The sequence below is a fragment of the Harmonia axyridis genome, chromosome 4 (assembly GCF_914767665.1).
Source record: "Harmonia axyridis chromosome 4, icHarAxyr1.1, whole genome shotgun sequence".
Classification (NCBI taxonomy): Eukaryota; Metazoa; Arthropoda; class Insecta; order Coleoptera; family Coccinellidae; genus Harmonia; species Harmonia axyridis.
In genome coordinates, this window is record NC_059504.1 from 18,160,299 (window position 1) to 19,271,653 (window position 1,111,355).

The 1,111,355-nt window shown below is 35.4% G+C and overlaps 32 protein-coding genes, 2 long non-coding RNA genes and 43 other non-coding genes across 88 annotated transcripts; 25 read left to right on the forward strand and 52 right to left on the reverse strand.

The window, feature by feature from the left end:
- Positions 1–17,390: 17,390 nt before the first annotated feature.
- LOC123678584 (zinc finger protein ush) lies at positions 17,391–232,341 on the forward strand. 4 transcript variants are annotated; one of them, XM_045615708.1, is made up of 4 exons: positions 17,391–17,834; positions 94,884–94,940; positions 228,605–230,745; positions 231,009–232,341. In XM_045615708.1, the coding sequence occupies exons 1-4, from the start codon at positions 17,795–17,797 to the stop codon at positions 231,615–231,617; spliced, it is 2,847 nt and encodes a 948-aa protein (XP_045471664.1). In that variant the 5' UTR covers positions 17,391–17,794; the 3' UTR covers positions 231,618–232,341. The 4 variants fall into 4 exon arrangements, with proteins under 4 accessions (XP_045471664.1, XP_045471662.1, XP_045471666.1 ...); XM_045615706.1 differs by lacking the exon at positions 17,391–17,834 and adding an exon at positions 66,339–66,658; XM_045615710.1 differs by lacking the exons at positions 17,391–17,834; positions 94,884–94,940 and adding an exon at positions 114,884–114,903.
- Positions 232,342–235,701: 3,360 nt separating this feature from the next.
- LOC123678587 lies at positions 235,702–238,375 on the forward strand. The gene is made up of 4 exons (XM_045615713.1): positions 235,702–236,091; positions 236,265–236,492; positions 237,584–237,747; positions 238,073–238,375. The coding sequence occupies exons 1-4, from the start codon at positions 235,828–235,830 to the stop codon at positions 238,329–238,331; spliced, it is 915 nt and encodes a 304-aa protein (XP_045471669.1). The 5' UTR covers positions 235,702–235,827; the 3' UTR covers positions 238,332–238,375.
- A 370-nt stretch (positions 238,376–238,745) lies between these two features.
- On the forward strand, positions 238,746–241,565 carry LOC123678586. The gene is made up of 4 exons (XM_045615712.1): positions 238,746–239,067; positions 239,435–239,662; positions 239,779–239,945; positions 240,245–241,565. Exons 1-4 carry the CDS (start codon positions 238,792–238,794, stop codon positions 240,504–240,506), a joined length of 933 nt encoding a protein of 310 aa, XP_045471668.1. The 5' UTR covers positions 238,746–238,791; the 3' UTR covers positions 240,507–241,565.
- LOC123678585 (maestro heat-like repeat-containing protein family member 1) lies at positions 241,186–251,832 on the reverse strand. The gene is made up of 11 exons (XM_045615711.1): positions 251,691–251,832; positions 251,289–251,632; positions 251,017–251,206; positions 249,748–250,467; positions 248,538–249,132; positions 246,614–247,685; positions 245,632–246,104; positions 244,480–245,301; positions 242,632–242,917; positions 242,445–242,579; positions 241,186–241,736 (listed from the first exon to the last, which is right to left on the reverse strand). The coding sequence occupies exons 1-11, from the start codon at positions 251,737–251,739 to the stop codon at positions 241,485–241,487; spliced, it is 4,938 nt and encodes a 1,645-aa protein (XP_045471667.1). The 5' UTR covers positions 251,740–251,832; the 3' UTR covers positions 241,186–241,484.
- LOC123678589 lies at positions 241,745–244,092 on the forward strand. The gene is made up of 2 exons (XR_006747279.1): positions 241,745–242,417; positions 243,130–244,092. It is a non-coding gene; the product is annotated as an uncharacterized LOC123678589 (long non-coding RNA).
- A 176-nt stretch (positions 251,833–252,008) lies between the features above and the next one.
- On the forward strand, positions 252,009–253,207 carry LOC123678588 (ubiquitin domain-containing protein UBFD1-like). Its single transcript, XM_045615714.1, has one exon. The coding sequence runs from the start codon at positions 252,161–252,163 to the stop codon at positions 253,010–253,012; it is 852 nt and encodes a 283-aa protein (XP_045471670.1). The 5' UTR covers positions 252,009–252,160; the 3' UTR covers positions 253,013–253,207.
- A 207-nt stretch (positions 253,208–253,414) lies between these two features.
- Positions 253,415–268,425, reverse strand: LOC123677859 (endonuclease/exonuclease/phosphatase family domain-containing protein 1-like). The gene is made up of 5 exons (XM_045614591.1): positions 267,534–268,425; positions 257,260–257,657; positions 254,869–255,050; positions 254,581–254,808; positions 253,415–253,844 (listed from the first exon to the last, which is right to left on the reverse strand). Exons 1-5 carry the CDS (start codon positions 268,056–268,058, stop codon positions 253,585–253,587), a joined length of 1,593 nt encoding a protein of 530 aa, XP_045470547.1. The 5' UTR covers positions 268,059–268,425; the 3' UTR covers positions 253,415–253,584.
- On the forward strand, positions 265,495–272,096 carry LOC123677857 (zinc finger protein DZIP1). Of its 3 annotated transcripts, none has more exons than XM_045614587.1 (8): positions 265,495–265,996; positions 268,718–268,836; positions 268,891–269,126; positions 269,192–269,866; positions 270,000–270,613; positions 270,666–270,843; positions 270,901–271,070; positions 271,434–272,096. In XM_045614587.1, the coding sequence occupies exons 2-8, from the start codon at positions 268,731–268,733 to the stop codon at positions 271,948–271,950; spliced, it is 2,496 nt and encodes an 831-aa protein (XP_045470543.1). In that variant the 5' UTR covers positions 265,495–265,996; positions 268,718–268,730; the 3' UTR covers positions 271,951–272,096. The 3 variants fall into 3 exon arrangements, with proteins under 3 accessions (XP_045470543.1, XP_045470542.1, XP_045470544.1); XM_045614586.1 differs by lacking the exon at positions 265,495–265,996 and adding an exon at positions 268,512–268,661; XM_045614588.1 differs by lacking the exon at positions 265,495–265,996 and adding an exon at positions 268,512–268,661 and having other exon boundaries at positions 269,192–269,503.
- A 398-nt stretch (positions 272,097–272,494) lies between these two features.
- LOC123677860 lies at positions 272,495–295,306 on the reverse strand. Its single transcript, XM_045614592.1, has 7 exons — positions 295,291–295,306; positions 293,329–293,485; positions 293,121–293,261; positions 291,952–292,005; positions 290,551–290,846; positions 273,459–274,088; positions 272,495–272,874 (listed from the first exon to the last, which is right to left on the reverse strand). Exons 2-7 carry the CDS (start codon positions 293,409–293,411, stop codon positions 272,783–272,785), a joined length of 1,296 nt encoding a protein of 431 aa, XP_045470548.1. The 5' UTR covers positions 293,412–293,485; positions 295,291–295,306; the 3' UTR covers positions 272,495–272,782.
- Positions 277,257–689,738, forward strand: LOC123677858 (pseudouridine-metabolizing bifunctional protein C1861.05). Its single transcript, XM_045614590.1, has 9 exons — positions 277,257–277,602; positions 284,005–284,227; positions 300,593–300,732; positions 312,871–313,204; positions 319,587–319,717; positions 325,989–326,048; positions 680,367–680,657; positions 681,952–682,066; positions 689,131–689,738. Exons 1-9 carry the CDS (start codon positions 277,360–277,362, stop codon positions 689,670–689,672), a joined length of 2,079 nt encoding a protein of 692 aa, XP_045470546.1. The 5' UTR covers positions 277,257–277,359; the 3' UTR covers positions 689,673–689,738.
- LOC123677861 (tetraspanin-9-like) lies at positions 330,596–662,862 on the reverse strand. Its single transcript, XM_045614593.1, has 2 exons — positions 662,577–662,862; positions 330,596–335,075 (listed from the first exon to the last, which is right to left on the reverse strand). Exon 2 carries the CDS (start codon positions 335,059–335,061, stop codon positions 334,060–334,062), a length of 1,002 nt encoding a protein of 333 aa, XP_045470549.1. The 5' UTR covers positions 335,062–335,075; positions 662,577–662,862; the 3' UTR covers positions 330,596–334,059.
- LOC123677855 (serine/threonine-protein phosphatase 6 regulatory ankyrin repeat subunit B-like) lies at positions 574,867–579,572 on the forward strand. The gene has a single exon (XM_045614585.1). It carries the CDS (start codon positions 574,960–574,962, stop codon positions 578,659–578,661), a length of 3,702 nt encoding a protein of 1,233 aa, XP_045470541.1. The 5' UTR covers positions 574,867–574,959; the 3' UTR covers positions 578,662–579,572.
- LOC123677862 lies at positions 682,084–683,769 on the reverse strand. The gene is made up of 4 exons (XM_045614595.1): positions 683,570–683,769; positions 683,446–683,512; positions 683,056–683,393; positions 682,084–682,996 (listed from the first exon to the last, which is right to left on the reverse strand). Exons 1-4 carry the CDS (start codon positions 683,610–683,612, stop codon positions 682,743–682,745), a joined length of 702 nt encoding a protein of 233 aa, XP_045470551.1. The 5' UTR covers positions 683,613–683,769; the 3' UTR covers positions 682,084–682,742.
- LOC123677863 lies at positions 684,398–686,572 on the reverse strand. The gene is made up of 2 exons (XM_045614596.1): positions 686,246–686,572; positions 684,398–685,618 (listed from the first exon to the last, which is right to left on the reverse strand). The coding sequence occupies exons 1-2, from the start codon at positions 686,267–686,269 to the stop codon at positions 684,962–684,964; spliced, it is 681 nt and encodes a 226-aa protein (XP_045470552.1). The 5' UTR covers positions 686,270–686,572; the 3' UTR covers positions 684,398–684,961.
- Positions 687,454–688,952, reverse strand: LOC123677864. Its single transcript, XM_045614597.1, has 2 exons — positions 688,745–688,952; positions 687,454–688,630 (listed from the first exon to the last, which is right to left on the reverse strand). Exons 1-2 carry the CDS (start codon positions 688,881–688,883, stop codon positions 688,104–688,106), a joined length of 666 nt encoding a protein of 221 aa, XP_045470553.1. The 5' UTR covers positions 688,884–688,952; the 3' UTR covers positions 687,454–688,103.
- An 875-nt stretch (positions 689,739–690,613) lies between the features above and the next one.
- Positions 690,614–691,138, forward strand: LOC123677910 (NADH dehydrogenase [ubiquinone] 1 alpha subcomplex subunit 2). Its single transcript, XM_045614647.1, has 3 exons — positions 690,614–690,776; positions 690,834–690,940; positions 690,998–691,138. Exons 1-3 carry the CDS (start codon positions 690,700–690,702, stop codon positions 691,078–691,080), a joined length of 267 nt encoding a protein of 88 aa, XP_045470603.1. The 5' UTR covers positions 690,614–690,699; the 3' UTR covers positions 691,081–691,138.
- On the reverse strand, positions 691,091–692,867 carry LOC123677909 (pseudouridine-5'-phosphatase-like). Its single transcript, XM_045614646.1, has 3 exons — positions 692,245–692,867; positions 691,706–691,918; positions 691,091–691,551 (listed from the first exon to the last, which is right to left on the reverse strand). Exons 1-3 carry the CDS (start codon positions 692,540–692,542, stop codon positions 691,139–691,141), a joined length of 924 nt encoding a protein of 307 aa, XP_045470602.1. The 5' UTR covers positions 692,543–692,867; the 3' UTR covers positions 691,091–691,138.
- Positions 692,868–693,129: 262 nt separating this feature from the next.
- Positions 693,130–701,964, forward strand: LOC123677908 (signal transducing adapter molecule 1). Its single transcript, XM_045614644.1, has 9 exons — positions 693,130–693,332; positions 693,447–693,607; positions 694,633–694,878; positions 694,940–695,231; positions 696,655–696,774; positions 696,842–697,018; positions 697,073–697,257; positions 698,211–698,458; positions 701,502–701,964. The coding sequence occupies exons 1-9, from the start codon at positions 693,287–693,289 to the stop codon at positions 701,641–701,643; spliced, it is 1,617 nt and encodes a 538-aa protein (XP_045470600.1). The 5' UTR covers positions 693,130–693,286; the 3' UTR covers positions 701,644–701,964.
- A 1,222-nt stretch (positions 701,965–703,186) lies between these two features.
- Positions 703,187–845,825, forward strand: LOC123679301. Of its 3 annotated transcripts, XM_045616818.1 has the most exons (11): positions 703,187–703,476; positions 730,490–730,532; positions 785,679–785,741; positions 832,382–832,510; positions 832,594–832,807; positions 834,624–834,929; positions 836,482–837,613; positions 838,931–839,125; positions 839,182–839,423; positions 841,001–842,230; positions 843,554–845,825. In XM_045616818.1, exons 4-11 carry the CDS (start codon positions 832,390–832,392, stop codon positions 844,032–844,034), a joined length of 3,921 nt encoding a protein of 1,306 aa, XP_045472774.1. In that variant the 5' UTR covers positions 703,187–703,476; positions 730,490–730,532; positions 785,679–785,741; positions 832,382–832,389; the 3' UTR covers positions 844,035–845,825. The 3 variants fall into 3 exon arrangements, with proteins under 3 accessions (XP_045472774.1, XP_045472775.1, XP_045472773.1); XM_045616819.1 differs by lacking the exon at positions 730,490–730,532; XM_045616817.1 differs by lacking the exons at positions 703,187–703,476; positions 730,490–730,532; positions 785,679–785,741 and adding an exon at positions 825,730–825,754.
- Positions 749,446–751,086, forward strand: LOC123677875 (jerky protein homolog-like). Its single transcript, XM_045614605.1, has one exon. It carries the CDS (start codon positions 749,446–749,448, stop codon positions 751,084–751,086), a length of 1,641 nt encoding a protein of 546 aa, XP_045470561.1.
- Positions 845,826–849,088: 3,263 nt separating the features above from the next.
- LOC123677535 lies at positions 849,089–850,887 on the forward strand. 2 transcript variants are annotated; one of them, XM_045614106.1, is made up of 4 exons: positions 849,089–849,266; positions 849,324–849,466; positions 849,524–849,813; positions 849,879–850,887. In XM_045614106.1, exons 1-4 carry the CDS (start codon positions 849,175–849,177, stop codon positions 850,095–850,097), a joined length of 744 nt encoding a protein of 247 aa, XP_045470062.1. In that variant the 5' UTR covers positions 849,089–849,174; the 3' UTR covers positions 850,098–850,887. The 2 variants fall into 2 exon arrangements, with proteins under 2 accessions (XP_045470062.1, XP_045470061.1); XM_045614105.1 differs by having other exon boundaries at positions 849,090–849,266; positions 849,515–849,813.
- On the reverse strand, positions 850,579–860,552 carry LOC123677534 (E3 ubiquitin-protein ligase Su(dx)). The gene is made up of 9 exons (XM_045614104.1): positions 860,112–860,552; positions 859,443–860,057; positions 859,245–859,392; positions 857,179–857,360; positions 856,995–857,123; positions 856,668–856,941; positions 854,781–855,315; positions 853,362–853,661; positions 850,579–851,538 (listed from the first exon to the last, which is right to left on the reverse strand). Exons 1-9 carry the CDS (start codon positions 860,161–860,163, stop codon positions 851,269–851,271), a joined length of 2,505 nt encoding a protein of 834 aa, XP_045470060.1. The 5' UTR covers positions 860,164–860,552; the 3' UTR covers positions 850,579–851,268.
- A 314-nt stretch (positions 860,553–860,866) lies between these two features.
- On the reverse strand, positions 860,867–864,874 carry LOC123679326 (ribonuclease P protein subunit p40-like). 2 transcript variants are annotated; one of them, XM_045616880.1, is made up of 5 exons: positions 864,616–864,874; positions 864,422–864,563; positions 864,204–864,368; positions 861,111–861,552; positions 860,867–861,054 (listed from the first exon to the last, which is right to left on the reverse strand). In XM_045616880.1, the coding sequence occupies exons 1-5, from the start codon at positions 864,727–864,729 to the stop codon at positions 860,868–860,870; spliced, it is 1,050 nt and encodes a 349-aa protein (XP_045472836.1). In that variant the 5' UTR covers positions 864,730–864,874; the 3' UTR covers position 860,867. The 2 variants fall into 2 exon arrangements, with proteins under 2 accessions (XP_045472836.1, XP_045472835.1); XM_045616879.1 differs by lacking the exons at positions 860,867–861,054; positions 861,111–861,552; positions 864,422–864,563; positions 864,616–864,874 and adding an exon at positions 862,141–863,956 and having other exon boundaries at positions 864,204–864,345.
- Positions 864,875–865,694: 820 nt separating this feature from the next.
- LOC123679328 (NADH dehydrogenase [ubiquinone] iron-sulfur protein 6, mitochondrial) lies at positions 865,695–866,352 on the reverse strand. The gene is made up of 3 exons (XM_045616882.1): positions 866,139–866,352; positions 865,906–866,082; positions 865,695–865,848 (listed from the first exon to the last, which is right to left on the reverse strand). The coding sequence occupies exons 1-3, from the start codon at positions 866,247–866,249 to the stop codon at positions 865,783–865,785; spliced, it is 354 nt and encodes a 117-aa protein (XP_045472838.1). The 5' UTR covers positions 866,250–866,352; the 3' UTR covers positions 865,695–865,782.
- A 90-nt stretch (positions 866,353–866,442) lies between these two features.
- LOC123679327 (GDP-fucose protein O-fucosyltransferase 1) lies at positions 866,443–868,966 on the forward strand. The gene is made up of 3 exons (XM_045616881.1): positions 866,443–866,797; positions 866,855–867,115; positions 867,167–868,966. The coding sequence occupies exons 1-3, from the start codon at positions 866,671–866,673 to the stop codon at positions 867,970–867,972; spliced, it is 1,194 nt and encodes a 397-aa protein (XP_045472837.1). The 5' UTR covers positions 866,443–866,670; the 3' UTR covers positions 867,973–868,966.
- Positions 868,967–870,194: 1,228 nt separating this feature from the next.
- Positions 870,195–871,873, forward strand: LOC123679329. 2 transcript variants are annotated; one of them, XM_045616885.1, is made up of 2 exons: positions 870,387–871,133; positions 871,186–871,873. In XM_045616885.1, exons 1-2 carry the CDS (start codon positions 870,497–870,499, stop codon positions 871,233–871,235), a joined length of 687 nt encoding a protein of 228 aa, XP_045472841.1. In that variant the 5' UTR covers positions 870,387–870,496; the 3' UTR covers positions 871,236–871,873. The 2 variants fall into 2 exon arrangements, with proteins under 2 accessions (XP_045472840.1, XP_045472841.1); XM_045616884.1 differs by having other exon boundaries at positions 870,195–871,873.
- A 14,501-nt stretch (positions 871,874–886,374) lies between these two features.
- Positions 886,375–886,446, reverse strand: Trnad-guc. The gene has a single exon. It is a non-coding gene; the product is annotated as a tRNA-Asp (tRNA).
- Positions 886,447–894,238: 7,792 nt separating this feature from the next.
- Trnas-cga lies at positions 894,239–894,320 on the forward strand. Its single transcript has one exon. It is a non-coding gene; the product is annotated as a tRNA-Ser (tRNA).
- A 29,623-nt stretch (positions 894,321–923,943) lies between these two features.
- On the forward strand, positions 923,944–924,015 carry Trnad-guc. The gene has a single exon. It is a non-coding gene; the product is annotated as a tRNA-Asp (tRNA).
- A 380-nt stretch (positions 924,016–924,395) lies between these two features.
- Positions 924,396–925,445, forward strand: LOC123678018. 2 transcript variants are annotated; one of them, XR_006747182.1, is made up of 4 exons: positions 924,396–924,503; positions 924,621–924,672; positions 924,913–925,069; positions 925,177–925,445. It is a non-coding gene; the product is annotated as an uncharacterized LOC123678018 (long non-coding RNA). The 2 variants fall into 2 exon arrangements; XR_006747181.1 differs by having other exon boundaries at positions 924,396–924,672.
- Positions 925,446–963,907: 38,462 nt separating this feature from the next.
- On the reverse strand, positions 963,908–963,979 carry Trnad-guc. The gene has a single exon. It is a non-coding gene; the product is annotated as a tRNA-Asp (tRNA).
- Positions 963,980–992,624: 28,645 nt separating this feature from the next.
- Trnaa-cgc lies at positions 992,625–992,696 on the reverse strand. Its single transcript has one exon. It is a non-coding gene; the product is annotated as a tRNA-Ala (tRNA).
- A 10,068-nt stretch (positions 992,697–1,002,764) lies between these two features.
- On the reverse strand, positions 1,002,765–1,002,836 carry Trnad-guc. Its single transcript has one exon. It is a non-coding gene; the product is annotated as a tRNA-Asp (tRNA).
- An 88-nt stretch (positions 1,002,837–1,002,924) lies between these two features.
- On the reverse strand, positions 1,002,925–1,002,996 carry Trnad-guc. The gene has a single exon. It is a non-coding gene; the product is annotated as a tRNA-Asp (tRNA).
- An 88-nt stretch (positions 1,002,997–1,003,084) lies between these two features.
- On the reverse strand, positions 1,003,085–1,003,156 carry Trnad-guc. The gene has a single exon. It is a non-coding gene; the product is annotated as a tRNA-Asp (tRNA).
- Positions 1,003,157–1,003,244: 88 nt separating this feature from the next.
- Trnad-guc lies at positions 1,003,245–1,003,316 on the reverse strand. Its single transcript has one exon. It is a non-coding gene; the product is annotated as a tRNA-Asp (tRNA).
- An 883-nt stretch (positions 1,003,317–1,004,199) lies between these two features.
- Trnad-guc lies at positions 1,004,200–1,004,271 on the reverse strand. The gene has a single exon. It is a non-coding gene; the product is annotated as a tRNA-Asp (tRNA).
- Positions 1,004,272–1,004,359: 88 nt separating this feature from the next.
- On the reverse strand, positions 1,004,360–1,004,431 carry Trnad-guc. Its single transcript has one exon. It is a non-coding gene; the product is annotated as a tRNA-Asp (tRNA).
- Positions 1,004,432–1,004,835: 404 nt separating this feature from the next.
- Trnad-guc lies at positions 1,004,836–1,004,907 on the reverse strand. The gene has a single exon. It is a non-coding gene; the product is annotated as a tRNA-Asp (tRNA).
- An 86-nt stretch (positions 1,004,908–1,004,993) lies between these two features.
- Trnad-guc lies at positions 1,004,994–1,005,065 on the reverse strand. Its single transcript has one exon. It is a non-coding gene; the product is annotated as a tRNA-Asp (tRNA).
- Positions 1,005,066–1,005,469: 404 nt separating this feature from the next.
- On the reverse strand, positions 1,005,470–1,005,541 carry Trnad-guc. Its single transcript has one exon. It is a non-coding gene; the product is annotated as a tRNA-Asp (tRNA).
- An 86-nt stretch (positions 1,005,542–1,005,627) lies between these two features.
- Trnad-guc lies at positions 1,005,628–1,005,699 on the reverse strand. The gene has a single exon. It is a non-coding gene; the product is annotated as a tRNA-Asp (tRNA).
- Positions 1,005,700–1,005,785: 86 nt separating this feature from the next.
- Positions 1,005,786–1,005,857, reverse strand: Trnad-guc. The gene has a single exon. It is a non-coding gene; the product is annotated as a tRNA-Asp (tRNA).
- Positions 1,005,858–1,006,102: 245 nt separating this feature from the next.
- Trnad-guc lies at positions 1,006,103–1,006,174 on the reverse strand. Its single transcript has one exon. It is a non-coding gene; the product is annotated as a tRNA-Asp (tRNA).
- An 86-nt stretch (positions 1,006,175–1,006,260) lies between these two features.
- On the reverse strand, positions 1,006,261–1,006,332 carry Trnad-guc. Its single transcript has one exon. It is a non-coding gene; the product is annotated as a tRNA-Asp (tRNA).
- An 84-nt stretch (positions 1,006,333–1,006,416) lies between these two features.
- Positions 1,006,417–1,006,488, reverse strand: Trnad-guc. The gene has a single exon. It is a non-coding gene; the product is annotated as a tRNA-Asp (tRNA).
- An 86-nt stretch (positions 1,006,489–1,006,574) lies between these two features.
- Positions 1,006,575–1,006,646, reverse strand: Trnad-guc. The gene has a single exon. It is a non-coding gene; the product is annotated as a tRNA-Asp (tRNA).
- Positions 1,006,647–1,008,308: 1,662 nt separating this feature from the next.
- On the forward strand, positions 1,008,309–1,010,406 carry LOC123677881. Its single transcript, XM_045614610.1, has 2 exons — positions 1,008,309–1,008,319; positions 1,008,876–1,010,406. Exons 1-2 carry the CDS (start codon positions 1,008,309–1,008,311, stop codon positions 1,010,404–1,010,406), a joined length of 1,542 nt encoding a protein of 513 aa, XP_045470566.1.
- Positions 1,010,407–1,010,475: 69 nt separating this feature from the next.
- LOC123677882 lies at positions 1,010,476–1,012,134 on the forward strand. Its single transcript, XM_045614611.1, has one exon. It carries the CDS (start codon positions 1,010,476–1,010,478, stop codon positions 1,012,132–1,012,134), a length of 1,659 nt encoding a protein of 552 aa, XP_045470567.1.
- A 473-nt stretch (positions 1,012,135–1,012,607) lies between these two features.
- On the forward strand, positions 1,012,608–1,016,228 carry LOC123677883. The gene has a single exon (XM_045614612.1). It carries the CDS (start codon positions 1,012,608–1,012,610, stop codon positions 1,016,226–1,016,228), a length of 3,621 nt encoding a protein of 1,206 aa, XP_045470568.1.
- A 499-nt stretch (positions 1,016,229–1,016,727) lies between these two features.
- Positions 1,016,728–1,017,468, forward strand: LOC123677884. Its single transcript, XM_045614613.1, has one exon. It carries the CDS (start codon positions 1,016,728–1,016,730, stop codon positions 1,017,466–1,017,468), a length of 741 nt encoding a protein of 246 aa, XP_045470569.1.
- A 455-nt stretch (positions 1,017,469–1,017,923) lies between these two features.
- On the reverse strand, positions 1,017,924–1,017,995 carry Trnad-guc. Its single transcript has one exon. It is a non-coding gene; the product is annotated as a tRNA-Asp (tRNA).
- A 677-nt stretch (positions 1,017,996–1,018,672) lies between these two features.
- Trnad-guc lies at positions 1,018,673–1,018,744 on the reverse strand. The gene has a single exon. It is a non-coding gene; the product is annotated as a tRNA-Asp (tRNA).
- Positions 1,018,745–1,018,830: 86 nt separating this feature from the next.
- Trnad-guc lies at positions 1,018,831–1,018,902 on the reverse strand. The gene has a single exon. It is a non-coding gene; the product is annotated as a tRNA-Asp (tRNA).
- An 86-nt stretch (positions 1,018,903–1,018,988) lies between these two features.
- Trnad-guc lies at positions 1,018,989–1,019,060 on the reverse strand. Its single transcript has one exon. It is a non-coding gene; the product is annotated as a tRNA-Asp (tRNA).
- Positions 1,019,061–1,027,802: 8,742 nt separating this feature from the next.
- Trnad-guc lies at positions 1,027,803–1,027,874 on the reverse strand. Its single transcript has one exon. It is a non-coding gene; the product is annotated as a tRNA-Asp (tRNA).
- Positions 1,027,875–1,031,138: 3,264 nt separating this feature from the next.
- Trnad-guc lies at positions 1,031,139–1,031,210 on the reverse strand. The gene has a single exon. It is a non-coding gene; the product is annotated as a tRNA-Asp (tRNA).
- An 86-nt stretch (positions 1,031,211–1,031,296) lies between these two features.
- Trnad-guc lies at positions 1,031,297–1,031,368 on the reverse strand. The gene has a single exon. It is a non-coding gene; the product is annotated as a tRNA-Asp (tRNA).
- An 86-nt stretch (positions 1,031,369–1,031,454) lies between these two features.
- Positions 1,031,455–1,031,526, reverse strand: Trnad-guc. The gene has a single exon. It is a non-coding gene; the product is annotated as a tRNA-Asp (tRNA).
- Positions 1,031,527–1,031,612: 86 nt separating this feature from the next.
- On the reverse strand, positions 1,031,613–1,031,684 carry Trnad-guc. The gene has a single exon. It is a non-coding gene; the product is annotated as a tRNA-Asp (tRNA).
- An 86-nt stretch (positions 1,031,685–1,031,770) lies between these two features.
- On the reverse strand, positions 1,031,771–1,031,842 carry Trnad-guc. Its single transcript has one exon. It is a non-coding gene; the product is annotated as a tRNA-Asp (tRNA).
- Positions 1,031,843–1,031,928: 86 nt separating this feature from the next.
- Trnad-guc lies at positions 1,031,929–1,032,000 on the reverse strand. Its single transcript has one exon. It is a non-coding gene; the product is annotated as a tRNA-Asp (tRNA).
- Positions 1,032,001–1,032,088: 88 nt separating this feature from the next.
- On the reverse strand, positions 1,032,089–1,032,160 carry Trnad-guc. The gene has a single exon. It is a non-coding gene; the product is annotated as a tRNA-Asp (tRNA).
- Positions 1,032,161–1,032,246: 86 nt separating this feature from the next.
- Trnad-guc lies at positions 1,032,247–1,032,318 on the reverse strand. The gene has a single exon. It is a non-coding gene; the product is annotated as a tRNA-Asp (tRNA).
- Positions 1,032,319–1,032,404: 86 nt separating this feature from the next.
- On the reverse strand, positions 1,032,405–1,032,476 carry Trnad-guc. The gene has a single exon. It is a non-coding gene; the product is annotated as a tRNA-Asp (tRNA).
- An 86-nt stretch (positions 1,032,477–1,032,562) lies between these two features.
- Trnad-guc lies at positions 1,032,563–1,032,634 on the reverse strand. The gene has a single exon. It is a non-coding gene; the product is annotated as a tRNA-Asp (tRNA).
- Positions 1,032,635–1,032,722: 88 nt separating this feature from the next.
- Positions 1,032,723–1,032,794, reverse strand: Trnad-guc. The gene has a single exon. It is a non-coding gene; the product is annotated as a tRNA-Asp (tRNA).
- An 86-nt stretch (positions 1,032,795–1,032,880) lies between these two features.
- Positions 1,032,881–1,032,952, reverse strand: Trnad-guc. The gene has a single exon. It is a non-coding gene; the product is annotated as a tRNA-Asp (tRNA).
- An 86-nt stretch (positions 1,032,953–1,033,038) lies between these two features.
- Positions 1,033,039–1,033,110, reverse strand: Trnad-guc. The gene has a single exon. It is a non-coding gene; the product is annotated as a tRNA-Asp (tRNA).
- An 86-nt stretch (positions 1,033,111–1,033,196) lies between these two features.
- Positions 1,033,197–1,033,268, reverse strand: Trnad-guc. Its single transcript has one exon. It is a non-coding gene; the product is annotated as a tRNA-Asp (tRNA).
- An 86-nt stretch (positions 1,033,269–1,033,354) lies between these two features.
- Trnad-guc lies at positions 1,033,355–1,033,426 on the reverse strand. The gene has a single exon. It is a non-coding gene; the product is annotated as a tRNA-Asp (tRNA).
- Positions 1,033,427–1,036,961: 3,535 nt separating this feature from the next.
- Trnad-guc lies at positions 1,036,962–1,037,033 on the reverse strand. The gene has a single exon. It is a non-coding gene; the product is annotated as a tRNA-Asp (tRNA).
- Positions 1,037,034–1,037,119: 86 nt separating this feature from the next.
- Positions 1,037,120–1,037,191, reverse strand: Trnad-guc. The gene has a single exon. It is a non-coding gene; the product is annotated as a tRNA-Asp (tRNA).
- Positions 1,037,192–1,046,766: 9,575 nt separating this feature from the next.
- On the reverse strand, positions 1,046,767–1,046,838 carry Trnad-guc. Its single transcript has one exon. It is a non-coding gene; the product is annotated as a tRNA-Asp (tRNA).
- Positions 1,046,839–1,051,611: 4,773 nt separating this feature from the next.
- LOC123677886 lies at positions 1,051,612–1,053,270 on the forward strand. The gene has a single exon (XM_045614614.1). It carries the CDS (start codon positions 1,051,612–1,051,614, stop codon positions 1,053,268–1,053,270), a length of 1,659 nt encoding a protein of 552 aa, XP_045470570.1.
- A 559-nt stretch (positions 1,053,271–1,053,829) lies between these two features.
- Positions 1,053,830–1,057,453, forward strand: LOC123677889. The gene has a single exon (XM_045614619.1). It carries the CDS (start codon positions 1,053,830–1,053,832, stop codon positions 1,057,451–1,057,453), a length of 3,624 nt encoding a protein of 1,207 aa, XP_045470575.1.
- Positions 1,057,454–1,061,895: 4,442 nt separating this feature from the next.
- On the forward strand, positions 1,061,896–1,062,576 carry LOC123677890. Its single transcript, XM_045614620.1, has one exon. It carries the CDS (start codon positions 1,061,896–1,061,898, stop codon positions 1,062,574–1,062,576), a length of 681 nt encoding a protein of 226 aa, XP_045470576.1.
- The last annotated feature ends 48,779 nt before the right edge of the window (positions 1,062,577–1,111,355 follow it).

Sequence of the window (1,111,355 nt, forward strand, 5' to 3'; positions counted from 1 at the left end):
TATAAAAAATTGCTGTGAATTCGATAAATTGTAATTTTGTTTGTTTTTTTAATAGCCTTACTAGAATTTTCAGGAATATAGTTTTGAAGTTTTCTGAATCTATATCAGCTGCGCTGGAATTTCTTTGAAAATATTTATTCGATTCAATTATTCGAGTGCTTTATTTGAAGTTAAGAAATTGTTTCGCTCGACTGAAATGTGAAACATTCATGCTCATTGCTCTCCACCAGAGCCGTATCTAGGTACTATTGCGTCTGTGGCAATATATTAGACAGCGCCCTCCATTTTCGAAGATTTTTTTTCATCCATTATGTTTTTTATGTTTCTTTTTGTTCATATATCGAGTCATATATTGTCGTTTATACAGGGTGTATATGAATAAATGCGGAAAAATTCAGGGAGAGATTCCTTGTCAAAAAATTGGATGGGTTTTTTTCGAGGGTTTTCCATATAAACTTTTTTTTTCGAGCTTCCCCCCGCTTAATTACAGCCCCCTAAATATGGCGTTCGAGTGTGGCTTTCATTTTGTGAAAAAGTTTTAATTGTTTTGTTACAATTATTTTATATTTGTACTAATAAAAATATCGTTTTGACATGCGCCTATTGGAAAAAATTCGAGGTCGACAATAATTCCAACCTCTACAACTCAGGCGTATTATCTGTTAATATTTTTTTCCTCAAAAACCCTGAATTTCAGCAAAAAATTACAAGAGTTCTTATTTGTTAAGATTGAATCAGTCTATCCAAAATTAATTTTCTTATTGTAAAATATGAAAAAAGAAAAAGTTATTACGAAGCAAGTTTGAGGGGTGGCTTTTTCTTTGGAATCATGGAGTAACACCACCAACAATTTTTTTGAATGCCTTCTCGTCCGCATAAAATGTCAGCTTAATTTCATTCTTGTGAATTTTTTGGTTTTCAAGAGAAAAATTCAAAACTACTTTTCGGGCGACATATTTAGGAGGCTATAACTAATCGGGAAGGGGCTCAAACAAAGTTTATATGAAAGACAACCCTATTTTTCAACAAGTAATCAACCCCTATTTTTTTTGCAACTATTCATAAACACCATGTATATATTTATTTTTATTGAAACCATTTTTATACATAAAAAGAGATAAAAAAACCGATCGTTAAAAAATTGTATCAAAGAAAAAGAAGCCGCACTTCACACAAAAATAGATAGTACAGTTTGTCGACGAAATATTGACAAGCTTGATGAAGCGCAAAAAATTCGCTAAAATAGGGGTAAGCAAACATGCCGATGTGCGGCCGTAATATTTATGATCTGAATGCGGCACCTTTGAACATGCCGACGCCCGACAGAAATGTTTAAGACTAGATTACGGCACGATTGAACATAGCCACATTTATATTATTTCTTGCCTTAAAGTTTTGTTGATCTTGTAATTACTTTAGGCTCAGTACCCAAATTCTAGGGAAGGCTAGCGATATTTTAAATATTTCGAGATTCCTCGGCATCGCTCGTTGCGAGGCGTATGTATGCATGAAAACAATATTTTTTTCTTTTGATATTTTGGGCGCCCTTGCAGACCTAGCGCCCGTGCCCCGTGGCAACGTTTAGATACGGCTCTGCTCTCCACAAAAGTCACACTTTTATCCTAATGCAAACAAATAATACCCATATATTTCGCATAGCAATTTGAACAGTCAAAATAACCAGTTAAGTGAATTGAATTATTCTCAAATGCAAGCGACTTGCTATTTGACAAACAAAATTCCGAGTGACAATTTACATTTTCCCTGTCTGATAAAAATTTGAATATCGTGAAGGTTGGTTTGTGCGTGAACACGTGTTGAGTCTACAGATCAAAGTTCTCCATCTCCGTTTAAATCGCACTTGGAAAATATAAATAAATAAATTATTAGGTTTATGTGGTATTGTCACCGAGGTCAGCCAATATTTTGTCTCGTATTTTGTGTTTTGGAATTGTATTATTTTACATAGGAAAATAAGTATTGTCACCGAGGTCAGCCAATATTTTGTCTCGTATTTTGTGATATGGAATAGTATTATTTTACATAGGAAAAAGAGAGTCGAGTATTTGGACTTCATTCAACTCTATTTCAGAATAGAGGGCTTGCCTAAATGTCTATATTTTCGAATTTTGAACAAAAATGCTCTTAAACTGGAAATCCATTTCGATTCTGTTCGGCCGTATACAAGACAACTATCGAACGGAAAGTGCTAGGGACTTGAAATTTTGAGGCTAGTATTGTAGTCCGAATATTATTGGAATGTTTTTGAGTTACAGTCAGAGCCACCACCAGGACCGGCATACCGGACATTTTCCGGGGTACCAAATCATAGGGGCGTAGTTGGTTGACAAAACAAGACACAAACATTTTTTCCTAGTGAAAAAAAGCACTCTTTGTTGTAGTCAATTTTTTCAACAGAGTTGTGAATTTTTTCTCAAATAATACAATTTCACTTTTTCATGTTTTATGTTACTGTGATTATATTTCTCTATAAAAGTTATTCACTGTAACTAAATGTATTCTTTTATTTCCTATTGATCCTGTACCTATACAAAACGAACAAATTGTTCATTTTGAATAGGTACAGGGTGGGCCAAATTGGACATTTTTTAATGGGAAGTCCTGTTTTTATACTAGAAAGACGAAAATTGATGTCAGTGTCCGAGGGCCAATTTTCATGAGAAATTCATTGGCGAAAACTGCAGCTGTATAGCTCACTGAAAGTCCCAACAGGTCCAAACGTATATGGGATCTTTTAATCTATCCCAAAGTTGAAAGTCCATAGACGTTAGGTCAGGCGACTTAGCCGGCCACCTTCTAGGACCTCGGTTGGGACTTCTAACACGACTTTAGAAAAATATCAAGTCAGCTATATTTGATTTTAAGCTTTATCGAAATATGTAGGAATGTACAAAGTGTCCCATTTGAAAATAAATTTTCATAGCCATATCTCAGAAAATATCAGTTTGCGGAAAATTTGATTGAAGTCGTTGAATTCTACGTGAAAGATTGATTTTTACAAAAAGAAAAAATTTTCAATAGAAAAAAGTTACAGCAATATTTCTAAAATGAACATTTTCGGAAAACACCCTGTAACTATGTAACGGTGGTAGCTAAGGGGGCGCTGCCTTCAGACGCCGACATCAGTTTTCATCTATCTAGTATTCTAGTATCATAGTATAAGGATTCCTTATACTATGCTAGTATAGAAATAGGATTCAAAAGAGTCCAATTTTCCCACCCTGCACAATATTTAAACGCCCGCATCAATTTTATTCTTCCTTACTATACAGGGTGAGTCAAAAATGTGTACCGAGCTCTCTGGGGGTGATAGTAAATTGGAAAATAAGTACAGTTTGATTAATAAACTTATGGCCCAACATGCATATTTAGGGAGATATATCCTTCCAAAGTTGATAAAATTAAAAAAATTTCTCTCTTCTAAACAATAGATGCCACAAGATTGAAAATTCGCCATAAGTGTATGTATTTGAAATACATTTTTTATTACATTTCTACATTCATGATCTTATTATAAAGGGTGTTTTTAAAGGGGGAGTCATGATATTTTTGGGACAACTTCTTTCGTTGTATTCGTTTTGGTGAAAAAATAGGTGCACTCGATGGAGCGAAGATTACATGAAAAATGTACTCTTATCCGAATACAAAAAATTGAACAGTTTTCGAGATATTTCAGTTTTTGTAGTCACATGATGTCAGCAGATTCATTCATCGCGAGATTCATCGATAATCATTGAAGTTGTCCCAAACAAAATCATGACTCACCCTTTATAACAATATAAGAAATGTAAAAGTGTAATAAAAAAATGTATTTTAAAAACATAAATTTCTGCACGAAATTTCAATCTGGTGGCATTCACCTTTAAGAAAGTTATGCGGAGAAATTTATTTAATTTTATCAACTTTGGAAGGATATATCTCCCTTGATATGCATTTTGGGCCATAAGTTCATTCATCAAACTATCTCAATTTACTATCATCCTCAGAAAGCTCGGTACACATTTTTGACTCACCCTGTATAATTTGATCCGGATAAAAAAAAATAAAAAATGCTATCGATCAATAAATACCGATTATATACTAGTGGAATAAATTAAAGGATCAAAATAAAATTCGAAATTTTTAGCGGTTTTTCAAATGGCTGTATTTTCGATAACAATGGTCGTATCTCAATTTGAAAAAAAGCTTTTTGAGGCTTGAAGTTTATAGTTTAGAGATCTCATGATGAAAACATTTTTCAAGCGCAACGTGTACCTCTCAATCCTAATGAATACAGTATCTAAATTTTCTGCGAAATTTTTTCAATTTTTATTTTTGGCCTACAGACTTGGAAATTTTTCAAATTTCAATACGAGCATTTCTCTCTGAAATATCGAACTTTGAATTGAGAAGGACCTTTTCGTCTTTAACCATCAATATGTCACCAATCAATGTTTGCACGAAAATTTAGGAAATGTTTTGAAATCTTAAATGAATTCTCTACAAGAAGTAGCTATGGTATTTTCGGAAAAAAAAAATTCTTCGTTTTCTACATTAATTTGATGAAAAAGGGCTTTTGAAGGCTTTTTGGGCAATCAAGCGCTGAATTGAAAATATCGAAAAAACCATCAATGTTGAATTTGTGTTCTACAGTTCAATATCACCACAAAAATCCCAGAGAATTTCAATTCAATCCATGGAGCGATTTTTTGTTTCATTCGATCGAATTTTCAAAAAATTAAAGGATTGAGCGGTACACGTTGCTTGAGATCTCTAAACTATAAACTTCAAGCTTCAAAAAGCTTTCTTTCAAATTGAGACGACCATTGTTATCGAAAATACATCCATTTGAAAAACCGCTTAAAATTTCGAATTTTATTTTGATCCTTTAATTTATTCCACTAGTGTGTTTCAAATAACGGAAACACATGGCCATACATATTCGATAAAAACAACTCGGCCTTGCTGTACCGTCAAATTTGAATTTTGTGGACTGTATGATTCATTTCATTAGTAATATTCAAATTGCCAAAGGAATCGCTCAGAGAATTTCGCATTTAAATATCTGGACTTTATCCTATGAGGTATTTGCTGGCACATGGCCATTGTTTACAAATGAGCGATACTACTTTGACCTGCGATTCCCGAAGTAGAAGGAATAATGGAGTCTATATATTTTTCCGCGTGCCTTTGCACCTTATCAGGGGAGACCTGAATACCATTGAATTTTTTTTAGGTGTCTCATTACAAACGTTGTTTACTTCATTTTGCGCGTGAGTAGGAGAAAAACAGGTTGGTTATCTACTTAGTATGGAAATTATTTGACAGCATGAGTTGTTTACTTTCGGTAGAGCGTGGAACTGATGTTTTCGTATTTGTAATGTTGAAAACAATTGTTTGGACATTGAATACTTTTTTCAATTCCATTATCTGAATAGAAAATGTTTCATATGAGTCACATTAATAGAAAAAGCGAGAATCACTGGAAACATTTCTGTTACCTACAATCTGAAACTTTTCCAATATTTTACGTGTGTCCAAATATACTAACTGACAAAGAAACTGCAACGACCAGAGTAGTTGTTTAAATTTAAAATTTTTTATATTTTTTATTTATAGATAGTATCTATATTTTTCAAATATAGATAGTATAGCAAGGAGTAAGGATTGAAAGTTGGAAGAAAAAAGGAAGGGTTTACAATTTTTTTTAGTAAATTTATTAATGTTGTGTTTGTCCACCACTCCACAACACGTCTCGGCATTGATGCAATAAGATCTTTCTATTTCTTCTTGAGGGATACTATCCCAAGCTACCAGTACTTCATGTCTCAAAGCCGCCAAAGTCCGTGGGGGGCTGAAGTAAATTTCCAAGCCTTCTACCCATGATGTCCTAAGCATGCTCTATTGGCGAAAGATCGGGGGATCTGGGCGGCCATGGCAAAAGATTCACATGGGTCGCTTTGAAAAAGTTTAAACTAACTCTGGCAACATGAGGTCGGGCATTATCTTGCTGAAATATTGGATTCTCGAGCCGGTTAAGGTAAGGGAAAAGAAATTTGAAAGTTTAACAGCTCCTTCTGGATTTTGCAGTTTCTTTGTCAGTTAGTATATTTAACCTTTATGCTGATGATATGTAAAAATATGTTGTGAATGAATGACGAGGACAATAACGTCAATACCAATGTCACCAACTCAAATCTAAATTAAAATATAGATACTGTGACATTAAAATTAGAACACCCAGTACCTGCCATTTCATATTTGAAATATTTTATAAATTTCTGGTGTATCAGGGTGATTTAACTTTTGAATGAATCATTAAAATTAGGCTAAAACACGTAAATTGATAATTCCCATTTAAAACAATTTAAAAACTCAAATCATTAATTCGGTCGAATTGTAGATTAATAATTTTTATCAATATATTCTGTGATAGGTACATCAAAATATAAGACAATAATTATTTTTTTTGTTATAAGTTGTATGATAATAAACTATTGTGTAAGAATCACAATGTTTGTACATTCTTTTTCCAGTCAAGATATTCCTCAAGATAGGGAAAGAATAAAATCTTTGTGTTCAATTCTCATTACTTTTTTACGTGAAGTTATCAGCAAATATAAAACAGTAATAGCCCATTGTTATTCTTTCGATTCACGTAAATACTTCTCGCTCTCATATTATTTGTGTTCAGAATAACAGATTATCAGCTTGCATACATTTCTTTCACTACCTTTCAAATTCGAACCGCTTTAGTACAGAGTATAAAATCGAATATATTTTTATACAGAGTGAGTCAATAGTAGTCAATCGTTCGATAGCTCCTGTAAGTTTTGGGCTAGGAGAATAATTCAAATTTTGAAGGAATCGACAGCTCTTAGAGCTCAGATGTCTGAATTTTTTTTAATAATTTCAATATGAATGAAATGAGGTGCAGTTCGATTTAAAAAAAATTTGTATCCCTTTGAAATTTTATGCGTGAAAAGTATACCACCAGCCCCAGTACAAAAACTGAAATGCGAACCCTTTTGAAAATTATTCATTTTAGGCTCAACATATCCAGACAAAAAATGAAGACTACTTACTAGGCTATCCGACAGAAAAAACATATTTAGGGCGTGCTATTTAAACAAAGGACTCATTTTCATTTTTTAAAGGTCATTTTCAAAAAATGCAATGACTTTCGAGTCACTCTACCTATAGGTGGTCCGAAAGTCACTGCAGACGACTTGAAAACTTTTTGGGGCTTCAATAAAAAATAAACTGTACAATTATATCGAACGATTTTCAAGATATGATAGTTTAAATCATAGAGTGATAAACATAGAGGGAGTATACGCAATTTTCACATGCCCCCAACATGGTTAGATTACGTTGTCGGATTGTAATTTATTTTCAAATCCACAATTCAACTATATCCTTATGAATGTATATTATATTGAACGAAATATATTTATTTGAGTGATCCCCGATTAAATATTCAGATATGAATATTTGGAATCCGATATTTTTCAAATTGTCGAATTTATATTAAGCAGAATATTTATTATTTTCTGTATCTACCTGCTGAAATCCAAGGTTTGGCAACTTTTCTCTCCTAGTGTAATCGGTTGTTTTACGTCGTTTGTCACACTTGAAGTTTGTTTTCTGAATTTCTGATATATATATATATATATATATATATATATATATATATATATATATATATATATATAGATATTTATTTCAATATATTTTGAGTTAATATGAGACGTTGATTCACTATGGGACATAAGAAGTGCGTTCTTTGTGGAAAAACTCGCGAATTGAGTGAAATATCGTATCACTGATATGTTTTCATTTCCGCGCGCTTCATGTCAAATTTGATAGTTCATGTTGAAAACAAAATTTGCTTACTGAATATAACATATGCCCCTTCTTTCTATATGTTTATTACTCTGATATTTAAATCATTTATAACCATGAATTTTTTCGAAAAATTAGCCTGCGTCAAAAAGTACCATAGATGAATGATGACAAGTGGGACATTTCAAAATCAGAATTTCATGGAGATAATGATATAAAAATTGGACATTCAAAATGAATTGTGAATGTGGTATTGTGTTTCACCAATTTCGGACCAGCCTGTAGAGTCAAAAATAATTAAAGCCTTTGCGTGGATTCCGTCAAAATATGAATCATTCTTCTAGGTCAAAATTTACAGAAGTTATCGACCAATCGAGCATTAGTGACGCACCCTGTATAGTCACGAATCTAATAAACTTCTTTGAAACACTATATTAAAAGAAAAGTTGATGTATATGGCATCTGAAACGGTTTATCTAAGCTATCATTGAGTAAAATACTCAATGACGTCATTCAAGTGAATTTGAAATTTATTTTTTCAATTATTTACAGTTACTAAATATATACCAGATCAAAACCCAATATTTCATATTGGCCAGACCAGTGTAATGGCTTGAAGATTATAATTAATCTACTCATATTACCCGAGTAGAAAAAGTTTAAATTACAACGATATGTATTATGATAATTTTTTTTTAATAATTCAATGCAGGATCTTCACGACTCTAAAACTTCATTACTTGAACATTTCATATTGATAAGTATGCAAGAAATTGTTATTGTTTGATTGATTTCATTTTCATTCTTAAGCTAAATTATCTTTCATCGATTTTATACTCCAACAATCAATTTTTCTTTCCTTCCGAAAGCAATGTCGACTTTGAAATAATAATCCACAAATATGTTTCTGATTCTCGGGAGAATATTAGGTAGGTTCTTAGAAGGTCTTCGTTCACTTTTGAATCACCTTGTATATGTGAAGGTGAGGGCAAAATTCGAATGCTTTAAATTCTGGATTACAATGAAAGAATTACGTTAAAATTTTGCATTGTCTTCCACAAATGAAGAAGATAATTTGGCTAGACGAATCAACTACCTCTCGAATTTCAAGCTACTTGCATCAAGATGTTGATGATCTGGAATGTGTCTGTGAGTCTGTGATTATGAAGTGGGGATCTTTCATTCTGATCTCAATAAAATAACAGTTCTGTCTTGTTTCGCAGACTGGACGTTAGACATCAATAGTGCTCGCCAAATCGAAATCTGTCAGACTTATTTACGCAATTCATTTCAAGGTGTTTCCAATATCTTGAAACTATCAACTTATATAGGACCTTCAAGGAGAAACGTTCCAGTAATCATATTTCAACTACGTGATTTAAATTGTGTGAACTTATCGGTTATTTCTGCCTATCTCGATTTTTCGTACCATTTATTTGAGAGATACTACAAATACAGATGCTGTTTGGAAAATTTTTTTGAGAGCACTTGGAATTATCCGTCTCAGATTTTCACCTGAAGATAATATTCGATACTCTTCAAAAAAAAAAACGCAAAATTTACGAAATTAAAATAACGTATGATAAAAAAATCGTTAGACCAACCGGTTTTTGAACCGTATTCCATGCAAATAGATCACATAGTTTCAAAAAAAGCTCTAATTACGAATTATCGTATTTTTACATACGATTTCCAGAATTCACACATTCTAGAATGTGAACTGTGATAATTCCAGTGAGGATAACATTTTCTCTGAATGTTTTTCATAGGAAATAAAAATCCAGAATTGTATCTCAGAATAATATTTCAACATTCGCACCTAGTTCGGTTTGACTTTCATATAGTTTTTCTATATAAAACAATATGTTTTTAACCGCTAACAAGTTTTCTATGTGTAGAATATTCAAGAAAATAAACGCCTTATATTAACATACTATATAACTAAAAATTCTTTGCTATGTATTTTAAGTTGCCTAAATCTCAAATCCGAGGCGTATAGTAATGTTGCATATTGGCGAATACGCCAAAATGCTGATTTATGGATTCAATCTTTAGCTCTATTAATTCCCTGTTTCAAAATTATTTCCGTGTTGAATATATGATTTCATTCAAACACTGAATCACGGAGTTCTCGAACATACTCTTATTTTCAGTCACTTTCGATACCAAAATAATTTTAATTTTGTTTCACTCTGTAGAGGGTCCAAAATTCTAGAATAGACATCAATATCAGGTATCAAAGTAAGGAATTAACTCCAACTTTCACAATTCCAGTAAACCTTAATGCAAATTATGCAATATCAATGATAATTACTTATACAGGGTGGCACGAATGAAAATGACACATCTCTCACCGATTATTTAAAAAAATAAAAGTCTTATGACCATGGACTCGTAAACGCTTTGTTAAAAGGTACAGGAAGTTAAAATTTGATTTTTTTCAAATTTATTTTTCATGGCACCTTTCTTTAATAAGATATTCAAGATATTTGACATATATTTCAATTTGAAGTTTCCATCATTTATACGCTAATTTTGAATGCTAATCTACAGTGTCCTCTCATTTCCTACAGAACTTTTTTTTAAGGGCCACTGGTAGTTCAGAAAAATGTAAAGAGAAACTCTGGTCCAGTACTACAATTTTTACTTCTTGTAGTTTTGTCGTTTTTGTCGAAATCTGCTACCGATTTCGAGAAACAAATTTTTGAATTCTTCTCTAGTTATCCTCAGGAAAATTCAAATTGTCATAAAGATCCAGTACTTAAGCTATGACGAATAAAATGATTATTAGTTTTGGTACTTATCTACCCAATCTGTAGCACAGATTAATAAAGATTCGATAAACTGTTACTTATAATCAACACAAAAAAGAAGGACCACAAGAAACAGAATCTCGAATACAAAGCTTTTGCAGCTACATATTTATAGAACTTGATTTTATTGAAATTTTGAAAAGAATTTCTCATTTTCCTTTGTACCTCCATTCAGGAACACCCTGTATTATAATATGTTACTAAATGGCGAATGAGCTACTCCCTACGATTTAACGACACTTTGAGTTCATTCGCCATTTTGCAACTTCACTCTATTTCCGAAAATTGGTTGCTGCAGTGCGACATTCATGGAAAAGAACAAATCGCTTGAATTGAAATGAAGGTTTTACTATATAGATAGATTAAGTTTGCGATTCAGGTGATATTATTCATAAAAATTCAATGGAATCATGACAAAGTTAAATAATTTATGAATATATTTATTATTTACTTTATTTACTGAATCGATAAAACTGAATTAGGCTCTACGAAAGAATTATCGAGAACAACTTTTCGCAGACACTTTTCTAAAGGCAAAAATAAGTAACAGCGGTCAATAGTAATTAGTAATTTCTATTCAAGGTAATTTCATTTCGAAGCATTCCTAAACAGTACGTTCATAGAGCCATTCAAAGATGTCGCCATAGATGCTATGACGTACGAAGAGGTTTCGAGTCAAATCATTTCACTGTAATATGAAATCTCCATTTATTGGAACAATAAGAAATTGGAGCAAGTGGAAAATATTTGGAATTGTGGTTTTGGGTTTTTCTAAAGGATTAATTCAAATTTAAGATTGAATAATAATGCAAAGCTTATGTACTGTACTGTCAAAAATAACAGGAAAGCGGATTTGAATCAAGAACTTGGGATCATTTTTAATTGTATTCTAACAGAGGAGTTTTCTTTGTGAAATCGAAAAATAAAATCTATCCCTCCGTCGATAAGAGATTTTTTTGTTAGAATTTTAAGAAATACTTGCATTTACAAAATATGTAAACATTCAATGTTGTTTGTGAGTGTTCACAAACAACATTGAATGTTTCATGGATCGTGTGATCCATGAAATTTATAGGTAAAGAATCAAGGACTCAAATTGAAAAAAAAAATCTTTGTCAGTCACATGACCAAATGAAATTAACAAAATTGAGAGCTTACATTATAAATTTGGATGCATTTATTTTTCTTCGCAAGTTCCTTAGCCATTCTATTTATGAGTTCTCGCCGCAACATTTTCAATAATATATTTATATTCACATTTATTTTATGTTACTTCCATAAGTGTCGCGATATATTTCTCCATGGAAGAAGAAATATGCAATATTTCGAGGCAGGAATGGTCTACAATTATCATTCGATTCACCGATGACAAATACGTTGTCAAATTCAATTCTGCCCGTACGTTAGTAAACATAACCACTTTTTAACGGAAAAAATTAATCACTATTAATCACTGAAAATTTTTATCATAGGTTTGGATCTCAAAAACCGCGGTTATGTTGATTGATTAACGGACATAACTATAAATATGTATCAGGTATCCCAAATTGGTTGTCTAGTGACAGGATCTCAGAATCCCTTTGAGCTAGAAAAAAATGAATGACACATTTTCGGGCTCAATTTTCGAGAGAATTAGTTTGGTGAAAATCACATCCCTATAAATTCGACTGTTCTCAAGCTATAAGGAAAAAAAACTTCTTCATTATTAGTGCTATTAACATGGAACAAAAATATTTTTTAGGCACTTTTCCGGTAGAATCCATTGGTGTTATTATTTATTTTTTATTGCAATTAATTTTGAAGTTATAATACAAACTTGTTGAACCATAAAAATTTGTATGACAAGTGTAATCACTTAATATTTCCCTTTTCAAAAAAAAAAATATGATACTACTAACATTTCTTATGAAATGAAATCACCCAAGTGCCTATCTCTGATAATCTGTGAACTTCAGAATATTCAAATATTCGCTGGCCACCAAGGTCTCCGGATTTAACACCGTTAGATTTTTTCAACATTTTCAAATTTTCAAATGTTGCTCTTTAAGTGTTACCAAAGGAAACAATTCTAGAGATCTTGATCAGATTATCGAAAGGCACTTGGCTCATTTGTGAAACTGATACTTTTGATAATTTTTTCAATATGATAAGCAATTTATGTATCATTTACTTATATTTATGTATATATTTGAAAATAGCAAAATTAAACGAATTATTTGTTATGGAAATTTTTATGGTTCACATTAAAAAACACAGGTTGTATTATAACTTAAAAACTTATAGCATAAAAAACGAATGATTATACCAGTAATAAGGAAGTTATGCGAACTTTTCATTTGACGATATTTTCAAATTTTCTCTTATAGCTTGAAGATTGTTGAATTAATGAGGTTGCGGTTTTCATTGAATCAATTCTCTCAAAAATCGAGCGCGAAAGTGTGTCATTTATTTTTTTCTAGCTCAAAAGGATTCTGAGATCCCCTTACTATAGACACTATAGACTTACTACTATAGTATTACTATGGAACACCCTATACGCTCAGAAATTTGTATTCCTGATAATTGAAAACTAGGAATTCGATCGAAACTAAATTTCTCGATTAGATGTGAAATAACAATTTAAATACTTGGGTATGTGAATTCTTATCTTTAGCGGGTAACCTGAATCATGAAAAATTCAGGAAGAACATCGAAAAAAAAATCTTATTCTTTCTCTGACAGCAGATTCGATTGAGTAGATATTTTTCTTGTACCTATAAAGCAAATAACAATATTTAAAGAAACAATTACTACATTTTGAGTCTGTTGCACAATATCTTTTCAATTAGAATCAGAGAAAATTCAAGCAGAATATCACGAAAAAAAAGAATTTGGTGTTGATCGTGTCATCAGAATCATGAAAATCGAAGCAGAACACAAAAAATGCAATATTTCCATGAAAATAGATCAGCTTAGAATGAAAATTAGTTTTTCTACTCCCCTCACAGAAAGTGACGAAATTCATACATCTCGCCAATTGAGTATGTATGGTATATCCAAAGTCACTTGAACTAGTCCATTAAAACACTTGGCCAGAAGTCCCTTTGACCTGGATACCGCGATCCTCCAAATACCGGAGTTTTTTTGAAAGTATTGTTAGGCAATAAATTCACTGGCCCAAAAGGAATTTCTGGAAACTTGGATAACTCTTGTATAATTAAAATTTTTCGGCTTACTCCAAGTGTTTTTCAGGCAGAGATACTTGAAATAGAAAGATGTGTAGAAATCAACATAGCAAGAAACTATCGGAAATGTGACATAGCGATACATTCCGATAGCCAGGCTGCAATTAAAGCACTGAGTTCACATACCATCGATTCTAAGATGGTATTGGAGTGCCGAAGAAAACTTAATGAAATGGGTAAGAATAACAGGGTCTTTTTAGTCAGGGTTCCCGGCCACTCGGGAATGAGGAGGCCAACACACTTGCCAGAAAAGGAGCACAAACTCCTTTCATCGGCCTAGAACCTTTCTGTGGTGTAGACAAATCACCTACATGAAAGAGTTTCAGGAAAAGGGAGTAACCGAAAGAGAAAAACTCTGACGGAATCTTCCTGGTCTGGATCACTCCAAAAAGTTTCTTCGAAACTTTGACTCTACAAGATCCAAGAAGTATCTGGATCTTAGTAAGAATATGCTACACCTCCTCACTGGATTTCTCATACGGCATTGCCGCCTTAGGAAACACCTCATGAGAATGGGTCTAACAGAAAATGACGAGTGCAGATTCTGGGCGGAGAAGGAAGAAACGCCGGATCACCTGGTGACGGAATGCCTCGCCATCGCTAGCCAACGCAAAACCTGCCTTGGACACGAAGCTTATAGAAGTGAGGAATTAGCCTTCTTGAAGCCATCCCAGATATTGGAGTTCATCAGAGCTCTGGAACTGGAAGGCGAGCTGTAGATCACGTTATGGAGAGAATAGCTCTGATGGGGGGCACAGTGAAACGTAACCTCCTTAATTAAATCTAAATCTGAGTGACTTTGGATATACTATAACATCCTATTTTAAGCACTGTGCAACGTAAAACGGTGCGATTCAGTTTATCGTAAACAGAAAGCACGATCAACAATCAATACGGTAGCATCTTAAAGTAAATCGCAGGGAGAATAGCCAATAAAACCTTTAGTAGTTTCTACGGAAACGAATTAACAACATCCCGCGTAGCCAATAACCTTTTGACGTTTGGTAATTGTTTTGCGATTTTCCACCAGTTTTTGAATTTGCCTAAGTTTTATGGAAATGATTGCGGTCGTAGAAGAAGTATAGTAAACAACTCGAGTTGTACGACAATAACGCACTCCTAGAATCCTACCAGAACTCCTAGAACTTTTTTTAGGCGTACGTAATATGCTTGTTATAACTTTTGTTATGTAATATACTATTACGTATTTAAAGAGTTTGCAATTGGAATGATACAATTCAAAATTTTTTTTAATGGTAACACTTTGTATTTTTTTTTCGATATTTCTTATGTAAATTATATTCAGTTGGTTATGCCATTTGGTCATGGAAATTTACAAGCTTCAACAACGTAAACATTGTTAATTCAGTGCTCATTTGTGAATACTGAGAGAAGTTTGAAAAGACTTCATGGACGACATTATTCGGTTAATCGACACACTATTTGATGTATGGTAGACAAATTCGAAATTATTTTTTTTTTACACGATATCTACAAGGGGACCGATAACAAATACTTAGCCATACATTCAAATTTACCTATAAAACGGCGATGAATTATTTATTTTTAAATTTCCCTCAGTATTCACGAATGAGCACAGATTTTGATTTAACAATTTTTGAACGTTGTTGGTTCATGTTTCTCTCCATGATTGAAAAGCATAACCTAAAACCTACTGAATACGGATGATATAAGAAATGCCAAAAAAATACAGTGTTGTCTTTTATAACATTTAAAATTGTAGATAATGGTTGTTACGTCTGTGTGTTAATATATGAAATTAATTTCTCGGCTTATCAGGAGGTACTTTTTCCAGAGTTGATAAGCCGTAAAATTAATTTCATATATTCAAAATTGTATCTTTCCTATTGAAAAACTATATGTTAGTAATTCTCAAAGATATTTAGAGATATATTAAAGATTGTTTTATGTTTCAGAAGAATTATTCAAATTGCTGATATTTGATTCGATTTGTATTGATTTTTGTACGCTTTTTGAAATTTTTGTTTTGCATGTAATTTCTCAACAATATTTCCTTGTATTGATGAATACCCCTACAATTTCTCTTCAACAACTGCAGTTTTCACCTTCAATTCTAATAAAATGACAAACAGTTAGCTACGCTAATTGAATGATTCGACCATTTGTATTTATGTTTAATTTTAAGAGAATTACCTGATAAACCTTATAGAATTTCATTTTCAATTAACAATCAATAGTTATTTGTTTTACTAGGTAATCAATCTACTTTGCTGCCGAGTTGAACATATTATTTTTTCTTCGATTGTTTATTATATATGTAGAATATCGTATTTGCAAATTATTACAATTCCCACAATTTTTCTATTTTTCCTGATGAATTAAAACAGTTTTCTTGAAAAAATATCGGATATATTTATATTATGGACATTGATAGCGACTTAGAAGTACTTAGATTTAGATTCAATTAAGGAAATTACGTTTCACTGCGACTGGTCTATTGTGGCCCCCATCAGAGCTATTCTCTCCATAATGTGATCTACAGCTCGCCTTCCAGTTCCAGAGTTTTGATGACCTTCAATATCTGGGATGGCTTCAAGGAGGCTAATTCCTCACTTCTATAAGTTTCGTGTCCAAGGCAGGTTTTGCGTTAGCTAGCGATGGCGAGGCATTCCGTCACCAGGTGATTCTTCCTCCTCCCCACATAATCTGCACTAATCATTTTCTGTTAGACCCATTCTAATGAGGTGTTTCCCAAGTCGGCAATACCCTGTGAGGAATCCAGTGAGGAGGTGTAGCATATTCTTACTAAGATCCAGATAATTCTTGGATCTTGTAGAGTCAAAGTTTCGAAGAAAATTTTTGGAGTGATCCAGACCAGGAAGATTCAGCCAGAGTTTTCCTCTTTCTTGAAACTCTTTCTTGTAGGTGCATTTGTCTACACCACAGAAAGGTTCCGGGCCGATGAAAGGAGTTTGTGCTTCTTTTCTGGCAAGTGTGTTGGCCTCCTCATTCCCTCTGATTCCCGAGTGGCCATAAACCCAGACTAAAAAGACCCTGTTATTCTAATCTCTAAATCTAGAAGTAATTACTCCTCCAGAAATGAGGAAGGTGGCAAAAATATTGGTTGTCAGAAAATGTCGAATGTTTTATTCGCATTGAGAATAATCACTTTGCTGTCTAGGTAGGAGAAGTAATACTTTGCTGATTTATATGTGTCTGCAGAATCAATATTTTCTGTCAAATCAATCGAAGAGAAAAAAAAAATTTCGATATATGATATTACACGAAAAAAAAATTACATAATAAACGATACTACACAATTTTATCCACATTAAACGCCCCCAATCACCCAGATCAACCAACGTATCACCAATCCACCATCACCAAACCAACAAATCACCCACTCCCCCTTTTAAACCGCAAATTGGCGGATGCACCGCTCTCGACGCTATTACGCTATATCAACAAATAGGAGAAGTTGAAAGGTTAATAACAAATCGGGCGAACAAGACAAGAAACTTGTAGTCGGGCGTGCGCGACGATATTACATTCAACAAACCCGAGCGGACGTAAACCGCTGGCGATGCCGAGCCTGCTGCTCTGCTCCCGACCTCCACTTCTGTCGACGCTCTCAGTCCGATCCGAACGCCGCACGGTAGACTTCTCGTCCAGCCGCCTCACGCAAAAAGCCGCCTGCACACGTGAAACGTCAAAACATAACCTACCATGCCCTTTTATGTTGTTCTACGCCGCTGACTCTCTGACGTGACTGTTCTGTTTTGTTCTTTTGTTGGTGTCTGTGTGCTATTTTCTGTGTTCTGTGTATTTCATGTTTTCCGATTGTTATGACGTCTTGTGACTGTCCTCCGTAGGTTTTTTTGTGTGGTTTTTGGAGCTATAAAAGGCGCTTTTGGGGTCATACTGGAGACGATGTCAAGGCGCAAGCAGAGTAACCCTAAGCCCCTTAAAAGTAGGTGCTTTCATTCTTTGCTTAACAAGGGAAAAAAAGTTTGCCGTAAGGCTAGAATTCGCGTAGCTAGTAAGAAGAAGAAGCGCGCTTTTATGGACTGAGAGATGGTCTCTTTGAAACTATCGTAGCGGAGTTCTTCTGAAAATTATCTGTTTGCGTCGACTTTATCAACCAGATGAAAAAAACGTTTAACCGAAGAGAATTCATTATCAATGCATGTGCGTGCTACATGAGATTAAAAAAAAATAGAGTACATTCATGCAGCATCAAATAACAATTATGCAGGAAGAGCCTCAATCTCTTCCAATCCACTGAAGATTTGTTTATCCAGAAGATATAAAGCTATCTTCTTCCCCTTATTTCTATTTGGTCTGCCTGAATGGTATAAATCGCATAATGAAACATGTCACAATACAGGATACAGGATATATCATTTTGGCTATTTTTGATCCTTACATTGAATTCGTTATTCGGTGCTGTAGAACTACACACTTTGAAGATCCTATGGTTTCAGCGGTCAAAAATTCTACAGGAAGAACCAAGACATGTTTTCTTATGGAAATATGATCTGAATCCACCCCTTTTCAAAATCCTCTGTATATCATACAGGGTTAAGATGCTCTTGAAAACTTTGTCGTACACTTGACTATCCTGCTTTGTTTCTAGAAGAAAAACATGCATTACCGCTACAATTGATTAAATAAAAAATTCCTGACTTGCTGAAGAATATAAAGTACCTATCATATGCTTGAGGGGATAAATACTTGTCTAGGTGTCAGTTATAAGACGTCTTTTGTTGCACTTATTGTTAGTATTACTGAAGATTATTTTCCATAAAATTTCTCGTACTTATTGAAAGAATAGTAAGCAGTTTTTAATTAGTTGAGTACCTACTTAGATAATTACTTTGAAATAATTGTTTTCAATCTTTTTAAGACCATTGAGTGGCTGATCTAAACCAATATAAATTGTGAACAATATTTGTTATGAAAAACAGAGAACATACATTTGTCATTCGATGGGCTAATAAGCCATTAACAATTGCTAACTCTGTCGATCATTTTATGGCTTCTATCGATACAAAACTGGATAATTTGATTTGAAAATTGTATAAAAGTGGCCGGAGCGTATACGGGAAACAAGGTGGTAGATTCGGCTTGAAGCTGTTGTGGTTCAAAACCTCACGACTTTGTTTTCCCCAAAATTGGGTCCTTTTATGAACCTACTAAGATTCTGTTTGCAATGGATGATTCAAAGCTTATATTTTATCCACTTTATCAATCTGGAACCATGCTTAAGATGAACCGAATACCTATTGTAAATACATTTATTTATAAGCAGTTTTGTCGACTTGACATAAATAATGTCAACTTTTATGTAAGCATCCAGAAGCACGCTGAAAATGATCAATTTATGCTACTTTCTTCAACGAATACACCTGCTAAAATCCAGAAGATCAAAATTCATTTAATTAAGCCACCCAACAAGGTTTATATTTCTCTCTCTGAGCGTAGCAAATCATTTTGAGATATTTTATAGCGCTTATCTGGCTAAGGAATTTTGATATATCTTTAGACGGAACGAAAAGCGTAAAATGAGGAATTTTTCGGTTAGCCACTAGTCTGTTGGCAAAAACCATCCAGATAGAATCACACAATTTGCATATGGTTTGATGCTATCTAAGAAACACATTAAACATGTTATCTACCAACGCATCTCCAGTGTTATTGAAGTTATTCGGTAATTCCCGGGTATGAATTAGCATGTGCATCTATTTTTACTTACTTAATTAATTTGACTACTATCAGGGAATTAATTTAGAGTTTTTACAGAGCGATATCGAAATATATCTTGAATATAAATGAATTTTATGCATTTACTTCTCGTGTTTTCAGTGTTTGTTTTGCTTCTTATAATGGTCTTGTGAAGATGCAGTATTGTTTCCAGTAGGAGCTTAGGTCAACCAATTTACGCTTCAAGTATTACTTATTTCAGTGGGAAGTAAAATTTCCACCATTTAAAATATCGTAACATTTTTGGTAAATATTTGGGTCCCATATTTAAATTTCATGCCATTAAATATTGAAAATATAATTTCGTGTTTTCTGCTATGTCATTTGAGTAAATGAGTAAAGAAAAAATATAATTGATGTCTGCAGGATATCAAATTTTTTTCTTAATCGAAAAGCGTAAAATAAATTTGTTTGCAGAATAGATATGCATGGGTTTCGTTGACACACGATCAAGATTCTAACAAAAAACTCTTTCATTATTCAATCTTATCGTTATCAATAAAGAAGACTGTTCCATTTTCCCAAGCGAACTTTTCGATGAAAGATCCCTTTTTTCTTGGAATATCGTGGTATGATGCAAAATTCGTTTTATTTAATCAGCCTTGTTGTGCATACGCAGTATATTCGTCTATTGATCTCAAGATAAGATTTTTCGTTATCGTTTGAAGCAAATATTGATCACAAATCAAGGGAGACTTGTCTTGACGCTCGTCTGGACAAATAGGGCACTAGATAGTACATCAGATAAAATGGATAATGCTTCTTAAACAACAAGACTACCCCATCAATAGAAATTTTTTTGTTATATTTTCACCCTTGAAATAATTGATCCTTTTAGGAGCCAATAGTGAAATATTCGATTGGTATGAGAATTTGTTGCTTTTGAAATTTCGTGTATCACATCTTTTGATTAAGTCACTCGCCTAAATTTTTGTTTGAACAAAACGCACTTTTAAAGGTAAACCATTACTGAATTAAATTATCTAATTTTACTGTAGGAGTGATAAAAGGAAAATAAAAATTGTTTTTCATCTATAATATTCAAGTTCTTGACTGTACATACATATCTTTTTCGAAGCAATATTATAAATACATAGTCCTGGAACTTTGCTTCCGCCGTATTTTTCCGAAATTCGAGGCTTCATTGTAAAGAACTGGTTATATATTTATGATTCAAAGTATTGTCCATCGCTGGCCACTACTTTCTACCATCTTTCGGGCAGCATACGAATCCCTCGTTGAAAAAACTGATCATCTTTTGAAGCGATCCATGAATCGATTCAAATTTTACTTTTCCATAAGACCGTAAGTGCTGGTCAGCCAGGCCGTGTGCCATTGATCGAAACAAGTGAGAATACGGCGGGTGGGGTAGGACTTCTCATTTAAACGTTTCCAAGTATGTCCTGACCACTTTCGCAATATGGGGTCGCGCATTGTCATGCTTTAAAATCACTTAATCATGTCTCTCGTTGTATTTCTGTTGTTTGCCTTTCAATGCTCTGTTCAGACGCATTAATTACGATTTATATATGGCTACAGCCATCTATTGCAAAAGGACGGAAGCAAAGTTGTACCTACACCTAATGGTTCTTTTTGCAAGTGGTGATCACAACTGATCATCGAGATCTTGTGTTTAACATCTTTGGACTTTTTCTTTGGGGCCACGTGAAAGATTAGATCTACATATTTCTATCCAACGCTCCACAATCAATTCAAGACTTTAAAGATGGAATTTGTGAAGTTATCGAAGACATACAGCCTTTGCGGCCATTGAACTGATATTGTTTTCCCTTGTTAATGGCATACCTTCCGCTTTACAATGAAATAAAAATCCATTGATTTCTCTTGAAAAATATTCGTTTTTTTTAAGTCGGAAAGGAAATTCTTATTGGAAAACCCTTCATACGAGCTTTTATATGAGAATGAAAAAAAAATACGAATTTCACACAATGTTCGAAAATTATTCTGAATCCTAATGTCAAATGAACATTAATTGATATGTGTTTAAACCTCAGAGTAATGAACATAGATAGAGGAAGCATTTATGTCATTTTCAGTAAGAAATTTTTTTCCCCAACATTAACTATCAAATTTGGCATGAAGAGCATGGAAATGAAAACATATCAGTGATACCTAGTGATACGATATTTCACTCAATTCGCGAGTTTCTCCACAAAGAACGCACTTCTTATGTCCCACAGTGAATCAAAGTTTCATATTAACTCAAAATATATTGAAATGAATACCTAAATATATCAGAAATTTAGAAAGCAAACTTCAAGCGCGCCAAGCGACGTGAAATAATTAATCGATGACACTAGGAGAGCAAAAGTTACCAAATCTTGGATTTCAGGAGGTAGATACAGACAATAATAAAAATTCTGCTTAGTATAAATTCGACAATAAGTAAAAATATCGGATTCCAAATATTCAAATTTGCATATTTAATCGGGAATCACTCAAATAAATATATTTCATCTAATATAATACATATAAGTTCATAACGATATAGTAAAATTGTGGATTTGAAAATATATCACATTCCGACAACATAATCTAACCATGTTGGGGACATGTAAAAATTGCGTATACTCCCTCTATCTGAGTTCATTACTCTATGGTTCAATCACTATTCCTGTCATAGAATGATTCAGAAAAAAAATGTGTTAGATGAGCTCTACATTGCAAAATCCTCAGAAAAAAACCCATTTGTTTCAGAGTCGAACTTAATAATCTATGGAGAATTATCAATCAAATATCTGAATCGCAGATATAAATATTTACGATCCAGCTTTATGCATTAATTCCGAAAAGAGAAATAAAATCGAGAATATCCCGATAAGATTTTGTGTTGTTATCGTACGAAAAGTCTCTTTACAAGGTACCATATCAGTCTCCGATAAGTTTGATTCGTTTTAATTCATTCCTTGGTAAGAATCAGACTTTCCCATAAAGGTATGAAGATACGTCGGCAATTACAGTACAGATTACATTGCCAACCCATTAGCTGGAAAACACTTTCAATAAAAGAATATAGTCGAGTGATATTGGTAGATATGAACGTATTCAGATTTCGATTTGGTTTTATTCGTAATCTTTACTGTTTCTAATCACTCGCTCTGTTCGAAATTAATGAGACTCAGGCAATCTTGAGATAAACGCATTGATGGGCACAGTATCATTTCCTGACGATAGAAACAGAGCACTCAGTTCCTTGTGACAAGCTTTGACGATAACTGAAGCGATAGTTTTCACAGTCTTAGGGTTTTTTTCATTTAACGCCATTGTTGGAACGTTGTGGAATATGTGTTGACACGATAAACTGACAAAATTCCAGGGTTGCAGTCTTGTTAACCACAATTTGATAAGAATGTCAACACAATAGGTTACTAGACCTTTTTTAATTGTAGTTCAAAAAATCAAAGTTCAATTTCAGAAAACGGAACGTACTGGGTGTCCCAAGTTATCGTATACAGGCATTATCTAGCTTATTTGATTAAAAAAATTAAAAATTTGCTTTGTATAACATCAAAGTACCTTCCAATGATGTAAAAAAAAGTTTCATACATTTGACAGCCTTGTGGTAGCTACCTTTCACTTTTTATTTTCGAATGGCACCCCCCATATATTGTTAGAGGAAATTGCGTGCCATTCTATTTGGAATACAACGATAGCACATACTAGGTATTTTTTCAGTAATAACAACAAAAACATTAACATTTTGTGAAGTATGAATCGCAACCAAAATACCTACTATACAATTCAAAAAACGAAGAAACATTTAAAGAAAGTTTTTTGTCATAAAGAACATCGGTTTTTTAAAACAAAAAATTCATTTACTTCTCATATGTGAAGTTTGTACAAAAATGGGTGGAGGCATTTCATATTTATAAGGATAATTGAATAACATAAAAGATGTCACAAAATATTGATGTTTTTGTTGTTATTACTGAAAAAATACCAAGTATGTGCTATCGTTGTATTCCAAATAGAATGACACGCAATTTTTATTGACAATATACAGGAGGTGCCATTTGAAAATAAAAAGTGAGGGGTATCTACCACAGGGCTGTCAAAAGTGAGAACCATTTTTATACATCAATGTAAAGGTGCTTTTTCATTTTTTATTATCTTGTCAAATAAGCTAGATATTGCCTGTATACGATAACTTGGGACACCCGGTATCCGTCTGATCTATGAAAAAATATTTTTCATTTTGTTGAACACCCAATTTCTAGAGACTTAAATTTGAATGTTGTTCTTTGGTGTGATATTGCGATGGATATTGAGAATCTGATGATATGAATGAACTCAAACGCATGTTGCTTTATCTCTTCAGAACATTCAAGATACCCTAGGATAAATGTAGCTCCAGGCCAAGAAAAATACATGAACGATTATCATTCATAATCATTCATTATCACATGATACCACATTATCTTCAATGGAAACTGCTCGAGTCGATGAACTGAAATGGATAATCGAATATAATTTGAAAATATTTCAGATATATGGCTTTGATTAAATAATCAAAGTAATTATTTCCAATGAATAACATTATTTTTGTTATGATAAAGCTGTTAAATGATTTCTGATTTATCTGTCACTGATTCTGGCGCGTTGAATATCGATTGAGATGTTCCATCTCAATTTCCTATTTATATGGATTAGATAAAAATAACATTATGTGATTTCCGAAACAAAAACTGTATAAAATGATAATGAACTAATATTTAGTCTCGAAATTTCTATTTACCACTGACGACATTTGATAACAATTATGATAAAAATGGTTCCTTCGAATTGGTGAAATATTTCGTTGATTGAATTGTTCATTGAACAAAAATTGAGAAAAAAGAACAAAAATTCGAATAGCAATCTTTTCTTAATAGGAAAATATTATACTTATGATTTTGAATTATTAGGTAATCTATATCTTGGTCCAGATTTCTCAACCCTGTTTCAGTGACATATGTCAAACGGAACTGTCATCCGGAGCGTCATATGTTTAATTGGATCATAAAGTAATGAACATAGAGGGAGTATACGCATTTTTCACATGTTCCCAACATGGTTAGATTACGTTGTCGGATTGTAATTTATTTTGAAATCAACAATTCGACAATATCCTTATAAATGTATATTATATTAAATGAAATATATTTATTTGAGTGATTCCCGATTGAATATGCAAATTTGAATATTTGGAATCCGATATTTTTCCTAATTGTCGAATTCATTATAAGCAGAATATTCATTATTTTCTGTATCTACCTGCTGAAATCCAAGGTTTGGCAACTTTTGATCTCCTAGTGTCATCAGTTGTTTCAAGTCGTTTGGCGCGCTTGAAGTTTGCTTTCTGAATTTCTGATATATTTAGGTATTTATTTCAATATATTTCGAGTTGATATGAAACGTTGATTCACTATGGGACATAAGAAGTGTGTTCGTTTTGGAGAAACTCGTGAATTGAGTGAAATATCGTATCACTGATATGTTTTCATTTCCGCGCGCTTCATGTCAAATTTAATAGTTCATGTTGGGGACAAAATTTGTTTACTGAAAATGACATATCGAGTGACATATGTTCCCTCTATCTATGTTTATTACTCTCAGGTTGGAGGTAGGCATTTGACAATATGGTTATCTGATGCTGAACGTGTGAGAATATGAAAATATTTGAATGATGATGTATTCCACCCAGAAATGGCAACATTATATTGAAATCAAAATTTGATCCATATTCTAAATGGAGGTGTGTTTTATTAACATTGGATAACCCCTTTATTATGTTGAAAAGGGGCGCAGTAATAAACATTTTTGGCTTAAATTTCAGGAACAGAACATTAATCTCAAATTCTCTTGAGGTATTCCGTGTCCCTTTCACCTGATGCGATTCTAACACTATAAAATCAAATTCCTAGAATGAATAATAAGATCAACGCATAAAATCTGAATCTAAATTCCGTACTTTCTAACATCCAGCACAATAAAATAAAGTGAACGTGATAAATATTCAACAAGGCAATAATATCTCGATCCAGATTACGTATTACTTGTAACACAAAAAAAAGCTACGTGCTCATATCTGATGCCTCTTTGAATGGACACAGTTAAGTACCTCTGTGTGCCAAGACATAATCTTCAATATTTATTAGAGCTATCGCAATTACCTTAAGTTAATTGTCCTTTTCGCATTTCTAACCTGAAAGAGAATCAAGTACGATTAGCATTCGTGCATGAAAAATGGTTGTTATCGCTAAGATTTACTGTTAATGAATGTTAGGTGAATATGTGTGTCACTGAGATACTATGGGATTGTGTAGCTTGCCGTCTCACACGATGCGGTCAGATCTGGAATTTGAGCAGGCCTTCTTTGTGATATTGCTCTTTGATGCAATTTATTGGGTGTCGGTTTTTACATTAATTAACATTTAATACATATATGCAACACCAAGAATTATTTATTGCACTTAGATAGAACGTTTGAATGTAATATTGCATGCAATAGATAGTGAAGGCATTTTCAGAAATATTCACCACGTTGTTATCGACTATACCCAATTTATTTTAGCAATGGCATGATGTCAGCGATCCAGGAAAGATGTCGTTGCTGAAATAATTCTCCTACTACTGATTAAACTAAATTTGGGATTCTATTTCGAACGTTCTATTGTAAACTATAAATTATTATGAATTATAAAGAGTGATGACATAAAAATTTCGAAATCCGGGTTATTGAATTTTCTTTGATGGGACCTATGTTATTCCTCTTTGGTGTCTTTTAATTTCATAGTATTTCATAAGTATTTTTGAAATTAAAATTATGGTGTGAAATTTATTAAAGGATGTTTTGTCGATTTCATAAAAAAAATGCCCTGAATTGCTTTATAGTGGAAAGAGCATATGCACATTGCATTTTAGTACCTATCTGTATTTTCATAACTAGTTGAAATTGGTGCTTGGCAATTATTAACTTTACTACAAATAGTGATATTTTCACTAAGAAAAAATGTTTATGTTTGAAAGTATTATCTTATTGAATAACTGTGCACCCCTACCATCTTGCTTAAATAAAAATATTATATTTTGAGCATTGTAATGTTTTTTGAATAAATTAACTGGTCCAATGAAAAAGTTTTCACTAATTAAATAAGATAATGTTCTGAATTATCGTGTTCCAACTAAATCTGGTAAATCATGTCAATTCTTATAGTGAAAATATCACTAGGTCAATTCAAATTAGGTGAAACGCAAGGTGAATGGTCAGACTACAAGTTAATATCATTTATATAATAATATTATCTTGTCGATTTCAGTATTTCTATACGTGTTCAAGTTTATCAAGAAACATATCGGAAGTAATAACGGAATCAACCAATACAGGATTTGTCATGTAATAGTCCTTGAAATCGATAAAAATGAACATTTTAGAGTTTTTTAGCAAGATTTCGAATTCAGGTGCATACGGAAACAAGACCTACAAGGTGAAATCTAAAATACCCGAATATAACTTAGGATTTTCAAGGGAACTTCAATAACAGCAGTGGAAAATAAGGATTTTGGAACAGGAGATCTTTCTGATTTATATGAAAAGTTTTTATAATACAAGTGCAAAATTCAACAACGAGTTAGAGTGTTAGAACGAGCCTTCTGTACGAGTATTAGATAATACAGTATTCAATAGTAGGTATATTCTAAAGAAAAAGTTGCAGAATGGGCTCCTATTCTGACACGAATGCGAAATTCAAAAACGAGCGACGAAGGAGCTAATTTTCTAACGCATGAGTGTTGGAATTGCCTTCTGCGAGTATTAGACGATATTTTTTCTATTTCAGTCTAGTTTTATGAAATATTGTCGAAATTCAATGAAAAATTCAGATAATACATCCTAGTGACTTTTGCATTGTGTCTTGGCAGTTGGTGTGACTGTTACGAAAATTGACAGATAACGGAATTTGAATCCTATTCTCTGAATTTTGAAATGATATATGATTACGCACAAATTCGTGAATTATGTCTGATGAAATCGATTTAACACCATCAGAATTAAGAGAAATTGCGATTAATGTTGCAAATCATTTCGCTTTATCCAAATTATATTATATTGACAATTGACGTTTGTTGAAAAATTAATAGTAGTGTAGACAACCACAAAACGAAAAATATAACTGAAAACAATGTTGTTATGAGTTCATTACAGCATTATTTTTAGTACTGTAATTAACTATGAAATGTATATAATTACATATAAAGAAAGATATAAAAATATCTGTAATATTTTATGAAACTATAATATATCATGCAACATGTCCTTTTTCCTTCCAATTTTGTTACTAAGGTGTTTACATCAGGTATGATAGCTCCGGCTTGTCGTACATTACGATACTGACATAGAGAAACATTATTACACTCTTTGTCAATTCGGTACTGAATTTATAAACCATTTAATCTCTATTATACTCATAAACCTCAAGAACATACCTAATCCTCTTAGAGAAATGATCTGGTAACATTTTATGTTCAATTTTTTCAGTTCTTTTTCAATAAATTTTCATTAATTTCTCTTGAAATATGTAAACGTTTTTTTAATATCAAAATCTCTTATTGGAAAACCCTTTACATATTACGATATTCTGCTGCAATAAAGGACATAATAATAAACTATTAAAAAAATAAAGTACTAATGTGCAGTCAGGAACTTATAAACGTTACATCATTCATGCGCCAACTGCACCTTTGGTAGATAATATACCTAGATATAGTATATGTGTGTCTCCAAAGGCGCAATTGGTTCCTGAATGGAAGAGCATTCGAAAATTGCTAACTGCACATCAAAGCTTTCATTGTTTTTAGTAAGAACTTTGGGTTTTCGAAATATTGCTTTGAAATTTGAAGATATCGAGCTACGAAAAAATTTCTAATTTTTCTTAAAAAACCTCCAGTTTGAGCTGCATCTGATTGAAATATTCATAGTATGTTTGCAGTAATAGTTAGAACTCCTAAGTAGCAATAATATTTCATGGTTTTTGCTGCATTCGTTCCGGAGAATATAAATAAAATCAATCTTAAGAGTCGTACATGTTTAGGGCTGTTGCTCCGTCAAGAAACATAATTATTATTATTATTATTATAAGTTTATTGAGCAAAATTAAAACATTTTATAGAGAACACTTTCTTATACCAAACATATTTGAGTACAATTCAATCTAAATATGGATACAAAGGTAAATCAATAAACTATTCTAATTCTATTTAAAACATTTTATAGAGAACACTTTCTTATACCAAACATATTTGAGTACAATTCAATCTAAATATGGATACAAAGGTAAATCAATAAACTATTCTTTACCTCGAAGGTGCGTAGGCACCTTGTTTGAGGCATTTACATTGAAATTATTTGTTCTACTCGTACACTATAATATACACTTAAATACCAAATAGACAATATACACAATATTTTATTAACACCACATTATAAGGCATCAAGAGCCCAATATGCAATCATCCCGCTGTTGTGACCAAGGTTCCCCCCAACATTTCAGGTATGGACATAGGAGTTCTTAATATCCAACAAATTCGTAACTTCCGGAGAACTTGTTTCCCATCCACGTTTTCAATTTTAATTTAAATATTTGAACTTTCCCCAAAAGTCGGCTGTTTAATGTCGACCACTCATTCTAAGATATCCTGCATATAGATTTCATACGAGTACCTCCACAAGAACACCTCGCATCTCCACCCTCGTCATACGTTCTAGCAACATTTTCTACATCTAGGTATTTCCGTCATCTTTTCAAAATAAGGACCCGTCTACCTCCCCGCCGCGATAACGCCGTTCGAACGAAAACTCGGAAATATCGTCTGACATATCGCGAAGAGTGACACATCCATTGTGCCATGCATTTTCCAGCTAGAGGCGGAGACGATTGTTTCAGGGTGCCGCTCTCTATCGGTTACGGAAAGCAGATATCAGCGATACGAGCTGCATACGTAAGGATGCCACGCTGTTCTTTCCACGGATTATAATAATTATGCAATTCGAATGGTTATGTTACCATGTCATGAATGGGCGAGGTTTTCCCTCAGCGATCTTATCGAAGTTTGGCATCGCTGCCTTCCGTTATTTTGATTGATAATACCTGGAGAGGTTCATCGAGAATTTTAACTGATATCGGATTTCCTGCCAGGTGGAATACGTGCAAATAGACGTCTATTTGCACGTATCTATTCTATAGAATAGGGCGGCACGATGAACTGTCAAGAAACGAGTCAAAACTCAGAGTAATGAAATATAACATATGTCATTTTCAGTGAGCAAATTTTGTCCCCAACATGAACTATCAAATTTGATATGAAGCGCGCGGAAATGAAAACATATCAGTGATACGATATTTCACTCAATTCGCGAGTTTTTCCACAAATAACGCACTTCTAATGTGCCATAGTGAATCAACGCTTCATATTAACTCGAAATATATTGAAATAAATACCTTAATATATCAGGAATTCAGATAACAAAGTTCAAGTGCGCCAAACGACGTGAAACAACCGATGACACTAGGAGAGCAAAAGTTGCCAAACCTCGGACTTCAGCAGGTAGATACAGAAAATAATAAATATTCCGCTTATTATATGATAAATTCGACAATTAGGACAAATATCGGATTCCAAATATTCAAATTTGCATATTTAATCGGAAATAACTCAAATAAATATATTTCATTCAATATAATATACATTCATAATGATATAGTAAAAATGTGGATTTAAAAATATCTCAAAATCCGACAACGTAATCTAACCACCATGTTGGGGACAATTGCGAATACTCATTACTCTATGAGTCAAAAGTAAGATGCCTAAAAAACCCTGGTGTGGTTATATCTACAACATTCTGGTAAAAAACGGGAGATTTATTTCTACTTGATTTTGAGATACCATTAGAATTTCAGATGGCGCATACATCGTTTATATTTGACATTTCTCGTGACGTTCGAGTATAGAATAGTAATATTTTACACTCTATGATCGTGACAATTCCCTATACTTTGATAGACCAATATAGTCGTCTGTCATTATATTCCAATAATTTCATTATAATATAAATTCGAAATGATTTGAACTGCAATTTCTTGTGAAAGTTTGCAGTTTTTCAAATCATTATTTCATTTTTAAACGCCAACACACAGATAGCGGTAATTCGAACAATTTTGAAGTCCTACAGAACTTCGAAAAGTTTGAAACAAAATCTAATTAGTGCACTTACCAGGGTTTCCAGGCATCTCAGTCAAAAGGCGCATAGAGTTCTAGGAGTATTCTATGCAGCTTGGATAAGATATCTCGAGGATGTCTAGAATAAGTAGGTACTACCTTTTTCCTCGTTAGTACTTTAGCGAGTCGTTCTCGATCAAAATTTACGTAGGTGCACCCTCTCTCTAGGGATTAAGGTGTTTCGTCCAGAGATCACTGGTGAACACATCAGTTTTGTCACTCCATCGTGGAGAAGTGACTCTGCCGCAACGCTCTCATAAAACCGCCGCACTAGAGTGTGGCGCGTGGTCGACGAACCACTAATGATGCTGAAAGTTGTGGTCGCTGGAAATTGGTAGAATTTGATGTTTTAAAAAGCATAAAAAAGTCCACGAGATGGTTTTGAGGGATCGTGATATAAGTAGTGTGACAATGCGGTGAAGTTGAAGACATCAGAAGGCTGTTCAGCTGATTTCATAGATTCCATATCAATGATATTAGGTCTACAGCTGATTCTCATTAACCAATTAATCTAAGAACCACATTGACAGAAAGACGACGTGAGCGCCATAAGAAACTATGTGGAAATCAAGTAAAAAGGAAACAATGCCATTGAAATCTAAGAAGATTGGCTCCTTCAAAAGTCGCCACTTTAATCTTAAGGTTTTTCAAGAATAAGTGAGCACCAGTGTTTTAGACATCTTAGTCTAAAGCGACCAAAATCTAAAACATCTGATTGGAAGGTTTTGGCATCCGTATTTTAGGACGTGCATGGAATATTGCTGACTGACAATCTTGACATAGGAAAAACCGTCAATAGTGAACAATACATAACGTTATTGAACCGATTGTGTGCAGAAATTAGGAAAAAACATCCTCGAATTCAAAAGAAAAAAAAACTAATTCTCCAGATCTGGCTCCCTGTGATTGAAGTCTTTTTGCAAACCTCAAAAGAATGTCACAGGGAAGAAAAATTAGCTCAAATGAAGAAGTGAATGCCAAAGTTGAAGCCTTTTTTTATAGGAAATAGGGGTTCCGTAGGTACAATCGTTAAAAATTTTGTTTTCGTGATCATTTCAAAACCACGGATTCAATTGAAAACAATTTTAACCTTCATGCCGAATTTTATACTGATCTCGTAACCAGAATTAGAGAATTTTCAACAAAAAATACTCAATATGCCCGTGAATGTAATTCTAGAATTAAAAAAAACTCTAATATTTCAGTGACAACAGAGCCGATCGAGTTGAAATTTCGCGTGTAGGTGTTAAATAAAATTTCAATATTGTTTGAATATTTTGGTAGCGTAGTATTTCCAATCAATATTGAAAAATGTTGCGTAATATTATTTTATCACCCTATGTACGATCTATTGTATATTGCGTCATGTTTACTAACATAAAATGGACCTTTGCACCCTCTACTCTTCCCACGGATAGTTCCATCAGCGCGACTTTAGTGGAGCTGTATATTTAGCGTATGTTTCTAGGCGAACCGATCCTAAAAAAGTTTGTTCAGTCACTAATGATCATCTTTATCATTTCGAAATAAATTTGATGTCTGAAGGATAACATTGAATATTCCCCATTGTTTATTATTTCGTTTTCGATAACAAACTGAACCACCATCATTATTCTAATGATTTTCTATTAACATATAGCCAGTGCATGCTGCGATAACTCTACTGATAATGTCGTGAAAAAAACGGGGAAATCAAGAAGTGATAAATTTTCAAGATACTGTCTAATCGTTCAATGTATCGACCTCCAGTTCAATTCATTTCTATGAGCACTGATAGCTCGACGAGTGCAGTGGAGCATTCGCCTGTAGAATTTGTTTTTATTATTTTTACATAATTCAGAATGTTATTCTGAATTTTATAATTTCAAAAATTGAAAAATCATTTCATTACAATGAAAACAGTTAGTTTGAGGTCTGAATGTTGTTTGTTAATAGACCAATCCGTTCAAGAGTTCTGGAGTTATCCATTGAAAACTTTGTTGCCAAACTGTTTCAAATGTGCACCAAATTATGTTTAATTACTCAATAAATTAGGACATGCAACCTTAAATAATTGTTAATTTTTTCATCAATAAATATCGTTTCTCTATTTCAGTATCGTAATGAGTTGATTACAGTACTGAAAACAGTGCTGTAATAAAATCATTACATCATTGTTTTCAGTTATATTATTCCTTTTGTGGTTGTCTACACTGACGGTCCTATTAAATTTCAACACACGTCAATTGTCAATATAATATAATTTGGATATAATGAAATGATTAGAACTGGTGGTGTTGAATCGATTTCGTCAGACATAATTTACGGATTTAATGTGAATTATAAATTATTTAAAAATTCGAAACGTACGATTCAAATTCAAATTCCTTAATATGTCAATTTTCGTAACAGTCACACCAACTGTCAAGATACAATTCAAAAGTCACTAGGATGTAAAATCTGAATTTTTCATTGAATTTCGACAATATTTCACAAAACTTGACTGAAATAGCAATAATATTGTCTAATACTCGTTGCAGAAGGCAATTCCAACATTCATGCGTTCGAATTAAGATTTCGTGTTGGAATAAGAACCCATTCTTCAACTTGTTTCAGAAAACTCTATTAAAGTCCAAATTTCAAGATATTAGTTCAACAGAAAACCTGAAAACCTATATTCGAATGTGTAAATATGGCCTATCAGAATTGTTTTTCTGACAATTTGGGAACTACGAGTCTTATAGCGATTAAATTTTGTATTTAGATTGATGATAACAGTTTGAAGCTACTTGCGAAGTGAGAGATTAAGCGAATCAACAGAACAATAGATAATTCAAAAAGAATATCGGAGGAAATTCAATATTTCAGGGACAACAAATTCAATGGTTTCTTATTGTAACCTGGCTTTTGGGAATTAAGACACATGGAGCTTTTCTCGGGAGCGGTTCTCGCTTGTGCGGAAGAAATTCCACGATATAGTACGAGGGGTAATTCCTCCAATATTCGAGGTTTTTGCCACTTAAATGATGCGCCAAGCATTGGGAAATGGGTAAAACACTTTGAGGATATCGGTTCAACATTCTGATAAACCAATGCACTCAAAAGTCAAAGTTATTGAGAACGGACGGAAACGTGAAATGGATCAATTGGTCTGTTCGTGATGATCCCGACCTGTCCATTCGGAAGCGTAAAAGTATTAAGAATGTGATATGAAGTTGTTCTTTAATTTGCTGAAATTTACTGGTTATAACCAAAGGACATAGTTCCAGCAGGATACACGTTCAATGTATCTCTGCCACGGGAGACATTTAGACCACATTATTTTTAAAGAAATAAATTCACAAATAGTGGATTTTCATGATTAATGAACATCTTTTCGACAAACGGCTTATTTTCTTTCAATCGCCTTGTATCTCAGTGAAAATAAGCCCGCCGTATTTGAAATTTCACAATGCACAATGGTTGCTTGGTCTCCAATAGATGCTTGCTTGGTCTCCGACCCTAGTCAGTGGTTTCCTTGAATTTTTCTGGGTTTATAAAACATATTTTAAGACACATTTTGTTGTGTCTGGCGACCTTGGGATCTTTCTCTATGATGCGAGTTTTCGGTGAAATTGGCGGCTCTAAAGAACGGAATAACGTGTGATAAAATCTAGACCGGAGTTCGTGTTTTATCTCTCGATATTGTCAGCGAAGTATAGCGAACGATTAGTAGCGGCTAATGACATGTCAGTAAGGAGCTCTGTTCCCGTCTTTTATACTGCTATTTACAGCGCTACCGATTCAATAGAATGCTAATCTTGCTACGATTTTCCCCACTTCTCGACACACGTCTTCCCTACCATAGATAAATCCGGTTAAATGATTGTTTTCCTTATAGGGAAACACGCACGTTTGGCTTTCCATGCTGTGGGAAAATCTGTTGTCGTATTCTGCTGTTTGTGAAAATATTTTTCCATATTAATTACTGACAATTGATATACCTACTCCAGTACGATATTTTAGAATGAGGGATTATAACACTAGTGAATAATGAAAGCCATTATTTCCGAGGGAATAATCTTTCTAGGGAATAAGAGACATTATTGCTGGTGGTAAACTCGTATTTACGAGAACTTTTTAATTTCATTTGTGAATAGCATTTGAGTAAGTTACTGCAGCTAGTTGTTTAATTTCCATGAAGGTTTATTAGTGAATATTGTTCATTTTAACCCATCATAATACAAGTACAAAAAACATTGCGTGTTTGTCACTGTATTTTTTCTCTTCGTGTTGCACAACTCAGTGGTTCATGCGATTCCGTTCTGATGGTCTCTCCTGAGATTTGTCGAGAAATTCATGGTAAATATTGAGATAGACCGTCATGTTAGCACTCGTAGCATTGCTCTGGACCTGAGTATCGATCATAAATCCGTTTTGAACCCTTTGCAAAAGACCTTGATGTTTGTGTACGATACGTTCTGGGGCAAAAAAAAAGTCATGGACTGAATTTCCATCTGCGAATCGCAACAAAATCAACCCATTGGGCAATGGTAAGCGACACAGATCATGGTTGAAAGCCAACAAAAAGACCAAGACAGACCAATCGTTCAATTCTGCCCTCTACTTGAAGCTGGTGATTAACACACAACAGAATTTTTGAATAGGAGAGGAATCGTATTTCATTTGAACAACGTCATACTCCATATATCTTTGATGACGCGCCAGATGCTCCGAAAGCTCGGATGGGAAGTTTTTATCCTATGCACCCACCATATAGCTTGGACTTGGCACTATTATTATAGTTTCAACTGTCGTTGTGGCTCAGTAAGCCTTCCGGGAACTGCCACCATGTAGATCTTTTGTTCTTTACACTGCTCATTCATGGAAACCCAAGGAGGTCGTCAATGGCGTTGATAAAACTGATAACCTCCTTAGGAGCCTTGGCCGTTACCTCACGGGTATCAAGGACCGGCTTCCTCATATGAATAGTTCTTAGGCCAGTCAGCTCTGGGCACTTGCATACCACCTGTTTAGCTGTTTCTGCTTCTGATCCACAGAGCCTGCAAATCTCACCCGATACGGTACGAATAATGTTTGTACCGACAGTGCTCCGTCAGCAGTCGTACCATCACCCTATCTGACATAGGTAGGTGAAATCGTCACGAATTTTTTGGCCTGAGTGAGTCCAGGAGTGTTTGTCCAGTGGGTTATCCTCTTATTCAACTCCCATTGCTGGACCGCTGCCTTATATTGGTTTTTTCCTAGCCTATAGAAAGTCTCATGTCCAGCAGCGAACCTTGATGCACTTTTTCATCGGCTTTTTCGTTTCCTTCAACACCACAGTGCTCTGGTACCCATAGTAGAGTTGGACTTGGCACTTACTGGCTACCTCCTATTCCTGTCTATGGTCATGCTTGGGGGAACAAATTTGGCCTCGATAGAGGTCTGTGAAATTTGCCAATAGGGACAAGGGCTTTAGGAGAGGGATATTATGACGTTGGATTCTAGTTGGCAACAAGTTGTTGAACAGATTCACGTATCTTTGAGTTGAATTTCATAATTGTAACACTTTCTATGAAGCATTGAAATAAAACGAAACTACTTTTTCGCAAATCTAATACTTCAATGACCACAATATTCTATACAAAAATGGATTCATAAAGAATAAGCTTAATGATTGTCGAGAAAGGTAATCAAAAGAGGAGTCAGTGGCAATCACCTTCAACATTGGACCTCAAGAATAAAAAACGCCCTTCAATTCCTGTAGCACCTCATATATTTGATCTCTTGCCTTCTTATGTCACGATTGTTAATGCAATACGATTCAATCGATTGGTAAATAACACCAACCAGATAAATATTGCGGCTTTCTATTTTCAGAACCTTCATTACATGAAATATTCAATAGTTTTCAATACCAGTGGAAGGTATAAGTTCGCACTCTATTACCCATAATCGGCTTCTAGCAACCTCTTGCGAAACGTGACTCTATTTATTGCTTATTGTTGTGACGTAGGTAAACAACATAGTATCGATTGTTCGACTTTTTTTAATCTATGGAAATATTGATTAATGGGAACGATAGCCTTTTCGGGAAGATTGTGTGCCAAACTGAGAAGTAGGTGCTGTCAAGATAAGTGTATAATATTGAGAACTTAGAATGCATGAGAAATAGGTGTAAGCTAAGCTAGCCGTATGTGATTCATCTACATATGTTGATAGCTAGAAGTTCAACGAAACTTGTTGAATGTTATGGTTCGTATTTGCAAACCAGATTGAGCTACACCTGAACTATATCCTATCAATTTCAAATGTCAAACATAATTCCCAAATTTCTATACTAACGAATAATCTTACTCACACTTAAGTAACTTGTTTATGTTCTATTCATTCGTCATTAGTTACTTTTCGGAGATGATGCAGAGCCAAGAAGAAAGCCAGTGAGGACGTGTAGTATTGAAGTTCCTAAGGAACTATTTGGGAGGATTCATCTCTGGAAGATTCTAGCTGAGTATTTCTTCTTCTCTCGAAATTTTTCTATATATCACAGAAAGGTTCTGGACCAGTAAAAGATTTTCATTCTTCTTTTAGGGTATCACGTTTTTGTGGGGATTATTGAAACATTGATGGACGACAGACGAGACCTTTATTATGGTACAGCACTTGGAAACATGCTTGAACACTCAACTCAACTGGTCATCACCTCGTAACTTCTTCACTGAACTCCTCTTTTACCAGTGTTATATCTGGGTTAGAATCATATTGTACACCGTGAATTTCTTCTTCCTTTTCTTATTCTCTAATTTGTATGCCTGCGCAATGCTATCATGGTACCTGTACACTAATTAGGATAAGGAAAAGATATTTTCTATTTCTGAGAACCTTATGAATGAGAAAGTTGTATGCACAACTACCACGAAAGACCATTGTTACACTAGTGTAGGTACATTTATATTAAGTATTATGAAGACAGATTCGGCTAGACACAGACATTATGTGTAATTGCTTTTTGTCGCTGCTTGGACTCATTGTTTCCTTTGTTTCCCGAGTAACTAGAAATCTGAGCTAAAAAAACCTTCCTATGTTAACTTTGAATCGATCTCATGAGAGCTTAGATGATAGAATTTGACTATCAGAACGAATTGTTCTGTCACAGTTTTGATAGTTTCTTTCTAGTTTGGTTAATACGCAAGCATGGAAGAAAGCCTGAAAGAAATTGAAAAGATTGGGTGTATTTCTCTCATCTCGCTTGATACAAAATGATTTTTCTTCTCATTCCTTTGGTGTATAGTGTTCATGGAATGCTAACATGGATTCCTATCTTTTTCTTTTTTTCTTCATTCAACTTGCTGTTCGGATCCCCTCAATTTCTTGCACCGTATAAAATTAAAGAGAAGAATGGTCTTTCATACCAACCAGCAACCTGAAATGGGACAATTGAATAGTTGAAAGGGTCAAAACCCAAACCATCATCAGGAAGATCATTAGATCATCAGATTTTTTAAGCTAGAGAGTTTACTCTGGCTCAGTCTCTATGAAACTTGAAAATGTAGAAACTGGAGTAGATCGACCAAATATTAAACCAAAGTGAGAGAAAACTAATCATTTTTTCTTCTTTTTCGCAACTATCATCTTCATATTGTTCATGCAAAGCTAAAATGGAGTCCCATTTTTTAATGTCCAATGTATTCCCTTGAGCACTTCGCTTTTCGCATCCTCTCTACCTTCACCGTATAAAATCAAAATCTCAAAGAGAGGAGGGTCTGTCATAACAACCAGCAACCTGCAATGGGATAGTTAAATGGTCAAAGGCGCCATAACTCAAATTATTATCAGGTAAATCATAAGATCGTCAGATTTTTTAAGCTAGTGAGTGTACTCTGCCTCACTCTCTATGAAACTTGAAAATGTAGTAACTCCAGTATATCGAGCAAACATCAAAACAATATAAAAGAAAATAATCAGTCCTTTTCTGTATAGTTTTCATGGAAATCTGAGGGAGAGTTTATTCATTTTACGTCCAGCTTATCACCTCAATCTTTTCGCTCTCCGCATCCTCTCCACATCCAGCACCGAATAAAATTAAAATCTCAAAGAGAGGAGGCTCTGTCATACGTACGTTGACTAACCAGCAGCCTGAAAGGAGCGTAAAAACCTCCATTGGCCAGTTAAATGGTCAAGGAGGCCATGATTCGAATTATTATCAGGAAGATCATCAGATTTTCTAAGCTAGAGACTTTACTCTACCTCTCTCTCTATGAAACTTGAAAATGTAGTAACTCGAGTATATCGACCAAATATTTAACCAAAGTGAAAGAAAACCAATCATTTTCGTATTTCTTTTCTGTATAGTTTTCATGGAACGCTGAAAGAGTCTCATCTTTTTATGTCCAATGTGTTACCTCAATCACTTTGCTCTTTGGATCCTCTCTACTTCCTGCAATATATAAAATTGAAATATCAAAGAGAGTAGGTCCTGTCTTACCAACCAGCAACCTGCAATGGGACTGTTAAGTGGTCAAAGGGGCCATAACTAAAATAATTATCAGGAAGATCATCAGATTTTTTAAGCTAAAGAGTTTACTCTGCCTCATTCTCTATGAAACTTGAAGATATAGTAACTCGAGTATATTTACTGAACATGTAAAAGAAAATAATCATTCCTTTACTGTATAGTTTTCATGGAAATCTGAGGGAGAGTTTAAACATTTTACGTTCAGTTTATCACCTTTATCTCTTCGCTCTTCGCATCCTCTCCACATCCAGCACCCTATAAAATTAAAATCTCAAAGAGAGGAGGCTCTGCCATACGTACGTTGACCAACCAGCAGCCTGAAAGGAGCGTAAAAACCTGCATGGGCCACTTAAATGGTCAAAGAGCCATAACTCAGATCGTTATAAGGGGGACCATTAGACAGTGTTGTGTACGGTTAAGTATCGCTAAGGAAGAGTCGGATAGCGATCTCGGGAATAAATCAGAAAGTTAACAAGACGCACGTTCGATTCGAGTTCATGAAGTGAGAGCTCCGCCTGCAGAGCACGACGTCTCGGTCTGTACCCGCCTTCCTGCATCATATGGGATGATAGCGGCCAGAGATGCCACCAGATAACGATGCATTGGAACAATAAAAATATTTGCTCAGCAATTATTCCCCACTATCGTTGGTTGGACCGATACCGGACCTACACAAACGTTGACTTGGTTTTTGCGGACTTTTATTGAGATAGGGACGATAAGGATGCTGGGCTCCTTCAAAGGTTTCAATATTGTTCGTTATTTCTTCATAGAATATCTCAAATTACTAGGAAATCTTTTTACGGATTGACAAAAAAATTATCGGAACACGGTGGATTCGAACCCAGGTTTTTAGCGTAATAGTTTGGACTTAACCTAACCGTTGACCTATGGATGGAGCAATTATGATGATATATTCAAAGTTTCCGGAACTAAATTGATTTAAGGACTTTATGGTGAAAAAGTTTGTATTCAGTAGCATTGTAACAATATAAGTTTTCGATTTCATGTTGTAAGGTTTTGGGGAAATTTTTTTTTATCTTGTCCCCAGATTTTTTGCGTTAAAATTTTATGGCTCGTATTCTCGAACTATAAGGATCAAGGTGGTATAGCAATTGATTTTTTTAACAAATTTCATACGAAAGGCTACCATATTTTTCAGAAAAATTGACAGAAAATGAAAGGTGGAGAATTTTTCAATTCGATTATTTGATTTTAAACGCAAATTATTATATTTTCAAGGTGGGCTACATTTTTCTTCGAACGAATCCTAAAGTTCATCAAAACAATCAATTAACCAAAATATACATGGGAGTACAACTCTTTTCCGGAATTCGAGGATTTATTGCAAAAAAACTGGTTATACATTTATGATTCGAAGTATTGTCCATCGCTGGCCTCTACTTTCTCTCATCTTTCGAGCAGCGTACGAATCCCTCGTTGAAAAAAGTGATCATCTTTTGAAGCGATCCACGAATCGATCCAATTCTTTACTTCTTCATAAGACCGGAAGTGTTGGTCAGCCAGGCCGTGTGTCATTGATCGAAATAAGTGATTGTCTGGGGGAGCAACGTCTGGAGAATACGGCGAGTGAGGTAGGGCTTCCCATTTCAACGTTTGCAAGTATGTCTTGACCACCTTCGCAACATGTGGTCGAGCATTGTCTTGCTGTAAAATCACTTCATCATGTCTCTCGTTGATTTTGGCCGTTTGTCTTTCAATGCTCGGCTCAAAGGTATCAATTGCGTTCGATAACGATCGCCTGTGATTTTTTCAGTCGGTTTCAACAACTCATAATACACTTAGCCGAGCTGTTCCCATCAAATACTGAGGATGACTTTGGAACCTTGAATATTTGGTTTGGTCTTCACCGTGGAAGCATGGCTGGGATAGATTTTCTAGGCTTGGGATTATCGTGATGAACCCATTTTTCATCTCTAGTCACAATGCGATGCAGAAATCCTTCCGTCTTTGCCTTGCAAGCAGTATTTACAAGCAAACAAACGCCGTTCAACATCTCTCGGCTTCAACTGGTACGACACCCAATTTCCTTGTTTCTGAATCATTCCCATGACTATCAGGTGTTTTGAAATGGTTTGTTGAATCACTCCCAATGGTCCTGCCAATTCTTGTTGCGTTTGACACGAGTCTTGATCAAGTTATGCCTCCAATTCTGCATCTTCGAAAACCTTCTCTCTTCAACCGCCATGCTCGTCTTCTACGTCAAAATCACCGTTTTTGAAGCGTTGAAACCACTCTCGGTACGTTACTTCACTAACAGCGCCCTCACCATAGGTATTTGAGAGTATTCGATGAGCCTCAGCCGCAGATTTCTTCATATCGAAGCAGAAAATTAAAACCTCCCGCAAATGACGAGAATTTGGCTAGTAAGTTGACATGTTTAATCGAGAATAACTTTGATGCAGACTAAAATCGGCTAATATTTCGATGGAGTTATGTTTACAAATACCTCAGCTTATTGTATGACTACCACTTACCGCTACTGTCATCTATTGCAAAACTGCGAAAGCAAAGTTTTACACCTAATACATTGTCAAACGTTCAATCCGTTAATTGTTGAAATCTACAATTTCGAAATTCGAAATATCAAAAAATAAATCCAATATTATCGAGACACCAGATTCTATTGGTTGTTAAATTTTACTATTTATTTGTACAAAAATTTCATGTACAAATTTTAGTCATCAAAAGTTTCAGGACAAATTTGTATTTATTTGATTTAGAATTTCGTATGTCACCAAAACCATTCAAAAGTTTCATGTGTTGGATTTATAAGTGATCAGTCCCCAAGGTGAAAACAGTTCAAGAATTTTCTTAATGAGTAGGGGTATTCTTCAAGATGAAGGAAGTTTTATAATAAATTATATTCTATTTATCACAATTGTTTACGTAAGTGGCTAATCTTTAACATTATACGTTGAGTCTAGGGCTGTGTATCACGGTGGAAAATTTAGGCAAATGAGAAAAATACGTCAATGGGGTAATTATTATGTGAATGTTTGGAAAACAACACGATTCTAATCGATTTATCGAGGAAATTTCTATTATTTTTTTGCGTCATTTTCGTTAGTTTGTCATTTCAACCGATTAGGTTTAGGAACGTACTTGCAATTATGCCGTCTGTTTATATTGCTTTATCTTGTTCAATAATGAAGCTGAAAATATTCCCAAACCCTCTCCACGAAATTTCATTTTAACAAATAGATCTAAGGTTCAATGGAAAATTTATATTTGAGCATTTTCATAGTGTGAATACTCTAGAAATTTTTCCATTGTATTACAAATAACAATATGATTTTCAAAATTCGAGCTCGACAAAAATTACAGAAACTTTCGACTACATATATTTGAACAATCTTTGCTAAGCTCAACCAGTTAGATGGAGGGTACTTGAAAATAATGAAGGTCTTGCTCGGTACTTGGAGGAGGTATTGGTTCTAAACCATTAGTATGATGAACAATATTCATCAGCTCTATCAGTTGAATTCAAAGAGAGCGTCAGCTGAGTGAATGCATTCTAAAGCGACTAAAATCAAGAACATCAGTTTGGAAGGTTATTACATCTGTATTTTCGGACGTGCATGGTGTATTGTTCATTGACTATCCTTGACATAGGAAGAATCATCAACAGTGAATATTACATAATGTTATTGGATCGACAGAAACTAAGAAAAAACGTCCTGAAATACAAAAGAGAAATTTTTTTACCAAGAACATTCTATTTATCACGAAACCATAAGAATCATGGTCAAATTGAACGAATTGCGCTTCCAACGGCTTGACCACCCAGCTCATTCTTCAGATTTGGCCTCCAGTGATTATTGGCTTTTTGTAGACCTAGAAAAATGCTCCTTGAAGCCTATTCCGAAAGCAAAGACGAATTTGTCTAAAGAAAAAGTATTGAAAAGTTAGAGGAGTACATGTAGTACTCTTGGAGGTGACCATGTTAACGAATAAAGTGGAATTTTTGTAAAAAAAGGCATTTTTATTTATTACATCTATATGTATAGGATATGGCTAAAACAAAAATTAACTTAGATGTAGGTTATTTATCATCCGCATATACTCATCAACACTATGAATATATTTAGACAACAACAATTCAGAGAGTGATGAATATTTTCTCATTCTTTAAATTTTTCAGTGAAGATTGCAAAGCATTGAACAATTCGACCCCCATATATTTGGGATTTTAGCAGAATTAGAGTGCTGAGAATTGAGATATCAAAAAATCATTAGAAGACCTTGTGTCATATTCATGACAAAAATTATTCCTTTTAAATGAACTCGAATTTGTTCTAACATAAATCAAAATTTCCAATATATGCAAACTTGCCAATGGCAATACTTAACATTTCTTGAATGAAGATCTTGAGTTGTACGACGCGATACACTTGCCACATACCTTAGCGCTTTCTTCTGAAGTCTAAAAACTCTTCCCCAATGTACCCCAGAACAAAATACCATAAAATATTCTGATTTGAAGTGTGCATTATAATATGTAAGGCGTATATCCCCATTGGTGAATTGTTTCAATCTGAACAGGGCATTACAAATCCTTGAAAGCAATTTACATAATACATCCACATGCTATTGCTATGATAGGTTCGCATCAATATTGACACCCAAAAATCTTGCCGAATGGACTTGTTGAATCGATCTACTTTTACTCTTATCTTATCAGTAAACTTTTATTCATATATTCAGCTGTCAACTGCAAACTTTGTCGCATCGTGAGGACCATCCACAATGTCAGGCAAGTCATTCACAAATAGGAGAAATAATAGCGGTCCCAAAACTGAACCCTGAGGTACACCACACTCTACATCCCGGAACGAAGATTTTATTCCGTTCATTTCTACCATCTGTATTATATACTTAAAATGAGTTTCAATTAGTTGATTCATTTCTAAATCATGGGATACCAAATCAAATGCCCTACTGAGATCCATAGGCGTGCAATTTCGTTGAAAAAGAAAAAATATGATATGAATGCTGAAATGGTCGGATGGAAGTGAAGAATGTTTCTTCAATCACTAGATTACAGCCTCAGAAAGAGAGTAAACATAAACGCAGTGATCCCTTCATCACATCCGATATCTCCAACCCATAAGGACGTTGTATGGGTACAATATTAAACCTTTCTTCTCCTTAAACCTGTTTACATTGATGCTAAACTGTTTCTTACATGGTTTGAGATCTGATATCGCTCAGTTTCCCAGTAAATACTTGCGTGAAATGAAATAAGATCTTGGGAGTTTGCTTACCTATATAGAATCTCGGATTATTCTCTCGTGTTCCGACATTTTTGTGAATATTTCAGATTTTAATCGTGAGGAGTAATATTGTACACGCCTTGGACCTCTTCATTCCCGCTGTGCGTCTCATTTTCCAATTAGCGTTGTTTCAGGACTATCGCGCCAGTATCGATAACGGTTTGACCGGTCTGATTTATTGAATACTCGATTTTGTTCATCCGGGTCTTCTGGCCTATCATGATCAGGAGATTTCTCTCGATTCTCAGTTTACACAACGGAACAATGCGTGAGATTGTTTACTTTGGCTTGGTAGGTTTGTGCGCTTGGTGTTAACGACTTAGCGCCGAAGTTTCACAACATAAGAAATTCATTACTTTCTTTTGATCTTTATTTATTTTTTATTAATTTTTAATTTCTTCATTTTTTTTCAGTTTTTTCAACCAATGAACAGTAATATTCAGTAAAACAATATTGATTTATTATTTATAATTGGTTCTTTATTGAACGAATGCAATAAAAATTATATTCCGAACAAGAAAAAAACGTTATATTCAGTTTATTTTCTAATTCAATGTATTAAGCTCTAAATATTTGTGAATTTTATATTATTTTCAATCATATCTATTACATAATTGAATGCAGAGTCCATGAATGATGAAATTAATGAATATTGAAATTATTATCTGGAAAAAATACAGGAAATAGTTATATAACAACAGAAATAACATATCATATCACTTTAAGCATACAGAAAATACACTCACCGTAAAAAACTCAGCCACACAATATTTTGCTGTTGTTCATTGTCCAAGAACTTTATTTTGTGAAATTTTTCATCAATTTCAATTTTTTCCACGTCAAATTGAAGATTATTTGGTATTCAAAAAACTCCAGAAAAGTTTTCTGGAAAAGTTTGATAGCTTTTTTGTGCAGGGTGAAAAAACATGTATTTGTAGTCCAATTTCTTAACACCCTGTGAAAGAGTTCAGGAAACTTGTAGAGTTTGCGCTCATTTTATCACAAAGACCATCCTTTTCGCCATCTTTCAGTTTTTATTTCACCTTGATATCTTGATTTATTTTGAAAATACACGTATTCAAATGAAAGCCTGGCATTTTATAAACAAGCCTAGCTCTATTAAGGAACAAGGCGATATATCAAGAGCAGCACATACTGAATTATTATTTATTGAAAACGGAGCTCTAAATGCTCAAGATTATACGTTCTTCTGAATGGTGTGATTCCCTATGCTCCTTTTGTTGGAAATGTCTTATTTTTTTTCCAAGACAGCAGGTAGCAAATATTGTTAACCAATATTTGTATGAGGTAGATATCCACCGATTACAGTGGCCTGCATGCAGCACGGATTTGAATCCGATTGAACATATCTGGGATGAAATTCAAAGAAACATTCGACATCATCTACGTTATTACCCGAAACACTTGGCGAGTTGGGAATATACAATTTAAAACGCTTATAATGGCAGAATCATCTAAGTTTTCTGACATTTCTCACATCATTTGGGTTATGCCATCTAATCAGGGAAATAACATACTGACCCCTACTCAACTGATATGACATAAGAAATGTCAAAAAATAATACCCAGTATTGCCAATATAACGATTTCGAATTGTATTATTCCTATTGGAGAACTCTTTACGATGAATCAGAGTTATATTCTCTTCTAATCGATATGTATCCAACTTATTTAGGATTACTAATTCTCTATCATATCAATGAAACATTTCAGATTATCGAAATGCTTCGAACAATAATTGGTGAATCAACTCGCTCACTTAGATGTTCTTGATTTCAACAATCAAATGCTTATAATAAATTGTTGAATGAAACACTGATTCAAGAATTCGATATATTATATCAACCAATTGATAATGGCAAACGAACGCAATCAGTTGATTGTTCAAAGCGCCAAAACGGTTATTTATCGTCTTTTGCCATCAGATTTTTCGATAAGGGGTCTGATTTGTTGGCAGCACCGATACCAACCAATGTTATCTTGTGGTGGTTTTTCCATACAGTTAAATCTTATCGTTTGATTGATAAAAATTTCAGATAAAACTTCAGAATGAGCACAATGGTTAAATAATGAATAACGGAGTTCTAGATGTTATTTACATATATTATATTATTATATTTTATTCTTCAGATAATTTCTGAATAAATCTGAATGAAATCGTAGACTCTGCTAGGTCTACGATTCCATTCGTTCTGCCAGACTTCTTGCTGATTAAAAAAGTATGAAAAGATGTAATCATCACAAATTCAATTTCATGAACCCCTATATTAAAATTTTTTAACAATATCATATAAATCGTGTTTCGGTTGAAATTTTGTAGATAGATAGGGTATACAATTTTTTTCAATAAATTTGTTGATAATTTGTTCGTCCACCGCGATTATCTATACGATCCCCAGCACGTCTCGGAATTGATGCAATAAGATAGTCTACTTCTTCTTGAGGGATATTATCCCAAGCTATCTGTCCTTCATGTCTCAGAGTCGCCAAAGTCCGTGGGGGGCTGAGGTAAATTTCCAAGCCTTCTTCTCATGATGTCCCAAACATGCACTATGGGCGGAAGATCGGGGGATCTGGACGGCCATGGCAAAAGATTCACATGGGTCGCTTCGAAAAAGTTTAAACTAACTCTGGCGATATAAGGTCGGGCATTATCTTGCTGAAATATTGGATTCTCGAGCCGGTTAAGGTAAGAGACAACAGCGAGCCGGTTAAGGTAACGCAGCGCTGTCATGTTACTTTGAATAAATACTAAAGGTGACCTACTGGCATGTGCAATAACACCCCATACCATAACGCCTACTGTCTGGTGTATATGACGATCAACATCAAACTGAGGTTCACGTCTTTCTCTCCGACGTCGTCTAACCCTTCTTTGGCCATCATGTGCATCCAAGGAGAATCGAGATTCATCAGAAAAGACGACCTGATGCCATTCCACATTCCAATGTTGACGTTCGCTGCACCACTGTAATCGTTGCCGGCGATGCTCAACCGTCAGAGGTAACACAAAATGGGGTTGATAATGCTGCAGTCCAAAATACTTTATCCGGCGGTAAACCGCTCGGACAGTTACAGGATCACCTTGTTCTCCAAACCACTCATCAGCCAAAGACCGAGTTGACGCATATCGATCTCTAATGGCCATAAGTCTTAGACGTCGATCTTGAACTTCATTTGTGTCTCTTCGACGTCCGGTGCCTACTCTTTTTCGATTCTGGGCATTATCACACAAAACTTGACAATATCTCATAAAAGTGGTTGGATTTGTAATCGTACAGCTAGCGATTTCCCTAAATGACACTAGACCAATAATTCGACCTCCTTCTTAGCTGGCCATAAATTCCGCGTTCGAAAAGCTGGTTCGTTATAAAACTAAAAAAACTTGCAAAAAATGACTACAATATTTAAGTAACAAATATTGTTGACATTTTTTTCTCCAAATACAATCATTTACTCCTTTCTATAAAAATCTATGTTTTACCATAAAAATTTAAAAGCTCCATCTGCGTGTTGCAGTTTCTTTGTCAGTTAGTATATAATTATAAATTGTACCAATCCCAGTAGATCGTTATTTTGCATTAACAAAATCAATCATCAAGCCAAATAACTCGAAAACATGTGAGATTCTTTGTGTTTTCGAGATGCGAGATCTTTCTTCCAGATAGCAATGTTCAACCTTGGACTTATCCTAATACCTGTCAGTCTATATCAGTTAAATCGTATCTCTATCAAATTTTCCTTTGCCACAATGCCAGCGCGAAAAATCGCCAAGGACGAGCAAATACATCTGCATCGTTTTTCCTGTTATGAATGAACGCATTGTTCATTTGTTTCCTATCGAATTACAGATCGGCCTGCGCCACAATTCAAGAGATAAGAGAGAAGAAGCATGTTGGGTAATTTGTTTGGATTATCTGACCATCTGAAACCGCAGTTTCTGTAGATAAGCGGACGCAGAATTTTATACCATGCGTTGTTTGGCTCGTCATCCTCTATTTGGTCATCGAACGTGGGTATTATATTTTAAAATGTGAACCGTCTAGAAATTAACTTATCTGATGGTTTTTGTAAAATTTATACATCGGGTTTAAACACGATATGTCGTAGATACTGTTATAAAATATCCATTTCATGTTCTCTTAGATTACACAGAAGGTCGACACACAAGGAGAGAGAAAGAGAGTGTGATGCTATTTCCCTCTTTCTTCCTCTCTCGATTGCGTTATTATAAACGGTGACATTATATCCAGAAGGATTAATAGCTATTGAAATGATCACAAATCTGTATGGACCCTTCTATTGATGTATCTTAAGATAAATAAATACGGAGAGGCTCACATAAAATAGGACTGCCGGATATATTTCCTCAATTCATATTTTATCTTGTGATTGGAAATAATTTCAAAGTTTTGCGATTCTATTTCGAATATTCCAGATGATTTCTGTTTAGCTTTCGTTTCAATGTGAAAAAATTCGTTGAAAAAAGCAGAAAGGATTCGAGTTACAGAACGAATTTTAATGAATGAGGGGTTCCTTTGATCACACCTGTGTGCTACAAAATATTGATAAAAACATTAAATAAGAATTTGATTATTGCAACGAAGCAAATGATGGACAAATTTTGTAACTCAATGAAATTTTCATACTGAAACGAGCGCCAAACAGAAATTATTTAGCATAATCGTTAAAAAAATTGGATAACATTCGATATTATGTATCACATAACCCTACTGTCATTTGAGATTCTTGAGGGGTTGCCAACCAGCCTAAGGGGATTTAAAAAAAAAGAATGTAAATTTCGCAATATGGTTTGATATTGCCTTCCATATTATCATTGAAACAAAAGAACATATGAAATTAATTAAAAATATGTGCCAAAAAATTCTAACGATATCAAATCACAAGGTCTCGGTGGTCAAATGTGAACACCTCTTCGAGAAATAACACCAATAACGCCAAAAAAATTTTCTTGCAAAATAGGAATTGTTTTGTTGCTCACGCACACAGTTTCGATTCTTACATCACTAAAGTGTCCCACCAGCGCAAATTTTTCCAGTATTTTCACTATTGCCCACCAAAAAGGTGCTGACGAAGATCCAAAAGCGTTTTAGTTTAGTGAACTACGACTGCAAAATTGTCACTCTCTATGTAGTGAATTTTAATAACCTAGATAGCGGGCTATGTTTTGGGTTTAAATGGTTGTTATGTCAAGATTGAAGAGTCTATTGAGTTTTTAGGGGTACATATATCTAGATGGTTTCCTTAAATGGTCATATCATATAGATTACCTGTCAGGGAAACTATGTCGTGTAAGATTTGGAATAAGAACGCTATCAAACTATTTGAGTCTAAATAATTTGAAAACTGTATATTTTGCAAATTTTGAATGTCTTTTGAGATACGGTTTTATATTTTGGGGATCAAGCTCAGGGGTCAATAAATTGTTTGTTTTACAAAAAGGAGTGATGAGGTATATTTTTAAAATGACTTCGATTCAATTATGCAGGGGAATATTTAAGAAGAACAAACTGTTAACCATTTTTGGTATTTATGTATTGAAATATTTGATTTTGTTAAGAACAAAAGTATTTTTTAAATTCACACAATTAAAAGTAATATCTATTCAAGATCGCAGAACTTCCTGTACAGGGTGGGCAAATTTCGATATTTTAGCACTACAACTTTTAAACCAGAGGTGATAGACAAAATCTGATACCCACTTCTCGATCTCTTTTTCTGAGAAACTATCAAGGGTAGTATTCATTTTTGGCCACCTTCTTTTGTTTTCGAGTTATAAGCGGAAATTGGAAAAATGGCGATATCGAAAAACATTCATATCTCCGTTGATATTGATGATAGAGCTCTGAAATTTAAACATTATACAGGCACTTTTTTACGTAAAATCCAGTGGCGTACTCGTATTTTCAAAAGAGTGTTTAATTACGAAGCTATGACCCAAAGTTATGTTTTTTTAAATGGGAACACTATATTTCTGTGACATTTTTTGAAAGCTTAATTTTTCCTGATTTCAAAAATATATAACATCCTATGGTTCGTATCAATATAAATAATAGAAAATGGTCTAAAACCTTTTTTTACCTAAGATTCTCATTATTTCTATGGTTGCAACTGTTGACGAGCACAGAAAAATTGAGCTTCCTATAACAAGAGAAGTGTCCTTCCGTTAATCTGATTTTTTCTATGATTTTTACTAATTCCCTTCGTAATTAAATTGTTCAATCATATATGCATTGTTTCATGTGCTATTTGAAATGGATTGGTATAGTATATCCAAAGTCACTTGGAGGAAGATGAATATTTCAATTATACAAGGTTTGTCCAAGTTTCCAGAAATTCCTTTGGACCCAGTGAATTTATTGCCTAACAATACTTTTAGATAAACCCCGGTATTTTGCAGATCGCGGTATCCACTTCAAAGGTGCATCTATGGCCAAGAGTTTTTATGGAATAGTTCAAGTGACTTTGAATGAACTGTGCGTATTCAATCTGGAGATCTATGAAAATAATCTTCTGATGCATCCATCTCATTACAACTCTTTCGATTGAAACAATCGATCCTGTGGATCTTTTCGTTATTTCCGAATCTATTTTAGATGAAAAATTTATAAAATATACCTAGATTCGAATTTTGTATAAATTAGTAAAAAGCATAGAAATAATCAGATTGATGGAAGGACACTACTCTTGTTATATGAAGCTCAATTTTTATGTGCTCGTCAACAGTTGAAACCATAGAAATAATGAGAATCTTAGGTAAAAAAAGGTTTTTGACCATTTTCTATTGTTTATATTGATACGAACCATATGATGTTATACATTTTTGAAATCAGGGAAAATTAAGCTTCCAAAAAATGTCACAGAAATATAGTGTTCCCATTTAAAAAAACATAACTTTGGGTCATAGCTTCGTAATTGAAAGCCCTTTTGAAAAGACGAGTACGCCACTGGATTCTACGTAAAAAAGTGCCTGTATAATGTTTAAATTTCAGAGCTCTATCATCAATATCAACGGAGATATGAATGTTTTTCTATATCGCCATTTTTCCAATTTTCGCTTATAACTCGAAAACAAAAGAAGGTGGCCAAAAATGAATACTACCCTTGATAGTTTCTCAGAAAAAGAGATCGAGAAGTGGGTATCAGATTTTGTCTATCACCTCTGGTTTAAAAGTTGTAGTGCTAAAACATCGAAATTTGCCCACCCTGTACATAGATTATCTCTATCTGAAGAGCACTCATCTTCATGAAAAATGTCAAAGAATATTTCATTGCTTTGGAACCATATTCCCTGTACGATTATTTGAGAGCATTCGATGGACCTCAGCCCAATATTTCTTCATACCAAAGAAAATTAAAACCTCCCGCGAATGACGAGAATTTGGCTAGTAAGGTTACATGTTTAATCGAGAATAAGACACAAATCGACTAATATTTCGATGACGTTATGTTTACAAATACCTAAGCTTATTATATGACTCTACGATCTATTTATTTCGAATACCACTTTCCGCTACAGCCATCTATTGCAAAACGGCGGAAGCAAAGATTTACACCTAATAGTATTTAGTATTTTTGTAAATTTTGCAATATGATACTATTTCTTTTATGCATAGTACATTGAACAGACATACTATGAAGTAAAGGGTATTATTACTCTTCATTATTATTATTCAACGAGGCACGTATTGAAATTGAAACTTTTAGATGTAAGTAAGGCAGATCAATTCCTCCAACCTAAATTTTTGGCAATGTGCCATTTGTCAGTCCAAGAAATTCTTCTTCTTTCAAGTGTGTAACACATCGTGCATCACCGGCGACTAAGATTCCAATCGCAACAACGCAATTTCATCATGATTCATTTTTGTCCTTATCCGTAACCTTAGACGTATCGGTAGGTGGATACTCCCACATATACTCAGAAAATTGGTTATTGTGATTCCGATAAGATATCAGCTATTTATTGTTCCAGGGAACTATGTGATACATCAGCGTATCGATAAGGGATCTCGTGTTTCGGGTAACAAAGCAGGACGAAATGAAAGCATCTTACGTTAACGTACTGGGTGTTCTCTCTGAGTTTGAATACGCAAATCAGTTGTGAAACTGCTGTGGAGGATATTTTATTGCTTTGGTCTTTTGTGTCTTTCGTTTTGAGAAGTTTAATAAGAAATTTTGCAATTTTCTTTTGAATTTTGCAATTTTCTTTTGAATTTTGCAATTTTCTTTTGAATTTTGCGCCCAAACTTCAGATTCACGGCTGCACTTGATAATCGAGCTACTTTTTTTTTTAATCATTCATTTCAGACCTCAAAACAGTTGACTTGGTTAAAGTCAAGTATGTAGTAGTTTTTCAACATCAACTCAAGTCAAGTATTTATTTGTCAAGTACTTGTAAAATCGAGTACATTCTATCGAGGTACTTGATTTTCCGAAGTTTTATTGTGTAGTGTGAACATCAACAAAAAAATGATTTAATGAAAAGGAACCTTGCATAAAACCCTTTAATTGATGATACTTATCGTATACAAGAATCAAAATTATCATGTATTTCAATATGGAAACACAAATAATAAATTACTAATAATAATAAAATTACTATAAAACATAACACAATATAAAATATAAAAAAAAATATTGTTTCTTAATATTGATAAATCATCAAGCACTATTTGATTACTTCCTTTTCTTTCACTAATAATAATAAAATTACTATAAAACATAACACAATATAAAATCTAAAAAAAAAAATTGTTTCTTAATATTGAGAAATCATCAAGCACTATTTGATTACTTTCTTTTCCATCCGGGATATAGATACATGAGGCATCCTATAGATTTTTTGACTAATCTATTGCGGGTTTTGTAATAGTTGAGCAGCTCTAAAAAAAACAGGATCTAAAAATTTGAAACAGAAAGGTTATCGGGTATGTAGTCAAACTTGAACAATTATAGCTCTTTATTGCTCCAGCTAAGCTTTTGAACAATAACTTGTCCTTCTTCAGGGCTACTAAAAATTACATAAAGTTGTAAAAAACACACAGAAATCAATACAGCAGAACTTACATCAATGTGAGTCTTAAATGTTAAAAATATTTCAATGTACATATATAATATGTAACATGCAAGGAAATAACTATATTTTTCTGAATCTTAACACTAGAATTAAACAACGAGTCAAATCCTAAAAGACATATGAACGAATAATGTCAAAGATTAAAAACATAGAAAAAACACAAAGACAAGAGACACAGAGACGAACGACAACAGAGGACGACTGACGTCACAAAATGAGGAATTATAAGGCGTTTTATAGTGAGGGAATCATCTGTAATGCATAATCATCTAATTTGACTCATATTAAGTTTGACTACATACCCGATAACCTTTCTGTTTCAAATTATAAATTGTTAGTCGAGACTTACAAGTAGTTAGGATCTAAAAATGCTGGCGTTGATAAAAATCTTTGGTCATTTTACTCCAGTTTGGAAAAACGTTTTCGTGCCTCTTCCGCTATTCTAAAATATGAAAATATTTGTTCAACGTCCGTGTGTCAATATATGGGAATAACGTTACTGGGAGAAGGGTTCTTCGTATGCGGTTGGAATTGCAGCTTCCTCGGTAGCTCGATTGGTTAGAGCATCGGACTAGTGAATTGGAGATTGCGGGTACGAGTCCCGCTCGGGAAGGTACTTTTTTCAGAATTGTCTGCAAGCCGTGATGTTATTTTCATATTCTGAAATATATTTAGAACTGTCAGCACGTGGATAAGTCATATCAGCAATTTGTGTATTTCATAACGCCAAGTCATTTCATTTGTTCGATTCACAGGAGATTTTTTGAATAAACTTAGGAGATCGATCTCAAACTCTTCTATTCATTCAAGATGATTATTTTGTCTGTAAGAGCACGAGCTTGCAGAAATATAAGCCGTACGACTCGTACTTATCAAGATCAAGTAATATCGAGTAGCTTGATATCAAGTCAAGCAATAAATATCCGAAATCAAGTCTAGTTCAAATATGCAATTAACACCTTTAGATTTTATTCCTTGGAACCACGTGGAAGTTAAAGTCTCTGCTTATGCTCTACAATCAATTCAAGACCCTAAAGATGGGATTCGTGAAATTATCGAAGACATACAGCCGCAAATTTGAGATTGAGTCATGAAAAGGATAAGGTGCTGCAACCGTAGCCGAGACGAATATTTGACTAATAATAAATATAATAATAAATAAATAAATTCCATCGTTAATGTCATACCTTCCTCTCAACAATGAACATCCATTTATTACTGTTAAAATATACTCGTTTTTTTTTAATATAAAATTGAAATCTTTTATTGGAAATCTCTTCACATTGAATGGACATTGTAAACCATGTATTCTTTATTCAATGTAAACGCTTGAACAACCATAAAGAAAATATCTTCATTTGCTCCATCAAAAGCTGTACCCACCTCAAGGTCTAAAGCTTACACGCACTACACGAAATCCTGTTTCTCCCCAGCAATTAGCTCCTCGACTTACACTATAATTATCAGTGCGTACACAAGACGAACGTGAAATGAATTTTCAAACGCAAACTAATGAAATTACCGGTGGGTTTGTGTACCTAAAACAATCCATCATGTATAACTATTACGATTATCTGGGTTATCATCAGTTTGTTTCTCGTTCGAACCGTATATTTTATGTGAACGCCCCCTACGATAAATCCAATTATCGACACTATCGACTCTCCATGAATAAAACCATAAACTGGGAGATCGACGTTATTCACGTATTTATTCATTTATTCGAAGACAATGGCGGCACAGGAGCGAAGGTTGGGACCTCTCAATTCATAATTAAAACTTTAATTGTACACATTATGCCGGGTTGTTATCTAGACACCGGCCAGTGATTCTGAAAATTGGGATATCATTTTGTTACCAATTATTTTTTATGTGTTTTATCGCCAAAATCATCATCGTTAACAGGATGTATAACGATTTGTGGAACATTAACCGAATTATGAATTTCTAATGGGTGAAACGACATAAAACGATATGATTATCGCAGGTTCCTGGATGGACACAACGCTTCATATTTTTATACAGAGATGGGATTCATTTCGAATCTGTGGAATTAAAAATTTCAGCCTGTACTGTTATTTTCATTGATTATTTTTAGTTAGTTGAAATCATAATCATGGTAGGTGGTTCAAGATGTGTTGGCAGTCGAACAAGAGCAGTGTGCAAATTCAAGACCAAGCACCTTTTAATGAAATATTCCATGACCAATTCGCACATTTGCGTCTACATGTCCACGATAACTTCGCCAAATTCCATCTTTAAGATCTTGAATCGATTGTGGAGCATTGGCATGGATCTTCTCCATCACGTGACTCCAAAAAAAAAAGTTTTTAATCACAAAATATTAGTGACCAATAGTGATCACCTCTTAGAGAATTAACACGGGCAGAAATCTTTTCTTGCAAAATTGCAATCATTTTGTTGATTGTGTGCCACATTGAATTGTTTTGTTGAAAATAAACATAGTCTTGATCGATATCTTGTAATTCCGGCCAAAAAAAATTATTATCACATCTCGGTAGCACAATCTATTTACCGTAACAGTTGCAACAGCCTCATTTTCGAATAAGTAAAGCCCAATCACATCACCATCCCAAAAACAGCACCAAACAGTGACTCGTTATGGATGAAGAGGCTTTTCAACGATCATTCTTGGTTTTTTCGAGTCCCAAACATTCTGGTCATTATCGCAGCCTTAGAGGTGAAAACGGGCCTTATAGCTGATGATGATTTTTCGATTAAAATCTGTATCATTTTGATGCATTTCAAGGACACAATCAGCGAAGATACGAGGTTGCTGGTGATCGGCTTCAATTCTTGTGCTTGAACCTCAAAAGTCTTGAGATATAAGTCTTTATGCGAAATACGCTGTAATGTCGTTTGTGCAATACCTAATTGCCAAGGTTATTGACAAGAAATCGACAAACCGGGGTTTTCATCGATACAATGGAATGCAACAGCAATATTCTCAGTTGTTTCGATTCTCCTGTCCCCCAACACCTCAAATTTTTTAGTTTTACATACTGTGACCATTTTGTAGTAAACGTTGACAATTTCAATGCGGTTTTGAATTGTGTATCGTTCCATTTTTAGTAATGGCTTAGTTTATACTTGTCAAATGTCAAAAGTGACAGATGTCCAGATAGCGGGTTATTCAAAATTAAACCCCTCATTGAAAACCTTTCATTAAACCTTGGGATACCGAATTGCCAGCAGTGCATTCATCTACCACCAATAAGACCAACCATGTCATACTCAGGAGTGCTTACTATATAATTAATCGTCCAAGAACGAACCGAACGCCCACTCGAACAACTTCCTCGAGATGTCGCACCATAACTCACCGACTTTTCTTAGCTGGAAAAGCCACAAAGAGGATAATTTGTTGCATGCCGTTGTGATATATGGTTCCATACTAATAAAGTAATCACTGTGTGGTGACACCGAGGATTTACTGGAATGTAACTTGTGTTAACTGGCCATGCTGAATGCATTCGTTAACCAGCAGGTGTTATAATTCACCTTTCAGTGTGTTTGTTGTAGATCGGACTGATAAGGCAGTATCGAACAAATTGAAATGGGGTGGAAAATACGTACATCGATTTTCATTACTGGTATAATGAATCTTTCTGTTCACAATAATTATTGACGATGTCCCGCATGATAATTTGGGGTCGAACTGGTTTGTGAATTGTTGGTATTCGAATGGAATGAATTATATTGAAATATGAATTGAATAAGGTCATTATTTACTAGGTACATCTTTTTCCAATACTTGCACATTTCACACATTTCAATGTGTCGTTTTTAATGGTGTCCAAGGCGATTTACAGATTGATCTTCGACGCTTCTCCATCCAAACATACTAACTGACAAAGAAATTGCAACACCGAGAAGGAGCTGTTTAAATTTTTCGAATTTTTTTGTTGTACAATATAGATAGTATAGCACGGAGTGAAATTCGGAGAAAAAACGAAGGGTTTACAATTTTTTTTCAATAGATTTGTTAATAATGTGTTTGTCCACCGCGATTATTCATACACTCAAACCCAACATGTCTCGGCATTGATCCAATTAGATGGTATATGTCTTCTTGAGGGATTCTATACCAATCTACCTGTACTTCATGTTTTACAACCGCCAAAGTCCATGGGGCCTGGGGTAAATTTCCAAGCCTTCTACCCATTATGTCCAAAATATGCTTTATGGGTGAAAGATCGAGGGATCTAGGCGGCCATGGCAAAAGATTTACATGGGTCGCTTTGAAAAAGTTTAAACTAAGTCCGGCAATATGAGGTTGGGCATTATCTTGCTGAAATATTGGATTCTCGAGCCGGTTAAGGTTAGGGAGAACATATGGGTCCACTATTTCTTAAAGGTAACGCGGCGCTGTCATGTTATCTCGAATAATGACTAAATGTGACCTACTTGCATGTGCAATAGCACCCCAAACCACAACTCCTACTGTCCGGTGTACATGACTCTTCTCCGGCCATCAGGTGCACCCAAGGACAATCGAGATTCATCAGAAAAGACGTACTGATGCCATTCCACATTCCAATGTTGATGTTCTATGCACCACTGTAATCGTTGCCGGTGATGCTCAACCGTCAGAGGTAATACAAGATGGGGTCGTTGTTTTCCTAACCACTCATCAGCCAAAAATCGAGTTGTCGTAAATCGGTTTTAATAGCCATAAGTCTTAGACGTCGATCTTGAACTTCATTTGTGCCCCTTCGACGTCCGGTGCTTACTTTTAATCGATTTTGGGATTTATCAAACCACGCTTGACAATATCTCATAACAGTAGTTGGATTTCTGTTCGTACGCTTAGCGATTTCTCGAAATGACAACCCGTAGACCAATAATTCGACCTCATTCAAATTCAATTAGCTGGCGATAAAATCCGCGTACACGTGCTCTAGGCATTTTAACAACAACTAAACATCGACTTTGGATCTTGTCGAACAGCTGGTTTTTTTGTAAAATTTAAAAAACATGCAAAAAACGACTATAATATTTAAGTAACAAAAATTGTTTACATGAAAAAACCTTCACGATTTTTTTTCCGAATGCAATCATCAATTCCTTGCTATACTATCTATGTTTTACCAAAAAAAAAAAAATAAAATTCAAAGAGCTCCGTCTGGGTATTGCAGTTTCTTTGTCAAAAAATTAAAATTTTAACAGCTTCTTCTGGGAGTTGCATTTTCAGTTGAAATATTTTATCTGTTGTGTCCACTTTATTTCTGAAAGATTCCTAAATATCTCCTTCGGTAACTGTTAAGAATTTACAATCAGAATATTTAGTAAAATTGTCTATTGGTACTTGATCACAGTGAGTCTGCCATTTCGAAAATAAGTTAATAGAAAGGCCAATAGAATTAAGTGTGTTCAACACGTGAACAATGCAATTGATGTTCTAACTGCTTGCTGATTTCCTATGAATTATTTCTAATTACATACATGTCAATGAAAAGTAACAGACCAAATAGAATTTTTTTTGTCAAACCCAATTCGTGACAACATCTGTATCCATTGATTTATTAGTGGGTGGGTAATCTGGTTGAGTATAATTCCATTTTTCGTTCAATCGATCGCTGTAGATTCTTGTATCGAAGATAAAGATATTCGAAAATTTCATCTAGCAACGATAACATTTGACCAAAGATAAAATTTCTCCAGAGATTATCAATAATTTATCTTAAAATACTGTTATTTGTGGAGATAATGAATCGGACTGGTACCATGAACTCTGGATAAGGTTTGAGAAGAAATCAATATTATCTCGTTTTTATCTGCCGAGAACATCAACGGAATGTTCGTAAGAACTGTGCCTCGACAGAAACATTTCATTACAGTGAAGGGAGCAATTATTATTGCAATCCAGTCAAAGCTTTTTTTTTACCTCTTTCGATCTTACATCGAAATTTAGTAATTTCGTTCGATTTTGGTTCATTATACGTAATAATACACCTGTTCGATCGTCGAAGGCAAAAAAAAAGGAAAAACAATACCAGCTCTGAGGATCCAACATTTCATGAAGAAAATTTCAGTCAATTAGTGCCATAAGATTTCAAAGAGACTCTCAAGTGGAGCCAGAATGTATTCACTCAATGTAAAATAATTCCTAATTACATTCTACCACTTTTTCAAATGAAGAAAAGCTGAAATTCTTCTTATTGACAGCCAACGAGTTCTGGGCCCCTAACCTAAAGTTATCATTGGAAAAATATCACTTTGACTTTTATATTATTATATATTTAACGTGTATGGTTATATTTTGAAACAAATCAATGAATGTTCATTTCATTGTGAAGAGAAACGTTTTCCTTTAATGATGGAAAACGATATCAGTTGAATTACCGTCACGGCTACGGTTGCAGCAATATATCCACTTGAAATTTTCCATGACCAATTCGCACGTTTGTGATTGCATATCCTCGATAACTTTAAGAATTTTATCTTTAAGGTCTCGAATCGACTGTAGATCGTTGGAATAGACCTATAACGTGGCCCCAAATAAAAAAGTGTACAGGTGTTAAACCACAAAATCTCGGTGGCCAATTGTGACCACTTTTCTCAAAAAATTGCAATTGTTTTGTTGCTTATGTGGTTATTATTCTAGTTGAAAACAAAGGTTATTATAGCTCGATAGCGCAATTCATCCACCGTTAAACTTTTTTGAATAAGTGAGCTTCAATAATACCACCAGGTCAAAAACCGCACCAAACATTGACACTTTGAGGATGTGTAGGCTTTCCAACAATCATTCTTGGATTTTTTTTCCGAGCCCCAAATCCGACTATAAATGAATATGGGTCCCATCACTAGAGATGAGACGTGTCTGCAAAATTTTCACCATTGATGTAGTTGCTTTCAACAATTTCAATGTATTTTTGAATCATTTTTAGTAATGGCATAGGTTTTACTTGTCAACTGTCAAAAGATGACAGATTCAAATGCAACAACTGCCAAGAAAGTTGGCTGTTAAAAATGAAACCTCTCATTGGAAAACTCTTTACATCTTTCTAGAGTTATGAGCTATGTATGTTACTAAACCAAACAGTGTTTAAAATAGAAAAGCAGACTGTATGAAAGGAAGTATTTCACCTGGTGTCAAGGATTTGACACCGTACAAAGTTTGGTCATCGCAGGAGTGACAAAGGGGAATTGAATGGGTACCTAATGTTTGATTGATACGCGAAAAGCCACGTGGTGGTAATTCCTCTTAACAATAGTTACAGAGAATTCTTGATCACAAACCATAAATGTGGTATCTGCACGTAAATCAATCTTAAACTAAACAATAACATTGGTGTGCAAATATTGTGTGCATTGTTTATTATTGGGTAGAATCATGTATGAAAACATTTTTATTGACAATTATTCACCAACGCGTCTAAAAATCAATTCATCCATCACCAGTTTCCATAACCATTCCATCAAAGTCGAAACGTCCGCTGTAAAATTCATTCCGAAACGTCAAATCGAATAACCCCCTCGATTCCAGTGGCGTCTCGACTAATGGAAACATCCCCCACTCTAATCTCGACCATCTGACGTCACATACACAATTAATTCGTATAAAATATTCCCCACGTTTGGCTGTGACGATAATTTCCGGCCCCGCCAAGGGAGATACTTGATAGCCCGCTTCGATTCTATAAAATCTTGTCATCCTTTCCATCATTAATCAAGAAAGGAAGAGACAGGGGGATATTACATCTCTTGTAGATGGAGTCGACTTCCGGCACAGGATCGTAAACGAAACGGCTACGAATCTGCATATTTATACAAATCGTAAAGACCTTATATGACTGTATATTATGTGTGATTTAATATGGAAGATATAAATGGGGCCCTCGAAACCGATTAGACTAGCAGGCGGGATTGGAATGTGCTTTTGCTTTCCGCGCAAGAGGACGCGGTCATCAATATCGGAATCGTTTTTTGAGTAATGAATTCAGTCCGTGCCAACAGTGAGTTTGTTAGGAGGCGTAGGACTTTGATTTGTAACTTTGGAATTCGACGTTACATCTTCGGATTAGCTTGCGTGAGTTCTATGGTTCGGAAGGTGTGACAGATGACATTTGACAACATAACCTATTTAGACGTTAATTCATATTCTGTTTTACAGAGTGAGTTGAAGTATTGAACGCCTCAATTATTTCGGAAACGCATCGCACCATTTTTATAGATTTTGTTGTTCAAAGATCTTGTGATATGGCCGATATTATGGTGGTATTCACATTGTTGTCAGATTTTTACCTTTTCGGGAAACTAATTTTGTTATTCTGGATGGATCATTCTCAATATTTTTGCCTTTTGAAATCCTTAAGAAACAACTAATTTCTATAATTTGGTATCGGTGCTTAGAGTTGAGTCGTTGAAACTGAACGTTACGGTTATCCATATTGTGATCCGGATTTCACAACCCTGTTTTAATGACATAAGTCAAACAGAACTTTCATCCGAAAAGTGATCTGTTTAGTTGAAGGTAAGCCATTTAACAATATGGATCGTTTATCTACTGCTCAACGTGAGAAAATTACGAATACAGCCTACAAAATAATGATTCTTTTGTTGCCATCCATGAATTTTTTTAATTAATTACTTTCTTGTTTTTTGGAAGATGCATGATCACTTGTTTGCTTGATGTATTTTCACTGATTCATCCAGATCCGGCTCGAAGGACCAAAAATGCGTGATTTGCTTCTTGTTCGAAGGATTATAATAAATGTTGATAGTGGATGAAGAGAGATTCAAGAATGATTGTAACTTGTTCAATTTGCCCTGTTACGCGAGAATAGAATCGTAATAATAATATTATGAAAGCACCCGATACAGGAGATAACATGATGCGAGTAATCATAAGCATAGAGTTGATCCACAGGGAAATTCTTCTTTTTCTTTTATAAGCGTTAACAGAAGATGTATTGGGAATTTTTTCCACTTGGGCGGAATGGTAGCTCGCGTTATTTATCACAATCAAACTATTTGCGGGAATATTTGGCAGTAAATATTTCTGAAAACTACTTCCAAAATATATCGGCTGACATATTTTCATGGTAGTTGACTTAGGCTTTTTTGACATCTTTGGCTGATAATAATAACGCGTCGTTCAACCAACCACTTCCTGTTTCAGCATGCAGAATTAATATTCTTTTTCCTCGTGAAGATGATACATTTAAAGAACATTTCCTGCCAACGTCTGTCCACCCATTCTGGACTGTGTCGTGGATATCGAACCAGGTCTCATCTAAATATACTATGGATATATTATTCAATTGAATTCCATTAATCGTTTTATCAATACTTAACAATTCTTAATTGTTATTTAAATGTTCTGAATACAACATTTCAAAATACGATCTTGATCTGCTGGCGCAGTCGGCCAAATGTTAAGGGATAGTTTTATGATAGAGTCTCAATAAACTCATTAAAACGGCAAAGCTGTAAAAAGTCGAAACTAAGTTATATTTTTGGGAAACCTATATCTTTCTGCGATTGAATACTATTACTTAATACCTCTCCATCAATCCTTGAGAAAGTATTATAAGGCATGTGTTGCGTCAAGTGAATTTCACACAAACTTTACGGGCAGTTGAATATTCAGAAAGACGCATTTAGGTCGAAAAATAGAACTGGAACATCCTTGGCGCCACATTAGCGCTACATATGGTCATCCTGAAGTCACATCTTAGGGCAAGGAATGAAGACGTGGACCAATCACGGACTTGGATTGCGCTTTGGTATGCAAAACCCAAAGCGACACTTAACATCCCCAGAAAATAGGGGTATCATATTCAGTACGCTGTTACCTTGTAAATACATAACTTATACAGCCAAATTAAATATATAAGTTAAGAAATCCGGTGTTTCATCATCCCAATTTAATAGAATTACAGTTGATCGATTCAACAAAAAACAGCATGAATGTACAAAAACATTTCATATCAATCATAAAAAACCCCAATCAATATCCTTGACGAATACATTTTCATGGCCGAATAGCTTCATTTGCATTTCGTAAATACGTGTAGGTAAATCGTGAAAGTACCCTGGCTCCAACAAAACAATGACTTTCGAAGATATCCGTACAAGGCATGCCATAAAGCGACACTTCTTAAAGAGAACAATGATCATAACTTATATTTATTGCCTACAACTGCCGTTATGAGCCAGCAGATTAAATCTCGACTAGGTGCGTTATCTTAATTGAAATGGAGTTGTGACTATCAAATCTGGCTGCATAAGGAAATTGGAAAGTGAAACTCTTCAGAGAGTTACCGGTTTTTGTTGGACGTTATGTGCAATACGTATGAAAATATGCATGCATTCCGGTATCCAGGATTCAGATTATGGATGTAATGGCGTTTCGATGTTGCAGGATATTTTTCTAACTCATCTAGATAAGTATCTTTGTGAAGAAGTGATTTCGAATTCCAATTGATGAAGATAAAGAAAGTGAGTAGAACTAGTATTGCGAATGTAAGTGTGCAAGGTGTGTACCTACATCTGGGGAAGATTCAGGTATGTTGTCTTGTTATGAGATATCAGCGCAGGAAATATTGTGGCTATGGTCGATTACATTTGCGATACAGTATCGAATAAATGTTTAATATTATAGTGAATAGGCGTTGAATTATTTTTTGAAAAACTTCTAATGAATGATACTAAAAATTCACCTGGAGAATCAAAATCTATTTTCTCTAATTCTGTGGAAAATCCATTCTGCCATACCATGTAGAAGAAAATCGTGCAGGAATATCTCAGATTCACACAGATTTCATGGTTATATTCTATTATTTGGTTGGTACTCGTAACTCTTTTGTTATGGATTTATCTATTACTTTGCTTCAGCCGTTTTGCAATAGATGGATGTAGCAGTAAGTGATAGTCGAAATAAATAGATCGTAGATGTCATACAGTGAGCTTAGGCATTTGTAAACATAACGCCATCGATATATTAGTCGATTCGTCTCTGCATCATAAAGTGATTAAACATGTCAGCTTAAGAGCCTAATTCTCATCATTTGCGGGAGATTTCAATTTTGTGCTTCAATATGAAGAAATCTGCAATTAAGGCTCATCGAATGCTCTAAAATACCTATGGTGAGGCTGCTATTAGTGAAAGAACGTTCCGAAAGTGGTTTCAACGCTTCCAGAACGGTTATTTTGACGTCGAAGACCAGCATGGCGGTGGTAAAGAGAAGGTTTTCGAAGATGCAGAATTGAAGGCATTACTTGATCAAGACTCGTGCCAATCGCAACAAGAATTGACAAGATCATTGTTAGTGACGCAACAAGCCATTTCAAAACGTCTGAATGTCATGGGAATGATTCAGAAACAAAGAAATTGGGTGCCGTAAGAGTTGAAGCCGGGAGATGCATCCACGTCGGCGGCCAAATCGAATATTCACGGTTCCAAGGTCATGCTTAGTATTCAGTGGACCAGCTCAGCGTAATGTATTATGAGTTGTTGAAATCGATTGAAACAATCACAGGCGATCATTATCGAATGCAATTAATGCTTTTGAGCCGAGCATTGAAAGAAAAACGGCCGCAATACAACGAGAGACATGATAAAGTGATTTTACAGCATGACAATGTTCGACCCCATGTTGCGAAAGTAGTCAAGACATATTTGGAAACGTTGAAATGGGCACACGTTCTGGCTGACCAGTACTTCCGGTCTTATGAAGAAGTAAAAAATTCGATCGATTCGTGGATCGCTTTAATAGATGATCAGTTATTTCAACGCAGGATTCGTACGCTGCCCTAAAGATGAGGGAAAGTAGTGACCAGCAATGAACAATACTTAGAATCATAAATGTATAACCAGTTCTTTACAATAAAGCCTCGAATTTCGAAAAAAAATGGCGAAAGTTGTACACTTACGTACAATCTTTTGAAACTAGAAACTAGATTTCTCAGCAATACACTAGGATGTTATTGTTCAGCAAAAGCTATTGTCACGCTTCCATCCGAGAGTCCTATTCTCATTTGAGTCATTTCATAAATTTGCCGAGTTTAACGTTTTTATTGAACTGAATCTGCATATGTCAGGTTATCCATTTCGTGGTTCTGAAAGTAAAAATTTATTATCCCAATGAGTTCTTATTCCAAAATAACGTAAATAACCACTTGTTGAAGTTTGTCTGCTAAAACTTGAACCACGGTATTGGTCAAGCTTCAGTACCAGACTTGGCACCTAACATCGAGCCTAGATAATAAGCCAGAGATGAATTTCCGATCAGATGTCATACGGAAGCGATCTTACTCCATGATATCTCCGCGTATAACTAATTAGAATCGGAATGCGTCTTGCTGATATCTCTGAGGATAACTCTTCATAGAACACTTGTCATTACCGGGGCAACTCTCGGAGATCTAAGATACCAGAGAATATGAAACAAGTCCGGATATATGAAAGTTCACTTGATAAATTTCATACGATTACAACTTCCTATGACGATACCAGATAGCAACACCATTTATAAACTGCGTCTCTGGAACACACAGTGCCTCGGCAGGCTCCTTGAACACAATCGTGGCGGCCAGGTATAATATTTTAAGATGTTTCCAAGGTTTGAATTTATATCTTATCTGCGGAGACAATCGGTCTACGTCATTATGGAGCATTGTTCAAGAAAGGTGAACCTTATCTCTCCAGTTGTGCGTTTTTTCCAAAGATGGAAGTGCTAGATTTTGGATTGCTGATGAACTGACAGATACATACGTTCGGAGTTTGTTAACCTGAGGCGTTTCAGCTTCGAAACATTGGATGAAACACGGCCTACTCTGTCGGGTTGGGAAAGAGTTTGTTTTCTCGATTGAAATCGGGTTTTTGGTTATCGGTTAGTTAATTATTTTGTTGGTTTAAGCCCACTAGTCACATCAATCTCGGAAACTCACTTCATTATTAGGTGAACAACTTTGCTTCCGCCGTTTTGCAATAGATGGCTGTAGTGGTAAGTGGTAGTCGAAATAAATAGATCGTAGATGTCATACAATAAGCTTAGGTATTTGTTAACATAACGCCATCGAAATATTAGTCGATTTGTGCCTGCATCATAGAGTTATTTTCGATTAAACATAGCAGCTTACGAACCAAATTCTCGTCATTTGCGGGAAGTTTTAATTTTCTGTTTTTAATATGGGGAAATCAGCTGCTGAAGCTCATCGAATGCTCTCAAATACCTATGGTGAGGCCGCTAATAGTGGAAGAACGTGCCGAGAGTGGTTTCAACGCTTCAAAAACCATGGTTTAGACGTCGAATACCAGCATGGCGGTGAAAGAGAGAAGGTTTTTCGAAGATGTAGAATTGGACTTGAGCAATACTCGTGTCAAACGCTACAAGATTTGGCAGGATCATTAGCAGTAAGGCAATAAGCGTCATGGAAATGATTCAGAAACTTGTTTCTGAATCTCTGACTCTGACCGATAGATGGGAGAAAGTAGTGGCTAGCGATGGACAATATTTTGAATCGATTTCGAAAAAGAGACGGCGGAAAAAAGAAGTTGTACGCCTATGTAGAATATACTGAATGCAAAAAACGCTGACGTAAAGTTAGAAGTTCAAATTCATATTTGTGTAATGTTTTCACAAGATTTCGCGAGTGGGATTTTGGTTCATAATTCTTTATTCATTCCTTGAAGCGTCCTAGTTTGTGATAAGCCATGAAAACATAGAATTGAGTGATAGTTCAAGATATATCTTTTTTTTTGCAATTTAAGGAAAAGCGTGCTCTGAAGATTCATCTTTCTCGTTGATAAATAAAAGAATGTAATCCTTCTTGTATCTAGACGCATGTTAGTGTTTTTTCGAAATATTCTTTGATTGAGTAGGTCAATTGGATAGACTTGAAAATTGTTTTACCCATATAGGATCTACATAACTGACTTTTGAATAATTTCAGTGAAATTGGAAATATAGATTTAAAAAAAAAAATAATATCTCAATGAAACAGTCCTCATGAAGAAAAAATATCAGATAATTTTTTCAATTATGTATTAAATTGAAATTGAAGACCGACAAACGTACATAAATATGTTTTGACATATGATTATCAAGAAAGTATTATTAGTACTCAAAAAGCTTCAACCTTGACTCCACAACTAAACTACGGATAATCTCGGATAATTTTATACAATTTTACAACAATCACTATAATCATTTCATTCATTCTTTGGCATAAAAAAAATGTTTATCATTGACATATAACAAACAATTTTCAAAGAAGTTGATCAACTGACGGAAATTTATTTTGTAGTGAATCATTTTTTGTGATGAAATTATCACAGCAGCATACAAAGTAAATAATAACAAATATTCATTGAATATCACTGTGAAATTCTCAATTGATTTATATTCCTAATTTTGGATTGTAAGTTATCCATTATATTATGTATAACTTCATTTCAATAACGAAGAAATCTTTTCAATCGCCTTTGTACGGTAATAATTATCATATTTGATCATGAGCAGAAAGTAATGCGCGCATTCACCATTTTGCACCCAAATCAAAGTTGAGATATTCATACTACTTGAAATCGATTAGGTGGTCAATCCTAATTAGCTTTTGGATCCATCACATGATTTGAACCAACACCAATGAGTTGATAGGTCGATCAACTTTCTTCAACTTGTTTTTTTGGCAATCTCTTATGAGAACATGAAGTATGAAGGGTTAGCGATAACTGAACAAGTATGTTTCTATGGCGATCTATTTGACATAATATGTATCTCCACTTCTTTATTTACTGGCGTTCACTTTGCTGAACGTTGCCGAATTTTTTTGCTTATTTGAGGCGGCTTCTGGATTATTTTTTCTTTCAATTCTCGAATCAGAATGTTGAATACTCAGAATGGAATGCAAAATATATGAGATACCGTGATTCGATTTCATTTCACCATTTCAAACTAATTCTTCTGAAGAAATATTGGAGGTTTTTTATGTCATACCACATTTCATCATATTATAATATTTTTTGATTGTGTGCAAATTGATGATTCTCATATTCTGAATTTTTCTATTTGCCTTTGGATTTAAATCAAACCTTAATGGTATTAATATTGTTATTGATAACTTCTTGGTGAAGTTTGCCTGCTGAAACTTAAATCTCCAAGAAGTTCGCGGTATTGGTCAAGCATAACGAATAAGTTATGGCCGAGGATGAAACCTACTTCAAAAGCAAAGAAGAATCTGTCTACAGAACTCATTTATTACTTTTGAAGGTGAATTTTGACAAATAAAGTCGAATTTCAAAGAAAAACTGTAACTACTGGTTGGGCCCGTAACCTATTGAGCGAATTTTTAAGCGATGTTGCCACATCTTGAAATCTTGTTAAAAACTACGGACCACCCTAAATCACTATTGAGCAACTTCTTCGTGATCTGTGGAGCAGCCCAAGCACAATATTCTTGAGGGAACACCTTGTGGCCCTGTCCGGCGCACCTTTGCCTATCTAGCCAGCCATCGGGGCAACGGGGGAGGGATTAGAGCGGACACCGCGTGCCGTATCCGATATTTTTATCAGATTCGCGAATTCTCACGTTCTCTCCAGCGCTAGGATGAGCACGATAAGTCCACCACCGGTTCTTGCTTCATTCGTTTATATATTGCCTGGTTCGTTTGTTTGTTGAAATTAATTCCAGGCATGGTGCTAAGATGTATCGTTCATTAATCAGACAGGGTCTGATGTAGGCTGCTGACAGCCGGTTGAAAAATGGCCGGTGGTAGGCAGATTGGACGGTGTTGCGTCTGTGATTCCTTTAGACGAGGATTCAATGTGAAATGATATTGTGGATGGTGGACCAGGATTTTTGAGTAGAATATCGGCAACACTGTTACATGTTATGAGTCGACCAAAATAGCTATTATTACAGAGAAATAATATTTCCATGTAATAAAAGACATGAATGCTATTAGGCCAATTGCAAAGTTCCCGGTTTGATGCACAGATGGCGGTGCTAGTATTGAATACATATGTTTTTTAGTTAGTACCAACCTTCAAACGATACGTGTCAAAATTTGACAGCAGTCCGACCATCAGTTTGTGAGATATTGCGTTGTAAGTGTAGCTACTTTTATTATTTGACAAAAAAATGAAAAAAAAAGAATTTCATGTCCTGATGAAATATTGCTTTTTGGAAGGTAACGATACAGTTGAAACAGAATCTTGGCTTGATGAAGATCAGGTTTTTTCATGCAAATTTGATGGAACTTCTGTTTCTATTAAGAAAATCCTATCACTAAGTTTGAAATGTCGGAGTAAAATGAACAAAACAATGAACTTCAGACTAAGCACCCCCTATAGAAAGCAGCAAAAACAAATTTATCATAACTATATTTTGTCCTCAATCAACAAGATATTATCTTTCAGACGAGATCTAATTTGCTCAAAAATGTTGAGCCAAACTGAAGTTACAGGCGTTTCAATCAGTCAGATTTCTCCCTTTCACCTACCCTTATTTGTTGTCGTAAAATCGAAAGTGACAATTCAAAAAGATAGAGAATTTTACAGTGATTATATTTTTCTTCAACTTCATATGAAACATTTTCGAGTAAAATTCATTTTTCTACTCGACGGTAGCTATTACGTCCCCTAGCGGTAGAGATATGAACTTCAAAACAATTTCCAGTGTGTTCTCTTGTACACTTAAGTGGTAAAATTTTTTACCGCAAGTCTCTACGATGAGTGGATCCTGAGATATAGCCGCTTACCTCGCTTATTTGCCCACCCTGTACATGAGAAAGCTGTGTGCAAAATGGGTGCCGCGCGAGCTCACAATCGATCAAAAGCAACAACGTGTTAATGATTCTGAGCAGTGTTTGAAGCTGTTTAAGTGCAATAAACCTGAATTTTTTCGTCGATATGTGACAATGGATGAAACGTGGCTCCATCATTTCACTCCGGAGTCCAATCGACAGTCAGCTGAGTGGACTGCACACGATGAACCGAATCCAAAGCGAGAAAAAAAACAGTCAGCTGGCACGGTTAAGGCACCAGTATTCTGGTATGCGCAAGGTATAATATTCATTGATTCAAAAGGGCCAGATTGGATCGCTTAAAGGATTGAATCGTTGAAAGACGGCCCCATTTGAAGAATAAAAAAGCTGTTTCATTAAGACAACGCGCCGTATCACAAATCAATGAAAACAATGGCAAAATTGCATGAATTCGCCAGATCTGGCCCCCAGCGTTTTTTTCCTGTTCTGAACTCAAAAGAATGCTCGCTGGTAAAAAATTTAGCGCCAATGAAGAAGTAATCGCCGAAACATAGGCACATTCTGAAGCGGAAATCAAATCGTACTACAAAAATGGTATCGAAAAGTTGGAAGTTCGCTATAATTGCTGTATCGCCCTCGAAGGCAACTATGAAATCGAATTCTGCCAAAAAAAATGTGTTTCACTATGGTAGACCGGGGACTTTTCATTTGGCCTGTTATATGCACGAAATTGCCATAATGAAAAATTTTCATACCAATCCAATATTTTGCTATGAGCTCCTAGGAATGGGGTGGTTTAACTTGTCAAATATCAGCATATGATATTTTAAAATGTGTCAGCTGCCCAAATAGTGCGCTAATCAAAATAGAACCTTTCTTCGAAAAATCTTATATCATTTTTATTTTTATCCTTCCCCCTTTGTTCTCGTTGTTCTACTTTTCTTAAAAAATGAAATTTCATCTGACAATGAATGGGAATAATTTCCTAGTTTCTCCATTCTAACCATTTATTCAAACCCCTTCAAGGTACCCATCGATATCCGTCAAGATCTGGGTACTTTCCTTGCTTTATCTCCGTAATCTATCATTACCGAAGCCCGAAGCACACAAAACGAACCGGTCATTCGTGTAGAAGGGACCTAACACGGTGTCATGCCGCTTCCCTTCATCCAGCAAATGCAAAGATGGTATCTCTGCAAAACAGCCCCGATCCGTAAAGATAACAGCGAAGAATTGAATATGCCTTTGTGAGTCGAGATATGAACAGTATTTATTTTTCCGTTTTTAAAAACTGGTGTGTATGTAAATTACGTTATAGGTGTAAAAAAATGGAAACTTGCGTGTTGCTTATACGTGTATTAGCATAAATTTGATAAGCGGGGCATGATAAAGTCCATAAGCATATCTGTAATCTAAATAAATATCTTTACACTTTTTATGAAGGCATGGGAGAGAGAGGACGGACGGCAAACGGACGGCCAGTCTGGAGATATGATTTGATAAGGACAGAGACAGTTCGGAATTTAATCTTTGGTTTTTAATGGTATAAATTATTCAATTCGATAAGTGAATAGGTTAAACTCATTCCATAATCTGTTTGGTTTCTCATTCGGGAAGATAATGTCGTAGGTTCGCTTTGGAGAGGTATGCTCTATTCGTGTTTGTGTGTTTGTAAAAATGATGCGGTTCTGTATTGACAGCAGTGTAGGTAGCTCCGAGAAATCTGACGTTTATACATTTACTGTCTTTGGCTGTTATATTCATAGTGTCACCAGAATCAGAAAGAATTCAAGAACTTTATCGAAGCAATAATAGCCAAAATTTCAATCCGAATTAATTGAGATTTAGCATATCTATACTGATTGAAAATAAAAGTCAATTTCGTGGAGATCGCATCATCATTTATGTAGAATAATCAGTGAAAACTCTGTTGAATTTTTTTTCATTAGAGGGTATTTCGAGATTAAGATATTATGCCTTTCGGTAAGAGCATGTTCGATGAGTGTGGACTTATCATTTGGTTTAATTGGCCACAATTTTCATGCTTCTGGACCCAACTTCGAATGCTTCTTTATTTGCAAATTACTGTTCATAAGGCCAATTGTAAAGTCCCCGGTCTGATGTACAGATGGCAATGCTAGTATTGAATCCATATGATTTTTAAATAGTATCAACCTTCAAACGATACGTGTCAAAATTTGACACCAGTCCGAGCATGAATTTGTGAGATATTGCGTTGTGAGTGTAGCTACTTTTGTTATTTGAAATACGTGTACATCATATTAATCACGATATTTGTGCATAAGTAAGCTGTGTGCAAAATGGGTGGGGTGCGAGCTCACAATCGATCAAAAGCAACAACGTGTTAATGATTCTGAGCAGTGTTTGAAGCTGTTTAAGTGCAATAAACCCGAATTTTTGCGGCGATATGTGACAATGGATGAAACATGGCTCCATCATCCGGAGTCCAATCGACAATACGCTGAGTAAACCGCACACGATGAACCGAATCCAGGCGAGGAAAACACAACGGTCAGTTGGCAAGGTTATGGCATCAGCATTCTTAGATACGCAAGGTATAATCTTCATTGATTACCTCCAAAAGGGCCAGAGCATCAAGAGCAATTATTATATAGCGTTATTGAATAGTTCGAAGGATGACGTTAAAAAACGGCCCCATTTGAAGAAAAAAAGGTCCTGTTTCATCGAGACAAAATGCGCCGTGTCACAAATAAATGAAAAAAATGGCAAAATTGCATGAATTGGGCTTCGAATTGTTTCTGCATCCACCGTATCTGGCACCCAGCGACTCTTTCCTATTCTCAGACCTCAAAAGAATGTTCGCTGGAAAGAAATTTACCGCCAATGAAGAAGAAATCGCCGAAACTGAGGCCTATTTTGGAGCGAAAGACAAATCGTACTACAAAAATGATATCGAAAAGTTGGAAGATCGCTATAATCGCTGTATCGCCCTCGAAGGCAACTATGTTGAATAATAAAATGGAATTTCGCCAAAAAAATGTGTTTTACTATAGTAGACCTGAGACCGGCGACTTTTCAATTGGCCTGTTACCTCTAGAGTCACTGCTTATCTGTGCACTAGGAGTTCGAAGTTGAATTAGATATAGAGCATGTGCCAATATGTAGCACAAACCATAAAAAACGACCTTTCAGTCGAAAATACCATTCTTTCCAGTTCTCCATTCTTCTCATTGGGGGCGCTGTTCGCATAACCTGCCTGACATTTCACCAGTATTCCCAACCTGGCCGCATTGTACCTCCCCGATCGCATCTTTAACCTCGCGAGAATTTCATGTAAGAACTATTTCTCACCATCGATCCTCCTGATGGAAGATCAAGGAATGGCTATAACTGATACGGACAAATGTGTTGTTGAAACCTCCAGATCCGAAGCTGTTCTCAGATAAGACAGTCACGAATCTTTTCAGCTGATACTGTTCCTGATTTATGGCAAAGAACAGTCTTCCTCTCACTTTCGTGAATATTCATGAACACCTTTGCCAATCTACACGATCTGCAAGAGTACGGGCTTTATGTCTCTGTCATGCATAACTATTAGGGGAGATACCTGAGTTTCGAGGGAGTTCAACTGCCAAATAAGGAGTTTGGATACGGGTTTAAGATGATAGCACTTCATTCTGCTCTGCTGGAGAAGCTGGAAGAAAAATAAGAGTGTAGCTTCCATCTATGATTCGCAGAACATAGATGTTAGTTGCTCGGGACGATTGAAACCTTATTCTCTATCTGTGTGATAACCTGTTTAACAGGTCACATGAAAATCTGTGATCGTTCAATCCTATCATTAAGAATTGTCAAATCTCTTATCAGATTTCTATGGAAAATAGTGTTCTGTGATATTTGTCAACTCTGAACATCTGCCACCGTTTGGTGAGACCCTAAGAGTAATAAACATAGATAGAGGGAACATATGTCATTTTCAGTAGACAAATTTTGTCCTCAACATGAACTATCAAATTTGACATGAAGCGCGCGGAAATGAAAACATATCAGTGATACGATATTTCATTCAATTTGCGAGTTTTTCCACAAAGAACGCACTTTTTATGTCCCATAGTGAATCAACGTTTCATATCAACTCAAAATATATTGAGATGAATACCTAAATATATGAGAAATTCAGAAAACAAACTTCAAGCGCGCCAAATGACGTGACACAACGGATGACACTAGGAGAGCAATAGTTGCCAAACCTTGGATTTCAGCAGGTAGATACAGAAAATAATAAATATTCTGCTTACCATAAATTCGACAAATATAAAAAATAATGGATTCCAAATTTTCAAATTGGCATATTTAATTGAAAATCACTGAAGTACATATATTTCATTCAAATTGTGGATTTGAAAATATGTCACAATCCGACAACGTAATCTTACAATGTTGGGGAAATATAAAAATTGCGTATACTCCCTTCCCACTATCTATTTTTATTACTCTATGGTGATACCACTATTTGTACCACATGAAATTAACCAAAAATTATTTGACTATACTGAATCATAGAAATGAGCGATCAGCAAATATGAATACGTTTATTTTCATATTTTCTATCAAACCATCCACATAGATGCAGAAAAAGGTCATCATTACTTTCACAGTTTGTGGAGGACCATTTTTTCTACTTATACAGACTTCCCTAATCTGAAAATGAGATGAAGAAAAAATTGATATGGTCCTTTGGAATGGCTTAATTATGCGCAAATTGTAAAACCTGAGGTATTTAAAACGTACAAAGCCCACAGTCAGGAAGAAACAAATAACGAAAAACAGGCATAAATGCCTCCCTTTTGAGAATGTAATTATATTCCCCATTTTTTCGCGTTTCTGCATTTACCTGGGAGCAAGTGATATTTTAAATTTATCGCAGACGATATAAAGTAGTGTAATTTTTACGTAAAAATTTTCCGCTACAGTTTTCCATTAATCTGCCCCTTTATCTTAATGATTCTTATTTGAAACTTCGTGGAGCTTTTTTAAAATCCCGAGATCGCATCTTTGGCTTTTATCTACTTCGGACTTGTTTATATTAGAAGTTCTTCCTGAGCGTGATAAAAGGTTGAAATGAAAAATACCTATCTATTTATTATTCATTTTCTTTGCGGGATTCGTGATCTTATCGCAGTTTGGAATTCTCGAATTGTGAAGGTTTCGAGTAGAATTATTCAAAGCAGAGATATCAAACGCTCGGAGCGACTGCATCGATGTTGCCAATTTTCTTTCAGTTGCTTTCACTCAATAAATTCCGGACTCAACCAGTAAAAAAGATTTTTTCTTAAAAATTTGACTGTAGTCGTCAGAATAGTCACCTTCTAGAATGATTCATGAACTACAATACTTCTTTGGGGCCACGTGAAAGGTTAGTTCTTCGCTAATGCTCCACAATCGATTCCAGACCTTGAGAGGGATCACCACCACGTGGTTGCTCAGTTCAAAACGAAATTAGAGATATTTCTTATTACAAATCCTTAATTTTTATGAGATTTTCACATAATTTCCTCAAACAATAATCTATATTGAAGAAAGTTAATATTTTTCTTTGCTTAAAAAAAATACAGAAGATGAAGTGAATGCAAAACTTCGTATATAAAGTTTGATCATCGCAGGAGCGCCAGAGGGTAAATGAGTGTGTACCAAAATTTGATTGATACGCGAAAAAACACGTAGGGGTTATCCCTCTTAGGAAGGAATTGCCAAGGGACAAGGAAATTAATACATAAATAATCAAGAAGCTACGGCACACCGAAAAAAGTAATGACATATAGAGTGTTATATTTGAAATAACGAAGTTGTTAGTTAGTTCTCTTAGATATTAGCGGTAATACACAGCGGTAGAAATATTTTAGATCGATAAAGCAGTGGTTCCAACCCAACAAACCAAATTTTAAATTAAATCTTACCTTCCGTTCTCTGTAAAAGTCCAGGGTACCAAAGACTATGGCCCACCCTGTAACAGCTCAATTGAAAAGTCCCCAGTCTTCCATAGTAAAACACATTTTTTTGGCGAAATTCGATTTTATTATTCAACATAGTTGCTTTCGAGGGCGATACGGCGATTATGGCGATCTTCCAACTTTTAGATACCATTTTTGTAGTACGATTTGTCTTTCGCTTCAAACTAAGCCTCAGTTTCGGCGATTACTACTTCATTGCCGCTAAATTTCTTTCTACTTAGCATTCTTTTGAGGTCTGAGAACTGGAAAAAGTCGCTGGGAGCCAGATCTGGCGAATACGATGGATGCGGAAGCAATTCGAAGCCCATTCTTGCAATTTTGCCATTGCTTCCATTGATTTGTGACACGGCGCATTGTTTTGATGAAGCAGCACCTTTTTTTTTTCAAATGGGAGCGTTTTTTAACGATTTTATCCTTTAAACGATCCAATACCCAATAACGCTTTATAATAATCTTCTTTGATGGACTGGCCCTTTTGGAGGTAATCAATGAATATTATACCTTGCACATCCCAAAATACTAATGCCATAACCTTGCCAGCTGACTGTTGTGTTTTTCCTCGCTTTGGATTCGGTTCCTTTTGTGCAGTCCACTCAGCTGAACGTCGATTGGACTCCGGAGTGAAATGATGGAGCTATGTTTCATCCATTGTCATATATCGATGCAAAAATTCAGGTTTCTTGCACTGAAACAGCTTCAAACACTGCTGGGAATCCTTAACACGTTGTTGCTTTTGAACGATTGTGATCTTGCGCGGCATCCATTATGCACACAGCTTTCTCAAGTAAAAATATTCTTGAATGATATGGTGTACACGTTCAGATGATATCTTCACAATGTCTGCTATCTCGATCAACTTCACTTTACGGTCATTCAAAATTATTTCGTGAACTTTTTTGATTTTTTCGTCGGTGATAGCCTCTTTTGGGCGTCCACTGCGTTCGCCGTCTTTGGTGCTCATTTCACCACGTTTAAACTTTGCATACCAATCAATGATGGTTGAATTTTCCTGGTGCAGACCACAGAAACTCTATATCAAGCCAAGATTTTGCTTCAACTGTTTTTCTTTCCTTCAAAAAGCAATATTTTATCAGCATACGAAATTCTTTCCTTCCATCTTTTTTCAAATAACAAAAGTAGCTACACTCACAACTCGATATCTCACAAACTAATGGTCGGACTGCTGTCAAATTTTGACACGTATCGTTTGAAGGTTGGTACTAACTAAAAGTCATATGGATTTTATACTAGTACCGCCATCTGTGCATCAGACCGGAGACTTTTTCAATTGGCCTAATATAATGTGCAACGTCAAAACCCATATAGTATAGTCATTCGGTCCACTGACGATTGAAACAACTCAAAATAAACGCATACAACCTATCCTAATCAAAAACCATCGAAAACCTAACCAAGAATGGTACTTGCCTCCACCCTTTAACGTCCCACACACCTCCCGACTTCTCTCCACTAAACTTGATTATCCCAAAACGTACATGCCGAAAACGGATAATTCGACCTGTCCGCATCTTTATGCGACCAGCGTATACGTCGTGAGTTAATAAAATCTCACCTTCCGTTTTCTATAAAAGTCCAGGATACCATCGACTGCAGTACACCCTGTATAATATACAACTACAAGACCCACCCAGTATAGTAAGTCGACTGACGTTTGAAACAACACAAAATAAACGCATACAACTCATCTTAATCAAGAACCATCGAAAACCTAACGAAGACTCGTACGTGCCTCCACCCTTTAACGTCCCCACACACCTCCCGACTTCTCTCCACCAAACTCAATTATCCCAAAACGTACATGCCGAAAACGGATAATTCGAGTTGTCCGCATCTTTATGCGTCCAGCGTATACGTCGTGGGGTTAGGCGATAAGTAGGCGGCGGATCGCTTTGTTTCGAATGCGGGTTCGCTTCCTGATCGGAGTCGGCTGCGGCCGAAGACACGCCGGCCTTCCGGAAATGAATTTTCGCCGGTTCGTGCCCGGAATGCCCGATCTGGCCGCTCCTGGGGGGTCCGTCTGCTAGTCGAGATGCGAGAGGAACACTTCATCATCTCTCTATGCGTTCGCTGGAGTAACGTCTATCGGCTACGTTCTGGTTATGGTTAATTTTTTGTTGTTGATAACAAACTGTTGATAAAGTCCTTATGAATGAAATATGTCCTTACGAACGAAAAATGTGCTTATCAACGAAATGTCCTTATGAATGAAATATGTCCTTATGAACAAACTGTTGATAAAGTCCTTATGAACGAGATATCCTGATGAATGAAATTTGTCCTTATGAACGAAATGTTCTTATGAACAAACTGTTGATTAAGTTCTTATGAACGAAATATGTCCTTATGAACGAAATATCCTGATGAATGAAATATGTCCTTATGAACAAAATGTTGATAAAGTCCTTATGAACGAAATATGTCCTTATGAATGAAATATGTCCTTATGAACGAAATATTCTTATGAATGAAATATGTCCTTATGAACGAGATGTCCTTATGAACAAACTGTTGATAAAGTCCTTATGAACGAAATATGTCCTTATGAACGAAATATCCTTATGAACGAAATATCCTTATGAGTGAATAATGTCCTTATGAACGAAATGTCCTTATGAACAAAATGTTGATAAAGTCCTTATGAACGAACTACAGGGCTAGTTTTTTATTTCTACATAGGCGTACAACTTTGCTTCCGCCGTTTATTTTTTGCCGGAATTCGAGGCTTTATTGTAAAAAAACTGGTTATATATTTATGATCAAAAGTAATTTCTATCGATGGCCACTGCTTTCTCCCATATTTCGGGCAGCGTACGAATCCCGCTTTGAAAAACTGGTCATCTTTTGAAGCGATCCACGAATAGATACAATTTTTCACTTCTTCATAATACCGGAAGTGCTTGTCAGCCAGACCGTGTGCAATTGATCGAAACAAGTGATAGTCCGAGGGAGCAACGTCTGGAGAATACGGCGGGTGGGGTAGGCCTTCCCATTTCAACGTTTCCAAGTATTTCTTGACCACTTTCGCAACATGGTCGGTTTTAATGACTAATTATGCACTACGCCAAGCTGGTCCCACCAAATACTGATTATGACCTTGGAACTGTAAATATTAGGCTTGGCAGTCGACGTGAATGCATGGCTGGGATTTTCTGCGCTTGGGATTATCGTTATGAACCCATTTTTCGTCTCCAGTTACAATTCGATGCAGAAATCATTTCCGCCTTTGCCTTGCAATCAGCTGTTCACAAGTAAAACAAACGCCGTTCAACATCTCTCTGCTTCAACTCGTACGGCACCCAATTTCCTTGTTTCTGAATCATTCCCATGACTTTCAGGCGTTTTGAAATGGCTTGTTGCGTCACTCCCAATGATCCTGCCAATTCTTGTTGCATTTGACACGAGTCTTGATCAAGTAATGCTTCCAATTCTGCATCTTCGGAAACCTTCTCTCTCTTCACCGCCTTGCTGGTCTTCTGCTTCAAAATCACCGTTCTTGAAGCGTTAAAACTACTCTCGGCACGTTCTTCCACTAATAGCGGTCTCACTTTAGGCATTTGGGAGCATTCGATGAGTCTCACCTACTTACACCAGAAAACTCCTGAAGCTGTCACGAGCGGAGCTTCGGGTGATGGTGGGACTGCTGACGGGGCACTGTCGGTACAAACATCATTTGTACCGTATGGGTAAGTCAGCAGACGAGATTTGCAGGCTCTGTGGATCGGAAGTAGAAACTTCTGAACACTTGATATGCAAGTGTCCAGAGCTGGCTGGCCTAAGAACCATTCACATGGGCAAGCCGGTCCTGGATACCAGAAAGGTAATGGCCAAGGCCCCTAGGGAAGTTGTCAATTTTATTAACGTCGTTGATGACCTCCCTGGGTTTCTATGAATGAGTAGGGTAGTGAACAAAAGATCTGCATGGTCGCAGTTCCCGGAAGGCTTACCGAAGCAAAACGACCCCAGTTCAAATAATAATAATAATGATAGGCATTTGGGAGCATTCGATGAGTCTCAGCTGCAGCTTATTGTATGACAGCTACGTCGCTACGACCTATTTATTTAGCTACAGCCATCTATTGCTTATAATTTTCTTCTTGCGACGAATGGAGAAAAATGGCAATTAAAAAGTATGTTTTATTTGAAGAGAGGAATCTATAGTTATATTTATGGCAATAGATTATACCACGTGGCTTGCATGAACCTCTCCAGCAGATAGTATGTGTTTATAAGGAATACGCCCAGACAGTTCAATTCAGTTAACCAACGATGGCTCAACGTAGACGTTATTTCATTCCATACATAACAATACGAAATATTTAAAATCGAGAGACCTGTTCGCACTTTCTCCGCATTCCAACCGCCGTCAATATCAGGCAAAAATCAACGCCCCTCCTACCCCAATCGCCTCTAAATCACCCCAAGGTTTTTTCTGTCGATTTGCGAAAGGGTTATAAAACGCGATATCTACGCCCAAATCCATACGTGTACAAGAGAGCAGCAGGACCAGTCCTGATTTACGGGAAACACATCGCTGAATAATGTCGCAGGCTGAGATAGCGGCAGGACCGAGAGGCGGGCGTCCTGCCGCCCGGGCGGCAGGAAATGAGACGCTGCCCGCGATCGGGTTACTTATCTCCATAGAATATAGCCGGGGGACCCGTTGCTGCTTTCAATTTATTTTAATAAATCTGCGAGGATACATCAACGCATCAGCCAATCCGAGCAAAACGCGATAAAGAGCCGGCTGGCTCCGGCTTCCTTGCGTCTGTGTGAGGTCCCGTCGATTCCTGGTCCACTTCGGTGAGTTTCGTTCGTTAATCCTGCTGCACCAGGAAGGTTCAATATCCGGGTGTTGCGAGAATTATCATATTCATACGGAAGCGATTGGATGAGATGAAAATTGTTATTTTTATTCGTTTTTGAGAAATTCATAAATGTCAGTCACCCATCCGGATGCTGTTCCTGCTGGAAGCTGAACGACCAGCAGGAGATTGAAACAATGGATTTGAGTGGTTTCTGCCGAAAAATACGATAAATATCTAGATTAAATCAAAATGAGAAGAAATTCACGAAAATTTTTCTTTGAAAAAATATAATTTTATATTTTCATTACGTTCATTATGAAAATATTGGTGCTGTGAGTGCAAGTGTTGAAAAAGATCCAAATTCACCCATTCCTTGGCGAAAACAACATTTGGGCCTCTCTCAAGGCACATCTGGGTTTGCATTTCCAACTCTATAAGGTTCAGTTGACACAAGAACTGAATCTAGCTGATCATGAAATGCGTAAAACATATACCGATTTGGCACTTTACAATAATGATTGGATGACGATTCTCCGCATCGAATTTTCTTCAGCGACTAAGCACATTTTTCTCTTACATATGGGGCAGTGAAAATCCCGTCGATTCCTGGTCCACTTCGGTGGGTTTCGTTCGTTAATCCTGCTGCACCAGAAGGTTCAATATCCGGACGTCGCGAATGGCTTGGAGAATTATCATATTCATACGGAAGCGATGAGATTCAGATGGTCACAATGAAAATTGTTATTGTTATTCGTTTTCGAGAAACCAATAAATGTCGGTCACCCATCCAGATGTTGTTCCTGCTGGAAGCTGAACGACCAGCAGGACATGGAAAAATGGGATTATTGTTATTTCTGCTGGAAAATATGAGCTGTTTACAAGCAAACAAAGGTCGTTCAACATCTCTTTGCTTCAACTCGTACGGCACCCGATTTCCTTGTTTCTCAATCATTCCCATGACTTTCAGGCGTTTTAAATAGTTTGTGGAGTCACTCCCAAATATCCTGCCAATTCTTGTTGCGTTTGACACAAGTCTTGATCAAGTAATGCCTACAATTCTGCATTTTCGAAAACTTTCTCTCTTCCACCTTCTGGTCTTCGACGTCAAAATCGCCGTTCTTGAGGCGTTGAAACCACTCTCGGCACGTTCTCCCACTAATAGCTGCCTCACCATGGGTATTTGAGAGCATTCCATGAGCTTCAGCAGCAGTTTTCTTCATAAAGCAGAAAATTAAAACCTCCTGCAAATGACGAGAATTTGGATCGTGAGCTGACATGTTCAATCGAGAATAACTTCAAGATGCAGACACAAATCCACTAATATTTCGATGGCGTTATGTTAATAAATACCTAAGCTTATTGTATGACATCTATGATCTATTCATTTCGACAACCACTTATAGCTACAGCCATCTATTGCAAAACGGCGGAATCGAAAATTCAAGACTTAACGTCTTGAGTTTCTGGGTGAACGTTGATTTATGCGTCTATTGCGCTCTTGAAGACCGAAGAACTGTACATGCTTGATATTTTTTTATTTTTTAATATTTTGGTTTTTACGCATGGAACGCCTCCATTATCTAGGAAACGAATAGCACGATTTTTATAGAATTTACTGTGCAAGGACCTTGAGATATGGCGGTATTTACTTTAATGTCAGATCGTTTCCCTTTTCCGGAATAATAATGAACCTTGTCATTTCAAAAGGAGCACACTGCATATTTGTTGCCATTTGAAATCCTTAAGAATCCTTTCATGAAATGTTCCCTATACCTAAATGCCATAATTTTGGAGCAATAGCTTTCAATTATCTTCGGCGAAGTTATAATGATACAGATGTCTATGACTGCTGCAATAACAACTACTATGAAGTTCCAATAAATTAGTATTGAAAAGTTTCAAAATTCGCATGGCTTGTTGTGTTGAAGTAAACGGACAACATTTTGAGCATCTGCTATAATCTTCTTGTATTTAAAATTTCCAATTTTTCTATCATCCAAATATGGATATACCTCTAACATGAAACAAACATTTGAAGATTATTCAAATTAAACGAGTTCATTCAATCATAGCTAGCTAAACGTTTAATTTTAACTTCAGTGGGGATAATATAAATGTAGCTATAACTCCGGAAAAGTATTCAATATTTCTCAAGGATTTCAAAGAACAAAAAGTATACAGGGTGGTTCATTTTAAATAACAAAATAATTCATACTTGAAAGAGAAAAGACCGGACAACAATGTAAATACCTCCATATTGGCCATATCATGACCCTTGCACACAAAAATCTATTTATAAAAATCGTGGAATCCGTTCGCGAGATAATTGAGACGTTTCATACCTAAAACTCACTCTGTATATATGGGATGTGATAGACCATGACGTCAATGTTATCAATTATAAAACAAACTAAATTTCAACCTAATCAGATTTGTTTTTGAGAAAATATTGGGTAATTTTTGTCGATATTCTGCTTGAAATTTCCGTGGTATTGAAGACACTATCAATATGAAATTCTACAAGAAGCTTGAAATTATTAGTCTATATATATATAGGTACATGCTGAATCTCAACATGATCGGATTCGTGATCACAGAATATTATATTAATATAATATTTAATATTTTTCTTGAATATTTCATGTTCTGATTATGGGATCCAGGAGGTTTGAAATTCTTATTTTAAATCCACTCATCCCATCCCGTTGGTTTTGTGGTGAAAGGTTGAAATATAAAGTTTTGAAAATATTTCATAACAAATACTTAATTTTCCTTCATAAAAGAATTCTTTATTGCTACTTCCAGTGAATCGGGAGAAACATTGGAATCACTTCATGCGTAGAAACTATTCGAAACGCCGTATCAGTGTGCGTTGAAAACGCATGAATCAGATGACTTCATGAATGTCGGGAATTCATCAAGGTGCTATCTGCTAGAAAACATGCACTGTCAACAGGGTGTACAGTGCATATCTCCACTTGATTTATGTCGTAGCGTAATACTGATGAATAATGCCGGACCTGGCCTGACCGAACAGACAGTATGACCGTTATTAACACGTGTGAAAGGGCCAATATTTCAGGGACACGACGTTTGAAATGATATTTAAAAAAACGAGAAAAAACTGCCCTCTAGTTTAAGAGTACTGATGATAAAAAAATTCAAAAAATATACTTAATAAATGAATTCACCTAAATTCTTATATTGGGTTTGCATGTACGTAATGTATTGATGCTGTGAATATACAGGGTGCTCCCACATTGCAGGTACAAACGAAAATGACTCGGATCATTTTAAGAGAAAAAAAGACCTATTAAGATGGGCCCGCAACTGCTTTGTTTTCGAGACAAAACATCACAAAAAAGTAGTACTACAAGAAGACCTTGTATCACGAAAACAGAGCGTTAGAGGTAACATACTTATATGGGTTGTTTTTAATTGTCCGTAGAAAGAAATCTCTGATTTTCTTTGGTACCTTCAATTAAGGAACAGCATGTTTATTATGTCATAATAAAACCGGTGTGAAAGCAGCAAACCGAGATAGCAAACTTTGACCTTGAAATCCTCGTACGAGACTCAATGATTGGGCGGATTTCGATGCAAAAATACTTATTATTAAATGTGCCAAATTTGCGGTTTCTCGAAAACTATATATAGGATCGAACTCAAATTTGGAGGTGTCCTCCAGGAGCCATAGCGCCTAACAACTGCATATACGGCATTTACGTACACCTCAAGGGGGCCCATGGGGGGCATCAAATGTGTCAAATTTGAGGTTTCTCGAAAACTATACATAGGATCGAATTCAAATTTGGAGGTGTCCTCCAGGACCCATAGCGCCTGACAACTGCATATACGGCATTTACTTACACCTCAAGGGGGCCCATGGGGGGCATCAAATGAGATAAAAAAATTCGGTTTCTCGAAAACTATACATAGGATCGAATTCAAATTTGGAGGTGTCATCCAGGACCCATAGCGCCTAAGAACTGAATAAACGGCATTTACTTACACCTCAAGGGGGCCCATGGGGGGCATCAAATGTGTCAAATTTGAGGTTTCTCGAAAACTATACATAGGATCGAATTCAAATTTGGAGGTGTCATCCAGGATCCATAGCGCCTAAGAACTACATAAACGGCATTCACTTACACCCCAAGGGGGCCCATGGGGGGCATCAAATGTGTCAAATTTGAGGTTTCTCGAAAACTATACATAGGATCGAATTCAAATTTGGAGGTGTCATCCAGGATCCATAGCGCCTAAGAACTACATAAACGGCATTCACTTACACCCCAAGGGGGCCCATGGGGGGCATCAAATGTGTCAAATTTGAGGTTTCTCGAAAACTATACATAGGATCGAATTCAAATTTGGAGGTGTCATCCAGGATCCATAGCGCCTAAGAACTACATAAACGGCATTCACTTACACCCCAAGGGGGCCCATGGGGGGCATCAAATGTGTCAAATTTGAGGTTTCTCGAAAACTATACATAGGATCAAATTCAAATTTGGAGGTGTCATCCAGGACCCATAGCGCCTGACAACTGCATATACGGCATTTACTTACACCTTAAGGGGGGCCATGGGGGGCATCAAATGTGTCAAATTTGAGGTTTCTCGAAAACTATACATAGGATCAAATTCAAATTTGGAGGTGTCATCCAGGAAGCATAGCGCCTGACAACTGCATATATGGCATATACTTACACCTTAAGGGGGTCCTTGGGGGGCATCAAATGAGATAAAAAAATTCGGTTTCTCGAAAACTATACATAGGATCGAATTCAAATTTGGAGGTGTCCTCCAGGACCCATAGCGCCTGACAACTGCATATACGGCATTTACTTACACCTCAAGGGGGCCCATGGGGGGCATCAAATGAGATAAAAAAATTCGGTTTCTCGAAAACTATACATAGGATCGAATTCAAATTTGGAGGTGTTCTCCAGGAACCATAGCGCCTGACAACTGCATATATGGCATTTACTTACACCTTAAGGGGGTCCTTGGGGGGCATCAAATGAGATAAAAAAATTCGGTTTCTCGAAAACTATACATAGGATCGAATTCAAATTTGGAGGTGTCCTCCAGGACCCATAGCGCCTAATAACTGCATATACGGCATTTACTTACACCTCAAGGGGGCCATGGGGGGCATCAAATGTGTCAAATTTGAGGTTTCTCGAAAACTATACATAGGATCAAATTCAAATTTGGAGGTGTCATCCAGGACCCATAGCGCCTAAGAACTGAATAAACGGCATTTACTTACACCTCAAGGGGGCCCATGGGGGGCATCAAATGTGTCAAATTTGAGGTTCCTCGAAAACTATACATAGGATCGAATTCAAATTTGGAGGTGTTCTCCAGGAACCATAGCGCCTGACAACTGCATATATGGCATTTACTTACACCTTAAGGGGGTCCTTGGGGGGCATCAAATGAGATAAAAAAATTCGGTTTCTCGAAAACTATACATAGGATCGAATTCAAATTTGGAGGTGTCATCCAGGACCCATAGCGCCTAAGAACTGAATAAACGGCATTTACTTACACCTCAAGGGGGCCCATGGGGGGCATCAAATGTGTCAAATTTGAGGTTCCTCGAAAACTATACATAGGATCGAATTCAAATTTGGAGGTGTTCTCCAGGAACCATAGCGCCTGACAACTGCATATATGGCATTTACTTACACCTCAAGGGGGCCCATGGGGGGCATCAAATGTGTCAAATTCGAGGTTTCTCGAAAACTATACATAGGATCGAATTCAAATTTGGAGGTGTCCTCCAGGACCCATAGCGCCTGACAACTGCATATACGGCATTTACTTACACCTCAAGGGGGCCCATGGGGGGCATCAAATGAGATAAAAAAATTCGGTTTCTCGAAAACTATACATAGGATCGAATTCAAATTTGGAGGTGTCATCCAGGATCCATAGCGCCTAAGAACTGAATAAACGGCATTTACTTACACCTCAAGGGGGCCCATGGGGGGCATCAAATGTGTCAAATTTGAGGTTTCTCGAAAACTATACATAGGATCGAATTCAAATTTGGAGGTGTTCTCCAGGAACCATAGCGCCTGACAACTGCATATATGGCATTTACTTACACCTTAAGGGGGTCCTTGGGGGGCATCAAATGAGATAAAAAATTCGGTTTCTCGAAAACTATACATAGGATCGAATTCAAATTTGGACGTGTCATCCAGGACCCATAGCGCCTAATAACTGCATATACGGCATTTACTTACACCTTAAGGGGGGCCATGGGGGGCATCAAATGTGTCAAATTTGAGGTTTCTCGAAAACTATACATAGGATCGAATTCAAATTTGGAGGTGTTCTCCAGGAACCATAGCGCCTGACAACTGCATATATGGCATTTACTTACACCTTAAGGGGGTCCTTGGGGGCATCAAATGAGATAAAAAAATTCGGTTTCTCGAAAACTATACATAGGATCGAATTCAAATTTGGAGGTGTCCTCCAGGACCCATAGCGCCTAATAACTGCATATACGGCATTTACTTACACCTCAAGGGGGCCATGGGGGGCATCAAATGTGTCAAATTTGAGGTTTCTCGAAAACTATACATAGGATCAAATTCAAATTTGGAGGTGTCATCCAGGACCCATAGCGCCTAAGAACTGCATAAACGGCATTCACTTACACCTCAAGGGGGCCCATGGGGGGCATCAAATGTGTCAAATTTGAGGTTTCTCGAAAACTATACATAGGATCAAATTCAAATTTGAAGGTGTCATCCAGGACCCATAGCGCCTAAGAACTGCATAAACGGCATTCACTTACACCTCAAGGGGGCCTATGGGGGGCATCAAATGTGTCAAATTTGAGGTTTCTCGAAAACTATACATAGGATCGAATTCAAATTTGGAGGTGTCCTCCAGGACCCATAGCGCCTAATAACTGCATAAACGGCATTCACTTACACCTCAAGGGGGCCCATGGGGGCATCAAATGTGTCAAATTTGAGGTTTCTCGAAAACTATACATAGGATCGAATTCAAATTTGGAGGTGAAATAAATGCCGTTTATTCAGTTCTTAGGCGCTATGGATCCTGGATGACACCTCCAAATTTGAATTCGATCCTATGTATAGTTTTCGAGAAACCGAATTTTTTTATCTCATTTGATGCCCCCCATGGGCCCCCTTGGGGTGTAAGTGAATGCCGTTTATGTAGTTCTTAGGCGCTATGGATCCTGGATGACACCTCCAAATTTGAATTCGATCCTATGTATAGTTTTCGAGAAACCTCAAATTTGACACATTTGATGCCCCCCATTGGCCCCCTTGGGGTGTAAGTGAATGCCGTTTATGTAGTTCTTAGGCGCTATGGATCCTGGATGACACCTCCAAATTTGAATTCGATCCTATGTATAGTTTTCGAGAAACCTCAAATTTGACACATTTGATGCCCCCCATGGGCCCCCTTGAGGTGTAAGTAAATGCCGTTTATTCAGTTCTTAGGCGCTATGGGTCCTGGATGACACCTCCAAATTTGAATTCGATCCTATGTATAGTTTTCGAGAAACCGAATTTTTTTATCTCATTTGATGCCCCCCATGGGCCCCCTTGAGGTGTAAGTAAATGCCGTATATGCAGTTGTCAGGCGCTATGGGTCCTGGAGGACACCTCCAAATTTGAATTCGATCCTATGTATAGTTTTCGAGAAACCTCAAATTTGACACATTTGATGCCCCCCATGGGCCCCCTTGAGGTGTACGTAAATGCCGTATATGCAGTTGTTAGGCGCTATGGCTCCTGGAGGACACCTCCAAATTTGAATTCGATCCTATATATAGTTTTCGAGAAACCGCAAATTTGGCACATTTAATAATAAGTATTTTTGCATCGAAATCCGCCCAATCATTGAGTCTCGTACGAGGATTTCAAGGTCAAAGTTTGCTATCTCGGTTTGCTGCTTTCACACCGGTCATAATAAATGGGTCATAATATGTCAAGTCCGGATTTCACAGCATTGTTCCAATGACATAATATATCAAACAGAACTTTTAAACGAAGCGTCATATGTTTAGTTGAAGGTCAACCATTTAACAATATTTAGGTATCGTTTATCTATTGCGTAAGGTGGAGACATTGTAAAAACTTACTACAAAAATAATGGTTACAGGCAGATTATGGCTGACATAATTGTCAACCTTAGCCGTGCAATTGGTAAAACAGTTAAAAAAACGAAGAAACTGGATCTGTTACTGATGTCTCAATCATCAAAATGGACGGTCGACCGAAAATATTGCTTTTGTAAGTGAAAGTGTAGATGAAGATCCAAATTTATTCATTTCTCGGCGTGCACAACATTTGGGCCTATCTTACGGCACGCTCTCACGTATTTTGCATCTGAGGTTCAATTTACACAAGAACAAAAGCAAGCTGACCCTCTAATGCATGGAACATATGTCGATTAGGTGTTTGAACAACAACATTTGGATGACGATATTCTGTATCGAATTTTCTTCAGCGACGAAGTACATTTTTCACTCAGTTTCTATGTAAACAAGTAAAATTGTCGCATTAGGGCAGTGAAAATCTTCATGTAACTACTAAGAGATCATAACATCCACAAAAAGTCACCATATGGAATGCAATTTGGACCGGTGCGTTGGACCCTGCCAAAAATTTCCTATAGAAACTGATGAAAAATGATTTATGAGAACTTATGAGATCCAAGTTGGATACTTAAATCGCAAATCCGTATAGAACCACATTCGATATTCGACAGTACTTAATAGAAATTTATATTGCTTCAATTTGTAATAGAAATTCCCAATGATCTCATTTCCAGTTGTCAACACGGGTTTAGACCTGGAAGATCAACGCAAACGGCTGTCTTGCAATTTTTTGATTTTGTTTATCGTTCTCTGGATGACGGTCTTCTTGTTTTGGGTGTATTTTTCGATCTTACGAGGGCTTTTGATTGCGTTGATTCTCAGTTTATTATAAGCAAGTTGCATAATATCGGATTTAGGGGGATAATTCTCAGTTGGATTCAAAGTTTCATTTCATACAGGACTATGTCTGTTAAAATCGGTAATTCAGTATTTCGCGTGTTCACGAACGACTTGGGGGTTGCTCAGGGTTCCGTGTTGGGACCTTGGCTTTTTATACTTTTCATTAATGATTTGCCTGATTTCGTTTTCGAATGGCTTGTCATTTTTGTGGATGATACTCCGGTGGCGGTCTCGGCTCGGAGTCTTCCTGAACTTATACGACGCTGCGAGCTCTTAGTTGATGGTTTTGTGGAGTGGTGTAAAGCTAATACTCTCATTGTTAACATTCTGAATTGATAATTTTTTAAATTAAGAACGCCTTATATGAAACAATTTCAATTAATTGCTTGGGCAATGGGTTAATGTCCAATAACTCAGTTAAATTTCTAGGTTTATCTATATGTTGACAAAAATTTGAGATACACTGATCATCTACATCATGAATGTAGGAAATTAAGCTCGTACTTCTATGCTATTCGGCAGATAAGGGCTTCGCGCCCCTTTGAATCCATTTTAAATACTTTTTACAGCTTGTGTTATTCCCATATTGCCTATAACATCATAAGATGGGTAAATTCTGTGGATTTCAGTAGAACATTCATTTCCCAGAAACGTATCATTAGAATGATTTTCCGAGTTGGTCATCGTGAACACTGTAAACCTTTATTGTTGCCAATAGTATTTTGACTGTGCCTTCTATATTTATAAATAAAAGCTTATTAGGTATATGTGAGAGATAATAAATCTGCTTTCAACAAGTTGTGTAATTTTCATTGTTACTCTACAAGAAGTACTGAAACTTTGCCTGCCTGTTCACCGAAAAAGGAAATTTGAAACATCTTCTTTTTATCAGTGTATCAAGCTTTACAATCACTTACCTGATTCTGTGAAAGTAATGAATACATTAAGTTTTAAGAAAATAGTTGAATCCCTGTTGATTAGTAAGGCATATTAAAGTATTAAGGAGTATTTAGATGACAGAAATCTGTTGTAGTAATTTGTGAATTTGTAATGATATGACTTGTCCCATACCCAACATTGGGTCTAACAGGATCATTAAATTATTATTATTAATGTGGATCCATGAAACTGAAAATAATTTGTAAAAACTTGAATTTGACGTAGTTTTCGATGCCGCGATTCTCTGTTCCGACCAAGCGACTGTTTATCTCTCCTGCAGCCTTAAGAACGACCCAATAAGTCCTCAGTCCACAAAAACAGCCTTCGGAACACATCTCACCGCGTCCACCGGCAGTAACAAGCACCAATTCAGCGTGTGATGCGAGAGAAGAACGTAGTGGAACATGCGATGGACCGATAACAACGCTTAAAAGGTATCGGGACAAGAAGACCATGACGCTGCGCTGCAGGAGCGGTGCCGACAGAATTTCAATTTAAAATCAATCCAAACAAAAAGACGACCGCTGTGATTCAATCATGATTGCCTTTTACCAATTACCAAACGATGTTATGATACGACAGTTTGTTCGTCGCTTTTTTTTTTCGCTTTGTTTGAGTACGTTTACTCCCTAGCTAAGTTTTTATCGGCTAGGTTCATCGGTATCTGAATGGAGGAGGCGGTGAAAACTGTCGTTCGAATGGCCGTTTTGCTTTTATTGGTGTATCTCCTTTCAGGTGGTGGAGAGGAAAGGTTCACACCGTGTATATAAAGAGTTATCCATTTGGTTGCTTCGAAAGTGAACGTTAATGAAGAACATTTTCATTTAGAATATTGATCAACTTTTAAATTTAATATAATATATACTGCTGTAAATAATATAAAATTGGCAACGCCTGCACTTGGTAATGAATGAAGAAAATCCAAAAAAAAAAGAAGTACGATTTCCAAGTGTGTAATATCCCCCCAAGATGATGAACAAACGAAATAGCAATAAGGTGCGTGCTATTTCGTTTGTTCGTCATCTTGGGTTGAGTTATGCGGTACTGATGATCCCTAATAAGGGTGAAACCGGTATATCGCTACTCTCTCTTGATGACATGCATTCTCCTTGGTTTACTTTCGATTATGATTCCTATGAAATTGCGTGGAAATCTTCTGTTTGAAAATGGTTATGTTGATGGCATTTCTATTGATACATTAACCACATAGATAATTAATATCGTAGGATATTACACACTTAGAAATCGTACTTCTTTTTTTTTTTGTATTTTCTTCATATACTGTTGTGTTTTTCAATCATATATTTCAAGTTATTGCAATAATACTCCTATTTTGATACTAAATACTAACTTTGGTTAATTGTTTTTGAGTATTATAAGCTGAAAATTAAATTAAACTACAAAATTAAAAGATATAAGAAATTATTTCGACTTCTCACAAAATCCATTTTGTCCATATACTAAGGACAAAATGACATACTAAAAATACACATAATGACAAACATAATATTTGAATGCAAAGTTTGAAAATATGAAGATTTTGGTTCTCGAGACAGTAGCATACGATGTATAAGCCCAGTAAAAACACTGCATGGAACGCAGCCACTGCTCACCAGGTATGAAACGAAAAAAAAACGTCATTGCAATAAATGCAGGGGCAGTCATCGACATCTTCATTTTTATTGTTAATTTGAAATGGTTCAGTGTCGAATTCTTCATCGTCAACGCCTTTTTTATTTTTCAACGGCCCTGTTTTTTCACCACAGGATTTTTTTATCATTGAATAATGTTTCAGTTATTTCTTGTTTCTTCTTCTTGGGTGGAATGGTCGCAAAAGATTAAGCCTGGGTTTTGTCAAAATAAGGCGTTAACGTGCATTTGCAAGCATCTGGATTTCTTATGCCTTGTCACTGAGGAAGTGGTAAAAGAATTTCATTAGGAAAGGATATCGTATTTTTTGCAAAATATATAGGTACCACAATTTCACCTTATATCACGTCTGGTACGTGCAAAATGAGTTCAAAACAACATGAAAATGAGCTCTACGTGAAAATCAATCAACAAAATTCCATATTATGTCCAAAAATATATTTTCTTGACATGTATCGGACAAAATGACATACTATGTCGTTTTGTCCATCAGTATAGAATGTCATTTTCTCCGATACATACTTTTTATGATATTGAAGCATAATTTCAAAACAAAACTAATATCCATCTTAAAACTTATACATATTATTACGTCATAATATGACCAACAAAAATACATTAAGAAAACAACGAATATCGTAATGACACTCTTCAGAAGCAATTCAGAAACCAAGTGAACAAAAAAAATTCAACCGACGTAAACACATTTGTGGCTATTGCACCAGTGAAACAGACAGTAGGATGTCAATTTCTTCGCAGGATTGCCGTCATCATTAGCAGAAACTAAATCACTGTGAAACCCCGAGCTATACGACACCACTTTTGCAAAAATTTAAAAGTTCATTTTGTCCGCATATTTCGTTTTGTCCGCATTTCCTCTAGTAATGAGAATTGATGTTTTGAGTGAAAACTTCTTCTTTTTCAAAGGAGTACGAGCCAATCTCTCACCAGAACAAAAGACACACCATAAAGTGCCTTTTTATGGTTATAATGATCTCTCAGCTCAGCAGTTTAGTAGGCAAATCCAGATGCAAAATACGCAATAGTGTGCCGTAAGAGAGGCCCAAATGTTGTGTGCGCCGTGGAATGCAATATTTTCGGTTGAGCGTGCATTTCGATTATGTATGTGCCTTAAGAATCAGTAACAGATCCAGTCTCTTCGAATTTTGTCACTTTCTTATCGATGATACGCTCAGAAGAACGATTATATTGACCATAATCTAGCCGTAATACACGAAATGTCGCAGTAAATAAACAATCCATATTGTTGAATGGCTTACATATGGCGCTTCGGATGATAGTTCTCTTTGACATAAGTCATAATAGATGGATCATCCTGTTCATTCACAAGTGACTTTAGTTACAGTTCGATCTCACGAAATGAATCCTCCATAATGGAAATTCAGGAGCTATTTTTAATTCTTGCATTTTTAAACAACTGACAATTGAAGTCAAATATATTCAAAAAAGGAGTTTTTCATCTCTGAGCCTGAGAGCAGTTTCTAATCACCAAAATCCTTGGTCTGACAGAAATAGAGAAGCTAAGAATCGAGAGAAATTTTATTTGTGTATAAAATTGTTGAATCAGTGAATCAAAAATAAGAAAACACTCTGAATTTGTATAGAGCCACCTGAAATAGTTGATAATTATCGTTAATGAAATACGAAATTTCAACTAATACGAGTACTTACTTTCTATCTTCAATTTCTGTAATTTCACAGATGTCATTTTGTAAACTTTTTTGAAATCTCGGTAGCGAAGTTAAAAGTGATATCTGTGAAATCTAACTTCAACATTATGAACTGACATGAATAAAGTTGACCCTTTTCGATTTTTATGGAAAAAAAACTGTTTTGTACGCATCCAAATTCATACTTTCTAAACCCAACCTTAGCTACAAAACCTTTTCATTAAAGTAAAATATTCTCTTTCCAGATGAAACCCTGGAGAAACTACCTTTGGATTACGGCAACGAAGGCGAAAATAAAAAAGGTGAGTGTAAACTCAGATCTCCATAAATATCTCACCAACGTATCCGGACACGATACCATAGTAGAAGAAAAGAATGAGATTTTGCGAGTAAGATAACCTTTAATCAAACACGAGATAAGATCTCCCTTGTGGATATATTTAAAAATGCTAATGACGTCGAGCAAGATCTTATCTCTCCAAGGTCGGCCTTAATTGCATGTATAATTCAACAGAAATGATATGAAAAAATGTAGTTGGGAAAAAAAGCGAAACGAAGGATTATTTTTTGCGTCTTCTTGTTTTCTTCAATCGACGGAATACGAATCATCAATTTAAGGAGTAACAGACCACCCAATTCTAGCGATCATTAGACGAATGTAGATCAGAATTATTTCTTATTGCAATGGGAAAATGCTGTGAAACAGAAGGAAACTTTTCATAGTGTTTCCCGTGGTTTTCAAAGAGAAGAAATTATTCAAATGGAATTTGTCTCATTTCACAATAATAATAATCTTCTCATGCCGATTATTCGTATGTTAATTTTATTATGGGATTCGATCTTGGAATAGTGAATAATTGTAGGTTTTAATTGGTAGAACTGCGTTGCGTTACTTAAGATAACCAATTAGTTGCGTTGATCAGTTTTTCTCACGGATCAGGAATTATTGTGTCGATAGATATTCTGATTCGATCGCAGATAAGTTTAATCGGTTATAACTGTATTGATTGTGAGAAGATTTCGAACGGAAAAGCTGGAAATAAGAAAAACGGTAAAGCTTTTTCAACACTTTGAGACGTTGTTATTGTTGTAATTTCTAGTTTCGTTTTTTTATCAAATTCCCTTCTCATTTATTTGGTCAGTGACGTCCTTTTTGTTTCATTACGGGTATTAGGTATATGAATATATTATTGATTGACTATTTCACAACTTCCATTTTTGAGATGAAGATTCAGATAGTGGTGCTCGTTTAACAGCGATAAAAAAATGGTTTTTCAGCGATAAAATTCAGACGTTTCTCAAATTTTAAATAGCTTAGGTGAAACATTTTTGTCAAATAGTTGTAGATCAGATCATTAAGATATTTGTCGTTCATTCATTCGAAAAATAAGCCTGCAAGAAGGGGACACATTCGTAAGTAATATTATAGGGGCATCTAATTTTTCAGAAAAAAATCGATAAAACACGTTGCTAAGTAATATTTTAACAAAAATCATGAGTGCTGGTGGCAACAAAAATCCGAGTCAATTTTTTTTTTGTTTTTTGTTGAAAAAATATTACTTTTCATTGTTTTTTCGCAGGAAAAATTAAATGCCCGAATGGTATTTGACAAGACCATTTCATGAGGCCATAATTCTGCCAAGGGTAGACTCGAAAAAACTGCTAACAGGTCCTGTCATACAGTTTTCCCATCTAGAAACCATTTTTAATTCGAAACTGAGCGTTTGTGATTGGTGAAAATTAAGACGAGGGAAAGTCGGAAATATTTCCTCTGAAGATATTCAAAATGAAATAGCCAACTTTTAATATCACAAAACAAGAACGTCTGTGTGGAATCACTTTTCGAATTTCATGCTGAACAGAAACTAAGCCTTTAATTCAGGAAAAACTCCAGCAAAACTTGCAAAAACATTAGAATATCAATATGAAGAAAACACGGCGAAAATTATTAAGAATCTAGTGTGAAATTTTTATGGAACACCACCGCACGCACTGATGCTTCAAAAAAAGTGTTTTAAAGAATATGATTGTTACGTTCAAAGGCTTATTTTTTAAAAAACCTCGTTTGGCTAATTATTCGAAGCGCAAAAAGTAGTGAACTTTCCCAGAGTAAATGATTAGTGAAAAATAAAAATGTATGTCCAGTTAGCCCATACTTTAAACTCATGGAAGAAAAAAAATCCAAATCAGACTTTTGTTGACTACACATCCGAATTCGAAAAGAGGATAAATTCAATATCAAAATGGACAACAACACTTGCTTGAATATTCGAATGAGCACGAAAAAGCATCCATTTCAGAATTGGCCAAAAAAAGGAGTTAATGAACAATTAATTAAAGTCAAGAGTCAATTTAAATTACAGGGCATTCGAGTGAACACTCCTTAAAACCATATCTACAACTAAATACAGAGCATCATTCGAAACTTGTTCAAAATCTTAGTGAGGGGAAATCATATATTATATTTAGTGAGTCTAAACTATTAGTTTCAAACTGTTTTGTATTCAAAATCTCAAACTCAGACATTTTGCTGAGATAAATTCACTCAAAAGCGTGAACATGTGTATACATTGCTGTAAGTTAATCTTAGAAAGAAAGTGCTCAAATGGACACTGAAATAATATTCTGGAGATGTATTTTTGCAGATGTTGAAATTAATATTACATAAATATCCGCTGTTAACATTCAAATAACTTTCATTATCCGTTCATCTCCTCTTACTTCAGATATGTAAAATGAGCCTGAATTAGTAACATACTCTATGACCAGTCTATGTGGGTAGTATAGATAAATGGGTATCCATTCTGGATGATCTTCATCAACCTTTCTCTCCCTGAAATGACGTAAAGATAAGGCTCAAAAACTATCGAATGCTGGTACCCCTACCGGGAAGTTTTCTTTTATGAATGTTTCTCAAGAGAAAGTTAACAAATTACATTTCTAAGTTATCGGAAATAAGCTTTCATCCATTTATTTTGATTCATTGGACCTGACTTGTAAGTTGTAATTTCAGTGTGGATCTTCACTTAACCGAAAGTGTACATAAATTCAATAAAAAGTTCATTGTAGTGATGAAATCAATCATCATTTTTCAACCTATGAAAAAAAAAATTAAACAATTAGAAGAGATATTCATGATTGCTATTTCCAATTTAATGATTTCCATTCAACCAAAAAAAAAATTCATTATTACAATGTTCTGCTCATTATTCGAACGCTTGTGCTTTGAATCAATAATAGTATACTGTTCATTGAAATTATCTGAATCACTTAATGCACAACAATATATATCTGATGATAAAAGTTCATCGGAACATCAAACACTCAAATCAAGTTTCAATTTGTAGTATCAGACATGATCTGTTTGTTTAAAAAAAAATTCTAAAAAGTTGAGTTGAATTATCACGTAAGTCTAAGTTTTCATTCTAAGTCACTTTTAGAATTATAGATATAATTAATCATAAACCTACTGTTATTTTGGAAAATTGAAACGTATGTTCATACATATAGTCATAAGAAAATTATATGTGTTTTTTTTCGTATTTTTTCATTTTTTAAGTAAAAATTGCATGATTAAAATAAATTATGAATTTTGTCTATTGAAAATCCAGTTACCCAATATAAGTTTCGATGCTCATTCATAACAAAAACTCTTGAATTTTCCAATTTTTCATTCCATATCTTGAATATAAATAGCATCATTTAATTTGTATCGAGCTGATTGTGTAAAAGTTGCCATCACAAAATATTGTGGATCAGTTTTTCTTATCGGACATCTCTAATTTCCACTATCTACATCAACATCCGGACTGTTCATTTGGCTCCATATCATTACGTACATATACATATATGAATACAGTTAGATGTTAGTTTAGATAAAAATAAATTACGAACAAAAATATAATACTGGTGTAGAAACTCCCATGCTAGTATTGATTTCATCAACTGATATTTTATCATCCATGTCTGTGTATTCGACGCTTTAGGAACACGATCTAATTGAGAAAGGTAAGAAGTTGTAGTGAATTAGCATTTCATTATTATTAGCTTTGGTTTATTCTGAAGAAAAGTTTATTTATTTTATTCGTGTAGCATACCTATACACTGTGTCCGTAACGTATGGAACAAATTCATTGTTAGCTAAACAGACCATTTTAAGAAATAATCCTGAAACACGTCGATTTTTTTTTTAATTTACCGTATTTCAAAATAATAATCTAATATACAGGGTGAATTTCTTTCGAGTAATGACGTCACCGTCATTTTTTCAAATGCTACGCCCCCATTTTGTCTCAATTTTCCGATTACTCTAGCTGAGCTGATTCCAAAAATGTATCACATGTTGATTCCAATTGGTACAGGGTGGACAAAAATACAATAGTTTTGTGTGTGCTCATAAAGTAACGCGTAACATTCTTTATTAGTTAAATTAACAATATTATCAAAAATACTTATTGTCTAGCGGCAATTGGTTTGAATGTAACACCCTGTAGTTTGTTAAATTTTTAGATCAATAAAAATGAGCTGTTTCCAAACATGTTTGGTAGGAACTTGTGGTCTAGCAGACAGAATATGAAAGAAATTATTTCTTATCAATTTAAAAAAACATAGTCGTTTAGTTTTTTATTAAATGTCATTATTTGTTCAGTAATTTATTGGTGTTCTATGACAGTTTAGTACTACAAAAATGTTGGTATTTGGGAATATTTTAATTATTGCTTAGATTTAATTTATTATTTTCGTCCACCCTGTACTAATTGGAATCAACATGTCATACATTTTTGGAATCAGCTCAGCTAGAGTAATCGGAAAATTGAGACAAAATGGGGGTGTTTGAAAAAATTACGGTGACGTCATTGCTCGAAAGTAATTCACCCTGTATATTAGATTATTATTTCAAAATATGGTAAATTAAAATCGAAGATCGACGTGTTTCAGGATTATTTCTTAGATTGGTCGGTTTAGCTAAAAATGAATATGTTCCATACTTTACGGACACAGTGTATAATATAATCGTTGATATAAAATAATCAACGATTGGTGATCTTAAACTTATATAATAACGTAGGTCCAAAGGTTTTGGCACAAAAATCTTCATACAATGAACCATATTCACGAAAAGGTTTGAATTCTGCCCATTTCGATTTTTTCCAATAATAATTAATTCTACATATAACAGTGTTGCCAATACTTCGCTTTTTAATCTTCAAAAACCACAACATTTTCAGTAGATAAGCGAACTCCGCGCCCTCTCTTATATTCTCCTCAACTCTCCCCAAATAAAAGGAGAATCAAGGTAGACCGAGAAGTGAACCCAAGGAGGAATTTTCGCTCGAATTGCTTGATATGCAGACAATGATTGGTATAATGATGGTCCGCGTCTGAGCTTATCTTGATACGTTCCAAAATCGGAACTTGCTCACAACTTCCAATTGTGTACTGTTGCAGAAAGATAGAGAAACTACTTTACACTTCATTGGAGGTGTTATCGGCCAGTGTATGGTCGCCTGCATTCTTCTCCCATAATTCTATCTTTACTTTTTTCTTCCGACTCTTTTTCTTCCTGCTCCGATGATTATTCTTTGAGAAACAGGCGAGAATACAGGGTGATTTAACTTCTAAAAGATGAACTTCTTCCATTAGTGAAATGTATGCAAATTTTCTCAAGTAGTCTATTGATTAAAGTTTGCGTTGTGAGTTATTCAAAGTTTAAGCCATGTTACCTTAACACTAAAATAGTTATTTATAATACAAATGTAGACGTAGATATTCTTCCACGAGTTCAAAATTCAAAAATTTCAATGAACGAGTGTTAAAATGAGTCTTCTGTACGACTAATATACAATATTTTCTTTTATCCACTGAAGTTCATTGAAAATGATGGAATATTTCCATAAAGTGATTTCTGCATTGAAAATTGTTGGTCGGCAGAACTGTTTTCTGTATCAGAAATTTGACAGATGATAGATAAATCTGTGACAGAAGAGTTCCAAGTAGGTACCAACCATGGAGTAATAAACATAGATAGAGGGAGTATACGTAACTCCATGTCCCCAACATGGTAAGATAACGTTGTCGGATTGTGATATATTTTCAAATCCTCAATTTTACTATATCGTTTTGAAACTGTATTTTATTGAATATATTTATTTAAGTGATTCCCGATTAAATATACCAATTTTAATATTTGTGATCCGATATTTTTCTTATTGTCGAATTTATAATAAGCAGAAAAAATAATATTTTCTGTATCTACCTGCTGAAATCCAAGGTTTGGCAACTTTTGCTCTCCTAGTGTCATCGATTGTTTCACGTCATTTGGCGCTCTGATATATTTAGATATTTATTTTAATATATTTTGAGTTTATGAAAAGTTGATTCACTATGAGACATAAGAAGTGCGTTCTTTGTGGAGAAACTCAAAAATTGAGTGATATATCGTATCACTGATATGATTTCATTTGACAAAATTGATAGTTCATGTTGGGGACAAAATTTGCCTATTGAAAATGACATACTAACATATAATACATAATGAAATATATCCATGAAATTCGTGTGAATATGGGATATTCTTGCAGGATTTTGTTTTATAAGATTAATTATTTCTACAGAATTGAAAAAAAAATAATTTGGTTTTCCTGATCGGATAACCTTAAACGATATAACGATAAACAACTTGCAAACGGTAGGACTTTATGGTAAAAAGTATTAAATGCATTACCATTAGGTACTTTTTTCGTGGATATACACGATTTAAATTTCATCATTATGTTTTACCAAGTTTCTGAGTGTTTTCATTCGATTGCTCCAATTTTTTCATTGAAAATTCATAGATTTCGTTCTCGAGATGGTGATAAAAATTTTTTTTTCTTGAACAATTCATAAGATTTATTATTGAAAATAATAAACCAAAATTCGAATTCCAATAAAATTATATATTTCATAAACGAAATTGATGAATTCGAATGTAGAATGTTAGTGACCAAAATGACAAGAATATGAATTTGAAGGGCTCAAAGCGCGCAAAACATCTATTTTCATTCAAAACTTCTTGAAACATGTTTAAAAATACTGGTGTGTCCTCTGATTAGATTTCGCTTGAGATAATTGTGTCGAATCAAACTAAGCATTGCTGGTAGTTCCCTCTTCTTCCGAAGGTAGCGTATAGAATGAAATAAGAGCGCCATAGGAAAAGATGCGGAAATTAAGTGAAGTACTGGCAATCCCATTTAAATCCAAGAAGGTTGGTCACTACAAAAGTCGCCAGTTTCATCTTTAACTTCTAGTATTTCTGGACTATATGACGCAGTTGACATCACTGCCAATATTTCGATCGAAAACCCTAAAGCCCCAATCGTATCACCCTTTATATTCTTCTGTGATCCGTGCCATTTATGTGTGTTCCAAACCAACCACAGACACTCCTCATAGCCCGCTGTCTTCCCATCGATGGACTTGTGTCAATAGAATTTCCAATCTAATGAATGTTGGTCCGAACCAGACGGACACAGACATGCCGACAACTAGTTCAGCTCTGGATACAGAGCACGATTAGATTAGATAACGATTGCATTCAAACACAGGGGTGATGGACGTTATAATGCCGATACCATAGCTGCACTTGGTGTGATAAGGCGCAGCATCGCGATTTATAGACCCATATGTATTTATTTTCAGATCGTATGTGGCTTCTACGGCCACCGATAAACGCCGGTTCCATAGAATATTTATGGAATACGACTCCAACAGGGTCAAGCGCATCTTCTGGATGGATTTTGGGGTTAGGTTTTGGGTATAAAGTAATAGTTCTTATTCTTCTCTGAGTTTCATAGCGTTTTTCAAAGTATTAAATGAATCAATGTAATGGTCTAAAATTTTAAGAAGATTAATCAAAACTCTTGCCCTCCTATCAACTCTCAACTTGTTGAATGTATTAACATGGCAATTTTTTTCGTGTGGAATCTTCACCATCTTATCACTTAAATGGAAACAATAAACCAGCAAAAAATGTTTCTTGTTCGGGTGAATATAGGTGTATTCGAAGTTAATCAGTTTTCAGTGAAAAACGAGAGTTGTAATATTGGGAATATTTCGAGGAAAATGAAGGGACATCCAATTCCTCAGTTTGACCAGGCAAGATAGTACCCTACATCAAGAAGCTTTGTCGAACCACCAGATTGCGCAACGTTTGAATATTCCACTGACTTTAGTAAGGCGCATAGGCCTTTTCCTGGAAACCGGTAGCATTGCCCGGAGATCCAGAGTACCTATCATCTGTAAGGGAAGACCATTATATCGCAAATTTTACTCGAAGGAATCGAACGGTACCTCTTACAGCCCTTCGTAGTCTTTTTTTTGAGGACCTTTAGACATCTCATTAATCTCAACCAGTACCATAAGGAGATGGTTCAATTCCTCAAATTTAAGGACAAGAAGACCTTTAAGATTACCTCGGCTATCACCTGGACACAGAGCTACCCTTCGGCAATGGGCAGATCACCACCAAGGCAAGCTTTTACCACAATGGCGCAACGTACTTTTTTCGGACGTGGCACGATCCGATTCACAAAGTGATAGTCGATGAGAAAGGGTTTGGAGAGGTCCAGGCAACCTAGAGCGACTCAATTTCGCACGAGAAGTTGTGCCCTTTCAAGGTGGATCAATAATGTGCTGGGGGGTCGCCGTACCCCTCTCATTATTATCGTTGAACGAACAATGACTGATGCCATCTACGTAGAAAACATCGTAGAACCAATCATTGCTCCTTTGCGCAACGAATTTCATTTTTCAGGATGATAAGTCGCAGTCGAAGGGTTCAAAACATTATTCGAGAGAACAATATCCAGAGAATGAACTGGTCAGCAAACTCACCAGACATGAATCCAATCGAACACGTTTGGGATTACTAAGGGAGAGCAATATCCAATCGCCAAAACCCACCTTCAACTTTTCAGAAATTGAGTTTAGCCCTTCAGAAAGAATGGAACGATATGCCTGAAAATTTAATAATGACTTGATTCGTGGGATGCCTAGGAGTATTAGGCAATTCATTGAAAGAAGAGGTGATAATACAGGCTATTGAATTTGGATTCAGTTGTGGAATAACTATAATTGATCAAAAATAAATAAACCCCATGGGTTATGAGTCTAGTGCTGAAAGATGGTCACCACTTCAAAGTGTAGAGAAAATACTCTTATCAGTTGTTAGTATGCTTGCAGAACCTAATGATGTGAGTGGAGCTAATGTCGATGCTGCAAAAATGTGGAGAGAAAATAGGGAAGAATTCAATAGAATAGCAGAAAATCTTGTTAGAAGAACATTGGGCATTTCAACTTAACATAACTCTTCAGTTATGTTAAAGATTATTTTATATAAAGTGAAGTAGATAATAGTCTTCTATTTGGGATTTTTATTCTTGCAAACGGGTCAGCTCCAACTGATGTATTACCAAATATTTGCAATAAGAACAGAATGAAGTGGTTTTAAGCAAAAAAAAAAATCGATAAATTTAGATTTTTTTCTCATTTTTCCTATTGTGTCTCATCCTGCATAAAACAAAGAGTATCAAACAAAAATTTTCTATCAAATAAATTGCAGTTGAAATAGAGAAAAATATTCATTTCATTTCCAGAACATAGATTCTTTATTTCTTGAGAAAACTAGGGAGTGTGACAGTGTGTGTATTTGAAACTCCTAGTATAAAATTATATTATAGTTTTTTTTTTTGGTTTTTTTCGTTAACATATCCGATGTTTTGATAGTTACAAAACCTTTTGCACGTTCATATATATGTATCGTTTCGATGAAAACTCCTAGACACCGATAAATAAAGTAATGCGCAAAATTTTATATCGTAAAGTAGATTGTACAGTTGTCCACCTTTTCACATAATGTAAAGAGTGTTATCACCAGTTATCAATCTTACCCTCCGGTATAGTTAATATCCATACAATGTCACGCATGTGGTCGACAATGCTATTGCTTATTAATGGAATTCCTGATCTTTGAATCAACATTATGATACCGAGGGCCGAAGAAGCGCAGAATAATAAATTCTTGTTCTCGTTGTTGGTACGCAATAGAACATCGAAATATCTTGTATTTAAATCTTGGAAAGACCGCCTTAGTGCAGTTGAGATGGCGATATAGTATGGTAAATTATTATGAGCTCCTCAAACGTTTTCTTTTCAAGGTGCTTTTTGTAGTCCTACTTTTTTGTGATGATTATACCAATTTAACGAATCTTTATTAATCTTCGTCATAGTTGGATAAATGAGTACCAAAACTTATAATTAAATCATTCCTCACAGCTCACTAACTGTATTTTTTAAAAATATGGATTTTCCTGAGGATTACTAGAGAATTGTTTGATTTTTGTTCTCGAAATCGGAATCGTATAATATAAAACTACAAGAAGCAAAAAGTGTAGTACTGGATCAAAGTTTTTTTTACAGTTTTCTAAACTACCAGTGGAAAAAAGTTCTGAGGTAATGAAAGCAGAAAAAATATCAATTTGTAGATTTGCATTCGAAATAATCATAACACATGATGAATACCATAAATTGGAATATCTTTGCGAAATTTATGTTCGATATATTTCGTTTGTACCTCCAATTCAGAAACACCCCGTATATTCAAATGAATTCCGTTATAAATTCGTTTAGCGAACGCTCGATCCAGTCTGAAGATCTCATACTGCCGATCACCACAGGGTGGGTAGTCTGGGTTGAGCCGATGCTTCCTAAATCGCTAAGTCTGAGAGACAAGTCGACGGTACGTGATACGACATACATTAAACAGCATTTTGGCGTCCACCAAGTATATACCATCAAACTCCACGTGTCCGCTTCAGGTAATTCTCTCCTAGAGTTGCGTTCGATTCAAATCGAAATAAATGTTATTATGTTATTTATTTTACCAAATTTAGTACAATAATTTTCAAGATAATTTTCAAATGAAAAGGAAGGCTCAAGGCTAATCCAAGAAATCTGTTATTGTAGAAACATCCTGTATATTCGAATAAATTTCGTCAATCGATTCAGTCTGAAAATCTCATCCTGACGATCGCCGGACCGATGTACCCCAAATCGGTAATTCTGATCGAGAAGTCGCCAGGACGTGATACGACATACATTAAACAGCGATTTGGCGTCCACCAAGTATATACCATCAAACTCAGGTAATTCACTCCAAGAGTGGCGTCCGATTTTAAGCGGAATAAATAAAAAGGAAGGCTCAAGGCTAATCCAAGAAATTTGTCATTTTAGAATCATCCTGTATATTCCAATGAATTTCGTCATAATGTAGTTTAACGAACGTTCGATTCAGTTTGAAGATCTCATCCTGACTTGTGTATATATATATGTATGTTTTTATATATGTATGTATATATTTGTTTTCACCCATTTGTGTATAAGTGTACTTCTTTTTTAGTCTGAGATAAGCAAGAATGGTGCTAAATGGCCTATGATGCCGACGCCGACGCACCAATAAATAAAATTTCTTTCTCTCTCTCTCATCCTGACGACCGCCGAACCGATGCTCCCCAAATCCGTAATTCTGATCGAAAAGTCGCCGGTACGTGATACGACATACATTAAACAGCATTTTGGCGTCCACCCAGTATATACCATCAAACTCAGGTAATTCTCTCCTAGAGTGGCGTCCGATTTTAAGCGAAATAAATAAAAAGGAAGGCTCAAGGCTAACCGGGTATCGGCACAATGGCTTTGTTATGTACGGGGCGATAAGGAATCTGCGCTGATAAGGCGAGGGGCGAGCACGGTCGTTCGCGATAAGGCCAGTTTCAAAATGGAATTTTCGTGCTGTTTGCGCGGCCGCTCTTATCGCCGTTTCGAATGACAAAACGTCGGGGCTTATCGTCCGTCCCCGGACCGATAAGCCGATAAAAAAAGGTGGCCGCTACGGTGGCCGTCGCGCTAATGACTTTTCTGTTGTGCACGCCGTGTTTTCGTTTTTCGCGTGCATACGTCGTTCCTACGGCGATTTTATTGGTCGACAACGTGTTTTAGTGCTATCTTACCGGCACTGAATCCCGATAACGGGAATTTCGAATACGTTGCTACGATTGGGAAGACTACCAGGGTCGGTAATACAGGGTGATTCCTAAATATGGTACGAAACTTCGGAGAGTGATTCGTTCGGTCGTTTTAAGAAAAAAAGGTCCTACGAACCTATTTCCGGAGTTGCTTCGTTTCCGAAATACTGGGCGTTGAATGATAGGTACTTGTGAATTATGTTAATTTTGTAGTATTTTTATTAATAATAGAACTTTTCGGTCTCCTGTTATTTCTTCGCAATAATTTCCTTTTTCGAAGATCACCTAATTCTGCTTTGTCTTCGAAGAAGGTGTTCATGATATGCAATCGAGTGTCTTAATTTTTTTTCTCAAGAACAAAAAACCAAAAACTTGTTGCACTTTTAGTTGCTAAATCTTAAATAATTTCAAAAACCACAAAAAGTCAGTGGCCCACTTTTCCTCCTCATTATTGTTGGCTGTTTGGCTCACTGAAGCACACTGGACCTATTAATTTTAATCTACATAGGCTTACAACTTTGCTTCCGCCTTCGAATCCAATTTTTACTTCTTCATAAGACTGGAAGTGCTGGTCTTCCAGGTCGTGTGCCATTGATCGAAATAAGTGATAGAGCAAGAGAGCCACGCCTTCAAAGTTTCCAAGTATGTATTGACCACTTTCGTAACATGATGTCGAGCATTGTCATGCTGCAAAATCACTTTATCACGTTGTTTTAACAACTCATACTACACTACGCCGAGCTAATCCCACCAAATACTGAGCATGACCTTGGAACCCTGAATATTCGGTTTGGGCGTCGACGTGGAAACATGGCCGGGATATCCCGATGATTTTTGCGCTTTTTTTGTCTCCAGTCACAATGCGATGTAGAAATCCCTTCCGTCTTTGCCTTGTAAACAGATGTTCACAACCAAACAAACGCCGTTCAACATCACTCGGCTTCAAATTGTACGGTATACAATTTTCTTATTTCCGAATCATTCCCATGACTTTCAGGCATTTTGAAATGGCTTGTTGCGTCACTCCCAATGATCCTGCCAATTAATGTTGCGTTTGACACGAGTCTTGATCAATTAATCCCTCCACTTCTGCATCTTCAAAAATCTTCTCTCCTCCACCGCAATGCTGGTCTTTGACGTCAAAATCACCGTTCTTGAAAAAATAAAACCACTCTCGGCAACTTCTTCCACTAAGAGCGTCCTCACCATAGGAATTTGAGAGCATAAGATCAGCCTCAGCCGCATTTTTGTTCATATTGAAGCAGAAAATTAAATCCTCCCGCAAATGACGAGAAATTGGCTCGTCAGCTGACATGTTTAATGATGAGAATGATTCTTAACAAGCCTCTTCATCCTCAACACGTATCACTGTTCGATGCTGTTTTTGGGCTGGTGGTGACTTTACTCAGCGAAAATGAGGCTGGTGCCACTGTTATTCGTTGAATCGATTGCCATTGAAGGCATAGCCGATACTGAAATTTTTATGAATCTGGAACTGGAAGCTGAAGTGTAGATATACTTTTTCTTCTTACTTCTAAATAGGCATTTTTGCCTGTTCTACATCGAAAATTCATAACTTTCATTCAATGATCTAACTGGGTCTTCCGATGATCCTTTTTCCTAATGGTAATTTATCTCTCAAAATTCTCACTACATATTTGGTCTTGGTTCATTCTGTCTATATGCTCATTCCACTCAATCTTCCTTCCCGGAACCCATTCATTTATGTTGAGCTCTAGATATTAATGACTGCATTTCACAAACAACAATCATTGACCTTCAGATCTTTAACATGTTGTATTTCATGGTGAAATCTTTCAGACTTTTTCAAAATCACCTCGTCTGATGAATTTGATTTATCTATCTCACAGCTGCACATCCCACATATAAAAACATGTTCGAATTTCTTCAAAACATTACGAGTTGTTTGTTCGCTCTCATAGGTACCATAACCTTCGAGTATTTCTCTTTTTCTATAGTTTCTTAAACTGAATCTTTTCGAATGTCAGGTATGGAGATAAACACACTCAAACTCAGAAATTGAGATGAAAGCACTCATTCTCACATCAAACCCAATCATGCAACTCGAGAATGATTCAACTCAATTGCTTTCGGCCCAGTTATCGCGTTTATTTCTACGTTCCTTGACATTGCAAGCATTACTTCAAAACCTGACACGAATCACAACATACTCGATCGAACAACACGGAAATCGGTTATCTGAAAGAAAAAAGAATTGATGAATCACATATCGGAGTAGAATTGATCGATAACGTATCTATTATTCATTTCTAACTCAGAGACACACCTCGAGAAAAAAATCCCGACACACAAACACATCCAAACAATGATTGTTCGACATCATAACGTCAATTTGAGCGTTGGAGAGAAAGACGTAAGTCACCTCCATATGAATTATGAATTGGGCGCAAGATCGGGATTGATAGATTATGACGCCAGCCTCCAACCACATGCTCAGATGACATAAAATACGTCTGTCAAGTCTCGATATGATCTCGAGACCACGATGTTATCAGCGTCTCTGGTCATCAAAATAAATATGATGAGCTGAGATTATTAATTATTCGAAATTTATGTGTTATTATCATGATCTTATCTCGTACGAAACAAACTGTTTATTAATACAGTTATCTCTAGAATTTAAACTTTGTAACAAGTTGTCTGGCAGTAAAAATATTCCTATCTATTTATAGGAATATGATTGATGAGACTCGGGAATGGAAAAAATTCAATTGTTGTAAAAATAGATTGATCGTTATTCTTGTTTCGATGGATACAAGAACAAGGCGATGAGATACTAGATGATAAATTGAAGTGATTCTGGAGCTGATGAAATTTCTGTATAAAATTGGATATCATACATACACAATTATTGCTGTTGTTTGGTCTTGTTTTGAGCAAATATCTCTAAGAATGATCTAACTCAATACTTTATCAATTACCATCAACAACCTAATAATTATGATTTATATTCAATATGTCTGAAGGAATTTGTGTATAATTATTTCTAAATTGATTTTTTTTTTCTGATTTTTCTGGAATTAAATGTATTATCAGACACGTAATTATGCGCCGGTAATAATTACATATAATACGAGTGTAGAAGGCATTGATATTCTTCCAGGAGTTCAAAATAATGTATGTGGCTTGTTTTTGAATAAATGTGTGTGAGAATGAGCATTTTGCACGAGAATGTCGAGAATTATACATTATTTTGTCCAATCCACTGAATTTTCATTGAAATTAATGGAATATTTCCATAAATATCGTTCAGTAACTTTTACATTGAACAATGTTGGTTCGCAGAACTGTTTTCTGTATCACAAATTTAACAGATAAAATAGATGAATACGTGACAGGAGAGATTCGAGTACCAACATATAATAATGAAATATATCCATGAAATCTGTGTGAAACTGAGAAATTCCCGAACGATTTTGTTCTACAAGATATGACAGAATGAACAGATTTGCCACAGAATTAGAGAAAGAGAAAATCATCTACTTGGTTGATCTTTATTAGACCTAAATAAATTTTATTTAACAAAATTTCGCAGTACTCTTTATCATTTGAATGTTCGAATGTGTTAATATTTTGTGGGTTATTGGGCAACAATAGTACTGTTCATGAATTTTGAATATATTATTTGATTTCAGTCAAAAAATTCAAAACAAAATTTCTAACATTGAGTCATAAACAAGATGATTAATATATATATATATGTTATGGTTTACAATGAAATTGGAATCATTAACTATGAATGAATTTTACCAAAGCTATATATAAAAACGATTTCGACACAATTTATCGCATCTATTATTACCAAAATGAGTCAAACTCATCGATTTTCTAATTTTAGACGTAGATAATACGTTTCGAAGAAAAATGTTTGAATATCCAGTTTCCCTTGTCGGTTTCGATGTTATGATGGGTTATTCACAACAAATCTTGAATTAAGTGATTCTGAACAGAAGTCAAAGTATTTATATTCTTGTGAGTACACTAGGTTATCAATTTTCTAATTGTTACAATTGTTAAGAATATTTTGTCTTGAATTCTTGAAACTTGATTTTGATTGAACTACGATAGTAAATAATTTTTTTCTACATTCATGCAAAAAGCAAAACTTTATTGAACTATATTTAGTGGAAAAAGAAGTTCTTTATTGCACTAGTGCAATAAAGTTTTTATTGCACTCATCTGTCATTTTACTTCAACGTGCTGTCATCATGACAAACATAAACGTTCAAACCCACTACATATTTATCAGATATGCTGTGAGATTGGCAATACGTTTTAAACAGTTACATATTTTGTATTATTTTGTATTAATGTTAGCAGCCAGAGATAAACAAACAATGCCTTCCCGACTCCCGAGTATAACTCCTTAATCAAAACTGATCCGATTTGTAACCGTCTACCTCCATAGAGCAAACTGTCTGTACTATGACCACACCTCATGATACATAAATTCTTTGCTTTTTGCATGAACGTAGAAAAAATGTTGTATGCAACTCGTGCAAAAATTGTTTATTGCACTCGACGTGTTGTCCAACTCGGCCTAACGGCCTCGTCGGACAATTTCCGTCAAGTGCAATAAACATTCACTTTTTGCACTTGTTGCATAAATAACTATTTTGCAAATGTCAAAAAAATCGACTGACTCTCAATCTAATAAGACTGTCCAGGAATCTTAGTGCGGTTTTTAGACTAGTGATTGGACCTTACTTAAAATAAGGCAGGTGCAACTGTTACGACGAATACATTGTGCAACCGAGCTATGAATAATAATCTTTAATGCCCGAAATATTAAGATATTGATATAGACGACGTTTATTTTCAACAAGATGACGCTACATGCCACACAAGTAACGAATTTTGCAAGAGAGTTTTCTGGTCGTGTTATTTCTCAATTGGTCACGAAGATCTTTTAACACCTTCAGACCTTTTTATTTTGGGGACCACGTGAAAGATAAGGTTCAAACACTTTCTAAATTAACAAGAAAATACTCATTCACATTGTAGAAACACTTCTGTACTGATAAATCCTTAACAACTTTCTTAAACCTAATTATATTTAGTGACTTAATAATTACGAGGGAGATGATCGAATATTTTTATACTCTCATATCTAGGTGACATTTCGAATTTAGAAGTTCTATGTTTGAGTATATACAATATTTCCTTATTTCTCGTATTTTGGGAATGAATGCTTGACAGTTGAGCAATATTAGTGTAATTCTTCTTTTCATAAACAAGGCATCTGAAAATTAAAATACATGCCAGTGTTAAAATGCTTTATTTTGAAAATATAGGCCTACAAGAAGACCGCAGAGCTACATTGAACATCAAACGCAAAATCCTCTTTTGAATTATAAAGACTCTATCAACATTGGAGGAATTTCCCCAGAGCAAGATGTTATACGAAAGGTGGCTGTATACTTAACTATAATATATGCTTATAAGAGAATACAGAGGAAGGAAACTTTTAACTCGACTCAATGTATAATATGAACTATATAATTTTTTACAAACAACATCAATAGTAAATGCACTGGTTAGCCGACCGGCACTGGTTCTCGACCATTCCGTGATTTGAGATAAAATAATAACAAAAATATATCATGTAGTGCAAAATATTTTCGCGGTACGTATTCTCGACCATTCTACCCTTCCAAGATAGTTTGCATAGTAGTGGCATAGGTCGAAGTTTTCGCGCTAAAAATTAGTTTATAATCGTCTATCATAGAAAAGGGTTCTTTCTCGTCCTCTCTTAGAAAAGTGCTTTGTGATATATGACCAGAAAATAGTAATTATTTCTTATTTTAAATGAATTATGTGTGTATATTTCGTTCCATATCAACTATAAGATATATTTTCGAGTGTATTTCAATCAAAAAGCAAATAAATGTATATTTTTTTGTTCAATATTCGGCGATCGCGAACTGGTATTGGAAAATTGTTATCTTTTATTTCTCGACCAAAGTGGTCGAGAACCAATATGTTACTTCAATAATTGTTTATTTCAACCGATATATTTCTGTTGGATCATTTTCGTTTTTTTTCGATACCCTGATTCATTTATATTTTATCTACTTTCTGAATATTAGTTTGCGACCACCGAATTAACGTTGAAACACTTATTTCTACCCTTTATTTATTCGCGGTCGAGAACCAATTTGATTGTACTTAATTCTCGACCACGACCACTGGTGGTCGGTGTTTTATATTTTATTTACTCATTAGTTTCTAAATAGATATTAAGAGCAAAATAACCAAATAATGTTGTATGAGTTGCTATTTTGAAATATTTATAGAAAGTGGAAACTTTTTCAAAATAATTTTTTTTACGTTCCGAGTGTTTCTTACTTGATAACCTCATCTGAAACCCACCTGAGTGATAGGTAGTGATGTCGATGGTACGGTACGAAAGTAAGTACTAATCACTCATCTCGCTCTAAAGTTTTTTAATAAAATTTTTAAGTGGAACGGCCACTATTATTAGTAGTCGAAAACTAACACAAAAATGGTCGAGAACTCTGCGGCGTGGTCGAGAACCGAAGGTTATTGAGATTTTCTATATAAAATAATTTTTTTTTACGTTCCGAGTGTTTCTTACTTGATTAGCTCATCTGAAACCCATCTGAGTGATAGGTAGTGATGTCGATGGTACGGTACGAAAGTAAGTACTAATCACTCATCTCGCTCTAAAGTTTTTTAATAAAATTTTTAAGTGGAGCGGCCACTATTATTAGTAGTCGAAAACTAACACAAAAATGGTCGAGAACTCTGCGGCGTGGTCGAGAACCGAAGGTTATTGAGATTTTCTATATGTTTTCACATTTCGAAGGTTAAATGCGGAAAGAACGCTAAAAATTATATGACAAATCATTTAAAACTCGCCAAAGAATCGATGAACACCAACACCATTAAAATTTGATAAGTTTATGTGTGAAAAAATCGTGCTCGAAATCGATGATTCTGTTAACTGGTCGAGAACGAGTGCATTTACCCTATGCGTCCCACTTTAAATACCTATCGATTTGAATAATATGGAATTTCGTGCATTTTTGTGATGAGATGACATATCTCATTATCATTAGACAATGAGAAACATATGCACGTTTCATTCACATTGATCATAATGATAAAATTGCAGCATTGAAAAAAGCTTTGAACTAAGAGATTGCATAAACTCTGTAATTCCTTCATGGTATGCACTCTAACAGCTAATAAGAAATCTCAAGATCGCTCTTAATAGCTGTAGTAACATCTTTCTGATAATTGGATTTTTTTATGAATAACTTTCTCAAATTCTCTGGAAGATCGTTGATGAACAGTAAGAATAGGAGTGGTCCCAAGACAGAGCCCTGAGGCACCCCTAATTTCAGATTGTGTTCACTGGAAAAAGAGTTGTTCATTTTCACAGACGCAACTTTACCACCGAGATAACTACAGATCCAGTCGTAGGAGAGTCCTGTCAATCCTAGATTGTAACATTTGTCCAATATAAAATGAAAGGAGATAATATTGAAGGCCTTGGACAAATCGACAAACAATCCCGCAACATAGTTATGAGTTTCTTTTTACAATGAAATATAAATCCAGTGATTTATCTTAAAATATACTTAAAAATATACTATATCAAAATGAAACCTCTCATTGGAAAACCTGTAAATCCCCAAAACCGAAAAAATAAACCAAAACAACAAGTGGCACGAAGCATTTAAGTACATCCCACCTCTAAATAAGTTGTCGAACATAATATACCCTATTTATTCCCATCATTAGGACCTCATTCCAAAGTTATATCACAACTCTCGTAACTCGTTAAGTGTTCAACAGGTGCTTCTCGGTTCTTCGTCACCTCGTGTTGCAGCCCTTCATTCTTTCTCCCTTCCACCCTACCGTGCTGTCTTTATTGGCCCACCAGATATACACACGCGGTTCCCTTTGTAGATGGGTTCCCATGGCCTGTTCGTTTCGTTCGCCCCTTATGCCGATTTGACAGTCGGTCGAAAGCTCTGTGTTTGGTAGAGTGTTAGTTGGCTGCGAGCGCGTTTGAAATGTTTTGGACCGTCTGTAGTGTTTAGACGACGTTACGGTGATTTTTGTGGACGTTTTTGAGTGTTGGAGATACTTGTTTAAATGGTTGTTTATTTGGTTGAAGACGTTGAAATGGGTAAGAGGATATGTAAAAGATATATTATGTTGTGTAGGAGATTGTATGATAATAACAGAAAATTTGATATTTCTACGGTTCCTACCGACTTTATGCCTGTATGTTGTCCTTATTTTTATCAGTTTTGAATTGAGAATGACCAATTACTTCAAAATTTGCTTTTCAGCTCTCTTGATTTATATAATCCTTCTGACACTTGAAAAGGTTAGGTTGATATCAGATCTCTTAAAAAAATAAGTCGTTTCAGGATTGAAGAAAATTAATATTTTGACTAGAAAGCTAGACACAGAATTAATTACGTAAAAATTGGATACATTATATCATATCCATAAGTCCATAAGGTTTTCCAGAAGGAATGTTGAAAATGGCAACACTGTATATCATTTTTTGACATTTCTTATGTCATTTGTGTTCGGTAGGTTATGTCATTTGATGGTGAAAAGTATACACTTCAACAATGTTTATAAATGGTTAAATTGTTTTATCAAATACAGTGATCATTTGTGAATACAGTAATGTATGGATTATCCGAAGTACCTACCATATAATCCGAAAGGCCCAATTGATAAAATGATATGTATAATCCGAACAGCCTAACTCTGCAATCCGAACGGAAGAATGAAATGAGAAAATTTGATTCCTTTGAGAGTATCAGGAAAAGTACTAGATCAAGATTTTGATTCAGTGGAATTAGTGAACAAAGTAAATCGTACTATGATCCAATGGATGAAACAGAAAATCAAAAATGGACACGAGGCGATGACGAAAAAAATTGAGACACAGAGTTAGGAAGATGATGAGATAATTGCTGATGTCAAGATGAACCTGTTCAGAAAGTATCCACCAAAGAGGCGATCATATCATTCAATTCATCTCCTTGATGGCCAGAAATACATATATTTGATAAAACGAACGGGTTCTGCCAACTTTCTGTTCGGATTATCCATACATTACTGTACTGAGAAAAATTTAAGGTGAATTCATAGATGACATTATTCATTTCATTCGACTCACTATTCGTCGACAAATTTGCAAGGGAATTTTCTTTACTCGATACAAGAGTACCAGTACTGAGCAGTACTCGGTGCCACATTCAAATTTGTCTATAATACTTAAATTTCTGTTAGTAGGTATTCACAAATTGGCACCGATTTTGATTGAACAGTTTAACAACTTCTAAAAGTTGTAGAACCGTGTATCTTTCCATGATAAAATGGCATAACCAGTTGACCCCAAATGACAGTAGAAATGTCAAATGTCTTAAAGAAAAACCCGTACGGATAGTCTATTTGACAGTAAAAATAATGAAGATTCATTGGAATCTTCATAGATTAGAACAATACATAACAAAAAAAAAAAAGGTTTATTCAACAAAACAATTCAAACCCTATAATCACGTGATTGGACGAATTAACTATGACGTCAGTTTGCGGTAAACGATTTCATTATATGCTTTCATCATCCTTGTTAGTATTCTACTTGTAATTTCGACATTCTCTACAATAACACATGCTTATTATTTCAAGGGTCTGAACAGATGCATTTTTCTCTATAGAAAGGTCATTACAAACTTTGGGCATTCAATCTAAGAGCAAACAGAATGCTTTAATAACGAACGTCAACATATACAGGATGGAATTGCGTTTGAGCCGCCTTTTTGAACGTTACTTCCTGATTATAATTTTTTTAAGAGCAATAATATGTACTTTTATGTACCCGGTAAAGATCACTGGATAATTTGAAAATGTTCCCATATAGGTAGAACGTTAACCGAAACATTACATTACTTCTTCACTTCTAAAACCCCCCAACTTGAAATTCCTCCTTAAAACTCCAACCAAGAACTCCCAGAAACTTACAACATTAACCCCCTCTCCCCTCATCCTTTCAAAACTATACAGTCATAGACAGCGGTAATTTAATCATGCACCTCTAAAGCCCCGTTTATCTTTTTAGTCGAGCGCACCCGCCCACGTCGTAGTTCGTATATACTCCCGTATATACGCTCGCGGACGCGAAATCGACTATGCAAATTATTCGAACTAAATTCAGTAGCTCGATCGTCGACTTAACACCCCGCTAAGTGGGGGCAATGACGCGCAAGAACGGTGACTTGAATCATAATCAGATTCGCGAAGGGTTGACCGGGAAGGAGGGGGTGGCTTAAGCGGAACAACCCCGCAGATGGTATCGCCGTCTTCGTATCATTTATAATCGTTGGGTTGGTAGTCCTGGACGTGGAGCAAATCGTGCGTTTCGGAATCTGGACGCGTCCCTTAAATGTAAATGAACATGACCGTGGGGATGTCATATCCTCTTAGGAAATGGGAGGTTTGGTGGGGGTAGCGGTTAAGGGTGAAGTGGGGAACTCTTCTCGAAAAAAAATTTTTGGGAAGTTTGTTGAGTGCTCGTTTATTAGAAATGTAATTCTGATGATACAATCCTCCTGAAATTAGGTATGAACGTCATTCGAATGATTATTTTATATATACAGGGTGCTAGTGAATGAGTGTGCCAAATTTCAGGGATTGATTCAGCATGAAAAGATAATGACAGTTTGCTAGGTATATAACTTTTATTCGCAAATGCTTTGTTTCTTCTTGAGAATTGACTGTTTATTTGCCTCAATTTTATCGAAGAAAACAATGGTACGCCACTGGGATATTTTATGATAAAAATCATTCTTGAATTCCTCGTTCAATTGATTAATAACTAATAATTAATTAAAAACATTATTAGATAGGTAAAATATTTATACCCCGTACAATAAAACTATTCGGCATATTAATTTACAAAATTATGCGAAATGAACTTTCTGACCAGAGGCGTACCACGCGAGCAGGTGAATTGTTGATTCTCCCCAAATTCAATTTCATTAACGGAATTGCAATTCCATCACAAATTTTCGGTTCTCCAATACTTCCTACGTAAATATAATACTCTTCATTCAAGGCGATACGATACAATTCACGGCTTGACTTTATCTTAAAGCTACTCGACATGGGCTTAACTTGAAATCAACTCAAGTTTAAGTCAAGTAGTAGTTCTTCAATATCAAGTCAAGTACATGATAAATAAATACTTGACTTGACATTGAAAAACTTCCACTTGACTTGAATTTGAGTTGATTTTAAATCAAGCCCAAGTGAAGTAGCTTGAATATCAAGTCAAGCCGTGAATCCCTAATTTCAAGTTGAACATGAACCAGCACGATATTTTGATGGTGATGAGAATTGATTATTTTGGTGTTTTGGATAAGATTGCAGTTATACTCAAATTGAACTTCATTCAAAACAATAGTGCAGCCTGATTTTAAACCTGGAATATGTAATCGTTGATGTGGATTTTAGGATAAAACTTGTAAAAATCCACAGTCTGGTAACGATGATGCAAATCGTTTTGATGACATCATTTCATACATAAAAAAGCCTATTCAAACTTAATTTCATCCTAGTCTAATCTATTACTATTGAAATATTGGATATATTTCTCGATATTCTGCTTTTTCAATGGTTCTGATGACGCAATCTGAGATGGAATTCTGGATAAAGCTTGCAGTTACTGTTTCACATCAATTTTATCTCGAGTTTCCGAATTATCATATGATTCGTGACAAGTTTGGGATCCATTATAAAAATGAGGATATTTTGAGCGTCAAATGCGGCAGGTTGTCTTGTTAATAGGAATTCACAGCTTTACTTGATTATCTAGCTACATACTTGACTTGGGCTTCATTTGAAATCAACTCAAGTTCAAGTCAAGAAGTAGTTTTTTTATGTCAAGACAAGTATTCATTCATCAAGTACTTGACTTGAAAAACTATTACTTGACTTGTACTTGAGTTGATTTCAAGTCAAGTAGCTTGAATATCAGGTCAAGCCGTGAATCCCTGCCTGTTAACGAAACCTTCAAGGTGAAAATTACCTCATTACTGAAAATAATTTCATACTACAGTTATAGGTTATAGGTATCTTCTACGCTAGAAAGCCCGAAAGTTCATGAAACAGTTGGACAATCATGTGTAAGATTTCAGCTTGAAAATGATCTTGTACACGAAATCGGCGTACGTTTCTTATAGTTAAAGATCAATTTGATGGTCTTATTCAATCGTTGAACAATCCGTGTTTACTAACACTAACTCTCATCTGTCTGCCTCGATGTATCATTATGACACCCAAAATGAGTCATTATTATACACTTCTCAAAATGCTGTTGATATTTCGTAACACAATTAAGCTACCTGAAGGTCTTCTAGTACACACGTCTAGTCAAAATTTGTACCCAATTCCAAATTGCGTCAAACCAGAATCCTTTCCTCACCAACCAGGTAAAAATCCCAACAAAAATCCGTATCTATCATACAAATCGTCTTCGAATATTGCACCACGAGTATATTTTGTTTTCAATTAACAATGCGAAGGGAATGATAGACGCTAAGGCCGTTCACGAGTCTCGAGCGGGGAGGAAAAAGAGAACAGAGGGGGATAGAATGCAGACTTTATAGATTGAAACCGTCGAGTGCGATAAGAGTTCCCCCAGAGTTTGTTTATCAGTTAGTGCCTGATTGATGAGCACTGATAAGGGCTAGGCCCGGCCCTTATCGCCGGCGTGCATCGCCAACGCCCCTGCCTACCCCCCCCACTCCGTATCCAGGCTAGGCTCCGGCCCGTTATCGGACGACAAATCAGGCTATTTGGCCTCTATGGAAAAGATCTTATCGGCTTAACTAGCTTGGTCGGACCAGTCTAGATCATATCGGCGAGTCCAGAACTTAAATTTTTATAAAATATCCCCGACATTAATCATACTGCGGGCGATAGACGTAATGTAGGACATTCGGGGAATGGCGAGAGAAGTGTCACATTGTTCGATGCGTGTTTTGACGTGGAAAACTGGTTTCTTCTGGTGTTTAATGGGCTGTCGATTCTTCGAATTGATCTGATTTGACGAGTTTTGGCCGTTTTAATCACGTAGTTTTTCGATCCTGTTTTTGAATTAGATTATTACGTCGTATCGAGTACGTGAATGAGTTAACGTTTCGATTTCGTCTGATTATTTTTGATATTACTCACTTTAAGCTGTTTTGGAATGCATAATTACAAATTTGTGGCCAATTGTTTTTAAAAGGTGTTTTTTAAGAGCTTGAGAACTTAAAACAATAATACAAGACTGAATTATTTTTAGTATTAATTTTTTTATTATTATAAGTTGGTAGATAAGTTCATGACATTTATTTTTTAAATATGATTTCCGCCATATGTCCTTGGCGTCAATGGTGGCTTGCATATTTATTGGTTAATCGGCATAAACCAATGACTTAACATAGGCCTATCAAAAGTAGTCAAGTAATAAGTCTCTAGGGGCCAAATCTGGTGAATATGGTGCTCTAACAATTCGAACTTTAATTAATGGATTTTGGTCATTGTCAAAATGCTTTTGTGACAAGGTGCATTGTCCTGATGAAATATAATGTTTTGCTTCTTCAAACCGAGTCTTTTTTCCCGAATTTTTGCCTTCAGCTGGTCTAAAAGGTTAAAATAATATTCAGAATTTATTGTGTTGCCAGGTTTCAAGTAATCCACGAACAAAATTATTTTCGCATCAATCGCATCCCAAAAAACTGATGCTAACACCTTCTTGGCCGATTTCTGGACACGAACTAGCTTCAAAGCAGAAGAACCTGGATCACACCACTCTTTAGCCTCTTGTTTTGATTCAGGATCATGGTAATAGACCCAAGTTCCATCCGTAGTGATGAATCGCTGCACAAAATCCACTTTATCCTTTCGAAAACGCTCTAAATGTTGCTAAGAAAGTAGTATTCGAAGGAGTTTTTGTTTCATTTTCAGCGAATGCGGCACCCATTTCACACACAGCTTTCTGAAATCAAATACTTACTTCAATCAAAATATTGCTAACACTGCCCAATAAGATGCCTAAAACTTCTACTGAATCTCTTTCAATCACTTGACGATTTTCAAATACGATATCATGAATTTTTTTTTACTATTTCTGGTTTTGTTGCTGTTTTTGGACGTCCTTGACTTGGATCGTCTTCAAGGCTTGTACGATCGCGTTTGAATTCAGCATCCTGTACTAATTGAAGGCGAAGAGTCCTTCTTTTCTAATTTTAACCTGACTGTTTATCCCAATAATTTTTGTTATCTCTATATCTATGTATATCATATAATTTGGATAGTGAGATGATTTGCAACATTATTCGCAATTTCTCTTAATTCTGGTAGTATTAACAGTCACAGCAACCTCCAAGATACAATACAAAAGTCACTAGGATGTATAATCTGAATTTTGCATTGAACTTCGACAATATTTCACGAAAGTTTACTGAAATAGAGAAAATATCGTCTTATACTCGTTGCAGAAGGCAATTCCAAAACTCATGCGTTCAAAATCTCTCTCGTTTTCGAATTTCGCATTCGTTTTGGGATAGGAGCACATTCTGCAACTTCTTTTAGAATATGCTATTTCAATTCAGGATTGGATTTCAGATCATTGTATTTTCTCAAATTTTAATACCGATTTTCAGCCTTCAAAATTCAAGGATCATTTCCTTGAGCCAATGGAAACAATGCTATGTAGAAACCGATCTTTGTATCGAATTCCTTTAAAATATATCCCTGAGTTGGAAAAACAGATTTAGCATTTTTCTATATTTGAATTTCACGCATTCCAAACTAATGACATAAAAAAATGGGGTCTGAGTTGAAGAAAAAATTCCTGAATCATTTTCAAACAATAATTTCAATTGGAAAGTCTCTTTGATCTCATCGCTAAAACGTCTTGCCCAATCTGTCACCTCTCCTCCTTTTTTCCGACTTTCCCTGGAAAACCCCAAAAAATCGGCAACGCCGCAGCGGTAACGGTCCCGACCGGCAAGGATGAGATCGCAGATAAGATCGCCAGTACGATAAGTCCGCGGCGCGATTCGAGATATCGCGTAAAATGGGATCCGATCTTATCAATTGATGACGATGGCGCACTTATTCCCAGGCTTATTCTGTTCCAAGGGGGCGGCAAAGAAAGAGAGAGAGTTTTCGGGGAAGATCTGATAGTAGGGATGCAGGTGACGGGCGGAATATTAGGACGCGAGAATTGCAACTGCTTCATAAATGGATGCTGCGCGGGATGAATTGAATAGGGAGAGAGAGGTTAGGTGAGGTTAGGTTTGACGGTTCTGATGGAACGTCGGGATATTTTTGACGTGGATTCGATAAAAAATGTTTGAATTGAATTATCAGTTCTTTTTGTGATGGAATGTAAGATAAAAAATGGGGAAAGTCGGTAGCTTTTTAGTGTTCGTTCATTCATGAGCCAGTTATACCTTTGGAGTCTGCAGGATTGTGAAAGGTTTTCCAATAAGAGGATTCATTTTATTTGAAAAAACGAATATTTTTCAAGATTTATTTCATTGTAAAGAGAAAGGTATGCCATTGCAGTACCATATCCTTTCCATGAAATTTTCCATGACCAATGTCCTCCATAACTTCAGGAATTCCTTCTGAAGGTTTTGTATCTATTGTGGAGCATTAGCATAGACCTCTTATTTCACGTGACGCCAAAGGAAACATTCTAAATCACAAGATCTAGGAAGCCAATCGTGATAAACTCTTCTAGAAATAACAAGACCAGTAAACTTTTCTTTCATAATAGCATCTTCTGTCGTCCATATCACTATTTTCTAATTCGCACTAATTTCTCTAAAAAATCATTAATCATAGGTCGTCAGCACAATCCATTCACCATAACAGTTGCTCCAGCGCATCATTTTCGGATAAGTTAGGTCCAATCCCATCACCAGCTAAAAAACAGCACCAAACAATCCACACGTCGAGGATGGAGAGCATTTTCAACAATCATTATTGGATTTTTGCGAGTACCAAATGCTTCTGCTTATTAAGGAAGCCTTCAAGCTTGAAATGGTCCCCATCACTGAAGATGATTTTTCGATGAAAATCCGGATGTTTTAAATGCATTTCAAGGACCAATCAGCGAAGAGACGACGTTGCTGGTGATCGACCGGATTGAGTTCTTGTGTTAACTGATCTTAAGGGTGTTCAATACCTTGTTCATACCACTGCTATTTCAGTGCTAATTTCAGTGCATTCCAATTCCAAAGTACAGGTCGGATTCATTTCATTTTTGAGAGAACAATGACGTGATATAGTGAACTTGAAGATCCCGTTTCGATTTCCAAAAAAAAATCGATAGTATTCCGCAAATCGAACTTTGAAATTGAACACTTTCTTCAAATGACTATTCAGCTTCAGAGAGACTTCTCATTTCAAGTAACTCATCCACAAATGTTCAGTGATATTATGTGTTTTGAATTGGTGCAAAAATTTTTTTAAAATTGCTTGATTTGCTCTAATTGTAGATGTTTTTCATATGGAATTATGCTTTTTGGAACGCCTCCCAAAGGTTTACGCCTTTTTGCAACATGAACGCCAATAGAATCTTGGACTGTATTTTATGGCTCGAGATGAATGACACTTTTATGATTTACGAGGGTAGGGTTTCTCTGATTGGCTAAAATTGTGTACATTACTAGTTTATGACAATATTGCACTGAAGAATAGGGAAAGGTAGAAAACTTGTTATGAAATCATTGTTAGAATTAGAAACGATACTGTTCCTAAAATATATATGCTAGCTGATTTTATTCGTAATGATGTCTGGAGAAGTACATTTTGAGCGCTTAGTATCATAAAGAAAATTTCAAAATTCATAAAGAAATTAAGATGAAAAAAGGTATCTGGATTTTTGCCGAAATATGGAAAATTATTAATATTTCAGAAATCTGACAAAAAATTCTCAAAAAAAAAAATTTCTTTTGAAAAACTCCCTATTCCCGAAACTCTATCTACAATATTTACCATTTAAATTTAACCCTGAAAATAGGCAATTCTTGATTAAGAAAATTTTATCGTACTTCCTTCATTAATATTAACTTGAAAAAATTTATAGTAAAAATTTTTCGCTTCGTGAAGCCATTCTTGTATACATACCTCCTTGAAAATTTCATGTCATAAAAGTTTAAGAAATTGCAATATTTTTTTTAAATAATCTTTTTCGTTAACTCAACTCTCTTGATTTATTGCCCTAGAGAAAGAGAACAATATACATCTCTTTCAACTCGAAGAGTTGAACGTTAAATCGTTATTCCAAATTTGAATTTAAAGCAAAGAATTGTGAAAAATATTGAGAATTTTTCTACCTGAAGTAAAAGAAATATTACCAATTCAAAAGATGATTGAATCGAATATTACTTATCTTCACCTATAGCCAATAAGAGTATTGCTGATTCCTATAAGCAATTATTTATATGTATATTATATTTCCTTGAGATATTAACGAGTCCAACTCATTGTTACATTAAATCCTGTTCTGTCCCCACAATGTCAGAAAGAAGTATGGTCTAAAATTTCTCAATTTTCCTGATTCACATGGTAGAAGTTCATCCAAATATATGCCATATTTTATTCCATCATTGAATTAGGCAAATCGAAATGATAAATATAAAAAAGTATGTAAATTTCATTCTATTCAGTTCATAAAACGTATAAAAAAATATCATGTCGTTCGAGAAGGTAAAATATCCGAACGATTTTGGGGTTTTTTCGAATGATATTTTCAATACCTTGTTGGACAATTTTAAAGATTTCAATTTAGCGACTAAATTAGTAGGTCAAACATATGACGGGGCAGCTGTGATGGCGGGGGAAATTAATGGGTTACAAGCGCGAATAAAAACAATTGCTCCTCAAGCACTATTCACGCACTGTTATGCACATAAATTGAATTTAGTGTTACAAGATTCGACCAAGAAAATCAATGAGTGTCGCGTGTTTTTTTCGAATCTTTCAGGATTTTCGTCGTTTTTCACTAAATCAAGTAAACGCACTAATATTCTAGAGGAAATTTGCAAAAAAAGATTACCCTCTAGCTCGGAAACTCGTTGGAATTTCAAATCTCGCGCTGTAAAAACAATATTCGATAAGAGAGAAGAATTAATTGAAGTTTTTGATCATATCAGCGACAATTTAGATGAATGGGATGATATTACAATACGTGAAGCTACCGGTCTGAAGAAAATGTTGAATGATTTCGAATTTTTGTTCATTCTCCACTCTTTTAATTTGATTTTTACATACACAGATCCCGTTTTTTCTATAATCCAGCATAAGTTATCAGATATAACTTATTGCAGAATCACTTCTTTATTATCGACTCTGAAAAAATTTCGCACAGAAGATGAGTATTTCATTCGCTTATATTCAGAAGTAGAAAAACTCCCAGAAGTAATGCCACCGAGTGCTAGACGTCGAAAACGTAAAATAGATTCCGAAATTCAGCTCACGGATAATTCCTCAATGAAACGGCTTTTTTGTGAAATTCTGGATTTAATTATAACTCAAATTGAAATGAGGTTTAAAAACATTTCATCACTTCATTTTTTGGAACTAATGAATTTTAATAAATTTGATATATATGTTCGTAATTTTCCGGAGTGTGGCCGACCCACATCTCGAGGGCACGAGCCGTCACTGGTCAAATGTCAAATAATCATTTTGAATTTCAGTAAAATATCAGAAATTCTCATCCAAATAAACAAACCGACAACAATAACCTAATAAATCACATGTCTTATATTCCTATACCCACTTTTGTGGTCTCCAAAGGCGCATAAAATGAGAACTCAAAAGCTTCTCGAATTTTTCATTCTAGAAATCTCAATATGCACTATTTATGATTTTCTCTGTGAAATCATACACTCAGAGATAATCATATATTTTTTTCTATTATCCATATTCGATATACGTCCATGACAGTGGTTCATTGTCATTTCTGTATTCACAATATTTACAGTAATTATCTTATTTAGTAATATATAACTAAACAAATATAACAAATTTTCCTTCTTTTGAAGAAGTTTTCCAAAGAATTTTGCTTACTCATAATAAGATTGTGATATATAAGGTTGTTACATATAATGGATATTCCTTCTGGGGGGTATATATCCCCCTTATCCCCCCCTAGGATACGCCACTGTATCTTAACTGAACTGAATTTCTAAAGTTTACAGAAACACAAATTTACTCTTTGCTGGGCTTCATCGAGAGTTGAGATTTTATTAGGGGCAATAAATACCAAACAGGCGGTTCTTCAACTTGAATGGGTGTGCCAGGTACAAATCTACCAAAAATTTTCGGGTAGCTCCATCTAGCGGAATTGCAGTTTCAGCGCAAAGTAGTCTACAACCTTAAAAAGCCTTAAGACCTAAATCTTCATGCAAAATAATAATGTCATTTCTCGAATCCCGAATTCCTGCCAGCCTGTATATTTCACCAAAAAGTTCGACCTTACTAGACCAGACAATACAGAAACAAAATATGCTCTTCAAAATGTATATCTACTTTCTTTTATCACTCACCCTATCTACCAAAATATTTCAAGATATTCAACTAGAAGCTTCTGCTTCTTAAACTAGACTCCTTATCAGCACTCAGCCATAATATACCTAACGGGTGACAGAATGATCTAAAAAAATGCCTCTCACATTACAACTGTCTGGTTTCGAACCGTATCAGATCCAACCAGATTAAAGAAAATAACTCGACCGTGGCATTTCGTGGGTATCAAGTTAACGAATAATTATACCACCATTTTTTTAACGGTGTGGCTCATATCTCAGCTGATATAGCTTCACTGGCTCGAATTGAGTCAGCTTACAATATCTAGGTTTTATGGAGAATATTTCAATTTGTGGATTATCACGAATGGATGATGCAACAGGAATTTGTATTCGTTTTTCTGGTGGGTTTTCTATAGTCTTGTTTTCTTTGTGTTGTCAAAACAGATAAGGGTCCAGTCTTCTCGAGCCGTTTGGAAAATATCGAGGAATTTCTTATTTCTTTTGAAAATAACACCTTGTATCTTGGAAACAAAATAATACCGAATAATATCCCGAATTTTTTCGTAATGTATATGAAACACTTAGTATACATTTATTAATAAATAAGTTCAAACTTCATTCCAAATTTTGTGTTGATAGCATCTTCAGAACCATAGGAGCATATCGAAGGCATTGACGTGAAGCCAGGACCTTTTGAGCTTCTTAATTCATGCGCCAATTGCGTCCTAGGAGACTACATACTTATATACAGGTTGTCCCACGTACAGGCTTTCAGTGCAGATGCAGGATATATTTTGGGGATTCTGAAACAGTACTTTTTTATCAACATTTTTGGATATTTGGTGTACAATTTTGCTTCCGCCGTTTTGCAATAGATGATTGTAGCAGTGAGTGGTAGTCGAAATTGATAAATCGTAGATGTCATACAAAAAGCTTAGGTATTTGTAAACATAACGCTATCGAAATATTAGTAGATTTGTGTCTGCATCATAAAGTTAGTCAAGATTAAACATTTCATTACGAGCAAAATTCTCGTCATTTGCGAAAGGTTTCAATTTTTTGCGTTAATATGAAGGAATATGCGGCTGAGGCTCATCCAATGCTCTCAAATACATATGATGAGGCCGCTATTAGTGAAAGAACGTGCCGAGAGTGGTTTCAACACTTCAAGAACAGTGATTTTATCGTCGAAGACCAGCATAGCGGCGGAGGAGAGAAGGTTTTCAAAGATGCAGAATTGGAGGCATTACTCGATCAAGACTCGTGTCAGACGCAATAAAAATTGGCAGGATCATTGAAAGTGACGCAACAAACCATTTCAAAACGCCTAAAAGTCATGGAAATGATTTAGAAACAAGGAAATTGGGTGCCGTACGAGTTGAAGCCGAAATATGTTGAACGGCGTTTGTTTGCTAGTGAACAGCTGCTTGCAAGTCAAAGACGGAAGGGATTTTTGCAGCGCATGGTGATTATCATGGGGATATCCCTGCTATGGCCAAACCGAATATTCACGGTACCAAGAAGATCATGCTCAGTATTTGGTGGGACCAGTTTGACGTAGTGTATTATGAGTTGTTAAAACCGATTGAAACAATCACAGGCGTTTGAGCCGAGCATTAAAAGACAAACGGTCGCAATTCAACGAGAGAAATGATAAAGCGATTTTACTGCACAACAATGCTCGACCCCATTTTGCGAAAGTTGTCAAGACATACTTGGAAACGTTGAATACTTTGAATCATAAATGTATAACCAGTACAATGAAGCCTCGAATTTCATAAAAACAAAATGGCGGAAGCAAAGTTGTACACCTTATGTATCTACCATTGAATATCGAGCATATTTTAATTTGTAATAAACACGTTCAGGCTCAATTTTATTGGAATCGGATGAAAGTGAAAAGAGTTATCGCCATTTCAAAATAGTCTTCCACGTCTGCGGAGTCGCGGTCTTATACAGATCCATAATAATGTGAGAAATATTTACAGAAGATAAAACCCAGAAAGAAAGAGTGTAAGCTTTGGGTTGTCGATCTCGATTTCAGTCAATTCTCACGCCCTGTTAAACTACCCAAGAACGAAATGTGAGAGTTGAGATATCATGATCCACTCGGAGGATTTAGTGGTGCCCCATTCGATGAAGCTATTCTTGTGCAGTTACCAAGATCGGATCAACGTTGCACGATCAGTGGTACCACTTAAGAGACGCGATATTACCAACAAACAATCAGATTGGCTTTGATAAATTGCAGAGCTCGTGGTTTAATAGATATCGTCCGGAGCTCACGATGTTAGACCGCCCACATTTTCACAGTTCTGTAGCTGAAGGAGCTGAGGTCGTACTGAATCAACAAAACACAAAAGAGCGTAAAATCGAAATGAAAAAAGCACCGAAGTGGAGCTTTCGGGCGCCCGTTAATTCATGCGTCAACTGCGTCTTTGAAGAACTGTAGGCGGCCATTTTCAACAATTATCATAATTTGAAAAGCTCTCTTTCTAAAATTCATTCTTCGAAGGTGCTACTGCATTTTTTTCGGAAACCCTATTGTTTTGAATTTTTATTGGAAAGCGCTGGGTTTTTTCAATCTAAATTGAATAAGAATTATAGAAATGATTTGAATGTCGGCAAAAGGCACTGGCGTAGGTAGGTACTATTTTTTCTTCAGAAATATAGATATAAGACAATGCCAGTACGCACGCCACTGTAGTTGCTGAAGACCTTAAAGCAGCTTCCAATACTTCTTCAATTTTATGTGGATTTAATTATGTGATGAGCTCGAAATTTTGCACTTAGCTTGAAATAATCCTTAAATAGTCCTTAACTTCGTTGTTTTCGTTTTTTATATATTTTTTTTCAATAATCTTTTTTTAATAAATAATATAAAATTGGCTAACACCTGCACTTGGTAATGAATGAAGAAAATACAAAAAGAAAAAAGAAGTACGATTTCCAAGTGTGTAATATCATATGTTATTAATTATCTATCTGTTTTTGTTGATACATTAACCAGATAGATAATTAATATCGTATGACATTACACACTTGCAAATCGTACTTCTTTTTGTGTTTTCTTCAATCTTTTTTTATTTTAGGATTCTAGGTCTTTTCGTTTTAAAATTATCGTACATACCGACACAGAGAATAGCATTTGAGGACGGATTCGTCATCAGGAAGTAGACCCTTATCTTCAGACATTGTGACTGAATTTTCAAAAATTTCTATATTGTATTTTATGAAGGTCTTCAAGAAATTCATCTCAGTTCAAGTTGGGGGTTCAATGCCCTGTCCATCTCATAACAAAATCGTTATTCACTTCACAATTAGCAGATGATAAGCATTTTTTTACCAAAACTTCCAACCACTCTGAATGCCTCTTTGTCAGCGGAGCCACTGAGGACCTGTCAAAAAAAATTGTCGAAGACGTATCCCCGTTATAGCTTGATGCGAATTTGAGAAAGCTTCTCCTTATCTCCCAACAATATCGAATATACTTCGTTTTAATGGACAAGGAGTGCTTCTGTTGTATGTAAGGGATTTTTATCTTGCTTTATTTCGGTTTATAATAAGTTGCCTTGTTCGAATCTGAACCAATTAAGCAGATAGTATCTGGTAAACGTTTCAAAATATATAAAACAGACGCACTCTCGCTAAAAACTCGATTACGAGAATTACAAGTGTCTCACAGAGTCTGTTTCAATTAACACTTCTTATCTGATCGTTCCAGAACTTGTGTGTGTAAATTCAGATTTATTATCATTGTTATTGCTCGGATATTAGAAGTGTAAGTGCTCGTTTCTAATGCAAGAATTCTGATTAGCATGGTAATAATGTTGATATTGGCAGATATCTGCAAATCTTTGGACTGATAGTGGAAAATCTAGGGCTATTTGGTAATCACAAGGTAAACAGGTGGTTTCTACTAGACCATTCTGAAATCAATTCAGTGCCACTCGTATTTGTTCCCATGAAGTCAAATATGACACTATGACAATTCATATAGGCTGAATACTTAAGTTTACCATAAAACTCAATCAATGTAAATTTTGCAGCCTACACTGAGAGAAATCCATATTTTTTTATTAATAACGTACTTATTTGGAGGTTATTTATTCACAACTATTACAACAGATTTATATTTGATATATTCATCAATAGTTAAGTTATGCATTCAAAAAAGTTCATTAATAGAGAATAAAATATTTGTTTACAAGGTATTTGATAATATTTTATATATTTCGGTTATTTATATGTTCTTACGTTATCTCCACGAATAACATAAATTCAGTGTCAACAAATTTTCAACTGGTAGTTTGAATTTGGTATTTATGAAAAACCCTTACAAGAATTCAATAATTTATTCACTAGGAATATAGGATTTATTAATAATCAACAAACTAACATAATTCTAGCGGTCCAATCTGTGGAAAAGTTTAAGGACACATCCCTCAAAAGAGAAGCGCATCTTCTTGAAGGATCTGTCCTTCAACACTTCTCTGAATGTACCTAAAGTCTCAAGTCATACTGTTCCAATTTTTTCAAGTCTCATAACTGTATCGGTACGTATCAGAATTTATTATAACAGCGAAATATTTCGTTGTAGCTAATGGACTTTAATGGAGATAAAATTTCCTGTCGAGATACGATCTAATCAATTATGCTTGTCTGCTCCACTAGGCCTTAAGAATTTCTCCGTCCTCTGCAATGATTTGCATGCGCCTATGGCGGTTGATTGGCTGAATAATGAAGGCAGTGACGTTCGTAGAACAATTTTTTCGAGCGTAAAATCCGAACCTACGTAATTTTGCAGCTATGAAATTTGAAGTGAACGTTCCTCGAACAGTTCCCTCTTAGTTCGTCATAATGTCAATTGTTATTTTCAAATTTTGTGCGGGGAATGATCTCAAACGATAAGGTTCGATTAACATTATTATTATAATATGTATTGATAAAATTTAGTCGATTCCTTTGACTCGACAGGTAAATTAACAGTTCTAGTGAAAGTAACTCCAATATTCAATCAAAGGAAACAACTGATTCAATCATTAAGAGCTTCAAAAAGAAGAAAATCAGGTCTGAATAATTTCTTATTTGTCGTTGTTATCATGTTACCTATGATACTGAGGCCGAAAACAAGCAGCTAGTACAAAATTTGATATGTCATTCGAAAGATGGCTAAATGGGGTAGCTTTTGCTGAGAAGAAAACATGTTCACAATCATTCATTTTTCACGATAAACCCATTGGAAAAATATGATTGATATTGTTCACCTAATAATGGTTATGTTTATCTGTTTACCACGCCTGCAGTAAGAAATTGGTTATAGCCAATTTTCTGCTCTTTTGAGATATGTAATCAAAGTTGATAAGGCTACAAGAATAACTGGAGTGTGATTGATTTTATAAAAAAAAATTAAAACACAAAATGTTGAATTGAAGAATTACCGTCAATATTTCGACCATGTGTTATATCAATTTTTTTTTGTTGAAAATCACATGAAAAATCACGCCTTGATGTTTTGGTCTTTTTGAAGTAGACACCCTGTATATTCGGGGAATATAATTCTTACTGACTCAATGCATAAAATATTCGCTATATGCCGATACATCCAGTTAACGTAGTGCATCGGTCGATTTTCTGATCGGAGTCCGAAGAAATCAGCCCTAGTAGGCGCAGTGGACGGTCGAGACAGCCTCGGTGGGTCGGATCGGTCGGGAAAAGTTTGATAAATCGTGTCTGGTGGGGTATCCCGTGTTCTCCTAGCCATGCTTTCGGTGAACGATGTTTAACGTTGAAGTTCAAAGTTGGGAAATTTCATTTCTGTGTAGCTTTCGGATTTTGTTGTGATATACCAATATATCATATTATATAGTAAACGTAATGCATCGGCCAATTTTCGGTGTCGGAGTCCGAGTGATCCGACGTTGGTGGATTTATTATGTAAATAACCATTTTTTACTACACAGTAGCTTCTTTGAATTTCTCACATTTTGAATATGTGGCTACAAAAAGCAATTAGACATAATGTCTGCGTCTAGCTGAATTTGTCGTCAGAATACTTAATATAAATGTACCTGCATTAGTGTAACAATGGTCTTTAGTGGTACTTGAGCATACAAATCTATCATTCATAAAGTTCACAGAAAGATACAATAGAAAATATCTTTTCCATACCCTAATTAGTGTACAGATACAATGATACCATTGCGCAGGCATACAACTTAGAGAATAAGAAAAGGAAGAAGAAATTCGCGGTGTACAATATGATTTCATTTTAGTTAAAAAACTGGGAAAAAGAGAGTTCGGTGAGATAAGTTAAGAGGTGATGACCAGTTGATTTAGTAAAGTGTTCAAGGATGTTTACAAGTGCTGTACCACAATAAAGTTCTCGTCTGTCGTCTATTAGTATTTCAATAATCCCCACGAAAACGCTATACTCCAAAAATAATAGTTACATTTTGAATAACTGTTGTCCAAAATGTAAGAAATATGAAGAAGCTACTACAATTTTTATTTACATAATAAAATAATGGAAATTTGATATCATTATTAATTAGATTTTTAAGTTACCCTCAAATTTCGAAATTCACTCCCACCCTGTATTTCCGTTATCCTCCGGTTACCCGATACATCCTTCACCTACCAATAACGTCATTCTTATCCCCTCAACCCCTCCTGAACAATCCGTCGAGTGTCAATCCATCCAGGGCGTCGATGTCGAATGCAAAAAGGGCGTCGGAAAGAGACCTCCGTCGTCACGTTATCAAGATGCCTGCCGTCGGTTCGACACTTTTGTCTTCCGCGAAGTCGGTCACGTGTGATCGGGTGAGTGACGTATCTCGCGGTTCCAGCCGTCCCGCGTGCCGCGCTGAGGGGGTTGACAACCCCCTGCGCACGTCGTCCCTTATCAGCAGGACGCAAGGCGACCGCGGGCCCAGAATATCGCAGTTCGGCAGCCCTCGGACCGGTCCGGGTCGACCGTGTGGAAAAACGATAGGAACTTAACACCGGCATCCGTTAATGCGGACGGGGACGTCCGATCGTGTGTGGGCCCTTTATTGCATCGATATGTAACGGTCGATAAGGGCCGATATTGGGTTTGGATTTCGAGGATTCTGGAGGAAACTGGGTGGTTTTGATCGGTTTATTTCAGTTTTTTGGGGAGAAAAGATGAGTACCCATCCAGATGTTGACATTGCTCAAAGCTGTTTAATTGCACTTAATGACATGAATCACCTTTTCTCATGCGCGTGTAAATAAATGTGAAGGACTTGAGAAAATGATTTCACTACGAAAACTAGCATGGGTAGTTCGTATGAATTTTTCTCGAAATCGACTCCCCTTTCAAGATACAGCCTTTAAAAGTCGTTGAAGAATTGATGATTTTTTGCACCGATTCTAAAGAACTTGGAGTCATAGAACTCTACATAATATGAAGTACTAAGTAGATATTGCCCACACAATTTTTTTCGATACCATATCTTTATTATTAGTGGCTGAAAATAACAACAAAATCATTAGGGGTTGCTATTTTCAACCCCTAATAATAAAGTTATGAGATCGGAAAAAATTGTGTGAGCAATATGTACTTTAGGATTCATATTATGTAGTTTCCTGACTCAATGTTTTTTAGAAGAAAAAATTAAAAACCGCCAATTCGTTTCGAAGGCTGTACTTGAAAATGGGGTCGATTCCGGAAAAAATTTTCATATGAACTACCCCTGTTAAATTTCAATTTGGAATCCTGACGTGAATTCTTTCACATTTAGATACAGACACCCTGTTATTTGAGTATTCCCAGAGACTTTGTTAACTCTAAGGAAAATATTGCCACATAATACTCTTTTCGCTAGTTAAAAACAGCTAGAAATTCGAAAAAGCATTCATTAGAATTCTTATCCAACAAATGAAATATCAGCATTATCAGTTTATAATTTTAACCTTATTCTTCATTGATGAGACATAATATTTGCTACGTTTTTGTTCATATTATTCACTGATGAAACGTAAAATGACACAGTGATAATAGATGTGATGTAAAATTTGCTACATTTGTTCTGGAATCATTTGCAGATGTAAAATTAAAACACATTTCGATTTCTTCTTCATAAGTAGTTGAATTTTTCACGTTTTAATTTGTAATTCTCCTGAATGAGTCGTTATAAAGGATTTTTTCATAAGAATGATACAATTTAATTTGATTTTTTGAATGATATTGATAGAGTGCAGACGTTATCGCGATCGTTCTCATTCCGTTTAGTTATTTTGGTGGCTTATACACCCTGAATTTCTGTTTCTTGTTAACTGAGGTGGCAAGTACAATATTACTTATTTGTTGATCTAATTTTTATATATCACTGTTGATTGTTTTTGATTTGATTTAATTGGAGATTTCATTTTGTTTAATTCATAATTCGGCAATAATTATCGTACATGTGTACTATCTGCTGCATATGCGGCATTTCTTGCGCGTATATTCGAGTTGAATATCATACGTATGTACGAGGGTCATTCATTTGAAGTGATTGCGGAATTGTTTTGTTGGTGTGCTGGTGGATACCCATCCTGTTATTTTTATCTGTTCTCCCGCGGCCCTCTTGTGTGTCTGTTAGTCACCGGCTATCGGCCCGGCCGTTGTGAAGAGTATCACTGTCTTATCCCAATTACATCAGTACACTAACTCAAACATCTACATTTATATTTCCAGTCATGTCTTGTATTAAGTGTGGCGTGGTGGTGAATGATAGTAAATTTCTCAGATGCGATGGATGTAACAGACCAATACATGTTGCATGCTCTGAGCTTACTGCAGCGGAACTTAAATGCTTTGAGTTGCGTCCTAATAATAAACGGAGAATAAAATATATATGCATTGAATGTGAACAGGGACTCCATCAGATTCCGAAGATATTGAAGCTTATCAATGACCTAAAAGAAGAAATACGCGAGTTGAGAGAGACCAGGGTTGATAAACCATGTGTGGTTGCTCCTGCTCCCGGTTCGTACAACCAGGTGATGGCCAATGAGCAAATGATCGCCGAGATGCTGGAAAGATCTAAACGTTCTTGCAACATAATTATTCATGGCGGTGTTGAGGCTGGCAATACGAGGCAGGATCAGATTCGCGAGGATGCAGTTCTGGTTCAGGCTATATTACATGAGTGTGAGATTGCGGACCATGATGTGAAACCAATAAGGCTTGGAAAGTTTGACCCCACAAGAGAAAAAAGCTCTCGTCCAATAAGGATGCGTCTGTCATCATCCGAATGTGTTCTCGTCATTCTCCGTAAGTTTAAAAAGCTTAAATCCAGTGGTAAGTTCAAGCAGCTGTCGCTCTCTCCTGATAGAACACCACAGCAAGTGTCCGTTTATAAAAGTGTCAAAATGGAGCTGGAACGACGCTTGAGTGACGGTGAGACGAATCTGCGAATAAAATACTTCAATGGGTTACCGACAATAATTCAATCTAATTCGGAAAACTAGTTTATACCAACAGGTTTGATATGGATGATATGGCTGTCGGATTTAGTTCTTCGTTGTGTGTTTCGTTGTACTATCAGAATGCTAGAGGACTCAATACTAAGTTACCACAGTTTTTTAAATCAGTATGTGATTTCAATTATGATATGGTTTGTGTGAGCGAGACATGGCTTGGTGAGTCTGTTTTTGATGGGGAAGTTGTACCGTCGGGTTATACCATAATTCGTTGTGACAGACGGTTTCATGATGTTGGTAGATCTCGCGGTGGTGGTGTTTTCGTTGCATTTTCTGATAGCATTAGCTACAGGGTTCTGGATAATACTTTCCTGAGGGATTTAGTTCCTCTTATAGATGTCGTACTTTGCAGCTGCACCAAACCTTTTCCCTTCATTATTTGTCTTGTATACATTCCACCTGATGTACCTGCTTTTCAGCTTGAAGTCTTCACGTCTGCCCTAGAGCAGAGTTTTTTGAATAAAACAGTTTTAATGTTGGGGGATTTTAATATTCCTAATTTTGGTGACGGTTCCTCGAGCTGTCCAAGAGCGGTGGAGCTACGCGATTTCTGCAATCTCCTTGGATTTAGTCAGCATAATTCAGTGTTGAATAATAATAATAGAATCTTGGATTTAGTATTTGCCTGTGATGATGATATCGATGTCTTTGTTGACCGTTCTGATCTGCCATTCGTTCGTGAAGATCCATACCACCCTGCTCTAAATATAATGCTAAAGAAGTCCTACAAACGTCAGGCAAATTTTCCAATAGCGAATGATGTATTCTATAACTTCAAGAGAGCGGACATGGAAAGCTTACTTTCATCTATTGATGGCTTCAATTGGGACGAACTGAAGAGTTTTGATCATGTAGATGATGCGCTGGACTTCTTCTATGAAAAGCTCTTTCAAATGATTGAAGATCATGTTCCAAAGAGAAAATACACTCCTGCCAATAACCTTTTTCCTGTGTGGTTCACTGCGTCCATCAAGCGTAACATCCGCTTAAAAAATTTCTATCGTTCAAAATGGCTGCGGACTCGAAATCAAAATTGTCGTGGACAGTTTGTACGACTAAGAGCATTGATCAAGTCTGAGATTTCTACGGCTTATGATGATTATGTCACATCCATCATGGAAAAGATGAAGTTGGATCCGAAGATTTTCTGGAAATTTATCAACCAGAAGAAGAATTGCTCTAGAATACCAGGAGTGATGTATGTCGATGAAGAACCCCATGATGATCCTCAGGCAGTTGTTGATATTTTTGCTGAACATTTTTCCGAATTGAACGTTGAAGCTGCAGATGAACCGGAGAATATTCGGTACACCTCTGCTGATCAGTATCCTCCTGTAATTGTACCTGAAATCTTTGAAGATGAGATAAAGGCAATTATGTCCAATTTTCCAAACAAAACAACATCTGGAGATGACGGTATCCCATCGTTTTTCTTAAGAAATTACAGTGCTGTTCTTGCTAAACCGTTGACTATCATTATCAACTTCAGTCTGAGGAATTGCATTTTTCCTTCTCAGTGGAAGAGAGCACGTGTGGTTCCGATTTTCAAGAAGGGGAATAATGCACATGTCCATAACTACAGGCCAATATCTATCCTGTCAAATTTTGCGAAGGTGTACGAGGAGGTGTTATACAAGGACATATATTTTAGTGTTCATTCATATTTGTCCACACAACAGCACGGATTCATTCGAGGAAGATCTACCGTAACTAACCTGGCAACAATTTCACAATACATCACGGAGAGCTTGGACGAGGGTGGTCAAGTTGATGTTATCTACACTGACCTATCTAGAGCGTTTGATACTGTTGACCATAATATTCTGCTGAGGAAATTAACATCACTGGGTTTCAGTCCAGCATATGTGAGGCTTCTGCGATCGTATCTCAGGAGAAGAATGAATTATGTTTTTTACAATGGCTTCAAATCGTTTGAGTATGCTCTTTCATGTGGCGTTCCCCAGGGATCAAATTTGGGGCCATTGTTGTTTGTTATATACATCAATGATCTTCTAACCTCACTTAGATGTCCAGCATTGGCTTTCGCAGACGACTTCAAGCTCTGCTTGAGAATCCGTGATGTGGCTGATTTGCTGTTTCTCCAGTCGTGCTTGGAATATGTTCATGGTTGGTGCTTATGCAACAGGCTTGTGTTAAATATGGACAAATGTTTCAAGGTCACATACACTAGAAAGTCAACTCCTCTATCGTATGGCTATCATATTGCTGAGAGGTTTCTCAGCAATAAAGATGAAATATGTGACCTCGGAGTTTTATTTGATTCCTCATTCAGCTTTATTCCGCATGTAGATCAGCTTTGTGCATCAGCTAGTCGAGCTTTAGGCTTTGTTTTTAGATGCAGCAGTGAGTTCAGGGATTGGTCGATATTGAGGAATCTATATTTCGCGCTGGTTGTCAGTAAGTTGGAGTATGCTCACTTGGTGTGGTTCCCTATTTATGACTGTCATTTGTCGCGATTGGAGCGTGTTCATAGGAGATTTTTTAAATACGTGTTGTTCAAGAGAACAGGGCGGTATCCTGAGCGTGGTGCAGACCTTTCTGATGTTATGGAGGAGTTGAGGATATCCTCGTTACTTGATAGACATGAAGAACAATGTGCCAGGTTTGCCCGTGGATTGTTAGCCAACAGGATAGACTCACCATATCTTCTGTCCAGGATGTCTTTCAATGTGCCGAGACTAGCAGCGAGGTCGACACCAGTTTTCTATTTACCTACGGCTCGGACTAATATTTCTGAACGATCTCCAGTTAACCGTATTTGTAAAAGTGCTAATAAACTGAGAGTTAATGTTTTTGGTTGAGTTTCGGGAAGTGAATTTTCAAGTGGGAAATGCATCATGTTGATGTGTTGAATTATTTTTGTGTATTCTGCACTGTATATTGTATATTATTTTTACCCTGTAATTGGGATATTCCTGTTGGGTAATAAAGAAATGTTATTATTATTATTATTATTATTAATTTAAAACAATTGTCAAAATTATGACATCATTGTACGAAGAAAACCTTAACTCTCAGTACTTTTTATCTAAAAATACAATTCACAATTGATAAAATATTAAAAATCAACCAAAACAAAAAATAGAATTTTCCAACACTACAAATTGAGTAAACGGTTAATAAATTGAATGTCTATTTCGATATGATTTTGCTTTTCAGTGTTTTATATACAAAAATACGTACGTCTGTCTTTATGTTAATTTAGTTATTCGATTTATTAATCGTTAACTCAATTTGTACAGTTATGGATATTCAATTTTTCTTTTGGTTCATTAATGAATCTTAAATTTTACAACGTTATTGTTCGTTTTACCTATTAGTAAGATATTCTTCATTGATATTACGTCAAAATTGCTACGTGTTTATTCGTATTCTTCAATGAATAGTTCTGAAATTTGCTACGTTTTCTCTTAAATTCTTTATTGATCATATGCAAAGATGCTACGCACCTCTTATTTTTCATTGAAGTTTGCTACATTTTCAAACTTCATTAATGGGTTATTGGATTTGCTATGTTTTCACACGTATTCTCTATTGATAATACGGCAAAATTGCTACGTACTTATTGGTATTCTTCATGAAATAGCATTGACATTAGCTACGTTTTCTCTTGATTTCTTTACTGCAAAGGTGCTGCGCACCTTTTAGTTTTCATAAAACGTGGAATTTGCTACGTTTTTGAACTTAGTCTTTTTTAATGGGTTATGAGGATTCGCTACGTTTTCACTCGTATTCTCTGTTAATAATACGGCAAAATTGCTTCGTCCTTACTCGTATCCTTCATAGAATAATTTTGAAATTTGCTACATCTTCGAATGTTTCATAATTCAAATTTGCCACGTTTTCGTTCGTATTCCCTATTAATACGCCATCAAATTCATTTTATCTTCCATCAAGCCTTAATAAGACGTAAAATTCGCTACGCTTCCTCCAGAATTCCTCACGAATACAACAACACTACTACCCTTCCTCATATAAATTCCCCTACAAGTTCTCACCTTCCCTGGCAATCAAATTAAATCAGTGACGCCACACAAAATCTGTCGACACCAGTTAATAATTAGTGTTCCGTCTATAAAACGACGTAGAACGAGCAAAACGATCGTTCTACTCAGGCCTGAACGATGGATTAAGTTGTTTGACACACTAATACCAGGCTATGTGGAACGAGGTGTGGTGGAACCTTTGATGCAATTAATTATAACCAACTTAAAACTAGTTTATACTCTGTTGCTCTTTGCACTTCCATAGCTCGGTCGCAGTAGATAAACGAAGGAATAATGTTAATGGTGGCATGAAGACCGGGATAGATGAACATTCACTAACATTTAAATTAGCTGATATATCACCTTCATTTGCCTATTATCGATGGGCGATCGCGGAGTGAATTGTTGTCTGCTGTGACAATAATTTAAACTAGGGAACTGCCTCGATCGGGCCGATTTGTGGTCGATCCTATTGCACACTTCGATTTTTTTATGTATGCCAGGATGGAACTGATCGTTATCTGAACTCCTACACGATTTGCTTAATTGCCTCAGATAGGATAGGCATTCTTCAGTGACTCATGGTGTGGTGTACAAGACTTTGATGACTGGATTGAGAACATTGAGAACGAAAAAAATTTGGATTTGAACAAAGAAAAATCATCATAAAGATTATAGACGATACTAGTTAGTTACAAAATGTTGATTTTGCTAGAGGCTTGGGTATACCTCACCTTATGTAGTCTCAATATTTTACTACATGGCTCATTCACTACGAAAGGGCATTCGATAAAGTCCAATACTCAAAACTATCAGAATGTCTAAGAAAAAAAGGTTTAGACAATAACGAAATCAGAAATCTGTATTGGAACCAGAAACCAAACATCAGGATGGAATGGAACATGTTTAAATTCAGGAAGGAGTCAAGCAGGGTTGTATTCTGTTATCACTCCTGTTCGTTTAATATTCTGAAGAAATTTTCAAGGAAGACTGAAGGTCTTCGAAGATGGTATCAAGGGTGCTACTGAATAACATAATATAAGCTGACGACATAGTCATATTTACAGGCACTGAGGAAACCCTAAAAGGTACAGGAAGATACAAAAGATATGTTTGGGAAAGAGGACGAAAATAAGACCTATCAGTCATTCCAAAAAAGACAAAGATTATTGAAGACCAATAATATAACAACCAACATGGTTGTAAAGGGCCAGCGCATTGAACAGGTGAACAAAATAAAATACATGAGATGTTGTATAACTAACAGTCCTGACTCAGACATCGAAATAAGATCAATAATAGAGTACCTACGCTAGATCAGCATTTGAGCAAATGAAGAGAATTCTTGAACGCATCCTTAGACATGAAACTACGTCATCGAATGGTTAGAGGCTATACATAAATATTCTGTTCTTCCATATGGGATGGAAGGCTGGACACGCAAGTTTCGAACTCTGAGGATCTTTCGCAGAATGCTCAAGATTTTTCGGATAGATGAAAACTCAAATGAGAGGGTGCTTGGCAGGGTTAGTGCAGATAGAAAGCTGTTAGATGGCGGAAAAGAGGCAACTTTGGACACGTATTGAGAGGCGATCAATATCAATTGCTACATTTGATCATACAGGGCTAAATAGATGGAAAAGTAAGACCAGGAAGGAGACAAGATTCTGGTCTAAGAATTTAAGAGATTGGATAGGAATGAATGTCCAAACGTTGGTTCACACCTTTTAATGTCGTCAATCTTCATTAGAAAAGGTACTGGAAGAAGAGGACTAGTTCGGTAAAAATCATTCTCTTGGTGATAGATTCATATTCATTTTTTTCAAACCATTACGACTCCAAAATTTGGAACATTTTTTTTATTCATTAATTTGAAAATCTTGCTGTTCGTCTTCGACCATCAGATAATGAAAATGACTCGAAAAATCCCTCCATATTTTTGAATTTAATGCTCTTCACTTGATAACTTCCGATTGGTTCATTCAATCCAAATTCAATCCTTTCGATATACACCTAATTGAAGTCTGGCTTTCTTTCTATCATCTGATTTTCTCATTAAGTCTTATCGCCCTTCAAATAAATGAGCCTTAAGTATCGTCAATAACTCAAGGGCACAATCAGCGATCCTGATCCTGCCCAAACGATTATTATTATAACTCCAAACCAGTTTCGGTTTAGGCATTGATTCGCTACATATTAATTAACCAGATAATGATGACTAAATTGAAATGAGAAGTGGTTCGAATCATGCTTTACTTCGTTGAACTTCGTCAATTATTTTTGTTCGTTTTTTTTTTATTTCGGTGTTCGAAAATGGAGCGAACCATCGTCAAAATCGGATCAGGAAAAACAAGTTAGTCTTCAGGTTCATCCTAAAGTTGAGTCGATTAATTCTTTATCAGTTAAAAGGCAACATTAATGAATGAAATGCGAAATATCTTGATGAACCTGCAATGGAATCCATTAGAGAAAATCGTTGTACTTGGTCATAGAACAAATATTAAGCTTTGCGTACAGAACTGCCTTATTGAATGGATTTTGGCTCTACGTCAACTCAATAAATCATTTCAGTAACGTTCAAAGTAAGACGCCAAAACAATATATTCGTGATGACCGTATCGAAACGTAAAAAATATAAATTTCCTTGTTCGGTGTTCGAAACCAACAGTGAATCTTCAAACGGTTCCTTTTTCGACCCATTAGCCACTGAAAACGTCATATTTTTTCATAATAGTGGCTATTCTTCTTGTGATGACAGTTTCGAAGAGCAAGAATCATTGAAACTTCACAGTATCGGAAGAAGGAGAGCAAGAAGGTACTACAATCATCAATCATTAAACATCTTGAGAAGGGATGTCGAAGAATACGAAATATGTTATCCTGATTATCAAGAAAGTCCCCTAACCAAATTGATGAAAAACCCGGGGAATCTGAAAGTGTGGAACCACTTCATAGGATTATCGGAAGATGAACAAGATGAATTATTGCAAAACTTCAATAAAGCGAAAAAATGTAAATGAATTGTGGGAAAATCCAATGGTGTCAACGTGAAAAGTATGTTGGTTTCTTATTTCACAAAAATATCGAAACGCAAGAATGATATACTTTGTAAACCTTAGTTTTTCGAATTTTCAAAGATAGTTGATATTGATAAAATGTTTTTCGTTCAACATCGAGACTCAATAAATACCCTAACCTATAAACTTCTGTTCGCTCTTAACAGTCTTAACCCCTCAAGTGGGACGTTTCACCCCTCTTCTGACTACTTCAGGAAGACAGCGATATATACGCTTCCGTTTCTTTGAAAATGAAAGAGGTAAGTTGATATGGTAATTTCGAAGGCATCACATAAAATTGCCATTGACTCCGGATGTTGCTATCAACTTATCTACATTGTGTTATTGTCTTTTGAAATATCAAGCATGTGTATAATGCGGGTGGTCAGAATGAAGCGGGTATGTCAAGTTCTCCCCATTTCGAAGTCCTTTTGTCTGTATAGGTGAAGCCGACGTAAGATATCGAGTTGATGATATCATCGGGAATTTCCTCTTTGCTTCTTAGAAATTGAGTTAGCCTTGATTATGGTTTAGGAGGGGGGCATTTGGAATCGCTCTACTGAAAATGCACTTACTATAACAGACAAATTTGAATTATTTATGTGATTGTATATTATTTAATGCATACTCAGAGTAATAAACATAGATATAGGGAGCATAAGTCATTTTCAGTAAGCAAATTTTGTCCCCAACATGAACTATCAAATTTTGACATGAAGCGCGCGGAAATGAAAACATATCAGTGATACGATATTTCACTGAACTGGCGAATTTCTACACAAAGAACGTATTTCTTATGTCCCATAGTGAATCAACGTTTCATATTAACCCAAAATAGTTTGAAATAAATACCTAAATATATTAGAAATTCAGAAAACAAACTTCAAGCGCGCCAAACGACGTGAAACAACCGATGACACTAGGAGAGCGAAAGTTTGCCAAACCTTGGTTCAGCAGTTGGATACAGAAAATAATAAATGTTCTTCTTATTATAAATTCGACAATTAGAAAAAATATCGGATTCCAAATATTCAAATTTTCATATGTAATCGAGAATAGATATATTTCATTCAATACAATATACATTCATTATGATATGGTAAAATTGTGGATTTGAAAATATATCACAATCCGACAACGTAATCTAAACATGTTGGGGACATGTGAAAATTGTGTATACTCCCTCTATCTATGTTTATTACTCTATGAATGTATACTAATTTTTGAGTATCCCAACAGATCGCTTTATCATTTCAACAAAATGCCTGTAATTAAAGAATTTTGAACAGGGAATGGTCTTAAAAAATAAGTTTTGACTCAATTGGCGAATGCGTTCTCAAATTCGATTTTGTAACTCCCGAAAGAAATGACAAAAAAATTGAAATTTGCTGTGTAGGTTCGGATCTTTAAGTTCGTTAATGAGGAAAATCTTGTTAATTTCATGTGGAAATAAATACCCAAGATTTTCGCGATTACAAAACCGTTGGTATTGAGATTTTTGGTGTTCATATGGAATGATAATTTCAAGCTCCTTGAAAAATTTCAAGTTGATCAGAGCCACAGAAACTTCAAGAAGAATATTGGAAAATATACCCAAAATTTCCATGATTACAGATCCGATAGGGTTGAAATAATGCGTATATAAAGGGTTATTCATTTTGCGGTTCCGAAAGTAGACGTAAATAAAACACCATTCATTTAGGATACTGATCCAATTTTTATTTCAATATTAGGCTTGGACCTTGCCATTATGAGTGAAATACAACATCATTTAAATGTCCTCCGCATGATCTCTTACAGGACTTGATCCTTGTGAGGTTATTTTAGATGACTCGACAGGTGTTGGTTTTGAGATCGTCAATAGCAGTCTAAGGATTATCGGCATGAACACGATCTTTCGCATACCAACACAAAAAAAATCCATAGATGACAAATCACAAGATCCTGGTGGCCAATTCACATTGTCGAAACGAGCAATTACGAGCACTGGGAATTTTTCTTGCAATAAAGCTGAAACAGGTCGTGCCGTATGGCTTGCTGTACCATCTTGCTGGAACCACATCACTTCAAATTCCATATTTTTGATTTCTGACCACAAAAAAAAAATCATTTGGCTCTAGCGATGAGAATTGACAGTTTGAGTGACACCTTCATTCTTCTTCTCGAACAGATCAATCTTCAGCCTGTATTCTCATTATTTTTGGGTATTTTGTGTATTTTTTAGACTATTTTTATTTTGATTGTTTTGTTCATGATGGATCAGTTCTTGAGAGACTTTGATGATGGTGAATATGAGACTAAATATATAGATCAAATATGTGATTTAGAAATGAAAGATTGTACACAATCTAAATTCAGAATCATTCATAACAATATAAGAAGTGTTGAAAAAAATCTTGACGAGTTCAGAATAAATTTGAGAACCTGTATCGACAAATTTCATGTTGTGGTCTTGACTGAAACATTCCAGATTTCAGATCTTAGAGTGTACCATATTGATGGGTACACGAGTGTTTACAACGGTGGAACATATAACAAAAATGATGGAGTCATAATATACATCCGTGAAGATCTGGAATATCGTCATAGGATAGTGCCGATTGGGGACATTACAGCCTTGGAAGTAGATATACAACTGCTAGGTAAGATAATTAGAATAACTGGCATTTACCGCTCACCACAGATCTGCACCCAAAGATTCAATCAGGATCTATTTTGTAATCTTGAAAATGCAGATGAGTGTGATCAACATGTGTTGGTGGGTGATATGAATGTTGATCTGATGGCTTCAAATGATGTTGTTGTGGAAGAATATAAAAATATTTTGAGTTATTTCGGTTACAGATCTTATATAAATGATATAACCAGGCCCCACAGTGGGAGTTGTCTAGATCATATATACTTGAAAAGCAATAACACTACTATAGGTAAAAATCATCATGCATATATTGCTCGTACAGACATAACAGATCACTATTCTATAATAATTTGCCTAGATTATGAAAAAAATCAGAAAACAACAACTACCACATATAAAAGTTACGTTAATTATGCAAAAATGAAAGATTATCTAGGAAATATAAACTGGCAGGAAATAATAAAAGGAAAAAACGTGAATGCATTTGCTGACACTTTAATTAATGTAATTACAACTTGTTTGATAGACAATACAAAGAAAAAGAAGTTGACATATAATAAAGCAGGAAAAAAGGATTGGATCACCCCAAGTATTTTGAAGTCTATTATTAAAAAAAACACTTTATATAAGGAACACATTAAGGACCCATATAATTCAGACTTAAAAAAAAAGTATAATGCTTATAAAAATGTTTTACAGAAGCTGATAAAAACAGCAAAGAACAATTATATGAATAATTGTGTTTTGAGAAATTCATCGAGAACTAGATCTCTGTGGTCTTTCGTGGATAAAGTTTGTGGGAATGTCAGACCTGAAACAAAAATTAGTTCCATTAGAAGCACTAGTGGTAGAGTGGTTACGTCTGGGAAAGAGATAGTGGAGGAATTCGGTGAATATTTCGGTAATATAGGGAAGCAACTTGCTGATAACATAAAAGAAAACCAGGAAAGTGTGGAAGATGTAAAATTTTGTGGAAGTTCATTATTTCTGTTTCCAACTTGTCCTAGTGAAGTAGAATTGATCATAATGGAGCTGAAAAATAATGGTGCTCCTGGAAAGGATGGTATAAAATCTGAGCTCTTGAAAAAGATAAAGGGGGAAATTAGTGAACCTTTATCATTGTTGGTGAACTTATGTTTCGAAACCGGGCAGTTTCCTGGGACTTTAAAGACAGGTATTGTTGTACCACTATACAAGTCAGGAGAAAAAACAAATATAGAGAATTATAGACCTATTACATTAACATCTAACTTTGCAAAGATTATTGAGAAAATATTCAAAAATCGCATACTCTGCTTTTTAGATAAGAATAAGATATTATCTGACAACCAATATGGATTCAGAAAGGGATGTTCGACAGAGGATGCGATTAGAAAATTAACAAAAAATATATATAATTGGCTAGATACAGGAAGGATGGGATTATGCGTTTTCATAGATCTTGCCAAAGCGTTCGATACAGTTTGTCATAAAAAACTACTCGGAAAACTTTACAGAATTGGTTTCCGGGGTAGGGCTTACGATCTGATTGAAGATTACATAACGGAGAGAACTCAACAAATAAGGGTGAATGACCATGTGGGGGAGATAAAGTCAACAGAATATGGAGTTCCCCAGGGAACTGTTCTGGGACCGATATTATTTATAATATATATGAATAATTTACTACTAATGGAAGGAGACGGAGATATTATCAGCTTCGCAGATGATACCGTTATTTTATATGAGGATGCATCATGGAGTAGATTAAAATTAAAGGCTGAAAAGGATTTGTACGGTAAAATTCAATGGTTCAAAGAGAATAAATTAACACTCAACTTAATGAAGACGAAATACTTACCGTTTAGTTCCTATAAGACAGGTCTTCCGCACATGGGAAATCTGGAAGTCGACAGAGGTGTATCAATTCTTGAAGCGGAGAAGATCAAATATTTGGGCATTATGGTTGATAGACACCTGCGATGGGACTTGCATATTGATTTATTGGTGAGAAAACTTAGATGTCTGCTTCCAAAATTTAGACATCTGAGAGGGTACATGAGTACGTCATACCTGAGGATAATTTACCTCTCTCTTTGCCAGTCTCTCATTAAATATGGAATCATTGGCTGGGGTGGGGCATACATTTGCCATATGAGAAGGGTGGAGATTATACAGAAGTGGATACTCCGAACTATTTATGAGAAACCACTAATGTTCCCATCTGGTGAGCTGTATGATGTCTCGGGGGTTCTGACTCCACACCAACTCTTCGCTTTGGAGATGATATATTCAGTTAATGCCAAGAAGATTGATATCAAGATGAGTACTAGTGATCACGAAACAAGAAACAGAAGAAATCAGGTATTTAGACCAAGAGCTAAAAAACGGATAGGAGAAAGATGTTTCACCTACCTCGCACCGCGTGTCTATACGAACGTTCCTGATGATCTGAAGAATGGCCGAAGGCTTATTAAGAAAAAACTGAGACATTGGATTATGGAAAGAGGCAGGGAATATTTTTATAGGATTGTTAACCCATAGAACTGCTTAATGAAAGTTCTTATTTGCGAAGCAATCCCAGTGTGGATGTAGTAGCTCGTTTTCCATTGGCGTGACAATCCAGCTACCCATAGGACACCCGTTTTTCATATTTTATGGATTTTTTTTTCATTGGTTACATGATGTAATGGTCCATTTGCCGATAGAACATTCATTTTTCGATTTGTTTGGAATAAGTATATTATTTTGGTTTTTGTATGAAAGTATTATATTTTGTATTTTGTATATCGCATACTGGCTTGCGCCTCAGCGATTAATGTTTATACTGATTTTTCAGAATAAACTATTATTATTATTATTATTATTATTATTATTGCCCCTGATATTAGCTCAGCCTGAGAGACTATGTACCCAATCTCGGTAGTGTGAATGTCAGTCTTGATCCTGGGTCCAGGGGCAACAGGAGTCTTGGAGATCTAATCCCAGGAATGATTTTTTAAGAGTTATTTCAAATCGCACATCATACAGTGACTTTTTGTAGACATAATGGTCTCTTAGCAGTTACATGAGAATTTCAAATCATCATCTGAACGTTGTTGTTTAAAAGCCCAATCAGCATATGATCAACGCATTCCATAGTCAGCTGGCTTTATTCATTGTGTCAAGTGAACCTTTAAGGATGGAGATGCAAATCAAGATGCAAAATAAGCCATAGCGTGCAGAAGGGCCCAAATGTGGTTCGCGCCGAGAAATAAATAAATTTGAATCTTTTCAACACTTTCACTTACTGCAGCAATATTTTCGGTAGAGCTTGCAGTTTGATAGAATATGAGCCTTAAGACATCAGTAATATATTCAGTATCTTCTAATTTTTTAGATCAGATGGACAATTATGTCGACCATAATCTGCTCCTAATGCATGAAACTTACTTACTACATAATTCATTCGCTCAGGAGTATATAAACGATCAATATTGTTAGAAGGCCAACTTTCAACTGAACCTATGATGCTTTGGATGACAATTCTGTTTGACATATGTCATTGACACAGGGTTGTAAAATCTGAACCAGTACATTAATGTATTTATTTCTTGGTACTCTATCTATGTTATCTTATTTGAGTTGGCAGGTATCTACCTCAATTCTAATTGTATAATTAATAATTATAAGAATAACATCATAGACCAAGGTAGACCAAAACCGAAACCAACGTTGGCATCACCCACAACTCAACGAATCCCACATTCCACAGGCTCGAAGGGTTGCAGCAATCGGAGTCTGCATCTGGTCGATTTGGCGAGTTTGAAGACTTGTTTCGCATGTGCTCAGCGCCCAGCCTGCCACATTTCAAGGCGATAGGATTGAAGGAGACCCAGATGGACCGATTTTCGAGAAAACGTATCACTCCTTTGTGGCAGAGCCACGGAGGCGTACGATCCGTCCGCAAGACAAGGGCCCCTTATCTGGCCTTATTCCGGCCATTATAAATGAGTTCGAATAAAAACTGTTAAAATCTAAGGCAGACGATCCTACACGGACCCGAGGAATTCCTCCTCCGATGATGGTGAGTATGAGATACATTCGTAACCGGCCGGGCCCGTGGAGTTGGACCTGGAGATCGGTATCGGGCTTCGCGCCGCCACGAAAACAAACAAAAACTCACGGACGGCATGCAATGTTTCCGCCCATCGAGATGGAAAACACATGACCGCTCTGTGAGCTGCTTTCTTGATTCTGGGATTCGGGCAGGGCCAAATTGGTGTAAGAAGAAGAAGAATTGTCAAAGTTCTCTGTGGTCTGTTTTGGAACTCTATGTTCGCACATTAGAGTCCCAAGCCGAATCGACGTTCTATGGCAGTTCAATTTATTTGAATATTTCCCTCCTGTCAAAAATTCTATGTAAATGGAATGCAATTATCGAAAATTACAGCGATAATTGCATTGTAGGAAGCGAAATAGCACTGCGATAATTGTTCTGTTCATAGATGCATAGTTTCTATGCATCTTACACAGTTCAAATCTATGGCATCTATGGAATCTATGACACTTTGACAAGTTAACAGTTCATTCGGGAAATATTCCCCCGAATTGAACTCGTGCATCAAAATGACCGGATAGTTTCGCATTCCAGCGTGTTTTCTTTGAAAAACTGCATTCGGTTATTTTCATGACAACACGCTGTCATGCAAAATTATCGGTAATTTTTATGCACTTGTGCAATTACTTACGAAAACTAATACAAGACGTCAGGATGGGTTATGAAACTTTGACATTCGATATCAAATTGTAGTTTGACAGAAGTTATGAAGATCATAGAGTGGGGCGAGGTTACAATTGGATCGGAAAGATTCGATATGAAATTCTGTGATTCAAAATGTACATAAATCAGAATTTCATATCGTTTACTTACTATGTAATTTTGTGATTATTACATACCTTCTATTCTCTTGATAACGAAAGTTCAATTTTCATACATTCGTATCCATTTTGATCTATTCACTCTTCCTCAAAAGAATCTCTCCTTTGATGTCGCAATCGTTGATGTGCCAAATACGCCTTTGGAGAAAACATATATGCTTAAGTTTCGCGTGAACCCAAAATTTTTACCATTTTTGTAGCGGATTTTGAGAATTTCAGTGCATTGTTGAAGCATTTATTGCTCCATTTTTACTAATGGCGAAAACGAAACGAAACATCTTATTGGAAAACTCTTTATATGCACACATCTTCACACGGAAATATTGAGTATTTCTTTTCAATTATTCTTCTCGAATTTTTTATGGTTTCGATAATGTTTACTTTAACTTTTTACAAATAAAAATATATATCAAGAAAAGAATAATTCCCCATGCATGCAGAGAATGTAAAATCAAAGCAAATCGGAAAAACGTTTTCATATCCCTTGATACAATAACTAGCGACAGTAAAGTTTCTAAACATTATCAGCGACATTTATCGAACGCCCATATAGTTTCAGATCTTTGAACCCTTCTTATCCAAGTGATAAAACCAGGATATATTTAATCTTCATTTCATTTATCATTCTGACTATGATGTTGGAATCACAAAAAAAAATTACGATTCTAAATATAACACGACTTGTATCCCTCTTTTGTTCAGTCCTCAATCGAATCCTTCTATAGAAATTATGTGAAATTCTTACAAAATTTGAATTGAATTTGAAATTGAAAAAGAGAAATTACTTAATGAAAATTGATTGAATTTGAAAATGAAAAAGTTAATAAAAGTTTACACTTAGGTAGAAAATGAATTGAGTCTAGCTGTTCTTCAATCTTACTAATATATAAACAAATAAAACTAGATATAATGTATCACATGTTAATTCCAATTGGTACAAGGTGGACAAAAATAAAATAGTTTTGTTGTGCTCATAACGTAACGCGTAACATTCTTTATTAGTTAAATTATCAATATTATCAAAAATACTTATTGTCTAGCGGCAATTGGTTTGAATGTAACACCCTGTAGTTTGTTACATTTTTAGATTAATAAAAATGAGCTGTTTCCAAACATGTTTGGTACTTGTGGTTAAGCAGGCAGAATATGAAAGAAATTATTTCTATAACAAACTACAGAGTGTTACATTCAAACGAATTGCCGCTAGACAATAAGTATTTTTGATAATATTGTTAATTTAACTAATAAAGAATGTTACGCGTTACTTTATGAGTACACACAAAACTATTGTATTTTTGTCCACCCTGAATTGGAATCAACATGTGATACATTTTTTGGATCAGCTCAGCTAGAGTAATCCGAAAATTGAGACAAAATGGGGGTGTTCCATTTAAAAATAATGACGGTGACGTCATTACTCGAAAGTAATTCACCCTGTATATTAGATTATTATTTTGAAATATGGTAAATAAAAATAAAAAATCGACTTTTTTCAGGATTATTTCTCAAAATGGTCTGTTTAGCTGAAAATGAATTTGTTCCATACTTTACGGACACGTGTATCTAAGAGTAGAAAAACGTTTAAAATAACGAAGACGTCTCGAATAAAAATTGGAACCCCAGTAGAGGACGTGACATTGTTATAATTGCTATCTAATTGTCCTCCATTGTGTTCGACAGAGTCGTTTTCAATTTGTAAGGGCATTAAGTTAGGAGCTTTTAGTCGAAAAAACAGGCTCTAAAATACAAGCCACCTACATCGCCAGATAACATCTCTGAACTGGTTCTTCTCGGCCAATTTATGGACCTGTAAACGACCGTATAGATGGGTTTTGGGAGACTGATGAATTTCTGAATGAACACAGCTCGCCCCCGTGGAGATGGGTCTGACGAACTATAAAACACACTTTGGACTTATCTCTTTATTGGATCTCTGTACGGTCTAGGATAGGGAGACTGTCTGATGGTGGAAAAATTCATTAGGTCTCTATTATTTAGCAGATTATTATTGTTGGTTAATGTTTTGACCGTTCTTTGATCAAATAGATTGCTCTATCATTTGTTCACAATGTGTATTTTCGAATGTTGTGTTGGGAATGGTCTGAAACGATAAAATTCGACTATGATAAAATTTTGTGTTTTTATTTATTTTTACGGACAAGCCATTATACATTATAATGAAAAAAAAAAATACTATTCAAAACATTATATCAAAAATAAACATGAATTTCCAAAATTTTCGAATTTTCATCTAGTGATCAAGCCTTGAGATTCTTTATATCGCTTTATACTTACTGTAATTGATGTATAAAGTTCATTTTCGTATCGAAATACACCCCAAGATCATCAAGATTTAGCACACTCAAGATCATTTGCTGATCTCCAGTCTATAATAGTATTCAAATCTAGTTGTAATGATTCACAATCATCTAGTGATGTTATTTGACGAAAAAGTTTGAAGTCATCTGCGAAAAAAGGAATGAACAGAACTTAATTGCTCCTCCTATGTCGTTAATGATCAGCAGAAATAAGAGCCCTCAAATATACCAGATTCCATAACAAATTCCGTTGAACATATACCTGATATGAGCACTTTTAGTTTAATGCTTTTTATTTTATTGAATGTTGAATGATAATTTTAAGATTCGTACGAAAATTCAAATTGAACGCTTCATTAGAAAAATTTAGGAAGAATATCGAAGAAAAATTGCTCAATCCTTGACCATGAATACAATGGTGTTGAGATTTAAGGTGTTGTTATGAAATAACAATTAAAAGCTACAAGTTGAATTCAAAGCTGATCATATTATTAAAACCATAAAATAATTCAACAAGAACAATGGAAAATAAATAGCCAGTATTTCGCTGATTACAATGCGATCGAATTAAGATTTTGCTTGTGTGTATAAAGAATTATCATTCGAAGCTTCGTGCAAAATTTCATCTCGATAGCGTTGAAAATTCATACAGAATATCGAAAAAAAATGAGGGAACATCCAACCTAAATCAGGAGATTTGAGTTCCCGTTTATTCATCCGCCAATTGCGCTACCTAACTGTATATAGGCATATATGTGGTCTTCAAGGGTGTAATTGACGCATGAATGACGAGCTCTCAAATGCCCCTGACTTGTCATCTCTGCCCTCTTAGCAATCTATGAGACCACTCAGGTACTTAAAGCTTAGACGAATCTACCAGAGAATTCTTGATTTGCTAGAATTCACAGTAGGTAGCTAGGAGCTAAGTTCACACTCTCAGTTAAAACTAGTAAGCTGGAGGTGAGATATATGTTATTAAATAAGCATTATTCATCTTAATTGGAGTATTAAAACAATTTAAAATTAATAGAGAAACTACGAAGTATTTCCCAATTATCCAAACTCAAACTTGAGAAAATTATTGAACCCTCAACCTCGCTTCGGTCAATTCTTCCGTCCATACACTCCAAAACGAATACACGTCATTCGTATTGAAAAACCCTCCTTTCGTAGGTGTTTGTATGCAAATTCCGCAACGATATCTTGGACCATCGATCTACTTTTTATTCTTTCGTTTTAATGAACGCGGACTGGCGGACGTACGGGGAGTTGAGGGGTGCAAAGGGGTACGTCGGAGATAAGCCGATGGAAATGCTATTCCTTTGATAAGGGCGGGCCTTGGAACGGACGTTAACGAACGTGATTAAACGGAATGTGTGGAATGGATGTGCTTCTTCTATATTTGTCGAGGCGGCTACGAAAAATGACCCTTTCACTAAGTCCGGTACATTTTCATAATTAATAATTTTTCGCGTGAGTGGAAAAGGTTGGACTTTACGTAGATTCGGTTTTCTGTTGAATGGGAACATGACACGAATTAAAACACATTATTTCGACGTTTTTCCGAAATAAAATTGTGAACTTTTCACTTCTTGTTTTTAGATTTAACTGACACCGTGAATTTAGCTGCCAGCTGTCCGCTACCAGAATTTGAGTAACAGATCATATTGATTCGATTTCTCCATGGTTATTACTTATTTTATGACTATGACGTTGCAACTTCTAATCAATATTTTATTGACCCTACTTTTCATATCGCAAATGATCGAATATAATTACAGATAGTTACGGGCGCCTAGAACCGAGTTCAATACACCCTATCCTGACGGTTCCTAAGTTCAATGAAAGCCTCTTCCAAATCCATAGATAACGATAAAGGGAAGTCTCCAACCTCAAAAATCTCAGTTTCTCCTAACTACAAGGTTATAACCAAGAGTATTTTCTGGAAAACAAATCGACTTTTGGTCGGAATCACGGGAATCTACACTCAATGAATTCGATATCATCTCCACCATAATAGATAAAATTAGGATAAGATCTGGCGATTGATCATAGTTTATAGATGATGATCAAAATCAGCATTATCTCATACGTTATCGCACGGTTCCTGTTACGAGATGCTTTAGACGTAAGATGAGATCAGTTGTCTAGAACTGTGTGTCCCTGAGTACAAGGTTGGGTGTGTCTTTTTAGTGTAGTGAAATTATAGTTCCAGGATCATGTTCTTGGATGAAATGATCTATAGAGTGTTAGGGAATCATACCAAGCAGTTAGAAAGGTTTCATGAGGATATACCAATGTATCGACTAGGTAATTTTAGACTTTATTGAATTGGGGATGGGTGTTTGAAAGCAAAGAAAGGTTGTTATAGCTAGTTGTTGTTGTTTCCTGATCTATCCTTTCTTCATCCACCTTTTATATGTCATTGCACACTATTAATTTTTTGACATGACTTAGATTGTAGATTTAAGAGGGGTTCATTACACCGCGATCTTATGGCTTATTGTGCCCCATCAGAACTGTTCGCGCCATTAGTCATAGTATACAGCTATACCTCCAGTTCCAAAGTTCTATGAATTCCATTATCTAGTATGGCTTCAAGGAGGTTACCTCACTTCTACAAGCATTTTTTGTGTTGGCCAGGTATCCCATCACCAGGTGATCCGGAGTTTCTTCCTAATCCCTACAGAATCTGCACTGGTCGTTTTCTCCTTGACTCATTCTCATGAGGTGCTCTCTGAGGCGGCAATGTCCTGTAAGGAATCCGATGAGGAGCAGCCTCGGGAGCAGCATACTTCTAAAATCTTCGACTCAAAGATTCGTTGAAACTTTTTGGAATGTTACAGCCAGAGTTTTTTTTCCTTCTCCTGACACTCTTTCTTGTGGATACATTCACTTATACCACAGAAAGGTTCGGAGACAATCAAAGAAAGTGGCAAGTGTGTTGGCCTTTGAGATGACTCAGGTTTACTCTTCAGACTAAGGCACAAAACACTGATTCTCCACAAAGAGTTGTTGACTCTTCTGGTGATGACCTAATGATTCCATCGAAACAATTTTTAGTGAGCGAAATGTACATGCTCTTCTTTATGTTAAAACAAGCGTTGTTCTATCGTGAAGCTTTCCAAATGTTTTAAGTATGATATTGAATCGGTCATGGCAGAACCAATGATAGTCAAAATGGCGTCATTATGAATGGAAATTAGGAAAACAAAAGATGTATTTGTTTCATTAAAAAATTGCATGTTTGGCAAACTTGTGGATAATCTGAGACAAGCAGCGCACTTTATCGTCGACTGCAAGCTCCGCATGCATGAAGAATCGCATTCGCGCTGGAGATAACCAATAATCAAACCCATACAACTTTTCCGAAATGAATACGTGCGATAATAATTCAGTTTTCCTGCGCTATCCGCACTCCATCTATCTAATGTGTATCGAATTTGCCGGCTTCGTTAAATATTCATGAGTAATAAAGTCAGGGTAGAATTACATGAGGAGAGCAACCGACTGTGGATACCACAATGATTTATTATTTTTATCGTGGCTTTGGAAAAAGTGGCGTAGATTACCTGGGCGTCCTAATGATCTTCCATTAGTGGCTGTGCGATTTTCAACCTCACACTCCGCCCGGTCGGTCGAATGTTGAAAAACTCCCTGTTCCTCCACGGCTATCGCGACTCAGATCCTGGAAACGAGAGCGTTTCCGCCATTTGTTATTTTCGGTGCATTCGCATATTAGCCGACTCGATAATGCGGTTTGGATGGGGTAACATTAAAATTTGCCATTCGAAGAATACCTCGGAGGGCGGAACTTCCCCGAATACGTGGAATATGCCTTCAAAAATTGAAATTAAAACTGATCCTAGTAGGTTAACCACTTTTTTATGAAATATTCGCGAAGCTTGACAGGTCCCCATTCTGTTTTTTTATGTCGTCTTCTATTGGCGTGGTAGATTAGCAGCACTGTATCATTTACAACCCATGTACATTCTTATGAACAAATTTAAGGTCGATTCTGTCAAATTTGGTACATTTTTGAATTTTCAACTATCCGGGCAATCTTTTGGTTTTATGCTTTACCGTGTGAGAAGATTGTCGAGAGAATTTATTAGGTGTACAACCTTGCTTCCGCCATTTTACAATAGATGGGTGTAGGGGTAAGTGTTAGGCGAAATAAATAGATCGTAGATGTCATACAATAAGTTCCGGTATTTGTGAACATAACGCCATCGAAATATAAGGCGATTTGTGTCTGCATCATGAAGTAATTTTCGATTGAACATGTCAGCTTACAAACCAAATTTACGTCATTCGCGAGAGGCTTCAATTTTCTGCTTTAATATATAATATAATATGTTTTCATGTTATGTTGCCATTTATGTACACCATAGGATGTTGTTAAAATAGTTTTTTATGTGTTAGATGATACTTTTCTGGGAGTATTCCTGTTTGTAACCTGAAACTGAATAAATTAATGAAAAAAATAATAAATATAAAGAAATCTTTGGCTGAGGCTCATCGAATGCTCTCAAATACCTATGGTGAGGCCGTTATTTGTGGAAGAACATGCCGAGAGTGGTTTCAACGCTTCAAGAACGGTGATTTTGACGTCGAAGACCAGCATGGCGGTGGAAGAGAGAAGGTTTTCGAAGATGCAGAATTGGAGGCATTACTTGATCGAGACTCGTGTCGAACCCAACAATAATTGGCAGGATCATTGGGAGTGATGCAATAAGCCATTTCAAAACGCCTGAAAACCATGGAAATGATTCAGAAAAAAGGAAATCGGGTGCTGTACGAGTTGAAGCCGAAAGATGTTGAACGCTGTTTGTTTGTTTTTGAACTGATGCTTGCAAGACAAAGACGGAAGGGATTTTTTCATCGCATTGTGACTGGATACGAAAAATGGGTTCATTACGATAATCCCAAACGCTGAAAATCATGGGGATATCCCGGCCATGCTTCTACGTCGACAGCCAAACCGAATATTCACGGTTCAATAGGCATGCTCAGTATTTGGTGGGATCAGGTCAGCGTAGTGTATTATGAGTGTACCGACTGAAACAATTACAGGCGATCTTTATCGAACAAAATGAATGCATTTGAGCCCAGCAGTGAAATCCAAACGGCCGCAATACAACGAGAGACAGAGTGATTTCATGCATTACAATGCTCGATCCCATATTGCGAAAGTGGTCAAGACTTACTTGGAAACGTTGAAATGAGAAGTCCTATCACACCTGTCGTATTCTCCAGACTCTGCCCCTCGGACTATTACATGTTTCGATCAATGACACATGACCTGGCTGACCAGTACTTCCGGTCTTATGAAGAGGTAAAAAATTGGATTGATTCGTGGATCGATTCAAAAGGCCAGTTTTTTCAACGCGGGATTCGTATGCTGCCCGCAAGATGGAAGAAAGTAGTAGCCAGCGATGGACAATACTTTGAATCATGAATTAAGCACCATTTTTCTTATAATAAAGCCTCGAATTTCGGAAAAAACGGTGGAAGCAAAGTTATACACCCATGAAAAAAAAAACAGAAAATATAATTGCAGCAGCAACAACTGTTAAAGTTATTACTGTTGCTGCAATCATAGCTGCTGCTCTTGTTTTCATTGTTGTTATTATAACAGCAGCAGCAACTATAGTAGCTGTTGCTGTTAACATGCCCTTAATCTAGTAACTTTTGTGTACAACAATAAATGGACTCTCAGCAACCTCTTTTCAGATAATCGTTTGGAAAGAAACGCTTTGAAGATTAATTTGAACTGTCATTCAGTAACACGTCGGGAAGTGTACTTTTGGTTTTGTTGGGCTGTGGGGTTGAAAATTGAGGACTTTTGATCAGCATACCGAACACTATTTTTGCACAGTGTCTGCGAATTTGACCGAGAGCCATTTTCCATCAAGGTTTTGCGGGGTCTTCTAGAAGGTAACTCTTCAGGGAGAACTCTAGTTAATAGGATGTTGAAAGAGCATAAAATTGGTTATAAACAAGTGCAACTGCAGATCATTTAGGCCATCGCTCTACCAAAAAACTAGCCGAAGATCTCGTTTGATATATGAACAACCAAAAAACTCGCAAACAAACCAAAGACAGCGTAACGCAGATAGTCGCAACGGAAAACAAATAACCCCTTTCAAAACGTGATTTTTCGTCATCCATACGCAACATCCAGTCCCTAAACAGGGAACAAAGAATCTAGGGTTTATCAGCTCCCGTTCGGCAGTTTAGCACGAGCCACGAACGAAACGGTAATGGCAACCCCCTCCCCAGAAGCGATAAGCGCCATCAGATACCGCGTTGCCGGTAAATATATCACATGACAATGACATAACAAAAATGATTACTGGAGAGACGACGTTCCTTCCTACATGATGCCGGCACGGTCGGTAATGCAGGGAACTTGGTGGTGTGGATCACGGTCTGTCGGTTCTTTACACTTCGACTGGGAGAGATTTATAATGGGAAGTTGAGGTGAATAAATCGGGCTATTTGCGAGCCGCAGATTTATCGGCGTGAAATAATGAAGCAATTATGTTGTATAGTTCGTTTCTTCGATGTCATTGGAGATACCGCGGGGAGGGCTAATAAGGTTGGTGTTGCGTTGTTTTGCAACCGTTGAAACTGAGTTGGTCGTGATGATCGGCTAGTGGAGTGTTTCAATGGAGTTTGTAGGGTTCCCTTGAAAGCGAAAGGTGATTTGCAGATTCTAGTTTTCCAGCTGTATAGCTGTGAAGAAGGTATCAATAAGATACCACAAATTGAATTGACACATTAATTATTTCATGACAGAATTATTACGCTTGCGTAATACCACTGATTCCCAATGTGGTCTAGGTGGCACTCGAAGGGGGGCTACAAGTTCTTAATTGGGTCCATGAAAATTTCTCTGGTTTCTATTGTGAAGAACAAAATATCGGCTTGGCTTCACTGACCAAACTACGCGAAACTGCGTAGTGCCACAAAGTAATCCTCAAATTGTTAATATCCAATTTTATTCTGTTATTCCGAAATATTCAACGCTTTGAAATAATAGCTACCTGGAGCCTAGAGTTTGTAGAAAATTGAAAAATTACTTTTGAAATTAACGGTTCTGCAAACAAATCATTGACAGTATTGAGGCCATATTTTGATTTATATGGTTGTTTTTCCATTGTAACTTTCCATGACCTCTTCGCACTCTTTTGGCTGTATGTCCTTGCTAACTTTATAAATTCCATTTAATTTCATCTTTAAGGTCTTGAATCGAATGTGAGGCATAAACATAGGTCCTCATCCTTCTCGTAGTCCCAACGAAAAAAGTCCTTTCATTAGCTATCTATACTTGCGCTAAGAGTGCCTCAAAAGAAACCTCAAAGAGGCGCGTATTTACATCACTACGGACACCCATGCCATGCTGAGTTCCTTGGAATCATATAGCCAGGGGTCTGTACTGACACGAGAGTGACGTAATAACATAAAGCAACTGGCCATAAGAAATAAAGTAACTCTACTATGGATACCGGGGCGCGTAAAGGCAAAAGCCTGTATAGTACAGAGCGCGAGGTTCGCGCGACGCTCTGTATCACTCGTGGTTTTGTTTATGAATATGCTGCGTTGCGTGTGACAAATCGCAGTACGATACAGAGCAACTGTCGCAATTCCTCGTCCGCCTCACTTGGAATCGTAATATTGACCAGTTACTAGTTGCATATTACACGTTCACGTTGTTATAGGTTATAATTTCTATTTTCTCTTGATTCTATCGCGTGCATCATGGATGAATCAACCTTAAAAAGATTGTTCGGGCGTTTGTGCCAAAATGTAAACATTCTCAATATAACAGCTGTGGACAACAACGAAAAGTTCAGTATTTTAGTGCAGTGTAAGCTTTCAGGAGTGGGCACAGTGGATGAAAAATGTGACAATTGGGTAAAAGATTTTTCATACTCGACCAATACAAACTGGATAACGTTAAGACGTTATCCTAATGCAACTCGCTATGAATTCCGAAAGCTATACGTGTGTCAACACTCATCATTGAATAAAGTAGCTGAACGAAAACGGCAGTCGTGTGAAGTTAGGAACAAAAATTGCAAAGCACAAATAGACATTAAATTCAAAAAAATTAATAGAAACACAATAAAAAATGATGTGCTGTTAAAAGACGGAATTAACGTAGTGATAAAAATAAATTTTCAACATTCCCATAGGATAAATGTGGCACAAGCTTTTCGATACTTGCGTGTGAACAAGACAGTACAAGACATTTTTGAGTCATACTTTATTTCGGGAATGACTCCGTCAGCTGCTAGATTTTATCATGAAATGAAAATAATTGAATCTGGTTCTGAAGAAACGAAGGAAATACAGAATGTAAGTACAGCATATCTTCTTGCTAATGCTAGAGAAAATCCTACTGAGAGGCAGATAAAGTACTTGTATGATAAGTGGCGTTTCTCTCAGTACGGTAGTCGAGAAGAAAAAAGTATGATAGAAGTTCTCAAGAACAGACAGTCCTTGTTGCAGAAATCCGGCGGTACACTAGTCATCAAAGAAAATCCTTTTATCGCAGTTGTTATTACTCCAATAATGCGACGCGCATTTCTTCAAAATTTATGCACTGAAATGGTTTTCGTGGACTCCAGCGGATCTTGCGATCAGACAAATACTTGTGTCACATTTCTATTCACTTCAAACAAAACAGGGGCTGTTCCTATCGCATGCATTCTTCACACATCCCAAACTGAAGCGAATTATACTTTAGCTTTTGCGTCTGCCACTGAAGCAATCGAAGTAGAAAATAGAAAGTTCGATCCAAAAGTGTTTATGACTGATGACAGTGCATCCGAGCGCAATGCGTTATCAGCTGTATTTCCGAACTCCATATTACTTCTATGTACATTCCATCTTTGTCAAGCTTTATGGAGATGGCTCTGGCAAACTGACCATAACGTGAAAAAGGAGGACAGAAGAACAGTGATGGAAATGTTTAGGAACATACTTTACGCTCCAACATTACAAGATTCAGAAGAGAATTATGATTTCTTGATGAGTAATAATATAGTGCAAAGTAACAAAGCATTATATGATCATCTGGAGAAATTGTGGGTCCGCAGAAAAGAATGGTGTATTTCGTACAGAAATAATATAATAACAAGAGGTAACAATACTAATAATTACACTGAAGCTTCAATTAGGATTTTTAAAGATATAGTTTTGCAAAGGTGCAAGGTTTTTAACTCTTGTGCATTGGTTGATTTTATCATCAATGTGTTCGAAAACTACTATAAGCGAAAATTGTTGGAATTTGCAAATTCAAGAAGATCTAAACCCCAAATTGATTATAGAAATATGTGTTTTAGAGCAAAAGATATTAACATTATTTATCAAAGGGACAATACAATTTTCCATGTTGCATCTGAAAAAGATTCCAATTTATTTTATACAGTGAATGCTAAAATTGCTTTTTGTGATTGTCCATCAGGCACAGGTGGCAAATTCTGTAAGCACCTATGCGCAATAGAACAAAAATTTGGTATATTATTTAAAACGTCTCCAGTTCTAAGCGTTCATGACAGAATACAATTAGCCAAATTAGCTGTTGGGCATTCAGCACCAGAGGAATTTTATAAAAATATGGATTCAAACACAACTGATCTTGAAAACTTTGAAAACTCAGTTCAATCAACTAATTCTGTTCCTGCTGAAGTAGACTTAGCAACATCAATGGATTTACAAATGAACGCCGAAGAATGTGAAAGCCGATTTAAAGAAGAAATTAAAAGAATGCGCAGTGAATTTGAGCGCATAACAAGTACGCTCGAAGACAATCAAAGCCCAGAAGCTACTTTATCCATCATTAAGTTTAATGCAGTAATGAACAGCCTGAAAACCCCTTCCCAAATTTTAAACTTTTTGGAAGCTAAAAGTCGAATATGCGGGAGAAAATCTAGAAAAATTCGAGTGCAGCCAACGTCAATTTCGCGACGTAAAAACAAAGCATTGCCTCAATCTGGGAGAATTCAAGCTGGCAGGCCTTCCAAAATTGAAAAACTAAAACGGAAGCACAGCCTTGGAAGCAACATTTCGCATAACCTACCAAATGCTAAGTTACATTGAACTTAATTCTGTATTTCGTTATTTAAAATATATAATGACCCATGTATATATGACTTTTATTGTACGAATATCTACCATTCATCAGGAAGATGAAGGTAGGAATGAATAGATTTTAAAATTCACGAGACAAACCTATACTGTTCAATTGGGTATTTCGCCACAATATTCTCAATTAAACAAAAAGTAATTTTAATTCAGAATCATATGCCAAATTTATGTAAAATAATATGAAAATGCAGTGTTGCAAAATACCTAATTAAGCACGTATAAATATGAACACGACACAAAGACATATATAATTTATTGGCTCTGTATTACACTGGAATTTGTCGTCTGCCATGCAGCGTATTCATAAACAAAGCCACGAGTGATCGAGAGCGCCGCGCGGACCTCGCGCTCTGAACTGTACAGGCCTTTGCCTTTACGCTACCGGGGCATTTTGGTATTGAAGGAAACAAATAAGCCGATGAACTTGCAAAAAGGGCGCCAAGGTTAACACCTGTTGGTCCTGAGCCCTTCTGTGGGTTTTGGAAATGACCAATATAAGGCAGAGAGATCAAACAATGGGAGGGGGGCAATAGAAAAAGCCTCTAGAGAAACACTCCGTGTCTTGCTCAGGCGAACAAATTTGTGGTGCTTTCAGCGACCTATACCAGGAACCTTCTGAAGCTACCACGAGCTGAGCTTCGGGTAATGGTGGTACTGCTGACAGGACACTTTTGGTGCAAAAACCTTCTGTACAGCATGGGTTAGTCACCAGATGAAATCTGCAACACATAGTATGCTTACTGACCTGAGTACCACTCACATGGGAAAGTCAGTTCTGTGACTCACATTGTAAAAGCCAAGGCTCCTAAGGATGTCATTGGTTTCGTTAAACGTATCGACGGCCTCTCTGGCTTTGTATGAATGGATAGGCTTAAAAACAAAAGATCAATTTGGTCGCAGTTCTCAGAAGGCTTACAGAGGCGCAACGACCCCGATTCAGTGAATAATAATAATACAAGATATATGACAAAAAGAACACACATCTCAAACATAACCCAGAGCAAAACGAAAGAAATGGAAGGCAGTGCATTGAGTGTTTGTATAAAAAGCTCATCATGTCGCAGACCTCTACTCATAGAATATTTCCTAAAGAGGGATTATCACCATGTAATTTCACACGAATATTTCAAAAATATATCAGAGCTTTGTACAAAGTACATATTATCAATTTTTTCTGCAAAAAACGAAAAGGTACCAAAAAAATTATATTTTCTGGCCATTGTTGCATTGATGCATTGCTCCATGTAGATTATAGTTTAAGGGGATTATGTGATAACTCGAAAATAAATAGGTAAAATTTCCAATAGAGTAATTATATCATACGATATTAACTATTTATCTGGTCAATGTATCAGCAATAGGAAAATGCCATCAACACAACCATTGTCAGACAGAAGGTCTCCACGCCATTACGTAGGATTCATAATCGAAAGTAACCCAAATATTAGCCGTTTCATTTCTTATGTGATAACTCCTTGAAAATCGGTGATTTTTAAGAAGAAATATCTCTAATTTCGTTTCGACCTGAGCAACCACGTGGTGGTGTTCCCTCTTAATGGGGTCCACCATCATTTCCGATCCAGTAATTCTTCATTGTGGCATCGTAACTTTAGTAGCGCCTATTAGACGAGATAACGAGAGATTCTTGCGAAAACACATCGTCTTATCACCAGAGCCCGATTAAAAAAACTTCCACAGGCTGAGTACCCCGTTATCTCGCGATCACATTAGCGGACCTCAGTCATATCTGGTGACCGTCAATGGGCTGGTAGAAACGCGCGAGATACGCAGAGCGCAGTGCGTTTTATCTGGCCTGCTGGACGCAGATGAGATTCCGACTAATTGCCGTAAAATATCACACTACTTATTCATGTTCGTGTTACTTATACAGGCCGTCGATGCGATCCATTAAGGCGGCTGTTAGATCTTGCAAAAGGCGATAGCGAGAGCTTATCTCGCGAATTGCATGCGAAATTGGTGGGATTGATTCCGCGGGAACTTGAAAAACGTGATTTTCGAACGACTCCGGCGATTAGACGCAACGATTGTGGAGGAAGGCTGCGAAAAACCGTTGGTTCTAGATCAGAAGAGCGTTATTTGTTCTAACGTGGATTCGAATGGAATATTTTTCGAATCGATCAAGGATAAACAGGGGAAATTTTCTGGAATTTGTGAGAAATCTGACAACACTGCTAATTTCATATAACGTTTCGTAATAGTGCTATTCCTACTTCGAGAAATTATATGATTACTAAAGTGCAAGATTCCACATATTCTATGTGTCTGTTATACGTTGCTCAAATTTCATTTCAAGTTTCGCATTGTGATGTAGCACTTGACAGGGATTACAACCACGTTGCATTTTCACGAATCACTCAAACTTTGGTACCCATTCATTACCCCTCTGGCGTCCTTGCAATGAACAAACTTTGTACGATGTATGAAATTGTACATTCACTTTATCTTCTTTCTTTCTTCGGAACAAAAAAGTAGTGGGAAAGACTGTACGACGGTCAATTATGTTTTTCACGAAACTATAGTTTAACCTCTTAAGTAATGATTTTTGGCAGGTTTCTCTTCACGAATATTTTTGAAATATATCAGTTCTTCGTAAAAAGTTCATATCATCTTTTTTCTGCGAAAAGTAACCAAAAAGAATTTTTTTTCATTTTATTGATTATTGTTCGAGGAAATTCTGTGAAAATTCCATAAGAATCGTTGATTTTCAAATAGAAATATCTCTAATTTCGCTGTGACGGTCGTGATGTTACCTCTTAACAGCTCCAACTCGAGTTTGCCCTTCTTTGAAGAAGCATTTTTTGACATTTCATTAATCATGAATGAATCATCTCTAATTTTTACTTTTCTCACATAATCGATCCGATAACGATATGTTATATTAACTCTTTATAGTTTCACCTCCGTCGAGATAGATGAAACCATCAACAGTGAATATTACACGTTAGGGATCGATTGAAAGTATAATTAAGAAAAAACATTCTCAAACCTAAAAGAAAAAAATCTCTTTTACCAACACATTCCATGAAAACCATGGTCAAATTGAACGAATTGCGCTTCCAATTGATTGAAGCCCTAGCTCATTCTCCATATCTGGCCTCCAGTTATTACTGGCTCTTTTCAGACCTCAAAAGAATGCCTCAAGGAAAGAAATTTTGTTCTAAGGAAGAAGTGATTGCCTTTTTCGAACGCAAAGGTGAATCTTTTTGGAGAAAAGGTATTGAAAAGTAAGGGAAGCGATGGAGTACACGTATCACGCTTGAAGGTGACTACTATATTGACGAATAGAGACGAATTTTGGAGAAAAATATGTTTTTATTAGCTAAGCCCAAGACGTCTAAAGTGAAGTTGTCAATATCTTTTTAAATTAATTAATATTGAAGGTGATAACGAAAAATTCAAATTGCTGCAAATTTTACTGAAATACACAATCAGATTAAGGCATCAATTGATTACGCTTGAATCATATAATAAGTACTTTGTAGTCTAGGTTCCTGTTGAATCGATTATCAAAGGAAATGAAACGGTCAAATCACTTGATGCACAAATTCTTTTTCACTGGCTTGGAACCTTTTATATACCTTTATGGTATATGAAAATGCACCTATTAGAAAGAGCTTCGAAAAGCATTCTAACGTAATCCTTCAGGGTTTGAGCTCCAAAAAGTTCCTTCGCAATTTTAACACTGCAAGGTCCAATAGTATTTCAATATCAGTAAGGACATGCTTCCCAAAAGCTTGTGTTATAAGAATGCTCCTATTTAGATTAGAGTTATCAGAAACTGACGAGTGAAGAAACTCCTGATTACCTGATCATAGAAATCCTCGTCATTGCATACCAACTCAAAAAATCTCATTGAAGGCATCGCGAATCCTAAAATTCATAAGAACTCTAGAACTGGAAGATGGGCTGAAGATCTGCATAGCATAGCATAATGCAACTACAGGTCACGGTGAAATGTAACCCTCTTCAAAGCCTTACTGAAAAAATTTTGAATTCAAGTAGTTGAAACACAAAGTAGTTACTCTGATGTACTTCGAAGAAAAATGTATGTGTCCAAGCAATTCGTGTTAAAATTCTAATCCATCAACAACAAAACGAAGGATATATCGTCGGCTAAGAGTGTAAATCTGCTAAGTCCATTTTGAACAATTTCACAGGAGACCAAAAAAACCGTACAGTACAGTGTTATAATAATAATAATAAGAGAGTTTATTCATGAAAATACATTCAATAAACTCTATTGAATGTATTTTCATGAATAAACTCTCTTATTATTATAACACTGTACTGTACGGTTTTTTTGGTCTCCTGTGAAATTGTTCAAAATGGACTTAGCAGATTTACACTCTTAGCCGACGATATGTTATTCGTCTGATCTCTTCGTTCATGCCATACCCAAGATGAAATATAATACAAAACACTGTTCAAGTATCTGAATATATTCAGTTTTATCTAACCTGAAATCATCCAGACCTCAGAACCGCTTAAACAACTGGGCTTATCTTCACCACACAAATAAGTCTGTGTAATATACTGCCCCATCCGCTTTATAAATTGCATAAAAAACTCTGAGATAATATCGTTCCCAAAACTTTGTTTATCTATCACATCTCGTACTTTGAGGGTGGGACGACGTCTTACTCGCTAGACGTATCGAAAAATATGAATTTGAAGAAGAGACGATCGAAGTTTGTTATCGTTGATAAAGGAGCGTCAAAATAAATAGATGAGTGGTTGTGTTGTTTCGTTTTAATTCGAGAGAGCACTGCATGGCTGGATGATAATTTCGTTATCCCGACGATTGGATAATCTCATTTGGGCTTTATCTGTTTCCACTCTCAATTATCAACTATGGATTTTGATTCAACAGTTCATCGAGTGTTTATCAGTGTAATAATCAGGAAGAACTGTCATCGTATCCTCACAAAAAAGAGAAGAGCATCGACTTGAAATCATGAGCTTTTGAGTGCTCTTTTATTCATGCGTCAACTGTACCCTTGAAGACCACACAAGAGTCGGATCTGTTGTTAAGGAATTATTGGATCTTTGTTTTCTATATTAAATACTTGAGTTTTTTATGGCTTTCCCTGATGACACTATCAATACAAAATTTTTCACTAAACTTGAAATGATTAATTATGCTATATATCAACCTTCTTATTTTTCGTTATTATATTATATAATTTGTTTGTTAATATTGGTCTCACAGCGGTTTTGTAGATACGGATTTTGCTTTCCGGTGGCCATATTGTCCATTATTATATCTGTCAAGCATTCAGATATTATTGATGCCTTATTTGTCGTACTTCTTGGAATAGATGTATATCGAATTGTTTGCTCAGCTGGTTCGTCACTGACGGCCAATTTGCATCTGATAGCAGGGATTCACGGCTTGGCATGATTTTCAAGCTACTTCAAGTCAAGTAGTAGTTTTTCAATCTCAAGTCGAGTATTTATTCATCAAGTACTCGCATCATATCAAGTAACTTGATTATTAGCAGTTTTATTGTTATCACATCAATAACAAAATGATGAAATTTGAAGGAACCTTGCAAAAAATACTTTTATTTACTAAACTTATTGTATAAAAGAATCGAAAATATCTACTTTTCTGAAATAGAAACATAAATTGAATCAGCAAACATCATAACAAAATAAAAAATGATAAAAATATGAAGTTTCTTAATATTTCGAAACCTCCAGGCTTTGTTTGATTTTATAATTTTCCATCCAGGATCTAAGACACATAAGTCATCTTATTGATTTGTCGCCTAATCTATGTGGGTTTTTGTAACTGGAAGAGCAGCTCTGGGAAATTGTATTTCAACAGGAGCTGAAGATGCTGGCGTTGATAAAAAATCCTATGCCATTTTGGCCAAGTTTGAAAAGATATTTCTGAAACTACCAAAATCTACCAATAGATTTCATAGAAATGTAAGAAAACTACTAATAAAGTCACACTGGCGAATGCGTCAGTCTCTCGGCGCTCGAGGAATCCCCTTATTTAGTCTATGTGCTCACGAAATTTAAGAAATATATGCCGTGCATGAGCTCAAGTAATATCAATAAGCTTGATATCAAGTCAAACAATAAATATCTAAAATCAAGTCAAAGCAAGCTCGAGTACGTAATTTTTCACGAGTTTGATTTTCAAGTCATGTAGTTGGTTAAAATGTCAAGCTACTTGGCTTGATGAATCCCTATCTGATAGGTTCAATTGAGATGGCACTCTAATCCACTGAACCTTCATAAGCGTTTCGACAAAGTCATTTTCAAAAACTAAATGTTGCAGTAACTTTTACACCATAATATTCATGAGCATTGTGACCCCAAAAAACTCCATACTCACTACGCTGTTCCTCCTGTCTCTTCCTCCTAATTTCGCAGCGAATTGACGAGGGTTCCCCACCTTTCAACAACTTCCCGTCGCCAACAACCCATCTAGAAAACCTGCATTAGCATAGAACACAGGAGGACCTGTCAATCCCGATTCCCATCAGCTCGAACAGCTCACATCCTGCGTTTAATCGATCGACCGGGTCGAAAGCGGCGAATCAACAATAAAAAATCGACGATCCGAGTCCATCGCCGCGCAATTTCGATACTAAACGAAGGCGTTCTGGCTTAATGCGTTAATTTAACGCTTTCGTGGAAACGCCCGCGTATTTGCCACCTGTTGTGGGGCGCTGACAGGCCTGGGATATGTTTGGGCCCGACCCTTCGCTATCTGATGTTTCATCGGGTGCTAAACTGCTGGTCGCAGTGAGCATCGATGGTCGGGCCACCCTCCCAACGTCCCATTCAGCATATGTCTCGTAATCTGATGGTCCGATTATTATTCGGTTTAATTTATCCGATACCGATGACTGGGGCGTTACGGTCAATTTAAAATTGACTTTCTAGGAAGCTTGTGTATTGTTTGTATTTCTAGAATTCCACTTATAAAATTATATCAAGTACCATCAAGAACTGTAAGAAAAAATCTCCTCCCAAATTTTTTCAACCATAAGTGTCACTTATGTGAATTCAAGTGGTTAGGAGAGTTTGGTCTAACTTTTTAAAGCGCAAACGGTTAATATTATTGTTAATTCCAGGGTCTCATGACTATAAACTACTCGAAAAATCTTCTTAAATCTGTTTATTTTTCTTCCAACCATAAGTGTCAATAATGTGAATTCTAGTGGTTGGGGGAGTTTGGTCTAAAATTTCCATGGAAAGACTTCTTAAAGCGCGAACGGTTAATATTATTGTTAATTCCAGGCTCTCATGACTATAAACTACTAGACAAATCTTCTTAAAATCTGTTTATTTTTCCTCCAACCTTAAGTGTCAATAATGTGAATTCTATTGGTTGGGGGAGTTTGGACTAAAATTTCCATGAATGACTTTTTAGAGCACAAACGGTTAATATTATTGTTAATTCCTGACTATATATGACTATAAACTACTCGAAAAATCTTCTCAGAATCTGTTTATTTTTATTTTAGCCATAGGTGTCAATAATGTGAATTCTAATGGTTGGGGGAGTTTGGTCTAAAATATCCATGGAAAGACTTTTCAAAGCTCAAATGTTTGATATTATTAAAAAATCCGAGATTCTCATGATGATAACTAACGGAATTATATTTAATATTATTGAAAAAATCGAACCCCAAATCTGTATATATTTGTTCCAACCATAAGTGTCACTTATGATTCTAGTGCTTGGGGGAGTTTGGTCTATAATTTCCACGGAAAGATTTTTTAAAACGGAAACGATTGATATTATTGTTAATAACAGACTCTCATGACTATGAACTACTCGACAAATCTTCTCAGAGTCTGTTTATTTTTCTTTTAGCCATAGGTGTCACTTATGTGAATTCTAGTGGTTGGGTGAGGTTCGTCTGGAATATTCATGGGAAGACTATTTGAAACGCAAATGCTTAATATTATTGTGAATTTGAGACTCCCATGACGATTAACTATCCGAATAATCTTCTCCTAATCTAAATTTTTCTTCCATCCATAAAAGTCAATTATGAGCATTTTAGAAGCTGGGTCTCTCATAAAGCAGTTCAGCTCAAGTATGAGTTATTGTTTCTTCAAATTTGTGGGTGTACAATCATCACCTTACATAAGTAAACTGCCCAACTTTTTCGACAATTTTAAATTGCAAGAAGGATAGCACACAAATTTGAAGGTTTTACAGTTCTATTTATGAATATCCATAAAATTGTCTGTCATTTTAAAAATTAAATATTACCATTTGATTCATTGTATGACTCTAGTACTTAACTAATGAATTCTTTTTTTGTTCCAGGTAAGCTGCAATTTCAATTACCATATTGAGTAAGTAGTTCTAATTGCATTCAATGAAAGGACAATTTATTCTTTCAGTCAAATTCAGAAACTTCAATTTTCAGAGCTTGTCATAAGCTTTGATATGAAGTATTTCAGCAATAAACAAAAACGAATAGGCGAAGAAGAATAATCTCAATAAAATGAAGTGAAACATGAATAATATTCAAAATAAGCATTACTCAAACTAAATCAACCCACTAACATTATGTAGTCTCAGTTTTCTTTTCACTTGAAAACATTGAAAATTCAATATAATTAGTTAAATAATTGTCAAGTAACTAAAAAAAAAGATTTGAAATAATTAATCACTCTCGCAGAATCCTAAATGTACATCTCCTCTTCATCTCCCGGAACCACCCCCCGAATTATAAGATAACATTTCAATTCGCAGCATCCCTTCGAGTATTCCATCGCCGAAATCTCTCACAGACACCGTAGAATAATGGAAAATCCTGGCGTTGCTCCACTCCATCGAGAGGAGCCTTATCGGCGATCTCCGCCAGAAAAATGAATATTCATCTTAGTCATAATAAAGTCGATGCGGCAACGATAAAGATACCAAAGCGCATCGCTGCGATCCGGCCCATTTGGAAGATCCATTTATCGTTTTTATCGAATCGAAGAAAAACGACAGCATCCATAATTCATAAAGTGAGAAGGCAGCAGCGATAAACCAACATTGCTGGAGTCTCTCACACGTACTCTCGTGGCGATAAACTACACGAAAAATCGCGATTCTCCGGGCTTTCTGTCCCAATCTGATAGGGAATAATGAAATATCTTTTTTTCATCCATGAGTGTCACTTATGAGAATTCTAGTGGTTGGGTGAATTCTGTCATAAATTTATATGGAATGGCTTTTATATGCCTGAAAGTGGATCTAACTGTATTTCGGGATCCAGGAGGGTTAAAAGGTAAAACTTTGATCACTCTACCCAAATCTGATAGGGAATAATGAAATATTTTCTTTTCTTCCATTAGTGTTTCTTATGCGAATTCAAGTGGTTGAGTGAGTCTTAAATGTCTATGCAAAGACTTTCAAAGCACTCATGCTTAATATTGATGGTAATTTAGACTCTCATGGTGAAAAACTACACAAATAATCTTCTCGCAATCTGTATATTTTTCCATCCATAAGTGTCACTTATGTGAATTCAAGTTAGTTGGTCTAAAATTCCTTTGAAAAGGCTTTTTTAAGCGCAAATGGTTAATATTATTGTTGATCCCGAGACTCTAGTGGCGATAAACTACCCAAAAAACCATCACCTCAATCTGTATATTTTTCTTCCAACCATAAGTGTCACTCATGTGAATTCTAATGGTTGGGCGAGTTTTGTTTGAAATTTGTATGAAAAGAGTTTTTTTGGCGCAAATTCTCGATGTTATTGTTTATTCCAGACTCTTATATCGATAAACAAATGCTCTCTCTGAATCTCTGAATAAGTCACTTTTGTGAATTCTAGTGGTGGCTTGAATTTGGTTTGAAATTTCTATAGAATAACTTTCATTATCCTAAAAGTTAAACATTATTGATTTTTTCAAGCTCTTGAGGTCACTTGATGCTACTTAACTTATGATATTCAATGAAAAACTCTATAAGAATAAATATAATAAACATAAAAAAAAAATTATTTCTTGAAACTCTTACAATAATGCGTGGAAAACTAACCAAATAATCTCCGCCCAATCTATACATTCTTTTATATTTTCATACCACATACCAGAAATTTTTATATTTGCTTCAACCAAGTGTCACTTATGTAAATTCTTGTGGTTGAGTTAGTTTATTATGAAATTTCGTTGGAAAGACTTTTTAAGCGCAAATGGTTGATATTGTTTTAAATCTCTAAACTCTCGCAGCGATCAACTACCCGAAAAATCTTCACGCCAATCTATATATTTCTCTTCCAACCCTAAGTTTCACTTATGTGATTTCTAGTGGTTGGGCGAGTTTTGTTTAAAATTTGTATGTAAATACTGTTTAAAGCGAAAATTATGGGTATTATTGTTAATTCCAGACTCTCATGCCGATAAACTTCCCGAAATATCCTCTCTGAATCTATTTATTTTTCCTCCAACCGTAAGTGTCACTTTTGTGAATTCTAGTGGTTGCTTGAATTTCGTTTGAAATTTCAATGGAATAACTTTCATAAGCCCAAAAGGTAAACATTTCAGTTCATTCCAAGATCCTGGGGTCACTAGATGCTACTTAATTCATGACATTCAATCCAAAACTCTAATACAAAAAATATATTACAATAAAAAAAAATTTGAAATCTAGAAACTTTTACGAGAATGCGTCAGCACCATAGACTACCTCTTTCGTTCGTTCGTGCAGTATATGCGCGAATATCGCGTATAAGAACAACCGATAGGGATTCGAGTTATCACGACCAGCGTGTACAAACGTGTTCGGAATCACTTAGTTCCGACACATAAAGAACAATACTCGGAATCCATCATTATGGATGCGGGTCGTGTATCACATTACGGCGAGAGCTTCTCTCTCGACTTGTAAACCGCCTCTCCGTTCTGTGGTCGCGCCACCGAGTTGCATGCGTTCGAATATGGCCTCAGTAATAAATTAGGTGTCGCGGAATTGTACGGAGGTGCGAATGTTCATTTGTTATGTAAACGGTTTCGAAGAAATTTCTGTATAAGGGTTGGATACTTACAGTTTTCTCGGTTCTTTTTTACTCAATGAATTATTGCTTTCGGGAAATATGAACGTCTATGATTCAGTTCATTTTATATTTAAATTATTAGTGTTACATGAAACTTTTCTTCAAATAACTAATATGATGTTAATTACTGAACAGATTTCGTGAATTAATGAATTCTATAGAATATAATAAATTCGCACCTGCCAAATTGATATCATTGTGCGTGAAATCATTGGAATAGACGTTTTATACCTGCTTTATGTCATATCATTGACCGTTCTAACATACACCTGCTCAAAACTTTTCCATAACTAATTTTTTCATTGATGAGCTTAAGTGCTTGTAAATTTGCTTATTTCTACTCACAATCTACCACGTCAAATGCATTATGACCATTAAGCGGTCACCTATCCAAATACTGCAGCAAGACTAAAAATTCTCGGGTTTCCAATGGGTATGATACAATTTGGAGTGGTTATAATGGCAACACTGTCTCATTTTCTGACATTTCTTATGTCAATTGTGTAGTACAGGTTTTGTCATTTAATTATGGAAAGAAACACGCTTCAGCAATGTTAGGATATAGTTTAATTGTTCCATCAGAATCAGTGCTCTTTTGTGAATGCTGAGAGAAATTTAAGATTTCTTCTAATTGTACACAAATTTGAAAGAGGTACTAAACACGGCTCATTACTTGATAGTTTTATATTACGTAAAGAAACTTCACTTCCAAATTTGTCTACAGTAAGTTGAATTTCTTTCGTTATTTACGAATGAGCCCTGATTTTGATGAAACATTTCAACAGTTTCTGAACGTTGTTGAAGCGTGTATCTTTCCATAATTAAATCTAAATGAATTAATTAATATCTAAAACAATACACCATGTTCCCATTAAAACAATTTCAAATTATATCTTTCCCAGTGGAAAGCCCTATATCAACATAACTTTCACAACTGATTGAAATCGTAAACACTGTCAAAATCGTAACCAACAGGTTATAAATAAAAGGACATGACATATAAAGACAAAATATATTATATCGATTCTAATTTGTCTAAATTTTAATCAAATTCCTTATCGCAAATTGTAGTTTCCCCCAACGTATCATCAATATGTATTATAAAAACACAATCCACCCTCATCTTGACTTCGATCAATGGAATCCTCCATTGATAAAACTTGCTGGGAGTCTTCTGAAAAAGTTTTCAAGATTTCAATTCCAATCTGTTTTGGAATAATGAAAGATCTTTGTTCATCTAAATCGTGTTTGAATCAATTAGGTCCCAAATTTTCATGGATAGACTTTTTTAGGCGCAAAAAGTAAATGTTATATTTGATTCCGAGACCCAAACAGAGCCACGTGAAGATAAATTACCCGAAAAATCGCAATTCTTTGAGGTTTATACCCCAATCTGATCGGGAATAATGAAGTATCCTTATCCATCCATAAGTGTCATTTATGTGAATTCTAGTGATTGGATGAGTTTGGAACGGCGTTCATATTATTAGTGATCGGGAATAATGGAATATCTTCCTCTATCCATAAGTGTCAATTATGTGAAATCGTGTTTGAATTAATTAGGTCTCAAATTTTCATAGTGAAACTTTTGTAAGCGCAAAAAAATAATTGTTATATTCGATTCCAAAAACCCAAGAGAGCTACGCGATGATAAATTTCAGAAAAATCGCAATTCTTTGAGGTTTATACCCCAATCTGATCGGGAATAATGAAATATCCTCATCCTTCCATAAGTGTCATTTATGTGAATTCTAGTGATTGGATGAGTTTGGAACGGCGCCGGCGTTCATATTATTAGTGTTCAGTAACTTTTGTGGCGATAAAATACCCGAACAATTGCGATTCAAGATCCTTATCACAATCTGATAGGGAATAATGAAATATCTTTTTTCATCCATAAGTGTCACTTATGTGAATTCTAATGGTTGGCTGAGTTTAGTCTCAAATTTCTATGAAAAGACTTTCTGAATCGCAAAAGATTGATATCCTTGCTAATTCCGAAGCCCAAGGAAGCCACCAAGCTCAATCTTTCGGCGATAAATCCCCTCAATCTAATCGGAAATAATGAAAAATATTTTTTCATCCATAAGTGTCACTTATGTATTTCCTAGTTGTTAGGCGAGTTTATCTCGAATTTCTCGAACAACCAGACGCGACCTACTAAATAGCGAGTTTCGCCAACGTATCAATATTGCAAAACCCCAATCCGCCCCTATCTCCACTTCGGACAATCGAATCCTCCATTAATAAAGCGCTGTTGCCAACTGATAAGACCGGCATTGATGAATATAAATAAGATGACGCTTATCGCGACGTTGCATGGAGGTGGGAGAAGGAGACCAGTGCAAAACAGGGATCCGGGGGAGGGGCCACCAAGTTGCACGGACTCGAACTAGGGATATTTAGATATTCTAATAGTGGCGGCGCTCTCCGATAACATATATGCCAGTGCTGGCCCGGCGCTGATAAGCGCTCGACGGAGAGGTCTGGCGCTGATAAAGACGCGCCGCGGCGCTGTTCTGTTTCTCCGTCGGCGATAAGGCCAGATATCGGCCACACCGCAGAAATAATAAGGCACGGGCCTGAATGGGAGACGTGGCCTGCAGGAATGGGGATTTTTGGGATCTGATAAGGACTGGGGGGAATGTAACAAATGGCGCGAATGAATGAACGCTGATGTTGGAGATAGGTGGGGTTGTAAATATTCGGTTCGGATGGGGATTGTGTGGTAGCCGTGATTTTTAGGTGTGGCAATACTTGAGCGTCTTAATGATACAATTAGAGTTGAAGTAAATACTAGAGTTGTTCAATATGTTCCATTACAATCTGTCATTTCATTCTTTGTTTACAAACTATTTAGTATCTACGTGTCACAGTATATTTTACAATAGAAAAAATCAAGAAGAACAGGACTGAAATTTTTCATTTTGGAAGGATTAAAAGCAAAGGAAATTTATGAATTATTGAAAGCTTATGAGAACTCTTGACCTTCAATTAGTACAGTAGAAACAAGAGTTGCTTAATTTAAACGTGATCGTACAAGCCTTGAAGACTATCCACGTCAAAGACGTCCTAAAATATCAAAAACACCAAAAATCGTAGAAAAATACCCACCAAAATCTATAAAAGTCGACTATCCAAGATAAATGAGGCGTTTCATACTTGAAACTCACTAGAAGGACAGGATCAAATATACGGAAATGAAATTGTTCAAAGATGTAGGCAACTCACTACATCAGCATTAGTCACAACAATCGTTAGTCCATCGTACAAGATATTTCTCAGTTTGTTTGATTCATTCTTCAAGTTTTTTGTATTGGAGCTTTACCAGGCTGTATATCTGGCAGTTTTTGAGTCGGAGATAAGATATTGAGCTTCATGTGGAATGGAAGACACATTACTTTTTTTCAAATAAGGTTTTAGAGAATCATGTAGAGGACAATTTCATGGACATAAGTGGATGAAAGCAGTCGCTAATATGCCAATTGAAAAGTTTCGGGTCTACTATAGGAAAACAAATTTTTTTGGCAAAATTCGATTTTATTATTCAACATAGTTGCCTTCGGCGGCGATACAGCGATTATAGCGTCCTTACAAATTTTCGATACCATTTTTGTAGTACGATTTGTCTTTCGCTTCAAAGTAGGCCTCAGTTTCTGCGATTACTTCTTCATTTGCGCTAAATTTATTTCCAGCGAGCATTCTTTTGAGGTCTAAGTAGAGGAAAAAATCGCTGGGGGCCAGATCTGGCGAATACGGTAGATGCATAAGCAATTCGAAGCCCAATACATGCAATTTTGCCATTGTTTCCAATGATTTGTGACACGGCACATTGTCTTGATGAAACAGCACCTTTTTTTCTTTAAATGGTGCCGTTTCTTAACGATTTCATCCTTTAAACGATCCAATAACGCTATATAATAATCGCTGTTGATGATCTGGCCCTTTTGGAGGTAATCAAGGTTAGGTTGTGCATCCCAGAATACTGATGCCTCAACCTCGCCAGCTGACTGTTGTGTTTTTCCTCGCTTTGGATTCGGTTCATCGTGTACAGTCCACTTACTCATCCATTGTCACATATCGACGCAAAAATTCAGGTTTATTGCACTTAAACACCTTCAAACACTGATCAAAATCATTAACACGTTGTTGCTTTTGATCGATTGTGAGCTCGCGCGGCACCCATTTTGCACACAGCTTTCTTATGTACAAATATTCGTGAATGATATGATGTACACGTTCAGATGATATCTTCACAATGTCTGTTATCTCGATCAACTTCACTTTACGGCCATTCAAAATTATTTCGTTAACTTTTTTGATTTTTTCGTCGGTGACAGCCTCTTTTGGGCGTCCACTGCGTTCGCCGTCTTCGGTGATCATTTCACCACGTTTAAACTTAGCATACCAATTAATGATGGTTGTTTTTTCGTTTACGTTAAAAAAATACTTCATCATAGTAACGTCGCTTTTGATACTTAGGACACGTTCCAATCCATGCGACAAGGCTCCTCTTGGTAAAGACTGCTTTATAAGAAAGTCTCCTTTAAAGGGAACTTTGGAAGTAACTCCAGTTCCATAAACATAATCCGACCGTCATTTAGAGAAAGCTCTCTTTTACTCGTAACTGTTCTGGAATTGGCTATTTTGAGAACTAGTGCATGTGCTTGCTTTGAACAAAATTTCGTAGAAATCGAAATTTTGTTAACAGAAAGAAGATAAATTGGTATAATATTCTGTGCATAAAGTGGAAGTTAAAGAGAATAATTGACATAACTGACCATGGTTGTGTTTCGCAGTCATAGAGTTTGCGCGAAAAAATGGAACCTTATTCTTCCCTCAAAGGAGACTTCATGAAGAGCGACACCTTCTTTAACCTTAAAATTGCTTTATGGTACACGTTTCAATTTGTGAAGTAGACTCCCTACGCAAAAGGAGACATTACTGTCGATTATGAAACTGGCTCTCAGTCGTCAGGGTTGCCAACTCCCATAATATAAAACTCAAAACGTGACTACTTCGTAGCAGAAGAGTGACCGTAAACGGGGCTCAGCCAAGTCACTCTTACACATACATACAAATGGGCCATTGTGCGAGTTCAACAAGGCGAAATCCGCGCGACGATGCACCTCGTTCCCAGCGCGAGGAAGAAACCGAGAGCCGGTCCACCTCGGGTGCGTAATTGTATGTTCAAAGAATGCACCTCGAACGCTGACTTATGGCCGTGTCGGCGATTATACGCGGTGGCCATATTTATTCGCGTTTGTTTATCGAGGTGGTACAAGCAAATTACCGTAAAGACGTGTGAATAGAGCCTGTTTGCGTGGTACCGAACGGGAATTTGTAAACGCATAATTTGCCGAGCGCAGGATCTGGTGCACGGTGCGGATTTGCATAAGCGGTACGCCGCTGTCTCTTCGGTTCGGGCTACCGGAGATTATCGATCGCTATCTTGTCGCGTGTGATTAATCGATCGCCGTGGTTTCATTTAGGTTTTGCTTGCTCTAAGCAAACTAGATCTCGTTTTGACTGATTATTTTTCTTCTTCTTCCTCTTATGCTTCTCTTCTTTTTCTTCCTATTTTTTTCTTATTCTTGGTCATCGTAGGAGAGTCAGACACGAGACGCAGATGTCCACATCATCTTCCAGAGATTGATCTGGTTATAGTTTGGGGATTATTAAAACACTGATGGACGACAGACGAGAACTTTATTGTGATACAGCACTTGGAAACATCCTTGAACACTCCACTTACTCAACTGGTCATCACCTCGTAACTTACTTCAGTGAACTCCCCTTTTCCTAGTTTTATACCTGGGTTACAAGCATAAAATCATATGGTACACCGTGAATTTCTTCTTCCTTTACTTATTCTCTAAGTTGTATGTCTGCGCAATGGTATCATGGTACCTGCACATTTATTAGGGTAGGGGAAAGATATTCTCTATTGTATCTTTCTGAGAACCTTATGAATGAAAAAGTTGTATGCACAAGTACCACGAAAGTCCATTGTTACACTAATACAGATACATTCATTTTGAGTATTGTGACGACAATTTCGGCTAGACACAGACAGTATGTGCTTTTTGTCGTGACAGTAGGATAATATTCGCTTGTTCACTTTTGAAAAATTTGAGGAGACAATCTTCTTCCGTCTTCTAACCTCATCCTTCCACATTATATCTCAAAGTTATTTTTTAATTGTTGGGTGATTGCCAAAAATACAAAATCGGGCGTGTTTACTTCCTTGCTTGAAACTCGCGACACCAAGTATTATTTATATTGAAGCCTTGGTACATGACGTTTTCAGAAGCACGTTATCTGAGGTTTTTGTTATTACTACTATATCTAATCGAGTATCAATAATGCAGTGGATAAAGCAACAGAATGCGTTCTCCGTGGATTACGTTCATTCAGCAAACATTTCAATATAGCACCTGCAGGAATTCGTCCTGCAGGTGCTATATTGAATCATCGGAAATCGATTTGTTTAGTAATGGATCTCCCAAAACTCTCAAAACATGATAAGGGTAAGGGTGCTACTTCTGAAATCGGCTAGGAGATCTGTAAGCAAATATTCGGCCACTTAATGGAATTCCAACTGCACAGTGACAAGAATTATTCATCTAGAACTGATTTTTCACCCAAACAAATCGGCAGTGATGCAACAATCCAATCCGCGACATTATGTTGCACGAAAAAATGCATGTCTTTCTTGACACCCTGTCTCTGGACGAACTTGTTTCATGAGTGACAAGGACATTTCCATATTTCAGGCTGCGTGAACAAACAAAACATGCGATATTGGAGCCCCACAAACCCGACAGAACTTCATGAGCAGCATAAGGAACCTGTGTACAATATTTTTCGGTGTACAATATCCACAATAGGCATTATTGGCCCACGACCTTCTGAAGAGAATAAAATGACATTTACGGTCAGTTCTGAACGTTAATTAGGCATGATTGAGGGTTTTTTCTCTCAAACTAAAGGTAGGAGGTAGGAGGCCCCAAAAACAATATCTATACTGCTTTTCTCGAAAAAGGCATAGATATGCTGGGAAAGTGAACTGAAATTTCGAATACGGCAATCTCATTGCATTGACGAGGACCAAGGATAATGCACTGCACTTCATTAGAGAAAGTGGTCCCTGTTAAATTGACATTTTTCGATTGCAGATCGCTAAGACGATTTTCGAATGATTGAACTTTAAAAATATAAGTAGCTGGAACACACTGTATAATTGACCAAATGTAACAACACCAAGGAACAATGCTTTTAATAGTATCTCATTTGACTCAATGACTATTCACATCTTGATTACACGGAATAGTGATGATTATCCAGGATAACGTTTTGTATTGTTCAACAATGGAGAACAAATGAGAGTTTTCAGCGGCCTCTTGTATCAAACTAGCCTATAGAAAAACTTGTGCCTATCGAACTTTTTGTTTGAAATGACTTGGACTATAACATATCAAAAATTGAGCCAATTTTAAAGGGGACAAACACTATAAAGACAAAAAAGTAAAAGAGAGACCCAAGCCAAACTCAATAAGCTCACGCCAGGACCGAGTGAACCCAACATGCGACATCTCGGTAGAGATCGAACCTTCTCGCATCTCACCACAATAACCATTTGTAAATACGGCCAATGCCGGCAAGATCCCAGCAGAGATACCTAATCTTTCCGCTCCGGGCAACATTAAAAAATCGATGTCGATATATGGCCGTGGACCTGGCATTGTATGCTAAACGGGATAGACAATTAGGGCTGCGGTGTCGCTTACACCGAGCCTGGTGCAATTCATGCCACCTGTGTGTGTGCACCACCAAGGAATCTTATCTTTGCGCGTACATCGGACCTGGCTCTGGCTTTTATCCCGAGCTAATCGGAGGTTTTCTTCGGTTGCGTTCGGAACAATGGGAGATGTATTGAGGAACTTGCTCTAGGGCGTTGGTGGATTATTATGTGCATATGTGTCTGCGGTAGACAAAACGTTGGGCGTGTTTTTTTTTAGGTTTTCCTTATATGTCGGTTGTTACCAAAACTGGGCTGAGGAGTTGTGTTCAGCGAATGGTGTTGCAAGGTTCAGAAAGAGGTTCTTCAAGTTTTGAAGAGATGTACGAAAGGATATAATGTTGCCTAGGATTTCTTCTTTCTTCTTACCCCTCTTTCATCCAGTGTCGAACATAGGCCTCTTCCAGTTTTTTCCATGCTTCTCTTTCTTTTGCTGTTCTCATCCATTGCTTGCCGGCTACATCGACTATGTCTATCTATGTCTATCCATCTTTTTCTCGGTCTTCCTATGCTTTTTTGTGTGACCATCTCTCCACACTCTGCCTTGTAACATGTGCCACCCACTGCCACTTAAGTTTTAGATTTGAAAAATGTCTGGCGCTGCTACGTATTTACTAAGATATTTGTAAATGCTGGTTTGTCCCTTGCCAGAGTAATTAGAAAAAGTATCCTAGGACACCTAGCTCTTAATAGAGCAAGATGTCCCAGTTATCTCCAGATTAGTTACTCATTTACTGATCGACATAATGTATCGCTTTTAGTTTTATAAATATTATGCAACGGCCCTCCAAAGGTAGAAACTTGAGATGGGTTATATTCACATATTTCCTCCGGAACTGACTCAGCAATAATCATGTGGATTGAGATGACTCTTGTTACTTGGTATCCTCAAACTATAACTGTGAACTTACGATGCTACAAACGCACCTTCGAGTCCTTCTATGGTAAATTTCACTACTACCCTCTTCTAGCTCAGTATTTTTCTATTTTGAGGCAATATTTCTATGATGACGGTTATCAAATCCGTTTTTCTCGAGAACTGTGCATCCAATAGAAACAACAAACAATATGGTTCAATTCAGTTTTTCAATCGTGGCCTCAAAATTTGACAACATAATCTACGAAAGAGTTTTGAAATTTTCAAGTATGTTCACAGAAGTAGATTGAGCGCTCAAGTAACAAGAGTCAAACCAAATTTTATGACATTTGCAGTAAAGAACTGCACTATAATGTTACAATTACATTTATGAAGACCCAATGTATACAATGTATATGTAACTTCAAACGTTGCTGTCAATATCGAACCGCCAGCGGAAGTAGAAGATGTGGTCAATATGACTGCAAGCTAAGAGCTCTAATTCTTAACATGGGATTACAGGATGTTCATTGTTGCGAAACCATTGATTAGCTATTGACTTGTACGCGAGAATCGTTCTCTTAATGTCATTAATTAAAATGATGGCGATCTTGAACCTCATTTGTCTGTCTTGGCTTTGAACTTCCTTGTCTACGATTATCTTGAACTTCTCTAGACTATGCTCTAAACGCCTTATTACAGAGGATTATGATTATGACGATCAGCATTTGCTCTGAATGAAAAACCTCTGTCGAAGTCGCTCAGTTATCGATAATTTCTACGTTGTCGTACTTTAAGCATCTCAGCCTCAAAAAGCAAAACGAACCCAAAAACAAAGGAATTTCAACCAGAAATAATACTCAAATAGGGTTAATTTTACAAAGGTAATAATTTTTTGGGCTATCGCGTTCTCGTGGGGATTATTAAAATACTGATGAACGATAGACCTCCTCATAAAAAGTTGATAAACAGGCTATGAAACATAATCCATGTTTGCTGCAATCACTACATGGACTACAGACGAGAACTTTATTGTGGTACAGCACTTGGAAAAATCCTTGAACACTCTACTAACTCAACTAGTCATCACCTCGTGACCTACACCACTGATCTCCCCTTTTCCTAGTTTTATACCTGGGTTACAAACACAAAATCATATTGTACACGGAATTTCTTCTTCCTTTTCTTATTCTCTAAGTTGTATGCCTGCGCAATGGTATCATGGTGCCTGCACACTTATTAGGGTAGGGAAAAGATATTCTTTAGTGTGGCTTCCTGTGAACCCTATAAACGAGAAAGTTGTATGCACAAGTACCACAAAAGACCATCGTTACACTAAATGCAGATACATTCATATTAACTATTGTTACAACAATTTCAGCTAGACACAGAGATTATGTCTAAATGCTTTTCGTCGACATCATTTTTACCAGATAATTTCGATTGTAAATTTTAATAAATTATGACCTTTTGCAAGTTCTGCCAAGTTTGGTAAAGCAATTTCAACATCTTCTAGGTATTGCATTTTTTGTCACAGAGTATCGCGTCGTTATGGCCACACAAAGTGACAATAGAGTTGTACAACCTTCTTCTTCTTAGTGTGCCTTATTATCCATACATTCAGATTGTTGCTCTCATCAGCTACCCATAGTTAAGACCAATCCAATGCAAAATGTGATATTCCTCTCTAACTTTTCTATCCATGTATCAGCAATCGTCGTTGCCATATTTTACAATTTAGGTAGGCTTTTTCCTTGAGTAAAATATTGAAATGATATGTTTGCAATGTATCATTCTAACGATACTTAATTCCCCATAATGGAGACGATCTTTGACATTCGATTATGAAGCATGAATATCACTCTCACACCTCTTCATATCTCCTCCGATACCAACCCAAACCCTCGGCCGGTTTTAATGAATCAATTTCCTATCATAGCCTAACGATCCCCCAATTTTCTCGTGGCAAAGAATCGCGATCTCCAACCAGATAAGAGCAGAAATCACGGGCTGACCCCTGGCGATGGCTATCTCGGATAGCTCCGGTCCTCTCGATAACTACGTGTTCGGTGGATGCACATTTCGACTTTATCAGATCGGTCGCAAGGTGATCATTATATGCAGGAACTGCGGACAATCAATACATCAATCGTTTCATAAACTAATCGACCGGAGGGAATATAAACAACCATAAATCATTCCGTGCTTGTAGCGTTCCACGGAGAGTTGCGGTAAAAAATGTGTTCGTTATCTGTGTGTGCGCGCGTTGTGGGTGACTTGCTCTGGGCGCACGGTTGATCGCCATTTTGTGGACGTTCTTACCGGTCTCTCGTCATCGCAATATCGAATTTTTTTAGCATGTTGTCTTGTTTTCATCGATGCCATGCCAAAAATTGAGCACTATCACTATTTTTGTCTAATAAACATGGAAACTGATGACGTTGGCAAGCACTAAAGATGCTTCTTTGATCCTTTACGTCTTTGGAGGACTTACGCCTTTTACTTGTCTTATTTTTACATCTTTCTTCTACGGTTACCTGTGTGGTAAACACAAATTCCTTTATTTCTACTGATGGTCGCTGCAGTTATTTCGTTTTGTATAGAACTGCCTTTTTGTCCTTCTTTCTGAACTTGCTCATTTTGGCATTTGTACTTTTCTTAATTTATTAATCTTTCTTTTTCATTTCTCTTTTCACAATGGTATATGCCCCGGTGCACACATACGACTTTTGCAGTTACGACACCGTTGCTGTGTCGTACTTGCGGCCTGTGGTACAAAGAATCAAATGGGAGCATGCACACTACCCGCCGTGCCGTTCCAACGTCGTAACTGCCATCATGCGGGCTGTGGTACAAAGAATCAAATGGGAGCATGCACACTAGCGTACGACATCGCAACGGTGTCGCAACTGCAAATGTCGGGGCTATAAAATAATTTCACACTCTATGAGAAGATCATTAAAAAATAATATATAAAGCATCGAGCAAAACACCAACAGACATGTTGTGTTATGTTTGTCAAGATAGAGTCAATGAACAACATACCAAGCACGTCCCAAAATACGGATGCCATTATTTTGACATCTGATTTTGGTCTCTTTGGACGGCTTTCTCCGACTGCTCTCCCCTCAGCTGATTCTACCTTTGACTCAGAAGTAGTGAGGAATACATGTCACATCCACTGTCACATATCAACATGAAATATTCCGCTTAAACAGCTCCAAACAGCGTTTGGATGCTTTTGATCAGCATTGAGCAAGCGCAAGCTTGCTTCCTCCAAATGTTCACGCAATCTGCCTTCTGATATCTTCAACTCCACCACTATCTCACGCAACTTCCATTTACAATTTCTCAAAACCATTCGAGGACTTTTTTAATGTTTTCTGAAACAATTGCCTAATTTGGGCCATCGGAACAATCAGCATAGTCTGTGTTTTTTAGAACACGTTTAAAATTAGCATACCATCTTTTAAGAGGCAACTCCACCACGTGGTTGCTCAGTTCAAAACGGAATTAAAGATATTTCTTCTTACAAATCACAGATTTTTAAGGGGTTTTCACATAATTTCTACATGGAACGAAGTAAATATTTTTTATTTGAGAATGAAACAGAAAATTTTTTGGTAACTTTTCGTTATTCGCAAAAAAAAGTGATGATACGTACTTTGTACAAAACAAATATTTTCAGAATATTTCTGAAAAAAACCTACCAAAAATCATTGCAAAAGAGGTAAAATCATAATTTCGTGAAAGTCGTCGTACAGAGCTGCTCTCTACTTATTTGCTTCCAAAAAAAAAAGAACACAGAGTTTGGTCATCGCCGGTGAGCCAGAGGGGAAATGAATGGATACCAAAGTTTGACTGCTACGTGTAAAACCACGTGGTTGTAATCCCTCTCAAGCATTGTTGTCGAATGATTCTAAAAATTGGGCACTAACATTTTTTTTCCAATAAATAGCTGAAAAAAACTGACGTCGTTTGGAAGCCCTAAAGATGCTTCTTAGATCCTTTTCGTCTTTAGAGGACTTACACCTCTTACCTGTCTCATTTTTACATCTTTCTTCTATGGTTACCTTTGGAGTAAACACAAATTCTCTGATATCTACAGATGGTCTCTGCAGTTATTTCGTTTTGTATAGAGTTGCCGTTTTGCCCGTCTTTTTGATCTTTCTGAACCTGCTCATTTTGGCATTTGTACTTTTCTTCACTTATCAATCTTTATTTTCATTTCTTTATTATCTCTTACGAAGAATGAAGCTTCTATTGCATGTCTTATTCTGTCTCATTATTTCTCTGTCAGGTCTTCTTTTTTGTAGTTCTCCACGTCACAAATTTTCTGCTTTTCTAAATTTGCAATGCCTTTCATGTAAAAAGATGCGTCTTTGTTTTCGGAATAGGCTTCTACCTCGTCTATCACTGCTTCATCATAGCCAAATACCTTTTCCTGGAGCATCCTTTCAAGGTCTGCTTAAACCTGTAATCGCTGGGGGCCAGATCTGGAGAATAAGCTGGGTGGTCAGCAATTCGAAGAGCATATTCATCCAATGACCATGGTTCCCATCTATTTATGACAAGAAGAATTTTTTTGGTGAAAAAGATTTTTTTCTTTGTATTGAGGACGTTTTTCGTTAATTTCTAGGCTCAATCGAACCAATAACGTTATATATGATGATCACTGTTGGTGATTCTATTCTTGTCAAGATAGTCAATGAACAACATCCCAAGAACGTCCCAAAATACGGATGTCATTACTTTTCCATCTGATGTTTGAGATTTTTTTCTCTTTGGACAGCTTTCACCGACTGCTCTCTTTATGGTGTTTTCAGATAATTTCTTTAAGCTATAATCTACTTGTCCTATATTGCATGTTTTCAATTCAAATGATTAATAGAAATTACATGGAACGAAGTAAATATTTTTGAATGGTGAATGAAAAAAAATATTTGGTTAACTTCTCGTTATTCGCAAAAAGAATTGATGATATTTACTTCGTACAAAGCACTGATATATTTTCAAAATATTCATGAAAAAAAACCTACCAAAAGTCATTGCAAAAGAAGTAAAATTATAATTTCGTAAAATTCGTCGTACAGTGCTGCCCTCTACTCATTTCCTTCGATAAAAGAGAGAAGATGAAGTGAATATACACCGTACAAAATTTGGTCATCGCAGGAGCGCCAGAGGGGAAATGAATGGGTATCAAAGTTTGACTGATACGTGAAAAACCACGTGGTGGTAATCCCTCTCAAGCGTTATTGTCGAGTGATCGGAGTCTGACTAACACTCATTAGGCCATTCATTGCTTTGCTTGCATAGTATTTTTTCCCATATTGTTTCATCAATAAACATCTTTTGAAACGTATGGGCCATCTATGTGTCAGGCCCGGGACATATTGAGTGATGTGTTCCTAATTACAACAAACAAATTTGGACGCCTTCTGACAATATAACACCTTCGAAGTTCAATCGATCGAATTATTTTCCATTTGTCATGGGTAGAAAATTATACCGTATTGCTCAAATATTGAGTAACCAACGCCATCTCATTTAATCAATGACCCAAATCTAGCTCTCCTTAATAATTTATCTAGATAAGACCTGAGGTCTTTGTGGTGAACAATCGGGTGGGGAGGATGAAGATAAACTTGCGTCAGTTGGTCAATGTTTCATAAAGGCGTCGTGTTTTGTTGGGACAACTAAGGGTGGGTATACACTAGGAGGTTTTAGCGCTGCGGGGTCACCAAAGGATTCAGCCGATAGATTCATCTGGAAATTATGTTTCATGTTTCCTTTACATTTATAATTTTATCTCAGCAAATCAAAGTTTGCATTTAGTTTTGTGGTATTTTTATCTTCCTGTCAAAATTATAATTTTCAAAGGTAAATTTCAATTCAAATCATTGTTGGCGAGAATTATGATAACTGTTGAATTGCAAAACTATGACGAACAAGGATCTTATTTTTTATTATTTCTTCGAAAAACGCCAGTCTGACTATTTAATTTCAAAATCGGATTTTTGTAACTTTTGTACAAGCTCTAAACTTTTGAGATGTCCCGCAGAGGCCTAGGAAAGTCTGAAGCACCAAATGCTCAATATGGTTAGGCCGCTGTCTAAGTGTCTTTCAGGCAGAAATACTTGTAATAGAAAGATGTGTAGAAATTAACCTAGCAAGAAAACTATCAGAAAATATCACATTTCTGATAGTTTTCTCAATGAAGTAGGCAAGAGTCCTTCTAATCTGGGTTCCCGGCCACTCCGGAATCAAAAGAGGTCAACACACTTGCTAAAAAAGGAGCAAAAACCCCTTTCATCGGCCCGGAATCTTTTGTGGTATATACGAATGTACTTCCAAGAAAGAGTTTCAGGAGAAGGAAAAAACCGAAAGAGAAACACTCTGGCGGAATCTTCCTGGTTTGGATCATTCCAAAAAGTTTCTTCTTCGAAACTTTGACACTCCGAGATCCAAGAGGTACCTGGATCTTAGCAAGAATATACTACACCTCCTGGAGGTGTAGGAGGATCACCTGGTGAATGCTTCGCCATCAGTAGCCATCGCAAAATCTGCTTTGGATAAAAAACTTCTAGAAGTGAGGAAGCCTTCTTGAAGCCATCCCTGATACTAGAGTTTATTAGAACTCTGGAATTGAAAGGAGAGCTCTAGATCACGTTATGGTGAGAATAGCTCTGATGGGCGGCACAATAGACCATAAGGTTGCAGTGATACTAAACTTCCCAATCTCGAATTTTAAGAAAGTCTGACTAGAAAACATTAAAATATTTAATCAACATTATTACGTAAATACACCTTGATCCAATGATAAAGTGATCTGCTTGGAAGAACAATTGTTCAAAAAATTACAGTTTGCCCATAAGCGTCCAAGAAACATAAAAAAATCGCAATTACTGGCATCCCCTCTATTCAGATCTGGCAGATTTGTATGCACCAAATGTCCGACCGTCGATGTCGACCTTTAGGGGGAAGAACTCCAAGTTCCCTATCTGTTCCAAGCTGGAATTTTTATCTGGAAGAGCGTGGGGAGGAAACTTAATTTACAGAATATCGGAGAGGAACTTTCGTTGCATATATGCAATCTTATCTTCTCCGAGAAAAGAAGTCTGAAGAAGTTTGTGTACTCGACAAAGGCCACGGAGACAGAAGAACATAACAACGGCGAGGCGTGTAATCTTATCTATTATATATGCCGTTGAATATGGCGCAGACCATATTCTCAGTGTCTCTAATCTCGATATCTGCAGACTGTTCTGAGGTAATCCCATTATCTAGCGGAATGATCGAATATTTCCTTGCCAATGTTGGCAATCTTGGCGATCTTTATTATATTGCGAGTGTGCGAAAATTCGAGGTCTGTAGATTGATTTGGATAAAGGTGGAAAGGTTCACCTGGAGTACTTCTTGTTTCAATACAAAATTTTTTTGATTGGTCTTGTGAGGCTATAAGAGAATCCCAGTAACACAATTTTTATTCTAACGTAGAATAATTTAACAAAAATGAAAAAATTTATATTTTCTCCTGTTTTATTATCTAAGAACCATTAAAATCAATTAATAAGCTTAATGAATAAATTCAACTATTAGTAAGTGTTATTATATGATATATTTCCTCATACAAAAAGCCAATTGAAAAATCCCCGGTCTACCATAGTAAAACACATTTTTTTGGCAAAATTCAATTTTATTATTCAACATAGTTGCCGTCGAGGGCCATACAGCGATTATAGCGATCTTCCAACTTTTCGATTCCATTTTTTCAGTACGATTTGTCGTTCGATTCAAAATGGGCATCAGTTTCGGCGATTACTACTTCATTGGCGCTAAATTTTTTTCCAGCAAGCATTCTTTTGAGGTCTGAGAATAGGAAAAAGTCGCTGGGGGCCATATCTGGCGAATACGTTGGATGCACAAACAATTCGAAGTCCAATTCATGCAATTTTGCCATTGTGTTCGTTGATTTGTGACACGGCGCATTGTCTTGATGAAACAGCACCTTTTTTCTTCAAATGGGACCTTTTTCAACGATTTCATCTTTTAAACGATCCAATAACGCTATATAATAATCGCAGTTGATGGTCTGGCCGGTTTGGAGGTAATCATGTTTCATCCATTGTCACATATCGATTCAAAAATTCAGGTTTATTGCACTTGAACAGCTTAACACGTTGTTGCTTTTGATCGATTGTGAGCTCGCGTGAACTTTTTTGATTTTTTCGTCGGTGACAGCCTCTTTTGAGCGTCCTTTGCATTCACCGTCTTCGGTGCTCATTTCACCACGTTCAAAATTAGCATACCAATCAATGATGGTTGATTTTGCTGGTGCAGACTCTTCATCAAGCCAGGATTTTGCTTCAACTGTAGTTTTTCCCTTCGAAGAGCAATATTTCATCAGCACCCGAAATTCTTTTTTTTTCCATCTTTTTTCATATAACAAAAGGAGCTACACTCGCAACGCAATATCTCACAAACTAATGGTCGGACTGCTGTCAAATTTTGACACGTATCATTTCAAGGGTGGTACTAACTAAAAATCATATGGATTTAACACTAGCACCGCCATCTGTGCATCAGACCAGGGACTTTTCAATTGGTCTAATAACACCACTCTAGTGATAATCTCGGCGTGAACTAAATATAATCGACACTTGTGGTTAAGGAAAATTTCCCATCATTATTTACTTAAAGAATCAAAAACAGCATCCAATATCTGTGTGATTTGAACTAATATTTCTTTCCAATGCGACATTCTGGTCATGGTGTGATAACCCCGAACGACTCAAGAAAATATCGTAAAAACTCTCACCTGTGATTGCAACTTTTCATCAGAACCCAATTACAGATCCCTGTAATCGACAGTCGGTCGACGGCAGAGGGAGCCAACGTCACATTGTGAGGGGTGGGGGGTTCGGCAAACGTGGACCGACGGCTCGAAATGAATGAGTGCAAAACCGAACTGGGCGATAAGGATGAATAATTCGAACCGGCGGCATGTTAAATCTACCTTTTCCAGCTTTGAAGAGGTTAAAGCGGCGCCGCGTTTTTGATTATGTCATTAACTGCGATGGGAGATAGATCACATTTTCACTCTTATTCCGGCAGTTTCCTCTGCCTGCGGTTTATTAGCGATATCCCACCCTCCGGGTGGCAGCCTGACACCCATCGATTAGGATTTTAAAATCCAGGAGCTTATTGGATTCCTTGGTTTTTATTGGTTGTGACGAAGCCGAGTGTATGTCTTGAATTTTTCACATCGAAGTGTCGATTTTGCGTTACGTCGTAGCTGAGGGTTCGTAAAATCGTAAATATAAATGCCTATATATGTGTTCAGGGTGATTCAAATTATATGGAAGAAACTGTGATATGATCGAAAATCGGTATTTTCCATCTTAACTTTCATATTCTTGTAACGTTACAATTGCCCATGAGACTCTAAAAACTAATTTCTAGGGGTGGTTCGGCTTATTTGGCAACAAAACTCCTACTCAGGTTTTACAAATTCAATAAAATTTAAATATACAAAGATCGATCCTTTTCACTCTAAACAAATAATATTTGAATAAAAACTTAACTTGCATAGGTTTTCAATGAATTACTCTGCTATTAGGATGGAAACTCTTCTGTTAATTATTTTCAGTCTTCTGAACACCAGATCTTATCAGGAAGCTATAGCACTCCAATTGTATTATGTTGATGTATTAATGTTGATGTATTAATGCCAAGTATTACGCAGGTATTATCTCAGATTCAGGAACTAAAATGGTTTAACGTACATTCTATTCCAAATTCTGTATCTCAAGGAAGTACTTTTTGATATTCTTCAATTCCAAGTGAGGTTTTTGTTGTTCCAATCCCACGGGAGGTGCTCTGGGAAAATGAACAATTCAAGTGTATGTCGAAACACCGTTACATCTAGAAAAACTGACTGTTTGGTGCGCTTTATGGGCTTGTGGAATCATTGGTCCGTACTTCTTCAAAAACGATGATGGCCAGAACGTTACAGTCAATGGTGATCGGTATAGAGCCATGATTACTAACTTTTTCATTCCTGAATTGAACAAACATGATGTCCAGGAACTGTGGTTCCAAAAAGACGGCGCAACATGTCACACAGCTCGTGCCACAATCGATTTATTGAAAGACACGTTTGGTGACCGCCTAATTTTACGTTTTGGACCTGTGAATTGGCCTCCAAGATCTTGTGATTTAACACCGCTTGACTACTTTCTGCGGAGCTATGTAAAGTCATTGGTCTATGCGGATAAACCACAAACCCTTGACCATTTGGAAGACAACATTCGCCGTGTTATTGCCGATATACGGCCACAAATGTTGGAAAAAGTCATCGAAAATTGGACGTTCAGATTGGACTACATCCGAGCCAGCCGTGGCGGTCATATGCCAGAAATCATATTCATAATGTAATGCCCCAAGATTATCTTGTGGATAAATCAAATTCATGTCAATTGAATAATCCATCGTTGTTTTATTGCAATTTAAAGTTCTATAGCTCTAAAAAACACCCTTTACAAGATAAATGACGCTAAAAAAATTAATGTTTCAAATTTAAATAATTTGTCCTGGTGAAATTATTACCTACTTGTTGAATATAAATATTCATGTCAACACTTACTTACTTAAAACTTCAACTGTTGTTGTTTCGGTGATCTCATCATTGAACATTTGTACAAGAATCAATTCAGAACAAAATAAAAAATTTTGTTTCTGAAATAACTTCAGCCTTGAAACTATATTGAATAAAGAAAAAATCAAACCAACATAAATCTAGGATGAAAACTTACCAAAGAGAACTTGATGCTATAGAAGATGAATAGCGATGGGCCGGTTGCAACCAACAATGACCGCCAAACGAAAATGAAGGGTATGTGATTAAAAGTCAAGTAACATCAGACCTAACGGGTATTCCAATAGGAATTATACAATTTGAAATGTTCATTATGGCAACACTGTGTCATATTTGTTGACATTCCTTATGTCATTCAATTAGGGAAGATACACACTTCAATAAAGTTTAAAAATTGTCAAACTCTTTCATCATAATCAATGCTAATTTGAGAATACTGAGAGAGGTTTGAGAAGAATTCATGTAGACAAATTTGAAAGTAAATTTTTTTACACAGTACCAAGTACTGAGCCATACTTGGCATCACTTTCAAAAATTAGACTAGTCTAAATGAAAGTTGAGAATCCACCAAATGAAAACTTAAACTGAACCAACCCAATTCAAAATCTACAATGAAAATCTACAGAATGACCAGAAACAGAACCCCCCACCTTGTGAATCGTGATATGTAAGTAGTCTAATTAAACGCAAGAGATTCATTGGGATGTGATAAAGTAGTCCCATAGACTATCGGAGATAGATACGAAAGGCAGGGGAAAAGACAGTCCCAGAGCTCATTACTGTTTGTATATCAAGATGGGATAGAAACCAGTAGTTTACTCCACTGGCAGATACGTTTCAATACTAAGGGTAGGGAGAATCTCCAGTTTTACAAAGTCATAATTTGTGTAATTTATGTATTATCATACATAAGCATAAAGAAGTTCTATTAGCCTGGATTCTAGTGTTACAATCCAACAATTGAAAGATCATAACCTGAAACTCCTCGTGAAAATAAGATTCAGGTGCGCCAAAGCGACAAAAAAAATCTCTTGGCATAATGTGCCATTCAAATTGTCAAAATGGCGAATCAGATTCTTGCTATTCAGATGACTCTCCCCATAAAAGGACATCTCTCAGTTCAGCGTTCTCCTCTAAGATAATCTGAACCGATCTCGCAAATGCATATATAAAAAAGTCATAAAATTTATATCCAGCAAATTTTCAATTCAACCGATAACAGAATGCTATCGTTTTCATTCGATATTATGAATTCTTCGTGTCTGGACCTTTTCTGCTGAGTAGAAAACTGAATATCTGACCATTTATGTAGATTTGAATTCATCTATTTGGGTTGATATTGAAGGATTCAAAAATGGGTTTGTTCGCATCATTTACACCACTGCTAAAACAAATTCACTCAAATGGTAAAAAGAACTAAGTCTGATCAAATTTAATTAAATGTAATAATATTTAATTATCTGTAATATCATTATTTCTTGGAAACTGAAGCACTCATATCCATATTTCTTTATATCAGAAAAATCATACACATTCCGCTGAATGAGGGTTATTATTTTGTTTTAATGTAATTTGGTAGAAATTTTGATTTGAGGATTCTTCTATTATTGGCTAAACTATTTTATTCTTTATTTTCATTGTCATTACCACATCATCACTGATTGTTGTTATATCTCTAAAATGATCTTTAAAGCAGAGTTAGCAATGTATTCTTAGGGTTTATTTTTAGCAATAAGTGAATCGAACAAGCTGAAATTGATAAGGCTGATCATTATCTTACTCCCTGAAATCGTATGGTTTTCCAGAATGTATTCTATTCTTCTAGTCCTTCCTAAGTATTTTCTGGTCAGCATATCCTGCCTCACCTTGATTAATCACCAAGTCATTCCTATTCCCGAGTGATATTTAAGAGAGTTATCTCAGCCAGTCAGCTCAGTTTGTGTTCACGCTTCCCAATCTTCGGTTAACATCTCACAGAAACAGAGCATTTATCACCAATCGAAACGTATTTCAATTCGAAGGTTATCACTGACAATTTGGAAGGTCTTAGTTGTACGTAGCCTGCCTTTTTATCTGATGCCAACGCTGTGGTTCTGGGCCAATTAACATAATTGTAATTATGCTGGTGTGTCACGCTGTATCGACTGATTAGCCATCTTGTTTCGTGGATAAGGATCGAAGACATGGAACAGAGTGGAACGCTATAAATATAAGGGTTGGGTGTGTTCCGTAGCTACTGACCCTTGAAGGGCATGAATTCTTGTTGGTGTAAGATGAAGAAATGGTTTGGTTATTGATTGGACACCAAATAGACACCCAAATTTCTATCAGCACGTCTACTCAGTACAGTTGCATCTGGAAAAATTTGAGTGCCGAATACGAAACAAAAAGTTTTTTGCTTCAAATTCCAGCTGTGCCGCACAAATCATGAAAGCAATTTTTTTATATTCCGCTCTTGTTGAATGAATCTATCAGGAGGTCCAGTATTATAGATCATTTTCAATAAGAATTTTCATTTTGAATAGCCCCACTTTCTGGGCAACTGTCACTACTTTTTGAGTTGTCTTCTTTTTCTTAATGACATTTGGCAAGTGAAAACTACGCCATTATTGAAAATGGAAACGCTTCATCGACGCATTGAAATTGTTTAAATTCAAATGTTGAAAATTTTAACAATAACAGTTCTCAAAACTAAAACACCTTTTTGTCATCGTGAAGCACCTTCTTGGCCGGCAATAGTACAAACTGGTGGAAAAATGTAAGATCTTGAGACAAGAGAGAGATGTGAAGAAATGGAACCGTGTTTGTCAACTGAGACTATGGCTCCTGTAGTAACTAGTGTTGACCAAAAATCAGGCTTGTCGATTCTTCGTCTATCTTGGGAATTAGACTTTTCGGTATCGCATTTTCGTGGAGATTATTAAAACACTGATGGACGACAGACGAGAACTCTATTTTGGTACAGCACTTGGAAACATCCTTGAACACTCTACTAACTTAACTGGTCATCACCTCGTAAATTACTCCACTGGACTCCCTTTTCCCAGTTTTATACCTGGTTACAAGCATAAAATCATATTGTGAATTTCTTCTTCCTTTTCTTATTCTCTAAGTTGTATGCCTGCCCAATAGTATCATGGTGCCTGCAAACTAATTAGGGTAGGGAAAAAATATTCTCTATTGTATTTTTCTGAAAACCCTATGAATGAGATAGTTGTATGCACAAGTACCAGGAAAGATCATTGTTACATTAATTCAGGTATATTCGACTTGAGCTGGACTTGAAATCAAGTCAAGCTCAAGCCAAGTAGTTTGAAAATCAAGCCGAGCTGTGAATTCCTACTTTGAATTCTTAATAGTTATACATATGTACGGTTATTCATAAGGAAATAGTTCACTTCTTCATTCTTTGAGCGGATAAACGGCATCTTAAACTTGTTGCTATGGGTGGCATGATGTCATTTTGTAACTTAAAAATTAACAATTAATTTTTAGTTTGGTTTGGGTCGAATTTCTCTCAAAATATACTCGTTTTTTCTAAATATCAAAATGAAAAACTCTTCATTTGGAATCTTCCTATCAGCTGACCCTACCTAATTTCATTCTAAAAAAAGCCACATCTGGCGTTTCAATAACGCAACGATATCGTGCACCGGAAAATCTGAGCAAGTAACCCATTTCCGAATATCACGTACAGTCAAAGCTGCAGTTCTAAGGTAGGTGCAAGAGATAATGATGAATTATACGATCGCAGGATGCAGATAATCTGGGAACTCCCGCATGTGGCTCGATGCACGTATGCACCCCGAATTCGAAGGGAGAGTGAAAAAACAGGCAGACTCAGCCAACTTTCGAATTTTATCGCCGGCTGTATGTGAAATATGGGAAAACTAGCAAAACGTACCAATAAGAGCGTTAATTGCGCCCGCGATATGAAGCGTGGGAAGACATGAAATAATGTCTAATGGCGGTTGGGTACAGCGAAAAGTAATTACTTCAAAAATGAACAACGATAAAACTGCACGCCAATATCGGCTTAATCGAAAATTGCACATGTTTTGATTCGGTGGCACGCAGACATATTTTTTCAGGTGGTGCGAAAGGTAGGCTGTTTGTTGTTTCGCAGATGTGTGATCTGGCCTACTAGATAGGTCATTTAATAAATAATCTGAACTAGAGGGAGGTTTAATATTGATAAAAAATATTATACATTTTCAAATTCAAATTGAGATTCAATAAGTTCAAATTGGGATGAAGCACGTTCAAATTGGGAATAAACACCTCAGATTAATAAGCATATATAAAGGGAGCATATGTCATTTTCAGTAAGCAAATTTTGTCCCCAACTAGTGCGCGGAAATGAAAACATATCAGTGATATGATATCTCACTCAATTTGCGAGTTTCTTCAAAGAGAAGCAACTTCGTATGTCCCAATTTGAATCAAAATTTCATATTGACTCAAAATATATTGAAATAAATAGCTAAATATATCAGAAATTCAGAAAACAAACTTCAAGCGCGCCAAATGACGTGAAACAACCGATGACACTAGAAGGCAAAAGTTGCTAAACCTTGGATTTCAGCAGGTAGATACAGAAAATAATGAATATTCTTCTCATTACAATTTCGACAACTAGGAAAAACATCGGAATTCAAATATTCAAATTTGTATATTTTATCGGGAATCACTCAAATAAATATATTTCATACAATATAATATACATTCATAACGATATAGTAAAATTGAGGATTTGAAAATATATCACAATGCGACAACCTAATCTAACCATATTGGGGACATGTAAAAATTACGTACACTCAATATTTATGTTAGTTGCTCTATGAGAGAAAGTGATAGTCAGTTTGTATTATAGTAATTTCTTTGCCTTCAAAAATTGAGAGCAATAAAATAAAGTTGTTTTCAAAAAAAAAACTTCGTATCTTGGAATACGAATTATTTCCGAACATAAGTGATATGGAAAACTATTATAATTTTTTTTAGAAGAATCACCTCCTGAAATCTATCGTACTTATTCACTACCATCTTTTACATGCATTATATATCAGTCATAAATGAATGATTTTATTCTATAGTTTATTCTTCCGCACACTTTATTTATCCCTATTCCACGTTGATTATAGTATGACGGCAAAAAAAAATTAGACATGTCTGTGTCTAGCTGAAATTCTAGTCACAATACTTAGTATAAATGTACCTGCATTAGTGTAACAATGGTCTTTCGTGGTACTTGTGAATACAACTTCTCATTCATAAGGTTCTCAGAAAATACAATAGAAAATATCTTTCCCCTACCCTAATTAATGTGCAGGTACCATAATACCATTGCGCAGACATACAACTTAGAGAATAAGAAAAGGAAGAAGAAATTCACGGTGTACAATATGATTTTATGTTTGTAACCCAGGTATAAACTGGGAAAAGGATAGTTCAATGGAGTAAGTTACGAGGTGATGACCAGTTGAGTTAGTAGAGTGTTCAAGGTTGTTTCCAAGTGCTGTACCACAATAAAGTTCTCGTCTGTCGTCCATCAGTGTTTTAATAATCCCCACGAAAACGTGATACCCCAAAAAAGAATGCGCACGATAACTACAACTCAAAATACCAAAAGTACACGATCCAATCCTGTTAAATTTTCCATCGCAGTAGACGCTTCACCAAAAAGAAAATCCCCAACCCTTATCAGACACTAAAATAGTGCCACCACGACACCATGACTCTAACAAGAATGGCCACATGTGGAATAAAGCTAGCGATTCTCTGGCAAGATGACCTGTTCCATTATTTCCATATTATCCGACGAACATAAGTTAAATTGTGTATGAATATTGTACGTTTCGATAACGCAGGATGTAAGCGTTGTTTATATCTGTTGTCCGCATGAAAGCGTATACATATAAATACGATTCCTTATCGGTCATCTGTTCAGCCGGCTTATCTGTCTATCGCTTACATCAGAATGGCATATTAAAAGCTTGTTTGTATGCGGTCTTTAAAACTTGGATATTGGAAATTGTTTGATGTATTGCAATCTGATACAGCATGCAGGCGATTTGCATGAATGTCGCTTGGGAACGAGCCAAGTTCAATTGATTTTGGTTTATTATTTCCGATAATAAACATGTGGAATAGGTCAAGGAGAAATTTTTCTTGATGCTACTGAAATTTTGACGCTTTCGAGCTTTTCTCTGTAATTATTTTAAAAAAATATTCAGTTATAATATCACAAGAGCATGGACAATATTTGATCATACACAGATACACTGACTCGAGCTGATATTTCGCGAACTTCGTCGAGTGAAGAGGTTCGTATAATCGAAATATATTGTTTATGCTCGAGTTGGTATTAGTTTTTAAATTCAAACTATTTATCTGTTTACATTATGTGTTTTTAAAATTATACAGATTATGCCCAAAGGGCATAATGTACGCGTACCCGTAGCCGCTTCATCGGCAACCAGTCTAGTGCGATGAATTGACTAATTACCGCGTCTTCGCAAATTGCAGTATCGTAACATGAATTGAAGCGTGCCAAATTGCGGCATCATATCGATGTGAAAAAATCCTGTCTTTTCCACTTGAACCAAACCTTCAATATCTCGATCCAGACTCTATGTTTCTAAATAATAAAACGCATCTTTTAAATTTTGGTGCTAACGAGTAAAAACTGGTATGCGGTAGCGTGTTACAATTTTTACAAACGGTTTGGTTATTTTTCGTCATTCAGATGGCAATTCCTCGATATGTCTGCTATATATTCATAAATTCTTATTTGGTTCCTGAACACTTTCGTTGAAAACTGCGATATTCAACTTGTTGATTGTTATTTGCTATTCGTACCTTGAAATTGGCAACGCAATATTATCAAAAAAACATATAAAAAAATTTTTGAATTCGAGTCGATTATTTACAATCAGGTCAGATAATCAGAATGGCTTTCGGTAATTATAGAACGATCGAGCCTAGTTTTCCAGATAACAAACAAATGCAATATTCGTTACGTTGAATGGAAATGAACAATTATCAATCTACTTTCGGATATATCCACAAAGAACAATGGAATTTCCCGGATTATTTTCCTTTTTACGATCATCGATCGAACAACGGAAAAAAATATATTTTATCGTTATGCTTTTCAATCATAAAATCTATTCCATGACTCCGCTCCATTCTCTTCCATAACAAATCGTTCGAATCCCTGAAATAAGTATCAATTATTGATGGATCCGATATCTGGCGTAGAATCGAAACAAAACCGATATGAATTTATCGGTAACTCCGAATCGTATTCGGATCTGGAGAATGGAAATTTTTTTTATTGAACGCCTCAATTAATTTCATCGTCATTTCTACAATTTTTAATTAGATACTGGCCGGACGCTGATGTGGGACTAAAAATAAATCGATCTAGATAATAACCTCGTGATGAACAGTAGCTTGAATGTATTATCTTATGTGGAGATCGGGTTTGTCATCCATATGTGTATAATGATTTTGGAATATTAATAAGGCTGACATCTCAGGTCTGTCTCAATGCATCCTTTGAGGGGCATTCAGAATTGGTGATGGAAATACTTTCTCCAAAGAAAGCTTCATACAATTTTTATTCGACCTTCCATATAAGGCATTAATCTGATGTGTACAAGTGTTTTTTTTTTCAGAATGATCATTTTTTCTTGCATTTCCGCTCCTATCACGCAAAATAGGAACAAAATACTCATCTCAAAAGTGACATACCACGTAATTTTCTTGCCATGACACCACACAAAAATTTCGTTTTTCTTGTATATTCTGGCAACTTGGTATCTTTTTGGACTCCTTTGCTCAGCACCAAAAAAATTGGAAATAAAATAGTCATTTCTCTGAAAATTTCAAATCTTTAGTACATTCTGTTTGGGAGCTATCGTGTACAGTTGTACAAGACTGGTTCGATGTAAAAAATATGATTACATTCATCATAATAGGAACCTGAGGAGGAGTTTGTTTTTAATGTATTTGACACATAAAAAATTTCAACAAACCTGAAATACGTTTCTACAAGATGGACGATTTAAAAAAAAACTACTGTTTCAAAAATTAATTAATTCCTCATAGTGAAATTATTACTTGTTAAATGCAAATATCAGTGTGAACCCTCACCGAGAATCCAAACAAAATTCTCGCCGATAAATTGAATTTCATATCTCAAATTCAGCTATGAATGGCTGAAATCTAAAACAACGTACGTATCTTCTCTGAAGTCTCAACAATTATTGAAAATATTCCAGAAAATTATCTCTGTCCCTCTCTCTAGCTTCGCTACCTGTAGCCGCTTCATCGGCGACAAATCACGTGCGATGAATTGACAAATTACCGCGTTTTTGCAAATTCCAATATCGTAACATGAATTGAAGCGTGCAAAATTGTTGCATCATGTCGGTGTGAAAAAATCCTGTTTTTTCCACTTAAACAGTTCCAAACCTTCAATATCTCGATCGAGACTCAACTATATGTTTCGAAATTTCAAAAAGCCTTTTTTAAATATATGTACTAATAAGTAAAAAAAACTGGTATGCCAATAGCGGTTCCTTGTTACGATTTTGACAGACAGTTTGGTTATGTTTCGTCATCCAGCTGGCAATTGCCGGATAGTTGATACATGAGATAAAAGTTGGACATCTGTTATTTATTAATTGATAATTGTTATCTGGCTGCATAAATACTTTAATTAAAAACTGCAATATTAAAGTTGTTGATTGTTATTTGCTATTTGTTATTTGATGCTAATACCGCTCTGTCCCCGGACGTATCTCGAGCAGATACACACAGTAGCAACAACTATTAATAATGCATCAAATCAAACAGACACATTCTGTTGCCTTCCGATGGAGAACTTAATCAATTCCTGCAAGAACCGAGATCATCTTTTACTTCTGACAGGCAATTAGTTTTACCGGCGAAACTAATCAACCATTTTCCAGTTTTGTTGAATGGTCCCTTGACCGTTGGGACAAGGACGCAGCACAAGGCGTAAGAAATATGGTTCTTGAAGGGACGACACTGATTTAGGATGTCGTGCATTTAGGTGACAAAAAGTGGACTGCAATCAATTGCAGTCATTGAGTAATGTGGGAGTGGGCACGTTCGGGAATACCGGATGTTATAATGACGGTACCTACCACCGTAGATCTGGGGCTTAATTAGTGTTTCATGGGGTGTCTTCCAAGTTAAACAATATAAATTTCTAACAAAGTTTCGAAAGGAAACAGTAGTTTATTAAATTACAAGAACGGTAAGCGTAATTTACTGATCAAAGAAAATTCTCGTCTGAGATCGGTACGTATTAAGGTTTGTTATGCTTATAATGTTTTTTGTACGATTCTATTATTTTTCCCTTGATTTAAGTCTATTTCATTTCCATTAATCGTAGAAAAGTCGAAAGTTACATTTATATAACTACATCTCAGAGTAACAAACATTGATAGAAGGAGCATATGTCATTTTCAGTAAGCAAATTTTCTCCCCAACATGAACTATCAAATTTTACATGAAGCGCGCGAAAATAACAACATATCAGTGATACGATATTTCACTCAATTCGCGAGTTTCTCCAGAAATAACGCACTTCTTATGTCCCATAGTGAATCAACGTTTCATATTAACTCAAAATATGTTGAAATAAATACCTAAATATATCAGAAATTCAGAAAACAAGCGCGCCAAACGACATGAAACAACCGATGACATTAGGAGAGCGAAAGTTGCCAAACCTTGGATTTCAGCAGGTAGATACAGAAACTTAGGAATATTCTGCTTATTTTAAATTCTACAATTCAAAAAATTTCGGATTTCAAATATTCAAATTTGCATATTTATTTGAGTGATTCCCGATTAAATATGCAAATTTGAATATTTGAAATCCGAAATTTTTTGAATTGTAGAATAAATAGTAGTAAATAAATATATTTCATTCAATATAATATACATTCATAATGGTATAGTAAAATTGTGGATTTGAAAATTTATCACAATCCGACAACGAAATCTAACCATGATGGGGACATGTAAATATTGCGTACACTCCCTCTATGTTTATTACTCTATGCATTACATGAGTTTTATTGACTATCCATATCACTGAAACATGAAACTATAACTATACTTTCATTTTTATTGTGTCTTAGTCCTATTACTACTAAAAGTAAACAAAGTTTTCATATTTCATCATCTCGTAACTTACTCCATTGAACTCTCATTTTCACCGTTTTATACCTAGGTTATAAACATAAAATCATATTGTACACCGTGAATTTCTTCTTCCTTCACTTATTCTCTAAGTTGTATGCCTGCGCAATGGTATCATGGTGCCTGCACACTAATTAGGGTAGGAGAAAGATATTCTCTATTGTATCCTTCCGAGAACCCTATGAATGAGAAAGTTGTATGCACAAGTACCACGAAAGACCATTGTTACTCTAATGCAGATACATTTATATTAAATATTGTGACGACAATTTTGGCTCGACACAGACATTATGTGAAATTAGAAATTTCCATAACAAGGTAACTCAACTCCGATAACTAAAAAACCTTTAAAGATTGAACTTTTGAATTCACCTCTTCATTACTATAATGTACTATTCCTGCAGCAATCTATATCTCTGTTGACAATTAAGCCTCTACAACATCTCACTTCCCATTCATTATTATTATTTGCATCTTCTGTTATATTCAGTTGATCCTTCTTTATTGATTTGATTTCGGTCACCCTCATCCAAAATTTTAAAGTCTGCCAAGGATGCTGAATCAAGATCTGAGGATTACAGCATCGATTGTAGAGATTCTGTGGTTCACAGTGTAGTTACTATAACTCTAATTGCATATCAGCTCCACCAGTAGAACCCACCAACGATTATCCAGAAACATCCAAAGAATCCCGACTTATATTCCCAGATCCTCTTCCCTAATCAGCCAAAATTAACTCTCAAGAGAGCCGGCGAGAGCCACCTTGATACGAGAACACGTCATAATAAAAAAAAACGAGGCGAACTTACAAGGGGCAGAGAGTATATCGGGAAAAGCGGTGTGCAGGTTGTATCAGGCTTATCTCGACGCTGCAGCCGCCATATTCCTTTCTTATCTCAGTGTCTCGTTTCCTACAACCACGCCGTATCTGCGGCGCTATCAGCCTTCGGCCAGGCCCGTATGGGTGCAGAAGTGGGCCCCTACGCCCCCACACGTCTAATCTGTCTCTCGGATCGCCCCACATGCATGTTTGTACACTAGTTTCGCAGATAGTTTCGATGATTAACCTCTACGCCGCTGAATATGTACATACTGATCGCGGGCTGTATATACTTATTAAGCGGGAAGTTAATGAGTTGTAAGTAAACTACCGAACGCCGAATGTTCTTATCGGTCTTTATCGGCTGTTTCGTGAGTCATTGGTGTAAGTACCCGGTTTGGGAGGTGCGCGTAGGGTTAAAAATTTATTGGAGATGGTAGGCTTGTTGCTACTTTGGATGTTAATTGAGCCTTATGCTTAAATCAACCTGAATTGTGAGGAATATTTTGAGATACTCCTTAAATGATTATTCGTTTTCCATTCAAGCGTCTTTCTAAAGAATGTTCAGGAAGAAGCACCAGAAGAAAGAGTTGAAACAGCATAAAACTATCGGACTGTGGCGACAAAAAACAATTAGACATAATGTCTGTGTCTAGCCGAAATTGTCGTCACAATACTTAATATAAATGTACCTACATTAGTGTAACAATGGTCTTTCGTGGTACTTGTGCATACAACTTTCTCATTCATAAGGTTCTCAGAAAGATAAAATAGAGAATATCTTTTCTATACTCTAATTAGTGTACAGGTACCATGATACCATTGCGCAGGCATTCAACTTAGAGAATGAGAAAGGGGAGAAGAAATTCACGGTGTACAATAGGATGTATGTAACCTAGGTATAAAACTGGAAAAAGAGAGTTCAGTGAAATAAGTTACGGAGTGATGAACAGTTGACTTAGTAGAGTGCTCAAGGATGTTTTCAATTGCTGTACTACAATAAAGTTCTCGTCTGTTGTCCATCAGTATTTTAAAAATCCCCACGAAAACGTGATACCCCAAAGGACAATCCCCAGATAGATGAAAACGGCTGACACTGTTCTGATACGGAAAAATTTGAATTAAAATAAGAAATGAATATGGATATACAGTTATACAAGATAAGAAAATCAACCAAAGCCCTAGAAATATCAACAAATAGATAGAAATTGCACAATTACCTACCTATACCGGTTATTGAACTTGGCGTGCAAATTACCAGCAAAGTTGGAGAGGCTTTGGTGCTTTTGAAGGTGACTATGTTATTCATGAATCCCCAAAATTTCACAACGATGCTAAGCAGGAAGACTAGGAAATTAGCCTTCACGCATACTTTCATAAGAAAGCCATTTATCTGGTACAGACATAACACAACAGGAGCTATTTATGAAGTATCTGAAATAGGCACCAATACTCCTTACAAAAGATAATAGATGCTATCTGGGAGAGGGGACTAGAATACGCCATTTTAATTAATCTAAATACGATAAAGGTCATGGTAACTTCAAAGACCAATAATGTAACAGTCAACATGGTTCTAGAGTACAGAGCATAGGCCAAGTAAACAAAATCACTTGAGATGCTGGATAACTGACAGTGTAGACCCAGACATCTAAATAAGATCAAGAGTATGCTAGATCAACATTTGAACGAATGAAAAGATTTCCAAGTAATGCATACTTGGACATGGAATTATGTGATCGAATGGTTAAATACTATACATATACTGTGTTTCTTATATGAGATGGAAGTCTAGATGCTCAAGTTTGCTACTCAGAGGCGAATCAAAGCTTTTGGCCTTTAGCAGAATGCTTAAGATTTCCTGGACGAATGAGAGGGTGCTAGACAGTAATGATGTATCTAGATAGAGAGCTAATAACATAAATTAAAAGGTGTATATATGTCGAGGGATGATCAGTATCAATTGCTTCAGTTGATCATAGGACAAACTAGACGAAAAACGAAGACTAGAAGAACAACATGAAGAATATGAGAGACTAGCCAGGGATGAATGTCCAAACGTTGGTTTACACTGCCCAAAAGAAGGACGAATTTGCCATGGTTCTCGCCAATCTTCACTAGAAGAGACACTAAAAGAAGGAGATAAATGCACCTACTAAGAAATATATTCTAGAAAAGGAGGAAACCGAAAGAGAAATACTCTGGCGGAATCTTCCAGAGATGGATCACCCCTAAAAGTTCCTTTAAAACTTTTATACTGCAAGACCCAAGAAGTATCTGGATCTCAATGAGAGCTTGCTTTACCTCCCCCGGGCTTCCTTACTGCCCCTTAAGGAAGCTTCTAATGATAATAGGGTTATCAGGAACTGAGGAGAGCAGGAAGCAACACTCGATTGGTGCGTCATTGCAAGTCAACGTACCAATAACAAGATCTATCAATGACTCAGTGGACTGTACTACTGAATGATTTGCATATATCGCACAGGTGTATGTTTGGTGAATAAAAAGAAAAACAGAGTGTGTAATCAACACTTTTGATAGACAAAATTCTCTTCAGCTCCTCGTGATCGATATAAATAAACAAATCGATATTAATAAATATATGAAAACAATACAAACGACAATGATGACACTTATTACCCGCGTGATAGTGGATTGCGCGTTTGGTTTTCAACATTGTGAAACCCTCTCCTATTCCGAGATAATGTATACACAAATGCACACAACGGAGCGTCCGCATCCACAAATCCAGAAGGCAGTAACATTTTTTATGCTAATTTCCGAATATCACGATCGGAATCGGCCATATTCGAAACGCTCTAGAGCGGTGCGCGGCTTTATTCTCCGCTTTTATCGTCTTTGCGAAAACGGTATATATCTGTTTGAATTTCAAAGCCGGAGATTACCGACCCAGCTGAAGATATGGTGAAATTTTTAAATAACAACACGGGTTTCGATCCTTATCATATGAAAATAGAACTGAATTACGAAACACCACACCGCGACATTTGCGCTGGCCTTGTTTCCATATTAGTTTTTTTCGACATTGTTATTCATGAGATACAATTCCGAAATATATCGCATTTGCATCTTTATCAGTTCGCTGTCGCGTTATCTCCGTGTATGTAGATCCTCCTTTAGTGCTACATGCACTCTTTTGACCGCAGATTTGGTCTTAACTTTTTGCTATCTATGGATGTGTGGAGAAGGTCGGAGCTGATTTTATCATTTTATACTCTTGTATTATGGGGCAGTTGAATGTAAGAAAAATGTTCAAACTTATAGTTCTCTCTGAAAAACCGGAATTAAATTCGGAAAATTAGAAGGTTTAGTGACATGAACTTCTCAACTGAAATATTGTTATTGCTTTGCTATTTGGACATCACCTGATTATTTCCAATGGACCGTCCTATATTCACTATTTTGCCTTCCCAGTGACTCGGGAATTGAAGGAAATGAAGAGATCAACACACCTTCCTGAAAACCAACTCGAACTCTTTCATTGAACCAGAACTTTTCTGTGGTATAGGTAAATGTACCTACAAGAAAGAGTTTCAGAAGAAAAGAAACACTCTAGTGGAATCTTCCTGGATTGGGTCATTCCAAAAAATACCTTCGGAACTTTGGTACTGCAAGATCTAATAAGTATCTGGATCTTAGTAGCTATATGCTACATCTCCTCACTGGAGTGCTTGCAGGGCATTTGCATCTCCAGCAAACACCTCATGGGAATGAGTCTAGCAGAAAACGATCAGTACAGATTCTATGGGGAGGAGGAATTCCTGGTGATCGCTATCCAACGCAAAAGTGAGGAAGTAACTCCTTGAAGCCTTCCTAGATACTGAAATACTGGAGATTTATTCATTTTTTAAACACATACAAGATTAATTTTCATCTAAGCAATGCATTTTTTCTATTTAATAATTGTTGGTTGTAGAGTTCTGACAAGAAAATGTTTCAAACTTGAATCCTTTATCTAAGGATATTCAAAACTAGTAGCATCATTGAAAGGATGCATTATCCTATGAGGTGCATCTTCACAGGCCAGCAGCATCTTCTTAAAGCAAAAGAAAGCTGTTCGATTGATTGTTAGTGTTGACCGAATTACAAGTTGTCGAACACTGTTCAGAAAATATGGTCTACTTACAGCTCCGTCATGTTACATACTTGAGTGTAATATGTTCATCTTTGAAAACAAGAACAACTTCCATAAACATCAAGAAGTTCATGACTAACACACCAGAACAAAGGATAAATATATGCCATTATTTCACTGTCTGAAGAAAACCCAGAATATGCACATATATAATGGTTTGAAAATGTTCAACATACTACCCGACCATTGGAAAACACTATTCAGAGTGAGCTTCAAAAATGAGTTAAAAAAAATTCTGGTAGAAGGTGTATTCTACTCAGTCGAAGAATTTATGACTCAAAAGTTTTAAAAAAACCCTTTTAAATTTATTAAATATATTAAATTTCAGTAACGTGATTTATCGCAGTAACTGTACTTTCATGTGTTTCTACACTTTGTTGACACCTGTAAATTTTGAGGGAATAAATGAATATAAATATGAATTGAAACATATTTCACAACAAAATTAATACAAATTTTTATCACTTGTACTTGTATCTTCAAAATAGTCGTCCATTCTAGAAATTCATGTTCAATTCGAACGTTTCAGTTTGTCCCACATACAAAATCCACTGGCAACACACAACCAGATACTATCGAAACTTTTCGTTTTAATAATTGGTCTGAAAATTGATATAACTCACTGATACAACAAAATGAGATTCCAAGATAGCTCGAAAAACGCTCTAAGCCTCACTTTACACGTGTTGTAGATTGATTCGCTTTATTGTATTTAATAACAGTGCGGTGCCTCAAAAGGCCACTAATGGTGGCTACCGTTCAAGAACGCCTATGGCTCCTAGCTAAAAAGCCGTTCGAAAACAGATTATGCTCTGAATAAAATATATCGAGGAGATATTTCATTTCCTAACGCTTTAAATGATTTGAAATGACATATTCGAGGTTGGTACACAGATTGCTTATCTATGCTCTCGGTAATTAAATTAAATTTAATTTATGACAAATGGCGTCTGGATCTGATTTCAGTTTGTGCATTATGCTAATTTAGATCGATGTTTTTAGATAAAATTCATTTGAATCCCATGGAGGCTCATACTGCGAAGTTTTTTTTTATTTTATTCATTTGAGTAGATAAAGTGTGTGAAATATACAGCTTTCCAATAGGAATTATATAATTTAAAATGGTTGTGATGGCAACACTGTGTATTTTTTTTTTGACATTTCTTATGTCATTTCTGTTCAGTGGGTTATTCCCTCAGAGAAATAAACATAGATAGAGGGAGCATATGTCATTTTCAGTAAGCAAATTTTGTGCCCAACTATCAAATTTGACATTAAGCGCGCGGAAATGAAAATATATCAGTTAGACAATATTTCACTCAATTAGCGAGTTTCTCAACAAAGAACCCTTATGTCCCATAGAGAATCAATGTTTCATATTAACTCAAAATATTATGAAATAAATACCTAAATATATCAGAAATTCAGAAAACAAACTTCAAGCGCGCCAAACGACGTGAAACCACCAATGACACTAGGAGAGCAAAAGTTGCCAAACCTTGGATTTCAGCAGGTAGATACAGAAAATCAAATATTCTGCTCATTATAAATTCGACAATTAGGAAAAATATCAGATTTCAAATATTCAAATTAGCATATTGAATCGGGAATCACTCAAATAAATATACTTCATTATAATATACATTCATAACGATAAAGTTTAATTGTGGATTTGAAAATATATCACAATCCGACAACGTAATCTAACCATGTTGGGACATGTAAAAATTGCGTATACTCCCTCTATCTATGTTTATTACTCTATGGTTATGCCATTCAATCATGGTAATATGTATGATTCAACAAGGTTTAGATATAGTTGAATTGATTTAACAAAATCAGTGCTCATTTGCAACTAATGAGAGAAAATTAAGAAAAATTCAAATTTGTTCACAACACGAATTATATTATTATCCTTGAATTTCTTTCAGTATTCACAAATCAGCAATGATTTTGATAAAACAATTCAACAATATCTAAACCTTGTTGAATAATATATCTTTTCATGATTAATTAGTATAACCCATTGAACACAAATGACATAAGAAAAGTCAAAAAATAATACACAGTATTGCTAGATGGTTTTACTTCTCAAATTATATAATTTCTATTGGAAAACCCCTCTATAATAATATTAAGTGTTTTTTCGGATGAATTCCACAATCCATGATGTTAGATTTCACATGTTCACGCCTATTTTCGAATCGATTTTTCCGCCTATGATCTAACATGCGAATCTGAAAATATATTTCCATATTGATGCGATTTTGCATTTTTCTCATGCGGAAGTTCAATTTTTCACGCAAGTTATGAGTTCCCAATCACTTTGAATATCTAGAAACGAATTATACGGCCAGATTTCTTATCCCTCGCTCAATTTTCATTTTTGCGATAATAATTCTTTTCTTTCGAGAATGAAACGAATGTGGGGCGCTTACATTTAATGGCAAGGACGATTATAGGAAAGTTCATTATTGGTGGGCGTCATGGAAAGGTATCCTGGAGGGGTTTTTGAGAGGTTTTAATGAGCGTTTGAGGAAAGAAATGGAAGCAAGAAACAACGAAATAGATCCTTCCTGAAAAACGACGCATATTTTACATATGGAAGGAAGTGGATATTTCCACTTTAGACCAAGTGGTTTAATTTTTAAAGCTCCTTAATGTCTTATTTTTATTCTATGAATTTTTCCCATATAACGATTCATTTTGAATAGGGTGATTCATGGTAACCTTACTATTTGAAATAGTTGTTACCCCATGGTAATAAACATAAAAAATAAATAACTTTGTTGACAGTTGTTATGTGAAACCATCACTTGAGTTTCTTGAATTATACAAATTCTACAGACATTTCCAGTTGTACGCTATGTAGAGTTTTGGTATCAGCATGATTATGTAATTAATAGAACGTTACTTATCAAACGGGATCCAGGTTTTTACAAAAATCAAGTGATGGTTTCACTTAACAACTGAACGATGTAACAAGTTATATGACAATTCTGACACCAGCCTAGTACTTAAACAAAAAAATTAAAAGGAAGTTCAAATTTGCGTAGCTTGTCTTGATATTTTTGTAGAGTGTGATACATTGTTGAATTCGAAATTTTTGTCTTTATCACCCCATAAGGAGAACCAATATGGCATCCATAAAAAAATTGAGTATCGCGTTTCTAAAACAATGGAAAACGGAAAAAGTCTGACGACACCAGTATCTCTATATTGGATAATGCCTTCAAATCGAATTTCGTGAAGTTATCTCCAGAAACCAATCAGTTATACAGAGAAAAACAAAATCCCGAATTTTAATTTTTTCGAGATATCTCTGGAACCATCTGAGATAATTTGAATCTGTTCACACCAACACACTCATTACTTAATAACGCAACTTTTTTATAATTTAAGCCACCTTGTATTTCTAACGGTTTTCCATTTCCCTGTTGTGCCCCTCTAAATAGATCTCACCCTGTATTTTGTAGAATTTGTTCGTTCAGCATAGACACATAAATATACAATAAAAGGTTATGGAAAGTTTACTTAAATATTACGTCATAAGCGGACGCCATGACGCTTATGAGCGTTTTAACGCCAGATTCAAAATAGATAGAAACAAGTGCCATAATTTGCCTCAATACTTGACTTTATTGCCAAAATGATTAGACGTATTCTTTCTCTGCGAAATATTATTTCATTTAGCCTATTATCCATTCTACCTAAGGATTAATCAAGCCAAGTAGCTTGACATTTTAACCAACTACTTGACTTGAAAATAAAGCTCATGAAAAATCACATACTTGAGCTTGACTTGACTTGATTTTAGATATTTATTGCTTGACTTGATATCAAGCTACTTGATATTACTTGACCTTGATATGCACGCATTGCACGGCATATATTTCTGCAATGTCATGCGTGCTTAGACTGAATAAGAGGATTCCTCTAGCGCCGAGAGACTGAAGCATTCGTCAATGTGACTTTATTAGTAGTTTTCTCACATTTCTATGAAATCTTTTGGTAGATTTTGGTAGTTTCAGAAATATCTTTCCAAACTTGGCCAAAATGACCAAGGATATTTTATCAACGCCAGCATCTTCAGCTCCTGTTGAAAGACAATTTTCCAGAGCTGCTCTTATACAGTTACAAAAACCTCCAATAGGTTAGGCGACAAATCTATAAGATGCCTCATGTGTCTTAGATCATGGATGGAATATTATGAAATCAAACAAAGCCTGAAGGTTTCTCAATATTAAAAAACTTCATTTTTTTATTATTTTTCATTTCGTTATGATTTATAGTGATTTAATTTATATTTCTATTTCAAAAAGTTGATATTTTCGGTTCTTTTATACAATAACTTTAATGAATAAAAGTGTTTTTTGGAAGGTTCCTTCTCATTTCACCATTTTTTTATTGATGTGCCCCTACACAATGAAACTCCTAAAATTCAAGTAGCTTGATATGATATGATTAAAGTACGTGATAAATGAATACTTGACTTGAGTTGAGATTGAAAAACTACTACTTGACTTGAGCTTGACTGAAATCAAGTGAAGCTCAAGCCAGCTTCGAGCTTTCGTCTGTCTCCAGACAAAAGGCTTCACAATTCTGTCTTAAATAATAACACCACGTAAATGTGTTTTCAATTGTGGAAAATGTTCAAACCGTCCACATATCCCGGTGCTGTCTCTACCCAGCGACCAATCTCAATAAATCCAAATGCAATAAAGATCAACAGAACACATCTCTAGGTGTTCAGCTTGTAGAACGAAAGTCACGACGCCATATTTTATAAGTAGGCTGTCCCAGTACATATTAATTAAGTTTATTTTTCGAAACGGACAACAAACACTGATGTCGATAACAATAATGTACACCTTTCAGATGAAGATACATTGCCTGCTGACGTTTCATGCCAATTTCAGGTGTTCATTTGTTCGGGTTCGCCTGAAGAAGGGATTTAATCAAGATGGCTGGGCAGAAAAGTTTATGGTCGCACGTTTCACGAACAGATTCGAACTCATTGATTCGAACGGACTGTTTTGTATTGGTGCAATCGCGCATATCTCTCTGGGAAATGAGCGTGCTGGTTGTTTTAGGACGGTTGTTGGAACTCTTCAGGTTCGCAAGCCTGGTTGCTTGATTTTGATCGCCAAAAAAAAACACTACGACTTTCGAAAAATCGTTTATTATTTCCTCACATCCCTCAGGATATATCGATGGAATTCAATTTAGTTGATTCCATATGTAATATTTTATTGCTTCCGGTAACAATTATTGATCATATCATAAAAACCATTGAAACCACAAAATGAATTTATCTATAAGAGCGAAAGAGAAACTGAAAGTCTTTCCTAATTGAACCTGAATATTGCCTTCAAACCTCAGAGTAATAAACATAGATAGAGGGAGCATATGTCATTTTCAGTAAACAAATTTGACATGATGCGCGCGGAAATGAAAACATATCAGTGATACGATATTTCACTCAATTCGCGAGTTTCTCCACGAAGAACGCACTTTTTATGTCCCATAGTGAATCAATAATTCATATCAACTCAAATTATAGTGAGATAAATCCCTTAATATATCAAAAATTCAGGAAACAAACTTCAAGCGTGCCAAGCGACGTGAAACCACCGATGACACTAGGAGTACAAAAGTTGCCAAACCTTAGATTTCAGAAGATAGATACAGAAAATAATATATATTCTGCTTATTAAGCAAGGAAAAATATCGGATTTCAAATAATCAAATTTGGATATTTAAATTTTTATATTTAATCTCAAATAAATATACATTCATAACGATATATTAAAATTGTGTATTTTAAAATATAACACAATCCGACAACGTAATCTAACCATGTTGGGGACATGTAAAAATTGCGTACACTTCCTCTATCTAGGTTTATTACTCTTTACTTCAAACCAATAAATGAGATATCATCGTCTTTATTCAATGTGAAACTTTCTACCCCAAAAAGTAAATACACAGCAAATCAGGAGTTTATGAGTTAACATGTTCAACCTGAAACTTGAAATACAGAGGATATACAGAATGTTCATTCAAAACAAGATTTAACGAAAATCGTATAGATTTCACCAAAAATAAGCGATTCTCCTCTTTTGCAACACATTGCATAGATAATGATGACCCTTTCCCCACAATTGACAACATGAAAATTATACTTGTGGAATTAATAGGCAGGAGACTCATCTATTCAGAATTCATTTGAATGTATAAGCTTGTTAACAGAAATAGTTTCGAAATTATGGATGAACAAACATTCAAAAAATTCAACGTGAAATCCCATCAAATCAAAAATAAAATATGCCTCTTTGTATCAGATCGTTCCTATTGGGGACGACACTGCCTTCAATCGAAACATACCGCAAAGGTGGATCAAACTGTTATCAGTCAAAATGCATTTACATCCATGATAAAGCTGGCACTACCCGAGTTATCTAAATGAAGAAGAGAAAATAGATACAGCCCAACGTACTGGCGCCAATAGATGTTCATCTTGGACAATTTGATGCCAGGTTCAAGCTTTTTTTTCTAGGGTGCTCTCAGAGTTCTTGTGAAACGGCTAGACAGTAAATGAATAATTGTTTAGAAATATAGTCAGATATATTTTCACATCTTAATATTATGTTGTTATCGGGAAATAAAGTTAATTTAAATTTGATTGCTTGTCTTTTAGTCTTCGAAATTAGAGGATTATTGTAGTAGAACTACTGATTTGAAATAAAATTCAAACTTGGGCTAAGCATCACGAAGAGAATATTCTCAAAACGAAGCGTTATTTTGCTGATGTTCACCAAGTCGACGCATTGCGTCAAAAATCGAGAATATAAAATTCCAGAATTCTAAGAGACCTGCCATTTGACATGGATCGATATCATCCAGTTTTCAGCTGCCCAAAAGGATTTCTTTCTCCTCTTTAGAGGATTCGAGCGTCAATTGACTCTTTGAGATGCATTTCTTAAATTAGTATTAGTCTTGAAGCATTGACTCAGAGAAGAGAATAATGTCGAAGCGTTGGGATTATTTTTTAGTCATAACAGGTCCACATTGAGATGACCAATTAGAAGATCAAGAAAACATTGAAATCTTCTGTCCTGATCTCCCTCGGCTATTTTTGCGAAGCGTCGTCTTACTTGTTCTGTAGAAAATTCAAGCGTCAGTATAAAAATAACCTCAGTGTTGGAGATTTTGCTATTCTTTGAATAAGCGTCAACCTTAAAGGTTGATGCTCACTTGAGAGATGCGTCCATCTTCAAGGTTGATGCTCATTTGAGAGATGCGTCAACCTTCAAGCTTGATGTTCACTTAAGATATGCGTCTCGAAGGTAGGATTTTGAAGCTAATTTTTTTCTGGTCGGAGAATTTAAAATTCAATTCAATGTAGATTGGTCCACTTTTGCGACATTTAGAGATTAGACGCGTCAATTGACGCTCAAATCTTTTACGGAGCAAGTAGGAATCCTTTTCAACAAACGACAACTCGGTGAGATAGCCGAAGAAGAGGCAAAAAGAAGATTTTATTGTTCTTTTTGCTATGCGTCTCTTCAATAAGCGTTAACCTAAAGCAAAGACAGATTTCCATTTTTCAGGATCATTAAAATTAAAAGAGACGCGATACCTCTGACAGACGCCCCTTTAAGATAATCCAAGGTTGCCAACAAAGCAAAAACCCAACACCGGCAATTGTCAAAGTAAAGACTCCCATCCTCAGATATCTAGAATTGCACCAGTCGACGCCTTTCGAGCGTTAGCGATACGGCACGTCAGGTGACGAGTCCCGACGCCACCGACGCCCGCGACGCCTCCCCCAGCCGGAATATGACTGAACGAGATAATTCGCATCCTGAGTGGATGTTTCCTCCGATCGCTAGGCATCGGAAAACCATCAAATCTAGCTCTTCTCGCCTGAGCAACGACCCTAATTATAAATCAATGTCTTATTGGTCTTATGCTAATGTACCGTGATCGATAGATCGTATCGTGGCGTAGCGTCGCAATAAAGAGGAAGTTATAAATCGTGGCGGGATCTGAAATTGATCTGCGAATTAAATCGATGGGCACACCTCTGTCATCTGTAGACGCTTCATGCGCTATCTGGCTCGCCAGCAAAACTTTTTTAAAGGTTTAGGGAGATAAGGTGAGAAATGTGTTAAGGGATGATTAAAAGGGCGAAGCGTCGCTGGCGGAGCAGATAAGGGCGGTCGGGTATGGTTTATTCAGTCGCGCGATCGACGCACCACGTTTATGCTGATTGTCGGGATCTGATTTTGTGATTTTTGTTGATCTCGGGTTGGAAGCCTCGATTTATTCATTAAGAAGAATTCAATTGATGTTTTAATGATTTATCTCTAATTCTGTCGCAAATTCCTCATTTTGCCATATCTTGTAGAACAAAATCGTACGGAAATATCTCAGTTTCACATAGATTAAATGATTAAAACATTGCATTATTATATGTAAATGTTGTTACTCGGAACTCACCTGTTACAGATTTTTTTATTTTCTGTCAAATTTGTGATACAGAAAACAGTACTGCCAACCACCAATGCAAAAATCACTAAATGGAAGATATATTCCAATTTGAGCAATTTATCACAGGAATTTGGACAGAAATAATAAATAATCAACTATGATTTTTCCAACGTTTCGGTACGTGAATAGTACAAAATATTCCAATATTTTCAATAAAAATTCAGTGCATTAATGATGAACAGATGGCGGTGCTAGTATCAAATCCCTATGATTTTTAGTTAGTACCAACCTTCAAATGATACGTGTCAAAATTGGACAGCAGTCCGACCATTATTTCGGGAGATATTGCGTTGTGAGTGTAACTACTTCTGTTATTTGAAAAAATATGGAAAAAAAATTTCGTGTGCTGATAGAATATTGCCTTTTGAAGGAAAAAAATACAGTTGAAGCAAAATCTTGGCTTGATGAAGAGTTTCCGGGGTCTGCACCAGAAAAATCAACCATCATTTGATTGATATGTTAAGTTTAAACGAGGTGAAATGAGCACCGAAGACTGCGAATGCAGTGGACGCCCAAAAGAGGTTGTCACCTACGAAAAAATCAAGAAGTTCACAAAATAATTTTGAATGACCGTAAAGTGAAGTTGATCGAGATAGCAGACATTGTGAAGATATCATCTGAACGTGTACATAATATCATCCACGAATATTTGTAGGTACATGAGGAACCTATGTATAAATGTGTGCCGCGCGAGCTCACAATCGATCAAAAGTAACAACGTGTTAATGTTTCTAAGCAGTGTTTGAAGCTTTTTAAGTGTAATTAACCTGACTTTTTGCCTCGATATGTGATAACGGATGAAACATGGCTCCATCATTTCACGCCAGAGTCCAATCGACAGTCAGCTGAGTGGATTGTACACGATGAACCGAATCCAAAGCGAGGAAAAACATAACAGTCTGCTGGCAAGGTTACGGGATCAGTATTCTAGGATGCGCAAGGTATAATATTCATTATAGCAAACCTCCAAAAAGGGCCAGACCATCAACAGCGATTATTATATAGCGTTATGGGATCGTATAAAGGATGAAATCGTAAAAAAACGGCCCCATTCGAAGAAAAAAAAGTGCTGTTTCATCAAAACAGTATGCTGTGTCTAAAATCAATGAAAACAATGGCAAAATTGCATGAATTGGGGTTTGAATTGCTTCTGCATCCACCGTATTCGCCAGATCTGGCCCCCAGCGACTTTTTCCTGTTCTACGACCTCAAAAGAATGCTCGCTGGAAAGTAATTTAACGCAAATGAAGAAGTAATCGCCAAAACTGAGGCCTGTTTTGAAGCGATAGACAAATCCTACTACAAAAATGGTATCGAAAAGTTGGAAGTTCGGTATAATCACTGTATCGCCTTCGAAGGCAACTATGTTGAATAATAAAATCGAATTTTGCCAAAAAAATGTGTTTGACCATGGTGGACCGGGGACTTTTCAATTGGCCTGTTACGTTCAACAACCCCATCTTCGCGCGTAAACGATGTGAATCCCGACGGGACTCAATCAGTCTCAGTGTGCCGCCCTCGGTGAGTTACTAATCACCTGGGCTACCATTTTGGACCTTCCTCCTTATAATAGGTCCCTCAGCCACCGCTCCAATAATGATAACGTTCTTTTTTTTGTTGAATTAATCCTGAGCGAAAATGCATTCATAGTTCATATCTCCGCTAATGGAGATCGTTTTTCATCGCTTTCGAACAACAGTGGAAACCTCTTTCAGATCGATAATGAAGAATCGTCCTAATATAGGACGACATTTATTGAAAGCTCAATTAGATAAGGAACCCGCTCTAAAATGACTACTGCGCTAGGTTTCAGAGTGTGGTGTTAAATGTGTATTTGGTGGAATTTGGGGTATGTTTTTCCCTTAAATTTCAGAATCAAATCACTTTTTTCCTAAATATTAGGGAAGATTTATTTCAGATAAAATTTACTGTTACTTAACTCTTTTCCAATAAAAGGTTTCATTTTGAATAGCCTGTTTTTAAGTAATTGACACTCTTCATGCTATCATCTTTTGACATTTGACATTAAGTAAAAACTACGCCATTAATAAGAATAAAACTGTACATGATTTATCTACGAAAATAAATTGTTAAAATTCACTACGAAAATGGTAAAAATTTTGCAGTCACAGTGGGCAAAACTAAAACACTTTTGGGTCGTCGTGAAGCACTGCGGTCGGCAATAATGAAACTGGTTGAAAATTTTGAGCTGTTAGGGCAAGTTAGTGACGTGAAGAATCGAAACCAAGAACAACTGAGAATATTACTGCTATAACCCGTAGTGTTGACGATTCCTCGTCGATCTTGGGAATTAGCTATTCCAAAAACTACATCATACTGTATTTAGCATAAAAAGACTGATCTCAAGGCTTTTGAAGTTCAGTAAACACCAGAACTCAAGCCGGTCGATCACCAGCAACGCTGATTAGGCCCTGAAAAGTTTCCTGGACATGTTATTTCTCGAAGAGGTGGTCAAAATTGGCCACCGAGATCTTGTAATTCAACATCTTTAGACTTATTTCTTTGGGGCCAATGCTCCACAATCGATTCAGGACCTTAAAGATGGAAATCGTAAAGTTATCGAGGACATACCGTTGCAAATGTGCGAATTGATCATGGAAAATTTCATGAAAAGGATATGATGCTCCCACCGTAGCCGTGTTGGCCATTTGGCTGATATGTTTTCTATCGTGAATGGCATAACTTCATCTTTATAATGAAATCCATTGATTTATCTTAGAATATACTACACTTTCTTTCAGTAACATAATAAAATCTCTTATTGGAAAATCCTTTATTTGTTGTTTATTTCGATTGTAAATTTGTGGATGTATATGATTCCCTTCAACCCCCTCAAAAGTCTCAAAATACAATAAAGAGAGACGATAACTTTTGAATTTCTATTCGTGAATATGCTGAAAACTTATTTGTTTGGTTTTTGTTTCGATGTAAAGAACACGTTGAAAAGGAATAGTGAATAGCATTGAGTTGCTGTTTTTCTGAACGGATCCTTATTAATGAGAAGTTGAAATTCTTCATCATTCGCTTCTAGGCATTATTTAAATTTTTATTCAAAGCTCTTATCAACATTTAATAGCACGCAAGTGTATGCACAATAACAACTAATTTATTTATTGAGAAGAACAAAGAGAAAATGTTGATCAAAGACACCATTACTTTATGAACAAATTAATTAAATATGGTGAAATAAAATCGTGATGGTGACCTATAGTGAATAAGTTCCATTTCTACTTCAACTTCCTACTAAAATTTGATTCTGGTAGAAACGGTTTCTTGATATACGATTGGAACTTTCAGCTTCCTCGGTAGCTCATTAGTGATAGCGCTTGACTAGTGATTCGGAGGTTGCGGGTTCGATTTCCGCTCGAGGAGGTACTTTTTCTGGAATCAAAAATTGTCTGTCATGCCAATATTCCCTATATTAATTAAAATAAGTCCAGAAATTTCACCACTTGGTGCTCTCTATAACATCCAACAAGTTTTCTTACACCAAACAAATTTCCTATTGCCATTTAAGATTCTTGGGGGATTTGCCACAACGCTTGAGTTTATGATTGTACACCCACGAGTTTGCAATCACCCTCAGAAATATTCGACTGGACTCTCTTATGTTACCCATCCTATATACGTAATAAAATAATAGGACGATCTTGGCGTCATCTCTCTTCCTATCCGTGGTCTTAATCACTCCAAAACGTGACCCAATATGTGACTCATATCTAATCCGAACGCTCGGCACAGAGCCCCGACCACAATAATGCAACTTACCTTATCTCTTGCTAAGATTAAGACAGAGATACGTAGGTGGCATGGCTCCGGCAAGACACGGAATTCTTGCGCAGACCGTGAATCAATCATAGATTAAAACCATTTATAATTGACTTATCTGTTTCCTAATTATCGGACTGGGCATTTTCAGAGTGCCTATGTTGAGCCGTCACGGATATTTTTAAACTGAATTCCGAGAGTTGCATTAGCCTGCCGAGATATGGCGATAAAGGAGTCGCGATATCACTTGGGGGCTTTTAGAGTTATCATTCTCTTAAAATCGAAAATACATTCGGCCGATATCGTATCGGCGTCGGCTGCTGATACCAGTTATGACGATTGGTGGAAGGATTCCTCGGGCTGTGGGAAAAGTATCGAAGGGTTAGGTTAGGATGAAACGCCCTGGTTGTTTTAGTCACAGAACTGTTCGTCACTGCTGAATTAGTCGAATTCACTGATCTATGGCCAATTTAATTTGACATTGACACATTTGACAGTTTATATCATTATTCATTAGTGAGGTATGTTGTAACATGTAGCTTTTGATTTGAATAACGGTAAAAAACGTTTTTCAACTAGTGTCAATTTCCAAGCCCAACAATACGTGCTTAAAATACGCCTTCAGTTCTATATTCCCAACTTTTCCTCTTGAAATGTCAAGATGTCAGGTCTACCTTAAATGCCTAAAAATCCTGGTGTATCTACTTATACCTGTAAAACTTTCAGACAAAACGGAAAATTCATGCCGTCTTCATTTTGAGAGATCACTAGAGTTTCAGATGGCGCATTCATCGTTTATATTTGACATTTCTTGCGATTCTCGACTTTCGTGACCTCTCCTTTGAGTATGTATATGTTCTGTGCTAGTGGCAATCTTCTATACTCTGAATAGACCAATAGCTTCTGTCATTATATTCCAATAATTTAATTCATATATTTATTCACCGCCATGCTGATATTCGATGTCAAAATCGCCGTTCTTGAAGCGTTGAAACCATTCTCCCTTGTTCTTTCACTAATAGCGGCTGATCATAGGTCTTTGAGAGCATTCGACGAGTCTCAACCGCAGATTTCTTCATATAAAAACAGAAAATTAAAACTTCTATCAAATGACGAGAATTTGGCTCGTAAGCTGACATGTTTAATCGAGAATAATTTTATGATGCAGATAAAATGACTAATATTTCGATGGCGTTATGTTTACAAATACCTAAACGTATTGTATGACATCTACGATCTATTTATTTCGACTACCACTTAATACTTCAGCCATCTATTACAAAACGGCGGAGCAAAGTTGTACACCTAATAGTACAAATTGTTGTGAAGCCTACATTTTCTATTATGAATACATCATTGATTGCGTTTATTTCTGCTTCAGAAAAAGTATCTCTATGTATCACATTTAATTACACATTACTCTCAGTCTCAGGTGTATATTACAGGAAATTGCTAGAATTAAATCTCGAATTGCTCGTGTGTGTTCCAACAAGCACTGTCAACCAGAAGCGCGTAACGTAGAGCACACGTAACGGTGTGAAACCCACCTCTCCTTCAGAACCCTCCCCGCACCTCTCCCAATTGAAAAACAATACTCGCAACAAGATAGCGAAGCGTCGATGAGGTTCGAGATTAAGGTTATTAAGAATTAATAAGATGGTGGTTGGAAATTCTCGCGGACGATAAAGATCTTTAATTAGAGTTTGGAATGTGTATACTCGCTCAGATTAAGATCGCCTCAGGCTGTGGGGAGATACGGCTCTCTGGATGTATGATGTGACGTATGTTGTTAGGTGTGCGTGCTCGCTCCTTTGGCAAGAGAAGCTGTGATTCCTTCTCCGTGTTAAGTGTTTACCAGTTCTAATAGTAATCGTAAAGTTCTCTGGTTTGATAAAGATATGGAATTATTTGTCAAAAAGGAATAATTCATAGGTACTTAAGATGTCTAAAAACATGGTGTATGCACTCCTCAATTTTTGAATGCAATGACATTCGACCAAATTGAGAGTATTAGTTTCATTTCGTGGCGGCGCCGCTATGTCATACTTGTCATTTCGGTCTTTTTTCCGTTGATTTTGATAGAATACATTAATTAACACCCGATTCTAGACAATCATTTCATCATTTTCTGAAGCAGAAAAAAACTGTAGGCTTCCCAACAATCTGTACTGTTAGTACAACTTTGCTCCGCCGTTTTGCAATAGATGGCAGTAGCGGTAAGTGGTAGTCCAAATAAAAAGATCGTATATGTCATACCATAAGCCTAGATATTTGTGTACATAACGCCATCGAAATATTGGATGATTTATGTCTGCATCATTAAGTTATTCTCGATTAAATATGTCAGCTTACGAGCCAAATTATCGTAATTTGCGGGAAGTTTTAATTTTCAGCTTCAATATGAAGAAATCCGCGATTGAGGCTCATCGAATGATCTCATAATCCTATGGAGGGCCGCTATTAGTGTAAGAATATGTCGAGAGTGGTTTAAACGCTTCAATGATTTTAACGTTGAAGGCCAGCATGGCGGTGGCCAGGTTTTCAAAGATGCAGAAGACTTGGCAAACGCAACATAAATTGGCAGGATCATTGAGAGTGGCTCAACAAGCCGTTTCAAAAGGCCTGAAAGTCATGGAAATGATTTAGAAACTAGGAAATTGGGTACCGTACGAGTTGAAGCCGATTCATGTTGAACAGCGTTTGATTGCTTGTGAACAGCTGCTTGAATGGTGAAGACGGAAGAGATTTCTACATCGCATTCTACCTGGAGACGAAAAATAGGCTCATCACAATGATTCCAAGCGCAGAAAATCTTGTTGATCTCCAGGTCATGCTTCCACGTCGTCGGCAAAACCGAATATTCACGGTTCCAAGGTCATGATCAGTATTCGGTGGTACCAGCTCGTCCTAGTGTATTATGAGTTGTTAAAACCGACTGAATCAATCACAGGCGATCGTTATCGAACGGAATTAATTCGTTTGAGCCAAGTATTGAAGGACAAACGGCCGCAATGTAACGAGAGACACGATAAAGTGATTTTACAGCATGTCAATGCTCGACCCCATTTTTCGAAAGTGGTCAAGACATAATTGGAAAGTTTCAAATGGGAAGTCATATCCCACCCGGCGTATTATATAGACGTAGCTTCCTCGGACTATGACTTTTTTCGATCAATGGCACACATCATGGCTGATCGGCACTTCCGGTCTCATGAAGAAGTGAAAAATTGGATCGATTCATGGATCGCTTCAAAAGATGACAAGTTTTTTCAACGCGGGATTCGTACGCAGCCCGAAAGATGGGAGAAAGAAGTGGCCAGCATAAATGTATAACCAGATTTTCAAAATAAAGCCTCGAATTTCGGCATCGAAGAGCTATCCCGTGAGGATCTATTAATTTATTCAATTAGGTACATTTTGCATGAAAAGGAATGTAGTAAAAAAAATAGTGGTGCACCTTCCATCAACAGCAAGCCATTCCAAAAAACCTTTCAGTAAGATAAAAACCAGGAAGAGGGAAAAGAAGGATGATACTTCATCCGTGACTGAGGTCCTCCCGACCACTTTTTTCATACAAGTTGAAGGTTAAGTATTTGGAGAAATATGGGAAAATATAAATAAATCATAATTCAAAATTTGCGTTGTTCCTGAATCATACACCTTCCACAACTTTCATTCCCAACCCTGATCTAAAGTTCGTAAAAAAGACATCAACGATCAAAACTACGATCTTGAATATCCTAACCACCTAGCCCCTGGAGCCGTCCACGACGTAAAATAAAGTGAATTAACCTGTGACCCAAACGAGATGCTTGCATCATATTCACCTACTTGGAAAACTACGGGTCCTTGATAGGTACTTACGGACGTATGTGTACGATTTATCGATAGCATCTCAACTCTCTTGGAAATTAATTATATAGCCCCGAGTCTGAGCGATATGTAAACAGCGGTCCAGGTACAACAAAGTACATTACGAGCTGTCAGTCATCTTTATCGACAACATTAAGTGAATCCAGGCTGATGGTGTTGACGACGTGGGTATACAAAAGTGATTCGATCATAATATTGAAGTTATGAACGTTTTGTTCGTTCGGTCCACTAATTTAAGGGGAAAATAGCGGAGAACTGGAGATCATATTAGAAATTCTAATTGATGCTCGATTATGAGGTTTCGCGTTTAACCAACTGTTGGAGTCTCCGAATATTCATGAATAAATCAGATGTTAACTACGATTTTCTACTAGTAATATCAAATTTAACAATGGAAAATCATGATTTCGACATATGAACGTCAGTTCCTTTTCCGAGAAAGATTTTCCTCTATATTTTAAGTCTTAGTTTGAACTGTTTCAGCCTTCACGTACTATTCGATTGTTGATCATTCATGATTGAAATAAGTTTAAAATATTCTCTATGTTTACAACAAAAAACTGAATATTAACAATATGAGGTTTATATTGTGTAACCTCGCAGTCCTAGACATTTTTGATGCAGAAAACTAACATTTTCCAAGTAAAAATCACTAAGGAATATTCCATCAATTTCAATAAAAATTCAATAAATTCAAAAACTCGCCACTTTGTGATTCGTTTTTGAATTTTGAACTCGTGGAAAAGGGAAATATTAAATGCCTTCTGCACTTGTATTATAAATAACTATTCTCCTTCTTTACCGAATGTTATAGCCTTTTTTTTTGGTTTTTTTTTTCAAATTTTTTTTTATAAATACTCTGTATCTTTTGAAGAACTTCCAGTTCAATTTCAGATAATTTTCGAAACTTCCAGTTCAATTTCAGATGATTTTCGAAACTTCCATAGATTTCAAACCTCAATCAACAAGTTGATCGGCCAATCAGAATTTTATGAAAGAAGAAAGTAATGATATGTTTTCAATTATAACGTAAAAAAGAATTATTCCTCTACAGAAAGATCATGGGTATCTTTTGCAGCATTTTTTCATCTGATAGTCCTTTGAAGTTCTCCTACATTGTTGTCTTCCCTATTTCCGTATTCACTAGCTAACACTACTTATCATAATCAACAGTACCAAATTCAGAAGAACAATGTAAATTATAAATTCTGATATCTTTTAACTGTGCGTAACAAGACGTCCTGAGCATCTCAAATGAATTCCCACATGTTCGAAAGAGAAAGCGTTTTCTTTTAAATAACCAATTACCTTTCTTGTTCAAGATCTGAATACAAATAACATCTTTTTATTATATGTATACTTCCTGCCTGTAGTTTGTTGTTTAAAATCCATTCGAATGAATGTCTTATGAGTTTATTAGTTTGTTGAATATGCAAAATTGATCCACCAGAGGATCAAAAAAAAATCGATACATCTCTCAGAAATCACTCGTCAAATTTTTGCTGAAATTTTGTTTTAACATTTGGTATCGCAAAAGTATTTGTATAAAAATTCAGAATCGTAAGTCTTTCATCCGAAAAGAAAAGAAAATGCCAAGTTCTGTGCCCAGGTATGGTATAAATAGTTCACATTTTTCGATGAATGAATGGAACGTCACTTTGACATGTAACCTCGTAATTAGCAAACATAGATATTTATAGAAACATATTTAAATCAGATGTGTATACTTTATTACGCTAGTCCTTTAGCTTATCTATTCACATGTCTATTTAAATTAAATAAATTTCATTAGGTTGGTTGCCCTGGCATTTCACCATTTCAAAGATATAAGTTCAGTTGAATTTAAGATGTCTAAAACACTGGTGTGCTCACCTACTCTTGAAAAAACTCAAGATGAAATTGGCGACTTTTGAGGGGACGAACCTTCATGGATTTTAAAGGTATTGGTCCCTTTTCACTTGACTTCCGCATCATTTCTTATGGCGGCGTTCACATCGTCTTTCTGTCAATGACGTTTTGAGGTTAAATCGACAATGAACTACTTTTGACAGATCCAAATGTCAAAATGACGACGTGCGTACTTAAGTCTTAGTAATATAAATGAAAAAAGTCTAGTGTAATTCGGAGTTTTAAAACGAGCGAAAAAGTTTCTGACACGGTGTTACCATTTTTTTTTATAATATTGACATCGTGGCTCTTCAAGTCCCTAGAACAAAATGTTTCTAGATCCACATAAACATCCGCTAAAGTTCTCATTGTGCGCCTGTCCTCAGGTGGTTGAAAGTAGTTTATAATGATTATTGATCACCCTGCTATTGTTGATTGGTCCATATCTCCTTCCAGATGTGATGTACGGAGCTCGGATAACTGGCGGTTGTCTGTACGTCTGTCCGTGTCCGCGTGGGTTGCTCGCTGATGGACTGCTTCATTAGAAGAGGGCTGAGACATGCGCGACTCGTGTACTGCTTGCTCTCTTATCATTCGTGCATTTGTACCAACCTGTTTTTCAGTTCGGAATCGGAATCAGGTTGGCTACTCTGTTTAGGCGCACTCCCAAACTGGAATCGCATAGTCTTTCTCAAATCTATCAACAATTGAAGTGAAATTCATCAGAAGAAATTTGTGATAAATTAGAAAAATATTATGCTATTACTGTTTCAACAACAACAAATAAAAGAGTTTATTATGTTCGTTAAGTAACTTTTGGGAATCTATTATCGAATCGAACTTAAATCTGTCAAAAGCTGATTCATTCAATTTTGGGGATTCACGGCTTGCCTTAATATTCAAGCTAACTTGACTAATATTCAAGTAGCTTGAGCTAAACTTGAAATCAATTCAAGTTCAAGTCAAGTACTCAATAAAAAATTACTTGTCTTGACATTGAAAAACTACTAATTGACTCGAACTTGAGTTGATTTCAAATCAAACTCAAGCTACTTGAGCTTGAGCCAAGTAGCTGGAATATCAAGCCAAGCTATGAATCCCTATGATTACACTTGAATATACACTCTCAACGTCATTATAAGTTTTTCAAATATCATCCTAAGGCACTAGTAAGCGTATAATTATTTTCGATAAATTGAGTGTTGCTGTTTCAAAGCTATTAAATTTTGTTCCTACACCTAGATCTGCACAACTAACTAATTCTTATTTGTGTGCTAATCAGTAAGAGTGAAATATATCATACAAGAAAGCTCTTAATGATCTAACTGAATGAGTTTATTCCAATAAATGAATGAGTTCATTTCAACTCCTTTGAAAATTTTTCTGAAAAGGTCTAATAGGACTATTCTCAGCTCAAAATTCTAAATATACAAATAGTAGTAGAACGAGCGCTCAAAAATCTATTTGATCGCGCTTATTTCATTTTTTATTTTCCTTACAATGGGGATTTTTTTTTCAGTTGACAAAAGTCCCCGAGGAAAATAAAAGGGCGCGTGCATAATCGAAGTTAAGGCCACTCAACGTCCCCATCTACTCCCAATCATCTATAACTCACTCTGTCGACCACTATTTTATTACTTATCACCTACCACTATCGAATGCTTGCCTCAGATTGTATCTGCTGCCATGTTTCCTAGTACACACTGTGACGACCAAAGCAAAAAGAAGTGAGAGGTTCTTTACTCATTAAATCCAGATTGCCTATCGTGCTTTCCGCGGAACTAATTATAATTATAGTGTTTATCACTTTATCTCCGCTTAAATGATTTTCAATTCATCAACTTGCCCATCAGATTAGTTTCTGCGAAATGAACCACGGCTGTTGGTGATTCTTCTTACCTACTTGATTATTTTACGAGACACCTACGTCCAATTAAAAAACATGTCGCAGTATTCCACTCGATATCCTCCTCTTTTTCAATTATTCATTAGTTTTTTCTTGTTGCAGGTGAAGAGCAGGACTGGACAAGCAATACCAATAATGCTGACACTCCAGAGACTACATCGCCCTCTTCTCCAATTCCCAAGCTAAAATCTCCAGAAGCTCAAGAAGAAGAAATTACCAAGTCGAAGGTCGAAAAAAGCGATGGGGAAGATTCCAACCAACCACGAATAAGGCTCAAGGCCAACCTGGCTACGGATCCTGCCCTCCATCCTCAACTATTATCGTTAACAAATTCAAAACCTGAACTGGAAATTACGCCCTCACCAAGCGAATATCTCAACAAGCTACCACCAGCAGTTCAGTCAGCTTTAGCTCGAGGTTTCTTTTTACCCACAGCGTTACAACCTCCAGAAGCACCGGTAAGGCCAGACTCTGCAGATGCAGCACGGCCTCCTGCTTTGCAAGTGTTCATCTGTCCACCATGTGGCATTAGATTCTCCAATTTGAGCACCTTAGAAGCCCACCAAACGTTTTACTGTTCACACAGACAGAACAAAACAGAGGACGAGGCAAAAACTAACAGTGGGGCAGAGCCTAGTGGTAGTCAGTCTGATCAAGATGGATTGGAACCGTCGTCAAAAAGTATAAGAACAGGCAAGCAGTACACTTGCTCGCATTGCTCGTACAGTGCTGATAAGAAGGTGAGCCTGAACCGCCATATGAGAATGCACACTGTATCTCCTAGTCCAACCAATGTGAATGTAAATAATCAAGATTCCGAGAATGATCGGTACTGCGCTGAGTGTGATATAAAGTTCAGCAACCAAAAGAACTATCGGGCTCATAAAATGCATTATTGCAATTCGAGGCATATGAATAAACCTGCTACTGTATCTTCTAAGCCAGCATCCAACACGTCAAGTTCTTCGCCTGCTTCTCCTGTAGATACTGCAACTAGTAGAAATCCAGCTTCGCCCAATGGTTTTCCCCCACAACAGCCATTCTTGGCCTTACCAACAAATCCAATAATCATCGTGCCATACTCGCTGTTCAAGAGTGCTAGTCTCCTTCCTGGTTTCTTACCACAGTCTGTTGGGATACCAAATGCAGATACCCCATGTTTTTTGTTACCGAACGGTCAGCTCCAACCAATGACCCCTTCGGTAACCACGAATCCTGCAGAGGTTCTGAAAACAATCAATAAAGTAAAGGATGCAGCGATCACGAAAGAAAACTCTTCAGCACCTTTAGATCTTAGCCTGAAGAAATCTACAGATAAGAACGATATGAGTAATGAAAACGAGAAAGAAAACTTAAAACATTTTTCTCCATCCCCGGAAAAAATTGAATGTGTTCCCTCCATTCCAAATTCTCCTCCATCTACCCCAAGATCACACTGTGGGGCTTCGCCATCTCTAAGTGTATCCCCAAAGAGAAAACATGAAAATGAAACGTCTAGGAGTAGCAGTCCAAGAATGCCTAGATCTACCTCCAAACCAAGTGTACCGCTAGAAAAACCACATCCTAGTCCAGATACAAACATTCCGTTCGATATCACTGCTTCAATCCACCCTTTCTTACTGCACCCTGGATCTTTGGCCCTTTTTTCCCCAGAAGTCCAAATGAGGTTAGCTGCAGAAATACCACCTGTTCCACCTGTTGTAACGCCTCAGGTTTTGGTGAAACAAGGTGTTTCCAAATGCAAAGAGTGCAACATCGTATTCTGCAAACATGAAAACTACCTGATCCATAAGAAGCACTACTGTTCTGCTAGAACGCAAGAAGATGAAGCCTCAAAAACTTCTGGCAGTCCTCCTGTAAGTCCAAGAAGTAACGACACTGCTAGCCCAGCAACACAGTACCAACAACTTATCTGTGTTGCTTGCGGAATCAAATTTACTTCTTTGGACAACCTGAATGCACACCAAGCCTACTACTGTTTGAAAAGGACGGACGTTGACGTTCGAAGATGCAACAAATGCAGGGGGATAATGGAACCAGGTCATCACTGTCCTGTTCCAGGATGGAAATGTCCATGTTGTGATGTTGTGAGTCCTACTTCTAATGCAGCACAGAGGCATATGGAGACTCATACTGGTGTGAAGGCGTATAGATGTGCTATTTGCAGATACAAAGGAAACACCTTGAGAGGGATGAGAACCCACATAAGGATGCATTTCGAGAAGAGGTCTCCTGATCTACAGGTAATTATCATTTTTTTTCAATATAGGTACACAATGATAAAGGTCTTGGAGTTCAATCAGTTTTGTTGATTAATTATTCAAAATATAGCTTCTCCAAGAATTCTGATGTTGTTTGAAATCATTGAATATTGTTATAGTTCTCAGAAATTTGTAAAGCTACCTCTGATTCATTAAGTAACCTAAATATGAACCCCAAAAAGCGTTATTTGCAAAGATTATTAGACCACTACTAAATGGAGTTTTCAAATTTTTTTTCTTTTCAGGAGGAAAAATATATCACATACATATTGGAAGATGATGGTGCGCAACCTGTAGAAGTGAATGTCAGCACTGGATCAGTATTTCAAAATGTAGTTGATGAAAGAGAAATATCGCCATCTTCAGAATCTCGCTCAGAAAGCTCTCCACATCAGTGCAATCAATGCACTTATACCTCCCCCTACAAGGCTAACCTTATTCGACATTTGAAGATGGTGCACAATAATCCACCACCTCAAACTTTCGAATCTGTGAACGGCTCGTCTAAATCCATGCCAAAATTGGACGAAGAAGAAGAAATTAAGGTGAAGAAAGAGGCCATAGAGCCCGAAGTCATCATAGCTTCTATCGATGAGCCAATCAAACGGGAAATCATAGAGCCTGGAAGTGAAGAGCATAGAGTGAAAGCGGAACCTGAAGATGAACTCTTACAAGAAGGCGTAAAATCAGGACCGAAGTACTGCAAATCGTGCGATATTTCTTTCACTTACTACTCGACTTTCATAGCACATAAAAAGTTCTACTGTTCGAGTCATGCAGGTGAAATGACGGCATCATCTACGAACAACAACAATAACACTCCTAGCCGAACCACAGAAACTTCGGTACAGTGAGAAATGTGAGGTTATGATATCGAACTTGAATTTCTACAGAGTCGAAGGCCAGTTAAGTGTTGACAGTAAAGAAATTCTGTGGATCTGATTGTAGATTATTATTCTGTAGAAACTGAAAAAAGGAGTTAGATAATCTCGTGAATTTCTCTCGAATTTTACTTAAGATCTACAGGAAGAGTTAGACTGTTCAATCTCCAACCAAGTATACCAATATCTTAATATGTTGTATAGTTAAAATAATGTACTTATTGGATATGTATGTAAAATGTTTATTAATTAATTATCATTCATTTGTAAAAATGTATGTTTAGCTTTGTTTTGTACAAAATGTTTATAATTTTAAGTGTTAATTATTCAAGAATATTTGCCAAAGCCTTTTGTGTATATTTTTCGTGGTAAGAAAAATATTACTATAAGCAATTATTATTATTATACCTTCATATCAGTTATGATAAGTTTTCGAATACAATTTAACCTGTGAGTGCGATAATTTGTTAAAGGAATAAGTAAAGCATGATTAATGATAAATCATTCCCAGTGTTCTAGATGAGCATAATACAATAGTTTGTGGCTATCGATCATTATTGCACTTATAGGCTCAAATTAAATAATAGCTGAATGTTTCAAAAACTTAATGTTATTCTAATCAAGACTGTGTATTCAACATCGACCCAAGGTTAAAAACACGGTCAATCTACCCTTGACAATAAATTATTTATTTGTACATTGTGTTTTTTCATTTCCCTCATTTATAAGTCAAATTCTGGCCACTGGAATTTTGGTTTAATTTCAATATTAAATCTATTATAGATTTGTTGAATTGAATACATTTCCTAAGTAGTGAGAATTTTAAAAGCCATTCGTGGAAATATGGTACAACAAACATAATTAATTTTAGCTTGAGAACTATCCATAATTTTATTTGAATTCAATTGAAAAAATTGGTTTAAATTCGACTTCATATACTTTTCGAAAATTATACCATATAAATTTTTTCAACTGACGATATATTCGAACCAAAAAATAACAGATGGGCAATCTGCATTCAAATTTATCTATTTCGGGTGAAATCCATCTTTTTTTGGAAATTTATATTTTTTAATCGAAACTGTGTTCTTGTCATGAAATCCACACCCCCGAAAATTATATTATTCTTGAACATCTTGCATCTTGACATTACTTCGATCTCTTGCAGATAACCGAAAAAATTCTAAACAAATTAATACCTTCTAGGTAGGTGCGGCTAGGTTGCAGAATGCTTGAGCCTTCCTCTCAACATTTAGCAACAAATTTCAAAATTTTCAATTTTAATCGAGATATTCAGACCTTACCCTGACATTTGGGTAAAATGATATCCAGCAATTGCCGTGAAAAAGCGCGCAAAATGCGTTTAAAAATATATAGATAAAAACTCATTCCATATTCCATGTGCCTTAATCAGCAACAAACAAAACTTTTTCCATTTTATGCAAGTTTATATTTTACTTTATCGTGCCGGTAGAAAATAGAACCACTATCGCTTAATATCGTAGTTCGCTCGTGCATTTTTTTCTAGATATAGGGTTAATTTACATAAGGCCATAATAAATAAACGAAGTTATCTAGGTGCACAGTGAATATATGCACGACTGGTTTAGATTACCTAGATCCGATAATAATGGCAAATATCACAGTCGTTTTGCTCACGACCATTTTTCAATGAAGGTACAGGGTACCGTCGAAAAAGAAACATGCTGATTCATTCTGTGTTTTTAACTACTACTATTAATTATCATAATCTTGCTGAAATATTGGATTCTCGAGCTGGTTAAGGTAAGGGAGAACATATGACTCCACTAATTCTTGACAGTAATGCAACGCTGTCATGTTACCGCGAATAAATACCAAAGGTGACCTACTTGCATATGCAATAGCACCCCATACCATAACGCCTACTGTCCAGTTTACATGACGCTCAACATCAAACTGAGGTTCACGTCTTTCTCCCCGACGTCGTCTAACCCCTCTTCGGCCATCATGTGCACCCAAAGAGAATCAAGATTCATCAGAAAAGACGACCTGATGCCATTCCACATTCCAATGTTGACGTTATCTGCACCACTGTTATCGTTGCCGGCGATGCTCAACCGTCAGAGGTAACACAAGATGGGGTCGACAATGCTGCAGTCCAAAAGACCTTATCCGGCGGTAAACCGTTTGGACAGTTACAGGATGGCCTTGTTGCCCTAACCACTCATCAGCCAAATATCGAGTTGTCGTAAATTAGTCTCTAATGGCCATAAGTCTTAGACATTACACATCGATCTTAAACTTCATTTGTGGCCCTTCGACGTCCGGTGCCTACTCTTCTTCGATTTTGGGCATTATCAAACCACGCTTGACAACATCTCTTAACAGTAGATGGATTTCTGTTAGTACGATTAGCGATTTCTCAAAATGAGAAACCCGCCTCCTGTAGATCAATAATTCGACCTCTTTCAAATTCCCTTAGCTGGCGATAAATTCCGTCTATACGTGCTCTAGGAACAACAACTAAACATCGACTTTGGATCTCCTAGAACAGCTGGTTTGTTGTAAAATTTAAAAAACTTGCAAAAAACGACTACAATATTTAAGTAACATTGTTTACATGAAAAAACCTTCCTGATATTTTTCTCCAAATTAATAATTTACTCCTTGCTTATTATCTATGTTTTATCAAAAAAAATTAAACAGTTCCTTCTGGGTGTTGGAGTTTCTTTCTCAGTTAGTATAGATTAATCACAGCAATTGAGCAATGGCGATTTAACACAGACTTGATTCATTAATTCACCATAGAGTGTGTTTATCTGTTTCTTTATAAAACGAAGGCAAGAACTCAGGTGATATACCTGTTGAATACGGGGTGCCGCAGGGTTCCGCGTTTGCGTCCATTTCGTAACTCTTTTCTTAAAACACGGGAAAGATTGAGAGATTAACTATATTTTCTCGTTTTAGGTAGTTTCTTTGGTGCAACTATTGAACGATGCACATATTTGTAATGGATGGACTTCAAATCGTTATGCAAGATCATGCTCACTCATTCTCGTCTCAATCTTAGTACTCCCTCATCTCGTCTTTCTAAATGTCCATGGCTCCTGATCAAGACCTCAATCATTCTACAGATGTTTCTATTATATCTCAACAGTACCCGAGGCTCCGATTCTTTTTCGTTATGCTACCAGTTCCTTTTAGATTTTCAATTCATTTCTGAATCTTCTTCTTTTAGTGCCTCTTCTAGTGAAATTTGGCGATAACTAACTAACGCTTGGACAGTCACTTATATTCTTAAACCATGACGGTTATCTGTTATCTCATCCCTATGATCCTCGTTTTTCCTCTATTTTGCTCTTTATTATATAACTGCAGTAATTCATACTTTGGTGAGTATTTCTCGAGCCAAGTTACGAGATACGCCCTCTTCCAGGGGTTTGGTGTTTCGTCCCGAGATCGCTGGTGGACTGATCAGTTGGCCTATCCAGCGATTTCTTCCCAAGACACACCCACTCACACCATCGTAACGAGCACAAATTCTTAATTCTTAATGAACCCAGCGATGCCTTACTAGAGAGTGACGCAAAGCTAGCAACACCACCTCTCGGGCATGCAGAGCCACAACAATACTGATCACCCCTCAATGCGTGGCCGAAGCAAGCCGTTTTAACCTTTTAATAATAGCTTTCTATGTGCTCTAACATTTTCTAGCACCCTCTCATTCGACACTTTATAAGTCAAAGGAATCTTGAGCATTCTGCGAAAAAACCATATTTCAAATGTTTCGATTTGCCTCAGAGTTGACAACTCTGTCCAGGCTTCCATCCCATATAGCATATATATAGAATTCAATCATTCGATGACGTATTTTCATGTCCAAGTATGCGTCACTTAAAAATCTCTCCATTTTTTCAAATGGTGATCTAGTACCTTATATTCTATTATTGATCTTATTTCGATGTCTGGGTCTAGAGTGTCAGTTATCCAGCATCCCAAGTACTGAGTGTTGCACTTTATCGTAGTCTATGAAGCTCAAACAATAGTAATAGAATTGTATCAGAAACGCAGGTACCCATCAAATTTGACAGTTATTGACACTTTTTGTCACCAATTTGAAAACAGTTTGTGATAATTTTACTTTATTTTCTCGATTTGTTTCGATTAATTCCTCACAACTCATCTAAATCCAATACCATCAATGGATTTTCAAGATGACCTGACTTTGAACGTTTTTACTGGACCAACTACGTACTTGAATGATTACAGGAGGTACCATGGGGTTCATAGAATCGTTCCTGATTACTCAAGGGCAAAGTTTGAAGATCCCATTCGAAAACCACCCCCTTCTAGTATGATTGATCTTGAAACCTACATACCCCTTCGCAAAAAAATACCAATGGATTTGATGATACATCCCAATGAAGTCACCAGGTCCAATCCCCATAGAGAATTTGGTGACACGGTAAGATTATGATATAATGATCAAAAATCCTTCTTTTTCTGAAACTGAATAAAAGGAAGTTGTAATTATTCAAAAAAAAACTAAATCTTGTCTTGACATAGGTAACTTTAAACCATTTTCATACACTCCTGCAGTAGCTACCTCCCTAATCAGTTCTATTGAGTTCATCTCAGGTTTTACCAGAAGACGAGAGGAAGGCTGAAATTATAAAGACTCGACCAAGAGTTTCCTGTTCACCACAAGTGAGCATGGACGATATATCTGATCCAGGGATGAAGAAACTGCTGATGGACTATTCATACACAACAGACTTCAGAAAGGCTGAACAGGAACTACTCACCATGGTCAATATCGAGTTCAGGCCTGTACCTAACACTGTTGTCGAACATGACAGATTTTTGGTGAGTATTTTCTCAAGAAACTAATTCAATAATAATGATTTTCAAAATAACCTAACTTAACCTCATATGTGATGAATAACATATCGTTTTCAATAGAGTGGTTAATTGATCAGAAGTGCATCAAGGTTTTAGTCGAAGTATTATGTGTTGGAAAAAGAAGTCCATTATTTTTCCAATAGATGGCTTTAGTTATTTGTATCTCGCGTTGTAAAAGTCCGATCGGGTTCCATTAGACAGCGTTAGAAAGATGAGATTTCGTACTGCACCACGCACTGAAAGGCTGATTGTCGAAAATGCCGATAAAATCATCATCGAGCCCGACGGTCATGTAAGCACAGTTCCGATTGCGTAAGAGCTGAGAATCACTGCTGAACCGCAATAAAATCGACCTATTTTTGAAGCGGTTGGTGACTAGTGATGAAAAGTGAATCACTTACGACAACGTCAAGCAAAAACGGTCGTTGTCGAAAAGCGGTGAGCCGGCGCAAACGGTGGCCAAGCTAGTATTGACGGCCAGGAAGGTTTTGTTGTGTGTTTGGTGCTATTGGCAGGAAATTATATATATACTATGAGCTCCCCTACGGCACAACTGTTAACTCAGAACTATACTATCAACAATTGGACCGTCTAAAGGAAGCAATCGCCCAAAAGCAGCCAGCTTTGGCCAATAGGAGAGGATTTGTGTTCCACGAGGACAACGCCAGGCCACACACATCGATAGTGACTCGCCAGAAGCTTCGGGGGCTTGGTTGGGAGGTTTTTATGCATCCACCTTATAGTCCGGACTTGGCTCCAAGTGATTACCATCTGTTCCTGCCCATGACGAACAATTTTGCTGGTGAAAAATTCGCTTCAACAGAGGCTTGTGAAAATCAACTGTCTCAATTTTTTGCAGACAGGGGCGAGGGCTTCTATGAGAGAGGCATATTGATATCACCTTCAAAATTGCAACAAATTATCGAACAAAACGGCACATATTTGACCTAAATCGGATAATTCTAATTATGGTAATTAAAGCCTTCTTTTTCTTACAAAAATAATGGATTCCTTTTTCACTACACCTTATATTATTGAAGCAATCTCTTTTCTAGGCAAAAACCAGGAAACACTACTTCTCTGTATATTACAAGCCTAAACCTTTAATTCTGATAGAAATGTCACCGGAACTCAACAAAAAAGGTATGAAGTGGACCAATGAACAACTTGTTGGAACTGCTAATGCAAATGAGCTCTTCTGGCAAAACAAAGACGTTAAGTAAGCCACAACATTCGAGAAATATTATTTTCTTATACCAATAACATGTGAAATTCACCAAAAACTTTCTCAAAACATTCTATTGTGGAAAATTTTCATTTTCCTTCAGTTTCTATCTTTAAAATAATCCTAACTCTTCAAGACCAGAATACCTACTTTAACAACTGGGTCCCGGTGTATTCATTTATACAATATGTAAGAATAGGTCCCTATCCCTACCTATCCTTTTAGAGAAGGTGCACTATAGCTAATTATCACATTTCAAAATGATTTTTGAAAAAGTAGAAGAGATAAAAAAAAGTTGAGAATCTTAAATTTTTTCCAGATGTGGAGCTTGCTATGATCCCCTGATGAATTTAGTGGAGACGAAGACCAAGGATAAAATAAGTCAGTTGATTGAAAAGGATTGGATAAGGATGCCTCACGATAAACAAACTGCAGGTTATGCAGGCTTCACACCTGATATAGCCGTTGGAATGGACATCGCGAAAAAAGACTTACCTTGTGCCCATCCACTTTTATCCACATCCCAAGTTGTGGCTAGGAGAAAGCTGAAAGACAGCGATATTCCCAAATTCAGCTAGAATGTGCTGCTATATATAATCCTGAATAAATTGCTCCTAGCGGATATGTGTCATTTTTTCAATTCCACTCATTAATTTATTTATTCATGCATTTTTTCCTTGATTTATTCACTCATTTATCCATTAATCTATTCATTGATTATGTATTCATTCATTTATACATAAATATATTTATTTATTCATTTATTCCTTCATTTGAAAATGGAACAGCATAATCTTCAACTTTTCGAATTCCTGAAATTAAATGAAATTTAAAATCCCCTATAAAAAAATATTTCCAATTTCATAATCGTTAGTAGTTGAGGTAAAAAAAAAAGGTAGAAAAAAATGTGTACCTACATGAAAATTTAAGATTTGAAGGATATTCGAAAACTGCCGATAAAATATGAAATAATTAGCAACTCAATAAATATGACAAAAAAAGTAGTCACAGTGACAAATCGTGTCACATCTTGAAATCATGAGAAAATCTTATAAAGACGATCATGAAAACAATGTTAAATTTTATACAGACATATCCACTTACACGGATAGTTATAGAATTTTCAAAGATGTACAGGCTGAAAGATTCAGGAATAGAAGAGAAAATACGGAAAAACCAAAGCTCAAAAGACTGCCAATGACTTCTATTGATTTGGAAACTTTTACACCCTTGAAACATAAAATTCCTTTAGGTCTGATGATAGTTCCTAATGAAGTGACCAGAGGAAATCCTCAAGCACCTATTCAGCACATCGTGAGCTTTTTTCAAACTTCATTAATGCTATTTTTGGTTTCTTGTACCTCTAACGTACACTTCTGTAATTCAAAACAGTTTTGAAATTATTATTTCAAAATTATAAATTTATTTTCATGAAACTAAATGTCCTATATTGTATACTAACCTAAACATACTCAACTTAATTTTCCTAAACTCAAGTGTTCTAAACTAAATTTCCTATACTGAATTATCTTGACCTAGACAAAATTTTTCTGATTGAAACAGTCCTAGACTAAATTTTATCCTAGTCTGAATTTCTTTATCAAAGTAGTTTAATCTCCATTGTTTTTGAAGCCTTTAACATTCGAATACTATCATAAAGTTTGAATTCATTCATTTTTAGGAGATACCAGAAGATAGCAGGAAAAAGGAAGTGATAAAAACAAGACCACGAATTTGCCAAACACCCCAGGTTAGCTTAGATAATGTTTCTGATCCAGAGATCAGAAAAAATATTTTAAACTACATATATACTACCGAGCTCCAACAAAGCCAAAGTGATTTCTTGAGGATGGTTGGGTCAAAATATAGAGAGGTGCCAGAGAATGTTTTGGAACATGAGAAATTCTTGGTAAATCATCGGATTATAGAAATTTATATTTTCAAAAGATCTTTCGAATCTTTGTTTTATAATATAGCTATTTAGGACTTCCCTTGATATGTATTGATAGATCTCAAATTTTTTAGAGTAATTCGAATAAACATTGCTTCACGGTGCAATTTAGGCCAAAACCTCTTCTTCAAGCAATGATGACACCAGAAAAAAATTCGAAAGCGAGAGAATGGGAGCATGAAAGAGCAAAACGAGGAATCTCTGTGTCCACTGAGCACTTTTGGAAACACAATGAACCCAAGTAGGTTTTAATTTTAATTCAAAAATTATTTTGATTAATATTTTTTTCTGAATTCAAATTTAGTGGTTTTTGGATTAAAATTATTTATGATCTTCTTTTAGGTTATTGAAATTAATCTTTCTTCCATCTCATTTTTTCTTGTTTCCTGTATTAGGTATTTTTGTCATTATGCATGCATGTAGTCAATCATTATTGTCATTATGTATGTATGTATTCAATCAATTTTCAGTTTTTCATGAAATATTATCTCAACAGAAAAATATTCTGAAAGTATTAATCAATTCATCGATTTTTTTAAGATTTGGACCAACTTATTCAGAATTAAATGAATTGGTGAAAAAAGAAACAGTAAATGAAATAAGTGACCTAATTAATAATGATCAATTGGAAATACAATATGACAAAACATGTCAGGGATATACAGGATTTAAATCCAGTGTGCCTGTTGGTATGGGGCTCCGGAAGGAAGAAAAACCTCACCATCATCCTTTTCGTTCAACATATCAAGAAGCTTTCAATTGGAAATGTCGACCAAAGGATGATTCCAAAACTATTTCATAGAAAATTAGGATAACACAACATTGTTAATATGCATATATTCGTTTATTTTCATTGTCAGACAATGATTATTTATAAGACAAATAATTTTATGTATAAATGTAACTATTTTCCCTTATACAAGTATAAATATATTTCCCAATAAAATTATATTTAGATCAACAATTTTTTCAAATAAAATATAAATGTTGAATGCAACAAAATACAATACTATTCTAAAATAACTTTCATATATTGATAGATTATCACAAATATTTTGACCATCAAATTATTTTAATCATTTAAGTCTTCAAAGTAAGGAAAGATATGCCAATCCTAATTTAATAACTACCCTCCTCAACTCAAGTAGAAAAAATTTGAGACATTTTAAAAACATGAATAGTTTTAATCAATATAATTCACAATATTCAAAAATGATTTTAATGATATTCTTCTTTAAGACTAGGTTCTGATTACAGAAATAACAAATGAAATAAATTAATCTGAAACTTAATATGTGAAGATTACAACTGAATCAGTGAATAAAATTCTTTTTTTGATGTTTGAAATTATGGAGGAATTCAATGAATAGATATTGCTTTGTACTAAACTTAATTCCAGAATTTCATGAAAACTATCACTTTAATACTGAACTCTATAAAAATAAAATCAAATCAAATTTAAAAAAACAGAAGCATTTTTAACTGAAGGAAAAAGTTCATCAATAATTCCTATTTGAAAGCCTATTGTTCATACGAGCCTGTCAAGCAGATTATAAATATAGGATATTGAATCTCAATATATTGTTTTGAATTCTTTATATTATAGAACCAAAATCTAGTATTCATATTATAATTATGCTATTAAAATTGATAGACTGAGGTGTTTCTATTTTCTGCACTGAAACACCACAAAGGACAAAACAATGATAAAATAACAATAAAAATAAATAAAACAACGGTATAACAAATCCACAAATAATCATTCTAAAAATAGAAACTTTCAATTAGAAAATAAATATACTATGGCCTGAACTGCCTTTATTCTGACTTGTTCATTTTCATCAGACATCAAATTCATCAATCTAAACGAAACTGTATCGATTGAAACCTTACTTTTATTTTCATCGTTGAGCGTCGAGTACAGTAATCCGGCAACCAGAGCAGCATTTCCTCTTATTTCTACCCAAGGACTCTTGAAGTATGATAAGCTTGTCATCACCAACAGGGGAAAATATTCTTGAAGTTCATCCGACTGAAATATCATCGAATTTTTATGAAAACCTTATGAACTTTTTTTTAGATCTGAAGCGTTTTTTTTGGGAAACCTAAAAAATTATATTTTCGGTGTGCCACAAGGTACAATTCTTGGAGCTGTACTATTCCTAATATTCATAAACGACTTAGCAAATTTCTTAAATGTGATATTTTAATCTTTATATCATATTTTATTGGTCTATAACTTATTTTTAATAATTTCATTTACTTATCTGTGCAATTTCTTTCTCTATTTGACTATTTTATATACTTATGTATCCAGCATATATTCATTTATTCAAAGACATAAACTAATCCCAATTTGTCTAGAATTCCATAAAATTGGATCTGACAGTTTATAAAGAAAACATTCAAGAGATTTTTGTTCATTTTCGAGAGTACATTTATGTTATTCTTTTCCTCAAATATTCTATAGACGTTTTTCTGATATAAGTGCATAGATTACAATTAATAGTTTTATAATACATCTATTCCATAGAGTAATAAATATCTTGATTACTCTGAGATCTATTAAAAACCATCAATCTAATGTCAAGAATGCATCAAAATTGCAACTAACTGAAATTATTCCCAATAAAATAATTGCAAATGATATAAAATCACAGAGTTCCAACTGAATTTCAATAGAGGTTCCTCAATTTACTGGATTCGTCAAAAGGTAATTAATGTTCAATAGAAAACTCACCATTACTTTGACCAAATCTCTCATGAAGTTGTAATAGTTCAAATTAGCATCATCGATCAAGTGTTCTTGAATCATTGTGTTAGTCTTCGGCCCCTCCAAATATGAACTTATCTGCCTCAATGTGTATTTGCAAGCCTACAATATCGACATTATCATACGAATAATTAATTTGATCAAATTTATTCACCTTGACAACATATTGATCCGGATCGCACAAATGCAACAATAAAGTTATAAGGTTTCCGTGAATTTGTTCCCTGAAAGCCTCGATGTTAGAATCTGTATTGATAGATCCTGTTAAATCCCCCAATAAACGAAAAGATGCTCTTCTCAATTGGACTTCTTCCTGTCCCAATAGTGGCTTTATTCTTACTGCTGCAGTAACTTGGCATGAACTGAATTTGTGACCTTCCAACGTTGTCAATAGTTTGGAGAAACTATGTAACCCCTCAAGAATGAGAGCACCTTCACTTCTAAAAAAAAATATGAAAATGTATATGTAAATAATTTCACATCATCGATTTATTATTTAATAGTAATAGTGTTTCATTATATTCGAGGTTAGGTTAGGTATTTTGTAGAGTACTGTCTCATTATATTCGGAGGTTATAATACAATGTTGTTTTAAATTCTCTTATAATAGGTTAGTTTACTTCTGCTCTCATTATCAACTTATTTGTTTCAGATAATAATGCAGTTGAAAAACAGGTTGATATTTGTTGTAATTTCAATACTTTTTCAACTAAAGCATTCAAATGGAAAACTATTAGTGAGAAAAGAAGTCCTTAATGAAATGTTATTCACCGATCAAGATACAGTAATAAAAAATACCGTTTATAATATTGGCAATAGAAGGGTTGACAACATAACATTGTACGACTTATTGCCAGAATATTTTTCAGTTGTGGCAGGTCAGTCGAAAATTGATATAAGCAAATTAGAACCTGATGAGATCCTGACTCACTTGATTGTAGTAAGGCCAACAATTTCGGGAATGTTATCTTTAAGTGAAGCGCAAGTGAAGTATATTGTTGACAACACACAGATACTATCCCACAGTACAAAGATCGAAGGACTTATTGTTCAGTCGGAAAAGTTGTACTACAAAATGTTTTCATATAATAAGAAAAATTGGTTTAGAGCGATGACATTTGTGGCAATGAGTATTTTTATGCCTTTTATACTTTGGAAATCTACAGAAAGAGACTTTCAGATGTATATGATCAAATGATATGTCATTTAATTGAATTTATATCTGCACAAGAAGTTATTTGGCAGATTTATCAAATACCAAGTTTATCCAACATGGCGTCAGTGACGTCATTTGGAAGTATAAACAATTAAGGCCTTATAAGAAAGCATTTGTGTTCATTATTAGTTAGTATATTCATTCATTAAGATCAATTTTATGCATGTAATTCAAATATTATTATTTGATAGTATTTCATTTATCCATAACACAATGTTTCAATGTATGGGGAAAAGAACATAAAAACGTTTTTGCGACATGGATGCGACGCTGGAGGATGCAACCACCTGGCACCCAGTAAAATCAAAGCTTGTGACATTCAATCATAAAATCAAAATCAATTTCCCATATATCAACATAAACAACAACAAGAATCAATAAAGTTTGTTTTCTCTCTAGTATTTCATTATAAAGATTACTTTCATCATTACAATTCCTTTGAGGTTAGAATAATGTATAAGGAAAACTAATCTGTTTGAGCTCTCAAAAGAACTAGCATATTTCATTGTAGAAAATGTATAAATTCACAGCAAAAACGTTTAAGGCAAATGACAAACGTATTTACTTCAAATTGACGTCACCGTAAGTTCGCCCAATCCGATTCGTTTCACATTGAGTGATGGTAGGTATGAATTATTCAAGATTTAAAATTTATTTTGCATATTCAATAACTCTTTTTGTCATATCGAAGTCTAATCTATGAAGACGTCACCAAATGGGACAATACTTTTTATAATGTAAAATAGCATTATATCAAGCAATCTCAAAGTTTTTTCAAAAACTTACCCCACATGATTGTAGTCTAAACTGCTCATCAGCACACTCAAAATAGGTTTACAATGCCTGCTGATCAGTTCGGGTTTCAAAAACTCGATGGCATAACCTAAACCTTGCAAGCCGATCTGTTTTACTAAGCAACTTTGATCCATCTGGACATCCATTATCATTTCCAGTAAGTTTTCGGCAAGCATAGCCTGATCGTTGACTTTCTGCCTGAACAAATACGTGAAGAAAGCGACAACTGCAACTCTTTGCGGTTCCAAATCCGCCCTTATGTAAGGGCCTAAGGATGCAACCAACCACGTTATATATTGGGGGTTATCTTGGCAAATATTTTCCACCAACATCGAAATAATATCAAGGAACCAAGGGAACTTTTCGCTGGTTTCTGCCTGGGAGAAACTCAAAAGATTGTTGGCCATTTGTTTGTAATCACAGCACAGCAGGAATAACCGGAACGTTTCCAAGGCTATCTTTGCGGGGCTCATTTTATAAGCCTCCCGGTTTATAACAAAGTATTTGTCTTTTTTATCGGTGACTTCTTTCATCGCAGGAGCTGCTGTTCCAATGTAAGAAGCTAAGGTGATAAGTAGAATGCTAAAGAGATCTGGGAATTGTTGAATGCAAATTTCTTTCAGTTGAGCGTTCTTGAATATTTCATGAAGGGCACATACAACCTGAAGGGGTGCTAGGCTTGCAATTTTCATATCCGATTTACCGTGTTCATCAAACAGTGGTGTGTTCTTCATGATTTTCTTGAACTGATCCAACAAATTTTGAGTTAGGGTGTTATCAGTAGATATCATCGACCAGCAATCACAAATAGACCTGAAAATTTGATCAATAAAGCGTCGAAAAAATTTGGACAGGAATTTGGACGGAATACACTTGCCAAAAGTCTCACACATCAATGAAAATAATAACAATAGAGATAATTTTAGTATTTTCGAATTTAAGTTGTTGTAATATCAGGATATAAAAAGCTGTTTCACAAATTTTTCAAATTCTCTCAATTCATTCAGTTTTTTTTAATATTTAATAAAATTTTTTGCATGTATTTAATGAAATATTTTTTGTTGAATTATTGTCCGAATAGCATATTATAACTTGTAACACTGATGAAAGCCCAAAACTTTAGAGGTTATGTGTAATACTCACTGTTCAAATGGTAAGGGTTGCTGAAGTAAGATGGCGCTGACAATCTTCGAATGATGTGACGCAGCGCTCTGTACCGCCCTAAGAGCAGAGGTTCTAGTAGCAACACATTTAATATTCCTGATTTGACCCAAAATTTTCTGAACTATAGTAGTTATATGATTCTGTAATTCCATCCCTTTAGATTTCAAGGTTAAGTTTAGAATAATACCACTGCCATTTGAGCTAGACGATTCACAATCAATAAGAGCATCGATCAAACCCTCTACGAAATGGATTAATTGAAAAGAAGGAATGTTTGTGCATAAAATGTTGGACAAATCCGTTGTGAGGCTGTACAACAATTTTGGATCACGTTGGTCAATCTGCTGTTGTATGTACTGCATAGAGTTACTCAGAATTTTGTCGTGATCTCGCATATGCCCTTCATAACGGGAGGCTATGCAAAGAATGAGACAGAGATTCTCCACAGCCACCTGAAATGATATTAGTAATACTTACTAACAATTCATTGTCCACTCATTGCATAATTTTTCAAATTTACTACGAAAAAGTTTACGCAACCTATGGGTAATTATCGAAATGAAATATTAACAAAACAATATAATCATAACAAAAATAATAATTAAAATAGCAATGATTGTAATACAATATATAGTTGATGGACATTCCACATTTGCGCATGCTCAACGCTCACCCTATGTCTAGAAGAGATTAAATTCTCATGAGGGCTTCTCTGACCCAAACCGGATACCCAAAACCGTATTTCATTAAAATCTGATAAGAATTTTAGCAGTTAATGTTATTTTGAATGGTGTAAAATGAATTTTGCGAGTGCAAACTTCAAAATACAATGTTTCATTCCAAAAATGATCTAAAAGTTCACTCTACTTTTGGTAAGCACGGAAGCAACAGACGATGTTCAAATTTTTTACCCAACTTGTTTAAATATTGAATATTTGAATATGTTTTCTTGAGTACTCACCTTACGAATGTTAGTCACGGAATCAGTACATCTAGGGACAATCCTCGACAATAATAACCCAGTTTGAGTAAAATTATTAGGACAATCATACGCAAACTTCATATTATCTAAGTACGTTTGCAGAGCTATTCTGAGAGTTTCACAAGCAGGTAGTCTTTGTTCAGCCTTTTTCTTACTGAGCCAGTGTTCCAAAAGTGTAACAATCTCATCCAGAGTCTCTGGAGACAGATTCAGCATCAACAACTCCTGAACCAACTGATTCAATTTCGTAAAACTAGGTGTTATAAAAGGAACTAATTTTGAGGTGCCATAATATTGATCGGGCTCCTCTTCATTTATTCTGCAATAAATCGCCGAGGCATTATATACACTATCGAAGCATAATTTAAGAAGTCTTATTCTCTCATCTGATTCCAGAGTTGGGGGTAGTTGGACTAGAGAAGTTATAACAGGCAGTATAATCGGAAATAATTCAATGTAATCGGAACCGTTGTGTAAATGAATTTCAGACGAAACCACCTTCAGAATTGCTTGCCTACATTTCAAATGAATATGTAGTGTGTTACGATTCGGATGCATCGCATCCGCTACACTTCCGATTGTCTTGATGCATGCTTTACGAATGTAGAAATCTTTGCAATTGGCCAGTTCAGTCACAACGAAATCCAATATTTCAGATTCGATTATTTTCAACAGTTTCTCTGAAGGTGCTTCGTTACAAACCTCTGCGTAACTGCATATTATCGTATAACGCAGTCTTTCTCTTCCCAAGTCCTGGTTTTTGTCTTTCATGAATGGTATTTGGAATAACTTCATCTTTTTATTTGCCAAGTCTTTTCTTATGATGGAAATCTTGTCCAAGACAAGTTGAAGATGATTCTTAGAAATAATTCCAATGGCTTCAGCACACGCATGGAGTTCAGAGTAATCAGTCAATTTAACATTTGCCAGGATTTTATCCAAACTTTGTATGACTATATCTTTATCTTTAATGTGACAGAGCAACAGTGCTATGCACTTGAGGAGGAAGTGTTTTTCAGTTATTTTCACTGGCTGATCTCCACCCATCAACCTGAAATAAGCCAGATTAAAATGAAAAAAAAAAGAAAACGTTCTATAATTTAATATATAGATTTTTATTAGTTTGCAAAACTAAAGCACTTTTAGGTAATCGTGAAGCTCCTTCTTGACCGACAATAGTGAAACTCATCAATTTTGGAAATTAGGATTTTTTTTTTTTTTTTTTTTTTTTATTTATTTATTAACCCAAAGGGATCATGAGTGATCCATAACAGGCATATTATATAACATAGCAATAGTAACAATAACAATTCCAACAACTAAACAATTTCTCAATAAATCAAATATTATTCTGTCTTCTTTGGAACAATTGATCTTTCACTTTACTTGTGAACACCTTGATAGTATCTGAGCCCGTGATGTTGTTTGTCAATTCATTAAACCAGGTGGCAGCTTGATAAGTTATTTTCCTCCTAGGAATGTTTCTGGCAGTTGGCAATATGTAGATGTTATGTCTGGATCTTGTATGGTGGGTATGCACATCACTGGCATATCTAAGATTAATGCCAGTATCCACTAAGTTGTTTTTAATTTTGTAAATTAATTTTTTATGAGCATCATTGGAAGATATTGATGTGAACGACGTTTATTTACGACAAGGCTTGAAGAACCTCTGATTGCTCACTAATAAGACATTCAATAGATCCACACGGGATAGCTTCAAGACGCCAAATCAGTTAAGGGGAATTTCAGATGCTTTTCTCAACAGAGCATAACACTTTTTCCCTTCATGATGATTTCGTTAAAATATATGAATCAAAAGAAATTTTATCGAGCAACATTAATTTTAAGACATTGATTAAGACTGCTCCAATTTACCCAAACAAATACAACAATAACTCACCCTAAATTATAAAGTAACAGCTGATCTCTAGCAGTGTTCAGAAGACTTTGGAAGCATTTCTCATCGCTGATCGCATCCAGCAACAAATTGAAAAAATCAAAGACCAAATCTTGCCATTCGTTATCATTAAAATTATCGTAATTCTGTTCCAAGTACTTCATCAACTGTGGAATTTTGGAGTCCCACACTGCTTCGTGATTCTTCAACTTGCAGGGACTCATCTGTTTGAAAAAATTCAAAATAAAGGTTCCCCTGAATCCCGGTAGAGGGATGGCCAATAAAACCATACACCTGACAAATGCGCCTTCGCAAATGGGTGGTGACTCTTTTCTAGCGGCCAAATGTGTCAGACATCTCAGTATCACGACAATGGCGTTGTCATAATTGGGACTGAGGAACGATTTCATCAGAAGATTCCATAAAGTTTCTTCTAATTCAACAACTGAAGTACTGAGCATGCATAAAGTGTTGTCTGCAGATCTTTGAAGATCGTCTAACTCTTGCAAGTCAATATCGTTATTCTTTTGCACATTATGTGAACAGCACAGTTTTAAGATGAATTCCATATATTTTTCAGCGCCATCTGGATTCATATCTGTAAATTTTTCATCTAGTTGAAGTTGGGGAAATTCAGAATTCAATTATTATATTAATTGTATGGGGATAGGACTTAACATTTTTGGGGTAAGATCGGAATCTGAATATTTTGGTTAAGTTTATTAAGGGTGAAAGTTTCTTTGAATATTCTGGAATTTTGTCTAAATGAAATAATTGACAGAAATACCCATCTGATCTAACTGGAATTTAAAATCAGTAGCAGAGCAGTGAAACCAATATTATTAAATAAATAAATGAATATTAAATTTGATAATTAATTGAATAAAAAATATAAAAAATAATAATTTCAAATAAAGAAGCATGGAAACTTATCCATATATATATAATTAAATTAATCAAATATAATTAATTAAATCGTAACAAAAAATATAAGCAGGTTTTTTTTTGATCTGATAATCTTCTGAATCATTCAAATCAAATAAAAAATAACAAAAAAAAATGGGATAAAATAAAGAAAGGAAATTAAGCCTCGATATATATACAAATAAATTAATTTTTGTAATTGGATAACCATCTGAATCATTTGATAAATAAAGAAAATAGCAAAAAAAAAAGAAGTAAAACTTATCCATACATAAATTGAATCAATTACCTTTATTTAGGAGGATGCCTTTTGAAGCGAATGCTACAATGATTTTCAGTAAAGCCTTTTTCACCTTGATATTAGATTCGTATAGAACATCATTAAAATGTTTCATAATATCTTTCAACCTTCTCTCCACTAGCTGATTGTTGGAATATGATGTTAAATGGGTTATAATGAGAAGACCCTTCACTTTTTCCCTATCGTTATTGTTTTTAAGTTGACCTACCAGTTGATCGATAACATTATCGGTAAAATACAAAGCTAAGCATTCATAGCAACGTAAAACTTCTGAGTGTGTTTTCAAGGAATCTGGTTTGGCATAATCCGGTGATGTACAAAGAAGATCACTCATGTTCTGCATTATGTTACCTAACAAAGGTTCCACCAAGGTTCCATCAACTGTTGTAGCTTTCTTGATCACAGATTCTAAACATTTAGTTACATAGTAAGCGTCCACTTGCTTTTTGTACAAAACTAACAGAGTTTGAAGTTGTTTAACTGTGTGCTCTGATACTTTATCTACATCCAAAAGGGGAAATATTGCTGTTACAGCAGTCAGAATGTTTTGGACTGTTTTGTTATCTCTAGATTGTAACCAGGTATTAGTAAGTACTTCATAAATAGTTGCAAGTTCAGATTGAAAATTTTCCCATGTGATGGAATTATCTGGCACTTGGTTTATGTTGGCAACATATTCTACAAGAGCGTCACTGAAACTTCCAAATGCTGAAAAACATCTCTAATAAATGATCAAAAACAATAAAAACTATCAACAGAGTATTTTTAAGATGCTTATAAAAATCAACTTCAAAACATATCATACCACAGTAATGAAATGAAGTACAGTGACTTAAACAGTAACAAAAACACAGTGGCGACAATATGTTCAAATTCAGCCTAAAAATGGCGAATGGGGCGGGGCTTAACGATAGAACTTAGGAATATGATTGACTGAACTGAACTGACACTTCATCAAAATTAAAATTATTGGTCCTGATAGATTCGTATATAGAACAAATGTATTCAACGGAAGAATACCTACTACAGCGACTTAATAAAATGGGCCTCACATTTTGACTAAATCCCAAAAATCAGGTTAACCCGAATGTAAACAAAAAGTCGACATATTCAGGCTCAGAAACCTTCAGCCAATCAAAAACGAGACCACTCGTGTCGTCACTGTGTTTTATTAAGTCACTGTAAAATGAAGCAACCGTCAGCACCATCTATGAATGAATAGAACAACCTTTATCTTCTCCAAAAAAATTTTCTTACCAAAGGCAAAGGCTTGTCTCTGAACCTCATTTTTTATGCTATTCAATAGGGGTATCATAATTGTGAATATATCTTTGAGATATGGAACCACTCCTGTGGCATTAACACTGGCTAAGGATCCTAAAGTATAAGGTATCATGTAATGTGGCATAGATCCAGTCTCTAATCTTACCATCAATTTATCTAAAACCTATGCAATTATTTCAGGATGAATTTTTTCCATTCAAAAATTCAATATCTAATTGGTTAATGTAAGATGAAAATCAATTCACCTGTATATGATGTTTTCTGCCAATAGCAACAAGAACATTGCAGGCAGGATCCTGAACAACATCTACTGCTATATTTCTGGTTAACACTTCTAGACAAAAGTCAGTTAATGAAAGTATGGTGTCCCCATCAATAGCAATAATGTGTTCTGTGCAAATACTCTGCATTATGTTTAAAACGTGGGCAATTTGGTCACTCATGGTGGAAGATCTTTTGCAAAAATTTTTGGAACAGTTCAGTACATGATTTGGATGGTTTTCTGCCAACTTCTTCAAGGAAGTTGCAGCTGTTTCGGCTACTAAAGAATTTTTATCAGCTAATACCTCTAGTATCATTCCTATGGCCACTGCAATACATACATTTTCATTAGCATTCATTCAATTCAAAAAATGGAATTCAGATACCCTGTATTTGAGATTGGCCATCGTTTTTGGAGGCTGTAGGTTGAATCATTTTGATACAAGTTTACACAATCACAATAAAAACTGGACGTTTTTGAAAATTACATCCCTACTTCCAGGAAAACAAACTCATTTTGTCAAAATGACAAATTTGTCAGTCAGGTGACAAGTATGTATCTGCTATATATCAACTTGTATCTTTGGACGTTCCACCTATTCTCAGGACGATAATTTACATTAATTAATTGAAAATAAAACAATAGGAGCAGCTGCTTTGGTGTTTATCCGTTTCTCACGAAAAAACCTTCCATTCCGGACACCGGTCTGCCAGCAGTACAACGTCAATGTCATTGTCAAACATACCAGCGAACAGCTGATAAATGACAGTACAAAATTCTTCATCTCTTACCAGTTAAAATAGGATTGATGATTTTCAATTTTTGTGGCAATAATAACATGAATGATAGTTGACAATGATGGAACAGAATTGTGAAATTGGAGAAAACGGTAGTAAAATTTCAAATTCATCTGAAGAAAATGGTTCTCAAAAAAGTGATAAGGATATTCTCCCTTCAGAAAGCAAAATTCAAAAAACCGAAGAACAAGGGGACAAAGAAACTTCAGAAAATGGTCAGGGGACTGAGGAACTTATAGAAATTAAAATAATTTACAGCAAAAAGAAATACGATGTGCAAATATCTCAAGATGCCACAGTTGCCACTCTGAAAAAACAACTACAGGGTTTATTAGGTGTACCAGATTCCATGCAAAAATTAATGTTTAAAGGTTTGCTTCAAGACAATCAGACATTGAAAAGTGCGGGAGTTGTAAAGGGAACTAAAATTATGTTAGTAGGATCAACTTTGAAAGATGTCTTAGCTGTGTCTTCTGTTAGCAAACAAGATTTGGCCGAAGCTGAAAAAGCAAGTACTACAAAAGAGCCTTTATGCAAACAGAAACTACATAAAAAAATAATAGATAAAGGTGTACCAGATGATATTTTGCCAGGTATTAAAAATGTAAAAGAGAAGTTACCGTCAGCTCCTTTGTCTGGTATGTTAAATAAACATGGGGGAAAAGTGAGACTTACCTTTAAATTAGAACAAGACCAAATATGGCTAAGCACTAAGGAACGAACTGAAAAATTACCAATGACATCTATTAAAAACGTTATTTCTGAAAGTATTGAAGGGCATGAAGAATATCATATAATGGGTTTACAATTAGGTCCAACTGAGGCATCACGGTATTGGATCTATTGGGTACCTGCTCAATACATAGATGCAATTAAGGATGCTGTCTTAGGAAAATGGCAGTATTTCTAACTTTTTCAAGTCAATATTTGACATATTTACAAGTATTTATTTGTGTTGAATTTGATTGGATATACAAATTGGTTCTCTTGCATTTTCATTTTTAAATTTTGTATGTAGTTCTTTCTGAAAATATCAGCAATAGAAAACAATTATTTTGCCTGGTCATGTTCACAACCCTTTTTGAAAATAAATGATTTCTATACATATAAATGTTTAATTTCATGTTATCCAATTTACAGATAATGTATCCATTTCAAAAGGATATGATAAATAATTTTGTGATAACTATTATTATTTATCTTATTTGAGATAAAACCATTTATTAAATTGATTTTTCGAAAAATCACAGGATTATCATTTTTTGAAATTTGGCTAGGTTTTAAAATGTTCAGTTTTATTAAGAAACTCAGATTAATTCAAATAAAATTTATTGAGTAAGCAACTCTTTGTACATGATTTTGTAAAAAGATAAAATACATGGTCATATATGAAATACAAATCTTATCACAAACATTTCTAAGGCATTCATAAATTAACAGTTTCACATGAATACAAACAAAATAGAAAAATATATCACAAATTCAATTCGGATTCACAAAGAACTCGACCCAAATGGGGCAAAATAAAGAAACAGGTCCCCCCCATGTCCAACCTGAGGGAATTGCAAGGTGGATTAGACCATTTCTCTGAACTCCTTGTAACCCAGTCAAGTAGTTCTGAAGCCTACTGTTGACTATAAAATTTGAACTACAGTGCTTTGGAGAATTAGTGGTTACATAGAAACTGTTTGGTAGATTCAATGGAAGGACTAGTTTTGAGTTCTCCAAATTGGTGAACAATTCTGGAAGATCAACAGGAATATTAGACAAAGCATTCTACAATAATTATTAAAATGAAGTGGATACAAAAGAACTACTAAAATGTTAACATAAAAAAGGAGAGATAATATCACAGACCAATAAGACAAATCACTTCTCTGTTAGAAGGCAATGCGTTTTTTGGCCTTGAGTTTAGCTATGAACTACCAAGACCTAGTAAAAATGAGAAATCCAAATTTATTTCATTCTCTACAAGTTTCAGAACAAATTAAAATTGTGAGATTGATTCGACAACTAGGCTAGCAAGCATTTTCTTAACTAATTAAATCAACAGGAACTAAATAATAATAATTGTAATAACCATGTCAATTTTGATGATAACATAACAAAGTCACAAAAATGTCTGCAGCGATTTCTTTTGTAAATATGGATTGTGAAACATCTCTTAGCAATCTGTGATAATACCATAGATAGAAGAAAAATTATAATAAGAAATTTCGATATTTATTTTAATAAATCACCAAACTAATATGGTTTTTTTTTTAAGTTAGGTACAATATTGAGAACATTGGTATCTATAGGTATGGTAAGTATGTAAACACTATAAAGACATGTAACTTATGGTTATTCTTCAACAATTTCACTATTTTCTTCACTTAAATAAGTGAAATTTTAGCTTTTTTTGGAATTGCATATGCAATTCTAAAAAAAAGAATTAATGATTGTCTACTTATTTATGAATGTTGAACTTTATCTTACCTGTGTGACTAGGCAAACTACCAAAATCGCCACAAATCAAACAGTGTGTTTCAGTGTTCATCAACTTCTGTAAGTAATCTTGAAGATCATCACCAACGAAGTCTTTAACTTTCACATTCAAGATTTGTACTTTTGTATTTCCTACTTTGAAGGTGGTGATCAAACTATCACAAACTGTATCCAACTGAGGGGGTCCTTTTTCTGAAGATGTCATTGTTATTCCATCCACTTAAAAAAGTAACAAATTTAATATATTTGGGCATATAAGCGATAATAAATATTAATTACCTGCTTGGGCATCATAAATAAATCCTAGTGTCCCGTTCTCATTGTCCATTGTGTTGTATTTCCAACTAAACCTGTTACTTTTCCATTCCTCTACACGTTGCAATTGAGGCATATTCAGTTCGTCACAAATAAGCTTTAGGGCATTTTTGTCTTGAACATTTTGAATGGCCAAAATAGACCATCTGAAAATAAAAAAGGAATGAATAGCGTTAATGACATCACTTGGAAGTATATTGGAAGTGCCAATAATTAGTAAATTTTATTGTGGAAATTTAGGGCAAAACACTCGAAAAAAAGGAACGAAAAACCAAATTACGCACGTGTTACTTATAATTGACGTCATCGTGAATTCGCCATCCAGTTCGTATCTCGATAATAGGTATGGGTTATTGCAGGTTTTAGAGCTTTTTCTGAATATTTAATAACATTTTTATGAAATTAATGTACAGGGTGGCCACTTTTTTGATGGGATTGTATTGGTAACTTTTAAACCATAAGAGTTAGAAGGTCGGTCAAATGGAGAAAAAGTTGCATGCATAGAAGCATTATCAAGCAGTTCGAACAAATCGAGATTATCAGGGCCGGTGATTGAGATATCATAAGAAAAGTAAATTATATCATTTTGATTTTTCTTTTTTTCCCACTTTATTTCAAATATCATCAAAAAATGTTACAGGAATTTTTTATTCGACAGTAAATTATCCTCAATTTGACGTAATCAGATTTCGTATCCAACGTTTCGTACTCTCTGGACCACCCTCAACCTCATTTTTTTCAATACGGACCTGCATATTTTATGACATTTTTCGAAATAACTTTTAACGCTGAATTCAACGATATATCATACAATGTCATTCAAAGTTGATTTTCAGGTGATTTTGACTCTCATCCAAATTTAATGGTGTGTATGTAAGAAAAAACAAATCTATTAACGATATCATTGTTCTGACCCAAATTCAATCGAACCCAGAAAAAAAAATCGAGAACTGTGGCCAGTGAATGGAATTTTCAAAAACTCCTGTTAATAAAATAGTCAAGAGACGCGAATACCTACAATGATTTTAAATTTGAATACCAAGCCTTGCAAAAATTATATCGTAATGATCTCAAAATAAAGTTCGATTCTGTAATTTGTTTCAACGGAACAAATGACAAATACCACAATAGTGATACCTAGCGAGAAAATTGAGAATGTTTTGGAAGGTATTCAAGGAGACCAAACAAGCAAATGCATAAGAAGTATGGGTTCCAGAACCGTAAAGTGCATTTTACAAAATGGTGGACAATTCAAACACTTACTTCATTAATTTTCATTTACTTTCGAATAATCATTTGATTTTTCTTTCATTAAATGATACTTTCGTTTAATTATTATGAAATATTTAAATGATCATTATAAAAGAAGAACCAAGAAACCAGTATACTGGTTTCTTGCTTTGATTCTAATATGTTCCATTTAGTTCAAGATGGGTGAGTTGATTTTCTTATCGAAATTTATTGCATGTTGCATGTTGTTAATTAAACTAAATAAAGGTAATACAGATCCGACCCAAAGAAAATTGTATAAGGGTCAAAATCACCTGGAAATCTACTTTGAATGACATTGTATGATATATCGTTGAATTCAGCGTTAAAAGTTATTTCGAAAAATGTCATAAAATATGCAGGTCCGTATTGAAAAAAATTAGGTTGAGGGTGGCACAGAGAGTACGAAACGTTGGATACGAAATCTGATCACGTCAAATTGAGGTTAATTTACTGTCGAATAAAAAATTCCTGTAACATTTTTTGATGATATTTGAAATGAAGTGGGAAAAAAAGAAAAATCAAAATGATATAATTTACTTTTCTTATGATATCTCAATAACCGCCCCTGATAATCTCGATTTGTTTGAACTGCTTGATAATACTTCTATGCATGCAACTTTTTCTCCTTTTGACCGACCTTCTAACTCTTATGGTTTAAAAGTTACCAATACAATCCCATTAAAAAAGTGGCCACCCTGTATATCGTTTTTTAAAGTCTAATCTATGAAATTTCAATGAATAAGAAAATATTAATTTTCTACTATGAAGTGGCATATTATGAAGAGAATGAGGATTGTTTCAAAGTTTCCAAAGGCATTTCCTAGCAAAATCCTAAATGAAAAAAAAAACGAAAATGCAAATGACATACGTGATGTAATTGACATCATTGGTCCATCCAATTCGGTTCTTAACGCGTGATATAATGGGTACGAATTATTACAGTTTTTAGACTTTTTTTTGCTTATGCAATAACACTTTAATTAGGTTAAATTAAATTAATGCATTTGCTTCTAAAACTGATTCATGATGATGTTAATAAATACGTTAGTTTTTTTTTAATATCATGAAATTGATGAGACATACCCATTTTCTAGAATAGTCCTACAGACTACCTCCTTCACTCCTAAATTGGAAGCTTTTTCAACGGAAAAACAATCCAAATCCCAACTGGACACTCTGAAGGCAGGTCGGTCGTTCCTTGAGTACCTAAACAACTCCTTAACTATTGGACGGGGAGAATAAGTAGATAATAATTCGAAAATATCAGTCATTGTCGATGCTAACAACCCATTTGCTGAACCGTTTTTGCAGGAATATCCCAGCATCTCACTGTTCCTGCAGCTACCATTGAGGGTTGAAATGTAGCTTTGTTTTTCCGGTTCAGGATCTGATATGTCCTCCTCGTTTTCGATGGTGAGGTATCTGCTAATGTTGTCCAGTCGTATGCAGTCGATGCATTTGATTTTTCGGAGATCTTCGAGCTGAAAACGAGGAAAATAATTTTAAATGCACTATTAATTTTTCATGAAAAATATAAACAAATTTCCGGAAACAATTCAATCGAAGTATCAAAACAAAAAAGAAAAACGATAAAAAATTTAGTCATTGAAGCATCAATTATTTCAAATTTAGAAGGAGATGTTCTATTGAAATTCTTCTATAGAATATCTCCCTCAAATTTCTATCAAATCTCAGAAAAAATACTATCTGAAGGTCCTGAATTTCCTTTTGGACTTAATACTATTATCCCTTTAGAAAAGGTTATATTGAAGGTGACTATGCCGATGAATAAAGTTGAATTTCTAAGAAAAAAATATATTTTACTCGTGAAATGTTAAAGAGAACGCCAGAATTTCACGTTTGCAGATGCTCCCTCTGGAAAAGCTGAAATTCGCATGGGACCATCTAAAACCCAAACAGGATACCAAATTCCATTAAACAGATAACATTTGCAGAAATAAAGTCTGTTATAAGAATTTTTGGACACACAGAACGATAAACAAACGCGAAACCAAAATAAATGTTCGGAATTGGCTGAAATACATTTTGCCAGTTGGAATCGTGTATGTGTTTCAGCATTTCTGTTTGAATGCATCATTCATCTAGTAATTTTACTGACCGTCTTTTATCTGAGACATCCTGTATATTTGATCACTCAAATGATTTTTATTGTCAAATACGACATCATGTTGTAATTGTGAAGTACATTCCAAAGGTTAAATATTATAAAAAAAGAGTTTAAAAGTGATTGCATTAGATAACTTATTCCATTATTGACATTAATTCATTAGGTGTTTATTTTAGTTTTATAATGATCTAACAAATGTAGTGATTGAGGGAACATAATAATTGTTTGTGGAATTGATGTAAGAGTGAACATATATGGGTTAATTTTTTTTAAATTCTAGTCCACAGTGGTACTTCATTATAGGACGTTTAAATGGAGGAGACATTTTTTTTTTCAAATAATAACTAGCTGCCCGCCCCGGCTTCGCACGTGTAATGTAAAATGTAACTAATGAAAAAAAATTACAAAATATATTAGGAAATAAAATGACACCCAAATATTCAAATCATACTATATTGCAATGTCCTATAATGTACAACATTTTTGGTTTTCCCTACTGGGGAGAAAACAAATAGATGGTTTTAACAACTCTCGAGCATGCAACGTACAACTGCCCATGCGAAAAACAAGGCAATTCAAGGTTTATTTATTTATTGATCGAAAATACACAATACAATGATGTGCATCTCACAAATTTTTAACGATTGACCTTGGGATTTATCATACAGTAATAAACATCCACAATTTTACTATATTATTATGAATAATAATAATAATGTTTATTGACTAAATCCTATATGATTTATATTATATTGAATGAAATATATTTATTTGAGTGATTTCCGATTAAATATGCAAATTTGAATAGTTGGAATCCGATATTTTTCCTGATTATCGAATTTATAATAAGCAGAATATTTATTATTTTCTGTATCTACCTGCTGAAATTCAAGGTTTGGCAACTTTTGCTCTCCGAGTGTCATCGGTTGTTTCACGTCGTTTGGCGCGCTTGAAGTTTGTTTTCTGAATTTCTGATATATTTAGGTATTTATTTCAATATATTTTGAGTTAATATAAAACGTTGATTCACAATGGGACATAAGAAGTGCGTTCTTTGTAGAGAAATTCGCGAGTTGAGTGAAATATCGTATCACTGATATGTTTTCATTTCCGCGCGCTTCATGTCAAATTTGATAGATCATTTTGGAAACAAAATTTGCCTACTGAAAATGACATATGCTCTCTCTATTAATGTTTATTACTCGGAGTTTGAAGGAAAGTAGATGATTGAATTGAAACGAAAATTATTCTTTCTTATTTTACCAGGATTATTGATATAATGCAAAAGCATTTAGGAACACGTAATTTTGTTGATTGTAGGAATAAATTATCGAACTCATAATTTTACAGGTTTGTCGAAATCGAATCATTTTCTTTTCAATTCAGTCGTCTACTTTCTGTCAGGCAACCCAAAATACATCCTTCGAAGTGTCAAATTATACTCTATGATTGTTCGCTCGGTCGGAAGAAACAGGAGAGCCTTTTTATACTTTTCCGTACCTACAATTTTTTTCGGGAAAATTCTGTTGTATAAAACTTCTCATGACACTACTGAACACAAAAAAAAATGGCCCAATTTGGTGAAGTCGTTTGAACGTGATGGCATTACATAATATCCATAGATCCTCTTTTATATACCTGATATAGATTTCACGGTGATGATATATTTTAATATCGGAATTTTAAATTGCGGAAATCAGTTATTTACCCCGAATGCGCACGACATTCATATTGTACACAGATTGAATTAAATGAACTGAAGGTCGGATATTTTCGTTTCTACTTTCACAAAGTAAAGCGATCTCTCAGATGATGGTTTTACATGAAATATCGTTCGGTACCATCAAGTACCAACGGGATACAATGTGGGAAGCCAAGGTTAATTCTAACCGCAAAAAGCACATTCAAGTGCGTCAAGAATAGACGACACTCTTCATTTTCCTGAAATATAAAATTAGCGAAATTGAAATGGGAAATTATTGCAACATAGGTGCACCATATAAAGGTATTCAAATTTCAACTGCATTCTGAAACGTTAATTTTCGACAAACTGGCACACGTTACTAATTATTGATTATGCTAATTATAAAATTGTTGCGTACTGGCCATTGATTATTAATTTGCAAACAGGAAATTTGTCTGAATCTAACGTAATTTGAACTTGATGATTGAAGACGAATTCAAATTATTAAAAATCCATCAGCTAGGTATTTTAAAGTGACAATATAAATAGAGAGAAATTAATTAAACCGAACACGTTAACACGTACAATGAAGTGGAGAATGTGGAACGATTACCTTGATGAAACTGCATTCTGAAAGGTGATGGAATACTTCATAAGATAAAATATTTTATTTAAGCATTTCAGATAAAAGAATACCTATCTCACTTCTAAAACAAATATAGGAGAGAAATAACCGAACAGCCATTGTTTATTTCGTTTTCTATAGTTAGAGAGATAAGATTAAGTTCAATACAAAAATTTGGGAATCATTTCATTCAATAGAGACCTGTCGTTCAATAAATATTTAAACAAAACTTGGGTAATAAAGTGATAGAGGTATAATGTAAATATACTAACTGACAAAGAAATTGCAACACCCAGAAGGAGCTGTTTAAATTTTGATTTTTTTAGGTAAAACATAGATAGTATAGTAAGGAGTAAATGATTGAATTTGGAGAAAAAAATCGTAAAGGTTTTTTTCATGTAAATTTTTGTTACTTAAATATTGTAGCCGTCTTTGCAAGTTTTTTTTTAAATTTTACAACAAACCAGCTGTTCGAGAAGAACCAAAGTCGATGCTTAGTTGTTAAAATGCCTAGAGCACGTGTACGCGGAACTTATCGCCACCTAAGTGAATTTGAAAGAGGTTGAATTATTGTTCTACGGAAGGCGGGGTTTGTCATTTCGAGAAATCGCTAACCGTACGAACAGAAATCCAACTATTGTTATGAGATGTTGTCAAGCTTGGTTTGATAATGCTCAAAATCGAAGAAAAGTAGGCACCGGACGTCGAAGGGACACAAATGAAGTTCAAGATCGACGTCTAAGACTTATGGCCATTAGAGACCGATTTGCGACAACTCGATCTTTGGCTGATGGGTGGTTAGGAGAACAAGGCCATTCTGTAACTGTCCGAACGGTTTACCGCAGGATAAGGTCTTTTGGACTGCAGCATTATCGACCTCATCTTGTGCTATCTGACGGTTGAGCATCGCCGGCAACGATTACATTGGCGCAGAGAACGTCAACATTGGAATGTGGAATGGCATCAGGTCGTCTTTTATGATGAATCTCGATTCTCCTTGGGTGCACATGATGGCCGAAGAAGGGTTAGACGACGTCGGAGGAAAGATGTGAACCTCAGTTTGATGTTGAGCGTCATGTATACCGGACAGTAGGCGTTATGGTATGGGGTGCTGTAGCACATGCAATTAGTAGGTCACCTTTAGTCTTTATTCGAGGTAACATGACAGCGCTGCGTTACTTTCAAAAATAGTGGAGCCATATGTTCTCCCTTATCATAACCGATTCAAGAATTCAATATTTCAGCAAGATAATGCCCGACCTCATGTTGCCAGAGTTAGTTTGAACTTTTTCGAAGCGACCCATGTTATTTTTTTTGCCATGGCCGCCCATATCCCCCGATCTTTCGACCATAGAGCATGTTTGGGACATCATGGGTAGAAGGCTTGGAAATTTACCCCAGCCCCCACGAACTTTGGCGGCTCTGAGACATGAAGTACAGGTATCTTGGAATAGTATCCCTCAAGAAGATATTTCATCAATTCCGAGAAGAGTTGGGGAGTGTATAGATAATCGCGGTGGACAAACACATTATTGACATTTTTCTTTTAAATATTGTAAACCCTTCGTTTTTTCTCCAAATTTCATTCATTTACTCCTTGCTATACTATCCATGTTTCACCAGAAAAGATTTAAAATTTAAACAGCTCCGTCTGGGCGTTGCAGTTTCTTTGTCAGTTAGTATAAAAAAAACAATCATTCGCCGCTAGTATTCCGGCTTTTCCTCGCTTGAAATAATAAATCTGGAAACTCGAATACACTTTCAACCGAAGAAAAATAAATCTATATTCCCCGTACATGTATTATTGATTTCTAGTGGTGAGGTATTCTCAGAATTTGAACGTTCAACGAAACATAGAAATACCTCATATTGAGAGCTAATAATGGAAAACACAAAGGGTATTCATCCATAATTCAATGAATGTTCCTACTTATTAGTTGATCCAATTATATGTGACCTGTTCCCTAGAACCAAGGACTTGACTCCTACAAACTTAAACAATATTGGCGTTATTTAAAACCTCAGCCTCTATTTTCGTTCTATTTGGCTTTTAGGAGCGAACAAAAGGTTTCAATTATGTTCATATCTTTGTCGAGGCGATAATTTGGGTCCTAAATAGAGTTGATTCACCTGAAACAAGCCACTAGACTGGACAAAAAGCAATGATACTGTCCGTCTTAAAAATATGAAAGTTATGAATGAATATAGGGTATAGTACTTCTTTGCAGGGCCGCCGCCAGGAGCGGCATACCGGACAATTTGTTAATAAAACAAGACTTTTTGCACCCCTAAGATCTACGTCTGCTTTTTACTATACAGGGTGGCCACTTTTTCAATGGGATTGTATTGGTAACTTTTAAACCATAAGAGTTAGAAGGTCGGTCAAATGGAGAAAAAGTTGCATGCATAGAAGCATTATCAAGCAAATCAAACAAATCGAGATTATCAGGGCCGGTTATTGAGATATCATAAGAGAAGTAAATTTTGTCATTTTGATTTTTCTTTTTTTCTCACTTTATTTCAAATATTATCAAAAAAAGTTACAGAAATTTTTATTCGGCAGTAAATTGTTCTCAATTTGACGTAATCAGATTTCGTATCCAACGTTTCGTGCTCTCTGGGCCACCCTCAACCTCATTTTTTTCAATACGGACCTGTATATTTTATAACACTTTACGAAATAACTTTTAACGCTGAATTCAACGAGATATCATACAATGTCATTCAAAGTTGATTTTCAGGTGATTTTGACCCTTATCCAATTTTCTTTGGGTCGGATCTGTAGTGAATGCAATTTATCAAAAACTGATGTTAATAAAATAGTCAAGAGACGCGAATACAATGATTTTAAATTTGAATACCAAGCCTTGCAAAACTTATATCGTAATGATATGACAAATCCAACAATAGTGATTTCTCGCGAGAAGATTGAGAATGTATTGGAAGGTATTCAAGAAGACGAAATAAGCAAATGTATAAGAAGTATGGGTTCCAGAACCATTAAGTGCATTTTACAAAATGGTGGACATTTCGAACACTTACTTCATTCATTTTTATTTACTTTCGAATAATCATTCGATTTTTCTTTCATTAAATGATAATTCGTTCAATTATTATGAATTGAAATATGTAAATAATTATTACTTGTTTCTTGATTTCCATTTAGTTCAAGATGAGTAAGTTGATTTTCTCATCGAAATGTATTGCATGTTGTTAATTAAACTAAATGTAATACAGATCAGACCCAAAGAAATTTGGATAAGGGTCAAAATCACCTGAATATCAAGTTTGAATGACATTGTATGATATATCGTTGAATTTAGCGTTGAAAGTTATTTTGAAAAGTGTCATAAAATATGCAGGTCCGTATTGAAAAAAATGAGGTTGAGGGTAGTCTAGACAGTACGAAACGTTGGATACGAAATCTGATTACGTAAAATTGAGGATATTTTACTGTCGAATAAAAAATTCCTGTAACATTTTTTGATAATATTTGAAATAAAGTGAGAAAAAAAGAAAAATCAAAATGACAGAATTTACTTTTCTTATGATATCTCAATAACCGTCCCTGATAATCTCGATTTGTTTGAACTGCTTGACAATGCTTCTATGAATGCAACTTTTTCTCCATTTGACCGACCTTCTAACTCTTATGGTTTAAAAGTTACCAATGTAATCCCATTGAAAAAGTGGCCACCCTGTATACTTATAAATAGCTTGTCGTATTTTTAAACAATGCAGAACTTTATGTTTCAGTTGAAAAATACGATTTCATATGAAATTGAATAGATGCCTGAGAAAAATAACAGAGGCTCCTTTAACAAAAATTCATATAAATGAGGTAAAGCAGGGCGGCGAAATTTTATTTTGACAGGGCGCTAAAATATCTGGCGGCGGCCCTGCTTTTTCGATAGAATAATATTTCTGTTTTGAATAGCTGAAAAAAATTGCACAATATTTGCTTAGTATGTTAGTGATACAATACATTTCGATAAATATGTCATAATATATATTGTCTTAACTAAATTACTTTTTGACATGATAGAAAAGAGCAAAAACAGGGCCGCATTTAGCCCTAGATGCAACTCTGGCCAAATAATATAATTGTGCCCCTTCTCGCATTTCCTTATGGTGACTCAAATTCAAAATAAAATAATGGTAAAAGAAAAATTGCCCCTACATCATGATTGTGTAGAGACTCTTACATTCTCATTTCATTGAGTAATTCTTTAATGAAACAACAATTTGACAATCTTATATACAAAATGATTCAGCGCGATGGCCTATTAGACGTTTATGGAAAACTAATCATAATTTTGTGCTGAAAATTTGTAGGTTCGGGTTTGAGACAATGCCTTTTCTCCCTAGAATATGTTCAGATCTCTACAACTTCCGGTTATACCGGAAACAAACTACTACTTCCTTATTTCAAATGGCACACCCAGTATATATTTATCATTAGATAGCTTTTTTGAAGACTATTTCAGCAATATGCCATACCTTGGGTAGAAACTCAACGGTCTATGAGTTAATAGGATTCTTATGAAAAAAAAAATGGTGGCGACGAGGACTGACTTTTTTTTAATATTTCTGCAGAAAACGTTTTTTCGAAAAAACATTTTCGATTCTGCAAACACGTAGTATCATGAAACTGTTTGCGGTTTGGACCAAAAATGTACAGGGTGTTTATGAGAAGATCATGAACTTGGACAACTCAAACTCATCAAAACTCAAAATTTTTCAAATTTGAACATATATTTTTTATCATTTCAGTCGATTCTACGTATAAAAAGAGAGGGGCTTACTCAAGCAAATCCTATACCTAAAAAGTTATCGAGGAAGAACTTTAAATGAGGAAATCCCGCAATTTTTGAATATGTAGAGTAATCCGTAACTCCCGAAAACACAAAAAAAAACTAAAATTCGATGTTTGGATAACTATATTTGACATTTCATGAATTGTAATCAATTATTCGTAATTGAAAATTCCATTTTTCAGAGACAACAGATCCGATCGATTTGACATTCTGCATGCAGATATGTAATAAAATTCCGAGCCAGGTTTAAGATGTCTAAAATACTGATGTGTTCACTGGTTAGATTTTGTTCAAGATAAAGATAATTCTGGCAGCTCGGCTCGACATGGGTCCCTATTCGCTGTTCTTCCTTAAGGTGGCGCTATAAAAATAACTGACCAATCAATGGCATCATTTTAAAATTTTCATTTGTTCTGTCAAAAGTTGATCGACTTTAATTTAACCTCCAAACGATATTGACAGAATGATGACGTGAGCACCATAAGAAACGATGCCGAAATCAAGTGAAAAAGAGCCAATATAATTGAAATCCAAGAAGGCTGGTCCCTTCAAAAGTCACTTTAAGAGTAAGTGAGCACACCATTGTTTTAGACATCTTAGCCAAGTGCTAAATTTCATGTTGATGATCACCAGAACCATAGAAAAATTCGAGCGGAATATAAAATTTTCAAACGATTTTCATTGCAGAACGCAATTGAAAGTTTCAGGGAAAAGTTTAGAAAATAACAAACGAAAAACAACACCGAATCAAATGAAAAGCCGTATCTGCCACTTTATGGATTTCATTACAGAACAACGTTCGTTAGATATGGATATTCACAATAGTACAACACGAAATCATTCGATATTTAATAACCTTCTCGTTTTTGTTTGAGGTCGTTCGACTAAAAAAGGTTTTGAATCGATCGCCACGTTATTAGCCATTGAGGTTCCATAGCTCACTACAAAAACCAATACGAAATTGTACGTTATTCGACATGATATTCATGATTGATTTATGTACACAAGAAAGGGGCGATGCCTAAAACGAATAATTAGGATTGTCACGGTTAATATTTTATTAACACTATTTGGGACGCTGATTCAACTCGAATATTCCAAAAATTATGTTGGAATATTGCATTAAATTGAATATAGAAGACGAAACTTTTTCTTCGACCATTTTCATTCACTTATTATTTGCCATACTATTTTCCAAAATAGTACTCGGAATTGGACAACTGAAAATAAAAATTTATTAATTTTTATAATTGAAGAAAATTCCATGATTCTGATTAATTAATCTTTCGGAATTTGGTAACATTTGGATCAAAAATTCGAGTTTCATATCGAAAAAAAAATTAACCACATAAAAGGAAAGGAAGAAGAATATTGAAAAAAAACACACATTCACCTGAGTTGAAATTTTGAGTGCAAATGTGAAATAGCAATTTCAAACTTAATGCAAAATATCACCAAAAAAAAAGATACCCAATAGGTGTTTCTGTAACAAAAAAATCCAACTAGGTCAAAATTCAGTTAGAATATTTGAAACAACTATTCCAATGTTCATGCCAAAATGTGCCACCAGAATTTTACTTATTTACTTCTTATTAATCTTTCACTAGTCAAATTGAATTTTTTAATGAAACGATTCATTTTGGTAAAAAATAATCCAAAAAAACTTATGATTAAATCAATGACAGACTTAATCTAGAGATGTTCGATAGGAATATCAACCTATTTTTCCTCTTGATGATTATTTCAAAAATAATGTGTAGGTAGGTAGATTAGGTATATGGGAAACAATTCTCATTATAAAATGGATTAAAAGTAAGCAAAAGTTTTAATCATACAAAGCTCATTTTTATCGTTAAACCAAATCGATTACTCATACTGCCTAAGCATAGGAAAAACCTATAAATCTTATTTCAATCGCTGTATAATAAAGTGTTTATTCAATGAAAAATGAGGTTGAAAATACCCACAGTTACCTAATGTTTTACATCTTGAAGAGTTTTCCTCATAATACATAATACATTTTCCTCACAATACATTGAATACATTAACCACATGAAAAATGTCTTTATTTTCTGCATATTTTATTTAAAAGAAATGACTCACCTTTTTAAATGGTCCTTTCTTACATCTGTAGTAAACAATAGCTGCTGCGATCTCTTGAGTTATCCCATGCACTAATTGAAGTTCAAATATTGTAGCCACATTAACATTTACTAATTTGCTAGTTTTTGTGATTGTTGTTCGAGAATCAACACTTTTCAAACTATCAAAACTTTGTGAAGAGTAGCGAATACCGGTTTTAGTGCTCACACAAACATAGTGTTTTATTTTACTGAGTCTTTCGGCCCCCATACCAGGAACAACAACTAAATCTTCTACTTTCTGATAATATCCAATGGCTTTTCGGTGCTTGATTATGTTTTTTGATAACTCCAAATCTATATCACGTACTTTCAAGAGTTCATTTTCATTAGCTGTATTTATATTAATTAAATCTATCTGGGGTTCATCATCAAAGATGGCAAATGTATGGCTCAAATTATTATTTCCATTTAAAAATATCTGTGAGTTGAAAATATTGCGGGTTTTTCTCCTATTTTTTTTAGCCATACTCAGTGGTTGCCCCATGTTTAAAACCCAAAATTACTTTGAACTTCAAGTGGTCACTGTTTCTCATATCACAATTTCACAGAAGAGATATAAACAATAAAACAAATGAATTGCAGTAGATAACATGTTTTATCCGTAGGCCGACTGATTTTAAAAGATAAAAAGTAAACTGGCGTTCTCATCAATCCAAACGCATCAATCGTCGTTTAATAACTGATTACAGTTCGGATTAGAACGTTGGTTCTGCTCATACCCAGACTTCAACCACACTGACCTTTAAAATATTGAATTTGATTGAATGGTTTAGCATTCAAATACAACTGAGTATATGATTTCCAAACAAGAGTGATGATATATAATTTTTGATAATTTTCCATTATTTATAATGATTAGAAGAACACACTTAAAAAATAAAAACGGTATTGAAGAAATACAGTAAATACACCCGAATAGACATTTAACATATGATCAATTATTGGTCAACATAGGTTATGACAAATATGAAATGACACTGACAGAAAAAATAAGTACCATTCGAACTACTGACGATTCTTCAAAAAATTCATAGAATATTAATGAGTACAATGCGCATATATGAGTTCTGAGAATGCGCTCTGTAATGTTTGTATTTTCAAAAAATATATCCTAGTTAGAATAAATTAAAAAAATTATTTCAGAAAACTTTTCCAAATGTGGCTGAATAATTATGAGTGGCACTTGGATTATATCCGCTTAGCTAAAGATAGTAGCTTTTCATTTGAAAGAACGAAGTTTCCTTTGGATAAGAATAAAATTTGTAAGTATTTGTTTACCCTTATTTGTGTTTTGAATTTATTCATTCAATTTGTAGGTTTATTAGATGTGGATAAGGTAATTGAAGAAAAGGATGTCGCAATCATTGAACAATTGTTGCCATCTCTTGTTCAGTATAATATAGACACTAATGAGCACATAGGGATAATAGACCAGAATTTCTTAAAAATGTTTCGAATGTCACAACTCGCTGTTGAATATCTCCTTTTTTGCAAGAAATATTTAGATCACTCTGTCATTTTGATAAAAGAAGAAATTAAAGATATAAAAATGGTAAGCATCCCAAGATCTGCTATTTTATGAAATTATCGAGATCAGAAATTAATCATTATTTATAGGAAAATGAAGAATTGAGGATTTTCAACAATGAACTGAAAAAACACACAGACACATTATTAGCAAAACTAAAGAAGAGGGAGCTAGCTACAACTTTTAAATGCAATAAGTGCTTGAAAGCATTTTCAACTGAAGAATATTTAACTGCACATATTGATCGTCGTCATACTAATAAAAATAATGAAAGTTTTGAGTTGGGTATTGAAACCGAGATAAAGGAAATAAAAGAAAAATTGAATAATACTGAAAAACTCATTAAAAACGAGGAATTGAATCCGAAATTAGAAGACACATTGAATAAAAATTACTCTAAAGTAAGTGAATTACTACTAAAATTTGAATCCTTAAGGAGCCAAGTAGAGAACGATTTTAAAATGTTGCACAATCAAAAAGATTTTGAAGAAAAATATCTGAAAGTTTTCCAAAGTGCCCTTGAAAATGTGAAAACCCAGATCAATAACGAATTGAGTCTTCAAAGCTCTCCTTATAGATTTCATGATAAGAGAAATAGTATAACACAAACAGATTTAGATGAAATAAACACATCTGAAAAAATTGTTCAAGCAGATGAGATTTCAGAAACAATGGAAAGAACAGGGAAAACACAGTTATACGAACAAAAATTTGAGAAACTTGAAGTTCAAATGAAAAGTGCCTGTGAGAATATTTCTAACACTGTAGGTTTAGTACTTCATAAAATATTTCCTGGGGGTTTGCTGAAAAAGTAGCTATTAAAAAGTATTTTTTGAAATTCAGTTACTTTATTAGTCATGTAAAAAATGTTAAAAAATTAATTGTGTTTGATTTCAGATGGGATCCTCTCTGAAAAATATAGAGATACAAATGCAAGCATTGTGGGACAAGTTGCAGGGTTTAGAATCTAAGAAGTTAACTCAAGATCTTCCAGATGTGAATGAAACAAAGGATAGTCAAGTTGAAAAGGAATTGAGAAAACCTACACCTAAATTGAGAAAAAGACCAAGTAGAAGCATATCTAATAAATCTTCAGAACAAATGCTGATGCCCAAAGAAATCAAATCAGAAAGACCTTCTTCCGATACTAGACATAATATTCTTGACGATATCGAAGACAAAGAGATACCAATTGATTTGAATGAAGTAACTATGGTTAAAAGTTCAAAATCACTGTCAAAACCTGATACAAAGCTTGACGATTTGGATAGAATTGATGTTTTGGATGAAATTGAACCCTCTACAACCATAACAGTAGTAAAAAGTATAAATTCCCTTTATGAAACGGAAGATCTAGAATCAGAGGAAGAGGACCCTGTACGATCATCAGAAGTTAATTCAGAATCAGAACGTTCTCCAGATGAAGGCTCTAACAATGAATATCCCTCAAAAGTTACTGTCCTTCATAAAGAAAAATCTGGATCGACTTTGGGAAAAAGATCTATCTCAAGGTAAGAGAATTATGAATTAAATGTCACCCAATTTTTGTCATTAACTTTCTAGTTTGAGACGAGCTTCTTTGAGTTCTGAAGTAATAGAAAGGCTGAAGAAAGAAATGAGGAAAGTATTGATGGAAAGATTAAATATGTTAGGAGTATCAAATGAATGGAAAGGTATCCCGGAGCAGACTTACTCAAGAGTTATGGATATTTTAAATCATCAAGCAAAATTGGTAGAAAAGGTATACATATTTCCAATAAAGTATAAATTGGTCTGAGTTTGAAAATCTTAATTGCAGTCAGTCCCTAACTACAAAAATATTCGTTCTGAGTTATTGATGAAAGCAGAACAGGAATTTTGCAGTAAAGGATCATTGAAGAGTGTCGAAAATCAAACAAAAATCAAGAAAACCAAGGTCAAAGGAACTTTCTCTCCCAGAAGTTGGAGCAATAAAAATGGTTCTTTTAGGCAAGTTTCTGAATACGTTTTTCTTATTTTAAACCATATGCTTTTTCCCTACATTGAAAATTTGGTGCATTTAACACGACATTTAATTCTAACCTAAAACAGAGTGCTAAGAATGTAATGAATCCAAGGAATCTTTGCAATGAAAATAATGATACATCAAAATTATCTTGACAAATAATAAAAATGAACGTTTTCGTACATGACACCATGTTGAGTAAAATTGTATTTTGGCGGCCTTTTTGGATTTTAATGTTTTGATTGCTGTTTTTTTGAGAAATATTCATGAGAATTGAAAGTATCCTCTTTTTATGTGCTCAATAAACTTCATCAATGACAATTAGACGATACTATTTGTTTTTACAGAATAAGGAAACATCAATCTGCGCCACAAGTAGAAATAAGAAACCGAAAAATGTATGAATCTGACAGCAGCAGCGAGGAAGAAAATAAGAAAAAAAATCTGAAAAAAACAGCCTCCACGATAGTTCAATATTCTGCAGTGATTGAGGAATTGAGACAAACACAAAGATCGGAAGAGAATCTCCTTGATCATAAGAGCAAAACGAATATTTCTTTACCTGATAATAATCTTGATTTACAAATGAAAGGAGTTTTGAAAAACTTTCCAACTGCAGGTCCTGTACCGAAAAAAAGGGTGTTATTTGATTTGAAAAGCCAGGATTCGGAAATTCAAAAACCTATTACAAGAGATGTTGGTGGAGGAAGTACCACAAGTGTTGCAAGTTCTGTATTGGATTTGTCGGATGAAAGTTCACCAATAATAGAAGATGAGAAAAAACCTGAAACAGTACTTGATATCAAAGATTTTTCAGATAGTGATTTCAGCATTCTTAATAGTGGGAAAATCATTCAAAAATGAAAAAAAAAGAAATAGATATATTTAAAAGAAAACAATCAATGAAGAAAAGTTAGTGATAATGAATTGTTATTGTTGAATGTTTTGTATTGATTACATTGTTAAAATTCTATAAATGCAGTTGTGTAATATAAATTTGATTAGCAGTTGTTCTGGAATCTTCAAGTTGTTAAATGGAACCTACTTCTTAAATTCCTTATGTTTATGAACATATGGTTAACAAGTTTTAGGTATAGTGAGCAGAAATGGAATAAACTCAAAAAAAGACAGAAAATTCACTTAGAGCTTTTATTTTATGCATGTTACTTTAATTCTTTACAAAACGCTACAATTAATACTTTTTCAAAAATAGAATTGTACTTATTTGGAAAAAAAGTTTACACCCTAAGTAGGGACCGGACAAACCCAAAATGCTTTGTACTTCTCTCTTTTCAAATCCCACATGGCTAATTTTTATATAATTATATAAAAATTAGCCATGTGGCTAAAGGTAATTACCTTTAGCGTTTCACGATGAAGTTCATTAGTTCAATAAAAAATACTAATACACGTTTTTAGAACTTTTATTTGCTATCTTGCAATGAATATTATCTGTGAGACTCCCTCGTTTCTAAATTAGTAAACTGATTCTCTAAATAATCACGTAACATGTATGTGAAGCTTTAGACAGAATCGGACGGATTTTCTTCGTTTCTTTAGATTCCACGCTTCTCATCATATCAACTATGAAAATTGTGGTGTCTCTGAGATGTTTCCAAATTTTAATAGAGATTTACTAAAACTTACAGTTTTAACTATTCTGTTGGTTGATATTTAGTCTATGCCAACTCTTCTGTTATTCCTTTAATTTATGGCTCAAAATTCTGAGACTTTTTCTAACCAAACAACTTGAAATGAAGATACCTTTTGTATTTACACTATCATGACCTGAAAATGACTTATAAAGTTTTTTGTTGGTGTTTTCATTGAAAATAATGATTCTCAACAATAAAACAAGGAGAATTACACAGAAATAACTCAACAAATATTTTAAATATTTAGGAAATGAAATAGACCAAGTTTCTTTGAAATCATTATTTTATAAAATATAATTTTGTGAAGAAAAAATCTACGAAATATCATAGAAATAGATGAATCAATTAAATGAGCATTTCTAGATAGATTTGAAACTGTTAGAAAGTTTACAATTAACTGAAAAATGATCATGATATTCAAATAAATAAACACTTATTTGAAATTTATAGTAACATTCTATTGCTTCATTTGGAAAATTCCATTTAAATGTTCATCAACCAATGATTGAAATAAAAAGCTTATAAATATAAAAACAATGGTTAAAACAAAAATTTGAATTTTTACTTCAAGGGAGTAGAATGAAATAATAATAATAAATAATATTTAAAAATCTTGAATTACTGAATAGTACACAATTCAGAAAGCAACCTTCAAAAGATGGTGGCATGAGAAAACTATACAATCAATTTTTTTTAGTCAATTTCACCTGCACTCACTCAGTATATGTTCACATTTACTTATTGCTTCACTTTGTTTTTCGAACTTGAATTTTAATAGGTCATAGTCTCTTTTCAACTTTAGAAATTCATCAAGAAGCCTTTCATATTTTACTTCAATGGAAAGATTACAGTCAAAATTGAAAGTAAAGGACGTAGAACATGTTTCAACTTTAATATCCTCAGGGGCAATTAATGTATCATCGTGTTTGAGTCTTTTTGATCTTAAATGATCTGGACTACTTTCATAACTGTATTCTAGATGATTTCTACTGAAATAATCATTTTCAGATTCTAAAATACCATTTGGTTTATCACTATGATCATTTTCCTCTTTTACTGTAATTGCTGAAGTTATAATAAAATGTGGCTCCTCTTGCTGCTCACTCTCTTCTACATTGGGCGAACAAGGCTCTTCCTTAACAATACTCAAGTCTGCGTTATCTCCCCTGATCAATATATTTCCATTGTCTATACTTGATGAATCAGATGTTTCACTACCATCAGATAAATCATCTAATTTTTTTTCACTTGAATTTATTGCCAATTCTTCTGATCTTGATATCCTACCTAATTGTAGTGAAGGAACTGCAGTTTTCTTCAATACACGTTTCAATTGTGTTGGGCCATCTAGAAAAATGAAATCAATTACTAAAATAGACAATTCCAAGACATATGGTTGAAATATAAACTCTGACTGAAATTTTGTGTATTATGTTCATGTAGGAAACTGATTTGTACCATCATTTTCTGGGGAATTCTCCTTAATTGTTTCATAATCAGATTCCCTGAAATGTTCGGAACATATGAAACTTGAACTTGTGGGTTCCCAATTAAGTCTTCCAGTAGCTTTAATCCATCTCATCTTCAAATAAGGATGATTCGGAAATGAATGATAAGTAATTACAGTTAATGTGCAATTTTTTTCGTCGATTACACATAGGTTCTTTGTTTTTTTATAAGTATTTGAGCATGTTGTGACATAACATTTTTTTGCCATTGTACAACTTTTAATTTTCATCTCATTAGAAATATCATTTGATCAATATGATTTAGAAAATAACCGCTACACAATACGTCTGAAATATTAACCTAAAAATTATTGTTTGGCTTTACATTCTATGCTTTTTGTGCTTCCTCTTGAATCGATAGTCAAGTCTTCCTGTAATTGCGAACAATCACCTAACTTTTTGCGTTATAAAAAATTCAATAACAAACTTGAATGTCTCTTTTTTATTCCTTATTTCAACTATTATTAATATTAGGATTGAAGTAGAGTAATCAAGTTACATGGTAAAGTAGTGCAAATGCTCCATATCTTAGAACATAGAATTCTATACTCTATGCTCCATGTACAGCCGTCCATAAAATTACTCAAAGATCTCTGGAACTCTGTTATCTTTGGAATTACTTCAAATGACTATGGTATTAATTGCTACTGGTAGATAAATTAAGTTCTCCAGCATATCACCAGCTTTCATTTAAATTCGTGAGTAAGAGTGCTGTAGAGAAATTAGATTTGATTTTCTAAGTCTACGAGTAGCGCTTAGATTGTACCATATCACTAACATTTGTTTACATCTTAAAACATTAATAAGAGGAACGGAAATCGCCTTGTAACTGATACATTGGTTTTGATTCCAACATTCGTCACTCCTTGTCTAACGGGACACATCATTCATTTGATTTATTTCGAAATTATAAATTGATACTCAAAAATAGTTTACAAGGTAATTCATTCATGAAAATTCTTTCGTGCATCAAAAAGGTCAATGTTTTCTCAGTTTAATATGATATTATGAAAAAAGGACTCCTGATGAAACATTCAACACGCAAATCAGTATTCTGCACGCCTATGGATTCGAGCTTAGCCGAAGCTAGCTCGATTGTGATTGGCGACACTTAACTTCCATCTCTCTTGTAGGAACGGAAAGTAAACATTTGTGCTCGATCCCGAATACAAGAGAAATGGAAGTTTAGTGTCACCAATCACAATCCAGCTAGCCGATTGTGTGTGCTAGCCATAGGCGTGGAGAATGCTGATTTGATTGTTGAATGCTTTATCATGCTTTACATAACTTCATTATAGCTAAATCATTAAACTGGGAAAAACATTGACCCTTTTGAAGAACGAAAGAATTTTTATGAATAAATCAATAATTGACAAGGAGTGACGAATATTAGAATTAAAACAAATGCATCAGTTGCAAGGCAATTTCAGTTCCTCTTATCAATGTTCCAAGGTTAACATACTTCGAATTTGGGAAGAATAAGCTACTTGTAATCCCAGAAAATTAACTCTAATTTCTCGACAGCACTCTTGTCCACGAATTTTAATGAACGCTCGTTACAAATGCCATGTGTTTCTTGTATCTAAACTACAAAATAATACTACTTTACCATGCATTACATAACATCTCCAGTGTTCTCAATCAGCTGGGATTTGACAGTCAATAGTAAAATATATGGAGACGAAAGAAACAAAAAACAAAGGAGCTTTCGGCGCTCGTTCATTTATACTTCAACTCCACGCTTGGAGACCACAAAAGTGAACGAATGTTCCGAGGTTCCTGAATTAATTTCAGCGCTTCATTATTTCTTTCCATATTTCCTTGGATTTTCTATGATTCTGAAGACGCCTTCATCAAGATTCTTGAAATTATTATTCTTTAGATACACGTAATGTCAAAAATACTGGTGTGTTCACTGATTAGATTTAATTAAAGATAATTCTGGCGACTCGGCTCGGCATGGGTTCTTCTCCCTCTTCTTCCTTGAGATGGCGCTATACAAAGAATTGACCAATCAACGGCATCCTTTTGAAATTTTCATTTGTTCTGTCAAAATTCGTTGATTATTTATTTAACCTCAAAACACGACATTGAGGGCTATAAGAAACGATGCGGAATATCATTAAAATCCAAGAAGGCTGGTCCCTTCAAATGTCGACACTTTTGTTTTTCAAGAATAAGCGAGCACACCATTGTTTTACACTACACGCAAAATTCTTGGATTTATTGTCACTGAAATTCTGCTTGAATTTTCTATGGTTCTGAAGATGCTATCAATTCTAAATTTAGCACGGAGCTTGTTCTGGTTATTCTATAGATATATGCGAAATGTCAACCAGATCGGATTTGTAATCATGGAAACATTTGAAAAATTTTTTTCATTATTCTTCCTAAATTTTCTATGGTTCTGGTTATGCCATCATCATAGAATTTTGCACGAGGCATTATAATGGTATTTTATATTCAAATCCATCTTGATCGAATTTGCTCTTTTGAAATGAACAAAAAAACAAAATTTCAAAGGTTATATTTACGGAACCCCTAGTAGGATTTTGCTCATTGACGAACGTAAGCGCTATGTATTCAAGATCCGAATCTACACTGGAAATTTCACGGTTCTAGGTCCTTTAGTTCGAAAGTTATCTTAATTGCGCTCAGGTAAATATTTTGCGAAATAAATACCTCTGTAATTTTTTTATGTTTATTTTGAATACACATTATAATCAGTGAGTTGGACCTTATTGTTTGAGATCATTCCTGGCTCAAAATTACACACATTATGACGAAATGGTCGAGTGATCGTTTCGGAGAACGATTGCTCAAAAATAATTCAATGAATAACGAGATTCGAACCCAGGATTATTTGTTATGAAAGGGCTTTTTTTATTCAGTATAATTGTAGCTTTATATGTTCCCAATATAATGATTGATACCAAACCGTTGTCGCCCCCGTCCTACGCCACTGCTTTCAGACAAAAAAGATCCTTACCAAGTGAAGCCGATAAATAACATTGTTCTCAGATTGAATACTGGAGTGTACACAGCTTCTTATCATCGAGCTGAAAATTGTAGTGGAACATATTCGTAGATTATTAATATTAACAGAAAAAATGCTTGGAGCAACTAGGAGAATTAAAATTCAATTGAAAAATTTTCGTTATTTTTCTAATTTTAATGTTTCGATGGCAAATTTAACCAGATCGGGAGTGTTACTTATCAAAGAGGAGGTCAAGAGAGCTTTGGAAAGGAATGATCCAGTTGTAGCCTTGGAATCGACTATCATCACGCATGGGCTCCCCTACCCAGATAATGTCAAGTGTGCCATGGACGTAGAGAACGAAATTCGCCAGAAGGTAATTTTCGATTTATATTTATTTCAGCGCAAATTCTCATTAGTTTCGGATTTAGGAATCTATCTCTCTCAAAATCGTCTTGTATTATTTTTATGATTTATTATTAGTTAATCTTTGACCCGAATAGTAACAAAGACAAAATTCATAAAAAAATTGAAAATTAACTATAGAGACGTTTTCTGCTAATTCTCACAGCTCCAGATACATAGAATTTATTACCAGACCAGCATACCTAATGTCGATTTGATAAATATGATGCCGATCATTGAACAGGGTAGAATCACAATATTAATAATAATGTTTAATCGGGGAATGTTTATTCAAAATAAACATGAAAATTACAGTGGTATTTATTTCGCGAAATATTTATCTGTGCGTCATTGATCTACAAATGTTGTTCTGTATTAGAAAAAAAGTGAAAAATTCAGATATAATTGAAATTTTCCACGAAAACTCGGAAATATCGACATGGAAACAAGAATTCCCCATCATTCATTTATTAATATCATGCTATTCATCACTTTGTATATTACGAAAATGATATCAGTTATGTGATCAGATTATTATTTCAGAAGTTATAGCATGTAAACTGAAATTTTCTAAAAATTTTTGATCATTTTCGTGAGTCTGACATCTCGCGATAGGGCAAGATACAGCAAAGGTGTAGAAATGGGGGGGTACTGGGGGTAATTAACCCCCAAGATTTTCAAAATATATGTATAATTTCAGAAATCTCGAAAAGACGAACAACGAAAATTTCTCCATAAAATGAACCAACAATAATTTTACTTCCTTTTGAAATCGACACGGCAGTAAAAAATCGGACCCCTTTACGGTTTATGAGTTTATTATCGCTTTTAAGATGAGTACTTTTATTGCACTACGAGCTCGTCTTTGTCCGAGATTTATTATTTTTCTTTATCTACCCGCTTTCTCGACATCGCCCCTTATTTGCCATCTGTGATTTTTGTATTCGTCATCGCTATACTCTTACTGTAGTGTTCGGTTTTGGTATCATTCTCGTCACAAAATTTCATTACTGTAGTTATCAAAGAACTGAACTGAGTAATTCTCATCGAAAAATTGTATGGGCTGTGTTGTAGAATTAATTGTGTTTCAATAGAATGGCAATTTATTTTTGAAGACATCAGTTTTGAATTGACTATATCTACTGGGTGTTTCTGAATTGAAGAGGTACAAATGAAAATGACAGATTTCTTGGATCATATCAAGAAAAAAATCCTCCAAACGCTTTGTTTTTGAAATACAGGTGTTGAAGTTCAAGTTTTCCTTCATAGTACCTTCTCTTCACAAGATTCACAATTGACATAGATTTTCCAATTTAAAGTTTTCATCATGTGATATCCTAATTTTGAATGCAAATCTACAGGGTGAATTTTTTCTGGAAGAGTGCCCGCTTCTTTCCTCCAGAATTATTATTTTGTGGACCACTGGTAGTATAGAAAAATAAAAAAAAAACTCTGGTTCAGTACTACATTTCTTGGTTTGTTGTAGTTTTGTCGTATCTGCAATCGATTTCGAGCATAAAATTCAAACAAATCTCTATAGTAATTCTCAGGAAAATCCAAATTATTCTAAAGATCCAGTTAGGTAGCTGTGATAAATAAATTAATTATAAGTTTAGGTACTTATTTACCAACTCTGTAGCGAAGTTTGATAGAGATTCGATAACCAGGTTAATCATCACAAAAGAGTAGAACTTCAAGAAACACCCTGTATCTCGAAAACACAGCGTTTGCGGGCTATTTTATTTTCAGAATTATCCAAGGAGTCTCTCATTTTCCTTCATAACATCAATTCGCTCAGTATAAGATAAGAACAATCGAATTGTTAATAAAAAAAAATAATTCGAGTTATTTGGTTCAAACTTCGTTATCAAACTTCTTTTTCTCACATCAAAGATATTAGTAAACAATGTCGTCAAAAATTTTTTTTTTCGATAAAGAGAAAAAAAAAGAAAAGAAAAAAAAATCTATGTCCTTGTGATACAGTATCGTTTGGATCAACTTTTTATCTACTAAAAGGTTTTTATTCGAGATGTCTGTGACCTATAACTTCAGGGATAAAATGTTTCTTGTAGAGATCCTATTTTTTTTTTTCAATTTTCGAGCTCGAAATTTCTAAAACTACGGGGGTTGTGAAAAAACAGTGAACGGTATTTGAATATATGGTTCCGAATTGGACAAATTTCAATTTCAATGATTTTTTTTACAAAAATTAAAAGGTCTAACATGGAACTATATATGTATAATGATAATAATAATATCTATACTCAATACATTGCTAAAATGTTACAGATAACAAAAATGCTCCCGATTTCAGGATTACTTAATGATTTTCAGTAGTTATACCGTGTAAACTGAAAATTTCAAAAGTTGTCATATCTCGGTGGAACAAGATGTAGTTTCGAAATTTCAGTATGGTTTAGATTGAATGTTAATTGACTACCCTATTCGAAGATTCTGTGACCTATATTTCCGGAGATATAACGTTTCTTGTTGAAATCCTATTTTTTCTTATTTTCTCAAATTCGGTTCAAAATTTGGAAAACTACAATGGCTACGAAAAACGGTCAACGACATTTGAATCTACGCTCTTATTTCTGAACGTACCTCAAACAAAACAATGATGTGTCGAAAACGTATCCCATCTTGAGAAATGGGATTCACCGCTATCTGCCTGTCCTAAGGATAAGGACAGTTTTCGCAAATTATGCATAAGGGCTTTGTGTGATTGTTGGTTAGCATGGGTTGTGAGCATAGGCCTATTGCTTGCTCAAAACCCATATTTTAGTTATGAGAATCATAATTATGTGCTTCGCAAAGCACAATGACATCTAGAGGATATAGCAACGTCACCAAGATGCGGACGGTCCTTGTGGATCCTCTCTGGAGGGTTCATCTCTCGGATCCTGATTAAATATAATACTACATCGTACGCGTGTTACCCCAAATTATGGTTTGGGAAGGCGGCTTTGAGAGAGATTTATGCCTTGTCTTCATTCGCGACGTCTGAAAACACGTATGGCTAGGTAAAACGAGTAGTATTTCGAGAGGAGAGTCTCCGACGAAAAGGTAGAAGTGACAACAGGGTTGAAGGGTTTTTTACCTGATATTCAAGGGCGTAGATTTTTTTTTTTTGGGGGGGTTAATCGAAAAAAAATTTTTGACGACAACGTTTACTCATATCTGTAATGTGAGAAGGAAAGGTTTGATTACGAAGTTTGAAGCAAAAATCACTCGGAATATTAGCATTTTTTTGGAATCCGATTCGATTGTTATACCCTCATACAGGGCGTTCCTAAATTGGAGATACAAATAAAATGAGAGATTTCTTGAATAATTTTAATAATGAAATGTCCTATATGTATATGGGCCTGCAAACGCTTTATTTTCGAGATACAAGGCGTTTCATGTAGTCCTACTTATAACAGTTTATCGATTATTTATTAATCTTCTCTACAGATTGGGCAAATAAGTACCAAAACTTAATTTTAATTTTATTCATCACAGCTTACTGGATCTTACAATAATTTGAATTTTCCTGTGGATTACCGAAAAATTGTTTGACAAGAAGCGACAAGAAACCAAAAAGTGTCGTACTGGACCACAGTTTCTTTTTACAATTTTCTACAACTACCAGTGGTTCACCAAAAAAAAGTTCTGGTGGAAAGGTGCGAACACTCTTCCAGAAAAATATCACCCTGTAGATTTGAATTCAAAATTAGCATATCACATGATGAAAACTTTAATCTGGAATTTCTTTTCCGAATTTAAATTAAATAATTGGACTATAACATATCAAAAATTTATCCAATTTAACAGAAGGCCACTTTCCCTACTAGAGTGTGCGGTATCCTTTATTTTTTATTGTGCGCTAAGTTTATGAGAAAAAGAGTTACCTCCTTCTACTCTATTTAATTTATTTATAATCCTCGCTTTAGTCAAACCGACAACAAGTAGAGGGGATGACCATCACCCTCGACAGCATTAAATCATTGAACAAATGTCAGCAAGGGCGTAGAAATGGGAGGCACTGGGGGTAATTACCCCCAAGATTTCCAAAATAAAAAATTTCAGAATTCTATTCAAGACGAAAAACGAAAATTTTACGATAATATCAACCGATAATCTTCTAACTTTTCTTTAAAATCGACATGGCAGTTTAATATCGCTGTCAAGATGATTACTTTCATTGCACTACGAACATTCGTCATGGGTATACACTTACCCAGAGTTTTCGATATATTATTTTCGTCACAAAATTTTAATATTGCAATTATCAAAGAACTGAACTGAGTTATTCGCATCGAAAAATCGTTTGTACTTTGTTTTACAATTTAATGTGTTTCATCAAAATTGCTATTTATTTGTAAAGACGTCAATTCTGAATTGACTATAAAGGGTTTTCCTAAATTGGACGTACAAACGAAAATGACAGATTCTTCGAATCATTTTAAGAAATAAAGTCCTATAAGATGGGTCCGCAAAAGATTTGTTTTCGAGATACATAGTATCATAGATTTTATGCAGAATACGTTGTAATGTCGTTTGTGGAATGCCTGATTCCCAAAATCTCTTATTTTTTCACTCGTTTCACTATTGCCGTCCGAGAAGGTGCTTCACGACAATCAATGAATGTTTCAGATCTGTGAACTGTGACTGCAAAATTTTCATCAATTTGTTACAAAAGTACCATTTAATTAAAAAAAACTGAATGAGTATCCAAACCTTGAAAATCACAACTTCAAACTTTCAGCTGCGGACTAAATGTGCGAAAAAATTTCTGCAAAAAATGCAACAAGTCACATAAAAATAGAAAGACAAAGTGTCACTAATGTTTATATTTTCATTTCCCCATATTATGTTACATCTCTCGTTATGATATATTCAATATATTTTTTTACTCGATAATTTTAATTGAAAAGTTGAATTATGAAAACTATCCCCATACTGGGCTGATTAATGCAATGTCACTTCAAAAGTAGAAAAAAAAACATTTTTGTAGCGAATTTTAAAAATTTCAATGCGATGTTGTATCATCCCTCCTTTACTAATGGTATAGTATTTTCTTGTCGAATGTCAAAATATGACATCTTCAAAAATGATAGCTGTCCAGATAGCGGACTATTCAAAATGAAACATCTTATTGAAAAACCTTGTATATTAGTAGTAGATGAATTTATTGCAAAGTATTCCCAATAAAGAGAGTGGACTATTGAGAAAGCTTTGAATAGGGAGGAGTTTGCTGAAATTGTCGCCAACCTTCAGTAATGAAGAAAGCACCTAAACAAGAAGAAGATTCCCACAAAAAAAATTGACATGAATGAAGGAAATATTAGATATTAAGAGACTCCTTCAATACTCAAGGTAGACTAATTTAACCTTATTGAAACAACATTAGTGGACTGAATGATATGGATATATCACAAATGTCAATTAGGTATATAATAACACAATTAACATTTAATACTCTCCAAAGTGAGAATTGTGAGTAGTTCCCAAAAGCCAAGGGCGTAGATCTTTTTTTCTTGGGGGGGTAATCGAAAAAAAAATTTTTTGACGACATTGTTTACTCATATCTATAATATGAAAAAAAAAGTTTGATAATGAAGTTTGAACCAAATTACTCGAAATATTTTTTTTATTACCAATTCGATTGTTCTTATCTTATACTGGGTGTTCCTGAATTGGAATTACGAAGGAAAATGAATGAGAAATCTGTCATTTTCATTTGTACCTCCAATTTAGGAACACCCTGTAGATAGTCAATTCAAAACTGATATCTCCACAAATAAATTGCAATTTGAATGAAACACAATATACTGTTCAACACAGACCAGACAATTTTTCTATGCGAATTATTCATTTCAGTTCTTTGATAACTACATATTGAAATTTTGTGACGAGATTGATCCAAAAAACCAAAAACAACGGGTAAGTATATACCGATAACGAATGCAAAAAATCACAGATGCCAAATAAGGGGCGGTACCGAGAAAGCGGATAGATAAAGGAAAATAATAAACTTCGGGCAAAGACGTGCTCGTAGTGCATCACAGAAATTTTCGTTCTTCGTCTTTGCGAGATTTCTAAAATTTTATATTTTGAAAATATTGGGGGGGGGGGGGGGGGGTTGTAATTATCCTCAGAACCCCCCGCATTTCTACGCCTTTGTCATAAGCTTTTCAGCAGTTCGATACTGCAACTTTTTCGTTCTTTAAGATGGTCTCTGAATATTGTATGTTAAAGTGATTTTTTGTTTGTTTAGTTCATAGGTAAATTACATGTATACTTAAGGTTCTATTTGTAACAGTGAACACTGCCTCTGGGACTTTGTCCTGTTTGTGTTCCAGTGAAAATAAATAAATAAATTTCACAGGGTGCCATTCCAGCCACCATTGCTATCATGGACGGCGTCATAAGGGCCGGTCTAGACTACGAACAAATGGTGTACATCGGAAACGTGGAAAAAAGCAAACCGATAAAGACTTCAAGGCGTGATTTTCCATACGTCATCGGTAAAAACATGAATGGTGGAACGACAGTCAGTGGAACTCTAATAGTAGCGAATGCTTTAGGCATTCCTGTATTCGCTACAGGAGGTAAGTGCAATACTCTAAAATAAAATCATATTGAATTTCCCTGAGAAACTGTATACAGGGTGGGCAAATAAGCGAGGTAAGCGGCTATATCTCAGGATCCACTCATCGTAGAGACTTGCGGTATAAACTTTTATCACTAGTGTTCGAGAAAACACACTGGAAATTGTTTTGAAGTTCATACCTCTACCGCTAAGGGGTGTAATAGCTATCGTCGAGTAGAAAAATGAATTTTACTCGAAAATGTTTCATATTATGAAGTTGAAGAAAAAATATCATCACTGTTATCCTTGTGAAATTCTCTATCTTTTTGAGTTGTCACTTTCGATTTTACGACATCAAATAAGGTTAGGTGAAAGGGAGAAATCTGACTAATTGAAGTGCCTGTAACTTCAGTTTGGCCCAACATTTTTGAGCAAATTAGATCTCGTCTGAAAGATAATATCTTGTTGATTGAGGACAAAATATACTCATGATAAATTTGTTTTTGCTGCTTTCGATAGGGGGCGCTTAGTCATAAGTTCATTGTTTTGTTCATTTTACTTCGAAATTTCCAATGTAATGATAGGATTTTCTTAACAGAAACAGAAATTTCATCGAATTTTCTTGAAAAAACCTGCAGGTCGCACTGCGATAGTTTCAGACGCTCTGAAGTTATGGCCGAAAGAAGATATTCTTCAACTGATGCACGGCGAAAAACCAAATTGTGTCTTTAAGTTCTGACAGAAACAGAAATCCCATCAAATTTGTATGAAATTGAAACATTGAATCACCGAATTTATCGATCAGCTGATCAAAGGGCTCGATCTGTCGTCGGCACATTGATTATTATTTATACAGGGGAAACACCGCGATGGTCTATTAGACGTTTATGGAAAACTAATCATAATTTTGTACTGAAAATTTGCATGTCGGGGTTTGAGACAACGATCTTTTTTCTCGCTAAAATATTTTCAGATCTCTACAACTTCCTGTTATACCGGCAAAAAAAACTAATTTTTTATTTCAAATGACACATCCAGTGTATCCTTAGATCATTAAATAGCTTTTTCGATGACAATTTGAGCAATATGCCTTACTTTAGTAAAATCTCAACGGTTCATCAGTTTATGGGATTCTAATGAAAAAAATGGTGGTGATCAGCAATCACATTTCATGTAATATTTCAGCAGAAAAAGTTTTTTTCGAAGAAACCTTTATTATTTTCGATTCTGCAAATACGTAGTATTATAAACCTGTTCGCGGTTTGGACGAAAAATGTACAGGTTGTTTATAAGATCATAAACTTGGACAACTCAAATTCATTAAAACTCGAAGAAGAACTGTAAATGAGGAAAATCCGTGTAGTCAGTGACTTCCGGAAAACACAGAGAGAATCTAAAATTAGATGTTTGAATCAATAGGAGAAACCCATAAACCAATACAATTTTCAATTACGACTAATTCATTACAATTCTTGAAAAGTTATCTGAATATTGAATTTTTTTTTCTTTCTGTGCTTTCCGGAAGTCACAGACTACTCCGCACATTTATAAATTGCAATTTTTCCTGATTTAAAGTTTTGATTTTGATGAATATGAGTTGTCCAAGTTCATGATCTTCTGATAAAGACACTGTACATTTTTCGTCCGAAACGCGAACAGATTTATTATTCATATCTTTCAAGATGTTGGAGAGTGCGGATGTATGTAAGAAGTGCTCTGATAATTTTGTGGTTAATACCAAATTAGTAAAGTGTTCATTATGTGCAATGAAACTACATGTAGTGTGTGCATCTCTAAAGGATGCATGGTTGAGAATTTTCTCGGAAAATAAAAATGTAAAATGGTTTTGCGATTCATGTTGTGAAAAACTGAAAACATTGGATAAATCGTCTGTAATTCCACATGATGATAATGAAATACTTAAAAAGGAGATAATATGTTTAAACCGTGAAAAAGAATTAATGCAAAAGTCCATAAATGATTTGGATTATACAATTAATTTGCAGAAGTTGATAATAAATAAAGATGAAATACCGACACAACAAAAACAGATTTGTTTTCCGACTGCAACAACCTATAATACGGAAAAACAACCTATCAGTTATACATCTGGGTCCAAGAACGTATCTAATCTGCAATTAATTAGCGAAGCATCTGTGTTAAACTCGAACATAGGTAACGAAGGTGGCTATGTGAGGAATACCAGAAGTTCTAAAAATGTGGGAGCAACTATGAATAAAACTAATAAGGGTCAAGATAGTTCAAATGTCAAAACTGTAATCAATGAGGTTGACCATAGCCATGCTGAACAGCCATATTCTGACAAAAAGACAAATGAATGGAAAGTAGTACCTGGGAAACGTAAAGGCAAAACAGCAACAGTGTGTACTGGAATCAATGCCCCTGAACAAGATAACATTAAGGGTGCACCAAAAAAGCGGTGGATATATCTTGGAAGAATTGCAGGTGATATTTCAGAGGAAGCAGTTAAAAAGTATTTGAGTAATTTGAAGACATCAGAGAATATTATCGTTAAGAAATTGAACACTGTAGGATCCAATTCTGCGTTCAGTATAGGCGCTCCTAATGACGATACTTATAAATTGTTGAATAATAAAGATTTTTGGCCTAGTGGTGCAATTATAAGAGCTTTTAATTTTCAGAATTTTTTTCAGAAGGGGGGGAGAAGGGACAGCGTAGTCTAAGGCTGAGGCTTCTTCATATAAATGTCCAATGTCTTCGTAATAAGATCGAACAAATAGAGGCTTTATGTTTAGATCACGATATTGTTTTGTTCAGTGAACATTGGATGTGTATGAGGGAGCTGGAGCAAGTAAAGTTGCATGATTTTACAGTTCTTTCTTCCTATTCCCGTGGGCATCGTGGTCATGGTGGTGTGGCGGCCGCTGTTAGAAATTTTCATGTTGATAAATTTATACCCAGAAATGATATAAACTTAAAATCAGTGGAAGTGGAAAGTGAGGTTTGTGCAATCCAGTCCACTCAATTAAAGACCTTGATTATAGCTGTTTATCGATCTCCATTGGGTAACCAATGTTTTTCTGGATGTAATTGCAAGTATTTTAGAACTAATAAATTGTTGTGACTTTCGTGTTTTCGTCCTGGGGGATTTTAACATTAATTTTCTCAGAGATAGCAATAATAAATCTGCGATCGTGGATCTTTTCTCTTCATATGGTCTCCATGGTATTGTGTCGTCTGCTACTAGAGGAAGTGCATGTTTGGATAACATTTTCACAAATGTTGATGATTGTAGGGGTTGCGTGATTGATCTGGGTTTCTCTGATCACTTGGGCATAGAGACTGAATTTGTTTGTGATGTAGGAACACGAGGAGTTGGTGAAGTGACTGTGTGTAGACCACTTACTAGGGTGGGAATGGATACTCTCAAATATCTGGTTAGGGATATTTGTTGGGATTTTATATGGGATACTAATATTGGTACAGAGAGCAAGTTTGATATGTTTGTGACATTTATAAAGAATTGTGTGGATTTATCATTTCCCCAAAAAACATATAAGCATTCTGTTAACTCCTTGCCTATTTCTTGGTTCAGTAATGATCTGAAAAATATGCGCGAGAGATTAATTTTTTATAGAGATCTTGTTGAAGTTTATAATACACCCAATGCGAAGAAAATAGTAAGTGACTATCAAAAATTATATCGACGTGAAATTAAGATTGCAAAAAAGCAATATAATGACAACTACATCCGGAAACACAATTATAATCCAAGATCTGTATGGAATATTATCAAAAGTAGTACCAATCTGTTGAAGAAAAAAATAACAAGTAAAAATAATATCACTGCTAATAGATTCAACCAATTTTTCGTTGATTCACCCAAAGAGATCATCATGAATATACCACAATCTAGAAGGACATCGGCGGAATTTATGAATAACTACTGTAGTTCGATAGGGTCCAGATTACATGATATTCGATTTAAGTTCTCTCTTGTATCTGAGGCTTCGGTTAGAGATATCATTATGAAACTAAATAATAAGAGTAGTCGAGACTATTATGGATTCAATATCAAAATACTCAAGAGTCTAGTAAATGAATTAATTGGTCCACTCACCAAATTGATGAATTTATGCTTAAAAGATAACATCTTCCCGAAAATACTTAAGGTAGCAAGAGTTGTTCCTGTTCATAAAAAAGGTTCAGTGCAGTTGGTCAACAACTATAGACCAATATCGATTATACCATTGTTCTCAAAGGTCTTGGAAAGGGTTATGCAGCTACAGTTAACCTCCTATTTTGAGAGCAACTGCCTCTTTAATAGCTCCCAATTCGGATTCAGAAGCGGCCTCTCTACAACAGCTGCCATCACAGAGCTTATGAAAATTATTAATGAAGGATATAGTAATGGTTTATACTTTTCTGTGACTTGAGCAAGGCTTTTGATTGCGTGTCTAGAGAACATCTTCTTTATAAATTAAAGAGGTATCAGTTCGATCAGGGTGCAATTGAACTTTTGGGCTCCTATTTGTCTGATAGGGTGCAGTGTGTTGATGTCGGGGGAGATCTGTCTGACTTGTCAAGTGTTGATTGCGGTGTGCCACAGGGATCGGTTCTCGGACCGCTCCTCTTCCTCATCTATGTCAACGATCTTGTGAGCTGTGACCCTGATGCGGACTTTGTTCTTTTTGCTGATGACACAACTGTGCTCAAAAAGGCTCAGTCTAGGGAGCTTATAGTTCACATTTTGGGAGAGTTGTCCTCTGTTGTTTCAGAATGGTTCAATAGCAACCAGCTCAGCTTGAATGAAACGAAGACAGAGTATATGTATTTTTCAATGAGAGATCTAGGAGGGATGAATTCACTTGAACCAATCAAATTTTTAGGTGTACATATGGAGGGTAATTTGTCTTGGAATGCTCACATCGATAAAGTCTGTAGTTCAATTACGTCAGGTGTTTTTGCATTGCGGTCATTAACTGATGTTGTGTCGGATTCTGTGTTATTGTCTGTGTATCGTGGATTCATAGAATCTAGGATAACATATGGTATTTTGTGCTGGGGTCATGATGCTGGTGTTAAACGACTCTTTGGATTGCAAAGAAAGGCTATCAGAGTTTTGGGCAGACTTAATTACAGAGATGAATGCAAACATGTCTTTCAGGATAAAAAAATACTTACTGTCCCGTGTCTGTTCATTTTTCAGTGTTTGTTGTTTGTAAAGTCGCATGAGGAGGAATATAGAACACACCAGGATATTCATGAATATAACACACGAAAAAGAGATCTAATTTATCCTGATTTCCACAGAATCAATAAGGTAAAGTGCGGTGTAACTTACTATGGGCCTAAGCTCTTCAACAGCCTGCCACCCACTGTGAGGGCGATGCCTACTAAACAATTCAAACATTGTTTGAAAAAATACTTGTTGAATAAATGTTTTTTCTCATTGAATGAATACTATTCGAATAATTTTCAGGATTTTTCATAAGTATATATGTATAAATATATTTTCTTTTTGTATTTGACGTATGTAAACATTGTAAAATGTAATAGCATGAATAAATATTATTATTATTATTATTATTATACTACGCATCTGCAGAATCGAAAATGATAAAGTTTTTTCGAAGAAAACTTTTTCTGCAGAAGTATTAACAAAAATGTGAGTCCTCGTCGCCACCATTTTTTTCATAAGAGTCCCATAAACTCACGACCTATTGATTTTTTACCCAAGGTATGGCATATAGCCAATTGAAATTGTCATCAAAAAAGCTACCTAATGATGCAATTATAAACCAGGTGTGCCATTTGAAATAAGCAAGAAGTAGTGTGTTTCCGGTATAACCGGAAGTTGTAGAGATCTGATAATATTTTAGAGATAAAGATCATTGTCTAAAATCTCAAAATGAAAATTTTCAGCACAAAATTGTGATCAGTTTTACATAAACTCCGAATAAGCCATCACGGTGAATGCGTCCTTTGGTGAAAATCAATCGTCTCAAGAAGAGTCTGTAAATTCAAAGGACATTGGAAACTAATAATAATATTTTTGTTTTGTTTCTAATTCTTTATGCTATTATTTTGGAGTTATAGCTTACATTTACCTATATATTAGCTTCTGCTGTAATCGACTTTGCTGTATCTATGTCATCTAAAATTCGTAAATACTCAATATGTATTTTAGGTACCTACTCTAGCTGAACGCTTTTTAAAATATGGTACTAATGAATAAGATTTCGTACGATGATCTAATTAATGAATTTGCGAATATAAAGTCTCGCAAAGAAGTATTGTAATGTTTTTATAATTCAACTCTCTTAAACAGTGAAAATAAAAAATAAGGGGTATTCATACCTTCGACGATTTTCTTCTGCTGTGTATAATCACCACCACAATTCATCACATTACTGACAGAGGGTGTTTTTATATCAGGTACGTCTGGATGTTCAGGATAAGTAGATATTATTTTCGAATACATACAGATATCGCATACGAAAACTAATTTCGACTGAAATCCAGTTTTTATTTCCTCCACCAAACGCATCTTAGATAAATTGCATTCAGAATTATTGGAGTGATTGGAGAGTTCTTTCAGAGAATCTAGGAATTGCTGGATATAAACAACTCGGGATCCATCCAAAGATAATTCACTGCAAAAAAGGATTCAATTCAATACACACATTATAAGGAGAAGATATATGAAAATTTGAAAGAAATATCAGCCAAAACTAAATAAGAATATTCCAAAATGTATGACATAGTCAAATAAATGAAATTGTTAATATTTATTTCTATTATGATTGAATATATGACTTATACACTGTGTCCGTAATGTATGGAACAAATTCATTTTCAGCTAAACAGACCATTTTAAGAAATAATCCTGAAACATGTCGATTTTTGCTTTTAATTCACCGTATTTTAAAATAATAATCTAATATACAAGGTGAATTACTTTCGAGTAATGACGTCACCGTCATTTTTTCAAATGGAACACCCCCATTTTGTCTCAATTTTCCGATTACTCTAGCTGAGCTGATTCCAAAAATGTATCACATGTTGATTACAATTGGTACAGGGTGGACAAAAATACAATAGTTTTGTGTGTGCTCATAAAGTAACGCGTAACATTCTTTATTAGTTAAATTGACAATATCATCAAAAATACTTATTGTCCAGCGGCAATTAGTTTGAATGTAACACCCTGTAGTTTGTTACATTTCTAGATTAATAAAAATGTATGAAAATTTCATATTTTGTCTGCTAGACCACAAGTACCAAACATGTTTGGAAACAGCTCATTATTATTAATCTAGAAATGTAACAAACTACAGGGTGTTACATTCAAACTAATTGCCGCTGGACAATAAGTATTTTTGATGATATTGTTAATTTAACTAAAAAAGAATGTTAGCACACACAAAACTACTGTATTTTTGTCAACCCTGTGCCAATTGGAATCAACATGTGATACATTTATGGAATCAGCTCAGCTAGAGTAATCGGAAAATTGAGACAAAATGGGGGTGTTCCATTTAAAAAAAATGACGGTGACGTCATTACCCGAAAGTAATTCACCCTGTATATTAGATTATTATTTCAAAATACGGTGAATTAAAAGCAAAAATCGACGTGTTTCAGGATTATTTCTTAAAATGGTCTGTTTAGCCAAGAATGAATTTGTTCCATACTTTACGGACACAGTGTATGAATTCACATGTATGACATTTATAATATTTGAAAACTAAAACTTACCGTGGTTCTTGTGTGTGTGGTGTAGCAGCATTTTCCGATGATGTGGCTTCAGAGCTGAAATAGCGAAAGTAGGTAATGTAATATGTAATGAATATATTTGTTCTGTGATTCATTTTCAGATATTAATCCGAAAAAAAATATATCGATATTTGATATCCTTTTTTGGGGCACCTGTATATATCATTCAGAAATTCTCATATCGAACCCAACGCAAAAAAATGTCAAAATCGGTACATAAGTAAACAAATTGATCCGAAAAAATGTTCGAAATATGAAGAAAGGAAATGCTTGATTGATGCTATAAAAACTAAATGAATCCCTGTGACCCACATGGTGGATCACAGTCGGTGGTAGGTTAGACGTTTCAGGTTAACGGATCGTACGACTTTATTGAATATCTCATATTTCGAGTAAGGACAACTGACAACTGCTAACAAATCTAGAATATTTTGAGCCGAGCGTTGTCATTTTTATATCATTTGTTGTGAAATTTTTGTTTCACTTCTGTGAAGTTTGTTTCTTCAATTACTCACTAAAGGAATCATTCTGAAATTATACGAAGTTCCTTTCATTGGTTCGTTTAATTCTGATACCTCTTAATAAACTTTCTGTTTATTCATCAACCATCAATTCCACAAATATTTTATATGTACAATTGGATGGTTTTATGAATCGAATCTTTTTTGAATGAAATGCGTGAATGATGAGTTAGTTGGTAGACGAGTATTTGATAACATGTAAATGATACACAAGATATTTCTTCTAAGCCACACCACAAATTTCAGCTTTCTAGGATAGGATGAAAGGTGCCACAGTAATTAAAATTTTAGTAGTTACTTTATTTTTCCTAATAAATAGGGAAATTAATCAATAATCGGAAAACCGCTGAAAATGGGTACAAGAAAGTCAACACCAACAAAATAAAAAAGCTGAAGCGAATCTTAAAATGCAATAATAGACAGAGGGTCTCATCTGAAATATCAAAGAACAAGAGGCAACACCGCAAGGATGAAAATTTTTAGTTCGATAAAGCAGTTTGTTCGTTCCAAAAATATGAGATTTTTCAATTACATCCTACGATCCATTCTCCAAAAACGTCTAACCTACACTATGGACTCTGACCCACTCTATTATATATTAGTTGTCATATTTTACTATACTAAACTCACCTCAAGTCATTGGATGAAGAAGAATATGTAACATCAGCATTGTTGGTTGTTTCGTTCACTAATCCACCTGTATTTGTGGCGATTGCATCTAAACCAGTTAAAATACTCTTGTTTAGATAAGGCAAACCCGCAAGCCGTGACCTGGATTTAAAAGTTTATGAAAAAATGGTACAAATATGGAAAAAGGAATAGTCAAAATATCACTTACTGATTATATTTCGCCAAATTTTTATTTTTCTTTCTTCTGGCAGAAAGCCGAAGCCTGGATTTATTTCTTTTTCTACGGTCCATTTTACTATTTCACCAATTATTAAACTCAATGCAAAATTCGTTTTGCCAGCTCTAGTCCGAACACTTGAACGATTCTGCACAAGACAAATAGATATGAAAGCTATAAGTAATACCCCTACCCCAAATAATTGAGAATACAATTCTAGGAATTTCAGTTCAAAAATGTGTTATTTTAATGTCGGGTATAGCTAATATCCTTTATTTCTGCATAAAATCAGTGAATAAGTAGAACTAACTATAGGTACCATCAATACCAAGGAATTAAATCCTTACTGAATTTGAAAACTTTCAGGTACCTCTGTAATGTCGAACTGTCAAATTGCCCAGCAATATAATAATACGGAACACAAAAGACTAAGAGTGAATAACCCTCATTTACAACTGATGTTTATATACTAACTGATAAAGAAACTGCAACACCTAAAAGCAGCAAATTTAAATTTTTTTTTGGTAAAACATAGATACTATAGAACGAACAAATGATTGAAATTTGGATAACAAAAGAAAAGGTATAAAATTTTTTTTAATAAATTCGTTAATGATATTGTTTGTCCACCACCATTATCTATACACTCCCCAACACGACTCGGTATTGATGCAATAAGATGGCGGCCTATTTCTTCTTGAGGAATACAATCCCAAGCTACTTGTACTTCATGTCTCAGAACCGTGGGGGTTAGGGTAAATTTCCAAGCATTCTACCCATGATGTCCCAAAAATGCTTTATGGGCGAAAGATCGGGGGATCTGGGCGGCCATGGCAAAATATTCACAAAGTTCAAACTAACTCTGGCAACATGAGGTCGGGCATTATCTTGCTGAAATATTGGATTCTCGAGCCGGTTAAGGTAAGAGAAAACATATGGCTCCACTTTTTCTTGAAGGTAATGCAGCACTGTCATATTACCTCGAATAAAGATGAAAGGTGACCTACTTGCATATGCAATAACGCCCCATACCATAACGCCTAGTGTCCGGTGAACATAACGCTCAACATAAAACTGTAGTTCACGTCTTTCTCCCCGATGTCGTCTAACCCTTCTTCGCCCATCATGTTCACCCAAAGAAGACCTGATGCCATTTCACATTCCAATGTTGACGTTCTCTGCACCACTGTAATCGTTGCCGGCGATGCTCAACCGCCAGAGGTAACACGAGATGGAGTCCTAGACGTCGATCTTGTACTTCATTCGTGCCCCTTCGACGTTTGATGCCTACTTTTCTTCGATTTTGGGCATTATCAAAGCACGCTCGACAACATCTCTTTAGAGTAGTTGGATTTCTGTTCGTTCGATTAACAATTTTTCGAAATGAGAATCCCGCCTCCCGTGGACCAATAATTCGACCTCTTTCAAATTCACTTAGCTGGCGATAAATTCCGCGTACACGTGCTCTATGTATTTTACAGCAACTGAAAATTGACTTTGGATCTTCTCGAACAGATGGTTGTTGTCAAATTTAAAAAACTTTCAAAAACGACTACAATATTTGAGTAACAAAAATTTTTAACATGAAAAAACCTTCACGATTTTTTTCTTCAAATTCAATCATTACATACTATATATGTTTCACAAAAAAAAATTAACATTTCAACAGCTTCTTCTGGGTGTTGCAGGTTTTCGATCTATTTAAAAACATACTTATTAGAGATTTTTGTAGTCAGGATGAGAAAGATCGTATAAAATAGGATACTGTTGAGCGGTAGCTAACAATTTTTCAGTGATGGCTTCCACCATACTCGAAACACGTGGTAAGCGTCCAAACAACACTATAAAACATTACCAAACCAACCTACTGTGCCAACTTCGAGAATATACTGCGCGCTGCGAACCGAAATTCATTCGCAGACATCTCTCAAAACGCATGCGTTGACTTCTTACCGGTATGCACTCCTTTATATCCCAGCGTTGATTTCCATCCAGTAAAAGTTTCTTTCTCGCTCACTCAGTCTCGCGTCAGTCTGCGCACACCTTAAAGTTGCAATAAAATTTACACGGAATTACTTCTTTTTAACTTTCCTTATCCTCACGCACAAAACCGAATTTAAGAGGGGGTCTAAACTAACCAAATTTTGTATTATTTGAAAACAAGATAATTACCGAATCGCTTTCCGTCAATAACAATCATTAACTCGTTCTCAAACTTACGAGATCTCCGGTCCGTAGGAATGAATTGACTACTGGATCCATGGGCGTAGTCAGGGAGGGGTTTAAAATGTGGAACAGATTCATCAACAGCTTTACAATGTCACATAGAATTTTGAGTAACTATAACGTAAAAAATAAATTATTGGTATAATTGGAAAGGAGAAGAAATGAGCCATGATCCTATTGTATTCGATAATTGAATTGAAATCTACTGAAGCGACAATAATTATTCAAAATTGGTATTGAAAATCGTATCTTCCACCTCAATAAAACGATTAATTTGCAACTAAAAGTAAAATTATTACTAGACGACCATACTAGGGATAAAGACATTCCAATATTATTTTGAATTATCTCGATAGCGTTTACCATTCCTGAGAAAATCAACAACGAATTAGTTGAGCAGAGCCGTATCTAGGTACTATTGCGCCTTTTCAATATATTGGACAGCACCCCCATTTTCGAAGATTTTTTCATCCATTATATTCTTTTGATCATAATATGTCATATATTTTTGTTTTGATGATCTTGTGATTATTTTAGGCTTAGTTCGCAAATTTTAGGGTATGCTAAATGTTTCCAGATTCCTCGGCATCGCTCGTTGCGGAGCGTATCCATAAAAACCGAGCTGTGATCTTTCGAATTATTTCAACTAGTGCTCCAATATTTTTTTCTATTCTAATATATTTTTGGGCGTCCCTGCGGACCTAGCGCCCGTGGCAAGTGCCACCTTTACCACGCCTTAGATAAATCTCTGTAGTTAAAAAACTCCTGAATTTGCGCTTCTTCGGTCCGAAGAAATTAATTGACTATTGGATCCACGGGCGTAGTCAGGGAGGGGTTTAGGGGGTTCAAACCCACCCGAAATGTGGAAGATGTCAACATTAATTGAAATAAAAAGGACAAGCTATGCCATATTGATGTCTCTGACGGAGGTCCGTCAAAAAAAGAATTTGTTATTATCACTCTTATATACGTCTTGTCTTGAATTGAAACATATTTACAATGTCAAATCAAATTTTGAGTAGCCATAATGTAGAATAAAATTTATTGGTAGCATTGGAGAGGAAAAGAAATAAGCCAAGATCATATTGTATGTATTAGATTTTTGAATTGAAATCTACTGAATCGACAATAGATTATTCAAAATTGGTATTGAAAATCGTAACTTCCACCTCAATAAAACACTTAATTTTCAACTAATAATAAAATTATTACTAGTCGATCATACTAGGTATGAAGACATTCCAATATTATATTGAATTATTTCGATAGCGTTTACCATTCCTGAAAAAATCAAGAAAGAATTAATTGATTCGATGCCTGAATTTGCGCCACGTGAACGAACTTGTTTTTTGTATTTCTTTCAAACTGTAAGTGTAATAAAAAATATTTATCGTCGTTCGCCAAATGTATATTTTCTGTATAAGTTTAATTTAAATTTTGTAAGTATTGAATTGTTTCAAGATATACACCTTACCTTTCTTTGAATGTGGTATATGATCGAGATATTCTTTTCAATAATGTTTTTTGATAATTCTTTGCTGTGAAAGTCAAGAGCTTATGCTTATACCGTGGATAATAACAAATTCTTTTCTCCGAAATAAATTAGTGTTTGGATTGTCCCTACATCCCATTTTGATTTCTACCGGACCTCCCTGTTAAAACTTGAACATAAATATTAAACTCAATCTCTAGATACGCCATTGGTTCAATAAAATAAAACTACTAAGGGCCTGTTTCACCATCTTCTATTAACGTCTCGTACAGCCTAGTTATTAAAAAAACATCAATAGATATATAGATGACAACACATGAATTCAATACTGACAAAGTGAAAATGTAAAACGAAAAAATGAAAAAACTAAGTTATCTAACAACAAAGCGGATCAAGCAAGACATTGTTATGGAAAATAGAACAATCAAAACGAAAGAAAAGAGAGATACTCACTGTCAGAATAATAAAAACTTAAGTACTTTCATCTACAGAAAATAGTCATTAACAAATCAAAGAAAACGAGTTCCACTGAACCTAAGCATTGATGTTTCTTGATTGGAAGGAGCGGAAAAAAAACTGTAACATGTACAGTGGCGTGACAAAAACACCTACAAAATTAAAAATGCTTTCAATATTTTTTTATTAAGTTGGAATATGCAATGTTCAGTGTACTAACATCACGTATATGGGTGTTTACTGCACTCTAATTTATTTTAATAAAATTTAATTTTTTAATATACATACACTAGGGGAATAAATTGAAGGATCGAAACGGAACAATTAATGAGTAAGACAAACTAAGTGAATACAAAATAAATAGGTACAAAAATCAAAATGAATAATAGTAATAATGAACTGTAATTTTGAAACATTACAATTAGGGATTCATCAAGCCAAGTAGCTTGACATTTCAACCAACTACTTGACTTGAAAATCAAGCTCATGATATTGATATTGACTTGACTTGATTTTAGACATTTATTGCTCGACTTGATATCAAGCTACTTAATATTAATTGAGCTTGATATGCACGCGTCACACGGCATATATTTCTGCAAATTCGTGCGCGCTTAGACTGAATAAGGGGATTCCTCGAGCACCGAAAGACTGAAGCATTCGCCAGTGTGACTTTATTAGTAGGTTTCTCACATTTCTATTAAATCTATTGCTAGATTTTGGCGAATGCTTCAGTCTTTCGGCGCTCGAGGAATTCCCTTTTTCAAACAAGTATTTTTCATCAACGCCAGCATCTTCAGCTCTTGTTGAAAAACAATTTTCCAGAGCTGCTCTTACAGTTACAAAAACCCGCAATAGGTTAGGTGACAAATCTATAAGATGCCTCCTGTGTCTTAGATCCTGGATGGAAAATTATGAAATCAAACAAAGCCTGGAGGTTTCTCAATATAAAGAAACTTCATTTTGTTATGTTTATAGAGATTTAATTTATGTTTCTTTTTCAGAAAAGTTGATATTTTCGGTTCTTTTATAAAATAAGTTTAATAGATAAAAGTGTTTTCTGCAAGGTTCCTTCTCATTTCATCATTTTATTATTGATGTGTCACTACACAATAAAACTGCTAAAAATCATGTAACTTGATATGATTCAAGTACTTGATAAATAAATACTTGACTTGACTTGAGATTGAAAAACTACTACTTGACTTGAAATCAAGTCAAGCTCAAGCCGAGTAGCTTTAAAATCAGGCCAAGCCATGAATCCCTAGCTACGCCCATTCGTCGTTCCATATCTACTTAAAACTGACTTTTTGTTCAATAATGTAGCTTCCAAACTAGGGCTGGGACTTTTTGGCCTTTTTGTATTCGAATATTCATTCTTAAATTTATTGGAATAATTCATTCAAACAAATATTCATGCGTAGTCATGAATATTCAACTATTCGTTGAATATTCAACAAGTATTCATTGATTATTCAATGAATATTCAATGATTAATCGATGATTACTCAATGAATATTCAGTCATTATTCAGTTATTAAACTCATGTTTTAACGAACCAATAAAATACGAGCGTTTTGATGAGTGAATATACTCTTTACGACGTGGTATAATCGTTTTGGTGTTTCGTCTCTCACCATATTGCGATCATTTCCACAGTAACCTAATTGGACATTCGTTAAAAAAAAAATAAAAGTCAAGCTCAGTGACATGTCATTGAATTTTGCAAAAGGCAGCGCTACCGCTACAATTATAGTTCAGTAGTACTCTGGTTTCACGTTTTACCGAAAAAATTGTCATATTTTTATAATCAAATTGTCGTTTGGTAACTACAGAAATTATTTTTATTACATGACAACATACAAAATACAATAGATCCTTAAATAGACGCAGTAAAACCTTTGCTGGGACAATACAATCTACATAGACCCATAACAGGTCTTCAGGTACAAAAAGAATAATCAAGCGGATTTTGAGAACATTAAATCCTTCAAGAATACACTTCGTGTTCAATTATACGAAATTCAAAAAACTTTGTTTACTGATTCAATCTTGTTAGAGAAGGATGTTACTCCAGTTGATGTGTGTCCATTTTAAAACCTCAGATTTGAAAGAATAGAAAGATTCATCGGTTCGCAATTCAGAATCGAGCAATATTTGACCACTGAAATAGAGTAATGTCTAGAAATGGCAATGCATACGGAATAGGAAAGCAAAACTCTGCAATCGATTAAAAAGACGGCATTAGATTTCGAATGTAGAATCTTATATTATTATTATTAGAACTAATTATTGCTGAATTCATATTTTAGAATCTTAAATTCCATTTTCATGTTTTTTCATTGATGAAATCCCAATTCTATTAATTTTTCTTTGGATCGTTTCTACTATTGAATGAATAATTTTAATTCAATTGTATCTATCAATTTCAATATATGTAATTTTCAGTAATTTTAATATTAATAAAACGATTTGTCTATAGTAAATCACAAAACCCTGTTTTATTTTCTTTAATTTAAATTAACGTGTCTCAGCAGCTAGGCCATTGTTTTAATCATTTCTGAATAGTGAGTTAAGTGATCATTCAAACTTTCATTTGTCTTCACAAATGATTCATAAATATCCAACTACTCACTGAATAGAAAACTTTTCACTGTATAATCAGTGAATACTCAACTATTCACTGATTATCCATGAATAGAAAAGTAGTCATTGATTATTCAACTATTCAGTGAATACTCGACTATTCACTGATTATTTATTCATGAATAGAAAAGTAGTCATTGATTATTCAACTATGCAGTGAATACACAACTATTCACTGATTATTCGAATATTCATGAATATTCGAATAATTCAAAATGCAATTATTCGAATAATCATTCAATGAATATTCGAATATTCAAATCATTCATTCATGATTCCCAGCCCTATTCCAAACGAATGCCTCCTTGATATTCAAACACAACGATATAGCGACTATTTCGAGTCTCCCTAAAAAAGAAAAACCTGACAAGATATCTACCTTATGGACTCCAGACCAGTATCTCCTAAAATTTATTCCGATATCGTTTTTTGCAGGAATCGGAGGGGTGCACAGAGAGGGTGAGACGACCTTCGACATTTCGGCAGATCTCATCGAGTTAGGTAGATCTAGAGTGGCTGTTGTTTCTAGCGGGGTCAAGTCTATCCTAGACATACCGAAGACGTTGGAATACCTGGTAAGAACAACAAAATTGGAAATACCTGTACCGCCGAAGGAAAAAGTCGAACGGATACTTTTTATTGTTCGTAGCAATTCGAATCGATGGAAATTTACGTGGAATTTTTATTGCTTCTGAGAGATTCGTTCCTTAGAGGGGATTCCTTTTAGGGAAAAATGTTATTTTGAGCTTTTATTATTTTTTGTTTGGTTTGGGGGTTGGTTTTTTAGAGGGATCTATGTGGATTTTGATTTAAATCTCTGGACAAGTACTCATGTTATCCAGATCCTCAAGAGTGTAAAGGTAATATTCATCCACTATTCACTGTATATTTCACAAAATTGTTAAACGATTTTATACAGGGTGGCCATTTGAAAACGAAACAGACGAGATTACAGACGAAATAAAGTTTTTCGATAGAAATGCTCGGACAGGTCGATTTTTGTTTCGAGGGGGACAACTTAAGATGTAGGTTACGGACGCATAGCGCTTCAACCCTTGCTTCTACAACCCTCACCCCCAAATTTTGAATAGGGAAGATGGGGTGAGTGATACCTCATTTGAAAGGTATTTTTATACTGATTTCAGCACAGTAATTGTTTTTTCATTTTATGCATTAGTTCTCGAAATATTCTCAACTAAGTATTTGAAAATGAAGTGGTGTTTTCATGGCACTTGTAGTGTTCTGTGAAAAATCGACATTTTGAGCTTCAAAACAACCATGACTGTGGCTTCCTTCCTAACTAACTAACGCATGAATATTTCGAGAACTAATGCATAAAATGAAAAAACAATTACTGTGCTGAAATCAGTATAAAAATACCTTTAAATTGAGGTATCACTCACCCCATCTTCCCTATTCAAAAATTGGGGGTGGGGGTTGTAGCAGCAAGGGTTGAAGCGCTATGCGTCCATAACCTACATCTTAAGTTGTCCCCCTCGAAACAGAAATCGACCTGTCCGAGCATTTCTATCGAAAAACTTCATTTCGTCTGTAATCTCGTCTGTTTCGTTTTCAAATGGCCACCCTGTATATTTTCATGACATGCATAAAACTTTTTATTTCTAGAACAAGTGGCTTACCGAAAAGCAAAATATCCCCCAATTTGTGTTTGATTGTCTCAGTCTTTACTTGTCGGAAATTCATCTTTATGATTAAAAAGTAAAATAACTTATTTCCGCTTTCTGCTTATAAAGCGGAAATAAGTTATTTTACTTTTTAATCATCCCCCAATTTGATAAGATTTAAGAATAGATTTGTAAGGATATTCGAGTATTTTGGTTTATGATTGTTATACTATATTATCCATGTCGTGATCCGTAATTCTCATCCAAATTCAAGCTCGACATAAAATATTGCTGCTTCAAGTGAAAATGATGAGGATGAACCAAATTTATCCATTCCTCGGCGTGCACAATTGTGTACAATAGTTTCTCCTACGGCACGCTATGACGCATTTTTTTGAATTAATGAATAAATAAAATTTTGCATCTCCATCTTTATGAAGTTCAGTTAACACAAAAACTGAACCCAGCTGTTCATGGAATGCGTAAAAACTATTCCAATTTGGTGCTTGATCAACAACGTTTGGATGACGATTTTTCGCATAGAATTTTCTTCAGAGATTAAGCACATTTTTCACTCAGTGACTATGTAAACAAGCCAAATTTGAAAATCCTCATGTATCTGCTGAGAGACCATTATATCCACAAAAAGTCACTATATGGAATACAATTTGGTCTGATGGAATGATTGGACCGTACTTCTTCGAAAATGAAGAAGGTGCCACTCAAATCCTAAAATCTCATTGCTATAGCCAAATAATTCCCGTTTTTTTGGCCTGAAATTAATGATATGGAATTAGGAGAGATGTGATTCCAGCAAGATGGTACAGCAAGCCACACTAAACTACCAGTTGTGGCTTAATTGCAAGAAAAATTCCCAAGACGTGTGATTTATCGTTTTGGTGATGTGAATTGGACACCAAGATATTGTGATTTATCGCCTTTGGATTTTTTTTGTGGAGTTATGCAAAGGATCGTGTTTATGACGATAATTCTCATACGATCTGAAAACCAATATCCGTCAATCTATTGGTGAGATATTGCTCGAAATGTGTTATCAACTTCAAACAACAATGTGGATGTGATCTCAGTATTAGCAGAGAAAATATAAACGGGGGATCATACATTTCAACGTATGATACAAGAGCACAGATTAAAACCTCAGCAAAAACTGTGTCTCCCCGTATAGGTGTAGTGACTGGTTCATTGTATACGTTCATAGAATGAGCTGAGATATTTATATTATAATTAAATCCTAAAACAAAAAAAAAGAACCATAAAGGAGTACTAAATATTAGTTTCCATTATATCAATTTAAAGTTAGCGACCCATTCTAAAAGAGAATCTGAAATTGAATGGATTGCTTGGAAACCACCATGAAATTTATCAATTGGACAAGTATTCACCAAGTGGTCAATGGTTTCTTCTACCTACATAACACTCACATAGTGGGCTATCAATAGAATGCCATTTGAAGAGCACACTATTACAATGACCATGATCAGTCCTAAATCGATTTAAAATACACCAAATTCTCCTAGGAAGATTAAAACCTAGAACTTCCTCTGAAGGATCAACGCTAAGACTTTTGTTGAAGACATGACAAGGACTCCATTCCGAACGCCAAATTTCCTTGTCACTTTCATTAGATTGAAGGAAGGTATTAATATATAAAAGTTTGCGTGACTTTAATCTGGCAGTTCCAGTATTTGGGAGGTAAGATACAATTAGAAATAAGTTCGGGTAGAAATGACATTTTTCCCTATCTACGAATATGGGGCGGAAGTATATGTGATAGCACTGGTAATCAATGTAATGTAGATTTAATAGTTCCACTAATAATTCTCATAGAAACCTTAATTTGTGCATCAATTTTATGAACATGAGCACTATTGAACCAAACAGAACAACAGCATTCAGCAGCAGAAAAAACCAAGGCCAAGGATGCCGTACGAAGAGTGCTGGCATCAGCACCCCATGAAGAACCAGATAATTTTTGAAGGATATTATTTCTCGACTTCAATTTCAAACGTAAATTTTCCAAGTGAACCTTGAAAGAAGAATCAAGTTTAACTCCAAGATATTTGGGAGTATAATTATATTTAAAGACGGAATTATTGAAAGTTACTTTCAATTTTCTATATTTTTGTTGTTAATTCAAATTAAATCAGGATACTGCTGTTTCATTTGGATTAGAGCACAAGCGCCACTCAAGAAAATAATTTTCCATAATTTTTAGATCTTCATTTGAAGTATTTTCTGTAATTCCAAAATCAGAATGACGAAACAACAGAGAAATATCATCGGCGTAGATGAATTTCTCAGATAAGGTATAGAAAAGAAAGTCTACATCTATTGTTGAATTTTTGGAACTTGGCACCTTCGCCCTGACATCAAAGGTCCAACCGATTTCGTCAGGAAACAGAAACTCTGAATCAAGTCGAAACATAAAAGGATATACAGCGTGGCCATTTGAAAACGAAACAGACGAGATTACAGACGAAATAAAGTTTTTCGATAGAAATGCTCGGACAGGTCGATTTCTGTTTCGAGGGGGACAACTCAAGATGTAGGTTACGGACGCATAGCGCTTCAACCCTTGCTGCTACAACCTCCACCCCCAATTTTTGAATAGGGAAGATGGGGTGAGTGATACCTCAATTTAAAGGTATTTTTATACTGATTTCAGCACAGTAATTGTTTTTTCATTTTATGCATTAGTTCTCGAAATATTCATGCGTTAGTTAGTTAGGAAGGAAGCCACAGTCATGGTTGTTTTGAAGCTCAAAATGTCGATTTTTCACAAAACACTACAAGTGCCATGAAAACACCACTTCATTTTCAAATACTTAGTTAAGAATATTTCGAGAACTAAAGCATAAAATGAAAAAACAATCACTGTGCTGAAATCAGTATAAAAATACCTTTCAAATGAGGTATCACTCACCCCATCTTCCCTATTCAAAATTTGGGGGTGATGGTTGTAGTAGCAAGGGTTGAAGCGCTATGCGTCCGTAACCTACATCTTAAGTTGTCCCCCTCGAAACAGAAATCGACCTGTCCGAGCATTTCTATCGAAAAACTTTATTTCGTCTGTAATCTCGTCTGTTTGGTTTTCAAATGGCCACCCTGTATAAATTTAAATGTATTTATTTTCGGAACCACAAATCGTTGAAATCACGTTTAAACGTATATAATTCTCTGTAATAAACCGGTAGCCTCAGAAGCAAATCCTTCCTACTGTAAAATTTAAGCCAGCAAACTCCCCGAACACGAAAAAACCGTTTTAAATTCGAACTTTCCCTTACCTAATTCAATTTTTTCGCATGGGGTGAAATCAGACGTGGAATATTCGATTTTTCTCCTGATTGAAGATCTGTTGGAATCGTTTCGGTATAAATGAGGAGATCAAAGAAGCTACACAAATCATAAGGTAAAGCGCGCTTATATCTTTTCCGCAATTTGTGTCGTAAATAAACGCAGGATCCTATACTTTGAATTTATCTCACTTCTTTGCATCTGAATTGTTCGCCATTAGCGAGGGTCTTCAAAAATGATGATGTTTAGACAGCGGTTCTCAATATTTTTCTGATTGTCTATCTTCACTGAAGTTTCAATAAGATACAGGATTTTTTATACAACATATTTCGAGCAAAATTAAGATATTATATTATTCAATGGATCACTTGAAAATTATAAAATGACACATTCAACATAGGTGTTTTTTACTTTTACTGTATACTAATTTTTGCGAAACCTATTCATTCCATTGAAACATCAATATATTGATGATAATGATGATGTTTAGACAGCGGTTCTCAATATTTTTCTGATTGTCTATCTTCACTGAAGTATTTTCACTGAAGTTTCAATAAGATACAGGATTTTTTATACAACATATTTCGAGCAAAATTAAGATATTATATTATTCAATAGATCACTAGAAAATTATAAAATGACACATTCAACATAGGTGTTTTTTACTTTTACTGTATACTAATTTTTGCGAAACCTATTCATTTCATTGAAACATCAATATATTGATGATAATGATGATGTTTAGACAGCGGTTCTCAATATTTTTCTGATTGTCTATCTTCACTGAAGTATTTTCACTGAAGTTTCAATAAGATACAGGATTTTTTATACAACATATTTCGAGCAAAATTAAGATATTATATTATTCAATAGATCACTAGAAAATTATAAAATGACACATTCAACATAGGTGTTTTTTACTTTTACTGTATACTAATTTTTGCGAAACCTATTCATTCCATTGAAACATCAATATATTGATGATAATGATGATGTTTAGACAGCGGTTCTCAATATTTTTCTGATTGTCTATCTTCACTGAAGTATTTTCACTGAAGTTTCAATAAGATACAGGATTTTTTATACAACACATTTCGAGCAAAATTAAGATATTATATTATTCAATAGATCACTTGAAAATTATAAAATGACACATTCAACATAGGTGTTTTTTACTTTTACTGTATACTAATTTTTGCGAAACCTATTCATTCCATTGAAACATCAATATATTGATGATAATGATGATGTTTAGACAGCGGTTCTCAATATTTTTCTGATTGTCTATCTTCACTGAAGTATTTTCACTGAAGTTTCAATAAGATACAAGATTTTTTATACAACATATTTCGAGCAAAATTAAGATATTATATTATTCAATAGATCACTTGAAAATTATAAAATGACACATTCAACATAGGTGATTTTTACTTTTACTGTATACTAATTTTTGCGAAACCTATTCATTCCATTGAAACATCAATATATTGATGATAATGATGATGTTTAGACAGCGGTTCTCAATATTTTTCTGATTGTCTATCTTCACTGAAGTATTTTCACTGAAGTTTCAATAAGATACAAGATTTTTTATACAACATATTTCGAGCAAAATTAAGATATTATATTATTCAATAGATCACTTGAAAATTATAAAATGACACATTCAACATAGGTGTTTTTTACTTTTACTGTATACTAATTTTTGCGAAACCTATTCATTCCATTGAAACATCAATATATTGATGATAATGATGATGTTTAGACAGCGGTTCTCAATATTTTTCTGATTGTCTATCTTCACTGAAGTATTTTCACTGAAGTTTCAATAAGATACAAGATTTTTTATACAACATATTTCGAGCAAAATTAAGATATTATATTATTCAATAGATCACTTGAAAATTATAAAATGACACATTCAACATAGGTGATTTTTACTTTTACTGTATACTAATTTTTGCGAAACCTATTCATTCCATTGAAACATCAATATATTGATGATAATGATGATGTTTAGACAGCGGTTCTCAATATTTTTCTGATTGTCTATCTTCACTGAAGTATTTTCACTGAAGTTTCAATAAGATACAAGATTTTTTATACAACATATTTCGAGCAAAATTAAGATATTATATTATTCAATAGATCACTTGAAAATTATAAAATGACACATTCAACATAGGTGATTTTTACTTTTACTGTATACTAATTTTTGCGAAACCTATTCATTCCATTGAAACATCAATATATTGATGATAATGATGATGTTTAGACAGCGGTTCTCAATATTTTTCTGATTGTCTATCTTCACTGAAGTATTTTCACTGAAGTTTCAATAAGATACAGGATTTTTTATACAACATATTTCGAGCAAAATTAAGATATTATATTATTCAATAGATCACTAGAAAATTATAAAATGACACATTCAACATAGGTGTTTTTTACTTTTACTGTATACTAATTTTTGCGAAACCTATTCATTCCATTGAAACATCAATATATTGATGATAATGATGATGTTTAGACAGCGGTTCTCAATATTTTTCTGATTGTCTATCTTCACTGAAGTATTTTCACTGAAGTTTCAATAAGATACAGGATTTTTTATACAACACATTTCGAGCAAAATTAAGATATTATATTATTCAATAGATCACTTGAAAATTATAAAATGACACATTCAACATAGGTGTTTTTTACTTTTACTGTATACTAATTTTTGCGAAACCTATTCATTCCATTGAAACATCAATATATTGATGATAATGATGATGTTTAGACAGCGGTTCTCAATATTTTTCTGATTGTCTATCTTCACTGAAGTATTTTCACTGAAGTTTCAATAAGATACAAGATTTTTTATACAACATATTTCGAGCAAAATTAAGATATTATATTATTCAATAGATCACTTGAAAATTATAAAATGACACATTCAACATAGGTGTTTTTTACTTTTACTGTATACTAATTTTTGCGAAACCTATTCATTCCATTGAAACATCAATATATTGATGATAATGATGATGTTTAGACAGCGGTTCTCAATATTTTTCTGATTGTCTATCTTCACTGAAGTATTTTCACTGAAGTTTCAATAAGATACAAGATTTTTTATACAACATATTTCGAGCAAAATTAAGATATTATATTATTCAATAGATCACTTGAAAATTATAAAATGACACATTCAACATAGGTGATTTTTACTTTTACTGTATACTAATTTTTGCGAAACCTATTCATTCCATTGAAACATCAATATATTGATGATAATGATGATGTTTAGACAGCGGTTCTCAATATTTTTCTGATTGTCTATCTTCACTGAAGTATTTTCACTGAAGTTTCAATAAGATACAAGATTTTTTATACAACATATTTCGAGCAAAATTAAGATATTATATTATTCAATAGATCACTTGAAAATTATAAAATGACACATTCAACATAGGTGATTTTTACTTTTACTGTATACTAATTTTTGCGAAACCTATTCATTCCATTGAAACATCAATAAATTGATGATAATGATGATGTTTAGACAGCGGTTCTCAATATTTTTCTGATTGTCTATCTTCACTGAAGTATTTTCACTGAAGTTTCAATAAGATACAGGATTTTTTATACAACATATTTCGAGCAAAATTAAGATATTATATTATTCAATAGATCACTAGAAAATTATAAAATGACACATTCAACATAGGTGTTTTTTACTTTTACTGTATACTAATTTTTGCGAAACCTATTCATTCCATTGAAACATCAATATATTGATGATAATGATGATGTTTAGACAGCGGTTCTCAATATTTTTCTGATTGTCTATCTTCACTGAAGTATTTTCACTGAAGTTTCAATAAGATACAGGATTTTTTATACAACACATTTCGAGCAAAATTAAGATATTATATTATTCAATAGATCACTTGAAAATTATAAAATGACACATTCAACATAGGTGTTTTTTACTTTTACTGTATACTAATTTTTGCGAAACCTATTCATTCCATTGAAACATCAATATATTGATGATAATGATGATGTTTAGACAGCGGTTCTCAATATTTTTCTGATTGTCTATCTTCACTGAAGTATTTTCACTGAAGTTTCAATAAGATACAAGATTTTTTATACAACATATTTCGAGCAAAATTAAGATATTATATTATTCAATAGATCACTTGAAAATTATAAAATGACACATTCAACATAGGTGATTTTTACTTTTACTGTATACTAATTTTTGCGAAACCTATTCATTCCATTGAAACATCAATATATTGATGATAATGATGATGTTTAGACAGCGGTTCTCAATATTTTTCTGATTGTCTATCTTCACTGAAGTATTTTCACTGAAGTTTCAATAAGATACAAGATTTTTTATACAACATATTTCGAGCAAAATTAAGATATTATATTATTCAATAGATCACTTGAAAATTATAAAATGACACATTCAACATAGGTGTTCTTTACTTTTACTGTATACTAATTTTTGCGAAACCTATTCATTTCATTGAAACATCAATATATTGATGATAATGATGATGTTTAGACAGCGGTTCTCAATATTTTTCTGATTGTCTATCTTCACTGAAGTATTTTCACTGAAGTTTCAATAAGATACAGGATTTTTTATACAACATATTTCGAGCAAAATTAAGATATTATATTATTCAATAGATCACTAGAAAATTATAAAATGACACATTCAACATAGGTGTTCTTTACTTTTACTGTATACTAATTTTTGCGAAACCTATTCATTTCATTGAAACATCAATATATTGATGATAATGATGATGTTTAGACAGCGGTTCTCAATATTTTTCTGATTGTCTATCTTCACTGAAGTATTTTCACTGAAGTTTCAATAAGATACAGGATTTTTTATACAACATATTTCGAGCAAAATTAAGATATTATATTATTCAATAGATCACTAGAAAATTATAAAATGACACATTCAACATAGGTGTTTTTTACTTTTACTGTATACTAATTTTTGCGAAACCTATTCATTCCATTGAAACATCAATATATTGATGATAATGATGATGTTTAGACAGCGGTTCTCAATATTTTTCTGATTGTCTATCTTCACTGAAGTATTTTCACTGAAGTTTCAATAAGATACAAGATTTTTTATACAACATATTTCGAGCAAAATTAAGATATTATATTATTCAATAGATCACTTGAAAATTATAAAATGACACATTCAACATAGGTGATTTTTACTTTTACTGTATACTAATTTTTGCGAAACCTATTCATTCCATTGAAACATCAATATATTGATGATAATGATGATGTTTAGACAGCGGTTCTCAATATTTTTCTGATTGTCTATCTTCACTGAAGTATTTTCACTGAAGTTTCAATAAGATACAGGATTTTTTATACAACATATTTCGAGCAAAATTAAGATATTATATTATTCAATAGATCACTAGAAAATTATAAAATGACACATTCAACATAGGTGTTCTTTACTTTTACTGTATACTAATTTTTGCGAAACCTATTCATTTCATTGAAACATCAATATATTGATGATAATGATGATGTTTAGACAGCGGTTCTCAATATTTTTCTGATTGTCTATCTTCACTGAAGTATTTTCACTGAAGTTTCAATAAGATACAGGATTTTTTATACAACACATTTCGAGCAAAATGAAGATATTATATTATCCAATAGATCACTTGAAAATTATAAAATGACACATTCAACATAGATGTTTTTTACTTTTACTTTATACTAATTTTTGCGAAACCTATTCATTCCATGGAAACATCAATATATTGATGATTTGTAGAATTATAAATTCAATAAATACATAACTGTAATTTCGGAACGAAACAATTAATGAGTAAATCAAACTCAACATGAACAACATAAAATTTAAGTGAATAAAAAATAAGTAGGTACAAAAATCAAAATAAATATTTTTTCCTTCAACTGCTATGGAAAATAGCGTATTCTTCATAGCTTAGGTACTCAATTTCAAAACTATGTATTGCTCATACTGTGGGAAATATTATTCCCCTCGGCACTTTGCCCACACCTCGCTTGGTAGACCAATGAAATTGGGCTTTTGAGTCGTTTCTATGGAACTGCAATAAGTTAGAACATAATGTCAACGAAGCTCATTTTGATTTGAATCAAGTCCATTACTTGAATTATTGAAATTTGTACAGTTGTAGGAAAAGTATAGTGTGCAACATGTGGAGAAAGTCCTTTTCTCGCTCGTGTGTTTGCGGCACTCGCCTTTCAGGCTCGTGCCACAAACTTCCCCACTCGCGAGAAAAGTTGGACTTTCCCCACTTGTTGTACAATATACTATTGTGAAACATAACAATTACCTACAACATTACAAACATTCATCAAGCCAAGTAGCTTGATATTTCAACCAACTACTTGACTAGAAAATCAAGCTTGTGGAAAATAACATACTTGAGCTTGACTTGATTTAAGATATATATTGCTTGACTTAATATGAAGCTACTTGATATTACTTGAGCTTGATATGCATGCGTCACACGGCATGCATTTCTGCAATCTCGTGTTCGCTCAGACTAAATAAGGGGATTCCTCGAGAGCCGCGAGACTGAAGCATTCGCCAGTGTGACTTTATTAGTAGTTTTCTCAATTTCTATGATCTCTATTGGTAGATTTTGGTGGTTTCAGAAATATCTTTCTCTAATTCTGTGGTTATTCCGTTCATTCTTCCACATCTTGTAGAACAAAATCGTGCGAGAATATATCAGAAACGCACAGTTTTCATGGTTATATTTTATTATTCTATGTTGGTACTCCGAACTTTCCGCCACGGCTTTATCTGTCAATTCATCAATTTGCCTTAAGGAAATCAGTTCTGGCAACCAACATTTTTCAATGCAAAAATCACTAAAATATATTTATGGAAATATTTCATTAATTTCAATGAAAATGAAATAAATTAGAGAAAATAATGTATAATACTCGTACATAAGGCTCATTCTACCACTCGTTCATTCCAAAACTCGCCACTTCGTGGCTTGTTTTTGAATTTTGAACTCGTGGAAGAATATCAATGCCTTCCGCACTTGTATTATAAATAACTATTCCAAACTTGGCCAAAATGGCCAAGGATTTTTTATCAACGCCAGCGTCTCAAGCTCCTGTTGACAGACAATTTTTCAGATCTGAAACCCGCAATAGATTAGGCGACAAATCTATGAGATGCCTCATGTGTATTAGATTCTGTATGGAAAATTATGAAATAAAACAAAGCCTGGACGTTTCTCAATATTAAGGAACTTCATTTTTTTATTATTTCTTATTTGTTATGATTTATAGTGATTTAATTTATGTTTCTACTTAAACAAACTGGATATTTTCGGTTTTTTTATACAATAATTTCAATAAATAAAAGTGTTTTTCGCAAGGTTCCTTCTCATTTTACATTTTTTTTATGATGTGACACTACACAATAAAACTGCTAAAAATCAAGTACCTTGATATGATTCAAGTACTTGATAAATATATACTTGACTTAACTTGAGATTGAAAAACTACTACTTGAATTGAGCTTGACTTGAAATCTAGTCAAACTCAAGACAAGTAGCTTGGAAATCAAGCCAAGTCATGAAACCCTAATTACAATCAATAAAATAAAAACAAGCTTAGCATGCAGCATCATGAAAAATACATTAATAGAAAAACATCAAAGATAACCAATGCGAATTTTCCTAATTTTCCTTGAATTTTCAGGAAACCCAAGGAGTGTTTGTTGCCACGTATGGTCTAACTCAAGATTTCCCAGCATTTTACAGTCGCAAAAGCGGTTCCAAAGCACCCTATTCAGTTGATAATCCAACAGAAGCTGCAAAGATAATTCTATCCAGCAAATTCATGAATCTGGAATCCGGAATGCTTTTCGCTGTTCCAGTTCCTGAAGAACAAGCGTTGGACGAAGACGAAATCCAAGGGGTCATCGAGAAAGCCCTGGAAGATGCCAAGAAAAAAGAGATTCGTGGAAAACAAATCACTCCCTATCTCTTGCGGAAAATTTGGGAAATAACCCAAGGGAAATCATTGCACACTAGTATCCTTTATCGATTCTACAACTTTATTTTCGGATTTGTATACCGCGTTGTGAAATTTTATAGGTAGAAGTGAATTGCTGAATTGACCAGATAAATTTTATTCATCTACTGCTGGATTTGGTCTGAGATTTTGTTGTGTGGGAAGTTCCACTTAGATTTTTGAGCGCTCATTCCGTAAAATCTCGAACGAAAACACCTAGAAACTTGAAATTCTCAGGGAAGATTCGGATCTCGAATACCGCAGATGAGTTCCTTAATGAGCATAATCTAAATAGAGGTTATGTTAATATGACTCTTCGAAATGTTTCGAAAAATTTCCATTTGGAAAAAAAAATGACAATTTCAAGCTCTGTACGAAATTCCATCTCGATTGCTTAACTAGAACTATAAAAGATTTAAAAAGAATATCATAAAAAAATGATACATTATTTACGGAGCCACAGAACCGACGGAGTTGAATTTTTGGGTGTTGATAAGAAATAAGAATTTCACTTCAACCGTCTCCGGAACAGAATATGGAAAAAAACGAGAAGAGCACAGATGAGCTGGAAATCGTTAATTAAATCATTGTACCAAATCTTATTCATTAGTATACAGGGTCTTCCATCTCAGACGAGCCACCCCGTATATTTCTTATCCCATAGTGATTGGAAAAATTTCCCAAGACACGTCGAATGATTTTGTTTGGGGGACATCTTTTGATGTATATTTGAGGCTTGAAAGAGCAACCCCCAAAGAGGTGGCACTTCAACCCCTAAAAATTGAAAAGGGAAGATGAGTTGAGTGATACTTATCTGAGAAGTCTCCGAAGCCTTTATACAACGTTGTATGAAAAACGTAATTTTGTTGAACCGTTTTCGCCAAAAATCCTCTGGACTTCTTCTTGTGGGGACGTCTTAAGTCCAAGATTTTCTGACTCAGACTGAAAATTTGGACGAACTGCGCCAACGAATTGTAAATGAGTGTTGTCAAATAACTCCAATTATGCAACAACAACATTTGTAACGCTCCTTTTTGCGTCACGGCGCGCCTCTGCTAATGCTCTTCAGCACCTTGCAGTAGTATCTCGAGCGCCAGCCAATTTTAGGGAGAAATTGACAAACCTTACCAGGGTAGCTTAGTGAAGACAGGATTCGGTGTCACCTAGGATGGTAGCGGTGACCAAGTAACAATCAACGCAAAAGAATTAATAGGTTTACTGATTCAATTCTACAATACAGACAATCTCAGCAAAACGGGAAATCAGAAAAAGTATAAACTGTATCAATATGTATACTTAAATTCGGTTACTGAGATAATTTGTACTGTCTACAACTACTGTGTCCTTACCTCACCAATTTAATGTCAGTCAGAACCGTTGAACAAGTTAGTCGGATCCGGGAGCCGGGAAATTAATGATATATGGAGATGAGAATCGTGGATTTTGTAGAGTCGGGAAGGAATGAAAACTAATCCTAACGCTTCGAAAAACTCCACCGGTACACCACCCTCTCGTTGTCTCTATCAAATGAAACCCTTGAATATTCACTCGTAAGAAAGTCACAAGTAAAAATTAGCAAACTCCCCAGAAAATGACTAACAAGTAAGTTAACTGATGAAAATGGCGATTTTCGACCCCAGAAACGGATTTGTAACTATTCGCGTTCAATTACCAATTTTACTATTGTCCGATCACTTTGTAACTCCTTAACCAAAATGTCTTTTTCCAACGTGAAAAAACTCTCCAATGAATATCTAAATCTACTGCATAAATCTGAATCTGAATAATGAAAAAAAAAATCTCTACTAATGAATCTAAATCTGAATAACTATCTACTGAATGCCTAAACATGAATACCGATTTTGGGCCGGTTACACCCTTTTATAACCTCGGTGGGGGGACGGTGAAAGAATTCAGCCCACGTGACTCCTCATGTCGACAAAAACCTCGTTTTTCGAGAAAATTCTCTCGGCGGAACGCAATCTAACATCTGGAAAAATATATCGGCGGTAAAAACGCCGAAATAAATAATTTCTTATATTATTTCAATCGGATAATTCGAGGCCCTGGTCGGTTGAAAAAAATGAGGCATGGACTTTTTTCATTATCGCGGTGAACAATTAATAAATTAATTCCAATATTTACGGAATATATCAGAATGATTAATTTGAACGGAAATCAATGAAATATTCTTTAGACGGAGCCTGATCATTCCTATTGGAATAATCAGACTTCGTTACACATTTAAGGTGATTCATTTGAGCTAAAAAATTGATTTTTGGCGAAAAATGTTCATCGAAATTACGTTTTTCATACACCGTTTTAAAGAGGCTTCCAAGACCTTTCAAATAAAGTATCACTCAACTCTTCTTCTCATTCAATTTTGAAGGGGTTGGAGCGCCCTCTCTTGGGGGGTTGCTCGTTGAAGCCTCAAATATTCGTTAAAAATTGGACCCTAAACAAAATAAGTCGACGTGTTTCAGGAAATTTTTACATTCACTATATGATAAGAATAAGATCCATAGAATCCCTAGTGTGTGAACTGATTCGATTTTGTTTCAGACTTTTTGAGATATCCACCTGTTGCTTTGGTCTTCTGTTTCATCAGAGTTTTGTAGGGTGGCGTTCTTCAGAAATTTTCGAATTCCCGCTATCTATCTGGCGGCTCTTGAAAAAGGAATAATGATTTGAGATACTGCGTTTGAAAATGAAATACTGATTTTAGACTTTACAAACTTTCACAATAAATTACAGTTCAGTTCCTATCGAATTTTTAATGAAATGAATGGAATATAATGACAGAGTATAGAAGATTGTTAGGAGCATAGGATATAAAATGATATTGTTCTATTCTCAAAGGTCACGAGAGCTGAGAATCGAGAGAAATGTCAAATATAGGTGAACGATGTATGCGCCCTCGAAATCAAGTAGGTATAAATCTGAAAAATCTCCCATTTTGTTTGAAAGTTTTACAGGTATAAGTAGACACACCAAGTTTCCTATGCATATAAGATAATAAATATACGGGGTGGCTCGTCTGAAATGGATCAGCCTGTATGTGGGGATACAGATTCCCACATTGTCCATGTGGAAATCTAAAAATATTGAGTGTTTGGCTCCCTATATAGGACTATATTTCGATTTTTGTTAAATATGATATTTTAATTTTTCTGCAATCTTCGTTTGTACTTTGTGTGTGTATATTAATTTTTTTTCCAATTCTGTAAATCAAATTGAAAAATTAATAAGCTCAATCTCCAGCCTCTTAAAATTTGCTGCTCTATACTTAGTCTGCTGTTAAATCCGCCACAGAAGAAGTGAAGTCAGGAGCTTTTAAGCGCTCGTCATTCTTGCGCTCATTGCCCTTTGGAGACCATAATATAATCGACGCTCGAACGAACGAGCTATCAAAATCTCCTGGCTTCACTTCAGTGCTTTCAAGAAATGTACAAACATCAAAATTTTGCGAATTTCCAAAAGAAGATCACTTTCAAAAACGAACTTTTAGCATAATCAGTATTTATTCCGACCCCGAATGATGGACGTGTAGAGGAGCAAACGATGAATTTTCATGATCATGTAGAAATCGGATGAATACAGATGGCGCTAAATTTATTAAGCGAAGAAGGGAGATTAATCTCTCTGTTGCTGTGTTATGACGCAACGAATGACGTGCTAATAAATTACAGGGGTGGGTAATTTGAATTTACTTGATGTAGATTTGTGGGGAAACTCGTTTCACATCTTTGATGATTGAATACTCGTTCAAGTTCTCGAATAACATTGTGTTATACGTGTTGGGATTTCGGAATGCTGATAGGTAGAACAACGAAAACAGCGCTTGATAAGCTTACAAGATATATATTGATGAGGGAAGATCAGGTTGTAGCGGAATCGATTTGGGATTGTTTTAAGTTGATTTAACAATTAGTTTAAACTTGATATTATGTTCTAGTTAGCGAACTCATCTTTATACTAACTGACAAAGAAACTGCAACACCCAGAGGGAGGTGTTTAAATTTTAAAATTTTTTTGGTAAAACTTAGATAGTATAGGAAGGAGTAGATGATTGTATTTGGAAAAAAAATCTTGAAGGTTTTTTCATGTGAACAATTGTAGTCGTTTTTTGCAAGATTTTAAATTTTACATCAAACTAGCTGTTCGAGGAGATCCAAAGTCGATGTTTAGTTAGCCTAGAGGACGTGTACACGGAATTTATCGCCAGTTAAGTGAATTTAAAAGAAGTTGAATTATTGGCGGGCGGAATGGACTAGTTTTCATTTTTTTGTTAAGGATTAATTCTAAAAATTAGTAAAATGAAACAAAATGTGAAAGAATCATTGAAATATCTCTAGAAATGAAAAAGTTATGGGACTTTGAAGTTGCGCTTGGAAGAATAATTTCATAGTACGTGTAAGTGTCGTGACGTCACACACTAGACGACTGGTATTCGCAGAGTGCTTACGAATTCATTGGTGTACAATCACTTGTGCCGTTCGTGTCGTGTTTTGTTTGTTACACGATGGCTGAAATAACTTACTATATAATACATATAAATTACTTTTTCTCTTTTTACTCCTCACATAAATATGTTTTGCCATTGATAGACTTCAACAACCAGTACTCAACTACAAACTGTTCATGAAACGTTTTTTAAATAAATAATCGTTATGAGTTGAACCATGATGAAGCAAACTCAAAAGTAGATACTTACTTGAAAAGTTTAACTCCTTTTATTTCTGCATTGACATAAGATGGAATTGAAGAAAAAACTCCATCACTGCGAATATATTTATTTTAGGCAAATTGTCACTTTGTCCTTTCACGAAGCCTTCTTCCATTATGGTGACAAAAAAACAAAACTCGAGTTAAAACTACACTGTACAACTACAAACGGCGCGAGAGCCTTGGCTAAGTATTTAAACGTAATTTATGGTGTAGCGATCACAGGCAAGAGCCGTGACGTCACAGACCAAAGACGTTCCGCGCTAAAATACATAAATTTAAATAATCTATTTCTCAGTCATTTATTGATGGATTTTCAAAATTTTTTCACTGATTTATCAGTATTGCTCTATATTTTATTTCTATCGTGTCAAATATAGTATTATCAACATCACTAAACTAGTCCATTGTCATTTCGAGAAATCGCTAACTGAACGAACAGAAATCCAACTACTGTTATGAGATGTTGTCAAGCGTGGTTGATAAAGCCCAAAATCGAAAAAGAGTAGGCATCGGACGTCGAAGGGGCACAAATGAAGTTCGAGATCGACGTCTAAGACTTATGGTTATTAGAGACCGATTTGCTACAACTCGATCTTTGGCTGATAAGTGGTTAGGATAACAAGGCCATCCGGTAACTGTCCGAACGGTTTACCGCCGGATAAGGTCTTTCGGACTGCAGCATTATCGATAACATCTTGTGGTACCCTCGACGGTTGAGCATCGCTGGCAACGATTACAGTGGTGCAGAGACAACATTGGAACGTGAAATGGCATAAAGTCGTCTTTTCTGATGGATCTCGATTCTCCTTGGGTGCACATGATGGTCAAAGAAGGGTGAGACGACGTCGGGAAGAAAGACGTGAACCTCAGTTTGATGTTGAGCGTCATATACACCGGACAGTAGGCGTTATGGTATGGGGTGCTATTGCACAAGCAAGTGGTCTTTATTCGAGGTAACAGGACAGCGCTGCGTTACCTTCAAGAAATAGTGGAGCAATATGTTCTCCCTTACCTTAACCGGCTCGAGAATCCAATATTTCAGCAAGATAATGCCCGACCCCATGTTAGTTTAAACTTTTTCGAAGGGATCCATGTAAATATTTTGCCATGGCCGCCCAGATCCCCCGATCTTTCGCCCATAGAGCATGTTTGGGACATCATCGGTAGAAGGCTTGGAAATTTACCCCAGCCCTCACGGAATTTGGCGCCTCTGAGAAATGAAATACAGGTAGCTTGGGATAGCTACCTATCTCAATTATCTATCATCTATCTTTCTATCTAGTATCACTCAAGAAAAAATAGACCATCTTAATGCATCAATGCTGAGACGTGTTGATAATGTATAGATAATCGCAGTGGAGCATTATTAACAAATTTATTAAAAAAATTGTAAACCTTTCCTTTTTTTCTCCAAATTTCAATCATTCACTCCTTTGCTATACTATCTATGTTTCACCAAAAATAAAATTAAAATTTAAACAGCTCCTTCTGGGTGTTGCAGTTTATTTGTCAGTTGTATATTTGTGAAGAATAAATTACTGGACAGTAGCTTATTGAAGAAATACACAAAACTTTCACCAACACAACAATGTAGCTGAATTAAGGAGTTTTGATGAGGCATAACATTGATCATTATCATTATTGAGTACCGAATTTCTGTTAACTGCTTCTAGATATCGCTTTAATAAAAAACAATGCCAGGGTTGCTGCAGAAATTGCCGTGGAGTTGAAAAATTTGGAGAAGAAAGCAGAACCAAAATCAGATGCACTCCCGAGGAAAAGTGAAGGAAAAACTGATGGAATAGTGAGTACAACACAATTAAACAATTCAGATCATACTCTGAATATCTAATATACAGGGTCAGTGAAAAGTGTATACCGAGCTTTCTGGGGGTGTGGGGTTCATAGAACATTGAAAAAAAGTATAGTTTGATGAATGAACTTATGGCCTAAAATGCAAAATAACGGAGATATATCCTTCCAAAGTTGACAAAATTGGAATTTCAGTTTTTGTAGTTACATGATGTCAGCAGATTCACTCATCGGGAGATTCATTGATAACCATAGAAGTTGTCCCAAAAAAATCATGACCCACCCTCTAAAACACCCTTTATAACAATATTAGAAATGTAGATGTATAATAAAAAAAATGTATTTCAACAATATACATTTATACACGAAATGTCAATCTGGAGGCATTCACCGTTTAGAAGTTATGCGGAGAAATTCTTTTGAATTTATCATCCTTAATATGCATTATGGGCCCTAATGTTATTCATCAAACTATAATTATTTTTCAATGTACTATCAATCCCAAAAAAACCCGTTACACATTTTCCACTCTTCTTGTATACATAAATGACAAACTAGCAATACGTTCTACCAAAAAACGGCAATTAATCATTGGCTCAATTGTGCTTCATACAACGTAGAGCTGCAGCAGTATCTGATGAAGTTCTAAATTATTCGATGATTGTTAGGCAGAATATCTCATCGAAAAAGAATTCACAAAGATTTAATGAATGAAGATAATAACTGAAAAAATTGAAAAACAATAAGATTGTATATTTCGTTTATATTTTCTATACAGGGTGGCCATTTGAAAACGAAACAGACGAGATTACAGACGAAATAAAGTTTTTCGAGAGAAATGCTCGGACAGGTCGATTTCTGTTTCGAGGGGGACAACTTAAGATGTAGGTTACGGACGCATAGCGCTTCAACCCTTGCTACTACAACCCTCACCCCCAAATTTTGAATAGGGAAGATGGGGTGAGTGATACCTCATTTGAAAGGTATTTTTATACTGATTTCAGCACAGTAATTGTTTTTTCATTTTATGCATTAGTTCTCGAAATATTCTGAACTAAGTATTTGAAAATGAAGTGGTGTTTTCATGGCACTTGTAGTGTTTTGTGAAAAATCGACATTTTGAGCTTCAAAACAACCATGACTGTGACTTCCTTCCTAACTAACTAACGCATGAATATTTCGAGAACTAATGCATAAAATGAAAAAACAATTACTGTGCTGAAATCAGTATAAAAATACCTTTGAATTGAGGTATCACTCACCCCATCTTCCCTATTCAAAAATTGGGGGTGGGGGGTGTAGCAGCAAGGGTTGAAGCGCTATGCGTCCGTAACCTACACCTTAAGTTGTCCCCCTCGAAACAGAAATCGACCTGTCCGAGCATTTCTATCGAAAAACTTTATTTCGTCTGTAATCTCGTCTGTTTCGTTTTCAAATGGCCACCCTGTATATGTATTTCTTTGCTCTTTTGAGCCATCAATACCAATTCATTTCGATCTTTGGAGAATCTATGAAATGACGAAATCTCATTAGTGACTGTCCCATGGTATTCCGTGACTCATTATTACCCCTAAAATTTATTGATAATTTGCTTCAATTAAAATTTATAGTCGGACAGAATTGACTGTACGAATTTATCGTTAGTGAATCCAAGAGTACCGTTTGATTATTTCCGGCTCAAAATGAGGTAAAAAGAATGAAAACGAGGAAGGAGGTCAACTAGGGAGGTGTAACATTTTCTCCTTACGTGACGGTTTTTCATTTTTTACTCGAAGCCATTGTGAAGGACTCCGCTGCAAAGATCTTCAGCAATTTATTTCAGATCTATTTTTACTGATCCGATAATATTTATACTTGGCAAATTCCCCTCTCAGTATACTATTTTATTGTATCGGGATGATTTTCGCTGAACCGAAAAATTCCGCCAAATATTAACCAACTTTCGCCACTGTGGACATTCAGGTCCAAATAGAACCAATTTATATTTCCATTCCAATGCGTCGAGCAATTATTTCCTTCCATTTACTCTTCCGATTGGCCGATGAAGTTGAATTTATTGGATTTTTTTTTGGCGATACTTCGATTCACGGCGTGGTGCGATAAGAGATGGGACCGTAATAAAAAATTCATTATTCATGGCTGGAGAATGAATTATGTATTATGTAGCTTTCAAAAGCATCATTAATTACTTGGGGGTTCTGGATAGGGGTCAATGAGAGCGTTGAAGATGATTGAGTTTGAGAATCTGGAATCCAGAAAAAACGAGCCTACAATAATTATGGGGGGGATGTCAAACTGACATTTGAATTAAATATTATTCCACAGAGTCGTGGAACAGTTAGGAAGTATACTCCCCCTAGAAATTAACGCATCACTAAAAATTAGGCAAAAGTTTAAAATACATTTCATGAAAACCTAGTGTAGGAATTATAGTCTGTTTTTTTATAAAATGTATAACACTCTGTGGATTGTAACAGTATCATTGTCAAGTTACTCACTCTGAGCCTTATATTTTTTCAAAAATTTTTTTTCTGATTCACTTCATTATATTTCTTATTACTCGAGAAACACCATTTTATAGCATGACATGCATTTATGTAAAATGGAAAATTATTGAAAGATAAAAAAAAAAAAAAAGTTAATAGAAGGTGTCAGTAGCGAATATTTCCGCCTCTGGGTACGAATAACTTCTTGGCAACGACGGCCCATACTTAAAATATTACTTATGTAATTTTCGTCCAGGTCTTCCCAACTTGCAATCAGTTTCTGCCGTACATCTTCCAAATTATTCAAGTTTCATTCCTCTTGTAATTTTCTCCCAAGAAGATGCCAGAGATTCCCTATGGGATTTAAATCAGAGCTTCGAACTGGCCATACCCTGTTAGCGATACTGACTTTCTATAGATAATTCCTCACTCTCTATGACGGCTCGCATAATCTTAAATCAACAAATATCCTTGCTATATGTATATGGCGCAAATGTAAAGGTTGTTTTTTTAGAGCTATAGAACTTTAAATTGCAATAAAACAACGATGGATTATTCGATTGACATGAATTTTATTTATCCGCAAGATAATCTTGTGGCATTACATTTTGAATATGATTTCTGGCATATGACCGCCACGGCTGGCTCGGATGTAGTCCAATCTGGACGTCCAATTTTCGATGACTTTTTCCAACATTTGTGGTCGTATATCGGCAATAACACGGCGATTGTTGTCTTCCGAATGGTCAAAGGCTTGTGGCTTATCCGCATAGACCAATGACTTTACATAGCCCCACAGAAAGTAGTCTAGCGGTGTTAAATCACAAGATCTTGGAGGCCAATTCACAGGTCCAAAACGTGAAATTCGGCGGTCACCAAACGTGTCTTTTAATAAATCGATTGTGGCACGAGCTGTGTGACATGTTGCGCCGTCTTGTTGGAACCACAGCTCCTGGACATCATGGTTGTTCAATTCAGGAATGAAAAAGTTAGTAATCATGGCTCTGTACCGATCACCATTGACTGTAACGTTCTGGCCATCATCGTTTCTGAAGTAGTACGGACCAATGATTCCACCAGCCCATAAAGCGCACCAGTCAGTTTTTCTGGATGTAACGAAGTTTCGAAATACACTTGAGGATTAGCTTCACTCCAAATGCGGCAGATTTGTTTGTTTATGCAGTCATTCAACCAGAAGTGCGCTTTATCACTAAACAAAATAAAATGGAAGTAGTGCGCGATAAGTATTCCGCACAGAACCATTATTTTCGAAATAAAATTGCACTATTTGTAAGCGTTGTTCAGGCGTGAGTCTATTAATGATGCATTGCCAAACCAAACTGAGAATAAATCACTTGACAGCTGTTAAATCGGTTGCCATCTTGAACAGTAATGCCAACTTAAAGTTATATACTTCGAAAAAAAAACACCCGTTAGTTAATTAAAATATGTACCTATCAGTTGTAAGGCTTCCATTCAAGATCATAAGTTCCGTACGACCAATCAAAGAAATGAAATGGTTGTGTGACTAACATAAAATCTTCCACCAATTTTTCTGTAACTCCAACCTTTCGCAAGCAATATAACTATTCTTCACGTGTGATATTTAGTTTTTCTCGTTGCATATTTGTAAAAAAAAGAATTTGTAAAAATATTTCAGGACTTACACTGACTGCTCTCATACTTACGCTGATAAATCTTATTGAATAATTGAATTAATAAAAATCATGCCATGCTATAAATGAAATGATATTTATGATATTTATATATGATAAGTAATAAGTAAAATAGCGAAGTTAATAAAAAAAGGAAGTGTTGAAAAACGCTAAGGCTAAAGTGTAAGTTCAATTCTGAGTTGAAAATGTATCTGTTACAATCTACAGGGTTTTACAAATTTTATGAAAAAAATCAACCTACAATTGCTGTAATTGTATTGACTTATTTTTCGTTTTTGATTTGCAGGAGTCCCGTGTTGAATAAATGGAGGTCTGAGGGAATATTCCGTAATAAATTTATAATACCTATATCTAATGCATTGTAATTATTTTATGAATAATAAATCGATCATTTCTATATTTTCTTTTTTCATTGAAAATAAACAATTGAATTCAGTCATTACAAATTCGGAATATCAAAGATTTTGAAAAATTGGATTGAGATCAAATTAAAGGATGAATAAAATTTTTATTTTGACCTTGAGAAATTAGGCCAAGGTCAAAAAATATAAATAACCGGTATTTATAAATAGAGGTTTTTATGCTTATACGGTTTACACACTATGGCTCAGAAAAAATTACCTGACATTCAAAAACAAAAAAAAAACGTCCAAATCAGATAAGTAACTTTGACGAAAATGTATATCAAACTTTTGCCAACCTTTTTGGTGGTGCGTTAATTTCTTGGGGAAGTGTAGATTAAAATTGCATTTTTTATGAGGTATCATTTTTGCTCATTGTAGAGAAATATTTTCGATGCACAGGATGCTTAGTTTTTTAAATTGCCAGTCTGTTTTTCACATTTTCGGTTTCCACATGAAAAATAAAAGAAACTGTATATAAAGCCCCAATTCGTAATATTAATATGGTTCTCGAGATATTTATAGCATGCCAATTTTCCCCAATATTCGTCTCTCGGAATATTTGACTTCATAAAGAGATGTCAACTTCCCTTAAAAATATAAATCAAATAATTTGACAACTATTGTGTCTAATCCTTCACAATAATATATCTATATGATATATTTAGTTTATTTTTGTCTTGGAATGATATTCCAATTTTAAATGACAAATTTAATAATCAACCAAAAGAAAATTCAAAATTACTAAAAATATATCAATTAAGTAAACGGTTAACTAATTAAACAACTACATCAACATAAAGACAGACGTACGTTTCGGAATTTTTGTATTTAATAATACAATTTTTCCTCATCAGTGCCTTATAGTTCAACGAAAATTATTAAATTTGCAAACTCACCACGTGTACGATACTCAATCAAACTGCAAGCTAGAAACTACAGACTAACTAAAGTTAGTAAATTGTATTATTAAATACAAAAATTCCGAAACGTACGTCTGTCTTTATGTTGATGTAGTTGTTTAATTAGTTAACCGTTTACTTAATTGATACATTTTTAGTAATTTTGAATTTTCTTTTGGTTGATTATTAAATTTGTCATTTAAAATTGGAATATCATTCCAAGACAAAAATAAACTAAATATATCATATAGATATATTATTGTGAAGGATTAGACACAATAGTTGTCAAATTATTTGATTTATATTAAATATCCTTCATCAAGTAGACTCATTAAACTTTTATAATTCCCTTAAAAATTTTTTCTGGTCAAATATTATACATGAATTATATTCTCTTGGTCTGAAATAGACCAATCATATGCGGGGTAAGAAAATCATCAGATCGTCAATAGTTTGGGTATTTTTTCTTCATTTTTTTTCTTGCACTGAAGCCAAAATTGATCATGTTGTATAGCTTGCTGCATCATCTTGCTAGAACCACATCTCTTTCAATTCCATATCATTTTCAAAAAACATTGGTGATAATTTGGCTATAGCGATGATAATTGATAGTTTGAGGTTTGAGGGTTTGAGTGAAACCTTCATCTTCAACTTCACCAGACCAAATTGCACATCATACAGTGACATTTTGTGTATGAAATGGTCCCTTAGAAGGTACTCGAGTTGCCATGTTCACAGAAATTGCTTTATTTCATTTATTGATAATATTATTATTCTTATTTTTTTTTTTTTTTTTAGGTGGTCATTGGTGGTTCAAATCTGGACCTCTGTGCCAAACTTGAATGTGACGACATGAAGGTAAGTACTTCCCTACTTTCGATTTCCTTTTGATTTTATAATTGAATTGACTACTTTAAAATTTTAAGTATTTCTGAAAATAGCATTTTGAAAAAATTTTTCTTGTAAAGAGAGTTGGCCAATTTATAACAATTTCTAGGAATATTTAATGCAATGAAGTAAGGTTCTGATATAAACTATTTAGTTTTCTTGAATAACAGGTACCTACAATAAATATTCTTCGAGTATTATGTGCTAAATGGAAATATTCTTTTCAAGACTTGTTTTTATCGGATTTTAATAAAGGTTTTATGAGGTCATAATGAAACACATCATTTCTAACAATACATTTTATTAAATAGATATATACATCTTGTACAGGTGATAACATGGAATAGCTCTTTGAACTAAGATACATTCATCTAATGCATTTTAAATACCTTAATGAATCGGGAAGCTTAAAATATGTTTAACACTATTGGTCTTCCTCTGTTGCCATGTTTTCTCATGTCAGCATTTTAATTATCATACCTATAAGTAGATTTTTCAAGTTTTTTTTGAGCGAAATGCTTGAATCACTGTGTGAAAAAATTTTTCGTTCGTGTCAACTCAATATGAATAGAAACTAATCAGGTTAATGATAGGTAATTGATGGAATCTCATGTGAACTGCTGTTACTAATTGAAAATCGATATCTACATTGATGTTTGAATTTCGAAAGCCTTCAGATCTGACTCATATACAAAGTATGTTTTTTATTTTTTTATCAAGCGTTGAGAGGTTTTGAATGAATGGTATTCAGTCTATAAATTCACATTATTATTTCAATATACAGGGTGTGGAATAGAACTTCAGTTGGTAGCATTCTTTGGATGAGATATGTTGATTTTCTTAGTATTGTGGATACTATTTCAACATATCTTAAGTCACTTTTAACCTGCCTGGGTTACAGAACTCAACTTTTTGAGATTTGGAGTGGCCATCATATTCTGTATTTGTCTACTAGTGATTAAATGTTTCTCAGTAGGAATATCCTACAATATAAAACAGGGAGACCCGATATGGTGAGACTTTAACACAAGAGAAATATTTCAAAAAATAAGTTTTCTCAAGAAATTTAAGGAAAGGTTGATAGATGGCTGAGAATTTTCCACAATTATATCAAATATTGGCAGAAAGTGACGAGACTGAATATTGGGATTATCTGAATGATATATTTCAGTAATTTGCAAATATATCTATTTGAAAATTAACTAACATCAATAGGATTTTTCGGAAAAGTAGATATTAAGAAAATATTTGAAAGATTTTAATACGTTTCTTCACATGAGATGAAGCAGTATTGCATCAGAAAGCACTTTTTGAGATAAAAGAAGATACTCAGGCCTGGAAACAGATATCAAATACATTATATTATACGATGTAATAATGATTTCATAATACAAGCTCAAAACTGGGAATCACAAAAAGGACAATGACTTCCACTGAGTTATTTGTGTTATGTACAAATTGATGTTGAGCTGTTGAAGCTACATTCCCTTTTTGTGAATCGTTCCGTTGATATTTCACGCAAACGTTCAGCTGGTTAAAAAAAACCGTTATTACATGAACCAACAGGAATATTTTCATTAATCATCTACTATGCAAATTCCACAATATGTAGCTCGCTCAGTCAGAATGACGTAAAATCCAATTGTTTCTGCGGAAGGATGTTTTTCATTCATTTTTGCGGAGAGATTCTTCTCGTATATACCTAGAGGCTATGCGATAGATCGAGCCACCACATGTCTTCAGGGCACCGTACAGAATTGAGCAATTAATTCCATGAAAAATGAAGGAATATGTTCAACAAGGTTGAAAAATAATGGTCTACTCGCTTAGGGATCTGTGACGTCATACGCGTAGAACGATACGCCTCTATACGTCTTCGCTTCGAGTGACATGATGAATTATGAGATAAATTTCGAAATTCTAATCTGGCGTCTTCAACGGGGTGTGTTCGATAACACGAGATGGATTTCACCTAGTTAGAGTAGGATAACACTGTGAACTGATTCTCGTTGTAAAGCGCTTACTTAGTGTTTATGCTCGCCTACGTTTCGATTGAGCTCTGGTAATTATGTTGATCCTGCATATAAAATCTTTACGGAGAAAATTACTTGGTTTTCTCGTTTTCACGGTTGCTATACAGGGTGGTTCAAGAACATTGCGAACGAATTCGGTATATTGTTCTATGATCTATTTGGGGTCGGAATAGTTATTTATAATACAAGTGCAGAAGGCATTGATATTCTTCCACGAGTTCAAAATTCAAAAACGAGCCACGAAGTGGCGAGTTTTGGAATGAACGAGTGGTAGAATGAGCCTTCTGTACGAGTATTATACATTATTTTCTCTAATTCATTGCATTTTCATTGAAATTAATGAAATATTTCCATAAATATAATTTAGTGATTTTTGCATTGAAAAATGTTGGTTGGCAGAACTAATTTCTTTAAGGCAATTTGATGAATTGACAGATAAAGCCGTAGCGGAAAGTTCGGAGTGCCAACATAGAATAATAAAATATAACCATGAAAACTGTGCGTTTCTGATATATTCTCGCACGATTTTGTTCTACAAGATGTGGAAGAATGAACGGAATAACCACAGAATTAGAGAAAGGTTCTTGAGGCCTTTAATTGGAAATGCTTAGTTCACATAATATTGAATGTTTTCCTAATAAATTACAAGTTCCCTGCTATTTTCTGAACGGTTTGAGATATTTAAACGAGATTTGGTGAGAATGAAATTCTCACTAAGGTGATTATTTCACCTTTAATACCTCGTTTTCAGCAACTACATTGGCGTGTATACTGGCATTGACTTTCAAATTCTTGAAGAAAAATATGGTACGCCAGTGCTCAATTTGGAACAAGAAGAGTCTCCGCGCAATTCTTTAGGATGCACCATTTTTGAATAAAAATGGTAAACCGTTTGATATTACAAAAAATACTCTAGTAGAGCAATCGAACAATGAAAATATTTTTGATGTTATATCGATAATGTTGAATCAATGTAGGGATTCTTCAAACCAAGTAGCTTGACATTTTAACCACCTACTTGACTTGAAAATCAAGCTCATGAAAAATTACATAGGTACTTGAGCTTAACTTGACTTGATTTTAGGTATTCATTGCTTGACTTGATATCGAGCTACTTGATATTACTTGAGCTTGATATGCACGCGTTGCACGGTATATATTTCTGCTATCTTGTGCGCGATTAGACTAAATAAGGGTATTCCTAGAGCGCCGAGAGAATGAAGCATTCGCCAGTGTGACTTTATTAGGAGTTTTCTCACATTTCTATGGAATGTATTGGTTTATTTCGGTAGTTTCTCAAATATCTTTCCAAACTTGGCCAAAATGGCCAAGGATTTTTTATCAACACCATCTTCAGCATCTGTTGAAAGACACTTTTCCAGAGCTGCTCTTACACTTACAAAAACACAATAGGTTTGGCGACAAATCTATAACATGCCTCATGTGTCTTAGACCCTGGATGGAAAATTACGAGTATGAAATCAAACAAAGCCTGGAGGTTTATCAATTATTACGAAAATTTATTTCTATTATTTTGTTATGATTTATAATGATTTAATTTATGTTTCTATTTCAAAAAAGTTGATATTTTCGGTTTAATAAATAAAATTGTTTTTGCTAGGTTTTCTTCTCATTTCATAATTTTTTTAATGATTTGATACTACACAATAAATCTGCTTAAAATCAAGTAGCTTGATATGATTCAAGTACTTGATAAATAAATACTTGACTTGACTTGAGATTGAAAAACTACTACTTGTCTTGATATCAAGTCAAGCTCAAGCCAAGGAACTTGAAATTAAGCGAAGCAGTGAATCCCTAGAACGTACGGCTAAGTACTTGCTACGGGAACTCTTGTATTGTGTAAAGGAAATTCACTTTCAAATTAGTCTATAATATGATGAATATTGAGTCGATTAATTGAATAATAACGTCCATGAATTCTTCCTAAAAATCTCTCAGTATTCATAAATGTGCCCTGATTTTGATGAAACAATTTATCAAAGTTGTTGAAGCGTGTATCTTTCCATGATTAAATGGTATAACCTTCTGAACACAAATGACATAAGAAACGTAAGAAAATAATATGCAATACAATCATAATATACTGAAGCATTTTAAATTGTAAAATTAATATTGGAAAACCTGTTATATGAATTGAGCTGGAAGTTGTCAAGAATTTGAATTTTCTTCTTCTTCTAATAAAGCAGGATCATTTTGAATGACCTTGCACGCATATGTTGAACAACTCTCAAATTAGGTATTCAGGGCTTGGCTTGATATTCAAGCTACTTGGCTCAAGCTCAAGCTTGAAATCAACTCAAGTTCAAGTCAATTAGTAGTTTTTCAATGTCTAGTAAAGTATTTATTTGTATTTGACTTTACATTGAAAAACTACTACTTGACTTGAACTTGAGTTGATTTCAAGTCAACCTCAAGCTACTTGATCTTGAGTCAAGTAGCTTGAATATCAAGGCAAGCTGTGAATCCCTATCTCAGATCCTTTCTTCTTTTTTTGATTGAATTCTTTCAAAGAACCTAAGCGGCAGCTTATAATCGATTATTTTTTCAGTGCAAATCAAAAAGACGTTATAACAAGTTTTTAAACAGCATTTCACATGATATGAATTTCCACTTTGAAGACATAATAATCAGATTTTGGTATCGAGGAAGTTTACATAAGTGTAAGTGAACGAGAAAAATTTAACAACTGTAATGAAAGAGATGAAGATGATTGAACGAATGCAAAGTTTTAGTGCTCGCAGTTATTTCGTTAACGAATCGAATATTTTGGGAATATTGTGATATTCTATAGAGATTTCAGTTCATAATATTATATAAAACGTTTAAGGTCGTAATAGAGCAATGTTCTACCCTTACTCAGTTAGAACTACAATATATTGTCTATTTACTTATATACACTGTACATATAGACTTCTCCATTAAATCATTTATACCTATAATCTATTTGTTCAAGTCTGTATCATATCATAATAATTTTTGAGTGTAACATGATGAACTTGTTGAGAACTTATTGCTAGTGGTAACGAATAAAACACATTTTGGATCTTCGGAATGTTTTTCACAATTATTTTATACCGATCCTGAATTGTTTGGGGGATAATTCTCAATGCCTCTGGGTTTTACATTTTTATATATTAACAATACAGATATCAATAAATTATTGTGTATAGTGTGGTCGTGGAAGAATGAGTTCAGATATTCAGTTCCTAATGAGATAAGGTTTCATAACTAGTAGATCAACCTGATCCACAGATCTACCTAGCCGTTAAATATCGTTGGCAATAGATAATCTCAACTCATTCCTCCACATCGAATAGTGTGAAATACGATGAAAATTCTACTCTACTCCATTAGCACCAAATTCATTTACTTTTGAAAGGATATTGTCTCCTTTCGTCTAAATCTACCTTGCTAAAATCTTTTGGAAATAACTTTATCCTATTTTACACTAATATAATGTGATTTTGATGAAATGAACACATCCATGTCATGCACTGTCGCTCTGAAGCATACAATTGAAATGTAATGGTTTTAAATATATAAATGTATTATCAAAAGTGCGATCGAATATGCCAATTTGAAAATTACCTTCTTGAAGTTCATCGAATGAAAGCCATTCAATGTTTGAACCGACCCATACTCTACATTTCTTTTTCTTACGTGAATATAAAAATGATATTAATTGTTTCTTTTGAAGTACCTGTCTTCTATAAAATACGTTCGCTAACTGTTGAATATTAATAACGATCTAAAAACCTAGGCTATTCAAAATAGTTTCCTTCATAAAATTAATTCAAATGATGCCAAAGGATCTTGAGGATATCATCATAGCCTCCTTCATGTAAATCACATAATAAATCGCATTAGCAAGTCCATTGTTCAACCCTTATAGTTATGCCTTGGAATTATAATGAAGGTCATATTCTCTGCCATGTCCTGTTGCGAAATAACATGATACATGTTGGTTTTTTTATAGTAAAACGAAGTCGTATTTTTGCGAAGATACTTTCTTCGTTGAACTTCAGTCAGTTAATAATTATGAAACACGAATTGTGCAATAAGGAATGTACATAAAGCTCATTCACATAATTTAAATACCTCCTTTTATTCATATGAAATTCGAATGATACTTCAGAAGACATCAAGAATTATCCACATTAATCAGATAAATATAGAATTTTACATTTTCCTTCCTGTCTAATCACAGTGAAAACACGTAATAAAACACAAAGAAGTTGAGGATTCACTAGTATTATATAAAAAATAGTATCTCTAACAATATCCACATGAATTGAAAAAAAAATTATCACAATAGGTCTTATGACTTTAATATAATTTTAACTTGTGTTTAAGCGGTTGGCTTATGACTAGAGAAAATCGTTCTTTTTCGTCTGATGGACTTCTTTAAGAGCGTTTCTTACAAAATATAGCATTGGTATGATTTATAAAAGCTTCTAGACTCCAGGTTTTGATTCGTTTTCTACCGAAAATCGTTGGAAGGTGAAATTAAGTGATCTAATAATCAATTGAAGATGATGAAATTGCACCTTCTCAAGATGGTCGTTTTTACAATCATGACAAAGAACTTGTGTTAAATACGGTGTGCACCAAATCGAAATATGGATATTCAAAGGAATGTTTCCATCGAATGATTTCTATACCCTTGAAAAAATATGGCTTTTAAAAAAATTTCATAACAATGGATATCAATATTTTTTTTTAAATGAAAAAAATACACAAATTTTTTGCCATGAAAGTCTAGGAATTTCATCCTTTGAATTATGTATATAGATTCATATTTTATCTAAGATTAAATTCTTGGTTAGCGCATAGCGTTGGTGTTAACTGATTTCAAAAAACAAAGAACAATTCGTTTTAATCCGCCATTGCAGAAATTTTAAGGGTCTTCGATATTTCAGACGATATTTTTGCACAGAGAATTTTCTGTATATAATGTTTTGATCACTTAGTTTCTGGTATACTGGTGAATTTATTTTCAAATTGAAAATTTCTGTCGAATAATCTATCCCACATTGGATTAGTCATGCAATGTTTTCCAGTCGATATCATTGAGATGGTTTTTATAGAATAGAATATAGATTATATATCTTCTTTCAAAAGCTTTTTGACTGGCTTTTCAATAGGTCATTTTTGAGCACTGTCTCGATTATATGTAGCAGTATAATGGCTAAGGCTAAATAAATAGTGTTATGGAAATGGTGCCAATGCATCTGACTGTTTGGTTTGGTCTTTGTAGTGACAAAACCGAACAGTCAGATGCATTGGCATTGGCAGTGATAATATCACTGGACAGACATTTTTGAAAATGAAGAAGCAACGCTAAAGCAGTCAAAGGTAAGATATACTGAAATATGTTATCTGTTAGCGAAGAAAGGACGTTGTTCAATGGATCAATTACAGAGAAAATAGTAATATAAATTGGCTATCTAGAAATTGGATTATCTTTGAAAAGTGTGGCCTGATATATTATAATAGGTTGAGAATTTGAGGGCCAACACTGACGTAACCATAGACAATTCAAAGCTACATACATTCGAAAAAGTGCTCGAAAATTAGAACCAAGTGATCTTCAATACATAATTGGGTATTTGTGCTTAATTTCGAAAGAAGAACTTCCAGAAAAACTCCAACGTTGTCTCTTATTAACACATTTTAAAAACAAACTATTGTATGAGATATAACGAAACAGATGGTATTAGGATCCTAACGAACTGTTCTTTGTTACTATCAGTCTCTAGGGGCCGTGCAACCCATTAGTTTGTTCTTCATTTTCAACAGGGGTCATCCTTGACTCTACCCCTTGGTCTCCTATTGAAGATATCCTCTAATGGTGTCGCCAGAGGGCCTTTTTTAACGCGGCCCCATCGGCCCCGGTTGAAAAGGCCCTCTAGGCGGTACTTTAGTCAAATATTCTCCCTACCACTCCGATACTCTCGCATCTCATAATTATTATTGCCGTTTGGGTTCTTGGACTGAGTAGGCGGTGACGACAACAGCGCTGTACTCTCCGGTCTCACCAGCAATGATTCCCTCTCACTCTCCGCGCTCTCAGTCCTTATGGCCCCAGGCACCGCACCGTTCACGTTAGGCAAGGCCAGTTCCGTCTTGAGTATCCGGATCTTCTGTATCATCTCCTTAATTTCGTATCGTAAAATACCTAGGAAGCACATCTTCAGGAAGGCTAGTACGCAATAGCCGAGTATTGCAAGTAAAGCGGCTGTCGACTTCATGTAATCCATCAGCTTGTCGTCACAGCCGATCTGAAAGTGTTTTATACATCTAGTGCTATTCTCTGGTGGTGGTTCTAAGCAGCAGCTCAAAGGCATCTCGAATTTCCCTGTTTCGTTACCGTAATTGTTAGGTCCTGTGACGCCGCAGCACTCCTCGTCCCTCTGGAACCTGTCCCAGAGGTTGGTCATGTCGTGGTCGGTGCCGTACTCCTGCTGGAACCTCATGCGCAGCGCCGGCTTGAGGTCTTGGCACATTTTCTCGAACTTGTAGGTCCAGAAGGCGCCCAGGACGATGTCACCGAACAGGAGGACCAGCAGGAGCAGCCAGTAGGCGTTCAGGAGCTTCTCGGAGAGTCGGACGGCTGCCACACATCCTAGAACTTGGATGGCGCCGCCCTGGGTTGCTAAGGCTAGGTAAGCGTAAAGGAAGGTAGGCTGGTAGAGGGCTAGGTTGGGTATGAGCATGCGTCGGTAGTCGAAGATGAGGGTGCGTGATGCTGCGCCGCAGAATGCTAGGGCACCGGCTAGTAAGACTGTGTTGCAGGTGTATATCCATAGACGGTAGTATCGCATGGCCCTCCCTCCCAGACTGGTGGTACCGACTGCGCAACTACCTCCTGCTCTTCTTAGCGGCATCCGCCTTCGGAGTCCCCCCTCACTCTGCCAGATTCCCATCGCCCTCCATGCACCTGGAACCAAGATAATGATCGTTAGGAAATTCAAGAAGAAGTAAACTTGCTATTAAAAAATAGTGGTCGTTATATTTCTATGAGAATAATTCGTTGAAACATAAAAATTATCAAGCATTGTACAACAAAAACATCCTAATAACTATCAGTCTTTATTTTACTCAAAAACTTTATAAAGTCTAGCAATGTTTTCTCGAATTTAGATAGGAGGAGAATAGATAGGGTTAGATTCGTTTTTTATGTTGTAGAAAGAGGTCGAGAATTTTATAATGAACGTTATAGGGTACAAGCAATTCAATCCTGAAATGGATTGGAACACGAGAGATACTGGTTGTATCGTGGAAGTAACGGAAGAACTAAGATTGAGTCGAAGTTATTAGGTGTGACTTATTTTATATGTATATTGAGTTATTTTTGGACATCAATCATTACTAGTTGGGAACAAAACTGTCAGATTATTACTTGTTTCGGTCGATGGCACATGGTCTGGCTCATCAGCAGTTCCACTCATTTGAAGACAACAAATGGCTTGATTCCTTGATATCCTCAAAAGATAAACACTTTTACCGTAACGTTATTCGAGCTTTATCGGAAATATGGGAGTAAGTTGTAGCTAATAATAGGCAGTGCTTTGAATGATTCATTTGTATCCATTTAGTATAACTTTGCTTCCGTCATTTTGCAATACATGGCTGTAGCGGTAAGTGGTAGTCGAAATAAATAGATCGTATATGTCATACGATAAACTTAGGTATTTGTAAACATAACGACATCGAAATATTAGTAGATTTGTGGCTGCATCATAAAGTTATTCTCGATTTAACATGTCAGCTAACGAGCCAAATTCCCGTCATTTGTGGGAGATTTTAATTTTCTGCTCTAATATGAACAAACCTGCTTCCGAGGTTCATCGAATGCTCTCAAATACTTATGCGAGTGAGGCCGCTATTAGTGGAAGAACGTGCCTAGAGTGGTTTCAACGCATCAAGAACGGTGATTTTGACGTCGATGACCAGCATGGCGGTGGAAGAGAGAATGTTTTCGAAGATACAGAATTGAAGGCATTACTTGATACAGACTCGTGTCAAACGCAAAAAGAATTGGCAAGATCATTAGGAGTGATGCAAAAAGCCATTTCAAAACGCCTGAAAGCCATAGCAATGATTCAGGAACATGGAAATTGGGTGCCGTATGAGTTGAAGCTGAGAGATGTTGAACGACATTTGTTTACTTGTGAATAGCTACCTGCAAGGCCAAGACGGATTCTGCATCGCATTGTGATTTTAGACGAAAAATGGGTTCATTACGATAATCCCAAGCGCAGAAAATCATGAGGATATCTCGGCCTTGCTTCTACATTGACGGCCAAACCGAATATTCACGGTTTCAAGTTCATGATCAATATTTGGTGGGACCAGCTCAGCGTAGTGGATTATGAGTTGCGTAAACTAACTGAAACAATCACAGGCAATCGTAATCGAACGCAATTAATGTGTTTGAGCCCAGCATTGAAAGACAAACGGCCGCAATACAACGAGTGACATGATAAAGTGATTTTACAGCATGACAATGCTCGACCCCATGTTGCGAAAGTGGCCATGATATACTTGGAAACGTTGAAATGTCCTACCCCACGCAGACGTTGCTCCCTCGGAATATCCTTTATTAATGGCACACGGCTTGGCTGACCAGCACTTCCGGTCTTGTGAAGAAGTAACCAGTTTTTAAAAAAAAAAAAAAGATGGAAGAAAGTAGTGACTCGCGATGGACAATACTTTGAATCATAAATGTATACCCAATTTTTTACGGAAAGGGTGGAAAAAAGTTTTAGTTTGGTTAGGTTCTGCAAGTAGCATTTTGCAGCACCAACCTAATCTCCTCGTCCGATGCTTTCGATTTCAATCGAACCCCCTTCACCGTCAATCTGCCACCTCGTTATCTCGTAGCGTACGCTCTCAACGTACCTCCAACCTAACCTAATAATCCGTCCAGGAATGCTCCTCCGGAGGGATAAACGGACGCCGCAAAGTTTTAAGTTTCAAACGAGAAGGCCACCGAACGTTGAAACCGACGGCCTGTCTAACCTCCAAGTCGATACTTGTCAAGGATTCGCGTCCCCCAAAGGCGTGGGCGTATGTTAATCTCCTTTGAACCCTGCGCCTATTGGGACTGTGCGTCCCGGTTCCTTCTAATCGGGAAGATCGGGGAATTCCGGGACGACATATATGTGGTATCCACCGACTTGGATGATGTGATTAAGGGACCTGGTTTGAGGCAAGATGGGATAGATGAATCTGTTTATGGGTTGTTACGGAGAGGTGGTGCGGTCGACCTTGTTGTTAACTAATTTCTAATTGGCTGCATTTAGAACCCGTATGAGATCGCTTTATCTTGGAAAAATGAACAGTTTGGGAATAGGGATGTTGCCTATATTTTGAAATTGCTTTCACTTTGTAGATAAGCCCTGTATAAACACGATAAAAAAATATTCATGGAAAAATATAGAAAGTACCAATAAAAAATACGTAAATAAAAAAAGTTTTCAAAATTCCCGCTGCAAAGCTCCATTCTGTAACGGTATTATGGTGACGCCATTGCACAAAAGAGTCACCACCATACACAAACAAATGAGTTTATCTATGGTCTCCACGTACTAACGGTCTGGCAAAATGAATTGATATCAGCTGATATTGACAGTCAAGTCGGTTTGATTATATCATCTGACGTTATAAACCATAGATATACTAGTTCTAGATAATATTAGTTTGTCTATGTTCTAAACGTTTCAGTGCTATGACGTCAAATTGCTCTGATTGGCGTTCGCAGTCACGTGCTAGTCGATAAGAATTAACACATTTTGAATGAATTTTATTGAATGGAATTCGAGAAGTAAGATAATGAAAATGCTATTTTAGTATTTTAAAAACGGCCTCTAATATGGAACACCTAAATTCATTTGATTTTTTTATATGACGCAACATCCCTAATAGGGGATTCCTCAAACATCCCTTGAAGGATCGTTTTTCCAAAATTAGTATTGACGACGTTGAATCTAATCTATATAAATCATTCTGTGGTGCTCCACAAGGTAGTACGCTGGACCCGCTTCTTTTCTTTTTGTTAATCAACCATTCGCTCAACTGTGTTGATACTGCGGTTGTTGTATTTGACAAGTGCCTAATACCTTATTAAAATTTCGCTGGTTTCCAATCAGTTCACTTCATTGTGCAATATTGGATTTTAGCAGAACAAAAATCAACTTGGGTATTTCCGTATTAGGAGGTACAGTTAAGCTTGGTGACGATGTCAATCATTTGGGTATTGAACTGGATAACGCCTTATGTTTAATATCACACGTCGATTTGGTATTAGGCCAAACAGGGCAGTATTTGCCCTAGACAATTTGAAACTATCATTTGATTGCAGTATAATATTGCATATTTATTACGCTTATTTTTACTCTGTATTCTAATATAGTATTTATATCGGTTTGGGCAATTACTAGGGCCTCGCAGCGTGTATTCATTGAAAAAATAAATTAACAATAATTTTTGATCTTCCTTATTGCAACTCGTGTCAAGAAATTTTTAGGGAGTATTTATTAATTATGATAGGTATTTATATCTACAAACTATAGTTATTTGTTCATAGGCAAAGTCGCCACCTGCTCTAATGTACATTCCTTCGATACAATAATTGAGAGCAAGTTTACAATAACCTGCCTAAGAATACGCTGATTCCATAATATTCGTACATATATTCAAGCGAAAACTTGAATCCTTCTCACTAAGAAGATATAACATTGATCCCTTTTAATCTATTTCATTTATAAAGCAGTCTATATTACTAATTTTTTGAATCTTTTCTGGAAACATCCATGAACACTCTACTAACTCAACTGGTCATCTTGTATCCATGTTACAAGATTTCGATATGTGCACATTAGAGAAAAGGAGAAGGTATAATGCAGTGGTATTTCAGTCAAAATTGTTATTTATTGATTTTATTAATTTCAAAGTTCCCAAATTGAATTCGAGGATGAAAATGAAGATCTCTTTTTTGTTAAACCAGGTGGTTGTTCTCTTGTAAACAAAATTATGACTGATGTATATAATGAATTTCTGATGGATAATGATGTAGGTATATTTTTTGACTGCTTGGAAATCCTGAGGGATTTATTTTTTTCTCAGGTGAAGTAACGAATTTTTTGTATTCTGATTTGTAATTACCATATATCATTGGTGTTGGTGTGGAAATAAAATAAATAAATAAATAAATGAATCATCTCGTAACTTACTCCCTGGAACTCTACTCTTCCCAGTTTTATACCTGTGTTACAAACATAAAATCATATTGTACACCTTGAATTTCTTCTTCTTTTTCTTATTCTCTGAGTTCTATGCCTGCGCAATGGTATCATGGTGCCTACACACTAATTAGCGTAGGGGAAAGATTTTCTCAATTGTATCTTTCTGAGAACGAAATGAATGAGCAAGTTGTATGCACGAGTACCAAGACTGATGCAGGTACATTATTCTTAAGTATTGTGATGACAATTTCGGCTAGACACAAAAATTATGTCTAATTGTTGTTTGGGATTACAGTAGATTGGTTAAACTTCATCTAATTTTCACTCGATTTCCTATGGCACTCAAATGAAATTTCGCATTCGTTTCCATAGAGATATGATCTATGATTTTCAAAGTACTAACTACTGAAAAAATAGAAAGTTGGCCAGTCTCGAAAACGCCTCATCTGAAATGTTTTGAGCAAGACCTAACTAATATTTCTAGACATCTTAAGCTCAACCAAAAAAATTTCATTCATTCATTTTTTGTAAAAAGTTTTTGTTGCTTATGTTCCAGAAGTAAACTTCACGAGAAAAGCACTTCAACCCTGAAGGCAGATTCCACCGCATTCGCAGGAATCAAGTTACGTAGGCGCACCCTTTCGAATCGGTTATTTACCGTCTTCCCCTCCCAATCATTCACTCTCCCGTCGTCACTGTACTTTCACTAAACGAATTCGTTAACCAAGATCCTTTCGAGGACACCTCCACTAATTGGAACCTTAATTCGATCCTGAGTCCCATGAAATTCAATTTCGGAACTTCGCCGAGCGAATAATTGACGTTTTACTTTCAGCCATTCCTGTTATTGGTCAGCTCGTGATTTCGCGGTCCTCTTAATTAACCATCAGAAATGTACATCTACTGATCCGAATCGGATTGCGTTGCATAATGGCGACGATATAGTGTTGATAGTGCGCTGGACGGGATTCGTTGCTGCAGCGGATACGGTTACGGACGATTAGGCGGTATTCGGATTCTAATTGTCGCAGTAGGAAGGACTCATCAGTTATATGTTGTGAATGCAACTGTAACGTTACAGTTGGGATGATGCGTCATATAATGAAATCAAATGAATTTAGGTTTTCCACATTGAAAGCCGTTTTTCAAATACTAAAATAGCATTTTCATTATCTCATTTCTCGAATTCAATTCGATAAAATTGATTTAAATTGGGTTAATTCTTATCGACTAGCACGTGACTGCGAACGCCAATCAAGGAAATTTGACGTCATAGCACTGTAACGTTAAGAACATTGACAAACTAATCTCATCTAGAACTAGTTCATCTATGGTTTAGAACGTCAGATAACATAATCAAACCGACTTTACTGTCAATATCAGCTGATTCAGTTGCGTTTGACAGACTGTTAGCATGTGGTGACCATAGATAAACTAGTTAGTTTGTCTATGGTGGTGACTCTATATGAAGTGACGTCACCATAATACCGTGACAGAATGGAGTGTCTCAGCAGGAACTTTGAAAACTTTTTTATCTGCGTATTTTTCATTGGTACTTCTATATTTTTCCATGAAATATTTTTTTTCGTGTTTATATAGGGCTCATCTACAAAAAAGCAATTTCGAAATAGAGGCATGAGAGAGGCTGTTGCCATGAGACTCTAAAGACTGATTTCTAGGGGTGGTTTGGCTTATTTGGCACCGAAACTCCTACCCAGGTTTTTACAAATTTAATAAAATCAAAATATACAAAGATCGATACTTTTCACTCAAAACAAATGATATTGAAATAAAAACTTTATTTAAATCGGTTTTTAAAGAATTTCTGTGCTATAAGGATGGAACCTCTTCTGTGGATTATTTCAGCCTTCTAAACACCAGATCTTTGCAGGAAGCTATAGTACTCCTCGTAGTACTCCAATTCCCATTCAGCGAAGTTGATGTAATAACGTCAGGTATTACGCAGGTATTCTCTCAGTTTCAGGAACTAAAGTGATTTAACGTACGTACTATGTTAACTTCTATATCTCAAGGAAGTACTTCTTGATATTTTTCAATCCCAAGAGAGGTTTATGTTGTTCCATTCCCACAGGAGGTGCTTTGGGTAAATTGAACAACGATATTAGAATATGTCAACCTGAATTTACAACTCCTTCTCGGATTGCTAATCAAGAAATTATAAAGAAATAATTACATTTATCATGAAATAAACCTGAGAGGGAGTTTTGTTGAAATTATTTGACACAAAAAGAATTCTACCAAACTTGAAATACGTTTCGACAAGATGGATGATTCTAAAAAATACTACTGTTTCAAAATTAATCAATTCATGCTGGTGAGATTATTACTTGTTGAATGCAAATATTCATGTCAACACTTACCGAGAATCCCGACACAATTCTCACCGATAAATTGAATTCTAAATCTCAAATTAAACTAGTACGTATCTTTCCTGAAATCTCGATAATCATTGAAAGTCTTTCAGAAAATTCTTTCTGTTTTTTTCTCTACATACGTGCATCCGTTGGCGCTTCATCGGCGACCAATCACCACGACGAATCGAAAAATTACCACGTCTTTGAAAATTGCAGTAGCGTAACATGAGTTGAATCGTGCAAAATCATTGCACAACCCAAATGACTTCACCCTTTAATAAATATAAAATTGATAGGAAGAAAAATACTAGACTCATCAGTCATGATTATTGATTTATATTGAGGTGTTACCTACTTGATTGTTATTATAAATTATTAATTTAATTTCTATATTTGACTAGCTCTTTTTCCCCTGATTTTGAATATATAACTTATGTTTGGCCTACTCTCTTATTCTGAGTACAACAGAGTTTCAAATTTTAAGAACCATCTGGCATGCTCAGTAACCAGTTTTTAAATGGTGGGCTGCGATAACTCAAAATGCCCTTTTTTGAGTTATCTCGTTGGCAACGATATGACATACGTTTTTCACTATAAATTGGAATTGGATGATTTGGATGCAACTTCATATATTCTATCCTTTGTAGCTTTTATTTTTTTATTTTCTTCACTTAAAGTGAAAATATTTCAAATTTTTCCGCTTCTGTGTAGTGCATATTCGATTAATAGTTTCACTCAATGACAAGCGTATGTCCATGAATCGTTGCCAACGAGATAACTCAAAAAAGGGCATTTTGAGTTATCGCAGCCTACCTCTTAAAAACTGGTTACTGAGCATGCCAGGTGGTTCTTAAAATTAGAAACTCTGTGATACTCAGAATAAGAGAGTAGGCCAAACATATATTATATATTCGAAATCAGCGGACAAAGAGCTAGTCAAATATAGAAAAATATACAGGGTGCTCCATTTGAAAAAATGAAGTTGCAATCAATATGTTACCCACTCTGTATATATTTCGTTTTGTGAAATCATTTTAAAAAACACTAGTCGATTTAGTGAAACTTTTGTTGAGAACATTTTTTTCTTCCTCTTCTAGTAACAAAGTTAAAGGGGGGGGGGGGTCAAATTATGGTGAGAAACCCGGTACATTGTAAATTTTCTACGAAGAACTATCTGAAAGAAATTTTCAACAATTTCCATATGTACAGGGTGGGCAAATAAGCGAGGTAAGCGGCTATATCTCAGGAACCACTCATCGTAGAGATTTGCGGTAAAAAATTTTACCACTAAAGTAAACAAAAGAAAACACTGGAAATTGTTTTGAGGTTCATACCTCCACCGCTAGGGGGCGTAATAGCTATCGTCGAGTAGAAAAATGCATTTTACTCGAAAAATTTTCATATTAAGTTGGAAAAAAAATATTATCACTGTAAACCTTGGAAAATTCTCTATCTGTTTGAATTGTCACTTTCGAATCTGCGACATCAAATAAGGGTGGGGGAAAGATAGAAATCTGACTGATTGAAACGTCTGTAACTGCAGTTTGGCTCAACATTTTTGAGCAAATTAGATCTTATTTGAGAGACAACATCTTGTTGATTAAGGAAAAAATATACTCATGATGAATTTGATTCAGCTGCTTCCGATAGGGAGCGCTAAGTCAGAAGTTCATTGTTTTGTCCATTTTTCTCTGAAATTTCAAATGTAATGATAGGATTTTCTTAACAGAAACAAAAATTTCATTGAATTTGCATGAAAAAACCCGAAGGTCGCAAAGCGATAATTTCAGGCGTTCTTAAGTTATGGCCGAAAGAAGATATTCTTCAACTGATGCACTGCGAAAAACCAAATTGAGTCTTCAAGTTCTAACAGAAACAGAAATCCCATCAAATTTGTATAAAAAAACCAGAAGGTCGCAAAGCGATAGCTTCAGGCGTTCTGGAGTTATGGCCGAAAGAAGACACAATTTAGTTTTTCAGTGCATCAGTTGAAGAATATCTTTTTTCGTCCATAACTAGAGAACCCCTGAAGCTATCGCTTTGCGACCTTTTGGTTTTTTCATGCAAATTTGATGGGATTTCTGTTTCTATTAGAACTTGAAGACTCAATTTGGTTTTTCGCAGTGCATCAGTTGAAGAATATCTTCTTTTGGCCATAACTTCAGAACGCCTGAAATTATTGCTTTGCGACATTCGGGTTTTTTCATGCAAATTCAATAGAATTTTTGTTTCTGTTAAGAAAATCCTATCATTACATTTGAAATTTCAGAGAAAAATGGACAAAACAATGAACTTCTGACTTAGCGCTCCCTATCGGAAGCAGCTGAATCAAATTCATCATGAGTATACTTTTTCCTCAATCAACAAGATGGTGTCTCTCAAATAAGATCTAATTTGCTCAAAAATTTTGAGCCAAACTGCAGTTACAGACGTTTCAATCAGTCAGATTTCTATCTTTTCCCCACTCTTATTTGATGTCGCAAAATCGAAAGTGACAATTCAAACAGATAGAGAATTTTCCAAGGTTTACAGTGATGATATTTTTTTTCCAACTTAATATGAAAATTTTTCGAGTAAAATGCATTTTTCTACTCGACGATAGCTATTACGCCCCCTAGCGGTGGAGGTATGAACTTCAAAACAATTTCCAGTGTTTTCTTTTGTTTATTTTAGTGGTAAAATTTTTTACCGCAAGTCTCTACGATGAGTGGTTCCTGAGATATAGCCGCTTACCTCGCTTATTTGCCCACCCTGTACAAAAATAATTAATTCCTAACACACCCAAACGTCATACGATGTCCATTCCATGCCAGTTACCTCACAAAAAGTCATATGAAGCGTTGTTCACTGAAGCATTCCCATTCTTCATGAGTCCAAATAGCATTTTCCGTCAATAAAAAAACTCGCAACTTTGAAGTACGAGCGGTATAGCATCAACTCTCTTATTTTCACGGACTGGAGTTGTTTATTTCATTAAATCTTCATTCTGCCAGAGTTCGCTGTTAAAAAGAATGCTCCCACTGTTCGGAATGTACCCCTATTCTCAGTGGCAACTTTTTTCACTCCAGGCGAAGCGACTAGTCCAGAACAATAGGCGTTTAAGCGTAGGCAAACGGCTGCTGACGTTGCGCTTTTGCGTTTTTTTACGGATTTATGCCTTTTGAGGGTAGAATGATATACTTGTTGGGTTTGGATATTGATGTGGAATTATGTTTTTGCATCGATTAAACGTGAGAGGTGTTAGGTTGCGTTCGAACCGCTGGAGTTTGATTAATGAATGGGATTTTGATGCAAATGAATAGAGAGAGTAGGATTAACTTTGGATATTGATCCTACCAACCATGGTGTCAACAGAGCACCAGAAATTCGATGAACGGAACAAAATTTATTGAACTAAAGGAATTATAGATCGTGAAAAGTCACTTTGGGACCTCAATTAAAATCTTCATGAAATTTTGCAAAGCTTTCGGTCACTCACATAGCCATCTTTAGGGTGCTAACAAATTTGTCATCAATAACGATCATAAAAACTCGTCAGTAATTTCAAGCAGGACTCACAATAAATCTGAACCTAACAGTGTAAAGTTAGGCAGAACATAATCAAGAAATGAATTCCATCCATCACATCTTCGTGATAATAACATTGAAAGATAGGTAAACACTATTTTTTCCTATAATAATTTCTCAGTAAGGTTTCCGCAATTTTGGAATCGTGTTCCAACAGAGATAGTCCGAAAGCCTTCTCTCAGTTCGTTTGAGTTTAGTCTTAAAAGGTATTTAGCTGGTACAAAAATTAATTTGTGAGTCCTTATATGTATATATATATATATTTTTTCTAGAAATAGTTCTTCAGATGTTTCTCTCCCTTCTTTTCCCCGTCCCTCTTCCTATTTCCTGCTCATCGTCCAGTATTCAGTCAGGAGTTATATAAATTTTTGTTATGATTTGTTTAATGTATGTGTATATAGAACTTGAAAAACTCAAATTGTTAAAATATTAAGTTGTAGACTATTCTGTGAAGGTTGGCAGAAGCTTTGCGATATGCTCGCCTTTTGAACTTTTTTAACGAACTAGTGTAGAACCTTTTATGCAATAAGAAGTTCTAATAATAATAATACGTCAAATATCACAAAAATATATATTTGAAACCACATGAAAGCAAGAACGATCACACTCAGAAAATACGACAATCGATACCGACAACAAATCAAAACTACTAAACCTTTAGTCGATCACATCCCTATAGCGTTGTATTAGCTATATTATTGGGCATTGTCGCCTCAGGACACATCTCATAAGAATAGGTCTAGCTGAAACTGACGAGTGCAGATTCTGTAGGGAGGAGGGAGAAATTCTGGATCACCTGGTGATGGGATGCCTCACTATCACTGGTCAACGAAAAATCTGCTTTGGACAATAAACTTGTAGAAGTAAAGTTGTAGCCTACTTCAAACCATGCCAGATACTCAAGTTCAATAGAACTCTAGAACTGGAAGGCGAACTGTAGATCACGTAATGGCCAGAATAACTATGATGGGGGAAACAATGGACCATTAGGTTGCAGTGCAACGGAACTTACGGAACCTCCATAAATTAAATCTAATTTAAACTAGCTGTAATATTTCCCACAATTCACTATTACAATAATTTGTTGTATACATGATCTATAGGGTTAGGATTGTGATTGATCAAAATTAAAAAGAAAAATATAACCCATGGAAGAAACCCATGTAGAAAATTAAGATTATGTTGGGCCTCCACGATATCTTATGTAGTCAGAAACACGTTTTAGGATAGTCCAAATGATATGATCGATTTTCTCTTGAGGTATCTTTCACCAGGCTACTTGAACCTCATATCGATGAGCCATTATAGTCTATGGTGGATCGGGTAAACGCAGTGATTTTCTTCTTAGGATTGTTTGTTGTGTTGTGTATAGCTGGTTTGTTGTGAAATTTAAAAAACTTTTAAAAAACGACTGCAATATTCAAGTGACAAAAATTGTTTACATTAAAAAACCTTCATGATTTTTTTTATCCAAATTCAATCATTTGTATACTCCTTGCTATACTCTCTATGTTTTACCAAAAAAAAATTTAAATTTAAACCGCTCCTTCTGGGTGTTTTAGTTTCTTTGTCAGTTGGTATATGTATAGGTATGCATAAATGAACCGTAGTGCTTTGTTCGAAAAACCAGAGGAACCAGAAGAGTCCATTGTGGTCTGGGATTTTTTTTTTCAATACTCAATACAGCACTGAAATGCTCCGAGCATACCAAGGTCAAACGTCACCGAACGTGAAACGGCTAAACGACCCAAAACGAAGCACATCTCTCGAAATCGATGGATTAGTCTATTTTTTCCACTTGGTGTAATTACGTGCCAGGCCGATGTGTACTGAATACATGGAGCATTTCCTGCCTTTTAATCAATAAGGCGAGAGTCGACTTCCTACTTCCCCTTTCAACGTTGTCATTTACATGCGCTTTCAGAGTCGTCAGAAAAAGCTGATTTCAGCTGCAGCCGTCTTGAGGACTTCTATCCACGTGACCTTTGACTTTCGACTCTCTCTCGACTTCCGCAACTTCCCTTTTGGAAGAGAGAATGATCGAATTACACCCCACTGTGCAAGAATGGGAAATATCTCGACAGTTTTTAAAAATTGGCTAGAGGTGGGAATTGTTTCATTGTGGATAATTCAACTCGTTATTCGCAATTAATTTATTATTCATTGATTGATTAATTCTTGATGAACAGTTTCATTTGTGAATAACAATTACATTTGTCGTAATCAAAAAACTGTCAATCATGAACAAATGTATTATTTTACCCATATTTTTTTCTAACTAACTGATTCTTATCACTAACTATCACTATCACTAACTAAATGATTCTGTTCATTAGAACGTGGTTACAACAAGTTCAGTAGAATACTATATCAACTTCGAACTTGAAAGATAATTACAAACGATAACAATACCTTGCGATGATTGAGTTTTGATTATCATCTTGCTATATTTGGATCGACGGTATGAGATTTAATATTATCTTATCATTAATTTCATAAAGTAGAATTGGCCTCGGTTTTCTCGTCTCCTGAATATTGATGCTTTCTGTTCGGTTTAATAGGGCTCATATTCATAAAATTGATGCACATCTTAACGTTTCTATGCGCATTATTATTAGATCAACACCTTTACATTCGTAGTCAGGTTGCAGTCAAGAAATCTTGGGATGAATTTCATTTATATCCGCACTTATTTCCTTATCTCCCAGATTTAAGATCTGCCAGAAAAAATTCACGTGAACATTTAACAAAAATAATTACTAAGACACACTCAATTTGTGTTAATGTAATGAAAAATATAACATTTATCACTCCTTTCTGGTTCTTTTCTCTTTTGTTTTCTGATTTAACTGTAATATATGCGTCGTAAACTTTTGGTGAAAAGGAAAGATAGAAAAAAAATGTTTTTGAATAAAGAACAAGCCCATCAATATAATCATGTCAGCTTATTCTGTTAACCAATCCACTTAAACTTATTCTGTAAACTTATCCAATAAACCAATAACTACACCTATTTGGGGAGACAGAGTTTTTGCTGTGGTTTTTATCTATGCGCTTGTATCAAACCTTGAAATGCATGATTCCCAGTTCACATTTCCTTTATTAATACTAAGATATATCTACAAAATCTTTATTGTGATGTTAATAATTTTTTTGTATTATTCTCTATCCGAAGAATATATACACACATTGTCAAAAGTCTTGGTCCCCTAGGCTTCTCAAGAAATAAACAATCTATGTTCTGGAAATAAAATAAATATTTTCCTCTATTTCAACTACAATATATTCGATAGAAAATCTTTGTTACTCTCTACTTCATGCAGGATGAGACAAAATAGGAAAAATGAGAAAAAATTTAAATTTATCGATCATTTACTCTTGATTGATTATAGTTATTCCACAACTGAATCCAAACTCAATAGTCTGTATTGCCACCTGTTCTTTCAATCAAGAGCCCAATACGCTTCAGCATTCTGAATCAAGTCATTAATAAAATTTTCAGGCATATCGTTCTGTTCTTACTGAAGAGCTGAACTCAATTCTTGAAGTGTTGAAGGTGGGTTTTGGCGATTGGATATTGTTCTTCCTAAATAATACCATAGTGCTCAATTGGATTCATGTCTTATGAGTTTGCTGGCCAGTCCATTCTCTGGATATTGTTCTCTTGAATGTTTTGAACCCTTGTGTGTTCGATGTGTTGGGGCGTTATCATAATGATAAATGACATTAACACCAAATTCAATGCGCAGAGGAACAATGATTGGTTCAATGATGGTTTGTACGTAGTTGGCACAAGCTTCTGTTCGTTCAACGATAATAATAGAAGTACGGCGACCGAACATTATAACCACCAGAAAATTATTGATCCACCATGAAAGGCATAACTTCCCGGGCGAAATTGAGTCACTCTAGTTTGTCTGGACCTATCCAAAACCCTTCCTCGTCGACTATCACTTTGTAAACCGAATCGTGACCCGTCCGCAAAAAGTACGTTGCGCCATTGTGGTAAAAGCCAGTTTAGGTTATGGGCGAGGTACACTTAAAGGTGTTCTTGCCCTTAAATTTGATAATGCAACCGTCTCCTTATAGTACTGGTTGATACTACCCGTCTATAGGTTATCAAAAAATGACTTCCAAGGGCTATTTCAGATACCGTTCGATTCCTCCGAGTAATATTTGCGATATAATGGTCTTCTCTTGCAGATGTTACTCTGGGTCGACTAGGCATCGGTCTCTAGGTAACGCTGCTGGTTTCCAGGAAAAGGGCCACTAAGCGCCTCACTGAAGTAATAATAATAATATATGTTTATTCACCTTATAGTATACAGATCAAAGATTTCAAACTGAGTTACAATTTTTGCCTACATTGCAGTTTTGCCTTTACATTCATATTATATTCATTGAGCATCAAACAATCAAGACAATAATAGAACAGAAATACAAAGGTTGAATAAACAGGTCTTTTCACAGAAGCTCTAGTAGAACTATTGCTTGTATGTGGTTCATTATAATAAACAACAATATGGATATAATACCGCAAAAACAAAATGAAAAAAAATTCCGTGAAATAATCAAACGTTGCGCAATCTGGTGGTTCGATAAAGCTTCTTGATATTAGTATAGGATCCCGATATAAAACGACCTTCACCGAGATGCTTATTTGATAAAACGTATTTTTTATTTAATTTAACATATATCACATATGGGTTGCCTAACAAATTTTAATCCGGAGTAGGTTTGATTAATAATTGAAAAAAAATTTTTTTCGAACATTTCACCGGTTTGCTCATTAGATCAATTCTATACCAATCGAAAGTATAAAGCCCATAGAATGTGCAAACGTTAGGTTGCCTATTTTTTTCCCGTCAGAACTCTCGGGTTGCCAGGTATAAACAGGTCAATCTATACTAGCATTTTGCAACGGTCTGACTATTTAATCAAAATCAATAAAATTAAAGATTATTTCATTATGAACACTGTGGTATAGGGTTGCCTGCGAAAAATCAGTCCAGAATCCCGGTTGTCGAATTTTAAAAAGTTAAATATTGCTGCGAGTGAATGTGTGCGACTGAGAACCATACGAGTCTATCGCTATCCTTTTCATTTCCAAGAACAAATAGCATGCGCTCTCTCTTTCTTTCACTGAACGGACTTCAAACAGCTGCTATGCTGTGTCCTCTTCTATCGCATGAGATGGTTGATGGGACCTCTCAGTCGCACACATTCACTCGCAGCAATATTCAACTTTTTAAAATTCGACAACCGGGATTCGGGACTGATTTATCGCAGGCAACCCTATACCACCGTGTTCATAATGAAATAATCTTTAATTTTATTGATTTTGATTAAATAGTCAGACCGTTGCAAAATGCTAGTATAGATTGACCTGTTTATACCTGGCAACCCGAGAGTTCTGACCGGAAAAAAATAGGCAACCTAACGTTTGCACATTCTATGGGCTTCATACTTTCGATTGGTATAGAATTTATCTAATGAACAAACCGGTGAAATGTTCGAAAAAAAAAATTTTTTAAATATTAATTAAACCTACTCTGGATTAAAATTTGTTAGGCAACCCATATGTGATATATTTATTGACATGTTAAATTAAATATAAAATACGTTTTATCAAATAAGCATCTCGGTGACGGTCGTTTTATATCGGGATCTTAGACTATATAGGACTACTATTCTTGACCGGTCTCACTGAGAAATTGGCATTTTACACGGAATATTCCCAATATAAGAACTATCGTTATACGCTGGAAACAGGTTAATTTCGAATACACCTGTATTCTCCCGAGCAAGAAACATTTTTTGCTACTGTATTGTTTTCATTTGAGTGATAAGATAGGGAAGATCCATACAGAAAGAATTGTAATGCTACATTCAACAAGTTGAGAGTTGATAAGGGGACCAAGACTTTTGACGATGTGTGTATTTCATCTTTTTGTTTCCGCCTAAGCTCAAGCGACGAGCCACTAGTTTTGTCATTTGAAATTTTCAGTGTTAATTTAGCTTTATTCGCTGTCCTGAAGCCTGACGAACGAATTCAAACCTTTTTCCGGTTCCAATCCCTCTACCAACCGAACTCGAACGAACGAAAGAGTAGGATATAGCATCGTTGCAAGTATCCACCAGCAATTTTCGCAACACGGTCTCCTCGGTATGAATCCATAAATCCCACTTTCCCGGTAGTTTCTGTGCGGCGAAACACAGTAAATTTCGGGGAAAATACCATCATGTGCTAGAAGCCAAGACAGGGTATAAGACCATAAATATCCCCAAGGCCTCAGGGCCACGGCGCCGTTCGCAGAATGTGTGGATACCTTGGATGAAATCTTCGATGAAATGGGGTGGCTTAACAGGCTGTGGAAGTCAATTAATTCTGAATTATGGCGTGACACCGTCGAAGATCGGAAGTTATGAAAGAGTTCTTTTGTTCTTTGATGCGGAGGTGGAGGATTTGTACTTCTAACGAAAAAGTGTGGTGGAGTAACCGGCCTGTCGTTCGTAAACATGATACGTTTAGAAAGAAAAGTTTTAGGAATTTCAAAGTTGTGGAGTACGTTTACAAGTGTATCGAATTTTTGCGATGCTTATTGAAGGAATGAAATTCATTCATACAAAGTGAATTTTACTCTTTGATTTATGTAGGCTTGGTTAATCGATCGTCTAGAGGTATGATTCGATTACATGGCCTTTCGTCTTTTTCTCCGTGACTTTGTAGGATTTGTAATAATTAAACTCTTTTGAATTATTTACATCTATTTACAAAGCCACAATTATACAGTACAAACTCAGTATTGAGAAGATCCTAATAACGCCCTAATAACAAGTTTCTCACTACGGTACTGAATTTCGTCTTTAACTCTAGTTTTGATTACTCGAAGCGTCTTCGAGTATCACGTCTTTGTCTTATTACAAGTTTCGGTCGTCTCGTCTTTGATTCGTTCGCGACTCGTCTTAGTCTAGTCCGCGAACCGTCTTTTCGTCTTATGTCTTAAGTTTTAACCGACTAGACTTACTCTTACTTCGACTTGTTGACTGACCGAACTTTACTCGTCTTCGACTTAACTTGAACTGTCTCTCTGCTGATTGGAACTACCCTGTCTCGAATATCGACCTCCCTTCTTTCGGCTTGACCACACCCTTAGGGAAAGTACCATCCCCTAGTCCAATAAGAGCTTTGCCGTACCGCCCACAAAGATCTTCGTGGATTCCTGGAAATCGAATATTCTCGAAAGACTAGAACCTGATACACAGATGTAACACATCTGGTACGACCGTATTGTCTTCGAACTTTCACAACCCCCCTGTTAATCTCTTCAAGATTTACAATTGTTGACATATCTTCGACACATCGAAGAAAAACACATCCTTTTTACATTATATGTACAATAACAATTCGTTCCCTGTAAATTCATTGAAAGTGTCATGCCCTCGACACTCGAAGAAACTAATAGGTCTCCAAGCATCCGGTTGACCATCTCAATTATTTACAGGGAACAATAACTGGATCCTACATTTATGCAATTTCAAAGACGTTACTTTTAAATTCGGTAGTATACATATTTTTGATGACTCACCGCGATGGCCTATGAGACGTATATATATCCGATATAGCCGGAAGTTTTAGAGATCTGAAAATATTTAGGGAGAAAGATCATTGTCTCAAATCCCAATATGCAAATTTTCAGCATAAAATTATGATCAGTTTTCCATGAACGTCTAATAGACCATCGCGGTGAATCACCTTGAATTGCGTTATTTCACTTCCTCGAAAGGATAAGTACAGTGAGTATTTTCTCCCACAATTCAGATTATTTTATCATTAAGGGTTCTATTATGAAGAAATTCATTTTTATGTTGAAAAAACGAGTGTTTTTTTAAGAAAAATCAATGGATGTTTCTTCAATCATAAAGAGAAAGCGATCCATGCCATTAACGATGGAAAACAACATCTTGCAACTGGCCAGCTTTTCTAAGGTTGCAGCATCACATAATTTTCATGAAATTTTCCATGCGGCTGTAAGTCCTCGATTATTTCACGAATTCCATATTTAAGGTTTTTAATTGATTGCAGCATTGATGTACTTAGACCTTATTTGAACAAGCCTCTTTCTCAAATGAGTAAGGTCGAATCACACCATCAGCCCAAAAACCGCACCAATTCACACTTTTGCGGTTGTATGTCCGCGATAACTTCACAAATTCCATCTTCATGGTCTTCAATCGAACACTGGCATATATCTCATGTTTCACGTGGGCCCAAATAAAAAGTCCAAAAGTGTTAAATCACAAGATCTCGGTGGCCAACTTTTCGAGAAATAACACGACCAGGAAACTTTTCTTGCAAAATGTTTTCGTTGCTTCTATGGCACGTAGTGACCTCTTGTTGAATATAAAATCGTTCACATTAATATATATCAATTCTGACCATAATGAATCACTAATCATAGCTCAGTAGCGCAATCCATTCACCGTAACACTAGCACCAGCCTCATTTTGGAATGAGTAAGGACCAATTACACCTCCTGCCCAAAAACGCACTACACAGTGACAAGTTGAGAATGGGAAGGCTTTACAACAATCTTGTTTGATTCTTGGATTTTTCGAGTCCCAAATACGACAATTCTGCTTATTAACGTAGTTTTCGAGGTGATAATAGGCCTCATCACTGGATATGATTTTTTCGATGAAAATCCGGATCATTTAGATGCATTTCAAGGACCAAATCTGGTGATATACCGGCTTGAGTTCGTGTGTTAACTGAACTTTGAAAGCCTTATGAACTAAGTCTTTATGCAAAATACGGTGTAATGTCGTTTATGGAATGTCTAATTTCCAAAATCGACGCATAATTATCTCCATTTTGGTATTGAATTTTAACAATTTCATTGAGTTTTTGAAGAGGCATTTGTAGTAATAGCGTAGTTTCAATTTTTCAAATCCAAAAAAATTACAGTTGCAAAAGTGATATCTGCCCAGATACCATTCAAAATGAAACCTCTTAGTGGAAAACCCATTATATCATTAGACATCAACATAGATAGGTATTCCAAAATCATATTTGAATCACATGTCGATTTATCTAACCTTAGAGTAATAATCAAATTTTATCCCAACATAAACTTTTAAATTTGACAGGGAGCGCGCGGAAATGCAAACATATCAGTGATACGATATTCCACTCAATTCGCGAGTTTGTTAAAAAAAAACGGACTTCTTATGTCGCATAGTGAATCAATGTTTCATATTAACTCAAAATATATTGACAAAAATACCTTAATATATCAGGAATTCAGAAAACTAACTTCAAGTGCATCAAACGACATGAAACAACCAATGACTCTAGTAAAGCAAAAATTGCCAAACCTTGGATTTCAGCAGGTAGATACAAAAAATAATATGATGATTAAAAAGTAAAATAACTTATTTCCGCTTTATATATTTATTTTCACAACAATTGTTTCGTCATGATAACATGACTTCGTCAGGTGAGCATGGTAACTAACTACATATTTCGGATACAGTTCTTTAAATAGTTGAAAAAAAAAAAAAAATATGGTGTGAAATATAATAAAATCCTGGAAATTCTTGGGTTTCAAAACAGGTTGAGTAAGGGTGATCTATTTAGGTCCGTTTGGTCGTTGAGGAGAATCTGTTTTTTATGGTACCTATTTATCTCCATTGCTTCAAGGAAATTCAATTTTAGGGTCTTATTTTCTACGTGCAAAATTTCGAAATTGTTGTCGAAATCATGCCCGGTCTCTAACAGATGTTCTGCATATGTTGAAAAACAAGTTCCGCAATTCAACATATGCAGAACATCTGTTAGAGACCGGGCATGATTTCGACAACAATTTCGAAATTTTGCACGTAGAAAATAAGACCCTAAAATTGAATTTCCTTGAAGCAATGGTACCATAAAAAACAGATTCTCCTCAACGACCAAACGGACCTAAATAGATCACCCTTACTCAACCTGTTTTGAAACCCAAGAATTTCCAGGATTTTATTATATTTCACACCATATATTTTTTTTTTTTTCAACTATTTAAAGAACTGTATCCGAAATATGTAGTTAGTTACCATGCTCACCTGACGAAGTCATGTTATCATGACGAAACAATTGTTGTGAAAATAAATATATAAAGCGGAAATAAGTTATTTTACTTTTCAATCATCAAGATGAATTTCCGACAAGTAAAGACTGAAACAATCAAACACAAAAAATAATAAATATTCTGCTTATTATAAATTCGACAATTAGAAGAAATATCGGATTCCAAATATTCAAATTTGCATATTTAATCGGGAATCACTCAAATAAATATATTTCATTCAACATATATACTTTCATAACGATTTAGTGAAATTGTGGATTTGAAAATATATCACAATCCGACAACGTAATCTAACCATGTTGGGGTCATGTGAAAATTGCATATAATCCCTTTATCTATGATTATTACTCGATGTATCTAACACAAGTCAAATGCATTATAATTGGAACTTAGATAAACAGTGTTTGCCGAACATGCGTTAATAATAAAAAATTAGTTACTATTTTGAGCGACCGTCCAAAAGTTTCTGACACAACGTCAGGGCTTTTCTAGAATTTTCTCAACATAAATTTAAATTTGTATAACTCGTATATCTCCACGAACCTCTAATAATCCACGAAGTTCGAAAGTATTAGTTCAGTTTGTCACAACGCTTTCCGGAAAAGTTCGTTGATCCGACTCCGTGATGCCAAATACGAAACTTCCAAATTGAAGATTTCCATGAATTATAAAATAACGTCTTCTTGGTAATATATAACTATATGCTAATAACATACGGCTCATCCACATCCCTTAACCCAGTAGATACCTTGTTAACTCACGTTTTCAGGGGCAACATTTGCATCTCGAGAGCCGCGACGTGGCATATAAGAAGATTAAATTTTTTTTGAACAACGTCTCATGGAATTTTCATTATCCCTTGTAAGTCTGGCGGTGAATTGTGGCGTAGACTATGGCGAATAGTCGGTGTTTATTCGCATTTGGACCGGTTGGCAGCGGCCGAAATGGTCGATGTAATCGAGTTAATTCTCGAAAAGACCAGGATCGGGTTGGTTGTCTTTTCTGCTTTTGGGTCTGTCCCGATTTTGCATGTTTTCGTGAAGTTACTGGCTGTTCTGGTTGAATTTCTGTTGGGTTTAGGGATCTGAGATTGTAACTTTGAATTTAACAACTTTAAGTTCGGTGTTTAAAATGGTTTATAAGGTGAACGAAGACAATTGTTTATGTCTGAGATTGGTAGGTACTGATTTTCAAACCGATAATTTTGAAAATTTTGAGAATTGAGCTGTGTTCTAGTCACACAATATAAATTTTGGGTATTTAAATTTATATTGTGTGACTAGAACCCAGCCCATATCTCAAAATTTTCGAATTTATTGATTTGAAATCATATCAATTGGCACCCAACGTGGGGCTCTCGAGTTTGTTCTCGCTATCCTCGTTCGAAAAAATGTTGCTTTCAGCCTTCGATGATCTATCTTACTACTTCCTATAGCTTATCTATGGAAATGCTCACTCAAATTTTGGAATTTTCATAAATTAAATTTTCTTCAATAAGTCATACTTAGTCGGATTTTTACTATACAAACTAAATTCTAAATTGCATTATAAAACATAATTCTAATTTTGAATATGTCAACATAAATGCTTATTATTATTTGAACATATTTTCTACGAATCTTGTTCTATATTCAATTTTTATTCTGAAAATAATCATCTCGGCATCTCTGGCGATAAATATTTTGATACCTAGTTTGACCCATTTAAATTTATAGTTATAGGTGTAGTCATGGAAGGCTAGATTATTCCATGAATTCGTATGGGCCTATCTACAATCCAAATAGGATACATCATAACGAATTCCATTCAAATCGACTGAGAAATTAACTCTACGTATAAGATAAATTCATAAAATCTGGAATAACTCTTGAATTATTGAATTTGAGAGCATAATCATGTTCGAAAACTACCCTTATTTTTTTGAGTAGAATCCAACGCCATCACAAAAAAATAGGGTTCTCATTTGAAAATCGAAAGTTATGATAAAATTTTGTTCACAATTTCACAATTCTTTGAATTAAAGAGATTTGAGATATTGCTACATTATTCTACGAAAATATGAATCGAATTCATCCATAGCATATTTACAGTAAATATGCGATTTTATATTAGGGATAGTAGTCAATAAAATAAAGTACAACAACATGTAGTGCTGTCGTGCCTCAATATACGGCCGGGCTTAGTCTACAGCTCGCTCTTCAGTTTCAGAGTTCTAATAAACTCCAGTATCTGGGAAGGCTTCAAGATGGTTACTTCCTCACTTCTTCAATTCTCTTATCCAGAGCCCTTTTTGCATTGGCTAGCGATGGCAAAGCCTTCCGTCACCAGAACACCAGGCAATCTGGAGTTTCTTCTTCCTCCCTCCAGAATCTGCAATCGTCGTTTTCCGCTAGACTCATTCTCATGAGGTGCTTCCTGAGGCAGCAATGACCTGTGAGAAATCCAGTGGAGAGGTGTTGAATATTCTGGCTAAGACCTAGATACTTCTTATATAGATCACGCTGTATCAAAGTTTCAAAGGAACTTTTTGGAATGATTCAACTCAGGAAGATTCCGTCAGAGTGTTTCTTTTTCAGTTTTTTCCTTGTCCTGAATCTCATTCTTGTATATACTTTTACCTAGACCAAGAAAATGCTCTGAACCAATGAAAAGAGTTTGTGTTCCTCTTCCAGCAAATACTCAAACTTTTTTTCTTCTTCCAATCACTACATGACACCTTTAGCTTAGCCACTACTGCTAGAGACCAGCCAACTTGGCAACAGATACTGTGGGTAATGAAAAAAGCTAGAGTCAAGCAAAAAGGTAAATTGAATTTCGGGAAGACAAAAAAGTTGGCAGATAATTCCAGACATTCGAAGCTTATTTTTCTCCAAAAGATTCCAAAAGTTTATTATTCTTGGGAAAAACCAAATACTCCACGCCCTTCTGTACTTTTGCAGGATTTTTTTTTTGAATATTAGCATATTCCCTTGGGGGTTGCCTTATCGATTGGGCAATAATAGCAAATTCGAATGAGACAAAAGCGTCCATTCTTGGTGATAAATTGGGGACATCCTCCGGAATATAATTGGTATTTTCCGAATGTCTTCCTCCCCAATTTTGGCCTCCGTCCAACACAATCAATACCGAACAATAAATGTGACGATTTATCTCACTTGAATATATTCAGTCCATTTTTCTCGACTTGTCATTTGTCGTAAAAAAAGTTCACATTACGTCAAAAGAAAAACAAACTTTTGAGGGCGGAATTGACATAATGTTGTTCGCATTCTTGTCCAGGATCGATAACAAATTGGGACCCACATCAATAAATATATATGAGCTTGTTTTGTTCCTCGGTTGTGTAGGAGAGTGGATTATTTTCCCTTAGAATTTAAAATATCTACATAAAAATGGGATTGCGTCTTTTTACGGCATTTTCACGCGCTCAACGTCAGAATGCGGTCATGGAAATTTGGCAGAAATAAGAAACATGTGTCATTTTCATTTTCTTTTCTTTACGTTTGGTGTTTTGTTGTGAATTTTCGACGTTTTTTGCAATAAAACATGCTAGTTATTGATGCTTATTCAAAACTTTGAATATTTAAAATAACATTGAATTTCAACTTCAAACAGATTGCTATAGTGAAAGTTTAATGAAATAAAATAATTTCTATAATGCACAAAAGAAAATGGTTGAATGAACAATGGAACAAACGCATTTGTACAAGGCTACTACTATTTATCAATAGTACGTTCAATGTTGATTTTAGATTACTCAGTTGATGTTGGATTTTCAGCATAAACTTGTGACTTAACATATCCCCAAAAGAAGAAATCACAAAGTGTTGAATCACATGACTTGGAGGAAAATCAACTGTCTAACAGAGAAGGAGATGTTTGATAAATATAATAATTATTTCATCACCAAATTGTCTGTTCAATAATTCGATTGTTTAGTTGGTTGTGTGAAGGATGGTACCATCTCATTGAAACTTCATATCCTCCAGATTATTCTCAATAACAGCAATAAAGAATTTCATTTATAATCGTTCTGTATTGTTCTCCATTAACTGTTACTCTTCCATAATTTCTCCAAAAACATATTGACCAATCACTCGGCCAACATGAGTTGCACACTTTATGGCTTCATCTAATTCTATGAGAATCATCTCTACCCCTTTACATTGGTTACCAGTGATTACCTCCTCATATTCGTAGAAAGGTTGCAGTCAAGAAATCTTGGGATGAATTTCATTTCTACCAGAACATATTTCCAAGTGTATCTCACCTCCCAGTTACTAGAACTCCCAGATAAAAACACAAACCTTTATGGATTCATAATTTTCCTCAATCTAATGAAAGTGACAAGAAAATTTGGCATTCGGAATCCAGTTCTTGTAACTTGCCAGGTTTCAATATTCCTAGAAAAATTTGGTATATTTTGAATATAATTAGGAATAGTCATGGTCATTGCGATAATAGGCTCTTCAAATGACATTCTATTGAAAACTCACTATGTGGGTATGGTAAAGAAGAAACCATTGACTAGTTAGTGAATTTATAGTCCAATTTATAAAGTTTATGGTGGTTACCCAGCTATCTATTCAGTTTCAGATTCTTTTTCAGAATGGGTCGGTAAGTTTAAATCAATATAATGGAAACTATTACATTTATCACACATTTCTTGTCTTTTTTGATTTCATGAAGGATGGAAAAGGTTTTATTCGGATGAAGAAGAAGCCCCTCATATTAAATATCAGCTTCTTTAAACAAATACACAAACCAATTACTACACCTATACGAGATAAAGTTTTTGCTGAGGTTTTTACTTTGTACTCTTGTACTTTGAAATATATGATGCTCCATTTACTTTCCACTGCTAAAACTGAGATTTAATCTACACATGCTTTATTGTTCGAAGTTAATAATTTTTTTTTGGTTGCTATATCTGAAAAAATTAATATCTGGATGTAATGGTTTCTCAAGAGTTTTGTGTGGATGTTCATCCCTCCAAACTTTGCCATTTCGTTTGTTCACTCAACCATATAACCAAAAATGATCTTCATCACTGAATGAAATTTTTCGATAAAATTGTTCATCATTTTCAAGTTGTTCAAGAGCAAAGTCAGAAATTAAAGGATTTTTATGGTGAAGTAATAGTTCAGTTCTTGAACGAATTGAATTTCGTAAGGAGGTTAAGGCATGTTGATGATGATGATGTTGTTGTTTGAGAAAGATTAAATTGATGAGAACGACGTGGAACTGATACATTTTTTTCTTTTCTCAAACTTGCTGGTACCAAATCAATATTCTCTTGTGAGCGTGTGCATTTTTTATACTGATACTACTTTATCCCGTACAGAGAGTTCATTTGAATTTGTCTACAATACGACAAATAGATATTCGATAAATTGAATAAAATCGTCCAAGAATTTTTCTCAAATTTCTTTCAGTATATACAAATGAGCACCGATTCTGATGAAACAATTCAACAACTCCTTAACGTTGTTGGTACTTTGGGTAGATCACATAACAAATAAAGAAGTGCTAGAGAGAATGAGAAAGGACTTGGAAAATAGAAATCGTTTATACAGTTAAGAGAAGAAAGCTGGAATACCTGGGGGATTTGAGAAATTCAAAGAGATACTTCCTACAGCAGAACATAATTCAAGGGAAAGTAGTAGATAAGAGGGGACCTGGAAGAAAAAGAATATCATGGTTGCGGAACCTGGTTTGAGGAAGGCTCAGAAGAACTGTTTCGAGCTGCTACCAATAAAATGATATTTGCCAACATTCGAATGAATAATAATAATAATAAAAGGAGCAAGGCAGAACAAACCCACGGGGAAGAGAACCCAGGGAAGACCACCGAAACGTTGGAAAGAATGCTGGACGTCTACGTCGGAAGAGGCTGACTAATTATTAACAGGCAGATGCCTGCCTATATGAGCTACCAGCTCATATGAAAAAAAAAAAGAAAAAGAAGAAGAACATTCGAATGGGATAGATACTTGAAGGAGAAGAAGAAGAAGAAACGTTGTTGAAGCGTGTATCTTTCCATGTTTTAACAACATAACCCAATGCACAATACTGTATCATCCCTGTCGAAAAACTAGTTGCACTTGGTGGATTATCATGTACAACAGATGCCAATGAGTAACATCAGCATAATAGAGGTTTCAGGACAAAAATAGGTAAAATCTCCCCTGTGACAAGAATTCGTGATTATTTCAATGAAAATGTTTGTGACTCAAATATTTCTATTATGTTCTTATCGTCCTGCAAAAAAAAATTGGAAAAAAATGTTTTGTTCATAAGAGATTTGTGGGCACTATTATACGATTTTATTCTCAAGACAATACTTCTTGAGTGTAACCTATTTGTGCCGTATTCATTTCAATAAAAATGCATTTCATATAGCTATTGATCCAAAAATTTGCGATCTCACCTCGAAATAGTCTTGCAGTCCAAATTTCCTGTCGAATCATAATCCAAAGCAGATATTTCCGGGATGATTCATCCATTTGTCATCATAAGAAAGAAGCTGGCTCTCAGAAATACTTCATTCAATTCCGGAATCTTTATCTGCCGAGTACGATTCTGGGTGGAATGGCTTGCCAGAGAGAGAACATTAATTCTCATGATATGTTGAAATCTATCGCTTTTTAAGAGCATCCCCGAATGAAGTTTTCAACGGAAATAGATCCAGAGCTATCGCCAAACGTATATTTCAGAGATATAAATCGATTCGGTGGACCTGAAATGCATAAATTATACGCTAACGGGTTTTTATTCGAAAAACGAAGTGGCCCTTTCATCCTTCTGGTCCAGTTCATTGAAGAGAGCATATTTCGATGGAATTCTTCCCTCTGAAGTATGCTGTAGTTCATATTGAAATATTGATTTCTTTTATAGCATTTTGGTATTTTTCCGCTCATCTTAATAACATGAAATTTTTAGGTATCAAAAAACAAAGATGAGCAATATTAGTAATAACAAGGTAAATAGTGCATAAAAATTTTCAATTCTGGAAAAAGTATCTCCTCGAGCGGGTACTTTTCCAGAATTGAAAATTTGTCTGCACGCCAGAAAACTATTTGTAAACTAATTTGTAATTAATATACAGACGCTAAAATCCATAATTTTTCAAAATATTAGTAATATGCTGTCCTTGAAGTAGAGGGCTTTTCAATAAGAAGTTTCATTTTGAGCAGACCACTCTCGGCAACTGTTACTTTTAAATCTGTCAATTTTCCACGTTTGACTAGTGAAAACTACGCCATTACTAAAACTGAAAACACGTTTTAACAACGCATTGAAATGGTGAAAATTCACTAGAAAAACGGTGGAAATTTTGCAGGGACAGTTTGTGAAACTAAAGCACTTTTAGGTCGTCGTAAAGCACCTTCTAAGCCAGCAAAGCTGAATTGGTGGCAAAATTTGAGCTGTTGGGTCAAGTGATGCGAAAATAAACTGAGAATATTACTGCTGTTGAATGGACGAAAAGGTCGATCTTGGGAATTAGGCATTTATTTGTTCGAAGAGGTAATCACAATTGACCACCGAGATCTTGTGATTCATTACCTTTAGACTTTTTCCTTTGGGGCCACTTTAAAGATAAAGTAATTGCCAAAGCTCCATAATCGATTCAAAATCTTGAAGATGGAATTCGTGAAGTCATCGAGGACATCCAGCCGCCAATGTGCGAAGTAGTCATGGAAAATTTCATGGAAAGGATATGGTGTTGCAATTGCAGCTGTGGTAACCTTTGGCTAATGCTCATTAACGAAGCATCCTAAATGAAAATGAGCCTCATCGCTGAAGATGGATTTCAAGGACCCAATCAGCTAAGATACAACGTTCCTGGTGATCGACCATCTTTAGTTCTTGTGTTAACAGAACTTTAAAAGCCTAAGGATTTTTGCAAAATATGGTGTAATACCATTTGTCAAATTCCCAAGATCGATGAAGAATCGACAAAACTGGGTTTTCGTCAATATTACGGGATACAGCACCAATATTCTTAGTTGTTCTTGAGCGACGCACACGGTTTCGATCCTTCGCATCACTAACTCAACAGTTCAAATTTTTTCACTGGTCTTACTATTGCTGACCGAGAAGGTGCTTCAGGACGGCTCAAAAGTGCTTTAGTTTTGCGAAATGTGATTGCAGAATTATCATCATTTTTGTAGTAAATTTTCACATTTTAATTGCGATGTTGATGCGTGTTCCGTTCCATTTTTGGTAATGATGTAGTGTTCACTTATCAAATCTGCCCAGATACCGGACTATCCAAATGAAACCTCTTATTGGAAATTTCTATATCTAGAAAATCATCAATAATTATGAAGTGAGAGTTGGTATGGAGTTGTTTTCCAATGAAAAAACAAAGTTGGGATAAGTCCATGAAAAATTGAACACCAGTATCTCTATTCCAACTGGAGATATGGAGCACTGCGCCACTGTTCCAGCATCCTCTACAAGGTGTCTCAAATTTGATGCTCACTGGGAGCTTCTTGAGAGCTAGTTTAGACACAAAATCTTCAAGGACCTTGATCATTTTTTCGAAGTAATATAATATCAGACAGCAAATCGTAAATATTTTGATTCGTTCTTGATTTACAGAGTACTTTTGAAAAATGAATGTTTCAAATATGTATATTGCTATATCTTAATTTCTGTTCAAGATATTCGATAAATTTTAAAATATTTTTTTCAGTAATTTTATAGTTTATATGATATTCAAAGCAGATCATAGGAATTGATTTTGATCGTTCTAGAAACATAGAGGAGAGTTAGTGTTTTTTAAACGGGACACCTTATATTTTTCGAAGCAGTTTTTCAGCGGCAGGTTTGTCAAAAAGAATTACGCTACCGCTTTTCAAAAATATTGAGTTCTCCTTTTTCATTTTTGACTATTTTGTGTATATTGCATAATTGTAATCGAATCATTTATAGGGTGTCCCATTTAAAAAACACAAAATCTACTCAACATAATTAAAATCGTAATTAATTTTTTTAGTCTGTTATGCAGCCTAAAAATTACTGAAAAAAAAATTTAAAAATTATTCGAATATCTCGAAAAAAATCAAGATATAGCAGCGAAATATTTGAAACAGCCATTTTTCAGAAACGCTCAAGATATTCACCATCTGATTATTGATATCTTATTACTTCGTAAAAAGATCGGGGGTCCTTCAAGATTTTTTCTACAAATATTATAGTTCTCGGGATGCTCTCAGTGAGCACAGAAGTTTGGATACTGTACAATAATACCTCTACAAATGTTGATGAATTCCATCGTTCTCTCATTTCCACAACCGGAGCTGCAGCTGCAAAAGTTCCTTAGCGTTTTCAACTCCCAACAAATGCAAATCTTTAATAATCCAATAACTTCCTTCGTGGATTTCCTCAATTCAGAGAAACGTATGAAAAATAAATCAACTATCCAGAAAACTTTTCCGTTCCATATAAATATTCAAAGGAGTTTATCCCACCCCCTTTGATGGAGACATATAAATTTCATCATCCCAAATGAGCTGGCCTTTAGCTGTGTTGTAGATTTATTTCCTGCGGAAATGAGATGAAACAGGAAAATCGTGCCCGCCCGGAAAAATGTATGAAGGTTAATAATCAGGTTCTGGTAGAAAGAACTTCCACACTTTTCAAGTTTTAATGATGTGGATGCACCAGAGAGGAAGAAAAGCGGTTTATTAACTTTCTTCGAATAAGGCACTCTCAAGTCACAAAAGAAAGAGTTTTGTGGAGTACTTTCGATGGGGATGGAGGATTCAAGAGGGGGGAAAGGAGAGAGGAGTATGAATTATTTCCTTGTTGAACACGAGATTACATCCTGAGACGTCTGGAATGAGGACTTTCAATCACGAACTTGCAAGGTAGGTTTTGACTGGAGTGGCTTCATATCATAGTCGCAATTGGTTTATGATGAGTTTTGATTTATACAGGGTGTCTCATGAATTGATTTCGATAATTTATGAGCGGATTCGTTAGCAAAAATAGGAAAAGTTTGTCATATGAATTTTTCCCGAATTCTCATCTTTTGCTTATAGACCCTTTCAAAGAATAAAACATTTTTTATTAGTGGAAGAACGTGCCCAGTGTGGTTTTAACGCTACAAGAACGGTGATTTTACGTCGAAGACCAGCTTGGAAGAGAGAAGGTTTTGGAAGATGCAGAATTGGAGGCATTGGAAGTGACGTAACAAGCCATTTCAAAATGCCTGAAAGTTATAGGAATGATTCATAAACAAGGAAATTGGTTGCCATATGATTTGAAGCCGAGAGATGTTGAACGGCGTTTGTTTGCTTGTGAACAGCTGCTTGCTGGATTTCTGCATCGCATTGTGACTGTAGAAGTAAAATGGGCTCATTATGATATTCCAAAGCACAGGAAATCATGACGATATCCCGGCTATGCTTCCACGTTGACAGCCAAACAGAATATTCAAGGTTCCAATGTCATGCTCATTATTTGATAGGACCAGCTCGGCTTTGTTTTTGTTGTTGAAACCAACTAAAACAATCACAGGCGATCGTTCACGAACGCAATTAATGCGTTTGACCCCAATATTGAAAGCCAAACGGCCGCAATACAACGAGTGATATGATAAAGTGATTTTACAGCACGACAATGCTTGATCCCATGTTGCGAAAGTGGTCAAGACATACTTGGAAACGTTGAAATGTGATGTCCTACCCAACCTGCCTTATTCTTCAGACGTTGCTTCCTCGTACTATCACTTTTTTCGATCAATGGCACACCAATAACCAGTACTTCCGATCTTATGAAGAAGTAAAGAATTGGACTTGAGTTCTAACTTTGCAATAAATTCCAATATCTAAGACAACTTCATGGAGGTTACTTTCTCACTTCTATGAGTCTGTTGTTTTTTTCTCTTCCCCACAGAATCTGCAGTCGTCATTTTCTTCAAGACCCATTTTCATTAGGTGCTTCCTGAGACGACATTATGCTGTAAGGAATCCATTGAGGAGGCGAAGCATTTGTTGCTATGATCCAGATACTTCTTAGATCTCGCAGTATCGACGTTTCTAAGAAGCATTTTCGAATTATCCAATTCAGGAAGATTTCACTAGAGTGCTTGTCTTTTGGCTTTTTCCATATACTGAAACTGTTTCTGGTAGATACATTTCTGGGCCAATACATGGAGTTTGCTCTCCTTTTCTGGCAAGTGGCATAAACTTGACAGCTGATGTTAGAGATTTTGGACTCTTTTGGCGGTTTTCTCCGATTGTTCTACTCAGCTGACGCTCTATTTGACCCAGGGGTGTAGTCAGGAATCTATGTTTTATGCACTAACACTTATCTGAACAAAAATTTTGTTTAGTCTGCTTAAACAGCTCCAAACAGAGCTCGGAATCAATGATTCGTTTTTTTTTTGATCAGCGGTGAGTGAATGATACATTACGCGCAAAGCTCGAAGAAATAGTGAATACACTGCTTTCTGACATCATCAACTCCACCGGTAACTCATACAACTGCAGTTTATAATGGCTTCATTAGAGCGTCTAGCATCTTCCGTGGTTCTCGAACCACGTTCGAAGTCAGCAAACGACCTTTTGGCCATTGTTGTCGATTATACTCTGCTTTACACTTATCAAGTCATTGCTTTTCTTGGACATTTTTTTTTTCATAAGAAAACCGTATTCCATCCAAACACCAAACTTGTTTTTATCCATGTCTCAAACAAAAAGCAATATAGCTTAAGTTAACCTTCAACAACTCGATCCAGAATCAACTTAATGTTCCGAAATTGTGACACTTATCTTTTGAAACTTGGTTCTAACTAGAAATAAAGTGGTATGGCACAAGTGAAGCCATCTGTGTATCAGGCCCAAAAGCTATTTTGGGACAAGATATTTTGAGTAGATGATTAATCTCCAGAATTCAAGTTGAATCTCCAGTACGCAAACAATTTGTTTTCTGTCCTAGGCTTTTTACTCCTGAACCCAAAAGTCTAAAAGCGCGCCCCTAACCACAAATATTGCTGAATAAGTACTGAAATGTCCCTGTTGACAAGTCAGCGCTGTCCTTGCAACTTTTTATTACAATTTTTCTATGGGGTTTGAATTTCTTCTGGAAAGCTTCCAGAAGTTTATTATCGGAAATAACAACCCACGGCGCACAGTGGGGCAAGATACCCAGAATGTTGGCAAAAAATCAGAAAACTGTTTTTAAATTACGAAATGATTTATTTATTCATTTATAAGGTACAATGAAGCCCATTAAGAAATAAAATTGTAAAAAAACCACTGGTAGAGGTTCGATTTCAGGCAGAAAAGAATTCGGGGCAACTGAAAATTAAGAATTTTAATGAATCATTTTCTCCAATGAAAAACAAAAAAACAACTTTGATACATATTTTGAATTTTGATTATTTAGAAATCAGAATTGGTATCATTATAAATGTGTTCTTCCTCCTCTTCTTCTGATGATGAATCAAATGGGTATGAAACTTCCAACAATTGCAAAGCTTCCCTTGGAATTTTTTCTTGTTTCTTTTTTTTCATTTTCCTTTTGCTTGTAATTACTGGATCTCTACTAATCAAAAATTAGTTCAAAATATCTTCATTTCTTTTGGATCTACTACACTTTCTGCAATTATGTATCTTTTGAAATCCTTATTCTGTGCTTCCTGAGCTTCCTCACTCAACTGTCCAATAAGTAATAGTGCAGAAGACATGATCCTATAAGGGAAAGGAAAAGACACTTATTAGTTCGTGAACTGTAGACTTCACTCAGTTCCTTCGATTGAAAACATATTTTAAATCGTGGTATCGATACCTTTCTTAAATTAAAATATTTTTCGGGCCACATTTTGGGCTGCTAATTATTATTATTAGTACATAAGACTTAATTTTTTATTCCATACAACTTTCTCAACATACAAAAGAATTGAACAAATAAATATAAACAAGCTAGATGTAGATATGAAGTCCGGGGCGGGTTACGTTGCATTACCATTATGTATCAAAACTACTCATTAAATTAATGTCCTATTGAGTTAAAAGGCAACAAAAGGCAAACTAAGACAAGTATATTTCAAAGAGGACACTTCAAGCTTTCGATTGAATATAAAATGAAAGCGGTATCTGGTGGAGCTCCATAACAAAAAGTCCAAAATATATGCGTGACATGCAAAAATTTCGACACTTGTACATCTTATTTAAAAATGCCTCATTGACCTACTATATTTAAGAATATTATAACATTCAAATAGTAAAATTGTCGTCACTTACCTGAGGTTGAAGCTTCCATATTTGGTTTTCAAGAATTATTACGAAATAATAACAAACTAACTATTCAAAAGTTGAGTACACAATGAACTAAAGTAAACAGCTTATAAAATATTTTGATACAGTGAAAATAATAGCCAACTAACAAGTCATTGAAAAGTTCGGTCGATGAAATAAGGGTATTATCTAATCCGTAGGATTGTTTACTACGTATTCTGAACAAAAAAAATCCTCGATACTGATTTTAATTTTTTGATTTTTTGCCAACTTTCTGGGTATCTTGCCCCACTGTGCGGCGATGCAAATATAATAGATACCTATCGATTAACACGAAATGAAGAAGTACGATATGGCTTTATTGTCTTCCACCCCGGAAATATTTATTTTCTGAGACGGAATCCTGGAAGGATCTCCTTAAAGAATTAATCGTAAAAGATGAACGAAACCTTATAAACAAGGAGAATTGAACTGGATTTTGCGGATGCAATCTCTATCTCCATTCCTATACTTGGAACGTAGCCAATTACTCCGGAATATTACATAGAATATTCCGGTTCTGAACGTCACCCCAGGCAGTATGTCATATCTCGGTTTGCTTGATCTAATTCCGGGGTGCAGAGAAGAGACTCCTGAAATTCAATATATCTGTGGATTCCAAATGATTTTCAGGATGCTCTTTCATACATTTGCTCTGGATATATTCGTTTGTACTTTTCGTATGTGGTGCAGACTGAGTTGCAAATCCTTCACAGAATATTGTGGATTTTGTTGATGGTGTAATCTAATAGAAGAAACAAAGGCTTATGTAACTAGAAAGTGTGGGCAAAAAGAAAAACTGAAATAGGTTATCTAACTCTCTAGCGTTATTCTTTTGAATTGGCTTGAAGATTTTCACTGTTATGTACTTTATGCTATACAGATTTTGAATTTCTTATAATCTGCGTATTCGCCATTTTGCACCAAAACGTTCGAATAACTGCGAATTCTCTCTACGAATCATCAATTGCAATATGAAGGAAAAGTCCCATAAGGTTCTGCAATAGTGATGATACAATTTGAAATTATTATCATTGAACCACTATGAATTATTCTTTGACATTTTTTCTGCCATTTGGGTTCACTAGATTATGTCATTCAATCACCAAAAAGTTTACAACTTGTTGATTTGTTTTTATCAAAATCACTATTGTGAATGAGAGAAATTTAAGAAGAATTCATGAACGATGTTATTCGGTAAATCGACACACTATTTGTCGTACTGTGGACTAATAACATGGAGAATTGCAAGGGAATATTAGAACTTTATTTCCGCCGTTTTGCAATAGATGGATGTAGCGGTAAGTGGTAGTCGAAATAAATAGGTCATAGATGTCCAACAATAAGTTTAGGTATTTGTTAATATAACGCCATCGAAATATTAGTCAATTTGTGTCTACATCATAATGATATTCTCGATTAAAAATGTCAGCTTAAGAGCCAAATTCCCGTCATTTGCGGAAGGTTTTAATTTTCTCCTTTAATATGGAGAAATCTGCGGTTGAGGCTCGAGGAATGCTCTCAAATACCTATAGTGAGGCCGCTTTTACTGAAAGAATGAAAGAACCTACTGAAAGTGGTTTCAACGCTTCAAGAACGGTGATTTTGACGTAAGAGACCAGCATGGCGGTGAGAAGGTTTTCGAAGATGCTGAATTGGAGGCATTTCTTGATCAAGACTCGTGTCAAGCGCAACAAAAATTGTCAGATTCATTGTTAGTAAAGCAACAAGCCATTCCAAACAGCTTAAAGTCATGGAAATGATTGAGAAAGAAGGAAATTGAGTGCCGTATACGTATTGAAGCCTAAAGATATTGAATTTCGTTTGTTTGCTTGTGAACAGCTGCTTGCAAGGCAAAGACGAAAGGGATTTCTACATCGCATTGTGACTGGAGACGAAAAATGGGTTCATTATGACGATCCCAAGCGCAGAAATCATGGGATATCTCGGCCATGCTTCCACGTCGACGGCTAAACCGAATATTCACGGATCCAAGGTCATGTTCAGCATTTGGTTGGACCAGCTCGGCGTAGTGTATTATGAATTGTTGAAACCGACTGAAACAATCACAGGCGATCGTTATTGAACGCAATTAATGCGTTTGAGCCGAGCATTGGAAAACAAACTGACGCAATAAAACGAGATACATGATAAAATGTTTTTACAGCATGACAATGCTCGACCCCATATTGCGAAAGTGGTCAAAACATACTTGAAAACGTTGAAATAGGAAATCCTACCCTACCTACCATATTCTCAAGGCGTTGCTCCGTCGGATTATCAGTTGTTTCGATCAATGGAACACGGCCTGGCTGACACGCACTTCCAGTATAATGAAGAAGTAGAAAATTGGATCAATTCGTGGATCGCTTCAAAATATGACCAGTTCTTTCAATGCGGGATTCGTACGCTGTCCGTAAAGTAACACTCAATGGAGAAGGTGCTATTGATGAAATATATTCCTAAGTGAAATACAATTCTTTTGAATTGTATCATCGCTATTAAACTCATTATTTCATTATATGTAATTTCAATTTGAGTATTATTGTTTAATAACTGTTTATCTATTCATTATGAGTTAGTTATGAAGCATATTCATTGTGAATTTTTCATCTCATAAAATGCGCATTCGCCATTTTGCATCGATTTCTTCATAAAAAAATTCTCGTCAAGAACATATTAATTCAGCGTAAGTATATTCCTACTATTTTTTCATCATTGCTCATTTAATAATTCATAAATTTGTATCATATCCATCAAAACTATTTTTACATTCAGAATGAAACGATTGAAAACATCCGATAACCGTTTGCTGCACTTCAATTGATGTCTGACAGGACAGAATATTCGGAATAAGATAAGGATTTAGCTTCCACACAATGAATGCTATTATACAAGTAGGAACAATGGTATTCAGATTGCGATAACACAAATACTCGGGTCTCCAACTCGTATATCCTGAGAGTTGCAAGGAAACAGTTTTCTAGCGCGGCGTACAATATTGCCAACCTTCGTTATAATCTAGAAACATGCATGGTCAGCAGCACCACGTTGTGGCCTCTGCATCAACGTGCAATACGGGTGACATTTACGGCTTCTGAATGGGAGATGGAGAGGTCCATTCGAAACTGGATATTAAGTAAAAAGAATAAAAGCAAGGTTGAATGGATGGCTAACCCTTTAAATTAATAATTTCCTTCTGGGGACCTGTTCATGTTTGATATGGTTTCTGGGTGAGGATTATGAATGGATGTAATCTCGGTATGGGGAGTATTTTATTCGCTGTGAACCTTAATATGTCCGCTGTATATATCTGGAACACATATGAATTGAAGCTAATATTCTATGGTTTAATTTTGACAGCTTGAGTGGAATTTCTATTTCAGATTATTAAAATTGAATTGAACGTTGATTAGTTTTGTATGTAAGAAATTTCATCATATACAGGGTGATTCACCGTGATGGCTTTTTAAACATGTATGGAAAACTTATCATAATTTTGTGCTAAACATTTGCATTTTGAAGTTTGAGATGATGATCTTTCTCCCTAAAATAATTTCAAATCTCTACAATTACTGGTCCTACCAGAAACAGACTACTACATCCTTATTTCAAATGGCACACCTAGTAGATTATTGCATCATTAAATACCAAACTCAAAGGTTCATGAGTTAATGGGAATCGTATGAAAAAAATGGTGGGGATGAGGACTTAAATTTTTAGAATTTATCGGCAGAAAAAGCTTTTTCCGAGAAATTTGTATTCTCTTTCGATTCTGTAAATACGTAGTATTATAATACTGTTTGCGGTTTGGACCAAAAATATAAATTATACGGTTTGTTCATAAGAAGATCATGAAGTTGGATATTTCAAATTCATAAAAACTCAAGATTTTCAAATCAAAACAATTTTTGAAATCACAAATTTAATTCTGAAAGTAACTTCCTCATTTAAAGTTCTTCCTCGATAATTGTTAAATTGTTCATTTTATATTCGCTATTGATGAACTTTACTATTTTGTACGAAAAATAGACTGAAATAATGAAAAATATAGGTTCTAATTTGAAAATCTTGAGTTTTGATGAATTTATGTAGTCCAAGTACATGATCTTCATATAAACACCCTGTAAATTTTTGGTCTGAACCGCAAACAGTCTTATATTACTACATATATGCAGAATCGAAAACGAAAAAATCTTTTCCAAAAAAAGCTTTTTGCTCCGAAGAATTAAAAAAATGTGAGTCCTTATCGCCACTTTTTTTTTTATAAGAATCCCATTAACTCAGGAACCGTTGAGTTTTTACCTAAGGTATGGCATATTGCCAAAATTTTCGTCAGAAAAGTTATCTAATGGTGCAATCATATACTTGTTGTGCTATTTGAAATATGAAAATAGTAGACTGTTTCCGGTATAACCGGAAGTTGTATAGATCTGAAAAATATTTAGGGAGAAAGATCATTGTCTCAAACCGAATATGTAAATGTTTAGCACTAAATTATGATTAGTTTTCCATAAACGTCTAATAGGCCATCCCGGTGAATCACCCTGTATATGTAAAGATAATATTTTACCTGCTGAAATTTTCTTGTAGGGGTATTTCACATGACTTTTTCGGAAAAATTAATCAAAAAGCAATATAATGATTTTTGAGGAAAACAAGAAAACAACAAGTTGTAAAGTATTACAGTGAAACATTCTGATTTTCTTTATCAAATTTCAAGTAAATTTTAAATTTGTTGTAGTTACTTATTTGAGGGTTATTCCTCTAGATTACAGCAGACGGCACATAATCCGATGAATCCGATAAAAAGTATGTTTAGAAACAATCGTTGTCAGTTCAAACTCAGTAGGTATTCTAAATGTCTTGTTCCGTTACACTAAAATAGTAGCAGAAAGTTAGGACTTGGTGCTAAGTTGATAAAAGATACACATCAAAATGTACGTTCAACTTAATTTTTAGCTTGCAGCGTTTTGCGTTTTGAATCCTTAGCTAAAGGAGCTGGTTTCTTAAAAAAAAATTAGTTTCAAATTTTAACATTGAATACCTACATACTTTCACTGAGAGAAACAACTGAATTTTTCACGTCACCAACAGATAAAACTCGTCACATTCTTCACAAAAACCAGTGCATTCGTAGAAATCGAAAAGAAAATTCAATCTGGAATTGAGTCGCGTGAAACAATGACAAAAATACGAGGAACCATTTCGCTCCATCAATAATACTTACATATTCACACCTTGTATCTATTTTTAGAACGTTTTTCGAGCATTCACAGTCTAGGAAATATTTCCATTCAGAATGGAAAAGAAGGATTTGAGGTCATGACGACAGCTCAAATGAATAAGTGATGAGATATTAAAGTTTCACGACGCTAATAAATTGTGGAACTGTATGAAGGGTTATAATTGACAGTGGTATTTTTCGACTGAAACTTACACTACCTTCCCATATAATATTCCTTTCAATTCATTTCGATGTATTCATGAAAAAGATAGAAGGTTATTATTGAAGGCTGACTGGAATTTTTTATTATTGATACAAAGGGTTGTCAGTAAATGCTTTTGTGTGCCACAAACGAGAAGGTCCGGCAGAAGTTGCCTTTAATGAAAAAAAAAAGATCAAAGGTTGAATAGACATACAAAATTAGGAATTTGGGCAATCGATTTTATCGAAACCGGAGATAGAAATGCTCAAGTAAGAGAGGTTTTAGATTCAGAGTGAAATTGCTTATTGAAAAATGTGGACTGTAAAATGTGGGGTCAATGGCCTTCACGCGCTTGGTCAAATTAAAATTTTATGAAAAAATATTTCTGGATTTCATATGTGCTAAACTTCACAAAGTTCAGTGATAGACTTGGACCCCAAAACCTGAAAATTCCATTTCTCTAGCACATTTTGTTTTAGCCAAAGCCGATCATTTTTATTTTCGCTTCGAAATTCTGAAACTACAGTCATTTGGACAAAAAAATATTGTTTGAATAAAGAGGAAGGTCATTCGGTACAAATAGTAAATGAGTAGGCCCTTCCAAATTCATACCACGTTATGACGATATGTTTGTTGTTGTTTGAAAAATGGATATTTGTGTATTTTTGAAATACAGTACAATCAGCAGAAAATAACGTTCAAAAGGTTTTAATCAACAAGGAATCATTTCCAAACGCTGTTTGGAGCTGTTCAAGCAAAATAAACAGGATTTTCTGCATAGATAGGTGATGAAACATTCTGGCATATCACAATGTCAGATTTCAAACTTTTTTGGCATATTATAAGAAAATAAATTTGTCCCCATCGCATTCGCCATTTTGCAACAACAGTTTTTTGCGTTGAATGTTTTTTCCTTGAAATATTTGGTCAGTAGCTAATAAAACTTGGTTGATTCTCTAGAATAAATATAATTCATCTGTCTTAAAAATAGAATCATACTGGTATTATGAGCGTGATATATTTTTGCGCTCATCAATCACCATCCCTTCTTTATTTGCTGGCCATCATTTGATAACTCGTAATTGAATAATTCTCATAAAGACTATTTGCATCCCTGCCGATCCAACCAAAACAAAGGGAAATTGTGCAAACTGGACAATTTTCCGGACGTTCTATACCAATTGGTCCACAGCTCCCCGTATAATAAACATATCATGTGGCCTAATATCATTTAAACTCCTCATCCATAAAACATGAAAGTTATTGTTTGAACACACCATATCTGTGGAACGATATGGCCGCTCCTATTGTAGATTGGATATTCGCTTGGTGTTTGTCTCTCTGTTCTGTTTACATTGACTGTAGTCGCCAGTGTAAACCTGGTATTATAACGATTCGAAAATTCCAGAGAGAAAATCTTTTTTTTTTCAGGATTTATGCTCCATAAAAACGGTTATATTGAAAGAACGATCCCGTTTTGGCTTTGTTTATTGATGTCACGGATGTTTAGAATGATTCTGATATTGGGGTAGATATCCACAATTGAATCAATGCTGTTTAATTAACTTCAAACGAACGAATAATGCTCATAATTCATATTTTTTTTGTTCACATTAATTTGCTTCATTCATGAGGACTTTTTGTGGATGTAATGATCTCGGAGCAATTCCATGAGGATTTTACTGCACCATATGCGACAGTTTTGCTTGTTTTTATAGACACTATATAGTAATAAACATAGATAGAGGGAGTATACGCAATTTTAACATGTCCCAAACATGGTAAGATTACGTTGTCGGATTGTAATATATTTTGAAATCCACAATTTAACCATATCGTTATGAATGTATATCAAATTGAATGAAACATATTTATTTGAGTGATACACGATTAAATATGCAAATTTTAATATATGGAATCCGAATTTTTTCCTAATTGTTGAATTTATAATGAGCAGAATATTTTTTATTTTCTGTATCTACCTGCTGAAATCCAAGGTTGACAACTTTTGCGCTCCTAGTGTCATCGGTTGTTTCACGTCGTTTGGCGCGCTGAAGTTTGTTTTCTCTAATTCTGTGGTTATTCCGTTCATTCTTCCACATCTTGTAGAACAAAATCGTGCGAGAATATATCAGAAACGCACAGTTTTCATGGTTATATTTTATTATTCTATGTTGGTACTCCGAACTTTCCGCCACGGCTTTATCTGTCAATTCATCAATTTGCCTTAAAGAAATCAGTTCTGCCAACCAACATTTTTCAATGCAAAAATCACTGAAATATATTTATGGGAATATTTCATTAATTTCAATGAAACTGCAATGAATTAGAGAAAATAATGTATAATACTCGTACAGAAGGCTCATTCTACCACTCGTTCATTCCAAAACTCGCCACTTCGTGGCTCGTTTTTGAATTTTGAACTCGTGGAAGAATATCAATGCCTTCTGCACTTGTATCATAAATAACTATTCTCTAATTCTGTGGTTATTCCGTTCATTCTTCCACATCTTGTAGAACAAAATCGTGCGAGAATATATCAGAAACGCACAGTTTTCATGGTTATATTTTATTATTCTATGTTGGCACTCCGAACTTTCCGCCACGGCTCTATCTGTCAATTCATCAATCTGCCTTAAAGAAATCAGTTCGGCCAACCAACATTTTTCAATGCAAAAATCACTAAATTATATTTATGGAAATATTTCATTAATTTCAATGAAAATGCAATGAATTAGAGAAAATAATGTATAATACTCGTACAGAAGGCTCATTCTACCACTCGTTCATTCCAAAACTCGCCACTTCGTGGCTCGTTTTTGAATTTTGAACTCGTGGAAGAATATCAATGCCTTCTGCACTTGTATTATAAATAACTATTCTGAATTCCTGATATGTTTAGGTATTTATTTCAATATATTTTGAGTTAAGATGAACCGGGACATAAGAAGTTCGTTCTTTGTAGAGAAACTCGCGAATTGTGTGAAATATCGTATCGCTGATATGTTTTCATTTCGTCATGCTTTATGTCAAATTTGATAGTTCATATTGGAGACAAAATGACATATACTCCCTCTATCTACTCATTACTCTGAGGTTTATTGGGACGTTTACTTTAATCTTTGATTGGTCACAGTTGACAACTCAATTTTGATGTATACACATCAATAAGATATTGTAATTTTTTCGGGATTGTTTCATTTCTGATCGAGAAAGACGATACTCGAAGTTTTGTTCGAAATGAAAAAACTGAATGCTGTTGACCCCGCAAGGGATGAAGTTTCGGGTATGAATTTCATATAAAAATTGGACACTCTAGAAACACTCTGAAACATGTTCGTTTCGAGTAGGATTCAAAGTTTCCTCGCAATGCTCTCTATATCGAAGCAAAAGAAGTCAATATATTCTCCAATCTGCCAGAAACTTAACCTTAACCTCAACTCAACTTTATTATTATTCACCTAAAATTTCAGGCACTCATAGTATCATTCTTTGAGTAGCCTAAAGAGGATTGTCCATTTTGATAACTCGAAGATCTCTATTCGGAACTTTAATGCATTCCATTTCAACAAACGTGACCAATAGTGCTGGATGCTGGCAGAAATGAATTAACTGGAGATTTTCAGTATTGACCAATTCATGTCAGATTTCCAATGAAATATCTGTTTGCGTCCACCACTGACGCAATTGTACACGTGAGTATGAGGTGGTGTAGACGTGGCTCTCAGACTTCGATTGGACATCTGTCACAGACAGATTTACACCAGACTTCAGGAAATGTGGGTTTCATTATGTTAACAGCAGCTGGCAATTGCAACCCATTTAGAAATCTACTCGACAGTATATTTATTTGTTTATTTACTAGTATCATGCCCTACAATTCATATTTGTTTGCACTAATCAGAAATTCCATCAAGGGAAGACATAAAATATGTGTTAAAAATCCAAACACAATAAAAGGTGAAAACCAGCTAACAGCGGAACCAAACTGCTCTCACATTAAAATTCAAAATAGATATTCTTTATTCGCCCAAAAATAAATACATTATTTCTATACATAAAAGAATTCGAGCATGTCAAATTCAACAAATAATAATAATTGATATGATGAGCAAAAAATAAAAATAACAATAAATAAACCTATTATAATCTCATCATTAAAAAATTCATATACGCTATAGTAAGCTTTATCCATCAGGCAATTCCATCCGGTTTATTTAATATTTCACCTCTGAATAAAGATCTCAACATTTGGGTCTTTTCAAAATTCAATAATAAGTTGTTATCCTTGAACCATTCGTCCAGTATTAGCAGTGATTTCATTATATTTTCTTTTAACTTTTCGGAATCGTTTTCTAAGAACACTAAAGCCGTGTCATCTACATACATTGTTAAAAAACTTTCAATAAAATCAGGTAGTTCATGTGTACAAAATAAACAGAAAATCTCCTAGGATAGATCCCTGTGGTACCCCTCTCTTAACTTGTCGTTCTTTATTTTTCAGGAATTCTCCATTTTCATCTGTTTCAATAACACACTTTTTTCTATCCTTCAAAGAAGACCTGACCAAATACAGTGCTACTGGATTTGGTCAGGTCTATTTGGAACTTTAAAAAGCACATTGAAGCAGAAGACTTTTAATTCTTTGCTTGAACTTATTTCCAGAATTGTACGCAACAAAATGAGGGCAAGTTCTGAATAGCCGAAGGGATCCGAATAATAAGCTCTATACCCACTAATATAACATAGGAAGCACCACTTTGAGTTTAATGTAACTGACATCTTTCTATTCTAAATTGATGTCTTCCTCGCGTACAATAATCATGATTAGACCCTATAATATCGAAGTTATTATAAGTTATTAACATTTCCGGAATATATAAAAAAGAAAAATATTAGAATTTTCCTATTTATGAACAGAGGCTTACAATCATAGCGATAACCCGAATTCGGCAACAAAAATTCACTTATTCAACGCGTTGCTCAGAATTAAGCTCAAGTATGGTTGCCTTATTGGGCGCCCAATCCAGAATGAACTAGTTTAGTGATGTTGATAATACTATATTTGACACGATAGAATTAAAATATAGAGCACAACTGATAAATCAGTGAAAAAATTTTGAAAATCCATCAATAAATGACTGAGAAATAGATTATTTAAATTTACGTATTTTAGCGCGGAACGTCTTTGGTCTGTGACGTCACGGCACTTGCCTGTGATCGCTACACCATAAATTACGTTTCAATACTAAGCTTGTAGTTGTACAGTGTAGTTTTAACTCGAGTTTGGTTTTTATGTCAGCATAAAATCATTCCTATCTAGCATTCCTATCGTGTGGTTGAGTACAGACGTATTCGTTGTACACTCGATAAAATTGCAAATTAATATAGTTAATCGGAGTCTACAAATTTCAAATAAAAGCAGTGTTCTAGATAAACAGTAAAGGCATTATAAATCGTAATTTAAAGGGTGATTTTCGAAATATTAAACGAGAAAACTACAGTGAAAGTGTTTTCAGTTCATTTTCTTCACACGGGTACAAAAAGTATATATGTAAATATAATCGGTCAGGCCGTCTCTAAAGGAACACATACCCGTTCTTACATTTAGAATGACGGAAAGAAATTCTCCAATTACGTCGGAGCATTTGTACGAAGAAATTATTAACTCAAAAAAGGAAATAAAGAACTCGATTGCAGCCAGCGAAACGAGAATTTTGTTAGAATTTCAGGCTCTAAAGAATAAGGTTGAACAACTTGAAGCCGAAAACCAGTTTTTGAAAAATAAGATTGAACATCTTGACCGCATAAATAAGAAGAACAACATAATATTTTTTGGTCTCAAAAAAACAGCAGACGAAATAACACCACAGTTCATTTGCGATGAAATAAAACGTTCTCTGAAAATAGAAATTAAGGAAAACGATATCAACGACTGTTATAAATTAGGGAAAAACGAAGACGCTCCTATCAAGATAGAGTTAATTTCTTATCTGAAAAAGAGAGAGATACTATCGAATGCAAAAATTCTAAAGCAAACTAATCTGAGTATCCTCAATGATCAGACAGAGCAGCAACGCGAGGAATATAAAATTCTCAAGAGCAATTTACTGAAAGCCAAAGCCAGTGCACCACAAAAAAAATCCTTCATAAGAGGAAACCGTCTCATAGTTGGAAGCGCCATATACACTGTACAAGATCTTATCAATAAACAAGTTGAAAACAAAGCAAGCAGTGCACCACCAACCCCATCAACAAGCAAACACGGGGGAAGCGCAACAAACGAAGAAGACGAAAACACGAACGAGTCAATCTGGGAGGATACGGAAACTCTAGAAGATACAAGTTCATCGAAATCAAATCTAGAAAAAAAAGATCACCAAATAGCAAAAACAACACCGAAGTCAACGCTTCACTATAAAGTATTCAAGAAGAAAATTTCGCCGAAGAAAAACGATCAACCAAGATTGAGACCAAGACATGGATCAACGCAGTGTTAAAAAACTTTCGAGAGACTGAAAAATACATTAATCATATCAAGTAAGTTAACTCTTTAAACAATTTAAATTACACCGCTTTGTTGAACATTACATGTAGTCATATCTTTAGCATTCCTTACCATGAATCAGTATATCCGAGACTATGAATGTGAAACATACGATACTCCTATGGAAAATATTGTAAATCTAAAAAGTCATAATTTTAATGATAAGTTTAACATATTGCATATGAATGTACGTAGTATTAATTTGAATTTTCCGGAGTTTGTCGCATTTTTAGAATATTTGTCTTTGGAGTTCGAAATAATTGTACTGACGGAAACATTTCAAATTGAAAACCTGAATCTGTTTCATCTGAACGGGTTCGACACTGTTTATAATAAAGGGAATTACAATAAAAACGACGGGGTTGTGGTCTATGTTAAAAAATACTTGAACTTTGATTATGAAGTTATTGAAATTGGGGAAACCAAGGCGGTAGAAATCTCTCTCAAAAATAATAGCCGCAATAGCAGGAAAGTGACGGCAATCTACAGATCTCCACAACAATGTACAAAACTCTTCAATCAAAGTTTATATAACTATCTAGAAAGTTCCTTATCTTCAGAACATGTAATAGTAGGTGATATTAATATTAACACCCTCTCAAATGAAGATTTTGTAGAAGAGTACAAGAATATTATGCAGAGTTTTGGATTCACATCTGTGATAAACAAATGCACAAGACCAGAGAGCGGATCTTGTCTAGATCATTTTTATATTAAAGGGTGGAATACAAATTTTAATTCAAATGACAAAAACGGCTGTATTATACAATACTTAATTACCGACCACTATCCGATTATGTTGTCTTGTAATAAAACAAGTGAGCATAAAGTATCAAAAAATAAAAGCAGAGAGAAGATTTATGTAAATTATGAGCAACTGAAAAAAGATCTAATAAATGAGACCTGGCAAAAAATGTACTCAGAAGTCGGCGCACACTCCGCAACTGAGACATTCCTCAATATTCTGACGAGTCATATTAACAAAAACACTCATAGTGTGAAGCTTAAGAGCAAAAATGTTAAGCGAAAACCCTGGATAACACCATCTCTATTAAAATTAATAAACAAAAAAAATGATATATACATGGAACTTAAAGAGGAACCGGATAATCTCGAGCTAAAGAACACTTATCGCAACTTAAAAAATCAGATACAGCAACTTATTGACGAGGCAAAGAAAAATAACTTGGAGAAATTTATTTCAAAAAACGAATCAGAAACAAAAGGCATATGGGATTATGTAAAAAACATTTGTAATGAGAAAAAACCGACAACGGAAATTAAAACAATCGAAACAGAAAATGGCCCTTCAGATAATCCGAAAGAAATCACCGAAGCTTTCAACAAACATTATAGTACTTTAGGAGAGGAATATGCAGAAAATATTCCAAACATAGAGAACTATCAAGAGAAAAATATTTCTGTAGGTGAAACATTCTTCCTAACTCCAACAAATCTTCGAGAAATAGAAGCAACAATCGAAAAATTGAAAAATGGAAAATCTCCCGGAAATGACGGCTTACAAGCAGAAACATTAAAACAAATAAAAGCAGAAATTTCCGCACCCCTCTCTGACCTGATAAATTATTGTTTTGAAAGTGGTATTTTTCCAAATGTATTGAAGATTGGTAAAATAAAACCACTCTACAAAAGTGGAGATAAAACTAAAATATGCAATTACAGACCGATTTCATTAATTTCAAATATTTCTAAAATAATAGAAAAAATCCTAAAGCATAGAATGATTTCTTTCCTTGACCAAAATAATATTCTGGATAAAGGTCAATTTGGATTTAGGCGAGGCAGATCCACCGAAGACGCTATACGTGAGCTTACTGATAAAATTTATGAATGCTTAGATGGAAAAATTCCTAGCTTATGTGTATTCGTGGACCTTGCGAAAGCATTCGATACTGTCAGTCACAAGAAATTACTAAATAAACTTTGGAGTTGTGGTTTCCGTGGAGTCAGTAACGAGCTGCTGAAAAGTTATTTGACCAATCGTCGACAGATGGTAGAAATTAATGGAAACATAAGTTCTTTGAGAGCAGTTACTTATGGGGTTCCACAGGGGACTGTTCTCGGTCCAGTTCTGTTTTTAATTTACATAAATAGCTTGTTAAAATGCAATACCACTGGTCATATAATTAGTTTTGCTGACGACACCGCTATACACTATCGAGCAGATACATGGGACAATCTTAAAAAAAAAGTTGAAAATGATTTTACCAATTTGCAACTCTGGTTTCAAGCAAACAAACTTACTTTAAATTGCACTAAAACAAAATACATGCCTTTCTCGTCATATTCTACTGGCCTGCCATCTATAGGAAATATTGAGGTTAACTCAGATATAACAATTCCCGAAACAGCAGCTATTCGATATCTTGGCGTGATAATAGATTCAAATTTAAAATGGGATCACCACATTCACCATGTAGTCAAAAAACTAAGAGGTCTGCTGTACAAATTTAGAACAATGAAAAAGTATTTTAGAAGTTCTAAATATTTGATGATTCTGTTCAACGCCTTGGTCCAATCCCAGATCAACTATGGGATCTTAGGTTGGGGAGGTATATACGATAAACACTTGGAAAATCTGAACGTTACTCAAAGATGGATTTTAAGAATAATATTCGGAAAAAAAATCAGGTATCCAAGTGAACAGCTTTACGAAATTTCAAAAGTGTTGGATGCTAGACAACTATATAGCCTCAAAATAATGACAAATATTTTCAAAGGAAAGTTAAAACTGGCTAAAATTGATCACCCATTCAACACAAGAAATAGAGATAATACCTACCAGACCCAGAGATCAAAAAAAAGAATAGGACAAAGAACCTGTAACTACATTGCACCTCGCCTATATGCTAAGATTCCTGAATACCTGAAGAAAATAAAAAATTTTAAGCGTTTCAAAAATAAAATCAAATTTTGGATTCTAGAACAAGGTCGTAAATTTATTAAAATCATAATAAATCAAGAAGAAGATAAATGAATATTCAATAATAATACCTCGATTTTGACCACCTACCTGATTATGACAGCTTACCCAATTTTGACATTTTACCGACGTCGACAACTTCCTCAGAATCGACATTTTTTTTCCCAAATTCGACTTATGACTCAGACTGTACAATGATTGAAAATTGTTGTTAATTAGTTTTTCTTATACATGAATTAAACCTTAGTTATAATCACCACAGTTAAGAAAATTGTTAAGTTTTATGTTACGCACAGGCATCCATTCTCTGAAATGGAGACCTCTGTAACTTATTATGTTTATTTATATGATTGCTTTGAATAAACATTATTATTATTATATTATTATTATAATGGAAGAAGGCTTCGTGAAAGGACAAAGTGACAATTTGCCTAAAATAGATATATTCGCAGTGATGGAGTTTTTTTTTTCAAATCCATCTTATGTCAGTGCAGAAATAAAAGGAGTTAAACTTTTCAAGTATCTACTTTTGAGTTTGCTTCATCATGGTTCAACTTATAACGATGATTTATTTAAAAAACGTTTCATGAACAGTTTGTAGTTGAGTACTGGTTGTTGAAGTCTTTCAATGGCAAAACATATTTATGTGAGGAGTAAAAAGTAAAAAGAGAAAAAAGTAATTTATATGTATGTATATAGTAAGTTATTTCAGCCATCCTGTACCGAACAAAACACGACACGAACGGCACAAGTGATTGTACACCAATGAATTCGTAAGCACTCTGCAAATACCAGTCGTCTAGTGTGTGACGTCACGACACTTACACGTACCATGAAATTATTCTTCCAAGCGCAACTTCAAAGTTCCATAACATTTTCATTTCTAGAGATATTCTTCCACATTTTTGTTTCATTTTACTTAAATTTTTAGAATTAATCCTTAACAAAAAAATGAAAACTAGTCCATTAAGCTCAAGTATGGTTGCCTTTATGGGCGCCCAATCTATAATTGTCATGCTCATCATCTGGAGACTGTACAAAGGAGGTTTTCGAAGTGGTTCGAGAGGATTGACTGTACCCACCTAGGGGATACGATGAAATCGATAATATGATCCTATTATCAAGATTCAATTTGAAAAGCCTTGAATGTAGAAGAGGTTTGCATGCCAACAAATTCCTTCATGGTCTTCTTGGTGGTGGGATTGACTGCGTTGAGTTGCTGAGTAAACTGGATTTTCTCGTACCTAGCCCGAATGCTAGAAATAGATACCTATTCTATATTAGTACATCAAGAACTTATTTGCTTTTGCAGTCACCACTAAGATTTGCTTGTTCTGTTGTTAATTTTATAGCAGATATATATGATCAGCATTCTCAAGCTCTGGATTATATCTGTAATTTGTACTCTGTTTATCTCTTAATTTTTATTGTTTCATTGGATTACATTCATGATATACCATTGATTTTACTTATTTATAAATTATTATTAATTTCATATTGATTGTTGATTTTGATTTGAGATCCAGTATTCGGAAACAGCTCCGTTACATCATACTACCTTACTCTTCGATACCTACTCCACTGATCAATCCAGTAATTATTCAAGACCATCATAAAGCACAGCAACATTAAACGAACCAACAAATAACCCGTAGTTATAGCACCAACTCAATAATAAACAACTAACACCCTCCAATAAATATTTCATATACTTCTATTATCGACAAAAAGCCGCCGATAAGAGCCCATGTTATCTACCTTCAATTCTTCATTGTGCTCATCCTGGCCTCTCACCGTCATCCCGAATGACCGCCATAACCATATATCGGGATCGGCAGGACAAACTACCCTCGACTTTCGAGCGTTATCGACATGATAACTGATGGAGAACAAGAAGGTGATGCCATGCATCTTATAACACTTTCATAGAAGCTATCAGCTTGATAGTGGGCGCCTATTCACTTCCATATTTCTTTTACGTGACATAATTTCAGGTCTGAGTGTGCGAAAATCGACGATTTTTTGCTAGGGGGGGAGAAAGGTGGGAAGACACCCCCGTTTTCGAGTGTGCTGGAGAAACGGGGACAGGTTATCAATGGCTGCGATAACGATGTTACAGTTCTCAAGGGTGCGTGTTTGGAACTGTTCGAAAGTATGATAAGACTGGTTCCGGGATGGATTTTTTGTTGATTTGAAGATCAATTTTTAAATCATTCGAATATCATTCATTGTTGTTTATGTGACGTATAAAATAAATTAAGATCCACAGTGGATCCATATTCATCATAAGGCAAATAGTGGAAAAATCCATCATATAAAATGAACCGGTATTTACGTGTTTTGTAGAACTTACCAAAACCTTTGACGAAGTGAGAAAAGATAATATTCTACACTCAATGTGAAGTAAAGGTATTCCACACAACTCAATACATTTAATACATAAGCGTTAAACTTTGCTTCCGCCGTTTTTTCCGAAATTCGAGGCTTTATGGCAAAAAACTGGTTGAACATTTATGATTCAAAGTATCGTCCATTGCTGGTCACTACTTTCTTCCATCTTTTGGGCAGTGTACTAATCCCGCGTTGAAAAAAACTGGTAATCTTTTGAAACTATCCACGAATCGATCCAATTTTTCACTTTTTCATAAGACCGGAAGTGCTGATCAGCCAGGCCGTGGACCATTGATCGAAACAAACGATATTCCGAGGGAGCAATGTCTGGAGAATACGACGGTTTGGGTAGGACTTTCCAATTAAACGTTTCCAAGTATGTCTTCACCACTTTCGCAACATGGGGTCAAGCATTGTCATGCTCATTGTCATGAACGCATTATTTGCATCTCATAATACACTACGTCGTGTTGGTTCCACCAAATTATGAGCATAACCTTGAAACCGTGAATATTCGTTTTGGTCGTCAACGTGGAAGCATGGCCTCCCGGCCATGCCAACTATGGAGATATCCCTCTCCATAGTTTTCTGCGCTTGGGATTATTGAAATGAATCAATTTGTCGTCTCCAGTCACAATACGATGCAGAAAACCCTTCCGTCTTTGCCTTGTAAGTAGCTGTTCACAAGCGAACAATCGTCGTTAAACATCTCTCGGCATCAACTCGTACGGCACCAAATTTCCTTGTTTCTGATTAATTCCCGTAACTTTCAGACGTTTTGAAATGGATTGTTGCGTCACTCCCAATGATCCTGCCAATTCTTATTTCGTTTGACACGAGTCTTGATCAAGTAATGCCTCCAATTCTGCATCTTCGAAAACCTCTCTTCCACCGCCATGCTGTTCTTCGACGTCAAAATCATCGTTTTTAAGCGTTGAAACATTCTTTCCCTAAAAGCGGCCCCACCATAGATATTTGCGAGCATTCCATAAGCCTTAAGCGCATATTTTTCCATATTAAAGCAGAAAATTAAAACCCACAAATGACGAGAATTTGGCTCGTAAGCTGACATGTTTGATCGAGGATAACTTCATGATGTAGGCACAAATCGTCGAACATTTCGATGGCGTTTTGTTTACTAATACCTAATCTTATTGTATGACATCGACGATATATTTATTTCGACTACCTCTTAACGCTACAGCCATCTATTTCAAAACGGTGGAAGCAAAGTTGTATACCTAATGAAAGATTCAAATTCCAACACAACAAAAATCTCAGTAAGCGGCAACCTACCTAAAGATGTATCGATGGCCTCAGGGATCCGACAAGGGGAATTTCCAAGTTCATTACAGTTCAATCTAGTAATGCACCAAATAATTGAATTCGAAGAACAGCCCTAGGCTACAAAGTAAATATGGGCGAAATCAAAATCTTATGTTATGCTGATGATGCCGTTTTTATATCAGAAAATGAAGACGATCTACAAAGACTTTTATATGCATTTCGCACGATAAGTAGAAAATTGAACATCAGAATATCCACAGAAAAGTATCCATAGAATGTAAGGAACCTTTAAAAAGCAAGCTAGTGGTGGATGATAAATCCATACGACAGGTTATGGTCTCCAATTACTTACGAGTCGAGATATCACCACACCAAGACAGAACCAGAGAAGTGAGAAGACAAGTGAATAAGGCGAATAGAATTTCAGGATGCTTGGCAATTGTAATCTGGAACAACAAATATATGATGAGGCAGTAATTCTAATTTCTCTTTAAGCTTGAGTGTAAACTCTATATAAGTTTCATTTCATTTCATGAGTTGGTTTAGTTAGTTCTTGACAAAAATTTTAGAAAAATCTAACAGTTGAAAAAATTGTAGAAAATGGTAAAGTTTCCACTCCTAATTATTAGGCAAAGGTCGGGAAACTGTTTTTTTTTTGTCGTGAGTTTTATTGAATAGGAAGACACGGTTTATCGTTATCTGCGAGTTTTGTCTTTGGTACACAAAAACCGAAAAAAAAGGAAAAGGACCCACCCCACAACATCAGAACCACAGAAAACACCTCAAGAGTGGGGGTTCTGTATATATCATTCTGCACCTCATGATGCATCTGCTAGTCGGATTTTTCGCACAAAAGTGAAGCTGATATTGCATACTGACTTCAAGATGCACCAACACAAGGTCGTGATTGGTCAGAAGTTATTCCCAAGGTATTGGAGGTAGGGGTAGCTTGAAGATTGTTGCCAGGGGATCTATCAACGAATTCCTCAGATTGCGAGTTTGTAGACCATCAATGGAGCTGTCATTACTGGTCAACCGATAAGACTAAAGAGCTTCATCAAAGATCCCTACATGGCCTAAAAGTCCCAGTTTGGTGTTGTGTCTCTATAGGCATCACCTATGAGCCTTGTTTTCTTTGAAGAGGGCTGCGTCATCGTTACATTCAATACTGACAGATACTGTAACTTGCTGGAGAATAATTGAATTATTTGTACCCAACAAAAAAACGAGGAGATCGATAAAGATCATGATTCAGGGAGTTTCCAGAAACAGCAAGACGGTAGTACAGCCCACCGAGAAGAAGAAGGGAATAGAAGTAAGTATATATATAAGTACCATTTCAGATTTGCTATAATTGTAGAGCATCGCAAATCAACCCATCGATTGAATGGACCCACAGTTTTAGGTGGTGTCCACACAGCGGATCTAGTCTAGCATAGCACCATTTCTCAGTTTTCATTTTGTGTTGGTTAGGTTATGTTGCTTTTAGGGTTTTTCAGAAGAGGTGGGACAAAAATCATTATAGGAATCCTGGTGACCCAAACCAAGACATACCACTTCATACCTTTGTAGATCTGTATCCGAGACAAAAATAATTACCTAGAAAATCAATAATTAATTGATAACAACGATTCACGGTTTGACGAATGCTCGTTGCTACAACCAAACTGATAACAATGTTCCAATTCCACATTTACATGACCCCCCTCCTCGTGACGTCACCCATTTTGTAATCTGACAGGGGATTGATACACGAATATTGGTTATTGTTAATTACAGCGGTAATTTCCACATAGATACACTGTGTATTATGAGAAGGACGAAGCGATCGCTAATTGAGGTGGGGGTAAATATTTGGATATAACGAAATGAAATGGTATGGGGGGGAGAGATCGAAACGTCACCATCACAATCAGGACACCGTGTTTCGAAGGCTAATTCATTTCGACGTCGACCTGATTTGACATATGCCCTTCGTTAATCCGCCATTTTCTGGATGAATCGGGCGGTAGATCAAACGCGGATGTTTTCGAATGGAAAATTAGGTTATGTTCGATATTCGAGAGCGGCGACGAAACACCCAGTGGCGGCTCGCGTGTGTTTGTTATGTGCCGGTAAGGCTTTACGATACGTTACTTTTTGTTTATTATTTTTCGAATTGAGAACTTTTCGAATCGGCCAAGAAAATAGCTGTCCTAACAAAGTTATACTTTCTCGCACGTTCACCTAGTAGAGTGCGGGAATAGTTTTTTATAATACATGTTATTCACACGATTGGCAGATAACTGTTGGTATAAATATTCTAATTTCAATGGAATAATAAATATGAGGACGCATTGATATTCTTCTATGAGTTCAAAATTCAAAAATGGGCCACGAAGTGACGAGCATTTAATTTAAATGAACGAGTAATAGAATGAGCCTTCTGTACGAGTTTTATACATAATTTTTAGGGATTCACGGCTTGGCTTTATTTTCAAGCTTCTTGGTTGAGCTTGACTTGAAATCAACCCGAGTTTGAGTTAAGTAGTAGTTTTTCAATGTAAATTCAAATATGTATAGTCCATTCAGGAATTATTGACATCGAAGTAAGCCTTGAACGTCTAGTCGCGGCTTTATTTCTGGTTACAAAAATATCACTAAAAATTGCTATGGTTCATCAACCAGTTTAAATTATTTTCATCATTTTTGTACCCGAAAGATCCTGAATTTTCGAAATTATGATTATTACGAAGGGACGCATACAGTCATGATTTCATAAATTGAAATTCAGATTATATAACGTAAAAATATAGTGGAATACTATCTCATTTCAAGGAAATCCAATGTGATATATATTCATTCAAGAGTCGCCCATGAAAGATCCTATTGAAATTGAAGATTATTAAAATATGCATATTCCTTTTCACCAAAAGCTCTTCAAAAATTGTTGCATTACTGATGGACACTGGATACCAACCTGCTTGCGAAATTATTATCAAATAACTCTTATGGATCATTTTAACTGTGGTGTCTAAACTGGTGAAGAAAATAGAAAAAACTGGTTTATAAATTTAAAAAGTGTTGCTTAGTGAATGAAAGAGCCATATCATAATAAGACAGAAATAAAATTCGAAGAATCCATTTAGTATATGAAAAATTTTGACATCACAGTTGTACTGTAACTTTCAAAATTGGAACCAATTTATCAGCCGATGTGTAAATTACTTTCTCAAGTCACTATTTATTGAAACTGTTCATGACATGAACTTGTATGAAAAATATAGGTACTATTTGCACTCAAGTTTTCTGTTTTTTATTGAAATGCTTTCAAACTAGTTACTATTAAATTACATAAAGTATTTTGCCCATAACAGCTTTAACTCACTCAATATAAGCATTTTTGCATGAAATTATTTTGAATTTTAAAATTTTATTGCATTCTATTATTATCTTCAAGTGGGTAAGAGGTGAAGAAATTCTTGAAGTTACTCTTCTGAATATATTTTTCGATTAAATACTCAGTAAAAATTCTATAAAGCAATTGGAATTTATTAGATTTTTGGATTACTCATTGAAGAACAAAAAACAGATATAACAATACTTGATTTCAATATAGAATATAAATAAACTATAGATGCAATGCCAAGACTTTGTTTAGCAACCCAATTATAAAATAATTCTCCCTTCATATGATAGATTTATATAATCCTCATAATCACCACTGTCAAAACAAAACATCCAGGTAAAAATCCAAATATCCAGCATTCAAAATAGTAATCCTTCCACTTTTACCCTTGAATATACTTGAAAAACTTTTTGTTTTCTTTTAGAGTCCACTGTTGAATAATGCTGCCATTTTGAAAAAACCAAGTTTCCTCCAGATAAATGAATTTCACATTTTGTTGCAAATATTCTCTGTATTCACCATAAAATCGTACTCAACTTATTATATTTTTCTGTTTATCAATGAGAATTTTCCTTTTATTAACTGTTTTGAACTTGTTACCAATTAAGTTTATGTAATGTTGACGTTGATTGATTAAAATTCAGATGCTTTTTGGTCAAATTTTATCCAGGCTGATATACTGGTTGCTTTTGGTAACAATCAAATCATTCACAATGATTCTTTGAAGGTGAAATCGTATTGCACAGGTTTTCTTTCACTAATAATTCAGGTTGTAATGACTTGCCTTCTTCTTTTTGCAAACAGTACTGTGAGAAATACTCAAATAAACTAATCAATGTGTGTTTGAAATTAATACAACTTTTAAGTTTCAACATTTCTTCGATCAAAACCAATAACACAAACAAACTGAAATCTAACCTCCTGTCAATGACATTTCCAATGCCAACCCGAAATCTGCAATTCAAAATGTTACTGAATGAGCCAGTACCAACTTAATTTCGATTTTCCAAAGCCACCCGGGATGTCAATAATTCCTGAATGGACTGTATTTATTAAGCACTTGAATTACCATTGCAAAACTGCTACTTGATTTGAACTTAAGTTGATATCAAGTCAAGCTGAAGCTACTTGGCTTGAGCTCGAGCCAAGTATTTTGAATATTAAGCCAAGCCGTGAATCCCTAATTATTTTCTGAATTCACTGAATTATTATATATTAATGAAAATATTTCATTAATATGGTTTAGTGATTTTTGCATTGAAAACTATGGGTTGGCAGAACTGTTTTCTATATCACAAATTTGACACATTATAGATAAATCCGAGGCAGGAGAGTTCTGAGTACCAACATATAATAATAAAAAATAACTCTGATATTCTCGCACTATTTTGTTCTACAAGATGTGGCAGAATGAAAGGATTAGTCCCACAATAAGAGAAATAGATGAAGATTTGTCTGCACCCAAGTATTGAAGAATAAATTATATTGTTCACCGTATTTATCATATAGGATTTTTAAATTTTTATGTGATATAAATATTCCTTTTAGAATATTAACAGTATCAATATCTACCTAAATTCTAACACAAGTCTCCATGATCGAGTGTTAACGCCCCAGTGTTCTGGATAAATCATTGTAAATAGTTTTCTTAAAAGTGGTTTCATTTTTAATAGTTCTGACAGTTGACTCTTTTGAAGTTGTCATCTTACGACATTTGACAAGAAAATATACGCATCTACTGAAAATAGAACGATACACGCATCAACAACGCATCGAAATTGTTAAAATCGAATACAAAATGGTGAATAATATGCAGTCACAGTTTGAAAAACTAATCCTTTTTTGGGTTATTGAGACGAACCATCCCCATCAGCAATAGAAACTAGTAGAAAAAGTGAAAACTGAAAATATTCTGCTGTAGACTGTAGTGTTGATGAAAACCAAGGTTTTTTGATTACTCGTCTATCTTAGGAATATGGTATTCCACAAACGACATCACACCTTATTTTCCGTAAAGAGTTAGTTCTTTAGTTAGGCTTTTAAAGTTTCGTTAACACAAGAACTCAACCCAGTCGATCTCCAGCAATGTCGTTGATTGGGCGCTTGAAATGCCATATGATTCGAATTTCCATCGAAAAATCATCTTCCATGATGCGGCCCATTTTCATCTCGGAAGTTACATTAATAAGCAGAATTGCCGCATTTGGAGCTCGTGAAATCCAATAATGATTATTGAAAAGCCATCCTGAACGTTTAGTGCGGTTTTTGAGTTGGTGGTGTGATTGGACCTTACTTATTAGAAAATGAAGCATATGTTACTATTATGGTGAATGGATTGCCCTACCGAGCTATGATTGAGGATATTTCATGGCCGGAATTGTAAGATATTGATTTTGACGACGTTTATTTTCATCAATACGGCGTTAGGTACCACACAAGCAACGAAATCATTGCAATTTTACAAGAAAAGTTTAATTCTCGAAAAGGTGATCACAATTGTCAATCGAGATCTTGTGATTTTATACCTTTAGACTTTTTTTTAGGGCATCGTGAATCATTAATATCAAAATGAAAGCTTAGTTTGAAGAATTTTTTGAAAGAGAGAGAGAGAAAATAAGGATACCTCGTATCAAATTAGCAGCGTTTATTTAATTTGTAAACTGGGTCTTCTGTTTCATAATTCACCCTCCAGTAAAATATGTAGAGTCATGTTCAACTGCTTAATTATTTCTAGCAAAGGGGAAGGATCACTTGGAACATTTTATAATTCAATTCCAGCAAATTCAATTCGGGATTCTCATTTCGATTCGTGTCGCGTAAATTTTAAGGGTGCTTATACCCCATTCACATTCTAAAATGTAACTGCTTCCAATGGAATGAATGGATATTGATCTTACAACTTCTGGCAACTTATCGTAAATATGAACCTAATCTGTGAAGCCTTGAATTTAGAGTGGGTCACTCGTTCAGAGAAAACTGGATTTGTTGCACTAAACTCATTCATGCTTTTCCTTTTCTCGATTAAAACATATTGAAAAGCATTTTAACAAACAGAGATAAAATAAATTGTTTTAATAACTAATTTAACTAATAACTGAGAAGTAAAATGTGAGTGCGATACTTGGTGTTAAGGGTGTTCAATACCTTGTTCATACCACTGCTATTTCAGTGCTAATTTCAGTGCATTCCAATTCCAAAGTACAGGTCGGATTCATTTCATTTTTTGAGTGAACAATGACGTGATAGTGAACTTGAAGATCTTGTCTCGATTTTCAAAAAAAAATCGATAGTATTCCGAAAATTGAACTTTGAAATTAAACACTTTCTTTAAATGACTATTCAGCTTTAGAGAGACTTCTCATTTCAAGTAACTCATCCACAAATGTTCAGTGATATTATGAGTTTTGAATTGGTGCAAGCATTTTTTTAAAATTGCTTGATTTGCTCTAATTGTAGATGTTTTTCAAATAGAATTATGCTTTTTGGAACGCCTCCCAAAGGTTTACGCCTTTTTGCAACATGAACGCCAATAGAATCTTGGACTGTATTTTATGGCTCGAGATGAATGACACTCTTATGATTTACCAGGGTAGGGTTTCTCTGATTGGCTAAAATTGTGTACATTACTAGTTTATGACAATATTGCACTGAAGAATAGGGATAGGTAGAAAACTTGTTATGAAATCATTGTTAGAATTACAAACGATACTGTTCCTAAAATATATATGCTAGCTGATTTTATTCGTAATGATGTCTGGAGAAGTACATTTTGAGTGCTTAGTATTATAAAGAAAATTTCAAAAGTCATGAAGAAATTAAGATGAAAAAAAGGTATCTGGATTTTTGCCGAAATATGGAAAATTATTAATATTTGAGAAATCTGAAAAAAAATTCTCAAAAAAAAAAAATTTCTTTTGAAAAACTCCCTATTCCCGAAACTCTATCTACAATATTTGTCATTTAATTTAACCCTAAAAATAGGCAATTCTTGATTAAGAAAATTTTCTCGTACTTCCTTCATTAATATTAACTTGAAAAAATTTATAGCAAACATTTTTCGCTTCGTGAAGCCATTCTTGTATACATACCTCCTTGAAAATTTCATGTCATAAAAGTTTAAGAAATTGCAAAATTTTTTTATAAATAATTTTTTTCGTTAACAAAAACTGAAAAAATTATGTAATGCAATGTAAAGTGATGTGCGTTTTTTCTTTTTCATCATCATATACCGTTTCTCCATCAGCGAATGACATCTTTTAATCCAAAAAAAATCCGCCGGACGCAATGGTTGCAGTCAAACGATCACATAAGACAGTTACACTCACAGAAAAGTCTAGCTATCAGGTGGACAAAGGAGAATAACCTTCTCCTTGAACATTTATAGCTTTTGAAAAGGCTTAAAGACAACGCAATTGATATAGATGCATCCAAAAAGGTCCAAACTAAAATTGATATGTATTTTTCAAGAAAGTAGAAGATACTTCATTTTGCATACATACATAATATGTATGTATACAATATTGTAAATACCTACATGTACATATTTACATAACGTGTTACATGTACTTGAGTGTTTTGTTCAGTTTTGTTTTATTTTATGAGAAAATAATATTTTTTTTTGTGACTTGATTAATAAACCTTATTTTGATAATTTATAAGTTGCTTCATTCCATAAATTAAAATCACTCCAGTAATCCGGACGCCTCCATAATCCGGGCAGGTACCGGAACGAAATCTGCCCGGACTACTTTGTCGCCTAGTAAAACAAATTATTGTGTGAATTTTATTTGGCAATAACCCTTTTCATCCGATTTCGATGAAACAAAGCTTGAATATTGAACTCAGATGAGCTGAATATATCTGTAAAAACCCAAAGTGACACCCGATAGACAGAACAAAATACAACTTTTCATTCCTATTCTGTTACTCTTTTCTTATTGCCCTCACTAATTTTTTTTTACGACTTATAATACGTGTCAAATGTCAAATAATCATTTGAATAATCATTCTGAATTTCAGAAAAAATTCTCATCTAGATAAAGAGACCGACAACAATAACCTAATAAATCGCATATCTTATAACACAACACTATGTATAGGAACACAGTGTTGTAGCCTCCAAAGGCGCATAAAATGAGAACTCAAAAGCTTTTCGAATTTTACATTCTAGAAATCTCAATATCCAAATTTTTCTGATTTTTTCTGTGAAATCATACAACCAGAGATGATCATATATTTTTTCTCAATTCGAATAAATTGCTATTTCTATTATCCATACTCAAAATAAGTCCATGACAGTGGTTCATTGTCATTTCTAACTTCACAATATTTTCAGCGATTTTCTTATTTAGTATTATATACCTAACCAGTGGCGTACCCAGACATAAGCCTTGGAGGGGGATAAAGGAAAAAATATCAAATTTTCCTTCTTTTGAAGAAGTTTTCCAAAGAATTTTGCTTACTCATAATAATATTGTGATATATAAGGTTGTTACATATAATGGATATTCCTCCTGGGGGTATATATCCCCCTTATCCCCCCCTAGGATACGCCACTGTATCTAAACTGAACTGAATTTCTAAAGTTTACAGAAACACAAATTTACTCTTTGCTGGGCTTCATCGAGAGTTGAGATTTTATTAGGGGCAATAAATACCAAACAGGCGGTTCTTCAAGTTGAATGGGTGTGTCAGGTACAAATCTACCAAAAATTTTCAGGTAGCTCCATCTAGCGGAATTGCAGTTTCAGCGCAAAGTAGTCTACAACCTTAATGAGTAAGTCTCATAGCTCGATGGGCAATGCATTCACTATACAGGGTGTCCCGTAAAGACCACGTTAAATCGAAGGAGAATGTAGATCAAAGGATAACCCACCTGCTATGCCAAAATTCTCATTTTAAAAGTCTTACCGTTTTCGAGATATATATATATATATTTTTTTTTGAAAATAATGAATTTTTGCCCCTTTCAATAGTTTTGCCCTTACGGTTGGTACAATTTTACATCTTTCTGGTTAATTTTTTCTGTAAAATATTGCTAAAGAATGATTTTAACGTTTACATAAAAACATCCTCCGAAAATTTCAAAGGGGGGCTATGAGAAATATTTTTATTGGAAATTTTGGTAGTGGATTATTCGTAGTGGAAAAAAAATGTACCGAGCTACTGCTGCACATTACACTAATAAATTGTCTATTTTATAGTGATTTCAAAGAGGTATCACACAAGTCATTTGTTATTCAAAGAAAAAAAATGGCTGTTTTTATCCAAATGGGTACGTTTCTGACAAAATCAAGTTTGTCAATTATGTTAAGAAATCTTCGATGTTGCATTACTTAGTGAACAATGGCCATTGTTTACATGCGAAAATATTACTTGCATAATTATTCACCTCAACGAAGATCAATTTTGCCGACAAATTTTGGAAAACATCATGCAGATCCAAATTTTTTTAATAAGATCATTTGGAGCGACGAGTCTTCCTGTACCAAGGATGAGCACATGAATCTCCACAATTTGCATAGCTGGAATATCATAAATCCACGCGAGGTGAGAGAAGATAGATCACAATATCGATTCAAGATCAATTTACGGACTGGAATATTTAAAGGTGCAATTTTGGGCCCGATCGAACTGCCGCCATCAGGGAACGCAAACAATTATTTGGAATTTTTAACCAACCAGCCGCCATTATATTGGAAGATGTGCCACTGGCGCTGCGACGTAGTCTGTGGTTTCAACATGATGGATGCCCAGCACATTACGGACTCGAAGTTACCGCACATTTGAATAGAACTTATCCCCACCGGTGGATTGGAAGAGAAGGTGAAATTTTGTGGCCTCCTCGTTCACCTGACCTAAATCCTATGGACTTCTATTATTGGGGCTGCCTAAAAGACAAAGTATACGCAACACCCATACGTGATGAAGCCGAATTGAGAGAGCGCATCCGCAATTCGGCTTCATCACATATGGGTGTTGCGTATACTTTGTCTTTTAGGCAGCCCCAATATTAAAAGTCCAGAGGATTTAGGTCTTCATGTAACCGTTCTTGGTACAGGAAGACTCATTGCTCCAAATGACCTTATTAAAAAAATTTGGATCTCCATGATGTTTTCCAAAATTTGCCGGCAAAACTGAATTTCGTTGAGGGGAATAATTATGCGAGTAATATTTTCGCACGTAAACAATTGCCATTGTTCACTAAGTAATGCAACATCGAAGATTTCTTAACAGAATTGACAAATTTGATTTTGTCGAAACGTACCCATTTGGATAAAAACAGCCATATCTTTTTTCTTTGAATAACAAATGACTTGTGTGATACCTCTTGGAAATATCTATAAAATAGACAATTTATTGGTGTAATGTGCAGCAGTAGCTCGGTACATTTTTTTTCCACTACGATGGGCTAAACTTCATGAACAAAATAATCCACTACCAAAATTTCCAATAAAAATATTTCTCATAGCCCCCTTTAAAAGTTTCGGAGGATGTTTCCAATGTAAACGTTTAAATCATTCTTTAGCAATATTTTACAGAAAAAATTAACCAGAAAGATGTGAAATTGTACCAACCGTAAGGGTAAAAATTTTGAATGGGGCAAAAATTCATTATTCTCAAAAAAAAAATATCTCGAAAACGGTAAGACTTTTATAATGGGAATTTTATCAGAGCAGGTGGGTTATCCTTTGATTTACATTCTCCCTCGGTTTGACGTGGTCTTTACGGGACACCCTGTATAAGTTACACTAGCAAATTTTTCTAATAAGTAAAGTCCAATCTCACCACGAACCTAAGATTAATATTGAGGAGATTCCATTTCACTGCGACCTTATGGTTTGATGTGTCCCCCATCAGAGCTATTTTTTCCACTTACAGAGTTCTAATGAACTCCAGTATCTAGGAAGGCTTCAAGGAGGCTAATTTCTCACTCTTACAAGTTTCTTTGTCGAAGCATATTTTGCGTTGGCTAGTGATGGCTCGGCATTCCGTTACCAAGTGATCCCCGGAGTTTCTTACTCCTCCCCACAGAATCTGCACTCGTCATTTTCTGCTAGACACATTCCTGTGAGGAATCCAGTGAGGAGGTGTAGTAAATTCTTGCTAAGATCCAGATATTTCTTGGATCTCGCAGTGTCAAAGTTCCGAAGAAACTTTTTGGAATGATCCAAACCAGGAAGATTCCGCCCGAGTGTTTCTCTTTATGTTTTTTCCTTCTCCTGAAACCCTTTCTTACATTTCCCTATGTTACAGGAAGGTTCCGGGCCGATGAAAGGAGTTTATGCTCATTTTCTAGCAAATATGTTGGCCTCTTCATTCCATCTAACTCCCGAGTGGGAACCCAGACTAAGCCTATTTCATTGAACACCACACCAAAGAGTGACATGTTGTAGATAGAAAGGGTTCTCAACAATCATTCTTGGATTTTCCAAGTTCCAAATGCGACAATTTTGCTCATTAACGTAGCTTTCGAGGAGAAAATTGGCCTTATATTTGAAGATGTTTTTATCTTGAGTTAACTGAACTCCTAACGCCTTAAAACCTAATTATGTAAAATACGACGTTGGAATGTCTGTTTCCCAAGATCGACAAATCTAGGTATTCGTCAACACTATGGTCTATATCACCAATATTCTTAGTTGTTCTTGAGCGACGACACGGTTTTGATTCTACATAACACAAACTCGTCCCAAAGCTAAAATTTTTCCACCAGTTTCACTGCTGCCGGTCGAGAAGGTGCTTCACGACTACTCAAAAGTGCTTCAGTTTTGCAGTCCGTGACTGCAACATTTTCACAATTTTTGTCGTGGATTTCAGCAATTTTAACGCGTTGTTGAAGCGTTTATCGTTCCATTGTTAGTAATGGCGTAGTTTTACTTGTCAAGTATCAAAATATGACAGCGTGCTATTCAAAATTTAACCTCTTATTGGAAAACCCTTTATGAATTACAAAATTTCAAACGGATCACATCATGAGAACAATAGAAAATTTATTATCAAAGATTATTAGAAAAGGAATGCCTAATATATGACTACATACCAGATCAGTTTGAGATTTAAGGCGATTATATTTTCGTTAAAATTTCTTGTTGAATTATAAAATGAATAATATGGAAAGTAGTGACCGAAAATCAGGAGATTTCGCCATTCATGCGCCAATTGGATACCTCAGAACTTCTCAGAACTTTTTTCAACACCTTCTGGAATGCGGCAGCGAGAGTATTTTTCAAAATTAATGTTCTCCAGAACCCTCCCTAACCTATAAATCCTCGTTTACTGAACTTCTTGTTCGACTCTACTCACAGCGATGTAATTTCGACCAATTATGTCCCAATAACTCATTCTAATGACTCTTTTCCAGCCCATAATACAATATTTCCTTTATGTTCTGCGCTGCAATTAATAATGTTCAATATTAACTCTGCCCCTCGCAAGAAATATAGAGGCATCCAGCCGACCTGTTCTGTTCTTGAATTCAGCTCGGATTCCAACCCTAATTCATTTGTCTTAATAGTGTTTTTGCCGTAATTCGACATGAATAATGAATGCAGAGTAGATAATGCCAATCTCTCTTCGTTTAGACCCTTTTACACTCCCGTTTTCATCGTTTTGATTTTTAATTAAAAAAAAAAACGAGTAAAGCACAGACGGAAAGTTTTTGAGCCCTCTTTTATTGATGCACCATGCATCCTTATAGATGGCATTTATCGTTAGGCAGTTCTTTGGCCTTCAGGGGCGCATTTCGAGCATTAATGGACAAGTGCTCAAAAGCTACTAACTTTTCTCTTTTTTTCGATATTGCAATAGATGGCTGTAGCGGCAAGTGGTAGTCGAAATAAATAGATCGTAGATGTCATACAATAAGATTAGGTATTCGTGAACATATCGACATTGAAATAGTAGTCGATTTGTGTCTGCATCATAAAGTTATTATCGATTAAACATGTTAGTTTCGAGTCAAATTCTCATCATTTGCAGGTGGTTTTAATTTTCTGCTTCATTATGAAGAAATCTGCGGCTGAGGCTTATCGAATACTAACAAATACCTATGATGAGGTCGTTATTAGTGAAAGAACGTGCCGAGAGTGGTTTCAACGCTTCAAGAACGGAGATTTTGACGGCGAAGACCAGCATGACGGTGGAAAAGAGAAGATCAGGACTCGTGTCAAATGCAACAAGAATTGGCAGGATCATTGGAAGTGACGCAACAAGCCATTTCAGAATGCCTGAAAGTCATGGAAATGATTCAGAAACAAGGAAATTGGGTGCTGTACGAGTTGAAGCCGAGAGATGTTGAACGGCGTTTGTTTGCTTGTGACAGCTGCTTGCAAGGCAAAGACGGAATGGGTTTCTGCATCGAATTGTGACTGGAGACGAAAAACGGGTTCTTTACGATAATCCCAAGCGCAGAAATCATGGGGATATCTCGGCCATGCTTCCACGTCGACGGCTAAACCGAATATTCACGGATCCAAGGTCATGTTCAGCATTTGGTTGGACCAGCTCGGTGTAGTGTATTATGAATTGTTGAAAGCCACTGAAACAATCACAGGCGATCGTTATTGAACGCATTTAATGCGTTTGAGCCGAGCATTTGAAAACGAACTGCCGCAATGCAACGATATACATGATAAAGTGATTTTACAGCATGACAATGTTCGACCCCATGTTGCCAAAGTAGTCAAGACATACTTGGAAACGTTGAAATGTGAAGTCCTACCCCATCCGCCGTATTCTTCATACGTTGCTCTCTCGGATTATCACTTGTTGCGATCAATGACACATGGCCTGACTGACCAGCACTTCCGGTCTTATGAAGAAGTAAAAAATTGGATCCATTCGTGGATCACTTCAAAAGATGACCAGTTTTTTCAACGCGGGATTCGTACGCTGCCCGAAAGATGGGAGAAAGTAGTGACCAGCAATGGACATTACTTTGAATTCGGAGCTTCATCGTAAAAAACTGGTTTTACATCCATATGTATAACCATGTTTTTTACAATAAAGCTTCTCACTTCGGAAAAAAAGGCGGAAGCATAGTTATACGCCTATGTATCTCTATATCATATTTATTATAGTTTCTCACTAGGTCCATTTCCACACTATTTGAAAGACATTTAGATTGCAGTGTAAGGATAGCGGCTGAAAAATAAAAGAATTGTCAAGAAATGAGCTAAAGGTTCGGGGAGTGCTGTTTAATCAAATGAAATAATAATTGAAATGGAATGTTTCTGGGTGGAAGCTAATAAATGAAAATGTTTCGTATAGTTATCAGAGATTTATTGAGGCTTAGAGGACGTAGGTAAATTCATTATGCACATTTATTTCCTGGGATTTTTTTAATGAAGTTTTATAGTGTCTGGAATATGGAAACCAGAAGTATAATGTAATGCATTGAGCAATATAAATGAGCGTTACGTTTTATACTGTTTGTTTTGGTTATCACAGCTTTTTATCTTGAAGATATAGAACATTAATTCTGTTTGTTGTGCGTGATATAAAGATGAAAAGTTCACTGATGTGAAATCAGAAGCTTTTACTCTCTTGTTCAAATTCGCGGTTATGTAGTTTTTCCACGAAATTTCGTTGGTAGAATAGTAGAATCATTATATGGTATTTTCAATAGAAATGGCACAATTTATTGAAACAGTTTTTATGGCAATAGTGTGTATTATTTTTAAATAATTAAATGACAAAATCTTCCGTACATAAATAATATAAATATCTGAATATAAACATCTCAAAACAAAATTTACGGGTTTGTGAGATTCATCCTACAAGACAAATTCATTTATGCCTGTTATAAATTCATAAATGAGAATTGAAGACCATGCTTTCAAAGACAACTTGTTCCAAATCCTAAGAATGATTGATGAAGTATTCGACTAATAATCAGAATCAATAAATAATAAAAATAGTTCCACTTATACCTGACTGAATTTTCAAACAAATGATGAACCAATAACAAAGTAAGTATATTGGATAACGAGTATCTAGACATGGTTTCTTTATATTCACTATAATGATGAAGACAATAATTTCAATAACCTCATCTATTCGGTGAGGGAAGCAATGAAGTATGATGAAATAAAAGGTAAAAATTGATTTTCCATTAAGGAATGTCACATTTTTCATTGGTTTCCATTATACTGCATTGAAAGCTATTAAAGTTAGGAGACTATCCACAAATCTTAGGAATTACGTGAAATATTACAGAGATTGGAATCAACGAATCTTAAAAAGAGATTAACGACGATATTAATCCTTTGAAAGAACTTTATACCTCACATAAAATGAAAAACTTGCCAGAACAAATATATCATTTCGTAGCGATATCTGCATTTTTCAAATTTTGTGCTAAGAATGATTTCAAACGAATCTACTCACCTTAAAATTCAAGTATGTCCGCTCAGCCGTTAACACGATAACTCTCGAGCGAAAAAGTCTTCAGGGTAGGTTGTGTTCGTTGATGGGCAACATTCGATTAGGGTTTCCGTAAATATGAACGATTAAATTTTTGTTTTTTTTTGAGGATTTCAAAACAACTGATTTGACCTAGAAAAACTAACATACAGATGTGAAATAAGAATATCAAGATTATTGCCAAACCCCCGATTTTACCGTGAAAACAGATACCGGGCTTACCAAGTAAAAACATATTTTTCCTTAAAAATTTGACTTCATTCTTAAACATTCTTTGCTTCCACAGTATTTTTTTCTCATAAAAAAACAGTGTTTAATCTATAAAAAAACTCGTTGTTATCCATTTTTTAGAAAACGACCAATGTAGATAGGAATTCATCTACTTGTTTTGAAATTCAAGCTCGTGAAAAATTACATACTTGAGCTTGACTAGAGTTGATTTTTGGATATTTATTGCTTGTCTTGATATCAAGCTACTTGATATTACTTGAGCTTGTTATGCATGCGTCGCACGGCATATATTTTTGCAATCCCGTGCACGCTTAGACTGAATAAGGGGATTGCTCGAGCGCCGAGAAACTGAAGCATTCGCCAGTGTGACTTTATTGGTAGTTTTCTCACATTTCTATAAAATTCATTGGTAGATTTTGGTAGTTTCAGAACTTACTTTCCAAACTAGACCAAAATGTTCAAGAATTGCCAGCATCTTCAGCTCCTGTTGAAAGACAAGTTTCAAGAGCTGCTCTTACAGTTACAAAAACCGCAATAGGTTAGGCAACAAATCTATCAGATGCCTCATGTGTCTTAGATCCTGGATGCAAAATTATGAAATCAAACAAAGTCTGGAGGTTTCCTCATTATCAAGAAACTTAAGTTTTTTATTTTGTTATGATTTATAGTGATTTAATTTGTTTCTATTTCAAAAAAGTTGATATTTTCGGTTCTTTTATACAATAAGTTTAATGAATAGAAATATTTTTTGCAAGGTTCCTTCTCATTTCATAATTTTTTTATTGATGACATTGCACATTGACTTGAGTTTGACTTGACGTCAAGTCAAGTAGCTTGAAAATCAAGCCAAGCCGTGAATCCCTAGATGTCACTCAACCTTCCATATCTGGATCTAGTCCCAACTCTACGTTCCAAAAGACTATTTGTGTGCTTATTGAAAATTTCATGTTGATCTCATCAGATCCATAGCATAGGAAATTTTTTTTATATTATATTTTCTCAAATCTTTGTGCGTGGCGATGAAGTTTTTTTTTAATACACTACCAATCCTCACTTGGATTGGAAGGATATCATTTTCCAAAAGCACGATAGATCAAATTGACAGTTGACAGATTGTTCGTCCCATTCGCTCCCTGGTTCTGGATATCGTTCCTATTTTCAGAGACCTTGATGTACATAAATATGTAGTACACGTTTTAAGAAGACTTATGACTGTTGTGAATCATGCAAATTGAAGTGCTCCTGTTTTTCTATTGACCTAGCTTCCAGTTCCATTTGACATTTGATATTATGGTTTCCATCTGAAGGAATTGATAGTGATCTTGAAGGGAACGAATGGCTGTCATCTCGAATGTGGAAACGGTTTATTTTCAGGAGGCGATATCGATGGGTAGCTGTCTCAATTCGATATGCTGGTGCACATTGTACATCATAGTTCGGGATTATCTACTGGGTGGCCTATATATAAAAGTCCAGCTAGATATTTCCTCGAATATGAGTATTTTGGAAAATACCGAGATAGGTCAATTTTTATTTGAGAGTGAGAGAGCACCTAGCGATTGCAAATTCGAGAATATTTGATCATTGTCATAAGCTGGGTGGAACGCCATTTAAGAATCTTGATTGATAATAGGACACATAGCACTCCACTGAATAAGTCTCGAACCTAACCAGTAAAAACACTCAAAATTCGACTTGATTCGTCAAAATAGTCACCTTGAAAGTGATACATGTACCGGGTTTTTCACCATGATTTGACCCACCCTTTAACTTTGTTACTAAAGGAGGTACAAAAAAATGTTTTCTACAAAAGATTCACAAAATCGACTAGTGTTTTTCAAAATGATTTCACAAAACGAAATATATACAGAGTGAGCAACATATTGATAGAAACTTCATTTTTTCAAATGGAATACCCTGTATATTTTTCTATATTTGACTATCTTTCCTGGGGCATTCTTTTGAGGTCTGCAAAAGCTCATTAATCACTGGGGTTCAGATCTGGAGATTGAGCACGGTCGTCAAGCAGTTCGAAGCGCAAATCTTCCAAATTGGCTTTGGTTTTCATTACTTCGTGACAAGAAAAATTATCTTGGTGAAAAAGAATAATAAATTTTCTTCTGCTTTTGAAAACGCTTTTTCATAATTTCTTCAAGTAATTATTTCAATAATATTATGTAATATTAACTGCTGATGGTGTCATCTTTATCAAGACAGTCAATAAACAGAATACCATGCACGTCCCAAAATACCTTTTCAGGCAATGTTCGGGACTTTTGTAGCTTTAGACGGCTTCCGCTAATTGATTACCATTAAGCTGGCGCTTCGTGTGCTAATCTTCTTCATGGACAAAGGTTCACGCAAAATGGCGAACACACTAGCTTCTACTATCTTCAACTTTACCGCTATGTCATCAACAGCAATTTACAATAGTTCAAAATAATTTCGCGGGTTCTGTTGATGTTTTTTGAAACAACTACCGAATTCTAGCGACCAGTTCTTTCAGGATCATCGGCTGTTTAAAGCCAAGTTTCCTTTTGACCATTGTTGTCAATGTCTGTTGAGAGTCTGAATAACACTTATCAAGTTATTGCTTTGCTTGCATTGTATTTTTTTTCGAAACACAAAACAAATATAGCGTCATTTCCCTTCAATATCTCGATTCATACTTCAGAAATTATTTCTAGGGTCTTTTGAAGCTTAGTGCTGACGGAAAAAAGTGATATGACAATGGGAAAGCCATTTGTTAGCCAGGCCAACGATTTATTAAGTGACGTAGAGATTTTGGGGGAGTTTTGCAATGGCGGTTCAGTGTAAAAAACTCATCGGAAGTGATGGATGAGTTGTATAGTCTTTGAACGAATCCTAACTGTTGAAATCTTGATATGGTTAATTGTTTTGTGATTTTTTCCACAGCCTTAGAATATATACTTGAATAACTCAACAACAAGAGTAGCCACTTCATGATTCAAGTATTAACAAAATTATACGAAATAGAATCACCATCTCGAAAAGGCTAAACGATTCACCCAGAACGTGAATAGTTCGATTTTTCCAAACCCTATGACAATATGGAAGGTAGCAGGGAATATTTCACCTCCTAAATCATTCCGGAAAAGAACGTAAAGTGTCCTCTCTCAATATTCTTGCCATTGGAGACAATGGAAAGCTCCAAGCCGACCTTTCGAATGCACAAGCTCTTAACACAGAGAGAGTCCTCTGTGTTTTCATGAAAATGAATCGTATTCCCATCGGACCGACGTGTTAGCAGGAAAACTGCTGACCTCATTGTTCCCAAACACGGCCCTCGACATCATTGCGAACCCATAAAGATTCGCGACTCTTCGGAAAATACCCGGTCCAGTGGATCATCCTCATATTGCATATAATCCGCGAAGAAAAAGAATTTAGCATAGTAGTAGAAAAAGCAGTATTTTATCAATTTACGAAACAAATGTAGCGTCACTTCCTTTCAATATCTTGATTCAGACTCAACTATGAAAGTCTGAAATGTCTGAAATTTAGACACGCATCTTTCGAAGCTTAGTGCTAACTGAAAAAAAGTTATTTGACGATCTGTGAGACAGACCATAGACTTATTGAGTAATTTTGGAGGTTTTACGATTTCGGTTCTAGGCAACTTCAATTTAGGATCCCTCAAAGCCATTTTGAGGCCTTTTTATTATTTTTTTTGCGCATTCTGTCGGTTTTTGTCGTATTCTGGCGACCAGAGCGTTCAGCATCGTCTGTGACTCTTCGTTCACGTTTAAACGTTTAAAGTAAGCATACTACCTTTTAACCTTTGTTGTCGATAGAGCAGACTCTGGTCATTGATTTGCTTGCTCAGCATGCTGATATTTTCCCATAAAAAAATAGTGTTTTGTCAATATAACAACAAATGTAGCATCACTTACACCCAATATCGCGATCCAGACTTGACTCAATCTTTCGAAATTTACACAGGCCTTTTGAAGCTTGGTTTTAGCGAGAAAAAAGTAGTATGGAACTGGCGATGTTACAGAATTATAAGAATGTGGAATCACCATCTTGAAGAGGCTCAACGATTCACCCAGAACCTGAACAGACTTTTGAATTGACTTTTCCAAACCATATAACATGTAACGTCACAATTGCCCATGAGACTATAAAGACTGATTTCCAGGGGTGGCTTGGCCCATTTGGCAACAAAACTCACCCAGGCTTTTACAAATTCAATAAAACCAAAATATACAAAGATCGATTCCTTTCACTCCAAACAAATAACATTGAAACAAAAACTTAATTTGAATCAGTTCTCAATGAACTACTGTACCACTAGGAACTTTTCTGCAGATTATTCTCAGCATTTCGAACACCAGATCCCATCAGGAAGCTGTGGTACTCCATATCCCATTCAGCGAAGTTGACGCAACAACGCCATGTATTATGCAGGCAATTATGAATAATTCTCGAGAATTATTCAAAATCTTTCATAAAATTCTCTCTGTTTCCTTCTCTAGATACGCGCATCCGCATCCCGAACAATGGCATACGATGAATTGACAAATTACTGCGTCTTTGGAAATTCCATTAGCGTACCATGGATTGAAGCGTGCAAAACCGTTGCAAACAATACGTAAGGTAGCAGAGAATATTTTACCTCCTGAATCATTCCGGAAAAAAACATAAAGTGTCCTCTCTCAATATTCTTGCCATTGGAGACAATGGAAAGCTCCAAGCCGACCTTTCGAATGCACACAGAGAGAGTCCTCTGTGTTTTCATGAAAATGAGTCCTAGTCCCATCGGACCGACGTGTTAGCAGCGAAAACTGCTGACCTCATTGTTCCCAAACACGTCTCTCGACATCATTGCGAAACCATAAAGATTCGCGACTCTTCGAAAAATACCCGGACCAGCGCATCATCATTATATTGTTTGCATATAATCCCCCGAAGAAAAAGCATTTAGTATCTTTTTTTCCGCGTTTTACTGGTTACAATTTATAACTTTATTGCCGGCCAGGGTTGAGCCGGCAGTCGTAAAACATTCTTTGGAAGAATCGTAAAGTTTAACGGGCCGAATATTCGGGAATGCACGGGAGAGAGAAGCGGGAACGCCTGGAGCGGTTCCCGTCCAAGTTCTCCATTGATACATAACGAATTGTCGGTTATGTGTTAATAGGGGTGCTTGAACCGCTCTCCTGTTTTTCATAATGAAGCATTGTACGGCTCTATGGACAAAGGCGGGGTTTCGCCGGAGTTTTGTCGGCTACGCCAACTTTGTTGAATTAAGTTTGAAGTTTGTTCGGATGTTTTCTCCACGAATTCTCGCGCACAAAAGGAATATCTTTGTTTGGGTTCGAACTCGATAAAAGTATAAGGTCGGATGGAATTACTTTCGTCTTCAATTATCTTCGAGGAGAACTGTTATTTTTTATGAGGGTTTTCTGGCGAAGAAGTAATGGAGGGTAATGTTCTGGATTTCCAGATTTATTACATTTGAAATAACAGTCCTCAGTAGAATAAAATTTACCCCAAAGTTATGGGGACGCTGCAATAATTACGAAAAATATTATAATTGCACCCTTGGATTCCGCAGAACTTTCTAACGGGTGTTTTTTTTTCGAAATATATAACTTTAAGCTGGCATTACTGTTCAAGATGGCGACCGATTTAACAGCTGTCAAGTGATTTATTCTTAGTTTGGTTTGGCAATTCATCATGAAATGAACATCTCTTGCAAATAGTGCAATTTTATTTCGAAAATAATGGTTCTGTGCGGAATACGTATCGCGCACTACGTCCATTTTATTTTGTTTAGCGATGAAGCGCACTTCTGGTTGAATGGCTACGTCCACAAACAACACTGCTGCATTTGGAGTGAAGCTAATCCTCAAGTATATGTCGAAACACCGTTACATCCAAAAAAAACTGACTGTTTGGTGCGCTTTATGGGCTGGTGGAATCATTGGTCCGTACTTCTTCAAAAACGATGATGGCCAGAACGTTACAGTCAATGGTGATCAGTATAGAGCCATGATTACTAACTTTTTCATTCCTGAATTGAACAACCATGATGTCCAGGAGCTGTGGTTCCAACAAGACGGCGCAACATGTCACACAGCTCGTGCCACAATCGATTTATTGAAAGACACGTTTGGTGACCGCCTAATTTCACGTTTTGGACCTGTGAATTGGCCTCCAAGGTCTTGTGATTTAACACCGCTAGACTACTTGATGTGGGGATATGTAAAGTCATTGGTCTATGCGGATGAGCCACAAACCCTTGACCATTTGGAAGACAATATTCGCCGTGTTATTGCCGATATACGGCCACAAATGTTTGGAAAAGTCATCGAAAATTGGACGTCCAGATTGGACTACATACGAGCCAGCCGTGGCGGTCATATGCCAGAAATCATTTTTAAAATGTAATGCCACAAGACTATCTTGCGGATAAGTAAAATTCATGTCAATCGAATAATCCATCCGTTGTTTTATTGCAATTTAAAGTTCTATAGCTCTAAAAAACACCCTTTATATGTAACACGTCTTTCAGTTAGCCCGGGACTTGTTCAGTACCAAGTATCAAAAATTAATTCCGGTAGAAGAAGTTGAGTCTTAATTGGGATATCGAAGTTCAGGTGACGATACATTTGATATTGTTTGAAACATGGAGAAAAACCAGTTTCGAGACTTGATACAACACTGTTTTTTCATGGAAAAAATAGTGCGCAAGCAAAGCAATGGCTTGATGAGTGTTATTCAGTTCACTACATCGACAAAAATTGTTAAAACGTGGTATTCTGAAACAAAAGAGATCAAGAAAAGTTTTGATTGATCCTAAATTGAAGTGCTTAAGATATCGGAGGAGTTGAAGATATCAGAAGGCAGCGTTCACTATTTTGCATGACTATTTGTCTAGAGAAAACTATGATCGAATTAGGTTTCCTGCTTGCTCATCGCTGATCAAAAGCAACAACGCATTGTCAATTACAAACGATGTCTAGATATGTTTGAGTGGAATAAAGAGCATTTTTACTGTTGATATGTCACAGTGGATGAAATATGGATTTATAACAACACTCCTGAGTCGAAAAAGGCGTCAGCTGAATGGAAATCATTTGGTGACACTCGTCCAAAGAAAAAATTTTCGAACATCAGCTGGCAAGGTTATGGCATTCGTCCTCCAATGCTGATGAAAAAATTCTTTTTTATCTAGATAATGCTCCTGGTCACAAATCGATGAAAACCATGGTCAAATTGAATTGTTGCTTATTCTCCAGATCTGCCCCTATGATTACTGTTTTTTTGAAGACCTCAAAAGAATGCTCCAGGGAAAAAGATTTGTTTGTATCTACATCTCATTCTTAATTTCTTCTTCATTGTATTTATTTTTCATTATTCTTCTTCAATTTCTTTATGGTTCTGATGATGTGATCATCTTTCAATTTCAAGGTTTGGAAATGTAACTATTACAGCAACCAAAATTTCAATTCCTCTCGTTCTGGGGCCAAGGAAATATTGTATATATTTTTTTTGGTTATTGAAATTTGAACAGAATCTTTTATGGTTCTGGACATACGATTAACATAAAATTTCGTACGTGGCCTCGAATTGACTAGTTTAGTGATGTTGATAATACTATATTTGACACTATAGAACCAAAATATAGAGCAATACTGATGAATCAGTGAAAAAATTTTCAAAATGACTGAGAAATAGATTATTTTAACGTATTTTAGCGCGGAGCGTTTTTGATCTGTGACGTCATGGCACTTGCCTGTGATCGCTATACCATAAATTACGTTTAAATACTTAGCCGCGCCAAGGCTCTCGCGCCGTTTGTAGTTGTACAGTGTAGTTTTAATTCGAGTTTTGTTTTTATGTCACCATAATGGAAAAAGGCTTCGTGAAAAGACAAAGTGACAATTTGCCTAAAATAGATATATTCGCAGTGATGGAGTTTTTTTCTTCAAATCCATCTTATGTCAGTGCTGAAATGAAAGGAGTTAAACTTTTCAAGTAAGTATTTACTTTTGAGTTTGCTTCATCATGGTTCAACTTATAACGATGATTTATTTAAAAAACGTTTCATAAACAGTTTGTAGTTGAGTACTGGTTGTTGAAGTCTATCAATGGCAAAACATTTATGTGAGGAGTAAAAAGTAAAAAGAGAAAAAGTAATTTATATGTATCTATAAAGAAAGTTATTTCAGTCATCGTGTAACGAACAAAACACGACACGAACGGCACAAGTGTACACCAATGAATTCGTAAGCACTCTGCGAATACCAGTCGTCTAGTGTGTGACGTCACGCTACTTACACGTTCTATGCAATTATTCTTCCAAGCGCAACTTCAAAGTCCCATAACTTTTTCATTTCTAGAGATATTTCAATGATTCTACCACATTTTTGTTTCATTTTACTTAAATTTTTAGAATTAATCCTTAACAAAAAAATGAAAACTAGTCCATTGTCATCAACATACAAATGCAAATTTTCATCTGGATAGAAATTTTCAAAATTTGTAAAGGCCATATCACGGAACCTCAAGTCAGATTTCGTCTTCAACGAACTCAACTCAAGATCTCTAGCTATCCTGCAAATTTCGAGTTTATAGGTCGGCCATTCGAAGATTATATTGATTATTGTATCAACCATTCTGTGTTTGGTAAAAAAATAACAATTTTGTGTCTGAAGTGGCAATTGGACACAATTACAAAGAGAAATGTTCTCCCAACTCGCACAAGCTTTAAGCTTCAGAGAAGTCTGTCAGAAGCCTAGAAGAATTGGTATAGAAAACATAAAACATGTAAAAGTTTTTGTACAACATTTCAAATATAAAGATGATGCAGAAACCAGCAATATTATCCTTCTTCACAGTCTCATTGAGTTTAACAACACATTATTCCAAGCATAACATTTCCCTGCCCCATTCTGCTAGGAAAACTCATTCTGTCGACGAAGAAGAATGTAAAAATGCGCATTATTCGCTCCAAACTAGAATGGACGTATGAACATGAGGTGAACAGCGTATCAGACGCAGTAAATTAGAACGTAGGTCGGCCAGGCACACGAGAAAAATGATGGCTTTTAAGGATAGCCATACTACAGCTTGGCGCATTTCATAAATTGTTTTGTTTACGTTTGGTCATTTTCTTTCCTGCTCTCGAGTTAATGAAATATTGTTGGGAAGATAAGTAATGGATTTTTGTGTTCGATATCGAGTTTTCACTTGAGCGGACTTCAATTTTGAACGATGGCATTGACATGAAACCGCTAAGGCGGAGGAAGTATGTGGGTGGATACTTGGAAGTGATTGCGAGGCTGAGATACAATGAACGATCATGATTCAGTTGAACAATTTTAGGAAGGTTTTATTCGTCGTTTTAGCTGGGAAAATATTGGAGATGGAAAGATGCTGGAAGCTGGAAGCATCTTGAAATTATTGCCGGAATGGTGCTCTTGTTGGTTTATAATTGCTAATGATGAATCGTCTAGCATCAGAATTCTAATCAGGAATGCTCTGGAATTTCTCAATTCACAATTTGGTTAGTGCGGAATGCGTGAATTGAACTGCAGATTTTACACAATGGTTTTTATAATTCTCTAGCCTACGTTGTATAATAAATTGAGAAGAATAGATTTATGAATATTTTATAGGGTTTTCCCTATACAATTTAAAATGAGAAAAACATTAATTATTCAGTGAAACACAAAATTTTGTTTCCCGTTCGTACCGCATTTTGACAACCCAATTTTTCATACTTTTTCAAATACGTTACATTTGGCTGTATTTCATCAATAGAACCTTCAATGTTGATTGCTCAGTTATTACTGGATTATCAGTATGAACTCGTGGCTCAACAAAGTGTTAAATCTTAAATCACCACCCGGGTAGGATAATTAACTGAACCTTTTTTTTGAATAATTTTTTAACCAATATTTGTTTTCAACAAATGGATTGTCAAGGGGGCAGTTTGGCAGGTGAAATGTTCTTTTTATTCTCCAGATTATTCTCACCAATATAAGAAAAACAACTCATTTAACACTGATTTGTATTTGTCTACATTAGTCTTCAATCATTTTCTTCCAAAAAATATGTACCAATCACTTCGCCAGGAGGAGTTGTACACCACACAGTGGCTTCAGTGGCGTACCCAGACATAAGCCTTGGGGGGGATAAAGAAAAAAAAATTTCAATTATTCCTTCTTTTGAAGAAGTATTCCAAAGAATTTTGCTTACTCATAATAAGATTATGATATATAAGGTTGTTACATATAATGGATATTCCTTCTGGGGGGGGATATATCCCCCTTATCCCCCCCCTTGGGTACGCCACTGAGTGGCTTTATCCGAATATAATGCCGTCTCAACAGTTTCGTGCAGATTTCTATCACTCCAAGTTCTGCAATTCTGTTTGTTTACAATTCTGCCCTCGGTTATCTCAAATGAACGCTGATTGCGATGAAACAATTCAATAGTTTCTAAATGTTGCTGAAACGAGTATCATTTTACGATGAAATGGCATAAACTACTGAATACAAATGATATAATGAATGTCAAAAAAATATACAGTGTTGCATTTATTACCATTTTGCATTGGATTCTTTCTATTGGAAAACCTGTTATATTCTTGCACCAACGATAACAAATGCCACAGTCATTCTATGATAAAGCTCCTAAAATTTGGTCAGAACATTCAAGTAATTATTTCACACTTAGTCCGATCAGGTTACACTAGATGGCGTAAGACAGATGAGATTTAGTACCACAAAAACTGTTGTGACAGTTTTGTGATTAGTTGACTCAGTTGAGTATGAGCACGTCCTGATACTGTAACAGCCAATCACGGGTAATTTTGGTTTCGTCGATTCCGTTCCGGTAATTTCGATATCAAAGATACACCACTGGTAGGCCAATTGTCGAAAATTTCAATAAAATTATGGATACTGTCGAGTCTGACCATCATGTAAGCACTGTTTGCCTAAGACCTAAAGCTTGCACAAAATACCGTTCGGAAACATTTGCATAAGGCTGGTCTCAAGAAAAAGCTCGATGTATCGGTGGTACCACACGAGTTAACGAAAAAAACTACATGGAACGACTTTCCATCTGCGAATCGCTGCTGAATCGCAACAAAATCAACCCATTTTTGATGCGGTTGGTGACTGGTGATGAAAAGTCACTTACTACAACGTCAAGCGAAAACGGCCGTAGTCGAAACGCATTGATCCGGCGGAAACGGTGACCAAGCTAATATTGACGGCCAGGAAGGTTTTGCTTTGTGTTTGGTGAGATTGGCAGGGAATTATCTACTATGAGCTGCTTCCCTCCGGCCCAACTGTTGACTCGAAAATGTACTGTCAAAAATTGGACCGTCAGAGTGAAGCAATCGCCCAGAAGCGGCCAGCTTTGGTCAACAGGAGAAGAATAGTGTTTCATCAGGAAAATGCCAGGCCACACACATCGATAATGACTCACCAGAAGCTCCGGGAGCTTAGTTGTGAGGTTCTTATGCATCCACCTTATTGTCGGGACCTGGCACCGAGTGATTTCCATCTGTTCCTGTTCATGGCGAACAGTTTTGATAGTGAAAAACTCGCTTCAACAGAAATTTGTGAAAATCGACTATCTCAATTTCATGCCAATAGGGACGACGGCTTCAATGAGAGTCATAATGATATCACCCCCAAATTGGCAACGAGCTATCGAACAAACGGCGCATATTTGACCTAAATGGAATCATTTTAACTACATATGGTAATTGAAGCCTTGATTTCATTCAAAAATAAAAGATTTCTTTCTACTACACATAAACAAAGTTTCAAGAATATTTTTTCGATTTACCGCTTGAATTTTCGATGGTTTTGAAGACGTGATCAATATTGGCTTCTGCTTGCCAACTTGAAATTATTACTTCACATCTGAATGTAGAATTTCGTCTCGATCGAATACATATTGATGAACTTAATCACGACGTTAGAAATCCAAATCTAGGTACTCTGAGAGTTCCAAGTTTTCAGGTTTTTCCGTTTGAGGGTTTGAGAATTACAACTGTGAACCCCAATTGTGTTGGCCAGTGTATTTCTGACGACTAACTCGAAGACAATTCTTTTTTAATCTACCTTCCAGTGATTCTATTTTCTTTCACTAAATAATTCAATTTACTGCTACACTGCCACTATTACAGAGATGTAGAAGTTGCTCGGATAATAATGAAATTTCCTGTTTCTTTCTGCTATGCTTTTAGAGTTGAACAAAATAAAAGTTCTCAGAGTTCAGCGGTGGATGTACCTATATATTTCTTGTAAACGAGTGCTGAGTTATTCGCTAGACTTGGGTAATTGCTAAAGGTTCTGCAGTACAATTTTTTTCACATATACAGAGTGAGTTTTAAGTATGGAATGTTCAAATATCTGGAAAACGGATAGCACAATTATTGTAGATTTTGGTATGCAAGGATCTTGTGATATGGCCGATATTATGGTGTTATTCACTTTGTTGCCAGGTTTTTATTTTTTCCGGAATAATAATGAACTTTGGTATTTCAAACGGATCATCCTGTATATTTTTTGCCTTTTGAGATCCTTGTGAAATTGTGAATATTTTTCATATAATGTTCCCTAAATGTCACAATTTCGTTGTTATAGCTACATATACAGTATTATCACCGAAGTTTAAATAATACAGATGGCTATGACTGCTATAGTAGGTTATCTGAAATTTCTAATTTTTCTTCTTCTCATATGTTAAAGATTATTTAAATTAAACAATTTCATTCAATCATATGCATCTAAATGTATCATTTCAACTTCGGCGAAGATAATATAAATGTAGCTATTACTATTAGTAATAGGGAATGTCACATGAAAAATTTCAAAACGCAAAAATTAACAGGATGATCCATTTGAAAAAACAATTTCTAACTGAGTGGAGTGTAATTTCAAGAAAACATAGAAAGAAAATAAGAGAATGAAAGAGTAAAAAATATATAAATATTAAAAAACTAACAACTTCGTGTCTATTCATTCACACGTTCATATTCACATCATATCTTTATGATATATTTGCTTCATTTTTGTCTTGGAATACAATTTCAATTCTAAAAATGATAAAATTATAACCAACCAAAAGAAAATTCAAAATAACTGAAACTGTACAAATCGAGTAAACGGTTAACAAATTGAATAACTAAATAACATGAAGACAGACGATATGTTTCGGAATTTTTGTACTTATTAATACAATTTTTCCTCGTCGGTGCCTTATAGTTCAACATTTAGAGAAATCATTTATTGATTAAGAGTCATTATCAACTAAAGGACAAATTTCTAAAATTGTTATTTTAATTGTAAATGTCGATTTGTTTATTTAGTTCATGAGATAACAAGAAAGAAATCTATGAGTACCTGAAGTAATGCTTTCTCTGTGAATCCCTACTAGAGAAACAGTTACGTTTAGTTAGTTTGAAGTTCCTCAATTAAATTTTTTGTGAAGTAGATATACAAGTGGTGAATTGGTAAATTCAGTAATTGTTGAACTATGCACTGATGGGGAAAAATCGTAGTAGTAAATACAAAAATTACGAAACGTACGTCTGTCTTTATGTTAATTTAGTTATTCAATTTGTTAACCATTTACTCAATTTGGTTATTTTGAATTTTTGTTTTGTTGATTATTAATTTTGTCATCTTTACTATTTGAATAGTATTCCAAGACAAAAAGAAACCAAATATATCATAAAGATATATTATTTTGAAGAAATAGACACAAAGCTGTCGATTTTTTGATATTTATATCGAATATCCTTCATCAAGTTGACTCAATAAACTTTTATAATAAAAACTATAGGTTGTAATAAGGAAATATTGAGTTTTGATGAAATGAAATGAAATGAAATGAAATGAAATGAAATGAAATGATTTATTGATCCTCTTTGACACAAAGTGTATAGGATAAGTCTAAAAAATACAGATATACAATGCTAACATCAAAATCTACATCAAGTTCGTATCTATCAAATATTCATTTATAGTATAATAGGCTTTTTTCGCCAATATTTCTTTCACCGTTTTCCCAAACTCTCGACCATTCAGTGCCCTCACCCTCTGTGGTAAATGATTGTATAGTATTATGCCTTTATACATAATGGAAGACTTAAATTTGGTGGTTCTATGCACTGGAATAGAGAGAGTGTCAGTACTTCTGGTCGAATAATTGTGGAAATCAGACAGGATGGTAAATCTATTCATATTATTTTTCACATAGATCAATGCTCTATACATATATATACAAGGAGCAGTGAGAATTTTGTTGTCTTTAAAAGTTGGTCGGCAAGAAATGCGTGGATGCAGACTAAAAATCAACCGTATTATACGTTTTTGGGACACCAGAATTCTGTTAAAATCAATAGAATCACCCCAGATCAGAATGCAATAGTCTATATGACTATATACTAAGCCATAATAGAGATTTAGCAAAACTTCAAAGGGGAGGGAATTCTTCAAACGGTATATAATGTAGAAAGATGAGCTAAGCTTCTTACAAATCTTTTCAATATGATGACACCACCTCAAATTTGCGTCAACATAAACACCCAAAAACTTGACAACATCTTTCGCTTTCAATGATATGTCATTGTAGCATATATCAAATGTGCTGTCACTCGCAGTTCTTAGCGAAAATCGAATACATTCAGTCTTATCAACGTTTATAATTAGTGCATTTTCTCTGCACCAGTTTTCAAATTGGTCTATTAGAGACTTGCAGATGGCTTTGAGATCTTTCAGGTCTGAAGCAGAGACAGCAATTGAGGTGTCATCAACAAAAATGATCAATTTGATCAAGATTGATACCAGATGTTCGGGTAAATCATTTATGAAAACAATGAAAAGCAGTGGTCCCAGTATAGAACCCTGCGGAACTCCTAGGTCGCATATACGCCTGCTTGACCACTGGCTGCCCACCTTTACAGACATGGTACGCCCTGTAATGAAGCTGCAAATCCAATCCAGGAAAACTCCTCGAAAGCCCAGAGAATAGAGTTTACTCAGAATGAACGTCGGTGTAATACAATCGAAAGCTCTCGAAAGGTCGAAAAACAGACCTGCCACGTGGTGACCCCTATCGAGAGACTCATAGACGCTCTCAAAAAATTCAACAGAAGCGGTCTGGGTCGATCTTCTTTCCCTGAATCCATGTTGGCATCCCGTCAACAGGTTATACTTATTGAGGAATCCAGACATGCGATTTAATACTATTCTTTCTATGACCTTGGAAAAGACACTCAGAATGGAGATCGGTCGGTAATTGGAGATATCTTCGGCATCATTTTTTTTATGAATTGGTATAACCGAGGAGTGTTTAAGTGAATTTGGAAAAATACCAGATGATACCGAGAGATTGATTAATCGAGAGAGGGGCTCAGATATATGTTCGGAAATCGCTTTTAATATTTTAACGGATATGAAATCAGCACCAACACTCTTTTTATTTTTTAATGACCTGATCGTATCTAAGACTTCGCACTGACTTACGGGATGAAAAAAGAATGTATGTTCATGTAAGGAAGATGTTGTGCATGAACAAGATACATTATTCCCATATCGTCCAGCAATACTTCTGCTTGCTACAGACGAAAAGTGGTCTGCAAAAGACTCAGCTATAAGTAGAGGGTCAGAAACTTGGACACCAGTTATATTCAAGGTTATGTTCAATCCCTCATAATTTGGTTCCCGGCCAGTTTCCCGTCTAACTATGTTCCAGGCTGTTTTGCTCTGGTTATCCGATGAACATAAGAGTTTAGTATGAAATTCAAGCTTAGCATATTCTAGAAGCTGTCTAAAGTGTTTTTTAGCGTCTCTGTATATATCAAAAGAACGTTGACTCCTAAGATTAACATGAAGCCAGTAAAGATTTTTGAGATTTTGGCTAGCCATTTGAACATCTGACGTAACCCAACCCGAATTTGGTCGATTTGAGACATTTCGATATCTTAATGGACAGCAGATATCCATGTAGTAATTTATTATTTCCATGAAAGAATCATAAGCTGTGTCAACGTCAGTGCACAAATAAACAGAATGAAGATGAACAGATGAATTTGAATTGTCCAAATTCATAATCCTCTTATGACCAGCCTATACATGTTAGGTCCAAACTGCAAATAGTCTTATAATACTACGTATTGGCAGAAGAATAAATAGTTTTTTCGAAAAAAAACTTTTCTGCAGAAATATTGAAAAACGGTGAATTCCCGTCGCTATCATTTTTTCATAAGATTCTCATCAACTCATGAACCTCATGAGTTTATACCCAAATTATTGCATATTGCTGAAATTGTCATCAAATAAGCTATCTAATCATGCAATAATATACTAGGTGTGCCATTTGAAATGAGAAAGAAATGAGAAAATCATAAGGAAAAAAATCTTTTTTGAGACCTAGAAGTTTTATTTATAGATGTGACTCTGGTTATTATGTTTCTGCCTTTTTCTTTTTTTTTTCAGTTACAAAGTCGATGTTTCTTTCCTCACAATAGGAAAATAATAGTCCCAAACCCCAATATGCAAATTTTCAGCACATAATTTCTATAAACGTTTGATAGGCTTTCGCGTTGAATCCCTTTGTATATCCTACACATACAATCTGCCATTATGGATTTGTGTAGAACTCATAACACTAAAATAGATCCAATTAATTGAGGTAGAGAATAACATAACTTTCTCGAATTTGGTTTCGGTTTCACCGAACAAAAACTTTCTACACCTCTTGATATCCGTAAATATCGAAACATTCCTTACATCTTGTTGTATACCTACAGAACTCAGAAGTTCGTTTCGTTCCGGCTACAATTCAATTCACTGAGGAGAAAAAACTACTTGAATCAGCAAGCAAGTTTTTCCGAGTATTACCCGAAAATGCCAGAAGTGGAAGATTTATGAGTTTTCCGACCGATATGCACCGCAGTGGGACGATTGAATTCCTCGAACTTTCCATTCGTCTGGAATTTTTTCATCTGTGGCTTTTTTCCTTATCCTCCCCTTATCCATATTATAGATGAACCCACCACTTTTTATTTATCCACATTATTTTAGTGGAGTCATCAAACTCTTTCAGAAGCTCGCAATTCTGCTTTTTGGAATTTTTTATTGTTGGTGAAATAAATCAGAATGATCTGTTGTATTGGAAGCCGTATACTGAGTGTTTCAACATACAGTATAACTTCAGTAGTCCGGGCAGATATCGTTCCGGTACCTGCCCGGATTATGGAGGCGTCCGGATTACTGGAGTGATTTCAATTTATGAAATAAAGCAACTTATACATTATCAAAATAAGGTTTATTAATCAGGTCACAAAAAAATATTTTCTAATAAAATAAAACAAAACAGAACAAAACTCCTAAGTACATGTAACACGTTATGTAAATATGTACATGTAATTATAATAATGTATACATATTATGTATGTATGCAAAATGAAATATCTTCTACTTTTCTGAAAAATACATATCAATTTTAGTTTGGATCTTTTTGGATGCATCTATATCAGTTGCCTTATCTTTAAGCCTTTTCAAAAGCAATAAATCTTCAAGGGAAAGATTATTCTCCTCAGTCCACCTGATAGCTAGTAAAAACGCTTCGACAGCACCTGCATGTTTCACTTTCTCCATATTTACATCACTTTCTGATTCAGAAGATTCTTTCGTATTTTCTCCTACGGCATTCTGGATGAGCTCTTTTTCAGTTGAATCAATGACAAACTCATCTTCTCCCACAGCCCATTTCGTGATGTTTTCTTGACCTCCGGTATGAAAGATGTTTTGAACCATTCCATAAATAGTGGTCTCGTCATCAAACCTTTGTTTCCAACCGACAAGTAACCGTTTTTACAGGTATAGACAGGAAAATGCTATTGTTATGCATAATGAATATTTTCGCGCCCGGATTTCAGAGGCAAAAATTTTAAAATGCCCGAATCTCAGCAGTGTCCGGAATACTGGAGTGTCCGGGCTAGCGACTGTCCGAACTATCGAAGTTGTAATGTATAATTTATTTTATAGTATTGTCAGTTAGTAGAAAAATATCTTTCAGAAATAAGTTGATCTTCATGGGTTGCTGATGCCAGCACTTTGCGTAAGGTAGCTTTGGCATTGATTTTTTTGCTGCTGAATACTTTTGTTCTGTTTGGTTCAATAGTGCTCATGCTCATAAAATTGATGCACAGCTTAACGTTCCTATAATTATCAGTGGAACTATCAAATCCATACCTTAACATTGGTTACTAGTGCTACCACATATTATATACATATTGACAGAGAAATTGCCAACTTCCTTGCCACTCCAATTAGATTGAAGGAAAATATTAATCCATAAAGGTTTGTGTGACTTTAATCTAGTTCTAGTATCAGGGAAGTAAGATAAGAATTGGAAATAGGATTTCTTGACTGCAATCTGTTGACGAATATGAGTTGTCATTTCGATAAATCGCTAACTAACGAACAAAAATCCAACTACTGTTATGAGATATTATCGAGCGTGGTTTGATAATGACAAAAATCGAAGAAGAGTAGGCACTGGACGTTGAAGGGACACAAATGAAGTTCAAGACCAAGGTCTAAAACTTATGGCCATTAGAGACCGATTTGCGACAACTCGATCTTTGGCTGATGAGTGGTTAGGAGAACAAGGCCATCCTGTAACTGTTTGAACGGTTTACCGCCGTATGAGGTCTTTTGGACTGCAGTGTTGTGTTAACTTTGACGGTTCAGCAACGATTATAATGGTGCAGGAAAAAGACGTGAAACTCAGTTTGATGTTGAGCGTCATGTACTTCGGACAGTAGGCTTTATGGTATGGGGTGCTATCGCACATGCAAGTAGGTCACCTTTAGTCTTTATTCAAGGCAACATGACAGCGCTGCGTTTCCTTCAAAAAATAGTGGAGCGATATGTTCCCCCTTACCTTAACCGGCTCTAGAATCCAATATTTCAGCAAGATAATGCCCGACCTCATATTGTAGAGTTAGTTTGAACTTTTTCGAAACGACCCAAGAGAATCTTTTGCCATGGCCTTCCAGATCCTCCAATCTTTCGCCCATAGAGCATGTTTGGAACATCATGGGTAGAAGGCTTGGAAATTTACCCCAGACCCCACGGCTCTGAGACATGAAGTACAGGTAGCTTGGGATAGTATCCCTCAAGAAGAAATAGTCCATCTTATTGCATTAATGTCGAGATGTGACTATTGAAATAATTATAAAAAAAAATTTAAACCCTTCTTTTTTTTTCCAAATTTCATTCATTTACTCCTTGCTATATTATCTATGTTTCATAAAAAAAATATTTCACTTGGAGTTAGAACTTTCAGCTTTCTCGGTAGCTCATTGGTGAAAGCGCTGGACTAGTGATTCGGAGGTTGCGGGTTCGATTCCCGATCAAGGGGGTTCTTCTTCCAGAATTAAAAATTATCTGTCATGGCAATATATAACCTATTAATTATTCTCAGACGAAAAATCATTATTTTAAATTTCATAATACACAAAACTACGAGAAAAAATCCAAAGTCATATTGCAGATGGAAAGAGACAATGAAAACCAATTCGATCCCGAGTGGCACAATTGAGAATCAACAGAAACTCTTGATTCGAGGGAAGAAACGTTTCCGAACTAGGTCGTCACTCACATCCAATTCTAGTCTTTCCCTCTTCTGCAAGGTAATCGGTAATGCCGAAAGACAATTTTTCAGTTGCGCCTTGAATCTTGTCCGACATAAAGCAGAGGAATCGGCAGATGAAGCCATTTACCACGTTCCCTCTTCAGGATTCTGGGCATGTACAATTACTATACTATCGGGTTGGATGGCCAGCATCCGCTCAATCTGTTTTATGTTCATGTCGAGCATTCCAATGGCGGAGGGTGCGGTAATATAATTTCATTATTAAGATTGCTATGAGGGCTGTTTTTTCGAACGGTTATCCAATAAGAGGTTTCATTTTGAATAGCACGCTATCTCGGCAGCTGTCCCTTCTGGAGCTGTCATCTTTTGTCATTTGACAATTAAAAACTATGCCTTTACTAAAAATGTAACGATACACGCTTCAACGATGCACTGAAATCGTTAAAATTCACTACAAAAATAGTGAAATTTTTGCAGTCACTATTCGCAAGACTAAAGCTCTTTTGGGTCGACGTGAAGCACCTTTTCGGCCAGTAATAGTAAAACTGGTGGAAAAATTGAAGCTGTTAAGATAGGTTAATGAAGTGGCGAATTGAAACCGTGTGCGAAACTAAGAATATTGCTGGAGTAGCCCGTAGTGTTGATGAAAACCTAGGTTTGCCAATTACTTGTCGATCTTGGGAATTAAGCATTCCACAAACGACATAACACCGTATTTTGCAGAAAGACATAGGTCTTGAGGCTTTTAAAGTTCAGTTTACAAAAGAACTCAAGCCTATCGATCACCAGCAATGTCGTATTTTCGCTGATTGAGTCCTTGAAATGCACGCAAATGAACCATATTTCAATCGAAAAACCATTTTCAGTAATTAGGCCCATTTTCATCTCGGGGCTAGTTAATAAGCAGAATTCTCACATTTGAGGCAAACCCAAAAATGATTGATGAAAAACCTCTTCATCCAATGTGTCTATGTTTGGTGCGGTTTTTGGGCTGGTGGTGTGATTGGACCTTACTTATTCAAAAATGAGGTTAAGGTGGATGGATTGCGCTACCGAGCTATGATCGATGATTTTTTATTGCCGGAATATTGATGTGGACGACTTATACAGTGTGATTCACTGCAATGGCCACGGTTATATAAAACTATTCATAATTTTGTGTTGAAAATCTGCATATTGGGTTTTAGACAATGATCTTTCTCTCTGAAATATTTTCAAATCTCTACAACTTCCGGTTATATCGTAAACAGACTACTACTTCCTTATTTCAAAAGGCACACCTAGTATATTATTGCATCATAAGAGAGCTTTTTTTGATGACAATATAAGCAATATGCCATTCCTTAGGAATAAATTGAACGGTTCATGAGTTAATGGGATTCTAATGAAAAAATGGTGGTGAGGAATTTTTCGAATATTTCTGCAGAAAAAGTTTTTTCAGAAAAACCGTCTTCATTTTCCATTCTGCAAATACGTACTATTATGGCATATTGCTGAAATTGTCTTCAAAAAAGCTATCTGATGATGCAATAATATATCAGGTGTACATTTCGAAATGTGGAAGTAGTAGTGTCTGTGTCCTTCAGCCCAAGTTACATCAACATAATATTTGAGCAGATTAAAAAAAAATCATTATTTATGCAATTTTACAAGATATCAGTTTTGATAGGTGATAATATTTAAGGAAAAATATCATTGTCTCAAAAAGCAACATGCAAATTTTTAGCATAAAACTATGATAAGTTTTCCATAAACGTCTTATAGGCGGTGAACCACCCTTCATTTTCAATAAGACGTTGCTACGTGCAACAATCGTTATTTTTCGAGAAAAATTTTGCTGCAAGTGTCTACATTTTTGTGTACAATAAAATGATATTGTTTTTGCAAGTTTCAACAGGGTAATCTTCCATATTAGACAAGTAATGGAAAACTTACCGCATTTGGAACAACATCGAATTCTGAAGTCAAACATATACAGTATAGTGAAAATGTATACTTAATGAATCAAAGTGATCTTTATAATGGAATAATACTGAATAAAAACAAGTCCATCACTCACTCAAAAAGTTGAATCGATGACAAAGCATGGTTAAGAGTTTGCTTTCTAGTTAGATGCGGATACCCTCAAGTACAATTCAAAAATGCAGGTCTGCTGAAACTTACACTTTTCCTGCATCACCCTATCTGATGCAATTGAATGCTTTACTTCATTTCCATCAATAAATCATTCTGCGTTTGAAATACCCAATTAATTATTCAATCTCAATCGCGAAACCGAGAAATACGAACACGCATTTCAGAAGCAAAATAAACCTTATGTATTTCCATCAGGCAATGACGAAATCACAGAAATACATCAAACAAATCATACTTCCCTTTACGTGTCTCTATTTCATCTTCTGAAATGAAGCAGAAATCAGTATTTTCCAGTCCACAAAGACATATGGATCCTTTGTCTTCCTTGAGAGTAAGTATCGATTTTCAGGTTCAAAAGCTGATGCATATTGCCGGAAACTCCAATAAAGCTTCTTAGCTAACCTCCAGTTATCGTAAACGATGTGACATCTGTTTACAGCCTCCTTTGGAAATGAGTTATTGGCGAAGGTTTGACGAAGGTTGCAAGATTCCTTGTTGATATAAACCGAGAGAGAAACGATATTGCTTTCATTATACTGCATCGAGAATCTCTTTGATAGTTTTGAGACATTACTCTTCAGTTCAGATGCCAACTTGAAAGGCAAGAATATCTACTGACGTTTAGTTCAAGTCTTTCGAGGTTACATTTCTATACCTTATTTATAATACGAATACAGATTCTAGTGAAACCATTATCACAAACTTTTGCATAAGCTTTTGTCTAGTTAACTTGCAACTATATTACTACATACAAAATGTTAATTTGGTTGTAGAGGTTTTTTCAAGTTATTGGGAAAACAAAATTTCAGATATCTCTAGAATGCATTCTATTATAGTAAAGGATCCCGAATTTTTTTTTCGAAAATATCATCGGTTTGCTTATTAGATAAATTCTATACCAATCGAAAGTATGAAGCCCATAGAATGTGCAAACGTTAGGTTGCCTATTTTTTTCCGGTCACAACTCTCGGATTGCCAGGTATAAACAGGTCAATCTATACTAGCATTTTGCAACGCTCTGACTATTTAATCAAAATCAATAAAATTAAAGATTATTTCATTATGAACACGGTGGTATAGGGTTGCCTGCGAAAAATCAGTCCAGAATCCCGGTTGTCGAATTTTAAAAAGTTAAATATTGCTGCGAGTGAATGTGTGCGACTGAGAATACGAGTCTATCGCTATCCTTTTCATTTCCAAGAAAAAATAGCATGCGCATTCTCTTTCTTTCACTGGACGGACTTCAAACAGCTGCTATGCTGTGTCCTCTTCTATCGCATGAGATGATTGATTGGGACCTCTCAGTCGCACACATTCACTCGCAGCAATATTTAACTTTTTAAAATTCGACAACCGGGATTCTGGAATGATTTTTCGCAGGCAACCCTATACCACCGTGTTCATAATGAAATAATCTTCAATTTTATTGATTTTGATTAAATAGTCAGACCGTTGCAAAATGCTAGTATCGATTGACCTGTTTATACCTGGCAACCCGAGAGTTGTGACCGGAAAAAAATAGGCAAACTAACGTTTGCACATTCTATGGGCTTCATACTTTCGATTGGTATAGAATTTATCTAATAAGCAAACCGGTGAAATGTTCGAAAAAAAAATTTTTTTAATTATTAATTAAACCTACTCTGGACTAAAATTTGTTGGGCAACTCATATGTGATATATTTATTGACATGTTAAATTGAATATAAAATACGTTTTATCAAATAAGCATCTCGGTGAAGGTCGTTTTATATCGGGATCTTAGACTATGAGAAGTATCGAACCGAATAAAAGCAATATGAGAGAGAATGTTTGCTAGATTTAGAAAATCAATATCCAGATCATTCCATTAAACACAAAAGTCCTGTAATAGAAATGTAATTCCCAAAGAGGTTCGGCAATAATTGCATTAATCCATTTAATTTCCTGTGAAGTACTTGAAGATGCTCGTAGGTAGAAATGTCCTTACGAATAGAGTTCATCAGGAAGTTTAAACTCAGTAAGTTGCAACCTACCACTACTATTTCTTTCATAATTATTACCGTATGATTATTGGATTCTATCTACTTCTTCATCCATTACCAATTCCAATATTCCAATCGAAAGTTGAATAGTCATTTCACCAATTGATGATTTTATGAGTGCTGCCAATCAAAACAGACAAATTTCATATAATGGATAATATAATTCAACAGAACTAAAAATATCCTTCATTCAAATATTTCTATTCTGGTATTTGATTGACTGTAGCAATTATGGAATGATAGAATATTAATTGATTATTGATAGGAATTGATAGGAATCATTAACAATCAATTACTTGCATATTGAACAGACAACTGACTAGTTGATATGTATATATCCATTTCTAGGTTATTTATCAAGTATTCGCATTATTCTTCACTGCAAATATATTTTCAGAATTAATGAACAAGCAGGAAATAATCATTTTGTTTTTTAAACTAAAGCTTCAGGAGAATTCGCTATATTGGTAATCCCCATGGATCAGTCCTGCCCAATGCTCACACGTTCGTTGATTTAACGTTTATTTAACGTTTATTCAACATTGTATCGTTAAAATTAACGGCTTGAATTTTCAACGTTGTCACTTTGATTAAAAAATCTAACGTGTTTCAGATACGTGTTATATGCAACGTAGTTTTTCAACGGTTAGTTTTGAAATTAGTTTTCTAATAACCATTCCTATTTCGTTATTTTGTATATATTATTGATATGTTGATATTGGACGTTATTTCAACATTGCATTGAAACCATTCACTAATCACCTATCTATAGAAGTTGATTTGATGTTTTCTGATAACTATATGATCACGTTTCCATTCAACGTTGATATAAATATATAATTCATACTCTTTGTCGTTGATTTCGGTTACATACATGTTCGTTTTCAACATTTTATCACCGTTCAAGTTTTATATACACTGCGCAAAAAAATTAACGGACATTTTGGAAATCTCAAAGTTATTCTACAACTGAAGGTGTTCTCAATGATAATTATTTTTATCAGAATTATGCATGCATATGTTATCCACTTTCAACGTTTTTCTTCAACACAGATGTTTTTTCCCAGCAGGAATAAAAAAAGATGAGATTATCAGATTTTGAATGTATTGGCTCCATTCTGAAATCAGTTGTTCTCGATGAATTCTAGTGATCAATAGTTTTTCTTTCGTTTGATTTTCTACACTCGATCGCTATGCAACGCGAAACACGCAATTTGACCCAAGAGGAATGTGCCCAAGCGGTACTTTTGCGAGAAGAAGGGTGGACATACACAAGAATTGCAGAAAGGTTTGGAGTTTCCCATACAAGTATGTCCAGAATGTTGCATCGATTCAGGGAGACAGGTATGAATGTCCGAAGACCAGGACAGGCTAGACCACGGGTAACAACTGCCATTCAAGAACGTTACTTCAGAGTTTCTTCGTTGAGACAACGGTTTGCAACCGCTCGCCTCCTTCAAAATCAGCTTGAGCAAACTCATGGGGTGCAAATAAGCACTCAGACAATAAGAAATCGCCTGAGAGAATATGATTTAAGGCCTCGTGTCGCGGCAAGAGGCCCAGCTCTTACCCCAGCCCATCGAAGGGCGCGTTTGGATTTTGCGAGAGAGCATATCCATTGGGAAGAGGCTGATTGGAAAAGAGTTCTCTTCACAGATGAGTCTAGATTCTGCCTCTACCATTGTGATCGACGTTCCCTTGTATACAGACGTCCACATGAAAGATATGCTCAGTGCAATTTCCTGAATACTACTGGTTTCGGGGGAGGATCGATTATGGTATGGGGTGGAATATCTTTGACTGCTCGCACAGACCTAGTGGTCGTTGATAATGGAGCTATGAATGCTGATAGGTATATAAGGAACATTCTTGAAGAGCATGTAGTGCCATTTGCCCCATACATTGGTGAAAATTTCATTTTTATGGACGATAATGCCAGATCCCATCGTGCGCGCATCGTTCAGGAGTATACCTTGAAGAGGTTGAAGTTTCTCGAATAGAATGGCCAGCAAGAAGTCCAGATCTCAATCCGATTGAGCAGGTTTGCGACAACCTCAATAGAAGGCTGAGAAGTTCAGAAAATCATCCAGCTACTCTTAATGACTTAGGAATCCAACTCAGAGAAATCTGGGAAGGATTAGATCAGAACATTTTAAGATCACTCATTTTGAGTATGAACCGTCGGCGTCGTTGCCGAACTGTAATTAACGCAAGGGGTGGAAATACCAAGTATTAAATCACTTATCAGCATTCCAGTATTTTGAAAATAAATTAATTTTTTTGCGCAGTGTATTTTTCAATCAACCTCCGAATCTTCCTTTGACAAAAATGGTTGATAGTAATAATGGAATATACTACGATCAAATCATAATACAATATATAAACAATTGTTTATATATTTAAGCGTTTAATCAACATTTCTGTTGATATCATAATAACACCGTATTGATACGTTCAAAACAACGTTGAATATCGGTATAATACTTCGAGCAAATAAATATTATTTCCCACGACATTTTTAATGATAATAAACGGTTGGGTACAGAACCATTTCACAACGTTATATCAACGTACCTGTGCCCATTGGGTAAAATCTATCCTTCTCATAAGCAACTCTATAGCAGTAGTTACTCAGTGATATTCTGAATAGCTCAAAATATCAAACAAGTATTCTAATCCGATCAACACTCATTGAATATTGCCCGAACATTTTCGACGCAATGCGAAAACCCCCAAAGCGCTTTCCCAATGATGTTTTAGAGTACGAAACATTAGCGTCAGCAACAACTGCATTCAATTTTCCTCTAATATGATAACTGAACAAGCGAACGTGAATGTTCTGAACGGCAGTTAGTATTCATGATAATTGAAGATTCGAAGTAACATTGAACGTACCGACTTCACTTAAAATAATTTACATCCCAACTGCTTCCAAGCTTCGGCTCTGGCTGTTTACCTGAAACAAGAGGAAATAATGAATTTATTTTAGTTTCATTTGTCTCGTTTGAGATGTATAATTATTTATGTTTGAAAATTAGTTCTCAACTTTTCAGAACTACAAAAAGATTTGTTATTTTCTGGCAAATTATCAATCATCATTTTAGCACATCTGACAACGTCTTTCTCAGAGAAAAATGCTCAGACAAAATAGTGAATCCACTGCCTTCTAATATATTCAAGTCTCGCGGTATCTCATGCAACTTCAATTAACGATTCCTCAAAACCAATTTCATGGACTTTATGATATTTTTCAAACAACTGCCGAATTCGGGTAACCTTCAAACGATACGTGTCAAAATTTAACAGCAGTCCGACCATCAGTTCGTAAGATATTGCGTTGTGAGTGTAGATGGAGAAAAACGGAATTTCTTGTGTTGAAAACTATTGCTTTTTTAAGTGAAAAAATACAGTTTAAGCCAAATCTTGGCATGATGAAGAGTTTTCGGGGTCTGCACCAGAAAAATCAACCATCATTTATTGGTTTGCTGAGTTTAAACGAAGTGAAATGAGCACTAAAGACGTCAAACGCAGTGGACGCCCAGAAGAGGATGTCACCGACGAGAAAATCAAAAAGTTCCCAAAATAATTTTGAATGACCGTGAAGTGAAGTTTATCGAGATAGCATACATTGTAAAGATATTATCTGAACGTCTACATCATATCATTCACGAATATTTCTACATGAGAAAGCTGTGTGCAACATTTGTGCAGCGCGAGCTCACAATCGATCAAAAGCAACAACGTGTTAATGATTCTGAGCAGTGTTTGAAGCTGTTTAAGTGCAATAAACTTGAATTTTTGCGTCGGTATGTGACAATGGATGAAACATGGCTCCATCATTTCACTCCGGAGTTCAATCGACAGTTAGCTGAGTGGACTGCACACGATGAACCGAATCCAAAGCGAGGAAAAACACAACAGTCAGAAGTTAAGGTACTGACATCAGTATTATGGGATTCGCAAGGTATAATATTCATTGATTACCTCCAAAAGGCCAGACCATCAACAGCGATTATTATATAATGTCATTTGATCGTTTAAAGGATGAAATCGTTAGAAAACGGCCCCATTTGAAGAAAAAAGGTACTGTTTTATCAAGACAATGCGCCGTGCCACAAATCAATGAAAACAATGGCAAAATTGCATTAATTGGGCTTCGAATTGCTTCTGCATCCACCGTTTTCGCCACATCTGACCCAAGCGACTTTTTCTGTTCTTAGACCTCAAAAGAATGCTCGCTGGAAAGGAATTTAGTGCCAATAAGAAGTTATCGCCGAAACTGAGGCCTATTTCGAAGCGAAAGACAAATCGTACTACAAAAATGGCAGTTGGAAGATCGCTATAATCGCTGTATCGCCCTCGAAGGCAACTATGTTGAATAATACAAATTTTGCCAAAAAAATGTGTTTTACTATAGTAGATCGGGGACTTTTCAATTGGACTGTTACGCCAATATAGGAAATTATCTATTTATGTGAATATATTGTGAGTGTCTTGAATTTTTTCATTTTGTCAGCCGTTCTTCTTAATGATTTGTGGTAGGAGGAAATAATACAACACATTGTAAAGCGTGTAGTTATTTTGGATTCAACACTTTCACGAATGTGAAAAATGTAATGAATAAGACTTCATTTTGTGTCAATAAGTAGAATATTTTCATTCTGTCATACAGCTACTAATTCGTAGAAAATGTTGTTTTTGTCGATTCACTATCATTCTCTGCAGCGTTTCAATACCAGTTGGAAATGAGCAGGGAGACAGTTAATTTCAATTTTTCAATTTTCAGAGCGACTGACAATCCATAAAAAAAATTAATTGGAAGCTCACTCTTCCGGTCCAAATATAGATCTGTCGGCAGCTTTGTTTCAGCAAATATCGGAGGATTCGGACTTCAATCTCGTTTCTGTATTTTAGTTCCAATTTTCTGTTCTTATCTCTCTTCCGAACAGAGAATACGATCAAAGGGACGTCTGCTTCGAAATTTCCTCCGAGGCACGTTCAATTATAAGATCAACGCGATAAGCTTTTTATTTTTTTGATTGGCGGGGGGTTTATGACAGGGTTGGATTCAGGAAAAATGTGGGGTTTGACATAAGAGGTAATCGAGGAAATTTTATAGGTTTTCGTCAATTCAGTATGAGGATTTGGAGAGGTCATATTTCAGGTCAGAATAGGAATTTTTCCCCCATAAATACGTACTTATTTTATTATTATTAGAACTCTTTATTGCATAAAAGGTTGTACAATAGTTTGTTAAAAAAGTGCAAAAGGCGAGCATATCGCAAAGCGATATCTTCCTGCCAACCTTTACAGAAAAGATATTCGTTATCGTTTCAATTTTTTTTTTTTCATTTTTATCTACATAGCTCTTTCACTTTTGGAGATATTTGAAATCAAATTTGGAACAGAGGCTATGTTTTGGGCGTCACAACATTCAGTAGATTATTAGAATCTATAGGGAGATTTTTTCAGAGGTTCCAATCTTTTTTGTTGTATGCCTGATAGATATATTAAATGAACTTTCAACATTGTTAATTGATCTTTCGTTCCTTGTAATTTACACGCATTTGTAACCGTCCTCGAGAAAATATTAAAATAATTTTTCGTAAATTGCAAAGCAACAAAATAGTAATTTACGTAACAAGTCCGGAAAATAGGGTTTTTTTGGACGAATAGACAAAATTCCAGGACGAGCGTAAGCGAGTCCTGGAAGTCTGTGAGTCCAAAAAAAAACATTTTCGGGCGTGTTGCGTACAATATTTTTTCGGCAACCATGTAAAATAACACTATCGCTGCTGCTTTCCATATTTTATTACGATTGCGATCAAAAAACATGCAAAGTTTTGACAACTAATTTCATATGAACTGTCAGCCGTTATCTCGGTTGCTATGGATTCTATGATTCTTTTCCGGCCTAGTCCGGGAAGTACGTACTTTCCGGACTAGGCCGGGAAATGCTACTTTCTCAGAGAAAAAGTGTCCGGGAAGTGAGCACTTCCCGGACGGTTGCCGAAAAAAAATATTTTTGTGGTGTTTCTCTGTGACACGCGCGGATAAACTCATTTTTTTTTCGAAGGCGGTTCTTTGTCCATTTCTCCTAATTAGTTTTTCATACCGAAACGAACGCCAAATTTTGGACATATGAATAGATAGAATTTTGAAATCTTCCTAAAGAGTTATGAATCACTTAATCCTTGCCATTTTATATTATTGAGGGGATTGCCACCCCGCCTATGGGAATTATATCCCCTTCCAAATAATCTGAGCAGTTTCGGTGATTTTGGGAAACTTTACGGAAATCCACGTTTGGACTCGTTCATATGTGCCACCCGGTAAAGAAGTATTGAACGAGAGCGTAAGCGGATTTAATATCAGTTAGAGAATATCATTTTCACTGAGAGTTTTCAACGCTGATAAGTCTTCGCCTTAGTTGTTCCTGTATTTATACGGAAGTAAGCAGCACGATGGAAAGTTGATATCCTTCGTCTACAAAGTATACCTACCAATTCAGAACTATCTGGTTGAGGTTGAAATTAAACTTGAAGTGCCGTATTTTTGGTTAATTTAATTGAATAAACTCATTAAAAATGAATTTCTGTAAACTAAATTCAATTAACTCCTTTAAAATGAATTTGCAGTTTAAATCGAATAATGAAGTGAGATTTAAAAAAATTATTGAAGCACAAATATTTGATGAAGTATATGACCTTATTTTGAGATATCAACACGTGAATATATTTCAATTCATTTTGTGGGCGGAGTGTTATTTAAAAAAATACAACTTTGAAACTCTAATGTTAGCGATGTGTAATGAACATTCGAACAAAATCATATTTGAATTACACCGAATCTTGACTAAAATCTACAATGTTCATTAAATCTCAAACTTAGTATATGTATAACGGACTTTATAATAGGAATGATATAATTCAAAATAGTTATATTTTGAATATATAGATCTTTGAAAGAAAGTCGAAGAGTACCGATGAATAAAGAGAAACACAGACCCATGTAAAATTATTTTATTTCTTAATCTTGTTGAGAATAATCTGTGGTTTCAACAAGATGATGCCACATTGTCACCTCAACGATAGATTCAAGGAAAACACCAAGGATTTAACACCTTGTGATTTCTTTCTCTGGGGATATGTCTATGCTGATAATACACGTAATTAAAATTCAACATTCAATGTATTATTGGTGGAATGAGCCATATTTATGTGAAAAATTGGGGTAAACAGAATGCTGTACATACGGAGAATTCATGGAAGTCTTTTGAATGATGGCATACTTCTGCCTCTGTAAATAATTCAAGTTTTTTTCAATTTTTGTATTAAATCATGCCTATTGGAAAACCCTGTACAATTCAAAGCAAGATGAAGACGTAAAGGTGAATATTCCGGCTACAGAAAACCCAAATTCTCCTGAGGACAGCACCTACCTTCACCTGAATAATTTAGCATTATTAGATAAAGAGGAATTTTTTTCGTGTACCGCTTTCACGACGTTGCGAAAGAGGAAAGAAGTATGAAATACTAATGAAGAAGCAGCTACAACTTGGCCGTTGAGCGTTGCAGAAATGGAAATGCCGAAGTGAAAAACGGGGAGAAGGTCGAGAAATTCGTGTTCCCTTGAATATAAAAGAAAACACTTCAAATTCTACACATGTTGTTATCATTTCATATCATAATTTTATGCACAATACGGACCTGTACTACCACGGTACCACCAGGATGAGGAGACGGGAATGCAGAGGGACTTCAGACGTTGGCAGGCATAACGCATAACAACCCACTGTGCCAAGACGAAAATCATTTTTAGCGCATTCAGTTCTTAAACATGATTGTATCGAGATACCTACATTTTACATTTTTCAACTGTATTGCCTTACATACATGTTGTGTATGCATCTATATTTCGGGATTCTAAAAATACAAGCTCGGATGAAATAAACCTGTTTCGCATCTCGGAGGAACTTCAGTCTTCAGATAGAAAAAATCCTAGAAGAATTTGTGCACTCGGGTCTACCAATAACAAAGAAGGGTTAGTAATAAAATCGTCAAACGTGCCGACAGGCAACAGTAACAGCGGACAGCTGTATTTACATCTGAAATGCAGTTGAAATATTTTTACCTATATACAGGGTGTTTCCTAAACATGCGGCAAAAATTCAGGGGGTTGTTCCTTGGACTATTTTAAGCATGTTTTGTCCTTGGATGATTTTTGAAAAACCTCTTTGTTTCGAAGATACAGGGCGAACAACATTTTTCATATTTTTAAAATTAATAATAGTTTAAATAAAAATGCGTACCTGTGTTTACTAAGTAGGTACAATTTATTTTTAAATTTGTTTAACAACATTCCAATTACTAAAAACGGCCAGTTTTTTGACTAAAAATCATTAGTTTATACCACTCCAGTAGAAAATGTGGAAGACTTGCGAAATCGGATCATTGCTGGGTGTAACTTAATAAGAAATGATCCTGGTGTTTTTGAAAGGGTTCGGCAGTCAATGAGGAGAAGATTGGATGCTTGTATGCTGGCTAGAGGTGGTCATTTTCAACAGTTTTTGTAGGTTGAGTTGAATTTTCATGTAATTTTTCATAATAAAATGTTATTATCTGAAATTTTGTTTCCCCTATATCTTCGAAACAAATAGGTTTTTCAAAAATCATCAAAGGACAAAATATTCTTAGAATAGTCCAAGGAACAACCCCCTGAATTTTTGCCGCATGTTTAGGAAACACCCTGTATACCGAATTGAAGATAGAAACACTTCAAGATGGAAATTCTCGGAGTAATAATAAGGAAATTGAACAATTTATCATATTCATCAATATATTATGTCTAAATCATTCTTATTTTTGAAATCCTAAACCTAGAATCACATCAATATATGAATTTGATGTGCAATGTAGGACTTCAAAAATTCCATCAAAGGTTGTTTGAAATATAAGGTCAAACACTGTAAAAAAATTCCTTATATTTATTTCTATGAAAACACAGAACTATTTTCAGAATATTCATATATTCGAATTGTACTTCGATGGAAATTAACTCTGTAGTGAATAAACATGATTTTCCCAAAACTTGCACATTACTACAAAACACATTGTATCTATAATAAAACACAAAAACGAAGCTGTTCCATTGGCACATTCCATTCCATTCACGAAGGCGTCCAACTTTGCTTCAGCCGTTTTTTTTTTCCGAAATTCGAGGCTTCATTGTAAAAAAAACTGGTCATACATTTATGATTCAAAGTATTGTCCATCGCTGGCCACTACTTTCTCCCATTTTCCGGGCATCGTACGAATCCTGCGTTGAAAAAACTGGTCATCTTTTGAATTATTACTTCTTTATAAGACCGGAAATGCTGGTCAGCCAGGCCGTGTGCCAGTGATCGGAACAAGTGATAGTACGAGAGAGCAACGTTTGGTGAATACGGCGGATGGGTAAGGAATTCCCATTTCAACGTTTCGAAGTTTGTCTTGACCCCTTTCGCAACATTGAGCATTTTCATGCAGTGAAATCACTTCATCATGTCTCCCGTTGTATTGCGGCCGTTTTTTTTTAGTGCTCGAACGGGTGCGTTCGATAACGATCGCCTGTGATTGTTTCAGTCGGTCTTTACAACTCATAATACACCACGCCGAGCTGGTCCCACCAAATACTGAGGATGACCTTGGAACCGTGAATATTCGGTTTGACCGTCGACGTGTAAGCATGGCAAGGATATCCCATGATTTTCCCATTTTTCGTCTTCAGACATAATGCGATGCAGAAATCCCTTCTGTCTTTGCCTTGCAAGCTGCTGTTCACTAGCGAACAAATACCGTTCAACATATCTCGGCTCCAACTCGTACGGCACCCATTTTCCTTGTTTCTGAATCATTCCCACGACTTTCAGGTGTTTTGAAATGGCTTGTTGCGTCACTTCCAATGATCCTGCCAATACTTGTTGCGTTTGACACGAGTTTTGATCATTTTATATATCCAATTCTGCATCTTTGAAAACCTTTTCTCTTCCACGTCTTGGACAACAAAATCAGAGTTCTTGAAACTTTGGAATCACTCTCGTTACGTTCTTTCGCTTACAGCGACCTCACCATAGGTATTTGTGAGTATTCGATTAGCCTCAGCAGCAGATTCTTTCATATTGAAGCAGAAAATTAAAACCTCCCGCAACTGACGAGAATTTGACTCGTAAGCTGACATGTTTAATCGAGAATAACTTCATAATGCAGACACAAATCGACTTATATTTCGATGCCGTTATGTTTGCAAACACCTTAGCTTATTTTATGACATCTACGAACTATTTATTTCGACTACCATTTACCGCTAGAGCCATGTATTGCAAAACGACGAAAGCAAAATTGTACTCCTAATATAATTGAAGTGAATGAGAAATAGGATAGGTCCCACAACTGTCTCTTGTGGGACTCCAAATACTACTATCTTCTTTTTGAGCAGAAACGAAATTGAATTGAAACTAATTTTTATTTTATTTTAGGTGGAGTAAATTTTAAATTCAAAACAAATTACAGAAGTACGTAATCCCGTCTGTCTTGTCTTGCAATATTAACAAATTATTTCGCAATCTCGAAGCAATACAGAGGAATCAGGATGTGAGCCCAATATTTCAACAAACCAGAAAATATCAGCGTATGCAAAGAAAATTGTTCTCGCGAAAAAATTACATCTGCAACAAAAACCGCATACAATCCAAATTGAAATTCTCATATTCGAGGCTTGCATAATTAAGATTTCCTTCATTTCCCTGGTCCTCTCGGGACTTCCACTGAAACGAGTTTCAAGTGCCCATATTGAGACTTGGGGATTGAAGAAGGTGGTTTCTCGTCGTAAAATTTGATTTTTCGAATGAAATTTTCATCTAGATTGCGGAAATTTGATTTCTCGAGGGAGGAGTTTTTTTAGGCTTTCAGACGTCTGCGTTGAATCCATACAAATATGGGGTGAAGAAAAGAATGATTTAACATGGAATTTGTATGTATTGTACTGAGAATGGAATCATTTCCTCATACTTCACACTTTCAGAAGCCCAAAACAGAGAATTTTAACGATGTGGTTTATAAATAAAATAAAACGAAGTAATTTCCACTATATTATTTAATTGTTAGCAACAATTGTTTCGCCACACTGTGGCTTCATCAGGCTACATTTCTGAACTGATGATCAGTTCAGAAGAGGAAGAGGAAAAATTCACAAAAGATCCAAAATCAAAGCTTTCGTTAAGGTTATCAATTACAATCACATCATGCCAACCAGTGTTTGTTGATTTGAGCTCTGGCCTTGAAGTAACACCTAAAGACCTTAAACATCCAATTAAAAGGAAGAAGGTGAGGTTCTATACTAGAGTTGAGTTTGAAGAAAGAAATAAACAAGGAAAAAACAAATGGTTCTTCCTAAATTTAATATTCTAAAAACATCTATAAATAAATGCGTATAATTTATCTATCTATGTTTATTACTATATAAGCTTGATTCACTCGATATTATCAGATTGGATTCTCAATTTAACCAGCACGCTACGAAGAAATACAAGTAAATAAAAGTAGATCCTACTCATCGTAAAAACGAAGTTGAAATGAGATCGTTCTTCACAGGTTTTCCTATATCTGCTGTAATGAAACGAACAGATAAGGTCAATAGCAGCAAAGACAGATACACGTCCATAATTCTTCGTTTTTATACCCTTCGATTGAGATTTATACCCGCACGTAATACTTTGTGCAAAGGAACTTCTGAGTATGGAATGCTATAAATATCTCCTAGGGCTCATGCAGTGTGAGATAGAAAATGATATATTTTGGCCGTGTAACAACTTCAATTTACTCAGGTTCTCATGCTCCAATTCTTTTGGTCAACTTTTCCAGACCTCCTGCACTTTTTATTTTTCATAGTTTGGATTTAATGGAGGTTGAAGCAATCGCAGTGGAGGTTTTGGAAGTGCATTCGATGCTCTAACGTTCGAAAGACCAATTTTCTACATTGTTATTGACTGAAAAAAACCATTCGATCTGTATTTTAATACAGGTAGATTAGTTTCAACTGAATTCTGTATTGAAATTCAGAAAAAATAAGAAACGACAGATTCGTTATTGACTCTTCTACAAGGTGTTTTAAAGGGTTTTCCAATAAAAGGTTTATTTTGAATTAGGGATTCACGGCTTGGCTTGACTTTCAAGCTACCTGGCTTGAGCTTGACTTCAAATCAAGTCAAGTAGTAGTTTCTCAATCTCAAGTCAAGCGACTTGATTTTTAGCAGTTCTATTGTGTACTATGACATCAATTAAAAAAAATGATGAAATGAGAAGGAACCTTGCAAAAATCAGTTTTATTTATTGTTATAAAAGTATAAAAGAACCGAAAATATCAACTTTTTTGAAATAAAAACATGAATTAAATCACTATAAATCATAACAAAATAAAAAATAATGTTTCTTAATATTAAAAAACCCCCAGGCTTCGTTTGATCCCATAATTTTCCATCTAGGATCTAACACACATGAGGCATATTATAGATGTGTCGCCTAACAGATTGCGGGTTTTTGTAACTGTAAGAGCTGCTCTGAAAAATTGTCTTTCAACAGGAGCTGACTATGCTGGGGTGGATAAAAAATCCTTTGGATTTCTGAAACAATCAAAATCTACCAATAGATTTCATAGAAATGTGAGAAAACTACCAATAAAGTCACACTGGCGAATGCTTCAGTCTCTTGGCGCTCGAAGAATCCCCTTATTAAGTCTAAGCTCGCACGAGATTGCAGAAATATATGCCGTGCGACGCGTGTATATCAAGCTCAAGTAATATCAAGTAGCTTGATATCAAGTCAAGCAATAAATATATAAAATCAAGTCAAGTCAAAAAAAATTGAAACATTATGCATCGCTCAAGAACAACTGAGAATATTGCTTCTATACCTTACTTATTCAATGAAGAGGCTGATGTAAATATTACGGTGAATGGATTGTGCTACCTTCGTTGATGGTATACCGTCCTCTTTACAATGAAATATAAATACATTGATCTCTCTTGGAATATTATCTTCTTTTGCATATCGAAATGAAACTTTTATTTGAAAAACCTCTACAATTGCGTGGCAATTTTTTTAAAATTATACGAGAATTGGTATGGAAGACTTAAGTTATAATGTCTTACACTCTTACAAGTCCTTTTTATGTTATAGAGAGGTGATATTTCTGCTAAATCAGTTTCAAGTGAATACAAAGAAAGTACTCATTTTTCGTTTCAGCGGACATAATTATGGAGCACCATGTATAATGAAACGAATCATTTCTATAATTCGAAAAGTTCAATATTTATTACTTATTGATTATGAATTCCAGTTTATTCAATGTTGACATGTGATGTAAACACATATAAATTGTAGAGTGACATTGAGTTGTCGCAAGTATTGTTTTTCAAATGTAAATAAACCTTAAAGAAAATGATATATTCATGACCCATTGGAAGGCCGTACCATGAAGTCTCATTGTCTATCGCAATAGCAAAGAAAGTTCGTGATGCAATTCAGACAACTTCTAACAACACCTGCAATCTGCAATTGAAAATATCTAATATCTTGCATCATTCCTGGATGAAATGTAAGGAAGTAAGTTGGGAATATTTCTCGCATGAAATTTTTTCCTCTTTTTTTTTTAATTCCTGCAATTTGCTTCCTTCGACACGGTTTCATTTGTCGAGTCCTAATGATTGAGGTACCCAATGTTAATGATTTCGTATTTTGAGTTAGAAATGGTTGCAAACGATTCAAAAGGGTTTTATAAAAAGAGATTTTATTTTGCATAGTCCGCTATCAGGTTAATTTGCAATATTTATTTTCTCTGTGTAGTATTTTTAGGTTCTCGTAGTTGATTAATTGTTTAGAATTTTCAATACGTAAACCTGAAGCTGAATGAGGTATATTTTCTCTATGTTCATTAAATCTTTTTTCAACGCCACGTGTAGTCATACCTATGTAAAATGAGGGGCAATTTGTGCACGTTATCTGATATATTCCGCTTTGTTGTTCTAGGTTTGGTCTTGTTCTGTTGTTAACTAATATGATTTTCAAAGTTCTGTGTCGTCTACTTGTAAGCGTATAGTTGTATTTTCTTAAAGTTGTAAAGTGTCTATTTTTTCATATCAAAAAGATTTACATGAAAGATCAGACAAAACTTTAAAAAAATACAACTATACGGTTACAAGTAGACGACCAAAACTAGAACAACAAAGCGAAATATACCAGATAACTTGCACAAATTGCCCCCCATTTTATATAGGTATGACTACACGTAGCGTTGGAAAAAGATTTAATGAACATAGAAAAAATAGACCTTATTCAGTTTTAGGTTTACATATTGAAAATTTCAAACATGTACTCAACTACAACAACCTGAAGATACTACAAAGAGAAAATAAATATTGCGAATTAACCTTACTTGAACTAATCGAAATCATGAAGAAAAATATATAAATAAAAAAGATAACCCATTTATATTGAATGATAACCTCGAATATAACGGAAGAAATATTTTTAATGAGGGAAAAATGACAGAAACAATAAATGATGAAAAACGATTTGATCCATTTTGACTTCAATAAGACAGTAAGTTTCTCAAGTTGCATACTCTTAACCAAAAAAAAGATCCATTCTTGAAAAAGAATATTAAATATAAGATAGAAAATATAATATAAAGGAATCTTGTATATATCGTTGTGTATGTTCAGCTGGCCTGATGATGGAACATAATCCGAAATCGATCGCCTAAGAATGAAAATATTCTAAAATATAGTTTGTTTCTTTTCAATCTCTACTTAATCTTAATTTATAATAATACTAAATTTATTTCTAAGATGATATTCAAACTTCAAACTGTTTGAAGAAGTTTGATTTCAAGCCAAACCTAAAGATACAGAAATCAATGAATGCATCTCTACGAAGAACCAGAAAAATGAAATTTCGAACCGTCATATTCGCGGAAACCCCTAGTCGGATTATACGCAGAAAATTTCATGTTTTAAGGCCCAGTTTCACCAAATGCTTTAATCTTGACTTGGCTCTTAAGTGAGGCCTTAGATCACGATTAATGTAATGTAGCGTTTCACCACACTCCAAAGCGCCATTTAATCGACCAATCGCGATTTAGCACTAATCGGCCATTTTTGGAGGATTATAACCTTTCAAGTAGAAATTAATAATTATTTATCAGTATGGAACTCTTGTCTATGTAATTATTTTTCCGGAAATTTCTAATTTTTGGGTCAATTTTATCAAAATATGACTATATGTATAGGCTCAATATTTCCCATTTAAAATACACGTAAACTTTGTTTTTTTGTGTTTTATGAAATTTATTGCAAAGAATAATTTATTGATATGTTTGATAGAAATATTATTTAAAAAGCAGTTAAACTTGTTAATAAAAATAAATAAGTTAATAAAATTACTTATATAGTTTTTTTTCCAGAATGTGTGGTTTTGTGAAATGGGATAATTTCTTTTTAACTTCTGCAAGTTTCCGACATTTCGAAGCACATCACTCGACATTTTCGGCAAAAATTAACTTTGTTTTTTGTTTACAAGATGACAAATGATTTGAAATGTTATGAGTTATGAATGAATGACACCTGACACCTAGCGCCAATGGTGGTCATCACTGCTAATACGATACAGAACACTATATAACTTTTTGTTCACAACGTTGCCAAATGGTTTGACTATTTAGTCGCGATTTGGTTAATCGCGATCATCTTCGGACGGGTTGATGCATGGTGAAACAGAAAACACTGTTAAGCCTGCTTTAGTAACAAGCGGAGTTTAATCAATCTGGGATCAAGTGCTGTTTGGTGAAACTGGGCCTTAGTGTCTTCCATTCGGGAGTTAACGTGTTTACGATCAGATGTTAGAATCGATTTCATTCATTATCAGCGAGTTTAACAATTTCCATATCAAAATTAAAAAAATTACATTGTGACTAAATAATAAAGGGATCAGGGAACAACCGCTCAACAATTACATGTTTGAGTAGTTCAGAATCAACAGAACATATCCATAATATAAATACGGTAGGCATACCGAATTAATTTATGAGCAAACCACGAGTATTTCATTATTTCAATCCAAACTGTACAGCAGCAGAGTTGATCAATCGGTTGCAATCGGTCGATAGATAATTGTTTTTTAATGCAAGCTCATTGAATATTCTATTTCGGTAAAAACCAACAAATCGAGGTATTGATTACTGTCAATAACGGTATGAAATATGCATCCCAACCATGACCTCCTACACTATTTTAAATATTTATGTCCTAAAAAGGCTTTTCCAATCGGTATCAAATGTCATAGGTTATGTATTGATGCTGTGAATTTGGGATTCGTGCTGATAAATTCGCTTTGAGCGATGAGGTGTCGAATTTCGTCCATTTTTCATAGGAAAAGGAAAATATCTAGATGCTTTAGTGATTTGAAATTCTCTTTTTCAAGGTAATGCAACTTTTGGTATATGAACTTGATAAATATTAGGCCAATTGAAAAGTCCCCGGTCTGATGCACAGATGGCGATGCTATTATTAAATCCATATGATTTTTATTTAGTACCAACCTTCGAATGATACGTGTCAAAATTTGACAGCAGTTCGACCATCAGTTTGTGAGATATGATGGAAGAAAAATAATTTCGAATGCTTATAAAATATTGATTTTTGAAGGGAAAAAATACAGTTGAAGCAAAATCTCGACTTGATGAAAAGTTTCCGGCGTCTGCATCAGGAAAATCAACCATCATTGATTGGTATGCTGAGTTTAAACGTGGTGAAATGAGCACCGAAGACGGCGAACGCAGGGGACGCCTGAAAGAGGCAGTCACGAAAAAATCGAAAAAGTTCACAAAATAATTTTGAATGACCGTAAAGTGAAGTTGATCCAGATAGAAGACATTGTTAAGATATCATCTGAACGTGTACATCATAATCATTCACGAATATTCGTATCCACATAAGAAAGCTGTGTGCAAAATAGGTGCCGCACAAGCTCACAATCGATCAAAAGCAACAACATGTTATTGATTCTGACCAATGTTTGAAGCTGTTTAAGTACAATAAACCTGAATTCTTGCGGCGATATGTGACAATGGATGAAATATGGCTCCAACATCTCACTCCGGAGTCCAATCGGCAGTCAGTTGAGTGGACTGCACACGATGAACCAAATCCAAAGCGAGGAAAAACACAACAGTTAGCTGGCAAGGTTATGGCATCAGTATTCTGGGATGTGCAAGGTGTAATATTCATTGATTACCTCCAAAAGAGCCAGACCTTCTACAGAGATTATTATAAAGCTTTAGGATCGTTTGAATGATGAAATCGTTAAAAAACGGCCTCATTCGAAGAAATTAAAGGTTCCGTTTCATCAAGACAATGCGCCGTGTCACAAATCAATGAAAACAGTGGCATAATTGCATGAATTGGGTTTTGAATTGCTTTTGAATCCCCCGTATTCGCCAGATCTGGCCCCCAGCGACTTTTTCCTGTTATCAGACCACAAGAGAATACTCGCTGGAAATAAATTTAGCGCCAAGGAAGAAGTTATCATGGAAACTGAGGCCTATTTTGAAGCGAAAGACAAATCGTACTATAAAAATGGTATCTAAAAATTGGAAGATCGCTATAATCGCTGTATCGCCCTCGTAGGAAACTATGTTGAATAATAAAATCGAATTATGCCAGAAAAAATGTGTTTTACTATAGTAGCCTAGGGAATTTTAGCGATTATAGCAATCTTCCAACTTTTCGATACCATTTTTTTTGCCTTTCGCTTCCAAATAGGCCTCAGTGTTTGCCTGTTATGAACTTGATCAATACATTGCGATCAAGTTCAGAGGAAAAATAGGCCATATTTGAATCTAGAAAATTCAGATTTTACCACCGTTTTCAGAATTTCGAAATAGAAAGTCGGAAAAATCAGTGAAAATTTCTCCAAGAAACGATATATCTTCAAAAATATTATTTTCACACCCCTGAAATAAAAGCGTTTTTTGTTAATTTAGGTATAATCCATTACATAGAGCGTTTTGAAATAAGAGGTTTCATTATGATATTGAAAAGAAGTGAGTACCTATATTTTGAGAGAAATCAATGAAATTTTATTTCATTGTAGACATGAGGGTATGCAAATAATGATGGAAAACGATATCAGCAAAATCCCCATATTCTTTTCATGAAAATTTCCATATATATTCTTTTGCTTCAAACAATGGTGCATGTGCCGATAAACTCAGTATTAGCAGAGGAAATGTAGACGGGACATCATACAAGGCAACGTATGATACAAGAGAACAAATAAAAACCTCTACAAAAACTATGTCTCCCCGTATAGGTGTAGTGAATGGTTTGTGTATTTGTTTACAGACTAAACTGATATATTTATATTGAAAAACTTCTTCTTCAACCAAACAAAATCCTTTCATACATCTTTTTCTCCAAAAGTTAACACATATATTATATCTACTTCTGGGTGTTGCAGGTTCTTTGTCAGTTAGTATATATGCGGCTGAATGTCCTCTAGGACATTCTACATGAAGTTATCTATAATTTCACGAATTCCATCTTTAAGGTCTTGAACGAGGTCTTGAATCAATTCTGTACCTTTATAACATGATGATGCTCTTAGAATTGAAAACTTATAACTAATCCCTACGCATCTAAAAGATAAACCCAAAACAATTTCACAACACTCTTCAGTAAGTTGAGATGAAGCAGAAAAAAGAACAAAAAAGTCCTCGTGGGAAATGCCTGCAAATCCCCTATTTCCTAGCAGGCTGACTGTATATAAAACGTATATATTTCTTCCGTTGAAGACATCATCTGAAGTACCATAGCATACACTGCGCCACCGTATCAAATCACCGTATAAAATTTGTGGCATTTCACCCGCAGATGTTGGAACGCACCCTTTAGATATTGGAACGCATCCGCATAATGCGTCACACTTCTATCACGTCCTCCTTGTATATTCCCGCACTTCGGATTCCGCAAAGAAGTTTTCAGCCAGATATCTTGGGAACTTCCGCATGTGCTGGATACGTCTTGAATTTAGATATGGTCTACTCCACATCATGATCCCTGTAAAAAAGTGTCATGCGACATTTCAGCAGATTATAGCGCTAGTGAAATTTATTGCTGATCTTCTTGATAAGAAAGGTTTCTGAATAGAGGTAAGAAATTGTATGTGAGGAGAATGCAAATGATGTTTTTTTATTTTGATTCGCTATGCAGGAAAATAACTTTCTCATTTCCTATGTGCTATTGAATTGCAAAAAATGTGGTTTTCACATGAAGTTATGGCTGTTATTTCCATGTGGATTGGATATTGATATTTGAAAGTTTCAGTCATTGAATTCCATGCTTGTCTGAAAATTCTGTTAGTTTGCAAGAATTATTTAGTGCGTTTGTTGAGGAGGAACAGAAGACTGATGTTTTATTCAAATGTATCGACTTTGAGCCGAGAGTGGTCTTAAATGAATTCTGGTTCGAAATAGACTCTGTCTGGCAGTCCGGTAGCCTTCTACACAAAAACTCTCGGAAGGAATATGCTGGAAACTTGAAATTTTTAGGGTTGGTTTGAGAGCTGAATTTTTCGCTTGAGTTTTTCAATATGCCAAATAGTTTTTTTCATTACACAGTTATATCGATATAAACTTTGTTTTCTCAATTATTTGAATAAATAATCTGATCGAATTGACGTTAGAAAATCAAATGCTGAATAGTAAAACGATAGTTTCCACTGTGAATGTTGTATAGGTTTTCCAATAGCGATGACTAAAAAAAACCTCAAAATTTTACAGGAAGGCACTTTAGATATTTGAAAGGTTGCATTATGCCATTATGTATAAATGATAACATTGTTCAAATGATGATCACCACGACTTCTCCATACATACTGCATTCTGTCAACCCAAATTTTCATCAAATTTCCCTGAAATTTTGTGTGTACCTGAAGTTCATCGATGAAGTGAGTTATCCAAAGGTTAGCTCTGCAGTTTTCACCCGAAAAAAAAATTCCTCGTAACAGATCTGAATTACAGAATTTCTTCGGAGAGTACACTGATTTGTTTCTGTTATTTGTAGGAAGCGTGGAAAAAGTAACAATGGAATAGGAATTTTATAGGATGTTTTCTCAGTATTTGAAAATATTGAGGTATGAAAATTTTCCACTGAAGCTGCCAATTTCAGACGAACCTGATTGAAAATAATTTGTTCAACGGAGTAGTTAGCTCCTTCTTTAAAATATAAGAAACTCCTTGATTTTAGCTGCAGAGAAAATTTAATAAGCTGTTGCTTTTAGTATAGAAAAAATTTTCGGAATAAAATATTTGAACTTCCCTCAACATTTTTGACTAGGGATTCACGGCTTGGTTTGATTTTCAAGCTACTTGGCTTGAGCTTGACTTGATTTCAAGTCAAACTCAAGTTGAGTAATAGTTTTCCAATCTCAAGTCAAGTATTTATTTATCAAGTACTTAAATCATATCAAGCTACTTTATTTTTAGCAGTTTCAATGTGTACTGTCACATCAATAAAAAAACGATGGAATGGGAAGGAACCTTGCAAAAAACACTTTTATTCGTCAAACTTATTGTATAAAGGACCGAAAATATAAACTGTTGTGAAATAGAAAAATTAATATCACTAAAGATCATAACAAAATAAAAAATAATAAAAAAACAAAGTTTGCTTTTATTGAGAAACCTGCAGGCTTTGTTTGATTACATAATAATTTTCCATCCAGGATCTAAAACACATGAGGCATCTTATAGATTTGTCGCCTAATCTATTGCGGGTTTTTGTAACTGTGAGAGCAGCTCTGGAACATTGTCCTTCAACAGGAGCTGAAGATGCTGGCGCTGATAAAAAATCCTTGGCCATTTTGGCCAAGTTTGAAAAGATATTTCTTAAACTACAAAAATCTACCAATATATTCCATAGAAATGTGCAGAAAAATATATGCCATGCGATGCGGTCATATCAAGCTCGAGTAATATCAAGTAACTTGATATCAAGTCAAGCAATAAATATCTAAAATCAAGTATGTAATTTTTCACGAACTTGATTTTCAAGTCAAATATGAATCTCTATTTTTGATAGTTGCATGCATAGATGAGTGATTGAACACTAATTCTGGAATTCTTGGATTCAATTAAAAAGGGTTTTCCAGTGGGAGCTTCAGTTTTGAATATCTGGGTAAATTTAACAGTAACATGAGCTATTGGGACAAGATAGTCATGTGGGAATCGAAAACCTGTGCGTCGCTCAACAACAACTGAGAATGTAGTCTATATTGTTGACGAAAACCCAGGTTTTTTGATTCTTCATCGATCTTGGAAATTAGGATTTTTTATGGCCGGAATTGGAAGATACGTGACACATAAGTAACGAAACAATCGCAATTTTGCAAGGAAAATATCCTGGCCATATTATTTCTCGAAGAGGTGATCACAATTATCCACCGAGATCTTGTGATTTAACACCTTTCGACTTTTTCTTTGGGGTCATGTGAAAGATAAAAGGTCTAAGCCAATGCCCTATAATTGATTCAAAGCCTTAAAGATGGAATTCGTGGAGTTATCGAGGACAAACAGTCGCAAATGTGCGAATAGGTTCTGGAAAATTTCATGGAAAAGATTTGGTGCGACAACCTTATCCCTGGCGGTCATTTGGCTGTTTCGTTTTCTATCGTTAATGGCATACCTTCCTCTTGAAAATGAAAGAAACATCCATTGTTCTCTTTCAAAATATACTCATTTCTTTTAATATCAGCACAACACATCTTTTTGGAAAACCCTTTACAAGTAAATTCATGAGATGCACGTCATACATTTCTTATAACAAATCCTCCCATCATTTCATAATAAAGTTCTGGTGCAAAGTCAGAGCAAGAAGGATAAAATTTAATAAGAAGAAAACCGGCATCTCCCAACCTGAATACTGTCGTTATCTGTAGCTCCATCAGTACGAAACTCTGAATACAGGCAAATATTTGACCCATTGAGAAACTGATGGAACTTTCACTTGGTAATAACCAAGCGACGTCATCTTCCTCTCACATCGAGCGAGCCTGTCTGTCATAAGCTCATTTTGCATCTACCCTTTTCAGTTTTCTTGTTTGAATTTTGTTTCGAATGGAAATTCATGAGATGCTGGCAATACGTTCTCATCAGCGAAAGATGTAGCGTGGAAATTCTTAATAAAATGTTGATTTTCATGTCAATTTTGGATGGAATTCGTTAAGATGCAAGAAAAGTTGGAATATTTGGCATATAAAAATGTGGATGGAGTTTGCAGTGCGAAATTATTCCTACTGACAAATTGGGAAAAGTTATAACGAATTTATCATACGTCTTGGAAATCATGTCGATTCATCTACTGGACGAAACATTGTAAACAGTATACTTTCTTTTAGTTACTAGTTTTACTGCACATTGCCATTTTCCATTCCCTTAGGATGCAATAAATTTAACCGGAATTACTCATTCCATATTTTAAAATGATTTGACTAAAATTCTATGTTTCTTGGATTGTCTGCATTCCTCGTATTTCAACAAATTTGTTCATATTGTTTCGAGTTGTCTGTTGAGATCAAATCGAAGTGGTTGAAGGTTTGGGGTCTGAATATATCTGTTGATTTCGTTTTCTTTATTAGATTAAGGAGAAAGAAATGTCGTATTACGCCACCTTTTTCCAATGAGTAACAGGCCAATTGAAAAGTCCCCGGTCTACCATAGTAAAACATTTTTTTTTTTGGCAAAATTCGATTTATCTTTCTCTTCCAACTAGGCCTCAGTTTCGGCGATTACTTCTTCGCTAAATTTCTTTCCAGCGAGCCCAATTCATGTTATTTCGCCATTGTTTCAATGATTTGCGACACGGCGCATTGTCTTAATGAAATAGCAACTTTTCTTTTTGAAATGGGGACGTTTTTTAACGATCTTCAAACGATCCAATGACAATATATAATCATCGCTGTTGATGGTCTGGCTCTTTTGGAGGTAATCAATGAATACTATACCTTGCACATCCCAGAATACTAATGCCATAATCTTGCCAGCTGACTGTTGTGGTTTTCCTCGCTTTGGATTCAGTTCATCGTGTGCAGTCAACTCAGCTGACTGTCGATTGGACTCCGGAGTGAAATGATGGAGCCATGTTTCATCCATTGTCAAATATCGACGCAAACATTCAGGTTTATTGCACTTAAACAGCTTTAAATAATGTTCAGAATCATTAACACGTTATTGCTTTTGATCGATTGTGAACTCGCGCGGCACCCTCTCTGATGCACACAGCTTTCTCATGTACCAATATTCGTGAATGATATGATGTAGGCGTTTAGATGATATCTTCACAATGTCTGCTATCTCGATCAACTTTACTTTACGGTCATTCAGAATTATTTTGTGAACTTTTTTGATTTTTTTGTCGGTGACAGCCTCTTCGATGCTCATTTCACCACATTTAAACTTAGCATATCAATCAATGATGGTTGATTTTCCTGGTGCAGACTCCGGAATATCTTTATCAAGCCAAGATTTTGCTTCAACTGTTTTTTTCCCTTGAAAATGCAATTTTTTATCAGCGCACGAAATTCTTTTTTTTTCTATCTCACTCACACTCACAACGCAATATCTAACAAACTAATGGTCGGACAGCTGTCAAATTTTGACACGTATCGTTTGAAGGTTGTTACTAACTAAAAATCATATGGATTTAATACTAGCACCGTCATCTGTACAGTGCATCCCATTTTGGGTGAGACTGCCAGGTTTCTCGCTTGTTATTTAAGATAGAGCCTTGCTGAGGTAAAAACTACATCTGATTCAGAATTCTGCGTAGAATCCAGTGGCGTACTCAATTTTCTTTCTCGGGGTATGGTTTCGAAGATTCAATACAAACCTATATTTTTTTTAATGGAACACCCCATATATCATTACTTCGTTGAATTCGATATTTTTTTCCCTTCAAAATGATATATGATACTATATAGGTAGGATGGTCAGAAATGTTGAAAAAATACTAAAACATCAAATAATGATGATTTTTTGTTAATGAGCAATGAATTTTCCATATAAAAAAAGGATCAATTGGATGATTTTCATTTGTAGTAGACTAGGCAAACAAAAATGATATACTCATCACTAATATGAAAAACAAAACGTAGGTACCTACCTAATAGCAACAAATAAATAATACAAAAATTCATAAACATTGCAGAATTGAAAATCTCACAGATTAAACTGTTCAAATTACTGTCCATTTTTCTCTAATACATAATTGACAAAATTTTTCAATACGCCTGAGTGCATTTAATATTATAAAAGGGCGGTTTTGTAAATCCTGAAAAACTGCCTCTGTTGATGCACGAAGTTAATCGGGACTGTTATGTCTTTTACTGTAGTATATTATATGTATTAGGGAAAATGGACAGCAAGTTGAACAGTTTAATCTGAAAGATATTATGCAATGTTTATGAATTTTTGTATTATTCATTTGTTGCTATTAGGTAAGTACCCACGTTTTGTTTTTCATGTTAGTGATGAGTGTATTATCTTTGTTTGCTTACTCTACCATAAATAAAAATCACAAATGAAAATTATCCAATTGATCCTTTTTTTCATATGGGAAATCCATTGCTCATTAACAAAAAATCATCATTATTTGATGTTTTATGATAGTATTTTTTAACATTTCTGACCATCCTACCTGTATAGTATTATATATCATTTTGAAGGAAAAAAAAATAACGAATTCAACGAAGTAATGATATATAGGGTGTTCCATTAAAAAAAATATAGGTTTGTATTGAATCTTCAAAACCGTACCCCGAAAAAAAAAATTGAGTACGCCACTGGATTCTACGCAGAATTCTGAATCAGACGTAGTTTTTACCTCAGCAATATTCCTAATAACTTCGGAGATAAAGGAGGGGTCCGAAAAGTATCAATTTCCAAAGTCGCCCTGTATCTTTTGAACGGAAACAGTTATGCAAAATCTGATTAGATAAACTTGAGTTTCACGAAAAAGTAGGACAGGAACGTGAAAACCGCAAGGCTCTATCTTAAATAACAAGCGAGAAACCTGGCAGTCTCACCCAAAATGGGATGCACTGTACATTAGACCCGGGACTCTTCAAAAATGGCCTAATATATCTTGTTAGAATTATTGGTCACATCCTTACATTGATATGGAGTTGTGCATGTTCTTCTTTGAAGCTTTATAGGCTCAGTCGTGGACTATAGTGCGTCGAGTATGTAGGTCTCCAATGAAGAAATTTGCCTTATTTTACATTCTTACTAGCTGAAAGGTAAAACAAGTCGAAAGCTACCAAAAAAATCTGTGATGTATACGGGATTGGAATCGGTTCGTGCTGCTCAATACTTCGAGCAATTTTGTTCTGGTGAAGTGAAGGTGGATCACGCTCTAGTAGGTCTGTTGTCGAAAATGTCGATGAAATTATAACAAATATCGCGATAGACCGCCATATCAGCAGATGTAGCATCGCCAAGGAGCTGAACATTGAAAATGAAATCTTTTGAACCATTTCCAGGATGTCTGGATTGGGTACCAAACGTTCCGACGTAAAAAACCTCTAGTACCGAGTGAAATTGGGAGTCGCAACAAAATCTAACCATTTCTGAAGCGGATGGTGATTGTAGATGAGAATGGTTCATCTACGATAATATCGTAGATCGACAGAAATCGTAGTCAAAAGCCAACGAAGCTGCCCAGACTGTGACTAAGCCAGGATTGACATCCAAGAAGGTGTTTCTGTGTGTTCGGTTGAATTGGCAGGGAATTCTATGCTCTCCTATGGTTAAACGCTCAATTCTGCCCATAACTGTAAACAACTAGATCGTTTGAAGCTGGCGATCGAACAGATGCTGCGAGCATTGGTGAATAGGAGATAAATCATGTTTCATCAGGACAATGCCAGGCTGAACACATCTCTGAAGATGCGCCAGAAGCTCTGGGGGCTAGGATGGGAAGTTCTTATGCATCCACCCTATAGTCCGGACCTGGTATCAAGAGATTACCATCTGTTTCTATAAACACGCTTGGGTGTACCAATTTGGCCTCATTAGAAGAGGCCTGTTACAATTGGTTTTCGCCAATAGGGACGAGGGCTTTTGAGAGAGTTGGGCGTTATGTAGTTGAATTAGCGTTGGCAATAAATTATTGAATATATTAAGGCATATTTGACATGAATTGGATGCATGTAACACTATTATTTTTAACATTATAAATAAAGCGAAAAATACGAAACTAATTGTTTCCCAACTCATATAAAACCTGATAAAACGAGTGACTTCATCTGAAATGGACACATTTTAATGCAGAATGTTCTTCCTATATGATTTGGTCATGATATTACAATCCTTTCAAGCATTTCTTTATTATTTTTATATGCTTTTTCGTTCCATAGAAGTGGAAAATTACATTGTGTTGAGGATCAGGCGACTAAATCGAGTTTTTGCATCAATAGATTCAACAAGGTACATAAGAAATTTCGTGAAAGAAAGCTTCTGACTCCTCGTCAATGCTTTTATCATTTATTTCTCAGTGTTCAGATTCCTTATGCAATGTTGAATCCATAATTGAAATGGTCAACTACATAAACGTTGTTATCTTGCAAACACCCATCCATATGTTCCTAGATTCGTGTTTGCAGCCTGTTAACAGAAACCGGAGGAGTACATATCTTTGCATGTGTACTCCTAGTAAGCGGAAACAAAATATTTCCCAACCCTACATGCGATTTTCCAGCCATTGGGACGTCAGTTTCATTACTGTTTATACAGTAAACTTGCTTCGAAGTTGCAGGTTCGCGTGTATCAGGGAAATATTCGAAAACTGTCTAGTATATAGCTAGGGGTATACACACCCTTGTTGAAGTTGATTCTCTGCGTTAAGTAAATAAAGATAATTTTGGTAGGGAAAAACCGATGAAAAAATAAAGATTGAAGTCATAAGAAGTGAGTTTTCCAATTGGAATGATAGGTTCACTTTCAATTGGTCATTTCCATCCATCCAAGCTCTAAGTACGTTTGGAAATTGTTGAATTGTTTCATTAAAATCAATACCAAATGATATAGAATTTCATCGAGTTATTCTATTCAGTGATGAAAGTCAATTTTCAATTTCAATCCACAAGAACATGTTGGGACACCATTTCATCCAGACAAAATCACCTTGCAATTCATGCTGCCTGGGTGATTGATCCATATTTTTTAAATAAAATGTTCGAATCGATCAACATAACAACTTTAACCATTTGGTGATGTAATTATTTCAAGAAAGGTCCACTTAGTTATCTTCCAGGTGGTGTGATTTAACATGGTTTGAATTTTTCCTAGAGGATATGTTAAGTCACAACTTTATGCCGACAGTCCAAAAACAACTGAATAATTAAAAATCAACATTAAAATTTTATCTTTTTGTTATCTGTCATTTTACCTTACTTCAACTAATCATACTATGATTTTCAATATTTTTCATAAAAATGAACTATTTATTTGCTATATTCTAGAATTGAATTTCCATAGGTTCAGAAATGAACCACTGCCTAAAGTTTTTCCTGGGACAAAATATGAACAAAATAAGAATGTATATATAAAATATCTTTATTTCAACTTGACCGAAAATTTACATTTGATTTATCCGAAATCGGAATAACTACGTCACCAAATCAGCAATGATGAACGAGTTTTTTTAGTCTTGAAATTCAACCAATAATAGCAGCAGTTCTGGCAATTCCAATTGGACCAGCAGCAATACCAATAGGAGTAGCTACAGCAACACCTGGAGCAGCAGCAAGAGCAATTGGACCTGGAGCAATACCAATGGTACCAATGATTCCTGATGGTTGAGGCTCAGCAGATGCCATCATGAACATGGCGACAACGACGAAGAAGAAAGCGAAGACTTTGTTGAACATTTTGATTGTTTGTTGGTTATCTGAGTACAGACTGATAATGCAACTAGAGTTCGCGTACTTTATATAGGGATGCAGTTTTCTTGCAATTACATTCTGACGACATTTCTACACAATTTGCGGGAACAGGAATAGATTAAAACAGGTTAGTGGCCTTATGATGTCAAGAGTATTTCAAGGAGCTTTCATCAGGAAAAATATTGATTTATTATGGTTTTTGAATATGATTCAAAGTTTTCTCAAATACTCCCTGAAAATGAATATGTATGAGTCTAACATGCTTTAATAGGAATATTTGAAAAAAATATTCGACCACACTTATTTGAAAAGAATTGGAAATATGCCCTATTTAGATAGGCAAACAAGATATCTCATATGTTTCACATAATCAGAGCACAAAAAATAACTGTCGGAGATATATCAACTGTATTATAATATAATTACTGAGATTATTAATTACTTAGAACTTTGCAATTTGAGGCCTATTAATCAAATTCATCTCTGTCTTTCAAGATCTTAAGAACTTTTTCTAATTTTATAGCTATAAAAAGATGAAAGACCAACCAATCTTTTTTTTATGGAGATGCTATAGAACAATAGAACTCACATCGATTTTTAAGGGAAAGACCGCCATTTTCAAAATGATATCCACTTTTTTTTTTCATTTTTCGTGTTATGATGTCAGGTAGATTTTGAACGTGAGTGGCTTGAATTTATGGGAAAAGATGTTTTCTTAATGATGTACTCTAACCTCATAATTTTTCATAAGAGCATATTTGGATTCAGATTTCAACGATGCAATTAATCATCAATATTATTTTCGACTGGAATTAATGATTATAATATTGATCATTTGTACAAATTACGATTCTTGATTCACTTTTAGTCAAACCAGAAGTTGTGGAGAATTGAAGGTTTTTGTAGCCGAGAGGTGTATACCTACCTATTCAATAATACCAATATGAAAAGTTCGACGTTTTTCTTTCTGGTAGGTTCTTAAATACATATAAACTAAACTTATCTTCAAAAATTCGTTACATTCATTGAGAAATCAGAATGCTATTACTTCTTATTTTTTCTTTTGATTTTTTTTTACGAGAAAATTTATTCAGATTCAAGATCCGAATGAAGAAGTTTCAACATACTCGTAATTTCTTACATAAATAGAAGAAATTTGATTGAAAATTTTGTTAATTCGAATGAAAACAAAATGATTCTTCACAAATTTTAATATTTACAACAATTTTTTCGCCAAAACGGTGGCTTCTTCAAGTAAATGTTACAATTCGACTGATATCATGAATCAGAACTTATAAACCAACATATATCGGTAATAAAATTTGAAAATTGATTTGATAGAAAGTTCATAAAAACTCGAAAGGACCCAAAATAATTTATATTTGACGTTTGCTGCCTGGGATTTCCAAACTATCAGGAAATAATGAATAATGGGGATGAATGATATTTTTGTCCATTCAAACGAAAATTTTAGGAATTGTACCTACTTATTTCAAAAGATTCTAAATAGTGGTAATCTTATACTTTCATTTTCCTTATGGAGATTTTCTAAATTATTATAAGAGGTATGTTGTGAGTGCAATAACAGAATTAAAACTCCCTTGGTGTTCATGTATTCTCTTCTTTATTGATCTGCTATTTGTCCAATGTAAATCATAGGGACAATTATTGCAAATCGATTAAATTTGTTAGTTACTTCAGGATCATTTTCTTTCTTAACATTATTTTGTATTGGAATTTTTTTTTCATTTTCGTGAATCTAATATTTCGAGAATTAAGAAGGATTTCGCGTTTAGAGGGGCTGTATGTACATAGAAGTACAAATAAAAACAAATGTTCTAAAAATAGATAAGACAAAAACTCAAATGTTTGAAAAAAAATTTATTCCAACTGCACCAAAAATTTACATTTTATCGATCCAAAATCGGAATAACTTCGTTACCAGAACAGAATCGACCGTAACGAATTCCATCAACTTAACCAATAATAGCGGCAGTTCTGGCAATACCGATTGGACCAGCAGCAATACCAATAGGACCAGCAGCGATACCAATAGGACCAGCGGCAAGTGCAATTGGAGCTGGTGCAATACCAATAGTACCAATGATTCCTGATGGTTGAGGCTCAGCAGATGCCATCATGAACATGGCTACAACGACGAAGAAGAAAGCGAAGATTTTGTTGAACATTTTGATTGTTTGTTGGTTATCTGAGTACAGACTGATAATGGAATTAGATCTCACGTACTTTATATAGGGATGAAATTTTTTTGGAATTAGATTCTGACGACATTTCTACATCATTTGCGGGAACAAGAATAAATTGAAACAGGTTAGTAGCCTTATGATGTCGAGCGTTGGTTTCAAGGAGGTTTTGTTGGAAAAATATTGATTGATAGGAGGAAAGTGGGTTCGTTTACAGATTGAATGATTTAATGATAATTAATGAAAGAAAGTGCTATGGAATTAATATTCAACAACAATCCTAGAAATTCCGTAGTTTTACAGTTTTTTTATTCAAACATTGAAGCTCTGAATCACTGATGTGATGATGATTGAAAGTGGATACGTTTACAGATTTAATGAATTTTTTTTTAATGAAAGACAGTATTATGAGAATAAAAATTCATCAACAATCAACAATATAGTAAATTCGAAGTTTCACAGTTTTCTTATTCATAAACTGAAGCTCTGAATCGCTGATGTTTTCTGAATTATAATGATTTTGATTCAACAAGAGAAAAATCTTTCAAGTTCACTGTGGACTTAACAAGCCAATTGAAAAGTCCCCGGTTTACCATTGTAAAACACGTGTTTTTGGCAAAATTCGATTTTATTATTCAACTTAGTTGCCTTCGATTGTCTTTCACTTCAAAGTAGGCCTCAGTTTCGACGATAACTTCTTCATTGGCGCTAAATTTCTTCCAGCGAACATTCTTTTGACGTCTGAGAACAGGAAAAAGTCGTTGGGGGCCAGATCTGGCGAATACGGTGGATGCAGAAGCAATTCGAAGCCCAATTCATGCAATTTTGTCATTGTTTTTAATTGATTAATGACAGCACCTTTTTTTTTTCTTCAAATGGGGCCTATTTTTAACGATTTTTGAACCTGTTTTAAACGATCCAATAACGCTATATAATAATCGCTGTTGATGGTCTGGCCCTTTTGGAAGTAATGAATGAATATTATACCTTGCGCATCCCAGAATACTGATGCCATAACCTTGCCAGCTGACTATTGTGTTTTTCCTCGCTTTGGATTCGGTTTATCGTGTGCAGTCCACTCAGCTGACTGTCGATTGGACTCCGGAGTGAAATGATGGAGCCATGTTTCATCCATTGTCACATCTCGACGCAAAAATTCAGGTTTATTGCAATTAAACATCTTCAAACACTGCTCAGAATTCATTAACACGTTGTTGCTTTTGATCGATTTTGAGCTTGCGCGGTACCTATTCCGCACACAGCTTTCTCATGTACAAATATTCGTGAATGATACACGTTCAGATGATATCTTCAGAATGTCTGCTATCTCGATCGATTTCACTTTACGGTCATTCAACATTATTTTGTGACCTTTTTAAATTTTTTCGTCAGTGACAGCTTTTTTTGGGCGTCGACTACATTCGACGTCTTCGGTGCTCATTTCACCTTGTTTAATCTTAGCATACCAATCAATGATAGTTAATTTTCCTGGTGCAGACCCCGGAAATTCTTCACCAAGCCAAGATTTTGCTTCAACTGTATTCTTTCCTTTCAAAAAGCAATTTTTATCAGCACACGAAATTCTTTTTTTCCCATCTTTTTTCAAATAACAAAAGTAGCTACTCTCACAACGCAATATATCACAAACTAATGGTCCGACTGCTGTCAAACTTTGACAAATATCGTTTGAAGGTTGGTACTAACTAAAAATCATATGGATTTAATACTAGCACCGCCATCTGTGCATCAGACCGGGGACTTTTCAATTGGCCTAATACTTGAGGTTGAAGTTCCTTTTAGTCAACGAAACTTTTCATTGTGTTCAACGCTCTTTCGACCCAGAAATTGAAGTTTTCTAATAACCCTTGCTTACAAAACTTACAGTGCTCACATGTATAGTATATTCAAAGTCACTTGGAGGAAGCCAGAATATTTCGGTTATACAAAGGTTGTCGAAGTTTACAGAAATTCTTCTGGGATCAGTGAATTCATAGCCTAAACATACTTCACAATAAACCTCGGTATTTAGCGGATCGCGGTATCAACTTCAAAAAGGCATCTGGCCAAGCATTTTTATGGACCAGTTCAAGTGACTTTGGATATGCTATACTAACTAGTATTCAGAATTCAGTGCATCTCACAATAAGATGATTAGGTATTCCAATAAAATGACACAAAGGACATTGAAAGATCTTCTGTTTGGGTTAATCAACAGTAAAAAGTGTTATGTGATTGCAGATTTCCTTCCAATATTTCTTTCACTTCCTCTGAACTTTATCATGCATAAAAAAAAGATGTAATTAAATGGAGTAGTTAAAGAGTATGATGAAAATAAATAAAAGTTTCACTCATTCTTTTCAAACTGGCACATGACAGTTATGATTTTTTTTTCCATTGTTGTCACCACTTAATTTGCATTTCATTTTTATATATAAGGAGTATGTTTCTTGGTTAACTTCATCAGATAATTCCTCGAATAATCTACACCAACAACTCAAAATGTTCAAGCTATTCCTCCTCTTCGTCTTGGTCGCCATGTTGGCTTTGGCTTCCGCTGATCCTGAACCATCTGGTATTCTAGCAACTGGTATTGCTGGTCCTGGCCTAATTGCTGCTCCACTTGGTCTAGCTGGACATGGCGCCGTCATTTTGGGATGAAGAACTTGATTTTTCAACATTTTTCGGCAGTTTATTTCTCTACATCTTGGATCTGTATCCATATTGTAGGGATTCAACTTTGTATCAAATAAATGAAGCTTCATAAACCTTGCTTTTCTATTTCAAACCTGTCCCAACTTGTGATGATACTGTTATAATTTATTTTATCTTTTTGGGATTGATATTGAAATAGTTCGACAATTTTAGTCACTGCACTAGACCTTTAAAAAGCAGTGGAATTTTCGGTTTCAATTCAGATATGGATGGATTTGTCCATGGTCACCATACATTGAACCAATTCGAATGAATTTCTTGACGAATGAACGATAATATTGAAAAATGAAAAAAGCACAGACGTGTATCAGAAGCTTTTGTGCACTCATCATTTAGGCGCCAATTGCGCTCCCTATACATGTGAACTCCAGTCTGATCGTTAGTAACGGAAATAATGGGTATTCATCAGTTAGGCATATTCACATACATAAAACTGGGTATTTCGTCCAATATTTTTTTATGGTGATTTACTTGAAATTTTGAATGGAGCTTGAAATTGTAATTTTATATCAACAAGTCAAGTTTCTTGTTCACGGAAATATTGAACAATTTTTCTTCTATATACACACTGATGACAAATTCGTTCTCAAATTCGATCCTGACAGTTCTTCCCATACCGTTAAAAAAATATCTTTCAAAAGGATAGGCTCGGATATCAAATGCCGCTGTTATTTTCGTTAATGAGTAGAATTCGACTAGGGATTGCGTATATACGGCTAGTCGAATTCAATTAGTGCTGGCAAGCCGTCTGGACTGCCTTCATTAGCCCATAAGTCCATGTTAAGACAATCCAGGATAGAGACCGGAAATAAGAGATGATAAAAAAATTAGCATCGAAAAAACCTTCACTACGATGCTAAGTAGAGAAGAAGATTGGGAAAGTGAATCCACAATCCCAGCCCTCAAAAAAAATTCCATCATAGGTACACAGATGATTCTAAAACCACCACGGGGACTGATGCTGGAGTATAAGGGGATGGCACAAAATGCTCACTATCTTTAGGACTATGTCCAAATGTCAGGCAATCGAAATATTTATGAAATATTAAGAAATATCAGAAATGTGATATAGCGACACATTCTACAGCCAGGATGCAATCAAAGCAAAAACATTGAGCACATACATAATTGTTTTTAAGAAGTTATTGGAGTGCCGAAATGATAACAAATAAAATAGTAAAGAATAACAAGATCTGTTTAGTCTGAGTTCCCGGTAACTCGCCAATAAAGGATATGAAGAGACCAACACAGAAAAGGAGCATATTCTCGGTTAATTGACCCAAAACTTTTCTGTAGTATAGGTAAATGTAGCTACACGAAAGCTGCCGTGCTAAGCTAGAATGCTGTATCTGAAATTTGTACTTTTGGGGTTTCCGCTGCTGTGAGGGTTCTTGGAGACGTTTTCAACTAATTCAAAAGTTGGATTGTCGTCTTAACATAGTCTTACAATAATTCAACTATGTGATTAGCCAAAAAAAAAACGTACCCACCAACACCTATACAAACGAAAACCCCAAAAGTACAAATTTCCGATACGGCATTCTCGCAAAGCAAAGCAGAAAGTGTTTTAGGAGCAGGGAAATACTCTGGTGGAATCTTCTTGGGTTCAGTCATTCCAAAAAGTGTCTTTTAAACTTTGGTACTGCGAGAATTAAGAATGTTAGGGTTATAGCAGAGCAAGTATATGCTACACCTCCTCACTGGAATCCTTGCAACACATTCTCGCCACAGGAAGCACCACAAGAGAATGAGGAGAATCTTTCAAGCAGAAAACGACGAGTGAAGATTCTGAGAGGAGGAGGAAAAAACTCCATCACTTGGTGATGGAATTTCTCTCCATCGTTAGCCAACACAAAATGCTTTTGGACAAGAGTTTGGAGAAGTGAGGATAGTAGACTCCTTGAAGGCATCCCAGATATTGGAGTTCATTAGAACTTCAGAACTGGAGAGCGAGCTGTAAACTACGAAAACTAAAGGTGAGAACAGCTGTGATGAGTGCAATAAAACACCTCCCTAAATATAAAATCCTAAATTAGAAGAAATTATGCATAATTGGTTCTAGTCTACAGCTGTTTGGAAATTCTATATGACTCTCTACTGTGTGCTGGTTAAGTTTATGGACTGTTGATTGTTTTTATAACCATCGACCATTTCACAAGGTTTGTAAACATCGCTTAAGAGCTAGTTGTGTTATAACAACTTTGAAATATACAGTATTATAGTATATAAATGTTCTCATTTTTACAATAATCGATTTTTTCATGGGTAAAAGCAATGAAATATAAAATGTTGATTCGACCCTCAAGACGAATTGATAAAATATTCATACATCATTACCAGATAGGATTTAACTTCTTACATTTCGACGAAAAGTTCTCCTTTTCACCCTTCTCATTTGCAAAACACTATCTAACGCTTCACATAGTTCAGGAACTAAAGTTAAAATCAATGTAGAAAAAATAAACAAATTGCTTCAGTGAAATTTTATTGTGTGTTGTTCATAGCTATGTTCAATGAAAAAAAAGTGCATTTTGCATCAATACGGTAGGCTGCTCAACCAACCAGAACTCCTGCATGTCCAACACCAACAACTCCAGGTACACCAATACCAACACCTACAGGAACACCAACACCAACAACTCCAGGTACACCAATTCCTACCACGCTGGCTTGGACAGCTGCCAGAGCGAAGATGACGAAGAGGGCGATAGTTAGTACCTTCACGAACATATTGATGGGTTGATTTTTACTTCTTAAGAGCTGAAGTTATTATGATATGACAGAACAGTTCTCGGTATTTATATTGGAGTCCCACCTTTTTGCAACGCAGAAAAAAACTCCTTTATATGATTGATTTGTGTGATTTCATTAGATAATTATTATTCTGAATATTCAGCAAAAGAAACAAGTTATTTTTTGTGGGTGTTACGAGATGATTTCAAGCTGGGAGATATTGAATCAGCAATTGAATAAAACATACACTAATGAAACAATTGCAATGTTTAACAACCTTTTCCGCCACGCTATTATTTTTAACAATACGAACATTTCGTTCCTCTGTAAATTTTTTTCCGAAATTGGAAACAGAAAAAGATTCGTTTTCTTTTGTTTTGGGGGAGCTATAGGTACAGCTGAATTATTAGCCACCTCAATCACAGATCTATGACCTTCTAGAAAATAGCTCAAACACGAATGATATCAAGTATGTAATGATTTTTTTTAGTTAGTTAAGGTTGGGAATTTTTCAATTGAATAGCAATCAACTCTTCCTCAAATTTCTCTAGCATAAACCATTGTAACACATTGAAGATGATTTGCATTCAGAATATAATCCCTTGATCAGCAATTAAATAAAACATACAATAATGAATCAGTTGCAATGATTGATAATCTCAGGTAATACTTTTTAAAGATACAAATATTTCTTCTCTCTGTACTCTCTAAAATTTTCACCGAAATTGAAAACAGAAAAAGATTCGTTTTCTCCTGTTGTAGAAAAGTCATCTCAACCGCAGTACTATGACCTTCTAGGAAATTGCTCAAACACAGATGATATAAAGGTAGAGCCTTATGCATCATAAGCCTCTCATTCCTGTATATGTTGTTGGTGCTGGTAACAACCAGTAATAAGCAGTGTTCTACACATTACGTTTAGCTGATGTACAATGGATTAACAGAGGAGACATTTCCGAAGAGGAGTTTAGAAGCAAACAATATGAGTTCCTTTCCCCAAATATTTATAATTCTAAGCTTGAAAGTCCAGCCACGAAATACTAAATAATTAGTAATATCTAGCAATCCTTAGATTAATGTACTACTTCGATATGTAATGATTTGCTTACTCAGTGGATGGTAACAACATTTTCAATTCCTCAAATTTCTCTAGCATAAAAAACTGTAAGACCCTGCAGATGATTTGCATTCAGATATGATCCTTTGATCAGCAATTGAATAAAACATACAATAATGAATCAATTGCAATGGTTAATAATCTTCTCCCTCAGGTTATTCTTTTTAATGATACAAAAATTTCTTTTTTCTTTAATTTTTGGAAATTCTTGCCGAAATTGGAAACAGAAAAAGATCCGTTTTGTTTTGTTGTAGAAGAGTTATAAGTATAGCAAATTTTTCAATTGAATAGCAATCAACTCTTCCTAAAATTTCTCAAGCATAAAAAACTGTAACACATTGCAGATGATTTGCATTCAGAATATGATCCCTTGATTTCTCAATCGACACTTGTTTACAACATTCGATCATGCAAATCACAATTTGATGATTATTCATAACTGAGGAAAACAAATGAGGAAAATCAGGAAGGAAATGTCATCATCCCACAGGTCTGCTATAAATATGTCAGCCTGAATCGGCATTTCTATAATACATCAAAATGCTCAGAAGAATTATAAGTATCGCCATATTAGTGGTGCTGGTGGTAGCTTCAGCAGCTGCAATTCCTATACGTGTGACTCAGCTTTCTGGACCTTCACAAAGTCTCTCTGCCAATTCTGGCCTAATTCGACTTGGATGAAGTTTGTGGTCTATGTCAACCAGCATGATGCTTGGCTGTATTTGTTAAGTAAACTATGTTTTTGTAGAAGTGATAATCTAATGAGTAGATGTATTTTGTTTTTTGGTAATAAAACATTTTGTTTTTCGTTTAATTATTTTTAATCGATGAATATAACTTCTGGTATCGAAGTTTTAAAAGTAAATGATAATCTTGATAACTTCAATATAAAAATATCATCAATGAATATCGATACAATGAAGCTTCTTCATTGTAAAGGTTGATGATTCTTTCATCATTTATTTCTCCTTGTTTTTTCTACACGTCTCTTATCGGTTTAAAAAAAAACGACAAGACTTACAGGCATGTATTTATTATTCAATATGCTTTTTGTTTCCTCCAGGTTTCAACAGGGCAATTAACTGGTCCATAGTCCAGTTAATTATCCTATTTAACCGATCCATAGTCTACTTAATTATCCTTCCAGGTCATGTGATTTAACACATTTTCGCTGATAATTCAATCACAACAAAAAATTGTATCTTATTCTTATACAATTTATATTTTGATTGAGTTATTGAATTCGTTCATATGATTTTTTGTGGAAAACTCACATTGGAACGATAAATTGCAAAAAACTTCCGACTTCCAGTGGATGCTCTTCATTTTTCCGTTTTCACAAAATATGATCAATACCAAACAGCATATTCGAATTAGAATTCCTAGAAACCTTTGCACATTATATCGAACCTGCATATTTCGATATTTGAAGCCTACGGGCATACGAATATTGGAATATTATTCCGTTCCACACTTAATTTCTCTGGAAAATAACTAATAACGTTCTGCTAAAAAAAAAACAAAACAGAATATTCCTTTGTGATTTTTTTACAGCATGCTATTCAAAGCATTCCAGCGATCCATTTAATTTAATCGCAAAATTAAAAATTTATTATGAAATATTTGCCTCCACTAACCCGCGTAAACACTGTAAACGAGTCTAGCGTATCATAATAAACAGGGAATTTCAGGAAATTGAATTCATTACTGTCCTACATCCGTACCGAATAAAATGTGTTTTCGATTATTGTACATATTTTAATTCAATCAGTGTAATAAATCATTAGCAGATTTTTGTACGTTTCAGTCGATGTATATTGAATAAATATTGATTAGTTTATTCTGATAATGCCGAAAATATAGTTTATTGTTTCAATTGCTCAATTGTAAAAATTTACATCGAACATTTTTGTCCTCTTTCAAGAACTTCCGATAATTGTCCGATAAATAGGAATATTTAATTGTATGTTGTGATCTGTTGGTTTATCATATCTGAAATGGAATATAAAATAACTGTCGATAATCGGACAGCAGTTGGATCATTCAATCGTTCAGAATATTTAATTGAACCGGTCATGATGAAAATTTGTTTTGGGTATTTTATTCCACGTTGTTGAAAATATAAAATTTATAGAGTTAGAGTATGGCTGAATAAATATTATTTATCGTGTGAGAAATTGTGGAAATTTAATTTCATCATGGTTTTTATGCATTCGTTTGATCAATTACGAAGCAAAACTTAGAATTTGCAGTTTTTCTAGTTTACAGAGGCCATGATTCATAGAGGAAAAACAACTCTCATCAATTAATCTTTAAATTAATTTCAATGAGATTTAATTTTTATAGACAACAACATTGTTGTCGAATGGCTCAATAAACGCTTGTAAATATTCTAGGGATTAGAATGTAGATTATTTTTTGTAGTTTTCAATTATCAGATTAAACAATTAGAAATACAACTTTACGGTCCCTTATGGTTTCTTCTCATTAAGCTTCGTTTTCTAGGAAAAAAATGACCTTATTATGCTTTGCCCGCAGAGCAGATGCTGATAATTTCACTCAAAGAATATGGTTCCAAATTCATAAAAAATTCTTTAATGTTCTTGACATATTTGTTTATTTTGTATAGTTATCGTATCTTCCGTAAGACCCAAAAGCCTTCAGTTGCTGAGGTTAATCATTAAATAATTTTATACACATATAGTGTGGATGCTTCTCTATTAGAGTTAGACGATATATCCGATAATGAAAATCTCTGGATCTCATAGGATATCTATCATTGACTAGAAGATCAAACTTTTCCATGTTTTCGAACAAAAATTTCAAACATTTCAAAATGTAAATTCGATATACTGTAAGCATATTATTCCTCTTGAATACACCACGGCATGAGTCATAATACCCCATTTTGAACATAATTCTCACTATTTTTTTTTTATTAGAAATATCTCATTCATTCTGGTACTGGTCCCCATCATATTATTCTGAACTCTTGATTTCAAATTTGCGAAATAAACATTTCTATAGCAACTCTCTCCTACATAATTTGTCAAAACTCTCATGGCGAAACATATAGAGCTTAGTTAATTACTCAGCCATTCAATATGGTGTGTCCATTTCAAATAATTATCAACATAGACACCTAGAAATTTTGTGAACTGATCAATAACAACTACTTTATCTTCAATATCCACTCGATCGATTTTTTCTTTTGTGTTTCTATCAGTGGAGATCAAGAATGCTGTTGTTTTGTTTCCATTAATAATGAGTTGATTCTTAGTTAACCATTCCTTACTAAGTTTATAAGCAGCAGATACCCTGTCGGCAATGCGTGAGCATGATTCACCCCCAAACCAATACATCTGTGTCATCAACATATGCAATAACGTATAATAAATCTTTCTCAAGGATGTTATAGAGATCATTAATAAATAGAATATATAATATTGGTCCTAAAACACCTAATAAGGTTAGGAAATAAAGAGTAATTTACTGGAATATATTTGGTCACCTTAACCCAATAACTCAATATATATGGTCCTAAAACACTACCCTGTGGCACTCCGTGTTGACGCTCTATCGAGGATTTGGCTTTTATTCCCGATTTCTTGATCATAACTCTATGCTTCCTGTCTGTTAGGTAGGATTCCAACCACAATAGTGCACTTTCTCTAATTCCCATTTTTTTGAGTTTCTTCAATAAAGATCATGAATAATGATAAGCAGTCATAGGCTTTTGTGAGGTCAATAAAAAGGGCCAATGCTAAGTTGCCATGTTCTATAAGGTCTATTACCAACTTCGTGAACTCAAAGATATCAGTTTGTGTGGATCTTCCTCGGAGATAACCATACTGTGTACTTGAAAATATGTTACAATCGTTTATCAAATTAATCATTCTTCTACATACAACATGTTCAAATATTTTAAAGAAACTAGACAAAATGCTAATGGGACGGTAATTCTTAAATGATTCTTCATCGACTTTTTTATGAATGGAGTGGACTAATGCTAGTTTCAATTGCTTAGGGAATTTATCAAATTTGAGTGAGTTATTTATCACCTTTCACTCCTCCTTCCAGGTTCATTGGGACCTCGTCCTCTCCACATGATTGCCCATTTTTCAACACATTAATGATATTTGAAATCTCGTCTTCGGTGGTTGGTTGGTTGGAGAAATATAGACCTGTCATTATCTGGCATATTGATATTGTTTTGAATCTGTGTCTCTAGCCTTATGTATATTATGTTAGTATTGAATAGTTGTTAAGACATATACCTTACCTTACTTAAGAAGTTGTACATGATTAAGATATTCTTTGCTTAAAATGATGTTTTTTGTTCATTCTTTGCTGTGAAAACAATCAAGTATCTGACAAGGTTCCTTAGTTCCATTTATACTAACTATCCGGGAAAAGTGAATACAACGAGGATGATAAAGCACAAATCATTAAGTTTGAATTTTATTGATAGAAAACAGAAAATGTAATAGATGTAGGATCCAATTATTGTTCCCTGTAAATAATTGCGATGTTCAACCGGATGCTTGCAGACCTATTAGTTTCTTTAAGTGTCGAGGGCATGACAGTTTCAATTGATTTACAGGGAACGAATTGTTATTGTACATATAATGTAAGAAAGATGTGTAATTCTTCGGGGTGTCGAAGAATGTGTCATGTCGGTTGTAAAACTTAAGAGATTTACTGGGGTTGGGAAAGTTCGAGAACAAGACGGTTGTACCAGATGTGTTACATCTGTTTATCAGGTCCTAGTCCTTCTAGAATATTCGATTTCCAGGAATCCGCGAAGATCTTTGTAGGCGGTACGGCAAAGCTCTCATTGGACTTACCCCTAAGGGTGTGGCCAAGACGAAAGGAAGGGAGGTCGAGACAGAGTAGTTCCAATCGGGAGAGACACAGTTTAACTTGAGTCGAAGACGAGTCAAGTTCGGGCGGTCAACTTAAGACGTAAGACGTTTCGCGGACTAGATTAAGACGAGTCGCGAACAAGTTAAAGACGAGACGACCGAAAACTTGAAGTACGACGAAGACGTGATAATCCAAGACGTTTCAAGTAATCAACAAACGAGTTGAAGACGAAATTCAGTACCGTAGTGAGAAACTTGTAATTAAGACGCAATTAAGATCTTCTCAATACTGAGTTTGTACTGTATAATTGTGGCTCTGTAAATAGATATAAATAATTCAAAAGAGTTTAATTATAACAAATCCAACAAAGTCACGTAGAAAAAGACGAAAGGCCAGGTAATCGAATCATACCTCTAGACCAACCAAGACGATTAACCAAGCCTACATAGATATGATTGTGAACTGAAGCCCCAAAATTCATGGAGATAAACGTTGAATAGTCGACAGGAGTATAGGTAGCAACTCTTTAAATCATCCACTGACTCCGGACATATGTTCGTTCAACCTTTTTCTTTCTTAAAACGAGCAAACGAATCACCCTCTAAAGTTTCATAACGTAGTAAGGAATCACCTTATACATATAGTGATACAGGGAGAGAATAAGAGTTGTATTGGAATAATATAAGTTATACTGTAATACTTTCTGCAACCAGGAAAAGAATGTGACGGCATGGAACAACAGACAAAAAACCAAAAAGATTTCGCTGGATTTCCATATCGAAGATCAACAAATCCGCGATAATAAAATCGTGAAAAATAAAAAGTGCAGTCTTCGCACAAACCCCATTCTATTCGCTATTCCGAAATCATCGCCCAGACAAGCCAATCTATCCCGTCTAGGAAATATCCGCAGCTGTAGGAAGCAGTGCCTCGATTCAATTCGAACTGTTTCAACGGGAAATATAAGTTTTCACGCCCCCCTCTATTACCCGTTTCCAGAACTACGGGCGGCGATATTCCAATATCCGGAAATCCGTGACTTTGCCAACCGCGAAATATTCCAACAAAATTGACTTTGCAATGTGAACCAACTGGCCTTGCGATCTATCGGAATTCTTACGACAGCCGGGCTTATATTTCGAGTGTCGGCCAAAAGGGTTTGAATGTCTACGAGAACCGACTTAAGAATTACAGATCAATATTTTCGTTATTTTTGTCTGCCTTAAAATGCAAAATCCGTTATTTTTATGATATGTGGTACCAAATATTGAAAGTTTTTTATTGTATGCATTTTGAGTACCAATAGGGATGTTGCGTCACATAATAAAATCAAATGAATTTAGGATTTCTACATTAAAGGCCGTTTTTAAAATACTGAAATAGAATTTTCAATATCTTTTTTCTCGAATTCAATTCAATAAAATTGATTTAGATTGTGTTAATTCTTATCGACTAGCAGGTGACAGCGAACGCCAATCAGGGCATTTGACGTCATAGCACTGAAATGTTTAGAACATAGACAAACTAATCTTATTTAGAACTAGTTCTATGGTTTAGAACGTCAGATGATATAATCGACTAGAATGTGAATCAGCTGATATCAGTTCAGTTTGACAGACCGTTAGCACGTGGTGATTATAGATATAGTTTGTCTATGGTGGTGACTCTTTTATGCAGTGACGTCACCATAATACCTTGACAGACTGGAACGTTTCAGCGGGAATTTTAAAAACTTTTTTTATTTACGTATTTTTTATTAGTACTTTCTATATTTTTCCATGAAATATATTTTTTTTGGGTTTATATAGGGATTATCTACAAATTAAAAGCAATTTCAAAATATTCCTATTGTGGGGTTTTATCTTGATATAATTGATCTTCCTACCGGCGATATAGCAAGTTGGGGTAATAGTTATTTGTTTTACTAGGGAGGAAAGTAGTGATTGAGTGGCTGATAGTTCAAAAATGATTTTTCCATGAAATTGCTCCGTTCACTTTGTATTTACTTTCAAATGTTCATTGACTTCCTTTGAAAATCATACCCAAGTATTCGGTTTCCTTATTCCATGTCATTTTCTAGCCTTGTATAGGTATTAGGCCAATTGAAAAGTCCCCAGTCTGATGCACAGATGGCGGTGCTAGTATCAATCAAATCCGTATGATTTCAGTTAGTACCAACCTTCAAACGATACGTGTCAAAATTTGACAGCAGTCCGACTATTAGTTTGTTGAGGTATTACGTTGTGAGTGTAGGTATTTTATTTGTTATTTAAAAACGATGAAAAAAAGAATTTCGTGTGCTGATAAATTATTGCTTTTTGAAGGGAAAAATACAGTTGAAGCAAAAATCATAGTTTGATGAAGAGTTTCCGGGGTATGCACAAGGAAAATCAACCATCTTTGATTGGTATGCTAAGTTTAAATGTGGTGAAATGAGCACCGAAGACGGCGAACGCAGTAGACGCCCAAAGGAGGCTGTCACCGATGAAAAAATCAAAAAACTTCATAAAATAATTTTGAATGTCCGTAAAGTGAGGTTGATCGAGATAGTAGACATCGTGAAGAACGTGTACATCAAATCATTCACAGATATTTATACATAAGGAAGCTGTGTGCAAAATGGTTGCCGCGCGAACTCACAATCGATCAAAAGCAACAACGTGTTTATGATTTTGAGCAGTGTTTGAAGCTGTTTTAGTCCAATAAACCTGAATTTTTGGGTCGATATGTGACAATGGACGAAACATGGCTCCATCATTTCACTCCGGAGTCCAATCGACAGTCAGCTGAGTGGACTGCACACGATAAACCGAATCCAAAGCGAGGAAAAACACAACAGTCAGCTGACAAGGTTATGGCATCAGTATTCTGGGATGCGCAAGATATTATATTCATTGATTACCTCCGAAAGGACCAAACCATCAACAGCGATTATTATATAGCGTTATTGGGTCGTTTAAAGGATGAAATCGTTAAAAAACATTTTGAAAAAGGTACTCTTTCAAAAAGACAATGCGCTGTGTCACAAATCAATGAAAACAATGGCTAAATTACATGAATTGGGCTTTGAATTACTTCTGCAACCACCGTATTCGCCAGATCTAGCCCCCAGCAACTTTTTCCTGTTCTCAGACCTCAAAAGAATAGTCGCTGGAAAGAAATTTAACGCCAATGAAAAAGTTATCGCCGAAATTGAGGCCTATTTGGAAGGGAAAGACAAATCGTACTACAAAAATGGTATTGCAAAGTTGGAAGATTGCTATAATCGCTGTATCGCCCTCGAAGGCAGCTATTTTGAATAATAAAATCGAGTTTTGCCAAAGAAATGTGTTTTACTATAGTAGACCGGGGACTTTTCAATTGGCCTGTTATATTTCCATGTTTCTCTCGTAGTTTCCTTCAGTAACTGTAGGTAAACGTATTTTATATAGCTGAATGATGGAGATATTGGTAATTAGCGTACTTGTTTCATTCAATTCACCTTTTATCATGACATTTTCAGGTTACCATGCGTTCAACAGAAAAAAAAATGATCCAGCTACAAACAAGCATAAATACCAGTGGGAGCATTGAAGTGGCATAATCATTATACATCTGTTAGGGATGTTGAGTACGATTTAGTCTAGTGTATTTACTCTATCCGCAATGGATTATCCTAGAATAATAAACACCCATTCGGCTGTAATATACTGCAATGCCTGCATAATAAATCAATTGACATAACGAGGCAAAAATTGGAGCTTGGCTAAATGGGATTGGTGCAATTATTATGCATATTATGCCAGATTCAATGAAATCTCATGAGCATAGACAAGTGACCCTCTAATTATGATAACCATATCCTTTATGTCGAATTATGTTGAACATATTGATTTTTGTTAATATATTATCCATATCTCAATATTTAAACTTGATTAGAACTGAAATCAATCTAGGATTTATTTTTCGAATTGGTCTATTATTAAATACATTAGTTATTTGTTTTACTAGGCAGCAAAGTAGTGAATTAACTACCGCGGCTGATAGTTCATAGCCGAACGTAGCGAGGCTAGGAAAAACTGTCAGATCATGGACATATATATTTCCATAGCAACCAACCATTCCAACAATTTCGATTTCTATCAAATTTCGTTTTAACTTATCACTACAGAAAAAATAAAAAGATTACGGGAATTGTAATAATTTGCAATTACGCTATCCTACATAATATCATTATAAACAATCGAAGCAAAAATTATATGTTAAACTCAACAGCAAAGTAGATTGACTGCCTTGGCTGAAGTCCTAGACCCAAACCGAAATTTATTGGAACGAATGAAGAAACATGAAAATAGCAAAAAGGTTGTTCAGAAAGAATAATAAAAAGACTCCTTTAAGCAACAAAACTGAGCATATTATGATAAACATAACAAACAGCGTAAGAAAGGAATTTCAATTCTATAAAATCACAAGGATCTAAGATTCTAAGAGATGATTGAAAGGATTCCAAGTAGCATATTATGTTGCTTTGGATACGATACGCTGTTACAACATTTCAAAGGTCTAAACACAAAGATCAGCATGTTTATTTTCGTAGACGACTTCGTGCGATTCAAAATCAGAACATAATTGATACAAAGGTGGGGTTGGAAGGATATATCTGAGAAGTTTCAAAATTGTCTGGAAACTGTAGAAACCAGACAGACTGCGTTCAGTCATAACTACAAATTAGAAGATGTGATTCTGACATTTCGGGGATTAGTTAATTTAATTCTGAAATCCGTTGTTGATGAAGAGACAAGGTGGAAATAAATTATGTTGTGGAATCTGTGTATTTAGTGGGGACGTATTGTACAGTTTGAACCAATCAAATAAGTTCACATTAAAGAGGGTAGATGGATTTGAACATGTTGAGATCCGCTTGAACAAATTGCTGGCTTTATTTTCTGTTAGGGATTCATCAAGCCAAGTAGCTTGACATTTTAACCAACTATTTGACGTGAAAATCAAGCTCGTGAAAAATTACATACTTGAGCTAGACTTGACTTAGTTTTAGATATTTATTGCTTGACTTGATATTAAGCTACTTGATATTACTTTAGCTTGATATGCACGCGTTGCACGGCATATATTTCTGTAATCTCGTGCGCACTTAGACTAAATAAGAGGATTCCTCGAGCGCCGAGAGACTAAGGCATTCGCCAGTGTGACTTCATTAGTGTTTTTCTCACATTTCTATGAAATCTATTAGGCGACCAATCTAAAAGTTACCTCATGGTTCTTGAATCCTAGATGGAAAATTATGAAATCAAACAAAGCCTGAAGGTATCTCAATATTTAGAAACTTATTTTTTTTATTATTTCTCATTTTGTTATGATTTATAGTGATTTAATTTATGTTTCTATTTCAAAAAAGTAAATATTTTTGCTTCTTTTATACAATAAGTTTAATAATTGAAAGTGGTTCTTGCAAGGATTGAAGAACTACTACTTGCCAAGTAGCTCGAAAATCAAGCCAAGCCGTGAATCCCTATTTTTTGTTGTTGATTTGAAACAACACTTTCCACAACTCACTGGAACTGAGCATCATACCTAATTCACCTTGAAAAAATATATTTTTTGGATAACTTCCATCGATGTCGTTGATCAAGTTCTATTCCTATGGAATAGATCACACAGAAGTAAAACAGTGTAAATTGCTCTCTAGAGCAGGCCCTGCAGTTTCAGGTTTTTCTGCTGAGTTTCGACTTCATAACACGCTTGACCATTTCGTTTTTTTCTTTGAGATGATTGAGTAAAACAATCAGATGATGCGGATGGACCATTATTTCAAATTCGAATGCGCTCACGCTGAACGCTAATTAATGTGGTATTAAAAATCATCTGTGAAATTCGATGGAATTAGAAAAATTGTTCAATCTAATCTAAGAATTCTGATTTCTGTGAAAAAATTGATAATACCGTCCTTCAGTATTCTCCGCTCCTCTAGAACAGGCTCTGTGGTTTCAGGTTCTTCTACTGAGTTTCGACTTATTAAACGCTCCAAATTTTTTTTTAAGGATTATTGAATAAAACAATCAGATGATGCGGATGAACTATTATTTCAAATCCGAATATACTTAAGCTCAACACAATATTTTAATTCGTATAAAAAATCATTTGTTCGGATTTCTCGCAAAAAGTAGAAAATATTCACCGCCCAGGCAAAATGCTAGTTTGCTGCCCTCTAGAGTGTCAATTCAAGAAGTTTGATTTTCAATCAACCAAAAATGACATTTTCATGAAAGTCCATTTCGAATGTATTTAATGATTGAATTTTTTTTCGACAGAAATTGTACCATTTGAACGTAAACCGAATATTCGGCACAATGTCAATATCTGCAGGGTATCAAATAAAATTTCTCGTATAATTTTTTTTTTAATGGACATACATAATGTGCAGGTCCTCTGATTTTAACGTATGACCTAAATTTCTTCTCTAAATAATTGTGTGGAAAGGTGAGAATTTTTATGAACAACTTTGAAATAATCGACAACCACACGAACCCCTAACATATGAAAAATCATTAAAATACCAGTTTTTCATTCCATGCAAGATCGTGTCACGCAAAGAGTCGAAGCGTGACAAACCTTGTAGATACGAAGGTGATAGAACAAAGCTAACCCATACGGAAGAAATTATCCTGAAGAATAAAAGAAATGTCTTGCGATATCTCATAGATAACGACAATGAGTAATCACTCATACTGGACACTAATACTTTCCCTCTCAAGAATCGAATTAAAAAAAATAGTTTTATCCTTCACAACCCGTATAAATACTGATCGTAGTTAAGACTGGAATCAATTCGTTCAAACGTATCGAACTATCAAATAATCAAGATGATGAAGATTGTACTTGTTGCCATTGTGGTCGTTTTGGCTATCGGCTTTGCTCATGCCAGTGTGATTCCTCTGGGACTTGGTTTGGGACATGGTGCTGTTTTGGCCGCCCCAGCTGCTGTTTCTGTTGCCGTTGGTCCAGCAATTGCTGCTCCTGCCCTAGTTGCTCCAGCTCATGGTGTTCTACTTGGTCATGGACTGATTGCTCATGGTTGATTTTATTGTAATGCTTTGCAGTACTATTTCGTACATGATAAACAATAAAATTATATCGGCAAATCATTGCTTTTATCTACCCTTCGAGTTCCTCTTTATACCATTCTACTTTGCATAAATTAGTATATAATCTTGTCAGAAAATGAACTGTGATTTAATCAAAAAGTATTAGGCCTAATTTTCATTTACCTACTAAAGCATCTTTATTCGTGAGAGGATGCATTGTCTTGGGGGAATTTTTTTTTTTTTGAGAAGGTTCTTTCTCAATTTCTGCACATATCCGATCCAATAACTTTATATTTGTCAAGATATTCGATGGATATACATGATGCACGCCCTAAAATACGAATGCCATAGCCTTGCCAACTGATGTTTGAGATTTTGCACGGTTTTTATTGGCCACTTTTCACTCAGCTGATAGAACAAGAGTTACTTTGGCGGGTAACAGGTGGTGAAGGTGTTCAAAATAGTATCTTAATTTCGTAAATGTATAAACTGAATTTTTTATATTTTCTTCGGGATAACTTAAAAAAACTCGTCTTCCATTGCCGGACACTTATGACAGTTACCACCCCCTATCAGACCTCTCAAACTTTAATAAATTAAACACTTTTTCTTCTTCTTCTTCTTTATACGTTAGGACAAAGTCCTATGTTGTCTACAATGTTCCTCATTCCTGGGATGCAGAGATCCAACTTTCATACCAGCGCTTTGGTGGTTTCCCTGGAAGTCTTGCGGTGTTAGGCCTTTCCGTTTTTACTATTTTGGGCAGTTGGTTATCAGGCATCCTATCCACATGGTCCCTCCAATTTCTGCGCCTTATTCTTGCCCATCTCACTACATCTTGTATCCCGCAGATATCTCTAATCTCTTCATTTCTCTTATGGTCGAGTAATGAATAGCCTGCTATATGTCTCAGCAGTCACATCTCAGTTGTTCTTAGGTTTCTTTTGGTTTCGGCATATTCGGCTCTTGTTTCAATACCATACGTCATGATTGGGCTAACACAAGTCTTGTATATTCTGACCTTGCTAGATAGGCTCATATATTTGTTTCTCCATATTATGTCGCGCAAGTAACCCGATATCAACGAGGCTTTTGTAATTTGGCTGTTCACCTCCTCTTTCAGATTTCTTCTACTTGTTATATGGGAACCAAGGTATGTGTATGACAAAACCTGCTCTATGCTTTTATTATAAACCGGTAGCTTGCATTTTCTTGGTTCCCTGGATATAGAGAGGCATTGGATTTTTTTGGTGGAAATAATCATGTTGAGAGAGTCAGCCGCTCTTTCGAAGGCGTAGAGGAGTCTCTGGTTATCTTCATCTTCTGAAATTATGACGGCATCGTCCGCATAACACAAAATTTTAATTTCTTCATTTCCCATTCTATATCCTCGGCCTTTGATCTTAACCTGTGCTATGATTTCGTCCATAATAATGTTAAATAATATTGGACTCAGGCTATCTCCTTGTCGTATCCCTGTTACGATTGGTATTTCCTTCGTCATTCCTGAGTCTGTCTTGATGAATGTTGACGCATCAGTATTAAGCTCGCTAACGACCCTAATTAAACAATTTTTCGTATTGCATAATGTTGAATGGAATTTTTTTTCTGTATATAACATGTCTATGAACTTGAAAAAAATTTTTAATGCTTATCTTAACACTCACGCTTCTACCTATAGCGGACTTTCAATGTGTCTGGCAAAATGTAAGAACCATTAAAACTGTCCGGCTATTGAGGTAAAATTGAGCCAAAAACCAATTCGTGGACTTTTTTAAATTTTATGGAACAATTGCTGAATTCTGATTCTTGATTCTTCTTTGACTACATATAACAACTTTTAAACGTTGTTGTCGATCGAGCAGCGTCTGGAAAACACTTATCAAGCCATTGTTGTGATCCAAAACTCTGAGCAATTCTTTTTTGTTCCTGAGAATAATTGTACGTACCATCACCACACTGAAGAATTTCAAGTTATGCACAACACAACTCCTCATGGAGTTAGGTGCAATTTATTTAATTGATATAATCATAATCATTGTTATGTTTGCACAAAATTTTTTCTCATCAAAAGACGGACTCAACTAAGGTTTAGAAATTTTGACACCCATCTTATAAAGCTTGCTACCAATATTCTGCAACTTATCACCACATAATTCTGTAGTATTAATAGCTTATTTGAACTTGATGCTTTATTGATCCAGTAAATTCAAGTATCCTACATGTAGGCTTTCAACCATATTGGATTGCATGGACTTGATTTTATTGTTATTGCATTTAATGAAATTAATGTTGATTAGATACATATTGATCATGGATACAATGCTATGCATATGTTATTTGTTATACGGCATTATTGGTGTCGGTTTTGGTTAGATATCCATTTCAAAGGGGTCGAAATTAGATCGAATTTCAATAGTATATTCATGGAATTGTATCGTTTCCTATTTCACCTACTGTCGTAACTGGCATTCAGGGATGTATTCATTGAAGAGGAAATAAATGATTACCTGTATTAATCCTTCATAGTTTCCATACCTGGGATTGAACAGATAGGAAATAATGAGGTGAGGTTAGGACATTCGCACAGTATGTCTTATTTGCAGTAGTATAAAAATAATACTTCAATCAAAAAGTCCCCGGCCTAATCATCAAAAGAATGCGTTGGAAATTATAGAGCGTCCTATTTAAAAAACACCCTTTTTCTCTATTTCTCTGAAACGGTAATTAATTTCTATGATCTGTGTAGAAGGCCAATAATCATTGTGGATCAGATCTTGAAAAACAGCTGGTTGGTCAAACAATTGGAAGAGCAATTTGTTCAATTTGACCATTGTTTTCATCGATTTGTGACAAGGAGTAGGTATTGTTGATACACGAAACTCGTTTCCACCTATTTTGCAAACAACAAAAAATGTAGCATCACTTAACTTTCAATATCTCGATATATACTTAACTTTATGTTGCGAAATTTTGATCCAGAACATCTTGAATTTGAATATTTTGGATAATATTGATCTTGAAACTTCAACAGTGGTTCCGTTCTAACAAATTTTATGAAATTTAAGACTACAAAGCTCTGTGTTTTGATGCAACATTTGTCAGAGTCGATACCTAATTATCAAAGGAAATAACAAATAAGAAAGAAAGAAGGAAACCATTTCAAATTAATATCAAAACATAAATGAAGTGAATATTTTACAAAATATTTCAATATTTCTCTTACCGTTATGTTCGACTATCCCTCTTTTTGACAAAGTATTTTTCAACTTCTACATCGTTACATTACATACCTGGAAAGAAAACAAAATTGTAAATTTTTTATATGTAGGAGAAATATAGATGGAATAGCATAATTTTTAACTCTAGTGAGTATGTACGATATGTTTTATACAGAATGTATCATTTTGATTTCACTGTTAGATTTGAGAATCAATTTTGACAGAAGAAATTAAATATCTTCAAATCAAAAAAAAATTTTCATTTGGAAAGAAATAATCTGGCAAACACGTTCTAGAGAACTTATGGAAATATAGTTTGTACAACCGCTATGATAATGGATATAGTTCAATTTATGGCTAAAAAGTTTGTAGAAATTTGCTACACTTTTTCGGAAATTTTTAACTTTCTTGTGGTAACTAAGTATTTGTACATTGGAGCTTGTAAGTCATATGGATTACAGTTCCTTAGGGACTTTCAAATCTACTTCGAATGCGAATCTTGTAAAAAGATGGATCTGCAGCGCTTCCTGTTTAATGAAACTACAGTTTTCCACTTGTAGTTTCTCCTTTAACAACGAACTTCTTGATTATTATGTGGGTATACACTGTGTCCGTGAAGTATGGAACAAATTCATTTTTAGCTAAACAGACCACTTTAGAAATAATAGAAATAATCCTGAAACACGTCGATTTCTTATTTCAATTTACCGTATTTTAAAATAATAATCTAATATCCAGGGTGAATTACTTTCGAGTAATGACGTCACCGTAATTTTTTTTCAATGGAACACCCCAATTTTCCGATTACTCTATCTGATCTGATTCCAAAAATGTATCACATGTTGATTCCAATTAGTACAGGGTGAACAAAAATACATAGTTTTGTGTGTGCTCATAAAGTAACTCGTAACATTCTCTATTAGTTATATAAACAATATTATCAAAAATACGTATTGTCTAGCGGCAAAAAACAAATAATGACATTTCACAAAAAACTAGGCGACTATGTTTTTTTAAATTGATAAAAAATATAATATCTTTCATATTCTGTCCACAAGTACCAAACATGTTTGGAAACAGCTCATTTTTATTAATCTAAAAATGTAACAAACTACAGGGTGTTACATTCTAACCAATCTCCGCTAGACAATAAGTATTTTCGATAATATTGTTAATTTAACTAATAAAGAATGTTACGCGATACTTTATGAGCACACACAAAACTATTGTATTTTTGTTCACCCTGTACCAATAAGAATCAACATGTGATACATTTTTGGAATCAGCTCTGCTAGAATAATCGGAAAATTGGGACAAAATGGGAGTGTTCCATTAAAAAAAAGGAATACACCCTGTATATTAGATTATTATTTTAAAATACGGCAAATTGAAATAAAAAATCGACGCGTTTCAGGATTATTTCTTAAAATGGTCTGTTTAGCTAAAAATGAATTTGTTCCATACTTTACGGACGCATCGTGTGTTCTTCAAATATTTTAATGATGAGTTATAGATAGTTGTAGAACTGGTTGAAGTTGCTTCAATACCCTGTTTTATATTATTATTTCTTCGATGAATATCCGACTCTGCTTCAAACAAAATGGTCACCAACATAAGTATCAAATCGTTTCTTTTTTTTTGTAGAATTGAATATACAGCATGTTCTCTGCTTCTGCTCAAGGTTTTGAAAAATTTAAGTTAAATAAGAAAACGGCAAGTATCATGGTAACCATAGTTTATTCAGGATTTGTCTTCATTGCAAAAATAATGACAAGAGTCACAAGACGAACCCGACTGCTCCATTAGCAGGTTCACCATCTTCTTCCCCATGCTCCATGTCCGGCTCCAGCACCAGCCCATCCACCAGCACCTGCACCTGCCCATCCGCCGGCACCAGCACCAGCACCTCCCCAGCCTCCTGCACCTCCAGCGCCTCCCCAGCCCCCTGCACCAGCTCCTCCCCAGCCTCCAGCTGCTCCTGGACCAGCCCATCCTCCAGCTCCCCAGCCACTTGGGCTGGCTTCAGCTACGACCAAGAGGGCCACCACGGCGAGAAGAATTGCTTTGAACATTGTTGAGTGGATTTTAAGACTTCAGATAATACTGGAAGACTGATATCTTAACTATTTCACTTCTGGTATTTATAGTGGATAAAATGTGGTAAAAACTGAGTTTTCACCGTTAAATTAGAGTTGGTATAATGATTGAAGGTTGTTTTTTACCCTTATACAGTTCTTTCGATGTAATTAGTGATACTGTTATCGTATCGGAATAAACCCCTTTAAGTATAATGTGATTAGTAAAGTTATATCATTCCACTTTGTTTCAATGGGTAATTCATTCATTTCAATATTCTAATTATCCTAGGTCAATTAATGGCTCAATTGGAAGGTTAGTAGAACTGGTATTAAGTATGGATTATGTTGATTATTTCAGGTGAATGAATTGTTAATTTTACATCTAATCGATTTTCAACTAAAACTTTTGAAATTAAGTGGTGTTTGATGGCGTTTGTTTAGCTTTTGGCAATTAATTCATTAATAATGATACAAGTCAATATTCTTTTTGGATAAACTTGTATTTTTTTGTGAAAATGATTTTTTTTTGTATCCATTTGCCGTAATGTATTCTGCCGAAAATTTATGCAAATATACAGGGTTTTCAAATAAGATATTTCATTTTGAAGGAGTTACTTGAAAGAAATCAATGGAAGATTTTATTCCCTTAACGTTGGAAGACGATATCAGCCAATTGGCAGCCAAGGTTATGGTTGCAGCACCATATCTTTTTCATGCAATTCTCCATAACCATTACAGCTGTATGTCCTCGATAACACCATGAATTCCATATCTGTGGATTTCAGTCGATCGTGGGGCATTGGTAATGACCTTATCTTTTACGTTGACCCAAAGAAAAGAGTCTAGAGGTGTTAAATCACAAGATCTCGGAGGCTAATTGTGGCCACTTCTTCGAGAAATATCTCTGTCAGGAAACTCTTCTTGCAAAATTGTAATTGCTTGAGTGGTTTATAGGGCCTTCTAGTTGAAAATGAAGATCGTTCACATCAATACTTTTCAATTTCGTTCATGAATAACATTAATCATAGCTCGATAGCGCAATCCATTCATCGTAACAGTTACACCAGACTCATTTTCGAATCACATCACTGGCCCAAAAACCGAACCAAACAGTGACACTTTGAAGATGGAGAGGTTTTTGAATCATTCTTGGATTTCCTGGGCCCCAAATGTGACAATTCTGCTTACTAATTATGTCTTCTTCGGATTGAAAATGGGCCTCAACACTGTACATGAATTATCGATGAAAATTGGGATCATTTTCACACATTTCAAGGTCCCAATAAACGAAGATACGACGTTGTTGGTGATCGACCAGCTTGACTTCTTATCAACTGAACTTTGAAAGCCTCAAGGCCTAAGTCTTTATGCAAAATACTGTGTAATCTTGTTTGTAGAATGCCCAATTCTTGAGATTGGCGAGGAATCGACAAACTTAGCTTTTCGTCAACACTATGGGCTATACCTGCAATATTATCAGTTGTTTTTGAGCGGCGCTCATAGTTTCGATTCTTCACATCACTAACTTGTCCCAGTAGCTCAAATTTTTCCACCAGTTCCACCATTGCCGGAGGAGAACGTTATTCACGACTACCCAAAAGAGCCTTAGTTTATCAAACTGTCGCTGCAAAATTTTCACCATTTCTGTAAGGAATTTCCACTTATTATATGCGTTGTTGAAGCATTTATTAGTAGTTTTCACTTGTCAAATTTCAAAAGATGACACCTTCAAAAGGGGCAGCTGCCCAGATAGCGTGCTATTCAAAATGAACCCTATTGGAAAACCATTCATAAAAATCCCAATCAGTGCGGTAATGATGAATCTGGAAGGAATTCCACATACACAATAATAGCTTTCATTGAATAATCTACTACTAACGAGTGTTTTTTTCGAGGTATATAACTTTAAGTTGACATTACTGTTCAAGACGGCGACCGATTTAACAGCTGTCAAGTGATTTATTCTCAGTTTGGTTCGACAATTCATTATGAATAGACTCACGCCTGAACAACGCTTGCAAATAGTGCAATTTCATTTCGAAAATAATGGTTTTGTGCGGAATACGTATCGCGCACTACGTCCATTTTATTTTGTTTAGCGATAAAGCGCACCTCTGATTGAATGGCTACGTCAACAAACAAAACTGCCGCATTTGGAGTGAAGCTAATCCTCAAGTGTATTTCGAAACACCGTTACATCCAGAAAAACTGACTGTTTGCTGTGCTTTATGGGCTGGTGGAATAATTTGTCCGTACTTCTTCAAAAACGATGATGGCCAGAACGTTACAGTCAATGGTGATCAGTATAGAGCCATGATTACTAACTTTTTCATTCCTGAATTGAACAACCATCATGTCCAGGAGCTGTGGTTCCAACAAGACGGCGCAACATGTCACACAGCTCGTGCCACAATCGATTTATTGAAAGACACGTTTGGTGACCGCCTAATTTCACGTTTTGGACCTGTGAATTGGCCTCCAAGATCTTGTGATTTAACACCGCTAGACTACTTTCTGTGTGGCTATGTTAAGTCATTGGGCTATGCGGATAAGCCACAAACCCTTGACCGTTTGGAAGATAACATTCGCCGTGTTATTGCCGATATACGGCCACAAATGTTGGAAAAAGTCATCGAAAATCGGACGTCCAGATTGGACTACATCCGAGCCAGCCAGAAAATATTTAAAATGTAATGCCACAAGATTATCTTGCGGATAAATAAAATTCATGTCAATCGAATAATCCATCGTTGTTTTATTGCAATTTAAAGTTCTATAGCTCTAAAAAAACACCCTTTATTTAACGAAACATCATTTATGCGAAATATAAACTATCCATCAATGAACTTAGTTCAGATCTCATTCAACAATTTTCGAAATTACATGGAAATTTTCATCATTCGTCAAGGTCAACTTCAACTCTGAAAGCGTCCTATTTCCTGCAGTGCAATGCCGTCGCGAATGTCAATGCTTAAAATAGTAAAACGTATAGTCGTTCCAATGTATTATACGTTTACCATTCATATAATTCATGGTTTATATTTAAACTGCTCCCGTTTGGGACATTGAGTTTATCGATTTCTTACTGAATATACTCCAAAGAATAATGAGAACAATTTCATCAAACACACTTCAGAATTTAGAGCAGCACTCTGTACAGGATATTTCCGATATCCGACATTAATCGAGTGGTTTTATTTTTAGAACCTGAAACGGTAATCGATTCCAACTCTAGTCCGAGAAAATATAATCCAATATTCATTGGGGAAACGATTTTTGGTTTCGGTCTGGCCGGTTGAACTTGAATTAGAGGGCTATATGAGCGTATCCCAAAAATTGCAATTGGAAATTTCGTATACCTATTGCTATTCAGGGTTGGGATTACGTTTTCTGGATAATTTGAAAATATCTATCCTTTTGAACTGGAATTTGGTAAATATGTTGCAAAAAAGTGAAACGAATATGTATAAGAAATTGAAAAAATCTTCAAAACTGAAAAATATTTTTTTTTGTTGAATTTCCACATCTCAGAATTTATCCAACATCTTTCACTAGAGTTTTGTGTTTATACACTGTGCCCGTAAAGTATGGAACAAATTCATTTTCAGCTAAACAAATCATTTCAAGAAATAATCCTGAAATACGTCGATTTTTGATTTTAATTTACCGTATTTTGAAATAATCATCTAATATACAGGGTGAATTACTTTCGTTTAATGACATCACCGTCATTTTTTTTAAATGGAACACCCCCATTTTTTCTCAAATATCCGATTACTCTAGCTGAGCTGATTCCAAAATGTATCACATGTTGATTCCAATTGGTACAAAAATAATAAATTAAATTTAAGCAATAATTAAAACATTCGCGAATACCAAAAATATTGTAGTACTAAACTGTAATTGAACACCAATAAATTATTAAACGAATAATGACATTTCACGAAAAACTAGACTACTATGTTTTTTTTAAATTGATAAGAAATAATTTCTTTCATATTCTGTCTCCTAGACCACAAGTACCAAACATGTTTGTAAAAACAGCTCATTTTTATTGATCTAAAAATGTAACAAACTACAGGGTGTTACATTCAAACCAATTGCCGCTAGACAATAAGTATTTTTGATGATATTGTTAATTTAACTAATAAAGAATGTTACGCGCTACAATTTTGGAATCAGCTTATCGGAAAATTGAGAAAAAATGGTGATGTTCCATTTGAAAAAATGACGGTGACGTCTTTAGACCCTGTATATTAGATGATTATTTTAAAATACGGTAAATTAAAATAAAAAATCGACGTGTTTCAGGATTATTTCTTAAGATGGTCTGTTTAGCTAAAACTGAATTTGTTCCATACTTTACGGACACATTGTGTGACGTTCATGAATGAATTAGGTAATACAATTATTCTGCTTTCACAAGGAGAAAACGATAATAATGATTTTGAAATGATAACCCTTCAAGCTACAGAATATTTCTCGGGGAACGAACTGAATTTGATATAAAAAGAATTGACATTTCTTATATCAGTTTTTTTTCAGTAAATTAAGTGAATTATTTAGCCATCAAAATATACAGGGTGTTTCCAAATTAGACGTGAACCTTGGAGGACGTGTCAGTATGACTCATTTTCTGACGTTTGAGCCATATTTATTATTTAGTGATAACCATAAATTAACAGTTTACGAGAAATTCCAGTTTGAGTTCAGAAGATATCTCATCTCACTTCATTTTCTGATAATTTTTTCCACGTTGACCAAATTTGATTATAATTTTGGATTATTATCGTGACCAGCAAGAAATCTTAATCTAACACCATTAGAATAGAATAGAAGCAGCGAGAAGATTGCCAGTAAATTTCAGGCGGAAAGTAACAACTGAAAAAATAAGAAAGAGGGCACGTGCTTGTATAAAGAATGATAGAGGTCTATGCAAACATAATATATGAATAGATTTTCGACTGAAATTTTGAGTTTAATTGCAATAAAAAAATAGTCTATTCATTACTTTCCTTTCTTTGCTACTTAACCCTTTCAAATTAAAATCTGCTGAAACAAAACTAGTGCCTGCATTCTTTTTAGGAAATAAAGAAGGAATTTGTCAAGTTTTTAAAATAAAGTTGTCATACGTAAGTTAAGGAATTCGAAAGTTGCAGGCCAATTTATATTAAAAATTTTCTTCATATACCAACTTATACACATATAATATCATTTTCTGATGAGAATAATCCAAAATTTGAATTAAACTTAGTCAACGTTGAAAGAATTACGGAAAATGAAGTGAAGTGAGACATTTTTTAAACACCACAAGAACTCAAAGATCTCGAAAACTTTTGATTTGGATTATTCATAAAAATGATTATTTTCCGCACATGATGGCATAATTTTACTATTCCAATAAAAAAATGTGTCACTGAATAATTGATATGTTTTTTCGTATCATTGTATCACGTCATTCGAAAATGCTATAGTTAATCTAAATACATTGATTCATCTGTGATCTCATCATCATTATCATTGTCATTATTATTGAAGACGCCAATAGTTCAGTAAAAATTTATTAAGAAATAAGGACATTGTCAGTAAATTGAGTTTCACACTTCAACGAGTTCCGATATCTTAATACATTAGTATTGACGGATCGGATAGAACTATCCAACAAAATTCCTTTTAGCAGCAAAAAGGCTTTCCCTCTAATCCAATTCCAGTCTGAACCAATTCTGTACCAATAACGCTGGGAACTGACACAATTCCTGGACTGAGTCCTAATCCGATTGCTCTACATTGTAATCCCACATTTACCAGAGCTAATATCATGAAAACTGCCACGAGAAAGACTGTCATTGTCTCGAGTCAACTTCTAACTAAGAAAACGGGTATTCAAGGTACACTCGTTGGTTGCAACATCATTTATACAACAACAAACGAGAGATTTATGGGATAGGTGAGGAAAATGTCGATCAACTAGATTTTTACAGGGGTTCGTCGAGGACAGGGCAGTATTAGAGCATGATCCTAGATTTGCTTGACAATACCTAATACACTGACGAGCTTCTGAGCGCTCCTCATGCATGCTTTTGGATACGAAAAATATACAGGATTTTGCAACATTGGCGCGGTGTTTCATATCTCTAGTTGGAAATTGGTAGAAATATAATTTTTAATTAATTTTCCTTTCTGATTGAACACTATACATATGTAATAAAAATATGTTTGAAAACACAGGGTGTTCAGTTTTTCCTGGACGGGGTCCCAACTTCATTTTTTCACTCGGAAATATTTTTGTCTCTTTTTCGGTTTTTACAGGCAAAATAAAAAATTCTTTATACACGGTATATTTTATATTAGGAAGTTATGGTCCCATTGAAAAATTTTTTTGGTCGAATATTATACATGAATAGTCCCCTATCTAAAATAGGTATCAATCATATGCAGGGTATAAAAAACGGCTTGCGATGTTTTGTAAATGAAAATTTGAAGAATTTTGCTCATTTCGAATTACCCTGTATATTGTTGATTCATATATATATTCTTTTGAGAAAGAGCAATACAAAATATTAATTTCAAACAATCAAGCATATGTGTCGATGAAACTCAGTATTAGCAGAGGAAATGTAACGGGGAATCATACATGTCAACGTATGATACAAGAGAACAGATAAAAACCTCAGCAAAAACTCTGTCTCCCTGTATCGGTGTAGTGACTGGTTTGTGTAAACGTTTACAGAATAAGCTGACATAATTTATATTGAAGGACTTCCTCTTCAACCAAAACAAAATTTTCTTTATCCTCTCTTTTCGGTTGACGACTCTATAATTTCCAATTGGATCCTAAAACAAAAAAAAAAAAGCAGAAAGGAGTACTAAATATTAGTTTTCATTATATCGATTTGAAGTTAACCACCCATTCTAAAAAAAAATCTGAAACTGAATGGATAGCTTGGAAACCATCATGAAATTTATAAATCGGACAATCATTCACCAAGTGGTCAATGGTCTCTTCTATACCACACTCACATAGTGGCCTATCAATAGAATGCCATTTGAAGAGGGTACTATTACAACGACCATGACCAGTTCTAAGTCGATTCAAAATACACCAAATTTTCCTAGAAAGATTGAAACCTAGAACTTTTTCTGAGGGATCAACTATAAGACTTTTGTTGAAGACGTTAGAAGAAGTCCATCCCGAACGCCAAATTTCCTTGTCGCTTTCATTGGATTCAAGGAAGGTATTAGTCCATAAAGGTTTGCGTGATTTCAATCTAGCATAAACGAAGGCTTTAGAAAGTTTATCAAGTTTAGTATTACAAATTATTGAATCAACTGGTTTTTCTAGAATATAATTTGTCGAAAAAACAGTTTTTTTCTTGAAAAATTCATTGCAAAATCATTGCAACCTATACTGTACATTATCTGAAAAACAAACCCTTTGATCATTCGCATGAGTCGTCTCGAATGGAATTCGCTCTCAAAAGTGGTTCGCATTGAAATTATAGGGAAGAAATATTAATATTTACAATTTTCCTGGAAGAACACGGTTTTAAAGACAACCAGTGAATTTTTTCATATGGTGTATTTGTTGAAATTTGTAGAAATTATGTTTGTGCATTATAAGGATCTCTAATTTACATGGTGTTCAATGTACACTGAGAGCATCTCGAGAACTATATGACTCAAAGAAAAAAAATTTCGAGGACCCCCGAATCAAAAAACTCAATTGAATAAAAAGAAGTAAGTAATACAACTATTACAGCCCTGTGCATAGGATAGCAGCTTTTCAGGAAAGAATAACTACTACGTCAGAACCTCAAAGCATTACAATATTATCTATGTAGGTTGAAGGTTAGCCACTTAGATCTTATGGTGAAAAATATTTACTTATTGCACATATATTATGTATGAACTACAATGCTCAAAGAACTAGTCTTTTATACGGGGTGTTCCCAAATTGCAGGTATAAAGGAAAATGTCCTATAAACTTGGACCACCAAACGCTTTGTTTTAGAGGTGAAAGATATTTCTTGTGATCTTATTTTTTGTGATGATCATACAAGTTTATCGAATCTTTATTAATGTTCATTACTGATTGGGTGAATAAGTACCGAAAATTATAACCAATTTATTAATTGCAGCTCACTTACTGGATCTTTATAATAATTTGGATTTTCTTGAGGATTACAGGAGAATTGTTTGAAATTTTTTTCTCGTAATCGGTAGCTGATACGACAAAACTACAAAAAACCAAAAAATGTATTACTGGACCAAAGTTTCTTTTTGCATTTGTCTAAACTACCCACCAAAAAAATGTTCTGGATGAAATAAGCGGGCACCGTTCAAGGAGAATTCCATCCTGTAGATTAGATTTAATTAAGGAGGTTTCGTTTCTCTGCGACCTAATGGTCTATTGTGCCCCCATCAGAGCCATTTTCTCCATAACGTGATCTACAGCTCGGTTTCCAGTTCCAGAGTTCTGATGAACTTCGATATCTGGCATCAAGAAGGCTATCCTCACATCTACAAGTTTTCTGTCCAAAGCAGGTTTTGCGTTGGCTAGTGATGTCGAGGCATTCCAGTGTTTCCGGAATTTCTTCCTTTTCCCCACAGAATCTGCACTAGTCTTTTTCTGTTAGACCCATTCTCATGAGGTGTTTCCTAAGGCGACAATGCCCTGTGAGGAATCCAGTCAGGAGGTGTAGCATATTTTTACTAAGATCCAGATACTTTTTGGATCTCGCACAGTCAAAGTTTCGAAGAAACTTTTTGTGGTGATTCAAACCAGGAAGATTCCGCCAGAGATTCATCTTTCGGTTTCTTCCTTCTCCTGAAATTCTTTCTTGGAGGTACATTTGTCTACGCCACAGAGGTTCCGGGCCTCCTTTTCTGGCAAGTGTGTTGGTCTCTTCATTCCCTCTAACTCCCTAGTGACCGGGAAACATTGAAAAGACCTAATTATTCTTGCCTATTTCATTGAGTCACCACCAACCTAAAAACCACATCAAATAGTTGAGGATGGAGAGGCTTTTCAACAATCATTTTTGGACTTTTCAAGCTCCAAATCCGATAATTTTGCTCATTATCGTAACTTTCGAGGAGAAAATAGGGCCTCATCATTGAAGATGATTTAATCTTAAGTCAACTGAACTCTGAAAGTTTTGAGATCTAATCATGAAAAATACGACGTAATGTCGTTTTTGAAATGCCCATTTCCCAACATCGACATGTTATTCTTGCCTATTTTATTGAGTTTTCTTCGGCACTCCTGTAGATTCGCATTCAAAATTAGCATTTCACATAATAAAAACATCAAATTGGAAAATCTATGCCAAATTTCAACACTCTGTATCTTGAAAACAAAGCGTTCTCGGAATTTTTTGTTTGTGAGTAGGACTTTTTTCTTAAAAATAATCCGAGGTATCTGTCATTTGTGAAAGTACCTCCAATTTAGGAAACAATGTAGTCAATAAACTGTTAAAACTGAAGTGAAATCCATTTTCATGAATTTCATACATCATTGATGATGAAGAATTATTAATAACCAGAATTTCCACTGTTTAACTATAGGTAGATACAAGGTGCTCGAATTCATATACCGCATATATTAATACCAACAGAACAAGCGTAATTATAGCAATAAACATCGACGAACATTCAAGTTCATCTGTTTTACTCCGAATTACTATTACTTTCGTCCTGGTATTCACCCAGAGAAACAGAAACAGATCCGTTCTTAATTATTCAGAGTCTAATTATATCCTGATTAAAATTTCACCATTACAGCTCCGTGCCCTAGAGCTGCTAGGGTCGGGAGTCTATACTCATTAAAGTACATCTTCAAGAATGCCCTATTTAATTCGAGATACTAGAAACTGTCAACGACTTCGTTAGTGGAGCATGACGAATGATAGCTCATTTCGAGCTTTTCCCGGTGCATTTTCCAGCTTTTCGCGTCGAGAAAAAACGAAAATCTTATTCATCCTTTTTCAGGAAGAAGCTGACGCTTGAGATAATTATCGAGATGAAAATCAAGAAGCGGACATCAAATGAAATTATGTTGGAAGTTGATGGTCTTGTTTACGAGCGAAAAATATAATGAAAAAAAGAGAAAAGCACTGTAGTTAAGTCAGAAACTTTTATGCGTTTGTTTGAATTCGTAATAATGAAATTTTTTCTTTATTTGGTGAAGTTTGCGGCTTTTGGTTCTTTGAATCCCTAGCCCAATACACTGAGTGATGATGTTGCTTCATATCACAATTTGAAAAACACTGACTCGAAGTCAGGAACTCCTGAGCGCTCGTTTATTCATACGCCAAATGTGCCATTTGAATTATATATACACAGTTATGTGGCCTCCTAGGGTGCACATCTGCTGCCCAAGCGTCTTTGACGAGGAGATACAATAGAATATATCGTGTGGAGGAAATGAGATAAAGCGATACATTCTGACACTGAGGCTGCAATCAAAGCATCCATCCCAAGATTGAGTGCAGGAAAAATATCAACGAAATAGAATAACAAGGTCTGTTCAGTCTAGTTTCCCATTTACTCAGGAATTAAAGGAATTTAATAAGCCAACAGTACTGTTAGAAAAGGAGTACAAAATACTTTCATTGGACGAAAACTTTTTCTGTGCTACTTATAGGTAAAAGTACCTACATACAAGAAGGAGTTTTAGAAGGAGTAACAACCTAAAGAATAACCCGAAACGGCGGAACCTTCCTGGATTGGATCATTCCAAAAAGTTTCTTCGGAACCTTGATACTACGAGATCTAAGAAGTTTCTAGATCTTAGCAAGAATTTGCTAATCCTCCTCACTGGATTCATTACAGAGCATTTCCGTCACAGGAAGCTCCTCAACACAAACAATTCTTTGGACAAGAGACTTGAAGATGTAAGGAAGTAATCTCCTTGAAGTCATCCCAGATATCTACTAGATCTCATTAGAATTTTGGAACTGGAGTGGAAGCTCTGGACTACGATGACAAATAGCGATAACATATCTGATAGGGGGCACTACGAGATCTAAGAAGTATCTGGATCTTAGCAAGCTTATATGTTTATATCCTGTAGCATACAAAATAAACCATATATTATTTTTATTATATGCTACACCTCTCACTGAATATCTTACAGGGCATTTCCGCCTCTTTAAGCTCCACATGAGAATTAGTCCAGCAGAAAATCAAGAGAGTAGAATCTGTAGGGAGAAGAAAAAAACTCAGGATCATTTGGTGATGCTAGCCAACACAAAAAATGCTTCGGACAAGATACTTGAAGAAGTAAAGAAGTAACCTCCATGAAGTCATCTCAGATACCTACTAGATCTCATTAGAATTTTGGAACTGGATGGCAAGCTGTAGACTACGACGACTAACAGAGATAACATATCTGATAGGGGCACAATAAACCATGAGCAATCTACATACAAACCAGCTGATTTAACTTTTTGAGATAGATCTATCTCTCTATCTATTCGGACTCCAAAATTTCTAACCTCTAGAACATTTTTTTCGAGGGTAATCGTCAAGGTAATCGTGTACAAAGAATTAACTTTCATCAGTGTGCCAAAGACAATCTTTGAAGACCATTGTTGCTAAACATTCACGCAAAAGATTAACAGTGTTATATTTATATTATAGTTTTTAATATTATCATTCAAAATTTCTCTTCACAATTTCTTTAGCAGCTTGGAAAGCTCAATACTTCACAAAGGTTGTTGGTATGAGAACAATAACAGTTTGGTTGGTTTGTGGATAACAAACTTTCTACAATATAAATCTAATAACAAAAATTTTATTGATCCTTTGGGACATAAAAATGTATGTACAGGACAAGTCAAAAAAAAAGAAAATGAAAAATAATTCAAGCACTTTCTAAATTAACAAAAAAATACTCATTCACACTGTAGAAGCACTTCTGTACAAGTATATCCTCAACTATCTTCTTACACCTAATGATACTTAGTGACTTAATATTGGGAGATGACTGAATATTTTCATACTCTGATATCTAGGTGACATTAGAAATTAGAAGTTCTATGTTTGGGTATATACAATATTTCCTGATTTCTCTTGTTGTGGGAATGTAAGCTTGACAATTTAACAATATTATTCACATTTTCCTTTACCTAAACAAGGCATCTGAAGATGAAAATACAGGCCAGAGTTGAAATGATATATTTTGAGAATATAGGTCTACTAATCATAGACTGGGAAAAAAGAACAAGATGATAAACATTTGATGTGGAATTTTCTGAACACCTCCATCCTCATCACTCAATTAATTTTATTTCCCGATTTAATTCCAATCTTCCTCATCTCACTCAAGAAAATGGTCGGAGGGAAAGTCGCCATTAACTTTGTTTTATACCAGCAAGTAAAGTTGATTGAAACTTACCCCTCCCCAGAGCTATTCGGTTTACGACCAAGAAAAGAGGTTGTTGCAATCAGACACGGGTCTCGTTGCATGTTTAGTTTCAGGTCTTTCGGATCATGAAAGTGTCTCTTCGAATTGACTTCGTGAATACTTTCGTGCTCGGGAGAGAGGATATACAAATTTGGGATAATACGCCGTAAAATCGCCATCAACGTGAAACGATCGCGTGAAGGCATATGGAAATACTTATAACCATAAATGTAATTGGATCTTAGCAAATTAAATTCTTCGCTGGATCTGCTCTGGAAAAATTGGAAGTTTACGGTGCAGTGAATGTCAATGAGGGGTTCATTTTGTAAAAGTGATTTTACTGTTTTAGGGCGGCGTAATATTCCTGTTTTTCAATTCATTCTATGCAATTTACAGGATTTAATGCTAGGAAAAATGTACACATTGGGATTTGGTTGTGTGCGAGAACATGAATGCGTGCTGCTTCGCTTGTTAATGTGTATGTAGCTTTAGATGATTGGATATTGTTGTTTGGCCTCAATAGAGACATTTAATGACTAAACCTATGTCGACTAATCAACAGACCGTACGATTTCCCTAGGAGATTTGGTGTCCATCGGCTTGTTTGCAGATTGAAGATTCAAGGGGGATTTTTACCTCATGGTTTATTGTGCCTTCTATCAGATATGTCATCACTATTAGTCGTCGTATTCTTCTGTTCGCCTTCCAGTTCCAATATTCTAATGAGATCCAGTAGGTATCTGGGATGACTTCAAGCAGGTTACTTCCTTACTTTGTCAAGTCTCTTGTCCAAAAAAATTTTTTCCATTGGCTGGCGATGACGAGGCATTCCGTCACTAAGCGACAAAGAGTTTTTTTCCTCTCTACATTTCCTCTTGATTTTCTGTTTGACTCATTCTCATGAGGTGCTTTCTGAGGTGGCAATGCTCTGTAAGGAAAACAGTAAGGAGGCGTAGCTTATTCTTGCTAAGATCCAAATATTCCTTAGACCCCGTAGTATCAAAGTTTCAAAAAAACTTATTGGAATAATCCAAATAAGGATGATTCAGCCATTCCGTGTTTCTCTTAAAGTTTTTTTCTTCCTCCTGAAACTCCTTGTAGGTAAATTTACCTAAAGCACAGAAAAAATTCTGGTCCAATAAAAACATTTTGTATACTTCTTCTGACAAGTGTATTGGCCTATTCTTCTTCTAAATTTAAGCCTAGGGCTTGTATATTCCATTTTAGTCCTCGGAGGATGTAGTTATCCAGGAGTCTTTCCAGCGCTTAAGGGATCTGCCGACTGGTCTTTTGGTACGTGGGATTCCGTCTTGGGCTATCCTAGCAATTTTGCCTGCGTCCATTCTGCTGACGTGGTCGTTCCAATATCGTCGTCGTTTTCTTCCCCATTTGACTATGTCCTGAGTCTGGCATTCCTCTCGGATGGCTGTGTTCCTCTACCTATCTCTCAGCGGGTATCTAGATATGGTTCTCAGTATCTTCATTTCCGTCGTTCTTAGGAAGGACTTAGTTCTCTTGTTATCTGCTCGAGTTTCTATGCCGTACGTCATGATGAGTCGAACACAAGTTTTTTAGATCCTGGCTTTCAAATGTTTGTTGTTGAATATGACGTCGCGAAGTGCACCGGCAACCATGTTGGCCTATTCATTTTCTTTAATTCCGAAGAGAAAGGCCAACAGGTCAATCATCTTATTTGACTATCGGGATTGAAAGAGCAAACATCCGCAAACTTCACCAGGAAATGAAAAATTTCATGAATACGAATTAGAACAAACGCAGAAAAGTTCCTAACCAAATTAAAGTGCCTTTCTCATTTTTTCCATTATACAGGGTGGGTCTTTGTCTTCTACTTGATGTATATATTTCAACCGGAGATTCCTGAGGTCAAAGGAAACCCTCTTTTCCTTTACGATTTTTTCCGATTCGTTGAAAAGAGATAGTCTATTGAAAATCCGCATAAAAATGTAATTTTAGTTATAACTCGCAAATGGAATGGAATCTATGGAATTGATTTTTGGAATATAGTTTTTATTGATCTGATGAATTTTTTTTTGTAGTGAAGAAAAAAATTGTTTTTTTCGACCTCAGGACCCTGCGGTTGAAATATATGTAACGTGATTTTACTGTTTTAGGGAGCCGCAATTCTCTTGTTTTTTAATTCATATTCTGCGCAATTCAGGATTCAATGCAAGGAAAAATGTACACATTGGGTGTGTGCGAGAACATGTTTCATGTGCTGCTTCGCTTGTTAATTTGCATGCAGCTCTAGATGATTGGATATTGTTGTTTGGCCTCAATGGAGACATTGAATAACCAAACCTATGTATGCTTTTGTCGTCTAATCAGCAAATCCTATGATTTCCCTAGGAGGTTTGGGGTCCATCATGCAGAGTATATATTTGTTGTGCCAAGGTTTTGAAATCGATCGTGCTCACCTAATTTTTAATTTCTCGAAGTAGATGATCAGATCTAGATTATCCTATTGATTTGATTGCAGAATTGCTGTTTCGATAGCAGCAGCGATAATAATCTGCCTACGTCGTTCATTTGAGCAACGCGCTGAATCCTTTAAGGATATTTTTGTAATATTTAGTTTCTTGTTTTTCGAATCATGAAAGTGTCTTTTCGAATTGACTTCGTGAATACTTTCGTGCTCAGGAGGGAGGATATACATATTTGGTATAATACGCCGTAAAATCGCCATCAACGTGAAACGATCGCGTGAAGGCATATGGAAATACTTATAACCATAAATGTAATTGGATCTTAGCAAATTAAATTCTTCGGCGGATCTGCTCTGGAAAAACTGAAAATTTATGGCGCAGTGTATGTCAATGGGAGGTTCATCTTGTAAAAGTGATTTAGCTGTTTTAGGGCGGCGCATTTTTTTTATGTTAAAAAAATGGAAACGTTGCATGCAGCTTTAGATGATTGGATATTGTTGTTTGGCCTCAATGGGGACATTGAATAACCATACCTATGTCGACTAATCAGCAGACCCTATGATTTCCCTAGGAGTTTTGGGGTCCATCAGCTTGTTTGTAGATTGTTGATTCAAGGATGACTTCATTGCACCTCATGGTTTATTGTGCCTCCTATTAGATATGTTATCTCTTTTAGTCGTAGTAGTCTACAGCTCGCCCTCCTGTGTAGATATCTAGGATTACTTAAAGGAGGTTACTTCCTTACTTCTTCAAGTCTCTTGTCCAAAGCATTTTTTGTGTTGGCTAGAAATGGGTAGGTATTCCGTCACTAAGTAACGAAGAGTTTCTTTTTCTCCTTACAGAATCTGCCCTCTTGGTTTTCTGCTCGACTCATTCTCATGAGGTGCTTCCTGCGCGGAAATGCTCTGTAAGGAATCCAGTGAGGAGGTGTAGCATATTCTTGCTAAGATCCAGATACTTTTTAGATCTCGCAGTATCAAAGTTTCGAAGAAATTTTTTGAAATGATATAATTCAGGAAGAATCCGACATTCCGTGTTTTTCTTCAGGTTTTTTCCTCTTCCTGAAACTCATTCTTGTAGGTATATTTACCTATAGCAAAGAACAAGTTCTGATCCGATAAAAGGATTTTGCACTCCTTTTCTGACAAGTATGTAGGTCTATCCATTTTCGTCAATTCCCACGTGAGTTGAAGCGAATGAAAAGGCTAACAGGCCAATCAGCTCATTTGGCTAAGAATTGAAAGAGCAAACAGCCGCAAACTTTACCAAAAAAGGACAAATTTCATGAATACGAATTAGAACAAACGTTCAAAATTTCCTGGCGCAACTACAGTCCTCTCATTTTTTCAATTATACAGGGTGTACATATATTTCAACCGAAAATTCCTGAGGTTGAAGGAAACACCTTTTTAATTTACCATTTTTTTCTATTCGTCTCCGTTGTGAAGATGAAGGCTTTCGAAAAACCACAAAAAATAATAATTTACGTAACAAGTTCGGAAAATCGGGTTTTTTTGGACGAATAGACAATAGTCTGTGGGTCCAAAAAAAATCATTTTCGGGCGTGTTGCGTACATTTTTTTTTCGGCAACCGTGTAGAATAACACTATCGCAAGCGTCCGGGAAGTGAGCACTTCCCGGACGGTTGCCGAAAAATGTAAATTTTTCGGTATAGCCTGCCATTCATTTCTTTTTTTAGCTCAAAAGAGTTCTGAAATCCAACGACAACTGACAACGAATTTGGGGTACCCGATACAATTTTAAATAAAAACTTAAAAATTTATATTTATCAAAATCAATTTGATTGATTTGTCGATAAAATCAGAATTGAGCCTTTGAACATCATATAATACAAACACAAAACCAATATGTCACCGAAAATGAACCTAAAAATTCATGTTTCGACCTAAAGGCGCCATGGGAGCACAGATCATGTCGGAAACCATAAACCAAAATTGAACCTCGAAATAAAAGCGGACAATACAGTCGAGCTGCGAAGTCGAAACAGGCAGGAACAATGAAAAAGCACCTCCGCTTCCCCGTAACAGCGACATCAGGTTATATTGCCCCATTTCAACAATTCCACGAAATAGTTCACATATCAGCGATCCATTTCCACGGTGGAAATTTCACGGTAGAATCGCTCATCAAATGAGGAGAATAACTCTATAACTACGCTTTGGTAGAATTGCAGACGTGGAATTTGAGAGCATAGAAATATACGAACTGGTCACCGACGGTAAATAGAGTACGTCCGGTAAAATTTTAAATTATTCCGCAACATAACTCTTTGTTGAATTCGGTGGTATGCAGGAAGGACTTTTGGAATTTAGTGCGTTAAGCATAGAACTGAAAATATTCAGATGAAACGAAAACATAGAGTAGGATTGGAACAATAGGTATAATCGAAATGGAGCATATGTTTGATGTATGTATGCTGAGGCTATTCATGTTTCAGTTTCATCAACAAAAATTGCTTGAAAAGGTCAAATATTATTAGTTTGATCAAATAACTGAGGAGCTCAAAAAACTTCTCTTCAACCTGGCCATCTTGCAGTAAATATCGACGTCAATACTTTTCATAAACGCGTTTATGATCTCACCTAAATGCCTATATTTTTTTCGTTTTTCATCCACCTCTAAATTGGTTTCAAACTTCGTACAAATTTTTAAGATGACCTTATATCCCGAACCTCAGAAAATGAAAGAAAAAAACAATACTCCGAAACAACAGATTAGATTGAGTTGGGATTTTGAGAGTAAATGCGCTTCAATAAGGAAAAAAATCCTAATAAAGGGTTTTCCAATAAGAACTTCAATTCTGAATGGCTCGCTCTCTTGGCACTTTTGAAGCTAACATCTTCTGGCAATTGACAAGTAAAAGCTATGCCATTACTGAAAATGGAACGATACACGGATTGACATTGATAAAAATAAATACAAATAGTATCAATTTTGGGGAAAGTGTGACAATTATGCCATGTGTTACAAAAGTGGAGAATCACTTCTTTTTGGCAAAATTCCTTCGAATTTGGTTGACAGGAATAAACGTCCTGTCTGTCGTTTATATTGGTGTACAAGTTTACTTCCGCCGTTTTGCTATAGATGGCTGTAGTGGTAAGTAGTAGTGGAAATGAATAGATCCTAGATGTCACACAATAAGCTAAGGTATTTGTGAACATAACACCATCCAAATATTAGTCGATTTGTGTCTGCATCATAAAGTTATTCTCAATTAAACATGTCAGCTTACGAGACAAATTCGCGTCATTTGCGGGAGATTTTAATTTTTTGCTTCAATATGGATAAATCTGCGGCTTAAGCGCATCGAATGATTTCAAATACCTATGGTGAGGTCACTTTCAGTAAAAGAAGGTGCTGAGAGTGGTTTCAACGCTTTAAGAACGGTGATTTTGACGTCGAAGATCAACGTGGCAGTAGAAGAGAGAAGGTTTTTGAAGATGTAGAATTGGAGGCATTACTTGATCGAAACTCGTGTCAAACGCAACAAGAATTGGCAGGATCATTGGGAGTGACGCAACAAGCCATTTCAAAACGCCTGAAAGTAATGAGAATGATTAAGGGACAAGGGAATTAGTACGAGTTGAAGCCGAGAGATGTTGAACGGCGTATGTTTGCTGGTGAACAACTGCTTGCAAAGCAAAGACGAATGGATTTATGCATCGCATTATGAATGGAAACAAAAAATGGGTTCATTACGATAATCCCAAGCTCAAAAAATCATGGGGATATCCGGACCAAACCGAATATTCACGGTTCCAAGGTCATGCTCAATATTTGGTAGGACTAACTCTGCGTAGTGTATTATGAATTGATAAAATCGACTGAAACAATCACAGGTGATCGTTATCGAATGTAATTAATGCGTTTGAGCCGAGCATTGAAACACAAACGGCCGCAATACAAAGAGAAAACACCTGCGTTCTTCTCCAGACAAAATTCGTACGCTATCCGAGAGATGGGAGAAAATAGTGGCCAGCAATGGACAATACTTTGAATCATAAATGTATAACCAGTTTTTTACAATAAAGCCTTAAATATCGGAAAAAAACGGCGGAAGCTAAGTTGTACGCCTATATACTATGATTTCAGGATTTAAAGTTTGGGATTTTAACTATTTCAACTGTGAATTATAGCTTGCAATTAAAAGGTGCAATCGCCCCGTTGTCTGGCTGGAAAACAACCTCACGTTTTTTTTTTGTATTGTTGGAACTCTCCCCGGTACATCGACCTTTCTATTGCGCCACAGCCCTCTCCGTAGCTTGTTTACGCTAAATCCGCCGTGTCTTTTTCACGACTGATAATGTCATGGCGGCAAGGAGTACCAACCTCTTTAGGACGTTATCGGCCCCACGTGAATGTGGCCCAAACACGCTATCAGCCTGATTTATACCGCCAAATTCGCAGCATAAATTAGCAGCGATGCGAAGACAAGCTATGAAACTGAATGAACACGGTGAATTGGGATGGCTTTGCCGCATGGAAATAGACCTGGACTCGCATTTGAATATTTTTGTGTTGTGACCGAAAATAAAGTTTCTGGAAGTCAGGTCTTGCATTAACCGCTGATTTCGTATTACTTTTTTCAGTTCATTATGACAAACTTTTGAAAAGAACTGGATAATCTACCGAAATTATAGGGTTTTAATGGCATTTTCGAAATACTATCCGTTAGCTATTCTTAGTAGGGCACACCACCACGTGACATTCTCGTGATCTATCAATATTTAACCAGAAGAGGAGGAACAAAAATAATATACGGTGATGCTAAGACGATTTAATGATCTTTAGAAGTTAGAAATATTACAATGGTTCCAACCTTCATCAGAAGGTTGTACTTTATACATTTATTGATATATTATTTATGTTTTATACGTTCAACTAAATTAAAGTTCGCCAATTTTGTAATTAAACGTAGGATTTTTAATGAATATTTTTGAAATACATCAGTGCCTTGTAAGAATACCATATCACTTCTTTGGCGAAAAACGAAAAGTTAACAAAATTACATAGCAAATCAACTTTGCTTCCGCTGTTTTTTTTTTGCCAGAAATCGAGGCTTTACTGAAAAGAAATGGTTATACTTTTATGATCCAAAGTATTTTCTATCAGTGGCCACTTCTTCCTCCCTTCTTTCGAGCAGAGTATTAAACCCGCGTTGAAAAAACTGGTCATCTTTTGAAGCGATCCACGAATCGATCCAATTTTTTACTTCTTCATTAGACCGGAAGTGCTGGTAAGCCAGGCGTTGTGCCATTGATCGATAAGGATCGCCTGTGATTGTTTCAGTCGGTTTCAACAACTCAAAATACACTACGCCGAGCTGGTCCCACCAAATACTGAGCATGACCTTGAAACCGTGACTATTCAGTTTGGCCGTGGACGTGGAAGCATGGCCGGGATATCCTTATGATTTTCTGCGCTTGGGATTATCGTAATGAACTCATTTTTCTCTTCAGTCACATTGCGAAGCAGAAATTTCTTCCGTCTTTGCCTTACAATCAGCTATTCACAAGCAAACAAACGCCGTTCAACATCTCTCGGTTTCAACTCGTACTTCACCCAATTTCCTAGTTCCTGAATGACTTTAAGTGTTTTGAAATGGCTGGTTGCATTACTCCCAATGATCCTACCAATTCTTGTTGCATTTGACTCGAGTCTTGATCAAGTAATGCCTCCAATTCTGCATCTTTAAAAACCTTTACTCTTCCACCGCCATATGATGGTCTTCGACGTCAAAATCACCGTTCTTGAAGCGTTACAACCACTCCCGGCAGGTTCTTCCACTAATATCTGCTTCACATTAAGTATTTGATAGCATTCGATGAGTCTCAACCGCAGATTTCTTCATGATGAAGAAAAAAATTAAAACCTCTCTCAAATGACCAGAATTTGGCTCGTAAACTGAAATGTTCAATAGAGAATAACTTCATGATGCAGACACTAATCAACTAATATTTCGATGGCGTTATGTTTACAAATATCTAAGCTTATTGTATGACATCTCCGATCTAATTATTACAACTAACACTTACCACTACAGCTATTTATTGCAAAACGGCGGAAGAAAACTTGTACAACTGATAAAAAAATTTTTTAATTCCCTTTTTTGTTTCCATTTTACTCCTTTTTTCATTTACTGAACTCTTTAGGAATAATTTTTTTTCCAATTAAAGGTTTCATTTTTAATAGCCCGCTATCTGGTCAGCTGTCACTTCTCTAGCTGTTATCGTTTGACATCTGACTATTAAAAATTACGTAAATCACGTTAGAATTGAACGATACACGCTTCAACAACTTATTCAAATCTTTAAAATTTCGCAAAATGGTGAGAATTTTTCAGTCACAGTTCGAGAAACTTCTCAGCTGGCAATAATGAAACTAATGGCCAAATTTTATTGTTGGGATAAATTAGTGACACAAAGAATCGAAACCATGTATGTCATTCAATATAAACTGAGAATATTGCTGCTTTAGTCCGTAGTGTTGGCGAAAACACAGGTTTGTCGATTCCTTGTCGATCTTGGTAATTTGGCTATGATTGATGATTTTTTTATAGCCGAAATTGGAAGTTGGTCCCCAACTTCTCAATATGTGAGCACATAAAAATGGAGCCCTCATATTCGAGGGCGTCAATATTGAGCACAAGATAAAGATCATATGAAAACATACACCGTAAAAAAGTGGAGTTGTTGTGTCTACGGTCGGAAATATGACACCGGATTGAATCGAATTGATAGGAGCTAAGGAACGAATTCCAAAAAAAATCATAATCCGTTTTTCCCATAATTCAATCGATTCCTGCTGAACGCAACATTCATCTCGATTCTTAAGAAATACGGATTGATCGCGAAACTTGAAAGAAAATCCCCCTACTGAAACGTTAAATATAATCGCAGCAGCCAGCTCGTCTCTAGCCTCCTCGATTGAATGAGTGGCACTCCAGCGTCTAGCTAAGACGGTTATTCACACCAAAGTTTTAATCCCGTCTATGTAAATAAACATTATCGCATCCAGATACAATTCGCAGTGATGAATGGTCTTAAAAGTTATCCACGTCCTCCGTCTCTGAAATTGGGTCCACATTCTTCACTTCACAACGGCAGAGCTGTGTAAATCTCCCGGAAGCTGGGGAACTTTCCTACAATTCACCCTCTTCTAGTATGGGTCCTGGTGCAAATGAATGTTGAGGCTTGAGATAAGAGTGGAATAGCCGAAGTTAATATTATAATCCCATTTTGAAGTTCTTGATTTGCATAATATGTTGGGAATCGACAAAGTAAAGGAATAATGTGGATGAGATTTTAAAAATTCACAAAAACTCATTCAAACCGAATATAGTGCCTTTATAATTCTGTGAACTTGAAAGAATTAGAAATAATAGCAAACTATTTGAACTGCGCACTGTATAATATTGAATTTGTATGGTGCAAATTTGAATCATTCGAATTTTCTTTTCAGTTTAAAATTTCTTTAATTTTGTGGCTAATCCGAGAGGTCGTGATTTTCTCGGCAATATTCCATGAAACGTTTGTGAGCGCATTCATATTTTCCATCATAAGAAAAAACATCACAGCATGCAGACAATTTTTCCAATTCTGAAAAAAGTACCTCCTCGAGCGGTAAACGAACCCGCAACCTCCGAATCACTAGTCCAGCGCTCCACCACTAAGCCACCGAGGAAGTTGAATGTTCCAACCGCATACGAGAAGGTACTTTTTTTAGAATTGAAAAATTGTCTGCAAGCCGTAATGATATTTTCTCAAATCAATTCACAAACTTTAAAACCATTACTTTTGTATTTTTCATCATATCTTTTAGAAAACGAATTCAAGATCACTTTTTCAGCAGCATTAACCAACTCTGGTGACGTCCCGCACATTTGAACATCATTATCACTACCCATTTCAGAAATTTTTTGGAGATAAGTAGATTTTAAAATGAAATAAATAACGATTGCCTGACTTTTGTCACAACGATTTACGAATCGATTGTCAAGGAAATCATTTCACCGGCAAATATGATTGCAATAGAAAATTTTTCGACCGTTCCAAAAATCAATCAAATTTTGTCATTTTGTGTCATGAAACAATTTCTTCACCCGAGCATGTCAACATCACATTGATAATTGCATTTAGTGCAATTTTCAATCACTATGACAACACGATTGAGTTGACAACTACATTCTAAACAAACCTAACTTGTTTTAGCAATTTGTATGTTCAAAGTATAACAAAGTATAAATGCACAAGTCAAGGAAAAATTCCCAGAAAAACAACGTACATGTTTGGAGAATATTTTTGGATTTTTGCTGTGAACGAGAATATGAATTGAATGAAAATAGGAACTTAGAAGAATTGACGTTGATACTAATAGAGTCGTCGGTCAGTATGAGAAAGAAAAACGGGACCGAATATGAAGAAGCAACGATGAAGACAATGCGGAATATTTTATGCAAACCCTTGCAAAAAAGTACTATAATGACTATAACATTAGGATTGATCCGTTTAACATTATAGTATTCAAATTAGCCAGAAATGCCCACGATACAATGGAGATAGATCATATATAGTACAGAAAAGCATCGAATCTAATGTTTACTTAAATTCAATAAAGTCATAAATTTTTTTGTGAAGAAATTTTCCGCCGAATATCTCTCGGGCTTTGCCACGTGCCTCATAATTTTATGACAACTTTCTCAAGCTATTTGCTTTCGTATATGTTTTCGATTCATAAAATTATCTCGTATATTATCAATGTCCTAGGGATATTGATACTGAAAATTGTCTTTCATTGAAAAACTTAATTTTTGATGAAATTAATTGCGATTTCAGAAAAAAAAGTGTTGGTATCTCGTGCATTCCTGAACTCCATTGTTTGTTGACTTCAGCCCCAGTATATTAAACATAGATAGAGGGAGCATAAGTCATTTTCAGTAAGCAAATTTTGTCCCCAATATGAACTATCAAATTTGACATGATGCGCGCGGAAATAAAAACATATCAGTGATACGACATTTCACTCAACTCGCGAATTTCTCCACAAAGAACGCACTTCTTATGTCCCATTGTGAATTAACGTTTCATATTAACTCAAAATATAATGCAATGAATACCTAAATATATCAGAAATTCAGAAAAAAAAATTCAAGCGCGCCAAACGACGTGAAACAACCGACGACACTAGGAGGGCAAAAGTTGCCAAATCTTGAATTTCAGCAGGTAGATACAGAAAATAAAACAAATTCTGCTTCTCATGAATTCGACAATTAGGAAAAATATCTGTTTCCAAATATTCAACTTTGCATATTTAATCTCGAATCACTCAAATAAATATATTCCATTCAATATAATATGCATTCATAACTATATAGTAAAATTGTGAATTTGAAAACATATGACAATCTGACAACGTAATCTAACCATGTTGTGGACAATTAAAAATTGCGTATACTCCCTCTATCTATGTTTATAATTTTATGGCTTCAGCCTAATGCCTCGGCTAACAATTCACATTGACGTCCAGAAAAATATTGCTTTTAATATACTAGAACCACAATGTACTTCTACTTGTGTTGACCATCAGATGTAAAAGTGACGTCGGTGAAATCAAACCTCAATATAACGAATTGCAAATGAAAAAAAAATATATTTTATGACGATTGTAGTGAAATAAAATTATTGAAAGCTAGTTCTTCCTTATTCCGTTGAAGTCGAATTAGTTCATCCATACACCGATAGTTTATCTCCCACATAAATTATTCTCATCGCACAAGTCGAACTATTAGACATGATGAATTGTCTATCCAGATGAACCTCCCAACAAACAATGAAAGTTCCCGATGTGAAATCAATAAAAAGCCACAGAACAAATTATGGATGAAGATACGAGTCCTTATATAGACTGCAGGGCCCCCGCAACCGCGCGTTCAACGCGTGCACCGCACGCGGGCGCCACTCTTAAGGGGCGCCAAAATCTCTTATAGACCGCATGAAAATCCGAAAGACCAAAGGTTTTTGAAAAAGATTTTTTTTATTTTTTCAACAATTTTAAACGTGCAAAGACATCTTTTACACATCCAAACAAGCTCCCGAACGTCACAATCCCTATTAAATAAATAACCTCGGCCACAGATTGCAATTATACGATTCTTTTCGATCATAAATAATCATCCCTTTGTCGGTACGGGATTTCTTTATGGACCACCTTGCATCGGACGGCGGGCATCATTTCTTCGATCATCACTAAAATGCAAATGGTACACATAAACAATCATAAATACCGAAGCGATAGCTTTTAGCCAGGGGAATTACTGAAACTTTCGCCACCATCTGTAGGAAAAATACTACATGTTACAGAGAATTTCTGAAACTACCAAAATCTGCTTGCTATGCTTTAACAGCAGAAACCTATCCAAAGAATAGTTATTTTGTTTCGAAACGTTTAGGGGTTGAGGTCAAGACGCAAAAAATTAAAATACTCAGATAATTGGAAAGATTTGTATTTTGTGTAATTATGGTTTGTTTTACTGTTTCTTGTTGTGATTAAATTAAATTTTATGAAATGGTAAGTACCTATCCACATACAGTATTAGCATTTCTATTAGTCTATAAAATTCGATTTTTTTCTCTGTTTAAAATGGTGCACATCCTAAATTATCCCATACCTATATACTATAATATTATTTTTATTTGCTTCAAATAGGGAAGTATTGTTTGTAATCGTGAAAAAATTGAATCGACTTTGATATTTTGAATTTGTTACCAGGGGCCACCATCATATTATACTTAATTTTTATTTAATATGCACCCTGGATCTGTATTATTTATTTGATGTTCGTAGCCGTTTGACATTCTAAAAAAAATATATTTCACCTTTGCCAAAAATTAATTATTATAACAGGAACAGGGTATGTGCTTCAGATCGGTCTTAACTTATTATTATTATTAATATTAACTTCGTTTAGGTTTAAAGGCTCGGATTTAAGGTTTAAATTCATAAAAATGAAAACATACGGGTTATTCTCAAAGGGATGGCGCAAAGTAAATCATGGGTGAATGTCCTTACCAATTTTGGATCAAGTTTTTCTTAAATTCTAGGAGCCATACAAGAGAAAACGACCTTCTGATGCAAAATTTCGAGAGCAAAAAAAAGCTAGACTTCAACAAAGGGAGAAGATGGCTGGGAGTATGGAATAATATTTAATAATAATATTAATATTTTAATATAATATTATGAATAATTTAAAGAAGAATAAAGCTCAGGTTTTGAAAACTCTGCAGTTTCATTACAAAATTAAAATAAAATGCGGTTTTGATCGAATGCTTGAATAAAATAATGAAACATTTAAAAAATGTATTATGCAACAACTGACAGCATAAAGTTCTTAAGGCATTCAATAAAGGTTGCTGATAGTTTTTTTTAACCCTTCTACAAATAAATTCCTAGCAAAAACTGAAACATTTTTTGCCGATTATCCTGCGACGTTATTCTCCACTTTCCCCCCTTAAGGGGCGCCAAAATATTTTCGGCACGCGGGCGTTGATGACCCTTGCGGGGGCCCTGATAGACTGAATGACGCCACACAAAACTTCCATCTCTTGGTCCTAGTCAAGTCGGCAGAACTTTTCAAGCCGCACGGAATTGGTCTGGTAACAAGTGTCCCAAAGTTATATGGAACAGTCAATCTACTGGTCTTCCGGCTAGCTCGGTGGTGCGGAAAAATATCCTGATTTATTAAATCACACATGGACCGGATCCAAGATTGGGCTGTTGCACCATTAGAAAATATGAGGAGCCAGCACTTGACTATGTTTTCCAGATGCATAATTTTAAAAGAATGGTAAAATTTGGCGGCTATTGGATTTTTCAGTCGTTTTTATCATATTATGCAACACCACTGGAGATGAAATTTTTCTGACAGAATTTCTTGATTGTAATATAGAAGTTTGATGCTTAGAATTTTCGCGGACGATATTGGCATCAGTCGAAATGTAACCTAAAGGAGCGAGAAGTGCTTGTCGATTTCGTGTACAAAATTTTTCTGACAGAATTTCTTGATTGTAATACAGAAGTTTGATGCTTAGAATTTTCGCGGACGATATTGGCATCAGCCGAAATGTAACCTAAAGGAGCGACAATGTTTTTGTTTGGATATATTTTTCCCAAATTGGTATTGTAGACTAGTTATTTTATTGTTTTTTTTTCTTTCGGCGGAATTGAAAACCGGTGGGAGTTTTGTTTCAAAACTTTCTTCGGTATTCTCACCAATTTCCAACAACTGTTTATATATAGTTTTTTTTTCTGAATGATTATTGTTATGGAAAATGTTGTTGGAAATAATAGTATATTATTCAACGAGCGGTAATGTAGGTAGATGAAGTTTGCATGTTGTAATGCATCAAGTGAGTTATGACCTCGGTTATGATCATTTTCGCAAGTTAAATACTATACTTTATCTACGACTATAACAATAAATATTAAAATACAAGAATAGAGAAAGAACTTTATTGACAAACCTCAAAAGTTACCTATAAACGTCAAAATTATCAAAGTGACACAACCGAATAGAAGCACAGAAGTATAGAAGCACGGAGCTATCTTTTCTGATTTATTATAGTGAGTTATGGCAGTGAGTTATTATAACTCACGTTGTTTGTTAATAGATACTATTAATTGCTCAAAAGCAGTTGAATAATGAATATATAATTCAATAGGAGTAGATAAAGAATATTTATTATTATTATTTATGTCGGTGAAACATTTGTCGAATACAATACTGTGGAAATGACTTTGTTTTATTTCACCTATTATGAATTTCCATCAATCAGAGATCAAATCCTTTGAATAAACAGAAAACCTTTCAAAGATTTTGAACTAGTTTTAAATGATATTCTGCATCTAGTTGTAGAGATAGTTTTGAGGAGTGTGTACTCAAGTGCCAAGTAATTTTAATAATTTTTTCAACATATGTATGTAAACATTATAATTAAATCAGAAATCAAAAAAAGGAAGAACCAGAAAGGAGTAATAAGTGCAATAGTTTCCATTATATTGATAAAAAATTAGCTACCCATTTTGAAAAGGAATCAGAAACTGAATAGATAACTTGGAAACCACCATGAAATTTATAAGTGCTCACCAATAAGTCAAAGGCTTTTTCTACACCACACTCATATAGTGGGCTTCCAATAGAATGCCATTTGAAAAGCATACTATTGCAACGACGATGACCAGTCCTAAACCGATTTAAAATACATACACCAAATTTTCCTAGGTAGATTGAAACCTGTAACTTTCTCTGAAAGAACAACGATTAGACCTTTGTTGAAGACATTACAAGTACTCTATTCTGAACGCCAAATTTCCTTGTCACTTTCATTAGATTGAAAGAAAGTATTAATCCATAAAAGTTTGCTTGACTTTATTGTGGCAGTTGTAGGATCTGGGAGGTAAGATACAATTGGAAATAAGTGCGGTTAGAAATGAAATTTATCCCAAGATATTATTATTATTTCTTGATTGCAACCAGTCTACGAATATGAGGCGGAAGTATATGTGATAGCACTGGTAACCAATGTATAAATGTATAAGTGCAGATCTAAAATTTCCACTGATAATTCTCATAGAAACGATAAGCTGTGCATCAATTTTATGAACATGAGTACTATTGAATCAAACAGAACAACAGTATTGAGCATCAGAAAAAACCAAGGCCAAAAAGCTGCCATACGAAGAGAACTAGCATCAGCACCCCATGAAGAACCAGCTAATTTTTGAAGAATATTATCTGAAAATTAAGCCTTGGAGTTGAGTCATATTCTTCAAAAAAATTTCCTCAAATCACTGGATTCTTTGAAATCTTCTCCGTTTTTCTACTTTATATTGAAAGCGTAGTCTTTCATTATTTCTACAAGTTTTTCAGGACTTGTTTTTCGGTCTAAGGAGTAGTTTCTTTATTAGCAGTCTCAAGTTTGGCAATTTGATTCTGAATTATTTCGAAGAAACATTTCCGAGTCTATCCCTGTCAAGGTGGCTCATTTTTCGAATGAATAAACGACAAATACATTTATGATATGATCTACAATTTTCTATTCAACAAAATATCCATTTCCTAAACTTCTTCTTGAATTTAAGAAATGTCAAAATAGCATAGCAGATAAACCAACATGTTGGTTTTGCAGGCTTACATATTTTATCGCTGTGAAACGACCGTCGCTATGGGAACATCCTCACTAAAAATGGAAAGAGAGAAATAGTCTCTCCAAAAGCCATTTCGGATCAAATACGAAATAAAATATGAATCCACAACGTTATTTTGGCGTTGTGCAAAAGTGGAGTGTTACACCATTCGGAACCTTGAACAAAAAGATGAGAGAAGTGCTTGTCGATTTCGTGTACAAAATTATTTCCAGCGACGTGGACCATTTTCACATCGATTGCATTATTGAGATGAGAGACTGCTGCATCCGAAGTTCACAATATCTTCAAATGATTATCTTGAATCTTATATCGATTGATAAAAATAATTTGGTTTTGGAAGAAAAATAAGTGGGTCATCGGAATATTAGGTGCTTGTGATTTTTTCTAGAAATGTAGGTATTCATAATGAGAGTCTTGAGAGGTATACAGGGTGGCCACTTTTTCAATGGGATTGTATTGGTAACTTTTAAACCATAAGAGTTAGGAGGTCGGTCAAATGGAGAAAAAGTTGCATGCATAGAAGCATTATCAAGCAGTTCAAACAAATCGAGATTGTCAGGGCCGGTTTTCGAGATATCATAAGAAAAGTAAATTATGTCATTTTGATTTTTCTTTTTTTTCCCACTTCATTTCAAATATTATAAAAAAATGTTACAGGAATTTTTTATTTGACAGTAAATTATCCTCAATTTGACGTAATCAGATTTCGTATCCAACGTTTCGTACTCTCTGGGCCACCCTCAATCTCATTTTTTTCAATACGGACCTGCATATTTTATGACATTTTTCGAAATAACTTTTAACGCTGAATTCAACGATATATCATACAATGTCATTCAAAGTAGATTTTCAGGTGATTTTGACCCTTATCCAATTTTCTTTGGGTCGGACATAATTTACTTTTCTTATGATATCTCGAAAACCGGCCCTGATAATCTCGATTTGTTTGAACTGCTTGATAATGCTTCTATGCATGCAACTTTTTGTCCATTTGACCGACCTTCTAACTCTTATGGTTTAAAAGTTACCAATACAATCCCATTAAAAAAGTGGCCACCCTGTATATATATATATTCTTTTGAGAAAGAGCAATACAAAATATTAATTTCGAACAATCAAGCATATGTGTCGATGAATCTCAGTATTAGCAGAGGAAATGTAACGGGGCATCATACATTTCAACGTATGATACAAGAGAACAGATAAAAACCTCAGCAAAAACTCTGTCTCCCCGAATCGGTGTAGTGACTGGTTTGTGTAAACGTTTACAGAATAAGCTGACATAATTTATCATATATTGAAGGACTTCCTCTTCAACCAAAACAAAATTTTCTTTATCCTCTCTTTTCTGTTGACGACTCTATAATTTCCAATTGGATCCTAAAACAAAAAAAAAAGAACCAGAAAGGAGTACTAAATATTAGTTTTCATTATATCGATTTGAAGTTAACTACCCATTTTAAAAAAGAATCTGAAACTGAATAGATAGCTTGGAAGCCATCATGAAATTTATAAATCGGACAATCATTCACCAAGTGGTCAATGGTCTCTTCTACACCACACTCACATAGTGGGCTATCAATAGAATGACATTTGAAGAGGGTACTATTACAACGACCATGACCAGTTCTAAGTCGATTTAAAATACACCAAATTTTCCTAGGAAGATTGAAACCTAGAATTTTTTCTCAGGGATCAACGATAAGACTTTTGTTGAAGACGTTAGAAGAAGTCTATCCCGAACGTCAAATTGAGAGGTTATTTTGCATGTCAAACCTTGAAATGAAATCAGTATATTCCGCAATATGGAATGATCTTAATGGAAAATAATATTCCTCCATTATGATACTCTGATAACGAGAAGTCCACTAATGTAACGAAGGAAATAAATGATTCAAGTTTTATAGATCATTAAGAAGAGTTAACATCGTTATTATCTGGAAAGAAAACAATTTGTCTCATCATTATAAATATACTGACTGACAAAGAAACTGCAACACCCAGGAGCTGTTTAAAAATAAAAATTTTTTTGTTGGTAAAACATAGATCGTATAGCAATTAGTAGACGATTGAATTTGGAGGAAAAAATTGTGAAGGTTTTTTCATGTGAACAATTTTTGTTACTCAAATATTGTCGTCGTTTTTTGCAAGTTTTTTAAATTTTACAACAAACCAGATGTTCGAGGAGATCCAAAATTGATGTCTAGTTGTTGTTAGAATGCCTAGAGCACGTGTACGCGTAATTTATCGCCAGCTAAGTAAATTTAAAAGAGGTCGAATTATTGGTCTACGGGAGGCGGAGATGGCATTTCGAGAAATCGCTAACGTAGAAATAGAAATCTAACTACTGTTATGAGATGTTGTCAAGCGTGATTTGATAATGGACGAAATCGAAGAAGAGTAGGCACCGGCGTGGAAGGGGCACAAATGAAATTCAAGATCGAGGTCTAAGACTTATGACCATTAAAGATCGATTTGCGTCAACTCGACCTTTGGCTGATGAGTGGTTAGGAGAACAAGTCCAGCCTGTAACTGTCCGAACGGTTTACCGCCGGATGAGGTCTTTTGGACTGCAGATTATCGACCCCATCTTGATTACAGTGGTGCAAAGAACATCAACATTGGAATGTGGAATGGTATCAGGTCGTCTTTTCTGATGAATCTCGATTGTCCTTGGGTACTCATGATAGCCGACGAAGGCTTAGACGACATCTCAGAGGAAAACGTGAACCACAGTTTGATGTTGATCGTTATGTACAGTGCATCCCATTTTGGGTGAGACAGCCAGGTTTCTCGCTTGTTATTTAAGATAGAGCCTTGCGGTTTTCACGTTCCTGTCCTACTTTTTTGTGAAACTCAAGTTGGTCTAATCAGATTTTGCATAACTGTTTCCGTTGAAGAGATACAAGGTGATTTTGGAAATTGATACTTTTCGGACCCCTCCTTTATCTCCGAAGTTATCAGAAATAATGCTGAGGAAAAAACTACGTCTGAATCAGAAATCTGCGTGGAATCCAGTCGCTTACTCAATATTTTTTTTCGGGGTATGGTTTTGAAGATTCGACACAAACCTACATTTTTTTTAATGGAACACCATGTCTATCATTACTTCGTTGAATTCGTTATTTTTTTCCCTTCAAAATGATGTATGATACTATGTAGGTAGGATGTTCAGAAATGTTAAAAACACACTAAAATATTAAATAATGATGATTTTTTGTTAATGGGCAATGGATTTCCCATATAAAAGAAGAATCAATAATAATAACAATAATTCATAGCGATGACAGCTAGATCAGATTGGTTTTTTTCCCTCCAATGCCTACTTGATAAAACAATGCTCCCAAATGCATAGTAGCCATAATAACAACAAGAATGTTTGTATCATCAATGACCTACTAGTTTTAAAAATCGAAATTAATAATCCTCTTATTGAAACATAGAAAATTCATGGCCCATTTACAAAAAATTGTCATTATTTGATGTTTTAGTGTTTTTTTAACATTTCTGAGCATCCTACCTATATAGTATCATACATTATTTTGAAGGGAAAAAAATAACGAATTCAACGAAATAATGATATACATTGTGTTCCATTAAAAAAATATAAGTTTGTGTTGAATCTTCAAAACCATGGAGCCATATGTTCTCCCTTACCTCAACCGTCTCGAGAATCCAATATTTCAGCAAGATAATGCCCGACTTCATGTTGCCAGAGTTAGTTTTAACTTTTTCGTTATGTGAATCTTTTGCCATGGCCGCCCAATTGTCCCGATCTTTAACCCATAGAGCATGTTTGGGACATCATGGGTAGAAGGCTTGGAAATTCACCCCAGCTCCCACGGACTTTGGCAGTTCTAAGTCATGAAGTACAGGTAGCTTGGGATAGTATCCCTCAAGAAGAAATAGACCATCTTATTGCATCAATGCCGAAACGTGTTGGGAAGTGTATAAATAATCGCAGTGGACAAGCACATTACTAACAAATTTATCAAAAAAATTGAAAATCCTTCGTTTTTTTTTCTCAGAATTTCAATCATTTACTCCTTGCTATACTATACACATATGTTCTACCAAAAAAAAAAATTTAATGAAATATAGCTCCTTTTGTGTGTTCCAGTTTCTTTGTCAGTTAGTATATAAAAATTTCATTTGTCGGTATAACAATTCCGCATTTTTTTTGTCAATAATTATTACTTTGATGAATTACGTAAGCAACAAAATACCACGCAAATGATTCAATCCAACAAACGACTATGTATTAAGATTAAGAAGAAAATTTAAATTGAATCTGTTAAAGTTCGAATGAAATATTGTCTAACTCAAGTTTTAATTCCTACTTTCTTCGTATAAATCCCATCTATTTAGAACGAGAAGCGCATAATGCTCAAATAATTTCACCACAAATTCTCAGCCGCAGTCTGACTCCGTTTGTTAATTTTATTGAGTGCAATTGCATGTACCTTCCTCACGAATAAATTATAGGTAGAGAACCGGGACGTGATCGAGTCTGCGGAAGTATTTTGACGCTACAAATTTCCTTCTGGTTTCGAGCTTGTGATTTATTGATTGAAGGGAACAATGATATTCAGATGAAACATGGCATAATTATTGATGTGAAGAAGAATCGGGGGGTGCATTAATTTCCGAGTATACTTTATGAAAATGTTTGGACCAATAGGTTATTGTGATTTGATAAAGGATATACAGGGTGTTTGCCTCAATATCCAACTATTTCCAACAACAAAAAATTCTGAAAATGTTTTTTTTATGATTAAATTGTGACTTCTTCACTTTCAAAATATATTTGTTTTTTCAACCCAATGTTGTTGAAACGTTATTAGAGCAATACTTGAAATAATAAGCACACAAAATATATCACCAATCCAGAATCCAGAAATTAATAGGCTTAAAAATATTTTCTATATTTTTTATGTAATTTCTAGTGTGAATCCAGAAATCAAACAAACTTATGAACAACTGAAATTCACTTATTATGCTACTATCAAGAAAGTGAAACTGGATTATTATTTGCATAAGTTCATTACCTTATTTGGACATTCGTTAGTAATAAAACTGGTAAAAACACAAAGAAAACAAAATACTAACGCTACCTGCTTTTTACATATTCTACCTCCTTCGATTTTTCTTCTAACAGACGCATTACTTCACAAAGTTCAGAAAGACACGTTCATATGATTCATATGAAACGATTATTCAATTTATCCTCAGCATAACCTTACTTACTCGGAAAGATCTTGTATGTATATGTTCATTGAATTGTACAATGCAATACCAAGACATAAAGGGTGTTTTTTTTAGAGCTATAGAACTTTAAATAATAATAAAACAAGGACGGATTATACGATTGACATGAATTTTATTTATCCGCAAGATAATCTTGTGGCATAACATTTTAAATATGATTTCTGGCATATGACCGCCACAGCTGGCTCTGATGTAGTCCAATCTGGACGTCCAATTTTCGATGACTTCTTCCAACATTTGTGGCCGTATATCGGCAATAACACGGCGAATGTTGTCTTCCAAATGGTCAAGGGTTTGTGGCTTATCCGCATAGACCAATGGCTTTACATAGCCCCACAGAAAGTAGTCTAGCGGTGTTAAATCACAAGATCTTGGAGGGCAATTCACAGGTCCAAAACGTGAAATAAGGCGGTCACCAAACGTCTTCCAATAAATCGATTGTGGCACGAGCTGTGTGACATGTTGCGCCGTCTTGTTGAAACCACAGCTCCTAGACATCATGGTTGTTCAATGCAGGAATGAAAAAGTTAGTAATCTTGGCTCTATACCGATCACCATTGACTGTAACGTTCTGGTTATCATCGTTTTTGAAGAAGTACGGACCAATGATTCCACCAGCCCTAAAAGCGCACCAAACAGTCAGTTTTTCTAGATGTAACGGTGTTTCGACATACACTTGGGGATTAGCTTCACTCCAAATGCGGCAGTTTTGTTTGTTGACGTAGCCATTCAACCAGAAGTGCGCTTCATCGCTAAACAAAATTCGCTTATGAAAATCGGGAACAACGGCAATCACATTTTGGGCCCATTCAACGAATCTACGCCTTACTTGATGATCGTTTGGCTTCAATTCTTGCACGAGTTGGATTTCGTGAGCACGCAAACCAAGATTCTTCCGCAAAATCTTCCATAAAGAGAATGGACACAGATCCAATTCCTGTGCTCGATGGCGGATAGACTCATTCGGGTCTTCCTCAATGCTACGCTCTACAGCAGCAATAGCTTCTTCTGTACGCACCGTACGGCGTCTCTGGGGATGCGAGTTATCAATAAGAGTAAACGTGTTGCGAAAACGTTCCATGGTTAATCGAATTAACTGCTCTGATGGACGATTTTGTATACGATAAAATGGACGTAGTGCGCGATACGTATTCCGCACAAAACCATTATTTTCGAAATAAAATTGCACTATTTGCAAGCGTTGTTCAGGCGTGAGTCTATTCATGATGAATTGCCAAACCAAACTGAGAATGAATCACTTGACAGCTGTTAAATCGGTCGCCATCTTGAACAGTAATGCCAACTTAAAGTTATATACCCCGAAAAAAAACACCCGTTATAAGAGAGATTGACCAATTTCCAAAATTTTCGCGAAGAGGTCTTCAGCCTTTTGATTCAACATGAACCCTAAATTGTTCTAGATTTTTTTGCTGAAATTGCTCAGATTTGATATCTTTGCAATTTCATTTTGCTGTGTTCCCCTTGACTTTTCCCAACTCCATTGTGGACAAAATGGAAATATAATTTTTGGTGAATGAAGTTTTTGTTTGTTTGTTCCTTATGCACGAAACCTACTTACTACAGAATCATTGTTCTTGTAGTGTGTTTTCACAATTTTCACACGTTCAGCAGTGATGATGGATTCATATTGTAAAATGGCTAACCTTCAACTAAAAATATGACGCTTCGTTTGACAGTTCTATTTGACATGTGACATAAAAACAGGACTGCGAAATTCGGATAACACGGATAAGCCAGCCCGGTATACAGGGTCTTTCACGAGGAACCTCACCCATATTTATACGGGAAACTACTGAACGTATTTTCATGAAATTCAGCACTTACAAGTATTTCACGATGCTGATGAAATCTAAAATATTTTCAAGGCATGAGCACCTCCGGTTTTTCCGGAAATGACGTCAACTTCCTGAAAATTTCATCTTTTTGGCGTGAAGGGAAAAGAAATAGCTGAAAATTCAAGACGATAAACAGTTTTTTGTGAATAACTCAGAAAATATCCACTTTAGGGCAAGGGTCTGATGCATACACTCACATTATTTTTCAACGTAGATTCAATATCTGCCATAAAAAAAATGGGGTTCTAATTTGAAAAAATTGATTTTTCACGATTTTGTCATCCCTAACTTTGAAAGCGATTTTTTCACCCCCTGTATCATGAATCGCGATTTCGATTTTCAAAGTGGATACATCAATCTTACATCTTGAAAAATCCCAAAAATGAAAACTTTCCATCCAAAAACCTCGAAGTTATTCTTGTTTCAGCGGAGCTCTATTTTCGATTTTTTTTTCGGATTTTCCCGCTCAGAGAGAATTTTCCAACCAAAACTGAAAAATGTTACATCAAAATAACTTGAAATTTTCTAAGGAATCTATTTCTGCAATAAAAAAATTGTGTTCTAATTTGAAAAACGGAAGTTGACGTCATTTCCGGAAAAACCGGATGTGCTCATGCCTTGAAAATATTTTAGATTTCATCAGCATCGTGAAATACTTATAAGTGCTGAATTTCATGAAAATACGTTCAGTAGTTTCCCGTATAAATATGGGTGAGGTTCCTCGTGAAAGACCCTGTATTTGAAGTTTTCTAATGGTAAATTGAAACTAGCGCATTCGCCATTCTGATCTAAAAGATTCCTTTATATCTTTAGATTGCTTGATTATGATTCAAATTTATAGAAGGAAATCCAAAAAAGCACATAATTTAACTGTGAAAATTTTTTGCACTCGTGCAGTGTAAAGTTAAAACAATATATAGTGATCATGTTACATCCTGTAGTTGTCAGAGTTATTCAATAAATTTATTATTATTATTAATTTAAAGAAATGTTTGTTCTCTCTAATATAATTTTCTTTCTAATAGAAACGACTCTTCACCATACTGAAAATATTTGATTGGCACCATGAGAACTTCCTTTCAAAATTAATAATGAAAAAACTGTATTCTCAAAATCACTTCAGATTCCTAACCAGCAATCTCTCTTTTCAGGATTCGATCAGGCATGTCCTAACGATCTAGCATGAAAGCAGACAATCCGCATTTTTCAAACGTCACCTACACAAGGCCGAGAACCTCTTTGAGTGGTTTGAAGACACGCAAACTTCAATATAAAGAAATGATGTTCACTTTTGCCTCACTCTTCAAACAACCTTCCTTATGTCGTCATTACTGAAATGTTTTCCATTAGTATGGGCTAGTGTTTGGAATAGTATAATGAGTATAATACGTCGGTGGCTATTACACACCTTGGCCTTTCGTATGGGTTAATTGAAATGATAATATGGGTTTTAGCATCGAAGAAAATGTTTGTTAGCGTCGATTTTACATTTTATCTGGAAACAGGATTTCGTTTTCTTACTTGGGGAGATGTGAAATTTTCTATCAGCATTCGTTTCACTCGTATATTTTTATGCGAATTAACATAATGTGTTATTCGTTGAAACTCAAATAACATCAGGGTTAGGACCATTGAAATCAGACATACAACTTGGACTAAGCCAACGTTTAGTCTTTATATTTAGACTTTATCGAGGCTACAAACGAAATATAGTTATGAGTTGAAGTAACGAATATGTATAGATATAAAAGATTGAAAAGTTTTAAATATATGCCCACCAAGTTCATTTAGTTGAATTGAGGTAATTTGTTCGGTTACAAAGAATATTTGAAACTAACAATAACACTTTTGTAAATAGATAAAGTCTAACACAGAGCGACATAAGCAATGAAAAGTCTATTATGAAAGTGTAATCACTCTCAGAATATTCTCTATACCCAAACAAATCATCTTTATTCAACTAAAAGAACTTTGTCAGCAAATATTTCAAACTTTTTCTTTCTTTACATATTTTTGTTACTTCAACACATAATATCTTTCTATCTGGGTCGTCCATATTGCTTTATATTCTTCGGGTCCTAAAATATTTCGAATATATTTTGTAATTTTTTTAAATTTGCAATTATTTGGTAAATTTTTTCCGAATTTCTCAATTCCATACAGCAACAAAACCAAAAAATCAAAATTTCGAATGTATAATTATTGAGTTAGTTGAGTTGACTTCATGTTTTGATCAAATCATTCTTTTTGTTTCAGGTAAGAATCAATCCGATTCGGCAGATAATCAAAAAATCTCCATTCACATCTCTTGACGCTACCACAGTATGATGAATCATGATAAGTAACATTTTTTCCATAACTATTGCCAAATATGTACTTTTTGATGACTTTCAAATGTAGTAAATAGTCTATTTTAGAACTTCATATAAACTTTTGGGATTCTTTTGCATGAGATGATAATATAGTCCTATTTTTTAATTATGTCTCATATTCGACAAGCCTAATCTTTGAATCAATTATCCTGAAAAGAATTTGGGAATAGTATAGAATGAACTGTGAAAAAATTCGTAAAATAATTTTTTTCAGCAACATTAACTGAGTCAAAAGAGAAAAGTGACAAAAGTTCCTGACAAATATAATTTCGTTACTTTTTTCGTTATATAAATTAATAAACTACATTTTATGGAATAATGAAAAATATTATTGAAATCAACACACGAAATATTTAATGAGTAGTAAATGAGGCAGATGAGCTAAATCGATACACTCATTACGCTGCATTTGCAGAATTCTCTAAAAACCACTTTCTGATTGTTAGTCACTGGAGTTTCACAAGGTGATAAATGATATGATCAATCCTTCTTTTTTGATAACTATCAAATAGCTAGTTAAATAGCTTCCAATTGACTTCTTCATAAAATCTAATGCAATTAGTTGAAAATTCCTTTTTTTTTAATTGTAAATTCTGAATTCCAAATTCGAACACTATTGTTGAATCTACATGCAAACGAAATGCCCGAATATATGAGTGAACTTTTTTTTGATTGACAGCAGAGGCGGTAAATAACTCATGCATTTATCGATTGAAGTATTGAATTAATTATTTTTCGTGGAATGGAAATTCATTTATTATATAGATGATAAATGAAAATTTCATCATCCCAATAAATTCGTTTGCAATAAATGCATTTCATATGCATTAGTGAGTATTGTGAGAGCAATACGCGCCAACTTTTCAATTTTAATGAAAACTAATAACAGCTTCAGAAATAACTGCAGCAGCAACGTCTGATGGCTTGGATTCATCCGAAACCTCCAACAACATAACGCAACCGTTCATTGCTCATCATTATACGGCCATTTCTCAGACTGCTGAGGCCATTCGGGTGAAGAAGATGAATGATTCGTTTGTTTACCTATACCATGTGGGTCATTCCACTCCGTGCATCGAATTATGCTTTCCGAAGGAGAGGTTCTTCACCCAGTAGCATAATTGTATATTCATGAACGCGTAATTCAAACAAAACCACGAAACAATGCATGAAGGTATCATGTAATGGTTATTTAGTTTGGGAACAAGAACATGTGAACTTTGGGTTATATTAGCTGGACCGGCTAATGATGAAAACATAAGTAGCATACATTGTAGAACATTGTATCACTAAGTTGGGTGCGGAGTAATCAAATATTAAGGAATGAGCTGAATATAATGAATTGCTTTCGGGAACTCTCCAGATTAAAAAGTTTATAGCGCATTCGCCTTTTGCAACTAGATTAGGTACGACTATGTATATAGGGTGGCCAACCTTGAACCAAAAAACCTATTATTTTATTTTATAGAATTCTAGTGATTGAAAATCGGTGGGGTCTACGAACATTTCCTTTAATGGGGTGGCAACCCCCTTAAGATTCTTAATGGCATTAGGAGTCGAGTGATATGTACTTTTCAAAGTTTTGCAGTTCATCAAGGTGAATCGAAAATGACTAGTAATATTTTAATGAATAATTTAACACCAAAAAACCGTATTTTTTAATGAAGGATTGCTACAACCCCTGGAACAGACCTTATAATAATCGATTTTTGATAAATAGCTTGCGCAAGGAGTGACATTATCTACCCAAATTTTGGATATCGCTTACGACTATCAAGATAATTGTTTTGCATTCTTTGTTCTCTTCTTCAGATCCAATAAAGGGTAGATTTTCAAGGGTGGGTTTCTTTTTCGGGTCCTACTTTTCAGTGATAATTGATAATTCAAAAAGAATTCAGAAAGCATTATTAATCAGATCACTATTCGTGGTATCGTGGACAAATTTGAAAGTGGTACCGAGTACGAATCAGTACTTGGTACTGGAATTCTTAAAATTTCTCTTTCAAATTCAAATACGATGAATAGTAATTCGATTGATTGAATGATGTCGTCCATGAATTCTTCATAAATTCCTATCGATATTAATGAATTTTTAATGATACAAGTACAGAAGGCATCCCACGAGTTCAAAATTGGAAAACGAGCCACGAAGTGACGAGTTTTTGAAAGATCGAATGTTAGAATAAGCCTTCTGTACGAGTACAATACATTATTTTCAGTAATTAATTGAATTTTAGTGGAGAATCAATGGAATATTTCCATAAATATTGTGTAGGGATTTTTTCAGTGAAAAATGTTGGTTTGCAGAACTATTTTCTGTTTTACAGGAGAATTCCGAGTACCAACATACAAAATGGAATATAACCATAGAATCTGTGTAAAACTGAGATATTTCCGAAATATGTATTTTGCTCTACAAGGTATAAGGGAACGGATTTGCCACCGAATTGGAAAAAAAACAATTTCTAAACATTATTGATATGTGTATCATTCCATGATTAATTTGCATAACCTACTGAACACAAATGACAGAAGAAATGTCTGAAAATAATGAACAGTGTTGCCATTATAACCATTTAAAATTGTATAATTCTCATTGAAAAAACCTATATTACGATAAAACTTCCTGCTGTTGATTAGTTTCTTGTGTTTGTTGATTTCTCTCTTGAACATAAGAATGTAGTTAGTTAGTTTTAAGTTTTACGACTTCGAGATCCAGGGCCATTAGCTGTGTGAATGAAAGCTCAATTTGACATTCAGTAATCACTCTCTTCTACTGTTTATGGGCAAAAGTGAATACATCATTTTCACAAGCATAGAAAGGCATAAACGTGTTGATATGAAATAAATAAATAAACAATACAATACTGGATGACTAGAGAGATACGAGTCAAATTGTACACGTGAAAATAATTCAAGAATACTCATATGTTCTTATACGATTCTCATTTGTTTTCGAGATACAGGTTGTTGAAGTTTAAATACATTTTTTGTAGTGATTATACCAGTTTATCGAATCTTCATGAATCATTGCTACAGATCGGGAAAATAACCAAAAAAACTAATGATGAATTTATTCACCACAGCTTACAAACTGGATTTTTCATGACAATTTGGATTATTCTGGAGATTTCGAGAGAAGCGTTCACATTTTTTTTTTCTCGAAATGGGTAGCAGATACGACCGAGGATACGACAAAACTACAAGAGACCATAAAGTTTAGTATATCAACAAAGATTCTCTTTACATTTTTTTCAAATTAACAGTGGCTCACCAAAAAATAGTCATGAAGGAACACAGTGTTCCAGAGAAAAGATCACCATGTGGATTTGCTATCGAAATTGGCATGTCACATGATGTGAACTATCAATGATAATATTTATGCCAAATTTCTGTTGAATATCTTGTGAAGTGTAGATACTATAAGAGAAAAACTTGAAGAAAATTCTAACTTTAATACACTGTGTCTCGAAAACAAATGAGAATCGTAAAAGAAGATATGGGTTTTTTGAATTATTTTCACGTGTTCAATACGCTCCTGAAGTTTGGCCTGTTCCTTTCGAATCACCCTGTATATACAATATATGTATCATCATAAGGATGTAGTTACTGCCTAAAAACACATTACTAACAATTTCAGAATTTCAATATTTGGATTGGTTCAGAAATTCGACAACTTAATGCTTCTCCACCTGTCACTTTCAATGAGTTTTTACTCCGAATTTTTTCCAGCATATCAAAAAGTGGAGTTGCAGTACCGCATCCAGGAAAACTCATGTATTAGTAAATATCTGGCTGTGCTATTTCATTTGGACTTCCTGTATATATGATATCAAGCAACAAAAGCAAAACAAAATTGGTAACTAATAAGTGAGCCAACTGTGAACATTCGATTATAGAAAAGTAGACAACAGAATGCTTAGGATGGTTTTTATTTTCCAAATTATTGATACATAATTCATTCATCAATAAAGAGAAAATATATCAAAGAAAAACAAAACTAAATTTCTAAACAATGTTTCTTAAATTAACCAATTTCTCACGAGCCAAATCAAACTCTTGTGTCATTTAAAGCTCAATTTTAATTAGCAATATTTGAATTTCTACCTAAAAAGGTCTCATTGTAGTCGTGCTTATAAGATTCATAATCATATTCAACACGATCATATTCATACAACCATATCTTAAACGAATTTCTTCACAATAACGTACCGTACAATGTTCGAATGAACACAAACAGGCATTAGTCTCGACTTATCAAATCGGAATGCAAATCTCCAAGGTATTCATAAAATCCACATTAAGGATGTGTAGGTTTACGTATTCAGGTTTTATCTGAAATTCAATTCAGAAGCGAGAGCAAAGATAAGGAGGAAGCCGAAGAGGAATCACTTGAGTGCATGCAAATCACGTACCTGATTTCCCATTAAGCCCTAGGCTAATGGGGCCAAATCCGCGTAGAAAAGATATAGATTGTGTCAATAGTGTGTAGAGAATCGTTAATTGTATTGTTAGGAAATTTATATCATCAATCTGTATTTGCTCACCCGAGAGTTTTCTATTGGATAGTGATCGAACGAAGAAACGCTAATGTAATGAGAAGTATTGATTTTATAAAAGAAGACATGGAACTGAGTTGAAGTATCAAATATTGACAATAGACGATATCCGCTAAGATTCTATACAAGTAGAGCTGTTCGATGGAAAATTAAAAGTAAACGATGTGGATTGACCTTTCAAAGATTGATTTTTCCTTGAAGATTACGTAAAAGAGTTTTTAATAATTCAAGAATCGTTTGCACCCCAATTCAATATCGACAAGGTTTGAGACACCAATGTTGTTTTAACTTGATTTATAGAAACTCACTCGCACATATAGTAACTTGCATATTTTTATTTATTTAACGACGTCCCAGAGAATATTAACAGCAAAATTGTTTATATGCAGATGATACTGTCCTATCTATAAAATATCACATTATAAACAACTTGTCTATAAGATCAATGGATATAACAAACAAGCAACCAATTGGTTCAACTCAAACGAATAGGGCCTCAATAACGAACAAACTAAAACTGTAACTTTCACATCTTCCACTGCGATAACAAAGAGTGAGGCAATATTCTTTGACATTCGATATGAGGCTAGACTAATATCGAGATCATTGTTCTCTATCTCAAACGAAAATTACATCCAGCACTATATACCATCAGACAAGTAAAGCTAATCATCAATCACCACACAGCCCTACAAACCTACTATGCATTATTCCATTCTCGCCATGATTGAAGTCCTTCAATTATGGAGTAATTCACAGGCAAGAAATACTTGTAACCCAAACAAAAAGCAGTAAGACCAATAGAAGGCCGACTGTTAGAACTTCCTGTAACCCAATTTTCATTAAATATAAAATCCCGACTGTGAATGCTGAGCTTACCATAAATTGAATTTGCTGAAAATAGGAGTATATGGGAAGAGATCCGATTGTCATTCATACAGGGTGCGGCAGAGCCGATTGACGAGTTTTGACAGGTCATTGCTCGTGTTGTGGTGGGGGCAGGTAAGTGAAGAAGGGTTATTTGTGTTCCTAAGAGTCAGTAGTTTTTAGTCAGCATCATGTTTCGGACCTGAGTGTATCAAGGCTTTGCCATTCGCACGTTTTTATGAAAATAACCGCAAAAATCGTTGTGAGGAAATGATTCAGCGCATCTTCCAAGAGCAACTTTTTTCAGTAGTGATGAGGCACATTTTCACCATTCCACAACAGTGAATGAGCAAAATTACCGGTACTGGGCTGCATGTAATCCTCTTCAACTCCATGAAAGACCAGAACATTCACATGAAGTCACAGTTTGGTGTGCTGTGTCTCAGTTCAGATGATAGGCCCTTATTTTTTCGAAGAGGAAAATGTCAAAAAATATTCAACATCTGCAACTTCTCCTTTGGGGCCACCTCAAAGATAAGGTCATCGAACATCGTCCACACACCCTGCCAGAATTCAAGCAGCGAATAACCGAAGAAATCAGGTCTATACCGCTCGAGATATGCCGAAAAGCGGTCTGAACTTCCAAAATCGACTACATCAGTGTGTCGCTGCTGACGGCTGCCATTTTAGTGATATTGTTTTCAAAACTAGAGCAAAAAAACTATATTTCTTACAGCTTCGATAGAAGAAAACCGTTTTTCTCTAACTTTCACCGTTTTTTTTAAATAGCCCTTTGAAACTCGTCAGTTGGCTCTGCCGCACCCTGTAAAATATAAGATCCAAAGATGAACTTAACATAAAGGAAACTCGGCTAGAAATCACTATAAAAAAGTTTACTGGACTAAGACTTCACAACAGACTTCCTCTAGCAGGAAGATGACTGGAGGTGAAGAGCTTGAAAAAGAACCACTAAAAATTTCAAAAAATTCAGGTATCACCTTATTTATCTATCAATTCAATTGACCTACTGATTTGGATCTACCATTATCTAGATTTTCCAGCAATATTAATACATCTATCGGATTAATAGATTATAAACTACTCCCCAAAAACTACTAACCTTCCAATCGATTCAGCTTGTTATCACCAGCTTCCTCAAATTACGCTATCAATGTTCCATCAAAACACCAAACGATCAAATTTAAAACCCCTCATCAAATTCCTTTCCCAACTGAAAAATTTCTCTAAGGAAAATTATCCCTTTGATGTATGGTGAGATAATGTCTCAACTTGTGAGGTGAACTTTGAACCGCTCATAAAAATAAACTATCGGGCATTAAATTCTATGATATAACGTACTAGCACCGTTTTACGGTGCGGCCAGTATATTTTTCCATCAAACTTGCAATTTGCAGTTTGATTTCTCAGTCGGTGGTGCTGTAATTCTAGCATCGATAAAGTTAGATAAGGTCATGTCCCATAAGACATCCATAAATCTGCTGGTCGATAACTACAACCGAGTTCGATGGTCTTTATGAGATGATGGACGATAAATCAAGACTGAATTTTGCTGACTTCGGGTCAATTTAGAGTTGTTTGAAAAGTTTTAAATTTTATTCGAAAAGTTTTGAACGAATGCAGTCAATTCTTAAGATAATAAGAGTTGATTGAACTTGCTGTGGTCTCAAATATTACATCGGCAGATAGCAGCCGTTTTTGCTCGATATACACGCAACGTCAAAAGTCTTGACCCCCTAGGTTTCTCAAGAAATAAACAATCTATGACCTGGAAATGAGATGAATATTTCCCCCTATTTCAACTGAAATTTATTCGATAGAAAATATTTGTTTGTTACTCTTTGCTTTATACAGGATGAGACAAAATAGGAAAAATGAGAAAAAATCAAAATTTATCGATTATTTATTTTAGATTAATTGAGGTTATTACACAACTGAATCCAAATTCAATTATACGTATTACCACCTCTTCATTCAATCAACTGCCCAATACGCCTAGACATCCCACGAATCAAGTAATTCATGAAATCTTTAGGCAGATCGTTTCATTCTTCCTGAAGAGTTAAACTCAATTCCTGAAAAGTTAAAGGTGGGTTTTGGCCATTGGATATTGCTCTCCCTAAGTAATCCCATACGTGCTCAATAGGATTCATATCTGGTGAGTTTGCTGGCCAGTTAATTCTCTGGATATTGTTTTCTTAAAGAATGTTATGAACCCTTCATGTGCGGTGTGGTGAGGCGTTATAATACTCAAATTATAATCCCCAAATTCGTTGCGTAGAGGAACAATGATTGGTTCAATGATGTTTTCCACTTGGATGGCACCATTATATTGCAAATTTTACTCGAAGGAATCGACCGTTATCTGTAAGTGCCCTTCGGAGTCAACTATAGACGGGTAGTGTCAACCAGTACCATGAGGAGACGGTTGCATTTCCCGAATTTAAGGGCAAGAAGACCTTTAAGAGTACCTCGGCTATCACCTGCACTTAGAGCTACCTATCGGCAATGGGCAGAACACAACAAAGACCATTGTGATAAAAATCCAGTTCTGGTGGTCTTCTGCCCATTACCAATGGGTAGCTCTATATCCAGGTGATAGCCGAGGCCGAGGTACTCTTAAAGGTCTTCTTGCCCTTGAATTTGATAAATGTACCGTCTCCTTATGGTACTGGTTGAGACTTCCTGTCAATAGGTCCTCAAAAAATGACTGTTACTGATAACGTTTAATGCCTTCTGATAAAAGTTGCGATATAAAGGTCTCCTCTTGGAGATGTTACTCTGGGTCGACCAGGTACCGTTCTCCAGGCAACGCTGCAGGTTTCCAGGAAAAAGGCCACTATGCGCCTCACCGAAGTCCGTGGAATACTCAAATGTTGCGCAATATGGTGGTTCGACAAAGCTTCTTGATATAAGGCTACTATTCTTGATTTGTCAATCTGAAAAATTGGATATCCTGGCATTTTCCAAGAAATATTCTCAATATTACAACTCTTGTTATTCGTTGAAAACTGATTAACTTCGAGTACACCTGCATTTATCCGAACAAACAAAATTTTGTGCTGGTTCATTGTTTTCATTTGAGTGATAAGATAGTGAACACAAAAAATTGTCATGTTATTTTCGACAAGTTGAGAGTTGATAGGGGGGCCAGGACGTTTGACGATGTATGTATATGACAATTTCTGTTAAAGTCTTCCAAAGTCGCAGCAATTACGAAACAAAAATGTCTTCTTCTTCGCCAAGAAAATGCTCTGTCTTATAAATCGATGACAACCTTGAATGAAGAAGTGTTTGTCGAGGTTGAATATTTCGATAGCAAAGACGAATCTTTCCACAGAAAAGATTGAAACTTAAAAGCAGCGTTAAAATACGTCTAGCACTGTTGGAAGTGACCATGTCACAAATATATTTGAATTAAAAAAAAGTGTTTTTACTGGTGAGGCTTGGTATTTTTCGAGTTAAATGTTAATGAAAACAAAATTTCAGGATATCATCCTTGATTTTTTATAATTCCAAGTGAAGTAACTGATGCCACGATGCGTAGAATTGCCTTATGGCGGCCTTTGTGAATTTTATTTTGTAAATGTCAATTTTAATTGGAAATATCCACTCTTTATGTGCTCAATAAATATCACTGAATGCTCTGAGAGGATTCAAATTATTTCTTACATAGCCTATTGTTGTATCACAAAAACCTAATCATGTGGAACATCCACATCGCTTCCATTCTGAAAAGAAATAAAATATCTATTACGATTAAAACTTTTGTTCTCTACAAAACGACATAAGCGATCATATTGACTTCGACTTTTCCCGATATTCCCAACTAACGTCCTGAATTGCGGAATATTCCAGTTCAAAAGCGGGAAAACTTCTTTCCTTTTATTGAATCAGCAAAAGGGTTTTCCTGAAAACTGTTATGTAGGAGGATATCTTCGTGAATTTCTTGTTTTGGTACCGAAAGGAAAATCTATTTCACTTTAACGAAACTACATAGTATCGGCCAGCCTTGAATTTGATGTGGGTAACGGGAACCGTAATAAATCACAAAATGGGTATCATTCCAGGAGGGTTTTATTGGAAACGTTCCTTCAAGAATATCTTTCACGTTCGGAAACGAAGAAGTATCCTTTTCCACGCATAAAAAGTAACCTGAAAAACGCGTTGCCGATCGAAAACTCTGTAGGAGAAATATTTCATGGATTATTGAATTTCGGCCATGAAAAATTGAATACTGGCCTGTTTTTGATCATTTTGCTGCCATTATCGAACATTTCAACCTTTAATGAATAGTCATATATTAGGTTTGTATTATTTATTCAACTTGCTCACTGATTTTTCTTATCATTTCCGCTTGCTGAAACAATTTCTTCTTTGTGAAAGTGATTCTTCGTTTTTTGAAGAAGTATCGATTTAACTTCGATAGTCTCTCTTCATAAGTGGCATTCAATTATTTTATTGAGGTATTCGAACAGTAATCCACGGTTTCATCTTATTCATCTTTTAAGAGAATCCTGGAGGATTCTGCACGAGTATTAGCTTTGCACTGATATAAAAGTCGATTCGCTTCTATAGTATATCGAATCTCACTTGGAGGGAGCCAGAATATTTGAATTGTACAGTGCATCCCATTTTGAGTGGGACAGCCAGGTTTCTCGCTTGTTATTTATGATAGAGCCTTGCGGTTTTCACGTTCCTGTCCTACTTTTTCGTGAAAGTCAAGTTGGTCTAATCAGATTTTGCATAACTGTTTCCGTTCAAGAGATACAGGGTGATTTTGGAAATTGATACTTTTCGTACCCCTCCTTTATCTCCGAAGTTATTAGAAATATAGCTGAATCAGAATTCTCCGTAAAATCCAGTGGCGTACTCATTTTTTTTTCGGGGTATGGTTTAAAGATTCAACACAAACCTATATTTTTTGCAATTGAACACCCTGTATATCATCACTTCGTTGAATTCGTAATTTGTTTCCCTTCAAAATGATGTATGATACTATGTACTATGATTTTTTGTTAATGGGCCATCAATTTCCCAAGTTTCAATAAAAAGATTATTACTTTTGATTCAAAAAGTAGTAGTTCATTGATGATACAAACATCCTTGTTGTTATTATAGCTACCATGCATTTGGAAGCATTGTTTCATCAAGTAGGCATTGCAGAGAAAGAAACCAATCTGATCTAGCTGTCATCGCTATGAACTATTATTATTATTATTATTATTATTATTGATTCTTTTTTTATATAGGAAATCCATTGCCCATTTACAAAAAATCGTCATTATTTGATGTTTTAGTGTTTTTTTTTCAACTTTTCTGAACATCCTACCTACATGCATGTCATTTATTCTATTGTGTTCACCTTCTCTATTTATATTATACGAATTTTTATATTTGTATTCTCTATTTGTTTATTGTTGTTTTTGTATTTATAATCTCTTTTCTTTGTTGTTTTTATATTCTCTATTTATATCATCAAGAAATGGCAGTCATACGAGGTTGAGTGTAAGAATAGTCTCGGCATGGTTAGTCCAACATCTAAACATATCATATGTCTTTGTACATATTTCATTAAATAAAGTCGATTTATTATTATTATTATAGAAATATTCTAGCTATTAACCTGAGGGCTGAGAATCTGAAAAGCCTGAGTGGTGTCTTCAATCCTACGTGAGTTGGATGCCGGAACAGCTTTCATTTTCATAACCTCAGTTTCCCCCTTCGTCGCCCTAATCAATACCATTATGCGCGTCTAATCTAATCAATGAGCACTATCAAAAATCGCTCAATCTTCATTACGATTGACAACATCTTGATAATGACTATAGAGCAGAAAATTGAATTACGCATAGAGTTTCACTCCTTGACGAAGCCAATATTCTCGGAATAAATTGGATGGAAATGTAATGACTCGCAATTTAACTCGATTGTGCTTTGAAAGGAAGGGGTTCGATATCATTTTTTCTGCAAGATTGATTAATGGGGTCTACTCTATTGATCTATGGCTCTTAAATAGGCTCGCTATTCCTAGTATTGCCGTTTGATCTTCTACTGAGTTGGAAGTTGGTACTTCTAGGAGTCAGAGGAGGGTTGTTACGTTGGATCCATAGACATAGAATAATATGAACTAGGCGTTAGAGAGAGACCATTGATATCGGTGTATTGTGACAAGGATAGAAGAGTTAATGGCAAAACATTGGTTTCGTGAATTGATTGTGTGGGTTTTCTTGTGGAGATTACTGATTCTTTAACGATTTACTAAGTGTTTGTTATAATTTTTCTGCTCATTCAAGAACTAATAAACAATTTCAAATATGCCTGCTTCGTGTGCAGCTTATAATTGTATTATTAGATCCAAAAAAGGGATGAATGTGACATTTCGTTGGTAAGAAAACAAGAAGTGATGTATCGTTTATTTCATTGAATATTTTCACAGGTTTCCAAAATATTCAATGGAATAGGTAATGGCAATGAGGAGTGAAGACTACAAAACTTCTGCCACAGCAGAAATATGTAGTAGAAATCACTTTAAAATAGAGGATTATCCCTATGGAACCAAAGTTTCGAAGGAAGGAGCAATACAATAATGATACTGAGAACATGTGTTACTATACAATAATATTAAATACTATACAGCAAATTCCTACCCTTTATAGATCCGGAGTTATAAATTATTGACCATGTTATTCGTGTTTCAAAGCAAATAAGCTCTGGTTCGAATCTCTACGTCAGATATATATCATAATTTTTATATTGATATTTATTATATGTTTTCTCTATGTGCTTGTATATTTTATGATAAAAAGTAATAGAATAAACCCTTGTACAAAATTAACAGTAATTTGTACAGGCTGAAATGTTCTCCTTTGATAACACTGAACGTCGAGAAGTGTTGTATACTTCATACTGGGCAAAACAACCCGAAATTGCCCTATTTGATCGACGGTTGCGAGCTGAATTCAGTGACCAGTCAAATTGATCTTGGAGTTACCATCGTTTCGGATCTGTGCTGGTTTTAACAAATAGCAGCAATAGCAGAAAAAGCAAAACAGATGACATACTCGCTCAGAAAAACTTTCAAGACCTTTAATATCTAGACGTGGAGGTTCTTTCATAGAACTTATATACGATCTATGGTGACTTTGAACTAAGTTTGATGAAAATATCCTGGAATCTGTTCAACGTTGGGCTACACACCTTTCATACCCATGTTATCCATGGAAATGACTGCCCTATGAAGACTGCCCCATCATTTTTGGCTTGCCCACCTTTACAGAAGGTCGTACAGAAGGTGATCGAACTCCGTGCTCTGAGTGGACATTTCGGACAGGAGATCAGTAACATTTTCAAGCTACAAAAAGAAGCATTCAGGTCTTCGCTAAGTCAAATATGTCTCCCTTATTGTGTTTTCAACCTTTGGAACCGGCTGCTATCAGTGGTTGTGGAGCTTCTTCTGTAGACGCCTTCAAGAATGACTTGAATGAGTGGAGCTCTGTTTCGGATAGTATCTTTGTAATACAGATTGACTTTATGTCATTATTTCTTTCAGAATTGTAATTTTATTTTTTCTCGAATGGGTTTATACGTTAACCTCAACCCTTGTTGTCTTTACACGATACACAAGTTTCTTCTTCTTTTTCATCCTCTTCTGGACATAGTTATTTTTCTCAAAAATTTCCAAACCTCCCTATCTTATGCTTTGATCACCTAATTTTTTCCAGCTTCCAGTCATCCAGCTTCTTTATATCATCATCCTATCATTTCTATGGGAGTACGTTTCTTTTAGTTTGTCTGGGTCTCCATATGGTTGTTCTATAAGCCTTTTTATTTACAGTCATTCTAACTTAGCTACATGACCAGCTCACTTCCATTTCATCTCCCTAACCTAAGTCTGCTTACTTATATTTTCGTTTCTAATTTTGTCACATGAGGAGTTCCATGACTTTTTGGGTCGTTTTGAGTTTGTCAGCAAAACTTTGGTGAAAATGATCGTTTCTAGACCATAGTGTGCATGTGTTCATTTTCCAAGGGTACTGGTACTAACTACTAAGCCATTCTATCTATAAAATTTGTCTACAATACAACTAACAGTGAGTCGATTAACTGAATGTCGTCTATGAATTCTTCTTGGAGTTATCAAAGTCTTCACAAATGGGCACTGATTTTGATTAAACGTTCTAACGATTTATAAACGTTGAAGCGTGTATATCTGCAAAAACTACAGTGATGTCATTATAAACGTTTAACCGTGTTTCATTTCTATTGAAAAACCTGAGAGTATGTTGTACCTACACATTAAATCTGAAGCATTGGAATCCAGTTGCTTTTTCCTCTTCAATTACTTACTCTAAAAACGTTTCGCGAGGAATCCTCTCAAGAATCCGTCCAATGCCGAAATTGCTTCTTTCCACCATCGATAAACAAATTTCGTTCGGATTGTGATTCGTGCGAATAGATTCAATTCGTCAGGCATCACGCCTTTCAGCCGTGCCCTGCGTGACTTCTCCCAGAGAGAACGCATAATATCGCCAAATATTTGAAGTAACAATGGCAAACGTTGTCACGTTTTCGTCACGATAAACAACGTATCTTGTATATTGTTCGTTATCGAAGATTGGGAGGAAACTTTTCGATTCGTGTTCTCGATGTGAAAAACACTGGATTTTAACAATATATAAGAGGACAGTTAGTTGATGCTTCTGAAAGATCTTCCGATGAAAATATAAAATGATGAGTAGTCATTGAGTTGCATCCATTAACTTCGGACTACAGCAGACGTCGGATATCTGCCTAAGGTTGCACAAACAGCCAAGGCATCGAAAGAACAAGTTAGATTAGATTAGATTTAGATTTAAGGATGATTTCATTGTATCACTACCTTATTATGGTCTATTGTGCCTCCTCAAAGCTGTTCTCGTCATAAGTCCTCGTATTTTATAGTGATCTCTCCAGTTCCAGAGATCTAATGAACTCCAGTATCTGGAATAGCTTTAAAGAGGTTGCTTCCACAATTCTTCAAGTCCCCTGCCCAAAGCAGCTTTTGCGTTGGCTAGTGATGGCAAGACATTCCGTCACCAGGTGATCCGGAGTTTCTTGCTCCTCCCTGCAGAATCTGCACTCGTCGTTTTTTGCTTGACTCGTTCTCATGAAGTGCTTCCTGTGGTGGCAATGCCTTGTAAGGAATCCAGTAAGGAGGTGTAGCATATTCTTGCTAATATCCTTATACTTCTTAGATTACATAGTATCAAAGTTTCTAAGAAACTTTTGGGAATTATCCAACCCAGGAAAGTTCCACCAGAGTGTTTCTTTTTTCGGTTTGTCCTTCTCTTGAAACACTTTCTCAAATGTGCATTTACCTATACCACAGAAAGGTTCTGGGCCAATGGAAGGGGTTTAGTGGCTTCTTCATTTTCTTTAATTCCCGAATCACCGGAAACCCAGACTAAACGGACCATTTTGTTCTTGCCTATTTCATTTAGTTCAGTTGAGTTTCTCCCAAACCAACTTAGAATCGATGATATTATGTAAGCTCAATACATCATTTGCAGCCTGACTGTCAGAATGTATCGCTATATCACATTTCTGATAGTTTCATACTGGCTTCTGCTTCATTTCCACATATGTTTCCATTATTTGGCGGGTAAGCACTTGATTTTTTTTCGAGCTCTCGTTTACTGAACAGATCACTTTCATTATGTCTATAATTTTGAGTCTGAAATGGTCGCTAAAGATGAAAGGTTTGATTCACTGATGACGAATCCGTTCTCTAATTTGATTCTGTCCATCCAGACATACACATGATAACTTTCAACTGGAAGGATTTAGAAACTTGAAATTAGCAGGGTATGTTTGGATCTCGACTGCCGCGGTTAAGTTCATTGAAATCCTGCGAGGAGTTCCGTAAATATGGCCATTCGAAATTTTGTTTTTCCTTTTCATTTCAAAACTCCTTATTCGATCAGGATGAAAAGTTGCATTTCAATGACAATTTCAAGCCCCGTGCACGAAATTTCATATTGATCGCGTTCTAGAATCATAGAAAATTCAGAAAGAATATCTAAAATAAGTTACACAATATTTTCGTGACACCCAAATCGACGGAGTTGAGATTTTGGGTGATAATATTGATCTAATGCGAAACCTAAAGTACACTATAATAAAACCATAAGGTAGATTAATAAACATAAGCAACATAAACATAAATAAGTAAACATAAATAAGTAGAGTAATAAACATAGATAGAGGAAGTATACGCAATTTTATAAGTCCCCAACATGGTTAGATGAAGTTGTCGGATTGTGATATATTTTCAAATCAACAATTTCACTATATCATTATGAATGTATATTTCATTGAATGAAATATTTTTATTTGATTGATTCCGGATTGAATAGGCAAATCTGAATATTTGGAATTTTATATTTTCCTTAATTGTCAAATAAGCAGAATATTTATTATTTTCTGTATCTACCTGCTGAAATTCAAGCTTTGCCACCTATTGCACTCCTAGTGTTATAGTTTCTTTCACGTCGTTTGGCGATTTTGAAGTTTGTTTTCTGATATTTTTAGGTATTTATCTCAATATATTTTGAGTTAATATGATCTTTGATTCTTCTTGGAAAAACCTACGAAATGAGAGAAAAATCGAATCACTGATATGTGTTTTCATTTCCCTCCTTATGTCATATTTAAAAGTTCATGTAAAGGACAAAATTGCTCGCACTATCTATGTGCATTACTCTGAGAACAAAAATAAAACTTAAAACGTTTGTTCCCGTGAAATTTCTATAGGCATTCTAGTTTTCGTAAAAAATAAAACTGTATTCGATAAAAAAAGCTCTTTTGCTTTTACTACCGAACTCATAACACAAATGATGATTGCACCACTCAAACTCAATTTTATCTAAAAGGAAACTCCCACATCCTTCCTAAATTTACACAATAATGAGGCAATTAAGCCAGCCTGCTAAGTTTATTTTTCCCGAACTAAAACAACCATTTTGTTTTCCATCCATTCCTAATACAGTCGGAACATGAAATGTCACCGAGAACGTAAATACTGATTATCCTTGATTTGACGAGGGCACAGACGATATTTCCCAGTACGCAGCATGGGCGCCCACAGGGGGGGGGCGGTGGGGTGCATGGCCCCCCCTGAGATTTTGGATGCCTCATTTTTCAGCACAACACCCTCAATATTACTTTCTCAATCCAAAGGGCAAGGAAAAAAGGAAAGTAATAGATTCACAACTATTTTCCGGTTTTCAATGGAATTACATACTATACATATAATCCATAATCGGCAGAGGTATTTTTTGAATTAAAAACTTTTTTAGGCGCGTTGAGCACTTCTTGGGTGAAGAAAAATCATGGAACCGAAAGCACTCCATGCGTGTCAATTTGTTTATAAATTCATCTTATACACTGCGTCCGTAACCGTTAAGTATGGAACAAAATTCATTTTCAGCTAAACAGACCATTTTAAGAAATAATCCTGAAACATGTCGATTCTTTATTTTAATTTACCGTATTTTAAAATAATAATCTAATGTACAGGGTGAATTACTTTCGAGTAATGACGTCAGCGTCATTTTTTTTTAATGGAATACCCCCATTTTGACTCAATCTTCCGATTACTCTGGCTGAGCATATTCCAAAAATGTATCCCATGTTGATTATAATTGGTACAGGGTTGACAAAAATACAATAGTTTTGTGTGTGCTCATAAAGTGACGCGTAACATTCTTTATTAGTTAAATTAACAATATTATCAAAAAAACGGCAATTGGTTTGAATATAACACCCTGTAGTTTGTTACATTTTTAGATTGATAAAAATGTATAAAAATAAGAAATAATTTCTTTCATATTCTGTCTGCTAGACCAAAAGTACCAAACATGTTTGGAAACAGCTCATTTTTATTAATCTAAAAATGTAACAAACTACAGGGTGTTACATTCAAACCAATTAGCGCTAGACAATAGGTATTTTTGATAATATTGTTAATTTAACTAATAAAGAATATTATGCGTTATTTTATGAGCACACACGAAACTATTGTATTTTTGTCCACCCTGTACCACTTTTAGTGATCTTTTGAAATTCAGAGTAGACGCTGGTGATAAATATAAATACAGAAATAGAAAGAAACGGAATACTGATGTCGCCTACGACAATCATGAATGCCTTATTGTTTTTCAATAATTTTCATTTTGCCCCCCCTGAGAAAAATTTCTGCGGGCGCCCATGGTACGCAGCAAATAGGAAAAGGGACTTCATTTCGTCCCGAATGAAAGTTTGAACCTTTGGCGTCCGGATTAAACTTTTGTAGGTCGAAAATCCGGTGAACTCTCAATGGACAAGGGTAATCGATCCGGGAAGGGAGAAGTCGAGATTTGAAGTGTTTTAGTGCTTAGTGGCGAAAATATCTTCTCCTACGTCGGTAGTATAATATCAACTTGGAGAGGCTCGCTCTCTTCATTAAAATAAACCACATCTCTTTTGCTGTAACTTTTGGTGAATCACTTCAGTTTCTATTTCGAGAACCCTTTAGAATTCGGGGAATGTGAATGAAATACTTTTTGCTCAAAACTTTTCGTGGATTTTCTGAAACACACCGCTAAAGTTGCTCTTTATGAAGAGTTTTCCAATAAGATGTTTAATTTTGTTATTTAATTTCACGAATTCCATATTTGAGGTCTTGAATCGATTGTGAAGAACGCGAAAACGGAGCGTCCTTGCGTTCTCGCGACTAAGTCTCAGACTTTTTTCTTGGGGACCACGTCAAAGATAAGGTATACATATGTTATAGCTTCTCAATCGATTCAAGACCTCGAATATGGAATTCGTGAAGTTATTTGGGGAAGTGAAGTAAAAGTGCGAATTGATCACGGAAATTTTCATGTAAAGAATGTGGTGCTGCAACCGTAGCCGTGGGGTCATTTAGTTGATATTGTTTTCCTGGATTATTGAAATCTTATGGACGGCATTGAATTTCAATGAACGTTCCTGCAACTGGATGATAAAATGTTGAATTACAAGATCTCGCAGAACTCTTTGAGAAATAACAGGACCGGAAAATTTTCTTGCAAAATTGAGATTTTTTCGTTGTTGGATGGCACGTAGTGCCCTCTCGTTTATTATAAACGTCTTTCACATCAATATCCTCCAATTCTGGCCATTGATCATTAATCATAGCTCGGTAGCGCAACCCATTAACCGTAACAGTTGCACAGGCCTCATTTTTGCATGGGTATGTAGGGCTTCTTCAAGCCAAGCAGCTTGACATTTTAACCAATCACTTGAAAATCAAGGTCGTGAAAAATTACATACTTGAGCTTGACTTGACTTGATTTTAGATATTTATTGCTTGACTTGATATCAAGCTACTTGATATTACTTGAGCTTGATATGCACGCGTCGCACGGCATATATTTCTGCAATCTCGTGCGCGCTTAGACTAAATAAGGGGATGCCTCGAGCGCCGAGAGACTGAAGCGTTCGCCAGTATGACTTCATCAGTAGTTTTCTTACATTTCTTTGAAATATATTAATTGATTTTGGTAGTTTCAAATATATCTTCCCAAACTTGGCCAAAATGGCCAAGGATTTTTTATCAACGACAGCATCTTTAGCTAAAGTTGAAAGACAATTCTCCAGAGCTGTGCTCACAGTTACAAAAACCCGCAATAGGTTAGGAGCCAAATCTATAAGATGCCTCATGTGTCTCAGATCCTGGATAGAAAATTATGAAATCAAACAAAGCCTGGGAGTTTCTCAATATGAAGAAACTTTATTTTTTTATTATTTTTCATTTTGTTATGATTTATAGTGATTTAATTTATATTTCTATTCCAAGAAAATTGATATTTTCGGTTTTTTTATACAATAAGATTAATGAATAAAAGTGTTTTTGGCAAGGTCCCTCCTCAACTCATCATTTTTTCATTTATGTGACACTACACAATAAAACTGCTAAAAATCAAGTAGCTTGATATGATTCGATCACTTTTAAAATAAATACTTGACTTGACTTGAGATTGAAAAACTACTAATTGACTTGAGCCTCACTTGAAGTCAAGTCAATCTCAAGCCAAAAGTAGCTGGAAAATCAAGCCAAGCCGTAAATCTCTATAGGTAAGGTCCAATCACCACCAGCCCAAAAACCGCACCAAACAGTGACACGTTGAGGATGGAGACATTTTTCAACAATCAACAATCCTAATAATGTTGATACATTTCAAGGACCCAATCAGCCAAGATACAACATTGCTGGTGCTTGACTTCTTGTGTGAATATTAAGCCTTAAGACCTAAGTTTCACTATTGTCGACCAAGAAGGTTCTTCACGACGACCCAAATGTGCTTTAGTTTTACGAACTGTGACTACAAAAGTTTCATAATTTTGTTGTGAATTTCATTTCAATGAGTGGTACATTCTAATATTTAATAACAAGTTTTTCCCAACATCAGAAGCTTCTTTCGAAACTTATAAAATAGAACAATACGCCAAAACATAATTTCATCATTTTTTTCGTTTGGTCATAGAATTTATCAATGTCGGTGAATTATATACTGGAAAATTAGAGCGCCCTATCAATTATTCATGAACACAAATTTCCATTAACCTACAATCGAAACCATTCAATACATGGAATTTGTTCACAAACCTTAACAAATATATGACAATATCAAATTCGTGCTTGTCCCTAATGTTTTGCTGAAGCTGTCTTGCATGTCATATACTCTATGATTGTTAGCGTAGCGTTAATCGAAAATACATGATTCTGAATGCAGTTATGAGATTTGATAATAATAATGATTATAGCATCATGAGGATTCACAGTATACGACTGTAAAATGAATTCCATATTCACTGGTGAGAGGTGAGATTTTGCTGAAATGAATATGGAATAGTTTGTTTTTATCTCTAAAACTAAGTTAATTTTCCAAATAGTGCTTAGCTACCTCCCACATTTCAAAGTATGGATATTACAGAATAGCCTTTTCTAGAAACAGTCACGACAACAAAATTACCCTGTTCTTCTTACAACGGCATGGTAAAGGACTAAAAACTTCACTGTTCCAATGAGACCTATCCCAACCTTCTGGGGCAGTCAGTTCCCCCAGTTTTTGTCAAATTTTGAAGCTAGCTGTGGCTCACTTCAGAAAAGTCTATCTAAAATGTCTTGTGAACCTCATCGGAAATGAAAAATAAATGTTTATTTTATGATATTTATATATTTTCATAAGAAATATTCGAATACTCCTGCAGAAGGTGAATGATAGCTAGATCCAATTTTCATTTCGTTTTCCCGTGATCACATTTCATTCGAAGCCTTAACTTAATGTTACGTTTTAAACTGATTCCTTCGATTGAAAAAGCAGTGATTTTTACGTCGACATTTTCATCGCAACCTGGCTAAGGAAATGGAATTCTGCAATTGAATAGGTCTCCTAAATGAAATTCAATAAACGAGAATGCCAACTTGATATTTATATCCAGTCATAAAATCATATTATGTTGATTATGCCAGATGTTCCGAAAAGATTTGAAATATCATGGGTTACCTGGAACAGTTTTGAAAGACAACGCAAAGAAATCACATTCAAAGCAATAATGCCTACATCTCGATAAGCAATATTTTTCTCCAATAAATAAAAATACAGATAATGTCATTCAGAATAATTGGGTGTGATAAACTGAAAATCGAAATTTTCAGAGATGTTACAGTTTTCTACGATAGATGCGATATCTCAATTTAATTCTGGAGAACATCATATATCGCAATTGATATTCATACCACACAAAATATCTGAAAATGAATTAAATGTTATCGCTCAATTTTATGACAATCAATGAAGAACTCAATATCTTTGGACTGTTTATCTTCTCTGCGTGCAGGGATAATTTTCTTCTATAATGGAATTTAATCAGTTGCATGAGCAATCGATGCATAATCGAATTGGTATATATATTCGAGAAAGTTTCTTCACAATGGCCACTTGAAATTTTAGAAAATTTATTTTCAACATCCTATATAATCTAAATGGTAGATTTTAGAGCAGTGATGCATTGATATTTGATAAGCATCACAAAATATACAACATGAAAAATTCGAGCAAATTCATCGTAAGCCAATTTCCCCTTTGATGCGGTGCGTGGTTCCATTTAATTTTTGGGATACAAAAATAATAAAAATATACAGGGGTTAAGAATGCGGCAAAAATTAAAGAGATTATTCCTAGAACTACTTTAAGGATATTAAATTCTATGATTATTTTTGAAGAAGCGCCTTGTTGCGAAGATATAAATCGAAAAACATTCTCAACAAATCCAATTTGGTATTTTCAAATTTTATTTCAGGTCAAATATAGTATGGCGTACTACACTGGACGTATCAAGTAAAAAACATGTCTAAAAAGTGGTTTTCTTACCAACAAATTGTTTAATTTTTGGTTTTTATATGTCGAATTTGTTAAGATTTAACTTTTAGCTAGTTGACGTGGAAAATGGGGACGATTTTAGAGGTCAGATAATTTCGTTGGATGTGAAAGATGTGGACAATTTGAGAGATAGGATAATTGCGTTGGAAGTAAAAGATGTGGATGATTTAAGAGATCCGATAATTGCGTTGGAAGTGAAAGATGTGGACGGTTTAAGTGATCAGATAATTGCGTTGGATGTGGAAGATGTGGACGATTTAATAGATCGGATTATTACTGCGTGTACCTCGAAACGAAAGGACCCTGGTGTTTTGAAAGAGTTCGGCTATCTATTGGGAGAAGATTGGATGGTTCCATCCGAACTGGAGGTAGTAATTTTCAACAATGATTGTTGATTTAAAAATATTACGATCAAAGAGATCCGATAATTTCATTGGATGTGAAAAATTTGGACGATTTAAGATATCGGATAATTGCGTTGGACGTGGAACATGTGGACGATTTAAAAGTTCGGAAATCTATTGGGAGAAGATTGGATGGTTCCATCCGAACTGGAGGTAGCCATTTTCAACAATTACTGTAGATTTAAAAATGTTATATGTAATTTTTAGTGATAATTTGTTATTTGTTGAGAATATCTTCGCAACAAAGCGCTTTTCGAAATGAATCAAGGGATGATATATCCTTGAAACAGTCAAAGTTTCATCATCTTGAAAATTTTTATTACATGTTTACCTAATACCCTGTAAACGTACTGGTTATTTATATGATAAAACCACAGCAGTTTTTAGTTATATATTCATAACCAAAATTAAAGCCGCGACTGTATGTTCAAGTCCTACTTCGATGTCAATAATTCCTGTATATACTATATGTGTTTCCTTCCACATGGAAATCAATTCGACTCATTTGAATCGTATATCCTCTCGAGTAAACCCCAAACATTGTACGAATTTTCGAACGCTGAACGATTCGGCAACATCATAAATCGACTTTGCACCGCACCATCGAAAAACTCGACCACTCTAATCATAATCGAGCCGATTCGATGGGGAGATCCGGGAATTCCGGCGTGAACCGAAAGTCTGGGACAATAACTCACTTCGATTGAGCCGCATGGGAAATCCTCCCTTAGCTCCCGGCCGCTTTCAATGGAATCAAATTGTAGTGGAAAATGAAGTATTTTCGCGAATAATTAACCCACTAGTGAAAAAAAACCTCGACGAAAGAGAATTACTCATCCGGCTTAATGAACGAAGCGGTCTTTGTCGTATCCATCGGGAGAATGGGATAGATCGCGAGTTATACGAAGCGAATTGATGAGTTTGGTTAGACTCATTATATGAAGCGCAATTTATTTTTGGTATTGAATTCTTGATTCGAGATGAGAGTTTCTACCTTCACTTTCCGAATTTTATGAATTAACAGTAAATGAACAAATTGCATAGGTGTACAGTGCATCCCATTTTGGGTGAGACAGCCAGGTTTCTCGCTTGTTATTTAAGATAGAGCCTTGCGGTTTACACGTTCCTCTCCTACTTTTTCCTGAAACTCAAGTTGGTCTAATCAGATTCTGCATAACTGTTTCCGTTCAAAAGATACTTTTCGGACCCCTGCTGTATCTCCGAAGTTATTAGAAATAATGCTGAGGTAAAAACTACGTCTGAATCAGAATTCTGCGTAGAATCCAGTGGCGTACTCAATATATTTTTTCGGGGTATGGTTTTGAAGATTCAACACAAACCTATATTTTTTTTAATGGAACACCCTATATATATCATTACTTCGTTGAATTCGTTATTTTTTCCCTTTAAAATGATATATGATACTATGTAGGTAGGATGTTCAGAAATGTTAAAAAAACACTAAAACGTCAAATAATGATGATTTTTTGTAAATGGGCCATGAATTTTCTATGTTCCAATAAGAGGATCATTACTTTCGATTTTTAAAAGTAGTAGGTCATTGATGACACAAACATCCTTGATGTTATTATGGCTACTATGCATTTGGGAGCATTGTTTTATCAAGTAGGCATTGGAGGGAAAAAACCAATCTGATCTAGCTGTCATCGCTATAAATTATTGTTATCATTATTGATTCTTCTTTTTTATGGGAAATCCATTGCCCATTAATAAGAAATCATCATTATTTGATGTTTTAGTGTTTTTTTAAAATTTCTGAACATCCTACCTACATAGTGTTATGTATCATTTTGAAGGAAAAAAAATAACGAATTCAACGAAGTAATGATGCACATGGTGTTCCATTAAAAAAAACATAAGTTTGTGTTGAATCTTCAAAACCATACCCCGAAAAAAAATATTGAGTACGCCACTGGATTCTACGCAGAATTCTGATTCAGACGTAGTTCTTAGCTCAGCATTATTTCTAATAACTTCCGAGATAAAGAAGGGGTCCGAAAAGTATCAATTTCCAAAATCGCCCTGTATCTGTTGAACGGAAACAGTTATGCAAAATCTGATTAGACCAACTTGAGTTTCACGAAAAAGTACGACAGGAACGTGAAAACCGCAAGGCTCTATCTTGAATAACAAGCGAGAAACCTGGCTGTCTCACCCAAAATGGGATGCACTGTACAACTTTCCTTCTGTCGTTTTTTTTTTCCAAAATTAGAGGTCTCATTGTAAATATTGTTATGGTTATACATTTATCTATTTTTTTTATTTATTTTTTTTTGACCTTGGTGAATCACCATCCAGCCATCATCCAAATTTATTCTATGAACTTCAATCAAATTCATTTTACCACCACCAGACATACACAACATCCATGACCTAGCCAGGATTCGAACCATGTACTTTCGGCACCACAGTCGACTGTTATAGTCCACTGCGCTACCGAGGTAGCCTAGGTTTTACATTTATGATTCAAAGCATTTATTGTCCATCGGTAGCCACTACTTTCTCTCATCTTTCGAGCAGCGTACGAATCCTGCGTTGATGAATCTGATCATCTTTTGAAACGATCAACGAATCGATGCATTTTTTACTTCTTCATAAGACAGGAAGTGCCGGTCCTCCAGGACGTGTGCCATTGATCGTTCGAAGGAGCAACGTTTGAAGAAAATAGCGGGTGGGATAGGACTTCCCATTTCAACGTTCCTAAGTATGTCTTGACCTCTTTCGCAACATGGGATCGAGCATTGTCATGCTGTAAAATCAGTATATCATGTATCTCGTTGTATTGCGGCCGTTTGTCATTCAATGCTCGGCTCAAACGCATTAATTGCATTTGATAAGGACGCCTGTGATTGTTTCAGTCGGTTTCAACAACTTATAATACACTACGCCGAGCTGGTCCCACCAAATACTGGGCATGATTTTTTGGAACCGTGAATATTCAGTTTGGCCGTTGACGTGGGAGCATGGCAGGGATATCCACATGAATGCGCTAGGAATTATTGTAATGAACTCATTTTTCGCCTTCAGTCACAATGCGATGCAGAATCCCTTCCGTCTTTGCCTTGCAAGCAGCTATTCAGAAGCAAACACATTCCGTTCAACATCTCTCGGCTTCAATTCGTACTTCACCCAATTTCCTTGTTCCTGAATCATTCACAATTCAGTCGCAATGATCATGACAATTCTTGTTTCATTTGACACGAGTCTTAATCAAATAATGTCTCCAATTCTGCATCTTCGAAAACCTTCACTCTCCTACCGCCATGATGGTATTCGACGTTAAAATCACCATTCTTGAAGCGTGCAACTACTCTCCGCACGTAACAGCGGCCTCACCATAGGTATTTGAGAGCATTCGATGAGCCTCAGCCGCAGATTTTTCATATTGAAGCAGATCATGGATATCTTGATTCGTTCTCGAGTAACAGGGCGTTTCTTGAAAAATGATAGTATCAAATATTTTATTTAGCATGCCGTAACGAGGCCCAAATGTTATGCAGCCGAGTCTAGCGTCAATTTCAATGACGTATGAGCCTTAAGACATCAGTAGCAGATCCAGTTTTTTCGAATTTTCCCTCGATCTTACCAATTCGATCCTAAAATTGATGATTATGTCGACTATAAAACGTACTTATTACAGAATCGTTTTTCCTATTGTAAGTTTTCACTTCTTCGGTAGATGAACGTACTAGTAGTGTAGTCCCTGCATGCACGAGAGTAGGCGTTTTTGGCTTCGCGTCACTTCAATGACTTCATTACCCACAGTGGCGACAAGCGTGGTCTCGTTTTTGATTGGCTGAGCCTAAATATGGCGGCTTTTTGTTTACATTCTCCATTTACCTGATTTTTGGGATCTATCCAAAATGTAAGGCCAATTTTATTAAGCCACTGAAGTATTCTACAGTTGAATAAATTTATTTTTTATAAAATCAAATATTATCAGGCCCAATAATTTTGATTTTGACGTGTGTCAGTTCAGTTCAGTCAATTGTATTCTTGAGTTTTATGGTTCAATATCCCTATTCGACATTTTTAGGCTCAATTTGAACGAATTGTCGCCACTATGTCTAATTAATTCACTATACGCGTCACTCTCTAGCGAGGCATGGTAGATAAAGAATACCCGAATTTGTGCAGAGTCACCTCTCCACGATGGTGTGAGACGGTGTTTCTTGGACCAAGATCGCTGGATAGTCCAACTGATGATTCCTCCAGCGATTTCTGGACGAAACACCGTAATATCCGTATAATTAAATATATGGATTAACATTTTGTTTGACATATTTCATTGAAACAGGCCTGTGAAATACGGACCACGATATTGACAACCCTCTAAGTACCAGTAATTTCACGTTTGCACATGCTGAATGGGTAACATAAAACAGAAAAAGTTGAAATTTGTTCTGGACCACCAACAGCCCCAAAGTTAATAGCTATTCCAAATTTCATTGAAATCGGATTAGAATAGTTAAATCATGACTGTCACGAAGACATGCAGACACACAAACCGACCAATAGACAAGAAACCAAATTTGTTGAAGATGGTCGGAAATAGATTTAGATATTGGAAATGTTGACATTAGAGACCAAAATTATTGAAATTATAAGAAGTGAACACAATGCTTCCACTACCTTCGGTACACTCAAAACCTTTACTACATATAAGAATATTGAGCTCGACATGTTTGAAGATTCAAGCTGGCAGGACAGCGTGAGCGTGAAAGAGTAAAAATAGTAGACGCCGAAGAATGATATTAATTTTTCATGACATAGAGAGGTGAAATGAAATGGTGCTTTGGAGAATGTCTCCCTTGAGAGGAGCTGTATGTAAATTTCTTTCGGCTGCTGTTTCCTGCTTCGCTGAATATTGATTCGACGGAGGAAATACGTGGAAACATGCCGTTATGCGATGGAAAAAATGTCGAAAGCTTTTATTGTTGATTTTTTCAGTGTTAAATTGAATGGATGAATATTTTGACGGGTTCTTCGATATAGTAATCCTCAAGATATAAATGGATGCTTTTCGCCTACCGTATGTGGAAATGAATCATACGAACACCTTTAAAAAAATCGGCGTGGCAGGCAGATTCAACGCATTCTACACTACATTTCTGTGGTTACTTTTTTTGTGGCTGTTGAGGCAAAAAATTGACAGTTCAGTAATATTTTTGTCGGAAACATTCAAGCCTAACTCTACGACTAAAATTATTGAAAATGTGTCATCCTCGATGATATCTTGGTTTCCAAAAAAGGTTGTTATTGAACAAAACAAGAAAGAATTTTTTTTCAAACGTAAAAAAGCAACGATACTTTGATGAGATCATCGGAAAGTTCTACTTTTCTTCTGCCGGAGAGAGGGTGTTGCCTAGCAATGATAACTTTCAATCTAAGGGTAATAAACATAGATAGAGGGAACATATGTCATTTTCAATGAGCAAATTTTTCCCCAACATGAACTATCAAATTTGAAATGAAACATATCAGTGATACGATATTTCACTCAATTCGCGAGTTTCTCCACAAAGAACGCACTTCTTATATCCCATAGTGAATTAATGTTTCATATTAACCCAGAATATATTGAAATATATACCTAAATATATCAGAAATTCAGAAAACAAACGTCAAGCGCGCCAAACGACGTGAAACAACCGATGACACTTGGAGAGCAAAAGTTGCCAAACGTTGGATTTCATCAGGTAGATACAGAAAGTAATAAATATTCTGCTCATTATAAATTCGACCAATAGGAAAAATATCGGATTCCAAATATTCAGATTTGCATATTTAATCGGGAATTACTCAAATGAATATATTTAATTCAATATAATATACATTTATATTGATATAGTAAAATTGTGTATTTGAAAATATATCACAATCCGACAACTTAATCTAACCATTTTGGAGACATGTAAAAATTGCGTATATTCCCCTTATCTATGTTTATTACTCTATGCTATCAATTCATATACTTAACATATGTGTGTTAAAATTAATTTAGCATGACTACTGCAACTAGTCAAATTTTCCATTGATCAATCAATTATAAAGATCATTAATAATAATCTTATTTAAAGTTAGATCTCCAGATTTTTTGATTTCCAAACGTCTGAAAAAAAATAACATGTTTTATTCGGAACAGAAGTAATTTCTCATGACTCGCCTTCGATTAATAAAACACAAGCTCGCCATGAAAAGGGAAACTTCTCCTCCTTATAATAGTTATTTATGCAACAAGTGCAAAAAGTGAATGTTTATTGCAGTCGACGTGAAATTGTCGAGGGCAATAAACACGTCGAGTGCAATAAACAATTTTTGCACGAGTTGCATACAACATTTTTTCTACGTTCATGCAAAAAGCAAAAAATGATTTATTGAGGTGCGGCACTTGGTGTAGGAAAATGAAAAGCGCAACTTGAATACTTTATTATTAATATCGATTTGCATTGAAACAGGAACTAATACGTTACGAACAATTTAACTCAAACTTTAATTTTTACCCTCAATGTTGAAAGGAAATGAACAATTGGTGCAATTTTCAATATGAATATTTCGTAGTGAAGTACTTTTTAAATCCACTTATTGATTTGTTACTGCTGTAAACGTACTAGTACTTGGTAACTGTACATCGTTATTTCCTTCAGGCTGAAATATTTGTTTGTCATGATGACAGCACGTTGAAGTAGAATGACAGATGAGTGCAATAAAAACTTTATTGCACTAGTGCAATACAGAACTTCTTTTTCCACTAAATATAATTCAATGAAGTTTTGCTTTTTGCAGGAATGTAGAAAAAATAATATACTATTTTTCTTGGTGTTAATTAGGGTGTTTCTAAATTGGAAGTACAAAGGCCAATGAGAAATTCCTTCGATAATTCTGAGGGAAAAAAACCTTAAACATAGACCCGCAAACGTTTTTAACATATAGGGTGTTTTTTGTAGTAGGTACTACTTTTATGTGATGATTATAGCAGTTTATCGAATTTCTATTAATCTCCGTTACGTCAATCAGTTCCAAAATTGTAATTATTTTGTTCATCACTGCTTACTTAATAGATCTTTTAAATTATTTGGATTTTTCTAAAGATAACTAGAGAATTGTTTGAAATTTTTTTCTCGAAATCAGTAGCAGATATGAACGACAAAAGTACAATAAACCAAAAAGTGTAGTACTGGACTAAAGTTTCTCTTTACATTTTTTTCAACTACCAGTCCACCAAACAAAAAATCTAGACGAAAGAAGCGGGCCCACCACTAACTGTTCCAAAAAAAATTCCCCTGTAGATTACCATATCACACTAATGAAAACTTCACATGGAAATATCTATGCCTAATTTGAGTTGATAATCTTGTGAAAGAAAGTTGCTATGAGAAAAAAACCTGAAAAAAACATCACCTTGTATCTCGAAAACAAGCGTTGGCTTGGCAGGCCAAGTTTATAAGACTTTTTTTCTTGAAATGATTCAACGAATCTGTCATTTTCATTCGTACCAACTAAGGAACACACTAATATAATATTTATTGATGCTTGTTCGAAAAATTTTTGTACAACTAAATCCTATATTTCGATTTTTCCTTTATTTTGAAGCGCCATTCAATCAATCTCTTCAAAGACAAGATACCATTCAATTATCATGAGATATGATAAGAAGAATAGAATCCGCTTAAGGAAATTGTGGGGTAACAAACGGAAAATTATATAGGAAGACATAATTTTGAGCTTGCAGAATTGATTGCGAACAAAGGGAGGTTTTCCAATTCCAGATCTGTCAGACTATACTTTTAAGTTCCAAGATGAGAAATCTGAGACATGTCATTTGGAACGTCTCGTTCGAGAATGAGGGGATTTTGAGGGTATTCAAAGGTTTTTTTTTATTCGGAAAAGAATCCCGATGTCTCCATAAATTCTGTATTCGAGGAAATCGAATTTTCCAACTATGAGGGCTGAATTTGATATTTGCATGATCCTCGTGTTGCTGTAAATCTTATGGGATGTAATCTCAAAAATGTAACAATTTTGAGCTTCTACTAGGTTACCTAGATGTGAATTGATAAAATTAATAAAATATTATTTTTGCGAAGTTTTTTCAACACATCAACTGTTTCGTCAACTACAAGTTGATTTCTTCAAGTGAGTATTGTTACTGAAATTCTAATCCACATCAATTTCCATAAATACAAAATTGAGGAAAGTACAAAAAATCATGGATGTGCCACGGTGCGTGGTATCCTATACTTTTCAAAGCTACGATTTTATTGAAATTTTGGTTTTTCGGGTAGGAATCACTGCCCTATCAAAAATATTTTCAGCGTTGCGTTGTTGCCGCTTTTATCAAAAGGGACTGATAACTTCAAATAGGATACACTGTATATTAATACTTTTTTGGGTTTGCTGTAGCCTCTTCATTATATATGTATTATAACTTTCTTGTCCCTATATCTAGCCATTTTTGAATAATTGATTAATTGACTTCTTTTTTTTTGTGCAATACATTGATTCAATTAAACATTCACCACTTCGGTACTTGGAATCAAAGAAAGCTGAAATTTCGGGTATGGATTACCAATATCCCGTGTATCATTTTCGTATAATAGGATACGTTCATAATCATACAGGGTAGTTCAAAATTATAGGCTTCAACAGATATACTAAAATAATAAAAAGCGCATTTTTTCAAATTGAAAACCTGCATATTATAAGACATATTGGAAGAAAATTAAACATCCTCTCCACTCGGACGATATAACATGTGTATACTTAAATTGTAAGGTTTCCAATCCCAATGGCAAGCTAATATTAAGTTACATTTATTTTAGATGTCCTTGAAATCTCATAGAACTTGAGAATTATAATGATTTGACTATCTTCTATAACGAATATTTTATGGAAAAATGATTCACATATGGAATAATGATATAAACAAGTTTTGATGAAATTGTTTTTTCTTCACATTTGTGTAATTATTGCTTTCCATTTGAATGGTCCATCAATTCAATATTCAGAAAAATCAACCATCATTGATTGGTATGCTAAGTTTAAACGTGGTGAAATGAGCACCGAAGACGACGGCGAACGCAGAGGACGCCCTAAAGAGGCTTTCACCGACGAAAAAAATCAAAAAACATCACAAAATAATTTTGAATGAGCGTAAAGTGAAAATGATCGAGATAGCAGACATAGTGAAGATATCATCTGATTGTGTACATCATATCATTCGCGAATATTTGTAGATGACAAAGCTGTGTGCAAAATGGGTGCCGCGCGAGCTCACAATCGATCAAAAGCAACAACGTGTTAATGATTCTGAGCATTGTTTGAAGCTGATAAAGTGCAATAAACCTGAATATTTGCGACGATATGTGATGATGGATTCAACATGGCTTCATCATTTCACTCTGGAGTCCAATCAACAGTTAGCTGAGTGGACTGCACACGATGAACCGAATTCAAAGCGAGGAAAAACACAACAGTCAGCTGGCAAGGTTATAGCATCAGTATTCTGAGATGTGTAGAGTATAATATTTATTGATTACCTACAAAAGTGCCAGACCATCAACAGCGATTATTATATGGCGTTATTAGATCGTTTATAGGATGAAATCGTTAAAAAACGCCCCCATTTGAAGAAAAAAGTTCCGTTTCATAAAGACAATGCGCCGTGTCACGAATCAATGAAAACAAGGGCAAAATAGCATGAATTGGGCTTCGAATTGCTTCTGCATCCAATGTATTCGCAAGATCTGGCCCCCAGCGACTTTTTCCTGTTCTCAGACCTCAAAAGACTGCTCGCTAGAAAGAAATTTAGCGCCAATGAAGAAGTAATCGCCAAAACTGATGCCTATTTTGAAGCGAAAGATAAATCGTACTACAAAAATGGTATCGAAAAGTTGGATAATCGCTATAATCGCTGTATCGCCCTCGAAGGCAACTATGTTGAATAATAAAATCGAAATTTACCAAAAAAATGTGTTTTACTATGGTAGACCGGGGACTTTCCATTTGGCCTTTTATGGTCTGAAAGGAATTTTCATTTTCTCTCAATACATCTTATGATAGGCGGGTCATGTCATTCGAAAAAACGCACTGTTTATACTTTTTGTATTCGTTTTGTATTTTTGGCGCTTGAATAAACAAGCGCTTGACTCCAAGTCAGTGTTTTCCTCGTTTTTTTTTTCAACATTCTGCTTAAATTTTCTTTGATTCCGATGACACTATGTAAATGAAATCATTATTATAAACATACTTGGAAAATTTCATCAAATTTGTTATCTCGGAAATTTGAGTATTTTTTCACAATATTTTCTATGGTTTTGATTATGTAATTTTTTTCGATAATCTTCTTTGATGTTGTTTAGTTCCGGTTATGCGATCACAATCAAACTTTGCACGGGGATTGAAATCATTATGCTACATCCCAATTCAAATTTAGAAAGCGATCGAAGTTCTGATATTGCAATGAGAACAATATTGAGAACGGCCTATTCATCCTGAACATTGAAAAGTATTTAGGTCTTTCCGTTCGAGAGTTATAGAGAGTCGATAATCTCAAAAAATTGTCGCGAAATGATAGAGCCATCTGTTCAGAGAATGATCCTGCAAAAAGGTGAAGACGGTGGGATTTCGGAGAAGGTTGGAAGGTTCCATCCAAAAAAATTATTATTATTATTACATATAAATGAAGGCTGAGAACTAAGTCCTTTGTGAGCCTAAAAACTAAATAAATCGATTGATTAATTGAGGTTTATCTGATCTTCTTCTTCCACTTTTTCCTAAGACTATTGTCTTGTTATTTTCTGTTTATCCAGCCTCCTGTGACGTAGATGTCCAGCTCTCATGCCATCTTTTTGGTGGTCGGCCAGGAGGGCGTCGAGTGTTGGGTCTTTCGTTCTTTGCCCACTTTGCCAATCGATCAATTTTGTTTGTCTGATCGTTGAGTAAAATGTATTTCTTTGTGAACAGGACTCTACATTTTGTATGGGACGTGATTTGGGTGGTATTCTATATTATTGAAATAATTCCAATTAGCAATAGAACGCCCTGTATATCGTGCACGTGCCAAGCCACTAATTTCATTTCCGGCATTATTCGCTTCGTATCCGGTATTTAATTACACTCCTTTGGCGAATTCTGCGGATGGTCCAGGAATCCAATATAGGATGATGACAATAAAAACGATCCACGCCTACTGTTCGATTTCATTCAGACTATTTGAGGGGTGGGGTGTTCAGGGTGAAAATGAAGCGATCGTCGTTCTAATCAACATTATTTCATTCGATTTGTGCGGTTTTGGATGCTCTGCAGGAAGCGAAATTGCCGGAATTCAGATTGTGCCTTTATTTTGTATATTATACAGGGCGATTCATTGGTAAATGAGCGGAAGCTAAAGGCAGATAGAAGACACCAAGGCGAGTCAGAATAACCTTTATTTGAAGGGCCTATCTCTTCAAATCAAAGCCCTTGATGAAATACAAAGGTTATCCTGTGTTTGCATCACTGGAGCTATGAGAATAATAATAATAATAATAATAATAAACTTTATTTAGCACTCGGCTATTGAAAACAATACAAATATAATCCACTAACTCAATTAAATTCTTCATAAATATAACTCATTAAACATTTTTTGAATTCTCTATAATTATTACAATATTTGATCTTTTCAGGTAGATTATTGAAGATAACTAATCCCCTGCTAAATGTGGATTTATTCATTAATGTAGTATTAACTTTTTCTATGTACATGCCCAACTAGGGCATTGGAGATCATCACAGATCTCACATCTCTTCATCTAGTGATAGAGAGAGTGGCCTATGAGGCCACTCTGAGACTATCTAGGGAAGGTACCGGAAATGAGGGAATTAGGAATAAGAGAGCCTGGTCCTCCTTGACTAATTATATACCATCAGAGAACCATCCCAGTGACGGGATGATAAAGAAAATTAGTATTCATTACGATACTAAGTAGAAAAGAGGATTGGAAAAAGGAGTCCACAATCCCAGTTCTTAAAAAGAATACCATCAAATGGTATACAGATGGTTCCAAAACCACGATGGAGACTGGCGCTGGAGTATTCGGGGCTGGTACCAAACGCTCAAGTATCTTTCAGGCAGAGATACTCGCAATAAAAAGATGTGCAGAAATTAACAAATCAAGCAAGAAACTATCGGAAATGTGTCATAGCGATACATTCCGATAGTCAGGCTGCAATTAAAGCACTGAGCTCACATATCATCGATTCTAAGATGATATTGGAGTGCCGAAGGAAACTTAATGAAATAGGTAAAAACAACAGGGTCTTTTTAGTCTGGATTCCCGGCCACTCTGGAATAAGAGGGAATGAGGAGGCCAACACATTTGCCAGAAAACGAGCACAACCTCCTTTCATCGGCCCGGAACCTTTCTGTGGTGTAGACAAATGTACCTACAAAAAAGAGTATCTTCCTGGTTTGAATCACTCCAGAAAGTTTCTTTGAAACTTTGACTCTACAAGATCCAAGAAGTATCTGGATCTTAGTAGGAATATGCTGCACCTCCCCACTGGATTCCTCACAGGGCATTGCCACCTTAGGAAACACCTCATGAGAATGGGTCTAACAGAAAACGACGAGTGCAGATTCTGTGGGGAGGAGGAAGAAACTCCGGGCCACCTGGTGACGAAATGCCTCTTAATCTAAATCAAGATACAGAGTGTTTTAGATTTTGTCAATTTCTTCAATCCTAATGGCCAGTTGCTCCATTTGCCTAATCGTTGATTAAAAATTTAAACATTGATTACTTTCTGATTTTTCAAGAGAAATCAGAAAATAATCAATGTTTGAATTTTAATCAATGTTTAGGCAAATGGTGCAACTGGCCCTTAGACATAAGTCTGTACATATAAGGTACAACAAGTATTTTTTTTTACTACACTAAAAAAATTCATTATTTTCGAATGAAAAACAAGGCTTTAATCACCATTGTTAGAATAATACGATTTAGGTCAAATATTCGTCGTTTTGTTCAATGACTTGTTGCCATTTTGAAGCTAATATCATTATGCCTCTCTCATAGAAGATTGGCATCCCTATTGGCAAAAAATTGAGACAGTCGATTTTCACAAGCTTCTATTCAAGCAAATTTTTCAACAGCACAATTGTTTTTCATGGACAAGAACAGATGGTAATCACTTGGTACCAGGTCCGGACTATAAGGTGGATACATAAGAACCTCACAACCAAGCTCCAGGAGGTTCTGGCGAGTTATAATCGTTGTGTGTGGCCTGTCGTTGTCCTGATGGAACACAATTCCTCTCCTATTAGCGGAAACTAGCCACTTCTAGGCGATTACTTCCTTCAAACAGTCCAATGGTTGACAGTACAGTTTCGAGTTAACAGTCGTGTCGTAGGGGAGTAGCTCATAGCAGATAATCCCAGCAAACACACAGCAAAACCTTCCTGGCCGTCAATCCTAGCTTGGCCATCGTTTCCGCCGGTTCTCCACGTTTCGACCACGGCCGTTTTCGCTTGACGTTGTCGTAAGTGATCCACTTTTCATCACCGGTCACCAACCGCATCTAAAATGGGTGGATCTTATTGCGGTTCAACAGTGATTCGCATATAGAAATTCGGTCCATGTAGTTTTTTGCGTTAACTCGTGTTGTACCCATACATCCAGCATCTTCTTGAGATCATCCTAATGAAAATGGTTACAAAAAATGTTTGTGCAATCTTCATCTCTTGGGCAATCGAAACAGTGTTCACATGACGTTCGGACTCGACAATGTCCTTGATTTTATCGACAAATTGGCCTTCCAGTGCGCGGTGCATATTTAACACCGAAATTACCGGAACGGAATAGACGAAACCAAAATTGCACGTGATAGAATGTTACAGTATCAGGACCATAAACATTATTTATATTCTCAGATTCCTGGCTTGCATTTTCGTCTTTATCGAAGGAAAACTGTAAAATATAGCGTATTTTCCCTTCGCTAGTATCTATCTTTGAACTGAGTAAACTAATCGCAAAACTGTCAAAAAAGTTTTTGTACTACGAAATCTCATCTTTTTAAAGCCATCTAGTGAAGCCATCTATTGGAAAAATAATGGATTTCTTTTAACTACACCTAATATACAACAAAGGTTTAATTCCGAAGCTCTAAGAGGAATCGACAAACCTGAATATTTGTCAACTCTGTAGGGTATACTGTTAATGAATCTCAAATACGGCATTCGAATTCCGAACAGACGGACAGACAGACTCAAGTCATCAGTAAATAGAACCTCATCGTTTGAGTTCATTCTCGTCTAATTATTCGAAAATGATAAAGTCCTCATTTGGGAGAACGCCATGTGCTCAAAAGCCTCAACTTCCATCGGAATCCAAAACAAAATTTCCCGACTTGCTCATCCAACAGCCCCCAGATGCATATCTCAGCGTGACCTGAAGTTGTATAAAAGAAGACAATTATACATCCGCAACCCTATAATAATCTGAATTCATGCCATACGACTTGATTTATAAATATTTAATTAGTCTGGGATAAAATACGGTCTATTATCCTTCAGGGGCGTGGTTGGAGTTGGTCTTCCATCACGCTACCACAAATTGATTTACAGCGTCGTAGTTTTGACAGTAACTCCCGTGTTGTTGAACCTGAGGCACAGACAGCGTGGAAATAGTGGAAACAAGGAATTCAGCAAAGGCTAGAGCACTAAATCTTGCCGTCTGTAAGCTGGCCACAGAGGATTTCTTGGATTTTCCAGGAAATGAATGGTTTCAGGTTTTCCACTTCGAAGTGGTCAGATATCGGAAACCCAAACGGAACTATAATAAATTGGCTAATTATGGAATAATTCATTTGATTAGTTTGGTCGCAGGAGTCCTAAAATGCCGAATGATTGAAACGAGAAACTTCCAATCTCCTATACAGAGTTATTTGAAACTTCGATGAAACTTGTAAACAAACCAGTAAAATACTTTTTTTTCAAGAAATTAGACTTTATTCGGCAACATAGTCACCTTCAAAATTGATATACATATGTACTATTTTCTTGACAGGGTTGAAGGTCAGGTTGTTGGAACAAAAACCACTTCTCAGACCATTGCCGACATGTTTCGATTTTATTCAAAAATCTTCTTCAGGGCTCTATAATAAATTACAAGATTTTTTTTTTTAAAAACACTAATAAATAAATCATGTTGGAATATACAATGGGACATTACAATTGAATAAATAATTACATGAATATCTGAACAGTACAATGCAAAAAAGGAATTTTTTAAAAAACGAATAGTGAGAGAAACACTAAAAACAATCCAGCCCAGCATACAGGTACTTGATGATTTTACATTAAAAAGGGGAAACCAACTACTTACAGTCTATTTGCGGTTTTTTTGTCAGAATCATGAAATATATGAAATAAATATCACTTTTTGACACCATCAAATTACAATCTAAAACGAACGAAATGATAAAACGGGAACAGACCACTCTGATAATACATATGTTATAAGTAAATAATGAATAATGTTTATATCTACATACATGACATTGACATTCAATTTGAATAATTAGTTCAAGTTATTTTTCTTTTTATTTTGTTGATGAGATAGTAATAGGCCGTATTCAAACTTTCAATGTCTGTTCTCCTGTTAATGGATTTTTCATCTTGTTTAATTGAGATCATTTCATGTAGCAAGCGTTTCTTTAAAATTTTTTGGTGTCCTAATATTTTTATTGAATCTTTAGCGAGTCTTTCTCGAGCTAATATTTAGGTGCGCCCTCTCCCGGGGGCATTGTGTTTCGTCCCGAGATCGCTGGTGGACTCATCGGTTAGGCTATCCAGCGATCTCTGCCTAAGACACACCTTCCCACCCATCGGGTGAGAAGTGAATCGGTTGCTTTGCGTCGACCCCTATAAATACGCCGGGGCCGATGTTGTGTGGCGCATTACGACCATGGCGCCATCTCTGAGCAAACCGAGTCACTACACACCCCCTCACCAGTAACGAAGACCCTCCTGAGGAGGAGGTACGCAGGTGGTCCCAGGGGGGAGAGAGCGCTTGCGTGCTGTGATGACGAAAAAAACGAGGCTCGGCGTGCCATCGGCTCCAGTCTCCGATGGACACCCCAGCAGCCGTAACGTTGAGCGGGGCAGTGAGTCGCCTCTGCGCTCCAACGCCGCAGCCTTCCGTCATCACGTCGGGGTCACCAATTTAGCGAGTCTTTCTCGAGCTAATATTTAGGTGCGCCCTCTCCCGGGGGCATTGTGTTTCGTCCCGAGATCGCTGGTGGACTCATCGGTTAGGCTATCCAGCGATCTCTGCCTAAGACACACCTTCCCACCCATCGGGTGAGAAGTGAATCGGTTGCTTTGCGTCGACCCCTATAAATACGCCGGGGCCGATGTTGTGTGGCGCATTACGACCATGGCGCCATCTCTGAGCAAACCGAGTCACTACAAATCGATGTTAAAATCAAAAAATCGAATCACAGGAGGGCACCTTACCTTTTCTGGACGTTTTGCTGATAAGACGCAGTAATGAAATAAAATATAATTGGTATCGAAAACCTACTTTTTCCGGCAGAGTTTTAAATTTTAATTCAAAACACACTATCACACAGAAAATTAATATTGTCAACAATTTGAAAAATAGAGCTCTGAAACTGTCATCTCCAGAATTTCACCAAGATAACTTGAACCAAATAAAATCTATTTTACAGAAAAATGACTATCCCACCAAGATTATTGAAGAAATTATTTACAGGAGAAATCGGGAACGGATTCAAGACGAAATAATTGAAAACAAAAAATTTTACGCCTTGACTTACGTTGGGGGTTTATCTGAGCAGATCAAAAGAATTATTTCATCGCTTGGTGTCGACATAGCTTTTCGATCTGATAACACAAACAGAAAGCTTTTCTCAAGGTTAAAGATTACAACTCAAAAAGAATTGTTGAGTAATGTTATCTACAAGATTTGTTGCAAGGATTGTCAATCTACATATATAGGACAAACAGGTCGATATCTTAAAGACAGAATCTCTGAACATAAGAGAGATTCCCTCAACATACTCAACCCTCTAAAAAAGAAAAAGGAGAACAACACCGCTCTAGCTGAACATGTGTCAAATACACTCCATTCTTTTGATTTTAACATCGATTCAATAAAAATATTAGGACACCAAAAAATTTTAAAGAAACGCTTGCTACATGAAATGATCTCAATTAAACAAGATGAAAAATCCATTAACAGGAGAACAGACATTGAAAGTTTGAATACGGCCTATTACTATCTCATCAACAAAATAAAAAGAAAAATAACTTGAACTAATTATTCAAATTGAATGTCAATGTCATGTATGTAGATATAAACATTATTCATTATTTACTTATAACATATGTATTATCAGAGTGGTCTGTTCCCGTTTTATCATTTCGTTCGTTTTAGATTGTAATTTGATGGTGTCAAAAAGTGATATTTATTTCATATATTTCATGATTCTGACAAAAAAACCGCAAATAGACTGTAAGTAGTTGGTTTCCCCTTTTTAATGTAAAATCATCAAGTACCTGTATGCTGGGCTGGATTGTTTTTCGTGTTTCTCTCACTATTCGTTTTATAAAAAATTCCTTTTTTGCATTGTACTGTTCAGATATTCATGTAATTATTTATTCAATTGTAATGTCCCATTGTATATTCCAACATGATTTATTTATTAGTGTTTTTAAAAAAAAAAATCTTGTAATTTATTATAGAGCCCTGAAGAAGATTTTTGAATAAAATCGAAACATGTCGGCAATGGTCTGAGAAGTGGTTTTTGTTCCAACAACCTGACCTTCAACCCTGTCAAGAAAATAGTTCATCATTAAAAAAGGTCTCAAACCAATAACTCATACATATGTACTCCAACGCTTCTCTAACTTCCCCATGTCTTTCCTGTGAAAAGATTCGTCTTTGCTTTCAAAGTAGTCTTTCACCTTGGCAATTACTTCTTCATTAGTGCTAAATTTCATTCCCTGGAATATTCTTCGAGGTCTACTGAAAACTAGTATTCATTAGGGGGTCAGAGCTGTAAGATCGGCTGGCTAGTCAAGCAGTTAGACACTTAATTCATATGACCATGGTTTTCATCGATTTGTGACAAAGAGCATTGTTTTGGTGGAAAAGAATTTTTTTTTACATTTGAGGACGTTTTTCTCGAATTGCGGAACTCAATCGATCCGAAAACGTAATATAATATTCTATTTTGATAGTTTTACCCTTTTCAAGATGGTCAATGAATAGCATACCATGCACATCCCCGATAATCTTGCTAGCTAAAATTTGGGATCTTTATGGATTTGGTCTTTCATCAAGTGCTTTCCACTCAGCTGAGCTCTTATTGACTCAGTATTCATCCACTGCACATATTGACAGTGTTCACTGTTCAGAATCAATGATGCATTGTTGTTTTTCATTAATGTTGAGCAAGCTCGGCATCCATTTCGAGCAAAGCTATTTCAAAAACATATGTTCACGCAAAATTGCGAATACACTACCTTCTAATATTTTGAACTCTACTGCTATCTCACGCCACTTGTATTCACGATCACTCAAAACCATTTCAGAAACTATAATACAATGAATCTGTAATGATAAATAAATAAATAAACCAAAGAAGAAATCACTGAAAGTCAGACCTGAGCATGACATACCTATGAACACATGAATATAAGACGAGAACAACTGCAACAATGATAATATATATTGAAAATAATAATAACATAATCATTTAAACTAATGAAACCAACCAATGAAATATATAAATCACAGTAGAATAAAACAAGGTGAGGGGATCATTTAGACTAGGACAGATGGAGTAAATTATATAAGCAAATTCAGTCGGTCTTTTACTGAAGCGCCCTCAAAGAGCTCATCAAGCAAATAAAATAGGTGTAAGTATTACCAACCAGGACAGTGTATGCATCATATTCTCATTCATTCTACTATTCTGTGAACCATTTCTCTAGAGTTTTCAGAAATAAAACTTTTAAGTTGATTTTTGAAGTTTTTTAATGTATTTTCTGCTTTAATATAGTCTGGTAGTCTGTTATATAGTCTAGGGGCTTGATATGTGTAACATTTTTGGCCAGTCGCTCTCTTTGTCTTTTTCAGTACATATGTTTTATTTTTGTTTCTTGTGTTGTAATCATGATCGTAATTTTTAAGTTGATGTTTATTTTTATGTTGGTAGATGTTCGTGAAATAGTAGTACCTTTAGCTGCCGTATGTCCATTATAGAGCTTTCCTGAAAGATTGGATGGATAGGTAAAATTTTTTTCATACACGACATAATGATCTTTTCTTTGAACAACTTCAAGATTGGTCAAAGTAGTTTTACCAACATCACCCCATGATATTTCCTATACCATACATTAGATGTGGCTGGACTATTGAGATATAAACTGTGTGTAGCATTTCAGGATTGAGAATCTGTCGTATAGAACTTTGAATTTGAATAATAGAAATCTAACTTTCTTAATAACATGTTTGATGTGTTTATCCCATTTCATATTTGTATCAAAGACAACATCCAGGTATTTGAATTCTGTAACAGCACTTATATATCCGTGTTCTACTGTCAATATATGTGGGAAGGAATAATGTTTTTGTGGAGTTAATGGTTAATAATTTACTGTAAAAACATTTTTGATTTTGCCTTTTTTCAGTTTTCTTCTTCATAGAAGATGCAAGTATCATCAGCGTATGCTATGATTTCTCCGGTCTTAGGAACTGGGAAAAGATCATTCAAATAAATGTTGGGGTTTCCAGCACCCCTTGGGGTAAACCGAAGGTAATTTCCTATTGCTCGTTTCTGATGTTATTAATTTGCACTAACTGATATCTTCTTGTAAAATACGTTTTGAATAACTGTAGTGCAACGCCTCTGATACCCACATCTTCCGAAGATTTAAGTAATAGTGCATGGCTAACGATGTCGAACGCTTTTGAAAGATCAATGAACACACTCAAAGCCATCTTATCAGTATCCATTGCTTTATACATTTTGGATCTTAGGTGTAATATGGCATCCTGTGTCGATACACCACTTCGAAATCCATATTGTTTGTTGGATAAAATATTGAACTTTTCTGATGTTTTTCGAAACAACCAGAGTGTTCAGCATCGTCGGTGGTTCTTGGATCAAAATTTTCCTAGAGATTTCATCGAAATTTCTAACAGCAAACGAAACAGTGAACGCAAAGGAACAAAAATAAAAATAACCTTTATTTATTTCAAATTGATTTCACTCTCAGTTCCCTAATCCAGGACGTTTCTTATAATCCGGTAATAGGTATGAATTATTTCGATATTTCAGAGCTTTTCTGCAAATTCAAGAATATGTTTATCTAATTAATTTATAACGTTAAGACTAATTTCGAACATCAATAAAAAAGATGATATTCACTTATACTTGCAAGAAAATATTTCATCATATTTATTTTGAGAGATCATTCATCTGAACGTGATGTAGGTATATTTAAAACACATTCGAAGCGTTCACCATATGTTCATATGACGACCCCATATACCTTGAAAGCCAATTTTTTATGACTCAGCGGAAAACTGAATGGATTTGATGTGTTCGACAGAGCTCCAATTTATTAACTGAATAATAATTTCTCTCAATTTTATAGTCTGAAATCCAACCTAATAGCGTAGGCCGACGTAAAATTTGGAAATGGTCACTAAACTTCAATAAAAATGATCCTATATTCACCATATAAAATCGTTTATGGGACATTCGAGAATGACGTGTTCTTCCTGTTTGTTCGGAACATCTCTTGAGTTCATAGTACTTTTTTTTGAGCAATATAATCGATTATAAGCGGGGCGTTCGATATCTCAGAAATTATTCGACACATACTGCTGAACATTGTGTTATCAAAAAGGGGTTTTATTTTATCCCGTTATCTGTGCAACTGTCACTTTTGGAGCTGTCATATTTTGACATTTGACAAGTAAATACTCCGCCTTCATTAAAGATTGAACGATTAATGCTTCAACAACGCACAGAAATTGTTGAATTTCACTAAACGAAAATTTTGCAGTTACCATTTGCAAAACTGAAGCACTTTTGGGTCGTAGTGAAGCACCTTCTCGTCCTGCAATAGTGAAACTGTTGGAAAAATTTGAGCTGTTGGGATTGGTATGCTATATGAAGATAGAAACTGTGTGCGTCACTCAAGAACAACTAAGAACATTGCTGCTGTAATCCGTAGTGATGACAAAATCCAAGTTTGTGGATTCATCGTCGATCTTGGAAATCAGACATTCCACAAACGCCATTACTACGTATTTTGCATAAATATTTAGGTCTTAAGGCTTCTAATTTTCAATTAAAGCAAGAACTCAAGCTGGTCGATCACCAGCAACATCGTATCTTCGTTGATTGGGTCCTTGAAACGCATCAAAATGATCCGGATTGTAATCGTATTATCATCTTCAATGATGAGGTCCATTTTCACCTTGGAGATGATGTTAGTAAGCAGAATTGTCGTATTTGAGGCTCAGAAAATACCAAGAACGATTGTTGAGAAGCCCCTCCGTCCTAAACGTGTCTCGAGTTTTGGGCTGGTGGTGTGATTGGACCTTAATTATTCGAAAATGAGGCCGTTGCCTCATTGGTACAGTGAAGGACTATCTATGATTGATAATTTTTATGGCTGGAATTAGAAGATATTGATGTGGACGACGTTTATTTTCAACAACGACACAATCGCAATTTTTCGAAAAATGTTTCCTAGTCGAATTATTTTTCGGAGAGGTGTTCAAAATTGACCACCAAGATATTGTGATTTAAAATCTTCAGACATTTTTTGGGACCTCGTGAAATATTAGGTTCATGCCAATGATCCACAAACGATACTAGACCTTAAACCTTTTTCTTCACAATGAAATAAACATTCATTGATTTATCTTGAAATATACCTTATTTTTCAAGGTCGAAATGTAATCACTTATTGGAAAATTTTTAATGAACTTACAACATGGATTTTGTATTTTATGAAGTCTGTACTCCGTAACAGAATCCAAACAAGGGAAATAAAGTGTGATACCCTCATGCAAATACGACAACACCATGTCTCACATTGTTACCTGCAAGAATGAAGGTTTAAAATATGTCGACTTTGGTATATATGTTGAAGAACAAGATTTAATATCTTAACAAAGCTGAAAGTTTTTCTGTGCATCTCCCTTACACTGGTAAAGACGACCAGCGACCATAGAGTTTGGTTACTTCGGCAAGTAACAGGTTCGTTGAAGTATAGAGCTCAATTTTTTTATATTTTCTTCGGGAAAACTCAAGAAAACTCGTCATCCATTGCCGGGCACTTATGACAATTGCTAACCCCTGCCAGACACCCTAACTTTTATAAATACAATTATACTCTCGTTATAGAATAAAAGCTAAATTTTATGTACAGGGTGGCCACTTTTTCAATGGGATTGTATTGGTAACTTTTAAACCATAAGAGTTAGGAGGTCGGTCAAATGGAGAAAAAGTTGCATGCATAGAAGCATTATTATCAAGCATTTCAAAGAAATCGATATTATCAGGGCCGGTTATGGAGATATAATAAGAAAAGTAAATTATGTCATTTTGATTTTTCTTTTTTTTCCCACTTTATTTCAAAAATTATAAAAAAATGTTACAGGAATTTTTTATTCGACAGTAAATTATCCTCAATTTGACGTAATCAGATTTCGTATCCAACGTTTCATACTCTCTGGGCCACCCTCAACCTCATTTTTTTCAATACGGACATGCATATTTTATGACTTTTTTAGAAATAACTTTTAACGCTGAATTTAACGATATATCATACAATGTCATTCAAAGTTGATTTTCAGGTGATTTCGACCCTCATCCAAATTTAATGGTGTGTATGTAAGAAAAAACAAGTCTATTAACGATATCAATGTTCTGACCCAAATTCAGTCGAACCCAGAAAAAAAAATCGAGAACTGTGGCCAGTGAATGGAATTTTTCAAAAACTGCTTTTAATCAAATAGTCAAGAGACGCGAATACAATGATTTTAAATTTGAATACCAAGCCTTGCAAAAATTATATCCTAATGCTCTCAAAATAAAGTTCGATTCTGTAATTTGTTTCAACAGAACAAATGACAAATACAACAATAGTGATACCTCGCGAGAAAATTGAGAATGTTTTGGAAGGTATTCAATGAGACCAAACAAGCAAATGTAGAAGAAGTAAGAAGTATGGGTTCAAGAACCGTAAAGTGCATTTTACAAAATGGTGGACATTTCGAACACTTACTTCATTAACTTTCATTTACTTTCGAATAATCATTTATATTTTTCTTTCATTAAATGATACTTTCGTTTAATTATTATGAATTGAAATATTTAAATGATTATTATAAAAGAAGAACCAAGAAACCAGTATACTGGTTTCTTGCTTTGATTCTAATATGTTCCATACAGTTCAAGATGGGTAAGTTGATTATCTTATCGAAATTTATTGCATATTGCATGTTGTTAATTAAACTAAATGAAGGTAATACAGATCCGACCCAAAGAAAATTGGATAAGGGTAAAAATCACCTGAAAATCTACTTTGAATGACATTGTATGATATATTGATTTCAGCGTTAAAAGTTATTTCGAAAAATGTCATAAAATATGCAGGTCCGTATTGAAAAAAATGAGGTTGAGGGTGGCCCAGAGAGTACGAAACGTTGGATACGAAATCTGATTACGTCAAATTGAGGATAATTTACTGTCAAATAAAAAATTCTTGTAAAATTTTTTGATGATATTTGAAATGAAGTGGGAAAAAAAGAAAAATCAAAATGACATAATTTACTTTTCTTATGATATCTCGAAAACCGGCCCTGATAATTTCGATTTGTTTGAACTGCTTGATAATGCTTCTATGCATGCAACTTTTTGTCCATTTGACCGACCTTCTAACTCTTATGGTTTAAAAGTTACCAATACAATCCCATTAAAAAAGTGGCCACCCTGTATGTTACTTGGGGACATGTAATACGAAATAAAAATTTTGTTTTAATATTATGAAACACAAAAAATTAAGAATTTCCACACGTAAAGAAATATTTAATCATGTAAATTAAGTAAAGTTTAGCAGTGTCTGGCAGGGGTTAGCAACCGTCATAAGTGTCAGACAATGTATGACAAGTTTTCTTAAGTTATCCCGAAAATTGAGGTTTATATTTTAACGCATTTAAGCTACTATTTCATACACCTTTACTACCCATAACCTGCCAAAGTAACCACAACCCAAACTCTAAAGTCGCTAGTCGTCTTTACTTGTCTAGGGCACAGAAAAACTTTCAGCTTTTATGAAATGACGAAGGACTGGCTGTCGTGGGCTCTTTCTTTAGTAGGTATATTATACCTGATTATCAGAGTTTTTGAAGAAATCATTGTGAATAAACGGAAAATATTGAATAATATAGTATGACCAAGTATGGAATGGAATTTGACATGATTACTCAATTTCGATTTCTTGTTTCAGGCAAGGCCATCACTGGCGGGCCGCCACTGGCTTATATCCATCCATAAAATGAATTCGCTTCCCAACTTCGTGGCAACAATGTTGCTCACTACCTTCTCTCGACCGTCATACATATCGTTTTCAGGAAACGGAAACTTTCCAAACTATTTGCAATGTTTGATAGCTCGTCAAATGTTGTCCTTCTCGTTACCGAATTTGTTTTATGCACAGACACAAGAACGGGACTGTTTTCGTCCTGGGAATGACGCAGAGGCTGAAACTAGTTCTCGGAACTTTTCACCGAACGCTGATTGCGTTTGACACGCTGAAATCTGAATGACGCTGTTATTCCGTTCGAATCGTCAGGAATTAAAGCAAAACATGGATGTAGCGATGAGAATCCACGGATTTTTCATCCTTCCCACTATAGGAATTATTAATTTTTAACTTGATTAAAAAAATCCGGGGGTGCTATGAAGCCGGGTCAGAAAATTTCTTAAGTCGTTCAGTATATTCAGTATACAGGGAGATTCAGCGCGATGGTCTATTAGGCGTTTATGGAAAACTAATCATAATACTGTGCTAAAATTTGCATGTAGGAATTTGAGACGATGATCTTTCCCCCTAAAATATTTTCATATCTCTACAGGCTACTACTTTCTCCACAAATTCCATCTTTAAAATCTTAAATCGATTGTGGAGCATTGAAGTAAACCTTATCTTTTAAATGGCCTTAAAAAAAGTGTAATGATGTTAAATCACAAGATCTCGCTAGCCAATGGACCAGTTTAGTGATGTTTATAATACTATATTTTTTTTTTAATTTTTTTTTTTATTTTTTTTTTTTTTTTAACGACTTTATTCTTCAATTAGATACAACAAGGCGACATTTAGCTTGAAGCTACTCTTACATGTAACCTCATCATACCATAACATCCATGACCTAGCCGGGATTCGAACCCGGTACCTTCAGCATCACAGCCGTCTCCCAAACCACTGTGCTACCGAAGGTAGACAGTGATATTTGACACGATAGAATTAAAATATAAAGCAAAACTGATAAATCAGTGAAAAAATTTTGAAAATTCATCAATAAATGACTGAGAAATAGATTATTTAAATTTACGTATTTTAGCGCGGAACGTCTTTGGTCTCCGACTCGTCTGTGACGTCATGCCACTTGCCTGTGATCGCTACACCATAAATTACGTTTAAATACTTAGCCGCGCCAAGGCTCTCGCGCCGTTTGTAGTTGTACAGTGTAGTTTTAACTCGAGTTTTGTTTTTATGTCACCATAATGGAGGAAGGCTTCGTGAAAGGACAAAGTTATTTTTACTCAATAACTTATTTCAAACCAACTTACACCTTAGTATTTTTATTATCAGAAATAGACAGCTAGTACTGATAGGTACTTACATCAACATGATCTTCACACACATATGAAGTAGTTTTAGGTGCAATTAAGTCACGCCTCATTAATTTGCACCACTTCTTCCTTCGATTCATGTCATTTGGTACATGAAAAAACAATTTATTGGGGTTTTTAATTGTCGTGCTTGCACACATAGACACAATATAATATTTGTAGGATTTTTTTTTATTTTAGCCATCGTGTAACGAACAAAACACAACACGAATAGCACAAGTGATTGTACACCAATGAATTCGTAAGCACTCTGCGAATACCAGTCGCCTCGTGTAAGTGGCGTGACGTCACTCACTAGACGCTACGTACTATGAAATTATTCTTCCAAGCGCAACTTCAAAGTCCCATAACTTTTTCATTTCTAGAGATATTTCGATGATTCTTCCACACTTTTGTTTCATTTTACTTAAATTTTTAGAATAAATCCTTAACAAAAAATGAAAACTAGTCCATTGTGATTACCATTCAGGAAAATAACACGGCCTGCAATCATTTTTTCAAAATTGCTTTTATTGCGTTGACCATGTGGTACGTAGCGCCGTCTCGTTGTAAATAAACGTCGTCCACATCGATATCTTTCAATTCCGGCAATAAAAAAATCTTTAGTTATTGCTCGGTATAATAATTCATTCACCGTAACAGTTGCACCAGCTTTATTTTCCAATAAGTAAGATCCAATCACACCATCAGCCCAAAAACCACACGAAACAGAGTGTGAAGAGGCTTCTCAACAACTTTTCATCGATTTTTCGAACCCCAAATACGACAATTCTGCTTATTAACATAAACCCTGAGATGAAAATGGGCCCCATCACTGAACGTGATTCTTCGATGGAAATTAGAATCATTTTGATGCTTTTCAAGGACTCAACCAGCAAAAATACGATTATTCTGGTGATCAACCAGCTTGAGTTCTTGTTTTAACTGAACTTTTAAGGCCTCAAGAGCCGATTTTTATCCAAAATACGGTGTAATGTCGTTTGTGGAATGTCTTATTACCAAGATCGACGAGGAATCGACAAACCTGGGTTTTCGCCAACACTATATACGGGCTACAGCAGCTGTATTCTCATTTCTTCTTAGGGATCGCACTCGGTTTCGATTCTTCGCATCACTAACTTGTCCCGAAAGCTCAAATTGTTCTCCCAGTTTCACGATTGTCGACCGAGAAGTTGCTTCACAACGACCCAAAAGTACTTTAATTATTCACCATTTTTGTATGGTGAATTTTAACAATTTCAATGCATTGTTGAAGCGTCTATCTTTCCTTTTTGGGAAATTACATTATTTTTCACCTCAGAGTAATAAACATAGATAGAGGAAGCATATGTCATTTTCAGTTAGCCAATTTTGTCCCCAACATAAACTACCAAATTTGACAACGGATGCCACTAGGAGAGCAATAGTTGCCAAACCTTGGATTCCAGCAGCTAAATACAGAAAATAATAAAAATTCTGCTTATTATCAATTCGACAATTAGGAAAAATATCGGGTTCCAAATATTCAAATTTGCATACTTAATTGAGAATCACTCAAATAAATATATTTCATTCATATATATTCATAATGATATAATAAAACTGTGAATTTGAAAATATATCACAATCTGACAACGTGATCTAACCATGTTGGGGACATGTGGAAATTTCGTATACTATCCATGTTTATTACTCTACGAATCCAACAAACAACTTGTGTTTTTCACTAAATGAAGATTTATTATTATTGAGAGGAAAATTAAAATCAAAGCTGTTTGACTTCGAATGAGATATAGTCTAAATCAATCAATCAATCCGACAACGTGATCTAACCATGTTGGGGATATGTAAAAAATGCATATACTCCCTCCATATATGTTCATTACTCTATGGTTTTTACTTATCGAGTATCAAAAGATGACAAATTCAAAAGTGACAGCTGCCCAGATATCGGGATATTCAGATTTAAACTTCTATTGTAAAACCCTTAAGATTCAGATAAATATTAACGAGCCTCCACTGGTATCCGCCCCTATCTATTTCTCTTATCCATTTTCCCTTCCGAGAGAGAATACAACAATTTTCTACACAGGAAATAGGAAGTTGTCACCGTGTTATTCCATTATATCTCTATCGGGATGCGTAACAGACCTCGGCCCATGCAACTATGGCCCAGTGAAGATTCGAGGATCATTGCGAGTCGTGAAAAACCCTCGGAATTGGATAAAGTAGAACCCATTTCAAAAGGATTCGGGACCGTTCGCAAATCAAGGAAAGGATGACCATAAGGATAGGCAGTCGCGCACAGACTAATCCTGACGTATCCGCAGGAACGTTTGAACAGCATTCTTGATACATTTCCTTTCGTGAGAATAATAGAATTGGGAATTTTCCATTTTGACGGTGAGGCGGGACATGAGGTAGGGGATATTTTGAAGGGCTGAGTCTTGTGCTAGGCCCTTCGATGTTGGGAGGATAAGAGCCACAAGAATTCCAGGAAAATGTTGGCACAAGTTCAGAAGTTTTCAGCGTAATATTCATTCAATAATTGGCTACAGAATTCCAGGAAAAGGAGATTTGAAGCTGATATGTAAAGTAGCTCATTTCATCATGTATGTGTGGATCAGCTTGATTTCAATGAATATCCCGTGGGTGTTCCGCAGGGATCTATTCTGGAGTCCTTATTATTAATTATATTTTTGAATGATCTATCCAAATATATAAATAAGTATGACCTGTCACTTTATATTTCCATTAGGATTTTGCTCTTTGGGTATGATACCTCATTTCTCATCATAGCACCGAATCTGGCGGAACTCAAGATGAGGTTCGAGTTGTTAGTGCAAATATTTTCTGATTGGTGCTACTGGTACTTTCTATTATTGAATGTTAACAGAATTGATCTAATTTACTTTCAAACTCATAATTCAGGACGACGACTGATTTTATATAACCCTTCTGAGGACTTACAATAATCTGTTTTTTTGAGGTATATAACAGGTAGTTCTCATTATGCAATAAAAGCTTTGAAAAATATATTGCCTTTGAACTCGTGATTATTGATTCAATGTTGAAATTTTCCGAATAGCATAACAGACATGAAGATACTCTTTGTTTTCCAAAGCATACAACTTAACATACAGCGGAGCCAAACTTTTCAATCATCTGCTTGATAGGCTGAAGGTTTTGAAACACAAAAGTTTCTGAAAACATGTAAAATCAGTCCTAGTAATAGTTAAAACTAGTTTTAACAGAAATAAGTATTTAAGTTCAGTTATTGTTTGATTTAATCTTCGGTTTGGGTATAATTTTTTCCTATCCTTATAGTTACTTATTGATGTATCCTATAGAAATTCAATTTTTCAAAAAACTGTTATTATTGCAAAAGGGACAGTTTTTTCAATAAGACTACAGTTCCCAAAATGCAAGTTCGTGAAATGAAAAGAAGTTTTAAGTTTGAAATTCAGTAAGTTTGTTGAGCTATAAGACATTGATGAGAAAAAAATTGTATAAAAAAAATACGAAAATTTCGAAATGTACGTCTCACTCTATTAATTTTGTTATTCAATTCATTAATTGTTCACTCAATTTGTTCAGTTTTGGATGATTCATTATTTTTCTTGTGGCTGGTTTCATTATTTTGTCAATTTGGAATTGTATTTATAGACAAAATATTATTTATCAAAAAAATGAAAGAGATATCGAATAATTCGGATATTTATATTAAATGACCTTCATCAAGTAGACTCATATAACCTCTTCAATTTATAATGTGATATATATTTTGATGTAATAATTACATTATGCCCAAAGGCCATAAAGTATTTAAAATATTCCCAAGGGCATAATGTACTCATTGGTAACTTAGCAATTAAATCAAAATAACAAACTGATATGACATAAATGAAATTATGTTGAGACATATGTGAAAACAAACTGAAAATTGGTTCATTGAAATAATAAACAACCATATGTAGAATGTTGGTATATTCAGTATTTATCGAAATGAGTGAACATATGGAATACAATTTGTATATTACGAAAAAACTGTCTGTAATTTCCACAAATTTTTTCCGAATTGCATTGAAAACATTGCCAATAAATTCTTAGAAATTTATATTTTATAAACATGAATTGAACGATTGATGCGATATGAATCCCAGAGGGGTCATGTTGAATTCGAAAGAGTATTCTGCGAAATTTCAATTGTTAAATAAATCCAGGAATCGTGACAATTCAATCTAATTGGCAAATTCAGAAACGTGTTAAAGCTTGAAAATTAATGCTTCCAAAAATATGAGCTATAGCTCTTCATATTAGCAATGCCATCTAGAAAAATTTTGTAAAAATTATTATTGCCACTTGAAAAATAGCGAGAGTATTAAAAAAAAATAAGTATGAGATATGATTTATCACTTAGTTTCGATACTCCTAAAATGCATAAAAATTAGAATGATTTTAATACTCAAATAGGGGTCAACAATAAATATTATTATTATTGAAAAAATATATATATTCTTAGGTACTAAATTTATACCTAGTCGGATCTGTTGTTGAAAATATATTTTTTTTTTTTTTTTGCTGGATATCAACGAAGATCTAGTCCAATCATCGGTGGCTAGGTTTTTTGAGTGGAATATTCGAATAAGTATTAACTGAATAATCATTGAATATTTACTCAATATTCATTGAATAAACAGTTATAATATCATAAGAGCATAGAAAATATTCGATTATACACCGAGTCACGAGAGCGCAACTCGAGTGGTGTTTCGCGAGATACGTCAAGTGAAGAGGCTCGTATAATCAAAATATAAATAAAATTTTTAATTTCTTATTTATTAATAGAATTATAATCGTAGCACTGCCTTTTGAAAAATTCAATGACATTTCACTGAGCTTGACTTTTCTTTATTTTTTTGGCGAACGTCCAATTACGTTACTGTGGAAATGATATTAAGGGTATATTCATCAAAACGCGCAGATTTAATTGGTTCATTTAAACATGAGTTTAATCACTAGATTGACTGAATATTTATCGATTAATCACTGAATATTTATCGATTAATCACTGAATATTCATTGAAAAATCACTGAATATTCATTGAATAATCACTGAATAATCATTGAATATTCATTGAATAATCACTGGATAATCAATGAATATTCAACGAATAGTTGAATATTCATGACTACTCATGAATAACCAAGCATGAATATTTGTTTGAATGAATTATTCGAATAATCGAATAAATTTAAGAATGAAAATTCGAATACAAAAAAGCGAAAAAGTCCCAGCCCTACTTCACACATCATGATATCAATTCCTATCTATAGCTATCCGAAACCACAGAGATTCCGAATTTTTCACCTAGAAGTCTTTTTCTGCACTTATGTAAAGACGCTCGGTTTGAACAATTTTTCCTTCTACATTTCACAAAAAAAAATCATTGAAAACTTTATCTGCTCTTCGTTCTTTCAATATCAAATGAGAAGAGAATTCTTTCTTCGATTCTGTCTTTATTTAAGTCATATCTTGTAGAACAAAATTGTGCAGAATGCCCAGTTGCACACATATTTCATGTTTATATTTTATTATCCTCGCAACTCTCTTGTCACGGATTTATCTTATATCTGTGAAATTTGTGATACCTACTGAAAACAGTTCTACTAACCAACATAATAATTATGGAATTATGCCATTAATTTCAACAAAAATTCATTTAATTCAGAAAATAACATATAATACTCATATAGAAGGCTTATTCTAACACATTAGAAAACTCGCCACTTCGTAGCTCGTTTGTGAATTCTGAACTCCTGGAAGAATATCAATGCCAAGATATGTGAAAAATTCGGTTGAAAATAAAATTTGATTTCCCCATAATTCTTGTCGAATTCTACTGATTTTCAAAATAACAATCCTACAAAATAAAGTAAGACTTATCCGTATTCTGAAAAGACGAAACTCTGTTCTGAATTCAAAGAAGTTTTATGATATTTTTTCAATGAATATTGTACAATTTCTGAAATTGTCTCCACTAAAGTATTGTTCCTTTGAAAATGAAGATATAGTCGTCAAAGATTTTGTTTATTTAAAATTTAAAATTATCAGCTTTGAAAAAATAATTTTTCAAAATGTAGTGAGAATCTTTTGTTACTTCAATACAAATAATTTCGGATGAGAATGTAAAAAAAAATTTATGATACGAAACATGAAATTAATCCAATTAAATTCAAATACATATACATCAAAACTACCCAAAGGTAAATATTTCGCAAAATAAATACCTCTGTAATTTTTATGTTTATTTTGAATAAACAATAATATTATTATATTATTAATTTGATACATCAATAATACCTCACACCTCAAAATTTTTAGATCGAACGTAAACAATTATAATTCACATTCAGGTCGAACATGATTGTCATATAATTCCAATGTACCTGTAATCCATTTAAATTTATCAATCGGTTGAAAAAACCAACATATGGTTTTCATTCGTTTTGAATTTAATCTTCTCAGTTGATAAACACGTATATTTCATATCGAAGCATAAGAAACAGGGATGGCAAACTCATTGAAATTGCGGTATATTCATTTCGATGAACGATTTAAAAATATTTTTCACCGTTATCATAAATTACATCAATCCGGACATTCATAAAATGAATCAGGAAGTATATTGTTAATATTTGACAATTGGAAACGTGTTTTACATATCTAAAAAAACATTGTATTTGTTTCTTTATGTTCTTTATACATCGATGCACACTTGGTCATCCCTAATCAGATGTTTCAACTATTCCGACTGCAAATCGAGTGACATGAATTGTTTATAGACTGTATATTAAGTGTTTTTTGTTGTGACTTGTGTAATGATGAATTATAATAACTGGGAAGGATTTCCTCTGAACTCTCTTATAACAGAGATGAAGGACAAAGATGCAATAGCACAAGTTATTATTGAATACTTCAGAAATAACAATTCCGATATCAACACCAAATTTAGTGGTTATAATTGTTTACACTATGCTGTATCTACCTCTAATAGATCACTGCTTCAACTACTACGTTTCTATTTCATAGGAAAAATAGATATCAATGCGACCACAGATGAAGATAAGGAAACGGCCCTACATCTGGCAATTCAACGAAGGGACTTACACATTTTACAAATTCTTTTGCAAACAAGTATCGACCCTAATATTCACCGGAAAGTCGATGGACGAACAGCTCTACATTTAGCTGTTTTCGAAGAAGACAATGAAATATTCACTTACCTACTAGAGAATTCCATAACAATAGAAATAAACGCTAGAGATAATGATGATGCAACTGCTTTGCATTATGCCGTCCAAAATGATAACTGGTATAGGGTCTATCAATTACTAGAACACCGTTCTGATTTAAATGCTGCGAGAAAAGATGGAAAGATTCCCCTTCATATCTCTACTAAAAATGAATCCACTACAATATTGCGTAAACTGGTGTATATGGGTACACAAACCCAGTTGAATAAGGTCGACAATGACCTAATGACGCCTTTATATTTAGCTGTTATTGCTGACAATATGGCTGCTGTTGAGATTTTGTTGGAGGAAGGCGCAGATCCTGACTGGAAACCCCGCAACAAAGAAAGCATCATCGCTTTTGCCTTCAGTCAAGCAAACCCTAGAATCTTCGAAGCACTCCTGAAAAAATCCAGAAGGATCGAATCTAAAGAAATTAGTACAAATCTCTTCAAAAGAGCAATCGATGACAATGACGAAGAAAAAGTGGAAATCCTGTTGGCCAATGGAGTGAATCCCGACACAAAATGGAGATTTCATTTTATTTATAAACAGGAAAAGGCTTTCAGACCGCTTATAGAAGTTGTGAAGAAGAAAAAGCCAGGTATGGTCAAGATCCTATTGAAATATGGGGCTTGTGTGAATATCAAAGATGATTATGGTAATATTCCACTACATTTGGCTTGTGAACTGAAACAAATTGAAATAGCAAAGATATTATTACAATCGAAATACGTAGATGTGAATATACAAAACAAGTATCAACAAACACCACTGCACATATCTTGTCAGAATGATAAGGACGCAGCAATGGTGGAGATTTTGCTAGATGCCGGTGCTGATCCAAATATTACATATTCAACTTTATGTCATTTTCTCTGTAGTGTGGATACAGATAATATGGACCCAATCGATCGTTCCCAATGTGGATTGCCAGTTTCAGAGTCAAGCAAGAAATATGGGATAACTCCTCTTCATATTGCAATTTGGAATAAAGTTGAATCAATGGCGCTCGCGCTGCTAAAAAGAGGGGCCGATCCAAATATTCTTGGAGACGACTTCACACCCCTTGAACTAGCTATAATGAACGAAAGTACTAATCTAGTGAAACTCTTATTACAATATAAATACCAACCTACTGAAGCTATAAATATTACTTATGAGGGAGTTATTCAGTCAATTTTCGAATATTCGGTTAGACCAAAAACCATTGAAATTCTAATTCTTTTTTTAGAAGCAACTTTGGAATATCCAATGTCACCAGAAAGACGACAAAATTTTCTTCAAGCATGTCTCAAAAAAACTGTGAGGCTAAGCGACCTAGAGACGTTGAAGGTTCTATTGAAATATGGAGCGAATCCTGAGCCCAAAAACAGTCATAATAATCATCACAACATTCTGAATGAGACAAATAATTTTGAAATAATGAAACTGCTGATTGAATATGGTGCTGATGTTAATGGAGGATCCTACTACAAACCCCTGCGTGGAGCTATTTTGAATGGAAACGTTGAAAATGTTACCTTACTGCTCGAACATGGTGCTGATCCAAATGTTGCAATACAATCGTCGAAACATACTCCCTTGCATCTAACTATTCAAGAAGATTACTATGTTATTCTGTCTAATGATGACCCAAGTGCCACCGTGTTGGATGAAAATCAAGATATGCTCGATATTCTTGAAAAACTATTGGAAGATAAAAGGATCAACGTGAATGCCAAAATGCATAAGTGTACAACACCGTTTGATATGGCTGTGGCTAAATGCAAGCCAAAAGCTGCTGAATTGCTTCTGAGACACAACGCACATCCTCTATTAGGTATGAAAAGAAACGGAAGAGGACTGATCCATTTTGCCATTTATCACAAAAATAATTATATACTGAAGGAACTTCTGGAGCACGGCTTAGTTTCACAAATAAATTCGCCCTATAAATTGCATTCACCTCCCCTACTTTACGCAATAGAAAACGGTGATTTGGAGTCATTTAAATTGCTGCTACAGTACGGAGCTGACGTCAATCAGCGAAATGATATTCACAATACAGTGCTTAAAGCTGCTATACGAAATAAAAACAAAGAATATTTGAAGCTTGTGCTTGAGGTTCCAGGTTTGGACGTAAATGAGCCTCATTATTCACGAGTGGAGTTAGAGGCCATACGGGCCGGTTCACCTCCTCTACATCTTGCGGTTAAGTATAAAGATAAAACGCTTGTTTCGAAGTTGCTCGAACTTGGTGCTGATCCCAACACCAGATCAATTGATGGGAGCACAATTCTTCATATAGCTGTGATGAATAATTTCTTAGAGAACATCTTAGAGATCCTGTTTGAATCATGCAATCTAGATGTGGATGTCCAAAATAATGCAGGGCTTACTCCTCTACATTTGTGTTGCCAAAAAAATGAAAATTCTATCGAACAGAAGTCAATGTTATCTTGTCTGCTGAAGTTAGGAGCTGATCTATCAGTTCGATGCAAATTTGGAAACTCCGCTATCCATTATCTTGCAATATCCGATGCACTAGATATTCTTTGCCAGATAAAGTGTTTAGATGCTGCATTATTACCTGGCTACAACCTATCTGGCGAGACTCCACTGCATTGTGCATGCAAGGAACTCAACCACAAATCTGTGAAAATTCTTTTGGACGCAGGCGCATTGTCGAACCTCAATGATTGGGGCATTCAACATCCATTCGAATATTACATAACTGCTTTTTTAGAACTTGAGGATCTTGGATTATCTGAAAACATTGTCGGATTTTCTGTTGAGAAAGTCTTGAAGAAAGTAATGGAACTATTAGTTGAGATGCAAGAAACTATGGCAGTCTTATGTTTACTGAAATTCAATGAGGAGATGAATTTTTTCAGTGTGAAATTTCTGAGCTGCCTCATGAATTACGCAATACAAAGCGAATGCGTCGAGATGGTTAGAGGATTCTTGAAATCTGGTGCAAATGTCAACTTCATCAGGGAATGGTGGTTCAACAACGAAGAACATATGAATCTCTATCTAGCTCTTAAAAACCGAGAAATGCTACAGCTACTGCTGACTGATGAAAAGTGTGATGTCAACTTGAAAGGTAAAGATGGGAAAACTGCCCTACACTACGCCGTGGAAATGGGCCTTTATTCTGCAGTGCGCATGTTGTTGGAGAAGGGAGCGGATCCTAATTGTTTAGACTGCAATGAACAACCTCCCTCTTTCTATTGTTCTGACGATAAGATTAAGGAACTATTAGTGTTGTATAGTATGACAGGTTTGACTATAATAAATATTTGATTTCCTTCTATAATATGATTGGACAGAAAAAAAAAACAAAATATACGAGAGCTTGACATGAAGAAATCCAAATAATAATTTCACGAAATTTATATTGAATTAGAAAATTGTCTATCAAGATATCGTACTCTATACGATATAATCAATGAGGATAATATATGAGAGATAATTACAATGATAAAAGTTACAGTACGCGACTAGCCTTCATCCGTTGAATACAAAAAAAGGACAAAGATTAACACAATGAAGCTTAAGACGCCGATAGTGAAGCCTATTGGAGGAACTAATTTGACCTGGGATCAGACAGAACTCATATAGTGCCGTATTTGGAATTTGGATACCACGAAAATGAGAAACTCCATCAATCGGTCTACATTATCTAATGGAGAAAATAAATCGACGTTCCTACTACCATTTGGCAGAGATGTTCAATAAAATTTTGTAGTTTTGAATTGTTGGACTTGTATTCATTGTTAACATTGAACTAGGCATATGAATTATCTCGAATTATCTCTTCTGAAAATAATGACTTGAAATTATTATTATACTTTATCCTGATTATTTTTTATATTACTGTTTTTGTGATTTCAATGTTTGAATGTTTTCATTTTTAACATTAAACTAGGCATATGAATTATCTATACTGAAAATAGTGACTTGAAATTATTACTTTATACTTTATCCTGATTATTTTTTATATTACTGTTTTTCTGATTTCAATGTTTGAATGTTTTCATTGTTAACATTAAACTAGGCATATGAATTATCTCTTCTGGAAAAAGTGACTTGAAAGTATTACTTTATACTTTATCCTGATTATTTTTTATATTACTTTTTTTCTGATTTCAATGTTGAAATGTTTTCATGTGAACTCCTATTGTTTTCTTTACAATATTAAATGTCACATAGTTGTTCAGTCTTTCATTTCTATAACAGCTATTCTTGAACAAGCCAATAATTAAATTTTTTTCAATCTATTCATAGTTGCTTTTTTACACCAGGATAAAATGAAAGATGTTACCAACTAAGAGCGATAAAATTTAGGGAGTGAATTTTTATCGAAAATCAAAGAGGGTTTATCGAATAAATAAAGCTCCTAGGCCTCTTCTTGGAAAAGTTACAATATTGAAAACAAAATGAATACGAGGTTTCGCCCCCTTAAAACTTTCACACTTTGTAAAACCAAACATATCATTCACAAGATATTCATTATCAGCTTATAGCTTTGAAATGTGATTATTGAAGAATGAGTATAAAATTTAAGTATTCATGGTAATTGAAATTTTAATAAACAAATTTCGGTTTATCAAATTCGTGGGAAAAATTTCTACCCAATAGGTTTCAATAAAATTTTAACATGAAATGATTGTCTCCTTTTTGTTATGTGGAGATCCCAAAATATCGAAAGAAGGTAAAATATTAGAAACCGTAAGATTTTCATTGGAAATTATTTTCAATTTTTTTTATTTTCTGTCTCAATATATCATAGTCTTAGCGTCGAAACTTCTGATGAATTAAGAATATTTTTACAGTATTCACATTTCAGAGGAGATATATAGAGAAGATTATTTGAGTTGTTGAAAATAATCGATATCTGATTATAATAAGTTTATCATATGATTTTTGTTCATACTACTTAGTTTATGTATTCTGATATACCAATATAGATAGGGTTTTTGAAAAAAAGGTTTCATTTCAATAAAAAAAATAGTATTTCATGAGAAATAAATAAATGTTTATTTCAATGTGAACTGGAAAGTATGCCATTAACGATAGAAAACGATATCAACCATATCCTTTTCATAAAATTGGCAACAAGAATTGGCAGGATCATTGGGAGTGACGCAACAAGCCATTTCAAAGCGACTGAAAGTCATGGAAATGATTCAGAAACAAGGAAATTGGGTGCCGTGCGAGTTGAAGCCAAGAGAGATGTTGAACGGGGTTTGTTTGCTTGTGAACAGCTGCTTGCAAGGCAAAGACGGAAGGGATTTCTGCATGGCATTGTTACTGGAGACGAAAAATAGGTTTATTACGTTCACGGTTTCAAGATTATGCTCAGTATTTGATGGGACCAGTTCGGCGTAGTGTATTATGAGTTGTTGAAACCGACTGAAACAATCACAGGCGATCGTTATCGAACGGAATTAATGCGTTTGAGCCGAGCATTGAAAGATAAACGGCCGCAATACAACGAGTGATATGAAAAAGTTATTTTACAGCATGATAATGCTCGACCCCATGAAAGGGGTCTAGACATACTTGGAAACGTTGAAATGGGAAGTCCTACCTCACCCGCCGTATTCTCCAGACGTTGCTCCCTCGGACTATCCCTTGTTTCGAACAAAATTCAAAAGATGATTTTTTTAGCGCGGGATTCGTACGCTGCTCGAAAGATGGGAAAAAGTAGTGGCCAGCGATGGACAATACTTTGAATTATAAATGTATAATCTGTTTTTTACAATAAGCCTCGAATTTCGAAAAAAAACGGCGGAAGTGAAGTTGTACGCCTATGGAATTCACGACGACCCAGAAGTGCTTTAGTTTTGCGAACTCTGCAAAATTATCACCATTTTTTAGTGAATTTTAACAATTTCAATGAGTTGTTATTTATCCATTTTTATTGATGACATGGTAAAAAGCTCCTGACACTAAATCAGTGCTTTTGAGTTCCAATTCAAAATCAAATCGTTGTGCAAAATTTGCATTGATTTTTATAAATGTTTTGCTATTTCAAAACGAAAAGTTTTCTGTTTGGGAAAACCTCATATCGTCAGCCTCCGCGAACTTGGTTATTATTGATCCGTTTTAATAACAGATTAAAAATTCAGTAAATCGTACAAATCCCTTCCGATGGGTTGGCTGTCCTGATAAAACGTTGAAAGGTTGATTTACGAGTTTGGTACGTGCGGGATTTGAAACCTGTTTTAATTATAGGCGGCTTTGGCTCTGTCGACATTTGCCAGCTGACATGATAACCTGCAGTGGTACATGTGAAATTACAACATGCAGAAAATGATGAGGTCAGAGGTTGCACCTAAAGATCATTTCTCAACATGTTCTCGGACATATGTAAATGCTTCAGCTGTAAATTATGCCCGGAATAATTAATGCAGTAAAAGTACTGCATCTGGCAAAACATCATTTCTATGCAAAGGTATAGAAATAATGTTTTTGCATAGAAACGCAGTTTTCTGAAATACTAATGGAAGTGGTAGGTCTTGTTGCTGGTCCAAAGTCGTCGATAAATGATTTTACCGAGGCCTAAATTACTTACTCACAGAGATGTTTCCTTAATGATATACAGAGTGTTAGTGAATAGGTATGACAAACTTCAGGAGGTGATTCTGAATGAAAAAATAATGACATTTTGCTATACATAGTTAGAATTATTTAGAGGGGCACTACACTACTACAGGGATGTAGAAAAAAGTTAGAAATACAAGGTGGCTTGAATTACAAATAAAATTGCGTTATTTAGGGATGAGTTTTTTGTTGTAAACAGATTCAGAATATCTTCAATGGTTCCCGAGATATCTCGAAAAAACTAAAAACCGAGGTTTCCTTTTTTTCTCTATAACTCATTTGTTTTTGGTGATAACTTCAAAAAATTTAGATATTGGTGTCTTCAGATTTCCATTGTTTCAGAGATGCGATAGATAATTTCTTTTTCTTATGGACGCCATATTGGTTCTCTTATGGGGTGACAAAGAAAAAAAATTACGAATTCAACAATGTATCACACTTTACAATAATATCGAGTCTATCTTCGCAAAAAAAACTTTTTTTTCTTTTTTTTAAGTAGTTGGCTGGTGCCGCAATTGTCAAAGAACTCGTTTCATTGTTCAGTTGTTATGTGAAACCATAACTTGAGTTTTGTAAAATCCTGAATCCTGTTTGATGTCCTATCAATTACATAATCATGCTGATAGCAACACCCTACTTAGCGTACAGCAGTCAATGTCTGTATTTTTCTGCGTAATCAAAAAAACTCAAGTGATGATTTCACATAACAACTGTCAACAAAGTTATTTGGCAATTCTTGCTCGAGCCTACTACTTATCGATTCTAGCTACGCAAATTTGACCTTTTTTTTTTTTTTCGTCTGAGTAGTATGCTGAACCCATAATTGTCAAATTACTTTGTCGATAGTTGTTATGTGATACCACCACTTAAGTTTTTTGGATTATGTAGAACAATTTCTACAGGCATTGCCAGTTGTACGCCATGTAGAGTATTGGTATCAGCATGATTATGTAACTAACAGGACTTTTTTTATCAAGCAGAAATCAGGTTTTCACAAAACTCAAGTGATGGTTTCACTTAACAACTGAACAACGTAGCAAGTTATTTTACAAATCTGGCACCAGCCTACTACTAAAGCTTGTGTTTTTGTGTTTCTGTTAGACTCATTTTCATGATGTGCTTCCTGGGGTAACTGTTATAGGAATCCAGTGAGGAAGAGTTCTTGCTAAGATCCAGATACTTCTTAGACCCCGCAGTATCAAAGTTTCGAAGAAACTTTTTGGAATGATCCAATCCAGGAAGATTCCGCCTGAGAGCTTCTATTCTGTTTCTTCTTTTCTCTAAGACTCTTTCTTGTAAGTACATTAACCTTTTTATACCACAGAAAGGTTCTGGGGCAATGAAAGAAGGTTGTCCTTTTTTTCTGGAAAAAATGAATAGACTAAACATACCTTATTATTCTTGCCTATTCTGTTGAGTTTTCTTCAGCAGACCAATACCACTCAGAATCCATAATTTGTAATATGTAATCTTAATGCTTTGATCTTTGCCAGTAATAAGACACTTGGGCAGCGAATGTGCGTCCTAGAAAGCCACATATTTGTATATATTAGTAGGTGGTCTATATATATTCTCCAATGGCGCAATGGGCGCATAAACCTAGAAGTTCCTGACTACAAGTTAGTGCTTTCCTGATTTTTTCTTGTTTTTTATCTCGACCTTTTTTGGGGTAAATCATTTAAATTTACCTCAATATTCTTGATCATTATACAGGGTGTTTCCTAAACATGCGGCAAAAATTCAGGGGGTTGTTCCTTGGACTATTCTAAGAATATTTTGTCCCTTGATGATTTTTGAAAAACCTCTTTGTTTCGAAGATACAGGGCGAACAACATTTTTCATATTTTTAAAATTAATAATAGTTTAAATAAAAATGCGTACCGCACTGTGTTTACTAAGTAGGTACAATTTATTTTTAAATTTGTTTAACAACATTCCAATTACTAAAAACGGCCAGTTTTTTGACTAAAAATTGCTAATACATCACAAAACGAATTCAAATGAAAACCGTGTTTAATCTGTATTCCTTTACCATCTGCACTTATCAATTTTTAGTCAAAAAACTGGCCGTTTTTAGTAATTGGAATGTTGTTAAACAAATTTAAAAATAAATTGTACCTACTTAGTAAACACAGTGCGGTACGCATTTTTATTTAAATTATTATTAATTTTTAAAATATGAAAAATGTTGTTCGCCCTGTATCTTCGAAACAAAGAGGTTTTTCAAAAATCATCCAAGGACAAAACATGCTTAAAATAGTCCAAGGAACAACCCCCTGAATTTTTGCCGCATGTTCAGGAAACACCCTGTATATGGAGATGAATTTACCATAACCCTAAGATACCTTGTATCCTGTCTGAAAAAATTGCCAATTTCTTCCCTCCAGAGTCTCTGCAGGAACTCATTATCCTTTACAACATTCTCCCAATTCCTCAAAGTCTATAGCTGTAGCCGAATTGAGCCATTCAAGCGCATAATTCAGACCTTTCGCAATTGTTGTTGACCTGGTAGTTTGACCCTTGAAATCGTCCGTGAAAACTGCCTACTAATCTGTTTATTCGACTGTCTGCTAAAGGGGTAATTTTGAATTGGGATGTTGAGTTAGTGCCAAGGAAAACGGTTGTTCGTTCATGAAATTGGGAAACTAGGATTGTGTTTCTCGGTAACAGATGGAAGTTTAGAACTTTTCTAGTCTGAAATCCCTGTTTCATGGTTCTGTTTGTGCGGAAGTTTCCCATTCAGCAGGGTGTGCCTCAATGTTTTTAATTTTGATTATTTATACAGGGTGTTACATGAGTGGTTGGACATAGCCTTTTGATGATTGCAGGTCATTCAGGCCTTTCAGGTTTCAGGAAAGTTGCTGGTTATCCTAAGACTTTTAGTTTTGGAGATGCTGAGTGACTCATGGAAATTGGCCTAAATTTCGGAAATCCATAAATCAGCAGTGCGATTTCGTTTTAATTTCGTAGGTTTATTTACTTCATACAACCCTCAAAAACGTTTTATGTAATTCTAATATTTTCGGAGCAGTACTCAGATTGTTGTGTGTTTTCGTTTGGACTTCGAAATCTAAATTTTTTACACGTTTCAGATAAATGTCGTTATTGATATGAAAAAATGCATAATCAATTCAATTCTCACTTCGAATGGCACATTTTTTTCCAAAGAGTAGCAAACAAAGGAATTAATGTTTTATGTAACTTCTTTGAATACCGTCTTGCTTCTATTACTTTCATGATAATATATGAAGTTATCAGCTTAGATTTCGAATTTTATAGCCTTCTCTTCAACTCTTCAATCTCATTTCTCAGCACCTAATGAGTGTTGTAACACGCTGTGTAAAATATTGATTAGAAATATGCATAATCACATTGTGAATTCTTTTGAAACTATCATCTCATCATCTCAGAAAATATGAACTGTTAAACCTAGGTTTGAATTCTCTCAAAAAATGTGTTGTTAATACTTATTTTTACTGTAAATAGGATCACATTCTACATTTTCCGAGATGGTTGGGTCATTTTGTTTTGAATTCAATTTCTAGTTTCTAAAGAATTCAGTTCGATCATTTACTTCTAATCAATATTTAACGCAACGTATTACAACACTTGTTAGCTGCTAAGGCTTTTAAAATGAAGAAAAGTTGAACAGAATTCTATAAAATTCAAAATCTCAGCTGATAACATAAAATATCATCATGAAAAAAAACTCTTTCATTTGCTACTCTTTTGAAAGAAATTGTGCCATTCAAAGTAATAATTGAATTATACATTTTCATGACAACAATTGCATTCCTTTAATTCGACAAAAAAATATAGATTTCGAAGTCTTCAGGAATAATATAAGTACTACCCTGAAAATATTTGAATTACATAAAACTCTTTGAAGGTTTGTAGGACAATTGAGCAAGTTTTAACAAAATCGAACTGCTGATTTCCAAGTACTGGGTATCAGAAATTAGATGAAGTTTCATGAATCAGCCTGAGTATCCGAAACTAACAGCCTTAGGATACACAACAAGCTACTTTTCTGAAAGGCCAGGATGACCTGCATTCAACACAAGTTTATGGCCAACCACTCATGTTACAGCCTGTAGCATTACTAGTAGATCCACTAGACGTCCTGCATTCGGTGGTTCAAATGAATTAAACAATATGAGGAACATACAGGTTGGTCCAGATTTTAGTTCAATAACTTTGATAAAACATTGGATAAACCATTTCGTTTCATGAAAAAAAGAATCATGTAAATAAATCCTAACATACTTCGTCTTCGAAATACGGGGTGTTGAAATTTTTACTTATTAATCTAATATTACTTATTATATTCATTGTTTCAATCTTTAGGTATTGAAGTCTATATAATATTGTATTTCAGATTAGGTAATAATCCGCTCCAAAATTATCTCGACCGAAATATTTAAAAGAGTCAGTTTTCAGAAACGCCCTGTAACTCTAGAACGTATCAAGATATCTGTTATCTACTTTTTGGTACTTTTGAAATCGAGGGTTTTTGAAAATTTTTTCACTGAGTCTTATAATTCTTGAGATGTTCTCAGTGAGCATCGAATTTGCGACACCCTGTACAATTTCTTGCATTGTAAAATGACCAAATAGCAATAACTAAATGCAAACGTGACTCTCATCGTTACTCTGTATGAAATTTTCATTGTATTCAACTTTTTGACAACTTTTGCAATAACGGTCGCCGCTCTTAATATATTACCCTGTATATCTCAAAAACTGGATATAGCAAAACCAATACTGTTTGACATTATAATATAATATTGTACTCGAACTAAGGGTAATGATATGAAATAGGAAAATTCCACGGACGACTTTTTTAATTTCAAGGTGAATTATGAACTAAACGAACTTCATTTTGAATAATGTTTGATTCAATTAGTACCTAAAAATCAGTTCAAAACTATTGTTTATCAGTAAGCAATATTTATCGCGCAAAAGTGTTTCATTGAAGATGTTTTCCTAGAGGAATTGTTACTTTAAAGAAATGCCTTTTTCCAGATTCGATACCCTGGATCTCGAAAACTAGTCATAGGATTGAGTTGGACCTATAGACTTTCTAGTTCAGGAGATCATGTTCTACAACATACTAAAAATTCATATAAATTAACCGGTGAACATTTTTTTATAAGAATACTGCATGGTCCTTTTGAAAATAAAATTTTGTCCCCAACTCGATTCTCTAATGTCATCGATTGGTTGAGTGTTTCGAAGTCGTTTGAATTTTTGCGAAATTTTGCAAATACCTTTTTTCTATTTCAGTATCGTAATCATTTTATTACAGTACTGAAAACAGTGCATGATGAACTCATTACAGCATTGTTTTTAGTTTTATGGTTGTCCACACTGACGATCAAATACCAACACACGTTGGAATTGTCAATATAATATAATTTGGATATAGTGAAATGATTTGCAACATTATTCGCAATTTCTATTAATTCATGTGGTGTTAAATCGATTTCGTCAGACATAATTCACTAACACCAACTGCCAAGATACGATACGAAAGTCACTAGGATGTTGAATCTGAATTTTTCCTTGGTTTTCGACAATATTCAACAAAACTATTTTGTTCAATATTTGTTTGAGAACTGGCACGATTCCTGATTGCTGGAAGCTTTCCAAAGTACGCCCAATTTATAAGAAGGGAAATAAATTTGATATTTCCAATTTCCGACAAATATCGATAATCTCTAATTGCAGTAAGATCTTTGAAGTTCTTCTTTATAATAGATTATATTCCCATGTTTGCAATCTAATAACTCCATTTCAGCATGGTTTCGTTAAAGGTCGTTCGACAGTTACCAACCTCTTCAACGTAACCCAGTTTATTTCCGAAGTCATTGAGAGAAAATCCCAAGTAGATATATTATATACTGATTTTTCAAAGGCTTTTGATCTGCTTGACCATGGAATATTGTTGAGGAAGTTGTCTCCATTTGGCCTTTCCTCGGCTCTCATTGGTCTTTTCAAGTCTTACTTGTCCAACAGGCAGCAATATGTCGAGTTCAAGGGATTAAGGTCTACAGTGTTCTCCAGTACTTCTGGAGTCCCTCAAGGAAGTAACCTTGGGCCACTCCTTTTCATAATATTTATTAATGATTTGGCGGAGGTAGTTGATGTCAACTGTTTGTTATATGCTGATGATTTCAAAATATACCTGGAGGTAAGCAATGTATCGGACTGCTTGCGACTCGCCTCTAATTTGCAACGCGTTGAAGAGTGGTGTAGAAGAAACAGGTTACCTTTGAACGCTGAGAAGTGTAATTTTATGTCATTTACGCAAAATAAAAATAATATTCGTTTTGATTACACAATAGCTTCCAAAGTTCTCCAGCGTCCATCGGTGTTAACTGATTTAGGAGTGAATTTTGATTCCAGACTTTCTTTTGTGCCACACATTGATGCTACTTTGTCTGCTGCGAATGGGATGTACGGGCTCATAGCGCGAATCTCTCGCGATTTCTCTGACACAGTCACATTAAAGACCCTTTATTATGCATTTGTCAGATCAAAATTAGAATACGCGTCTATAATATGGTCTCCTTGCTACTAGGTCCATATTGGGAGAGTTGAGTCTGTGCAGCGGCGTTGTCTAAAACTTTTTTCATATAGAGCAGATGGTGTCTACCCGCCTATCGGTTTTCCTCAGAACCTGCTTTTGAGCAGGTTTGCATGAATAGTTTGAAATGTTGACGAGAATGTCATTCAGTTGTATATACTCACAAACTAATAAACGGTGTCATTAAAGATCCTTGCATTCTCGAAAAACTAAATTTTGCTATTCCAAGACCAGCCACTAGAGTTAGAAATACACACCTCGAACGAATACATTGAAGTATCACTTCTTTATAATTTGTGTGATGCCTGTAATACTATAAGTTTTCACTTGGATATTTTTAATTGTTCCATTTTAAATATCAGATCACATTATTTTTACTGACTGAGCATTTTTGTTATCGTTTTTTTTTCTCAGAATATGTGATATTAGTGTACCTATACTTTATTTTTCATATGTTCCTTGTTCTGTAGTTGGGTTTTAACCTGTAGAACATTGTATATATTAAATAAATAAATGAATAAATAAATAAATAAAATAAAACTTGATTGAAATAGAGAAAATATCGTCTAATACTCCTTGCAGAAGGCAATTCCAACACTCAACGCTCCTTCGTCGCTCGTTTTCGAATTGCGCATTCGTGTTGAAATAGGAGCACATTCTGTATCTTGTTTTAGAATATTCTATTATCTCAAAAACCTGAGATGTCTTCAAATACAATTTCCCAACTCATATTCAGACGTCTTTCATATTCATCTTGTCGTTGCGCCCCACTGTGTTGTCACCAGACACTCTGTATAAATATTGAAAATATCTACAATCAGAAACGGGATTCCACACCTAAACCTACCAATTTTCCACGGAGTTTCCTCAATTGGAACCCTAACATTAATTTCAAGCAGATTAGTTCTCAGTTAACTACACTGTACAACTACAAACGGCGCGAGAGCCTTGGCGCGGCTAATTATTTAAACGTAATTCATGGTGTAGCGATCACAGGCAAGTGCCGTGACGTCACAGACCAAAGACGTTCCGCGCTAAAATACGTAAATTTAAATAATCTATTTCTCAGTCATTTATTGATGGATTTTCAAAATGTTTTCACTGATTTATCAGTTTTGCTCTATATTTCAATTCCATCGGGTCAAATATAGTATTATCAACATCACTAAACTAGTCCATTGTATATCACCTTACAAATACTAAAACTGTCATACAAACCTATATGGATCAATACTTTCCTTCAATCTGATGAAAGTGACAAGGACATTTGGCGTTCGGAATGGTCTTCTTGTAATGTCTTCAACAAAAGTTTAATCGTTGGTCCTTAAGAGAAAGTTAGAATATACTATTATCTCAAAAACCTGAGATGTCTTCAAATACAATTTCCCAACTCAAATTCAGACGTCTTTTATATTCATCTTGTCGTTGCCCCACTGTGTTGTCACCAGACACTCTGTACAAATATTGAAAATATCCACAATCAGAAACGGGATTCCACACCTAAACCTACCAATTTTCCACGGAGTTTCCTCAATTGGAACCCTAACATTAATTTCAAGCAGATTAGTTCTCAGTTTACGCTTTCGCATAACCAAAATCCTACATGATTAGTCTCCGTATACAAAACGGCACCGTTCTGTCGTTACTCAGGTCTTTAATGTTTCTTGCTATTTTACTGTCAAAGGATTAGGACCTCCTTTGTCATGGAATGCAACTCGGAGTCTGGGCTCGGATTTGAAGCTTCAGTTGGGGTAGTTTGTCGGTTTCCTGTGCCGGCCAACTTTGTGAATTTATTAAAGGACCTCTATAGCTTGGCAACCTCGTAGGATTGCGGATCCGTTATAATGTTTCACGCCAGGGGGGTTTGCTGTAATCTTGGGGGAGATGTATGTACAGGAGCACGTTCCGTGTAATTTGTAACGATATGTCGATGTTGCTGATGTGCAGGATTCACCAATTTGCTTCAATAAATTCCCAGAGTTTCAAAGTTGCATCGATGATATAGAATAGAATAGAATATCTCTTCATTTTCTCATCACCTACTGTAGAGTAAGATAAAGTAGAAAAAAGTCAACAAAATCAACTACTGTTACATATAAACTGCATATCATACATAATTTGCATAAACTCTATCTATGAACTACATGACAAATAAAATTCTTCTATTGTATGTAGGGTTTTTATATCGTTGTCTAGGGGTTTATATAAAAAGGCCGCCGGTACTTAACTATTGTTTATTTACACTATGTACAATTCAACTTCAATTGAATGACCAGCCACTGAACTTTCGTCTATCGAACTATCGAAGTTACTTTATTTCGTATAATTCTTAGTCGTCTAATTGTCTGATTATTCGAGTTGATCCGTCTATATCTAACGTCGAATTATCTAACAAGCTGCGTCTAATATATTTTACGTCGAATCATATGCGTCTATCACGTCGAATTCTTACTATATCCGTCTATTCTCTCACGTCGAATCTAACTATGTCCGTCTATTCTCTAACGTCGACTACCTTAACCTTTTTCATCTAATCTGTAACGTCGAATTATCACCCTCGTTCCTGTATCGTACTCCAGTCTCCGTTTTAAGTCTCAAGTATCTCTTCCCCTTACGTCTCCCTATATCGATAAAATTTCAAGGTCCACTTGAAAATTAAAGTTTGAAATTGAAATCGAGTATTAATATCCTTCAAAAATTAGATGGTTCATCATGGGGAGCTGAGGCCAGCACATTTCGTACGGCAGCTTTGGCCTTGGTTTTTTCTGCTGATGAATACTGTTGTTCTGTTTGGTTCAATAGTGCTCATATTCATAAAATCAATGCCAGCTGAACGTTTCTATGAGAATTATCAGTGGAACTATTAGATCTACACCTTTACATTGGTTACCAATGCTATCACATAAACTTCCGCCTTATATTCGTTGACAGGTCTCAGTCAAGAAATTTTGGAAAAAATTTCATTTCTACCCGAACTTATTTCCAATTTTATCTTACCTCCCAGATACTAGAACTGTCAGATTGAAATCGCGCAAACCTTTATGGATTAATACTTTCCTTCAAAATAATGAAAGTGACAAGGAAATTTGGCATTCGGAATGGACTTCTCGTAATGTCTTCAACAAAAGTCTAATCGTTGATTGATAAAGATCTAGGTTTCAATCTTCCTAAAAATTTTGGTGTATTTAAAATGGACTAAGGACTAGTCATGGTCGTTGCAAGAGTTGGTTCTTCAAATAACATTGAATTGAAAGCCCACTTTGTGAATGTGGTGTAGAAGAAACCATTGACCACTTGGTGAATACTTGTGCAATTTATAAATTTCATGGTGGTTTCCAAGCTATCCGTTCAGTTTTAGATTATTTTTAGGATGGGTCGCTAACTTCAAATAAATATAATGGAAGCTAACATTTATTACTCATTTCAGATCTTTTTTTATTGCCCTTCAATACAAATATATCAGTTTATTCTGTAAACAAATACACACCAGTTACTGCACCGATACGGGGGGGAGTTTTATCTGAGGTTTTTATCTGTGTTGATATTTTTTGTATTGCTCTATCTCAAAAAAGTATATGTATATATTTCGATTTTCAGCGTTGCATCACTAAATTAAGAAATCATAACTATATAGGCTGGTTCTAAGATGTAAATATGGATGTTGAGTGAAATCATTCATTTCTTATTATCATACTACATTCAACAAAGAAAACAAATTCCTACTGTTTGTAACACTGGAGCTATGAGAACGTAACCAACTAGGGCATATTGAAGATCATCACAGATCTCAAATCTCTTCATCTTGTGATTAGCCCATGAGGCCATTCTAAAAATATCTAGTGAAGATGCCGTCGATGAGGAAATTAGGAATCACAAAGCCTGGTCATCTGTGACCAATTTCATAACATCAGCGGGCCTTCACACTGACGAGATGATAAAGAAAACTAGCATCGAGATCACTACGATGATAAGTAGAAAAAAGATTAGGAAAGAGAATCTACAATTTCAGCTCTCGAAAAGAATGCCATCAAATAGTACACAGATGATTTTAAAACCAAGGAATGGTGCTGAAGCAAAAAAGCTGGCACCAAAAGCTCACAATCCTTAGGCCGATGACCAAGTGTCTTTCAGGTAATCGAAAGATGTCTGGAAATGAACCCATGAACAAACTATCAGAAATTCTGACAGTAAGGCTGTAATCAAAGCATTGAGCTCATATACTTTTATTTTTTAAAATTATATTCGAGCGCCAAAAGAAAATCAATGAAATAGCCAAGAATCCCAAGGTCTGTTTAGTCTGGGTTCCTGGACACTCGTGAATTAAAGGATCTGAAGAGACACAATTGACAGAAAATAAGCACAAACTCCGTTTAACAACTGAGAAACTTCCTTATGTTTCAGGAGAAGGAAAAACCGAAAGAAAAATACTTTGGTGCAATCATTACAAAAAGTTTCTAGGAAATTTTGATACTGCGAGATCTAAGAAGTATCTGTATCTTGCCAAGAATATGCAACACCTCCTCACTGAATTCCTTACAAGGCATTGCTGCCTCAGGAAGCACCTCTTTTAGAATGGGCCTAGAAGAAAAAATCGAGTGCAGATTCCATCACCAGGTGACAGAATGCCTCACCATCGCTAGTCAAAGCAAAAAATACTTTGAACAAGAGAATTTTAGAAATGAGGAAGTAACCACCCTGATTGCTTTAAGGTGGTTACTTCCTCATTTCTACAATTCTAGATACAATCCAGATATTGGAGTTCGTGTGAACTCTGGAATTAGAGAGCGGGCTGTAGACTATAAAGACTTATGGCGAGATCAGCTCTGATGGAGGTCACATTACACCATGAGGTGGAGATGCAATGAAAACTCCCTTAAATCTGAATCTTATCATTGCTGCATATATGTAGAATTTCGTAACCATCCGACTAAACATAATTGAAACCTAAGAATAAGTTCGTGTATAAATAAAGCTGTAACATTGAAAAAGAGACGAATCCCAAAAAAATAAATGGGAAGAACAGACCTTAAATTGAATGAAGGTACCTATATTGAATGTTATTCTGAATGTTTAAAATATTTTCACCAAATACTCTATGTAGCAAATGTATTTTAAATTCCGATGATATTTTCACACGTCTCTAACAATGGTTTATGATTGAATTATATAATTAAATAAAAGAAATATTCAAAATTCATAAGTCCATCTGGTACATTTGCTTCATCCTTTACTGTGCATTCAAAAAAATATTTCGTGAATATAATTTGTTAGACTGACTCTTATCTCTGAATTCAGTTACCGCATCAAAACAATTAATCATCTGTTTTTCAGCGATGAATAATCATTAATGTTCGTGTTATTCGAACAATTTGAAATCTGTTTATTTTCCAATGAAACATGTTTTTCCTCCGTTATTCCTTTCATTTCTACGTTCGTATTCCGAGCTTCTGGCAGAACCTAATTGAATGATTGATTGCTATCTTTCGAATTGAATAGACTGCCAATCTACTTCAAACAATAATGGTGATTGCCAATGCCAAAATACTAATTGAAGCTCTCGATCAAATGGAACGTTCATTTACTTCGAGCACTTATTAATACTCACGCTGAAATTATTCATCTCCTATGCAGATGGAAGGTGCTATGAATTACCTGAAAAAAATATATATATTAATTTCATTTTAAATTGATGAAACTTTAAATGTAATTTTTTTTTTCAAATTTGTTATACAAGGTTATATATTAGTGAATGGACGGAAACTGAGGGTAGATAGAGGACACTGAGGCGAGTCAGAATAACCTATATTTAAAAGGTCCACCTCTCTTTATAATCAAGATACAGAATGTTTTATTGATTTAGGCAATTTCTTCAATTACTCATGACTTTCAAACCGGCCTTCATATTTCCATAATATTTAGTACGTTTATTCTCTGCAACATACTTCATACAGACATATAGCAACTGAATTTTTTTCAGGTCCAGCCTAGGAATTATTGATAAATAAGATTCAACCCAAAGAAAATAACCTGTATATTAAAATTCTTTGAATTTGATAGGATTTCCGAATAAAGGAGGCAAGGTATTTCTTCGTCACTGTGTCTGAAAAGTATGGAACAAATTAATTTTCAGCTAAACAGACCATTTTAAGAAATAATCCTGAAACACGTCGATTTTGATTTTAATTTACCGTATTTTAGAATAATAATCTAATATACATGGTGATCTATTGCAGTGTTACGTTTTCTCGGTACTGTTCTACGGAGTTGAAGCTTGGACCCTCACTGACGCACTGCTTAAAAGACTGGAAGCATTCGAAATGTGGACTTATCGCAGAATACTTCGAATATCATGGATAGATCACATCACTAATGAAGAAGTATTGAGAAGAATGAAAAAGAACAAGGAAGTTGTGTTTACCATCAAACAACGAAAGCTTCAATACTTCGGACACGTCATGAGGAACAGCAAATACCAAGTACTGCAGTTGATAATACAGGGAAAAGTGGAAGGCAGGAGGGGACCGGGTAGAAGAAGACATTCATGGTTGCACAATCTCAGGAAGTGGTTTGGCCAGACATCCATACAACTTTTTAGAAAGGCAGCGAACAAGATAAAACTTGCCATGTTGATTGACAACGTCCGGAACGGATAGGGCACGCCAAGAAGAAGATACATGGTGAATTACTTTCGAGTAATGACGTCACCGTCATTTTTTAATGAAACACCCCCATTCTGTCTCAATTTTCGGATTAATCTAGCTGAGCTGATTTCAAAAATGTATCACATGTTGATTCCAATTGGTACAGAGTGGACAAATATACAATAGTTTTGTGTGTGCTCATAAAGTAACGAGTAACATTCTTGATTAGTTAAATTAACAATATTTTCAAAAATACTTATTGTTTAGCGGCAATTGGTTTGAATGTTACACACTGTAGTTTGTTACATTTTTAGATTAATAAAAATGAGCTGTTTCTTGTTTGGCACTTTTGGTCTAGCTTATGAAAGAAATTATTTCTTATCAACATAATTGTCGAGTTTTTTGTGAAATGTCATTATTTATTCAGTAATTTATTCGTGTTCAATGACAGTTTAGTACTACAATATTTTTGGTATTCGTGAATGTTTTAATTATTGCTTAGATTTAATTTGAAGTAGAAATGGAGATAAGTATATTTTTGTCCACCCTGTACCAATAGAATTCAACATGTGATACATTTTTGGAATCAGCTCAGCTAGAGTAATCGGAAAATTGAGACAAAATGGGGTGTTCCATTTAAGAAAAAATGAAGTTGAAGTTATTACTCGAAAGTAATTCACCCTGTATATTAGATTATTATTTTAAAATACGGTAAATTAAAATAAAAAATCGACGTGTTTCGAGATTATTTCTTAATAGGGTCAGTTTAGCCGAAAATGAATGTGTTCCATACTTTACGGATACAGTGTATTCAGACAACACAAGAACCAAAATTTCAAAAAACAGCTTCAAAAGTGACAGCTGCCGAGATAGCGGGCTATTTTTAGTCTTATTGGAAAACCCTGACCCTCGTAACTTGAGAATTCCACCCATGAATTTCAAAGGCAGCAAGCCGAGGTGTTTGATTCAACAGAAAACTTGACATCTTGTAAACCATTAACACTGAAATTTAATCGATTTCTTGTGGAGATGGTTGAGAACTCCGATCACTAAGACGAACAAAAAAAATCCCAGAATAAGCCCAAGGCGTTATATTGAGTGCGCTGTTGGCGCAATGGGAAAATTGGTGAAAACAACACTCTGCTTTTCTTCGAGCTGATAATGAATAAAGCCTACGGTGAAACAATTAAGGGCTTTATCCTTATTGATGCCTTCCGGAGAATACATCAAAACCCCGCTGAAAATAAAAACAAGCCCAAGATATAGGAGTAGAGGGAAAACTCCCGGAGAGCCTGGCAAAATAGCGACAAAGATAATGTAATCCAGTGCCGCGAGACGCAGGGCCGGATTCTCCAAGAAATTCAATTTTCAAAAAAAAAAGTTTCAATAGATTCGGTCCACACTTGAGATAAAATAATATATTACAGATAGAATAAAAAGTAATTTCCACTGAACTTATCTAATGTTGGCGACAATTGTTTCGCCAACACTGTGGCTTCATCAGGTTGTATTTCGACTGTAGCAAACAATAAAATATTAGATGAAAAACCTTCGTTTCATTTTATCTAATGTTCAAAGTTTTTTTTCAGATAGAGTTAGAGTCTTCTAGGCTTTTCAGCCAGGGTTTTGGTTTTTCACTAGGCGCTTCGCCTACAACTACTGTAGGCAACTCCGGTAGTTTTATAGAAAATTTTATTTCCTAATTTTTCTAATGTTTCTATATTGATACTGACAAAAAAAAGCTGAAAATCTATAGGAAACGAGATATTTGCAAAAAGATGTAAAAAAATCAATTTTTGTGAAATTTTTATTAGATTTCAATAGTCGCTGAAACCCTACCATAAGTACGTTTTTAGATTAGTGGCCGGTCAACGGAGAATAAGAAAAACAACGTTAAATAATTTTTGTTCTTCTGTGGTTGAGAATAATCTAAAAAAATAATTGATTTCAACAAGGCTGTCGCCGGCAAGGCTATCTGCCATAGAGGCACCTAAACAATTTTGGTAGTAAAAACAAAATTTGGTGAGAAACGACTCATATCATGTGATTCAACACCGTGTGTTTTCTTTCATTGGAGATATGTTGGAAAAAAAATTTATGCTTATAATCCAACAATAACTGAGCATTTGAAAATCACTATTGAAGGTACTATTGATGAAATACGTTTTATTTAAAAAAGTGATGAAAATTTGAGATACTGAATGCATTAAGTAGTGAGAATGCGTGGTGCTCATTTGAATGCGATATTATTTGACATATATGATACGATGAAATAATACTTCTCAATTAAAAAAAAGTGTCGCTCTGAATAATTCATATGTCATTTTTTATATTCAAATAGAATCGTCGCTATTGGAAAACCTTATAGATGTAAATTCAATATCAACCTATTCGGATCTGTTGTTTTCATTTTTGATATCCTAATTGAATTTTTATGTTTTTGGTGGCTCGATCTACATGGAATTTTGCATCGAGATGAAAATTGCTTTTGTACGAAGAAGTTTTAAATTCAACCAATGATAAGGGAAGCCAAATCTAAAAAGGTTCAATGATAAAATGATCGATTGGTTCAATAAAAAAATTTAATGGTTGGACCTTCTGTCACGAGGTGTAAATATTGTTTTACTATTCTGTAATCCATTATATTTCCAATGAATGACTTTTGACTTTAGTTATCTGTATCTCGCATTGTAAATATAAGTCCGATCGGTTTCCACTGAATGCCGTTAGAAGGAAGATATTTCGTTCTACAAAAAGTGCCCTAACAGTTTTGTGATTAGCCGACTGAGTTTAGTTTGAGTGCGCTTCAAAGATGGACACCAGCAAAGAGAAAATACGCTATATTTTACAGTTTTTCTCCAATAAAGGCAAAAATGCGAGCCAGGTGGCTGAAAATATATATAGTTAGAGCTTATGGTCCTAATTCTGTAACAGCCAATCACGAATAAGTTTGGATTCATTTATTCCTATCCGGTAATTTCGATGTCGAAGATGCACCACGCACTTGAAGGCCAATTGTCGAAAATGTCAATAGAATCATGGACATCGTCGAGTCCGACCGTCATATAAGCACTGTTGCGATTGCCCTATAGAGCTAAAGAAATCACAAGAAAACCGTTCAGAACGATTCACATTACGCTGCGAATAGCTGCTGAGTTGCAACAAAATCGACCCATTTTTGAAGCGGTTGGGACTGGTGATGGAAAGTGAATCATTCATGACAACGTCAAGTGAAAACGATCGTGGTCGAAGCTAGTTTTTCCTGTGTGTTTGGTGGAATTGGCAGGGAATTATCTACAATGGGCGACTCCCTTACGGCTCAGCTGTTAACTCCGAACTGTACTGTCAACAATTGGACCGTCTGAGGGGAGCAATAGCCCAGAAGCGGTCAGCTTTAGACAATAGGAGAGGAATTGTATTCCATCAGGACAACGCCAGGCCACACACATCGATAGTGGCTCGCCAGAAGCTCCAATAGCTTGGTTAGTGGTTCTTATGCATTTACCATATGGTCCGGACCTAGCAGCAAGTGATTACTGTTCCTTTACATGTCCAACAATTTTGCTGGTGAAAAATTTGCTTCAACAGAGGCTTGTGAAAATCGACTGTCTCAATTTTTTGCCAATGGGGACGAGGGCTCTATGAGAGAGGTATACTGATATGTTTGTCCATGGATGGTGCTTGCGGAATGGGATTATTTTGAATTTGAAAAAGTGCTTTAAAGTTACTTACACGAGAAAAATGCAGTCGCTCACTTTTAATTATCATATTGGAGAACACCTGATTGCTACTGGAAGCCGCTTTCGGACCTGGGATTCCTATTTGACAGCGATTTGAGTTTTGTCCCACACATTGAAGAGATGTGTGCCTCTTCTTGTAGGTCATTGGGATTCCTCTTCAGAAGCTTTAGGGAGTTTGATGATTTGTCTGCTCTTAGAAGCGTTTACTTCTCGCTTGTTGTTAGTAAGTTGGAATATGCTAATTTGATATGGTTTCCAATATATGCAACTCATCTCACTCCGGTTGAGCGAATCCAGAAGAAATTTCATAAGTATATCATGTTCAGGAGGACGGGGAGGTATCCTGAGCGTGGTGCTGATCTTTCGGGTATCATGGAGGAAATGGGAATTTCAACTTTCCTTACACGTCAGACCATACAGTGCGCAAGATTCGCACAGAAGCTCCTTAGCGGAAGAATAGACTGCCCTTTCCTGCTTTCCCAAGTCAACATCCTGGTGCCGAGAGGGGTAACCAGACATCCGCTGGCGTTTGGCCTGCCTATCCCTCGGACCAACATACTTCGACGAGCCCCTGTGTATCGGTTTTGTGGAAGTGTTAATAAACTAAGTTTTGATGTGTTTTTATAGTTATAGTATTGTAGTTAATTTTTATATTTGTAGAAAATTTTGAGTTTTGATTTCTGGGATGTCTTTTTCTTATTTATGAAATACTTTATTTGTTCCCTCTAATTGGGAACTCTCTTGTTGGGTATAATAAAGGTTTATTATTATTACCATCAAAATGGCAACAAATTATCGAACTAGACGACGCATATTGGACCTAAGTCGAATCATCTTTCTAATTGAAGCCTTGTTTTTTTGCCAAAATAATGGTTTTCTATTTACTACACCTTATACACATATCGATCTTGATTTTTCTTTGGTTAAAAGAAAATGCACTGGTGAACTCAGCGTGTGGCATGCCAAAATCATAGATATTTCCACGATACGACTCTGGGGATTAATCGATCGTAGAAGGCGTAGAGGGAATTTCGAATTTCTCTCTCGGCCGAAGACGGCGTAATCCAATAAGAATTTCCCCAATTAGCGAGCAACTCTTTTTCCGTCTTATGGCGAAATTTGTTTGCGAGGAGTTTGAAGCGATGTGGAATGGCCCGTGGCCTCCCCTCCACGCCAATTTTTCGATAAAACTCCAGGCTTATGGGAGTTAATAATCTCGCGCTGATAATTTCACCCGTTGATTGGATGTAGATCCCAACGACGTAGCAGGCTCTGATTTCAGCCCTTAGGGGCACATTCATTACGTTTTATATTATTTTCGGGCGATATTATGGAGTTTCGGATGTTTTGGTCAACATCCAGGACAAAGAGCTGGATAAAATGGTGTGGGCCGGGATTGAATACGATGTTGTGAACAAAAGGCTGTTTGAAAGAATTTTTAAATTCTCCCAAATTAGTCATGTATATTGGGTATCTATTTTAATTCCACATTAAATAATTGCCAAAAAAAATTCAACTTTTTATTCGATAGTTTTTTATTTTTTTCAAATCAAAATTCTCGAAATTGAAAAAATTATCGTAACTGTGAAGATTTCAGTTTCAGTATGCATTGTTATGCATAAAAATTCAATGCTTTCCCAGAAATGGGATATGTATAAGATACGACATGGTCCATAAGAATTTCCTCTATGTATCTTACTGCTGTAAAAGATCTATCTACATAGGCGTACAATTCTGCTTCCACCTTTCTTTTTCTGAAATTCGAGGCTTTATTGTAAAAACTGGTTGTACGTTTATGATTCAAAATATTGTCCTTCGCTGGTCAACACTTTCTCCCATCTTTCGGACATCGTACGAATCCAATGTTGAAAAAACTGGTAATCTTCCCATTTCAACGTTTCTAAGTATGTCTTGACCACTTTCGCAACATGGGGTTGAGCATTGACGTGCTGTAAAATCACTTTATCATGTCTCTTGTTGTATTGCGACCGTTTGTCTTTCAATGCTCGGTTGAAACGCATCAATTGCGTTCGATAACTTTCGTCTGTAATTATTTATTTATTTAATTTACGTGTCTCAACATTTATGGCCATTGACACGAGGGACTGTTACAATCTCTTCATCATATTATATGTAATATCAATTTCACAACATTCTTATAATCTACCTATTTGGATAACATTCAGAAATTTTTATGTATTTTCGACTGCATTGTCTGTAATTGTTTCATTTGGTTTTAACAATTCATAATACACTACGCCGAGCTGGTCCCACCAAATACTGAGATGACTTTGAAACCGTGAAAATTCGATGTCCGAGATCCAGGTGTTCTGGTTAGCCTGCCTGCCTCTTTTTGCCTTATCAATATTCTTTGGAATATATGTAGATATGCTAACATTCATTCTTCTAGAAACAGATCTCTAGCTCATCCCATTTTCAATAAGTGCCACTAATCTTCCACAATCTTCAATTGGTTAACTCAGTTATGAAATTGTTTCTTTCAGAAAGTAGAAAACAAACTTTCCAATAATCAATGTTGAACGCAACTGATGGACGATGAATTTATCCTGGGGAATTATTATTCTTTATCAATTCCTTTAACCTATAAGTCTACATTTTGCGCTTATTCAGTTGATTTTCTAATGAAACATAGATGAAGAACGAAGTATTAGTGACCCATTTATTTTTGCTCGCCAGTGTATTTATCTGGAGAATTGTGATCGAAAACAAGAAATTCAAAGAGGGCGTCAGAATGGAATTTTCTGTGGCGAGGCGTCTATGACGTCACTTGGAAGTATCAATATTCGTCTACAACAAGAAAAAAATGTTTATGTAATATCGTATCACTGATATGATATTTTCATTATCCTCCTTATGTCAAATTTGATAGTTCATGTTGGGGACGAAAAGAGGCTAGCAGCCCTTTTTAAGATTTTTGAAAGATTTTTGGACTGAAAGTTTGAGAATAGTTTTGGGGGCATTAATTTGATATTTTGTTTTGTGACATTGACTATTTTGTGTTGTCTCGACTCGAAACGTTGATTGAGGATTTTATTTCATATCTGACATAACTCTGTATTCATATTTCCATATGCTTTTTAGAATTTTAATAACTTCAACATCATGCTCCATGCAATTTTATTAACATTTCAACATTTTTCAGATGGCTTTGAGAATGGCTCATTAGCCAAAACATGTCAGCCTGTATTTTAATTGTTAAATAATAATAATATAATTATAATAATAAAATGGTTTATTCTGTAAGCTACAGGGTATAAACATATAATCACAGAGGCGTGAGCCTGTACGTGACTTCTAAATAATCAAAATATAATGCAGTAGCCAGTATTCAAACAAATTCACAAATCAAAATCAATTTCCTTTAACATATTTCAATAAAAAAATAGAAATAAAAAAAAAACTCAATAACACAGTAATGATCACAGATAAGTGCCTATTGTATACATACAATAATATATCATAAACTCAGGGGCGCACTCATTCGGTCAGGTCCACTATCAGCTACTCGGTATCAAATAATACTGCATCAAAAAGTTCATTCTCTATTTCAAGTTATATCAACATATTTATATGGAGGAAGGTTGCATCTGGTAAGTAATTTATTCATTCCTCCTCTAGCAAAAATCAGTGAAAAATGGTGAGCGTTATTGGGGATTCATTATTGAATTAAAATATCTTCTGCCTTTGTCAATCACCCAATTTTTCAATCCTTTTTTCTTCTTAATGAGTGTTCCGATTTTTTTTTTTTTGGAACAGCGGCATAAATGGAGAGTTAAAATTATATGGTGTATTAGACTTTTTTCTCCCTTCCTTCTGAGTAATATACCTCCATAAGTTGAAAAGCAAAAATTCTAAATGCATATTTTAAAAAATAGATCTGATGGACAGAATCTGAACACTATTTCGAAGTTTGCATCCAATAATTCAGCAGATACAATGGAAAAATCGCTGACAGTCATTTGAGGGAATCAAATCGAATAAAAAACATCAATACGAACACAATTATATTGATTTGTTACAGTGTGCAGAGTAAAATAATAGTACAATTATCGAAAGAAAAATAACTTGGAAGTGGCTACTCCAGCACACTTTAAAAAAAAAATTGTCGTTACCGATATTATCTCCACCACCTTCAAACTCGTATTTTCCAACATCGACCCCGTAATTGTAGATTGTTATGCACCAGAAAATCGATCCGAATCACGTCAAAAAAACATAGGATCGAATACACACTCGAACCATTTGGCATGTGTGGATTATAACCTCCCGAGCTCAATCTATGTACAATATCTATAAATCATGGCGTAATTGATGATCCTGCCACGGCATGACTTGCAATGTTTTCCACCGAAAGCGAATAATAATAATTCGGAGTTTGACCGCGTATATTTATTTGCCTGGCCTTTGAACGGTAATATGACCGTTGAAAATTGTGGAAACGCTGCGGAAAATACTATTTTCGAACCGGTGAAGATATATCGTATTTCGGAATAACTACGAATAGGAATAAGACGGTTTTTCTATGTTTTGTCACCAGCGGATGATGGGAGAGAGGTATATACTGAATATTTTCTAATAAGGGAGTCGCGGCTTGGCTTGATTTTCAAGCTACTTGACTTGAGCTTGACTTGAAATCAAGTCAAGCTCAAGTTAAGTAGTAGTGTTTCAATCTCAAGTCAAGTTCATTATTTATTAAACAAATACTTGAATCATATCAAGCTACTTAATTTTTAGCAGTTTCATTGTGTGGTATCACATTAATAAGAAATGATGAAATGAGAAGGAACTTTGCAAAAAACTCTTTTATTTATTAAACTTATAAAAACTTATAAACTTATAAAAAAACCGAAAATATCAACTTTTTCGAAATAGGAACATGAATTAAATCACTATGAATCATAACAAAATAAGAAATAATAAAAAAATAAAGGTTCTCAATATTGAGAAACCTCCAGGCTTTGTTTAATTCCATAATTTTCCATCCAGGATCTAAGACACATGAGGCATCTTATAGATTTGTCGCCTAACCTATTGTGGGTTTTTGTAATTGTAAGAGCATCTCTGGAAAATTGTCTTTCAACAGGAGCTGAAGATGCTGGCCTTGATAAAAAATTCTTGGCTATTTGGGCCAAGTTTGGACAGAATCTACCGATAGATTTCATAGAAATGTGAGAAAACTACTAATAAAGTCACAGTGGCGAATGCTTCAGTCTCTCGGCTGTCGAGGGATCCCCTTATTTAGCCTAAGCGCGCACGAGATTGCAGAAATATATGCCGTGCGATGCGTGCATATCAAGCTCAAGTAATATCGAGTAGCTTGATATCAAATCAAGCAATAAATATCTAAAATCAAGTCAAGTCAATGTATGTAATTTTTCACGAGCCTGATTTTCAAGTCAAGTAGTTGGTTAAAATGTCAAGCTAATTGGCTTGATGAATCCCTATTCCTAATTGTGATGCTAAAGGTGATATTACTCACCAAAATGAGAAAAAAATACCTATTAAGTTATGTCCGAAAATGCTTCTTGTTCGAATAACAGTCATCCGAACTCTTCATTTTAATCATATCAACTTCAGTGAATTAAAAAATTTCATTATATTTTCAGAAGCCTTCATCTCGAGAACAGTTCATCCTATCGAAAAAACACATGATACATTTTTTACGTAGAATTTTTCGGATTAATAGAACAATTTGTCAAAATTCTTTTTGGATGTCAGACAAAAGAGAAAACGGGAGTTTTATGCATTAACCCTCAACTTTTTTGTAGAGAAAATACAATCAGCATAAGATTTGCCGTGTAAGGTTGCTCCTATTATAAGCAAATTGTCTATTAAAATCAATCAAAGCGTTCAAACTTTTTCGGAGAAAATGTATGACTAAATTGGAAACTTCGTATGGCTGTAATTCGTAGATGAAGCATTTTCTGACATATCTTTATAGGAACTCTTTTTCTTACATATATTTTGATGAGAACTATCACCTCCTGATGATTCATCCCACAATTAGGAAATACCTTGTATATTCTTTTCTTTCCAGTTAGTGATGTGAAATATCGAAACTGTCGCTTTCAAGAGCAACTGAGAATATTGCTGCTGTAGCCCATAGTGTTAAAAAAACCCAATTGGTCGATTTCTCGTCGATCTTGTGAATTAAGCACCCCACAAACAACATTACAGCGTATTTTGCATACGAAAACTCAGATCCTAATGCTTTTAAAGTTCAGTTAATACAAGAACTTAAGCTGGTCGATCACCAGCAATGTCGTATCTTCGCTGATTGAGTCCTTGAAATCCATCAAAATGATCCGGATGGTCATCTTAAAATCATCTTCAGTGATGATGCCCGTTTTCTTCACGAAGGCTACGTTAATAAGCAAAATTGCCGTATTTGAGGCTCGGATAATCCAAGAATGAAAATCTTCTCATCCATCCTCAACGTGTCACTGTTTGGTACGATTTTTGGGCTGATGGTGTGATTGGGCCTTACTTATTCGAATATTGGGCTGGTGCAACTTTTACGGTGATGAAATGCGCTACCGAGCTATGAATTATGATTTTTTCATGGCCAGAATGGAGAGATATTGATGTGAACAATGTTTATTTACACCATGACGGCATTACGTGATACACAAGCAACAGAAAAATCACAATTTTACAGAAAAAAATCCTGGCCTGGGTATATCCCGAAATGGTTATCACTATTGGCCACCGATATCTTGTGATTGGATTTTAGGACTAGGCAGCTCTTATTCTCAAAACATTTTTCCAATAAAAATGTACCTTTCATACGAAATATACATAATTAATGCAAAATTTCCTCCTTTCATGACTTGGTTCCGATATAGGTAATATCGATAACGAAAAGGAAAAAATCTAACTTTCCAAGCATGCACAAATTATTTTCATATGCTTTTTGGTTCTCTCAAAGAAATTGTTTCAAACAAAATGATAAATTACATTATTTTGAAAGTATTACATATCACTTTGAAGGTTAATTGAGTAATTGAATTCTATTAAAACGATTTTGAAGTTCATGCGAGCAGCTCGAAAGCTCCTAACTTTGCTTCAATGTCTGTCCATTGTTTAAAACTTAATTTAGTTAGTTAGCCACTCGAGTGAAGTGGAAACAATTCAACAGCGCATCAATATTTGTGTTTTATTTCACTCTGAAATCCTGAAGCTCTAATGAATCAGCTTTTAAAGTGTGTTGATGTAATTTCCCTAAGGTAAATACCTAGGGGTCAATTCCTCTCGGTGCATCCCTCGTATGGAAGCTGATATGAATCACAGAGCTTGATTGAAATGACGTCACAGTTATTACCCTTCCTCCATATTTCGCAAACTCCTCGACCACTATGCAGTGGCCCAAATTTACACAGGAATATTACGTGGAACGTATCAAGTGCAGAGGAGCACTTCATTGAAGCGAAACTAAACGTTATAATCGATATCTCTGGACTAAATTCACTATTCAGCGAAAAGTTATAACACGTCTTTCCGCCTATGTGACTTTGAATTGTATCAGCAGCCTCCAAGACTGCATTATGTAAACGTGATAAGAGTGAGAAGGGTGCTGTCACGACACCAGAAAAATTCGGATAGAAAGTTGACAGTATTTTCCTTTTATTATTGTGACACCAAGAGAACTGTTGCTTTTACTTAAATTCCTCCAGAGATGTTGGTGTATTCTTTTCAATTCACCAGAAATGACATCGAAAATACTCTCTTGAATATATCGTTTCCGGAAAAAAAAAAGGTTCATTATCCGGCTTTCTGGATTCCTCGCAATATCTGTTATCAAGACCGGTTTGCTAAAGGTACGGTTTCCTGGGACAGTTTCCGTTGACCGCCTCGTTTCGACGACTTTATCTAACCAATCGCTATTCTATCAATCGTCTAGCTGGGCGGAGCTACGAGATTGCTAGAAGAGCGATTGGTTAGACAAAGTTATTGAAACGAGACGGTCGACGGAAACTGTCCGAGGAAAGCGTACCAAATGCCAAATGCATCGATTGATGATTTCACCGACGACTCCATTACTTACCTTCCTCCCCATTGATGAAGTATTTTCCATCAGGAATGATACAATTTGAAGTGATAATAATGGTATCACTATTTATTTTTTTTTTGACATTTCTTATGTCATTTATGTTCAGTAGGTTATGCCTAAGATGTCTAAAACCATGGTGTATGCACTCCACAAATTTTGAATGCAATGACATTCGACCAAATTGAAAATATTAGTTTCAGTTCGTGGCGGCGCCGCAATGTCATACTTGTCATTTCGATCTTTTTCCGTTGATTTTGATTGGATACATTAATTAAAACCCGATACTGACCAATCAAAAGCGATGTGTAACCGAGTATGATCGTACAAAGTCGTGAAACAAAACACGAAACGTTTACTGGAATGAATTCAAATATTTGAAATAGAGAGAGAGAGAGAGAGAGAGAGAGAGAGAGTTTATTGGTATTTCAATTACAAGAATTGCTTCCATAGATCATAACTATAATGAAAGATATACATATATAGGTACATAATGGCACAAAACTCATAAATAATAAATAACAAGAAACTTAATTTGTTGATAGCGCTACCTACAGTTGACATAACGAAGCTTAACTAATATTCTCAAAATTGGCAAAACAAAAGCTAATCAGTCCATACACCTGGTTTTTAGACATCTTAGTTATGCCATTCAATCGGGGAAAGATACAACGTTAACAACGTTAAGAAATTGTCAAATTGTTTCATCGAAATGAGTGCTTGGTATTCACTGAAACCCATATAGCAGCTCAGAGTAATAAACATAGATAGAGGGAGCATATGTGATTTTCAGTAAGCAAATTTTGTCCCCAACATGAACTATCAAATTTGACATAAGCGCGTGGAATGAAAACATTTCAGTGATACGATATTTCACTCAATTCGCGAGTTTCTCCACAAAAAACGCACTTCTTATGTCCCATAGTGATTCAACATTTCATATCAACTCAAAATATATCTAGATGAATACCTAAATATATCAAAAATTGAGAAAACAAACTTGAAGCGGGCCAAACAACGTGAAACAACCGATGATATTAGGAGAGCAAAAGTTGCCAAACTTTGGATTTCAGCAGCTAGATACAGAAAATAATAAATATTCTGCTTATTATAAATTCGACAATTAATGAAAATATCGGATTCCAAATATTTAAATTCGCATATTTAATTGGAAATCACTCAAATTAATATATTTCATTCAGTATAATATACATTCATAATGATATAGTAAAATTGTGGACTTGAAAATATATCACAATCCGACAACGTGATCTAACCATGTTGGGGACATGTAAAAATTGCGTACACTCCCTCTATCTATATTTATTATTCTATGTGTAGCAGAAATATTACTTTCATTTAAACGTCACCTTTGACAATATGTTATCATGTCGAGAAACATTCATCCAAGTAAAGGTAACCAATTATATGATCAAGCAAAAAACACGATAGGCATTACGAACGTTATTAACTACCAATTTCAGACAATCATAATTATCGGTAAAACATGCTAACCGTTTTTGATACTCATTACACTATTCTGGTTCAAATCGTCACAAAAAGTGACACTTTTACCCCTAACAAACCAATTTACAATCCTATGAACGATAAAGATGAAACCCTTAAAGCATCGCAAATATACGTTTCCATAAAGAGTGACAAAACTTCTGAAATCTTCTGAAACTTTTCTTATTTGAGTTGTAAGAACATAAGATTTATAACTTCGAATAGGTATAAGCCAGTATAAACTATTACTGCCGAAAAGTCTCTCATGAGATTGAATGCCGAATTGTGCAAGCAATAAAGGTTAAATATTAATGCCAATTTGTCTTCTGCTTATCCTTTAAAGAATATGGATATCAATTAAAAATAATAATAATACAAACTATTAGTTAGAGCAAAAATTTGTAGGTTTCTCCTACTAGTCAAAGTGAAGGTATATCAATTTAGAGGTTCCGAAAGTAAACAGTTAAAAAATACACTTCCATTCAAAATATCGATCCAATTTTTATTTCAATATAATACTTTGCCATTACGTGTGGAACACAACACCATTTGAATGTCCTCCGCGTGATCTCTCTCAAGACTCGATCCTTGTGAGCTTTTCGATTACTCGCCTGTGCATTTCGAGAAATATCTCACCAATAACACGAGGGCTATTGATTTTCAGATTGTCAATATTCTGAGAATTATCGGCATTGAAACAGTCTTTCGCATAGTCCCACAAAAAAAAACAAAGGCCATAAATCACAAGATCTTGGTGGCCAATTCACATCGCTGAAACGAAAAATTACGTTTCATGGGAATTTTTTTTACAATAAAGCCAAAACGGGTCGTGTTGTATGGCTTGCTGCACCATCTTGCTGGAACCACATCTCTTCCAATTCCATATCATTAAGTTCAGTCCGAAAAAATCGGTAAGCATTTGGCTATAGCGATAAGAATTGATGGTTTGAGTAACGCCTTCTTCATTTTCAAATAAGTACAGGCCAATAATCAGTCCACAAGACTAAATTGCTCACCATAGAATGGATTTTTGTGGATGTAATGATCCACTTTCCCATATTCGATCATTCAAAACCACTCAAAAAATCCTCGTCCAAACGTTGTTGCTCAAGCACTCAATCGGCATATGTTCTACGCATTCCATTGTCTGCCGGCTTCAGTTCTGGTGTCAACTGAACCTTATAAGGATGGAAATGCAAATTCAGAAACAGAATACGCCATAGCGTGACGTAAGAGAGGCCCAAATGTTGTGCGCGTCGAGGAATGGATAAATTTGAATCTTCTTCAATACTCTTAGTTACAGCAGCAATATTTCAGGTCGAGTGTGCATTTCGATGAGATGTGTACCTCAAGACATCAGTTACATATTCAGTACCTTCGAATTTTTTCACTGTCTTACCAATTAGTTGCTCAGATGGAAGATTATTTCGATCATAAGCTGCCTGTAACGCACGATATGTACTTAATACAGAATCATTATTTTCATAGTAAATTTTCAGCAGTAGATACATTCTTATTTTAAACGGTTAACCCTTAACTAAACATATGGCGCTTCGGATGGCAGTTCTGTTTGACGTAAGTCATTAAAACAGGGCTGTGATATTTGGCCCATGACATGGATATCCCAGTTTAATCTTGGTCATGATCTTTTTTCTATTAAATGTACTATTACTTATTCAAATATGATTTATAAATGTAATCCTGAATGTAAAATTGCAATTTGACGAATTAGTCGTAGATTAAGTAAGATATACTACTCGCAATTATGGAATATCAAAGAATTTTTCTTCGGGAATAATAATAAAGGGTGTTTTTTTTTCGAGGTATATAAAGTTGGCATTACTGTTGAAGATGGCTACCGATTTAACAGCTGTAAAGTGATTTATTCTCAGTTTGGTTTGGCAATTCAACATGATTAGACTCACGCCTGAACACGCTTGCAAATAGTGAAATTTTATTTCGATAATGGTTCTGTGCGGAATACGTATCGCGCACTACGTCCATTTTATTTTGTTTAGCGATGAAGCGCACTTCTAGTTGGCTACGTCAACAAACAAAACTGCCGCATTTGGAGTGAAGCTAATCCTCAAATGTATGTCGAAACACCGTTACATCCAGAAAAACTGACTGTTCGGTGCGCTTTATGGGCTGGTGGAATCATTGGTTCGTACTTCTTCAAAAACGATGATGGCCAGAACGTTACAGTCAATGGTGACCGGTATAGAGCCATGATTACTAACTTTTTCATTTCTGATAGAACAACCATGATGTCCAGGAGCTGTGGTTCCAAAAAGACGGCGCAACATGTCACACAGCTCGTGCCACAATCGATTTATTGAAAGTCACGTTTGGTAACCGCCTAATTTCACGTTTTGGACCAGTGAATTGGCCTCCAAAATCTTGTGAATTAACACCGCTAGACTACTTTCTGTGGGGCTATGTAAAGTCATTGGTCAATGCGGATAAGCCACAAACCCTCGACCATTTGGAAGACAACATTCGCCGTGTTATTGCCGATATACGGCCACAAATGTTGGAAGAAGTCATCGAAAATTGGACGTCCAGATTGAACTACATCCGAGCCAGCCGTAGCGGTCATATGCCAGAAATCATATTTAAAATGTTATGCCACAAGATTATCCTGCGGATAAATAAAATTCATGTCAATCGAATATCCCTCGTTGTTTTATTGCAATTTAAAGTTCTATAGCTCTAAAAAACACCCTTTAGCATTACTGACTCTAGGTATAATATACTAATATTTTCAGTGTTTGAATTCTCGTAATTCAGCAGCTTTTACGGTCTGTTCATTTGTGTAACAGGGCAGTCGACCATCCTTATGCTTACCCTGACCAACGCAGGCTTCTTAGAAAACTCAAATTCAAATCTAACGCCCTTATTGAAACTCCATTTGCTATAACCGTTCGGACGGTGAGTATTCTCATTTGAAAGAAAGGTCAAGAGAAACATTACAATGCTAGATCAAAATTTCTTTCATATTTTTAAAAGCTGAATATTCCCTTAGAGTAGTTTGAAGTTCATAAAACATTTGGAATGTTCGTACCAGGCATTTATATCTCCTGAGTGGATTGATGATGCATATTCCTCCACATAAAATTTCATTGCTCATATAAAAGATCCGGAAAGTAAATTGGTATTTTCTGAGCATAAAATTGCATCGCACATATAAAACATCGCAAATGTGAATTGGCATTATTTTCGAATGTTCTTCAACAATACTTCACAAAAAGTTATAAAACCCTTTGTTCGTTCTGAGGTTGATAGAGTCATAGAATCGATTACGGGGACAATAATTTATAGTTGACAGATAAATTTCTTTACTTCATACATAACTTACATCTAGGGAATTCAATCAAAATCCGCGGAATAAAAATTATCAATCCCGAGGATCCGCAAGTATGCGGGATTGTTATCAATACATATACTCTTTTTAGTCAACCTATTAAACATGCTCATAAAAGGTCTTATACTATTAAAAGCATAATCATTCATCATCATCATACAACCCTTTGCGTCCATTGTTGGACATAGGTCTCTCCCATTTTATTCCACTCGCTTCTGTCCTGCGCTGTCCGAATCCAGTTATTAGATATTCTTTTTATGTCGTCCGTCCATCGTGTAGGCGGTCTTCCTCTACTCTTTTTGTCTGCTCGTGGTCTCCACTCCAGCAATCGCTTTGTCCACTGTGCGACAATGACCTGCCCAGCTCCATTTAAGTTTGGCCACAACGGTGATAACATCTTCTACGCCAGTTCTCCTTCGTAGGTCTTCATTTTTAATGTGATCTCTCAGAGTTACACCCAGCATAGACCTTTCCAACCTTCTTTGCACCACTTCAAGTTTTCTGGCAGTTGCAGTTGTCAATGTTAGGGTTTCGGCGCCATATGTTAAAACCGGAAGCACGCACTTATTAAACGCCTTCCTTTTTAAAAGCATACTATAGGATAGTATTTATTTCATGGCAACACCTGTGAAGTTTTGCCGCGGTTTAACCCGAAAAATCTGCCGACAAGAGATGTCTCACAGTTTTTCCCCTTTTGTTATTTAAAATTGAGCGTTTATGATTGATGGAAATTAAGTCGAGGGTCTGAGTTGTAAACAGCTTCCAAGTATGTACCCCTACCCCTATTCCGTCTGCATTCAAAAAGGGTCATTTCATGTTTTAATAACTGGTCAAGTAATGTTCTTACTCATACAGCCATAGAAGACTTTGATTCTGGTACACACGCAGTACGAATACTATGATTCGATTCCTCTTCTAAATTCAAAGGCGATGGTTCACGTCTCGTTGCTAGATTAGATAAAGGTTCTTTAACCTCATCACCATAAGTGAAATGGTCTTCGGTTTGGGATTGTGTTATGTCTTCTAAAGACATCTCTATTTGCAGCCTGTCAGTCAAACTCTTAATTTCATATCGTAATGTTGATTTGCTATGAAGTACAAATGCATCTTCTTGGTCTTTTGTAGACATTGACTGTTATCCCAGAAATTCCAGATATTTGCCTGGGTTTTCTTAATACGGTACCATACTTGTCATTAATGAACGGCGCTCTTTCATCCTAGAAAATAAAGCTTTAACCATGTATTTACTCAATGTCGAGTTATAATGACTTTCCAATTTGCTGGTCATGAATCGTGGTGTAGTTTCAGCAGTAACTAGTGAATTTCTGAGGGATCTCGCATTTGCGCGATTGGATTCCCCACTTGCATCCTTCAATTGTATTCAAAATGGAAATTGAAACTAACAACAGCATTTATTATCTTGTTTCAACAATTTCAAGATTACAAGAAACATATGAGAGATTTTTTTTGACAAATTGAATGAGCAATTCAAGGGTAATTTTTAGTTTGGAAAATATAAAGGGTGTTTTTTTTAGAGCTATTCTTCTTCTTTATGTGCCGTCTCCTTTGAGAAGGTTGGCTACCATCATGGCGATTTTTATCTTAGAAGTTGCGGATCTGAACAACTCAACAGAGCTACTGTTGTACCACTGCCTTAGGTTAAGAGCTATAGAACTTTAAATTGCAATAAAACAACGATGGATTATTCGATTGACATGAATTTTATTTATCCGCAAGATAATTTTGTAGCCTTACATTTTAAATATGATTTCTGGCATATGACCGCCACGGCTGGCTCGGATGTAGTCCAATCTGGACGTCCAATTTTCGATGACTTTTTCCAACATTTGTGGCCGTATATCGGCAATAACACGGCGAATGTTGTCTTCCAAATGGTCAAGGGTTTGTGGCTTATCCGCATAGACTAATGACTTTGCATAGCCCCAAGAAAGTAGTCTAGCGGTGTTAAATCACAAGATCTTGGAGGCCAATTCACAGGTCCAAAACGTGAAATTAGGCGGTCACCAAACGTGTCTTTCAATAAATCGATTGTGGCACGAGCTGTGTGACATGTTGCGCCGTCTTGTTGGAACCACAGCTCCTGGACATCATGGTTGTTCAATTCAGGAATGAAAAAGTTAGTAATCATGGCTCTATACAGATCATCATTGACTGTAACGTTGTGCCCATCATCGTTTTTGAAGAAGTACGCACCAATGATTCCACCAGCACATAAAGCGCACCAAAAAGTCAGTTTTTCTGGATGTAACGACGTTTCGACATACACTTGAGGATTAGCTTCACTCCAAATGCGGATGTTTTGTTTGTTGACGTAGCCATTCAACCAGAAGTGCGCTTCATCGCTAAACAAAATAAAATGGACGTAGTGCGCGATACGTACTCCGCACAGAACCATTATTTTCGAAATAAATATGCACTATTTGCAAGCGTTGTTCAGGCGTGAGTCTATGCATGATGAATTGCCAAACCAAACTGAGAATAAATCACTCGACAGCTGTTAAATCGGTCGCCATCTTGAACAATAATGCCAACTTAAAGTTATATACTTCGAAAAAAACACCCGTTAAATATATCTGTGTCGCACTTATAATATTCAGCAACGCCCTGTATTTCACTTCAAGCCCTGAGGCTTTAATAATCTAGAAGACACTCTAAGTGGAAATTACGTTCCGTTCATCAAATTTACTCGTCCCTTTAGTGCCTCAGCTCAGAATGCAAGAAATTATGAAAATGTTATGTCCCAAATACGTACAGAATAAATTATATCTCTGCCTGCGGAAGTCTACGCATGTTTCACATCTTCAAGGTTTCCTACAGACTCTGTTGCGGAAGTGAGGGTTCAGAGAAAGATGGGATTTCTGGTTTTCTCATTCATGCCATCTAGTAGGATTAGAAAAGGCCACATAACGGTCATAAAGAAGAACGAGGTGTGGAGTTTCAGGTTCAAAATATTATGGGGCTTTCTATGTGAATCTGAGCTTGCAGAGATGAAAGAGAATCTTTTCATCTGAGAACTGAAACACGAGTATTTTTGGTGTAGCATTCATTTCAGCTGCTGGAATTCTTTGAATATGTTTATGATGTTCAATCGGAAGTTGGATGGAAATGTATTTTTCAAGGATTGTGTGGGATTTAAGACCTTCCTATTTTTTTTTTTGGGTCCACGTGAAAGATAAGGTCTATTATGCCAATGTTCCACATTCGATTCAAGACCTTAAAGATGAAATATGTGAAATCATCGAGTACATACAGCCTCAATTGTGAGAATTGGCCATGGAAAAGTTCATGAAGAGGATATATTCTTTTGAGATAGAGCAATACAAAAATTATCAACTTCAAAGAACAAATCATGTGTAGACGTAATCTCAATATTAGCAGAGGAAATGTAAACATCGTACATTTTAACGTATGATACAAGAGCACAGATATAAACCTCAACAAAAACCCTGTCTCCCCCCGTATAAATGCAATTACAGGTTTGTGAATTTGTTTATAGAATAAGCTGACATATTTATATTGGAGGGCTTCCTCTTCATCCAAATTAAATCTTCTCCATTCTTTCTCTTCGCCAACTGTTAAGGCTTACAGAGGAAGAAGAAGAACTACTGTGATTGAACTCGATGCTTTCTCGCACCATGGTCCCACCTCTAGCGAGTGCTTTCAATAATTCAGTATTTCATCAGTTAATAAATCAGTATTCATCAGTCATTTCAAATTCAAGTATTCAACAAGTATTCATTCACATATGTTATTCACAAGTTATTACTATTATAACGTTACAGTTATATACAGTGTTTGTGTTAACATTTTAAACAAGTAAAAATCATTACGTATTTTTCTTCCATCCACAAATCAAGCATACAATCGTTCATGGTCCTTCGGAAGCCGAATTTATACGAATCAGTGAAGATAAATCAATCATACAACTCGTTCACCAACGGTTGAAGACTTTATAATTAAATCTGAAAACAAGGAAGAAAATAACCAGAAAGGAGTAATAAATATTAGTTTCCATTAATATTGATAGAAGTTAGCGACCCATTCTGAGAAAGAATTTGAAACTGAAGGTAGCTTGGAAACCACCATGAAATTTATAAATTGGACAAATATTCACCAAGTGGTTAATAGATTCTTCTTCACCACACCCACATAGTGGTCTTTGAATATAATGCCATTTTAAAAGCATACTATTGAAACGACCATGACCAGTTCTGAGTCGTTTCAAAATACACCAAATTTTCTTAGGAAGATTAAAACCTAGAACTGTCTCTGAAGGATCAACGATTAGACTTTTGTTGAAGACATTACAAAAACTCCATTCCGAACACCAAATTTCCTTGTCACTTTGGATAGATCGAAGGAAGGTATTAATGCATAAAGGTATGCGTGACTTCAATCTGGCAGTTCTAGTATCTGGGAGGATAAATACAATTGGAAATAAGTTTGGGTAGAAATGAAATGAACCAGCTAATTTTTGAAGGATATTATTCCTCGACTTCAATTTCAAACGTAAATTTTCCTAGTGGACCTTGGAATTAAAAGAAGAGGATACTGTGTTTCAACCGTAGCTATGGCGGCCAATTGGCTGAGATTTTTTTCTATTGTTGATGGCATACTTTCCTCTTCACAATTGAATAAACATGCATTGATTTTTCTCGAAATATCTTCTCTTTTTAATATCAAAATGAAACATCTTATCGGAAAACACTTCAGGTAACAAATTTCAACGTTGACCGATACTATTTTCAAGGCTTATTGTGATCAATACAAAAATGAAATAACCCTTCCAATATTTCAAAGGTTTGTTATCGGAAATACCTCGGGAAATACCAAAACAAAAGAGTCTATTTTACGTTCGAACGTTAACGAAAAACTTAACGATCGCTCTCTAGCGAACTGAAGTGAAGTATGTGCAATCGCTTCGTTGGATGAGCTCCAGGAAAACCACCATTATCGACATTACCCTCTGTTTCGAAGGGTTGATTAATGTGAAGACCCACGAAAAAAAAATCGAGAAGATTGGGATATCATGAATTTTTGTACATCAAATCAATCATCTCGACGGTGTCGTCTGTGTTGCCAGATAAACCTCGGTAATGGATTCTCATCCTGGAAATTCCCTGAACAGACAACCCCAACCTTAGGACAATGGCTTCTGAGTTCTGATGGTATTGAACTTGAAGGGGGGAAGGATTGTGTTAAAGGACGTATAAGGTTTTGTTATCATGAGGTCATTGATGGCAAAACCTTATGAGTCCTTATATACAAGGTGTCCAAATCAGACATGAACCTTGGAGGACGTGTTAGTATGACTCATCTGCTGTCGTTTGAGCCATATTTAGTGATAACCAAAAATCAACAATTTACGAGATATTACTTCATTCTTCGTCAATAATTTCTACGTTCACCAAATTTGGTTTAAATTTTGAATTATTTTCGTGGTCAGCGAGAAGTCCGGATCCAACACGGTTAGAATAGCCGAAGCAGCGAGAAGATTGAGAGTAAATTTCAGGCGGATAGTAACAACTGAAGATATAAGAAAGAGGATACGTGCTTGTATACGGAATATTAAGGTCATTTCGAACATAATTTGGGCATATATTTTCTACTGAAATTTTGAGTTTAATTGCAATCTAAAAATAATTAATTCATTAGTTTCCTTTGTTTGCTTTTTTCTCGTTTCAAATCAAAATCTGCTGGAATAAAACTAGTGCCTGCGTTCTAACGAAAACATTTCAAAGAAATAATGAAGGAATCTGGCAAGTTTCTAAAATAACTTTGTTATACATAAATTGTCAAATTCGAAAGTTGCAGGCAAATTTATATTAGTAATTTAATATTCTTATTCAACATTTAATACAGGATAGTTTTGCTCTTTTCATATATATCATATCCTTTTCTGATGAACATAATCTAAAATTTAAATCAAACTTGTTCAACATAGAAAAAATTGACGAAAAATGAAGTAAGGTGAGAAATTTTTTTAAAAACAAAAAAACTCAAATATCTGGGAAACTGTTGATTTTCGGTTATCAATGAATATGACTCAATTGACCGAAAATGAATGGATACTAACATCTCCTTTAAAATTCACGTATAATTTGGAAACACCCTGTATATTCTAGCTCGTTTCATTTATGTTTTCAAATGGTTTAATAAAAATATTTATTGTAGTCTTCACTATGCAGTTAGAATTGGAAAAATGAAATTTTAGAATAGTTCCTACATGTTCTTGAAAGAATAATAAATTAAATAAATAAATTAAATAAAGATAATTTAATGAAAAGAATTTTCCTTTTTTCTTCAAATAAATTAACTTATTTAGCACTCGGCTATTGAAAACAATATAAATGTAATTCACTGACTTAATTAAATTCTTTATGAATATAAACTATTGAACACTTTTTAAATTCTTTATAATTATTGCAAGATTTGATATTTTCAGGTAGTTCATTGAAAAAAACCAATCCTCTGTTAAATATGGATTTATTCATTAATGTAGTATTAACTTTTTCTGTGTAAAAATCATCTCGACGTCGTGTATTATAATTATGTATCTCATTAGCAAATTTTAGGTTTTCACTCTTCAACTAGATATTATCATGAGTCATAAGTATATTCAGTAATATATTAATCATATAGTTATATGCAGCCATTTTCTGATAAAAGGATGGGAAGAAGTGAAATGAATTGTAGTGTCATTATGTGTCGGTTTTCTAAGAACCAGTTGCACCATTTGCCTTAACATTGATTTAAATTTAAACATTGATTAATTTCTGATTTCTCTTGAGAAATCATAGAGTTATCAACGTTTAAATTTTTAATCAATGTTAAGGCAAATGGTGCAACTGGCCCTAAATATACTAAAACTATGAGAATAATTATCAGCATGATGATAAAGGAAACTTACATTTAGAAAAACTTCTCTACGATGCTAAGTAGAAAAAAAAAGGAAAGAGAGTCCTGAAGTTCACAATCTCAGGTATTTAAAATAATACCATCGAATGGAACACAGATGTTTCTTAAACCACGACTAGGACTGGCGCTAGAGTATTAGGGGCTGGCACCAAAAGCTCACTGTGGTCAGGCATCCCAGCAAACACGTTACATCACTTGGCAGTTTCGCGAAGTCTCAAATTGCACATTGACAGATATCTTCATTGCGATTACGCATACTTGTTCTAAACATATTTATTTTGCGACATTGCTTTGTTAACAACAATTCGAAGATGCAGTGATAATAATTTGAGGATATTAATAAATAACCACAATGCCATCCCCATAGAAAGTGGTAAATTAGTAGTTAAAAAGTTTACCATCGAGCGACTGCAACGAAGTCTTTTTGAGAACTACAATATGTTAACATGAATTGGATGATATTTCAAATCCTTTTTGAGTGGGTCACTTTATGTTCCCAATGTGGCTGTTTATTCTGGTGAATGTAATAGTATTACTTTGCACATTATTATTTTCAATTATCCATCTGTGGCACTGAAATATCCAGCCCTCAAAGAGTCCGACGAATATTTATTTATTCTCCTTCATCTGGATGTAATAAACAAAAACAAACGATTCAGAGCAATCCGAGAGGTCGTCGGTGAAACCAGAACGTGATCCTAATAGAAGCATTTTTGCAACAAAATACAGATTACGTATTCACTTGGTCCGTTTTCTGGCTGATCGAGCGATATTTCGAAAACTACAATAGCTATAGGCTTCCCGTTTTTTCAGTTTTATTTGTGCGTTGGTGTCTGCCATGTGGCTGGTGATATAGCTATATCACCAAAAAACCAATAAATTAAAATATATATAGTATTTTTTTATAAGTGGTCAAATGAAGACCGGCTCTGTTTGTTAATTTTATTATTTTATGAGAGATAATTTAACTTTTTTGTGACGTTTGTTTTTTTATATTAGATTGAATAATTATTTATTATATGGATGTTTCATTACTTCATTTCCCATTTCCAAATTGTATGTACAAATTTCTACAGGATTACTTTTGTGATATTCATAAAATAGTCCCTTTGGCACTATACAGTGTGTTTCCAAATTGTATGTATGACTTTGTACAAGATATTCTACACATTAAATAAATGATATTCTATATAGGAATCCTTGTCCGAATTTGAACAATACAAGGCATTTGACCTATATTAAATATCATTTATTCAATGGGTAGAATATCTTGTACAAAGTCATACATACAATTTGGAAACACACTGTATAGTGCCAAAGGGACTTTTTTATGAATATCACAAAAGTAATGTTTTGTGGGGATTACAGATTCCTGCGTTACGGTCATGGTGGCGCTGCCAATCAGGTTAACGCTTCCCCCAACAGAGGGCGCAACAATCTACTTAAGCCTCGAAGTAAGCATCTTAAACGGAGATAAGCCGAGGAATCCCAGTCAAATAGCAACCTACATCATGTAGCATTTTGTGTCTTGTATTATATCTCTTCTATATTTTAGTTTTACTGTTTTATTTTATAACAGTCTAACTAGGAGTAGGCGTGGTTAGAAAACCATTTATTTTTCCCGCTAACTAGGAGTAGGCAGATTGAGACCTAGTTAGCGCATGTCCCGTTATAGTTATCCCGAGGTTAATCAGGAGTAGGCAGATTGAGGCCTGATTAAACCCCACCATCGACCAAGTCGTCACGCTGTCCCAAAAGTGTTAATAAGTTCAAAATTTTATCTTATATGGAAGTCAGTATGTGTACTCTATGTATAGTGAAAAAAAGAATAGAATTGAGAATTCTAATAATGATATCCTAATGAAATCATAATCGAACTTCCTATTGAAATTGATATAATGTTCTCTATGTGTGGTGAAAAAGGGAATGGAATATAGAGATATCAAAGAGACCTCGCATGAAACGACCCAATGTGGTTATTAAAAAGACATTTATTGACTCAAAAACTTCCATAAAAGTGACAACAAATGGATGTTTTTTTGGGGATATTTTTTCATGTCTCAATTTGAACAACACAACGACTTGAAATGCGTACATGATGTCGCGGACATTTCGCTGCAAATGCGAGCGGGAGGCAATGTTTTTAATACATCGCATGCGAGCTTTTAGTTGCAAAGTTACTTCCATGGTACTTCACAGTTACCTCCCAGTGTTTGCTGGGATCTGTCCAAGTATTTTTCAGGTAGAGATGCTTGCAATCGAAGGAGGTGTGCGAATGAATCTTGTAAGAATCTATCAAAAATATGATATATATTAGATTCCTTCTAACAGTCAGGCTGTTAATACAGCCTTGAGCTTATACCATCAATTGTAAGGTGATAATTGGAGTGTCGATGGAAACTCAATGAAATAGGCCAGAATAGCAAGGTCTACTTAGTCTGAGTTCCCGGTGAAGAAGTCAACTCACTTGCCAGTAAAAGAGCAAAAACTCCTTTCATTGACCCAGAACCTTTTTTGTGAAAAAGTCAAATGTACCTACAAGAAAGAGTTTAGTGAGAAGAAAATAAAATTTATAATATTCTGGAGGAATCTTCCTGGATGGAGTCATGATAAAAAGTTTCTTTGGAACTTCAACACTGCGAGATCTATGAAGTATCTGGATCTTAGCAAGAATATGCTACACCTCCTCACAAGATTGCCGCCTCAGGAAGTACCTCATGAAAATTAGTCTAGCAGAAAACGACAAGTGCAGATTCTACAATAAGGTGGAAAAAACTCTCTCTGGATCACCTGGTGACGGAAGTCTCGCGATCGCTTGCCAAAGAAAAAAAATACTTTGTACAAGTTAATTGTGAAACCATCCCAGAGAGTGAGAACTCTGGAACTGGAGAGCAAACTGAAGATAACGACGACTAATGGCGAGAACAGCTCCGATGGAAGGCACAATTAATAGACCATAAGGTACGGCGCAATGAAACCCCTCCCAAATCTAAATCTAATCTTATAAGAAGCTCCATTTTGTATCAGTCGAAATGTTAAATCAACCAGAAAAAGCCACAGTGTTGGTGGAAATATTGTTAATATCAAAATTGTTAGAAATTAATTATATTTATTCCGTTCAAGGCAGTATATTTTAATGTTATTAAACAGATAAAACATCGTGAAAATAAAATTCCCACACACGTCACACAAACCCAAAAACCAAGCTGAAATAAGCCACAAATAGCTGATTACGAAAGCGTAACAGAGCGATCCTTTCCCGTATCACCGTCATCTCCGTTCAGCAAAAAAACCGGAGTCTGTGCCTGCTCAAAGTTCTTTCCGGAGTGAATCTGCGGTCGCATCTCTTAAAAAGCCATTAAGGTTACTTTTCACCAGGTGATGTAATGAATTGAGATGCTCCCGAATAGGCCCATTTAAATTTTCAATTACAGCTAGCGATTCTCCCGAACAGACAAGCCAGGTTGAAAGGGTAAGGGGGGTGACATCACCTGATCCGAGTCTCTTTTTAGCGAGCAATTATTGCCCTTGTTACCTCCAGACTTTGAATTGAAATGAGGTTTGATGGGACCCGCGGAAAGTGTCGGTTTTTGCTGGTTGGAGTTATGTATGCGTTTCTTTGTTGTATTTATGGATTAGTGTCACTTTTGAGACCTTACTCTCAAACATGGTTCTACAATTGACAGCCAATTGTACACAAATTTGTGGCGGAATAATAGGTAACTACAATAGTAGTTAGTTATATAGTAATTCTACCAAATTGTTTCATATTTAATAGATATTGATTATTCAAAAAGTACACAATATTTGTATATCTACATTTCATGAATAATTATAGAGAAACATATACAAAGTCTGTACCTAAATTCAGAGGTACAAACAGAAATGAAAGATTCCCCGAATAATTCAAAGAATAAAAAGTCCTATGAACATGGGCTCGCAAACGCCCTGCTTCAGAGATACAAGGTGTTAAATTAAAGTTAAAGTTGATTTTTCGGAATTTTTTTCTCATGGCATCTGCAAAAAAATTGGCATAGTTTTTCCAATTAAGACTTTATACCACGTGATATGCATAGCATCATATGCGGTTGCAAATCACAGGTTGATATATTTTTTGGTACAGTGCCTCCTCCAGAACATTCTTTTGGTGGACCACTGGTAGTTCAAAAGAATGTAAAATTATTTTTTTGTATTTTGTAGTTTTGTCGTATCCGCTACCGATTTCGAGAAAAATTTCGAACAATTCTCTCGAAATCCTTGGAAAAATTTAAATTATCCTAACAATACTGAAAATCCAGTCAGTAAGCTGTAGTAATAATATGAATAATTAGTTTTGGTGCTTATTTTCTTGATACATAGCAATGATTCATAAAGATTAGATAGATGGTTTTTAAAGCTTCTCAAAGTATTGAACATTTCAAAACATAATTTCTGCTTTGTTGAGGCGTTCCCAGCTAATTTTAAAGAAGCTTCATATCTTAGACGATCACGGGGTTTCAACCCGAGATCACTGATGGAATCAGTTTGGCATTCGGTGATCCCTGCTAAATACACAGACCATGTACATAGCGGGGCGTGGTGACTTTACCGTAGAACGTCCTATATTGACATGAACCTTGTTTTTGAGATACAAGGTGTAAGAGTTTATTTTTTTCTCATTGTTGAAGTTTTCATCATATTATTTGGAATGCGAATCTACAGGGTGATATTTTTTCTGAAACAGTACATTCTTCTCTGCTCCAGAAATTTTTTTGGTGAACCACTGGTAGTTCAGAAGAATGTTGAAGAAATTCTTGTCAACTACTACACATTTTGCTTTCTCATAATTTGGTCGAATCTGCTACAGATTTCGGATCCTGTATACAAAGAATATATCGGGTTTTCCAATAAGGACTTGACAAATTTTTTTCAAAATAAATTGCAAACCATTTGAGATAATTCAAAACCTTTATTATCGTGTTGAAGTACAATCAAAACATTTATGAATGGAACTCGACTTCGTTCATATGGCCAACGCAGGCACGTTTGCACCGGTCGATTCGTTGAACCCAATTTTCGATGACTCGGCCACACATTTCGGCCGAAACGGCTGCTATTTCGCTTTCAATGTTAGCTCTGAGCTCTTCCAACGTCGTCGGCTTGTTGGCATAGACCTATGACTTGACGTGGCATCAAAGAAAGAAGTCTAGTGGCGTTAAATCGCACGAACGAGGCGGCCAATCGACTGGTTCATGATTTTGCGATGAAATTGATCATCTTGGCGCATCTTTTCCAGAGCCCAATTGGAGAACGTACATCGCTTCGAATGGTCCATCGGCTTCAATTCTTGAGTCAGCTTGATCTTGTATGGGTGTAAACCAAGATCCTTACGCAAAATTCGCCATAAAGTGGTCTGGGCGATGCAAATCTCTTCGAACGCCGTAGAATTGACTGATTTGGATATTTTCTACGGACGATTCAACGGCAGCGATATTTTCGACATTTTGACCAACCCGTTGTCTCACTGGCACGGCAACATCACACAACAAATATGTAGACTCAAATTTTTGCACTCAACTTATTACTGCCTGTCTACTAGAGCGAGAATTACGACCGAAAATCGGAGTTAACGCTCTTAAAGTAGCGGTCACCGACTCCGAATTCCTGTAGTAAATTTTTATAATTTGCAGACGTTGTTTGTTCGTGTACTTGATGTACATGATGAAAATGAGAATGTTAAGTTTACTGAATAAATTGACAGTAACAGTTCGATGATTAGTGAAAGGGTGCGTTTATAAATGGAATTCGAAGTTGTCAAGTGCCTATTGGAAAACCCTCTATATATATTTGCATGACAGACAATTTTCAATTCCGGAAAAAGTAACTCCTCGAGAGGGAATCGAACCCGACACTCCCGAATCACTGGTCCAGCGCCCTCACCATCTGAGCTACCGAGAAATTTATCTTTGGCTCAATAAGACCACTGACGGTGCCAATTGTGCGTCAGATCGGAGACTAATTGAGATCATACGCTGTCTTGTGACAAAATCAGAAATGAGCTTTAAAATCACTTGAAATATGTAAGTTTTTAAGTTCGATTGAACAAACAGATGTTAAAACATCTTCAAACATCGTATGGTATAACCGTAGGAACATCAAACAGATGACTGGTTATTTTAACTTGTGCCATCCAATTTCCTCGAATCAATCAAACTTTCGTTTGAACATAGAACTAATTACTTACTTCAAAACTCCCTATCCTGAAAATAACAGTTGCATGGTTGACGGGCGCCGAATTGCTAGTTCACATTATATTTGGCGTTTTCCTCTATTCATCACGTCATGTGCCATAATCTATTTTTGGACCGTTTAGGGAAATGCGACAGTAAATATAGTTCTGATAAACGGCGGAAAATGTAATTCCGTGCTGTAATTCTTTCCCCTTTTCCGGTATTAATGAGATGGGAGGCCACGCCTTGAAACGCCCCGACTTGAAATAGTTGCTGAATTCTCGATTGGAATGTATTATTTCTCTAATTATGTGGCAATTCCGTTCAATCTGCCATACCTTGTAGAACAAAATCGTGGGGTAATATCTCAGATTTCATAGTTATATTTCATTATTATATGTTGGTACTCCGAACTCTCCTGGCGCTGTCTTTGATCCAGGCCATGTGATATCTTCAACTCCACCACTATCTCATGCACCTTCAATTTTCGATCTCAGACAAGGTCCAGACTAGGGAATCAAATCCCACAAATGCGGGATCCCTCTGAAATTCTGCGGTATCAAAATTTTGGGATTTTCCATGCGAGTTTTACGGGATTCGATTTTAAAATTGCATATTAGACAATAAAAGCACAAACGTCTCTTGAAACGTCCCAGAAAGAAATAAACTACTCATAAGTTACAGACGAAGATGCAACACTAGCTACTGCTGAAACTACACTACGATTCATGATCAGCAAATTGGAAAGTACTTATAACTCGACATTGAGTAAACAAATGGTTAAAGCTTTATTTTCTAGGATAAAAAAGCGCCGTTCATTAATTACAAGTATGGTACAGTATTTAGAAAACCCAGGCAAATATCTGGAATAGCTGGGATACAGTCAATGTCTACAAATGGCCAAGAAGATACATTTGTACTTCATAGCAAATCAATATTACAAAATGTTTTTAGGAGTTTGACTGATAGGCTGCTAATAGAGACGTCTTTAGAAGACAAAACACAATCTCAAACTGAAGACCATTTCACTTATGGTGATGTGATTAAAGTACCTTTATCTAATCTAGCAACGAGTCGTGAACCATCGCCTTTGAATTTAGAAGAGGAATCGAATCATAGTATTCGTATTGCGTGGGTACCAGAATCAAAGGCTTCTTCTAGGGCTTTACTAGCAAGGGTACGAACAACACTTGACCAGTTATTTAAACATGAAATGATGGGTACATAATTGGAAGGTGTTTACAATTTCGACCCTCGACTTAATTTCCACCAATCATTAACGCTCAATTTAGAATAATAAATGGTTCCTAGTTGGAAAAACTTTGAGACAGCACTTTTCAACAGATTTTTCGAGTTGGCAAAACACAGCTGTTGTCATGAAATATTCAATTTTTACACTATAGCATGTTTTTAATTGCAAAGACCTTTTTTTGAACATGTTTAATATGTAGGTTGAGTACAATCCCGCATTCTTGCTGAGTGATTATCCCGCGTATTTGCGGGATTGGATTCCCTAGTACCCTAGTCCAAACCAAGATAAGTGATGCTACATTTCCATTGGTGAATGAATAAGACAATGTTTTCGATAGGAAAAATACTATGGAAGCGAAGCAATGGACAGTAGTACAAATTAAGCAAACATTCAGTAGAAAAACAATTTTAACGCGGTGTATTGCATAATAGGATGAATTTAATTTCTTACTCGGTATGTCAATATTATGACTCCACCCGAGACTCCACCTGAGGTATTGGTCAATGTATGTAACTTGATACATTCTTCAGTTTTCATCGAAGTATTAATAAAAAACTAATAAATATATTTTGTTTTTTTGACATTCATAAGAATTGCATTTTTCTGGTACCAATCTATGAAATTTTGAATGAGACATTTGCAGGCATCAACAAGTTGAACGATATTCACAACAGAATAATCATCTGCAAAAATGAGCTCCTATACTGATTTAAGATATTCTGGTAAATTATAAGTAAAAAGCATAAATATAAGTGGATCCAAGACAGAACCCTTGGGCACTCCATACGTGATGTTACAGTTCTTACTGAAAATATTCTTAACTTTAACTTTCATGGTCCTACCGGAAATAAAATCATACGATCAGTCGAGGAATATACCTCCACATCCCAAATTATAAAAATTTTTCCCTCTTGAAATTGAAGGAAAGAACATTGAAATGTGGCTCAAAGAAAGAAGTGGCTGCCTAGGTTAAAGCCTATTTCGAAAGCAAAAACAAATATTTATTCAGAAAAGATATTGAAAAGTTATAAGAGAGTTGGGATACCTCAGGTGACTATGTTGACGAATAATTTCGAATTGTTGAGAAAAAAAAATATGTTTTCTCTGATTGACAGCAAATATAAATTCTGCAGACACATATCAATCAGCAAGTATTACTTTTCCTGCCTAGGCAGCAAAATGGTTATTCTCAATGAGAATTAGACATTTCGTTGTCAAACTATAATTATTATGGATAAAAAAATACATTTTCATTGCAACCAACCATTCCAACAATTGCGATTTCTTTAGAATTTCGTTTTAATTTATTACTACAGTATCATGGGAATTGTAATAATTTGCAAATACGATATCCTACAATCATCATTATCGGAGAAAAAATTATACCGTATGTTCAACTCGGCAGCAAAGTAGATTGACTGACTCAGCTGAGCTATCAGCCGCGGCAATCTACTACTTTACTGCCTATTAAGTGATTAGTTTTATGACTAATAATCGAAGTTGAATGATCCATGATCGATCATCAGCGGAAATTGACTTGATCATTACAAAGACAGCTTAAAAATAAGTAAGTAACTAACCACAACGAGTCAGTGCAATATCATTCAGGGGCAAAAGTAAAATAGTTATTTATAATACAAGTGCAGAAGGCATTGATATTTTTCGACGAGTTCAAAATTCAAAAACGAGCCACGAAGTGGCGAGTTTTGGAATGAACGAGTGGTAGAATGAGCCTTCTGTACGAGTATTACACATTATTCATTGCATTTTCATTGAAATTAATGAAATATTCCCATAAATATAATTTAGTGACTTTTGCATTGAAAAATGTTGGTTGGCAGAACTGATTTCTTCAAGGCAATTTGATGAATTGACAGATAAAGCCGTAGCGGAAAGTGCCAACATAGAATAATAAAATATAAGCATGAAAACTGTGCGTTTCTGATATATTCTCGCACGATTTTGTTCTACAAGATGTGGAAGAATGAACGGAATAACCACAGAATTAGAGAAATTATTTTCTCATTCTCATTACAGTAGTTTGCTAAATGTTATTATTTTCTCCAGTGTATTATCTCTTCCTTTTTAAGAGCTGATAGAGACATAGCATTGGCAACAAACAAGTTTGAATACAGTCTTTTTTTGCCTACCCATGTAGAAAATTATTTTCTCTAATTCTGTGGTTTTTCCGTTCATTCTTCCACATCTTGTAGAACAAAATCGTGCGAGAATATATCAGAAACGCACAGTTTTCATGGTTATATTTTATTATTCTATGTTGGTACTCCGAACTTTCCGCCACGGCTTTATCCGTCAATTCATTTGAAATTTGCCTTAAAGAAATCAGTTCTGCCAACCAACATTTTTCAATGCAAAAATCACTAAATGATATTTATGGAAATATTTCATTAATTTCAATAAAAATGCAATGAATTAGAGAAAATAATGTATAATACTCGTACACAAGGCTCATTCTACCACTCGTTCATTAAAAAACTCGCCACTACGTGGCTCGTTTTTGAATTTTGAACTCGTGGAAGAATATCAATGCCTTCTGCACTTGTATTATAAATAACTATTAGCGATTCCATTCAGTTCCAACACACCTACACTCGAATTTAATATTGTATTACTCATGTTGAAACCATTGACTCGAATAGAGGACAAAAAGTTGTAACCATTATTAAAACTATCCGACAAAAACAATATCCATTCTGATTACACCACTTTCCAAGCTGCAGCCCCGGCAAAACGAATTAAAGCAATACTCTAATTCAAATTCAGCCAGAAGCAAATAATGTGCCAACAAAAAACGGCACCTCTATTTACCTAAGCGGCACAATAGCGTATTTTCATCAGCTTAAACAGGTTATCCTGATAAGCAGAACACATCAGAAGTTTTAATTTCGCTAAATCTGCATTTCGGAGCGGCCAGAGCTCTGGCATTTGCCACAGTTTAGCAAGTTTTCCCCCATTTAAATTCTGCTTGAGGTTTATTAAATTGGGGATATCGAAAGAGGAATTAATGCATAGTAGGATAAAGCTCGTTAATTATATTCAATTTAAAAGGAACGAAGAAGTTCTGTTTTACCAAATTATGTGGAATCATCATTTGATAACCTCACGTGGTCTTTTCTCAGTCACCAATGAAACTTTCTGCTGATCCATCTGACACATGAATTCCTGGTTAGAATGAACAATTCGACAATCTTGGAATTAATAAAAAATGTTGACCACTTGGTTAATATTGAAATAATTATTGAAGTTATCGGAAAGAAATATTACCTCATTACTTCTTGAGTAATATACACTCTGTTATAATATTACAAGAGCATAGACAATATTCGATTATACACCAATTCACGAGACGTAGTCCGCGAAACACCACGAGAGCGCAGCTCGAGTTGTGTTTCACGAACTACGTCGAGTGAAGAGGTTCGTATAATTGAGATATATTGTCTATGTTCGACTTAGTAGTCGTTACGATCATAAAACGAATAATTTCAATAACTTACCAAAGTATTGCATTTCGATAATTCATTGACATTTCGCTGAGCTTGACTTTTATTATTTTAGCGAACGTCCAAGACTGTTATTATGGAAAGGATCCCAATTTGGCAGGAGGCGAAACACCAAAACGATTATACCACATCATCAAGGATATATCCACTCATACTCGACATACTCACCTTAAGTATGGAAAATCTACGGATTCTTCTGGTTCATCAAAACATATAATCGTAATCGTATTTACAACTCGTTAACAATGTAAAACAAGGCAATTTGATCGAAACGTATTTTTCAATCGAATGTGTAATAGAAGAGTCTAGTAGTTAAAACAAATTTTAATAGATAAAAGTCGACAGAATTGAACAATTCCGAGCTTGTTTTCAATGGTCTAGTCGGTTATTCACCTGACGTTTCACTAAATACTGCGGTAAGCATCTTCAGAGGATTCTAGGTCGTAGATGGTAAACCGACGCTCGATTTCTTCGAGGACAAATCTCTCTCTCTCTCTCAGATCTTCTTCTTGTCTGAGGACTGGAATTTTATTCACTACGCCTTTACTTTAATTTCTCCTATTTCCTACTGTTGTCTGATTGGGAGACTTTCCTCCCTACTGCATGTCACTTTTTTCTTCTATTTGGTTCTTTGAAAGAGGTATTTTCTCTCATCTGTCGTTCTTATTTTGATATGTAGTATCTTTCTTAATTCCTTATTCTTATGCTGTTTCAGCGTCTCTATTGTCTCCTTTCTACAATTCGTCTCTGATTTGTTGGTTGGTTATATACCATGGGGCGCCAACCGCTGATTTGATTACTGTATTTAGCGTACTTTGCAAGTGATCCTTATTATTGTCTTTCCTATTATAACAGGTTACTCCTGCATACGTAATGCTTGGTATCACCACTTAATTTATTATTTTCATCTTGTTTTCTAAGGAAAGTTTACTTTTAGGGTTCAGCAGGTTCATCTGTTTGTTAAAATTCATTCTTTCATCTAGTATTACTCCCATATATTTTGCTTCCTTTTTCCATTCTATCGTCTGGTTTTCTATTTTGGCGTTGCCTGCTTTCTCTCTGCTTACTTCGAAGTTGATTGAGTTTTCGATGTATTCACTTTGAATCTCCATTTCTTGAAGTATTCCATCAGTTTATCTAGGTCTATCTGTAACTGCCTAGTGATTGTTTTCCGCATTCTATTGTGACAGTATATGGTAGTGCCAATTATCTCCTGATGGGGTAGTAATACTCTCTCCACCGGAGGGGGCAGAGCTATGTGGTTCATCCCCTCCACTTCTGAGATATTTCATTTTGTAAGATCTATTGCTGGTAACCAGGCGGCGTGCACTATTGGAATTTCTTCTCTTCTATTGATGTTATTCAAATGTTTATTTATTTCGATGGTTCAATGTTGTCCTCTTCTTTAATTCTTCCGTACTGATGAAGAATCTTGAAGAAGAATCGTCTTTTCAACATCTAGACACCAAAGGTGAAAAACACTGGCAGTTGAAAAAAATGCGAAACTTTTTCCGTCAATAATAAACAATTTCTGAAACTGTAAGTGCTTTCCCAATCCTAATCTGAATGATTGGTCATTATTCCTGCTGAGTTATTAATGCTCTTCATCATTTTCGTGAATTTATCAACACGCCAACAGGCAATTCTCCCAATTAGTTAACTACAATCTCGAATATTTTCCTCGTGAGGAGCTGCTAAGGTTCTTTTCCAATTTGTATACTTCTGCTTATCTAATGAGCAATTTAGGAAATTAGTTGGGATCCGGTTGGGTATATCAGATTGAAGACGTGTTGGACTTTGGACGAAAAAAGAACTGATTATTATAAACCGACATGCTACTAGAAAGAAACATAAGTTAGTCTAGAAATGTGTTTTGAATTCGAAAAAAGGTGACAATAATTGTTATATGAAATTCTGAGATTTATACATTCAAAACTGGCATAGGTCGTAATTAAATATACCATAGTCAATAGTAAATACTAATTAGTAAGAGAAGGTAATTATGGAACTAATTATGTAATGAATTGTGCTACCAAAAAAATTCCTAATTCATTGAAGGACAACTTCTGGGTTAAAAATTTAAACATTCTTAAACGTTTGTCGGAGACCAACGAAAGGCGACTTCATTTCATTCTATGGACGCTTGTCATACGTCAACGTCGAAGTGACCGCCAAGCAAGGGACCCGAAATAGAGAGAGACGATGGTTGAGAGCTAAGGCGATGTGTGTGCTTAGCTTATTTTAATTATTATAACAATTATTAAGTTTGGGTTGTATTTTAAGCCATACGGGCAATAAATAAATATTTTGAATGTAAAATTCCTTACACGTTGTTGAAGCATGTATCTATTCATATTCAAATGACCTAATCTAGTAAACACAAAGTAAAAAAGTCAAAAATAATACAGTGTTACCATTAGCACATCAATCAACCTTAGAAACTAGAGTTGTTAGCCTGTGTAATCACGTCATGAGAAACTAATTGCATTTGACGCATTTACGATGACGTCAATTTGAAGTAAACACATGGTCATTTCCATTTTTTTTTACTTTGCGTTAAGAGCTTTGTTACGAATTTCGACATGTTCTAAAATATAATATGCCAGTATCTTCAGAGCCTGAAGAGAGTAATTTTCCCTATAAAAGTTCAAAGAGAGAGGCTTTTAACCTCAAACAGAATGTTAAGTAAATAAGAACATTATGAAACGAGGTAGGTAATATTTGCAATGATTTATTATTTATAATGAGTTAATTACTCATCAAAATGACCTAACAAAAAAAAACTGTTGAATCAATAATGAAAACAAACCTTTTCGTTTGTGACAGTTTTCCAATAGGAATGATTCAATTCAAAATGGTTATAATGGCAACACTGTTTATTCTTTTCATTTATTCATTTGCGTTCAGTAGGTTATATAACAAATTATATAACAAAAAGCTGTTTTAAGATCTATGCTTAATTTAGGTTACAGGGAATCATACAGAGGATACTTCAGGCAACATCAGCTGATGACTCTATATGGCTTATACGTATACAGATTGCTCATCTTCATGTTTCAACATAGCAGCTACTTCGAAACGTTCAAAGCCGAGAGTATTACAAGGCATACCGCGCCCTTCTTGTTTTCTCGCCACTCATTGACGTTGACTGAAAAATCTCCCCTCTATATGGGAATGAAGTTATTCAATGCTCTTCCTAAAGATTTCCATAAGATGCTGCACCTTCCAAAATTTAAAAGAAGACTCCACGTTCTGATAGTTGAGCGAGCCATATTCCTTGAATGAATTTTTTGTTCTTTGCAATACTTTGAAGTGAATAGTTTTGTATTTTCCAATTCTTATTATGTTTGTTATTGAGGAATTCAATTTTTATTTTGTAATAATTTTTTGAATTAAATAAATTTTATTATTATTATTATAGTATTCAATCTTGGAAAGATACACGTTTCAACAACGTTTAGAAATCATCAAATGGTTTTATCAAATTCAGAAAGAGCTCATGGACATTTTTCAGATAATCGTCTCACTATTTGTCATGTTGTAGACAAATTTGAAACTGTTTTTTTACACAATACAAGAGTAACAAAACCAAATACTGAGCCGTGAGTGAGTCAATTAACTGAACGATATCGTTCAAAAGCTTTTTCTAAGAAGAGAGAAATGTCTCTCAGTATTCAAATATTGGCACTCATTCTGAAGAATTTAACAATCTCTGAAAGTTGTTGAAGCATGTATCTTTCTATGATTAAATGACATAACCTACTGAACACAAATGACATCATGAGAAACGTAAAAAAGTTACACACAGCATTGCCATTAAAACCATTTCAAATCAAATCATCCCCATTGGAAAACCCTAAATAAATGGAAGGCATCCATCCATTTTTATTTCAGGACATTCTGTACAACATGCGAAGAACATACTTTTTTTTTATTCGATCCCGTATTTCAGGAATCGCATCCGTCCGATTGGGTTTCCGATGACTGTTCAAGAGGGGTCGAATTTTATACTGAAATATGCGGGACTGAATTGAAATCTGGAAATATATTTTATCTGGATTCACGGATGACATATGGACCACGAGGGTCAGTTTTTTATTCGACCGGATGAAAGAAAAGTTGGTGGCGGTGGTGAAAAATGTTTGACATCATGTTTGTGTGATGTTGTTTGGGGTGTTTCGTGTCCGATAGCTTTCTGTCGATTTTAATCGATATCCTCCTGATTGTTGTGAATATGAGTGGCGATTGAATTACGTATTACGAGTATCGATCTGGTCACTATAAGAGGAAAGGTACATTGAGTGGGTAATCAAATTACCTTTGATTTGATGTATCACAATCCATATATTCCCATTTGAGAAAATTGAGTAGAGGGGTGCAGAGCGTAGGGGGGTGAGAAATATCAAATTCAAAAAGGCATACGATAAATTGCTTTTGAAATTAAAAATCGAAAGGTGCCACGATTTTCCTTAATAATTCTGCGTACAAGAATTATTGACGAGTTACGTTACTTTTTTGGCACGCATGAAACAATCTTTTAATTGTTTAAGTGTAGAAGTTTTCCGAAACTGTTATAATAGTGAAAATGTTTCTTGAAAATGATGGCCAATAGCAGAAAAAAATTCCAAAAAAATCCAATTCATCAGAAAAGGTACTTTCTGAACGATTATCGAGCTTTGACAACCGATGTAAAGTTGCAGAATATAAAATAACGTAAAGGACCACGCAGCAGCCTAATGGAAAAATTGTCATCGCTTAATTTTTCTGAATTTTTCGTATGTTGTAGAATACTATCTCCCGAACAAGAAAGTCTATGGTTCCAACTCAATCCTATGATTAATTTTCGAGATACAGGGTGTCGAAGTTGGAAAATGGCATTTCTCAAAAGTAGCATTTTCAGTAGGAAAACCTCGAGGAAAACAGCTTGAATGAAACACTTTTACACGTTTAAATATTGCTTACCCATAAGGTGATCATTTTAGACTGATTTCTAATAAAAATTATTGTTAAATATAGGGCGAGTCAATCATTATTCAAAATAAAATGCGTTCAGTACAGAATTCACCCTGTAATTGAAAAGTTCGTCGTTGGAATTTTCCAATTTTTTGTCAATACTCTCAGTTCGAGTACACTATAATAATGTCAAACAGTATATACAGGGGAATATATTATGAGGGGCGACATTATTACACAAGCTGTATACAATGAAAATGTTATACAGAGTACCGGTAAGAGATACGTACAATGAAAGACATTCTACAGGGTGTCCCGAATTCGATGCTGACTGAGATCATCTCCAGAACTATAAGGTTTAGAGATAAATGTTCAAGGTACCCCGATTTCTTTTTTCTGAATAATAAGATATCAGAAAGCAACAGATCATAGATATCTTGATTCGTTCTTGAGTTACAGGGCGTTTCTGAAAAATGAATGTTTCAAATATTTCTCTATATCTTGCTTTCTCTTCGATATACTCGAAAAATCCCGCAACGTTTTTTTCGGTAATTTCATGGTTCATATGATTCTCATAACGGATCATGGATATAGCAAAATATGTAAGTCATTACGCCCACTAACTCAGGAAACAATCAAGATTTCTATGGTCTCCTTCCTGATATCTAATTATTTAGAAAAAAGAGATCGGGGGTCCTTGAAGATTTATCTCTGCTCAAAAACTGGTCACAGCAAATCCAATACTGTTTGACATAATAATAGTGTACTCGAACTAACAGTAATGACAAAAAAAAAAGAAAATTCCAAGGACAACCTTTTCAATTACAGGGTGTATTGTGTACTAAACGAATTCCATGGAGCCATATAGAATGGATATAATCAACGATTGCCGAAGGATATACAAGATGTTACTAAATTGAATGTGCAAATGAAAATGATTGACTCCTTCAGATCATTCAAAAAAAAAAAGTTCCAATTTGATGTACAGGTTGTATTTTTTCTGGAACAATGCCCGCTTCTTTCCTCTAGAACTTTTTTTTTGGTGGACCATCAGTAGTTCAGAAAAATGTAAAAAGAAACATAGCAAAGTGCTACACTTTTTGGTTTCTTGAGTTTGGTCGTACTTGCTACTTATTTCGGGAAAAAAATTTCAAATAATTCTCTAGTAATACTCAGGAAAATCCAAATTATTACAAAGATCCAGTAAGCTGCAATTACCTACTTATTGACCTAATCTGTAGTGAAGATTGATAAAGATTCGATAAACTGGTATAATCACCACAAAAAAGTAGGATTACAAGACGTACCTACTTTGTATTTCAAACACAAAGCGTTTACGCAGACATCTTTATAGGCCTTTTTTTCTTAAAAATAATCTATATATGTACTTCCAATTTAGAAACAACCTGTATTGAGGAAACTTTCGGGAATAAAGTGGACCTATAAAGAGAACCTACATTTAATAATTGTATAAACTACTACAAACATATATAATAATATAATATAATAAGGCGTTCCATATATTCAAGACTTTTAACAGCTCAAAATTGTAAAATCACGAATGCGCAAAAACAAGTTTCATGAGTATTTCTGTATCCTCATTTGAATTCATCATTTTCGGCTGATCCCCGAAAAACCGTGTTTGTCATCCTCTGCTGACGGTTTTCCACTTGGTAGGATGGGCGGAAAACGCTTTGAACAACGTATGGTAATGCCCGACACATCAACAATTCATGAGGTGATAACTTTTATTGCTTGGACAATTCGGCATTCAGTCTCATGTCAGACGGAAAACTTTCTACAATCATATTTTATGACGGTTTATATTTGAAGCTGTAAGTCATATATTCCGACAACTGGAATAAGAAAAGTTCAGGAAGATTTCACAGCACAGTGGATTTTGGGAGTTTTGTTCCTCTTTTATGCCGGCTTATCGCGGTGATCCTTCGAAAGATTTATTCGTCTTACGAATGATAGGTACGATTTTTATTTTCAATTTGGAAATGTTGATTCATTAAGAAATTGAAACTACTTTCACTAAATGAGATTTGATGAATTCGATATTTCAATCCAAAGGGCGTTTATCTGAACACTGAACAGACCACCTCATTTTTTAAAACTTCTTCTTCTTCAGCCCCTGTCCATCCATTGTCGGATATAGGCCTCTTCCAGGTTTTTCCATGCCACACGATCTGTTGCCAATCTCATCCACTGTCCTCCTGCTACTGTTCTGACGTCATCGATCCATCTCTGTTTAGGTCGGCCCACACTTCTTGTTGTCCCTCTTGGTCTCCATATTATCACCCTCTGGGTCCATCTGTCCGGCTTCTGTCTCGCCACATGGCCGATCCATTGCCATTTTTGGCTTGCTACTCTTTTAATAACATCTGTTACCTTGGTTCTATCACGTATCTGGCTATTTCTAATTCTGTCCCTCAAGGTAACTCCCAACATTATTCTCTCCATGGCTCTTTGTGCAACTCTCAGTTGTTCTGCTGCTTTTTGGGTTTTGTCATGGTTTCCAAGCCATAAGTAAAAACAGGTAGGATGCAGCTGTCGTAAGCTTTTCTCTTTAGGTTGATGGGTACCTCTTTATCTTTAAAGATATATCTCATATTTCCGAATGCCACCCATGCCAATTGGATTCTGCGTTTTATTTCCACACTTTGATTTTCTTTGCCTAATTTGATTTTATGACCCAAATATATATAATGATCCACATTTTCTATGGTAACGTTATCGATGGTAATGTTATTTTCATTGTTGCTCATTGTCTTGGTCTTATTTAGGTTCATTTTTAGGCCTATTCGCTTAGATTGTTCGTTGAGCTGATTTAGCATGGTGTTCAGTTCTTGAATGTCTGTGCTCAACAAGACTATATCGTCTGCGAATCTCAGATGATTGAGGTAGGCGCCATCGATGTTTATGCCCTTTTTTTCCCATTCAAGCTTCTTGAAGACATTTTCCAGTGCTAAGGTAAATAACTTAGGAGAGATGGTATTTCCTTGTCGCACGCCTTTGCCAAGTTGTATTTTATCTGTTTTAAGATCGTCATCTATTTCAACGTGGAATGTAGCGTTTATTTTTTAAAACTGAAAATACCAAATAAATATTTATCTGGTGTTTTCAGTTTATGTCTATATCGACATATTATGTTAGTTGTAGATTTTAAAATGTTGAGTATCAAACTCTGTGAGTATGTTTTTCGATTGAATATAGTAAATGGCAGTTAGGGATTCATCAAGTCAAGTAGCTTGACATTTTAACCAACTACTTGACTTGAAAATCTAGCTCCTGAAAAATTACATACTTGAGCTTGACTTGCTTATGGATATTTATTGCTTGATTTGATATCAAGTAACTTGATATTACTTGAGCTTGATATGCACGCGTCGCACGGCATATATTTCTGCAATCTCTTGCGCGCTTAGACTAAATAAGGGGATTCCTCGAACGCCGAGAGCCTGAAGCATTCGCCAATGTTACTTTATTAGTAGTTTTCTCACATTTCTATGAAATCTATTGGTAGATTTTGGTAGTTTGAGAAATATCTTTCCAAACTTGGCTAAAATGGTCAAAATGGCCGAGGTTTTTTCACCACCAGCATCTTCAGCTCCTGTTGAAAGACAATCTTCGAGAGCTGCTTTTACAGTTACAAAAACCCGCAATAGGTTAAGCGACAAATCTGTAAGAGGCCTTAGGTGTCTTAGATCCTGGATGGAAAATTATGAAATCAAACAAAGCCTATAGGTTTCTCAACATTAAGAACTTCATTTTTTTATTGTTTTTCATTTTGTTATGATTTATAGTAATTTAATTGATGTTTCTATTTCATAAGAGTTGATCTTTTCTGTTTTTTCATAGAATAAGTTTAAAGAATAAAAGTGTTTTTGCAAGTTTCCTTCTCATTTTATCATTTTTTTATTGATGTGACACTACACAATAAAACAACTAAAAATCAAGTAGTTTGATATGATTCAAGTACTTGATAAATAAATGCTTGACTCGACTTGCGATTGAAAAACTACTACTTGAGCTTGACTTGATTTCAAGTCAAGTTTGAAAATCAAGCCAAGCCATGGATCCCTAATGGCAGTTTTAAAGAATCCAAAAACTAATAGATTTATAGAACCTAAATTTCCTAAATTGCAGGTAGAAACGAATTATTTATTGAATTAAAGTTTATTAGTTATTTTAATATAATGATATATTAATATCATAAAGGCATCTAATTTTTCCGAAAAAATACGGTGCTTAGTAATATTTTAACAAGAACCATGAGTGCTGGTGGCAACAAAAATCCGAGTCGAAGAAGAGGATTTTTGCACCTGTACAAATGCTTTTTGTTTGGAAATATTACTTTGCATTGTGTTTTTTCGATATTTTTCACAGTTAAAATTAAATTCCCGAATGGTATTTGACAAGACTATTTCATAAATACTTGTTATCAAAGGTATTATAATTTTTGGTGACAACAGCTGTCAAGTTCTGCCGTTGGTAAACTCGAAAAAACTTCTGACAGGTGCTGTCATACAGTTTTTTCATCTAGGAAGTTATTGTTATTATAAATTGAGCTTATTCTGCTAATTGGCCTAGCCAGACCATGTCGATGGATAGAAATAAAAAATCTACTAGTAGAAAATGTGAGAGACGAACGAGTTTGCTTTCAAGTCATAATCCCAAATACCAAGACAAAGTTGTGTGGGGAACTTTTTGAAATATGAATTTTCAATCACCCTCCAAAAAAATTGACTTCACACTTACGAAAATATCTAACTATACTATCGAACTATGACCCACCCTGTATGGCCCTTCATGATCTCCCTCCCCCACCCTGATGCAAGGTATCTCATAACCAAGATAAGTGGTGAAAACTTTGCTCCTTCATCTCATCTTCCGCTTCCACATGAATGGAAAAGGAATCTGCCCTTAGTGAGGAACTTACTCTCGGAACCACACATCAAGTAATTTCCGAAGTTATGAGGGCATTATTAATACACCATTTTGAGACGTGAGGCGTGAACCGCTGTACCCGAAAATAATAAAGAGAGAGGCCGCGGTTATACTGGGATGTCTACGAACTTTATCAGATGCCCGGAATTTATGGAAATTGGAAATGGCTGCTGTGACTTCCATTCGAGAGCATCGAAGCCATTATTCGAATGATAAAGGTCGGGAGGCTTAACGGGAAATTGGACAATTGATGTACGTGATGTTCCTAATTCGATTTCTATGGTTCATCTGGAAAATATTAGGGGCTAATGTAGATTCATTTTTTGCACCATCAAGCTTTCTGGATTACTTACCGTTAGAGCTGAAGATTATTCTCAGTAAGCTCGACACGACTACTATGGAGAACATAGATGACAGTTGGATAGTGTCAACGTTAAATTGATTCCTAAGATGTCTGAAATACTGGTGTGTTCACTGATTAGATTTTTTTTAATATAATTCTGGCGACTCTGGTTTTCTTTTCTCTTATCTTCCTTAAGATGGTGCTATACAAAGAATTAACTAATCCACGGCATCATTTCATAATTTTCATTTGATCTGTCAAAGGTAGTTCATTGTTGATTTAACCTCAGAACGACATTGACAGAAAGACGATGTGAGCGCCGCCATAAGAAACGATGCGGAAATCAAGTAAAAAGGGACCAATACCATTAAAATCCAAGGAAGCTGGTCCTTCTGAATTCGGCACTTTAATCTTGAGGTTTCTCATGAGTAAGTGAGCACACCAGTGTTTTAGACGTGTTAAATTTTCCCTTTATTAATTCTATACACACATGGATCTGCTGGACCTGAGCCTTTCTGTGAGCTAGGAAAAGACCAATATAAAGCTGCGGTCCAGCTATGGGAGTTTAACAACAGGATAATCCAATGGACTAACACTCCTCAACTTGCTCAGGCAAAGAAATTCGTGACGATTTCACCTACCTACGCCAAAAAGCTCTTGAAGCTGTCACGAGCCGAGCTTCGGGTGATGGTGGGACTGCTGACGGGGCACTGTCGGTACAAACATCATTTGTACCGTATGGGAAAGTCAGCAGATGAGATTTGCAGGCTCTGTGGATCGGAAGCAGAAACAGCCGAACACATGGTATGCAAGTGTCTGGAGCTGGCGGGCTGAAGAACCATTCATATGGGTAAGCCTGTCCTGGATACCAGAGAGGTAACGGCCAAGGACCCTAAGGAGGTTGTCAGTTTTATTAACGTCATTGACGACCTCCTTGGGTTTCTATGAATGAATAGGGTAGAGAACAAAAGATCTACATGGTCGCAGTTCCCGGAAGGCTTACCGAACCATAACGACCACAGTTCAAATAATAATAATACACACATGGATCGGCATTGTTATATTCAGCTTCAATTGATTTCAATGCTGAGTTCAGTTTTCCATACCAACTGCTGCCGGCTTGTTTCAGTCCATAAAAAGACTTCTTCAGAAGACAAACTTTATTACCACTCTGTAGATCTTTAAGCATATTCTCCGCTCTTGTTTCCATATCAGACTTGGTATTTCCGTTGTCGATGATTATCTTGAGAATATCAGTGAGTGGTTCCATATATATCTCCTCCTCAAGCTCACTTTTCGAATAACGACATGTGACATCAAGTTGATGAATTTGCATTTCAAAATGAGCAACTGAAACTACAATGAGTCGTATCGAACTTAATCGTGCAATAAGTTTGGTTGATATGTATGCCAGGTTGTTGAATGAAACCTTGAGCTATTAGCCTTACTTTCTTTTATTCAAGCTTACCATCGGTTTCAGACTTGTTTCTCAAACCATTCGACTACTAAAAATATAGGTATTTTCAGAGTGATTGGCAAGTGTATCCATGTATCATTTTTCAGAATCGATTTTATTCCTTCTCCCATATCATTGAAAAACTTCAGATCCACCAATTGCTTGATGCATGAGTATTTCGACGATGAGCACTTCTGCTTCATAGATATTCATCGTAGTTGGTGGTTGTCAGTGGTATTCCTTCCGAGGTCTTCCCCTTGAACCTGACCTAACTATTTTGGCCTTTATTTCCTGAAGCATTCCTTGAATTTCTGTGTTTTCATCGCTACTGACAATCTCCTCGACGTCTTGCACTCCATATTCAATTCCAACATCATTGATTCCCCCAATAGGTTTCATTTCAAAATATGATATGGATGTTTCCAAACGTTTCTCGGAATCTAATGAATTTGACATACCTTCTGGAACGAAATCAGAAAACTCTTCATAAGATATATATATCTGTATCTTCGGAGAATTTTATATCTCTAGTTATTTCTGTTTTTTTTTACTAGGTATCCAAACTCGATAGCCTTCAGTTTGTATCCAGTAGCCCAAACATATGCCATCAATGTACCTTGATCCAAACTTTTTTTCGAAGTTTTTCTATTGAGGATGTGCACTGCACAACCAAACTCTCTGAAGTGAGACAGGCTTTTTACCTGTCTATATTTCATATGGTGTTTTTCCATCAAGGCTCTAGTAGGACAACGATTTCTAATATGATCTGCTAGAATACTCAGCCATCTTTTGACAAAACGATGGGTCTCAATTAGTAGTTGCTAAGCCAAAGGCACTTAAGTTTTTTTCGAATCAAAATCATTCTTTGTATGGTATATCCAAAGTCACTTGAACTAGTCCATAAAAACGCCAGGCCATAGATGTTCATTTGAAGTGGATACCGCAATTATGGATTCACGACTTGGATTGATATTCAAGCTACTTGGCTTGATTTCAAGTCGACCTCAAGTAAAGAAGTAGTTTTTCTATCTAAAGTCAAGTATTTATTCATCAAATACTTGAATCATATCAAGCTACTTGATTTTTAGCAGTTTTATTATGTAGTGTGACATAAATTGAAAAATTATGGAATGAGAAGGAACACACTTTCATTTATTAAACTTATTGTATAAAAGAACTGAAAACAACAGCTTAATATAAACATAAATTGAAACACTTTAAACCATAACAAAATAAAAAATCAAAGTTTCTTAATATTGAGAAACCTCCAGGCTTTGTTTGATTTCATCATTTTCCAACCAGGATATAAGACAAATGAGGCATCTTATAGATTTGTCGTCTAACGTATTGCGGGTTTTTGTAAATGTAAGAGCAGCTCTGGAAAATTGTCTTTCAACAAGAGCTGAAAATGATGGCGTTGATATAAAAGCCTTGGCGTTTTGCCAAGTTTGGAAAGATAATTTTGAAACTGCAAAAATCTACCAATAGATTTCATATAAATGTGAGAAAACTACTAATAAAGTCACATTGGCGAATGCTTCAGTCTCTCGGCGCTCGAGGAATCCCCTTATTTAGTCTAAGCGCGTGCATATCAAGCTCAAGTAATATCAAGTAGCTTGATGTCAAGTCAAGCAATAAATATCTAAAATCAAGTCAAGGCAAGCATCTATTTATCACGAGCTTGATTTTCAAGTCAAGTAGTTGGTTGAAATGTCAAGCTACTTGGCTTGATGAATCCATAACCGCGATCCGCTAAATACCGGGGTTTATTTGAAAGTATTGTTAGGCAATAAATTCACTGGCCCCAAAGAAATTTCTGGAAACTTGGACAACCCTTGTATAATCGAAATATTCAGCTTCCTCCAAGTGACTTCGGATTTACTATACTATACATACTATATTAAATAACTAAGAACAGAATCACATCGATAAAGAAGATAACTGTTCGAGTTCCCTCTATCAAATACCAACAAAACACGAATAAACGCCTAGAGTAACCCGGTTATGCTCATCCAAACCGAGGAAATATGTATATTTTTAATAATAGATGTCTGATATATGCGCACACATAGCTAATGACCTATGCCAAGGTCCGTTTTGTACATCGGCAGCAAGAGCTATCGATTCACTGAATGAGTAAAATGGTGGTTGGACTGCGATAGAGATGCGCGTATTTTGTCGGGGGTTCAGATCATGTCACTAGATAAGGATAATGTCGATGGGTATTCTGGCGATACAAGTTATCAAAGCCATTAATCTCTATCGATGTAATGCACGACGATATAAGCCATTTGTACCGCTTTTGTGTGTAACTGTGGCATGTCATTTTACGCAATGCTGTGGTGATATCTGGTGGCGCACTTCTTATGTACCATGTAACTGTTGAAAACTGCTGGTATAGTTCATTTAATATGTCAGCAGCGGCTTAACGTCACCGACCGAAAGAAAATGTCGTTGGCTGACTGTCAAAACTGACCTTATACTGTTTACAAAACGAATTTTTATATTGCATACTGGAAGATACCTTATGACATTAATATTTTATGGAGGAACGACGTTAAAGGTGAAACAGTGAAGCGATCGTTTCAGGCGCCTCAATTTGAGAGGCGGCAATTCAGCCGAGTTTCTGGCCACCTTTTCATATTTAATCCTTGATTCTTAAAAACAACATGATGTTGTTTCACTCCACTGCGTTTATCAACATTCCCTGCAATAAACATCTGCAAACCGCCTATACTAAGCCGCCAGTAAAATAAATAACAGATGGCAGTCCAATCAACATAAACAGAAAGAAGGATAAAATAATTATTCATTACGCAAATACGAATAACAATACTACCTTTGTATTATGATAGGAGGGAGGTCATGTTCTTATTGATGCTGCTTTTTCAGAAGGGTTGTCGAAAAATGATTTGCTTCAGGCTTCAAAATAACTCGCGCCGAAGCTGATTTTATATGAATGCTGATGAATTGAATAAAAAACGACCAAATATAATTCTCATTACGAATAAATAACAGTTCAATCAATAAGTACAGAGTATTAACCGTAAAACACATTTTTTCTTGAAAAATCTCCAAAAATGAAAATGACCGAATGCAGTTTTTCAAAGGAAACACGCTGGAATGCGAAATTATCCGGCCATTTTGAAGCACGAGTGTAATTCGGGGGAATATTTCTCGAGTAAACTGTTACATAACTTGTCAAACTGATTTAGAATGGAATTGCCATAGATTCGAACTGTGTAAGATGCATAGAAACTATGCATCTATGAACAGAACAATTATCGCAGTGCTGTTTTGCTTCCTACAATTAGTCCCGGAGCCAGTAACAGATATACATGACCAAGTTCCTCTCAAACGGTAATTAGTAGAATGCATCAGGTAATAGTAATAAAAAGCCTCGTGAACGTCAGCTGCTACTCTGCTGGGGGGGGGAGAGCGGCGGCAGCCCCCCAAACACGAAGAAAAAAAATAATAAATTCAGTCATTTCCTCCCAACTGAAAATTCGTCAAATTGAAGCTAACCCAATATCTACAGCTAGCTGATTTTTTTTATTTATCACAGCAGTATATTAACGATCAGCTGAAAAGTTTTCATGTGGAAGGAAATGACGTATCTTTAATTATTCTCATTATTTCTGAAAATCGAATCATCGCACGCCAGTGTTACATAGAAAATAGTGAGGTATGGTTGATTCATTATAAGAGTCGCTGTAAGAGCTGTCATTGAAAATAAAATTTTTTTCTTTCATGTTTGAGGCACCAGCTGACGTATAATCCACCATGCTATAGCCAGCTGATTGTATTTTTTCGTCAAGATATTGGGTAAGCTACAATTTGACAAATTTTCAGTTGGGAGAAAATGACTGAATGTATTTTTTTTCTGCGTGTTTGGGGGGCTGTCGCCGCTCTACCCCCCCCCCCCCAACCGAGTCACAGCTGACGTTCACGAGGCTTTTTATTACTATTATCTGATGCATCTCATCAAGTATCTCTCAAGAGGAAATAATCAACCAAATTTGCACCTGGCTCCCGGACTAAATGCAATTATCGCTGTAATTTTCGATAATTGTTCTCCATATACATATAATTTTTGACAGGAGGGAAATATTCACAGAAATTCAATCCATAGCCCCCAAGAAGCATATCAAATTTCGAACAGAAATCTGATCGTCATTGTAGAGATTTAAACCGTTGAGAAAGAAAGCAAAATGAGGAGTGAAATGTTCATCATGAAATCAGGGCAAGGTGTATGCTTTTCCCACCCAAATCCCTGGTCCATTACGGACTGATGCTCATGAAATACAGATAAGGAGAAGATGAGAGCGGTTCCGCACTCCTAACGCCAATATTTACTCTATCTAAAAACAGAGAAGCGGTATTGTTTTCTCGATGAAGACGTCCTGCTGGATGAATAAATTGTGGATACAGTTCCTCGGGGACCTTGTGGATCAAATTTACGACTGAGGTGGGCTTTGGATTCGGGTCTTGTTTGCAAAGAATCGAAGACACACATGAAGTGTTTCTTATCTGAACCAATATTTTCTCTTCTCGGAATTGGCTCACTAAACGTTGGAAAATGAGCAAAGCGCAGACGTTAAGTCAGAAGGTCATGGGCGATCGTTCAAGTTCGTATTCATTAACCTTCGATGCGTTATAAAAGATCATAATTTCTCAATTTACTTTAAGAATGGCAAGGCTAATTTATTTTAGCAATGACAAAAAGGCAACACGTAGAAATTCGATTTCATTCGACAATATAACTTTCAAAGTTTCCAATAATTTTTTCGGAATGATCCAACCCAGAAAAATTCCGCTAGAGAGTTTCTCTTTTGATTTTTTCCTTCTCCTGAATCTCTTTCTTGTATGTACCTTGACCTATACCACAGAAAGGTTCTGGGCCAATGAAAGGAGTTTGTGTTCCTTTTCTGGCTAGTGTGTTGTCCTCTCCATTTTCCTCTTAATCCTGAGTGAAGGAGAAGCGAGACAGAAAAGACCTTGTTATTCTTGCCTATTTCGTTAAGTTTTCTTCAGTACTCCAATGCCATCTAAAATCGATGATATGTGAGCTCAAGGCTTTGATCCCAACCTGACTATCAGAATGTATCGCTTCATCGAATATCTGGTAGTTTCTTACTAGATTCATTTCTCCACATCTTACGATTGCAAGAATCTATGTCTGAAAAATACTGGGACAGCGACCTAGATCAAATTAGATTTAATTGAAGAGGTTCCGTTTCTCTGCGACCTAATAGCCTATTGTGCCCCCACCAGAGCTTTTCTCTCCATAATGTGATCTACAGCTCGCATTCCAGTTCCAGAGTTCTAATGAACTCCAATATCCAGGATGGCTTCAAGGAGGCTAATTCCTCATTTCTACAAGTTTCGTGTTCAAAGCAGGTTTTTCGTTGGCTAGCGATGGCGAGGCATTCCGTCACCAGGTGATCCGGAGTTTCTTCCTCCTCCCCACAGAATCTGCATTCGTCATTTTCTGTTAGGCCCATTCTCATGAGGTGTTTCCTCCGGCGACAATGCCCTGTGAGGAATCCAGTGAGGAGGTGTAGCATATTTTTACTGAGATCCAGATACTTTTGGATTTCGAGTTTCGAAAAAACTTTTTAGAGTGATCCAATCCAGGAAGATTCCGCCAAAGTGTTTCTCTTCTTGTAGATACGTTTGTCTACGCCACAGAAAGGTTCCGGTCGATGAAAGGAGTTTGTGCTTCTTTTCTGGCAAGTGTGTTGGTCTTTTCAATCCCTCTAATTCCCGAGTGGCCGGGAACCCAACAGCGACCTAACAATAGTGAGCATATGCTGCCAGTCCCGAATACTTCAGAGTCAGTCCCCGTCGTTATTTTGGAACCGTGTTATTTTCTTCTTAACATCATTGTTACGGTTTTCTCGATGTAAGTTTTCTTTATATATGTAGGCTTGGTTAATCGATCGTCTAGAGGTATGATTCGATTACCTGGCCTTTGAATTATTTACATCTATTTACAGAGCCACAATTATACAGTACAAACTCAGTATTGAGAAAATCCTAATAACGTCTTAATTACAAGTTTCTCACTACGGTACTGAATTTCGTCTTTAACTCGTTTGTTGATTACTCGAAACGTCTTCGTTTATCACGTCTTCAAGTTTTCGGTCGTCTCGTTTTCGATTTGTTCGCGACTCGTCTTAATCTATTCCGCGAAACGTCTTTTCGTCTTACGTCTTAAGTTGACCGCCCGAACTTGACTCGTCTTCGACTTAAGTTAAACTGTACCGCCTGTACCCGTCTTCGGTTCAATTTGAACTGTCCTCTCTGTCGATTGGAACTACCCTTTCTCGAATATAGACCTCCCTTCTTTCGGTTTGACCACACCCTTAGGGGAAGGTACCATCCCCTAGTCCAATAAGAGCTTTTGCCGTACCGCCCCCAAAGATCTTCGCGGATTCCTGGAAATCGAATATTCTAGAAGGACTAGAACCTGATAAACAGATGTAACACATCTGGTACATCCGTCTTGTTCTCGAACTTTCCCAACCCAGTAAATCTCTTAAGTTTTACAATCGACATGACACATTCTCCGACACCCCGAAGAATTACACATCCTTTTTACATTATATGTACAACAACAATTCGTTCCCTGTAAATCAATTGAAACTGTCATGCCCTCGACACTAAAAGAAACTAATAGGTCTCCAAGCATCCGGTTGACCATCGCAATTATTTACAGGGAACAATAATTGGATCCTACATATATGATAAAATGTAATTTCTCAGAGAAAACTACGCTCTCTGATCATTTTAGAACAGCCTCATGGGCTAATCTATCTATCACTAGATGGGCAGATGTGAGAATGTAATAATCTCCTCAAACTACGATAAAAGATATTCAAACATACGTAAAACGAAATAAACGCAAATAAAATCCCGTGTCTCTACCAGTACATTACGGGCCCACACAACCGCTTCGCGTCATGCGGGTTTTCACTCCCCCGGATCGACCTTGTCGTTATTTATCGTCCAATTTGAGTCCGAACTGGAAAACTGCGTCTCCTCGGCGAACTGAAACCGGCATTTTGTAACGTCTCCATCCCAGATTGATGAAACGGCCGTGGAAGTGGCGTTAAAAGCGGCGGTGCAAATCAGTCCTAATTTAATTCCAAGTTGCAGATTCTTATAAATCTTTACGGCGCAGTCCGTCCGGATTCCGCACTGCAATTTTCTCGGGGATCCGGGACAACAATCCCTGGTATACGCTTTCCGAAATTGGCTACTGAATGAATTACGAAGATAAAAGTTTTTTTTGCCCGGAGTAATCGACTGCGGGACCCAAAAAAAAAAGGTGGGGTGGAAACAATCTTGCATTCTTCTGGATTTGGTAACGGCTTTAGTTCCTGAAGATTAAGTTAACTTGAGGAAGTTGGCTTCTCTTGGACAAAGATTCGATTGAGTTGTGGGACGAATGCCTAGAGTATAGAGTGACTCAAAAAAACCACATTTTGGCCGAATATCTGCAAGTTAAGAATTTTGAGCAGAGAATTGTCTCAAACGACTGGTTTCGTATCACTGATGAAGAATTCGAGGTGAAAATCGGTTCTGTCTGACCGTCCGGCCAATCTGTTGAGGCAAATGGCACCACCAGTACCTTTCTATTTTTTTCTCGTTTGTAGCTTCAAAATTTTCGTGTGGAAAGAATCAGCCTTATGGAAAAGTTGTTATCTATTAAAATTTCGTATTTTGTAGAATATAACCTCCTCAACAAGAAAGTCTATGGGTCCGACTCAATCAAATGACTAGTTTCGAGTGTCAAAGTTGGAAAATGGCATTTTATTGAAGTAGGTAACTGATGAAGAATTCAAAGTGAAAATCGATTGTGTCTGACCGTTCGGCCAATGTTTCACGCAGATGGCACCACCAGTACCTTTCTACTTTTTTTTCTCGTTTGTAGCTTCAAAATTTTCGTGTGGAAAGAATCAGCCTTATGGAAAAATTGTTACCTATTAATTTTCCGTATTTTGTAGAATATAACCTCCTCAACAAGAAAGTCTATGGGTCCGACTCAATCATATGACTAGTTTCGAGTGTCAAAGTTGGAAAATGCCATTTTATTGAAGTAGGTAACTGATGAAGAATTCAAGGTGAAAATCGATTGTGTCTGACCGTTCGGCCAATCTTTCACGCAGATGGCACCGCCAGTACCTTTCTACTTTTTTTCTCGTTTGTAGCTTCAAAATTTTCGTGTGGAAAGAATCAGCCTTATGGAAAAATTGTAACCTATTAATTTTCCGTATTTTGTAGAATATAACCTCCTCAACAAGAAAGTCTATGGGTCCGACTCAATCATATGACTAGTTTCGAGTGTCAAAGTTGTAAAATGGCATTTTATTGAAGTAACATCTTGAATTAAACACTTTTGCCCGACAAATGTAGCTTATCCATAAGGTAATAATTTCAGATTGGTTTTTAAGAAACTTATTGTTAGATACTGGGCGAATCAAGATTATTCAAAATAAAATTCGTTTAGTTCATAATTCCATAATTGTGATTGAAAAAGTCGGGTGTAGAATTTTCCAATTTTTTGTCATCAATTTTATTCGAGTATACTATTATAATGTAAAACTTGTAGAAATGGAGAATTAACCTCCTTGAAGCCATGCTAGATACTGGAGTTCATTAGTACTCTGGAACTGAAGGGCAAGGAGATAATTCCTTCTGGAGTGTGTGTCAATTGTCTGACGAAAGAAGAAAAATCCCGAGATGACCGAGGTAATCTCGGATTTTTTTTTTATCAGCTCTTTTGTTTCCTCAACGAAATTCTTTCAACAAAGTGTCACTTTTTGGATTCATTGCATAATTGTTTTTCCTAATGATTTAACCTGGGTGGCACATATTTTGAGAATTAATAGACCATGAAGTAGAGGCTTCAAACTCGTGTTCAGTAAACTGAATATGCGCAAATTGTCCTTTGTAGAACACAGGACTGTATATAGGTATTTAAATAAGCGGTTAGAAGTCCTCGATTTCCTATCAGTCCTTTCCTAATCATAATTTTATTACTTTATCTACTGCTATTGAATTATATATTCATTATTCAACTGCTTTTGAGCAATTAATATTATCTATTAACAAACAGCGTGAGTTATAATAACTCACTACTATAACTCACTATAATAAATCGGGAAATATGGATCTGTGCTTCTATACTTCTCTGCTTCTATTCGATTGGCCGAAAGGGAACATTCCATTATTGTTATTGAGGGGAGGGATGTCCAAGGGAATGTCACGTTTTCTAATTGAGTTGATATTTAATTATTGTGAATGTTTTGCTAAAAAGGATTAATTCAGACAGTGAAGATGAAATATTATATAGGTATACATTTTCAAAAGACAAACAGCTAATGTTACCATACAGAATTATTTCCCGTTCCTTCTGTCTACATTCTAAGTCTGTATTTTTTTCATAGTATTTATTGATATAGTCGTAGATTTACGAACAATTTGCCAAGAAATCATTTGTGCAATTTTGAGGAATATTAGTATAGTATTCAACTTGCGGTAATGGTCATAACTCACTTGAAGAATTACAGCACTCGCCTGCGGCTCGTGCTGCAAACTTCATCTGCGCGAGTTATGTCCTACATTACCGCTCGTTGAATTATATACTATTATTCCTCAAAATTGCACAAATGATCTCTTGGCAAATTGTATGTACCTACTTAAGTTCGAATCATTCCCAATGCACAAGACAAACTAATTGAAAAGCTGAAAAACAGCTCTTCAAATTGCTTCCCAACGGTAACAACTCCATTCCAGATGAAAACCACCTCGGGAAACAGGGTGGAAAAACACAGATATTACCTGAATAACAAATATCAGGCTGGCGTTCAAACAGAACCCTGACCCATGTTGCCGGTTGAGAAATAACTCCTGTAAGTCACGTAAACACCGAAGTATAAAAAGGAGAAATACCAACGTGCCCCTTGCCTTGGGGTGAAAATAAGCCAACACGTTTCGCAGTGCTGCATATTTAATTCCCCAACATTTGTCGGGTTAATTTCTTCGCAAAGTGTATTGAAGTTAAAAGTCCCCAGTTCTGAAGTCCAGACTGGGAAAAGTTGCTTTTTGCGCTTCTTGCGTGGGAAGAAGGACAAGTGATGACTGGAGTTTATAACTGGAATTCGCTCTCAGACTAAGGGGGATGAGGAGAGTAGTTGAAGAACGACTTCCTTTGTCGTTTTGTTCCGGAAGTATTGATTTCTTGGGAAATTCTTATAAATTAATATCGAAGTTACCGCATTCTTGGTTACGGAATGTTTGTTTATGTTTATCGCCGTTTCGACAACAGTGTAACTGGGGGTGACTAAGTGAATTCGAAAAGAGATCCCTCTATCAGTACCTTCTCAAATTCAATTTGAGACTTAACAAAATCAAATTAGGATTAATCAAATTCAAATTGTTACTAAACACATTCAAATTGGTAATAATCAATTTCAAATTGGGACGATATTTATTGCTATTTAATTTGATATTTTCTACGAAATTCACACATCTTAATATGCCAAAAAGGAGTAGCGAACGAATCATATCGAAGTTCAACTCGGAAAAATGCTCTATATCGAAATGAAAGACAGAATATTTTCAAAATTACATTATTGAATGTTTCCACAGATATAAAAAGTGAAATAATAAATTCACATAAAGATGAATGTTGTGCCAATTTGAATTTGATTATACCCAGTTTGAAAGTATTCCGTTCCAATTTGAATTTGATTATTCCCAATTTGAATTTCATAAGTTTCACTTTGGAGTTGAAGATATATAGTTGGAGCATATTAGTCAAGTAAGGAATAATAATTGATATTATGTCAGCGGTTGCTAATAATGTCTTAACCACTGGTGATGCTATTTCTGAGCAGTTATTGAAAGTAATTTGTGACTTTTTTACAACACTAAAAGTTTGACAATCGTAGTCAAAAGACAAAAAGAGTTTTCCTCCGAATAAAACTTTCCTTTTCCCACAATGTGATGGTTTTTCCGAAAACGATGTACAGTTTAAAAATAAAAAAAATAAAAATTGAGCCTTTTTTTTTAATAGAAAGGTTACATTATGCCATTACGTATGGAAAATAACTGAACTTGTCTATACGTCCTGCATTCTTTCAACCCAAAGTTTCATCATATTTTCACTTAAATTTGCGGCTGTAATTGATCAATAGTACATTGAATATTAATTTTCAATTGCTCGACGGTTGTTGGATTATTGGCATAAACTCATTACTCAACATATGCCCAAAGAAAGAAATCACAACCTAGGAGGACAATCGACTGGACCATTTCCTATTATAATTTCATCACCAAATATTGTTTTCAATAAATATGTTGTTGAGATGGTTGTGGGACAGGTGTCAACGTCCTTTTGAAACCACATATCCTCCAGATTATTCTCAACGATAGCATGAAAAAAATGAATTCAACATTGTTCTGTATCATTCTCCATAGACTGTTACTTTTCGCCCATGTTCTCCAAAGAAATATGGGTCAATAACTCCGCCAACATGAATTGTACACCATACAGAGCAGTAGCGTAACTAGAGTTAAGTCATGGGGGGATATTTAACACCACTTTGGAAAATCATAATCTTTCAATTCTTCATGTTTTTTTTTCGTATTATTACTTACAATTTTTTATGTTATGGGTTATGTCCCCAATAACCCAGTCGTTACGCCTATGCCATACAGTGACTTTATCTGGATGTATTGTTGCCTCAAAAGTTTCGTGTGGATTTTCATCACACCAAATTCTTTGATTCTGTTTCTTTACGTAACAATTCAATCAAAAATAAACTTCATCACTGAATAAACTTTTTCTATAAAATTGATCATAATTTCTTAGTTGTTCAAGAGCAGAATCAAAAAATGAACGACATTCATGGTGATCTAGTGGCTTCAGTTCTTGAACCACTTGAATTTTGTGAGGATATAAACTTGAACCTTTCCTCAAAATTCTTCATTTTGTTTGAGAAATATTTAATTGTTGAATACGGATAAAAAAGAAAAACATAACCCCATGAGAATGCTTTACTAGCCACTGAGTATTCTCTATCGACAAAGAACTCTTTTACTCAAAAAAGTACTATGCTAACAACTCTGAATTCAAATTGCATTATAAAAAAATAGCTGTGAATGACATGCAACTAGATAAGTATTATATACAGAAAATATGACCTTAAAATAATAAATTCATATCAATAATACTATTTGACTTAATGCCTCTCTGATCTTCAAAATACCCCGTCTAATATAACCTACAAAACTCATCGAACAATTCTGAAATGGATCATCGAAGAATTCAATATTCATTTCCATAAACTGAAGGCACTGACGAAACTTTAATTAATTTCCTAATTATTCCAATATCTTTCGAATCGATGAGATTCATTTGAGAAAATAATGGTTCCAAATGAAATGGAATTAAAGTTCTCAAGCGGACAGAAAAGTTTTTCGTTGTTCAGTTCAGAATTTGAAACTAATAAAGACAGTGCAGATTATATGATTTGATCGTTTGAAGGAAGTTGTGAACAGTTGAAATAAAAATCAGGAAAGGAACATTTTACTTTTGAATCCATAACTATTTTATATGTCTAACATAACACTTGTACTCACTGGAGAATTTCAGCTCATATGAGAGCCCTTCAAAGCATTCAATACTCCTTTCCTTCATTAATAATTCTTCAGGGTTTCTACCCTTTTCAGGTGAAGTACTCCACATCTATGAATTAACTATTTGAAAAGGACCTAAAGAAAAATGGCATGTACTTTCATTAGGGTTTCCCATACACCCTCTCCGAATCAGAAATTTACCAGCTTGGTAAATGTAATGGTAGATCTACCAACAGATTAGATTAACATCACATAGATTATTCCTGTTAGAACTCCATAAAAAATTAAAAGTTCCAGTGGAAATAGAATGAGATATCAACTTTGAAGGACCTCCCACCAACGAATCAATAAATATTAGGAAAGTACTGACGTTAGTCAGGAACTTTCGAACGCACTTTCCTTCATGCGCCGATTGGGACCTTGGACACTCATGTAAGTAGAACCTCTTATATTCTGGCCTGGAGGGGGTAATCACAATTGGCCACTGATATCTTGTGATTTAACACCTTTAGACTTTTTTCTTTGAGGCCTCGTGAAAGATAAGGTCTATGCCACTGCTCCACAATGCTCTAGGTCCTTCCTTACGAAAGTTATCGAACTTGAGGACGGATTGGTCATCACTAAGTCGAGCCTTATCGTTTGAGACTGTTCCCGACTCGGGATTCTAAAAAAACAAAAATTATGACGGAAATGATAAAACGAAAAGTTCAAGAGTACTCAAAAGACGAATATTGAATGAATAAATAGCAGCTAGACACTCAGCTCGCCATCCAAGAATTCTAATGACTTCTTTCTCGAAATCGATGAAGACTGGTACAAATTTCCAGAAAAATTTCCAGATGAACCTTGGGGAACATACAGAGCCGAAACCCAGGCTGAATGTCAATAAACCGCAGTAGGACAACTTCTGGAAGAGGTTCTAAACTAGAAGCAGTCCTCGGAGATTGAGTCGAGATAAATTGGTCCCGAAGCTATACTTCCGTGCGAAAGAAAATCTTTGACCTAGCCCCTGCATTTCCACTGTTTCCAGTTCTTTGAGTCCCATAAAGTAACCCATTAAGAAAGAATGGCCGTAAGTGAAATATAGGGGAATGGGAAGAGAAGCGAAATTGTGCTCCGGATGATGCTGCAGATGGCTGACTGTTATTATATTCATTTCTACCGTGTTCATTTGATGTAGAACCTGAGTCAACTTTGAAATTGGTCACTTTTCGATGAAAATTTGTAGATTTTGATGCAGTTTTACTGTTTCTGCGTTATTCAGCTCCCTATCCAGAAAATTAGTGACAAAGTCAAATTTCACTGTGCGTATATACCAATGACAACATTAGTAACACCTTTTTTAACTCATGATGATGCTGCAGATGGCTGACTGTTATTATATTCATTTCTACCGTGTTCATTTGATGTAGAACCTGAGTCAACTTCGAAATTGGTCACTTTTCGATGGAAATTTGTAGATTTTGATGCAGTTTTACTGTTTCTGCATTATTCCTATCCAGAAAATTAGTGACAAAGACAAATTTCATTGTGCGTCTATACCAATGACAACATTAGTAACACCTTTTATAATTCAAAAAATACTTGTCCAATTTTTATGTTCTCCAAATAAGAGGTTTTTCAAAAAAAACTTTCGTTTTGAATATCCCTCTATCTGAACAGCTGCCACTTTTGACAATTGACTAGTAACAACATCGCCATTTCTGAAAATGGGATGATACACGCTTCAACAAAACATTGAAATTGTTAAAATTCGCTACAAAAATGGGGAAAATTTTGCATTCACTGTTCACAAAACTAAAGCACTTTTGGGTCGTCTTGAAGCACCCTCTCGGCCAACAATAGTGAACCTGGCTAAAAATTTGACCTCTTCTGACAATTAGGGATTTGAAGAATCGAAACCGTGTGTATCGCTCAAGAACAACTGAGAAAATGGCTGCTGTAGCCTCGTAGTGCTGACGAAAACCCAGGTTTTGCATAAAGACCAAGCACTCAAGCTAGTCGATCACCAGTAACGTCGTATCTTCCTTCAATCAAAATCAATCAAAATGATCCGGATTCTCATCCGAAAATCATCTTCAGTGATAAGGCCCATTTTCACCTCGGAGGCTACATCACGGAGGCTACATCAATAAGCAGAATTTGGGGCTCGGGAAATCCAAGAACGATTGTTGAAAAGCCTCCCCCATCCTCAATGTGTCACTGTTTGGTGCGTTTTTTAGGTTGGTGGTGTGGTTGGACCTTACTTATTCAAAAATGAGGTTGGTGCAACTCTTACGGTAAATGGATTGCTCTATCGAATTATGATGATGATTTTTCATGACCAGAATTGGATAAAGCAACGAAACAATCTCACTAATGCAAGAAAAGTGTCTGTACTATTTCTCGAAGAAGAATTTAACACTTTCTATTTTCTTTGGACCACGTGAAAGGCAATGTCTATGGCAGTGACGGCTCGTCAGGGTCGGCCGGGCCGACCCAAAAATTATCGGAAAATAGAAAATAATTCTAGATATTCAATTCATTCAAACTCGATCGGAGTTATCGATTTCGATATCCAAATTCCCTTGGTAATGAATATTTCCACTCAGAACAGGAAAATATAACTTATACCGGCCAATATTTTCTTTCGGACCCACCTAATATTCGATTTCCAAAGCATTCAGCGTTGTTATTCCCTTTCATAAATTGTAACAAACCACAATCGTAAATGGTTACTTTTCGTAACATCACCACAAACAAGTTATTCCAGAATTGTACGTAACACCGTAACATTAGGTCTGAAATGTAACACAAATGTTACAACTATACAATTAACAATTGCAACTCCTGTAATGTCACTGAAAGCATCTCATCACGTTAGGTCGGCCAAGAGCCGATGGCGGAACCAGCGCTACCGAGAGCGCTACGTAAAGGAAAAGATACTACGACATACGCCCAGAATACGACCACTCAGTAGAACGGCACAACAACTCGATGTAAGGTCGCTTCCCAATACACAGGGTCGGCTGGCCGGTTATCCTATTGCAGAGCGTCAAGCAGCAACTTTTCACAGTTTATTTCAAATATTTGATAATTAAATGAATGGTTAATTATGAGACATTATGTCTTAATCAGAAAAAAACTTATTTATGCCGTTCGATAGTAGCTATTGATTTTCAGATCATGAAAATATAATTAATATATTCAAATGAATGGTTAATTATGGGATATTACGTCTTGATCAGAAAAGAACTTATTTATGCCGTTCGTCAGTAGAAAGAAGTTTTTCAGCGCTCAAAAGAATAAAATCTTTCAGTAGGAACACGATGTCTCAAGACCGTTTAAATAACCTGGCACTGATATCAATCGAAAGAGGTTTAGTTAAAGAACAAGCCAGAGGAAACATTTTTTTCGAGAAAATAATTGATGACTTCGCGACAAACAAAGATCGTCGAATTGATTTGATCTATAAAAATGAATAAAGGGTACGCAAGCTCATACATTTTTGACCAGAATACATGCGGTCATTTCCACAATATTTTTTGTGGTCTTTATAAGATTTTTTTTATATTTTATATAAGTTTATATAAATAAATATATATAAACAAATAGATTTCCACGTCACCCAAGAGGTACTATTTGACGACGCATTGGTTTTCTGTTTTTATATATATATATATATATATATATATATATATATATATATATATATATATATATATATATATATATATATATATATATATGCCCGGCACTAAGAGATACCAACCCTATAAGGTGAAAAAAAAAAAATATATATATATATATATGTGTGTGGCCGACCCACATCTCGAGGGCACGAGCCGTCACTGGTCTATGGTCATTTGTGAGAAAGGGGCTATGAATTATGATTTTTAATGGGCGGAATTTGAAGATGTGAATGTGGACGACGCTTATTTTCAACAATAGCAACAAAATATTCACGATTTTGCAAGAAAAGTTTCCTGGCCGTGTTACATAGACGTACAACTTTGCTCCCGCCGTTTTTTCCGAAATTCGAGGTTTTATTATAAAAAACTAGTTATACATTCATGAATCAAAGTATTGTCCATCGCTGGCCACTACTTCTCCCATCGTTCGAGCAGCGTACGAATCCCGCGTTGAAAAAATTGGTCATCTTTTGAAGCGATCCACGAATCGATTCAATTTTTTACTTCTTCATAAAACCGAAAGAGCTGGTTATCCAGGCCGTATGCCATTGATCGAAACAAGTGATAGAATACGGCGAGTGGGGTAGGACTTACCATTTCAACGTTTCCAAATATGTCTTGACCACTTTCGCAACATGGGGTCGAGCATTGTCATGCTGTCAAATCACTTTATCATGTCTCATTGTATTGCGGCCGTTTGTCTTTCAATGCTCGGCTCAAAAGCATTAACTATATTCGATAACGATTGCTTACGATTGTTTTGGTCGGTTTTAGCAACTCATAATACACTACACCAAGCTGGTCCCACCAAATGCTGAGCATGACCTTGGAACTGTAAATATTCGATTTGGCCGTCGACGTGGAAGCATGGCCGGGTAATCCCCATGATTTTCTGTGCTTGGGATTATCATAATGAACCCATTTTTCGTATACATTTACAATGTGATGCAGAAATCCCTTCCTTCTTTGCCTTACCAGCAGCTGTTCACAAGCAAGCATCTCTCGGCTTCAACTCGTACGGCACCCAATTTCCTTATTTCTGAATAATTCCCATGACTTTCGGGCATTTTGAAATGTCTTATCACTCTCAATGATCCTGCCAATTGTTGCGTTTGACACGAGTCTTGATTAAGTGATGCCTCCAATTCTGTGTCTTCGGAAACAATACTGCTCTTCGACGTCAAAACCACCATTCTTAAAACCTTGAAACCACTCTCGGCACGTTCTTTCACTAATAGCGGCCTAACTATAGGTATTTGGGAGCATTCGATGAGCCTCATCCGCAGATTTCTTCATATTGAAGCAGAAAATTGAAACCTCCCGATACAACCATCTCTTGCAAAATTTCTTGTAGATATGATCACAATTGGCCCCAACATACAGCCGCAAATTTCATAAAAAGGATATGATTCCTCAACCGTAGCCGTATAGCGGCCATTTGACTGATAACGTTTTCCATCGGCTCACCATTTCTTTACAATGAAATAAACATGCATTGATTTCTCTTGAAATATACTCGTTTTTTCAATATCAAAATGAAACCTCACATTGGAAAACCCTTTAGCACACCTCTTATATTAGGATTCAATTAAACCAAACTATCGTTATACCTACTTGAAGTAATCTAATAAAGCCCTGTTCGAAGGAAAAGTGTTGTTTTCCGGCAGAAAAAGCACCACTCCCTTATAGAAAAAAGCTTGTATATTCTTGGTGTTATTATGTAGTAGCACGAAATGCCATAGAATTAGTCTGGAATAAAAAGCAGGGGCACGAAATCAGAAAACGCACATTTGAAGACAATAACAGCACGAATTAGGCATAACATAAATCAAGCTCAAATTGCTCAGGCCAAACCCAAATAAATGAATTCCAGACATGGACACACTCTTGTGAAAATGATGATCTATTTTATTTGCAAATCATAAACAGAGTGAATTCCGCTGATGTTAAATTTCATCAAAATACAACTATACTCATTTGTATAAATACTTGAAGAAATTCAAGAATTTAACTATTCAGTAGTGTATAAAAAACAACAGCCCAACAGCCACACAAAACAGTGACACGTTGAGAATGGAAAGGCTTTTCAATAATCATTCTGAAAGAATTCTGAGCCTCATCACTAAAGATGGTTTTTCAATGAAAATACGGATCATTTTAATGCATTTCAAACAGTTGTTCTTGAGTGACGCACACAGTTCCGATTCTTCACATCACTAACTTGTCCCAACCACTTCAAATTTTTCCACCAATTCCACTATTGCCGGCCTAGAAGATGCTTCTCAACGATCAATAAGTGCTATAGTTTTTAGTAGTGTCGTAGTTTTACTTGACAAATGTCAAAATATACAAGCTTCAAAAGTGGGAGCAGCCCAGATAGCGGGCTATTCAAAATTAAACATCTAATCTTTATATTTATAATAACATTTCAGAAGAACTATTATTCATTTTCAGTTAAAGTGTCAAACTTATATTGAATTATAACGCATGCAACTTTCGAATGTGAAGTCCAAGTATTCGCATGTCAAATCATAAAATTATAATTTTCACCTCATTTCGAATTCAGAATAACCTTTATGGACCAATTGTAATTCCAACTCACTTACTGATCGGTAGCCAATAAAATGTCTATCAAACTGACGTTAACCTATATTCTCCAACTCGACTATAATAATCAGAGTCCCATAACCGATGAAAATCCAGCTATTCTGAAGTCTACTGTTAGATAATAAGTTATTAATCCTCCGATTTCTGGACTTGTCAGAATTTCTGGAAAATAACTCTAAAGTCCCCTAAATTTTCACATTTAATTATTTTTGTGAATTTTTACGATGTTTTCATAGTAGATTTAGAGTTTTCCAAAAAATACGATACATTCTCGAGTATTTCACATGGAGAATTCAGAATATCAATAAATGGAAATATTTTCAAATAAGAGGGCGATAAATTACAATTCGATTAAAGGAGTGTTTTAGAAAACTTGGTAGTTCCATGATAATGAAAAAATTTTGAATTCATCATTTAAATGATTGAGATAGGTACGATTGAAAAACCATTCAATATTCAACATGATAATATAATAAAACTAAATCATGATTTTTTTTGTGAAAAAAATCAGTGAGTTTATCCTAAAAAGCCATACGAGGGTTTCTTCCAAAAATTGGAAGAATTGATTAAGCGATTTACGCACAGAATCAAAATGAATCTGCACTGAAGAACCTAGTTAGAAAGGTAGTGTACAACCTTAAAATATGCATGTCAAAATTTCATCTGGATCAATATATTGAAGGTTAAGTGACGCTACAATTGTTGTTGTTTGAAGAATAGACAAAAACGAGTTTCCTGTATTGATAAAAAATTATTTTGTACGGGTGAAAAATACTTCACAAGCAAATCAATGGCTCTCGATGATTGTTATTCAGACACAGTTCCATCGACAACAATGTTTAAAAGGGGCTCCAAGGAAAGAAATTTGGCTCTAATGAATAATTGATTGCCGAGGTTGAAGCCTATTTCGAAAGCAAAGATGAATCTTTCTACAGAAGTATATTGGAGTTGGATTATATAATTTTCAAAGGTCTTGACGAAACTTTAAGAAAAAATGTGTTTTTACCGGTTAGCCTGAGACTTATTGAGTGAAATATTATATAGTCTTACTTACCAGACTTTGTTTTATATGTATAGAATGTAAATTGTTCATATATTGTTAAATAAATAAACTATTCGAAAATTTATATATTTACGGCTGATAGAATATGAAAAAAATTATTTCTTATTTTTATACATTTTTATTAATCTCAAAATGAAACAAACTACAGAGTGTTACATTCAAACCAATTGCCACTAGACAATAAGTATTTTTGACAATATTGTTAATTTAACTAATGAAGAATGTTACGCATCAATCAGAAAGTAATGCGGGTTTTAACATTTTATACTAAAAACAAGTATGTACATAGTTTGAGTAGGTCTCGGAGTAGGTGTATAAAAAAAACAATGCCTCAAATGTAGGAATAGGGAAGTTCTTAAAATTTTCGTGGAAATGAATAAAAATCATTTCCACAACTAGTAATATTAATTTGTCTTCAATTTTATTTGAATCTTTGCTCTTGTAGTTGTCGAGAATCTTCAATCGCTATCCTCTGTTTTTTATGCTGATTGTATCAACATTTTATTCTTAGCATAAAAATAGGTATAAAAGAAATATTGTCTCAATTCCCAAAATAGAAAAGTTCTTCAAATTTTTATGGAGATGAATAAGTCAACCATTTCCACAACTAGTAATATTAATTTATCATCAATTTTGCATCATACTTTTAATTTTACTTTACTTACAATCTTCAATGACTATTTTTCTTACGCCAAGTTTAATTTTTCGTAGAGATGAAACAAAAATCATTTCTACAACTAGTATAATGTCCATTTCTCCTTAAAGTTGTTTCATACTTTCAGTTTCGTCGACAATCTTCAATCGCTATCCCCAATTTTTGACGCCGAGTGTGTTTTATCATTTTATGCTGAGTATAAGTAATTTAAGTAGGTAAGAATCCATTATTTCAAATAATAATTATAATATGGTTTATTCTGTCCTGAATAGAAAACTTCTTTGATTTTATGGAGATGAATGAGAAAACCATTTCCATTGCTTGTATTAATTTTTGCTTTACTGTTGTTCTATATTTTTAGTTTTTACTCTTTTCGATAATTTTCAATGACAATCCCCTATTTTTAACGCCGATTTTAAAATATTTACCTTTTGATGTACGCCGCACAAGTTGGTTAAAACTCTAGGAGACGAAGTTCATGTTCATGGTCCGAAAACGTTGTAAACTACGAAAAATCCTCTAAATCTAGGGACCCTATAATCCTTTTACATCGTGATTATCACCTTGCACACGCCTCAAACGGTCACCAACATATTTTCACTGAACATTTTCGAACTTGGGGAAAATCACGGTCTCAACCGATCGCAAAACGGATGCGTGAACAAGACGAATTTCCCAGTTGGCATCATGAGCGGACGCTCTTGCACGTGCATGTTTCGCACACCACACTGGCTGTACAGGCGTCGCGGCGTCCCCGTCGGGGTGGTGCTTCTCCCCACCACCGACCCTTCTGATGGATGTTTCGCTGCGTCGATCTGGATGTGTTTCGAAAATTTCGAATTTGGAGCGGGCCGTTGATCATTTGCTACCTTACGAACAAACAATCTTAACGTGTATATTTCAATCATGTGTATCGGGTGACCCAAATAAGTTGTCTACTGAGGGCATCTCAGAATCCCTTTGAGCTAGAATTAAATGAAAGGCACATTTTCGGGCTGGATTCTTGAGAGAATTAATTTGGTGGAAACCGCAACCTCATAAATTCTACTCTTCTCAAGGTCAAGCTATAAGGGAAAATTGGAAAATGGCTTGAAATGAAAAGTTCTCATGACTTCTTTATTACTGCTGCTCTTAACATGAGCCAAAATATTCTATAGGTAGGTATTCTTTCAGAAGAATCCATAAGTGTAATAATTTCTTTTTCATTATTGAAGTTATACAAAGGTATACAACTTTGCTTCTGCCGTTCTTTCCCGAAATTCGAGGCTTTATTGTAAAAAACTAGTAATACATTTATGATTTAAAGTTTTGTCCATTGCTGGCCACTACTTTCTCCCATATTTCGGGCAGCGTACGAACCCGAGTGTTGGTCAGCCAGACCGTTGGCAATTGATAGAAACAAGTGATATTCCGAGGAAGGAACGTCTGGAGAATACGGCGGATGGGGAAGGACTTTCCATTTCAACGTTTCCAAGTATGTCTTGACCATTTTCGCAACATGGGGTCGAGCATTGTCATACTGTAAAATCACTTTATCATGTCTCTAGTTCTACTGCGGCCGTTTGTCTTTCAATGCTTGGCTCAAACACATTAACTGCGTTCGAAAACAATCGCCTGTGATTGTTGAAGTCGGTTTTAACAACTCATAATACAATACGCCGAGTTGGTCCCACTAAATACTGAGCATGATCTTGGAACCGTGTATATTCCATGCTTTTCTGCACTTGGGATTATCGTAATGAAACCATTTTTCATCTCCAGTCACAATACGATTCAGAAATCCCTTCCGTCTTTGCCTTGCAATCAACTGTCCACAAGCAAACAAACGCCTTTCAACAAATATCGGCTTCAACTCGTATGGCACCCAAGTTACTCATTTCTGAATCATTCCTATGGCTTTCAGGCAGTTTTAAATGTCTTGTTGCGTCATTCCCAATGATCCTGCTAATTCTTGTTCCGTTTAACACGAGTCTTGATCAACTAATGCCTCCAATCTTCGAAAAACTTCTCTCTTCCACTGCCATGCCATGCGTCTTCGACATCACAATCACCGTTCTTGAAGCGTTGAAACCACTCTCGGCACTTTCTTCCACTAATAGCGGCCTTACCATAAGTATTTGAGAGCATTTGATGAGCCTCAGCTGCAGATTTCTTCATATTTAAGGAGAAAATTAAAACCTCCCGCGAATGACGAGAATTTGGCTCTTAAGCTGACATTTAATCGAGAATAACTTCATGATGCAAACACAAATCGATCATCATTTCGATGGCGTTATGATCACAAATACCTAAACAGTAAACTTATTGTATGACGTCTACGATTCATTTAATTCCACTACCACTTAGCGCTATTGCAAAATGGCGGAAGCAAAGTTGTATACCTAATAATTAAAACTTGTTTTTTTTTTAATGTGAACCATAAACATTTCTATGACAAATGAAATCACTTTTTTCCCTTTTCAAAAATATATAACACGACAAATCAACCTAGTATCTATCTATTATAATCGGTGAACTTGTTATATAATTTTGAAAAAAAAAAAAGCTATTTTATTTATTATAGAAATTATTATGGTTTATATTTGAAAAAACGGCAGTTTGTATTATAACTTTAATACTAATGGCAATAAAAAAAGGATAATGATGTGGACGACGTTTATTTTCCATTAGACGGTGCATAAGTGTCACACAAGCAATGAAACAATCGTAATTTTGCAAGAAAAGTTATTCCACGAAAAGGTGACAATTGGCCACGGAGAACTTGTTATTTAATGAATAAGCTATATTATACCAATGCTTCACAATAAAGAATAGAGAGATCTGTTCGAAGACGAGCGCTCAAATAAATTTTTTGTCCAACAATTCGATCTTCACAACATCTCACATAACCAATTGTTTCACTATTATCCAACTGGTTTCCAAATTTGAGTTCAATGGTACAAGAATTTTTTTGATTATAGAAAAAAAATCATATAGATATAGCTCCATAAATATTCGACGAATTTGTCAATTAACAAACTGAATCAAGATATTCGGACACTAAACCTAAAAATTTACTTTAGCCCAGTTAGCTGTACACGGCGGCCGGACGCATTTGAATTTGACCACAAATTCTTCATCAGGCAACTGACCACAGTTCAAACTTTCTGCAGAAAATTGGAAAATCACAGACATTTGGCAGAATAATAGCCCGCAGTTAGAATGGCAAAAGCGAGCAAAAAACAAGAACTCTCGTAAGGGAACTTTTCAGATAAATAGACGATTTTCTGCGTTCATTTTAGAGCCCACAAGGGACGATCTTCTTTAATTAGTTTGGAATTGGGATTTTATTGAATCGACGTGGAGATTTTCCTTTAGTCTACGCTCTCTGTTTGTTAGTCTGGTTTATTAACTTCACATCGAAGTGAAGTTATTGTAATGGTCTGAAATTGCGAGTTTTCCAAATGAAGATATCGATTTAAATCGTTGTTAAATTCTGAGTGGACTGTTTTACCTTATGACCTTTCTGGAGCTGACTAAGGTTTATCCTGAGCCGTAGCTCCCTGACCAGCTATAAACCTCTACATCAGAATTTCGTGGGAAAGGATATGTCTTTTAGAGCGCTCGTTCACCTAACTCTCTTTAATTTCGAAGCAATATATTTTTACAATATTAAGAGGGCATACCACCACGTGACTGCTCAGTTCAAAACGAAATTAGAGATGTTTCTTCTAACAAATCACCGATTCTTATGGGATTTTCAAATAATTTCTTCAAACAATAATTTACATTGTAGTAAAGGGTGTTTTTTTTAGAGCTATAGAACTTTAAATTGCAATAAAACAACGATGGATTATTCGATTGACATGAATTTTATTTATCCGCAGAATAATCTTGTGGCATTACATTTTGAATATGATTTCTGGCATATGACCGCCACTTCTGGCTCAGATGTAGTCCAATCTGGACGTCCAATTTTCGATGATTTTTTCCAACATTTGTGACCGTATATCGGCAATAACACGGCAAATGTTGTCTTCCAAATGGTCAAGGGTTTGTGGCTTATCCGCATTGACCAATGACGTTACATAGCCCCACAGAATGTAGTCTAGCGGTGTTGAATCAGAAGATCTTGGAGGCCAATTCACAGGTCCAAAACGTGAAATTAGGCGGTCACCAAACGTGTCTTTCAATAAATCGATTGTGGCACGAGTTGTGTGACATGTTGCGCCGTCTTGTTGAAACCACAGCTCCTGGACATCATGGTTGTTCAATTCAGGAATGAAAAAGTTAGTAATCATGGCTCTATACCGATCACCATTGACAGTAACGTTCTGGCCATCATCGTTTTTGAAGAAGTACGGACCAATGATTCCACCAGCCCATAAAGCGCACCAAACAGTCAGTTTTTCTGGATGTTACGGTGTTTCGACATACACTTGAGGATTAGCTTCACTCCAAATGCGGCAGTTTTGTTTGTTGACGTAGCCATTCAACCAGAAGTGCGCTTCATCGCTAAACAAAATACGCTTATGAAAATCGGGAACAACGGCAATCTCATTTTGGCCCATTCGACGAATCTACGCCTTACTTGATGATCGTTGAGCTTCAATTCTTGCACAAGTTGGATTTTGTAAGCACGCAAACCAAGATCCTTCCGCAAAATCTTCCATAAAGTGGATGGACACAGATCCAATTCCTGTGCTCGATGGCGGATAGACTCATTCGGGTCTTCCTCAATGCTCTACAGCAGCAATAGCTTCTTCTGTACGCACCGTACGGCGTCTCTGGGGATGCGAGTTATCAATAAGAATAAACGTGGTGCGAAAACGTTTCATGGTTAATCGAATTAACTGCTCTGATGGACGATTTTGTCGACTATAAAATGGACGTAGTGCGCGATACGTATTCCGCACAGAACCATTATTTTCGAAATAAAATTGCACTATTTGCAAGCGTTGTTCAGGCGTGAGTATTCATGATAAATTGCCGAACCAAACTGAGAATAAATCACTTGACAGCTGTTAAATCGATCACCATCTTGAACAGAAATGCCAACTTAAAGTTATATACCTCGAAAAAGAACACCCTATATTTCAATATTTTCGATTTTCGAATGAAAAATAAATTTTCTTGGTATGGTATCCCTATAAAGCACTGATTTTAAAAATATTCGTGAAGGAAATCCTAAAAAAAATTATTGCAAAAGAAGCAAAACTCTAATTATTTGGAAATTTATAAAAAGACTCAAAGCACTTATTTTCAATGAAATTTGGAATTTTTGTAATATTCCTATCTTCTATTGATCTCAATCGTTTTGGCATCTAGGAAAATATTATTCATGAGTATGTCACGTGGTGGTGTTCTCTCTCAACAACAATTGTTTCGCCAAAACTGTGGCTTCTTCAGGTTAATTTCGAATTTCGACCGATCAAAAAGATCAAAAGACCTAGGGTGAGGTTACAGGGTCAACTTTGAAGTTTCAAATGGGAACCCTTTTTTCATTGCAGATCAGTATTCTACGGCAAAAAATACGAAGTTTCGTTCGAAGAATTTTTCCGAATCGTCACAGATAACTCTGTGTTGGAGTTTGATTTTTCCGTCAGAAGGACCTTGATATACCTACCTGTTTGAAGGATGTATCTATTGAAAGAAGATTATTTGGAATCTAGTAGAAATATTCGTCAACACGTCTATCTTTATGTTCAAAACGTTTTCCATTGTTTCAACGAATAGTTTAGGATTGAAATTTCGTGTGAATTATTAACGGAACGAACATTCTTTTGAGCATATTTCCAGGCTCGCTGTTCGATAGAATTAATTTGGTGAAAACCGCAACCTCATAAATTCAACTGTTTCAAAGTTTTAAGAGGAAATTGGAAAATGAGGTGAAATAAAAAGTTCTCATAATTTTTTTATTCTGGTGGTTTAAACATGATTCAAAAACATTCTACAGGTACTTTTTTTAGTAGAATCCATTGGTGTAATAATTTGTTTTTGAGTGCAATTATCTCTAATTATTAGTTTTGAAGTAATGATAAAAACTTGTGTTTTCAAATGTTAACCATAACAATTTCTGTATGAAATAAAATCGCATTTTTCCATTCTCAAGGCTTCCGCCTTTTTGCAATAGATGGCTGTAGCGGTGAGTGATAGTCGAAATAAATAAATCGTAGATGTCATACAATAAGTTTAGATGTTTCTGAACATAACGCCATCGAAATATTAGTCGATTTGTGTCTGAATCCTAAAGTTATTCTCGATTGAACATGTCAGCTTACGAGCCAAATTCTTGTCATTTGCGGGAGGTTTTAATATTCTGCTTTGATATGAAGAAATCTTGGGCTAAGGCTTATCGAACGCTCTCAACTACCTTGGTGAGGCCGCTATTAGTGAAAGAACGTGCCGAGAGTGGATTCAAATGGTGATTTTGACGTCGAAGAGCAGCATTGTTTTCGAAGACGCAGAATTGGAGGCATCACTTGATCAATACTCGTGTCAAACGCAACAATAATTGGTAGGATCTTTGGGAGTGACGCAATAAGGCATTGCAAAACGCCTGAAAGTCTAGGGAATGATTCAGAAACAAGGAAATTGGGTGCCGTATCAGTTGATGCCGATTGTTGATGTTGAACGGCGTTTGTTTTCTTGTGGGCAGCTGCTTGCAAGGCAAAGGCGGAAATGATTTTTACAACGCATTGATACTGGAGAGGAAAAATGGGTTCATAACGATAATCCCAAGCCCAGAAAATCATAGGGATATCCTGGCCATGCTTCCACGTTGACGGCCAAACCGAATATTCACGGTTCTAAGGTCATGCTCACTATTTGGTGGGACCAAATCGGCGTAGTTGAAACCGACTGAAACAATCACAGCCGACCGTTATCGAACGCAATCAATTCGTTTGAGCCGAGCATTGAATAACAAACGACCACAATACAACGAGATAGGATAAAGTCATTTTACAGCATGACAATGCTCGACCCCATGTTGTGAAAGTAGTCAAGACATGCTTGGAAACGTTGAAATGGGAAGTCCTACTCCACCCGCCGTATTCTCCAGACGTTACTCCCTCGGACTATCACTTGTTTCGAGAAAGCAGTGGCCAGCGATGGACAATACTTTGAATCATAAATGACCATTTTTTTACAATAATGCCTCGAATTTCGGAAAAAAGGGCGAAAGCAAACTATAGGTACGCTTATGTAAATTTCTTACCGAACAATAAAAACCATCAAACGGGAAATCAACTAAGTGGCTACCAATTATATTTTCAATTCAGTAAATTCAAAATATTGGGTGGCCACGAAATCTTCCGGATTCAACACCGTAAGGTTTTTTCAACATTCACTAACTGATAAATTTTGTTCTTAAAATGTGACCAAAGGAGAAAATCTATCTATCCAAATGAGTTGGTCTAAAAGTTCTGTTTTAAATCAATCGGATTGTAAAACTAACCTGAAGAAGTCGAAGTGTGCGCAAATCTGTTGTTGTTAATATTAAAAATAAATTTCCATCAAGTAAGGACCAAATCCATTAAATACTGTATAGGTACATTAAATCGCTTCTCTGACATATTGTCAACTGTCCCATATCTTTTCATCTTGTAGACATATAGGACATCAACAAAGCAATGTTTATACATCCTTCGGAACGTTTTCCTCTACGATTTCGTGCCACAAATCGGATTGATTTGTGGATCGTTTCAAAAGATGACCAGTTTTTTTAACGCGGGATTCGTACACTTCCTGAAAGATGAGAAGAGGTAGTGGCCAGCGATGGACAATATTTTGAATCATAAATGTATAACTAGTTTTTTACAATAAAGCCTCGAATTTCGGAAAAAAACGGCGAAAGCAAAGTTGTACATCTATGTATAGGTAACTTCAATACTGATGGCAATGAAAAATAAATGATCCCACTAATGGATTCTACTGAAAAAAGTACCTGTAGAACGTTTTTGTTTCATGTTGATGGCACCAATAATAAAGAAGTTATGAGAATTTTTCATTTCACGCCATTTTCCAATTTTCCCTTATAGCTTGAACTTGAAAACGGTTGAATTTATGAGGTTGCGGTTTTCACCAAATTAATTTTCTCAAGAATCGAGCCCGAAAATGTGCCATTCATTTTATTTTAGCTCGAAGGGATTTTGAGATCTCCTCAGTAGAAATTGGTATTGTTGATATTAAAAATAAATTTCCATCAAGTACCCAATCCATTAAATTAAATTAAAATAAATAATAAAATCGTATTAAATACTGTATACATTAAATCGCTTTTCTGACATATTGTCAACTGTCCCATATCTTCTCATCTTGTAGGCATATAGGTCATCAACAAAGCAATGTTTATACATCCTTCGGAACAGTTAACCTAGATTAGACCTATAAGGACGAAAATAAAAGTCTGGTGATTTTTTCTAGTCTTCAATTTAGTTTTCCTCGATTCCTCTATCCGTGCCCGAGATTTATGTGTTGTTTCCTAATGCAAATAAGGATAACTCGATGTCTTCAAGCATTGTGTTTCTCTATTTGCTTCGTTGATAACACGAATAGAAAACGTCGTTTCTAGGAAAAATACAAGGGTAATGGGCGTACTTTTTCCTGAATTTTCGGGGAAATACGGGACTCTGGAAGTCGGGAAACGATTGTATCAGATGGAAACGAAGTTGGTTTTCATTCATTTGAGGGATACAAAAGGAGATGCATGAAAGTTATGTAATTTGTATATTGGGAAGGAAAACAAGCTGGAAATTCGTCTTTTGTACAATTGTAGAAATCGTAGGTATAAATATTAGGTACCATGACCTATGAGCATGATTTATTTATCCCATTTTTGAGTGCTTGCTCCCCGAACAGAGCCTCCAGAGTGGAACACGGTCGTTGGTACCCAAACTTTAACGGAGAACTCAAGGTACGATTTTATTAAAAATTTGGTTTCTTTGGTGGAAACCAATGCTTTATTGATCTAAAATATTTTCAACGTAACGGTGTTGCCGTTTATATCAAAAAGTATTGAGAACTTTGATATTTCCAATAATATAAATAATAACACCCGGTATGTTATTACTTTATTGTTTATTATTTTCCTTTATCTATCCGCTTTCTCGGCCTCCTATTTGCCATCTGTTATTTTTGCATCCGTCATCGGTATACACTTACCCGTTATTTTCGGTTTTTTGTATCATTCTCGTCACAAAATATCAATAGTGTAGTTATCAAATATTTGAACTGAGTAATTCGCATAGAAAAATTGTGCGGGATGTGTTGTACCATTTCGTGTTTCATTCAAATTGCAATTTGTTTGTGAAGACATTAGTTTTTAATTGACTATATCTACACGGTGTTCCTAAATTGGAGGTACAAATGAAAATGATATATATTGGATCATTTAAAAAAAAAAGTCTATAACATGAGTCCCCAAACACTTTATTTTTGAGATACAGGTGTTAAAGTTTAAGTTTTTTACTTATAGAGCCTTCCCTTCACAAGATAATTAATTTGAATTGACCATAGATATTCCAATTTTAGTTTTCATCATGTTATATGCTAATTTTGAATGCAAATCCACAGGGTGATATTTTTTCTGGAAGGGTGCCTGATTATTTCCTTCAGATCTATTTTTTGGTGAACCGCTGTTAGTTTAAGAAATGTAAGAAAAAACTCAGGTCCAATACTACACTTTTTGGTTTGTTATAGTTTTATCGTATCTGCTCTCGATTTCGAGAAAAATATTTCAATCAACTCTCTAGTAATCCTCAGAAAAATCCAAATTATTATAATGATCAAGCTAGTAAACTGTAATGAATTAATCAATTATAATCTTTGGTACTTATTTACCCACTCTGTAGCGAAGATTAATAGACTTGATAAACTGATATAAGAATCGCTAAAAATTACGACACACAAGAAACACCCCGTATCTTGAAAACAAAGCGTTTGCGGGATTATATTCATGGGACTTTTTATTCCTAAAATTATCCAAAAAATTTCTCATTTTCCTCCGTAACTCTAATTTAGGAACATCCAGTATAAGATAAGAACAACCGAATTGGTAATAAAAAATATGAGTAAACGTTGTCGTCAAAAAAAATTTTTCCCTAAGAAAAAAAAGATCTACGCCTTTGATTGATTCAATTCTGTTGTTGTGCAAAATTTAGCTTCAATTCGTCACTTCGGTATTAGGAATCCTAGAATGCTGAAATTTCGGGTATGGATTACCAATATATCATTTACGTGTAATAAATACGTCAGGATTGTTCAAAATCACAGACTTCAACGAGACACGTACTAGTAACATGATGGAAAAGTGCATTTTTTCATAAGGAATGACGGAATATCATAAAATGTATTGAAATAAAATATAATTACCTTTTAGACGATATAACATGTTCCTATACCTACATAAATTGAAAGGTTTCCTACTCAAAAGCATGCAATTAGGAAACCTTACAATTTGGGTATAGGAGCATGTTATATCGTCTGAAAGGAAATTTCATTTTTGTTCAATACATCTCATGATACGCAGGTCATTCCATTTGAAAAAGCGCACTTTTCAACCTCTTACTATGTCTCGTTGAAGCCTGTGATTTTGAAACACCCTGTAGGATTGAGGACGTATTTTATTACACGTAAATATTCAACTATGTGGTGGCAAAGAGGACAGGGGAAATAAAAATCCTTAATATTTAAAAAGTCAGGACACGAATACCAGTGATGAATGATTACACGTAAATGATACATTGGATATTGGTAATCTATACCCGAAATTGCAACTTTCTAAAATTTCAAGTACCAAAGTGATGAATATTCTATTGGAGCTATGTTTTGCACAAAAACCTGAGAAAATTCAAGGACAATATCGGAATGAAATATAATATTTCAGTGACATCAGATCCGATCGAATTTAGATTTTGCGGGTATTTTACGGTTAACAATTTTAAGCTTCGTGTGGAATTTCGTATTAATAGCAGCGTCAGATACATAGAAAAATCATGCATAATATAAAAAAAAGTAGAGCACTAACTTGTCAGCATCTTTTGAGAAGGGATCGAAAAATCCGATGAAATTAAAAAAAAGGGCATCAAGGTTGACACCTCTTGGTTCTGGGCCCTTCTGTGGGAGCAATGGCAGTTGAACAATAGAAAAACCCTCTGAAGGAATACTCTGGGACTTGCTCAGGCAAAGAAATTTGTGGTGTTTTCACCGACCTCTACCAGGAAGCTCTTGAAGCTACTACAAGCTGAGCTTCGGGTAATGGTGGGAACAGGACAATGTTGATGCAAATACTTGTTGTACTGCATGGGTAGGTCAGTAGATTATATGTGCAGGCTCTGTGGAAATGAGGTAGAAACAGCCGAACACATAGTGTGCAAATACCCGGGGTTGACTGGCCTAAGAATCACTCACATGGAAAAGTCAGTTCTGGATACTCACGAAGTAATAGCCATGGCTCCTAAGGATGTCGTCGGTTTCGTTGAAGGTATCGACGGCCTCCCTGGGTTTGTATGAATAGGTAGATCAATTTCGTTGCAGTCTCGGAAAGCTTACAGAGCCGTAACGACGCCAATTCAGTGAAATAATAATAATCAGCCCAGCTTACTAACTGGCTCTTCATAATAATTTGTATTTTTTTGAGAATTACTATAGAATTATTTGGAATTTTTTTTCTTGAATCGATAGCTCATACGACAAACTACAAAACCACAAGAAACCGAAAAGGGTAGTACTGGATTGAAATTCCTTTTGTGTTTTTCAAAACTACCATTGGTCCACCAAGAGAAAATTAGCATTAAAAATTGAAATTCAACTTCGAAATTACTTTGAGTTGAATATTTTGTGAAGGAAAGGTGCTATGAAAAAAAAACTCAAAAAAAAAAATAAAAATGAAAACTTTGTATCTCAAAAACAAAGCATTTGCGGGATCATTTTCAACGAACTTTTTTTCTTAAAATGTTCCGAGGAATCTGACATTTTCGTTTGAACTTCCAATTTAGGATATCCTGTATACCATGGCTCCCTGGCTGCAATAATTGCATGAATGAACGAGCGCCCAAAAGCTCGTGACTTTGCTTTTATCCATTTATTTTTTCTGCGCTCTCAGTTCTTGATCTGTCTTAAAGAGCCCAATCGTGGGAAAATCTACTTCATTTAATTAGAATTTATGCTTTTCCAACATATATATCAATATATGGCCAAAAACATGAGTAGAACATACTACGTGATTCCTTAATAAAGCGAATTCCGTTCAAGACACGTACTGGAAATTTACGACTTGTCCGTATCCATTTTCTTCGATGGACTCCCCTTGGAAGTTGAGTAGGGTCTGTGATCGATATTCGGATATATACTGATTGACATTAGAAGTGGTATCTACTCATCTACTCACTGAAGGAATGAATCAACTCGATTTTTCATCAAATACATCTTCATCATCATGCCCTTATCCATGTCTATGACTTGCTACAGTTTTCTTTGCATAAAGAATACCGAAAGTCAAACTAAGAGTGACATTGTTTTCTCCTGTTCTCTTCCACAAACAGCGAGAGTTCAATTAGAAAGAACTATAACTATATCCCTAACCTAACCTCTGTTAATCTTCAGGACATGTCATGTTATCATCATATTCGTAGTAGTCGTAGCATATTTATTTATTTATTTATTTATTACAAACGGCAGAGCCAATTTTCCAAGATATACAGCATTATATAATCCTTAAAATATAATACAATCAACAAAAAAAAAAAATGTTTAACTCTAGAGAAAAAAAACATCAAAGAGAAAAAAATGAAAAGAACAGTTAACAAATTCAAATAGTCTCAAAATATCTTTTGAGACTGAAAATAGATATCTGAAATGGATCAATTTCAGATGCATTTGCCCCCTTTATCGCTCTTTCAATAGGATTGTTCATGGCATAGTTAGTGGGGTTATATTCGACATAAAAGATATCTCTATATCTAAGAAATACACTTTTTGTATTCAGTTTTACCTTAGACAGTAAGTATTCACAATCAATATAATTATTAAGTAATTTATAAATGAACATAATATCAAAATTATTTCTCCTTATATATAGTTGTTTCATTGATAGAGTCTCGAGTAAAAGGTCATAATCTATTGAGATCTTGGGAATATTCATTTTGTAAGCGACCCATCTTGAAAATTTACGTTGTACGCGTTCAATGTTATTTTTGTGCACTTCATAATAGGGTGACCAGACCACAGATGAGTATTCCAGTATACTTCGGACGTTTGTGTAATAAACAATTTTTATGGCAGAGATATTATTAAAATCTTTGAGTGTTCTTTTAATGAACCCTAGCATCCTCATAGCTTTCTGAGTTATAATGAAAATATGCTGGATAAAATTCAGTTTATGATCGAGGTGAATTCCTAGATCTTTAACAATTAGGCTTGAGCTCAGTTTGACACTATTTAGCATATAATCATACTGGATAGGTGACTTAATTCTGTAAAATCTCATTACACTACATTTACCGATATTGAAATTCATTTCGTTGTCCGAACACCACCTTTCAACATTGTTAAGATCTTCTTGTAATGAAAGACAATCATGTATACTTCTAATGACCCTGAACAATTTGAGATCGTCGGCGAAAAATAGAAATAGACTTCCTCTTATATATTTTCCTATATCATTTATGAAACAAAGGAATAGAAGCGTAGAAAGGGGTGAACCTTGACCAACCCCAGAAAGAACTAAAAACTGCTCAGAGAATACATCATCTCCAAGCTTAACCCTTAAGGTACCATCGCATAGACGATCAGACATCCAATCCGATAACGGAGGGCCGACACCGATTCCTTCAAGTTTTTCAATAAGCAGCCAATGTGGAACCGTGTCAAAAGCTTTTTGAAAATCAGCATAGATGCTATCTACTTGAAATTTATTTGCCATAGCTTTCGAAATTATATCTATATATGAAACAAGATTAGTTGTTACCGATCTTTTGCTGATGAATCCGTGTTGTTCTGATAAAAAAATACGTGCATATGTACTAGGTCTAGGGTAATAGTTTCTTAGCATTTCGTGAGAGCCCTTTGCAGAGAAAGAATTGTCATTTTAAAGAGAATGTATTCGCGTGAACACAAAATTTATATTATTAAATGGTACTTGGACTACCTCGGTAGCATGGTGGACTGAAGTGTCGACTGTGGTGCCGAAGATCATGGATGTAAATGTCTGGTGATGGGTAATAAATTTGAAAGAGTCTTATAGAAAAAATGAAATGTTTGTTGTGTGGATGGCCTAGAAAAAGCCTAGCACATGTAAAGGAAGAAAAAAATGGTATTTGAAAACTGACAGTGAGGATGAAGAGTGGTTGGATGTTTTATTTTTGCTTATCCTGATCAACAAATCCTGTTTAATCTGGGTTCCCGGCCACTTAAGAATTGAAGGAAAGAATAGCCACATTTGCCAGAAAAAAACACAAACTCGTGTCATTGACCCAGAACCTTTCTGTGGTATAGGTAAATGAACCTACTAGAAAGAGTTTCAGGAGAACGAAAAAACCTAAAGAGAAACCCTAAGACAGAATCTTTCTGGGTTTAATAATTCCATGAAGTTTTTTGGACACTTCCATACTGCGAGATCTAAAAAATATCTGGATCTTAGCCAGAATATGCTACACTTTTTTACTGGATTCCTAAAAAGGCATAGCCATCCCAAGAAGTTCCTCATGAAAATGAGTCTAGCAGAAAATTCTGTGCATATTGCAAATGCAGGGAGGAGGAAGAAACTCCGTATCAACCGAAACAAGTTGCGTGTGTTCAAACAGTTTTGAATATTGTTCATACAAAAATTTGGTTACGTTAGCGTATGTATTAGGTGTACAACTTTGCTTCCGCTGTTTTGCAATAGCTGGCTGTAGCGGTAAGTGGTAGTCGAAATAAATAGATCGTAAATGCTATACAATAATCTTAGATATTTGTGAACATAACGCCATCGAAATATTAGTCGATTTGTGTCTGCATCATAAAGTTATTCTCGGTTAAACAAGAGTCAAAATCTCATTCGTGGAAAGTTTCAATTTTCTGCTTTAATATGAAGAAATCTGCGGCTGAGGCTCATCGAATGCTCTCAAATACCCATGGTGAGGCCTCTATTAGTGAAAGAACGTGGTTTCAACGCTTCAAGAACGGTGATTTTGACGTCGAAGGTTTTCAAAGATGCAGAATTGGAGATATTACTTGATCAAAGACTCCTGTCAAACGCAACAAGAATTGGCAGGATTATTAAGAGTGACGCAACAATCTATTTCAAAACGCCTGAAAGTCATGGGAATGATTCAGAAACAAGAAAATTGGGTGCCATACGAGTTGAAGCCGAGAAATGTTGAACAGCGTTTGTTTGCTTGTAAACAGCTGTTCGCAAAGCAAAGACGGATTTCTGCATCGCATTGTGACTCCTACCCCACCCACCGTATTTTTCAGACGTTGATCCCTCGGACTATCACTTGTTTCGATCAATGGCACGAGTCCATTTTTATCAAAGATGGGAGAAAGTAGTAGCCAGCGATGGACAATACTTTCAATCATAAATGTACAACCAGTTTTTTACAATAAAGCCTCGAATTTTGGAAGAAAACGGCGGAAGCAAAGTTGCACGCCTATGTAATGAATGCTATCAAACGATAAAGTCACCCATCTCACCTATGGAAAAAGAGTCGAGAAGGATTTAAATGTGCCTTTGTAGAAGCAAATGAGTTTATGTCCAACACCCAAAATTCCCTAGGAATTGTCATTCCAGACCGCATTGTTACACATTTCAAAAAAACATAGGATTAGATCCTCTAAATTAAACCTACCCAAAAAATTTTACCACAAAATTTTATATCAAGCAAATGAAATTATGTGGGATGATAAAAGAAAAAATTTCAGAAAATAACAAATCATCAAAAAATAATATTTTCAACTCTTCATTTCTCTCCATTTTTTCTCCATGACCACCACAATACTGCAATAGTCAGAAATATCTGACTACTGACGTAATACTAAGAATATGATAGACTAATAAGTCTATCATATTCTTAGTATTACGTCCTTATTGATATGGCTAAATTAATATTCTAGAGGGAACAACGCAAAATAAAAATATGCGGATACATCACACTTGCTTCCAACTAAATAATACCTCAGAATTCAGATAATCATTTCGTACATGCCTACGTGAACTTCCCTTCCCTCAAAGCGATGTTATAAAAGGAATTGTTCAGATGACCATTTTATCATTATTTAAGTAATGGGATATTGGGATTTCATCTCTGTTCCTGGCATTGGATATCTACAATACCAAGACGTATCGTTGTCAATTCTGTATATCGTAAGTAAGCCAAACAGCTGTATGGTGCAAAAAAAAAATATTTCTGAAAAAATCATTCCTTCAAGATGTAACAACTCAAATGGCACTGAGTATATCCGTTCGAAAAAGTCGATGTATTCCCTTGTCGAAGAAATATTTTACTTCCTAACAAGAAATCCAATAAGTCGTGTGGCAGGAAGGGTCATAATTAATTCATCAAAAAACATCCCACCACTAGGAAGTTGAAGTGGCGATGGTGCAATTATAAACAAGAATCATCCCAGAAATAGAGCAACTCGATGATAACGCCACATATAAAGAACATCAATTCCGAGTTTTCGAAGCTTCAGTTAATATTCGTTTATTGATTTCTTTCAATCGTCCTTTTATTTCATTATTTTTATGAGAAACCTTCAGAATCGAACGGAAAAAATTCTATAAAAGCACTACCTTGGCCTGAGGAGCTTTTGCGCGCTCGTTCATTCCTATTGTTCCCTTGGAGATCACAAAATTGAACGAGTAGATGTATATAAATGATGTGATTGTTGTCGGTTGGTTTATCTACCTGAGAGATTCTGATGCCACGATTCTCTTGAAATCTGTTGTCTCGAAAATATTCGGTATTGTTTGCGATATTCTGCTTACATTTTCTATGTTACTGATTACGCGAACAACATGAAATTTGGAAATTGTTATTTTACATTTAAATGCAATCTGTACAAAAAAAAAATCGAATGAGTCTAAAAAACATAGCAAATTGAACTGATTGGTTTTTGAGAAAAATCTAATTGTTTTTGCTAAAATTTTTAAGATATTATACAGCGTGTTTCCCAATTACACGTTGACCTTGAAGAAGGTGTAAGTATCACTCATTTGCTGTCGATTAAGCCATATTTATTGATAACCGAAAGTCGACAGTTTCCGAGATATTTGAACTCTTGTGTTTTTTAAAAAATGTCTCACCTTACTTCATTCGTCGTCAATTTCTTCTACGTTGACTTAGTTTGAATAAAATTGTGGATGAGTAAATTTCTGATAAAAATGCAACTTTCGAATTCCACAATTCATGTATGATAAAATTATTTTAAAAATTTGCCAAATTCCTTCTTTATTTCTAGGCACTAGTTTTGTTTCAGCGTTTTTGAATTGAAAGGGAAAGAAGCTAAGAAAGGAAAGTAATGAATTGAATATTTTTATTGGAATTGAAAACAAAATATTAGTAGAAAATGTATTCATCAATTAAACTAACTCAAAATTTCAGTGGAAAATGTATTCAAAAATAATGTTTGAAATGACCTCCATCATTCTTTATACAAGGCCGCACTTGCCCTCTTTACTATTTTTTTCAATTGTTACTTTTCGCCTGGAAGTTACTTCCAATCTTCTCGCTGCTTCGTCTATTCTAACGGTGTTTATATCTGGACTTCTCGCTGGCCACGAAAATAATCCAAAATTATAATTAAATTTTGTCAACGTAGAAAAAAATTATGAAAGTGAGGTGAGAAATATTTTAATAATCACAAGAACTCAAATATTTCGTAAACTGTTGATTTTTGGTTATCACTAAATATGGCTCAAACCACAGCAAAAGAGTCATACTAACACGTCCTCCATGGTTCACGTCTAATTTGGAAACACCCTGTATATAGGTAGTTATAATTATAAAATGAAAATATCACATTAAAAAATAATTAAGTTTCTGCTATTAATTCTATGAAGTCAAACAGCTGGCTGCAGGGTCAGTATATGGATGGGCGACCGCAGGATAGAAGCCAGCAATGGTTCCAGGGCTCCTGGTTTCGGTCAATGCTTTTCTCAATTTTTTTCAAAAATTAGCTGAAACGCTATGTATATTCTTTGAGTAGAAATGTTAAATTATGTAATTCATGAAAACATAATTTTTCTTCCACAGCTGGACGGTAGAATGCATCCCTCCAAACTTTCATATGTAGCAGGAGGCGTGGCAAGGAACATATGCGAGGCCCTGACGAAAATGGGAAGTTCACCAGCATTTATAACAGCTGTTGGAGATGACGAACCTGGAAAACTTCTCCTATCGTTGATGCCAGACAATTTAAAAAGAAGTGCGCACATAGTGAAAGGCAAGAACACTGCCCAATGTGTTATCGTATTGGATTCTAAGGGTGATTGTTCTCACCTACTAGCAGATTTGGATATTCATAAGGAAATTACAGCGGAAGTGGTAAGTTTTTGACCTAATGGAATCACCAACTGCAATTTCAATTAATTGGAACTAACATGAAATACAATCACTTCGAAATATTTCATTCGAATTGGTTGTATTGCTTTCAAGCCCTTTTAAATATATAATATTTGCAAGCCCGTAGGATGGCGCCACTCTCTACACGATACTAGTTGCCTCCGTTCATTAGCAAAGTCACCATATTTAGGAGGGTTTACGGCAAACGTAGATTTTAACGCCGTTTGGCGTTTTTGGTAGCCATCGCAGTTTTCAAAATTTTAGACTCGAAAATAAAAAAAATGGTATATAAGGTCTCAGACCCATAAATGAAACGTTGTTTTTTGAATTGAGATTTGATCTTTATCATACTGAAATTTTAAACCTGTATCATGTCAAATCAAGAAATGATACAGCTCAGAGAAATTCATTAAAATGTTTCCCAAAGTTTCAGTTTTCATGCTATAACTTCTGAAATAATTGACGGATCTCACAAGATATTGCATTTTTGAGATCTACGACAACGAATATTGGTATTATATGGATAGTTCTATGTTCAAACTTTTGATTTTCATCAAAAAAATTGTTTTCGATGAAGAATGTGCAAACAATTTTTTTGATATGCGATTTTCATGCAAGTTTGAAATTATATATGTCAATCAATTGGGGACCATAGATTCTAACGACTTTCACTTTTGTTTCATAGCTTTATAATAGTTTTTGAAATATCGAAGTTGATTTTAGAAAAAAAAACGGTAAAAATTGGACCTCCGCAAGAGACTTAATATCTTTGGAACTGTCTATCAAACATGAATATTATTGTAGAGTAAGAAATTATCTGTACACTACTTAAATTTCAAATCCATACATTGTATTGCCAGGAGATAGATAGATATACAGGGTGAGATAGACTAGCAGAAAATAGTCAAAATTTCGTTCGAAACTTTCAGTTTTCATGCTATATCTATAAAATAATATATTGACCCCACAAAAAATAGAATTTGTGTAATCAACGACAATTTATTCCATAAAATGGTATATTATGGTTCCAACTTATCATTTTTCCTCAAAAAATGTTTTGGTATGGAAAATTCATAAACTTTTTGTGTATATTTGAAATATGGCTTAATGTTCATTCGAAGCACTGGTTGTTTTGGAATTAACGAAATCAACCAATTTAGCCGAATTTAATAACATATTAAGCTCAAACTCCTCGGGAATATAGAGGGCATAAACTCCTGAAACTTTAAATGAATGGATTCTTCGATAAATATATGATTTATATTTCCAATTTCAGCTATATAAAGACGACAGTATCTTAAAGAATGCAAAACTAATTGTTCTTGATGCAAATATCACTGTAGAAAGCATGGAAATTATTTTAAAATATGCCACAGAGCATAACATACCGGGTGAGTAAAAGAAACCATTTTTATCGTATAAAGAATATAATTCAATTTGTAACTTATTCAAATATAAAGATATAATTTCGTATAAAATTCCCAAGATGGACGGATTCAATTGTAAAAAAATACTTCAGTTTTTATAATTCAAACAATAAATGCAGTGAAATTAGAAATGTCAGTATAACAAATGATAACATTGTGTCATAATAATAGTATCATACATAATAATAAACTAGAGTAAATATTTATGAAATAGAAAACAAATATCAGAAATAGAAATTCACACTGGAATGTCCCAATTTAGAAAGAACATTACCAGTTTCATAATTAGGTAATTTCAATCAACTAGGTATAAAAAAGTCCTTAATTTTATATTCGAATAAAATATTCATATTAACGAAGAAAAATGGTATTCAATGAAAAATTGTTCCACAAAATATCTGGAACTTGTTCGTCAAACGTTTTCAATCATAACTTTATAAACCTGATGATTACATATTAATAACTGCAGAAAGGTACATAATTGTTTCACACAACCATTTTAACTCTGAATTCGAGCTTCATAATGAATACAATTGTTAAAATTGTTACAATACTAGTAGATATATCTTATAATCAACAATACACTTTTAGAGTGTAAAAATAGATGTGTACTTCAAATAAAACAGAAATGTTCAACATTTCAATATATAGACCATCCCAGCCTGTGCTGAGGATTAGGCTGCATTTGCATAATTAAGTTTTTAGACTCTTGTTTCAATTCATAACTCAATCTTGCTTCCTTATAAAGTGATACTGCTGCAAGAGCATGGAATAATAATGAAATTACTCCAAGCCAATAGCCCCAAGTCAAAAAATTGAAGTTTGGGTACATCAACCAATCTCGTCTTGTGTATGAGCATCCAAAAATGAGAAAGGATAAGAACATAAAGACCGCTGAAAAATATTTTTCATGTCAACATCTAATTCTTCACCAAAAATAAAATTCAACTTACTTGTAGTAGTTATCATTCCAAAATTGATGGAAGATATTATCCATTCATATCGTAACACTAATCTCAAAGGAAACCTTACAACTTGTAATGCCATGATTGCTTGAGCTCCAAAACTCAACAAAAAAGACATTGTCATGAAAGCCTGAACTGCTAGAAGCCATCCAGGAAGTAACCACTCACGAATTGCATGATACTCCTTGCTGAATACATGATGGCAACCATTGAACAATTTATCAAATTGAAATAATGGGTATCTGAATTCATCGAAACAATACTGCCAAATTCCCATATTTTTGAAACTTGAAAATGTTTCTGTATATGATTTTACCCAGTAGGGGCTGAAAAAATTTCAATTTAAAACTTATTATGGGTATATGTTATTTCAATTACCTGCAAAATGAAATCATAAACAATACACCTCCTATGTATGTTAAAATTGCTCCATTGTATAAATGATCTGAAAAAAGGTGGGTCATATGGGTCTATTATCGAAATTGAAATAGTTTTACAGTACCTGAGACTTTGGGATAATTATTTTTTTCTATCGGTCCACGCATTTCGGTTAGAATACAAGTTAAGAATTTTAATATCGTTGAAACTTAAAATCTCAATGGTGGTTAATTAATAGTTGTTCTATGATTCATAAGAGAAAAGAAAACCATAACATTAATTGACAGTGGTGTGTTGACATCAGACAGTCAATTAAGCGTTGCTATGCGTTGTTGCCAATAGCTACACCTACGCTGAAGTATTTAATTATCAATTAATTCTCAGCTATTTAAATAATTGAGTCACTATGAGCACCATTTTCTTTGCAATCGTTCGACCGCAAAAATATGCAACTTATACCTATTATTTTGTATGATTATCATTAATACACTTTTATAAGTTAGGTATACTCTTGAAAGTTATTTGAAACGAATAAACGCTAAATTTTACAGTTATTTCCTATTTCAAGGATAAATATTAAGAGAAGTTAAAAAATATAATATATATTGATATTGAAGATATTTGAAACGAATAAATACTGTAAATTTTACACTAATTTATTATTCCCCCCTTCGAGGATAAATACTACTAACCAGAAAATCAAGAAGGCTAGGGTGTTTAGTAGGTATCATCGGAGGAATCAATCTCACGATTGTCTTGCAAAATTTTTTGAGAATTTTTTTTGCGTTCAAATTTCAAGGATATTGTTGCCAAATTTTATGCAAATAGCTTTTATAATTTCGTAAAAAAGCTGCGGACGAAAGATTTTCTTATTGGATTTGGGACATTCCAAAACTAAAAATTTAACAAACAATTTTCAATGATTATTATTAGCAATAATGAAACTAAGCAATAAAAATTCCTCTTTATTTAATTATCAAGAATAATACAAATGTGGTATGATCAATTAAAACATTTAATAACATATCGATCATATATTTTAAACAAAAAACAATGTAGTATATAAAATTGTAAAAAACTTTTCAAAACAGGACGGAATGCATTCATCACTCGACATGGAATGTCTTTCTTAGAGAGTCAAACCCAAAAGGATTCAATTTTTCCACAAATATAAACACCAATAAAAATAATATACTTGTATAAAGAAATATGTGCTCTTCAGGATTATTCAGATTTCCAATACATATTGGAATCAAAGAAATAATGATTGGAAAATTCCTCAAGTATATTAGTCACTTCATATCGATCAAGAACCTAATTACATAAAAATAATATTAAAAAATTAAATAAACATTCTATTTAGAATTTCGGGAAACCCAGATTTGAATTAGTCAAATCGTTTGACAAAAATCCCAAAAGAGAAATACATTATTATAAAAGCTGTCAAAAAAGATTAATCTCTATTTATTATTCCTTTGTACATATGGAGGGAATCATTATTTGGAGGCACTGAAATCTAGCCTCTAGCTTCTAGGTTAAACCTTGACTGAGATTCTTTGAGCTCCTTCTTCTTTTTTTTATGAATATACAAGTCAGTTAGGAAAAGTGATGCTGCGATTAACATAGAAACACTTCCTACACAAGCTAATACAAAAGAGTAACCAAAAAAGTTATTTTCATGGCCAGGCATCCAGCCATTTCTATTGCCAAATATTGCAAAAACTACTACTGCTATACCACCACTTAAACCTCCTGCTAACAGTATGTAAGAATTCAATTGTACCAGTGTGGTGAAATGGTCTTGCTCTGGCCCCCAGCACAAGAAATATAATAAACTCAAAATTGCACAAACCAAACCTGCTAAGAAACAAAATGTGAAAAATATTTGAGTCGTTATCATGAAGCCTGGTGCCAAAAGTCCTCGTATCTCGTCATAACCTGAAGTGAAGGGATCATAGAGCCATCTACATCCAACAAAAAACTGGTCTTTATTGTAAGGATTGTTCAAGGATCTGAAACAATGTGTCCAAAGGCCTAGTCGGTTCATATTGGCACCTGTTATTCTCCTATCAGAGACAAGCCAGCTTGTCGTACAAAAGGCAATGAATATCAGTATGAAGGAGAAAGCGAAGAAACCAAGTCCTACATTGCCAGCTAAACTCCTCCTCTTTCCCTAAAAAAAATAGTATATATCAGTTGAAACATTCAAAATTAATGGGAGTCCTGTATCTAAAATAATTCATCAATATAATGATAATAATAACCTAATTTCTTTCATAATGCGATATTCAGATCAGAATAGGTTTGTTTTAATTGGTATTTTAATTAATCTTTTTGTTCTATGGACGATTTCCCAATCAAAGTTCTAACAGTTGCTATGGTAATAATAACAAGTCTATTCGAAAGAATAATTTCCATATCATAAAAATTCATTTTTCAGAGTAGATTTTGTGTTTATTATGTGTATAAAAGAAATTCTAAAATTGGTACACAAGTTGTATATTAAGTAATCGTACATTACTAGCCACTATAAAAACTATTTAGAACTCAATACCTCATAAGAAAAGAAAATTGAACTTTACACTTGTTGCATAAAATTAATCTCAACAATTAGTTAAAAATAACAAAATATTTACTTTTTAAATACATAACTGAGTTGAATATAGGTATAGGCCATAGCTAACAAGATTTATTCCAATTAGAAACGGTGTGAAAAAATCTCTTTGCTGCTTAAGCAATTTGAACCATCAATAATTTCGAATTGAAACAAATTTTACATTATTATTTAAATGTTGTTTACCTCTGAACGTCTATACTCCACCATTTTGACATAGATTTCCCAACATAAAATTCCAGGTTAGAAATTGAATTTTTCCGTCTAATATTCACACAATCTTGTTCACCTCAAGTTCATAAATCGCTGAGAGACCATTAGCCAAATGAGGCAGAAAAATTATCGAGAAGACAATGAATTGAACACTTAACTAATGAACGATGACTAACTGCGTTACCTATCTCATACGAGAGACGTTATTAAAAGGTAATATTTGACCGACAGAAAGAAAGAACAACAATGCAACAGTGGACGACCGCACCTGTTTCTTCGTCGCACACCTCAGGAATTACTTTGATATGTTTGGTAAAGTGGCGTCTCATGTTCCCTCCTATTGTACTCTCCCCCTTTTCGTTCTTTTCAGGTTTAAATGATCCGAATAGAAAATTTAATTAATTCGGTTTTTATTGAAATTTTTTGCTTCGGGGTTTATGTATATAATGATAATGCCGAAAGAGCGTCTAGTTCTCCCAGTTTACATATTGGAATTCATGAATTCCAAAACGTTGTCGTTGTCGTTCATATGAAAATAAACATAATAAATATTAAGCTTCGGGACTTGAACCCAGGGATATTCAAATTAAAGAAATTCATAATCCCAGTATACTCTGCTAAAAAATATAATTGACATTTGAACTGCGTAATTCATTATATATTATGTCTTTCATAAACTTGAATCTTCGGTAAAGGGACTAGATCCGCATCTTAACCAAGATTGCAAAATAAAGTTTTGGCTACCTATTATTTCCGCCCGTTCAAGGTTAAACTATTGTTAGTTTTCCTCAAACATATACTTGAACCACTTAGGTGAAACAAAAACATATTGAGATATTTTCTCACATAACTTATTAAATATTTCCTAATATTCTGTAAAAAGCTACCTTGAACTGAAACATCGACTTTAAAACTTTATGAAGGTAAATGAGTATTTCAACAAATGTTTCATTGATTTCTCTTTTTACGAACGATGTTTAATTGAATAAGTTTAGTATCCAATTGATGTGTTAAGGTTGATCAATTATTCTTCGAGAAATAAAAAAGTTACTTCTTATATTTTTACAAGAAAATTTCAAACTGAGAGACATCTAACTTCTTCATGTCTAAATTATGAGGTATGTTCATTAAATTGAAACCGTTCAGGATGATATATTTGTAGTAAAATTAAAAGACAAAAATAAATATTATATAAAATATATTGTATACAAATCATTCAAAATGGACGGCATAAAATTATCAGGCACATTTGAAATGCATATTTTCATAATACACATAAATCAATAACGTGATATCAAAAAATATTTCAAACTTAAACAACTAATTCAATAAGAGATATAAATAAGTTTGTCAATATAAATTTCATGCATTTTCATTAGTTCTAAATACTGAAATAATACTTTCAATAATATAATAAAAATTGTGATTTCAAACCACAACTATTCTTAAAAAACATAGAGCAGAATGAGTAATTCTATAATTTATTTTCAGTTTCTATTCGTTGAACTTGTTTTCATTTGAAAAATAGTCACAGATAAAACTGATATGATAAATATTTATTTTATTTACATCTTTTTCACTTTAAAATTCTAATCTCGACAATCTAAAATGATTGTATATCAAAGAAATTTTGCAAAAGTTTGTACGACGATATAGCATACTTATTCAAGTTTTTGACACTTAACAAGTTGTGAATTGGATTTGGTTGTATCTACTATTAAAAAATAACTGATATAATACTTACAAAAGACATGTTAGTCAATTAAATTGAACAGTATTTCGAATAGTCCATTTTCTATTGAATAAAATAGTCAAGAGATTCTAGGAGAAATCAGATATCTGTATGTGAAGGTTTAGGCATTTCTACACTATATTGTGATGGAGGGTAACTTGACCTCAACCGCCTATATTTAGCCCTTCTAGCTTCAATTAAAAACAGAGCTCCTGCTGGAAACAATAGCAGAGAACCAATGCAAGCAAATGCAAATGAAAACCCTAGACTATTGTGTTGCCAATTGGGCATCCAATCCCTTCTGTCTCCATTAATTCCAAATATAATACAGGCAATCACTCCAAAAACACCGGCCAGAACTAAATTAGAACCATTGCTCAGAAGAAGGAGTATATATTTATCATGGTTTCTACTACAGAAACAATACATCCATGTCAAAAATACACCCACCAGAAGTAATGTAGTGCATAGAGTGAAGAAAAATTGAGTTGCAATATAAAATCCAGGAAGAAGAAAGTCGTGTATGATATAGTATTCTTCTTCGAAGACCCACCAACATCCCGTAAATTTATAATCATATTGGTGACGGAAATCCTCAAAGTTCACAAAGCAAACTTCCCATAATCCTGTAAAGAATATTTGTCTGTTAAAATATTGAAATCTAAGCAAGTTATATCAATTATTCCGATTCTAATAGGATGAATGATGACTAATAACTAGGTTATATTAATTTCACAAACCTATTTTTATGAATTGCGGATTATCTATTTTTTCGTCATTCTGCAACCAATACGGAGTGCAGAATGCAATTATTATAAATATGAAAGCAGCTACAGTTGTAATAATAGCAGCAAGGCCTGTTCTGTTTTTCATTGCCATTTTGAATACAATATAACAAAATAATTTATTCTAATTAGTCAACACTGTCAGAAGAATATTTAATCAAAAAACTGCCTTTTGATTTGACAGAAGAACACAGAATATATGAACACAGAAGAAAAATTAAATGAAAGCATAGACCTAATATCAAATTGATATTAGGTCTATGAATGAATGATATGATTTTTGTTCAAATTCAAACTGATGCTCATTTATATCAAAATTATAATTCAAGTTTTGTTTACAGTGTTCTTTGAACCAACAGATGTGGTAGTGTCAGCAAAACCGTTTGAGACTAGTTATTGGAAATCGGTGAAAATAATTACACCAAATATCAATGAACTGAACTTTATAGCTTCATTTCTCAAACTAAGGTCTTCAGAGGAAGAATTAAATTCCGGAGATACCAAACAAATAGCTGAAGTAGCTAGAACGGTAGCTTCTTACATAGATAATGTTATAGTCACCCTAGGATCGAATGGAGTTTTGATTGCCAGAAATGCAAAAGCATCTGAGCCATTTTTACTAGGACAAACAGATAAACATATTCAAGTGAGACATTATCCAGCAGAAAATGTTGAAAACATTGTAAATGTCAGCGGAGCTGGGGACTGTTTTGCTAGTGGATTGATTTTGAGCACGTTGAGAGAACTTTCTGAAGAGAAATGCATATCAATTGGATTTTCTGCAGCTAAAAAGACTCTGCAATCACCTTTTACTGTTGCTGATGACATGGCCATTGAAAATATTAGAAATTGGGAAAAATGTGCGATATATTATTCAATTTAAAGAAAAATAACAAATTAACTTCATTGATAAAAAAGCTTTGGAAGAAATATATGTAATTCATATTTTCAATTGTTTTTTTCTCAAAATCTCTAATTGATAGTCATTCTTTCCAATAGGCTACACACAAAAATCCCTTGGTTTTAAAATACCTCTATAACGGATAACATTTTTGAAGAACCGATCATGGGATGCTTTTCCACAAATCTGAAAAACTACGTTGAATAATATAGGGTATCCCATTATTTAAGGAACACCATTTTTACTGTATATCTCTGAAACGGTAATTAATTTATATGAGTTTTTCGAATATCTCGAACAGTAATCAATATACAGCGAAATATTTGAAACGTTCATTTTTCAGAAACGCCCTGTAACTCTAGAACGAATCAGAATATTCAATATCTGCTTTCTGATATCTTATTACAAAAAAAGAGATCGGAAATCCTTGAAGATTTTTTCTCTAAGTCTTATAGTTTTCAAGTGAGCATCGAATTTGGGATAGCCTGTACTGATGATAATACCAAGAAGAAAGATTAACAGAATTTAAATAAATGTGATCCTGTACTACTAACTGTACTTTTATAATGATGTCTATAAATGAATTATTGTTGGAAAAAAATGGCGAACATTTAAATTTAGAGTGGCCATTCCCAGCTGTATTTGGGCAAATTATTCATATATTCTTTTCCATTCATTCATTTCTTCTTTGATTTTAAATAGCGAAAATAATCAGTTGAACTGAGTAAAAACTATTTTCATTGTTCTTGTTCATCATATTTTTTTTCCAGAATAAATATCACAAATAAATCACGAATCCTTCTGTTTACAATGATCTTTCCTACAGATGAAAACGAATGCTGTAGAGAGCGCAACCTATCCTTGATCGGGAATTGCTAAGACCATAATCCAAACCACAAGTAATATTACATAACACTGATCAATGATCACTTACATAACCCTCAAATTTGACATTTATTTCCCTACTGTAACATTTCATAATAAATTCTAATAAGAATAAAATATAAAGATGTCACGATTTGCATCAAGATTAAAGGAATTGAGAATCCATTTATGTCAAACAGGTGTAGCTAGTAAGGGAGTGAGGTATAATTTTCTTAGGCATTTCTATTTTTCCCCTTTAGTACTACAATTTTTTCTTAGGGAATTTATCGAACAACATTACGTTCCTCTGAAAAAGGCCAATCCCAAATTTCCAATTTTAATTCGTGAATGTTCTGGGGTGCAGCCTAAAGTATGGGCAAGATATGGTAATAATTCCAATGATTCTCATGAAAAGGTCGTTTCAATTTGATTTTTCATTTCAGAAAAAGGTGTTGAGCAAAGTATTTCATTGAAGGATCTCAGTGCAAGTGAAGTGTTATCCAAAATTGAGAGTCTTTCCAAATAAAATTAATGAATTGAGGGAGAAAAAATATAATGTAGAGAAATAAAATTTATATAGGTTATCATTTTTTTATTGGTGGTAAACCAAATTGCTCTGGATTGAATGCTTCAATTGAGTCTAGTACTGCTAGAGCTCCAGGATCATTTTCTTTTTTCATATATTTATTAGGAAACCAAACAACATTCATTTGAGCTCCTTTTGCAGATGCAACACCTTCAGATGCATCTTCCAAAACAAGAATTTTCTTAGGGTCAGGATTAGATGGAAATCTAGATCCACAAACTTGATATAACTTTGGAGAAGGTTTACGTTGATCTACTTCTGGATCAGAACCACCTAGCACTATATGGCTGAATTTCTTAAAGAATTCAGTGTGTTTCTGAGTTTTCAGTTTGAATGCTTCCTCATTCGATGTGCTGGCAACTGCTATAATAATGTTATTCTCAATCAAGTGATCCACAAGTTTTTCTATTCCTAAAGAGAAAATATTAACAGGTTTAGTTTCCTCTATCTATCCGGAAAATTTTATTCAATTTTTTGAAGTTTTGCCAAAAACTATTTTTATGCTATTTTATTTACCAAACCATTATGTTTGTGAGGAATTAATAGTTGAATAATTAATTCTAACCTGGCATCAGAGGAGTGTTGGCTAAATGTTTGATGGATGTGCTCCTAAATTCTATCATGAAATCTTGCGGGGAGACTGATAAATTATAATCAGTACATAATTTTTTAGCTGTTTCTTCATCTTGTAGATCAATAATGTGGGGTACTTCCTCAGCTGATATACCATACTTGCCTGCCAAGTCCTCAATAACCCATTGATAAACAATTTCAATATCTGAGAAATAAGAACATCCATAAAGAAACACTTGTAGAAATATGTATAGATAGGCTACGGATTTTGAAAAATCAGCTAAGAATGTAAAACAATAAAATAATATTCATAGGGGAGCTTAAAGTGCTACAAAAGTTACAGAGTATACACACATTCATTCTCTAGAGCGTGTATATTTTGTTAGGGAGAAATTGTATGAAAACTACTTTAAAACATCAATTTTGATGTGATTCCAAAGTTAAACAGAAATATGTTCATTAATTTTGGGTTTTGCCAAATAATGAAAAGATTTGGTTTTATTTTCTCAAATTTATAAATGAATTGCAGACCTAAAATTATTCCATCTAAATCCATAATTATAACATTCACATCTCCAGGTTGTAGTAATTTACTTTGTGGCCCAATTTTGTTGTCTCCTATATTATCTAATTCTTTTATTTCTAATGGTGTGATTAGAGGCGGTATGACCGCGGGTGGAAGAGAATCTAATGGTGAAACACCAGCATTTTTCTTACTACATCGACCAGTGCACTTGGGATCACAGCCTTTACTTGCAGTGCTAACTGGAAGTGATTTCCTTTTATTGCATTTTCCAGTACACCTTGGGTCACATTCTTTTTGTGTCATTTTATTTCAGTTATTGTTTCAGAAATATCTGGAAATTTTGAGTTGTTTGTTCTCCATGTTTGAAATGTGAAATTAATCTGTCAGTGTCTAAAATACAAAGGTATCATAGCCATGGCAGGAACCCAGTCACAGTCTGATATTAAAACAAAGGTCAACATAATTTTTTTTTTTGTGGACTAAACCACGTCATTTCAACAATAATTCACTGGACCATTTAATAAGGTCTATTCTTCTGTTATATTTGCTTCAGTTATGCATTTTGGATGATATATTAATTGAAAGGTATCACTGATATCAGTATTTAATTATTCCTACTCATTTATTTGGAAATTCGAATATGATTAACATGCGCAAAGTCAATACTTCCAATATTTTCCATATAATGCTACCAACTTAAGATACACACAAAAATTATAGTCAAGATTTATGAAAATATTTCAATGATTTCCTCTTGACTAACTTCAATTACATATGAATCGATAGAAATATTATTATTTTCCTAGATTTAATTATTCAAAGATTGTACTCAATGTTACGTAAAAGAAGAAGAGTTATTATCAATAATTATCAATTGACAAGACTTGTCAAATGAATTGAATGAAACGTCATTTACACAACAAAATGAAATCAGAAGTATAAAATAATTAAGATCATGTTTTGCATTTACAAATAATATTTGCATTTCATATCCACGAAAATTTTTTCAGTTACTTATTAGGAACACTAAAAATTTATCGAATCAAAATGGGTTTCTTTGGAATGACGGAAGATCCAATTAGTGAAGAAGTTGGTGAGTCACTTATTGTTTTTCAAATAAATTTTTAGAGATCTACTGTATTGATAAAATTTATAATAAAAAGGTATGTTTTGAAAGGTCTTTGTAATTGAAGAACGTAAATTTCAGATAAGGCAACGGATGAAAACAATACTGAGGAGAATTGGGGTGAGATTATGAATATTTGTGATAAAGCAGGAAAAAATAATGAAGACGCAAAAAAATATTTAAGAGCAATAACTAGGAGATTATACAATACTGATCCACATATCGCAATTCAAGGAGTTGTGGTGAGTTTAACATTTATTTCTCAATACAATTTAACAAGATATATTTTTAATTTCTTAAATTTTATTGAAATAAAAATGATTAAATATTTCCAAGAGTAGTTGAAATATAAAAAGATATCAGGTCAGGAAGTATTTATAAGGCACTTTCATTGTTTGTGGTTTGAGTTAATCAGGTTGATAATAAGAGGAAAGTTGATATTGTTTACATAAATGGTCTTTATTGAACAGCTACCTATAAATGTGATTAATCATGCAAATAAACCCTGATAATGCCTTCAGAAGGGAATGGAGAATTCTCAAAAATAATTACAGTGTTTTTAACATATGAAGAGTATCCTCATAACATTGTTTTTGTTATTGTATTTTCCAACTGAAAAGAATAGTTATATTATTTTGAGATTAACTTATCTATATTTGTTGTTTTTGATTTGTACATTGAGTATATAAGTTTTTGAACATATTAACTTGGCTACCTTTTGAATATTTTTTTGAAGGGATTATCATTCTTAATTCTTTTTACCAGAAGCAAGTTTTTATATTTTGAAAATAATAAAGGCAAAATAGAGAATAAATTAACAGTCAGCATAATAATAAGCAATTCCAAACCGAGTATATCTCATTAAAATACAGTTTTTGTGGATTTTCACTCATTCTATCATGGGTAATTTTCATGATTCTTGACAAAGTAAACAAAAAAATTCTCAAAAAATACATCTAATTATGTGATTGAATGGATGAATCACCAATTAAATATTTAATAATATTTCTTGATTTGAGGTGGCTGTAAATTTCTGAAAAAATATTTACTAAAACATAGGGATTAAACAATATAATTCTTTATCGAGTAATATATAAATTAACTAATAGTTATCTTAATACACACTGATAAACTCTATAATACATTAATCTGTCTAACTATATTTCATCTATCAAGGTTTCAGAAGCAACCTCATTGATATTTGAATAATTTGTCAAATTTATCAAGAAAAACTGAATGTCTTATTATATTTTGATTCTCATTACAGCTTCTAGATGCTTGTGTAAAGAATTCAGGAAAAACTTTCCATCTAGAAGTAGCTTCAAGAGAGTTTGAGAATGAATTTATCAAGCTTATGAGCAAAGCCCACCCCTCTGCAGCAAAAAAACTGAGAGAATGTTTGAAGAGATGGTCTGAGGCCGAATTCAAAAATGATAGCAGCTTGAACCTGATACCTTCCCTCTATGCAAAATTAAAGAGGGAAGGAATGGACTTCTCAATTCCAACCGATACAGTGAGTTGAAAAAAAAAATTATGAAGATAAATTGTGTAACGAACAATATTGATTTCTTCAGCCTAAAAAATCCGCGCCTTTGAGCAAAGATCCAAACGTGGTAGAATCAAATGAAGAGGAGGAACAAATTATGAGGGCGATCGAACTGTCCCTGAAAGAATCTTCGGGTTCGCCTAGAATATCAGCTAATACAAATGCAAGTCTTTATCCTTCGACAAATTTGTCTAGTTTGAATACAACTTCCATTCAACCATCGACATCAGTGCCTACTAAAGATCCAATCAAAGTGCAGGCGCTGTATGACTTTGAGGCAGCCGAGGACAATGAATTGACCTTCTGTGCTGGAGATATACGTAAGAAATTTTTGTACCATAATCAGAATAGGCTATTTGATAATATAAAAAAATGTTGTTTTATTTATTGATATATCCTCATGGGTTGGACTTAAAAAAGATACTCATAAATTTGACAAAAAATATTTTATTGAATATGCTCAAATCTCTAGTAATTCATGCCTTTTACCACATAAAGAGAAACAAGAGAGATTAAGCGAGCTTAGGATGACGTCAATTTGAAGTAAACACAAGTGTCATTTATATTTTCATTTCTTATTGTTTTAAACATCTTCTACAAAAAATATACCAGTTATTTCAAGAGTCTTAATAAATTAATTATCCCTTAAGAAAGGTAATTGTAAACTTATGACATTCAAACAACATTGAATTCTATCTAACCTTGATTAAATGGCTACAGAAAGTGTGTAATGAATTAATGTAATATTAATGAAATATCACTAAATAACAAGACTTCAAAATGGTCTTCATAAAATAAGAGTGAATGAATAATGAGAACAAATACTTTGAAAATGACATTTGATTGTTTATACTTCCAAGTGACGTCATTGACGCAATGTTGCGTAAAATTACATTAGGGCTGTTTCGAAGAAATATTCATATGAATTAAAATACCCACTTTTCATGTGCTGAATAAACATCACAGAAAATTGGGAATGAATGTAAATTTTTATGTGAAACCACTTGAAATAAAATTTTACCAGATAAATTTTATCTTAGGTAGTTTTCGACATGACTATTCACGAAAATATTGATCAAACAGTAATATGATTAATATTTGAGAAATTCAAGAATTCAAGAAAACGTGGCTTATTTTTCGAATAGAGGACAACAAATGCGTTTCTCTAATTCTGTGGCAAATCCCTTAATTCTACCTTACCTTGTAGAACAAAATTGTGCAGGAATATCTCAGTTTCACACAGATTTTATGGTTATATTTCATTATTATGTTAGTACTCGGAACTCTCTTGTCACAAATTTATCTATTATCTGTCAAATTTATGAAACAGAAAAGAGTTCTGCTAACCAATTTTTTTCAATGTAAAAATCACTAAACGATATTTATGGAAATATTCCATTAGTTTCTGAAGAAATTCAGTGAATTAAAGGAAATAATGTATAAACACTTCGTGGCTAGTTTTTAAATTTTTAACTTGTGGAAGAATATCAATGCTTGCTGCACTTTATAAATAACTATTATGATGCGATCTGCATTTGACCATTTAACAAATCTTTATTTCCGGAGCTATTGAATTTGATTTGAATCACTGCTAAACAAGCAATGAAAACTTTCTCACGAAAAATGGAAGGAGTGAAATAGTTAGTCAGGTTGCAATTGTCACATTTCCCACAATTAAGATTTTTAAAGTATTGTAATTCATCATCTAATAAATTCAATCTGTCTGCAATTTCTTTTTTACAGTTTATGTGATAGATGACTCTGATCCAAATTGGTGGAAAGGTACCAGTCAAAAAGGAGGTGAAGGTCTTTTCCCAGCTAATTTCGTCACTAGCGATTTGAGTGTGGAACCAGAAAAACTATGTAAGAGCCTGCAGTCCATTATATCCAACAACGAGATTAACGTTAGATATTTTCAATTTATTTTTAGTATACGAGAAAGCCAAAAAAATAGTGCAGTTCAAGGAGTCTGTGGATGTTAAAATTGACAAGGAATCCGAGGATATCGAAATAAATGAGGGTAAAATAGATAGGCTACTACATTTGATGCACGAAGCCGACCCCACGAACCCCGAAAGAGACCCTGAAGAAATGCTCTTGTTGGAACGTAAGTCTTGAGGATTTTCGTCAAGTGAAGAATGTGAAAGCTTTTTATTTCTAGAGGAAGTTAACTCGATGGGTCCACTGATCGATTCCGAATTGGAAAGAGTCGACAGGAAACATGCTCAGCTCACCCAGTTAAGTGCGGATCTGGTGGAGGCATTGAGTCTCTATCATACCTTGATGAGGGAGCCGGCCCTGCCTTCCATTTCTAAATTGCCCTATGGTTATCCCACAAGTAGTCCGGTAGGTAGATGAAGGGTTATAAATTTTGTGGTTTCGAAAGCAAACGTAAATAAAACATTTTCATATAGTATATAGTTCAAATGTTTATTTCAATATAATGCTTGGACCTTGCCACTATGTGTAGAATACAACATCGTTCAAATGTCCTCTGCGAAATCTCTCATAGGATTCGATCCTTATGAGATAATTTTCGATGACTCACCGTCACATTTCGGGCAATATCTAACCAATAATTTGAAAGATGTTAGTTTTCAAATAGTCAATAGTCTGAGAATTATCGGCATGAACTCGATCCTTTGCATAACCTCACAGAAAATCCAAAGGTCAAAAATTACATTTTTCTTGCAATAAAGCCAAAACAGGTCGTGTTGTGTGGCTTGCTGGAACCACATTTCTTCCATTTCCACATTCATAATTCAAGTAAAAAAAAATCGGTAATGAGAATTGACGGTTCTTGTGACACTCTTATTTTCTAAGAAGTATGGACCTATCACTCCATCAGATCAAATTGACTTTTTTTAGATGCAATGGTCTCTCAGCAGTTACATGAAGATTTTCACTGCCCCATATGCGACAATTTTGCTTGCCAACGAGTGAAAAATGTGTTTTTGTTCAAGCACCCAATCGGCATATGTTCTACGGATTCCATGGTTAGCTGTCTTTTGTTCTTGTGTCAACTGAATCTTATAAGGATGTAGTTACAAAATACGCAATAGCTTGCCGTAAGAGAGGCCCAAAAATTGTGCGCGCCGAGGAATGGATATTCTTCAACTCTTTCCCTTACAGCAGTAATATTTTTAATCAAGCGAAATTTTTTTATGCTACTACAAATGAAAATTGTTTTAAAAAAGCGATAAATGACATTTTGTTGAAACCATCATGAAATACTGTTTTCATGCCATGTAATAAGTTCAAACCAGCGCTTGTCTCATTTTTAAAATGTCTTATTTCAGTCTTTCAATGGGCACCAACCACTTCCTATGATGGGACCCCCTATAGGTCCAAATAATCTACCTCCAGGGATGAACCGGCCTCCTTATATGCACTATGGGCCTCCCATGGGTATGCAAGGAATGATTCCTCCGCAGCACATGGGGCCAATGCAAGGTGGACCGGGTACCTCTGCCGGCCCTATTCCGGGTCAAATGATGCCAAATACAAATGAGGAAAGGAATCAAGATCCCAACATGATGCAATATGGGTAAGTGCATCTTATAGATAAACAGTTAACTTTTTTAATAATTTTACTTAGTTGACTCAGCCGACTTTGTTCTGCCAGATTTTTTTCCAATAGACTGGATATGCATTTTCAGTTGAAATCTCATATGTGTTGTGAAGTTTCAATGTCAGAATTCAAGAATTTCGAAGTTTCCACCTATTTTCGAATTCGGAATGACCTGTTTGGCCCAATTGTTATCCCAACCTGTTCTATAGCCGGGTGTCGAGATAATATTTATCAAACTGATGTTAACCTATATTCTGCAACTTGACATCGATTGTTAAATTCCCTTTACCCTAAAGAAATTACTTAGATGTCTAAAATACTGGTGTATTCACTTATTAGATTTTGTTTAAGATGAATCTGGCGACTCGGCATGGATCCCTTTTCCCTTTTCTTCCTTAAGGTGGCGATAAACAAAGAATTGTCCAATCAACGGCATCATTTTAAAATTTTCATTTGTTCTGTCAAACGTCGTTGATATTGTTTAAGATGTCTAAAAATATGGTGAATGCACTCGTCAATTTTTGAATGGAATGACATTCGACCAAATTGAAAATATTAGTTTTAGTTCGTGGCGGCGCCGCAATGTCATACTTATCATTTCGATCTTTTTCCGTTGATTTTGATTGGATACATTAATTAAAACCCAATACTGACCAATCAAAAGCGATGTGTAACCGAGTATGATCGTGCAAAGTCGTGAAACAAAACACGAAATGTTTCCTGGAATGAATTCAAATATTTGTAATAGAGAGAGTTTATTGGTATTTCAATTACAAGAATTACTTCCATAGATCATAACTATAATGAAAGATATACATATAGGTACATAATGGCACAAAACTCGTAAATAATAAATAACAAGAATCTTAATTTGTTGATAGCGCTACCTACAGTTGACATAACGAAGCTTAACTAATATTCTCAAAATTGGCAAAACAAAAGCTAATCAGTTCATACACCTGGTTTTTAGACATCTGAATCTTGTTATTGTTGTTGATTTAACCTTAAAACACGACATTGACAGAAAGACGACGTGAGCGCTATAGGAAATCAAGTGAATACCATTAAAATCCAAGAAGGCTGGTCCCTTCAAAAGACGCCACTTTAATCTTGAAGTTTTTCAAGAGTAAGTGAGCATACCAGTGTTATAGACATATTAAAAATTACCTATCTTGACGTCTACTGCCGGATATAATTTGGATCGGCCATATTGGTGCTGAATTCTTTGGTTTCTGGAATTTTCAGAATTTCCGGAAAAATTCTTACCTCTGATAATATAGTCTCACCTTTTTTGTGATTTTTTCTGTTATTTTGATTGTAATTCTTTTGTTCGAAATGGAGTTGAATTTAATTATAAATTATAATAGTCGGTTCAGCTAGAGTTAAAATAGTTAATTATTCCTAACACATGTGCAGAAGATGTTTATATTCATCCACAAGTTCAGAATTCAAATTTTAATGAATGAGAGTTGAAATGAGAATTCTGTACTATACATTATTTTCTTCAATGAATTTATAATGGAATTTCCATAAATATCATTTAGTATTTTTTGCATTGAAAAATGTTGGTTGGCAGAACTGTTTTCTGTATCACAAATTTGACAGGTAATAGATTAATCCTTAACAGGAAAGTTCTGCGTACCAACATATAATAATGGAATATAACCATGAGATCTGTAAGGTCCGATAGCTCAGTAAAATAGTAGAGAAAAATGGACTGTTTATGCGAGCGTATGAAGTTGGAGCGACAGCGAAATTTTTGATAATGTTAAATAATAATTAAAAATTGCGGTCAACAATGATGACTTACCAATGGGCATCAAGTTGAAGAATAAATCGTCTCTGGTACAAATCCCAGCTCTTCATAAGGCTCATGGTGCGGGTTATCAATTTCAACTTTCTGGTTTCAAAAGCGGTGTAGAAAAAACGTTAACAAAATGAGAAAGCGAAAAGGCAGAAGCGTTGAATAATGCGGGTGTTTTAAAAGCGTAAAAATTCAAGAAAATAAAGGGGTAAGTCAAAAGAATATTAAGAAAAGTCAAGAATAATTTCAGTGAACTAGGTACGAATCGAATGAATCATCACATCTATATCGAATCAATATGTATCTTGCGTTATAGACTGAGCCATCAGTGTTGACATTGTTTACACGTAATATTTATTTCGCGATCGCTCAAATTTCAACATTCTCTCTTACACAAACAAGATCTGTAAGAAACTGAGATATTTCCGCATGATTTTGTTCTACAAGATATGGCAAATGAACAGATTTGCCATATACATATAGAGGGAAATGGTGTATACATTGTGTCCGTGAAGTATGGAACAAATTCATTTTTAGCTAAACAGACCATTTTAAGAAATAATCCTGAAACACGTCGATTTTCGATTTTAATTTACCGTATTTTAAAATAATAATCTAATGTACGGGGTGAATTACTTTCGAGTAATGACGTCACCGTCATTTTGTTCAAATGGAACACCACCATTTTGTTTCAATTTTCCGATTTCTCTAGCTGAGCTGATTCCAAAAATTTATCACATGTTGATTCCAATTGGTACAGGGTGGACAAAAATACAATAGTTATGTGTGTGCTCATAAAGTAACACATAACATTCTTTATCAGTTAAATTAACAATATTATCAAAAATACTTATGGTCTAGCAGCAATTGGTTTGAATGTTACACCCTGTAGTTTGTTACATTTTAAGATTAATAAGAATGAGCTGTTTCCAAACATGTTTGGGACTTGTGGTCTAGCAGACAGAATGACGGTGACGTCATTACTCGAAAATAATTCACCCTGTATATTTGATTATTATTTTAAAATACGGTAAATTAAAATCAAAATTCGACGTGTTTCAGGATTATTTCTTAAAATGGTCTGTTTAGGTAAAAATGAATTTGTTCCATACTTCACGGACACGGTGTATAATCCAACTTTGTTCTATATAAATACATATAAAGATTATCATGAAATATTATTTCTCATCATCCTTTTTTTTAACTTTTTTTTAGAATGCAAAACTATAGAGTACCTGGATCAATACCCCCAAATTACCAACTTGGAGCACCTATGAGCTCACACACTATCATCCCAAATAATAGCCAACAACCAGGACCTCACTACAACGCAAATAACAATAGCCATAGGATGTAGCCCCCTACAGCCTTCTACCATTTGTTATTACAAGTTTATCATGTGATGATAATATTTTTATCTGAAACTATTAAAGTCTGTAAAACAACACTGTACTTTTGCTTAAATTGAGAATATGTTTATTGTTATCATTATAAATAGTCAATGCCTTCTATCATGTTAAGGAATGTAGTATTAGGCTGAGATTTTGATAATATTCAAAGAGAATTTGTATATTTGAAAGGTTTGGTTCACAGAAATTGTGTTATATTTTAGATTTAAGAAGATATAGACTTGATGTAATATATAAATATTTAATAAATTTACTTTTGAACAAACGAACTATTCTGTTGAAATAATTAACTACATGATATCTTAAAATTTAAGATGAATTCAAATCGGGTACATACATAGGAATCAATGTTTAGAGTGCGAAAAAGTGTAATAGTATAGATTATTACAAATATTCTTACTACATGGTTTTCCAATAAGAGGTTTCATCTTGATTAGCACACTATCTAGGTAGCTGTCATTTCTGAAATTGTCATCTTTTGACATGAGGTGATCATTCCTAATTTTGACAATGAGGTTTTTTCGAACCCCATACTCAAGGGAATTCTGGAAGATCCACTTATAATATAAAATATCTAGAAGTTATCATAAATAGTACTTGATAATGGGAGAATAATTTGGCGTAGTAAAACAAATGAGTAATAAAATTTGTATACACAATGTACGAATAAAATTATTTCCATTAGAAATATTATTATTATACCCTCCGCCATCTATGTGCGCATTTCCAAACTAAGTCACTCGTATCACACTAGAGTATAGAACGCTATATATGGTATATTTTTCCTCCATCTATGGAGGTAAAACCGAACTTTTCAATTTATTTATTCTAGAAAATACAAAGAACTGATTTATAAATTCTAGATGTCGCTAATTATTCTACATCAAGATCTCTTCCGGTTTAAATCTTATTTGAAACCACCAATAATATTCTTTATTCTAAATATTCTTTATTCTTAGGAAACCACTTTTCCTAGTGAGGATAATGTCGTTGTTCAAATTTTTTTTTGGGATTTATGTCTATGTTTATGTATTTTGTAATAGTATTTTTAGATGGTCCAAGCACAATTTTTTTGAAATTTTTGGTGAAATTTATTGTATTTTTAGCGAAAACTAACTAACTCTCACATTGGAACTTCATTAATTCAAATTTTGATCGAGTTTCAAATTCTATATTTTCGCAATTCCATTCTATTTCTTTCAATATTCGAAAAAATTGAGCGACGTAGTGAAAAAATGAATATCTGGAATAAACTGACAGGAGTTCATCAGAAACAAGGAAGCTTTCTTCTAGTTTTGATAACATTTCTTTGGGAAATAATCGCTGAAATGATAAAATATTATTACAATTTATTTTTATAGTCGTCAATTCCATGTTTTCTGTATTATATCTCCTTCGTTTCCTTCGGTCGAAGTCGAGAGTTCTCGTGCACATTTGTTTGTGTATATGTCAATTGTCAATGGACTCGGACTGGGAACAAATCAAATACGAAATGAGGTTAGTTTGTATTTTATATTCGACGGCGAAGGACTGTATGTTGATAACACAAGAACGTTATATCTTCAGAACGTTCCACGCACGTACGAGTTTGTAAACATTGGAATTTTCTGAATATTTTCGGGAAATTCGTGTTTTTCTTCCATTGGAAGGATATTATGCATTTTTGTTCGTGAAATAAGTGTGTGTTGTATTTTTATTCTTAAGTGTTAAATAAGTGTGAATAGTTTCTATTTTGACTTTCAATTCAATTTTGGATCTTGTAGTCATCGACAAATATTTGGGTGAGTTTTCCCTATTCTAATTTGATATTCCTTTCGGAGAAGTCGTCTTTTTCGAATTAAGGCGTCGTCAATTTCTCTTTTGCTATAGTCACTAGATGGGAGTTCGGATTAATTATTTTGTTTACAATCTGAGAGAGAATTACTCTGAATCTGAATTTTCCTCTCGTTAAGTAGGTTGTATTTATTCATTTATCAATTTCAAAATTTCGAATTGTTTTTCCTTTTTGAAGTTATGCAGACAGATCCTTTCGATGATGCTGCAGTGTCAGTATTGAGTTTTGTCGAGTTTTGTATTTTGAATCTGATTTTCCTATTAGTGGACTTTCGTCGAATAACTAATGAATTCAAACGTATTATTGATGAATTTCGTTGAACATAATATCTTGAGTTATAGATATCGTAAATAAGTGAGCCTGTAATATGGATTCAATAATGTGAATAACATGTAGGTTAGGTCATCCACCTTCCAGTTCATCCTAAACGGAACTCGCATGCCATTGTTTGGGGCCCAAAAAAATCTAAAGGGATCTAGAGAGCCGGATCCTGAACAAGGATATCGACATCAGCCACATTCTTTCAGTATTTTGACTCAGACGTAGATTTGCGCAACAAATTGTTAGTTTTCGCACATCGATAATAGCCTATCGAAATATTATCGTTCCAACAAACGTTTTTCGTGATGATATAATCAAATGCGTATTTAAGTGCGTAAAAAAATTCGATTGGCGGATATTCCTAGATGTGTTGGAATGTAAAAATACATTTTGAATAAAAATAATTTGGACGCAAATATAAGATCCGTACTATTATTTTCCTGATACCTACTAACCATTTACAATTGAAATATTTAATCAGATTTCAATAATTCAACATCTCGATAGTTGAATATGATGACCAAATAGGTAGGTATTTACTTATTTTTGAGCGCTCGTTCCCCGCGCTGATCGCTCTTTCATTTCGTCAAATCTTAGATTCACTCGTTCATGACAAACGAAATAGAAACTTGAAATTTGCAGGGTAGGAAATCGATGGAGATTAAATTTCAGCCTCATTGCAAAAATTTTATTGATTGAATCACCAGGCCATAGAAAATTCAATAATCATATTGGAAAAAAACTCAATATCTCAACGACAATAGATTCGATCATGTTGAGATTTTGCATGTATGTATAAGAATAGCAATTCCAAGCTTCGAGCAAAATTTCGAATTGATCATATCGCCAGAACCATAAAAATTAGACCATAGAATATTCAAAATAATATTGGCAAAAAGACTCGATATCTCAGTGACAACAGATTCAATAGTGTTGAAATTTCTCGTGTATATGTATGTAGAATAAAAATCTCAAGCTTCGTGCGAAATTTCGAACTGACCATATCATCAGAACCATAGAAAATAGTTAACCATAGTTGAATCAAGAATAATATTGAAAAAACTCAATATCTGAGCAAAAGGTAAGAGATTCGATCATGAAAAATCAACTAGTTATGTCAAGATTCAAATAGTTGAAAACTCAGAACATTTGAAGCAACATTGAATTCTAGAATGCCATACATCTAGAATGTTATGTCTTCAAATTGAAACAATAATAAGTTTGTCACTAACATCAAAATGATCTTTATGAAGGAAAACGGTTGAAATAAACTCAAAGTGACGTCACTGATGACGCCATGTAGTAGGCGGCCTCTTTGAGTTTTATTCTTATGAATTGCGAATAATTATGCGAATCGAAAATATCCACAATATTGAATAATTTCAGAAGATCTGTCAAATACCCTATTCACGTTTGAAATTTCCATCACGTATCTACATACAAAGTTGCAATTTTTGTTTATATTCACGGTAAGAAAACCGAACGCACAGCCTTCTTGAATTTCATTCTTACCCAGCAGAAAGTTACATAACCACATAATCGCTGATAACTCGATGATAAATCATTGAAGCAAATCGATCAATCATACGTTTGGCCGATGTTATGAAATCGGGAGAAGTAAACTTCGGCATGCCTCTAAAAATGTTTGCAAATATTACCGTGTTGTAGGCTTCGTAATCCAAACAAACATATGAGACGATGTAAGCGAAATTTTCAACTGTTGTCGATACGTGATTCACATTAATAATAACGCTGTCAGAATCTTGTATGATCTATTTTTCATGGTTCTGATGATAAATAGGTTCGAAATTTTGCACGGAGCTTCTAATTGTAATTCTATGCATACACGCAAAATCTCAACATGGTCGAATCTGATGTCACTGAGAAAACTATTTCTCAAAAGATGGAAAATCACAAGAGTAAAATTCAAAGAGGTGGCCAAGATGTCATTTCATACTACATGGCGTCATCAGTGACGTCACTTTCAACCGTTTTCCTTCATGATGATCATTTTGATGTTAGTGACAAACTTATTATTATTTTTTCCATTTGTAGATATTACATTTTTACTATAACATTCTATTTGAGGCTAGAATTCAATATCACTTTAAATGTTCAAAGTTTTCAACTATAAGAATCTGTTCTAACCTCGGTTCAAACTCTTGACAAGAATAGCTGATTTTTCATGTTATTGTTCAAAATTTTGTATGAATCTTGTAATTGTTATTCTATACATAACATTATGATCCAATCTGTGGTCGCTCAATGATGAATAGGTTCGAAATTTTGCGCTGAGCTTCTAATTGTTATTCTATGCATACACCCAAATCACTGGCACTGAGATAATTATTTCTCAAAAGATGGAAAATCATAAGAGTAAAATTCAAAGAGGTGACCAAAATGTCATTTCATACTACATGGCGTCATCAGTGACGTCACTTTGAGTTTGTTCCAACCGTTTTCCTTCATGAAGATCATTTTAATGTTAGTGATAAGCTTATTATTATTTTTTCAATTTGAAGACATCACATTTTTACTATAGCATTCTATTTAAGGCTAGAATTCAATTTGACTTCAAATGTCCAAAGTTTTCAATCTGTTCAAACTCTGACATGATTTTTCATATTTTTGTTTAAAATTTTGTATGGTTCTTGTAATTGTTATTCATATACATAATGAAATCTCATTATGATCTAAACTGTTGCCGCTCAGTGTTTCATAACTTTCGATTTCTGTTATCTGAACAGAATACTTTACTTTAAGCATAACTTATTTCACGTTATTTCTGACTCAACCCAACATTTATCGACAACCAATCGAATTTGTCGAAGAAAACAAGATAAATGACCCGACTAGTCTTCATACCGACTATAAAAACTAACATCAGGACAATTGTCGACACTCGTTCTCTGTCTAGTCGATTAATTCCAATCCTGGCAGAACGTATCTAACCCCAGGATCCGATAGATTTATTGTAGATACAAGAACCGAACTAAAAATAAGAAGGCTTCTCATAGTAGTGATCGCGTGTAGCCAGTAAAAGCTCTCAGGGAAGATTAGAGAACGCATTTATCCCAGTTGTGCTGAGGTGCCTTCTAGACTACCTTTTCGCCATTGGACATAAAGATCATCGTCCTCTCTGTCGACGGAATTGTTGCAAGAATGCTGCAGTGCAACAAAAACAAGGCAGTGGCGTGCCTGGCTGCCATCGGCTGGAAAATGGACAAAAGGCTGTTCTACCGTAGAAAAAATTCGATAAAAAAACGTCTGGGCTTCAGGAGCTTTTGAGCGCTCGTTCATTCATGAGACAATTGGTTTACCTTTGTTTACTTTTCATGGATGTCATACTACGATATGTTGCATGAAGTTACTTTACAATTTAGAAAAATATATTTCATATAGATATTTCTTGTGAATTTTGATAGTTTCGATAATAGATTTATTTGTTTTCATTTTGTTTGTAATGATTGTTTGTTTAATTAGGGCACTTTGGTTAGCAGGTGCAAGAGTTAAATATCGCCATTAGGTACTGTTATTCAGTATTATTTCATTATAATGTAGTTGATTATTATACACTGTGTCCGTAAAGTATGGAACAAATTCATTTTTAGCTAAACAGACCATTTTAAGAAATAATCCTGATTTTAATTTACCGTATTTTAAAATAATAATCTAATATACAGGATGAATTACTTTCGAGTAATGACGTCACCATAATTTTTTTTAAATGGAACACCACCATTTTGTCTCAATTTTCCGATTACTCTAGCTGAGCTGATTCCAAAAATATTTCACATGTTTATTCCAATTGGTACAGAGTGGACAAAATGCAACAGTTTTGTGTGTGCTCATAAACGAGCATAAAGTAACGCGTAACATTCTTTATTATTAGTCAAATTAACAATATTATCAAAAATACTTATTGTCTAGCGGCAATAAACAAATAATGACATTTCATAAAAACTAGTCGACTATGTTTTTTTTAAATTGAAAAGAAATAATTTCTTTCATATTCTGTCTGCTTGACCACAAGTACCAGACGTGTTTGGAAACAGCTCATTTTTATTAATCTAAAAATGTAACAAACTACAGGGTGTTACATTCAAACCAATTGCCGCTAGACGATAAGTATTTTTCATAATATTGTTAATTTAACTAATAAAGAATGTTACGCGTTTCTTTATGAGCACACACAAAACTATTGTATTTTTGTCCACCCTGTACCAATTGGAATCAACATGTGATACATTTTTTTTGGAATCAGCTCAGTTAGAGTAATCCGAAAATGGAGCGAAATGGGGGTGTTCCTTTTAAAAAAAATGACGGTGACGTCATTACTCGAAAGTAATTCATCGACGTGTTTCAGGATTATTTCTTAAAATGGTCTGTTAAGCTGAAAATGAATTTGTTCCATACTTTACGGACACAGTGTAGATGATTTTCATAGTTTAATTAGAAATTTATATTGTATATCATGTTAAATATTTTTGAAAGGGGAAAAAAGCGATTCTATTTGTTATAGAATCATTTTATGGTTTACATCTAAAAAAAAAACATAAGTTGGTATTATAACTTAAAATTTGTATTTTATATTTACTTTCGAAATCTCAACTCAGTCAGATTTTTTGTTACGAAATTAACAGGTAATCTTTTCAAGATTTTTCGAAAAATATCTCTGTTTGGGAAACGAACGCTCAAAAAAAAACTGAAAGTCGACCTCCGCACAAAACTGCCAACTTTTCTGCAAAAACCGCAAAGTTTCTCATCTCTCTCGATTCCCTTTCACTTTCTCAAACAGCCCGATGTCTGATAATCTAAGCCGCCATCGCAATTCTCACGAGAAAGTTCAACGATCTGACATTTTAATTATAGTAATAGCAGGTCGAGAAAGTACGACGTTCCGTATAAAATTCCAAATCGTGTTATAGGTACGTCAAATATTCAACACTATCCAAATCGGTTTTGAATGCCAGCCGACAATTTTTTTCTCCCAAAATCTAAACTAAACTTAGAAGCGTTAATGGACCAAAAACGGAAACGAGAAAAAACTGGGACGTTTCAATTTCGAAACGAGAAAACTGAGGTACTTCCGGTGACGAAGTCGGATATGGTGAATTACGATCTATTTGGATGATTGCAGTTTCCGCAAAGTGTTTTTGTCGACGACCGAATTGCAATTTTGTGGAATTTCGAGAAGAACGTCAAACATCATGCGTAGAAAAACACTAGAAATTTTTCCATGTGGTTCAGATTTTTTCTTAGATCACAGAATCTCAAGAGGCATACAAAATATGACGTCACTGATGACGCCATGTAGTATGAAATTTCATTTTGGCACCCTCTTTGAATTTTACTTTTATGATGTGCTATTTTTCAGAGAAATAAGTAAGTCGAGACACAACGACGTTCCGTTTAAAATTCCATTTTTTTCGTCCGCTCTTTCGACAGTTATTCTGTTATTTGAGACGGAGACAAATCCAACAAACCAAAAAAATAAAAATCGATTCAGAACTTCTCCAGTTACATAGGCGTATAACTATGCTTCCGCCGTTTTTTCAGAAATTTGAGGCTTTATTGTAAAGAACAGGTTGTATATTTATGATTCAAAGTATTGTCCATCGCTGTTTACTATTTTCTCCCATCTTACGAGCAGCGTACGAATCCCGCGTTGAAAAAACTGATCATCTTTTGAAGCGATCCACGAATCAATCCAATTTTTTACTACTCCTAAGACAGGAAGTGCTGGTCAGCCAGGCCGTGTGCCATTGATCGAAACAAGTGATAGTCCGAGGGAGCAACGTCTGGAGAATACGGCGGATGGGGTAGGGCTTCCTATTTCAACGTTTCCAAATCTGTCTTCACTGATTTCGCAACATGGGGTCGAGCATTGTTATGCTATAAAATCACTTTATCATGTCTCTCGTTGTATTGCTGCCGTTTGTCTTACAATACTTGGCTCAAATGCATTAATTGCGTTCGATAACGATTGCCTGTGATTGTTTCAGTCGGTTTTAACAACTCGTAATACACTACGCCGTGCTGGTCCCACCAAATACTGAGCATGACCGTCAATATTCGGTTTGGCCGTCGACGTGGAAGCATGGCCGGGATATCCACAAGATTTTCTGCGCTTGAGATTATCACAATGAACCCATTTTTCGTCTCCAGTCACAATGCGGTGCAGACATTCCTTCCGTCTTTGCCTTGCAAGCAGTTGTCTACAAGCAAACAAACGCCGTTCAACGGCTTCAACTCGTACGGCACCCGATTTCCTTCTTTCTGAATCATTTCCATGACTTCCAGGCGTTTTGAAATGGTTTGTCACGTTACTCCCAAGAAACCTGCCAATTCTTGTTGCGTTTGACACGAGTATTGATCAAGTAATGCCTCCAATTCTGCATCTTCGAATACCTTTTCTCTTCCATCGCCATGCTGGTCTTCGACTTCAAAATCACCGTTCTTGAAGCGTTGAAACCACTTTCGGCACATTCTTTCACTAATAGCGGCCTCAAGATAGGTGGTAATTGAGATCATTCGATGAGCAAAGCCGCAGATTTCTTCATATAAAAGCAGAAATTTGAAACCTCCCGCAAATGACGAGAATTTAGTTCGTGACATGTTTAATCGAGAATAACTTAATGATGCAGACACAAATCGACTATATTTCGATGGCGTTATGTTTACAAATACCAAAGCTTATTGTACGACATCTACGATCTATTTATATTGACTACCACTTACCGCTACAGTCATCTATTCCAAAACGGCGGAAGCAAAGTTGTACAAATAATATAAATGGTGGAATCAACAGGATTTTGTTTTGTTTATAATATTGATTGGCGACACGTGAATTTCCTATTTTTCCTCAAATCATTTTTAAAACATGTTTACTACGGAAAATCACAGGAACAACTAAGAACTCGTCAACAATAAAAAGATAACACGGCGATCAACTCCGCACATTCCACAACAACAAATTAATTGAACGAAAAATCTCGATAGAAATCAAGATATTCATCGATCCATACGAAAAATCACACGATTTTATCTCACCGATACCGGAAAATAGATACGGTGTTCGATGAAGTGTTATCTTGAACTTGGCATTCCTTCAGCTCGATCCGACCGTGTTTTGAGTACTTTATTTATTGGTAAGCGAGTCGTTTTTAATGGATAATAAAAATTCTGACTCGCATTCATTACGTTAGAATTTCACTCTCGGTTTCGTACGCGAACGACAATGGCCAATGTTACAACAATTACGTACGTGTTAAATATAACGCTGTCGTTTGATGGCGAATTGGTTTGTTGGCCGGGAAAATCTGAATTTTCATTTCACTGAACTATTTATGCACAACGAAAACACGTACCCAATCGAAATTGAAATCATGTGAAGCGTTATTCATTTTGTGGTTCCGAAATTAAACATGAATAAAACGCACTTTCATTAGATATATAGTTAATTTATTGATGCTCCTTTACAAAAATTCATTGAATTGCACACGTCACAGGATTCGATAAAAAATACAACTTCGAAATGGTATCAATCATTGTCAGAATATAAAAATAGTAGAGATAACTTAATGAAGTTATACAATTCTTAAATGATACAGAGTATCATTGTCAAAATATAAAGGCATTACTCAATAAAGTAATAACTTCGGAATTGTATAGAGCATTTCTCATCAATGTCAGAATATAAAAATAGTAGGAATAAGGAATAACTCAATAAAGTTATACAATTCTTAAATGATACAGAGTATCATTGTCAAAATATAAAATATAAATGCATTACTCAATAAAGTAATACGACTATGAATGATATGAAATACCATTCCTTATTACAACATAACAACACAAAAAATAAATTAATTTAAAAGAGATTAAAATTCAAACTACTGGACAGGAACTCTTGGACACACCAGAACGCATGAAAACGCAATGAAAAATTCACCGACAGTTTGCTTATACTTTTTGAGACTGAGCCTTTTCACCTCTTCAGGTATCTTATTAAAAAGTTTATGAGAAATGAAATTAGGTCCATTCTTGGATTTTTCTAATCGCATATACTCAAATTTTATGTTGTTTCTATATCGTGTGTAATAATCATGGGTATCACTAAATTCAGAATATCGATCGAATTTTTCATTTCGATATAACGCTTTGACCTTGTCCAGCGGTGGCTTATAACAGTAAAAGATGGTGAGGTACATTAGAAAAAATTATTATTATTGTAATATACATATCTATTAGGTGTACAACTTTGCTTTCGCCGTTTTGCAATAGACGACTGTAAGGGTAAGTGGTAGTCGAAATAAATAGTCGAAAGCTTACGTATTTGTAAACATAACGCCATCGAAATATAAATCGATTTGTGTATGCATCATGAAGTTATTCTCGCTTAAACATGTCAGCTTACGAGCCAAATTCTCGTCATTTGCGGAAAGTTTTAATTTTCTGCTTCAATATGGAGAAATCTGAGGCTGCGGCCAATCGAATGCTCTCAAATACCAATGATTTGGCCGTTATTAGTAAAAGAACGTGCCGAGAGTAGTTTTCGAAGAAGCAGAATTGGAGGCATTAGATACTTGATAAAGACTCTTGTCAAACGAAACAAGAATTGGCTCAAGGTTCATTGGGAGTGACGTAACAAGCCATTTCAAAACGCTTGAAAGTCATGGGAATGATCCAGAAAAAAGGAAATTAGGTGCCGTACGAGTAGAAGCCGAGAGATGTTGAACGGCGTTTGCTTAATAGGCCAATTGAAAAGTCCCCCGTCTTCCATAGTAAAACCCTTTTTTTTTGGCAAAATTCGATTGTATTATTCAATATAGTTGCCTTCGAGGGCGATACAGCGATTATAGCGATCTTCCAACTTTTCAATACCATTTTTGTAGTACGATTTGTCTTCCGCTTCAAAATAGGCTTCAGTTTCGGCGATTACTTCTTCATTGGCGCTAAATTTCTTTCCAGCGTGCATTCTTTTGAAGTCTGAGAACAGGAAAAAGTTGCTGGTGGCCAGATCTGGCTAATACGGTGGATGCAGAAGCAATTCGAAGCCCAATTCAAGCAATATTGCCATTGTTTTCATTGATTTGTGATACGGCGTATCGTCTTGATGAAACAACACCTTTTTTTCTTCAAACGGGGCCGTTTTTTAACGATTTCATCCTTGAAACGATCCAATAACGATATAATAATCGCTGTTGATGATTTGACCCCTTTGGAGGTAATCAATGAATATTATACCCTGCGCATCTCAGAATACTGATGTCACAACCTTGCCAGCTGACGGTTGTGTTTTTCCTCGCTTTGGATTCGTGTGTAGTCCATTCAGCTGACTGTCGATTTGACTCCGGAGTGAAATGATGGAGCTATGTTTCATACATTGTCACATATCGACGCAAAATTTCAGGTTTATTGCACTTAAACAGCTTCAAACACTGCTCAGAATCATTAACACGTTGTTGCTTATTATCGATTGTGATCTCGCGCGGTAACCATTTTGCACACAGCTTTCTCATGTACGAATATTATGATGTACACATTCAGATGATATCTCCACAATGTCTGCTATCTCGATCAACTTCACTTTACGGTCATTCAAATTCATTTTGTTAACTTTTTTGATTTCTTCATCGGTGACAGCTTAGCAGCTTAGCATGCCAATCAATGGTTGTTGATTTTCCTGGTCCATACCCCGGAAACTCTTCATCAAGCCAAGATTTTGCTTCAACTGCATTTTTCCCTTCAAAAAGCAATATTTTATCAGTACACGAAATTCTTTTTTTTCCATCTATTTTCGAAGAACGAAAGTAGCTACACTCACAACGCAATATCTCACAAACTAATGGTTGGACTGCTGTTAAATTTTGACACGTTTGAAGGTTGGTACTAACTAAAAATAATATGCATTTAATAGTAGCACCGCCATCTGTGCATCAGACCGGGAACTTTTCAATTGGCTCAATAATACAATCCTTGAAATGTCAAATTAAGTTATTGAAACGATTTCAGTTTATTTTTTGTGTTTTCCTGACGTCAAAGACTACTCCACACAATTAAAAATTGCGGTATTTCATTTTTTAAAGTTTTTCTTCGATAACTCTTATAGTATTCATTTTGGGTATAAGGTTTGCTTGAGTATCCCCGTTTCTTTTTATACGTGAATCTATTGAAATAATAAAAAAATATAGGTTCTAATTTGAAAATCTTGAGTTTTGATGAATATGAGTTGTTCAAGTTCATGATCTTCTCATAAACACCCTGAACATTTTTCATTCAAACTGCAGACAATGTTATAACACTACGTATTCGCAGAATCGAAAATGCAGAAATATTCAAAAAAATGTGAGTCATTTTTTCATTAAAATCCCATTAGCTCATGAACCGTTGAAATTTTACCCAAGATTTAAATAGCTGAAATAAAAAAGCTGTCTACTGATGTAACAATATACTGGGTGTGCCATTTGAAATGAGGAAATAGTACTAGTAGTATGTTCTATCTATGTTCTAAGTGCCCAAGGTAAATATTGACCTCGCAAAAAAACGTTCTTCATATTCTGTGGTTTGAACGTCGAAGTGTTTTTTGCGAGGAATTATTTGGATTGACATTACACTATGGTAATGGCGTTTGTCTCTAAACAAAGCTATGCTTCTTTTGTCCATAGAGAATAATGACAAGGCATTTTTCTGTGACGAACTTTTCATCAATCATAACTATTCTTGTAGAGGAATCGAAAATCGAATTCCAACGTTTCATTATCGGAAAAAAAATTACAAGCCGTTATACTTCCAGTCCCACAGAAGAAGAAGCGGTAATCACTATCGCAGTTCTCAATTAAAATTCCAACGAACCAACAAATACACGAAGACAGAGAGAGAGAGCGGGAGATACCCTCGGCACGGAAAGATCTCCGATGTCAGGCATCGCCCGTTTCTCTTTATTTGGGTGGCGCGTTCATTCACGCTGATACGCGTGAAAAGTGGGTCGGTCGACCGACCGGCAGATATGAATGGGACGAGACCACGCCGGTATTGTTTAGCGAAACGCCGATTAGACCGGGTACGGACGCATCCTTTTCACGTTCTTCTTCGGGCTTATGAATGGGCAGCTCGTCGACCGATCTAGCACGCACACATGCACTTGGGAGTACGTTTGTTGTTGAGGTGTCGAGGACTTGCGGTTTCGTGTTATGTTTCGGTTGAATGAATGAGTTAGTATTGTTGGTTATGGCTGTGAAGATGATGATCCTATATGGATTTTTGGAGATGTCTTTTAAGTTTGTTCCAGAGTGTACCGAAGCTTTGGGATGAAGAAAATTGTATCCCATAATATGGATATTGATGTTAGAAGTGGGATGACGTCATAAAATATTTTTCGACATTGTTGCCAGACTGTAGATTTTTTCCAAGTTTTACCATAAAATCAACATCAGCAATGAGGAAGTCTCCTAAATTTGGGTTATTGCTGCAACTTAATTAATATGAGGTTCATTCATGACAGTACTTGGGATTGTTTTCTCAATGATTTCTTAAAACCTGAAAAGCAGTCTTACATAGGATGTAAGTACCAACTGCCAAGTTTCAAACGAACAGCTTTCATAATTTCCAAAAAAAAATGGACGGCAGACGGACAGATTTTTTACTTCATGAATCATGATTCTGTAGTAGATACGTTTCGCACATTAGGGGCAGATTATGGTCGACATAAGCCAGCTGACCATGGAATGCGTAGCACATATGCTGATTGTGTGCTTGAACAACAACTAGGGATTCATCAATCCAAGTAGCTTGACATTTTAACCAATTACTTGACTTGAAAATCAAGCTCGTGAAAATTTCATACTTGAGCTTGCCTTTACTCAAAATACATTGGCGTACAAAATGGCTTCTGCCGTTTTTTTCCGAAATTGGAGGCTTTATTGTAAAAAATTGGTTATACATTTATGATTCAAAGTATTGGCCACTTCTTTCTCTCATCTTTCGGACAGCGTACGAATCCCGCGTTGAAAAAACTGGTCATCTTTCGAAGCGATCCACTAATCGATCCAATTTTTTACTTCTTCATAAGACTGGAAGTACTGGTCAGCTAGAACGTTTGTCATTGATCGAAACAAGTGATGGTCGAGGGAGCAACGTCTGGAGAATACGGCGGGTGGGGTAGGACTTCCCATTTCAACGTTTCCAAGTATGTTTTGACAACTTTCGCAACATAGGGTCGAGCATTGTCATGCTGATAAAATCACTTAATCATGTCTCTCGTTGTATTGCGGCCGTTTGTCTTTCAGTGCGTTCCGTTTGACACGAGTCTTGATCAAGTATTGCCTCCAATTTTGCATCTTCGAAAACCTTTCCTCTTCCACCGCCATGCTGGCATTCCACGTCAAAATCACCATTCTTGAAGCGTTGAAACCACTCTCGGCACTAATAGGGGAAGGGGGTCACCATAGGTATTCGAGAGCATTCGTTGGGGCTCAGCCGCAAATTTCTTCATATTAAAGCAGAAAATTAAAAATTCCGGCAAATTACGAGAATTTGGCTCGTAAGCTGACATGTTCAATCAAGAATAACTTTATGATGCAGACACAAGTCGACCAATATTTTGATGGCGTTATGTTCACAAATACCTTAGCGTATTGTATGACATCTACGATCTATTTATTTCGACTACCACTTTCATTCTTTTTCAATTTACCTGCAGAAACTATTTAAATTCAGTTTTGGAAAATGGTAAAATCGCTTCGTTACGCCTGCACAAAGTGGCAACAGCGCCTAGTAGGATAGCTTGTATAATCAATCAAATGCGAAATATTATATGGCAGATATGGACCCTCTCTACCTCTTTTCCTTCTATTCCTTGGTCGTTTGCTTCTTCTTTAACCTGATCAAATTATAGCTTTTTTATCTAATTAACTTTTTTATTTATGTAATCTATTGTTGGGGCTGCCATCTTGTGCAATAGCAAGGATATTTTTACTTTTCAAATTTCAAATCTCATTATTTATTTTTCATTTTGAGGTAATGAATTTTTTTCAAGTGAAATGTTGAGAGGGAATGCCTGAAATGTGAATTTCAGGCATTCAATTATGTATTGAAAATGTACATAATTTTAACAATGTACCTAATTTCAATTTGAAAGAAAATATCCCATTGTTTGTCAAAACTCAAAATATTCTCATTATGTAATTAGCATGCCATGCAAATCCAAACTGTTATATCATTAGAGTTACCAAACTTTTCAGAGAATGAAATGAAAGATTAAATCGTGAATTAATACCAAAAGAAAGCTATCAAATATCCCCAGATAATTGTTTTAACAAATGCTTCAAGCAGTAACAAGAAGATTCTGGTTGACGTAAACAAATTTCACTAGGAGTGACGTCACAAACCTTGTTCTTTGATAAACTACTAGAGTAATGGTTTGCCATGCTGTCATATAGTGTATGGAGTTGCCAACATTGTTTAACTCTTTGGCATAAAACTGAAACTGGCATAAAAACGAATCATTCTTTTGAAATTCCGAATACTCCAAGATAAATAGATGAAATGACAACATCACTTTCGAGAAACGTCAAGTGAAAACGCCGCTCTGCAAATATGGCCGGTCGAAGTCAGCTGACGCATTTTTCGCGATACTGTGACGTAGACGGTCAGCTGATTTCTCCGATTTCTATTTGTAGAAAAATGTCAAAGTTCTATTATATTTGTTATCCCGAGTTAACGCGAGATATACGAGTGTTCTAAAATAAAAAAAGACGTCAACTAACTTTGCCAAGTTGCAAGAATATACAACAAGGACGGAAATTTCGAGTTCATGGCAAGAATAATTTGTAAACTTTTTCGTACGTTGTAGAATATGAACACCCAAAAAAGAAAGTCTATGGGTCCAACTCGATCATATGACTAGTTTTCGAGATACAGGGCGTCGATGTTGAAAAATGACGTTTCTTTGAAGTAATATTTCTCGTAGGAAAACATCTTGAATGAAACAGTTTTGCGCGACAAATATTTTAGACTGTGGTTTTCAATAAAAATTATTTTTAGATACGGGGTGAGTCAAACATTATTCAAAATGAAATTCGTTCAGTTCATTATTCATCTTGTGATTGAAAAAGTCGTCCGTGGAATTTTCCTTTTTTTTTGTCATTAATCTTAGTTCGAATACACTATTATAATGTCAACGGAACTGGCTCTGCTATGACCAATTTTTGAGATACACAGTGTAATATATTAAGAGGGGTGAACATTATTACAAAAGTTGTCAAAAAGTTGAATACAATGAGAATTTCATACAGAGTTACGGTAAGAGACACGTTATTGTTATTTTGTCATTGTATAATGAAAGACGTTGTACACTATCCCAACAAGAATTCTCCCATTAATAATCCCCAACAATGATTTTTATTAAAAATCAGTCTAAATTTATTATTTTATGCGTAAGCGATATTTGTCGTGCATAAGAGTTTCATTCAAGATGTTTTCCTATGAAAAATGTTACTTTAGGAAATGTCATTTTCTGATTTCGACACCCTGTATTTCGAAAATTTGAGGATTGAGATGGATCCATATTAAGCTAATTGAAAAGTCCCCGGTTTGATGCACAGATGGCAGTGCTAGTATTAAATCCATATGATTTTTAGTTAGTACCAACCTTCAAACGATTTGACAGCAGTCTGACCATTAATTTGTGAGACATTGCGTTGTGAGTGAAGTTACTTTTGTTATTTGAAAAAAGATGAAAAAAAAAGAGGATTTCGTGTGCTAATAAAATACTGCTTTTAGAAGGGAAAAATACAGTTGAAGCAAAATCTTGGCTTGATGAAGAGTTTCCGGGGTCTCCACCAGGAAAATCAACCATCATTGATTGGTATGCTAAGTTTAGATGTGGTGAAATGAACACCGAAGACGCCGCACGCAGTGGACGCCCAAAAGAGGCTGTCAGCGACGAAAAAATCAAAAAAGTTCACAAAAAAATTTTGAATGACCGTAATGTGAAGTTGATCGAGATAGCAGACATTGTGAAGATATCATCTGAACGTGTACATAATATCATTCAGGAATATTTGTACATGAGAAAGCTGTGTGCAAAATGGCTTTCGCGCGAGCTCACAATCGATCAAAAGCATATGTGTTAATGATTCTGAGCAGTGTTTGAGGCAATATACCTGAATTTTTGCGCCGATATATGACAATGGATGAAACATGGCTCCATCATTTCAGTCTGGAATCCAATAGACAGTCAGCTGAATGAACTGCACACGATTAACCGAATCCAAAGCGGGGAAAAATACAACAGTCAGCTGGCAAGGTTATGATATCAGTATTCTGGGATGCGCTAGGTATAATATTCATTGATTACCTCCAAAAGGTCCAGAACATCAACAGCGATTATTATATAGCGTTATTGCATCGTTTGAAAGATGAAAACTTTTAAAAACGGCCCAATTTGAAGAGAAAAAAGGTGCTATTTCATCAAGACAATGCGCCGTGTCACAAATCGATTAAAACAATTGCAAAATTGCATGAATTGGGCTTCGAATTGCTTCGGCATCCACCGTATTCGCCAGATCTGACCACCAGCAACTTTTTCCTGTTCTCAGACCACAAAAGAATGCTTGCTGGAAAGAAATTTAGCGCCAATGAAGAAGTAATCCGAAAGAGAGGCTCAATTTGAAGCAAAAGACAAATCGTACTACAAAAATGATATCGAAGAGTTGGAAGATCGCTATAATCGCTGTATCGCCCTCGAAGGCAACTATGTTGAATAATAAAATCGATTTTTGCCAATTTTGCTGCTCCCGCAGCAACTGCCGCCCCTGTTGCTGCTGCTCAAGAGGCAAAGAAAGAAGAGAAAAAGGAGGAATCTGAAAGTGAAGATATGGGTTTCGGTCTTTTTGATTCTGATTAAAAAACAGTCATAGCCATCTGTATTATTACATCTTTGGTGAAGTAGCTATTACTCCGAAATTAGGTATTTGGGTATAGACAACATTATATGAAAAATATTCAGTGTTTCTTAAGGATTTCAAAATTCAAAAAATATACAGGGTGATCCATTCGAAATGATAAAGTTTCGGAAAATGAAAGGATCTGACAATAATGTGAATACCACCATAATATCGGCCATAACACAAGATCCTTCCAAAATCTATAAATATTGTGCTATCCGTTTCTCAGATAATTGAGGCGTTCCAAACTATAAAAACTTACTCTGTATACCGTCGTAGACGACCTGTACCAATCCGAATTGAAATTCATTCGACCGATAAGAAGCCGAACAAATCAAGGTGTTCAGAAATAAACAATTCTGGAAGCAATCATGTTCCGATAAAGCATTATCACTTTTTACGATAAAATGTAACCGTTGTCTGGCCGTTCTATACAAATTGATCGTCGCCTTCTTAGCGGAATACAATAGAAGCGGTAAACACCGTCGACCCAAATAATCGACTCTGGTATGCGTCTTCGCCATGCAAAGGCGGACCTTGATAAACGGAATTGTTTATTTAGAACAAGATCAAAACAAATCCTAGTCGTAGATAAAAAGGGACGTTTCATGGAAAACTAGATATTGTGGAGTTCTTGATCTATTGCGCGCTTCGAAATACTGGACTGCCTTTTTTGGACGAATCAAATTTTTTGAATTCTGGAATGAAATACTGTGAACTCTCGTTAACTCGAATCCCCTTGGAAAAACCTGTCTGAGCCGAAAAAATTTCCATGCATGACTCGAAACGATTTTACGGATATATTTTACCATTTTTACCTCTATAAGTCTAAGGAACACAAAAATTACCTCTATAATTCGAAGTCAGCAGTTAATTCCTAACCCCGCCGCACAAGTCGAAACGTGTCGATGAATCGAGCGTATTTAATGATGCAATAATTGCATCTTGAGATTTTATGGAATTTTGTTTCATTTGTTGCTTAGTTATGTAAAGGTTGTTTGAAATACATTTTTTGTCTAATGTTTTTTATCCCGACTTTCCTAAGTCTCTGAGAGACCTCTCGGTAGATTGGAGTTTTTACGAAAAACTTATTTAGAGTTTTCACTCTCAGCTTATGAAACAAGCTTATAAAATTTGAATAAAATGCTCCTGCGCAATAATTGCAATAATTTGCCAGGATGAAAAAATTTTTACCAAAAAAGAAACGAACAATAACACTATGAATTAATTTACTCTTTTGACGTTTTAGAGTCTAAATCAGACTCCTCCTTCAGAAAAGCTCGTAAAATATTCAGAATTTGTCAATTGGCTTTTGTCAACACAAATACACGTTGATCTATTTCATTGTGACATTTTCTATTGTTAATTCATTTTTCAGTAAATTCATCAAATATGTACGATCTACTTTTATTATAGGGAATAAATATATTCTTTACCTCTATAACCCGAATTATCATTTGGTTTACCTCTCGGCTTACCTCTATATATAATTACCTCTGTAAGTCGAATTTAATCAAGAATGACCTGTATAACTCGAACTACGCCTATGTCGAACTATTCGAAACTCGACGAAAAAATCTTGGTGTTTCGAGTTAACGAGAGTCCACTGTACATTGTATACTACAGTATACTCTCGTAACTCGAACATCGTTAACTCGAAATCCTCGATAACACTCGATGAGTGTGTTGGTGTGAACAGATCCCAAATATCTCAAATGGTTCCCGAGATATATCAAAAAAACTAAATATCGATGTTTTCTTTTTTATGTATAACTCATTTGTTTTTGTAGATAACTTCACGAAATTTGGTTCGTAGCCATTATACAACATGGAGATTCTGATGGTGTCTTCAGATTTTTATGTTTTCTATTGTTTCAGAGACGTGATAGTCAATTTGTTTACTTATGGACACCAAATTGGTTCTCCTTATGGGGTGATAAAAAAAAAATTACGAATTCAACAATGTATCACACTCAACAAAAATATCGAGTCTTGCTACGCAAATTTGAACTTCCTTTTTATTTTTTTGTTTGAGTGTTGGTTTGATGTCAGAATTGTCAAATTACTTGTTACTTTGGTCAGTTGTTATGTGAAACCACCACTTGAGTTTTGTAAAAACCTGAATCCTGTTCGATAAGTAATGCTCTATCAATTAAGTAATCATGCTGATACCAACACTCTACATAGCGTACAACTGGCAATGTCTGTAGAAATTGTTCTACATAATTAAAAAAATTCGGGTGATGGTTTCACATAACAACTGTCAACATTTGAGACGTCGATCTATTTCATTTAAAATTTTTCTGATGTCAATTCATTTTTCAGTAAATTCATCCAAATATGTACGATCTACGTCTACTACAGTGTATGAATATCACAAAATACCCCTATAACTAGAATTTTTATTAGATTTACCCCTATATCTCATACTCCTTGTAAGTAGAATTTAATCAAGAATGACCTGTATAACTCAAACTACGCCTAAATCGAACTATACGTTTCTCTTTGGTCCCATGGTATTTCGAGTTAACGAGAGTCCACTGTATATTCTTTTGGGATAGAGCAATAAAAAAAAATTGATAACTTCAAACAATAAAGCATGTGTAGATGAAATCTCAGTATTAGCAGAGCAAATGTGAACGGGGTATCATACATTTCAACTAGGTATTATACAATAGCACAGATATAAACTTCAGCAAAAACTCTGACTCCCTGTATAGGTGTAGCGATTGGTTTGTGCATTTGTTTACATAATAACGGCTTCTTCTTCATCCAAACACAATCTTAACAATCCTTCGTCTTCACCAAAAGTTGACGACGCATATATTATAATTAAATCTGAAAAAGAAGAAAATAACAAGAAAGGAGTAATACATGCTATAGTTTTCCTTATATTGACTCAAAGTTAGCGACCCATTCTAAAAAAAATCTTTGAATCTTGAAAACCACCATGAAATTTATACATTAGACAGCTATTCGACAAGTGGTCAATGGTTTTTTCTACACCACACTCACATAGTGGGCTTTCAATAGAATGCCATTTGAAGAGCATACTATTGCAACGACCATGACCAGTCCTAAGTCGATTCAAGTATCTATACCAAATTTTCCTAGGAGGATTGCAACTTGGAACTTTCTCTGAAGAACCAACTGATTAGACTTTATGTTGTTGAAGACATCACATGAACTCCATTCCGAACGCCAAATTTCCTTGTAATTTTCATTAGATTGAAGAAAAATATTAATCCATAAAGGTTGACGTGACTTTAATCTTGCAGTTCTATTATTTAGGAAACTTTACTTCTTCTCATTTGATTTGTAAAACCAGTACTCAAATTTTCCATTAAAGGAAACTTTTCTCAAATTTCATATGCCGTCGGCAAAAGACAAACCTGAAGATTGCGATCGAATAACACCAGTTATGGAAGCTAGATCTTCGACCGAAAAAAAAATAGCACTCCTTAACTCGAAGAAACTAAAAACTAGTTATTATCTACTCACTTATGTAAATGGACTAGATTGCCGTAGGAATATTTAGAAGAAAAATAATAAAATAGGAGTAAGATATCATTCTCGGTCTCATATATCGTAAACAACATTCAAATACCGAAGTGCAACCTTGACTTTTCTATAAATATATAGGAATATAAAAATATCCTGCAAATTTTCACGATTGTAATTTCTCAATAGAATGTGGCCGGATATTTTTTATCAATTTTATTTCCGGATGATTAACAGTCAACATCATTGAATTTTACCTATTAACTCTATGCATTCAGAAAAAGTCAGAGTGTGGTGTGCAATTCATGCTGGCAGAGTCATAGTTCCATGTTTCTTTGAAGAAAATGGTCGAACAGTAATAGAGTCAATGATGGAGAACGATGCAGAACAATGTTAAATACATTTTTTTCTGGTGTGTTCATAATAATCTGGAGGATATGTGGTTTCAACAAGACGGTGTCACCTGCCAAACAGCCACTTTAACAAATGAGTTATTGAATTCCTGCCTAATGTTAGAAACTAGGCCTAAAAGCATGCTTTATAATTTAAGCTCGGACCAAAGCTCAAATGTAGCCTTTGAAAAAGGGTTTCATATACCATAAGTTGTAAAATTTTGTTAGGTATTATGAGAAATGGTAATTACTTATTCATTTATCTTATCAGTTTTTGATTAGGTCGCGAAAAAAAAATTATAATCAGAAATGATACCACAAAATCCCTTTCTGTCTTACTGATTATTTGAAAAAGATGTGGAAGACTATGCTTTGAAGCTTTCCCATGTCTAAGTAATATTTATTAATTTCCCACAGACAATTTTCAATACGGGTTGTACATACAACTAAATTAGAATATCCACATTTTGTTCTTTTACTGCCTGTTCGATTGTACGCCTTCTAATACATTCCAAGCTTCAATGTGCGTGCCCTTGAGGTTATCCCTGATCTTCCTTATCCTATTGCAAGCGTTCTTCTGCGCTTTCGTCAAGGATGCAGGACCTTTTGGTAGACTAGCATTGCTTTGTCCTTCCATCGTTTCAAGATGAAACTCTTCAGGTTTTTCTTCCTCTTCGTATTTATCCTGAACCTCAAAATTCCTGAAATAGGCACTGACGTGCAAGTTCAACTTTTCTTTCAGCAAGTTCTCTTGATTGTTCAGCTTCGTCTGTAGATTCCTGACGTTATCATAGAATATCTGTTGTTGATTCTGCGTTTTGTGGCTTATCTGATCGAATCTAGCGATAACAGACTCCAGCTTCTCCTGCATGGACTTGGTCTGGACCAGGATCTCCATGAGCTTGCAGAAGACCTGTCTGCTCTCAGCATCCCTGTCTCGCAGAAGTCCCGCCAATTCTGTTACGTTGTAACGTCGCTGTTTCAACATCCTATGGAAGAATTCTGGCTAAGCACGATTCGTCTCGTGACAACTTTGACAGACACAACATGACTTAGACCTACTTTGATAAGTGGAACTTCAAACGTTTCGAAATGTTGCGAATTGTTGTTGCTTTTCAGCACGTTACGTAAGTGCAGAACTGCAATTTTTGATTGCGTGGATTTCTAATCGAGTTGTTCGGTAATAGTTAATAGTTCGGAAGAGACGGTTAGGTGAGTTTTGTAATTTGGTCGCAGCAGGTGTATAGTTTGGGACTAAAGGGTGATATTTAAATTTAGTTCGGTTCTTAATTGCGGTTTTGCAATTTTTTTAATAACCTAATTGGCCGATTTGGCGAATTATATTATGTAATATTTTTTCTGCAAATACAGAGGGCAGCAGTGTTGATTTGAAGCCTATATGAGTATGTATTCTTGCACTTGATATTTAACACCAACGTATTCTTTGATTTGTTGATTGGTCTCCTTTGGCTGATCATATTACCAGAAGAATGCTCCGTTTACCGGATTTTTGGGATTTATTCAAAATGTAAGGCCCATTTTATTGAGTCACTGTGTAGTATTCTTCAGTTGAATGAATCAGACACAATAACTTTAATTTTCAGTTCAGTTCAGTCAATTGTATCCTCAAGTTCTATGGTAAAACCATATGGTTCGCCATTTTTAGGCTCAATTTGAACGAATTGTCGCCACTGTGATACATCCTCAGAGTAATACACATTACTCTATGGATACATCTATTAATTTTGACATAAAAACCTCAGAGTAATATTCTATGATCGCAACTTATTACTCTTCTGTGTATTTAGTTTTGAAAGGTGATATAGTCAATTTGACATTTCGATAGGATATTTTCGAATTGAAGATTTTTGGTAGAACTTTCAGGAAATAAACATGTCTGAATGAACAATTTGTCGGTACAGAAGATCGCAGCGTGATTGAAAAGGAGCCCATCTATAGATTACAATAAAATCGAAGAAATTATCATTATCGTTATTTGAAGCTTGGTTTTCCACAATTAAATTCCTCCGGGACTGATATACGGTAAAATACATACTTCTCTATTAATTATAGATAATTTTCTATCGTCATGAATTATTGAAGTTTGAATAATTCTTTCTTTTGATTGGTTTATTCTTTTCAATTATTAAAAAACAAAATGTGGAGCATCAGATATTCATGATGGGTTCACTAATTATACAATTATCATTATGATATAATATGGTTTGAATGGCTATCCATGTATCATTTTTTGATACTTATGTCATTTCTATTCAGTAGGTTCTGCTATTTGATCATAGAAAGATACATACTTCAACAACGTTCAGAATAGGTGCTCATTTTTGAATTATAAGACAAATTTGAGAAAAATTCATTGACGACATTATTCACTTAATTGACTCACTATTCGTTGGGCCGAATCGGATAAAATGGTAAAGGAAAAAAGTGTTTCTTTTGACCTCAGGAATCTTCGGTTGAAATATATGTACAAGTCAAAGGCTCACCCTGTATATAATAAATATTTCCAAAACTCAAAAATGCGATTGAATGATACAAATTATAATTTTTCTAATAATTTGAAAAAGTTAGACGAAGGTATACAGTAGAACCTCGATCATCCGGCCTAATGGAGGGGAAACGGTTCCCGGATAATCGAAAAACACGGACAATCGAAATTCCTCAAAATACGCACAACAACTATGAAAATTAGAGAAATGTATGGGGTACAATTATTTATTAAGCAACAAAATCAATAGAATCATAATACCATATAAAAATATACAAATGAAAAACAAATCATTGCATTGGTACCTATAATACATCGAATGTATATATTTTAGTTGAAAAAGTATGTAATTTTTGTCTGTCTTTTTTTTATTATTCATCTTGAGACAAATGTGAGCCCGAATTTTCCTCAAGTGGAGGACATCAATATAATCCGTATCATTTTCCTGCTCTAAATAGTGCATCAGACCATTTGCAAATTTCAACGCGTCTTTGACAGAAACAGTGTTTCTCTAATTCTGTGGTTATTCCGTTCATTCTTCCACATCTTGTAGAAGAAAATCGTGCGAAAATATATCTGAAACGCACAATTTTCATGGTTATATTTTATTATTATATGTTGGTACTCCGAACTTTCCGCCACGGCTTTATCTATCGATTCATCAATTTGCCTTGAAGAAATCAGTTCACCCGAACAACATTTTTCAATGCAAAAATCACTAAAAGATATTTATGGAGATATTTCATTAATTTCAATAAAAATGCAATGAATTAGAGAAAATAATGTATAATACTCGTACAGAAGGCACATTCTACCACTCGTCCATTCAAAAACTCGCCACTTCGTGGCTCGTTTTTGAATTTTGAGCTCGTGGAAGAATATCAATGCCTTCTGCACTTGTATTATGAATAACTATTTCCTGCGTGGAAAATTCTTCAACACTTTAATCGACAATCGTCTGTATCCATACAGTGGTTAGGTTGGGAAAATTTTGATGCGATTTCTGAATCATCCAGTATCTGATAACCGGGTTCATTTAAACCCGAATTTAGCCATTCCTCAACATCATCGACTAAAACATTTTCAAATTATACCAAATTATTACTATGGCGCATGCGTAATGAATTGAATCCCGGATAATCGAGTGGATGTCTGCTCGTAGGAACGGATGAGTGAAAATGTCGACGAGCACGGATTACAGAGTAAAACGGATAATAGGAGAACGGATAATCGAGGTTTTACTGTATTGTATATCCTATATAGTCATTTTTCGTTTTTAATGATTCTTTTCAACTTTATTGAAATAAAATTAACCATGAACGAACTAAATGTTCTCAATCCTTATCGAATTTTCCCATAAGACATTTGTGAGAAATCACCCCTCTGAAGTTTCTCAAACGCACGTCAGACGAGAGCGTGAGAACTGGTCCTCATCCTGAGGATAGCGCGTTCATATTACTTTCTTCTAAGAAACGCAGGTACAAAAAAATCAAATTCCCGGAAAATGGGATAAAATCTCGAGTGACACAACCAATCACTACAAATACACATTCTTATTTTATGAATGGTAGAACCGCGGTGGTCCAATATGATGAAAGAGAACATATCTTATCATTAGAGCAAACATAACGGGATTTAAGGAATTTTTCGAAGACATTTTATCATAACATAACAAGTTGTGGGATATTCGTATAGGTCGTTGTGTTTTATCGACACTAGGGGGCGTTGTATGTCTGGTAAAGTTTTATAATGGCCATTATTGTCTCTGTAATGGCTCTATTTTGGCTGTCATAATGACGTATTCATTATGTCATGATTATGGAGTTGGTAAAGTGTTCAAAGTTGGAAATTCATTTACAAATTTTGGTTAAGAGGACAAAGCTTTTAATCAACAAATGGTTGTTAAATCAAATTTACTTGGAATTGCTCGGGCAACACATAATTCAAAGAAAACACGAACGTGAATGTCGATTTCATGCAAACTCAATACATGATGAGTTTTCCAGGAAATATAAAACAAATAAACAACCACTGATATTTCGTTGAAAAGACAAGATCAAATTCATGGAAAATTCTATTTCAGTTAGGGTTTTCCAAGGTGTTGCAATTCTCTTGAAATTACTTTTATACTAATTCAAGTTGATTCTCTGTCAAAATTTGGTCGATCAACTCAATTCGTGTTTCGTGAAATCTGATCAGTCCTCCATAGTCGACCTTGAATCTTATCAACCAAAAAGCTATGAAGGGTTCGAAATAGATTTCCTGGAAAATGTCATCAATTGAAAACAACTGAATATTTTTTTGTGTGTTTTGAATAATAATTTACTGCGTCATTCGGCATCATGCACATGTTGTGGTTTTTCTGTTTACTTCCTCATTTAGTTGCACTTTGGAATTTCTAATCAGCACATTGACGTAATTGAAAGATTCACTCTATTTTCCCTTACGACGAAAATAACCCCGGGTAATCGGGAAAATTTCAATATGGATTACGCCAACACGAAGTTCCTCTCAGTGGATGGAATGCCAGCGGCCTGCGCTTTACTTTGCATCCGAGAATACTGAAAAGTTCCAAGAACTAATAAATCAAAAAGGTCTTGGTAATTCTTTTTCGCAACATAACATGAAAAAGTCGATTCAACACATTTTGCAGTCTGCAGAAAATGACAAAATCTCCACTGATGACACTTATGGCTCGAAATTTAGGGAATATGGGTAAATAACCAATAGTTAGATTAGGTTACTTTTCGAGAATATCGGTAGATAACCAACAGTTTGGGTTACTCACTCAGCCTAAACTAACCACTGGTTAACATTGATTTTTCACGTTTTCGTTTATGATTGATATTCAGGATTATGGGTTAATGATCAATAGTGATTTTATATTACACTACCTACCCATTATCCAGTGAATAACTTAACCTAACCTTACTGTTAGTTATTTACCCACAATCCTGAATATTCTAACCATAAGTGTCATCGGTGGGATTATGGGGTTATTTATAGGAATGTGGGTTAAACACCTAACCTGAACTGTTGGTTATTTACCCACAATCCTGAATATTCCAACCATAAGTGCCATCGGTGTGATTATGGGGTTATTAATAGGAATGTGGGTTAAAAACCTAACCTGAACTTTTGCTTATTTACCCACAATCCTGAATATTCCAACCATAAGTGTCATCGGTGGGATTATGGGGTTATTAATAAGAATGTGGGTTAGAAACCTAACCTGAACTTTTGGTTATTTACCCACAATCCTGAATATTCCAAACATAAGTGTCATCGGTGGGGTTATGGGGTTATTAATAGGAATGTGGGTTAAAAACCTAACCTGAACTTTTGGTTATTTACCCAAAATCCTGAATATTCTAACCATAAGTGTCATTGGTGGTATTATGGAGTTATTTATAGGATTGTGGGTTAATAACCTAACCTTAACTTATCTATTAATGGTTATTAACCCGGAATATTCTATCCATAAGTGTCATCGGTGTGATTTTTGGGTAATTCATCGGATTGTGAGTTAATAAGCTAAATTAAACTAACTTTTGGTTATTTACCCATAATCCTGAATAACCCATCCATAAGTGTCATTGGTGGGAAGGAAAAAAAACGATTTTGCAATATTTTACAGGCTAATTGGACCAAAGCGTGGATACGTGAAAAAGTCGATTTTGTCACCTGGAATTGGCGTGGATCTGAATAAACAACAAAAAGCCCACATCAAAAGCTGGAACGTACCCACGATCGATTTGAATTTCGTTCACAATGCTTCTTTGGTCTTTGAACCCGATAAAAACGCATATAATGGCTGCAAATTTCGGGTGCGCTGAACTCATTTAATGGAAATCGCGATTTTATCTTTATCCACGTCTACCTGAGGTCTCCAAAACGGTGACCCTCGAAGTTTTTCATTGAGGCCAACGAATTTGACGTAAATGAAATCGTGCTCTGTGAAATTTTCGGAATTAGGCAGAATTTTATTTGAATTTTGAAAGGTTGAAGGTTGCTTATTGTTTTGTTAGTGTGAGAGGGTAATCACACAATTTTTTTGTGTGGAATTGTTTTTATAAATTCGAGTTACGCGTACTTATCTCAATGATTGTTCTTGATTACAAGGTATTATTATCTGTGAGCTTTTATCTTATAATAAAAATTTATTCTCGTAGGAGAATGAATTGGCGTATCAAAGATAACTTTTTTATTGAATAGCAAATTTCTTCTCATTTTATGGCAAACTTGGATTTAAGTACAACAATAATCTTACCTATTTTTTTTTTGTTTCAGATGTTGGATGTTGAAGATTCAAAAATAATTTTAAGATTTCGAGGTAAGGAATATATTAGAAACTAGTAGATAATTTCGATCATAATTATTAAATTCTCTTACAAATATAAATGTTTATTTTTTGTTGAGATTCTACAATGTCAATAATTTGATTTTTAATGATGAATCGTTATGTTTGAATTGAGAATTTTTGTTGTTTCGTGAAAAAGTTCTAGCAAAAAATGCAATTTCAACTTGATATTCCTTTACACGTTGAATTTCTATAACTAAAAACTTAGGCTTCTCCAGTCGTCACTCGAAAAATATGGAAACCTGCAAGTTCTAGCAAGTTCCAGCCAATCTCATGAAAGAATAATCGAGGAGAAAATTCCACGTACTTCTGAAACTCGTTTCATTATTTCCCGAACGTCTCAAGCCCCTTCTCCCCAACCTTCCTGAACATCTAATACGAGGAAGTAGCAACTTCTCCCTGACCTAAATAATAACCCCCTCAACCCTTGGGCCTTGCTGTGTTCAGATAAGGGCGTAGCCGATTTTAATTCGAGCCTTTATACTTTTAAGATGACAGGAATTTTTTTCTTACACCTCTTGTGTCATTTTTAACACTTGCCTTCGGGGTAAACTCAAAAATCCTCGTATGGATTTTCTAATGATGCCATTTTGTCACTTTTTCTGAACAGGGTTGCGAATATTCTGCTGATTCCGTAATTTGCACTTTCTCACAATAATCTTTTTATATATTTCTGTATGACCCCTTCTATAATTTCTATCTTCAGATCATCTTTTATCTGGTGATTGTACCCTTGATATGGAGCTCCTTTGGCATGTCATTTTAGTGTTTTAATGCACTTTGCGAAGTAAGGACTTCTTGAAGTTTTTGTATTATGCCTGAGCTTTCTGCATATGTAATGCTCAAAATTACCATTTTCTTCGTTTTTTAACTTTTACCGAAACTCTGAGCATAGATATTCACCTTATTTCTTCCATTCCATTTTCTTGTAAAATAATATTTTTATTTCTCTCTTTCATCGTATTGTTTGTACCGAAATGGATCTTTCTGCTCTCTGGGACATCTGAAACAAAAATATTAAACAGTAGTGGCCTATTACAGATCCTTGTGGTATACCTGATATACTATGTCTAATTATTTTACTCTCTAAGGTATTTTTTTTGCCAATTGCCGTTGCCTTTATTATTTAGATTTTGTTCAATAACGAGAATAGCCACATGTACAGGGTGGGCAAATAAGCGAGGTAAGCGGCTATATCTCAGGATCCACTCATCGTAGAGACTTGCGGTAAAAATTTTTACCACTAAACTGTACAAGAAAACACACTGGAAATTGTTTTGAAGTTCATACCTCTACCACTAGGGGACGTAATAGCTATCGTCGAGTAGAAAAATTAATTTTACTCGAAAATGTTTCATATTAAGTTGAAGAAAAAATATAATCACTGCAATCCTTGTGAAATTCTCTATCTTTTTGAATTGTCACTTTCGATTTTACGAAATCAAATAAGTGTAGGTGAAAGGGAGAAATCTGACTAATTGGAGTGCCTGTAACTTCAGTTTGACTCAACATTTTTGAGCAAATTAGATCTTGTCTAAGAGATAATATCTTGTTGATTGAGGACAAAATATACTCATGATAAATTTGTTTTTGCTGCTTTCGATAAGGGGCGCTAAGTAATAAGTTCATTGTTTTGTTCATTTTACTTTGAAATTTTAAATGTAATGATAGAATTTTCTCAACAGAAACAGAAGTTCCATAAAATTTGCATGAAAAAACCTGAAGGTCGCAAAGCGATAGTTTCAGGCGTTCTGAAGTTATGGCCGAAAGAAGATATTCTTCAACTGATGCACGGCGAAAAACCAAATTTGGTCTCATCTTATCTTCATTTTTCATCTTATCGTATTTTTCTTTATTTTCAAATTGTATCATTGTCATTAGAGAATACATTATTTTGCTTTTTACTTTCATTCGACTTACTGACCTTTTGTAATTCACGTTTCTCTTTCTATGTTCGGTTTGCCTCAGAATAGATTGCTTCGGTCTTATCTTATCTTCATTTCCCATCGTCCTAAATAGTTCTAAGCTTTAACCACGTCCTTCTGGAGGTATCACGCTTTTGCGTTCGAAAAAGTAGATCGAGTTTCTTCTCTGAACTGAGCTATCTCGCTCCTTATCTTTGACTTATCTAGAACGAAGATATTAAACAGTATGGGTCCTATTACAGAACCTTGTGGTACACCCTATCGAATATTGCTCGCTGTATGTTGGCTCTAAACGTCTTCTCTGCTGGATACGAGTGCTCTATTCTCGTTTAAAACTCGACTATCTTCATTCTACAGATCGATCCCTGGCGTCGCGTCTTCTTGAACCTTCAGGGGTTGAAAATTACGCGCCGATCTAGGTTGTGGAGAGAGGGGGCGTCAGTCAATTATATGCTAATGCGAAGTCGCTAATTTGTCATTCATCGCGATGCCGATCCGGCAGTTTGACTTTTATTGGCAGTACCCGAGTCGGGTCATGAATATTGATTGCTCTATGTACGCGGCTCCGCCCACGGTTTTGCACCGGGTCGCGTCCGGGCAATTACGGAAGGCGCATCAACGTCCCGAGCTCTGGAATTTTCATTGACGTGAGAAGACGTCGTCTCATGAACGGGAATGTTTTGATTCCATATACGTTGTTGGAAGATGACGACATCGTCGAATGAGCACAGAATATACTCTTCGAGAGGTTCTGTGAAATGATGTGCTCTTTTCTATGATTAAGATTTCTGGAGTTCCGAAATTGTCGTCACGGTGAGATGGCTACTTTTCCTCACGTCACGCTTTGGAGCTCCATAGTTTGAAAGTCTTTTTGAAAATAATATTGGAGCGTTTTTAAAGTTGAAATTGTAAAAGTAGTTTGTGATTGTTGAGATTTTTTGTGATTTTCAAGTTTTTGTGAAAGATTGTCTCATGAGTCGACGGCGACCAGCCAAGCACATTGTTAAAAGATTTGATCAATCAATCATTGAGATGTCTAGAAACTCTGTTGTGTCTACTTATACCTGTGAAATTTTGGGACAAAACAGAGTTATAAACATAGATAGAGGGAGTATACGCAATTTTTACAGGTCCCCAACATGGCTAGATTACGTTGTCGGATTGTGATATATTTTCGAATCCACAATTTTTCTATATCGTTATGAATGTATTTTATATTTAATGAAAGTTATTTATTTGAGTGATTCTCAAGAAAATATGCAAATTTGAATATTTGGAATCCGATATTTTTTCTAATTGTCGAATTTATAATGAGCAGAATATTTATTATTTTCTGTATCTACCTGCTGAAATCCAAGGTTTGGCAACTATTGCTCGCCTAGTGTCATCCGTTGTTTCATGTCGTTTGGCGCGCTTGAAGTTTGTTTTCTGAATTTCTGATATATTTAGATATTTATTTCAATATATTTTGAGTTGACATGAAACGTTGATTCAATATGAGACATAAAAAGTGCGTTCTTTGTAGAGAAACTCGCGAATTGGGTGAAATATCGAATCACTGATATGTTCTCATTTCCGTGCGCTTCATTTCAAATTTGATAGTTCATGTTGGGGTCAAAACGAGAGATTTAAGCCTACTTGATTTTGAGAGATCACTAGATTTTCAGATGGCGCATACATTCTTTATATTTGACATTTCTCGATTCTCGTGACATTTGAGCATAGAATAGAATATGTTATGTAGAAAATTTTAGGGGTTATAGGGGAAAATTGATTAGTTTGATAATTATTCAGTATGTATCGTTATTTTCATTTGTTGTTACATTTGTTTGTAAGAAGAGATGAAATAAACTATTTATATCTATTTATTTAATGATAATATTTAATATTCAATGCGGCACTTACTAGCGGCATCTGAGAAGGGTTTTTTTGTGAAGAAAATTCGGAAAAGTGGCTCTAAACTGTTCTTCTACTCATTAGCTTAGAGGTGAGGGTCGACTGATGGTACCATATCCCCAAAAACTACGCCATTAAGGCATTATGGGAATTCAACAGAATCATGGAAATCCTCTTAGTACAATATCAACCAAACTTCAAACGCTCATTATCTCAACTAATTTATTCAAATTCATTAAAAAACAGTTAAACAGCCTGTATAACCGAATGGGCTCGAGATAGAACCAAATTTTACTTGAAAAAAGCCCTTATTTTAACAAGAACTACCACTCCAAAAAGGAATGACCTGAACTTTTGGATCACTCCGTACATACGAGGTAAAAAATACCGTTCATCCGGCGTCCCTTCATTATCACTCCGTATATATACATAGAGTTAAAATAAATAGCACGCGTTAATCACCACGATCGCCCAAGTGACATCTGGAATATCGCTCTGTTACATCATCCAAGAGTGCTTTGAAAAACTGGCTGCATTCGCGTTCAAGAAACCAAGGGAGGCGGAAATCGTCATTAGATCATCGTGTGGGTTCCATCCTTCGCCAGTAAAATTATACGCGTCGTTTGCTTCCCTACGATGACGTTGTGAGTTATGCGAGGATCCAGATCGAGATGATGAAGTTGTCGTTTAGAATGAGAATGGCGGTGAGAGTCTATGGTTTTGGATAGTATCGCTTCATTAAGGAAAGAAATTAGGTTTTTTCTCTGATTCCGTGGCAAATCTGATTTCCACGTTATTACTTAGGAATCATAATCAAAAGTAACGCAAGGAGAATGCATGTCATCGAGGGAGAGTAGCGATATACCGATATACTTTTTGCTGATACTTAACCAGATAGATGATTAATATCGTATGATATTATTACACACTTGGAAATTGTACTTCTTTTTCTTTTTCTTTAAACTGATTTATATATTATTCATAGAGTAATAAACATAGTTAGAGGAAGTATACGCAATTTTTACATGTCCCCAACATGGTTAGATTACGTTATCGGATTGTGATATATTTTCAAATCCACAATTTCACTATACATTATGAATGTATATTATATTGAATGAAATATATTCATTTTGAGTGATTCCTGATTAAATATGCAAATTTGAATATTTGGAATCCGATATTTTTCCAAATGGTCGAATTTATAATAAGCAGAATATTTAATATTTTCTGTATCTACCCGCTGAAATCCAAGGTTTGGCAACTTTTGCTCTCCTAGTGTCATCGGTTGTTTCACGTCGTTTGGCGCGCTTGAAGTTTGTTGTCTGAATTTCTGATATATTTAGGTCTTTATTTCAATATACAGGGTGGCCATTTGAAAACGAAACAGACGAAATAAAGTTTTTCGATAGAAATGCTCGGACAGGTCGATTTCTGTTTCGAGGGGGACAACTTAAGATGTAGGTTACGGACGCATAGCGCTTCAACCCTTGCTGCTACAACCCCCACCCCCAATTTTTGAATAGGGAAGATGGGGTGAGTGATACCTCAATTTAAAGGTATTTTCATACTGATTTCAGCACAGTAATTGTTTTTTCATTTTATGCATTAGTTCTCGAAATATTCATGCGTTAGTTAGTTAGGAAGGAAGCCACAGTCATGGTTGTTTTGAAGCTCAAAATGTCGATTTTTCACAAAACACTACAAGTGCCATGAAAACACTACTTCATTTTCAAATACTTAGTTAAGAATATTTCGAGAACTAATGCATAATATGAAAAAACAATTACTGTGCTGAAATCAGTATAAAAATACCTTTCAAATGAGGTATCACTCACCCCATCTTCCCTATTCAAAATTTGGGGGTGAGGGTTGTAGTAGCAAGGGTTGAAGCGCTATGCGTCCGTAACCTACATCTTAAGTTGTCCCCCTCGAAACAGAAATCGACCTGTCCGAGCATTTCTATCGAAAAACTTTATTTCGTCTGTAATCTCGTCTGTTTCGTTTTCAAATGGCCACCCTGTATTTTGAGTTGATATGAAACGTTCATTCACTATGGAACATAAGAAGTGCGTTCTTTGTGGAGAAACTCGCGAATTGAGTGAATTATCGTATCACTGATATGTTTTCATTTCCGCGCGCTTCATGTCAAATTTGATAGTTCATGTCGGGGATAAAATTTGCTCACTGAAAATGACATATGCTTCCTCTATCTATGTTCATTACTCTGAGATATTATCTGTCTAATTATGATAAAAACAGTTTTGCCAACTAACATTTTTCAATGCAAAAATCCCTAAACGGAATTTACGAAAATATTACATTAATTTCAATGAAGTTTCAGTAAATTGGAAAAAATAATGTATAATACTCATACAGAAGGTTCATCCTTGAACTCGTGCATTCAAAAAATTGCCACTTAAAGGCTCGTTTTGAACTCGTGGAAGTATTTTAATGCTTATGCACTTGTTTTATGAATTACTTTTAGTGAGGAATTTGGATTTCGCTTGGTTTGGAACATTGACGATGTCATTTATGCAAGATGTCTGTTTTTTCTTGAATTTTGAGCCTGGAATGATCTCAAGCAATAAGGTTTGATAAGTGATGACTAATTCTTGGTAAAATTCGATTCTGTCCGTCCATTCGACCGTAAACACGATAATTACCGAAGAAATAGAACTATAAAAACTTGATATTTTAAGGGTAGGTTTATTGGCAAAATCCAATCATGGGTTTCGTTAATATAACCGTTCAAAATTTTGTTTCCCTTCAATTTCACAAAAGCAGATTCAACCGAGATAAAAATTGACATTCAGATGTAAAATAACAATTTTAAGCTTCGTGCGAAAGTTTCTGTCGATCGCATATCCAGAACAAGAGGAATATCGAAAATATATACACGCAAAAGGGCATTTTTAAATTTGACTACGAATTCGTCATGAGTGAGCTGTTTGAAACCAATCCCAACCAGAAATTGAAAATAACAGATATTGTTACGACATTATAGAACGATCTGTTTGAAGAACGAGCACTCAATAAGAGAAATGCACTGACGTCAAGTCCAGAATAATTGAACATTCGTTTATTCATACGTCAGTTGCACCCTTGGCTGAACGTGAATCTCCAAGAGTATAATAGACCCTAGAATAAATGAGTGCTGACAAGCTCAGGTGCTTTTCTAATGTTTTGAAAATACAGTGGACTCTCGTTAACTTGAATCACCACGGGACCAAGATTTTTCGTCGAGTTACGAATAGTTCGTCATAGGCGTAGTTCGAGTTATACAGGTCATTCTTGATTGAATTCGACTTACAGAGGTAATGAAATATAGAGGTGAACCAAATGGTAATTCGGGTTATAGGTAAAGAATAGTGATATTTATGTAGGCTTGGTTAATCGATCTTCTAGAGGTATGATTCGATTACCTGGCCTTTCGTCTTTTTCTCCGTGACTTTGTTGGATTTGTAATAATTAAACTCTTTTGAATTATTTACATCTATTTACAAAGTCACAATTATACAGTAAAAACTCGGTATTGAGAAGAACTTAATTACGTCTTAATTACAAGTTTCTCACTACGGTACTGAATTTCGTCTTTAACTCGTTTGTTGATTACTCGAAACGTCTTGGATTATCACGTCTTCGTCGTACTTCAAGTTTTCGGTCGTCTCGTCTTTAACTTGTTCGCGACTCGTCTTAATCTAGTCCGCGAAACATCTTTTCGTCTTACGTCTTAAGTTGACCGCCCGAACTTGACTCGTCTTCGACTCAAGTTAAACTGTCTCTCTGCCGATTGGAACTACCCTGTCTCGAATATTGACCTCCCTTCTTTTCGTCTTGGCCACACCCTTAGGGGAAGATCTTCGCGGATTCCTGGAAATCGAATATTCTAGAAGGACTAGAACCTGATAAACAGATGTAGCACATCTGGTCTTGTTCTCGTACTTTCCCAACCCCAGTAAGTCTCTTAAGATTTACAACCGACATGACACATCTTCGACACCTCGAAGAATAACACATCCTTTTTACAATACAATAACAATTCGTTCCCTGTAAATCAATTGAAACTGTCATGCCCTCGACACTAAAAGAAACTAATAGGTCTCCAAGCATCCGGTTGACCATCGCAATCATTTACAGGGAACAATAATTGGATCCTACATTTATTCCCTATAATATGAGTAGATCGTACATATTTGATGAATTTACTGAAAAATGAATTGACAATAGAAAATTTCACTATGAAATAGATCAACGTGTCTTTGTGTTGACAAGAGCCAATTGACAAATTCTGAATATTTAAGAGTTTATCTGATGAAGGAGTTTGATCTAGACTCTAAAACGTCAAAAGAGTTAATTAATTCATAGTGTTATTGTTCGTTTCTTTTTTTGGTAACATTTTTTCATGCTGATAAATTATTGCAATTATTGCGCAGGAGCATTATATTCAAGTTTCGTAAGCTTGTTTCAGAAATTGAGAATGAAAACTCCGAATAAGTTTTTCGTAAAAATTCCAATCAACCGAGAGGTGTCTCAGAGGCTTAGGAAAGTCTGGATAAAAAACATCAAACAAAACATGTATTTCCAACAATTTACATAACTAAGCAACAAATAAAACAAAATTCTATAAAACCCCACGATGCAATTATTGCATCATTAAATAAGCTCGATTCATCGTCACGTTTCGACTAGTGCGGCGGAGTTTGGAATTAACTACTGAGTTATAGAGGTAAATTTAGTGCGTTTTCAACCTATAGAGGTAAAAACGGTAAAATATATCCGTAAAATCGTTTCGAGTTATGCATGGAATTTTTTTCGGCTCGGACAGGTTTTTCCAAGAGGATTGAAAATAATTCCAGTTATCGAAGATTTCGAGTTAACGAGGTTCTAGTTAACGAGAGTCCACTGTATTGAGATATTTTGCGCTTAAAGAATAAATACCAAACTATAGTCCAAGATTTGCGGTGTTCCAAAACGTACATAGTTAAAATTTCAGCGGTTCTCAAAAGTTTCCTTTTGCTCGCACGATTCCAAAAGTTTATCCTTCTGAATAACAAGCCAAAATCTATTCGGCCCACGTTTTAGAGGGGAAGCGAATATCGGCATGAATCACCTCCGATCTATTTCTACCGAAGGTAAAATACGCAAACGTTGATCACGTCGTACATCCGCAAACGGGTATCGATGACGATGGGACCGTTAAAGTTGACAAATCATCTTGTTTTCATTAGCATCTGACGATGGGAACGTGCAGAATCATGTATAGTCATTCGACTTCGTACTTCTAACTCTATGAAGGCCGTTGGATAATAATCAAATTGTTTGTATTCGAGCACAAGATTTCAACCTTTGGGACGGCAGCAGATGCTCCGTTGCCCGAGGATGATGCGGGTACGAACCGTTTATTCGTACTCGTATTATGTTATGAATGAGCTTATCAAACGTTGAAAACATGGCGCTCACTTGAGTACATTGAATTGAATGTAACGTGTTTTCCAATGAGAACGATTCAGTTTTGAATGGTTATAATGGCAACACTGTATTATTTTTTGACATTTATGTAGGCTTGGTTAATCGATCGTCTAGAGGTATGATTCGATTACCTGGCCTTTCTTTTTTTTCTCCGTGACTTTGTTGGATTTGTAATAATTAAACTCTTTTCAATTATTTACATCTATTTACAAAGCCACACTTATACAGTACAAACTCAGTATTGAGAAGATCCTAATTACGTCTTAATCACAAGTTTCTCACTACGGTACTGAATTTCGTCTTTAACTCGTTCGTTGATTACTCGAAACGTCTTCGTTTATCGCGTCTTCGTCGTACTTCAAGTTTTCGGCCGTCTCGTCTCTAACTCGTCTTAATTTAGTCCGCGAACCGTCTTTTCGTCTTACGTCTTAAGTTGACCGACCGAACTTGACTCGTCTTCGGCTTAAGTTGAACTGTACCCGTCTTCGGCTTAATTTGAACTTTACCCGTCTTCGGCTAAATTTGAACTGTCTTTCTGCCGATTGGAACTACCCTGTCTCGAATATCGACCTCCCTTCTTTCGGCTTGACCACACCCTCAGGGAAAGTACCATCCCCTAGTCCAATAAGAGCTTTGCCGTACCGCCCACAAAGATCTTCGCGGATTCCTGGAAATCGAATATTCTCGAAGGACTAGAACCTGATACACAGATGTGACACATCTGGTACGACCGTATTGTCTTCGAACTTTCACAACCCCCCAGTAAATCTCTTCTAGATTTACAACTCCATGACATCTCTTCGTCACCTCGAAGAATAACACATCCTTTTTACATTATATGTACAATAACAATTCGTTCCCTGTAAATTCATTGAAACTGTCATGCCCTCGACGCTAGAAGAAACTAATAGCTCTCCAAGCATCCGGTTGACCATCGCAATTATTTACAGGGAACAATAACTGGATCCTACATTTATTATGTCATTTCTGTTCAGTAACACATTAAATTATGCAATTTACTCATGGAGAGATACACGCTTCAAAAACGGTTAGAAATTTCTCATTGTTCCATCAAAATGAGTGCTCATTTGTGAATTCTTCTTCCAATTCATATCCTATCCTAGTTTCACTTTATTGGCCGCTGCTCGTAATAGTTCAATTCAATTAATTTTTGGATATATACTGTGTGAAATAAAAAGAAGGCTTCAAAGTGTTTGGAGCAAAAGTTCATTTCAGGTCCTAAGATTTTTCAAACATGAAATTCGTATCCCTCCAATCCCACCTCTTCACCCAGCAATATACCTAGTCTGCAACAACTGGAATCGGCTTTCATTCCTCGATGTTTTTTGAGTTTCGAATTTTCAGTTTCCACCACTGCCATTCTTTCCCAACCTTCTGATGACTTCATTTTTCGTTATGAGTTCGATCCACGATATTTTCAAGATCCTCCGGTATAACCACATTTTGAATGCCACAAGCTTCTTTGTTGTGGCTTGAGTGACTGTCCGTGATTATACACGGTAGAACAAAACTTGGATTTTCCTATAACAGTTCACCGAGCATTTCACTAAATCATTGAAGGTAGAATCATTGAGAGAGTATTTGTTGTCAAGGACTAGGGTATTTCATTATGACAGAGAGTTATCTTTCAAACCAGATATCCGGGTCATTTTTGAAGGCTCCGGGATTTGTCCTAAGAAGCTGTAGATATTTCAGCGGAAAAACACTACAGTACCTCAAGGTCGCTCTTCGAGACCAATGTTGCAGTTCTCTTCCGTTGTTTGGCCACCCTACACATCCTTCTTTGGACAGGCTTCTTCTTGAGAGAGTACATTTTCTTTTTAGTCTTTCTCTGCTGGTCGGTTGTCGGTCTAGCTTGGACAGCCTTCCTTGAAAGCAAGCATATTTCATGCAGATGTCATGTTTGTCTCACTGTTATACCTATTCAATTCATATGGTCCCCCAAGATTTGTTAGGGGATTCTATCTGTTCAGACCTTCCTCATCGAGAACGAATTACCGTTTTCAATATCCGGTTTCGAAAATGACGCGGAGTACCAATATAATTGATTCATTGGGTATCGACATATTTCATCGTTCTGTCTCGGGGTTAAGATGAGATTTGTGGCGTTTTACAACACTGATATATATATATTTTTTGTACTTATATAATTGTATGATTTTTGTATGGTGAAAGATAATATTGTATGATTGATAACTTAATGATAATTTTTCTTGTGAAAAGGTTTTGTACCATTTATTGAATAAATAAATAAATAAAAAACGGAAAAGACATAACAATGCAGGAGTTTGGTATTCATTGTTATGTGATGGCTTCTAAGCTTCTCATCCTGTCGAACGCTGATCTGACTTTCTCAATTCTGCAGCATATTTCTCGTGAATTTACCCATTCTTTATTTAGATTAGTTCCGATGTAAGTGAAGCTGTTCACTCGTTATATAGATTGATTGCTAGTTGATGTTAAGCTGACATGTATTTATGTTTTTCTTATACAGATGATGATTAGTATCGTTTTTTTTTTATGTTAATGTCTAGGCCATATAATGGACTAGTTTTCATTTTTTTGTTAAGGATAAATTCTAAAAATTTAAGTAAAATGAAACAAACATGTGGAAGAATCATTGAAATATCTCTAGAAATGAAAAAGTTATGGGACTTTGAAGTTGCGCTTGAAAGAATAATTTCATAGTGTGACGTCACGCTACTTACACGAGGCGACTGGTATTTGCAGAGTGCTTACGAATTCATTGGTGTACAATCAATTGTGCCGTTCGTGTCCTGTTGTGTTCGTTACACGATGGCTGAAATAAAAAAAAATCCTACAAATATTGTATTGTGCCTATGTGTGCAAGCACGACAATTAAAAACCCCAATAAATTGTTTTTTCATGTACCAAATGACATGAATCAAAGGAAGAAGTGGTGCGAATTAATGAGGCGTGACTTAATTGGACCTAAAATTACTTCATATGTGTGTGAAGATCATTTTGATGTAAGTACCTATCAGTACTAGCTGTCTATTTCTGATAATAAAAATACTAATGTGTAAGTTGGTTTGAAATAAGTTATTGAGTAAAAATAACTTTGTCCTTTCACGAAGCCTTCTTCCATTATGGTGACATAAAAACAAAACTCGAGTTAAAACTACACTGTACAACTACAAACGGCGCGAGAGCCTTGGCGCGGCTAAGTATTTAAACGTAATTTATGGTGTAGCGATCACAGGCAAGTGGCATGACGTCACAGACGAGTCGGAGAGCAAAGACGTTCCGCGCTAAAATACGTAAATTTAAATAATCTATTTCTCAGTCATTTATTGCTGGATTTTCAAAATTTTTTCACTGATTTATCAGTTTTGCTCTATATTTTAATTCTATCTTGTCAAATATAGTATTATCAACATCACTAATATAGTCCATTGGCTAGATGCTGAGAGCTTATCCATAAGTTGTTGCAGTGCCTTCAAACTGCCTGCGAAAATCAGCGTATTGGATATTATTGATTTCCTCTCTCCATTCAGAGGAATGCCGAGCTCAGTATCTTCCAAAGCTCCTCTGAATATAAATTCTGAATAAAGATTGAATAATAATGAGAGAGAATGGAAACCTGTCTTGCACCTCTGAGTATCTTCGCCTCTTCTGTTATCTCATTAAAGACTCTGACTGAAGCAGACTGATTCCAATACAGATCAGCTATCACTCGAATGTTCCATCCAGGCTAATGTCCTTCAGTATCTGCATCATCTTTTGGTGTCGAACTCGATCAAAAGCCATCTTATAATCGACGGTTCATGCATACACTGTGTTTTGGTTCATTTCTCTGCATCCGTGAGATAAAACTTATACGTTGTATTTTTGAGAGAAATTTAAGGAAAATTCATCATCCAGGGACGGTCTCAAACGATAGTGAGGAACTTTTAGCTGCCAAAACGTCCCACTGAAACCCCAAAGCTTCGGAACAGTTCCCAAATACAATCCAACGAACAAATCTTTGATCTTCTCCAGACCCACGATTGTTTTCGCTTAGATATGCCCCCTCTCGCTCCGTGCAAACAACATGACCAGAGCTGGACAGCCCCAGGGCTCCGTTTGCCGTCGGCGACGTCGCGATCCCTGCAACAAACTGGGTTACAAAGCGGTTTTATCCAGCTTGTTTACAGGCTGCACGCATCTCGGCCGAACAAATGTTACATACCTAGGATGTCATCCGGATCGAGTGGCCGTTGGCTACGCGGCCTACTTTGTTGGACGGCTGTCTAGAAATAGACGCTTCGTAGAGGAAGATTCCCGATGGATATTTTCGATTATGTCCCCTTCGAAATAGACGCAGAGTTGTTTTGCTCAGCTGCTTGGGAAACTGATGTCGTCCGATTCTGATTCGTCGTCGTAGCTGAGGAAGTTGTTGATGATGGTTTGGTAGCTGTCAGTTTGACGTTTATGCGTGTGTACGGAGAAGAAGCTGTTGAGGATATTTCAAGTCTGCTATGTTGCAGCAGGAGAGGCGTTGGTCGATTATACTATTAAAATACATAAGCGTACAGCTTTGTTTTCGACGTATTATCCGAAATTCGAGGCTTTATTCTAAAAAACTGGTTATATATGTAGGCTTGGTTAATCGATCGTCTAGAGGTATGATTCGATTACCTGGCCTTTCGTCTTTTTCTCCGTGACTTTGTTGGATTTGTAATGATTAAACTCTTTTGAATTATTTACATCTATTTACAAAGTCACAATTATACAGTACAAACTCAGTATTGAGAAGATCTTAATTACGTCTTAATTACAAGTTTCTCACTACGGTACTGAATTTCGTCTTCAACTCTAGTTTCAATACTCGAAACGTCTTCGATCATCACGTCTTCGTCGTACTTCAAGTTTTCGATCGTCTCGTCTTTGATTTGTTCGCGACTCGTCTTAATCTAGTCCGCGAACCGTCTTTACGTCGTACGTCTTAAGTTGACCGACCGAACTTGTTTTGTCTCCGGCTTAAGTTGAACTGTACCGTCTGTACCCGTCTTCGGTGTAATTTGGACTGTGTTCTCTGCCGATTGGAACTACCCTGTCTCGAACATCGACCTCCCTTCTTTTCGTTTTGGCCACACCCTTAGGGGAAAGTACCATCTCCTAGTCCAATAAGAGCTTTTGCCGTACCGCCCACAAAGATCTTCGCGGATTCCTGGGAATCGAATATTCTAGAAGGACTAGAACCTGAGAAACAGATGTAACACATCTGGAACAACCGTCTTGTTCTCGAACTTTCCCAACCCCCGTAAATCCCTCAAGTTTTACAACCGACATGACACATTCTTCGACACCCCGAAGAATAACACATCCTTTTTACATTATGTACAATAACAATTCGTTCCCTGTAAATCGATTGAAACTGTCATGCCCTCGACACTAAAAGAAACTAATAGGTCTCCAAGCATCCGGTTGACCATTTCAATTCGTTACAGGGAATAATAACTGGATCCTACATATATTTATGATTCAAAGTATTGCCCATCGCTAGTCACTGCTTGCTCCCATCTTTCGGGCAATGTACGAATATAGCGTTGGAAAAAATGGCAGTATGCCATTGATCGAAACAAGTGATAGACCGAGGAGCAACGTCTAGAGAATACGGCGGATGGGTAAGGAATTCCCATTTCAACGTTTCTAAGTATGTCTTGTTCACTTTCGCCAACGAAATTATTAGTTTAGATAACGATCGCTTGTGATTGTTTCAGTCGGTTTTAACAACTCATAAGACACTACGCCGAGCTGGTCCCACCAAATACTGAGCATGACCTAAGAACCGTGAATATTCCGTTTGGCCGTCGACATGAAGCATGGCCGGGTTATACCTATGATATTCTACAATTGGGATTATCGTGATGAACCAATTTTTCGTCTCCAGTCAGAACGTGATTCAGAAATCCCTTCCGTCTTTGACTTGAAAGCAGCTATTCACAAGCAAACAAACGCCGTTCAACATCTCTCGGCTTCAACTCGTACGGCACCCAATTTCCTTGTTTCTGAATCATTACCATGACTTTCAGGCGTTTTGAAATGGCTTGTTGCGTCACTCCCAATGATCCTGCCAATTCTTGTTGCGTTTGAAACGAGTCTTGATCAAATAATTCCTCAAATTCTGCATCTTCGAAAACCTTCTCTCGTCCACCGCCATGGGCGCCATGCTGGTCTTCGACGTCAAAATCACCATTCTTGAAGATTTGAAACTACTCTCGGCACGTTCTTTCACTAATAGCGACCTCATCATTGGTATTTGAGAGCATTCAATGAGCCTCAGCCTCTGACTTCTTCAAAGCAGAAAATTAAAACTTCTCGCAAATGATGATAATTTGGCTCTAAAACTCACATGTTTAATCGAGAATAACTTTATGATGCAGATACAAATCGACTAATATTTCGATGGTGTTATGTTTACAAATACCTAAGGTTATTGTGTGACATCTACGATCTATTTATTTCGACTACCACTTTAGCTACTACGTCTTACTATAGCAAAACGGCAGAAGCAAAGTTGTACACCTAATATTTGCTGCGATGTTAGCGTCTATTCAAAATTAGTCAACTTTATATCCGCAAAACCCCTTACGAAAAATTAATATTGCAAGGAAATCTACCAATGCTAAAGGTAAGGCATATTATAATTGTGAGCACGCCCACAAGATTCAAGGAGTTTCAAGAGGAGTGGCAGTTTACCTTTTTCAGCAGATTTTGTTTCAAACCAGTTATCAACCACTTGAAGCGTTGAAGTACTAATTCGAATCTAGTATACAAAATATTCAGATTATGGTGTTACAAGAAATTTTCTATGTAAGAGAAACTTGACGTGAAGTATTCGAATTATCGAAAAGAAAAAAAATAATCAGGCATATATCCCGGAAAAACATATTCCTATAATTGTCATATTTGATTTCGTTTATCTTTCGTTCAGATTATTCGATGGGGCAGCAAGTACTTATTTTATTCAGAGAATGGGAAATTTTACTCCAAACGAAAATCAAACATTTGTTATGTAATATTCTATTGAATGAAAGAATGGGTATTTGGAATTTTAAGTGTTCGTTCCCATTGCACCATATAGCAACATCCTTTGTAGATTACATGGGCATCAAATCTGTTATGTTGATTAGATGAACAAAGATAGCTACAATTCGATCTGGTTAGAGCAGGAGCCAACGATCATGAAACAGAAAAAGAAGAGCACATACTTCATACCTGTCATATCATATTTTATATTGAATTGGTTGCACAACCTATTCTACCAGGCGCTGTTGTCACTTTGTGCAGCCGTAACGAAGCGTTTTAACCATCTTAGAAAATTGAAGTTTAATATTTTCAGCTATTCGAAAAGAATCATGAATGAATTAAGTTTAAATTTGTATTTGCTGTAAGAACTTGCGAACGGATCGTTAAAATGAGCTTTTTGCCTTTTACAAAGTGAAAACGGACGAGTATCGTTTGAGAATGTGTCGACAATCTGATATTGTGTTAATTTCCAACCCTAGTGAAAAGAAATTTCTTATCATGTCTAGAAGCTACTTTTTTTGGAATGTTTCATATCTCGCCAAAACATCCAATATTGAACTTATCATTAAAATTGTGTTCAATGGACTAGTTTAGTGATGTTGATAATACTATATTTGACACAATAGAATTAAAATATAGAGCAAAACTGATAACTCAGTGAAAAATTTTGAAAATCCATTAATAAATGACTGAAAAATAGACTATTTAAATTTACGTATTTTAGCGCGGATTGCTTTGGTCTGTGACGTCACGGCACTGGCCTGTGATCCCTACACCGTAAATCACGTTTAAATACTTAGCCGCGCCAAGGCTTTCGCGCCGTTTGTAGTTGTACAGTGTAGTTTTAACTCGAGTTTTGTTTTTATGTCATCATAATGGAAAAAGGCTTCGTGAAAGGACAAAGTGACAATTTGCCTAAAATAGATATATTTGCAGTGATGGAGTTTTTTTCTTCAAATCCATCTTATGTCAGTGCTGAAATAAAAGGAGTTAAACTTTTCAAGTAAGTATCTACTTTTGAGTTTGCTTCATCATGGTTCAACTTATAACGATGATTTATTTAAAAAACGTTTCATAAACAGTTTGTAGTTGAGTACTGGTTGTTGAAGTCTATCAATGGCAAAACATATTTATGTGAGGAGTAAAAAGTAAAAAGAGAAAAAAGTAATTTACATGTATGTATATAGTAAGTTATTTAAGCCATCGTGTAACGAACAAAACACGACACGAACGGCACAAGTGATTATACACCAATGAATTCGTAAGCACTCTGCGAATACCAGTCGTCTAGTGTGTGACGTCACGACACTTACACGTACTATGAATTTATTGTTCCAAGCGCAACTCCAAAGTCCCATAACTTTTTCATTTCTAGAGATATTTCAATAATTCTTCCACATTTTTGTTTCATTTTACCTAAATTTTTAGAATTAATCCTTAACAAAAAAGTGAAAACTAGTCCATTCCTAACAGAGCTGAACAGCTATTCCACTAGGACTATGATTGGGTTTTCTTGAAATGAAGCAGTGTTGGGCGAGGTCAGGATCTGAATGGGCGACCGCAATTTTCCGAAGTTAAACTGGCGCGGAAAATTTTCCCGGATCGAATTCTCTATAATTCGATATCCAATCTCTTCTTCGCCTAACGCAACGCGTCCTTCAGAAGTACGACCGGTCGATCACGTATTCAAGCGAATTCCTGCAGTATCGTTACGATCCCCGACCATTGTTTACCTGTCCTTTTTCGGTCGCAACCGATAAAACCCGCATACCGTTCGGGAAATAACGACTTCGAAATTCCGCCGATTGCCGTTTAGGAATGAAAACAATAAGTTAGTCATCGGTTAGTCAGTCATGTAGTCTGTTGAACGATCACTTGACCTTTTCCACGGATTGTAAATAGGTAAAGGCGGATACGGGTGGGCGTTCGGACAGATCGCGATCGCCGAAAATGATAGGAATGAGGAAATATGAGAGATCGCGCCTTGATTGGTCTTCACACGAGCGATATTATCGACGTAGTATCGATATTGGTCAAGATTTAAACAAAATTTTCATTTTGAATAGCTCGCTATCTGGGCAGCTGTCACTTTTGAAGCTTTCATCTTTGACAAGTAAATAATACGACATTATTGAAAATGGAATGATAAACGTTCCAACAATATTAGGTGCAATAGATGGCTGTAGCGGTAAGTGGTAGTCGAAATAAATAGATCGTAGATTACATACTCATAGCTTAGGCATTTGTTAACATAACGCCATCGAAATACAGTAGAACTCCAATTATCCGAACTCCGACTATCCGAATCGCCGATTATCCGAATCACAAAAAAGCCGCGAAGCCAGTGTTTGCGCGTCAAGTCTTGACTTGACTTGTCTTAACAAGTTAAGACAAGTTCCGGCACATTGCAGTCACGGCGCACCTGTCATTGTTTGTTTTGATTAGCCAGTGTGCTATTGACCTTGCTCGAGGACACTACTCTTTCGCTACGGCTTACTTTTGTTTGTGCGTGTACAATACTGTATTGTTTTTATACCATGGCTTCGAAAAGAAAACGTGTTGTGCTATCGTTAGCGGACAAACTGAAAATTATAGAGCAACTCGATAAAGGTGTAACGGGTAAGAAGTTGTCTGAGATTTATGGTGTTGGACAAGCAACAATTTCTGACATTAAAAACAGTAAGTCAACACTTTTAAACTTTGTTTCGGTGCTTGAAAATGGAGATGGAAGTTCCTCCAGGAAAACAATGAAGACAGCAACCAACAAAAATTTGGAAGATGCTGTGTTTAAATGGTTTTTGCAGCAACGTTCTATGGGAAATCCGATTTCAGGTCCAATCCTTTGTGAAAAAGCCAAAATCTTAGCGGAAAAGCTTGGTTATTCATCTTTTAAGGCTAGTAACGGCTGGCTAAGGAATTTTAAATTCAGGCATGGTGTACGCGAGTTAGATTTGGCTGGTGAGAAGCTTTCAGCAGACTCTGCAGCAGCTGAAAATTTTATTGAAAAATTTAAAACTGCATCAGAATCCTATGATCCAGAGTTTGTTTATAATGCCGATGAAACTGGCCTTGTTTGGAAAGCATTACCAAAAACCACTTTGGCTTCTAAAAGGGAATCTAGTGCCCCTGGACATAAGGTCAGTAAAGAACGTGTTACAGTGCTTAACTGTGCCAACTCCACTGGAAATCATAAACTGCCACTTTTTTTGATAGGAAAATCAAGAAATCCAAGAGCATTTAAAAACGTAAAAATACTTCCACTCTTCTACAAAAGTCAACCTAAGGCCTGGATGACTGCAGCTTTGTTTACCGAATGGTATGATGAAGTGTTTATTCCTGAAGTGAAAAAGCACCAAAAATCGGTGGGAAAAGAAGGCAGTAAGGTGCTTTTAATTGTTGATAACGCACCCACTCATCCTACAGCAGAACTGTTGGAAAGAGAGAATGGGCAGTTTAAAACGACGTTTTTGCCTCCCAATGTTACAAGTTTGCTGCAACCCATGGACCAGTCTGTTATTGAAACAATGAAGCGCCATTACAGAAGGCAACTGCTGAGAAAACTGCTGATCGAAGGTGCTGAAGATGAAGAATTGGTTTTGGCAAATCATAGCAAAATAAATTTAAAGGACTGCTGTTACATTGTAGCGGAAGCTTGGAGTTTGGTTACGCCAGTGACGCTAAGACGTGCGTGGAATAAACTGAAAGGCCTACCGTCTGAGAAGAACAAAAAAAAAGAATCTGAAGAATATGAGAAACAAGAATATGGAGAGGATGATGATGATGAAGATGCGTTGTCACTAGAGGAAATAAGAAAAATGATTGTTAAAATTCCTGGCTGTACAGAAGTAAGTGCTGAAGATGTAGGAGAGTGGATGGCTTGTGACACGTCTGACCCTGGTTTTCAAATTCTCAATGACGATGAAATTGTTGTAAGTGTGAGAGAAGATGTTGAAGTGGAAGTGGAAGAAGAACTTTCTGCTGATGTTGAAGTAGACGCTGGACCATCAGCTAGTGAAGCATTTGCCGGTCTCGAGACTGCTTTGAAGTGGATGGAGCGTCAGCCCGAGTGTGACCACTTGCAACTGCTCACCGTCAAGCGAATGCGTGACCTGGCTGCCCGAAAACGGTTGAAGACCGCAAAACAGCTTACATTGACGGAGATGTTTAAAAAACAATGATTTTTATTTCTAAACTTGTACATAAGTACATTTTATTTATATTTAAAACATGTGAAAATTTCATGTTTCTTTCATTTAATTCAATAATAAAAAAATAGTGCAATATCAAAACGTAGCTTTTATTCTCTCCAATGGCAATTTTTTTAAAAAAAATCCGATTATCCGAATATTTGATTATCCGAATGGGCCCCGGTCCCCATTACTTCGGATAATTGGAGTTCTACTGTATTAGTCTATTTATGTCTGCATCATAAAGTTCTGCTCGATTAAACATGACAACTTACGAGCCAAATTCTCGTCATTTGCGGGAGGTTTTAATTTTCTGCTTCAATATGAAGGAATCTGTAGCTGAGACTGATCGAATGCTCTCAAATACCAATGGTGAGGTCGCTATTAGTGAAAGAACGGGCCGAGAATGGTGGCAACGCTTCAAGAACAGTGATTTTGACGTCGAAGACCAGGTGGAAGAGTGGTGGAAGAGTGACGGTTTTCGAAGATGCAGAATTAGAGGCATTGCTTGATCAAGATTCATGTTAAACGCGACAAGAATTGGCAGTATCATTGGGAGTGACGCAACAAGCCATTTCAAAACGCCTGAAAGTCATAGGGGTGATTCAGAAACAATGAAAGTGGGTTCTTGAAGTAGAAAGATGTTGAACGGCTTTTCTTTGATTGTGAACAGCTGCTTGCAAGGCAAAGACGGAAGGGATTTCTGCATCGCATTGTGACTGGAGACGAAAAATGGGTAAATTATGAACCGGCGTGAACTTGGCAGCCACTTTTCAGCAGCCGAATTCATTCCAGCAGCCAAACGACCAGTGGCGTCGGTAGAATTTAAAACTAACGAATCGATCTGTTTTTGGGGTGCAACGCAAGAATTTGCTTTTTGAGTTTACTTGAACGACTTCAGTCAAGTTTTTATGACATTTCAATGCACAAAATAATATTATAGATGAACTTGAATTATGCTGATCAATGAAACGACGGGGTATATACAAGTATTTTCACGAATGAAATCTTGAAAAACGTTTAGCCAAATTGATATTTGGAATACTTACTCTTCAATAGAAACAGAATAACATATCCGAAGCCCATTGATTTGCAGGCCGTCTAAGGGTTAGTTTACACTTGTGAATTTTTCGAAATTTTCAAAAATGACCCTGTTAAAAATGTTTAGCCAAGTTCATATTTGGTATTCCTACTCTTGAACAGCTAAAGAATAACATATCCGAAGGATTTTGATTTGCAGGCCGTCTAAGTGGTAGTTTACATTTGTGAATTTTTGGAAATTTTCAAAAATGACCCTGTTAAAAATGTTTAGCCAAGTTCATATTTGGTATTCCTACTTTTGAATAGCTAAAGAATAACATATCCGAAGGATTTTGATTTGCAGGCCGTCTAAGGGGTAGTTCACACTTGTGAATTTTTCGAAATTTTCAAAAATGAATCTGTCAAAAATGTTTAGCCAAGTTCATATTCAGTATTATTACTCTTAAATAGCTACAGAATAACATATCCAAAGGATTTTGATTTGCAGGCCGTCTAAGGTGTAGTTTACACTTGTGAATTTTTCGGAATTTTTGAGAATGACCCTGTCAAAAATGTTTAGCCAAGTTGATATTTGGTATTAGTACTCTAAAATAGCTAAAGAATAACATATCCGAAGGATTTTGATTTGCAGGCCGTCTAAGGGGTAGTTCACACTTGTGAATTTTTCGAAATTTTCAAAAATGAATCTGTCAAAAATGTTTAGCCAAGTTCATATTCAGTATTATTACTCTTAAATAGCTACAGAATAACATATCCAAAGGATTTTGATTTGCAGGCCGTCTAAGGTGTAGTTTACACTTGTGAATTTTTCGGAATTTTTGAGAATGACCCTGTCAAAAATGTTTAGCCAAGTTGATATTTGGTATTAGTACTCTAAAATAGCTAAAGAATAACATATCCGAAGGATTTTGATTTGCAGGCCGTCTAAGGGGTAGTTCACACCTGTGAATTTTTCGAAATTTTCAAAAATGAATCTGTCAAAAATGTTTAGCCAAGTTCATATTCAGTATTATTACTCTTAAATAGCTACAGAATAACATATCCAAAGGATTTTGATTTGCAGGCCGTCTAAGGTGTAGTTTACACTTGTGAATTTTTCGAAATTTTTGAGAATGACCCTGTCAAAAATGTTTAGCCAAATTGATATTTGGCATTAGTACTCTTAAATAGCTAAAGAATAACATATCCGAAGGATTTTGATTTGCAGGCCGTCTAAGGGGTAGTTTACACTTGTGAATTTTTGGAAATTTTCAAAAATGACCCTGTTAAAAATGTTTAGCCAAGTTCATATTTAGTATTAGTACTCTTAAATAGCTACAGAATAACATATCCAAAGAACATTGATTTGCAGGCCGTCTAAGGGGTAATTTACACTTGTGAATTTTTCGAAATTTTCAAAAACCACCCTGTTAAAAATGTTTAGCCAAGTTCATATTTGGTATTCCTACTTTTGAATAGCTAAAGAATAACATATCCGAAGGATTTTGATTTGCAGGCCGTCTAAGGGGTAGTTTACACTTGTGAATTTTTCAAAATTTTCAAGAATGACCCTGTCAAAAATGTTTAGCCAAGTTCATATTTAGTATTAGTACTCTCAAAAAGCTACAGAATAACATATCCAAAGCACATTGATTTACGGAAAAACTAGATCGTTTTTAATCGAGAGGACTGAGCTCAAGAAGGCATATGAAAAATATATTTATTCAATAAATAATCCGCAATCCGCTGTTATGAAACTTTAGCTCAACGAGACAAAGATAACTTGAAATATAGAAACGACCAACATCAATGAAATATTCGGTTCGACTATTAATTCAACTTCCTCATCATTGGTTCAAATCTCCATATTTAATATAGTCTGCAGAGATCACAAATCCCGTTCTTCATTTTTTCATTCACGGTACATCCACGTGCTATTTCATTCGTTGTCAAAATGCATTTTTGATGACACGATCGTATACACAACCTGCAAATGAAATCATCTTCGCGTCTTGGGTGTGCACAAAAAATGCAAATGAAATTGACTGGTTCACTCCTTCTCAGTATAAACCAATTCAGAAATTTCCTACATACATCTATACTAACCGGTCCAAGAAGATGTTCATTTCTGACTAATTTTTTGAAAATTTTGAAAAATTCACAAGTGTGAACTACCCCTTAGACCTCCTGCAAATCAATGTGCTTCAGATATGTTTTTCTGTAGCTATTTACGAGTAGGAATACCAAATATGAACTTGGCTAAACATTTTTAACAGGGTCATTTTTGAAAATTTCCAAAAATTCACAAGTGTGAACTACCCCTTAGACGGCCTGCAAATCAATGTGCTTTGGATATGTTATTCTGTAGCTATTTAAGAGTACTAATACTAAATATTAACTTGGCTAAACATTTTTGACAGGGTCATTCTTGAAAATTTTGAAAAATTCACAAGTGTAAACTACCCCTTGGACGGCCTGCAAATCAAAATCCTTCGGATATGTTATTCTTTAGCTATTCAAAAGTAGGAATACCAAATATGAACTTGGCTAAACATTTTTAACAGGGTGGTTTTTGAAAATTTCCAAAAATTCACAAGTGTAAACTACCCCTTAGACGGCCTGCAAATCAAAATCCTTCGGATATGTTGTTCTTTAGCTATTTAAGAGTACTAATACCAAATATCAACTTGGCTAAACATTTTTGACAGGGTCATTCTCAAAAATTTCGAAAAATTCACAAGTGTAAACTACACCTTAGACGGCCTGCAAATCAAAATCCTTTGGATATGTTATTCTGTAGCTATTTAAGAGTAATAATACTGAATATGAACTTGGCTAAACATTTTTGACAGATTCATTTTTGAAAATTTCGAAAAATTCACAAGTGTGAACTACCCCTTAGACGGCCGGCAAATCAAAATCCTTCGGATATGTTATTCTTTAGCTATTCAAAAGTAGGAATACCAAATATGAACTTGGCTAAACATTTTTAACAGGGTCATTTTTGAAAATTTCCAAAAATTCACAAATTTAAACTACCCCTTAGACGGCCTGCAAATCAAAATCCTTCGGATATGTTATTCTTTAGCTATTCAAGAGTAGGAATACCAAATATGAACTTGGCTAAACATTTTTAACAGGGTCATTTTTGAAAATTTCGAAAAATTCACAAGTGTAAACTAACCCTTAGACGGCCTGCAAATCAAAATCCTTCGGACATGTTATTCTTTAGCTATTCAAAAGTAGGAATACCAAATATGAACTTGGCTAAACATTTTTAACAGGGTCATTTTTGAAAATTTCGAAAAATTCACAAGTGTAAACTACCCCTTAGACGGCCTGCAAATCAATGGACTTCGGATATGTTATTCTTTAGCTATTCAAAAGTAGGAATACCAAATATGAACTTGGCCAAACATTTTTAACAGGGTCATTTTTGAAAATTTCCAAAAATTCACAAGTGTAAACTACCCCTTAGACGGCCTGCAAATCAAAATCCTTCGGATATGTTATTCTTTAGCTATTTAAGAGTACTAATACCAAATATCAACTTGGCTAAACATTTTTGACAGGGTCATTCTCAAAAATTTCGAAAAATTCACAAGTGTAAACTACACCTTAGACAGCCTGCAAATCAAAATCCTTTGGATATGTTATTCTGTAGCTATTTAAGAGTAATAATACTGAATATGAACTTGGCTAAACATTTTTGACAGATTCATTTTTGAAAATTTCGAAAAATTCACAAGTGTGAACTACCCCTTAGACGGCCGGCAAATCAAAATCCTTCGGATATGTTATTCTTTAGCTATTCAAAAGTAGGAATACCAAATATGAACTTGGCTAAACATTTTTAACAGGGTCATTTTTGAAAATTTCCAAAAATTCACAAATTTAAACTACCCCTTAGACGGCCTGCAAATCAAAATCCTTCGGATATGTTATTCTTTAGCTATTCAAGAGTAGGAATACCAAATATGAACTTGGCTAAACATTTTTAACAGGGTCATTTTTGAAAATTTCGAAAAATTCACAAGTGTAAACTAACCCTTAGACGGCCTGCAAATCAATGGGCTTCGGATATGTTATTCTGTTTCTATTGAAGAGTAAGTATTCCAAATATCAATTTGGCTAAACGTTTTTCAAGATTTCATTCGTGAAAATACTTGTATATACCCCGTCGTTTCATTGATCAGCATAATTCAAGTTCATCTATAATATTATTTTGTGCATTGAAATGTCATAAAAACTTGACTGAAGTCGTTCAAGTAAACTCAAAAAGCAAATTATTGCGTTGCACCCCAAAAACAGATCGATTCGTTAGTTTTAAATTCTACCGACGCCACTGGTCGTTTGGCTGCTGGAATGAATTCGGCTGCTGAAAAGTGGCTGCCAAGTTCACGCCGGTAAATTATGATAATCCCAAACGCAGAAAATCATGAGGATATCCCGGCCATGCGTCAACGGCCAAAGCGAGTATTCAGGTTTCAAGATCATACTCAGAATTTGGTGGGATCAGCTTTCGATACCCAGTCTCCATCCTTCTCTATTCTCCCAATCTCGTGGTCTATGATCTCTCTCGGATATTGCCTTGTTCGCCCCTTGCAAACATGTCGTCTTCGGTCTTCCACGCTTTCTTCTCTTCACTGGATTCCATTCCATAATTTGTTTGGGTATTCCTCATTCGCCCATTCTTGCACATGACCATACCAGCTGAGTTTCCTTTGTATTTCCTGGATTATAGTGGATCTGACATTCTTTTTTTCCTGCACGGTGGTGTTTGTTATGAGTTGTAGTCTTGAAATTTTAGCTTATCGTCTCCAGAAATCCATTTCTGGAGATAATAATTTTTGCAGCCAAGTCTCAACCATATACATACAACCGCACTCTTGAATACAGAGTCGTATAATATAAGCTGTTTCTTCTGTTTTGATATCCAACTGGGCCATAATATCGAATTCAAGGCTTCAATGATTCGTTTCCCTTTTGTTATTCGCTCTATATCTTTTTCCGTTCGGCTGATGTTTGTGATTTTAGTTCTTGAAGACGTATATTAGGTTGTAGTGGGTATTTTACTGCCATCTTGTAATTGAAACTCATCTGTATTTGACCCTACACAAATATACTTTGTCTTTTGAATGTTGACAGTAGTTAATCCCCATTTCTCGTACACCGATATAAGATCATCAGCGAATTGTTGAGTTTCTGCAAATTGAATTTGTTAAATTTTGCAGTCGCAGTGCGCACAACTAAAGTACTTTTGGGTCGACGCAGAATTGTCGCATTTGGAGCTCGGAAAATCCAAGAATGATTGTTGAAAAGCCTATCTATCCTCAACATATCACTATTTGTTGCGGTTTTTGGGCTGGCGGTGTGATTGGTCCTTATTTATTCGAAAATGAGGCTGGTGCAACTGGTGGATTGCTCTACCCAGCTATGGTTAATGATTTTTTTATGGCCGGAATTGAAAGATATTGATGTGGATGACTTTTCAACAAGATTAGCAAGGAAAAAATTGCAATTTTGCAAGAAAAGTTTCCTGGCCGTGTTATTTCCCGAAGATGTGATCACGTGATGTATCTCCTTTAGACCTTTTTTGTTGGGACCAAGTAGAAGATAAAGTCTATGCCAATGCTCCACAATCGATTTAATACCTTAAAGATGGAATTTTTCATCGGCGACATACACCGCAAATGTGCGAATTGTTTTAATACCTATCTACTAATTGAGGTATTTTGTGATGTGAAAGTTAATAAGTTAATAATCGAAGTGTAACAACAGCTTTCTCGAAAAGCTGCCGGAGCAATGCCTTCAGGGAAATCACCTTGGCGGAGCAGAGAAAAATAGATTCCCTCAAAGTGCCGCAAATGTCCAATTAGGATTATTCAAAGCATGCGAAAATACCGCTATCGACGTAAACAACAATTATCATGATGAACAGATATATCATTTGTTTATTACTGCGACCGTGCAACCTTGGAATATACCGTAAATACTTCTTGAGGTGAATTCACCGACAACTGATGATGTTCGATGTTTTTATCCAACTACTTCTGATTGGAGATGGAACTTCACAATCGTTTATGAGCTTCTTCGGTTTCATGTTTCATTTCTGCGTCTCTCATGAAGCGTTTGTCAACGGGTTTAATATCCATGAATAGAGATGGCCAGGGCAACAAGATGATTCGGATAATCATTACTATACAGGACGTTCCTAAATTGGAGGTAAAAACGAAAATCAAAGACATATTCCACGGATCATTTTAAGAAAAAGGAATCTTTTAATTATGGGGCTGCAAACGCTTTGTTTTCGAGAAAGAGGGTGCTAAAGTATGTTTTTTTTTTCTCATAGCATCTTCGATTCACAAGATCTGCCACTTAAATTTGGCATATATGTATATTCCAATTTAAAGTTTCCATCATGTGATATTCTAATTTTGAAGGCAAATCTATAGGGTGATATTTTTTATGGAACAGTGCCCGTTTTTTTGCTCCAGATTTTTTTTTGTGGACCATTGGTAGTTCAGTTAAATGTTGGAAGCAATTTTGGCCCGGTACTATCTTCTTTCTTGTAGTTTTTTCGTATCTGCTACCGATTTAAAGGAAAAATTTCAAACAATTCTCTAGTAATCCTCAGGAAAATCAAAATTTTCATAAAAATTCAGTTAGTAAGCTGTGATGAATAAATTGATTGTAAGTTTTGTTACTTATTAACCCAATCTGTAGCGAAGATTTATAGGATTTCGTATAATCATCACAAAAAAGTAGGACTGCAAGAAACACCTCCTTCTCGAAAACCAAGTGTTTGTGGGCCCATGTTCATATGACTTTTTTTTCAAAAAATTATCCAAGGTCCCTCTTATTTTTCTTTGAACCTCCAATTTGAAAATACTCTGTATATCCAAACTTTTTGATAATGTCACTTTCAATAATCACTTTCAAAATACTTTAACTTGAAACAACGAAAAAGCATATCAAAATATATAATAAATACTTGCTCAGAAGATTCGATAGAAATTATAGGTTTTTCAATAGCGATGAATAAAAAAAAACGTGAATTTTTCAGTGGGAAACAATTTTTTTTATTCGAAAAGTTATTATTATCATTCAATCAGGGTCGTTCCGGCTCTGTTAGCTTACCGGGAACTGGGACCAAATTGATATTTTGTTAACCCTAACCATTCATACAAACCCAGGGAGGCCGTCGATACTGTTAACGAAACCGACGACATCCTTAGGAGCCATGACTATTACTTCGTGAGTATCCAACTGACTTTCCAATTTGAATGGTTTTTAGGCCAGTCAGCCCCAATCATTTGCACACTATGTGTTCGGCTGTTTCTACCTCCTTTCCACAGATCCTGCAGGTTTCATCTGCCGACTTACCCATGCGGTACAACAGGTATTTGCACTGACAGTGTCCTGTCAGCAGTCCCACCATTACCCGAAGCTCAGCTCGTGGTAGCTTCTGGAGCTTTCTGGTTTAGCTCTGTGAAAGCACCACAAATTTATTTTCCCGATCAAGACGCGGAGTATTCCTCCAGAGAGTTTTTCCATTGTCCTACTCCCATTGATGGACCGCTGCCTTGTATTGGTATTTTCTAAGCCCACAGAAGGTCTCAGTACCAACAATTGTCAACCTTGATGCCCTTTTCGCAAGTTCGTCGGCCTTTTCATTTCGTTCAATACCACAATGCCCCAGTACCAATAGTAGAATTACTTTATTGCCTCTGGCCAGCTTTATGGTATAACGTCACTCCCATCCCAATAGAGACAATTTTGAAGGTTACATTCTGTTATTTTTATGGAGTCAACTCGAATTATTATTTCAGAAAACTCTCGTCTCAATTTTCTAAAATTCCAAACATTTCGCTCGCAAAAATGAAACGCATTTTTGAGTTTGCCGAATTCGAACTGGTCAGTAAATCGTCATCAAAATTCGAACGATCGAATCAACAACAAAATACGTAGGCTATATTTCATTCCCACAATTTAATGTAATCACGTTGCGAACGCAAAATATTGGCAATTTCTACCCAGAATGTGGTCGAAGCTCTTTATAAGCGAGCAGTTGTCCTTGACAACGGTCAACTAACTATTTTTCAACCTCGTTATACAACAAGTTTATGAAAACACAATATACGTGAATAATGTGTCTCAACTGTGAGGTAGAAGGATAAAATGATCTGCTTTCGGACCCCTGTCTTGCGATTTCCACGAAAATGATCGAATTAATTAGGTGGACCAATTGCCAATTATGATCTCGATCGGAATTTTGGGTTGATTGTGTCATTTTTCAGTGTCTTATTAGCTCCTTATAGTGAATTTCTGATTTGTGCATTATACCCAATTTTTTTCGGCATGCCTTTGAGGGTCATTATATGTATATTTACTTTGATATTAATGGATTTCGATATTTTCATTTTGCTTCGACTTTCTTAAGTATGAACGCAACGAACTCTTGTTAAAAATAACCTAAATCTTACTAAAGGATCTTCCAATGAGAAGTTTCATTTTAAATATTCAGAGCAATAGCTGTCATTTTTGACAGGTATACAAGTAAGACCTACGTCATTACTAAAAGAAGAACAATACAGCAATTGTTAAAATTCACTACAAAAATTATGATTTTGCTATTCACAGTTCGCAAAAGTGAAAGAATTAATCGTGAAAAATTTTAGCTGTTGGGACAAGTTGGTGATGTGAAAAATCAGTAACAACTGAAAATATAGTTGCTGTAGCCCATAGTATGATTGTTTCAGTCGGTTTTAACAAGTCATAATACACTAAGCCGAGCTGGTCCGACCAAATACTGAGCATAACCTTGGAACCGTGAATATTCGGTTTGGCCGTCGACGTGGAAGGATGATTTTCTGCGCTTGGGATTATCGTAATGAACCCATTTTTCGTCTCCAGTCACAATGCGATGTATTTGCCTTGCAAACAGCTGTTCACAAGCAAACAAACGCTTTTCAACATCTCTCGCCTTCAACTCGTACGGCACCTAATTTCCTTGTTTCTCAATCATTCGTTTTGAAATGGCTTGTTACGTCACTCCCAATGATCCTGCCAATTCGTGTTGCTTTTGATAAGAGTCTTGATCAAGTAATGCCTCCAATTCTGCATCTTCGAAAACCTTCTCCCTTCCACCGCCATGCTGGTCTTCGTCGTCAAAATCACCGTTCTTGAAGCATCGAAACTACCTTCGGCACGTTCTTTCATTAATAGCGGCCTCATCATAGGTAGTTGAGAGCAATTGATGAACCTCAGCCGCAGATTTCTTCATATTAAAGCAGAAAATTAAAACCTTCCTCAAATGACGAGAATTTGGCTCGTAAGCCGACATGTTTTATCGAGAATAACTTCATGATACGGACACAAATCGACTAATATTTCAATGGCGTTATGTTTACAAATACTTAAGCTTATTGTATGACATCTACGATCTATTTATTTCGACTACCACTTACCGCTACAGCCATCTATTGCAAAACGGCGGAAGCAAAGTTGTACACCTATTATGCAATATCAAAATGAAACATCTTATTGTAAAACCCTTTTTTTTTTATTCAAATTATTCCGGAAACTACATTTTCATGGATTAATTCATTATACAGCCAACTACAAAACACGCGTTATCTAATCATTCATCTATCTGCGTGCATATCAAATACAAATATATATTTCACTTTTATTTCCTGGTGAGAGCAAATTCCATATCCATCATCTGTGGGGACGAAAATATCCGGTCATTATTGTAATTATTTATGTTTGTTTATCTAGCATCGTTTGTTTATTTTGTTGTCCACTTGAGTATATTTTCACAGTCAATTACATCAGGTAATTACAATTGTGGGACAATTTCCTCGTTACTAAAAATAAGGGGATATTTTGGTTTCGATGATGAGTCGAGCGCATGTTGCAGGCGTAATTTCGACTCGGTTTTGCGTATTCTAAAATAATAAGCGAGGTAAGCAAAACTTGCGAATTTGCGAAAACAACTAAAAAACACAGGCCAACAAAATTAAAAAAAATTGGTAGCGGAAATACAAAAGCTAATTTTAAATGTTTGTAATATGCTGATTTCGAAAACGCCAACCGAATTTTTTCTTTAGCTCTAGTTTTTGAGACACAGGTTAAATGATGTTAATTCTGATACTGGCTACAAAAAATAAATGAACCAATTTTTTTATTATTAACGGCCAAAATGAAATTTCCTACACAAAATTAGAACATAGTTAGCCAGATATATATCTTGTGTTATATGAAAACGGGATCAACAGAAATAGGCTTTCAAGAGATGTTACCATTCAATAAAGTTTTGGCTACGGCAGAAAAAATATTACTTCCGCCTTTTTATATTGAGATGTCAATTTCCTGATGAAGTAATTTGTGAAATCTTCAAATAGAGATGGAAATTGTTTAAGATATTTGTCAGGTAAAATTAGCACAGGTGAACAAAAAGCCGATATATTGAATACAACAAACAAGTTTTAAAAAACTTGTTAAAAATCCACAATTCACCACATCAATGAACGAGGGAGAATCTAATACTTGGTGTTCATTTCATCAAGTAGCACAAAATTCTCTTTGTTATTATAACGCTGAAAATTACTTAGAATTAGTGAAAACTATGGTTGTAACGTGAGTATAAAAGTTCACTAGCTCCACAAGCACCTAGATTTCTGCCCAGAAAACTTTGGTAATTTTAGTAAAGAACAGGGGGAAGGATTCCATCACGATATTTAAACTATGTAACATCGATATCAAGGACGATGGAATATCTACAAGATCCCAACTACCGTTGGATTGGAGCCTTCAGCGAAAAAACTATAACTAAACTCCATGCTAAAAAGTAATCTAAAAAGAAAGTTTTTAGTAATTGGTGACTAATGTATGTGAATTCTCAAATGAATACTTAAATACTTCTGTTTTTTGATATAACATTAAATGTTGATAAGAAAAATTGTTGAATGTGAAATATTTCAAAAATCAAACAACAGTTGAAAAATCCGAATTCCAAAAAATCTGTAGTCTTGTATAATTATTAGCAGAAAAATAAGCAATGTGAGAAAATTCGTGCATTTTAAGAACTTAACTCGCCCGGAATTCGCTATTTCTTCCCTAGAATTTCTATTTTGGTCACCCTAAAAATAAGACATAAAAGAAGGCCATCGTCGGGAATAAAAGGAATCAAGGAGTACAATTGGACGAAGTGGGAAGTTCCATTGTTATGTTTATCAGATTCTAGTTTCCCACGTAACGAGAAATCAATGATAAGAATACGTGAGTGGTTTCATCTCACTCTTTCCCGTCGATGGTGAGAGTTCTGACCGAAGGCCTACAGTATATTTCGATTATACCTCATATTTTTCGAACCCTTGTATTGTCCTCTTTCCAAATTTCCCTGGAGGAATGAAATTTCTGTGTGCTCGTGGTTCTTTCCCACAATCCTGCGGCAGTAATGCTTATTACAGCTGCAGCTGTTGCTTTTATTGAATTTCTGATCAAATAAAGAAGGTTTTTCGTGTTCGGGTTGATTTTGCTCCGTTGAAAATGCAAGGTGACCCAGAAAAAAATTTCGGATTTTGATGGACAAGAAAAAATTATAAAGGGTCTTCCAATAAGATGTTCCATTTTGAAGAGCCCGCTATGTGGACAGCTGTCATCTTATGACATTTGACAAAAACTACGGCATTGCTGAAAATTGAACAATATACGCTTCAACACAACGCATTGAATGTATAAAAATTCAATACAGAAATGGTGAAAAATTGACAGTCGTGATGCTTTTTCTAGACCGGGAATAGTGAAACTGGTGGAAAAGTTTTAGCTGTTAGGACATGTTAGTGATGTGAAGAATCGAAACCGGATGCATCGTCCAGAAACACTGTTGTATCTGTATTGTTGATGAAAACCCAGGTTTGTCGATTTCTGGTCATTTTGGGAATTAGGAATCCAACAAACGACAGTACCCCGAAATTTCCATTAAGATTAAGATTTCCATTAAATTATTTAAAGTTACTTAACACAATAACTCAAGCAGGTCGATCACCAGCAACATCGTTTTTTCGCATATTGGATCCTTCAAATGCATCAAAATGATCCGGATTTTCATCGAAAAATCATCTTCATTAATGAGGCTCATTTTCAGCACGGAGGGTATGTTAATAAATAAAATTGTAGCATTTGGAGTTTGTAAAATCTAAGAATGATTGATGACTATCCTCTCCATCCTTAATGTGTCTCTGTGTGGGGAAGTTTTTGGGCAGGTAGTGTGATTGTACCTTACTTATTCGAAAATGAGGCTGGTACAAATGTTACGGTGAATGGATTGCGCTATCGAGCAATGACTAAAGATTTTTTATAATCAAAATTGGAAAATACTAATATGGAAGTTGTTTAGTCTCAACAAGATGGCTCTTTATACCACAAAAGCAATGAAACAGTCGCAATTTTTCAAGAACAGTTTCCTGGCTCTGTTATTTCACGAAGAGGCTACCGAGATATTGTGATATAACACCTTAAAACTTTTAATGTCTACGTCAATGTTCCACAATCGATTCAAGCCCTTGAAGTTGTAATTTATGAAGCCAACATTCCTCAAGTGGATACTGTTTTGATTGATAGAGTACTGATGCTGATTTCTGAAAATATTTTCTTCAACATTTCCCGAGGAATAGCATTGCTTTTTTGCTCAGACCCTCAAGGATTCGGAGAAATGTTGTCCAGAATCCACCTTGTTCATTATATTGACAATGCAATGTTGTTGGTACTCGATACTAATATTTACATAATAATAATATATCACGGCATAGCAGACAATTTTTCAATTAAGAAAGTAGTACCTTCTCGAAGGGGACTCGAACCTACAACCTCCGAATCACTAGCCCAGTACTCTACCAACTGAGCTACCGAGGAAGCTGAACGTTCACCGAGATCGAGGAACCGCTTCTCCCAGAATCAAAGGTTGAGGTATCCCACAAAAATTACGGTGTTTTTTACGAGGGTTTGGAAAGTTTTAAATATTGGAAAGAAACTAAACACAAGATTCTATTTACCGTTCCTCCAACTTAAACCTTTCTATATTTAATATGTTTATAAAATATTTCCATATTTAAAACTTTCTAAACCCAAAAACACAGTAATTTGTGAGAGATAGGTACTATTAACCTTTCATTCTTGGAGAAGCGGTTCCTCGATAGCTCAGTTGGTAGAGCACTGGACTAGTGGTTCGGAGGTTGTGGGTACGAGCCCCGCTCGAGGAGGTACTTTTCTCGGAATTAAAAAATTGTCTGATATGCCGTGATATATTATAATTATTTTATTAATGCATACGTTAATAACCATTATTTCGTCCGAAAATAATTACCTCGAAATTTATTTAAAAAAAAAATCGTACCCATCTCCAGAATACGATAAAGCGTTCAAGTTCATGGGCGACAACACGTGTCGCGCTAAAATCCTAAAATCTCGAAGCGTTCGCTCATAAAACAACTACTTACCTTAAAATAACAATGGTCGTAACAATCTTACGTAATTTTTCCTGGGTAATGAAAGTTCATTCCGGCACGTGTAACGTTTTTACGTTCATAACAATCATCTTTATTGGACTGCATCAGCTGTAATCGGTCTCATTTGCAGTTATTGTCGTTTTGGTCGACGTGAAGGAAATTTCGACTGAAAATAACGAAATTAGCGATGAACTTGTTGGAAAATCCATTAGGTGGCATATCGCCTTAACTTGCAAAATGCTCTGTCAAGAATTTTTCCCAGCGTGCCTTATATGAAATTGAAAGTTTTATTTTTTTTTATGGTGTAAGCAGTAAACGATGTCCTGCCAGACATTCGTCATCGAAATTCAATTCTAATCATAATTACATTTGCAATTCATCATGCTTATTTTTAGTTGAAATCTCAAATTTTTAGTGAAATCTGACTTTGAAATGTCGAAATACCAGAGTTTCATTCAAAATTTTAATTTGTTTTCGAATGCAGAACAGCCTTTTTGTTCCAATTATCCTCAGAGTAATCAACATAGATAAAGGGAGCATATATTATTTTCAGTAAGCTTATTTTGTCCCCAACATGAACTATCAAATTTGACATGAAGCGCGAGGAAATGAAAACATATCAGTGATACGATATTTCACTCAATTCGCAAAAGTTGCCAAACCTTGGATTTCAGCAGGTAGACACAGAAAATAATAAATATTCTGCTTATTATAAAGTCGACTATTAGGAAAAATACAGATTCCAAATATTTAAATTTGCATTCTTAATCGTGAATCACTCAAATAAATACATTTCATTCAATATAATATACATTCATAACGATATAGTAAAATTGTGAATTTGGAAATATACCATAATCGATAACGTAATCTAACCATGTTGGGAACATGTAAAAATTACGTATACTGCCTCTATCTATTTTTTTTTAATGGTATTTCTGAACAAATTCACATCATGCTCATTTTCAGTTGTAATCTCAAGTTTTTAGTGAATTCTGACTTTGAATGTTGAAATACCAGAATTTCTTTAAAAATTTTCACCTTTTTTTAGAATGCAGAACTGCCTTTCCCTTCTAATTATCCAATAATATTCGTCGAAATTGACGTCAACCTATCTGTCACAACTCGACATTGATTGTCAAAGTCCCATAACCTCTACAAATTCACCCATCTCGACGTCTACTGTCAAATGATATTGCAAGATCCGCGTCGGCTGTGTTGGTGATAAAACCTTTGGTTTCCGGAATTTTCAGAATTTCCGGGAAACTCATATTGTTTCGATGCTTTGATAGTTAATCCGATATAAAAATAGGTCGAGTCCTTCTAGAATTATAAACGGTGTGACTAACCTGAGCTTGTGTTGTATATAGATTGAGAAAATATGTATTTACCTCAGCCAACTAACCGATTTATGATGAATAATAGATACAAAGTAGTGATATGAATGGGAAGTGATCCAAAACGTTACTTCTTAATGGCTCTTATACCAATTTGATGATGTTTTATCACAATAACAATGGGTACCATTGGATCACAACGGTTAAGGTGAAAGTATGCTCCGTCGGAGGTCAGCCTAATGATAATTCCAGGAAATTTATTTATTACACCTACTGAATTCTATGCCGAACGATTCGAAAAATTTGATGCAGTTATTCTTGGATAGATTTTCTATACAATAATGCTTCGGCAGATTGAGCTTTAGGATTAAAAACCTAAATTATGCGAATGAAGAAGAAGATTAGCTTTTATTCGAAGGGATTTAAATCTGGTAAAATTTGTGGCTGCGGTAAAATAGTGTACGAGAAATTTGGGGAAGTTTTTTCTTGGCCTAGATCTAGATAAGCTGTTGTTCATAATACAATATAAGTGCAGAAGGCATTTATATTCCAGGAGTTCAAAATTTCAAAAACTCGCCACTTCGTGGTTTTTTTTTTATTAAGTGGGTGGTAATATGAGCCTTCTGTACGAGCATTACACATTATCTTCTCTAATTGACTCAATTTTCATTGAAATTAATGAAATATTTTCAGAAATATCATTTACTGATTTTAACATTGAGAAATTTGGGTTGGCAGAACAGTTTTCTGTACCATAAATTTGACAGATAATAGATAAATCTGTGGCAGGAGACTTACCATTACCAACATTTAATGATCTATGATATTTTCGCATGATTTTGTTCTACAAGATGTGGCAGAATGAATGAATGGATTAGCTATAGAATTAGAGTTCTCCTATATATAACGATAACAAAAATTGTTCAATTCTTAGAAGTCATTCTACTCCATGAAGGAGGAATTTGAAAAAATCCCACTAGTTTTGAAAAATCTGAAATACGAAGAACATCAATGAGAAATTTGTGTTGATTCAAAAATAGTGAACTTCCTCCTTGGACAGCAAAGCGGATACACCAAATTTCCTTATTTTTTTATGCATTCGGGACAGCTGAAAATAAACACTGGATTAATAGGAATAGGCCTTCAAGAGTTATCATGATTCAAGGAAAATCAAACGTATAATAAAAAAATATGACTTGCCTTCACATTGTACAGCTTCAAATCTACGTGGAAATTGTCTTAGGTATAAGGAATTATGTGAAGTGGTCAGATCAGAAAACCAATGTAGAAAACAATTCAGAAAGTTGTTTTTCGTGAATTTCGCTTCGATAAAATCGTATAAACATCCTATTTGAATACGGCAGTTAATTTTATCGCACCCCGTATATCGATCAAACAACATCGCGGGCGGCGCTGAAATAACAAGCCATTATGTTAAAATTTTGCGACGTTTCTAACCTATATATTTTCTGAAATATGTTGCGGAACCGAAATGACGGAAACTTGATCTAAAATCATTTACATTGTATCAAAACAACAGGTGTTTTTCGAAATGTTGCACTTTGACTTGGCAGCAAATGGGGAATGTAGGATATATTCTGTTTCTGCGTTTTCTCAGCAGAAATATGTACTTATTATTTCGTATTGTATCGATCAGCTAATTGTGTGCTGTGTGAAGCGGATTTTTAGTAATCGTTGGAGATGCGAAATCTCCAGATACGATTTCACTCTTGTGAAAAATTTTATGTGTTAGTTTTTATTGAATAAAGGGTTTTCCAATAGGAATGATATGATTCAAAATTGTTTTAATGACTACACAGTGTATTATTTTTTGACATTTCTTACATCATTTGTGTTCAGTAAGTTAGGCCATCTAATCATGGAAAGATACACGTTCCAACTACGTTAAGAAATTTTTTTTATCGAAATCGGTGCCTATTTGTGAGAGAAATTTAAGAATAATTCATGGAGTACATTATTCAGTTAATCGACTCACAAATACTGAGCTTTGGTTGGTACTACTTTCAAATTTGTCTACAATTCGACGAATAGTGAGCCGATTTACTGAATAATGTCGTACATGAAGTCTTTTTGTATTTCTCTCAGTATTCACAAATGATTTCGAGAAAACAATTTATAAATTTCTGAACGTTGTTGAAGTGTGAATCTTTCATTATAAACGAGTGGTTTCTTAAAACTTTGATCAACCGATCAACTTTTAGATTGTAGTTTTAAATCTATGGAAGTGTCAACAATGAACTGAAATTGAACACAGAAATGATATGATCGAGCAAATCACCACGATAAAAGTTTTATGGGTGACATAACACACACATGACATAAGTAATGTCAAAAAATAATACACAATGTTGCCATTGAAACCAATTTAAATTGTATCATTTCCATTGGAAAACCTATATAATTATTGAAACGCCAAGACAAGCGGTTTAAAGTGAAAAAAATGTATCTCATATCCTGTTGAATTCGTTTCAATGCCTGTTTCATCGAGAACATTACTTTTTAATTACTTTATAGATCATCAACTAAGGTATTTAATTCCTTGTTGGAAAAATGCTGTGAAATATTTGATAGGAAATTCTGCAACAAATTTGATAGAAGAAATTCAGAGAACAGAAAACAAACCTATTAAATTCATTAACAATTTGAACTTCTTCACACCAAAAACACGGCTATATTCTGATACTTCGATGTCAAATATAAATAAATTGAAAAAAAAAAAACAAGAACAAACAAGACTGATTTATTAAAGTCACAGACTTATATGTGGTTAGTTAACGATTAACTTAGGTATCTATAATATTAGAAACAAAAATGATTTGAGGAAAAAGTTCAAGAGAACATGTGTATGTCAGAATTCCCTAATTTATCAGAGTATTTATGTCTTCAATTCTGTAGCAGTTGAAATAGTCTGTAACAGAAATATCAAAAAAATGTGCCGTTGCCCCAAGAAGTACCTCAAACATCAATAATGTATTTGTGTATTTAGAATTGTTATTTTATCTTTTGTTTGAGTATTATTGTTTGAAAACTATTATGTAAACTCAGTCTGTGATACCAGCAGATTTTGATGCTAGGGAGACGGGAATGAACGAAAAAATAAATAAAATACAGGGTGTTCCTAAATTGAACGTACAAACGAAAAGGGGAGATTCCTCAAGTGAGTTTAAGAAGAAAAAGTCCCATAAACTTGAGGTCGCAAACGTTTCGTTTTCGAGATACAGAGTGTTGAAGTTTGAATTTTTTTCAAGTTTTTTTCTCATAGTATCTACACTTCACAAGATATTCAACTGAAATTTGGCATAGATATTACATTTGAGAGTTCTCACCACGTGACATGGCAATGTAATTTGTGGTGAATTCATTCACCACAGATTACAAACTGGCCTTCCTATGATAGTTACGAGAATTTCGAGAGAATGGTTCAAATTTTTTTTTCTCGAAATCGTTGGTAGATACGACAAAACTACAAGAGATCGAAAAGTTTAGTATAAGAACAAAGCTCCTTTTTACATTTTTTCAAATTAACAGTTGCTCACCAAAAAAAAGTTCTGCAGAAGAACAGGTGGCAGTGTTCCAGAATAAATATCACCCTGTAGATCTTCTATCGAAATTGCCATGTCACGTGGTGAGAACTATCAAATGTAATATCTATGCCAAATTTCAGTTGAATATCTTGTGAAGTGTAGATACTATGAGAAAAAAACTTGAAAAAAATTCAAACTTCAAAACTCTGTATCTCGAAAACGAAACGTTTGCGACCCCATGTTTATGGGACTTTTTTTTCTTAAACTCACTTAAGGAATCTCCTCTTTTCGTTTGTACGTTCAATTTAGGAACACCCTGTATACTGATCCAAATCCTAAAAACAATTCAATTCTCTCCGTTCGATTAATATTCTTCAAAAACGTCCGATGCAAATTCCTATCCCTTTCTCTCATTATGACTGGTTCTAATATGCTCATTAAATAAGCCTATTATTAATTATTTTGTCCATCAAAAGGAACCAATGCTTAATGATGATTGTTCTAGCTTCGACTGCCTTATGCACTCGATGTCTTATCTTGATACTCGCTTATTTAGAGTTAATAATCATGTTTATATTCACCTGTTTCGTCTATGAAGCGGATGTAATTGTTTCCGGTTGAATTACGAAAATGCTAATTGGGATTGACAAGTCAGAAGGGTTTCAACGTTCGAGGAAGATTCTTAAGACTGATTCCATTTCCTTTATTTCTTCTTGATATCACAGTGAGACTTGCTTGGAAAAAGAATATACGATTATTTTGAATATTCTCTGGCAATGATAGGTATCTCAGAGTAATAAACGCAGATAGAGGGAGCATATGTCATTTTCCGTAAGCAAATTTTGTCCCCAACATGAACTATCAAATTTGACATGAAGCGCGCGGAAATGAAATATTAGTGATACGATATTCCACCCAATTCGCGAGTTTCTCTACAAAGAACGCTTTTTTGTGTCAAAAGTGAATCAACGTTTCATATTAACTCAAAATATATTGAAATATCAGGTGTGTGAATAAGTCTTTCCCGTTTTTTTTTTCAAATTTTGAGCCTTTATTGTGAAAAAATGGTTACAAATGAATTATTGAAAGTATTGGTCATCGCTAGCTGCAACTTTTCCCCATCTTTCTGGCAACATACGAATCCCGTTGCGAAAAAATTGGACCGGTTTGGCCTCTATCCAGTCATCCACCCATTTTTTGGCTTCCTCGTAGGAATGGAAGTGCTGGTCAGCCAGGCCATGCGTCATCGATCTGAAGAGATGGTAATCAGACGGAGCAATGTCTGGACTATACGGCGGGTGGGGTAGGACTTCCCATTTGAGCGTTTCTAAGTATGTTTTCACCGGCTGTGCAACATGTGGGCGAGCATTGTCATGTTGCAAAATAACTTTGTCGTGCCTGTCGGAGTATTGTGGCCGTTTTTCTCGCAGTGCGCGGCTCAAACGCATCAATTATCGTCGATAGACCTCGCCTGTGATCCTTTCATTCGGTTTCAGAAGCTCATAGTAAACCACACCTAGCTGGTCCCACCATATACAGAGCATGAGCTTGGCGCCATGAATATTTGGCTTGGCCGTCGATGATGATGCATGGCCGGGTAGTCCCCATGATTTTATTCGCTTCGGATTATCGTAACGGATCCACTTTTCATCGCCAGTCACGATACGATGCAGAAAACCCTTTCTTTTATGTCGCTGAAGCAGCTGTTCGCAAGTGAAAAAACGCCGTTCGACGTCTCTCAGCTTCAGTTCGTACGGCACCCAATTTCCTTGCTTTTGGATCATTTCCATGGCTTTCAAACGCTTGGAAATGGTTGTTCGGTCAACTTCCAATGCTTCAGCAAGTTCTTCTTGCGTTTGACACGAATCTTCATCGAGCAAAGTCGCCAATTCTTGATCTTCAAAGATTTGCGGCCGCCCGGAATGCTCCTTGTCTTCCACGTCGAAATCGCCACTTTTGAAGCGTCGAAACCATCCGCGAACACTTGAATCATCGACACAACCTTCTCCATAAGCTTCCTGAAGCAACCGATGCGCCTCGGCAGCAGATTTCTTCAAATTGAACCAATAAAGTGAAACTTCCCGCAAATGACGTCGACTCGGCTCAAATTTCGACATTTTCACGATTTCAAAAATTTATGATGCGAAAAAATTTCAACTAATGTGTTAGTGTGGAATTGTTGACAGATGAATGAGCTTTGATTATGACATATGTAACTATTAAATACTCGCACAGTATTGGTGGCGCCATCTCTTACAAAAAACGGGAAAGACTTATTCACACACCTGATATCAAATTTGACATGAAGCGCGCGGAAATGAAATATCAGTGATACGATATTCCACCCAATTCGCGAGTTTCTCTACAAAGAACGCTTTTTTGTGTCAAAAGTGAATCAACGTTTCATATTAACTCAAAATATATTGAAATAAATGCCGCAATATATCAGAAACTCAAAATACAATCTCAAAGCGCGCCAAACGACGTGAAACATCCGATGACAGTAGGAGATCAAAAGTTGCCAAACCTTGGATTTCAGCAGGTATATACAGAGAATAATAAATATTCTGCTTATTACAAATTCGACAATTAGGAAAAATATCTTATTCCAAATATTCATATTTGCATATTTAATCAGGAATCACTCAAAAAAATATATTTCATTCAATATAATATACATTCATAACGATATAGTAAAATTGTGGATTTGAAAATATATCACAATCCGACAACGTAATCTAACCATGTTGGGGACATGGAAAAATTGTGTTTAGTCCCTCTATCTATGTTTATTACTCTATGAATCCTACCGAGTTCAAATTATGCGTATATCTAACGTATAACAATTCCAAGCTGCAGTATTTCGCCTCAATACGCTCTATTAGTGTGACGTCACACACCGCCATTTTTGGTTCTCCTGTCAGTGTTCGGAATCCAAACAAATAAATTGTCATTCAAATTAGTACGCTGTCGTTGAAGGAATTGGCTTATTTTCATAAATAAGAGTATTTGAGGAAATATTTCAGTATTAATTGATAGACAGAAGGAACGAGGTTAGTACCAATAAGTTTGAATCCTGTATCATTCCCCAGATTTTGTATAAAGCCGTATTTATTAGTTGAACTTCAAGTTCGAACGTACTGGCATTAATTTCGTGCTTTCTGTCTATCAATTAATAGTAAAATCGTTCTTCGCTGAATGACAATTTGTTTGTTTGTATTCCGAACACTGACAGGAGAACTAAAATGGCGGTGTGTGACGTCATCACTAATAGAGCGTATAGCGTCGTCAGAACACCAAAAAAATCAAGCAAAGCAAAATTTAGAAGGGAGCACTGACATGAAGTTGAGAACTTCAGAGCGCTTGTTCATTCATCGACCAATCGTACCATGTAATAATTGACTCAATAAGCCGGGATTTTACAGTAAAAAAAAAAAAAAATTGAAATACATCAATATTTTAACTTTCAAGAGTGATACAAGTACTTCAACGCTCTTTCAACTTGTCGCTACCTTTTCTACAGAAATATTAGTCTTTGCCTTCGAATTAGGCTTCAACCTCGATAAACACTTCTTCATTAGAGCCAAATTTCTCTCCCTGGAGCTCCTTTTAAGAGTGTTGCTGTCGAAAGAGCATAATCTGAATAACACTTATCAAGCCATTGCTTTACTTGCACTGTATTTTTCCCATAAAAAGAGTGTTGTATGAAACACCAAACTCGTTATTATCCATTATTCAAACAACAACAAATGTAGCGCTACTCAACCTTCAATATCTCAATCCAGACTTAACTTTATGTTATGTTATGTTATTTTGACACATCTTTCGAAGCACTAGGCACTAGGGGTAAATATAGTTATGTGGTATCCAAGGAAGAAATTGGTGCATAAATAAAGAGCTCTCAAAAGCTCACGACTCCGCGTCAGTGCATTTTCATTTTTTTTTTATTTGAGAGCTATCCGTGACTCGACCAGTTTAAAAGTGGTCGGACTGTGGTAAGTATCTACCACAATTTTGTGGCAGTAAGGTGGTATCTTCCCAAAATGAAATTGGTCGATACTTCGATCAGTTTTGGCCATCCAAACGTATACGTTTATTTCGTCATCGAAAGGATGCGACCGCTGGGTTGTTTACCAGCTTTCCAATTTATTTTTAGTGAACCGAGTATGCAAGATCATGATCTTACATGATCGGTCCGGTCGGCACTGAATGATTGATTGTTGTAGCTCAAGGTGCGTGCATTTCAGTATAGTTATCGCCTGGCACGTGAGATGCAGAAATAGATATCGGCGTTTTGGAAAAGTCGCGACGATTTGGGTCATTGCGAAGCTTTTTCGATGCGTTCTTGGAGGTAGGAAGATTGATGGGTTCCGTTCGAAAGGACGTTTTCGTTAGATCGGCGTTAAATATAGAAACCAGGAAGTCTGGTAACAGTGGTGACGTTAATATTATTCGTTAAGAAAAATCAGCTAAGAGATAATGAAATTTGTCAGACTCTCCGAATAACTAACATGTTTTTGTTTGTTTGGAATGTCGAAATTCGCAGAGGAACGAAAATGCAAACAACTTACTTGTTTACTTGTCATCGTTATTTCGCCGAATCCAGTTCATTTCTCATCAAGTTCAATTGAATGGAGATGCAAAGCCAGATGCAAAATACGCCAGTTCGTGCCGTAAGTGAGGTTCAAATTTCGTGCGCGCCGAGAAATGTATAAATTTGGATCTCCTTCAGCACTTTCACTTGCAGCAGCAATATTTTCGGTCGAGCGTGCTTTTCGATGGTGTATGGGCCTTAAAACATCAGTGGTAGATCAAGTCGAATGTTTTCAGTGTTTTGTATGCTCAGATGGACGATTATGTCAGCCATAATCTTCCCGTAATGCAGGAAATGCATTAATTACAGAATTATTATTTTGTAGGGAGTCACAATATTCATACGTTCAGCTGTAGATAAACGATCCATATTAGGGATTCAAGCCTTGGCTTGATTTTCTAGCTTGAGCTTGACTTGATTTCAAGTCATGTAGTAGTTTTTCAATCTCAAGTCAAGTAGTTATTTATCAAGTACTTGAATCATATCAAGCTACTTGATTTTTACCAGATTCATTGTGTAGTGTCACATCAATAAAAAAATGATAAAATGAGAAGGAACCTAGCAAAAAACACTTTCATTTATTGAACTTATTTTATAAAGGAATCGAAATATTAACTTTTTTGAAGAAGAAACATAAATTAAAGCACTATAAATCATAACAAAATTAAGAATAATAAAAAACTAAAGTTTTCCAATATTGAGAAACCTCTAGGTTTGTTTGATTTCATAATTTTTCATCCAGGATCTAAGACACATGAGGCCTCTTGTAGATTTGTTGCCTAACCTATTGCGGGTTTTTGTAACTGTAAGAGCAGCTCTGGAAAATTGTCTTTCAACAAGAGGTGAAGATGCTGGCGTTGATAAAAATCCTTGGCCATTTTGGTCAAGTTTGGAAAGATATTTCTGAAAATACCAAAATCAACCAATAGATTTCATAGAAATGTGAGAAAACTAGTAATAAAGTCACACTGGCGAATGCTCCAGTCTCTCGGCATTCGAGGAATCCCTTTATTTAGTCTAAGCGCGCACGAGATTGCAGAAATATATGCCGTGCGTCGCGTGCATATCAAGCTCAAGTAATATCAAGTAGTTTGATATCAAGTCAAGCAATAAATTTCTCTAATTCTGTGGTTATTCCGTTCATTCTTCCACATCTTGTAGAACAAAATCGTGCAAGAATATATCAGAAACGCATAGTTTTCATGGTTATATTTTATTATTATATGTTGGTACTCCGAACTTTCCGCCACGGCTTTATCGGTCAATTCATCAATTTGCCTTGACGAAATCAGTTCTGCCAACCAACATTTTTCAATGCAAAAATCACTAAATGATATTTATGGAAATATTTCATTAATTTCAATAAGAATGCAATGAATTGAAGAAAATAATGTATAATACTCGTACAGAAGGCTCATTCTACCACTCGTTCATTCAAAAACTCGTGGAAGAATGCAATATTCTGCACTTGTATTATAAATAACTAATCTAATATCGAGTCAAGCTCAAGTATGTAATTTTTCACGAGCTTGATTTTCAAGTCAAGTAGTCAGTAGTCAGAATCCATATCGTTAAATGGCTAACCTTCAATTAAACATATGACGCTTTGGATGACAGTTCTGTTTGACATATGTCATTGAACCAGGGTTGCAAAACCACGACTTATATAACCCAGTATATTCAAATTCGACCGTTACAAAATTCAATTCGAATCGACGAAGTAGTACTGGGTGTGTGTACTCACGTCGATAAATCGATCTATTCATAAACTCCGCATCCCTGAATGCGTTCCAGGAAAGGCAATGTAATTTTATTTGTCCATTCATAGAACCACGAGTGGCCGTATTGGTAAGAGCGATTCGTGGAATGCATTTTATGACGTAGTTCTCACATGGTTGTTATTGCCGAATAAACATGAGTCGAATGCAATAACGAACAGATGTCATTACCGATCGTATAACGTGTATTGACCAATTGCAGGTTATCAAACAACAGTTTATAGTCGGTGTAATTGTGATTTTACTATTGGAACATAGTTTCGTAGCAACTCGTTGTTTTTCACTATAAATTTGGTTTAGTATAGTTTTTTCGGACCGGACGTGGTCGTAAAGTGGTTTGGACGGTCATTTGTATGAAAGCATCCTATCTCTGACAGTTCTATGTTTCAACTACCACAATTTCGATATCATCAATATGAGATTTACATATTGTAACCTCGCAGTTTTCTGTAGATCCAAATTCAGCATTCCTTGGCGCGCTCAACATTTGGGCTTCCCTTACGGCACGCTATGGTGTATTTTGCACCTTGAATTACATCTTCAACCTTGTAAGTTTCAGTTAACATGTGAACTGAAGCCAGCTGACCATGAAATTTGTGAAACATACGCCTATTGGAAGCTTGAACAACAAAGTTTCGATAACGATTTTTTCCATCGAATTTTCTTCAGCGACGAAACACATTTTTCACTCGATGGCTATGTAAACAAGCGAAATTGTCGCACATAAGACAGTCAAAATCCTTCTGTAACTGCTGAGAGACCATTACAAAAAAAAAGTCACTGTATAATGTGCAATTTGGTCTGGTTGAGTTATTAGCTCGTACTTCTTCGAAAATAAAGAAGGTTTAACTCAGCAAAATGGTGCAACAAGCCACACAACGCGACCCATTTTGGCCTCATTTCAAGAGTAGAAAGGACGCGTAATTTCTCTTTTCATGGAAGTGAATTGGCCACCTAGATTTGTGATTCATCGCCTCTGGTTTTTTTATGGGGTCATGCGAAGGATGTGTTCGTGTAGATAATCCTCATACCATTGACGATCAGAAAACCAACATCAGTCAAGTTAGTGATGAGATATTGCCCGAAATGTGCTGGCGAGTCATCGAAAATTACCTCACAAGGAGTATTGTTGGAGATCACAAATTTGCTTCCGCCGTTTTGCAATAGATGGCAGTGGTGGTAAGTGGTAGTCGAAATAAATAGATCGCATATTTCATACAATAAGCTTAGGTATTTGTGAACATAAAACTCCATCGAAGTATTAGTCTATTTGTGTCTGCATCATAAAGTTATTCTCGATTAAACATGCCAGCTTGTGAGCCGAATTTTCGTCATTTGCGCGATGTTTTAATTTTCCGCTTTAATATGAAGAAATTTGCGGACGAGGCTCATCGAATGCTCTCAAATACCTATGGTGAGACCGCTATTTGTGATAGAACGTGCCGAGGGATGTTTCAACGCTTCAAAAACAGTGATTTTGACGTCGAAGACCAGCATAGCGGTGAAAGAGAAAAGGTTTTAGAAGATAGAGAATTGGAGGCATTACTTGATCAAGACTCGTGTCAAACGTAACTAGAATTGGCAGGATCATTGGGAGTGACGCAGCAAGCCATCTCAAAACGCCTGAAAGTCATGGGAATGATTCAGAAACAAGGAAATTATTTCGCTTGTGAACATCTGCTTGCAAGGCATAGACGAAAGGGATATCTGCATCGTATTGTGACTGAAGACGAAAAATGGGTTCATTACGATTATCCCAAGCGCAGAAAATCATGAGGATATCCCGGCCATGCTTCCACGTCGACGGCTAAACCGAATATTCACGGTTTCAAGGTCATGCTTAGTATTTGGTGGAACCAGCTCGGCGTAGTGTATTATGAGTTGTTAAAACCAACTGAAACAATCACAGGCGATCGTTTTCGGTCGTAATTAATACGTTTGAGCCGAGCATTGAAAGACAAACGGCCCCAATACAACGAGAGACATTATAAAGTGATTTTACAGCATGACAATGCTCGACCCTATGTTGCGAAAGTGGTCAACTTACTTGGAAACATTGACATGGAAGTCCTATCCCACCCACTATATTCTCCAGACGTTGCTCCCTCGGACTGTCACTTGTTTAGAACAATGACACACTGCATGGCTAACCAGCATCTTATGATGAAGTCAAAAATAGGTTCGATTCGTGGATCGCTTCAAAAGATGACCAGTTTTTTCAACGCGGGATTCGTACACTACCCGAAAGATGTGAGAAAGAAGTGACCAGTGATGGACAATACTTCGAATCATAAATGTATAACCAGTTTTTTACAATAAAGCCTTGAATTTCGGAAAAATACGGCGGAAGCAAAGTTGTACGCCAATGTATTCACGTTTACTTTCGGGATCGCAAAATGGATAACCCTTCATTTATCCACCGGATCACCTAACCTATTTAGACTGTCGATTCGACCGTACGGTCTTCCTACATTCACGTGTGTTTACCGAACGTCCGATCCAGAATGCAGATATCGACCTGGATTCATTTCGTCTACGCGCGCTGAGCCACAAAAAGACCACCGTTAAAATCGGTCAGATGTAAACAACAATAATAATTATCTATTCGGATTCCGCTGAAAGTCATCAAAGGCTCTTTCATTGGCGGAGAACATCTAGAGGCCGTCGCGTTTTAAAAATAGGCCAAGTAAATATTTTTCGGCGCTGCAATGAACCTCAAGCAGCGTTTGGTGCACCAGATACCATAATATTTGGAGTGATTCACAGGATTCGAAGGAAAATACATTGTAAACAATTCTGGGAAGAGGCCTTCGGTCCTATATAGATACATCGTTGTGTCGTTTACGTAAACTGTACGTTGAAAAACAAGCGCGTCTCCTGTTTTTATTACGCTCTAGATCATAATTATGGTTCGGTATTTTTGCAACGGAGAGTTCGATTTGTTTATTGGGAAAAACGTTGAGATTTGCGGCGGGAATATTGGAGCCCCTTTGAAATTGTTGTTTGTTTCTTGGGTAGTCAAGTCTGGAATAACCTCTGTGGTTTAGTCTTCTTCTTTTATTAAATAGGAAAATTTAGGAATAGGAAAATACCTCGACCTTATGAAAAATGTTAAATCAGGTAATTGTAGATTATACAGGGTTAGAACTATTTAGAGGGGCACTACAGAGATATCGAAAACCTTTGGAAATACAGGGTGGTTTAAGTTACAAAAAAGGTGCGCTATTTGGGGATGAGTGTATTTTTTCTTTATCACCTCATGAGGAAAACCAATGTCCATGAAAAGAATTTGATTATCTGAAACAATGGAAAACAGAAAAAAATCTGACGACGCCATTAGAATCTCTATATTGGATAATGGCTACAAACCGAATTTCGTGAAGTTATCTCCAGAAACAAATGAGTTATACAGAACAAAAAGGAAATCTCGATTTTAAGTTTTTTCGAGATATCACGGGAATAATGATAATGGTATTTATTGGTACAAATCACTATAAAATGACTATATACTCGTATCATTGGAGATATTTTGGATCTGTTGACACCAACATACTAATTCCTAAATTACGCAACTTTTTTGTAATCAAGCCACCCTGTATTACTAACGATTTTCGATATCCCCATAGTGCCCCTCTGAATAGTTCTAACCCTAACTATAACAAATCAATAATGCAGCTATTATTGGAATCTCCAGTTTTTAAATGATCTTGAAACAAAATTTTGGACGGCCATGTTTACTGAACTTCTAGTTGAATTTTGCCCATTAATACGCCAATTGCACTATGGAGACCATATAATTGTGTCAGAATCATCTCTCGGATGCGCAATCCATTCACTGTATGCATCTTGCATCAGCTTAATTTTCGATTAAATCGGAAAGCTCAAAAATGCACTAACGTGAAGCAGGATTTGAGCGTTCGTTCATTCATTTCCAAATTTTTTTTTACCACAGTGCTTCCCTAATTTTTTCCATTCATCAAAGAAATTGAAGAAAAATGGGGTTAATGACCATTAATCTCTTTTTATTAGTCCCTTAAGCATAATATATTGCATTGAATTGTAATACTTACATTATTATCTTCATTTTCGCCATGTTCTGCTTTTAAATATGGAAAATTTCCATATTACAGCGATCCAATCTCCGTTGCTTTCCATCAAAACGGAAATTGTTAGTAATTGGAAATATCTTCACTTCCGAGTGATGGCTAATAATTGGGGGAGACTTTAATTAATGTAAATTTGATATCTGTCGTACGCCAACTAACTAGCTATTCAAGTTTCCAAGCTTTAATACTCCCAATTAGCCTTTCAGTGCTGAAAGATTAGCCTAGATGGAATTTATCCACCTAAACAGACTTCGGGGTTATTTTAACTGGGGAAATAGGTCATTATAGCGAGGTTAGGTGTGAATTTTGAATTACGATACATTCACAGAGCTAACCTTTATTTGTTCAGCTTACTGCCTGGACGCAACGAATCGCCAATCGGTGTCAATCAGTCGCCTGGTCCTTGGGAATTTAGTTTCTCGGGAGAGGATCGAGCGTTGTGCGTGTGCCACTTTTGCAGAAACGGTGATTCTGCGTCTATAGCGCGCATTGTCCAATATTTGAGGTTTTCGTCACTTAAACGATGTGTTTAATCATTATTCTCTATCAGAGGTGACATTCATTGGACCCCGCAGTCTTGATTTGATGTCTTATGACCTCTACGTGTGAGGTGTCCTTAAATCCAAAGATCACGTTAATAGATCAACTTGTCTGGTCCAGTTAATACAAAATATATTAGCAATGAAATTGGGATCCATCACGGAATATATTTGCCAAACCGTCATCAGGAATTTATATTTTTGATTGAATGAGTGTCGTGAACGTGAGGGTATGCATTTGAATGACATCATTTTTGAGGAATAAATCCCCAAATGGTGTTATTTCAGGAGAAGTGTCACTTTTCATGATGTTACCCGCTGAACGTAGTGAAGCAGTAATTGAAGACGAGCCATGAAAGGTCAATTCTCCTTCGAATAAAATATGTTATTTTTTTCCCAAACGTTTTGAAATACATAAAAATCAGGAGATCCATCTTTAAATGTGATTAATATTAACGATCGTTATAATTGATTCATCAATGGAAAATTGCCTAGTTACGGTTGTCATGCTAAATTAATTTTTACAGACATGAAGTAAAATAGTTGTTAGTTATCATTGTTAGGTAACACTTTTCCTTCCGGTGTAGGAAAAGTAGAACGTTTCGATGATCTTGTCAGTCAAAAAATGACGTTGTTATTGCATGTTTGAACATTTTTTCCACAATTTTTTTATTAATCGCTTTCTTACATATAAACTTTGTTTTCAGACACCTTGTATAATAAAATAATACATATAGTTCCATCGACAAGTGAACATGAAAACATTGATGAAGGTAGGTGAAAGCAAAGGAACCAAAATTCAAGTCTTAATTGACGTCATCCAATCAAGTCATTCAAGTTTTTAGGCATTTTTTTTCGTATCATTAACATATCTCTTAATCGAATTAATGTTTTTTTTTTCTTAAAAGCCCAATCTATGAGGATATCTATAAATTGGATAACATTTTTCATACTTTCGAATAGCCTATTCGAATTTGGATTTTCCGGACAAGAGAATAATTCTAACCTCACCTAATCGGCCTATACCAAGTCACGTGATCCCTTAAAATAAGCGAATCTTTATCTGCGAAACGACCGCATCTATCACTGTCAATTATAATGATTTAGATACTTATTCAAACAAATATGGACGCCTTTTCTCAACCGCGTCATTGGTACTCATATCGTGTCGAATTATACTAACTGACAAAGAAAATGCAACACTCAGATGGATCTGATTAAATTTTAATCTTTTCTTTTGGTGAAACATATATAGTATAGAAAACAGTAAATGCTTGAAATTTGCAGAGATAAACGGGTTTACAATTTTTTTCAAATAAATTTGTTAATAATGTGTTTGCCCATCGCGATTATCTATACACTCCCCAACACGTCTCGGCATTGATGCAATAAGATGGTCTATTTCTTCTTGAGGAGACTATCCCAAGCTACCTGTACTTCATGTCTCAGACCCGCTAAAGTCCGTAGGGGCTGGGGTAAATTTCCAAACCTTCTACCCATGATGTCCTATGATGTTCTATGGACGGAAAATCGGAATATCTGGGTGGCCATAGCAAAAGATTCACATGGGTCGCTTTGAAAAAGTTTAAACTAACTCTGGCAACATGAGGTCGTAAATTATCTTGCTGAAATATTGGAATCTCGAGTCGGTTAAGGTAAGGGAGAACATATGGCTCCACTATTTCTTGAAGGTATGACAGCCCTGTCATGTTACCTCAAATAAAGACTAAAGCTGACCTACTTACATGTGCAATAGCACCCGATACCATAACGCTTACTGTCCGATGAACATGACGCTCAACATCAAACTGAAGTTCACGTCTTTCTCCCCGACGTCGTCTAACGCTTCTTCGGCCATCATGTGCATCCAAAGAGAATCTAGATTCATCAGAAAAGACGACCTCATGCCATTCCAATATTTACGTTCTCTGCACCACTGTAATCGTTGCTGGCGATACTCAACTGTCAGAGGTGACACAAGAAGGGGTCGATAATGCTGCAGTCCAAAAGGCCTTATCCGGTAAACCGTTCGGACAGTTACAGGATGGCCTTTTTCTCCTAATCACTCATCAGCCAAAGATCGAGTTGTCGCAAATCGGTCTCAAATGGCCATAAGTCTTAGACGTCGATCTTGAACTTAATTTGTGCCTCTTCGACGTCCGGTGCCTACTCTTTTTCGATTTTGGGCATTATCAAACCACGCTTGACAACATCTCATAACAGTAGTTGAATTTCTATTCGTACTCTTAGCAATTTTTCGAAATGACAACCCCGCCTCCCGTAGACCAATAATTCGACCTCTTTCAAATTCACTCAGCTGGCGATAAATTCTGCGTACACGTGCTCTAGGCATTTTAACAATAACTGAACACCGACCTTGGATCTCCTCGAACAGCTGGTTTGTTGTAAAATTTAAAAAACTTGCAATAAACGACTACAATATTAAAGTAACAAAAATTGTTTACATGAAAAAACCTCCACGATTTTTTCTCCGAATTCAGTCATTTACTCCAGCTTCTCCTGGGTGTTGCAGTTTCTTTGTCAGTTAGTATACATAAAATATAACCAGATCTAACACCTTCCCAAGCCTCGATACGTTCGCACTACATATTTTTCCATATTTTTCGATATGCCTCGCATTTCTCTCCCCTGGATATACCTATGGAAATTATGTCAATACAGAGCCTACTTGTTTATTTCGCGTGAATAATAAACAGGACCGCGTATGTTCATAGTGATTTATTCGACGAATACGATCGAGGAAGTCGGAATAAACAATGACTATGTTGTTTGTTTCTTTGTTGTTCCTTTTCGTTAATAAGAAGTCTCAATGAAATAATTCCGTATCATTATTCAATAATTCGAATGGGAAATTGCAACGGAGAATTGTAACCAGTAATGTCCGATTAATTTCAAGTGCGTGGTATTTTAATAGGGGGCTGTAGCGTGATATTGTTTTGTTGATTAAGTCGGTTGTGGAATAGGAAATTCTATACGTATTATTCATGTCCTCTATGACATTAAAAATGCAACATCAAGAAGGCGTCGGAATTTTTAAACAAACTTGGCAGAAGTGTGTTGAAGGTTGATTTATTGATTAAAATTACATTGAAAATAATGTACATAGTAGCCATGGAAAATTCGACGTTCTACTTGTTGTGACAATTGACAAAATCTGGTGTACCTATCTCTTGAAAGATTGAGTAGATTTCGGTATTGTTTTTGGTTGTAATTTTTTTGTTTTTGTATTCTTCTTTGCGTTTTGACATGCAATTTATCGATAATTGAGTGGATTTGACAAAGTTCGCATTATTGGATTAGATGAAGCTGGTTTTTTATTCAAAAAAATTGCTAATCGTATTAACCTGTACAAGACTTCTGTAGTACGGTGTTATCGAGCATTGCTCAGAAAATGCCAAGAATGTCGAAGACCAAGACAAATAAATGATGTCCAGAACTGCCATATTTGATCAATGGCATTAAGAGAACAATTTTCGAGTACAAAATCAATAGCAGATCGATGGCTTCGAAATGCAAGACGTTCTCTTATTCTTTGTATAGCTTACCACAGAATTAGAGCTTTTGGCTTGCAGTCCTATCGACCACATCTTGTGCATCCGCTGAAAGTTCTTCATCGGCAGCAACATTTGGACTGGTGTAACTTACGACTAGGTTGGGACTTGGATGGCATAGGATGCTTGGGAATGTAGGATGGTACGTATATGTGGAGAACGTCAAAATGTGCAGTTTTCAGTTGATCGGCTTGTGCACCACAATGTAGGGGTTATGCTATAAGGTGCTATTTTTTATGGCAGCAGGTCTCATTTAGTATTCGCCCAATGCAGTATGAAGGCCTGTCAATATGTTAATGACGTGATAGAACCCCATATCCTTCAAGAAAGGAAGTGCGGGAGTGTCAATATAGTAGAGATGGTTAATAAAAAATGCCCATATCTTTTGTTTAATTTCTTTGAAATTTTGATCGATTATCCTTGTTCCAAAAACCAAGAGATTGAATGAAGTACTCATAATAAACAATTATGTATAATTTGCAGTGTTTTTCCCATTCGTTTCTTAACACCATCTATATCATCCTATCGATATATCCCGTGTTTACGATAGATATTAACAGAAATTTCCTTTTTTTCAGAAAGAGATAAGATAATGCCACGAATGGTTCATTGAATTTTCCGGAGAAATATTGTAATTATTGGTGAGTGATTTAAATGCTATAATTTACAGTATCGAACTTTCTAGGAATTTCTTACGAATGAACTAGTGTATTAATAATTGATGCATCAACAATAGTATATTGCGCAACAAGTGGGAGAAGTTCAACTTTTCTAACGATGGTGGAAATTTGTCTTAACACACGAGTGAGAAAAAGGACTCTCTCCACATGTGACATAGAAACGACTTTTCAAAAGCCTAAATTTCATTGGTCTATCGAGCGTGATGTTGGCAAAAAGCTGTGAGGAAAAATATTTCTCACAGTATGAGCAATCCTTAGTTAAGCAAAGCTATCTTTCATAACAGTTGTAGGAGAAATTAGTTGTTTAACGATTTCTTGAAAGTATAATAGAAGCACATTCAAGAGATATTTGAGCGTATTGAAAATATCCACTTTTTATATGCCCGCAATTAGTGAATAATTTGAACGTGTAAAATAGCCTATATTAAGGGTTTTAGTGAATAAATAAGACAAACTTCAGGGATGATTCTGCATGTAAAATAGTGACAGTTTGCTATATAATTTTTGTTCGCAAATGCTCAGTATTCTGAGATACAGGGTGTTACAATCCATAGAATGTCAAATTTAATTATCGAAACATCGAATTTTAGTTTCTTTCTCTGTTTTCCCAATAACTCATGAATCGTTGAGTTTATACCCAAGGTATGGCATGTTGCTGAAATTGTCATCAAATAAGCTATCTAATCATGTAATAATATACTGGGTGTGTAATTTGAAATAAAAAAGTAGTGGTCTGTTTCCGGTATAACCGGAAGTTGTAGAGATTTGAAAATATTTCAAGGAGAAAGATCATTGCCTCAAACCCCAACGTGCAAATTTTCAGCACAAAATTATGATTAGTTTTGCATAAGCGTCTAATAGGCCATTACAGTGAATCACCCTATATAGAGAACTGACATCATTGTTTCATGCAGAATGCCCCTGCAGTTTGTCGTATCTACTAACACCCTATATACAGGGTGTTCTGATTTGTTTCCGACAAACTGAAACGGGTGATAGATCACATCATTTTAAGCAGAAGAGTTCCTATGAACATGGGTCCGGAAATGCTTCGTTTTCGAGATACAGGGTGTTAAAGTAGAAAAAATAATTCGCATTTTCTTAAAGATCTTTCGACTGATTCCAAATAATTGCATGAAAGTTGGTACATAGGGTATTTGAGGTGAGAAATTCAAATTTGTGGTCGATTTGGTTGTATTTTCTAGAGGGCGCCACTGGCAATCATTTCGTCCCCTTTAAACCGTTGCAACTTTTCTGTGCTACCCTGTACGTCATTCTGGACTAAAAAAATCGATTCCTCTGACTTTTCTAGTTAAAAAAGGTATACCTCATTTAAGTTGCTAGGGGCAACCGTTTCAGAGAAAAACGCATGTAAAGCCAAATCCATATTTTTGTAATCTCTAAAACATGTAGAAACAAATTTGTAATAATTTTAAATTAAATATTTTTTAGAAGTAACAATTTAGAACAAAACAAAATAACATAATAGTTTTTAAAGAAGGTGTTCGAAATGTCCACCGTTCTGTTGAATGCAAAAATGACATCTTCGAATGATTGATTGTTTTACATTCAACAATTGTTGGGGCAATAGATTTAAAATGGCTATACACAATGACAGATTTAAAGTGTGTTAGGTTCAGATGTCATTTATTATAAATATAGTTAACTAAGTTAATAGCTTAGCAACAAATACAGGAAAATGGTATTGGTTACATAAGGCCCGAACGAATCATACAAAGAAGAAATCATCTACAGAGAAATAGGATTTTACAGACCTTCGAAGAAAATAAAAACTCAGTATTCGTAAAGCATCCCAACAACGCAATATTTCAGGAAACAGAATATTCAGAACACTTAAAAACAACAATTACATATCATACCACTTCTAAAAAATCCGCATGCATTTCGCCTTAGAAATTTTCAAAATGAATTTAAATTTAATATTTGAATAGGAATAATTTCATGAAAGGATTTCGAAGCAGTCAAAACATATTAAAGAAAACGCGAATTATTTTTTCAACTTTAACACCCTGTATCTCGGAAACGAAGCATTTCCGGACCCATGTTCATAGGAACTTTTTTGCTTAAAATGATGTGATCTATCACCCATTTCAGTTTGTCGGAAACAAATCAGAACACCCTGTATATTACAATAATATGTTTATAATTTTGTTCATTTATTTATCGGTTAATCTTACAAACAGCACACGTAGTGAGAAAGAACATTTACCCTAAACACTGACTAAACAACAACCTGATGAAATCTGACGAAACAATCCTGTAATATTCACTATTTCAAATATTATCTGTTTGATCAGTAAAGTACCAGGGGATTACTTTCGTTTTCATCCAGCGACGAAATACACTTCGTATAAAGAGGAGTACACATTTTTCAATTTATTAGCTCTAATAATAGACCAGTGGAAAATAAACAGTGCGAGTTGCTCTTGGAGGTCGCACGGAACGATATTTCTCAATGAAATTCCGAACATACGATGAAGTTTGCTAAGTGGATTTCATTCAAGAAATCAAAACGGAACACAGATAACGCAATTGTGATACAATGTAAACATTGTCGCCGGGGTTTTCTATCTGGTATGGGCCGCATCGTAGATTGCCTAGGAATCGATCGATATATTGCGTATCAGATACTATCGTGTCCTAGTTTTAGGCGAATCGTTTTACCTTCACGCGTTGTGAACGTGAACAGTACAGGGTAGTCCAACTTTGATGTGTATCAACATTCACTGATTTTGATAAAACAATTTAACAATTTGTATACCTTCTTGATGCGTGTATATTTATATGACTAAATGACATAACCTAATAAACATTGAAATGTCAAAACAGTGTTACCATTTACCATTTTGAGTTGAATCATTTCTATTGGAGATATGAAGGTGTGGTTTCGAATGGAAATGCAAATAAAACATACTTCCATTTAGAGTATCGATCAAATTATTATTTTAATATGATGCTTGGACCTTGCCATTATGTGAAGAAGAAGAAAAAAGTTTATTTTATACCTGATAAACTGAGGAATACATCATTTAAATGTCCTACGCGTGATCTCTTACAGGACTCGATACTTGGTTACAGGACTCGATACTTGTGAGGCACATTTCGGGCATTATCTCACCAATATAATCGGATGTTGATTTTTAGATCTCAATAGTCTGAGTATTATAAACACCATCCTTCGGATAACGCCTCGACAAAAAATCCAAAGGCAATAAATCACAAGATCTTGGTGGCCAATTCACATCCCCGAAATGAAAAATTATGCGTCCTTTTTTCTTTTTTTTGCATTAAAGTCAAAACGGTTAGTGTTGTATGCCTTGTTGCACCATATTGCTGGAACCACATCTAAAGGATGTTTTTTTAGTGCTATAGAACTTTAAATTGCAATAAAACAACGATGGATTATTCGATTGGCATGAATTTTATTTATCCGCAAGAATACTTGTGGCATTACATTTTAAATATGATTTCTGGCATATGACCGCCACGGCTGGCTCGGATGTAGTCCAATCTGGACGTCCAATTTTCGATGACTTTTTCCAACATTTGTGGCCGTATATCGGCAATAACACGGCGAATGTTGTCTTCCAAATGGTCAAGGGTTTGTGGCTTATCCGCATAGACCAATGACTTTACATAGCCACACAGAAAGTAGTCTAGCGGTGTTAAATCACAAGATCTTGGAGGCCAATTCACAGGTCCAAAACGTGAAATTAGGCAGTCACCAAACGTGTCTTTCAATAAATCGATTGTGGCACGAGCTGTGTGACATGTTGCGCCGTCTTGTTGGAACCACAGCTCCTGGACATCATGGTTGTTCAATTCAGGAATGAAAAAGTTAGTAATCATGGCTCTATACCGATCACCATTGATTGTAACGTTCTGGCCATCATCGTTTTTGAAGAAGTACGGACCAATGATTCCACCAGCCCATAAAGCGCACCAAACAGTCAGTTTTCTGGATGTAACGGTGTTTCGACATACAATTGAGGATAAGCTTCACTCCAAATGCGGCAGTTTTGTTTGTTGACGTAGCCATTCAACCAGAAGTGCGCTTCATCGCTAAACAAAATAAAATGGACGTAGTGCGCGATACGTATTCCGCACAGAATCATTATTTTCGAAATGAAATTGCACTATTTGCAAGCGTTGTTTAGGCGTGAGTCTATTCATGATGAATTGCCAAACGAAACTGAGAATAAATCACTTGACAGCTGTTAAATCGGTAGCCATCTTGAACAGTAATGCCAACTTAAAGTTATATACCTCGAAAAAAAACACCCATTAATCATTAATTTCTGGCAAAAAAAAATCGGTAATCATTTGGCTATGGCCGCTATAGCGATGAGAATTGACCGTTTGGCTTTCATCTTCTACCATCAGAGCAAATTGCACACCATACATCGACTTTTTCTGGATGTAATGGTCTCTTAACATTTAGGAAAATTCGAAGCGAAAAATCATCATTATATCGTTGTTGTTCAAGTATCCAATCCATATGTTCTATGAATTCCATGCTCAGCTCTCTTTAGTTCTTTTCTTGTGTCAAATAAACCTTATAAGAATGGAGATGCAAATTCAGGTGCAAAATACGCCATAGTGAGGGAGGCCCAAATATTAAGCGCACCGGGGAATGGAAAAATTTTGATCCTCTTCAACACTTTCACTTATACAATATATTATAGCAATATTTTCGGACGAGGTTGCATTTCGATGATGAATGGGCCTAACCTAACCTTCAAGTAAACATGACGCGTCGGATGACAGTTCTGTGTGACATATGTCATTGAAACAGGGTTGTGAAATTAGGATCACGACATGTATAACCTAGTATGTATATGGTGTATTTTACCCGACAGTTCCATATATCTCAGTGCTCGATAAAGAATTTGGACCACCCTATACACTTAATACATATTTACCAAAGCATCAGCGGATGAAAGGGTGTATTATTTCTTCAATAAAAGTGATCGAGTAGGTCATTATGCGTTCGACAAGTAAATGGGGAGTGACAATAAGAAAATTACTTACTATACTTAGTTGTTGTTGGAACTAGGGACACTAATGATGTACATAGTTGATGGTGATGAAGCAATTGAATATCGATATACGGCTTATAAGGGTTCTCCGCAAGGAATGAAAATGGTTATAATAGCAACACTGTGCTTTATTTTTTGACATTTCTTATGTCATTTTTTTCAGTAAGTTAGGTTATATGTTATAAAGTCAACACTGTGTTTTTGTGAAAAAGTGATGAAAAATTGGTTGACATAATGCAATATGTATGGAGAAGTCGTTGTGGTCATTTGAATGATGTTATTTTCAAACAGAACGGTATAGTTCAAATAAAAAAAAAACTGTGCCTCGCTGAATAATTCATATGGTTTTCTCAATTTCAAAATTGTCTAATTGCTGTTGGAAAATCAATTATTATGCTTCTGCTTCTTACTCCCATTCGATTTTCTGACCTTGTATAATTGTAGTTCCATGTTTATCTTTCTATGTTTTGTTCGCATCAAAATAGATTGCTTTGGTCTTATCTTATCTTCATTTTCCATCGTCCCAAATAGTTCTAAACTTCAACCACGTCCTTCTGGAGTTTTCATGCTTTTGCGTTTGAAAAAAAGATCGTAGTGTCATCTCTGAGCTTAGCTATCTCGCTCCTTATCTTTGACATATCTAGCACAAATATGTATGGGCACTATTATAGATCCTTTTGGTGATTGAATATTGCTCACTGTATTTTGGCTCTGAACATTATTTTCCATACATAATGGTATAATGTAACCCTTCAGATTAAAAAAAAAATCTCACTGAATAATTTAATAGATTTTTACTTTCTGCTTTTCAAATTGTATCACCGCTATAACTCCTCAAATCAGACTGTTGGAGATTATCCGAATTTTTTAATTTCAAACTTAACGAATCCATTTTTCGTAAACTGTTGATATTTGCTTATTATCAACAATGTCAAGACCACTTTTCCAATATGGACATACGTAACAACAACTCGTTGTTTCCTTGAATAATAATTTTTCAGTAATAAACCACCGCGTCAGAGGAAGTAGGATAGTAAAGCACACAAAAAAAATTATTGTTGTGTATGTGTGTGTGAAAGTGTTTGGAACCAACCGATAACATCGATCTTGCGGTTAACGATATGTAGATTTCAATTGACCTCCCAAGGAGGTCGAAAACAATCCAAACAACAATATTGGATCATATGACTATTCATATGATCTAACGACTGCAGGATTTTTTCGGTCTTGATTGCTGATAATGGAACCGCGTTATTGATTACGAAAACAGCGGTAAATGTGTTGGAAATTAAAGCTTGGACGAATTGATATATCCAAGCAAAGTCTCTCTATAATAGCCCAAGAGGCCACGAAGGGCAGAATTCGTCATTTTATAAAAGTTGAAAGTTTTTCTGTGCATGTCCCCTGCATAGGTAAAGACGACCAGTAGAGTTTGAGTTATGATTATTTTGGTTGGTAACAGATAGTAAAGGTGTATAAAATAGTACATTAAATTTGTAAAAATATATAGCTCTATTTTTTTTATATATTCTTCGGGAATATCACACCAGTGTGTAAAACATCTTCAGCTTGTTCTTACTGAGATTCAAACACTTCTTGGTTTTTGCAGAAGGGGAATTTTTAGAGCTATCCATCCCTGGAAGAATCCACCAGAATGTTATTCTTTCCGTCTCATCTTCTTCTTGAACTTCTTTCTTATCGGTACATTTCCCTTTACCACAGAAAGTTTCTGACTAACCAAATAGGTTGTTTGTGCTTCGATTCAGGCAAGTGTATCAGCCACTTCTTTTTCCTTGGTTATCGAACCCAGAGTAAAAAATCTTATTATTCTTGACTCCCATTTGAATTGATGGCATGAAAACTGGGTACTTCAATAGCGGCTTGAATATCATAATGAATTACTTTGTCAGCTTTCCTTCTAGATTAAATGAAGTGATAGATAGATTTATTTGATTTACATAGTAATTACGTGAAGTTACAAGAAAATAAAATATAGTCATTAGTATATACATTTACACAATTAGCAAATAGTGTTGGAAATGTATGAGGTTGGTAGATTCTCTTTTAAGTTTTTTTCATTTTATGTTTTGAACTTTTACCTCCAGATCCCTCCACGCTAGTGGCGTGTTGTAAGGTCCAGTAAAGTCTCTGGTCGTTATATCTAGCCGAGTTTTCTCTATGTTGAGGTTTTTTGATTCTTCTATCATATGAATGACAGTCCGATCTCTTCTCATTTACCTTCTTATTTTCAGCATCTCAATAACTAATCTTATTATGATCTCAGCAGCCACATTCTGGATTTTATATTCAATGAAACTTAGCTTATAGGTAGTTCTAACAATCTTATCAACTAAGGCTTAGAGTTTTTCTTGTATACGATTCGAATTACCTCATATTTGAAGGTCGTGGACCATGCGAGACTGGCATAATGCTTAGTAGTTTTGAAAGGCTGGTTGGTGATTGATGGTTTACTTTATGCGTCTGATATCATAGGTTGTAATTTATGTTTGAGATGGGAATAATGATTTCTCCATGTTAGTGTCAAATCTAATGCCTAAGAACATTCCTTTACTTGCACTGCAGGAATCGCAGTGGTAGATGTGAAAGTTACAGTTTTAGTTTTTTCGTTGTTCATACGTAATTTGTTTGAGCTGCTTGCTTGTTAATATCCTCTGATCTAGTACAGAGATATGTTGTTCATATAATGGGACCTACAGACGAGCAACTTAGTCGCCAACCAAGTTGACCACTTCTCAAGTTGGCGTGTGTGGGCTAGTTGGTGGTTGATGATCTAAGTTGCTAACTAGGTTGCCAACTTAGTTGTCAACTTGGTTGGCGACTAAGTTGCTCGTCTGTGGGCCCCATAAGATTAGAAAGAATCTAAGCTCGGCAGTTTTCAATTTCTGCGAGCAGATTTCACGCATGAGTGTTACAAACTCCGCCTAATAGGTTTTCGCACTGACAACAAATCCTCGAGAAAAACAAACGGGTTGCTTGCTTGTTTAATATCCCCTGATCTAGTACATAGATATGTTGTTCATATAAGAGTAGATAATAATAATAATAAAATTTATTTAGCACCCGGCTAGTACAAAAAATATAAAATCAACACAACAATAATATAATCATTCACATTTCTCTGAAGTGGCCATTCAATCTTCCGCAGAATGCACCCAAAGATTGTGCCTTAATTTCCTCTAGGAGACCATTATACAAACGAACACCCTCATACAACAAGGACTTCTGTAAAGAAGTTGTTCTCACTGTGCAGATATTGAAGTTTTTGCTGACCTAATATTGTAGTCATTTCCTCTTCTTTCTAAGAAATCTTTCAGATATCGTAGTACAAGATCATGCTCTATCTTGTAAATTAGGGTTTGATTGGCCTTCTTGATATTTTTTTCCACAGGTAACCAGTTCAATTCATTATGCATGACTACTACAGGTGTGAGCTTACTACATCTTAGGATTATCTTAGGATTTCACTCAGACGCATGAGTGTAAAAAGCTCCGCCTGATAGGTTTGGTTTATATCGGGTGTCCCAAACTCGATGGCCTATTAGACGTTTCTGGAAAACTAATCATAATTTTGAGCTGAAAATTTGCATATTGGGGTTTGAGACAATGATCTTTCTCCCTAAAATATTTTCAGATCTCTACAACTTCCGGTTATACCAGAAACAGACTACTACTTCCTTATTTCAAATGGCACACCCAGTATATTATTGCATCATTAGATAGCTTTTTTGATGGCAATTTCGGCAATATGGCATACCTTGGGTAAAAATTCAACGGTTCATGAGTTATTGGGATTCTTATGAAAAAAAAAGGTGGCGATGAGGACTCACATTTTTTTGAATATTTCAGCAGAAAAAGCCTTTTTCGAAAAAAAATTTTTCTGTTTCGTTTACGCAAACACGTAGTATTAGAAGACCGTTTTCGTCTTGGGCCATAAATGTACAGGGTGTTTATAAGAGGATCATGAACTTGGACAACTCAAATTCATCAAAACTCAAGATTTTCAAATTAGAACCTATATTTTTCATTATTTCAGTCGATTCTACGTACAAAAATAGTGGGGGTTACTTCAGCAAACCCTATACCTAAAATGAATACTTCAAGAGTTATCGGGGAAGAACTTCAAATGAGGAAAAACCGCTATTTATAACTGTGGGAATAACTGTCTGTTACTTCCGTAAAACACAGAAAGAAAATAAAATTCGATATTTCCATAACTAAATTTGACATATCAAGAATTGTAATGAATTATTCGTAATTGAAAATTATATTCGTTTATGGATTTCTCAACAATACCAACGAAAAATTAATTAAAATTCATGAAATGTAAAATTTAGTTATGGAAACATCGAATTTTATTTTCTTTCTGTGTTTTACGGAAGTAACAGACAGTTATTCCCACAGTTATAAATAGCGGTTTTTCCTCATTTGAAGTTCTTCCCCGATAACTCTTGAAGTATTCATTTTAGGTATAGGGTTTGCTGAAGTAACCCCCACTATTTTTGTACGTAAAATCGACTGAAATAATAAAAAAAAATAGGTTCTAATTTGAAAATCTTGCGTTTTGATGAATTTGAGTTGTCCAAGTTCATGATCCCCTTATAAACACACTGTACATTTTTGGCCCAAGCCGAAAACAGTCTTATAATACTACTACGAAACAGAAAAGATTTTTTTCGAAAAAGGTTTTTTCTGCTGAAATATTCAAAATAATGTGAGTCCTCATCGCCACCTTTTTTTTCATAAGAATCCCAATAACTCATGAACCGTTGAATTTTTACCCAAGGTATGCCATATTGCCGAAATTGCCATCAAAAAAGCTATCTAATGATGCAATAATATACTGGGTGTGCCATTTGAAATAAGGAAGTAGTAGTCAGTTTCCGGTATAACCGGAAGTTGTAGAGATCTGAAAATATTTTAGGGAGAAAGATCAATGTCTCAAACCCCAATATGCAAATTTTCAGCTCAAAATTATGATTAGTTTTCCAGAAACGTCTAATAGGCCATCGAGGTTGGGACACCCGATATACTGAATCTGGCTCGACGTTCATTTCTTCGACTCAACCTTCGTCGGGTGGAATAACTCGTATTACGACTCCAAAAAAAAGAAAAAGACGAGATAACAAAAAGGTTTTGAATGAATTGTCGTGAGGAACAATAGCACATCCGGTCCTGCTCCTATACATATTCTAAATAGCTACATAATCGAAGAACAATCGAACGCGTATTCTGCGTTACTACACACGGCGAAAACTGTCGCTTAAACGATCGTTTTATTGGCGTACAATGACGTTCATTACGTTCCATGAATAATAATGATTGATTTCGAGCCCTCGAGAGTGTTGTTCGTCTCATTGTTTAACCGCTTGTAACCGACGGAATTGTGGCGTTGTAATGAATGGCTTACAAGACGTATTTATAATTGAACCGGGCAATTATGGCGCGTTTGCACTTGGTCTGCCGGCGAAATTCGATTGTCTCAACGGGAGAAAAATTGGTTTACGATCGAGCTATGGGTGTATCGATGATGGTTTACGCGCACTTCGGTGACGCGTTTGGGTCAAGGATCGGATGTACAGGCTGGGCAACATGAAACAGTTGGCCAAATATTTCCGTTATTATGTTTGGTTTTTCAGGAAAACGTCCGAACATGCCAAATTTTTATTTGGAGGGTTTTGCAATCATATTAATGGACAAGCCTAGATATATTAGATTTTTATTCAATGTTTTCATCAACATTGTAAGACAAAAGTATCAACAATAACAAATAACATCACCCCATCAACTGCAAGAAGTGTTTTCATAATTTCACTCAATTTGGGAAGAAATGTGAGCATAATAGTTATTCACGTAACAAGAAGGCCGAATCGTTTGATGACATGAGTGCCTTAATATAGTATCCTACGTTTTACTTATATACAAGTATTTATCTACAACTGAAGATCTTATTATTCAAAGAGTTATTTGTGTGTGAAATTAATTAATCCAATAAATACGATTATTATTATTATTATTTAATATGGATTCAAAGATTCAGTGTGTATTCCAACTTGGCAATGGGCATATGCGGAATTGTCACTAAATTTCTTTAGTCAGTTTTTGTCAGAGTTTCATCTGAAAATTGCATATTTTGAAAGGAGTTCAAACGATTATCTGTCATCTGATATGCAGGGTGATTTACCGTAATGGCCTATTAGACATTTATGGAAAACTAATCATAATTTTGTGCTGAAAATTTGCATGTTGGGGTTTGAGACAATGATCTTTCTCCCTAAAATAGTTTCAGATCTCTACAACTTCTGATTATAACGGAAATAGACTACTACTTCCTTATTTCAAATGGCACACCCTGTATATTATTACATCATTAGATATTTTTTTGTAGACGATTTCAGCAATATGCCATACCTTGGGTAAAAAAATCAACGGTTCATGAGTTAATGGAATTCTTATAAAAAAAATGGTAGCGACGAAGACTCACATCTTTTTAAATATTTCTGCAGATTTTTTTTTCGAAAAAATCTTTCTAAGTTTTAATTCTGCAAATACGTAGTATTATAAGCCTATTTGCATTTCGATTTAAAAATGTACAGGGTGTTTATCGGAAGATCATGAACTTGGACAAGTCAAATTCATGAAAACTCAAGATTTCCAAATTAAAATCTGATTTTTTTATTATTTCAGTCAATTCTACATATAAAAAGGGGGGTTACTCGAGCAAACCCTATACCTAAAATGAATACTTTGAGAGTTATCGAGAAAGAACTTTGAATGTTTTTTTTCAATTTTCAATTGTGTGGAATAGTCTGTGAATTCCGGAAAGCAGAGAAAGAAATCAAAATTCGATATTTCGATATATAAACTTGACATTTCATGAATTGTTATCAATTGTTCAATGGGATTGTTGAGGAACCTATAAACCAATTATTCTCATTCACGAATAATTGATTACAATTCATGTAATGTCAAATTTAGTTACAACGTTGTGTAGATAATTTTTTGTGAAATCTCGAGAATATTGAAGATTTTGAATCTTGTAGAGGTGATCAGAAAATATATTGAAGTAAGACCTAATGATTGCGATCGTTCACGATTTGTTATGGCAGTTATGGGATGTAGATCAGGATACCATACCGCTACCATAGGTAGTATTTCAAGACTCATTGCTCAATTTCTCCATTTGCCTAATCCAAAGGAACATACTGGGCACCATTTTCGACGATATTCATTCACTCTCTTGGCTCATTCTGCAGTTGATGTTTCAACCGTGAAAAGATACGGCTGCTGGAAATCTGATTTGATCGTTGAAGACTACATTGAAACTTCTAGTGAGCTTTGTCAATTCTAGGTCTTGTTAACAGCGGAGAATATCCCCAATATGAAGATGTTAATCCAACAACATCCACAAAGGATGTTAATACTTAGAATATAATAATATCTAGTATCTAGTGTTAGCATATGGCATTAATTTATCTAACTGTAGGATTCAGTTGTTAGTATTCACAATGAATGAGTTTCCATATGATCACATTCCGAATGATTTTAATTTCAAATTGTCCACTATGAGTTTGATTTTATTGGATATAATCACCACACTCGTACGGTAATGAAACTAAAAAAAACATTAGTGTGGTAATAAAGGTTATTAAGACATCAAATCAGTGTCAAATTGTAGTCATTATGTAACTGATGTAGATAAACACTATTACTGTTTCGAAATGAATGAGTTTTCTCGCCTATTTGGAATTCTTGGAGTGACCAAACAAATTTCCAATCACATGTTGTTCAGGTGGACTCTTTTATGTGGGACATCACTGTTAGTAAGTACTCTGTGGGATTCCAACCTTCACAATTTCATCCAGCCTAAACAAGCCCTAATTCTTCTATTTACGACCTGTTAAAGGTGACTCAGCGCCCAATGAAACGTCAATTCTCTGCGTACGTGAACCCGGCTTTAGATCAAGTACGTTACGTATGAAAGGCCGAACCAAAAAACAAACCAATCTCCTCTCTATTAAAGGTGTCATTTAATCATTCTGTTTATCTCTGTGGTTTTTTCCGCACCACCATATTTTATTCCGTAGTAGGTACACCTATGTGTGTCTATATATAACTTAGTGTGTTCGTTGAATAAATTAACTTGCAATTTTAGTGGATTTCTGATATGGGAACGTTTCTCGTTATGTTGACAAGGTCAGTGCCGGTGATTTTGTAGAAAGTTCCACCCGCTAGGCTTGTTGATACGTTTCCTGTATCTGCAGATTCAGAGTTATTTATCGGTTTCGCTTTATAAGGTGATGTGCAGATTTATTTGGTGAGTAGTTTTCGAATTGGGAGATGAATTGGGTGTTTAGGGATTGCATGTTTCGACGTGGTTCGTTTTAACGTTTTTTATGACAATGGAATTTGTTCCTTTGGATCATAAAAGTGTTTTTGCATGATAGAACAATTTTTATTAGTTACCTCGAATGTTTCTAGATCGGTAGATTATTTTTACTGGTCGCTAAGATAAACACAACAGTGAGATTCAGTGAGAATCACTAAATTCGTTGAAATAATTCACAAACAATTTGATCTTAGGTTTTCAATTCGTCGAACGAAATAAGTAAGCAATGATTCGACTGCCTTTTTCTGAAGCCATTTCTTTTTTTTTGTAGTTCAAGTGAAAAGTGTGTCTATCGTGCAAAAAAACGCTTTAAGTATCTCGAACGTTAAGGACTACCTATTTCAAACAATAATTGGAGTCGTCGCTGCGTTTCTCCTCCAAATTTTGGTCTTGGATCGGAAAAATGTCCTTACCCTTCTCGATACTTAATTTACTATTTTTTCGCAAACGTCGGTATTGCCTGTTTATGTTTTACCTCCGGCCGTTGCCAAAATTATAGGATTTTGCTGAACAGTGACTATGAATTTGAATTCTAGAATCCTTTCTAAATAATTTTGACTTTTTGGTGCTGAAGCCTACCTTCTGCCTTTTTTAATAAGTTCTCAACTTGATATACAGGGTGATTCACGAGTGAACGGACAATTGTATAAACTGTGATTAGAGTAGGTTGAGCTTATTTTAAATTACTCTCATATAAATATTTCAAGTTGCCTAGTATACGATAAACAAGGTGTAAAATCACAAGATCTCGATGGCCTATTGTGAACACCTCTTCGAGAAATAAACTTTTCATGGAGAATTGCGTTTGTTTTTTTGCTTGCGTGGTATGCAGCGTTGACTTTAAACAAACGTGGTCCACATCAATATCTTCCAATTTTTCAAGACAAAAAAATTCAATAATCATGCTGGGTAGCGTAATCCATTCACAGTAACAGTTGCACCAGCTTTATTTTTCGAATAAGTGTAGTCCAATGACTCCACCACGACTTTCCAACAATCATTCTTGGATTTTCCGAACTCCAAATGCGAAAGTTCTGTCTATTAACGTAGCCTTCTAAATCAAAATTGGACCTCATCACTGAAGATGTTTTTTCGAAGAAAAAACGGATGATTTTGATAAGGAAAAGTAGAACTTGAGAGAAATAAACATAGAAAGAGGTAGCATATGTCATTTTCAGTAAGCAAATTTTGTTCCGAACATGAACTATCATGAACTTCCATGAAGCGCGCGGAAATGGAAACATATCAGTGATACGAAATTTCACTCAATTCGCGAGATTATCCACGAAGAACGCACTTTTTATGTCTCATAGTGAATCAACGTTTCATATCAACTCAAAATATATTGAGATGAATACCTAAATATATCAGAAATTCAGAAAACAAACTTCAAGCGCGCCAATCGAAGTGAAACAACCGATGACACTAGGAGAGCAATAGTTGCCAAACCTTGGATTTCAGCAGGTAGATACCAAAAATAATAAATATTCTGCTTATTATAAATTAGAGCTGGGACTTTTTCGCCTTTTTGTATTCGAATATTCATCCATAAATTTATTCGATTATTCGAATAATTCATTCAAACAACTATTCATGCTTGATTATTCATGAATATTCAACTATTCGTTGATTATTCAGTGATTATTCAATGATTATTCAGTGATTATTCAATGAATATTCAGTCAATATTCAGTGATTGAACTCATAATTTAATGAACCAATAAAATCCGAGCGTTTTGATGAGTGAATATACCCTTTGCGACGTGGTATAATCGTTTTGGTGTTTTGCCTCTCGCCATATACGCTCTATTAGTGTGACGTCACACACCGCCATTTTTGGTTCTCCTGTCAGTGTTCGGAATCCAAACAAATAAATTGCCTTTCAAATTAGTACGGTCTCGTTGAAGGAATTGGCTTATTTTCATAAATAAGAGTATTTGAGGAACGATTTCAGTATTAATTGATAGACCGAAGGAACGAGGTTAATACCAGTAACTTTGAATCCTGTATCATTCCCTAGATTTTGTAAAAAGCCGTGTTTATTAGTTGAACTTCAAGTTCTAACTTACTGGCATTAGTTTCGTGCTTTCTGTCTATCAATTAATAGTAAAATCGTTCCTCAAATAACCTTAACTATCAAAATAAGCCAATTTCTTCAACGACAACGTACTAATTTGAATGACAATTTGTTTGTTTGGATTCCGAACACTGACAGGAGAACTAAAATGGCGGTGTGTGACGTCATCACTAATAGAGCGTATAGTTGCCAAATCTTGGATTTCAGCAGGTAGATACAAAAAATAATAAATATTCTGCGCGCGGAAATGGAAACATATCAGTGATACGATATTTCACTCAACTCGCGAGTTTCTCCACAAGAAACGCATTTCTTATATCCCACAGTGAATCAACGTTTCATATTAACTTAATATATATTGAAATAAATACCTAAATATATCAGTAATTCAGAAAACAAACTTCAAGCACGCCAAACGATGTAAAAGAACCGATGACAGTAGGATAGCAAAAGTTTCCAAACTTTGGATTTCAGCATGTAGATTCAGAAAATAATAAATATTCTGCTCATTATAAATTCGACAATTAGGAAAAATATCGAATTCCAAATATTAAAATTTGCATATTTAATCGGGAATCATTCGAATAAATATATTTCATTCAATATAATATACATTCATAACGATATAGTAAAATTGTAGATTTGAAAATATATCACAATCCGACAACGTAATCTAACCATGTTGGGGACATGTAAAAATTGCGTATACTCTATGTTTATTATTCTATGAGTGGAACTTTTCGATGATCATTTCAGTCAAAATATGACGTTGTTATTGTGGGTTTAAAAAAAAAAACAAAATATTTAGTGCCAAATCCATCTATAATCGAAAAAGTTACGCAGAAACATGAATTCCACGAACGTTGGAAAACCCGAACGGTCCATTTAAATGCCAACCTTTTCCATTTAAATACCGGAGTCCGCCATTTCCGGAATGCGGGCCGTACAAGGCGGGAGAAGTCACGCCAACCCCCCCGCCACGCCGATGCACTTAGCCGGAGAAGAGTGCGTTGCCCCTAGAGCCGTTCTCTCTCTCTGAGGTAATATCAGAAAGGGCACTCATCCGTGAGGTGGCAGATGTTGTTTTTAGAGCTTTCAAGGTGAAATCAGGCCGACGGCACGTTCTGGCGCAAATGGGGAATAACGCACGAGAGCGACAAACAGCGCGTAACGTAAACATCGCTTGCCGGGACATTAAACTTCGGAAGAACTGATTTGGGGTGATTGGTGTCTACCCTCTGGAGGTTTCTTATGAGGGATAGATCCTAGAGACGCCAGAAAATGCCTATTTATGAAGGTATAGGTATAAACAAAATACCAAGTCATCGATAAATCCCGGGCTTGGCGGGCAGAGGGCACCGCCACTGCCTTACCATTTTTTTTTGTTAGGAACAAGCCTCAAAGGATGCGTGTCAAAATTAGTCTTAGTCTGGATCGAGATATTGAAGATTGTGTTTGTCGATGAAACGCAATTGATCGAAACAAGTGATAGTCCAAGAAATAACTCTAGAGAATACAGCGGGTGACGTTGAACTTCCCATTTCAACGTTTCCAAGTATGTCTTGACCACTTTCGCAACATGGGGTTGAGCATTGTCATATCACTTTATCATGTCTCTCGTTATATTGCGGCAGTTTGTCTTTCAATGCTTGGCTCAAACGCATTAATTGCTTTCGATAACGATCGCCTGTGATTGTTTCAGATGGTTTAAACAACTCATAATACATTACGCCGAGCTGGTCGCCCCAAATACTGAGCATTACCTTGGAACCGTGAATATTCGGTTTGGTCGTCGACGTGGAAGCATGGTCGGGATATATCCATGATTTTCTACGCTCGAGATTAACGTAATGAACCCATTTTTCATCCCCAGTCACAATGCGATGCAGAAATCCCTTCCATCTTTTCCTTGCAAGAAGATGTTCACAAGCAAACAACGCTGTTCAACATCTCTCGGCTTCAACTCGTACGCCACCCCATTTCTTGTTTCTACATCATTCCCATAACTTTCAAACGTTCTGAAATAGCTTGTTGCGTCACTCTCAAAGATCCTGCCAATTCTTGTTGCGTTCTACACGAGTCTTGATCAAGTAATACCTCCAATTCTGCATCTTCGAAAACCTTCTCTTTTCCACATATGCTGGTTTGCAACGTCAAAATCACCTCAAAGCGTTGAAACCACTCTCGGCACGTTTTTTCACAAATACGGGCCCACCATAGGTATTTAAGAGCATTCGATGAGCCTCATCGCATATTTCTTCATATTGAAGCACAATATATAACCTCCCGCAAATGATGAAAATTTGGCTCGTAAGCTGACATGTTTGATAGAGAATAAATTTATGATGCAGACACAAATCGAATAATATTTCGATGGCGTTATGTTTACAAATACCTTAGCTTATTTTATGACATCTACGATCCATTAATTTCGACTATCACTAACCGCTACAGCAAAACGGTGGAAGCAAGGTAATACCTATATAAATTATCGAGCTTCATTGCCTATCTTTGATAATCTGTGAACTTAGATAATTAAAATATTCGGTGGCCACCAAAGTCTCCGGAAATAACACCGTTAAATACATAAAATATCTGAGGATGCTTCTGCGTGGCGAAACAATTGTTAGTTTGAATATTTGAAAGTGCCAAATGAAATAACAGTCATTTTATTTCCATTAAAATATTTATGCTTACAAAGCCGAATTGATTAATATCTTTTGAGTGCTTTACTAGGGTTTTTTTCTCCGTTTTATATTTTACATCAATGGCCTGTTGTTTTGCTCTAGTCTGGCAGTATTTACTTGTATTATTATTGTGGATAAATATATACTGGGGCAGTTGGTACAAGATATCTGGTATAGTACATTTGATCTTGATCTTTGTGCTGCGTACGGTTGTTTTCAGTACTACATTATCGTCCTAGGTTTATGTCATGTTTTTTAACAACTGGGTTAATTTTTTGTCAACTACAACTTTATTTTGAAATTCAAGTATCTGTTGTCTCACTCAACTTTTGTATTTTTATCTTTAGTTGTGTAGAATATTTTTTCAATTAAATATTGGGGATAATTGTTGATTCTTGAAATAGCTACATTACAGATTTGTTTTGCGATATTTTATATTATACATTATTGATATTTTGTGACAGTAGTCAACAAGATTCAAAATTCAATAATCTATAAGAATATTTTTCTTCGAACTGAAAATATGAACTTTCTAGTATGTGTTCTACTATTTAAATGAACCACTGTTATTGTATTATGTTCTTATTGTTGTATGGTTTTTTTATTTATTATTTTCCAGTTGATTTTTGTTATTTCGAGTTTGAGATCTTTTGGTATTGATTGAAATAGGTTCACCACATCAAATCAAAATACGGTCATTTGCTATATTCAGTTAAGTATTTATAACATTATATAGTAGTGTGATAACTATTTCGTTCAGAATATTGTGTAAGAGGATATTGAATATATTGAAACAAAAACATCAAAAAACGAACTGAAACAATTAATTGGAAACCAAGTATCTGTTAGTTCCCGAACAGACCCGGTAGGTACACCTACGAAAGGAGTAACCTGACACGACAGCCGTCAAGGTGTAACCATCTCCCGGTATAGGTATCGTGTTTCCTGCTCTCGTACAGGAAGCCGTTCTATATTGAGAGGGTTGAATGAACCCCTAAAATCCACGCGCACCTCGTTGGGGGCACGTTCCCCTAACATTTATTAGTCCGTGTACCACGTCCACGGTGACACCTTGATGTATGATCGTCTAGGACAGATTTATTGCGTTTTTTTCTTGTTTCATCTGTGTAAATCGAGAGCAGCTGACTTTACGGGTGCATCATCCCAGACGACAATCTCGCCCCTCGTCTGGTTTGGGGGATCGCTTCTTGGCAGAGGATAATGGGTGCGGCCAGGTCCGTATGCGGGGCCGCCGCCTTAGCAGCGTCCAGTTGTTTGTACGTCGGATTTTCGGATTGCGGGGAATTGTCGTGGGATTTATTCTATACGGGCGCATTGTGTCGTCACGGATCCCGTTGTCCATTCGTGTTTTGAAAGATTGTTTCATCATGGGGGATTTTTTTTAATGGAAAAATATTATATTAAGTATCAAAAGCTGTAAGCTCAATTTACCGATCTTTTTCTTCTTTACTCGAATCAATTCATTTTTCAGTAATCGTTTGAAAATGCCTATCTTCTCGAAAGAAATTTCCTGAACTGTTTTCGGTCTAACTAGGACGTAACATTTATACCTCTATCTGTATTAGGCCAATTGAAAAGTCCCCGGTCTGATGCACAGATGGCGATGCTATTATTAAATCCATATTATTTTTAGTTAGTACCAACCATTATTTTTTGAAATATTGCGTTGTGAGTGGTGAGTTTCGGGGGTCTGCACCAGGAAAATCAACCATCATTGATTGGTATGCCAAGTTAAAACGTGGTGAAATGAGCAACGAAGACGAACGCAGGGGACCCACAAAAGAGGGTGTCACGGACGAAAAAATAAAAAAAGTTCACAAAATAATTTTGAATGACCGTAAAGTGAAGTAGATCGAGATAGCAAACATTGTAAAGATATCATTTGAATGTGTACATCATATCATTCACGAATATTTGTACATCAGAAAGCTGTGTGCAAAATGGATGCCGCGCGAGCTCACAATCGATCAAAAGCAACAACGTGTTAATGATTCTGAGCAGTGTTTGATGCTGTTTAAGTGCAATAAACCTGAATTTTCGCGTCGATATGTGACAATGGATGAAATAGCTGAGTGGACTGCACACGATGAACCGAATCCAAAGCTAGGAAAAAATCAACAGTCAGCTGGCAAGGTTTTGGCATCAGTATTCTGGGATACGCAAGGTAGAATATTCATCAACAGCGATCATTATATAGCGTTATTGAATCGTTTAAAGGATTGAATCGTTAAAAAACGGCCCCATGTCAAGAAAAAAAGGGTTCTATTTCATCAAGACAATGCGCAGTGTCACAAACCAATGAAAACAATGGCAAAATTGCATGAATTGGGCTTCGAATTGCTTCTGCATCCACCGTATTCGCCAGATCTGGCCCCCAAAGACTTTTCCTGTTCTCGGACCTCAAAAGAATGCTCGGTAGAAAGAAATTTAGCGCCAATAAAGAAGTAATCGCCGAAACTGAGGCCTATTTTGAAGCGAAAGACAAATCGTACTGCGAAAATGGTATCAAAAAGTTGGAAGATCGCTATAATCGCTGTATCGCCCTTGAAAGCAACCATGTTGAATAATAAAATTGATTTTTGCCAAAAATATGTGTTTTACTATGGTAGACCGGGGACTTTTCAATTAGCCTATTAGTTGAGCTTCCATGTGCTACAGGCGGCTTAGTAAAGGTGGTTCGAAGATTTTCATTGCAGGGAATGTTGAGAAACGCAGTGGAGCGGAACAACCTTATGTTGTTTTCAAGAAGGAGGTCAGCAAACTGGGCAGAATTGCCGCCCCTCAATTAGAGGCGCCTGAAACTGCCGCTTCACTGTTTTGCCAGTATGTTTTATCGGTTGCTTGAGTAATAAATGCCTTGATATATTCAAAAGACAAAATTTATGTTTTTTTTCTTCGGCAACAAATTCAAGATGACAATTTCAGCATCTTTTACCATCTTTGCTGGTGCTGCCTGCACATCTGAATATCATTCAGTACTGACCATTCGATATTTTCTTGGAAGATAAGTTGATATTAAACCGAAAAAAGTGAATATTATCTGACTTTCGTAGCAACGATAAACGAATCGATTGTCAAGGAAACTAATTCATAGCCAATGAGATTATCGAAAATTGTTATTTTTTGTAAAAAATCCCTAATTTATGAATATGTCGATTGCAATTTCAGAAAAAATAGCATGTGAAATTCGTAGTACAACCACATTCCTTGGCTGAACGCCTTGTCCAACAATTTACTTTGGCAAAGTTTTCGCTTTTACTACAAGATACACAAAGTACTATTCACTCAATTCATGTCAAAAAAGTGAAATTTCGACTACATCAGTTTCAATTAATATCATTTCGACTTTACAAAAGACATTACCTTTAAGTCTATGAAATCACTCACTTACGTATTTATTATTTAATGTAGTAAACCTAATTTTAAGACAAACGTGATTGCCTCTCTGCATTGACGTCAAAGTCTCAATCTTAAATGATTATTACGTAACAAGAGCTATTATTATTTTGAATGAGTAATGCTATTTCGAAAGTGCCTCCAATTCTATCAGAATTTTATCATATTTTGGTGAGACTCTTCGTTTTAACACTTATGTACATACTGAAACAATTCATGGAATCTCTTGAAATGAGCGTCAAGCTCTTGCATTTAATCATGTTAAAAATTTTCAATTTGTCCAAATCCCCATACTCAAATAACCTCACAAATAGTTGCTGAACTTCCGTCCGTATCGTCGCTACATCGATTTTGCATTTTGGACGTTTGGGAACATTCATGTTCGAAAACTAACTCAATTATCGATATGACTGACACTTGAATAATTACTTGTAACAACTTTCAAACATTCAAAACACGCGTATTTCGATAATGTCACAATGAAAATTTTCAAGACGAATGCACGAAATATGTACGTGGATGGCAACCTTGGAAACGAACGACCTTTTGTTTTTCTGGGAATCAGTTGACGTAGTGGAAGATTTTAAGGGAAAAAATTAATGTATTCTCCTATATGGAATGTGGACATCGTGTGATAAAAATTAATGTAAACACTTATCGAAGGAGACGTCAATTGAGGCAGTACTGGGATATTTTTGGTATTATCGTTTTCAGAAATAAGCTTTGGAATTGTTGAAGGGAATAACTGAGCCGTTTTGGAATTTTTTATTTCTTCGAAAATTATAAGAGCTAGAAGAAGTAGGTATTGATAAGATTTCCCTCCATTAAAAAAAAGGTATTGATAAGATGTAAAATTAGTTTTCTCCAATTCTGTGGTTATTCCGTTCATTCTTCCACATCTTGTAGAACAAAATCGTGCTAGAATATATCAGAAACGCACAGTTTTCATGGTTATATTTTATTATTCTATGTTGGTACTCCGAACTTTCCGCCACGGCTTTATCTGTCAATTTATCAATTTGCCTTAAAGAAATCAGTTCTGCCAACCAACATTTTTCAATGCAAAAATCACTCAATTATATTTATGGAAATATTTCATTAATTCCAATGAAAATGCAATGAATTAGAGAAAATAATGTATAATACTCGTACAGAAGGCTCATTCTACCACTCGTTCATTCCAAAACGAGCCACGAAGTGGCTCGTTTTTGAATTTTGAACTCGTGGAAGAATACCAATGCCTTCTGCACTTGTATTATAAATAACTATTCTTTAGCAGGGTATTGTAATTATTATTTGGTTTGGAATTTTGTTGTTGTATTTTGCACGAAGCCGTTCATCATGCCCAAGATAGGGAGTCCTGGAAGCAGCTCGTTCAGAGTCGCGACATGATGTCACTACACCCTTACGAGGGTTAGATTGAGAGAGAGATTTTGCACACACGTGGCATGTGCTTTGATTGTAGCAGAAAATTTTCATGAAATTCTCTACAGAGATCGCAGATTTATAGTGTTTTCCTCAGAGTAATATACATAGGTAAAACGAGCATAATGTCATTTTCAGTAAATAAATTCTGTTTCCAACATGAACTATCGAATTTGACATGAAGCGTGCGGAAATGAAAACATATCAGTGATACGATATTTCACTCAACTCGCGAAGTTCTCCACAAAGAACGCATTTCTTATATCCCACAGTGAATCAACGTTTCATAAAAACTCAAGATATATTGAAATAAATACCAAAATATATCAGTAATTCAGAAAACAAACTACCAGCTCGTCAAACGACGTGAAACAACCAATGACAGTAGGATAGCAAAAGTTGCCAAACTTTGGATTTCAGCAGGTAGATACAGAAAGTATTAAATATTCTGCTTATTATAAATTCGACAATTAGGAAAAATATCGGATTCCAAATATTCAAATTTGCATATTTAATCGGAAATCACTCAAATAACATTCATAACGATATATGTAGTAAAATTGTGGATTTGAAAATATATCACAATCCGACAACGCAATCAAACCATGTTGGGGACATGTAAAAATCTATCTATGTTTATTACTATAATATGTTCAAACCATAAATTACTGAAAAAAAGGTGCTTCGAATGTCTCTAACAGAAACCAAGATATAGTGAAATATTTGAAAAAGAAACTCGAGAAGAAATCAAGATATCTATTATCTGCTTTCTGATATCTCAGTATTCGAAAAAGAGATTGGGGGGTGTTTGAAGATTTTTTCTTTATGTCTTATAGTTCTCGAGATGCTTTCAGTGAGCATTAAATTTGGGACACCCTCTAATTTCTCAATACCTTTTCCGTAGAAAGATTCGTAGAATGGCTCAAACGAAGGCCTTTGCCTTCGTTAGAGCCAAATTTAAATTAAATCATTCAATATTTCTCGTAATCCTAAATCCTACAGGTGGTTTTCCAGTTTTCCCGAAAGAAAAGGCCCTCTCACTGGAAAATTGCAACGTAGTCACGTTTATCGAAAATACAGAAAAATCAGGAATTTTTAGGAATTTCTTGGAAGCTATTTCTTGTTAGTCCTGTGGGTAACACGCATATTATATGAATTTTTTATTTTGTTTATATATTTCTTCAAGTCAAATTGTTCATTGAAAATGAACTTGATAAACCGTTGTCGAGCGTATAGGCCAAAATTTCCGCCGAAAATCCTCCAAACCCGTGCCAACTGTCAACATCCCGCCATCCGGGGATAATTGGCCGAGACGTCGTGAAAACGAAAAGTTTATTTCATTTCTTGCCGAAAGACGGAGATAATAAAATTTTCCTAACGATGTCACGTGACCGAGGTAAATAATCGGGATCGAAAACGAAACCGACGGTATTTTTACCGATTCCAACGACCCGTACTCGTAACATTTTTACGACTCGATAAAAGACCGAGCTCCTTAGTTTTACGACTCCGAAGAAAAAATTGGAGGTTATGTCACGGAAATATTTAGAAGATGTAATTTAAGGGTCGCTGGTTATCTCAACGAAAAATTTTCCTCATTTCGCAAATGAAACCTTCATTGGGTAACATCCAAAAATATGTGCCTTCACAGTTGTTGGCAAAAGGTGCTAGACAAATTATGTTGGGAAGTATTGTATTAGGACAATTGAAAAGTCCCCGATCTGATGCACAGGTGGCGGTGCTAGTATTAAATCCATATGATTTTTAGTAAGTACCAACCTTCAAACGATACGTGTCAAAATTCGACAGCAGTCCGACCATTAGTTTGTGAGATATTGCGTTGTTGTGAGTGTAGCTACTTTTTCTATTTGCAAAAAGATCGAAAAAAAGAATTTCGTATGCTGATGAAAAATATTGCTTTTTGAAGGGAAAAAGTACAGTTAAATCAAAATCTTGGCTTGATGAAGAGTTTTCGGGGTTTGCACCAAGAAAATCAATCATCATTGATTGGTATGCTAAGTTTAAACGTGGTGAAATGAGTACCGAAGACGGCGAATCCAGTGGACGCCCAAAAGAGGCTGTCACCGATGAAAATATCAAAAAATTTCACAAAATAATTTTGAATGGCCGTAAAGTAAATTTGATCGAGATAGTAGACATTGTAAAGATATCATCTGAACTTGTACATCATATCATTCACGAATATTTATACATGAGAAAGTTGTGTGCAAAATGGGTGTCGCGCGAGCTCATAATCTATCAAAAGCAACAACGTATCAATGATTCTGAGCAGTATTTGAAGCTATTTAAGTGCAATAAACCTGAATTTTTGCGTCAATATGTGACAATGGATGAAATCCATAATTTCACTTCGGAGTTCAATCGACAGTCAGCTTGGTGGACAGGATGAACCGAATCCAAAGCGAGGAAAAACAGCTGGCAAGGTTATGGCATCAGTATTTTGTGATGCGCAGGGTATAATATTCATTGATTACCTCCAAAAGGGCCAGGCCATCAACAGCGTTTATTATATAGCGTTATTGGACGTTTGAAGGATCAAATCGTTAAAAAACGGCCGCATTTGAAGAAAAAAGGTGCTGATTCATAAAAACAATGCGGCGTGTCACAAATCAATGAAAACAATGGTAAAATTGCATGAGTTGGGCTTCGAATTGCTTCTGCATCCACCGTATTTGTCAGATCTGGCCCCCAGCGACTTTTTCCTGTACTCAGACTTCAAAAGAATGCTCGCTGGAAAGAAATTTTGCGCCAATGAAGAAGTAATCGCCGAAACGGAGGCTAATTCGAAGCGAAAGACAAATCGTACTACAAAAATGGTATCGAGAAGTTGGAAGATCGCTATAATCGCTGTATCGCCCTCGAAGGCAACTATGTTGAATAATAAAATCGAATTTTGCCAAAAAAAAATGTGTTTTACTATGGTGGACTGGGGACTTTTCAATTGGCCTCTTAGTATTCATCTATATTGGCAACATTTGTCCTATTGAAGATCCTATAATACATTCTTATAGAAGTCATATTTGTACTTTAAAAAACGATCTAAATTACAAATCAGATGATATTATTTATAAGATGATAATAAGTTTATTACTGATCTCAAAAAGCTCTTCACACTGAAAAACGGTCGAACCAGAGATTAACACAAACGCTTTCGTAAATGGTTTTTCATAGTTTATACTTCCAATTTACGTAATTGACACCATGTTGCGTGAAATTGTGTTTTGGCGACCCCTCTTTTAATTTTTCCTTTTTCCATTGCTATTTTCTTGGTCAATATTCAGTAGTTATATCTCGAGTGTTTGCCAAATACTCGAATATTCGATCATTTATTTGGCAAGGACGATGGGTATATGAAAGACTATTTGCCGAAAAAAGGGTATATAATATTGCAATCTTTGAGCAAACTTTGATATGGATAGCATCGTCAGAACTATAGAAACCGCAGCAGAATTATCGAGTGCTCAAAAGCATTCGATTTCAAAGTGTTCTTCTCATTTAATTTTCATATTATCATATAACTTTTTATAAAGATTTTTTCATGGATTACCCCAGAAGTAGTATTCGCGTTGTCGACGAATTCTCACGCAACCAAAACAAAATCTTATCTCCCTCCGGCTCAACCATAACATCAAATCCTCAACTTCTGTACCGTCAAAAACCGCTGCGCAATAAAAGGCCACCCGACCAGATCTAATGGCGCATCGAAACGACGATAAATAATTGAAACATCGTCGTTATAAAAAATAACGAGTATAATGACCGTTCTATTGTTACTTACAATTTGTACGCTCGCCGGGCGTTGTAAAAACGGACAAAACGGTCCGGATAACGAAATTCCATTAAGATCTCGAGATTCGGCGCCCTAACCTAATGAAATTACACACGGAATGTTCTGTGAGAAGTGCTTTAAAACACAAGATTAATTTTTACGACCACCTTATAACGGCCGTCGTAATGAATTTTACGGCCGCGTTAGAACAGGGGAGGGGGAGGCGATTGTCGTTTGTCAGTTTCACGTCGTTTCTTCCGCTTTGGGAGCCAGGAGCCGAAGGAACGATTGTCGAATCGGTCTTTGAATTACATCAACATCCGTGAATTGTGTGTTAACTTCTTTCGGATTTCATTCTTTTATGTAATGATCTTAACCGCTGGTAGTTTAGAAAAATGTAAAAAGAAACTGTGCTCCAGTACTACACTTTTTGGTTTCTTATAATTTTGTCGTATCTGCTATCGGTTTCGATAAAAAATCTCTAGTATTCCTCAGGAAAATCCAAATTATTATAAACATACAGTTTTCTTCTGTAATGTATTAATTTATTATAAGTTTTGGTACTTATTTACCCACTCTGTAGCGAAGATTAATAAAGATTTGATTAACTGATGTAAGCATCACTAAAAAGTACGACACACTAGAAACACCCTGTATCTCGAAAACAAAGCGTTTGCGGGCCAAGGAATCTCTCAACAACACCCAGTATAAGGTAAGAACAACCGAATTGGTAATAAAAAAATCTTTTTTCGATTACTTGAAGTGCGCGGAAATGAAAACATATCAGTGATACGATATTTCACTCAAGTCGCGAATTTCTTCACAAAGAACGTACTTCTTATGTACCATAGTGAATCAACATTTCATATTAACTCAAAATATATTGGAATAAATTCCTAAATAAATCAGAAATTCAGAAAACAAACTTCAAGCCAAACGACGTGACATAACGGATGACACTAGGATAGCAAAAGTTGTCAAACCTTGGATTTCAGCTGGTAAATACAGAAAATAATAAATATTCTGCTTATTACAAATTCGACAATTGAGAAAAATATCGGATTCCAAATATTCAAATTGGCATATTTAATCGGGAATCACTCAAATAAATGTATTTCATTCAATATAATATACATTCATAACGATATAGTAAAATTGGGATTTGAAAATATATCACAATCCGACAACGTAATCTAACCATATTGGGGACATGTAAAAATTGCGTATACTCCCTCTATCTATATTTATTACTCTATGATGATAGGTCCCGAAGTAACATATATAACATTTAGTTTTCACAACATAAACGAAAGTATAATTGTAATTAGAAAAATTTTGACCTGTCTGGTAAGGGTAACAACTGTCATAAGTGTCCGGCAATGGATGACGAGTTTTCTCAAGTTATCCCGAAGATAATATAAAAATATTGAGCTTTATACTCCAACTAATTCAAGGTACTACATACTTTATACACCTCTACTACCTGTTACCTGTCAAAGTAACCACAGCTCAAACTCTTTGGTCGCTATTCGTCTTTACATGTGTGAGGAGCACAGAAAAACTTTTAATTTTTACAAAATGATGAAGGTCTGGCCGTCGTGGGCTCTTTGGCTACTGCTTTCAGTACTTTCTATCTCAACTTGGACCATGATTGACAAAAGCTATTAGGTCTACAATAATTCATTAATTTCTAGTTCTTTTCGTTCGAGAATTATCGTGTTTACTGCCGGACAATCGAACATCGATCATTTCGTTGAACTAAATCTCATGTGAAATCATTTCCCATTGAAAATTTGATCAGGATTCAAAATTCTCGAACAAAAACCCATTTTACATGAGATTCTGAGAAATACGCAATTCTCAGTGAGAATTGCGTATTTTAAGCCCTCTATGATATGTGACACAGAAACGTATCGTGTAGGAAAGCTATGTATCGGACCTATACGACTAGAGCTCATGACATTAATACATACGTTTATCGATATAGCATTGTTTATGCAAGAAATTACAAGTAAATATTTTTGTTCCCTTATCTGCAGATTAGATAATCATGCAATTATTGAAGCATTGCAACTGCAGGAATACATCGTAATAAATTTGTCATTTTAGATCATCCCTGAATCGTATTATACCATGACCTGAATTTTTCACTGATAAAACGATTTAAAAGATTTTTTCAACAGTAAAAACATAAGAGCTTTTTTTATCGGATAAATTTCTCTTTGAACGAAACAGTTTTGCCAATCACTAATTTTACGAGAAAAACTGACTAATGTCAGTTTTTCGAGCAAATGTTGTGATTGGCAAAACTTCGAGTTGAAGAGAAATTCATCTGATGAAAGAAAAGCTCGAGTGTTTTTTGGTAAGATAAATTAACGACAGAATATATGGATGAACAACAACAATAATTATTTTTATTAATACAACAAAGTTAAATAATTACCACACCGATTCAAAATAAAAGCACTATATGTTTAAATTTCAAAAATTTGACAGACTAATTGACAGTTTTACTAGATATTGAGGAAGAGAAGTTTTTATCCGATAAAAAGGATGCACCTTTTTTATCGATGTTGAAGTGACAATAACATATCCTGGTATATGACATTTTAACATTGGAGTTAATTCATCGAAAAAAAAATTAGGGGCTGTTATTTTTCTCGAACTATTTTCTGAATAAAACCTTGAAACTCGGAACATGTGTTTGTAGGATGTTGCTTGAAGGGAATTTTTTATCGTGAGTAGTGAAACCTTGAAAGTCTTAGATGATTGTTATTTCACGATGATGCGCAAAATTGGTTTCAAGAAGTACATACATTCTATTGGGATTAAACTGGAAAGTGATCGTTCAAAAAGACATCGTGAAATTCGCATTTTACTAAGTACTCCATATTCACGCGGAGTTTGAGCCTCATCTGCCAATTGGTTTGTTTACAGTATCAAATTAACATATAACCATTTTATATTTCAATATAATATTTTGCTTGGAGCTTTCTACTGAAATAGGCTAACAATTATCATTTCAAACATTGCAATGGACTACTTGTTGACCACCATGAAAAATAAAAATCCCAGTGTCCTTATCGATGTGGTTCTTGGTTTCAAGATATACCATGAAATTGTTGCCATTGGTATTTCCAAAGCACTAACAAGTTACGATAAAAATCGTAAAATTATCGAAAGGAACTTATTGTTCCAGTGTTGAAAAGGGTTTCATAATAGGAATGGTAAATTTTAAAATCGTTTTAATGGGAATACTGTATTATTTTAAATGTCTTTTGTCTTCAGTAGGTTACGGGAGTTAATTATGCAAAGATAATAGCTTCATCAACGTTTAGATATTCACAAATGAGCAATGATTTTGATAAATCAATTTGAAAATTTCTAAACGTTGTTGAAGCGTGTATCTTTCCATGATTGAATGGCATAACCTATTACACACAAATCACGTGAGAAACACTCTGTTGCCATTATAACCATTTTGAATCGTATCATTCATATTGGAAAAACCTATATTACAAAATCTTAAACGCGTTCAATTTTTGTTGCCCACACATTTTGACGTATTTTATCCATTTTATTGGTTATTTCGAATTAGCAAAGTGTATGTAACGTCATCGTGTTCTCATTTTTTATCGTTTATGATAATTGTTGTTCAGGTTGTAAATTGTGAATTCGTGATGTAAAAGCTCATATTTTACGTCAACCTATTCATGTGTTCGGAAAAGCCGTTAAATTGAACTGAAGGTAATTTTAATTGATTCATGAATACTTGACGTATTTTCACAATGGGCTGTTATTTTTCCTATCGCGTAATATTCCGACAAATTTTATGTTCTTGACGTTACTTGTACGTAACGAAAATTTAACTACTTTAAGTTCGCTTGCTCCAGGCTCTTATTTAGCCCAAATGACTGTGATTTTCTAATTTTGAGCCTAGGATGGTTGAAATCAATTCTGTCCGTCCATCCGGCCGCCGTGTGAACGATCACTCCTAGAGATTTGATAGTTCCTTGGTAAGTTCAGGGTCCGAATATTTTGGTTGAATTCGGCAACAGATAAAATCCGTTCATGGGGGAATACCAGATCGTAGTTAAATTAAGAAATCAGTTGCAAAATATCGGACAGAATGTTCATGCAAAATTTCGTAAAGATCGTATCGTTGAGAGATTGAAAATAATCGAATTAATGAATTATCATCAATTGTTGTATAAATAACTTCTACACGGTAAAAATAATCAAAATTTTTCGATCTGATCAATCTTGGCTATGAACTACAGAGCATCTTTCAGACAACACTCTGATTCGTTTCAAATTATTTCGATTATTTGTAGTAACTTCCTATCAAGAGGAAACACTACCATGTGACTGCTCAGTTCAAAACAAAATTATAAGAATTTCTTCTCACAAATCTCCGATTTTTATGGAGTTTTCACATTATTTCCTTAAACAATTATCTTCATGGAAGCAAGTTGATATTTTCAATTTGCGAATGAAATATAAAAAAAAATGGTTAACTTTTCGTTTTTCGCGAAAAAATTGATGACATGTACTTTCTTCAAAGCACTGATATATTTTTAAAATACTTGTGAAAAAAAAATTTATCAAAAATCATCACAAAACAGGTAAAACTATAATTTCGTCGTACAGAGCTGTCCTCTACTTATTCTTAGAAAAAAGAAAGAAGATGAAGTGAAGGTACACCGTGCAATGTTTAGTAAACACAGAAGCGTTAGAAGGGAAATGAATGGATACCTCAATGGAATAAACATAGATAGGGGGACCATACATAATTTTCAATAAGCAAGCATTAACTATTAAATTTGACATGAAGCGCGCGGAAATGAAAACATCTCAGTGATACGAGATTCCATTCAATTCACGAGTTTCTCCACAGAGAACGCACTCCTTATGTTCCATAGTTTATCAACGTTTCATATTAACTCAAAATATATTGAAATATTAGTTATGAAGGAAGACCTTACTCACGACAGATGGAAACTAGTCAGAGACTCATCGGAGACGTATGGGTTCAAAAACGTTTGGACGTCTAATGGAGCTGTCTTCGTCAGATCGGAGGTGGGTGTTAAAAAACTGATTTCTGGTGTGTAGTTAATAAGTTTAATTTTCGTTTATTGCAGCTCACTAGCTGTGTCATTTCTTTTTTTTTGCACTTCTAGCGCATTGGCGAATTTATTAAGAAATGCTTTTGTTGGGTCATTTGAATGTACAATCTTTGGTTCCTAAATTTTGCGAATTAAAGGTCTTTATTGAGCGGAATAAATTTGATATACTCGCACTGTCAGAGACATGGTTAAATGATTCAGTTGATTCGGGAAGTTTGATGATTACAGATTTCAATTTTGTAAGGGCAGATAGGAATACTGGTGCAAGAGGCGGGGGAGTTTCGTTATATATTCATAATAGATATCGATTTGAACGACTTGATATTCCAAACGATTTTAATTTAGAACAGTTATTCGTAAAGGTTAGTTGTAAGGGAATTTCTTTTGTAGTTGCTGTTGTTTATAAACCCCCTCACTTACCTTACAAACTTTTTATTGATGCGCTAGAAACTAGTTTAACTCATGCTTTATCTTATTGTGAGGATGTTATCTGTGTTGGGGATGTTAATGTTAATTTTTTGGATGTGGATTTACCTTCAGTGAAATATTTCGATTCCATGCTTTCTTCTATCGATATGCAGCAACTTATTCGGGAGCCAACTCATATTACCCCTACTTCGGAATCGCTTATTGATATTATTTTGAGCAATGAAAATGGCATTGTGACGTCGGCCTTCTCGTGTCCATCTCCCTTTTCTCGACACAAATGTGTAGCTTGTAAGATGAGAATACAGAAAACAAAGATTGAACCGCGGATTTTCACCATCAGGGACTGTAGAGGGTTCGATGAGCAGTTGCTGTTCGATGACATTTCTGCCGCTGATTTTTCGAGGTTATTTCACATGTATGACATTGATGAGAAGGTGAAGTTTTTTTCGGATACATTGATGGAGTTATTTAATAAACATTTTCCTGAGAGAGTTATTAGAACATCGAAGAGGCGTGCACCATGGATGACTGATAGAATAAGAGGTTTGATGAGGGAAAGAGACAAAGCCAAGGCTAGATACAAAAAACATAAAACTGAGGATAGGTGGGAGGAATACAAGCACCTTCGTAATGTAGTGAATCAGGCTGTAAAAGAGGAGAAGCGGTTATACTTTCATCATATCACCGTGAATGCTTCGAGTAGGGAACAATGGAAGGAACTCAAATCTCTTGGAATATCGAACAAATCACGGTCTTATCTTAACTTCGATGACCCTGATGAAATTAATGATTATTTTCTGAAAAATCCATCCTTTAATTCAGATGGTTCGGTATTGGATTATTATAAAGATAATTTGATTTGTTTAGAGGAGTTCAATTTTCGTCTTGTGGATGAGGAAACGGTTCTGAAATTCTTGCAGAATCTGAAAAATAGTTCTCCTGGTTTCGATAATCTTTCGATATCGTTTATCAAGATATGTTGTCCTCTTATCCTTCCTTTTATCGTGAACATCTTCAATACAATTTTGCTTGATTCAAAGTTCCCTACATCCTGGAAGCATGCTCAGGTTACCCCTATTCCCAAAAATCGTAGTCCTCAGCAACTCTCTGATCTTAGACCCATCAGCATTTTGTCAGGATTATCCAAGTTGTTTGAGAAAATAATGGCTGACCAACTTGCCGAATATCTTGAAAAAAATTCGATTTTGCCTGGAGTTCAATCGGGTTTTCGTCCGGGATACAGCTCCACTGGTGTACTGCTGGGGGTTACGGATGATATCCTGCGCTCACTCGATGACTCTAAATGTGTGGCTTTGTTTCTGCTAGATTTTAGCAGGGCCTTTGACACGGTTAAACATGATATTCTTTTGGCTATTTTGGAATCGTGTGGAGTCCGCGAGAATGCTCTGCGCCTTTTCGAGTCATACCTGGCGGGTCGTTCACAGAGTGTGAAGCTGGGTGGTAAAACCAGCCGGCCTAGGAATATTCTGGATGGTGTTCCTCAAGGTTCAATTCTCGGCCCTCTCCTTTTTTTGGTTTACACCAGCCAGTTCATCACGTTTATTCAATATTGTAGGGTCCTTATGTACGCCGATGACTTTCAACTCTATTATGATTTCACCATAGATGACCTGGATGATGCAGCATTGAAGATGAATGAGGATCTGAATCGACTGGCCGACATTGCCGCGAGACATGCGTTGAAACTGAATGCGAAAAAATCATCTGCTCTCGTATTCGGTTCGAACAAGAACAAACAGATTATTAAGGACAGATACAAACCGACAATAAATAATGATGGCATTCAATTCGTTGATAACGCAAGAGACTTGGGTTTGATAATAGACGATTCTCTCAGGTTTCGTGAGCACGTGGTGAGTGTGGTTCGGAGGGCGTATGGTGCGTTAAGATTGCTGTACCCACATAGGTCGTGCCTTCCAGTGCATACTAAGAGGGTTCTGTGCGAGTCTTTGGTCCTGTCGCAGTTCACTTATTGTTCACCTGTCTATAGTTTTTGTCTAGACAAAGAAACTTTGGACCGGATCCAACGTGTTCAGAATTCATGTATTAGGTTCATTTATCGAATTAAGAAGTATGATCATGTGTCTCATAAGTTGGGAGAATTGGGTTGGCTTCCGATGAGGATTTCCTTTGAATTTTTTTCTTTATGTGCATTTCACAATATCATTCTAAAGAGAAGCCCACCATATCTCTTTAATAGATTGGTATACAGAACAGACGTACATAACATCAACATACGTCGAAGAAATATTTTGTCGTGCCCCCGTCACAGAACATCTACTTTTAAAAGAAGTTTCAGTTATAATATATGTAAGCTGTACAATGGTGTTCCTGATCATTTGAAACTATTGAATCAGAATATGTTCAAGAAAAAAGTTAAAACTTATCTACTCGATCCCGCTTCAGTGTAGTTTCTCTGTCATCTCTGTAGGTTGTTTGTATCTTGAAATGCCAATATTTATATATTTTGCTTCTGCTGACTATTTAAAATTTTCTATTTGTTTTTTATTTTAGATTAAGATATGTTCAAATGTGCATTTTGTATATAACAAGGGTTAAGTGGTAGAGCACCTCCGGGTGAACTTCCCCTTGAGATTTCTTGTGAAATAAAGACCTTATTATTATTATTATTATTATTAAATAAATACCTAATTATATCAGATTCAGAAAACAAACATCAAGCGCGCCAAACGACGTGAAACAACCGATGACACTAGGAGAGCAAAAGTTGCCAAACCTTGGATTTCAGCAGGTAGATACAGAAAATAATAAGTATTCTGCTTATTATAAATTCGACAATTAGCAAAAATATCGGATTTCAAATATTCAAATTTTATATTTAATCGGGAATCACTCAAATGAATATATTTCAATCAATATAATATACATTCATAACGATATAGTAAAATTGTGGATTTGAAAATATGTATATCACAATCCGACAACGTAATTTAACCATGTTGGGGATGTAAAAATTGCGTATACTCCATCTATCTATGTTTTTTACTCTATGTTGGTTTCCAAAGTTTGACTTGTATATATGCTGCATTTATTGCGTTGACTCGAAGTCAGGATGACTCCTGACACGAAGTCAGTGATCTCCTCCATGTTGTTTTTCAAAAACCTTTCTAATGTGAAATCTTCTGTGAAAATCTAAACAGCCGAGAAACTCTGTAGTCCCGTTCGGACTTTACAGCAATCATCAGTTGGCTAGAAAATAAATCAACAGGATTGACGACATCTATAATGTAAACACCTCGCAGATTCGATGGAATTTCCACGAACGACAGTGAAACGTTCATTGTTTGTCGACTTCGTTAAATTCTCGGCCAAATAATAATTTCTAATCATACCGAGTGACGTCAATTTAATCGTCAGCTGACGAACTGAATGAACGACGCATTTGCGTTGTATATCGGAAATTATTGGCTTACTATATATCGATGGCCGTGAGTTGTTAATTTTTACTGCCGGGAATATAAACGAGCTATTTTTCGAGTGAACAGTCACAAAAGGGAAAGTTATGGGTTCATTGATACTTTATCGGCGTTTTTCTTTCGTGACGTTATAAGGAATTGATGTCGAACAATATAGGGGATTTTTTTTAATTTCTTTTTTATCGTTTTCGGAATTTTTTTTCTTAGATAACACGCAAAGGAGATGGAGCCTTACCACCCTTTATAACTTCATGCCAACGGGTGATAAGAACAATAATAAATTGAAGAAAGATACTTAAGGTTATCTATATAACAGAATGACATCGAAAAAATCCACAAACAATTAAATTGAAAATAAAGTAACAATAGAGAAGCTATGGCGTTTTTCAAAACTTCTGACTATTCCAGAGAGCAAAAGCATTGCCAACTCTTGTCCGGAAATGTTATTCGACAGTAGACATCACGATAGGTAATTTTCATAGGGTAATAAACATAGATAAAGGGAGTATACGCAATTTTTACATGTCCCCAACATGGTTAGATTACGTTGTCGGATTGTGATATATTCTCAAATCCACAATTTTACTATATCGTTATGAATGTGTATAATGTATATTGAATGAAATATATTTATTTGAGTGATTCCCGATTAAATATGCAAATTCGAATATTTGGAATCCGATATTTTTCCTAATTGCCGAATTTGAAATAGGCAGAATATTCATTATTTTCTGTATCTACCTGCTGAAATCTAAGGTTTGGCAACTTTTGCTCTCCTAGTGTCATCGGTTTTTTCACGTCGTTTGGTGCGCTTGAAGTTTGTGTTCTGAATTTCTTATGTATTTAGGTATTTATCTCAATATATTTTGAGTTAATATGAAACGTTAACATAACATTGACTGTGGGACATCACTGATCACTGATATGTTTTGAATTCTGCGCGCTCCTTGTCAAATTTGATAGTTCATGTTGGGGACAAAATTGGCCTACTGAAAATGACATCTATCTATGATCATTACTCTGAGGTGATTTTCAAAGGTTGAGGGATTTTGACAATCGACGTCTTACATTATGTTAATTACTGATCATTGAACGAATTACAATGGCAAATTCTCGTTCAAACGAACATGAAGTATTTTTATCAAATATCGTTAAAACGTCACATTTTGAACATATCTACTATTTCAATCTTTAATTTTTCAATTTTTATTCACCTAAAAAGGCAAAATAAATTTGGGGATTTAAAATTTGAAGCGTTTCGTTTTCATTGCACCATATGGCAACGCAGTCTGCAGATTACAGAAAAAGAAAAAGATAATAATGATAATAATAATAGTTTATTGTGACATAAACATAAATCACAGAGGCTGAAGCCTGTACGCGATATCAAATATCTTACGATAATTAGATTAACAAAAACAGCTATAATTTGATCAGGATAGAAAAGGAGCCAACGACCAAGGAATAGAAAAAAAAAAGAATATACTGTCATATCATATTTTGTATCTGATTGGTTGCACAAGCTATCCTACTAGGCGATGTTGTCACTTTGTGCAACCGTAACGAAGCGATTTATAAGTTTTTGAAAACTAAATTTAAATAGTTTTTTCAAGATCTCAAATTCTGAGGTTTTGTCATTTACATAAATAATTGTTCAATCTAATTTTGATGTTTCAACTGAAAATAAACTTGAAATTAAAATTTGTTCGAGAAGACAATTGTAAATATTGAGTCTATTAGAATTAAATTTATGTCATAGAAACGAATGCCAAATTTCTAGCACTGCTGAATTAACTAGTCCAAAATATCTACTTCGATTGAAATTTCTAAGAAAAAAGTGACTCAAACCTATATTTTATCAGTAGGATGAATCACTACGGAATGTGCGAGTGTTTTGATGTATTGGCGTTGGTTTGAGGAAATTATTCCAATAAGCAATCTAAATATAATTTTGATGAATTGGTGACATTGGAGACTCATATTTTCGACACCTACACATTCCTAATGCGAACGTAGCACAATGACTAAGTTTCCTTATTGAATATGTATGATAGAAATCCCAATAGGGAAATTATAAAATTTAATGTGCCTTTACCAATAAGGAGTTGAAATTTCGTAGTTTAATATTTAGATAGAAGTTAATAGGTGAAGTTTCAAAGGCTTTAGATCCTTATGTTTTCTAGAGGACTAATTTTTTTGTCCTAAGCCATTTTTTTATCACCTCTAATCTTAGGGTTTCTCCTCTGCAGCAATTTCTTTTTGCATGTGGCATTTTATCAGTCTTTCTAAACGGTATTTGTTTCTTTATTCCAATAATCTTTCTGTATGTTTCTTTATTATCTTTCCTATAGTTACTCCAGATCGCCTTGTATCTTTTAGTTACTAACTTACCATGGGGCTCCCATGACTTGTCTAATTAGTAATTATTTTACTGAGTACACTCTGTTTCATGTGCTTTCTGAGTATGTGATACTCGCAATCACTGTATTCTTTGTTATTTCAACTTTCAACTTCATTTCTAAAAAACAAATAGTTTGCTTATCGCGTTTATCATCGGGTATAGCTAACTATGCAATTGTTACATTTTCTACATATTTTCATCCAATAATTTGGCAAAACTCATAAAACAGATATTTAGCTTCTTTTTTCCATTCGGTTTTCTCGTGTTATATATGTAATTATATTCCCCTTTTTCTCTTTTTTTCTTTAGCTGCTTTACTGTCAGCGATATCTGAAACAAAAACATTGAACATTGGTGTGCCTATTACAGACCCTTGTGGTACACCCGATTCAATATTCCTTGATGTGGACCTCTATAATTTTGTCAGAGGCTTTTTCAGGTCCACAAACGGGGTGATTTTAGATCCGAACTGGTATTTGGTTCGAAAGTTCTCTATTACCATATTTTTTTTTCCTTAGCCACTGTTAAGCGTTAAGCCATTTTTACCAATTCTAAGCTTAACGTATCTCCTCTGAAGTCATTTCGTTTTGCATGTAGCTTTTTATCAATCTTTCAAAACGCTATTTGTTTCTTCATATTTCAATAATCTTTCTGTTTCTTTTTTATTTTTTCTATAGTTTCTCCAGATCGCCTCTTATCTCTTAGTTGCTCACGTACCATGGTGTTCCCATGACTTGTCTAATTATTTCACTGAGTACCCTCTGTAAAGTCTTCTTCTTGAAGTTTTACCTGTGCTTCCTGAATATGTGATACTTAATTTCCAAAAAACAAATAGTTTGACCATTGGGTATAGATAACTGTGCAATTGTAACATTTTCTACATACTTTCTTCCAATAATTTGGTAAAACTCATAACTCAGATATTTGGCTTTTGTCCTCCGTTCGATTTTCTCGTGATGTATAATTATATTTCCTTTTTTCTTTTTCATCGTATTGCTTGCACCAAAATAAGCTGCTTTGCTCTCTGCGATATCTGAAACAAAAACAAAGAACTTTAGGGTGCCTATTACAGATCCTTGTGGTACACCTGATTGGACCTCGATAATTTTTCCAGTTGCAAAAACGGGGTGATTTTAAATCCAAATTGGTATTTGGTGCAAAGTTCCTTATTACCAATCAGAAGAAATCTCGAAATGTATAGTCCTCTTCCTATTACAGCAGATCTGCTTAGATAACGTCGACTTATCATTCGTAGTGGGCAATAAAGACACCCAGCTATCATTGTACCATTGTTCCTAATTTAATTCACTCTGTCATTCAATGTGTAAAATTCGTTTCCATTCACAATGACGATGCATTAAAAATCACTCTACGTACTACGCATTTGTTCAGCGATAATCTCCATTGTTTATTATTATGAAACATAATCTAAGCGTACATTATTCCCAGCGATAATGACCTGTAAACATACAACACGGCGCGGATGAGCTCTTTTAATCTTGTATTTTGTTTCTTAATGCAGGAAATCCATGCCGAACGAAGCCTCTAAAATTTTCATTATTCGATCGCTATGTGTATATCCGATTGTTGAACTTCAATTTCGTCGGTTCTTATACCGAGTTGACAAAGTTGTTTGTTTGAGGTTTCGTTGTGCAATACTTGTTTGTTGTAGTCTTAATTGTGTGGAATGATACTCTGTGAGTTGTGTGGTCTCTTTATGTAATTTTTGTTCTCTTGGAAAAATATAGCTCACGAGGCGTGAAGAGTTCAGATTCTTCGATTCGATAGAGGAGGTCACGAAATTAGTTAACTATAATCGTTTAGATAATAATGTGAATATATCTAGCCCAATGTTAAGTTGGATAACATCTGAATATTTGTTACTATTATTTGAAGAAAAACCATAAAAACTTTTGCGTTATATCCGGAAAACGGCGAGTGCCTATAAATCTCAGTTACTCATCTTGTTCACTCTATTTTAATTTTTATGCTTTTCACTCGATTTTTAACGTAGATGTTACCCTAAGGGCCTTCTCTACAACTTCATTTATGTCATACCTAGAAGCACACTATCATTAATACTTTCTACACAGTTTTTTATCATCCACTTCTCAAAATTATGTATCTAGTAACCTTTTTGATGATAAGTTTTTACTATTTTTTTTGCTTTTTCGTAAATTTTACAATTTTCTTACATTTTTTCAATGTTTACATTTGAAGTTTTGGTTATAGAATTATATTTATAGAAATTAATATACGTTTCACTATGACTAAATTGAATTGAATTATCAAATTTGCAGATATAGTAATTGATAGTATGGTATGACATTATAGTTTGTATGCTTCATTGGCGCTTAATTTCCAGCGAGCATTCTTTTGAGGTCTGAGAACAGGAAAAAGTCGCTGGGGGCCAGATCTGGCGAATACGGTGGATGCAGAAGCAATGCCCAATTCATGCAATGTAGCCATTGTTTTCATTGAATTGTGTCACCTCTTTTTTCTTCAAATGGGACCGTTTTTTAACGATTTCATCCTTTAAACGATCCAATAACGCTATATAATTATCGCTGTTGATGGTCTGGCCCTTTTGGAGGTAATCAATGAATATTTTTGTTTCTCCTGTATTTGTTTGACTTTTTCTATGTTAATGATTTGTATCATTTCAAATGAAATAAATTCATTATTATTTTTATTTTATTATTATTATACATTGCGCATCCCAGAATACTGATGCCATAACCTTGCCAGCGGACTGTTGTGTTTTTCCTGGCTCTGGATTCCATCTTTTTTCAAATAACAAAAGTAGCTACACTCACAACGCAATATCTCATAAACCATTGGTCGGACTGCTGTCAAATTTTGACACGTATCGTTTGAAGGTTGGTACTAACTGAAAATCATATGGATTTAATACTAGCACCGCTATCTATGCATCAGACCGGGGACTTTTCAATAGGCCTAATATATGTAGATACTAGATACGTATTTCAGTTAACAATTTTCTTATTCGTATAGATTTTTTCTAAGATGAATGTTAATTCCTGCTCCGAAAAGTCCTTCATGACTCGGTTTCTACTTAAATTCACTTAAATTCTGAAATGCAGATCGTGTATGGAATTCGAACGTAGCTCTGGCTAAATTAACAATGTCGCAAAAACCGCGTTCTTGAATGTCAATAAGTTATACCCAGACACATAAATATTCAATTTCAAATTAATTGATTCGAAAACGAAATTAACGTAATTTTTTTGAAGTTGCCATACCGATTGTCGCATTGCTTAGGTGTAAAACAACATTTATTTATGCGTATAAACCTGAAATTACTCTATAATTGATTGGCGGACATCGACAAGGTGTCAGTAAAAATCTAAATGACACTTATCGTTAAGTATTTAATGCCTTTTTTTCGGCAATTTTTCGTTGATTTGTCAAGGGTAAATTTCTACAGAATGAAAAGTGAAAATTCGATTTATAGCTTGTAGGTTTCGGTTCATAAAATTTTAAGTAATATCCACAAAATTTACAAATAACATTAATTTTCATGTTCTCGACTTGTTTCCTAGTCAAACCACTCGGGTAATAACTTCCTGTTTGTACAGTTCCGGTTTTCCTTGGAGCCCAATTGGTTTATTATATTCAATAATATGTTTTTAATCGTAATACTTGAATAAATTTTCTGAATTACAAGGTTTCCAGAAAATGTGAGAATTTCATTTAGGTGTTAGGTGTCAAACACACAAAAAATCTAATATAAATATGAATGTTTATGTTCATCAAAACGATATTTGACAGTATAAAGAATAATTTCCTATTTATCGATATCCCCATAGATTAGACTCTTATTAAAAATGATATTATGTATTAATTTGACTCGAAAAAATGTTATTTAATATGGGAAAAATGCTTTAAAAACTGGAATAATTTATACCTTTAGTCAAGTGATGAGGAACGAATTGGATTGGACAAACTTGCGATGACGTCACTTTGACGTAAACACGTCTATCACTTGCATTTTCTTTATTTCGCCTGTTTTGTTACACATAATAAAATATGCTAGTGATCCGCTCGAATTTTGCGGAGTAGGTTCAGATCTCGAACGCCGCGATTCAGTATACTGATTTTTATAACCATATTCACTCCAGTTATAAGCAAATCCTCTATGTATTACTTTTTACATGTAAGTAGAAAGTTCTGTTTATATATTTTTCATTAATATTAGGTGTACAACTTTGCTTCATCCGCTTTGCAATAGATGGTTGTAGCGGTAAGTGGTAGTCGAAATGAAGAGATCGTTGATGTCATACAATAAGCTTAGGTACTTGTAAACATAACGCCATCGAAATATTAGTCGATTTGTGTCTACATCATAAAGTTATTCTCTGCTTTAATAAGAAGAAATCTGCGGCTGAAGCTCATCGAATGCTCTCAAATACCTATGGTGAGGCCGCTATTAGTGAAAGAACGTGTTGAGAGTGGTTTCAAAGCTTCAAGAACGGTGATTTTGACGTCGAACACCAGCATGGCGGTGGGGGAGATAAGCTTTTCGAAGATGCAGAATTGGAGGCATTAACAGATCAAGACCAGTTTCAAAAGCAACAAGAATTGACACGATCATTGAGAGTAATCTCGAAACAACTGAAAGTCATGGGAATGATTCAGATATAAGGAAAATGAGTGCCGTACGAGTTGAAGCCGAGAGATGTTGAACGGCGTTTGTTTGCTTGTGAACAGCTTCTTGCAAGGCAGAGACGGAAGGGATTTCGGCATCACATTGTGACTAGAGACGAAAAATGGATTCATTACGATAATCCTTAGCTCAGAAAATCTTCCGGATATTCCGGCCATGCTTCCGGGTCGACAGCCAAACCAAATATTCACGTTTCCAAGGCTCACTATTTGGTGGGACCAGATCCGCGTAGTGTATTGTGAGGTATTAAAACCGACTGAAACAATCACAGGCGATCGTTATCGAAGGCAATTAATGCGTTTGAGCTGAGCGTTGAAAGACAAACGACCGCAATACAACGAGAGACATGATAAAGTGATTTTACAGCATGACAATGCCCGACTACATGTTGCGAAAGTGGTCAAGACATACTTGGAAAAGTTGAAGTGGGAAGTCCTACCCCACCCGCCGTATTCTCCGCAAACGTTGCTGCCTCGGACTATAACTTGTTTCGATCAATGGCACACAGCCTATCTGCCCAGTACTTCCGGTCTTATGAAGAAGTAAAAGTTAGATCGATTCGTGAATCGCTTCAAAAAATGACTAGCTTTTTCAACACGGGATTCGTACGTTGCCAGAAAGATGGGAGAAAGTAGTGACTAGCCATGAAAAATACTTTGAATCATAAATGTATAACTAGTTTTTCACAATGAAGCATCGAATTTTGGAAAAAACGGCGGAAGCAAAGTTGTTCGCTTATGTACTACATATAATAGTTATTTATGCAACTAGTGCAAAAAGTTAATGTTTATTGCACTCGACGTGAAATTGTCCGACGAGGCCCTTAGGCCGAGTTGGACAACACGTCGAGTGCAATAAACAATTTTTGCACGAGTTGCATACAACATTTTTTCTACGTTCATGCAAAAAGCAAAAAATGATTTATTGAGGTGCGGCACTAGGTGTAGGAAAATGAAAAGCGCAACTTGAATACTTAATTATTAATATCGATTTTCATTGAAACAGGAACTAATACGTTACGAACAATTTATCTCAAACTTTATTTTTACCCTCAATGTTGAAAGTGAATGAACAATTGGTGCAATTTTCAATATGAATATTTCGTAGTGAAGTACTTTTTAAATCCACTTCTTGATTTGTTACTGCTGTATACGTACTAGTATTTGGTAATTGTACATCGTTATTTAATTCAGGCTGAAATATTTGTTTGTCATGATGACAGTACGTTGAAGTAGAATGATAGATGAATGCAATAAAAACTTTATTGCACTAGTGCAATAAAAAACTTCTTTTTCCACTAAATATAGTTCAATAAAGTTTTGCTTTTTGTATGAATGTAGAAAAAGGTATTTGCTTCATTTTCGGTTTTCCTTCTATTTATTATATGTGGCTCATTGTATCGCATCAAAAATAAAGCTGAGTCGCACTTTTCCTCTCTGTACGTATCATTTGGTGAGCTTTCTCAGCGGGTTTTCCCAAAAGACAGGTCCGTGGCCTACACGACGACACCAGAGGGGACACACAGAGAGTGTCTATCTAGATTGGAGGCTATTAAAAGAATCATTTAATTATAGACTCCCAGGAACGGGTTACAAGTTGACGGAATTAGTTTACTTCGCAGGTAATAAATAAGGAAATACAGCATCGACCTTCGGGCGATATTTTGTTTGTTTATATTTTTAATTATACCAGCGTAAAGTTGTCTTGTCATCGTCGGATCCATTCTCTCTCTACTGCTCGACCTGTAGCTTATTGCCGACTCGATATTTTCGACGTTAAGTCAAGGTTTCACGCAGTTTCGTCGTTTCGTTCTAGGAACTCGAAAAAAAAATTGCTCCTTTATATGGAGGAGGGTGTTCCATTGAGTGACCCCGGATGTTTATTACGTTTATTGTCTACTTACAAATTTTTTTAAACTAGATACTCCTCTTTTGTTTTGGGTCCAACTACACATATGATGTGATTTTAATTAAAAAGTTTATACAGGGTGTTTCCAAATTAGACGTGAACCTTGGAGGACGTGTTAGTATGACTCATTCGCTGTCGTTTGAGCCATATTTGTGATAACCAAAAAACAACAGTTTACGAGATATTTGAGTTCTTGTGACTATCAGAAGATTTCTCACCTTACTACATTTTTAGTCAATTTTTTGTACGTTGACCAAATTTGATTATAACTTTGGATTATTTTCGTGGCCAGTGGGAAGTCAGGATCTAACACCGTTAGAATAGATGAAGCAGCAAAAGATTGAGAGCACGTAGATTGAGATAGCACGTGCTTCTATAAGAAATAGGGGAGGTCATTCCAAACATAATTTATGAATACATTTTCTACTGAAATTTTGAGTTTAATTGCAATGAAAAAATATTCAACTCATTACTTTTCTTTCTTTGCTTGTTTCTTCTTTCGAATCAAAATCTGCCGAAACAAAACTAGCGCCTACATTCTAACGAAAACTTTTTTAGGGAATGAAGATGGAATTTGGCAGGTTTTTAAAATAATTTTGTCAAACATAAATCGCGGAATTCGAAAGTTGCAGGCAAATTTATATTAGAAGTTTACTATTCTTTTCTTCATATACCAAATTTCAAATCATACTATTTCTTATTCAACATCTAATACAGCATATTTTTGCTTTTTTCGTACATATAATAATAATAATAATCTTTATTAGTTGATCAACTATTTACAACCCTTAAAGTAAATAGAAGAAAACTCAAAAATGCTCCCCAACGTGAGAAATCAACAATCTCTTGAACACTGTATAATTGGTGAAAATAGTCCAAAATTTAAATCAAACTTGGAAAATGTAGAAAAAACTGATGAAAAATGTAGTGTGGTGAGAAATTTTTTAAAGAACACAAAAATTCATATTTGAATTTTTGTGATTTTTTCCGAGATATTTCTCCGAAACTGTTGATTTTCGGTTGTCAATTAATATGACTCAATCAATAACAAATCACTAACACCTCCCTCAAGGTTTACGTCTAATTTGAAAACACCCTGTATAAATTGAAAATATATCACAATCCGACAACGTAATCTACCCATGTTAGGAACATGTAAAAATTGCTTATACTCCCTCTATCTATGTTTGTTACTCTATGGGTTCACTTATCCACAAAATTGAATATAACCACTATTTAACCTTTCATAATGAAGCGTCTCAAAATTATTTGACAAGAATGTGAGTAATATTCTATATCCGGTCAATATCAGTTCACTCTACGGGTTAAGAATATGAACATTGTTATGATTTTATCGTCTTTGTGGTGAAGAATTCTGGGAAAAGCCAATCCAGATAAAATCCGGGATTTTCTTGTATATTTGGAAAAACTCGAAGCATTGTCCCACTTATCTATCTATTTGGACCTTGATTGATAAAGACAACGAGGACTACAGTAATTTATCAATTTCCGACAAGTGTATTCGAAAGAAAAAATCATCTTTTGTTCTTATTTTATCTTTAATTAAGCAAGAGTATCACAATACTCACTCAATTGGATCTATAACAGAGGTTTATTATAACCACCATAAGAAATAATTTAAAAAACATATGATCTAAAAGTATAAATATAATATTATTTGATGCCAACTACATATTAAACAGCAACTCAATAGTTTATTTTGTTTCAGATGTCAAGATGAATTGGATGTTACATAAGAATATTCATCGAACGTGGACCTTGTACTCTTTGTTCTTCATCCTGCTCTCTGTTGGTACTATAGCCGAATCTTACGAAAAATGTCTGACCGATTACCCAGGTAAAATTTGAAAAAAAAAAGTTATTTTTTTTAAGTTTCAACCTCGATTTCAACTCGATTTCAATTATTTTTCCTTTTTGCAGAAATACATGCCAAACGGTATCCCTACTACAAGAACAGCCCAGTCACCATCAAGATCGACACTTCTGATAGGATATCGCACAAACTCAACTCTCATGCCTTCATGATTTTTGCCCAAGAGGTGTTAGGCTACCCTAGGATGGAGCTGTCTTACTTTGAAGACCACTTCAACATTTTCGACACCGTCGACAGGCTGGGTGACCAGGTTCAAACCAAGTAAGTATTTTTTTTCTACTAGTATTCTTTGCTTTGAGGAGAATTTCACCTTTTTTCAAACATACAAAGTGGTGAGACTATCGTCCAACGATTCGATATTATGTTCTCAGATGTTTGCGTCATCAAAAGGCTTTGATATCGACTCTTTTGTCGTTAAATCATAATCAAATTCCTTGTTTTTCCAAAACAATAAGCCACTTTGTTGGTAGGTCTAACTTACCCGAACTTACCCTTAGATCTATTTAGCTACATATACATTCTGTTTGAGAATATATGGATTTTTCTACTACATAAATATATTTTGCCCACAGATCTACCTTATCCATATATCTAGGTAGCTCATAGATCTATCCTGTCCACAGATCAGTCTAGTCCACAATCTATCTTATTCTTGCCCATAGATGTTTCCAAACCTCATGGATAGATCTATGGGCAAGATAGGTATAGGGCCTGTATAGATTTATGGGCAAGGTAGATGTGCAAACTAGATAGATCTATGGGCAAGATTGTGGACTTGAAATGTCCACAGATCCACAGGTGAGATAGATTTGTTATCTAGATAGATCTATGGGAAAGGTTAATCTATCTAGATAACAAATCTATCTCACCTGTGGATCTTTGGACATTTCAAGTCCACAATCTTGCCCATAGACCTATCAATTCGCACATATACCTTGCCCATAGATCTATCCAGGCTATACCTATCTTGCCCATAGATCTATCCAGCCCCTAGATTGCCCATAGATCTATAGAGTTCATATATCTACCTTGCCCATAGACCTCTTTAGCTCACAGATCTATCCTAACCATATATATTTTCAGTCCAAAAATCTTGCCCATAGATATATCCAGCCCTCATATCTACCTTGCCCATAGATCTATCTTGTCCACCGATAGTTCTACCAAATTGATGATATACCTAGCGGGCTTGTTTCTTCTTTAATGTCTGTATAATAATACTCCCTTCAATATTCGGGTGAAGCAGTGCCTTTATAGTTGTTTGAAAGTTGAATGAAAATATATTCTTTTGAACGATTTTAAGACAACTTTTGCATTTATTCTTTCATTTAACGGCATTAACTAAGGTCCAATTTTTTTTTAAATAAAATATCCGTCATGTCGACTACAACCTACATCGCAACGAATATGATTTTCTCGGAAGCTTGTACGCTTGTTCTTGCTAACGTTATTTACATTTAACCGACTGTAATGAACGAATGTTGATATATACAATTTTTCTATCGATTCTCCATGAACTGTGAACATAAATATCACGCACGTTATCAGCCAACAACATGTTGAGATTATTAGCGCCGATCTCGATATTATTAATTCAGGAAATTATGAATCAGTTAACCAGCTTCGAAGTAAAGTAATAATGGAGATTTAGGTCGACTAATACTGAAAATATTTCATTCTGTAGGTGTGGGCCAGCTAATATATCACTTATACATCCGTGATTTTGGTTTATTATTGCCAGCGATACCTTTGAAAGCGTCGGAATGGAAAAAATGAAAAAAAGCATCGACTTGAAGACAGTATTATTTCAACGCTCATTTATTTGTCGTTTGATCTTATCTCACATGAAATATTTTGAGTTTAAGAGATTATTGAAACAAGATAGTCTAAGATAACATGAAACAAAGTCGGGTCAGCTGGGGCCATTTTCCTTACTGATGGAATCATCAGTGGTCCCTGCCTTATGCACCTCCGTAGCTATAATAAGCTTGGAGGCTCTTTCAAATAATTGAACATTTAATATTTATTCTGGTCCGAATCTAATTGAGGGAGGAGTAATGTTTTTGTCTTCCTGCAGTATTCCCAAAGCAACCATAAATCTGGAAGTCTGGGTATCCCCCGACAAGGATACCATAGACATGGAGAGCTTGCAACGGGTCGAAGATTGCGGAAACGTAGCCAACACAGGAGGAAGGTTCGGTTGGTTCATACCGAACGATCTGACGAAGCCAATCGACAAGTTCTACAAGAAGTGGTATCCCGAGATCACCGAGGTGTCTTGGTCGATGTTCAGGAACCCCGAGTTGTCTTCTTATTTCGACGTTGATGAATCTGACATGGATATGATAAGGGAGAATTCCTTCAAGAATCATAAGACCAAAGAGTAAGTAATACTGTTTATTGAATTTTTGAAATATAATACAGTGTTCAAAATTTTTGAACTAACATTCTAAAAGTCAGTAGAATGTGGCTTCGTTTACAAGGTTTTCCATTCAGTTCTACCAATTTTCAAGCACTTTTCGAGTGTATTGATATAGGCTTGGTTAATCGATCGTCTAGAGGTATGATTCGATTGCCTGCCTTTCGTCTTCTTCTTCGTGACTTTGTTGGATTCGTAATAATTAAACTCTTTTGAATTATTTACATCTATTTACAAAGCCACAATTATACAGTACAAACTCAGTATTGAGAAGATCCTAATAACGTCCTAATTACAAGTTTCTCACTACGGTACTGAATTTCGTCTTCAACTCTAGTTTTAATTACTCGAAACGTCTTCGATTATCACGTCTTTGTCGTACTTCAAGTTTTCGGTCGTCTCGTCTTTAACTTGTTCGCGACTCGTCTTAATCTAGTCCGCGAACCGTCTTTTCGTCTTACGTCTTAAGTTGACCGACCGAACTTGACTCGTCTCCGTCTTAACTTGAACCTTACCTGTCTTCGGCTTAATTTGAACTGTGCTCTCTGCCGATTGGAACTTACCCTGTCTCGAATATCGACCTCCCTTCTATCGGTTTGACCACACCCTTAGGGAAATTACCATCCCCTAGTCCAATAAGAATTTTGCCGTACCGCCCACAAAGATCTTCGCGGATTCCTGGAAATCGAATATTCTCGAAGGACTAGAACCTGATACACAGATGTGACACATCTGGTACGACCGTGTTGTCTTCGAACTTTCCCAACCCCCCAATGAATCTCTTCAAGATTTACAACTCCATGACATATCTTCGACACCTCGAAGAATTACACATCCTTTTTACATTATATGTACAATAACAATTCGTTCCCTGTAAATTCATTGAAACTGTCATGCCCTCGACACTCGAAGAAACTAATAGGTCTCCAAGCATCCGGTTGACCATCGCAATTATTTACAGGGAACAATAACTGGTTCCTACATTGATTCTTATTTCTTCAATGTTCGCTTTTGAATATCGAGTTGATTCATCCTGGACTAAACCCTACAAAAATAATCCAACGGCTTCAAATCGTAACTCCTAGTCGGCCACGCCCAATTGCATCACCATTAGGCTTTTAAAAATTTTGCAGACATTGTTGCACTTGATGTTGTTCCATCCTGTTGAAAATAAAAGTCTTTTAACCGGAAAAAGTGCTTGAAAATTGATTGTTGCCTCAGTACCGATTTCAAATTCGTCTACATTACGCCGAAGAGTGAGTCAATTAACTGAATAATGTCGTCCATGAATTCTTCTTGAATTTCTCCTAGTTTTCACAAGTATTTTGAAAAAACAATTTAACAATTTCTGAACGTTGTTGAAGCGTGTATCTCCCCATGACTAAATGGCATAACCTACTGAACAGTAATGACATAAGAAATGTCAAAAAACAATACACATTGTTGCCATTATAACTATTTAGTATTGTATTATCCCCATTAGGTTATATTCAAACATACACAATATTCCTTTCAGATACTTCTGCAAAAATTGCACCTCCGAAGGAATGTACATACCCCAGCGCTGCAGGAAGAATCAAGATTGCGCCTTGCTCCTTGCCCCAGATTACCTGTCCACCAATTTCGTCGTTGAACACATCGATGAACTTAAATTGTTCGTCAAGGTCGTTTGGCTTGGCGACAACCTTCCCAAAGTGGTCAAATCCTTGAGGCAGAAGTACAAGGCCGGGGGGTTGAACAAGAGCGTGGTTTTTATCACTTGGACGCCCAGCATTATGGTGATGGACGAGAGAGAATTCATCACAGTCGGTTTCAAAAAGTGCGAGTTGTTAAATTCTTCCAGCCACCTGGGGTGCAAATACGAGATCAACAGATTGGTCAAGTTCGCTTGGATAGGTCTTCAGGAGATAGCAAAGCCTCTGCTGGAGGCCACGAGGTTGTTTTCTTTCAGGGAGAACGCTTACGAGTCCTTGTTGAACGAGTACCGTAGGAACCCAGAGGGTGGGGTGAGAAACGCTGCTTGTGAGTGGATGAAGAAGTCCAGGTTCATCTGGCAAGACTGGAACCCGGTGTTGGATTCCAAGATATACATCGGGGGTATCTTCCCCATGCATAACTCCCCCTACGTTGGGCAAGGTATAGCTTTGGCTGCGAAAATGGCAGAAAGCGCAATCAATGAGAACAAATCTATACTCGGTGACTACAAGTTGGAAGTGCTGATGTCCGATGGACAGTGCAGGTCGGATCTGGTGATGAAGATGTTCATAGATTACGTGGTCAACAAGCAGTTCGAGTCTTTGATAGGAGTATTGGGACCGGCTTGCTCCGACACCGTCGAACCTTTGGCCAGCGTGTCCAAACATTACCAAACAATGATCATCTCCTACAGTGCCGAAGGGTCAAGTTTTTCCGATAGGGAGACTTATCCTTACTTCTTCAGGACCATCGGAGAGAACAAGCATTACAATCAGGTCTACGTCAAGTTCTTCAAGCACATGGGTTGGAAACAGATTGCAGCTTTAACCGAAGATGGACAGAAATACACCGAGTACATTTCGCAGATGCAGAGCTTGCTGGACGACTATCAGATAACGTTGATTTCGAATAAGAAGTTTCCAAGGAACCCTGGCGATATCAACATGAGCAAGGTAGGAAGTTCTGAGTTTATACATTTTTAGTGAATTTATTTATGTATGCATTATGTTGCTTCATTTATTTCTCTTCGTATCCACTAAAAACAAAGATAAATTTATGGTTTACACAAGATGACCGCATGCTTGGCCTGTATATTGTATTTACAATTTTTTCCTTGAGATTGCATAAATAATCCATCGAAATGAATAGCCTTGGATATTTTGTTTAAAAGTGAAAATTAACCATATCATAATAAATTATAGATTTTAATAAATCGGAATTGGCTTTAAGGAAATTGTTAATGTTAAGAAATGGATAATCAAAAATTCATGATAATGTACAACCACAATGACAAAGCATTCGAGGATGGTAACACCTAATTATGTTTGTTTTGTTCTAAGATTACATGTAATTATAAAACCTATTTTCCTCGTCCATGATACCAATTAAAGATGAATGAAACAATTCAAAGATTCGTGTGATGAAATTTCAACAGGAAGTTCAGAAACACACTGGAATGTTAATCAAGTTGAAATGGTTAATCTCTTGGTTGTGAGATGAAAAAAAATTATAAATACAAGGTGTCCCAAAAAAAAATTATATGTAAAAAAAAAAGATCGTTTATTGATTATGAAAATACACTATTTGGGAATTTATTTCTTAAAAATGAACTGTGGAGGGGAAGGTGCAATGAATATCACCTCTTCTGGAGATTAATATGCCTGGAAAAATTTCACGAATTCGTGGCAGATACGCTTTAGACGTGTGTGAAGTAGCTCCATACTACTGGACCCATGTTTTTTGGTTACAGCTGCTTTAGATCTTCGTGCAAAATTCGGTGTAGCGATGATCTATGCACATTCAAAGCACTTGTACGCTTCTGAATGGAATGTTAGGGATCATCACGAACAGGCCGCCCTAGTTTTGATTTGTCTAGTGTTGAACTGGTCCCCTCAAACTTTATTATCCATTACCGAATGGGAGGAACTCTTGGTGCATCATTTGAGTGACGAAAACCTTAAATATCAGAGATATTTTCCTCGCGCTATAGTCGCAGTATGGTCGCTCCCTAAAAACGCTCCTTAGCTACTAAATTGCCAACAGCCAGGCTATTCCCCGCGCTCCTCCTAATCATTGAGAATTAAGCTAAAGAAATATAACACTTCTCTTGACACACTGTGTATAGAAAAAAAATCTTTATATTTGTTACTAAGCCACAAAAAAAAAATTATAAAAAGATAAATTTTTAATCAAGATTATATTAATTATTAGGTACCCTTCAAAATTAAGAAAGTCATTCTTCATTTTTTGAATTCACGACTTTTTTCCAGTACCTGGAAGAATTGAAGAAACAAAGAGCCAGAATTATCATTGCCGATGTGGTGGATGAGGTTGCAAGACTCATTATGTGCGAAGCGTTCAAATTGCAGATGACACCGAAGAAGGGTTATGTATGGTTCCTTCCAATATCTTACAACAACCTCCAAGGAGGAGAAATAAATTGTACTGCCCAAGAGATGTTGGAGGTATATGGGTGAAATCTTGAAATGCGCTATTTCAGTTTTAACCAATCGAATTTCAGGTGACAAATGGTTATTTTTCACTAGCCCATGCCTACTATGGCGACGATAATGCGGTCATGCAAGAAAATATCACCGTTAAAGAGTGGAGAGATAGGTATAAGGCTCGTTCGAATACTCAGAAGATGTCGGACTATGCAGGTTATGCCTACGATGCTGTCTGGACTTACGCTCTGGCTACAGATAAACTGGCCAAGACTGATCCTGAGGCGCTGTCACATATCCATTCGAATACGACCATCAAGTAAGTTTTCCAAAATTATACTAATGTATAAAATTACTTAAAACATTGACAACGCTGTTCGAATTATATTTGAAAGTTCATTAGCGACATCTAGTAGGGAATAGCGATATTATTCTTAATTTGGGGGCACAATAGACTTAAAGGTGGCAGTGCAAGATAATCGCTTAACAGTGATCCAAAATTTCATACATACCTCTTGTGGGAATTTTATGAACTACTTAAGAAAATACAGGGCCACTCATTAATGAAGAGCTCAAGGTATAGGTATCTACGAAACTAAAAAGCATTCTTTATTTGACTAGAAAGCACAAACTAGAATTATCATCTTCTAGGAACTGGGCAATAATTTTGCATGGGAAGAATCAATGAAGCTTTGTACAACTTCACTGTAAACTTTTGATCAATTTTTACGTGTAAGATAATAATTTTTAAATAAAATCATCTCAATCGAATGTTCAATTATTCTAGTCTACTAATGAATCTCTCCAAAAATGGAATTGTTTTTTATTCATTCACGTAGCATTTCTGAAATGTTTGAACTTCGGGAATATTTTTCTTCAATTTTTAGCATTAATTTTAATTTTAAAATTATCTATGCTGGACCAGTATTATTACGATTTGCGATTTTGACCTGAATTAGAGAGAATCGTTCGACGGTGGCGCTATCTAGTTTGAGAATCGTTTTCGCTGAACTGCCATTGTCCTATTGAATTATTGGTTCACACATGTGGTGCCATCTCTTAACGCTCTCATGAAGGTATTTCCAGTAAGAGGTTTCATTTCGATAAAAAGAAGAAAAATATATTTTAAGAGGAATCAATAGATGTTTATTTCATTGTAAAGAGGAAGGTATGTCATTAACGATGGAAAATGATATCAACTAAATGGCCGCAACGGCTACTGTTGCAACACCATTTAATGAAATTTTTCATGACCAATTCGCCCATTTGGGGCTGCATATCCTCGATAGTTCCAAAAATCCATCTTCAAAGTCATGAATCGGTTGTGGAGCATTGGCATAGACCTTATCTTTCACGTGACCCCAAAGAAAAAAGTCTAAAGGTGTTGAATTACAAGATCTCGGTGACCAATTGTGATCACCTCTCGAGAAATAACATAGCCAGGAATTTTTTTTACAAAATTGCGAATATATGACAATTAACGCTGTCTTGTTGAAAATAAACCTCGTCCACATCAATACCTTCCAATTATGGTCATAAAAAATCACTTATCATCTCAGATCGAAGAAGAATCGACAAACCTGGGCTTTGGTCAACACTACGGGCTGCAACTGCAGTTATGTTGTCGGTTGTTCTTGAGCGACGCACACAGTTTCGATTCTTCACATCACTAACTTGTCTCAACCTGTAAAATTTTCACCATTTGTGTGATGAATTTTAACAATTTCATTGCGTTGTTGAAGCGTGTATTTTTCTATTTCTAGTAATGGCGTAGTTATTACTTGTCAGATGTCAAAAAATTACAGCTTCAAAAGTTAGAACTATCCAGATAGCGGCCCATTCAGAAAACCCTATATAAAATCCCATTTTGATTAATGAAAATTTCAATTTTTCCAGGAAACTCGTGGAAATCATCAATGACACCGATTTCATGGGCGTCTCGGGAAGAATTAAATTCAGAGGGGGACCCTCAAGGTTCTCCGTCATCAACATCATGCAGTGGTACGACAACAAGACTCACATCGTCGGTCAATTCCATCCCAATCTCACCGATCACACTCCCGTCATCCATGGTGGACGCCTAGAGATAAACTCCAGTCTGATCAGGTGGTTCACAGCCAACGGCAAGAAACCCGACGACGGTAAACTACCGCCAGAGACATGCGCGTTGGAAAGCTTGGCCAGGTTCTTCGACGTGGACTGTTCAATGGCCATAGTCATCTTGAACATCATCGTAATCAGTACTGTGCTGCTGATCATCGGATTCATCATATACCATCTGAAGAAACGGTACGACAGGAAAGTTCAGGAAGCCACTAATGACTACATCAAAAACCTAGGTTGGTGGCACAACATAGAGAGCCTGAAAGATTTGGGCATGCTGGAAGTGTCTAGGAAAGACGTGATAATCAATCGTAAGATAGGCGAAGGCTCTTTCGGCACAGTGTTCGGAGGTGAGGCTTGCTTCGAAGAAGGCTGGTTGCCGGTTGCAGTCAAAACCTTAAGGATGGGCGCGAATACCGACGAAAAAATAGATTTCCTATCTGAAGCGGACATAATGCGAAATTTCGACCACACCAACATAATAAGACTACTGGGTGTCATTATGGAAGGCGAACCTCTCTACGTTATAATGGAATTCATGCTGTACGGTGACGTTAAGACCTACTTGTTGGCTAGACGACACTTGGTGTTCCAGAAGGGCGGGACTGAAAATAACGAGATCAGCAGCGAGAGACTGACTTCGATGGCGTTGGATATAGCTAGGGGGCTCAGTTATCTAGCCGAGTGCAAGTTCGTTCACAGGGATTTGGCATCGAGGAACTGTTTGGTCAACGGGAATAAGATGGTTAAGATAGGCGATTTCGGAATGTGTCGTCCTATGGCAGATAAGGAATACTATCGTTTCGATCGCAAAGGTATGCTTCCCGTTAGGTGGATGGCACCTGAGAGTCTGGCACTGGGAGTCTTCACCACGGCCTCGGATGTTTGGAGTTACGGAGTGTTGTTGTATGAAATTGTGACCTTCGGTAGTTTCCCGTTCCAAGGACTGAGTAACAGTGAGGTTCTGGAAGCTGTCAAACAAGGAAAAACGTTGACTGTGCCTAAAGGAGTTAAACCGCAATTGTGAGTATAAAAACTTCTCAATCCAAATCTATACATTTAATAAAACACTAGAAGCAGGTACAAGCATAACGGAACAAAAAATGCATTTTTTAACTTGTCTGTTCATCTTTACACTCTAATTTTCAAAAGTACTGCACAGTTATCAGTTAAGATTAGTTTTAAGCATTCATCAAAATCGGATGAAGGTCTGCTAATCATTTATGATTTTAATCTAGAAAAAATGAATGTTGTGTGGTGTGAATATATTTCTCTAAGTAAAAGGAGAAGAAAAAACCCTGTACGTCAATTCCAAATGTTTTATTGAATAGCTACATGTTTCGATCTCCGAAAGATCATTTTCAGGTCCTACTGATTGAAAAGAAAACAAACAGAGCAATCAATTAGCAGGTCCTGAAGATGACCTCTCGGAGATAGAAACATGTAGTCATTCAATAAAACATTTGGAATTGACATACAGAGTTTTCTCCTTTTACTCAATATATTACTCCAATAAGAGATAATGGGTTACGTTTCTATATATTTCCCTAATCTTGTGGAATCATTCTGCCATACCTTGAAGAACAAAATCGTGCGGGAATATCCCAGGTTTAAGCAGATTTCATGGTTATATTCAATTATTATGGGTATGGGTTAGTATGGTTAGTAAGTTGGTGGTCCGTATATATCAAATTCCTCAATAACCAGTGACTATTTCCTCAAACTTCAGTGAGCCATCTGTCACCAGAGTAACCATACTTTTATTCTGGTTAGGTTCGGTAACTACGCCCACTCGGCTTGACAGTTGTCATTTTAATTTTCGGATTATTGTTTATGAACATTTTCCATTACATCTAACTATCAAAAACTTTATTTTTTTAATTATGAAACAAATAAACTTCAAAGCTATTAAGAACTTTCAGTTGTTTACAAATTGAAAGAGATAAACCATTTATAACCTCCAAAATTCTCAGAGAAAAATTTGGTTGACCTTTGACAAGTGTCAGGTGGTCCGTAAATGCGAAGCAGGTTACTTGAAATATTGAAAACTAGAAACTAGTAATTTCGGCGATATACGGACCATACCCTATATGTTTGTGCTCGGAACTCTCTTGTCAAGGATTTATATATTATCTGTCAAATTTGTGATACAGAAAACAGTTCTGCCAACCAACATTATTTAAGGTAAAAATCACTAAACGATATTTATTTCATTAATTTCAATAAAAATTCAGTGAATTAGGGAAAATAATGTATAATACTCATACAGAAGGCTTATTTCGAACATTTGATAATTTAATAATTGGGAATTATGAACTCGTATTATAAATAACTATTCTATTCCAGGGAAGGACTCATGAAATCATGTTGGAACAGAACAGCAAAGGCGAGGCCACAAGCCAAAGAGATAGTGGCATATATCGCTTGCTATAAAGACCTTTTAACTCCATGTCTGGATGCTCCACTGTCCTCTGTGCAAATTGAAAATTCTGACGAATTGGAAATGCGGTTCCCCAACAGAAAAGGCTCAACAACGCCTACCACCAAGAACTTCCCATCGTTCAGCAGAAGAATTTCAGCGACCAAAGTGACAGAAGCACGAAAATTCAAAAAACAGGCATCGATACCAGAAAATTCCGTCAGCATACCACTTGAATCTTACTGTCCCAAGGAGCCCCTGTTGAACGAGCAACAAGAAGTTCCCACCACAAACCATTACCACCTTGTACCGTCACAACATGCAAGCAACGATTCCGGAGTGCAAGAAGACGATGATTACATGCCAGCTAGCATGTTGATGAATGGACACGCCAATACGAAAATTTGAAGGAAGCGCACGCTTCCATGAGTAAACATTTCAATTTCTGCCAATACTTATATCCGGAGGAATGATTAGTGAGTTCCTGTTTGCAATTATATCCGATCATTCCATAAATATGTAGTTTTCTACATATCTCTGTTTCCGATTTCTCTACACTTTCGATATTTCCTTGAAGGGGATGAACCCCTTGTTCTGGCTTATTTCCAAGCGCAGGTTCCATTCAATCCAAAGATTTCTTATGGGGGCTTGGTAGCCCTGAAATAATTGCATCACAATACAAAGCTTTGAAGTACTACCTACAATAAACAGGAAATTATTAAACTGTGATAAACACTTGGGAGCATTTTATTGCAATTTGGTTTGAAATATGTGCAGTATAAAAGTGGTTTTTTTTTTGGAGAAATCTTTTATATTTTGGCATTAACATTTCTCATTGAAATTCGGTTATATACAATCAGCTAACATTATTTCACTGCCACTTTGTTTTGGAAGAAGCATTTCCAAATATTTTTTTAGTTCAACCGAAACTTTGAAACATGAAATCTTATGTAATGAATAGTTTTGTCCGTCCTAATTTGTATTTTTTTTTTGTATGAAATGAAAATGTCAATAATGCTACAACGATAAAACAATGAATTAATAAAAATCACACAATATGGAAGAAATACTGTCATAATTTAGTTATCAATATGCATATAAAAGTAGTTTCCTTTTCTCTTATTGGACTACTAGAAAAGTTTTCAAACCAAATTGATTGCATACTGCAAGGAGTTTAAATAATTGTTACTACTTCACATCACATCACTGATAAAACTACTGACTATGTAAATTGGATTTCTAATAATTCAACTGAGAAAAAATTACCTATGATTAGTGTGCCCATAAGGATAAAAAAAATTAAATATAATAATGTCAGCAATTCTAGAGAAAATTAAATTTTACAATATGAAGATGGGCACCCAGAAATGTAAGATGATTACCAATAAAATATTTAGAGAATATATTTTTGGACTTGTGAAATATTCTGACGCCGACAACTTAGGGCAAAGTCAACTCACTTTCGAATATTTACTGCTTGAAAGCAACCATGACTATGTTTTTCTTAGTTCCTTCTATCTCTGATAGTAGTTTCTTGAATGAGAAGTCTTTCCTTATTCCTGCTCACCTGACTTTACGAATCCTAGTCAATAACTAAATTAATATTATTAAATTAATGGATATTAAATGTATTTTGTTTATATCATATTCTCTTGGATGTGAAAGCTTTTCAAGGTGGACAGAATAAAAGCCAAGTTGGGGCATGAGCTGATTGACTCTGTAGGATTGCTGCTACTTTGATAGGTGTAAAGAAGTGTCTCGATAACTAGCAACATTGTAGAAATTTTTCATTTTCCTTTTGTTCATTTAATATTCAAAAGAAGACTAGTTTTTGTTAATGTCAATGTTTTCAAAGGTCCGTAATTCCATTATATACAATCAAATGCAATGATTGTATCAGTATCTGTTGATTTAAATCTTGATTAGTGACAGCGATACCAAATATGCACTTGAGACTTTCTTCTTTATACACCTTGATACTTCTTATCTATAGTAATTTATTTTGCATTAATTATGTTATAAGCTATGTTGGTGTATGTATGGCAGACTGACTGAATTTGTGTGGCATATATTTTGATATGCGTCTTGTACCTGATTTAGATTTAAGCTATTTTTTAAAAATATTTATACTATTTCGTCCAAATATCTTCATTATTTTCTGTCATGTCGAAAGAAAAAAATAAATAGTTATATTCATGATATTACACTGTTATTTATTCCCTTCGTTGCAATTCCAATCTCATTCCTATTTCTTAATCAAAAAGTATTATTAATAATGTTTGAATATTCTTGGATGTATCCCCTGGAGAATTTTGAAAGGCAATTGGGGTTGAGTAACACAAAGTTTCTCTTTCTTCAAATATCTACAAAAGAACCATTGCTTGCTTTTGCATTAATACTTCTTTCTTGAATTCAGAACTCAGAAGTGCCCTTTGTTGGCTAAACCCAAACTTGAGAAAGAGTTTCATTCAAATTTACCCATTTCACACACGAAATTATCATTCAAATACAGTAATTCTTATAAGGAACATCTGATAAGTGAGGATAGCAGATCTCCTCTTGGCATCCAATCATAAACGATAACGTTTTATGTGTTGCATATTCATCTGTACTCCTGCTTCCTAATATACCTCCTCCGTCTCGTATGTTCCTGTCACAAAATTTGTGCAACAAATTCTTGATTTTTCGTTTGAATTTACCCACTTCACACACGAAAATACCATCCAAACACAGAAATTCGTATTAGGAACATATGATGAATGAGGAGGTATCCGGGTAGCAGATCTTCTCCTGACAACCAATCATACACGATGACGTTTTATGTGTTGCCTATTCATCTGTACTCCTGCTCCCTAATATACCTCCTCAGTCTTATATGTTCCTGTTACAAAATTCGTGCAAAAATTCTTGATTTTTCGTTCGAATTTACCCATTTCACTCACGAAAATACCATCCAAACAGAGAAATTCGTATTAGGAACATATGATGAATGAGGAGGTATCCGGGTAGCAGATCTTCTCTTGGCAACCAACAAAACGATAACGTTTTGTGTGTTGCCTATTCATCTCTACTCCTGCCTCCTGAGATACCTCCTCGGACTCATATGTTCCTGATACAAAAGTGGTACACCAAATTCTTGATTTTTCGTTCGAATTTTCGCATTTCACACTCGAATATATCATTCAAACAAAGAAATTCGTATCAGGAACATATGATGTATGAGGAGGTATCCAGGTAGCAGATCTTCTCTTGGCAACCAATCATACACCAAATTCTTGATTTTTCGTTCGAATTTCCGCATTTCACAGTCAAACAAAGAAATTCGAATCAGGAACATATGATGAATGAGGAGGTATCCGGGTAGCAGATCTTCTCTTGGCAACCAATCATACACGATGACGTTTTATGTGTTGCCTATTCATCTGTACTCCTGCTCCCTAATATACCTCCTCAGTCTCATATGTTCCTGTCACAAAATTTGTGCACCAAATTCTTGATTTTTCGTTCGAATTTACCCACTTCACACACGAAAATACCATCCAAACACAGAAATTCGTATTAGGAACATATGATGAATGAGGAGGTATCCGGGTAGCAGATCTTCTCTTGGCAACCAATCATAAACGATAACGTTTTGTGTGTTGCCCATTCATCTCTACTCCTGCCTCCTGAGATACCCCCTCGGACTCATATGTTCCTGATACAAAAGTGGTACACCAAATTCTTGATTTTTCGTTCGAATTTCCGCATTTCACATTCAAACAAAGAAATTCGAATCAGGAACATATGATGAATGAGGAGGTATCCAGGTAGCAGATCTTCTCTTGGCAACCAATCATACACGATGACGTTTTATGTGTTGCCTATTCACCTGTACTCCTGCTCCTTAATATTCCTCCTCAGTCTCATATGTTCCTGTCACAAAATTTGTGCACCAAATTCTTGATTTTTCGTTCGAATTTACCCATTTCACACACGAAAATAACATCCCAACACCGAAATTCGTATTAGGGACAAATGATTAATGAGGAGGTATCCGGGTAGCAGATCTTCAACCAATCATACACGATGACGTTTTATGTGTTGCCTATTCATCTGTACTCCTGCTCCCTAATATACCTCCTCAGTCTCATATGTTCCTGTCACAAAATTTGTGCACCAAATTCTTGATTTTTCGTTCGAATTTACCCACTTCACACACGAAAATACCATCCAAACACAGAAATTCGTATTAGGAACATATGATGAATGAGGAGGTATCCGGGTAGCAGATCTTCTCTTGGCAACCAATCATAAACGATAACGTTTTGTGTGTTGCCTATTCATCTCTACTCCTGCCTCCTGAGATACCTCCTCGGACTCATATGTTCCTGATACAAAAGTGGTACACCAAATTCTTGATTTTTCGTTCGAATTTTCGCATTTCACATTCAAACAAAGAAATTCATCAGGAACATATGATGAATGAGGAGGTATCCGGGTAGCAGATCTTCTCTTGGCAACCAATCATACACGATGACGTTTTATGTGTTGCCTATTCACCTGTACTCCTGCTCCCTAATATTCCTCCTCAGTCTCATATGTTCCTGTCACAAAATTTGTGCACCAAATTCTTGATTTTTCGTTCGAATTTACCCACTTCACACACGAAAATACCATCCAAACACAGAAATTCGTATTAGGAACATATGATGAATGAGGAGGTATCCGGGTAGCAGATCTTCTCTTGGCAACCAACAAAACGATAACGTTTTGTGTGTTGCCTATTCATCTCTACTCCTGCCTCCTGAGATACCTCCTCGGACTCATATGTTCCTGATACAAAAGTGGTACACCAAATTCTTGATTTTTCGTTCGAATTTTCGCATTTCACATTCAAACAAAGAAATTCGAATCAGGAACATATGATGAATGAGGAGGTATCCAGGTAGCAGATCTTCTCTTGGCAACCAATCATACACGATGACGTTTTTTGTCTTGCCTATTCATCTGTACTCCTGCTCCCTAATATACCTCCTCAGTCTTATATGTTCCTGTTACAAAATTCGTGCAAAAATTCTTGATTTTTTCGTTCGAATTTACCCATTTCACTCACGAAAATACCATCCAAACACAGAAATTCGTATTAGGAACATATGATAAGTGAGGATAGCAGATCTCCTCTTGGCAACCAATCATACACGATAACGTTTTATGTGTTGCATATTCATTATTATGTACATAGAGTAAGTTATACTTGTTCTATGATTATGTCACTGTTAATAAGAATAACTTGTTTGGCCCTCTTGTGGTGAAATTAGGGGCTAGGGAAAGATGGATACGTAGTTTTGTCCTCTGGCGGCAAATCTCGAAAATAGATAAATAAGTAAAACTAGTTTGGCCCTCTTTTCTAGTTCTTGATTTAGCCACCCTCTGGTGGCTAAATCAAGAACTAGAAAAGAGGCATAGAGTACGACGGATCACAGAATTAATGAAATTTATTAAGGTTACAATCTGTCAAAAATTGATAAATAAATCTACTTGTATTTAAAGGGTTTTAAAACATAACATGGATGATTTTTTTCGGGTTATTCGTTCATTTTTAGGCTTACCTAAATTTGATGACAACAGGCAAATTTATCCTGAATCCGATGATAACAGGTAATGTTTACGCCTTCATGCTGGCGCTGGCCTGAAACCACTTCTTGTTGTTTACAGGAATTCAGGAAATTTCGGAGATACGAGATATGATGCATTTTTAGATCCTATGGAGATGCATCGTTACTTTGAACAACAAATGAATAAAATTTTGGGGGAGTTCGATATATTTGAATTTGGTCAAAATGATTCATTTTTTGGAGGTAACTTTAGAATGTAACTATTCTAGCCTGTTTTAAACGGATTTTCAGATTTTCCAGGACATGGAGAAATAGAATTTTTTGATAGAAATCACCAACTTCCTCCTTCTGAAAATGAGGAAGGAACAGATTTGAGGAATCAATTTCTCAAACCTGGTTTTGAGCGTCCCACTCAAAAACATTTAATGGATAAACGCGATAAAGAGCTAAAGGAAAATGAAATAAATATTAATGATTTAGATTCAATTGTTAGTGGGAACTACTTTAAAGATAAGCAAGAACATCCGAAAGTTACAACTAGATTTTTTGGAAAAAGTATCAGTACTAAAACTATTACCAAAGCAGATGGAGTAAGTACTATGTCTATAGTTTAATGCCTATCCAGTCTTAAGTTCAACTTTGTTTATCCTTTCAGTCAATAGAAATTCACAAAACAATTCGTGATAATGAAGGCAATGAGGAAACTACAATTACTAAACGAATAGGTGATAAAGAGCATACCTTAATAAAAAAGAAAGACAGTACTGGAAAAGAAGAAATAATAGAGAATTTTGTAAATATTGATGATACCGAGACATTACTAAATCTACCAGAGAACAAACCATGGTCCTTCTATGATAGGTTTTTCAAATAATTCAAAAACTCTGAATATACACAGGTTGTTTCTAAAATTATCACTGTTGATTCAGTTTTTTTTTTAGTTGTAGATAATATAATGTTAACTCATTTATATTTTTTTGTGAAATGACAGTTGAAAAAAACTGTTACTATCCATAACATCAAACATATATTAAAGATATTTATTAAATATATACATAAATAACATTACAGTCAACATAGTTCAATTTTTATAATTTCGAAAAAGAATCGTTTTTCCATTCGTGGAGTAAATTTCATTTCTCCTCCACTTTTTTGCTATTTGAAAAACAATTAACAGTGGTGTGTTCCAAGACAATGTGAAGACACATTAGCTAAGCTATAGAGAAAAAAATTTGAAGATTACTGAAGTTGGACGTTTTACCTACCTGGGGCAAGCCCAATTGGCCTAGTTAAAAACTTGTTATTAAGATTTGCCATTGTATAAAATAAACACAATTGTAAATAATAATCATAGATAGATTTATTCTAAACAATTTATTAGGGCTTATTTACAAGCAATTTTATATACATAACATTTTACAATAGGTGTTCATTCATTGAAAATAGAAGTAAACAACTCTTGAATAATTTTCCGATACACTAAGAGATTAATGGAATGTAATTAAAATAAACCTCTATAGCTATCAAAATAATTTGGTTCATTAGAACATGTTTCCATAAAATTAATTTTGGTGTATTCATAGTGGATGGATATTTAAAACAAAATGGAAATTGTAGATCGAAAATTAGTTTTTGTGGTCAATAAAAAAAATTTGTTGATTGAATTTACCTCTTTCTAGTTGGAATGCTTTTTGTTCATATATTTCCTAGCCCAAAAATAATAATTTCTGTCAAATGAAGTTTTGAAATCTATTTCATTACCTAAAACTTTTCCTGATTAAAATGAAAAGGAAAGAAAACACATTTAAGTAAACAAACAAAAAATATCAAATACTGTGGATAAAAACGCATAATTCAACAATACACATATTCCCATCAAGGCCGTATCATTTCCATATATCACAAAAATATACAATTCAATATGTAAATTGCACAATAATTACTACATGATAATAATTGTAATATATTATAAAAACCTCTCTTTAAATAATTTGGGCATCCAGACTTTCTGTTTCAGGTACAGTCACATTAAGAGTGAGGTTTCATTACTCTTGGCCGAATGTGTCAGTTTCTTCAATAGCATATGTTAATTTTTCTACCAGCTGTTCATAGCTTTTGTACGGTGGTAAATCCAACCTGTTGAAGCATGTATGTGACCTAGGTAGCCATGACTCTTTACCTACTTTTTCTATACAGAATCTTTGAGGGCCGTTAGAGCCCATTAGTTCTGCAAATCCACCTACTGGAACCCTACAAGTTCCTGTGACAAACTGTAGAAGTCTTGCTCTTTTCTCGTTATCCGACTGCCTAACAAACTAAAAGTAAAAAGAGCTGTATTATTCAGAAATACAAACTTTATAGTACTAAAATGGAAAAATCTTTACATGTAAAATGTTATCCCTGATAACGCGAATAATTGATTTGCATAATACTAAAAAAAAAAAAAAATAGAAAAAAAAAGGATAATATCAAAATGCAATCTTACCGGACGTCATTGAACTATCGTCACTTGAATATACAGGATGAGTCTTAAAATTGTACATTAAATAATATAACTATAGATTCCTCTCATAGAAAAACAATTTTTCATTTTTCCAACTTAGGATCAAGTGAAAAGCTATAAGTATTTAATGATTTCATAATGGGGTAATGCACTCCTGTCCTTTCGATGTTTACACCAAGATAACACAGAACATTTTGAACACAGAAGTTCCATGAATTATTAGAATTTATTAATTACTTGAACAATACCAAAAGAAGTTATTTATTTCGATGAATGTTGCCAGATCTACGATTAATGCGGCTGAATTGGTAATAGATCACATTTTGCATATTAATATAAACTTAGAAGAGGTGCACTTGCTGAAACGGCTGTGATCACTTTATAATCCAACAAAAAATTCCTATGTCATCTTTATCTATAGAAAATTATCAGTAAAATTCATTTCGTTCTAGATGATTATGTTAAAGCTATAAAGGAAACACTTTTTTTTAACTTCAACACCCTGTATCTTTTTACCTGTGCTGAATCTGAAAAAGTGGTAGAATAAAAATTGTTTTATTTGATGGGAGGAATCTATAGTTCAGTTTAATGTACAGGGTGGGCAAATTTCGATGTTTTAGTACTACAACTTTTAAACCAGAGGGGATAGACAAAATCTGATACCCACTTCTCGGTCTCTTTTTCTGAGAAACTAACAAGGGTAGTATTCATTTTTGGCCACCTTCTTTTGTTTTCGAGTTATAAGCGAAAATTGGAAAAATGGCGATATCGAAAAACATCTATATCTCCGCTAATACTGATGATAGAGCTCTGAAATTAAAACATTATACAGGCACTTTTTTACGTGGAATCAGATTAACGGAAGGACACTTCTCTTGTTATAGGAAGCTCAATTTTTCCGTGCTCGTCAACAGTTGATACCATAGAAATAATGAGAATCTTAGGTAAAAAAAGGTTTTTGACCATTTTCTATTATTTATATTGATACGAACCATATGATGTTATATATTTTTGAAATCAGGAAAAATTAAGCTTTCAAAATATGGCACAGAAATCTAGTGTACCCATTTGAAAAAACATAACTTCGGGTCCTAGGTTCGCAATTAAAAACCCTTTTGAAAAGATGAGCACGCCACTGGATTCCATGTAAAAAAGTGCCTGTATAATGTTTTAATTTCAGAGCTCTATCATCAGTATTAGCGGAGATATAGATGTTTTTCGATATCGCCATTTTTCCAATTTTCGGTTATAACTCGAAAACAAAAGAAGGTGGCCACAAATGAATATTACCCTTGTTAGTTTCTCAGAAAAAGAGACCGAGAAGTGGGTATCAGATTTTGTCTATCTCCTCTGGTTTAAAAGTTGTAGTACTAAAACATCGAAATTTGCCCACCCTGTACATCTTACTGAAGCAATCTGATTCGAGGTTAAAATTCAATGTTGATTCAAATGTCCTACGTGTTAAATTATCTTTCTCAATCTGTTCAGTCCCAAAATAACAAGCATATTTCATTGTAAAAAAATGTTGAAACACAAATGACACACCCGATTACTTCAAATTGTCAACATATATGGAAGTAGATATGAATTATTCTAGTTTTTAAATTTCGTTTACAACTATTAGAGTAAACTAACCTGCCAAAACCATTGTATCGGTTTACTGCTTCTAGTATAGTGCCTGTATATTGTATGCCTCTGCCAATCTTCAACATCAATTTCTTGCATACCACACAACAGCAATTCCAACTCTCTCTCATCGAAGTATTTCAACCATTCTATAGGTACAACTTCATTGAATCCATCTAAAAATGCCTGGGTTTGCTGTTCGATGCCTCTGGTCATCCTCCATTCTGTCATCAACATCAAATAGTTTTCCTTGTTTTCTTCAGTTACTTTTTCCTTGTCTCCATTCTTAATGAGTTCATGGTGAATTACCTGAGGATTTAAAAAAATTGACTTCGATACTCACCAAATTCTCTTTTACATCAAACAAAAAAGAACAAACTTATCAATTTAAAAATTAAAAGAGAAAAGAATTCTCTCATTATTTTATCAATTCTAAACTTGATACAATATGCGCTATTGATTAAACATGGTGTTGCCAAATAAATGCGAAGGTTTTTAGGGGGTGCATTTTCATTGAAAATTGAAGGGGTTCTAAGGCCTTCTTTTGAAAAGTTAGTAAGCTTCCAAAAATTATAAGATTCTCTCCACAAGTAGGTTTTTCTTCTTCAGTATCCTTCTCAAAAATTAATTGATATTCAATACAAACATTTCGATAGTTTCTATAAATTTATAAATAATTCTAAGATACAAAATGGTATTGCTTTTATCCAAAAATTTGAAGTTCTTCTTCGTCTTTAATATGCATTGACCTAATATTTATAATTATTACAAGCTCTATGATAAACTTTAACAGATGATAGTTGACCTTCAACCAGAATGATTTATATATTTTCTTGAAATATGTGTATTCTATCTTTCATTTTGAATATTCAAAGAACTTTTGGTGGATGCCATTACGTAAATTTCCGAAATAATCGATTTTAATTAATTTGGTAATGTACTTCTTCTGTATTCAATTTTGATATTGAAAAACCCATGAGAATGTATTACAATTATTTATAATACAAGTGCAGAAGGCATTGATATTCTTTCACAAGTTCCAAATTCAAAAACAAGCCACGAAGATGCCAGTTTTCGAATGAACAAGTGTTAGAATGAGCCTTCTGTTCGAGTTTTATACATTATTTCCCCTAATTCACTGAATTTTCATTGAAATGAATGGAATATTTCCATAAATATCATTCAGTGATTTTTGCATTGAAAATTGTTGGTTGGCAGAACTGTTTTCTGTATCAGAAATTTGACAGATAATATATAAATCCGTGACATGAGTGTTCCGAGTAGCAACATATAATAATGAAATAGATTTCATGGTTATAACCATGAAGTCTGTGTGAAACGTACTGAGATATTCCCGCAAGACTTTGTTCTACAAGATATGGCAGAATAAACAGATTAGCCACAGAATTGGAAAGAATGATAACTCACCTGACCTAGCACCTCGAAGTCAACGCTGTGATACAATTCCAAGTTGCACTCCTCGACATTATTTTCCTTCACCCAAACCAAGCTGTTATAAAACTCCGGATCAATACTTTCGATATCCTTCATGACCAATTTTTTACCCAACATCCTCTTGTAGAACGGCATGGTAAATCCGGAATAGATAAACCTGCCGTGATACAACGCCATCGCGATGAATCTACCGATAAACTTGAAGAACGTCAGATGTTCCGGATTCACGTAAGATGCTGGGTTTATCTGCAGACTGTAGTTGTTCTTGTTGGCGTATTCGAACAGGCAATACATTGGATTCAACGCCTCGTGGGACACCAAGAAGAACCACTCTCGACTCACTCCGCCGTAATCCAAACCTTCTTCACCTTTGAAGATGATGTACAGTCTACGACGAAGTTCGTAAGCTGGTAAGCGCATGATCGTGTGGAAGGAGTCTTCGAACAGGGTCTGGCGGGTCACTTGGATCTTGATATGACTTGGAAGGGCGTTGCTCTGGCATAAGAACCTAAAACCAAAAACAAATTCCGTCAAATGTAAAGTTATATAAATCAATTCATCCAATTCCATTCCAATAGGAATGATACAATTTAAAATGGTTATAATGGCAACACTGTATATTGTTCTTTGACATTTCTTATGTCATTTGTGTTAAGTAGGTTATGTCATTTAATCATGGAAAGGTACACGCTTCAACAACTCTTAGAAATTGTTGAATTGTTTTATCAAATCAGTGCTCATTTGTGAATACCGAGAGAAATTTAAGAAGAGTTCATGGAAGACATTATTCAGTTAATCGACTCACTATTCATCGAAAAATAGTGAGTATTAACTGAATAATGTCATCATCAATTCTTCTTAAATTTCCTTCAGTATCAATTATTAAACGTTCTTGAAACATGTATTTTTCTATGATTATAAATATGATATGAAAACTCTTTATTAAAATTAACTAAAACTAAGTTTGTATAAAGCATTATAAAGGCAGGGTATATTTCCTAATAAGTGCATAAGTTGTTAGGGGGTGAATTTTTCTTGAAAATCAAAGAAGGTCTTTCAGGTAAACAAGAGCTCTTAGGCCTTTCTTTGTAAAGTCTTACATTTACAAAAAAGAGGAGAAAATCAAACTTTGATTTTTACTTGGAATAGGAGAAGAGTTCAAGGAAATCATTTTGCAAACAGATTTTACCAATGAAAAGGCTACCTATGAATACTAGTACAATGTGCATGAATTAAATGGAATTGTCAAAATTTAGTAGTGAAAATCATTTTGATGTAAGATATAAATACATTACCATACATATACATAGTATTTTGTTGTAAAAATAACTTCAATTCATTACATTCATACCATAGCTATCTTGGAATTCAATGTTGTTTTGAATACAAAAAGTTTTCAATTATCTTTCTTCAGGGAAAATGAATCTGTTCAGACGATGACTATCAGCTTTAATTGCAAAAAAATGTTGAAATTCGTAGTAAAACACCGCAAAGGAACGAAAATATAAATCTGACATATGTTTACTACAAATTGACGTCATCGTGAGTTCGGCCAATCCACGTATTTCTCATCGCGTGAAAAGAGATACAAATCATTCGAATTTGTAGAGCTTTTGTGGTATCGGTGACGTCACTTGGAGTATTCCAAGTAACGAGACAGTTGCCAGTTCACAGTGGGTGAAATTGTATTTTGTCCATCTCTTCAAATTTAACTCTTCTGGATGCCTTTTCATTGAGAAATACTCATGCGAAATGGAAATACTCACTCTTTATGTGCTATAGACACTGAATAATTTTAGAGAATCTAAAAATCTGCCAAATAGCCGATTATACAACAGTTGCAAAAAGCGAATAACTCACCTGAACTGGCTGATCTTCCACTTGAAGGATCTTTCATAAGCTCTAGGGACCCCATACACTCCTTTGGGGCCCTTAGGAGCTCCCGGTCTAGGATCTTCAAACGTGGTCGTTTTCGTATTGTGATCGACGAAATACCTCTTGTTGTCCTCAGTGTACCTGATCTCCCACCCGTCCGGAAGATTATAATCGTCCAGTTCGCTGATTTCTTGACCTTGGGTTCTGGGGTCCTCCCACTGGGTCGTCCTGTTTTTGTGGTTCACGAAGTAGACCCGACCTTGAAAAAAAATCTATTATACATCCATTTCTCGCTTTCAACACCTTCAGTACCTTCTGGTTGTACTCTTCTTTCCCAATCTGGAGGAAGAGGACCTAGACCATCATCTTCTTCCGGAATGGCTGTAGAAGGTCCTGGTACTGGACCGGTGGGATGTTGAGGATACAAAAATCTTTGGTTTCCTTCAAAATTGTTAGTTTGAGTATAAATTTCGAACGCGCATAGGTGTTGTCTCACCTTGTGAGACGATGTGCTGTCTCTCTCCTTGCCACTGTTGATAATGTTGCAATCTTTCTGAGTTTGGCCATTGCCAGGTTGTAGTCCTGGTGTTGTGATCCACGTAGTAGACCCTCCCTCTGGAATCTCTTCTAGTTTCCCAACCAGGTGGCAGAGGTTGTGGTCTTTCCCATGATGTGGATCTGCATTTCATTAAACATTATGACAAAGAAAATTGAGAATTGTATAAGAATTCCTGAACCAATTTCAGTCTTTATGTTGGTATATTTCATTCATTAGCTCTTTCTTTAATTATAAAGGGTTTTCCAATAGGAAAGAGACAATTTGAATTGGTTATAAGGGCAATATTTTTTGACATTTCTTATGTCATTCATGTTCAGTAGTCAGTAGTAGTAACTGTTATTTATTGTTAAACAAATGGCCACCGACCTAGTGTCCTTCAGCCTTCAGTAGTCATTATATTATTATTATTATTATGTCATTTGATCATGGAAAGACACAAGCTTCAATAATGTTCAGAAATTGTTTTATCAAAATCAGTTCCTAATTGTGAAACTCTGTGAGAAATTCAAGAAGAAATCATGGACGACATCATTCAGTTTTCAAATTTGTCTACAATAAGACGAATCTACTTTAAATTTCGAAATTCCATGATTCCAAGACCATTAAGAATGAAGAGAAAGTCATTTTATGTTATTTTTAAAATCCACAATGAGCTACTTTCAATATGTTTCAATTAACAATCTATCCCAATAAACTATCTTTATTTTTTCCATTGAAAATGAATAATCATTATAGTATTATTATAATTTTTATTCATTTAGAAGCAAAAATTCGATATATCTAACAAAAGAGAATTTTCCTTTCATTATCAAAGCCACAGATAAGAATGTTTTCTATAATCTGAGTGTTGTAAATTTAAAATGAAAAGTTGATAAAGTAAATAACCTATTGAAAGGTTTCCTAGAAACTATTTCATTGAAACAGTTTTGTATAATTATCAAAACTATACAGTGTTTTTATACATTTTAATGATATTGAGTTTTAGTGATTATGTTATTGAAGATTTTTATTTCACATTACTTGAAAATGTACATGAATTCATGGCAATTTTTTTATTTCCTTTGGAAAAAGTTCTTGTTTATTCACTCTTAAAATTTTACAATTCACGTTTTTAGAATCTGAAAAGTTAAGAAATCAATCGAAACACTCCTTCTGTCTGCCGTCTAGAGCTTTTTTGGAAAATGCAAGATCTACTTGCATGAAATTCAGTACAAAAAATGTTGTTTTTCCTCATATATCCTTCTAGCTCGAGAATATGATCCATGAATTTTAAGAGCAAAAAATTTGAAAAAAATCATAATTCAAAAATTTGAAAACTTACAATCATGAAATCAAAAACATATATCCAAAATAGAACTATAAAATATTATTCAACTAAAGCCTGTTTACGCCTACAACAATATTAAATAAGGACATTAAACTTTTGGACAACCATAACCTAAAGAAATTTGAACAGGTTAACCTGAATGCATGGCATGACGAACAATTATACTAAGTCAAATTATAGATTTACACCAATATATGATGTACACACGAGATAGAGGTACCAACAGAAACGAACTCAGGTTCACAGGGAAAGCCCAGGACTCCCCAATTTACAGAGCAATAGAAGCATTCAACCAAACACTGGCAGTAAAAAAGGATGTAAGAAGCAGAAAAAACTTCAATATTAAGCATAAATTGTACCTTAAAAGTTGATTTTGTTTAGTTTAACGTTGTTATTGTTTCGAATATTTGATAGTATTTTTTGTTTTTTTTTTTTTTTATATTGGTAAATAGGCCTTGTCACCAGTACTTGTACTGTATTAGAGGTCAAGAATAAATAAGTAAATAAAGAAAATATTATTATAATGATATTGAATGCAATTTTTTTTACACCGAAGTCCTAGCCCTTAGAGTTTTTGGATATAAATTTTTATTAGAATCTCATGACTAGATTTTTATGTGTTCAGTAAAAATGAAAAACATTAGTTTCATATTCAATAAACAAAATAATTACTCACTTTGTATTATGGTCAACATAGTATCGTCTTCCATAAGTGTCAAACCTCATTTCCCAACCTGGCGGTAAAGGATCCTCATGCCTACTTCCAGCGGGTTCTATCTGATTAATATTACTCTGCGGTACTGTGGCAGGTGGACCAATAGAACCTATAAGTCACGCTCTGTATAAAAATCCTTTAATAAAACATAAAACATACCATTAGGAATGTTTGCCGTTGTTGATGTTGAAGTCATTGGAATTGAAGCAATATTTGGAGCTGGAACTGGTGGGGATCTCTCAAAACTAGGTCTAGATGGCAACATATTTTCCGAGCCTACTGCTCGAACTTTTGCTTTAATACCACTAAGTAGCAGAATTCCATTACGCTGCAAATCGACTTCACTATTGCTAGGAGTTAGAGGTACATTACCACTCCCTTGTCTCATATACTTGGATAGATCAACAACTAATCCTTGCAATAAACAAACTAATTCTCCTGCTTTTGTAGCAGCACTCTCCCCTTGCTTATTATCATTAAATAAATCTATCGTTAGTTCCAAATTATCACATCTTCCATTGAAAATCCTCAATAACTGTAGTAAATCCAACTTCTTTTCACCGATCACTGTATCCTTTCTGAAGTTATTTTTATCCAATACACAGAAATTTATGTTAGAGTGTGGTTTTACTAAAAGTGTAAGCTTTTCATTCCATTTAGGCTGAAAAGTATGTTTACTTGGTTCGGTTTTATAGGATATATCTTCATCTACTATGATTTCTACATAAGGACACGGTTTAAAAAGAACATTTCCACGAAGGTGAGCACTCTCCACTAAAAAAAAAGTCCATTATAATCATCTTACCCATAATTATCCAACCAATTTACCTGTAACTGATAATTGGTGGAACCCAGGCACTTGGTCAACAGTTGGATTCATTGTTATGTTTTCTTATTTGAAACTGCAAGTGTAGCACTTGTCAGTTTTTTAACCTTTAAATCAAAGTTTCTGACGGATCCAGATTATTCTCTTGGATGAACTTTCATCTCAAGTACACACATCCTTTGAAGGACAACATTGCGATGCAAAACCTTATTTCATAATAGGAAATAGATTTTGCTAATTCCTCCTATCGATGACGTAGAAATCAGGGTAACAGATAACAAATGGAATGTTAAAATAATTTCAATATTTAAACGATTTCACAAAAAACTGCCACTTCATAGTAAACCCTTCTTATTTCTATAATTCTGATTGAATGAATAAAATTATGAATTTTCATTTATTACCCAAATAAAAAACATCCACCATTGCAGTAAACCTTTCAATTTGAACAGGTTAGGAAACCTTAAGAAATCTTGTCAAAAAAAAAAAATTAAAACAAAATGAATTCGAAAAATTATTTATTCAGTTCACCATATGAGTGGTTTAATGAAAATTTATTATTAATGACTATTTTATTATAAATTAAAATAAGAAAAATCATTTCTATGGTATAATCAAAAATCATAGAAGAGGACACCAATTGTTGTCTCTGTCTTTATTACCTCTCCAATAACCATAGAAACCAATCTTCCATTGGACCATAGATTTATGGAGGTACTTCTCCAGGAAAATCAAGAACGACAAGAACACAAAATACTTCATTTATAATATTTATTTGAACATTTTTGAGAACATAAGTGAAATTCACCCTTATTCAATAATATAACTGCTCCATTATCACCATTTGTCCAAAAATGATGTTCCCCTAATCCCCAAGCAACTGGAGAATCTGAAAATCCTTGAAAATATATTGCTTTCCACATCGTTTTTTGGCCATATTTGATCCTGAAAATACATTTTTTTAAAAAAACTTGTAAACATGAAAATTTGTGAGAACTTACTCGACCTCTTCCAATAAATCAGTAACTGCAGAAATGCTGAAAAATCCTCTCCACCTCAATGTTTTTACATGGTGGAGACGCATTGATGGTTGTGGAGTTTCATAAGTAGAAACAAACATTGACTTTTCCTCCATAGATCCGTTTATCGTAAGCATTCCCAACCATTCCACAAATTTAGCGCTTTCATGCTTATCAAACGCATCAAAACTTTCAATAATTGGTACCTTAGCATTAAACACAGTCTCTGAATCCTGTTTTATTTTACATTGTTTAATTTTGAATCCCAGGTCGAAAAAGTATTTTGCGATGGAAGATGGGCAAATTTCTTTCTTTGGTGATTCCCATATTAGAATTACATCTGCTTTCAACTTTTTCAAGCAAGTTTTTACTCTTTCATGATAGCCTTTTTCTGGTTTGAGTGTCTTTAAATCTATACTGACAACTGAAAAATAATGACAATTGGAAAATTATAAAATTCAAATAAGACAGGTTGAGTTATAATTTTCTATGACCATAATTCGAATAGGAAATTGGGCGCCAGATCTGAAATTTTGAGTACCAAACGATAAACCTTGTATTTTAATTTGAATTGAGTAACAACTAAACAGAGTGTACTGAAGGTGAAATCCAGGCATTCTGACGACTTCGTGTCTGTCGATTTTTGTGTTCGCAAAATTTTGCCATAATTTCTATCCCATTTTAATGGAATTTGGTACATGTATCCTGTTTGGAAAGTCCTATACCATTTCAGCTTTCCAGGTAAAAGAGCAAAAGTGAAATTCCCAACACATCAATGTTTCAGGTCATACTTTGTCCGATTTTAATGAAATTTGGCATGGTTATTTCATAACGTAAATGGTTCTATTAAAACACGCGTTCGCATGTTACAAGATCGAAAATAATATATCATAGAGAGCTGGTTTTTTAGAAATGAAGAATGAGAAATCATACAGAAAGGTTAAATCAATGAAAACTGATTCAAATAAGTCACATGAAAATGATTTCAACAGAATGGAAGGGCTGAAACAAATTCAATAAAATAACTTTTATTCCACAGAAAACAAATTTCACAACACAAAGCTATTAAATTTATATCAATTTGCACACCAATGAAAACTTTCTCACTACATTGAGTACAAATAAACAAAATGAAAAACATTGAGCACCAATAAAAAACATTTGGATGGTATATTCCAAATATCCAAAATTTAGCATTTTCAAATGGAATTGTAGGCCAGCTATCGCCCGAATATATATTCCAGTTGGAGTTATTGATATGAGTAATAAGATAGAGTTGGTCGTATATCTATATCGAAATTTTTTTTGATGATATGATTTCGGAAAGCCCTCAATTCGGCAAGAGATATGCCTTGCCAGCTTTCAAGCTCTGACAGCACTTTCAAATTCTTACAGCTGGACAGTAACAAATCTACTGTTTTCATGTTCATATCACTGCTAAACAGTATTCTAAGTTCTTCCAAACTAGTCATAGGATTTTTTTTCAATGTCCTAACCATGGACGAATGATTGATACCCGTTGAAGATCCCAAGTGGATATTTTTTATGCGAGATGCATTTGAAAGTATGTACTCCAGATGTGGAAGAGCACCATCTACCATCCAGAATAATCTCTCTAAATGTTGAAAAGGTGGAGTGTGAGGATTGGGTAAAGGTAGAATGTTATTCGAAAGAAAATCGCAGTTATAAATAACCAAACTTTTTAAAAACGGACAAAATCTACTGATGTGCACCAAAACGTCATAATCAATTTCTTCAACATGTTCCAAATGTAAATTCTCGATATTAGTACCTTTGACCTCTAGCAGCTGCTTTAAATAATCCCCATAAAAAGCGCATGATAACAGCTTCAGTTCTTTAAGGTGATCCAGAGAGGAAAACACCGTAAAATCAGCCACCTGACTTGTAAGATAAAACAAACTTATGCACTCGATGTTAGGAAACATATCGACAAACAGCCTCAAATTTTCAGTAGACAAATCTCTAGTCTGAATCCTTTTTAAGGCGAAAGGACCAGTTGCGTTCAAACTATGATACAAAAACTTCACAACATCTCCAAATTCATCGCATTTTCCAATTTCTTGGATCTTAGGAAGGCCCTTCAGGAGATGAGCCAGGCCTTCCGTCGTTATAGAAGTATGATGAAGTTGCAGTTCTTTTAACTGTTTGGAATTCAACAAACATTGAATGCTCCTATCAGTGACGGATCTTGAAGATGTAACATCAAGGCACTGCAAGTGGGGACAATTATCACATAAGACTTGAATAATCATATCAGTACAGTCGAAACATAGACACAACGAACGCAAGTTCGACATGTTTCTGATACCCTGCAATATGAATTCATCGTGTTCAGAGGTTCGCCAACCTCCAATACAGGAACCTAAATTCAACACTTCGAGGCCTGTCATTTTATATAAATTTTTATAAAGGACGTATCTCATTATTTTCGGCCATTCGGAAAAACTTATTTCTCTCAATCGACTATTTAAAACTACCTCTGTTAAACTAACGACAACATTCATTTCTATCAAAAATTTCTCGATATTGGTACGAGGATAGTAGCACTTTTTAGTTTCATCTATCAAACATTTCACAGCTTTCAAAACTTCCACAGCCATTTTATCAATTAAATAGAAAGGGACATGCGAGACCAGAAGATCTTTCACACAATCTAACTTAATTTGGAGCAATTCCGGTTTACATTGGGAGTCACTGATCAGTTTTATGTCTGCTATTATTTGAGGAGCTAAGGATGTGACCATATTTCCAACACTTCTCAGAGCCAACGTCTGGAGACATGTCACTTGTCGATATTTTGGCATTGTCTGAAAAATTATCCTATTTTATTATAAATTCTCCATTAATATTCCAATACGATTTATGTTTATTAATATCAAAACAATCTGTATTTCTTTTCAGATGATTTTTCCGACTAGCTTCATATCTTGCATATCATATTTATATCCAATGAAAAATCAAAGCAAATGATCTTCTCACCAATGAAACCAATCCAAAAAAGTTTTGTTCGAATTTTGTAGATGTAATCAAATTAATGTAAAATCAAATACTTACTATACTTATCCTTTGAGCGTTTATGGAAATATGACAACTTTCCTTCGAGCCCAAGCGTTTGAAAAGTTAACTTGTTCAAATGAAGAATCAGTTTTCCACAAGATGTAACAGCAAAACAATCGTCACAGTCAATTCTAGTATTCACACTCAATAAATGGAGTTTACCTAACAAATAAATTATTATAAAGAGAATAATACCATTACAATTTTTACCTTACCACAATTTATAAAATTGTATAAAAAATCTGGTTTCACCAATTCATCTAGGTTCAAGGAGTTCACTCTGTAATAATCACAGTTAGATAGATCGAATCCAAATGTTTCAGGTACACTTGAGATATCTGGCAATATCACTGTAACCTAGAAGAGATACAAATAGAAATGATTTCTCAAAAAAATTAAACTTTATTACCGAATGTACGAAATTGAAAAGTCTTATCTTTTTCAGACAATGATCTTTCTCAACTTTTTGGCTCTGAAAAATTGATGGTGGTGCTTTGTAATCATTTATTTCTGGAGCCAACATTCTATGAAAACTAAAATTGTTTTTCACTTTCCATCAATTCGTAAACAAAAGGAACATTTAATATTTGCAAAACATGTTGATATATTGATACGCACAATTTTCTTTATATTGACATATCATAGAGTGAAATTTAGAAAACATAACCTTTATGAAAACATTAGACATCTATGATGATGCCATAGATACCAAACATATTCATTTTCTTGTGGACTACTTAGGATTTTAATCTTCTTTGCTTGCACAGAACCGCCGCCAGGAGCGGCATATCGGATATTTTCCGGGGCGCCAAGTCAGTTAAGAAGTAAGTCTCCCTTTCACTATAGACTTATCGTCGTACTTTTGAACAATGCAGGACTTTTCTTTATGAAATAGACAAAACGTTGTTCAATAAATTTGACAAGGATAAAGTTAAAAAATACGATTTCATAGGGAATTGAAAATATGCCTGAAAGGAATAACACAGGATCCTTTAAAGAAAATTCATAAAAATTAGGCGAAATTTTAATTTGCTGGGGCGCTAAAATGTCTGGCGGCGGCTCTGATTATGCATATTAGGTATTAGTTGTAATAATAGTTCAACAACTATTTGTAAATAAAAACATGTTTGGACCTCAAGTGTACCTAGTACAAGTAAAGTATATGGATACTATAGTATACTATGGTAAAAGTCGATATGCAACTTAAGAGTATAGAATAAGTATTCTATGTTTTAAGATATAATGTAACTTAATTTTGTTTTTGGTTTTGATATACATTTGTTTTTAAACCTGACTCTCCTAGGCCTCTGAGACTCCTTAGAAATGTAGATTAAGTGAATTTTATTTTGTCTTCATATTTTGTAATGCATCAAACATAGCTTTGAATCTACTTTCTTAGATCCTTCAAGTAGAGATTAACCCAGTTCATGTCCCTAAAACTGTTTTGAGGAAAGGAATTTTTGAATCTTCGAGATAGAACATTATACATTTTGGCTCAACAAAATCTTTAATAGTTTGATAAATAATTCTTGACTCAACTCCAAGTTATATTATCTACAGAGTGGAACATTTATTTTTAATGACCATGTTCTAATTCGAATCTCAAACCACAGTATCCACAAGAATGATTTCCAGGTTTGTCCTAAAAAAATTAAACATATAATTTCAGGGGAAACTACATCATTATTGCTTTGCTTACTAGATTAATAAATACTTGAGGGTGACCTGTTGGACCACCACCTCCATCACAAGCTACTACACGACTTTTGACTTTTTTAGGGGGCTCCTCAGCAATTAATTCCATGGCTATATTCTTATTTACGTTTTTAGGACTATTAATGAATCTCACCATTCGATAGTCGTCCTTATCCCATTTCTATAAAAAAAAGTATCAAATAAACACAATTTGTAAAGAAACTGCTTATTATCAACCTGGCCAGTATGTGTTACTTGGTCTTCAGGTAATGAAGAATATCTTGAAATAAATAATTTACTTATTGTATTTCGGCTAATACGTGAAATATTCATGAGTGAAGAGTTCATTGTTAGTTTTCTTCAATAATTTCTTCGTAGTTTTTAATTTGGTAACGATTGTTACGAAATAAGTCAAAGAATTGAACGTCAATGTCGATTTGACATCAAGAAATTATTAACACAGAGTTTGCAGTGTTCACATATGCTTTTCCTTGTATATTTTTTTATAAAGATTTCATATTACCTTTTTTATAATAATCGTTATTTACACAGTGCTTTTTAGTCCCCATTAAGGGGATTCTCTATTTCATTCAACTGTTATCTGTTACACAAAGTGAATATTTTTCTGTGGTTTGTGTTTTTGTGTACATTGTAGATTTAAAAGTTTTGTAAATCTAAATTGTTTTTGCAAATGTTACTCTTTGATTTGTTTATCATAAATTTATTTAAATTATATCCTGATATTCAAAAGTAATTTTTGTTTACCATAATGGAGGTGTTGAATTTGCTTAGAAAATTAATTATATTTCCATTAATCCTTGGACAGTTTATAAACTCTGCGTATTCAGAGGTTGATGTAGATCCCTTAGGATATATAGTATATTGTCCTTGCATGGGTAAATATTGCAGTAATTGTGAAATACTTCAAGAACTCCATTCAATTATATTTTCAGGAAGATTTGGTAACCAAGCTGATCATTTTTTGGGAGCTCTTAGTTTTGCACATGCACTTGATAGAACTTTAGTTTTACCTCCTTGGGTTGAATATCGTTATGGAGAACCAAAGTCGATTCAAGTTCCTTTTAAAAAATATTTCAAAGTGGAATCTCTCCAAAAGTATCATAAAGTCATTACGATGGAGGAGTTTATGTCTGATGTAGCTCCTTTAGAATGGCCCCCAAATAAAAGAATTTCTTTTTGTTATATGTCTAGAGGTACATAAGTGTTACATAGCATTTACAAATTTTCCATTAACTTTTTTTAAGGTGGAGATGAGAATAAATCATGTAATGCTAAAGAAGGAAATCCTTTTGGTCCATTTTGGGATACATATTCCATCAATTTTGTTGATTCTGAATTTTATGGTCCTTTACACTATGACGTTCATCATCACAATGTAGTTCAAGAATGGAATTCAAAATATCCCCCTGAAAAATGGCAAGTCTTGGCTTTTACTGGTGCCCCTGCAACTTTCCCTGTTCAGGAAGAAAATCGAAAACTCCACAAATATTTAGAATGGAGTGATGAGATATCTTCAAAAGCCCAAAGTTTTATCAAAAATATCCTACCTAAAGGTGCTTTCATTGGAATACATTTAAGAAATGGCATTGACTGGGTTAGAGCTTGTGAACACATTAAAGATAGTCCAAATTTGTTTGCTGCTCCACAGTGCTTGGGCTATCGGAATGAAAAAGGCAAAGCAACTCAAGATATGTGTCTTCCAACTAAAGAAACCATCATAAGACAGTTGAAAAGAGTGATTAAAACAATTAACAACTCTGGAAATGAAGGTAGAATTATTAGATCTGTATTTGTAGCCTCGGATAGTAATCACATGATTAACGACCTAAATAAGGCTCTGAAGAGAATGAATGTAGAAGTGTTCAAGTATCCGGAGAATAACCCTCATGTAGATTTGGCTATCTTAGGACAATCTAATCATTTTGTTGGTAATTGCATATCATCTTATACCGCTTTCGTTAAGAGGGAACGTGATGTACATAAATTTCCTTCTACCTTTTGGGCTTTTCCCAAAGAAAAAAGTAAGAGTAATATTCGTGAAGAGCTGTGAGAAAAGTTGTTTTGCAGTGCAGGTCATTGCAAGCTTAGTTAGTAGGGTAAAGATCTCAATAAATTTGAACAGAAAGAATAGTTTAAAACTTAATCGTACGATTCGAGCAATAGACTGTTTGACAAAAAGTATTGTCCTGCTTATGGATTTGAAATATTTTTAAATAATTATGAGTGTTTTATCACTCGAAATGATTTCTCAAAAAAAAAAAGGTAAAAGGGGTATTGAAAATAAACCCTTTGTATTTTGGCAGCATCTTTGAATTTAATTTTTTTGATGTCCACTTTTCATGTGTTCAATAAACCAAAATTTGTCAAATAGCTTATTTGATGAATGGATATAGAAAGTATTCAAGAAAAAAATTTTAAATTTAAGGTCTTTTTTTGTGAGACAGACAAGCACTAACATTGTTCATTATAAGTTCTTCTATCCTAAAATAATTTGAAAGGGTAATACTTGTTTCGACACTACAAATTTTCTTATAAATTTTTAAAAAAAATAATTTTGAAATGCATAATTTTTTATAATGATTAACAATGCAATTTTACTAGATGTTTGGGACCTTTTTAATACTCTCTTGAAACTCCCATTATGTTTGAAATAAACTAATTTGCATGTGAATTTTAATTTTGCAGTAGGTATCTGTAATGAATAATTTTTATGAATTTATTTTTTACTATTGTAATACTCTTGTAAAATGGGACATAAGCAAAGAGGTATTGGAAGATATGTGTAAATTCTAGTTCTTGTATTCTGCCTATTGAATCATTTTATAAATGTTTTTATATTTTATTTCTAGTCTTTTGTAGCTAATTTAGAGTATAAGAATTCTAATGCTTTATGAGTGAAAATGTGAAATGAATTGATTATTTTTGTACACAATCTTGATAGTATTTTCCTAAATCAAAATTTGATCTTTGCATTCTCATATCGCACAGAAAAAATAGAAATTGTTATTTTGATATACATCACAATAAACAGTATTACATCATGATCAATATTTTTTTGAATCTATTTGATGGAATTTCAGCATTTCCAGTGGGTATATGCATTTTCGAATTTATGATATCCATTCAGTACGCAATAATATTCCTCATAAAACCAGAAAAAGTTGTAAATCAAATAAAATCTGAAATGGTGGAATCGCTTCGGAGGGATTGCTTTCTACATGCTCAAATTGCTTACTGTAGCCCCAACAATTATGTTATATTATTGATCGAATTATTTCATTGAAGAATCGTTAGCTTTTGATCTCTCAGTACGATTCGAAGAATTTTTTTAACCCTACATCATTCCAATCGGAATTTTTATATTTTCAGATATTTGTACAAGACTTAGTCTGTGTCCTTAGGTTTTTTTATATTAAGTTCATTCTTAATGATTGGTTTTGTTAAATTTTCCGAAAACGTAAGTAAATAGAAAGATTTAAAAAATTTTTAAATATGGTGGAATCGCTTTGGTTGATACGATAGTGTTAGTAATAGAGTATCGATTTATTTTGATTATATACTCAACAACAATAAATAGACGTCAATCATTGACAAAAAATGAATGATAACAAATGTTGATTCAAAATTATAGAAGAATTTTCATTTCAAAGTAAAAATTCACGTAAGTAAAAAGAGAGATTTGAAACATTTTTTAATATGGTGGAATCGCTTTTGTTTGTACGATAATCTTTGTTATAGAATACCGATATAATTTGATTAAATACTTAATAGCAATAAATAGACAATATTCATTTTCAAAAAGTTAATGATAATAAATGTTGATTCATAATTACAGAAGAATTTTTATTTCAAAGTGAAAATTCACGTAAATACTCTGATTCGAAATGGCGAATACGCAATATTGGAGAATATTTCAAAATAAAGAATCAAAAATCGAACTAGTAATGAGATATTTTTGCAAAATAAAATAGGTCTTTCTTTCCGTTCTACCTAGGATACAAGAATCAAAGAATCATGCAACTCGTTCAACAAGTCAACAAAGCTATGGGCTGGAAAATTCGATGAACTACCTAATTGATCGAAAAAAAAAGAAATATCCAATCACCAATCATTTCGCCAATAATTTTCAATTTCAACCTGAAAGAGATGTAACTAACACCTACATGTGATCGAAGATAAAAAGATACGCATTATCAAACAAAGAAATCTCGAGTGCTTGCGTACGCAAGACGTAGTTTTTGTGACGACGACTTCCGCTTGAAACAGCATTACATACAGGGCCCATAAAGCTTATAATACAGCAAATATATCGGAATAATGAGCTCAATGTGTATCGTTCGTATCGCCTACGGTCGTTCGTGCGATCGCGGTTGTTTTCGGCAAGGCCGCACGATCATTGGTGGACGACTCGTTGAAAGTAGGTTGTGACGTCACGAAAAAAGGCTATAAGTATATGCCAATCACGCAGGGACGCCACAATTTAGTCAGTTCAGTCTCGAGAGAGGCGGCAAGAGTGAGTTAGTTGATAGATTGGCGCGCGCTCTACGCGATATAACTTTTAAACGTGTGTTTTAATGTATACCTTTAGTGAAAACATGGCGAGTGAGGCGCAGAGACTGATTGGAATATCTTTAACTAAAATAGCCCAGTCGAGGTCCCATCGCGGCGGTGTTAGTTTACATAAAAATCTGTTGGTGGCTACAGTGCTCCAGAAAGCGCGTTACATCTTCATGGAAGAAGCCTACAACATGGTTACTTACCATTCTCCAGCCCCAGTGCAACCTCGTCCCGTTCCTACTGAAGATCTTATAGGATTAACCGCTGAAGAAGCCGGCGTTGATCCAGTAGGTCCAGTAGACGACCTCCGTGAAACCCCAAGTGAATCCAGTTCGGGTTTTATGCAGCAACCTTGTGCTAAGTGCGCCGAAAACCAAGACAAGGAGAACCACCCGCCTTACCAAACGTCCGAACTAACGTACTTAGATCTGGACAAAAGTTCGGCCGTGTTGAAGGAACGTAGCAATTCGCCTTGTTTGAAACGTAGACGGGCCGTGACCGAGTGGGAGACGGAGGAAGCTGTTCAATCCATCTTGCCCAAACGTAGTCGACAGGAAGAAGAAGACGATGTTTTTGTGGACGACGCAACGGTGCTATCGAATTCTGTGAACCGCGAGTTAGAGTCTGAGGCTAGCCAGGGTGATTGTTCGAATGGTCAGTCTGCTATGGAAATTGACAGAATAACATCCTTAGTTTCCATATTCAGTTTTAGTATGCAGCAACAGGAAAGCAGCGGGAAACTCAACAGGTCCATGAGCACTCCGGATCTGTGTTCAACGCAGGCGAAAGACGTGGGTGACGCTATCCAGCAACGACCATTTTTGGCGATGACTGTGTAATCGAGCTATGCGATTAACTAGGTAATTTTTCATCACTGCCACTTCTTGACGGATGATGGTAAGGGAATCCATAGAAGACGGTGAAGGGTCACAGACTGCCGTTGCCATTGGAAGGTGAACCAGAGAGATTTCTACACGTACAACGAACAAGCAATCCCAGATTTTACATGACCGTTTTACTACATGTTTTTCAAATTTCGGTACGTTGGTTATGTTGTGATACTTGAATTTTTAATAAAAATTTAAACAAAAACGTCGAGTACCTTGTGATAGAAATAATTCATCCAATTCTATTTTTATAAAGATGAAGGTACTTGAAGCCTCCACTTTTTCCATGTCAAACTATTCAAAAAATTATACATTCCAGGATTTTGGAAACGTACCGAACTCGAAAATTTTCCATGGAATTTGTGGTGGTTCAAAAGACTACTGTAAAAAAATTGTATATAACTATTGTAATTTTAACTCTGTTTTAAGAGTATTTAATTTTATTATTGTATAAAAAAGTCTTGAATATGCTAAACCATATGATTTGAAAATAAATTTTTAAATGTCCTTTATGTGTTTATTTGCAACTATCATTTCCTCTGCTCAACAGAAATAATACAATTCTTATCTTGCTTTTGATAGCATATCAGAGAGGTCTGATGTATATTCAATGCCAGTTGAGTTGTGTTTATCAGACAATTTCGTGAGAAAATTTCCATTTGCTAATGCAAAGAATTTATATCAATTCTGATTATACGAAATCAAATAATTCGAAAATGGTAGATGAAAAACAATTTCTTAATTCTCCTGATGGAAGTGAACAAATTTTTAAATAATAAGAAAAAAATTCAAATAAATTCTGGAATCTTATTCGAAAATCCAAACTATAAACGTTGGTAAAAAACATTATGCGGCACCATTGTGCAAATTTCGATTTCACTATGGTGTCAAGCTTCTGAGAAATAATTTCGCAGCGTAAAATCAAAATTACCGAGTGCTCAAAAAGGTTATTACTATTGAAAATAAAAAACCAAAAAAAACTTCTTCTGGAAGTAGGTACATATTATAGAAATATTCCAATCATACTTTTATCACGCATAGATACCGCGTGTGTCTCAATTGTTTAATCATTCGACATTCCTTGAACCCGAGACTTGAATAAATCACATATGTGGCATGATGCCACTCGAATGATGATGTCACATTAGGTTTATAAATTAATTTGGGTTGTAGACGAAGTCAAGAACCTTTCTCAAGAGTTCTACGCTTGAACCTAGAAAATACCATTAGTAATCGCCCCGCCCCATCTACTCATTGTTTATTTTGAAATATGGAAAATAATTTTAGAAAACGTGTAACTTAATTTGATTTGTACTCTACTTATAAGTTAAAACGTCACATATCATTCGTGGTGTTGAAAAAAACCGCTTCCCAAATCATAGAAATTTGTATTAATTCTACAGAAATATTAATCACCGATCTGCGATCGGAGTCATCGATGTAATTTCCAGATGGATGGAATGCATCTACTCTACTTATGAGTTGAAACGTCATATAATATTCGTGGTGTTTAAAAAAACCGCTTCCCAAATCATAGAAATTTGTATTAATTCTACAGAAATATTAATCACCGAATACCGATCTGTGATTGGTATCATCGATGTGTAATTTCCGGATGGATGGAATGCAAGTAGTGATGATTGTCTAAGTTATTTCCCACTTAATTATTAGTACATTGAAGTTAATGGAATTATCACTAGCGGAAGTGATTCACTGACGATTGAATGAATTTTGTATACACGTTACGAAAATTGTACTGGCTACTGAATCACCTCAAAATGCTGACGTAGTTTATTTTCTGCTTGGAAATAATTATCTAGGTACGTCAGTTTAGTGGTCTTGACCTGCCCCACTCTCCTTGGAGAATTTGCCCTAGTTTCATTCGAAAATTAGTTAGAAAAGAGATATATTTAATGACTTCGATAATCATTGTTCCTGAATAGACACTCATGAAAATTCATGAGTCATACATAAACTGTGATGTAGTTCAGTTAGTAAACTTTTAGGTTTGCATGAAAAACGGGTGTTATTTACATGGTTATCATGTTTATAACGATAACATCAATCGTAAAGAGATTGAAAATGGAATGAGGAGCACCTTTGTGATTAAATTGATATAAAATCCCATCATGGAAGAAAGGAATTTACATCGATCTTTTTGGACTTTCCACTAAGTAGGTATTACCCATTTTTTTCAACGATTAGCGAGACTGAAATATTTCTTATTCTGGACAGCGGACGAATATCCATTTTTGTAGAGTCTGAACTATAAATAATGGAAATCTTGTAGTTGTATTATTATTTTTGTTCGGAATTTTAACATCGGACATTTAGGTCATAGAACATTGTTCATGTTTCTTTTGAACATCGAACATTTAGATCATAGAACCTCAATTTCTTCTTTTTCCTTGTAATACCTCAACCATAGAAGAATCAGTAGGTGTTCCAATTTTAGCCTTTAACATCCAAACAAACGTCCGAAACCACATAATACGAAGCCGCCATCCATAATTTATTTGTCAGACGACAACAACAAAGGCCCAACGTAACCGTCGAACGTGCATACGCTTCTGAATAGGAAGATCGGCCGTCTGCTGCTCTACGTGGGGACCTGCAACAAGAAGGTGGCCGACGAAAGCAGAACGGCTATCATCTACAACGAGTCACAAGTGGATTTACAGGCGTGGAAGGTGGCTCTCATCCAGCCGGGTCGTTGACCACAGTGGCCCGATCGCTGAACCGGGATCAACCAGCTACTCCACAATCGTCCGTGCACCACAAAAATACCGAGAAGACGCGGCCGATTCGCAAAGTGCACCGGGTCCTGGGGGCTCTACGGCACCGATGTCGGTTTTTTGCGGTGTCCAAATGATGAGTCTACGAATCACAAAACGACCTTGACGGTTGATTTTTTTTCGTCACTTTTTAAGTGAATTTCTTTCAACTCTTATCTATTTGACAGCATACAAAATAAGGTCCCATTTATTCACATCTTCATTGATTGTTTCTTAAGAATGATATTCATTGATTTATTTTTCTAAAAAAAATTAATTTATTGAAAAAGAGCTCTGACAATTCGAATAATTCATAGGTTTTATGAATAACGAACTGGAATATACGAACTTACGATGACGTCAATTTGAAGTGAATACGTGTGTCATTTTGCGTTTAGTGTATGGCTAGGAATTTTTACATTTTCTACAATAAAATAGATCATTTATCTTGAGAGCCTGAACGTACTCCATTTCCCTATAGGGTAGTCGTTGAAAACTTAGGGCACTAAGAACAACATTGAATAGATTTCTTTAGTACGAAAGTGATGAATCAAAAGTAAACTTCCCAATTAAAAAGTATCAAATAATAAAAAGTTCATGAATTATATCGACATTTTCTTAATTCATAGGAGAAAACAAACGCTTCCGTATATGACACTTGATTTTGATTGTTTATATATACATAATATTTCTAATTGAAGTGAAGTCACGTAAAATCACATTTTGGGTATATTTATGAGAATTGAAAATACACCCATTTTTCATATGTTGAATAGTTGAATGAATGTAATTGATTAATTGATGACGATTTGAATAATCAATTGATTAAACCGTTCAAGATTCCAAATTTTGAAATAAAAATGGGTATAGCTTCGTACCTCAATTAACTAATGAACAAATATCTCTCCTATTCTTTGAATGAATGAGACTTCTAGATGTCTATTTTCTCTATGAATCATCAAATTGGAGAACACACAGGTGTTCGCCAATTTTGACGAGTCATGGAGAGAATTTAATCATTTCCATGATCCATAGAAGCATATTCAAATCAACTGTCAGTTTGACATCTACCTCATAAATGAAGCGAAAAACACTGCCTTTGACTCATAGAGAAACCTAATAATCAAATTTGTTAACTCAATAACTTTAAAATCAGGCTGCATGATATTATTGTAAAATGGTATGTATTGAAGTACGTATTCTTTTATGTTAAAAGGAATAATAAAACCATACGGATTGTAAAATTTGTGTTTTCAATTGAATTCTACGATTATTCATCATATATCATCTCATTCTTCCCAAATTATCGAATGGTAAATCCATTCCATTACCTCTGCACGGTTGACCAGTTCCTTCATCTCGTCCATTTCAAGGATATTGCAACGAAGCTAAAACGAAATAACAATGAGCGTTCAGAATGACCTCATCGAGTTCTTGGAAGTCGCTGCTCAGAGGAGTATACGTTGTTTTAAGGCTGGCATAGAGTTAATAAACAGTTATAATAGGTACACTCTAAAATGGTTTTACGCAAATTGACTGCCTTCGAATGTAGTACAAAGATCCGTTCGGAATACATGAAGGAAATAATGAAGTTAATACTTTCGAGATGTCATACTAGAGAGCATTCATTATTGCGTCTCATTTAATCGGATTGATCTCGAAAAATAGCTGGATCAGAACGATTGTGTTATCTCGAATTTGACTCAAGAAGAAGGTTCTCTTGACTTGCTTAGAGGACACTTTTTTCATAATCTTTGATTCATTGAATTCCCGTATAGCAGAATAATTATTGGATAGTTAACGTCAGAATAGGTAATTCTTGGTTATGGGACCCTGGTCTCTGACAATAATTGTCTCAAGTAGGAGAATATAGATTAATGTCAGTTTGACAGGTATTATGTTGGCGATCATAGAACGAAGTGGAAGGACAATTAGTCCACAGATGACTAATTTATTAGAAAAACTGTGAAAATTATAATTTTGTGATAATCATAGAGGAATAAACATAGATAGAGGGAGTATACGCAATTTTTACATGTCCTCAACATGGATAGATTACGTTGTCGAATTGTGATGTATTTTCAAATCCACAATTTTACTATATCGTTATGAATGTATATTATATTGAATGAAATACATATATTTATTTTAGTGATTCCCGATTAAATATGCAGATTTGAATAATTGGAATCCGATATTTTCCCTAATTGTCGAATTTATAATAGGCAGAATATTAATTTTTTTTTCTGTATCTACCTGGAGAAATCCAAGGTTTTGGCTCTCCTAGTGTCATCGGTTGTTTCATGTCGTTTGGAGTGCTTGTAGTTTGTTTTCTGAATTTCTGATATATTTAGGTATTTATTTCATTATATGAAACCTTGATTCACTATGGTACATAAGAAGTGCGTTCTTTGTGGAGAAACTCTCGAATTGAGTGAAATTTGGTATCATTTCCGCGCGCTCCATGTCAAATTTGATAGTTCATGTTGTGGACAAAATTTACTCACTGAAAATGACATATTCTCCCTCTATCTATGTTTATTACTCTGAGGTGATAATCGATAATAATTGCTGAATAAAATTGGCGTCAGTTTGACGACAATTGGTTCTGCGTTCGAAAGAAGGTAAAACTTAATATGTACTCTGATATAGAATTCTGGGATTTTGATATTCAAAAATTGCATGTGTAAACAAAGAACATGTGAATTTGTTCGAAGAAGCCAAATTTGTTGCGTAGGTAGGTACCTACTGCATTAATGAATGGAATTGTTCATATTTTGGATAAAAATCTCAAGTCTTTGATTAAACGAAATACCCAAAGATAAAAGGCCAGCAGACTACATGTAAAATTATTATTCAGAAGGTTATCACTGAATTGGATAAAAAAGCTATTCTGCCAATATAACCTACCTCTTGAACTTTCTGATAACATGTCGAACGATATGGGAACATTCCATAATATCTTCTTGAGAGTACATCATAAGAACTAGTGAATTTATTCTGAATTGATGAACTCAAAATAATGGATTCACTGAACATTATTTTATAGAATAATTGCACTTGCATACATTTATACTTATTGGCCGGAAATAAGTGTTGATTCATCGTCTAGATATGCATCAGGAAACACAGACTCACATTTGAATGATAACTTTCGAACCAAAAAGTGGAAAGTCTGTTTTAACCTAATTTTCTTTCAAGTTTCAAGTTCTATGTCATAATTCAAGAACACAGACTTTAATCCTAAAATTCGCATATTAATAATTGATCATAGAACATTCAATCATCAATTGAACTATACTATGTCAAGAGAACATAGACGAGTTATCGAAGTTATTATTCTTCCCGATATGGTATTAGGATGTATATTTAGTTTCAAGGACTTGTTTGAGCGATAAACGAGTACAACAACTTTTCGAATTGGCGAGAAATCGCTAAATTCAGTATTCAAAAGGCGTCCAAAAGGCTAGTGTTTGTATCTCTGTATAATCTGACGAGAATTCATCGAGTCGAGACAGGTTTTGAGCAGGGATATATTCGCTTTTGTTATTCGAATTGTGGTATGGGTATCTTTTACCAGGCATTGTTGCTGATCGACCGGTTCGCATCCTTTGCAACGACCTCTAAATCTGATTTCAGCTACTGTGAAACGTCGATAGCTGTATCTTTTTATTGACGTTAATCTGACTCCAATACACTAACGATTTTATCAGTATATTCGTTTCATTCAAGAGTTGATAGAATTTTTGAAACTACAAAACAGTAAAGTACATGGTATGCTTTATTACCCTCTTCTAAATAACTTGCATTTACTTGTAAAGAGAACTCAGATGATCACTTGCAACCTGAATGGGTCTTTGCAATGCATCAAAATGATCCGGATTTTCATCGAAAAATCATCTTCAATGATGAGGCCGATTTCTACCTCGGAGGCTTCGGAAAATCCATGAATTATTGTTGAAAGCATCTCCATTCAACGTGTCATTTTTCTCAATTTATTCTTAATTCCCATATGAAGCTTATTGACTTTCGAAAATACCTAGTATAATCAATATTGTCTGATGATGAAAACATTATTGGAATTTCTATGGAAGGCACTATTATAATTTTCTAGCGGATTGTCTATTTTGTGGAATCTGAGCAATGAAGAAGTAGGAAGATCATTCAGGTAATCAAATATGATTTATGAATGAATCGTACTTTGATCTTATCGCAAATAAATTGGAATCATTTATTATTCATTGATTAATTTTTTCAAGTTGTACATTTACATAATGAGGAGAAAGGCCTGGAATTTTATTCATTCAAAAATGGCAAATATTTGAACAGAGGAAATGAGATATCGAATCAATCACAGTATGGTTACATTAGTTTTTAATAGAAATAAACTTAGGTACCAAAGGTAGGAGACCATATTTACATGCTCAGTAATAACTATGAATTATGAGGAGATTCAAACAAGAAATTATCAAATTGAAAATTCAAAATTTGCATTTTTAGTAAATATAAGTTATTGTTTTTTCGATTTTCGAACTTAAAATTTTTTAAATATTTTTACACTGAGTTTTTTTTATGAATTATACTTGGGAAACTTCGTTTATGCCCAATCAGTAAAATATAATTCAGTATACGAATTGATATTAATTAACCTTACCAGTAAAAGCATAGTTTTTCTTTAAAATTCGCCTTTATTCATCAAAATAGACACCTTCAAGAGTGATTCATGTACAGGGTGTTCCCAAATTCCCAATTGATTTGCTTGAGGACATCACCACGATAAAGGTTTTATGAAACCCACCATTTGTCCTTTTTAAAAAACGTCAACTCTCCTCTATATCCCTAAAATGGTAATTAATTTCTATGATCTGTTATGAATATCATATAAACCATAAAAATTACTGAAGAAAAGGTTTTTTCGAATATCTTCAACGGACACCAAGATATAGTGAAATATTTGACAAAGGAACTCGAGAGGAAATCAAGATATCTATTTTCTGCTTTCTGATATCTCATTATTAGAAAAAAGAGATTGGGGGTGTTTGAAGATTACATATTTCTTATAGTTCTTGAGATGCTTTCAGGGAGCATCAAATTTGGGACACCCTGTACTCCAATGCTCCTTTAATATCTCAATACCTTTTCTATAGAAAAATTCGTCTGTGCCTTCGTTAGAGCCAAATTTCTTTTCTTTCGGAGTCTGCAAAAGGCCAGTAATCACTGCGTGCCAAATCTGTCCAGAAAGATGGGTGGTTAAGTAGTTGGAAGCGCAATTCGTTCAATTGTTAATACAGAAAACTCGTTTCTATCCATTTTTAAAACAACATCAAATGTAGTGCCAAATAAGATCAATATCGCTATTCAGACTTAACTCTATGATCCGAAATTTGGAGACGTATATTTAGAAGCTTGGTTATTAACGAAAAAAAAGTGGTACGGCACTGGCAGTGTTATCTGTTCGCCAGACTTGGTACTTGTTAAATGACGTGTTTATTTCGAATTAAATTAGCAGAGAAAAAAAAAGAAATCCTTTTTTTTCATTGAATAGTAAAATAAACTTTGATTAGCTACGATAAAATTTGAAACTTCCGGTACATCAATGACTACTTCATCGCATCGTAATAATTTCGATTCTCGATTTGAATTCAAAGCCAATCGCATAGAACAATTCCCGCCGACCTTCCGATAACGCTGTCATAGAAAGTAACGGGAGAAGGCAGTTTGCATACCACTCGATGTCATGCATGTTGTTCTGTGTCGATTTCACACCGGCAACGATCAAGTACACATCGTTTCAACGAAATGGATGCGATGCGACAGCGACGGGTGGAACAGCAACCGTTGAAATGGCACAGAGATCGGTGAGACAGGTGCCTCGAAATTTAGATATATGTAACACCTGCACATCCAGAGGGAGTCGTTCAGACAGGTGAATTGAGGAGGCCTTCTGTGTGGCAACCAGCCAAGCTTCGCCAACGGGGTAGACAGATTCCAGTAGATCCGACGAGCAGATTGAACGTGCATCGACAAAATGGAACGCGTTCATACTCGAATCAACGTATTCGCCCGAATGTCTATGTTCTTGCTATCTGTCAAGGACGACAAGATGTATATTTGCGATATTCGAAAGGATTCATAGAAATGACGTTTTTCGGTCTTTCAGAAGATGTTTTATCAGTTTTTTAAATATGTATAGGATTCTCCTGAAGGAATTATACAATTTAAAATGGTTATAATGGTAACTTTGTGTATTATTTTTTTACATTTCTTATATAATTTGTGTTTGTAGGTTATACTGTTTAATCGTGAAAAGATGCACTCTTTAACAACGTTAAAAAATTGTTCATTAGAATCAGTGCTCATTTGTGGATACGTAGAGAAATTTGAGAACAATTCGTAGACGACATTATTCTGTTGATCGACTCACTTTTGGTCGTGAAAATTGTAGACAAATTTTAAAGTGGTACCAAGTACCTACGGCTCAGAACTTGGTACTGGGTACTACTTGGTAACATCATACTCTTGTATGGTGTTAATAACGTTTATGACTGCTTTTTATTTATCTCTCAGTATTCAGAAATGAGTACTGATTTAACAATTGACAAAATGAGTGAAAATTTAACAATTTTCAAATGTTGTTGAAGCGTGTATGCTATTAATAACAAATGGCATAACCTACTGAACGCAAATGACATGAAAAATGTTAAAAAATAATACAGCGTTGCCATCAAAACCATAAATTAAAGGAATAAATGTAAATGTCAGATTCTTTGGATCATTTTAAGAAAAAAAAAGTCTTTTAGATATGGCCCGCAAACGCTTTGTCATCGAGATACTGGGTGTTGAAGCTTGATTTTTTCAATTTTTTTCCCCTTAGCTCATTCTCTTCACAAGATATTTAGTAAAATTTGGCTTAGATATTTCAATTTAAAGTTTTCATCATGCGAAATGCTAATTTTGAATCCAAATCAAGAAGGTGTTATTTTTTCTGGAACAATTCCCGCTTCTTTCTTCCAGAACTTCTTCAGTAGACCACTGGTATTTTAAAAAAATGTGAAAAGAAACTTTGGTCCTGCACTACACTTTTTGGTTTATTGCAGTTTTGTCGTATCTGCTAGTGATTTCGAGAAAAAAATTTCAAATTCTAGTGTTCCTCAGGAAAATCCAAATTATTATAAAGATCTAGTGAGTAAGTTATGATGAATAAATTAATAAGTTTTGGTACTTATTAACCCAATATGTAGCGAAGATTTGAAAAATTTGGTATAATAATCACAAAAAAACAGGACTAGAAAAAAACACTGTGTCTCAAAAACAAAGCGTATGAGGGCCCATTTTTATGAGACTTTTTTTCTTAAAACTTTCCAAGGAATGTCACATTTTACTAAAGACCTCCAATTTAGGAATGGCCTGTAGGTATTTTGACTTGTAAGTCAGCAGATCGACCTTATTAGTAATTCTACTTGGTAGCAGATCTTAATGGTTGTAGTCACACAATATTTAACTTAAATTTTGCATAGATATTTCAATTTAAAGTTTTCATCATGTGATATGCTAATTTTGAATGCAAATCTACAAGGTGATATATTTTTTGGAAGAGAGCTTCTTTCCTCCAGAACTTTTTTTTTGGTGAACCGCTGGTAGTTTGGAAAAATATAAAAAGAAACTTTGGTTCAGTACTACACTTTTTAGTTTCTTGTAGTTTTGTCATATTATCTGCTACCGATTTCGAGAAAAAATTTCAAACATTTCCTCAGGAAAATCCAAACTAATATAAATATCTAGTTAGTAAGCTGTGATGAATAAATTAAGTTTTGGTACTTACTTACCAAATCTGTAGCGAAGATTAATACAGATTCGATAAACTGGTATAAGCATCACAAAAAAGACTACAAGAAACTCCTGTATTTCGAAAACAAAGCGTTTGAGGCCCATGTTCAGGGCTCTTTTTTAAAATTATCCAACAATACCCTGTATAAGGTGAGATCGAATCGAGTAAGTAGTCAAAAAATGCTATTATTTCGAGTAATTTGGTTCAAACTTCGTTCTCAAAGCACTTCTTCTTACATAACAAATATGACTGAATGTTGTCGTTAATTTTTTTTTTTTTTTGATTACCCCCAAAAAAAAGATCTACGCCCTTGGGTATTCCAACCTCAAGAGTTTCTGTGATTCTCTCACCAAATTATTGAAAAAAAAATTAATTGACTATTGAAATTATGAATTTATTTTTCGTGACTTCCGTATATCGTTGAATTTTGAATTTCCTGATGCTATTTGTCCAAGCGACAGAAAAGAGATGACAGAACGAGGTGTGCTGGATCAGCGACGCCTTACTCTATAAATATATCGAACGACTCATAACTATAGAAAGCCTGTTTTTGATATGCAACAAAACGATGGTCTCTCTACAGGTGCATTCCAAGGTAAAAGCAGTGTACCTTTCTCGAACTACGACAAATCGAGGAGGCTGTTAAGTTCAACGATGCTGAACGGACGCATACAGGAATCTAGTAGGCAGTTTGAAGTGGGAAAAAGTTATCTTTCAAAGATTTGCGCGCCCGTTTTGGTATAATAAGATTATTGGACAATCGTTTGAAGCGAATTTAATTCTTCGAATAAATGTTTCAGTCCTTGTTCACTTGAAGGAAATTCATCACTGAACTTGACTTCCAAGAATTAATTCAAAATCTGTCGAAATTATCAGATGAAATATAAGAAAAGCATTGACTTATAAAAGAAGATTACTGTCCGCTTGATCAATTTAATTCTCTTTTAATTTAATTTTTCAACGAAATTCTCTGTTCATTATGTATTCAAAGTTGTTTATTTCTGATTTTGATCTTGAAGTTATTGAAAATTATTGCTACATTTTCTGCCAACAAATGAAAATCGGTCCATTATACCAAAAAATATTCTTTGGTTCAAAGAATTATTAAATGAAAAAAACTCTGACGTGAAGTCTTTCGAAGCTTTTAAGCACACCTTCATTCATGCGCCAATTGTACCCTTGGAAACCACATAACTTCATTAGGACCTACCTATATATTTTTTGATATTTTGCTTGAATTTCCTATGGTTCTGATAAAGCTATTAATAAAAAAATTTGCAAAAAAAACCTTAACATGATTATTCTATTTATATGCACATGCACAGGATGTCCCAAATTCGATGCTCACTGAATGCATCTCGAGAACTATAAGACTTTGAGAAAAAATCTTCAAAGATTCCTGAGCTGTTTTTTCGAAATAATAAGATCTCAGGAGGCAGATCATAGATATCTTGATTCGTTCTCGAGTTACAGCACGTTTCTGAAAAATGACTGTCAAATATTTCGGTATATCTTGGTTTCTGTTCGTGATATTCAAAAAATTCAAAAAACTTTTTTTTCAGTAGTTTATATAAAACTCATAACAGATCATAGAAATTGATTACTGTTTTAGAGATATAGAGCAAAGCTGGTGTTTCTTAAATGAGACCCCCTTTATTTTGCAACGAAGTTTTTGAGCTACAGATTTGTCGAAATGTATTCCGTTATCGTTTTTTTCAAAAATGTAAAATTGAATTGTAGAATTGAAATCCAGTCATATAGGTGTCCATTCAAAAAATACCACCACTCCTCTATATCTCGTAACCGATAATTAATTTCTATTTAAATGGGAACACCCTATATGTAACTGAATAATAAAAACTAAACGATGTATACAAAAAGAATTGAATCTGGAAATGAATGGAAAATATCATTCATATATAAGATGGCCCATAAAAAAAAGTCAAAAAACTTAATATCTTTGAAACGGATAACAGACTACATTTTTCGATTGAGATATTTCATATATAAATATGTTTCATTTATTTCGAGATCTAATTGTGTCCATTGTGAAATTTCAATCAAGTCTTATGTAGGGTGTCCAATTAAAAAAACACCAACTCTCTTTTATAACTCTAAAACGGTTATTAATTTCTATGATGTATTATGAGTGAAATATGAATAATAATTACTGAAATAACACAAAATTAATCTCTGAATAAATAAAAAATATTTATATATGTATATATAAGGTGTCCCATCAAAACAATGAAGTCAAAAACTCAATATCTTTGAAACGGAGTGCATTTTTGAAAAAACGATAACTAGATGCTTTTCGAGATATCTGCGGCTAAAAAAACTGTGTTGAAAATTATAGGGTGTCCCATTTAACAAACACTAACTCTGCTCTATACCTTCAAAACGGTAATTAATTTCTATGATCTGTTATGAGTATCACATAAACCATAAAAATGACTGAATAAAGCATTTTAGAATTTTTTGAATATCTTGAACAGAAACCAGTATTGTATTTGTATAGCGAAATAACTAACTTGAGAACGAATCAAGATATCTATGATATTTATTTACATATTTCGAAAAAAAGAGCTAGAGGTTCCTCGAAGATTCTTTTCTCTAAGTCTTATAGTTCTCGATTTGTTTTTAGTGAGCATCGAATTTGAGTCACCCTGTACATACATGGATCGGATTTGTAATCACTTCAATTTTGATCCCACATTCATAAAAAGCATTGTGATGAGCTATGCAAACTAGCCACCCAACTTAGGAATGTCAACTTCCAACTGAAGCTAAACCGAAAAAAGTCGTTAAAAGTCCATCAAAATTGAAGAGAATGCTGACAGCTTTTTTCTACGATTATCACGGTGTTGTTCATTAGGAATTTCAAACCTAAGGTGAAACAACAAATAGATAATATTATCTGAGCGTGTATCTTTCCATAACCATAATCAATTGACCTAACCTATTGAACATAAATTATATATAAAATGTCAAAAATAATACAGTGTTGCCATTATAACCATTTCAAACTGTATCATTCTTTTTTGGAAATCCTATATAGGATGAGAAGGAAGCTTTTTACCAATAGAACTCCTTCCTGATAGAGGCATTCAAATTCTGAGTTATAAATAAAAACTTGTTTTAATGAACGGATATAAGATACTCTTTGAATATTGAAAAAACCAGTCACGCATTTTATTCAAGGTTATCGCATAAGGAAGCAAAATTCCAAGAAACGTTACAACTTTTTTATATCTGACTTGCAAATGTATATCTACGGATCCAGTATAATGTAAACGGAAAAATTCGATTTTCACTAATATTTTTATCGATAGGTGTATTTCTGTAATAATTATGTTTTATAACTTATGTTGGAGAGGTCATTGATGCATGAATTTATATCTATGATCATTCATGAAAGGGTGAAATTTTTTTTTCGATATTCTACTTGAATTTTCTATGGTTCTTGTTAGGAAATTTTTCGCTATTGAATTTTCCATAGAGTAATAAACATAGATAGAGGGATTGTACGAAATTTTACATGTCCCCAACATGGTTAGATTATGTCGGATTGTGATATATTTTCGAATTCACAATTTTACTATATCGTCATGAATGTATATTATATTTTATATTCAATGAAATATATTCATTTGAGTGATTACCGATTAAATATGCAAATTTGAATATTTGGAATCCAATATTTTTCTAATTTTCGAATTTATAATAAGCAGAATATTTATTATTTTCTGTATCTTCCTGCTGGAATCGAAGGTTTGGCAAATTTTGCTCTCCTAGTGTCATCGGTTGTTTCACGTCGTTTGGCGCACTTGAAGTTTGTTTTCGGAATTTTGAGATATTTAGGTATTTATTTCAATATATTTCGAGTTAATATGAAACGTTGATTCACTATGGGATATAAGAAGTGCAATCTTTGTGGGGAAACTCGCGAATTGTTTGAAATATGGTATCACTGATATGTTTCCATGTCCGCGCGCTTCCTGTCAAATTTAATAGTTATTGGGGACAAAATTTGTTTACTGGAATTAAATATGCTCCCTCTATCTGTGTTTATTACTCTGAGATGTATACCTACTAAGTTTGAGAGGAAAAAATAAATTCAGTATTTCATGTATAATGCTCAGGAATATAGAGGTATGCAACGAAATTACCAACATTCTAAGTGAAAGTGATTCTACCATCCATTCCATTCAAACAATCGATCATAAAATAAGAAAAGAATGCTGTTAATTGTTATTGCTCGTTGAGAATTCTGATTACAATAGAAACTATATATGATTTTGCCTAATAATATTCGATTCATGTTAATGTATTCCTAACAAATGATGATAATTGACATGTATTATGATGCAAATTACTAAATTTTCATAACATAAAAAAAAATTATCCTCCCCGGCGGGGAATCGAACCCCGGTCTCCCGCGTGACAGGCGGGGATACTGACCACTATACTACCGAGGATGTTGTATATATGGGAATTTGAACTGAAAATATAGAATATATATAACTATACTTCCGAAAAGCTCGCTCAGATTTAAGAAAAATTTGAAAATATATTCAATATTCATTCCAAATTCTCATAAACCGTTTAAGATACAAATGTAGAAATTTTCGAAGAATTAACAATTTGTAGAAAGTGATGCCACGTATGCAGAGGATGTTGTATATATGGTAATTTGAACTGAAAATATAGGATTTATACAACTATACTTCCGAGGAGCTCGCTTAGATTTAAGAAAAAGTTGAAAATATATTCAATGTTCATTGCAAATTCTCATAATACCGTGTAAGATAGAAATGTAGAAAATTTCGAAGAATTAACAATTTGTAGAAAGTGATGCCACGTATGCAGATGAAATTATTATTAAAAAAAATATCCTCCCCGGCGGGGAATCGAACCCCGGTCTCCCGCGTGACAGGCGGGGATACTGACCACTATACTACCCCATCGCCCATATCCAGAACTACCGACTCCAGGAAAAAATCAAGAGAAATCGTTATGCGACCAACTCGACGATCAAGATTGACAATAAAAATGTCGATAATATAGTCAGAGATGTCAACATAGTTGGTGAACTTGAGCAGATCCATAGATGTCCTGTAGATCTCGGAATATTCGTCGTTGGGTGCAGCGGTGAGATGATTGTGACAGAAGAACAAGTGAAGTTCGCGAAAATTCTTTCGAAAGTGCTCGGTCTGACTAATAGTGAAATTCAACATCTTTTCACTAAATGTAGTTATAGTGTTTGCCTATCAACTTCTCAAATTCTTTTGAAACATTTGAACTTGAAAATATGATAACATGAATTTTGTGATATATTTATTTAATTTATTTAATTATCCAATTTATTCAACAATTTAATTTATTTAACAATTTAATTCATTTAACAATTTAATTAATTTAACAATTTACCTATTTATTTACATCAATCTGAAACTGTGATATGAATATCGATATTTATGAACTGTTCTTTAAACGTATTTCAGTATGTTCATTATTCTCTGTGCAATAAGTCATGTATTCTTGTTTATTACATATTATGATAAGTTTTGTAAGGATTGTTCTTTAACATATGTATGAAACTTTATATCAAATAAACAAATTATACTACCGAGGACGTTGAATAGTATGGTAATTGGAATGTATATATGCGACAAAGAGATATACATATGTATATACAACCATATCTTCGATGAACTTGCTCAGATTGAAGGAAAAGTTAAATATATATCCGCTATAGTCTATACTACTCAGTAATTGGATTTTGTAAGCAACCGATTGGGTGATGTATCTATAGAATTGAGAGTTTGTAAATAAAGAATATACTACCGAGGTCCTTGTATATAATGGTATTTGGAATGCATATATACAACAATATAGATATATACAACCACACTTCCGAAGAACTTGCTCGGATTAAAGGATACGTTAAAGATATATCCAAAATTTCATTATATATATACATATATAATTGTAGTTAGGTTTCATGAGTAACATTAGCATTGAGTTAATTATGTAATGCAATGTATGAGATCCAGAACTGAATAAACAACTAGGTATACTACCAAGGATATTGATTATTAGGGTGTCTGAACTAAATATAAACAACAATTTAATTTAATTTTTTGTATTTTAATGTCCAAATGTCCAATAATTTAATATAGTTCATTTAACACAGCAATTATTCAAGGTTCAGTTGGGTATATCAAAAGAAATTTAGATAAAGGAGGACAGCCTTTTGAACTTTCAAAAGGTAGTGGTAGTGAGTCGCTCTACGAATTACGTACAAGAAACCTTCAACTTCCGACAATATAACAGGAGAATGTTTCAATGCAACAATGATCATCGAAATCGATTTATTAATCAAAACTCTCCGATGATCGAAAGAACGTCGAATGTAGAACTCTACCGTAACTTTCACCTCGTGACGTCACATTTTTTTTCCGGAAGTCATGGTATCTATGGTGTTCAGCTCAGAGTTGCTTCAAGCATTGGCGTCGTCCTTGCATACAAGCTTACATCATATCAGTCCAACCAGTTGATATTTAACTAACAGGTTAGGAAAATGTGGAATACATACCAATGTGCAATAGATGTTTGAAATAGGGAATTGGTTGTGAAACGTTATCATATGCGGCCTAGTCGGTTTCCTCCGTGATTTCTGGTCTCGTGGCAGACAATTCTATGACATCTTATTCAACTCTATGTCTTATTCATAGAATATAAGTGATAGATATGGCAGAAATAAATTAATCTTATTCTGAAATGAAGAAAGAAAAATATTGATAAGAAACGTTGTTAAGAGATTGGGTTAGACGCGCCGATGAAGAATTCGAGGTCAAAATCAATTCGGTTCGTCCTTTCGTACAAGATAACTTCAGAACGGAACGTCCTAGGTTCGTTATTAATGATCAGATTTCGTTCGATGAATTTATGTATGCATATAAAATTCATCGATAAAGTGAGTGATCCAGAATTTCAGATATGCAGATCACGGGAAGAAATAACTTAGTGTTTTTGATCTGATCTAGAATTTTTTTGATATTTGCAGGAAGGGTCAAGGGAATGCCAGAATGCAATAAATTAAAGGGTTATCTATTTTGCGGTTCCGAGAGTATACGTAGATAAAAGACATCACAAAACATTTCAATATAATGCTCGGACTTTGCCATTATTTTATTTCATTTTATTTATTTCATTTATTTTATTTTTTCTATTTATTTTATTTATTTTATTTATTTTATTCATTTTATTTATTTTAATTATTTTATTTATTTTATTTATTTCATTCATTTCATTTATTTTATTTATTTCATTCATTTTGTTTATTTTATTTTGAAAATCCATCCAAAGCCCAATTACAGGTGTACATAATTAAACTATCTTATGAAATTATACAATAATTATACTATCAAAACAAAAAGAAACAAATCATGATAAGCTTATTACAAAAATATTCAAAAATATAATTTAATTCTGAAGTGCACTGAAAAATAAGTGCCTAAATTGGTATAAAGACAAGAAAAATATATCCACACTCTTAAGATTATTTTAACGCCTGCATATCGACGTAAGCGGACAATAAAAATGATGCTGAGTATTAGGTACATCAATATGAAAAGTTAAATGTGATCTGGATGTAAAACGAGGAACATTCAAATATATTGACGAAACAAGAATTGTCGAATCTTATATTTTATTTTATTTATTATATTTATTTATAATTATCTCATAAGGGAAGACCAAATAATTAATTTCGCGGACCTTTCTGAGCGAAATGAAATTATTATATATACAACATAATTTAAATGTCCTCAGAGTGATCCCTTACAGGACTAGATCCTTTTGAGGTGATTTTCGATGACTCGCCGGCATGTTTCGGGTAATATCTCACCAATAACTTGACAGATGTTGGTTTCAGATAGTTTGAGGATTATCGTCTAAACACGTTCATTCGCATAAAAAGGAATAAATCACTAAATTTCGGTGGCCAATTCACATCGCCAAAACGAGAACAAACTGGGAATATTTCTTACATTAAAGCCAAAACGGTTCGTGCTGTATGGCTTGTTGACCCATCTTGCTGAAACCACATCTCTTCTAATTCCATATCATGAATTTCAGGCCAAAAAATATCGGTAATCATTTGGCTATAGCGATGAGATTTGTCGATTTGAGTGACACATTCTTAATTTTCATAGAAGTACAGTAGGCCAATCACTCAACCAGAGCAAATTGCAAACATACAGTGACTTCTTGTGGATGTAATGTTCTCTCAGCAGTTACATGAGGATTTTCACTGTCCATATGCAATAATTTTGCTTGTTCACGTAGCTACCGAAAGAAAAATTCCATCTGAAAAATGTTTATAAAGGTATATCGAGAAATCTATCCCTCCAAGCAAGTACATGTATAATAAATTATATTATTATAACTAAAAAATGGCAATGTGTTGGTAGTATTACATAGATAATTCGAAGTTTTTATGATATATTACCTATTTTGCATTCCGTGAAAAAATCATAAATGAATGAAAATTAGGATAAAATATTAACATTGCATCTGTAATAACTTTTATAACGAAAAAAGTCATATGGGTTGACATATGAATGATAAGCCAAAAAAGCATCAATGTGTTTTTTCGGTTTCCTCTAGTCCTTTTGACACAATCAAGGTAAGTACGTGTTAAAGTGGTGTTAAATGGCCAGACAAGTTATATTTTCATTCAAAATATGCCACGTTTAGGATGAACTCACTCGTAAAGTCGCAGTGGTACATAAGTACCAGTCATTCAGGTAGATTTGTGGTCTTTGTTCAATCTCGTTCTTGGGTCAACCAGGTAGAAATAACGCCAACGACAATGGGGGGAATTCCACAGTAGTCCATTATCTGAGCATGTGCCCCACAAATTTTTATTCATCTCGAACGGATGTTTCCAAATACCATTCAAAGGTGGTCAATACTGTACAAAAAATGGAAGGAAGAGAAATATGTACCTTGTTCGAAAGGGCCTCTATTTTATTATGTGAGAGTTGATTTAAAATTTTATTCATTTTTGAATTACACAACAACATAGTAATGATACATATACAGGGTTATTCACCGCGATAGCCTATTAGGCGTTTATGGAAAACCAATCATAATTTCGTGCTGAAAATTTGCATGTTGGGGTTCGAAGCAATAATATTGCTCCTTAAAATATTTTCAGATCTCTACATCTTCCGGTTATACCGGAAACAGACTACTACTTCCTTATTTCAAATGGCACACCCAGTATATTATTGCATCATTAGATAGCTCTTTTGATGGCAATTTCAGAAATATGCCATACCTTGGGTATAAATTCAACGGTTCATGAGTTAATGGGATTCTTATAAAAAATAATGAGGCCGAGAGAACTCACATTTTCTTGAATATTTCTGCTGAAAAAGTTTCTTTCGAAAAAACCTTTTTCATTTTTGATTTTGCAAATACGTACCTTTATAAGACTGTTTGCGGTTTGGATCAAAAATGTACTGGGTGTTTATCAGAAGATCATGAAATTGGAGAACTCAAATTCATCAAAATTCAAGATTCTTCATGATCTTCTGATAAACATCCTGCACATTCTGCAAACAGTCTTATATTGTTACGTATTTGCATAATCGAAAATGAAAAAGGATTCTTCGAAAGAAACTTCTTCTGTAGAAATATTCAAAAAAATTTGAGTCCTCGTCGCCATCATTTTTTTCATAAGAATCTCATTAACTCATGAACCGTTGAGTTTATATCCACGGTATTGCTGAAATTGCCATCAAAAGAGCTATCTAATGATGCAATAATATACTGGGTGTGCCATTTGGAATAAGGAAGTAGTAGTCTGTTTCCACAAAATTATGATTAATTTTCCATAAATATCTAATTGGCCATCGCGGTGAATCACCTTGTTTAAAATAAAATTTACCTCAAAAACAATACCCTAATAATTTCGGAATAACTAATAGGAAGAATGATCGGTGCGTTTTTTTATTTTTATCATTCATTCACACCGAAATCGTTATTTTAATCTATATTTCTCAGAATATTGCAAAATTCAATCAAATTGGAGATATTGGAGATATGATATGGAGATACTGGAGTATTCAGAGTCGTTTGAAAATGATTAAAAAAAAAACTTGAAGTTTCGCTCTATGGTTTATTATTTCCTTTTCATTACAAAATATCCTAACACCTATGAAAAATTCATATACCTAATAGAAAACAATCATTTCCTTTGAATACAAATTTTTGTCTCAATACAATAAGTAAATCTCCTTTAAAGATAAATCATTCCAAACGTACGAAGTAAAGAGTTATCATGAAAGCAAGATAGTCTAAATAAGGACATTCAGTGAACCATGCCTTGACGAAATATAACTGGTCACGATACAATATTCAGGTGAGTACATCGAGCTCAGAATAATTCGATGGCTTCGCAACGTTGCCGAGGTTAATGACCTAAAATCCTTAATTGCCACAATAGGAGTATTCGTTTCGTCATCCGACATTTTTTCGAGGTAATTCGATTGGTGAAAAGAGTGTACTTCTTTGGATTATTCAATATATTCAGGAAATAAGGAGATATGGTAAAGGAAAAATTGAAATTTCAACGTTAGGGAAGTTTCTTTGTGTAAAAGAAGAATCTACAAAATAATGAAGAAGGAACAAGTTGGTTATCAGATATCGAACGACCAAAGATCTTGATTTTCGAAAGGATTTCCAACGGAAAAAACATAAAAATCTTTCAAAGAAATGTAATTTTCCAATTTAACTCAATTCATCCGGGAATCCCCTTAAAAATCCGCCATGAACGACAACGCTGCAAGGTCGCTTGAACGGGAAACGTCATGACACAAGTGTTCGGGCTTGCTTTTTCAGCGGGAACATCGTGCCAAATTTAAGGCCATTCATCCTTCCATTCAGTTAGGCGGTGCTGGGTAGAGCGCCTTTGTTGACACGTAATTATGACGTACAACGTCTGAGCAACAAACAGGAAAGGTCGTGAAAATGCAGCGACTATGCAGTCTCATTATCATGGTGCAATGTTTTGACGTAATTTTTCATCAGAGAATATTGAAACAAAAAAGGAAACTTGTTCCTCTATGATTTACTCTGTGATTGTAACCTCGGAATGATCTGAATTGAAATTCGTCATTATGACATGATAGAATGGAACAGTCGAACATCTAAAAATACCTATATCTAATCTCTTGGCATACAAGATAAAATTGAGATCTCACAAGTCGATAGAGAAGCGTAAAAACAATTCAGGATTATTCCGTTGTGGAAGAATGAAAGAATTACATCCTTTGTTCAAGGAATTCAACAAAATCGTGAGAACTATTATGTTATTGTTGTATGTTTCCCATCTGAGTAATAGGCATATTAAATATGGCATATCAATGAAGTCAGTACTCATCGATATGAAACAGACAGATATCTATATAGATTTAACGTTGATTCAAACACAAGTTCAGAATGGAATTTTTTATATCAGAAATTTTCAGTACCTATCTAGCTCTCGAAACAACAAAAATAGGCCAGTAACAAAGGTATCTTGATCATCCTCCTGATATTATTTTTTTGTAATCTAAGTATAGCTGGATCTTATACATTCTGAAAATAAGGTTTATTATTTACTCTTATGATGTTTATAACTAATTTTTGAAATTCATTAAAAAGTATTCTTTTTGCTTTTCTTATATCTATATTTAATCAAAAATCCAATAAATATTTTCATTTCACCGAATTCAATGCCCACAAATATTTGAAACCTGCGAAAATTAAATTTAGAGTTCTGCTCGAAAGAGAAAAGATACCTATTTCAGATGAATATTCAATAGCTTGAGGTATCTAATTAATTTGAATATTTCGAATGTGCTCAATGCCAACGAGTTTTTTAAGTAGGGAGATACTATACAACTACAACTGTGGACCAAATTTCGGACTTGATTATAATATCCGCTCCGTACCTAATTTTTATTTCTATTCCTACAAAAGTGGCATACCTACTTAGGCACAAAAATTTTTAAAATAATTTCTAGATGAAAAAGTTCATTCCTCTGTTTTTAGTTTGGAAATAAATCTTTCTTTTGAAGTATTTATTGAATAGGAGGATACTTTCAAACCAATCAAGTATCTTCGTAAGATTCTATTCAAAATAATCAATACATTATTGCATTCTGAACATGAGACGCTATTATTATAGAACTAAATTTCACATCTTTACATCAAGCTGCGATGTCCGAGTGGTTAAGGAGTTTGACTCGAAATCAAATGGGCTCTGCCCGCACAGGTTCGAATCCTGTTCGCAGCGATACTTTTTTTCCACCAGAGATAAATTTGTATGGATGTTTCTTGTTTATGCATGAATTCGATATATTTTCGTGAAATAAAGTGTTCGATAAGAATATTTTGAAATTTACTATTTATTTACGTAGATACATTGAATACAATTTCTAGTTTAGTCTAGGACGCAATGTGTGATTGAAGATTGAACATACGCAAATTATAAACGAATGTTGAAATTATTTTGTTTCTTTTTGAGGTTTGACCTTTATTCGTCATTCAGATTGATGAAATTGAGAATAAAATTCATTGTTTCATTGAATTCTAGAATAATTGTGAGAACGTCTCGAATTTTTTTATCGAGATGAATATCAGTGAGTGAAGAAAAATGATATAATATTTGAAGATATGTAAATGATGATTTCGTTCCTAAGTTATTCGAGGACCACATACGAATTAAATCCTTATTCAATAATTAAATGAAAAAACTTGATTTGGAGCTATTGCGCACTTGTTTGAATTCGTATTAATTGTATTTTTTTACGAAATTCTTCATGAACCTACCTATGAAGTTCTACAATAGAATACAATTTCTCAATTAATATATTACGTGCTTTCCATGAAAACATAGAATTATGTGATAAACAATTATATCGTTTATAATTTTTTTTTTTAATAATTTTATTGAAGAAACGAAAAAGCTCGTAAACCCGAAAAGATATAAGGTTGAAAGGATCTATTTTTCCTGTAGACATAGATCATTTGTTATCGGCAACAAATAATAAAAAACTAACAATCTGCATTCAAATTTGTATACTTCGGAAGTTATCGATTATTTTATTGAAAATAAAAATTTTTTGAAAATTAATAATGCAGATTCTTCTGGTCATGAATACGACTCTTTAAGAAATTTTTGTCCATTTTTTTTTCATCTTTATATTTTTTTCAATCTTCCCGCAAATGACCGAAAAAATTAGAAACAAATCAACCTGACAGCCTGTTCGTAATGAAGATATTTTGTGGTTCAGAGTGTTATAAGATTAGATAAATTGAATTTTTTTCCCATGTAAAAATACATAGTTGAATATTTGAATAACACATTTTATCGATGTATTTTATATACACAATTTATTACAGAATTATCGAAATTCCCCGAAAACAATTTTTCTTAATCTTAATGAAATTTCGCAATAAATTTTTGTTTTACTTTTTCACAGCTCATTTCTAAATTTCATTTCGATCCGATGGTTATTTAATCAATTATTGAGAAATCAAAATTTCAAAGGGTCATAACTCCGAAACCTTCAAATGGATTCAAGGCCATTAACAAACTCCACCAAGACATTCGATCCCTGAACCTACCCTGAAAATTTCAAGTCTCTAACACATTCCGTTCGGGAGTTACAATTTCTCAACCATAGAATTCAGTAAATCCGGATCGAAGGACCAAAAAAAAATTAAAATACATCGGAATGCGAAACATAGCAAATATTATCCTGTAGAATAATCAGCTTCGTCTCACTGATGATTAACAAACATCCAAACGAAACCAAACAACGAGAGAGAGAAACGGCTACGTTCCAAATAATAACGATTTCATCAATTTCCATTCGAAATTAATCATTCGGTGAACGGATGAACGTCGATGTTGAACTTTTCGCGCGCGCTGTTGCAGATCTACGCTCCTACGTCACCAGTCACAAGTGATTAGAGTGAAAACATTCCGATTTGAACTCTGCTACTACAGTTCCAAGCCTTGCAAGTCCCAAGTTCATCACTTTGTAGACCATTGACTAGCTGATGTACGCAACCGCGTAACAGGCCTACGTGATCGCCGCTCACCGTAGATAGCTTCGAGATTAAAGGGGGCCATACAATACGCGATCGTTATCTCGCATATAAGTGCGGATGGAATAATTCGATAATCTTAACTATTTACTCAATAAGCCTAGGCCTAACCAGTAAAAACTCAATGGTTCTTAAAAAATCGATTCACCTAAGATAATCTTTATTTTCCATAATCAATGTTACTACATATACACAAATGAAAAGATTAAGCAGTCAAAAATGTAACAAATTCATCAAAAATGAAGACCTGAAAGAATATTGCATGAATTCCTTTATAAAACATGGTTCAATATCTACAATAAGTTTTGTGATTTCAATTTTAAATTTTTTTATATCAGATAAATCTATTGAATATGTACTAAATAGTAATGTATATTAAACAATCTTATGCACATGCATTCAATAGGTCATCAAAATATTGGGGATTTCAACACATTTAAACGTATGATACAAGAGCACAGATAAAAAACTTCAGCAAAAACTCTGTCTCCCTGTATAGGTGCAGTGACTTGTTTGTGTATTTGTTTACAGAATAAGCTGACACATTTATATAGAAGGGCTTCTTCTTCATCCAAAAAAATCTTCTCCATCCTTTCTATTCACCAACGGTTGACGACTTAATCATGAAATTAATGATAATCTGAAAGCAAAAAAGAAAATAAACAGAAAGGAGTAATAAATGTTAGTTTCCATTGTATTGATTTGATTCTGAAAAAGAATTTGAAACTGAATAGATAGTTTGGAAACCACCATGAAATTTATGAATTGGACAAGTATTCACCAAGTGGTCAATGGTTTCTTCTGCACCACACTCACATAGTGGAAGCCAATATTCAAGCCACCATTGGCGTCATACAGCCAGATTTATTCGAAAAAGTAGTGAAAATTTGGGAATTGGTGGAAATCATATTCAAAAATAAATTCCATGAATTTTTCTATCAGATTATAATTATGAAAAATTAATTCCAACAATATGTCTGACTTGTATTATTACTTTAGATTCTCAAGCTCTTGAAAAAAAAACCGTCATAATGATTAAATGTGATGTTGGCAATATAGTTTATAAACGATACTTAATTTTCTACTAGGCTCATTCGACACTCCACTTAAGAGGAGTTTACATCACGTGATATTCCCGTGGTCTGCCAAAGTTTAGCTGCTTCAATCCCCTCAGCGTTTTTGAGATCCCATGACTTTTCAGGATGAGTGAAGTAATCTCAAACGTTCCTCTGATTTACCATCCTTTTCTACTTCATGCAAGATTTCAAATACGCTTTCACGTCATTATTTTCAATTTATAAAAACCGGATTTTCAGCCTTGACAGGAATTTTTGTATGATATTTTTAAGTGAGAATTCATAAAAAAACAAATGTTTGTTCGTAAGGTTATATCATGTATATATTAATATTTATTTATATTTATTTTATTTTTTTTTATTTTATATATTTATTTTAATATTAATAAAAAAGTGATCTAATTCTTTTTAAATTTCGAAAAAATTAATAAATAAGGCCTTTCTGCAATGACGAAATCTTTAAAATGAATAATAAAGAAAACCTCATATAAATCGATGGTCTCTAGCGTAAAACAGCCTCCTTTTGTGAACTGACCGCTGAAAAAGTAAACATAGACATGGTGTTCAAACACCAAATTCAACGAGCGTACAAAACCCGACGTCCGTGGCAATCTTAACCCTACCGGAGACGCTACAAGCCGAGGGCACAGCGCGCATTTAACGCCACGCCAAGGAGCGCATCCACGGGGCCACTCATCTCTCTGAATCAACCGTCCTGCTAGATGACTCAATGGCACGTGCATTCCTTATTCCCCCTGACAGATGGCCTTCCGTCCGCCTCCGCTCCTTCAGTCCCTCGCCACGTATGTCACCCCTTAAGCTTAAGCGCGACAATGGACGATTTTCGATCGTTCCAATCGCGGTTTTATTTGTCGGTAGCTTTCTCTGATTTGTTTTGGCTTGTCGTGAGTTTATGCCATTTTGGTTTATTTTTTGCGATTTTTGGAGTCGGTTGGATATTCTGCGATGAAAAGGGAAGGGAAAATTTTATGAATTATAATGGAAAAAACAATGACTGAATAAATATATGAATAATGAAAATTAAAATTAATATAAAATAAAATGAAAAAACTGAAATATTTTATTCTGAAAAAATGAAACTTAGACAAATACAAATAATGAACACAATTCACACAAAATTATAATAAATGTATAATAATGTAATTGTTTCGGAGCACTTCATTGCTTACAATTTTTTGTGGTCAAAATATAATAAATGAAAATAAAAATGACCTCAATCAATGAATAAATTAATTTAATGAATACATAATAAATCAAAAAATGAAATAAGAAACTAAAGAATTCTTGTTCAACAAATAGTCCTACCAATAAAAATATTAGACCTAATTTCCATAAAATTATAATATAATAAAACGACAACACTTCGTCAGCTGTGAATATTGAATCAATGCATCAGTTGAAATGATTACATGGCAAAACAATGGTCGTAATGCCGTATTTCAATTTAGTGGAAATTAAGTTTATTATAGTTATTTAATAGATATTAATTTGAAAACGTGGATATGGATATGGAATTAAATAATCAATATAAGTCTATTTGATAGGGTTTTATAATTAGTAAATTAATTCTGGTAATAAAAAAGAAAAGGTAAAACTTAAGTATAAAAAACTTAAGTATTCTAATTAATACAAAACTTTATAATAAAATTTAACTTATTGATTTTTAAATTAATAAGTTGAATTATATAGTTGTTAATCATTTTTTGTCTGATATTCAATGAAATTAAATTACATATTTCTTAAAGTTTCAAAAACTCTCGTACATATTATACTAGAATATAAAGATAAGCTAAAGAAGCTAATGGGTTCATACCCCATTCATGAAGGTATACCCCTTTTCTTTATAATTAAAACTATAAATTTAATATTTTTAATTTTAATAATAATAGGGACTTCAATTTCTATTTCCGCTTATTCATTAATTAATATTTGAATTGGTTTAGAATTGAACCTTTTAGCACCCATTCCTAATATAAATTTAGATAATTATAAATTCTCCTCTGAATGTTCCTCAAAATATTTTTTAGTTCAAGTTTCTGCATCAACATTAGTACTTTTCTCCTTTTCAAATTCTTTTATTATTTATAACTCTATTGGAATGAAAATTCAAAAAATACAATAAATTATTACAAATAATTGAACTGATCAAAATAATATAGGGTTATCCAATATAGGGTTTCATTTTGATATTAAAAAAAACGAGCATATTTTGAGAGAAATCAATAGATATTCATTTCATCATCATCATCAAAAAATGTCTAAAGGTGTTAAATCCATAGACATAAAAGGTTAAATCACAAGATCTCGGGGGCTATTATAGGGTTTTCGTCAACACTATGTATAGCAGCAATATTCACAGTTGTTTTTGAGATCGCTCATGGTTTTGATTCCTCACATCACTTTTCCCAACAGTTCAAATTTTTCCACCGCAGTTTCATAATTGCTAGCTGAGAAGATACTTTGCGATGACCCAAAAGAGCTTTAGTTTTGCGAACTGCAAAATTTTTACAATTTTTGTAGTGAATTTTGACAATGCGTTATTGAAGCGTGTATCGTTCCATTTTTAGTAATGACGTCGTTTTCTTTGTCAAATGTCAAAAGATGACAACTTCAAATATGACAGCTGCCTAGCAGGCTATTCAAAATGAAACCTATTACAGGAAAACCTTTATAAAAAATTGAAATAAATTAAAAGAATAATGAAATAAAGATAATATGAATAATAAATTGAAACAAAATATGTAAAACGAAATATTTTGAATTTACATCAGCCTCGAGGAAAAAGTAACCATTTGGAGTATTTTCCATGAGATTCCAAAAATTACCTAATATTAAAATTTTTCCCTATGAAGATTCCTCTATCAAATGAAAGAAAAGACTCAAAACTATATTTCTCGTAGACTTCAGATCCTTATCCTGAATTCATCATTGTCAATCACTGATTACAATCAAAATCACATTTAATCGTGACTAAAATCCAGGATTAGCATTGTGTTAATCCTTTTTCATTTCCAATTCATAATACAACGGTAAGAAATTAGATAGTCGAACACCTCTATCAAAAGTGACAGCTGCCTAGCGGGCTATTCAAAATGAAACCTAGTACTGAAAAACCCTTCATAAAAAATTGAAATGAATCGAAAAAATAATGAAATGAAGATAATAAAATAAAATAATCAAAAACAGAATAGATAAAACGAAATATTTTGAATTTACATCAACTGCAAGGAAAAAGTTACCATTTGGAGTATTTTCCATGAGATTTCAAAAAATACCTAATACTAAAATTATCCCCTCTGAAGATTCCTCTATCAACTGAAAGAAAAGACTCAAAACTATATTTCTCGTAGACTTCAGATCCTTATCCTGAATTCATCATTGTCAATCACTGATTACAATCAAAATCACATTTAATCGTGACTAAAATCCAGGATTAGCATTGTGTTAATCATTTTTTCATTTCCAATTCATAATACAACGGTAAGAAATTATATAGTCAAACACCTCAATCAAAAGTGACAGCTGCCTAGCAGGCTATTCAAAATGAAACCTAGTACTGAAAAACCCTTCATAAAAAATTGAAATGAATCGAAAAAATAATGAAATGAAGATAATAAAATAAAATAATCAAAAACAGAATAGATAAAACGAAATATTTTGAATTTACATCAACTGCAAGGAAAAAGTTACCATTTGGAGTATTTTCCATGAGATTTCAAAAAATACCTAATACTAAAATTATCCCCTCTGAAGATTCCTCTATCAACTGAGAGAAAAGGCTCAAAACTATATTTTTCGTAGACTTCTCATCCTGAATTCTTCATTCCCAATCACTGATCACAATTAAAATCATATTTAATCATGACTAAAATCCAGGATTAGCATTGCGTTAATACTTTTTTCATTTCCAATTCATAATACAACCATAAGAAATTAGATAGTCAAAAACCTCAATGATTCACGAAATTTCACGTTGAATCATAATCCTTCGTTTATTATCATCAAATTGCAAAATAGATGTTATAACCAGCTATGTAAATTAACCGCAGTAATCGCTGGAAAATGATCTAAACATAACCTCATTGTGGATCAACTAGTAGTCGCCTGAAGAGCTGTTGCTAACTTGATGTTGATAATCATTTAATCAGGGTTGCCGACATGATCCGAGAATGGGGTTACAATTCCTACGTGAGTCATTCTTTTGTCGAAGGCCCCCATGATTGAATCATACAATAAGTTTCAATCCCCCCTATAAACTGACCCTTGTGATTACCCACCCATTTCGATGTATGTATATAGCGTGTGATAAATATACTTTGCTTCCTCGTAGGTATTCATTCATACAGTGGAAGTTTGGTAGCTTTCATTTGATTGATTTTTACACCCAATAACTCTTGTGCTTCTATAACTTTTAGGTTTTCAAGAATAGTCAAATCTTTTCTAAACCACCCTGTGATTTCAGTTTGTTTACGTTAGAGCCTTGATCATTTTTTTTTGGATGATTCTGATGATGCGGTTAAAAAAGCTCAAAATTTTTATTATACACGGTGTTCTACAAGCTCAATAACACACTTTGACAGATGATAGTTGTGCCCATTCTGAACATTTTGTTTTCTATGAACATAGGTCCAATTCCATTTCGTTTAGGAGTTACAAGAATTTTAAATAATTTATTTTTACGTTTAAATTAAAAGTAGGCCCACTAGTTGATACAACTAGAATTTTGTCCATGACATTGCTTCAAACATGCACAAAATAATAAATTTATTTCTCTTGTCATGTGATCTGACGAGCTTTATTTCACTAAGGATGGTATGAACAAAAATCATAATGAATATGTATGGGCACTGCCAAATTTAAAAGCCATTATGTTAAGATGAATTCAGAAACAAATTAGTGTAAACATTTGCATGGGGTGGGATTTTTTTCAAAGTTTTGACGACAGAGTAGTAATGAATGATCATTCAAATGCATATTCGTAAGAAAATTTTTGGGGCATAACTTTAATCCTTTTTAACTTCAATGATGATCTAGAGCTCAACATTGTTGGAAGTTTGTGGTATCAGCACGATTATGCACCACTATACAGAGGGAGAGAAGTAGCTGCTTGGTTTAAGAAAATTTCCTTCTAAATAAATATGAAATTTCGCAAGAGGTTTCACTTTTTCATTCTACAAATGAAAATTGTCATCTCGATCGAATCTGAACTTTTTAAATGAACAAAAAAACAAAATTTCAAATTTAAGCGGGACATTGTAGATCCGAACCTACCCTGAAAATTTCAGCCTTTAGGTCCCTCTATTCGAAAGTTATCGTATTTACGGACAGACGAACAAAATAATCGAGTTTGAGGACAGATTCGTCATCAGAGAGTAGATCCTTATCGTTTGAGACCATTCCCGGCTCAAAATTCGAACATTACAGCTATTATGATAGAGCGAATTGTTTGAAGAACAATTCAACTAAAATAAAATAAACTTAATTGAATTTAATTGAAATTGAATTGAATAAGACTTGTAGAAACTAATAAACAAAACCAACCAGACTAAACTAAACTAAACAGAAATAAATGATAGCATATACAAACAACACTGACCTCACGACAAATTTTTCTCGAATCATTTCAAATTCGTCATCGTCAACAACAAAACAAATATTTACACCTAGTACTTCCAGCCATTTTTCATCACCAAGTAGCAGGTACCCAATAATCTATTTGCACCTTTTGTATGTGATCTCTAGGAGATGACGCCCATGTAAACATAGGGGATTCTGTTGACTTGACACTACCATCTTGGAAATCGATAGCCGAGATGGAAGCTTATAGCAACATTGTATAGTGTATTTAGATTGTCATTAAGATTACATGACTCGTCAACAAAAATTTGATTATGATATAAAATGGCTTCAGAAGAAAGTAGTATCTCAAGGTTTAAGCCTAATTGATGAAGCTGGTATCATTTCAACATTCATTTGATTATCGGACTTGATATAACAATTTAGATCGAAAAAAATGAAGAGAACTGGTCCGCGAATAGAGCCCTGAATCACTCCACGAGGAAGTTCGATCTGTAGAGATCTATCTATTTTCATTATATTTCACTATATTCTAACTGCATTGCCAACTTTTCGTGATATACGCAGTCAATGCTGGATTCTATACGGAGTCAACCGAATGGATAAAAATGTGTAACCGAATAATGAGGATAAGTGAAAGGTTGCTGAGTAGAATAGCCTACTCGATTGTTAATAATGATGTATTATTGACAAGAGAGGAAAGCGTAACTAAAATCTCGACAATAATGGCGTACGCCGTCTTCGTTAATATTGCTTTGGAATAAAAGAGAAATTGGAGAGATTCGATGTTGTTTGTCTGTGTCTCGTTAAAAACAATATGAACCCGATTGAGGTATACAGGATGACCCTTAGACTTGTGTGACTCAAGGCGTGGTGGTGATTCAGATATTGGTTTTGGGATTTGGTTGCTTGATGGAATATAATTGTTACGTTTATCGATCTTTATCAATTTTTTACAACTTGTACAAGAAAATAATAGTTATTTATTTACAGAGGGCCTCTTGCCGAAGGTTTGTATTGTAAATCGATCAAGGGCATACAAACTTTTATTTGATTGATTAGAAAACACACAAATTTGAAAATTCCATTCGGTTATAGCGAACCTATATTAAGTTTCTATGCAACACACTATCTTTGCCATGGAAAATTTTAACTGGTAAAATTTCCGAAAAAGTACAAAAGGTGGTAGAAAACTTTCGGCTAACAAGTTTAAAGCTGATAAGAGGATCCGTGTCTTTACACTCCTGAGACATGGGATTGTCCAGAAAAAAGCTGTTATACTATACAAAGAATTGGAAGGAACACATGCACTTGGAAAAATCCTATGTATAATTGTGAAGTATATGGGTTTGTGCCATCCTGTGAAATATACAGGTCCTGTCTGCGTCGAACATGAACAATTCTTCTGGAAAAAGCAGGAATCAGTGACTAGGCTAAAACATTTTGATGATTGGAAAAGTAAGTCTGTTGCTGAAGTATTTGTAGGTTTATATCGAAAAAAAATAAGTTTTCAAGAATGCTTGAAGGTATACCTTCTGAGTCTGTTTTTTTTGCAGAAAGTTGATTACCAGACAATGAAACAAATTTATGTTGGCTGCAGGCAAGGCAATCTTACATCCATGGGGTCCTTTCAGAATTTGCAATTTCATAACAATTCGAATCAGAATGTTGATAGTGTTTATAATTTGTAATGATTTTGTTGATGAAACCTATTCCAATAGATATACAATTCTTCGTTGTGTACATTATGTATGTACTCTAAAATGCTGCTTTAACTGTGCCCCATGACAACATCTTATATTACCAAAAAGTATTAAATTCGTGTTTTTATATTATATGCTTGTTGTATTATTTATTAATCTTATAGGTAGGTACATTTATTATTTGTGTTTATTATTTGTATTTACACGATCAATACAAGTTTCGACTTCCTGAACACATGTCTATTGGAAATTTATTATTTGCTATATTTGTTTTTACTATTTTCATTCAAATAATTATTATTTATTATCCCCGACTTTACCTTAACGCGTAGGATAGAAAAATCCCCTCGCAGTCGGCTTTCTTACTCCCCGATAAAAAAGAACATTCACTCAATCCTAGATACCTATTCAAAATATCAGAAGGGAAGAGCTCGGTCGTGTAAAATCCTTGTGGTCATCCTGGTTCTCGTTGAACGCGATCCTTGGACCTGTCCTTCGCTTCCTAGGAATTTTCTCACCGTCCTTGCAGTACCTAAAAGAACAGCTTTTTGCATTATATTACATATATACTCACTGAGTCCTATAGTTGCTTGATATTTCTCTTGAGATTTTTGGGTACTACTGTTGTTGAGATGATAATTGGAATATCATTTCCACTGAAACTTTATCTGAAATTCGAGGTCCCTATATTTTGAAATTTTTTCGACGCATGTTGTTGTTATTTGGTATTGCTACGTCGATGAGTATTGCTGCCTTTTGATGTTTATCCACTAGCAATATATCTGGCCTGTTGTAAGGGACTGTTTTATCAGTCATTACTGGACTATACCAGTACAGTTTATAGCGTTCGTTGTCCAGGATGGTTTCCGGTTGGTACTTGTAGTATGGCACCTCAGAATGAATTATGTAGTTCTAATTTGGTTGCCAACTCTTGGTGTAGTAACTTCATTTTTGCATCGTGAGTCTCTTTTTATGAGTATATTCAGTTCCTGCAAAACATTTGACATCCTCCCGCGATATGTTCGATTGTCTCATTCGTTGGACACCCATATCGGCATCGATCGTCTGTAATAGTTCGATCCTTTATGATATGCCTGCTGTAATTCCTCGTTGAGATCACTTGATCTTGGATGGCTAAAAGAAAACCTTCCGTTTCTGGATACATTGCACCTGATGTGAGCCAATAATTCGACAATATCGACATGATCCTGGTTCACCTCGTTAAAATGTCGTCCATGTCATGTAGGGGCTTTTCTCTCCATCTTTGCAGTTTTTCTTGGATTGTTTGGTAATTGTATGATTATTGCTTCTTGTGCAGTTGTAAAGGTGTTGATTCGTCGCTTCACACAGTATTTTGTAGACCTCTGACGTGCCTGATTTGTCTTTGAAGTGTGTTCGTAGGTATTCTATTTGTCGACGGGCAAGTTCCATGGTGTCTAGCAAACCTCTGCCTCCTTTATTCCTCGCCAGTGTCGTGCTCTCAGTGCTACTTTTCGGATGGTGCATGTGTGCTTTTGTCATCAAGGTTCTCATTTTGCATTTCAGGTTTTTTATATCTGTTTTACTCCATGAAATTATACCGAAAGAGTATGTTAGAATTGAACATGCATATGTATTGATGGATCTCGTTGAGGTTTTTTTTCGATATTTTGTTGATTCTCCTAATGATTTCAGTTGTTAAGTCTTCTTTCATTCTTTGATGGTTTATTCGTCGTTTTCATTCCTAGGTATATATAAAGTTCGTACGATTTCATTGCTTCTATTTCCTGACCATTGAAAAGAGCGATCGGTCCATCTTGAATTCTTCGTCACAATACGCTAATAATACGACTTGTGTCCAGTCCGAATTTCATCCCCACGTCCCCCTTATTTATTATTTTTATTATACAGGGTGGCCATTTGAAAACGAAACAGACGAGATTACAGACGAAATAAAGTTTTTCGATAGAAATGCTCGGACAGGTCGATTTCTGTTTCGAGGGGGACAACTTAGGATGTAGGTTACGGACGCATAGCGCTTCAACCCTTGCTGCTACAACCCCCACCCCCAATTTTTGAATAGGGAAGATGGGGTGAGTGATACCTCAATTTAAAGGTATTTTTATACTGATTTCAGCACAGTTATTGTTTTTTCATTTTATGCATTAGTTCTTGAAATATTTATGCGTTAGTTAGTTAGGAAGGAACCCACAGTCATGGTTGTTATGAAGCTCAAAATGTCGATTTTTCACAAAACACTACAAGTGCCATGAAAACACCACTTCATTTTCAAATACTTAGTTAAGAATATTTCGAGAACTAATGCATAAAATGAAAAAACAATTACTGTGCTGAAATCAGTATAAAAATACCTTTAAATTGAGGTATCACTCACCTCATCTTCCCTATTCAAAAATTGGGGGTGGGGGTTGTAGCAGCAAGGGTTGAAGCGCTATGCGTCCGTAACCTACATCTTAAGTTGTCCCCCTCGAAACAGAAATCGACCTGTCCGAGCATTTCTATCGAAAAACTTTATTTCGTCTGTAATCTCGTCTGTTTCGTTTTCAAATGGCCACCCTGTATATATATTATATACTTCAACCTCTGCAAACACTTCTTCATTAGAACCAAATCTCCTTTGTCTGAAGCATCTTTTAACTATTTTAGTCGATGGAGTAGAGCCTGAATAACATCATCAAACCATTGTTCTGCTTGCACACTGGTTTTCCCATACACATATGAAATTGTTCAACTTGGACCAATTCGATTACGCCGTAAATTGACCCATAGCACCGGAGCATCGAATTTCAGTGTGTACATAGAGTAAAACCAATGTCGCATCTATGATAATGGGTTTTCAACAGTAGGAGCCATTTTCGTCGGATTATGCGGAATCGCCCAAACTGTTTACATGGATGTTCCTAGGGAATTGTCCAAACAGATCCGGATGATCTATGATTCATTAACAACGTTGCGCTTACATCGATTGAGATTTATAATTACGGCGCGAAATTCCGCGTTGTTATTGAAACTAATGAATCATTCCCCATCAGATGCACCATGGAATTAACTGGAATTGAATCGGCAGGAATTCTGCGATATTAATCTGTGCTTTCGTTTGTAGTCGGTCGATGTTTCTGTGGTCGTTGTACCGTGGTGGTTTTAGTAGTAGTCTATGGTTTTCGTAGAAATGGCGGATGATTCATAAATAAGATGCATAGAAAACCTGGTGTGTCTACTTATACCTGTAAAACTTTCAGACAAAACGGGAGATTTTTCGGATTTATACCTAGGTACTTGATTTCGAGGGATCGCGGGCTTTTCAGATGGCGCATACATCGTTTACATTTGACATTTCTCTCAATTCTCGACTCTTGTGAACCAAGGGCGTAGATCTTTTTTTCTTGGGGAGGGATAATCGAAAAAAAAAATTTTGATGACAACTTTTATTCATATCTGTAATGTTAGAAAAAGAAGTTTGATAATGAAGTTTGAACCAAATTACTCGAAATAATTTTTGTTGTTACTAATTCGGTTGTTCTTACCTTATACTGGGTGTTCTCAAATAAGAGTTACGAAGGAAAATGAGAAATTACTTGGATAATTTTGAAAAAAAAAGTTTCATGAATATGAGCCCACAAACGCTTTGCTTTCAATATACAGGTTGTTTCTAGTGTGTCGTACAGCTTATCAAATATTTATTAATCTTCGCTACAGATTGGGTAAATGAATACCTAAACTTATAATTAATGCATTCATTAGAGCTTACTAGCTGGATCTTTATAATAATTTGGATTTTCCTGAGGATTACTAGAGATTTTTCTCGAAATCGATAGCAGATACGACAAAACTATAACAAACCAAAAAGTGTAGTACTGGACCAGAGTTTTTTTTCTACATTTTTCTGAACTAACAGCCATTTACCAAAATATAGTTTTGGAGGAAGGAAGCAGGCATCCTTCTAGAAAATATATCACCCTGTAGATTTGCATTCAAAATTAGCATATCACATAGTGAAAACTTTAAACTGGAATATCTATGGCCAATTCATATTAAATATCTTGTAAGGGAAGGTTATACGAGAAAATAACTTGAACTTCAACACATGTATCTCAAAACAAAATGTTTGGGGACTCATGTTATAGGGCTTTTTTTCTTAAAATGATCCGGAAATCTGTCATTTTCATTTGTATCTCCAATTTGGGAGCACCGTGTAATTACCCCAGTATCCCCCTATTTCTACGCTCTTGTCGTGAACTTTGAGTATAGAACAATAATATTTTATATTCTATGGTCTGTCATTATATTCCATTCATTTGAGTAAAAATTCGATATGAACTGAATTGTAATTTATTGTGAATGTTTGCAGTGTCTAAAATCAGTATTTCCATTTCAAACGGCACCAGGCAGATGCGGGAATTCGAAAAATTTTAAAGAGCGCCACCTAACAGCACTCTGGTGAAGCAGACCACCAAAGCAACAGGTGGGTCTCTCAAAAAGTCTGAAACAAAATCGAATCAGTAAACACACCAGGTATTCTATGCATCTTAAGTTGACGATTAGTGTTCTCAGTTTTGGTATTGCTTACTACCACTTCAATTATGTGATTCAATCAGAATGAAATTCCTCTAATTATGTGGCTAATACGTTCATTCTGCCACATCTTGTAGATGTAGAACAAAATCGTGCGAGAATATTGCAGATTCCGACAGATTTCATGGGATTTTTCTATTATTATATGTTGGTACTCGGAACACTCCTGCCACTAAGATGTCTAAAAACCTGGTGAATGCACTGATTAGATTTTGTTTTGATAATTTTGAGAATATTAGTTTAGCTCCCTTAAGTCAACTGTAGGTGGCGCTTAAGTAGCGCTATTAACAAATTAAGACAGATTCTTGTTATTTCAAATATTTGAATTTATTCTGATGAACGTTTCGTGAATATTTCTTTGCAGATGTACCAAACGGAGATGAATTTTAAATTTTTTCTTCTGAAAGTCCTACAAAATACAAATTTTCGCAAGATGATCATTCCTTGCACTTTTCTTTGGACACGATGCACTTTAAATTATACAAGATATACCTAATATATAAACAACTAGTTCAGTGACCCTTGTTTTCTTAGATTACGGCCTTACATAAAAACAATTTGTAAAACCTTTAGTGCCATCGTATTTTTCCTGTCATTACTGGATTTTATATTTTCTTTTGCCACAGTGACATTCTGTACATTTTTCTTATAACGAGAAGTTAATAAAAGCATATTACAAACGTTTATTTTACATGGGAAACTGATCCTTGGAATTCATCTGTTGATTTGATACTTGATACATCAATCAAATTTAAATCAAAATCAATGGAAAAAATATCGAAATGACAAGTATGACATTGCGGCGCCGCCACAAAATAAAACTAATATTATCAATTTGGTTGAACGCATTGCATTCAAAAATTGACGAGTGCATACACCATGTTTTTAGTGTAATAATAATATATAATGACTCAAATGAGCATAGTGGCGACAATTCGTTCAAATTGAGCCTAAAAATGGCGCCTGGGGCATAGAACCATAGAACTTAAGAATACAATTGACTGAACTGAACTGAAACACGTCAAAAAGTATGTGATTGTATATAGAACGAATTAATTTAACTGAAGAATACTACAGTGACTGAACAAAATGGGCCTTACATTTTGAATAAATCCCAAAAATCAGCTAAATGGAGAATGTGAACAAAAAGCCGCCATATTTAGGCTCTGCCAATCAAAAACGAGACCAAGCTTGTCGCCACTGTGGGTAATTGAGTCACTGTAGCTTTTAGACATCTTACCTGTCACGGATTTATCTATTATCTATCAATTTGAGATACACTAACCGATATTCATGGAAATATGGAATAGTTCAACTTCAATAAAAGTTCAGTGAATTAGAGAAAATAATTAAGGTAAAATACTCGTACAAAAGGTTCCTTCTACCACTAGTTCATTCAAAAATTCGCCAATTCAATTTTGAACTAGTAGAAGAATATCAATGCCACAGTTTGATTATAAATAACCAGTGGCGACGCCAGCTTTCAAAAACAGGGGTCGCCAAGGGGGAGGGCAGATTTTTTTTTAGGGTGCCAAAGTGAATCGTAATTATAGTTCTGCTAATCTTGTAATTATTTTATATCAGTATTTTATATTTAGTATGTCAAATTTAAGGGGGGCCACCTTGCTCCCCCTTGGCGTCGCCAATGTAAGTAACTATTTTACAGTAATTTTGACTGTTATAATGACATTTTGGATTTGAGGAACATTATATTGTACTGAAATTGTGGCAACCGTACTCTTATCCTCAACACGTTTATAAAGATTCTGTAGATAGAGTGTAGTTACTGAAACTGCAATGATTTATTGATTATTTTGGAAACACTTTACCACACTATGTACTTTTCGTGTCTATTTTGACGTCTATTTTTGGGATTTATTTCCCACAGATGTCTACCTCTATTATACCATGTTTTATGGGTACTTTCAGAGTACCGAACCTTGAAAATTCACAATTCATTTTTGTGGTTATGCTTTCGTTTTTGAAATTTCAAAGGACTTAAAAAAACCTCGAAATGTTCGTCTCATTCATTTGATCACGTTTGTCTAAAGGCATTTTCATTTCATTTTGATTTAAGCACGCACCATCAAAAAGGCATAAGGAATAACATATATTGGTTACATGAGAGTTAGTAAACATGTAGTGTTACACTACTGAAAAACAAGCATTGTAATTCTGTAACAATGTATATAAGAAATACTGATCTTGCAAAAAATATTGTAATGGCTGGTTATGATAATAATTTATCATATTTTATTTCGGTTTTGCATCCATATTGACACACACTCAAGTAATAGAACTTTATTACGTTTTCATCATTTCTAACTACAATAATTTATGAGATTAAGACATAATTCCTTCCCTGGTTAATCCACTAATTGTTATTTCCGGTCGAGTAGATGTATTAACCATAGAGGAAAAGACATAAATGATCGAAATAAACACAACTTTAGTGCTCAGTCATTGTCTTAATTTGAAAATGCGGATAATGGATAATTTCCAAATCGAGCATGCTTAGTTAGGTACACCTTTACAGTTCTGATCCAATACAATTTACTAAATATGGCCTAGCAATAGCAAATGAATAACTTTACAAATTGAGCATTTATAGCGGTTACACTTAATCATAGAATGAGCTGTCCTCTTAATCATTTAATCTAGGTTTGAGTATGACCTATCTGAAGGGGACATTATGATGACAGAAAGCATGAATCATTTGTGTCGTCACGATAACAGATCGATCGATGGGTTATCACAGATAAAATTGTTCAAACATTTTTTTCCATGATGAGAAGTCCAGAAAAATCAATATACTGAAATTTATCTCATGTAAAAGAAATTTTTTTTGGCAGATTCGTCTTGTTTCGATTCAGTTTTAAAGGAAGAAATACGAACAATTATTTTTTTAGGGTGCATTACGCCATGTTTCGATTGCATTTCACTGAACTAAATATTGCACAATATTGTTGTCATGTTAGACAGATCTTTAACGAGAATTTCTCCTCGAATTTCTCCATGTATAACGAATGATGCAGCTGAATTGTGAAATATTCTGAAATGTGACGAATGCAATCTTTTAATTCAAATATTTGCGGAAGTAAATCATTTTGTCCAGAGATTTTTCAATATTTAATTTTTTTTTTCAACTTTTAGATTTCATATCTAAGGATTGTGTATACTTTACATGTTTTGGTTTCTCTTTTGAACTTTAAACTCTTTTAATATTAGTATATTGTAATAGAAATGTATAAGAGAACATTTGAAGTATTTGGTTGCAAGTGCTTCAAATGCACGTCTACCTTTTTTTTATATATACCTATAAATAAAGGATTAAAAAAAAAGGTTCCATTTTGATATTAAAAAAATCCATGACTTGCAGATTTATGAATGTATATCCTCGATAACTTCACGAATTTCACCTTTAAGGTCTTGAATCGATTGCGGATCACCTTATCTTTCACGTGGCCCCAAAGAAAAAGTCTAAATGACAACATTTCGGTGGCCAATTGAAATTACTTCTTCCAGAAATAACACGACTAGTAAACTTTCCTTGCAATTTGCGATTGCTTCGTTGCTCATGTGGCACCTAGCACCGTCTTGTTGAAAATAAACGTCGTCCACATCATAAGAAATCATTGTTCACCAAGATCGACGAGGAATCGACAAACCTGGGTTTTCCTCAAAACTACGGGTTAAAGTATCAGGTTAAGTTGTTCTTGAGCGACGGACACGGTTTCGATTCTTCACATCACTAACTTGTCCTGATAGCTCAAATTTTTCCAGCAGTTTCCCTATTGCCGGCCGAAAAGGTAAAATTGATTTAGTTTTGTGAACTGAGACTGCAAAATTTCCACCATTTTTGTAGTGAATTTTAACAATTTCAAAGCGTCGTTGAAGCATGTATCCTTCCATTTTTTTTAGTACCTACTGGCGTAGTTTTCCTTCTCAAATGTCAAAAGATGACAATTTGCTACCCATATAGTGAGCTATTCATATTGAAACCTCTAACCTTTTTGAAAATCATCACTCCACAACAATCCTGAAAATACGTTTTATATTTGGATAATGTTCCCATCGATTATTTGATCGACTTCTTCGTCACTTGGTGGAAATCCACATAATTGATATTGAATACAAGTTATTCTTACTTACACTGTTTTATGATGAGAATAATAGTTATTTATAATACAAGTGCAGAAGGCATTGATATTCTTCCACGAGTTCAAAATTCAAAAACGAGCCACGAAGTGGCGAGTTTTTTAATGAACGAGTGGTAGAATGAGCCTTCTGTACGAGTGTTATACATTATTTTTTCTAATTCATTGCATTTTTATTGAAATTAATGAAATATTTCCATAAATATCATTTAGTGATTTTTGCATTGAAAAATATTGGTTGGCAGAACTGATTTCCTTAAGGCAAATTGATGAATTGACAGATAAAGCCGTGGCGGAAAGTTCGGAGTACCAACATAGAATAATAAAATATAACCATGAAAACTGTGCGTTTCTGATATATTTTCGCACGATTTTGTTCTACAGGATGTGGAAGAATGAACGGAATAACCACAGAATTAGAGAGAAGTTATTTCTTACATTTTGGATAAGAAATCTGAAGAAACTACTGTATACCGAAAGAATTTCCATAATAAAATAGTAAAAACTTGTATTATTTAGTATGAATTTCTTTCGTTTTTTTCTACTCTGATTCTGGTGTCTCAATCAACACAAAATATTGTACAATTATCGACATTGTTGTTTCATATTAATTACACTCTCAGAAATTTTATCATTGCAAAGTCTCAGCTCTGATAGTTTTCGAGTTACGAATTTCTGAAAATTCAATTCGGAGCAATGTGATATTTATTTATTATACGGTTTTTAGGTATTATTTGCTTCACCTAAATCGAAATAATCCCTAAATCCTAGTGTGAAAAATTCAAAGTGTCGTCGTAAATTTTGATTTTGTCACAGTTGTAAAAAAACTATTTGTAAAATTCGCAAAGTTTTACCACGTGGAATGCACCAAGGCTACTCAAAAACTTCCGAGAAGACCTTGAATTCCGAGCCCTAAATTATAGCAAGAATCAAATCGTCTGTGCCACTATTATTGGATCTTACACCGGATGTAGACGGAACTCGACGAGCACAGACCGGATATCCGAAAATAAAAGAATGAATGTGAACTCCAACCGTCGATTTTTACCTGGTGTGGCTTGTAGTAGAACCCGATCCACCCTAGCTGTCGACTAGTCAGTCGAAGCCCAAAGCATCGATTTGCCTCTTTCTTTGTAACCAAGACCAGCTTTGCTCTGTTTTAAAACACATTATTTTATGAAGGGTACTTTCTGGCCGACTGTGACGCAAAATATTTGTCGCTTCGATTGAGCAGTGGCGTGTTAATAGGGGTTGGGGGAAATAGAAATGTAACAATTTACTACATAAATGATCATTATTGTTTTATCTACTCTTATTGAATTATAAACTCATTATTCAACTGCTTTTGAGCAATTAATAGTATCTATTAACAAACATCGTGAGTTATAATAACTCACTACTATAACTCACTATAATAAATCGGAAAATATGGATCTGTGCTTCTATACTTCTCTGTTTCTGTTCGATTGGCCGAAATGGAACATTCCATTATTGTTATTGAGGGGAAGAATGTCCGAGGGAATGTCACTTTAATAATTTTGACGTTTTCAAATTAATTTGATATCTAATTACTCTGAATGTTTTGCTGAAAACGATTAATTCAGATAGTGAAGATGAAATATTATATAGGTAAACATTTTCAAAAGACAAACAGCTAATGTTACCATACAGAATTACTTGCCCGAAAAAAATGTAAAGGAGTTTGTAGCAGTAAGGTCATTAAGTCGTCATCTACAGGGAATGTTTTTTGGTATATTTTAATGCATTTTTATAGGCAACTATTGACGTTTTTCAATATAGTTCTATGTCTGTACTCTATACTGGATTCGAGCTAGCCGAAGCTAGTTCGATTGTGATTGGTGACACTATGTTTCCATCTCTCTTGTAGTCGGGATCGAGCACATATGTTTATTTCCCATTCCTTCTGTCTATATTCTAAGTCTGTATTTTTTTCTTAGTATTTATTGATATAGTCGTAGATAAAGTATAGTATTCAACTTGCGGTAATGGTCATAACTCACTTGATGAATTACAGCACTCGCCTGCGGCTCGTGCTGCAAACTTCATCTGCGTGAGTTATGACCTACATTACCGCTCGTTGAATAATATACTATTATTCACAGTTTTTATCTACAGAGTTTTAATTATGGAACGCCTCAATTATATCGGAGACTGATCGAACGAGTTTTATATAGTTTTATAGATGAGGATCTATCAAATTTTAATGGTGTTGGTGTTCATCGATTCTTTGGCGAGTTTTAAATGATTTGTCATACAATTTTAAGCGTTCTTTCCGCATTTTACCTTTGAAATGTGAAAACATATAGAAAATCTCAATAATCTTCGGTTCTCGACCACGCCGCAGAGTTCTCGACCATTTTTATGTTAGTTTTCGACCGCTAATAATAGTGGCCGCTCCACTTGAAAATTTTATAAGAAACTTTAGAGCGAGATGAGTGATTAGTACTTTCTTTCGTACCGTACCATCGACATCACTACCTATCACTCAGATGGGTTTCAGATGAGGTAATCAAGTAAGAAACACTCGGAACGTAAAAAAAAATTATTTTGCAAAAGTTTTCACTTTCTATAAATATTTCAAAATAGCAACTCATACAACATTATTTGGTTATTTTGCACTTAATATCTATTTAGAAACTAATGAGTAAATAAAATATAAAACACTGTCCACCAGTGGTCCAGAATTAAGTACAATCGAATTGGTTCTCGACCACGAATGAATAAAGGGCAGAAATAAGTGTTTCAACGTTAATTCGGTGGTCGCAAACTAATATTCAGGAAGTAGATATATGAATGAATCAGGGTATCGAAAAAAAAACGAAAATGATCCAACTGAAATATATCGGTTGAAATAAACAATTTTTGAAGTAACATATTGGTTCTCGACCACTTTGGTCGAGAAATAAAAGATACAAATTTTCCAATACCAGTTCGCGACCGCCGAATATTGAACAAAAATATTATTTGCTTCTTGATTGAAATACACTCAAAAATATATCTTATAGTTGATATGGAACAAAATATACACACATAATTCATTCAAAATAAGAAATAATTACTATTTTCTGGTCATATATCACGAAGCACTTTTCTAAGAGAGGACGAGAAAGAACCCTTTTCTATGATAGACGATTATAAACTAATTTTTAGCGCGAAAACTTTTATCTACTATGCAAACTATCTTGGAAGGGTAGAATGGTCGAGAACACGTACCGCGAAAATATTTTGCACTACATGATATATTTTTATTATTATTTTATCTCAAATCACGGAATGGTCGAGAACCAGTGCCGGTCGGCTAACCAGTGCATTTACCCTATTTACATTATTGTCAGATCTTCCCTTTTTCCGGAATAATGATGATCTTTGTTATTTCAAATGGACCACCCTGAATATTTTTTGACTTTTTGAGAAATACTGAATATTTTTAAATGATGCTTTTTAAAAATTTGCGATACTAATTTATTGGAACGCCAAAGTTGTTATTGCAGCAGTCATAGCCAGCTGTATTATTTTAACTTCGGCGAAAATAATATGAATATAGCTATAACTCAGAATTTATGACATTAAGGTATAGGGAACTTACGTGAAAAATATTCAGTATTTCTTGAAAAAAGCAAAAATATACAGGGTGGTTTATTTGAAATAACAAAGATTATTAATATTCCGGAAAAGGAAAAGATCTGACTAAAATTTTAATAGCACCGTAATATCGGTCATATCACAAAAATCAATATAGATCGTGCGATCCGTTTTCGTGAGTTATTTAAAACTCACTCTGTATGTTTTTTATAAATACAGGGTGATTCACCGCGATGGCCTATTAGACGTTAATGGAAAAATAATCATAATTTTGTGCTGAAAATTTGCATGTTGGGGTTTGAGTCAATGATCTTTTTCCCTGAAATATTTTCAGATCTCTACAACTTCCGGTAATACCGGAAACATACAAATACTTCCTTATTTCAAATGACACACCCAGTATATCATTGCATCATTAGATAGCTTTTTTGATGACAATTTCAGCAATATGCCATACCTTAGTAAAAACTCAACGGTTCATGAGTTACTGGGATTCTTATGAAAACAATGGTGGCGACGGGGATTCACAATTTCTTGAATATTTCGGAAGTGAAAGTTTTTTCCGAAGAAACCTTTTTTTATTTTCGATTTTGCGAATGCGTAGTATCATAAGACTTTTTGCAGTTTGGATCAAAAATGTTCAGGGTGTTTTTAAGGAGATTATAAACTTGGACAATTCAAATTTATCAAAACTCAAGATTTTCGAATTAGAACCTATATTTTTCATTTTTTCAGTCGATTCTACGCACAAAAATTATGGGAGTTACTTCAGCAAACCCTATATCCAAAATGAATACTCCAAAAGTTATCGAGGAAGAACTTTAAATGAGGAGAAACCGCAATTTTTTACTGTGTAGATTAGTCTGTGGCTTCAGGAAAACACAGAAAAACAAAAATTCGATGTGAAGTATTCATTTTAGGTATAGGGTTTGCTTAAGTAACCCCCACTCTTTTTATACGTAGAATCGACTGAAATGATAAAATATTTAGGTTCTAATTTGAAAATCTTGAGTTTTGATGAATTTGAGTTCATGAACTTCTGATAAACACCCTGTACATTTTTCGTCCAAACCGAGAACATATTTAAAATAATACGTATTTGCAGAATCCAAAATAATAAAGGTTTTTTCGAAGAAAACTTTTTCTGCAGAATTATTCACGCTATGTAATGATGCAATAATATACTGGGTGTGCCATTTGAAATAAGAAAGTAGTAGTATGTTTCCGGTGTAACCGGAAGTTGTAGAGATCTGAAAATATTTTAGGGAGAAAGATCATTGTCTCAACCCCAACATGCAAATTTTCAGCGCAAACTCATAATTAGTTTTCCATAAACGTCTAATAGGCCATCGCGGTTAATCACTCTGTATAAATCAAACGTATGTTCTTGATGTGAGTTGGTTTTAAGCATGAACTTATCTACTATCCAAAGTATGTTCCTAAATTAGAGGTACTCATGAATGAATGATTCGTCGGATCATTCATTCATTCTCAGAAAAAAAGTTCTATGAACTTGGGTCCGTAAACCGCTTTGTTTTTGAGATACAGGGTGTTAAAGTTTCATTTGTTTTCAAGATTTTTTCCCATAGCATCATTCCATCACAAGATATTTAACTTAAATTTGGAATAGATATTCAAATTTGAAGTTTTCATCAAGTGATATGCTAATTTTGAATGCCAATCTACAGGGTGATATTTTCTATGGAATATTATACCCGCTTATTTTCTCCAGAAATTCACTTCGGTGGACAACTGGTAGTTTAGAAAAATGTTAAAAGAAACTTTGGTCCGATACTACACTTTTTAGTTCCTTGTAGTTTTGTCATATCTGCTACCGATTTAGAGAAAAACATTTTAAAGAATTATCTTGTAATCGTCAGGAGAATCCAGAATTATAATGAAGATCCTGTTAGTAAGCTGTGATGAATAAATTAATTATTATAAGTTTTGGTACTTAATAATCTGTAGGTAATATTGATGAAGATTCCATAATCTGGTATAGTAATCCTAAAAAAAGAAATTATCCAAGGAATCTCTCATTTTTCTTTGTACCTCCAATTTAGGAACACTCAGTATACAGGGTGGCCACTTTTTCAATGGGATTGTATTGGTAACTTTTAAACCATAAGAGTTAGAAGGTCGGTCAAATGGAGAAAAAGTTGCATGCATAGAAGCATTATCAAGCAGTTCAAACGAATCGAGATTATCAGGGCCGGTTATTGAAATATCATAAAAAAAGTAAATTCTGTCATTTTGGTTTTTCTTTTTTTCCTACTTTATTTCAAATATTATCAAAAAATGTTAAAGGAATTTTTTATTCGACAGTAAATTGTTCTCAATTTGACGTAATCAGATTTCGTATCCAACGTTTCGTGCTCTCTGGGCCACCCTCAACCTCATTTTTTTCAATACGGACCTGTATATTTTATGATACTTCTCGAAATAACTTTTAACGCTGAATTCAACGATATATCATACAATGTCATTCAAAGTGATTTTCAGGTGATTTTGACCCTTATCCAAATTTCTTTGGGTCGGATCTGTAGTGAATGCAATTTATCAAAAACTGCTGTTGATAAAATAGTCAAGAGACGCGAATACAATGATTTTAAATTTGAATACCAAGCCTTCAAAACTTATATCGTAATAATATCAAAATAAAGTTCGATTCTGGAACAAATGACAAATCCAACAATAGTGATTTCTCGCGAGAAGATTGAGAATGTATTGGAAGGTATTCAAGAAGACGAAATAAGCAAATGTATAAGAAGTATGGGTTCCAAAACCGTTAAGTGCATTTTACAAAATGGTGGACATTTCGAACACTTACTTCATTCATTTTCATTTACTTCCGAATAATCATTCGATTTTTCTTTCATTTAATGATAATTCGTTTAATTATTATGAATTGAAATATGTAAATAATTATTACTTGTTTCTTGATTTGATTCTGATATGTCCCATTTAGTTCAAGATGAGTAAATTGATTTTCTCATCGAAATGTATTGCTTGTTGTTAATTAAACTAAAGGTACCGAAATGTAATACAGATCCGACCCAAAGAAATTTGGATAAGGGTCAAAATCACCTGAAAATCAACTTTGAATGATATTGGATGATATATCGTTGAATTCAGCGTTAAAAGTTATTTCGTAAAGTGTCATAAAATATACAGGTCCGTATTGAAAAACCATGAGGTTGAGGGTGGCCCAGAGAGCACGAAACGTTGGATACGAAATCTGATTACGTCAAATTGAGAACAATTTACTGTCGAATAAAAAATTCCTGTAACATTTTTTGATAATATTTGAAAGAAAGTGGGAAAAAAAGAAAAATCAACATGACAGAATTTACTTTTTTTATGATATCTCAATAACCGGCCCTGATAATCTCGATTTGTTTGAACTGCTTTATAATGCTTCTATGCATGCAACTTTTTCTCCATTTGACCGACCTTCTAACTCTTATGGTTTAAAAGTTACCAATACAATCCCATTGAAAAAGTGGCCACCCTGTATAAAACTGGCAGGATAAATTTTGACGTCCTTGGCTCGAAAAATAATTTTTCCGGGATGAAATTACTGTCAATAAAGCGATATTCAGATTGGGTAGTCTCAAAAATCATTCGGCAAATAACTGCTTTCACATTCTTGAGAGCGGAGTTCCAGTTCACAGTCCCGGTTGTAACCATACACAACTCGAAGAGACGTTCGTGAGCAACTCGAAGAGAGAGTTCAATAGGACATTGTTACATAAATATCATGTAACAATCAATTTTTCTGCTCGACGGCATACGAATCTACTTGCTGTGACTTCGATGAGAAAAAGAAGAATGGGAGAAGCGATCCAACGATTGATTTTCTAACTAATCCGCTCTTTTTTCACGAAAGTCGTGCCTCGACCATGGGCGGCGCTGCCATTCGGCTCAAGGGCTCAGAACGATTATTTTTGAATTTTGCGTCTGTGGAAACTTTACGATAATTTCGAGTGAACAAAATGTTTGAAAGTTTTGGCACAAACTTCCACATACGATTCCAAAAAGAAAACATGAATTTACGGGAATTTTTCAGAACAGGATTAATTGAAAGTTTTATCAACAACAACCTAGCAACAATTTTTATTCCAAATTGAATATCATAGTCCCAATATTCTGGATAGACCATAGAGTAATAAACATAGATAGAGGAAATATAAACATGGTTATTTTACTTTGTCGGATTGTGATATATTTTCAAATCCACAATTTAACTATATCGTTATGAATGTATATTATATTGAATGAAATATATTTATTTGAGCGATTCTCGATTAACTATGCAAATTTGAATATTTGGAATACAATATTTTTTCTAATTGACGATTATATAATAAGCAGAATATTTATTATTTTTTGCTCAAATCTAAAGTTTGGCAACTTTTGCTCTCCTAGTCACTAGTGTCATCGGTTGTTTCAAGACGATTGGCGCGTTTGAAGTTTGTTTTCTGAAATTCTGATATATTTTGGTATTTATTTCAATATATTTTGAGTTGATGTGAAACATTGATTCACTATGGGACCTAAAAAGTGCGTTTTTTGTGGAGAAATTCGCGAATTGAGTGAAGTATCGTATCACTGATATGTTTTCATTTCCGCGCCCTTCATGTCAAATTTGATAGTTGATGTTGAGGACAATATTTGCCTTCTGAAAATGACATAGATGCTCCATTTATCTATGTTTATTACTTTGATAGATAGACACATCAAGTCTTGAACATTAATCTTCCTGATTTTACTTAAAATCTACTGTCTTAGTTATATTTTCCGCATCTTTAATCATTAATGGAGTTCGCGGTAAACTTGGATGGTTATCTCTTCACAAAAGTATTTTATGAGCATTCAACCAATTTTGAGTGTCACTTGTATAGTAACACAAAACAAAGTTCGGCCAAAACATAATACCATCTGGAGCATGATTTTGGTGAATAAATTCAATTAATTTTGTTAAGCAATTGGTAATGTATCTTTGAATGTCCACAGCTTCGCCTCTAACTTGACCTGGAAATCCCACCAGTTGACATCACGCACCAAATTAAAACTTTATAAGCAAGTTTGGCCTTTTGCTTCAATTTCACATTGCCTGGACAATTTTCGAAAATTGTTGGTGTAACATCCGTTATTTCCTTTAATTTTGGAATTTCTCAAAATGGAGTACTAGTACTCACTAGTCAATAAATACAACAAACTACTTTTCATCATTCATGACGATGACTTTTTATTTGGAAAATGAATACAACTTGAAGCTCGAAAACATCTCGCTCGGTATTCTGCCTGTTTGATTTATCGTATATAAAATAAAATTGAAAAGTCCTTGAGAAAACTACTGGCTTACGGTGTTTCCAAGGTACAATTTCCAAAGAAGTGCAGAGAAAGCTTTCTCTGCACTTCTTTGGAAATTGTACCTTGGAAACACCGTAAGCCAGTAGTTTTCTCAAGGACTTTTCAATTTTATTCATGGCTTTTTCGATTAACTGATTTGATCTATATCTCGTTAATAGTATAGGTCTTCCAATTTTCGGAAGATTCAGGCATAGTAAACCTTCTTCACATCCTGCTGATGCACAATATTGTTATCTGGGGAACATTTTGATATTCAGTATTGTGAAAATGTGAAATTTTCGAAATCAACGTACCTTTTAGAGCTTAGAAGGCTGTTCTTTTTTTTGAGCAAAGAATGAGGAATTTAGTAGGTAGAGTATTTTTTTCTACAATCGATGGGTTGATCGATTGATCAAAGTTTTGTGGAATCCACCACAATCTACAGCTTTGATACAGTTCTTGAATAGATTTTCCATAAAATACTCAATGATAAAGTGAATTTCATAGTTGGAATTTTTCAAAAATTCAACAAACCTGAAAATATCTCCGAATGAATACGAACAAGAAATGATCAGTCAATTCGTTATGCGATTATACAGGTGATAACAACAATCAATAGGTTGCGTCACCTTGAACACAGTGAATCACTTCAATCTCCAAGTACAACTAAGATCGACAAAAGAGAACATACATACACATAATCATAAAAACTTTCCATTTCAACGACATTGAACGAAAATATGACGCATAACTAGCGCACAATTTCAATGTGATCCAACATTGTTGTACTTGTTTGGCAAGTATCGAACTATATGTGAAATTCAATCATTTCGTATTAGATAGACATTCAGATGGTGAATGATCATTTGAAAAGACCGATATTTTTTTTTGTGGGGCTAAGTTGGCATGTCATTCACTTTATTTGAAGTTCATTTCGCCATTTTTACAATGGATAAATATATTGAATGATATTAATGGTGCTAAAAAATGTTTCACAAAATAACTGACAACTGGATTTTGCTACATGTATTTCCTAAACTGTATTATTTTAAGTTATTTCATGATGACGCATGAGAATTTGAAATAAATATATTTCACTTATCCTTCAATCAGAGCAAGTTTCTTGTATGCTAGAACGTATATATATCAAATTGTCGTATATTTACAATTCAAATACCATACAATTCAGAGTCCTCGGTAGTATAGTGGTCAGTATCCCCGCCTGTCACGCGGGAGACCGGGGTTCGATTCCCCGCCGGGGAGGGTAATTTTTTTAGTAATAATTTCATCGCTTACGTGGCATCACTTGCTACAAATTGTCAATTCTCCTAGAATTGCAACATCTATGTCTAAAAGTGTATTATGAGAATTTGAATGAATTTTGGATATGTCTTCAACTTTTTCTTCAATCTGAGCAAGTAGTATCCATATTGTAGTATATATACATTCCAATTCCAAATACAATTATGTACAACAATTCTTTACCACAACCTCTTAATATTATACATCACCCAATCGGTTACTTATGAAAACAAATTACTAGTAAATAGTATAGTGGATATATATATATATATATATATATATATATATATATATATATATATATATATATATATATATATATATATATTTAAATTTTCCTTTAATCTGAGCAAGAGCAAGTGTATCGGAAGTATGGTTGTATATAAATATCTTAATTATCATATATATATATATTCCAAATATTAGTATATACAAAGTCCTCGGTAGTATAGTGGTCAGTATCCCCGCCTGTCACGCGGGAGACCGGGGTTCGATTCCCCGCCGGGGAGGATATTTTTTTTGTAATAATTTAATTACATTTATTTGAACAAATTCGAGAAATTGATTATGTACTTGAAATTTCCTAGATTTTTATTAATAACATTGATAACAATACATGCAATGAAGCAATAAATGTAATAACAAAAATCTATAAATAAATATACTCTACTATAATCGGATAATAATAACATTTTTTTTTTCACTAACTTGCCGATAAACAAGTTTTGAGCTTTGTTCATCTGAATTTGGTCACCAAAATTTTTTGTTATAGCCAGCTAATATTACCTGTAGCTACAAAAAATGTGAAACTGTTGGCGTAAAGGCACTAAAAGATTTGTATTCCTAAATCTGACCGCCATATGTGTATTTGACCTGTCAGTCAACAGACCCTATAATAAATAACGTATTTTGTCTAAATCTGAAGTAGTCCACCCAGAGTCTATATAAGTCACATTCTACATTTAGTGAGTTAAGTCTTCAGATAACATTCAGTCAGGTTAGTTCTTGTTGAAAATCTTTCAAAAAAGTGTCTTATCCATCTAAAAAAATATTTATATTTTTTTTACAAAGTTCGCATGATACTCAATGAGTTATCATTTGTTCAATATTTTAGTTTTCATGATGAGAATTTATGTGCTTTGAAATATGATGATTGGACGTTAGGGGTAAGTTTTAGGTATAATCTTTTTTGTATAATATAATTATAATTAGTATAAAATTGTATAATAGACAGTGATTTGGATATAAGTGAAACACACAGACAATAATTTTCGAAATGGTTTTTGTTTTTTTCTTGGTTTCGTTTACCCATATTTTGTGAAAATTTGATGTAGAAATACGGTTTTTATTTCTTTTTTAAATGATTAGATTATTTGTATATCTAAACAATTTATTTTCTATTTCAGCAAATACTTGAAACTCAGATGGAGATTTTCGAATTTCAGAATTTCAATAGTCTGTCTTAGGAGATCAAAGATATTTTTTTCAATACCTACATTAATAAAGAAATACTTAATATATGCAATATGGACATAAAAATCTAATTGGATTTCGAATTCTAAGGTAATAATATTGTTTATTTATATTACACTACTTAAAATCTGCAATCTTGGTATAATTCTTGAAGTAAGATATAATTCGAATATACATTCTAATTTTTCAATGAATAGGTGGCTTGTAACACAGAAATACTGTTGTCAAGAAAAAAAATCACCACTAAACTACTACCAGCACTTCTAAGATGGGGTGAGGACACAGTAACAAATTATACAGACAACTGGTTTTTCTCAATCTCTCTAGTTATGACTGCTCTAACAGAAGTCTAGAGATTTTGGGATGGAAAATATTTTAGTTTTCACAGTTATAGATTTATTGAACATTTTTCATCGTATAGTATTTATTTTATATCAAGATGAATTTCATAAAATCTCTGAGAGTCTATTTGTTATAATTTCGACTCATAGAGAAGAATCATTTGTAGATGCATATTTCCGAATATTATAAGACAGTTCTTGAAAAATAGTAATCATGCCTGCTAATGAAAATTGAGTATATTAGACCTTATTTTATCTCATAGTACAAAATATCTTAACTATTAAGCATGATTACTGATTTTCGAGACCTGTGTTATAATATTTGGAAATATGTATCTACAAATGATATATATTTTTTATTTATTTTATTTTATTTTGAACATAAATAATAACCATTCTTTGTTTCAATCTTTCCTATGAATCTTTGAATGCTCTTTCTAGAAGATAGTGAAATCTTAATTCATAGTAAATTAAACATTTATTTGTCTCATAATACAAAATACATAACAATTTATATCCTAACAAGATGATTCAATAGTAATAGTTGAATTTATTTTCAAAATACGTCTTCTCATAGAAAAATATATAATGATATTTATGGACTAAATTGAATAAAAATTATAGGATTATATTTAATTTTTTATTGATCAACAAAATATTATCAAAGTTTTCGATAAGGACTCAATTTTTAAAAAATTATGGAAAGTTATACATATTTGTATTAACCAATTTAATTCAAAAATTTTGGTAAATATTAGAACAAAATATTCAATATCGTTCAAAATTATAGTTTTAGGTAACTGAATTGGATACATTATGAAAAATTATTCGATTCTCTCAACAAACTACTTATACTTATACTATTTATTAATGAACTAAAACACCTAATGCCACAAAAGTTTATAAACAACTCAGTAATAAAAAGGAAGTACTAACCAACTGAGATTGCGCTTCCTAATATCTTCAAATCGACCATTTCTGTATTTCTTCACATTTATTAAATGACCAATTTCAGCAGAAAATTTTTTTATTGGGATAGAAAATATTTTAGTTTGCACAGTTATACATTTATTGAACATTTTTCATCGTGAAGTATTTATTTTATATCATGATAAATTTCAAAAAATCTCTGAAAATTTCGACTCATAGAAAAGTATCATTTGTAGATGCATATTTCCAAATATTTTAACACAGTTCTTGAAAAAACGTAATCATATGCCTACTAGCGAAAATTGAATTTTCGAACATCAGTAAATACTGATTCTCTGTTTCAATTCGTTATATGAATCTTTGAATGCTTTTTCTAGTAGATAGTTGAACTCAATTCATGGTATATTAAACCTTATTTCGTCTCATTATACAAAATAAATAACAATTTATATCCTGACAACATGATTCAATAGTAATAGTTGAAGTCATTTTCAAAATACTCTGCTCATAGACAAAGATATTTATGGACTAAATTGAATAGACTACTACATTTAATTTTTTATTGATCAACAAAATATTATCAGAGTTCCCGACACGGATTCAAAAACTAATATTAAAAGTAAATAATCCAATATAATTTGAAGGGATCAAAACTTTCAATAATCAATTTTTGAAAACTCATAGTTATACAAATTTATATTCGTCAATTTAATTTAAAAATTTTGCTCAATATTAGAAAAAAATACTTAAAATCGTTGGAAATTATAGATGTTAGGTAACTGAATTATTAAAATATAATTCAATTCTTTCAACAAAATATGGACAGATATTAAAGAATTACATCACATAATTCTACAAAAGTTTATAAACAACTCAGTAATAACAAGGAAAAACTAACCAACTGAGATTGCGCTCCCTATCTTCAAATCGCCCATTTCTGTATTTGTTCACATTTATCAAATGACCAATTTCAGCAGAACATTTTTTTATTGGGATAGAAAATATTTTAGTTTGCACAGTTATAGATTTATTGGAATTTCTCATCGTTAAGTAAATACTTTACTTTCTTCTTCTTCTTGGCGTGCCCTATCCGTTCCGGACGTTGGCAATCAACATGGCAAGTTTTATCTTGTTCGCTGCGTTTCTGAAAAGTTGTATGGATGTCTGGCCAAACCACTTCCTGAGATTGTGCAACCATGAATGTCTTCTTCTACCCGGTCCCCTTCTGCCTTCCACTTTTCCCTGTATTATCAACTTTAAAATTTATAAAAAAAAGATTTTCAAAGATTTTTTTGTTATATATTTCGACTCATAGAAAAGTATCATTTGTAGATGCATATTTCCAAATATTATAACACAGTTCTTGAAAAAACTTAATCATAAGCCTACTAGCGAAAATTGAGTTTTCGAACATCAGTAAATACTAATTCTGTTTCAATTCTCCATATGAATCTTTAAATGTTCTTTCTAGTAGATAGTTCAACTCAATTGATGGTATATCAAACCTTATTTCGTCTCATTATACAAAATAAATAACAATTTATATCCTGACAAGATGATTCAATAGTAATAGTTGAAGTCATTTTCAAAATACGTCTGCTCATAGACAGAGATATTTATGGACTAAATTAAATAGAAAATGATACTACTATATTTAATTTTCTTTTGATCAACAAAAGTTCTCGACACGGATTCAAAAACTCATATTGAAAGTAAATAATCCAATATAATTTGTAAGGAACTTTCAATAATCAATTTTTGAAAACTTATGAAAAGTTATTTGTATTCACCAATTTAATTTAAAAATTCTGGTTAATATTGGAAAAAAAAAACTTAAAATCGTTCGAAATTATAGATGTTAGGTAACTGAATTGGATAAATTATTAAAATAAAGTTCGATTCTTTCAACAAAATATGTACTACTTATTAAAGAATTAAACCACTTAATGCCACCAAAGATTATAAACAACTTAGTAATGACAAGGAAAAACTTACTAACTGAGATAGCGCTTCCTTCTTCTTCTTCTTCTTAATTTAAGCCTAGGGCTTGTATATTCCACTTTAGTCCTCGGTGGATGTAGATATCCAGGAGTCTTTCCAGCGCTTAGGGGGTCTGCCGACTGGTCTTCTGGTACCTGGGATTCCGTCTCGGGCTATCCTAGCGCTTCCTAAAATCTTTAAATCGACCATTTCTGTATTTGTTCACATTCAGGATATGACCAATTTCAGCAGAAAATTTTTTTGTTGGCAAAAAAATATTTTATTTTTCTCAGTTTTAGATTCATTGAAAATTTTTTATCGTATAATATTTATGTAGGCTTGGTTAATCGATCGCCTAGGCCCTAGAGGTATGATTTGATTACCGGGCCTTTCCACTTCTTCTCCGTGACTTTGTTCGGTTTAAGTAATAATTATAAACATTTTTAAAGCCACACTTACAGTACAAACGCAGTTTATACGGTACTGAATTTCGTTTTTAACTCGAGTGTTAATTACTCCAGTCGTCTTCGATATTTCACGTCTTTGTCTCATTACAAGTTTCGGTTGTCTCGTCTTTGATTCGTTCGCGACTCGTCTTAATCTAGTCCGCGAACCGTTTGTGATTGAATGAACAATCTCGCTAAACCCGATAGAGATCTTTTCGCGAATAAAAGTTTTTGAAGATCAGACCAACCCGTCATCGTCATCATCTCTTCAAAATCTTCAATCTATCTCCCGATTGGATAATTATCGGCCCCCGTGAATTGTCTAATTGAATCCTCGACGTCCCTAAAGGTCAATGAAAAACTACTCCGACAATAACGGTTTTCTTCTTCGAATTTCATTTTTGACACCGATACAGATACCGAGCTAACTACGTCGTCATTGTCACCGTCGTCATAATCGTCATCGTCTTTTTCTAATAGGGGACCACACAAGAAATCGCACACCCTTTTGGCGATTTCTTCCGTAGAACCCTCTAATGGCAAATCCAATATTTGGCATACCGCTTCTAATTCAGTCACTGTTGATTTTTGTTCCACGTCTTCAATTTTGTGTTGATGTTCGCTATCGTCTTTGACCCAACTAAATCCGTCAAAGTTTCATATCGTCCTACGTCTTTTGTACTTGTCACCTTCGATTCCGAAACAAACTATGTGAAGCGCTCTTATAGCCGGAACTTTGGCTTTTGAAATATCGTCTTCGATATGTTTGATTTCGCCTAACGAGTACATTTTCAATTTATCTACGTCAAAACAGAATGAGAATAAATCGAATCGTCTTATTTCACCCGTTGACAAAAATTCAGTAACCGCTCACAAATAAAAGTAAAATGGTAACAGAAAATACAATGGCACACAAAGATAAATGGGAATAAACAATTTCAATAAAAAAAAATCAACACTAAATCTACAACAAATAAATCGTCAAAAATAAGATTCGGAGATCAAAATATTCATCTTCTATTTCGACTACAATGTCGATTAAAATAAACAAAGAAAAACAGATCTCAGGAAAAAATTCTCAAGTGAATAGAAGTCAAAAAACATGAAAACAGTGATTAATCGAATCAAGTCAAATGGAATCGTAGAACAAATTGCTCATTGATTTTTCTTAGCCTCGTCTTAAAAGAAGAAAATGTCTACCTTGTACAATTCCTCATCTTGCTGAACTTAATCCTTTATTCACAATGTTTCACTAAATGACCTTTTATCACTTCTCACACTTTCCTAGATGGTTTTCTCCTCGTCTCTCGGTTGATTCTCTTCATCCAATTCTTCGATCTCCTTCTCGGTGAATCTTCCTTCTCTTTGTAGAAATATTCTCGTCTACGTCGAATATTCTATCAAATGGTAAAAATTCCCTTACTCTCTGGTTTCGTCTTCAATCCTGGTTGATTTTCTCACCGAAAATTCTTCTCGATCCCGGTTGATTTTCTCCTTGAAAATCCACTTCGATTCCGGACGAGCCCCCAAAATGAAGGCTTGGTTAATCGATCGTCTAGAGGTATGATTCGATTACCTGGCCTTTCGTCTTCTTCTCTGTGACTTTGTTTGAGTTTGTAATAATTAAACTCTTTTTAATTATTTACATATATTTACAAAGCCACAATTACAGTACAAACACAGTTCATACGGTACTGAATTTCGTCTTTAACTCTAGTTCAAAATTAAGTCGAAGACGGGTAAAGTTCAAGTTTGGTCTAAGTCAAAGTAAGAGTTAGTTCAGTCGGTTGAAACTTAAGACGAAAAGACGGTTCGCGGACTAGATTAAGACGAGTTAAAGACGAGGCGACCAAAACTTGTAATAAGACAAAGACGTGACATATCGAAGACGTTTCGAGTAATTAAAACTAGAGTTAAAAACGAAATTCAGTACCGTATAAACTGTGTTTGTACTGTAATTGTGGCTTTGTTAATATATGTAAATAATTAAAAAGAGTTTAATTATTACAAACCCGAACAAAGTCACCGAGAAGAAGACGAAAGGCCAGGTAATGGAATCATACCTCTAGACGATCGATTAACCAAGCCTACATTTATTTTATAAGATGATGAATTATATAAAATCTCTAAAAAAAAACTATTTGTTATAAATTTCGACTCATAGAAAATCATCATTTGTAGATGAATATTTCCAAATATTATAACACTGTTCTTGAAAAATAGTAATCATGCCTACTAGTGAAAATTGAGTTTTGAGCATCAGTAAATACTCATTCTCTGTTTCAATCCTTCCTATGTATGTTTGAATGCACTTCCTAGAATATAGTCAAACTTAATTTGTTTCATAGTCAATTAAATCTTTATTTGCCTCATAATATAAAATACATAACAATTCATATCCGAACAGGATGATTCAATAGTAATAGTTGAATCAATTTTCAAAATACGTCTGGTTATAGATAAAGATATTTAATTCTTTACTGATCAACAAAATATTATCAACACGGAATCAATTTTTGAAAATTTATAAAAAGTTATACATATTTGTATTTAATTTTGTTAATATTAGAACAAAATACTTAATATCGTTTTGAGTTGTTAGGCAACTGAATTGGATAAATTATTAAAAAATAATTTAATTCTTTTAAAAAGTAAAATGTACTACCTATTAAAGAATTAAATCACTTAATGCCACCAAAGTTTATAAACAACTTAGTAATAACAAGGAAGATGATTCAATATTAATAGTTGAATTCATTTTCAAAATACGTCTGCTCATAGACAAAGATATAATCATATTTATGAACTTAAATAAATAGAAAATGATACTATTATATTTAATTTTTTATTAATCAACAAAATTATTTATTAGTTCTCGTCGACACGGATTCAATTTTTAGAAACTTATGAAAAGTTATAAATATTTGTATTCACCATTTCAATTAAAAATTTTTGAACATATTAGAACAAAATACTTAATATCGTTCGACATCATAGTTGTTAGGTCACCGAATTGGATACATTATTCAAAAATAATTCGATTCTCTCAACAAACTATATCCTACTTATTAATGAATTAAAACACTTAATGCCACCAAAGTTTATAAATAACTTAGTAATAACAAGGAAAAACTAACTAACTGAGATTGCGCTTCCTAAAATCCTTAATCGACTATTTTTATATTTGTTCACATTTAGGAAATGACCAATTTCAGCAGAATATTTCTCCAACTTGTTTCTTCTTCTTTTCAATCCACTATAGTGGATTCTATAGATTCGCCCAAGCATGAATCTGTTTCTTGTTATTTCCATTCTCTGAAATATTTTAGTCTGCAATGTCTTTTTGAATCCAGATACTGCTCTTTTCAAATCTGAATCATAATATCCTCGGTAGTATATTTGTTTATTTGATATAAAGTTTCATACATATATTAAAGAACAATCCTTATAAAACTTATCATAATATGCAATAAACAAGTTTATTGAACAAAGAGTCATGAATATACTGAAATTCATTAAAAGAACAGTTCATAAATCTCGAAATTCATATCACAGTTTTAAATTGATGTAAATAAATATACGTAAATTATTAAATAAATTCAATAAATATATATCACAAAATTCATGTTATCACATTTTCAAGTTCAAATGGTTCAAAAGAATTTGAAAAGTGGATAGGCAAACACTATAACTACATTTAGTGAAAAGATGTTGAATTTCACTATTAGTCAGACCGAGCACTTTCGTAAGAATTTTCGCGAACTTCACTTGTTCTTCTGTCACAATCATCTCACCGCTGCACCCAACGACGAATATTCCGAGATCTACAGGACATCTATGGATCTTCTCAAGTTCACCAACTATGTTGACATCTCTGACAACATTATCGACATTTTTATTGTCAATCTTGATTGTCGAGTTGATCGCATACAGATTTCTCTTGTTTTTTTCCTGAAGTCGGTAGTTCTGGATATGGGCGATGGCTACTTCGATTAGAATGATACGATCTGGGTTTGACAGCTTGATCATGATGTCCGGATTATTGTGGTACATCTTCTTTTCCGTCAATATCTTGTGGCCTGCTCTGATGGAAATGCCCCTTCCTTGTTGTTCGTAATCTGCCATAAGGGTGGCTTTTCCGAACTGCAGGCCCATTATGATGTCTTCAGGGGCATTTGTGGTGGTGAGGATCGTTTTTAACAACTAATGTACAACATTATCGTGTCTTGAGATATACATGTTGGTAGGGCAGGATGAAGTCACATGGTAAACTGTTTCATTGTTACTACATCCACGTCTGCACACTTGGGTACGTCCTGGGATGCAAGTCCATGGAGTTGCTCTTCTGTTGCAGAGTGAAGTAGTGATAACCTCCAGCTGTCCATATAGGGAGATGTAAAGGCTGCTACTATCCTACAAAGTTCATGTTCTCTGACCATTTCTCAGTCAGCTAATCATGATGCTGTTTCTTAATAATGTTGTCGGAACTTTTCTTATAACTTCCCATTGGATACTGTTCTGTGTTGCAGCCATATTTTTCCAGAAAAAAATGGCAGTTGCTCAAAGGATTTCTCCATCCGGCACCTTGTAGGGATTTGTAGGCTTCGTACACATTTGTCATGTCGGGTTGGGACTGCAAGTAGATTCCTTTCCTGGTGTAATGAATTTCGGTTTCAATTTCAACTGATTTCATTCCCAGGCCGCCCATAAGTGGGCTCAAATAAACACGGGCATTCGATGTTGTTTTGCCTTTCATATCGTAATCTACTACCATTTTCCTTAACATTTTATCCAAATCCCTGCAATTCTTCAAGGTTGTCGCTCGCTTTTCTTCAGGAAATAAGTTACCCAGAACATATATCGCAGCTGGTATTATTGAGCTATTGAAAAGTTGGATTTTCTGTCCGGTTGTTAAATCCGACCCAAATATTGTTTCGGATTTCTGTTTAATTTTTTTGGTGATATTCTCCAAATTGTCGGTGGTGTCTCTTTCTAATTGGGCCAGTCCTAAGTATGTGTATCCTTCTTTGATTTCAGGAAGGAAAGGAACATCGTTCACATCCTCTTGGGGTTCTAAGCCAATTCTCGAATAAATGCCACACTTATTCACATTTAGGGACAGTTCAATTTCATCAGAGCTTTTTTCCAAGTCGTTTGTTATAATTTTCATGCTCTGCTCGGTATTTGCATGGCCAATATATCGTGGACTTCATGATTGTTGGGCTGGTCTTAATATGTTCAATGATGCCTGTACTAATTAGAATGAAAAATAAAGTGCTGATTGAATCACCCTGGTACACTCCTCTCTTGACATATATCGGGTTTGTTTTGTTCTTGCCGATTTTTATTCGAACAGACCACAGGTTCATTGAGCCTCTCAGTACCTTCTTGATGTTTTGGTCTAGAGGTAAATTTCCAATCAACCTTTTGAGTTGCCTGTGTGAGATGGAGTCGTATGCCTTTTTGAAGTCGTACCAGGCTGAATAGTTCTTCTTTCTCCTCATTCTTGCTAGCTGCGTCACTGATTTGTCCACAAGCATACCATGGATTGTTCCCCATATGTGTTGTCTAGCCAGTTGTTCCTTCGGTATTATTCATTCTGGAAGGTGGTTTTTCAGGATGGAGGCTATCGTCGATGTCAAAATTTTGTACTCAGTATTGAGCAGAGCTATTGGTCGATAATTGTCGCCTTCCTTGTGAACCAGCACAATATTTGCCCTCACATCTGCTTCACTCAAATCTAGTTTTCCGTGTACTCTAAAAATAATAACTGTTTTCAAATATCGTTAAGCACAAGGATTATTGCATTAATGTTTTATTTCAAATTTCATTACTTTAACTGTCTACTGTAGACGCGTCCATTGGTGAATTTTTGAAATTGTTGAAGCCATGAATTGAATATGGGACTTTCATGGCTTTCATTACACTGAGCATACATTTTCGTGTAATATTCAGACACCACTGATACTTCTGGACTTGCAACCACAGATTTTTCCAAGATTTTCTTCGACGGTCTGTTGTTGAATAAGTACCTAATTTTCTGGGCTTGGGCTTGTTTCCTCTGATGTTCGGCTTTTTCCTTCAAGATCCTTATCCGGTCGTTCGTAGAAACAATGTACTGTTTCGGTTTCATTTTCAATTTTCGCATTTCCTCAACCTCGTCTTTCCACTGCTTTTTGAAAATGCCTCCTTTCCAGTTAACGACTGCTTCTGCGTTTTTAACCCGGAGTTCTAACGATTTTATTTTCTTCTCCGTTTTGATGTAAATCGGATCTTGTCGATCGGTTTTCCCCAGGATGTGTTTTTGCAGGAGAAGGCCAACTACATAAATCGTTTTATTTATTTCCTTTTTTTTCTTAATATGAGAGAAAGACCCATTTTCTATTTTGGAAATATTTTCTCCGAGTACCCGGTCTACGTATTCGATGTAATTCAGGTGACAGGGTCGTACGTAGAATTTTTTTAATGTTCCGGTTTTTCTTTGGAATTCGCCGGAATAATGTATCGAATTTCGTCCTCACTTTTACAAGTTCAGATTCATTCAATTCCTTCAGACAAATGGTCGTCAAATCGTCACTTTCCGGATGGTGTTATGGCATATGTCACCGTCTTGAGTCTGATTTATTGCGCACTTCAGGGTAGACTCGATGGAAGGTTCCCGTTGTTGGGAGCGCTCGGCTTGAGATTCTTCCACATTTTGGGTTTGGGGGTCAATTTTAGTTGGAATGTTCTTTCCGTAATAAATTTCTGGGTATTTTTCTCTCAATTTGGTAGCAAGTGCTTTTTCTGTTCTACCAGGAAATGCATTTAATATAGCTCTAATCCTTTTGGTCACCTGCTTTTCGTTCCTGTTGATGTAATGTTCCACAAGTCTTCTTTCTTCGTCACTGGTCCAACTGCTGGATTGTTTTATTCTACACGGTTGGTTTGTGTTGATTGAATGTTTCAAATCCAAGCATTTCTTCTTTATAGATGGTAAAGATCGTTTTACCATATGGAAATATTTTTTCCGAGTGTCTGGTCTACGTATTCGATTTAGTTCTGGTCACAGAACGTAGAATTTTCTGATGTACCGTTTCAGGATGGCTTTTCGTAGGAGAGAATTTTGTCATGAGAATTTCTGCTTTATAGAATGCAACAATATTTTCCTCATTGTACGCTGTAAAATATTGTCATCACTTGATATGACCTGGGTTGTTGGTAATATAATCCTGAATTATTTATAGTAGACTCAATGTTCCTGTCGCCATACTGATAATGTTATATTATGCCATCATTATCGTCTTGAACCTTATTCATTGGGTCTCCAGTCTAGACTCAATCGACGATTTTTCTTGTACGCAATACTCTGTTGTGGTATTTCTTCCACATTTTGGGTGTCATTTCGGGTGGGAATATTCTTTCCGTAATAAATTTCCGGGTATTTTTCTCTCAATTTGGTAGCAATTGCTTTTTCTGTTCTACCAGGAAATGAGTTTAATATAGCTCTTATTCTTTTTGTCACCTGTTTTTCGTTCCTGTTGATGTAGTGTTCCACAAGTTTTCTTTCTTCGTCACTGGTCCAACTGCTGGATTGTTTTATTCTACACAGTTGGTCTGTGTTGATGGAATGTTTCAAATCCAAGCATTTTTACTTTATAGATGGTAAAGATCGTTTTATCAGAGTCTGCTGCAGAATTTTGTGGTCATCTACTGTGATAGGACCTGATTTTTTGGTGATGTAGTCCCGAATAATTTTAATTTCACTCACTGTCCATATCGACATTCTGTTAATGATCTAATCACTCGCGCATCAGACACTACATTCTTGTTTCACTACCCCTCAATATTGTTTTTTTTCACTTTGATCGAGATATTTCGGCGTTTACCTCACACATTAGAATTATTTTAATTGTTTATGTTGATAATCTGACAATGTTTTAAACACCCGCAAATCAATTTCTATTCTTGAATCACTATACCTTAGTATTGTTGTTGCACTTAAAGCGAGATAGTGTAACTTTAACTTCACACATCGAGACTTTCAACACCGGTCGATTTAAAAATAAAAAAAATAAAACTCTTGCCTTGAGTTTTCATACATATATTAGGAAACGATTCTTACAAAATTAAAAATTGAAGTGAACTTGGTTTATGGACCACCTACAGGTATAATTCGATAAACTGGCTAACGTCTTCTCTGATATAGAGGTTCTCACGACTATTTTCTCTAGATATTTCTCTAATCTTTCTCCCTTAATTTTGAGTACCACCCTCCAGAGGTATCACGTGTACCACACTGACCAATGACAACCTTTTGCTAAACCTGCCGAATGTTTTGGAAAGTACTTTCTACCATATTTTTGCCATGAATTCCACTATGGGATGATTTATTGTTATTGCACATTTTAATTCATACTTATTTCTCAAATATTGGAATATTATTTATTATCGGGAGATGGTGGTGACTCAAGTTCTTTGCTAAGGTTCTTTTACGACATACCATTAAATCATATAATACGAATATTTGTAAGTTAAAATGGAATATTCTCTTCTATTGAGCCTTTAAGTAGGTAAAAATTCACCAATTTAAATCTAAAGCATATCATAAACGGTATGTTTTCTATTCAGAAAAATAATCAGCACCCTACAAAAATGAACTAAAATACTGTACGTATTGAACATGGTGTTAATACCCTTAATATAATAAAAAAAAGAACCATTATGTTTTCTAGATTGTATTACCTATATTGTAAACAAAATATAAAGTGAATTTTTCTCACACGATATTAGAGTTTAGAGTTACAGTACCAAATACTGAGTCGTACTCGGTATCCCATTAAATTTCTAAAATACGAAAAATAGTCAGTTGATTACCTGAATAATGAATTTTTTGTAAATTTTTCTCAATATTCACAAGTGAGCACTGATTTTGAAGAAACAATTTAATAATATCTAAACGTTGTTGAAGCGTGTGTATTTCCTTGATTAAAAAACATAACCGGGGTCATCGCACCACTCGTGCAACGCGTGCACCGCACGCTTACGCCACTCTATTAGGGGCGCCAAATTCTCTTACTGAAGGTTTTTAAGAAAGCTTTTTTAATTTTTTCATAGTTTTCAACGTGCAAGTTACCGAAGAAATTTATTATACAGAAAATAGAGACGTATATACAGTGTACAATTCCGAAAACGCATGAGCATTCCCTTTTTTTTTCTTTTTCCAAACCAGGCATGAACACCACATTAATAATAATAAATGAAAAAAATTTTCAAAAAAAAATTTCCGAATGTCGCAATTGTTATAAAATACCACCGGCCCCCGATGGCAATTTTACAATTTTTTATGAGTTAATAATAATAGGAAATGGATAAGAAGCTGAAAGAATTTGGTTCATCTACTCAGTTTCGAAAAATTCAGTATTTTGTTTTAGTTGTAAACTTTTCAGTAACACTTCTACTAGTTTTTCTGATACTCATGGTTTTTCTGATTGGCAACATTTATCCTTATCCATTAAAAGAAATGAAACATCAAATGCACATAACGTTCCCATGAATAAATGGACGCATTTAAAAAATACTGAAATTATCCACAACTGTAAATAGTCATCACTTAAGGGTTTTAGAAACTGAACAAAAATATTGGCATGACGTTCTAGAAAGAATTGTTGAAGTTGTTAAATTTTATCGAGACAGTTTCTAGTTTTCCAAGGTTCTACTAAAATCAACAAACTTCGATACAACTAATTTTTAACACCCAATAAGTTATGTTCTTATCGCCTGAGGTCGAGACTGCAGCTAACTATCGACTTGTTAAAAAATTTGCATCATCCAAATCTGACAAATAGGGAACCAATAAATTTCGCACTCTACTAGGCGCCACCAAGTCTAGTGTCAAGTCAAGTTCTAAAAGGGTCTCGTCTACCCACCGCACGTTGGACGTCCAGACCCGATAATCGAGAATCTAAAATTCCCGATTATTACAATTTTCACAGAAAATGATACTTCTTCAAAAAGAAAAAGACATGAGAAAAGGATACATACGATACATACAATATTGGAACATGTTAACCTTGTCGTTTAACGGTTCTGCCAAAAGGTATTTTTTGAAGTAATACTATTGTATTACTGTTCATATTTGAACATTCCACAATTGAAATTATCTTCTTGATATATTATGGGTTCCTCTACAACTTTTCACGATTGAACTTCTCTATTTCCATTTATTAATCGTTTGAATCTCTCGAAATATTGAAATTTTCTTTGTTCAGCTTGAATTTCCGTTCTTCTGAAGGAATCCATGAATGAAAATTTTTTGGCCTTGACGTCGAGCATGATTAGTACAAAATGAGTGTTGTTTTCTTTAATTGGGAGTGCTACGTAATCTTTTTCAATAACCAATTCATTATTCGCATCTAAGTTATCGGAAAATAAATTGCTGGCTTTTTGTACAGAAAAGTTTTGAATTGTATCCTGTGAATCAATCAGGCAGAAATAATTATCAATCACAAAACTTGTCAAATAATTTCGGGGGTAGACTCAAAAAATCACTTGTTTCTATCTCTCTAACAGGACAGGATACATTTTCGAAAAATACAACAACATATTTGCGTTCTGACGCTCTCCTTGATTTAGTTTCTGTTTGCCAGCGATCAGGTACATTTTTGTGAAAGTTTATATCTTTCACTAGGCCATTCGGAAAAAATTCTAAATCTTTGAGTGTCCTTCATTTTCCCTCAATTGAAATCTCCAAGCTATTTCCTTTCCCTTGAATAACGTCAGGCAAAAAATCGAAATAATAAAATAATTTCAAATGCGGAAGCATGTTTTCTTCCCAAAATTCTTTATTCCTTCTTACCCTCACGATATTTATTCCTTTGAATGTGAATATGATCAAATCACACCATTGCCTGTCACAAATATTCAATAGCCCCTGGATTTGGTAATAATTTTCACTATTATATTTGAGGTTGCGACATTCATCTAAAAATTTTAATTGGATATTATTGGGATTCTGATTTCTTATACCGAATGGACATTTTATTTCTATGATCCTATCAACAGATATCAAACCGTCCGGAGAACATGCCAGAAATTGATCAGTGCTGTCTATAATCAATCCACTTAGTTCACATTTAACATTGGTTATCTCACAATATTTTTTTCTAGCAAACTTTTCATTCTCTAAGCCATGATTTAATGCTAGGCAGTTTAAAATAACAGGATTCCTGATTTGTTTAATGATGTTTTCCTTGGAAGATGTCCTGCAGTTACATAATTTGTAGAAATGTGAGGACGTTATTCTTTTTTTTCTTTCTTCCCACCAAAGTTCACAATTTTTTTGTGGAATTGTCTCCTTTGCGATAATCTCTCTTCGTTCGGAAGATAATGAGATTGATTCAATTTCCGCCATACATTTGATATACAAATATGTGCCAGGTTCATTTTCAGATAAATTTTCACCGTTTGTTTTGCCGGTTGTAATAACATCATCATCTTTGAGGCCAATTTCATCTTCCACGCCTCTTGTTCTTTTCACTATAACTAATTTTTTCGAATAACTACCGCTGAAGTGTGAAGTATGTCTTTGTGGCTTTCTTGACCAAGATTCTTGTGTTTGCTTTTCATCAGTTTCTCTGTCTCCTTTTTCCTTTATATTCAGATTCGATTTCTCAATGTTGATTTTAACTTCGTTGCAAAGTGCATGTATATCATTCTGATACGCCCTGATAAACCTAGAGCATTTCATATTTTTGCTCTCTTCTAGTAAACCGTTTTTCAAATAACCAAAATAATTTTTTATAATTGCATTGCTCAGTCGTTTTCGTGTAAGAATGCAGGTCCAAAAAGGAGAAAAAGGCATATATTTTTTCAAGATAAGTCCAAGAATTACAAGAGGGTGGCCCAGAGAGCACGAAACGTTGGATACGAAATCTGATTACGTCAAATTGAGAACAATTTAATGTCGAATAAAAAATTCCCGTAACATTTTTTGATAATATTTGAAATAAAGTGGGAAAAAAAGAAAAATCAAAATGACAGAATTCACTTTTCTTATGATATCTCAATAACCGGCCCTGATAATCTCGATTTGTTTGAACTGCTTGATAATGCTTCTATGTATGCAACTTTTTCTTCATTTGGCCGACCTTCTAACTCTCATGGTTTGAAAGTTACCAATACAATCCCATTGCAAAAGTGGCCACCCTGTATACGTAACAATGATTTCGAGGAAAACTTGCTGAACCTGGAAAACTAGCGGCTGCTCTTGAGCAAGGGTTTCCTCTATTAAATACTGTTAGACGAAAGTATGAACCAAAATTATTCGATTATGAACACACGGATGATGCACCTCAAGATCCAATGAAGATTCACTGATCAGGAAAAGAAGGATGCTGACGTGGAAGAAAATGATTTATTATACGAGATAAAAGCCCTAAGTTCATTTTCATTAACTTCAGCGTTAAATTCCCTTGAAATACAATATACCTATATTTGAAAACAATTTAACTTCTTTGGTACCGAATATTACTATTGCCTTAAGAATACTTCTCACTTCACCTGTGTGTCTGTTGCTTCTGGTGAGAGATCGTCGCCATAGAACAACACATACTCGATAAAATTGATTTTGATAATATAAAAAATTTTCAGCAGCCAAATAGAGAAAAATATCCATTTAATTTCTGGATTGGTCCTAATTGAATGTTTCATTTGTTTATTGGTCGGTTTATGCCTTTTTAAATAATTCGAAGAAGAATAAAGCTTTAGTTTTGAAACCTCTTCAGTTTCATTACAAAATTAAAATGAAATGCGGTTTTAGTCGAATGCTTAAATTAAATAATTAAAAATGTATTATGTATATTATGTAACAATCGACAGCATACCATTCTTTAGGCATGGAATAAAGGTTGCTCATAGTTTTTTCAACTTTTCTACACTCAACAAAAATTGAACAAATTTGGGCGTGGCACCTAACATTTTTTTGCCGATTATCCAGCGGCGCTTTTCTCCAACTCCCTCCTTTATAAGGGGCGCAAAAATATTTAAGGCATGCAGGCGTTGATAACCCTTGCGGGTGCATAACCTACTGAATACAAATAACATAAAAAATATCACAAAAATACAAGGTGTTGTCATTAAAACCACTTCAAATTCTATAATTCCTATCGGAGAGAATAGAATAAACGACATAAATAAAAATTAAAGACGAAAAAGACCATGTAAAGCAATTTTTTTATTAATAAATTATTTACTCTGTGGTATGGTTATTTATGTATGTATGTTGAATCATGAATAATCTTTATTGTTAATATAAATTAAAATTATATATCAATTGAAATTAATATATCATAAATGTTTGAACGCCTCAGAAGGAAGTGTTTGATCAATAAAAAATATTTTGAAATGTTTTTCATATTAAATTTTGGAGAATAAATCAATGAACATTATGTACCTGTTTATGTATTTTGTATTACGTTGCAATTATCATTTTAAAACTTTGGGCATTATTTTCTCATCATGTACAGAGAATTAAAATATGTAATTATCTCTGTGACTTGTTTATGTTTATTTGAATCTAAAATAAATATCTATCTATATATCTATTATTTTTATTATCTATTCTATTTCGTTAAGGCTATTGTATTAATTCTAACTAAAATGGGTATTAAGTATGAATAGAATTATGTACTATTATATTAATATTTGTTATTTTATTCTGTTGAATTATCTTTTTTGCATCGATACTTAAATAAAAATCACTAGTTTACTATTGTTTATAACACCTCATTTATTCCTTTAGGAATAAATGTTCATATATGAACTAAATGACAATATTGCTGTATATTATAGTATCATTGAGTTGTTATCAATTGCCGATAGCAATGATCTATAAAAATTAAGGAAACATTAGTTTATGAATAAAAATAATGTCATATTACCGCTGTTTCTTATTTTACTATTATTGTACGATGATACGTTGACGTCTGTCTATTCAAATTTGTAAGATTATTTCATTATTTGATGAAAAAATTCGATTTAATGTTTTATATCAATATCTGATAATTACAATGAGTTTTGCTCTAAATGTGACATTATAATTTTGATAAATCTTTTAATGCTTTTGTTGTATGTGAGTTAATGAAATATATGTATCTATATATGGTGTTATCCAATAAGATATTTCATTTTGATATTAAAAGAAAGTATATTTTAAGAGAAATCAATGGATGTTTAATTCATTATAAAGAGGAAGATATGCCATATACGATGAAAAACATAGACGTATCATGGGATAAGTCTATGATGAAAAACAATAGCAGCCAAATGGCCACGGCTACGGTTGGTGCACCTTTTCAAGAAATTTTCTACGATCAATTCGCACATTTGCGGCTGTATGTCATCGATACCTTCACAAATTCCTTCTTTAAGGTTTGTAATCGATTCTAGAGCATCTTTCATGCAACCTCAAAGAAAAATGTTAGATCAAAAGATCTCAGTGCCAATTTTGATCACCTCTTCGAAAGTTCGAGGAATAGCACGGTCAGGAAACTTTTCATGTAAAATTGGGATTGGCTTGTTTTGAATTCTTGCCGACCGAGAAAGTGCTTCTCGACAAACCAAAAATGCTTCAGCTTTGCGAACTGTGACTCCAAATTTTTCACCATTTTTGTAATGAATTTTAACAATTTCGATGCGTTGTTGAAGTGTGTATTGCTGTTTCATTTTTAGTAATGGTGTAGTTTTCTCTTGTCAAATGTCAAAAGATGATAGTTTCAAAAGTAACAGCTGCCAGATAGCAGGGTATTCAAAATGAAATATCTCATTGGAAAATCCTATATTTGTTCTTCTTAGCGCAAAAAAAATGTATTCCCATATTTTCACCTTGATACTGAAGAAATTGCGTGTTAACATTTAAGGACAGGAACTTTGTATAATCATTATCATTAAAATTATTATATTATATCAACGAATAATTATATGATCCACTTGAAGGTGTTATTTATTAAAACCAGATAAAAGACTTAAGCTACCTAAATGCGTACGAGTTGATATCTACTTGTTACTTGTATACAAACATATCATCATTAAAAAGCCAGTTTGCATGGACGAAGTTAGTTGAACCGAAGAGGCTGCCTTGGGCGAGTTATAAATAAATCTGACAGATGCAACCTTATAAGGTAGACTCTGTTCAGCTTTCACCGTAACAAAGTTAAACAATTCCACGAATGAGATCGTTCAATTTAACTGGACTTAAGGCAAGCACAGTAGCTGTTTCATATTCACCATTTCTAAACAACGTTTATATACTCGATATACATATATCAATTTTGATTAGATTGGCTTTAGTAAGGGTCAATCTAGTAGGGACAGAGCTGCCGCCAGGACCGGCAAACCGGACATTTTGCCGGGGCGCCAAATTTTAGGGGAGCAGGCAGTTAATAAAATTTTTTGAAACAAAACTGTTTTCTTAGTGAAAATTCCCCTTTTTGTAGTAAAATAATGAAATTAGCAGAAACCAATTTTTTTGAATCGAATAGGCGCTCTAACTATTGTTATGAAAATACAAATAGGTACTCAAATGCACTTTAAGAACTATGTCGTCTGTTTACTATAGACTTATAGAGCGTCATACTTTAAACAATGCAGGACGTTGATGAAATCGACAAAGCGTCCTTCGATAAATCTGACAAGGTAAGTTAAAAAATACGATTTCGTATGAAATTGAAAAGATGCCCGAGGTGAATTACAGAGGTTCATTCAACAAAATTGAGAGAAATTAGGTGAAGCAGGGCGGCAAAATTTTATTTCGCCGGGGCACCAAAATGTTTGGCGGCGGCCCTGAGTAGGGAGTAATATAATCTAGCTATCTGACGTTAGTAAATGAGTACATATTGGCCATATTATAATATTCACGTTCTTTTGAGTCCACGTTCCCCGAAGTCACTAACGGAAAAACCTAGAAACTTGAGATATTTATATTAAAAAAAGAATAGGTTTTTTCGAGCCCCAAATGCAAAATTTTCGCTTATTAACGTAGCCTCAGAGTTGATCTCAGTTGTTTTTGAGCGACGCACACGGTTTTGGTTCTTCACATCACTAACTTGTTCCAACAGCTCAAATTTTTCTAGCAGATTCACTATTGCCGGCCGAGAATTTGCTTCAGGTGATAAAAAAGTGCTTAAGTTTAGTGGATTATGGCTGCAAAATTTTCACAATTTTGGTAGATTTCCATTTTCAGTAATGGCGTAGTTTACCTCCCTTTTTTTTCATAGTTTACGTTTTTAAAATTTTTTCCAAAAATCGAAAAAATCAGTCCGTCCACCTTCCATAGCTTTTCTCAAAAATTATTAGAGTTACCCATATGATATTTAGTACAAAAATCGGTTTCTATAACGCATTGATCCTCCCAGCTTGAGGAAGCGATCCATGAATCATCAGAGGAAAAACCATGGAAATAAATCTAAAAAAAATGATTTCTCAAAAAATTAGCAACGCACGATCCTGAAATTGTGAATATATATTGCCACGATGATACTGTATACCATATTTTTTGCCACAAAGTCCTAACACTTTTAGTTTGGCAGATATAAATATTCGAAATTTTCATTCCGTTTTCGGGATCAATGATTCCGGGTTCAAATCCCACCGCTAGCTATTCAATAAAAATTTTTAAATGAATAGTTTTATATTTTTTTCGTCGCGTTTCGAGATATTTCGCGTTTGAAGAGGAAATAATAAACGATAATCTAAAATTTGCAGTGTTTTTCATGTTGACATTCCACAGATAACACCGACGCTAATCTCACGGTCAAATTCCACGTATTCAGAACGGATTATGGATGTCGAGGCTGGTCATCAGCCCAAATTCAAATATTTCATCTGCATCTCGTTCGATGGCTGAAACAATTCAATTAGCACACTGTTGCGCCAATGTTACAAGTGGGAGGAAATTGTTAATTTTGCAAGAAATCCGTTATGTCGTGATCTGATTGTGCAAGGAAAACATGGCCGCGCCGTGGAGCACACGAGTCGAGCAGATTAGGCCCCGTCTACACCTCTAGAATGCTACGGATCCGCTCGAACAGAACGAAAACAGAACAAACAGCAGGCGGGACAAGGTTCAGCGCACACAGGTTATGATACCGCGGTCGGAAAGTTAGCCTGCTTATTTCTCAATAAACTCGGTACATCAATTCCTGCTCTACGTTTACGCTCACCCTAACGGAATTTTGAATAGAGTACGGTCAGACTCTGTAGTTCGTTTGCTAATGAAGGGATATAAATTTGGTGTTTCATAATCTACGGTAATATCTCCTTTTCGTGAGAAGTCTCATTGATAAATTAAACTTGTCCCATAAACTAATTTTAAAGTTGAAGAAAGCTTTGGGCCTTAATAAAGTCCGGATAGTGGTCCTTTATGGCAAGAAAAATGCCTGTTTGATGTTTTGTTCGGTCATGTTCTATGACTACGAAACATAACCTCTGTCTGTTGTGTCAAATACCTTCCGTTTACTTTCCCTTGATACACAGAATACTATACCGATTGTTCTTTTTTTTGTCAACAAAATTTTAATTTCTATGAAATATTACCAAATATAAGGTATAGTAAAAAAGGATCCATTATTTTTGCATGAAAAACAAGGGTTTAAGTACCATATTTAGAATGATCCGATTCAGGTCAAATATGCGCCGTTTTGTTTGATAACTTGTTGCTAATTTGAAGGTTCATAATATCATTATGCCTCTCTTATAGAAGTCCTCGTCCTTATTTTCAAAAATTTGAGACAGTTGATTCTCACAAGTCTCTGGATGCATAAGAATCTCCCAACCAAGCTCCTGGAGCTTCTAGCGAGTCAGTATCGATGTGTGGCCTGGTGTTGTCCTGTTCCAATTTCTCTCTTATTGGTCAAAGCTAGCCGCTTCTGGGCGATTGCTTCCTTCAGACGGTCCAATTGTTGATAGTTCAGTTCCAGTTCCGAGTTAACAGTTGTGCCGTACGAGATCAGGTCATAGACGTCATAGTAGATTATTCCCTGCCAATCTCATCAAAAACACATGAAATCCTTCTTGGAGGTCAATACTAGCTTGGCCACCGTTTCGACCATGACCGTTTTCGCTTGACGTTGTCGTAAGTGATCTACTTTTCATCACCAGTCACCAGCCGCTTCTAAAATGGGTAGATTTTTTTTTGCCTTAACTGGCAACTGGTACTTATAAATCGAGCTCTTCTAGAGACCAGCCTTATGCAAATGGCTCCAAACGGTTTTATGTGCAATCTTTAGCTATTCGAAACAGTGCTTACATGACGGTCGAACTCGACAATGTTTATGATTTTATCAACATTTCCGACTATTGGCCTTCCAGTGTGTAGTGTATCTTTGACGATTAAACCAAAATTGCGTGAAATGGGCTGTTAAACTATGAAGACCATAAACACAATTTACATTTTTAGCCGCCTGACTTACATTTTCGCCATTATCGAAGAAGAAAAACTGTAAAATATAGCGTATATTTTCTCTTGACTAGTGTTCATCTTTGACGCGCGCTCAAACTAAACTGAGTCAACTGATCACAAAACTGTCGGAAAAGTTTTTGTAGTACGAAATAACATCTTTCTAACGCTATTTAGTGGAACCCGATAGGATTCAAACAACGCGAGATACAGATAACTAAAGCCATCTATTGGAAAAGTAATGGATTTCTATTTAAAGAAAAAATGTATTGTTATACTGAGGCTGGGCGCTTATTGAGTCAAGTGTAAGAATTTGTGTTGATAGGTTTCACCTAACTGAAATAATGTGGGGTACTGATTTATTCATGAAAAATTTAAGAGTTCAATTCAAAATGTGATAGTGACGCCAGAATTATAGAAAATCGAAGCATAACAAAATATGTTGAGTACTGATGTGAAGTCAGGAGCTGGTTCATTCATACGTCAATTCGTGTGGTCTTCAAAGGAGGAATTGAAGCATTAATGAACGAGTATTCAAAAGTTTCAGACTTCACGTCAGTGCATTCTTAATTTTTTTCGACGTCACTTAGGAAGTATTTTATCTTATAATGACGATAATGTGCGCTTAAACTAAGTCTCGTTATTTATAAACTCCTTATTGAAATGTGATTGCATCACTATCAACAGAGTTTAACGCACGTTAAATTAACAGTTTCATGATGCTAAATATTTGTACAGAGAAAAATCGAGGTAGTAATACGTTTTAGATTCATTATCTTCGAATTTCCAATATGTACATCTATTTCATCGGATGTCATTATCAGAAATAAACCAGTTGATAAATTGTTTTCCTCACACCATAAAATTGTCTGCGTCAGGATTTCGGCCTGCTGTGAATTTAAGTGCTACTTTTTTATGAGTAATTTTCCATTGTTTACATTATCGAATGACGTGAGACATTTCGAAATCTCAAGTTCAAGATGATAATTCCCATTGTTTCAACAGCGTAATCTCTGACTTTTCATTCTTTCCTCAAATATTGAGATACGAACGCAATCCTATGCACAGCGTAATAAATAATGAGAATCTTTCCTTTGGGTTTCTTCAAAATTAATGACTTTTTTCACTGACTATGTTAGAGCCAGGCGCGGATCCAGTCCCCACTTTTGGGGGGGGAACTTTTAGATACTCAAAAAACTGAAAATGTGGACCCCAGACACTTTCGCCATTTTGGGACGTCATTTTTTTTGCCGTTCATAGATATGGATCTTCCCGAAATGTATTGAAGGTGAAATTTTTGCTGATCTTGTAATTATTTGAGCCTAAGTATGTCAAATTCTAGGAGGGACGGCAAAATTTGAGAGGTGCCTGGGTCATTTGGGGGGGGAACGTTCCCCCAGTTCCCCCTCGTGGATCCGCGCCTGGTTAGAGCGCTATTAATTCCTGCAAAGGAATTTGTTATTATTTATCAGCAACAAACAATACACCTCTGATTTAATCTCAACTATTTCTTACGTCATAATTCGATAGATAGGGAATAAATCGGGATTGAGGATATAAAATTAAATCCCTTCAAGAACTGAAAATTGAAAGATACTTTTATTGATCTATTATCTTTATGAATCTATCATCACAATGGAATCTTTTTGCTGATCTTTTAACCTTAGTATGTCAAATTTTAGAGGGGGCCAGAAGAATTTCAGGGGGGGGCCGGGCCCCCCTGCGTCGCCACTGGTTGCAATATATCTAGCATTCAACTGTTCATCAAAGACTTTTTCTGTAATTTTTTGTTCACAACAAATTCAATACGTCTTTCTTCGTAACTTCATAGTGATAATTCATCTCACAGCCAGTATACTTTGAATTTGAATTTTCTTCTTAGGTGTAGGCTGTGTGTTCAATATTCACGTTTTTTTTTCGAAATATAATCCATTTTGTCAATCAGATCACAATATTCACTACTTCAAACAAAGCGAAGCTATGTCACATCACAGAAATTGTCCAAGTGCGAACTACCAGTTTACGTCATAATGACGTTGAAAAAATCCATTCCTCTACTATCTGGAGATAATTCTCCAATGCAATTGGTTGGTCCAATGTCAAACACTTCAGGATGACAGTGCTGAGTCGGATTGATGACGAATATTTAATATTTCTACCAGAAAAGTATTGAAAAATTGGAGGAGCGTAAGGGTATAACAGGCCAATTGAAAAGTCCCCATAGTAAAAGCCATTTTTCTGGCAAAATTCGATTTTATTATTCAACATAGTTGCCTTCGAGGGCGATACGGCGATTATAGCGATCTTCCAACTTTTCGATACCATTTTTATAGTATGATTTGTCTTTCGCTCCAAAATAGGCCTTAGTTTCGGCGATTACTTCTTCATTGGCGCTAAATTTCTTTCCAGCGAGCATTGTTTTGAGGTTTGAGAACAGGATAAAGTCGCTAGGGGCCAGATCTGGCGGCTACGGTGGATGCAGAAGCAATTCAAAGCCCAATTCATGCAATTTTGCCATTGTTTTCATTGATTTGTGACACGGCGATTTGTCTTGATGAAACAGTAACTTTTTTTTTCTTCAAATGGGGCCGTTTTTTAACGATTCCATCCTTTAAACGTTCCAATAACGCTATATAATAATCGTTGTTGATGGTCTGGCTCTTAAACAGCTTCAAACGCTGCTCAGAATCATTAACACGTTGTTGCTTTTGATCGATTGTGATCTCGCGCGGCTCCCATTTTGCATAAGGCTTTCTCATGTACAAATATTCAACTATTCGTGATATGATGTTCAGATGATATCTTCACAATGTCTGCTATCTCGACCAACTTCACTTTACAGTCAATTCAAAATTTGTGAACTTTTTTGATTTTGTCTTCGGTGACAGCCTTTTTTGGGCGTCCACTGCGTTCGCCGTCTTTGGTGCTCATTTCACCACGTTAAACTTAGCATACCAATCTATGATGATTCATTTTCCTGGTGCAGACCCCGGAAACTCTTCATTAAGCCAAGATTTTGCCCCAACTGTATTTTTTTCCTTCGAAAAGCAATATTTTATCAGCACACGAAATTCTTTTTTCCCCATCTTTTTTCAAATAACAAAAGTACCTATACTCACAACTCAATATCTTACAAACTAATCGTCGAACTGCTATCAAATTTTGACACGAATTGTTTGGTGCTAACTAATAATCATAGGAACTTAATACTACCACCGCCATCTGTTCATCAGACCGGAGACTTTTCAATTGGCCTAATATGAAGGTGACTATGTTGTGCTTTTACTGGTTAAATCTGGGACTTATTGAGTGCAGTTTTAGAGACAAAAAAAAATACTATACGTTGACGAAGTAAACGAAAATGGAGATGTCATCATATAGAATACCTGCATAAGCATCCAATGGACTAGTTTAGTGATGTTGATAATACCATATTTGACAAAATAGAATTAAAATATAGAGCAAAAGTGATAAATCAGTGAAAAAATTTTGAAAATCCATCAATAAATGACTGAGAAATAGATTATTTAAATTTACGTATTTTAGCGCGGAACGTCTTTGGTCTCCGACTCGTCTGTGACGTCACGCCACTTGCCTGTGATCGCTACACCATAAATTACGTTTAAATACTTAGCCGCGCCAAGGCTCTCGCGCCGTTTGTAGTTGTACACTGTAGTTTTAACTCGAGTTTTGTTTTTATGTCACCATAATGGAAGAAGGCTTCGTGAAAGGACGAAGTTATTTTTACTCAATAACTTATTTCAAACCAATTTACACCTTAGTATTTTTATTATCAGAAATAGACAGCTAGTACTGATAGGTACTTACATTAAAATGATCTTCACACACATATGAAGTAGTTTTAGGTCCAATTAAGTCACGCCTCATTTATTTGCACCACTTCTTCCTTTGATTCATGTCATTTGGTACATGAAAAAACAATTTATTGGGGTTTTTAATTGTCGTGCTTGCACACATAGGCACAATACAATATTTGTAAGATTTTTTTATTTCAGCCATCGTGTAACGAATAAAGCACGACACGAAAGGCACAATTGATTGTACACCTATGAATTCGTAAGCACTCTGCGAATACCAGTCGTCTAGTGTGTGACGTCACGACACTTAGACGTACTATGAAATTATTCTTCCAAAGTCCCATAACTTTTTCATTTCTAGAGATATTTCAATGATTCTTCCACATTTTTGTTTCATTTTACTTAAATTTTTAGAATTAATCCTCAACAAAAAAATTAAAACTAGTCCATTGTGGAAGTTATATCAAGTAGTAGAAGTTTGAACTTCTGTTTTCAACCCCTTATTTATTATCCAAAGGCGTTCTTTCATATTTCCTTCATTGATCCGTCCATGCTAGGAATTGAACTCCGCATGTTCAACAAATAGATTGCATGCCTCCCTCAAATTAATACGCATATCGATACAATCGCTTGTCAAGTGTAGAATAAATTCGTTTCGTATGAAAAAAACCATAGAGATATGGCTCGTTATGTTCCATAAAGCCCCATATAGCAGAAACACCCACACGATAAAGCAACTCTGACAAACATTAATGGACATTATTGCATTTATAATACATTTCAGTGTCAAAGAACGCGCAACTGTTGAAAAGTACATATATCAACTAAATTTGCATGCAGTCTAAAAATATTGCGTATAATCGTGTGGCAGATTGAGTAGGGTGGAAAATATGGAAAACCACTCGGAAAAGTCGGTTTGTTTCAGGTTTCCTTTGAAAAGAAATGAAATGATTTTACTTTGCACTGTTAAATACAATACAATGAGTATAGAGGCGAAGTCTAGCTCACTCTACTTCACTCAAGCTTAGATATGTAGATAATAAAACGATCATTCATAAAAAACAAGAGAAAATGAATTGATATATTCGAATAACTAACTTAAACATAAAACTTGTATTCAAAACACGTATGCCAATCAATCCCACAAAAAGCAACAACTAAAATTAAATTTAATAAGTTGAGCGGAGAACAGTTGCTCAATGATTTTTTTCGTCAATTAGTATAGATAGTCCAGTAGATAAATATATTTTACCTGGAAAAAATTCCGAACGTAATGAAACTTCTACAGGTTGTTTGAGGGTGCTGTGGCATTACTCTGCCAAGTTATCCAACACGAGGACCCTGTGTTAATTTGAGGAGGGCCGAAAAACCTCAACATTTTCGGACTTTTTTCAGTTTTTTGCTCATAACTTCTAAACGTAGTTTTTCCGAACGTTCATTTCCGAAGTTGTAGACCATTAAATTCTCTACAATTTTGTATTCACAGACTTTTTCGTAAACCCAATATCAATTGAGATACAGTCCAGTGACAAAAACATGGGGTCTGCTGGAAAAAATTCCAAACTTAATGAAACTTCTACAGGTTGTTTGGGGGTGCTGTGGGATGATTCTGTCAAGTTATCCAACACAAGAACCCGGTGCTAACTTGAGGAGGGGCTGAAGAACCTCAACATTTTCGGACTTTTTTGGTGTTTTTCCTTATGACTTTGAACTTAATTAGTTTCTGACCAAAACGTTCATTTTCAAAGTTGTAGATAATTGAACTCCTTATAATTTTGTTTCCCGAAACTTATTTCTAAACCTTATAAAGGGTGTTTTTTTTAGAGCTATAGAACTTTAAATTGCAATAAAGCTACGATGGATTATTCGATTGACATGAATTTTATTCATCCGCAAGATAATCTTGTGGCATTACATTTTAAATATGATTTCTGGCATATGACCGCCACGGCTGGCTCGGATGTAGTCCAATCTGGACGTCCAATTTTCGATGACTTTTTCCAACATTTGTGGCCGTATATCAGCAATAACACGGCGAATGTTGTCTTCCAAATGGTCAAGGGTTTGTAGCTTATCCGCATAGACCAATGACTTTACATAGCCCCCCAGAGAGTAGTCTAGCGGTGTTAAATCATAAGATCTTGGAGGCCAATTCACACACAAAACGTGAAATTAGGCGGTTACCAAACGTGCCTTTCAATAAATCGATTGTGGCACGAGCTGTGTGACATGTTGCGCCGTCTTGTTGGAACCACAGCTCCTGGACATCATGGTTGTTCAATTCAGGAATGAAAAAGTTAGTAATCATGGCTCTATACCGATCACCATTGACTGTAACTTTCTGGCCATCATCGTTTTTGAAGAAGTACGGACCAATGATTCCACAAGCCCTTAAAGCGCACCAAACAGTCAGTTCTTCTGGGTGTTTCGACAAACACTTGAGGATTAGCTTCACTCCAAATGCGGCAGTTTTGTTTGTTGATGTAGTCATTCAACCAGAAGTGCGCTTCATCGTTAATGGACGTAGTGCGCGATACGTATTCCGCACAAAACCATTATTTTCGAAATGAAATTGCACTATATGCAAGCGTTGTTCAGGCGTGAGTCTATTCATAATGAATTGCCAAACCAAACTGAGAATAAATCACTTGACAACTGTTAAATCGGTCGCCATCTTGAATAGTTATGCCAACTTAAAGTTATATACCTCGAAAAAAAACACCTTATATAAACCGAGATACAGCCAATCAAAATTAAAGGAATTTTCTCAAAATGTCAAAAATTGGCAAAAAACAAAGGTTTTGACCCTCCAACTAACAATTAGCAGTCTATGGAAATTATAGTAATTACTCATCACTATCGACATATTGGACATAGGGAGGTGGAGAGGGGAGGTAGCTTCGACTAAAATCCTATGTTTATGTGAAGAGTAGATATTTCAATGTTATCGTGGCATGTTATCACCTTACTGTAAATTCCTATCAATCCATAATTATTTTGAACCTTAATAATCAGATCAACTGCGTAAAATCAATAAATAATAACCAAGAATTAATTGAAAATAATGATTGTATGTAACCCGAAAAAAGTCCAAAAATGTTGGGGTTCTTCGGCCCTCCTCAAGTTAGCACAGGGTGCTCGTGTTGGATATCTCACAACACCCCCGAACAATCTGTAGAAGTTTCATCAAGTTCGGAATTTTTTCCAGCAGACCCCTCTTTTTTTGTACTTGTCTACTGGACTAAGAGAACGGAAATTAAATTGAAAATCGGAGGTCATTGATTTTATTAGAGACCTTATTGTCTTTTCATAAGCCAAATATGAAAAACTACAGCATGAATTAGGTATTTCTTGAAGTCAGAATACAAACAAGGGTAGCAAAGGCTGATTCAATTGTAATTGATGAAAACTTCAAAGAAATCAAACAGAAGATGAAGGTATTTTTGATTCATAATAAAATACCACCCCTATTAGTCTGACACTCCCGCATCCTTCTTGGGATTGATTCCACCAGGTGATAGATTTCCTTCTGTGTGGTATTACATACCAGGCAATCTATAATTCATGACGGAGAGCTTCTAGTGTTGGTGGATGATTGGCGAATTGCTTCTGTCTTTTACCTATCATGTCCCAGACATGTTCAATAGGAAGACATGGGTGGCACCACAAGATATTGTTTTTACCTTTTCGAGCCGCTGCCTAGAATACCATGTAATTTGAGGACGAGCATTATTCTGCCCCAAAATTAGGTCCTCCAGTTCCTGAAACAATGAAAGAATATGGAGTTCCACCATTTTAATAATATCACCCTTACAGTGTGGTGTACAAACCGCTTAAAAGAAACCTTCACATTGTGAAGTTCACCATGTATACCTTTGACCATCATGAGACCACCGTGTATTGCCAATCAAAATCTGGATTCATCATTGAAGACCACCCTATGCAATTCTATGTCACGAGGCATCTTAAAGATTTGTCAAGCTACTTGGCTTGATGAATCTCTAATCACTTCCTGTCGATGACGAGCTGTAAGAAAAGCACAAGATTCGTTTTATAGAACTACAACCCAAAAGTTCTGAATCGATAGTAAACTGTGCGAAGGGTTACAGGACGTTCTTCGTTTTCGAAAACATTGATCGTTTGATCTTGTACACGAGAATCGATCTCTTAATGCCATAACTCAAAGATGGCAGTCCTGTACCTCATTTGTTTGTCTTGACCATCCAATTCCTCGTCCAGGACTTTCTCTAGACTATGCTTTGTAATTTTACTGATTGTAAAACCACCTTCACGTAATCAAACAATGCGTTCTCTGCAGGCCCTCATCTCTACGGTGAAAAAGTGTTAAGATGAACAACACTTGGAGGAAAACAACAAACAAAGAGAGTCAACAACAGAAGCTAGCCGCTCATTTGTGCATTCGTAAGGCAGACCCAATGGGTGTCTATGGTTTGCACTTTTCCTTTTCTTTGTTTTTGAATGATCCCTTCATTATCGTTTACACATGCATTGTTCCTGGACTCGGATGTCATGCAGGTAGCTATAGCTTTCTACGTGTTGACGTTCGTTGTTGCTTGAAAACCCATTGAGTCTGCCTACCGACAATACAAACGGGCGTCTGGCTTCTATTGTTGACTCCGTTTGTTTGTTGTTTCCTTCAAGTGTTGCTCATCCTATCACCGTACTGATGAAGGCCGAAAGCCCAAAACGCGTGTCTACGGTTTGTACTTCTCCTTGAGGGATGTCCAGTATCATTTTCTTTGTTTTTGAATAATCCCCCCATTATCCTTTACACACGTCAATCTAATGAAAATGACAAGGAAATTTGGCTTTCTGAATGGAATTTTTGTAATGTTTTCAACGAAAGTCTAATCGTTGATCCTTAAGAGAAAGTTCCAGGTTTCAATCTCCCTAGGAACATTTGCTATACTTCAAATCGACTCAGGACTGGTCATGATCGTGGCAATAGTATGCTCTTCGAAATGTATTCTACACTGTGTCCGTAAAGTATGGAACAAATTCATTTTTAGCTAAACAGACCATTTTAAGAAATAATCCTGAAACACGTCGATTTTTATTTTAATTTACCGTATTTTAAAATAATAATCTCAAATACAGGGTGAATTACTCTCGAGTAATGACGTCACAATATTATCAAAAATACTTATTGTCTAGCGGCAATAAACAAATAATGACATTTCACAAAAAACTAGACGACTATGTTTTTTTTATATTGATAAGAAATAATTTCTTTCATATTTTGTCTGCTAGACCACAAGTACCAAACATGTTTGGAAACAGCTCCTTTTTTTTAATCTAAAAATGTAACAAACTACAGAGTGTTACATTCAAACCAAATGCCGCTAGAGCTAGACAATAAGTATTTTTGATAATATTGTTAATTTAACTAATAAAGCACATTACGCGTTACTTTATGAGCACACACAAAACTATTGTATTATATTTTTGTGCACACTGTACCAATTGGAATCAACATGTGATACATTTCTGGAATCAGCTCAGCTAGAGTAATCGGAAAATTGAGACAAAATGGGGGTGTTCCACTTAAAAAAAATGATGGTGACATCATTACTCGAAAGTAATTCACCCTGTATATTAGATTATTATTTTGAAATGCGGTAAATTAAAATGAAAAATCAGCGTGTTTCAGGATTATTTCTTAAAATGGTCTGTTTAGCTGAAAATAAATTCGTTCCATACTTTACGGACACAGTATTCATTGAAAGCCCAATGGCAATATTATATTTGACATATAATACAACATTTTAATACATTATCCTAGACGTTATTCCCAATCCGGTGAGATAACCATAACTCATATTTTCAGTAGAAGTGTACAGAATTAACATAACAACACGTTTTTAAACAAGCGCCAATACTATCCGTTTACGAGCTACGAAAGTCTAATCGTTGATCTTTCAGAGAAAGTTTCAGGTTTCAATCTTAGGACTGGTCATGATCTTTGCTATAGTATGCTCTTCAAATTGTATTCTATATTGAAAGCCCAATGGCAATATTATATTTGACATATAATAATAGTATATTCTAACACAAGTTGCAGAATGGGCTAATATTCCAACACGAATACGAAATTCGAAAACGAGCGACGAAGGAGCGAATTTTCGAACGCAAGAGTGTTGGAATTGCCTTTTGCAACGAGTATTAGACGATATTGTCTCTACTTCAGTCAAGTTTTGTGAAATATTGCAGAAATTCAATGAAAATTTCAGGTTATATATCTTAGGGACATTTGTATTGTATCTTGGCAGTTGGTGTGATTGTTACAAAAATTGACAGATTACGGAATTTGGATATGAATCGTACGTTTCGAATTTTGATATATTTTATAATAACGCATTAAATTCGTGAATTATGTCTGACGAAATCGATTTAACACCACCAGAATTAAGAGAAAAGAATCATTCCACTTTATCCAAATTTTATTATATTCACAATTATGGACGTTCGTTGAAATTTGATAGGATTAGAAGTCTGTATAGACAACCACAAAACTAAAAATATAACTGATAAAGATGCTGTAATGAATTTATTACAGCACTGTTTTTAGAACTTTAATGAACTCATTACGATACTGAAATAGAGAAAACATTTTAATACATTATCCTAGAAGTTATTTCCAATCCGGTGAGATAACCGCTGATATTTTCAGGAGAAGTGTACAGAATAAACACAACAACAAGTTTTTAAACAAGCGCCTTAAACTACTATCCGTTTACGAGCAACGAAAGTGTTTTTCACGCATCTAATCCTGGAAAATTTCCCACGATTTTCCGCCCAATCCGAACGCCTAATTACTACACCATTACTTGTGTAAATATTTTGGTGTTTTCGACAATTTATGTGCGTATTCGCAGTTCGGTGAATGAATCGGAAAATAGTCGAAACAGAAATAGATCTGACGTGTGGGAAGGCATGCGTCGTTCTACGAATTTAGATTTGCACCGGCATGTTTCCTGTGTGATTCGGTACTTCGGCTTTTGATCTGCATGCAGATGACCGTATGAGGCATTTCGGGGATCTGGACGGTGACTCAGCTGCGTTCCTTGAGAATGAATAATAATTCGGAAGAGGATTCGTTCTTGGATTCCCGAAATAGCGGGACGTTGACGAGTTGTGACCCACCTAGGTCTCTGGCAAAACATATGACGTCTTGACCAGTTGTGTTCTACCTGTTCACAACAATTGATTCGTCAAAAAATTTCATTTGTACATTTTATTTTATTGGAAATTTGTGATTACTTTGCTTTATTTTATATATGATGTATTTCCATCAAGTAAGGACCGAATCCATTCAATATTTCATTTGACTTCAGGATAAATACATTTTTTCAAGATAATAATGTACCTACACTTCTTCCACATAATTACACCTACAATATAAATCCTATAACAACCGGTTCAAGAGCAAAGTAACCTATAAGCAAGAATGCTTGTGATGTAAATCCACTCTTTTGCGGATGCTAACGAATTGTACATACTCAACCAATAACATAATGAATCAATATAAAATAATGCAATGCAAAAAAAGTTCACGAATATCATCAGAGTGAAGTGAAAACGTGAATAGCTAAAAAAAAAAAAACAAATATCAAATTTCAAAATGAAAAGAAAGGAGAACAGGGAATGAAGGCGCCAGCACCACATGAAGTATATATTTCTTCCAAATTTATCTATTCAATTTTTAACATTTCATTATGTTTTAAAATTAATTCTTTAACCTTTATCCTGAATTCTTTGGTTTTCTTTATTTCTCTCAGACTAATTGGAACAAGATTAAATAGTTTTAGGTCATAGTATAAGAAAGACCTTTGTGTTACAGATTTGCTGCAAAAAATCAACATTCAAATTTTTTCTGTAAGTATATCTAGTTGTTCTTGTATTTTCAACAGTAAAATCAACCTGTCTATGATATACACTCAATATGCACTGATGAATAACAATGGTTCTAATGTTGAGAAGCCCAGTATTTTCATAGAGTAATCTCGTGGAGAAAATTTTTTTTAATTATTTTCATCAAAGCATTCTGGACCACCTATAGAATTCTTATGTTAGAAAAGAATGCATCACCCCACACAACAATGCAATACTTGATTATGGATTCAGCGAGAGTTGTATCGAATTACCCAATTTTTTCTCGATATTATATTTCTCAATATATAAAATATATGGATTTATGCTCTTATCCTTCTAGTAACGTGGTGTATCTGCTCTTTCCAACGTAAAAGCTGATCTATTATACCCCCAAGTATTTTACAAAGAAGATTCAGTTAGATCAGGACAGTAAGGGGCGGTATTATAAAGGATAACCGACGGTTGAACTGATGCATCAACTATCAAATTCCTAATTTCTAGTAAGGATTTTGGTAGTCAACTATACCAACTACCAAATTCCTTATTTCTAGGAAAGAATTTGGTAGTCAACTATACCAAATTCCTTATTTCTAGTAAGGAATTTGCAAGTTGAAGCAGCGGTTGAACCGTCGGTTATCCTTTATAATACCGGCCCTTAGAGGCAAAGGCACCGCAAGTAGGGGAATGAATTCTGAGCAAAATTGCTTCGGTTGATCAAACACCGATATAGAAGAAGTTAAATATCTAGTTTTCCCAATGTTTAGACTTAATAAATTATGATTGAACCATAACTGAATTTTTTCTAAACCTGATTCAGCTAAACTCAACTTCCTCCCAGTCTTTCTCGGTTAAAATCACAGCTGTATTGTTCGCATAACCGAAATTTCTTATTTTTGAGATGTTGTTCAAATATACAAGGAACAGTATTGGACCCAACAGAGTTCCCTTAGGTACTCCTATCTTCAACCCCAACCTCAGACTCATTTCGTATTCACAAAGAAGCACTGGTTATGATGAAACAATTTACAAACTTTGTTGAAGTGTGTATCTCTCCATGATGAAAGCTACTACCTACTGAACACAAATAACATAAGAAATGTCAAAAAATATTACACAGTGTTGCTTATATAACCCTTTCAAATCGTTTCATTTCTATATCCATCCTATACATATACGTCATGATATACAAAATATTTATTAGCATTATAAATTTTTCCTATTTGTTAAAGAAATACACTGAACCAAAAGTATACATGAATTAGACGAAAAATTTTTCTGTATCATAAAACAAATCATAAATATATAGGAACAAATCTTCCCCAAATTATATTAAATTTGAAAATCTAACCATGACCATTCCTTCGGTCAATGAGTATATCCGCGACCCTTCCTCACAGAAGCTGGGTTGTTGAGCTTGCTCCCACATTTTGTAATATTCTCTTCTGCAAGTTGCCAGTGCCGGACACCTGAAGGTAATGGAACTAGAACCTGTAATGGTTCTTTGTTCATTAAGTGATCTGGTATGCCGACCATTTGTTGAGCAATGGACATTTCGTAGAACTGGTTCGTCATTGTTTCAATAATTGTTGTAGGCATATGTATGAATAACGTTGGCCAATCTCTCTTTGCATAATTGACTATTGAGACAATGACTGCTGCTCTGGTTTAACCAAGAATAAAATAGGTCCAGAATACATGAACGATTCATTCTTCAAATTTTAAGAATTAGAGGAATGGGACATCGAAGACAAATCAGTAATCACTGATGGTCTTGGTACTATACAGAATTAAAGGTGAGTTGAACTATTTGCAAACTCGTTGGAAAAACAGTTTCAATTTAACTCGGCAAGCAATTTTATTATATGGTAATCCTAGAAAAGAAGAAAACAAAAAGGACATCATAGTAAAACTAAAAATATAAAAACCATTGGAGAAGAAGGAAGTACCAACCATGCACTGAAAATCCTCACGGAAGAATGATTGGAATGAATAGTGGATATATCCAAAGCAATTCTGTCTACTGGATATTTTTCAGATAGATGGAAAATGGCAAACATCATATTAATAAAGATCAAAGGAAAAGACAAGAAAGATCCAACAAGTTACAGGGCCAACAGCTTACTCCTTTCTCTGAGTAAGGTAATAGGAAAATTTATATACAGAAAACTGACCGAATTTGTTACAAATGAGGAAATACTACCCTAATATCCATTAGGATTCCGAAAATATCACTCGAAAGTCCACCAACCAGCAATAATAACTGAGGATATCAAGGAAAATCATGGAATAGGCCTTCGGCAAGTTCTTAGTTAACAGTCAAGGAACAACGAAGAATATTTAATCAGGTGTACTGCAAGGCTCAGTAATATGCCCCCTATGTTTCAATATTTTTGTTATATTCGTATATACAGGGTGGCCATTTGAAAACGAAACAGACGAGATTACAGACGAAATAAAGTTTTTCGATAGAAATGCTCGGACAGGTCGATTTCTGTTTCGAGGGGGACAACTCAAGATGTAGGTTACGGACGCATAGCGCTTCAACCCTTGCTACTACAACCCTCACCCCCAAATTTTGAATAGGGAAGATGGAGTGAGTGATACCTCATTTGAAAGGTATTTTTATACTGATTTTAGCACAGTGATTGTTTTTTCATTTTATGCATTAGTTCTCGAAATATTCTTAACTAAGTATTTGAAAATGAAGTGGTGTTTTCATGGCACTTGTAGTGTTTTGTGAAAAATCGACATTTTGAGCTTCAAAACAACCATGACTGTGGCTTCCTTCCTAACTAACTAACGCATGAATATTTCGAGAACTAATGCATAAAATGAAAAAACAATTACTGTGCTGAAATCAGTATAAAAATACCTTTAAATTGAGGTATCACTCACCCCATCTTCCCTATTCAAAAATTGGGGGTGGGGGTTGTAGCAGCAAGGGTTGAAGCGCTATGCGTCCGTAACCTACATCTTAAGTTGTCCCCCTCGAAACAGAAATCGACCCGTCCGATCATTTCTATCGAAAAACTTCATTTCGTCTGTAATCTCGTCTGTTTCGTTTTCAAATGGCCACCCTGTATTTTTAAAATCTGGAAAAATTAAGCTCTCAAAAAATAGCACAGAAATCTAGTGTTCCCATTTGAAAAAAAATAGCTTCGGGCCATAGCTTCGAAATCAAAAACCCTATCAAAAAGACGAGCACGCCACTCGATTATTCGTAAAGAAGTTCCTGTATAATGTTTTAATTTGAGAGCTCTATTATCAGTATTAGCGGAGATATAAATTTTTTTCTATATCGTCATTTTTACAAATTTCGCTTATAACTCGAAAACAAAAGAAGGTGGCCAAAAAAGAAATATTACTCTTGTTGGTTTCTCAGAAATGGAGAACGAGAATGCGGTATCAGATCTGATCAGATATCTTCTGATGGCTTAAAAGTTGTAGTGCTAAAACACTCTAATTTGCCCTTGTATCTTTCCTATTAACTGAACCAAACCCTCAACTGTTAACTTGTTGTGGTAGGTCTAAATCAGCTATACTAATTTCACGGCGCTTACTAGGGTTTTAGAGGTTACGCGCAACGATTTGAAAATTAGCCACTCAACATCTATTATTGTTGACCAGTTTATAAGGCAACGAAGCTGTGAGCTCGGTATCGTTTCATTTAGTACCGGTTCACCTTGAGTGAGCTCACTCTTGAGATATGCAGACACAAGAATCACATCGACAAAACCTGATTAAATTCATCAGTACCTACAACGATTTGATAACGTCTCTGTTGGGATAGCTTTTAAAGAGTTGGAGAAGTATGGTAGAACAGATTGAGAAAGGCGGTTTTGTTGGTTTAAAACCACTTGATGCTTATTCGGTTGTTAATAATTGGTATTGACATTATTCATTTTTCAATATTCACAAATTAAATATAATACCAAAGAAAATTTTTGAATCAATGAAAAGAAAAGAAGAAGCTGTAAAAATTTTGAAACGACACTGATACGACTGTATTATAGTCAATAAATTTATTTGTGTCATACCAATTTGTTATTTTGATTTTATTGCTTAGTTATCAATGCCTCTATTGATATTATGCTGGTAGGCATAATCTGAATACTTGATGGCCCTTGGGCATAATGTAAACTAAGAAATAATTTTATATCTATTTAATAAGTTTTATTAACAAATAATAACAAATTTGAAACATTATCAACATTTTGATTTGAATTAATGTGAAATTATGCATTCTGAAAGAAACTAGTAAATTTTATATTGCCTGCAGCAAACATGGATTCATGTTTCATTGTCTGGTTATTAACTTTCTGTAGAGAAAATCCAAACTTAGAATGTAAGCGGGCAAGCATTCTTGAAATCTAATTTTTTGAAGGTATACTGTCACATATATCCTTCAGCAACAGAAGTAAAAGTCTTCTTCTGGGAAATCTTGCGTGTGTGAAGACATTTTTTTTATCTTATACTTGAATATAACTAGCATACTGACATTTTCTTGACAAATATTACCAAGTTGTACCGACCAACTTATGGTTATTGTCGATGTTGATATTCATATTTACCATCAAAATCCTTTTAACTATTTAATATTGGAACCACAAAGAACTCAGAGGAAATGTTTCAAAGAGTTCTCTGAAGAGTTCACTTCACAAAATTTTGGTACTCTTTGTTATAGGAGGTTCGTGACCTTTCTGACAATGTTATTATTTTGTGGAAATTTTACAATTTTCATTGATTTCTTCAATGTTAACATTTGAAGTGCCATTGTTTCCATAAAGATTTCAGCTTTTTTCAATACTTCTCGCGCATACGCGATCTGGAGGTAATAATTGAAAAAAAAAAAATAATATTGAAATGATTTTTTTTTCAAATCTTTTTTCATAATTTTTCCTTCCGAAATTGGAGTAGATATAAATAATTAATTATCAAAAATAAATACATAGGTACATAGTTTCATGCTCTAAATAATTAAAAGTTACTATTTGATTCCTACGTTGGTATAAACCTGTAGAAATATCGATATGGTGGATGTTATTGAAAAAAATCATAAAACAATTGAATATTGGAAAAAAAATATCCTCCCCGGCGGGGAATCGAACCCCGGTCTCCCGCGTGACAGGCGGGGATACTGACCACTATACTACCGAGGATATTGATTATACATGGCATATCTTACTCTCAACAGTTAAGTATCGTCTCAAAATTGTAAATAGTAGGGATATCGATCGCCAACTTCAAGACCCGTAGCGCCATCTTACGCAACCAAACTCACAATGCAATTAGCTCGAATCTCAATAATTATAAATTCTTCAAACATCGCGACAAGAATTCGAAGGCCATTTCAAGTACATTGCCAACTTATTCTCGAACAGTAGCTCAATGAAGAATTTCAAACGTTAATTTTAATTTATGTATATCACCTTGAATCAGTAGGAATAAATATATTAACTTTTGAACGACTCCGAGGGAATATAAATAAGAACAGAAAAACGGATGTGGAATTTTTTCAGATCACCTGAATCAATTACTTGATATCGCAACTAATACAGGTTTTATGGTGCTTTTTCTAGATTAGTAGAATAAATTCTTTGGTTCGTATTTTTTAATACGTAATGATATTTGAAAATCGATTCTTGTTGTTGAACATCTACGGAAAAAATTTTTTTGACAGAAAATGTATGATTTTATATTACTACTTAGGTTCCAAATATTACAAATCAATATTGAACTAGACATAATCGAAAACAACAATGAAAATCAATAACCTATCCGGTCCAGATGTATGCCTTCTGCTAGCATTTCTCTAAAATTTTCGATTAAACATCGAATACACCCACTATAGCAACAGATATTTCACACGTTACCAATAATATGGACTTGAACGTTTTATTATTATTTTTTTTATTTTTCTTCCAGACGATAACCTTCACGCGCAGAGGCCTTCAGAAATACACTCGGAACAAGTTTTATTTAATTATTATATTACTGGCAAGACAATCTTTGTTTAATTGTTTCTGGCTGAATGAATAGAAGGACTAATTAAATCTTATCATATGACCAGAACCAGTATTTCGACCAAGCTGTATGCAATTTTAAGAGATCCGCGACCACATTGACTACAAGTAATAATCATGTAGAAAAATCAGGTTTGTCAAAGTTGTTGAGAAGTTTTCAAGATATCTTATCGAATTCGATAAAATTTCCATTAAAATCGTTGTAACTATGAATTTTACCAAAAAATGGAGTCCTGTATCGTGATAATTATGTCCGGTAGTAAACAAAAAATGTTTATTGGCACTACTGCTCAACTTGTCTCACAAAGAAGCGAGGTTGTAAGTTGTAACGCACATACAGGGTGTGCAACAAACTTCAAGGTGATTTTAGGTGATTCTGCATGAAAAAATAATAAAGTTTTTTAACAGTCTTTCTTTATATAAGGGTTTTGTTTTTTAGAGGAAATAAGAAGCTACAGGACGGAAAAACAAGGGAAGAAACATGAGTGAAGAAGAAAAATGAGATGACAAAGGACTGACAGAGTGGTGAATTATAGGTTATCAAAACGAATGAAGTAGTAATTGACGTCTTAGATAAAAACTAAAAATTATTTTATTTTAGGAAGATTTTCATGAATTTAAGTAGATTAAAGAAGAGATCTCACTTTGTGTAAGTAGTTATTAAGAAATTTGAAAAATGTAAAATGTTAACTTGGGTATACCACTTCATATATGAAGTGATTGTATTAATTGTTTGTTTTTCCGTTTAAGTAAACCCCGATGAAGATTAAACATTGAGATTGCAAAGAAAGTAACATTTACGTTAGGAAACATAGTTTTCACAAAGCTCAAGGATAAAGAGTCAGCTTTTAAGAATAATGCGGTTCACAGGTTAAAATGTTATGACTTTAACAAGTATTGCTTAGGACAAACAGTCCTACCCCAAAAGGTTATCTCTGAATATGGAACAAAAGTTATATAGCAAACTGTCATTATTTTTATATGCATAATCACCTTCTGAAATTTGTCGCATTTATTCACAACAGAACATTCAAATTCAGATAGAATTGAATTACAAAATTCCGAAATCTGCAACTATTGAAGCTAGGAATTTGCTGTGAAAATTTCGTTTTTTGCATTGTAAAGGTATTATGCGTTCAAAATTTCATAAATCTTTCAGTCAATTTCGGCAGATATGAATTTTTCAAAATTATGGGTTTAAATTTTTTTCCTACACCGATTCCAAATTTATAAGAAAAAATAAACCAAACAGAAATGCTCTCGTGAATATTGAAACGATCTACTCATTTCTTCATTCGCCCAATATTATTTGAAGAAGCACAAACAATTTCTATAACGGTACCAATTTTTTTCTGGACCAAAAGTTTCACCTAGAAATAATTCCAACCACGTTAATAGTAACAATGAATCGAACAAAATCGTGACGTTCAGATTTCCGATCAAAGTAAGCGTGCCTTTCAACAGACAAAGTTCATAGTTCGCGAACAACGGATCAACAGATAAACACCATAACACGATCTTTCGAACGTGCAATCCATCCGTTACAATTTACATACGAAACCATAACTTTTCTGTCTTTATACTGACCTAACCGTCCTGAGGTGTTCACGCCAACTTCAGAATGGGAAATTAGGATCTTTGTTTTGTCATTATTTTAAATAATAATCTTTTAGAACAATGGCGCAGCCTAGGGCGTAAACTTTTTTTCTTGGGAGGGTAATCGAAAAAAAATTTGTTACAACAACGTTCACTCATATCTGTAATGTGAGAAAAGGAAGTTTGATAACGAAGTTTGAACCAAAAAACTTAAAATAATTTTGTTTATTACCAATTCGATTGTTTTCACCTTAAACTGGGTTCTCCTAAAATGGAGTTAATAAAAAGTCACATAAACATGAGCTCGCAACTGCTTTGTTTTCGAGATACAGGGTGTTTCTTGTATAGTCGCAGTTTTTAGTGATGCTTATATCAGTTTATCGAATCTTCGCTGCAGAAATGGCGAATAAGTCCCTTAACTTATAATTAATTTATTCAGCACAGCTTATTAACTGGATGTTTATAATAATTTGGATTTTCCTGTGGATTACTACAGAGCTATTTGATTTTTTTTCTCGAAATCGATAACAGATACGACAAAACTACAACAATCCAAAAAGTGTAGTACTAGACCAGATTTTCTTGTTACATTTTTTTAAAGTACAGTGCTTCACCAAAAAAAGTTCGAGAGGAAAGAAGCAGGTACCCTTCTAGAAAAAATATCACCCTGTAGATGTGCATACAAAATAAGCATATCACAAGATGAAAACTTTAAATTGGAATATCTACGCCAATTCAAGTTGAATATCTTGTGAAGGGAAAGTGCTATCAGGAAAAAACTTGAAATTTAACACCGGTATCTCAAAAACAAAACATTTGCGGACTCATGTTAAAGTATTTTTTTTTCTTAAATTGATCCAAGTAATCTGCCATTTTCATTTGTACCTCAAATTTAGGAACACCGTTTAAATATAATCAATTCAAAACTGATTTCTGCACAAATGAATTGCGATTTGAATGAAACACAGACAATTTTTCGATGCGAATTATTCATTTCAGTTCTTTGGAAACTACAGTATTGAAATTTTGTGACGAGAATGATACAAAAAACCGAAAACAACGGGTAAACAATGACGAATGCAATAATCAAGATGGCAAATAAGGGGCAACGCTGACTAAGTGGATAGTTTTGGGGGAGCTGAACATCAAACGAATAAGGCGACAGAAAGAGGAGGGGGCTACTGGCTGTAGGTTTTCGGTTTTATGACAAAATTAAAATGATATGAAAAATTTATTCATATACCTAATTCAGAAATTGAAACTGAAGTCAATAATAAAGATAATAAAAATAAATAATTTCAAATATTCAATTTTCTTCCAGATGTTCCAAGAATATTCAATAAATTCTTAATATCGCATTGAAAATCATAATAAATATTAAACAGAGTGAGCTCAGCCAATCTCTCACCTCACATTGTACTTCAAATACTGAATAAAACCTGTATCCGCCACTGATTTAATCCTAACCCCAATAATTTCGAAGTTATAACTTTACCAATATTAGGTGTCATTCATATCAAATAAAAACTTTTTTATTGCAGATACAACTCTCTTCAGAGCTAATCAAGATATTCTCGATGCTGTGTGGACCTTGTGAATGATAGATCAGATCTATGCAATTCCGCCATTATAGGTGATGAGGAAGTGATAGTTCAGGTGAAAGATTGTCAGCACGTAAAAATACCGCAATTGGAGCACAGCGACCATTGAACAATCACTTTCTTCTATAAGGAGTTGATGCTTTTTAGTTGAACCGAAGAAGGCTCTCTGTGGATGGTTCGAGAAATGCAAGTGTCCAACCAGTTTAACGAATATTCAATGGTCAACGCTCTTCTATGGTGTATTCTCAGGTGTGCCATGATGTCATTAATTTTTCGCTATTTGAAGGTTTCTGTCTTAATGAATCTTCCTTTACAGTTTTCCAATATATCCTTATTGCTCCTTCTTACAGATTGTTCAATAGGAAATATATAATTTTAAATTATTTTTTGACGTTTCTCATGTCATTTGTGTTCAGTAGGTTATGCCATTCAATCATAGAAATGTCCATGCTTCAACAACAATTAGAAATTGTTGGATGGTTTTATCAAAATCGGTGCCTAACATCAATAAATAATTTGATATATATAGTAACCTACAATGAAACTGTTACACACAGAAGAAGCTGTTTAAATTTGAAATTTTTTTGGTAAAACATGGATAGTATAGCAAGGAGTAAATTTTTGTTACTTGGTTTGATAATGCCCAAAATCGAAGAAGAGTAAGCACCGGACGACAAAGGGGTACAAATGAAGTTAAAGAATGCGTTATAAGACTTATGGCCATTAGAGACCTATTTGCGGCAACTCGATCTTTGGCTGATGAATGGTTAGGAGAACAAGGCCATCCTGTAACTGTCCGAAGGTCTTTTGGACTGCAGCATAACCGACCCCATCTTGTGTTACCTCTGACGGTTGAGCATCGTCGGCAACGGCGCAGTAGTGCAGAGAACGTCAACAATGGAATGTCGAATGGCATCAAGTCGTCTTTTATGATGAATCTCGATTCTCCTTGGGTGCATATGATGGCCGAAGATGGGTAATACGACGTCGGGGAGAAAGACGTGAACCTCAGTTTGATGTTGAGCGTCATCTACACCGGACAATAGGCGTTATGATATGGGGTGCTAATGCACATGCAAGTAGGTTTTTATTCGAGGTAACACGACAGCGCTGCTTTGCTTTCAAGAAATAGTTGAGCCATATATTCTCCTTTACCTTAACCGGCTCGAGAATCCAATATTTCAGCAAGATAATGCCCGAACTCATGCTGCCAGGGTTAGTTTAAACTTTTTCGAAGCGACCCATGTGAATTTTTCGACATGGTCGCCCAGTTCCCCCGATCTTTCGCCCATAGAGCCTGTTTGGGATATCATGGGTAGAACGCTTGGAAATTTACCCCAACCCCCACGGACTTTGGCGGTTCTGAGGCATGAAGTACAGGTATAGCTTGGGATAGAGTCCCTCAAGAAGAAATAGACCATCTTATTGCATCAATGCCGAGACGAATTGGGGAGTGTATAGATAATCTCGGTGGACAAACTCATAATTAACAAATTTTTATAAAAAAATTGTAAATCCTTCGTCGGTTTCTCTAAATTTCAATCATTTACTCTTTGAAATACTATCTATGTTTTACCAAAAAAAATAAAATTTAAACAGCTCTTTCTATGTGTTGCAGTTTCTTTGTTAGTTAGAATATTTATTACTCTAACTTGAAATGAATCAGAACTTGAATTTGTCTCAACAGAATATTTAAATACCTACGAAATTGAAATTCAATCCACGATGTAGTAACGACAAATTAAAAATTTGGCGAATCCACATTTGAAAAACTTGCACATATAAAATTTAAGTATCTTGATCATGCATCTTAAGAGGTTAAGACGGTTTGTTCACACAGTGAAATACCTCCCTCCCGATGGTACCAGTCAAGTGAAATTATTACATAATTGTCTCTAATTAAATATCCCCATAACAACCAACCGTGAAGGAATCTAACCTGTTTATCAGGAAGATTTTCTTTATTTCTCCATAATGATCGTGAACTAACCAATAGGCGTTAACACAGTGATATTAAACTATAAATCTATAAAGACGTGTATGCCTACACAGAAATGTCGACTGAGTTCAGTTCATACCTATAGCTGATGGACTTGAATCTTATGTAATATTAACGCAATTGTAACACTTCAATCAATAATTCTCGGGCCTAACCAATTTTTTTATTGAAAATTCTACTTTATTCATCAAAATAGTCATCTTCAAGTGTGAAGCAAGTACTCCAACGTTGGTCTAACTTTTCAATAGCTTTTCTGTTGTCAGATTCATCTTTACTTTCGAAATAAGTTTCAACTTCAATCATTTCTTCATTAAAGCCAAATTTCATTTCCTGATTTTTTTTTTTGAGGTCTGCAAAAAGCCATTAATCAGTGGGAGCCAGATTTTTGGAGAATAAGCAAGCAATTGGAAGCGCAATTTGTTCAATTTGATTATGTTTTCCATAGTTTTGTTACAAAGGAGCATTGTTTTGCCGCAAAAGAATTTTTTGCAACTGAGCACATAGTTTAAAAAGTTCTGCTCTCAATCGATTCAATACTGTTATGTAATATTCAATGTTGATCAGTGGCGTCGCCAGAGGGAGGCCAGGGGGTATCCGCCCCCCTTATTGTATGAGCAATAAATGCAAGATGAATTTGATATAAACTAGACGAAGTAAAAGTATGATTTTATATTGGAGATAAATTCTATTCTGATTTTTCGGAAATGGCAATCAAACGATAGAATTAAGAGGAAATAAACATTTGTGTGGCTTATGAAATTTTCAGAAACTAACCATGGCACTATAAATGAATAATGAGAAAAACATTACAAACTATTCTGAAAATATGCTACTAGCTTGATTGCATGAAAACTAGAGGAATTCAACACTTTTGTCCCCAACATGAACTATCAAATTTGACATGAAGCATGCGAGAATGAAAATGAAAAAAATATTAGTGATACGATATTTCACTCAATTCGCGAGTTTCTCCACAAAGAAAGAACTTCTTATGTCCCATTGTGAATCAACGTTCATATCAACTCAAAATATATTGAGATGAATACCCAAATATATCAGAAATTCAGGAAACAAATTTCACGCGCGCCAAACAACAGATGACACTAGGAGAGCAATAGTTGCCAAACCTTGGATTTCAGCAGGCAAATACAGAAAAAAATAAAATATTCTTCATACTATAAATTAATTAGGAAAAATATCGGATTCCAAATATTCAAATTTGCATATTTAATCGGGAATCACCCAAATAAATATATTTCATTCAATATAATATACATTTATAATAATATAGTAAAATTGTGCATTTGAAAATATATCACAATCCGACAACGTAATCTAACCATGTTCGGGACATTTAAAAATCTATGTTTAATACTCCATGCCAAATATGAATGCAGTTCATCTAACGGAAATACTGAAGTGGCGAGACGAAAGCATTGTGAAACTATTTCAAATGTTCACAAAATTCTGATTGAATAATAAATTACTGAGTGTTATTGGATTTCTGCGATGCAACTTAATCTAGTTGTTCACTAGTGGTTTTCTATATTGAATCAATTCCTGATCGAGAACCCGATCCATGGAGTTCAACTTTCAAGGGCTCAAAATAATGCAATTTGAAAAATTGTATAGTAACTACCTATATGTTTTTATAATATATGAGTATTCTCATAGTAATTTTTCACATTCTGTGAAAAACAAATTTTAAGGGAAGTGGCTATTTCTATATGTATATATTCAGTTTAGCGTAAAATAATTGATGTCTGATAGACCTCAAAACGAAAAATTCGTTAAACCCAAGTCTCTCAGTTTCTCATTCCCAGCAATAAACTAAAAACGAAACTAAATCACATCGATATAAAAACTGGCTGCAAGTCCAAACACCCATGTTCGTAACATCTCATTATAGCTTCTCGTAGAAGTCGTTGCTACGATTGCATTTCATCTACTTTCACCTATGAGTAGAAAATCGTAGCGGGCGACGTCAGGGACAAAATGAAATTAGAAATTAAACGGAATGACCCATCGCCCTACTTCTACGACCCGATAGTTTCAACACTATATACCTTTTGTTACACATAAACGTTGTGTGTACAATTGAGAGAATATTCAGAGTTGGTTATATCCCAGATTATGCTTATTGAGCGATAAGAGGATATACGTTTCGAACGCTTCAAAATAGTTAAAATTCACTACAAATTGGGGAAATGTTGCACCTAAAGTTCGCAAAACTAAAACACTTTGGGTCCTACCTTCTCTATACTGTTTTTTGATCTTACTAAGGCTTCGATAGTCTAAATTTAAAATTTGTGGGGGTAAAACTATATGCTTAGATTTCATGGAAACATGTTGACTTGGACTTGGAAAATAGCAGTCGAAATGAATCAAACTCAGTCAAATGAAGCAATTGTTAACTTGGGTGATCCTCAAGGGTCAGTACTAGGTTCACTTATATTTATTATGTTTATGAATGACCTACCAAAATTCATAAAAACGAATTGTGAGGTCATATATGCGGATGATGTTTCTTTTGCAACCTGTGGCAATTCTCCTGCAAGAACTGCAAGTTAGTTTGAATTCAATTCATGATGAATTTACGGAATGGTGTTCAAAAAAATCATTTAATTTCAAATCTTTAAAAACGGTACTAATGATATTTAACATAAGGAATGATCCCCACGCTTTCTTTTTTTGAGTTACATATTGAAAATATGACGTCTTCTGAGACAACAAAATTCCTTGGAACGTTTCTCGACTCATCATTATCTTTTCAAATATCTATTGATCATATTTCAAAGAAGATATGTAGCAGCTATTATGCCATCTGAAAAATATATTCTCCCAATTGCGGTGTATAAAGAGTAAATTTTATGTTCATTACCGTGCACAGTTATATTTTTATAAAACTCTACAGTATTATAGAGTTTAATGAATGTATTTTCATGAATAAACTCTCTTATTATTATTATTAACAACAACTGGTGAATATCTACTATGCAATGACATACTCTCATTTATCTTATGATATATTTCGGGGAAACTCTAGATTCTCAAAAAGAATGTTCATTTTACAGTAGAAAATGATATGTCTTATATAAGCTTCCTGTAGAGGCCACTTAAAAAAAAAACGAGTGCTGACAATCATAACTATAAGACAAGGCATGTTAATATCCTTCATACCGCCTCATCAGACATATTTCTATGAAAAGAGTCCATCTTATACTGGTATACAGTTGTACAATAAGCTATCAATCTCTATAAGAGAAGTACAAAATCTCAATGTATTTAACAAATCTCTCAAAGATCTTCTGTTGCAATAATCATTCTATGATCTAAATGAATTGAAGGAATGTAGCTTTTAACACTTTTATATTCCAATTTTCTACAGTCACTATTCAGGACGGAGACAAATAGAACAATCAAATATATTGAAAATCTATCAACCGTTCTTAAGTTATGTCTTAGATTCCCACATATTTGGGAATAACCATCAGCTCATAAATCTGCTTCAAGTTCCGGTTTTGATGTTGAAAATTCCTTCATTCGCGACATCCGTTGGAAAATTCCAGGGAACTTTTCAAGCTGGAACAAATTGTATCGAGTATTTATAAATTGTTCAGAAGTGTAATACATTCCGATATATGCGAGGAAATACTGCTTTATTTTTAGATTAATGAGATCTTTTATTTTTAAACAATCTTCCCAGAACTGAGGATTTAAATACAGCCACATAAACTAGCACCTTGTATTCCTGTTCCATATGAAATACTCCTAAATAGTAGTTGAATTTGATTCGTTGTTATTCACATCGACAAATGAAAAAATTTTAGAGTGGAATTTCGGTTGTAACAGGCCAATTGAAAAGTTCTCTGTTTACCATAGTGAAACACATTTTTTTGGCAAAATTCGATTTTATTATTGAACATAGTTGCCTTCGAGGGCGATACCACGATTATACCGATCTTACAACTTTTCGATACCATTTTTATAGTATGATTTGTCTTTCGCTCCAAAATAGGCCTTAGTTTCGGCGATTATTTCTTCATTGGCGCTAAATTTCTTTCCAGCGAGCATTGTTTTGAGGTTTGAGAACAGGATAAAGTCGCTGGGGGCCAGATCTGGCAAATACGGTGGATGCAGAAGCAATTCGAAGCCCAATTCATACAATTTTGCCATTGTTTTCATTGATTTGTGACATGGCGCATTGTCTTGATGAAAAAGCACCTTTTTTTTCATCCTTTAAACGACCCAATAACGCTGTTGATGGTCTGGCCCGTTTGGAGGTAATCAATGAATATTATACCTTGCGCATCCCAAAATACTGATGCCATGGTCTTGCCAGCTGATGTTGTGTTTTTCCTCGCTTTGGATTCGGTTCATCATGTGCAGTCCGGAGTGAAATTATGAAGCCATAATTCATCCATTGTCACTTATCGACGCAAAAATTCAGGTTTATTGCACTTAAACAGCTTCAAACACTGCTCAGAATCATCAACACGTTGTTGCTCATTATCGATTCTGAGCTTGCTCGGCACCCATTTTGCACACAGCTTTCTCATGTACAAATATTCGTAAATGATATAATGTACACGTTCCGATGGCATCTTCAATATATCTGCTATTTCGATCAACTTCACTTTACGGTCATTCAAAATTATTTTGTGAACTTTTTTGATTTTTTCGTCGGCGACAGTCTCATTTGAGCGTCCACTGCGTCCGCCGTCTTCGGTCTCATTTCATCACATTTAAACTGCACCAGGAAAATCAATCATCATTGATTGGTATGCTTACCAATCAATGATGATTGATTTTCCTGGTGCAGTCCCCGGAAACTCTTCATCAAGCCAAGATTTTGCTTCAACTGTATTTTTTCTTTTCGAAAAGCAATATATAGCTACACTCACAACGCAATATCTTACAAACCAATGGTCGGACTGCTGTCAAATTTTGACACGTATCGTTTGGGTTGGGACTAACTAAAAATCATATGGATTCAATACTAACACCACCATCTATGCATCAGACCGGGGACTTTTCAATTGGTCTAATAGGAACGACAGCTCTATTGATCTAAAATATTTTCACCGCTGTGATGTTGACGCTTAAATCAAAAATTTTTTTCGGTTTGCCGTAGCCCCTTGATTATTTATGTATTAACTTCCTTGTCCTCATCTCTTGCGGTTTTCAAATAATTGATTGTTTTTTTTTTTGTGCAAAAAGCAGAAATTTCGCGTATGGATCACCAATATCCCGTGTTCCATTTACGTGTAATAAAATACGTCTCTAATCATGTCAAGGTCACAAGCTTCAACGAGACATACTAAAATGCTAAAAAGTGATTTTTTTTTTCAAACAGAATGATCTGGATATCATAAGATGTATTGAAAGAATTGAAATTACCTTTTAGACGATATAACATGTTCTTATACCTATAAATTGTAAGGTTTCTTGATTAAATTCAACTTTTCATCCCAATGGCAATAATAATAATAATAATAATAAATTTCTTTATTTGCAGAAGTATGACATTACAGATAAATGTTCAAAGAGAATATAACACCAAAAAAAAAATAACGTCTGCTCCAAATTCACACAAACTGTTTGTTCCACAAGTTACATGAAAAAAAAAAAATAAATAAATAATAATATATAATAATAATAATGATAATAAATAAAAAGATTTGTTTTAGATATCCATGAAATGTCATAGAACTTTCAAGTTGTGATAATTGTATACATTATTGTTGAATTTATTAACGAATATTTAATTGATAGAATATTCAAATAGAAAGCAATAGTTGCACAAATGAAGTTTTGATGAAATTGTTCAACTTCACGGCCAATGACTATTAATTTTACTTTTGTTCATTGATTTTGAGTCAGGATACACGTCTCATCAAACATTCAGCATGTTCTTATTACAATTTGATCGTATTGGGCGAGAAGAATAAATAATTTCATGAAAACTTGTATGTATCATTCATTGAATTCCATTTTAATTCTTTTTTCGATGAAATATTCGTTATAGAATTCAACATTATATTACAAGCGATGTCGATAGTCAAATTATTATAATTCATAAGTTCTATGATATTTCATGAATATTGCTGATGTTATTTATATGAAAATGAGACTGGTGCAACTATGATTAATGATTCTCTATGGCCGGAATTGGAGGATATTGATGTGGATGACGTTTATTTTCAACAAGACGGCGCTATGTGCCACCCTAGCAACGAAACAATAGCAATTTTGCAAGAAAAGTTTTTAGCCCGTATTATTTCTGCAAGAGGTGATCGCAATTGGCCACCGGGATATAGAGATTCAACACCTTTAGACTTTTTTCTTTGGGACCAAGTGAAAGAAAATGATTTGCAAATGCTCCACAATCGATTCCAGACCTTAAAAATGGAATTATCTAAGTTATTGAGGCCATACAGTCGCAAATGTGCAAATGATCATGGAAAATTTCATGAAAAGGATATGGTGATGCAACTGTAATACTGGTACTCTTGATATTCAATCTTATTCAATTGGCTTGACTTGAAATAATGTCAAAATCAAGTCAAATTGTAGTTTTTCAATGTCAAGTCAAGTATTTATTTATCAAGTTCAAGTTTCAAGTTTGAAAAATCAAGTACAAACAAATAAAATCACTAAAAAACATAACAAAATATAAAATATGACGAAAAATATTTTCATAATATTGAGAAACCTCAAGCAATTCGATAACATCATTTTACATCCAGGATCTAGACACATGAGGCATTTTATGGATTTTTCGCCTAATCTATTGCGGGTTTTTGTAACAGTCAGAACAGCTCTGCGAAATTGTCTTTGAACAGGAGCTCAAGATTCTGGTGTTTATAAAAAATCTTTGGCCATTTGGGCCAAGTTTGCCTCTCCCACTATTCTAAAATATATATTCAGAATTGTCAGTCAAGAATTTGTCTATTTCATGAGGTCTAGCCATTTTATTTGACCAATTTATCCGGAGATTTCTTGAATAAACCCAGGAGAACGATTTCAAACTCACCTATTCATCCTTTGAAGATGATTATTTTGTCTAAGCGAGCACGTGCAACTCGTGCTTATCAAGCTCAAGTAATATCAAGTAGCTTGATATCAAGTCAAGCAAATAAATATCTCAAATCAAGTCAAGTTCATGTATGCGATTTGTCACGAGCTTGATTTTCAAGTCGAGGTAATTTGTTAAAATATCAAGCTATTTAGCTTGATACTCCTGTATCGTGTAATTCAATTTCAAATTTGTCTACAATGCTGCGAATAATGCCAATTATCAAATCAAATATCATGAATCATTCTAAATTTTCTCTCAGTATTCACAAATGAGCACAGATTTTGATAGAACAATTTAACAATTTCTAAACATTGTTGAAGCTTGTATCTTTCCATGATTAATCCTACTGAAAACGAACGACATAAGAAATGTCAAAATATAATATAATATTAGCACGTGAGTAATGTATGTAAACAACTTCTAAAAAGTTCCCTGCATCAAGTTAACGCTTTTCCCAAATTTTTTTCCTATTAACTCATCATCGATCCGGGTAACGTTCAGCCTTATTGGTCACGTAGAATATGAGACCGCTCCGCAAAACAACACAATATATACGATGGGGTCACCAAGATACCGGCTGAAATACAATTTTGTCCCATAACCACCAGGTTGCGAACGAAATAGACTTCCGTTTAACAGTATCATACCAAGTACAATAATAGATTAGACCGATGTGAGCAACGGTACTTTTAATGAGATTTATACAGATGCGACTACAGGTCAACTGGAACGAAAATACACAAGTACCTACCAGATAGGATAATTATTGGGCATTGCCAACGCAGTTTATTCAGCAAATTTCATGTCATCTACACGACGTTCTGTTAATCTTTTATGGTCAAGAGAGGAGATGGATGTTTCACAATTACAATTGGACTTGGTGTTTATCATACAAGAAATTGGATTCGTTTGGTTTTCGTACGCTTCTTCTAGGTAAACAGTGGTCTTAAATGGTTGATTTCAACCATAGAGTAATGAACCAGATAGAGGGAGTAATAGTATACGCAATTTTTACATGTCCCCAACATGGTTAGATTACGTTGTCGGATTGTGATATATTTTCAAATCATTATGAACCTATATTATATTGAATGAAATATATTTATTTGAGTGATTGAATGATTAAATATGCAAATTTGAATATTTGGAATCCGATATTCTTCCTAATTGTCGAATTTATAAGAAGCAGAATATTTATTATTTTCAGTATCTACCTGCTCAAATCAAAGGCTTGCCAACTTTTGCTCTCTTAGTGTCATCGGTTATTTCACGTCGTTTGGCTTGCTTGAAGTTTTTTTTCTGAAGTTCTGATATATTTAGGTATTCATTTCAATATATTTTGAGTTGATATGAAACTTTGATTTACTATGGGACATAAGAAGTGCATTATTTGTGGACAAAATCGCGAATTGAGTGAAATATCGTATCGCTGATATATTTTCATTTCCGCGCGTTTCATGTCATCATTTAATAGTTTATGTTGGAGACAAAATTTTCTTACTGAAAATGACATATACTTCCTCTATCTATGTTTATTACTCTGAGATTTCGACTCACCGAAGAAGGATTTGAGGTCAAAATCAATTCTGTCCGGCAATCGTGTACACGTTAACTTTTTAACGGAATGTGATCAAACTGGAATTCAGTAATCTGTTGAGTTTTCCAATAACAATTTTCATTTTGAGAGAAATTAATGGATGTTTATATCATTGTACAGAGGAAGGTATGCCATTGGTGATGGAAAACGATATCTGCCAAATTTAGGAGGAATACTCCTAAATTGGAGATACAAACGAAATTAAGAGATTCCTTGGATGATTTCAAGAAAAAAGATATAAATGTGGATACGCAAACGGTTTGTTTTCGAGATACAGAGTATTTCTTGTAGTCCATTTTTTTTTGTGATGATTGTACGAGTTTATCAAATTATTATAAATCGCTGCTGCATATCGGGAAAATAAGCAGCAAAAATAATAATTCAATTATTATTATTATTATATTATATATCACAGCATACTAATTTAATTTTTATGATAATTTTGATTTTCCTGAAGATTTTGAGGATATTGAATTTTTTTCTCGAAATCGGTAGCAGATACGACAAAACTACGAGATACCTTTAATTTTAGTACTAGATGATCATCGTTCCATTCTACATTTTTTTAAACTAATAGTCGTTCACCACAAAAAAGTTCTGGAGGAAAAAAGCAGGCACTGTTCCAGAAAAAAAATCACCCTGTAGATTTGCAATTAATATTGGAATTTTAAGTGTTTTAAATTCTAAATTGGAATACCTATGCCAACTTTCAATTGAATATTTTGTGAAGGAAAACCTGTATATTTCCATAAGGCTTTATGTATAACAATCGTCAAATGAAGCCTGATGGTATCAGGTGTGTGAATAAGTCTTTCCCGTTTTTTTCAAATTTTGAGCCTTTATTGTGAAAAAATGGTTACAAATGAATTATTGAAAGTATTGGCCATCGCTAGCTACAACTTTTCCCCATCTTTCTGGCAACATACGAATCCCGTTGCGAAAAAATTCGACCGGTTTGGCCTCTATCCAGTCATCCACCCATTTTTTGGCTTCCTCGTAGGAATGGAAGTGCTGGTTAGCCAGGCCATGCGTCATCGATCTGAAGAGATGGTAATCAGACGGAGCAATGTCTGGACTATACGGCGGGTGAGATAGGACTTCCCATTTGAGCGTTTCTAAGTATGTTTTCACCGGCTGTGCAACATGTGGGCGAGCATTGTCATGTTGCAAAATAACTTTGTCGTGCCTGTCGGAGTATTGTGGCCGTTTTTCTCGCAGTGCGCGGCTCAAACGCATCAATTGTCGTCGATAGACCTCGCCTGTGATCCTTTCATTCGGTTTCAGAAGCTCATAGTAAACCACACCTAGCTGGTCCCACCATATACAGAGCATGAGCTTGGCGCCATGAATATTTGGCTTGGCCGTCGATGATGATGCATGGCCGGGTAGTCCCCATGATTTTCTTCGCTTCGGATTATTGTAACGGATCCACTTTCCATCGCCAGTCACGATACGATGCAGAAAACCCTTTCTTTTATGTCGCTGAAGCAGCTGTTCGCAAGTGAAAAAACGCCGTTCGACGTCTCTCAGCTTCAGTTCGTACGGCACCCAATTTCCTTGCTTTTGGATCATTCCCATGGCTTTCAAACGCTTGGAAATGGTTGTTCGGTCAACTCCCGATGCTTCAGCAAGTTCTTCTTGCGTTTGACACGAATCTTCATCAAGCAAAGTCGCCAATTCTTGATCTTCAAAGATTTGCGGCCGCCCGGAACGCTCCTTGTCTTCCACGTCGAAATCGCCACTTTTGAAGCGTCGAAACCATCCGCGAACACTTGAATCATCGACACAACCTTCTCCATAAGCTTCCTGAAGCAACCGATGCGCCTCGGCAGCAGATTTCTTCAAATTGAACCAATAAAGTGAAACTTCCCGCAAATGACGTCGACTCGGCTCAAATTTCGACATTTTCACGATTTCAAAAATTTATGATGCGAAAAAATTTCAACTAATGTGTTAGTGTGGGATTGTTGACAGATGAATAAGCTTTGATTATGACATATGTAACCATTAAATACTCGCACAGTATTGGTGGCGCCATCTCTTACAAAAAACGGGAAAGACTTATTCACACACCTGATATTATACTACTAGACATCCATCTATGAGAAATTCCACAGAGTCAAAAAATAGGCATGAAAATAGGTAATAGGCATCAAAACAGTCACGAAAAGGTATAGTCTAATAAGAAGTAATTGTGAAAATGAACGAAACATCGGTTGAACTTGCAACAGCTCAAAATCTATTCAATTCTCAATGATAATGTGTCATCATCATTCGCGCTAAATAATTCCCGATTGTCCCATGATGCAATAATCATACTAACTCCAACTACGAAGTTCATTCCTGAGGAATCCCCGGCGTAAAACTTAATCACGAATACGAATTACCAAATTGATTGAGTATTGTTAGATTGATCTGGTACATTCCCACGATTCCTAAGTCATCTTCACTTCTCTACAAAATCCCATAATTTTTTTTTAATTACAATATGCACGTTGCCACGTCGGATTGTACCTTGTCGTTGCATTTTCCAGTCGCGTGGGTAGATTCGCCATCAAGGATTAAGCTTCAATTGTTGTGATTGCGTATTTTGAAAATATGTACGCTGCATTCCGAAGATCAATTTCATTCGGAATTATCAGAGGAACTATTAGATGCACACCTTTACATTGTTAACCAGTGCTATCACAGATACTTCCGCCTCATATTCGTAGACAGGTTGCAGTTAAGAAATCTTGGGATACAATTTATTACCTACCAGATAAAAGAACTGCCAGATTAAAGCAACATAAACCTTCATGAATTCATATTTTCTTTAAACCCAATTAAAGTGACAAGGAAATTTGGAATTCTTGTTATGTCTTGAACAAAAGTCTAATCGATGATCCTTCAGAGGTTTTAATTTTTCTAGGAAAATTTGGTGTACTTTAAATCGACTTGAGATTGGTCATGGTTAGTTCAATTGTATGCTCTTCAAATTGCATTCTATTAAAAGCCCACTATGATGTGTGTGGTGCAGAAGAAACCATTGACCACTTGGTGAATACTTGTCCAATTTATAAATTTCATGGTGGTTTCCAAGCAATCCATTCAGTTTCAGATTATTTTTTAGAATGGGTCGCTAACTGTATATCAAATAATGGAAACTATAACATTCGTTACTCCTTTCTTGTTCTTTTCTTTTCGTTTTCAGATTAAATTATAATATATGCATCGTCAACTCTTGGTGAAAAAGAATGATGGAAAATATTTTGTTTGGATTAAGAAGAAGCCCTTCAATATAAATTTCAGCTTATTCTGTAAACAAAAACACAAACCAATCTCTACGCCTCTTTCACATTTCCTATGCTCTCTTCTTTGGCTGGGGCTGTTTCAGCGACAGCAGGAGGAGCAGCAGTAGCTGCTCCACCAGCAGGGCCAGCACCTACACCAGATCTCAATCTTGTTATCAAATCTTTGATGGATACACCTTCCAAAGCCTCAGCAAAAAGACCAGGCCAGTTTGGTTATTATTATTATTATTATAACATGATACAGAGTTGAGGCTTTGCCTATAAACTCTAAAGTATGTTTAAATAAGAAATGCTGTCACAGAGAAAAAGATTATATAAATAAAAAATTATAAGAAGAAATGGAAAAAAAACAAAATTCGAGCTACTGTATGAAAAGACCAGGCCAGAAAGGTTATTATCATTATAACATGATACAGCTTTGCCTATAAACTCTAAAGTATGTTCAAATAAGAAATGCTGTCACACCGAAAAAGATTATAAAAATTATAAGAAGATAAAAAAAAATTCGGGCTACTGAATGAAAAAGGAAGTTCTTCCTCAACATTGGCAGCCTTAATAATTAATTATTTATTTTTAATAATCAATTGCTAATACTGAGATTTATCTACACATGCTTTATTGTATGAAGTCAACAATTTTTTGTGTAACTCTTTCACAAAATAATTTATATATTTCGTTGCTTCATTTTTTTACCTCCGGTTCGCTGAATGTCACTATCAACGTGAAATTAACTTCTCACGGTATTTACGGCAGTTCGCGGCTAGCAGCTAAGTTAACACTGTCAGTTAAATTTAGAAAACGGAGGATGAAAGAATTCACCGAGTGTGGAATATTTCGAGTAATCTGTACTTTCTGTACATGCGATTTGTTTGAAAAGCAGTGATCTTGAGCGTAATAAAAAGGAATCCAATTTTGAAAATAGTAATTTACGTAACAAGTCCGGAAAATAGGGTTTTTTTGGACGAATAGACAAAATTCCAGGACGAGCGTAAGCGAGTCCTGGAAGTCTGTGAGCCAAAAAAAACCATTTTCGGGCGTGTTGCGTACAATATTTTTTCGGCAACCATGTAAAATAACACTATCGCTGCTGCTTTCCATATTTTATTGCGATTGCGATCAAAAAACATGCAAATTTTTTACAACTAATTTCATATGAATTGTCAGCCGTTATCTCGGATTGTATGATTCTTTTCCGGCCTAGTCCGGGAAGTACGTACTTTCCGGACTAGGCCGGGAAATGCTACTTTCTCAGAGAAAAAGCGTCCGGGAAGTGAGCACTTCCCGAACGGTTGCCGAAAAAATATATTTCGCGAATTTCATAGTTGTTGCATTGCATCACCTGAATTCTTCAAAATATCAAAAACTCTTGACTTGATTTCAGTGCTCTCCTCATTTTATTTCGAATTGGAAATCATTTTTGAAGTGACAACTGTCACTTTTGAAGATGTCATCTTTTTATATTTGGCGAAAAAAAATGAGCTATTACTAAAAATTGAATGACACATGCTTCAACAACGCATTGTAATAGTTGAAATTCATCTTCTAGTTTTTAGTGAAGGAAAGCGCACGTGCTTGAACTACTTTCTATTTATTCTATACTTTGATGTATGTAGTTCTTAGGTTTAGACTTAGTCCTTAGGTATAGCGCATAAATCAGCCATGAATTCTTAGGTTTAGTTCTTAGTTCGTAGTTCTTAGGAATGGTGCATAAACCAGCTTTTAACTACCAGATGAGTTCGATCCAACAATAGTCCAATTTTTCAAAACACGCGTCCCGGACGGAGTACCCAACCGCGACCTCTGGTGTTTATAAACGTGGATGATACGTGAAGGTTACGTTCGGGTTCACAACCAGATCGGATGCGTCACTACTAAATTTAGAGCATCATTCTGTTGTCTATTGATGGATTATGATCGGGCAGCACTTTGGAATTTCTCGGTTAGGTCTGGGCACAGGAAAGTCCAACATGGGTAAGCCCGGATGGCGCGATGGCCAATTATTCGGGAGATGATTGCTTTCGTTTCGACGATAAATCGTGAGGTCATTCGCTAATTTATGGTCCAGGGAATGCCGAAATATACGCCGCTGAAAGAGGGAAATGAATGAGGTGCTTCCTGGGTTGGATTATATTTCTGAACGGCGTGCTAAATAATCTTCGAATTATTTCTTGAGGTACTTTAAATGAACTTGTTTACGATGAGAATGAGCCTCCTTAATACTTAAACTTCAGAATGCCCCTTCATAAGGTTGTATTATTTTTTTAAATTTTACTGATATTTGTTCTTGTATTCAATTAATTTTTTTCAAATATAATTTCAAAAAATATTTTTTTCTTTGGATCGATTTTGGTCTTGTTTAAAATTTACTTCGACAATAACAAACAGCAACAAAAAAAAAAAACTTACACTAATGGATTCTACTGAAAAAGTGCCAGTAGAATGTTTCATGTTTACAACATTAGTAATGAAGAAGTCATGAGAAGTTTTCATTTCACGCCAATTTCCAATTGTCTTTTATAGCTTGCAAACAGTTTAATTTATAAGGCTGCAGTTTCCACCAAATAAATTCTCTCAAAAATCGATCCCTTAAATGTGCCATTTTTTTTTCTAGCTCAAGGGATTCTGAGAGTGTCTCACTAGACAACGAATTTGGTAGATATTTCAAATTGAAAATTTTTGTAATTTTTGAATTCCTCGTTTCAAATTTCCTTTTTTATTGTGTTCAATACGGGAGAGGGGGGTGTATTACCCCCCGGAGTATGACCGACACCCCCAGAAGAAAATGACTATGTCGAAATTCCCCCTAGGAGAAAATTGTCTGGATTAAACACTGATTTTTATGCAGAAATAAAACGAATCAACGGGTATATCTTTCATTTTTATGATAAATTATCTATTATTAGATATGTAGATCTTTTCATGCAAGTTAAGATGTTCTATTTTTTATTTTTTTTTGCATAAAAACGGTGCCTCATATGAAAAACATGCATGAGATTTTTTGTCACAGATTAAACGATCGATTCGAAAATAATTTTTAATTTGAAATATTACAGTAAAGCATCATTTTTTTCCTTTCAAAAAATTAACCGGAAATCACCCTCTGAAGTTTGCGCACTTATTCACTAACACCCTGTATACTTAGATATAATTAAATAGCCATTAACTGATTTATTTGATATTGAAATATCCTATTTTCCGTTCAATGAAAATCATTCGTATTGTATAGAAAGACAAGAGAATATCAACTCCTAACATTCCTTGTGCCGCAACCAACAATACATCAATGCGATCTGATTTATCGTCCACCACACTTTTATGATGTTGTGTATTTCTTCCGAGGTTTAAAATGTTTAAATTCTATTGTACTTGACTTCTTGATTGCATTTGAATAGGTTATATTAGCAAAAAGTGGTAGAGACGATAGAACACAGATCCAAGTAGTCCATAGATCTAAATAGTTATAGTAGAGTGTAGCCATCATTTTATTGTAAAATCGCAAAATACATATTATACGAACTGGCAAAATGAAACGAGTTATTTGAATAACGATATCCTTGCGGTTTTCAATCTTTTATCATGAAAATCAAAACCTATGAAATTCTAGAGAATTATTCTTATACCTTAAATAGCTTTAAAACAAAATCGGGTTAGTTACCTCGTTTATAACTGATCGATTTTTATGATCTTTGATTTGATTGATTCATCGCATACTCGAAAAACAGAAAAACTATGAGAACAACGGATAAACTAACAAGGAACTACAACTTTTTCTGGAAATTCTGCCAATTCCAGAAACCATAGAATTTATAACCATCTGGGCCGCATAGACGCGTACTGACAGTAATAAACATATATAGAGGGAGTATAAGCAAATTTTTACATGTCCCCAACATGGTTAGAATACGTTGTCGGATTGTGATATATTTTCAAATCTACTATTTTCTATTTCGTAATGAATGTATATCATATTGAATGAAATATATTTATTGAAGTGATTCTCAATTGAATATGCAAATTTGAATATTTGAAATCCAATATTTTTCCTAATTGTGGGATTTATAATAAGCAGAAGATTTATTATTTTCTGTATCTACCTGTTGAAATCCAAGGTTTGGCAACTTTTGCTCTCCTAATGTCATCGGTTGTTTCACGTCGTTTGGCGCGCTTGAAATTTGTTTTCAGAATTTCTGAAATATTAAGGTATTTATTTCAATATATTTTGAGTTGATATGAAACATTGATTCACTATGGGACATAAGAAGTGCGTTCTTTGCGGAGAAACTCGCGAATTGAGTGAAATATCGTATCACTGATATGTTATCATTTCCGCGCTCTTCATGTCAAATTTGATAGTTCATGTTGGGGACAAAATTGTGTTACTGGAAATGACATATGCTTCCTCTATCTATGTTTATTAATCTGAGGTTCAGAAAGGATGGTCTGAGCTGAGTCGAAAGAAGCTGAAAATCATAATTTCAATATGAAATAGTCAAATCTCGATATTCCAAAAACGCATGCTTCAAACTCAATATAATCTTTTGAGATTTCAACTAGAAATTAACATCATATAAATTCATTCGAAAATGAAATAATGGGATTTAAATTCGAGATTATAAACCAACGAAAGGTGCATCTCTACAATGCAGCCACCCGAATTTTGCAACCAGCAACACAAAAATCCAGCGAAACATCCTTTCAACAACAGGAATCACCCTTGTTACAAATTCCTCATCAGGACGGAAGAGTCAACACAAAAAGGCCAAGAGAATGGAAAGGGGGATGATCCACCCTTATAGACGACCCACACCCCCGCAGCACCGGGGGAGAAACTTGACAAATGACGATCTGGCTAGAGTCGCGCGCAATTTCAATCCTGTGGTATTGATCTTTAGGGTTATGCACGCTCACTTTGGGATTGTATTTTGAATTCCCTGATTGCTTCGGGACGACGCTGCTATTAACTACGTACGTGCACGAAAATCTGCATGTCTTGCCTTGACGTCGATTGTTTAGCGATATAAATAGACGCCTGAGCGTTGGGACGCTCACTACAATGCGGTTATTTCGAGAGAGAAAAAAGTGTTTATTGACCTCCACACTCTTTCTTTATTTTTATGTTTGTTTTGTTGTTAATTGTTCTATTTTTGTTTTCATTCTTATTTATCCCATGGGAATTCTTTACATATTTGTGTTCGGTGATCAATGAATCGATGATTATTGTTTTTTCTAGTTGGATTAGTAGCTCTTATCATTGAAATTCAGTATCTAATTAAATGAAAACAAAATTATATTCCCCCTACTTAAAAAGAGGTTTTTCAATAAGAGGTTTCATTTTGTATAGCCCGATTTGTGGCTGTCTTATTTTGACATTAGAGAAGTAAAAACTTCACTCAGAATAATAAACACAGATAGAGGGAGTATATGTCACTTTCAGTAAGCAATTTTGTCCCCAACATGAACTATCAAATTTGACCTGAAGCGCGTGGAAATGAAAACATATCAGTGATACGATATTTCACACAATTCGCGAGTTTCTCCAAGAAGAACGCACTTTTTATATCCCATAGTGAATCAACGCTTCATATTAAATCAAAATATATCGAAATAATTACCTAAATATATCAGAAATTCAGAAAGCAGAGGTGCGAATTGGTCATGGAAAATTTCATGAAAAGGATAGGGTTCCGTAACAGTAGCCGCCATTTGTAGGGATTCATCAAGCCAATAGCTTGACATTTTAACCAACTACTTGACTTGAAAATCAAGCTCGTTAAAAATTACATACTTGAGCTTGGCTTGATTTAGATATTTATTGCTTGACTTGATATCAAGCTACTTGACATAACTTGAGCTTGATATGCACGCGTTGCACAGCATATATTTCTGCAATCTCGTGCGCGCTTAGACTAAATAAGGGGATTCCTCGAGCGCCGAGAGACTGAAGCATTCGTCAGTGTGAGTTTATTAGTAGTTCTCTCACATTTCTATGAAATCTGTTGTGTATTTTTTGGTAGTTTCAGAATAGTTATTTATAATACAACTGCAGAAGGCATTGATATTCTTCCACGAGTTCAAAATTCAAAAACGAGCCACGAAGTGGCGAGTTTTGGAATGAACGAGTGGTAGAATGAGCCTTCTGTACGAGTATTATACATTATTTTCTCTAATTCATTGCATTTTCATCGAAATTAATGAAATATTTCCATAAATATAATTCAGTGATTTTTGCATTGAAAAATGTTGGTTGGCAGAACTGATTTCTTTAAGGCAAATTGATGAATTGACATATAAAGCCGTGGCGGAAAGTTCGGAGTACCAACATAGAATAATAAAATATAACCATGAAAACTGTGCGTTTCTGATATATTCTCGCACGATTTTGTTCTACAAGATGTGGAAGAATGAACGGAATAACCACAGAATTAGAGAAACATCTTTCCAAACTTGCTCAAAATGGCCAAGGATTTTTTATCAACGCCAGCATCTTCAGCTCCTGTTGACAGACAATTATCCAGATCTGCTCTTACAGTTACAAAAACCCGCAATAGGTTAGGCGACAAATCTATAAAATGCCTCATGGGTCTTAGATCCTGGATGGAAAACTATGAAATCAAGCAAAGTCTGGAGGTTTCTCAATATTAAGAAACTTTACTTTTTTATTATGTTTTATTTTGTTATGATTTATAGTGATTTAATTTATGTTTCTATTTCAAAAAAGTTGATATTTTTGGTTCTTTCATACAATAAGTTTAATAAATAAAAGTGTTTTTTGCAAGGTTCCTTCTCATTTCATCATTTTTTTTATTGATCTGATACTACACAATGAAACTGCTAAAAATCAAGTAGCTTGATATGATTCAAGTACTTGATAAATAAATACTTCACTTGATTTGAGATTGAAAAACTACTACTCGTACTTGACTTGAAATCAAGTCAAGCTCAAGCCAAGTAGCTTGAAAATCAAGCCAAGCTTGATCGTTTTCCTTCGTTAATAGCATACCTTCTTCTTCACAATAAAATAAACATACATTGATTTCTCTTAAAATATACTCGTTTCTTTTTTATACCAAAATGCTCTTATTGGAAAACCCTTTATGTTTTCGACTCTGAAGTATCGGCGAATATTTCTATGACTCCCACAGAATCGATACATCGAATCGAACTCGATCTTTCATTTATATGGAAGCTTCGCAAACATCAACCTGTTCGTAAGAGCAGATAGTTTTCGTTCCAATCCGGTTCTCAACAATGTTAGGTGGTCATTCGCCTGAAGAATCAAACGGTTAATGTCCAGCCGCCTGGGATAATTGTGTGACTTATCATCTTCTGCCTTCACTCTTCCATTGCTCCAATCTGAATCCTCTGAATGAAATTTCGTGTCTTGTTGTTTCGTCATCGTCCAAATATGTCGAAATTATGGAAGTTATTTCGATATCTGATCCACAGACTTGACAGAGAGGCGGGTGGGGTAGCATAGATGTCCAGACTCGATGGTTCGAAGGTTATTAACCACAGAGCAAGTAACAAGAGAGTGTACTTCGTTCTTCTGTGAACGATTACTTTGAAACGGTTGAAAAGTTATTTTTGAGTTAGTTGAATTACCTAGTATCGGAAGGCAGGTATTATTTATATCAGGAAGATCAAATCGTCAATAGGAAAAGAATGAATATGTTATCATTTATTCATTTGCAAGTTGAAAGAGTCAAAAGATTCAACAATAAATTGAATGAAAAATAATTTTTAAATACCTGATAAGATATTCTTAATTTGATATAAAATATGACTCATTACTAGGCGCAAGTGCTAAAATTCCATAAACAGAAATAATACTAAAAAATAATATAAATATTGCAATATATTCTGTAGTTCAATTAATGTATCAACTATGACTCAAAATATCAATAAAAAGAATGAATAATAACACAAAAATAGTATAGCATAAATAGTATAAACTAAACCTATAAAACTTGCCATATTACAATACATTCAAGAAATTTATTCATTTATACCTATACCTAACTACAAGACTAAATACAAAATATTAACAAATAGTATAGCATAAAGAGTATAAAATAAACCTATAAAACTTGCCATATTACAATACATTCAAGAGTTTTATTGATTGATATACCTAACTACAAGACTAAATTCACAATAATCTATCAATTCAGCAAAAGTTTTTGAAATTCACGCTTTCAAAACATAACAAAAATAAACGTTATTTCGAAAAATGAGTTCTTTATGTTTGTTTCAAAGTCAATTCAGAAACATTTTATGTGATACAAGTTGCGGTACGTTTTTGTACACATGTGAAACATCTTGTCTATACTATATTAAACTCGTAAGCGCTCCTCCCACCGAAAATCGAACGATTTTGGACCGATTTTGCGGTCGAGTGTTCTCGGCTCTGGGAGAGATACGAGAAAAACTAAAAGTACGGGAAGAAAGAGAAAATGTCGAATTAACTCCCGCGGATATTCCCGTTTCCCGATTTTTCGGGATTACCTGGGAATGAACGGATAAAGTTTGGGAAATTTCCCGACGAATTTCCAGATTCACGTCGACGTGAACGACCAATAGGAAAATACTACGATGTCCTTGGGTAGCAACGGGCCTAGCAACGTCCGCGGCAATTGACGTTTCTAGAATATTTAGGTTTTATATTATTTTTACTGTGTCCATTAGAGGGCTCTTGATGAATAGAACTATTTGAAATATGAATAACTGTATAATAAAATCAAGGATCAATATAATAATCTATTCAAAATATTCTGACGTTTTAACCAATTCTGTGCTCATTCATGAAATCGTCGAAATACAGAATGAAAGTGGGAAACGTCAGATGATATTTTAATGGAAATGTTGAAATTTGGACGAATCGAGAGGAAATATGCAAGAAAAGATGAATCAGATGCGATTTATATCCCTTTTTCCATGTATATTTTATGATATTTTCAAGCGGAATCGTTTTGTGTCAGTGGAAAGCTTGGTTTGCCAGAAGACTCTACAGGAGTCATTTGGTTATTTGAAAAGTTTTTAACGAGAAATTTGAGGAAATAATAGACTACACCTGTATGTACCGCCCTTTTATGATGGTATTTTTGCGTTTTGTTGATATTTTCATGGAAATTGGTCAAATCTTGAAGCATTCCGTTTCATGTGAATTGTCAAGGTAAATATATCATTTTGGAAAGATATCAGCATTTGAGGCGAAGAAAACTGGTAGGTAGAGATATTTTAATTCGATTTCCTTTATATTTAACGATTTTTTAAACGAAATTCATGAAAATTCATCAATTTATAGAATCTCTGTCACCAGTTATTTTGACATTATTCCTATAAGAAGCACAAATGCACTTAACTATGCAAAGGCATTGTGGCCGGGTCGTTAGGGATGCGGTCGTACAATCTGAGGTCTCTTTTGGGATGCGAGTTCAAATCTTGCAGCAGGTGATAATTTTTTTTTTCTTAATTTTTCGCCAGTTATTAATTTTTATATTATTTGGCGGTGAATGCTTCGGATTATTGAAATGGATCAATTTTTTGTTTAGTCTATTGTGTGAATGATTTCGTAGTATACACATATAATTATGTTTTTCCGATTTTCAAAGTACATATAAGAATAACGATTATACATTGTTTTTTTTCAAGTTGCCTATTGGAGGTTTTTCGATAAATTGACCATATTATACAGGGTGCACAATTTTCGAGCGCCAATTATGCTTTTCTGTAAAATTGAAAACTTATGAAATCTGAAAATTGAAATTTCAAGTTAGATTTCTCTCACATAATTTGCGAAGATATACGTGCGATGAATAACGTTTATACAGAGTGTACAATTTCCGAGATGTCTCTGGAGAACTGAAAACTTTTCTTATAGTTGTCATGTTAGCTCTATAGGTTATCATTCAATTGCATAATTCTTGAAGGTATACAGGTGGGGATTGACGATTATATACAGGGTGTACAATTTTCAAGCGCCAATTATACATTTCTGGAAAATCGAGACCTTATGAAATCTGGAAATTGGAATAAGAGCTTTAGATTTGTTTTCTCTTGCATAATTTGCTAAGATATACGTGCGATGAATATTTTTTATACAGTGCGATATCGATTTTACAGGAGATATGGAAGTATTTATGAATGAATTAAAATATGGATCTATGGGCAATATTGATCAACCTAAAAGGTAGATCTATGGGCTATGATGATCTACCTACAAGGTAGATCTATGGACAACATTGATCTACCTACAAGGTAGATCTGTGGGCAACATTGATCTACCTACAAGGTAGATCTATGGACAACATTGATCTACCTATTAGGTAGATCTATATGGGCGTACTAGTTATTATATTAATTCCTACAATTATACACTATAATTTTATTACTTATTTTTTAACTTAATTTTGTTGACAATTAATTTTATGTGTGTTTTTTATGTCATAGTTTAATTTAGTTATTTGAATATATTAGTGGTAAAATAAACAACAAAAAACCTAGATAAGATTTGCTTGGTTCAGATATAATAGAAAATATAAACTTTCAATTTCTTCAGATGTTAAAGAGTACTTTGTTTATGTCTTATCCTTTATATTCCAACAAAAAATATACTGGAGGAGCTGGGATTTGAACCCAGGACTTTCAGCATGCGAAGCAGACACTCTACCACTGAGTTACACCCCCATGTTGGGAATTTGACAAATATTATCGGATTGACACCTGCCTTATGAACAAGATAATTACAAAATTCACATAATACGTATTCGTTGAAAGGTTTAAAGTTATATTTATCAGTGAAATCAATGCTGCAAAATCATTCTAACTAAAGTCATCATTCTCAAATCGGATTTCTCTTCATTGTGATATTTAAATTGCTCTTAGTTCATGCCCTCTAGCACCAATTGAATTGCAAGGTTTGTATTGTTTTGTGAAGAAAGTAGATCAGGATTATTATATTCAATTGGTCTTGTTGATATTCCTGTGAGATGATTTTATGCTTATTTCAGTTGTTGAATTCATTGATTGCAGAAATGATGGCGATGGGACTATTATTCATTTCAAAATTTGTTTTTAGGTCGTTTCCAATTATGGTATCGCTTCGATTCAACTAAGGAAGCTTTGTGATCATTTTTGGGATGGAAAAAACTTTAAGTCTACGAGTTCACAATTTCCATTCGCAAAAGGCATTTCAGACACCTTTTTTTGTTTCAGTCTGTCTGTGTGTCCGCAAATCCTTGTAACAGCCCTAGCTTCTACAATGCTTATACGATTTTGATGGAACTTGGTTTCAATTCTTCATTTCGCTAGCTTGTGTCAACAGCTCAAATTATTCTACCAGTTTCACTATTGCCGGCAGAGGAGGTGCTTCACGACAATACAAAAATGCTTTAGTTTTGCGAACTGTGACAGCAAAATTTTTACCATTTTTGTAGTGTAGTTTTTACTTGTCTAATGTCAAAAGATGACAGCTTCCCAGATGGCGGGATTTTTAAAATGAAACCTCTTATTGGAAAACCCTGTATATACTTGTACAATTGTACATACATTTTAGTTGGCCCCCCATTTGTATATACATTTGAGTTGATCAACCTTTCAGAAGCCGGTCGTCGATCTAAATATTAAAAATCCAACTGTAAAAATTATAATTTCGATCTTAATCATGAAATAGAGCGTTCCTAAGCGTCTAAATCGACCATTCGAGTGACAATTCCACACAAACATTTCGAATGTAACAACATTTTCAATGTAATGTCAAAAGATGACAGCTGCCCAGATGGCGAAATTCTTAAAATGAAATCTTTTATTGGAAAACCCTGCATATACTTGTACATACATTTGAGTTGGCCAACCTTTTGTATATACATTTGAGTTGACCAACCTTTCAGAAGCCGGTCGTCGATCTAAATATTAGAAATCCAACTGTAAGATTATAATTTCAATCTTAATCATAAAATAGAGCGTGCCTAAGCGTCTAAATCGATCCATTCGAGTGACAATTCCACACAAACATTTCGAATGTAACAACATATTCAGTGTAATGTCAAAAGATGACAGCTGCCCAGATGGCGAGATTCTTAAAATGAAATCTCTTATTGGAAAACCATGCATATACTTGTACATACATTTGAGTTGGCCAACCTTTTGTATACACATTTGAGTTGACCAACCTTTCAGAAACCGGTCGTCGATTTAAATATAAAAATCCAACTGTAAAAATTATAATTACAATCTTAATCATATAATAGAGCGTTCCTAAGCGTCTAAATCGACCCATTCGAGTGACAATTCCACACAAAACATTTCGAATTTAACAACATTTTCAATGTAATGTCAAAAGATGACAGCTGCCCAGATGGCGAGATTCTTAAAATGAAATCTCTTATTGGAAAACCCTGCATATCCTTGTACATACATTTGATGTGGCCAACCTTTTGTATATACATTTGAGTTGACCAACCTTTCAGAAGCCGGTCGTCGATCTAAATATTAGAAATCCAACAGTAAAATTATAATTTCAATCTTAATCATAAAATAGAGCGTTCCTAAGCGTCTAAATCGACCCATTCGAGTGACAATTCCACACAAAACATTTCGAATTTAACAACATTTTGAATGTAATGTCAAGAGATGACAGCTGCCCAGATGGCGGGCTTTTCAAAATGAAACCTCTCATTGGAAAACAGTGTATATACTTGTATATACATTTGAGTTGACCAACCTGAACCTTTTGTATATACATATGAGTTGACCAACCTTTCAGAAGCCGGACGTCGACCTAAATATTAAAAATCCAACTGTAAAAATTAAAATTTCAATCTTAACATAAAATAGAGCGTTCCTAAGCATCTAAATCGACCCACTCGAGTGACAATTCCACACAAAACATTTCGAATGTATCAACATTTTGAATGTAATGTCAAAAGATGAAAGCTGCCCTGATGGCGGGCTTTTCAAAATAAAACCTCTCATTGGAAAACCGCGTATATACTTGCATATACATTCGAGTTGCCCAACCTTTTGTATATACATTTGAGTTGACCAACCTTTCAGATGCCGGACGTCGATCTAAATATTAAAAATCCAACTGTAAAAATCATAATTTCAATCTTAGTCATAAAATAGAGCGTTCCTAAGCATCTAAATCGACCCATTCGAGTGACAATTCCACAATCCACACAGAAAACATTTCGAATTGTTCGGTTATCGTATCAGACTCACGGCTGGCAAAGAGGACAGCACAATCGTTCAATAAGAACGCGGAGGTTTTGAGAAGGGTGGGGGGGACGAAAATTCTTGTACGGCATAATGAAGTGTGTTGCAGGTTATTTATTTCAACGTACTCGAGTTCATCCCGTGACCTGGACTTGCCCGATAGGTTTACATGACGGCGTAAACGAAAAACGGTATTAGGTACGCGTCAGGTTGTTGGGAAGTTTAAGATTCTCATGCAACTAGTTATAGATCAGAGTCACGACGGGTTAACGTTTTGTTTTGTTTAAACGAAGTCACTTGATAAACGTCTTAAAATTACTGAAACATCTGTTTTTATAATGTTTAGCCACATGAAGATTAACTTCCAAACACCTTACTTGAAGCTTGGGCCAGGGTTGCCATATTGGGGTATTTTCCCCCAAATTTGGGTTTTTTTTGGACACTCAGGGGAAGTTTAGGGTATAATATTTCTTGGGATATTTTTTCGCTGGAGATTTTTGGGGGAGAAATATTCAAATTTGATATTATAAATATATCGAACGGTTCGCTTAATTTCATTACTATTTTTCAATGGAAATACAACTCTTAAACAAAATTATGAAACAACCAATAAAATTTCAATTACGAATAATTGATTAAAATTCTTGGAATGTCAAATTTAGTTATCGAAACAGCGAATTAAAGTATGTTTCTATGTTTTCCGGAAGTCACAGACTACTCCACACAGTTAAAGATTGCGGTTTTTTCTCGATAACTCCCAAAGTATTCATTTTGGGTCAAAGGTTTGCTCAAATTACCTCCCCTCTTTTTATACGTAGAATTGACTGGAATAATAAAAAAATATAGGTTCTAATTTGAAAATCTTGAGTTTTGATGAATTTTAGTTGTCCAACTTCATGATCTTTTGATAACCACCATGTACATAAGTTAATCAAAATATCATGAACTTGGACAACCGCATAAAGTAAGTATTCGAGGAATCGAAAATAAAAAAGGTTGAAGACAATTATTATTATATTTAGAAAAAACTTTTTCTGCAAAAATTTAAAAAAAATGAACATGGACAATTCTTATGCATCAAAACTCGAGATTTTCAAATAAGAACCTATAGAAAGAAACTAAAATTCGATGTGTGATATATTCATATGATTCAAATGTTCATATTGTTATCTGCATAAAACTTATGTACCGCAATAAACGAGAGCAATCAGTCTTAAATGAATAAACCTTCGAGAAATAAACGTGTTATAATTATTCTTCTGATAAATCACCAGTTCACTACGATTGATATAAATTCTAATCTGATAAATTCACTACATAAATAAAATATTCCCATAAGTAACAATAAATGGGTAAAGACACCACACGATGTTGCGATAAATTTGAAATTTCAAGAATTTTAATTGGATTATTCGTAATTGAAAATTGTATTGGTTCATGTATTTCTCAACAAACCCAATGAAAAATTAGTTATAATTTATGAAATTTAAAATTTAGTTATCCAAACATCGAATTTCAGTTTCTTTCTGTATTATCCTTAAAAATAATAACGTAATAATTTGAAAAACGTGTAAAATGGCCTCAATATACAGGGTTTTAGTGAATAAATGCGACAAACTTCAGGGGGCGATTCTGCATGTGAAAAAGTGACAGTTTGCTATATAATTTTTGTTCGCAAATGCTCAGTATTCTAAGATACGGGGTGTTACAATCCATACAGATTACTATATCTGCTATGATCTCTGTAACATAAACCATGTTTATTTCTTGCTTCAAATGAATAAACATCATTATTATTATTATAAAATGTCAAATTTAGTTATCGGAACATGGAATTTTAGTTTCTTTCTGTGTTTTCCCGAAGTCACAGACTACTCCACACAGTTAAGAATTGCGGTTTTTCCTTATTTAAAGTTCTTCCTTGATATTAAGGTAGAGGGTTTGATTAGTAACCCCCCCCTATTTTTGGAAGTAGATTCGACTGAAATAATGAAAAATATAGGTTCTGATTCGAAAATCTTGAGTTTTGATAAATTTGAGTTGTCCAAGTATGATCTTCTTACAAACACCCTGTAAATTTTTGATCCAAACTGCAAACAGTCTTATAGTATTTTCCAGAATCGAAAATGAAAAAGGTTTTTTTCCGAAAAAACAAATTCTGCAGAAATATTCAAAAAAATGTGAATCCCGCCATCATTTTTTTTATAAGAATAACATTAACTCATGAACCGTTGCGTTTTTACCGAAGGTTTGGCATATTCTTGAAATTGTTATCAAAACAGTTATCCAATGATGCAATATTATACTGGGTGTGCCATTTGAAATAATAGAGAAATAGTCTATTTCCATTATAACCGGAGGTGGTAGAGATCTGAAAATATGTTAGGGAGAAAGATCATTGCCCCAAACCTCAACATGCAAATTTTCAGCACAAAATCATGATTAGTTTTCCATAACCATCAGATAGGCCTTCGCGGTGAATCACCCTGTATATAACATCATGCAAAACTCCCCGAAATATAGAAGAAAAACGAAAAAAAAAAAAAAAATAATCGCGATTAAAAAGTTCTTGTACTACATTTTCTTCGTTAAATGAGGGATAATATCAACCAAAATGTCAGTCAACGCAGGGGGTGTTATAATACAATGCAGTTTTCCGTGAAAACTTCACCCTCGCATCAAATTCGTCGAAATTTCAATTCGAACTTTCGTTCAACCCACTCTTCGGCGTCCACTCCTGTATAAACCACCCTGTTCGAACGATAGGGATGGGCAATAAATATCGATATATCGAAATATCGATATTTTTTCAGAAAATTTTCGATAAATATCGTCGACATTTTCAATTTCGATACTATCGATTGTTGATATTTTTAACCGATATTATCGATATATTTTATAGATTTCAGAGTATCAAATTCGATAATTTTTTATATTTCACATTATGATTTCGACTCACGAAAAATATTCTACTCTAGTTCCATTAGTGCAAAATCCTGATTTAGCGGACTATAAAATGAATTTCGAATATTTTCGATATATGTAGCAATTTTGAATTTCTACTCATCGAAAATAAAAAGTTATGTCTCGATCTTGCTGAAAGCTCAAGAAAAAATAGACATAATAAAATTGTAATAAAATTCAACGGCCGTTGTTAAATACCGTTCTTTCTGTACATAAACGTCCTGAACCATTCATTGGTTATTGCTGGAATTCCCAAGATCCCTTTTACCTACCCCATATTAACCCATACAATAAGAAGCATTTTCAGTTTTGAAATTCTACATATTGAAAATATGCAAAACTACTAAATATGATGTTTTCAACTGAATCTGGTCACGATGAATCTGGAACTAGAGCATAATATGTTTCGTGTGGTCAAAATCATAAAAATATTAGCAAAATATTAAAAAATATCGAATTTGACACTTTCAAGTAAATATAGAGTATTTTCGATATGTAGAATTTCAGAAGTACCTACTCCATTTTGAAAATATTCTATAAACATGGAAGCAAATTACTAAATGTGTTTTCAACTGAATCTGGTCACGATGAATCATAATGCGACATATTGAAAATATCGAATTTGAAACTCTGAAATACCTGAATATCGAAATGTAGAATCGCAAAACTGAAATTCTGCATACTAGTAAAAATCTGGATGTTCGACTAATGGAAGTAGATCAAAATATCTTTCTTGTGGTCAGAATCATAATGCGAATATTGAAAACTACTAAATATGTATTTTTCAACTGAATCTTATTATTCTCCTCTATGATAGAAAAACTTTATTGAATTAAAAAAAAAAATTTCCCACACCAAAATATTACAGCGATATATTGATGAATATCGATATATCGATATTTTTACTCTAACATATTTCGATACATTTCGATAGTGTCCGAAAATATCGATACAATATATATCGATAGTTTTCTGTCCCTTGCCCATCCCTATCGAACGATAGCAGACGATGACGTAAGAACGCCCCCGCTCGAATTCAGTGGCCTCGAACTACCCCGTCTCTGTCCGAAAATTTTCCCCCTATTATACGCCCGCGCAATCTTTGCGTCAGTGAAAGCTTATCGCCGAGTAGGTGGATATGCTTGTCCTTATCTATCGACCAAGATATCCTAAGGATTAAGGGTGGAAGGATACATTTATGGAACAGCTTTCGGGGATTTGCTCGCAATCAGATCATTACAATTTTGCGGGCCAATTGAATAGTGTTGGGGACGCTTATTTGTTTTCTTGAGATATTTGACACCTTTGACGTTTTATATCCTTCCGTTTTTTCGATATCAAGAACAATTTTGGGTACAGATTTCTGAATACTTTATTAGGTATCGATGATTTTATAACTAATGTTTTGATGAACCGATAGAATTCGTGAATTTCCCATAGTTACGGCGTATTGATAAGTGTATATACCATTTATCCTCTTTTTTTTTTCATCTAAAATTATGGAAAATTATTTTCTTGAGTGGCACTTATGCCCTAATCCAAATAAAACAGAAGTATCTTGTTTCCATTTGAATAATCAACAAAAACACAGAAAATTGAGAGTACCTTTTAATAATTCCGTCTTGAATCATAATTTTGCCCCCCAAATATCTTGGAGTTGAACTTGATTCTTCTTTGAATTTCAAGGTTCACTTTGCGTTTGAAATTGAAGTCGAGGAATAATATCTTCCAAAAATTAGCAGGATCTTCATGGGGTGCTGATGCCAACACTCTTCGTACAGCAGCCTTGGCCTTGGTTTTTTCTGCGGCGGAATACTGTTGTTCTGTTTGGTTCAATAGTGCTCATGTTCATAAAATTGATGCACAGCTTAACGTTTCTATGAGAATTATTAGTGGGACTATTAGATCTACTACTTTAGATTGGTTACCGGTGCTATCACATATAGTTCCGCCTCATATTCGTAGACAGGTTGCAGTCAAGAAATCTTGGGATAAATTTCATTTCTACCCGAACTCATTTCCAATTGTATCCTATTTCCCTGATTCTAGAACTGCTAGATTGAAATCACGCAAACCTTTATGGACTAATACCTTCCTTGAATCCAATGAAAGCGACAAGGAAATTTGGCGTTCGGGATGGACTTCTTCTAACGTCTTCAACAAAAGTCTTATCGTTGATCCTTCAGAGTGACTAGAGAAACAAGAGGTAGACACAACATCCTTGCATTCATGGACGATTTTAAGTGCCATTCGCCAACAAAAAAGGGCCTAAAACCATGACGGAAGAATTAAAAAAGAGCGCAAGAGAATTGAGTCTGCAATTAAATGAGAGGAAATGTGGATTCTACAATAAAGAGCTAGAGGATCCAGATAAAGAAAACGAAGAACTATCGTTCCTTCCAGAAATAAGAAAAGGGTACATGTACTTGGGATTGGAGCAGTTGGAAAGTGACACACAGGACAACTTTGATATAATCACTGAAAAAGTTAAACAACTAACAACAAAAATTTGCGAATCCCCATTAACAACTATCCAAAAGGCAAAATTATTCAACAGCACGGTTGTTTCAAGTGCATTGTACGTAATGGGCAACATATATCCCAATGAAAGGAGAACATCGACTCTAAAAAGATGTAAAGATCTAGATAAAGAGGTCAGAAAGATCCTTGTGGGTACCAACATGAAAGGAAAAACTACATCAAACGCCCATGTGTATATCCCAGTATATAGAGGTAGAATGGGGTTATGGTCTGTCGAGATGGAGGCTGAAACCCAGTACATCCGTAGAGGCATCTACATTAGATCGTACCCAGAGATGCGAGAGGTGAATAGCATGTATGAAGAGCTGCAATATGCAGGATGGAGAAACCCAATCGGGGACCACGAAGCGATACTCGCAAAATATGAATGCCCACAAATCCAATATCACACCGATAATAGAAAAAAGAACTGCGCAATAATGAAGAGATATATACATGGAAAATATCTGACAAATCTTGAACAGGAATGGGAAAGGAATATGCACTATGGCAGGATTGTGAGGGAAGAAAGTGATAAAATCACATTCCCAGCTTACAGTTCCCCGCTTATGGACAGCTGGAGATGGTCTTTGCTCCACTCAGCCGCAGAGGAACAGCTTCATGGACTGAGAGCGACATCAGGAAGAAGAGGGCATTGCAGGAAAGGATGCAAACAGGCAGAGACGGCATACCACGTGAGCTCGTCATGTATAATCCCAGCGTACACCTTAAGACACGACAATGTCGTTTACTGGACGATAAGAACATTGCTGGACTGTTTCAGGGCGCCAAAGGAAGTGTGGGAAAAACTCCAGTTCGGAGGGGCCACCCTGACCGCAGATTTTCATCATAATGAATGACTCGTCAACATAAGAGCAGGTGGACCAATACTTACGGAGAAGAGGCTGTTCCACAATAAACCAGATATAATGATCAAGTTGGAACAGCCAGATGAAATCATATTGTTGGAGATCTCAGTCGCTCACATTCAAAATTACAGATTACAAGAACAAATAAAATGGACCCGCTATGAAGTAAATAGCGTGGAAAAGGTGGACAATAAAAATGTACAAAAGACGCAACGAGACCTGAGTCTAGTACGAGAACTGGAGCGACTTCATCACTGCCCAGTTCAATTGGGTGTTTTGGTGGTGGGCAGCTATGGTGAGGTGATAAAAACAGAAGAACATAATCACCTAAAAGGAATAATGAAAAAGATGAGTGTCAGTGAAAGAGAGTATTTTAATAAATAAGTGTTCGTATAGTGTGGCAATGTCAACGAGCCAAATATTGATGAAAAGAATGAAAGAACACTAAATTATTTACGTTTTTATTTATATGTTCATATTTATTTATTTTTATGTGTGTAAATAGTAATTCTGCTGATCTGTGATATTTAGGCTAGGAAATATTTAGTAACTTGATTTTATAAGTAACCGATTGAGGGATGTATAAAATTGAGAGGTAAATAAAGAATATATTACCAAGGATGTTATAATCAACATCAGAAAAGAGCAGTATCTGGATTCAAAAAGACATTGCAGACTAAAATATTTTAACGACTTCAAAAAAATTATCCTCCCCGGCGGAAATCGACTCACGGTCTCCCGCGTGACAGGCGGGGATACTGACCACTATACTACCGAGGATGTTATAATCAACATCAGAAAAGAGCAGTATCTGGATTCAAAAAGACATTGCAGACTAAAATATTTTAAAGACTTCAAAAAAATTATCCTCCCCGGCGGAAATCGACTCACGGTCTCCCGCGTGACAGGCGGGGATACTGACCACTATACTACCGAGGATGTTATAATCAACATCAGAAAAGAGCAGTATCTGGATTCAAAAAGACATTGCAGACTAAAATATTTTAAAGACTTCAAAAAAATTATCCTCCCCGGCGGAAATCGACTCACGGTCTCCCGCGTGACAGGCGGGGATACTGACCACTATACTACCGAGGATGTTATAATCAACATCAGAAAAGAGCAGTATCTGGATTCAAAAAGACATTGCAGACTAAAATATTTTAAAGACTTCAAAAAAATTATCCTCCCCGGCGGGGAATCGAACCCCGGTCTCCCGCGTGACAGGCGGGGATACTGACCACTATACTACCGAGGATGTTATAATCAACATCAGAAAAGAGCAGTATCTGGATTCAAAAAGACATTGCAGACTAAAATATTTTAAAGACTTCAAAAAAATTATCCTCCCCGGCGGGGAATCGAACCCCGGTCTCCCGCGTGACAGGCGGGGATACTGACCACTATACTACCGAGGATGTTATAATCAACATCAGAAAAGAGCAGTATCTGGATTCAAAAAGACATTGCAGACTAAAATATTTTAAAGACTTCAAAAAAATTATCCTCCCCGGCGGGGAATCGAACCCCGGTCTCCCGCGTGACAGGCGGGGATACTGACCACTATACTACCGAGGATGTTATAATCAACATCAGAAAAGAGCAGTATCTGGATTCAAAAAGACATTGCAGACTAAAATATTTTAAAGACTTCAAAAAAATTATCCTCCCCGGCGGGGAATCGAACCCCGGTCTCCCGCGTGACAGGCGGGGATACTGACCACTATACTACCGAGGATGTTATAATCAACATCAGAAAAGAGCAGTATCTGGATTCAAAAAGACATTGCAGACTAAAATATTTTAACGACTTCAAAAAAATTATCCTCCCCGGCGGAAATCGACTCACGGTCTCCCGCGTGACAGGCGGCGATACTGACCACTATACTACCGAGGATGTTATAATCAACATCAGAAAAGAGCAGTATCTGGATTCAAAAAGACATTGCAGACTAAAATATTTTAAAGACTTCAAAAAAATTATCCTCCCCGGCGGAAATCGACTCACGGTCTCCCGCGTGACAGGCGGGGATACTGACCACTATACTACCGAGGATGTTATAATCAACATCAGAAAAGAGCAGTATCTGGATTCAAAAAGACATTGCAGACTAAAATATTTTAACGACTTCAAAAAAATTATCCTCCCCGGCGGAAATCGACTCACGGTCTCCCGCGTGACAGGCGGCGATACTGACCACTATACTACCGAGGATGTTATAATCAACATCAGAAAAGAGCAGTATCTGGATTCAAAAAGACATTGCAGACTAAAATATTTTAAAGACTTCAAAAAAATTATCCTCCCCGGCGGAAATCGACTCACGGTCTCCCGCGTGACAGGCGGGGATACTGACCACTATACTACCGAGGATGTTATAATCAACATCAGAAAAGAGCAGTATCTGGATTCAAAAAGACATTGCAGACTAAAATATTTTAACGACTTCAAAAAAATTATCCTCCCCGGCGGAAATCGACTCACGGTCTCCCGCGTGACAGGCGGCGATACTGACCACTATACTACCGAGGATGTTATAATCAACATCAGAAAAGAGCAGTATCTGGATTCAAAAAGACATTGCAGACTAAAATATTTTAAAGACTTCAAAAAAATTATCCTCCCCGGCGGGGAATCGAACCCCGGTCTCCCGCGTGACAGGCGGGGATACTGACCACTATACTACCGAGGATGTTATAATCAACATCAGAAAAGAGCAGTATCTGGATTCAAAAAGACATTGCAGACTAAAATATTTTAAAGACTTCAAAAAAATTATCCTCCCCGGCGGGGAATCGAACCCCGGTCTCCCGCGTGACAGGCGGGGATACTGACCACTATACTACCGAGGATGTTATAATCAACATCAGAAAAGAGCAGTATCTGGATTCAAAAAGACATTGCAGACTAAAATATTTTAACGACTTCAAAAAAATTATCCTCCCCGGCGGAAATCGACTCACGGTCTCCCGCGTGACAGGCGGGGATACTGACCACTATACTACCGAGGATGTTATAATCAACATCAGAAAAGAGCAGTATCTGGATTCAAAAAGACATTGCAGACTAAAATATTTTAACGACTTCAAAAAAATTATCCTCCCCGGCGGAAATCGACTCACGGTCTCCCGCGTGACAGGCGGGGATACTGACCTTTATACTACCGAGGATGTTATAATCAACATCAGAAAAGAGCAGTATCTGGATTCAAAAAGACATTGCAGACTAAAATATTTTAGACATCAAAAAAATCATCCTCCCCGGCGGGGAATCGAACCCCGGTCTCCCGCGTGACAGGCGGGGATACTGACCACTATACTACCGAGGATGTTATAATCAACATCAGAAAAGAGCAGTATCTGGATTGAAAAAGACATTGCAGACTAAAATATTTTAGACATCAAAAAAATCATCCTCCCCGGCGGGGAATCGAACCCCGGTCTCCCGCGTGACAGGCGGGGATACTGACCACTATACTACCGAGGATGTTATAATCAACATCAGAAAAGAGCAGTATCTGGATTCAAAAAGACATTGCAGACTAAAATATTTTAAAGACTTCAAAAAAATTATCCTCCCCGGCGGAAATCGACTCACGGTCTCCCGCGTGACAGGCGGGGATACTGACCACTATACTACCGAGGATGTTATAATCAACATCAGAAAAGAGCAGTATCTGGATTCAAAAAGACATTGCAGACTAAAATATTTTAACGACTTCAAAAAAATTATCCTCCCCGGCGGAAATCGACTCACGGTCTCCCGCGTGACAGGCGGGGATACTGACCTTTATACTACCGAGGATGTTATAATCAACATCAGAAAAGAGCAGTATCTGGATTCAAAAAGACATTGCAGACTAAAATATTTTAGACATCAAAAAAATCATCCTCCCCGGCGGGGAATCGAACCCCGGTCTCCCGCGTGACAGGCGGGGATACTGACCACTATACTACCGAGGATGTTATAATCAACATCAGAAAAGAGCAGTATCTGGATTCAAAAAGACATTGCAGACTAAAATATTTTAGACATCAAAAAAATTATCCTCCCCGGCGGGGAATCGAACCCCGGTCTCCCGCGTGACAGGCGGGGATACTGACCACTATACTACCGAGGATGTTATAATCAACATCAGAAAAGAGCAGTATTTGGATTCAAAAAGACATTGCAGACTAAAATATTTTAGACATCAAAAAAATTATCCTCCCCGGCGGGGAATCGAACCCCGGTCTCCCGCGTGACAGGCGGGGATACTGACCACTATACTACCGAGGATGTTATAATCAACATCAGAAAAGAGCAGTATCTGGATTCAAAAAGACATTGCAGACTAAAATATTTTAACGACTTCAAAAAAATTATCCTCCCCGGCGGAAATCGACTCACGGTCTCCCGCGTGACAGGCGGGGATACTGACCACTATACTACCGAGGATGTTATAATCAACATCAGAAAAGAGCAGTATCTGGATTGAAAAAGACATTGCAGACTAAAATATTTTAGACATCAAAAAAATCATCCTCCCCGGCGGGGAATCGAACCCCGGTCTCCCGCGTGACAGGCGGGGATACTGACCACTATACTACCGAGGATGTTATAATCAACATCAGAAAAGAGCAGTATTTGGATTCAAAAAGACATTGCAGACTAAAATATTTTAGACATCAAAAAAATCATCCTCCCCGGCGGGGAATCGAACCCCGGTCTCCCGCGTGACAGGCGGGGATACTGACCACTATACTACCGAGGATGTTATAATCAACATCAGAAAAGAGCAGTATCTGGATTCAAAAAGACATTGCAGACTAAAATATTTTAGACATAAAAAATCATCCTCCCCGGCGGGGAATCGAACCCCGGTCTCCCGCGTGACAGGCGGGGATACTGACCACTATACTACCGAGGATGTTATAATCAACATCAGAAAAGAGCAGTATTTGGATTCAAAAAGACATTGCAGACTAAAATATTTTAGACATCAAAAAAATCATCCTCCCCGGCGGGGAATCGAACCCCGGTCTCCCGCGTGACAGGCGGGGATACTGACCACTATACTACCGAGGATGTTATAATCAACATCAGAAAAGAGCAGTATCTGGATTCAAAAAGACATTGCAGACTAAAATATTTTAGACATAAAAAATCATCCTCCCCGGCGGGGAATCGAACCCCGGTCTCCCGCGTGACAGGCGGGGATACTGACCACTATACTACCCACTTTTTACGTAAAACTCCACCAGGAGCAGACGCGCGGGCAAGAGCTCTGGATAATTTTTATATTAACCGGGAATTCGGGCTCGATGTGCAAAGTGAAAGTCGAACTATCTCGTTTAAAGTGAACAAACAATATTAAGGGGTAGTGAAACAAGAATATAGTGTCTAATGCGCGAGTGATTAGAACATTAACAGAATGGCGACATGGACAGTGAGTGAAATTAAAATTATTCAGGACTACATCACCAACAAATCAGGTCCTATCACAGTAGATGATCACAAAATTCTGCAGCAAACTCTGTTAAAACGATCTTTACCATCTATAAAGAAAAAATGCTTGGATTTGAAACATTCCATTAACACAGAACAACCGTGTAAAATAAAACAATCCAGCAGTTGGACCAGTGACGAAGAAAGAAGACTTGTGGAACATTACATAAACAGGGATGAAAAGCAGGTGACTAAAAGGATAAGAGCTATATTAAATGCATTTCCTGGTAGAACAGAAAAAGCAATTGCTACCAAATTGAGAGAAAAATACCCAGAAATTTATTACGGAAAGAACATTCCAACTAAAATTGACCCCCGAACCAGAGGCGGATCCAGGGGGGGGGCCATGGGGGCCATGGCCCCCCCCTCGCGGGCCTTATAAATATAAAAGTGTATCCTGAATTACCGAAGACTATTCAATCATTTAATTTTTAATTTTTTTTTCCAATAGATAGCTTTAGTTATCTGCATTTCGTGTTCTATAGGTCCGATTGGGTTCCACTAAATGGCGTTAGAAAGATGAGATTTCGTACTACATTAACTTTTTCGACAGTTTTGTGATTAGTTTACATCGTTTAGTTTGAGCGCGCGTTAAAGAAAAAATACGTTATATTTGAGTTTTTCCTCGATAAAGTCGAAAATGCAGGCCAAGCGGCTGAAAATTTAAATAATGGTTATGGTTTTGATACTGTAATATACAATCACGCGCAATTTTGGTTTCGTCGATTCCATTCTGGTAATTTCTATGTCAAAGATGCATCACGCACTTGAGACCAATTGTCGAAAAGATCGACAAAATCATGGACATTATCGAGTCCTGTTTCCATTGCTCAAGAGTTGAAGATTGCACAAAAAACCGTTTGGAACCATTTGCATAAGGCTGGTCACAAGAAGAAGCTAGATGTATGGGTACCACATGAGTTACCGCAAAAAACTTCTTAGACCGAATTTCCATCTGCGAATCGCAACAAAATCACCCCGTTTTTGAAAAGGTTGGTGGCTGGTGATGAAAAGTGGACGACTCACAACAACGTCAAGCGAAAACAATCGTGGTAAAAAAGCGGTGAGCCATCGGAAACGGTCAGGAAGGTTTTGCTGTGTATTTAGAGTGATTGGAAGGGAATTATCTACAAGCTGCTCCCCTAAGGCACAAATGTTGATTCGGAACTGTACTGTCAACATTTGGACCTTCTAAAGGAAGCAATTGCCCATAAGCGACCAACAGGATAGAAATTGTGTTCCATGGAGACAACGTAAGTCCAAACACATCGATAGTGACTCGCCAGAGGTTCTTATGCATCCACTTATGCATCCGGAACTAGCCCCAAGTGCATCTCTTGCTGTCCATGGCGAACAATTTTGCTGGTGAAAAATTCGTTTCAACAGAGGCTTGTGAAAATAGACTGTCTTCATTTTTTTTGCCAAGAGCGGGAAGGGTTTCTATGAGAGAGGCATACAAAAAACCTTCAAAATGACAACAAGTTATAGAACAAAACGGCGCATATTCGACTTAAATTGGATAATTCTAACTGTGGTAATTGAAGTATTGATCTTATGTAAAAATAATGAATTTTTTCCATACCTCATATTTTCTTGTACCTGAGTTTTCTCATGAAATAAATCTACATGTATTCATGAAATTGTTTGAACTTGTTTTTGTACTACAACAATTTTGGAAACTGAATATGAAATGAATTACTGAAATACATCTTCCTTTAAAAAAAATACTTGACCCAGTAGGCACCAACAAAAAATTCCGCTAGTTCGCTAATCGATATGAGCCGTGACTTTTTATGGCCCCCCCCTCAGACATCGCCTGGATCCGCCCCTGCCCCGAACCCAAAATGTGGAAGAATCTCAAGCCGAGCGCTCCCAACAACGGGATCCGTCCATCGAGTCTACCCTGAAGTGCGCAATAAATCAGACTCAAGACGGTGACATATGCCATAACACCATCCCGGAAAGTGACGATTTGACGACCGTTTGTTTGAAGGAATTGAATGATTCTGAACTTGTGAAAGTGAGGACGAAATTCGATACATTATTCCGGCGAATTCCAAAGAAAAAACGGAACATCAAAAAATTCTACGTACGACCCTGTCACCTGAATTACATCGAATACGTAGACAGAGTACTCGGAGAAAATATTTCCAAAATAGAAAATGGGCCTGTCTCTCAAATTAAGAAACGAAAGGAAATAAAGAAAACAATTTATGTAGCTGGCCTTCTCCTGCAAAAACACATCCTGGGGAAAACCGACCGACAAGATCCGATTTACATCAAAACGGAGAAGAAAATCAAATCGTTAGAACTCCGGGTTAAAAACGCAGAAGCAGTCGTTAACTGGAAAGGAGGCATTTTCAAAAAGCAGTGGAAAGACGAAGTTGAGGAAATGCGAAAATTGAAAATGAAACCGAAACAGTATATTGTTTCTACGAACGACCGGATAAGGATCTTGAAGGAAAAAGCTGAACATCAGAGGAAGCAAGCCCAAGCCCAGAAAATTAGGTACTTATTCAACAACAGACCGTCGATGAAAATCTTGGAAAAATCTGTGGTTGCAAGTCCAGAACCATCAGTGGTGACTCAATATTACACGAAAATGTATACTCAGTGTAATGAAAGCCATGAAACTCCCATCTTCAATTCATGGCTGCAAAAATTCCAAAAATTCACCAATGGACGCGACTACAGTGGACAGTTAGAGGAACAAAATTTGGAAAGAATCATCAATGAAGCAATCACCAAAACATCACCTTGGAAGAGCCCCGGAGAAGATTGCATTCCAAATTACCTCTACAAAGTTCTTCCTTGTGCTAAAGAATATTTGAAAAAATTTATTATTTCTATAGTACAAGGAAAACAAGATTTGAGTGAAGCAGATGTGAGGGCAAATATTGTGCTGGTTCACAAGAAAGGCGATGAAAACGATCCAGCCAATTATCGGCCAATAGCTCTGCTAAACACCGAGTATAAAATATTAACATCGACGATAGCTTCCATCCTGAAAAACCACCTTCCAGAATGGGCAATCCCGAAGGAACAACTGGCCAGACAACACATATGGGGAACAATCCATGGTATGCTTGTGGACAAATCAGTGACGCAGCTAGCAAGAATGAGGAGAAAGAAGAACTATTCAGCCTGGTACGACTTCAAAAAGGCATACGACTCCATCTCACACAGGCAACTCAAAAGGTTGATTGGAAATTTACCTCTAGACCAAAACATCAAGAAGGTACTCAGAGGCTCCATGAACCTGTGGTCTGTTCAAATAAAAATCGGTAAGGACAAGACAAACCCGATATATGTCAAGAGAGGAGTGTACCAGGGTGATTAAATCAGCCCTTTACTTTTCATTCTAATTAGTGGAGGCATCATTGAACATATCAAGACCAGTCCAACAATCATGAAGTCCACAAGAGGTCAACATGACATCTTGGCATTTATGGACGACATTAAGTGCCATGCGAATACAAAGCAGAGCATGAAAATTATAACGAAGGAGTTGGAAAAATGCTCTGCTGAGATTGGACTCTCCCTAAATGTGAATAAGTGTGGCATTTATTCGAGAAATGGCGTAGAACCCCAAGAGGATGTGAACGACGCTCCCTTCCTTCCAGAGATCAGAGAAGGATACACCTACTTAGGACTGACCCAATTAGATAGGGACACCACCGACAATTTGGAGAACATCACCAAAAAAATTAAGAAGAAATCCGAAACAATATTTGGGTCGGATTTAACAACCAGACAGAAAATACAACTTTTCAACAGCTCAATAATACCAGCTGCGATATATGTTCTGGGTAACTTATTTCCTGAAGAAAAGCGAGCGACAACCTTGAAGAATTGCAGGGACTTGGACACAATGTTTAGGAAAATGCTAGTAGATTACGACATGAAAGGCAAAACAACATCGAATGCCCGTGTTTACTTGAGCCCTCTCATGGGCGGCCTGGGAATGAAATCAGTTGAAATTGAAACTGAAATTCATTACATCAGGAAAGGAATCTACTTGCAGTCCCATCCCGACATGACAAATGTGTACGAAGCCTACAAATCCCTTCAAGGTGCCGGATGGAGAAATCCTTTGAGCGACTGCCAATTTGTTCTGGAAAAATATGGTTGCAACACAGAACAGTATCCGATGGGAAGCTACAAGAAAAGTTCCGACAACATTATCAAGATCATAAGAAAACAGCATCATGATCAGCTGATTAATAAATGGTCGGAGAACATGAATTATGGTAGGATAGTAGCAGATGAGGTGAATAAAATCACTTTCCCAGCATTTACAACTCCCTATATGGACAGCTGGAGGTTATCACTACTTCACTCTGCAGCAGAAGAACAACTCCATGGACTTGGTTGCATCCCAGGACGTACCCGAGTTTGCAGACGTGGATGTGGTAACACTGAAACAGCTTACCATGTGACTTCATCCTGTCCTACCAACATGTACATCTCAAGACACGATAATGTTGTACATTGGTTGTTAAAAACGATCCTCACCACCACAAATGCCCCTGAAGACATCATAATGGGCCTGCAGTTCGGAAAAGCCACTCTTATGGCAGATTACGAACAACAAGGAAGGGGAATTTCCATCAGAGCAGGCCACAAGATATTGACGGAAAAGAAGATGTACCACAATAAACCGGACATCATGATCAAGCTGTCAAACCCAGATCGTATCATTCTAATCGAAGTAGCCATCGCCCATATTCAGAACTACCGACTTCAGGAAAAAATCAAGAGAAATCGCTATGCGGTCAACTCGACGATCAAGATTGACAATAAAAATGTCGATAATATAGTCAGAGATGTCAACATAGTTGGTGAACTTGAGAAGATCCATAGATGTCCTGTAGATCTCGGAATATTCGTCGTTGGGTGCAGCGGTGAGATGATTGTGACAGAAGAACAGGTGAAGTTCGCGGAAATTCTTTCTAAAGTGCTCGGTCTGACTAATAGTGAAATTCAACATCTTTTCACTAAGTGCAGTTATAGTGTTTGCCTATCAACTTCTCAAATTCTTTTGAAACATTTGAACTTGAAAATGTGATATGATGAATTTTGTGATATATTTATTTAATTAATGAATGAATTTTGTGATATATATTTATTTAATTTATTTAATAATTTACTTATTTATTTACATCAATTTGAATCTGTGATATAAATATCGAGATTTATGAACTGTTCTTTTGAAGTATTTCAGTATGTTCATAATTCATTGTGCAATAAGTCATGTATTCTTGTTTATTACATATTATGATAAGTTTTGTAAGGATTGTTCTTTAACATATGTATGAAACTTTATATCAAATAAACAAATATACTACACTTTTACGTAAAACTCCACCGGGAGCAGACGCGCGGGCAAGAGCTCTGGATAATTTTTATATTAACCGGGAATTCGGGCTCGATGTGCAAAGTGAAAGTCGAACTATCTCGTTTAAAGTGAAAAAACAATATTAAGGGGTAGTGAAACAAGGATATAGTGTCTAATACGCGAGTGATTAGAACATTAACAGAATGATGTCGACATGGACAGTGAGTGAAATTAAAATTATTCAGGACTACATCACCAACAAATCAGGTCCTATCACAGTAGATGATCACAAAATTCTGCAGCAAACTCTGGTAAAACGATCTTTACCATCTATAAAGAAAAAATGCTTGGATTTGAAACATTCAATTAACACAAACCAACCGTGTAGAATAAAACAATCCAGCAGTTGGACCAGTGACGAAGAAAGAAGACTTGTGGAAAATTACATCAACAGGAACGAAAAGCAGGTGACTAAAAGGATTAGAGCTATATTAAATGCATTTCCTGGTAGAACAGAAAAAGCACTTGCTACCAAATTGAGAGACAAATACCCGGAAATTTATTACGGAAAGAATATTCCAACTGAGAATGAAACCCAAAATGTGGAAGAATCTCAAGCCGAGCGCTCCCAACAACGGGATCCGTCCATCGAGTCTACCCTGAAGTGCGCAATAAATCAGACTCAAGACGGTGACATATGCCATAACACCATCCCGGAAAGTGACGATTTGACGACCGTTTGTTTGAAGGAATTGAATGAATCTGAACTTGTAAAAGTGAGGACGAAATTCGATACATTATTCCGGCGAATTCCCAAGAAAAAACGGAACATCAAAAAATTCTACGTACGACCCTGTCACCTAAATTACATCGAATACGTAGACAGAGTACTCGGAGAAAATATTTCCAAAATAGAAAATGGGTCTGTCTCGCATATCAAGAAGAGGAAAGATATAAAGAAAACTATTTATGTAGCTGGCCTTCTCCTGCAAAAACACATCCTGGGGAAAACCGACCGACAAGATCCGAGTTACATCAAAACGGAGAAGAAAATAAAATCATTAGAACTCCGGGTTAAAAACGCAGAAGCAGTCGTAAACTGGAAAGGAGGCATTTTCAAAAAGCAGTGGAAAGACGAAGTTGAGGAAATGCGAAAATTGAAAATGAAACCGAAACAGTACATTGTTTCTACGAACGACCGGATAAGGATCTTGAAGGAAAAAGCTGAACATCAGAGGAAGCAAGCCCAAGCCCAGAAAATTAGGTACCTATTCAACAACAGACCGTCCATGAAAATCTTGGAAAAATCTGTGGTTGCAAGTCCAGAATCATCAGTGGTGACTGAACATTACACGAAAATGTATACTCAGTGTAATGAAAGCCATGAAACTCCCATCTTCAATTCATGGCTGCAAAAATTCCAAAAATTCACCAATGGACGCGACTACAGTGGACAGTTAGAGGAACAAAATTTGGAAAGAATCATCAATGAAGCAATCACCAAAACATCACCTTGGAAGAGCCCCGGAGAAGATTGCATTCCAAATAACCTCTACAAAGTTCTTCCTTGTGCTAAAGAATATTTGAAAAAATTTATTATTTCTATAGTACAAGGAAAACAAGATTTGAGTGAAGCAGATGTGAGGGCAAATATTGTGCTGGTTCACAAGAAAGGCGATGAAAACGATCCAGCCAATTATCGGCCAATAGCTCTGCTAAACACCGAGTATAAAATATTAACATCGACGATAGCTTCCATCCTAAAAAACCACCTTCCAGAATGGGCAATCCCGAAGGAACAACTGGCCAGACAACACATATGGGGAACAATCCATGGTATGCTTGTGGACAAATCAGTGACGCAGCTAGCAAGAATGAGGAGAAAGAAGAACTATTCAGCCTGGTACGACTTCAAAAAGGCATACGACTCCATCTCACACAGGCAACTCAAAAGGTTGATTGGAAATTTACCTCTAGACCAAAACATCAAAAAGGTACTCAGAGGCTCCATGAACCTGTGGTCTGTTCAAATAAAAATCGGTAAGGACAAGACAAACCCGATATATGTCAAGAGAGGAGTGTACCAGGGTGATTCAATCAGCCCTTTACTTTTCATTCTAATTAGTGGAGGCATCATTGAACATATCAAGACCAGTCCAACAATCATGAAGTCCACAAGAGGTCAACACGACATCTTGGCATTCATGGACGACATTAAGTGCCATGCGAATACAAAGCAGAGCATGAAAATTATAACGAAGGAGTTGGAAAAATGCTCTGCTGAGATTGGACTCTCCCTAAATGTGAATAAGTGTGGCATTTATTCGAGAAATGGCTTAGAACCCCAAGAGGATGTGCACGACGTTCATTTCCTTCCAGAGATCAGAGAAGGATACAGATACTTAGGACTGGCCCAATTAGAAAGGGACACCACCGACAATTTGGAGAACATCACCGAAAAAATAAAGAAGAAATCCGAAACAATATTTGGGTCGAATTTAACAACCAGACAGAAAATACAACTTTTCAACAGCTCAATAATACCAGCTGCGATATATGTTCTGGGTAACTTATTTCCTGAAGAAAAACGAGCGACAACCTTGAAGAATTGCAGGGACTTGGACACAATGTTTAGGAAAATGCTAGTAGATTACGACATGAAAGGCAAAACAACATCGAATGCCCGTGTTTACTTGAGCCCACTTATGGGCGGCCTGGGAATGAAATCAGTTGAAATTGAAACTGAAATTCATTACATCAGGAAAGGAATCTACTTGCAGTCCCATCCCGACATGACAAATGTGTACGAAGCCTACAAATCCCTTCAAGGTGCCGGATGGAGAAATCCTTTGAGCGACTGCCATTTTGTTTTGGAGAAATATGGTTGTAACACGGAACAGTATCCAATGGGAAGCTACAAGAAAAGTTCCGACAACATTATCAAGATCATAAGAAAACAGCATCATGATCAGCTGATTGAGAAATGGTCAGAGAACATGAACTATGGTAGGATAGTAGCAGATGAGGGGAATAAAATCACTTTCCCAGCATTTACATCTCCCTATATGGACAGCTGGAGGTTATCACTACTTCACTCTGCTGCAGAAGAACAACTCCATGGACTTGGTTGCATCCCAGGACGTACCCGAGTTTGCAGACGTGGATGTGGTAACACTGAAACAGCTTACCATGTGACTTCATCCTGTCCTACCAACATGTACATCTCAAGACACGATAATGTTGTACATTGGTTGTTAAAAACGATCCTCACCACCACAAATGCCCCTGAAGACATCATAATGGGCCTGCAGTTCGGAAAAGCCACTCTTATGACAGATTACGAACAACAAGGAAGGAGCATTTCCATCAGAGCAGGTCACAAGATATTGACGGAAAAGAAGATGTACCACAATAAACCGGACATCATGATCAAGCTGTCAAACCCAGATCGCATCATCCTAATCGAAGTAGCCATCGCCCATATCCAGAACTACCGACTTCAGGAAAAAATCAAGAGAAATCGCTATGCGGTCAACTCGACGATCAAGATTGACAATAAAAATGTCGATAATGTAGTCAGGGATGTCAACATAGTTGGTGAACTTGAGAAGATCCATAGATGTCCTGTAGATCTCGGAATATTCGTCGTTGGGTGCAGCGGTGAGATGATTGTGACAGAAGAACAAGTGAAGTTCGCGAAAATTCTTTCTAAAGTGCTCGGTCTGACTAATAGTGAAATTCAACATCTTTTCACTAAACGTAGTTATAGTGTTTGCCTATCAACTTCTCAAATTCTTTTGAAACATTTGAACTTGAAAATTTGATAACATGAATTTTGTGATATATTTATTTAATTATTTAATTTATTTAATTATCCAACTTATTTAACAATTTAATTTATTTAACAATTTAATTTATTTAACAATTTAATTTATTTAACAATTTACCTATTTATTTACATCAATCTGAAACTGTGATATGAATATCGATATTTATGAACTGTTCTTTAAAAGTATTTCAGTATGTTCATTATTCTCTGTGCAATAAGTCATGTATTCTTGTTTATTACATATTATGATAAGTTTTGTAAGGATTGTTCTTTAACATATGTATGAAACTTTATATCAAATAAACAAATATACTACCGAGGATGTTATAATCAACATCAGAAAAGAGCAGTATCTGGATTCAAAAAGACATTGCAGACTAAAATATTTCAGACATCAAAAAAATCATCCTCCCCGGCGGGGAATCGAACCCCGGTCTCCCGCGTGACAGGCGGGGATACTGACCACTATACTAGAAGTATACACTTCTCCACTTATGGATAGTTGGCGGTTCTCTCTACTCCATAGCGCAGCAGAAGAACAAATACATGGATTGGGATCAATTCCGGGAAGGAGACGGAATTGCAGAAGGGGGTGCGACAAATGTGAAACAGCATATCATGTTAGTAGTGCCTGCATCCAAGATGCCTACAACACCAGGCATGACTTCATAGTCCATTGGGTCCTTAAATCATTGCTGAGCGGCCTAGGAGCCCCAGAAGAGATTCAACTACAGTTTGGTAAGGCCTGCCTGTGTGTGGACTTCCTTGGCAAACGCAAGGTGGAAATAAGAGCAGGAGGTAAAATAATTACAGAAAAACAACTCCACCACAACAAGCCAGACATTCTCATACACCTCTATGATCCAGAGGAAATAATTGTACTGGAAATCTCAGTTGCACATCTGCAAAACTACAGGCTCCAAGAAAAAATCAAGAAGGTGAGATATTCAGTAAATGGCTGTACACACATAGACCACCAAAATGTGGAGGAGACAAGCAGAGACCTAAATCTGGTGGATGCGCTGCGATCAAACTACCATTGCCCCGTTCACCTGGGCATATTTGTTGTTGGCTGCTTCGGGGAAATAGTGGCCACTGAGGAGCATAAGAACTTTAGAAAATTAATGACCAATATGGGCTTAAGCAATTTGAATATCAGAATACTTATTAACAGAAGCTCCTACAGCGCCGCTGTCTCCACGAGCAATATAATTTTGAAGCACTTAAAATATTAAATTTACGATGGGGAGAAAAATGAAAACACTTCCTAGATAATACTTGTTTATTAATTTTGTAGTTAGTTTACATGTTTACTGTGATAATGACTGTGATATTTGATGTAACATTCAATGTGATAATATGTCTAATGTGATTTTAAAATTTTATTTATACTGTACATATATATACTTAAGATCTAAACGTTGATGATACTTACCAATCTGTGATATCGAGCGCGGTCCATCCACCTGAGGCCGAGGAGCGTCGTCGAGGCGAGGTTTCCTGTAACAAACGGAGATATAGTTTAGTTTCATAAATGACATTATGTATGCATATATTTTGAAGTGTATGAGACTGAAACAAATAAAGAAATATACTACCGAGGATGTTATAATCAACATCAGAAAAGAGCAGTATCTGGATTCAAAAAGACATTGCAGACTAAAATATTTTAGACATCAAAAAAATTATCCTCCCCGGCGGGGAATCGAACCCCGGTCTCCCGCGTGACAGGCGGGGATACTGACCACTATACTACCGAGGATGTTATAATCAACATCAGAAAAGAGCAGTATCTGGATTGAAAAAGACATTGCAGACTAAAATATTTTAGACATCAAAAAAATCATCCTCCCCGGCGGGGAATCGAACCCCGGTCTCCCGCGTGACAGGCGGGGATACTGACCACTATACTACACTATACTACGGTTGCTTTGGGGAGATAGTGGCGACTGATGAGCATAAACACTTTAAGAAATTACTTTTTAAAATAGGAGTAACAAACCTTGACAAGAAAATCTTGGTCAATAAATGCTCTTACAGTGTTGCTGTCTCCACAAGCAATATTCTATTGAAACATCTGAGTTCATAGTCTGTGATAGGAAAATAATCTGTGATAAAAAAAAAAGACTTGAAATTTATTTTATGTGTGTATATATATTTATATTTACAATCTATGTTTACATGCTTGTATGTTATTAATGTTATGTGATCATTGTAGTTTATACGCTTCCAGGACATCTTTGTAGTTTCCTGCAAGAAACGGTGACATGTTAGTTTTGTATATGACACTGTATGTTTACATATTTTGAAATGTATGAAACTGATATATAAATAAAGAATATACTACAGAGGATGTTATAATCAACATCAGAAAAGAGCAGTATCTGGATTCAAAAAGACATTGCAGACTAAAATATTTTAGACATCAAAAAAATCATCCTCCCCGGCGGGGAATCGAACCCCGGTCTCCCGCGTGACAGGCGGGGATACTGACCACTATACTACCGAGGATGTTATAATCAACATCAGAAAAGAGCAGTATCTGGATTGAAAAAGACATTGCAGACTAAAATATTTTAGACATCAAAAAAATCATCCTCCCCGGCGGGGAATCGAACCCCGGTCTCCCGCGTGACAGGCGGGGATACTGACCACTATACTACCGAGGATGTTATAATCAACATCAGAAAAGAGCAGTATCTGGATTCAAAAAGACATTGCAGACTAAAATATTTTAGACATCAAAAAAATCATCCTCCCCGGCGGGGAATCGAACCCCGGTCTCCCGCGTGACAGGCGGGGATACTGACCACTATACTACCGAGGATGTTATAATCAACATCAGAAAAGAGCGGTATCTGAATTCAAAAAGACATTGCAGACTAAAATATTTTAGACATCAAAAAAATCATCCTCCCCGGCGGGGAATCGAACCCCGGTCTCCCGCGTGACAGGCGGGGATACTGACCACTATACTACCACTATACTACCACTTTTACGTAAAACTCCACCGGGAGCAGACGCGCGGGCAAGAGCTCTGGATAATTTTTATATTAACCGGGAATTCGGGCTCGATGTGCAAAGTGAAAGTCGAACTATCTCGTTTGAAGTGAAAAAACAATATTAAGGGGTAGTGAAACAAGGATATAGTGTCTAACGCGCGAGTGATTAGAACATTAACAGAATGTCGACATGGACAGTGAGTGAAATTAAAATTATTCAGGACTACATCACCAACAAATCAGGTCCTATCACAGTAGATGATCACAAAATTCTGCAGCAAACTCTGGTAAAAAGATCTTTACCATCTATAAAGAAAAAATGCTTGGATTTGAAACATTCAATTAACACAGACCAACCGTGTAGAATAAAACAATCCAGCAGTTGGACCAGTGACGAAGAAAGAAAACTTGTGGAATACTACATCAACAGGGACGAAAAGCAGGTGACTAAAAGGATAAGAGCGATATTGAATGCATTTCCTGGTAGAACAGAAAAAGCACTTGCTACCAAATTGAGAGACAAATACCCGGAAATTTATTACGGAAAGAATATTCCAACTGAGAATGAAACCCAAAATGTGGAAGAATCTCAAGCCGAGCGCTCCCAACAACGGGAACCGTCCATCGAGTCTACCCTGAAGTGCGCAATAAATCAGACTCAAGACGGTGACATATGCCATAACACCATCCCGGCAAGTGACGATTTGACGACCGTTTGTTTGAAGGAATTGAATGAATCTGAACTTGTAAAAGTGAGGACGAAATTCGATACATTATTCCGGCAAATTCCTAAGAAAAAACGGAACATCAAAAAATTCTACGTACGACCCTGTCACTTGAATTACATCGAATACGTAGACCGGGTACTCGGAGAAAATATTTCCAAAATAGAAAATGGGTTTGTCTCTCATATTAAGAAACGAAAGGAAATAAAGAAAACAATTTATGTAGCTGGCCTTCTCCTGCAAAAACACATCCTGGGGAAAACCGACCGACAAGATCCGATTTACATCAAAACGGAAAAGAAAATCAAATCGTTAGAACTCCGGGTTAAAAACGCAGAAGCAGTCGTTAACTGGAAAGGAGGCATTTTCAAAAAGCAGTGGAAAGACGAGGTAGAGGAAATGCGAAAATTGAAAATGAAACCGAAACAGTACATTGTTTCTACGAACGACCGGATAAGGATCTTGAAGGAAAAAGCCGAACATCAGAGGAAGCAAGCCCAAGCCCAGAAAATTAGGTACCTTTTCAACAACAGACCGTCGATGAAAATTTTGGAAAAATCTGTGGTTGCAAGTCCAGAACCATCAGTGGTGACTGAATATTACAAATGTATACTCAGTGTAATGAAAGCCATGAAACTCCCATCTTCAATTCATGGCTGCAAAAATTCCAAAAATTCACCAATGGACGCGACTACAGTGGACAGTTAGAGGAACAAAATTTGGAAAGAATCATCAATGAAGCAATCACCAAAACATCCCCTTGGAAGAGCCCCGGAGAAGATTGCATTCCAAATTACCTCTACAAAGTTCTTCCTTGTGCTAAAGAATATTTGAAAAAAATTATTATTTCTATAGTACGAGGAAAACAAGATTTGAGTGAAGCAGATGTGAGGGCAAATATTGTGCTGGTTCACAAGAAAGGCGATGAAAACGATCCAGCCAATTATCGGCCAATAGCTCTGCTAAACACTGAGTACAAAATTCTGACATCGACGATAGCTTCCATCCTGAAAAACCACCTCCCAGAATGGGCAATCCCGAAGGAACAACTGGCCAGACAACACATATGGGGAACAATCCATGGTATGCTTGTGGACAAGTCAGTGACGCAGCTAGCAAGAATGAGGAGAAAGAAGAACTATTCAGCCTGGTACGACTTCAAAAAGGCATACGACTCCATCTCACACAGGCAACTCAAAAGGTTGATTGGAAATTTACCTCTAGACCAAAACATCAAGAAGGTACTCAGAGGCTCCATGAACCTGTGGTCTGTTCAAATAAAAATCGGTAAGGACAAGACAAACCCGATATATGTCAAGAGAGGAGTGTACCAGGGTGATTCAATCAGCCCTCTACTCTTCATTCTGATTAGTGCAGGCATCATTGATCATATTAAGACCAGCCCAACAATCATGAAGTCCACACGAGGTCAACACGACATCTTGGCATTTATGGATGACATAAAGTGCCATGCAAATACCAAGCAGAGCATGAAAATTATAACGACGGAGTTGGAAAAATGTTCTGCTGAAATTGGACTCTCTCTAAATGTGAATAAGTGTGGCATTTATTCGAGGAAAGGCTTAGAACCCCAAGAGGATGTGAACGATGTTCCTTTCCTTCCTGAAATCAAAGAAGGATACACATACTTAGGACTGGCCCAATTAGAAAGAGACACCACCGTCAATTTGGAGAACATCACCGAAAAAATTAGGCAAAAATCCGAAACAATATTTGGATCGAATTTAACAACCAGACAGAAAATCCAACTTTTCAACAGCTCGATAATACCAGCTGCGATATATGTTCTGGGTAACTTATTTCCTGAAGAAAAGCGAGCGACAACCTTGAAGAATTGCAGGGACTTGGACACAATGTTTAGGAAAATGCTAGTAGATTACGACATGAAAGGCAAAACAACATCGAATGCCCGTGTCTACTTAAGCCCTCTCATGGGCGGCCTGGGAATGAAATCAGTTGAAATTGAAACTGAAATTCATTACATCAGGAAAGGAATCTACTTGCAGTCCCATCCCGATATGACAAATGTGCACGAAGCCTACAAATCCCTTCAAGGTGCCGGATGGAGAAATCCTCTGAGCGACTGCCAATTTGTTCTGGAAAAATATGGTTGCAACACAGAACAATATCCAATGGGAAGCTACAAGAAAAGTTCCGACAACATTATCAAGGTCATAAGGAAGCATCATCATGACCATCTGATTGAGAAATGGTCAGAAAACATGAATTATGGTAGGATAGTAGCAGATGAAGGGAATAAAATCACTTTCCCAGCTTTTACATCTCCCTATATGGAAAGCTGGAGGTTATCACTACTTCACTCTGCAGCAGAAGAACAACTCCATGGACTTGGTTGCATCCCAGGACGTACCCGAGTTTGCAGACGTGGATGTGGTAACAATGAAACAGCTTACCATGTGACTTCATCCTGCCCTACCAACATGTACATCTCAAGACACGATAATGTTGTACATTGGTTGTTAAAAACGATCCTCACCACCACAAATGCCCCTGAAGACATCATAATGGGCCTGCAGTTCGGAAAAGCCACTCTTATGGCAGATTACGAACAACAAGGAAGGGGCATTTCCATCAGAGCAGGCCACAAGATATTGACGGAAAAGAAGATGTACCACAACAAACCGGACATCATGATGAAACTGTCAAACCCAGATCGCATCATTCTGATCGAAGTAGCCATCGCCCATATTCAGAACTACCGACTTCAGGAAAAAATCAAGAGAAATCGCTATGCGGTCAACTCGACGATCAAGATTGACAATAAAAATGTCGATAATGTAGTCAGGGATGTCAACATAGTTGGTGAACTTGAGAAGATCCATAGATGTCCTGTAGATCTCGGAATATTCGTCGTTGGGTGCAGCGGTGAGATGATTGTGACAGAAGAACAAGTGAAGTTCGCGAAAATTCTTTCTAAAGTGCTCGGTCTGACTAATAGTGAAATTCAACATCTTTTCACTAAATGTAGTTATAGTGTTTGCCTATCAACTTCCCAAATTCTTTTGAAACATTTGAACTTGAAAATGTGATAACATGAATTTTGTGATATATTTATTTAATTATTTTATTTATTTAACAACTTAATTTATTTAACAATCTACCTATTTATTTACATCAATCTGAAACTGTGATATGAATATCGATATTTATTTTATGAATTGTCATTTGAATGTATTTCAGTATGTTCATGATTCTCTGTGCAATAAGTCATGTATTCTTGTTTATTACATATTATGATAAGTTTTGTAAGGATTGTTCTTTAACATATGTATGAAACTTTATATCAAATAAACAAATATACTACCGAGGATGTTATAATCAACATCAGAAAAGAGCAGTATCTGGATTCAAAAAGACATTGCAGACTAAAATATTTTAGACATCAAAAAAATCATCCTCCCCGGCGGGGAATCGAACCCCGGTCTCCCGCGTGACAGGCGGGGATACTGACCACTATACTACCCACTTTTTACGTAAAACTCCACCAGGAGCAGACGCGCGGGCAAGAGCTCTGGATAATTTTTATATTAACCGGGAATTCGGGCTCGATGTGCAAAGTGAAAGTCGAACTATCTCGTTTAAAGTGAAAAAACAATATTAAGGGGTAGTGAAACAAGGATATAGTGTCTAATGCGCGAGTGATTAGAACATTAACAGAATGTCGGCATGGACAGTGTGTGAAATTAAAATTATTCAGGACTACATCACCAACAAATCAGGTCCTATCACAGTAGATGATCACAAAATTCTGCAGCAAACTCTGGTAAAAAGATCTTTACCATCTATAAAGAAGAAATGCTTGGATTTGAAACATTCAATTAACACAGACCAACCGTGTAGAATAAAACAATCCAGCAGTTGGACCAGTGACGAAGAAAGAAGACTTGTGGAACATTACATCAACAGGGACGAAAAGCAGGTGACTAAAAGGATAAAAGCTATAATACATGCATTTCCTGGTAGAACAGAAAAAGCACTTGCTACCAAATTGAGAGACAAATACCCGGAAATTTATTACGGAAAGAATATTCCAACTGAGAATGAAACCCAAAATGTGGAAGAATCTCAAGCCGAGCGCTCCCAACAACGGGAACCGTCCATCGAGTCTACCCTGAAGTGCGCAATAAATCAGACTCAAGACGGTGACATATGCCATAACACCATCCCGGCAAGTGACGATTTGACGACCGTTTGTTTGAAGGAATTGAATGAATCTGAACTTGTAAAAGTGAGGACGAAATTCGATACACTATTCCGGCGAATTCCTAAGAAAAAACGGAACATCAAAAAATTCTACGTACGACCCTGTCACTTGAATTACATCGAATATGTAGACCGGGTACTCGGAGAAAATATTTCCAAAATAGAAAATGGGTTTTTCTCTCATATTAAGAAACGAAAGGAAATAAAGAAAACAATTTATGTAGCTGGCCTTCTCCTGCAAAAACACATCCTGGGGAAAACCGACCGACAAGATCCGATTTACATCAAAACGGAGAAGAAAATCAAATCGTTAGAACTCCGGGTTAAAAACGCAGAAGCAGTCGTAAACTGGAAAGGAGGCATTTTCAAAAAGCAGTGGAAAGACGAGGTTGAGGAAATGCGAAAATTGAAAATGAAACCGAAACAGTACATTGTTTCTACGAACGACCGGATAAGGATCTTAAAGGAAAAAGCCGAACATCAGAGGAAGCAAGCCCAAGCCCAGAAAATTAGGTACTTATTCAACAACAGACCGTCGATGAAAATCTTGCAAAAATCTGTGGTTGCAAGTCCAGAACCATCAGTGGTGACTGAATATTACACGAAAATGTATACTCAGTGTAATGAAAGCCATGAAACTCCCATCTTCAATTCATGGCTGCAAAAATTCCAAAAATTCACCAATGGACGCGACTACAGTGGACAGTTAGAGGAACAAAATTTGGAAAGAATCATCAATGAAGCAATCACCAAAACATCCCCTTGGAAGAGCCCCGGAGAAGATTGCATTCCAAATTACCTCTACAAAGTTCTTCCTTGTGCTAAAGAATATTTGAAAAAATTTATTATTTCTATAGTACGAGGAAAACAAGATTTGAGTGAAGCAGATGTGAGGGCAAATATTGTGATGGTTCACAAGAAAGGCGATGAAAACGATCCAGCCAATTATCGGCCAATAGCTCTACTAAACACTGAGTACAAAATTCTGACATCGACGATAGCTTCCATCCTGAAAAACCACCTCCCAGAATGGGCAATCCCAAAGGAACAACTGGCCAGACAACACATATGGGGAACAATCCATGGTATGCTTGTGGACAAGTCAGTGACGCAGCTAGCAAGAATGAGGAGAAAGAAAAATTATTCAGCCTGGTACGACTTCAAAAAGGCATACGACTCCATCTCACACAGGCAACTCAAAAGGTTGATTGGAAATTTACCTCTAGACCAAAACATCAAGAAGGTACTCAGAGGCTCCATGAACCTGTGGTCTGTTCAAATAAAAATCGGTAAGGACAAGACAAACCCGATATATGTCAAGAGGGGAGTGTACCAGGGTGATTCAATCAGCCCTCTACTCTTCATTCTGATTAGTGCAGGCATCATTGATCATATTAAGACCAGCCCAACAATCATGAAGTCCACAAGAGGTCAACACGACATCTTGGCATTTATGGATGACATAAAGTGCCATGCAAATACCAAGCAGAGCATGAAAATTATAACGACGGAGTTGGAAAAATGTTCTGCTGAAATTGGACTCTCTCTAAATGTGAATAAGTGTGGCATTTATTCGAGGAAAGGCTTAGAACCCCAAGAGGATGTGAACGATGTTCCTTTCCTTCCTGAAATCAAAGAAGGATACACATACTTAGGACTGGCCCAATTAGAAAGAGACACCACCGTCAATTTGGAGAACATCACCGAAAAAATTAGGCAAAAATCCGAAACAATATTTGAATCGAATTTAACAACCAGACAGAAAATCCAACTTTTCAACAGCTCAATAATACCAGCTGCGATATATGTTCTGGGTAACTTATTTCCTGAAGAAAAGCGAGCGACAACCTTGAAGAATTGCAGGGACTTGGACACAATGTTTAGGAAAATGCTAGTAGATTACGACATGAAAGGCAAAACAACATCGAATGCCCGTGTCTACTTAAGCCCTCTCATGGGCGGCCTGGGAATGAAATCAGTTGAAATTGAAACTGAAATTCATTACATCAGGAAAGGAATCTACTTGCAGTCCCATCCCGACATGACAAATGTGTACGAAGCCTACAAATCCCTTCAAGGTGCCGGATGGAGAAATCCTCTGAGCGACTGCCAATTTGTTCTGGAAAAATATGGTTGCAACACAGAACAATATCCAATGGGAAGCTACAAGAAAAGTTCCGACAACATTATCAAGGTCATAAGGAAGCATCATCATGACCATCTGATTGAGAAATGGTCAGAAAACATGAATTATGGTAGGATAGTAGCAGATGAAGGGAATAAAATCACTTTCCCAGCTTTTACATCTCCCTATATGGACAGCTGGAGGTTATCACTACTTCACTCTGCAGCAGAAGAACAACTCCATGGACTTGGTTGCATCCCAGGACGTACCCGAGTTTGCAGACGTGGATGTGGTAACAATGAAACAGCTTACCATGTGACTTCATCCTGCCCTACCAACATGTATATCTCAAGGCATGATAATGTTGTTCATTGGTTGTTAAAAACGATCCTCACCACCACAAATGCCCCTGAAGACATCATAATGGGCCTGCAGTTCGGAAAAGCCACTCTTATGGCAGATTACGAACAACAAGGAAGGGGCATTTCCATCAGAGCAGGCCACAAGATATTGACGGAAAAGAAGATGTACCACAACAAACCGGACATCATGATCAAACTGTCAAACCCAGATCGCATCATTCTGATCGAAGTAGCCATCGCCCATATCCAGAACTACCGACTTCAGGAAAAAATCAAGAGAAATCGCTATGCGGTCAACTCGACGATCAAGATTGACAATAAAAATGTCGATAATGTAGTCAGAGATGTCAACATAGTTGGTGAACTTGAGAAGATCCATAGATGTCCTGTAGATCTAGGAATATTCGTCGTTGGGTGCAGCGGTGAGATGATTGTGACAGAAGAACATGTGAAGTTCGCGAAAATTCTCTCGAAAGTGCTCGGTCTGACTAATAGTGAAATTCAACATCTTTTCACTAAATGTAGTTATAGTGTTTGCCTATCAACTTCCCAAATTCTTTTGAAACATTTGAACTTGAAAATGTGATAACATGAATTTTGTGATATATTTATATAATTATTTAATTTATTTAACAACTTAATTTATTTAACAATCTACCTATTTATTTACATCAATCTGAAACTGTGATATGAATATCGATATTTATTTTATGAACTGTTCTTTGAATGTATTTCAGTATGTTCATGATTCTCTGTGCAATAAGTCATGTATTCTTGTTTATTACATATTATGATAAGTTTTGTAAGGATTGTTCTTTAACATATGTATGAAACTTTATATCAAATAAACAAATATACTACCGAGGATGTTATAATCAACATCAGAAAAGAGCAGTATCTGGATTCAAAAAGACATTGCAGACTAAAATATTTTAGACATCAAAAAAATCATCCTCCCCGGCGGGGAATCGAACCCCGGTCTCCCGCGTGACAGGCGGGGATACTGACCACTATACTACCGAGGTATTATAATCAACATCAGAAAAGAGCAGTATCTGGATTCAAAAAGACATTGCAGACTAAAATATTTTAGACATCAAAAAAATCATCCTCCCCGGCGGGGAATCGAACCCCGGTCTCCCGCGTGACAGGCGGGGATACTGACCACTATACTACCGAGGATGTTATAATCAACATCAGAAAAGAGCAGTATCTGGATTCAAAAAGACATTGCAGACTAAAATATTTTAGACATCAAAAAAATCATCCTCCCCGGCGGGGAATCGAACCCAACAGCGAACATGAAAAACCACAATTTGAGAGAACAGAAGCCAAAATAAAAAAACTGCAAGACCACAACATCAGAGCACGGAAAATACAGAAGTGGAAGGGAGGAAAGTTTGGAGAGGAGCTGAAGAGTGAGGCAAGGCAAATAAGGAAATTAGGTATGAAGCCCAAGCAATACATTAAAATTAATGAAGATCGAATTAAACTTCTAGAAAAACAGCTAGAAAACCAAAAGAAAAGACATAAAGTACAAAACCTTCGTTCGAAATACAAAGAATCACCTTCTATTAGAACAATCCAGGAAAAGGAGAACACAGGTCCTAAAGATTTAGTAAAAGTGGAAAAATTCTTCAGCAAATTATATAAAAAAGAAGAAGAAATGGAGACAACACCATGCCTGAATGAATTACTAAGTAGATACCGGAAGACCACAGCGGGTAAACAATACAAGGAACAACTGAACGAAGAGAACATTAGAATAGAAGTAGAAGAAAGCCTTAAGACCAGCTCACCCTGGAAAGCACCTGGAGAAGATCGTATCCCAAACTACATTTATAAAATACTTGACACCGCTAAAGAATATCTTAAGTCCTTTGTTACAGATACGTTGCTTGGAAGATACCAGTTGGAGGAGAAGGACAGCAGAGCTGAGGTTGTCCTGGTACATAAAAAGGGCGACGAAGATAATCCTGCCAACTACAGACCAATTGCCTTGCTCAACACAGATTATAAGATCTTAACTGCCACTGTAACATCGATTTTGAAGAAAAACCTACCTGAGTGGGCCATACCTGTGGAACAACTAGCAAGAAAGAATATCTGGGGAACAACTCAAGGACTACTTATGGATAAGGCAATAACACAGCAAGCCCGTATGTCAAGGAAAATACATTATTCTGCATGGTATGACTTCCAAAAGGCCTATGACTCAATCAGCCATCGACAACTAAAAAGACTGATTGAAGTACTCCCCTTACACAAGAATATAAAAAACACCCTAAAAATATTACTGAAGCAATGGTCCATTAGAATAAGAGTAGGAAAGGAGAAAACGAAACCCATCTACATAAAAAAGGGAGTGTACCAGGGTGACACAATTAGTCCCCTGCTGTTCATTCTACTGACTGCGAGCATATTGCTCTATGTAAGATCGAATAGAGACGTTATGCGAGATACTTCCGGAAGGTTCCACATTCTGGCATTTATGGATGACTTCAAATGCCATACAAGTTCAAAAAAAGGGCTGAAGACCTTAACCCAAGAACTGGAACGAAGTGCAGCTGAACTGGGTCTCAAATTAAATAAAGAAAAATGTGGAATGTATAGCAGGGTGACAGAACCAATAGAAGAAGAGGAAACTCCTTTCTTACCGGCAGTGAGAAACGGATATAAATATCTGGGAATTGAACAAGTAGAGAGAGACACCACCACCAATTTCGAAAGAGTCAGCAAGAAGGCAATACAGACCACCGAACAGATATTCAAATCATCATTGACAACGCCACAAAAGGCACATCTGTTCAACAGCACAGTCATACCCAGTATTATTTACGTTATGGGCAATCTCTATCCCGACGAGAAGAGAGCAACAACTCTGAAAAAATGCCGTGACTTGGACAAGGAGGTGAGAAAAATCCTAATCAAAGAAAACATCAAGGGGAAAACAACATCTAATGACCACGTATACCTCCTAACCAACAAGGGAGGTATAGGCTTGAGATCAATTGAAGTAGAGACAGAAATCCAGATGGTTAAAAAGGGAATTTATGTAAGATCACACCCAGAAATGCAGGCAACGTGTAAAAGCTATGAGGCCTTGAAGAGAGGGGGATGGAGAAACCCGCTGACAGACCATGACTTTGTTACCTCCAAGTACAACTGCCCCGATGTAGAGTATACACAAGAGAAAATTACGAAGAACTGTAAAATCTTGAAGCAACACATTGAAAACGTTTTCTTCAAACAAATACAGGAAGAATGGACAAAAAATATGCATTACGGAAAGGTACTCATAAAAGAACAACCTAATGTAGAATTTCCAGCTTACTCGTCGCCACTCATGGATAGTTGGCGCTTTTCTTTGCTTCATAGCGCAGCAGAGGAGCAGGTTCATGGTCTAGGAGCTATACCGGGAAGAAGAAGGAACTGCAGAAAAGGATGCTGCCAAACAGAGACAGCATATCATGTTAGTGCAGCGTGCATCCAAGATGCCTACAACACCAGGCATGATTTTGTGGTACACTGGGTCCTGAAAGCTCTATTGAATGGCCTAAAAGCACCAGAGGAAATAAAATTGCAGTTTGGTAAAGCCTCATTGAATGTAGACTTCCTTGGAAAGCGGAGAACAGAGATAAGGGCAGGAAGTAAAATTTTAACAGAAAAGCGCCTCCACCATAATAAACCTGACATATTAATACACCTCTACGATCCTGAGGAAATAATCATCCTAGAAATTTCAGTCGCTCATCTACAAAATTATAGAACCCAGGAAAAAATCAAGAAGGTGAGATATTCCATCAATGGCTCTATGCACATTGACCACCAAAATGTGGAAGAAGCAAATAGGGACCTCAATCTTATAGGAGAACTTCGTTCATTATACCATTGCCCCGTTCGTCTGGGCGTGTTTGTTGTTGGCTGTTACGGAGAAATAGTGAACACTGAGGAGCACAAGAACTTCAAAAAGATATTGGCTAACATTGGCCTAACTAATTTAAATATTAGAATTTTAATTAATAGAAGCTCCTACAGCGTCGCTGTTTCTACAAGTAATATAATATTGAAACATTTAAGTTCCTAGTATCTGTGATAATAAAAAGACGTTTAATTTTATTTAAAAAATTTTATTCAATTGTATTGTACATTAATGTTATTTATTGTGAAAATTGTTATTTACATATAAGTGTATAATCTAGTCAATAAGATACTTACAGTCTGTGATATCGGGCTGGAGACGTCGTCTGGCTCATGTTTCCTGCAAGAAACGGTGATATTTTAGTTTCATAAATGACATTATATTTTTATATTTTGAAGTGTATGAAATTGATGTGAATAAAGAATATACTACCGAGGATGTCATAATCAACATCAGAAAAGAGCAGTATCTGGATTCAAAAAGACATTGCAGACTAAAATATTTTAGACATCAAAAAAATTATCCTCCCCGGCGGGGAATCGAACCCCGGTCTCCCGCGTGACAGGCGGGGATACTGACCACTATACTACCGAGGATGTTATAATCAACATCAGAAAAGAGCAGTATCTGGATTCAAAAAGACATTGCAGACTAAAATATTTTAGACATCAAAAAAATTATCCTCCCCGGCGGGGAATCGAACCCCGGTCTCCCGCGTGACAGGCGGGGATACTGACCACTATACTACCGAGGATGTTATAATCAACATCAGAAAAGAGCAGTATCTGGATTCAAAAAGACATTGCAGACTAAAATATTTTAGACATCAAAAAAATTATCCTCCCCGGCGGGGAATCGAACCCCGGTCTCCCGCGTGACAGGCGGGGATACTGACCACTATACTACCGAGGATGTTATAATCAACATCAGAAAAGAGCAGTATCTGGATTCAAAAAGACATTGCAGACTAAAATATTTTAGACATCAAAAAAATCATCCTCCCCGGCGGGGAATCGAACCCCGGTCTCCCGCGTGACAGGCGGGGATACTGACCACTATACTACCGAGGATGTTATAATCAACATCAGAAAAGAGCGGTATCTGAATTCAAAAAGACATTGCAGACTAAAATATTTTAGACATCAAAAAAATCATCCTCCCCGGCGGGGAATCGAACCCCGGTCTCCCGCGTGACAGGCGGGGATACTGACCACTATACTACCGAGGATGTTATAATCAACATCAGAAAAGAGCAGTATCTGGATTCAAAAAGACATTGCAGACTAAAATATTTTAGACATCAAAAAAATCATCCTCCCCGGCGGGGAATCGAACCCCGGTCTCCCGCGTGACAGGCGGGGATACTGACCACTATACTACCGAGGATGTTATAATCAACATCAGAAAAGAGCAGTATCTGGATTCAAAAAGACATTGCAGACTAAAATATTTTAAAGACTTCAAAAAAATTATCCTCCCCGGCGGGGAATCGAACCCCGGTCTCCCGCGTGACAGGCGGGGATACTGACCACTATACTACCGAGGATGTTATAATCAACATCAGAAAAGAGCAGTATCTGGATTCAAAAAGACATTGCAGACTAAAATATTTTAGACATCAAAAAAATCATCCTCCCCGGCGGGGAATCGAACCCCGGTCTCCCGCGTGACAGGCGGGGATACTGACCACTATACTACCGAGGATGTTATAATCAACATCAGAAAAGAGCAGTATCTGGATTCAAAAAGACATTGCAGACTAAAATATTTTAGACTTCAAAAAAATCATCCTCCCCGGCGGGGAATCGAACCCCGGTCTCCCGCGTGACAGGCGGGGATACTGACCACTATACTACCGAGGATGTTATAATCAACATCAGAAAAGAGCAGTATCTGGATTCAAAAAGACATTGCAGACTAAAATATTTTAGACTTCAAAAAAATCATCCTCCCCGGCGGGGAATCGAACCCCGGTCTCCCGCGTGACAGGCGGGGATACTGACCACTATACTACCGAGGATGTTATAATCAACATCAGAAAAGAGCAGTATCTGGATTCAAAAAGACATTGCAGACTAAAATATTTTAAAGACTTCAAAAAAATTATCCTCCCCGGCGGGGAATCGAACCCCGGTCTCCCGCGTGACAGGCGGGGATACTGACCACTATACTACCGAGGATGTTATAATCAACATCAGAAAAGAGCAGTATCTGGATTCAAAAAGACATTGCAGACTAAAATATTTTAGACATCAAAAAAATCATCCTCCCCGGCGGGGAATCGAACCCCGGTCTCCCGCGTGACAGGCGGGGATACTGACCACTATACTACCGAGGATGTTATAATCAACATCAGAAAAGAGCAGTATCTGGATTCAAAAAGACATTGCAGACTAAAATATTTTAGACATCAAAAAAATTATCCTCCCCGGCGGGGAATCGAACCCCGGTCTCCCGCGTGACAGGCGGGGATACTGACCACTATACTACCGAGGATGTTATAATCAACATCAGAAAAGAGCGGTATCTGAATTCAAAAAGACATTGCAGACTAAAATATTTTAGACATCAAAAAAATCATCCTCCCCGGCGGGGAATCGAACCCCGGTCTCCCGCGTGACAGGCGGGGATACTGACCACTATACTACCGAGGATGTTATAATCAACATCAGAAAAGAGCAGTATCTGGATTCAAAAAGACATTGCAGACTAAAATATTTTAGACATCAAAAAAATTATCCTCCCCGGCGGGGAATCGAACCCCGGTCTCCCGCGTGACAGGCGGGGATACTGACCACTATACTACCGAGGATGTTATAATCAACATCAGAAAAGAGCAGTATCTGGATTCAAAAAGACATTGCAGACTAAAATATTTTAGACATCAAAAAAATCATCCTCCCCGGCGGGGAGGGAGGGATCCAAATTGATGAAAATGAGCTGAAAACCTGTAAGGAATCCTTTCTTAAAATATTCAATAGAACAGGCGACTCAAAGCCAAGAATAAATAAATTTCTTATTAAACCGAACAACCAGAAAAGTCTGCAACTAATTAATCACGTACTGACTGAGCGCATCCACCATTTTTCAACAAACTCCACTAACTTGGTCCAGCAAAGAAAAAACATAAAGAAAGCGATATATGTGGCAGGTATTCTACTCAGGAAGTCCACTGTGAAAAAATCAGGCCCCCCAGACTATAAAATTACCGAAGACCAGGTAAAAATACTGAATAAAAAAATAGAAAACGTAAAGAAGATCGTCAAGTGGAAGGGAGGTAACTTTGGACATTCCCTCATTGAAGAAGCACGTCGAATAAAGAAGGCCAAGATGACTCCAACAGAATACATAAAAATGCTCGAAGACAGGATGGCACTTCTGCAACAAAAACTCGAGAAGCTTCAATCAAGACACCGAGTGAATACCATAAGAAGAAAATTCAGCGAAAACCCATCTGTTAAACTGATAAACACCGAAGAAAGAGTTCAGCCACCCAATAAAGAAGACGTCGAAAAATTCTATGCAGACCTGTACAAAAAAGACGAGAGCACAACCAACACACCAGCTCTCAACAGATGGATAGCGAAATTTCAGAGAGAGACAGCAGCACGAAGGTATCAGGAACAACTACAGGAAACTCAAATAAACGAGCAGACACTACAGGCACTAGCTAAAACAGCTCCATGGAAGGCTCCAGGTGAGGATGGCATCCCAGCCTACCTTTACAAGATGATTCCGGCAGCAAAGTCCTACCTTCAGAGGTTTATATACACCACAATAACAGGTGAACATAAAATGGCAGAACCTGACTGTAGAGCTGAAGTTGTCTTGATATATAAGAAAGGAGATAACAAAGACCCTGGAAATTACCGACCAATAGCGCTTCTGAACACCGACTATAAAATATTAACTGGTGTCATAAGAAACACCCTACAGAAGCATCTACCAGACTGGGCAATACCTAGTGAACAACTTGCTAGGGAAAATGTTTGGGGCACCATCCAAGGAATGCTGATCGACAAGGCCATAACCCAGAAAGCAAGACTAAGCAGAGCCAAGCACTACTCTGCCTGGTATGACTTTAAGAAGGCATTTGACACCATAAGTCATCGACAATTAAGGAGGATAATCAGCGTGCTACCACTCCACAAAAATATCAAGTGCCTCCTAAAAACAGTGATGGAGCTCTGGACCCTCCGAGTGAGAGTTGGAAAGGAAAAGACTGCTCCCATCTACATAAAGAGGGGCTTATACCAGGGTGACTCATTAAGCCCCCTGTTGTTCATACTGCTGACCGCAAGTATTATCGAATACCTGAAAACAAGTCCAGAAGTTATCAAGAACACCAGAGGACAATTCGAGATAATAGCATTCATGGACGACATAAAATGCCACACAAAGACAAAAAATTCCTTGAAGACTATCACTGAAGAAATAAGGAAGAGTGGAGAAGAGATAGGGTTGGTTTTAAATACAAGCAAATGCGGAAAATATTGCAGAGTGGACGATGAGGATGAAGACAATGCTCCCTTTCTCCCCCAAATCCGTGAAGGGTACAAATACCTTGGACTAGAGCAACTAGAGCGAGATACAGCAAGAAACTACGACACCACCGAAGAGAAGATCCTGAAAGAAACAGAGAAGATATTCCGCTCTCAACTCACGGTACCACAGAAAGTCCATCTCTTCAATACGGCCACAATACCTAGTGCCATCTATGTATTTGGTAACATCTACCCAGACGAAAAGAGGAGCACAACACTGAAAAAGTGTAGAGATCTGGATAAAGCCATAAGGAAGATCTTAATCATAGAAAATCACAAGGGTAGAACAACATCAAATGCCCATGTATACCTGCCAACCAGTAAGGGTGGTATGGCTCTGAAAAGCATCGAGCTGGAAACGGAAATCCAACTAGCCAGGAGAGGTATATATCTTAAGTCACATACCGACTTAATTGAAACAAGGAAGAGATATGAGGCGTTGAAGGTGGCAGGGTGGAGAAACCCCATCAGCGACCACGATTTTGTAATGAATAAATATAAATGTCCAACTATAAATTACCAGCAGGAAAACCTGAAACAAAACTGTAAAATCGTGAAGGAACATATATATCAAAAATTTCAAGAAGAACTAGAAGCTGAATGGTCCCAGGACATGCATTATGGGAAGGTTGTACTCAAAGAAAAGAAAATCATCGAATTTCCTGCTTACACATCCCCATTAATGGATCACTGGCGGTTTTCCTTGCTACACTCCGCTGCAGAAGAACAGCTCCACGGCCTTGGAGGGACAGCGGGAAGATCCAGAAAATGCAGACGATGCAACACAGCAAATGAAACTGCATACCATGTGAGCAGCGGATGCATTATAGGCGCCTACACGACTAGGCATGACTACGTCGTCCACTGGATCCTGAAATTCATCCTACTGAACCAAGATGCCCCCCAAGAAATCCTGGCAAACTTTCCGTTTGGTAAAGTATCATGCAACCCAACCTTCGAGACCGGGGGACGCAAGATAATAGTGCGAGCAGGAGGCAGTATGTTTACGGAGAAGATTCACCATAATAAGCCAGACATCATGGTAAGATTTACAAATCCAGATGTTATATACATTTTTGAAATTGCAGTGGCTCACGTTCAGAACATCAGGACCCAAGAAAAAATAAAAAAGGTTAGATACTCCGTGAATGGCGTGGCGCACATCGACCACACGAACTGCGAGACAGTCGGCAGGGATCTCAACTTGGTCAGAGAGCTGGAGTCCCAGTACCATTGCCCCGTACATCTGGGCATATTTGTGGTTGGATGCTATGGAGAGGTGCTGAACACCGAGGAGCACATAAACTACCAGAAATTATTAAAACAACTAGGGTTAACGAACTTTGAAATTAGATCATTAATTAATAAGTGCTCGTATAGTGTAGCAGTCTCCACAACAAATATTTTGCTCAAACATCTAAGTCTTTAGCTGTGATAGGGAACAACAAACTGTGATAGAAAAAACAAAAATGTTTAGTCAATTTTTATATTTATATTTGTACATTTTATTTACAATAACTCATTTACAAACTGTTTGTATTATATGTATATATGTTTGTATTATACTCACAAAAATAGTAGAGGTCCACACTCTCAGGCGACTGGGGGTGGCTGGCATCCGATGTGTCTCTGAAAAGCGACAAAATTGTTAGTTTCATAAGTAACATTTTTATGAGATGTATGAAGCTGAAACAAATAAATAATATACTACCGAGGATGTTATAATCAACATCAGAAAAGAGCAGTATCTGGATTCAAAAAGACATTGCAGACTAAAATATTTTAGACATCAAAAAAATTATCCTCCCCGGCGGGGAATCGAACCCCGGTCTCCCGCGTGACAGGCGGGGATACTGACCACTATACTACCGAGGATGTTATAATCAACATCAGAAAAGAGCAGTATCTGGATTCAAAAAGACATTGCAGACTAAAATATTTTAGACATCAAAAAAATCATCCTCCCCGGCGGGGAATCGAACCCCGGTCTCCCGCGTGACAGGCGGGGATACTGACCACTATACTACCGAGGATGTTATAATCAACATCAGAAAAGAGCGGTATCTGAATTCAAAAAGACATTGCAGACTAAAATATTTTAGACATCAAAAAAATCATCCTCCCCGGCGGGGAATCGAACCCCGGTCTCCCGCGTGACAGGCGGGGATACTGACCACTATACTACCACTATACTACCACTTTTACGTAAAACTCCACCGGGAGCAGACGCGCGGGCAAGAGCTCTGGATAATTTTTATATTAACCGGGAATTCGGGCTCGATGTGCAAAGTGAAAGTCGAACTATCTCGTTTGAAGTGAAAAAACAATATTAAGGGGTAGTGAAACAAGGATATAGTGTCTAACGCGCGAGTGATTAGAACATTAACAGAATGTCGACATGGACAGTGAGTGAAATTAAAATTATTCAGGACTACATCACCAACAAATCAGGTCCTATCACAGTAGATGATCACAAAATTCTGCAGCAAACTCTGGTAAAAAGATCTTTACCATCTATAAAGAAAAAATGCTTGGATTTGAAACATTCAATTAACACAGACCAACCGTGTAGAATAAAACAATCCAGCAGTTGGACCAGTGACGAAGAAAGAAAACTTGTGGAATACTACATCAACAGGGACGAAAAGCAGGTGACTAAAAGGATAAGAGCGATATTGAATGCATTTCCTGGTAGAACAGAAAAAGCACTTGCTACCAAATTGAGAGACAAATACCCGGAAATTTATTACGGAAAGAATATTCCAACTGAGAATGAAACCCAAAATGTGGAAGAATCTCAAGCCGAGCGCTCCCAACAACGGGAACCGTCCATCGAGTCTACCCTGAAGTGCGCAATAAATCAGACTCAAGACGGTGACATATGCCATAACACCATCCCGGCAAGTGACGATTTGACGACCGTTTGTTTGAAGGAATTGAATGAATCTGAACTTGTAAAAGTGAGGACGAAATTCGATACATTATTCCGGCAAATTCCTAAGAAAAAACGGAACATCAAAAAATTCTACGTACGACCCTGTCACTTGAATTACATCGAATACGTAGACCGGGTACTCGGAGAAAATATTTCCAAAATAGAAAATGGGTTTGTCTCTCATATTAAGAAACGAAAGGAAATAAAGAAAACAATTTATGTAGCTGGCCTTCTCCTGCAAAAACACATCCTGGGGAAAACCGACCGACAAGATCCGATTTACATCAAAACGGAAAAGAAAATCAAATCGTTAGAACTCCGGGTTAAAAACGCAGAAGCAGTCGTTAACTGGAAAGGAGGCATTTTCAAAAAGCAGTGGAAAGACGAGGTAGAGGAAATGCGAAAATTGAAAATGAAACCGAAACAGTACATTGTTTCTACGAACGACCGGATAAGGATCTTGAAGGAAAAAGCCGAACATCAGAGGAAGCAAGCCCAAGCCCAGAAAATTAGGTACCTTTTCAACAACAGACCGTCGATGAAAATTTTGGAAAAATCTGTGGTTGCAAGTCCAGAACCATCAGTGGTGACTGAATATTACAAATGTATACTCAGTGTAATGAAAGCCATGAAACTCCCATCTTCAATTCATGGCTGCAAAAATTCCAAAAATTCACCAATGGACGCGACTACAGTGGACAGTTAGAGGAACAAAATTTGGAAAGAATCATCAATGAAGCAATCACCAAAACATCCCCTTGGAAGAGCCCCGGAGAAGATTGCATTCCAAATTACCTCTACAAAGTTCTTCCTTGTGCTAAAGAATATTTGAAAAAAATTATTATTTCTATAGTACGAGGAAAACAAGATTTGAGTGAAGCAGATGTGAGGGCAAATATTGTGCTGGTTCACAAGAAAGGCGATGAAAACGATCCAGCCAATTATCGGCCAATAGCTCTGCTAAACACTGAGTACAAAATTCTGACATCGACGATAGCTTCCATCCTGAAAAACCACCTCCCAGAATGGGCAATCCCGAAGGAACAACTGGCCAGACAACACATATGGGGAACAATCCATGGTATGCTTGTGGACAAGTCAGTGACGCAGCTAGCAAGAATGAGGAGAAAGAAGAACTATTCAGCCTGGTACGACTTCAAAAAGGCATACGACTCCATCTCACACAGGCAACTCAAAAGGTTGATTGGAAATTTACCTCTAGACCAAAACATCAAGAAGGTACTCAGAGGCTCCATGAACCTGTGGTCTGTTCAAATAAAAATCGGTAAGGACAAGACAAACCCGATATATGTCAAGAGAGGAGTGTACCAGGGTGATTCAATCAGCCCTCTACTCTTCATTCTGATTAGTGCAGGCATCATTGATCATATTAAGACCAGCCCAACAATCATGAAGTCCACACGAGGTCAACACGACATCTTGGCATTTATGGATGACATAAAGTGCCATGCAAATACCAAGCAGAGCATGAAAATTATAACGACGGAGTTGGAAAAATGTTCTGCTGAAATTGGACTCTCTCTAAATGTGAATAAGTGTGGCATTTATTCGAGGAAAGGCTTAGAACCCCAAGAGGATGTGAACGATGTTCCTTTCCTTCCTGAAATCAAAGAAGGATACACATACTTAGGACTGGCCCAATTAGAAAGAGACACCACCGTCAATTTGGAGAACATCACCGAAAAAATTAGGCAAAAATCCGAAACAATATTTGGATCGAATTTAACAACCAGACAGAAAATCCAACTTTTCAACAGCTCGATAATACCAGCTGCGATATATGTTCTGGGTAACTTATTTCCTGAAGAAAAGCGAGCGACAACCTTGAAGAATTGCAGGGACTTGGACACAATGTTTAGGAAAATGCTAGTAGATTACGACATGAAAGGCAAAACAACATCGAATGCCCGTGTCTACTTAAGCCCTCTCATGGGCGGCCTGGGAATGAAATCAGTTGAAATTGAAACTGAAATTCATTACATCAGGAAAGGAATCTACTTGCAGTCCCATCCTGATATGACAAATGTGCACGAAGCCTACAAATCCCTTCAAGGTGCCGGATGGAGAAATCCTCTGAGCGACTGCCAATTTGTTCTGGAAAAATATGGTTGCAACACAGAACAATATCCAATGGGAAGCTACAAGAAAAGTTCCGACAACATTATCAAGGTCATAAGGAAGCATCATCATGACCATCTGATTGAGAAATGGTCAGAAAACATGAATTATGGTAGGATAGTAGCAGATGAAGGGAATAAAATCACTTTCCCAGCTTTTACATCTCCCTATATGGAAAGCTGGAGGTTATCACTACTTCACTCTGCAGCAGAAGAACAACTCCATGGACTTGGTTGCATCCCAGGACGTACCCGAGTTTGCAGACGTGGATGTGGTAACAATGAAACAGCTTACCATGTGACTTCATCCTGCCCTACCAACATGTACATCTCAAGACACGATAATGTTGTACATTGGTTGTTAAAAACGATCCTCACCACCACAAATGCCCCTGAAGACATCATAATGGGCCTGCAGTTCGGAAAAGCCACTCTTATGGCAGATTACGAACAACAAGGAAGGGGCATTTCCATCAGAGCAGGCCACAAGATATTGACGGAAAAGAAGATGTACCACAACAAACCGGACATCATGATGAAACTGTCAAACCCAGATCGCATCATTCTGATCGAAGTAGCCATCGCCCATATTCAGAACTACCGACTTCAGGAAAAAATCAAGAGAAATCGCTATGCGGTCAACTCGACGATCAAGATTGACAATAAAAATGTCGATAATGTAGTCAGGGATGTCAACATAGTTGGTGAACTTGAGAAGATCCATAGATGTCCTGTAGATCTCGGAATATTCGTCGTTGGGTGCAGCGGTGAGATGATTGTGACAGAAGAACAAGTGAAGTTCGCGAAAATTCTTTCTAAAGTGCTCGGTCTGACTAATAGTGAAATTCAACATCTTTTCACTAAATGTAGTTATAGTGTTTGCCTATCAACTTCCCAAATTCTTTTGAAACATTTGAACTTGAAAATGTGATAACATGAATTTTGTGATATATTTATTTAATTATTTTATTTATTTAACAACTTAATTTATTTAACAATCTACCTATTTATTTACATCAATCTGAAACTGTGATATGAATATCGATATTTATTTTATGAATTGTCATTTGAATGTATTTCAGTATGTTCATGATTCTCTGTGCAATAAGTCATGTATTCTTGTTTATTACATATTATGATAAGTTTTGTAAGGATTGTTCTTTAACATATGTATGAAACTTTATATCAAATAAACAAATATACTACCGAGGATGTTATAATCAACATCAGAAAAGAGCAGTATCTGGATTCAAAAAGACATTGCAGACTAAAATATTTTAGACATCAAAAAAATCATCCTCCCCGGCGGGGAATCGAACCCCGGTCTCCCGCGTGACAGGCGGGGATACTGACCACTATACTACCCACTTTTTACGTAAAACTCCACCAGGAGCAGACGCGCGGGCAAGAGCTCTGGATAATTTTTATATTAACCGGGAATTCGGGCTCGATGTGCAAAGTGAAAGTCGAACTATCTCGTTTAAAGTGAAAAAACAATATTAAGGGGTAGTGAAACAAGGATATAGTGTCTAATGCGCGAGTGATTAGAACATTAACAGAATGTCGGCATGGACAGTGTGTGAAATTAAAATTATTCAGGACTACATCACCAACAAATCAGGTCCTATCACAGTAGATGATCACAAAATTCTGCAGCAAACTCTGGTAAAAAGATCTTTACCATCTATAAAGAAGAAATGCTTGGATTTGAAACATTCAATTAACACAGACCAACCGTGTAGAATAAAACAATCCAGCAGTTGGACCAGTGACGAAGAAAGAAGACTTGTGGAACATTACATCAACAGGGACGAAAAGCAGGTGACTAAAAGGATAAAAGCTATAATACATGCATTTCCTGGTAGAACAGAAAAAGCACTTGCTACCAAATTGAGAGACAAATACCCGGAAATTTATTACGGAAAGAATATTCCAACTGAGAATGAAACCCAAAATGTGGAAGAATCTCAAGCCGAGCGCTCCCAACAACGGGAACCGTCCATCGAGTCTACCCTGAAGTGCGCAATAAATCAGACTCAAGACGGTGACATATGCCATAACACCATCCCGGCAAGTGACGATTTGACGACCGTTTGTTTGAAGGAATTGAATGAATCTGAACTTGTAAAAGTGAGGACGAAATTCGATACACTATTCCGGCGAATTCCTAAGAAAAAACGGAACATCAAAAAATTCTACGTACGACCCTGTCACTTGAATTACATCGAATATGTAGACCGGGTACTCGGAGAAAATATTTCCAAAATAGAAAATGGGTTTTTCTCTCATATTAAGAAACGAAAGGAAATAAAGAAAACAATTTATGTAGCTGGCCTTCTCCTGCAAAAACACATCCTGGGGAAAACCGACCGACAAGATCCGATTTACATCAAAACGGAGAAGAAAATCAAATCGTTAGAACTCCGGGTTAAAAACGCAGAAGCAGTCGTAAACTGGAAAGGAGGCATTTTCAAAAAGCAGTGGAAAGACGAGGTTGAGGAAATGCGAAAATTGAAAATGAAACCGAAACAGTACATTGTTTCTACGAACGACCGGATAAGGATCTTAAAGGAAAAAGCCGAACATCAGAGGAAGCAAGCCCAAGCCCAGAAAATTAGGTACTTATTCAACAACAGACCGTCGATGAAAATCTTGCAAAAATCTGTGGTTGCAAGTCCAGAACCATCAGTGGTGACTGAATATTACACGAAAATGTATACTCAGTGTAATGAAAGCCATGAAACTCCCATCTTCAATTCATGGCTGCAAAAATTCCAAAAATTCACCAATGGACGCGACTACAGTGGACAGTTAGAGGAACAAAATTTGGAAAGAATCATCAATGAAGCAATCACCAAAACATCCCCTTGGAAGAGCCCCGGAGAAGATTGCATTCCAAATTACCTCTACAAAGTTCTTCCTTGTGCTAAAGAATATTTGAAAAAATTTATTATTTCTATAGTACGAGGAAAACAAGATTTGAGTGAAGCAGATGTGAGGGCAAATATTGTGATGGTTCACAAGAAAGGCGATGAAAACGATCCAGCCAATTATCGGCCAATAGCTCTACTAAACACTGAGTACAAAATTCTGACATCGACGATAGCTTCCATCCTGAAAAACCACCTCCCAGAATGGGCAATCCCAAAGGAACAACTGGCCAGACAACACATATGGGGAACAATCCATGGTATGCTTGTGGACAAGTCAGTGACGCAGCTAGCAAGAATGAGGAGAAAGAAAAATTATTCAGCCTGGTACGACTTCAAAAAGGCATACGACTCCATCTCACACAGGCAACTCAAAAGGTTGATTGGAAATTTACCTCTAGACCAAAACATCAAGAAGGTACTCAGAGGCTCCATGAACCTGTGGTCTGTTCAAATAAAAATCGGTAAGGACAAGACAAACCCGATATATGTCAAGAGGGGAGTGTACCAGGGTGATTCAATCAGCCCTCTACTCTTCATTCTGATTAGTGCAGGCATCATTGATCATATTAAGACCAGCCCAACAATCATGAAGTCCACAAGAGGTCAACACGACATCTTGGCATTTATGGATGACATAAAGTGCCATGCAAATACCAAGCAGAGCATGAAAATTATAACGACGGAGTTGGAAAAATGTTCTGCTGAAATTGGACTCTCTCTAAATGTGAATAAGTGTGGCATTTATTCGAGGAAAGGCTTAGAACCCCAAGAGGATGTGAACGATGTTCCTTTCCTTCCTGAAATCAAAGAAGGATACACATACTTAGGACTGGCCCAATTAGAAAGAGACACCACCGTCAATTTGGAGAACATCACCGAAAAAATTAGGCAAAAATCCGAAACAATATTTGAATCGAATTTAACAACCAGACAGAAAATCCAACTTTTCAACAGCTCAATAATACCAGCTGCGATATATGTTCTGGGTAACTTATTTCCTGAAGAAAAGCGAGCGACAACCTTGAAGAATTGCAGGGACTTGGACACAATGTTTAGGAAAATGCTAGTAGATTACGACATGAAAGGCAAAACAACATCGAATGCCCGTGTCTACTTAAGCCCTCTCATGGGCGGCCTGGGAATGAAATCAGTTGAAATTGAAACTGAAATTCATTACATCAGGAAAGGAATCTACTTGCAGTCCCATCCCGACATGACAAATGTGTACGAAGCCTACAAATCCCTTCAAGGTGCCGGATGGAGAAATCCTCTGAGCGACTGCCAATTTGTTCTGGAAAAATATGGTTGCAACACAGAACAATATCCAATGGGAAGCTACAAGAAAAGTTCCGACAACATTATCAAGGTCATAAGGAAGCATCATCATGACCATCTGATTGAGAAATGGTCAGAAAACATGAATTATGGTAGGATAGTAGCAGATGAAGGGAATAAAATCACTTTCCCAGCTTTTACATCTCCCTATATGGACAGCTGGAGGTTATCACTACTTCACTCTGCAGCAGAAGAACAACTCCATGGACTTGGTTGCATCCCAGGACGTACCCGAGTTTGCAGACGTGGATGTGGTAACAATGAAACAGCTTACCATGTGACTTCATCCTGCCCTACCAACATGTATATCTCAAGGCATGATAATGTTGTTCATTGGTTGTTAAAAACGATCCTCACCACCACAAATGCCCCTGAAGACATCATAATGGGCCTGCAGTTCGGAAAAGCCACTCTTATGGCAGATTACGAACAACAAGGAAGGGGCATTTCCATCAGAGCAGGCCACAAGATATTGACGGAAAAGAAGATGTACCACAACAAACCGGACATCATGATCAAACTGTCAAACCCAGATCGCATCATTCTGATCGAAGTAGCCATCGCCCATATCCAGAACTACCGACTTCAGGAAAAAATCAAGAGAAATCGCTATGCGGTCAACTCGACGATCAAGATTGACAATAAAAATGTCGATAATGTAGTCAGAGATGTCAACATAGTTGGTGAACTTGAGAAGATCCATAGATGTCCTGTAGATCTAGGAATATTCGTCGTTGGGTGCAGCGGTGAGATGATTGTGACAGAAGAACATGTGAAGTTCGCGAAAATTCTCTCGAAAGTGCTGAAAAGCATCGAGCTGGAAACTGAAATCCAACTAGCCAGGAGAGGTATATATCTTAAGTCACATACCGACTTAATTGAAACAAGGAAGAGATATGAGGCGTTGAAGGTGGCAGGGTGGAGAAACCCCATCAGCGACCACGATTTTGTAATGAATAAATATAAATGTCCAACTATAAATTACCAGCAGGAAAATCTGAAACAAAACTGTAAAATCGTGAAGGAACATATATATCAAAAATTTCAAGAAGAACTAGAAGCTGAATGGTCCCAGGACATGCATTATGGGAAGGTTGTACTTAAAGAAAAGAAAATCATCGAATTTCCTGCTTACACATCCCCATTAATGGACCACTGGCGTTTTTCCTTGCTACACTCCGCTGCAGAAGAACAGCTCCACGGCCTTGGAGGGACAGCGGGAAGATCCAGAAAATGCAGACGATGCAACACAGCAAATGAAACTGCATACCATGTGAGCAGTGGATGCATTATAGGCGCCTACACGACTAGGCATGACTACGTTGTCCACTGGGTTCTGAAATTCATCCTACTGAACCAAGATGCCCCTCAAGAAATCCTGGCAAACTTTCCGTTTGGTAAAGTATCATGCAACCCAACCTTCGAGACCAGGGGACGCAAGATAATAGTGCGAGCAGGAGGCAGTATGTTCACGGAGAAGATTCACCATAATAAGCCAGACATCATGGTAAGATTTACAAATCCAGATGTTATATACATTTTTGAAATTGCAGTGGCTCACGTTCAGAACATCAGGACCCAAGAAAAAATCAAAAAGATTAGATACTCCGTGAATGGCGTGGCGCACATCGACCACACGAACTGCGAGACAGTCGGCAGGGATCTCAACTTGGTCAGAGAACTGGAGTCCCAGTACCATTGCCCCGTACATCTGGGCATATTTGTGGTTGGATGCTATGGAGAGGTGCTGAACACCGAGGAGCACATAAACTTCCAGAAACTATTGAAACAACTAGGGTTAACGAACTTTGAAATGAGATCATTAATTAATAAGTGCTCGTATAGTGTAGCAGTCTCCACAACAAATATTTTGCTCAAACATCTAAGTCTTTAGCTGTGATAGGGAACAACAAACTGTGATAGAAAAACAAAAATGTATAGTCAATTTTTATATTTATATTTGTACATTTTATTTACAATAACTAATTTACAAACTGTTTGTATTATATGTATATATGTTTGTATTATACTCACAAAATAGTAGAGGTCCACACTCTCAGGCGACTGGGGGTGGCTGGCATCCGATGTGTCTCTGAAAAGCGACAATATTGTTAGTTTCATAAGTAACATTTTTATGAGATGTATGAAGCTGAAACAAATAAAGAAATATACTACCGAGGATGTTATAATCAACATCAGAAAAGAGCAGTATTTGGATTCAAAAAGACATTGCAGACTAAAATATTTTAGACATCAAAAAAATCATCCTCCCCGGCGGGGAATCGAACCCCGGTCTCCCGCGTGACAGGCGGGGATACTGACCACTATACTACCGAGGATGTTATAATCAACATCAGAAAAGAGCAGTATTTGGATTCAAAATGACATTGCAGACTAAAATATTTTAGACATAAAAAAAATCATCCTCCCCGGCGGGGAATCGAACCCCGGTCTCCCGCGTGACAGGCGGGGATCAAAAGTCAAAAGTCAAAAAATATTTATTTCGAAAATTATATACAAAAATATCTCTCAGGCACATCCGCCTTTACAAGTTAGCAATTATTATCAATACACAGTTCCTGCATACATGCTTACACTGTTGTTAAATTACGGAGCGGTCGAATTTGACCTTACAATAGTTGAAGATAGGTGAAAAGTCATAGTGTTGATTCAAATAGTTAAATTGGTATATACATACAGATACAGTTAGGTGGATTTACAGGAAAATAAAGATAAAAAACCTGTTTTAGAAAATTCAGTTTTAAGGGGTTATCATATTAAGGTTGTACGTTAGCTCTACCAAAGATCGCTAGATTTTGATATGGCAGTTTATGTTTGAAAGAGGAGTCAATGTTATTAATTCTTAAGTGTGTAATTTTTTGTGTTATGTCGCTGGCTTGGCATTGCTTTTCGTAGAAATGGTTAGAAATTCTATGTATGTATTTTGTTATTGTTTCAAGTTCTGTTTTTTTATGTAAGTCCTTGATTCTGGTATATCTATTACTATTGGTAATTAATCTGAGTACCTTATTTTGAAATATTTGTAGAGGCTTCAAGGGGGAATTCTTCAGGTGGGAAAAAACTGGTGCGGCGTACGTTATTATCGGTCTCATCATAGCAGTGTATAGGAGTTTTTTGTTTTTATTATTTAGATTGCTTCTTCTTTTCAATAAAGGATATAAATATTTTAGTGATACATAGGCTTTGCAGACTGAGTTTTTGATGTGTTCGTGGAAGTTAAGTCTACTGTCTAATTGAACACCAAGATATCTCACTGAGTTTTTGGGGGTTATTAAATGATTTCCTATTCTTATTGGAGTGAATATCTTGTTATTGGTGAATTTACGGGTGAATATGATTTGTTCTGTTTTGCTTACATTCAAGGTTATTTTCCATTTCTTATAAAATTTTTGAATTTGTAAGAAGTGGTTTCTTAAAAGTGAGTTTGATGCTTGGGCGTAGTGGGAATGTGTGTAAATAGCCGCGTCATCCGCAAATAGTGCAATTTTTGTATTAGGGTATTCTGGGAAATCATGAATGAAAATGTTGAAAAGTATGGGGCCAAGGACTGAGCCTTGTGGGACACCCGCTGTGACGTTTTTTGATTGGGATAGTGTATTCTGAACTTTAACCACAAATGATCTGTTATTTAAGTAGGAGTGTAAAAGTTTGATTAAGGGTGGGGGAGTTTCAAGTTTGATCAGTTTGAACAATAGACCCTCGAGCCAGACTTTATCAAAAGCTTTTTCTATGTCTAGAAGCAGCATTACTGTGTTTTTTGATTTGTTGAAATTCGTTATGATGTCGGTGACGATTCTGGATATTTGAAGTACAGTGTTATGTTTTTTCTTGAAACCGAATTGATAAGGGTTCCGCATGTTTGATTTTTTTAAAGATTTATCAAGTCGATTCAAGACAATTTTTTCTGCTACTTTGCTAATAGTTGACAATAGACTGATAGGTCTATAGCTTGTGGGTTGGTTATGATTCTTTCCTTTTTTTGGTATAGGTATTACAAGACTCTTTTTCCAAGAATTTGGCCAATATGAGAGCATAAGGATTGCATTGATAATATACATTAGTTGAACGGTAGCTTTTTTAGGTAGGTTTTTGAGTAATCTATTATCGACTCCGTCCAGGCCTGAGGATTTATTGTTCGGTAATTTTTTGATGAGGTCTTTTAATTCTTTCGGAGAGGTAATATATGTTTCGAAATTTTCGTTGTGATCATGTGATAGAAATTCATTGACTGAATTTTCTATTTCTAACTGACCTTCATTGCTTTGAACTATGTTGTGAGATTCTTCGAATACTTTTGCTAGGATTTCGGTTTTTTCTACGTCATTCGTGTAGCGTATCGTATCATGTGTTAGTGGGGGAATTATAGATTGTCTTGTCTTTAAGGTTTTAGTCATTTTCCATAAGCTATTGTCTTTTGTATTTAATTTTTGTATTTTGTCGTTCCAGGTTTCGCGTCTGTATGTTGTAATTTGAGAACGAATTTCAGTGGTTAATTTATTCATTTCTGTTTTATCTTGCCAGTTCCTGTATTTTTGCCAACGTTTTCTATAGAAATTTCTAGTTCTTATCAAAATGATGATTTCTGGTGGGAGTTTTTGATGAAATGGAACGGAGGGTATTTTTTTGGTTGTCGAATTTCGTCCTAATATCAAGGTATCCGTAAATTTCAGGATTTCTTGTTCCAAAGTTTCAATGGAAGTTATATTATTGTTAATTTCAAGTTCTTTATTGATTATATATCTATACTTGTACCAGTCGGTTTTGCTGTAGTCAAATGTCATTTTCTCATTTTTCATTCCATTACTTGCTAATGTGAATACAATAGGGTTATGGTCACTTGAAAGTTCGGCTAGGTTAATGGGTTTAGATAAATGAGGTATATTCTTGCTAAGGACTAAGTCTAATTTAGATGAGGAAGAATTGTTATAGGGGTAATAGGTATGTTCTTCTGTGAAATTTAATGTACAGGAAGGATTATCGTAAAGGTATTTGAATAGGGTGTTTCCGTTTCTATTCGAAGATCTGTCTCCCCAGATAGTATGACGGGCGTTGAAATCACCGAAAATAATGGACTTGTCGTTGTTATTTATGAGTTTATTGATGCAACCGTCATTAAAGTAGTTTGAAGGAGGGTTGTAAATAGAAAAAAGAGAAATTTTGTTATCAAGTAAGATGCCTACGTTTTCTATAGAACAATGTATTTTCGGTAATTCCACGAATGGAATTCCTTGCCTGATAAGCAATGCGACGCCTCCTCCATTACTATTGCGATCATTTCTGAGAATATGATAACCCCTCATTGAAAATTTATCATTGGAATCCAATTTGGTTTCATTAAGTGACATTATATCTATTTTATGTTCATTGAGAAAATGAATTAATTCTTGAGATTTGTTTCTAATCCCGTTACAATTCCATGTACAAAGATAATACTTAGAAACCATGGTTTTCTAAGTTGGAGATGAAGCAATTGAATAAATTGAACCTTTCCGATGGATTTCTGGAAAGTGCTAGTTTTTGATTAAGTTGCCTAATTGACAACAGACATTTATTGATATCGATGTATTCGTTCAATTTATTGAATTCATTTTTAAGATCGTTGAAGATATTTTTACCTGTTTCTTCGTTTGATCTTTGTGTTTCGCCTTCAAGTGGTGTTCTGTTTTTCTCACGCATCTTCATCCGTTCTTCCCAGACGTTGTGTGTTGGTAGGGGTGCTGGTGGTAGAATTTTTTGTTTCAAAGGTTCTCTTCTTAATTTTCTTTTTTCAAGAAGATTGAGATATGCTTCGCACTTCAAGTAGTTGGCCGGGTGATCCTTGTTGCAGTTGTAACATCTTGCTGGAGTGTCCTTGGGCTTCAAACAATCCTTCGTTAGATGATTTTCTGCACATTTCAGGCAAACGGGCTTAGAGTAGCAGTTTGCTGTTGCATGCCCATGTGATTGGCAACGATGGCACATTATTATTTCCCTCTTCTTATGTACTCTACCCCATCTGATTCGGGTGTATAAGAGAACCTTTATATCTTTTTGTAATTTCCTCAAAGTAACTTTATTATTTGTAACAACCATGTAACACGGTTGTTTAGTACCGTTCATGAGGAACACTTTTTGAACGGGGATAGAATTCGTAAGAAGATCTTCTGCAATTTCTCTTGTTTCAGGTTTGTTCTCCAAGCCATATAGAACAAATGCATGGGTTTTTTGTTCTTTTGTTGTGAATGTATGACAGTCTACATCATCCTCTTTCTTGAAGGCGTCTAACACTTTATTGTAGTCCTCCATATTGTCCATAAAAATATTTGTAGTATATTCTCTATATTTTATGAAGTATTTTCCTTTACATAGATCTTTCAAGTTTTTCGTAAAGGTTTGGTGATCCTCGATTTTACCGTGGAGAACGATAGGTGGAATTCTTTTGGGGTTCACTTTCATTTGGGGATGTGTAATCGGTTGTCCATTGTCAACTTCCATATGCTCATCTTCGGTTGTTAGTACTTCGAAGCTATTCGAAGTATGAACATCTCTTTTATGGTCGAATTTCGGGTGTTTTGCGTTTCCTGGGTGTTTAAAATCATCATTCGTACTGTCGCTCACTTTGCGTCTTTTGTGGGAAATGGGGAACTTTTTTTGCTCCATCTTGGAGGAGAAAAAGCACTACAAGGGGAAACCCCCTTGTAATATACACTAGTCACTACACTGTCACTGTTCACTTTAAACTTTCGTTTGGAATTCAGGTTGGTTTTCTGACTATTCACAATGGATACTCAGGTACTTACACTACTGGCTCAAGTACTTACGGAGCGTTCAAGACACGTCTTACCTGTTCGGTGTCTCATTGGGAATGTCTGACAGGCGGGGATACTGACCACTATACTACCGAGGATGTTATAATCAACATCAGAAAAGAGCAGTATCTGGATTCAAAAAGACATTGCAGACTAAAATATTTTAGACATCAAAAAAATTATCCTCCCCGGCGGGGAATCGAACCCCGGTCTCCCGCGTGACAGGCGGGGATACTGACCACTATACTACAGGGTGACTCAATAAGCCCACTGCTGTTCATCACATTAACAGCTTGTATAATCATGCACCTGAAAACCAGCAAGAGAGTATACAGAGACACTGCGGGAAGATTTCAAATATTAGCGTTTATGGACGATATAAAATGCCACACTGCAACCAAAAAAGGACTACAAACAATCACCCGCGAATTAGAACGCAGTGCAAAGGAATTGGGACTCCAGCTGAATTCAGAGAAATGCGGAATGTACAGCAGAACAGAGGAACAGGATGAGGAAGGGACTTCATTCTTGCCAGAAGTGAGAAATGGCTACAAATATTTGGGTATAGAACAGCTTGAAAGGGATACAGACAGGAATTATGAAACCACCAAAAACAAGGCGATAGAAACAACGAAGGAGATCTGTGAATCATTGTTAACAACCCCACAGAAGGCTGAACTTTATAACACCACCGTAATACCCAGCATTATCTACATTATGGGTAACCTATATCCTGATGAAAAGAGAGCCACAACCCTAAAGAAATGTCGAGAAATTGATAAGGAGGTGCGAAAAGTCCTAGTGGAGTACAACATAAAAGGAAAAACGACATCTAATGACCATGTATATCTGCCAGTTAGTAGAGGAGGAGTAGGTGTGAAGTCGATTGAGGTAGAGACGGAAATTCACATGGTCAAGAGGGGAGTTTACATCAAATCACACCCAGAGATGCGTGAGGTACAAGAAAGTTTCCTACAATTACAGAGAGGTGGGTGGAGAAATCCACTGACCGATCATGATTTTGTTGTCTCTAAATACAACTGCCCAAACGTAGAACATACAGGAGAAAAAATCACAAAAAACTGTAAATTCCTGAAGAAGCATATCGAAGATGTTTTCTACAAACAACTGCAAAAAGAGTGGGCAAAGAACATGCATTATGGGAAAATATTCATGCAAGAGCAGTCCAATGTGGAAGTCCCAGCATACACTTCTCCACTTATGGATAGTTGGCGGTTCTCTCTACTCCATAGCGCAGCAGAAGAACAAATACATGGATTGGGATCAATTCCGGGAAGGAGACGGAATTGCAGAAGGGGGTGCGACAAATGTGAAACAGCATATCATGTTAGTAGTGCCTGCATCCAAGATGCCTACAACACCAGGCATGACTTCATAGTCCATTGGGTCCTTAAATCATTGCTTAGCGGCCTAGGAGCCCCAGAAGAGATTCAACTACAGTTTGGTAAGGCCTGCCTGTGTGTGGACTTCCTTGGTAAACGCAAGGTGGAAATAAGAGCAGGAGGTAAAATACTTACAGAAAAACAACTCCACCACAACAAGCCAGACATCTTCATACACCTCTATGATCCAGAGGAAATAATTGTACTGGAAATCTCAGTTGCACATCTGCAAAACTACAGGCTCCAAGAAAAAATCAAGAAGGTGAGATATTCAGACAATGGCTGTACACACATAGACCACCAAAATGTGGAGGAGACAAGCAGAGACCTAAATCTGGTGGATGCGCTGCGATCAAACTACCATTGCCCCGTTCACCTGGGCATATTTGTTGTTGGCTGCTTCGGGGAAATAGTGGCCACTGAGGAGCATAAGAACTTTAAAAAATTAATGACCAATATGGGCTTAAGCAATTTGAATATCAGAATACTTATTAACAGAAGCTCCTACAGCGCCGCTGTCTCCACGAGCAATATAATTTTGAAGCACTTAAAATATTAAATTTACGATGGGGAGAAAAATGAAAACACTTCCTAGATAATACTTGTTTATTAATTTTGTAGTTAGTTTACATGTTTACTGTGATAATGACTGTGATATTTGATGTAACATTCAATGTGATAATATGTCTAATGTGATTTTAAAATTTTATTTATACTGTTTATGTATATACTTAAGATCTAAACGTTGATGATACTTACCAATCTGTGATATCGAGCGCGGTCCATCCACCTGAGGCCGAGGAGCGTCGTCGAGGCGAGGTTTCCTGTAACAAACGGAGATATAGTTTAGTTTCATAAATGACATTATGTATGCATATATTTTGAAGTGTATGAGACTGAAACAAATAAAGAAATATACTACCGGACTTTTACGTAAAACTCCACCGGGAGCAGACGCGCGGGCAAGAGCTCTGGATAATTTTTATATTAACCGGGAATTCGGGCTCGATGTGCAAAGTGAAAGTCGAACTATCTCGTTTAAAGTGAAAAAACAATATTAAGGGGTAGTGAAACAAGGATATAGTGTCTAATGCGCGAGTGATTAGAACATTAACAGAATGTCGACATGGACAGTGAGTGAAATTAAAATTATTCAGGACTACATCACCAACAAATCAGGTCCTATCACAGTAGATGATCACAACATTCTGCAGCAAACTCTGGTAAAACGATCTTTACCATCTATAAAGAAGAAATGCTTGGATTTGAAACATTCCATTAACACAGAACAACCGTGTAAAACAAAACAATCCAGCAGTTGGACCAGTGACGAAGAAAGAAGACTTGTGGAACTTTACATAAACAGGGATGAAAAGCAGGTGACTAAAAGGATAAGAGCAATATTAAATGCATTTCCTGGTAGAACAGAAAAAGCAATTGCTACCAAATTGAGAGAAAAATACCCAGAAATTTATTACGGAAAGAACATTCCAACTAAAATTGACCCCCGAACCCAAAATGTGGAAGAATCTCAAGCCGAGCGCTCCCAACAACGGGATCCGTCCATCGAGTCAACCCTGAAGTGTGCAATAAATCAGACTCAAGACGGTGACATATGCCATAACACCATCCCGGAAAGTGACGATTTGACGACCGTTTGTTTGAAGGAATTGAATGAATCTGAACTTGTAAAAGTGAGGACGAAATTCGATACATTATTCCGGCGAATTCCAAAGAAAAAACGGAGCATCAAAAAATTCTACGTACGACCCTGTCACTTGAATTACATCGAATACGTAGACCGGGTACTCGGAGAAAATATTTCCAAAATAGAAAATGGGTTTGTCTCTCATATTAAGAAACGAAAGGAAATAAAGAAAACAATTTATGTAGCTGGCCTTCTCCTGCAAAAACACATCCTGGGGAAAACCGACCGACAAGATCCGATTTACATCAAAACGGAAAAGAAAATCAAATCGTTAGAACTCCGGGTTAAAAACGCAGAAGCAGTCGTTAACTGGAAAGGAGGCATTTTCAAAAAGCAGTGGAAAGACGAGGTAGAGGAAATGCGAAAATTGAAAATGAAACCGAAACAGTACATTGTTTCTACGAACGACCGGATAAGGATCTTGAAGGAAAAAGCCGAACATCAGAGGAAGCAAGCCCAAGCCCAGAAAATTAGGTACCTTTTCAACAACAGACCGTCGATGAAAATTTTGGAAAAATCTGTGGTTGCAAGTCCAGAACCATCAGTGGTGACTGAACATTACACGAAAATGTATACTCAGTGTAATGAAAGCCATGAAACTCCCATCTTCAATTCATGGCTGCAAAAATTCCAAAAATTCACCAATGGACGCGACTACAGTGGACAGTTAGAGGAACAAAATTTGGAAAGAATCATCAATGAAGCAATCACCAAAACATCCCCTTGGAAGAGCCCCGGAGAAGATTGCATTCCAAATTACCTCTACAAAGTTCTTCCTTGTGCTAAAGAATATTTGAAAAAAATTATTATTTCTATAGTACGAGGAAAACAAGATTTGAGTGAAGCAGATGTGAGGGCAAATATTGTGCTGGTTCACAAGAAAGGCGATGAAAACGATCCAGCCAATTATCGGCCAATAGCTCTGCTAAACACTGAGTACAAAATTCTGACATCGACGATAGCTTCCATCCTGAAAAACCACCTCCCAGAATGGGCAATCCCGAAGGAACAACTGGCCAGACAACACATATGGGGAACAATCCATGGTATGCTTGTGGACAAGTCAGTGACGCAGCTAGCAAGAATGAGGAGAAAGAAGAACTATTCAGCCTGGTACGACTTCAAAAAGGCATACGACTCCATCTCACACAGGCAACTCAAAAGGTTGATTGGAAATTTACCTCTAGACCAAAACATCAAGAAGGTACTCAGAGGCTCCATGAACCTGTGGTCTGTTCAAATAAAAATCGGTAAGGACAAGACAAACCCGATATATGTCAAGAGAGGAGTGTACCAGGGTGATTCAATCAGCCCTCTACTCTTCATTCTGATTAGTGCAGGCATCATTGATCATATTAAGACCAGCCCAACAATCATGAAGTCCACACGAGGTCAACACGACATCTTGGCATTTATGGATGACATAAAGTGCCATGCAAATACCAAGCAGAGAATGAAAATTATAACGAAGGAGTTGGAAAAATGTTCTGCTGAAATTGGACTCTCTCTAAATGTGAATAAGTGTGGCATTTATTCGAGGAAAGGCTTAGAACCCCAAGAGGATGTGAACGATGTTCCTTTCCTTCCTGAAATCAAAGAAGGATACACATACTTAGGACTGGCCCAATTAGAAAGAGACACCACCGTCAATTTGGAGAACATCACCGAAAAAATTAGGCAAAAATCCGAAACAATATTTGGATCGAATTTAACAACCAGACAGAAAATCCAACTTTTCAACAGCTCGATAATACCAGCTGCGATATATGTTCTGGGTAACTTATTTCCTGAAGAAAAGCGAGCGACAACCTTGAAGAATTGTAGGGACTTGGACACAATGTTTAGGAAAATGCTAGTAGATTACGACATGAAAGGCAAAACAACATCGAATGCCCGTGTCTACTTAAGCCCTCTCATGGGCGGCCTGGGAATGAAATCAGTTGAAATTGAAACTGAAATTCATTACATCAGGAAAGGAATCTACTTGCAGTCCCATCCCGACATGACAAATGTGTACGAAGCCTACAAATCCCTTCAAGGTGCCGGATGGAGAAATCCTCTGAGCGACTGCCAATTTGTTCTGGAAAAATATGGTTGCAACACAGAACAATATCCAATGGGAAGCTACAAGAAAAGTTCCGACAACATTATCAAGGTCATAAGGAAGCATCATCATGACCATCTGATTGAGAAATGGTCAGAAAACATGAATTATGGTAGGATAGTAGCAGATGAAGGGAATAAAATCACTTTCCCAGCTTTTACATCTCCCTATATGGAAAGCTGGAGGTTATCACTACTTCACTCTGCAGCAGAAGAACAACTCCATGGACTTGGTTGCATCCCAGGACGTACCCGAGTTTGCAGACGTGGATGTGGTAACAATGAAACAGCTTACCATGTGACTTCATCCTGCCCTACCAACATGTACATCTCAAGACACGATAATGTTGTACATTGGTTGTTAAAAACGATCCTCACCACCACAAATGCCCCTGAAGACATCATAATGGGCCTGCAGTTCGGAAAAGCCACTCTTATGGCAGATTACGAACAACAAGGAAGGGGCATTTCCATCAGAGCAGGCCACAAGATATTGACGGAAAAGAAGATGTACCACAACAAACCGGACATCATGATGAAACTGTCAAACCCAGATCGCATCATTCTGATCGAAGTAGCCATCGCCCATATTCAGAACTACCGACTTCAGGAAAAAATCAAGAGAAATCGCTATGCGGTCAACTCGACGATCAAGATTGACAATAAAAATGTCGATAATGTAGTCAGGGATGTCAACATAGTTGGTGAACTTGAGAAGATCCATAGATGTCCTGTAGATCTCGGAATATTCGTCGTTGGGTGCAGCGGTGAGATGATTGTGACAGAAGAACAAGTGAAGTTCGCGAAAATTCTTTCTAAAGTGCTCGGTCTGACTAATAGTGAAATTCAACATCTTTTCACTAAATGTAGTTATAGTGTTTGCCTATCAACTTCCCAAATTCTTTTGAAACATTTGAACTTGAAAATGTGATAACATGAATTTTGTGATATATTTATTTAATTATTTTATTTATTTAACAACTTAATTTATTTAACAATCTACCTATTTATTTACATCAATCTGAAACTGTGATATGAATATCGATATTTATTTTATGAATTGTCATTTGAATGTATTTCAGTATGTTCATGATTCTCTGTGCAATAAGTCATGTATTCTTGTTTATTACATATTATGATAAGTTTTGTAAGGATTGTTCTTTAACATATGTATGAAACTTTATATCAAATAAACAAATATACTACCGAGGATGTTATAATCAGCATCAGAAAAGAGCGGTATCTGGATTCAAAAAGACATTGCAGACTAAAATATTTTAGACATAAAAAAAATTATCCTCCCTGGCGGAAATCGAGTCACGGTCTCCCGCGTGACAGGCGGGGATACTGACCACTATACTACCGAGGATGTTATAATCAACATCAGAAAAGAGCGGTATCTGGATTCAAAAAGACATTGCAGACTAAAATATTTTAGACATAAAAAAAATTATCCTCCCCGGCGGAAATCGAGTCACGGTCTCCCGCGTGACAGGCGGGGATACTGACCACTATACTACCGAGGATGTTATAATCAACATTAGAAGAGAGCGGTATCTGGATTCAAAAAGACATTGCAGACTAAAATATTTTAGACATAAAAAAAATTATCCTCCCTGGCGGAAATCGAGTCACGGTCTCCCGCGTGACAGGCGGGGATACTGACCACTATACTACCGAGGATGTTATAATCAACATCAGAAAAGAGCGGTATCTGGATTCAAAAAGACATTGCAGACTAAAATATTTTAGACATAAAAAAAATTATCCTCCCCGGCGGAAATCGAGTCACGGTCTCCCGCGTGACAGGCGGGGATACTGACCACTATACTACCGAGGATGTTATAATCAACATCAGAAAAGAGCGGTATCTGGATTCAAAAAGACATTGCAGACTAAAATATTTTAGACATAAAAAAAATTATCCTCCCTGGCGGAAATCGAGTCACGGTCTCCCGCGTGACAGGCGGGGATACTGACCACCTCTACTACCGAGGATGTTATAATCAACATCAGAAAAGAGCGGTATCTGGATTCAAAAAGACATTGCAGACTAAAATATTTTAGACATAAAAAAAATTATCCTCCCTGGCGGAAATCGAGTCACGGTCTCCCGCGTGACAGGCGGGGATACTGACCACTATACTACCGAGGATGTTATAATCAACATTAGAAGAGAGCGGTATCTGGATTCAAAAAGACATTGCAGACTAAAATATTTTAGACATAAAAAAAATTATCCTCCCTGGCGGAAATCGAGTCACGGTCTCCCGCGTGACAGGCGGGGATACTGACCACTATACTACCGAGGATGTTATAATCAACATCAGAAAAGAGCGGTATCTGGATTCAAAAAGACATTGCAGACTAAAATATTTTAGACATAAAAAAAATTATCCTCCCTGGCGGAAATCGAGTCACGGTCACCCGCGTGACAGGCGGGGATACTGACCACTATACTACCGAGGATGTTATAATCAACATTAGAAGAGAGCGGTATCTGGATTCAAAAAGACATTGCAGACTAAAATATTTTAGACATAAAAAAAATTATCCTCCCTGGCGGAAATCGAGTCACGGTCTCCCGCGTGACAGGCGGGGATACTGACCACTATACTACCGAGGATGTTATAATCAACATCAGAAAAGAGCGGTATCTGGATTCAAAAAGACATTGCAGACTAAAATATTTTAGACATAAAAAAAATTATCCTCCCTGGCGGAAATCGAGTCACGGTCTCCCGCGTGACAGGCGGGGATACTGACCACTATACTACCGAGGATGTTATAATCAACATCAGAAAAGAGCGGTATCTGGATTCAAAAAGACATTGCAGACTAAAATATTTTAGACATAAAAAAAATTATCCTCCCTGGCGGAAATCGAGTCACGGTCTCCCGCGTGACAGGCGGGGATACTGACCACTATACTACCGAGGATGTTATAATCAACATTAGAAGAGAGCGGTATCTGGATTCAAAAAGACATTGCAGACTAAAATATTTTAGACATAAAAAAAATTATCCTCCCTGGCGGAAATCGAGTCACGGTCTCCCGCGTGACAGGCGGGGATACTGACCACTATACTACCGAGGATGTTATAATCAACATCAGAAAAGAGCGGTATCTGGATTCAAAAAGACATTGCAGACTAAAATATTTTAGACATCAAAAAAATCATCCTCCCCGGCGGGGAATCGAACCCCGGTCTCCCGCGTGACAGGCGGGGATACTGACCACTATACTACCTATTTTCAATGTGTGCAGGAAGGTGCCTAAAAAATTTTGAATTTTGTGGGTTTTCGGCCTGTAAACAAGAAGGTGGTGTAACAAAACGACTCCTGAAAATACCCAGAAGCGACTGGAATAAAAATTGGAGCTGTGAAACCGTCAGACAACAATTAACAACAGTTGTAACATAGCCGACTGAAAAGTGAGGTTATGGCGACATGGAATGGAGACGAGATTGACGTTGTTCGGGCGATATTGGCAGAAAAAAGGGGCCCCATTACCATCGAGGACCACCGAGTCATCCAACAAAAACTACCTGAAAGATCACTGGCAGCCATAAAGAAAAAATGCTTGGAACTAAAAAACAACCCGGCCCCCAAACAACAAACAACAAAATGGACGAAAGATGAAATGGAAAGATTGATAAAAGAATATAGTGAGACAAAAGAACAACAGATTGGAGCCAGAATAAGATCAATTATACACCTATTCCCTGGAAGAACAGAAAAAGCAATTGCGACGAAATTAAGGGAAACATGCCCGGAAATATATTATAGAAAAACAACAACCATCCCTGAAGAAGCCCCGAATGTGTCTACTGGAACTACAGAACAACAAAACCCCACTGCTGGTGAATTAGATCAAGAAAACACAATGGGACAAATTCAAGTGAGTTTAAGGGAAATAAACAAAGAAGACCAGGGTGAGAACATTGTAGAAATTCGAGAGGAAGTGGAAGAAGTCAACGCAGAACTAGTGGCCATATACGAGAGAATACTCGGAAAGGTAGGAGAGGACCGGAGGAAAATAAGAAAATTCTATCTGCGGAAAGGAAACAACAAAACCGTGAGTCAAGTTAACAAAATCCTTGAAAAGCGCATCCACCAAATTTTACATGGAAATTCTGACGTCAACACGAAAAGAAAACAATGTAAAAAGGCTATCTATTGTGCGGGAATTCTACTTAGAAACACTTTAATCAACAGCGAACATGAAAAACCACAATTTGAGAGAACAGAAGCCAAAATAAAAAAACTGCAAGACCACAACATCAAAGCACGGAAAATACAGAAGTGGAAGGGAGGAAAGTTTGGAGAGGAGCTAAAGAGTGAGGCAAGGCAAATGAGGAAATTAGGTATGAAGCCCAAGCAATATATTAAAATTAATGAAGATCGAATTAAACTTCTAGAAAAACAGCTAGAAAACCAAAAGAAGAGACATAAAGTACAAAACCTTCGTTCGAAATACAAAGAATCACCTTCTATTAGAACAATCCAGGAAAAGGAGAACACAGGTCCTAAAGATTTAGTAAAAGTGGAAAAATTCTTCAGCAAATTATATAAAAAAGAAGAAGAAATGGATACAACACCATGCCTGAATGAATTACTAAGTAGATACCGGAAGACCACAGCGGGTAAACAATACAAGGAACAACTGAACGAAGAGAACATTAGAATAGAAGTAGAAGAAAGCCTTAAGACCAGCTCACCCTGGAAAGCACCTGGAGAAGATCGTATCCCAAACTACATTTATAAAATACTTGACACCGCTAAAGAATATCTTAAATCCTTTGTTACAGATACGTTGCTTGGAAGATACCAGTTGGAGGAGAAGGACAGCAGAGCTGAGGTTGTCCTGGTACATAAAAAGGGCGACGAAGATAATCTTGCCAACTACAGACCAATTGCCTTGCTCAACACAGATTATAAGATCTTAACTGCCACTGTAACATCGATTTTGAAGAAAAACCTACCTGAGTGGGCCATACCTGTGGAACAATTAGCAAGGAAGAATGTCTGGGGAACAACTCAAGGACTACTTATGGATAAGGCAATAACACAGCAAGCCCGTATGTCAAGAAAAATTCATTATTCTGCATGGTATGACTTCCAAAAGGCCTATGACTCCATCAGTCATCGACAACTAAAAAGACTGATTGAGTAGTCCCCTTAAACAAGAATATGAAAAACATCCTAAAAACATTACTAAAGCAATGGTCCATTAGAATAAGAGTAAGAAAAAAGAAAACGAAACCCATCTCCATAAAAAAGGGAGTATACCAGGGTGACACAATTAGTCCCCTGCTGTTCATTTTACTGACTGCGAGCATATTGCTCTCTGTAAGATCGAGTAGAAACGTTATGCGAGATACTTCCGGAAGGTTCCACATTCTGGCATTTATGGATGATTTCAAATGCCATACAAGTTCGAAAAAAGGGCTGAAGACCTTAACCCAAGAACTGGAACGAAGTACAGCTGAACTGGGCCTTAGATTAAATACGGAAAAATGTGGAATGTATAGCAGGGTGACAGAACCAATAAAAGAAGAGGAAACTCCTTTCTTGCCAGCAGTGAGAAATGGATATAAATATCTGGGAATTGAACAACTAGAGAGAGACACCACCACCAATTTCGAAACAGTCAGTATGAAGGCAATACAGACCACCGAACAGATATTCAAATCATCATTGACAACGCCACAAAGGGCACATCTGTTCAACAGCACAGTCATACCCAGTATTATTTACGTTATGGGCAATCTCTATCCCGACGAGAAGAGAGCAACAACTCTGAAAAAATGCCGTGACTTGGACAAGGAGGTCAGAAAAATCCTAATCAAAGAAAACATCAAGGGGAAAACAACATCTAATGACCACGTATACCTTCTTACCAACAAGGGAGGTATAGGCTTGAGATCAATCGAAGTAGAGACAGAAATCCAGATGGTTAAAAAGGGAATTTATGTAAGATCACACCCAGAAATGCAGGCAACGTGTAAAAGCTATGAGGCCTTGAAGAGAGGGGATGGAGAAAACCGCTGACAGACCATGTTACCTACAAGTACAATTGCCCCGATGTAGAGTATACACAAGAGAAAATTACGAAGAACTGTAAAATCTTGAAGCAACACATTGAAAACGTTTTCTTCAAACAAATACAGGAAGAATGGGCAAAAAATATGCATTATGGAAAGGTACTCATAAAAGAACCACCTAATGTAGAATTTCCAGCTTACTCGTCGCCACTCATGGATAGTTGGCGCTTTTCTTTGCTTCATAGCGCAGCAGAGGAGCAGGTTCATGGTCTAGGGGCTATACCGGGAAGAAGAAGGAACTGCAGAGAAGGATGCTGCCAAAGAGAGACAGCATATCATGTTAGTGCAGCGTGCATCCAAGATGCCTACAACACCAGGCATGATTTTGTGGTACACTGGGTCCTGAAAGCTCTATTGAATGGCCTAAAAGCACCAGAGGAAATAAAATTGCAGTTTGGTAAAGCCTCATTGAATGTAGACTTCCAAAAATTCACCAATGGAGGCGACTACAGTGGACAGTTAGAGGAACAAAATTTGGAAAGAATCATCAATGAAGCAATCACCAAAACATCACCTTGGAAGAGCCCCGGAGAAGATTGCATTCCAAATTACCTCTACAAAGTTCTTCCTTGTGCTAAAGAATATTTGAAAAAATTTATCATTTCTATAGTACAAGGAAAACAAGATTTGAGTGAAGCAGATGTGAGGGCAAATATTGTGCTGGTTCACAAGAAAAGCGATGAAAACGATCCAGCCAATTATCGGCCAATAGCTCTGTTATACACTGAGTACAAAATTCTAACATCGACGATAGCTTCCATCCTGAAAAACCACCTTCCAGAATGGGCAATCCCGAAGGAACAACTGGCCAAACAACACATATGGGGAACAATCCATGGTATGCTTGTGGACAAATCAGTGACGCAGCTAGCAAGAATGAGGAGAAAGAAGAACTATTCAGCCTGGTACGACTTAAAAAGGCATACGACTCCATCTCACACAGGCAAGTCAAAAGGTTGATTGGAAATTTACCTCTAGACCAAAACATCAAGAAGGTACTCAGAGGCTCCATGAACCTGTGGTTTGTTCAAATAAAAATCGGTAAGGACAAGACAAAACCCATATATGTCAAGAGAGGAGTGTACCAAGGTGATTCAATTAGCCCTTTACTTTTCATTCTAATTAGTGGAGGCATCATTGAACATATCAAGACCAGTCCAACAATCATGAAGTCCACAAGAGGTCAACACGACATCTTGGCATTTATGGACGACATAAAGTGCCATGCGAATACAAAGCAGAGAATGAAAATTATAACGAAGGAGTTGGAAAAATGCTCTGCTGAGATTGGACTCTCCCTAAATGTGAATAAATGTGGCATTTATTCGAGAAATAGCTTAGAACCCCAAGAGGATGTGCACGACGCTCCTTTCCTTCAAGAGATCAGAGCAGGATACACATACTTAGGACTGGCCCAATTAGAAAGGGACACCACCGACAATTTGGAGAACATCACCAAAAAAATTAAGAAGAAATCCGAAACAATATTTGGGGCAGATTTAACAACCAGACAGAAAATCCAACTTTTCAATAGCTCAATAATACCAGCTGCGATATATGCTCTGGGTAACTTATTTCCTGAAGGAAAGCGAGCGACAACCTTGAAGAATTGCAGGGACTTGGACACAATGTTTAGGAAAATGCTAGTAGATTACGACATGAAAGGCAAAACAACATCGAATGCCCATGACTTGAGCCCACTTATGGCCGGCCTGGGAATGAAATCAGTTGAAATTGAAACTGAAATTCATAACATCAGGAAAGGAAATGTGTACGAAGCCTACAAATCCCTTCAAGGTGCCGGATGGAGAAATCCTTTGAGCGACTGCCAATTTGTTCTGGAAAAATATGGTTGCAACACAGAACAGTATCCAATGGGAAGCTACAAGAAAAGTTCCGACAACATTATCAAGATCATAAGAAAACAGCATCATGATCAGCTGATTGAGAAATGGTCAGAGAACATGAACTATGGTAGGATAGTAGCAGATGAGGGGAATAAAATCACTTTCCCAGCTTTTTCATCTCCCTATATGGACAGCTGGAGGTTATCACTACTTCACTCTGCAGCAGAAGAACAACTCCATGGACTTGGTTGCATCCCAGGACGTACCCGAGTTTGCAGACGTGGATGTGGTAACAGGGAAACAGCTTACCATGTTACTTCATCCTGCCCCACCAACATGTATATCTCAAGGCATGATGATGTTGTACATTGGTTGTTAAAAACCAGGCGGGGATACTGACCACTATACTACCGAGGATGTTATAATCAACATCAGAAAAGAGCGGTATCTGGATTCAAAAAGACATTGCAGACTAAAATATTTTAGACATAAAAAAAATTATCCTCCCCGGCGGAAATCGAGTCACGGTCTCCCGCGTGACAGGCGGGGATACTGACCACTATACTACCGAGGATGTTATAATCAACATCAGAAAAGAGCGGTATCTGGATTCAAAAAGACATTGCAGACTAAAATATTTTAGACATAAAAAAAATTATCCTCCCCGGCGGAAATCGAGTCACGGTCTCCCGCGTGACAGGCGGGGATACTGACCACTATACTACCGAGGATGTTATAATCAACATTAGAAGAGAGCGGTATCTGGATTCAAAAAGACATTGCAGACTAAAATATTTTAGACATAAAAAAAATTATCCTCCCTGGCGGAAATCGAGTCATGGTCTCCCGCGTGACAGGCGGGGATACTGACCACTATACTACCGAGGATGTTATAATCAACATCAGAAAAGAGCGGTATCTGGATTCAAAAAGACATTGCAGACTAAAATATTTTAGACATAAAAAAAATTATCCTCCCCGGCGGAAATCGAGTCACGGTCTCCCGCGTGACAGGCGGGGATACTGACCACTATACTACCGAGGATGTTATAATCAACATCAGAAAAGAGCGGTATCTGGATTCAAAAAGACATTGCAGACTAAAATATTTTAGACATCAAAAAAATCATCCTCCCCGGCGGGGAATCGAACCCCGGTCTCCCGCGTGACAGGCGGGGATACTGACCACTATACTACCTATTTTCAATGTGTGCAGGAAGGTGCCTAAAAAATTTTGAATTTTGTGGGTTTTCGGCCTGTAAACAAGAAGGTGGTGTAACAAAACGACTCCTGAAAATACCCAGAAGCGACTGGAATAAAAATTGGAGCTGTGAAACCGTCAGACAACAATTAACAACAGTTGTAACATAGCCGACTGAAAAGTGAGGTTATGGCGACATGGAATGGAGACGAGATTGACGTTGTTCGGGCGATATTGGCAGAAAAAAGGGGCCCCATTACCATCGAGGACCACCGAGTCATCCAACAAAAACTACCTGAAAGATCACTGGCAGCCATAAAGAAAAAATGCTTGGAACTAAAAAACAACCCGGCCCCCAAACAACAAACAACAAAATGGACGAAAGATGAAATGGAAAGATTGATAAAAGAATATAGTGAGACAAAAGAACAACAGATTGGAGCCAGAATAAGATCAATTATACACCTATTCCCTGGAAGAACAGAAAAAGCAATTGCGACGAAATTAAGGGAAACATGCCCGGAAATATATTATAGAAAAACAACAACCATCCCTGAAGAAGCCCCGAATGTGTCTACTGGAACTACAGAACAACAAAACCCCACTGCTGGTGAATTAGATCAAGAAAACACAATGGGACAAATTCAAGTGAGTTTAAGGGAAATAAACAAAGAAGACCAGGGTGAGAACATTGTAGAAATTCGAGAGGAAGTGGAAGAAGTCAACGCAGAACTAGTGGCCATATACGAGAGAATACTCGGAAAGGTAGGAGAGGACCGGAGGAAAATAAGAAAATTCTATCTGCGGAAAGGAAACAACAAAACCGTGAGTCAAGTTAACAAAATCCTTGAAAAGCGCATCCACCAAATTTTACATGGAAATTCTGACGTCAACACGAAAAGAAAACAATGTAAAAAGGCTATCTATTGTGCGGGAATTCTACTTAGAAACACTTTAATCAACAGCGAACATGAAAAACCACAATTTGAGAGAACAGAAGCCAAAATAAAAAAACTGCAAGACCACAACATCAAAGCACGGAAAATACAGAAGTGGAAGGGAGGAAAGTTTGGAGAGGAGCTAAAGAGTGAGGCAAGGCAAATGAGGAAATTAGGTATGAAGCCCAAGCAATATATTAAAATTAATGAAGATCGAATTAAACTTCTAGAAAAACAGCTAGAAAACCAAAAGAAGAGACATAAAGTACAAAACCTTCGTTCGAAATACAAAGAATCACCTTCTATTAGAACAATCCAGGAAAAGGAGAACACAGGTCCTAAAGATTTAGTAAAAGTGGAAAAATTCTTCAGCAAATTATATAAAAAAGAAGAAGAAATGGATACAACACCATGCCTGAATGAATTACTAAGTAGATACCGGAAGACCACAGCGGGTAAACAATACAAGGAACAACTGAACGAAGAGAACATTAGAATAGAAGTAGAAGAAAGCCTTAAGACCAGCTCACCCTGGAAAGCACCTGGAGAAGATCGTATCCCAAACTACATTTATAAAATACTTGACACCGCTAAAGAATATCTTAAATCCTTTGTTACAGATACGTTGCTTGGAAGATACCAGTTGGAGGAGAAGGACAGCAGAGCTGAGGTTGTCCTGGTACATAAAAAGGGCGACGAAGATAATCTTGCCAACTACAGACCAATTGCCTTGCTCAACACAGATTATAAGATCTTAACTGCCACTGTAACATCGATTTTGAAGAAAAACCTACCTGAGTGGGCCATACCTGTGGAACAATTAGCAAGGAAGAATGTCTGGGGAACAACTCAAGGACTACTTATGGATAAGGCAATAACACAGCAAGCCCGTATGTCAAGAAAAATTCATTATTCTGCATGGTATGACTTCCAAAAGGCCTATGACTCCATCAGTCATCGACAACTAAAAAGACTGATTGAGTAGTCCCCTTAAACAAGAATATGAAAAACATCCTAAAAACATTACTAAAGCAATGGTCCATTAGAATAAGAGTAAGAAAAAAGAAAACGAAACCCATCTCCATAAAAAAGGGAGTATACCAGGGTGACACAATTAGTCCCCTGCTGTTCATTTTACTGACTGCGAGCATATTGCTCTCTGTAAGATCGAGTAGAAACGTTATGCGAGATACTTCCGGAAGGTTCCACATTCTGGCATTTATGGATGATTTCAAATGCCATACAAGTTCGAAAAAAGGGCTGAAGACCTTAACCCAAGAACTGGAACGAAGTACAGCTGAACTGGGCCTTAGATTAAATAAGGAAAAATGTGGAATGTATAGCAGGGTGACAGAACCAATAAAAGAAGAGGAAACTCCTTTCTTGCCAGCAGTGAGAAATGGATATAAATATCTGGGAATTGAACAACTAGAGAGAGACACCACCACCAATTTCGAAACAGTCAGTATGAAGGCAATACAGACCACCGAACAGATATTCAAATCATCATTGACAACGCCACAAAGGGCACATCTGTTCAACAGCACAGTCATACCCAGTATTATTTACGTTATGGGCAATCTCTATCCCGACGAGAAGAGAGCAACAACTCTGAAAAAATGCCGTGACTTGGACAAGGAGGTCAGAAAAATCCTAATCAAAGAAAACATCAAGGGGAAAACAACATCTAATGACCACGTATACCTTCTTACCAACAAGGGAGGTATAGGCTTGAGATCAATCGAAGTAGAGACAGAAATCCAGATGGTTAAAAAGGGAATTTATGTAAGATCACACCCAGAAATGCAGGCAACGTGTAAAAGCTATGAGGCCTTGAAGAGAGGGGGATGGAGAAAACCGCTGACAGACCATGTTACCTACAAGTACAATTGCCCCGATGTAGAGTATACACAAGAGAAAATTACGAAGAACTGTAAAATCTTGAAGCAACACATTGAAAACGTTTTCTTCAAACAAATACAGGAAGAATGGGCAAAAAATATGCATTATGGAAAGGTACTCATAAAAGAACCACCTAATGTAGAATTTCCAGCTTACTCGTCGCCACTCATGGATAGTTGGCGCTTTTCTTTGCTTCATAGCGCAGCAGAGGAGCAGGTTCATGGTCTAGGGGCTATACCGGGAAGAAGAAGGAACTGCAGAGAAGGATGCTGCCAAAGAGAGACAGCATATCATGTTAGTGCAGCGTGCATCCAAGATGCCTACAACACCAGGCATGATTTTGTGGTACACTGGGTCCTGAAAGCTCTATTGAATGGCCTAAAAGCACCAGAGGAAATAAAATTGCAGTTTGGTAAAGCCTCATTGAATGTAGACTTCCAAAAATTCACCAATGGAGGCGACTACAGTGGACAGTTAGAGGAACAAAATTTGGAAAGAATCATCAATGAAGCAATCACCAAAACATCACCTTGGAAGAGCCCCGGAGAAGATTGCATTCCAAATTACCTCTACAAAGTTCTTCCTTGTGCTAAAGAATATTTGAAAAAATTTATCATTTCTATAGTACAAGGAAAACAAGATTTGAGTGAAGCAGATGTGAGGGCAAATATTGTGCTGGTTCACAAGAAAAGCGATGAAAACGATCCAGCCAATTATCGGCCAATAGCTCTGTTATACACTGAGTACAAAATTCTAACATCGACGATAGCTTCCATCCTGAAAAACCACCTTCCAGAATGGGCAATCCCGAAGGAACAACTGGCCAAACAACACATATGGGGAACAATCCATGGTATGCTTGTGGACAAATCAGTGACGCAGCTAGCAAGAATGAGGAGAAAGAAGAACTATTCAGCCTGGTACGACTTAAAAAGGCATACGACTCCATCTCACACAGGCAAGTCAAAAGGTTGATTGGAAATTTACCTCTAGACCAAAACATCAAGAAGGTACTCAGAGGCTCCATGAACCTGTGGTTTGTTCAAATAAAAATCGGTAAGGACAAGACAAAACCCATATATGTCAAGAGAGGAGTGTACCAAGGTGATTCAATTAGCCCTTTACTTTTCATTCTAATTAGTGGAGGCATCATTGAACATATCAAGACCAGTCCAACAATCATGAAGTCCACAAGAGGTCAACACGACATCTTGGCATTTATGGACGACATAAAGTGCCATGCGAATACAAAGCAGAGAATGAAAATTATAACGAAGGAGTTGGAAAAATGCTCTGCTGAGATTGGACTCTCCCTAAATGTGAATAAATGTGGCATTTATTCGAGAAATAGCTTAGAACCCCAAGAGGATGTGCACGACGCTCCTTTCCTTCAAGAGATCAGAGCAGGATACACATACTTAGGACTGGCCCAATTAGAAAGGGACACCACCGACAATTTGGAGAACATCACCAAAAAAATTAAGAAGAAATCCGAAACAATATTTGGGGCAGATTTAACAACCAGACAGAAAATCCAACTTTTCAATAGCTCAATAATACCAGCTGCGATATATGCTCTGGGTAACTTATTTCCTGAAGGAAAGCGAGCGACAACCTTGAAGAATTGCAGGGACTTGGACACAATGTTTAGGAAAATGCTAGTAGATTACGACATGAAAGGCAAAACAACATCGAATGCCCATGACTTGAGCCCACTTATGGCCGGCCTGGGAATGAAATCAGTTGAAATTGAAACTGAAATTCATAACATCAGGAAAGGAAATGTGTACGAAGCCTACAAATCCCTTCAAGGTGCCGGATGGAGAAATCCTTTGAGCGACTGCCAATTTGTTCTGGAAAAATATGGTTGCAACACAGAACAGTATCCAATGGGAAGCTACAAGAAAAGTTCCGACAACATTATCAAGATCATAAGAAAACAGCATCATGATCAGCTGATTGAGAAATGGTCAGAGAACATGAACTATGGTAGGATAGTAGCAGATGAGGGGAATAAAATCACTTTCCCAGCTTTTTCATCTCCCTATATGGACAGCTGGAGGTTATCACTACTTCACTCTGCAGCAGAAGAACAACTCCATGGACTTGGTTGCATCCCAGGACGTACCCGAGTTTGCAGACGTGGATGTGGTAACAGGGAAACAGCTTACCATGTTACTTCATCCTGCCCCACCAACATGTATATCTCAAGGCATGATGATGTTGTACATTGGTTGTTAAAAACCAGGCGGGGATACTGACCACTATACTACCGAGGATGTTATAATCAACATCAGAAAAGAGCGGTATCTGGATTCAAAAAGACATTGCAGACTAAAATATTTTAGACATAAAAAAAATTATCCTCCCCGGCGGAAATCGAGTCACGGTCTCCCGCGTGACAGGCGGGGATACTGACCACTATACTACCGAGGATGTTATAATCAACATCAGAAAAGAGCGGTATCTGGATTCAAAAAGACATTGCAGACTAAAATATTTTAGACATAAAAAAAATTATCCTCCCCGGCGGAAATCGAGTCACGGTCTCCCGCGTGACAGGCGGGGATACTGACCACTATACTACCGAGGATGTTATAATCAACATTAGAAGAGAGCGGTATCTGGATTCAAAAAGACATTGCAGACTAAAATATTTTAGACATAAAAAAAATTATCCTCCCTGGCGGAAATCGAGTCACGGTCTCCCGCGTGACAGGCGGGGATACTGACCACTATACTACCGAGGATGTTATAATCAACATCAGAAAAGAGCGGTATCTGGATTCAAAAAGACATTGCAGACTAAAATATTTTAGACATAAAAAAAATTATCCTCCCCGGCGGAAATCGAGTCACGGTCTCCCGCGTGACAGGCGGGGATACTGACCACTATACTACCGAGGATGTTATAATCAACATCAGAAAAGAGCGGTATCTGGATTCAAAAAGACATTGCAGACTAAAATATTTTAGACATCAAAAAAATCATCCTCCCCGGCGGGGAATCGAACCCCGGTCTCCCGCGTGACAGGCGGGGATACTGACCACTATACTACCTATTTTCAATGTGTGCAGGAAGGTGCCTAAAAAATTTTGAATTTTGTGGGTTTTCGGCCTGTAAACAAGAAGGTGGTGTAACAAAACGACTCCTGAAAATACCCAGAAGCGACTGGAATAAAAATTGGAGCTGTGAAACCGTCAGACAACAATTAACAACAGTTGTAACATAGCCGACTGAAAAGTGAGGTTATGGCGACATGGAATGGAGACGAGATTGACGTTGTTCGGGCGATATTGGCAGAAAAAAGGGGCCCCATTACCATCGAGGACCACCGAGTCATCCAACAAAAACTACCTGAAAGATCACTGGCAGCCATAAAGAAAAAATGCTTGGAACTAAAAAACAACCCGGCCCCCAAACAACAAACAACAAAATGGACGAAAGATGAAATGGAAAGATTGATAAAAGAATATAGTGAGACAAAAGAACAACAGATTGGAGCCAGAATAAGATCAATTATACACCTATTCCCTGGAAGAACAGAAAAAGCAATTGCGACGAAATTAAGGGAAACATGCCCGGAAATATATTATAGAAAAACAACAACCATCCCTGAAGAAGCCCCGAATGTGTCTACTGGAACTACAGAACAACAAAACCCCACTGCTGGTGAATTAGATCAAGAAAACACAATGGGACAAATTCAAGTGAGTTTAAGGGAAATAAACAAAGAAGACCAGGGTGAGAACATTGTAGAAATTCGAGAGGAAGTGGAAGAAGTCAACGCAGAACTAGTGGCCATATACGAGAGAATACTCGGAAAGGTAGGAGAGGACCGGAGGAAAATAAGAAAATTCTATCTGCGGAAAGGAAACAACAAAACCGTGAGTCAAGTTAACAAAATCCTTGAAAAGCGCATCCACCAAATTTTACATGGAAATTCTGACGTCAACACGAAAAGAAAACAATGTAAAAAGGCTATCTATTGTGCGGGAATTCTACTTAGAAACACTTTAATCAACAGCGAACATGAAAAACCACAATTTGAGAGAACAGAAGCCAAAATAAAAAAACTGCAAGACCACAACATCAAAGCACGGAAAATACAGAAGTGGAAGGGAGGAAAGTTTGGAGAGGAGCTAAAGAGTGAGGCAAGGCAAATGAGGAAATTAGGTATGAAGCCCAAGCAATATATTAAAATTAATGAAGATCGAATTAAACTTCTAGAAAAACAGCTAGAAAACCAAAAGAAGAGACATAAAGTACAAAACCTTCGTTCGAAATACAAAGAATCACCTTCTATTAGAACAATCCAGGAAAAGGAGAACACAGGTCCTAAAGATTTAGTAAAAGTGGAAAAATTCTTCAGCAAATTATATAAAAAAGAAGAAGAAATGGATACAACACCATGCCTGAATGAATTACTAAGTAGATACCGGAAGACCACAGCGGGTAAACAATACAAGGAACAACTGAACGAAGAGAACATTAGAATAGAAGTAGAAGAAAGCCTTAAGACCAGCTCACCCTGGAAAGCACCTGGAGAAGATCGTATCCCAAACTACATTTATAAAATACTTGACACCGCTAAAGAATATCTTAAATCCATTGTTACAGATACGTTGCTTGGAAGATACCAGTTGGAGGAGAAGGACAGCAGAGCTGAGGTTGTCCTGGTACATAAAAAGGGCGACGAAGATAATCTTGCCAACTACAGACCAATTGCCTTGCTCAACACAGATTATAAGATCTTAACTGCCACTGTAACATCGATTTTGAAGAAAAACCTACCTGAGTGGGCCATACCTGTGGAACAATTAGCAAGGAAGAATGTCTGGGGAACAACTCAAGGACTACTTATGGATAAGGCAATAACACAGCAAGCCCGTATGTCAAGAAAAATTCATTATTCTGCATGGTATGACTTCCAAAAGGCCTATGACTCCATCAGTCATCGACAACTAAAATGACTGATTGAGTAGTCCCCTTAAACAAGAATATGAAAAACATCCTAAAAACATTACTAAAGCAATGGTCCATTAGAATAAGAGTAAGAAAAAAGAAAACGAAACCCATCTCCATAAAAAAGGGAGTATACCAGGGTGACACAATTAGTCCCCTGCTGTTCATTTTACTGACTGCGAGCATATTGCTCTCTGTAAGATCGAGTAGAAACGTTATGCGAGATACTTCCGGAAGGTTCCACATTCTGGCATTTATGGATGATTTCAAATGCCATACAAGTTCGAAAAAAGGGCTGAAGACCTTAACCCAAGAACTGGAACGAAGTACAGCTGAACTGGGCCTTAGATTAAATAAGGAAAAATGTGGAATGTATAGCAGGGTGACAGAACCAATAAAAGAAGAGGAAACTCCTTTCTTGCCAGCAGTGAGAAATGGATATAAATATCTGGGAATTGAACAACTAGAGAGAGACACCACCACCAATTTCGAAACAGTCAGTATGAAGGCAATACAGACCACCGAACAGATATTCAAATCATCATTGACAACGCCACAAAGGGCACATCTGTTCAACAGCACAGTCATACCCAGTATTATTTACGTTATGGGCAATCTCTATCCCGACGAGAAGAGAGCAACAACTCTGAAAAAATGCCGTGACTTGGACAAGGAGGTCAGAAAAATCCTAATCAAAGAAAACATCAAGGGGAAAACAACATCTAATGACCACGTATACCTTCTTACCAACAAGGGAGGTATAGGCTTGAGATCAATCGAAGTAGAGACAGAAATCCAGATGGTTAAAAAGGGAATTTATGTAAGATCACACCCAGAAATGCAGGCAACGTGTAAAAGCTATGAGGCCTTGAAGAGAGGGGGATGGAGAAAACCGCTGACAGACCATGTTACCTACAAGTACAATTGCCCCGATGTAGAGTATACACAAGAGAAAATTACGAAGAACTGTAAAATCTTGAAGCAACACATTGAAAACGTTTTCTTCAAACAAATACAGGAAGAATGGGCAAAAAATATGCATTATGGAAAGGTACTCATAAAAGAACCACCTAATGTAGAATTTCCAGCTTACTCGTCGCCACTCATGGATAGTTGGCGCTTTTCTTTGCTTCATAGCGCAGCAGAGGAGCAGGTTCATGGTCTAGGGGCTATACCGGGAAGAAGAAGGAACTGCAGAGAAGGATGCTGCCAAAGAGAGACAGCATATCATGTTAGTGCAGCGTGCATCCAAGATGCCTACAACACCAGGCATGATTTTGTGGTACACTGGGTCCTGAAAGCTCTATTGAATGGCCTAAAAGCACCAGAGGAAATAAAATTGCAGTTTGGTAAAGCCTCATTGAATGTAGACTTCCAAAAATTCACCAATGGAGGCGACTACAGTGGACAGTTAGAGGAACAAAATTTGGAAAGAATCATCAATGAAGCAATCACCAAAACATCACCTTGGAAGAGCCCCGGAGAAGATTGCATTCCAAATTACCTCTACAAAGTTCTTCCTTGTGCTAAAGAATATTTGAAAAAATTTATCATTTCTATAGTACAAGGAAAACAAGATTTGAGTGAAGCAGATGTGAGGGCAAATATTGTGCTGGTTCACAAGAAAAGCGATGAAAACGATTCAGCCAATTATCGGCCAATAGCTCTGTTATACACTGAGTACAAAATTCTAACATCGACGATAGCTTCCATCCTGAAAAACCACCTTCCAGAATGGGCAATCCCGAAGGAACAACTGGCCAAACAACACATATGGGGAACAATCCATGGTATGCTTGTGGACAAATCAGTGACGCAGCTAGCAAGAATGAGGAGAAAGAAGAACTATTCAGCCTGGTACGACTTAAAAAGGCATACGACTCCATCTCACACAGGCAAGTCAAAAGGTTGATTGGAAATTTACCTCTAGACCAAAACATCAAGAAGGTACTCAGAGGCTCCATGAACCTGTGGTTTGTTCAAATAAAAATCGGTAAGGACAAGACAAAACCCATATATGTCAAGAGAGGAGTGTACCAAGGTGATTCAATTAGCCCTTTACTTTTCATTCTAATTAGTGGAGGCATCATTGAACATATCAAGACCAGTCCAACAATCATGAAGTCCACAAGAGGTCAACACGACATCTTGGCATTTATGGACGACATAAAGTGCCATGCGAATACAAAGCAGAGAATGAAAATTATAACGAAGGAGTTGGAAAAATGCTCTGCTGAGATTGGACTCTCCCTAAATGTGAATAAATGTGGCATTTATTCGAGAAATAGCTTAGAACCCCAAGAGGATGTGCACGACGCTCCTTTCCTTCAAGAGATCAGAGCAGGATACACATACTTAGGACTGGCCCAATTAGAAAGGGACACCACCGACAATTTGGAGAACATCACCAAAAAAATTAAGAAGAAATCCGAAACAATATTTGGGGCAGATTTAACAACCAGACAGAAAATCCAACTTTTCAATAGCTCAATAATACCAGCTGCGATATATGCTCTGGGTAACTTATTTCCTGAAGGAAAGCGAGCGACAACCTTGAAGAATTGCAGGGACTTGGACACAATGTTTAGGAAAATGCTAGTAGATTACGACATGAAAGGCAAAACAACATCGAATGCCCATGTTTACTTGAGCCCACTTATGGCCGGCCTGGGAATGAAATCAGTTGAAATTGAAACTGAAATTCATAACATCAGGAAAGGAAATGTGTACGAAGCCTACAAATCCCTTCAAGGTGCCGGATGGAGAAATCCTTTGAGCGACTGCCAATTTGTTCTGGAAAAATATGGTTGCAACACAGAACAGTATCCAATGGGAAGCTACAAGAAAAGTTCCGACAACATTATCAAGATCATAAGAAAACAGCATCATGATCAGCTGATTGAGAAATGGTCAGAGAACATGAACTATGGTAGGATAGTAGCAGATGAGGGGAATAAAATCACTTTCCCAGCTTTTTCATCTCCCTATATGGACAGCTGGAGGTTATCACTACTTCACTCTGCAGCAGAAGAACAACTCCATGGACTTGGTTGCATCCCAGGACGTACCCGAGTTTGCAGACGTGGATGTGGTAACAGGGAAACAGCTTACCATGTTACTTCATCCTGCCCCACCAACATGTATATCTCAAGGCATGATGATGTTGTACATTGGTTGTTAAAAACGATCCTCACCACCACAAATGCCCCTGAAGACATCATTATGGGCCTGCAGTTCGGAAAAGCCATTCTTATGGCAGATTACGAACAACAAGGAAGGGGCATATCAGAGCAGGCCACAAGATATTGACGGAAAAGAAGATGTACCACAATAAACCGGACATCATGATCAAGCTGTCAAACCCAGATCGTATCATTCTAATCGAAGTAGCCATCGCCCATATTCAGAACTACCGACTTCAGGAAAAAATCAAGAGAAATCGCTATGCGGTCAACTCGACGATCAAGATTGATAATAAAAATGTCGATAATGTAGTCAGAGATGTCAACGTAGTTGGTGAACTTGAGAAGATCCATAGATGTCCTGTAGATCTCGGAATATTCGTCGTTGAGTGCAGCGGTGAGATGATTGTGACAGAAGAACAAGTGAAGTTCGCGAAAGTTCTTTCTAAAGTGCTCGGTCTGACTAATAGTGAAATTCAACATCTTTACACTAAGTGCAGTTATAGTGTTTGCCTATCAACTTCTCAAATTCTTTTGAAACATTTGAACTTGAAAATGTGATAACATGAGTTTTGTGATATATTTATTCAATTATTTAATTAATTTAACAATTTACCTATTTATTTACATCAATTTGAAACTGTGATATGAATATCGATATTTATGAACTGTTCTTTTAAATGTATTTCAGTATGTTCATGATTCTTTGTGCAATAAGTCATGTATTCTTGTTTGTTACATATTATGATATGTTTTGTAAGGATTGTTCTTTAACATATGTATGAAACTTTATATCAAATAAACAAATATACTACGTATTTTGAAACTAAAAAAGTGAGCTCCGGAAAATTTTTCTAATTGCCCGTGTTTAAGCCGTTCAGTGGAAAAATTCGTAGTCCCAACTGTTTCTGGATTGAAACCGAAGAAATTCAATATATTGGAACAGTGTAATTTCGTCCTGCTCAAGAACTAAAGGCGAAAAATCTATTTTGAGGTTATGGCCACATGGAAACTCGAAGAAATGGAGATTATCCGCAATTATCTCAGTGAAACACGAAATGCTTTAACTAAAGAAGATCACGAAAACATCAGAGCAAACCTCCCACATCGATCCTTGGCTGCTATCAAGAAGAAATGCCTAGAATTAAAACACAACCGAGTACCCAATTGTCAACCGAACAAATGGACTCAGGAAGAACTACAAAGGTTGGTGAATGAATATACCACAAGGGATGAAACACAAATAGGGGAAAGACTCAAAGCAATACAGCACATGTTCCCGGGAAGATCAGAAAAAGCAATGGCAACCAAGCTTCGTGAAACAAACCCCAATGCCTATTATATGAGGGCCACCCCCGAGGAGCAAAGTGATCCCGAGGCCATGACGTCAATGAAACAGGTGATGACGAGGAAAATCCCCAGATTGTAGAACCACCCCAAGAGCAAATTAATAGTCCCTTTGAAAATGGAGTGGAACAAGACACCCAAGAGGAAAACAACCAAGAATCATCAGTGGCAGATGAAATGTTAAGTAACAACTTCATTAAAATACTAAATACAGTGAAGAAAAATCGAAGAAGAATACCAAAGTTCTCAGTTACTTCTGATAATGCACAGATAATATCAAAAGTGTACACAATCCTACACCAAAAAATTCAACACCTTAAAAGTAAACAAATCAGTAAAACAGATGAGAGAATTTTGTACAAAAAATACATTTATGCTGCAGGTCTCCTACTACAACAAGCAAGACAGAAAACAAATAATACTGAGAATATGAATATATCAAAATACCTTGCAACAGAAAGTAAATTACATAAGTTAAGAAGCTGCAAGAAAATACAGAACTGGAGAGGACGAAATCTCCCTGGATATCTTGTGAGAGAAGTTGTCCAGATGAAGAAGCTCAAAATGACACCATCACAGTATATTAAGATTAATGGAGATAGAATTGTTATATTGCAAGCAAGATTGGAACAACAGAAATCAAGGTATGAAACTCAGCAATTAAGAAACAAATTCAGAAAATCACCAGCAATCAATGTGTTAGAAGAGAAGAGATCGGCGCATCCAACAAATGTAGAAGATGTAACGGAGTACTTCACAGAATTGTACAAGAAGAATAGCGAACCTTCAAACACTCCTTGTCTCAATAAATGGCTACATGAACTGGAGAAGAAATGTAAAGGTCACGATTATCAATGGCAGTGTGACCCTCAACAAATTAAAGAAAAGATCGACCAGGCACTTTAAGCACGCAGCACCGTGGAAGTCACCTGGAGAAGACGGCATCCCAGCCTTCTTGTACAAAGTACTACCAGCAGCAAAAGTTCAATTAGAAGAATTTATAGTCCAGTCAATAGGAGGAGAATATCTACCCATAGAGAATGATTGCCGACCAGAAGTTGTTCTTATACACAAAAAAGGAGACCATTCTAATATATCAAACTTTCGACCAATAGCATTATTGAACACAGACTATAAAATATTTACTGCCACCATTACACAGATGCTGTTAGAAAAAGTGGAAAATTGGATCCCAAAACAACAGTTGGCTCGAAAACATATATGGGGCACTATACACGGAATGTTAATGGACAAAGCATTAACACAAACTGCCAGAGTGAACAGGAGCAAACATTACTCGGCTTGGTATGATTTTAAGAAAGCCTATGACTCTATAAGCCACAGTCAGTTGAAAAGATTGATTGACAGACTGCCATCAGCCAAAAACATCAAAAAGCTACTGAAGAACCTAATGGGACTATGGTCAATCCGAGTGAAAGTCGGTAAGAAAAAGACAACACCAATTTATATAGAAGAGCAGTCTATCAGGGTGATTCAATAAGTCCCCATCTGTTCATATTGCTTACATCAAGTATTATAAACCATATCATTACAGATCCAAAAACAACCAGAGAAACAAGGGGCCGATATAACATCATTGCTTGTATGGATGATTTCAAGTGCCATACAACTACAAAAAAAGGACTAAAAATCCTTACAGAAGAACTGAGGAGGACTGCAAGGGAACTAGGTTTGGTGTTGAATGGGGACAAATGTGGGTTCTACAGTGGAGGCCGGCAGGTCCAGGATGGAGACGACGAGGAACCATCATTTCTCCCTGAAGTAAGAAGGGGATATAAATATCTTGGGTTGGAGCAGCTGGACAGAGACACAAAAAATAACTTCGAAACAATAAAGGAGAAAATAAAACAACTAACATCCAAAATATGTAAGTCACAATTAACTACCGGCCAGAAAGCCAAATTGTTCAACAGCACAGTAGTGCCAAGTGCAATATATGTGATGGGCAACATATACCCAGATGAGAAGAGAGCATCAACCCTGAAAAGATGCAGAGATTTAGACAAAGAGGTGAGAACGATACTTGTCGAAACTAACTTGAAAGGAAGAACAGCATCCAACGCACACATATACATCCCAGTCAGTATTGGAGGGATGGGGTTGTGGTCTATTGAGCTTGAGGCCGTATTGACTGTATTCTTGACTTATTCCCCGGAAGGACAAAAAAGGCCATAGCCACAAAGCTCCGAGAAAACCACCGTGAGATCTATTACAGAACGGCTCCCCAGGTACCTTCCCAGCCCACCGAATCAACAAATTCAGAAGAACCAGACCAAACAACTGTGCCAGAGCAGATTTTATCAACTTTTACACCAGAAACACCCGAATTGGTTGAGATAACCCAACAACTGAATGAAAATGATCAAACAGCCCCCGAGAACACCCAGATAGATGAGGACACATTAAAAACGTACAGGGAAGCATTTCAAAAGATTTTTAATACGATAGGTGATATGAAACCTAGAATAAACAAATTCCTTGTCAATAACAACAAAGATCTGCAACCAGTGAATCAAGTACTGAAGGAGCGCATCCACCATTTCTCAACTGAAAACAACAATGAAATACAACAACGGAAGAACATCAAGAAGGCGATTTATGCGGCTGGAATCTTACTCAGAAAGTTAAGTGTGAAGAAGAGAGGAAAGCCCGAATACATTTCTGTAGAAAATAAGATCAAACAGTTAAACAAGAAAATAAACAACGCAACGAAGGTTCTAGAATGGAAAGGCGGCAAATTTGGAAGTGTCCTGGTGAAAGAAGCCCGAGAAATGGGGGAAATGAAGATGAGGCCGAAGGAATACGTAAAGACACTTGAGGACAGAATAACACTACTCCAACAGAAGCTAGACGGCCTCAAAACAAGACACAAGGTGACTTCCCTCAGGAAAAAGTTCAGTGAAAACCCGTCCATTAAATTATTGGAGAGAAAGGAAAGACTTCAACCATCCAAAACAGAGAATATAGAACAATTCTTCACGGACCTCTACAAGAAAAATGAGAGCACCTCCAAAACTCCAGCGCTTAATGAATGGCTAGCAAAATTTCAGAGAGTAACAGCCCCTTGCAACTATGAAGACCAGCTCCAAGAAACCCAGATCAATGAGAGAGTGAATCAAGCTTTGGCCAAAACATCTCCATGGAAGGCCCCAGGTGAAGATGGCATACCAGCGTATCTCTATAAGGTATTCCCAGCCGCAAAGTCCTACCTTCAGAAATTTGTCTGTAGTACCATCACGGGAAAATACAACTTGATAGAGCCAGACTGCAGAGCGGAAGTCATCCTAATTCATAAAAAAGGAGACAAAGAGGACCCTGGAAACTACAGGCCAATTGCTTTACTGAACACGGACTACATAATACTAACATCAGTTATAACGAGTACGCTGTTGGAACATCTGCCAGAATGGGCAATCCCGAAAGAGCAACTAGCAAGGGAAAAAGTGTGGGGAACCATCCAAGGGACGCTGATTGACAAAGCGATATCTCAAAAAGCACGACTGAGTAGAAGCAAGCATTACACCGCCTGGTATGATTTCAAAAAAGCCTTCGACACCATAAACCATCAACAGTTGAGAAGAATGATAAGCGCCTTGCCACTTCATAGAACCATCCAACGCCTTCTCAAAAGAGCAATGGAGCTGTGGTCCGTCTGAGTGAGAGTCGGAAGGGAAAGGACGACTCCCATATACATAAAAAGAGGCTTGTACCAGGGAGACTTGCTAAGTCCTCTTCTATTCATCCTGCTAAGTGCATGTATTATCGAATACATAAAAACGAACCCACATGTCATAAGGAACACCAGAGGGAAATTTAACTTACTCGCATTTATGGATGATATAAAGTGCCACACGACAACAAAAAAAGCTCTCAAGATCATCACTGAGATACTGGCAAAATGTGGCGAGGAGATAGGGCTGATTCTGAATACCAACAAGTGCGGTAAATACTGCAGAACTGAGGCCGAAGACGATGCACCATTCCTCCCGGAGATACGTGGAGGATACAAATATCTTGGCCTGGAACAATTGTAGAGAGACACTTCACGAAACTATTACACTACAGAAGAAAAGACTCTCAGAACAACCGAGAAAATATTCCAATCCGACCTCACAGTCCTACAAAAGTTCCATCTTTTCAACACTACCGCAGTGCCCAGCGCTATATACGTTCTAGGAAATATCTACCCCGATGAGAGAAGGAGCACGACGTTAAAAAAATGCAGGGATTTGGACAAGAACATCAGGAAGGTCCTAACAATCGAGAACATAAAAGGAAGAACAACATCCAACGCCCACGTCTACTTACCAAGATGTAGGGGTGGTATGGCCATGAAGAGCATTGAACTGGAGGCGGAAATTCAAATAGCCAGAAGAGGCATCTACCTCAAGTCTCACACCGAATTAATTGAGACGAGGAAGAAATATGACGACGTAAAGGCTGCGGGATGGAGAAACCCCATCAGCGATTATGAGTTTGTCCGAAATAAATACAAATGTCCTACAATAGAATACACGCAAGAGGGGATGATAAAGGACAATTGCAAAATCGTGAAGGAATGCATCTACAAGAGACACGAAGAGGAACTGGAAGCTGAGTGGGCGCAGGACATGCACTATGGGAAAGTTGTCCTCAAGGAAGCAAACAACATCGAGTTTCCTGCCTACTCTTCCCCAATGATGGATCACTGGCAGTTCTCTGTCTTACACTCCGCCGCAGAAGAGCAACTCCATGGTCTCGGAGCGATGGCGGGTAGAGCGAAAAAGTGTAGACGTTGTGGCACCGCGAAAGAGACTGCATACCACGTGAGCAGCGGATGCACCACAAATTCCTACACTACAAGGCACGATTATGTCGTACACTGGGTTCTGAAAACCATCCTGTGGAACCTAGAGACGCCAGCTGAAATCATGACAGGTTTCCCCTTCGGTAAAGTCTCCTTCAACCCCACATTCCAGTAAAGAGGGCGGAAGGTCATCGTGAGAGCGGGCGGTAAAATATTCACTGAGAAGCAAATCTACCATAATAAGCCTGACTCGTTTATAGATTTCTTCAGTTATCTTGTTCTAATACTAACATTCCCGCTAGATGTAGTAGCAATCGCTGGAAGCTTTGTTAATGTTTTAACATTCGTATATTATAATTTGTCGAAATTTCGCAAACTAAAACCATCAAATGACTTGATCTCGAAAATCACAAAACTACTATAGAACACCTCGGCAGTGCCCATCAAGTCGCTGACTTAGGTACACACAGTATAGGACTTTCACTTGCCCCAAATAGTGACGATATCGTCTCTCCGTTTACTGAAGCTGAGGTCCTGACCAGATTGCGGAAAACATCGAACACCGCCCCGAAAAGGACGGTGTCTTCTACGGTGCCCTGAAGAAGCTCCACCCCCAGTGTCAGGTTATGGCCGCCGCTCTTTTTGATGAAGTTCTAAGGAGCATTCCTCAATCATGGCGCTCGGCTTTAATAGCAATCAATGCTAATTCATAAGAAGAATAGGGCCTCCGAGGGCGATCCTAACAACTGGCGCCCTATTTCTCTGTGTTCATGCCTAAATAAATTGTTTACATCTTGTCCCTCAGCTAGGATCACCTCCTGGGCCGTGGAGATTCATCTGAACTCCTACGCAAAAAGGATTTGGAAAGTATGAGGGATGTTATGAACACAACTTCATCCTGCAGAGCATCCTCGATACCACAAGAAAAAAGTGGAGACACTGTGTTGTTGATGGGCTTGACTTGGCGAATGCTTTTTCCTCAGTGTCCCAAGGACACATATTCAACACCCTCGAGATCATGGGTTTGAACCGCTCGCATTGGAGTTGATAAGAAGTATTTATGATACCATCTCCTCCACCATTAAGACCTCACAGGTAGAGTCCAGGCCTTTTTCGGTTCGTGCGGGGGTGCCCACTCAGTCCCATAATATTCAACAATGCACAGGAACCTAGATGTTGCGGGCTGCTATCTACACCGGACTGGGCTACAAGATAGATGACAACAACTTCTTCATTTTGTCCTATGCGGACGATCTAGTGCTGGTAACCGACACGCCCGAAGATCTGCAGATCGTCCTTGACAGCGTTGGAGAGACAGCAGCTGCCTGTTGCCTAACCTTTAAGCCTGGAAAGAGCGCGTCTCTCACATTGAACTGACGACGCCAACATACTTGCCGGGACCTCACCTACTCGATCCAAAGTTAACAGTTCCCTACTCTTGTGGAAGGTCAGGCCTACGAACATCTAGGCATCCCGATGGGCTACCACGTCGACCAATCCACCGAAGACACTATCGACAGTTTGGTGCCGAGGATGTTATAATCAACATTAGAAAAGAGCAGTATCTGGATTCAAATGACATTGCAGACTGAAATATTTTGGATACATCAAAAAATGTATCCTCCCCGGCGGGGAATCGAACCCAGGTCTACCTCGTGACAGGCGGGGATACTGACCACTATACTACCTTTTCGAAGTTTGCGCATGCAAGACGGTTTTTCACGGGGAGCCCCGAAAAATTAAAAATTATTCGGTTTTTTCGCCGTGTTAATTAAGAAAAGGTACAAACTAACCTACATTCAACTCCACTCGTTCGAGTGAATAACTGTGGGCAGTTCAAAACTGTGAAATCAAGTCACTATTAAAACATCAACATCGAATAGTGAAAAAAAACAACAAACAATGCCGCGATGGAATCCGATTGAAATATCCACTCTGAAAAGAAGGATGAACGAAAAGAACGGCGTTCTAATCGGTGAGGATCTCGAGAATTTAAAACACATCCCAGGCAGATCAATAGCCGCAATTAAGAAAAAATATCTTGAGATCAAAGGAAACCAGAACATTTCAGGTGAAGAGCAGAGAGAATCACAAACAACGATGAAAGGTGCGAAGTGGACGGAAGAAGAGGATACAAGGTTGGTACAGAGATATAGTGAAAGACAAGAAAGCCAACCCGGAGCAAGAATAAGGGCGATATTGAACTTTTTCCAAGGTAGGTCTGAAAAAGCTATAGCAACAAAGCTCAGAGAGAAATATACTAACATATACTATATGAGATCTCATATAACAGAGAATGATAACCCTAGTCAGACAGTACCGGAGGTGAGACCGCCACTGGGGGAGCCCCCTCCAAGATTAGACCAGCCCTCAGTAGAGGGGGGCTTACAGAATACAAATTTTACATCGGCCCCTACACCAGAACAACAGGTTGTAAATTTGGTGGATGAGCTTTTGCCACCTCGAATAGGATGTACGGCAGAATCCGATGACGATAAACAAATTGCAGACAGAAGAACAGATGAGCCCGGAGAGCAGTCATACAGTGGCGACATGGGGGTTCTACTTGAAAAATTCGAAAAAATTTTGAAATCGACAGGAAAAAACAAACAAAAAATCGCCCAGTTCTATTTACGGCCCCAAGATAGAGGACTGGGGAAGGCATTGGATTTAAAATTGGAAAACAAGATCCACGAATTGGAAGAGTCAAGAAGAACGGATAATTCCAGAACAGTGGCAATCAAGAATACAATATATGCAGCTGGCAGACTTCTGCAAAGAAGCAAAGAAATAGGAAGAGAAGAGACTGCGAATAATACCCCACTATACAGAAAAACTGAAAAGAAAATCAAGAAATACATAAAGCATGTCGACAATGCAAAGAAAATATTGGAAGTCCGTGGAAAACTCAGCAGGCCACTTTTGAAGGAAATGGAGGTAATAAAAAACCAAAGATGAAAGTTAAGCAGTATATGAATTCTACTGAAGAAAGACTGAGGCTCCTAAAAGAACAGGTCCAACAACAGAAGAAGAGGCATGAGAGACAGAGGTTAAGATCCAGATTTTTCAAGACACCATCCATAAGAATACTCGGAAAACTAGCAAACAATGAAAGGACACCAGACTTGAAAGCTGTAGAAACATTTTACGAAAATACCTACAGAAAGGAAACTGAAAACCGCCCAACACCAATTTTCAATCAATGGCTTTCAAAACTGAAAAAATTCTCCAACACCGTCGATACATCGAGCCAGACTGACCTAGAGAAGAAGATACGCAGAAAGAATTTGGACAATATGAGGGCTGTTATGAACACAACTTCATCCTGCAGAGCATCCTCGACACCACAAGAAGAAAGGGGAGATACTGTGATGTTGCTGGGCTTGACTTGGCGAATGCTTTTTCCTCAGTGTCCCAAGGCCGCATATTCAACACCCTCGACATCATGGGTTTGAACCGCACGCATTGGAGTTGATAAGAAGTATTTATGATACCAGCTCCTCCACCATCAAGACCCCACAGGGAGAGTCCAGGCCTTTTTTGGTTCGTGCGGGGGTGCCCACTCAGTCCCATAATATTCAACAATGCACTGAAACCTAGATGTTGCGGGCTGCTAGCAACACCGGAATGGGCTACAAAATAGACGACAACAACTTCTTCATTTTGTCCTATGCGGACGATCTAGTACTGGTAACCGACACGCCCGAAGAGCTGCAGATCGTCCTTGACAGCGTTGGAGAGTCAGCAGCTGCCTGTTGCCTAACCTTTAAGCCTGGAAAGAGCGCGTCTCTCACATTGAACTGACGACGCCAACATACTTGCCGGGACCTCACCTACTCAATCCAGAGTTAACAGTTCCCAACTCTTGTGGAAGGTCAGGCCTACGAACATCTAGGCATCCCGACGGGCTACCACGTCGACCAATCCACCGAAGACACTATCGACAGTTTGGTGCCGAGGATGTTATAATCGACATTAGAAAAGAGCAGTATCTGGATTCCAATGACATTGCAGACTGAAATATTTTAGATACATCAAAAAATTTATCCTCCCCGGCAGGGAATCGAACCCAGGTCTCCCTCGTGACAGGCGGGAATACTGACCACTATACTACCTCTTCGAAGTTTGCGCATGCAAGACGGTTTTTCACGGGGAGCCCCGAAAAATTAAAAATTATTCGGTTTTTTCGCCGTTTTAATTAAGAAAAAGTACAAACTAACCTACATTAAACTCCGCTCGTTCGAGTGAATAACTGTGGGCAGTTCAAATCTGTGAAATTAAGTCACTTTTAGAACATCAACATCAAATAGTGAAAAAAAAACCACAACAAACAATGGCGCGATGGAATCCGGATGGAATATCCACTCTGAAAAGAAGGATGAACGAAAAGAACGGCGTTCTAATCATTGAGGATCTCGAGAATTTAAAACACATCCCAGGCAGATCAACAGCCGCAATTAAGAAAAAATATCTTGAGATCAAACTAAACCAGAACATTTCAGGTGAAGAGCAGAGAGAATCACAAACAACGATGAAAGGTGCGAAATGGACGGAAGAAGAGGAAACAAGGTTGGTATAGAGATATAGTGAAAGACAAGAAAGCCAACCCGGAGCAAGAATAAGGGCGATATTGAACTTTTTCCCAGGTAGGTTTGAAAAAGCTACAGCAACAAAGCTCAGAGAGAAATATACTAACATCTACTATATGAGATCACATATAACAGAGAATGATAACCCTAGTCAGACAGTACCGGAGGTGAGACCGCCACTGGGGGAGCCCCCTTCAAGATTATACCAGCCCTCAGGGGAGGGGGGCTTACAGAATACAAATTTTACATCGGCCCCTACACCAGAACAACAAGTTGTAAATTTGGTGGATGAGCTTTTGCCACCTCGAATAGGATGTACGGCAGAACCCGATGACGATGAACAAATTGCAGACAGAAGAACAGATGAGTCCGGAGAGCAGTCATACAGTGGCGACATGGGGGTTCTATTTGAAAAATTCGAAAACATTTTGAAATCGACAGGAAAAAACAAACAAAAAATCGCCCAGTTCTATTTACGCCTCCAAGATAGAGGACTGGGGAAGGCATTGGATTTAAAATTGGAAAACAAGATCCACGAATTGGAAGAGTCAAGAAGAACGAATAATTCCAAAAGAGTGGCAATCAAGAATACAATCTATGCAGCTGGCAGACTTCTGAGCAAAGAAATGGGAAGAGAAGAGACTGCGAATAATACCCCACTATACAGAAAAACTGAAAAGAAAATCAAGAAATACATAAAGCATGTCGACAATGCAAAGAAAATATTGGAAGTCCGTGGAAAACTCAGCAGGCCACTTTTGAAGGAAATGGAGGTAATAAAAAAACTAAAGATGACAGTTAAGCAGTATATAAATTCTACTGAAGAAAGACTGAGGCTCCTAAAAGAACAGGTCCAACAACAGAAGAAGAGGCATGAGAGACAGAGGTTAAGATCCAGATTTTTCAAGACACCATCCATAAGAATACTCGGAAAACCAGTAAACAATGAAAGGACACCAGACTTGAAAGCTGTAGAAACATTTTACGAAAATACTTACAGAAAGGAAACTGAAAACCGCTCAACACCAATTTTCAATCAATGGCTTTCAAAACTGAAAAAATTCTCCAACACCGTCGATACATCGAGCCAGACTGACCTAGAGAAGAAGATACGCAGAAAGAATTTGGACAATATGAGGGCTGTTATGAACACAACTTCATCCTGCAGAGCATCCTCGACACCACAAGAAGAAAGGGGAGATTGTGATGTTGCTGGGCTTGACTTGGCGAATGCTTTCTCCTCAGTGTCCCAAGGCCACATATTCAACACCCTCGAGATCATGGGTTTGAACCGCACGCATTGGAGTTGATAAGAAGTATTTATGATACCAGCTCCTCCACCATCAAGACCCCACAGGGAGAGTCCAGGCCTTTTTTGGTTCGTGCGGGGGTGCTCACTCAGTCCCATAATATTCAACAATGCACTGGAACCTAGATGTTGCGGGCTGCTAGCAACACCGGACTGGGCTACAAGATAGATGACAACAACTTCTTCATTTTGTCCTATGCGGACGATCTAGTACTGGTAACCGACACGCCCGAAGATCTGCAGATCGTCCTTGACAGCGTTGGAGAGACAGCAGCTGCCTGTTGCCTAACCTTTAAGCCTGGAAAGAGCGCGTCTCTCACATTGAACTGACGACGCCAACATACTTGCCGGGACCTCACCTAGTCGATCCAGAGTTAACAGTTCCCAACTCTTGTGGAAGGTCAGGCCTACGAACATCTAGGCATCCCGACGGGCTACCACGTCGACCAATCCACCGAAGACACTATCGACAGTTTGGTGCCGAGGATGTTATAATCAACATTAGAAAAGAGCAGTAACTGGATTCGAATGCCATTGCAGAATGAAATATTGTGGATACATCAAAAAATTTATCCTCCCCGGCAGGGAATCGAACCCAGGTCTCCCTCGTCACAGGCGGGGACACTGACCACTATACTAGATATTAGATAGATTGCCACTGGTGGAGAGTATACAGAGATTGTTGAAGAACTTGTTGGGTTTATGGTCCATCCAAGTAAGGGTTGGCAAGAAGAAGACTGCACCGATTTATATAAAGAGGGGAGTACACCAGGGTGACTCAATAAGTCCTCTTCTCTTTATACTTCTAACAGCAAGTATCATCCAGCACATTGTCACAGACCAACGAGTGACTAGAGAAACAAGAGGTAGACACAAAACCTTGCATTCATGGACGATTTCAAGTGCCATTCGCCAACAAAAAAAAAGCTCAAAACCATAACAGAAGAATTGACAAAGAGCGCAAGAGAATTGGGTCTGCAATTGAATGAGAGGAAATGTTCCGAGTTGAATCAACAATCAACATCCAGAGGGCGCATTACCAACCGAAATCTCAAATGGTGTAAAATCTAACCGTTACAACATCTATTCAACACCACAGTGATTCCAAGCGCCATATATGTGCTAGGTGACATGTACCCAGACGAAAAGCGAGCAACAACACTAAAGAAATGCAAGGTCCTGGACAAATCTGTATGGAAGCTATTAATTCAGGAAAACATCTAACGCGCATGTCTATTTGCCGGTACGTCATGGTGGTATCGGTATGATTCCAATTGAGCTGGAAACCGAGATTCAGTTTGTTCGAAGAGGCATATACCTGAAGTCACACCCTGAGATGAAAGATGCAGAGAAAAAGTTCTTAGAATTGAAGAATGCGGGCTGGAGAATTCCCATTGGCGACTATGAATTCGTCTTAGGGAAATACAAGTGCCGCTCACTGAGTCTCAGTGCGGAGACTATCGCACAGAACTGTAGAATCGCTAAAGAACACATTTACAGAGCGTTCTACGAAGATCTGGAATCTGAATGGGCTAGAGATATGCATTATGGCAAAATCCTCACCAAAGATAAAAATAACACTCCTAGCCTATTCCTCGCCATTGACGGATGGATGGCGATTCTCCCTGCTCCATTCCGGCTTGGTGGAACTGCTGGACGAAGACGTAATTGCAGAAGATGTGATAGAGCAATAGAGACTGCGTACCATGTGAGTAGTTCCTGCCTGACAGACACATTAATGTCTCGACATGATGAAGATGTTCACTGGCTCATAAAGTCAGTGCTCCTAAGTCAGACAGCGCCGTAAGACATTCTAATGAATCTTCCCTTGGGTAGGAAAACGCTCAATACAAACTACAGATGGAGGGAACGAGGTGTCATCGTGCGCGCAGAAAGCAAGATCCTTACTGAGAGGAAAAGATACCATAATAAACCAGACCTGATGATAAGACTCGATAACCCTCCCGAAATAATATTGATGGAGGTCTCTGTGGCCCATCTGCAAAACTACACCTTGCAAGAAAAAATAAAAAGGGTTCGGTACGTAGTCAATGGTGTAGAGAAGACAACACGAATGTGGAAAAAGTGGGTAGAGACATGAACTTGGTGGGTGGACTGAGGGAAGCGTACAGATGCCCAGTCCATCTAGAGGTATTTGTGGTGGGATGCTACGGTGTGATTCTCAACGCAGAGGAACATGTCCGATGGAGGAGGAGTCTCCTAAAAGGCTTGACTATAAGACATGGAAAAAAGCCTACATGCCCTTTGAACTTCCAAGACGTGGAAGATTTTTTCGGGGACTTATATGACAAAGAAATCCAAATAGCACCAACACCTTGCTTGGACGAAATGCTGAAAAAGTACCAAAGAACGACGACAGGGAACAACTATAATGATCAATTGAATGCAGCAGAAATAAAGAGAATGGTGGAAGGAAGCCTCAAGAACAGCGCACCCTGGAAAGCCACTGGAGAAGACTGTATACCGAACTATATGTACAAGATCCTCGACTCGGCAAGAAACTACCTCACAAAATTTGTGACTGATACGCTGCAGGGAAAATACAAGCTACAGGAAAAAGACAGTCAAGGTGAGGCCATCTTAATCTACAAGAAAGGAGATCAGACATCTCCTCGAACTATAGACCAATTGATCTTTCGATTACAGACTTCAAAATACTGACAGCCACAATAACATCCATCCTCAGATCCAAACTACCGGATTGGGCTGTACCAGCAGAATAATTGGCAAGTAAGAACATATGGGGAACAGTCCAAGGACTATTGACGGATAAGTCAATAACCCAAAAGGCACGAATGAAGAGGAAAAAACATCATTCTGCATGGTATGATTTCCACAAGGCTTTCAATTCCATCAGCCACCAACAACTAAAAAGGCTGATAGCAACACTTCAGTTACATCGCAACATGAAAGTCCTATTAAAAATATTAATTAAGCAATGATCAATCAGAGTAAAAATAGGGAAACAAGACACCAAGCCCATCTACATTGGAAGAGGACTTAACCAGGGTGACTCAATAAGCCCACTGATGTTCATCATATTGACAGCTTGTTTATACAAGCATCATGCATCTGAAAACCAGCAAGAGAGTGTACAGAGACACCGCGGAAAGAGCTAGAAAGGGATACTGGCAGGAATTATGAAACTATCAAAATCAAGGCGATAGAAACAACAAAGGAGATCTGTGAGTCATTATTAACAACCCCACAGAAGGCTGAACTTTACAACACCACCGTAATACCCAGCATTATCTACATTATGGGTAACCTGTATCCTGATGAAAAGAGATCCTAAAGAAATGTCGAGATGTTGATGAGGAGGTGCGAAAAGTCCTAGTGGAGTACAACATAAAGGGAAAAACGACATCTAACGACCATGTATACCTTTCAGTTAGTAGAGGAGGAGTGGGTGTGAAGTCGATTGAGGTAGAGACGGAAATTCATATGATCAAGAAGGGAGTTTACATCAAATCACACCCAGAGATGCGTGAAGTACAGGAGAGCTTTGTCCAATTGTAGATAGGTGGGTGGAGAAATCCACTGACCGACCATGTTTTTGTTGCCTCTAAATAGAACTGTCCCAACGTGTAGAATATACGAGAGAAAAAATTACAAAAAACTGTAAATTCCTAAAGAGGCATATCGAAAATGCTTTCTACAAACAACTACAAAAAGAATGAGCAAAGAACATGCATTATGGAAAAATATTCATGCAGGAGCAGCCCAACGTGGAAGTCCCAGCATACACTTCTCCACTTATGGATAGTTGGCGGTTCTCTCTATTCCATAGCGCAGCAGAAGAACAGATACATGCATTGGGATCAATTCCGGGAAGGAGACGGAATTGCAGAAGGGGGTGCAACCAATGTGAGACAGAATATCATGTTAATAGTGCCTGCATCCAAGATGCCTAAACACCAGGCATGACTTTATAGTTCAATAGAGATTCGACTACAGTTTGGTAAGGCTCTGTGTGAACTTCCTTGGTGAACGTAAGGTGGAAATAAGAGCAGGAGGTAAAATAATTACAGAAAAGCGCCTCCAACACAACAAGCCAGACATCTTCATACAACTCTATGATCCAGAGGAAATAATCATACTGGAAATCTCAGTTGCACACCTGCAGAACTAGAGGCTTAAAAAAAAATCAAGAAGGTGAGATATTCAGACAATGGCTGTACACATACACCACCAAAATGTGGAGGAGACAAGCAGAGACCTGTTGGATGCGCTGCGATCAAACTACCATTGCCCCGTTCTCCTGGGCATATTTGTTGTTCGGTGCTTCGATGAGATAGTGGCCACTGAAAAGCAAATGTTCTTAAAGCGTGGCTTTGCCAACAAGCCAAATTCTTATGAATAGAATTAAGGAACAATAAATTGTAAATAGTATATAGTAGATAGAGTAGTAAATGTTGATCTGTGGTATTTAGGCTTAGAAAACGATGAACCTAAGTTACCTAATATTTAGGTGATGCATAAGGTTAGGAATACATGAATAAAATATACTACTATCACTACTATCAAATGACCATGTCTACCTCCCAACCAACAAAAGAGGCATCGGCCTGAAGTCTGTAGAGGTGGAAACAGAAATTCAGATGATCAGAAAGGGCATATACATCAGGTCACACACCGAAATGAAAGAAACAGAGGAAAAATACCTGGTTCTGCAGAAAGGAGTAGGAAGAAACACTTCAAGTGACCAAGAATTAGTGATCGACAAATATGGATGCCCCCAAATTATATATCGAACACGAAACATTAGGAAAAACTGCACCTCACTCAAGAAACACATATATTCAGCCAGCTACAGGAGGGATGAGCAAGGAACATGAATTATGGCCGGATATTTATAGAAGAAGAGGATATAGAGGTACCAGCCCCCTGTCCCCGCTTATGAATGGGTGGAGGATTTCCTTACTGCATAGTGCCGTAGAAGAGCAAATACATGGCTTAGACTCTATCCCAGGAAGACGAAAGAACTGTAGAAGGGGAATCAACAAAACAGAGAATGCATACCACGTGAGCAGCGCATTTATTACACCTGCATATACCACCAGGCACGACTATGCAGTACACTGGATCCTGAAAACGTTGCTGAAAATCCTGGGTGCTCCGGAGGCCATTGGGACAAACCTACAGTTCGGCTAAGCCACTCTCAATGTGGATTTTGAGGGGAAGAAAAAGGTCGAAATAAGAACTGGCATGAAGTTACTCACGGAAAAACGACTCCACCACAAAAAGCCAGACATTCTTATGCACCTATCCAGAGGAAATACTAGTCCTCGATGTTTAAATCGCTCACCAGCAGAATTATCGATTGCCGGAGAATGTTCAAGAAATCCAGGTACGCCATCAACAGCTGCTCCCATGTAGACCACCAAAATGTGGGTGAAATATCCAGAGACCTGAATCTAGTTGCAGAGTTACAATCTCTCTACAGTTGTCCCGTACACCTGGGAATATTCGTGATCGGTCGCTTTGGGGAGATAGTGGCGACTGATGAGCATAAATTACTCTCTAAAATAGGAGTAACCAACCTTGACATGAAAATCTTGGTCAATCAAATCAAATCAAATCAAATTTATTTCACAAATAGTTACAAAGCCAAAGGTAACAATTAATAGTCAAAAAAATATATATATACCAAAACATTTGAAACAGAATACAATATCAAAAATGAATACACATTTATTATTATATTCACTACTGAAGTGCATCGGACAGAAACTCCTCAATAGAATAATAGGCCTTCGAAATCATCAAATTTCGGAGGCGTCTCTTGAAACCATCTTGAGTTTTGAAGTCCACAGGAAGATGGTTATATAACTTTATGCCTAAATAGTTAGTGGCTTTTTGTGCATTTTTGATCCTATGATATGGAATACAGAGATCATTTCTATTGCGAGTAGCGTATTGATGGAATTCGCCCGTAGTAAAATATTTGTGTTTATTTTCATGAATGTAATTTAGACATGAAAAAATAAACTGGGAATAGAAGGTGAGTATTCTTAATTTTTTGAAATATTCCCTGCAGGAAGTGGTGTTATTAATACCCGCAATTGTTCTTATGGCTCTCTTCTGCTTTAGGAAAACCAGATCTGCCACCGACGCATCGCCCCAGATAATTATTGCATATAAGACATACAGCTATGGAATAGAGCGAAATGAATGCTCTTACAGTGTTGCTGTCTCCATAAGCAATATTATATCAAAACATCTGAGTTCTTAGTCTGTGATTTGAAAATAATAATCTGTGATGGAAAAGACACTTCCAGGACATCTTTATTGTTTCCTGCGAGAAACGGTGACATTTCAGTTTCGTATATGACAGTGTATGTTTACTTATTTTGAAATGTATGGAACTGATGTCTGATATAAATAAAGAATATACTACCGAAAATGTTACGATTAGCATTAGAAAAGAGCATTATCTGGATTCAAAAAGACATTGCAGACTAAAATATTCTATAGACATCAAAAAAATTATCCTACCCAGCGGGGAATAGAACCCCAGCCTCCCGCGTGACAGGCGGGGATACTGAACACGTGAGTGAAAGGTCCCCTGGTGAAATTTTTCGAAATTTACCCTAGTTTACAGTTCGCTCTACACTATACTCTACACGATAGTGTGAAAACTATCCCCAAAACTGATTTCTACCACGTATTACATAAGTGGGATAGTGAAAATAGTCGTTTGAAGAGCAGAACAACATCTCAAGACATATTGTGAGGTTATGTCCACCTGGAAACTAAATTACCATCATTTGTAATTACCTGCTAAATCAAAGTGGACCAATAAAAGCATATAAGACCATAAGGCTATTAAGGAGAGCTTACCAGGCCGTTCCCTACCAGCAATTAAGAAAAAATGTCTGGAGCTGAAGCACAATCCTAACCCCACTAACCGTACAGATAAGTGGACAAATAAAGAGATAAACAGGCTGATCAACGAATATGCCGCAAGACCCGAGACCCAAATATCAGACCGTATCGTCGATTTGCTTTCCAGTTGGACGAAAAAGGCAATTGCAACAAAGCTCCGAGAAAACCATCTCGAAATCTACTATAGGACGACAACCCGAGTCTCCCCTCAAAATACAGATGCATTTCAACCTGACAGCCCAGTCGTAACACAGCTTAGGTCACAAATACATCAAGAAAGAACACCTGAAATAAATAATGAAGTCCACCCACCAGAGGAAGAGGATCAATACAGTCCTGAAGACACGATCCAAATTGATGAAAATGAGCTGGAAACCTGTAAGGAAGCCTTTTTTAAAATATTCAATAGAACAGGCGATTTAAAGCCAAAAATAAATAAATTCCTTGTTAAATCGAACAACCAGAAAAGTCTGCAACTAATTAATCACGTACTGGCGGAGCGCATCCACCATTTTTCAACTAACTGCACTAACTTGGTCCAGTAAAGAAAAAACATCAAGAAAGCGATATATGTGGCAGGTATTCTACTCAGGAAATCCACTCGTGAAGAAATCAGGCCCCCCGGACAATAAAATTACCGAAGACCAGGTAAAAATATTGAATAAAAAAATATAAAACGCAAAGAAGATCCTTAAGTGGAAAGGAGGTAACTTTGGACATTCCCTCATTGAAGAAGCACTTCGAATAAAGAAGGCCAAGATGACTCCAACAGAACACATAAAAATGCTCGAAGACAGGATGGCACTTCTGCAACAAGAACTTGAGAAGCTTCAATCAAGACACCGAGTGAATACCATAAGAATAAAATTCAGAGAAAACCCATCTGTTAAATTGATAAACACCGAAGAAAGGGTTCAGCCACCCAATCAAGAAGACGTTGAAAAACTCCATGCAGACTTGTACAAAAAAGATGAGTGCATAACCAACACACCAGCGTTCAACAGATGGAAAGCGAATTTTCAGAGAGACAGCATCACAAAGCTATCAAGACCAACTAGAGGAAACCCAAATAAACGAGCAGACTCTGCAGGTACTAGCCAAAACAGCTCCATGGAAAGCTCCAGGTAAGGATGGCTTCCCAGCATACCTTTACGAGATAATTCCAGCAGCTCCTATCTTCAAAGGTTTATATACACCACAATAAAAGGTGAACATAAAATGGCAGAACCTGACTGTAGTGCTTGTCTTGATATACAAAAAAAAAAGAGATAACGAAGACCCTGGAAAATACCGCTGCTGAACACCGATTATAAAATACTAACTGGGGTCATAAGAAACACCCTACAGAAGCATCTACCAGACTGGGCAATACCTAGTGAACAACTTGCTAGAGAGAATGTGTGGGGCACCATCAAAGGAATTCTGATCGACAAGGCCATACCCAGAAAGCAAGACTAGGCAGAGCCAAGCACTACTCTGCCTGGTATGACATTAAGAAGGCATTTGACACCATAAGTCACCGACAATTGAGGAGGATGATCAGCTTGCTACCACTCCACAAAAATATCAAGTGCCTCCTCAAAACAGTAATGGGAGTAAATGTGGCATTTATTCGAGGAAAGGCTTAGAACCCCAGAGGATGTGAACGATGTTCCCTTCCTTCCTCAAATCAGAGAAGGATACACATAATTAGGACAGGCCGAATTAGAAAGAGACACCGCCGACAATTTGGAGATCACAAAAAAAAATAAAGCAAAAATCCGAAACAATGTTTGGCTCTGATTCAACAGACAGACAGAAAATCCAACTTTTCAACAGCATAATAATACCAGCTGCCATATATGTTCTGGGTAACTTGTTTCCTGAAGAAAAGCGAATGACAACCTTGAAGAATTGCATGATCCACAATGTTTAGGAAAATGCTAGTAAATTACGACATGAAAGGCCAAACAACATCGAATGCCCGTGTTATTTGAGTCCACTTATGGGCGATCTGGCAATGAAATCAGTTGAAATTCTTCTTGATAGTGCCAATCCGTTATCGGATATTGGAGACCATTCTGGCTATTGTGACCTTATTCACTGCTGCACGAAACAGTCCAATTGTTGTTTCCGAGAACCAGACTCTCAAATTTCTGAGCCACGAAATTCTCCTTCTGCCGGGACCTCTCTTTCCCTCAACCTTGCCCTGCAGTATTAGCTGGAGAAGGCCGTATCTTTGTTCATTCAGTTGAAATAGATACTGAAATTCATTACATCAAGAAATAAGGAATGTACTTGCAGTCCCATCCCGACATGACAAATGTGTACGAAGCTTACAAAGGTGCCGGATGGATGAATCCTTTGAGAGACTGCCAATTTGTTCTGGAAAAATTTAGTTGCAACACAGAACAGTATCCAATGGGAAGCTACAAGAAAAGTTCCGACAACATTGTTAGGATCATAAGGAAACATCATCATGACCAGCTGATTGAGAAATGGTCAGAGAATATGAACTATGGTAGGATAGTAGCAGATGAAGGGAATAAAATCACTTTCTCAACCTTTACAGCTCCCTATATGGACAGCTGGAGGTTATCACTACTTCACTCTGCAGAATAAGAACAACTTCATGGACTTGGTTGCATCCCAGGACGTTTCCGAGTGTGCAGACATGGATGTGGTAACAATGAAACAGCTTACCATGTGACTTCATCCTGCCCTACCAACATGTATATCTCAAGTCACTATAATGTTGTACAGTGGTTGTTAAAAACGATCCTCACCACCACAAATGCCCCTGAAAACATCATAGTGAGCCTGCAGTTGGGAAAATCCACTAATGGCAGATTACGAACAACATTTCCATCAGAGCAGGCAACAAGATATTGACGGAAAAGAAGATGTACCACAATAAACCGGACATCATGATCAAGCTGTCAAACCCAGATCGCATCATTCTAATCGAAGTGGCCATCGCCCATATTCATAAGTTCCGACTTCAGAAAAAAATCAAGAGATATCGGTATGCAGTCAACTCGACAATCAATATTGATATAAAAATGTAGAAAATGTGGTCAGAGATGTCAACATAGTTAGTGAGCTTGAGAAGATCCATAGATGGTGAGATGATAGTGACAAAAGAACAAGTGAAGTTCACGAAAATTCTCTAAAGTGCTCAGTCTGACTAATAGTGAAATACAACATCTCTTCACTAAATATAGTTATAGCGTTTGCCTGTCCACTTCTCAATTTGTTTTGAAACATTTGAAAATGAAAGTGTGATAACATGAATTTTGTGATATAATATTTATTTTATTATTTAACTTATTTAATATTTCACTTATTTATTTGTAACTTGATTTGTAACTGTGATATGAATATTGAGATTTATGAACTGTTATTTTCTTGAAATGTTTATGATACTTTGTTCAATAAGTCATGTATTCTTATTTATTATAATGATAAGTTTTGTGGGGATTGCTCTTTGAATTATTTATGTAACTTCATATCAAATAAACAAATATACTACTAGTTTCCAATGCGTGCAGGAAGGTACCTAAAAATTTTTTAATTTTATGGTTTTTCGTCCTGTAAATGTGAAGGTGGTGTAACGAAACGACTCCTGAAAATACCCAGAGACGGCTGGAATAAAAATTGGGGCCTTGAGACCATCAAACAACCAATAACAGTTGTAACATAGCCGACTGAGAAGTGAGGTTATGGCGACATGGAATGGATACGAGATTATTCGAGCGATATTGGCAGAAAAAATGGGCCTTATTATAATCGAGGACCACCAAGTCATTCAAGAAAAACTGCCTGGTAGCCATTAAAAAAAAATTCTTACAACGAAAAAACAGCCTGGCTCGCAAACAACTTACAACAAAATGGACGAAAGATGAGATGAAAAGATTGATTGATCAAAGAAGATAGTGAGACTAAAGAATATATTGGAGCCAGAATAAGATCAATAATACACTTATTTCCTGGAATATCAGAAAAAGCAATTTCGAAGAAATTGAGTGAAACGTGCCCAGGAATGTATTACCGAAAAACAACACCCATCCCTGAAGAAATACCGACTGAAACTACTAGAACTGCAGAACAACAAAACCCCACTGCTGGTGAATTAGACCAAGAACACATAATGGGACAACTTCAGATGAGTTTAAGGGAAGTAAACGAAGAAGACCAAGGCGAGACCATTGTAGATATTCGACAAGAGGAGGAAGAAATCAACGCGGAACTACTAGCCATATACGAGAGAATACTAGTATATGTAGGTATATTATAGAGTATTACAAGTATGACATTAGAATCGAAGTATAAGAAAGGCTCAAGACCAGCTCACATTGGAAACCACCTGGAAAAGATCGTATCGCCAACTATATTTATAAAATACTTGACACCGCTAGAAAATATCTAAAATCCTTCGTTGCAGATACATTACTTGGAAGATACCAGTTAGAGGAAAACGTCAGCAGAGCTGATGATGTCCTGGTTCATAAAAAGGGTGACAATAGAATCGAAGTAGAAGAAAGACTTAAGACCAGCTCACATTGGAAAGCACCTGGAGAAGATCGATTCCCAACTATATTTATAAAATACTTGACACCGCTAGAAAATATCTAAAATCCTTTGTTGTAGATACGTTACTTGGAAGATACCAGTAAGACGAAAAGGACAGCAGAGCTGAGAATGTCCTGGTTCATAAAAAGGATGACAAAGATAACCCTGCCAACTACAAAGCAATTTCTTTGCTCAACACAGATTTCAACTGCCACTATAGCATCGTTTTTGAAAAAACAAACCTACCGAAGTGGGTTATATATATAGTTTATAAATATATAGTAGAACAACTACTAGCAAGGAAGAATGTCTAGGGAACAACTCAACGACTACATATGGATAAGGCAATAACGCAGCAAGCCCGTATGACAAGGACATTACTCTGCATGGTATGACTTCCAAAAGCCAATGGCTAAAAAGACTGATTGGAGTACTCTCCTTAAACAAGAATATGAGTAACATCCTGAAAACATTACTGAAGCAATAGTCCATTAGGATGAGAGTAGGGGCAAAGAAAACAAAACCCATCTATATAAAAAAGGGAGTATACCAAGGTGACACAATTAGTCCATGCTGTTCATTTTACTCACTGCAAGCATATTGCTGTATGTGAAATCGAGTAGAAAGGTGATGAGAAATACTTCCGGGAAGTTCCACATTCTGACATTTGTGGATGACTTCAAATGCCATACAAGTTCGAAAACGGGGCTGAAGACCTTAACCCAAGAACTGGAACGAAGTGCAGCTGAACTAAGCCTCAGATTAAACAAGAGCCAATAGAAGAAGAGGAAACTCCTTTCTTGCCAGCATTGAGAAACGGATATAAATACCTGGGAATTGAACAACTAGAGAGAGATACCAGTAAGACGAAAAGGACAGCAGAGCTGAGAATGTCTTGGTTCATAAAAAGGGTGACAAAGATAATCCTGCCAACTACAAACCAATTGCTTTGCTCAACACAGATTTTAACTGCCACTATAGCATCGTTTTTGAAAAAACAAACCTACCGAAGTGGGTTATATATATATATAGTTTATAAATATATAGTAGAACAACTACTAGCAAGGAAGAATGTCTAGGGAACAACTCAACGACTACATATGGATAAGGCAATAACGCAGCAAGCCCGTATGACAAGGACATTACTCTGCATGGTATGACTTCCAAAAGCCAATGGCTCCATCAGTCATTTACAACTAAAAAGACTGATTGGAGTACTCTCTTTAAACAAGAATATGAGTAACATCCTGAAAACATTACTGAAGCAATAGTCCATTAGGATGAGAGTAGGGACAAAGGAAACAAAACCCATCTATATAAAAAAGGGAGTATACCAAGGTGACACAATTAGTCCACTGCTGTTCATTTTACTCACTGCAAGCATATTGCTGTATGTAAAATCGAGTAGAAAGGTGATGAGAGATACTTCCGGGAAGTTTCACATTCTGGCATTTGTGGATGATTTCAAATGCCATACAAGTTCGAAAACGGGGCTGAAGACCTTAACCCAAGAACTGGAACGAAGTGCAGGTGAACTGGGCCTCAGATTAAACAAGAAAAAATGTGGAATGTATAGCAGGGTGACAGAGCCAATAGAAGAAGAGGAAACTCCTTTCTTGCCAGCATTGAGAAACGGATATAAATACCTGGGAATTGAACAACTAGAGAGTGACACCACCACCAATTTCGAAACAGACAGTGAAAAGGAAATACAGACCACCGAACAGATATTCAAATCACCATTGACAACGCCACAAAACCACAGCTTTGTTCTTACCAGAAGTCAGGAGTGGATACAAATATCTGGGCATACAACAACTGTAGAGGGACAGAGATGCAAATTATGAGACAGTGAAGGCAAAAGCAATACAAACCACAGAACAAATATTCGAATCAGTACTCACTACCCGACAGAAAGCCCAACTTTACAATAGCATCATGGGCAACTTATACTTCGATGAAAAGAGAGCTTCAATTCTGAAGAAATGCAGAGATATTGATTATGAGGTGCGGAAAGTCCCTGTGATAAATAATATCGAAGGAAAAACAACATCAAATGACCATGTCTACCTCCCAACCAACAAAAGAAGCATCGGCCTGAATTTTGTGGAGGTGGAAACAAAAATCCAGATGGTCAGAAAGGGCATATACATCAGGTCACACACTGAAATGAAAGAAACTGAGGAACAAAACCTGGCTCTGCAGAGGGGAGGATGGAGAAACCCTTTAAGTGACAAAGAATTCGTGATGGATGCCCCCAAATTATATATCAAACACAAAACATCAGGAAAAACTTCAGCTTTCTCAAAAAACATATAGAGACCACATTTTGTACCCAGCTATGGATGGGTGGAGGGTTTTCCTTACTGCATAGTGCCGCAGAAGAGCAAATACATGGCTTAGGCTCTATCCTAGGAAGACGAAAGAACTGTAGAAGGTGATGCAACAAAACAGAGAATGCACACCACGTGAGCAGCGCATGTATTACACCTGCATATACCACCAGACACAACTATGCAGTACACTGGATCCTGAAAACGTTGCTGAAAAGCCTGGGTGCTCCGGAGGCCATTGGGACAAACCTACAGTTCGGCAAAGCCACTCTCAATGTGGATTTTGAGGGGAAGAAAAAGGTCGAAATAAAAGCTGGCATGAAGTTCCTCACGGAAAAACGACTTCACCACAACAAGCCAGACATTTTTATACACCTATGGGATCCAGAGGAAATACTAGTCCTCGAAGTTTCAGTCGCTCACCTGCTGAACTATAGACTGTAGGAGAAAATCAAGATAGCCAGGTACGCCATCAACAGCTGCTCCAATGTAGACAAAATGTAGGTGAAATATACAGGGACCTGAATCTAGATGCAGAGTAATAATATCTCTACAATTGCCCCGTACACCTGGGAATATTCGTGATCGGTTGCTTTGGGGAGATAATGGCGACTGATGAGCATAAAAACTCTAAAAATAGGAGTAATAAACTTTGATATGAAAATATTGATCAATGAATGCTCTTGAATTGTTGCAGTCTGCACAAGCAATATTATATAAAAAACATCTGAGTTTCCTATTCTGTGATTTGAAAATTATCTGTGATAGAAAAGACTTAAAATTTATTTTATGTATATATTTACAACTTATGTAAACATGCTTGTGTGTAGTTCATATACTTCCAGGACATCAGTTTCCTGCAAGAAAAGTTGACATTTTTGTTTCGTATATGACATTGTATGTTTACATATTTTGAAATGTATGGAAGTGATGTAACTTAAGAATATACTATTGAGGATGTGATTAACTTCAGAAAAGAGCAGTATGTGGAATCGAAGCCCGGTCTCCCGCGTGACAGAAAAAAGAAAAGAAAGAAGAGTTTATTTACACGTTTTTCATACAAGATATTTTTTACAATAGTTTTTAGTTAATTATATACAATTGATAGTTCCTGCAAATATATTTTGCTTTACTACAGTTAGCATAAAAATAGGACATAAAGTCTATAAAAAAATTTGTACAAGGATGACGTATTTCAGTTTTAAATATGTTTAGTTATACACAATCCCGCGTGACAAGCGGGAATACTAACCACTTTACTACCCAATTTAATCCAGACAGGGGTCTGGAAAATTTTTTTATTGACCGGTAATTTGGGCTCGATGTGCAAAGTGAAAGTCGAACTATCTCGATTAAAGTGAAAAAACAATATTGAGGGGTAGTGAAACAAGAATATAGTGTCTAATGCGCAAGTGATCAGAACATTAACAGAATGTCGACATGGACAGTGAGTGAAATTGAAATAATTCAGGACTACATTACCAACAAATCAGGTTCTATCACAGTAGATGACCACAAAATTCTGCAGCAGACTCTGTTAAAACGATCTTTACCATCTATAAAGAAAAAATGCTTGGATTTTAAACATTCCATTAACACAGACCAAACGTGTAGAATAAAACAATCCAGCAGTTGGACAAGTGACGAAGAAAGAAGACTTGTGGAACACTACATCAACAGGGACGAAAAACAGGCGACAACAAAAATTAGAGCTATATTAAACTCATTTCCTGGCAGAACAGAAAATGCAATTGCTACCAAATTGAGAGACAAATACAAAGAAATTTATTACTGAAAGAACATTCAAACTAAAAATGATTCCCGAACCTACCCGAACCAACTTCCAGAATAGGCAATCCCGAAGGAACAACTAGCCAGACAACAGATATGGGCAACATTCCATGGAATGCTTGGACAAATCAGTGACGCAGCTAGCAAGAATGACGAGAAAGAAGAACTATTTAGCTTGGTACGATTTCAAAAAGGCATACGACTCCATCTCACACAGGCAACTCAAATGGTTGATTGGTAATTTACCTCTAGACTAAAACATCAAGAAGTTATTCAGAGGCTCCATGAACCTGTGGTCTGTTCAAATAAAAATCGGTAAGAACAATACGAACCCGATATATTTCAAAAGGGGAGTGTACCTGGGTGATTCAATCAGCCCTGACTTGCAATCCTAATTAGTGCAGGCATCACTGAATATATAAAGACCTGTTCAACCATCATCAAGTCCACAAGAGGTAAAGACGACATATTGGCATTTATGGACGACATAAAGTGCCATGCAAGTACTAAGCAGAGCATGAAAATGATAACAAACGAGTTGAAAAAATGCTCTGATGAAATTGGATATTCCCTAAATGTGAACAGCTTACCATATGACTTCATCCTGTCCTACCAACATGTATATCTGAAGAGACGATAATGTTGTACATTGGTTGCAAAAACGATCCTCGCCACCATAAATGCCCCTGAAGATATTATAATGGGCCTGTAGTTGGGAAAAGCCACTCTTATGGCAGATTACAAACAACAAGGAAGGGGCATTTCCATCAAAGCAGGCAACAAGATATTGACGGAAAATAGGATGTACCACAATAAACCGGACATCATGATTAAGCTCTCAAACCCAGATCGCATCATTCTAATCGAAGTGTCCATCGCCCATATTCAGAACTACCGGCTTCAGGAAAAAATCAAGAGAAATCGGTATGCGTTCAACTCGACAATCAAGACTGATAATAAAAATGTCACCAAGAGCAACTGAATTGAAGAATCTTTTAGACAAAGTTTATACTGCAGCAATGAAGAATCCTTATATGAACAACCTTTATAGAACCATCAAAGGTGAGTACGATAGAGAACTGAAAAAATCTAGACGGGCTTACTTTGGTGAGAAAATTAATAATTCAAAAAACAAATCGAAAACTGCATGGCAGATAATGAACAATTTGAGGGGAAAAACAAACTCAAATTCGAAAAAGATGATATCAGGTGACCCAAAGCAAGTTGCGAACGCTTTTAATGATTTTTTCCTCAATGCAGCATCTAAATTAACGCAGAATATTCCGCAATTTCAACATTCCAAGAAAATCAAAAGATTTTCTAAGTCCTTCTTTATGTTCGAGATATCATCAGAGGAAATAATGAAAACAATAAATAAAATCAGAAATAAAAAAGCTTTTGGATATGATGGCATTCCACTTAACCTAATCCAAAGATCTGCAAGTATAATTGTTGAACCATTATGCTATATCATCAACCGATCTTTTACAGTGGGTATTTTTCCGGATGCTCTAAAAGTTTCTATAATTAAACCTTTATTCAAAAAAGGCAACCACAAAGAAATAATAAATTATAGACCTATCAATCACTTGTCAACTTTTTCTAAGATCTTCGAAAAATTGTTGGCAGATAGAATGGTAAAGTTTTTCAGTAAATTTGGAATTTTCAACACATCACAACATGGATTCATCAAGAACAGAAGTACGGAGACAGCTATGTTTGAGCTTGTGGAGAGCATTGTGGGGGGTTTTGAGAGAGGTGAAACAACATGTGGGCTTTTTCTTGACCTGTCCAAAGCCTTTGATTGCGTCAAGCACGAAATTCTCTTGGATAAATTAGAAAGCTATGGTATCAGAGACAATCAACTGCTGCTGATCAAGAGTTATTTGGAAAATCGTAGACAACGTGTTGCTTTGGAGATAGAAGCAGAAGTGATTGAATCGTGCGAGGAAGTATCACGAGATGGAGTTCCTCAGGGTAGCATACTGGGACCTCTGCTATTTGTGATCTATGTCAATGACCTACCAGATAATGATATGAACTCTCAAAATTTATATATGTACGTGGATGATACCAATAAAATTATTAAACCAAGAAATGTTGAACAACTTATATGTGATTCTAACAGAGAAATGCAGAGAATGGAATTGTGGTTCACTGAGAACCGGCTCAAGTTGAATGTCGAAAAAACGGAATGTGTTTTTTTCACCACAGATAGATCAAATTTGACCATTCCAGAGAAGATAAATGTAGGAAGTTCAGAAATCTCGGTCAATAACTGTGTAAAGTTTTTGGGTGTGTGGCTGGATAGAGGATTGAAGTGGAGTCAACACATTGAACATATCTCAAATCGTCTAAGATCAGCTAGTTACACGTTGAGAGTATTGAAATCTCAGATTGATATCTCTATATTAAAAAATTTATATTTTTCGAACTTCATATCCATAATAAATTATGGAATAATTATTTGGGGAGGTACCAATGGCCTTCAAGAATTATTTGTTTTACAGAAACAAGCTTTAAGAATAATGTTCAGCCTATCTTTCAGAGAATCTTGTCGAGGTGTCTTCAGATCGAACAAACTGATGACTGTTAGGGGTATATATATATATAGATGTTTATTATTTGTATGTAAGAATCCAAGTTATTTTGTGAATTTCAAAAACATCAATAGAACTAGACAAAACTCACATTTCCTATACCCTTCTCATCATCTGAGTATAACGGAGTCTAATGTACCTTATATATGTCTGAAATTGTTCAATTTGTTACCTAATAAATTTCATAATATGGAACCTAAATTATTCAAAAAAGAGATTCAATCACTTGTTATTGAATGTGAACCCTATTCTATGAGAGAATTTGATTTTTTTTGTAAGAATATTTGATTTTGTTTTCTTTAACTGACGTATTTCTTTTCTTTGTACCAGATTCTATGTACAAGATTTCTGAAATAAATTTATTGTTATTATTGTTATTATTATGTCGATAATGTAGTCAGAGATGTCAACATAGTTAGTGAGCTTGAGAAGATCCATAGATGTCCTGTAGATCTCGGAATATTCATAGTTGGGTGCAGCGGTGAGGTGATTGTGACAGAAGAACAAGTGAAGTTCGCGAAAATTCTATCTAAAGTGCTCGGTCTGACTAATAGTGAAATTCAACATATCTTCAATAAATGTAGTTATAGTATTCGCCTATCCACTTCTCAAATTCTTTCGAAACATTTGAACTTGAAGATGTGATAACATGAATTTTGTGATATATATTTATTTATTCATTTTGGAAATATTTTCTCCAAGTACTCGGTCTACGTATTCGATGTAATTCTGGTGCCAGGGCCGTATGTAGAATATTTTCATGTCATTCCTTTGTCTCTTTGGTGTTATCGCATATGTTACAGTCTCGAGTAGGATTAATTGCCCACTTCATGGTAGACTCGATCGACGATTCGATTGTTAGTATTGAGCTGTTTCAAAGTTGGATTTTCTGTATGGCTGTTGAAGATGACTCAAATATTGTTTCGGATTTTTGTTTAATTTTCTTGGTGAGGTTCTCCAAATTGTGGGCGTATTTTTCAATTTTCTGTATGGCTGTTGAAGATGACTCAAATATTGTTTCGGATTTTTGTTTAATTTTCTTGGTGAGGTTCTCCAAATTGTGGGCGTTGTCTCTTTCTAGCTGGCCAATCCTGAATATGTGTATCCTCCGACGATTTCTGGAAGGAAAGGAACATCATTCGCATTGATGACAAAGATTCGCTATTAATAGTGAAAATTCATGACTCATAAACAAGAATAACTGAAAAGACGTGTCTTTACTGTTACAAATAGTGAAGTTGATTCTTTTATCATTCTTATTTCATCTATTTCTAGGATTTGGTAACAAAAATTATCTAAACAACTGATGGAAATTAATATAGTTGGAAAAATACTCTGTGACATCGCCCATTATTCGAATTTACCAGATTATGAACTATATATAATAAATCTAGGACTCCTACATTCGACTCCATTGAGGTTCATACGATGCGGGAACGGCATACTATACTACCTAAAAAAAAAGCTAAATATCAATTTGGGTGTTATGATGGATTCTAACCTGAAATGGAGTGAACATATAAAATTTGTTTGTAAAAAATTAAGGACGATTCTTTATTTGTTCAAATATCTGAAGAGCATACGTTCATTCCGTCAGGCGAAGCTCCTGTATCATACCCTGGTCGAGAGCCATTTGAGATATGCTTTTTCTGTTTGGGGTGGCGCATTGAAGACATACATTCGTCCACTTGAAGTTTTGCAGAGAAGATTTCTAACGATTATGCTTTTCCGGGATTTGCTGTACCCATCTGATAGCTTGTACTTGGAGAAGAATATTTTCGATGTCCGGCAACTTTACTACTTCAATGTCACCATGAAGTACCATTATGGCGAAAAATTCTCATTCTTGCCCTCTCACTCTTATGGAACTCGGAGAAGACTATTCGCCCTGCCGAGAGTACAAAAGTGTGTTGGAAAGCGCTCATTCATTGCCCCGAGGCTGTAAAATTCTATCCCTCGGGAGATTCAACTTGACACTGGGTTGCCACGGTTCAGGAAGCAGTTGAGGTATTTTATTATGAGTCTAAATCGCTGATCTGGTTCAAATGCGGAGCTGAGGTATGACAAGGTGTGTGCGTGTGTGTAATCGGGAAAATCGGTTATTCTCGACGATGCTGCTGTTTTGGTAGACTGTGAAGTGCTGTTGGTGGTTGAGGGTCTTATTTTGCCGGGTTGTCATTGTTGTTTGGACTGTTTGCTCGACCTGCTTAATTCATGTAGGTATCTATATTTTTTTCTTTTATATTATCTCGAAACAAGTGTTTCTTATCGAGACACTATTGTTTATTCTTTAATATTGTTTATCCTGTAGATTTCTGAATAAACTATTATTATTAAAAATATACAGGTCACAGTTTTCGTCGTACTTCAGCAACTCTTTCAGTTAATGGAGAAGGTGATATCCAACTGAAACGTCATGGAAGGCAAATTGTTGAATCAGTAACAGTTGCGGAACATACTATTTCGGACTCATCCAGATCTGAAAAAAAAAACAGAAAGTTCCTCGATATAATTTACATTAAACAAAGTCAGAATTCAATCAATGATAGAACATATATGAAGGGACTGAACGAAATACATTTAACACTCATACAAAAAACCAAAATTGATACATATTAAAGAAATAAAACCACAGTTTTGAACATTTGTTACTCATGACATTCAATAATTCAACAACATTTAAAGTGACACGTTGAGGCTGACTATCTCGATATTCGAAACGAATAAGGAGTTATTACTTATTACTTATACTAATATATTAGTATTTGAAGAGGTCATTTGTTTTTTTGATTGTACAATGCTTGTAATTCATTATTATTATTTTTAGACATTGAAAAAGGGTTCTACCCGAAACGTTTGTATAATTGTGACTGTGATAAGAACTACAATAAAAAGTTTTAGTTAACAATCATCCCTCTCTGAATACCATCTCCACGTTTAAAGATGACAAATTTGCTGTCCTAGGATTTCTTTCGAGTGTTTAAGCTCTCATTTGAGTTGGGTTGCCTGCATTTGGACATTTTTGGAAGATCGTAGATAAGATATCCTTATCGATGAGAAGCAATGTGACCAGACATGGGCGCCCGCAGGGGGGAGCCATGCCCCCCCCCTAAAATTTTGATTGCCTCATTTTTCAGCATAACTCCCTCAATATTACTTTCTCAATCCAAAGGGCAAGGAAAAAAGGAAAGTGATGGATTCACAACAATTTTCCGCTTTTCAATGGAATTACTATACATATAGTAGAGCATATAGCGGAGGTATTTTTTGAATTGAAAATTTTTTTAGACGCGTTGAGCACTTTTTGGGTGAAGAGAAATCATGGAACCGAACGCACTCCATGCGTGTCAATTTTTTTATAAATTCATCTTGTATTTACTCTCCTATTGTCTTTTATAGATGAAAGTAAGAAAAAATGTGTTACAGAAAATAGAAAAAATTTTTTACCGATTATAAAAACAATAGTTTGTTGCGGAACTCACGATATGCCTATACGAGAGAGCACCAAGAACTCTGGCAATTTTAGTGATCTTTTGAAATTCAGAGTAGACGCTGGTGATAAAGATTCAGAGATCCATTTATTCAACACAGCTGGTAACTCGAAATATACTTCTTACAGAATTCAAAATGAGATCATTTCGATAGCTGGCCATGTAATAATGACTAATAATCTAGAAGAAGCAAATTCTTCGAAGTATTTCATTGTAATGGCTGACGAGTCTGCTGATATTTCTGGACATGAGCAGTTATCTATTGGAATACGATATGTACAGGGTGGGCAAATAAGCGAGGTAAGCGGCTATATCTCAGGATCCACTCATCGTAGACACTTGCGGTAAAAAATTTTACCACTAAAGTGAACAAGAGAACACACTGGAAATTGTTTTGAAGTCCATACCTCCACCGCGAGGGGGCATAATAGCTATTGTCGAGTAGAAAAATGCATTTTACTCGAAAAATTTTCATATTAAGTTGAAAAAAAAATATCATAACTGTAAACCTTGGAAAATTCTCTATCTGTTTGAATTGTCACTTTCGATTTTGCGACATCAAATAAGGGTGGGGGAAAGATAGAAATCTGACTGATTGAAATCTCTGTAACTTCAGTTTGGCTCAACATTTTTAAGCAAATTAGATTTTATTTGAGAGACAACATCTTGGTGATTAAGGAAAAAATATACTCATGATGAATTTGATTCAGCTTCTTCCGATAGGGAGCGCTAAGTCAGAAGTTCATTGTTTTGTTCATTTTTCTCTGAAATTTCAAATGTAATGATAGGATTTTTTTAACAGAAACAAAAATTTCATTGAATTTGCATGAAAAAACCTAGAGGTCGCAAAGCGATAATTTGAGGCGTTCTGAAGTTATGGCCGAAAGAAGATGTTCTTCAACTGATGCACTGCGAAAAACCAAATTGAGTCTTCAAGTTCTAACAGAAACAGAAATCCCATCA

Coding starts and splice junctions, on each gene's coding strand:
- LOC123677908 (XM_045614644.1), top strand. CDS start 693,287: ATGGGTTTCTTTGGAATGACGGAAGATCCAATTAGTGAAGAAGTTG. Junction 693,333..693,446: donor TCCAATTAGTGAAGAAGTTG/GTGAGTCACTTA, acceptor CGTAAATTTCAG/ATAAGGCAACGGATGAAAAC. Junction 693,608..694,632: donor TCGCAATTCAAGGAGTTGTG/GTGAGTTTAACA, acceptor TTCTCATTACAG/CTTCTAGATGCTTGTGTAAA.
- LOC123679328 (XM_045616882.1), bottom strand. CDS start 866,249: ATGAACTCTTCACTCATGAATATTTCACGTATTAGCCGAAATACAATA. Junction 866,083..866,138: donor AAGTAACACATACTGGCCAG/GTTGATAATAAG, acceptor TTTTTTTTATAG/AAATGGGATAAGGACGACTA. Junction 865,849..865,905: donor CTCAAGTATTTATTAATCTA/GTAAGCAAAGCA, acceptor TAATTTTTTTAG/GACAAACCTGGAAATCATTC.
- LOC123677886 (XM_045614614.1), top strand. CDS start 1,051,612: ATGCACCTGAAAACCAGCAAGAGAGTATACAGAGACACTGCGGGAAGA.
- LOC123678587 (XM_045615713.1), top strand. CDS start 235,828: ATGGATTTTCAAGATGACCTGACTTTGAACGTTTTTACTGGACCAACT. Junction 236,493..237,583: donor TCGAACATGACAGATTTTTG/GTGAGTATTTTC, acceptor TCTCTTTTCTAG/GCAAAAACCAGGAAACACTA. Junction 237,748..238,072: donor TGGCAAAACAAAGACGTTAA/GTAAGCCACAAC, acceptor AATTTTTTCCAG/ATGTGGAGCTTGCTATGATC.
- LOC123679326 (XM_045616879.1), bottom strand. CDS start 863,953: ATGCCAAAATATCGACAAGTGACATGTCTCCAGACGTTGGCTCTGAGA.
- LOC123677884 (XM_045614613.1), top strand. CDS start 1,016,728: ATGGATAGTTGGCGGTTCTCTCTACTCCATAGCGCAGCAGAAGAACAA.
- LOC123677910 (XM_045614647.1), top strand. CDS start 690,700: ATGTCACGATTTGCATCAAGATTAAAGGAATTGAGAATCCATTTATGT. Junction 690,777..690,833: donor GTAGCTAGTAAGGGAGTGAG/GTATAATTTTCT, acceptor ATTTTTTCTTAG/GGAATTTATCGAACAACATT. Junction 690,941..690,997: donor TAAAGTATGGGCAAGATATG/GTAATAATTCCA, acceptor TTTTCATTTCAG/AAAAAGGTGTTGAGCAAAGT.
- LOC123677859 (XM_045614591.1), bottom strand. CDS start 268,058: ATGGGGCAACCACTGAGTATGGCTAAAAAAAATAGGAGAAAAACCCGC. Junction 254,809..254,868: donor TATTTATGATGCCCAAGCAG/GTAATTAATATT, acceptor TACTTTTTTAAG/TGGATGGAATAACAATGACA. Junction 253,845..254,580: donor TAGTTTGCCTAGTCACACAG/GTAAGATAAAGT, acceptor TTGATCTTCCAG/AATTGTTCACCAATTTGGAG.
- LOC123677882 (XM_045614611.1), top strand. CDS start 1,010,476: ATGAAGTCCACAAGAGGTCAACATGACATCTTGGCATTTATGGACGAC.
- LOC123679327 (XM_045616881.1), top strand. CDS start 866,671: ATGGAGGTGTTGAATTTGCTTAGAAAATTAATTATATTTCCATTAATC. Junction 866,798..866,854: donor AGTATATTGTCCTTGCATGG/GTAAATATTGCA, acceptor TTATATTTTCAG/GAAGATTTGGTAACCAAGCT. Junction 867,116..867,166: donor TTTTTGTTATATGTCTAGAG/GTACATAAGTGT, acceptor ACTTTTTTTAAG/GTGGAGATGAGAATAAATCA.
- LOC123677535 (XM_045614105.1), top strand. CDS start 849,175: ATGGATGATTTTTTTCGGGTTATTCGTTCATTTTTAGGCTTACCTAAA. Junction 849,267..849,323: donor CCTGAATCCGATGATAACAG/GTAATGTTTACG, acceptor TGTTGTTTACAG/GAATTCAGGAAATTTCGGAG. Junction 849,467..849,514: donor AAATGATTCATTTTTTGGAG/GTAACTTTAGAA, acceptor ACGGATTTTCAG/ATTTTCCAGGACATGGAGAA.
- LOC123678585 (XM_045615711.1), bottom strand. CDS start 251,739: ATGATTCAACCTACAGCCTCCAAAAACGATGGCCAATCTCAAATACAG. Junction 251,633..251,690: donor TGGCCAATCTCAAATACAGG/GTATCTGAATTC, acceptor TATGTATTGCAG/TGGCCATAGGAATGATACTA. Junction 241,737..242,444: donor GAGATTTGGTCAAAGTAATG/GTGAGTTTTCTA, acceptor ATGATATTTCAG/TCGGATGAACTTCAAGAATA.
- LOC123677883 (XM_045614612.1), top strand. CDS start 1,012,608: ATGATGTCGACATGGACAGTGAGTGAAATTAAAATTATTCAGGACTAC.
- LOC123677862 (XM_045614595.1), bottom strand. CDS start 683,612: ATGCGTGGACCGATAGAAAAAAATAATTATCCCAAAGTCTCAG. Junction 683,394..683,445: donor TTTATGATTTCATTTTGCAG/GTAATTGAAATA, acceptor AAATTTTTTCAG/CCCCTACTGGGTAAAATCAT. Junction 682,997..683,055: donor TGGAATGATAACTACTACAA/GTAAGTTGAATT, acceptor AATATTTTTCAG/CGGTCTTTATGTTCTTATCC.
- LOC123677860 (XM_045614592.1), bottom strand. CDS start 293,411: ATGGACCGTAGAAAAAGAAATAAATCCAGGCTTCGGCTTTCTGCCAGA. Junction 292,006..293,120: donor TCTTCATCCAATGACTTGAG/GTGAGTTTAGTA, acceptor TCGCTATTTCAG/CTCTGAAGCCACATCATCGG. Junction 290,847..291,951: donor CCACACACACAAGAACCACG/GTAAGTTTTAGT, acceptor CCTTTTTTGCAG/TGAATTATCTTTGGATGGAT.
- LOC123677858 (XM_045614590.1), top strand. CDS start 277,360: ATGCTTGGAGCAACTAGGAGAATTAAAATTCAATTGAAAAATTTTCGT. Junction 284,228..300,592: donor TCCTGTATTCGCTACAGGAG/GTAAGTGCAATA, acceptor CGTTTTTTGCAG/GAATCGGAGGGGTGCACAGA. Junction 680,658..681,951: donor AGGAAATTACAGCGGAAGTG/GTAAGTTTTTGA, acceptor TTCCAATTTCAG/CTATATAAAGACGACAGTAT.
- LOC123677861 (XM_045614593.1), bottom strand. CDS start 335,061: ATGGGAATCTGGCAGAGTGAGGGGGGACTCCGAAGGCGGATGCCGCTA.
- LOC123677534 (XM_045614104.1), bottom strand. CDS start 860,163: ATGAATCCAACTGTTGACCAAGTGCCTGGGTTCCACCAATTATCAGTT. Junction 860,058..860,111: donor CCACCAATTATCAGTTACAG/GTAAATTGGTTG, acceptor CTTTTTTTTTAG/TGGAGAGTGCTCACCTTCGT. Junction 855,316..856,667: donor TGGAAGATCAGCCAGTTCAG/GTGAGTTATTCG, acceptor TTTTGGTTTTAG/GTTCTTATGCCAGAGCAACG.
- LOC123678586 (XM_045615712.1), top strand. CDS start 238,792: ATGAGAAAATCTTATAAAGACGATCATGAAAACAATGTTAAATTTTAT. Junction 239,663..239,778: donor TGGAACATGAGAAATTCTTG/GTAAATCATCGG, acceptor CAAATTTTTTAG/AGTAATTCGAATAAACATTG. Junction 239,946..240,244: donor TGGAAACACAATGAACCCAA/GTAGGTTTTAAT, acceptor GATTTTTTTAAG/ATTTGGACCAACTTATTCAG.
- LOC123677875 (XM_045614605.1), top strand. CDS start 749,446: ATGGCTTCGAAAAGAAAACGTGTTGTGCTATCGTTAGCGGACAAACTG.
- LOC123677890 (XM_045614620.1), top strand. CDS start 1,061,896: ATGCGAGATACTTCCGGAAGGTTCCACATTCTGGCATTTATGGATGAT.
- LOC123678588 (XM_045615714.1), top strand. CDS start 252,161: ATGATGGAACAGAATTGTGAAATTGGAGAAAACGGTAGTAAAATTTCA.
- LOC123677889 (XM_045614619.1), top strand. CDS start 1,053,830: ATGTCGACATGGACAGTGAGTGAAATTAAAATTATTCAGGACTACATC.
- LOC123677909 (XM_045614646.1), bottom strand. CDS start 692,542: ATGACACAAAAAGAATGTGACCCAAGGTGTACTGGAAAATGCAATAAA. Junction 691,919..692,244: donor TTTAGATGGAATAATTTTAG/GTCTGCAATTCA, acceptor CTTATTTCTCAG/ATATTGAAATTGTTTATCAA. Junction 691,552..691,705: donor CAACACTCCTCTGATGCCAG/GTTAGAATTAAT, acceptor TTTTCTCTTTAG/GAATAGAAAAACTTGTGGAT.
- LOC123678584 (XM_045615706.1), top strand. CDS start 66,586: ATGAAACACGGCCTACTCTGTCGGGTTGGGAAAGAGTTTGTTTTCTCG. Junction 94,941..228,604: donor CGAAGGCGAAAATAAAAAAG/GTGAGTGTAAAC, acceptor TTCTTGTTGCAG/GTGAAGAGCAGGACTGGACA. Junction 230,746..231,008: donor AGAGGTCTCCTGATCTACAG/GTAATTATCATT, acceptor TTTTCTTTTCAG/GAGGAAAAATATATCACATA.
- LOC123679329 (XM_045616884.1), top strand. CDS start 870,497: ATGTATACCTTTAGTGAAAACATGGCGAGTGAGGCGCAGAGACTGATT.
- LOC123677857 (XM_045614586.1), top strand. Junction 269,127..269,191: donor AAATTAAAGATATAAAAATG/GTAAGCATCCCA, acceptor CATTATTTATAG/GAAAATGAAGAATTGAGGAT. Junction 270,844..270,900: donor AAGCAAAATTGGTAGAAAAG/GTATACATATTT, acceptor TCTTAATTGCAG/TCAGTCCCTAACTACAAAAA.
- LOC123679301 (XM_045616817.1), top strand. Junction 837,614..838,930: donor GCGATATCAACATGAGCAAG/GTAGGAAGTTCT, acceptor ACTTTTTTCCAG/TACCTGGAAGAATTGAAGAA. Junction 839,126..839,181: donor CTGCCCAAGAGATGTTGGAG/GTATATGGGTGA, acceptor ATCGAATTTCAG/GTGACAAATGGTTATTTTTC.
- LOC123677863 (XM_045614596.1), bottom strand. CDS start 686,269: ATGGTGGAGTATAGACGTTCAGAG. Junction 685,619..686,245: donor TGGAGTATAGACGTTCAGAG/GTAAACAACATT, acceptor TATTTTTTTTAG/GGAAAGAGGAGGAGTTTAGC.
- LOC123677855 (XM_045614585.1), top strand. CDS start 574,960: ATGATGAATTATAATAACTGGGAAGGATTTCCTCTGAACTCTCTTATA.
- LOC123677864 (XM_045614597.1), bottom strand. CDS start 688,883: ATGGCAATGAAAAACAGAACAGGCCTTGCTGCTATTATTACAACTGTA. Junction 688,631..688,744: donor TCCGCAATTCATAAAAATAG/GTTTGTGAAATT, acceptor TATTCTTTACAG/GATTATGGGAAGTTTGCTTT.